General features: G+C 36.0%; 48 protein-coding genes, 11 long non-coding RNA genes and 2 other non-coding genes across 122 annotated transcripts; 33 read left to right on the top strand and 28 right to left on the bottom strand.

The window, feature by feature from the left end:
• Positions 1–62,428: 62,428 nt before the first annotated feature.
• LOC132197438 (uncharacterized) lies at positions 62,429–64,336 on the bottom strand. Its single transcript, XR_009441850.1, has 4 exons — positions 63,808–64,336; positions 63,467–63,575; positions 63,241–63,348; positions 62,429–63,049 (listed from the first exon to the last, which is right to left on the bottom strand). It is a non-coding gene; the product is annotated as an uncharacterized LOC132197438 (long non-coding RNA).
• Positions 64,337–148,490: 84,154 nt separating this feature from the next.
• On the bottom strand, positions 148,491–149,978 carry LOC132196896 (enoyl-[acyl-carrier-protein] reductase, mitochondrial). The gene is made up of 4 exons (XM_059619832.1): positions 149,795–149,978; positions 149,401–149,637; positions 149,066–149,340; positions 148,491–148,930 (listed from the first exon to the last, which is right to left on the bottom strand). The coding sequence occupies exons 1-4, from the start codon at positions 149,969–149,971 to the stop codon at positions 148,525–148,527; spliced, it is 1,095 nt and encodes a 364-aa protein (XP_059475815.1). The 5' UTR covers positions 149,972–149,978; the 3' UTR covers positions 148,491–148,524.
• Positions 149,979–150,473: 495 nt separating this feature from the next.
• On the bottom strand, positions 150,474–152,925 carry LOC132196884 (uncharacterized). Its single transcript, XM_059619819.1, has 3 exons — positions 152,755–152,925; positions 151,468–151,857; positions 150,474–151,259 (listed from the first exon to the last, which is right to left on the bottom strand). Exons 2-3 carry the CDS (start codon positions 151,845–151,847, stop codon positions 151,028–151,030), a joined length of 612 nt encoding a protein of 203 aa, XP_059475802.1. The 5' UTR covers positions 151,848–151,857; positions 152,755–152,925; the 3' UTR covers positions 150,474–151,027.
• A 291-nt stretch (positions 152,926–153,216) lies between these two features.
• On the top strand, positions 153,217–158,253 carry LOC132197537 (zinc finger-containing ubiquitin peptidase 1-like). Its single transcript, XM_059620881.1, has 11 exons — positions 153,217–153,337; positions 153,903–154,267; positions 154,527–154,763; positions 154,956–155,240; positions 155,297–155,420; positions 155,470–155,585; positions 155,641–155,809; positions 155,872–156,149; positions 156,202–156,502; positions 156,562–156,785; positions 156,838–158,253. Exons 2-11 carry the CDS (start codon positions 153,905–153,907, stop codon positions 156,880–156,882), a joined length of 2,142 nt encoding a protein of 713 aa, XP_059476864.1. The 5' UTR covers positions 153,217–153,337; positions 153,903–153,904; the 3' UTR covers positions 156,883–158,253.
• Positions 158,254–158,935: 682 nt separating this feature from the next.
• LOC132197538 (uncharacterized) lies at positions 158,936–159,699 on the bottom strand. Its single transcript, XR_009441868.1, has 2 exons — positions 159,293–159,699; positions 158,936–159,209 (listed from the first exon to the last, which is right to left on the bottom strand). It is a non-coding gene; the product is annotated as an uncharacterized LOC132197538 (long non-coding RNA).
• Positions 159,700–160,182: 483 nt separating this feature from the next.
• LOC132197679 (cytochrome c-2) lies at positions 160,183–161,951 on the bottom strand. The gene is made up of 4 exons (XM_059621125.1): positions 161,846–161,951; positions 161,353–161,407; positions 161,145–161,286; positions 160,183–160,508 (listed from the first exon to the last, which is right to left on the bottom strand). Exons 2-4 carry the CDS (start codon positions 161,389–161,391, stop codon positions 160,363–160,365), a joined length of 327 nt encoding a protein of 108 aa, XP_059477108.1. The 5' UTR covers positions 161,392–161,407; positions 161,846–161,951; the 3' UTR covers positions 160,183–160,362.
• A 96-nt stretch (positions 161,952–162,047) lies between these two features.
• Positions 162,048–189,411, top strand: LOC132197677 (kinesin-like protein unc-104). 15 transcript variants are annotated; one of them, XM_059621114.1, is made up of 31 exons: positions 162,048–162,210; positions 172,780–172,891; positions 177,544–177,626; positions 177,760–177,838; positions 178,039–178,384; positions 178,642–178,753; positions 179,643–179,786; positions 180,118–180,275; positions 180,344–180,483; positions 180,585–180,638; positions 181,210–181,335; positions 181,400–181,533; positions 181,584–181,899; positions 181,953–182,306; positions 182,368–182,540; positions 182,598–182,773; positions 182,986–183,150; positions 183,735–183,991; positions 184,050–184,166; positions 184,230–184,398; positions 184,462–184,552; positions 184,616–184,731; positions 184,776–184,942; positions 185,147–185,532; positions 185,598–185,787; positions 186,477–186,715; positions 186,797–187,068; positions 187,197–187,250; positions 187,506–187,698; positions 187,758–187,894; positions 187,950–189,411. In XM_059621114.1, the coding sequence occupies exons 2-31, from the start codon at positions 172,792–172,794 to the stop codon at positions 188,119–188,121; spliced, it is 5,220 nt and encodes a 1,739-aa protein (XP_059477097.1). In that variant the 5' UTR covers positions 162,048–162,210; positions 172,780–172,791; the 3' UTR covers positions 188,122–189,411. The 15 variants fall into 15 exon arrangements, with proteins under 15 accessions (XP_059477097.1, XP_059477098.1, XP_059477096.1 ...); XM_059621115.1 differs by having other exon boundaries at positions 184,224–184,398; positions 185,598–185,778; XM_059621113.1 differs by having other exon boundaries at positions 184,224–184,398.
• On the top strand, positions 167,132–170,132 carry LOC132196860 (solute carrier family 15 member 2-like). Its single transcript, XM_059619787.1, has 14 exons — positions 167,132–167,238; positions 167,294–167,372; positions 167,432–167,573; positions 167,624–167,710; positions 167,772–168,046; positions 168,095–168,177; positions 168,241–168,417; positions 168,469–168,978; positions 169,037–169,146; positions 169,216–169,338; positions 169,389–169,483; positions 169,546–169,676; positions 169,726–169,833; positions 169,896–170,132. Exons 1-14 carry the CDS (start codon positions 167,200–167,202, stop codon positions 170,037–170,039), a joined length of 2,103 nt encoding a protein of 700 aa, XP_059475770.1. The 5' UTR covers positions 167,132–167,199; the 3' UTR covers positions 170,040–170,132.
• LOC132197676 (serine/threonine-protein kinase mTOR) lies at positions 189,395–199,137 on the bottom strand. The gene is made up of 29 exons (XM_059621106.1): positions 198,986–199,137; positions 198,554–198,721; positions 198,357–198,486; positions 198,066–198,301; positions 197,597–197,998; positions 197,292–197,545; positions 197,068–197,236; positions 196,876–197,004; positions 196,546–196,819; positions 196,285–196,482; positions 195,710–196,227; positions 195,059–195,652; positions 194,459–194,995; positions 194,150–194,400; positions 193,894–194,098; positions 193,272–193,844; positions 193,028–193,213; positions 192,849–192,974; positions 192,647–192,792; positions 192,269–192,593; positions 191,671–192,087; positions 191,383–191,616; positions 190,864–191,265; positions 190,666–190,806; positions 190,539–190,613; positions 190,061–190,476; positions 189,838–190,004; positions 189,614–189,782; positions 189,395–189,555 (listed from the first exon to the last, which is right to left on the bottom strand). Exons 2-29 carry the CDS (start codon positions 198,644–198,646, stop codon positions 189,540–189,542), a joined length of 7,383 nt encoding a protein of 2,460 aa, XP_059477089.1. The 5' UTR covers positions 198,647–198,721; positions 198,986–199,137; the 3' UTR covers positions 189,395–189,539.
• Positions 199,138–199,170: 33 nt separating this feature from the next.
• On the top strand, positions 199,171–199,243 carry Trnaa-agc (transfer RNA alanine (anticodon AGC)). The gene has a single exon. It is a non-coding gene; the product is annotated as a tRNA-Ala (tRNA).
• A 188-nt stretch (positions 199,244–199,431) lies between these two features.
• On the top strand, positions 199,432–203,487 carry LOC132197678 (mitochondrial uncoupling protein 4). The gene is made up of 8 exons (XM_059621124.1): positions 199,432–199,593; positions 199,853–200,087; positions 200,151–200,215; positions 201,544–201,731; positions 201,778–201,900; positions 201,975–202,172; positions 202,530–202,622; positions 202,684–203,487. The coding sequence occupies exons 2-8, from the start codon at positions 199,964–199,966 to the stop codon at positions 202,856–202,858; spliced, it is 966 nt and encodes a 321-aa protein (XP_059477107.1). The 5' UTR covers positions 199,432–199,593; positions 199,853–199,963; the 3' UTR covers positions 202,859–203,487.
• A 1,561-nt stretch (positions 203,488–205,048) lies between these two features.
• On the top strand, positions 205,049–210,492 carry LOC132197534 (uncharacterized). Of its 2 annotated transcripts, none has more exons than XM_059620876.1 (5): positions 205,049–205,278; positions 208,046–208,142; positions 208,301–208,616; positions 208,680–208,849; positions 209,179–210,492. In XM_059620876.1, the coding sequence occupies exons 1-5, from the start codon at positions 205,127–205,129 to the stop codon at positions 209,572–209,574; spliced, it is 1,131 nt and encodes a 376-aa protein (XP_059476859.1). In that variant the 5' UTR covers positions 205,049–205,126; the 3' UTR covers positions 209,575–210,492. The 2 variants fall into 2 exon arrangements, with proteins under 2 accessions (XP_059476859.1, XP_059476860.1); XM_059620877.1 differs by having other exon boundaries at positions 205,051–205,278; positions 208,680–208,843.
• A 1,438-nt stretch (positions 210,493–211,930) lies between these two features.
• On the bottom strand, positions 211,931–415,104 carry LOC132197597 (nephrin-like). 2 transcript variants are annotated; one of them, XM_059620968.1, is made up of 15 exons: positions 414,867–415,104; positions 414,550–414,706; positions 243,084–243,213; positions 224,627–224,835; positions 221,359–221,469; positions 219,618–219,821; positions 219,340–219,488; positions 219,084–219,228; positions 218,476–218,606; positions 215,453–215,612; positions 214,616–214,899; positions 214,021–214,327; positions 213,724–213,963; positions 213,330–213,472; positions 211,931–213,265 (listed from the first exon to the last, which is right to left on the bottom strand). In XM_059620968.1, exons 3-15 carry the CDS (start codon positions 243,125–243,127, stop codon positions 213,077–213,079), a joined length of 2,316 nt encoding a protein of 771 aa, XP_059476951.1. In that variant the 5' UTR covers positions 243,128–243,213; positions 414,550–414,706; positions 414,867–415,104; the 3' UTR covers positions 211,931–213,076. The 2 variants fall into 2 exon arrangements, with proteins under 2 accessions (XP_059476951.1, XP_059476950.1); XM_059620967.1 differs by lacking the exons at positions 414,550–414,706; positions 414,867–415,104 and adding an exon at positions 390,423–390,602.
• Positions 381,306–381,387, bottom strand: Trnal-aag (transfer RNA leucine (anticodon AAG)). The gene has a single exon. It is a non-coding gene; the product is annotated as a tRNA-Leu (tRNA).
• LOC132197598 (ecdysteroid-regulated 16 kDa protein) lies at positions 400,166–404,505 on the top strand. The gene is made up of 4 exons (XM_059620969.1): positions 400,166–400,325; positions 402,208–402,312; positions 403,473–403,669; positions 404,153–404,505. The coding sequence occupies exons 1-4, from the start codon at positions 400,253–400,255 to the stop codon at positions 404,249–404,251; spliced, it is 474 nt and encodes a 157-aa protein (XP_059476952.1). The 5' UTR covers positions 400,166–400,252; the 3' UTR covers positions 404,252–404,505.
• LOC132197226 (NPC intracellular cholesterol transporter 2) lies at positions 407,038–409,142 on the top strand. Its single transcript, XM_059620372.1, has 4 exons — positions 407,038–407,190; positions 408,019–408,129; positions 408,405–408,580; positions 408,907–409,142. The coding sequence occupies exons 1-4, from the start codon at positions 407,115–407,117 to the stop codon at positions 409,018–409,020; spliced, it is 477 nt and encodes a 158-aa protein (XP_059476355.1). The 5' UTR covers positions 407,038–407,114; the 3' UTR covers positions 409,021–409,142.
• A 9,399-nt stretch (positions 415,105–424,503) lies between the features above and the next one.
• On the bottom strand, positions 424,504–424,989 carry LOC132197810 (uncharacterized). Its single transcript, XR_009441905.1, has 3 exons — positions 424,828–424,989; positions 424,717–424,771; positions 424,504–424,652 (listed from the first exon to the last, which is right to left on the bottom strand). It is a non-coding gene; the product is annotated as an uncharacterized LOC132197810 (long non-coding RNA).
• A 4,473-nt stretch (positions 424,990–429,462) lies between these two features.
• LOC132197773 (uncharacterized) lies at positions 429,463–430,007 on the bottom strand. Its single transcript, XR_009441901.1, has 3 exons — positions 429,865–430,007; positions 429,742–429,799; positions 429,463–429,676 (listed from the first exon to the last, which is right to left on the bottom strand). It is a non-coding gene; the product is annotated as an uncharacterized LOC132197773 (long non-coding RNA).
• A 1,835-nt stretch (positions 430,008–431,842) lies between these two features.
• Positions 431,843–433,604, top strand: LOC132196857 (uncharacterized). The gene is made up of 3 exons (XM_059619781.1): positions 431,843–432,081; positions 432,152–432,272; positions 432,705–433,604. The coding sequence occupies exons 1-3, from the start codon at positions 431,961–431,963 to the stop codon at positions 433,171–433,173; spliced, it is 711 nt and encodes a 236-aa protein (XP_059475764.1). The 5' UTR covers positions 431,843–431,960; the 3' UTR covers positions 433,174–433,604.
• A 1,440-nt stretch (positions 433,605–435,044) lies between these two features.
• Positions 435,045–436,592, top strand: LOC132196581 (uncharacterized). Its single transcript, XM_059619341.1, has 4 exons — positions 435,045–435,220; positions 435,286–435,564; positions 435,619–436,010; positions 436,067–436,592. The coding sequence occupies exons 1-3, from the start codon at positions 435,104–435,106 to the stop codon at positions 435,898–435,900; spliced, it is 678 nt and encodes a 225-aa protein (XP_059475324.1). The 5' UTR covers positions 435,045–435,103; the 3' UTR covers positions 435,901–436,010; positions 436,067–436,592.
• Positions 436,311–438,220, bottom strand: LOC132196583 (small ribosomal subunit protein uS4). Its single transcript, XM_059619342.1, has 4 exons — positions 438,084–438,220; positions 437,612–437,850; positions 437,242–437,428; positions 436,311–436,531 (listed from the first exon to the last, which is right to left on the bottom strand). The coding sequence occupies exons 2-4, from the start codon at positions 437,832–437,834 to the stop codon at positions 436,357–436,359; spliced, it is 585 nt and encodes a 194-aa protein (XP_059475325.1). The 5' UTR covers positions 437,835–437,850; positions 438,084–438,220; the 3' UTR covers positions 436,311–436,356.
• Positions 438,221–440,967: 2,747 nt separating this feature from the next.
• Positions 440,968–443,824, bottom strand: LOC132197197 (signal recognition particle subunit SRP68). The gene is made up of 11 exons (XM_059620312.1): positions 443,428–443,824; positions 443,192–443,258; positions 443,001–443,114; positions 442,794–442,950; positions 442,611–442,732; positions 442,374–442,557; positions 442,075–442,314; positions 441,877–442,023; positions 441,654–441,811; positions 441,336–441,582; positions 440,968–441,280 (listed from the first exon to the last, which is right to left on the bottom strand). Exons 1-11 carry the CDS (start codon positions 443,519–443,521, stop codon positions 441,035–441,037), a joined length of 1,776 nt encoding a protein of 591 aa, XP_059476295.1. The 5' UTR covers positions 443,522–443,824; the 3' UTR covers positions 440,968–441,034.
• Positions 443,825–446,158: 2,334 nt separating this feature from the next.
• On the top strand, positions 446,159–448,470 carry LOC132197198 (uridine 5'-monophosphate synthase). 10 transcript variants are annotated; one of them, XM_059620318.1, is made up of 9 exons: positions 446,168–446,255; positions 446,315–446,395; positions 446,624–446,778; positions 446,873–447,133; positions 447,195–447,317; positions 447,383–447,485; positions 447,536–447,821; positions 447,873–448,093; positions 448,144–448,470. In XM_059620318.1, the coding sequence occupies exons 3-9, from the start codon at positions 446,632–446,634 to the stop codon at positions 448,437–448,439; spliced, it is 1,437 nt and encodes a 478-aa protein (XP_059476301.1). In that variant the 5' UTR covers positions 446,168–446,255; positions 446,315–446,395; positions 446,624–446,631; the 3' UTR covers positions 448,440–448,470. The 10 variants fall into 10 exon arrangements, with proteins under 10 accessions (XP_059476306.1, XP_059476301.1, XP_059476304.1 ...); XM_059620321.1 differs by having other exon boundaries at positions 446,621–446,778; XM_059620322.1 differs by having other exon boundaries at positions 446,315–446,399.
• Positions 448,471–448,616: 146 nt separating this feature from the next.
• On the bottom strand, positions 448,617–449,521 carry LOC132197200 (uncharacterized). Of its 2 annotated transcripts, none has more exons than XM_059620325.1 (2): positions 449,363–449,510; positions 448,617–449,314 (listed from the first exon to the last, which is right to left on the bottom strand). In XM_059620325.1, the coding sequence occupies exon 2, from the start codon at positions 449,279–449,281 to the stop codon at positions 448,808–448,810; it is 474 nt and encodes a 157-aa protein (XP_059476308.1). In that variant the 5' UTR covers positions 449,282–449,314; positions 449,363–449,510; the 3' UTR covers positions 448,617–448,807. The 2 variants fall into 2 exon arrangements, with proteins under 2 accessions (XP_059476308.1, XP_059476307.1); XM_059620324.1 differs by having other exon boundaries at positions 448,619–449,297; positions 449,363–449,521.
• A 185-nt stretch (positions 449,522–449,706) lies between these two features.
• On the bottom strand, positions 449,707–450,965 carry LOC132196461 (large ribosomal subunit protein uL29). The gene is made up of 4 exons (XM_059619134.1): positions 450,812–450,965; positions 450,234–450,370; positions 449,953–450,034; positions 449,707–449,884 (listed from the first exon to the last, which is right to left on the bottom strand). The coding sequence occupies exons 1-4, from the start codon at positions 450,812–450,814 to the stop codon at positions 449,735–449,737; spliced, it is 372 nt and encodes a 123-aa protein (XP_059475117.1). The 5' UTR covers positions 450,815–450,965; the 3' UTR covers positions 449,707–449,734.
• Positions 450,966–451,143: 178 nt separating this feature from the next.
• On the top strand, positions 451,144–452,900 carry LOC132196459 (histone-lysine N-methyltransferase PRDM9-like). Its single transcript, XM_059619132.1, has 3 exons — positions 451,144–451,363; positions 451,426–452,398; positions 452,469–452,900. The coding sequence occupies exons 2-3, from the start codon at positions 451,433–451,435 to the stop codon at positions 452,745–452,747; spliced, it is 1,245 nt and encodes a 414-aa protein (XP_059475115.1). The 5' UTR covers positions 451,144–451,363; positions 451,426–451,432; the 3' UTR covers positions 452,748–452,900.
• Positions 451,895–454,806, bottom strand: LOC132196460 (zinc finger protein 28 homolog). The gene is made up of 3 exons (XM_059619133.1): positions 454,429–454,806; positions 454,085–454,345; positions 451,895–454,030 (listed from the first exon to the last, which is right to left on the bottom strand). Exons 1-3 carry the CDS (start codon positions 454,648–454,650, stop codon positions 453,548–453,550), a joined length of 966 nt encoding a protein of 321 aa, XP_059475116.1. The 5' UTR covers positions 454,651–454,806; the 3' UTR covers positions 451,895–453,547.
• A 265-nt stretch (positions 454,807–455,071) lies between these two features.
• On the bottom strand, positions 455,072–460,917 carry LOC132196458 (zinc finger protein 232-like). 5 transcript variants are annotated; one of them, XM_059619126.1, is made up of 9 exons: positions 460,761–460,917; positions 460,506–460,575; positions 460,149–460,206; positions 459,739–459,804; positions 458,940–459,250; positions 458,362–458,617; positions 458,193–458,243; positions 457,069–457,666; positions 455,072–456,865 (listed from the first exon to the last, which is right to left on the bottom strand). In XM_059619126.1, the coding sequence occupies exons 5-9, from the start codon at positions 459,231–459,233 to the stop codon at positions 456,457–456,459; spliced, it is 1,608 nt and encodes a 535-aa protein (XP_059475109.1). In that variant the 5' UTR covers positions 459,234–459,250; positions 459,739–459,804; positions 460,149–460,206; positions 460,506–460,575; positions 460,761–460,917; the 3' UTR covers positions 455,072–456,456. The 5 variants fall into 5 exon arrangements, with proteins under 5 accessions (XP_059475109.1, XP_059475111.1, XP_059475112.1 ...); XM_059619128.1 differs by having other exon boundaries at positions 457,069–457,654; XM_059619129.1 differs by having other exon boundaries at positions 458,362–458,590.
• Positions 460,918–461,777: 860 nt separating this feature from the next.
• Positions 461,778–477,886, bottom strand: LOC132196998 (uncharacterized). Of its 2 annotated transcripts, none has more exons than XM_059620003.1 (3): positions 477,681–477,886; positions 477,414–477,624; positions 461,778–462,411 (listed from the first exon to the last, which is right to left on the bottom strand). In XM_059620003.1, exons 2-3 carry the CDS (start codon positions 477,615–477,617, stop codon positions 462,187–462,189), a joined length of 429 nt encoding a protein of 142 aa, XP_059475986.1. In that variant the 5' UTR covers positions 477,618–477,624; positions 477,681–477,886; the 3' UTR covers positions 461,778–462,186. The 2 variants fall into 2 exon arrangements, with proteins under 2 accessions (XP_059475986.1, XP_059475987.1); XM_059620004.1 differs by having other exon boundaries at positions 461,779–462,411; positions 477,414–477,585; positions 477,681–477,879.
• Positions 477,887–481,100: 3,214 nt separating this feature from the next.
• Positions 481,101–489,476, top strand: LOC132196656 (uncharacterized). The gene is made up of 2 exons (XR_009441788.1): positions 481,101–488,459; positions 488,736–489,476. It is a non-coding gene; the product is annotated as an uncharacterized LOC132196656 (long non-coding RNA).
• On the bottom strand, positions 484,905–494,223 carry LOC132196655 (uncharacterized). 3 transcript variants are annotated; one of them, XR_009441786.1, is made up of 5 exons: positions 493,918–494,223; positions 488,141–493,842; positions 487,938–488,090; positions 487,327–487,497; positions 484,905–487,270 (listed from the first exon to the last, which is right to left on the bottom strand). It is a non-coding gene; the product is annotated as an uncharacterized LOC132196655 (long non-coding RNA). The 3 variants fall into 3 exon arrangements; XR_009441787.1 differs by having other exon boundaries at positions 485,070–487,270; positions 488,141–489,806; positions 489,860–494,176; XR_009441785.1 differs by having other exon boundaries at positions 485,100–487,270; positions 488,141–494,079.
• Positions 494,224–496,293: 2,070 nt separating this feature from the next.
• On the top strand, positions 496,294–497,663 carry LOC132196824 (adenosine 5'-monophosphoramidase HINT3-like). Its single transcript, XM_059619729.1, has 2 exons — positions 496,294–496,846; positions 497,034–497,663. Exons 1-2 carry the CDS (start codon positions 496,451–496,453, stop codon positions 497,385–497,387), a joined length of 750 nt encoding a protein of 249 aa, XP_059475712.1. The 5' UTR covers positions 496,294–496,450; the 3' UTR covers positions 497,388–497,663.
• A 2,618-nt stretch (positions 497,664–500,281) lies between these two features.
• On the bottom strand, positions 500,282–501,074 carry LOC132197511 (transcriptional regulatory protein AlgP-like). The gene is made up of 2 exons (XM_059620847.1): positions 500,970–501,074; positions 500,282–500,755 (listed from the first exon to the last, which is right to left on the bottom strand). The coding sequence occupies exons 1-2, from the start codon at positions 500,979–500,981 to the stop codon at positions 500,423–500,425; spliced, it is 345 nt and encodes a 114-aa protein (XP_059476830.1). The 5' UTR covers positions 500,982–501,074; the 3' UTR covers positions 500,282–500,422.
• Positions 501,075–508,354: 7,280 nt separating this feature from the next.
• LOC132198224 (actin-5C) lies at positions 508,355–512,111 on the top strand. 2 transcript variants are annotated; one of them, XM_059622119.1, is made up of 4 exons: positions 508,355–508,495; positions 510,059–510,445; positions 510,657–510,795; positions 510,855–512,111. In XM_059622119.1, the coding sequence occupies exons 2-4, from the start codon at positions 510,080–510,082 to the stop codon at positions 511,478–511,480; spliced, it is 1,131 nt and encodes a 376-aa protein (XP_059478102.1). In that variant the 5' UTR covers positions 508,355–508,495; positions 510,059–510,079; the 3' UTR covers positions 511,481–512,111. The 2 variants fall into 2 exon arrangements, with proteins under 2 accessions (XP_059478102.1, XP_059478103.1); XM_059622120.1 differs by lacking the exon at positions 508,355–508,495 and adding an exon at positions 509,217–509,354.
• A 183-nt stretch (positions 512,112–512,294) lies between these two features.
• On the bottom strand, positions 512,295–515,961 carry LOC132197900 (40-kDa huntingtin-associated protein-like). Of its 2 annotated transcripts, none has more exons than XM_059621501.1 (8): positions 515,815–515,961; positions 514,449–514,515; positions 514,344–514,390; positions 513,995–514,194; positions 513,381–513,603; positions 513,229–513,322; positions 512,634–512,752; positions 512,295–512,573 (listed from the first exon to the last, which is right to left on the bottom strand). In XM_059621501.1, exons 1-8 carry the CDS (start codon positions 515,861–515,863, stop codon positions 512,407–512,409), a joined length of 966 nt encoding a protein of 321 aa, XP_059477484.1. In that variant the 5' UTR covers positions 515,864–515,961; the 3' UTR covers positions 512,295–512,406. The 2 variants fall into 2 exon arrangements, with proteins under 2 accessions (XP_059477484.1, XP_059477485.1); XM_059621502.1 differs by having other exon boundaries at positions 514,449–514,571; positions 515,815–515,932.
• LOC132197899 (sodium-independent sulfate anion transporter-like) lies at positions 514,616–518,859 on the top strand. Of its 2 annotated transcripts, none has more exons than XM_059621500.1 (12): positions 514,616–514,734; positions 516,295–516,477; positions 516,533–516,728; positions 516,784–517,004; positions 517,058–517,235; positions 517,287–517,451; positions 517,504–517,665; positions 517,713–517,853; positions 517,907–518,052; positions 518,112–518,279; positions 518,348–518,504; positions 518,562–518,858. In XM_059621500.1, exons 2-12 carry the CDS (start codon positions 516,307–516,309, stop codon positions 518,657–518,659), a joined length of 1,803 nt encoding a protein of 600 aa, XP_059477483.1. In that variant the 5' UTR covers positions 514,616–514,734; positions 516,295–516,306; the 3' UTR covers positions 518,660–518,858. The 2 variants fall into 2 exon arrangements, with proteins under 2 accessions (XP_059477483.1, XP_059477481.1); XM_059621498.1 differs by lacking the exon at positions 514,616–514,734 and adding an exon at positions 516,026–516,235 and having other exon boundaries at positions 518,562–518,859.
• A 126-nt stretch (positions 518,860–518,985) lies between these two features.
• On the bottom strand, positions 518,986–567,172 carry LOC132198106 (uncharacterized). 3 transcript variants are annotated; one of them, XM_059621893.1, is made up of 9 exons: positions 566,860–567,172; positions 545,901–546,027; positions 526,306–526,643; positions 522,751–523,033; positions 521,722–521,994; positions 521,058–521,222; positions 520,600–521,003; positions 519,993–520,359; positions 518,986–519,916 (listed from the first exon to the last, which is right to left on the bottom strand). In XM_059621893.1, the coding sequence occupies exons 1-9, from the start codon at positions 567,078–567,080 to the stop codon at positions 519,443–519,445; spliced, it is 2,652 nt and encodes an 883-aa protein (XP_059477876.1). In that variant the 5' UTR covers positions 567,081–567,172; the 3' UTR covers positions 518,986–519,442. The 3 variants fall into 3 exon arrangements, with proteins under 3 accessions (XP_059477876.1, XP_059477878.1, XP_059477877.1); XM_059621895.1 differs by lacking the exon at positions 566,860–567,172 and adding an exon at positions 555,728–555,878; XM_059621894.1 differs by lacking the exons at positions 545,901–546,027; positions 566,860–567,172 and adding an exon at positions 527,659–527,820.
• LOC132198107 (mucin-2-like) lies at positions 523,596–526,056 on the top strand. Its single transcript, XM_059621897.1, has 2 exons — positions 523,596–523,737; positions 523,810–526,056. Exons 1-2 carry the CDS (start codon positions 523,731–523,733, stop codon positions 525,867–525,869), a joined length of 2,067 nt encoding a protein of 688 aa, XP_059477880.1. The 5' UTR covers positions 523,596–523,730; the 3' UTR covers positions 525,870–526,056.
• Positions 540,413–543,064, top strand: LOC132197428 (uncharacterized). Of its 2 annotated transcripts, none has more exons than XR_009441849.1 (4): positions 540,413–540,726; positions 540,785–540,895; positions 542,759–542,844; positions 542,906–543,064. It is a non-coding gene; the product is annotated as an uncharacterized LOC132197428 (long non-coding RNA). The 2 variants fall into 2 exon arrangements; XR_009441848.1 differs by having other exon boundaries at positions 542,756–542,844.
• Positions 567,173–570,953: 3,781 nt separating the features above from the next.
• Positions 570,954–573,212, bottom strand: LOC132198108 (uncharacterized). 2 transcript variants are annotated; one of them, XM_059621899.1, is made up of 4 exons: positions 573,044–573,212; positions 572,802–572,968; positions 571,863–572,225; positions 570,954–571,413 (listed from the first exon to the last, which is right to left on the bottom strand). In XM_059621899.1, exons 1-4 carry the CDS (start codon positions 573,154–573,156, stop codon positions 571,400–571,402), a joined length of 657 nt encoding a protein of 218 aa, XP_059477882.1. In that variant the 5' UTR covers positions 573,157–573,212; the 3' UTR covers positions 570,954–571,399. The 2 variants fall into 2 exon arrangements, with proteins under 2 accessions (XP_059477882.1, XP_059477881.1); XM_059621898.1 differs by lacking the exon at positions 570,954–571,413 and adding an exon at positions 571,561–571,635.
• Positions 573,213–573,533: 321 nt separating this feature from the next.
• LOC132198109 (uncharacterized) lies at positions 573,534–578,464 on the top strand. Its single transcript, XR_009441966.1, has 10 exons — positions 573,534–573,681; positions 574,935–575,123; positions 575,187–575,310; positions 576,683–576,873; positions 576,938–577,046; positions 577,105–577,327; positions 577,390–577,573; positions 577,688–577,880; positions 577,940–578,100; positions 578,223–578,464. It is a non-coding gene; the product is annotated as an uncharacterized LOC132198109 (long non-coding RNA).
• Positions 578,465–579,016: 552 nt separating this feature from the next.
• LOC132198105 (probable chitinase 10) lies at positions 579,017–607,551 on the bottom strand. Its single transcript, XM_059621892.1, has 14 exons — positions 607,376–607,551; positions 589,165–589,231; positions 587,456–587,947; positions 586,541–586,720; positions 585,419–585,542; positions 583,402–583,711; positions 582,889–583,127; positions 582,231–582,433; positions 581,252–581,469; positions 580,900–581,195; positions 580,439–580,586; positions 580,033–580,341; positions 579,772–579,976; positions 579,017–579,549 (listed from the first exon to the last, which is right to left on the bottom strand). Exons 1-14 carry the CDS (start codon positions 607,376–607,378, stop codon positions 579,329–579,331), a joined length of 3,015 nt encoding a protein of 1,004 aa, XP_059477875.1. The 5' UTR covers positions 607,379–607,551; the 3' UTR covers positions 579,017–579,328.
• On the bottom strand, positions 601,885–604,421 carry LOC132197758 (uncharacterized). The gene is made up of 8 exons (XM_059621284.1): positions 604,202–604,421; positions 603,855–604,100; positions 603,648–603,798; positions 603,308–603,479; positions 602,819–603,179; positions 602,547–602,686; positions 602,064–602,481; positions 601,885–602,012 (listed from the first exon to the last, which is right to left on the bottom strand). The coding sequence occupies exons 1-8, from the start codon at positions 604,238–604,240 to the stop codon at positions 601,920–601,922; spliced, it is 1,620 nt and encodes a 539-aa protein (XP_059477267.1). The 5' UTR covers positions 604,241–604,421; the 3' UTR covers positions 601,885–601,919.
• An 8,125-nt stretch (positions 607,552–615,676) lies between the features above and the next one.
• Positions 615,677–637,801, top strand: LOC132198444 (PDZ and LIM domain protein Zasp). 7 transcript variants are annotated; one of them, XM_059622507.1, is made up of 18 exons: positions 615,677–615,851; positions 626,651–626,802; positions 629,375–629,492; positions 629,545–629,604; positions 629,794–629,963; positions 630,016–630,239; positions 631,198–631,345; positions 631,414–631,499; positions 631,621–631,723; positions 632,011–632,149; positions 632,235–632,285; positions 632,951–633,062; positions 633,276–633,332; positions 636,113–636,272; positions 636,415–636,601; positions 636,657–636,777; positions 636,837–636,952; positions 637,022–637,801. In XM_059622507.1, the coding sequence occupies exons 1-18, from the start codon at positions 615,747–615,749 to the stop codon at positions 637,097–637,099; spliced, it is 2,187 nt and encodes a 728-aa protein (XP_059478490.1). In that variant the 5' UTR covers positions 615,677–615,746; the 3' UTR covers positions 637,100–637,801. The 7 variants fall into 7 exon arrangements, with proteins under 7 accessions (XP_059478490.1, XP_059478492.1, XP_059478486.1 ...); XM_059622508.1 differs by lacking the exon at positions 636,113–636,272 and adding an exon at positions 635,753–635,909 and having other exon boundaries at positions 615,679–615,851; XM_059622509.1 differs by lacking the exon at positions 633,276–633,332.
• Positions 637,802–644,410: 6,609 nt separating this feature from the next.
• On the top strand, positions 644,411–647,462 carry LOC132196805 (SET and MYND domain-containing protein 4-like). The gene is made up of 4 exons (XM_059619699.1): positions 644,411–645,263; positions 645,705–645,826; positions 645,943–646,346; positions 646,817–647,462. The coding sequence occupies exons 1-4, from the start codon at positions 644,720–644,722 to the stop codon at positions 647,337–647,339; spliced, it is 1,593 nt and encodes a 530-aa protein (XP_059475682.1). The 5' UTR covers positions 644,411–644,719; the 3' UTR covers positions 647,340–647,462.
• A 2,765-nt stretch (positions 647,463–650,227) lies between these two features.
• LOC132198226 (dual specificity protein phosphatase 14-like) lies at positions 650,228–653,018 on the top strand. Its single transcript, XM_059622122.1, has 3 exons — positions 650,228–650,417; positions 651,032–651,278; positions 651,658–653,018. The coding sequence occupies exons 1-3, from the start codon at positions 650,332–650,334 to the stop codon at positions 652,000–652,002; spliced, it is 678 nt and encodes a 225-aa protein (XP_059478105.1). The 5' UTR covers positions 650,228–650,331; the 3' UTR covers positions 652,003–653,018.
• A 1,706-nt stretch (positions 653,019–654,724) lies between these two features.
• On the top strand, positions 654,725–661,070 carry LOC132198227 (uncharacterized). Of its 3 annotated transcripts, none has more exons than XM_059622125.1 (6): positions 654,725–654,822; positions 659,129–659,278; positions 660,102–660,341; positions 660,398–660,620; positions 660,676–660,731; positions 660,783–661,070. In XM_059622125.1, exons 2-6 carry the CDS (start codon positions 659,165–659,167, stop codon positions 660,804–660,806), a joined length of 657 nt encoding a protein of 218 aa, XP_059478108.1. In that variant the 5' UTR covers positions 654,725–654,822; positions 659,129–659,164; the 3' UTR covers positions 660,807–661,070. The 3 variants fall into 3 exon arrangements, with proteins under 3 accessions (XP_059478108.1, XP_059478107.1, XP_059478106.1); XM_059622124.1 differs by lacking the exon at positions 654,725–654,822 and adding an exon at positions 654,844–654,927; XM_059622123.1 differs by lacking the exon at positions 654,725–654,822 and adding an exon at positions 656,562–656,698.
• LOC132198228 (transmembrane protein 242) lies at positions 659,982–662,356 on the bottom strand. The gene is made up of 3 exons (XM_059622126.1): positions 661,822–662,356; positions 661,438–661,688; positions 659,982–661,174 (listed from the first exon to the last, which is right to left on the bottom strand). Exons 1-3 carry the CDS (start codon positions 661,916–661,918, stop codon positions 661,034–661,036), a joined length of 489 nt encoding a protein of 162 aa, XP_059478109.1. The 5' UTR covers positions 661,919–662,356; the 3' UTR covers positions 659,982–661,033.
• LOC132198225 (palmitoyltransferase ZDHHC18) lies at positions 662,108–667,675 on the top strand. The gene is made up of 9 exons (XM_059622121.1): positions 662,108–662,564; positions 663,018–663,178; positions 663,736–663,894; positions 663,955–664,092; positions 664,146–664,300; positions 664,359–664,476; positions 664,532–664,641; positions 664,964–665,075; positions 666,384–667,675. The coding sequence occupies exons 1-9, from the start codon at positions 662,413–662,415 to the stop codon at positions 666,695–666,697; spliced, it is 1,419 nt and encodes a 472-aa protein (XP_059478104.1). The 5' UTR covers positions 662,108–662,412; the 3' UTR covers positions 666,698–667,675.
• Positions 667,676–669,761: 2,086 nt separating this feature from the next.
• Positions 669,762–679,408, top strand: LOC132197217 (uncharacterized). Of its 7 annotated transcripts, none has more exons than XR_009441831.1 (15): positions 669,762–669,939; positions 670,250–672,919; positions 672,981–673,150; positions 673,211–673,248; positions 673,308–673,527; positions 673,595–674,137; positions 674,196–674,749; positions 674,808–675,361; positions 675,420–675,973; positions 676,032–676,582; positions 676,641–677,191; positions 677,250–677,804; positions 677,863–677,953; positions 678,108–678,180; positions 678,301–679,408. It is a non-coding gene; the product is annotated as an uncharacterized LOC132197217 (long non-coding RNA). The 7 variants fall into 7 exon arrangements; XR_009441828.1 differs by having other exon boundaries at positions 678,287–679,408; XR_009441829.1 differs by having other exon boundaries at positions 678,043–678,180; positions 678,287–679,408.
• A 1,910-nt stretch (positions 679,409–681,318) lies between these two features.
• On the top strand, positions 681,319–685,292 carry LOC132197884 (uncharacterized). Its single transcript, XM_059621473.1, has 9 exons — positions 681,319–681,523; positions 681,620–681,999; positions 682,055–682,451; positions 682,585–683,279; positions 683,338–683,571; positions 683,630–683,738; positions 683,789–683,953; positions 684,017–684,302; positions 684,482–685,292. The coding sequence occupies exons 2-9, from the start codon at positions 681,662–681,664 to the stop codon at positions 685,033–685,035; spliced, it is 2,778 nt and encodes a 925-aa protein (XP_059477456.1). The 5' UTR covers positions 681,319–681,523; positions 681,620–681,661; the 3' UTR covers positions 685,036–685,292.
• A 595-nt stretch (positions 685,293–685,887) lies between these two features.
• LOC132197158 (forkhead box protein K1) lies at positions 685,888–692,363 on the top strand. The gene is made up of 8 exons (XM_059620257.1): positions 685,888–686,291; positions 687,032–687,223; positions 688,181–688,469; positions 688,557–688,703; positions 689,330–689,717; positions 689,775–689,927; positions 689,984–690,119; positions 690,395–692,363. Exons 1-8 carry the CDS (start codon positions 685,933–685,935, stop codon positions 690,573–690,575), a joined length of 1,845 nt encoding a protein of 614 aa, XP_059476240.1. The 5' UTR covers positions 685,888–685,932; the 3' UTR covers positions 690,576–692,363.
• Positions 692,364–696,227: 3,864 nt separating this feature from the next.
• LOC132197719 (uncharacterized) lies at positions 696,228–697,769 on the bottom strand. Its single transcript, XR_009441896.1, has 3 exons — positions 697,433–697,769; positions 697,222–697,372; positions 696,228–697,076 (listed from the first exon to the last, which is right to left on the bottom strand). It is a non-coding gene; the product is annotated as an uncharacterized LOC132197719 (long non-coding RNA).
• A 58,063-nt stretch (positions 697,770–755,832) lies between these two features.
• On the top strand, positions 755,833–757,860 carry LOC132197630 (probable chitinase 10). The gene is made up of 10 exons (XM_059621027.1): positions 755,833–755,983; positions 756,114–756,276; positions 756,332–756,407; positions 756,462–756,586; positions 756,638–756,849; positions 756,904–757,036; positions 757,095–757,207; positions 757,263–757,430; positions 757,489–757,614; positions 757,668–757,860. Exons 1-10 carry the CDS (start codon positions 755,897–755,899, stop codon positions 757,848–757,850), a joined length of 1,386 nt encoding a protein of 461 aa, XP_059477010.1. The 5' UTR covers positions 755,833–755,896; the 3' UTR covers positions 757,851–757,860.
• A 1,041-nt stretch (positions 757,861–758,901) lies between these two features.
• On the top strand, positions 758,902–760,066 carry LOC132197921 (probable chitinase 10). Its single transcript, XM_059621530.1, has 6 exons — positions 758,902–759,036; positions 759,085–759,220; positions 759,278–759,390; positions 759,450–759,617; positions 759,668–759,793; positions 759,854–760,066. Exons 1-6 carry the CDS (start codon positions 758,923–758,925, stop codon positions 760,016–760,018), a joined length of 822 nt encoding a protein of 273 aa, XP_059477513.1. The 5' UTR covers positions 758,902–758,922; the 3' UTR covers positions 760,019–760,066.
• A 301-nt stretch (positions 760,067–760,367) lies between these two features.
• On the top strand, positions 760,368–763,412 carry LOC132197784 (probable chitinase 10). Its single transcript, XM_059621325.1, has 10 exons — positions 760,368–760,445; positions 760,507–760,621; positions 760,674–760,866; positions 760,923–761,050; positions 761,118–761,335; positions 762,001–762,136; positions 762,192–762,304; positions 762,385–762,546; positions 763,020–763,145; positions 763,202–763,412. The coding sequence occupies exons 1-10, from the start codon at positions 760,404–760,406 to the stop codon at positions 763,364–763,366; spliced, it is 1,398 nt and encodes a 465-aa protein (XP_059477308.1). The 5' UTR covers positions 760,368–760,403; the 3' UTR covers positions 763,367–763,412.
• Positions 763,413–773,531: 10,119 nt separating this feature from the next.
• LOC132197683 (uncharacterized) lies at positions 773,532–840,897 on the top strand. 2 transcript variants are annotated; one of them, XM_059621132.1, is made up of 10 exons: positions 773,532–773,771; positions 799,670–799,890; positions 834,829–835,058; positions 835,472–835,736; positions 835,792–836,150; positions 836,285–836,565; positions 836,899–837,190; positions 837,545–837,899; positions 838,494–838,887; positions 839,791–840,897. In XM_059621132.1, exons 1-10 carry the CDS (start codon positions 773,693–773,695, stop codon positions 840,048–840,050), a joined length of 2,736 nt encoding a protein of 911 aa, XP_059477115.1. In that variant the 5' UTR covers positions 773,532–773,692; the 3' UTR covers positions 840,051–840,897. The 2 variants fall into 2 exon arrangements, with proteins under 2 accessions (XP_059477115.1, XP_059477116.1); XM_059621133.1 differs by having other exon boundaries at positions 773,533–773,771; positions 838,494–838,904; positions 839,791–839,931.
• Positions 840,898–842,910: 2,013 nt separating this feature from the next.
• Positions 842,911–878,628, bottom strand: LOC132198232 (sodium-dependent nutrient amino acid transporter 1). Of its 5 annotated transcripts, none has more exons than XM_059622133.1 (13): positions 878,463–878,628; positions 870,302–870,341; positions 851,978–852,103; positions 851,307–851,562; positions 849,795–849,990; positions 849,089–849,359; positions 847,099–847,202; positions 844,776–844,962; positions 844,436–844,612; positions 844,220–844,319; positions 843,945–844,121; positions 843,794–843,888; positions 842,911–843,735 (listed from the first exon to the last, which is right to left on the bottom strand). In XM_059622133.1, exons 2-13 carry the CDS (start codon positions 870,332–870,334, stop codon positions 843,547–843,549), a joined length of 1,911 nt encoding a protein of 636 aa, XP_059478116.1. In that variant the 5' UTR covers positions 870,335–870,341; positions 878,463–878,628; the 3' UTR covers positions 842,911–843,546. The 5 variants fall into 5 exon arrangements, with proteins under 5 accessions (XP_059478116.1, XP_059478115.1, XP_059478114.1 ...); XM_059622132.1 differs by lacking the exon at positions 847,099–847,202 and adding an exon at positions 845,788–845,891; XM_059622131.1 differs by lacking the exon at positions 847,099–847,202 and adding an exon at positions 845,459–845,562.
• An 8,017-nt stretch (positions 878,629–886,645) lies between these two features.
• LOC132198231 (uncharacterized) lies at positions 886,646–945,571 on the top strand. Its single transcript, XM_059622130.1, has 5 exons — positions 886,646–887,011; positions 941,958–942,286; positions 942,626–943,026; positions 943,340–943,918; positions 944,418–945,571. Exons 1-5 carry the CDS (start codon positions 886,918–886,920, stop codon positions 945,307–945,309), a joined length of 2,295 nt encoding a protein of 764 aa, XP_059478113.1. The 5' UTR covers positions 886,646–886,917; the 3' UTR covers positions 945,310–945,571.
• On the bottom strand, positions 902,437–903,315 carry LOC132197674 (uncharacterized). The gene is made up of 3 exons (XR_009441890.1): positions 903,046–903,315; positions 902,847–902,943; positions 902,437–902,687 (listed from the first exon to the last, which is right to left on the bottom strand). It is a non-coding gene; the product is annotated as an uncharacterized LOC132197674 (long non-coding RNA).
• A 526-nt stretch (positions 945,572–946,097) lies between the features above and the next one.
• Positions 946,098–950,199, top strand: LOC132197579 (uncharacterized). Of its 3 annotated transcripts, none has more exons than XM_059620934.1 (11): positions 946,098–946,361; positions 946,477–946,554; positions 946,877–946,918; positions 946,981–947,124; positions 947,241–947,870; positions 948,018–948,135; positions 948,189–948,287; positions 948,433–948,612; positions 948,746–949,005; positions 949,064–949,219; positions 949,439–950,199. In XM_059620934.1, exons 1-11 carry the CDS (start codon positions 946,107–946,109, stop codon positions 949,676–949,678), a joined length of 2,202 nt encoding a protein of 733 aa, XP_059476917.1. In that variant the 5' UTR covers positions 946,098–946,106; the 3' UTR covers positions 949,679–950,199. The 3 variants fall into 3 exon arrangements, with proteins under 3 accessions (XP_059476917.1, XP_059476916.1, XP_059476918.1); XM_059620933.1 differs by having other exon boundaries at positions 948,189–948,353; XM_059620935.1 differs by lacking the exon at positions 949,064–949,219 and having other exon boundaries at positions 948,189–948,353.
• The last annotated feature ends 76,089 nt before the right edge of the window (positions 950,200–1,026,288 follow it).

Raw genomic sequence — 1,026,288 nt, 5'->3', positions numbered from 1 at the left:
CCATTCTAATCTGGACACGGGCATCTCTCACATTCACATTCATTATTATTATTATAATTCATTTTCACGATATGTTTTCTTTCAATGGTGAGAGACTGAACTTGTGGCGTTGCTCGGCGCGTTCCAACTGCTGCTCTGTCAGCCGAGTTAATTTTTGCATTACGCCCGCGATTGTATAATTTATTGGCTCAAGTGTGCCCACACCGTGGCCGTAAATCATGCACCACTAAATTAAGTCTTCAAATCGTGACCCACAAATCGCAATTATTATTTGTGCCAATTTGGCTGGCGAGACCTTTAAGCTTTCATATATACATTATAGTGACGTTTGCTATTTTGAGATGCTTCACCGTGACTTCTAAATTATTTTGTTGCCAAATTCTTCACCGATGATATCTGACGTTCAAATCAGGTATTCAATTTGCCATGAGCGTTTTGCTAGTTAATGAGATCAAACTTTTTGTTTACTTCAAAATTTTAATGAATTTATGAAACTGGTATCAGAGTTGAAATTTATGAAACTGGTTGCAGAGAAAAAAAATTAAATTTTTCATTATAATGAATACATGCAATTATACGTATACTGGTGAAGAATTATTTAATATAAATGTATTAAACTTCAGAAGGACCTTCCATGCAAGGCAGATGTTAATTACACTAAAAGTATGTTCCAAATTTGCTTGATTACAAATCAAATATGTTTTTTAAAATTTTATGCAACACTTTAAAACTTTGAAAGGTGTTGCAAGATTATTCTTTTTCATGTTTGTATTTAAAAAAATTAAATAAATAGAAAAAAAATATAATAAAACAAAAAAATAAAATATAAATTTAAAGAATTAATCTTATTAAAAATTGATTTTATATTTGTCTTATCTACAGGAAAATAAATTTATTGCTAACATGTTGTTTGCTTAATAATTTGTTAAAGATAAATTCTCCAGTATGAGCTGTTGCAAATAACTTTTTACTTGCAGCGTTGCATTCTTTTTACTTATATGGCCAACTATTCTTGTTTAACGTTAAGAAGTTTAAATGAATATTAAATTTAATTTAAAGGATTTTATTTTTCTCCCCTTTCATTTTTTTTGTTTGTTTGCATATATATTTTCGCTGGAAACAATGTTTTAGTTTTCGTTTTTAATTAATTATAAATAAATTTTTATTTTTTTATGACATCACTGATCTAAAATTTAAAAGTTTGTTTTTATTTATATCACAAAATCTCTTATTTGCAATATCATATCATATAATGATTTCATGGTGTTGTAAAAGGGCTGATATTTGGGTTGCTTTAACTTCTCGCAGTCGTTCATTAGGCCAGATGAGCCGAGCGCGAGAGTGAAATGTGTGAGCCGGTCTTTGAAAGAACGCGGGCTGCGGAAAGGCGGCCGGGTTTTGCGAACGAACCACCCGCTAAAAGTTCCTTGCCACTTTTGCTGCAGCCGCCTCGTGAATAATTCACAAAAGCCTCTCGGGCTGAATTACGTTCAAAATATGTGAACACACGCTCACTCCATGTATACGCGAGCATTAAAAATTCATTTTGGGTTGCACTCTCGTTTTCACGCGGAGACGTTTTTTTATCTTGTGTCAGGAAGTCAACATACAAGAAATACGTGCGGCCAGATTTTTGGCGGGAATAACTCAGCCGAGAATTAAATCAGCTCATCTGAATATTCGTTTCTCATTCTGCATTCGCAATAACCGACTTTCTCACCTTGTACGTATTGTTTTCCGCATCATTTGCAGTTATCTTGAATAATTTTGAATGCAAATTCTGCTTCGATATACAGAAACCAACTGTGGAAAGTGTGTTAGTTAATTGCTTTCTAAAAAATTACTTTTGAGTGAAGAGGTTTACACTCATTATATCTAGTATAAATAATGAAAAAACGGCTCTACCTGTTTTTAGAAGTTTGGAGACCCTATATGTTTCGCTGCAAGCAACAAAAATAATTAAGATTTTTTTTAATAAGACAATTTCATCAAGGTTAGAAGCCCGTTTTTTTCACTTCCAACAAAATTATCTCTATATACGAAAGTGCCCCATAAACATTAGTATATGTCACTTTCTTTATCATGTTCCTTGTCAAGCTCGGTCACCTCCGCCTTTTTTCCACGCAAGAAAATTGAGCTTGATGAGGCATTTAATGCAAAACGAGTGACCACCGTTTCCGTAAATTTTAAATTATTTCAATACCGTCACATTTTGTGAATTAAATTTAACACCGGAAATTTATTTTCCCGCAGGCCTCTGAAGAAAAGAAAAAAATATAAAAAAAGAAATTGTTATTTCCGAAATTTCAAAATAAAATAGCGAATTGTTTTTAATCAATATTAAAAAAGGATTTCTAAATTTTCATTGTAGCTTTCACTTAAAACTGATTATGATCATTGCGTTATTTTCAAACAACTAATTGTTTTAAACTGCTAGCGTTTGAGTTTTACTCTACTTTAAAAGTAGCTTTCTACGAATTATTTCTTCATACATATTTCAATTATTCTTATTTACAACTTTCGTGATTTTTTCATTAATAGATTTTTGTTTGAAATATTTGTTGATATTCGTAACATTCTTATCAATATTTTGCACTGATTTCCTTTCAAATGAGTACATGCTTAAATCGCTTTGCTGATTTCATAATTATGATGAAAACAAAACCTTTTTTTATATGCTTTCTTATTTTTTAATCTTCTCTCTGAAATAACAACAGAGGGCCAGTCCAGTTTCCCACTTTGGAATGGTTCGGAGTTTCCATATAAACTGGCTCTTGGCCGAAAGAATGAATGGACCGCACGCTCTCACAAAGCACCTCAAGGGCTCATCTGTCACCCACCAGAAGCAAGGGTTAATTAATCTGGCGGCCTCTTCTCTCTCTCTCTCTCTCTGGCTCTGATAACACGCGGCTAAAGACTTGTAAATAAACGCGCACGCAGCTTTGTTTTGCTCTCTTGTTGCCGCAAGAATTCCGACAGCCAGCGCCGCATCTCAAAAACAGCTATAGGCCCACACCAAGCACAATTCCGGGCAAAACTAATGTTTTCTGCCTCTACCAGGACGCCACTAACACTTTCCCAGAAAAATTCAACCACAGGCACTGCTGGGAATTTTGCAATTTTGCACCAGTTAACCAGTTAACCCTAACACAAAGTTTTGTCGCTTTTTATTAACTTTCCATAATTTTAAGAGACTTGCGAACAGAATGAACAAATATGGTGAAGATTTCATTATTTATAATTTTTTTATTCATTTATTTATCAAAAATTAATTTTTAATGGAAGCTCTTTGACGGTCCTAGAGTCAAATTTAATTTAGTCGCAGTATCCTCAATGGCATGTAACATTTAAAATAATATATTATGTTGCGAATTGTAAACACACACAAAATAATCAAATAATATAGTTTAAAATTATGTCATTATTACCAATATTATAAATAAAAATAAACCATGCATTAAGTAAAACAGTTTAAATTCATAAATATTAATTTGTGGGGCATAATTTATTCAAAATCAATTTTTCAAATAAAACAATTTTAACTGTTATAATTAATTCAAAATTATTTGCATCACAACTGAGACTGTTCTGCAAATTGGAGTTTTCGATTGAAATTCACCAAGACTTTAGGCAGTCAACTCACGCCGCGGCGATTTCGTCCGGCGATTTTGGGGCATCTGCGTCGCTATCTCTCGCGTCTCTTTCTCCTCCTCAGCCTCTCTTCAGGTTGCCTGCTGCTGCAGTTATATTCCCAAACAGCACGTGCAAGACCTTCATTGTTACAAGACCGCCGGCGACATATTTGGTATTGAAATTTAAATAATGAGTGCGCAGTATACGTATGTAATTTAAGACTGCTCACGGTTCCTCGTTATTTCAAAATGTCAAGTGTCGAGCAAATGGACAAGTAAGGTGACTCTGTACTGCATAGATTATTTATTCCTGCTCTATTGGCAGCGGCGTTCGTCTCTAACAAGAAAAACGGCACGTGCACTGACCCTATATACGCCACCGTCTCATATTATTTTGTTTAAATTTAGAAGGAAATCTGAATTTATTTGAAAATATTTTTATTTAAAAATTTCTTTGCAAAATCTTTTTTGAGCAAAAATGTAAAAATCAAATAAGCGGTACGCAGGGAAAACAACAGATTTTTTTGGCACATCGTTTAAAAAGCAATTTTGTAGGAAAAAATAACAATTCGCATTTAATTAAAAACTCAACAAGCACTGAGCGTTCTTTCAATGAACCTATTTTGAGTTTTGATCCCGCGCTGGATAAGTTAAAAAGTTCATATTTGTGTACTTCCGCCAATTGTTGGGTGCGCATTTGTGCATGTGGAAACTCGTCCAGGCCAATTAATATCCCATTAGAGAGGATGCTTGATTGCAATCGCACCTCTCTTATTATCGCTGTCGAGTTTTTTTTTCTCCTTTCTCGGACTGACACGAAAACTTCTCTCACCAAATCCAGGGTAAAAAAGCCGATTCTCATTTACAAACAAAAACAACTGTTGTTGACAAAAAGTAATTTGCCTACTCTCCGCGGCTGGCACTCGTCAAGATTGTATCTCTCCCGTGCGCGGCCAGATTGTCATGAGTCATGATTTTTATTCCACTCGCGCTATATGTATGGTGCTATGTGCAAGTACCAGGCAAGTTAAATAAAAGTGCACTCTCGCGTAATTTCCGAAGCGCGGCAAACAATATAATAGATTAACAATGGCTGATTACAATTCAAATGACGACGCTCGAGACTCTCTGTCTGTAATTTGCATCGGTGCACCGCGCGGGGCCTCGGCTCTCTGTAATTATTAGTCGCGCCGTTTACCTCGCTATGTATTCCATTCAGGAAATTATTGGTCAGAAAAGCATGCAGGCTCAAGGTGCTGACAAGGCGTTTGTATTATCATCCTATGTGAATTATTATATTGCGAGAGAGACGATGAGGTTGATGATTTGTGGGCTCTCTCTCTGATGGCCAAGTGGCCTCTTGAATAATACTCTCAAAGAGAGCTCTTGCGTAACATGGAAAGTGAGGAAAATTATAATTCAGATTCAGATAAAATTTATTCTATATAGATTTTTATAGTAATTATCATTATTGATTCTTCTGGGTTGATACAAAAAAAAAATAAAAAAAAATTTAGATTTCAAAGAGAGTTGAAATGCCAAGTTTTGGGTTAACAGAGATTTTCATCAATTATTGCTAACAAATCTAGTTCCATAAGAGGAAATTAAGTGTTTTATATTGATATCGGAAAATTTTTTTATTTATTGTCATTACTCATAATGAATAATAATTTTATTTTTTGTTAAAGACACAAAGCAAACAAATTTGTTTTCTTTCAAAAGAAATTTAAGCTAAGTTAGAAAAGAATAAAAATAAAATATTTTGCATTCTCTTCGCCACTTCAATTGAAATATAGTAAAATGAAATTTTTTAAATAAATTATTAATTTGAATAACACATTGCTGATTTAAATATTAAAACTAAAAAAAATTAAAAAAAAAATCTTGATCAGTGCAACAAAATTGTCAGCTTATTAGGATTCAAGTAATTATCGGTTATTATATTGCATTATTAAATTTGTAATTTTATTTCACGATCCTTATGTTTTTAAAAAAATTTAAAATTCATATTAAGAATAATTAAAATTGCCAGTAACAAAATTAGTACACTTTTCTATCTCGATGCAAATTAATGTTTATGATGTAAAAGTAAGTGACAGTTTCGATGTATCGCATGATTAAACGCAGCATAAAAGAGGCGTGGTGGCGAGAGCGATAATAACAAGTTGCACGGACGCCAGGGCAAGGGGTGAATTATATTCGAGAAGTGTGCCTATTCCGTAGCTGCCGCGGGGCCGTGTTGGACGAACTGATTGAATCCTCGGTGACATTTCAATGAAAATTACGATGATTCAGCAGCGGCAGCGAGCGATGAGCACTTTTGATGATGCAGCTTTAGTGGGCGGACGAATTTATTTCATTTAGGGTTGAGTGAGTGAAGGAGAGCGCTCAGCACACACGTGCAATGCAGCAGCATCTCGAACGCAGCACGTGCCTCGTTAGGCTCACAAATCACTCCAATTATGTCTGATTCCTCTCACTAACTCACACTCTCATAAAATCCGACGGATCATGTGCCCTCCCCAATATTAAAAGAAAGCTGCGTTGGTTCGCGCAGAACTGATCGGCATTAATAGAACTGCTGCAACACTACAAATATGGAAGTTTATTTTAAATTGGCACCAGCAGATTGGAACATCCTAAAAACTCATAATTATTTATTATACTTTTCATAAAATTAAAAAAAAAATCATTTTTTATAATTATTTAAAGTGAGGTTTCCTTTTTTCTAAAGGCATGCAAACCCATTTCAATATATGATGAGTATTCTTGAAAATTTAATATTTTTATAGGTAAATTATGCATAATTTAATAAAAACATACGACACAAGAAATAAGCGAAATCTCTTCATATAACTCTAACAATATAATAAATGAGGATAAGGGGCTAGTATTTATTTGTATAATTATACAAGCAACAATAGCAAATAATATTTTTAATTTGAACTTTAAACAGAGAAAATTGCAACCAAATTTACGCTAATTATATTAAAAATTTAATTCTGAAAATTATATAAAATGTAAATTGGTTTCAATTTAAAATCATTTAATTTAATTAAAAAATCAAAAATAAATAAGTAAAATTTTAGTAATTTTTTTTTAAATTTTATAATTATACAGTTATTCTTAACTAACTTTTGTATTCTCAAAGTTAATTATTATTAAATAAATGTAATAACTTCTTGTAAATCAAAAGCATACGTGCAATATTCTCTTGAGGGCATTGAAATGAAAACAAATTGCACGTTACGTGCGCGTTTGTTTTGCTGAACAAATTAGCAATGGTGATCGCGCGGCGGATTAATATTAATGCGAAATTGCACACATTAAGCAAAAGGCGGGAAAATGATTGACACACGCTGTCGCCACGCCAAGGATCAATCAAAGTAACAAACGGCTTCATTTGAATTTCGATTCCGCACACCATACCAACAACCGTTCATTTACGCACATGTTCGCAAAGAGCCTTTCATGCTCCCTGGCTGAACAAGTGAAATTTCGAGCAGAGTACACGTGTTGAAAATTGTTATTCGGAAATACGTCTCATTATTTGCCGGCGCCCACACACACACACACTTCACCTGATCCGTGAATCATTTTTTGCATGATTTGTTGATTTTTATTTATAAACCGTTTCTGCGCTTGACGGATGAAAAGCGGCCTCAGTCGCCATTATTTTATTTTCGAATCACGCTTGTTTTCATTATTATTTTATTGCCACGGAGCATTGTAACGTGTAACGAGTGCCGATTTATACCAAGTCATTGAGCTGAATTGCCGATCGGTCGGACAACACTCTCAATTTCTCGCTTTATATTCCGCGCGGACGATGGCTGGAATGAACACAATATGAATGTACGTACATGGCCGTTGTAGTTTTGCATCACAATCGAATTGATGAAGCCCAGAGTGAAATAAAAAGAATGGCAGATCCATTACATAATGAAGCTGGTGAACATTTTTAATGTTACAAAATTCAACAATCCTTACTTAAAGTATTTAGTTGAATATTTTTAAAGTTTACGAAGGGGAAAAAGACAAAAAATAACTTTTGAGATTGATCAATTAAAAAAAAAAAAAAAACTATATTTTTCAAAATTTTCGTCGCTTCGTTGATCAGACAAATCTAATGTCTTTCTCGTTTATAAACATACAAATTTTGAGGCTAATAAAGAAATGAAACAAATTTTGTTTTGATAATTTTGCCATTTTTCAATATAAAAATAAGTTCGGAATAGATAATTTTTTTCAATATTCATGTAATCATGCGTTTTCTGTGTAAAAGTATAGCATCATAATTAAAAATTAAAACATATAAATTAATTTTGAAGTTGGAAACTTTTGCATAAATAAACCAGAGAGCAGTCTTATTTTGAAAGGGAGTATTATCTGGTAGCCAAAGAACTGTTAAAAATTAAAATAATTTATAAGCTTTCTTATATTGAAAATATTAAATTAATTTAATACTATATTATATAAAAGAATATGCTGCTTATTTTGAGATAATTTTTTTGGGTAAAATTTTAAGTAAATTAAATTGAGATCTTATTTTTTTTCATAAAATATTTTCACAGAAAAAAAAATAAAAAAACTGACAATATGCAGAGAAATAAACGCACCTGCTGCTTGATATTTAGTGAAGCTAAATTTCATTTTAACAACCCAAATCTTTTTATATGCAAATACAATTTTGATATGCGCGTGCAGATGGCAGCGGTTAATCCAGCAAATGAAGAAATAATTTGGCCAGAACGAATATAATCTGGCCTCTTGCTCGATAAAAAAGCTAAGCAGACTTTTATATTTGTTTTACAGCCAGCGCGCGGCGAGTGGGTTCATTATTCATGCAGGAGGCGAACGGCCCGTGGAAGAAAAAGAAAGAAACTTTGGCCGTGTGGAAAATAAAGTAAGAAGTGCAGTTCTCAATTTGCATAAGCGACCCATTCATGCAGCCGGCCGGCCGCGGCGCGTATTCACATGCTGTAGAAACAAATTATACAATTTAAGCGGCATTTTTATTGCTCGTGTAAGGCCAACGACGAGCGCTCTTTGTGTCATTGTTTGCAAACCAGCGGCGGCAGTTTTACGTGAATACACATTCGGAAATCTCTGCGCGCGGCCTTTCTTTATCTTTATTGTAATAAGGCGTCATTTGCGAGGCTGTTTTATTCTTACTCGGAATGCAAAACAATCAATTCGCCCAGCGCGCCACTTCCCGCCGATGCCCTCTCTTTTTATCAGCCAACTGCGCTGAACAAATGTACCTTGCGCGTGTACACATTCGGCCGCCGCAGGAGCTGCGGGCACACACACACAGATTCTCACACACAATCGCAATATGTACATTTGCCCACCAAATTAGTATCAGCGCTCCAGTAGTAAGCCCAATTTTGATAAGGTGCGAATGAATGCGAAGGCGCGTATGTTTTTTTGGGAATTTTCCATTGAAACTTTATTGCCTTGGTTTTAACGTGTATAATTTATGTCTGGGGCAATAAAAAGTGCTTTGGTCTAATTGAATGCTTGCTCTTCTTGATCTATAAATTTTAGTTGAAAAATTATTTCATTGGTGTACCAGAGGCTATCTTTGTCCAAATGACGGTGCATATGATTTAAATATTAAAAAATTACATTATTTTAATTGTAAAATTTCTGAGAGTTTTGATATTTAATTAAAAATTATAGGTCTTTTTGAGCAATTTTCTGTGAATTTTTTTTTATCGACTGAAAAAGTTACATATTAATTTAATTATGAAATTTTTCCAGTTCTTTTGAAATAAGTCTCCCAAGAAATAAATCTGCAAACCAAAAACTTCTTAATTAATAAATTTTAAACACTGTTAGAAAAAGTTTGATGATATTTTTCAAAACACATGAGCATTAATTATTATTAATTCATTAGTTCATTAGTTTCATTGGTGGATAAAGTATCATCCTGCTTTTTAAATAATGGTTTGTTCTGTTTAATTAAACATCATTCAAATATTGAATTAAATCAATTCTCTTTTATGGTTTGATGTGATGAAAAAAAATATGGTTACAAAATTATAAAAAAAAAATTATTTCCCCATTTTTAGTATTTGAACATTTCAAACAGATGGAAAATATAAAATACAATTTATTATAAATTTCTGCAAATTGTTGCTCCAAATCTCTGAAAACTCGCAACAAATGAATAAACCCACGATTGCATTCCTCTCTGTGAGTTTCGGAAATAGTTTTTCAAAATTAGAACCGCTCCACTTATCTCATCCGAGACGTATGTGTGAGCGCTGCTGACGAATCATTAATCACTGGAGTGAGCGCACATTAAAAAAAACGTATGAATTTAAGGCCCCGTCGACCCCACGAGCATTTTCAGCCGCGCCGCACAGTCGAGTGGACAAACAGAAGAGGCCGCAAAAGGAAAAGCGCATCGCCGCACTAATCCGGCACGACGAGTTTCGCACAATGCTCTTTTCACCATATTCACTTTGTTGTGCACAGCGAGGCGCAGATGATATTGTCGCGCAGAGGCAAAGAGCAGATGATGCCTCCCGCTATAAAAACACAATAATCTGTTATTCATTATGATATGAGATGGATATGAACAGGGGACACTGCCATGTACATATTTGCTCTGCAAACACGCATTGTGCATTAAAATATTCAACATTTTCGTTTTGTTGGTTTGCTCGCACGGGGAGACAAAAGCTCCTCTCCTCCTCGTCAGTTTACAACGCATAACGTTCGCAGTCATGAAATTGCCGGAGGGAAATAATTTTTTATTTTATTGGCCGTAATGCCGGGTGATGGGTCTATTTGCACAGCATGCGAGCAAAATGTTTATTTTCAGAACTTCTATTTTGTCCACTTTTCAGGGCAAGATTAATTCGGGCAATTTTTCGTTTTCGAAAAGGACCTGCTGTGCAATTTCTCTTGCAGCTGCTGATTTTATTAAGTCGTTTAAACGGTCGTAAAGCAAAATTGCGCCGAGTTGAAAAATGGTAGCTTTTAAGGGTCTGGAGCTCTCATTCAGGTGCAATATCCGGAGCCATTCAAAGCATCTGTGCCGCACCGCATTTGCAGAGAGGAATGAACCCACCCCTGCAAGCCGAGGTTTTCAGTTTCATTTCGCCACCCTAAATCATAGGATGTTTGAAACTCGCTGGTGTTGCGTGTCACCGGCACCTGATGCACCCACACCAGCGCACCGAACAATAAGAGGCATAACCAGCACGGCTCCAGCACAGGACGCGTTTATCGCCATTGAAGTGCACATTTTGCCCATTTGATTCAAATATTATCTTATTTACTATAAGAAGAAAGATTTAATGATTTCTTACTAAGTATTTTTAAATTGGTAAAAGGCTAAACATAGATCTTTAATACAAAAAATTTAGAGAATGAAAAAAGAAATATTTATTTGATTATTTTATTGAATGGTTTAAATTGTATAAATGAAATGAAATAAAACATTTTCCTTTTTCTAAATAAGCCGAAATCAATAATTCAAGATTTAATTATTCATAATTAATTACAAGCTACCATTATGTAGCGAGATGCAAGTCGCGATGCAAATGCCCTGACGGAAGAGGATTTGATTTCATTTACCGAATACAAATATCATCCGCCACTTACTAGTCAGACATATTATAAATAATTCTGTATCATAATATAAACTTAACACTATATATTATGATGTAAAAAATTGCGTTTCAAATCAAATAAAAATTATAAATTGAAATAATAAAATAAAATTTAATAAATAATTAAAAAATTAAGTTCAAAAAATATATAATTATAGTAAAATAATATTTAAAAAATTTTAGTTAATTTTGTTTAAATGAATTTTTTTTGTTTTTTATTTTTTTAATTTTCAACCATCTCTTGTCAAATGTCTATAAATCTTTTGCAATATATAATATTTTTAAGCACTCCTCATTGGCACATTGAAATCAAGTCTTCATAATGATGGTGAATAAAATCTTCCGAAAATCCCAAAAATCTGTTTCTATATTGTTGTGAGCAATTGATTTGACTATATCAATAAGGAGTCCTTAATGCAATTATTAAAATAATGTCCTATCCCATAACATTTATTTGTTGTTGCTATATGCATTTTATTTTTATCGTCTTAAAGTCTGTATCTATTCAGAGTCAATGATGAAATTTGTCGAGAAAATCAATCATTATATCATGGGTATATATTAATTTTTTAATTCTAGTTTAAATTGGTTTCTGAGGGTTTTCAATTTTTATCAGCAGTGTTTTTTTTTTTATTAAAAAAACGATGTTTTTTTTATTAAAAAAATGATGTGCTTTTTTATTAAAAAAATGATGTGTTTTTTTTTATTAAAAAAACACAAAACACTTGCTAAACACTTAGAGAATTTGCAACATTAACAGTTATCTAAAAGCTAAACGCTAAATCAACAATTATTCTTTGTTTTTCCCCGAAAAAAATTACATATATACATAAAAAATTAAATTTTACCATATTCTTAGAAAAGTTTGCGTGTCTCATTTCAACATTATTTACGACCATATTAGTTCCTTGACAAGAAAATTTGATAATCATGGTGTCTAGCTGGAATCAGTGCTACCGGATCTGCGTTTGAGAAATATCGTTTTGGCACCCCCGGTTTGAAAAGGGTGCTCTCCTCCCGTTCTCCCTCTCTCCACCTTCCGCTTCTTTTTTTGCCAAGACGCGCGCGGTCTGCGACTTATAAGGAGGTGTCACGCTGACGATTACACATGTGAAACTCATCTGCTCTGTCATCCCCGAGTGACCTGTGTCAGTCCTTCTCATTCCGCGCGTCGAGCGGCGGCCGGGGCTGCTTTAATTCCCGGTCTTGCAACGCGGCCCCCCTAGCTCTTTTTAGCTTGTGCATACATGACTTGTCTTCCTGTATCATTCCTCCCTTTCATACAAATCCGCACCATTTGCGACACCATTTATCAAACTGTCACACCAACTGAAAAGTATATACTCTCCCGCTAGCTGCGTGCAGTTCAACCCCTATTTAAAAGGGCTGCGCAGGGGGAGCTTTTGCTTCTTAGTCATGCTCCGAGAAAAGAACATCCAATATCGCGCAGGGCTGCTGGGCTTTGAGAAAAATTTTATTTCCATCCCAAGGCGGGGAATGCTGAGCGAGAGACCATATGTGAAAATAGTGCCGGTTCGTCTTCATATGTCTTTCATCCCCCTGCGTGTTTCGTCAGCTGTCATCCATAACACGGCTCTCCGAATCGAGGAGGCAAATATAAACACGCGGCAAGTTATAAATGATCGCGACCAGCACAAATCCGCCAGAATTATTCATTCTTGCACTGAAAAACTAAACTACCTTCAAAAAAGGTTGAAGCGATTTTAACCTCCAGAAAAGTTAAAGGAACCTTCAAAAAGTGTTACTTTTACCAGCGCAACGGTTATTCTAACCTTCTTGTTCAGTTAAACGCTTAAAAGGTAAAATCAACCGTTCTTAAAGGTTGCAGACCTAGCAGCCAACGAGTTTCAGAAGGTGAATTTAACCTTTGTTAGTTGGTAAAAGACTTTTAACCGCCTATGAAGGTAGAATGAACCTGGACACAAAGGTTACAGTATACTCCAACTCACTTGGTACCTTCGCAAAAAGGTTGACGTGACCTCTGCGCAAAGGTTGCGATAAATAATATTAAATAGTTATAAAAATATATAATTTTAAGAGCTGAGTTTGAAAAAATACATATTACTTTTAATAAACAAAGAAAACTTAAATGTCATTTTAAAACTAAATTCTGCACACGACTCTTTCAAATCTCAATTTTAATTGAAACTTCTAATACTTAACATCAGGTTTTAATTAATTAATATTTTAATAGAGCACTAAATTTTAATAATTTTGATTAGATATAGCGGCCAATATAAATTTTTAATGAATTTTGCAAGTTTTGGCAAAAATTATATTTTTTAAATAAATATGTAAGAGCTACTCTATCAGAAACTTCTCCATTTTTTGGTGAAGCAAATATATTATGTTGGTATTTTTTGGTCCTCACAATTTAACACTTTTGGATATGAATCCCAAGTCAATAATAGGAAAAACTATTTCAAAATATTTTTTTTAATGTAAAGCTTACAATGAAAGCTCTGAAAATGTCCATGAAGAGCAAAAAACTTCAAATTTTCATTTTTTTCTTTCTTACACGCGGCATTTAATTTCAAATAAGCTTCCAACCATCGCAGAAGGTTGGAAATTGCGCCAAAACTATGCGTCCGTTGGCGTTTAACGTCGTGCAAAGGTTGCGCTTACCTTCACGGAAAGTAAATCCAACTCAACAGAAAGTTAAAAATGCACTCAAAGCGAGTCTCTCTTTTGAGCGCCCATGTTAGTTTGCGTCTCTTCTTGTTGTGATCACATCGGTCTTGGAAAAATTTTAAGATTTTGAAGAAAATGGCAGATATTCTTGAAGAATCAGAGTGATTTGCGCTCAAAAAGATCCAGTAAGTATTTTTTTGCATATAAATATGCAACTTTGGTTCTGGGTGAGGACTAGTTTCTCATCCCAAGCATCGACGCAAATACAGCTTGATAGCAAATTATAGAAAATTATTCTTTTATTCCAGGCTAATGTGAGCTATACGAAATTTCATACCTCGATTGTCGCATTGGAACTGTGAATTGATAATTATATTGCAGCTTAATAAACTGCGCGTGGAAAAATGGAGTACAGGAAAATTAAAGGTGAAATATTTTATTGAAAGAGCAAAATGCCCGTTCTTAAAGAAATATTATTTTATTTTCAGATATTTGCATGCGGACCAAACGTTCACTTCTATATATCAAAGAACCTGGGTAGTTTGCGGACAACGCTAATTTTCCAATGAAAGGTAATTATCATTTAAAATTTTTGACTAAATTTAATCATATATTTTTTATATTATGGTGAATGAAATTTGGAAAAGAATATAATGTAAATTTCATATTTTGTTTACAGGCAATACATTTGTTTGAAAACTCCGATCAACATTGAGAAATTCTTGGAAACTGAAGTTTGAGCTAAAACATTAAATTGTGTGAAGTTTGGTGCGTTTGGTTTGAGTAGTGCAAATCAAGCCGTATTTTCACAAACAGCAGAAGGAAGCTACCGAGTCATCGATCAGCAGTGACAACACTAGATAAGTACAGCCCACTGTTAATCTTTTATTAATTGTTTTGATTTCTTTTTGTCTTTTGGAGTTTGTGATGCCAATAAAAACTTGATTATTTTTAAAATGGACTTGTATTATTTTTCATCAACCGAACCTACAATAAGAAGTTAAAGTAACCTATTTGGACGGTAAAAAAAAAGAAACTGAAAAATAAAATACAACCACTAAGTAGAAGTTGGAACAACCTTTATTAACTAGGTTAATTTTACCTTTATAAAAAGGTACGGCGAAACTTCTGAAAAGGTACGCGGTTGCAGCCGCCGAGCGATCTTTTACCTTCGCTTGAGGGTTGTAACAAACGTTCCGATGAAGGTTGAAACAACCGTCTTTGATGGTTAAAATGCCCCGTACCTTGCAAGAAGGTTGTTTTAACGTTTAAAAATTATTGACACCCCTGGAACCTTTTTTTGGAGGTTGTTGCAACCTTTTAAAGGTAAAAGAGTTTTTCAGTGTGCTGCTGCTTCTCTTGATTCACTGTTCGCGCAGAGTGAGTTATGATTTTCGCGGCCGGCACAGGTGACATCAATGACCGAGTTTCACCTGACGCGCGCACACGCCTCCGCGGCCACGTCTGCACCGCTGTCTGTCTCGCTCATAATTTATTGGACATGTGGCAAATTTTTAGAGAAATCATCTTTTTACAATGCTAATCTTCAACATTTTAAGACACTTTGTTTTCCTTCTACTTTAACAACATTTTCATCTTGTAATGTATGTACATATTATCAATTAAATACATTTATACGACTAATTGTAATGTAACTGAGGTGTTTAATTGAAATGAGATGTAACAATAGGAAAAATAAACAGCGATAATTGGCCTGAATTATCATATCATTTAAATGGAAGTTTTGGAAGTAAGGAAAATTTATTTTTAAAAATTAAATCCCGCTTTCCTAGCATTTCGATTGTTAGCTGACAAAAAGTCGGTTGCTGCAGCTTAGCCGTGGATAATTATTAATGCTGTACAACTTCTTTCAAATTAACTTTTCATAGTGAATTATAAATTAAACATTAAACACTTTGAATTTAAACTATTTAAATATTAAAATTGGCATCATACATTTTAATTTAATAACTATAATAATTTTTTCATTTATTTTTAATTTTTTTTTTTAACAATTTCTTTACTCACCACAACTTTATAATGTAATTTTAAAAAAGATTAAAATATAGCACTATGAAGCATTCATATAATATGGTTTCAGTAGGACATTACACTAAAAGACTTTTGTTTACCTTGCAATTTATTTCAGTTATAATGACAAATAAATTATTGAATATAATAGTTGAACGAAATCGTATTAAGTGATCGAACATGGCGAAGCTAATGAAAAGCACCCACTTGAAGGAGATTCACAACGGTATTACATGGGATTGCAACAAAAATTATGGCGCATTCGGTAGTCAAAATAGGGAGGGCCAAGTTCTTTTTTCAGTATGGCACTTCTTTTCATATATAGAGCGAATAGAAAAAATACGAAATAATTTATTCGACCGCTTTTGCCGAGCAATTTACACGGTGCAACAAAAGCATAAGTGCCGCATTAAGGGTGGCATGGAGGAAAAAGTAGTTTGCTCTCGGCGCGATCACAATAATAAAAATAATAAAGGGAAATGGTCCGAATGCTGCGCGCTTATAGCAAAAGGAGGAGAATGTATTTCTCAATTGTGCGCGACGAGAAATATTGTTAAATAATAGAAGAATTACTGCAAAAGAAGGACTCGAGTTTCACTTAACAGCTTAAAGTGTCCACAAGAAGATATATGGGTTTAAAAACTGTTGTACACCCAGCAAGGGGGAGCCTTCGCTTTATGAATTTATACACGCCGCTGAGAGAGGGTAAATAATTTCCTTTTTCCTGACCCGGTGCAAGCGACTTTGGGATAAGGTATTCCGAAGCATTCCGAATTATAATTTCAATTGTAAAGGGAGCGAATGGAATGAAGAAAAAAAAATGGTAACTCTTGTCGGTATGAGAGATGAGCCTCCCGTTCGCTTTTTATCAGTTGAATGTTGACAGAGAGTGAGTTTTTGTGTATCAACTGCCATCAGGAATTGAGCACAAATCTGTTCTGCAGCATCCAGTGATTTATTTTCTTTGAAAAAAAAAATGAGCATGAGTAGAAATGTGAGAAAGTATTTCCAGTCGTTTTTTTTTCTCAATGAGCTATCAGATATAAGTAAAGTTTCTTCCCGAATTTTTAAAATCCATCTACAATATTAATCAGGAAAATTTAATTTTAAAACTCAATTAAACGCAGATTTTCCCTGAAGTTAAAAAAATTGAAAAATAAATAATAATTAAATTCTATATTCATATTTTCTGGAAGAATTGGAAGACATTTTTTTACTGTTGGTAATTTTTGTTACTTTTTTCCAAAGGAATATTGAGTTCCATAAATAATCTTTGAGAATGTTTCGCAAAAATTAAAATCAAAGGTTGCATTATCTGGAGAAAATCATGGAACAATTAAATATATTTTAAAGAAATATACAACGTCAATGCGCTTAAAACACGATTTTTTTTCTTGCCGTGTAGCTTTGCAACCTACTCGCTTCTATATTTCATCAAACCTTTTTGAGGAGTTTTATCTCGTCCTGAGAAATCTTCAGCTTGTCTCTCAGCACGGGTCCGATTAAAAATAATGGCCGTCATTATTTGTCCATTGCGCAATTAATGTGGACGATGAAAATGCGCGCGCCTGTTGATCACTCTCGGGAAAAAAATCTCGACAATTCCTTTTGAGAGGTGCCTGCACGAGATGGACGAGAAATAAATTTGGCGCATTTTTCATTCGCTGAGGGAGGTCCTAAAAAGTTAATTTACGTGACATAACAAACCACGGGAAGCGAGACACACGATACGCTTATAAATATGAGCCCATCCACTTACTTTGTGGTAAAATGATAGAGGCTGTCTCTGCACCGAGCAGTCAAGAGAGCCAAAAGCAACATACGAAAAACACCGCCGCCGCCGCCGGTTTAATTTATTTCCTCCGCGCCCTAGCCATGTTGTATTTCCCCTAATTATTTATTGCAATCAAGGCGTATCTGATTCTTGCTATTTGTCTACTCGCAGTCGAGCTATCTTCCTCGGATCAAATCTTGCTGAGAAGGCTGTTAGCTCTTGTACACAGTATAATTGTGGGAGGAGAATGCGTCTCTTAATTTATAACAACGTTAAGGTATTTTGTGGTGATGAGGCGTAGGCTGATGATAATTCACCGCACGTTTGGTTAAAAGGATTAAATTATGTTCTCTCCTCAGTCTCCTCCAGTCTAACTTGGGGTTTAGTTTTTCCTCTTTCATTTATAAGTCAATTTATGTAACATTTAATTAATTATACGAAGTTGTATGATATCAAGGTAGAAATTAAGTTTGCAATTGAAAATTTATACAAAACAATTGAAAGAAAACCTATTACATAATTACATCTTAAATTATACATATCTATGTTTATCCGACTATAATGATAAATATCGTCTTCCATTTGAACTGATTTTTTTTAAACTGAAATTCAAGACACGGTTGCTGCAGAAACTTTGATAATTGATTTTTATAAGTACTTAAGGATAGGATTGAAGTGGCCTAAACATATATTTAAATAAATAATATCATAAGATTAAAATTTAATATGTCAACACATCACAATTCAGACTTGTGCAGTAAAAAGGTCATTCTAAAGACTTCTAAAAGTTGTGGAAAATGATAGTTATTTATAGTTAGTTACATGTGGGGTATTGTATTTGTAATATATTTAAAGTAATATTGCAACATATACAATCAAATATTTTGTTGCAATAAAATATATTTTTATACATTAATTTTTAACCGATATTCAATTAATTTAAATTTTAAATATAATACTATATTAAATTATTAAGCAAAGTAAATAAATAAATTCAAAAAATATTAAATAATTCAGTTAAAGTATTTAACGTTATAGTTTATACATATCAAATATTTTTTTAATAATATTATATGGCATTTTGATGACAAAATAAATGCTGCAAGTAACTGATAATCAGCAGGCACAAGGCAACAGTAAACACACTTGTTAAAAAAGTGCTACCGTGAAACTGCACCAGATAAAAATGAGGTTCCCCTCACACAAAATTGGCGAAAATTATCTTCATTATCAGGCGCCACAGACGGCGGGCGAGGGGAATTCCGCAGAAGCGAATCTGCCCCTGATTGTTAGGCAAACAGATAAAAGTGTTGATTTTTGCAGCGGGCGTGTGCCCGATTTTTGACAGCTGGGTAACGAGACGTGCCTTGTTATTGAGATGTAATGGAGTGAGCAGAGTAATGGTACCGCAATGACGAGGCACTTGCACCCCGCGTCGTCACCTGCACGATTTAATTCTCTCCTTCGATGGCAATCGCTCAATTATCATAGGTCGCGGACGCTCAAGATGGGAAAGACAGTCCAATCACTCGCCACATATAAAGGCATAAGCTCGCTTGATTGTCTTCCTGGTGCGTATATATGCAGCATTATACGACGGGCGTATTCAATTATCTTGTGTTTACAAGCAGCTTATTATTCCAATGCTCTCTCACTTTCATAACTGCTTTTAAGTGGCGGACTCAATCTTTTGAGTTGATTGAATCGGTATCTACGAATTCAATTGATTAATTCAATCAAGCGTGTCAATGCACTCATTCGATTTCATTTTATAAATTTTTATGATATGAGTTGTACTGTTAAATTTGTAAAATTTTAGAATTTATTTTCATTGAAAAACTTTTAAAGTTAATAATAATAAATGTTTTTCTTAAACAATAAATAACTCACAAAACCCATCGAGGAAAAGCCAACTTTAAATTCAAATCACCAATAATGCATGAATAGTTTTTTTCATTGAGGTGATTCGTTTCACATTTCAGACTTAGAGTTTAGCAGGAGTTTATGAATTACATTATAGGGATGACAAATCAGACTTAAATTAAAGTCGCGCTTGTTTATTTTTTTTCTGTGTTTTTTACAGTTTTGTTAATTTTCAAGGAATTGACTGGAAATGAACTTCACTTAAAATACTTCTAGAATTAATTTCAAATTTAACTAACAATAAGGCTTTTTATTAATTTATTGAATTGTTGGCGAGCATGTTTTTTATAAATAATTCAATATCTCCTTCAGTGAGCCAAGATCGGCGCGGCCAAGAGCAAAGCATGGCATAAGGCTTGATTAAAAGCAACCCTTTTTACTTAATTTAAGGCTTTTTTTATTTTCTATTTGATAGCTGTGATGAGCTTTATTTTATTAAATTTTAATTCAATTTTTTTCCCATTATGAGGTGCACACAAAATTATTTTTGCTGATTTTTGCCGAATGTAATTAGAATTTAGATCGGGAAACAACATTATGAAGAGATCAAATGAAAGACCACCTTAATCAAAACCAATGTAAAAAGTAGTTGTATCTAATTTTATTAATTATGATAAATTTAATATATTTATATGAATAGCCTGAATAATTTTTAGGTTTGGGTCTGTATAGATAAAAGAAGATATTTACATATTTTTGGTTTCACTTAACTTATAATGATAAGAGTTCTCTTCTGTCCGATATTTTTAGCATTCATATCTTACAGCCTCTCAACAGCAAGCAGAACTCTGCGCTGTGATGATGGCTCGCGAGTTATTTATTACCTGGGCCAATCAAGGGTTCCATTCACAGCAGCAGCGGTCGATTTAAATTCCAAATTAAATCGACACGCAGCCGGCGAGTTTCGAGGGATCGCGCCGCCGAATCAAAGGACACACCACAATCAGAGAGCCGTGAACCTTTTGACTTTGTCACAATTCATCACGCGAGAGGCCCGTGTGGCGGCCAATTGCCCGAATTTGGTTTTTATTGTCGGTTCGCGTTTTAAAATGCGGGCGCTCGCCACATGAGAAGGCGATTGTAAATGCAGGCGCCGCTCCGATCCGAATTAAATTAGCACATTCACAATGTGAAATTAATTTTTCTCTATTGCAGCACCCCCTTGTCGCAGGTCATTTAGAAAAGTAGTTCGCCTCCGACCGCGAGTGTGCGCGTTATTATTTATGAGGTTTTCACGATTCATGAGGGCACTGCGCCTCCCGACCTCACTTCCATCACTTTTCATTCCACCCGCCCGTTAACCCAAAGCGGAGACGGCCACGATCTCCACTCTAAAATTTAACTCATTTTTAAATTGAAGCGGAATAAAATTATGCTGGGGCAATTTACAGCCATGTAATCGTGATTGCTGTTGACGTTTGATGTGTGCCTCATGATTCCCTTGATTCAGAGCCACGATTTGATTAAAAAAACGAAATTTATTAAAAAAAAAATTACATTTAATAATATACAGAGTAAAATTAAAAAAAAAAAAAAATATAATAAAATTCAAGTTATTAATGAGAGTTCGTTACACAATTTTGGGGTCATCTTACTCTAAAATTTATATATTATTCTGCGGATTGGACCAGATCAGGTTGATGTTATACAAAGAGGTACATAATCCTTTTACATCTTTATACAGATTCAGATGATTTTTGTAAAAGAAAAAAAATCAGAAAAAAATAAGGTTTAAAAAATTAATCTTTTCTTTCAGGATGCAATTTAAAAAATTAGTCCTCTATTTATTAATGTAAAGATATTGTAAAAATGATTTATAACTCAAATGGAGAAGAAAAATGTGTTTCATAAAAGCAAAAAATGATAGCTGTAAACTAAATTTAACAAAGCATGTAAATCATGAAATATTTGGGTTTTTTTTCATTATTCCCTACGTAAATTTTGCTCGTAAAGCGTTGAGCGAATGGTGTGCAATTACCATTTGGACATTAAAGACACAACAACTGGCCTTCTGCTTGCGATCAGCAGACAGCGTACGTCAAACAAGCAGACCAAAACAAAGAGGACCTTGATGTACAAAAAGCGGTGATTACTTACACAGAGGCGCGCCTTGCACGTCAACGTCAGTATATTATTGACACTTTTAAGTTCGAAATTGAGGGCATGTTTTGCTCTTGTCAATGTGACACTGCATTACCAGATTTACATAACAAACACGAAGGAAAGATATATACATATAAAAAAAAGCCAGAAATTTACAAAAACCAAATAAAGAAAGAAAAAAAAATCAAATATTGCATCAACATGATTTCATTATAGATTGCTCGTTATCAATTATTTTTAATTTCATTTCATTAATATTTCATTCGATATAAAAAAGATATTTCCATACGATTGGAAGTGAAGAGGCATTTTTAACCTGTAGTCATAGATAAATGAGCAGAAAATTTACTCAACGATGTATATTGAATATATTTATAAAACCTACATCTATAGGCAGTTTGAGAAATCGTATTTATTTCGTATCAAATTCATGTAGACAGAATAATGAAGATGTAAAAATAAATTTTTTTTATGTCATTAATCAAAATACCTTACTTTTTTAATAAAACTCAAATCAAATAATCAAAATGCCAAAAAATAATTTCTGTTCATAGTGATATTTGCAGTCTTAGTCAGTTGCTTTTCGACGAATGTCAAAAGACGAGTGTGTAATTAAAATAGCAGCAGTTTGCCAAAATTCCAGGAACAAAATTCGATGTATATAGCAATCGCCGAACAAACGGCCTCTCAGACCCATAGTCTATATATATAAACACGAGGCTTGGACATTATTGTGAAAAGGTGCAATTAAGCAACAGCGGCAGACGATTCCCAGAACAGTTAAAATAAAGACCTTCTTTTTAATCACCGCTGGCAAAACAAACAAGCAAACAAAGCGTACGCCAAAAGGTATGGACGACGTGCGAAATAATGCATATCATCTCGCGGGCACTCGAAAACAAAACAAAAAGCAATCCCATGTCGGTCGGTGCAAAAGTACGTTTGCCACGTGATCGAGCACCATTACTCGTCGCAAACAGGCACGATAACGCGATGAATGAGCGGCCGCGGCGGCGGCGGCCGTCGGCCCCCGCGGAGGCCGCGCAGGTGTCGCTGCTCAGCGGCAACATGGCCTCAGACGCCATTGGACGTGAGGCACCGCTCCGCCCTCGATAATAAAAGCTCGCGTGACAGACGATTTCAAAGCCCCGCCTTCCTACTCGCGGACACTCGCGCTTTTTGATCACCTGAGAGTCACGGCGCCCCCGAGGGTCACCACTGAGTTGCCCTGACCACCACCCGAAAACTCCGCTTGGGGGCGGCAGGGATCGGCTGAGGGGTGCCTCTGACGTCATTTTGCAAAGGCGACATACAAGCAACCAGTTTTCAAAATTTTTGCAATTTATACTTAACGTGCTAATTAATAAATTAAATTAATCAAAATGTTGTTAAGATAAAAATTTAAAACAACTTTAAAAAATAATATATTTTGGAAATAACAAAATATAGAATTAACTATGCTAGCCTTTGATAATTACTCTCTTTCAAAATAAATTTTAATTAACTGTATTTTAATATGTAGAAAAACATCTTATTGTTGTTAGTATTTTTGTATGTCCTTGTTTGTTTGATTTTGAATATTTTTATGGGTAAAAGTAGAGAACCGATAATGGAATAATGGTTGCAGGCAAGTAAATTATGCAACCCGCTCGGATGCACTGCAGAGATAGTTGCATACACAGTCTTTAACAGGGTTACTAAAGAAATTGCGGATTTTAAAACCAAAAGAATGTAAAAAATTTTCACTCCTATATTTGATGCTTTTTTAATGAAAATGACAATTAACTTTTCGAAAGAAATAAGCCATCACAAAATTGTTTAGACAATTGAACGAAAGTAACTATTTTGATAAAAAAAATATCCCCTCTTAAGTTTTTTTCATTTTCTCACTATTAAATATTTGTCATTTTTTTTATTCGTTACTTTATCTTTTTTTTATTTATTATTTAATTTGAGATAAATGAATTCAGTAGACAAGTATTAATTGTGTAAAATAATTATCATGTGTTGAAAGCTTAAACATAATCGCGAAGCCCATACAATCGAAAGTAATCTCTCACTAAAGCTGTTTTTTTTTTTTGCAACGACGCTGTTGGAAGGGAAAAGGAGAAAATCGAGCAGAACTCCAAGAGGAGAATTGAATTTCTCGGGCAGAACGGCGCGCAGGTATGGAGCGAAAAGACACCCACGCAGCGCACCATAAATAATTCAAGATCGTAATCTCATCAAAACTCCAGCGCTTTCGCAGCCATTCAAAATTAAATTCCCTGCCGCTCGGAATAATAATGAAATAACTAGCACGCGTATATTCCAAGCCGATTCCCTTGCGAGAGCAGCAGTTTCAAAATTCATGCGTTTCCACGCAGCGAGCGAGCGAGAGAGAAAAGGGAAATGTTCGCTTCTCTATAAAAGCATCTGCAGGCACTAATTGGAAAAATGTGGCAGCCTCTGCCTGCGCGAAGCTGCTGGATAAAATCAACCGACTCCCCCGACTAATTGAAATTCGGCTGATGGCAATTAAATCAGACACTCTCGCGCACTGCTGGAATAATTCTGCGGTGATATATAAAGAAGGAATCGATAAAATACGAGCCGAGAGAGAGAGAGAGAGAGAGAGAGAGAGAACTGAGAGAGAGAAGAGAGGGCATGGAGTGCCGTCGGAGCAGCCGCCGCTTTTATATGATAGCTGTCACCCAAACACACGCTTTGACATGACATCTTCTCTGCTCCTTTCTACTCCTACATATTTCATAGCAATTAAATCTACTGCTGCAGCCAACCAGAGAGAGTACGAAATAAAAATCCTTGCTCAGCAACTCGACTCGCTCGTTTTTATCCCGCCGCCGCCGCCGAGCACAAAGCAGAAAGGCACTTTGTGTCAGCGTTTGATGCATGAAAAGCGGCACTCCCATATATTTCATCGGTATATTCATAATGCACGGACGGACTCTTCTTTTTCTCTCTCGCAAATTAACGCCGCTCTGAAATGTTGGAAAAAAGTCCGTCCAGCCGGCGCAAGAGACACGTGATTATTGTCGTGATGCCGAAGTGGGCCCTTGACAGATTGGCTCGTAATTCAGACAGCACGTTTTTTCCGCGATTCTCCTCCGACTACCAGCATTTGGGAGGCAGCGACGGCAATCTGCCCTGTCAAATTTTTATTGTCTTAAAACGACACTCTGCTGCTGCTGACTGACGGCAGAGTCAAATTATATTCGACAGGGGATTAACGGATGAAATGTCAGAGGAGATTGAAGAAATGAATCAATTCCTTTAATTCCGCAAACAGTCATGGCATAAGATCAATAATATTTTTGCAGGTTTTTTTTTCTGAAAAGCATTAGAGGATTTCAAAATGCATTTTTCCTTTGGTGAATTGTGAAATTTTATGTTATCGTATCATTACATTAGTAAATTATATATGTATGTACACAACCCTTGAACCCATTGTAAAATATGCCGCTAAGTACAGTACCTTTATTACCAATTAGTATTACATTTTTATATAATATTTTTATAATTTTTGTAAATGATAATTAACATTTTAAATAATTCAATAATTTTCCAAGTGTGCTCCTCCATAAATATTTTCTGTTTAAATTATTGAAAAATAAAAAGCATTTAAAAGAAACAAAATAAATCACAAATTACCGCTTATATATATTTTATAATTAAGTAAGCTTAAAATATTTTTTTTAAACAATTAAAAGATAGTTAAATTAATTAGTGATGGATGACTGTATTGTAAATTTTGTGAAAAACCTAGAGGACAATATCATTTAAAAGAATGAGCAGAAAGCAAAATTAGTTTACGAGAAGCGTCCCAAATGAAGAAGGGGGATTTTTGAAATATTTATTAAATAACTTGTGTGGCACATCAATGGCGCGTTTGCTAATATATCCATCTAAACAGTAATCAGGCAATAAGAAAATACATCCATTTGAAAGAAATATTTACAAAATATAGTAAAATCTATAATAACCAGTTCTAGATATAAAGATTTAATCCATTTTCTTTTCAGCTCTCACGCTTTGCAGATTTTTTCACTTAATTTGAGATGGTTACATTTGGTACAGCATCAGCGAAGTACACATGTGCGCCCCAACTTTGTTTCAATCCCGCCGTCTCGAGTGAAACGCAAAACAAGCCCCCGCAAGCATTTAATCAAAGACAGCACTTGTCGCCTCTCAGTGCAAAAGAAAGCAAAATTTCCACCAGCGTTTATTTGTTCTCGGCTAGCAAGCGAGCGGATGCCGGCGCGCTGTAATTATTTGTGAATGGACATCAAAGGGGCATTCAGCCGAGACACACCTTGGTCGGCGCAGGATTAATTAGCCGCATGCCTGCTGCAAACTCAACTCGTAGCTCGCAGCGCACTTTGTGAGTAAGCATGGCTTGCAACCCTTTGATTTAGCTCCATTCATCTCCCGTGCTCACAACTTTTTTCGTCTGATTCTAATGCATATAATCGCTGAGCACAGAATTTGTCGACTCATTTCGGATGATGCGAGAGTTTTGGCTCGTGCCTTCGGGTGAATAAATAGTGATTACTCAAGCCATGCGGGATGCTTCACTCTCATTCCGCCTCTGGCAACTCAACACAGAGCTTCAAATTGGCAATGTCTATAAATAGCGTAAAGAATTATTTAAAAAAAAAACTCTTTGCTTAAGAAAAATCAGTATAATTAATTATATGACACGTTAAACTATTTTAAATTTGTGAGAATATCTTTTAGCTTTAAAGAAATTGTATCCAAAATTTTGAATAAATAAAAATTATATCAATCATAAAAACTATTATTGTTATTATTAGTTATTTTTTACAAATCACATCTCAGTAAATTACTGTATGCTTGATAATTTTAGAAAACCAGCTTATAAAGAACAATGTTGCTTAAAAATTCAAAATCAGATCATGGATTATTTATATTGCGACTTGCGTTACATATACAAGATGAATGATTTGAATTATGATATTTAAATATATAAATATGAACTGTATAATTTTTTAGCTTGCCTTAATTAAAGACATTAACATTATTTTATTAATAAAAAATTCTTTGTTCAATTATTCTTTTATTCTATTGTATTTCAACAATGAGCAGTAGTTAGTCTTCTTTAGCAATTATTTCAATCATTTAGATGTAACACATAGCATGATAATTATTTTATAATAATTATTTTGTGAAAAAAATCAAAGTAATTAAATTTTTTTTGTAGCAACCCTAAACCCCAACTTACATAATATCATCAATATTTAGCTATTTTTACAACAATGATTTTCAATCAAAATAATAGTGATTGTTTAACCTTCATTGAGCACCCTCTTAACAATTCTCTAACGAATTAGTTTCAGTGCTAAATAGTCGATTGTATAAAATGCTTTAATATAATTATATATAAATACAAAAATTTGAAATGAAAAACAGCAAAATAATTTAAAATTCTATTATATTTACATTAATAATTTCAAAATAGTTTTTTTTAATTAATTTAAAACAAACTAGATGTTCTTGAGCTATTTTTATAATTGTTTAATTACCCTTTCAGTGAAGTAAGTGTCAAATTTCCCTCTCTCTTTCCTTCTACAAAAAGGGAGCAAACAATTTCCCTGGCTATATAAACCCTGCCAGCGGCAGCACATCTGCAAGAACAAGCTTTTGCAATATGACGGAGTGAGAGGGAAAGCAATAAGAATAATTGTCGGACAAACGTTTGCGCTGCGGGTTGCAGGCGGGCTCATCTTTCGGGACGGGAGAGCTGGCAGGCGAGAGTTTCAATTACCATTTTGCGGTGCAGGGGGAAGTGCGCAATAAAATTATTTATTTAAAACAACACCACCCTCGAAAATTCCGGGCCGCTTCCCCAGCTGCGGGAGAGCGGAGTGAATGAAAAAGCTTTTTGCATTCCGAGGGGAGAACACGCATTTCAGTTTAGCTTTGTGACGGGCCATCAATTGGCGCGGGAGATGAGCCGCCTAATGACCGGCAGCAATAATTAATGCGAGTGTCGCCAATGAATCATCGCGCGCGACCAGCAGCAGCAGCAGTCCGGCAAAGCAACTTTTCGATTCTTTCCATAACACGGCGGCGGTGCAGGAATTCGTGTTCCGGGAGATAAAATCGAGCAGCGTGTATAGCAGCAACACAACATTTTTACTCGTGTATGGGAGCGAGAAGTGTCATGTAAGATGATTTAAACTGGCAGCGAATTCAAAAGTGCAGTCACCGAGAACAAATCCCGCGGCTCCTCCATTTAAATCGAGAACGCGCACCATAGGAAAAGTTTGTTTCCAGCCTTCTGGTTTTGTTCATGACAAAAATGTTTTCTTTCCTCTCGCAAGAAGTTTCGGCGGATTTTTAAAGGGTAAATTTAGGGAATTCTGTGATATTTAATGATTGATTTTCAATTTTAATTCATCTGTTTTTTTAAGCAAGTAATTAATTGTGCCACACTAGTGTAAAATAAAAGAACTTTAAATTTTAAAGCCTTTTTAATATAATAATAATAATAAATAAAAACTGTAGAGGCTTGGAAACCATAAATATAATATTATATCTTCTTTTTATGCTGCACTTATATTGGTGTGAATTTAAATTTTCAGGTATCTCAAGTTGTTACTGAATAAAAAATTTATTTTTTATAACATTAAAGCAAACAACAGTTATTTTAAATTTTTTTCTATGGTATTATTCTTGACAACCTAATCTTTGTCAATTTAGTGCTTTTATTGCTCTGCATAAAAAATTAAGGGAAAAAATGATAACACTTAATGACTTTGAAGTGTGCATCGAGTCTCTTCTTGTAATCAAAGTCCGATTGAGTGTTCAAGAGCTTGCTCTACTGAAATGTTAATTGCTCGTGATGGATGCGGCGGCAGCAGGCGTTGCAAGGATGCATCTCTCCGAGAAATCTCAACTGCAGCACTCGCGGCTTAATCTCTGTTTGTTATAATACGGCGCAGCTTAAGCATTTGTGAGAGACGAAGGGTGTTCTGAATGCATTCGGGAACAAGAGAGAGGAAGAGACTTCGACTTCATCACGTGAGAAAGCTTTAATTACGAAAATCTCCGGCCCGCCTGTGCGCCATTAATCACGAGCCGAAAAATTTCCGAGAGCTCATTGTTGTACATTTACAGAGTAAACGTGATATGCTCCTTCCCGCCCGCGCTCATTCTGATGTAAATTGCTGCACACACATATTTCAAAGCAGAGAGGCTAGATAAACAAAACATTAATGAGAAAATCTTCATACATGTGCAGAAACGATGTTCCGCTTGTTTGCTCGCGCAGATATTAATTCCCCAGCGCGGAAAGACGGAGCGCCGTGTCAAAATGATAAAATAAAAAAGGCGTGATCCTCGTTGGCGGAGAACACGCGTTTTCTTCTCTCTCTCTCCGGCTGCATTATAAGACAAACACAGTAACGGAGGAAATTGAATGCAAATATTTTCAAAAGTCAGCCACGAAAAATGATTAATGTTCTCTCTCGCCATTCATAAAATGTATATTTAGAGGATGTGGCTGCAGAGAGGCGCGAGAGCATCAGGTGAATTTTTCATACAGTCATGCTCATTATTTCATTCACGCTTCAAAGTAATGCGAGTTAAATGAGCTTGATTTTCGAGCACTGCATTTTCCTTGGGCGCACCAGAGCAGTACATTGAAATTTTTAGCTTCGTTCATTGCTTCCCAACAATGTGCCCTTACATATAATTAGATTCAAGATAAAAAAATTTGTTCGCTAATGCAATGAATTTGAAAATCTTTTTTGTGGAGAGTTCTTTTTTAATTGAAAACCGTCCTTGAAAAGTCAACTTAGAAGAATTTCATTTACAAAGCGAATAGTGAGAAAAATTATGTATCAGGTACTCGAATTTGATCTAACATTGAATTGCAGGAATAAATTTGTTGATTCATGTCAAAATAATTAATTCATCGTTTTAATTGATGTTGTGAAAAACTTTATCCAACATTCTCAAATTTTAACATCTCTCCCCAATATAAAAAAAAAATACTTTAAAAAAATCATTTTAAATTTGCTCTTTTAAAATTAGTATCCATTGCTGCGATGGAGTGAAAATATTATTTAAGTTTAAAACAGCTCCTCTCTTCCCCTTGTATACGATCCAAACGTGCTTTCGTCCCATACTTAATAACAGAATCTCGTCTTGCTGCTCGTGAATAAAGGGGTTATGTGTAATAAACGGACATCCAAAAGGCGGAGATGATGAAATTTACTGCTGCGCCGCAAGAGCTTCCCACCCACCCGCCCTTCTGTTCTTTTGCTATAGCCACAAAATACTATTGCACGAGAATGGAGAGCAGTTTTTGTATCGGACATGTGCTCGAGTTTTCAATGCAAATTATCTTAGTCGCTGCAACATACCATTTCAAAATACCAGCAAGAATGAAAAATATCTTCTACTTCACAAACATTTCCTCGTAAAAATATTAATTTGCCAAAAAGGATGCGATAAATGCTACATCGTATTCACTTCATTCAATGTATAAGGTTTATTCATGAGAAAGTCACTACTGATCTAGATTGGCGTTGATAAATATTCTTAAAAAATTCACAAATCCAGATAAATGAAACAAAGGCACCATAATAATTAAAAAATTAATTACTACTTCGAAAAAAAAATAGTGGAATTTTTATGACTTTGCTAAATAGGTCCTCTGGACATTAATTTCCGTCTTAGCAGAATATAACAATTAGCAAAGTTAAAATATTTAAACAAATTAAGCTGCCGTAAATGGCCAAAACAAAGCACATTAAATTAATGGGCTAATTTTTCTTGCGTTAAAAACCACCTGACTGAATTAATTTTTTTTTTAAATCGCACCTAATAAAAGCGGGTCAGGGCCCTGAGGAGACGCAAAGGTAGGCGACAGAGCGGAAGCGCGCGGTGGGCAGGTGATCAGCACCTTGATGTATGGCCCATATCAAAAGACGCAGGCCGATAACAAAATAACGTGCTAAGTAATTTGTGAGCAATAAATGCCCGGCTAAACAGCCACCACGTGTGTCAGTGGATCAACAAAGAGAACCTTTTCCCTTTTGATATTCTTTACAACCAACATTAAAAAGATATAAAAACGCATTTCGCAGCAGATATCGCTTTTTGCAAGAGGGCGCTCGTAAAGTTTTGTTTCGAGTGATAATTGTAATTCAGGTTTAGAGATGTTTTGTAAAATAATAATAATAATATGCCAGTAAATTTGGTTTAGCTTATTACATACACTAATAAACAACGATAATATTCAAAACTATAAAGGACAATCAAATAACACACAAAAATATAATTAACCATTACTTTATAATAATATGATGTAATAATATGACAAAAGATTCCCATTTTTTTATAACTATATACTTGAATAAAATTAATAGTAATAAATGATTGTGTCTAGTTTTAATGATATGCAATTTTCTTGATATATTCTGTGTGGTTTGAAGTAACATTTATATTACAAAATTTTTAATATTGAATTAAATTATAAATTTAATTTAAACTGTAGCATACAAGAGAGATGAAGTTATAGATGTCTACAATATTAAGTGAATGAATATCAAATCACTGAAAAATCATCTTATTTAATTAACATGCAATTTTCATCAAATAGGCTCAGAGTATCCTGTTAGAAATAAATTGCAGAGCAAATTCTGTAGGTTGGTGGACAAAAGCAGAAAATCACATGAGGCTGTAAGATAATCCAACTCGATTCGCGAGTGGGACTGCGGATAATAGCGAGGCGAGCCAAAGTGAGCAGAATGTTTTATCTGGCTGCACCGGGCTGCTGTGTTCCCTCTGCTCATGGGAATAATACCCAGTGCGAGAGCAAGTAGTGCATAAGTGGCCCTTGATGGCAGCGGCAGCAGACCACCCCTTTCAACCCTTTATCAGAAGGTGTTGCGACGGCGGCTGCAGAATTAGCCGGCAGGCCGAGAGCGCTCGTGATAACATTTTTGATCTTGTGAATAAGTGGCTCGTGAGCTATTGTCATCGCGATATAGTCTGCCAGCCAGCGCCGCATTTTTGAGCTTATCACGAGCCGGCGGCAGCGGCCACCGCCGACTCCATTATCCCCTTATTAATTGGATCGAGGTGCAGGAACACCCCTCACCGATTTGTACATTCGCAGGATTCGCTTGCTGTGCACCGACTACCGAGACATAATATGCACCGCTTGTCCTGCTCATAAGCGGTTTAATTGAGATATGCTTTGCCAAAAGAGCCAATCCCACGTGTGTTGTAGAATGTGGAAAATTGTAAGGAAAATCGTTTCGCATTTCGCATGCTTTAAATGCGAGGTGCTTTAAAATATCCGTAGAGATTATTTAATTGAGTAGAAAATATCCCATTAAATTTGAAAAAAAAAATAGTATTTTATGCAGATGATGCAGTGCTGCTCTCTGAGAATTTAGATGAATTAAAAGAAGCTCTTCATGAATTAATTAACTGTCTTTCTGTCAGAAAAAGTATTTGAATCTCTGTCAAAATGTAAAATTGCAAAAATTTAGAAATAAGAAATCGGATGATTTTTAAATTCATTGTTAAAAAAATGCTTTTGTTTCCTAATTCAATTACTTCTTTTCAAGCCTCTGGCCTCTCATTTCTTCCAAGCATAATGATAGAAGGGTAAAATGAATTTTTCCATTAACAAAATTACCTAGTCCCCCGAAATCTTCTCTAAAAACTGCACTTATTGTAAAAATAATTCGACTAGTAATTGAGCTATTTTCCTCTTAAAAGTATTTAAGCGCTGTAGCCATATTTTGGAACGATTGAAATAATTCAGAAAAAGTGAAATCAAGATTCCTTAAATTGAGTCCTTCAAGTATCAAAATTCACTAAATCAAGACGAGTATACAAGATTGGCTGATACCAATCCCCTGATTAACAAAGTTATGATTAAAGTTAACCTCTCTTGAGACTTTAAATTTGCAAAAATTCTCGTTTAAATTAACTGTAATCGATCAAGACTTTTATAAAACTCGAGCCATGATCTCTGTCATTTCTTGTTTTGCCAAAATAAAGATTACCATCAAGTAACCGGATGTTACACATTATGATCAAGTGCCACATGGGCAAGCGCTCGGACGTTCAGGGGTAAGAAATTGCTTACCTTGAACTGCTGGACGCTCTTCCTGCAGTCCCGAAGAAGCGAAGCACAGGTTTTCCTTCAGACTCGTCAAACACCTCAGGCTCTCAGCAGTCTGGAACTTCTTAATTTAGTTCCCCGAGGAGTTTCATCCCTCCACTCGGGTCGAAGGGCCAAGGGTGCGGTCGCTTCGACTCACTCACAAGTTGCGGATTCCTCCTCCTAGAGATAGCACAAGTAGAACTATTTGATTAAACAATTCCTATTTCCAACTAGCTGGCTTTACTTACCAAATACAGTGTCCAAACGCCACCTGCTTTCTTTTTGCCCGAAATTCCACATTCGCTCACTAGTAACGCTGCTCGAACATGTTCACAGCTGTTGAAGAATCTCTCTAGACACGCGAATTCTCCATTTGTCTTCTTCTTCCGCGTTGTTAAAAAGATCTTCCAGTTTTTCGCATTTCCAGGACTTTTCACAAAGACCTTGCCTTACCTTGTGTCTCAAACTTCAAGGTGCCAGACAAGGTCCACCTCCGGTCCGGTCACCTATGATAAGGGTGCCAAGGTGACAAGGGTGCCTCACCTTGTTTGCTCGTTTTTGGCGATCACACGTTGTGCCTCGTGCGCAGAAATTCTTCTCGTTGATTTTCACCTTTTTCTTTCGCTCCTCAAACTCTTCTCTCGCCGAACTTGGTTCGCCTCGTTTTCAATTGAAAACGTATAGTCTGAAAGGGCTTTTGGTCTGCACGCTGGGGTGGCCTCTGCGACGGCCGTTCTCAGGCGAGAGAATGGAATGGAACACGTCTAATCTGCTACTAGATTATGCGTAGACTGGTGAATGATTTACATGACACACGTGCCCTACTACACTACTTTCTATTACCACCTTAATTTATAAGAAGTTCATACCAAATGATTTTTATAATTTATTTTTTTTAACAGATTTAATAACAATAAAAAAATAAATTTTCTTTTGTAAATTAATAATACCAACATAAAAAACTTGTATATTTTTTTTAATTAATTTTTCTATCGAAATTTTTGGGGGGAAAAAATTAATTTATTGTATAGCAGGAATTAAAAATATATTGCTCTAATTTATAATGTTCTGTTTTGTTTTATTTTTGGTTAAATACTTTTTTGAAAATTAAATTAGCCTGCTTTGTTGCAATTTAACTAAAAACTAATTATGTTCATCCAATACCAATTTTTATAAAAAAATTTAAAGAATGGTATTTTTAATTTTATGAATTAGATAGTTGACTAAAAATGAAAAATTATCTGGTTGGCAAGACGAGCTATGCACATTGTAGCCTTTTTCATATATTTGATAAGTAATAACATTTCGTATTCTGAAGTTGTATTTGGAAGCGAGCAGAGCAAGTCGAAAGTATTTGCATAATTTTGTGATAAATTATCGAATCCCTGGCTCTTCCTTACAATAATCTAATTTATATTCATATTTACAAACATAGGGGAAGGCAGCATCTCTCTGCAGTCTGCGGGTGTAATAGAGGGAACACACACACGCCGAGAACGCGAAAGCCTTCTTTCCATTGCCTTCAATTTCACTCTCACAATAGTTGGGGAAATTTTATTTCTGCACCGCAAAACGAAGAAAAGGCAAATTGAAATTTTACCGAATCTGAACAGGAGAAGGCACGCGACGTATTATAAAAGAAGGGCGGAAGAGCTCAGGAAATTGCCATTTCACAAATCCGTCGAACGTTTCCCTCAAATAATGCGGAGAAAGCTGTTTAAACGAGAATTTGTATAATTTGCGTGTCGGTTGTATATCGGCGCGCGTTCATGCGGGCAGTTATTAGCGTGTGTATAATTTGGAAAGGATTTGCGATAAAAGTGGGTTTTATTTTTTCTGAAATAATTTAATGACGTACCCCTAGTTTGTTTAACGGGTTTTTATTTTGGGCAATTTGCCTCAATTTAAAATGTAAACAAGTCATAAAGTACTTTTCCACTGAGCTCAGAGGTTGGTTGTGACATTTATATGTGCTTCCTTGTCCGCCCTGAGCTTGCAATGGAAATTCCGAGAGGCCAATTGGTATGCTAATTTCTAAGTTTTGCGAACTTATTAGGCTGTCATTTGTTTTTTGTTCTAAACGTTTTAAAGATGTCACACAAAAGATAACATAAATAAAGATACCAAACTGGATATGCTATAATAAAAATCCATCATAAAAATACAAATTCTGATTTATTTATTTATCAATTTATTTATTTATTTGTAGTTTTAATATTATGTAAATACATGATATTAATATTTTGAATTTAAATTTTCTGTTTTTCAATTGTTTATTTAAATCAGACATTAAACCAGTTTTGGTATTGTGTACAATGGAGTGAGTTAAAGTGCTAGCGCAATTAAAAAAAGGTCTCTCAAGCGAATAAAAACAACAAAATAAGAGCTTGAGCCGGGGTGTAGCGAGCGTTTTGCGTGCTGTGCGTCTGTTTGTATACGTACGTGTGTATAAAATATGAGCCAAGTTTAATACCACTGGGAGATAAAAAGAGCGAGGGTTTTATAAATTCGTATTGACTTTACAGCGACACATGTGTCCTGCAGGAAACATTAGTCTCACTCACTCTCAGATATATACGTGCGCGTATATGGATGAAGACTTATATCACTTAAAAACAGGCCAGCCAGTCCGCAGATATGCAGTCCCGCGGGGATTACGCCCGGAGACCCATTTGGCATATCATTGCCTCCCTTTCAACCCTTAAAATGTGCAAACCGCGCACCTGCGTCGCTGCCGCCCTGCCCGATGCTAATTAAAAAACGCAAAACAAGGCACAAAGTGCGCATCCCGCGTTATTGGTCCCGCAGGACGACGGCTATTACGATTATGATTACGTTTGTGTATATGCGCTCCCACGCCGCCCCCGAGATGGATTGTGTAAATATGAGTCGGGCAACCAACCCTTCCTCTCCAAACGCATCACTCTGTCTGACACCCCGCAACGGTCCGCCGGGGATGCTTGGTGAATTTGACTGCAATAACCGCTTCTAATTTGCTAATGGAAGCTGCATGTATAAAATTGTACTTTTATGGAGTTTTAATACTATTATTGGCATTTAAAATAATTTGAACTTAAATTGTTTTTAAAAAACCTCTTTATTTTAATTAATTTTCCTTCTTATCATATTTTAAAATATTTTACATTAAAAATTTCAAAATAATCCTTTTAACTAATTTACATAATTTTTATGCTACTGCAATTCATTCTTCAAATAAAATAGTTAAATAATTCTTTCAAATTTTTTGGTGTTGCTGCAAGCAAGGGTAAATACATTTAAGACAATTATCCTCCATACTCTCCACAGTCCCCTCCTTCTGTATTTCAGTCTATCCTTATTAAAATTGTGGTACTCCGAACGTGGATAACAGAACATTATTATAGTTTCAAAAATAGATATTCAATTGAAATTTAAACCAGTTCATTAATACCAATACATTACCAAGGTATCGGAAGATGGCCTTGCTTTTTTATTGTATTAGCATTACAATTAATCATAAGTAATGAGGAGTGGAACTTATATTAATTGTTAATTATTAAAAAAAAAATGGAATTTATTTGAAAACATTTTGCAGGATTTTGTTGATAAGTAAATCATTTTCTTTCCTCCCTCCCTCCTTCTGATTTCGTTTGCTTTGAATAGCTTGGCTAATTTCAAATGGAGTGCATGCAATTATGCTCAAGTGCGTAGCGAACACCAAAGAGGAGGAATTTTCGTTCAGAGAATAACAAGGCAAGTGCGTTTGGCGTCAAGTGAAAGAGAGACGCGCGCCAATCCGTCCGATGCACATTCCTACCCACTATTATTATTGTTTTCGCAATTAGAGCGACGAGGACATGTTGACATCAGCCGCCTTATTATTTGCTTATTGTGTTTGCTGCTGTCAGCCCTTGAGAGCGAGCGTGTGCGAGAAGAGGGCGAATGAACAAACCAAACGCCAAAGCGCTCAACGACTGCAGCAGCCGAGCTGCTTGATTGAGGAACAATCGCACGCCAGATTAATTGGATCTGATCTTCCCACGACGAAGCAAGAAGCTATATGAATTCTTTTGTCATACTAATCCATAAAATGTGACGGTAAAAATTGAATAGATAATCCTTGCTTTGATTTGCATAGGATTCTGTCTGCAAAATAAGCTGAAATTGAATAAATAATAAGTGCAAAATATAAAATTATAAAATGAAAAATGGCTCATTCATAAATTTAACTAAGCTAGTTTTGTTTTGAAAATATTCTTAAAAGATGATTAAAATAAATTAGAATAAGTTTTAATTACATTATCTCTTTGAAAGCTAAGTGAAACAAATTCAATGAAATAAAACCATAATATAATTTTGATTTAATTATATTTATAAAAAATCTTCCTGAGCCAAAATAACGCTCATTGAATAAAGATATTATTTTTTTTAAATATTAAATATTTAAATTGTTTTCTGATTTCACTCAATGATTCTGTTAAAATCACTTTTTTTTTAAAAAAAAATCATACAAAAACTGTTAAAAAACAAATAATTTATTATTAAATTTTTAGCTAATCAGTAATATAATAAGAATTATATTTATTATTTCAATTTTTAATATCATTATTTTTTAATTATTACTGTAAAAAGCTAAATTTTTATTAGTTTCACAAATAAATTCGTCAACGAAGTGGGAAAATTTTACATACTATTTTCTAAACCTACCTCAAATTTGTCGCAGAGATTCCAAAAAAAGCCGCCCCCTCACCGAAATTCGATGCTCTCCAGTTCTCTCTGCTTTCACAAAGGGTTGAAAGGCCCATTCTGTCCGAGAACTCTTTGCTGCAATGGCACAAGGACAACATCTGCGCCACGATCATCTTACACAAATTGGCCGACAATCGGACTAACAACTTTCTGGTAAGCAAAGAAAGAAAACAAAACCTCCAGCGAAAGGGCGGTTTGAAAGGGAAGGGGTAAAAACACAATTAAATTCTAAAGAGTGCCCGCTGCTTTGTTTAGCGGGCTGATGGATCACAGTCATAAATAGGAGAGTAGTTCCTCCACCTAGCAGGTGTAGTATCTTCAGCTGCACAAAAGGTCGCCGGTTCAATTGTACATATATTCGTGTGTGTGTGAATTTAATTTATTTTAATGGCTCATTCGCCGCGCGCACAGATAAGACGTGCATTTCTATATAATGTATGCCTCTTTATTTACAATGTCTGCGTTGAACAAAGCATTTTTACCTACCGCTCAGTATTCAAATTACGACCGCCTGCTAATTGCAATGCTGGTCTTTCCAAAAAAATTTACTTCCGTTTGATGGATCACTCATGAGACACATATATCCTGACAAGGCACTTTTCTTATGGTAAGCTGTGTGCATTTTAGGATTTTGAAATTTTTTTACCAGCATGTGAAATTAATCAAACAGCTAATACGTGAGTGTCGTTAAAATTCACATTAATTGCTCAAACACAACGCGCGTCCAGTTCAAAATGAAAAATGAGAGACGATTCAAGTTTTTTCAATTCGTTTTTGGCTGCACATTTTTGCATAACCAACTTAATTTACTGAATAATTTCATAAAGAGTTAATTTGTTATTTATATTGTAAATATATTTGTTGCAAACAATAATTATAAACAAATTTTTCATTGATAATATCAATTTTCTAAATTATAACATTTTGATCCATCTTACTAAAAACGTAAATCTGTAACAATTAGAAAGTAAATTTATTTTTATATTAAATTGCTAATGCATGATACATAAAACGCTATCACACTAAATAACTCCTAAAACAATAATTTTTTCAAAAGCACAATAAACGCCATTTGTTTGAATGTTTAAGAAAGTCATGCGGCAAGCAGGGGGCATTTCGCAGAAAAGTATGAGCAAGTCTCAAACACGCCAAATGGCAAGTTGATGAATTGTCAAATAGGATTAGCGTCCGCTTGCGGTCTCCTCAGGTCGGTGCGCGCGTCTCGTAAATTAACATTAAAAAAGTTAAATATTGCAATAATTCAGCGAGGGCCTCCGGAATATTTTTTATTCGCGTGCGGCTCCGGATCCCGCTGCTTTCTTGCCTGGCCGCCTGTGTTTCTCTCTTCTCGGAGGGATTGAACGCAGCTAGTTGTTTATGGCTCAAATGGCACCATAAAGAGCGGGATAAAAACTGTAAAGGTCTCCAGGGTGAGTGAGCACCTTGTTGGCTCATTTTTTTGCATCTCTTGCGGGTCGGTCGCGGCGGAGAAGCGCGTTTCGCGAAAAGATAAGTGTACATATGTACGCGCCGACTGTGCATATAACAGGACGAAAGTAATTTATCGCAGCGTTCATGAAAAGGATCTTAACTAAAACTAAAGTCGAGTGAAGAAATGAAATATTCATTAAACTGCTGAGTATTTTACAGCCCATTTTGCTCAGCTATAAAATATAGCTAAAGCATAATTAAATGAGTTTATCAGATCAAAACATAGCATCATGTCTCCTTTGGAAAATAGGTGGTCATCTTATATGAATAACAAACGTGACTCTAAAAGCTAAAGTACCTGAAAACTTTTTTTAAATTTTCTTATTTGGATAGAAGTATGATATTAATTAAACAAACTTAAAATTCCAAATGCATACTTGATTTTTGATTTGCCATTATCTCACTTCTATATAGTTATTACTTTTTTTAAATATTGAATTCATTTTCGTTTCTCTACGCAATTGTAAATCGTTGACAAAGTACAAAATCTCTGAAATTTAAAATGTTTTAGGCAGTTTGAGCCAATTCAAATTAAAAATCGGTATTCATTCTGTTTTCAATTTGTATTTGATTCTTCATTTTACCAAATATTGTGTTGAGCTGTATTTCTCTCTCGTAAAATAAAGATCCCCCGTGGTTTATTAAGTAAAATTTTCTAATCCTCGAAAATTAAATTTTGACGAGGCATTTCAATTTTCATTCAGCAGCTTCGTTATTAATCTCTCGTGTGTATATTATTATTCCTTTAAAATTTTAATGGCACCACAGAAGCAGCAGCAATGATTAAAAGTCCGTCAGGTTCGCGCTCACGATCAGTGGCAGAGCGACAGAATAATAATGTAAAAATGAGAAAACGCGATTATAAATTACCTGCTGAGTAAAATTGATTAGACCAGAACACTGCGCTGGTCAAGGACTTAATCACCATTTAAATGAAGTGCTTAAGCAGCGTTTTCCTGCGGGCCGTCCACGCAACGTCTATAGATCGAAAATATGCGTACACAAAAATAATGCTCATCAGCATGCGGAGATTAGAGAAATGGATATACACGGACGAAAAAACGGATACATTCCACAACAGATTTACCAGCGAGCCGCAGCGTACGATACACTACTTTCAAAAGAATATTCGACATCGGACACCCGCTGCGTTTTATTCAAAGGAGGAGGCGGTGGAGGACGCGCACGAATGTTATACCTGCGCGCGTTACATAATCCTTTATGTGTCCTCTCCTAATCTATAAAGAATCATGGCGACATAAAAAATCCTTTATACTCGTCAGATAGTCGTAACTCTTTGAAATACATCCATCTCAGTATGGTGCACGCGGGCTCACACACACCATACAACAGACACAAAAGAACGAAATCAAGCTATAGGAATTTCTTTCTCGCTCTGCGTGTGTGTGTTTGTGATTCTCCGTCTGTCTCTCTCTTTCAACCATCTCGGCCCGTTTATGGTGTATTTTTATTTTGATATACAAAGAGATGAGCAACACTTTATGCCAGCTTTAAAGCGTCACTCGGGATCTTCATGTGCCCCTATTGTTCCACGTCGTTTTAAGATTGTGTATATTTATGATGCGGAATCAAGGTAGGCCTCGATATTGGTTTGAGAAAAAATGAAGTGGCCTATTAAACGTTAGATACAAAAAATTTTATGCAAGTAGAAAAAAAGATACAAAATACCAAACGTGAGATTCTGCAATACGATACAAATTTTAGTTTAATTTGAGATGTTTTTTCCAAAAGAAAAAAAATAAATTTTATTTGTGCGGATAAAAATTGAACTATGCTAATCACTTTCAAACAAAATATTTTTTTGCAATTTTTATTTATTTATTTTTTTTTTTAATTGTATAACATCGAAAATTTAAATTATTATATTTTTACACACATACAAACATTAAGAAGAAAGAAAATTTAAATTTATTGTTAGAAGGTGTTTATCTTATCTGGCAGTTTTCAACGGTTGATCAACTAAAAAAATCTGCTGATCACAGGCCTCAAATATTTCAAGGAAATTAATTCAATTTTTAAATTATTAGCAAATATTTAAAAATTATAACTTTATAACATATATGATCAATACAACTCCATAAAGATGCCCCATATTCGATTATTAATGATAACAAAAGAATTAATATTTTTCCACTTAGGTTAATTTATCTATTGGATTACCTAACTTATCTGACAACCAATATTTTCAGTTCTCTCAATCAAAAAATCAAATTTATTATTTATTATCATGAAACGAAATTAATTTTATACCCTGTGTTATTTTTTAATAGTAATAATAAGATAGGTTTGAATTCAAATAAACTTCAAAATAAAATAATTTACAAAAATATTGTTTAACGTGCTAATTTATAACTAACACTTTAGCTGAATTTTGTAAACAATTTCAAATATGTTAAAGTTAAATTTTTAAGTTTGTCTGTAATCTCAAAGTAAGGTGATGTAAAAAAAGTAAAAAGCATTTTGTGGGTATTTCAAAACTTTTAGTCGTTCCACCCCTGCAGACGTACGCATTACTTTTCACCACGGTGTGCGAATGTGTTTTGAATTTCCAAGCATTTTCTCATTACACACCCCAGAATGGGAAATTGCAAGCGGCTGTGTTTGGAAACAAAAAAAGGAGAGAGCGCAGCTTCTTGGGAGCAGAGAAAAGCTGAGCTGCTTCGCGTATATCTGGTAAAAAGTGAGGAGATAGTGCTGGAATTCATTAAGGAGCTGTCTGAAGAATAATACGGTAGGAAAGATTCCTCTGTGTGTGTGTGTGTTGAAATTAAGCCAAGCAGACGCGGCGAGAAAATAGAAATTAAATCCCCTGTCAGCTAATGTAACGTTTATAACCCTCGTCGGCGCGCGCGGCACCACCGCCCGCGCCCTTTTCTCGCAGAGCAGCTCCTGCATTGCATCTCTCTCGCTTCTTATACTCTCTTACGTTCCCACACCGAGATGCTTTACGGCCGCACCCTCCTGCTCGGCGAAAATATCTTGCATCACAGCCGCCGTGGAAAATAATCTCCGAACATCAGGGGACCAGCAGTGCGCCAATTTTTATGAATTTCTTAATATCCAACCTGCTGCTCGCCGAGTTATGATATGACGGAGCCCCCCGCTGGCGTATCGTGTTTTTTGCCTCATATATCTTTGGCGAATGTCGAAGTTCAGAGATAATCTCCTTTAAATTATTTATACTGAAAATAAGAAAGGATTTCACTCAAACTTTAGACACACAGAGAAATTAAAAAAAAAATGTTTGAATCAAATTAATATTTTTCAGGCAATCATTCTTTTTAATTTACTTTTTGGTAATTTGCATGTAATGCAGTGAAGGTGAAATCAATTTTTCAAAAAATCATAAAAAAAATCCTGACAAAAGTAGATGAAACCCGGTTATAAAAATTAAATTCCTGAGATAGTCAGTTAAGTTGCATTTTTTTTATGTTAAATTAAATTTTGTAGTAGTTATTTAAAAACTTTATTTATAAATTATAATTAACTTTACAAAGCGAAACATTTGTTTTTAAATAATTTAATTATACCTTTTTTGTGTTTTAACTATGTATTTTTATTTTGAAATTTATTTAATTTTTTTTTCAATTTTACATGATACACTTTTACCAGAATAATATAATAATATTTATTAAAATATATTTATATAAAGCTCAATATCTACAGAATTGGTCACTTATTGGTAGAATCAAAGTTTTCCTGGACCAGATCCGTTGTACATTTTATTAATTATTTCATAAAAAAAACGGAGAAGGAGATTAAATCTTGTATCATTTAATGCCTAAATTAAAAATGGAAACCTCCTCATTCTATTTGCAGAATGCGATGCAAACGTTGTTGTTGTGCATGTTGGCGAAAATGGCGGCCGTCTGAATTTCACGCGGAATTGGAATTTTATCGTCATTTTTCTGACGTTGAAAAATTAACAACAGCCATGACGTATACGGCCGTCTGCGTTGTGCTTATAGCATACGTGTGCACCTACCTACACATATGCACGAATTGCCATAGCCCTTGAAAAAGTAATCGTTGCAACTCTAGCGGAGTCCAATTAATTACAGCGGTCGCACTCGTCCGTCGGCGGCCTATCTTTGCACGCTATCGTCGAATTTAGTTAGAAAGAAATCCGCTCTGCCAACTAATTAAAAGCAAGCACTAAAATCGGCTCAGCTGCGTGCAGAATTTCTTTTATTCCGCCGCTGCAAAAAAAATCCATTACCACACCGCTGCTTTATCTTAATGAAATGTGTAATGGCACATGGGTAATAAAACGTCCGTTTTACTGATAGAAGCGTGCGGCTAGGCGAAACAAAATAATAGGAGAGAACACCTTCCCATCGAATCGGAGGCGACGGGTGCGCGCCGAGAATTTATTCGGTACCCGGCCACATGTCAATTGGCCCCGCAGTAAATTATCCGCAGCACCCATTCGAGTAATAAAGCGTAAAACCTCGGATGACCCGAAGTCGTCGAGGAAAAATTTAATGTTTTACTGACAACGCCGTGTGCAGTAATGGAAAATCTGAGAGCGTCTTTCAAAACCTACCCGGGCCAAATATAATTTAAAACTGCAGACAAAGGTGCGACATTTATGGGCCCATCTCGTTTTGGGGCCACCGCAGAACAACTCCCTCGACGCCTCGACGAGGAAATTTCGTGCGAGGCGCGTGTTTTGCGGTTTCGGCTGCATTCACGCTGCGCGCAGACCAACGAGCGAGCGCTCCTTGAGCTGTCAAGGTGAATTATGCAGCCCCCACGACGAGCCCGTCTTGCGGTGCAGCAGCACCGCCAGAAATAGAGCAAAAGCCAGAATGCAGAAGAATAATTCAAAACCATTTCAGTGAAAGTATTTTAATAGTTTTATTTAACTCAGCTATAGAGTTAGAAGTAAAACCACCAATAAAGTTAATTTGCAAATAATAAAACTTAATTTTTTTCAAATGAAAGAATTCACAGAAATCACTATATTTGTTTGCTAAAAAGTATCTTTAATATATTTAAAAAGTTAGTTTTTATTCAAAGTTCCCAAACAGTCTTTTTTTTAACTTTAATAAAACGGATTATTTTAAATGATTTCAACTGAAATAGCTGGAAAATAAAATATAACATGCTGATCGTTTCAAAATTAACTTTATTTTTTGCCTCAGGTGACTTTTCATAATGAGAAATAAAACTGCATGCAACTCATTGTCAGTTCAGTCTTCTGACAGCAAGATCTATCAACTTCTCTTTGCCGAGTGAGTGTTTTTTCTCTCTTTCATTTCTCACCGTGGCATGCAATGTTTGCCAATTAGGGAAGTGAGTTTCTGCTTGTTCGCCACTGCAGTTCAGATGACGTCTCGGCGACTTGCTACTTTTCCGTGCAATAAGCCCTCAGATGTTCTCACTCTCTGCAGAGAGGTGAAATAAGCTCGCTGGCAGCTGTTACCTTGGCGACACACGAAACTAACTTTGTCCTGTTTTAATTAGTGTGAGACCTTAAATCAAAGTTGCACAAGTGTTACATGAAGTGTCGTGCACATATTCGGGCAATGGGTATGTGCTCTAAAGCAAGGCCACACAATTGTAATTTTATGAATTATGTAGTAAAAATTTAAAATCAATTATTGTGAGAAAAAAATTTCAAAAACTGCAAAAATATTATGATTTTATGAAATCAAATCATAAAGTTGATCATGGTGTGGCATTGATAAATTTATTGTTGCCCAGAGTTTTAAAATGGTTAATTGTTACCTGTAAACAGGTATTAAAAATTTTTTTTTTAGAGGAATTTGAGATCAACTATTAAAATATGGCATTTTTGCATTTAAATTTAAACTCTCGAACTTATATAAAAATTATATTTTTGTAGATTTTTCTCTATAAATACTCCATTTTACCAAAAGTTATTTAAAATTTTGATGTTTTCTTCCCACCGACCTCCATACCACGTTCGAGCAATCCTTTATTTTTAGGCCTTCTCTGGCGGCGAGGGTGGGTGGAAATAATGAGGAATGCGTTGGGCGCTCTGCTTGTCATCAGCGGCTGCCTTTTTCAATATTGCCGCCTGCTGCAGCGCGACACGCATCTGAAAGGGAAATTCATCACGTCCGTCTTCCACGCCAACAGACTCAAATAATTACTTTCAACTAGCGGGAACTTTCAACATGGTGCTGCACGAAGTGTAGACAAGACGATCCCATTTTTTTTTTTTAAGGAAAAAATGACATTGCATTGGAAAAACAAGAATCTGCCAGTTAAATTTTGTTCATTCTGTTTATATGTCCAGATGTGGTTCAGAACTGCTGCAAAATAGCTGAACCGGTTCTGCACTAGTTCTGTACAATTTTTGAACCAAGTCTGCACTAATTCAAAGTTTAAAAATTTTGAAACAAAAAAAATTTTAATTTTTATTCTCCTGATTTTTCAATTCAATAACACTGAAAGCAATTATATTAAAATAAAAGTAAATAACAATCAACAATCGCCGTGACCAATAAAATGGAAATTGACATTGAATTAGAAATTTAATTTTTTGATGCCTTAATTGATTAAATGAGTAAGTTTGGATTTTTCTTTTTTTTTAAGCTCGCTTGAAAAATTGAGTAAATATAGTGTGCTCTAACTATAACGGCAAAAGTGCAAGCAGAGAGCTACGAACAAAAAGCTGAAAAGTTGAGTCTTTCCGTGTGCGAAGCGGCGCGTTAAAATATTTATGTAGGAAGTTGTAATCTTCGTGTGAAAGAATGCTGGAGCACCGTCATGGGGGTGCAATATTTTATAATTCATCTTGTCTGGTGCGCAGCGCAGCTACTGTGCTGTGTGCATTATTATACGGCGGGCTTTATGGAAGCGGCTGTAAATTATATGCCAGCGTGGAACAACAACTTTTGTTATCTCGCGCCTCTGTATTTGCCTGCTCGCATTTAATCAGACGCACTTCGAACGCCCAACGCAGCAGCGCCTATACTCTAGAGATGAACGCGCCGACCTCCCTATTCGCGCATATTGTTGCTGTCGGGCGACGAGCTGCACCAAGGGACGCTGAAAAGGCGATAATATTGCACTCCGACAACAATAATCGTGCCAGACGTGAAAACAAGAGCCGCTGCTGTCACAATTGCAAAACTTCATAAAGAGAAGAGAGATGAATGGGGGCATCAAAATTTAATTTTCATAATTGAAATTCATTTCTAGAACGTATCATGCTATTTAAATTTTTATTAAAATTCATAATTAAAGCATTGATATAAATTGACAAAAATATATCTCAATTAAATCTTTAACAACACAAAATTTAAAAAAAAAATGCCAAAAGTCTTAAATGTGACATTAACATATAAAAATTAATTTTTTCGTAAAATTTAGCTCATTGTTATGTCTGGATTAAAATAATAAATTAATATTTTACAGTTTAACTCAGTTAAAATATAAATCTTCTGCTCAGTTTGATTTTTAAATAATATAAATGCAGTTAATACTTCAAAAAACATTTAAAAAATGTAATAATATTATTTTTTAGGTTCATTTATAGTCTTACACTTGTCTCGTTCTACAATAATGATGTTGTTTGAGTTGTACGAAAAACTGGAGCTTTTTTGAACGGTGATGAAGTGCAGGCATTTTTCAGCCGCAGTAGTTTCACCCTGCTGAAAATTGATCTAGTTGAAAACGGAGAGGCGGCGTGAAATTGTCTCGTCGCTGATGCCACACAAAGCGCACTCCATTTGTTACTTCTAAACCCAGCAGGGACAATAAATTTTAACGCGTGCAGCTAACTGACTGGAGGCTGATTAACGTGGGCCGTTGCACTTATCCTTCTTTCTCTCTGCACCTAGCCCTCGTTATGGTTAAGTCCTCATTAGACTCTAGACAGAGAACGAAAAAATTGCTCCTTGCCAAGAATTAAAATTAATTTGCAGAACAGTATTATTTTCTTTATCTCAAAAAATGTTGTGTTTCCTTATTCACATAAGCAGATGTATTAATCTTTTAAACTAGTTTTTTTTTTTATCTTGGATTCAACCGCTAATTGCGAAATGTACGTGTGAGAGTTGGATATTTTTAGCACCGCATGTTGTGAGAGCGGCGTAGGACAAGTTTAAAATTACTGCTTTGAACTTTGCGGCTGAATATTCGCACGCTTTTCTGCTTCACCCAAGCTGGATTTTGTCTGACTTATGGCGATTTTCGAGCATTGTGCGCATATTTCGTCCGGCATGTGAGAGGGAAGGCGACTTTTCGCGCAGATTATTTTGATTTAGCCGGGCATGAATAGAGTGATAAACATGTCATGAGATTCAGCTGCGTAAAATATGATTTTATTATTAAGTGATACAAGCTCAAATTCGGACGGGCGTAGTTTTGAATTATAAAATAAACGCTCCACGCGTTTGGTTTATTTACCACTGTCACTATAATACTGAAAACAATAATTTTGTAGATGTACACAAATCCACATTTAAGAATATGATGAAGATTCGCCAATTGAAATAATTTTGCAAATTTATCGATTACTTAAATCTTCATCTGCGTTGTTAAAATGATTTATTAACTAAATATAATTTGAATCACAATTATGTAAACATTTAAAGCTAATAAACCCGTTTTATAAACAATTACAATAATGGTTAACAAATTAAATAAAATTTTTAATATATTAAAAATTGTTCAAAAGTACAAAATAATTTAAAGTTAGCTAATTATGCTATTTAAAAAATAGTCAAAGTAGTCAAAAAAATTTTAAAACAAAATTAAAAGCAAGCTTCAATTTCTAAATGTTCCTTATATAATTTGTGATTGATTCCTCGCATTGCAGTGCGAAGTGATTTTAGAGCGTGGCTTTTTGGTCGTTCGATTACCATCTTGAGAGCTCACGGGGCGCGAGAACTGCATGAGGCCCCTCTCAAGAGTATGGCCCATCTGTCAATAAAGCAGCGGGAAAAATGACTGTTCCAAAATACAGACATGTATGCTTTGGGCACAAAGCGATAACTTCATCACGTCCTACGGCTGCTTAGTCACTTTTGAAACAGATCATGTCTCAATCCAACGACAACAACCAATCGATCTTCTGCTGACTTGAAGTTCAAGCACTGCAACAAAATTAAATTTTTCCCTCCTTGAAATTTGCACAGCGATTATAGAAATGAACGCAGTTTATAAGGAAATTCCGTTTTTAAATGGTGGGAAAATGCGACAGGCTGTTTTTTTTTTTTTTCAAAAATGTGCTCACTAAAAATATTCCTGGGATTTAGGCAGCATTGTGAACTCAGTCAGGAGATCCCCCAGCTCTCGAGGCAGCGCGCAAAAATGGAATTTATCGCAAAAAAAGGGTCATTCTGTAAACACAGTGCACACCGGGCAGCCGGCGGTTTTTATTCGTTTACTTACGCAGGCCAGATTAAAATGCTGACTTTTTCGTTTCAGGAATAATATTTTCGGGCGGGTGTGCCTTTCGGTCGGCTCGGTTGGGGGCTGCCGCTGCCTGCTTTCGCTGCAGAGAGAGCTAATCCCATTCCCCCCGAGCCAATTTGCATGCACGCAAAATAACTTGCTCGACTGCTGCCGGTATAAATTTCTCCGTGTTTTACCTCTCGCACTGTTATTTTCATATAAAAGCAGCGGCAGCAGCAGGGCGAACACGCGAAAATAACACCGCCTCTGAAATTTCCTAAGGTCGCCGGCGCGCCCCATAAAATATACTTTCGCGCCTGCACCAGCTGCTGTTCATTGCCAGTCCAACTAGGTGGTAAAAAAAAAATATTTTCCAAGTAACTAACGCAAACTAAGGGCGATTTTGTCCTTTAACACTTAAAAATTAAGATTACGTCACAACAATGTTTATTATTTCTAGTGTAATGCAGTGAAAATATTTCCTTTTATAATCAAATTCAATTAGAGAAAGCCCTGTTTTTAACTAATTGTAAAAAGTAGTATTTACCAAAAAATACTAATAATGCATCAAAATAATAATTTTGACAAAATGAAATTGCAACTACTTGCGAAGTGTCTATATTGTTTGATCATTAGAAAGCTACTGCCCAAATGGATCACACATTCTGTTCGAAAATTATCAATTTGTAATTAAAAAATATAATATCTTTGTAATATTGCCAGAGTCCTTTATTTTAAGTTTACCTATCTCTTTTTCACAGTTCAACGCTCCAAAAATTATGTTAATATATTATATTTGCAACTAAATCATACATATACACATTGCAATTTATTGAAATTTTTGAACTATAGACGCCAAAATTCGTGGCGCAGTCATGGAAGCACTGCACAGGAGGAGTTCCGGATTGTCCGATGACTTTAATTCGCGGTTGGCTTTTGTGTAATCGGAAGCTCGTCGTGCACCAGAAGGCTGTGAAATTAATTTTTAATTCACCCCGAGCGCGCTGCACTGCATCGAGTGTGCAGAGTAGAGAGGAACTATGGGGTAAGCCTTGACATTGTGAGTTATGAGGCACCTCAGGGTGCAGCCAGCAGGATCAAATTAATAAGCGTGTAAAATTTAATGATCTTCGCGCGCCGCGGTCGCGGCTTGAGCCTCTTTCACTCCACTCTAGCTTTTCTAAATAATCCGTTGCTTATAGTGGCAGTCTATTCTCTCAACTTTTATTTCATGCATTGTATTGAGAGGACTAAAAATGTTTTTTTCTGCAATTTTAACAATTATTTATCAATGTTACAAACTCATACAATAATATTTTTCTAAGTGTTAAAGCAGCTCTTTTATTTGAATTGAATGCTTATTTTCTAGGTGTAAAAGCGCTTAGCGAAATGCTTTGGCTGTTTTCACAATTTTAGCATCCCAAAATTATGTTGGTACACGGCTGCCGTCAGAGCCATGGGGCCTTATGGCTCGGGCGGAAGAGATCTTTTTTTTGGCCAACATAATAGAGCTGATGCGCGGCCACTGAATTTTAGTTAATTCAAGGTTCTCCGGAAAATTAGTGCGAAGCAAAAGAAATCAGCAATTGTGCCGTAAAATTAAGTGTTGAAGTAGCTTTTTTATTTGATTTTCAAGCTTATTTTCTAGATGTAAAGGTGGTTCGAGCTATGCTTTGGCTGTTTTCACAATTTATATAAATTCAAGGTTCTGAAGACAAGAGTTAAGGCTGCTCTTTCACCCTATTTTAAAGCTTTTTTTCTAGATTTTGAAGCAGTACAAGCTATATCTTGACTGAGATCTCAATATTTCAATAATACCATGTTTGGTGCTAAATACGAGCGGTGCAAAAAACAACAATTGTGCCGTAAAATTAAGAGTCAAGGCTGTTCTTTCACACTATTTTAAAGCTTTTTTTCTAGATTTTAAAGCAGTACGAGCTATACTTTGACTGAGACCTCAACATTTCAATAATACCATGTTTGGTGCTTAATACGAGCGGAGCAAAAAACTTTCAATTGTGCCGTAAAATTAAGAGTCAAGGCTGTTCTGTCACACTATTTTAAAGCTTTTTTTCTAGATTTTAAAGCAGTACGAGCTATACTTTGACTGAGAACTCAACATTTCAGTAATACCATGTTTGGTGCTTAATACGAGCGAAGCAAAAAACTTTCAATTGTGCCGTAAAATTAAGAGTCAAGGCTGTTCTTTCACACTATTTTAAAGCTTTTTTTCTAGATTTTAAAGCAGTACGAGCTATACTTTGACTGAGAACTCAACATTTCAGTAATACCATGTTTGGAGTTTTTTGCTCCGCTCGTATTTGACACCAAATATGGAATTATTGAAATCGTGAGATCGCAGTCAAACTGTAGCTCGTACTGCTACAAAATCAAGTAAAAAAGCTTTAAAATACTGTGAAAGAAAAGCCTTAACTCTTAATTTTACGGCACAATAGCTGAGTTTTTTGCTCTCCTCGTAATTAGCACCAAACATGGTATTATTGAAATATTGAGGTCTCAGTCAAAGTATAGCTCGTACTGCTTCAAAATCTAGCAAAAAAGCTTGAAAATAGTGTGAAAGAGCAGCCTTAGCTCTTAATTTTTTGGCACAATAGCTGAAAGTTTTGCTTCGCTCGTATTTAACACCAAATATGGTATTATTGAAATAGAGAGATCGCAGTCAAAGTATAGCTCGTACTGCTTCAAAATCTAGAAAAAAACTTTAAAATACTGTGAAAGAGCACCCTTTAATCTTAATTTTACGGCACAATTGCTGAGTTTTTTCTCCGCTCATATTTAGCACCAAACATGGTATTATTGAAATATTGAGGTCTCAGTCAAAGTATAGCTCGTACTGCTTCAAAATCTAGAAAAAAAGCTTTAAAATAATGTGAAAGAGCAGCCTTTAATCTTAATTTTACGGCACAATTGCTGAGTTTTTTGCTCCGCTCGTATTTCACACCAAATTTGGTATTATTGAAATCGTGAGATCGCAGTTAAAGTATAGCTCGTACTGCTTCAAAATCTAGAAAAATAACTTTAAAATAGTGTAAAAGAGCAGCCTAAACTCTTAGTTTTACGGCACAATTGCTGAGTTTTTAATCCGCTCTTATTTAGCACCAAACATGGTATTATTGAAATATTGAGATCGCAGTCAAATTATAGCTCGGACTACATCAAAATCTAGAAAAAAAGCTTTAAAATAGTGTGAAAGAAAAGCCTTAACTCTTAATTTTACGGCACAATAGCTGAGTTTTTTGCTCTGCTCGTAATTAGCACCAAACATGGTATTATTGAAATATTGAGGTCTCAGTCACATTATAGCTCGTATTGCTTCAAAATCAAGAAAAGAAGCTTTAAAATCGTGTGAAAGAGTAGCCTTAACTCTTAGTTTTACGGCACAATTGCTGAGTTTTTTGCTCTCCTCGTAATAAGCTCCAAACATGGTATTATTGAAATATTGAGTTCTCAGTCAAAGTATAGCTCGTTCTGCTTCAAAATCTAGAAATGAGGCTTTAAAATAATGTGAAAGAGCAGCCTTTAATCTTAATTTTACGGCACAATTGCTGAGTTTTTTGCTCCGCTCGTATTTAGCACCAAACATGGTATTATTGAAATATTGAGATCGTAGTCAAAGTATAGCTCGGACTACAACAAAATCTAGAAAAAAAGCTTTAAAATAGTGTGAAAGAGCAGCCTTAGCTCTTAATTTAACGGCACAATTGCTGACTTTTTTGCTCCACTCGTATTGAACACCAAATATGGTGTTATTGAAATCGTAGGATCGCAGTCAAAGTATAGCTCGGACTACATCAAAATCTAGAAAAAAAGCTTTAAAATAGTGTGAAAGAGCAGCCTTAGCTCTTAATTTTACAGCACAATTGCTGAGTTTTTTGCTCCGCTCATATTAAACACCAAATATGGAATTATTGAAATCGTGAGATCGCAGTCAAACTGTAGCACGTACTGCTTCAAAATCAAGAAAAAAAGCTTTAAAATACTGTGAAAGAAAAGCCTTAACTCTTAATTTTACGGCACAATAGCTGAGTTTTTTGCTCTCCTCGTAATTAGCACCAAACATGGTATTATTGAAATATTGAGTTCTCAGTCAAAGTATAGCTCGTTCTACTTCAAAATCTAGAAAAGAAGCTTTAAAATAATGTGAAAGAGCAGCCTTTAATCTTAATTTTACGGCACAATTGCTGAGTTTTTTGCTCCGCTCGTATTTAGCACCAAACATGGTATTATTGAAATATTGAGATCGCAGTCAATGTATAGCTCGGACTACATCAAAATCTAGAAAAAAAGCTTTAAAATAGTGTGAAAGAGCAGCCTTGGCTCTTAATTTTACGGCACAATTGCTGACTTTTTAGCTCCACTCGTATTTAACACCAAATATGGAATTATTGAAATCGTGAGATCGCAGTCAAAGTATAGCTCGTACTGCTTCAAAATAAAGAAAAAAAGCTTTAAAATAGTGTGAAAGAACAGCCTTAACTCTAAATTTTACGGCACAATTGCTGAGTTTTTTGCTCTGCTCGTAATTAGCACCAAACATGGTATTATTGCAATATTGAGGTCTCAGTCAAAGTATAGCTCGTACTGCTTCAAAATCTAGCAAAAAGGCTTGAAAATAGTGTGAAAGAGCAGCCTTAGCTCTTAATTTAACGGCACAATTGCTGACTTTTTTGCTCCACTCGTATTGAATACCAAATATGGTGTTATTGAAATCGTAGGATCGCAGTCAAAGTATAGCTCGGACTACATCAAAATCTAGAAAAAAAGCTTTAAAATAGTGTGAAAGAGCAGCCTTAGCTCTTAATTTTACAGCACAATTGCTGAGTTTTTTGCTCCGCTCATATTTAACACCAAATATGGAATTATTGAAATCGTGAGATCGCAGTCAAACTGTAGCACGTACTGCTTCAAAATCAAGAAAAAAAGCTTTAAAATACTGTGAAAGAAAAGCCTTAACTCTTAATTTTACGGCACAATAGCTGAGTTTTTTGCTCTCCTCGTAATTAGCACCAAACATGGTATTATTGAAATATTGAGTTCTCAGTCAAAGTATAGCTCGTTCTGCTTCAAAATCTAGAAAAGAAGCTTTAAAATAATGTGAAAGAGCAGCCTTTAATCTTAAATTTACGGCACAATTGCTGAGTTTTTTGCTCCGCTCGTATTTAGCACCAAACATGGTATTATTGAAATATTGAGATCGCAGTCAATGTATAGCTCGGACTACATCAAAATCTAGAAAAAAAGCTTTAAAATAGTGTGAAAGAGCAGCCTTAGCTTTTAATTTTACGGCACAATTGCTGACCTTTTAGCTCCACTCGTATTTAACACCAAATATGGAATTATTGAAATCGTGAGATCGCAGTCAATGTATAGCTCGGACTACATCAAAATCTAGAAAAAAAGCTTTAAAATAGTGTGAAAGAAAAGCCTTAACTCTTAATTTTACGGCACAATAGCTGAGTTTTTTGCTCTCCTCGTAATTAGCACCAAACATGGTATTATTGAAATATTGAGTTCTCAGTCAAAGTATAGCTCGTTCTGCTTCAAAATCTAGAAATGAAGCTTTAAATTAATGTGAAAGAGCAGCCTTTAATCTTAATTTTACGGCACAATTGCTGAGTTTTTTGCTCCGCTCGTATTTAGCACCAAACATGGTATTATTGAAATATTGAGATCGCAGTCAATGTATAGCTCGGACTACATCAAAATCTAGAAAAAAAGCTTTAAAATAGTGTGAAAGAGCAGCCGTAGCTCTTAATTTTACGGCACAATTGCTGAGTTTTTAGCTCCACTCGTATTTAACACCAAATATGGAATTATTGAAATCGTGAGATCGAAGTCAAAGTGTAGCTCGTAATGCTTCAAAATCAAGAAAAGAAGCTTAGTTTTACAGCGCAATTGCTAGGTTATTTGCTCGACTCGTATTTAACACCAAACATGGTATAATTGAAATATTGAGATCGCAGACACAGTATAGCTCGTACTGCTTCAAAATCAAGAAAAAAAGCTTTAAAATAGTGTGAAAGAAAAGCCTTAACTCTTAATTATACGGCACAATTGCTGAGTTTTTCTCCGCTCGTATTTAGCACCAAACATGGTATTATTGAAATATTGAGGTCTCAGTCAAAGTATAGCTCGTACTGCTTCAAAATCTAGCAAAAAAGCTTGAAAATAGTGTGAAAGAGCAGCCTTAGCTCTTAATTTTTTGGCACAATAGCTAAAAGTTTTGCTTCGCTCGTATTTAACACCAAATATGGTATTATTGAAATAGAGAGATCGCAGTCAAAGTATAGCTCGTACTGCTTCAAAATCTAGAAAAAAACTTTAAAATACTGTGAAAGAGCACCCTTTAATCTTAATTTTACGGCACAATTGCTGAGTTTTTTCTCCGCTCATATTTAGCACCAAACATGGTATTATTGAAATATTGAGGTCTCAGTCAAAGTATAGCTCGTACTGCTTCAAAATCTAGAAAAAAAGCTTTAAAATAATGTGAAAGAGCAGCCTTTAATCTTAATTTTACGGCACAATTGCTGAGTTTTTTGCTCCGCTCGTATTTCACACCAAATTTGGTATTATTGAAATCGTGAGATCGCAGTTAAAGTATAGCTCGTACTGCTTCAAAATCTAGAAAAAAAAACTTTAAAATAGTGTAAAAGAGCAGCCTAAACTCTTAGTTTTACGGCACAATTGCTGAGTTTTTAATCCGCTCTTATTTAGCACCAAACATGGTATTATTGAAATATTGAGATCGCAGTCAATGTATAGCTCGGACTACATCAAAATCTAGAAAAAAAGCTTTAAAATAGTGTGAAAGAAAAGCCTTAACTCTTAATTTTACGGCACAATACCTGAGATTTTTGCTCTCCTCGTAATTAGCACCAAACATGGTATTATTGAAATATTGAGTTCTCAGTCAAAGTATAGCTCGTTCTGCTTCAAAATCTAGAAAAGAAGCTTTAAAATAATGTGAAAGAGCAGCCTTTAATCTTAATTTTACGGCACAATTGCTGAGTTTTTTGCTCCGCTCGTATTGAACACCAAATATGGTGTTATTGAAATCGTCAGATCGCAGTCAAAGTATAGCTCGGATTACATCAAAATCTAGAAAAAAAGCTTTAAAATAGTGTGACAGAGCAGCTTTAGCTCTTAATTTTACGGCACAATTGCTGAGTTTTTTGCTCCGCTCGTATTGAACACCAAATATGGTGTTATTGAAATCGTGAGATCGCAGTCAAAGTATAGCTCGGACTACATCAAAATCTAGAAAAAAAGCTTTAAATTAGTGTGAAAGAGCAGCCTTAGCTCTTAATTTAACGGCACAATTGCTGACTTTTTCGCTCCGCTCGTTTTTAGCACCAAACATGGTATTATTGAAATATTGAGATCGCAGTCAATGTAATGCTCGGACAACATCAAAATCTAAAAAAAAAGCTTTAAAATAGTGTGAAAGAGCAGCCTTAGCTCTTAATTTTACGGCACAATTGCTGAGTTTTTAGCTCCACTCGTATTTAACACCAAATATGGAATTATTGAAATCGTGAGATCGAAGTCAAAGTGTAGCTCGTACTGCTTCAAAATCAAGAAAAGAAGCTTTAAAATCGTGTGAAAGAGTAGCCTTAACTCTTAGTTTTACGGCAAAATTGCTGAGTTTTTTGCTCTGCTCGTAATTAGCACCAAACATGGTATTATTGCAATATTGAGGTCTCAGTCAAAGTATAGCTCGTACTGCTTCAAAATCTAGCAAAAAGGCTTGAAAATAGTGTGAAAGAGCAGCCTTAGCTCTTAATTTAACGGCACAATTGCTGACTTTTTTGCTCCACTCGTATTGAATACCAAATATGGTGTTATTGAAATCGTAGGATCGCAGTCAAAGTATAGCTCGGACTACATCAAAATCTAGAAAAAAAGCTTTAAAATAGTGTGAAAGAGCAGCCTTAGCTCTTAATTTTACAGCACAATTGCTGAGATTTTTGCTCCGCTCATATTTAACACCAAATATGGAATTATTGAAATCGTGAGATCGCAGTCAAACTGTAGCACGTACTGCTTCAAAATCAAGAAAAAAAGCTTTAAAATACTGTGAAAGAAAAGCCTTAACTCTTAATTTTACGGCACAATAGCTGAGTTTTTTGCTCTCCTCGTAATTAGCACCAAACATGGTATTATTGAAATATTGAGTTCTCAGTCAAAGTATAGCTCGTTCTGCTTCAAAATCTAGAAAAGAAGCTTTAAAATAATGTGAAAGAGCAGCCTTTAATCTTAAATTTACGGCACAATTGATGAGTTTTTTGCTCCGCTCGTATTTAGCACCAAACATGGTATTATTGAAATATTGAGATCGCAGTCAATGTATAGCTCGGACTACATCAAAATCTAGAAAAAAAGCTTTAAAATAGTGTGAAAGAGCAGCCTTAGCTCTTAATTTTACGGCACAATTGCTGACTTTTTAGCTCCACTCGTATTTAACACCAAATATGGAATTATTGAAATCGTGAGATCGCAGTCAAAGTATAGCTCGTACTGCTTCAAAATAAAGAAAAAAAGCTTTAAAATAGTGTGAAAGAACAGCCTTAACTCTTAATTTTACGGCACAATTGCTGAGTTTTTTGCTCTGCTCGTAATTAGCACCAAACATGGTATTATTGCAATATTGAGGTCTCAGTCAATGTATAGCTCGTACTGCTTCAAAATCTAGCAAAAAGGCTTGAAAATAGTTTGAAAGAGCAGCCTTAGCTCTTAATTTTACGGCACAATAGCTGAAAGTTTTGCTTCGCTCGTATTTAACACCAAATATGGTAATATTGAAATAGAGAGATCGCAGTCAAAGTATAGCTCGTACTGCTTCAAAATCTAGAAAAAAAACTTTAAAATACTGTGAAAGAGCACCCTTTAATATTAATTTTACGGCACAATTGCTGAGTTTTTTCTCCGCTCGTATTTATCACCAAACATGGTATTATTGAAATATTGAGGTCTCAGTCAAAGTATAGCTCGTACTGCTTCAAAATCTAGAAAAATAGCTTTAAAATAATGTGAAAGAGCAGCCTTTAATCTTAATTTTACGGCACAATTGCTGAGTTTTTTGCTCCGCTCGTATTTAGCACCAAACATGGTATTATTGTGCTTAATACGAGCGGAGCAAAAAACTTTCAATTGTGCCGTAAAATTAAGAGTCAAGGATGTTCTTTCACACTATTTTAAAGCCTTTATTCTAGATTTTAAAGCAGTACGAGCTATACTTTGACTGAGACCTCAACATTTCAATAATACCATGTTTGGTGCTTAATACGAGCGGAGCAAAAAACTTTCAATTGTGCCGTAAAATATAGAGTCAAGGCTGTTCTTTCACTTTATTTTAAAGCTTTTTTTCTAGATTTTAAAGCAGTACGAGCTATACTTTACTGAGAACTCAACATTTCAGTAATACCATGTTTGGTGCTTAATACGAGCGGAGCAAAAAACTTTCAATTGTGCCGTAAAATTAAGAGTCAAGGCTGTTCTTTCACACTATTTTAAAGCTTTTTTTCTAGATTTTAAAGCAGTACGAGCTATACTTTGACTGAGAACTCAACATTTCAGTAATACCATGTTTGGTGCTTAATACGAGCGGAGCAAAAAACTTTCAATTGTGCCATAAATTTAAGAGTCAAGGCTGTTCTTTCACACTATTTTAAAGTTTTTTTTCTAGATTTTAAAGCAGTACGAGCTATACTTTGACTGAGAACTCAACATTTCAGTAATACCATGTTTGGTGCTTAATACGAGCGGAGCAAAAAACTTTCAATTGTGCCGTAAAATTAAGAGTCAAGGCTGTTCTTTCACACTATTTTAAAGCTTTTTTTCTAGGCACAATTGCTCAGTTTTTTGCTCCGCTCGTAATTAGCGCCAAACATGGTATTATTGAAATCTTGAGATCTCAGTCAAAGTATAGCTCGTACCACATTAAAATCTAGAGAAAAAGCTTTAAAATTAAATGAAACAAGAGCGTGAACACTTAATTTTACGGCACAATTGCTCAGTTTTTTGCTCCGCTCGTATTTAGCGCCAAACATGGTATTATTGAAATCTTGAGATCTCAGTCAAAGTATATATCGTACCACATTAAAATCTAGAGAAAAAGCTTTAAAATTAAATGAAACAAGAGCCTGAACACTTAATTTTACGGCACAATTGCTCAGTTTTTTGCTCCGCTCGTATTTAGCGCCAAACATGGTATTATTGAAATCTTGAGATCTCAGTCAAAGTATAGCTCGTACCACATTGAAATCTAGAGAAAATGCTTTAAAATTAAATGAAACAAGAGCCTGAACACTTAATTTTACGGCACAATTGCTCAGTTTTTTGCTCCGCTCGTATTTAGCGCCAAACATGGTATTATTGAAATCTTGAGATCTCACTCAAAGTATAGCTCGTACCACATTAAAATCTAGAGAAAAAGCTTTAAAATTAAATGAAACAAGAGCCTTGACTCTTAATTTTACGGCACAATTGAAAGTTTTTTGCTCCGCTCGTATTAAGCTCCAAACATGGTATTATTGAAATGTTGAGGTCTCAGTCAAAGTATAACTCGTACTGCTTTAAAATCTAGAAAAAAAGCTTTGCAATAGAGTGAAAGAACAGCCTTGACTCTTAATTTTACGGCACAATTGAAAGTTTTTTGCTCCGCTCGTATTAAGCACCAAACATGGTATTATTGAAATGTTGAGGTCTCAGTCAAAGTATAGCTCGTACTGCTTTAAAATCTAGAAAAAAAGCTTTAAAATATTGTGAAAGAACAGCCTGGACTCTTAATTTTACGGCACAATTGAAAGTTTTTAGCTCCGCTCGTATATTAAGCACCAAACATGGTATTATATAAATGTTGACGTCTCAGTCAAAGTATAGCTCGTACTGCTTTAAAATCTAGAAAAAAAGCTTTGCAATAGAGTGAAAGAACAGCCTTGACTCTTATTTTTACGGCACAATTGAAAGTTTTTTGCTCCGCTCGTATTAAGCACCAAACATGGTATTATTGAAATGTTGAGGTCTCAGTCAAAGTATAGCTCGTACTGCTTTAAAATCTAGAAAAAAAGCTTTAAAATATTGTGAAAGAACAGCCTGGACTCTTAATTTTACGGCACAATTGAAAGTTTGTAGCTCCGCTCGTATATTAAGCACCAAACATGGTATTATATAAATGTTGACGTCTCAGTCAAAGTATAGCTCGTACTGCTTTAAAATCTAGAAAAAAAGCTTTAAAATTAAATGAAACAAGAGCCTGAACACTTAATTTTACGGCACAATTGAAAGTTTTTAGCTCCGCTCGTATATTAAGCACCAAACATGGTATTATATAAATGTTGACGTCTCAGTCAAAGTATAGCTCGTACTGCTTTAAAATCTAGAAAAAAAGCTTTAAAATTAAATGAAACAAGAGCCTGAACACTTAATTTTACGGCACAATTGCTCAATTTTTTGCTCCGCTCGTATTTAGCGCCAAACATGGTATTATTGAAATCTTGAGATCTCAGTCAAAGTATAGCTTGTACCACATTAAAATCTAGAGAAAAAGCTTTAAAATTAAATGAAACAAGAGCCTGAACACTTAATTTTACGGCACAATTGCTCAGTTTTTTGCTCCGCTCGTATTTAGCGCCAAACATGGTATTATTGAAATCTTGAGATCTCAGTCAAAGTATAGCTCGTACCACATTAAAATCTAGAGAAAAAGCTTTAAAATTAAATGAAACAAGAGCCTGAACACTTAATTTTACGGCACAATTGCTCAGTTTTTTGCTCCGCTCGTATTAAGCGCCAGACATGGTATTATTGAAATCTTGAGATCTCAGTCAAAGTATAGCTCGTACCACATTGAAATCTAGAGAAAATGCTTTAAAATTAAATGAAACAAGAGCCTGAACACTTAATTTTACGGCACAATTGCTCAGTTTTTTTGCTCCGCTCGTATTTAGCGCCAAACATGGTATTATTGAAATCTTGAGATCTCAGTCAAAGTATAGCTTGTACCACATTAAAATCTAGAGAAAAAGCTTTAAAATTAAATGAAACAAGAGCCTGAACACTTAATTTTACGGCACAATTGCTCAGTTTTTTTGCTCCGCTCGTATTTAGCGCCAAACATGGTATTATTGAAATCTTGAGATCTCAGTCAAAGTATAGCTCGTACCACATTAAAATCTAGAGAAAAAGCTTTAAAATTAAATGAAACAAGAGCCTAAACACTTAATTTTACGGCACAATTGCTCAGTTTTTTGCTCCGCTCGTATTTAGCGCCAAACATGGTATTATTGAAATCTTGAGATCTCAGTCAAAGTATAGCTCGTACCACATTGAAATCTAGAGAAAATGCTTTAAAATTAAATGAAACAAGAGCCTGAACACTTAATTTTACGGCACAATTGCTCAGTTTTTTGCTCCGCTCGTATTTAGCGCCAAACATGGTATTATTGAAATCTTGAGATCTCACTCAAAGTATAGCTCGTACCACATTAAAATCTAGAGAAAAAGCTTTAAAATTAAATGAAAGAAGAGCCTTGACTCTTAATTTTACGGCACAATTGAAAGTTTTTTGCTCCGCTCGTATTAAGCTCCAAACATGGTATTATTGAAATGTTGAGGTCTCAGTCAAAGTATAGCTCGTACTGCTTTAAAATCTAGAAAAAAAGCTTTGCAATAGAGTGAAAGAACAGCCTTGACTCTTAATTTTACGGCACAATTGAAAGTTATTTGCTCCGCTCGTATTAAGCACCAAACATGGTATTATTGAAATGTTGAGGTCTCAGTCAAAGTATAGCTCGTACTGCTTTAAAATCTAGAAAAAACGCTTTAAAATATTGTGAAAGAACAGCCTGGACTCTTAATTTTACGGCACAATTGAAAGTTTTTTGCTCCGCTCGTATTAAGCTCCAAACATGGTATTATTGAAATGTTGAGGTCTCAGTCAAAGTATAGCTCGTACTGCTTTAAAATCTAGAAAAAAAGCTTTGCAATAGAGTGAAAGAACAGCCTTGACTCTTAATTTTACGGCACAATTGAAAGTTTTTTGCTCCGCTCGTATTAAGCACCAAACATGGTATTATTGAAATGTTGAGGTCTCAGTCAAAGTATTGCTCGTACTGCTTTAAAATCTAGAAAAAACGCTTTAAAATATTGTGAAAGAACAGCCTGGACTCTTAATTTTACGGCACAATTGAAAGTTTTTAGCTCCGCTCGTATATTAAGCACCAAACATGGTATTATATAAATGTTGACGTCTCAGTCAAAGTATAGCTCGTACTGCTTTAAAATCTAGAAAAAAAGCTTTGCAATAGAGTGAAAGAACAGCCTTGACTCTTATTTTTACGGCACAATTGAAAGTTTTTTGCTCCGCTCGTATTAAGCACCAAACATGGTATTATTGAAATGTTGAGGTCTCAGTCAAAGTATAGCTCGTACTGCTTTAAAATCTAGAAAAAAAGCTTTAAAATATTGTGAAAGAACAGCCTGGACTCTTAATTTTACGGCACAATTGAAAGTTTTTAGCTCCGCTCGTATATTAAGCACCAAACATGGTATTATATAAATGCCCTGCGAGAAATTTGATATCCATTTTATATCAAAAAAATGTCTTCCCGTGACATAAGGATATCCGAAAAGTATGTTCAAGGGACATCCGGAGGATATGAAAATGCCCATCAATGTGATATCCCCATCGGATATAAAAAAAAGTGATACATTTTGGACACCCTTCATTTCATGGTCGCGATTTTTTTCTTTTTTAATTTTATGGTAATTAGATTAAAATAATTTTTTACTTCATTATATATAATGTATTATTTTCAAACACAATTAACAAACAACTTTTTGCTTAACCAAATTTAACATTAATTAAATTAAACCATTAACATATCAAATATGTTAAAAATACAATATACATAATTCAACAATAAACTTCATCATTTAGATCAAAATATAATATATAACCCCAACATACAATAATTACAGAATTGCATTGTAAAATTTCAACCTGTTTGCAGTCGTTAATTAAGAAAATGGTCATAAATGCATTTTAAATAATATTTTTCCAGTGATAATATAATCATGTGCCTATGTGCATAAATTTATAAGCCACATCAAAATTTTGAACATAAAATTTATATACAAAATTAAAATTTGAACAAAATTTAAATTTTGAACATAAAATTTAAAAACTAACATATTTTGAACATAACATTTAAATAAAAAAATTAAATTTTGAACATAAAAATTCTCCCAGAAGAAATTTTGACACAATTTTACTCAAATATTCACAATTATAGATTTATCCACCATCAACTATCATAAAAAATATACTTTTTATCACATTTTGATGAAAAGAAATTTTAATTTAATTTTCTTTGTAGTCTTTTTAAAATTTAGAGAAGCCGACCTTGTTGATGAAACGGGTGCGCCTTGTGTTCTCTATCTTTTCTTCAAGAACAGGGAGCCACCAGGTGGCTCTTTTCCAGGAAGCAACTGACCAGGTTTCCGAAAACAGGATCTAAAATTAATTTATGAATTAATATTCAGTATTTGAATTTATTACATAAAATTAAAAATTATATTATTTGCCAGATAATTTTAAATTTATTTGATATGATTTGTATTTTTAAACTGATGAGAGGCTTTAAGTTTTTCAAAAATGTTTTAAAATTTAAATAATTCAATCAAAAATTTAAAAAAATGTAGTACCTTCAAAATTTGGAGATCGGACTCCCCTCTTCACTTGAAATGCGCCAAGGTGTCCGAAGATTGGCCTGCGTCGTTTCCTCGTTTGCCGTTTTAACGTCCATCAAAAAACTGAAACAGAAAATTCTATTTATTACTTCGTTCATTTTTATTACAGAAATGTAAAGATAAATATTTTTAAATGTTTTAAAATTTAAGTAATTCAATAAAATTTAAAAAAATGTAGTACCTTCAAAATTTGGAGATCGGACTCCCCTCTTCACTTGAAATGCGCCAAGGTGACCGAAGATTGGCCTGCGTCGTTTCCTCGTTTGCCGTTTTTAACGTCCATCTAAAATCTGAAACAGAAAATTTAATGCTATTTATTACTTCATTTTTATTACAGAAATGTAAAGATAAATTTTAGAGTTAATTCTGTATTACATAAATGCTGTACTTTGTGCAATTATGATAAAATTGTATGTATTTACGTATGGCACGCAATATGAAGAGAAAATCTGATGGAACCCACAATTATTATTAATTACATAAAGATTAAAAACTTTAAAAAATATCAATAAGCGATCTTACCTTAATTTGACAAAGAATTTTCGCTGAATTTCGGCCCCGCGCGGCCGCGGCCCAACTGCGGAACTGCGCGTCGTCAACCGTCAACACGGTCAAAACTCGGGGCTTTCGCCGAGTTAAGCTCGCGGGGCTTCCTGTGTTGGCAGAAATCTTCACATCGGCGACGTTTCAAACTTTTTTTGCGCTGAATTTTAGCCCCGGCTGGCACAAAATTCATCGTCAACAGTCAAACTCCGGGCTTTCGCTGAGTTTCGCTCCCGGCCGGGGCTTGCCGTTGGCATAAATCTTCACATATCGGCGGCGTTTCAAACACAATTAGTAGCACTGCACATTAATTAAAAGTTTACATTCCCAAAAAACCCCACAAATGCAAGAAAACAACAACATTTGAGAGATAACCGACCGTGGCGACCGTGCTGTGTTGTTTTTCAACGGCCACTTGAAATTGGTACTTTTACCAGATTCAAATGAAGAGCGAGTGGCGTCGGGCTGACGTCAGCGGCAAGGAGAGTTTTGATTGGCTATGCGCGCGCAGACAAAGGGGGATTTTCACTTTGCGCGCGAGGAGAGAAATCGCGTACTCGCTTTTTCCACACGCAAATATATTTATATTTATAAAATTTACTATTTAAACATTTAGAGTTAAAAATTACTTCTATAGAAAATTTAATTATTATTGAACGCCTGAAAATTAAAAAAAATATTATCGTTAAATAAACTGTAAATTAATTATTATTTGTTAAAATTAATTAAAATAAATTTGAAGGACTGGAAGTTTAATTAAATAAATATAAATTGATTTAAGTATTTTAATTATTATTACAATAATGATATTGAATTTTTTAATAAAAAATAATTTAAATAAATTTAGTAATTATGAATTTTTTTATAACAGTATTTTTTTTTAATAATTAAATAATTAATAAATAAATCAATCCAAATATCTTTTGTCAAAATCGTCAAAATTAATAAAACCTTTTCTGGCGAACGTTCCGAACATCATTAAATCCAAACCTGAACGGGTTATTATTTTTAACAGATTCTGTGGTCCATAATTTTTACCCCTAGACCCACAGTTGAGGCTAAGTCCCGACCCGACATAAAAATTTTTGACGACCATCTAGAAATCGCGATTTAAATATTCAAATAGTTTCTAGAAAATTTCGAAGGCTAAAATATTTGCATTCTGAAAAGGTAACTGTCCCGTCGTAACGTCCCCAATGTATCAATTGGACGTTATTCGAGAGACATATTTATCGTTGAATTTTTTTTTTATAATTTACGTTTTGAAATAGTTTTAAGTCATTTTTGAGTAAGTCAAATTTGTATCAATCTAGGATACTTTTCGGACAGGTGCCTTGGTCAGTCCGTCGTTTCGGAGAATGTCTCGATGACATCAACTGAATATCATTTTCGGACAACGCGTTTCATAGATAGTTGGGAGGTGCCACGCAAAAAATATTATAAAATCATGTATCCTTAACACCCAGAGAGTATAAAAACGATGATAACCCAATTTTGAAAAAGTGTCCCAAAAGTATCAAGGATATCCCAGTTCTCGCAGGGTGTTGACGTCTCAGTCAAAGTATAGCTCGTACTGCTTTAAAATCTAGAAAAAAAGCTTTAAAATTAAATGAAACAAGAGCCTGAACACTTAATTTTACGGCACAATTGCTCAGTTTTTTGCTCCGCTCGTATTTAGCGCCAAACATGGTATTATTGAAATCTTGAGATCTCAGTCAAAGTATAGCTCGTACCACATTAAAATCTAGAGAAAAAGCTTTAAAATTAAATGAAACAAGAACCTGAACACTTAATTTTACGGCACAATTGCTCAGTTTTTTGCTCCGCTCGTATGTAGCGCCAAACATGGTATTATTGAAATCTTGAGATCTCAGTCAAAGTATAGCTCGTACCACATTGAAATCTAGAGAAAATGCTTTAAAATTAAATGAAACAAGAGCCTGAACACTTAATTTTACGGCACAATTGCTCAGTTTTTTTGCTCCGCTCGTATTTAGCGCCAAACATGGTATTATTGAAATCTTGAGATCTCAGTCAAAGTATAGCTTGTACCACATTAAAATCTAGAGAAAAAGCTTTAAAATTAAATGAAACAAGAGCCTGAACACTTAATTTTACGGCACAATTGCTCAGTTTTTTGCTCCGCTCGTATGTAGCGCCAAACATGGTATTATTGAAATCTTGAGATCTCAGTCAAAGTATAGCTCGTACCACATTAAAATCTAGAGAAAAAGCTTTAAAATTAAATGAAACAAGAGCCTGAACACTTAATTTTACGGCACAATTGCTCAGTTTTTTGCTCCGCTCGTATTTAGCGCCAGACATGGTATTATTGAAATCTTGAGATCTCAGTCAAAGTATAGCTCGTACCACATTGAAATCTAGAGAAAATGCTTTAAAATTAAATGAAACAAGAGCCTGAACACTTAATTTTACGGCACAATTGCTCAGTTTTTTGCTCCGCTCGTATTTAGCGCCAAACATGGTATTATTGAAATCTTGAGATCTCAGTCAAAGTATAGCTCGTACCACATTAAAATCTAGAGAAAAAGCTTTAAAATTAAATGAAACAAGAGCCTTGACTCTTAATTTTACGGCACAATTGAAAGTTTTTTGCTCCGCTCGTATTAAGCACCAAACATGGTATTATTGAAATGTTGAGGTCTCAGTCAAAGTATAGCTCGTACTGCTTTAAAATCTAGAAAAAAAGCTTTAAAATATTGTGAAAGAACAGCCTGGACTCTTAATTTTACGGCACAATTGAAAGTTTTTAGCTCCGCTCGTATATTAAGCACCAAACATGGTATTCTATAAATGTTGACGTCTCAGTCAAAGTATAGCTCGTACTGCTTTAAAATCTAGAAAAAAAGCTTTGCAATAGAGTGAAAGAACAGCCTTGACTCTTATTTTTACGGCACAATTGAAAGTTTTTTGCTCCGTTCGTATTAAGCACCAAACATGGTATTATTGAAATGTTGAGGTCTCAGTCAAAGTATAGCTCGTACTGCTTTAAAATCTAGAAAAAAAGCTTTGCAATAGAGTGAAAGAACAGCCTTGACTCTTAATTTTACGGCACAATTGAAAGTTTTTTGCTCCGCTCGTATTAAGCACCAAACATGGTATTATTGAAATGTTGAGGTCTCAGTCAAAGTATAGCTCGTACTGCTTTAAAATCTAGAAAAAAAGCTTTAAAATATTGTGAAAGAACAGCCTGGACTCTTAATTTTACGGCACAATTGAAAGTTTTTAGCTCCGCTCGTATATTAAGCACCAAACATGGTAATATATAAATGTTGACGTCTCAGTCAAAGTATAGCTCGTACTGCTTTAAAATCTAGAAAAAAAGCTTTGCAATAGAGTGAAAGAACAGCCTTGACTCTTATTTTTACGGCACAATTGAAAGTTTTTTGCTCCGCTCGTATTAAGCACCAAACATGGTATTATTGAAATGTTGAGGTCTAAGTCAAAGTATAGCTCGTACTGCTTTAAAATCTAGAAAAAAAGCTTTAAAATATTGTGAAAGAACAGCCTGGACTCTTAATTTTACGGCACAATTGAAAGTTTTTAGCTCCGCTCGTATATTAAGCACCAAACATGGTATTATATAAATTTTGACGTCTCAGTCAAAGTATAGCTCGTACTGCTTTAAAATCTAGAAAAAAAGCTTTGCAATAGAGTGAAAGAACAGCCTGGACCCTTAATTTTACGGCACAATTGAAAGTTTTTTAGCTCCGCTCGTATATTAAGCACCAAACATGGTATTATATAAATGTTGACGTCTCAGTCAAAGTATAGCTCGTACTGCTTTAAAATCTAGAAAAAAAGCTTTAAAATAGTGTGAAAGAACAGCCTTGACTCTTAATTTTACGGCACAATTGCCGAGTTTGTGCTCCGCTCGTATTAAGCACCCAAACATGGTATTATTGAAATCTTGAGATCTCAGTCAAAGTATAGCTCGTACCACATTAAAATCTAGAGAAAAAGCTTTAAAATTAAATGAAACAAGAGCCTGAACACTTAATTTTACGGCACAATTGCTCAGTTTTTTGCCCCGCTCGTATTTAGCGCCAAACATGGTATTATTGAAATCTTGAGATCTCAGTCAAAGTATAGCTCGTACCACATTAAAATCTAGAGAAAAAGCTTTAAAATTAAATGAAACAAGAGCCTGAACACTTAATTTTACGGCACTATTGCTCAGTTTTTTGCTCCGCTCGTATTTAGCGCCAAACATGGTATTATTGAAATCTTGAGATCTCAGTCAAAGTATAGCTCGTACCACATTAAAATCTAGAGAAAAAGCTTTAAAATTAAATGAAACAAGAGCCTGAACACTTAATTTTACGGCACAATTGCTCAGTTTTTTGCTCCGCTCGTATTTAGCGCCAAACATGGTATTATTGAAATCTTGAGATCTCAGTCAAAGTATAGCTCGTACCACATTAAAATCTAGAGAAAAAGCTTTAAAATTAAATGAAACAAGAGCCTAAACACTTAATTTTACGGCACAATTGCTCAGTTTTTTGCTCCGCTCGTATTTAGCGCCAAACATGGTATTATTGAAATCTTGAGATCTCAGTCAAAGTATAGCTCGTACCACATTGAAATCTAGAGAAAATGCTTTAAAATTAAATGAAACAAGAGCCTGAACACTTAATTTTACGGCACAATTGCTCAGTTTTTTGCTCCGCTCGTATTTAGCGCCAAACATGGTATTATTGAAATCTTGAGATCTCAGTCAAAGTATAGCTCGTACCACATTAAAATCTAGAGAAAAAGCTTTAAAATTAAATGAAACAAGAGCCTGAACACTTAATTTTACGGCACAATTGCTCAGTTTTTTGCTCCGCTCGTATTTAGCGCCAAACATGGTATTATTGAAATCTTGAGATCTCAGTCAAAGTATAGCTCGTACCACATTAAAATCTAGAGAAAAAGCTTTAAAATTAAATGAAACAAGAGCCTGAACACTTAATTTTACGGCACAATTGCTCAGTTTTTTGCTCCGCTCGTATTTAGCGCCAAACATGGTATTATTGAAATCTTGAGATCTCAGTCAAAGTATAGCTCGTACCACATTAAAATCTAGAGAAAAAGCTTTAAAATTAAATGAAACAAGAGCCTGAACACTTAATTTTACGGCACAATTGCTCAGTTTTTTGCTCCGCTCGTAATTAGCGCCAAACATGGTATTATTGAAATCTTGAGATCTCAGTCAAAGTATAGCTCGTACCACATTAAAATCTAGAGAAAAAGCTTTAAAATTAAATGAAACAAGAGCCTGAACACTAAATTTTACGGCACAATTGCTCAGTTTTTTGCTCCACTCGTATTTAGCGCCAAACATGGTATTATTGAAATCTTGAGATCTCAGTCAAAGTATAGCTCGTACCACATTGAAATCTAGAGAAAATGCTTTAAAATTAAATGAAAAAAGAGCCTGAACACTTAATTTTACGGCACAATTGCTCAGTTTTTTGCTCCGCTCGTATTTAGCGCCAAACATGGTATTATTGAAATCTTGAGATCTCAGTCAAAGTATAGCTCGTACCACATTAAAATCTAGAGAAAAAGCTTTAAAATTAAATGAAACAAGAGCCTTGACTCTTAATTTTACGGCACAATTGAAAGTTTTTTGCTCCGCTCGTATTAAGCTCCAAACATGGTATTATTGAAATGTTGAGGTCTCAGTCAAAGTATAGCTCGTACTGCTTAAAAATCTAGAAAAAAAGCTTTAAAATATTGTGAAAGAACAGCCTGGACTCTTAATTTTATGGCACAATTGAAAGTTTTTAGCTCCGCTCGTATATTAAGCACCAAACATGGTATTATATAAATGTTGACGTCTCAGTCAAAGTATAGCTCGTACTGCTTTAAAATCTAGAAAAAAAGCTTTACAATAGAGTGAAAGAACAGCCTTGACTCTTAATTTTACGGCACAATTGAAAGTTTTTTGCTCCGCTCGTATTAAGCACCAAACATGGTATTATTGAAATGTTGAGGTCTCAGTCAAAGTATAGCTCGTACTGCTTTAAAATCTAGAAAAAATGCTTTAAAATTAAATGAAACAAGAGCCTGAACACTTAATTTTACGGCACAATTGCTCAGTTTTTTGCTCCGCTCGTATTTAGCGCCAAACATGGTAATATTGAAATCTTGAGATCTCAGTCAAAGTATAGCTCGTACCACATTAAAATCTAGAGAAAAAGCTTTAAAATTAAATGAAACAAGAGCATGAACACTTAATATTACGGCACAATTGCTCAGTTTTTTGCTCCGCTCGTATGTAGCGCCAAACATGGTATTATTGAAATCTTGAGATCTCAGTCAAAGTATAGCTCGTACCACATTGAAATCTAGAGAAAATGCTTTAAAATTAAATGAAACAAGAGCCTGAACACTTAATTTTACGGCACAATTGCTCAGTTTTTTTGCTCCGCTCGTATTTAGCGCCAAACATGGTATTATTGAAATCTTGAGATCTCAGTCAAAGTATAGCTCGTACCACATTAAAATCTAGAGAAAAAGCTTTAAAATTAAATGAAACAAGAGCCTGAACACTTAATTTTACGGCACAATTGCTCAGTTTTTTGCTCCGCTCGTATTTAGCGCCAAACATGGTATTATTGAAATCTTGAGATCTCAGTCAAAGTATAGCTCGTACCACATTAAAATCTAGAGAAAAAGCTTTAAAATTAAATGAAACAAGAGCCTGAACACTTAATTTTACGGCACAATTGCTCAGTTTTTTGCTCCGCTCGTATTTAGCGCCAAACATGGTATTATTGAAATCTTGAGATCTCAGTCAAAGTATAGCTCGTACCACATTAAAATCTAGAGAAAAAGCTTTAAAATTAAATGAAACAAGAGCCTGAACACTTAATTTTACGGCACAATTGCTCAGTTTTTTGCTCCGCTCGTATTTAGCGCCAAACATGGTATTATTGAAATCTTGAGATCTCAGTCAAAGTATAGCTCGTACCACATTAAAATCTAGAGAAAAAGCTTTAAAATTAAATGAAACAAGAGCCTGAACACTTAATTTTACGGCACAATTGCTCAGTTTTTTGCTCCGCTCGTATTTAGCGCCAAACATGGTATTATTGAAATCTTGAGATCTCAGTCAAAGTATAGCTCGTACCACATTAAAATCTAGAGAAAAAGCTTTAAAATTAAATGAAACAAGAGCCTGAACACTTAATTTTACGGCACAATTGCTCAGTTTTTTGCTCCGCTCGTATTTAGCGCCAAACATGGTATTATTGAAATCTTGAGATCTCAGTCAAAGTATAGCTCGTACCACATTAAAATCTAGAGAAAAAGCTTTAAAATTAAATGAAGCAAGAGCCTGAACACTTAATTTTACGGCACAATTGCTCAGTTTTTTGCTCCGCTCGTATTTAGCACCAAACATGGTATTATTGAAATCTTGAGATCTCAGTCAAAGTATAGCTCGTACCACATTAAAATCTAGGGAAAAAGCGTTAAAATTAAATGAAACAAGAGCCTGAACACTTAATTTTACGGCACAATTGCTCAGTTTTTTGCTCCATTCGTATTTTGCACCAAACATGGTATTATTGAAATCTTGAGATCTCAGTCAAAGTATAGCTCGTACCACATTAAAATCTAGAGAAAAAGCTTTAAAATTAAATGAAACAAGAGCCTGAACACTTAATTTTACGGCACAATTGCTCAGTTTTTTGCTCCGCTCGTATTTAGCGCCAAACATGGTATTATTGAAATCTTGAGATCTCAGTCAAAGTATAGCTCGTACCACATTAAAATCTAGAGAAAAAGCTTTAAAATTAAATGAAACAAGAGCCTGAACACTTAATTTTACGGCACAATTGCTCAGTTTTTTGCTCCGCTCGTATTTAGCGCCAAACATGGTATTATTGAAATCTTGAGATCTCAGTCAAAGTATAGCTCGTACCATATTAAAATCTAGAGAAAAAGCTTTAAAATTAAATGAAACAAGAGCCTGAACACTTAATTTTACGGCACAATTGCTCAGTTTTTTGCTCCGCTCGTATTTAGCGCCAAACATGGTATTATTGAAATCTTGAGATCTCAGTCATAGTATAGCTCGTACCACATTAAAATCTAGAGAAAAAGCTTTAAAATTAAATGAAACAAGAGCCTGAACACTTAATTTTACGGCACAATTGCTCAGTTTTTTGCTCCGCTCGTATTTAGCGCCAAACATGGTATTATTGAAATCTTGAGATCTCAGTCAAAGTATAGCTCGTACCACATTAAAATCTAGAGAAAAAGCTTTAAAATTAAATGAAACAAGAGCCTGAACACTTAATTTTACGGCACAATTGCTCAGTTTTTTGCTCCGCTCGTATTTAGCGCCAAACATGGTATTATTGAAATCTTGAGATCTCAGTCAAAGTATAGCTCGTACCACATTAAAATCTAGAGAAAAAGCTTTAAAATTAAATGAAACAAGAGCCTGAACACTTAATTTTACGGCACAATTGCTCAGTTTTTTGCTCCGCTCGTATTTAGCGCCAAACATGGTATTATTGAAATCTTGAGATCTCAGTCAAAGTATAGCTCGTACCACATTAAAATCTAGAGAAAAAGCTTTAAAATTAAATGAAACAAGAGCCTGAACACTTAATTTTACGGCACAATTGCTCAGTTTTTTGCTCCGCTCGTATTTAGCGCCAAACATGGTATTATTGAAATCTTGAGATCTCAGTCAAAGTATAGCTCGTACCACATTGAAATCTAGAGAAAATGCTTTAAAATTAAATGAAACAAGAGCCTGAACACTTAATTTTACGGCACAATTGCTCAGTTTTTTGCTCCGCTCGTATTTAGCGCCAAACATGGTATTATTGAAATCTTGAGATCTCAGTCAAAGTATAGCTCGTACCACATTGAAATCTAGAGAAAATGCTTTAAAATTAATGAAACAAGAGCCTGAACACTTAATTTTACGGCACAATTGCTCAGTTTTTTTGCTCCGCTCGTATTTAGCGCCAAACATGGTTTTATTGAAATCTTGAGATCTCAGTCAAAGTATAGCTCGTACCACATTAAAATCTAGAGAAAAAGCTTTAAAATTAAATGAAACAAGAGCCTGAACACTTAATTTTACGGCACAATTGCTCAGTTTTTTGCTCCGCTCGTATTTAGCGCCAAACATGGTATTATTGAAATCTTGAGATCTCAGTCAAAGTATAGCTCGTACCACATTAAAATCTAGAGAAAAAGCTTTAAAATTAAATGAAACAAGAGCCTGAACACTTAATTTTACGGCACAATTGCTCAGTTTTTTGCTCCGCTCGTATTTAGCGCCAAACATGGTATTATTGAAATCTTGAGATCTCAGTCAAAGTATAGCTCGTACCACATTAAAATCTAGAGAAAAAGCTTTAAAATTAAATGAAACAAGAGCCTGAACACTTAATTTTACGGCACAATTGCTCAGTTTTTTGCTCCGCTCGTATTTAGCGCCAAACATGGTATTATTGAAATCTTGAGATCTCAGTCAAAGTATAGCTCGAACCACATTAAAATCTAGAGAAAAAGCGTTAAAATTAAATGAAACAAGAGCCTGAACACTTAATTTTACGGCACAATTGCTCAGTTTTTTGCTCCATTCGTATTTTGCACCAAACATGGTATTATTGAAATCTTGAGATCTCAGTCAAAGTATAGCTCGTACCACATTAAAATCTAGAGAAAAAGCTTTAAAATTAAATGAAACAAGAGCCTGAACACTTAATTTTACGGCACAATTGCTCAGTTTTTTGCTCCGCTCGTATTTAGCGCCAAACATGGTATTATTGAAATCTTGAGATCTCAGTCAAAGTATAGCTCGTACCACATTAAAATCTAGAGAAAAAGCTTTAAAATTAAATGAAACAAGAGCCTGAACACTTAATTTTACGGCACAATTGCTCAGTTTTTTGCTCCGCTCGTATTTAGCGCCAAACATGGTATTATTGAAATCTTGAGATCTCAGTCAAAGTATAGCTCGTACCACATTAAAATCTAGAGAAAAAGCTTTAAAATTAAATGAAACAAGAGCCTGAACACTTAATTTTACGGCACAATTGCTCAGTTTTTTGCTCCGCTCGTATTTAGCGCCAAACATGGTATTATTGAAATCTTGAGATCTCAGTCAAAGTATAGCTCGTACCACATTGAAATCTAGAGAAAATGCTTTAAAATTAAATGAAACAAGAGCCTGAACACTTAATTTTACGGCAGAATTGCTCAGTTTTTTGCTCCGCTCGTATTTAGCGCCAAACATGGTATTATTGAAATCTTGAGATCTCAGTCAAAGTATAGCTCGTACCACATTAAAATCTAGAGAAAAAGCTTTAAAATTAAATGAAACAAGAGCCTGAACACTTAATTTTACGGCACAATTGCTCAGTTTTTTGCTCCGCTCGTATTTAGCGCCAAACATGGTATTATTGAAATCTTGAGATCTCAGTCAAAGTATAGCTCGTACCACATTAAAATCTAGAGAAAAAGCTTTAAAATTAAAGGAAACAAGAGCCTGAATACTTAATTTTACGGCACAATTGCTCAGTTTTTTGCTCCGCTCGTATTTAGCGCAAAACATGGTATTATTGAAATCTTGAGATCTCAGTCAAAGTATAGCTCGTACCACATTAAAATCTAGAGAAAAAGCTTTAAAATTAAATGAAACAAGAGCCTGAACACTTAATTTTACGGCACAATTGCTCAGTTTTTTGCTCCGCTCGTATTTAGCGCCAAACATGGTATTATTGAAATCTTGAGATCTCAGTCAAAGTATAGCTCGTACCACATTAAAATCTAGAGAAAAAGCTTTAAAATTAAATGAAACAAGAGCCTGAACACTTAATTTTACGGCACAAATGCTCAGTTTATTGCTCCACTCGTATTTAGCGCCAAACATGGTATTATTTAAATCTTGAGATCTCAGTCAAAGTATAGCTCGTACCACATTGAAATCTAGAGAAAATGCTTTAAAATTAAATGAAACAAGAGCCTGAACACTTAATTTTACGGCACAATTGCTCAGTTTTTTGCTCCGCTCGTATTTAGCGCCAAACATGGTATTATTGAAATCTTGAGATCTCAGTCAAAGTATAGCTCGTACCACATTAAAATCTAGAGAAAAAGCTTTAAAATTAAATGAAACAAGAGCCTTGACTCTTAATTTTACGGCACAATTGAAAGTTTTTTGCTCCGCTCGTATTAAGCTCCAAACATGGTATTATTGAAATGTTGAGGTCTCAGTCAAAGTATAGCTCGTACTGCTTTAAAATCTAGAAAAAAAGCTTTGCAGTAGAGTGAAAGAACAGCCTTGACTCTTAATTTTACGGCACAATTGAAAGTTTTTTGCTCCGCTCGTATTAAGCACCAAACATGGTATTATTGAAATGTTGAGGTCTCAGTCAAAGTATAGCTCGTACTGCTTTAAAATCTAGAAAAAAAGCTTTGCAATAGAGTGAAAGAACAGCCTGGACCCTTAATTTTACGGCACAATTGAAAGTTTTTAGCTCCGCTCGTATATTAAGCACCAAACATGGTATTATATAAATGTTGACGTCTCAGTCAAAGTATAGCTCGTACTGCTTTAAAATCTAGAAAAAAAGCTTTAAAATAGTGTGAAAGAACAGCCTTGACTCTTAATTTTACGGCACAATTGCCGAGTTTGTGCTCCGCTCGTATTAAGCACCTAACATGGTATTATTGAAATGTTGAGGTCTCAGTCAAAGTATAGCTCGTACTGCTTTAAAATCTAGAAAAAAAGCTTTGCAATAGAGTGAAAGAACAGCCTGGACCCTTAATTTTACGGCACAATTGAAAGTTTTTAGCTCCGCTCGTATATTAAGCACCAAACATGGTATTATATAAATGTTGACGTCTCAGTCAAAGTAGAGCTCGTACTGCTTTAAAATCTATAAAAAAAGCTTTAAAATAGTGTGAAAGAACAGCCATGACTCTTAATTTTACGGCACAATTGAAAGTTTTAACTTCCGCTCATATTAAGCACCAAACATGGTATTATATAAATGTTGACGTCTCAGTCAAAGTATAGCTCGTACTGCTTTAAAATCTAGAGAAAAAGCTTTAAAATTAAATGAAACAAGAGCCTGAACACTTAATTTTACGGCACAATTGCTCAGTTTTTTGCTCCGCTCGTATTTAGCGCCAAACATGGTATTATTGAAATCTTGAGATCTCAGTCAAAGTATAGCTCGTACCACATTGAAATCTAGAGAAAATGCTTTAAAATTAAATGAAACAAGAGCCTGAACACTTAATTTACGGCACAATTGCTCAGTTTTTTGCTCCGCTCGTATTTAGCGCCAAACATGGTATTATTGAAATCTTGAGATCTCAGTCAAAGTATAGCTCGTACCACATTAAAATCTAGAGAAAAAGCTTTAAAATTAAATGAAACAAGAGCCTGAACACTTAATTTTACGGCACAATTGCTCAGTTTTTTGCTCCGCTCGTATTTAGCGCCAAACATGGTATTATTGAAATCTTGAGATCTCAGTCAAAGTATAGCTCGTACCACATTGAAATCTAGAGAAAATGCTTTAAAATTAAATGAAACAAGAGCCTGAACACTTAATTTTACGGCACAATTGCTCAGTTTTTTGCTCCGCTCGTATTTAGCGCCAAACATGGTATTATTGAAATCTTGAGATCTCAGTCAAAGTATAGCTCGTACCACATTAAAATCTAGAGAAAAAGCTTTAAAATTAAATGAAACAAGAGCCTTGACTCTAAATTTTACGGCACAATTGAAAGTTTTTTGCTCCGCTCGTATTAAGCTCCAAACATGGTATTATTGAAATGTTGAGGTCTCAGTCAAAGTATAGCTCGTACTGCTTTAAAATCTAGAAAAAAAGCTTTGCAATAGAGTGAAAGAACAGCCTTGACTCTTAATTTTACGGCACAATTGAAAGTTTTTTGCTCCGCTCGTATTAAGCACCAAACATGGTATTATTGAAATGTTGAGGTCTCAGTCAAAGTATAGCTCGTACTGCTTTAAAATCTAGAAAAAAAGCTTTGCAATAGAGTGAAAGAACAGCCTGGACCCTTAATTTTACGGCACAATTGAAAGTTTTTTGCTCCGCTCGTATTAAGCACCAAACATGGTATTATATAAATGTTGACGTCTCAGTCAAAGTATAGCTCGTACTGCTTTAAAATCTAGAAAAAAAGCTTTAAAATAGTGTGAAAGAACAGCCTTGACTCTTAATTTTACGGCACAATTGCCGAGTTTGTGCTCCGCTCGTATTAAGCACCTAACATGGTAGTATTGAAATGTTGAGGTCTCAGTCAAAGTATAGCTCGTACCACATTGAAATCTAGAGAAAATGCTTTAAAATTAAATGAAACAAGAGCCTGAACACTTAATTTTACGGCAGAATTGCTCAGTTTTTTGCTCCGCTCGTATTTAGCGCCAAACATGGTATTATTGAAATCTTGAGATCTCAGTCAAAGTATAGCTCGTACCACATTAAAATCTAGAGAAAAAGCTTTAAAATTAAATGAAACAAGAGCCTGAACACTTAATTTTACGGCACAATTGCTCAGTTTTTTGCTCCGCTCGTATTTAGCGCCAAACATGGTATTATTGAAATCTTGAGATCTCAGTCAAAGTATAGCTCGTACCACATTAAAATCTAGAGAAAAAGCTTTAAAATTAAAGGAAACAAGAGCCTGAATACTTAATTTTACGGCACAATTGCTCAGTTTTTTGCTCCGCTCGTATTTAGCGCAAAACATGGTATTATTGAAATCTTGAGATCTCAGTCAAAGTATAGCTCGTACCACATTAAAATCTAGAGAAAAAGCTTTAAAATTAAATGAAACAAGAGCCTGAACACTTAATTTTACGGCACAATTGCTCAGTTTTTTGCTCCGCTCGTATTTAGCGCCAAACATGGTATTATTGAAATCTTGAGATCTCAGTCAAAGTATAGCTCGTACCACATTAAAATCTAGAGAAAAAGCTTTAAAATTAAATGAAACAAGAGCCTGAACACTTAATTTTACGGCACAAATGCTCAGTTTATTGCTCCACTCGTATTTAGCGCCAAACATGGTATTATTTAAATCTTGAGATCTCAGTCAAAGTATAGCTCGTACCACATTGAAATCTAGAGAAAATGCTTTAAAATTAAATGACAAGAGCCTGAACACTTAATTTTACGGCACAATTGCTCAGTTTTTTGCTCCGCTCGTATTTAGCGCCAAACATGGTATTATTGAAATCTTGAGATCTCAGTCAAAGTATAGCTCGTACCACATTAAAATCTAGAGAAAAAGCTTTAAAATTAAATGAAACAAGAGCCTTGACTCTTAATTTTACGGCACAATTGAAAGTTTTTTGCTCCGCTCGTATTAAGCTCCAAACATGGTATTATTGAAATGTTGAGGTCTCTGTCAAAGTATAGCTCGTACTGCTTTAAAATCTAGAAAAAAAGCTTTGCAGTAGAGTGAAAGAACAGCCTTGACTCTTAATTTTACGGCACAATTGAAAGTTTTTTGCTCCGCTCGTATTAAGCACCAAACATGGTATTATTGAAATGTTGAGGTCTCAGTCAAAGTATAGCTCGTACTGCTTTAAAATCTAGAAAAAAAGCTTTGCAATAGAGTGAAAGAACAGCCTGGACCCTTAATTTTACGGCACAATTGAAAGTTTTTAGCTCCGCTCGTATATTAAGCACCAAACATGGTATTATATAAATGTTGACGTCTCAGTCAAAGTATAGCTCGTACTGCTTTAAAATCTAGAAAAAAAGCTTTAAAATAGTGTGAAAGAACAGCCTTGACTCTTAATTTTACGGCACAATTGCCGAGTTTGTGCTCCGCTCGTATTAAGCACCTAACATGGTATTATTGAAATGTTGAGGTCTCAGTCAAAGTATAGCTCGTACTGCTTTAAAATCTAGAAAAAAAGCTTTGCAATAGAGTGAAAGAACAGCCTGGACCCTTAATTTTACGGCACAATTGAAAGTTTTTAGCTCCGCTCGTATATTAAGCACCAAACATGGTATTATATAAATGTTGACGTCTCAGTCAAAGTATAGCTCGTACTGCTTTAAAATCTATAAAAAAAGCTTTAAAATAGTGTGAAAGAACAGCCATGACTCTTAATTTTACGGCACAATTGAAAGTTTTAACTTCCGCTCATATTAAGCACCAAACATGGTATTATATAAATGTTGACGTCTCAGTCAAAGTATAGCTCGTACTGCTTTAAAATCTAGAGAAAAAGCTTTAAAATTAATGAAACAAGAGCCTGAACACTTAATTTTACGGCACAATTGCTCAGTTTTTTGCTCCGCTCGTATTTAGCGCCAAACATGGTATTATTGAAATCTTGAGATCTCAGTCAAAGTATAGCTCGTACCACATTGAAATCTAGAGAAAATGCTTTAAAATTAAATGAAACAAGAGCCTGAACACTTAATTTACGGCACAATTGCTCAGTTTTTTGCTCCGCTCGTATTTAGCGCCAAACATGGTATTATTGAAATCTTGAGATCTCAGTCAAAGTATAGCTCGTACCACATTAAAATCTAGAGAAAAAGCTTTAAAATTAAATGAAACAAGAGCCTGAACACTTAATTTTACGGCACAATTGCTCAGTTTTTTGCTCCGCTCGTATTTAGCGCCAAACATGGTATTATTGAAATCTTGAGATCTCAGTCAAAGTATAGCTCGTACCACATTGAAATCTAGAGAAAATGCTTTAAAATTAAATGAAACAAGAGCCTGAACACTTAATTTTACGGCACAATTGCTCAGTTTTTTGCTCCGCTCGTATTTAGCGCCAAACATGGTATTATTGAAATCTTGAGATCTCAGTCAAAGTATAGCTCGTACCACATTAAAATCTAGAGAAAAAGCTTTAAAATTAAATGAAACAAGAGCCTTGACTCTAAATTTTACGGCACAATTGAAAGTTTTTTGCTCCGCTCGTATTAAGCTCCAAACATGGTATTATTGAAATGTTGAGGTCTCAGTCAAAGTATAGCTCGTACTGCTTTAAAATCTAGAAAAAAAGCTTTGCAATAGAGTGAAAGAACAGCCTTGACTCTTAATTTTACGGCACAATTGAAAGTTTTTTGCTCCGCTCGTATTAAGCACCAAACATGGTATTATTGAAATGTTGAGGTCTCAGTCAAAGTATAGCTCGTACTGCTTTAAAATCTAGAAAAAAAGCTTTGCAATAGAGTGAAAGAACAGCCTGGACCCTTAATTTTACGGCACAATTGAAAGTTTTTTGCTCCGCTCGTATTAAGCACCAAACATGGTATTATATAAATGTTGACGTCTCAGTCAAAGTATAGCTCGTACTGCTTTAAAATCTAGAAAAAAAGCTTTAAAATAGTGTGAAAGAACAGCCTTGACTCTTAATTTTACGGCACAATTGCCGAGTTTGTGCTCCGCTCGTATTAAGCACCTAACATGGTAGTATTGAAATGTTGAGGTCTCAGTCAAAGTATAGCTCGTACTGCTTTAAAATCTATAAAAAAAAGCTTTAAAATAGTGTGAAAGAACAGCCATGACTCTTAATTTTACGGCACAATTGAAAGTTTTAACTTCCGCTCATATTAAGCACCAAACATGGTATTATTGAAATGTTGAGGTCTCAGTCAAAGTATAGCTCGTACTGCTTTAAAATCTAGAAAAAAAGCTTTGCAATAGAGTGAAAGAACAGCCTTGACTCTTAATTGTACGGCACAATTGAAAATTTTTTGCTCCGCTCGTATTAAGCACCAAACATGGTATTACTGAAATGTTGAGTTCTCAGTCAAAGTATAGCTCGTACTGCTTTAAAATCTAGAAAAAAAGCTTTAAAATAGTGTGAAAGAACAGCCTTGACTCTTAATTTTACGGCACAATTGAAAGTTTTTTACTTCGCTCGTATTAAGCACCAAACATGGTATTACTGAAATGTTGAGTTCTCAGTCAAAGTATAGCTCGTACTGCTTTAAAATCTAGAAAAAAAGCTTTAAAATAGTGTGACAGAACAGCCTTGACTCTTAATTTTACGGCACAATTGAAAGTTTTTTGCTCCGCTCGTATTAAGCACCAAACATGGTATTATTGAAATGTTGAGGTCTCAGTCAAAGTATAGCTCGTACTGCTTTAAAATCTAGAAAAAAAGCTTTGCAATAGAGTGAAAGAACAGCCTGGACCCTTAATTTTACGGCACAATTGAAAGTTTTTAGCTCCGCTCGTATATTAAGCACCAAACATGGTATTATATAAATGTTGACGTCTCAGTCAAAGTATAGCTCGTACTGCTTTAAAATCTAGAAAAAAAGCTTTAAAATAGTGTGAAAGAACAGCCTTGACTCTTAATTTTACGGCACAATTGCCGAGTTTGTGCTCCGCTCGTATTAAGCACCTAACATGGTATTATTGAAATGTTGAGGTCTCAGTCAAAGTATAGCTCGTACTGCTTTAAAATCTATAAAAAAAGCTTTAAAATAGTGTGAAAGAACAGCCATGACTCTAAATTTTACGGCACAATTGAAAGTTTTAACTTCCGCTCATATTAAGCACCAAAAATGGTATTATATAAATGTTGACGTCTCAGTCAAAGTATAGCTCGTACTGCTTTAAAATCTAGAAAAAAAGCTTTAAAATAGTGTGAAAGAACAGCCTTGACTCTTAATTTTACGGCACAATTGAAAGTTTTTTTGCTCCGCTCGTATTAAGCACCAAACATGGTATTATTGAAATGTTGAGGTCTCAGTCAAAGTATAGCTCGTACTGCTTTAAAATCTAGAAAAAATGCTTTAAAATTAAATGAAATAAGAGCCTGAACACTTAATTTTACGGCACAATTGCTCAGTTTTTTGCTCCGCTCGTATTTAGCGCCAAACATGGTATTATTGAAATCTTGAGATCTCAGTCAAAGTATAGCTCGTACCACATTAAAATCTAGAGAAAAAGCTATAAAATTAAATGAAACAAGAGCCTGAACACTTAATTTTACGGCACAATTGCTCAGTTTTTTGCTCCGCTCGTATGTAGCGCCAAACATGGTATTATTGAAATCTTGAGATCTCAGTCAAAGTATAGCTCGTACCACATTGAAATCTAGAGAAAATGCTTTAAAATTAAATGAAACAAAAGCCTGAACACTTAATTTTACGGCACAATTGCTCAGTTTTTTTGCTCCGCTCGTATTTAGCGCCAAACATGGTATTATTGAAATCTTGAGATCTCAGTCAAAGTATAGGTCGTACCACATTAAAATCTAGAGAAAAAGCTTTAAAATTAAATGAAACAAGAGCCTGAACACTTAATTTTACGGCACAATTGCTCAGTTTTTTGCTCCGCTCGTATTTAGCGCCAAACATGGTATTATTGAAATCTTGAGATCTCAGTCAAAGTATAGCTCGTACCACATTAAAATCTAGAGAAAAAGCTTTAAAATTAAAGGAAACAAGAGCCTGAATACTTAATTTTACGGCACAATTGCTCAGTTTTTTGCTCCGCTCGTATTTAGCGCCAAACATGGTATTATTGAAATCTTGAGATCTCAGTCAAAGTATAGCTCGTACCACATTAAAATCTAGAGAAAAAGCTTTAAAATTAAATGAAACAAGAGCCTGAACACTTAATTTTACGGCACAATTGCTCAGTTTTTTTGCTCCGCTCGTATTTAGCGCCAAACATGGTATTATTGAAATCTTGAGATCTCAGTCAAAGTATAGCTCGTACTGCTTTAAAATCTATAAAAAAAGCTTTAAAATAGTGTGAAAGAACAGCCATGACTCTTAATTTTACGGCACAATTGAAAGTTTTAACTTCCGCTCATATTAAGCACCAAACATGGTATTATATAAATGTTGACGTCTCAGTCAAAGTATAGCTCGTACTGCTTTAAAATCTAGAGAAAAAGCTTTAAAATTAAATGAAACAAGAGCCTGAACACTTAATTTTACGGCACAATTGCTCAGTTTTTTGCTCCGCTCGTATTTAGCGCCAAACATGGTATTATTGAAATCTTGTGATCTCAGTCAAAGTATAGCTCGTACCACATTGAAATCTAGAGAAAATGCTTTAAAATTAAATGAAACAAGAGCCTGAACACTTAATTTACGGCACAATTGCTCAGTTTTTTGCTCCGCTCGTATATAGCGCCAAACATGGTATTATTGAAATCTTGAGATCTCAGTCAAAGTATAGCTCGTATCACATTAAAATCTAGAGAAAAAGCTATAAAATTAAATGAAACAAGAGCCTGAACACTTAATTTTACGGCACAATTGCTCAGTTTTTTGCTCCGCTCGTATGTAGCGCCAAACATGGTATTATTGAAATCTTGAGATCTCAGTCAAAGTATAGCTCGTACCACATTGAAATCTAGAGAAAATGCTTTAAAATTAAATGAAACAAAAGCCTGAACACTTAATTTTACGGCACAATTGCTCAGTTTTTTTGCTCCGCTCGTATTTAGCGCCAAACATGGTATTATTGAAATCTTGAGATCTCAGTCAAAGTATAGGTCGTACCACATTAAAATCTAGAGAAAAAGCTTTAAAATTAAATGAAACAAGAGCCTGAACACTTAATTTTACGGCACAATTGCTCAGTTTTTTGCTCCGCTCGTATGTAGCGCCAAACATGGTATTATTGAAATCTTGAGATCTCAGTCAAAGTATAGCTCGTACCACATTGAAATCTAGAGAAAATGCTTTAAAATTAAATGAAACAAGAGCCTGAACACTTAATTTTACGGCACAATTGCTCAGTTTTTTTGCTCCGCTCGTATTTAGCGCCAAACATGGTATTATTGAAATCTTGAGATCTCAGTCAAAGTATAGCTCGTACCACATTAAAATCTAGAGAAAAAGCTTTAAAATTAAATGAAACAAGAGCCTGAACACTTAATTTTACGGCACAATTGCTCAGTTTTTTGCTCCGCTCGTATTTAGCGCCAAACATGGTATTATTGAAATCTTGAGATCTCAGTCAAAGTATAGCTCGTACCACATTAAAATCTAGAGAAAAAGCTTTAAAATTAAAGGAAACAAGAGCCTGAATACTTAATTTTACGGCACAATTGCTCAGTTTTTTGCTCCGCTCGTATTTAGCGCCAAACATGGTATTATTGAAATCTTGAGATCTCAGTCAAAGTATAGCTCGTACCACATTAAAATCTAGAGAAAAAGCTTTAAAATTAAATGAAACAAGAGCCTGAACACTTAATTTTACGGCACAATTGCTCAGTTTTTTGCTCCGCTCGTATTTAGCGCCAAACATGGTATTATTGAAATCTTGAGATCTCAGTCAAAGTATAGCTCGTACTGCTTTAAAATCTATAAAAAAAAGCTTTAAAATAGTGTGAAAGAACAGCCATGACTCTTAATTTTACGGCACAATTGAAAGTTTTAACTTCCGCTCATATTAAGCACCAAACATGGTATTATATAAATGTTGACGTCTCAGTCAAAGTATAGCTCGTACTGCTTTAAAATCTAGAGAAAAAGCTTTAAAATTAAATGAAACAAGAGCCTGAACACTTAATTTTACGGCACAATTGCTCAGTTTTTTGCTCCGCTCGTATTTAGCGCCAAACATGGTATTATTGAAATCTTGAGATCTCAGTCAAAGTATAGCTCGTACCACATTGAAATCTAGAGAAAATGCTTTAAAATTAAATGAAACAAGAGCCTGAACACTTAATTTACGGCACAATTGCTCAGTTTTTTGCTCCGCTCGTATTTAGCGCCAAACATGGTATTATTGAAATCTTGAGATCTCAGTCAAAGTATAGCTCGTATCACATTAAAATCTAGAGAAAAAGCTATAAAATTAAATGAAACAAGAGCCTGAACACTTAATTTTACGGCACAATTGCTCAGTTTTTTGCTCCGCTCGAATGTAGCGCCAAACATGGTATTATTGAAATCTTGAGATCTCAGTCAAAGTATAGCTCGTACCACATTGAAATCTAGAGAAAATGCTTTAAAATTAAATGAAACAAAAGCCTGAACACTTAATTTTACGGCACAATTGCTCAGTTTTTTTGCTCCGCTCGTATTTAGCGCCAAACATGGTATTATTGAAATCTTGAGATCTCAGTCAAAGTATAGGTCGTACCACATTAAAATCTAGAGAAAAAGCTTTAAAATTAAATGAAACAAGAGCCTGAACACTTAATTTTACGGCACAATTGCTCAGTTTTTTGCTCCGCTCGTATGTAGCGCCAAACATGGTATTATTGAAATCTTGAGATCTCAGTCAAAGTATAGCTCGTACCACATTGAAATCTAGAGAAAATGCTTTAAAATTAAATGAAACAAAAGCCTGAACACTTAATTTTACGGCACAATTGCTCAGTTTTTTTGCTCCGCTCGTATTTAGCGCCAAACATGGTATTATTGAAATCTTGAGATCTCAGTCAAAGTATAGGTCGTACCACATTAAAATCTAGAGAAAAAGCTTTAAAATTAAATGAAACAAGAGCCTGAACACTTAATTTTACGGCACAATTGCTCAGTTTTTTGCTCCGCTCGTATGTAGCGCCAAACATGGTATTATTGAAATCTTGAGATCTCAGTCAAAGTATAGCTCGTACCACATTGAAATCTAGAGAAAATGCTTTAAAATTAAATGAAACAAGAGCCTGAACACTTAATTTTACGGCACAATTGCTCAGTTTTTTTGCTCCGCTCGTATTTAGCGCCAAACATGGTATTATTGAAATCTTGAGATCTCAGTCAAAGTATAGCTCGTACCACATTAAAATCTAGAGAAAAAGCTTTAAAATTAAATGAAACAAGAGCCTGAACACTTAATTTTACGGCACAATTGCTCAGTTTTTTGCTCCGCTCGTATTTAGCGCCAAACATGGTATTATTGAAATCTTGAGATCTCAGTCAAAGTATAGCTCGTACCACATTAAAATCTAGAGAAAAAGCTTTAAAATTAAAGGAAACAAGAGCCTGAATACTTAATTTTACGGCACAATTGCTCAGTTTTTTGCTCCGCTCGTATTTAGCGCCAAACATGGTATTATTGAAATCTTGAGATCTCAGTCAAAGTATAGCTCGTACCACATTAAAATCTAGAGAAAAAGCTTTAAAATTAAATGAAACAAGAGCCTGAACACTTAATTTTACGGCACAAATGCTCAGTTTTTTGCTCCACTCGTATTTAGCGCCAAACATGGTATTATTGAAATCTTGAGATCTCAGTCAAAGTATAGCTCGTACCACATTGAAATCTAGAGAAAATGCTTTAAAATTAAATGAAACAAGAGCCTGAACACTTAATTTTACGGCACAATTGCTCAGTTTTTTGCTCCGCTCGTATTTAGCGCCAAACATGGTATTATTGAAATCTTGAGATCTCAGTCAAAGTATAGCTCGTACCACATTAAAATCTAGAGAAAAAGCTTTAAAATTAAATGAAACAAGAGCCTTGACTCTTAATTTTACGGCACAATTGAAAGTTTTTTGCTCCGCTCGTATTAAGCTCCAAACATGGTATTATTGAAATGTTGAGGTCTCAGTCAAAGTATAGCTCGTACTGCTTTAAAATCTAGAAAAAAAGCTTTGCAATAGAGTGAAAGAACAGCCTTGACTCTTAATTTTACGGCACAATTGAAAGTTTTTTGCTCCGCTCGTATTAAGCACCAAACATGGTATTATTGAAATGTTGAGGTCTCAGTCAAAGTATAGCTCGTACTGCTTTAAAATCTAGAAAAAAAGCTTTGCAATAGAGTGAAAGAACAGCCTGGACCCTTAATTTTACGGCACAATTGAAAGTTTTTAGCTCCGCTCGTATATTAAGCACCAAACATGGTATTATATAAATGTTGACGTCTCAGTCAAAGTATAGCTCGTACTGCTTTAAAATCTAGAAAAAAAGCTTTAAATAGTGTGAAAGAACAGCCTTGACTCTTAATTTTACGGCACAATTGCCGAGTTTGTGCTCCGCTCGTATTAAGCACCTAACATGGTATTATTGAAATGTTGAGGTCTCAGTCAAAGTATAGCTCGTACTGCTTTAAAATCTATAAAAAAAGCTTTAAAATAGTGTGAAAGAACAGCCATGACTCTTAATTTTACGGCACAATTGAAAGTTTTAACTTCCGCTCATATTAAGCACCAAACATGGTATTATATAAATGTTGACGTCTCAGTCAAAGTATAGCTCGTACTGCTTTAAAATCTAGAGAAAAAGCTTTAAAATTAAATGAAACAAGAGCCTGAACACTTAATTTTACGGCACAATTGCTCAGTTTTTTGCTCCGCTCGTATTTAGCGCCAAACATGGTATTATTGAAATCTTGAGATCTCAGTCAAAGTATAGCTCGTACCACATTGAAATCTAGAGAAAATGCTTTAAAATTAAATGAAACAAGAGCCTGAACACTTAATTTACGGCACAATTGCTCAGTTTTTTGCTCCGCTCGTATTTAGCGCCAAACATGGTATTATTGAAATCTTGAGATCTCAGTCAAAGTATAGCTCGTACCACATTAAAATCTAGAGAAAAAGCTTTAAAATTAAATGAAACAAGAGCCTGAACACTTAATTTTACGGCACAATTGCTCAGTTTTTTGCTCCGCTCGTATTTAGCGCCAAACATGGTATTATTGAAATCTTGAGATCTCAGTCAAAGTATAGCTCGTACCACATTGAAATCTAGAGAAAATGCTTTAAAATTAAATGAAACAAGAGCCTGAACACTTAATTTTACGGCACAATTGCTCAGTTTTTTGCTCCGCTCGTATTTAGCGCCAAACATGGTATTATTGAAATCTTGAGATCTCAGTCAAAGTATAGCTCGTACCACATTAAAATCTAGAGAAAAAGCTTTAAAATTAAATGAAACAAGAGCCTTGACTCTAAATTTTACGGCACAATTGAAAGTTTTTTGCTCCGCTCGTATTAAGCTCCAAACATGGTATTATTGAAATGTTGAGGTCTCAGTCAAAGTATAGCTCGTACTGCTTTAAAATCTAGAAAAAAAGCTTTGCAATAGAGTGAAAGAACAGCCTTGACTCTTAATTTTACGGCACAATTGAAAGTTTTTTGCTCCGCTCGTATTAAGCACCAAACATGGTATTATTGAAATGTTGAGGTCTCAGTCAAAGTATAGCTCGTACTGCTTTAAAATCTAGAAAAAAAGCTTTGCAATAGAGTGAAAGAACAGCCTGGACCCTTAATTTTACGGCACAATTGAAAGTTTTTTGCTCCGCTCGTATTATGCACCAAACATGGTATTATATAAATGTTGACGTCTCAGTCAAAGTATAGCTCGTACTGCTTTAAAATCTAGAAAAAAAGCTTTAAAATAGTGTGAAAGAACAGCCTTGACTCTTAATTTTACGGCACATTTGCCGAGTTTGTGCTCCGCTCGTATTAAGCACCTAACATGGTATTATTGAAATGTTGAGGTCTCAGTCAAAGTATAGCTCGTACTGCTTTAAAATCTATAAAAAAAGCTTTAAAATAGTGTGAAAGAACAGCCATGACTCTTAATTTTACGGCACAATTGAAAGTTTTAACTTCCGCTCATATTAAGCACCAAACATGGTATTATTGAAATGTTGAGGTCTCAGTCAAAGTATAGCTCGTACTGCTTTAAAATCTAGAAAAAAAGCTTTGCAATAGAGTGAAAGAACAGCCTTGACTCTTAATTTTACGGCACAATTGAAAGTTTTTTGCTCCGCTCGTATTAAGCACCAAACATGGTATTATTGAAATGTTGAGGTCTCAGTCAAAGTATAGCTCGTACTGCTTTAAAATCTAGAAAAAAAGCTTTGCAATAGAGTGAAAGAACAGCCTGGACCCTTAATTTTACGGCACAATTGAAAGTTTTTAGCTCCGCTCGTATATTAAGCACCAAACATGGTATTATATAAATGTTGACGTCTCAGTCAAAGTATAGCTCGTACTGCTTTAAAATCTAGAAAAAAAGCTTTAAAATAGTGTGAAAGAACAGCCTTGACTCTTAATTTTACGGCACAATTGCCGAGTTTGTGCTCCGCTCGTATTAAGCACCTAACATGGTATTATTGAAATGTTGAGGTCTCAGTCAAAGTATAGCTCGTACTGCTTTAAAATCTATAAAAAAAGCTTTAAAATAGTGTGAAAGAACAGCCATGACTCTTAATTTTACGGCACAATTGAAAGTTTTAACTTCCGCTCATATTAAGCACCAAACATGGTATTATATAAATGTTGACGTCTCAGTCAAAGTATAGCTCGTACTGCTTTAAAATCTAGAAAAAAAGCTTTAAAATAGTGTGAAAGAACAGCCTTGACTCTTAATTTTACGGCACAATTGAAAGTTTTTTGCTCCGCTCGTATTAAGCACCAAACATGGTATTATTGAAATGTTGAGGTCTCAGTCAAAGTATAGCTCGTACTGCTTTAAAATCTAGAAAAAATGCTTTAAAATTAAATGAAACAAGAGCCTGAACACTTAATTTTACGGCACAATTGCTCAGTTTTTTGCTCCGCTCGTATTTAGCGCCAAACATGGTATTATTGAAATCTTGAGATCTCAGTCAAAGTATAGCTCGTACCACATTAAAATCTAGAGAAAAAGCTATAAAATTAAATGAAACAAGAGCCTGAACACTTAATTTTACGGCACAATTGCTCAGTTTTTTGCTCCGCTCGTATGTAGCGCCAAACATGGTATTATTGAAATCTTGAGATCTCAGTCAAAGTATAGCTCGTACCACATTGAAATCTAGAGAAAATGCTTTAAAATTAAATGAAACAAAAGCCTGAACACTTAATTTTACGGCACAATTGCTCAGTTTTTTTGCTCCGCTCGTATTTAGCGCCAAACATGGTATTATTGAAATCTTGAGATCTCAGTCAAAGTATAGGTCGTACCACATTAAAATCTAGAGAAAAAGCTTTAAAATTAAATGAAACAAGAGCCTGAACACTTAATTTTACGGCACAATTGCTCAGTTTTTTGCTCCGCTCGTATGTAGCGCCAAACATGGTATTATTGAAATCTTGAGATCTCAGTCAAAGTATAGCTCGTACCACATTGAAATCTAGAGAAAATGCTTTAAAATTAAATGAAACAAGAGCCTGAACACTTAATTTTACGGCACAATTGCTCAGTTTTTTTGCTCCGCTCGTATTTAGCGCCAAACATGGTATTATTGAAATCTTGAGATCTCAGTCAAAGTATAGCTCGTACCACATTAAAATCTATAGAAAAAGCTTTAAAATTAAATGAAACAAGAGCCTGAACACTTAATTTTACGGCACAATTGCTCAGTTTTTTGCTCCGCTCGTATTTAGCGCCAAACATGGTATTATTGAAATCTTGAGATCTCAGTCAAAGTATAGCTCGTACCACATTAAAATCTAGAGAAAAAGCTTTAAAATTAAATGAAACAAGAGCCTGAACACTTAATTTTACGGCACAAATGCTCAGTTTTTTGCTCCGCTCGTATATAGCGCCAAACATGGTATTATTGAAATCTTGAGATCTCAGTCAAAGTATAGCTCGTACCACATTGAAATCTAGAGAAAATGCTTTAAAATTAAATGAAACAAGAGCCTGAACACTTAATTTTACGGCACAATTGCTCAGTTTTTTGCTCCGCTCGTATTTAGCGCCAAACATGGTATTATTGAAATCTTGAGATCTCAGTCAAAGTATAGCTCGTACCACATTAAAATCTAGAGAAAAAGCTTTAAAATTAGATGAAACAAGAGCCTTGACTCTTAATTTTACGGCACAATTGAAAGTTTTTTGCTCCGCTCGTATTAAGCTCCAAACATGGTATTATTGAAATGTTGAGGTCTTAGTCAAAGTATAGCTCGTACTGCTTTAAAATCTAGAAAAAAAGCTTTGCAATAGAGTGAAAGAACAGCCTTGACTCTTAATTTTACGGCACAATTGAAAGTTTTTTGCTCCGCTCGTATTAAGCACCAAACATGGTATTATTGAAATGTTGAGGTCTCAGTCAAAGTATAGCTCGTACTGCTTTAAAATCTAGAAAAAATGCTTTAAAATTAAATGAAACAAGAGCCTGAACACTTAATTTTACGGCACAATTGCTCAGTTTTTTGCTCCGCTCGTATTTAGCGCCAAACATGGTATTATTGAAATCTTGAGATCTCAGTCAAAGTATAGCTCGTACCACATTAAAATCTAGAGAAAAAGCTATAAAATTAAATGAAACAAGAGCCTGAACACTTAATTTTACGGCACAATTGCTCAGTTTTTTGCTCCGCTCGTATGTAGCGCCAAACATGGTATTATTGAAATCTTGAGATCTCAGTCAAAGTATAGCTCGTACCACATTGAAATCTAGAGAAAATGCTTTAAAATTAAATGAAACAAAAGCCTGAACACTTAATTTTACGGCACAATTGCTCAGTTTTTTTGCTCCGCTCGTATTTAGCGCCAAACATGGTATTATTGAAATCTTGAGATCTCAGTCAAAGTATAGGTCGTACCACATTAAAATCTAGAGAAAAAGCTTTAAAATTAAATGAAACAAGAGCCTGAACACTTAATTTTACGGCACAATTGCTCAGTTTTTTGCTCCGCTCGTATGTAGCGCCAAACATGGTATTATTGAAATCTTGAGATCTCAGTCAAAGTATAGCTCGTACCACATTGAAATCTAGAGAAAATGCTTTAAAATTAAATGAAACAAGAGCCTGAACACTTAATTTTACGGCACAATTGCTCAGTTTTTTTGCTCCGCTCGTATTTAGCGCCAAACATGGTATTATTGAAATCTTGAGATCTCAGTCAAAGTATAGCTCGTACCACATTAAAATCTATAGAAAAAGCTTTAAAATTAAATGAAACAAGAGCCTGAACACTTAATTTTACGGCACAATTGCTCAGTTTTTTGCTCCGCTCGTATTTAGCGCCAAACATGGTATTATTGAAATCTTGAGATCTCAGTCAAAGTATAGCTCGTACCACATTAAAATCTAGAGAAAAAGCTTTAAAATTAAATGAAACAAGAGCCTGAACACTTAATTTTACGGCACAAATGCTCAGTTTTTTGCTCCGCTCGTATATAGCGCCAAACATGGTATTATTGAAATCTTGAGATCTCAGTCAAAGTATAGCTCGTACCACATTGAAATCTAGAGAAAATGCTTTAAAATTAAATGAAACAAGAGCCTGAACACTTAATTTTACGGCACAATTGCTCAGTTTTTTGCTCCGCTCGTATTTAGCGCCAAACATGGTATTATTGAAATCTTGAGATCTCAGTCAAAGTATAGCTCGTACCACATTAAAATCTAGAGAAAAAGCTTTAAAATTAGATGAAACAAGAGCCTTGACTCTTAATTTTACGGCACAATTGAAAGTTTTTTGCTCCGCTCGTATTAAGCTCCAAACATGGTATTATTGAAATGTTGAGGTCTTAGTCAAAGTATAGCTCGTACTGCTTTAAAATCTAGAAAAAAAGCTTTGCAATAGAGTGAAAGAACAGCCTTGACTCTTAATTTTACGGCACAATTGAAAGTTTTTTGCTCCGCTCGTATTAAGCACCAAACATGGTATTATTGAAATGTTGAGGTCTCAGTCAAAGTATAGCTCGTACTGCTTTAAAATCTAGAAAAAAAGCTTTGCAATAGAGTGAAAGAACAGCCTGGACCCTTAATTTTACGGCACAATTGAAAGTTTTTAGCTCCGCTCGTATATTAAGCACCAAACATGGTATTATATAAATGTTGACGTCTCAGTCAAAGTATAGCTCGTACTGCTTTAAAATCTAGAAAAAAAGCTTTAAAATAGTGTGAAAGAACAGCCTTGACTCTTAATTTTACGGCACAATTGAAAGTTTTAACTTCCGCTCATATTAAGCACCAAACATGGTATTATATAAATGTTGACGTCTCAGTCAAAGTATAGCTCGTACTGCTTTAAAATCTAGAAAAAAAGCTTTGCAATAGAGTGAAAGAACAGCCTTGACTCTTAATTTTACGGCACAATTGAAAGTTTTTTGCTCCGCTCGTATTAAGCACCAAACATGGTATTATTGAAATGTTGAGGTCTCAGTCAAAGTATAGCTCGTACTGCTTTAAAATCTAGAAAAAAAGCTTTGCAATAGAGTGAAAGAACAGCCTGGACCCTTAATTTTACGGCACAATTGAAAGTTTTTAGCTCCGCTCGTATATTAAGCACCAAACATGGTATTATATAAATGTTGACGTCTCAGTCAAAGTATAGCTCGTACTGCTTTAAAATCTAGAAAAAAAGCTTTAAAATAGTGTGAAAGAACAGCCTTGACTCTTAATTTTACGGCACAATTGCCGAGTTTGTGCTCCGCTCGTATTAAGCACCTAACATGGTATTATTGAAATGTTGAGGTCTCAGTCAAATTATAGCTCGTACTGCTTTAAAATCTATAAAAAAAGCTTTAAAATAGTGTGAAAGAACAGCCAAGACTCTTAATTTTACGGCACAATTGAAAGTTTTAACTTCCGCTCATATTAAGCACTAAACATGGTATTATATAAATGTTGACGTCTCAGTCAAAGTATAGCTCGTACTGCTTTAAAATCTAGAAAAAAAGCTTTAAAATAGTGTAAAAGAACAGCCTTGACTCTTAATTTTACGGCTCAATTGAAAGTTTTTTGCTCCGCTCGTATTAAGCTCCAAACATGGTAATATTGAAATGTTGAGGTCTCAGTCAAAGTATAGCTCGTACTGCTTTAAAATCTAGAAAAAAAGCTTTGCAATAGAGTGAAAGAACAGCCTTGACTCTTAATTTTACGGCACAATTGAAAGTTTTTTGCTCCGCACGTATTAAGCACCAAACATGGTATTATTGAAATGTTGAGGTCTCAGTCAAAGTATAGCTCGTACTGCTTTAAAATCTAGAAAAAATGCTTTAAAATTAAATGAAACAAGAGCCTGAACACTTAATTTTACGGCACAATTGCTCAGTTTTTTGCTCCGCTCGTATTTAGCGCCAAACATGGTATTATTGAAATCTTGAGATCTCAGTCAAAGTATAGCTCGTACCACATTAAAATCTAGAGAAAAAGCTATAAAATTAAATGAAACAAGAGCCTGAACACTTAATTTTACGGCACAATTGCTCAGTTTTTTGCTCCGCTCGTATTTAGCGCCAAACATGGTATTATTGAAATCTTGAGATCTCAGTCAAAGTATAGCTCGTACCACATTAAAATCTATAGAAAAAGCGTTAAAATTAAATGAAACAAGAGCCTGAACACTTAATTTTACGGCACAATTGCTCAGTTTTTTGCTCCATTCGTATTTTGCACCAAACATGGTATTATTGAAATCTTGAGATCTCAGTCAAAGTATAGCTCGTACCACATTAAAATCTAGAGAAAAAGCTTTAAAATTAAATGAAACAAGAGCCTGAACACTTAATTTTACGGCACAATCGCTCAGTTTTTTGCTCCGCTCGTATTTAGCGCCAAACATGGTATTATTGAAATCTTGAGATCTCAGTCAAAGTATAGCTCGTACCACATTAAAATCTAGAGAAAAAGCTTTAAAATTAAATGAAACAAGAGCCTGAACACTTAATTTTACGGCACAATTGCTCAGTTTTTTGCTCCGCTCGTATTTAGCGCCAAACATGGTATTATTGAAATCTTGAGATCTCAGTCAAAGTATAGCTCGTACCACATTAAAATCTAGAGAAAAAGCTTTAAAATTAAATTAAACAAGAGCCTGAACACTTAATTTTACGGCACAATTGCTCAGTTTTTTGCTCCGCTCGTATTTAGCGCCAAACATGGTATTATTGAAATCTTGAGATCTCAGTCAAAGTATAGCTCGTACCACATTAAAATCTAGAGAAAAAGCGTTAAAATTAAATGAAACAAGAGCCTGAACACTTAATTTTACGGCACAATTGCTCAGTTTTTTGCTCCATTCGTATTTTGCACCAAACATGGTATTATTGAAATCTTGAGATCTCAGTCAAAGTATAGCTCGTACCACATTAAAATCTAGAGAAAAAGCTTTAAAATTAAATGAAACAAGAGCCTGAACACTTAATTTTACGGCACAATTGCTCAGTTTTTTGCTCCGCTCGTATTTAGCGCCAAACATGGTATTATTGAAATCTTGAGATCTCAGTCAAAGTATAGCTCGTACCACATTAAAATCTAGAGAAAAAGCTTTAAAATTAAATGAAACAAGAGCCTGAACACTTAATTTTACGGCACAATTGCTCAGTTTTTTGCTCCGCTCGTATTTAGCGCCAAACATGGTATTATTGAAATCTTGAGATCTCAGTCAAAGTATAGCTCGTACCACATTAAAATCTAGAGAAAAAGCTTTAAAATTAAATGAAACAAGAGCCTGAACACTTAATTTTACGGCACAATTGCTCAGTTTTTTGCTCCGCTCGTATTTAGCGCCAAACATGGTATTATTGAAATCTTGAGATCTCAGTCAAAGTATAGCTCGTACCACATTAAAATCTAGAGAAAAAGCTTTAAAATTAAATGAAACAAGAGCCTGAACACTTAATTTTACGGCACAATTGCTCAGTTTTTTGCTCCGCTCGTATTTAGCGCCAAACATGGTATTATTGAAATCTTGAGATCTCAGTCAAAGTATAGCTCGTACCACATTAAAATCTAGAGAAAAAGCTTTAAAATTAAATGAAACAAGAGCCTGAACACTTAATTTTTCGGCACAATCGCTCAGTTTTTTGCTCCGCTCGTATTTAGCGCCAAACATGGTATTATTGAAATCTTGAGATCTCAGTCAAAGTATAGCTCGTACCACATTAAAATCTAGAGAAAAAGCTTTAAAATTAAATGAAACAAGAGCCTGAACACTTAATTTTACGGCACAATTGCTCAGTTTTTTGCTCCGCTCGTATTTAGCGCCAAACATGGTATTATTGAAATCTTGAGATCTCAGTCAAAGTATAGCTCGTACCACATTAAAATCTAGAGAAAAAGCTTTAAAATTAAATGAAACAAGAGCCTGAACACTTAATTTTACGGCACAATTGCTCAGTTTTTTGCTCCACTCGTATTTAGCGCCAAACATGGTATTATTGAAATCTTGAGATCTCAGTCAAAGTATAGCTCGTACCACATTGAAATCTAGAGAAAATGCTTTAAAATTAAATGAAACAAGAGCCTGAACACTTAATTTTACGGCACAATTGCTCAGTTTTTTGCTCCGCTCGTATGTAGCGCCAAACATGGTATTATTGAAATCTTGAGATCTCAGTCAAAGTATAGCTCGTACCACATTGAAATCTAGAGAAAATGCTTTAAAATTAAATGAAACAAGAGCCTGAACACTTAATTTTACGGCACAATTGCTCAGTTTTTTTGCTCCGCTCGTATTTAGCGCCAAACATGGTATTATTGAAATCTTGAGATCTCAGTCAAAGTATAGCTCGTACCACATTAAAATCTAGAGAAAAAGCTTTAAAATTAAATGAAACAAGAGCCTGAACACTTAATTTTACGGCACAATTGCTCAGTTTTTTGCTCCGCTCGTATTTAGCGCCAAACATGGTATTATTGAAATCTTGAGATCTCAGTCAAAGTATAGCTCGTACCACATTAAAATCTAGAGAAAAAGCTTTAAAATTAAATGAAACAAGAGCCTGAACACTTAATTTTACGGCACAATTGCTCAGTTTTTTGCTCCGCTCGTATTTAGCGCCAAACATGGTATTATTGAAATCTTGAGATCTCAGTCAAAGTATAGCTCGTACCACATTAAAATCTAGAGAAAAAGCTTTAAAATTAAATGAAACAAGAGCCTGAACACTTAATTTTACGGAACAATTGCTCAGTTTTTTGCTCCACTCGTATTTAGCGCCAAACATGGTATTATTGAAATCTTGAGATCTCAGTCAAAGTATAGCTCGTACCACATTAAAATCTAGAGAAAAAGCTTTAAAATTAAATGAAACAAGAGCCTGAACACTTAATTTTACGGCACAATTGCTCAGTTTTTTGCTCCGCTCGTATTTAGCGCCAAACATGGTATTATTGAAATCTTGAGATCTCAGTCAAAGTATAGCTCGTACCACATTAAAATCTAGAGAAAAAGCTTTAAAATTAAATGAAACAAGAGCCTGAACACTTAATTTTACGGCACAAATGCTCAGTTTTTTGCTCCACTCGTATATAGCGCCAAACATGGTATTATTGAAATCTTGAGATCTCAGTCAAAGTATAGCTCGTACCACATTGAAATCTAGAGAAAATGCTTTAAAATTAAATGAAACAAGAGCCTGAACACTTAATTTTACGGCACAATTGCTCAGTTTTTTTCTCCGCTCGTATTTAGCGCCAAACATGGTATTATTGAAATCTTGCTCGTACCACATTGAAATCTAGAGAAAATGCTTTAAAATTAAATGAAACAAGAGCCTGAACACTTAATTTTACGGCACAATTGCTCAGTTTTTTGCTCCGCTCGTATTTAGCGCCAAACAGGGTATTATTGAAATCTTGAGATCTCAGTCAAAGTATAGCTCGTACCACATTAAAATCTAGAGAAAAAGCTTTAAAATTAAATGAAACAAGAGCCTGAACACTTAATTTTACGGCACAATTGCTCAGTTTTTTGCTCCGCTCGTATTTAGCGCCAAACATGGTATTATTGAAATCTTGAGATCTCAGTCAAAGTATAGCTCGTACCACATTAAAATCTAGAGAAAAAGCTTTAAAATTAAATGAAACAAGAGCCTGAACACTTAATTTTACGGCACAATTGCTCAGTTTTTTGCTCCGCTCGTATTTAGCGCCAAACATGGTATTATTGAAATCTTGAGATCTCAGTCAAAGTATAGCTCGTACCACATTAAAATCTAGAGAAAAAGCTTTAAAATTAAATGAAACAAGAGCCTGAACACTTAATTTTTCGGCACAATCGCTCAGTTTTTTGCTCCGCTCGTATTTAGCGCCAAACATGGTATTATTGAAATCTTGAGATCTCAGTCAAAGTATAGCTCGTACCACATTAAAATCTAGAGAAAAAGCTTTAAAATTAAATGAAACAAGAGCCTGAACACTTAATTTTACGGCACAATTGCTCAGTTTTTTGCTCCGCTCGTATTTAGCGCCAAACATGGTATTATTGAAATCTTGAGATCTCAGTCAAAGTATAGCTCGTACCACATTAAAATCTAGAGAAAAAGCTTTAAAATTAAATGAAACAAGAGCCTGAACACTTAATTTTACGGCACAATTGCTCAGTTTTTTGCTCCACTCGTATTTAGCGCCAAACATGGTATTATTGAAATCTTGAGATCTCAGTCAAAGTATAGCTCGTACCACATTGAAATCTAGAGAAAATGCTTTAAAATTAAATGAAACAAGAGCCTGAACACTTAATTTTACGGCACAATTGCTCAGTTTTTTGCTCCGCTCGTATGTAGCGCCAAACATGGTATTATTGAAATCTTGAGATCTCAGTCAAAGTATAGCTCGTACCACATTGAAATCTAGAGAAAATGCTTTAAAATTAAATGAAACAAGAGCCTGAACACTTAATTTTACGGCACAATTGCTCAGTTTTTTTGCTCCGCTCGTATTTAGCGCCAAACATGGTATTATTGAAATCTTGAGATCTCAGTCAAAGTATAGCTCGTACCACATTAAAATCTAGAGAAAAAGCTTTAAAATTAAATGAAACAAGAGCCTGAACACTTAATTTTACGGCACAATTGCTCAGTTTTTTGCTCCGCTCGTATTTAGCGCCAAACATGGTATTATTGAAATCTTGAGATCTCAGTCAAAGTATAGCTCGTACCACATTAAAATCTAGAGAAAAAGCTTTAAAATTAAATGAAACAAGAGCCTGAACACTTAATTTTACGGCACAATTGCTCAGTTTTTTGCTCCGCTCGTATTTAGCGCCAAACATGGTATTATTGAAATCTTGAGATCTCAGTCAAAGTATAGCTCGTACCACATTAAAATCTAGAGAAAAAGCTTTAAAATTAAATGAAACAAGAGCCTGAACACTTAATTTTACGGAACAATTGCTCAGTTTTTTGCTCCACTCGTATTTAGCGCCAAACATGGTATTATTGAAATCTTGAGATCTCAGTCAAAGTATAGCTCGTACCACATTGAAATCTAGAGAAAATGCTTTAAAATTAAATGAAACAAGAGCCTGAACACTTAATTTTACGGCACAATTGCTCAGTTTTTTGCTCCGCTCGTATTTAGCGCCAAACAGGGTATTATTGAAATCTTGAGATCTCAGTCAAAGTATAGCTCGTACCACATTAAAATCTAGAGAAAAAGCTTTAAAATTAAATGAAACAAGAGCCTGAACACTTAATTTTACGGCACAATTGCTCAGTTTTTTGCTCCGCTCGTATTTAGCGCCAAACATGGTATTATTGAAATCTTGAGATCTCAGTCAAAGTATAGCTCGTACCACATTAAAATCTAGAGAAAAAGCTTTAAAATTAAATGAAACAAGAGCCTGAACACTTAATTTTACGGCACAATTGCTCAGTTTTTTGCTCCGCTCGTATTTAGCGCCAAACATGGTATTATTGAAATCTTGAGATCTCAGTCAAAGTATAGCTCGTACCACATTAAAATCTAGAGAAAAAGCTTTAAAATTAAATGAAACAAGAGCCTGAACACTTAATTTTTCGGCACAATCGCTCAGTTTTTTGCTCCGCTCGTATTTAGCGCCAAACATGGTATTATTGAAATCTTGAGATCTCAGTCAAAGTATAGCTCGTACCACATTAAAATCTAGAGAAAAAGCTTTAAAATTAAATGAAACAAGAGCCTGAACACTTAATTTTACGGCACAATTGCTCAGTTTTTTGCTCCGCTCGTATTTAGCGCCAAACATGGTATTATTGAAATCTTGAGATCTCAGTCAAAGTATAGCTCGTACCACATTAAAATCTAGAGAAAAAGCTTTAAAATTAAATGAAACAAGAGCCTGAACACTTAATTTTACGGCACAATTGCTCAGTTTTTTGCTCCACTCGTATTTAGCGCCAAACATGGTATTATTGAAATCTTGAGATCTCAGTCAAAGTATAGCTCGTACCACATTGAAATCTAGAGAAAATGCTTTAAAATTAAATGAAACAAGAGCCTGAACACTTAATTTTACGGCACAATTGCTCAGTTTTTTGCTCCGCTCGTATGTAGCGCCAAACATGGTATTATTGAAATCTTGAGATCTCAGTCAAAGTATAGCTCGTACCACATTGAAATCTAGAGAAAATGCTTTAAAATTAAATGAAACAAGAGCCTGAACACTTAATTTTACGGCACAATTGCTCAGTTTTTTTGCTCCGCTCGTATTTAGCGCCAAACATGGTATTATTGAAATCTTGAGATCTCAGTCAAAGTATAGCTCGTACCACATTAAAATCTAGAGAAAAAGCTTTAAAATTAAATGAAACAAGAGCCTGAACACTTAATTTTACGGCACAATTGCTCAGTTTTTTGCTCCGCTCGTATTTAGCGCCAAACATGGTATTATTGAAATCTTGAGATCTCAGTCAAAGTATAGCTCGTACCACATTAAAATCTAGAGAAAAAGCTTTAAAATTAAATGAAACAAGAGCCTGAACACTTAATTTTACGGCACAATTGCTCAGTTTTTTGCTCCGCTCGTATTTAGCGCCAAACATGGTATTATTGAAATCTTGAGATCTCAGTCAAAGTATAGCTCGTACCACATTAAAATCTAGAGAAAAAGCTTTAAAATTAAATGAAACAAGAGCCTGAACACTTAATTTTACGGAACAATTGCTCAGTTTTTTGCTCCACTCGTATTTAGCGCCAAACATGGTATTATTGAAATCTTGAGATCTCAGTCAAAGTATAGCTCGTACCACATTGAAATCTAGAGAAAATGCTTTAAAATTAAATGAAACAAGAGCCTGAACACTTAATTTTACGGCACAATTGCTCAGTTTTTTGCTCCGCTCGTATTTAGCGCCAAACATGGTATTATTGAAATCTTGAGATCTCAGTCAAAGTATAGCTCGTACCACATTGAAATCTAGAGAAAATGCTTTAAAATTAAATGAAACAAGAGCCTGAACACTTAATTTTACGGCACAATTGCTCAGTTTTTTTGCTCCGCTCGTATTTAGCGCCAAACATGGTATTATTGAAATCTTGAGATCTCAGTCAAAGTATAGCTCGTACCACATTAAAATCTAGAGAAAAAGCTTTAAAATTAAATGAAACAAGAGCCTGAACACTTAATTTTACGGCACAATTGCTCAGTTTTTTGCTCCGCTCGTATTTAGCGCCAAACATGGTATTATTGAAATCTTGAGATCTCAGTCAAAGTATAGCTCGTACCACATTAAAATCTAGAGAAAAAGCTTTAAAATTAAATGAAACAAGAGCCTGAACACTTAATTTTACGGCACAATTGCTCAGTTTTTTGCTCCGCTCGTATGTAGCGCCAAACATGGTATTATTGAAATCTTGAGATCTCAGTCAAAGTATAGCTCGTACCACATTGAAATCTAGAGAAAATGCTTTAAAATTAAATGAAACAAGAGCCTGAACACTTAATTTTAGGGCACAATTGCTCAGTCCTTTTGCTCGCTCGTATTTAGCGCCAAACATGGTATTATTGAAATCTTGAGATCTCAGTCAAAGTATAGCTCGTACCACATTAAAATCTAGAGAAAAAGCTTTAAAATTAAATGAAACAAGAGCCTGACACTTAATTTTACGGCACAATTGCTCAGTTTTTTGCTCCGCTCGTATTTAGCGCCAAACATGGTATTATTGAAATCTTGAGATCTCAGTCAAAGTATAGCTCGTACCACATTAAAATCTAGAGAAAAAGCTTTAAAATTAAATGAAACAAGAGCCTGAACACTTAATATTTTACGGCACAATTGCTCAGTTTTTTGCTCCGCTCGTATTTAGCGCCAAACATGGTATTATTGAAATCTTGAGATCTCAGTCAAAGTATAGCTCGTACCACATTAAAATCTAGAGAAAAAGCTTTAAAATTAAATGAAACAAGAGCCTGAACACTTAATTTTACGGAACAATTGCTCAGTTTTTTGCTCCACTCGTATTTAGCGCCAAACATGGTATTATTGAAATCTTGAGATCTCAGTCAAAGTATAGCTCGTACCACATTGAAATCTAGAGAAAATGCTTTAAAATTAAATGAAACAAGAGCCTGAACACTTAATTTTACGGCACAATTGCTCAGGTTTTTGCTCCGCTCGTATGTAGCGCCAAACATGGTATTATTGAAATCTTGAGATCTCAGTCAAAGTATAGCTCGTACCACATTGAAATCTAGAGAAAATGCTTAAAAATTAAATGAAACAAGAGCCTGAACACTTAATTTTACGGCACAATTGCTCAGTTTTTTTGCTCCGCTCGTATTTAGCGCCAAACATGGTATTATTGAAATCTTGTGATCTCAGTCAAAGTATAGCTCGTACCACATTAAAATCTAGAGAAAAAGCTTTAAAATTAAATGAAACAAGAGCCTGAACACTTAATTTTACGGCACAATTGCTCAGTTTTTTGCTCCGCTCGTATTTAGCGCCAAACATGGTATTATTGAAATCTTGAGATCTCAGTCAAAGTATAGCTCGTACCACATTAAAATCTAGAGAAAAAGCTTTAAAATTAAATGAAACAAGAGCCTGAACACTTAATTTTACGGCACAATTGCTCAGTTTTTTGCTCCGCTCGTATTTAGCGCCAAACATGGTATTATTGAAATCTTGAGATCTCAGTCAAAGTATAGCTCGTACCACATTAAAATCTAGAGAAAAAGCTTTAAAATTAAATGAAACAAGAGCCTGAACACTTAATTTTACGGCACAAATGCTCAGTTTTTTGCTCCACTCGTATATAGCGCCAAACATGGTATTATTGAAATCTTGAGATCTCAGTCAAAGTATAGCTCGTACCACATTGAAATCTAGAGAAAATGCTTTAAAATTAAATGAAACAAGAGCCTGAACACTTAATTTTACGGCACAATTGCTCAGTTTTTTGCTCCGCTCGTATTTAGCGCCAAACATGGTATTATTGAAATCTTGCTCGTACCACATTGAAATCTAGAGAAAATGCTTTAAAATTAAATGAAACAAGAGCCTGAACACTTAATTTTACGGCACAATTGCTCAGTTTTTTGCTCCGCTCGTATTTAGCGCCAAACAGGGTATTATTGAAATCTTGAGATCTCAGTCAAAGTATAGCTCGTACCACATTAAAATCTAGAGAAAAAGCTTTAAAATTAAATGAAACAAGAGCCTGAACACTTAATTTTACGGCACAATTGCTCAGTTTTTTGCTCCGCTCGTATTTAGCGCCAAACATGGTATTATTGAAATCTTGAGATCCCAGTCAAAGTATAGCTCGTACCACATTAAAATCTAGAGAAAAAGCTTTAAAATTAAATGAAACAAGAGCCTGAACACTTAATTTTACGGCACAATTGCTCAGTTTTTTGCTCCGCTCGTATTTAGCGCCAAACATGGTATTATTGAAATCTTGAGATCTCAGTCAAAGTATAGCTCGTACCACATTAAAATCTAGAGAAAAAGCTTTAAAATTAAATGAAACAAGAGCCTGAACACTTAATTTTACGGCACAATTGCTCAGTTTTTTGCTCCGAGCGTATTAAGCACCAAACATGGTATTACTGAAATGTTGAGTTCTCAGTCAAAGTATAGCTCGTACTGCTTTAAAATCTAGAAAAAAAGCTTTAAAATAGTGTGACAGAACAGCCTTGACTCTAAATTTTACAGCACAATTGAAAGTTTTTTGCTCCGCTCGTATTAAGCACCAAACATGGTATTACTGAAATGTTGAGATCTCAGTCAAAGTATAGCTCGTACTGCTTTAAAATCTAGAAAAAAAGCTTTAAAATAGTGTGAAAGAACAGCCTTGACTCTTGATTTTACGGCACAATTGAAAGTTTTTTGCTCCGCTCGTATTAAGCACCAAACATGGTATTACTGAAATGTTGAGTTCTCAGTCAAAGTATAGCTCGTACTGCTTTAAAATCTAGAAAAAAAGCTTTAAAATAGTGTGAAAGAACAGCCTTGACTCTTAATTTTACGGCACAATTGAAAGTTTTTTGCTCCGCTCGTATTAAGCACCAAACATGGTATTACTGAAATGTTGAGTTCTCAGTCAAAGTATAGCTCGTACTGCTTTAAAATCTAGAAAAAAAGCTTTAAAATAGTGTGAAAGAACAGCCTTGACTCTATATTTTACGGCACAATTGAAAGTTTTTTGCTCCGCTCGTATTAAGCACCAAACATGGTATTATTGAAATGTTGAGGTCTCAGTCAAAGTATAGCTCGTACTGCTTTAAAATCTAGAAAAAAAGCTTTAAAATAGTGTGAAAGAACATCCTTGACTCTTAATTGTACGGCACAATTGAAAATTTTTTGCTCCGCTCGTATTAAGCACCAAACATGGTATTACTGAAATGTTGAGTTCTCAGTCAAAGTATAGCTCGTACTGCTTTAAAATCTAGAAAAAAAGCTTTAAAATAGTGTGAAAGAACAGCCTTGACTCTTAATTTTACGGCACAATTGAAAGTTTTTTACTTCGCTCGTATTAAGCACCAAACATGGTATTACTGAAATGTTGAGTTCTCAGTCAAAGTATAGCTCGTACTGCTTTAAAATCTAGAAAAAAAGCTTTAAAATAGTGTGACAGAACAGCCTTGACTCTTAATTTTACGGCACAATTGAAAGTTTTTTGCTCCGCTCGTATTAAGCACCGGACATGGTATTACTGAAATGTTGAGATCTCAGTCAAAGTATAGCTCGTACTGCTTTAAAATCTAGAAAAAAAGCTTTAAAATAGTGTGAAAGAACAGCCTTGACTCTTAATTTTACGGCACAATTGAAAGTTTTTTGCTCCGCTCGTATTAAGCACCAAACATGGTATTACTGAAATGTTGAGTTCTCAGTCAAAGTATAGCTCGTACTGCTTTAAAATCTAGAAAAAAAGCTTTAAAATAGTGTGAAAGAACAGCCTTGACTCTTAAATTTATGGCACAATTGAAAGTTTTTTGCTCCGCTCGTATTAAGCACCAAACATGGTATTACTGAAATGTTGAGTTCTCAGTCAAAGTATAGCTCGTACTGCTTTAAAATCTAGAAAAAAAGCTTTAAAATAGTGTGAAAGAACAGCCTTGACTCTTAATTTTACGGCACAATTGAAAGTTTTTTGCTCCGCTCGTATTAAGCACCAAACATGGTATTACTGAAATGTTGAGTACTCAGTCAAAGTATAGCTCGTACTGCTTTAAAATCGTAAAATTAAGTGTTCAGGCTCTTGTTTCATTTAATTTTAAAGCATTTTCTCTAGATTTCAATGTGGTACGAGCTATACTTTGACTGAGATCTCAAGATTTCAATAATACCATGTTTGGCGCTAAATACGAGCGGAGCAAAAAACTGAGCAATTGTGCCGTAAAATTAAGAGTCAAGGCTCTTGTTTCATTTAATTTTAAAGCTTTTTCTCTAGATTTTAATGTGGTACGAGCTATACTTTGACTGAGATCTCAAGATTTCAATAATACCATGTTTGGCGCTAAATACGAGCGGAGCAAAAAACTGAGCAATTGTGCCGTAAAATTAAGTGTTCAGGCTCTTGTTTCATTTAATTTTAAAGCATTTTCTCTAGATTTCAATGTGGTACGAGCAGTAATACCATGTTTGGTGCTTAATAAGAGCGGAGCAAAAAACTTTCAATTGTGCCGTAAAATTAAGAGTCAAGGCTGTTCTTTCACACTATTTTAAAGCTTTTTTTCTAGATTTTAAAGCAGTACGAGCTATACTTTGACTGAGACGTCAACATTTATATAATACCATGTTTGGTGCTTAATATACGAGCGGAGCTAAAAAACTTTCAATTGTGCCGTAAAATTAAGGGTCCAGGCTGTTCTTTCACTCTATTGCAAAGCTTTTTTTCTAGATTTTAAAGCAGTACGAGCTATACTTTGACTGAGACGTCAACATTTATATAATACCATGTTTGGTGCTTAATATACGAGCGGAGCTAAAAACTTTCAATTGTTCCGTAAAATTAAGAGTCCAGGCTGTTCTTTCACAATATTTTAAAGCTTTTTTTCTAGATTTTAAAGCAGTACGAGCTATACTTTGACTGAGACCTCAACATTTCAATAATACCATGTTTGGTGCTTAATACGAGCGGAGCAAAAAACTTTCAATTGTGCCGTAAAAATAAGAGTCAAGGCTGTTCTTTCACTCTATTGCAAAGCTTTTTTTCTAGATTATAAGCAGTACGAGCTATACTTTGACTGAGACGTCAACATTTATATAATACCATGTTTGGTGCTTAATATACGAGCGGAGCTAAAAACTTTCAATTGTGCCGTAAAATTAAGAGTCCAGGCTGTTCTTTCACAATATTTTAAAGCTTTTTTTCTAGATTTTAAAGCAGTACGAGCTATACTTTGACTGAGACATCAACATTTCAATAATACCATGTTTGGTGCTTAATACGAGCGGAGCAAAAAACTTTCAATTGTGCCGTAAAATTAAGAGTCAAGGCTGTTCTTTCACTCTATTGCAAAGCTTTTTTTCTAGATTTTAAAGCAGTACGAGCTATACTTTGACTGAGACCTCAACATTTCAATAATACCATGTTTGGAGCTTAATACGAGCGGAGCAAAAAACTTTCAATTGTGCCGTAAAATTAAGAGTCAAGGCTCTTGTTTCATTTAATTTTAAAGCTTTTTCTCTAGATTTTAATGTGGTACGAGCTATACTTTGACTGAGATCTCAAGATTTCAATAATACCATGTTTGGCGCTAAATACGAGCGGAGCAAAAAACTGAGCAATTGTGCCGTAAAATTAAGTGTTCAGGCTCTTGTTTCATTTAATTTTAAAGCATTTTCTCTAGATTTCAATGTGGTACGAGCTATACTTTGACTGAGATCTCAAGATTTCAATAATACCATGTCTGGCGCTAAATACGAGCGGAGCAAAAAACTGAGCAATTGTGCCGTAAAATTAAGTGTTCAGGCTCTTGTTTCATTTAATTTTAAAGCTTTTTCTCTAGATTTTAATGTGGTACGAGCTATACTTTGACTGAGATCTCAAGATTTCAATAATACCATGTTTGGCGCTAAATACGAGCGGAGCAAAAAACTGAGCAATTGTGCCGTAAAATTAAGTGTTCAGGCTCTTGTTTCATTTAATTTTAAAGCTTTTTCTCTAGATTTTAATGTGGTACAAGCTATACTTTGACTGAGATCTCAAGATTTCAATAATACCATGTTTGGCGCTAAATACGAGCGGAGCAAAAAAACTGAGCAATTGTGCCGTAAAATTAAGTGTTCAGGCTCTTGTTTCATTTAATTTTAAAGCATTTTCTCTAGATTTCAATGTGGTACGAGCTATACTTTGACTGAGATCTCAAGATTTCAATAATACCATGTTTGGCGCTACATACGAGCGGAGCAAAAAACTGAGCAATTGTGCCGTAAAATTAAGTGTTCAGGTTCTTGTTTCATTTAATTTTAAAGCTTTTTCTCTAGATTTTAATGTGGTACGAGCTATACTTTGACTGAGATCTCAAGATTTCAATAATACCATGTTTGGCGCTAAATACGAGCGGAGCAAAAAACTGAGCAATTGTGCCGTAAAATTAAGTGTTCAGGCTCTTGTTTCATTTAATTTTAAAGCTTTTTTTCTAGATTTTAAAGCAGTACGAGCTATACTTTGACTGAGACGTCAACATTTATATAATACCATGTTTGGTGCTTAATATACGAGCGGAGCTAAAAACTTTCAATTGTGCCGTAAAATTAAGAGTCCAGGCTGTTCTTTCACAATATTTTAAAGCTTTTTTTCTAGATTTTAAAGCAGTACGAGCTATACTTTGACTGAGACCTCAACATTTCAATAATACCATGTTTGGTGCTTAATACGAGCGGAGCAAAAAACTTTCAATTGTGCCGTAAAATTAAGAGTCAAGGCTGTTCTTTCACTCTATTGCAAAGCTTTTTTTCTAGATTTTAAAGCAGTACGAGTTATACTTTGACTGAGACCTCAACATTTCAATAATACCATGTTTGGAGCTTAATACGAGCGGAGCAAAAAACTTTCAATTGTGCCGTAAAATTAAGAGTCAAGGCTCTTGTTTCATTTAATTTTAAAGCTTTTTCTCTAGATTTTAATGTGGTACGAGCTATACTTTGAGTGAGATCTCAAGATTTCAATAATACCATGTTTGGCGCTAAATACGAGCGGAGCAAAAAACTGAGCAATTGTGACGTAAAATTAAGTGTTCAGGCTCTTGTTTCATTTAATTTTAAAGCATTTTCTCTAGATTTCAATGTGGTACGAGCTATACTTTGACTGAGATCTCAAGATTTCAATAATACCATGTTTGGCGCTAAATTCGAGCGGAGCAAAAAACTGAGCAATTGTGCCGTAAAATTAAGTGTTCAGGCTCTTGTTTCATTAAATTTTAAAGCTTTTTCTCTAGATTTTAATGTGGTACGAGCTATACTTTGACTGAGATCTCAAGATTTCAATAATACCATGTTTGGCGCTAAATACGAGCGGAGCAAAAAAACTGAGCAATTGTGCCGTAAAATTAAGTGTTCAGGCTCTTGTTTCATTTAATTTTAAAGCTTTTTCTCTAGATTTTAATGTGGTACAAGCTATACTTTGACTGAGATCTCAAGATTTCAATAATACCATGTTTGGCGCTAAATACGAGCGGAGCAAAAAAACTGAGCAATTGTGCCGTAAAATTAAGTGTTCAGGCTCTTGTTTCATTTAATTTTAAAGCATTTTCTCTAGATTTCAATGTGGTACGAGCTATACTTTGACTGAGATCTCAAGATTTCAATAATACCATGTTTGGCGCTACATACGAGCGGAGCAAAAAACTGAGCAATTGTGCCGTAAAATTTAAGTGTTCAGGTTCTTGTTTCATTTAATTTTAAAGCTTTTTCTCTAGATTTTAATGTGGTACGAGCTATACTTTGACTGAGACGTCAACATTTATATAATACCATGTTTGGTGCTTAATATGAGCGGAAGTTAAAACTTTCAATTGTGCCGTAAAATTAAGAGTCAAGGCTGTTCTTTCACACTATTTTAAAGCTTTTTTTATAGATTTTAAAGCAGTACGAGCTATACTTTGACTGAGACCTCAACATTTCAATAATACCATGTTAGGTGCTTAATACGAGCGGAGCACAAACTCGGCAATTGTGCCGTAAAATTAAGAGTCAAGGCTGTTCTTTCACACTATTTTAAAGCTTTTTTTCTAGATTTTAAAGCAGTACGAGCTATACTTTGACTGAGACGTCAACATTTATATAATACCATGTTTGGTGCTTAATATACGAGCGGAGCTAAAAAATTTCAATTGTGCCGTAAAATTAAGGGTCCAGGCTGTTCTTTCACTCTATTTTAAAGCTTTTTTTCTAGATTTTAAAGCAGTACGAGCTATACTTTGACTGAGACGTCACCATTTATATAATACCATGTTTGGTGCTTAATATACGAGCGGAGCTAAAAACTTTCAATTGTGCCGTAAAATTAAGAGTCCAGGCTGTTCTTTCACAATATTTTAAAGCTTTTTTTCTAGATTTTAAAGCAGTACGAGCTATACTTTGACTGAGACCTCAACATTTCAATAATACCATGTTTGGTGCTTAATACGAGCGGAGCGAAAAACTTTCAATTGTGCCGTAAAAATAAGAGTCAAGGCTGTTCTTTCACTCTATTGCAAAGCTTTTTTTCTAGCTTTTAAAGCAGTACGAGCTATACTTTGACTGAGACGTCAACATTTATATAATACCATGTTTGGTGCTTAATATACGAGCGGAGCTAAAAACTTTCAATTGTGCCGTAAAATTAAGAGTCCAGGCTGTTCTTTCACAATATTTTAAAGCTTTTTTTCTAGATTTTAAAGCAGTACGAGCTATACTTTGACTGAGACCTCAACATTTCAATAATACCATGTTTGTGTGCTTAATACGAGCGGAGCAAAAAACTTTCAATTGTGCCGTAAAATTAAGAGTCAAGGCTGTTCTTTCACTCTATTGCAAAGCTTTTTTTCTAGATTTTAAAGCAGTACGAGCTATACTTTGACTGAGACCTCAACATTTCAATAATACCATGTTTGGAGCTTAATACGAGCGGAGCAAAAAACTTTCAATTGTGCCGTAAAATTAAGAGTCAAGGCTGTTCTTTCACACTATTTTAAAGCTTTTTTTCTAGATTTTAAAGCAGTACGAGCTATACTTTGACTGAGACGTCAACATTTATATAATACCATGTTTGGTGCTTAATATGAGCGGAAGTTAAAACTTTCAATTGTGCCGTAAAATTAAGAGTCAAGGCTGTTCTTTCACACTATTTTAAAGCTTTTTTTATAGATTTTAAAGCAGTACGAGCTATACTTTGACTGAGACCTCAACATTTCAATAATACCATGTTAGGTGCTTAATACGAGCGGAGCACAAACTCGGCAATTGTGCCGTAAAATTAAGAGTCAAGGCTGTTCTTTCACACTATTTTAAAGCTTTTTTTCTAGATTTTAAAGCAGTACGAGCTATACTTTGACTGAGACGTCAACATTTATATAATACCATGTTTGGTGCTTAATATACGAGCGGAGCTAAAAACTTTCAATTGTGCCGTAAAATTAAGAGTCCAGGCGGTTCTTTCACAATATTTTAAAGCTTTTTTTCTAGATTTTAAAGCAGTACGAGCTATACTTTGACTGAGACCTCAACATTTCAATAATACCATGTTTGGTGCTTAATACGAGCGGAGCAAAAAACTTTCAATTGTGCCGTAAAATTAAGAGTCAAGGCTGTTCTTTCACTCTATTGCAAAGCTTTTTTTCTAGATTTCAAAGCAGTACGAGCTATACTTTGACTGAGACCTCAACATTTCAATATTACCATGTTTGGAGCTTAATACGAGCGGAGCAAAAAACTTTCAATTGTGCCGTAAAATTAAGAGTCAAGGCTGTTCTTTCACACTATTTTAAAGCTTTTTTTCTAGATTTTAAAGCAGTACGAGCTATACTTTGACTGAAACGTCAACATTTATATAATACCATGTTTGGTGCTTAATATGAGCGGAAGTTAAAACTTTCAATTGTGCCGTAAAATTAAGAGTCATGGCTGTTCTTTCACACTATTTTAAAGCTTTTTTTATAGATTTTAAAGCAGTACGAGCTATACTTTGACTGAGACCTCAACATTTCAATAATACCATGTTAGGTGCTTAATACGAGCGGAGCACAAACTCGGCAATTGTGCCGTAAAATTAAGAGTCAAGGCTGTTCTTTCACACTATTTTAAAGCTTTTTTTCTAGATTTTAAAGCAGTACGAGCTATACTTTGACTGAGACGTCAACATTTATATAATACCATGTTTGGTGCTTAATATACGAGCGGAGCTAAAACTTTCAATTGTGCCGTAAAATTAAGGGTCCAGGCTGTTCTTTCACTCTATTGCAAAGCTTTTTTTCTAGATTTTAAAGCAGTACGAGCTATACTTTGACTGAGACCTCAACATTTCAATAATACCATGTTTGGTGCTTAATACGAGCGGAGCAAAAAACTTTCAATTGTGCCGTAAAAATAAGAGTCAAGGCTGTTCTTTCACTCTATTGCAAAGCTTTTTTTCTAGATTTTAAAGCAGTACGAGCTATACTTTGACTGAGACGTCAACATTTATATAATACCATGTTTGGTGCTTAATATACGAGCGGAGCTAAAAACTTTCAATTGTGCCGTAAAATTAAGAGTCCAGGCTGTTCTTTCACAATATTTTAAAGCTTTTTTTCTAGATTTTAAAGCAGTACGAGCTATACTTTGACTGAGACCTCAACATTTCAATAATACCATGTTTGGTGCTTAATACGAGCGGAGCAAAAAACTTTCAATTGTGCCGTAAAATTAAGAGTCAAGGCTGTTCTTTCACTCTATTGCAAAGCTCTTTTTCTAGATTTTAAAGCAGTTCGAGCTATACTTTGACTGAGACCTCAACATTTCAATAATACCATGTTTGGAGCTTAATACGAGCGGAGCAAAAAACTTTCAATTGTGCCGTAAAATTAAGAGTCAAGGCTCTTGTTTCATTTAATTTTAAAGCTTTTTCTCTAGATTTTAATGTGGTACGAGCTATACTTTGACTGAGATCTCAAGATTTCAATAATACCATGTTTGGCGCTAAATACGAGCGGAGCAAAAAACTGAGCAATTGTGCCGTAAAATTAAGTGTTCAGGCTCTTGTTTCATTTAATTTTAAAGCATTTTCTCTAGATTTCAATGTGGTACGAGCTATACTTTGACTGAGATCTCAAGATTTCAATAATACCATGTTTGGCGCTAAATACGAGTGGAGCAAAAAACTGAGCAATTGTGCCGTAAAATTAAGTGTTCAGGCTCTTGTTTCATTTAATTTTAAAGCTTTTTCTCTAGATTTTAATGTGGTACGAGCTATACTTTGACTGAGATCTCAAGATTTCAATAATACCATGTTTGGCGCTAAATACGAGCGGAGCAAAAAACTGAGCAATTGTGCCGTAAAATTAAGAGTCAAGGCTGTTCTTTCACTCTATTGCAAAGCTTTTTTTCTAGATTTTAAAGCAGTACGAGCTATACTTTGACTGAGACCTCAACATTTCAATAATACTATGTTTGGAGCTTAATACGAGCGGAGCAAAAAACTTTCAATTGTGCCGTAAAATTAAGAGTCAAGGCTCTTGTTTCATTTAATTTTAAAGCTTTTTCTCTAGATTTTAATGTGGTACGAGCTATACTTTGACTGAGATCTCAAGATTTCAATAATACCATGTTTGGCGCTAAATACGAGCGGAGCAAAAAACTGAGCAATTGTGCCGTAAAATTAAGTGTTCAGGCTCTTGTTTCATTTAATTTTAAAGCATTTTCTCTAGATTTCAATGTGGTACGAGCTATACTTTGACTGAGATCTCAAGATTTCAATAATACCATGTTTGGCGCTAAATACGAGCGGAGCAAAAAACTGAGCAATTGTGCCGTAAAATTAAGTGTTCAGGCTCTTGTTTCATTAAATTTTAAAGCTTTTTCTCTAGATTTTAATGTGGTACGAGCTATACTTTGACTGAGATCTCAAGATTTCAATAATACCATGTTTGGCGCTAAATACGAGCGGAGCAAAAAAACTGAGCAATTGTGCCGTAAAATTAAGTGTTCAGGCTCTTGTTTCATTTAATTTTAAAGCTTTTTCTCTAGATTTTAATGTGGTACAAGCTATACTTTGACTGAGATCTCAAGATTTCAATAATACCATGTTTGGCGCTAAATACGAGCGGAGCAAAAAAACTGAGCAATTGTGCCGTAAAATTAAGTGTTCAGGCTCTTGTTTCATTTAATTTTAAAGCATTTTCTCTAGATTTCAATGTGGTACGAGCTATACTTTGACTGAGATCTCAAGATTTCAATAATACCATGTTTGGCGCTACATACGAGCGGAGCAAAAAACTGAGCAATTGTGCCGTAAAATTTAAGTGTTCAGGTTCTTGTTTCATTTAATTTTAAAGCTTTTTCTCTAGATTTTAATGTGGTACGAGCTATACTTTGACTGAGACGTCAACATTTATATAATACCATGTTTGGTGCTTAATATGAGCGGAAGTTAAAACTTTCAATTGTGCCGTAAAATTAAGAGTCAAGGCTGTTCTTTCACACTATTTTAAAGCTTTTTTTATAGATTTTAAAGCAGTACGAGCTATACTTTGACTGAGACCTCAACATTTCAATAATACCATGTTAGGTGCTTAATACGAGCGGAGCACAAACTCGGCAATTGTGCCGTAAAATTAAGAGTCAAGGCTGTTCTTTCACACTATTTTAAAGCTTTTTTTCTAGATTTTAAAGCAGTACGAGCTATACTTTGACTGAGACGTCAACATTTATATAATACCATGTTTGGTGCTTAATATACGAGCGGAGCTAAAAAACTTTCAATTGTGCCGTAAAATTAAGGGTCCAGGCTGTTCTTTCACTCTATTTTAAAGCTTTTTTTCTAGATTTTAAAGCAGTACGAGCTATACTTTGACTGAGACGTCACCATTTATATAATACCATGTTTGGTGCTTAATATACGAGCGGAGCTAAAAACTTTCAATTGTGCCGTAAAATTAAGAGTCCAGGCTCTTGTTTCATTTAATTTTAAAGCTTTTTCTCTAGATTTTAATGTGGTACGAGCTATACTTTGACTGAGATCTCAAGATTTCAATAATACCATGTTTGGCGCTAAATACGAGCGGAGCAAAAAACTGAGCAATTGTGCCGTAAAATTAAGTGTTCAGGCTCTTGTTTCATTTAATTTTAAAGCATTTTCTCTAGATTTCAATGTGGTACGAGCTATACTTTGACTGAGATCTCAAGATTTCAATAATACCATGTTTGGCGCTAAATACGAGTGGAGCAAAAAACTGAGCAATTGTGCCGTAAAATTAAGTGTTCAGGCTCTTGTTTCATTTAATTTTAAAGCTTTTTCTCTAGATTTTAATGTGGTACGAGCTATACTTTGACTGAGATCTCAAGATTTCAATAATACCATGTTTGGCGCTAAATACGAGCGGAGCAAAAAACTGAGCAATTGTGCCGTAAAATTAAGAGTCAAGGCTGTTCTTTCACTCTATTGCAAAGCTTTTTTTCTAGATTTTAAAGCAGTACGAGCTATACTTTGACTGAGACCTCAACATTTCAATAATACTATGTTTGGAGCTTAATACGAGCGGAGCAAAAAACTTCCAATTGTGCCGTAAAATTAAGAGTCAAGGCTCTTGTTTCATTTAATTTTAAAGCTTTTTCTCTAGATTTTAATGTGGTACGAGCTATACTTTGACTGAGATCTCAAGATTTCAATAATACCATGTTTGGCGCTAAATACGAGCGGAGCAAAAAACTGAGCAATTGTGCCGTAAAATTAAGTGTTCAGGCTCTTGTTTCATTTAATTTTAAAGCATTTTCTCTAGATTTCAATGTGGTACGAGCAGTAATACCATGTTTGGTGCTTAATAAGAGCGGAGCAAAAAACTTTCAATTGTGCCGTAAAATTAAGAGTCAAGGCTGTTCTTTCACACTATTTTAAAGCTTTTTTTCTAGATTTTAAAGCAGTACGAGCTATACTTTGACTGAGACGTCAACATTTATATAATACCATGTTTGGTGCTTAATATGAGCGGAAGTTAAAACTTTCAATTGTGCCGTAAAATTAAGAGTCAAGGCTGTTCTTTCACACTATTTTAAAGCTTTTTTTATAGATTTTAAAGCAGTACGAGCTATACTTTGACTGAGACCTCAACATTTCAATAATACCATGTTAGGTGCTTAATACGAGCGGAGCACAAACTCGGCAATTGTGCCGTAAAATTAAGAGTCAAGGCTGTTCTTTCACACTATTTTAAAGCTTTTTTTCTAGATTTTAAAGCAGTACGAGCTATACTTTGACTGAGACGTCAACATTTATATAATACCATGTTTGGTGCTTAATATACGAGCGGAGCTAAAAACTTTCAATTGTGCCGTAAAATTAAGAGTCCAGGCTGTTCTTTCACACTATTTTAAAGCTTTTTTTCTAGATTTTAAAGCAGTACGAGCTATACTTTGACTGAGAACTCAACATTTCAGTAATACCATGTTTGGTGCTTAATACGAGCGGAGCAAAAAACTTTCAATTGTGCCGTAAAATTTAGAGTCAAGGCTGTTCTTTCACACTATTTTAAAGCTTTTTTTCTAGATTTTAAAGCAGTACGAGCTATACTTTGACTGAGAACTCAACATTTCAGTAATACCATGTTTGGTGCTTAATACGAGCGGAGCAAAAAACTTTCAATTGTGCCGTAAAATTTAGAGTCAAGGCTGTTCTTTCACACTATATTAAAGCTTTTTTTTCTAGATTTTAAAGCAGTACGAACTATACTTTGACTGAGACGACAACATTTCAATAATACCATGTTTGGTGCTTAATACGAGCGTTGCAAAAAACTCAGCAATTGTGCCGTAAAATTAAGAGTTAAGGCTGTTCTTTCACACAATTTTAAAGGTTTTTTTCTAGATTTTAAAGCAGTACGAGCTATACTTTGACTGAGAACTCAACATTTCAATAATACCATGTTTGGTGCTTAATACGAGCGGAGCAAAAAACTTTCAATTGTGCCGTAAAATTAAGAGTCCAGGCTGTTCTTTCACAATATTTTAAAGCTTTTTTTCTAGATTTTAAAGCAGTACGAGCTATACTTTGACTGAGACCTCAACATTTCAATAATACCATGTTTGGTGCTTAATACGAGCGGAGCAAAAAACTTTCAATTGTGCCGTAAAATTAAGAGTCAAGGCTGTTCATTCACTCTATTGCAAAGCTCTTTTTCTTGATTTTAAAGCAGTACGAGCTATACTTTGACTGAGACCTCAACATTTCAATAATACCATGTTTGGAGCTTAATACGAGCGGAGCAAAAAACTTTCAATTGTGCCGTAAAATTAAGAGTCAAGGCTCTTGTTTCATTTAATTTTAAAGCTTTTTCTCTAGATTTTAATGTGGTACGAGCTATACTTTGACTGAGATCTCAAGATTTCAATAATACCATGTTTGGCGCTAAATACGAGCGGAGCAAAAAACTGAGCAATTGTGCCGTAAAATTAAGTGTTCAGGCTCTTGTTTCATTTAATTTTAAAGCATTTTCTCTAGATTTCAATGTGGTACGAGCTATACTTTGACTGAGATCTCAAGATTTCAATAATACCATGTTTGGCGCTAAATACGAGTGGAGCAAAAAACTGAGCAATTGTGCCGTAAAATTAAGTGTTCAGGCTCTTGTTTCATTTAATTTTAAAGCTTTTTCTCTAGATTTTAATGTGGTACGAGCTATACTTTGACTGAGATCTCAAGATTTCAATAATACCATGTTTGGCGCTAAATACGAGCGGAGCAAAAAACTGAGCAATTGTGCCGTAAAATTAAGAGTCAAGGCTGTTCTTTCACTCTATTGCAAAGCTTTTTTTCTAGATTTTAAAGCAGTACGAGCTATACTTTGACTGAGACCTCAACATTTCAATAATACCATGTTTGGAGCTTAATACGAGCGGAGCAAAAAACTTTCAATTGTGCCGTAAAATTAAGAGTCAAGGCTCTTGTTTCATTTAATTTTAAAGCTTTTTCTCTAGATTTCAATGTGGTACGAGCTATACTTTGACTGAGATCTCAAGATTTCAATAATACCATGTTTGGCGCTAAATACGAGTGGAGCAAAAAACTGAGCAATTGTGCCGTAAAATTAAGTGTTCAGGCTCTTGTTTCATTTAATTTTAAAGCTTTTTCTCTAGATTTTAATGTGGTACGAGCTATACTTTGACTGAGATCTCAAGATTTCAATAATACCATGTTTGGTGCTTAATACGAGCGGAGCAAAAAACTTTCAATTGTGCCGTAAAATTAAGAGTCAAGGCTGTTCATTCACTCTATTGCAAAGCTCTTTTTCTAGATTTTAAAGCAGTACGAGCTATACTTTGACTGAGACCTCAACATTTCAATAATACCATGTTTGGAGCTTAATACGAGCGGAGCAAAAAACTTTCAATTGTGCCGTAAAATTAAGAGTCAAGGCTCTTGTTTCATTTAGTTTTAAAGCTTTTTCTCTAGATTTTAATGTGGTACGAGCTATACTTTGACTGAGATCTCAAGATTTCAATAATACCATGTTTGGCGCTAAATACGAGTGGAGCAAAAAACTGAGCAATTGTGCCGTAAAATTAAGTGTTCAGGCTCTTGTTTCATTTAATTTTAAAGCTTTTTCTCTAGATTTTAATGTGGTACGAGCTATACTTTGACTGAGATCTCAAGATTTCAATAATACCATGTTTGGTGCTTAATACGAGCGGAGCAAAAAACTTTCAATTGTGCCGTAAAATTAAGAGTCAAGGCTGTTCATTCACTCTATTGCAAAGCTCTTTTTCTAGATTTTAAAGCAGTACGAGCTATACTTTGACTGAGACCTCAACATTTCAATAATACCATGTTTGGAGCTTAATACGAGCGGAGCAAAAAACTTTCAATTGTGCCGTAAAATTAAGAGTCAAGGCTCTTGTTTCATTTAATTTTAAAGCTTTTTCTCTAGATTTTAATGTGGTACGAGCTATACTTTGACTGAGATCTCAAGATTTCAATAATACCATGTTTGGCGCTAAATACGAGTGGAGCAAAAAACTGAGCAATTGTGCCGTAAAATTAAGTGTTCAGGCTCTTGTTTCATTTAATTTTAAAGCTTTTTCTCTAGATTTTAATGTGGTACGAGCTATACTTTGACTGAGATCTCAAGATTTCAATAATACCATGTTTGGTGCTTAATACGAGCGGAGCAAAAAACTTTCAATTGTGCCGTAAAATTAAGAGTCAAGGCTGTTCATTCACTCTATTGCAAAGCTCTTTTTCTAGATTTTAAAGCAGTACGAGCTATACTTTGACTGAGACCTCAACATTTCAATAATACCATGTTTGGAGCTTAATACGAGCGGAGCAAAAAACTTTCAATTGTGCCGTAAAATTAAGAGTCAAGGCTCTTGTTTCATTTAATTTTAAAGCTTTTTCTCTAGATTTTAATGTGGTACGAGCTATACTTTGACTGAGATCTCAAGATTTCAATAATACCATGTTTGGCGCTAAATACGAGTGGAGCAAAAAACTGAGCAATTGTGCCGTAAAATTAAGTGTTCAGGCTCTTGTTTCATTTAATTTTAAAGCTTTTTCTCTAGATTTTAATGTGGTACGAGCTATACTTTGACTGAGATCTCAAGATTTCAATAATACCATGTTTGGCGCTAAATACGAGCGGAGCAAAAAACTGAGCAATTGTGCCGTAAAATTAAGAGTCAAGGCTGTTCTTTCACTCTATTGCAAAGCTTTTTTTCTAGATTTTAAAGCAGTACGAGCTATACTTTGACTGAGACCTCAACATTTCAATAATACCATGTTTGGAGCTTAATACGAGCGGAGCAAAAAACTTTCAATTGTGCCGTAAAATTAAGAGTCAAGGCTCTTGTTTCATTTAATTTTAAAGCTTTTTCTCTAGATTTCAATGTGGTACGAGCTATACTTTGACTGAGATCTCAAGATTTCAATAATACCATGTTTGGCGCTAAATACGAGTGGAGCAAAAAACTGAGCAATTGTGCCGTAAAATTAAGTGTTCAGGCTCTTGTTTCATTTAATTTTAAAGCTTTTTCTCTAGATTTTAATGTGGTACGAGCTATACTTTGACTGAGATCTCAAGATTTCAATAATACCATGTTTGGCGCTAAATACGAGCGGAGCAAAAAACTGAGCAATTGTGCCGTAAAATTAAGTGTTCAGGCTCTTGTTTCATTTAATTTTAAAGCTTTTTCTCTAGATTTTAATGTGGTACGAGCTATACTTTGACTGAGATCTCAAGATTTCAATAATACCATGTTTGGCGCTAAATACGAGCGGAGCAAAAAACTGAGCAATTGTGCCGTAAAATTAAGTGTTCAGGTTCTTGTTTCATTTAATTTTAAAGCTTTTTCTCTAGATTTTAATGTGGTACGAGCTATACTTTGACTGGGATCTCAAGATTTCAATAATACCATGTTTGGCGCTAAATACGAGCGGAGCAAAAAACTGAGCAATTGTGCCGTAAAATTAAGTGTTCAGGCTCTTGTTTAATTTAATTTTAAAGCTTTTTCTCTAGATTGTAATGTGGTACGAGCTATACTTTGACTGAGATCTCAAGATTTCAATAATACCATGTTTGGCGCTAAATACGAGCGGAGCAAAAAACTGAGCAATTGTGCCGTAAAATTAAGTGTTCAGGCTCTTGTTTCATTTAATTTTAAAGCATTTTCTCTAGATTTCAATGTGGTACGAGCAGTAATACCATGTTTGGTGCTTAATAAGAGCGGAGCAAAAAACTTTCAATTGTGCCGTAAAATTAAGAGTCAAGGCTGTTCTTTCACACTATTTTAAAGCTATTTTTCTAGATTTTAAAGCAGTACGAGCTATACTTTGACTGAGACCTCAACATTTCAATAATACCATGTTAGGTGCTTAATACGAGCGGAGCACAAACTCGGCAATTGTGCCGTAAAATTAAGAGTCAAGGCTGTTCTTTCACACTATTTTAAAGCTTTTTTTCTAGATTTTAAAGCAGTACGAGCTATACTTTGACTGAGACGTCAACATTTATATAATACCATGTTTGGTGCTTAATATACGAGCGGAGCTAAAAAACTTTCAATTGTGCCGTAAAATTAAGGGTCCAGGCTGTTCTTTCACTCTATTGCAAAGCTTTTTTTCTAGATTTTAAAGCAGTACGAGCTATACTTTGACTGAGACGTCAACATTTATATAATACCATGTTTGGTGCTTAATATACGAGCGGAGCTAAAAACTTTCAATTGTGCCGTAAAATTAAGAGTCCAGGCTGTTCTTTCACACTATTTTAAAGCTTTTTTTCTAGATTTTAAAGCAGTACGAGCTATACTTTGACTGAGAACTCAACATTTCAGTAATACCATGTTTGGTGCTTAATACGAGCGGAGCAAAAAACTTTCAATTGTGCCGTAAAATTTAGAGTCAAGGCTGTTCTTTCACACTATTTTAAAGCTTTTTTTCTAGATTTTAAAGCAGTACGAGCTATACTTTGACTGAGAACTCAACATTTCAGTAATACCATGTTTGGTGCTTAATACGAGCGGAGCAAAAAACTTTCAATTGTGCCGTAAAATTTAGAGTCAAGGCTGTTCTTTCACACTATATTAAAGCTTTTTTTCTAGATTTTAAAGCAGTACGAACTATACTTTGACTGAGACGACAACATTTCAATAATACCATGTTTGGTGCTTAATACGAGCGTTGCAAAAAACTCAGCAATTGTGCCGTAAAATTAAGAGTTAAGGCTGTTCTTTCACACAATTTTAAAGGTTTTTTTCTAGATTTTAAAGCAGTACGAGCTATACTTTGACTGAGAACTCAACATTTCAATAATACCATGTTTGGTGCTTAATACGAGTGGAGCAAAAAACTTTCAATTGTGCCGTAAAATTAAGAGTCAAGGCTGTTCTTTCACACTATTTTAAAGCTATTTTTCTAGATTTTAAAGCAGTACGAGCTATACTTTGACTGAGAACTCAACATTTCAGTAATACCATGTTTGGTGCTTAATACGAGCGGAGCAAAGAACTTTCAATTGTGTTGTAAAATTAAGAGTATAGGCTGTTCTTTCACACTATTTTAAAGCTTTTTTTCTAGATTTTAAAGCAGTACGAGCTATACTTTGACTGAGACCTCAACATTTCAATAATACCATGTTTGGTGCTTAATACGAGCGGAGCAAAAAACTTTCAATTGTGCCGTAAAATTAAGAGTCAAGGCTGTTCTTTCACACTATTTTAAAGCTTTTTTTTCTAGATTTTAAAGCAGTACGAGCTATACTTTGACTGAGACGACAACATTTCAATAATACCATGTTTGGTGCTTAATACGAGCGTTGCAAAAAACTCAGCAATTGTGCCGTAAAATTAAGAGTTAAGGCTGTTCTTTCACACAATTTTAAAGCTTTTTTTCTAGATTTTAAAGCAGTACGAGCTATACTTTGACTGAGACGACAACATTTCAATAATACCATGTTTGGTGCTTAATACGAGCGGAGCAAAAAACTTTCAATTGTGCCGTAAAATTAAGAGTCAAGGCTGTTCTTTCACACTATTTTAAAGCTTTTTTTTCTAGATTTTAAAGCAGTACGAGCTATACTATGACTGAGACCTCAACATTTCAATAATACCATGTTTGGTGCTTAATACGAGCGGAGCAAAAAACTTTCAATTGTGCCGTAAAATTAAGAGTCAAGGCTGTTCTTTCACACTATTTTAAAGCTATTTTTCTAGATTTTAAAGCAGTACGAGCTATACTTTGACTGAGACGACAACATTTCAATAATACCATGTTTGGTGCTTAATACGAGCGTTGCAAAAAACTCAGCAATTGTGCCGTAAAATTATGAGTTAAGGCTGTTCTTTCAAACAATTTTAAAGCTCTTTTTCTAGATTTTGAAGCAGTACGAGCTATACTTTGACTGAGATCTCAATATTTGATTTTTAAAGTATTTATGCTTATTTGAATTGCTTATGTCATTTGCATTTATGTAAAAAAAAATTATGTGGTTTCTACATTTTTTTTTTCTTTTTGTGATGTCAATAATTTAACCTGTGGCAGCTAACTCATATTATGTTATATTCAAATATTTCAAATCGATTATTAGTTTTTCTTTAAAACTATTTTTTATTTTGAATACCGTTAATGTTTAAATATTTGGTGTGTTTTGCACTGCATTTATCTCTGCTGGAAAATCCGCCGACTTTGTGACGAGCAGCCGGTGATATTACTGCCTCTTTTGCATGTTCCTCGCACGCAGCACACCTAAATAAATCTCGTGCTTGGGATTTAGGCTCCAGCGGCGGCGGCGGCAGAGTGAGTGTGTGTGTATGTGTGATTGCTACAAGCGAGATTTATACAAAATTTTAATCCCTTTTAATGTAAACCTCGCTCATGCAGAGAGAGGACAGAGAGAGTGAGGCTTCAGAGGAGATTTCGTGGCGGCGGCATTAGCATTTCTCTCTCGCGCGCCGCAGAGAACTTATTGCGACAAAACCTGGCGTGTAAATCACATTATTACACTACACTCAAGAGATGAGCCAGCCAGATAATTTAAAAGACGCAAAAATTGCTGCCGAGATTATGACGACGACGCCAAGACCAGATTTCTAAAAGCAAGACACTCGAAGCGGTTGAAGCGAAATTTTAAATTATGCGTTTCTCGCACAGGAGCTAATGAGCGGTGTAAAGAGTTCTTCTACTGCGGAATATTTTTTCTCTCTGCTTCGAACTGCGCGCCGCTTGTTAATTCCACCTGGGATCCTCACCTTTTTGGCAATAATTTGTGTCAATAACGGTTTCATGAAATTCCATTCATGCGTATAAAAATTTTAAAGGCCTATAATGATCAGCTATATTTTACTGACATTGACAAAAATTGCCAGCTAATGCATTAATTAATTTAACAAACGGCTAAAACTGTTATGTGAGAGAAAATCTTGAACGCTAATTTTTTTCCTTATAATTTTTCATTTCGACAGGCATTTTTTTTTCAGTTTTGAATTTTTTAAACATCTGTCGACAAAACATTTTGTAAATGGGGTTTTAAAATATTAGGGTTTTTCAACCTTGTTTAAAATTCTGCAGGGAAAGAAATAGCATATACTTAAAGGAAAATATTTTTTAATATATTTTTATTTCATTATTTATTGATTATTGGTTCACTGAGTAATTTCCCTCAATATAATTTAAAATAAGCCATAGCAAAAATTATTTGCGAAATGGAAAAAAATTCCAGGGACAAAATTAATTTCAATCTAACTTAGCGTGGCACAAAGTTTTTCATGTATTTGTTTAATATTTTAATTTTGAACCCCCTCAACATATATAAGTAGCTTGAAGATATTATTTTATGGCTTGAAGCAAAAAATTGTCCCAAACTCATCACATCATTAGCGGAAAAATAAAGTGCATCTCATCTCCTGTGCTGGTAATATGCACGCAGTAGCGGCTCATCTTGAGCAAGATTAGTGCACGTGTCACGTGTGTGCCGCGCGTGTTCCCTTTTGATTGCGGCTGATGAAGTGATTCTCATTAGCGGGGCTGATCTCAAGAGTGGCGGGCAGCCTCGCCGATGACAGCACATCCCTGTGTCAACTGCTTAACGCGCTAATTAATTGCCTGCGATTTTTCTTGGGCGAAGAAGCTCTGAAGCCTTCCGTCCGCACCGCGAGCCGACTTGAAAAACACACACAACAAAATTAGACTCGCGGTGAACACTTTTTACCAGAGGCTCTCGTCAAACAGACACAAGAATAAGTTGTTACACGGCAGTGAAAAGCGCCTCGCGAGAGGGAGAGGCTCACTATTTTCTAAATTGGTCCGCATGATGCTGAATTTAGAAAAAGATGAAATGAAATTCCTTTCGAGCTAATCTACACGGTCTTCTATTTTTAATGCAAATTAATCAACTCTGCCTGAATTTCATTCTTCTTTCTTTGCAACAGTTTGTTGAACAAACAATAGTGCCATAAAAGTATTTTTAAAAATAAATTAATTAATAATATTTATGTTTTATTATTTTACACTTGTACATAATTTATTTTATCGTTTTTTACTTTGTTGTATAATATAAAATAGAATTTTATTTATTTATTTTATTATGTGTGTTAACTAAAAATTATTTAAGTTACCATTCTTTTAATATTATCAAATATTAAAATTAATAATTATAATTATAAATATTTACAAGTAATATCATCAACAACAGATTTTTTTAAGTGGAAATTGGAATTGGCTTGTAACACTGATGCGCGATATTGGTTCAATATAATTAATTTAACTCATAATAATATATTAAATTAATTTGCAATAATACTAAAAATAAAGATTCATTATTTAATAATATAAATTTTAAAATTAAGCACTACAATGTTATGTGCTGTTGCTATATCTGCTGACTCTTGCATTATTTAGATCAATTCTTGAATATTCATATGAAATTTTCAGTCTCTTTTTCACCAAAGCTTTTTTCCGCAGAGCATTGGCTGGTTTTGTGCGGACTGGGGTTGGCTAATGACGGAGAATATTCGCAAGAGCTCGATGACACTGGGCTGTACCAACACGGCCCAACTTAAATTAAGCAGCCCTGTTAAAATAAGCAAATAGTGGCACTCTTCTGGACTAACTTGCGAGCCTAACATAAGCATTTGAGGGCCTGCTGGTGATTTATCGTAACTGCTTCGGTTGAAAGCGAGATGCACCCCGCACTTTCAAGCTACAAGGTCTGGCCGCTGTGCTGCTCACTGCTTCGCCCTCCCATCACTTGACACTGCGAAAATATACACATTTGCCGGCACTGTTGCTGCCCTGCCGGCCGCACGTCTGCTCGCCCAGATAAAATTTGGCCGCAAATATTTACACGAATAATGCGCGTCGAAAGCGTTTTTGACCACCGCCGAGGAATTCGCGATTCAACACCCGCGAGAAGGAGGAAAAAATTTACACTAGACTGTATTTTCAATGTTTCCAAACTGTTTACAGTAAAGACTTATAATTCAATTTAACTATTAGTCTATTTTGATCTGCAGAAATTAAGAATTTAATTTTTTAAATTTAATGATAGGAATTTTCAGGGTTAAGGGAATCGTCAAAATAACATCATTATCTAAATTTTAAGTGGACCGTTAACCAGCTGGTTTTATTTTAATTCTTTCTCAAAATCAATTATTATTCCAGTCGGAGATTTCATTATCTTTGTTGAAAATCTCAGTAGAGAAATCTTTATCGCATTTTCTTGAGCAATCGCAAACTCATTCCGCGAAGACTCGTCGCGACAACTGTTTTTCCGCCTTATGCAGATTTTCCCGGCCATAAATTTGCCCGAGCTCATCCTCTGGTTCTCTGCATATCCGCAGTGGAAATTAATACAAGCAGGAGAAAGAGCGCGGCAAGGGTAGGTTGCTTTCTCTCTTCACGTTCTCATCCCAAGGTAAATGTTTTGAATGCCACGCAAGGATGCGCGTTATTTCCAAGTTTATCACCAGAACTGCTGGGGTAAGACGACTTGAGCCCTCGGGGACCCCGGCGGGGCTTAGCACTGTAAATCTTCGAGACCCTCTCGGAGGCGCACATGCGGTTATTATTGGGCACCGGGGAGGCCGCGCGCCGTAGTGCTGCGGGCCTGCCGAGCATTTCTTGTGAATTATTGGCGATCGAAAAGAGCGAACCTTCCTTCCGACCAACTCTTGGTCCCCATCGTCTTGCTGCGCCGGCTGCCTATCCTTCAGGGCGCGATGATTTGATTGAAGCGAATTAGAATTCCGGACGAATTCGCTGGGAATTGGAGCCACTTCGCATCGTTTTTCTCTTTTGGAATTGCTCTCCTAAGTCAGTCAGCTAGTCAAGACGTAGAAAAAGTATGAACTCGTTACTTTTATAAATGTTTAAAACAAAAAATGTTGCAAAACATTTATTATTGAATTTTTTTTTTGCCAAACGTGAAGAATTATACTGGCTGATATTTTATATTTTTTTCCTACATTATGCGACATATCTGGTTTTATACTTTCAGTTTGATAAACAATTTTTCTGTAAATTTTTGATAATTTTAAAAATTAAATTGCTGATTATGTTTTATATTTTTTTTAATTAGACAAACGACTCCTTTGATTTTTTTACAACTTCCAAGTGTTAATTATTTTTAATACGTGGCATATTAAACACACTTCAATATAAGTACATTAAATAGTTCACCTGCCAACTAAGAGCAAGATCTGGTTTTAATTCAACTGAAATCAAACATACATTTTAATATACGTTCTCCACGGCTGCCAGACGCTCTGATAAATCAACACAAATATTCTCTTAATGCTTGAATTCAACACCTTGCTGTGCAAACACACAGATAATTATCGGCAGCTACTCTCGTAAATCCGGTATGTAATTAATTCCGATCGAGGTGAATTCCTCGGCTCGGTGCGCGCAAGACATAAATTTTTGTGAGCAAAAAGGAATGCCCCGGGTGTAATTTCAAAGGTGCACGAGCGAATCCAAGAGATTCTGCAGTGCGATTCGGCGCGGCCGAGTCGCAGGTGTTGAGAGAAATTATCACGTTACACTGTTTATTTATTTGAATATCGTCGTGCGCCGGCAAGAGAGCGGCGCCTTATCTCGCGTCCTGTCACTTCGGCTCTTTTCTTACAAATAGCCACGTCGGAGTCACGTTACCTTAATTTTTTTCCTAGCAAGGAGAGGGCCTTCCTGGGACCGTCCGTCACTCTTGACCGGAGCGACAAATTCAATTAGACGCCGATTCCGCGTCGCTTTTTGCCCGATTTCCCGTCCGAGCGAGCAGAAGCAAAGCAAGAAAGTCCAGCAGACGCGCCGCGCTTGACAATCCGCGGACAGATTTACAGGCCTCTTAAAACTTTCAAGATTTTTTTTCTATACCGCAACGCTGCCGCAATCATATTATAAACGCTTGCCGCTCTATGATTTATGAACTGGATGTCTTATTTCGCCACCATGCGAATTCGTTGTCGCAAAGTTAAAAATTTCACCACATTTAAGCTCTCTAGAAATATACAATCCGTGTCTTTTATTGTGAGAAAACCCTAATTTAGCTGTTTTTAACGTTTATATTTAATTGAGTTAAAACTGTTAAAGTATTATGCATTAATTATGATGAAAAATCTTTTGTTCTTTCTTTATTATTAATGTCAAAAATTGAGATTTAATAAGAAAAAATTTGCATTTTCTCTAGATTTATGAATTTCACCAGCGCATTGCGTTTATTTAAAGAAATTTCTTGGACGTCTTTGAGTGCTGTAATGTGCTCTCCACGCGATTACCTTTCCGAGAAACGCATTTAAGCTTTTCTCCGACGAGCATAATGTAATGTGTTTCTAAAATTCAATTACACCGGTCGCTTTGGTCATCGCCGCGCGAAAGAAAATAATAAAGCCCTGCGAAATTAGCCGGCGCGTTAATTGCACTTAACCGTGTGCGCGCAATTATCGCGGAGAAGAAAAATTAAGCAGCGGCGGGGGCTCCGAGAGAGTGAAGAAAAGATATTCCAAGACGGAACGCGATAATTTCCATTAATTATCCGGCGCACATCAAATTATATGCACGCGGGGAGAGGAGAAAAGATAAAAAGAGCGGAGTTGAGCGCGTAATCTCGCCTCGGCTTCTCTTCTTCTTGCACAACAATTTTAATTATAATCTTTTTAGCGGAAAACTTGGCCGTGCTCTCCATTTTGCTACCATGGAAGGAGGCACCTGCAACGTCTTCTTTATTAAATCTTTTTTGTTTTAATTATTTTCTTGTTACTCTCGGCAGGGGCAAGGGAGGCGAGAATGGAAAGGGAGAAGAGAGAGGGTGCAGGAGAAAGGGGTTTTCGCGAGGAGTGCAATGCGGCCCTAGGTGGAATTAAACTGGGCTTATCAGCAAGCGGGAGAGCGAGAGAGAGACTGATTTATTGCGATGCCACTCGCGTAAAAAATGCAGCTCCACTTTAATCCTATCGCACCGGAGCAAAAACTTGCGCTCTGCTGTTGGTCGAAAAAGCGTTTAAATAAAACAGTGGGCAAAAAATTCGCCCTGAATGCCGGGCATTAAGGAATTTAATTTGTTTGCGTGCGCAATTAAGATAATCGACGTGGTCAGCGCTCTCCCTGCTCTTTTTTGCGACGGGTTTCCCTTCAAACTGTCGCTTGCTGCTCTTCTCTGCTGTGTGTTGCGATTTTCCGAAACGGCCTCCTGCGCTTTTCAAGATAAGTCTCGGCACGAGTAGTGCGTGCCGGTCCTTTTTTTGCGCTGCAAAAGTGCTCTCCCGCGATGCGAGCTCTCATTTCCTTTTTGAGCTAAATAACCTCGAAACACGTGCACAACACTTTTTGGCAATGAGGGTTTTACTGGAAAATCTACGCCGTTCTTGATAAAGCGCGTGGCTGATAGCAACCGTGCAATGTTAAATTAAAAAAAAGAAAAAAAAACATGTCGGCTGCTACCTCCCACCACATTGACCGCTTCACCATGTTGGCACGCGGAAAATTAAATAGTTGCAAATTAAGTTTATTGGTGTACCACAAGGTATATATGGTGATCAAGTTTATTTTAGCAATTTAATTCCAATTCCATAGGTTAATTATATGATCTAAAAAAGTTAATATTAAATTTCAAATAATATATTTTTATATTATGAAATGATTTCTTCTCAATTAAAAAGATTCGTTTTAACTAGCTACCTTGATTCAAAGTTTAAATTTTATAAGTTAAACTTTGGAACATGATAGCGCTACTTCTACCAAGATCGAAACTATTTCAGATTCTTGATAAACAAAATTGAAATTGAAATTACTTACGAAATTTTACAAAAAGAAAAATTACCAATAAAAATATTATAATAATATGTAATAAAATAAGTATATTCATTTTGACGCGCGGCTTTAATTTTTTACTCATGGTCTCTTTAATTTTATTTTTATATTTCAATAAAAAAAACGAATTTCACTCAAGAATATAATAATTAGATGAGGAGCCCAGAAACCGAGTTGTGTATATTTATTCGGGAAATAGCTTTTCATTTGTCAGTACCACAATCTGATTACAAATGCAAATTGTGAATTCCCTGCCTGCGCTCTTTCACACTGCAGAACACACAGGAAAAGGCCTTGTCCTGATTTTGACCTGATAAATGTGAAATGAGAACTGCTGGAAAGAAAAAAAGATACTCACTGTACGGGCCAGTACGAATCCTTTTCTCTCTTTTTTTTATTATTATTTGGGTTGAGAGCCACGATTAAGGCTGTCAAAGCGAGTAATAGGGGAGACTTTTGGATGGTGGTAAATTCCGCCACGTCAAACTGAATTATGTCCGAATACGAAAGAGAGGTAGAGGCATAGAAAAAAGGGTTCAGATGGCAACTTTTTATCTCTTTTTCCTTCACTCGCGCGGCGGCAGCAGCGGCTTTTTGTGAGTCGCGCAGCGGCGGAGAGGAAGGTATTTTTAATCTTTCATATCCAAATTCATCATCGCGCAGCGCCAGATGAGGATAAAGCAGGAGGAATGAAGAATTCCATCTCGGAAAATACACATTATAAAAATTACATCGAGTGTGTCTCTCTTTAATATTTAACTCGGCATACCGATTTATCTTTTTAAAATTAACTCCGGCTCCACTGCTTTTCGTAATTTAATTTTTTATATTACATTCGACCATCCGGCCATACGTTGTTTTGATTATTAAGCATCGCCAAGCAGCAGCAGCGATATCGTCATCAGCTAGAGGCTTCTCGTCGACGAGACGAGGAACAATTAATTTGCTTTTTATCTCGCTCCGTGCTGCGCTCCTACCAGAGCTTGTTTTGTTAATTTGGCCGAGCTGCTTTTGATGGTAATGAGCCGGGCTGAATTTCTAATGCTCACTCAATCATTGTCACTTGAATCACCACCTAATTAAGACGCTCGCTTTATACAAACGCTTTGTACGTACGTATGAACAACCGCAGTCTTGTTTGTCCCTCTGCATATTCATGTCCGCGTGTTGCGTCTTACAAATAGAGAGCTCGCTTTGTCCTGCCCTGCAGCCGCGCGAGTCTCCTTAAACGCTGTTGAGAAACTCGTGGTCAATGACGTGGAGTTATGCAGTCGACGAACAATAAGTACGAAGAACAGAGGGACACCGGGTTAGTATTGTTTTCAGCACGAAAATTTGTTTTAAACAAGGAAGGAGTCAAATAATACGAGCAGCCAGGAAATCAACTCGAGTTCCTTTTTCCCATTCATTTCAATGAAGTTAAGATGCGTATGCAGCCTGCAAAACAAAGTGAGAAGAATTGGCCTACATTCACAATTATCATTAATTACTTTGTATATTTTTAATTTTAATTTTTAAATAACGATATGCTATTTTAGTTTCAGAAATTTGTTTATTGGGTTCAAAAACTGAGGGCAACTATGCCCCATACATGAACTCATCCATATTAATGACAAAATAAAAATTTAAAATAAGAGAGATTTTATTACACTGCATATTAATTCACTTCCTATAAAATGACAGCATCAGTTTTAGTACACCTTGGTAAGGCACCAAAATGTTGAGCATCGTTGAGCATATTTATCTTTCTATATAGAGGTACTTGTAGTTATTGTTGTGGAACATTTTGGCACTCAAGATGTTTATTTTCTAATGAAATCAAATCCAGCTTCCTCGGCGAAGTTGAGGAACTGTTTCTGCATGATACAGAAAATCTATTTAACAATTATTACATTGGAAATTTACTTGAAATGACCTTCAAACAGAAATCTCTTTGCAAAAAGTTGTGCGGAAAAGAAAATTTGGATGCTAAATAAATTTAAATTTCTCAATTTAAAATGGTGAAGTTGAGCTATTAAATTAAAGGTAGGTCCTTTGATGGAAAATGCTCATATTTATTCAAAACCAAAACATTATTAGTGTAAATATTAGGTGATAAATTATTTTATCAAAATTTCCAGCAATAAATAAAAATAATTTTATTTATTGAGCTGGAAATTTAAAATTCTCTATAATTAACGTCTTTTTCAGGATCAGACCAACAAAAATAGGTAATCAGAAACATTTAATATGCAATTGAAAAATGAAAAAAAAAAAATCAAGTAAAAAGTACAAAATTTAATAAACAAGGGTCAAACTTTTACTCTCAGAATTGGCACAGAATATGTTGCGATTTATTAATCTAAAATTAGTGTCCATTTGCCAGCACCTTTTCAAGAGCTTGAGCCATATTTTACACGCTTGAGCGAAAAGGGTTGAAAACAGAGCGAGGCAGCAGCCGGCGGGCTGGCGGGCGGGCATAGAGTGCAAATAATGCGAATGGTCCTGCGGCGCCGAGCTGCCAAAAGACGCTTTTGAGAGAACAAAACGAGGATGGCGATTTTTGCGCGCGTCCGGCGGCGGCAAAAAGTGACGAGGGAGGCATTGTTTCATGTGTGCGTATAAACGGCGGGGCTCCTCGGGCTGCTGCGCTGACCCTTTGTTATATTCGGTATGTGACAGGTCAGTTGTAAAGATAGCCGCTGGCCGAGAGCGCGAGCTGACAGCTGCTCTCGGGCCAAACAAAGAGGAGCCGCGGCCGCCGAGACAAAGCCAGAGGAGGCGCCGTTTTCAATAATTCCACCACACGCGCGCGCCGCACTCGGATAATTCGCAGATTAATCATTTTGCGTGCGCCCTTCCGTGATTAATGGCCTTTTTAACAGACCTAATTGCGCCACCTGCCGCCGCGTCGTTACGCACTTTTAGCGCATCTATCTTGCGCTTTCACGCAGGTGCGAACCTGCGAATTCGCAGAAAGTGCATCTTCTAAACTGGCCACCAACTTTGTGCCACATTACTAGTTCTTTTCAGTTTCAGATATAGTTTATTTTTTGTGCATATGAAAATAATAATAACTAAAATGCATTTAAAAAAAATAATAATTATATTATACAATATTAAATAATAATTTTTACTGTTCATGTAATATGTTTTCCTTAATTTAAAAACATTGATATATTTTAAAATATTTTTTTATAATAATTTAAGTAAAGCAACTTGTTAGTAAAATCCCTATACAAGCTGAAGTTGTGTAAAATAAAAAAAATAAAAATTTAATACAAAAAAATTAAATTTGTGAAAGGGTGCACATTCTAATTATCTTTTCTTACGTAGGTAAAATAGATCAATCCTATGGTAAATGCTCCACTTATTCTACTCCTAAATAAATGAAAATTGGAAAATAAACGTGAAACAAAAATTGCATCTAAACAATATATTTTGTAACAATGAGGAAAAAATATACACAGCAATAATAACAACAGAGCTAAAATAAAAAAAGACAAAGCCACCGCAATGAACTAAAAAATATCAACACAACAAAAATGTAATAAAAACACTCCTGGCACAGGCCAGATAATTTCTCAAAATCGTATTAAGAGAGTTTTTTTTAATTTTGCGTTATTTATATTTTCGTGAATCAATTCAGCTCTATTGGTTTATATGATTTCACATGATCAACAAGACCTATATAGGTATTTTAATCAGCTGAAATAATTCGTCCCTTTGCTCCTGGGATATAACCATAATCATTAAACATTATATTTGCCTCAGTCAGACTTCATTTTTTTAGTGAAATCTCAAATATTATTTTAAAGACATATAGAATATAATTATAATTTTTGAATAAATATTATAGTATTGCTACATATAAGAACTCAAAATTCTTGCTCATGAAAATTTCCAAGATGAGTTTTGAACTTTCGTCTGCGTTTCTTCCACGATTCTGTGGAATGTGAATCAATTAGCATGGCAACTCGAATCAGTCCTCCGTGGCGGAGAGTTGTGCGTGGAGCGAATCACTCTGTCCTGGAACAAACAACAGACACATACTCCTCCACTTAAACTACATTCTGCCTCTCTTTTATTCTGCTGGTCGGCCATCCGAATGGGATCAACGCAATGATAATTCCACCTGCACCACTTTATTGTTCCATTGTATGTAAAATCACTCGCGAATCCGCCGAGGATAATTTGCATTATTCCTTCACCGTGCATTAAAACTTTGGAGAGCAGTGCGTACGCAGTCTGAATTAAAGCGGACGTTTATTGCGCAAAATAAAAGCAGCTAAAAGGACCATGTGAAAGAATAAGGAATAAAACAAAAGGGAGCGGTTTTACTTGCAGAGCTGAGGGTTTGTTTCTTTGGGAATGAAATGGAAATTAAGTCGGCAGAACCGAGGCCGCACGAGCTGAGGCTAATTAATTAAGGCCAATTAATAAGATTGGTTGTATCTCTCAATTTATTTTGCGGTCCTTACATTTTGTCAACAATAAAATTTGCAATAACTCAATTTCTTAATTATTAAGTATCAATTGCGATAAAACTGGGACTAATTGTAAGAACACCACTGAAAACAGAGATTTTATTAAAAAAAAATCTTATAAATATTCTGAACATTTTCTAGGTAATCCTTTTCGGAATAACTCAGGGTCATCAATTTTACTTAATTGTCTTTTATAGCACTATTTTCATTTATAGAAATGCTACCTCAAATAATCCGTCCTGTTGAATTATTATGATACAAAATTTGAAACATTTTTGGTCCATCAGAGAAATGTAAAAATAAAAAAAACAGCAGCAGGTTCATTCAATGTAAAAATATGTTAATTGCCGTTGACAATGGTCGCAGTTAAAAAAAAAAACACCAACAAACACACACAGGGGCCTAACGCATTTACATCACGGCGAGAGAGGATTCTTTTCGTCCTCGACTCTTTTTTTTCTTTTGGTTCTTCGTTTGTCAAGAGAGCAGGTTGGCTTTTCTCAAATTTTATTTTTCCCATCGTGGTTCATCATGTTTATCTGGCAGGACTATCAGAATGCCGAATACAAGCGCAGAGCGAGCGAGAGGCTCCTCTCTCGTCGGTCCAAACGGAGCTATAAATGCTGCGCGATAGCATCTTAAAAGGTTCGGCATGCGGACACTCTCTCGGCTATATGGGCTGCAGAAATTTATTGTCAAGTTCGCGCGCTGTTCGCAGAGGAATTCGAATCGAGAGAATATCAAATCACCTCGCTCACTCACTCACTCGCCCCCGGGGCAATCTGCTTTTGTCCTCGCCAGGATCAAATTCTTCTTGGGCCAAAAAGGAACATTCTCAAATTTGGTGCGCATTTAACTCTTTAGAGCGGCCCTATCGCTTTCTCTGTAATTTGAATTTTAACAGAAATTAATTTATTTTAGATAAAAATTTTAATTTTTCTTTTAATTATCAGTGTTATGGTAAAATCATAAATATTATAGAAGAAAAATTTTTAAAAAATCTTAAAAAAAGCCAAATAGTTCAAACAGAAAGTTTTTTACATTTTGATTATGTCTTCATTTGTTTGAAGTGCGTGTCAAATCAAATGTTATGAATGCTACGATTTATTGGCTATTTTTATGGAAATCTCTACAGCATTCTTCAGCAGACAAGGAAATGCCTTTTCGTAAAGAATGTGGCCTCTTTTGTGCGTTGCATTCATTTTTTATTTCCTTCAAGCATTCCTTTTATTCTGCCTTTCCTTTATTGAAATAACTTGAATCACCAGTGCCCTGGTAAAAAATGAAAAAGCAATTTTCAATCAAACATATTGCAAAGAAGAGGAATATCAGCAGATATTTTTTAAGTTCCCATTTCTACATATTTAAATTTAAATATTCTGGCAAAAAATTTACTGCTGTTATCTTGCTGATTCATCATTAATAAAATCGCGATTGAAATTAATATTTATTTTAAACATAATTCATAACAAAATGGGTTTTTCATATGAGAAAATTTGAGTCATCCTTTAAAAGAGTAAAATGTAGAATCTCGTCTTTATTCTATGACTGAGTTTTAATAAATTAAAAATAATTCTAACGTTGACCACAATTCGCGTGTCTCTTCAATAAGCAATTTGATATTTAAATTATCCCTGTAGGGAAATAAATACATCGTTAAATACCGGACATACCGCATTTCCGTGCGCCAAGGTGGTGCAATAAATAACCAACACCCGCACCCTGGGTCTATTCAAATAGTAAAAATGACGTCTGTCATTGCAGACAGCACGCAGATGGGTCCCATAAAAAGAGTCTCCATTGAGCATTATTTGCAGCTCATTAGAATTCACATTAGATACAAAACCGCCCCCGATAATAATATTATTTTATACCTGCTGGCAGCAGCGAGTTGGAAAATTCAAATGCGAGGCAATAAAATAAAAAAGCGAACTTTGGATTAGAACTCTTGTACATTTTATTGTGCACTCTGCGTTGGTTTAGCATACAATGGTCGCGCAGATGCGATCAAATACACACAATGGGGCATTTTTAATCGCCGCTCTTTCGCTCTCGCCGGTGATGATTTTATTGTCATTTGTTGGGAAGACGCCGCCGCGAGTTTAAAAAAGGAAGAGCAGGGGCGCGGCTTGATTAATGAGTCCGCTCATCAGCGCTTCATACAAAGAGCAAAATGCAAATAGCTCTTTAGCCTCACAGTTCTTTCTTCTTTTCTCTCGTCTCTTTTTATCGCAGCCGACTAAATGCTGCAGCATTAATATGATTAATTCCGATTCTAATGTGATAATGACGGCCCCGAAAAATAAAACTCGCCGGCCGCATATTTTTCCTTTTCAGCGGTGCTCCTCTTTGGTCTGTGTGGGCTCGCTTTTGTTATCGTGCACGCATTCCTCGCACACAGAAATATTTTCATCAATATTTTAGGCTTGGCCCCCAGCAGTAGCCTTGATGGAAAAAGAGATCAAGTGTCACATTATTTATTATTTTTTTACACTATTCATTACAAGAATGCTCATAATTATTTGTTGCAAATATTAAAATAATGCGAAATTAGCTTTTTCTTAATTTTAAATTTTGTAATCCATAAGGATTCATTTTTATTTTTTTTGTAATTTTCAGATTAACTTGAAATTAATATTGTTAAAAAAAGTAATAGTACAAAATAAGTCTTATCCCTCTAACTAAATAATTTATTAAACGGAATATTACATTCAGATAAACATTCATTCCAAGAAAAAATTGTCAGCAAAATTGATAGGCCCGATTTAAGCTGGAAAATACTGCGGCAAACTGAGCAACATTTCTTTGGTGTAAAATATCGTGTTCCAGCATTTTATTTTGCGAGTGCCGAGAAGAGAAAATTAAGAGTGACTCGCAAGCAATAAATAAAAGCAGCGGCTGCGTCTCCACGGAGGAATGTGGCGTGCAATGATAGATGACAGAGGAGTCTGTGTGACACTCACTCGAAAGGAGCAGTGATTTCACTACATTAACTATACGCGCGAGCATATACCTTTGCTGGCGCAAGTCTGGAAGCGGCAAAAACGTCCACACGGCGAGACGAAAAACGAGGCAAAACGTGACGACAGCAATCTTCAAGAGGAAAAAGTTCACAGAGAAAAAAATGGTAAAAATTAAAACCGACAGGGCTGCGATACTACAAACAAGAAAGATGAGCCTCCTCGTCCGTCATCATTTTACCTTGCTTGGCGCTTGGACTCTTTCCAGTATTTATTACGTCAACGCAAGTGATGAAAACAATTTTTTAATTAAATAAATTAACTAATGTTTTAACACAATTTTTAAAATTGAGTTATATTATTTATTATTTTTGTTCTTTCCTGCTGAGGATTATAAAAAGGCGAGCTCCACGTTACAAAGTATGGATTTTTTTTACAAAATGATACTCACCATCTTTTTAAAGAATTTTTTAATTATTAATAATAAAAACATTTGAATTTTTCTACCTTGTATTTAAAATTCAATAGTTTGTTTTCAAGAGAAATCTAGGTTTTAATCAGCGCAATGTTTACTTTTCACGTTTATTTTTTGAAAAAAAAAATCTGTAAAATACTAATTGATACTAATAAAAAAAAATATTAATTTCATGTTTTAAGGCTGCTTAGAGCAGAAAATCAGAAAAATTTCTTGATTATTTAATTTAGATCCTTTTGAGCATTAGTTAATAAACCTTTAAACTTTTTTCCATTAATGATTTATGTAAGCTGTCACTGGATATGCGTAAAAGCTTTCAAGCAAAAAATCTTGTTTCCAGATCCTTGATAATCAAGTGCCAATTTGTCGCTGTGTGATTGGAAAGTATTGAGGGCATTTAAAAATAAGAAGGCTTACCTCAGACCATATAATTTATTCAGACGTTGCGGCAGTTTGGATTTTTTGTCGAGTCCCTTGTAAGTCGATAATTCAAATCATTTAAACATCTGACTCTTTGCAAGAGAAAGACAAAATCTCCGCCAGATCGGCATAATAAGCGCTCGGCAAAAAGAAAACCGGCGCACGCATAAATTTGCCTTGCTGAGAAAAAGCCAAAGCCGACCTTCGAGTGATAAAAAAAAACCAAACACTTTTGCCAATCTGACCAAATAACAAGCAGAATTTCGGAGGCAACCTTCGCGTGGAATGGTTTCCATTCATTTCAAAATTGAACTGATGGGCATCACGATACGAAATCTCATATATTTTTTCTAACCCTATAATAAAATTCGGACCCGCTGCTTTTAACAACAACACAAAAAGTGAAGGGGCGCGTGCTCGGGAAAAATTTAGTGCGCCGTAAAAGTGCAGATGGATAAATTATGGCGTTGTAGAGGAGCATTCAACATGGGTGTAAGAATGATTATCATTGGCCATTTAAGTCAGATGAAGTCAATTAAAATAAATATGCTGCTCACGCCTGCGTTTTATGCGGTGAGGCTGTAACTGTCCCATAAATTAATCAGCGTTTAGTGTCTCATGGCGCTAATTCCAGCAGACACCACGCCGGCTACCAAAAATACAGCAGCACACGCTCTCTGACGCGCGGCACGGCCGCGCTCTTTTTTACCTCGCGTCACAAAAGCACTCGAGTCTACTCCGATTAGGCCAAATATCACACAGGTTAAGATTTCGCAGGTTGAATATTATATTATGCTATAATTTAAATCACATAAAATGACAGGCAGCTACAACTATAATTTGCATCAGTTATTTTTTGTTTTTAACTCGTCTTTTGCGAATTTTATAGTTAATTTAAATTTGAGTATGATTTGACATCAGTAAGCGGAAATTTGTTTTGCAGGTAAATATAGATATAATTTTCCGTGAAAATGGTCTATTTCCAAATCTTAAGTTAAGCTTTAACTATAATTTATACCTTTTAACTCCCATTCAGATCAAAATATGTAGAAAAACCTTGCTTTTTAATTAAAATTTCATTATTTTGGCACTATTAGTCTGATCAATACACTATTTTTTTTCTTTTCATTTCATGCATTTCAGAATTCCACATAAAAGTCATCCTGTACAGGAAAAGGAAATATTTAAACGTTTTTAATAAAATTCATTTCATCTCTCATATACCAAAAAGAGCACAATTTTTTCGAATTTAAAAAGAAAATGTGATAATAAATTTTGCGTGTCACTGTTATTGCTCCTGAAAAAAGACGTAATCGGACGCGCTCTTTTGCCCTCAGAGGTTGATTGTTCATTGTCATAAGCGATCCAAATCTGTTCTAAAACCTAACGCTGCACTCTCCCGCTTGTACAAAAAGTTCTTCCTCCGCAAGCCATAAAATGATTTTCATTAACTCTGTTAGCGTTGCTACACGACGTTCCACAAATTTATTGATTGTGAAGTGTGAAATTACCGCATTTAGCCTTGTTTGGTCGTAAACCATGCAGCGGCATCATCAAGAATGGGAGAGTGCGCGCATCTTCATCGTTTTCCACGCTTTCTGCTTGAAGAGTCGATAATTCAATTTCATCCCACCATCTTATTTACGTGTTGAGAAAAATCGTAAGAGAGACTTGGGTTATGATGGAAAACAAAGAAAAATTAACTTTGACGGCGGGCTTTTTTCGTGCCATAATGTTATGTTTTTTCTATTTAATTAATTAATGTAACGAATCTTTAAAATAACTATTTTTTGTAAATATGTTTTAATTTTTGCAAAATTGAGAAATTTTTTTTAGTTTCATAGTCTATCGTTTTATGTCTTGCATATTTTACTAGGTATTTCAATGACATGTTTATTTTAAACAATTTAAAAAATCCTACGATTTTGTCTGATTTTGTTATTTTGAGTGGCTTTTTGGCAACAGTTTTTTTATTCATTCCAAAAGTATTAAGTTCAAAATGGACAAGCTTGCTTTTTTAATTTTCATTAAAACGTATTGTGGATTTGTTTATAATATTTATTGTAAACCACCTTAGGCTTGAATTTTTAGTATTTAATTTAATGTTATAGTGGAAGAGATGACTTGGAAAAGTACTGCACTCTTAAGTAGGGCTCTCCCCTAACTTTTAATTAGCTACAAAAATTGTCAAGAGTGCACACGGACGTATAAAACAAACTTTTAATTTACGCAGCCACGAAGAGTATTAAAACGCTATTAAAGTGGCGCAGAGCAGTTTCGCACCCCTGCTGGCGCCGGGGGATGAATTTGCTCTTCTTTCCTCCTCCGCCGAGCCATTTGTAAAATTTGGGAGTCGCGCGCGCCACGTCGTGCAGCAGTTCCTACCTGGTGTGTGTGTTTGGTTGCTTCTTCCTTATTTTCGGCTCGTCTATCCGGGGCTTTATTACATGTATAAATTACAACTCCGGGTGCTAATTGCACCATAAATCCAACTCGCCCCTTTCCTCTTCCGCCCACCTTTTGCTCCGGGGCCCTTATGCAACGCCAAATGTTACGCACCAATTTGCTCTTGCTCTCTTTGCCGAGTAATGAAAAGAGCTTCGGAGAGCGAGTGGCGCGGCGCTCTTGCCAAAACAACTCATTAAATGAGCAAGTCTACGACTCCACCGCCGCACCTTCGATAAGCATTATTTTATTGCGCGCCGCTTAATTGGCTCCTTAAATCGCACACCAAAACCCACCTCGTTTCCATCATTTCCTCACATGCCTTACTTTTTTAAACTATTAAATCCTGAAGATCAAATTGAATATAGCCGAAGCAAAGATTCTTGCATCCTCTTGAAAAGTACTTAACAGAAAACTGTTTCATTTGTATCACAAATTCATTACTGTTTTTGTTATCGAAATATGTTGATTTTAAATTTATTTTGATTACATTTGAATACCGCTTAATTATTAATTATGTAAATTATAGTTTAATTGGAATGCAATAACAGCCACCGCCACGTGGGTCGCTAATCATATTATGCTATCAAACATAGATTTCAATTCACTTTATTTGTTTTGAAGTGCATATAATATTTTTTTTTATTATTATTTATTATCATTTCAAACAAGAGTATTAATAATTTATGACATCAGATGACGGTGATGGGCAGCAGAAAGTCAGTTTATTTACATAAAAAATTTATAAGTATACAATATACCAATATAACTGTTATATAATAAAAATTGTTTGAAAAGGTGATAGTGATAAGACTAATGAGACGCATTAGAATCGATTTTTGCGATCAGCACGGCAAAAACGGCAAAGCTGTGAGAGAGGGAATAGCGCTCAACAATGCGGCTAAACTAAACAGATTATACGAGACGCAGACGCTGCGAAGAAGAAGAAGAGTTGTGTGTGAGAGCGGAGCGTAATTTATTGCGCCGTGCGTGTGTGTTTATTCCTCTCCACTTTCGCATTTAAGCAGCGAGTTTGCATACACACATACATCTGCAAACACACATAACACACGCGTGCAGAATGCATGCGAGAGAACGTTTTTGCATAAAACACACACAGATGTACTTTGTGAGTGTGCAAACGGGCTGCCGCGCGCGCCGGTGAATGGGTGTATTTCCTCTTTCGACTTCCGCAAGCGAACAGAAGAGCGACTCTCTCATAGGAAAATGTTTCATTTGCATAGATGTGTTTATCTCTTCCAGTGCAGCAAATGTGAGAGAGGCGTTGCTTGTGAAAACCATGCACATGAACATTAAACATAAACGCAGATGGTTTTGGTTATATAATTATACAAAAATAGTGTTAAATAAGCATAATATAATATGGCTTTTAAATAAAATGTAAACGAAAGAGCTTTAAAAGTTTTTTAATAATCATTCAATCTTTTTTTCTCAAAGTTATTGATATTAAATTAAAATTATTAACCAGCTATTTACCCAATTATAACCTATATGTATTTAATGCCAACTATTTGACCTTATGCCACTGATCATCAAAAACAATTATAATTTCTTGTAATGAATTTCAGCATAAATTCACTTTCTATTGTCTTTTAATATCAAGGAGCCTTTTGTTCTTCTTTTAAAATTGTTTAATTCTAACCATACAGAAGATTTAAAAAACTGGATTTTGTTATTCACAAACAGGAGTGAAATTTCTTTTGTTTGCAATATATTATTTATTTTCCTCCAAGCCGCTTTTTAGTAATCAGTAAAATAAGTGATGCTTTTAGCGTTTAATTAATTAATCCCCTCTACTAATTGCTTAAAATTACCCAGACATTTAAATCTGTCATATTTTTAATTAATATCCCAAGCAGGTGAAAAAGTCAAAATAAATCTATATTAGGCATATGAAACTTCCTATTTGAGTTTAAAAGTTCACATTTTGCGTTGTGCCAAAATGGAACTAGGCACCTGCATTGTGCCAGGGAGTCTGGTGCAGATTAATTAAAAGATTAACCAGCCAAAGTATGCATATATTTTATGTGCTTAAGGTAACGCGCTTTTGTGTTGTCGAAGTGACCTGCCGTCCGTCACTCGAGCGCAGCACAGCACCCCCTGTCAGAAAAAAAAATGGTATACGTGCATTAAGAAATGGCCTTTTATGTGTGTGTGGGTTATTTTTTTGTGCGGTGGGAGGGACGAAAGGGACCGCATAATTGCAGGTTGTGTGTCGTGCGTGCCGCCGCTTTAAAATAATACGAGCGCGGTGTATTGTAATTATGATATGTAAAAGCGGCGGCCGCAAACCACGCAACCTTTTTCCTTTTCCAGCCAATAAGAGAGTGGCACTTGATTGGCAGCTCCGGGGATAAAACCTTTATTTCCACCAATGTTAACGGCTTGTCTGATGTATGCGCCACGCTCATTATACTATATTATGTACACTCCGCTCAAGCCAAAGTCGGACTAAAATCTTTGAAATTAAAAAAAAAAACTGCACTTAAGTCATTTTATCCTTTTCCTTCTGTAAATTTTCATAGGGTTGCTATTAATTTGAAATTTTTATTAGTTTTAGGCATTAAAATAAGTTATATAATAAAAATATGGGGATTTGTTGACGTAAAACAAAATATGACGGAATTGGGAATGAAAAATATTTAAAAAAAAAAAATCAAATAGTTTCGTCTCATTTTGAAAATTTAAAATTTACACATACTCATTAAATTTACTTTGCTCGTTCATGACAGGTTAAAACCAAACAACAAATTTTATAGGCAGATAAATTTTGAAATCAATTCTACCCTTTGAGACCCCTTTTGAAATGCGCAAATGATACGTTACACTGTTCTAAGAAATGGACTTGACTATAAACATCAATACCAGAAACAAAGCAGTCTAATCTTTTCCTCTTGATGGTCGGCGGAATATGGCTGGTAATTAATAATAGTTATTTGAGGGCATAAATTATTTACTGCCTGGCATTCCTCATCACTTTCCGATTAATTACACCGCGAGCAGCAGTTAGAAAAACATAATTGCACGACCATGAGAGACGAGGAATTAAAATTAATGCCCCAGCCGTTCTCTCGGATAATAATTACACGGCCGCTCAGAGATTTTTCCCGATGCTCAGGGGCTTCTCTCTTTCTCGGTTGTTTCGCTGTCAATGCTTTCGACTACTGTGTAAAACGCCAGCGTATATAAATTAATATTTCTAAACACTGACATCCACACACACACACGCGGGATCGGCGGCAGCCATTATTTAAAAACACAACAACGCTGCTCTCCGGCCGTGGCACAGCTTTAATTATAAAATTTGCTACTGGGCATGCAACATTTTCATCTTGCGGCTGTCTGTCTGCTTTCCTGCCTGTCTGCTTTTTAGCCAGCGCTCGTCTCAATGGCAATTTAGGCTTTGCGTTTATGTTGTTTTTAACCGCGGTGGAAAATAATGCTTTTCCGCCTGCAATGAGCAGTGAAATGATATCGCATGTGAAATATGCCACTTTTATAGCCGCCGGTGTGGGATTTGCAAAACATGCTCGGTATTGTACATGTTTAAAAATCTCTTTTGTGTATAATTATTATTATTTTGCTGAAAAATTATACATTCATATACATGCACATTGCTGAACAGCTATAATAAATTTTATATTTGTTTGCAAATTTAAAAATATCAATTAAATCCATTATAATACAATTCAGCTGGCTATATTAAATTTAAAATAATATTATGGCCTTGTCAATTTTTAAATCAAAACTGAAACTGGACTGTATTTAAAATCTTGTGTATGGGTATTGTTTATTGCTGTAAAAATATATCAGGGCAACAAACCATGAAATAGAACCTCAGGCATTTTTTGTTTTGTTTTTTGAAACAATTAATACCGACTTTATTATTAGCCACAGTGAATTTAAATTATATATGATGCATGCATTTCATAATCACTTTTTCTTCAAATTAAAAATTTTGATTGAGACTGAGTTATACAAATGCAATCAATATTTTTTGAAATTCTTATATTTTAATTTTTTTCAATATATAAAAAAAATTATTTACTTCAGGATTTCTATCAAGATTTTGAGGTAATAATACACGTCAAAATTGAATCGATAAAAATTTTAATTGTTTACAGCAGGTGCAACTCATATACTGAAATTTAATTATTTTAATATATATAATTAATTAAATACAAAATTGTTTAATGAGAAAAAATAATTTTTATAAATGTGAAAGCATCTGGATTTAAGGATTTATCATCATGTTGTCATGTTTGAAAATTGCAATTATATACTAATAATGTGGTTATTACAGAAAGATTAATTAGATTAAATTCGAACCCAATAAACATTTCTTGAACCTAGATTAATTATCGCATTTGGAAGTGATCAGAGGTGCAAAATATCTCTCGCAGAGTAATCAGCACCCGCCGCAAGGTTCAATTCATCACACACTATTAATTCTAGCCCTCGTGAGAAGTTAAAGATTAAAAGCTGCCTCTGAAAAAATAGGATTATGACCTCTCTAGCGCACAAATAATGATCTCCTCACTTCGATTACCACGCCGGCTGAAAACGAAAAAAAGCACAGCTCAGCCGGAGTTTCTCCGAGAGCTTTTTGCACAAACAAAACGTCAAACTGGACTCTTACAAAAGAAAGAAAACCGCCGCTCATTTTTGCCAACTGCCTAGAGCGGAAACGTGAGATTTTCATATAAGAGTCTAATTAATGGCTGGATGAGCACTCATTATGTTTCTCCATTTGGCCATGTAAATCGAGCCGTGCATCATTGATTGCTCTCTTATATAAATTTTCTCAGGTGCGCGGCCAGAGTTCCGAGAAGCCGAATCCAAATCACCGTGACTAACTCAATTTGCGGGCGTGCTCTTGATACTTTTTTGCCGCGCGCGAATCTCGCTCGGAGAGCAGCGTTTGAGAGAAAAAATCTTCTTTGATCGTCGGCAACGCACACATTTAATTACTCACTCACGGGCAGAGATCCGATAGTGCATCCGGCGCTTTTTGAAGTTACCGGCGGTGAATTTCATTAATCGGCGATGGCCTTGCGGAGAAAAAATATATTATAAAGTTCCGAGCGCGCTTGTCAATTAATTCGCCGTGAAATTGGATATTAGCTAAACCCACGTGTGGTCTGTCTGTTTGGATCAAACGCAAAAGTGCAGAGCCGCATGGCCAACGCGTTTTTTTTTTGTCCAGTAAAAATGGAGAGAACGGACGGAGCCTGTGGTGGAGAAAATTTTGATTGACACTCCAACGGAAGAATTTTTGCAAAGTGAATGATTTCTTTATTTTTGGCTTATTGGGCTATTTAAAAGTAACAAAGCAATTTTTCTAATTTCTCAACTTATACTAAAAAAGTGGCAAAAATGTAATTGAAAAATTTTAGAAATTTTAGAAAATTTATAAAAATAGTTTTTAATATTATTGTGAATTACATAACAGAACTAATTTAATATTTTTTAATACATGCATATTATAATTCATAAAAAAAGCATTCATAACAAAAATTAGCCTGTGATCATAGCAACAAAAAGTCTGTAGAATACCCATGAGTGAGGAGGCCAGAGTAAATTTCAAGAATTTGAAGCTCATTTCCATGAGAAGAATTTTTGCTGAACTTATATACATACTACAGCTTATCGATTATATATATTAATAATTTTTGTTCCCATAAAAAGTTTTTCAAGACAGCTCGGGACAGAAATTAATATTGATTTTCTTGATTTTATGATCCATAAAATCTTAGATTCCCACACAGAAAATTAATTTTATTATATGTTGTATTATTTCTTGCTCGATCGAATTGAGTGTATTCTCTTATCTGATTTAGAGAAGCATTCACTGCCGAATAAAATCGTCAACATGTTTATAATGTCCCTCGCCAATAAATCTGTAGGAATCTACGCGCTCATTAGCATTATACCTAATTTTAATTAAAATCAAGATAGCGGCTCGCCGACTGCGTATAAAATCAGAAAAATCTGTCCCCTCGCGGGAAAAATCCACAAACGGGAGATGGACGCAGAATAATTTTAATGATCATCGCCGCGGTATCAGAGAGGCAATATTAATCAAGCAGCGAGCGGCGGAATAAAATCTGGGCTTGAAATCTCCAATTATAGGATTTATAGGTGCAAAGCGAGTGAGAGAGCAAGCCATACAGGCACAAATAATATCATGGGAGCTAAGCGGCCTCGTCTCTCAGTTTGTGGTAGCAGACATAACAGAGCTGCAATCGCACGAGCTGCCGTTCTAATTAATCCGATCACGAAAGCCACAACTGGCTCCGGCTCCCATTGGGTGTTTTTATTTGGAAAAATTAAAAATCCGGCCGAGCTTAATTCCGAGGCTCGTCCAGTCACGCAACGCCGGAGAGGAGCAGCCGGCGAAAAAAAATTGAAGCCTATAATTTGAAAATTACACGAAGGAGCTGCCGTTGCTGCTCCTGCTGGTGCCCGAGGCTGATCGAGAAGGAGCCAATCTTATTTATTATTCGCGGTGGTATTTATGGCCGTGCTGGCAATTACACCGCCATTGTCACGCCCTGTTTCGAAAACCAGTCTGCAAATTAAGCCGACGATGCAGCCTTGTGCGATTGGCCTGGCTCCGTGGACGCCGCCTGCCAATCACGGACACACAACACACAACCTGATGCACTCTGCGCACCTGCTGATGGCTGCTGTCCAAACGAACCGTCAACGACGTCCAACAAATTTGTAAGCAATTTTGTGCCAACTTAATATTGCTCAAAATTTTTTATTCCCGCAGCCCACAAAATTTTCGTTGCTTATTTTTGCTATGCACGGTCAGGTTTTTTTCTTAAAACATCTTATTTTGCCAAAAAGTGAGCTTTTATTCTTTTGGTATTTCATGAGATCAAAACAAAGTAATTAAAGAGATCGCTAAATATTGTATAATATATTATATTTTGATGTTTTTTAAATATATTTTGGAACATATTATGTAAAAAACTACTTTTCTCTGTGAAGTTTTTAGTCAAAATAAGAATTGACTCCTAAAAACAAATATCGTTTTTGAACTAATTTTAGTTTTTGAACTGAAATAAATTGCCATATTTTTGTGTCTGGATTCAAGTTAGTTTTAATATGAAAAATTTTTAGTGAATATCCAGTCATCAAGTGTTCAACGAACAGGATTTTTTTTTAAACTTTTTGATATTTTTGTTTAAATTAAACATTTTCTCTTATTAATATTGAGAATACTATTCTTCACACTGCCAAGTTTGTTTTGAATTTGATCATCAATAATTCAAATTTTGGTAGCATTTTTAAGCAAAACGTTTCTTCTTTCTTCTCTTTTGACTTGCACTGACTTTTTATCGAGGCGCTAAAAAAAACTGACGCATTTTCCCTGCTGCTAGTTCTAAAAGTGGGAGATTTTTACAGCTATTTAAAGAAGTCTTTTAAGCGCTTTTAAGAACAGTCTTCGCTGTGTTTTTGCAGGAATGTTAATTTTGATCACAAGCATAAATTCTCAATTCGCGCCTCTTCGAAGCACTTTCCAGGGGCTCTTTCTTTCTTGTTTTCCTCTCTTATTCTCGGTGGCAATCGCTTCAGTGCTGCCGACTTGAGTAATTGCTTCTTGCGCGGCTGATTACATGAGACGCTGTTCACTGCATTTACACATCTCACTTGTTCTTCGGCAGCGCACGTTATTTAAGCTTTTAGCCTCCTGCATTTTTGTCTGCCAAGTCGCCAACATCTCCCTAGTGCGCGATCTTTGTGAATAATCAGACGTCTAATGCGTTGCTAATTCAATACCACACCTTAAAATTGCTCAGTGCTAAAAGACTTCAAGTGGTACAATTTTTAATGTTATCGACATGCTGTACAGGCTACATATTAGCTACAAAGTAATTTTATATTTGGCCACGTTTATATTTTCAGAGTTCTTTATATTAATCAGTCAAAAAGGAAAAGAAAATAAATGAATTTTGAAGTCAATCAGTTGTGAAAAAAATTGCATTATTTGATATTAAAAAATGAATTATTAATCGATATCATTTTTTTTATTAGGCTCTATAGTTGCTTTTCATTTTCAATACTGCAATCAATGAAATCAATCATCAATCCCTCCCTCAGCAGTCGGCAATATAATAATAATAATAATAGTAATGCAAAAAAGTTTTTCTTCAATGGTTAAAAGATCAGCATTATGAAGTAAGCAAAGCGTCCGCTTCAGTCAGCAGGGAGCAGCACCATGCAGAATATAAAGAGAGAAGAGACTTTCAAATATTTTGTTTTGCCCCGAATTTTTATATTAATAGTTAAGCATGCGAAAACAAATTTCTCAACCATTAAAATCGTGCTATAGAGTACCACTTATGAAACTTATGGTTGAAATTTGATCGATGTTTTCATAAAATTAATAAATTGGAATAATTTGTTGATGTGAAAATTTTTTGCTCTCCATTGCTTATACAAGAAACAATTATCAAAATTATCCAACTATCTAAAAATGATAGAATTGAGATAATAAAGCTGCTAAAGATGCTCTTACTGCCTACATTATTTACTGTCTAGAACCGCTTGCTTGCCATCACGCAGCACCTTTGTAAACCGCAGCAAGAATGTATAATTTTTTTTCAATGTTCCAAAAATTTTAAAATTATTAACCTGTGAATATGAATTAGAAAAAATAATTGGTGAAACAAAGAAAAAGAAATAAATGGAATTCAGCTAACTTGATCAAACTTCTAATGGAAGCGATTACTTTTGAATGTATTGTACAAAAGTTTCAGTTATGTAATAAACATACAAATGTGAAATTTTCTTAAAATCATATTAAGAGTAACTTTCAAAGATATTTTCAAAAAATTTAACTTGCGAAAATATTGAATGAAAAATTGTATTGTGTTTGAAATGCGACTTAAAATTTATTTGCATCACTTTTTCATGTCAAATATGTACTTGCATCCAGTAAAGCCCTTGGACGTCATTGCATTATCAATGGCCTCTTTGAAATCAGAAAATGGCACTAGCCTGTGTTTAGGAGGTTGCAGCTTCTTCTCGAGAATCATCCACGTAATGTCCTCATACATTTTGGCCCACTTTTCGCTGCCTTGGTTTTCTTTATTCCACCTGGTCATCCAGTAGCCAACAAATCGGAGATCCTTGAAGATCAGGGCAGTGGTGGGCACAGTCAGAGGTTCCCGAGACATTCCTCCGTACGTGACCAAAACGCCTTTGTTGGCCAGCTGCCGGATGACCTCCAAGGCATTTTTACCTCCGACACAGTTCAAACCAAGCACTGGTTTTGCAACTGATTTACTCTTGAAAATGTCTGTTGTCCTGTGAAATTTAATTGAGCATTAAATCCAGGTACTTCGAATATTTTCAAGCTAGTGCATTTCAAGCATTAAAAATAGACATTTTTTTTTAACATTTCAAAAGGTTATTTTATCTGTTATCGTAAAATTAAAATACCTCAATTCCTCTTCAGTCAAGACAACATCAGCACCAAGATTTTCCAATTCTTGTTTCAATATGTCGATATCAGGCCTATTGCGAACAATGTTTACGGACTTGATTCCCAACGCCTTGCACATCTGAATCACACTCTGTCCGACAGCACTATTGGCTCCGTTTTGAATGACGACATCGCCACCGTTTAAAGAGACAAAGTCCTTCAACATTCTGTAGGCAGTGCAAGGATTCACACTCAATGTGGCAGCCTCTACAGGGCTCAAGTCTGATGAGACCTTTAATGTGCAAAGTAATATTAAAATTTTTATTCTCTTTTATTATTAATAACGTAATACCTTAAAAATTTGGTGTTGAGGGCAGACGGCATATGTGCGCCAAGTGCCCCATGCATTAATTGCAGGCAAAACTCGGTCACCAACTTTGAGCTGCGTGACTTCTGACCCAACCTCCACAATTTCACCGACACCTTCGTTTCCTCCAATAAAGGGAATGTCTGGTTTTACGGCGTACGAGCCTTGGATTGTGTTGATGTCGGCGGGGTTCACAGTAGCTGCCAGCATTTGAACTTTGACCTGCAAGAAAATTTGCAACATTTAAATAATGTATCATAAAATTTCTCGGTAGATTTTGATTTATTCAATTTTGCAATAAAATTACATTTTTATTTAATTATCGTAACTACATATTATAATTTTGTGTCGTAATGTTCAGAGCAAGCAAAGTATGTACCTCGTCGGATTTAAGACTTGGCAAAGTGTCTTCCACCATGGATAACGATTTTATCGGCTCTCCGTATTGTGTCACAATTAATTTATGGCAAACTGTCGACTTTTGACGGCGGACATGGTTGAAAATCGAATAAATCGGCACTGCGGTTCGCCGAAGGAATACTCCAGCAGCGGCCATTGTTTATGTTTTGAAGTGCTCGATTTTGCCGTTGGGGCGCTGTTGACAGGTCTCAACCAATGACAGGAAAGTATTTAGGGATGAGGGAGGACTGGAGTCAACAGGCGCGAAAAATTCCAGTCTCAAAAGCATGGACCTAATAATTTCATCTAGTAAATCAATGCTCAAAAGCTCTTCACTCTTTTCGTCTCCGATCTCCGATATAAAAAATTTATTGAAATTGATCATTGTTCTTAACGTCTGAAATTAAAATGTGATTGATAAAATGTTCAAAAGCTGAATTGATAGCTAATTCCATCTTTTGATATTATAAATGTTTTTAGTTTTATGCTAGAGTTGATAAAATTTGAAAGTTTACAATGCAACCCTTGATATAACATAATCTATAGAGCGCTATAGAGTAAGATTCCACAATTTACAAAAAAGAAAAAAAATAATAATTAATGTTTTTTAAGCGGTAACTTTTGTGATAGTTGAAAAAATTAAAGTTTATTTTATATTTAGTGTCAGACTGGTGTCAGATTTATCCAATTTTTACAGATCTTGGAAAACAGACAATCAAAAAGAGTAATACTCTTTGTCAGTATGTCAGTGACTTCTGAGCCTGAAGTGAACAAAATGAAGTACATAATTTTAATTTATCAATTACTAATACAAATATTTCAGGAAAGTGCAACAAAGAATTTATTATCTTATATTTACATTCATTTCTTCAGTTTTTTTTTCATTTTGCTCTAGAAATTAAATACACAAACCTTAGTAAAAAAAGAGTGATAATAAAGCTTACTTTTTTGCAAGAACGAAAGAAACAAAAGTTTTCAATTAAAAACAATATACATGATGCATGTATGTTTCGACGGAATAGAGATGTCAAAGGATCAAAAGATTTAACTAAGCTGCTTTTTGCTTCAATCATTTATGTCTACTTTTTAGCAAACCAGTAAATAAATATTAAAAGCTTCCAAGAGCTATATGATGGAAAACAGCAACAAGAGCAGCAGCGGTGAGAATTTTGTGCGACTTCAGTCTAGGTAAGGCCTGCTTTGAGCAGTGCGGTCACTCATTGACATGCAGTCGCTGAATCTCTTGCGACACGTCGTCCAAGTCCTCTTCAGTAGAGGGAGATCGAACGTCCTCAAGGGAGCGAGATCGAAACAGTGGCGTTGTCGGCGCCACCAGCAGCAATGGAACCTTAGGCTCCTCTTCCGGCGTGTCCCCATTTTCACTTTTTGTTCGCACACGCTCTTCTCGCCGCCAAGGGATGTTGTATGGCTTCATGTGGTGTTGCCTGAAATAGCAGAATACAAAATAATTAAGCGTTACTTAAGGTAAGTCATATCAAGTTCTTTCAATAATAAAATTTTTTTTTTTGAAGAGCCACTTTTCTTTTGAATATTTGTTTTGAATATAAATCTAATATCAATTAATGGATTTGATTATGCCCATTAAGATAGAAATTCTTTTCAATTCATTTTGTTAAAAAAAAAAATAGTTACCTGTGTGAGTTGATAGAAAGCTGCGCCAGTTTTGCAGGACAGCTGCGTCTGTATGGGGTGGAGAGGTTGGCATTTTGGGAGGCCAAGAACTCTCCCATCAATGTCGTGGGAGCCACACAGAAGAGAGTCCTGCTCCTGAAATGGTTCTCCTGGCCCTGGCACACTCCCCGGCACACGCCGTGCACTGCCGACTCGGCCCCTGACAGGTTCCACGTCTGGCACGGCTGCAGAGCGGCCCTCTCGCAGCAGCCCTGCAGTCGAAAGTGCTCCAAGTGCTCCCGCAGAAAAGTTGGTCTTGGGGTCACTCTGCTTCCACTCAGCAGCCCTAGTTCCTGGATGGCGTCATTTAAGCCGGCAAATGGCCCTGTTTCGCTCGCCATGCTATTCAAACTAAAGGGAAAAAACCTGATTTAATAAATCATTTTGTTGTGCTTAAACAAGGGGAGGCACATGTAGTCATAATAAAATTTAACAATTTTAATTTTTTTGGTGAAAATCATAAGTTTTTTTTTAAACTAAAAAATGCCATAGCAGATTATCAAAACACCTGGTTTTTAGATCAATAAAATCTAGAAAGAACACGCAAAATTTTGGCATCTTCAAAATAAAATTATTTTGCAGATTAAACGAGGGAGTTTTGTGATACAAGATGTTTAACCCTCCAGTTGATATAAATATTTCCATTAAAAAAAAGAAAAAGAAAAGGAATAAAACGGAATAAAATATTTTAACTTATCTCCATTTCTAAACCTCGAGTTTGTGGGCTTTTAACGAGTTAAAAAAGCATTTTCCCCTAAATAAATAAAAAGGATAAAAAGTAAAAAAAATTAATATATAAAAAAAATTTATTCCAGACGGTTTTTTTATAACTATTCAATTCAAGTACTGATAAGATTTACGTTTAAAAAAATGCGAAACAAGAAATGAAAATCAAACGATCCTCATACAAAACCATCATCTCTCCTTTCTAAAAATTCGAGACTTTTTACTTTTGTTTATGCTACGCAAACTAACCCCCCTGAGAGTGCGTTTAATTTCTCAATGCAATCATACAAAATTAAATGAAATCCTCCAAATCCTCTGGCACACAATAGAGATGAAAGTTAGAAATTTTCCTGCTCGGATCAAAACCTATAGTCCGAGGATCAAAATAACAAATTTAATAGCTCGCTCATACATTTTGTCGTGCGAGCGAGCGATGAGAACGAAAGGAATGGAGTGGCCCTCTCCAGCGAAGGTCCCGATTGACCCAAATTGGCAAGTCCCGCAGGAGTTTCTGCGCCTCACCTGAGTCTGCACGTGGGTGTCACATGCGTCCGGACGCGAAATAGGACACGTTTGATACCAGCTTGTCCGAAATCGTTGCGTCCTGTCCAGATAAAGTCGCTGCAAAAGTGACTGCTGTGACTCGCCCTTCTTGTTTTGCTTTTGCATTAAACCCTTTTTACGCGACGTTGCCGCCAATCAGGCAGTCTCTCGTCTATTCAGGCCGGCCCGCATTGCGAACATTACCGATTCTTGCAAAACGATTACAAATTGTTATTACCATTTGGAAAACTGACTTAAAAGTGCCAGTTTTACCTTTTTAATGATTAAAACAACTAAATCAATTAATTCTGAGGTAAAATCAAATAATATTTTGATGTTGTTCATTATTTATTTACAAAATTTCTGAACTTGTAACTGAAAACCGGTATATTTTGGCTCGTTGCGGTTTTTTGGCCTCTGTTGTGCCTTATTTGGCAACGCCGCACACCTGCAGATGTGCTTGCCCGAGGCCGAACGATTCACGGAGTGTTTTGTTTTCCCTTCGAAAATGATTCGGCCCGACCTGGAAATTTTGATTTACGACTGAACTTTTGGCATTCAGGTAATTTTTTCGTTGTTTATAGATAACTGGCAATACACCCCTTTGACCCTAAGTGTCTTAAAACCGTCGCTCTTGTGTTTTCTTGAAAAACTCGGTCATCTCATCTACCCCAATGATTGTCATTCTGTTGAAGTGGTTTTGTCTTACGAATTTTTTTCCTTTAAATCAACTGCAGGGACGTTGGAGGCATGGAATTACATTGGCACTTTGCAAACATGGGGATGCATATATTGATTTTTGTACTTATTTAAATTTGCAATTTATCCTGATTATATACATACGAATTATAAGCGAATTGTCACTGTTTAATTTGTGACATTGTGTAGTATGTTTTTCAACGTTTTCAAATAATAGGCTATGCTTTAAATTTAACTCTCGGGATCTTTATCATGAATTATAGTAACATCTCAAATACATACATAATTACTTTAAAAATTGTACAACTCAAATCACATCATTTTTGTACAATATATTTTTTATAATTAATTTTTAACTTTTATTGATCTTTGAAGGGGCGATGTTTTTAAAAGTGAATTAAAAATATTTTACCAACAATTAATTTCAGGCATGGCTGCAAGCAAGGTGCCGGACTTCAGCTATTCTTGTGAGATCTGTGGGCTCGAAGGGCTCAATGATGAGCAGCTGCGCACCCACATGTTGTTCCAACACGTTGAGGGCGCCGTCTCTTGCCCTTTCTGCGACCTTGGGGACATCTCGGCTGACGAGTTGATGGTGCACGTGAACAGCACGCACCTTGAGTACCTGACGCCTGAGCATGAGCTGATGGCCTTCATTGACGATGACGACCAGCTTCAGTACTCGACTGCTTCTGCTGCTTCACCCGAGATTGAACTCGAAGGCAGCACCTCTGAGCCTTACTACAGCACCTTGCAGCGATACCTTGAAAAGGCAAAAGTCCACGAAGACAGGGTAATCATATGCATATTAAAATTGGGCTTATTTCATATTTTATTCTCCTTTTTTTTATCAAAAATTTTGTAGAAATAAAACTATGAATTTTATTGTTTTTAAATATCCTTTCATAAATAAATATTGCACTTTAAATATGAAGAATTTACAAGTCAATTTACAAATTCAAATTATATTCATATTATCAAAGGTTTTATATTTATTTATTTACAAAAAATCATCTTTATAAACAGAAATTAAGTTAATTTTTTTATTGCAGCAACTTGAGGAGCTACCAAAAGAAAATGGGGAGACGTGGACTTGGGACCAGCAGCATAATAACAACCTCAACAACAATAACAACAACAATGATGATGAAGAAGAAGAAGGAGAACCACTGGGCCCACCAGCTCCACAGCATCTTGTTGAGAAAAGACAACCCCAAGGGTCACCCCTTCGATCTCAGATGTCTCTTAATTTGAAGCAAAAATCTAGTCCGGCTAAGGTTGTAGCACAGGTAAATTCCTGTTCAATAATTAGATTGTTAGATGCTGCTCCACACTTGACAGATCAATGTCTTGTTCTATATACAGCTCAATTTTAGCTGACAGCCAATCAAACCATGTCTAGTCAATAATTGATTATTGATCAATATTAAATTTTATACATATTTATCTTTTATACACAATAACTTAATTAATTTGCTTAGGTGGAACAGCAATGTCCGCTGTGTCCTTTCAAACACTCATCGCCAGTATTACTTGAAGAGCACATCAATCGAGCCCACTTTGATCTCACTAGTCCCTCTTTTCCTCCTGCCGATCCTACGCCTCACTACAATGGAGGTTGCGCTCCTTTGGCAACTTTCAGCGGAGGTGCTTCTGCTAGACAAAAAGACTACCACTGTCCCTTCTGCAGCAGGAGTTTTTACGACACACCAGACTTGGAACTTCACGTCAACATCGAGCATAAAGACATCCTCAGCCCATGCAAAGTATAAATTAATGCTGTGCTGATTTTATGATACTCAAACAATTTCATCTCTATTAGCCAACAAGTGTCAGATCGAGGGTAGAATCTGGCAGTGCTGAGGGCTGCCCTGTTTGCTGCATGACTGGCTTTAGGGACCATCGGGAAATGACTCGGCACATTGAAGAGCATTTTAATCAAAAAGGTAATAATGTCAAAAAGTAAAATTTTCAAAGCCTAATGGAAAAAATCAGGAGTCACCCCAATCACACCAGACGTGTCTAGTGATAGGATGCTTGCTAGAGAGATCGAGAAACGGGAAAAGGAAGTGAGACGTCAAAGAGAGCAAAAGGAATTTGAAATGCTCAGGGTAAAAAATTTTGTAAATTTATTTCCATATATTTTCAAAAATATTTTTGTCTTAGGCTCAATATGGGATGGACAATCAAGGAAACTTTCGAGAGCAGAGCATGACAAATATGCAAAAAGCAGTATACGCAGGAGAAATGAGTGTTTCTGATTATTATGAGAGACAGTGTGAACTGAAAACAGCTGAGCAAAATGGTGTCGATGATAGCAGCTCTTGCACCAAAGGTAAATTTAATGGTGTTTAACGTAACAAAATTAAGTTTTTTTTTTTTATAAATTCCCTCTAGACCTGGTGCCTAAAATACGAAGCTTCAGTGCTTCGAGCCCTAGTGTGGTGAACACCTTCATGTGCACCACAGTTGACCACTATGCTTCAACCTATGGAGACAAGGGCTGGGGTTGTGGTTACAGGAACATGCAAATGCTGATATCATCTTTGCTGCACCACACTGGGTACAACGAGCAGCTGTACAAGCCCTCCTTGGTTGGTGGGGGAATCTTTGGCTTTGCAGTGGCCAGCTACGATCAACCTAATTCCCACAGTGCGCCTCTTGGAGTGGAGATGGTTTGTTATTATATAAGATCTCATGTTAAAGTACAAATAATTTTTCATTCAGGTCAGCCGAAGTTCAATACCATCAATTTCAAGGCTTCAACAGCACATCGAGTGGGCCTGGCGCCAGGGATTTGACCTGCAGGGCTGTGATCAACTGGGAGGCAAACTCTTCAATACCCGAAAGTGGATAGGGGCAACCGAGGTAGTAACATTCTTCTCGTCCTTAAGAATTCGTTGCCAGCTGGCTGATTTCCATCGTCCGACTGCCCCCGACGGTAGCCACCCAGAGATGTTCAATTGGGTGCTGCAATACTTCCAGAGAAATGATGAATTCAAACCTCCCCTTTATTTGCAACATCAAGGTACTTTAAATTGATTTATTATGATTACAAAGTTCAAGCAATGCCGTTTTTTTCATTAGGCCACAGTCGAACCATTGTTGGAGTGGAACAGTTGAAAGATGGAAACATCAATCTTATTGTTTTTGACCCCAGCCACACACCACAGCAAATGAACCAGTTGCACGGGACGGCAACTGCAGCTGCGGGGATGCGCCTGATCAAAAAATCTTTGGCAGCCATGAAGGCGCGGCAGTACCAGTTGGTGGCAGTTACAGGAATAATGGACACAGAGTATGACTATCAGGTGTGTTTTGTCCCTAATTATGTATTTCATGTTACTGAAGTAAATTTTACAGCAAAGCAAAATACTTCGTTCCATTAGAGTGCCTCAAGACCGATGATCAAGACAGCTGCTTCAAGTGCCCAGTATGCATGCTGCGTTAGATGATGACGACTTACTCAATATGTGATGCAACAAAAGTAGTTAAATTATGCAAAATATTACAAATCTAATCACTATTTCAATGGGTTCCCACTCCGTTGTGTCTGCACGAACTGTGTCCGAGCAATACTTGTTACGCTATTTTTAATTGCTTTGCCTTGTGAAGATGAATCAGAAACTCTACGAAATTGTTATTTGTTTATCAGAGTGGGTCTGCCTATTTGCCTACTGATGTTGATGCCAGCCTTTATTGCTGCCTGTAGATGAATATCTGGGTTTTTTTGTTAGTTTTGAAATTTATTACAAAAAATTTTGCCCGAAGAAAGTTCCTGATTTTTATTGTATTCAAGTTTTTTATTTAAGTGATGTTACATCCACATGTGGAGCACATTTTTACCATGCAGGTGTATGTACTTCTTGTGATCACGAAACGTAGTTTCAACTTGACATGTCCTAAGGAACACTGAAACCAGTAGACTCCACCAGCCACTCCTTGCACCTGGCTATAAATCCATTATCTCTCACCTAACACTCATTTTGCTTGACAACCCCACAAGTCTCCTATTCACAGAATTATTTTATCAAATGCAATAATTATTATTATGTAAAATGCAAATTTTCAAAATTTGGAGCTGACGAACAAAAAATTTAAATAAGTTTATTTTAAAATTCGAACTGCCAGTCATCCATGAAATTATAACACATTAATTATATAAGTTTAAAAATACTCTATGCACTCCCTAATTCAGTAGCCCTAGACAGTGAAATCTTTGAACAATTAATAATAATTATTACTTTTTTTCTCGGTTGAAAAATACATCTAAATTTTACTTTTACCTGATGAATGTTGCTCAACCTGAATTAGTGAATTGCGTTTTGAACTTACCTCTCTTACAATTAATCAAGCAAACATGAATTTTTAAATAATCAAAATTAGCGGGTTTAAAGTTAAAAAATATCAGCCAGTTTGAAATCTTCATTTTTGAATAGTTGTCAGTCAGCTAGAGCATGTTAAAAATATATTTATCGCAACATTGAAAAAGAGAATTGAAATCAGCACCTAATTTTAATAAAAGTTGCAGCTCCAAAAATTTTATGGTCAGATCTAGAAGCAGATACTACACACACACTATTTGGGTAGAATTTCATCACATTCCATAATTCATAATTCACTAAACTGCTCCTGACCGATTGTGAAAAATTCAGTGATAAAAAACAATTGATCGACCATTGTGAAATTCCATGACTAACACACAAATGAACAATAAATTGCATTAATTTGCCACCTACACTAAATAGCATTTATCATTCAACCCAGTATAAAAGCTTTAATTTGTAAAATAAATAATATTATAGTGAGAAGGAAAGTTTTGCGGTGTTTTAATTGAAACGCCGCTTATTTTTGATGGGAAAAATTTGGAGCCAATTATTTTTTAGTAGAATTCAAAAAAAGATATTCTGCGCTAGATATTGTCTGAGGGCTGCAATCAGCTGTAGCCAAAATTATTTAGCAAATGATAAGTACGATTTTAAGTTTTTTAAATAAAAAAAAGTCTGAAGAGAAATTAATTTTTCAAATTAACTAATTAACTCATAAAATAATGACACAATTTTATGCATAATCTGAACCTGATCTGACCAATCATTGCAATTTTGTGTTTATAATAATTTATTTAATAGTTGGAAATGTTGAAAAATATAACCTCTGGAAAAAAATAAATTATGAGAAAAAATATGACTTAATTCATATTTGATGTAATAATAATTTATGTCAAAGTGATTCATATCTTCATGAGTCAGTTTTGTGGCTCCAGGCAGAAATAACTGCAATAAATATTATTGAATTTTTTCTTTTTTCTGCTAAAACATTTAATAATATGTATAACCCAATTGTGGAAAAGCCAAAATCAAATTCAATTATATGTATGCAAATACTCACAAATGATCCCTACATCATGAAATTCATCAACAAAAAAGGATAGTTTTGTTGAAAAAATATACTAGAGGTGAAATAAATTCAAGTGAAATATATTTTTGTATTTTTTTTAACACATAGTTATTAAATTAACATTGAGAACAGATGACTTTGGCAAAGGTGAATTGATAAATTTATCTACAAAAATGTCTACACCTATATATTATGTACATACAACCTCTTGATGTGTATAATTTAATTTAACGGAGAACCAGTACAAGGTCGATCAAATGTTGAATCCCATTTTCCTCATGCATTCCTTGTGCGCCTCGATAAGGTCTTGGCAGTTCTCTTCACCTTTTTCAATAATGCTGGGGACATAAATATTCAGTTAGCATTTTTTACTTCAATTATTATTGCATTATTATGTAACTTAAAATAAGTTGAAACTTACCACTGGTCTCTCGGCTTCTTGGTTTCCGGGCAAGCACAGCACGGTTTCAGCTTTTTGGGCTGCTCCGTGGGTTGTTCGGTCGTCGTTTGAGCGTCCTGAGTCTTCACCATTGTCAGAGGAAAGAAGTTTGAGAAAAACATCGGGAATTCTGTCCTAGTGTTGTCGTTGTCACAGGAGGCTGCGAGTTTCGAAGCGGCGATTGCTTTCAGCACAAAAATGTGTTTCCAGAAACAGCTGGCGGCTGTCAGGCTTTATAGGAGTTCAGAGCGGCACCCCCAGAGCCATCTATGCCATTTTAGCAATGCGCCTGTTCTGTGCAAAACGGAAAGGGGAGCACAGGGGGTAATCAAATTTTGCGCTTACCCGCTCAAAAAATCGTGGATTATTAAGTTAACTGTTTAAAAAGAACTGGCATATTGCTGGCTTTCTGATTCGAAAAAACCTTGGTCTCAAACTGATCTGACCTCTAAAAAGTTCATTACTACTTCCGACTTGCAATGCCATATTTTACCAATTAAGAAATATTATTTTATGAATTTTATGATTAGATTTTTTAAATGATTTTATAAAGAAAAGTGACAGAATTTGATCAACAACTTCATTATTTATTAGTGTCTTGAACACAAGAAGTGGAGGCTAAAATTGTACAGTGGATAAAGCACAAAAATACTTAAACAAGAGTTTTCGCAGAAAATGGGATCGTTATGCAACTCGTCCAGCAAAATCACAAATTATAATAGTCAAAGGTCGTGACCAGACTGAACAGAATATACATAAATTAAAACGCACAAAATAAATAAATCCTGTAAGTCCAGCTTTACAAGAGAGGTATTGTATAAGAAATTACACATCAGGGGCGCATTCAGCCATGCATAAGAAATCAAATCACCTTAACGCTTTGTAACTTATTATTATTAACAACTCTTGATCCATCAATAAATTTTAACAGCTCCACTCTGTATAACCAATAACATAATGAACTACGTTTTTGGAATCGCCATTTTTTTGGTTAAAACATTTATTATTTTATTTTCGAAAGTCTGCTGTTGAGAACTAATAACTTTGGCGCTCTACTTGGTGGAGGCGACAAGGTAGGCGATCAAGTCTCCCCTCTCCTGGGGCTTCTTGAGACCAGCAAACACCATCTTGGTGCCAGGGATGTACTTTTTAGGGTTCTCCAAGTACTCAAAGAGGGTGTCGGGGTTCCATGTGATACCTGCAAGGTGGTACAATTGTATTTCATTAAAAAAATTAATTAAAAAAAGTTTATAAAGATATTTAAAAAAAGGATTGTGCAATTGGATTTCCATATGACATGAACCTTTTAAAAAAAATAAGTATATAATTATGACCACATAAAAAATTACAAAATAGTATGATAATGGGCTTTTCGCAATGCAAACTTCTAATGAGTGTTGCAAAATATACTCATACAGTTTAAATGTACATTAATAAAAAATTATATTAATGCTTAAAAGATTGTACCAATTATTGTACATTGCAGTTATCATAATTAGGGTGAACATGATTTTTATTCAGTGCTCCTTATTGAATTTTGCAATCAGTTATTGATAAGAGAAGCATCATATAAGTCTGGCGCTTAATTTTTCACACGTGTTGGTAATCAGGAGGCATAAATGTTATCAAAGAAGAGGGAATAAGAAAATGAATAAAGTGCAATTTAAATTAAGCCAAGGAATTCAAAGCTGTTGCAATGGGCGTTGCGCAAAACAAGTCGTTGATGACGTAACGATGCACTGCTGGTTGTAAAGTGCACAATAGGAAACTCGTTATTGAGAAGAGAATTAGGCCAAGAGCGATAAGCGTTTATAAGGAATCCCTGTAAAATTACCCTTGGCTTTGTTGGCGTCCGTGTAGGAAAATCCAGCAGCCTGTCCGGTTTTTCTGCCGATCAGACCGTGCAGGTTGGGTCCAGTCTTGTGCTTGCCACCAGCCTCAACGGTGTGGCATTGTGCGCACCTTTGGACGAAAATCTAGGAAAATCGATGCAAATTATTTTAACAATATATTAACATAATTATCAAATTTCAATTAATCACCTTCTTTCCCTTCTCAACATCTCCGGCTGGGACACCCATGGTTGACTGATGCGAGCTGAAAACAGTCTGAAGTCAGAGTCTGGCTAAGGACAGGCCAAGTGCCAATAGCTAGTCTAAATATGGAGGGGCTGGCGCGTGCACCATCCCGCCATGACCCAGATATCATTTTAATCGGTGGCCGATTCTGAGCCCAACTCCCCCACATGTTCGGCGTAATGTCAGACAATCAATTGCAAAGAGGGTGCATCAACCCCAATTTTAATTTACATCTGTATGTCATCCGGATGACGTAATAATGTACGGGGCAAGGGCATGCATTCGACCCAAAGAATTACAGACTTGTTCTTTTCACCCCCGTGGTTGAATTTTTTTTAAACATTTGGGTCAAAAACGTAGAGAAAAATCTGGGGCTAGCAATGAGTTGGACTTTGAACACGTACTCGTGTGAAAATATCCCGGAAAATGATGCAAAAAGGGCAAGAATTTTCAATACCTGCAAGAAGACCTTCGGCCGACTCGTAAGGAACGATTTGTCAAAGAATTTTATTTGAAAACTAAGCAAGAATGATGGAAAATCTGCGCAAAACACAAGAATGAATGTAAAACCGTCTACTGCGCACAAAGAATATTAAGTTATATTGGTTCTGAAAGACACCACGCCATGACCAAACTGACCTCTAGCGGCAGAGGGGCGCGATTACATTTAAACATGGCGTAAGTCATATGAGTGCAATTGACGTCTGTGCCTGTTAAAAAATGGAAATAATGAGGCGTAGCAAGTCGTGAGGAGCTTGATTTGCCTAGGAAACAACCCGGGACAATACTTTGTTCTCCAATTCCGCTGCTCTCGCCGATAAAGTGAGTATTCAACGATTTTGGAAGGGTTGTCTTCCCGTCATCGATTAGTTCAATGGTTTTGCACTGTGTTGTATTGTGGGTACGGCTGGCTGCATACATACAAGGCGCCCTCGGGTCTGACTCATACTCCAGATGAGCTGCACACTTTTGTTCAATACTCTTCATGACAACTCCGGGCATTCAAATTGATATTGTTCATTTTCAACATAATAATACACAATGATACCATTTTTAATGAAATTGAGAGGAATCCATTAAAAATACGAAAATACAAAAACGATTTAGCTTCCATAATTATTTTATTGAATTTTTTTTTTTTTTTTTTAAATAAAATTACATTTAGGTTTCAGGTAAATTTTAGCGTACCATTAAATTAAATCACTTTTTTTAATTTAAAAAAAAAAGTTTTCCAGATTTTAAAATAACTTTTCCATAGAAACTTGATACTTCAATATATTGTGGAAGCTTGACAAATGTCGGTGAATTTCTACTGCTTCCTCTGGTGGCTCTACTAAAAATTATCTAGAGAATTTTACCATTGACTCTTGGATTAAAATCATGGGATTTACGTTGCATTAAAAATTTCAATACGGCTAAAACAATTAAAAATATTAATGAACAAATTAAAATTTAAAAAATATTTCTTTAAAAATACAAATAATAAATTTTTTGTTGATTGTGTCAAGAAAAATTTGAGTACCCCGAGTGGGTCAACTGTGGCAAGCGCTGCTGGTCAATTAGCGGTGGCTCCGGCAAGATGAGAGGCGCGGGTGACGTCAGGGGGCGGAGGCTGCAGCCGATCGATTCGGTCTGAGGGGTGACCTCTGTACCCGGCCGTGAGTCACTCAGTGCGCGCCATCCAGTCGCAGCCCCACACCAACCGACCCTTCAATTATTCACTTTGCGTTGCCCCAACCCGCTGCTTACCAAGAAGCCCCGACCCGTAGAGGTCTCACTTCCTACACCAACACCTATCATCTTTCCACTTTGCTGATTGCAAATTATTCACTGACACGGCCCACTTCACATTTTGTCAAGTTTCGTTATGTGTAAAAAATGTACAAAAAATTTAATTAGAGTGTTATTTTCTAGAATGTGAACATTTAATTTCATCTCCACCATTGAAATCGTCTAGACAACAAAGATTTCTAAATTATTTTGTATAATATATATCATCTAACATTCATTTTATTTTTAAATAAAATGTATCGCAAAGTTATCTGTTTTGGTTACATATTTCTTGATGATATCAATTTTTTGTTGCTGTATTTTATTTTAAAGTTGGTTTGGCTCTATTTTCTATTTATATAAATAAAGTAATTACTGAAAAATAAATTAATTTTTAAATGTAAATTTTTTATATTTTTTAGTGATTAAGAAGGAAATATTTAAAAAAAATCTAAAATTAAACTATTCAGTTTTTATCAACTTTGAATACTATATATGTGCAAATATTTTTTATCCAATCATCAATTTATTATTTTTTAAAAGAACGTATGAGTACATCAGTAAAGGCTGACCGGGTGACTAAAAATCGGATTTGGGCTCTAAAAATTTCATTCCGAATGATTCTCCAGACGATGTCAGCCGGATATCATTGCTAGACGACTGGCAAACATATTGAAGCGTATAATAAAAATTACAATAACCAGTCGCAGTTATATTCACGTTGGCAAACAGGAACCGAGAAATCGTTATTCCGCCGTGTTTATTCAATAAACAAGAACCAAAAGAAATGAGGTGCTGCAAAAAAGCACTCTCACAAGATGCGTTCACTCAGCCGTAACTCTCTTCATCCATTACTTTTTTCGGTTTGTTTTCGTTTCGCAACTCGCAATAATTTATCTCAATTCCGATAACTAATTGTGATTTATTCGCGATCACGCCCGAGATAGGCTTAGAAAAGAAATGGTTACGCGGGGGCGGCAGTTGCGGGGCGGCTGCTTTTATTCCACCCCCGTTGAGTGCGTCATGCCCAAGTGGGTCAATCTCGGACTGCTTGCAGAGCTAAAGCACCCAGCCGACGCTGATTCGGGCAAAGTGTGCGTCAGTTGGCCGCTCTCTTTGTTCGCGGGCCGATGTGCAAAAAGTGTCTTCGGTCGCTGCGAATAATAGTTTTTTGCCATTCTGTTCTGCGCATATAAAACGATTGTTCGCTTGAGCGGCGCAATTGAGTGTGAAAATGGTTCAGAAAGTTGGTACGAAAGAATTTTTTACGCAATGCATCGGAATTGAAAGCTTTTATTGAGGCTTTTTTCTTAAAAATCTGCGACACCATTGTGTCAACCGCGACTGAGATAAAAAGAGGAAAGATAACAGGAAATACTATTATTTAAAATTTTTTATCTGAAAATGAGGACCACAATAGCTTATTGTTAAAATAAATTTCATAGTTTATTTTTTTTTCAGAATTATATATTTGATACACTTTAAATTAGGTTCAAATTCATAAGATTGACTATTTGCAATTATTTCGCTCATCATTTTTCAGCTTGACTTATTCAAATAATGTTACACCTGTTAAAAAACAAACATTTATTTTCCCTGCACAATCAATCATATTGATGTGTAGAAAGTCACGTGGCATGGTTTTGCTTTTCCCATTCGTTCACCGTGACAATCTGTGATTTTGGCTCGGAAATGGCCTGCGATTGGCATTCTTTCTTCGTCACGAAAGAAGAATCTCGTCGGCAAAGTTGCGATTCCCAAGCGGCTTTTTGACGTCACGCCCTCGTAAATCAATCAACGTTGCTCCTTCCTTTTTACAGCAGCAAAGATCCCTTGATTTTGGCCCTGGTGCGTCACTTTACGCCTCCGGGAGAGAGTTCGACCACCTTGACCAGCAAACTCGTGTTGGGATGAAATTTCATGAATAAGTAACATAGGATCCTTCAATTCATGAATTTGTTAAGGATGGACACGGAATCAATGCTGGGTAAATTAGATTCTTATTTTGTCTTAAAATTCATTCTCAAACTAAATTTAGTTTTGAAATCCAAGAAGGGTTGGAAGGTTGGCTTTTGATAGAAAAACTAATTAATGTATTTTGCTTTAAATTACAACAAAATTCTTAATGAATTTTTCAAACTATTTACCAACATATAATATAAACTTTTAATGTAGAGCGCATAAAAAAAAATGTGCAAAATTTATTAATTCCATTTCAAGCGTCCTTCATTATAAAAAGTTTGTCGAGTTTGACAATGAAACACTCAGGGGACTCAATTAATTTTTTTTTTACCTGTCTAATTTTTAACTTTAACGCAAATAAAGTTTATCACCCTGACAACTTTTCTCTAGCTAGCCAAGTCCCACCGGAGTGAACCTGCGTGCAATGCGCGCGTCCCAAAAGGCAACGAGAACAAACTGCCGCAATAACTCAGCATTATTTTGCTCAAGATAAACAAAACGGCGCTGCTTCTTCTTGCAGGCTTTTCAGGTGTTCGCAATTCAGCGAGCGTGCCGCAGTCATTGCCTCGGCTCTTTCACAATATGCGACATAGAGTGGGTGCTAATCAACCACCCCACCCACTCTATATTTACGCGAGGGGAAAGACGCAAATTCTGATTCGAAAACAAATTGCTTCTGAGTGAGATTTCTTATGACCAGCAAAATCTTACCGTTTCTTTTGTCAAATCGGCACACGCTTGGAATACATTTAATCACTAATATTCTTTAACGATTAGTAAGTTTTACATCTCTAGAAAATTTAAAAAAAAAATTATGGAAGTAAGGCATTATTTGATTAGAAATTCATGGTTTTATATAAATCTATTGATAAACAATTAAAATTTTGATTAAATTTTCATCACTCTGCTAAAAAAATATTGGAGACCTTTTTTCACTTTTGCGCTTTTGTGGTATTAAATCCTTCTGGGGATTTTATTATTACAAATTCATGAGTAATATAAAATTAAAGCCTTTTTACAATGTTTAAAAAAAAAAAATTACTATTTTTCCAGACCTATTTGCACCTTAATGGTGGATTTTATGATGGCCTACTATGATTGCCGTGGGAGTAATAATTATAATAATTTTTTCTGGTATCAGATCTTAATATATTAAAAACTTTCATAACCTTTGAATTATTTAACCAATTTCATCATTATTTTTTTTTTACATGCGCACTCGTCTTTTCTTTATAGAGAAGACTACCTGAAGTAAGCCACTCACCTCCAGTCAATACTGTGATCCCGTGTGTGAAGGAAGAATTTATTTATCTTTGGCATGAGACGGTGCTTGTCATTTTTCATTGTCTGCCACTCCACGTTCTTTCTCCCTTCTCTCTTGAGGAGAGATATTTCGCTCATCTTCCTCCTTCTCTCAGAGATAATGACATTTTTCCTACTGAACAAACTTCTTTCTGCACAGGCCAGCCTTAGTGAAAGGCAATTTGGCGTGCAACTTATATTTTCTATTTTGGCCTTGTGTTTTTTTTCCACCGAAACAAAAAAAAGGCTCCTTCTTTGATGGAAAAATTTTCCTGACGTTGTCCGTGGCTGAGATAATTGAAAAAAGGTTTTAAGTTCCTTTCATCTTCTTTCTGAAAAAAAATCGATTTATCTGTAAAAATTATTCATCTTTTAAGGGAGTAAAATTTTCTGTCTTGAGATGAATTAAAAAAATCACTTATTTATTGAATTTTGTTCCTGTTGAAAAAATATATTAATTTACTAACTTCAAATTAAAAAATTCTACGACGCTGAAAATAGGATTACTCTAAATGATTTTCAGTTTTCAGCCGAAATTATTCTGTTTTGACGCGAGCGCAGGTATCAACGAAATCCGCAAGTACGTCATCTATCTTGATAGCGCGGTCGTCTCTTTGCATCTATTAACGAGATATAAAGAAATATTTGGACTTTAATTCGCACATTATTTGATCACGTAGTATTGATAATACCTGCTTATCTCAAAAACAAAAACCCTTCAGATTTTGAATCACACGCGATGGAGCTGTTTCAATTTAATTTATATTGTGCTCAAGGATGACGGCGGGTTCGTCTGCAGACACAGCTGTGAAAAGCGTAATTCATAAATTTAGTTTAAATTAACTTCGGCCAAAATTTTGAACTGTTTCAGGAATTGAGATATCCAAAATGCGTGTTTCTCATTGCATTTTATGAATTTTTTGAGCGTTTGTGCCGAAACGGCATCCGATGTGAGTTTTTAAATTTGAATTCGTGAAGTCGCTTTTTGCCAATTATATAATCATTTTAGCCGTCTTGTCTATTTATTTGGTTTACTCACTGGACTTCAGCGAAAACGCTGCGACCACTGTGTACCATGCCTTCCTCGCCGTCTGCTTTTTCACTCCTATTATCGGCGGAATCGTTGCCGACAGCTGGCTTGGCCGATTCAAGTTCTTATTCAAGGAAAATTAAATTATTTTTAATAATCAATTTTTTCTAGAACAATCTTTGCTACCTCCTTCATTTACGTTACGGGCAGTTTGCTTGTGTTAATGTCGTCGTTTCCGTATTTTGCCAGTGCTGCAAAGTATAAACAATATAAAAAAATTATTAATATATATTAATCATTTGAAAAAATTTCACTGCAGCGTTCTCACTTTCATTGGAATAACCTTGGTTGGTTTCGGATCTGGGGTGGTTTCTCCCTGCGTCTCGGCCTTTGGCGGGGACCAATTTGTGCTGCCCGAGCAGGAAAAATATCTGCAAAAGTATTTCTCCGTTTTCTACGTTATCATGAGTTTCTCTGGTCTGTTGGCCACAATCATGTCTCCACTTTTGAGATCCGACATTCAATGCTTTGGCGAGGACACCTGCTACCCCATGTCGTTTGGCCTCGCAGCAATTTTTATGGTGGTCGCCGTTGGTAAAAATACAATGATATATGATTAAAAATTGCTAATTCTTGAGTTAGTTGTTCTTAGTTTGGGTATAAAGTCTTACAAACACAAGGCTCCTGAAGGAAACATTGCCTTGGACGTCACGAAATGTATTTCTGTAAGGAAAAAAAACAATCAATTATTGCAATCAAATAAAATATTAAATAATTAATAATTTTAGCATGGTGTGGCAATGAAAGTTAAAAACTGGCGACGAAAGGAGAAAAGGGACCACTGGCTTGACTTTGCGGACGATAAATTTGATAAAAAACTAATCGCAGACACAAAACTGAGTTTCAACATTCTGACTTTGTTCGTGGCGGCGCCGCCGATTTTCTGGGCCTTGTACGATCAGAAGGTTTCACTTCGATAAAATTTTACGCATCATTTTTAATGAAACGATTGTCAGGGATCTCGCTGGACGTTTCAAGCGACACGAATGGACTGCGCTCTGGGCGAATGGAACGTGAAACCTGACCAAATGCAACTTTGGGGTCCGCTGCTCCTCGTCGTTCTTATTCCCATTTTCAATACCGTCGTTTATCCGCTCTTCAAAAAAATGAAAATTCTACAAAAACCGCTGACAAAAATGACCGTTGGAGGGATCCTGGGCGGAGTTGCGTTCGTTTTTTCGGCCGTGGTCGAGCTCACCATCAAGCCGACCGACGCCGTGATGCCCTCGCAAGGAGAGGCGCAGCTAAGGCTGTTCAACACCCTGGACTGTCCAATCGTCATTTCCTCTGAACCAGGTACGGCTGTTGAAATCGACCCGTTTGAAATCAGTCCTCTGGAGGCGTGGCAAAATTTGCACATCGCTGCCCAAAGCAACCAAACTTTTCAGATCAGAGCCCAGCCTGCAAGTTCATGCAATCCTGCATTGCTTGTGCAGGATTTTAACGTTCACATTTCTCCGAATACGGTGATTTTGCAACAAATAAGTCTAATATGTCAAGTTTGTTTTAAAATTAATCATACAGGCACAAAGTTATGCTTTCCACGACGGATTGGTATCGGCGCCTCAATTACAATTTTCGGAAAAATTCTTTGAAAGTCCAGAAAAGTCACAAATCGGAAATGGGAGAGTTAGGTAAAAATTTAGCCTTATTTGCGGATGATTAAATGTACCATTAAATCATTATTTATTTCTTTGCAAAAGGGTTCTGATGAATGCTGACTCAACGGGAGAAATATCTGTGAACTTTATTGGCCGATACAAATATACTTTCATACTGAATGGCGCAATTGCAGTTTCTGAAATCAGTGAACTGGTCGCAGACGAGTAAAAATTATTTCCAGATTTATTTCCTGTAAATTTTAATTTTTTTAAAGGTACATAATTGAACTGAATGGGGCCACTATAAGCACGACAAAAATTAAAACCGGCGGCGTTTACACTTTCATTGTCAACCAAGCAGTCTCCAGCAGTAAGAGCAGAGAAAATCTCGCGATTTTCTGCCATTTCATTATAATTTGCCACATTTTCTAGCTGAGGTGGCCAAATATGAAATCACACCAGAGAATGCGGTCAATGTGTTCTGGCTTGTGCCGCAATATTTTGCCATCACCTCGGGAGAGATTTTATTTTCCATTACTGGACTTGAATTCGCATTTACTCAGGTGAAAATGTTTTAAGGAAATTCAATAATTTTGAATTAATTTGCGTTAGGCGCCCGAGAGCATGAAGACGGTGATCGTGGCTGGGTGGCTAATTGCTGTGGCGTTTGGCAATATTATAGTCATAATTGTGGCCGGTGCCCAACTATTTGAAAATTTGGTAATTTGATTAATCAAGTTAAAAAAAAGATTCAATACTTATAAAAACAACTGATTTTTCAGATATGGGAATACGTCTTTTATGCGGGGCTTATGTTCGTGAGCATATTTATTTTTGCTCTGCAGGCGATGTACTACAAAAACGTGTCTTTAGATGAACAAGGAACGGAGGATAAAAGCGACCTCGAAATTAAGGAAAAAGAGTGAAGCGTGTAAATTTGTTATGATTAAAGAATTGGCTGTATTAAATTTCAACATGACAGTAAAAAAATTGATTGGAAAAAAAATAAAAAGCCTTAATCTTTATAAATGCGTATTGCGTAGCTGAATTTTTTGCTATAGCTTCTGAAAAAAAAAAAATCCTCACATTTACCCTAAAAATAACAATTTTTTTTATGTCTTCATATCAGATTTTTATGTTGTAAAAAAGCATGCATGAAAAAATTTACTTCATATTTGCGTCTGGTAAGAATTAATCGATAAACCCTTTTCTGTACATTTAGCGTGGTATTTCTAAATTAAAATTTTTGGCTCGCAAAACACGTTCAATTCAACGTGGTTCCGCAATTACACGACTCGAGTTTACAAAGCAGAAAACAAAACGGGTGGAAAGAAAAGGGCGTTGTAGATTTTCCAGCCGATTTCACTTTCTGAGGCCGCGAGCCACAAACGCGGAGACGCAGTCTGGAGAGCGCTTCTTTTCATTTTCGCACTCATCTGGGACTTGTTTCTGTTAGCGAAGGGCCGGGGCGGCGCGGAAAAGCAAAAGAGTAAAAAAGAAGCCCAACCTCGGGGCGAATGTGTTTGTGGAGAGCGCGAGCAGCGGCGGCAGAAGGGCGTGCATATTGATTTTTGCGGGCCAGAGGGTATCAATGCCGCAGCCTCCCTGCTAGCACACATCCCCTTGCTCGACTCATGCGCCCGCCCGTCCGCCGAGCCCATTGGCCGACGCGCACGCCAACGTCAGCCTTGCTCAATTTTGTATCGATTTTCGCGATGATTTTCTTTCTCGGATTCCAACGAATGGAAACAAATTCGTCCCACTTTCCACGTCACATTCGCTCCCGCGTTCTGTCGCGAATCGCTTCATAACTGTATTGATGAGCCAAATTGTAAAATAGGTCACGAAGTTGCTGTGCTATTTTTATTTTGTTTTTAATTGCAGTTTATCTTATTTTTCAATGGAAAATTTCTGGTGCGACAAATCGGGCCGTTTTAAATCAGAAATAGACGCGTGGGAGTCTTGCCGAGTGGTTGCATAACCAACGAGTCGCTATCTGGAAAGCTCACCCAGGAGCTTTGTAACTTTATTGCTTCTCCACTTTATGTGATATGATTCAGGAGATGGATGAAGGTAGATTTTGCCAAGACAGTCAGCAGTAAAAAATCTGGATTCCAGCTGTCTAGCGTCAAGAGGGACTACTGTTTTGCAAAATTAAAGCCCCTACTGTTTATTTTTTTTTTGTATCCTTTTTTAGCATCATAAAAATGGGGATGAGAAAAGTTTTGAGGATTTCCATTCTTGAAAGATTTTGTTATATTTTCTTGATAAAATAATTGCAGTACCTTCTGAACTAAAATAATTTTTCAAAGAAACGTTGCATTTTTCATAAATCCTTTTGTTAAAGTTTATTGCTAATACAATATTATTATTTATTTATTTATTTATTCTCCAATCATGGTACATACAACGCAAAAAAAGTACACTGTACAAAAAAAGCGGAATCATGCATCGACATACAAAAGTACAAGCATATAGACAAAATAAAGAAACAAATAATATCAGCAAAATGTTATTATTTCATTTGCAGTTTTACATTTATTTTATTTAAAAGTACCAATCTGTACAAAAACCGAAAGCATATCATGTCTCGCTGCGGAGGATTGGATCTTTTTGATCTCGGAAGTTTGAGCAAAATTATTGCTAATGATGGTGCCGTTGTTCAACAGTTTTTGTTTTGGTCCAATAATTTATTTTCAACAATTGAATTTAATCAATGTGATGTAAAAATTTGGATAGATTAACAACAATAACAAATAAAAAATGAACCACCACTGGAATAGGAAAACTAATAATTATAAGGGGGATGTTTAAAAATTTAAAATATCCATATAAGCCTTTTTTAAATTCGATAAGGCTAACACGTTAAGTTAAATAGTTTGAACTTATACATTTTTCACTAAATTTGTTATTAATACACACCCCCTTTTAATTCCAGAGTGGAAAGATTAAAAAAAAAAAAAAATGAAAACCTAGGCTGCAAATCAAGGGCAGAATTTTTCTTGTTTAATATAAATCTCATTTAATATGTTTTAGTAAACATTTTGCTATCGAATTTTAGTTTAAAAATACCATTTACATCACTCTATTTCAGTACGATTTGAAAAATTTTTCCAGAATTTTTCCAACCCCTTTGTGCTATATCTTTTGTAACGACCTATATCCTAGAATCCTCCTATTCGGAAACACGTCTGTATAATATATTACAAGTTATACAGCCAGTATAAATTTCAATTTTGGGTCGGCAGCTCAATTTCCCCGCAACCAAATCCCAGCCATGCATTTTTAGTCATTTGTTTTGGAGAAATATTGCGTGGGTTCTCGGGTGTCGAGTTGAGCAGCAGCTCGCGATGACCTTTCCCTGCGCCGTCGGACGGTGCGCCGGCGCTCCACTGACGTCACCCACTTTCCTCTCCAGCCAGAATTTTCCACCATCTTGGGTGTCAGTCAGTGCAGCAGGGCCCCCCGAGCGACGGCCTCGTCGAAATGTGCGCCCCAGTGAGAGCCCTGGGCCCTGTCAGGGGATTCGCTCGACCTGCCAGGCTCTAGTGCCCCAGTTCGAAACAAAAACACTTACTTTGGCACTCGACTGTAGCGACAGTCACTGTGCACTTGACTTTCGTGTCCAGTCCACCTGTTAAAAGAAGCACCGACCTGTGATTGCAGAACCCAACAAAGATGTCGTCGGTGAAGGTGGCGGTCAGGGTGCGTCCCTTCAACAACAGGGAGACCTCGAGGGAATGCACCTGCATCATCGAGATGGCTGGAAACACCACAAGTAAGTACAGCTTCTTTTATTTTTCTTTAGGAAATTAAATGAACAAGCAGAATTTAATAGCAGCCCTTCCTTGGTAGTTAAATTTTACCGCACGTCTTGTTCATTTAATTTTCAATTGAATTTTCCAGTAAAAGATTATAATTTTGAGCACCAACAAAATATCAAGAAGTTATGTAATTGAAATTTTAAAGAGCAGAATTTAAGGGAAGAAATTTTTTGAAATGCATAGAGATCAAATCAATTGCGATTCTCAGAAATTAAATAATCATTGCTTAAGATTTTGGTAACTGCTAAAATTTAAAAATATATTTCACAAATATTGCATTTGTTTCTTAATGAGTTCTTGTCATTTTTCATTAAACTGATGAAGGCATTATGAAGAATTCAATTTGCCCCTTCCTTTACTTTAAATAGACGTTTTATCTATATGGACAATTTAAACATTTATAATTTTTAATTATAAAAAACAAAACAAAATGCAAGGAATTTTCACGTGGAAAATTTTATTTTGAATTTTCTATACCCCATTTAACTCATTTTCTGGCCTATATGTTTTCATACTTTACGCTCCACCGTTGCGGAGCAAAATTTTCTAGCGGCCGCAATCGATCTCCACTGTCGCCCTTTTCAAATGAATTGTTCTCCGTGTCTGCAACTCCAGTGTGCGTGGGCTGCGAATTGACGTCCGCTCCATTTACCATTCCGTAGCAACGTCATTTCGGTCTCGCAGGCAATCACCCCTCTTTCTCGTTCCGGCAATCGCTTAATTCGCAATTAACCAACACTCGATAATGAACTGACTGTGCAAACCCCATTCCGGCCATGTTGCCAAACATCTGGCGCCATTCAGCGCAATACGGGCATGAAATCTCGTGCCAATTGCCAAGCTTTGTGCATACAAACTGAAGCACTGCACAAACGGAACAAGGTCGACACCAGTTTCCTCACAGTGCTTGTGCAGAGAGTAAAGTCCAGTTTGCTTTTTAATTACCTCACGCCCAGAAATGGAATTTCGCGGCTGTTTGGTCCCGAGAGACTGTTTATTTTGCGTGGCTTAAAACTCGTTTAAAACTCTGGACATGATGAAGATTAAGACCTGGTTGGTCTCGAGCAAGCCAAACATAAATTGCGGTTAGTGGTTTGCCTAAGTTTCCGGCCTATGGTGCTCAAGAGGTAAAATACTGCACATTTCTCTACAATAAAAATCCAATTTTGTGGTCAATATAAATTAATTTGAGCCCTGAATTTCTCTCGCCTTGTTAAATCTGAAATCGCATATATTCAAAATCCAATTATCACCACCCGACTCTTGTGTGCGGGGATTTTTCGCGGGTATATTATTTTCTGTTTGTTGTGTAATCTTGGGGCGGCAGAATAATTCCATTAAGCCTGTGATGCAAATACATATTTGTGGGTCTTCGGCTGGCCGTTTGTTTAGGCGCTTGGGTCCAATTAGCGAACGCAACTTGCCACCCGGGGGATGTTTTCATTGAGAGCAATTCATGTCAGGCTGCGTCGGCGGGCATCAAACTTGGAAATGAGAGCTTAATGACGCGAAACTGGACGCTTTTTAGCTTTCAAAGGGTCCAGTTTTAATTGCTGTGGTGGGCGAGAGCACTCAAAAGTCTCTGAGTGTAACTTTTGAGAGGTTCAAAGTGTTGGAAAATCGCCAGGGAAAACAAGAGAAAATTGTTATATTATTTCTAACTACTTCACCCTGCCATTGGCTGAAACTTGAAAGTTCTGCTATCTTTTTTCTAATCAAACAACCTTTATTATCTACAACCAATTAAATTTTGTTTGTAAGGCAAAAATAAATACCTTTCATCGTTTTACTTAAATATTAAAATATGATATATATTCAGGTTAATTCTTGATACTTCAAAACCTACTGCGCATTCCTTCCACCTTTCTGCGCTCTAAATCGCTCTAAACATAAAATCGTATATCACGGGTGAAAAGTGGACACCAATTTGGCACCCCTTGACGGAAACGGCTCTTAATAAGCTGCCATGTTGCAGTGGCACCGTCATTAATTTGTAGCCTGAGCCGGGAGTTATTTATTAAGTTTGCGGGCCTTCACCGTGCGAAATTAACGAGCCGTCGTTTCGGATCAAAAGCATTTCCTCGCTTGGAAGAAATTATGGTGCCAGATTGGTTGGTGTTGACCGGTAATCAGAAGGGTGAGATGAATGATTTGTTTGTCGAACCAAGGGAGAGAGTTTGCGTCGACGAGCGGGGAAAACTCGCCTTCCACTTCTTCAATCGATAAGCCTGCATCGTTTCTTGTATGTACGAACATACACACAGCACAGGTACGCAAGAAACTCTCTGTGCGCCCCGTATCTTTACTTCCATCTGCCAACGGCGACCGTCCTGAGCAAACATACGCATAGCGCTAAATAAAGTGCCGTTTTTATATACGTGTATTCCGTAGGGGTTTGTCATGTCTCTACATGATGTTTAAGAAAATTGCCACGTTTTTATCTCTCAGCCTCTTCTGCCAATTGAAACATATTTTTGTCTTGTTTGATCAAAGATGCAAACTGCCTCTTTTGTAGTCTGCGAGAGCCCATTAACGTGCGATAAACGATTGTGACGGCGCTAGTCGATTCTTGTCGCAATCTCGATCGGCTTGGGGATTTCCCGTGGGCTGACGTTGATTTATGAGGACGGGAGGGCAGCCACCCGCCCGCCTGTACAATGCCGTCGAGAGAACGGTTATCAAGTGTCACTATGCGAAAGTAACCAGATTGTGCAAATTATTCATTGATGTAACAGGAGAATGGTTTTGGCACAGTTTATACAAAATTGAGGTTGAGAAAAGACAAACATTTCAAAACCATAATAAAGTACACGGCGAAAACTTTGCATGTAGTTTTCAATTTGATGTTTGAATTTAATATATTTCGAGCATATTATTAAACTTTTGTTGAAAATAAATTAAGTCTGTATTCTGTATATAAAATCCTTCACTATGTTAAGACCAATAATTGATCAGGTTAATATTTAACAAGAGAAAGTTTGAAACGAATTGATGAATGTATTATTTGCAAATTTTCTCACGTCTGTATCTTCTGTCATCCATGAATTTTTGAGCTTAAACTATTTATGGATATTTCCGAATTTCTTTATCAGACACAAAATTCATTTCATTCCTGATGAGTATTTAATGCATACGAGAATTGCTGTTTTTCGTCTGCTCTCTTCTCACTTTGAATCTAGGAATATGTTAAACCTTTAATTCTTTTGAGAGTTATTTATCTTGCCAGCCTTTATTGTATTCTATTTTGTTTTTTATAATTCAGGTAAACCAGTTTTATTTCCAAATGCAAATAAGCATAAATTTACTTTTCCAGTTACAATTTGGACAGATAAAAAATTTAATTAAATTTAAATAATTATATTTATTATTATTGTTTATTTGTCCACATTATTACATCACATTGTTTTCATTCAATTTTTGAAAACAATTTATTTAAAAGAAGGGAATTGTTGGACACCACCACTAGTAAGAATTTTGCTAAAACTTCCAAGATCAAAAAACCCCATCCGCCGCAGTGAGCCAAATAAAAATACTGCTCAATTTGCAATTTTTAAAATTTCAAATGAATCGCGCAATGCCGTTTTATATTTATATGCTTTCTAATCTACTTCTAATAAAAATAGTTGGGGACTTACTGGCGCGTTTCCGATTGTCCAGCCGATTGCCTTTATTTAATCAAACCGATTTCTATTTCTAACACACCGCTTTCCATGTGGAAAGCCTTAATTTAAAGCATTTCCGTAGCTTCCCTGAGCCTTGGACAATCAGTAATAGGATTTGCGTAAGAGCCTTTGAGCTGCGAACTCGGAACCAAACAAGCTGGAACCGGTTGTGCATTTTCAAGGGCGACTGACTGACTACTATGCCGGGCTGGCGCACGCACCATGCAGCTCGCAACACCCCGATGACCCACTTTCACAGCCCCTCGCTAAACGCACCCCTATATTTGACTCCCACGGATTGGGCAAACTTTACGAGCATCCATTTGCGGAGAATGAGACGCAAAGAGCATAATCTCAAAACTGCAAGGCCAGAGAGTGTCACCGCAGCTAGGTGTGACCCATTTTGTGCAGAATTGCTGCTGTGCAAGTTTCGCCCCACTTGTCTCGCTTGGCCGCAAAGAGCGAGAGAAGAATTCCTCTACACAGAGAAGCGCTTAATTTAAATTTAATGAGCGAAAAGCACAATCAGCACTTTGCTCCTTTGAGCTTTGAGCACGTTCTCACGTGTGCGGAAATAATTTTTGCGCCCAAGGGATGCAGGGGGTTGTAATTTTTGTTACTTGTTAATGGAAATGAGGTGGGATGGGAATGCGTGAACGTAGTAGCAATTAAAATGTGGTGGTAAAACTTAAAACTCTATTCTGCCTCTCATTTCTCATTTCATCGTGATTATTCTTAAGATATAAGGAAAAACCTAATTGTCGAAAATTTCAATCTTTTATTTCACTCGCAGATTAATAGTCTAGCTATTATCATTTGTCATTTAATACAATTTCTTGATATAAGTGCTCAAAATTATCAATAGTTGTTATACTGATAAATTTTATTTTAAATTTTTGAAAATAAATTAAAAATCAAATATATATTTTTAATGGATTTTTCAGCTATTTGCAACCCAAAGCTGCCCCCAGGAAGCAAGGAGGCAATCAAGAGTTTCAACTTTGACTATTCCTACTGGTCTCACGATGTAAGTCAGGTTTTTTTGTAATATTATATATTTTTCTAACTATTTTATTGTTTTTTGATCAAAAATACAACTTATTAGTTACTGAGGTTCAGCTAAAACTAATTAATTTTATATTTTTTTTTTAATTTTCCAGGAAAGTGACCCAGAATTTAGTGGGCAGGACTTGGTCTATAGTGATATTGGCGAGGAAATGTTACAGCACGCGTTTGAAGGTAGGGTAGTTCGAGTTAAATTTTTTTATGGATTCCTTATACACTCTGAATAACAGCAGTGCTTTTAGGGCCCCATAATATCACGAATATAAAACTAGAAAAATTATATATTATACGAAAGTGCTTTTATCAATATAATGTAGATTTTTACAGCTACCCCATAAGTTTTTGGGTGGTAAAACTGTGACTATTTTCTCCAGGGTACAACGTGTGCATCTTTGCCTACGGACAGACCGGTGCTGGAAAGTCATACACGATGATGGGCAAACAGGAGGAGGGCCAGGAGGGGATCATCCCCAAAATTTGCCTGGACCTCTTCAGCCGTATAAAATCAAACTGCTCGGAGGAAATCAAGTACTCGGTCGAGGTCAGCTACATGGAGATCTACTGCGAGCGGGTGCGCGATTTGCTCAACCCCAAGAACAAGGGTAACCTCAGGGTGCGTGAACATCCTCTGCTGGGACCGTATGTCGAGGACCTGAGCAAGTTGGCGGTCACAAATTATCAAGACATTCACGACCTCATTGACGAGGGAAACAAGGCTAGGTAGAATAAATAATATTTCAATTGGATTATTTCAGTTAAAAATTTTAGGCAAATATATTCACTGTATTTTTTGCTTTCTTGGTTGTATTTCTAAATTTCTTAGTTTGCCAGATTTGAAAAAACCCTCTTGTATTAGTTCTACTTTTTCCTCACCTTGCTCTATAATTTTGAGCTTATCTAATATTTATATTTATGCTCTTAGGGAAATTCTATGCCCACGACACATTGAAAACAACCCCTGTCATCTCTGATTTCAGAACTGTCGCCGCCACAAACATGAATGAAACTTCAAGCAGGTCTCACGCAGTGTTCACTATATTTTTTACTCAGCAGCGATATGATGCTGACACATCACTCACCACTGAAAAGGTAAAGAATACTTGCCATCACTCTGACGTTATCCCCGCCCTTGTAACACGTGACTCTGCATTCGTGCTGACGCAGATTAGTGGGAAAATGGCTCATAAATTCAAAGGACTGTGATTCCAGTTAGGAAGTCCGGCCATTTTGCAAAAGCTCCCTAGAATTTAAGTCACGTTCTCCAAACTCTTGCTCGCGTTGGGCCGCACCAGACTTGTTGAAAAGTTGTCTGTTGGTTCCGCCGTAGGAAAATGAGTGGGCCAGTCCGTTTTATTGATTCAAAAGAGAGTGGAGAGAGAGAGAGGCGGCGGAACGCAATAAGCATAGCGCCTGCAGGTTTCAACTAGGCATTTTGCCCGACGTGGCTGCTGCGCTGGTTGCATACCTCCGATCGTATCTGATCTCTGCTCGCGCGCACGTCGGCCTCGGGCATGCTTTTCTAATTTCATTACTATAAAAAGACTGTGTGCTTTTTTCTTCTCAGTCACTTTAATTATCTCCGCGTTCGATTTTCTCATTCCGCTTTCGTGTGCGGACATGCTGGCGCCTGTTCGGAGGAATCGCCGCGGTTTGTGGTTGATGTAAAAGCCGCCATTGAGTCACGCCATTATGACAATCTCGATCAATAGACCCTGGTGTATGTAGCGTAATGTATTCTCTCTTATACAGAAATAATAATAACAATGACCTCCTTAATGCTGCTGAGCAGGTCATTAGAACGAACGCCGTTGCGCATATAAAAATAAAAGAATAATAACCATTCACAAAACCACTCTCTGAAGATGTGAATCAATAAAAATGCAGACGTGTCCAAGTTGAACAAACACAATCATCAAATTTTAACCCCTTTCAAAATAAGGCGACGAGGAAGTTAACCTTGGATTAAATGCTCTTTTAGGTGAGCAAAATTTCACTCGTGGACTTGGCTGGCTCTGAGAGAGCTGACTCGACCGGAGCAAAGGGAACTCGGCTGAAAGAAGGCGCAAATATCAACAAAAGTCTCACCACTCTAGGAAAAGTTATCTCGGCTCTTGCTGAAATGGTAAATTCTTTTAAGCGTTTTGGTGCTGCTAAATTTCTCACTGTTTGGCTTTTTAATTGCTCACTTTGGTGACTTTGGAAAAAACAGGCGGTGAGTAACTTGGAACAGTATTTTCTGTGATGCCCTGTTTTCATTTAAATAGATAATTATTTTAATTTTAAATTTCTTTAATAACCTTCTAGGTATTTAGTTCAGTTTAAATTTTCAATCTGATCATTCTATTTACATATTTTATTCTATGATGCTATTATTATTATTATCATCAAATATTTGCCATTTTTACCTTGTGAGCACCAATTTATTTAAAAATATTCTAAAATAATTTCTGCAGGCCACAAAGAAAAAGAAAAAGGCTGATTTTGTTCCTTACCGTGACTCCGTTTTGACATGGTTGCTCCGTGAAAATCTTGGTGGCAACTCGAAAACTGCCATGATTGCAGCCATTAGTCCTGCTGACATCAACTACGACGAGACCCTATCAACTCTGAGGCATGATTTCAAAATTTTCTTGCTCTCTCTTGAACATGAATAAACATTTTTTTTTCAATTTTTCACAGGTATGCCGATCGAGCCAAACAAATTGTTTGCAAGGCTGTGGTCAACGAGGACGCCAACGCCAAGCTCATCCGAGAACTCAAAGAGGAGATAATGCGGCTGAGAGACCTGCTCAAGGCCGAGGGCATCGAGGTGCAGGAAGGTGAGTTCAATCTCGTGTTAGTTCGTTTGCCACAGAAATCTAGCCTGTCCCTGCGAGCATTTATAATGAGCCCCGATGGTAATAATCATCTTCTACTTAAGCAGGCCCTGATGGCAAAGTGATTTATGAAAAAAGAGAGCCCAATAATAATAACAGTAAGTAGCCTGGAATCAGCCTACCAGATATATCAACCAATCAGACTTTCTCTCAGTCAATTCAGCTTCTTACGTTTTGTTTTCTAATGGGCTGCTCCATCCACACACTTCTATTATACTTGACTGCGCTATGCAGACTGTGATCCATCTACATGTGTGCTTTTGTCCCCATTATTTTTGTTTCGCAGTTTCACTTCATAAAATGCAAGTGTCTCTGTTCAATAAACATGTAAAACGATACAAAAATAATTAAAAATAACAAAGTTAAAATACTCATAGGCAATTTTAATTTTTTACGTAATCTTAGGGTGATGATTGAATCAATCACTATTTGTTGGACTTAAATCAATTTCAAAATCTTATTAAATGAAGTGAAGAAGATTAAATCTTTGAATAATTTTGGCTTAAAAAAATTGGCTGAACTAAAAATATACAAGATTCACCATCCTAAATGTTTTTGCGCTTCAGCATGTAGCATACGACTATTATTTAACTCCATACGATAACCCCTCTACCACCCTCTACCAACAAAGCTGTCGACAATCTTAATCTTGATCGATGATCATTGCAGGAGAGGAAGGCGAGACCAAGGTGATAAAGCATGAGGATGGCGAGCGCAGCAACAAAGTTGCACCTGCGTCCTACATTGCCGAGGAGGCTGTGGATCAACTGCAGGCCAGTGAGAAACTCATTGCAGGTACGTGCTTTTTCCATTCCATGCCATGGATCGAATAAAGCATGTTATTTTGAAATGGGAACAGAGCTTAATGAGAGCTGGGAGGATAAATTGAAGCGAACCGAGTCCATCAGACTGCAGAGAGAAGCTGTTTTTGCTGAGATGGGTGTTGCTGTGAAAGAAGATGGAAAAATGGTGGGGGTATTCTCGCCTAAAAAGGTAACAAGCAAAGTTCTGCAACGAGAGGAAATATTAATAGAAATTTGCAGACGCCTCATCTCGTGAATCTGAACGAAGACCCCTTCATGTCCGAATGCTTGCTGTATTACATCAAAGACGGACTGACTAGGGTCGGTACTGCTGATGCTGATGTGCCACAGGACATCCAGCTGAGCGGCCCTCACATTAAGGGCGAGCACTGTTTGTTCGAAAAGAGGGGAGCCATCATTTCCCTGATGCCAATGCCAGGCGCGTTGTGCTACGTCAATGGAAGGGAAATTAAAGAAGAGGCCACAATTCTCCAGACTGGCTCGAGGGTCATCCTCGGCAAGAACCACGTCTTCAGATTTAACCACCCTGACCAAGGTTGGTTATTTCAACATTGTATATCTTTAAATTTGATTTATTTTAATTCTCAGCTCGTGAGAGACGTGAGAACTGTGAGAAGAGAGAGATCAGCGAGGCTCAGAATCAGAACTCCCCGGTGGAGACCCCCAAAGATGCTGAGAATGTTGACTGGGACTTTGCCCAAGTGGAGCTGCTGGAGAAGCAGGGTATTGATCTGAAGATAGAGATGGGGAAGAGGCTGGTAGTATTGGAGGAGCAGTTTAAGCGGGAAAAGGAAGAGGCAGATCAGTTGTTTGAAGAACAGCGAAAGACTTACGAAGCTCGAATAGACGCTCTTCAGAGACAGGTCGAAGAGCAAAGCATGACCATGTCAATGTACAGCTCATACACCCCAGAGGACTTCAACGTTGAAGAGGATATTTTCGGTTTGTTAAAAAAATTGATCAAATCTTAAAGAAGAAAAAATAAAATAAAATGCTATTTTAGTGAATCCTTTGTTCGACGTAGCTTGCAACTGGGGCGACCGAGAATACCAGCTTGCTGCGTGGGCGTACAGAAAATGGAAGTTCCATCAGTTTACTTCCCTCAGAGATGACCTTTGGGGCAATGCCATCTTCCTCAAGGAAGCCAACGCAATTTCTGTTGAGCTCAAAAAGAAGGTCAGTCAACTTCAATACAATTAACTGTAGCAATATTTATATTTTAAATTGCCACAGGTTCAATTCCAATTCACCTTGCTTACGGACAGCTTGTATTCTCCGCTGCCTGCTGATCTCATGCCTCCTGAGGATGAAGAAGAGGAAGAACGCCCGGTGGCCCGCACCATCGTGGCGGTGGAAGTGCAGGATCTGAAGAACGGCGCCACCCACTACTGGACTCTAGAGAAGTTGCGGTAAGTTTCGCAATCGGTTCTAATTTATAAAATAGCGCAAGGCTTAGATAAAGGAAGCTCCTTGATAAAAGATTGATGCAAATTTTTGAGTTATTCATAAATGAGAAAAAGAGCCAGAGAGAATTGTGTTGTGAGTGAGAATTGGCTTGAGAGTCAGCTGAAGGCAAAAGAAGTAGTGTGCTAGAGTGCCTGATTGTGGACTGTTGATGCAGCCACCGGCTAGAGCTGATGCGGCAGATCTACAACCAAGAGCTGCTAAGCCCCACCACACCCGATCAGCCGCGGGAGGATTTGTTGCATTGCTTGGCCGCATGTGCCAATCAGAAGTTCTCCCTTACTAATCTCTTGCCTTCGAGGCTGGCGCTTGCCAACAAAATGTGCGTAACTTTGAGCCCTCTTCGCACTGCACTCGCTCACTCTTCAGTTTGGTTGGTCCATCCCTTCGCTTCTCTTGGCCTCTCAGTTGCTGCTTCTTTGCTTGGACAGTGCATGGACAGAGGGGAGCTGTAATGCAGACTGTCAAGTTCTAAAAAAATTTAAAAAAATAAATTAATTAAATTAACAGTAGTCTCTAGCTGTCTTTTTATCTGAATTTTAATGGGTTAAGGAAATTCAATTTTGAAATATAAAAAAAGTCTCTAGGATCAATTAATATGAGGTATGTGTTAAAAATGAAAGGAAATTGAAGTAGGATAATTATAATGCATCATAATTTTGCTTCCTGTAAAATTTTAGCCCCTGTAACACGACATTTTATATATTATTAATTTTATACAGTTTTATCATTTTCAGAAAAAAATCTGTACCTTCTATTATATAATATTGTCCTGTATTTTATTTCTTTGATGTTCAATTTGATTAATATATTATTCTATTACGCCTTTTTGTGTGTGTATTTTGATCTGAATCTCAAATTTCCAAACAAAACTTTCAAGTAAAACTTCTTTTTCAATATTTTTAGTCAACGCCTTGAGTTGATGCGAGAGATGTACCACAATGAAGCAGAGCTTTCCCCAACGTCGCCAGACTACAACGTGGAGAACTTGACCGGTGGTGATCCTTTCTACGACAGATTCCCGTGGTTCCGAATGGTGGGCCGGGGCTTCGTGTACCTCAGCAACCTGATGTACCCTGTTCCACTGATCCACAAAGTGGCCATTGTAAACGAGAAGGGTGACGTCAGGGGTTGGCTCAGGGTTGCTGTTCAGGCAGTCCTAGGTTAGATTTTCAAAAATTAATAATATCGAAATTATTTAATTTTAATTTTATGTTACAGAGGACAACAGTGAGTATGCTAGTGGAGTGCGCCAGTCAGCCAGAATTGCATTTGACGAAGAAGTCCAGAAGCCCAAAAGAACTGTCAGCCACCAACTGGAGCCTGTAAAGTTAGAAGGTGAGAATTTCTCGAGACAAAACTTAGGAAATTCTGTTCATGATACATCATTTTCAGAAATAGATGGCAATGACTGCGACAGTGGCCGTGGAGACAGTTCCGTCTCCTCAGATGCCAAGGATGAAGAGTTGCCTGACCACCTGACAGTGGGACGAGAGTTCACCTTTAGGGTGACAGTGCTGCAGGCAGTAGGCGTCTCCACAGAATATGCTGACATATTCTGTCAGTTCAAGTAAGAAATAAACAAATATTTAATATGATTTTATGGAAACCTAATTAATTTTTTTGATTGAAGTTTCCTTCATCGTCACGATGAGGCTTTCTCTACTGAGCCCGTTAAGAATACTGGAAAGGGCACTCCGCTTGGATTCTATCATGTTCAAAATGCTAGTTTTGTTTTTATTAAAAAGTAAATGAGTTATGTTAGAACTTTTAAAATGATTTTTTAGATTACTGTGACCGTGACAAAGCCATTCCTTGAGTACATTCGAACACAGCCTATTGTGTTTGAGGTCTTTGGCCACTATCAACAACACCCTCTGCACAAAGTGGCCAAGCAAGATTGGTAATCATTTCAATTTGAGGTATTCTTTTTGTGAGCATAAACAGTTGTAACGCCTTTAGTGGACGCCAACCACCGCGCAGAATGCTGCCACCGCACATCCCCATCAGCCAGCCTGTGAGGTCACCTAAGTTTGGAGCACTGCCTTCGCCCAGCACCAGCCATGTGCACGCCAAGTACGATGTGCTTGTCTGGTTTGAAATTTGCGAGCTTGGTGAGTTGAAACAGTTACAAGATATTTTAATTTTATTAATTATTTTCATAAAGATTTGTACCCAAGTATGACTTAAAACAAAAACTTCCATAATTATTCTTGCTTTCTTAAATTCTGTATAAAAAAAAAAATTCATGGAACTCTCAAATTTTAAATGAAACAGCCAAAGTTATTTTGACTGAATTTTTTGGCCTCTTGTTACAGCTCCTAGTGGCGAGTACGTGCCCTGCGTTGTAGAGCACAGCGATGACCTGCCATGCAGAGGTCTTTTCTTGCTGCATCAGGGTATCCAGCGTCGTCTCCGTATCACTATTGTCCATGAGCACGCTGCCGAGCTGAGGTGGCGTGATGTTCGCGAGCTTGTTGTAGGCCGCATTAGAAACACACCTGAACCCGAGGAGGAGGACAATGACAGCTCAGTGCTGTCCCTTGGCTTATTCCCAGGAGAGATCATTGAAATCCCTGGAGACGACCGACAGATGTTCCGGTTCGAAGCAGCCTGGGACTCGTCGCTGCACAACTCTCCTCTTCTTAACAGGGTTACTGCTAATGGAGAGCACATTTTCATGACTATTTCTGCATATATGGAGGTAAAATTAATTAATAGTATTTTTTTTACTGGATAAAATTGCTATATATTGCTTTGTATGTTCAGTTGGAGAATTGTGGACGTCCGGTGATTGTCACCAAGGACCTTAGCATGGTTTTGTACGGCCGAGATGCAAGGACTGGACCGCGTTCGCTGAAGCATCTGTTCAGCGGTAACTACAAGAACACTGAAGCCAACAGACTGTCTGGAGTGTATGAGCTTGTTTTGAAGCGTGCTTCAGAAGCAGGTAGCCCAGGTTTGTCCGTTTTGTGGAACCCTAGTGCCTGTAGCATGAGCAGACAGAGTCAGCACTCTGTTAGGCAGACTGATGTCCCTGAATGGAAATGCATTAATGGATTTTGGATGGGCCAGTCCTGCCTGCACCTAGAGCACCGTCACGAGCAGTAGAAAACGTTTTTTAATCTTTAATTTGATTTAACTTTAAGTATTAAATGTTGAAGACTGTTTTTTGAGGATAAGAAATTACGCAAATAATTATTTTAATTGCTTGAAATTCTCAATATTTTATATTATGCATCTTTTTCTATTTAAGGTAATGTATATTTTTTTTTTTTTTTTTTTTTTTTTTTTTTATAAAAGGCATGTAGTTATGACATTTTTTGATGAACTGCAAGCCTTAATGCTGAAAAATAATTTCATTTTTTAACATCATTATTGTATTAAATATTCAGCATGATTATCATTAATATTGAGTCAATTTTTAAAAATCTTGAAGATAAGTTAAGTAAATACAAGTTTTTTTAAACGTTCATTATCATAAATACCATAGTGGTTTTTTGCACCCCTGCTGGCGCTAACTTGCCCCAGGTGTACTTGCAAGCTAATATTTCACGGCTTTTAGTTTATAACAAATTTGAAATTTCAACCGGAAACTGATTGTATGAAACCACTCTACCAAAACTAAAATATTGCCAAACAATATAGGAGTGCAAAGGCGTCAGCGCCGAGTGCTGGACACAAGCTCCACATATGTGAGGGGCGAAGAGAATCTGCATGGCTGGAGACCTCGAGGTGACTCGCTCATTTTCGACCACCAATGGGAACTGGAAAAACTGACAAGGCTGCAGGAGGTTGAGAAGGTTAGGCATCTTCTTCTGCTGAGGGAGCGCCTCGGCATTGACCGCCAGCCGCAACGTACACACGAGCTGAACAAGTCCGAGAAGGTTAGAGCTAATTTTCATTTTTAATTTTAATTTGTAATAAATTTGAAAAGAAAAAAATCTGGAATAATTTTTTTTGAATAGGAGGTGTGCAACATGGTTGCTAAGGCCACAAACGAGGGTCGCATGAGTCCAGGGCCGCCTGTGACCATGGTTCGCTCGCCTAGTAAAGATGTCTATGAACCGTGGCAAATGACCGACAAGGAGCGTGAACTTACCCAGAAGTGCGTGCGACTCATCCAGGGCAGGTCAATGAAGGAGCTGCCCGAAACCAAGCAGGGAGAGGCCTCTCCCATGGATGAAACTTCAGACATGAGCTGCAGCATGATGTCCATGGCCTCCAGCGTCTCACAAGAGTCAGTCCTGAAACTTTTTTTGAACAAATTTTCTTTACTCTGGTGTTGGATTTTTGATATTTCTTTGCTAATTAAGTTTTGATTGGCGTGCATGAAAATTCGCTTATTACGAGTATTTTGTTTCACAGAGGACTGTCAAAACGTTTGCTCTACCTGCCTATTCGCCCACACATATTGTCATGGTTAGTTTGGACACTATTTTTTGTTGCTCACTTTTGAGTGGCCATAATTATCTTCAACATTTTGGCCTATCAACTTTTCTGATTCTGATCAATTTTTGCTTTCCAAAATTTTGTAGCACCAAAAATATTTGTGTAGCATTTTTACTACTGTAGAATTGAAAAAATCTTGCTTCCTGAAAATAAGTTTTTGGGAAAATTCACAGAAAATTTAATATTTTTTGTCTCAATTTTCCTGATTTTAATTTATTGGTTCAGGCTGCCTTCTCCTGAAAAGCTGCCGCGTGCTGCGTTGCCTGACCCACTGGATAGTCCTTTGGGAAGTCCCAACTCGGGTCTGGTGCTGTACGTGCCTGAGAGCGAGGAGATCAGGGTGAGTCCTGTCGTCTCCAGGAAAGGCTACCTCAATATTCTCGAGGAGAAGACCAATGGTTGGAAGAAGAGATGGGTGGTATGCTGCGCAAATGTTAAAAAAATTCAAGTCTTTTCAAATCAATGATTTTTGCAAAGGTGGTGAGGAGGCCTTACGTGTTCATATTCAGAGACGAGAAGGATGCCGTTGAGCGGGGCCTCATTAACCTTGCTACGGCGCAGGTCGAGTACTCTGAAGACCAGCAGGCTATGGTCAAAGTTCCCAACACATTCAGGTACTTCACTGATGCCTTGTCATTAACGAAAACATACTATTTGATCAATTTTCAGCGTTGTAACCAAGCACAGAGGCTACCTGCTGCAGACTCTGACGGACCGTGAGGTTCATGACTGGTTGTACGCGATAAACCCCCTGCTGGCCGGACAGATCCGGTCCAAACTGGCACGTCGAAGGCCGCTGCCTGCCAGCAACCCTCCCCCAGTCCCCATCCCTGCCAAGTGATTGGAGAGGAGTGAGCCAGCAGAGTGAATGCAAGCAAGCACGAGCAAGCCGCATTGAATATAAACCTAAATTAAGATGGTTAATTAAGAAAAAAAAATTAATTAATTACAAAACTACACTGAAAAAGAGGATAAAAATCACTGTACGCCCCATTTCGTTGCTGAAGCTTGAAAATCACATGCTTGTCCAATACGGTTGATGTTTTCTGTTTCTAGTCGCTTACCCGCGAGACGCTGCTTTCTCTTTTTATTTCTTTTCTGTGATCTGGAGAAAGCTTTGTTATTGTTTTCACAATTCTGATAATTTATCCTGAGTTGAGTAAATGTAATTATCGTTGATGTACACCTAAAGCTTCAAGACGTCGGAGCTTGCCAGTCTGTTCATTCTTGTAAATACGGTTTGAAGAGATTATTGGCATTGTAGGCTGATATTTTTATTTCAAGGAATGATGCTGTCTGAGAGATGAGTGGTCAGTCAAAGATTCTCTAATTAATAGAAATTATGTCTTTTTTAAATCTATATATTTATTTACAAAAACTTTTGAATCTCTAATTGATTTTTTAAATTTGCCAGAAAGTTTTATTCCTTTAAATCGTTGTGACTAAATTTTTTCAAATCTCGTTTTTGTCAGTAAATTGTTTTATCCAAACTGGACTGGCCACTGATAGAGCGAGTGATTATTGCCTCTTAATTTGAGCACTGCGCGCATACTAAACGCCAAGACAACCACGCAAAAAGAAAAAAAACAAGAAATATCCAAAGATAAAAATTGATCTCATGTAACTGCAAAACTACTACTGCTTGTATTTAACTCTTAACATGTGTATGTATAGCACCAAGTATTATCTCACTATGATGTATCTGATAAGAGGTGGAGAGAGTCGATGGGACAGGCACTAGTAGCCTCGGTGCGCACTACATGCTCTTGTCCGCAGTCAAGATTTTTGCAAATTGGATCAAAATATAAGAAAACCCGCAAAATCTTAATACATTCCAATCAACGGGAATCTCAATAATTATTTGTGACACGGAATTATACCGATCTGGTTGTATCTTTGGAGCAGCTGATAATTTTTAGATTTTTTATGTAATCTTAAGAAATTTGACCAGATTCTCTTATGTTTGTTTCATTTCAGCGCAATCGTGTTTCAATCTGAGCTCCGTGATATTATGTATTAGTCTCCTCTGTAAGTGTCACACCCCAAATTGCAAAAATGTTATTAATTATCATGATTGTTTCATTGGCAAAATTCAAAAATAAAGCTCTAGGATATATATGATTTGAAAGCATTAAGTCTTCTTTATTTATCTACAACAATCTACATAACCAAAAATTATTAAATTACTTTAACTCCGTTGTCACTGTTTAAAAGTGAGCCTTAAGCGCATGTGTGTATAAAAGAAGTGTAGCAAAAGCTTTACCAAAAAGGACACCTGTAACAATATTATAATTAATTGCACATTTTTTTTTTTTTTGTAAAATTTTACTGACCATCCAATGTAACATTGGCAAAGGTTCTCATTTGAGGTTGCTTGCTGAACCAACAAATCTACTTGCTGCTGAACCGTCAGCACCTCTGACTCATGCGAAAAGTCTCGGCCTGTCAGCTTATCCCTCACTCGGGTGATGATTTGCAACGCCTTCTTGTTTTGGGCACCCTCTGGAATTTAATTAATTTAAAGTCTTTTTCACAATACAATGAAAATTTCACCCACCTTCTCCGTTATCCAGACTTCCCGTCATATTCTTCTTGGCATTTGATTGTGAAACCCCCAAACTGACTGCAGCTTCCTCCATCAAATCGGCTGTCTCCTGAGATGATGGCATCATGTCTGATGGTTCGCCAGTTTTTGGTCGAGTGGTTTTAGTTTTGGTTGTGGCACTGATGTAACAATATTAAGTAGTTTTTCATAAGATTAATGAAGTAGAGTAACTAACCTGTCCATTAAACGCCAGTTGAGGAGCGGGTCGTAAACAAATGCCTCAAGCACTGCCATCAAACTGTCCTTGTTCCGTCTAAGCACATTGAGGACAGACTCGCAAGTTCGTCGATAGGTGCCTTCGATGCCTGTCACTTCCATCGCGTTGATCAGCATTCTCGTCAGCCTGAAAGGGATCTTCTCTGGGAATTTCTCCCTAGTCATAGCAACTTCGAAGCAGTCCCCAAAATCGATGTGGAGGATTTTGCCGCTGAGTCTGTCCAGCATCAAATTGGACGGGTGGCGGTCGCCCAGGCCAAGAATGTAGCCAACCATGGACATGACTGCCAATGAACGGGTGTAGTTGGTGCGTCGATCAAACCAAACCTCAGAGGAGGGAGATTTCAACCACAAGAGCCGAGCAAGGTCGTCGCCCTAATCAAGAGAAAAGAAGTTTTAGAATTTAAAATCCATGAAAAAAAATATACGAGATGTACCTGAGTGCTGACCAGAGCATGTTCGAAAACTTCAACCTTCTGCATTAACGTTAAATGATCGTAATCCGGTGCCATCTAAAATTTTAAATAGTTACAATTTTTCAGTTTTCTTTTTCTTTTATTCTACCCTAAGCATTATCCTGTGCTCGATGTTGAGAAGAATCTTTTTCTTTTCTCTATAGTCTCTGATTAGGGTATGCAGGGTGTCACAATGAGGCACCCATCCAATCAGGCCACTGTTGGTTGACAACGGTATCACAGCATATCTCTGTAAATGCATTTAAGAAAATGATCCACTCTTCATTTTTTCTTGACTTATCCATACCTGAATAGTAAGGTTCCTCCTAAAGGTGTCAGGGTCATTTATGAGCAGGGTGTTGACCAAGCCGAAAAGCTGCATCACTCGCTCATCCTGGCGCAGATCCTCGTGTCCCTTGAGTAAGAACATGTACTCCTTGCCGTTGGAACCTTTGATGGTGAGCTTCCTGGGGCGCTGCTTGGATGTGATGACTTGCAGTGATGACTTGATGCACGCGATTCTGACAGGTGGTTGGTTTGGGCTGTAAGAACCTGGCACAGCCAACTCCAGGTCTTGGCACAGAAGAAGTTTCGGAGAAACATAATGCAGCTCAAGACTTGTCAGTTGCGGCAACTGACGTGATATGCGCCTGAACACGTGGTAGTAAAGATCCCAGGCTTGATTAAGGTCTCGCACATTTCCCGAAACCTGCAAATAAAATCGCAATGTTTTGTTTATGACTTACTTGGTGGAATTACATTTTAAAATAAAATTATCAAATATCACAATGAAAATTCACCCAAGTGAAAACTCAATCAGGCTCACCTTGTATCTGCCACACCATTCTTGGGCGTCTTGCAAATCACGGCCGTACGCTTGGTTGAATGAAGTTTCCTTCAAAGTTTGCGGGCCTTTCTGAATCATTGCATGCAGTGGCTCCAGCTTCTCAAACATCCCTTTCACGTTCCTTTCTCCAAAGTAAAGCCTGCTGGCCTCCTCAAGACCTTCGTGCCAAAGTTCATGCCACAAAATAGCTACCCTGATGAGTTCATCTGAAACCTGGAAACAGAAAATGGCTTGAATGAGTTTCACTTTGCAAATTAATCAAATCACCATGACAGCCTGTTGGACCAGGCCAGGGCTATGCTCGCACATGTTCTTCAGAAGTTTGTTGGCTGCGTTTCGTCGAGCGGTGCTAGCGGACTTGCAAGCTACCGTCAGTGGGTAAACCAGGGCTTGGGGGTGGTGTTTGCCAATGTCCATGAGCAGATGATGAATGAGTCGGCCCACCTGGGCACGAGGTGTGTCGATTCGGGCAATCAGCTGAGGGATCACTTGAAGCCAGGTGTCAATCTCTATAGTACGCAAGCCTTCGACAAGGGCTTCATAGACTGGTGGCCACTGACCATAGTCAAACCAAAGTGTTAGAAGTCGAAGTGTGTCTTGCAAAGAACTGCCGTGGGAAAGTGAGATGGAGCGGAAGAAGCCCTGGACTGCATTCTTTGTTATGTCCATGAGCGCCTCGGAACTCTGAAAAAGCCACGCAAAAATATTTAATCTGGTACATACAAAATTTTAAAATAGCAAAGAACCACACATAATTAAATTTTACTCTTTTAGCTCCTCTCAGAATTTTTGAAATCTAAAATTTCAAATTATATTTTATAATTATTTATTAAATAATTGTATTGATTCAAAAATTTTATTTTACCATAATTGGTTTAGGGGGCGGCCCTTCACCAACTACTGTTTGTTGCTGCTGTTTGTAAAACAGCACTGTCTCAAAGTTCATATAGGCCCAGGCATGCCAGGCCTTGTACCAGCCACCGTCGTGGTCTGTGGCTGCTGCATAATATTGCAAAACGGCTGGAATGGACTCTTCGTTGATGCCCTGAATGGACTCCTGCCATTCGCCAAGTTTCAAGTAACACCTGGCCAAGAGACGTCGACGACGATCTTGCATTTTTGCATCATCCTGCACAATAATTTGTGTTGACAGAGGGTTCAGTGTTGACTGCACAAATCTGTGCAATTGACTACAAAAAAATTTTTATTACAACACTTAAAAAAAAAAACAATTTAGTTGTACTTAAATGCCTCTTCTTTCTTGCCAGACATCCACATGTGTTTTGTGTATGCGAAGGTGACTTGCGGATGATTTGCAGGTAAAGGCTGATCTGGCTGAAGGCTCGGATCAGTTCCAAGCAAAAGAGTGAGAGTTTTGTGCGAGAGCATCTAAAATTTATTTAATTTATAACGATAAATCAATAATGTAAAATATTTCTTCATACCAGCCTCCCAGATTTTCTGCACAAAGAAGCATACTTCAACCAAGTGTAAACATCCTCATGTGGAGTAACAACAAGAGAGTGCACTTGGATAATTTTCTGCCAGTCCTCCACAACTCGTTGACAACCCTTTATTTAAGTCAAACTGTTAAAATTTCCGATTTCATGGTTACATTATCTACCTGAAGTCGATCCCACCACATTTTTCTGATAGAACTGCGTTTCTCAGGAATCAGCTTGTACAGCACCACTTCCTCCAGCTCGGCCAGCATTTGTAAAGACACCATGGCACCGTAGGCTCTTTGGTACGATTCACCTGCCATGGCAGTGAGTTCCGTGTCCATGAGGTCTCTTGCAGAATCAATCAACTGTTTGTTTCAAAAAAACAATAGTAAATGAATTATACACTAAAATATTTTATTTTACCAGTTGCGCTGATGTGTATTGGCCTCGATGAACCGCCAAGACTGCTCGATAAAAAGCTCCATCCAAGGTGTCCCTTGGAATGCATGCAACATACTGGTCCATCGACTCCCACTGACCAAGTCCCCAAGCAGCCGCTGAAGCCATACGGGCCATTTTCTGCTTTCCCATGTCTTCAACATTTCCCCATTGGCTACTGGCCACTTCGTGCAGTTGGCCCCACTCTCCCAGCGCTTCAAGGCAGCGCATCTGCCCCAACGAGTATTCCAAGTCGTCACTCTTTTCCTTCAACTTTTCCTCGTACATGTGCAGGGCTTTTTCCCAGTTGTGTAACTTTTCATGCCATCGCTCCTGAATTTTGACATCGGCGCCTGCCTTGTGAGTGATGACGTACTCAAGAAGACCAGCGGCGGCCTCTTTCTGCTGCAGTTTGTTGTTGATAGAAATAAGAGACTCAAACACTTGGCTATTGGGCCCATTGTGGAACTCCTCTTCTTTGTAATGAAGAGCTTTGGCGTATGCTCTGCAGAGCATGGCCCGTTCTCCCAAAATGTGTGATTTGATCGGCAGTGGGCCCTAAAATCAACCATTAATTGGATGGAACATCAAAACTGCTGCAACTTACTTTATCACAATGCTCCATGAACTCTGCCAAATTTAAGATAGTTTGGGTGACTTCTGGCAGGTCAGGGACCAAAAGCGCCTGCTGTAAACTTTGGATGAGTTCATCTTGTTGGCTCTGAGTGAGTTGTGTCCAGCACGACACAAAGGCAGCGTTGAATAAATCTCTTGGCAACTGAGAGTATGTCTGGGCCAGCACCCAACAAGACCTAAAAGAAAAATGTAAAATTGTGTTAAACAATATAAGAAATTTTACTAACTTCATCACAGGCGACGGTGATTCTTTTAGGAATTCTATGCTGAGTCGTCGCAACCACTCAATCCAATCATCTTTTGAGACTCTGCGAGTAGAAGCCCAAGCTCTTTGCAATTTTGCAGCGCCAGCAGCTGACATGCTCAACTTTTTAATGGTGGTCGTGTCCATGGACGATAGGTCACTTTCCCTGTTTTTGCTTCTAGACAGACCTGATTTTGAGTGGAAAAACTCCTCTTCTTCAGCCGAGCTTGAGTTCTGTAAAAAAAAAAAAAATATTAGAAACATATTGAACTGAAGAATTTTTTTAACTTACACTTATTACTCTGCAAGCAAGCACTTCATATTTTTGGTGAGCTATTTTATGCTTTGCCAATGTCCTGTGAACCAGTGGAATGAAAATAGTGTATTTTTTGCCGAGTTGTGTGACCAGGGCACACAAGGTTTCCATTGCATAAGGTCTCAACTCGGGATAATTGTCAAGCACCCTGACCAGAGGGTGGATAATTCTTGAAGCCAAGTCAGAGAAGTTAAGGGAGTCGGACAGAACATCAACAGTCTCCAAAGCAGTTTTACAAACTGCTATCGGGCAGTCTGTCGAGTCGAACAATCGGACAACAGGAGGCAATACCAGGTGGATATGCTCGTCCAAGGTTCCACCAAATTTCTGCAGAGCAATAAGCAGTTTCAGAGTTACTTGACGGTCTTTGCTGTTGTCGTGAGTCAAAACTCGAAGAATCTGGGGTATTAGCTGGGGAAGATAAACTTTAAATTCAGATCCGAGCGCAACTGCGATGTGCTCAATTAACAGAATGAGGGTGCACTGCAAATTAGTTGAAACCATCCAAAACTCCTGAAAATTTTAATCAAGTTAATATTATGAAATATAATGCAGAATTCAGGTTATAAAATTTACTTTGATAAGCTCGAAAATGTTGTCCAGATATGGCCTGATATGTTGCTTGACAATAGCAATAAGTTGAGCCAGCTGCTGGAAGAGGAACTCTCGGAAGTTGGCCTCTGCAACTCGAACCACGTGCAAAAGAGAAGGCATGACCTGGGCAATGTACGGAACACACTTTATGCCCAGGCTCTTGAAGATGAAAGTAACAGCCTGCACGACCATAGTGTGATGCTGAGCCAAGGTCGGGTCTCGTATGATTCTCATTAGGGTAGAAATGGCTATGGCAGGGTAGTATTCCTCCAAGGTTGCTGAACTCATGTTAACCAACATTTCACTGGTACTCAGGTCCTGGCTCGATTCTGCCTCAGACTGGTCTGTGATGGAGAGCAGAACGGCTGCATCCGATTGGGCGTCGATCTGGCCAAGGTTCATTTTGTGTTTGTACGGATCCAAGGCACCTAAGAGGCCAAGTACCCTGAGAGTTTCTCTTCGTATGGCAGGATTTTGCTCGGTCTTCAAAAAGGAGAGAAGCGTGTCCAGTAAAATTGGGTACTCCGAATAGGGTCTGATGACATAGCCGGTAGCCTCCACAAGTTGTCCCAAAACCTTCAAAGAAATATTTATTTATTTAAAATAAATTTAAATTTTTTAATATTATTATACCCATAAAGAGACACTTCGTTTTTCAGTGCTGCTTCCGTCGCCTAACATTTCTAAGAGCAAGGACAGCATCTCAGGAAGCCAAGCCACCAACTCAGAGCCTCCAACTTCGGCCAAGTACCCGATGCATGCGAGAACAGCAAGAAGGACTCCTGGATTTTGCTCAGGTTCCCTCAACTTGGGTACAAGCACATTCAGAATGCACTCCATGTACGGTCGAACTAGGCGAGGAGCAGAGTTGACCAGCAGGCTGAGCATTCGAGCCGCTTGCTCTTTGTTCCGACCCAAACCGCTGTGTTTCAGCTCAGTCAAAAGATGAACCAACGTCATTCGCAAGGAAGGTTTGACGTAGGCTGGGTTCATGTTGCTTAGTCTACCCACAAGGCACATTGCCAACTCTCGGACCTCAAAAGCCTCGTCGTTTAGGGCAATGAACAGTGCTGACAGGTTTTCAGCCTGCGCAAGGTGCATATCAAAGGCCTCGTCCATTGACTCAAGCACACAAAAACGAACTTCAGCGTCTGAAAACAAAATTGTATTTTATTATAGTTAAATTCACTTTGAGGTAAAAATTTTACCGGAGTCGGTAATGCCAACAACGAGCAACTTTCCAAGCACGTCTGCCACAGTTGTTTCCAAAGCATGCATTTGTGGTCCTTCAAGAGCAAGACATAAAAGTCGGCTGCACGTACGAACAGACTCAAGTCGAATTTGCGTGTTATCACTTGTTAAGTAATGGTCTGCACAACGTCTAACAAACTGCAGCAATGAGTGTCCTGAAAATTAAAAATTCGGAATAAAAACTATTGCTTGTGGCAAAGATTTTCAGTTTTTCTGACCATCAAAGTTGAAGCTTCCAAGAGTTCTCAAAGCCAGTATTGTGCTCTCCGTGTCAGTTGCATCTTGGGAAATAGGTGGCGGCGAGTGAGATGAATGTCTCGAAAGACTTCCATAGCGCAGAGGTTGGTTCATCAAGACAAGCGACAGCATGCGCAAAAGGCCATCAGAAATATCCCTGCGAAGAGATGGGATAGCTGTAGCCAGTTCTTGGAGGGCTGTAGTCAAAGCACTGCTCAAGCCAGTAGCCAAAATTTGCTCCAAAATGTCTCTGATCTGGGGAAAAATGTTTTAAATTTAATAAGCTGAAATTTTCAATCAAAAATATTTACCTCAGCTTCTAGTCCTGTCCTAAGAGCAACTCCCAACAGAGTTACACAAAATAGAACCGATGGTTCTTGGGTGCTCCTACGCTTTGTCAGGACGGGTGTGTCAGTCGTCGAGCTCCTTTTCTTACCCTCCTAAGAATATATTGAAAAATGTAAATCCCTCATTCCTATCCGTTTTATAATGGGCGATTTTACCTTGGCAGGCAGAGCTGATTTGATAACTTCCATTACTTTTGGTAAGTAAGGTAAAATATCTGTTTCGACAGCAACAGCAATCAAGCCAATAGTTGTGAAAGCCAAGGCTCTATCTTTGTCTCTTGATCGCAGGGAGAAAAGCAAGTGATGCATAGTCACGGCTAAATGGCTGATTAAATGATCCAAGAGTCAAAAATGATGTAAAACTGATTAAAAAGAGATACTCTTTTGAAAACTTTGCTTTGTTGAAAGCAGCCAATCTCGGCAGCAAATTCAGCAGGGCAGACTGGATGTGAGGGGAACGAGAACTTCTATGGTACAAAGCTTGCAAGCAGATCTCGTCAAAGTTCTCTCCTATTAACTGTCGACAAGCTGCACTTTCACTCAAGCCCATGAGCCTGTGGCAGTTTTGTTGGGAATTCGCTGGAGACTTTGCGGTAGGCGTCGGTCTCACCCTCAGCCCAAAACCAAGAAGCTCCTAAATTAATATATATTATATTATTTTTCAATAACTTCTTTATAAACATACAGCATCAGTTTGGGGTGAAGGAAGCTTAAACTTGATTCTATCCTTGAGGCCTTCGTACTGCTTTTCCCACTCTGTGTGGCCACACCTCATCAGCTCATTGATTACCAACAAAGACCCATGAATCCTCTCCTCCCCGCCGCCACTACGTCCTTTCGTTGATGCCTCTTCAAATCCAGTTTTGACTTCTTCATAGCACTGCTTGTACCACAGAGGTTTTTGAGCCTGCTTTGCTGTTTCTCTCTGAGCAGTCACCACCAGGGCGGCCCGAATGGCCTCGACTGCGCCTTCTCTGATTGTCTTGTATGGGTCTCTAACGCCGTTGAAAATCAAGTCAAAAAACTGCTGCACTTGCTGATAGAAGAATGTTGGCATAGAAACTGCCAGTTCTCTCAAAACCAAGACCTGAATAAATGATAATTAATTTAAATATTTCGTTTTCAAAAATGAAATTTATAATAGATAAACTCACAGCAGCAAGTCGTTTGTGTTCATTTCTGTCTCCAGCAAGCCACTCAAAAGCCCGTTTTATCTCAAACTCAAAATATTCTGTGGTGCTGGTGCCCGACACAAGAGCCACTTGACCCATAGTCTTGACTGCCATGTGCATGACATTGATGTCTGTGCAGGGCAACAAATTTCGAAGATAGTTGGCGAATCTGCTGATTCTCGTGTTGATTTTTCCTACGTCTCCTTTGATTAAGCATACTGCAAATAATTTTTAATTAATATTTACAATGAAATTTTAGAATTAAATTTATACTCATGGCAGAGATGCCGCCAAGTTTTTCGTGTGTGTCTTTGCTGTTGACCATCTCGTGGATGTGTTTGTTGAACTCGTCCATGAACGCAGTCCATTCTTCAACAGACACTTCTCTCAACTCAGTCGTGACCTGAAATACATATTGAACAAATTGATTCACTGAAGGTTTTAAGTAACAATTATTTGGCTAGACTTACGTAATGATGGAGCTCCTTGGCTGATTTAGCCCTTGTTTCAGGGTTTCGGGACTTCAGTCCGTTCACAATTTGCATCATAACAGGGGACGACATTGTAATTCTCTCCGACAGGCCTCAAAAAATTATTTTATGCACATCAACGCAGATTTTTTTTTCTAAATCATCTTCCTGGAAACGAATTTATTTTTGTTTGGGTGAAAAGTATGTATCATTCATTTAATTCAATGATTGGTTATGAACAAATCTCGCACGTTTCAATATATGAAAAATAATAATTTTACAAGCTCGAATATGTATAAGAAAAGTCAAAACTTGCCGACCGCAAACATCAAATTATGATACATTTTATTGCGTGCGGCATACAAATGATAAACTATACATATAATAAAAATTGGGCAGTTTACAGCAACCTCATTATCAGTGAAAACTTACCACTTTCAAGAGTAGATCAATGAAGAATCAAAGAAAAGCTATTGATGAAGGTTCAATTAATTGTCTGCATTTTTACTTTGGCGTGGTTTATTTTTATTGTTGTGAAAGCTTTTCAGAAACGCCTCCAGGATCGGGATTGCTAAAAATAACTTTAAAAATATTTAATTTCACGTCGTCTAGTAACAGGGGGCGTAGCTCAGATGGTAGAGCGCTCGCTTAGCATGCGAGAGGTACCGGGATCGATACCCGGCGCCTCCACATTTTTACGTAGGAAAGGATCAGTGTGCACTTTGAGCGGATTTAGAATTAATTCTGCATCGAAAATTAATTTAAACAGACAAGGAAAGATAGATAAGAAATCTCTAAGATTAGCAGGCAAAATCAATTTTGTCACAAAAGTATGTATCATTATGAAAAAACAGAGCAAGTTGCCTAGCCTGCGAACCAGCTGTTGGAATCAAATCAAAATTCACTATTTTTTTTTCATTTCGACTGCTGCGGAGAAAGTGGTTGCCGAGTGTGTGGTGCAAGAAGTCGTTCTGTTTTCTTTTCCACACACTCGGGCTGCAGATCCGCACGAGGATGGTGGTCAGCAGCTCCAGAATCTTGTGAGTTTAAACTTTTCCTTCTTAGCTAAAAATCGTCAACATTGGCAAGAAAAAGAAAATTCGCACCAACGTGTTGTCGGGTGCGCTGGTCAAAATTCTCAAGGCCTACATTTGAATCCTTGACTTTTATGAATGTCATCTCGCGTGATTGAGGTGCGATAAAAAAAAGAGGCAGCTCCTCGTTGCTTGCCAGATAAAAATCTCGTCATCATCGTCATTGGCATTGTGTATGGAGTAACAAGTGAAATATTGGTTGCAGAACAACGTTCTTCAAGATGCCAATTTGATGGGTTGTGCAAGAGGCAGTGCATCTTGGACGAGGCTGCAGCGGACCAATAACTGACCGAGCCATAAACGATCGACCACAACCATGAACCAGCAGGTCATCGAGAAACTGGCACCACCGATCGAGGCAAAGCGGGCCAAGAAGTTTGCCGACACCTTTGTCTGCACCTACATTATTTCGGTTTTTGCTGCTAGCTGTGCCGAACTTGGTTAGAATTATTAATTATGATCTTACGTGTACATCTATTTAAAATTTCTTTTTCAATTTACAGTCACTTATCCGCTGGACTTGACCAAAACGCGACTGCAGATTCAAGGCGAAAAGGGCGGAACTCATGTGAGCAAACAAACACACGCTTCTTTTTAATTTTTATCAGAGTAGACTGAGTGTATATTATATTTTAGTGTTGAACAGCAATGCAGGCTCAACTTGTGTTGCTCAACTTTCTATTATATTATCTATCTGCCTCTGATAGTATTTTTTCTGCAGGCTGATTTGCGTTGTTTTTCTTTTGAAGGGGGTTGACGAGAACTATTAGCGTGCGTGACGAAATGCAAATATGTAATCAGTATTAATGGTTTTTCGACTTTGGTCTGAAAGAGCTTTTAGACTTGGATTGGCTTGGACTTTTGTCAAATGAAAGATTGCAAATACTTCTGAGTTGCAAAACGCAGGACATCAATCAACAAAATACTGTTTTTGTTGATTATATTATAAAAATCGAGCTTTTACCAGATTTCATTATTTTGAAGATATTTTTCAAGAACTGCGTTTATTTTTCAGCCTATTAATTGATATATTTTTGAATAATAATTCTGTCTTTAGGATATTATTTGGCAATTTAAGTATTCAAATTAATTAAAAGCAAATTCTAGTAGCCAGTTGGGAAAAGCTCTCTATTAAATTACTTTGCTTCAGCTGTGTTTTTGTTTATGTTCAGCTTTGCTGATTGCGAGCAAATGCCAGATTAGCAGCATTCTAGCGATAATTGCATCTATGCAAACTGCTGAGAAAGTTTTACTTGTCTGCTTTCCTTTCATACACGTCGATCGCACGTCAATAATTATGGCAAATTATTTTCTGCAATGTTACATATTCAGAATTAACTATACTTATAAACTTGAAACTTGTATCCTTGTATGGAGTAATTGCATAATTTGTAATGCAAGCATAAATTTTCCCAGCAGTACAAACTTTAGCAAGCTTTAACATGTCATACAAACTTCTTCCATAATATTATACTTAACTTAAGGTTACTAACTTAAGGTTGTAGTTTAAAATAAAAAATAATATTTAATGCTACATAAAATATTTTACGCAGAATATATAGACTAATAAAATAAAAATACATTTTCTTCTTTAAGTTAAATATCAATTGGTAAATTTTTATTGAAATTGAAATATTTCAAGAGTGATTGAATTTTGTATACAGTTTTTCCCCCAAATATCTAAACAAACAAAATGAATGTTGGTGATTTGAATTTAAAATCGGCTTTTCCTTTTTCCTTCTTGTGAGTAATTTGTTTATTGCTTAAGAAAAAAAAATTCACAAAACTCATATAGGAAGACCAATAATTTTAAATACAAATCACCACAAATCAATTCCAATCGTGAAATTCTACCTAAAAAAAAAACTTATTCTTAACATGTGCATTTAATTCCAGGGCAAGTACCGTGGATTTTTGGCCACTACGGTGGGCATTGTGCGGGAGGAGGGCTTCTTCAAGCTGTGGTGCGGCCTCACCCCAGCCATTTATCGCCATGTTGTCTACTCGGGAGTGCGCATTGTCACCTACCAGATCTTGAGGGAGGAAGTGCTGCTTAAGGATCCTGATGGCTCCTTCCCCCTCTGGTATTCCATAATTTTGCCTCTGATCATGATCTGACCTAACGGACAGGAAATCAGCAACCTCAGGAGTCTGCGCAGGCGCCCTCGCCCAGTTTCTCGCCAGTCCAGCTGACCTGGTCAAGGTGCACATTCAGATGGAGGGCAAGCGTCGACTGATGGGAGAACCACCTAGGTATAATTTTGTTTTATCCAAAATTCATCGATTATAATTAAAAAGAATGAGAGTGTGACTAAGGAAAATTTCAGGGTGCATAGCGCTTACCATGCATTTACCAAAATTTTGAACAAAGGAGGAGTGCGAGGCCTGTGGAAGGGCTCGATTCCCAATGTGCAAAGGGCCGCTCTAGTCAACCTTGGAGACTTAACAACCTATGACACCGCCAAGAGGCACATTATGAAACACACAAACCTTCCGGACACCGCATTTGTCCATATACTCTCAAGGTATTTTGAGTACTTGTTTTCTGCTACAATTTTAGTTTCTGAAAATTAAAAGGTTGTTTTCATCTCCTGCCAATTCCATTCTCATATGAAAGTCAACCTAATTCTTATGTCACTCTTCTTGCTTTCAACAAATGAACTACTAAATTAAATGAGAATATTATGTTTTTGAAATCCTCCTTGAAAATAAGCTTTGAACTAAAATATGTATTTCATTTAATCCAATTTATTAACATGATAATTTCTTGAAAGGAGAAATATTATTTACTTTTTTCTTTTGACTAGTCCATCGTCTTTTTCTTTTCAAAAAAGATTAATATTGTTGTTCAGCATATACTGAAGTAAAAATTGCATTTTCAGTGGTTGTGCTGGACTTGTAGCTGCAACAATGGGCACTCCCGCAGACGTCGTAAAAACGAGAATTATGAACCAGCCGACAGACGTCAAGGGAAAGTAAGAATTTTGGCAAAAAAAATTCTACAAACCACTTAATTAAAAACTCTACTTTTTCCAGTGGTGTCTTGTACAAAAGCTCAATTGATTGCTTGATGAAGACGGTGAAGAATGAGGGTCTCTTTGCCCTGTACAAAGGTTTCTTCCCTGTCTGGATCAGAATGGCACCGTGGTCACTCACGTTTTGGTTGTCGTTTGAGAAAATTCGCAGCACTATTGGTGCCTCTGGCTTCTAGTATGTTTTTCTCCTGTTAAACTGTAAATGACTCTTAAAATTGGATTGTTTCCTGAACAAAACAAAATATCACGTCAAGGACACTATTGCACTGGACTGCAACATTCCTTTGATGGAGGATTAAGTTTTGGCTGAATTATGGATTATGGTTTAACTGTCGAACTTTCTTTCAATTTGACGGCAGGACCAGTAATTTCAATATTAATAATTGTTGTTTCCAATAGGAGAACTGCATGATAGTAGCATTTTACTAGAGAACTGATTGAATAACAAACACTACTTAGAACTCTTTATTTTTTTTTGCTAAAGTAAATAATATGCTAGAGACTGAGAGGGTCTTTTGGGCTTCACCATGCAAATATAAAGCATCACAGGAAAAATTTTCATTGGAGACTAGCGCATATTTTTGTAGTTCTGTTTCTATTGAGCGTGTGGTGGAGTTACCAATTTTTTTTTAACTTTAGTGACCTCAAAATAAATTTTTTTTTGATTGACTATATACCATGTATTGTGCCATAAAAGCCGTAACTCTCCAGACGAGTTGCTCAGAGTCAATTTAGAGGGAAAAAATAAAAAAAAATTATCCACAACTGTTAAAAAGCAGGGATGCAAATTATGCAAGTAGAAAAATGAAATGTATATTGCATCTATCACTAGTCGTGGCTAAATAATAATACAATAGATTTACAATGTGTGTTCAAATTGAATTTTGTTGCTTTTACTGATTCTTGTTCTTTTAAAAGCTGTTTGAGCAGCTCTGAAGTTCTGACTCTAATGACAATAAAAGTAAAATAATGTAAATTAAAACTCAATTTTATTTAAAGTATCAACTGATAATATTATCTGAATTATGAAAAACCTGAAGAAAAAAACGGATTAAAAGCAAATTAATTGACTGTTATTTTAGCTAGGAAGAACTCAAATAGGGTTTACGCCAGTTTACACTAAGTATGCATTTATTTAATTTGAAACATCATCAAAAGTTTTTTCAATTAAAATAGAATGTTATTGGTATTTATCAACAAGGTATTTATTTTTATAATTTTTTTAGAGACACTTTGGGTTTTCTCAGATTTCTTTTTGGTCAACATGCGAGCGGATCAGCGGCTGGCGGGCGAGCTCGACAAGATCCTGTCTCGCTTGGCGAGTTGTGTGTGCTTACAACACCGAGCGCATACTCAAAGCAATCAGTGCTTGTGAAAATACAATGAAGAAGCTGCGCGCGGATTTGTCACTCGACCGACGGAGCGCGCCGCGATCTTGACACACGAAGAATTTTCCTTAAAAAATTGTCGGTTCATTTTTTTCTGCTCAAATTTAGTGGCTTTGCGATGAATTTGATATTTTACTTTTTCCACCCATTTTGAGCCTCTCTTATAGTGAATAACCCAGCAACACTGTGTTCGCCTGGCTCTTATATGCCGAGTTTATTCTACTGCGCAGCATTATTTCCGAGGCAGCACGAAGAAAAATAAAAAATATATAAATTCATTTCTATTTCAGCTCAAAAGGAAATGTTTACGAGGAAAAGCAGTTGTGCGAATTTTTCGATATGAACCTCAAATTAATATTTATTTCGCAAACTTGGGCCGAGCGAGTGGAGTTCGGAATATAGTTATCGCGATGGGGAATCCACAGGGAGACGTGGCAACAGAGAGCCGTCACAAAAAATTAATGATCGAGCTTCCATTTCCCCAAGCAACAACCCCTCGAGCCCGTAAAATTCCACAAAGAGCCCCAAAAGTGGCGAAAAACCCCGCGCGCCACTTGAAAAACGCGGCTTCGATCAAGCATGAACTTTCAAATGCCCGAATTTGACCGATAAATTTAGCGCGCATCACATTAGCTACGGGAAAAGGGTCAAAAGTGGGCGGAGCTTGAGGCGGATGGATAATTGCATTCGTGCCTGTTTTTCTTGCATAGTGCTATCAACTCGTGCTGACAAACAAGTTCTTACAAGCTAACAAGATCAATAAACGGGCAACGCCGATTGGTTAGTAAAGGAACTGGTCAGATCACGTGACTAAAGGCAGCTCTTTGATTGGCGGAGCGAGGAATGCGGCGCCTGCCACGAGAGGGGGTCGGAGTGAGAGAGATTTTTTGCTGCTCTGTGCCAACACTGCTGCTTTGCTGCGGCAGCTGCGGTCAACACCTGCCTCAAAGCTGCTGCCATCTAGGCAATACGGCGCGAGACTGCGCAGCAGAGCCCGCAGAACGCAGAACGAAGCAGCAAAAGCAGCAGATCAGCGACGGCATTTCGACCAGAGAAATGGCTTCCTCAATGGACACAGCCACTTTCTTCTCGAAAGGCACCCCGGAACAGTATAAATTTGTGCTGAGTATGTACACGGACGCCCTGCGACTTAAGTGCGAGCTGAAGAAGGTGAAGAAGCCCGAGGAGCTGATGAGACTGGACAAATGGTGAGATTGCCGTCTCTAGGCGCAAGCAGGCTCGGCTTCGGCCGCGACTTACCCTCAAACAAACAAGTCAATGAACCCTGGACGACGGGTGTTGCGGTCGCCGCACGTCACGTGCGTGCACCGGCTCGGGCCAGCCCCCGGACGGCGTCCTCCGCCTCCGGAGGCTACCCAGCCTTTGGCGTCATTCGGCAGATGACGTTTGCAAATGACGCCTTTATCCCGGGGCTTTCGCCGACTGTCCCGATTTGGCCGGACACTCATTCCTCGCGCACCCCCCATTGCCAGACCCGTAAAGTCCGCAGCCCAAAAGCCGCCCTGAAGCCCACCGGCGTCCGAAAGAGGAAACTTGCGAAATCGACTGCTCGCATTTCAAAATGGAGACCAGCCATTCCCTTCTTCTCTCGGCTCTGGGGAATTGCGGCATCGCATTCGGAAAAATTATCCCGATCAGGCCCATCGCCGGTGTTTTGCACACCGGCCGGCGCCAGTCCGTCTTGCCAGAAGCAAAATTGACCCGGCGCGCCGGCCCTGTGTGCCGGGCTATGCGTCCGTCGAACGCTCGGCGATAGCGATCGCGCCATGCATTATGAATGACAAGCGCCGCTGCCACTTCCCCCCTCCGACCTCATTTAATTCCCGAACAAACTGCACGTTTATTTTAAAAAAATCCTCACAATTTTGATCAAATCGAACAGGGCGAAGTTGATCTTCTCAAAATGTGCGATTGATCGTGTTTATTTTAATCCGGCGGCGGCGGCACATCCGCTCCGCCTGACGACAACCGACTGCGCCTCTCTCTCCCCATGGCCCCTATGCATTGCAGCTCTCTCTCTTTCTTTCTCTTTCTCTCGCGCTCGCACACACACGACTTTCGCGGTCCACATCGGGGCAAACATCGCACCCGCCAGGTGGACTAGGACTGTTGTGTGTGACTTTAGTCTCCTTTGAGGCGCCTCGCTCGCTCTCTCTCGTTTTATGTACTCTCTCATGTTATTTGCGCGATTGATGCATGGTCGGCGGTGTAGCGGCGCATTCGCTCTCTCTCTCGCTCGCGTCGGCTCGCTCGCTCGCTCGCCACCCAGCAGCTTGAGCAATGGAAAATTCCGTCCGCTTTGTATTGTGAACGCGCAGCGGTGCTTTTTGCCGTTCCTTCGCTAAGTGCTTTTTACAACTTTGGTTTTTTTAATTGATTATGCATTTTACGTAGTTTTCAATTTAAAAGTTATTACTTTTTTTAATTGCTCCCACTTTGCACGAAATTAATTGGAACGATTTTTTATTGTGAGCACTTGATTTGCCGAATTACTTACTAAAGCTAATATTCTTGACTGAAATGATTTTACGCAAGTCTTTAAATTTTTTAGCCGGGCTGAAAATTTTCTTTTCAACTATCACGAGTCGCCATTTTGTTGATGCTCGAATATATTCAAATAGTTACTATTTTAGCATTTGTGAAATTAAATAGGCTCTTCTTACCACTAAAAGACGAGATTACATCCGGATCACCCTTTATTGTTTTAAGAGATTTTTCTGCCTCAGGTTTTTTTATTATTGACGAATAATTAGCAACAGTACATAGATCAAATAACACTACAAATAAATTTCTTTGTAACCAATAAATAAATTTAAAAAAAAGATGCACGTGCGAGCGCAGATTTTTTGAACGCATCATTCTGTGTGAAAAATATGATTGTTCCTTTTTTTAGTTCAACTTATTTTTTTAATTTTACTAAAATATTTTTTTATAATTCATTGGCTTTCAACTGCTGTCAACCCACTTTAAATTATAAAAAAAAAATTATTATATTTCTGTTCCACTCTGTGCGGTCAAGAAATATTAAAATTTTTCATTAGAGTCTATGATGTGCTGCGTTATCTTCCCGCTTTTTTAGTTGAACCGTTTATGAGGTTCCTTTTTCTTTGTTGCATTGTGGAGGGTCAGACACAAGCAACGTAATTGTATAAGTGTCAGTCAAGTCACGCACACTTGAGTCGTTTTGCGGACGTTCATTCAAATCGCAAGTAATCTTATCTCTTATCATTTTTAAGTTTTCTCACAATGACGCCAGCCCGCCATAATTACTGTTGCTGATAAACGCATCACTCACTTCTGTTATATTTTGAAAAAAAAAGGAAAATTCAATGTCTCGTCGTTCAAAACACAAAGTTGCCATTTCAATTTTGGTGTAAAATGTAACTTATCTCATGAAATATAATCTTTTTATTGTTTTTTTTCTCTCTCAAAAGATTTATGTAGTAAGTGAATAATTATTTAAGATTTTAGGTTACATTGTAAGTAATTTTTAAATGCTGTCTTTTTCTAGTACCGCTAGATCCTAAAATAAACACCGTTTAAAACTTATCAAAATTTGAAATATCGATCATTATAACTTGCTCATCTACAACTACATTTTTCTACTCAACTGCTTTATTTAAAAGACGATGATGTCTTGTAACTTGGAAGTAACTTGGTGGCGTCGTAGCGTCAGACTAGTGGAAACTTTTTCTAGCAGTTTCTTAATTTAGCTCGCTTCTCAGAGAAAACATAAAAGAGCAGATAGATCTTAAGAAAATGAACGGAGCCGGCAGGAAGTCGAGGAATAACTCATTTGTCCGTTAACTGGAATTGCAATATGCGCACAAGGTTTCCTTGCTTTCAAACGGCATTCAGTAATATAACAAATATAATTCATTTGCAAACCCCTGTCATTTTATTTAAAGTCGTAACAGCTCAAAACCTAAGATTTTTTTCTCTTTTGTCGCACAGGTACCAGCACGAGCTACCGAAGGTGTTAAAATCTCGGGGTAAAGACCGTCATTTGAATCACGAAGAATTGGTACAGGCTATGAAATGGAAATTGGCTGTAAGTAGAAATTTGTTTTCATCATAAAAATTTTGTCTCATGGCCACTTTTCTGTTTGTTTTTATGAAAACAAAAAACAAAATATGTATAAATTTGACTCTTAATTTATTTTGCAAAAGTTTTAATAATAATTTTATTTATTTTGCTATGATTTTCAGAGAGGCAAATTTTACCCGCAACTGTCGTATCTGATCAAAGTTAACACACCCAAAGCTGTAATGTCCGAAACAAAAAAAGCGTTCAAGAAGCTGCCAAACCTTGAAAGCGCCATCACAGCTCTGACCAACCTGAAAGGCGTCGGCACCACCATGGCGTCTGCCCTTTTGGCAGCCGCGTGTCCTGAGGAGGCGCCCTTCATGGCCGACGAGTGCCTCATGGCCATCCCAGACTTCGAAGGCATCGATTATACCACCAGGGAATACTTGAACTTTGTTCAACATATAAAGACAGTTGTCGACAGGCTCAACAAAGATAGTGAGTATTAACAGTTTATTAATTCTGTTATTTATTGTAATAACTCTTCAAACACCTCATCAGATCCCCCTGAAACACCGGAGGAGGACGTTTGGAATCCACACAAAGTTGAGCTGGCTCTGTGGTCACACTACATTCTCTCTGTGAACAAGCCAGAATTGCTAGAAGAAGCACCCAAAAATGGAAACTCTCATCACACACCTGCAAACGGAATTTCTAAACCAGACGTAAGTGTAAGTTCCTTTTCCGGTTTATTATGCGTCATGAATTTATTAAACATTTAACTTGCATTTTGTCAGGTTTTTTATTCAAATAAGCATGCATGGATAAAAAAAGTTTTAACATTTATGTTACATAGTAAAATTCTAATATTTTTTATGACTACAAACAAGATTCAGCCTTTAAATTATAAACTATAATTTTCACAAACTCATGGCTCTAAGATTACATTTAATAAGGATAGAAAGCTAAAAATAACTTTGACTTGTATACAAGTCAAAGAATTTACATGCACCATTTCCAAAACTCGAGTGTGGGATGCTAATAAGAAATTTTGTTTCAGGAGTCTATCTCGGACGATAGCACACAAGACACAAGCAGCAAGGACTCTCCAGCCCCCACAGGCATCATTGTAAGCCCCGAGGACTCATTATTAGAGCCTCCAACCGAAGACTCGATGGACGCCAACACTGGCAACGACGAAGAATCAAGCAGTCAGGACACGCCCGAGGAGGCCAAAGAAGAATCTCAGCCCGCAGCAGCTGCCCCAGCACCGGAGCCCATTGTGGCTGAAAAAGAGCCAGAGCCGGCCGCTGAGGAGCCCAAGCAAGTGCAGCCTGACGAGCCCAAGAAGGAGGTGGAGGAGACGACGACAACAACGGATGCGCCAGAGAAGGAGGCGGCCATCGAAGAGGAACCTGCGGCAAAGCGACCCAAAGTGGATGGCGACGAAGACTAGTGGCTCTGTGGCAAACACCGCCTGTAGTTTTTTTCTGTTTTTTATTTATTAAGAGCATTACATTCCAAGCAGGACGCCAGGGCAGTTCTCGTCGTTAGTCCACGAATTCACTATTTTTTTGTTCTTCGAAAGGGACTGTAGATGTAATTTGGAGTAATTCAGGCAGGCATGCTATGGGCCGTTGATTTTTGGCACTGATTTCGTGGCTTTTGCGCTGATCAAACGTCTTTAATACCCATCTACCTACCATTCATGTATGAGTTTATGATTAAACAAATTTAGCTGATAATTTATTGTAAATTTTTGTGCTGCAACAGAGACTTAGCTTGTCGGTTTGGTGCCAAAGGTCTTGAGGTCTTGAAGCATCCAAAAATTGTCTTGTAAACGATCATTTTTTCTTGTGTAAATACCAAGTAATCAGCTCTGCCAACATCACACTCACTCACTCTTGTTCACACGTCTCACTCATCCATCCACTTTCACAAACACACTGACACACACAAGTAAGCCTTGGCAAGGCTGAAGTCCCCAACGAGAGAGTATTTGCCGCCGCTTCTCTTCATTTTTTTCTCTTTAATTATATTTTAATTTTCACACTGTTCTCGACTAGTGAAAGAAATGGAAATAAAATATTTTTCTCTAGCAAGTAAGTTTGTATGGTTACGTTAACAAAGAAGAAAGAAAGAAAGCTCCTCTCCGAAATATGAAAACAACTGGTAGCACTAGCAGATCATCACTTCATGGCCTTAAAAGAGCGCGCGCAGAGAGACTGTTTTTCAGTGTCCGTGAATTGAGCAAATACCATAATGAGTATATATTGACTTTGCTACGCATTATTCACTTGAATGTGAGAGTAGGATTAAGTGGATTATTTAAAAGAAACCAAGACCAACACAATAAATCATAATATACTATGAACATTTTGATTTTTTTACGCTTTTCCTCTTCCTCGAAAACTACATTATGAAATAATGTTTAAGTCAATTTTTGAAAACCTTTTTAACTCTTCAAAATTCTTTTATTGCACTGCTCAATTACCTTTCTAATTGTTGAGTTTGTTAGTTTCTAAGGTACAATAAATTTGTCAAAAACTCTAATATTAATTTACAAATTTCATTAAAAATATAATGTTAATGAAAAACGATAAAAGAAATTCCACAGGCCAGTGTTGGCATAGATCTGTGCGGACTGTGCGTAAAGCTTGTGCCTCTTCGCACTCTCTTTGTTTCGGTTAGGACTACCAACTGAAACCCGTAAATATAAATTCTAGACACACGTAATATAATTATAGTGTGTCCTTCTTAAATGGGAATCAGGTGATTTGGCCCTAACATATCATATGACCCTCATTATACGGGATGAATCCATAGATTGGCAGAAGAATCGCATTGACGCGTTCGCAAATAAGTAAAAATTTGTACTTTATCTAATAATTGAGTTCAAACGGAGGTCAACTTTTAATTTTAATTACAAAAATTAAGGTCTACTTGGGACTACACGGCCTCGTATGCGGACACACACACATAGACATGTCGTGAGAAAAAAATTCAAACTTTTATTCAAATTAAAGTTCAAACGTGGGACAATATGTTAATATATAAAATTAAGGTCTACTTGCGACTACTGGGCCTCGTGGGCAGACACAACGCGTAAAATACTAAAAGTCTAAAGTCGAGAGTCGAGACTTATTTACGCTAACAAGCAAGCCAAATTTAACTTTCAATTCATTTATTCTCACAAGTAAAATAAGAAAAAAATGGAAACGTAAACGTATCACGTTGGGAGCCTAATTAGGATATATTAAAAATCTAACTGGCCAAGCTGAGGAACTGTACAATTTTTTCAATTTTTTAACGCAGCTGGCAGGGAATTCCACTGTTTGCAATTTGGATTATTTGGAAAGAAAAATTTTGCCGCCCGGGCTCTGTACGTACTTTTTGGAGAATTAAACAGCACTCGCCGCCACTGATTCTCATCACTTGGTCGGTGGTGATTCTCGCCTTGGAACGTCATTGGGTGAAGATGTAAATTTATTTTATGATTTGCATTTAAATGCTTTTCCGGAAAGCTTATAGAAAAAAAAATTTGTGATTTTTTACCCTCTCAAAATTTTTTGTAGATTTTACTTTTTTCAATTTTTTGAATGGATGGTGTATTTAGTTATATAGGCAGTTGCCTTGTGCTGTTTCATCAATAATTTATTTATTTATTGATTTATAATTTTGCAGTAAAATGTTATGTGCTTTTTTTATATTATTAAAAAAAAAATCCTCCGATGGAAGAAAAGCATGTGATTTCATTATTTCTAAGTAAATTCAGAGTACAAACTGCCTTATTTTGTTAATTCGACGTCTTTATTTCTCTGTTGTACATGAAGACATTTTTCATTCATTCTTGTAAAATCATCAATGATCAATTATTAACCGGTTGTACATATTCTATTAGATCCTTCTTACACCCTTGTACTCCCTAAAGTTCTAAACTTCATTATTAATCAACAGTAAACCAAAACCAGGCTGAAAATTATGACAAAAATGTATCACAAGAGCTCCTTACAATAATTATGTTTCTTTTCTGCGTCATATATTCACATAGTATGGAATTCTTATTGTTTGTTACATTATAATAATTTATCATTACAGTCAGTCACATTGATGAGATATTAACAAACAGTATTTTTATGCTTTCCAGTGTAAATCGTATGACAGGACAATCTCGGGTTTGAGTAAAAAGAGAGATATATTTCAAGGATATGCACCGTAGATATTTTTACATAGGGATATGGTTGGGAAATTGGTGATTGTGAAAGTTTGGTTTTCTGACATTTTTACACAAGAATTCCCTTCTGCATGGAAAGTATTGAAACGAAGGAATGGAGAGAAAATCTTTGATAGAGAGAAGCCAGAATTTTTGAAGGGGACATTTATAAGTTCCAAATTTTCTGTATTTTTATATTTATAGATGATTTGTTTGCTCGGATTGCTCCACATAATAGCTATGCTACAAAGTAAATAACAGAACTTTAATGAAATGCGCCGATAATTTAAAATATTTCTTTAAAAAATTTCCAAACTTTTTTTGATGCAGTACGTGTTTGATAAATTGGTAAAAAATTGTAGTACAAAAGATTTAAAAATCCAATACAAAAATTATCTATAATTAGAAATAAAACAAGGAATTTTTACGCCGTAAAACAAAAAGCGTTTTTCATGTTTGATCAAACAATAGCGCTGAAATGTGTTAATTCCAATCGCACTATATAACCTGCGTCAAGTGCCACTCCATTCGATATGTCCTCCCCTTGAGCAAAATTGAACCAAGTGATATATCTCTTCTCCTATTAGCAATCTATAGCCTAGTGAACTCATGATGTGTAGCACGTATTCAAACTTAGCAGAGTATTTTTTATTTTTAAATTCGTATGTCTTTCCCAACACACTTGGTCGAAGAACCGAGGTAAATGCAGTCACTGGACACAGATATGTCAAAGAGGAAGAATTCTTCACACGCAGCTCTCTGGTAGTCTGTTGGCCATCAGTCTCTCCTTGATAAACACCCCATTCAGCTCGAGGTCTGTCGATGGACCCTGTTGCTGCTGCTGCTGGGCTTGGGCCGCTGCACTGCTTGGTGAGGGCAGCCGAACAGGACCACTGCTCCACGAAGGACTGCCAGCTACCGGTTGAGTTGCAGACTAAATTTAACACAACAAATATTCAGTAAAATTATTCTCAATCGCAAATAATGCTTCTTTGTACCATGGAAGGGGATAGCACTGGTGACATCACTTTTGGTGAAATCGATGGCCATGGTTTGAACTGTTGATGGTCTTGCAACTGGACATTTCCATTATTTATTGAAGTGCTGACACCAACCTCTGTCTCATGGTGAGAACCAATTACTGGAAAATAGATTATGTTTGTTTTTCTTATTGCTAAAATATAATAAAATAATTAACATAATTAATCATTCTGGAAATTCTTTGATACTAGTTAATTTTCTCTACACTTATTTAAATAAAGTTTAATAAGTTATTTTATAAGTTTTTAACAATTAAAAATGGAACCAAAATAAAAATTTAATGATCATTTCAAAAAAATTGTCAATATTAATTTTTGTATTAGGTGCATATTTTATTTTGTTTATACTGACCAAGATACTTGGCAGGTATTAAGTCTGGATCCTTCTCTTCATAAAGGTCAAGCTCTTTTGGCTGGTGCTGCCCACCGTTTGTACGTTTCTTTGGTGGAGATGCCGTCATAGGCTGATTTGAGGGCGACGAGCACGCCCGCCGGGACTTGATGCCTAACAATAGAAATAGGGCCACTAGGGTGAACGCGACTCCGGTGCCGACCCCTACTATTGGAGACAAAGAAATGGCTGCGCTAGTCACTGAAAAATTTACAAAGTTAGGCAACAAGGAAAAAAATAATTTCTAAATCTTAGTACCCGTGTGTCTGTCTGAGTCTCGAAATGTGATTTCGTCAAGCACCGTGGGTTGCGAGCGGCCCTTGGCGTTGACCGCGTACACCGCCAGCTGGAACGTGACCCCAGGGTCGAGGTCGGCCAGCACGAAGAAGGGCTGATCGGAGGTTATGTTGTAGCGAAGGCCGCCACCGACGGCCACCAGCTCCAAAGCGAAGTGTTGCGGGAGGCCACCATCAAAGCCGGCTGTGCACGCCACTTCCACGGACGACGTTGTTTGATTGAAAAATGTACAATTTCGCACTGGAAACGGTTTCCCAGCAGCAACAACCTTAAAAAATACATCGTATCTATAAAAACTGTTAAAAATACATTTTTTAGAATAATTTCAACAATTATAAAATGGGTTTTCAACTAAAACGTAATATGTTCAAAAAATTAAACAAAATATAAATTTATTTAATTAATTTACTTGTTATAGACTTGTTACCCTTTCCCGTATCATAGAAATTTCAAAGATTATTTTAAACTATAAATTTTTACTATGTGATAAGATAAATTTTAACTTTTAATGCACAAAAAAAATAAGCGTTTTTATTTATTTGCATAATTTTGATACCTGGAAGACACAGGGCGCAACTTGATGTCCAACTGCGTTGACCGCCCAACACGAAAGTGAGCCGTAATCAAGCTCCGAGGCGGTCGTGTACCTCAGCACACTGGACGCAGGACCGTCCGAGTAGAAACGATCTGGAGATACGTCCAGCGTCTCTCCAGAATTGTTGAATTTCCACCGGAAATGTACCACCGGCGGGTCCGCTTCCACCTCGCACTTGATGTCCAGAGTTTCACCACGGGAGGCGCCAACAACTAAAATCTTTTCTTGCCGACAAACAGGCGCATCTGAAGCAAAAAGAGGGGAAAAAATATGAAATTGATTTCTCAAATTTAAAAGCAATTAGAAAGTTCACGATTTATTCAGATTTCTTATAACTTTACTTGTTAATTTCTGCCAGTAATCGAGTTACTGCGATTATCCAGGTTATGCAACCGGCCTGACGTAGGTCAACCGCTAGTTGCATAACCCATATTTACTTTATTATAAATCCTCAGACAATAAGCGCATTTTATATTAATAAAACTTGCACATAAAAATAAAGAAATTCATTTAAAAAGCAATAATTAATACAATAAGAAAAAAAATTATTACAAAATAATTAGGGATTTAAATATGGAAATATTTACAAGCAATGGCAAGTTACGTTATTTATGCTTTTAATATTCAATATTTTACTAAATTTTAATATATTATTGAGCTATTTATATAAATCCAAGAAGTCCACAACAACAGGTTTTAGGTCCATAAAGTGAATTTTTATTTCTATTTAAAATAAGATTGCTTCTTATCCATGAAACTGAAATAAAAATGATGAAGAGAATTTCAACAAGTCCTTACACTTCACTCTGAAGTCGAGTTCGTTACTCGCTCCTTCACCCTCAGAGTTGCTGGCCGCGCACGAGTACTTTCCTGCACTCTGTCTGGTCACCTTCTGCAGAACTAGACTCTGGTTGCTCCTGATAATCCTGGCCGAGGCGTTGTGAGTCAAAAGCAGGCCCTGCAAACGTAAGAGGATTTTTTTGTCAATCCATTCTGGTTTCATTTCATTACGTCAAAACCCCACTTAGGCATCCATTTCTGGTGCAAAAAGAAAAAATAACGCCGCTCTTTTTCCACCTTCTTAGGAAGTTGAACCCGTTTCGCGCTGAAAAGCGACCGAGAAAAGAAAGAAGGTGGGAAAACTCGGCAATCACAAGTGAATATCACTGGGAAACACACTTTCAGACAAAATCGCACCCCGGTCATTAATCTTATTTCCTTTCAACGCGCCAACTTCCTCTTTTTCCGCAGAAAAAACGCGAGAGCAAAACTACCAGCAGCGGTGAATGTGGCGATCACTGAATTACGTTGGAAAAGTAATTCCGAGAAATTGCTCTCATTACCGTCGCCGGAATGGTTTTCAGGCAGAAAAGTCCATCCGGAATGTGTGCTGGCGTATATATACTTTTTAACGAGGTGCTCCGAGAGGACGAAAATCAATCCCGGGTGAGCTGCACCGCCGCTGCACCATCCACTTAATGGCACACGCGGGCAAAAATTCTGTGCCCGCAAAAGTAGTCGAAAGCGGGGGCGAATTCCTAATAACTAGCGGGGCGGACCAAAATGTCCCGACGCTCTGGTGGGAACCGACGGGTTAATATTTGATGCGACCGACCGTGCAATCCCTGACCAAGTGAGGGAGATGAAATTTTAAGAAGCACGTCGCATCATTACTTTTTGGTCGCCGGCATTAGCGAGAGAAAGAGCGAACAAATGTCCGTGTCCAGCGAGAATTGCGGTAATTAAAAGGGTCTCTGGGGGAAAAAAAAGGGGAACGTTTTGTTTTTCGGCCTTGTGTGAATAAACGGTCGGAAAAACGGACTTGGCGTTAATTAAGTTCTTGCTTTTGTCAGAATTTAGAAGCGAGGAAAATCTACGGTTTGATACCACGATGACAAAATTTGTGATTCAATACGATTTTAATGATCGAAGGTTTTTTTTAAAAAAATGAATAAATTTTCAAACTACTCAATAAAAGTAAAGAAAAAAATATTATGTAAAATGTAAATAATTAAAAAATTATATACTTTTATTATTTTTTTTTTGTTGTAGAAAAATAATTGATTGTATTTAAAAAATTAAAACGTAATTCAGTTAATGTGTTAATTGAGCAAGCCAGCAAAGTTAAATTATAACTTACAATTAGGATTGCTATTAATTATAGTTTAATAGTTTTAAGCACTCTTGTATTCAGGTTTACTTGTCATACATAAAAATTTTTATGCTGCACATTCAATATAGCAGCAAATAACAATCAGAATTTCATGTCCGCTTTTAATCTCTGACATGTACATTACATACGTTTGTGAGCAACAAAAAGGGGAAAGACGTTTTCTCTCGTGACAAGAGCTGTCGGAGGCCAACGGAGCGTGCAGAATGGCCTTTGTAATAATTCCTCATCGGGGCAAAAAGTGCTGAAGGACCGACCATCGCCGGCAGCAGCACACGATCGCAATTTCCAGCAGTAAAGCGAAAGAAGAAAGAAAGTAAGTGTAGAAAAGCTGCAGTGACAATTAAAAGTCGACGCGCGGAAATTTGTTTGCTCCTCAAGTGAATTAATCCTCGTGGCAGCATGCAATGGGTGTGGTTTGGAATAAAAAAGTTAGCCATTGAAGAGAATGGCCGGCCGGAGAAGTAAGAAGTAGCAGTCCAAATGTGCTTCCATCACCTTGCTTGGCGCGCCGGCCTGCTAAAAAACGCGCCCTTCGTTTTCTTTTGCTCTTTCTTTCCTCCTCCGCCAAACGACCGCCGCTGTTTAAACTTAACGAGCTCAATTACTTTTTTTTCCAATGGCCCAATCATTCCCGGCGCAAAAGGCCCCGACAAATAACTAACTCGGTTTGCCGAATCAGTCCGTAGCTAACTTTATTGTGCAAGGCGACCAGAGAGACGCAATTTACTTTTGGAGAAAGGCATGAGTCGAGGCGCATTTTCTCCCCTCCTCATTTGACACTTAAAAGCTGTTAAGGTCGCTTTATTGGTTTAACAGACCTTCCCAGAAAAACGTTTATTTTTTCCCACTTAGCGTTGTTCGCTAAAAAAATATGGACAGCCGCCATATGGTAATTAGATCAACCACGAAAAGTAATTATTACGTTCAATTGAAGCTAAATTAGGTGAGAAATAAGAAAGAAAATAGAGTTTTGTTGCTTATGCTAACAGAGCTCTTAATAAAAAACGGCAAGATGTGAAATAAAAAATTTTATTTATTAAATTTGTGAGACTTTAACTATTTTTAATTCATTTTAAATAAAATAAAAGTTCACCCCGTCGGCTATTTAAAATGGAAGATTATGCAAAAAATAAATTATTTGAAGTAAATGTTTTTTCCTCTAAGATTTCGATTTTTGTAAACCCTTGAAAATTTACGTTGGCGCATCTCTATTTTTACAACGCCCAACCAGTCTGCGAAACCCCAATTCCGCAGAGCCATTTTTCACGTCCGTCTGCCGCTCTCTCGCCCACCAAGGTGCTGGTCCAGATGCATTCTCGGCTTAACTCTTTAATAGGCGGTGCTCTCTTTGCTCCCTTTTTTCGGGCCTGGCCAAATGGCCAGCCGAGAGGCTTGCTCGCTTGCTCTCGTCAAAATGAGCAAGAAGCGCTTGTTTAATCCCGCCGCTCATTCCGCGCCAGCAGGCAGTCTCGCGTAAAAAAACTACTTTTATTTTACCGACGACGCCACGTTTACGTTTGGCAACTCAAAAAGCGGCTCGCATTTCCTCCCACACGCAGCCGTGCGTCCGACGTGGGTGAAATTTGTTTCTGCGGTTTGCAAACCGCTCTATCACGGAGAGGTGACGATTCAAATTGAAATCACTCACGTTATGCAACCAATTCAGCTTCCGCCACGGAGGGTTTGCTCGAACGTGACACTCGAAGTAGACGTCGTCGCCCTCCTTGATGTCGTCAGGGTTCAGGGTGCTTCCGAGTTTCAGCAGCAAGATAGGGGGATCTGCAAAATTTTAAATAAAATGAATACAATCAAAAATTATGCAAATTTTGTAAAGATAACACATTGAAAATAACAAATAATTGTATAATTTGAATCATTAGAAATTGGGAGATTTTAAATTTTATTAATTATGTGATATAATTATACTTCTTTTAAAAATAAAAAATAAAATGGCCATTTAATTATTCTGAATAATTTACAATTGAAATAATTGCACAATCGTTTTATCTTTATAAATTACCGAAGTTAGTTTATTTTTATACATACTTTTTAGATCATCGTAATTTTACTGAACTTAAAAACTAATGTTGTGCTTGAGAATTCTCAGTAATATGTAATACCATGAGCTAATTTTAGAAGTATAATTCCATCAAGAATTAATGCTTTCCTAGTCACGGGCAACTTTGGGAATTAATTGCTAAGTTTCTCCGCATGCAGAAAGTTGTCTTGTGCAGTGGAGAGAATAGATCGACTTACAAACTACTTCAATCCGCCACGTGTCTTCCATATAGGCGCCGGTCACGTTTGGATTTTCCGCCCTGCAGGTCACGTGTTTGCCATCGTCGTCTGTTGTTGGCGTGAAGACCATTTCACTGAGGGTCAGATTGTTGCTCGTCTCGTCCTAAACGAATCAGAGATAAGTTGCTCGTCTCACATTAATGACTCTTCTCGTCAAGCAAGTTGGCCCGAAGCGCCAAAATAATCAAATTAATATGGATTTCTTGGTACAAACCTTCACTCTCCGCAGAAGCTGCTTCTTGCCTTTGTACCACGTAATGACGGCTGCTGGCCTCGAGCCCGCGGAGGTGCACGACACCTCGTACTTTTGTTCCGCCTTGAGCGGATTCGGCTTTTTGCTCATGCTCACTGTGAGCGGATTCACTGCAAATGAAGTTTTTTTTAAGTTAAATTTTGCTCCGATCTTGATATTGGTAGGGATTGCTTGTTTACTGAACGTGAAATTGAATTAAAAGAGGTTAATAGAATCAGATAATGGAAAACGAGACTCACAATAAAGATCAAGCTTGAGATGGGTGTCTCGGGGCTCCATCAGTTTGGAGTTGACAGCTCTGCACGTGAAGGATGATCCCAGGTCGTGTCTGGCCACCGCGGGCCACACCAGTTTGTTTTCAACAACATAAGCGTTGCTGCTCTCACTCTGCTCGTCCACCAGGTTGCCACCGACTAGCCATGTAACTGTTGGCTCAGGCCGGCCTATTTACATGACAATTAAATATTAAATTTTAGTTAAAACTTCAAACACAAGATTCAGAATATTCAACTTGAAAATTTGCAAACTAACAGAATTTCTGACTTGAAATTTGTCAAGTACAAATTTAAATTTAAAATTTTTTTATTTGATTTAAAGAAATATATATTAAAACAACCAAAAACATTAGAAAAACCTTTAAAAATAAATTTCTTTTAAATAATTTAAAAAATCACAATATAAATGTTATTAATGAAAAAAAAAATTATTAGATAAAGGTGCATCAATAGCAAGGATATATAATTTTATTTATTTTAATTAAAATTATTATGCAAATTGATCAATTGATACAATTCATTTTTTGAAACAATTTCTACTCCAACGATTAATATAACCTGCAGTTGCTAAGAAATTACGTTTCTGTTTCACAAAACAAATACTTATCAAACTATTTGCCACGAGCAAAAACGCTTTGACATATTGATTTTCAGTGCTGAGAAATAACAAATTACTTCTAGTACTTCAACACGACAGTTTATACACTGCGATATTATTTAGCACATGTCATCCGCGCGAGCACGAGTATGATGTAGCAATTTAATTCACTTTGCTTCATCAACTTTGTTCTCGCACCTGTTCCTGAATCATTTATGTCCCTCGGCTTGAGAGCTAACGCGCAATGATATGCGCAAGAGCGTGTCAGAAACAATTGTTTACTCGCGCCGAGTTTAATGGAAAGAGGGTTGAAATGAAATCAAAGCAAAACTTTTGCAAAAAGAACTCTTCGCAAAGTTTGCCACGAGCGAGCTGGCGTGGCTCGCGAGAATAAGCGATTTCGTGCGCTTCCAGCAGCAAAGCAAACACATGCTAAAAATTTTCTATCAATCGGCGTTGGTTTCAATTTTGCGATTTGTAGAAAGGGGAATAAGATATTCTTGCTATTATAACTCAATTTGCCAAATATAGCTTACTGCGTTTTAACAATACTCTGTTTTATGTATTATTTAAATTATCTTTCTTCTTTTTCTGACTAGAATTTCTTATTTGAAAATAAATTATATTAATTTTTTTACTAGCATTAACTAATATTTTTCTTCTTCAAATTTTGCAATTAAACTTACAATTAGACCATTTTCACCTACCTTTTTTTACTTATAGAAGCAAAACCTTATAAAATATACCATACGTTCTCGTATTTTAGTATAAATAGATTGATAAAAAATTTGATAAAGACTCCCACTCTTCCTAATTAATCAATTAAATTTAGATTTGAAACATATAACAAAAAAAATTAGAAAAAATTCAAAAAATTGAAAATCTAGATCTCAATAATTTTTATTTTAAATGAAATTAGTATTATAAATATTTTGCTGCATTTCATCTAGAAATTAAAAACATAATGGGGATATTTTGGTTTTAAAAAATACAGCTCAAAGTTAAAAATTATTGATGATTTTAATAAAAAATATTATTTTATTCTATAATAATTTTCCACTCCATGTATTTTTTTTAGACGTGTATCTAATTTGTTTAGCAACTGACCTCCTTTGACTCTGCAGGTGAGGATGACGTCTTCTCCCTCTCGCAAAGGACCCAGAGTGTAGTTGAGTTGTCGGTTCTTGGCGTCGAAGATGACCGGTTTTTCCGGCGGCACTGAAACAAAAACCACACGCTTTACATACACACACGTCTATCGATCAACTGTCACATTTAATAAAAGCGTCAGGCGCGTTGTCGTGCTAATCCATCGCATGATGCGAGCGTAAACACTTAATAATTCGCCCCTGATTGACAGACACACACCACGCATTTCAGCTGGCGAATTTCGTTGCGTTTTCTCTCTCTCTCTGCGTTTTGCAATATATTCGAGTTGGACAGTGAAGGGGAGTGGAATATATACGCGCTGCTGTGGACTTTTTACAGCCCTCTCTCTGTTTTCATAACTGGCCGCGGAATTAAATTTACGAGGACAGTTTAATTAAAAATGAATACATACTCATGCAAGTTTTTTCTTTGTCCGTTCTCGGGTGCTGCGGAATAATAATTGAATTATGCGTCGACGAACAAGAGGGGCCAAAGAAAAAAAGGGACTCTCTTTTCCCGCTTGTTTCAGCTTTTGTCTCGCTAAAAATTAAACGAGCTCGACACAAATTCCAGCGGCCCCGGTTCAAATCCGAGTAATTTGCATGCATAAGCTTTGCGATTGGAAATCAATTTGCCTGCTGATTAAACTTTTTGTCCGTTCTGATTTTGAATACACAGATAAAAGGCACAAAATACTCTGAAGAGCAATGTGAATTGTAACAGGAAAATTGGCAGCTGAATCAGTTAAACCCCTAATTTGTAAATTTAGAGCTTTTTATGCACAAAATCATTTTTATTGCACAATTTAAACTACGTCAAATCATTTCAACGCATCAAAAATTCTATATTTTGGCTTAATTTTGAACGAGTTTTGTTGATATCCGGGTATTTTTTTTTCTTTTAAATTCCTTCTATAGCTTGCTAACGACTTTTTTATGTCGGTTTATAATAAAAATACTAGAAGTAAATTAAAATAATTTATGACGAATGCAGACGAATGATGATTATAATGTTACGAAGAATAAAAACAAGCTGCTAATTGTAAGTGAAAATACAAAAATAATGCTTAACTGCTTAACCTGTTTTAAAATGCTTAGAAATTTTAACATATTCATATTATTTAAAAACATCGTAAATACACCAGAATAATAAAATAAACCATTTTTCTTAATTAAATACGTTGTAAGTTCTCTAAAGCAAAAAATATCAAAAAAATAGTTTCACCGAATAAATTTAAAAATAATATCTACAGATTAACTAATGGATATATAAAAAAGCAGTAAAAATAACTGTAAAAAGTAACGTTTCGAGAAATTACGTAACGTTGTTAACCTCTGCCCTATCTCTCCGCCGATCTAAAGAATCCCGAAGAAAATAAGGATTTCGAGACACGCGTCGTGCGCACTGACGTTAATACCGACAAATTAGAATTACAAATATCGCATGCTCGGCGGCTGCTAGGGTCTGTGTGACACAAATTTTGTCTCGCTCGGACGGATGGGCGACCGTTCGCTCTGTAAGCAGTAAAGAAAGAGTGCCTAATTTTTATCCCTGCGACGAAATATATTACAGGGGGTGCCAAAATCGCATTTTCCAGCCACGCGGGGCAACAAAAAGATGCAGGATTAGCGGCGTCGTGCGAAAGTTGATGGGGTGACAAATTTCACGAGCGAGCCGGCCGGGGCTTTGGTTAAAATTACGTTTTGCTAATTCGGCAGGGCGGCTGCAGTGACAGGGCGAGCGAGCGATCGTGGCGAGAGATATTCGAGAGCCGGGGAGGCGCTAAATTCGGCGCCTGATAAAATCGTAATCACATTAAAGTGCCGCGTGGTCAAAAAGTAGCGCTGCTTGTGCAGGTGATCAATCAATTCAGCTCTCGCGGAGATAAAAAGCTGCGGAGCAATGATGAGGAGCTGATACTTGGAGCCATTTGATGGCACCCTGGGATAATGTCAGCGAGGTGAAATATGGTGGCCGAGCAGTATCCATTAGAGATTAAGGGCCGCGACTAATGTCTTTCGAAGAATCACCTCTGATCATCCTCGGTCGGTTTTCTCTCCCTCCAGTCGGTCTTGTCATTCGCATGAAAAACACAAAAAATATACGTGCGCCCTTCATCTTTCTCTTTCCAACGTAATTCAATTTATTATTCACTCTCCGCGCGCGACACTATTCAAAGGGGACTTCATTTTGCTAATGCTCTCTCGCGTGGAATCGCATCAATGCGCCGCAAAATGAAATTTCTCCTCTTCTCAGAAAGTTGCCTCAGAGTGCGATGTTTCATTTTTCCCAGCAGCTTTTTAATTTCCTGCCCAGCTTTCTAGAGCGTGACGATTGCACCGCAACAAATAGAAAATTCTGTTTACTGTTTCTCCAAATGCGCGCCGCGTATTTGAATGAAAAAAGTTTTGCGTTGATGAGGTTGGGAAAAAGCGGTAGGTATTCTTTGTTGTGAAATGGAAAATTGTCACAAGCACCGCCTGTCAAAGAACAATACTCGCGGGGAAGCTTTGCAATTTTTTAATATTGCGTTTTAATGGAATCCGCTTTGCTTGATGCAATGCACGTCACAAGCACTGCTGCACGCAATTCACAAGCTGCAGAAGCGAAACTCCCTTTGGCGAAAACTTTATCAAGTTAAAGGTTTCTTTGGAGCAAAAATATTTTTCTTTTTACACTCAAAAGCAAACAGAAAAAGAAGAAGTTGAAATGCTTTCATTAGTACATTTCTTTAAGACAAATGATACTAGAGAAGTTTTTCTTGACGGTTCTAATTTGAAGGAAAAATAATCTTCCAAATAATTGAAGCAATATCAAATCCCATCAATTGTTGCATTTCAATTCACAGCTGGCATGCTCAAAGTATCATCAAATGATTTTGGTATAATTCACGTTAAGGTTGCCCATAATTTATCGGACAAAATAAATATTACCATTTGCAGGCAAATACTTTCTTCAACCTTCAGGACCACATTTCAAACACTCAAATTTGCTAAAAATCTACAAATTGCTTGTCAACAAGGTAAAGATTTTGTAAGCTTATGAACATTATTAAAAAGAAATAAGAATTTTTGACAGCCGATTTTATCTTGGAAATGTGGATTGATTTAAATCTATATTTATGTAGATTTTTGTTTTCTGTCACCAAACATCTTGTCATGGGTCTGTTTCCTTCCAGCATTTTATTGGCATGGAATTTGACAGTTGGCATCTGCATGTCGCCTACCTGTGACAGTGAGTTTGTAGCGGAAGGATCTGCTCGGCGAGTTCTTGAAGTCGACCCTGCACCTATAAATGCCGTCGTCGTGTTCACGCAAATCCTCGACCAACAACTGCGCGGGCGAAGCCACGATGTGGAATTTGGCGCGGCTGCCGAAAACCTCAGGCGCCGACCAGTGGATGGCTTCGCTTAGGGACTTGCCACGGACGTCATAACTGCAACAAAGACAAAACTCATGAGCTAAGCGAGTGATGAAATTGGCAATTTTTTCAGTAACGGTGAAATTTGTAAAAACAAATTCAATAATATCCACGAAAGATGCTTCAGAATTGCTTGAACTTTTAATCAAACAGAAAAAATGTATAAGGGTGCGTCCAGGAAAGATTTGAGGGTAAATGTTAAAAATTTTTCTTGAAAACATGCCATTCCAATTTTCAAGTATGTTGTTGGGGTGGTCAAGAGGCCTCGCTCACCAAATTTTCAAGTCAAAATAAGGGGTGCTTTTCCGGGAAATCAGATTTTTCCAAAAACAAAAAATATGGAATATCTTTGCTCCTATTGAGAAATTATTAATGATCTTTTCACTTCCAGACGTAACTTTTTACGCCCGACAACTTTTCTGTTGACAACTTTTGCGTAGGTCAAAGGTCAAGGTCACTAAATTGCAAATTTCACTTTCTGACGCAATTTTCGCAAAGAAGCACCCCTCAGAAATTTTTTGCAGTATAGGAAAAAATGTAGCCCCAAGTGTGTAGAACAACATCCTTGATTTCCAGAATGGCATTATTTTTAGTTTTTTAATTAATTTTAAATGAATATTAAAAAACAGTGAAAAATCGCTTTTCCGCAATAGAAAGTAATTTTCAAACAGCGATAACTCATTTTCTGTTAGAGATACGCAAAAATGTTATAGAACAAAAAGGATTTGTTTTGACTTTTTGCATCCAGCCATGTATTGTTTATACAGGTCAGGTCACTTGGGGTCATTGACCTCAGTGACCTGTGACCTTAAAGAGCAGTTTACTGAATATTTGGCACATAGTTAAGAAGAACTATTTTATGGAATGGTTTTAATAAGCTCATTTCCTACAAATTATTTTTAGAGGTCACAGGTCACTGAGGTCAATGACCCCAAGTGACTTGACCTGTATAAACAATACATGGCTGGATGCAAAAAGTCAAAACAAATCCTTTTTGTTCTATAACATTTTTGCGTATCTCTAACAGAAAATGAGTTATCGCTGTTTGAAAATTACTTTCTATTGCGGAAAAGCGATTTTTCACTGATTTTTAATATTCATTTAAAATTAATTAAAAAACTAAAAATAATGCCATTCTGGAAATCAAGGATGTTGTTCTACACACTTGGGGCTACATTTTTTCCTATACTGCAAAAAATTTCTGAGGGGTGCTTCTTTGCGAAAATTGCGTCAGAAAGTGAAATTTGCAATTTAGTGACCTTGACCTTTGACCTACGCAAAAGTTGTCAACAGAAAAGTTGTCGGGCGTAAAAAGTTACGTCTGGAAGTGAAAAGATCATTAATAATTTCTCAATAGGAGCAAAGATATTCCATATTTTTTGTTTTTGGAAAAATCTGATTTCCCGGAAAAGCACCCCTTATTTTGACTTGAAAATTTGGTGAGCGAGGCCTCTTGACCACCCCAACAACATACTTGAAAATTGGAATGGCATGTTTTCAAGAAAAATTTTTAACATTTACCCTCAAATCTTTCCTGGACGCACCCATAACTCATTTTTTTTTTTAAACTAGAGATTTATGAAAACATTCTACTTCCATTTGAATAAAAAGACTGACAAATATTTTTTTGATAAATCGGATCAAAATTTGAAGTTTAAAAAGTGAATTTTTGAGTCCAACATTTTTTGCTACCATAATTGTAATAGAAATTAAATCATAATTATTATTAATGTTGTATATTATTCAAAATTTTTACATCACATTGTTATCATACAATTGTTGAAAACAATTTGTATATGAACAGAAAGGAATTGTTAGGCCAAACGTCACGACTATGATATTAGAAGGATATTAATGAAGAGATTCAACACAATAATATCAGGCTCTTCCAGATCTTCATTGAATTGCTGTTGATTAGAACATTAAAATGCAGTTATAATTGAAGTAAAATATATTAATTTTCAGAATTAATGAAAATTTAATTTATTTTATGTAATTATTATAATCAAATAAATTTTAACAAAATTATTAAATTAAAATAATTATAACTTTAAAAACAAATTTATTAAATAATATTTAAAGAAATTCAAATAAATTAAAATAAGTTCACTAAAATTATTTTGTTAAAAATTACTAAATACATATTTCAAAAATAATTCGTTAAGTATTTTTGTTTTTTATTTTGCTTTCACCATATCTAACAACAATTTTTCTTTAAATTTTCTACGTACATTTTGTGATAGACTGTAGAATACTTATGAACTGAAGTAGGCGAATTTTATAAAAAGCCTACGGAGTAATTCTTGCAAGACTAATTACAACGGAACGCGCGGCTGTGCGGCCTGGGAATTGCTTTTCGCTGCGTTTACGAGGCATTTTATTGCGGGCTCGCAGGCTAATGAGACCGCGTGCATTATTAACGACTTGCGCCCGAGATTGTGACCGATGTGGACGCAGCAGAGTTGAGTTTCTGGATCCTCGAGGAGCAAACACACAAACTCGCGAGTGGGAGCAGCAGAGGGTTTGCATGTGTTTTGGCGCACAAAGCCGCCCGCGGAGCACAGAGCGACATGAAAGTGACGTAATCTTCTTAATATTGTGTTTTAATAAGAGCATTAATTTAAGAACACACGCCCCGCGTCGCCTAATGCGTGCGGTGCCGTATTCGCGCTCTTAATGACGCCGCGACGCGCCGCCGCCGCCGCTTTTTAAAAGATTTTACACCATGCGAGCAGCAGGCTGCACAGAAAGCCCGCTCGCTCTTTCTTTTACATGCAAATGAGCGCAAAGTGGCGGAACAAGCAGCGCCGCTCGAGGTTAAGGTACCCGCCGCGTTTTTGCCTTGATTAAAATTCATCAAAGATTTTCGATGAAATCTTGGGGATTAGCTCTCGACGCCAGCGCCAGAAATTTGAGTGAAATTCTTAATGGCTTCCTAATTAGATTCCTTTAAGGGGCGTAAACAGGCGCATCATCAAGTTTCTTGGCTGGAACACCCGCTTCTACTTTTTTATGCTTTAAGGATTCTGAGAAATATCAAAGATGGAACCATGAATTTAAATTAATTTTAAAGCGATAATAATTAATTTCATATTAAAAACTTTATCAAATCTAATAATGTGGTTTTAATTTTATTAAAAAATAATTATCTCAAAAGCACAAAACTCAAAATACGTCCCTGCTCCATTCTAATAACTCAATGTCAGGTTTATTTTGTTGCATTTGTTTCATTTTAAACTCATCTAATTTGAGTAGCCAGACGTCATTTCAATAAAATTGCTGCCAATTAGCGTTGAAACAGCAGTGTTTGGGCTGTCAAAAATACCGCAATTTCATTGGCAGCTCTCGGAATAATTCAGTGCCCAAGAGACTGAATATCCGCGGAAATTCGAAATAAAATGATGTTTTGGGTCGAGATCCCCAAACACACAGCATAGATCATCCTCGAAAGTGAGAGGATGCCTTAGCCGTGCATCACCAGAGATTGCGCCCCGACCGCACCAAAGTAGGAAAAAACCTCTCGAAGGGGACGCGAAATAATAAAGAGCAAAATATTATTTCGAATGGAACGGCGAATAAAATTGATCAGAACGAGGCCAAAAGTGGAGCTACTCTTCGATGCCTTTAGCAAAATTTCCCCCGAGACTCTGCTCGTGTCGGAAGCGAACGCTCATACACACTCGGAGGAAAGTGTGATTTTATTTATTCGACGCTGGCAGGTGCAACGTTTTGCGGCCAGAGATGTTCCTGGAAGATGGAATTATTTAATAAACGGGACGATCGGAAAATGGAATATTTGAAAAATTAATCGAAACATCACGGAATCAAACTCGTAGGAGATTTCTTTCCACAAGCAATCGGTTTGACTAGAATTACAACTTTATGTACCAGAATGAAATTGTTGCAGGGAGAAATTTTATGCTTGGAATTTGGTGATGAGAAATGAATGAAACTCAATCGTCAATCGTTGTTTAATATTATTATATGCCGTAGAAAAATTAATATATAAAAAATTTATAAGTTTTAAAGACAAATAATGTTTAAATTAATTTAAATTGCTATGAATAAATCAATATTTTCTAGAAAACTGTCTTGAATTAAAAAGCTGATTGAAACGTAGAGAACGTTGAACGCCAATAAATATGTTTGAAGAGTTTGCCGGTTTAATTAATAGAAAATAAAAGCTTACACAAATTGAAAGTTGTCTGAGCAACTTTTCCCTCACGGCAAAAATAGCGTGAATATTTTCTCATATCCGCTTATAAAATCAGCGCAAATCCCCTGCGTTGAGAGAGAGAGACGCGCACATAAGAGGGGCAGCAGGAAATAATCACTTTGACCGCCTCAGGGCAGGCCTGGTTTGCCCCATGCAAATGGTCTTTGAGGTTCTGCCGAGTAATTCGATCAAAATCGTACCCACGTGTGCCTTCATTTATGGGCACATACAAACACACACACACACCGGTGAGGTCAAAATACAATTACGGCTGAGAGAGAGCTGCACAGCACGCAGGTCCGTCATTGTAGTCAATTTCCTCTAATCGCCGGTCAGTTGTTGTTGCCAAATATACTAACCAGCAAGCCGAGCTACATATTATAGCAGAGACACATACAGACATGTCCTGCAATTCATCAACGCAGCTCTTGCATAATGCACGCAGAAATTCGTGGAATTCGTTGTTGACCAACGCCAATATCTGACGTGTGGGCGCCTGATTAGATTTTGTAGGTGCTTGGTTGGCAGGCAAGCTTTGCGGTTTGAAGCCATGTTATTTAACATTACCATAAATATGTTATCAAAATTATTCGTTATTTGTTTAATCTTTTATACGTCATGTTGTATATTAATTTTGATATTTGATTGTTTTTTGTTGGAAATGAAATGTATAATTATTTATTTTTAAAAATGTCTCCAACACAACCAGTAAAAATTAGCGGAAGTATAAAAATTTTAGTTTTATTTTATTATTCACACATTATATTAAAAAGATTTATTGAAATTTAATTTTTTTTGAAATTAAAAACAATAAGAGTTGAGAGAATTCAAAATTATTTGTTTAAATTTTTTAATAGAATGCATCTTCAGTATTATTTGTCATATATTTAAAATTATTATAATTGATTTATTTTACAAAGTTAAGTGTCTCAATAAAATTTTCAAATGTACGTAATTCATTAAATTGAGGAGGGGGAAAACGCTAAGAATAATTGGTGCCTCATTGAAACTTATGATTCATAGATGTAATATGAAATTGTGCTAAAATTAAAAAAAAAAATGGCCCTGCAGATTTAAATTAACAAATTATCATCTGAGACGATAACATCCTTATGATGCGCAATCAACTGGTTATAAAATGATGTAAATTTTCAAAAATTTTCAATTTGAATATAAGACCAAGTAAGACGACTTTGCACCGTCTTTCGCCAGTTTTGTTCACCGATCGTTGGGGACGTCGACCTTCTCATTCTTATTGTCAGCACGGCCGCCGCGAGCGACGAAAGGAATCCAGCTGAGACGTTTCTTTTTATCTGCATGTAAATAAAAGACGAAGGCGGCGGCGCACATTACGTTGTAGTCGAGCCTGTACACAACACACACGCCGCTTCTTCTTTTTGCAGCTGTAAAATTCAAAATGAGAGAGCGACTTGAACCGTTCGTTCTTTCGCTCGGCCGTTGGGGCGGATTTTTATTTATTCGGCCGGAATTGCCGGCGAACACGCAGTCTGACAATCGGCCTGGTGTCAGCAGCAGCTGAGGAACCGCACCTTTTGTGGTGATTTCTCCAGCCCAAACGGAGGAGAAAGCGAGCAATTCGGTCCTTCCTCGGCGGTAAATCTATTTTCGTTCGTGGGCCGCCTAATAAGCTCGAGTTAGGCAGGCTGTGTGCAAAACAAATTGCACGAGAACCGCACAAAAACGTCCACAGATCGGTGCCCGCCAAAGATTTGCTGGCAGAAAACGTACGCGTCTGTTTGTGAACACCAAGAGCGAAAAGCTTTGAGCGGAACACCAAGGATGTGATGAAATTGAATTGGATCCTGGCGAGGCGTTTACAGCCTATGAGGCATTTTTTATTTTTTACTGACATTGTTTCCCATAAAAGCACAAATTTAATTTACAGTTTATGCTATATGCCTGTATTGTATTTATTTGGGGGTGATATTAAGTGCAATTAAATTATTGTCATGAATATTTTTAATTTATTTCTTTAAACAATCTTAAAAAAAAATGGCGGAGAAGCATAAATGTTCAAAAATTCAACTCTCTTAATTTAAATTATCATGGGCCAATGGAAATAATTCTTTGAAATTTGAAATAATGTATGCTACTAAAATAATATTTTTTATTTATAATAATATTTGATTTATTATTTAAATTAAGTCCACTTGAGAGGAATATGAAAAGACGCCTATCAGTAAATCATCTGTTGGTATTCAAAATAGGGTGGCACTTGTGTTGTTAAATGGTATGTAAAAAAAATGGAATTAAAATGTATTCACTCTGATTAATTATGGACAATACATTAAATTATTATCTATGGTGATCCACGTTAATTCTTTTTAATTGCAGAGTACGCAGGCTGTAATTTTGCCCTCCTTGGGGTAGTCAAGAGAGAGCACATCCATATTAATGATTATACAAGAAAACCGCACAGTGCAATGGAGGGCTCGATCGACTTTCATAGATTTTGCATCGGCTGGAAATAACTCGTCCATTAGCACGAAGACCCAGTGCGGACGAGTGGGCGCTGAGCTCTTTCCCGCACATTTCAATTATATATCTTGAAGATAATCTGCGGACTGATAGGACGCGATTAATGATCCAATTACACAGGATGGAAAATCCGCTCGGCCTGCACAAAAGGCACCTCCAAGGGAGAGAGTAACAATTTAATGCTGATTGCAAACTATCCAAAGTAAGCCGCCGAATGCAGCTTCTGAGCCGCCGCATGATAATTATCCGTGTGGTGGTCGGGACGAGCAAGATGGTCGTCGATTTTTGAGCGGATTAACCGGTGGCGGCGCGCTGGGCAACCGTCTCGGCCGCCGAAGAAGAACAAGAAGTTCCAGTTTCTCTTGTTAGACATGCACGACTCGTCGCAAGTTGAAAGGTATAGCGAGGGAGTTGGGCCGACCAAGTTTGCAATACAATGATATTATTACCGACTCAATGGCTTTCCATCTCTCCCGCACAAGTTCTATACCTAACAGCTTAAAGTTTGGTTCGCTTATGCTCAACCGTTATAGAGAGAAGATATAAAACACCCGGGAAAGTTCCGAGTCGTAAAATAAAATACTTCCCGTGTATTGGTTGATTGTTTAATGTTTGTCTCGCTCGCTTTTCATGCATGTTAATTGGTCGCTTATTCTTATTTTCTAATGAGCCGCCACCGCGAATGAATTTATGGCGATTGCGTGCGCACAAATTTATGTCGAAGCGGTAGTCTCAAATTTATGGTGTCACTTTTACGACTAGTGTGTTTTTCGCTAATGGTTTTATGCGCCATCCTATATTATTACATTTTTAATTTTGTTTAAAAGATATTGAAAGAAGAAAAATCGTATTTTCAATAATTATCTGTAATTTTTAATTAATATTTCTTAAATTTCTGCTATAATTATTTATGCGTAATTTAGTTTGAATGAAAACATATATACCACTTAAATTATTGGAAATGACTCTATATAATATAGTTTGATAAAAATTAATATGTAGGTTCATTTAAAAAAATTAGATCAATTATTTTAATCAGAGTTAAATATCTTCAAAAATGAATAATCATTATTTATTATTGATTATTGCATTTATTGTGGGAATAATATTGATTTTTGTGTCAAATTCACTGATTCTCACACAAATGACAAGAATTACTCCGGCTTTTAGGCTGAACTTCTTGAAGAAAAATGTTCAAACACGCATTTGGTTATCGACCGTGGCAAAGTGGTTAAAAATTCACGAACAAAGTAAATCAGAAAAGTCGTAAAAGTTTCGCGCCAAATGCGACTCTCGATGAAAAATGCATCAGTAGACACAGCAGAAGTTTGTGGACGGAAAGCGCAAGTGTTGATTTCCCGGAGAGTGAACAATCAAGGACAATTAGCACACAGGCCTGTTTCTCTCTCGCTCCACTCGGCGCCCACTTTGTTTTTCAGCAGAATGCCACTAATGCACCGCGCGCCGCAGATTGATGAAATAAAGGCGACATCTGGCAGTGTACAAGTTGGCGAGTTGTTGGGCAAATTAATCCACGGTGACAGTTCTGGTCTGAACTAAGTGCCGTCTTGACAGCCAGACACGCCGCGTGTGCAATGATGACAACGAATTAAGATAGATGGAACAGCGAGTGAGAGAGCCAACTATTACTATAACTAGCGCGCTAACTCTCGACGTTGGAAACTGATACATTAGTTAGTTCCGTGCAAGTCAAGCGTGAGAAATTCAAATTCGCTTGGCCGACGAGGAATTGAATTAACCGGAGTCGCACTTGACGTTCACTGCGCCACTTCCTTTTGCTCCAACTCCGCGTCAAATAATTTCCAACCGCAAAACAAAATGATTTAAACAATTCAGTTATTAAATATTGCATTGATTGAAATTAAACATATAGATATAACACAATTAAAATTAATTTTAAAAACTAAAAAATAAATATGTATTTTATTACGTTTTTTATACTTTCTAAAATATTAAAAACATTTTATAGTTAATTTCTTTATTTTAATTTGTTTTCAAAATCCTTAATACTTCATAATGTTTAGATGTCTGTATATCATTTACTATTACTTTCAAATATTATTTCTAGCTCTTATAATTGTATAATTATTTATAAATCTTGTGAAAATCAATAATAGATATGAAAATTTTAATAAGCATTAAATGCTTCATCAATTTGGACTTTGTAAATTGGATTAAAAATTGAATCAAAATTCCTACTATTTGGCCTAGCATAAATTTATTAAAATAAAACAGAAGCGAGGATAAAGCTTTAGATTTGGCCCAATTAAGATTTAAGGGATCAATTCTGTGGCAGAGGGCAGTTTTTTTTTAAATTTAATTTCTTTTTGCTTATTTTATTCAGGGATGCAAGAAGTGGAGAATGATAAATGCCACAAACTTATTATAATTTTTTTCCCTATATATCTGGATAATCTACTGTTACCTCCTTGTTTTAAAAATACTACAGATTTTGAGATTTTGAAGTTAACTTAACCAAAAAACTTTCAGAATAATATTTTCGAGCTATTTTTTTCTTCCAACTTGTAACTTCTTTGATTGCTGTACAAATAAATTCACCCTATCATAACTCTTTTCATGCAATGGCTAATTTAATATGAGCAAAGTATCTCTTTTTATGATTCCACCGTGCACAAGATTGACATTCAAGACGTGCAAAAAATCGCAACCTGTTCCGAAGAGCTCGAGGTTAAATAACAAAGCCGCGCGTCAGGCTGGGATTCCTTCATAAATCTTCAGGAGTGCCGGCGGATCGATAATACAGCGGACGCGGCAGTGTGCTCTGTTGTGTGTACAGCACATAATATACACAGTGTGCAGCACACTTTTGTATTATTTGCAGGCACTAAATAAAGAATTGCCTCAACCCACTTATCGGCGGCGGAAGGAAAGCGGCACGCTTCCTGCCAATAAGGAGGAAAAAAGAATGCCGAGCGCGCCTCAATTCAGCCGCAGCAATAATAATCTTGATGAAAAATTCCTGCCTCTTTCCAAAAGAAAATTCACTCGGCCGAACTTTTGGGCGGCAGAAAAAAGTTTTGCGGGGGACGCATGTGTGTCAGGTCGCGGCGATATCAGGCACGTGTGTATGTGCAGCGCCGGTGAGCGAATCGATAAATAGATGGGCGGCCGAAACTCCATCGGATGCAAAGTTGGCGCTCGGCGAAAACGGTCGTTCCGAAATCTGAATCCATTTACGCGCGATGCCCATAAAAACAAAATCAACACATTTATTACGGTGGAGTTAGACCCTCGTGAGAGTTATGGACGCCAACTTCGAGAGAAAGGGGTGCGCGCAGGCAGAGCCTCTCTTTGCTTCGACGTTTGTTTTTACCTTTCGCAGGCGCAAAAATATGCTCGCAATTTGCCAGGTTTGATTCAGCGCGAGTGCGCGTGGTTTTGAATTTATCGACTTGCTTTTGAAGCTGACGAGTGGATTTTGTGCACTTCACTGGACCCACCTGCCAACGGTTTGATGAAAATAATTGCGAAACCACACACATATGAGAGAATTCATTTGTCGGATTTTCACGTCACTATATTTCTCTTTTTACCAAACTCGCTTTTCTGCGGCGAAACAGGACAGATTCACAAAACCAAATGTTTTGTTTGTAACCAAATATTGTGAGAATGACGACAGGAAAGAACACATGAACGTGGGTGGCTGAACAAAAATGTTTTAGGCTAATATTTTGACTAAAAATTTAGGTTGATTTCAGTTTTATTGCCTAAATGTACGTTACATTAAATTTAATGGGTAGGCTTCTGGTCGAACACCAAAGTTGTGCAGGTTGCATAAATCAACTTAATAATTTGATTTTGAGAAAAATTCCTCATTTTTTTTTTTACAAATCATGCACAAAAACCTTTTAAATTTTTCACTCCGATCTTTAGATTTTTTTAAAGCTCGTTTATATGAATATTTTTCAATGTAGCTGACGTTTTTGCTGCATCGACGAAAATCTGGGAATGAGAGCTCTGGTTGCTGCTGTTCGAACGAAAGAGAGTCGCGCTAGCAAATGACAGTGCGTGCTTAATCTCCACAAAGGGTGCGCAGATGGAGCGGCAAAAAAGCTCTCTTGTGCTGTGTGTTTAATTTTAATTTCAGTACTAATAGTTTTAAATATTCTCTCAGCAATAATGAGAACGACCAGCCGGCCGTCGGATAGTCGAAATAGTTTAAGCCTGGCGTGTAAGCTCATTTACGTCCATTTAAGGATTAAGGCTCTCGCTGCCGGTCGGTTCCCTTATTCTGCTTCATGCGTACTTTTTACTAAAAGCTGTTATAGCGTTGTTAAATTTTCACGTAATCTTATAACTTTCGCAAAAATTGTTTTTCCATTTATACAAACAGAAATTTTTCAGTTAAAATCATTTTGTCTCTACCATCTCAAAAATTTCAAAAGCCAAACGTCCCTCCTGTCTTTCTATTTTTCGTGCTAAAAAGTGGCATCAGCGGGGATGAAAAATGAAAGTCTGCACACATTTTCGCCGGATGCATCCCACTCTGGAGTGGCTGCTTTGAAATTCGCACGGCGGCCGGTGTTCACAAATCATTAACGACCCCGTGGAAAAATGAGTGCGCGCGAGAGAGGATGTGAAAAAGAGAGGAAGAGCGACGAGGGCAAACAAACAAACAAAACGGCCAAAGAAATTCACGGCACGGGGGGAAAATAATGACATGACGTAGCGGAGCGTGAAATATTTAGGAGAAACCAGCGGCGAAATGGAATGGGCTTTTGAGATTTATTCTAAACAGTACCACCGTGCTGGCAGGTGCTCCTTGAATGCGTTCAAAAGTGCGCTCTCTTCGGCGCATTCACCCTGATGCTCCATCAAACAGCATTTCGTAGAGTTAATCCAATTATTAATGGCTATAATGAGATTTTTTCATCATAATAAGCGGAAAGGACATTATTGCTATTTACAAGTTAGCAAGAATTACACAAAATGTTTATTAATTTTATTACAAACCTTGTAAAAAATTGCAATAGAAAAATATTTTTAATTTTTATTAAAAATTATTTACTTTTAAATCTTTATTTTTTTCAAGTAATATAATTTATTTTATGATTATATATTTTTAATATTTAAATTTTCTTCTTCTTTATTACCTTTAAAATTAATTTTTGATTATTATAGAAAATATATTTTTTTATAATTATACATATTTTATTCTAATAAACATTTGAGAGTGCAGGAGCAGGATAATTATTAATTTATCTTAAATGACACTAATTGTACATCCTTGGCGTCTGGCCCAACGTGTATTGAAGTGATAGTAGAATTAAAATATTTTTACCAAAATTAAAATTTACTAGCAATTTAAAATTAGATAAATCTTCTAATAAAGTTTCTTGTGTTTTTTCTCATTTTATTTGCAATCTCTTTAGTTATAATTTGAATAAAATGCAAAATTTATTCTAATTGTAAGCATTGGAAAAAGATGACATTTCAATTTAACATTCCAAAGAAAAATTACTTTTGTTATGAATACGTACGGTGCAGCTGAAAATAGTAAATGAATTCGTAACGCCAAAATTTATTGTATTATCCAAGCTTATTTGGGTGTGGTCGTCGTTTTTAGCAGATGGAAGAACGATGAAAAATTCCATTCTGCTCATTCACTTTTCCCATTTTCAGTCGGCGCGCGTGCGGCGTGGAGCGGCGACGGAAGCACTTCAAAAAATATTACGACTCTAGATGGCGGCGCGGATAAAAAATTTACAACGACGGGAGGACGCAGCAACGAATGACATGTTAAATAAATGAAAAAGTGCAGAAAAAACGTGTTGCTAATCTTCGTGGACGCGGACGACATCAAATCGTGAGCTGCGGGCTTAATTTTATTTTGTGAAAGGCAATAAAAAGCAGCGGCGTCGCGGCGAGACCTTCATTTAGAGCCGCGCTCTTCTGCTTCCATAAAAAAAAAATACGTCACGGAAAAAAGTCATAGTAATGAGGAGAGAAGGAAAAAAATTGCCAGTTTGTTTATACCGGGTCCGTGTGTTGGGATAAATCAGCTGACAAATTTAGTCATAACACGGCAGACACGAAGGGGAAATAATAAAACAATATGTCGTGGCGTAATTCAATAAAGAGCCAGGACTGAAACGTCGCTGCTTTTTATCCGGCGGGCGTGCTTTTTGTACGCGTAGAGAGCAATAACACATCCATCCATCGGTGCTGACTTGAACAGACTTATTGGTTCGCTGAGCTCACTCTCTCTTCTCTCTCAGTCAGTTGAGAGAGAGAGAGTTGCTTGCTTTTTCCACTATTTTTCGGATCCACCCGGAGCAAGCACACGAGGGGGAAACACACATCAAAACTCGTCTCTGAATGAGTTTGCTGAATTTCGTGTTATTTTTTCCCGACGGAAATTCGTCAGATGATGATAATCGAGCAGCCGTCAAAAATGAGCAGCTCCGCGCACGGATGGATAAACAAAACAAACTGACGCGAATTCTCGCTTTGGTCAATACACAGGCGGTTTTGATTATTTATTTTTCATATTCCGATGCGAGTTGCCAATGAAGAGGAATAATGAAAAGCAGGAGTAGATTCGGCGGCTGTTTGCTTTTTTTATCTCGGAAAACCCAACTGATTGATGAAACGGAAATAATGTGAAATAACTGTCAACTGCGATATGAGGAAAAGTTTTTCCTCATCTGTGGAAATGCCGAGTACGTGTTTTCAGCCCATGATTGCGGATTTAAAATACATTATGAGTACATATGACTTCTCCTTTTCTGACGAGGAGAGCAAATGAAGCAAACAGCAAAAGTTTTAACAACGTAAATAGAGATACAAATATATTACTGACCAAATGTAGAATTATAATGGAGGAACGCAAGGGAATGGTATAAAAAATTGATGTTAAAATAAAAGGAAAATAATTATTAAAAATATCTGTATTGAATAAATCTTAATTTAAATTCAGGACCATAAAATATGGATAAAAAACATTTTTGTATTATTTTTCTTTCTTTTTTATAAAGATATTCACATAAAAACTTTTGTTTGAAGTATAGAAAGCGTGAAATTCTTCTAACATTGATGCAAAGTATTAACCGGCATCAACACTTCCGTAATAAGAAAATAGCTGGCAATTAAAACTCCGGCGTGCAAACAGAGCTGCTCGGTTTTCGCAACACAGTGTTTTTTCGCCGCAAATAATTCCGTCTGCCGGTTACAACGCTTGGCGGGCAAAAAGCAAACTGAAACCTGCGAGCGTGTGTTTATTCTCCAGAGCAAATTAACGCCGGCAGATAATTTCGTGCGTCTTCGCCAGAAAGGTATGCACACGCAAGTAATTACAGTCACATTAACCAGAAGTGCAAACGCTCGGCTCGATTGGCGGAATAATTAATTAGGACGCACGCGGCTTTCCCACGTCGAATGTAAGTGTTTCGAACTGACGGATGATTATTGCCGCCGAAATGAATATTCATATTTTATATATCTATGTTCGCAAGAATTGTGCAAATATTTGAAGCGGCGCCTCGTTTTTTATTCAAGTGAGCACGACGATTGTTTGCACAAAGCCTGCCGTCTTATATATTCGCTACCGTTGGAAATGAGAGTAATATTTTGTGCCGGAAAAACACATAAGAGAAAAAGGGGAGCAGCTCGCGATGAGTTGCCTCGTTTTCTGCAATGGAAGAGAAAAAAAGAGGAAAAATTAAAGCAGAGAGGCAAATTTTAGAATTAAATGTGCGTATGCTCTGTTCTGGTTTTTTTTTTTTAAATGTAAATATTTGTTTAAGACTTTAATAATATAATAATAGGGTTATATTTATCCTATATTGAAATTTCAAATTAATTTTCATTTATTATATGAAACTGCCTTGACGTGAAGTTTCTGTTTTATTTCACATATAGGTTATAAATTAAAATACTGAACTAGTTTGCAAGTTTGTAGCGAGAAGTAATCATAATAAATTAAAATATAATAAGAAAATTAAGTTTAATTAATTAAGAATCTAAATTATCTAAACTTAAAAATTATTAATTACTTTTATTTGGCGTTTTGTTGAAACGCAAATCTTTTGATTAACTCAAATAGTGGCTGGCATTATTAAACATTGCTTCGGTGGATACTCTTACTTAATATTATTCTTTGCCACCCACAAAATGAAATTATTCTGCAAAGTCAAAGCCCGGCTGACAAGATACGGGCAGAATTTTTCCATCCACTTACCCCTGGACAAAAGCCGCGCTGAAATCTTTCATCTTAAAACGAACTAACAGAAAAAGCACTCTGTGAAACTTTTCACTTAGCGACGCGCGCGAGTCATTTAGTTTGAAAGCATTCGGAATGAATGGCTCACTGACAGACGGCCAGACAAATACATATAATGCATATGCAAAAATTGGCTCTCGCCAAATCGGCGCGGCTTTTATATGCACGGGCATGCAAATGGTCGAATCAAAAATCCGTCCGTCCATCAGTTCTTTCTGTCTGTGCCGCGCCGGCCGGCTGCTTGCGCTTGATTGAAAGTGATTTGCGCCTGTGGCTAAAAATCCAAAGCGGCTTATTTGCCGAGAGTGAAAGAGGCAGAGCCGGCTGACTGAGAGATTAGCAGAGAAAAAGTGCGCCACATTAAGCAGCAGCGCGTTGTGTGTTTTAAATCGTCACATCTGAAACGCCAAAACGCACAGTTATTTAAATTCGCAGTCTGATTGTGTGGGGTGTGGACACAAATTCTGCCACTCTCATACACACGGGTTGGCTCGTTTTTGCCTAAAAGGAAATATTCAAAATTGTTAATTTAGTGTTTGCCTGGATCTAAACAAGAATTATAATTTAATTAAGTAAACCGAAATTATAAATCTTGCCTTTTTTCAAAAATTTATTATTTAATAGAAATGGTTACAATTCAGTAGAGCGAAGGTCTGCAACTGCTGAAAATTCTTGGTACATATTAATACTGATTTTAGAATGAATTAAAATGTGATTTAGATACCATTGCTTGGTTTTAATAATAGAAAAATCATGCTAAAGCCATAAGTAGGTACTATACTATAATAAAAATTCTTAAAAAATTCTGCCCTTAATGCTTCTTACGTAAAATTTCTTTTGTACCACCAATAAAGGGCACAGGCCGACAAGACTTTGTCTTGGCCTGACCCTAAAAAAAAAAAAAAAAGTGAACTTTTCAGATTTAAGAATTTTTACAATTAAAATTGTTCATTAACTATATTTATAAATATATTGTTCTTACAATGGACAAAATTAATTTATTTTAGTTTTGTATAGAATGAAGATGGAATATCAATTAAAGTTTCAGCTTCATAAATAATGTGATAATTACTTGAAACATTATTTTCCTCTCTTATTTGTCCGCTAATTTTATATTATTTTTTTCAAATGATGTATTTCTATTTATATCAAAGAAATTTTGCAATTAAGTAAAGTATATTTCATTTGTTTTACAAATTCATAAAGAAAAAAAATATCTCTTTTGGACTAAATCTGGAGACCCGAAAAAGGCTGATTGCATTGCATTTATTTGTACATATATATGAATATAAACCTACAAGTGCCATTATTAATACGCTGGCGCACACACACACACCCTATTCGGTTGGAATCGCGCGGGAGCAACAGACACACTTTTTGCAGCTATAGTCGTAGTCTGCTGTTTGCTTTCCCTTCTCTCTCGCTTAAATATTAATTTTGTCTGCGCCTCGCACCAGTAGCGGCAAAAACTTTGTATGTAGTAGTGCGTATATGAATTTCAATTTCAAATGGCAGCGGAGCAGGTTGCGGTTCCCACCGTCGAGGAAACAATGATTGGCAAAAGATGATTTTTCCCTTAATGGTGCGAGCTGAAATTTTGCATTTAGTTTTACAAAAAATTCTGGCATTCGCGAATAATGAAAAATTTTGCTCCTCACCGGCAATTTCAACTAAATATTCGCTCATATTCTATAAATGAAAATTTTAAATTTACCATTGCAGGTAGCCTATTCCAATTCATTATCAAATTCCATTTTATTGTTCATGGCGTTTATAATTTATATTTATTAATTTGATCAGAGTGCTTTTGTTTTGATTTTTTTTTTAATAGATCAAAATCAGGTTTTTAAAGCTTTTTCATAGCAATATTTTTCAAATTTAGAATTAGTGCAGATCTCGTGCAAAAATGGTACAGAAATGGTGCAGGACCGGATAAGCTGATCTGCATCAGTTCTACACCTTTTCTGAACCAGTTCTGTACCAGGGGTCTAATTAAAGATATAATGATGTCGTTATCATTTTTATTTTTATCTTCCATGATTACCTTTTATATTTTGTTGCTTTATAAATAATCGGGCTTTTTTTCAGTCATTCCATTTCCAATTAATTATCAATTTGCGTTTTATTGGTCATGCAATTGTAAATACATATTTAATAAAGCAAAGACAAAATGTTTTTTTTTTTTAAATTTTTATTTCATATATTTTCCAGAATGGCGATAAAAAAATTAAATTATTTAAAATAGGCTTCGTCCTCGTGTAAATTGGTTTTCTATTAAAATACAAACGGCCTTTTTTTAATAAAAAAATTATCGGCAAGTAAAAACCCGTTCTCTTCACATCCTTAAAAAATTATCCATAAATTAAATTACGAAACTTCGATCAGCAAATCTTACAGGGCATTCATAAAAAATTAAGATTTGTATTGATTTCTTCATGAATTAACCAATTTATAGGAAGCCAAACTTTTTGCCAAGCATGCTGGGCAAGATGATTAAAATTGTTTGCAACTTTCGATATTGCAATCTGACGCTGATTAGTCGCACTTGAAACTTTTCGATAAAACTGTTCAAGTGGCTCGGAGAGAGAATATCGGAAGCGAGAGAGAGAGAGAGAGAGAGGCAGTTCTGGTACACCCATTTATGTATTTTGGACTGAGAGAGACGTGTATTCAGCACACACAGAGCGCGCGTCACGCTCTGCACAATGACGAGAGGCACTTGCAATTAGGCTTCGAACAAACGGTGGCGCGGTTGCTTTGATGATCAGATAATGTCTCGCGTCAACCATCGCTATTCACTCTGTGTGTGTGCGCGCCACGTCGCATATTTACCTCGAATTCACGGCTGAGCATTTATTTTGTAATAATGGAGGCGCTTTTGACGCTGCGTCATTGCTATGGTTTCAATCTCGCGCTTGAACGAGAGGAAATTGGCTGATATTGCTCATGTACCCTTTGCGGTTAGAAATTTATTGAGGAAGCTCGACGCTCGTTTGACGTTTACAAATGGGCTTTAAGTGAATTAAATTGTGAATTGCCTAAATAAATTGCTAATTGACGAGAATACCTTGTGAAGTTGGAGAACGTATGCATAGAATTTTTCGTGCAAATTAAAATTAAATTTAAAAATTATTTTATATTGACATTCCTCTGTTAAAAATCATGAGGAGAGTAAATAAACAATGTAATTTCATAAAGAAAAATTTATCACATTTATATTAAGATACAAATAAATAAAAAACTTGAAAATGGCGCAAAATTTACGTTGATAAAATATATTCCTACCTGTAAATGGGGATGCCCGATTCGTCCCTGAACCAGAGGACCATGTAGACCCTGTCGGGGCCGACGGGCGTGACGTTGCACGGAAGACGCACGGATCTGCCGACCACACCTTCGACTTCGATCGGTTGGGCTGCAACACAAAAAGCAAAATCAAATCAGAAATCCACTCAGCGCGCGGCAAATTGAAATATATTATGGGGAGTATGAGCGAGCGGCCGGGCGCGTTTTATCCGGCCAATACGTCTGTATCAATCGAGCCACTTTATCTTGATATTGGAGCCGCGCAGCGAAACGGCATGCAAATGCAAATAAATAAACACACACCCGTCGGGAGAGTGTTTGCTCGGCTCAAATATGGAGCGCTGCAATAAGGAGTATAAACGTGATTTATTTCATCTGCTTTGCAGGCTCTATGTGCTCCGCGAAAAGCAACTCGCAAATCTCCGCTCCGGCGGACTCTAATTTGAAACACGCTTGTATTAGGACGAATTTAGTGCTTTCCCCGAGGCGGTTTGCAGTTTTGTTTGCCAACTGAGCGGAATATTTGGGCAATTGCGAGAGCAGGTTTCATGCTCAGTCACCTTCATCTTTTAAAACTAACAGCCATATTTAACCATATTTATGGATAAGGATGGTAAGTATTGCGGATAAATTACTATTTAACACAAGAAAAACAGAAAAAAACGCACCGATACACAATTGAAACCTAACACAAAAACACTACAACTTGACAATAAAATTTTAGGAAGCAGACAATCAGTTGTAGGAAAAACGCCCACTAACAGCCATAGTGATAAGAAAAACAGCCTAAATAAACCGGTAGCAACCATATTATGTTTTCAAATATTTAATGCAAACAATTTATCAAATAAACAAGAATAATAATAATTAAAACAAGAAAATAAAAAGTATAAATTATATAAACTTTTATTTTTGAAGAGGTTTTTTTACATGGTTTTACTAAAACTGTGCGAGAAAACTTGGCTTTAAATAATGGAACAAACCAGAATTTCGACTTTAATTGAGAAATTATTTTATTTTAAATTGCTCAAAAATTAATTTTTTAATTTTATTTAACGTTTATTCAATTTTTATTTCAAAAAATATTATTTTAATTTAATTTTAATTCAATTTATATTTCAAAAATTAATATATTAGTCACGAAAACTAAAAATTTAATTAAAACCCGGAAAATTAGGTAGACAGAGCACTTAAATTAGAACAGAAAAACGCACGCACACTGAGATTTTTATTATTTATTCCTTTGTTTACCGCTCATTGTGAAATATTGCATATTACAAATTGAATTTATATATTTTTTAATTTTTAATAATTTGTGCAATCAGTCAGCAGGTGCATCTGATGGTGTCGCCTGCCTTTCAACGAAATCCCTGCGCGACTCATTACCGAATGCACTGAAGCTCCAAACTCGCTCGTTATCTCGTCCTAATTGACGCCACTAAAGGTTCATTCTGATTTTTATTTTCTTATTTTTGCATTCAGTCTCTTTTGTTCACCTTTGATGCGAGCATTTTTTGCGGTCAACTCGGTGGAGGTGGTAAATATTGGCATAAATTATCGTGTGAAATTCATGCCAGAGTTCCATTGTTCTCGCGACTGCTCATGGCTTATTTAGGGCCTTGCGTTGCGCAGGGCAAACAAGGAACGAACACCGCGCTGATTAATCTGACCGGGCCTTGCTTGTCAGCCGGCCGAATTAATTAATTCGATTTCGTGCAGCCAATTTGAATCTGCCACCTGCCGTTTGAATGATAATGCCTATTTGCGAGAGCCGTTTGCGGCAATGAATGGAGCTCGAGTGGGTTAAATTAGGATTATAAAGGCATTAGGCTTTGCCTGAAATTAAAAGGTCAAAGTCAAAATTCATTTTTATATAATGGCGAGTCAGAGTAGAAATTTTCATAATTATTTTTAACCGCTTTTTTATGAGAAACTATAAAAATTAAAAATCTGTAAGTAAAATATTTTTAACGCAAGCAGTCTTTTGTTATTAGTAAAGGCGATAAAGTCTTTATTTTGTTAATGAGCAGAGCGTTTTGTGTTCCAAAGACGATCAAATTTTCCCACCAGCTAACTCTCCATATAAAAAAGAGAACATGCTCAAAAGCGTTGATGAAGAAATTTGGTTCTTTGCCAAATTTTAGCTCTGGCATTTGCGTTTGTTAAAAAAAATACTCAAGGACCAACTCTTTCACAATATTCATGAAGTCCGGGCGAAATCCGGCAAGATTTCTCAACTTCATTAACGACTGGATCGAAAGTACACAAAGGACGGCGGTGGGCGAGTGAAAAGTTATCAAAGGAGAACTATTTTTACGCAACAATAATTCAAGAATACGTACGGCAGAAGAGAAAAGAAGGAAAAGAAAGCCAGTCAGTCTGAGAGTTTGAAAGGCTTTTGTGTGACACAGGAAAATAAATCCCTACGCTCGCGCCGCCCGTCGGCCAGATCATTAAAGCAAAAAGGAAAACTGCCAGGAAATGGAAAATTTTCCGTTTTGTTGTGTGTTGCGGCGGAGAAAGGAAGTGCGCGGTCGGAAAGTTGTGCACAAATTATAAAAATTTCAGCCTCATTTCCCCATTAAAAGGCAAAGCTCGGAACAAGAAATTTCTTCTCTACCTGCGCACCCAAATTCAATTAAGCAATTCGAGCCGCCGTCGTGCACACTAAAGTTTGCAACAATGCTCAAGACACTCGAAACTTTTTTAATAAAATGGTAATAAACAAGGCGGGCGGTTACTTTTTAAACGCGAACGGGCATAAAAATAATAGCACAAATCTCCCGCAGCCGTAATTAAAACGCGGAGAAAATTATTTAGCAAAAATAACCTCCTGCAGATGATCGTCTTGAACAGACATAAAAAGTTAAGAGGGAATTCGTTTTGGAGCAGCTGGCACGCTGAATTTGTTTCTAAACAAGATCGGAACGTCCCTGCCAAACAAACAAAGACGGATCGCCTCGGAATTAGTGATTTACCTCCTTTTTTCTTTGCGTCGCAAAGTTTGCGGCGCAGTCGAAAGGAAAAGAGGCTTGTGACGTGTGTGTGTTTGTTGTGTCGCCGATAAAATCTTTTTATGCACTTTTTACGTTGCGAGAGCTTTAGGATGCATAAAGACCCCGCGGTCTGGTAAGCGGCGAGTACTTGGGGGATTTTGTTTACGTGCGAGAAATGCACCGAGGAGTGCTGGGATAAAGAAAGGAATGAAAAAGAATACTTTTGACTTCTCCAAATGTCACGTGCAGGTTGCAAAAGAATTCCCAGACAAACACAAACATTTCTGACAGGGATGCTAAAAACATTTTGGAGGAAATTGAATTGGCCACAAAAGTTGTCATAAAAGCATAAAGCTTTGTTTTTAAATTTTTTAGTGAGTTTTCCTCGTGAGTAAAGCCGCAGAAATTGACAGAAAATCTTGATTTTTTTAGGATCATGTGAATTGATAAATTTTTGCCTGAAGAGTACATAAATAAATTATAAATTTAAATTTCAAATACTAAAATTGTTACTGCATTGACCAGAACAATAATTAAATTGGTTTGGTTCTTTAAAAAAAACAATTATTTTATTGAAAATGAAACAAAATTATTATGAAACGTGATACTTTTTCAAAGTTTAAAAATAATGCTTAAAACATCTTTATGGTAAATTATGTTTTGGCAACAGTTTTTTTTATTACAACAATAATTCATTTCCTTGGTGTAATTTCTTGAAATAAATCAAAATGTGCCCAGGACCAGAGATTTTTCTTTTTTGACATTTGAGACATTTCAAGCAATTTTTTAAATGCGCTCTTCTCATTATATTCCTTGTGTGTCTGGCATCAAAGAAATTAATTTCGCGCAACTCAAGCGCCAACAAAGCAATATCCGAGTGGACGAGGAAAGTGAAATACACCCTCGGAATTAATTAATGTTTGCCAAAGGACTGGCGATTCTCGGCTAATTTCGTGGCGATGCAAATTGAAAAATCGCTAAAATGGAAAAGAGGCTCTAGCAAAGGGACTAATTAATGAAGGGTTGTCTGTCGTTCCCTTTTTGTTTGCGTTTCCGCTCTGATGGCAAATAAACACGAGAATGATAATAAGCAGAATGTGTCGCGGCGTTCAAGCCAGAAGGAAATAAACAAGGAAAGAAAGAAAACGACGGGCGTTCAGTCAAAGAGAGGAAATTAATGTGCACTGAAGATGAAAAATCGTTGACAGAACTTATAAAAGCTTTTCGCGCTCGTTCGTCCCGCAGCGATCGCCGCCCAACTTTTGTGTGTTGTATTTTTAAAAAGGCGCGCGCACTGGGCCGCTCGGGACCCTCTTTTATGAGAGAAAGACAAGAATTCCGTTCCGGTTCTGTTGATGAGAGCAGAAGAGAACTCGAGCGAGATTCATTTCCGCGGAAATTCGCTCCGTTACCCGCTGTGCAGAATTAAATGGAAATAAAATAGCCGGCGAGATTTTGCCAGCATAACGCGCGTTAATTTGAAATTGGCCTGAACAAATACTTGTGTAAGCCTCAAATTTTAAATTAGTTTCTAGGACTTTAAAATATGAGAATACTTCATTCAAACACATTTCTAATTCTGCATTTTACTTCATTATCATCAAAAGTGTTAGAATTTGTTAGAAATAATAAAAAAATTAATTATAAGCTTTTACACTTTCTCTTGTACTATAATTGTAAGTTGTCTAAATTTGATTTAAATTATATAATTGTTTAAAATTTTAAAAGGAAAAGTACCACATGTATTTGATTATTCAAGAAAATTGAATTTTATTTGTAAATAATAAATTTTACTTTTTTTTCTTGCATTATTAACTAACTTTTTAAACTTATTTCAACATTTTGCGTTAACATTAATGTTTAATTTTGATGGCTATTATTATAAAGCACGCAAGATCACTGAAAACTAAAGATTTATTTTTGATATTTCATTGACGTGTTTCTTGAACTCAATAAGAAGAACCTCTCTATTTTAGTCATGCTGTTCCACTCAATTTAACTTTTATTCTTTGGAAAAATAATGTAAAATATTCATGGTTGGAATTTATTAGCTAATAAGAAAAAAAAATCCACTTGTAAACCGATTTAATTCTACTCGTGAAGTGTCGCTAATTTTCAATTAAAAACTCCCATGAGAATATCAATTTCCCAGCACCAGAGGAGAGTTAAAAAGGGCCATAAAAAATCCAGCAGACGACGTGGTGGATTTCCATTAAGTCGACGGGAACAGTGTTGACTGCAAAATGGCGAGAAAATTTGTCTGTTACACGGTCTCGGCGGGCTGCGTTTTCTTATCTGGGAAATATAATTTGGAATAATTTGAATGGGCTGCGAACGCGCATCTTAATGGTCGCATTGAAAAGAAGAAAAGTTTTTGAGCAAAGAAAAAAGCAGCTCGGCGCGGTGGCGAGGCAAGTTTTCCAGAGAAAGGAGCGCTCCCGGGATGAGCTATTCTGCACGGCTTGTCTCTGGCCGGATCTCTTTTCAAGAGAGACCGGCTGCAAAATTGTGTGCTGATGCTATCGCATGTAAATTAAGTGTATATCCACACGGCAGCATCTTTTTCAAGTGCTCTATCGCGTCGGCATCTGCATGGGGTGTTGTATGAATTTGAAAATTATCGCGCCAATTTAAAATTTCCCCTCTCGCTTCTTATATACATTTTTAATCTTCAGCCGGCTGCGAGCGAATTGGGAAGAGATTAAAGCGCCGCGCTCGAAATACATGTAAAGGGCTGGAAATTAAATTTTGCACCCGGAGGCTTTTCAGACGCGGCCAACAAAGGGGCTTTAACCGTCAGCCAAGCAGGTAGATAAGCCAGATATTTATGCATTTGTGCCCGAAGAGGAAGATGTCAAGATAGAGTCGACCGCTTTCTCTCTCATAACTGGACAACGTCATCAGTCACGCGGAACAAAACACACGGCAGTCGCTGTTTCTCTCTGGCGCACGCAGAGGAGAGAAAGGATTCGCTGCAACGTAATATGTATTATAGAAATACACTTCCATGCGAGATGGCTCATTCATCTTTTTGTTTGACGTGCCGAATCGATTATTGCCCTTTCTCTGTGCAGTCTTTCTCTCCGGCGTGTCGTTTTCTGCAGTAATCTATAAATGAAGTCGGATCGAACTGAATAAATAAACTGACTGCTGCAATACAAAGCGAAGAAAAAAAGAAGAGAGGTTGAAGTGGGAAGTGTGCATGCCATGATTGCAAATGGCTATGGGAGGCGTTTACATGATTCCCTTACAGCTCTTTTTTAGAATGGATCTGAAAGTTGATGATTCTTAAACATCAATAATTCACAAATTAACCACTTCTGAGCTCATTTCTGTCAATTATTTAAAAAAAAATTATTCAAGGGTAATGCTATAAATTTAATTTTCAGTATTCAATCAACTTAGTTTGATAACATGATATAAGTGTTTCAAACTACTTGCATTGTTTTAAAGATGAGACGGATATATTTTTTTTTTCAATTTAAAAGTTGTTAAACGGATTGAAAAAAACGTAAGCTCGCAATCAGTACACTATTCTTTGAAGGAAGGTGCACAGGGCGCTGGGGCCATTGTTATAGGGACTCTAGCTATTTAAATTTTGTCACTTGAACGCCCTGCAGATGTGAAAATTTGGCCGCCTTGCTTCCTCTTTTAAAAAAAATATAATAATGTGTGTTGAAATTATCAATTAATAATCTTTCCTTGAAATGACCATAATACATTTAATTTTTACCATCAGTCCAGTACAAGGGAAACACAGTCATACAAGTTACGTTGCAAATAATAGATACCCTGAAGATGGTTGTGTTTTATATTAATTTGCGTTCAATACAAGAATTATTAAAATAATAAAATGCATTGATAAATGAAAATGAAAATACAAAGTACAATAATTAACTTTATTATAGAAAAAAAATTAAGTTAAAATATTAATGAATTTAATATAATTATTGCGTTTATAGAAACTAAAGTTGAAGAAATAAATAATTGGAAAAATATTATTGTACTTAAATTTAAATAAAACTGTCTTTTTTCACATATTTATGAAGACGCTGCCAAATCATATTATATGAACATCTCTCTGCGGCTTTGCCCGTCCCACGCTAGAATAACTCATTATTCTTGCTAACAAGAAAACCGAGCTAATTAGCGAGAAAAGTTTTGCCTGCTCTCGAGGGCAGCGACCCAGCTTTGGTCCGGCACTTATGTGCGAGTGTGGCCCGCAGCTAACAAAAACTGCAACTCCGGTCAGGACGGCGGAGAATTAGCCTCTTCACGCGGGCGGACCGAAGCAAAAGAGCTTTTCAAGTCCGCTTTCTGCCAAATTAGCGTAATGGCCTATAATACATCTGGTGACCCCCATTGCGATATCCATCAGCGGCACAAAAGGAGAGTGAGCGAGTGAGCGAGCAGGCCCTCAAATGCGTGTGTGTGTGTCTTTAATAAGAGTCTCCCCAGAGGCTGCCGGGTGAGAATTCCGCCGGGCCGGTGTATTTCTTGTGCACCCTTTCGCTAGTTCGTTTCTTGCGCCGGCAGACGCGCGCGTTTGTAGAGATGTGTTTTCAGAGACTGACGGCCCTTGACGTATTTAAGCAATTAATCTTCCAAATCCCCGGTGTGTATTACGTTTTGCCATTTATATCCTCTCGCTAGCTGCTCTTCTACTCTGAGCTGGAAATCATATTTCGGCAGCGGAGAGACGCGCGCGTTTTGCCACTTCTTCCGACGGATTTGCCAAAGCCGTCGAGTGTGCGAGGGAATATGGAAAGAAAAGGTGCAGACTCGCCGTCATAAAAGCAGTGGCAGCGCCGCAAATCGACCTGCAGTCTATTCAACTGCGCGCCAATTGCATCTCGGCTGATCGAGAATCTTTTTAGCCGAGTCTATTTTTCGCTGACTCTTCCAGCGCCGAATTCCTCTGGGACGTGCATGCAGGCTGATGTATATTTTTTTTTGCCCTTCGCCTGCAGTCGGAGTTCTTTTCTGATGTGAGCGATTCTATTAGGAGTGCGCTTTGAACTTTCCAGCCGACTTTTCAATGGGAAATAAACCGTCAAGGACCATCTTGAACTTGCAGGTCGATGGAAACGGGTGGAGAAAACCAAACATTATGTTGTACTCAAAGCAGGGCCTTTCACAAAAGGTGATTTAACAGTGGCAGGCAACCTGCACGACAAGCATGCTGCACGGGTTGCATAATATTTGTTAATTCAAAACTTCTCTGATAAGCGAAGAAATTAACAACATTACGCACAGAATAGTAATTAATAATAAAAAAAAATATCATGAAGGAAAAAAGTATTGCAAATTTCTCAATAATTAGAGAATAACAAAACTGAAAAAACGGAAAATACTAACTAAATTTTCAAAAGCCGAGGCAAAAAATGGGTATTTATGCGTTAAAAATACAAGGCATCGTTATACATAACTTATTCAGGATCAAAATTTTTCAGGGGAGTATAATGAAAAATCAAGCACGAGAAAAATTGTGTTACAAAAAACGAGGGACAAACGAAGAGCTTTTCCACAGTTACGGTTTACGGTGAAAATCCTCCATACCCGCAAAAAATGATTAATTATCGTTCAAACATGAACATGATTTTGCGCCAAACTTGCCAAGAGATTGACGCCAATTAACCAGCTGAGTATTAATTTCGGCCTCGGGAGTGAAAAAAAAGTAAAGCACACGCGGGGAGCCAACGCAGGTCCAATTTCAGCTTTTGTGTCAACAGCGCGGCAAAAATTGGCCGGTGGTGGTTGTGTGGTCGGCATGCAAATTTATCCACGCGTGGCGCAATTACACCCGCCTGCCGGTGAGAGTGAGTCTCGTCAGGCCATAAAGTCCTGGTGAAAACAATTAGGTCGTTCCACTTGACAAATCGTACCCGATCGACACTGACTGGAAGAGCGAAAATCCCCGGCCGTAAACGTGTTTATCTGCTTCGAGAGACCGTCTTTCGCGTGCGAGAACAGGGGGACTTAATGAAAGAAAACCTCGCCGCAGGCTCGGTCAGTGACGTTTCACTCTCTTGCTGACTCTCGGAAATGCTAGCTGCTCTCTAATATCTGCCGGAAAGTGCTGACAAAAACGTCCAAAAATTGGATCAGATTTGCTGAATTTGTGGCACTTTCCTTCATATACAGTGGGGAAACTAGAAAGGTACGTCTGCTTTTGAGAGGTAGTTTGGTAAAAAAAGAGAAATACTTCATTTTTAAAACTTACTTTTGAACTTTTGTTTTCATTGAAAAACTATTTAAAAAAAGAGGAAATTTGATAAATTGTGGGAAATTTTTAAAAATATTTCATCAGAAAAAAAACTGGGCAAGCTTTAAATTTGAAAAAAAAGGATCATCTTTTGTTCGTCTTAATAAAACTTTTTTTCTTTTTTACTCTGCACTTATAATGAAATTTTAATTTAAAATAATGGTACGAAACGGATATGAACAGATAATATTATTGTAAGTCAAGAAATGAGATACTTTTAATAGAGTCTTCTTTTTACCAAAAATTTGCAATATGCTTATTATATTATGCATTATAAGTCAATCATTTTTTATTATAATTTATGTTAATTGAACATTGAAATTGTCACAATAAATTTATTCTTATTTCAATAAATTTAAAAACACAACTGCATTATTGGTAGATATTTAAACTGTCTAATTTAAATTTTCAATTTTTTCGAAGTAGCAGGTAATTGAAATACTGATAATTATTTTCTTTATTTAGTCAGCAGGTAAAAATAATTACATTCAAAATCAAACGAGGCATGCAAAAAGCCCTGGACTCCCCTGGGGTCGTTTCCCGCTCGTTAGGTGTCACCAGGCCACATGAATTATGAGGCCGAACTGACCACGCAAGCCAATCCTTTCACTGCTCGACGTGCGATCTGTGACAGATGGATTTGCGATCCGGTGGCCAGAATCGCGGCAGATGGATGAGCGTCTGATCAATCTGTCTGGTCTCGTCATAAAGTGCGCGACGACAAATATATTGCCTCGGCTGCAGCGTTGCGGCCGAAGCGGCTTGTCAATCAAGTCGTATTAAATTATTAACCAAAGGTTCGACTGTCATAGTGCATAGCCAGGGCCAAACACGTGTTACACTTGCACCGGGGCGGCTCTTTCCTGCCCCCTTCCCCCCCAAACGATTTGATTGATTTCGGTAATTAGCAGCTGCACACTCGCCAACCATTGTCTGATACACGGTCCGTTTCGCTTTGGTTTTGCTGATTTATTAATCAAATATCGCTACGCTTCGATTGATGCCAAAGTGCAGCTTTATTTTTTTTTACCTTATTCTCTCTCTCCGTATTTTATTTTTTTTTTTTTAATTGGAGCGCATGGAGAAATTTTCGCTTGAATTAATAATTTTCAACTTGCGCTCATCAAAACGTCTATAGAGTTTACAGCCACAAAATTTTATGGAAAAAATGGTTTTCAGATCGGAAAATTTTCGAAATTTGGAAAGTAAAAGAGATTACAAATAGAAATAAAATTAATTTAGTTTATTATGAGATTGGACAATTTAGAATTTTCAAAGTATAAATGAAATTATTATTAGCTAAGTTGAGACCGAACGATGTAAAGAAATAATAAGTTAACACTGGTAAGATGTAAAGAAATAAGTTTCAGACGCGATTTTATTTTTGAAATAAATATTTGACCAATATTATAGGTAACGCTTAGTTACATTTTGTCATGTACAATCAAAAGAGATTAAATTTTTATTTAACAGAACCTCCCTCACTTGACTTTTTGCTTGTACAATGTAATATTTCATAAATATTTCAGTCACAGAGGAATCACTGTTAAATCTCTCGCATCTGCAGGATGATAGATGTTTGCAGGGAGAAAGAGGCGTCGGTAGGAAAGACAGGTCGGAAGGAGATAAACGCCAAAGTGGTACAGGCATGAGAGAGAAAGTGTGAGAGAGAGAGACAGAGTCGTCTGCAGAATTCGTGAGCTGCTTCGCCGGCGGCCTACATGCTCAGGGGCGCACTTACATGCACAGCAACGAGCACAGGTACGTATAGTGTATTTGCGCGCGAGTGTGCGTCGCAAAAGATGACGTGTGCACACGAGAGGGCTGTTGAAGAATCCGCCGGGGGACGCCATCAAGGTGCGGAATATTGATTGAGCCGCCGCCGCCGCCACCGAGTGTCAAGTGCGCCGCGCACTATTAAAAAAAGAAAAAAATAACCCGGCCAGGAATAATATTATTGCGAGAGTCAGCCTGCCAGAAAGAGCCCATCGAGTACCTGCACGACGTGTACTTTTTTATCTGGCGACTGTTGCTGCTGGTGATAACGCCGACTGCCTCGTCAACGCTTTCCAACCGATCGCTCATAATGCATGTTTTTATTTATTTATGAGACAGGCAAAGTAATGTAGACTTGCATTGTAGGAACCCACATTTTTTAGTTTATAAAATAGTAAAAATAATTTTTCTTCCTACTTTAATTTCTAAATTGAAGTTGGAAATTGAAACAGATTTATGATGCATTCAAGTATTAAATTTTCTGTCATATTTACCCAAATTAATTTTAATTATTTTAGAGAAAATAGATACAATTTTTATAAAAATTATTTTTAGTTTTCTTTTTATTTATAGATTGTGGACAGAAGTGAATATATCAAATCCAAAACCATTGTAAAATTTCTGAGTATAAGCCTGATGATTTTCATTCACTCTACATTGATTTTGTCGAAAAATAACAAAAAGAAAATATTTAGCAATAAAAATGAGCAGAAAAATATTAGAATGCATCGGTTGCCTGAAATTAATTTAATCTATCAAATGAGATGCACAAAATGTCAATATGCAATATACCACCCTTATGATTTGCTGAACACAGATCTGCTCCCTGAATATTAATGAAATCGCGGCACTGGCGTGGTAAAACTGCAGCCATCATCAACATTTACCGATAACCAATATCAGAATGTTTGGAATATGCCGTATCATGTTTGTGGAAATTAAAGTTTAAAATTAATATTCAGCTTATTGGTTTGCTCAAAGCGCGTACAGCGAGCCATGATTAAATTGCTCATTTATTTGCCTTGAAAACAAATACAGACGAAGGCATCTGCAAAACAGTTTCTTTTAAATTTTTAATTCATTTGTTCTCTCGCAACAAGTCAAACAAGAAATAGTAATTATTGTAATTTATGAAATTATTTTTGACGTTTATTGAATCTAACGTCTATTTTTGGGCGTGTTTCATTCTTAAATCATTGAAGCTATTATATGTATATTTTTTCCTCCGATGTCTGAAGCAGAATATTACAATTGCATTTACGTAGAAAATTTAAGAAAATAATTTTATTAATTAATTCATCACAATTCTTAATTAGCATTAGTATACGCTCAATGTTTGGGTTGATTTTTTTCAGAAACTAGATTAAAGTTTGCTAAACATACAAGATTCCTGTTATTGTTTAGGAAAACAAGACACACAATAAACACACAGAGGGACGCCCATGATGAATTATCGATCGCAATTAGGCTTTCCCGAGGACAATGGCGTTTAATTTTGGTCGCCGCGTTCAAACTTAATCAGATCCGTTTCAGGGTCTCAACCATCGTCGGCCTGGGCAAACAATGATTCTCCCTGCCTGGGCGTGTATGGGATGCACCCTCGTCTTCGTGGGTCTATGTGAGCGATGACAGGCCTAATTCACACAAGATTCCGCGTCAAAACTGCCATTAATTAAAACGTGGCAACACCGCCCACGAGTGAAAGGGTTGCTGCACTCCAGTGACACGTTGACTAATTGATTGGAAATTAAAATTAAAAAGGCCGGGGATGATCAACACGTCACGCGTCTCTCTCTCTCGGGACCCGCGAGCGGCCACGAACAAGAAGTTGCGAGCAAAGTTTGGCCTGCGGCCGTGACGTTGATTGATTGATTATCGCGGCGGAGGAGCAACGTGTACGGCGCATCAAATCTCTTTTTGTTCTCGGGCGCGCCCACCCGGAATTAAAACCTACTTTCTGCCTTATTGCCTTTTATGAACAAATCGAACTTCTTCTTTCTTATTTTTTTTCTCATTTCAATGCGAAATCAATCAATCGCAAACTCAGTCTCGATTTTGGCCTTGTGCTCGTGCAGACAGAAGAAGTTTAATTTGATACTTTGTCTGGGCTCGCTTTTCAAGAGCAGAAACTGGAAGACCAAATTAAGCCTCTTCTTTTTTGAGCAGCTGTCGCAAGTATGTTTTCATCCTTCTTCAGATTTCAATTTATGAATTTACTATTTTATATTTCATAATTCTTTGTTATTTATCGGCCAAGTAGAAAAATTCCTGCAAGATGATGTATTTTTAAATAAAATGTCAAGAAATCGCTCAAATTACTTAATATATATCTTTAATTCAAGCGGCTAATCTGTTTAATTAATATGATGATAGAGACGAGAGACAAGGCATTGAAAAGCTCAAATGACCTAGCAAGAAAGCATTTTCTCCTAAATTACTTGTGCCAGCATCGGTTGGCAAAACTAAAGACTCTCATTTCTTTTCTGTGAAGAATTTTAATATTATATTCTTTTTATTTGCAACCATTTGATTATTAATAATAAAATATAAAACAATTAAAATTTTTTCGAACAAATAATATTTAATTAAGATATTATCAATCATTTTTTCTTCAAACAAACTGTTTTCAAAATTGTATTTAAACAATTTGAAACGATTGGACAAAAAAAACATTAATAATAAAGAAATTTCATTGATGATGAGGACTCAGATTGTTTAATATTTTGCATATTCAACAAAACTGTTCTAAAAAAATTTCAAATATAATTGATTATTTTTGTTTTAAATGGAGAAAATTGAGTGGTGAAAAAATAAAATCGCTTTCATGACCAGGATGACTCCACTTTGCAGCTGCCGATATAATGAGAGCGTGTTCAAAGTGTACTTGCAGCAAAAAGCGCGGCCTTTCATGATTTATAAGGTGAAAAATTACGAGGTGAATGTTTCCTCTCTTGCATGCGAGCATGATTTCTGCGCGATAATCTGTCGACCACATAAATAAAGCAGCTGCGCTCTGCTGCAAACTGCACCTCCATAAAAGATGACGTTCGGGCTGCGGCAGTCTTATCGAGGGTGGAACGCCCTCTTTAAAAGGTCGTGACTTCGACATAAATCTGACAAATGGCGAAACATCCTCTAAACATGCGGGGAGAGGGAACGGCCGAAAGCAAAGAGCACTCTTTTATTTTTCACAAAGGGCGGCGGAGCGAAAATCCTGCTATATGCGTGACGTTTACAGCGGTTTATTTAAATGTGAATTATGAACGCTCCATTTAGTGTTAGCCTGCTCGAGCGTGGCAGAGGAAATATGCGCTCGAAAGAAGTCGCCAATTTAGAACGACCGACCACTGCATAGAACGTGTCAGCTCTGGCGCGCAAAAAAACACGTTGCAAATCCTGAAAAGCATTATCTGGTTGACGAAGAATAAAAAACTAAAAATTTTGAGAGCATGCAAATATAATTGTCTAAAGTGAAAGTTTAATTCAAGAAATATTAAAACAAAATTTTCTTTAAAGTAAAAAAATAAATTGCAAAAAAAAAAATTAAATAAACAATGATCAACTGTCAGTAGGAAAATATGATAGAATCATGATAAAAAAATTTAATTTAGATTTGGATAATTAAACTTCAAACCTAGAAAAAGAGTTTTAAAACTTTTTAGTAGCGATTTTTTTTTATTAAAGTCGTTCTGATAAATTTTACCAGGGATCCCCGATTCACTTTGGAAAAGTTGAGATGAATTATTATTATTATTAATAATTTTACATTAAAAATAAAATAAATAATTATTTTCCATTATGCGAGATTTATTTTTGCAGATCAAAGTTGGCACTTGTAAACTTAAATACTGCTTAAATAGTTTTAAAATTGCATAACGTACCAAAATTTATCAATGTGTCGTCTAAAATTATTGTTTAATAATTTTTATCACAACTGCATGTATTTTAATTTTTTTCAAATTAGAAATTTACAATAGTTACTATCTCAGTTTTTGTGAATTTATTTCTCTTAAAATTTTTATGGAAATATCCTGTTCTGATCCTGTTACTTAGAATAATATAAAAATCATTATTATTATTAATATTATTATTTTGAAATTTATAGTTGTTCAATTTAATTATTCAAAGGATCATTTCATACTTCATCACGCTCTACGATTCTAAGGGAAATCTGCAACAGATCCTGAGATTGATGATGATGAAATCTATCAAATTTCACAGACCTGCATATAATTCCTCAATCAAAACTCAAGCCGTGCGAATAGGAGTTTGAGGATCAAAATTGAATTGAGCGCTTGTCGATCGCTCTGGGGCCAAATAATTTTCTCCAAGAACTTGCGAGTGAATTAGAGGGCGGAGAGTGATAGAATCGGGCTGTCTTAGCCCATTTGATCCCTCAGCTTTATCAAGGGGGCGAGGATGAATGGGGCGAAATTAATTATGCGAGCGCCTCCGTCGGTAGCGAGGGAGGAAGGAAGGCATCTCCGACCGCAGCCGCTGTCAAGTGGATAAATAATTCAAATTTTGCCGCTCAACTCTCCAGTCCGACCGATTGAAGCAGCGAGCCAACAACAATAATCGCGCCAAACCGCAGCGACTGCCACTCGTGTTGCGCCGCCTCATTAATTTTGCAAGCGGCCGCCGACGGTGCGCGCAAAGAAAAACTACTTCTTTCTCTCTCTCTCCACCTCGAGCCCCCTCCAGGCATGTTAAATAATTTTCCACGACTTTTCTTCCTTTCTTTCTTTCCCTGCCCTCTGCTCGGCGCCGGTGCAGGAACAATGAATTTATGATGCGACTCACAGTTTCCGCCGGATTCTTTTTTAATCTTTTACTCTCGTTGCGACAGCCGGCGCTAATTTCCGAGTCACACGTGCGCATCTGGCGCCGCGGTTGCGCCGCCAACCCTTTCTTTTTCTTGCTCTGCAGCAACCGCTCCTCTCGACCACACACTCGCTGCCTTCATTCTCGCGTCAATGGGAAAAGCACCTAGGCGTGCAACCACCCCCGGCGAACCAACCGCTTCTTAATTATTTAGCCACCGAGTGCCAATCATCGGTGACCCACATTAGCTCCCTTTCTTTTTGTGCAACACACTCGACCGAGACAATGATGATGTTACCCCTTATTCTGAAGTGTGAATAATTTGAATAATTTTAGCTGTTTTGTAATCACGCAATGAGCATAACAATTTGTATTCAAGTAAAAATGGATTATCAATCAATCAAATATTTAGTAGAAAAAAAAATAATTTTGTTTGTGTAAAAAGATCTGATTAAAAAAAAAAACAGCTATACTGGACGGGGCTTTATTTATTCGTACCTTTTCCCAGACCATTGGAAATGAAGCCACTGACTGATTGAAAGGGTAAAAAAAAAAATGCATGTTACTTACTAGTTACCATGGATGGAATTTTTAAATTCAATATTTATTTCTATCAGACTCGTTATTTGATATTTAAAATTATATGATGTCAAGAAAAAATTTAAGACCCATCTCGGAGCCTAAGAACTTTTTAATTTTATATAAAAAAAAAAATAGGTTAAGCTTTAAAACTTTACCATTGAAATGAAATATTTACAATTCAAAGCTTTTGTAAAAATTATGGCCTATAAGAACCAGATGCATTTGACACGCTTGCAGAGAGTGCAATTAAAAGCACCGGCACCACGCTGCGACAAAGGGTCATTGCATGAACGTGATTACAATTAGTCGCATCTGAATAAAAAGCAGCCACCGCAATGAGCATGTTTGACTTGCATTGCGTATGTACAGTACAGATTTGTACAGAGTAATTAGTGTTCCGCAAATAGCGCCCGGAAGTTGTCATGCCTTGTTTACAACAAACAAGTCAGTGACTTTTGACTATAGTAACATCCAGAAATTTGTTGACGGTGAGATAACACACGGTTAATAATTATCAATTACAAATTCAGTCTAATTACTGAACTGGAAATGTGCAATTTAATTTCGGCTTGCCCTTTAATGGTTAAAGTTTAATATTCAATTATCTGTATATTTTCTACTCCTTCAGATTCAGATTGTCTGTGATTCACTAAGTTTTAAATTTCATAAATAATGCCGAGGAAAAATTTATTTTGGTAACAATGTTTAATTACTTCATTTTCAAGATGATTTTGAACAAATCTAGAAAGGAACCATTTCAATTTGAATTATTTCATAATTTGCAACAAATTCAGATATGCAGTCTTTTATTTAAGTATGTACTAAAAGATTTTTAAAGTAAAAACATACCTTCAAAAAAAAAAAAAATTAATTTACGTTGATGGAAATTATAAAGAATTGGTCATATAAAAATCCTATTTGATCAACAATTTATTTTATTCCCATTTTAGGGTCCACAGAAACCACGCTGGCATTTGAGGGAGCAAACTACAGTCAATCCAGATATATCTGCTCAACATGAAGGTAAAGGATTTCAGGCTACTTAAATCCCCCTGTTTTCATTATTCGCGGAAAAATCCTCTTAGCAAACCGCTAAACGAAACAATGGGGGAGTCGCCTGCAGGCTGCAGCGAGAGAGTGAATTAGCGGCGGCACTTTTTCCAAATTTAATTTCGAGACGTGCGGATTGCGGCGCTGGCGGCTCAATGAGCTAGAGAGAGAGCTCGGGATTAGAGCGGATTAGGGGTTGATGCCGTCGTGCGTGCTGCATAATAAGGCGGCGAACGAAAAGCCAGCCAGCAGCAAGACAAACTGCCGAATGAGTAATTCGACGTGTCACCGTGGGCCTGCGTGAGACGTGCATCCGCCGAGCCACAAGCGCGGCACAAGTGCTCGCGGAAACGGCTCCAAACCTCGCGTTGCTTGCGGTAATTGGGGTTTTGCCGTGATGGAACGCGGATTTGCGGAGCTATCGGGAGTAACTGTGGTGGCTGCGGAGCTGCCACCGCATCCGAGGAAGCGAACATGTCAGAATTCAAAATAGACTAGACAGATCAAAGTGACTGTGTCTAAAACTGAAAATTGGAATGTCACTATTTTTAAGGCAAAGTTTCATGTTTAAAATAAAGTAACTAAAAACAAACTTCAATGTAATAAAATATATTTTTTTTTTTACCTTATTATAGATTTACTTTTTAAATAATAATTACAAATACATAATTTGATTTTAATAAAACAATTTTTAACTATGTTTCAACTTTTTAAATATTTCACTCTAAATATTTATTTATTTATTTAGCAAGAATTTTATTTGAAAATCTGTTTTTATACTTATCTTTTCATTTTACAAATTACATGATTCGCGACGAAAAATGCAATCTTATCATAGATAAAATAGATTATTATTACACTTTCTGACACGGAATCTTGAGATAGCTGTTATGTAACATCATTTTTGTCGGTAATAATTTAATTAAATAAAAAGTAATTAAAATAATAAGATGCAATTATATAGTTACTAGTATTAGTTATAATAATTGAAAACAAGGAAATTATTACCAAGTTTTATTCTAACTATTTATCCTACTATTTTATCGTCATCTTATTAGTTTCAGGATTGTTTTGCCTGCTCTAGAATTGAAGGAAATTTGGAAGCGAATATAACAAAAATAATATAATAATAAGTTGACTTCTTTAATTTTCTCCGTTTAGAATCTTCGTTTATCCTGCTGTTTTTTTTTGCATATTTCATAACTGTAAAACTAACAAGAAGCTTTACCTGCATTTTGTATTTAAAATTGACTGCAACGTCGGCTAGTTTGGCAGCTTTTGTATAAAACTCACTAGAGTTTTCCTTTTACTTTAGAATCGGCGGAGATCACAAGCAGGCGCACTCTGAGAATTAATCTGAGCGCATTATTATGCTAAAGAGCTCAGCACTAATTTCACTGACAAGTAATTACAATTGAGATTAAGCAGCCCGGCCCCGGATTAGGGGCGGGCAGGATCGATTTTGTCGGTGGGCCGCCGGGCGGCGGCTGCAATTAATCTCGGCCGCTGCACATTTGTGTCTGCGAGCAACTTTCGACCTTTTTAACCCCGCCGAGTTTGACGCGCACCGCAAGGATAAATTACGGTGGCGACTCGTATTTACTCAGCACCTGCTTGCAGCTCTCGAGATTTCGCCTCCCCTTGGTGGAATAGTTGCTGGAGTTTCTCCTTCTGCTGATACGAGAGAAAATTGCACTCGTGCTCGTGTGCGCACCTTGGCGTTGCAATCATCACTAGTGAGCACTTCCTTCATTGCAAGTCTACCTGCCTACTGGATTAAACTTCACCTGTTTGGTACAACTTTTATAACAGTAAAGATTATCAGACTTTACCTTGAATGCTCTGGCAGGTGTTTGTGAAATTAACAGGGTTCTAATTAATTAATTATATGACGTTGGGAGGTGCAATTAGTTAATTGGGTCTTTTTTTTAAAAGGCCTAAAGGTTTTAATTTTCTGCAAAACTTTTGTTTGTAATTAAAAACCGGCTGCAGCGCTTTTGTTACACTTGCAGTCTTGTGAATAGTCAAAGGTTTGTGGAAATATTTTTGTCGACTTTTGTATTCCATATAAAAAAACTGTTTCGTCCCCAACCTTTGTGAACGCACAGAGTTTCTAAAACACCTAAAACAGAAAGTTAAAAAACCGGGTGTACAAAAAAATTGTAGAGAAAATTCTTCAAAGCTATAATATAAAATAATTTTACATTGCATTCTTCAGCAATTCAATGCTACTCTCTAGAAGTTTTGGCTATTGCTCTGTGAAATAACTCAAACTGGCCAGCCATAAATGAGACAAAGACATTTCTAATGGAAATTATGCACATTAATTTAATTCTCTTTAGAGTGACTGGAAAACTTAAAACGAAATACATAATTGAGTATTTAGGTTTCCGATATCTTTAATTATAATATTTAAATTATGAAATGTTGGATTTATAATGTTTGCTGAATTCAATTGAATATCTTGATAATATTATGCGGAGAAAATAAATATTCTTTTTATATCTTATCTCATTCTATTTCCACTTTTTCAATTATGTGGATTTAATAATAAAAAGACTCTCTGGTGGGAATTCATTTTTATAACAATTCAACTCGCAGACTTTCCTCCTTCCTTTTGTGATCAGAACAGGTTTCACATTCGGGCAAGTTTTATTAAACGTGCAATTTTTACGGCCTGAAATGAGCCGCTCCCCCTTTCGGGGCCAGATTACGAGGCAAAGAATGCAGTAAGCCGCCGCAGATAGCAGTTTGGCGAAACGACTAAATTAACATCATTCGGTGCTGGGGGACGGAAAAGAGCCGCGCGCGGTATTTATGAAAATGAACCCGGCGAAGCGAGATTCGAGTTTAACGTCGATAAAATTAACTCTCGCCACAGTGGCCACGGATTTCGCGGAAGAGAGGAGAGAGGGAGGGTTGCACTCGAGGATCCTAGAGATTTCTTGAGCTAGGATAATTATCTGGTGCCGGAGGAAGCCTGGCATTTTTTGTTCCGCCTGATTGAATTAGCTGCCAAATTGGAGGAGGCCATCAAACAACTGGCAGCTGCACACACGCGGCGGATAGAGAAGTTATTTCCCAACTGATGTCGTATTTTTCTGCTCAAGTGAAGATTGCGACCCCTGCAGGGTTTGGTCACCTCCCCAGAGGCTACTTGACAGTGTGATTGGAACATCAAGGAGCAGGTATCTCGGCCGCGCGTATAAACAGCTCCGGCGCAGACATAAAAAAGAGAGGTGAGACGAGCGAAACGGAACGCTCGACGAGCAAGAGAAAGACACCCGACCCACTCATCCACCCACCCACCCACCCACGCCGACCGACCGACCATGTTTCAACGTCGAGCAAATTGAAACCGAGAAACACTTCTCAAATCGCGCACGACGACGGCCTGTCATCGTCTTTCTCTCCGAAAGGGGATCATGCTCGCCGAGAAATGCTTTTCGCATCAAAATATGTGCGCGATTTGTCATGTTTCGCGTTTGCACGCTGAGATATGCCGTCGAAGGGAAAAGGGGGATTGTCTGATGGAAATCGGAGATGGAATCGAAGGTGTGCGGTCGCAAAGTAAAAATAAAATAGCTGAAAAGGAGATTATGAATATGAGCAACGTGGACAATACTTAAATTCTTTTTCTGAAACAAAATTCATGGTCATTTATAGTATGCAATAAATAAAAATAAATTAAATTAAATTTCTTGACATTTTTCCAAACTATAGATAATGCCTCTTGTGTTTTTAACTGTAAAAAGAAAATAGAAAATGGTTTATTGGTTTTCCGAATAAAGATTTTACATTATTTAGAATCGCTGGAAATAAAATAAAATTTTTAATGCCAAGATTGGAATCTCATTTTGGAAGAATAACTTAAATGAAATAAATAAAAATTATCGACGAAATAAATTTATATAATTTTATAACTAATTTCTTTCACTTTAAAAAGAATATTTACAAAAATTAAAATATTAAAAATTCAGTCCAAAATTCAGAAGATAAATTTTTTATGTTTTTAGTGAAAGTGGTAGATGTTTTGGCTAAATGTCCCCAAAAAGACACCACAGCTATGGGAATGTGAAAAGTCCTTTTAAAATTGTACCTTTTCCCTCCGCCCCCGAGCACCTGTCTGCTATATTTACCGTGCAATTTTCCTTTGTCCCCTTTACAAAAACTCACGCACGTCCAGAGGGAGGCACAACCTGATGAATTAATAAAATTTTATTTTGCCGCATGCAAAATTGATTTCGTCTGTTTCGTTTCGCCAGCGTTTCTTTGAAGCCCGGCCAGCATTTTTATGAAAATCAAAAGGAATTTTATTTTAATAATGCGCCCAAAATGAAACCATAAAATTGATTTGCGCCAGAGAGAAGTGATGTTGTTCATTTTTATTTATTTTTTCATTCTGGCGGGGAAAATGCAATGCAAACAAAGGCAGGCGCGAGAGTGGGTAGGTGTTTTTCATTTGAGCGCGCGCTGAATTGCCTATATTGCCTCGTTTAGGCTTCCTCTCTCTCGCACCGCGAGCGAGCGAGCGAGCAAGCGAGAGTGATAATGGTGTGGAATCATTTACATAAAACCGCAAGGTATGAAAAAAGCACGCCGGGAGAAGTGAAAGCGAGAGTCTTACTTAAAAAAAGGGCGAAAAGAAAAGAAGAAGAAGAAGTGCGTAAAATATGAAATAATAACAGCGGCCCCGAAACGCTGAGGTGGATTTTCTAAACAGGGAGGGTGAGGCGACGGCATTGTCTTGTGGCCCCTGCGGCACTGGCAGGCCCATGAATAACATTACCGTGATGAGAGATAAACCATGGATACGAGTGGAGCCTCTCGCTCGTACGGAAAAGTCTCTTTCGTTGTATGCACCAGAGTGGCCTGGTGATTTACTGCACTCGGCCCTGCACAACATTTTTAAAGGGGCATTACTCGTAGAAGAAGAGATCCCTAGACAAAACCGCCCCCTTTGCCCGCTCAAGTGTGTAGTACCAGGTGCCTCTTGTCTCCGTGTTTAATTTTGCCCGGCATGATTTAGAGTCGCACCGAGAAATTCCCTCCACATGCAGATATTGCTCACTTTATTTATGGAGCCGCCGTGACAATTCAGCCGCGAATGAACCAACTGCAGGATTTAAAATAATGCATTGTTTACCAGTTTTTGTTTCCTAAAGAATAAAACGTGTTTTGTTGTTTATTGAAATATGCTGGAAATAATGTAAGTTTATAAAAATAATTGGTTAGGGTTACTTTTGCATTATTATTGCTAATACTTGTTTTCAAATTACAACCTGGAAATTTTTACGCAGCTCATGCAAAAAGGTTTTTTTTTTTTTTTTTTTAAAGAGATTTGAAAATAGTAAAAAAGCTACAAAACAGTTTGAAAATTGAGCAATTTATCAAGAGAAGTTAAAAAAAATTTGGGTCGCATATTATTTAGTTTGCTCCACTTTTTTTTATGTTTGAAACTTTAATTTGATGCAAATGTTAAACAACCGTATATTTTTATTTATGAATTTATCTCGCTGCATATTACAGATTTAATGGATTAAAAAATATTTATTTACCATTTTTTTATTTCAAATATTTTATGTATTAACTTATTTTGGCAGTACAAATTAAAAAACTATTTTATTCAAATATAAAATGTAAAGTTATGGAGTTGTGCTCTTACTTAATGTAAAATTATATATAAATTGTCGTGCGCGGCAATCTTACTTTGTATCAATTAATTGAAATTGTGACTCATCCTTTTTTCCCTTGTGTGGAGGATTCCATAAGTTTATGTTTTATGCAATTAGTTATGTAGTAAATATTTTAATCTATTGAAAATATTGATATGCACAATTAGCAAAGCTTTTTTTGAAGTAAAAGAGGAAAAGTATTCACGAAATAAAATTATAGATTTTTCAGTTTTGAAAATCGTTATAAAAAAAAGAATTCATCGAGAAATAATACCATCTGCTTCCAGAAATTCCTTGACACTTTAAAATTTACTTCAATATGTAAATATGAGAAATTTCCACGAAGGTTATCGTATTATTTTTTCTGGGATTTGGCTCTTTTACACGCAATTTTCTGATCCCCCATCTTCATCGTGAGATCATAAATCATACAATATTATGTGAAATTTTTAATCCGTCGAGAGGCGTGCGTGCTGTTCTATTGGTCGCTCCTCTTCCGAGGCGCATTAAAATGTAAACCGACGTGAAAGTGCAGAACGTACATCGCCATCAGGCTTGCCTTTTAATCCCTGTGATATATATTCGTGTGTAAAAATTTCGTCCGAGCCCATCGGACGGACGAACGAGAATCATCAAAGTGGGCGCCGGGGATAAAAAACGATCCCCGGAGAGGCCGCTGTTTGAAAACAAGCCCTTCAAATAATTACATCAGCTTTAATGCTTGGCTGAAACAGAATTTGCTACCGGAATCGCTTGCTAAGCATTTTCCCGCTGCCCGCCCTTTAGAAGGGAAAAGGCGAAAAAAGAAGCCGTAATGACGAGAGAAAATGAGACGAGTCGAGCAAGAGAGAGGAGCGCAGGTTGTTTCTGCTATTTTTATTTTGTGCGCGGTTATATTATTAAGGAAAATGATTGGTGGTGCTTCGAGTTATTTACTTTTCCGTTCGGCGGATTTTTCAAGTCGACCACGTGGTCCTCTTTCGATTATCGGAGCGAGTTAATGGGGTGGTCAGCAGCAATCTTCATCGGAGCACCCTCTGCCCGGCCATAATTGGGTGGGACTTCCATAGTTACATGTTTTGGGGGGCACATAAATAAACAGGGTTTATTCGCGCGTCAGGTGGAAATTGACGTGTACTGCTGCTTTAATTAATGTGTATTCGCGGGATTAAGTAATTTTAAGGAAGGCGGTGCGAGTTTAATCAGTTTGTGCCTGTAAGACGTCGTTAATTCCAAATTTCGCAGCAGCCTTCCTGCTCGGGGCAAATCTGCGTTTTTCAGCCGTTCGGCGCCGACGGAGTATTAGTTTGTGCACATACGTATGTGTAGTGCGTAAGTGTGTGTGCTCGCAGCTAGCAACCGCCGTTTGCTGAATTGCTTATAACGAGAGCGGTTCTAAAATTAATTGAATTTGTGGAAAGCGGCGGAGAAAATTCGAGTGCCTCGAGACGTGAAGCTTCCTAACACGTTTAGAGCAGAATTTGCATGTCACACTAAATCATCTGCTTCACATGCAATACATTATCCATTCTTCTTTGTGCTTCAACAATTTTAAAAAGATCAAAGGTATTCAGTTGCTAATTTTAGTCTAAATAAAATAATCATATAATATTATTACATTTGTTTTTATAAATATTTACTTAAATGATTTTACTATTGAATTATTTAAAATTCTAAACGTTAAAATTTTGCAAATTTTTACATCTTTTTTTTTCAATTTTGTATTTAAAATATTTAAAAATTCATTGCGTATGCGAATTTTAATTTTCTATCCCAACTATGTAGATTTCTTTATTTATACTCAGTGCTGAGGCTAGGAACCTATATCAATATGTGTGTTACCACAACTCTGGTAGGATACTGTCTTTCTTTAGCAAGTGGATAGAATTTAGTTTCATGTAGACGATAAATGATTAATTAATCTCTGCATTCAAAAAGATTAATTTATTATAAAGTAAATATCATGAAGGTAGAACAGTAATTTGATTAACCTCTAAACTTTTGAAAAAAAAGTTAAGTTGGAATTCGGAATATAATATGTCATTTGAAATTGCAATTATTGCTTTATTCATAGTTTAACGTTTACATTTTTATTCTTGCTATCATAACTTCCTTTGACCTTTGACAGTTAAAAATTTTATAATCATTTTGAGCAGCAAGAATAAATTTTCCTTCAAATATACTAAATTATCTATTATTATTATTATTTTGATTACAAAATTTTGAATATACAAAAAAAAATTAAATAACAAAGGCTTCTTAGGATAAAGGTAATTATTTACAAAATGTATAAGCTCAATATAAATTAATATAACTTTAACATCAGACTTCCACTTTCCGTGCAGCTTTGAAGCCAAGAAGAAAAAAAAAGCTGGCTGATGACATTTAAATCAGACGGTCCAAACCAAATATACCTGAAATAAAGAGGATCACTGCTGGCTCCGCATCAACCCGCCAAGGGAATCAGTAAAAGTACATTAATAAAACACTCGGTACGTCCGAATTTATTTCTCCTGTGCGCTGAAATAACGTAATAGAGCGCGAGCTGCCATAGATTTTCATAAATCCGACTTTGAGCATTGAATTATGTACGTTCATCCAGATTTAATATGTCTGACGGAATAGCTTGGAAAAAGAAACAACGAACAGATTCGGCGTAATCTTCTTTAGGTTGGCAGAGAAGACAAGGCGCCATTTATTTCACCGCAGATTACGAGCGAAAACAAGAGCAAGGCAAATTTAATTGGCCGCAGCAGGTGCATTAGCCGCCGCCGCCGATACCTGTCGCGTTTTCTTTACGCCGGCAATAACCACGCGCATTATTATTTCACCGAAATGATAAGTTGGCGCAAACAACACCAAATCGCGCGCGCTCGTCGTTGCAGCTTTTTAGGTTTCGTTTTAATGCATATTTTATGAGGCGCCGCCGGTTACAACCTTGGAGCCAGTTACGGCGTATCATATTAAAGAGCAAGCAGCGGCAAACTACCCCCGAAGAGGTGGCAGGGGGTGCAGGTGAGAGCCGCCGGGTTTTAATTTATGTCAATGGCCTTGTATTAGGAGATTACATTTTCGGCTTATTTCTTCTTTGTGCTCCACTACACTATAATATACGCACATGTGTACTTTATGGAGCGCCCCCTTTTGTGTATGCAGCCACTTTTGCTTTATTGCACTCGGCAAACACTCTCTCTCGTTGTAGTCGGCGGCTTGTTTGCATCGCCACTGCGCCGTTTCGGCCAATTCGCTGACATTTCCTCTTCTCCGAGCTGCCGCCGCCGAGCCAATTACGCTTTATCGCGCCAAGCAAACAAACACACACAACTCTGCGCTGAAAACAAAGCCGTTCTCGGGGTGGTTTTTCGCAGCGACGAAATCGCATGCGTAATTTACAAACGTATTCATGTGCAAATACAAGCAGGCAAGCACTGCTCTCGTTGACACGCGTCGCGCTTATGAGCGAGGAGAGAGAGAGACGATCGCTCTCCGAGTCTCCGAGAAAAGTAGTTTCAGTTGGAATTCGCAAGTTTCGGGCAGACATGTTTCTACTTCAAATACCAGACCCACATACATTGAAAAATCAATTTTATTTTATTGAGCTCAAAATTTCAAAATAACAGAGATTAAAATGTCTTACTTCTAGTAAAATATTTCAAATATATATCAATCACATATTATATCAAGTAAACTTAGAAACGGTGGAAACTGCAAAATGAACTCAAATTTTCAAATTTAGAATTTAATCTTACCGAATTGAAAATAAGTGTGCAAGCCTAAAATTACAGACGAATAAAAAGTCTGATTGTATAATCTTAAATGTAATAAAATGCTGCGGTTTTTGCAAGCAGAGGGTAAAAGCCAAAAACGAAAGGTGAGAGACGAAAGTATTAAGTATCAGGCAATCTGAAGTGCGAGCCGTAAGCAAAATTAATAATTTTATAATATTTTAATTTGTTAACAAATGATTATTAAATTTAATTTAACATGAGAATAATATTTTTTCATCGCCCAATTTTTTATTTTATTTTATTTAATTAAGTTTATTTCAATAAAATATATAGAGTTAATATAGTAATTATGTATTTTATACTAAATTACTATTTTTTGCAAAATAGATGAATACATTCAAATGCAATTTTTTAATCTTATTTACAATAATAATGTATTTATTTGCATCCATTGAATGCGTTCTATATGGAAGTATTGAAAATAAAATTTTACCTTCAGAAATCCTTTGGATTATTTATATTAAACAGCCGGCTTCAAGCACGGGAATTTATCGAATAGATTGCAAGAGCAATAATGTAATGACCATAATCGAATTAATTAGATTGAAGTGCGCAGGATTTATTTGCATAGCCACTGTGCTCTATAATTGCAACGATCGCAATAAAAGGGATGCGACGAATTACATTTTTTAATTAAACCTGCTGGCTGTATTTACAAAGTGGAAAATTGCACGCCCACTTCAATTTTACAACAAGAGCGAAAATTAGTGCGCGGCTGGCGTCGGCTGGGAGGAATTACAATCCTCGCCGATGGGCTAATTCGCCAGCAGTTCGAGTGAGTTTTTGGCGTGAAATGAGTGCAGCAATTTAAAATGTGTGTGTGTGTTGTTTGAGCAGCGGCTTAATTGCAGGTCCGCAGAATGGGCTCTCACACGCTGTTTGCAAATAATTAAAATGGCACACGCCGAGTGAGTTCCGTCCGCCGCCGCCGCCGAGTGACCCACTTGCAAATTAGAAAAAAAGCATGAAACTTGTTATGCAAGAGTCCTTCCGTTGAATAGAGAAGAAGAAGAACCTGCTGCGGGGGTTGTTAGTTAATTCAGTGAAGACGAGCAGATGTAGGACATGACGGAAAATTAATTACGGCTGCAGCTGAGGGTGAAGCAGGGATGATTAATTGTTCTCCTAACTGAGAGTTCGTTTCGTTTGGCTTTTTAATTGGATTGAAATTGCAGTTTGTTTGTTTTCGCAGAGGAGACCGATTTAAAACAGTCTTAGAACGTGACGAGAACAGAATTGATTAAAAAATATATTATGTATAGAAACGTTATTGCTCAAATTAATTATCTTGGTAAACATTTTTTTTAATTGAAATTTCATTTACCTTAAAATTTATTGCATCAAAGTTTATTAAGTCCTTGATAAAATAATTACTTAATTTTTTTAATTTTATAATAATTAAGCAATTAAAAATATCAAAATTGAAAGTTTTATGCAAAATTTTAAATTTTGATACAAATGAGAAAAAAAAATAGTCACACGTCCATTTTAAAATTTCCCAACGCAAATTTAAGGTAAGCAAACTGCGGGAATTTTAATTTTGAATCCAAACTGGAGGTCGAATAAATTTTTGTCTTGTCCCTCGGGGCACACACTGCTGTCTCTCAATTATCCTTTCAACAGGCAAGCAGCGTCGCATCTTGGCCGGGATTTCTGAATTTTTAAAGTAAGCCGGCTTAGTTCTTATTCTACACGCCGAAATTACAAATTCCAAAGTGCACCGCCGAGAAAGCGAGAAGGGCGTATGTAATAAAAATTAATTCCACTTTCACGGTCACTAAAAGCTTTCCTCTGGCTCTCAAGAAAGAGAGAAAAAAAACACACGCCGAGGAAAAATAAAAAAAAGGGCAAGGCGAAGCACTTTGCTAACCACTTCTTGCGTGCTACTCGAGGTGTTTGCGCTTAAATGTTTGACTTGCGTATATATCTATCGTGTGCAATCAGTTTTTTTTCGCTGCTCAGATATCGTGCGAAACACGAACAAAAAGAACGTCGATTGAGTTAAACGACGTTTCAATTATTCGCGAAATAACAGAAATGCGCACACATGGCATAAAGAAAAGCAACAATTTAATGATCCTGCCCGACGTCTTTGTTTCAAAAAGTGAAACGTTTTGGTGGGGAAAAAAGAAGTCGACGGAGGCCGGCAGAGAAAAGTCCATTAATCAAAGTCAACGGCCGAGGGAAATGTTGAAATTTGCAAGCAAGCTCACGCAAAAGAGATCAGTCATAACGGCCGTGTGTTTAGTTCAGGGGGTGAGTGACAATCTAGCAAGAAGTGTGGGCAAAAGAAAGAATCCACTCTTTAGAAAAATATAAATGTGAGTAGAGAGTAGATCTTTGGAGTGTCGTGAATGTGTTAGTCTTTTCTTTTTATGGGGTGAAATCAATTGAAATTTTAAATTCATATTATTAAACAGATAATTTGCAAACAAATTTAAAATCAATGTACTTTCTCATTTAGTGTCTAACTTAAAAACGTTTCAATCATTCTCACAAGTTGATCATATTTAAAATATTATGTTCAATGTCATAGCATCAAATAGAAAAAGAAAGTGTTATATTAAAAAAGAGAAATAAAACAATTAATTTATTTTAAAAAAATAAAAAAATAGCTGATTAAAACCTTTTATTAAAATTGAATTAGAGACTAAAATTATAACTACTAATTTGTTTTACTTATTTTAAATCATTACAATAAATTAGTAACAAAAAATTGCATAATCTATGTCATTGTCATAGGAGAAAAATGGCAGGAATCACAAAGGACATTAGAAATTGCCAAGAAAGATGTTTTAATTTAGAGAAAAATGTAATAAAGTGGTGGCGAGTGAGCAAGTTGGCGGGAAACAGAAAAGCGACCGCAGATGGCGAAATTCTGGCGAGAAATCGATCTGCGGCTGGGTGCCAGCCCGAGTCACGTCTTGAGCGACTGCAGCCCTAATGTAATGTAATACATGGAAATACATTACACCCCCGTGGCTTTCCGTCTCGGCAGCAACTGCATCATCAGCTACTTCTCCGCTGGAGAAGGAACGTGTGTTTGAACATTTTGTTTGTTTGTTTGTTTGCTCGCGGGAGAAATTCATCAGAAATCGACTGCGAACGGCGTGCGCTCATTAGTATGCATTGCGACGCTGCATTTAGTGAGACGTGGTTTAATGAAGGGTAGGTGAACCATCTCGCGATCATCGCGAGGAGTTTATTTTTATTTATTTTTTGTAAGGTAAACAAGCCTGTCGGATTGATAATTATTCACGCCTGCGTTAAACAGCGGTGCGCAATGAGTGAAGCACTGCATACATTAATGCTAGAGTGCACATCCAAAGCAAACGGTTGTTGCACTCGGGTGGAAAATTCACTCGCTGCACTTGGAGAGCGGTTTTTTTTTAAATCTGAATCACAAAGTCCAGTCGTTACAAGCAGAGGGGCAGAGAGTTAGCGGAGATTTTTAAGAATCTTCATTTTAATGCGAATCTCTTCAAAATATTATTATAATTTTTATTTTTAATTGTAAGATTCAAATTCAATTTTTGTCTTGAAATTTTTAAATATAAATTTGGCTAGAAAGCTTACAAAACAATTGAAATATAATCTTCTAGAATTACTTTGTAATAATTTTGTCAAAGTTCACTAAAGGTCACACAATTTTCCAGAAGCCTGCAGATGAGACACGTAATTAACGCATGGATTTTCTGCATTTAACAAGCAAAAAAATCAATAAAGTATCATTGTAGCTCTCTAACTCAACAAATAATATGAATCTTACCAACTGTAAAAAGATTTTCTAGAGAAATATTCCTTTCACAGTTATCATTTAATATGTGATGAAATTACTTTATTGTTGTTATTACTAAGTAAGCTTCAACGTATATCCATAGCATAAAAATGAAAATAAATTTCATAAATGACGATTTAAATTATCATCAGATCATAAAAGAAAATATTTCTTTTTTCCCCCAGGAAGTTTCCAAAACTCGAGAAACGTTTGCTTTTTACTTTCCATTGGTTTTTCTTCTATAATTTCCAAATGCCAATACTCTCGATTTTGTGAGAGTTTTTGGCCGATCGCTTCAAACTCAGCCACACGTTATTGATTTTGCATCGCATTAAAAAGTTCCTGTTTTATTCACCGCGCGGCAAAGACAATATTGGGCCAACCCTTCCGGCATCACGACGCGAAACTCATAAAACAGCACTCTGCTTTTTGTCTGCAAACCCACAGCGCGTGTCGATCGTTTCATTAAACGGCGGCACTTCATTTCTGCAAAAAATTGCACGCATAAAATTTGACGAGCCAAACGCATCACGGCCTGGCGGAAAAAAAGTCGCCAGTGAAAATTCGATCCGCTCGCGTCCTAATTTTCGGTCGTGATTAATTCGGTGGGAACGCAACCTGCACATGACGAATGCTGCGCGGGTCGCCTACCTACGCTCCCTCTGTTTGCTGCCTGTTGGGGGATCTGGGAATGCCCTTCGCTGAAACCTAAGTGCCCGTGCGCCGCTCTCGCCCGTGGTTTGCATAATTTATTAATCTCGCCGGAGTTTCGCTGCGAAAACGCGTGTTTTGAGCGGAATTTGTAAAAAGGCTCTTTGTTATCGGGCCTAAACGGATCACGGGCACATGCACACCCGCGCGTTTGAAGCTCGTCCAAATAATGAAATTTTTATCTCGTTAAGATGAGTGAGAGCCGCGCGCACTGCCTCTTTCGTGTCGTAAATTTTCAAACGCCACGAGATAGAGTTTTTACTTTGGTCGGAAGATTTTTTGTTGCTAGAGTACATTATCTTGATTTTGCATTTTTATGCCGGGCTTAACAGGAGGATTTTGAGATTATATTATATTCTCTATGGCGGAGATTCTTGCTCTTTATGCCTCTCACCACTAGTTTTTTAGATTGTTATGAGACCACTTGCAAAAACCCTCTCTCTTATGAAAATGTGTTATGCCTTTGCGAGCAGGATAAATGTTTAATATTTATTTTCTCATAGTCTTAAAACTAGTAAAATTTTAAAAAAAGTTTTGATATAAAATTGACAATGTATTTGTCAATTAAAAAATTATAAATAATAATTAAAGTATTTTAGATACTTCCTTATTTTTTGCATTTTGTCTAAAATTTTAATTGAATACATTAAAGGTATTAAGATAATTTTACATTATTATTAACAAAAATATTATATTTGTAGATACATTCACCTTTCCATTATGATTGTTGGTTCAATTATAACTATAAGTCTTTCATGTTTTTATGCATGTGATTCACTGAAAAAAGCACATATTAATTCAATATTAATTGGGTAAAATTTAAAGTGCTGAGAAATTAAAAAAAAAAATAGTTAAAGCGTTCTTCATAATTTTTTTTCAGTTAAATTTTCTGAACAAATCTATATTTATTTAAAATTCAATTTAGAAATTAACTCCAAACTTGAAACTTAAAAATCTTTTTATATTGTATATTTATTAGGTTTTTTGTTCACTCTATCTTTGACATGTAGGATACATATATATTTTTAACAACCTGGAAAAAGCTCCGATTTCTCCCCCAGGTTCGCCGAAACGTCATGCGGCGAGTAAATAGAGGCGAGAGCGCAAACAGCTGACGATGGTCTTCACGACACGCCCGCTGTCACCAGCCGACAAAACAACACACACCAAGATTGAAAACTAGGGGGGCTGCAGAAGTGGCTGCGAATTATTATTTAGTGTCAGCAGCACAAAGGCGGCGCGGGCAGAAACCGAGTGAGAGAGAGTAAATAATTAACCAAGCCGGAGGCCGCAAAAGCCGGGCGAGAGATGGAAATTCGGGCGCCAAAGTTTCTCCTCGCTCAGAAAGAAAGAACAGGGAGAGGAAGGGAAAAAGAGAAAGTTGCCGACGAGAGCAGATGTTGCTGCTCGGCTGCGGTGATAATTAAAATCGTGTTCTTTTCATTCCGAGGGCGTAAAAATGCCCTCGGTCTTGCTGCTCTCCATCAAGGAATTGAGCCGGAATTAGAAATCGATGCGAGTTGGGAAAGGCCGATCCCATCATCATCATCATCGTGTATGTGTACGTGTGCGGACGGACATGCGGGTCCTGCGTGACGTGCGTGTGCTATCAAAAGGTAAGCGCCCACGCGGATTAGCCCACTGCGTAAACACTGGCAGCAAACTTTCCGCTTTTAATGAGGAAATTCCATTTATTTCACAAAATGTTCATCCTTTTGAATTTAAAATTAACAAAAAATTACTTCCAGCGAGAATTTAGAGGACAAACAATATGGACTTTAAAATAAACATGCATAATCCTCCACTCTTCTTGCGCAGATCTTCTTTTCATGGAAGGATCATAATTGTGGAGAGGACAATTAAAATGCACAGCCTCATTGTTAAAAATTTCGTGGTTGAGCTCATGTTTGGAATTAATAATAATACTATGGCTGCTTCTACTTTAAGCAAATTTACCCCTGTGGAAGAAAAACAAAACGAGGCTTATTATTCTAAATCATTAATATCTCTTTGATCCTGATACAATTTCAGTAACTATAATAATCGAAAAAAAAAAATCTAATAAAAATATCGAAAAATTCCTCTGCTCTCTTCTGTGCAACTAATTGCAATTGTGAGCTTTTGAAACCGAAACCACCATTATTTAATTAAAATAAAGCACCACACATGCGAGAGATCGAATCGCGCGGGGAGAACAAAGCTCACCCACCTTCCTATCGTGCACTTCTTCCTCTGCATGTTTATATACGTAAAAGAGAAACACACGTACATTCCATTTTAATTACTACGAGCAGCGAGTGAGAGAGCTAGCCAGCGTTCGGTTACACATCATGACATCGTGCAATTAATTGAAGACAGTACAAAAGCTTCTTTCATCCACCTAGTCCTGTGTGTGCGAGAGAGCAGCGCATTCGTATTCATCTGGGCGTGCGGCCTTGTTTAAACGGCGCCCTTTGATCCGCCCAACGGACCGACCACGGCGTCGCTCTCTGTGTGTGTGTGGTGCACGATATAATTGTAATCATTTCGCCCGCGGGAAGAGCAGGGAAGGGTGCTCGTCCGTGCAGCCGAGCACAAGCAAACACCGAGAATATTTCTCGTGCAATAAGGCATTGATTGGGCTCGGCAGACGGCGGCGTCGTTTTCTACCTGGCACCGAAAAAGCAGAAGAAAATTATTGCCGACGCCGTCCGTGGCCGCTGCGCGATCTGATATGGCGCACTCCATCGCTGCCTCCAGATAGCCGACACGCACCTGCTCCGTCAGGAAATGTCGAACACAATGTTAGAAACACATACCATGCGCCACCCCTATTTGAATTCGCCGCCGCCGCAACAAGAAGCTGCACCTTTCGGCCGTTTTCCCTAGAGAATCGCACCCCCGGCGTCGCTCTGATATATTTTTTCTCTCCATTGTCTCGAGAGAGCGAGATGAAGGCGGCGAGACGAACATATTCGCTTTTTTGTCGCACCGCTTTCAGCCCGACCAAAGCGAAGGGTCGCGCTTTATCTGATTTGGTAATTAGGAGTTTTTGCTTGATGCGATTGTGATTATTATTTAATTACGCGCCGCTTTTGACAGCTTAGTGCCTCTGAACGTGGGCAATATGTTTTGAGATTTGTGCCTGGTTAGCCGAACGAGGGCTGCTTAATCAAATTACCATCGCTATACAATTGTTTAGAGAGAGAAGTCGTAAAGCCACAAGTACAAGTCGTTTCCACTTCTAATTTTTTAGGGCTTAATGATCCCCTGTAAAATTGATATACACGGAAAATGGCAATTTAAAAGTAGCTAAGTATAAATTTTAATTAGTGTATATATTTATGCTCATATATACATGCTCAAAAAATTGTTTGGTAGTTTTTAAATAATTACAAATGAGATTACAGTTGATATAAATATTTAACTATTGTAAATTTTGAAAATTGTGTGTGCGTTTTTTTTTTAATTTATTCTATATTTATATCAAAAGATAAGAAAAAAGGAAAAAGAGGAAGTGCCAGTTTATCTGTAATAATTAAATTTGTATTCTCATTATTAAAATTTTAAAATTTGTTATAGGCCACTGGTATGATCATTGTCGTGAAGTGTCAAATTAAACTTTGATCTGACCTAGGGATTTTATATAATTTATAAATGAATTGAGTTTCAAATAAAGTATAAAAAAGTATATTAGATTTTTTTCAAATAAAAACAGAAAGCGATAATTTGTGGTCAATGACAATTGCTATCAAAGAATCCAGGAAATATAAAAAAATTAAAAATAAAGTTGTGCAGGTAATTTAATTATTTGAAGAAATTATAATATACGAGATTAAAATTTCTCCTAAAAATATATAAATATTTAATTCTATTTTCCTTTTTTAAGCTGCTTTTACTCTGATCATCTGTGTGTAATCTCTCTTTTTGATGATTTGTTTTTATTTAATCAAGGAAACCTGACCTGCTTGCAGATGGCCAGCGAGAAAATCGACAATACTTTTAGCCAAAGAGCAACTCTTAATGCCAAAGGTGCTTCGTCGTCGTATTGCATTGGGCAAACTTAATTTTGGAGTGCGTCGTGGGTGGCGATTTTCACGGTGACGGATTTGATGCGGGGATGACACGTGTCAGTCGAGACTGGTAATGGGAAATTCAAGTAGCACTCGGCGTCGATCACGCGCGCCGGCGCTTCCAGCCATCATCATCATCGGCTCCACTTACCTGAAACAAAAGAAAATCACATTATAATGAGCTGCTGCACGCGTCAACGTGCCAATTACTATCGACAAGGCACACAGGATAATATTTCAGCATGTTTTTTTCGGCACGGGGGCGCTGACGGGATTCACGAGTATTTTGCAGAATGGGAAAAATTACGCCCGGGGCGCGGATCTGGCTGATTGTGGGACCCAAATTGGATTGCTTTGTGCACTCGAAATTCAAATGGGGTTATTGGATTTGCCGCATATAAACCGATTCTGGCGCCCGCGGGGGCCGCACGGGGAGCGTCAAAATCAGGACGCACGCGTTTTTGCTCTGCACTGTATTTACGGTGACCTTGTTTGCTGGGCGTCTCTATTTTTGTTGAATTGGCAAGGAAACGCAGCTGCTTGCATGATTGAATGCTATTACTCGAAAGGGAATCATTGGCGTACTCTCAAAGCCGATCTTAAGTGGTAAGGAGATTGCTGAAAGTTGCACGAAAGAGAGAGAGAGCAAGAGCGATTCGCCTGCCTTTGCTCTAAATTCTCAATTTGTAAGAAAAGAGGATCAGTCAGTCACAGACCTCAATACTCTTATCAGTTACCAAGGAAAACAAATTTATTTTTAACACAGGCAACTTATCAAAATTTTAAAGTATTATGCTGCAAGCAAAATAAATAGTGATGGTATTAAAATAATTTTCATTAAATTCCATTTTAGTACATTTTATTTAATAGTTATATTTATTACATTATTGAATTTGAAAGTATTAAGATTTTCAATTTTTAAACTCATTAAAAAAATGAGGTAGTTGTAACAGAGATCCATGATGAAGGACATAAATATTAAAACTTAATAAATTTTGTTTATAATGTTTTCATTAAAAAACTTACATTATATTAGTTTTAATTGCGAAATATTTAACTAGTGCTAACGGTCTGATTTAGTAACATGTATTTTAAAAGTTTTTTGAAGTTTCTTTTTTTAGGAGACATGTAGTGAGGCGTTGGAAGTTTTCATTCTTTATTTGAAGTATTTGATGACCTCAGTAATGAACTTTTTATGGCTCGGAGATGTTGACATGCAAGTTTTATTAAAAGGCAGAATCGGCGATTCTACAAAACTTTTGTACTCAGGCTGCAGAAGACCCATTCGCCAAAATTGACCCGAAACTGCCTCAAGCCATTTAAACCGAGTGAGAAACTTTCAGAACAGACGTTCTAGAACAGAATATTCGCGAGTTATGAGTTTTCTGACCCTCTTCCTGCAAATCCATTTGCAAATTTCGCCAAAATTCTCTCCTTTTCTCGCTTCCATGAATCAAACCACAAAGCAAATCCACAAAAACGCGGAAAGACTGATCGAGTCACTACTTGCGAGCGTGCATGACGTCACCGGCTCATTCAGCGGCAACGACAAAAAGTAAAAGAAAACGCATTGCGAGTAAAGTGGGAGAGAAAGAGCTCGCTGGGAAAATAATAATTTTTTCTCAGCCGCCGCAGCCTGCAGTGGCGTAGTGGGAATTTTAATTTTTAAAGCCGCCGGCACTATGCGTGGAAGAAAAAAACATAAAAAAGGGAGAGAAAGAAAGAAAGAAATAAAAGAATAAAAAGGAAAGCATACATAGGTGGCTCCGGCTTGGATTAATTATAAATCAACGAGCGGTGCAGGGAAAAATAACAAGGTGGAAAATTAAACGCTTTAATTTAATGGAGATTGTGTCGTGTACGCTTATGCGGTGCGCGGCTTTTTAATTAGGCAATTTGCCGAACAATATCGACGGCGATAATGGCGCCGCGTAATCACTTCATGCGTACCGACTCGTACGTGCGCCGCCCGCCCATTCGGAAATTTGAAGATGATACTGCGAATCCGCGGGGGAATTTCAAATAAAGTTAGGGCCGACGCGTGCTCGGCATGAGTACAAGCGAGTTAAGTTGCGCCGAGAATTTGCATGGAGAGAGGAAAGAGAGAGCGAGACACGTTTGTTCTCCGAGAGAGCAACTGATTACGCGCAGAACACGACTCATTAATTATCTCTGCCTGCCTGCGAATCGTATCTCCCTCTCTGATATTTATTCCTTTTCTCCCCGGCTCCGCGCATATATATATTTATTTATTTTGTGTGTTTATTTGTCCGCCCCTGCGGCGGATTTACGGCCCGCCCTCGGATAATCTGCATTCGCAAACCGTCAAAGCGGGCTCTCGTGCGCGATCCGCGGCTCCGAGTATATCGATGAGTGATGTCCCGCGGGGGTAGTGGATTGCAGCTCTGCAGACCGGTGCGTGACTCGTCGTGCTTATTTTTACGCTCGAGTTGGGGAAAAGTGGAGAAGCGATGAATATTAACGATTTGTGAGCGTAAAAAATGGGGCACTCCGGCGACCACCCGAATCGTTTTCTAAATTGCTTTGCATAAAGAATCTATGCACACCGAGCACGCTTCTCAAAAACATTTTGTGCGCGGAAAAAGTCGTGAATTATTTGAAAAACGTGAATTATTTATATCTGATGGAAAAATTATTTAAAATCTAAATGTTTATTTGTAAAAAATTACTGTCCGTCTTTGCGTCTTTGAAGCAGATTTTTTCTAGATTTATTTCAAATTCTGAAAAACTAAAAATTGTTTCCTATAGAAGGGAAGTTTTAAAAAGATTAAAAAGTATTGGACATTCACAAAAATTTCTTCATTCAACTACTCTGGTTAAAAAACAATAAAATAAAGTAGCTTTTAGAAAATGGGGTTAGTCCACGATTTCTCAATCTATATTTATTTACTCTCTATTCAGGTAATTGGGTATTAAAAAAGACGTACAATAAAATAAACGCCACTTTATCATTTTCATTTATTATTAAGTCAAATATTTTTTTTCTTCTATAAAATGCTTTGAAGTAAAATAGCATAATTCATAATCGTGAAAATCTGATAAAAAAATGAATACAAAATACTATAAAGAGATTGGATGATGAATAATTCAACAGCTTGTTTTCCGTAGGATTTTATCATTAAAAATCCAACAGAACTCAAATAAAGGAATTTTTATGTAGTATTTTAGATGATCTTTCTCATATGCAAATTTTTTTAATATTTTTGAAAATTAAAATTAAAAAAAAACTGAACTTATCTTTTTTACCTCATTTTAAATTAAAAAGCATCTATGGATTCATGATCAAAAATTTATGTTCGAACAAAAATGACTGATTAAGCAAAGCGATTATGGTTTGAAACAGGAAAAAATAAACAAAAAAACAAAAGCAAAGGGTTAGCTGGAATGAGCTGGAAATACAGCGTAAATTCCAAACCCCACTTTCAATGAAACAGTACTTCGGTGTTTTCAACTCCACTTCTGAAACGGACGCAAAAAGCCACAACTACAACCCATTTCACGGAAATTTTCTGCTCTGGCGTTTTGAATGAACGAGAGCGTTCTCTATTTTCCACGACCCTCGAGGGCTCTCGCCGCGGAAAGTGCTTTCACCGCACAACACTTGAATAATGCATCAAGCCCCGAAATTATTTTTCCGCCGCGTGCAATTGACTTGTAAATCACACGCCGCGATTTTGTATATTTGATCGCGCGAGGGCGATTACTTCGTCAAAAATAAGCGTACATATCTCTTCATTTCCCGCTTGTCGTGCAAAGGCCAGAAACTGCATGAATTTGTCACCCGTTTTTACGACTTCTATTTGTCATACACACCAAACTCCTTCAACGGCGCGGGCCTTTCTCACTGCTTTTTTATTGCCGCGTTTGCTTTGGAGCAATAAAACTATTGCGGCAGCCCGGCCAAATTTGAATAATTTTACATGGTCGCGCCGCCGCAGCAGGTGATCCGCGATAAACAAATTACATGGCATTAAAAAATAGCCTTCGTTTAAAACTGAAAATTAATTTCTCCCTCCCGCTCTTGGCAGGTCACACAAAAAATACATTTCTCTTTAATACGGTAACGTCGATTCGCCCTTTGGGTGAAAGTCGCACGACCAGCTGCTCTCTATCAATCGCTGATTTACGTAATTATACACCAAGGTGGCATGTATTTAGACCTAGCCTGACTTATGGCCCTCGGTCACGAGATTTCTGCCGTCTTTTCCACGGAAAATCACATTCGTTGCGCACGTAGAGCCGAGCGGAGAAGAGGAATGGAAGTTTAAGTTTCGTTTTAAAGTTTACACTGCACGGTTGATGAAAAAAAAATATGGCGTGCATGCACGACTTTTTAACGTTTTATAAATTTTAACTGCTTAATTCCAGCCTCGCAAAATTTAAAAAAAAAGTGGAGAGCGAGGAGAGAAAAGGTCAACTTGCATTTTTGAGCATTATTTTTTGTATGGAAACAGTACAGAACAAAAAGCTTATTAATATTAAATATATAATAAGTAATAAAGGGCAGTATTATTTGGAAATTTGATTTGTAACTTAATTTATTAATTATTTGTATAAATAATTTTTTTTTTAAATTATTGATATAAAAAATTGCTATGGATACGTCCTTAAATTTTTTATGTGATTTTTCTTTTCTAGGTACAGTTTTGATATTAGAATTTTGAAATAATATTTGTTTGAGGCATCACCAAGAACCAAAATAAGCAATAAAATTAAAATTTTTTTCAACTTCTTTGCTCTGGTTGGTAATGTTATGCGTATTATTCAGATATTACATTAAAATTTGCAAACAAATTATATTTTTATCATACTTAATTCTCATACAATGGAAAGAATAAAAAAAATTATACAGATATATTATATTAATCTAATGGTTATTTTTTTATGTTCATTTCTGTATAATGTTAACTAAATAAAATAGGACAAATATAATTTTGACTTAATTCAACAAATTACGTACGAGGAAATTATAAACTTTATATTAATTGATATTTTAATGTCAATGTAGCAAAAAAATCGAATAGCAAATTTCTCTACTCGGCATTTTGTGTTTCTGTCTTACAAAAAATTCTGCTCAGTGAGCGACGCATTAGCAAATTAGACGCCCTCTACCTGCTGCGCGACCTGCGACAGAGTGCCATTTTTCTGCTCCAGTGCGCTGCTGGGCATAAAAAATTATTCACAGAAGGGCATTCGTTCATCTTCATTTTCTACTGCGGCTCAAAGGAGGAATTCAAATATACATATCAACAATGGCAGTGAGAGAGAGCGAGTTGGAGCGCACGCAAAAAAAAAAAAGAAACGTACCCCACCGACTTGCAACCCCTTTCACGATAATTGCAGCCCCCCGAGTGCACTCTTTTGCTGTCTCACTCTACGGCATATAAAGTAAAAAGAGAGAATGTAACTAGGCGACGAGCCGGCGCTGCTGCTGGCAAAGCTAGAGAACTTTTCATGGTCTTGGGATATGCATCTGGCAATTGAAACGGGCTGACGAGACGCACGGGAGCGAGCAGCCGTGCAATTTAAAATACCTTCACGTCAGGGGCGGATCTTGTTTGCTGAATATTTCACAGGCCGTGTACATGTGACAAAGGAATAAGAGAATTTTTTAGTTGAAAAAATACAGCCGTCATTTGATTTGCAAAATTAAATGAAGCTTCTCATGAGTTATAATTACTTCAAAATTACAATCATAATGTTATTTATTTTTCTAATCATTATTTAAATTGCAGGAAAATTTTATTATTCTTAATTTCTTAATATATTTTTCTTCTTCATAAACTTATAATCATGCACATAAAATATAAAAAACTTGTTAAGTATTTAATTAAAATATGCATCAGAAAATTGAAGCAATACAAAACTGGTTATGGTTGATTTTGGCTAAAATAATATACCAAACAAATGATGAAAAAAATGGAATTTAAATTTATAAAAAAAAAAATTGGAAGTACATTAGTTTTTTTTATAATTTGGTAAAATGGATATAGCCACTTTTAAGCACATATTTATCATAAGACAATAATACTAATTAATTCATAATTCATAACAAAATAGTCAATATTTACAAACCATTATTATAGAGCTCAAAAAACAATTTGAAATAAAGCCGACGTTACATTAATCTATCCGTGCATTTTGAGCTCCTGTTGCAGAACTCTATAAGAAATGTTTTTCCATGAAAGATAAACCTTGAAATAACAAGCTCAGCATTTGCAATTAGCTACTTAATTAAAATTTATTCGATCCGGACGGTGTAGCGATCCGTCTAATGCTAGAAAGAGCATCAATTGGGAATGAGCATGAAGGATGAGTTCTGGCCCTAGCTGAGATGGGAAATCAATAGAGGGCCATTCGATAATCCTATTTTGAAATTTTTACGAGCAGAAGCAACTTAGCGAGGCGGCAGTAAATAATTTCGAGCGAGTAAAAGGTTTTCAGAGATAGAAAAAAGAGCGAGTGCGGAGCGAGAGGTTATTTTCCCAGCTAGCTTCGCCCCTTCAGCGATTCCGGGATGTGCAACCTTAAGAGCGCCCAAGCAAGATCGTACATAACTGTCTTGTTTCTACTTTATATTCATGACTGTCGGAGCGCGGCGGCTCTTTAAAGATCACACGACAGATGTAACTAAAATTATTCGCTCTTTATTTTTTATTCATGTTGTCGCATGTTTTGGCCGTGAGACTAGCAGAGGCCGTCGTCCGTTGGGAGAGAGGCGAGCACCACCACTTGCTTTTGCCGTTACATCACTTCCTATTTGCCCCTCGGTCGATTTCGCCTGCTGCGAGTTGTCTGCATTGCAGTCGGCGAATACCTTGCTTGATCATCGCAAATCGAATCAACCAGGTGAATCTCGAGCCCCGAAAACATTAATCCCGGCCCGAGACACGGCGGCATTTGCGGTGCCATTCGAGCTTCTCTTCTGCTTTTGCCCTCTCCGATTGTTTTCTTAGAGGGGCTCTTTGATTTGCACACATGGGCAGGTCGCTCGACTTTTCGCCGAGCTTGCGGGAAATAAGAACCTGGCGTTTGCCCTCTTGCCTTCCACCTCTATATCGGCCGTGTATAAATATATCGATCGCTGTTTGTTTTGTTTCTCAGCGGTATTGTTCCAACTCGCTTTGCATATTCAGACCCTCGGGAAAACGAAACAAACCAGAAGACTTGAAAAAATTACAATTCAAAATTTTCTTCTCATTTACACTTGCGGTTTTTCTCAACATTAAATCTTCTTACCGTTGTTAATAAAGTGAAAGTAAAAAGATACGGTTTTATAGAACCAAAATTCACTACAAAGCATCCAAGATTAAATCAATGAATTTTTAAAATGGGAGTATAATTATCATTAATCAATTAGTTGAAAACGTTCAGTCTTAATTCAACAGTTAATAACGACATACATATTGCTGACTGCTGAGAGTTGCTTAGGTGTCCTAACAAATAATATACTAACAGTAATCGCAATTGTGCAATTCTTGCTTTTTATGAAAAATAACAAGTGAAAAAGTATTATTATGAACTCTAGGAAATTGTAAATTCTATGTAATAAGTTCAAATTAATTTATTACATATTCAATAATTCACATAATAATAATATAACACCTTTATGATTTTCTAAGAGATAAATTGCTCTATTAATTCCGAAGTAAAAGGTAAGGTAAAAAGCTAGTAAGAGGTATCTACATGATGATTTTGAGTAATTTAATTTTATATGACATAAAAATGGAAAACTTTTAAAAAGTCATAGAACAATATACATATAAGTAAAAAAAACATTGAATAATAAATAAACTTAAAAATAAAAATTATAATATTATGCTAAATAAAAATATAAAATGAATAATTTTTGTTTTAATGTATTTATAAATATATGTTTATGTATGGATAAAAACTTCATTATTTGTTTTTTTAATAAAGATAAGAGTATGACACAAATATTCCTGCACGGATTTCATTAACTAGCTATGGTTTTTTTGTTTGTACAAAACGAAAATAATATTAAAAAAATTCGAACAAAATATCACAAATTTTTCTATTTTCTTAATTTCGGTCGAGTAAAGGAAAAGTGCAAATAAAATTCACGTTCTTCTCAACGCCACTCTCAAAAATAGAGCCATGCACCCTACTTTAGGTCGGCGGTTCGCGATAACAACAACGCGGCAGCCAGTGATTCCACTCTGCACATATACTTTTTCTCCGCCCATAAAAGCGGCGTGCAGTGTCAACGCTGAAAAAGTTATTTGGCATAATATGCACGCTCACTTGTGCCGGAGGAGCGAGCCAGGTATTTGTGCAGAGGGTTTTGTTCCAGCCGAGAGGAAGTATCGACTGGGCGCGGAGGGTGCGCGCACCACCATGTGACTTTCGTGATGGGGCGCTCGGGCGGGCGGACAGACGGGATATGGATGTTGATGTGATTTGTGAGGTCAATGTCGGGCGAAATGAATCCTTTTTCCAGCCGATCAAATCAAACTACCCCCGACTTTAAATCGCTTAGCATGGTGGCGCGGAATTGATTGCCACGGAAAAACTTACGACCAAACTCTTTTTCCTCACATTTTACTCTTTTTTAATATAGCGAGTCGGACTTTATAAGATATTGGGTCGTTATTTAAACACCGTGATGTTTTTACGATTCGCAAAAGAAGATCTAGGTCTGCGTACAAGGTCGCCGAAGGGTGGAAAAATGAGATGGAGGATGTTTTAATAAAAGACCAACCCAAGGTACAGAGAAATTTTAAGGGTTTTTTCTAGACTGCATGAAGGTTTTGCTTTGAAAAGATGAAGTCGTGACAAGTTTTAAGGAGAACCGCCGTCAAAACTTGGGCAAACTTTCCCTGTTATTTCAAGCACCGACAAACGTTCACAGGCTTCAGTTATACACTTTGCTGAAACATTGTCAGATTTCACCTTCCCAATATAAAAAGAAAGCGAGACATTAAAATTATTTTGTTCTATAACGTCAAAGTCTTTTTAAACCAACCGTAGTTAAGAATATCAATTATGGTAAAAATATGATCCATTATTAATGTATGAAAATTAATTCACTAATTGCTGCACAACTTCTACTACCCTTTTGGGTACTTAATTAATTTCTGCTCCGTTTTATTGATTCAATTGTGGCCTATGTAATGTGTAAAAATTTCATCAGAAAGTGTAAATTAGGCTAAATGGGATCGCTTTTTTGCCTGTATTTTCAGTAGTATTTAACAGTTTTTAAAGTAATAAGGGTTAATAATTTTTTTTTCTTTTTCACCGTTTTTTTATTCATTAACACTACTGATATGACTTTCTGTATTGTTACATTATCAAAAACATATGCTATTTTATCCAATTAATCTTCTTTTATGTACATTATTAAAGCTCCCTGCGCAAAAATTAATTTATAACTTTGTGTTTGTTTGCTGCAGTGGAATTCCAAGAACATCAATTCAGAGCGTTCGTCGTCTGCAATCGCCTAATGGACTTGGCTGAGCAATTTTTTTCACTCGTCGACGAGTGATCGATTTTTCATCGCGTTACACAAGCAGCCGGGCTAGATGGCAACTTAAACAATAAATGGTCTGTAACTAACGCGCCCTGCTCGAACCTGCTGGTCTTGTTTTTGCAACGAAATTCGCACTCCTGCAGTGAGAGAGTAAATTCCTCCATCAAAAGTTTGCTCGATTCCTCCGGTCGGAATAATTTATGCATGGCGCTCTTTGTTTGCGTTTGCGGCTCAATTAGCACCCGCTTCAGACAATGTCCAGGTGTGTGGCCTTTGCGTGCCTCCGACCTCTACCACTCTCAACGTATGGTGTGTCTATACACGCATTCCGCCGTGGCGCTATCGGGCCGCTTCCATCTCATTTAGTTCATCCATACGCTCTGCGGCAATCGTCATTAGCGCGCGCGAGAGAAACCGACTCTCTCTCTCATTCTCTCTCCGCCCAAAAGACGCGGAGAGTGATGTATTATGAACAAGATAATGATGCAAGTGCGCCCCGTTTTTTCCACTGTAATGAGCCAGCAGAGAAATTTCCTTTGTCAGCGGCGCGATATACCCTCTTCTCTCTCGCCTCTGCTGATTGGAATCCGAGACAAGGGCACGTTCGCACACGCGGCGACTCTTTTTCAAATTTATTTAACGCCCAATTCTGACCATTAGAGTGTGCCTAATGTTTTCCGGGCAGATTAAATTTGAGCTCGGTGAGCACAGAAAGAAGGCTATCGACAGTTCAATTTGGAGAATATTGTTTCTATATTGCATATTATCCCCCTAATGCCTAAAATTGAAAATTCAGTTTCATTATTGCTAAAAATTTTTATTAAATTTTATAAATTATTGTTGAGCATTGAAGTAATCTGACAGAATGCTATATTTCATCCTAAAGTAATAATAAAATAGTATTTTAGTCACTTTTTATTACTAATAAAATACATTATTTAATTTAAATAATTTTTGAGTAAAAAATTGCATCTCCCCTTTTTTTAGAATTGACTCGCTTTTTCTGACCTTTCAACCTTTGCAGTGACTGAAGCAATGGAATTGCAAAACCATTCGTTACTTTGTAATGAGTCGGACTAATGAGTTTGCAGGAGAGATTATTACTCAGATCGTTCAATAAGGTTTTGCACAAAGAGAAAAATCCGCAGCTTCTTTTGTCGTGCGTCGCCGACCGATCTCCAATCAAGTACTTTGTTGGAAAATTCCACCAACTTGAGAGTGGAGACAGTCGGTTCCATTGTGCTTCTGCCGCACCTGATCCCCGCATAGAGTGCACGAGAGACCCTTTCTTAATAATCTGCGTGCACTTTTCCAATCCACCTCTGGCGCAGAAGCGAGCTAGGATATTTATCAAAAGAAAAGCACAGGGAGGGGTGCGTCTCGCAGTACATCGGCCGGGGCGTAATGACACTTTGCAAGAAGAGTCGCTCGCTGGATGCCACACCAAACTTTGCCTATTCAAACTTAAATGCATAAACAAAGATTAAGATGTTGTGCGAGAGAGCATATCGGTGCTGCCGGGCGTAATTGTGTCTGTCTCTGTTCGGCCGAAATTACGAGCCGGAGAACCGACGGCGTTCTTTTTAATATATCCAGCAACCCTTTGCTTAATCTGTTGTTGTTGCGCATAATGAATTCCAATGGAAGCGAAAGAAAGAGAGAAGCGGATAGGAAGAGAGGGAAACTTTGTTATTCTTTCGAGAGGGAAATAAAAGGGAGAGTGTTTTCTGGAAATAGGTGAGAGCTACGTGGGAAAATGTTATTCATCCTCAAAAGTTCAAAAGGAAAGGAATTTTCTCTCGAACCATTCGAACTTGGCTCTTAGCGAGAGGGAGAATCAGGAAGGAAAGAGAGGGATGAGACGAAGCCATCCTATTTTTACGAGAGCGACGTTCCAAATCACAGCTGGGGCGCGCGCTCGCTGGAAGCTGTTGTAATGCACCTCTTGTGTCCCATCAGTAAACACCGGGAGTGAAGAATTCAATTTCGCGCCGCTCCAAGAGAGAAACTCGCGCGAGACACAGACGAGCATTCTCAAGTGGCGAAATTTCGACTTTGTGGAATTCTCTCTCGGTCTCGACCCGACGGATGAAAATTTAATATTTCGTGCAAAAACAATGTCAACACTGTGTTGACAGCAAAAGTGTCGAGATAAGCTAAGCTTTTGTGTGCGGAAAGAAAGAAAATTCGCATGATTTCTCCTCCCTCGTGTCATCAGATTGCACAAAGCTGCTGCTGCTGCGTGCGTGTCATTAAATTTAAGCACGCAAGAATAAGGTTCAACGCCCATAAGCAATAAAACTTTATATCCTTGAGGTGTCGTTACGATTCGGAGACGCATATACGTTCCGATCAATTTTTCTCACAAGCCTTTACTCATCACAGGAGTAATAAGAGGCGAGTTTATAAGTAAGATTCGTTGATTCTCTGAGAGTGAAAATTTGAGCTAGTTTTAATATTTTTTTGAATAAAATAAACAGGTACTCTTGTTGAATTTACTTACTTAGACTTCAAACTCAACGAATCTAAATTATCGTGAAAATTTTTACGTACGAATATTTTTTAAATTAAAAAACAAACAATTTTTAAAATATTTTTATTATTGGAACATATAAATAAATAATTTTTTTTGTATGTAAAAATAAATACGTAAATTGACTTTTTTTATTATTAAAAAAAAATAGTTTCTTGTCCATTAAATTTTTTTAATTTAAAATTAATTTATCATAATTTAGAATAATTTTATAGAATTTTGATATAGCAAGCTCCATGTGATTAGTGAAACAAATTTCTAACGATAGATCTTGAATATGCATTACACATTATAATTGATATATTTTTTATTTAATATTTATTTTGTTTTAAAGAAATGTATTACAAAGTTCCATTATAATTTGGCATAACATTTGATGTATGCTAATGTTTTTAATAGAAAAAAGCTAATAATAACATAAAATTTTTAAATCATATTTGATGTCAAGTTTAAATGCAATATAAAAAATTAAGTTTTAGATAAAGATCACGACTAATGTTTTTGCAAATCCTTGTGAAGTCGGGCAACAAAATTTAAGCTTTATTATGCCCCAGAAAATCAATTTTGCAGTCAAACTGCTTTGGGCTAAACACATGTACAGTATAATACTTTCATTTGCGTGAATCCTCGCTAATGACGTGCACCGAAACGGGCGTTTCCTTTGCAAGAAGCAAGATAAATTGTCTGCCTTCAACCGCGAGAGCGTTTTCTCCGTCACTTGATCATTTTTGCTAATTAAGGCAGCAATAATTTTAATAAAATATATATTTACCACGAGGAAAACCCAGCTTTCCGCTCATTACCGAGCACACGGAATTGCAGAAGGGTTGGACGAGGGTGGCTCTCATTTGAGTAAAAATTGCTTGTTCACAACATTCTCGAGTGGCGCTCCTCGAAAAAGCAGAGATCGGTTTTGCACGTATAAAAAAATTTTCAAAGCGGAAACACATCCGTGCGTTGCTGGGGCTGAAAGTGCGTGGAAAGCAAAAGCCATTGAGGCGCGGCTGTTGTCGTCGGACGACGGCGGCGAGTGAATGAGTGAGTGCACCTCATTAGGGCCACGGGTGTATTCACGTGTGCGACCGTATTATTAAGGTGGAGAGAGATGCATTAAATTATGCCGGCCGGAGGGTGTGCCGAGCGTGAGCATTTGACAAAAGCTGACGTTTTTATGAATTTCCCGAAGAAAAATACGGCTTGACGCGCTGCGTGATGTGTGTCTCTCTCACTCTCTCTGTTTTTCCTCCGCCCTCCGGTGGGTTTCATACATTTTTTTTCTTTACGCTGCTACATTCGCTGGCGAATAATCCTCGCAATGAATATTAAAGCGTCGCTCTCGCTCTTTCTCTTTTGTGTAATGTGATTCGCGTAGAGAAAGAGTGAAGAAGAAAAAATAACGCGTCCGGAAGACATTTCGGGCGCATTTCAAAAATTGCTGCTCGCCCGCTTTTTTTTCTTCCTCTCGCTTTCTTTTGCTTGTGTTTTCCAGACTTTCAGAGACGCTCATATTGTTTCTCACTCGCCGCCTGCGCGCGGTAATTCTCCAGTCGACTCTCTCGCCACTTTTTGTCCGACTAAATTAATTTTTCAGCCCCCGCGTGCATGACGGTATGCCTACCAAAGCTGCCGAGGCCCCTGGATTTTCGGGCAGACTTGATGGAATTTTTATCATCTTGAGCTTCTGCAGCTCGTTGGGAAATTATTCCTGCAACGTCTGCTGAGCAAAACCACGCGTAAAAGAATTCCTTGAAAATTTGGCTCATCCCTCGTGACAGTATTCAAGCTGATGAACGTTAATCTTCCAAGAATTTTAACCCTAGTTTTGTCGGTTTAATTTCTCTTCTTTCTATTTATTTTCGTACCGTTTTTATATATGTACAAATTTTACAACGCTATAATTAAAATCCTTATTCTCTTTAAATATTTGTGTAAACTTTTATTACATAAAAAATACCATCAACCCCCTTTCTAGCAAAATTTTTTAGGACAACAATAAAAAAGAACTTTGGGAGGATTAGGTATCAAATTCAATCAAGTCATAAGAAGACCGCATGAAATATTGTCCTATATTTTAAACTTATTAATACAAATGAGTGAAAGATGTAATAATGCAATAAACATTTTTATTGAGTCAATTTTCATAAAATAATAATTTTAGATATGTGTTGTCGTGATCAGTTAAATAAATTTATCATCCAATATTATATACTAATACTCTGCAAGGATTTCATGATTGTAGAATAAAAAAATTAATATACCATAAAAATAATAATTAAAAATAAATAAAATTAGCAAAATAAATAATATTTTCAAACAAAATAAATTTAAAGTTAAGTAAAATTTTCATAAATGTTAATACAAGAAAAAAATTACATTATTTGTTTAAAAAAACTTTATTTTGCTTAGACAAGAAGCTAGTAATTGCTTATTTATAATGGCACTTTCTCCAGTTTGAGGTGTTTCTGGTTTTTGTTGGTTTAGGACGTTTGTTGGCGGCAGCGGCAAACAAAGTGGGAGAGCATTTTTGGCTTCACTTTGGAGCAACGACTGCGAAATCTTGCGGTGGAACGGCAGTGGTAAAAGTAGTAATCCGCTCTCAGCAGTTAGCGCGCACAGGACAAACAAAAGTAGCGCACTTTTGCGAGCAGCTTTCGGCATCGACGTGTTCGTGCTGCTACAAATTGGCCGACCTTCCGTTCTCGGACATTTTTTGTCCTCACAAAAGCCGGGCGGACAAAACATTCGTGGGCAGCGGAGCTTGGCTCTTTCAGACGCATTTAATAGCCCGTGGCCGTCGTTTATTAGCCGGACCGAAATGGGACGGACGCGTGACCCGGGCCGTCTTTTTCCCCGAGTATAAATATCGCGAAGCTCCTCACTTCATTATTTATCGGCTCAATATTCACCTAGAGTAAGTCACAATGCTCTTTTCTTCTCTCGCCAGCACCCCGCTTCTTTTTCCATTCTCTCGCTCGCTCGCGATAAAAAATGAATTGCCCTTCCTTCCTTCCTGCCCGGAGCTTTTTGCCCCCGTTCCTATTTAAAGTGGATGCGCCCGGGCTTATTTATCGCGCGCCGATTCCCGAATGCAAAACTTCTTTCGACTGCAACTCCTGCACGTGCCCTATATATAAAGTGAAATTGCCGTCGCAGCTTCTTCTTCTCGCGGGGAACAGGTGGATCAATTTACGGCTCTTAAGATACGCGTGGCTAACAGGCTGACTTTATTAGGAACGCGGATGGTGATTAAAAGTTATGGGTGAGAGGCGCTATCGCATTTTTAATGATTGCACCCGCGCCGCGAGTGAGCAAGGCAAAGTGCAGGCAAAGTTGGTAAATGCTTCCGTCAACGAGAAGCAAAGTTTGTTTCATCTATACTTCGGGAAAAAATTATTATGTGAAATAAAATAAAAAGCAACACCATCATTAAAACTCTCTTTTATGCGAGGACTCATAAATTTTGTTCAAGTGAACTCGTAAAATTATTTTCAGTTTGTATTATAATACTTATTCATCGTTAAATAATGAAATAATATTAGATTCTCTTATAATATTACTCTACCGACTCATGTGGAGCACAAAATAATTATATCTGTTTGAATTCAAAATCCGCAACACAAGTTGCAATAAGCTAACTGAATATATATGTAAATATTTGTCAAATAATATTATAATAAAATTACACACAAAAATATATAATGTGTTGCAAAATGTTACATATTTTAAATTAAAAATATATTTCTTCTAAAAAATAACTTGAAATAAATAAATACTTTATATTCATAATTTAATATTCAATTGAACCTACATGTTTAAAAATATAATGCATTGTGGCTTTGTTTTTAATTATTATATTTAAATTAAGTTTATTTCCTGAACGTCAGATATATTTTCATTGGCATTTCCAGAAAAGCTATATTTTCACGCAAAAGATGCCGTGCCAAAGTGTCGATCACGCCAGAATCAATCGTGATGGAGCGGATAAAATAATTACGTATTCCTGTCAAGTGCGGTTTCGCGGGCGAGTTTTTTGCCGACAACAATTTTATATTTTTTTTTCAGGACGCTGCACGCACAAGGCCGTTCCGTGCTGGCGAATGGAGGGCGTCGAAGAAAGCAGATCGTCGATTCGCACGTTTACAGATTTAATGTATTCAGCGGCAGCTTTTTATTGTGGATTTAGGCCGGCAGAAGGAAATAGACGTGTGCGTTCCCAGAGAACGTGTGTGTGTGTATCTCAACGAAACGTTCGTGCGTGAACGATGATGGCCAAAGGAGGAAGACACGCCAAGGCGGTCGGTCGGTCGGTTGTGTGTTGTGTCCGGAAATGAAAGCAGGTACGAGCTGTGAGAAAAATGATGTCATAGAAAATCCATTTTTCACGCACTTCAATGCAGACAGCTGCGAGATGATCCTTCGTTTGCAGCAGACAGACCTTTATTGAGCTGGACGCGTTCGTTTTTTACTGCCGCTGAATGCGAAAAAGGGGGATTTGAATGGGGCAAAAGGCTGCCTCGGGGATTTTGCAATTTAAGTGACACTTTTACTGCTTGATCAGGCTTTAGCCTTTCTCCAGCTCAATATGGACACTTTAATTAAGTTGAATTGTCTGATTAAATAATAGTAAGAAGCATGAACATTGCTAAATTTTATTAGTAAAATAATTTTTATTCATAGTACATATTATATCAAATTATATAATATATTATATGTTTCCTGGTTTAATAATTTGGAGATCCTCTACATAACAGAATGAAAATGATAATTTAGAATTTTTTAATAAAATAAATACAATATATAAAATATTTAGTTTAAATAATTAAATAAAAATAGCATAAAAAATCATATAAATAACAGCAATAAAATTGAAGCTAAAAGCGTTTTATATTCTGAAAAATGCGAAATATGATTATTTTTTTCACTGAAATAAACTTAGCTAATTGCATAAAATTTACAAGCAATACTAGCAATAGTAACATTTTATGATATAATAAATGTTACCAGTTGAAAAAGCTCATAATTTGAAAATTGAAACAAAAATACATTCTCAAAAATAAATCATGTGTTTCAGAATAAGATCTTACAATTAATATTTTTGTGAAATTATTTAAAAGTGTAAGGCAAAGAATTGGTTAACTCGAGCAGCCATATTGTTTTGCGGAAAATTGTGAGTTAAGAGAGTAAGTTTCTGGAACGACCCTTCCAAAAAAATAAGGTCTTGGATCAACGATGTCCCAAGTGGTTGTCTGCAAACGCGCATTTAACAGAAAAAGCAAATTTCCGCACTCGAATCGGGCGCTCACTCTCACACCCTGTCATTATTTAAACGTGGAAAAAGTACCCGAGTGAGAGAGAGACACGTTGCGCTCTCTCGAAAGGGAAAACGAGCGAGAGAAGAGCGGGCGCAGGCAGGCACACAAAAGAACGAAAACGCCGTTCACGTTTTTGTGCGTTATCGAACAAAAGTAGTGCGTCCTTGGGTGAGGCAAAAATTAGCCCGGCTGCTTTCACGTGTGTTCAGATCATCGTGCATTATTAATCCCCATTCCGGCGGATGGCGAACGGCGGTAATTATTACGCAGTCGTGACGACACGGAGCGCGTAATCTTTAAATTCTCGCCGTCGTTGGCGAAATACAATAAATTTGCGCCGCTTCGCAGGCACGTCTCTTCCCCATTGTTCGTTGGGCCGTCGCAGCTCTGGCGCGAGACTTTTCCGTTCTCGCAGCTCGCAGCCACTATACTTCTCTCTAATTCGACTCATGCATACACATGGCCCTGCTGGGTGCCTCCCTGGATCTGCGAATGGATTCGGAGAGGACCCACTTCCGAGTGGTCTCTCACATATTAAACTCTTGTGCTCGTATGCGTGTGGAGATTTTTATTACTTTTGCAGAATAGCAGGAAAATGGGCATTTTATTATTGAATTCTGCTCACATGGTTAAAAAAGTTAATTAAACATTCAAAACTTGCGTGTTGTGATTTTTTCTTTGTAAGGAAATAATTTATTTATATGATAATTATGAGCTCAGTAAAGGCAGAATTTGACTATTTTGATAGTTTCAGTAGTTTCAGATTTGCATAGAAAGAGCTGGGCATTACATATTTTTGACATAAAAACATTCTATATGTTTTTATTATTGACTAGAGGATTCTAAACACTCAATTAAAACAAAAGAAATAAAATCATTTCAAGTTTAAAAAATTATACATTATATAATAAAAGGAAGCATGTCAATAGTAAAATTTTTGGAAATTAATTTTTTTAAAGTAACAATTTATTGTTATTTATAATTTGTATTTAAAGCGTAAGTTAAATTAATACTGTTACCTGTTACCAAAATTGCAAAAAACCAATCAAATTTTCAACAGATAAACCTTTGAAAATCATGTAAAATATTTTCAAATTTTTGTACTCTTATGATTGTACGAGATATAATTCCCAATTAAGGGTTGTGATTTTATTGTTTTCGTTTCTCCTTTTGCGGCAATCTGGCCCATCTAAAGAAGGTTCTGTGCCACTCTCGCACTTACCTGAGTCGGCAGACTTTATTCGCCGACGGGCCTTTGTGTAAATTACATGGTGTTTAATGCGGGGCGGCGATTGCGAGCGAGCGAGCGAACGTGGGGCGAAAGGTGTGCAGCAGATAAGGGTGCCGAGCGGCCGATTTTTAGCAGCTCGGCTGCGATAAAGGCGAAACGGAATCGCCCCGGCAGCAGCACCAAGGTCCCCGGTCCGCCGCTGTTGCTGCTCGATATTTATTTATCTCGGGCACAAACAATAAATAGTGGATTGTTGAACATGCCACGGCCAAAGTGCGCCGCCTCGAGTGCAGGGCCTGTGTTTAATATTTCGCCAGGCACTTGAGGTTAAGAACTGTATGTAGCAGAGAGCTGCGTTTCTTTCTTTTTATTTTCATGGGAGCCCATTTTCCTTCCTTATGTTTACTCTTTTTAGTAATAAAATAAATTGCCTGTGTGCTCATATCACGAGAGAAAGTGCGGCCGCCCTTCTTTCTGCTGCCTCCCTCTCGAGCTGCTCGTCTTTCAATTTCCCACAAATATAAAAACCGCCGCCGTCTCATGGCAACCTGCGCCACTCGTCTTTGCTCCGTGCAAAACCCGTATCGAGTTTTGTACCGCCGAACACGTTGATTGCTAATCTCGTGCACGGCCCGTGGAGAGGCGCACGTCTTCTCGTGGGGTGAGAACAACGGAATCTCTCTGCCCCATCGCAGATCCGGGTCGGTCGTTTTGTTTTACTGTTGTGGCCAAATGAGCGTGAGCGCCACTTCTTTTTATTAATTCACAAATCATATCAAGAGCAAAGATCTTTGCTTCAGTCTTCCACACAAACAATTCCTTCTTTACAATTTTATGTAAGAAAAGATAATCCCTTGTTGCTTTTTTATGTATTTTTTATTATTTTTATAATAAAATTCCTCAAACTCAGATTGGTTAATTAGCTACACAACGAGAGTATTGCTAGATAAAATTTAATTTATTATTTTAATAACATGTATTTTAATCGTTATATATTATGTATATTAGATATAAAATATTTTATTTTATACTGTTATTTGCTGTAAATAGCTTAATTTTTTATTATTTAAATTTTAATACGTTTTTATTCAACCTTGTGAGAATTAAAATCCAGGTTAAATAATCATATCAAACTTTTATTATTTATATTATACATATAATATTTACATCCACACTAACATTAATGTATTGTTGAATGAGCAAATTTCTCACTGAGAAGTGCGGGAATACAGCTTCATATTTTAATGTAAATGATTTTGTAGTCATAACATTTATTTGTGGTGTTAATCATTAACAAAACGAAAATTTGTCTAAAAAAAAATGATTTTGTGAGAAAATAGTAGAAACTACTCTGAAAAAAAATTCAATCCCGGCAATCCAGGCTGAGATTTGTACAAAGTTTGGATGTAATGAAGGTGAAACTAGATTAGTAAGAATCATTAATCGATCAGCAGGGCTCGTCTTACAGGACAAACTTTCTCCTCTCGCTGACAAAATAAATTTGACTTATTATTTTTCCACCGCCGCGCGATGATCGTCTCCGTGCCGCAAACTTTCGTCGAGAGCGAACACGAAGAAAGTTTTGTTGCGAAGTGCGGGTGGGTGGCGAGGGAGTGTGTCAACTTTAGCGGCGGAGCCAGAGTGACCGCCGAGCAACGGAAAGGTCATTAGCTCTCGGTCGGCGGGAAAGTCGAGAGAAAGCAGCGAGTCAAGTGCGGAAAATTATCTTTGTCAGTGGCGGAGGCGGAGGCGACCGCGCCGCGAAGTTTAATTAAAATTTCACTGCAGAGAGTCGCGCCGCGGGCCATAATCAATGAAAAATGGCGAAGTATCAAAGGGAGGAAAAGGTCCTGTGCAAGCAGAGGGAGGGGCGCGCTCGGGCGTCACGTTCCGCCGCAATAATTATACGCGGCGTGCAGAAATATAAGAAGCGGCAGAAGAAATCGAGGAGCTGCGAAAATGAGTGAGCGCGGGGATATTTGGGCAGGTGCCAGCGCCGCTCGACTTAAATAGTCATTTGCTTGGCACCCCCTAAGCTTTTGAGCCGGCCAGGACCTGAGACTCCAAGATGAATGTTCCCCTGCGCTCGCATTAAGTCAATATAATAGTCGCGGCCTCTCGCATCCGCCGGCCCAAATAAATAGGCAGGGGACCCTTTCTAGGGGCTTCAATAAAACTGAATTTCCTGCGCGGTAAACATTAAGGCGGCCCGATATGGCTGCCAAAAGTGGCCAACCTTTTCCTTGCGGCTGTTGTGTGCGTGGAAAAACATAATTAAACTTGTTTCTCGCCCTTACCGACTTCTGTGCCGCTAGCTCTTTTAAAAGGACCATTGAGACGTAAGCTCGCCTGAGAATGGGCGACTGGTATTAATTTTTTGGACGCCGTTCTCGGAGATTTTTCCCCCCGTGGGGATTCAGCCGGGAAATTAGATTATTTCACGGCGAACTTTCTTTGCTCTCGGCTGCTGTTGTGCGAGGGGGCGAAGAATTTCATCAAACAAACATGACATTGCGGGAAAGCGAGCGTTATATTTTATTTTGTATAATTTTGTTACAGCATTCTCGGAATCTACCGTCGCAATTTACGCCGCAAATAAGCTCGTTTTGCTACTCCTAGAATTTCAAACCAAAAATATTTTAAAATTAATTGAATTCCGATAATATTGAATAACTTGATATCATACCCTGATTTGATGTTCCATTTGTTAGTTGGAAAAACTGACATTGCTTCTTTAAATACTGCAGGTGGGTGATATTACTGATTATATTATTAACCGATTGATTGTGCGAATATGAAAAATTGTTATTATAATGATGACACTAAATACAGATATTCCAGATATTAAAATTTATCACATTAATTTTACCAAATAAGTTTCAAATTGCATCGGTTCATATCAAACTACAAGCACTGGACCGCACTGGACTTTTTAGAAATATAAGTTTCTTCACATGACCATAACATAGTGGAGATGGTATTGACTATATAATTAATTACTTGTGATAAAAAAAAACCTACAACTATATATGTTGACCATTAAAATTGCTAGTTTTTTATGTAGAAAATTGTTTAAATGAACAAATATTAAAAGTGTGAAAAAATTTTAAAATTAATTCTTGATTTACTGAAAAATAATATTATTATCAAATTATATAACTGCTTAATTTTATATTTTATTTTTAATTGACCTTGTTTATAGAATATACTAACACAAGTGGCATGTATTAAGATTTCTAACGAATTGAATTAATTCAATACAATTTTCTGGCCATTAAGTCATCATTTTCATTCACAGCATTAATCCCGTCAACCTTCACAAAACGTGGTAGACGGCAAATTAAACAGTGTCTAACGGCGCGCCATTTAACCATGCACAGGGATCCTGTTCCGCCCACGCACGCACTCGTCTATTGCCAGATTTAATGTAGCTAGCAAATTAAATTTCACACACACGCATACAGAGCGAGTGCGCGCACGGATGTGTATGCAAATGTGTTTCTAACAAGAACGCATGTGATATTCAACGGACGTGCCTCCGGATCTCCCGCAGCACCGCGAGTTAGGCAGCGCGCCCGTCCGCCGTGCCCGGCCCGGTTGCATATACAACCAACCCAGACCACGTGTCAAAATAAACACATTCAAAAGTGATGAAGTTTCGGTCGCACTTTGCATTCTACTCCTGCCTCCGGTGGCAAATTTCGTAATGAAGCTATGATTTATTGCAGACTCGCTGGCGAAATTAAAACCAATTTGCTCTGAAAAATTGGTTGTAAAAAAAATCATTCATGGTAGCAGCACTTTTATTACCTTTTTAGTGGTTTCCCATCATTTTCACAGTTGAATTGGTTGCGCACTCTGTGAATGCAATCAAGAGATGAATTTCATTTTGTCAGGAGATCGGCCAAATGGAAAAAAATCCTCGTTTGAGTAAACAATTTTTTGTTAATTTGGCCAACCCGTGCTCAAAATAGCAGAGATTTAATTGAGGGGATTGAATTAATATTTAATTAAAATTCACTCTCCTGACTCCAAAGTAATAAACGAAGTGACGTGATTCCCAATCGAAAAAAAAATAATTATGTATAAAATAGAGTTGAGGCAGAATATCATTTAATAAAAATATTAAAAAACCTTTGCTTGGATTGCATAGATTACAAATTCTCACTTTTATCCTTTTTTGACAACCTATCTTGCTTTTAATATAACAAAAATTCCATTTTTGCTAAAAATAATAGATTGCGCTAAAGAAAAATTAATTTTCGGATGTTTAAATTTTTCTGGGTTTAAGATTTTGACATTGCATGCCTCCCCTATTATTTCAATTCAGTTCCTGTTGTGTTTATGCGTTTTCATAATAATATTTTAGCATTTTTTACGACCTTCCTGCATCCAATTAAAGGGCCAGATTTGATTACAAAAATCCAATTCCGTCCGCCTTCCTGCTCTTCTTGCATGCTAATTCGCTGCGAGTGTGCATAATGCAAATTTAACTTAAGAGGGCCGCTCTAAATCTAAAATTATATTACGCCAAATGTGGTCCCTCAGGGTAATGAAATTAAAACAAAATGCCGCTCACATGGAGGAGAGCTGTTCGCTCATTGGTTCCCTCGGGAGTGGATGAAGAAGACGCACACATTAAAATTAACACCGCCTAGCGCAAAACAGCGCTCCTTGTGTAATTCGGTCCAAATCCTCTCCTTCTGCCGCGAGTAAAATCAAGACGACGATAATTATAGCTGCGCGAGATCGGCTCTGCTCTGCTGCCGGCAAATTAAGAAATCCATAAAAGAAGTGCGGTCATAATTGAATAACGACCATAAAACTGCAAGTGCCAGTAAAGAGCACGCTTCGGCACATAAATTTGGCGGAGGAGGACGAGCGCATTAAAGACAGGCCGAGTACTAATCTGTATTTAATGGCCGCGGCTGGTTTACGTCCTCTTTGCGTTTAGAAGCAAATTTCCAAGTACGCGTCATTTGTTTTATTGCGCTCCGAGGATTTTTGTTTTACAGTTTTCAATAAGTAAGAGCCGGATTTGAACGGAGTCCCTGGGCTTAAAAATGCCAATAAAAGTGAATGCCACTCACAATTTTTATCTTGAAGAACCTTATTTTGATATTCATTGTTATTTTATTTTCCCATGCAAAAAACAAAAAACAAAACAAGAAAGGATAAGGTTGCTCTCTGCATCATTAATAAACGATAAGACACTGACAAGAAAAAAAATATAATTAAATAATACACAAATAAAACAAAACGTCCTTAACTTTCTTAAATATTTTAGTTTTAGGCTAGGTAATTAATTAAATTAATTATGATTTTGTTACCTTTTGACCTAATGAAAATTCTCTCGCGTGTTCAAACTGAGTAAATTTGAATTTAAATACAAAACGTTTTCAACATAATAACTCATCTTGCTATACCTTTGGCATATCCTTGTTTCCATTAGTTATTAGCAGAGATAATCCTTTTGCAGAACTAATTCAGAAACGCCTGGTCCCGTGAGCAAATAATGTTAAATGTCAGTTGTTTAGGAGAATATCGATCAAAATGGGGCTGAATTAAACACGCTCTGTTTGACACCGAGCCAGGAGCAAACAAAGCTTTACCAAACGGGTTCATCAAATTTGTAATTTGGCCACACTATTAAATACAAAACAGTATGCTAATGTATTACTATTGATATAACTATGCTAAAGCCTTTGACATATCAAATAAGTTCTTTTGGGCTTCTAATCCTGTTGATTTTGGGATATTAAATATATTTAGTATCAATAAACACAGTTTAATTTAAACAAATGGGATGCTAAAAGAAATAAAAATAAGCACAAATACTGCTTTTTCCTTCGCACTTTGCAACAAGTAGAAATAAACTTTTTATATTATTTTATTGTTGTTTTTAGCTAAAAAAAGATATACGAAAAGCTCAAAGAAGTTTTTCTTAGGAGATTATAAAATCTTTAACATTGCACATAATATATAAATAATATTATTGAAATGGTATTAGGAGAAATGTTTCATGACATTTCCTTATGAAAAAACACACAAAAAGTTTATAAATTCACATTTGTGATCTTGTCTCTTTTGTGAAAGGAAATTACACAAAGAGCGGCAGAGGAAGCTAATGGCCCCTTTTCCTCTCTCACTCGGCGAAAAATGTCATTGTTGTCTGCAATAATGGCTATTAATCCGTGGGTCGGTGTGGGTCCAGCTGAAAAGCCAAAGGCTATCTGACAATGAGAGTCCGAGCGCACACACACGCCATTGCGCGCGTTTTCATGTTTAATGAAATATTATTCGCGGGATTAAATGGCTGGGAAATAATTGTCAAACACAAACACGGTGTGCAAGCGAGCGAAAGAGGGAAAAGCGCACGGTCGTATCGATAAATTTTGAGCTATGCGCTACTCTGCCGCCGTAAATAACCTTTTATTATTGGCGGCGATACACTTATTGGCCAGGAGGCTCAGTCAGTCGTTGTGAATAATTTTTAACCGGCATTAAATCTGCCAACAAAGTGTGGCAACGCCGCTTTTTTTACTCGCACTCACTTCCTGCTATTGATTCCCGCAAAAATGATACCGCAAAAAATGATTTTCCCCCTCGAAATTTGCGAATTTTCCAATTCAGGTGGCGTGATTTCTCGCTCGGATGTTTTGGTCATTAATAAAAAGCGACAATCAGTTCAAATGATGACTCGAGCAGAAACGCGACGCGCGCGTTGTACACTGAACATTTGCGAGCAAATCATGCGGAACGGATGGATGTTTATTTTTATTGTGGCGAACGATCACGAACGAACGCACTCGCCTATGCGTTTGTCTGTCGCCGTTCAAATGAAATACCCAGCACGTTTACAAGCGAACGATGTAAAAATCATAAACACTAAAGTTTGTGGCGCATAATTTAAAACTGGGCGTCGGCGCAGAGGCATTTTTTATTTCTAAAAAATTATGCCTGCCTGTGTAAGATTTAGTGCTGCTCTTTGGATGACTATTTAATGCCTTGGCACACCATATGGTATAATGTGAAAATTATACTGTACTGGTATATCTGAAAATAATGGCGGAAAGTTTTGATTATTTTCAACTATTTACGCAATTTATTCAATTGATAAAAACTATGTTATCAAGGTTGACGTTTAAAAAAAATGAATATTTCATTGATGTATCACAATATATATTAACTCTTAAAATTTCTAAAATTTATTTAACACAAAACCTGGAATTTATTTCATACCTTGAAGTCAACTAATATAAAAAAATTTGCTAATTTTTGTTGATGACTTAAAATTGCACGCAAATTAAAGGAGTTTTCTTCATTTGAAGGACACAAAAACACGCTCCAAAAAGTACTTTGTACAGAAGTGATAAAAATGAGATGAAAGCTGAAGCACGCTCGAATTACCAGCCTCTCGCCCTTTTTCATTTAATCTAATGAAGAAATTCGACACGCTTCTTCTTTACAACGGCCATTAACATTCTGTTTTTGCACTCGCGACCGAGCGCCTCTGAGTAACAACGTGAATATGTATGTTCTGCTTTTTTACGCTGTATGTATTTTGTATTTACATACATATTTCTTCTCGCGATTATTTTGCTCTGGTGAGAAGGGCGCCGACGAGCTGTTCCCGTTGGGAGGAAGCGCGTGCAATACATACGTATTTAATTCTGTGAATAACTCAGCCGTGACTGCGCCCGGAATATTAATTTTTATTTAGTTAGTTCGCTGCTCAACGATGAGCTGAAAGGCGAATATTATTTTCCTCCAGTGTGATTTCAATTTGCTGCTATACTGACGGTGAATAGAGTCATAAAAACGCAGCGAATAAAACTGCTGTAAACATTTTCCGTCTGGCCAGGTTCCACGGGGAGCCCTTCGCTTGCCCAAAAGTTCGCACGTCATAATACGACAAAAAATCCCAAACTGTTTTATGGCGTAATATGTAATTTTAATATAATAGAATGTTTTTAGTAACCCTTATATTAAATACCATTGGTATGCAGACATGAAAAATTAACACCAGGTGAACCTCGTTGCTAAAAAGAAAAGAAAATGAAAAAATAAAGGGCAACTAACCCCCAAAAGGCTACCTGCGGTCTGCTGGTACATTAAAATCCTAGGGTTTTGTCGTATCCGAACTACAGCTCATTGTCAGTGGAAGTAATTCATAAAAAATTAAAAATAAAATGGGTATAAATTAATTTTAATAATACTAAAAAATTGCAAAAAATAATTCAGCAAATGAGTCGGTCAACAGCTTCATACTGTGACTTATGCAGACACATAAAATATAATTTAATCAAACATGCGGTTATAAAAACTAAATAATTTTGTTTGAATTTTAATATATCACATAAAAATGCAATGAAAAATAGTTAATTAAATAGAAAAATGAAAAATAGTTAATTGTTGTTTTTTCAATTTCTTGCAAGAATGTTTTACTCATTTATTTTTCATATCTATCTAATAATTTTGGTTGATTTTCTATAATGCTTTTTTTTAATATTCCTCCAAGAAATCAAATTTTAGTGGTTTAAATTGCATCCACTTCCTGATTGAATTTCAGCCCATGCAACTTATTGTTAAATTGTTTTATAATAATAATTATAATTGGTGATAAGAAGTCATAAATTTTCTGAAATTTATGAAATCGTTTAAAATAAATCATTTGCCATTGGTTGAATTAAAATTTATGATTCCCATCAGGGCAGTTTTTTGCTGCGAAAATGTTTTTGGCAAACAAGGGTTCCCCACTTGACTTGAGAAAAATTCCAGCATGAAGGATTGATTATATAAATTTATTTTGGGCGATTTGGCGAAGCAGACTGCTGATGAAGTGTAGCATACGCACGCACGCAGGCAGGCAGAGCGGGAATTCTGAATATCCCTTTGATATCGACGGGTTGGTGCATTTCATCAGCACGACTAGACCGGCGGCCATGTTAATTTTAACAGCTTTGCGCATCGGCTCTCCGCAGAGCGCACAGTTCATTAACGGCTGCGCGCCAATTTCATCCGTCCGATCGTCCAGAGATGCGGCGACATTGTTTTTCACAACCGCCATTATTAGCGGCATTATGTGCCCAATCAAGCGTCGTCATCATCGTCCGACGAGTTTTTCGCGTTGCGGCCATTAATAAAAGAGAGTGTAATCGCAATCACGGCGGCGAGCGATGCCATCCCCATGTTATGAATTCATGCGACAGCATTTAATGTACACACACACTTTATCCTGTTATCTGCATCGCGTAATTCAAAACACAGTTTTTTGTATATACACTCAATATGCCAGTCGCCGCTGGATTTATGAGTAAAATCAATGTTCTGGATATCAAAAATAATGGGACACGCGTGTCGCGTCACCAGCCTCGTGTGCAGTCCCGTGCAAACACGCTTTTTGGTTTATGCATGTGTGTACCGATTGCAAACAGCCGATAGCGAATTGGCACTCGCGCATCGTAAATTTTTATCCCGGACCGCTCTCCCAGCGGGCGGTAATTTTGTTGCTGAACTTTGAACTAAACGATTCACAATGCAATGCTCCTAATTCCGTTCAGCAGCACCGCATTAATAAAGAGGAGTAATAAACATTTAGCAGCTCAATGCTTTAAATTCATATCTAATTCAGTTTCAGAATAAAATTTTTAGTGTATGAAAATTATACGGAGCCTAATTTTTGTAAAAAAAAAAAAAACATTAGACTTAAAAAAGATTAGTGTCTGAATACATTAAAATCCAGACTGATTCTGTTGTAAAAATTCGTCAAATTATAATAATAAAAAACCAATCATAAAAGAAAAGATTTTTCAAGAGGATAAGCAATTTGAACCCATGAAAAATTTGGTTTCTTTTAAAATTTAAAATATCAATTAATTCTATTAATCTTTTTTTTTTAAATTTGTGTAAATTCTTAGTTTTAATCCAAACCAAAATGTAAGTAAAACAAGAGCATATTTAAGCGAATAGGATTTTCAAAATTGATAAGGAAATTTAGTAATTTAGACGTATTTCACAAGAAAACCACTTTATGATATTATTTTCTATTATAAGACAATTTAATCTTCTTTTGATCGTTAAATTAATACTTCAGTCGTATTTTGCCATCATGAAAGTCTTCTGAAGAAGCCCTCGCATTTCGTTTGAACAAGATATTTCTAGATCATTGCAAAAATTAATCCTCAACTAATTGCAGTTCTGCAGGAAAAGACTTGACCTGTTACGCCGGGCAGCTGTTCCAAGAGCTTACTAATTATTATAATCTCTTCAGAGTTGCCTGCACACTCGTAGCTCCGGCACAGGTGGATGCAATCGCCCTCCAATAGTGAAGTACCAGCACTCGCACTTCTTTTGAGTTCTTAACGATGAATAGAGGCATTGAGCGCATATAATATGCATGCATTGCACCCGATCAATGGCGAGTGAATGGGAGTGCGTTGAAAGGACTTGTATAAATTGTGGCAAATCCGGGCTGGCGAGCACAGCAGGCTATTGCAAAAATAACACGGTGGTGCATTATCTGCAAGGCAAACAAGTCGAGAGAGCGCATTATTAATCAACTGATGAGAGCGGGTTGGCTGGTGGCGGCGCCAGGATTGAATGCGCGTGTTTTTAATGATCCGCACCCGCCCGCCCGCCCGAGCTGCTGGGCTTTTTAATCTGAATTTCATTCCGCCCACTGGAAAATAAATTTCGTCTGTGCCGCAGCCGCCGTCATGCAGATTCGCTGGTTTTGCGCTGGAATTTTGCGTTGCCAAAATAATTTGCAACTTGGTGTCACTGCTGCGGACGTTTGAACTCGGCCCAAAAATGATGGATGTAGATTTTGGGTATTTGTTGTAATTAGTTGTTTGCTGGCAGAACCGAGTCATTAACAGAATTTAATGAGCCCAGAGGTTTTTTTATTAATTATTCTCGCCATTAATTATATTTTTGTAATAATTATTAAATAAATTTATACAATATTATAATTCAATTATATGTCTCAGTTTTATAAATACACAAGAGAAAATATTTAGGCTGAACTAGATCCAGAATGAAATAATTTAATTGTGGTAAAATAATAAATAATACATCATTTAATTGCAAACTTAAATGTCATGGAAATGGCTTTTTTACTTAAGAATAAAAAAATAATTTAAAATAACATGGGGAAATAATGTGAATATGTCTTCCCTACTTACATCAAAATGTGGATTATAATTGAAAAAAAAAAATAATAATTAATATTTATGAAAGTTTTAAACTATTAGTTTTTATCATAACAATCAAAGGGAATAGAAGAGTTCAAATAAAATACAAAATGGTTCTGGCTAAAAGAGTAAAATAAATTTAAATTATAAACATCATTAAAAATTGCAAAAAAAGTTTAAAAAAAAAATCTGAAAAAGTCCCATCAAATTAAATTCTAAATTGTTCTTCTACCTTTTGCAGTGAAAAGCAACCAGAGAAACGTAACGAATTTGAACAAAAGTGGCCCACTCTTCCAAACACGCAAATTGGTCTGGTGGCCCACACTTTTCCAATTCCCCCGGCCATCAGATGGAGCCGTTTTGTAAATGAGCAAAACCGCGTCCAATCCAGCCCCATTCTCATCGCAAGCGAGCGGATTGAAACACACAGCAAACAGGGTGACCGCCGCCGGGCGAAATTGGGCCGAACAAAGTGCGTGCACTGGCCCGCACACATAATTTTGCGTGGCTCGAGTCGCTCTCTCTATTGAAGGGCCGGTGAATAGACGCGATGTGTGTGTGTGTGTGCATGCCGAGTCTTCACTACACTTAAGCATTGAGCCGCCGCCGGTTCTTTTTTAGCAGGGCAGCAACCTCTGAATAGAACCACGATGAGTACTTCTTTTGTATCTCTCTTTGAGGATTCTTGCGCTTCTTTTTCATGCTCGGCGGCTCCACATTCACCGAGGGTGAGTGAGTGAGCGAGCGAGCTGCGCCGCTGCTGTGCACACACACACCACCGACGCCGCCACCGCCACATTAATTAATGAGCTCCTTACTTACAGCGAGATAGCGATCAATTGCAAAGAGTAATTTATGCCGCTATCTCTCGCTCTCTCATTTGCTTAAAAAATTAACTCCCTGCGCTGCTTGCCCGCCCTCGAGCTGCTTTTTTCATCTCTGTCCTTTTTTGCGCTCGCTCGCTCGCTCGCTCGTCTTGCTACTTTTTGCATTTGAATAATGAATGCATAGTGCGTTTCTTGCACCGTATTGAAATTGAAATGCACGATTGCTTCGATGGAGAAGCAGATGTAAATGTCGAGAGCTCACTTATTACCGACAATCAATGTAATTGAGACATTGATTATACGAACGTAAATTGATACTTTTTATTTATATAGCGATCTGAGAAATTTCAAATAAATGAAAATTTCTTCCAAAAAGAAAAAAGAAAAAAAATTTTTATCTCTTTTAGAATTTTAGAAAGATTTGGTTTCCAGTTTGCAGCGAACTATTCAAAAAAAAAAAAAATTTATATATAAATTTGCAATTAAGTTTTCTCACTTTACAGCATTATTTTAAACAAAAGTTAATCTCTTCTGCAAAAACAATTTCACTAAGCGCGCTTTGTCTCTTCCGAAGAAATGTCCGTTCACTTGGAGAGAGATTTTGCGAGCGCTGCAAAAATAAGCCCGGCTCTCCCAAAAGTGTAATCCCCCCGCGCGTGGGCTAATTGCTAAAGCCCGTCGCGTCTGCTGCCAGCGTTTGTATCGCGTCTCGCCATTATCACCATCCGATTGTGTGCCAGCCAGAGCCGGGCAGTAAATTTGTTTGCGATTATCTGCGAAATCAAACAACGGACGCGCGGCTTCGGCGGTAATTCGATTTCTGACTGGCGCGCGAGATAAATCTGGCGGCGAATCTGGCACCCTCACCAATCAATAAGTGGACCGACAACTCAATGCCCATTATGAGGAGAGTGAGAGAAAAAGGGGAAAAAGAAAAAAAACACGCCTCTTCTCGACGCAAGCGGGCTAAGTTAATTAGCGCGAGACACGCCGCCCTCTCGCCCAGGTGAGGCAACAAGGAAAAAATAGGTTTGTTTTCTTTGGTGGAAAGAAGGGCTCTGGAGCGGAACGACCGGTGGGCTAATCTGGTCACTTAGGAGCAGTGGCCGCACGATCGTCGAATTTATTTGGCGCCGCAGCGCACGTTGTGCTCTGTTACTCTTTGTCCTTTGACATCTAACCTTTGCGGTCTCTCCTCCGGCACAGCACAGGCAGAAGAAGATGTGAATATTTTACCGCCAGTCTATTGTGCTCCGTCGGCCCACCTACTTTCTACTTACTAATAAACTTCCACTTGCAAGGCTTTAGAAGAGGGAAGTGGAGCGTTTCTAGGTTGTTAAATCATTGGAAGCAAACAAGCAGTTTTTCGCAACAGAAAATATTTTTCAATATTTGCACGATATTATTTCATCTTTTTATAATAATAATGGGTTTTTCTTACCGTTAGTGTCTGTTATTGGAGCTATTCTAGTTTGATTCCCCCATACTTCAGACTGAACTTTTTTTGTTTCATTAAATTCACTATGCTTAATACTTTATTAGGATATTTTAGATTCAAACAAAGTTGACTCAAGGTTCTAATTAATATTTCAATGAGGCTCACTGCGGCGAATAATGTGGGAAGTTTGAGCAAAATGCTTACTCTTGGTGCTGTTTTGTTAACCACGTGCCTTTCTTTTGATTAAAATGTTTTCCAATAATTTATCGTAAGCAATTTTTTGTAAAAATGTGGACAAATAAACAACTATAATAATAAAATATTAGTACTCATTATTATATGAATGCTGAAAAATGGATAATTCTTCTGTTTATAATAAATAATTCCTACTTGGGGGGAATTAACATATTGAAAAAAAAAATTTGATCCCCATTCACTACGATTGCAAATTACACAAATTTTCTATATTAGAAATTGATTATAAAAGTGTATATGAAATTTACATTGAATAATAACTACAATAAGGTGGTAGAGAACAGAGAAGTTAGGAGCCTGTCATTATAATTACTCATTATCATCTATAACGCAATAAGGCTGTTGCAATTAATTAATGAATTATTTTATTTGTATTACATATGTTTAAAACTTTATATTTGAGTAAACAAATTGCAAACGATAATTTAGTAATTTAGCACTTATTTAAAAAAAGGACTAAAAATTTTTAAATAAATATTGAAAAAAAAATTACATTACATACAATTCAATAAATTTTAAAAAAAATCTCTAATAAAGTAAGTAAATTAAAAAACAATTTATTTCATATTATATTTTTTATGCATTACAAAAACTATCTAAATATTCTATAAAAGTATTTTATATTTGATTGCCTTTCTACTTTTCTTGTGGCGCTTGGAAATTCGTATTTTGAGTAAAGTGCACTGCACTGTTCAAATGCGCCCTCATTTCCTGCGATTCGTGCAACCCACATTTCGACCCGAATTGGCAGAGAGATGTGGGGTTGCGCGGCTAGACGGAGGAAGTGAGCGTCTAACCCACCGCCACCGCGAGACGTAAAGTTTCAGCGCAATGCAAATAACGGAGGCGCGATTTATTTGAACAGGACTTACTTTAGCACATGCAGCTATGGCAAGCAAATAAATACACAGGCACGCACAACAGCGTCGGTGGCAAACTCGATATTTAACTGTTGGATATTGTGTGAGCCTGTGACGGCGTAGACTCGGTTGCCAGCTTGTTTGCGTGCCAGGCAAAACCCCGTGGGGCGGAAAATGATCGCGACGAGCAGATCGAGTTTCTGCAATAATCCCACGACGCACTTTCTTCTTTACTCGCGTTATGACATGAAGAAATTGACACTCAAAGGCCGCGAATCAATGGATTTACTTTCTTGTCTCACAGAAATTCTTACAAGATCTGAAGAATGTTACTTCCGTGTAATAAAGCAAAATAAAAAGAACAAAATAATATTTTTTAAACAAAATTGTTTGTCCCAGTAAAATAAATTATATACCTTGTTATGATTTTCTTTCCAAAGGAGAACAAATAAATCAGCCACGTGCCAATTTTTAAGATTTCAACTCCGTCGAAAAATAATAATTCTCGTATACAGCAATTTAATTTAATTATAAAAGTGAGTGCCCTCTTCCTTTGTATGCATAAAACAAAGAAGAAACATTTTGTGTTTATACAATATATTGTGTTTAAGCAATCAAATTAGTTCTCATCTTGTCTCATTCATAAAAAATGTAAGTGGATTTTTTACGGGGGCAATTATGAGCTTGGAAATTGTAGCGAGAGGCCTCGTTGGAGAAATAATTTTTGCTCTTGTTAAGCACAGAAAAAAATTCATGGAAATCGAGTGTAATGCGCGAGACGGTGCTTGACTCTGAAATGAAGGAACTGGGAGCACTCGAAAGTTGTTCAATGGCCGAGCGGGCAGAATACTTGGCGGTTCAAGGACGCCTGAATGTGCATGTTCGATTAGATTAGAGGTCGCATCAACAGAGTCTGCTTTAATTGGACCGGCGAGAGGGATCAATTAATTAAAAATATCTCTCAGGATTTCAGAAACGTGTGGAGGAATAACAGCTTATTTGCATAAATCCTTTGAAGAACATCAAATTTTCCTCATTGCTCTTTCCGTACTGGGAAGCAAAATGAATTTTGAGAAATAATAATATTTATGCCATTTGCTCACAATTTTCCATTTTCCAGAGAATTTGGAAATATTTTTGGGCCACGAAATCGAAATGCATAGCGACGAACAAGTGAAATTCTAACCAAGGGCAAAATCAAAAGTTTTATAAATACAATTTTATTCTTCGAAGTTTCTCCTGCACAATTAATTAATAAATTCCAGTTTTGAAATTTCAGAACTCTGTGCTTTTCTTTAGGAAAAGGGTTTGTTTCTCGAGGCACTGGAGGCGAGCATCGAGCCGTGCTGCCGAAATTTATAGAAAATAAATTCCACGTGGCTCAAACAATTTTCTGGTTCACGGCGCTCAACTTTGACGAAAAAGCGAGCGCTCCCCGAAGTGAAAAAATTCACTTGGCGAGAGCAGCGTGATGAGAGCGGATCGGGAAATAGCGGCAGGCCTTATTTTCAACACGAATTCCCTTCGCTAAATCCAGCAGGTAAAACGGCTCAAGACCCGAATTCTTCCGACTTTGGGGGGGAAAAATAGGACAGGAGAGATGCGGGCTTATTAGTCATTGCGGCTTTTTGCCGCAATCGGGGGTGGCAAAAAAGCGCGGCCGAAATCCAATTGACCGCGTCGTGTTTGGCCAACTTGTCCGGCGATTAGGGGCCGCTTGATTGAGTCGCCTGATCGCGTTTTTGCCGCCTCTTAATCAGCCTGGCCAACCCTCCAAGTCCGGCCAACTCGCGCTAATTCACAGATGCTCGTGAGATTTTTTTAATCGTCCTTTATTTTGCTCCGGGCAAAAAGGGACGAGCCTGGCAGGCGTTTGTGCTTCTTGCGAAGTGCTGCCCAAATATTGATTTATTTTGAACAAAGGGAGGGAAACGGAGGACGAAAATCCAGAGATATTCTAGAGCGTTCTCTAATGAAATACAATACAAGGGATGAGAAGTGAATATATAAAGCCACACATGTATTGAAAAATAATATTTTTTTTTTTTTTAATTCTTCCTGCGTTAGCAAAATTCTCAATAATATGTATAATAGATCCTGAATAGTTTTTTTTTTTTTTTTTTTTTTTTTTTTTTTTTTTTTTTTTTTTTTTTTTTTAGGGTCAGGCCAAGACAAAGTCTTGTCGGCCTGTGCCCTTTATTGGTGGTACAGAAGGCACCACCCAATTAATTTTATTTTTTATTTTTGGGTTCAACTTTATTTAAAAAATCATCATTTTTTGCTGGCATATCCTTAATTTTGGTCCACGCGATGATGACAAACAAAGCTGAAAACTAAAAGAGAGAAAATAGATTAAGAAAGGATGTGGATTTGGTTGGGGTAGGGGAAGGTCAGATTTTGGTATCTTTTGGTGTTAAGGATTTACTGCATAATTTTTTGTTTCAATAATTTTGTCTATTTTTATTTTTATTTGTGCTGCAAATTAAAAATAAAAAGGTTTTCATTTAATTTTGGGTTAATTTTTGTGTGTGCTGGAACTGCAATTTTTTTCAGTCTGGAATTAAGGTTTGATACCATAATTTTATGTTTTCTTTAGCCGTATTAATTGAATTAAAGTTTTTTAAGCGGGCAGGCAACTTGTTCCACAGTCGCGGCATAATAAATTCCCACGTTCTTTCGTGAAATCTATTCTGGCTAAGAGGCATCACTAGCGGGTCGGTTTTCGCCGTGCGTGTTGAATTAAAAAAGCTCTACAATACATTATAATATATTTTTATATCAATTGTATAAAAAATAGAAGACTGAATTCGCCATACAAAAGAAATTTTAAAATAAAATAAATCGTTAATAATTATTAACACAGATTTGCATTTTTCCCAGTTTCGTTTTTTTCTGCATATTCAATTAAAATTTTCCCATTTTTGTGTCAATGAAAGTTAAACAAGAAGCTTTTCATGGTGTTTTTTTTTAGTTAAAAATTTAGAAAATAATACAGAGCAACAATGTTTGACGCATGCGTGCCCTTCATTATCCCGTTCCATGAAAAAATTCCACATTCGAGTCCGAGGCACACATTCCCGAGGCTGCTAATCTGCGATCTCAACACGACAGAGTTATTCCTTCCAATCGCGCCCACCGCGTTGTTTCGTGACATTTTTCAACGGGCCGATAACAATCGCGCCTTTTGTGTGGATTATAATGAAATCTGCGGCGGAGGAAGTCGCTTTTTGCCTTTCTGGGTGCCGCGGGGGCCGCTCTAAATCAGGCGACCAGGCTCGCTTCCAACTAAACAATTACTTAATGACAGGGTTGCGCGGCCGACTTTAGCGCCTGCACATTTTTTTCGTGCCTCGTTTAATTTTCTCCGAGAATTCCAGAAGAAGTCTGCGCGGCTGTTTTTCTGTGCCGCGAGGTGTGCTTATTATTTATGCTGGCTTGAGGAGTTTTGCCAAGACGACGCCTCCTGTTTTTGAGCAAACTCTTTCTTTCGTGTGGTGGAGGTACTTTGGCCTGGCGGAAAATTGCTTGAGCGCGCAAAAGAGAGAGAGACGTGTACGTTGAATTACCTTAATTTCTGCGCCAAATGCTCTCGCGGCAGAAACGGCCAAAACACGGAGAGGCTCATTTCGTTTCTTGCCTTCATTTCCAACTTTGCATATTTTTTTCTATTTTTTACTCGCTTATTCTTTGTCTATATTTTGCTGACAACTTGCCAAGTTTGAATCGTTTGGATAATCTGTAATAATAATTAAATTGCCCATAGCATTCGTAAAAAATAATTTTATAATTTTGTCATATCTGTTTCATCATAAATTAAATTGCGATGTAAACAATTAACCAACCGCGAGAACCAAAATTATTATTGTAAAACTGATGAATCTTCAAGAAGGCTGTATTAATTATATACTTTTTTGATACCATTTAATTTAGTTTAGTTTTAAAAACAGTTTGCAAGCAAAAATAGTATAAAATTAAATAAAAATTGACAAAACTTATAATCTGTGAGAAAAAGAATAATGTTAAATAAAATAAAATGAAAAATCTAAATTTATATTATTATTTTAATTTTTTTTATTACATGACAATTTTAATATTATTCTTACAATTAGAGCTACCGAAATTTAATGGTAAGAAAACCTAACAAAAATAAGTAAATTTACAAAATCAGTAACTGGTTATTTCGTTTGTAATTAATTAAAAATTTCCATAATACAGCTTCTTATTACAAAATAATATGATTTTTCCACTTTCCGTCTGTTTTTATGCTCTAAAATTATAATAATATCAACAATTATTTAATTTAATAAAAATATTATGTATTAAATAATCAAAATTGAAAATTTAATTTTAAAATTCTCATAAAAATTTAAATTTCAATTAATTTAATTTTTTCCAACGATTTTTACCAGCACAATTTTCAATGAATAAAAAAATCATTGCCGTCAAAAAACTTCTCGGTGCGTTTAATATTAAACTCTTCATAATTTTACCTTCTCCCGCCAAAAGGTTTACTGCCGTCGGTGTAACAAGTAGAGAAATTTTGTACTTGCCACCTCTGGCTGGCGAATTAGAATTTGGGCGCAAAAATTATACTGCTCCCCGCGGGAAAATAGACATGAACTCGGCGCGCGTAAAATTTCGAGAGCGCGGTGAAACTTATGACTGAGTGAGAGAGAGAGAGAAAGAAAGAAGGGGATTGCCGGCGTATGTTCGTTGCACGTGCGGATAATCATGTGGGAATATTCAAAGAAGCAGCAAACCACGCGTTTCGCGCCGACTCGGCGAATAAATTCACACCCACAGCTGCCGACGCCGCCGGTGGTTATTGCGAAATAAAAACGCACCCGTGTGCTGCGGGAAGTACACTGAATTGCACTGTACGCACGGTGGAAAATACAATTATGAACACAACACGGTGGGGCCGCTTTTTGTGCCATTTCGTGCGCCACCAGCCAGACAGGTCTGATATTAAATTCCAGCAAATCAAGCCGAGTCGCTCGCTCGCCACGTCTCGTGGGGTCACATCGATTATTGTCAAAAGTGAGACCCTTGTCTTTATTTGTGCCGCCGCGTCCTACATGTGTGCCGGAATTTCCGGAGTTTGCATTGCTGCACGATCTTCTTTTTTGCACACAACGGCGATCGGCCGATAACACCGACCAACTATTTCATTTCTGCAAATTTTTTTTCTCTTTCACACAAGCGAGCGGAAAAATATATAATGACGGGGCGTGAAAGAGAAGGATCGTGATAAATTCGCTACGCTTTTGTATGATGAGTAAAAATGGAACTTTGGTTAAATGAGGTTTCACGCGCAATTTGTTACTTTTATGCGTCAATTTATCTCCCCCGAGTTTTGCAGAAAAGTAGAAAAGTTTTGATTTATAGATAAGTTAGGCATTTAATTACAGCTCTGTGAGCGGAGAACAAGCAATTACTCAAGGTAAATCATATTTGCTTCGGGACTTATTCACGAGTTGATGGATAAGCACCTGGTTCTTCAGTCTTTGCTTTTTTATAATTAATGAAACGTAAAAGTAGTAAGTGGTGAAATATTTGCTTCGAACTTTTTCTATCAACCACAAAATTAAGCCATACACTGTTGATTTTTGTTTTCAAGTTGAAGATGATCAGCAACAAATAAATTATGATTGAAATCATTTCTAAAAATAACAATAAATAATAATAGAAACTTTTAGAAAAATTATATCAAAGAAACTATTTAAAGCAAGCTATATAGATAATATTTAATCTGATATTTATGATTTTTGATAAATTTTTTTCAATCTTTGCTTTCAATGAATGTTCTGAAGAAACCCTTCATCTTCATTATTCATTAAAAGGATTGTGTTAGTTGCATTTAAATATAATATTATTTTTTAAAATTAAAATAATACAATTATTTGTGTGAATTGTTCACATAAAACAGTTTTATAATATTTATTAAATATTGTATTATATATTTTTGTACACATTGCGTGCAAACGGGCATTTTTATCAGAGTTGACTTGGTATTTCTATCCAAATAATAATAATAATAAAGTTTTAAAATTAGATATTAGTCGTTCTTCAGCAAATAACATTCAAAAATTTGAAAAATTAAAAAATAACTCCATACGAGTTTGGATTTCGTCTAATATATTGTATAAATATTAATTTATAACAGAATTTGTCATTAATCCTGCAATATGCAATATTTTTTATCGACTCTTTAAAAATAGAAATCTTTTTTATTATTATCGTCAGAGGAGCAGAGGCAAGGTTTGTGCAAAACTCACGTAAAGCGGAATGTCTCATTCTTTTGAAAATAAATTTAAACTCGGCCAAGCACGGAATTCGCAGTAGCGTGTGTACTGCGAAATTTCTCCGGCTGCTCTCCGTGTCGTAAAGTTGAACAATCCTCCGCGGCCGAGGAGGAACTCGCGCAGCTGGCAGAAAAGTGCCGTTTGTGTTTTGCCAGTCGTGCACGCGTGTGCGTTTTATTTTGCTTTCTGCCGCGGATATAATTCCCGAAACACGGTTCGCGCTCCTCTTGGGAGGAATTCGGCAAAAATGGCGCGCAGTAAAGGGGCAGCAAGTCTACTTAGTTGAGGCGCGGCAGTTTAAAAAAGGGAAAGCATTCAGCATAATTTAACCCGCGCGCGTCCGAGGCAGACAGCCAACCCCACCACCCTCTTTTCCACAATGGACATTATCTTGCCTCGGAATGAGCAAATGGCCTCTGCTCCGGCAGGCTCAATTTGGTGCGACCCGGCAGCGATTGTTCCGCTTTCGCAGATTACATCCGTCGGAGCCATTCATCATCTCGCACACACACACGCCGTGCTCAGTCAAAATCGAAGATTTCGGCACAATAAAAGCGCACGACCGCGATTCGCATGTGAGCGGAAAATTATCCACGGCCAATTTCGCTCATTTTGATGGATGCGCCCCGATTTGCATTCATACATGTGGACGTACTCGAGTGAGGAAATAAAGAGGACGTAACCTCTTCCGACCTCTATCGAAATTTCCCTCGGTAATGATAGCAGATTGGCACATTATTTACCAGCACGTCAGCGAGAACCATGATGGATGTCTTGTGATTCTTTGTTTGTTTATCAAAATTCATGTTGGTCTTGTGGAGGAAAACTGGCCATTTGAATGCAATAAATGAAAAGTGTGCGTTACCTCTATGAATTTGTACCGAGCTCAATTTTCCGATATGTTTAAAATAATTTCCGCAATAAATTATTTAAATTTCTTTACTTCTCTGTTCATAATCAGTGAAACTGTAGATTACTATATTTTTGTTTTTGGTAAATGTTTCAAATAAAAAATATTACTTGTTAATGATTGGAATAAATGTATACAGTAAGCAAATTTACAGATAACGAGTTGACAATTTTTTTGTTTATAATTTCTGATTGTCTATTGAACAAGTATGTAGTCTGTGATTTGAAATAGGAAATAAATATTTTTCTCAGCCCTTTATCAAATTAACGAATTCAACAAAGAGCATTATAAAATGATATTAATTGGCTTCTTTTTTTTCCGTTGAACGCTTTGGGAAAATGAAACATTCAAAGCACCTCTTCACTTTTAATTGAAAGCCGTTCATGGAATATTTTATGCTGTTGAATAACTCTTAATAATGAGCTGTACACACAGTACAAAAAAATTGCAATGATAAAATAGGTAAATTGTGCCAACGAATTCAAGGCAAAATTATTAAAAAGTAGAAACAAATAATAAAAAAATTATATTTAATAATTTAAATTATATTTTACATAAAAAGCGTAACAAAAATAATATTATTATGATTTAATCTTGACTAAAAAGTATTTTAATTCGATTGTACAAAATCTGAAGTTGGTTTGATTAAACAGACCATGCGAGTTTAATATTTTAGTCTTCTTTGCTAACTAAACAACAACAAAATGCAATGATTTGGCTTTTTCACCAGATAATGAATTATTTAGAAGAAGCAATAATTCTCCGCACTGATTGATAAATGGATTTCAATTAATTAATTAGCATCCGATATTTATCATTCCATTCAAACAACGCTGTTAACTTTGTCCGATGGAATAATTTATCTCGTCGCTCGTCGGCACCCACTCGATTAATGTGCAAATAAATAAATCCGGCGCATCTTTCGCTGCGGAAAGTTCCTCCTGCGTCGGGTCTGGAGCAGACCGAATAAATCTTGGGTGCGGCGCGCGCGACTTCGCCGAGCTAGGGTGGTGTTGCTGCAAAAATCTTTCTTTATCTGCTCTTAAATATTCACCAAGTGGGCCAAATTCCATTTCCTTTAGTGCAACGAGCGAAAAAGCGAGAAAGTTTGTGCGAGAGAGAGAGAGAGAACGAGCGTGTCTTCAAAGCCAGCAGAAAGTGATTGGCTCCATTTTTGGCTTCCGCCGCTCGAGCAGCTCGCAAAGATTTATGGCTCCGATTATTCAATGGCTGCTCAAATCAAAGTGCCGCCGAAACAGCAGCAAACAAAGCGTCGCTCGTTACGCCAGATTTAGTCTCCCTTTAAGACGCGCTAATTAAAAGTCGCAATAAATTCAACCCCCGAGGAGGAGACGTCAGAATAATAAATTTTATAGGGCTGTGATCCTTCAGAGACATGAACAGTTAACTTGCAAGTATGTGCCCATTTCCATTTTGGTCCCCTGTAAAATTGCAGACGAAAGAACAAAAGGAAATTACTTTTAAGTGTACAATTAATTTTTAATTAAAAAAAAAGCAGCCGAGGTTTCAACCATATGAGGGCATAAATTTCTTCAAATATCGTCTAAATATTTTTTACAAGAGTATAGTCAAATAAAATGAAAACTTTCCATAATTGCAACAGTTATTATCATTTACACCAGCATTCAATAAATGAAAAATCAATAGCAATATAAATTTCTTTCAAATACTTCAAAATAATTATAACAGTATAGAAGCCTTATCGTATAATCCGTTTGCGGATCAGTTGGCACCTTTTAAAATCAAAACCAATTAGTGAACTCAATTTGAACAGGCTTAACAAATAAACTGAGAAAGGGAGAAAATCAATTCGCGGCGCAATCTCGCGTCTCTTCCACTCGTCTGCCTTTTCGCCGAATTTGACGCGTTTTGTTATCGAGTCGTGCAGATTTGGGCAAAGTTTCGCGCTACGTGGCCCCACTCGCAGCAGACTTTTGAATATAAATTTAATGTTGAGGGACTTGGAAATGTATTTGGCGAAGCGTTTGCGCATTCGAATCACGCAAGATACCAAAAATAATAAAAGCCGCTGCGTGCGAGGGTAATTCCGTCAGCGAATACAAAAGAATAATCGCTCATTTGCCGTCGCCTAGCAGTGGAAAGCGGCTTTTCTCCTCTCTTTGAAAAGCCAATCGAAAATCGCGGAAAACGGCTTTTAATTCGGCAATCAATTCGCCACAAACTCACCATCAGCAGTGAAAACGTCAAAGCAATTTCGGCAGCCTTTTGTTTTGAGTGTTTACCTGCAACAGAGAGAACAAAGTTATTATTATTTTGACGTGAAACCAAACGGAGAGAGTGCCTAGCAGTGCGTCGAAAATTGGTTTTGGCCTCTTTCCGGCCGGTGCCACCAACTTTTCGGCTTTATACATTTATATACACTGGCAAAGATGCCTGTCTTAATGATGTTAACTCTCCGAGAGAACATCCATCCGTCTCGCACTATTGTTTGGTTTTGCATTGTGCGAGTCTCGCTGTATGGAACGAATCCCTTTTGGCAAACAGTAACGCGCATATTTCATAAGCGCGCTCAAAATTAATTTACACAAAGGAAAGCTGAAACTCGGCAGCGCAGGCTTATCACGAGACGCTTTAGCAACTTGTGTCGTTTGTGGACCTGATTTTACACTGTGCTTTAATTTTGATGTTAAAAAGAACATCTCTTTTTATTATAACTTTGAAACATTTACTCAAAAACGTATTTAATTTGTTAAGCTCCACCAGATCAAAATTATGAAAAAAATTTAATAAGATTTAAAGCGCTTTATTTATTTATATTTTTTTTTTTTATGGAAATACATATTATTTGCTACTCAAAAAAAAAAGGCGAAATTAATTCATAATTTTATACCAACAGACTTTTGGGAGATGTTCAAATTTTATACCAACTTTCACTGTGGGAAAGTAAAAAACCTTATGAAATTTTTTGAAATAATATTCTTTCCACGAGGATAATTGATATCCTGCATAAAATATTCTCACAAGAATAAGAGACCACTTATAAGTATTCAATCATTGATAGTTTTTTTTTTTAGGTGGATTTCTTGATAGATAATGAAAAAAAATGGTCCAGCAAAAATTTAATTTATAAATAAATAAATCAGCAAGGAAACAAAGATTCTAAAAATTTTTAGCCCCGCATTGTCAAATTTTATACCAATTTTATTAATCCATGTCAAATTTAAGGGAACAACGAGGCATTTTAATTTAGCAGATGGCAGGCACATAAGATTTTGGAGAGCGACGCACAAATCCCGGCGCAGCGTGTGTTGCCCTTTGCCGTCAGACTCAATGTGATTCGCGAAAGGCTTCCCTTTGTCGAGACCCAGGCAAAAAGCTGTTTGTCTGTGTTACGTGTGCAAAGCTGCTGTGCCTTTCTTTGTCATAGTACTCGGGACGACGACATTGAATTTAAATTTAATTAAAAGGTCGCGTACCTGCAATTATAACCGCGCTCGGCTTGCCAGTTCAAAGGATCAAATAAAGGCAAGACTTTGTTTGTGTTTTGTTGCGAAAAGCTCGACGAGGGTGGACCTCAAGAAATCGCCAAGACTTCTTTCGTCCGCGCGGCCTCTGCGTTAATCTTGTGGATTACATTTTCTACAGTTCTTACAAAGATCAGACCGGTCTTTGTGCCTCGATCAAATACACCGAGCTGATCCTTATCTGCGCAAGGCGCGCAACAAAAGCCGCTCTCCACTCCAATTACACGCTCTCTTTCCAAGTTCCGAAATAAAGCCGCCTTCTCAGAACGGAATTTCGCCGGGACTGCGAGAGGCAGCGACGGATGTGCCCCCACCCCCAACTTCTAAGGAATTGACACAAAGTCAACAGATTAGGCTGAAGCCAAGAAGTGGGCTCGTGGCAAAATTTTGACCCTTATCTTTCCTCATCGCTTTTCGCCAGGTAGGCGTTTATTTTATTTATCTGAATTGGAGGCAATAATAAGATTTCGAGGAAGTGGGTTTTGCTAAAACTCATCATCAGATTAGTTCTTAAAGCTTTCTGGTGAGTGCGGATTATCTAATTCTTCGAAATAAATCAATTTACTCCATTTAAATCCTCTCCTTATAACTTTAGAACTAAAATATAAAGTTCTTTATACTTTGTACCTTTTTTAATAATTACTTTGGCATGAAAGTTAACGCTAGAATTAGATTTTATGAAAAATAAGCCTTGTTAAAAAAATTCAAAAAATAAATGAGGTTAAGACCTTTTTCAATTTCCCAGATATTCTGACATTTGATTTGATCGATATTACTTACATAAAAGTACTTTCTATGTCAATCACATAGATCTTATCTAAATTGATAAGATACATTAATAAACACAATTTGCAACTAAATTGATAAACACATTTTTTTCAAAAATTGGTGGGCTTGCAAAATTTTTCCTGCATCTATATACCAGATATTATTTTTCATTTGCATTGAATCCATCCCAGAAATCAGTATGCAAGCTCCCTCTCTAACCTCTCTAATGTAATGCATGATAGCACGGCAGCGTTAAACGGTTTTATTCAAAACGACGTGAAGTGCATATCACGAGCGGCAAAAAGTTCAGCACTTCTCGAAACTTGCACATTTCACAAAGTTCGCTGTACCTATGTAAAGTGCATGCCAAGCGAACATAAAATAAAAGTGACGAAGAATTTAAATTCCGCCCCGTCTTCGGTGCCATATTTTCCTTCCAACGAGAGTTCGGCGCTCATTTTTATCCAACGTATGCAGAATAATATCCAGCGAGTCGAGCGAAACTCTTTTTAACAGAGTGATAAATCGCCGCGTGCTCGAATCGATCAAACCGATTACGCTCTCGCTTGTTTCGCCGGAGATTTAAGATGGTCCGACCGAATTTGCATGACTGGCCACAAAAGTTAGTTTCGTTCGCTCTACAAATTCCCTTTTGAATTATGGAAAACGGAAAGATAGTAAAAAGTGGTGTTGGGAGAGAAGAGAGAAAGACCCCCCTAAGAATTTGTGTAGGTGCTTTTTTACGACTCAGCGAATAAAAATGTATTTTAGTGCACGAGCTCGGGTTCATTAGGCCAGCATGTAAAACACAATTTACTGCCGAAGAAGCGCATTTGCATGAAAATAGCAAGTACAAGTGAGCGCTGAATATACAAAAGCTCGGCCGTAAAAGAGCCAATCGAAGGCGCGGGTGGTTCAGTAACAGGAAATCAGAAGCTATTCACAAATGGCAGTCGCGTGCCCGGCGTGAGTTAGAGAAGAAAAACAGCAGGAGCTCGTTTTCTCCCCGCAACTTTTAACGGTTTAATCGACTGAGATATTGCAGCGACATCGAGCAGGGGATGCGCTCCGGAGGTAATCGAGAGCACTGCACGCACGCCGGTGTCGACGCCAGCCACTTAGGAACGGTGAGAAAATTCTGTATTGTTTCCAAAAGGTGTGGAAATGGGTAATTTATCTCATGAAATGTACCGAAAAAAGAAGTATAAAAATTTTTCTAATGAATTGAATAAGCCGAACCAAATATAAATTTTTTAACAATTTATTTTTACGTTTTTTAATAAGGAACTTAAATTAACATTTTAATTTTTTCTGCTCTCTGAGCGTGATTTATGAAATAAGAACAATATTTTTACACTTTTTTTTTAATAATTAACAGTTGACAAATATTTTCAGGTGTTTTTTTTTCCTTTCAGAGTAACTTAATTTTTTTTTAATTTTAATATTTGCACTATCGTCATACAAAGTACTAAATTCAAGGAATTTTTTTAAATCTCTATTATTTTTATTTAATTTAAAAATACATACAATTAATTACGATTGTTTATTACATTAGTAGGTGCAAGACTTTTATAACAATACAAAAAAGAAAACAGAAGTAATCTTAAAAAATTTTCCACCAAAAATTTATTATTTTAAAACATCGTTTAAAGAATGGAGAGAATTTTAAAAATATTAAATTAGAAAGGTTAAATCTAGAAATTGGCTTATGGTTAATCCCATAAAATGAGCCACATAATCGACCAGATCAAAGCGCAGGTGTGGAGACGAGGCATCGGAATTAAAAATTCAGGCAGTGCCTCGCGGGAAAAATGGAACACGCAACCAAGCTGACTATCAATATTTGCGCTCTTTTGTTCGCGCGACCCGCAAAAGCCTCGCCCTTTCCTCTCTTTTCAACTTTATGCATCGTCTTTCAAATTCAAACGTCGTAACTTTCCGAGCTTGCAACGCTGACTGATTTTCCGCCACCCTTTGCGACCTGCGCCGAGTTGCAAATTAAAAACCAACGACACGCGACCGAGTGCATTTGCCGCTTTGTTTTGCTGTTTGTGCAGACTCGATGAATTCCCTTTTCTCTGATGTTTTTCTTATCAAGTTTTTGTGTATTTTTTTTGTTCCATTCTCTCTGCTGGTTTGAGATGCTCATTAGGCTCACAAGGAAAATTTAATGAATGCGACGACCGTCTAGCTCCCGCCTGCGCACACGCTTGTCCTATTTTCTTTGTTGTGTTATTGTTTGCCGACGTTATTTTTCCACTCGGCGACCTTTGTGTCAGCACCACGTCTGCCCGCGCATTTATTTTTGCATCAATCGTTGCAAACTCTAATTACGTTTTAATAATTCACATCGGTTGTGAGCAGATCAAACAGCATCACGGGAGCTCATTATTGCAAATTCGCAGAATGGAATGTTGTGAAATTTATTTAGCAATGTTGTGGGCAGGAATTTGCTGGTGAACGATGCTCCATTAGATTACAATTATCATTTATTAATAATTTCAATTGACCTAGGGTATCCCGGTTAAAAAAATTAAATTCCGCCACATGAATTTTACCAAACAAAAATTAAAATAATATTCTTTTGAAGGCAAATTGCAATAGCCAAATATTTATTCATCTATTGTAAAATAATTCAAACATTTTTTAAAACTACAGCATTTCAAATGTAAATAATATTACCTATCATGCTATTCCACACTTTTACACTCAAAAATAATTAAATTATGTGGAATGATTATCAGCCAGAGTATAACCGTGCTAACAATAAAACAATAATTATATTTTATAATATACCTTTAATTAAACAAAATTTAACTGTAATTGTTATCATGACATAATTATTTTATGGTGATTTGTTTCGTTACAAATTGGTTGCTGGTTAAATTTAATTTCAAATTGTTTTAGATTAACTAATGTGACCAATTTCAATGCAAATTAGCTGTGGAAATTTGAGATTATTTTTAACAAATTATCTATTCTCAAATAATTCAGCAAAATCCCACTGCAAAGCAATTTCTCTCATTGTTTCCTTATTGTCTTTAATTAAATATGAAATATTGAATGTATGGATGATGTATTTGGGCAGAGAATGCCCGGTGGTACATTAATTAACACAATTTGCAACTAAATATTGTATAAATAATTTGTTAGTTGAAGGTTATTGAATAATCAAGAGAATGCACAGTGCAATGTTGATTTACGGATGATACTCCTTTGATCAAAACATTCCTGATCAAATAGCGATAAGAATGTTGGTAAATGTGAATAATTCTAAGTAAGGAATTAATGCCATAGTTTTGAAGTAAAATACATTCAACAATAATCCCGTGTTTCCATCTCGCCCAGACAATGTTCTACATTTCTCGTGCTCCATTTCTTGTTTGCTCAGCGAAAATTAGCACGGAGACCAACACAATGCATTCTGAGCAAACAAATTCCGCAGAAAATCTCGGCTGCTAAATGCAAAACATCTTGCAAGCTGGAAGTAATAACGCTCGGCGCAAGGAGAGCATTTTGCGATTCAAATCTGCTTACGGAGAAACACCGCCACGACGACGCGATTCGTTTCTGCTTTGCTGCGCTCGCCCGTTTGCATGTAACGGGGGCCGATTATGCAAAAGCAGCAATCACAAACCCCGGTGCCAATCTCGCGGCACACAATAATCATGCCGAGTTATGCAACCGGCCCGGCAGATGTGCTCGGCAGGAAGCCTACCGGTGGAACCTGTGGCTGTTTGCCCCTGTCTGCATACGAGAGGCCATATTGATACGCGAGGGCCATAAATCGTGCTATTAATTGCGCGGTCGCATGAATAGCTAATTCCGGCGCACCGCACTTTAGTCAACAGGGATGTCGGTGGGCGCCGTTTTCCGGCTCTTTTCCATTAGGACCATTAGCAAAATGGCACTTTTACTTGCCTGTCTAATAAACCACTAGAGGAAAGATTAAAAAAGAAGTGGTTCAAAACCATGCAGAATCAAAACTATTGAGAAAAAAATGTGAAATTTTAAAATTAATAGCGTTCATAAATTATGTCAAGTTTTTTTATTTATTATATAATCACATAAAAAATAAAACAACAGTAATTTTAAAACATTTCACTAAAAGATTTGATTTTTAGTATTCAATTATTTATTTTATAAAAATTTTATAAAAATATATCGTTTGCTGGTAAATTGTAAATACATAGTTCTTCTCTAATGATAAATCAACTATATTTAGCAACAATTAGAAAAGGTGCTATATAAATTAATTTCTTGGCATGAAGGTTAAGATTATTTAAATAGAAAGATTTTTAAATTTGAATTTGTCTTTTTCACACAAATCAAACTTTGCTTTTACTTTAAACTGACGTAGATCATTTGAAAAATTGTCAAACTCCTTCAGTAGAAAATTGCTGCGATTCAGATTTGTTTGACATCAACTCTGTAAACTCGCTCATGACTTTTTGATGAAATTCTAGCTCGCTGATATTTGCCGCGGCCAACAAGTTAGTTTGTAAAACAAACATCCACATCCAATCTCATCCCAGTGCGGCAGCTCGCGTGTGCGATAAATTTTTAATTCAATTGGGAGCGAGCCGTGCGTGTATCAAGATATGAAACGTCCGTCAATCACCTGACTCCGACGTGAAACTGATCGTTTAATTTTTGCGCCGCTGGAAAAGTTGATCCCCTGTAGACTAATTGAGCCTGATAATCTGAGCGAAAGATAGCGATGGGTGAATCGCCAGACAAATTTCTCCAGCCGGGATAAATGTCTGACAGTTCAGGGCTCACTCAGCACACCATCGCCGCCTTCCTGCGCGTCTGTCATTTATCGATTGGCAAGATTTAATATTTCTGCCCGACGCGAAATTGAATTGCACGTCGCTTGGGTGCAAATCCATGTGGATTGCCACTTGATTTCCTTCCTATGTGTGTTGACGGAGGTTATTGACGATGGCAGTGAAAGCGATATTTTAATACGTCCATTGTGATTGGCCTCAAAAAAATTTGTGGCGAAAGATTTTCCGGAGCAGAGCAGAGGGCCAAGGGCTGAAACATCTTGCGGATTCACAGTGTAGCTTAAAGAGAGTAAAAAATTTGTGATATTCTCTATTTTCTCTATATTCTCTGTTTTAAATTTAAATAATTTTATTTCTAATATTTATATAATTATTTATAAGAATCAAATAATCAGCATTGACATAAAACATTAACCGACAAATCTTCTATATATGTAAAAAAATAATAGTTTTCAAATTATATTTCATTAATTTTTTTTCTCTTTAATATTTAAATAGCTCAACATGCATGTAAAATTATTTTTAATCTGCATTTTTCTGGTTACAAAGCATTCACGGTACAGCAATATTAGATAACGAGCGTTCAATTTGCGCCCCAAAAGTATCCAATTTGGAACCATCAACCATAAATTTTTGCACGGATGGTTGAATTATTCAAAATTTCCGCCTCCTTAATGGAACTGTCATGTTCGGTGTGTTCAAAAATTAATCTTCTTTGGCGACGACAAATATTCGCAACACTGCTACGGCTGCGAGAGTGTTTTACGGAATTTTCATGCGAGATTTGCATATTTCCGAAACAAAAACAATCCCTTTGAAAGCCCGGCGCAGACGCACAGTGCGTAAATAAGCACATTAAAAACGGCAAAAGCACGAAAAAGCGGTGCGTGTGTTTTGCATGACGTCGCCAAAGCTGGTGTACGCGATTAATTTAATCAAAACGCAATGCAACGAGCTGGACGCGATCGCAACCGAAAACAGCTGAATGGCCAGAATCGGTTGTGATTTACGCGTTCAATTCACTTTTTTCTGCCAAAAACAAAATAGCCATGTTTGCATTAATTCATTGGTGCGCAAACATAAATCGGCGATTACCATTGAAAGGCGACTTTTTTAACGCTACAGCTTTTTATCCCAACAAAATTATTAAATTGCAGTCGGTTAAAATAAATCACATAATACATTGGTTTTAATGAAAAAGTAACAAGATCAATGGCCAAAAAAATTTCTAATTTTTTTTTAAATCATCTCTGAATAACTAAAATGTATTATTTTGAGATTGTCAAATTTACATTTGTTTGTTGGGATTTAATTTTTTATGTCACCAGAAAACTAGAGGCAAATAACCCTTTTGTATATTTTCCTTCTTCTATAAAAAAAAATCATCATAAAAAAGATATAAATTCCATTGCACGTGCTCTTTAAACCATCTTGAATAAATTCAAATCGATTTGTAGAACGTTGAGGTGAGGTCGTGTCGTAAAACTTTTAAAGGCCGGTTTACAAGCGTTTATAAATGGAGTGGGTGGATTGTAATAATAAGACGTTAGCGAAATCGCATGATAATTGAAAATACATCTCGGCGTGTGTGTGTGTCAATCGTAACGACGGCCCGACACGAAACTCGCGCTCGAACGGCGATCCATCTCAGCCGGCTCCGCCAAAAATACCTTTATGAAATAAAGCGCGCGCGTATTTCACGGGCGGCCTATTTACCCTGGCACGGAAAGAAGCACACGCTGAAGACATTCCTCTTCGCGGCGCAGAGAGAGCTGAATCTGGAGGTGCCAAGAACCTGTTTAGCCGGTGATTTATGCGCGGATCCTGCCTGCTTCCCGGCTCGGCGCGCCCGCCCGCCCGCCCGCCAGCTCGCATGCCATCACGTGTAATGCAATTTTGATTCCGCATTGCACCACCCGGAAACTAGTGTAACTGTGAGAGAAAAGCAGACGTCGTGAGAAGTGCCGTACCGATCTAGCCTCACCACTGACTGACGTGCCAAAACGTTCAAACTTATACGGAGGTCTTATATAAAAAAAATTTGCAAACTGAAATTTTAGATTATTGAAGCAGTTAATTTTATTATAATATTTATGTATGCGGTTTTTCAAAATTGATTATTTGTCTGTAATAAAATAAATGCTCTATTTGATTCACAGCAATAATGAAAATGACTCATCGCCCTCATCAGACATCTTTCTAAAGACATTTATAATCAAAAGTGGTCATTGAAAGAAAAAATTCTTATAATTTTATATTTTTAATACTACATTTGAAAATGTTACTTCAACTTTAAAGTTTATTTAAATTGAACTTATTAAATAAAATTAATTAAATTAAAAAATTTAATAAAATATTGTAAATGCCATATAATATATTTATTTTTATTATGTTTAATTATTGATCATCGTATCAATAATTGATGTAATAATTTTTAATTATACTTTTATCAAGAATTTACTTGAATTTACTTTTTATGTTTTTTTAAAGGAGGAAGAAAAAAAGCTATGACTATGGACTATGAAAAAACTATGTTATGCATGCATGACACGGTAAAGGCAGTGGCTGGAAGTTTTTGAATTATTGGCACACTTGCAAATTCATTTAATACTTCTTTTATGACCTCTACGCTCGAGTGGCGGATGTAATATTTTGCCGCTGATATATGATGTGACGAGCACGGCAATTTCGAATCGCTGATGCTGCTTTTTTATTGTGTATTGAAATACTGTAGTACAGACCAGGAATTGATTTAAGTTCTTTGCTTTCATGCAAATTCCATTACCACAAAATTTACGCTCGAAATTTATGATCAATGTAAACGAAAAAATTTCTCTCTCGTGCCACTTTCCAATTTCTAAAATAAAATTATTTGCAAGTTTGTAAAAAAAGATATTTAAATTTTTTTTCAGATTTCTAAAAATATTGATTCACTTGCAATGAAGATTATTGGTGTATCACATCACAAGGCAATCAGGTGACATCAGATGGTCATTAATAATAAATAAAATAAGCAAGTAAAGTTTCGGGGAAAAGGCGAAAAATTTTGTTTTTCCAGTTTTTTTGCTGAAAAATTTTAATTTAATTATTTTGAAGAAAGAAAACTATTACTTGTCACGCACAGTTAAAGAGCGCTAAATTTTCAACTTTTGGTCTCTCGAGAAATTTGACTTTCTGCCGAATTCACGGTCTTGTACTTTTCGCCAAATCTTTAATATTCTGTTGAATTTGGAAAGTAATCTCCTTCGTCAGCACCCCCTGATCTCTGTTTGCCGAGTGGAGGATTTTGGCACCGCCGTCCTCTTACATTGATTATTTCGCGAGCAATCGGCCGTAATTAAACGTTTCTGGGCCGTCACCAGCGACTTGATTTATTGCCGCCGCGCGACTCGCAAAACTAATTGAAAAGTTTGCTCTCGAGCTTGCGGACCGATTTCGCAAGAAAAACGTGGGAAACAAACGGCTTGGTTCTGGCGACAATTTGACCTGGATTCGCAGAGGGGGCGAACGAAATCTGCCCGCCCGCATCAGGGACATTCGCAATCGATTGCACGTGAGAGAGGGGGCAGGAAATTCTTCATAAACGAGCAAGCCAGCAGCAGAAGCAAGAAGCTAATTAAGAAGAAAGATCAAAGGGCTGTTTGCCGGGCGTGGATTATTGCGTGATTAGTGCCCCTTTTTGATCCGTAACTTCAAATCTGCGGAGGCCGGCAAGGAGGCAAAAGGCAACATACTCAAAAACAAAATGCGCCTGGGCAATTTTCCGCACAATTAATCATTTTCCGCAGGCAAAATTTTATCCGTGTAATTCGTGGAGGTTTATCTTGGGGAATTGGGTCGGGACGGTCTGTTTGTGCACCGCCGTGCTTTTCTAGCTCATTAATTTCGAATTCATCGAGACAATAAACCAACAAGACCGACTTGTTACGTGCCTCCCCGTGCTAAATTATGGGCCCTGGCTGTGCACCTTGCTTAAGGTCGTCCTTAAGTTGGGCTCCGGGAGAAAAAAAAAATTGTAGCAAACGTCATAAAAGCATGCATGCTTGAGGCACAGGTAATGCTCGGCTACCTTTCCTTATTTTATTTCCCAGCGAGACGTGGCAGTGAATGGAAAATGAAAAAAATAAAATTGCATATACGTAACGTAGATATACCTGCGGGGATGAACGTGCTCGGAGCGGTAGTCAATTTTTAAATTCCGCTACTTTTGCTCTCCTGTATTATGCATATATCTCTTGCGAAATAGACCTGAGAGCGCGCAGGAAATGGTGGTATATCGCGGCTGTTCGCTCACATATCATATATTTCAAAGTGATCGAACTGAAAATTAAATATATATTCTATCATAAGCTTTTATTGGCATGAGACTTCTATTTCCCCTGGGCAGTAAAATAAAACCACGGTATTAATGCAATATTTTTTTTTTTCAAATTCAAAGACGTGCACTGAACAAGAAAAACTAAGCTGCATACAATTTTCATTCGTGGAAATATAAAATATAAATCATTTAACATCTAACAATCAGAGTTTTTTCTGTTTTATTGTTGAGAAAAAATAAAGAGTAAATATAATTTAAAAAATACTATCTTAAAGAATATTATGAACAGTGTTTTTTACTTTAGAGTTTTTTTTTCAAGAACTTAATTTTAACATTCTATTTTTGTCAATGCCAGAAATATCTTAAAAATATTTTCAAAATCAAAGTTTAATAAATATTGTCATCTGATTCTGAATGGATTTATTGTTTATATTTTAATATCATTAAAGAACAAACTTTTGAATTGGTTAAGATGTTTACAAAACTGCAGCAAGAGATTAACAAAGCTAGTGTGGAGGCGGATTTAATTCACAAAGCTTGTTCTAGCTAATTATTATTAATGAGTTTGCAGTGTGCTAATTGAGGCAACTTACATGAGCTGATAACTGAATATAACAAGCAGAAAATTTTCTCACAAGATAATTTTCCTCGCACTAACGAGAGAGTTGCTTTTTTTTGGTATACACAAACTGAGCAGACGGAGCTTTTTCTGCGGTATTCATTTCACCTTAATTGGCACGATCGACTGTGGCGAATTTTGTCGCACGACTCCGCAGCTCCTAAAATATTTAGCGGAGACGCAGCCAGGCAAACACACTCGCACTTCCGAGCAAAACAAGCAGGGGAAAAGAGAGCAGCGGCAAAAAGCGGCGGGACGGTGTGTCAGGAAATTGCCACCATTAACACGAACGAGCTATAGAGGGACGTGTGCTAATTACTGCAGCGGTTGGCCACCCTGGGGGACCGGCGGCTGGCAAATAAATCTGGCCGGTCTCAATCGCAGGTCGATTTGGCGACCTCTGGCCACGGGGGCTTTGCAAAATAAATATATATATATAAAAAGGGAAAGGCAACAGCAGCAGTTTAGCGAGAATTCCGTTGGACAATCAGATAAAGGATGTGCTTGTTAACACAATAATCTCCTTTGACGCGCCAGAGTTTCCGTGTCATTAGTTATGGCGTCGTCTTTTGTGTGCCCCGGTTATGACGACGACGACAAATGTCGAAGCTTTTTGAAAGGCGATAACACAAACAAAACAAACCTGGCAAAGCTCTGCACTGCAGCGCACACGTCGATTTATTAATTCTCTGCCTTTATTTGCAACACAAAGGGCTCTGGGAAAATCTCGAGCTGTCGCCGTCGCCGCCGGATTTCAGGTGACGCCGCTCTCTCGCAGTCGCCCAGGATGAAAAATTGAGTTCGTTTTCGCTGGTGAGTGACAGAATGCCGCGCGATAAATCAAAGCTGCGCTGGATGAAATCTCAGGTGCAACAGATCGGGCGCGAAAAAAACCACCCCGTAGAGAATGAGGCAAGCGCGCTTATTCAAATGATGTGTTTGCCAGATTTGATGATGAATTTCTTTCGCGACTCGCGCGCGCGGGAAGGAAAATGACACCGAAAACGCATTATACGGATTGGAAATTGAAAGAGTCATTTTTCCGGCAGTGTGGTGAAAATAAAGCATGGCGTTTTGGAACTTTTTTGTAGGAAATAACGTCCAAGTCAAATCATGAATTGAATATTATGTTCATTTCCTTTTTTTTTAAATGATAATTAGAAGTTAATTTTCACTCATTAAAAATCAGCTGAGGATATTCCGTAAAAGAAAAACCTATTACCTAATTCTAACCATGTCCTCAGACATGCACATACGATATTTATTTTGGGAAATCCATTATGGATTCATGAGAAAATCAGATATAATTTTTCAATTAATAATAGCTTAGATGCCATAAAAAAATTATCAAAAGTCATAGAAATTAGACAATATGTAGCTATAACACGATTATTGTTTTGAATTGCTGCGGTCTAATTTATATATTTTTTACTTTTATTTCTTTATCTTTTTAACTTTTAAAATAAACTTCATGATTAAAATTATGTATGTTTACATGCACAAAATTTAGCATAAGATAAAAAAATTATAATAAACAAAATTTAATAAATAAGTTAAGATTTATAATATTAGAATTTATATAAAATGTAAATATTTTTTAAAAAGATTGTTGTTACTTTCTTTAAGTTAAAAATATATTAGAAAAAAGACATGTGATCAGTTTTTCCTTTCATTGTTAATAATAGCTTTGGACAAACTCGTTTCGTTAGTGCCGTGCGCAATATTCCCATTAAAGCACAATTATTTCATCAGAAAGACAAAAGCCATCGCAGAGCTCCGTCGCAATTTTTCCTCATTTTTTTAATAATTCAATTATAGACTTCCTTGGCGGAGCAAGCAAGTATGGCACACAAAGGAAACAATGGGCTTTTTCAAGCGATGAAGCCATCGAGTGGAGCTCCTTGGGGCTGCAATTTAACGTGCGGCCAACCTGCGCCTTGGAGAACACGGCCCGTTTAAGTACACACACTGGCTCTCGAGTGGGCCTGCGAGTTGCGTGCGGCGTAATTATACGTGAGAGGGGGAGTGTGTGTGTGTTTGCAAGACACAGGCAGGCGGCGAGGCGTAATTAATATTCACGGGGGCAAACGGGGCGCATATCGTGTTTCTTGCGAGCCACAGCGGATAATTGATATGCAATAGAGAACGAATGGTGCGCAGACACGCGGCAGTGCTGGATGCAGCACTAAATCACTCTCTCTATCTGCTCTCGTACAAGGTTGTAATTACACGTGCATGCATACACATTAGACGGGCCGGCCGGTGCAAAAATAGCGAAGGGTTAGTTAGTTTGCTCGCGCGGCCATCAATTCTCATTGCGTCCGGCTCGCGTTGAAACACAAAACGGCGCGCAGGAAGCGGTCTCGGGGGTGTTTTGCATCGCCCGGCACAACTTCCTCCTGCGTGGCCCGCGCCAAATTGAATTCCAGCCCTTCCTTTTTTATATCATTCCGATTCCAACCAACATATCCAAATTTATCGGTCACTTTCTCTTTCTATACATACCCAACCGCCCTTGGTGTTTTCCTCCTTTTTTTCTATTTTTATTTAGTTTTTTGTTTTTTTCCTTTTCATCCGCGCGGTGTATATGTGTTGTGCGAAAAATAAAATTGAGCTAGGCCGGGAGAGAGTTTCTGTGTTTTCCAGTCGGAATAAAAGTAGTGCCGGCTTAACCTAGCTGATCTCGGGATTATTTTTCTGCCGGCGGCGCGGTAACTGAAAGCCAAAAGCTTTTGCCCAGCAGTTGCGACTTTTATCAATTATTCAGCCGCCACTACACACACACAGGCGGAAGCTGTGTCCTTGGCAGACCTGCAGATTAAATTTGCCCGGCCACAGCGAGAAGTATGATTACGCTCCATCACTTTTGTGACTCTCGAGGCGCATAAAAAGTTGATAAATTGCAACAGGAAATTTTAGAAACGTTACCTCGCATGAGACAGGGTAAATTTGTTGGATCCTTTACTTTATGAGAGACATGAAAGCAAATTTAAAATCTCACTGAATACTGATTAAAATCAGGAATATTTTGGGAAAAATTTCAGCTCAAAATATAATATTCTTGATTGTATGATCAGTTACTATTTATAAGAAAATCGAGAGAATATTTGGGGATATTCATATTAGCACCAGAAAATCCCATAATAAAGTTAGCATGTGAATATCCCCCATTGCGTTTTTATATTGGCCTATACTTGAAGTCTCAATGTAATAGAAAAATAATATCCTCTCTTCTTTTAATAAAAATTCTATCCAATAATACAATACCATACATGATCCTTCAGGTTATTACAAATAAAAAAGATTTCTAAAGTTTTTATTAAATGCTGCACAAAGCATTCATCTATATCATCTAAGGAAAAAACTCTGATCTGAAACTGACGTAAGTATTGACATTTTATAATAAAACGACTAGTTCTTCTCCCACACACAAATTATTACAGAATACTAAATAAACTTTGATAAAGCAGCAATTAATTGATTGTAATTTATTATATTTCGTTATCAATAATCTTTCTGCCCACTGCTTACTTCAATAAATCATTTTTATTTTCATTGATTTTATAATATTTTTCAGTTTAATAGAAGTTTTCCCAGATAAAATCTAATTAAAATCCCTTAAAACCTCAACAGAATTAGCTTCCATCTCCATCTTACAGTCTTATCAAGTCAGAAAATGGATCCCTGTGGATAGCTAAATTCACCAAATTTATATATAATTTATGTAAAATTGCACTCAGGAGAACTATTTTAGAATGGCATCTTAATTTCAAACCTCAAAATTATCATTAAAATAATTACAGAGGACGAGAATGTACTTCCATCACGTAAAGCAACCAGAACTTGACGCATTTCAACGGAAATCTCGCTCGCCCTTCTTCCTCCGCAGCAACACAAAATTTGGCGCAGCAAATGAAATTTTCCACTCGAGCAACTCACGAAACTCGCTGCGATAATACGCGCGTTCCATTTGCCCAATTTCCTTGCGCCGATCCGATGAAGAGTCGCAGAAAAAGAGGCATTATAGATTTCCGCGTGTTTTCCTTTTGTCTTGTAAGCGCAGGGTTGAGAAAGAGCGAGGGGACCTGGGACTGTTTTGCCTCTCTGTTGTCGCATTAAGGGCCATGCATGGCTGGAGAAGTAGGAAATGAACATAATAAGATCCACAACTGTGACCCGGAGGCAGCGCGTGGTGTCTGTGGCACCTCGTACCCGCGCCCTATTCAGCAGCAGCCTCAATTTCGGCGAAATCCCGCAGGGAGATATCCGCCGGCTTATGCTCCGTCTATGGCTTTTAAACCGTTTTATATGAACTCCGAGGCGGCGGCTTCGAGTCTATTAAATAATTAACATTTCTTGCCGCTCGACGAAACTTTCCTCTCTCTCAAGTCTTTTTTAATTAACTTTGGTAAACACGCTGCATTCTGATGCAAGAACCGCCCCGCAAAGAAAAATGATTAATTTTTCCACACAAAGTGCACACGGCCTTTCCGTTTTCTTTTTTACGACGCTTGCTTTCCGAACTTGGGAAAAGTTAATTATAATTGGTGGGACATTGTGAATGGAGGAGAACAGGGCTTTCCTCCAGGGTACAATTTGAACCGAAAATTAAATTTGCTTTTAAATAAAATATGTCTCCTAAACAAAGAATAAGCTCCAATTTTCTCAACGGTACTTATATCTCTGAAAACATTTATCAATAAAAAACATTTAAAATATTCTAAACATCAGTTAAAAAATTATTAGAAATTACCCTTTTTCATTTAAATTTAATTTATTGTAGCAGTAAACTCTAAATCTAGTGATGTTCCTAAAAAAAAAGTTAATTTCTTTGATTTTTTTGGGAAATTTTTAAGTCCCTCAACCTTCTCAATTAATTATTGTCTTTGTCTCTTGGCAGTGCATGATGTTCTAAATGCATTATTAAGCAACTTTGCGGTTTCAAATTCCCCAGTTGAGAAATTGAACAGGGCAACGCGCTGGCCAACTTCGTCGTCTCTCTCACCCCACTTTCTGATTGTGAGATATTCTCTCGCGCGCAGTCCGGATTTGGTATAATAGGGCATTCGTCTCTGTTCTGCCATTACGGCGTCTGCAAACTGGCGCAGAATGCGCTCGAGCTTTCTCTCTCTCTCTCGGTGTGGTGCATTCGGCCGCGGGGGATTTGCAGAGGCATCGCGTTTGTTTGATTTGCTGGCGAACCCGCTTGCTGCCGTGGATGTTAGTCGACATTAATGTGGGTTTTGTAGCGAGCGAACGGGGTGGCTGCGCTCCCCGTCGTCTTACTCGGGTTGCACTTCAACAGATGAATGTTTAATCAGGTGGTGCGCGCGGCACATATACGTGCATGCATGTGTATGGCTGTGCTGTGCACATTCACTCTGCCCAACCGAGCAAAATGGATATACGGGGCAACAGCTGATGCGGGTTCGTTCGCTGCAAATTGGATTTTATGGCCGCGCGCTCATTTCTTGTTGGTGTGCGCGCCGTGTGACGGGAATGGTTAAGAGAGTGCAATTTATTCCTTAAGTGGATAATTTCGTATTTTATAGGGAAAAGTGTCGCCGCAGTTTTAATAGCAGCCTCACGAACAAACTCTTTTTCAAGGATGCGAGAGATGATCTATTCTTATAGCCAGCTAGAAAAATGAATTTGACATGTTTATCAAAGAAAATAACTCAATATAAATAATAATAAACACGATTTTATAAATCGAAAACATTTTTCTTAATTCTGCAAAAAAAATTGAATTGAAGTATTGCGTAGTATTCTTAAAACTTGCAATAAATTGTAGTGAAATTATTCCTATATTATATCTCAATGATTTACAAAAATTCATTTAAACAATTAATTCAAATTGAAGAAGTTTTTGTTTGTGTAATGATTTTGATGAAATTGCAATTTTATTATTCTTTTTTCTCTAAATATCCAGAGAGAGAAACAAAATATATCTATTATATAAGATTTTTGATCAAAACTAGTAAAATTTCCATCCTGCGTGTAACAGGTTGATCTATTATTGTAAAATTCAAATTTAATATCCATTAGCACATTCAATCAAATGTTCATCTTTTGTTAATTGTTGTATTTTGCTTTTCCAAAATTTCATGGTAATTTTCAACAAAAGCGCTGATGACACCATTCCGTGTATCACAGTTAAATTATTATTTTGCCTCACCTAAAATATTGTGCGTCCTACCAATTATCGAACGTTCCACACTAGCCGTTATTTCTGCGCTTTTACCAGAATTAAAGTGAGCAAAACCCGCACACGCCGCAAAGGGAGAAGCCCAAAACAAACAACTAGACCGGCTGCTGGCACTCAACATAATACCGCGTGCGGGCAAGTGCCGTCGACGGGCGAATTTCGTCTTGCCTCTTTTTTTAATTAATTCGAGAGGCAAACAAGTTGTGCGGCGGCAATTTTTGCGCTTGGTGCGCAGGCTAATTACTTAAAATACGATGTGCAGTGCGCTTCGGTGGAGCGTGTTTTTGCAGGCCCAGAGAGCAAACATGTGTCTTGAGTGTTTTGTGGGAACCCAGCGAATCGGCAGAAAAAGTGAAAGGAAATTTAATTTGTAGAGAAATAATTATTGTATGGCATAATTATGAGCATCTAAAAGTTTGAAGCTCATGGATGAGTTAATAATTTATCAAATTATTATTGAATGTAGTTTAAATTTAGTTAATATTGTCATCACTTTCAACAAATTCTACCAAATAAAACAGCAAAATATGTATAATTTCTATTGCATGGTAACACTGACCGAGATTTTTGCCTTTGTATTTATATTTATTTTTGATTCTTATAAAGATCATTAAATTTTTATTAAATAGTCAAAATAGTTATTTTTTAACATTCAAAGAAAAATATTTCAAACACAAATAATAACACAATAATAGAAATAATTAATAATAAAAATAAATTGATAAAAATATCTTATTAAACGCTTTTTTTAAGGTCTTAAAAAATAATTACATGTTGTACTTTTATAAAAACGATAAAGTAAAGCTTTTATAATCACCATCATCAATGTTTTATGTTACAAGGCTTATAGTTAATTAATTTTAACATAATTATCTTTTTTTAGAAAAAAAAACTTGGTCAGCCAAACTTGCTGTCAGTCAAATCCGATAAATAATTCACACCACCCGTCGCACCCAGCGGCTTTCTCAATGATTGGAAAAACATGAAATTCCAAGGTACTTGAACTCAACGGTCGGAAAAGTAAGGGTTGCTCTCCATGATACACTCTCTCTCACAGTCAGTGCCATATTCGCTCTTCCGCATGGTCGCTCGAGCACAAACAAATTAGCCTGCGAAATGCAGCAAATTGAAAGCAGCGCTGCGAAGACGCAAAAACCAATACATATTCGCATGCATAGGGGGAAGAGCGGAACAATCAGCGCGGAAAGGGCTCGGCTGTTATGTGTGGGGCATAAAAGGAGCCGGAGGAAGTTCTGCGAATGCAATTGAACATAATGCGAGCGAGTGGTGGTCGAGCGAGTTCGCTCAATTGACTGCAGAGGAAAACTGGCCGCGTCCATGATTTATGACCGGAGCAGAGCTGTAGCCAGCGTTTAATATGTATTAGGGACGGCAGAGACCTCGAGTGTAATAGAACACGGCGTCAAACAATGGCCCGGCTCGATGCACCTGTAATCCGTGATTTATCATCGTGCTGGCCGCGGCGACTTTATTCCCGCTCGCTTTTGATTAACACTCGCTAACTGAATAAAATCACACAACGCCGCGCCGACGGTGAAATATCGCCGCGGCGCCGATGGACGCGGATTTTCTGCTTGATAGATAGGCATCCGCAAAGTTGTGTGCGGTCGTGGCCCTTTTTTGCCTTTGTGCTTCCAACACCGCGCTTTTTCAACAACATTTCCTCGAACAAAGCTTGCAAATCATTTTCAACGCGTCACTTTTCAATACTCTGCGAGCTTACCTTGTGGGCAATTTTTTAAAGTGCGTTCCACTGTTGAGAACAAAAAAATTTGAGTTTTATGGCTCTTAAAATTCGCTGCTTTGCATGAATATTTTTGGAAAACAAATCTTTTAGAGGTAGCAAATAATTCTACTAAAATACACATTGTCAGGAGGTTCTCAAACTGGTTGAAAAAATGGAAAAATGTGATATAATTACATAAAATTTAATATGTCTCTTTCTTAATAGGCAATTTATTAAAAAAAAAAAAAAAATACAAATATAAAAAAACTCATGTATGTACTAAACTTTGCCATTGAATCCATCAGTGTGCAATGGAAAGACTATTTAAATTACTATAAAAATTTGTGTGAAACTGAAATTTATTATCTATAGTAAATAATATTTGTTATACATTAATTTTTAATAAATACAATTTAAAAATATTTCAGTTCTTATATAAATTTTTAATTTTAAGAGATCTTAGCAAATTAGTTGGAGGGTATTGAATTTAATTGTGATGCATTGATTGATTGTAAATATTACATAATGTATTTTTTAAAGTAACTCATAATTTACAATAAATAAGTACATAAATTGAATAAATTTTAATTTTTCAATATTAAAATTTCTGACCAATCCATAGCAATTTTTAAAATCGAAATTTTAATTTAAAATTTAAATTTTTGCATGATTAAATAAATAATATATTTAAATGGTTGCATTATTTACTATTTTTAAAAACATCCTCGTATATGTACTGCGTAATTACAAGGGAATTTACGAACATTGCACAACGTCTTTGCTGCAAAGAGTTAAAAAAACTTCCCAAAAATTTGTTCTGCAGAATAATACGTCAGATTATAATTAAATGATCCAAAATTTTCTTTCGTTGAAATAGATGCTCGTTCAATTTGACATTTATGAAGAAAAAATGAGTATGCATATCGCATTAATTCACCCTGGGCTGCTCCTCGTTTCGAATTTCAACGCGGCGAGCACACTGGTTGAGTGGCTTCATCCAATTTGAACAAAAGCCGCAGGGGGTGCTTCGCCGCTCCGCCGACTATTTCCGCAAAACAGAAGCTAGTTTTCGCGCAGTGTGTGTGTGTGTTTGTGCTGGCAATTATGCGCATATACATATACACTCGGCAAGCAAAACAGCCTGGGCATTGTGTGTTATTTTCAGCCCCGACCAACAGTGCTGCAGCCGCTGGTGATCTGGCGGATCGAAAATCGGTCTCTCTCGCCTCGGTAGACATAGACGAGGCGCGCACAACAATTGGCTGCTTTGACACGAGAACACCATTAGCTATTACTAACTTACACCGCAGTGACATAATTGGTTCCGACGGATCAAAAACTGCTCGGCGTCATGAAACCTAAACTAAACCTGAAGTGCCGAACTCGATCTAATCGTAAGTCGCGAGGGAGAGAAATGCGGATAATTTTAGATCCCAACCCGGCCATAAACAGGCCGAATATAGCACAACTATACACATTAAAAAATTAGTTATTTTCATTAAAACCGATTAAAACATCCGAAATTTTAACTCATGTTAAAATCTTCTGGAGTTATTCATTTTTTTCTGTAATTCTTAAACAGATTTTGGACTGTCTCTGGTCATGTTATCTGGTCAGTAAATGAATATTTACTTGAAATCTATCCAAAGCTATCCAAAGACTATTGGATGTAAAAGAATTTAAATATTCAGAATGGTAATAATTAAAAAATATTAAAAAAAATATATATGTGTAAATAAAATTTTTCAACAAGTTACCTGTTTTTTTTTTGTTTTTTTTTTTAATAAGGACTTTATGTATTTAACTAATTTGGCAAACTCAAAAGAATATAAAGGACAACCCTTCATTAACATTACAAAACTTCTTAACCAAATTTAAGTTTGCAATTCCTGTATATCAATCAAATGTCACGGATAAATCTTGATGCTTAAAATCAATTTCATTTATTTTTAACAATTTTTGGATTTTTTTATTATATCATTAAAAATTATAAGGTTGCATACTACGGTTAAAATTTTAATATTGCATTATTTAATAATAAACGGCAAAAGTGAGTAAGGAGTTATTCTAATTGTAAGAATTTATTAAAATTACGATGGAAAATAAAATTAACCTTTCTCAATTTAAACGATACTGTTGAAAAATCAACGAAATTATATTAAGAAAAATAGATAATTATGCGTGCATATTTTCTGTCAATAAATAATAAAAAGGTCAATAGTGTCTACGATTTCCCTTAAAACAGCATAAAAATCGATTTGTCGGACAAAAAACACATTAATTGGCTCAGCCTACGGGGAGAGCACTTAGGTGTAGAAAGCAATAAATTTCTCGCTCAACAAGCCTAGTTTTTATTGTCAAAGCAATCAACGGCGTGGCGCGGAGGGCCCTTTTAATTAAATGAGAATTCGGCGGCGGCGGTGGCGGGGCCAACTTGCGGATTTTGGTGCTAGCAGAGCGAGGCGGAACAGATAAGCAGGTGAATAAAAAGCGCACACACGGCGGCGAAAATCAATAACAAGAAAACAAAAGCGGCCCGTTGTTTGCGATAAAACTGAAGGGAGCGCGCGAGAGAGAATGCCTTCCTTCTAGGGCTCTTCAAAAGTCTGCAGCAAAATGAGAGGATTTGTGTTGAAATATTCAAGCGAAATCCAGCGTGAGTGACATCTGGAGAGTTTTGCGCTGCAATCCTTTACAAAGCGCGTATATGCGGTGCGATATAAGTGGGCGGATGCGTGTACATATGGAAAATCACAACAAGCACTCTTATTATGTAGCTCAACAATTTGCCTCAAAACGGGATTGTTTTCAAAGGGTTTTGAGTGTCTCACTTGATTGTTGATTGTTTGTGCACATAAATGTATCGGAGCATTAATTTAAATAATTATTTTGTCATATCTTCTGCTTAAACAATAAATTAAATTTAATGAGTTTGTAAATTGTATCTATTACTAATTGATAGGAGAAAAATTGAATTTCCTTCATTTGTCAATTTTGAGTCAATAGTTTTTTTTTCTTTTTTTAATTGTTTTCAAGTTTAAATTTCTTTTTTTACAAAAGCCTTGTTCCAGTTTTATAAAAAAAAAATTAGCTATTTCTTATAATCAAAATCATTATAATTTTTCAAATTATTTTTTGTTTCAAACAACAACCTAAATTTGTGTGCAAGAATGTCTAAAATAAATAATTAAAACTAAGATTTTTTTATAGGATCGAAAGTTTTGCTTTGAAGATCAGCAAAATAATTTACTAGATTTTCGGCTAGGCCGGTTCGTAGCTATTACTGGATTAAAACTGGATAGCCCTCTCGACCGCCTTTGTTCTGTTGTATTCCCTTCACACAACAAACAAGATATCGCAGATATACATAAATTTTGAGTTTGCTCTTGCGATAAAGAACACATAATCACGCACCTCTGTTTATTCGCCAAATAATAATAAACTTGTGCAAATACAAGTTGGCAGCAACCAACGCCGCCACCGCTGTATTACGTTCGCCGTTTTTGCTGCAAATTCCAACTAGTCGGGCAAACAGATCTGCAGGCAGCCTTATCGAACGCGCCACACGCCAGGTGTGAAATGCGTTGCAAAACGGCTTGGCTAACTTTTCATGGGACGAAAACCGGCATTCTGCACTATTTTCAGGTGGTTTTATGTACCGTTCCTTTAATAGTCACAAACTCCATAAGTATAATTTTGGTCTTATCAGTTTTTCACTCAAAAACTTCTTTCATTTATGGTTTTATGCCCAACATGAAAGAAATACATTTCGACTGGACAAATAATGACAGATTCTGACTGATTGTTACCAAAGAAGGCTTCAAATTATAAAACAGAGGAAAAAAGTATAAGAAAAAGCAGAAAATTTTCTTTTAGTAAAAAATATTAAACATTTTGTCAAGATTAATTTTCATGTCCCCAGAATTAATAAGGAAACATCTTTTAATAAAATACAACTTGCACGGCAGCAAGCAAATTATATTTACCTGGAATATAAAAGTAAACATCACTTTAACGTTTCATGGCCGTGTTTGAACTTTGGCATTAAGTAAGACAGCCCTCACATGCCGTTCCGAGCAAAGCTTGTGCTAGTCTTCCTCGTTCCCGTTTCGTTTTACATAATTTAAGGCGCAGTGAAAGTTGTTGTGTCTATCTGTGCTGAATTCCCACTGATTTATGAGGCGGAGATGTAAGCTTCGGCAGAGAGAGTCGTGGTTTTTGGGAGCAATAAGGCGTGCTCTGATTCAAAACTTGTGGACTGATGCACCCGCCCAGCTTGTCAAAAAGTTTTTGCCTCTCTAACTCGTAAGCCAATTAACCTCTGAAGGGGATTAAAATGCATGGGAAGGAGACGGAGGGTAAAAGTTTTTTCGGAAAAGATATCCATCACTAATTATACGATGAAATGTAATAATCAGATTATTTCATCCTTCAGAAATCCTTCAGGAAAAGCGTGGTCACAGAAATATAATCTTAGGCAATTGAAGTTTTAATGGGGTTTTCCGACGAAAAAGTTAAGGATCGATCGTTAAAATAAGGAAGATTGCCAGATCACAATTTTTATGTTTGATTTAAAGAAATAAAGAATAAAATTAAATTGAACATTTAATTTAATCTTTCTTTATTCAATAGATTTACTTAGAATGCCAGATTCAGAGTGTTATATTAAGTAATTTTTACTTTGATCTGGTATATTTATAATGATTGATGGTATTATTTTCATATTTGAAATATTTAACTCGTGGATAATGTGTATGCACAGAGAATGCTCCATGAAAAATAAACAATGAAGAAAAATACATTATTGAAATATTTGTTCGACTTTAGAAATTTAATGAGAGAAATGAAAATTAATAACTAGGTGATGAAGATAAAGGAGGTGAAACCACAGTTTTTTTTAAATTAATTATAACTGTAATAGAATTAAAAATCTTTGAATAAAATCAATAGAGCCACAAATTAAAAAAAAAGGTTTTATATTATATACAATTCCTAATCAATTAAATGTAGCCTAATAGGTCTGCATTGAAATTTGGCATTATTAAATTCAAAGTTTTGCATAAAATGGTGAACAATACAATCATTCATGCTATTCATGTTGAGAAATAGGCAAATCAACGATAAAAGTGTAAACGGGCTTGAAAACCAAGAGTGTATTAAACATTATAATGAATAAGGAAATTGAGTAATTACTCCGCTGCCTTTGGATGCCGTTCTTGCATTTAACGAAAATTCAGACTGCAGCGGGCGTATCAAGCACACTTGTGGGCAGCTTTCAAATTGACCCAGTTAATAACCAACTGCACTCTCAAATGCAAATCGCAAATTAAAAGTCAAATTGCAAGACCAGCCGCTTGTCCGGTGGCGCAAAAAGAGCCAACGGAATTAATTAAGTGAAGCGTCGGTCGGTCAGTTGGTCGTTCGGGTGAGCGATGATCGATGCCTGGTTATGCAAATGTTGGCGCGAAAATAGACAAAACGTGTGCCGCATTAATTCGCGTCGGTGCGCGCAGTTAATTAATGCTGCAAGGCACATTAGCGCGGGAGAAAAAGTGAGCGAACCGCTCGTTGTCGTAAAACACCACATGTGCACCAAGTGCAGGTGCAAGTCCTGTTTGCTGCGCCCGTCTAATGAGAGCAATCAATTTGAGTGGCGCGGTAATGGCGAAAAATGCGCAATTTGTTTCAATTTGCAGCTCGTTCTGCTTATATTCTCGAACGCCATTAGCATCAGGAAAAATGCCCTGGAGCAGAGCAGATGCTGCCGTGTTCAATTAAATGCATTCCACGCAGGTTGCAATGCGATACAAACAATGCTTTGTAATATCGTCCTCTCTGTTTATTACCTTTGGCAAAATAATCCAACTGTTATATGCTGGTATGCTGCGATCCTCCCTGCGTGATAAATTAATTTCAGCTGCACCATTTCCATCTCTGCTTAATTAAAACTACTCTAGATGATGTTAAAATTTATAATAAAACTCTTCTTTGATGGAATTAAAAAAGTCTCTTGAGGCTCTTTTCAGCTATAGCAGACTTATGTTTCATTTAATTGCATTGAAGCGTGCAGATTTTATGTTCACTTTTATTTATTTTTTTTATTTTTATTTTTTTTTTTCATATTTTGCGGTTTTTAACTGTTAAAAATCTTGAAGCAAAATGCCTTTCAGTAATTAAAATAAGTCTGGCTAAGCCTGTTTGATAAAATGGCCATAAAGTACAGCAATATACAAAAAATGGGTATAGTTAATTTAGTTTTATTGCTTCGAACTCGTCCATTAATACTTGATTCATATTGTTGCAGAAAAAATCGTAATAAGAGAATAAAATTTTTATTGCAATCTGATGACAAATAAAATTTATTAAAATATCCAGGATCTCAAAATAAAAGTCAATTTGTGAGTGGAATAGGTTTGTGTGTACCACATTTTGCTCTCTGAAATGGCTTTCATCGTTGTTTTTGTATAATTCCTACGAGAGAAAAAGTCTCGACGGAATAAATAAAGATGTGAGGATTTAAACAAACTCGGACGACGACAGCCGGCACACTGCACGCAGGGAAAACTGACAAATTGTCTGCAGCAAATATTTTCCTTTGTTCTAATGAGGACCGTCAGCAGCTAGGCCGGGCCGAAAACAAGCAGGCAGCAGCTTTGCGAGATCAAACAACCCGAATTTTGACGGAAAGAAAGCAAGGATCGCGTGACAAGGTCTGGACAAAAATAAAAAATTACAACGGCTACTTTTGCATAACAAAACGTGCCTCGTCGTTCAGTCGTCGGCCAACACACACAAAGGGGGTTTGGTTGTTTGCGTTTGGAGCTGCACGGGCAATTATGACGCGCGGTGGTGGCGATTGTTGTCCTCCCGCGCGCGCATTATACATTGTACGCGTGTTGTGCGGGAAAACAACCGCACACAGGCCGATTTAATTGCGGCCAAACGTGCCACCATCGCCGAAATTGAGCAATTACTCCGATACGTGTGTGCATCAAAGTAAATTAACCGAAGCACACTCATCCAAAATTTAAAACTCGCACCCCGGTTTTTCGTCTTTTTATTTCCGCGTGCCAGGCGAGGATCGATTTCGGTTGCGAAAAGCACCCGCTGGGCCGAAAGCGAATTCAAAAGAATTTTCAGCGCGGAAAAAGTGAAGGGTTGGAAAAGATGGATTTCGAAAATAATGGAGCCACAAGTGAAATGCTTCATATTCGCGTGCGTACCGTTATGTACATTTGTATTCGGCCGGGTCATTATTTGCAGCTCCTGGCCTTTTCAGACAAGACAAATAACGTTTGTCTGTTTGCTCGCTGCCTGAATAATGAGCGCGCGGAATCAACAATTTTGCGCTTTCCCGTGTAATTAAGCAGTGCTGAGAGTCCTCGAGGCCAAAGTTATTTTCCGGTCCCGCGCCAGACATTTAATTGAGAAATTAATTCGTCGAAAAAGCGGAGCTCTCTAGATTGAGAGGTCGAAAAACGTTTTATAAGCAGTTTTGTTTGAACTTGAATATATTAAAGTTTTAATCATCACCAAATGTTCTTACTTCTTATATCATTTGCTAGTATTCAGCATTCAGCAGGATTCAGATTTACATAATATTAAATTGAACAAATGACAACATTAAAATACTATCCACATTAATGTTGCCTGCGACTCATTGTCAGTTAAAATTTGAACCAAATAAATAAACTAATGTGCGTTGTGAGAGTTTTAAATATATTTAAAATTGTAAAACAAAATAAATTGGTCACTATAATGTTGTTAATAACGATGTGATTAAGTAAAATTTTTAATTTGAAAAATAATTTTAATAATTAAGTAATTAATTTTAAAATTAATCAAAAAATAATTTTTTGCTAAAAATTTAAATTATTTGTTAATTGATTTATTTTTTCTAAATGACATTTTTTTATTATTATAAAGGACTTTTAACAATATAAAAGATAAAACTTGCATAATGCAATGTAAATAGGGTAAATAGCGGTAAATAGTAATATTGATCTGCAAAATAAAATAACATGTAATTCACTGCAAACCCTCTGAGCTTGTTCGTAAAATTTCCAATTCTCTTTTCACTGCACACCAGCACCAACTGAATTAAACAATTATTATTATTGCAACGAGCGCTGAATAATTCAAGTGGGCCGTAAAAGTGGCTGGTGTGGAGTATGCATTGTGTCCCGCGTGCTGCTAAATGCCCATAAAGGCTGAATCGCAGCAATTTGCGCCAACACCAGGAATTCGTCCCACGGAATCCGGCGTGGGAAAAAGCCATTTGAGAATGCACCAAATGCGAGTCTTGGTTTCGCGCAGCCGATTGCGGTCCGTGACTGGCCGTGATGCTCTGCTTGTCGGCGTGCTTCTGTGTAATTAAACCGCATCACCGGCGATATGGCAGGCCAATATCAAGCCTCGTTGCATCGCAAAAGATATACACATGTATGTACATGTATATGCATTGATGTGAGGCACACGAGGGCGGAAGGCAAATCAAGTGAGAGCACCCTTATGTGCGATGATAATCAAGTGGGAAGAGGATTTCGCAGGGGTGCATGGTCTTGACGATATTCCACCAGACGTTTACATGCTAAATTAATTGTGCTTTTGCACTGATAACCGGTACGAACTATAACACAATAATTAATAATTGCTCTACTTGAGGTTTGCGAACAATTTTGTTTTGCAAATTGATCAATTTGATGAAGTGGGGTTGCTTTGATTTTACATGAGGTTGATCTTACAATTAATTATAAATAAAATTATATTTTTATGTTCTAGTTTGTGCTGAATTAAAAAAAAAATATAATTATATAGAATAATTCTTTTGAAATGATTGATTAATTAAATCAATTTGACAATTTTCCATAATAATTTTTATGAGAAATGAATTTTTCATATACAATTAACAGAATCAAATAGTAAAAAAGACTTCACCCTCTACATTTAATTTTGAACCTTTTATTTGAATTTTTAATGGAAATAACTTATTAATCTATTCTGAAAATAATTTAATCTTATTTTAAATTAATTAATTTTAAAATTATAAAGAATCTTCAGTGATTTAATAACATTTTCATAGGGCGAAAAAATTTAATATGGTTTAACAGTTTGATTTTTTTTATCAAATGACTCTAGTGTCGAGCAAAAGTTTAATTCACCCTCTTTCGTTATAGCGTGCGATGAACATTTCCTTTAAAGAATATTCCAACTCATTCAAATGGAGAGCAGTGCAAAGCACAAGCATATATAGCCGAGAATGAGAAAACCGCTAGTTCGATTTCTCCCATCTTTCCGTAGATGAGAAGCGGAATAGGTGTGGATTGAAGCTGCTTTGCTTTGAAACCCTTTGTGCTCACTGGCTTTTATTGCGTTCGGATCTCTTTCCTACTCTTCTGCATGCCGTGGAAGTGTGCAAAAATAAATGCTAGTTTTCTTTGATGGCGTGCTCGGCATATTATTATTACTGCACTGCCGACTGCTGCTCTCGCTCTGAAAACGACAACTTTGATCCTCTCGGCTCGCGGGGCCAAGTTTGCCCTTCACCATCACAGTGCTAAATAGCTCGGCAAAAATGTTTCGCGGTGCCTTTTCAACTTTTCAGACGCTACATCCTGAATAGAAATCCTCCATTCTCGGCAGCGAACGCAAATACGGCCGCTCTGCCATTTGCTATTGAGGAAACGAGCGTGTGTGCGCCCGCCAGTCCATATTTTAGAGCAGAAAGAGAAACCGACTTATATTTTCGCTGGGAAAGCTTTTGAATTGAGCGGAGAATATTGGAAATGATTTTCTGTTTACTTCGCATCAGACCTTGACTTTTAGTCATTCGTTGAATTTTGTAGGGCACAAAAGACAGAAAAAAAACTAAAAAAATAAACTCTCATCTAAAATTTTTGAGCTAAATTGTCTGTCTTTTTATTTGCGTACATTTGAATTTGAAGCTTTTGATTGTGCGCAAATTCAGATATAATAATGCTTGAAATAATAACTATTCTGGAACTAAATTTAATTTATATAGAATTTTAATTATTATCAGATGAAACAGGGTATTTAAAGCATGAAATTCAATTATTCTCGAACTCCCATATTTCAAAAAAAAAATATTTTTTGCTGTTATTAATTATAAGTTATGTTTATGAAGCTTTTGATCAGTTTCCAAGAAATTGCCACAAGTGCATTGGTCAGTAAAATTAAAATATATTATACTTTAAAATTTTCGTAAAATGTTTTTAGTCAAACTTGCAAGAAACCCCGAACTCATAAATCAACCCATCTTGGTCGAGTTCGGCCGGAAATATTTCATATTTCGCAGTGTCTTGCGACTTTTAAGTAGTTGGCGCAGCTCATTATAAAGTTATAAGTTGGAAAAGACGGTCGCTAGCCTGCGGTGTATTTACAGCCGCTCGCCACGCGGAGAGATGAAAAATTCCGGCGGGCTGAAAAATTCATCAAGTAGGCTCGAGCAGCTCTTTCCTTTGCCCTGCACCCAACGCATTTCCGAAATTTCTTTTTTTTGTGCTTATTAAATTTGTGCGGGTTGCGGCGCACCGAAAAGGCTCACCTCAAAAACGACCGGCGAGACGAGAGAGCTATACCACTTTGAAACGCTCAAAACTTTCGCCTCGATATTTGTTTGTCTTAGTCTCCATCCATCCACCGCGAGAGCAGCTGGGAATTTTTTTGTGCCGCCAATGAAATTAGAATTCTCTTTTTTCCGGTGTGCAAAAGCCGCCGAGCGGAAAAGTTTCCACCGAGGTCGCTGCTGGAATGGAAGTGTGCCACGCAAACAGACGCTTTTTGCGAGTGGAAAATGATAGTTTCAGAACTACCTTGTTCAAATGGGCCCTACTCAAAAGTTACTCGTCAAGTCTGCCTCCAAAAATAGAGTTCAAATAATGTGGTCGTTGAAGTTTTTAAATTAAATAGAATCTACTACCGTTTACATAAAAAGGGACAAAAAATAAATCTTGTTGAATGTCTATTAGTCCTTAAAGAGATTGATTTAAAATAATGAAATATTAACTTGGTAGGCAAAACTGAGAAGGCAAACGATTGTTGAAGAACAGTGGGAGATATGTAAATATATAAATTATATAAAATTTAACTATTTTATATTAACTCACATAGTGAAATAATAAATTATTTACTCTAAATTAAGTATCAGTAAGGAAGATTCCACAAGGTTTAGAGATGTAGACATAATTGGTTCCAAAAAATTAATAATTGTTATGGATATTTGTAATTTTTATACTATTAAGAAAAAGTTAATTATGGGAAGTTTCTAATCCCTTGCTAAATGGTGCTAAAAATCATCAGGATCAGGAAAATGAAAATATTAACTATCAAATAAATAAGTATTTAAAAATTAAATGTAATAAAATAAAATATTTAAATACATAAAAACCATTAAAATAAAATAAAATAAAATTAATTAATCAAGATATAATGTTATTGTAAATAACGTGTAAATAAGGCATTTTTTTTTTTTTTTTTTTTATTTTGTAGATTTATTAACATATCTTGATGCAAGTTGTAAATAACTGAATTAAAGGCACACTTTCAGCGAATAGTAACGGCTTACTGAAATTAAACTAATTATCGTCAATTCTAACTTCATTGAAACGTTGCCAGAGTAGCCCTTTATTTAAGCGCACAACTATGACGTTTTTTGTTGACGCAACGAGCGGAACACATCGATGTCAGTTTGTCAGAGGGCTTTAATTAAAGTTTATAGTGCCACGGGCAAACACACTCCATCACAAATGTTTATTGAGCAGTACGTGAGCTTAAATGCACCTGGAATTGCGTGATAAGTTTAATTTAAGTGTGTGTAGCAAGGCTGCAATCTTTTATTGACAGAGCGAGCGAGCGAGCGAGGCCTTTTATTATAGCGCGAGACCGCCGCGTAATTTTTTCCTTTTACGCCCGGCCGCTCTGATATGAATGTACATGAGAGGAGGAAAATTAAATTTAATCGCCCCCAGGCATTACTCGGCCGTTAAAGGCGGGGTATTTGTGTAAATGCTACTCTGCTCCGTGCAAAAAAGGAACAAAGATTCGACATAGTCAAAGGTCGTGCGTCAGTTGAACGCTCTCTGCGAATTATTCTGGCCCGCTTTTTGTGTTCGTGTACATGTGCGGGCGGCGCAGCAGGCAAATCCGCAGGGAGCGTGAATTTCAGACAGTCGGCGAGAGTTATATTGCTTTCTGTTTTGACGGCGCGCCTCCTTTTGGTGGAAAGGTCGCTGTCCAGCATTTGCACTGACAGTCCGACTCTAATTTTTCCCGTCTCGCAAATTAAATGCATTAATTTGACATTTACCAGCACGTCCGCGGAGAATTGGAGCGAGCAGCTGTTCTTCCCGTTGAGTTGCGGCAGTTGAGAACAAGAAGAAGTAGTCGAGTTTCGGCTGCAAGTTTGAAGATTTGTCGTGTACCCAGTTTCTTGCCACAAACTCCAAGGGAGAAGCTTCCATTGTTAACCGAGAAACTCTGTTGAATTTTGTTTTATTTTTGTTTAGTATCAGAAACTTTATTATAAGATCAGCATCTCCCAAATAATATTCATATAAATTATAATTTTAAGCAGTGAGTGTAAAATTTCCATTTATAAAAATGATTAGTTAATATAAAAAATTATATTTCATAGTATCATTTCTTTTAACTAAACGATAGGGCCAAAGAGGTTAAAAAATTGTCATTTTTTATAAGATAATCATAGTTAGAAACGGCAGATAGCTATTTTTTTTATCAATTAATGTAGTTAAAAAAATATATATTTCCCTTTTAAGAAATAAACCTCCCTAAGAGAAGAAAAAAACGGGTAAATCTACCTAAAGACTAATATTTTGAATAAAAAAATAACTTTAAACAATTTTGACATAAAAAAATGATTGTTTAGTCTACAGAATATCATGTTACAAATTTTAATTAATCTTTTTTTTTCCAAGAAGAAATTTTTTCCGATCGTCTACGTGTATATTAAATCATATTCATTCGATTATTTTCTTCAGCAATTGATAAGAACACAGGAACGGTATCAAACTATTATTTTTATCTGCATTTTTTTTTATCTCCTCCTACTTGGCATAAACAAATAATGCACCAGCATCAGGATGGATTTTGAGAGGGCAAAAAATATTGACACGTACTTCAGCATTAGGAAGGCACAAAGCACATCAGCACTAACAGATCATGAGAGAAAGCGAATTCCATTGTTGCAGGCTTATCTCGTTTTTGCAACACGTCAACTTTCGGCGCCATCACTCACGTGCGCGCTTTCATTGTAGGCCGCGCGCACAAATATCTCGGGGCCATTTTATTGCGAATCTCCATCCAACGCGCACCGAACTGACTGAAAACACGATTTTATACTTTCATTCGGTGCAAAAATTTGATTTCCGACTGCGGCACGTGCCCAGCCTGGAATCACGTCTGTCGGAATCCAATTGAAACGTTCAAATAATGCAAATGAAACCAGCACGCACGAGGAAGCGCACGCCGAAATGGCCTATTGTGGGTAATTTTTTGCCTCATTTCCTCGCATGATGGACCGCCTTTTGTTACATTTTTTTCCGGCTATAAAACTTTAGTGCTAGTTTTATGGCCGCATTAAGCCGTATTTTGGCAAACTGTATTTACCAATGTTTATATCCACACATACACAAGAGTAAATATTTAATCAAAACAAGAGCAGAAGATTGAGTTTGCATTATAATTTAAGCCTCCAACTCTTCTCGTTCGAAGTGAAATCTTTTTTGTTTGGTAAAATACGCGAGGATAAGATGGATAAGTAGTAAATAGTAAATGTAAGCAGATGACCCAAACTGTCATGTAATCTTTTTTACCGTAAAACAAGAAAGGCCGATCATGGAACAAGTTTTTGAAAGTAATGCAGTTTTTCAATAAAAAATTTCAATCTATGGCAAATGAAGCTAGGAAAATGGCACTGTGTATTATTCTTTTCATAGGCGGACGCAAAAAACTAAAATTTCAGGTTTATTTAATTAAAACATTGGAATTGATGCAGATGAGCCAGGTTATTTTGCTACCTCTAAACTAAAAAAACCCTTTATCTACTTGACCTTTTCCTCTGCAAATAGAAGAACTCATTATTTTGTAATTTATGTATCATTTTCCTCATTTAAATAAAATAAATGCTACGCAATTTGTCAAATTTCTTGGTATGCCTTTGTTCTTTTTTCACCTGAAGCATATCAGACAGACAGTTTTGGAACCAGTGGAGTGGGTTTTGAAAACCGATAAAAATACAATTTTCGCAGCGAGGAAAATTGCTATTTCCATTTCGTCATTTTCAACACTCATTTTCATCACGTATGGGCTGATGCATGTATGAAGAAGGAAAAATGACAGAGAGGCGAAAATTTTCGTCAAAACTTTCGCGTAGAGTTTCATCAACCCGGTGTATGAGAACTTTGTTTTCGAAACAAATGGGATTCCTCTCGAAATTTGGCCAAAAGTGCGCGTGCAAATATTTGCTCGACCGTCGAGGGTTAGTTGCTGGTCGGGGATGAGCCGCTGGGGCGCCATGGATCCGAGTTAAGAAGGACCCTCACCTGCGTTGGGTGTGCGACCGAGCGAGGGCCAACACACGCGTGCCGCCGCACATACATATTTTGGGTGGCGATCAATGTTGGGAGAGATCAGCTGGCGCGCCCCTGCTCGCACCCCCGGCCCGACTGCAATTTTGGCAGTTCGCCGCGTGACAAATGCGCGAATTGCCGTCGCGCCTTAATAAGATCGGCGCACGACCGCATTTTTATCGGCAGAGAGAGAAAGAAAAAGAAGGAAGGAAAGCGCACGCCAGATTAACTTTGCCGAGACCGGCTCACATGCTATTTGCCAAATCAAGCTTGTAAATTGGGGCAAAAAACGAGGCCCGCGTCCCGTTTCTTGCTCGCGCCTTATCCCATTTCGCCTCCCCCTCTCTCTACCTGCGGCAATCCGATCCAATCTTCGCACAATCTGATGAACTTCGCTATCGATTTCGCACATAGTTTGCCTCGCATGAAAAGCAATTTGGGTGGAAAATATTACAGAACCACCCACTTTCGGCTCGTGTCTAATGAAATTCTTGCACCAAAGAATATTTTTTACAAAAAAAAATTGGTATTTTCAATATTGAGATTAGTAAAGGAGATGAATTCAAAGTATTAATTAAACACAACCTATTAATTTTAGAGATCAGACTCGTATGTAAAAAAATTATTTTATGTAAGCTCATTTTCATTTAAAATGAATGGCGTAAATTTCAAAATGTTGATGTTTAATTATAAAATCCTCCCCCAGAATAATTTAGTGTATTCACTTTGTTCGGAACTTGTTTTTGTTAACTTAAAAACCAATTGGAAATTCACAGAATTCAAATGGCAAAGGGTTAAATTCAATGTTGGTTCAATACTTGGCCCAACGCATTGAAAAATTTAAATAAATAATGATTTTGATGCAAGTTCAAAATGGACAGTTTAATTCAACTGAAAAAGCTCTTTTCATTTAAAATTATGTGAATTTCCAGCAAGCGCATCTTCTTTCAGAACCTTCATTGAATTTAATCGTTTACCTACAAGTTTTTCCTTTTGAAGAATTTTCTTTGCATTTACCCTACCTTGACGAGACAAACTTGAGGAAAGTTGCATAAATCCGTCGTTGTAGCAGAAATTCCGTCTTACCTGCAACACATAAAGAGAAAAATGAGAATCTCCTTTCACTGGCAGTGCAGTTAATGAGGGGCAAAAATGCTGCTGTGAATCGCAAAAATAACTCGTTCTGCCACCACCGCATTCAATGGCTTTTTGCAACGGGATTTTGCGAGTGGTAGCGTCGACGAATTTTAAGGGCGGCAGCAGCGAGGGAAGAAGAACACACCGCACGGCATCGCCCCTGGCTGTTGCTATAGCTAAAGGAGGACCTCATTAAAAGTTGAAGCGTGGCTGGCTGCCTAATGTAAGACGGGGCGGCGGCGCGGCGGCGGGTCTACATATCATTGTCATAATTATCACCGGCGCAGATATTTTAATTCACTCGCGCGACGGCCGCCCACGAGACCTGCGAGCAGCAAACAGACGACAGGAATTTTCATCTCGAGAGTCAATAAATTAGAGTGCACTTCGCCGAAGGGATGATTCTGCACTGAAACTTTGTGATGGGGAATGTTAGCACCTGAGCTGAGCATGGGGGATTGCGTCAGTGAGATCAATGGGTGCCACAGTCAAAGTTCTGAATGTTAAATTTAGTTAAATTATGGATGCAGAAATATGTAAATTATCTCAATATTTAAAAAAATTTCAAAACGTCCAGTTTTAGAAGTTTAGTGTGATTATACAAATATAATATTATATTGAGATTTTTTAACTAAAAGTGAAGAACAAAATAAATGTATATTTCCTTCTATAATTACTTTTAAAAATATATGATATGCTAGAATTTAAAATAAAATACAAAAAATAATATATAGAGATAAAATTTTTTTTAAACCAGGCATTTGTTCTGTAAAAATATAAAGCTCTGTTGCTACATACAAATTAATTTTTGATACAAGTAAACCTATTTCAAATTAAATTTTGTGAAAGCTGAAAGAAATGTTTAAAATATTAAATACTTACTGATAATATCTTAAATATTTAATATTTAAGATATTATCTGTAAGTACAGAATTTTAATTTTATTGAAGAAAAGCTTTATTGCTTTTTGAATTATTAATTTAAGTTTTCATCACTTTTCCTAAAACGCCAGTAGAATTTAAGTAGTATTTCCAAATTTAGATATGCCTTTTGAAGGATCTTACATAACTTGACAGATTGCAAATTCTTCCGACTAATAAGATTTTTTTGGAATCTGAGCACAGCTGTGGGCGAAAAGGAAAATTGATGCTTTTTGTGAGCAACGCGTTCGTTCATTTCGGCGATTTGCATTTCTATAAATAAAGCAGCTCGGCGCGCAAACTGGGTTTTCGCTCGGCAGCGAGATGTCGCGAAATCCCATAACCGACAATGAGATTCCTCCCCAGAGCTCATCGTCGTGTACACACTGAGGCGCACACATACTCGCAGGATTTGCAGGATGTCAGTCATTTGGAAGCTCATTATCCGGATATTGCGTCGCACACCCCGGCCGAGATTCGGCAACGCCGCAAATCCGTCCGACTGCGACCGTGTTTGGCCGCGCGCGAAAATTGATCAGTTGACAAAACAAGCTGCCGGGCGTTGATTTTGGGATTATCTTGGAGCTGAGGAGGGCAAATATCTCGTCGGCGGCGGCCCTGATTTATCGCGTCTCGAGTCAATATTTAGTAGCGGCAAATAATAAACGCCGTGTTGTTTGCCCGCCGCATCAAGCACCCCTTTTGTTGGCGGCGTTGCATGCATGTGTGTGTTCACCGCTGGTGTATATTTGCCCGAGTTCCAGCTTTGGCGTTTATTAATGCCCTCTCGCACTCCGTTGGTGAATTTTAAACAGCTTTGCTCGCCGGACGCGGATTGAAAGCGGTTGTTAGTGGTAACAAATGTATGACCCGCAAGCGGCAATATCAGATTGCGACTATTGATCAAAAAGTGAACAGAGCAAATAATTGTTATAACCGGATTTTAGTTCAGTGATTCAGTTTTTCAATGAATTACTCAAAAAATTGCAAACAATTAATAATTAATTATCCCTCAGAAAAAATATCATCCAACTTATTTCAGCCGATTAGATTTTAAATTGTAATCTTCAATGTAATTTTTTTTAGATAAAAGTATTAAATTAATATAAAATAAAAATTTATGAGGAAAATTGGCATGATATTGTATTCGAAACCGTAAAAATTACAAGAATTTCATTCAATTTTATTGCTCATTCAAGTATGTGAAAGTATATATTGATTATATTTATTATTAATTATTACGTACATAGCCACTATAATAACAATATTATTTTAATGAGTAAAATTAATTTATACCACTACGTAATTAATTATTTATATTTATGTGTTGAAGACTTTAACACATTTAAAGTGATTCATAAATTATGCATCCCTTTAATTATTCTCCAGTGATAATTAGCAGGCGCTAAAAACATCCGGCTTGCTTCTTGCTTCATTTTTTTTTTTTTTTCAAAGGGACTCTCTTTTGCAATAAATTTAATCAAATTTGCAGCCTGATAAATTTTGGACGAGAGCCTGACTCACGCCGTCGAAAAAAGCAATTAAAGCCGTATGCATACGCAAATCAAAGCGTGCAGGCTCGTTTATTTTTCAAGCGGCAATCAAAAATAAAAACGGGCTGTGCAATGCCGTCGAGATTTCGCTTTGATCCGCCATTAAAAATGATACCAGTCGACTGGGTCTCTTCTGGCCGTACATTTTCCCCTGTCCACCCACGGCCGATTCCCTCAGGACGCTGCGTGTTTTGGACACGCCAGACTGGTCATCACGAGTAATCTCGTTTCCGTGTGCTGCTTTTAGTCGGTTTTAAATAAACAACAATTTTTTGCAAGAGCTTTTTATAACTTTTTCAGTCAACTTTTCATCAACTATCAAATGAGACTAACTGAAGCTCATGGGATGTAAAACTTTATTTTATAATTTTGCATTTATGCGAATGTGATTGCGGACAGTTGCATGTGCTGGATTGCTCTGAAAACACTTATTTGCATGGCTAAATAATAATACACATAATATTTTTCCTGTGCCGCTGCTGGTTTGCGCGTTTTTACAACTTTTTGTGCATGATCATGCCCGTTATCAGCGCGATGTTTTAGTCATAATACGCGCGCGAGGCCGTTCGTGATGTGAATTTCCAATGCTGCTGCTGAATAATTGCGCCGTTTAAGCTGTGCTTTTCGAAAAAAGAGACACTAAACATCACAGAGTTTGTTTTGTGCTGGATAGGGGCACAATTGCAAACATTGCATGTTTTTCAAATTCACGGAAGCACTTTCCTTATTGCATGTGTGCTCCTTTTAATTAATTTATCATATACAGAAATTTTACTCAAGGATTATTGACACGAAAAATTTAAGAAATATTTGCAATTTTATAACTGCCAATAACAACCAATTTGCTTTGAGAAGTTAATCACAATATGAACTTCCAATTATTTTGTTTTTAAATATTTTTTCTCAATTATTCATGGTAAATTTTATAATTTTTCAATATTACAATAGTGCACTTAAGCAGTAATTGCCTACTGACAGATCAAAAAATAAATTTTGTAACTAAATGAATTGAAGCAAGAAGAGAAAAACTGCGTCATTAAAAATTAAAATTTAAACAAAAAAGATGGTAAAAATACAAAAAGGATCAATAGGCCATGGGCCCATAAAACACCTTTACTTACAATTAGCCAGACAAAAAAAATGAAAGCTCTAAAAAATATTTTATTGGAAATTGGGACACACATTTTCAGAAATGAAAAATTAAATAATGAAGCGATCGCGAGAAGCAAAAAATGTAGTTTCTTTTGATATAACATGAAGCTATTTTCCATTCTAAATAATAAAATCAATCAAAAGATATTGTATTTTATTGTGTAAATGAAACACTATTGTAACTTCAGCGATCAAAATAACTTGAATCTTAAGCAAACAATAATCAAGTACGTGTATTTTCGTCATCATTGCTCAAACAGGATCTTGTTACAGAACTCATCAGCCCGACTCTCCCGTTTGCATGATCAATTCCAAATTACGCAATCAAAGCCGGCGGGCGAGCGGGAAAATTAGCCGAAGAGGCGAACTTGCGAATTTCTCTCGCCAACTCCTCGGAGGAAACACTTCATCAGCCAAAAGAGAAGAGGACGCGGCCTAATTCAATTTCCCAATTAAAAAGCGCCGAGCTTGCGGAACGAGCGAGCGCGCCTCCTCGCGCAACACACAAACGAGCTTATAAAAATTCAATGCTCCTCGCGTCCTCGCCGCAGTCATGAATGGATATGAAAAAAGAGCAGAGCGCTAGGTGCGTCATTACGGTAATTGCCGCGGATAAGGAGCTGTTTCTAATGTATTCGCGGCGTGTAATTTGAGGCGAGCCGGCGTATCTGGCGGTGAGATCAACCTCCCTCCCCGGCCTTAATCGTTTCTTCACTTTGGGTTTCTTTCCTTTAATCTGATGTGGCATGTCATCATGGTTCCCGCTGCGTTTCTTTCTTTCTTTCTTTCTTTTTCTCTTCCCCGTTCCTCGCTTGATTATTTTTTGCGCTCATTTATTTGATGAATGAACGCCACGGGCCCACCACTTGTCATGAAAACACTCCCCAGACGCGCCCCATTCAATTCTTGTCGCACCCCACCTCGGGCCATGTCGTCCGTGTGTATTTTCGAAACACACCGCGAGTTTGTACGTACGTATTTTTTTCTAACCCGCAGCCGCACCGACAAAGGTCAAATTTGATATTCTCATTTTTTTGCTTGCGCGTCCTTTACTTTCGACTCCACGACGACGGATTTAAATTATTCACAGTGGCAGCTCGTCAAAGAAACGTCATCGATTGGGGGGAACAGGTGTACAGAGCAATAACGAGAGAGGACATTATGAAAGAACAGTTGTTGAAAGCATATACTTGCATAAAAAAGGCGGCAATAAATCATCAATAAAATTAATAAAAAAACAAAATGAAAAAATGCCTCTTTTAGATTCCATTCTTAGATTTTTGCTTTTGTGGTTTGTAGTAAAATCAGTGGTCCTTCTCTTCTAGAAGGAGAGGTATTTGAATGACTACCGATGCCTTTTAAATTAATTTAACCTATTTTTTTCCTAACTTCTTCTTTCAAGAAGAAGTTAAAAGTGGTGTTTATTTGTGCCCACACACTTTCAACATAACCTTTTCCAAACGCTCCAAAGCAATACATTGGCAAACAATTACTGAAACGCAGGAATCAGATTTCGTCAAATCCAACTACCGCCTTACAGGAAATTGCCAATCACTTAAAAAAATCCAACTCGGACGTAAAAAAGACGCTCACGTTTTGGCAAAGAGTTTATTTTCAACGCAATTCCCGAATCTCCTGCGGAGGCGGCGGCAAACACGTGTCTGCGACTCTCTCTTTCGAGTAAATCTCGGCGGGGACCGTTAATGTGCGATACTCGAGTGGTGCGGCGTCTTTTTTTAGCAACTCGCTCACATACACACAAAAGGTCTCCAGCGGGAGTTGATAATCAAGTTACGAGAGGCTAAATTAGTTTTTGCCGCGGCCGAGCATGGTGTCGTCGTCGCGCCGCCGGAGAAGAACTTGGAGCGCAAAAACTTGTAATGCACCGACTAGGCTGGCTCGCCGCTTACACTTAAATTAGAGAGCATCGAGCAATTTAAAAGTTTGGCCGTATCCAGACTGGTACATGACTTATGTAAGGGGCATGTACATTCAGAATATTCTCCGAGAGCCCCCTCGGTCTGGCTGGGCACGTTTTAATGGAATGATGATTTCCGCGCTGCACGGGACTAATTAAAAAGTGGTCGCTCTGCTCCTCCTTGACTCGAGATTAAGGGTGGCAGCTGCCACACACAAGGGTGGTTTGTGTGATGTTTCAAGAGGCGCCTGAAAGCAGCCCCTTCCCCAAAAAGCAGGCAGTCTCCACGGAGAATTCTCAGTGTCGAAGAGCTGCAGGCACGATGAGTTTCTTAAGGAAATGAGAGAGGGTTCCACGACATAATGCGAGGGAATATCAAACAATTGCAGATGACACTTTATCGGAAAAAAGACCTATTTAGCACAGATCAATCTATTTAAAATAATTAAACATATTTATTTTTTCAAATCGAAGAAAGTATGCATTACAGCAGAGATAAAATTTCATATTCTACTTACAGTTAAGATAAATTTGATTTAAATTTATTCATTTTTTTGTGGCTGCAAAAGAACATTCAGACAGATATAAAAAAAATTGCGCCGAAGAGGAGTCAAGAATGAGTTTTCATGTAGTACAAAATAACTTGAAAAAAGCTTGTAATACTAATCTTTACTTTTTCAAGCAAAAAATAAAATTAAAATTTTTCATTCCTTCTAAGTAAGTTGCTTCTAAATTTATTGGTTGACTGAGGTAAAATCCTTTTAAAGTTTTGTTATTTTTTCTTCAATTTATAAATTAATACAAAAAACATTATCATACGAGATATCCGCTTAAACAACAAATTTATACTCCTCTTTTAAAACTTAAAACCCCAATTTGAAGAATTATTTTAAGGAAAATGCGCTTAAATTCAATGAAATTATTTTGTAAAAGATCAATCATATTTATTTTTATATAAAGCACACGGTTTCAATCAAAGCCGCTTTATATTTGCTTGAGAATCCTTTACTAATTGGGCATATTTTCCTTGTGTGGCTAAAATAAAAATGTATTTTTGGCATGCAAGCGGAGATAAATTAAGATACTTATGGCAAGAGAGGTCCAAATGTTGAGAGCTAATTTGAGGCTTTCCTACGTCATGAGTCACTAACTGAGGAAGGCCGATATGAAGGGTCTCGGGAGAAATGCAAGCATCAGTCAAATAACTGCCACTCGAGGCTGAAATAAAGCCACTCTCGCTCGGTAATAAATATTCGCGTGGCTGCGTTCGAAATGAACCCGTTTTATTTTTTAATGCAAATTCCACCGTCACCACCGATATATTAATAAGCTCGTAGTGGAAAAAAGGCCCGGTCGGTGCTTGTGAAGTGGTTCGGCATAGAAGTCGGCGCGTGTTTTACAAGTGCCTGTTTCTAATCTGCACAAAGGGGGACGACGGCGCGTGCGGTACATACACGCACACAAAGGGCCCTTTACCGCGCTATTTATAAGAGCCACAGGGTGCTGCTCGTCGATTTGAGTTTCATAAAGGTGCATGAAATATATGTGTATCAGCTCGCGCTGCACACAGACAAAGAGAAATAACGCCGCTGCCGCCGCCGTCGCGCGGTCTCCTTTCCAATATTCAACGTGACACTTGGCTTATTCCTCCAAAGTTATTCCCTTCCGTTGGCTCGAGTGCGGCAAATCCAGACTATGCAACCAGTTGGGCCCGGCTGCTGCGCCGGTTGCATACCTGAGATTTTCAATCTACGAATTGCATCGCCGCAAATCCCTGCCGGGATTCCGCTCGTGCTATGAGGATAAATATATGGAGATAGCAGATTTGATCGATTTTCCACATTTTTTTTAAAAGCTTCCTAGGCATAGAGCTCCGTTTAGGCGAGAAGAGATTGTCTAATGGCCTTGCGTGATTCTTTCGCATTTACCGTGCATTTAGTGCGGACCTTGCACACTCAACTTAGAAACACATTTTGAATTTCAAATAAAGCAGCACTATGGCCAATTAAGAAAATTTTATTTTGATTTCTCTTTCAAAAGTGAAGCGTTTTAAAGAGTGGAAAGTTGGTGATTTAAATAAAATGCTCACTCAGAAGAGAATAAGTGAAAACACAAAATTTATAGTAAAAAACACAATTGTATTAAAGAAAATAATAACAAAGTCTCTAATTCTTAATTAAGTACCAAAATTAATAATCAAGGTATGGGAAAAAAATAAAAATATCGTGCTTACAAATAGCCACTCTTACTTTTTGTCCGCATTTTTTCTTTTTTGCAATTCAAGAAAATCATTATTAGTATTATTTCGCGGATTTATCTTCGGGTGAACAAGAAATGGGCAATTACGCGTTTCTCTCTCCGCCGTCAGCTGCTGACAAACAGTTTTGCGGAAATTAATGTCGAGCAAGTCACCTTTCAAATTAGTTGCGTCCCGCCCACAACTCGGCGGTTGAGCACCAGCAGCCGGCGGAGTTCATAATTCCCCTTCTCTTTCTCGCAGCAATTACATCAAACAATTAGACTGGCTGAAAAGGAAAAGAGTTGCTCGCGCGTCGACTAAGTTAGTTGGTGTGGGTGCCGAGCGAGTTTGGAGAGCGAAAGATGCACTCGTCGTAAATCAGCCTGCCATAAAACACGAGAATTGCTGCGAAGAATTATACACGGAAACTTTCTCTCTCTCAAGACATAATTAAATGCTAATTAATTTCGCTGCATCACGGTTTGCGGGGGCGAGGCCCTAAGGCTTTTTCAGGAGGCGACAAAGTTTGGACGAATTTCAATGACAATGCTGCATGCGAATATGGTGATATTGAAAATGCTCGCCGCAGCTCGCACGGGGGTGATTGGCATGCGATGCGCGTCGCTTCGGGGCTGCAGCCGCCGCCCTCCCACTGCGAAGATCGGTTTTGCGTTAATGGACCGCCAGCTGTATTTCCAGGCTGCAAAATCAGCCGGGCTGATCGTATAGAGATACAATATTAATTGAAAACGCAAATTATGTTCACAATACTGAAAAGTGATACCAACATCGTTAATTAATTCCAATTGCGTATAATTAATTAAGTGAGCCAAGAACTTCGAGTAATTATTAATGTTGATCAAATATCCAAATTAAAGCTAGTTCAAAACTGATCTGAGGTTTGTTAAGTTTATCTTATGGCCTCAAAATTAACTTTTAAGTGAAAAACAATCACTATATAAAATAAATTGTTGAAGAGGGGGTTATTTAATCAGTAGCTTTTGGTTTATAAATATGTTATAAATTTATTTCGAAATTTATTTATCAAAATTTAAAAAGAAAAAAGATAATGAAATGTTGAATCTTAGATTGATTTGTTATGAATGATAAAGATTTGAAGCATGAACTTGATATTAGTAAAATTCAGTCCAGATTTGATTTTGCCACTAACATTTTTAATATAAAAGTTCTTAAAAAAAAAAGCTGAAGTAATAGAAAAGACAATATAAAGTCTGGTCCTAATCATAATAAGAGAGCTGCAGTTATTGAAGGAGCAAGAGCAAAAACTAAAAATAAAAAGTGGTATTTGAAAGTATCAGGCAGTCTAAATAAAGGGAAGCCTTTAGAAAAAAACCTTTTAATTGCTTGTTGTACAATTAATAATGTTTTTCAAATTTTGTAATTTTTCCAAAATTTATATTTTAATTGTAAAGATTTGTAATTTTTCTCTCTTAATGGGAATAAAATATTTGAATAACTTTGAATTTATGATCGATGTGTCTAGATAAGGGCAGCAAGTGCCTCTGTGATATATCAATAAACATCATTTGCAGCTAATTACTACCAAGTTATACAAGAAGTCGCAAGAATGATACAATTTTTCTTCAAATACATTTGTGGAAGGTTCATATAAAAAATAAATATAAACCTTCAAAATAAAATAAAAAAAATTTATTTTACTCTCAAAATTCACCTTATTATAGTTCTGTTTTAATAAAACTAATAAATTATTAAATTATAATAATATGATAAATATAATTAATGTATAAATTAATCAAAATAAAATCCCAATTTTGAGAGCAAAATATGAAAATAAAATAAATTCAAAATAAATATTTCTGTTGCTCACTTTCTCTCATTAAACACTTACAGCCTTTATGCACTAAATTGTTTTTAATTTTGTAATTAATAAATAATAATGAAGAAATATTTGCAAGCACCCGCTATGCTTTATTATTTATGTCGTATATTTTCACTGCGTTCTCAACGCCAGTATGAATAATCATGAAAGAAATTCACATTTTCCTTCCCTGTTAAAAAAAATCTCGGAGCCGAGAAAAGCGCGGTCGGCACACGATAAGCAAGCATAATTACGAGGGGAAGTGAACAAAAGCAAGTCCTCGACAAAATATGTATAGTCGGCCCATTTTCCTTTCCTTTTTTTAATTGTGCTCGCACCCACACTTAGCGAGTTCAAAGTCGTGGCTGGCTTTTTGCACAAACGGTTTTAATTTGATGTCATCTCGCAAACAAAAAGTCCAAGCCCAGCGAGGGCATGCAGGCGGGCAGGGCCACTCGAAAATTCGCCAAGCGCTGCTAATGACGTTTGCGCAACAACTAGCGCAAGTAATAATTTACCCTTGGGAGGGAAAAAATACATATGCGGGGGGAGGGTAGAAAAAACGGGCTGCGTGTAGTTTATGGCCGGTTTTACGATCCTTTAACACTAAAATAAAAGTGGATAAGCCATTTTATAGTAAAGCAGTATAAATAAATCATAAAACACTTAAGACGCGCAGTAGGGCCAAGTACGAGCAGGAAGTGCATGTGTGTGTCCGCCTAATCAGCCCCTCTCACGCACTTCTACTTGTTACATAAAAATCAGCCACGGGATTTGCTGCGTCTTCCTGTGAGGTCAATTTGCACACCAATGGAAGAAGCATCTGCAAGCCAAATCTGGTCGTTAAGTTAAGCGCGGCAGAGGAAAAATGTTCACATTTTCAGATCACAGCGAAGAATCTGCTCATTTCGAATTTTAATATAAACTCCACTTCAAAAGGTCTAAATTTGGTACCTTCATTATTTGCTTCGTTCACAGAGGGCGATAAATATTTACAGCAGAGAGAGCTTTTTGCAATATTTTAGAGAAGCTAACGGCAGATTGACGACGCGAGGGAGGGAGCAGGTGCTTTGCGGTTCTCAGCGTTTCTTAATAACGCAGGCAAGCTAATGATCGTTTTGAAAACGAATTCAATATTTAGCCCAAAGATATTAAATATTTTGGAGAAGGATTGGAATGATTTCTGACGGAAATATGTCCTTTACAAACAGAAATGTAGTTAATAACTTTGATTGAGATGTCTGCGGTGAGTCCCTGAAAGCTCTCCTCTGCTGCTATATTTAATTATTGATTGGATGATACATTTTAATCAAATTTCCTTTATTTGATTTTATTTTCATCTATGATTATTTTTATGTATTTTAAGAATTATTCCATTATCAACAATTTTCAAAATAAATAAAATAATTTAGAAAAAATTAGTTAATCCTCATATAATATTAATTATTGTTCTCCGATCTTTCAAAGCTATTGAAAAAAATTGGTAATTATTTAATAAAATTGTTGACTTAATCAAACAAATTTATTTTGAGAAAATTATATGACACGCCCGTTCAATTATTAAATAGCAATTAGAATAATAATTCCAGCATTTTATTCAATCATTTCTCAGTATATTTAGTTTCAAATAATAATACTGCTTAATTTCATCTGATTTTGTTCCGATTTTGTTGAAAAACTAAAATAACAGTAGCTGTGGTGCGAGTGAGACGATGAACTAATTTTCATTATCTCCACGTCTGGTGTCTCTTCACGACAAAGTAATTTGTCCCCATTTAAGAAGCGCCAACAAAAACCGCCACTGCGGCGTAATTGATGTGCGGAGGCGAACCTCCGTTGTCCTTTCTCTTAATTGTCTCCCTCTTTTTTTTTAATATTCCTCAACGGAGCACTTTGTGCGTCTCTTATCAACGGACCGGCGGCATACCTGGCGTCAGGCATTTACTTAAACGGCGTTCTCCTTTGAATAATTGACCAGCGGCGGCGGCATCAAGCAACGGCACGTACGGCGTGTACTCCAAACTATGTACATCATTCGGATGCGAGTTATCAGGCCGACGTGACCCACATAAAACACGGGCCCTTGTTGCTCTGCGCGCCCAGAGGAGGAGAGAGATAGCCGGACCACCCCGGCTCGCTGGCCCATTTTGATTTTCACGCACTTTTGCAACCTCAAGTCCTCCTCGACTACTTTCTCCAAGCTAAACTCTTTTGACCTCTCTGGTTTCAAAGCAAGCACTGGGCAGGCAAGAGACAGAGTTCTCATCTTCCCTCCTCCGGAAAGTGTTTGCGCTACTAAAAACTTGTAACATAAAAATTAGGCAGAGAGTTTCTTGTTGCATGTCTTGTAAATTATTTAACAAAATTTATTATTATCTGGGATACAGATACAGAATTTGATCAAATTTTTACCACTAAAAGTGTACTAAATTGTCGCATCAAAGTTTTTTTTTAATTTTATACAATTTCCTACTTCAAATTACAATAATAAGTTTTAGTTAAAAACTGTTAAATCAATTTACGTCTGTTAAAAAATATGGAGCTTCATGTTTCTTAATATCGAGCATTTTCAAAAATTTTACATTTCTAAAATCGTTTTTTTTTTATTATTTTTTGCTTCAAAAAATTAAAAGATGGCTTTGAAATAAAGCTAGGAAAGTGGAAACACTGTTAAACAAATAGCAACATTTGAATTTAATTATTAATGAACATTTTAGCCCTACAAGTTAAAACGTTACATTTTGTTGGGTGTTAATTGATTCACTTTGTAATATGTAGCTGTGAATCATTTGATTCTGGTAAAATAATTTGCTAACACGCAGTTTACGTGAACAAATCCACAGATTTGAACGGCAAATACACAAAGTCTACACTATAAGCCACTTCAATAATCAAACGCAGCGCTCAGTTCAGAAAGTCTCGGCGCAGGATATTGCGTTTCAAAGTTAATATAGAGGCTCGATTTAATTTGTCACCACCGGCGTAGATGTGACGCAATCAGAACCACGGCTCGTGCTTCAGTGCATCACATAATTACCTCGTCTCCGCGGTTTGCCCGAAAGGCACGTTTCCAGGTAGAGAAGTCGCGACAAGTTTTGAACTTGACTGCGAATCAGTTTGTAATTAAATCGAGGAAAAATGTGCACGCAAACGCTGGCTGATTCGATCACGCTGCTGAAATTGGTTATGCCAGAGTGAATCTAGCGTTTTACCCCGTTTCCGATTAAGGTGGAAGTGAAATTGCTTGGTAAATGTTGAAGGGTGAAATGCCTTTTCTGATGATTGCGTGAAGCTATTTTTTTATCATTCCTAAATCGTTAATTCGCTGCTTTTTTGGAAATTACGGGGCTCAACTAAAATTTGGGTATAACTAAAATTGTGCTGTACATTTAAAAATTGATGAGATAATTTAGATTATTATGAGGATAAAACTTAAAATAAAATTTGATCGAAATGACATTTACATTTCACTTTAACATTAATTAAAATATAATTTTTTATCCATTAAGAATAATTCCATACTCATGCGGTAGTAAAATTCACTCATCAGTAAAATACGGTCCATAGATACGGTATTTACTAATATTCACGAGAGTCTAGTTTTATCATTTTTACTCCTTTAAACGGATAATTCAAAATTATGCTATATGATATTGTTTTTTTAATCTATGTAACCACGACTTTCTATAATCAGTTGAAACTCAGTACCTGACCAGGCCTCCAATTCTGTAAGCGCAATTCCATGTTATACGTCAGCCTCGAGTTTGAAATTGTACATCAATGCTCATTGCAAACAGGAGTGGTGGAAGTTAATTAAATGCTGGTTAATGTGTATTTAAATTTTAAGTACATTTGAATTTAAATAATAAATAATATATTTTCCAAGACTAAATATTAAAATTCATTTGGGAAATTTTTTTCCAAGTAAATTAGAGAATAATCCAATAAAAATTATTTGAATAAATTGATTTAAAAATCTGAAGTGTAGAGCACTGCGTTTTGCATAGCTCGATTTTTTTAGTGTGCGAATATTCTAACCGAGTGAGGTCAGGGTCAGTTTCCACCACAATCCGGCTCATGCATCCCAGCCAAAGCTCAAAAGTGAAGGCCGCAAAAAAATCGATTTCCATTCCTCTCAACGCTCGCATTTTTCGGATGTCATACAATTTTGATAATTTGCTCTTCTAATTTTGCCATATTAGCAATTTTACGCCGTTTAATTAAGTTTTGACGGCGCAATGATTTAAAAAAAAATCGGTCGGTACTTGGCTTATCTTGTCTTTAACAATTTGAACGAGACCATAAATTTGAGATTCATCGCCGCCGATCGTGATTCAGTCCAATCAGTTGTAAAACCCAACAGCCGCGCCTTTCAGACTTTTATCGAGATGTAAAAAGACGTATTTCGCTCATCAACTTTATTTCAGGGCGCTCTTTTCTTACATCGGAATTTAATGGGGATGCACAAATGCCGAATTTACGAGGATCGTTTTAAAATTCGGCCCTCTTGCTTAATCAGAAGTTATGAAAAATCGATGTGTGCGCGAAACTTTTCCGTGCACCGCGCGTCTCTTTTGCGTACACAGACGCTAAAAAGTTACGGCATTTTAACGCCAGCGCGTTTCATAACGTTGGCGCGTGTAAAAAGTGTAATGACACGACGAAACATATTACACGCAGCACGTCTCCGCTGGTTCAATCAAACGCTGCTGCGGCCGCGTAGAAAAGCCATGGAACGTTTTGATGAAAGTGTGACACAACCCGGCCTCTATTGTAAAAAATATATTACCCAAGCGTTTCCTGGGAAATTTCAAACTAGATGCTTTGATGCGAACGTTGCTGTTGGCGTTGCAATTTAACTTATGCGGCAATCGAACAGGTGTTTTGTAATTCACACAACAGTCGTCTCATTAATGTTCAATATTTGTTCCCGTTTTTGAACTTTATATTCAGTTTCCAATTTGAAGCACAAGCAATTTTCTATAGAAGACTGAAATTGCGTTTTTATATCAATTTATATTAATTCATGTTAATCTGTGATTGGAATGTTCTTGAAATTATTGAAACAGTACAAAAAAAGAATGATTATTATTGCAGATCCTGTGACAAAAAAATTAAATTTAGCAATTGTCCTTCAATTAATAAAGCCTGCTGTAGTGGAAAAAATCTTAACTTGAATTTTAGTTTTCACTAATACTTTCTCCCCAACAAATTTTTCAAGGGGAGTTTTATTATTTCTTTTTTTAAAGAATAAACGTGGAATTTTATTTATATTATATTATTATCTTTCACCAGACATAGTATGAACTACTTGCACGAGGATCGAACCAACCATTTAGATTGTTTCATAAATTAATTTCTAGCTCCATACCACAATGATAATATAAACTGATTAATATACAAAATTGAAATATAATACAAAATATTAAATAAAATTATTTTTTTTAGTATCTAAAATATATATTATACGTTTAATTTTATAAATAATATCTAATAATATACAATAATAAAAAAAAATAAATAAGGCTAGAAAAGTTGAAATTTAGTCAAAACACATAAAATTTTCTTTCAATATTTATTTAAAATTTAATTCCATTTGTTCCTAAAGATCTGAAAAAAATAAACGTTCTTTTCTCACAATCCCGTGATTCAAATGAATTTTGCACTGGCGCACAAACAAAGCTGTCAGCACTTAGAATGCAAATAAAAAAGCCTTCTGGCGCTCAACAAAAGTGAGAAATGAGAATACGTATGCTAATAATAAAACTATTTGCCTCTCGCGCGTTGAATGTCGCACTAAAATTTGATTTAAATCCGTGAGCGCGCTTTTTTTTTACCCTTCCGAGCAAGCTCTGCGAAATTACTTTTTCATTTCCATGCAGCAGAATTAATGTTAAATGCAGACTGCAGCAGGCTCCCTTCCTGCTCTCTCCGTGAGAAATTCCTTTTTATATGCACGGAGCGAAAAATATTGTGGTTGCCGCTGTAAAAGTTTATGTGAATAGCGGCAATAGAAGCGGGCGGGCGGCTCCTCCACGCCATAAGTTATCACTTGTAAAGTTTGTAAACGAAAAACAGCGTGTGTGCGGATGCAAAAGGCAGCTGGATTCATGCGCCCCCAGCGGCCTTCCACAAGGGAAAACAATTGCGCGAAAAATATGTAGAGAACAAAGTTGTAAAATCCAAACCAATCAGTGGCCGGATTAAGTCTCTCTCGCAAAAAAACAAAACAAGCTGCCTGCACATCCAATTCTCTTCCGACGAATGACCCTAGGCCTCCGGGGGCCGAATTTATTTTTATTTGCATCGCTCAACATGCTCTCCGTCGCAACGCAAATTGAAATAAAAATTTGCGATCGGAGGTTGCTGGATTTGTGTGCGTTCATCTCGCCGAGTGTATTTTATATTCATAGCTCCCAGGGCAGAGCGTTTCCTTGAATGAAATTTGACCTTTTCTAGGCGGAGTGTTTTCGGCGTCGGTTTGAAGAGTGATAGATGAAGGTGCTACACGCGGCTCCAGCACACATTTTATCACAAGACGTGAGTGAGTTTCGGGAACACAGTTTTTGTCTCTTTCATGGTTCCATTATTATTATTATTATTATTAAATTTTTTAAATTTAGACAGGAAATAAAAAAGGCAAGCTAGATACAAAACGTGTTATTATTTTAATTGATTATAATCAATAATTAGTTTTTTTATAATGAAATCTTTGATTTGTTATAAACTCAAAACTTTTTGATTATTTATAAGAAAAATAAATGATTTAAAAATTAAATCTATTCCGCTCTCAGCTGGACAGTATTATTTTCTTCAATATTCAAGACATAATTTCATTTTACTTATTTAATTGTTGCATTTACTCTTGGCTTACAAAACTGATTTCAACTAATTGTAAGCTAATTAATTATAACAACTTCTTGGTACATGGTTGAATTGACAGTTTCCACCGCCGTTCAAATCAGCATTGCACGGTTGGCTGGGTAATCTATAAATGTGGCTGAACCAGCATTAAGTGATCCAATCAGCTTAAAGCCGAGAATGTTGTTGAGAAGTTTGCCGGTGCGGATTTTTAAGCATACATTTGCGATACACTGCGTTAATTGGATTAGCTCTTGTGTGCTCTAATATAAGTTTGCAACAATGTTTGACGTTTGACGTCGCGGAATTATCTTGTTACCATAATGCTCAGCTCAACAGTCTTGCAGAAAATTATTAGTTTGGTACGTTGTTGAACGAACGGAGCTTCAGTTTTGCTAGTTCATGGATTTTTCATGATATATAATTTTCTCCAGTTTATTTCAAACTAACTATGATGTAAGCAAAAATTAAGAATATTTATAATAAAAATCTAAGAAAAATATTCATGATCATGTAAATATCTTAAATAATTAAAAAAATATAACTACATATTATTGTTGAAATGTTGAAAAAAGTTTTATTTTTCAACAAACAAAATAGGACGTTCATTAATTAAATTTTTTGATATTTCCAACTCAGGTTTTTAATGACAAGCTGTTTCAATAAGCAGCCAGTTTACAAATTGAGAGGACCAACAGCAATATACGGATAAAAATCTTAAAATTAGAAAGTTTAGTAAACAACTAATTAGGTTTTATTACATCAAGAAAAATTATACCTGATGGCTGCTAGTAAAAGTTGATACTTATTTCCTAGAGCATGAATATAACCAGCTGTGTTTGAGCTGCAGATCGATTTGCCCGGTTTTGAGCAAATACACAGCGGTGAAATACGTAAAGCGTGCTTTCCTTTTCCTGCTGCTCGTTTTGTTAGATTAAGGCAAAAATGCCGGAGTGCCAAATCCGTTTTGTTTACGGAACGCAACAAAAGGCACCGTGCGAATTTGAATTTCGGACAATTGCTTGTTTTTCAAGCGCGGCGCGCGCGATGCTCGCATCATCCTAATCGGATTTGGCCAAACTCATTTGACGCCGCACGGCCCTTTGTTCTCACGCGCCGGCATCACCGTGTGAATAGCCCATCCTTCTCGACTGGACCGCCGCTTTTTCATCGTCAGGTATGTACAATACACTCAAGTTGTGTACGGCTTTTGAGGGGGTCGATGCGGCACCAAGTGTGTCCACAAACTTTTGTGGGTCCTTCCTGCCGATAAATCACCACGTTGGGCTTAAAAGGATATCTCTTAAATATGGTTTCTAGAAAGAAGATAGTGAAATCTTACATATTTTTCTTATTTAGGGATCAACACAAAATTTATTTAAAATAATAATAATAATAATAATGCGGATGCAATCAATTTCTTAAAAAATTTGAAAATTTTTGCAAAATTATCTCCTCAAATCATGTGTTTTGGAAATAGTTTGCTTATAAATTACAAAGTTATTCTACAAAAAGAGTATAAAACAAAGGCAGGAAATATTTTCTTAAATTCAAAAGAAATGGAAATTTTGATTGACGCAAAATATTTGATCCTGTTCAGTGTTATCGTCTGTTTGTAATTTTTTTAAATCAATTATTTACCTTTTTCACTTTTTTTTCAGATAAATGGCGGTCCGTCCCTGCTAGGGAAACGTGACAATTGTTCCCTTTTCAGAAAGGCAACGAACTGGTGTGCTTTTGTGCACGTCAGTCTCACGGCAGCAGTGAACTTCTTGTGTCTCGCAGGAAAGACGTACGTTCGCCAATTTGAATGCTCACGCACTCGCGCAACCAATGGAGCAGAGCGAATTCGTTTCTCCGCAGGGGCGCGACTGGGACCGAAACTTTTCCGTTCGTCGCATTCGATTACAGCTGGATTTGGATAGATTAGATTAGATTAGATATTTTTATTCATTCTTTTGAGCACAAAATATACAGTCATTAACAAGCACAATAATACCACCTAACAGGTTAATGTTGCTCTTAGAACACGTCAAAGTCATTACGTTACTAATTAAATCTAATTAAATCTATGTGCAAAAAATTCGTATCTGTCATAAAATAAATTATCATATAACTCCTTTTTAACAAGCTGTTCAAATTGAGCGGTTTGAATACTATTTTTCACAAAAACAGGAAAGTGATTGAATATTTTAGCTACCATCGTAAGAGGGTTTTGACAAGTCATGTTAAGAGTACTACTCTCAACGAAGAGGTCACACTCGTGGGCCAAGGCCATGGCACTTCTTGTATTATAAATCTTTGCGGCTGGCACATCTTTTTTTAATTTGAATTTTTCTGGGTATTTGTTGACAAATTTCATACATTCTAATAAGTAGAGGCAATATGCTGGTAAAATTTTAAGTTTTGTAAATAATGGTTTACATGAATCAAGGATATCCGAACCTTTCCAGAGTGGAGTGCCAACCATCGAACGGATAACTCTTTTTTGTGCCACTGACACCTGGTCCATGTGCGGCGAGCCACCCCATATAACAACCGAATACAAAATGTGGCTTTGAACGTATGCAAAATATACCTCTCGGAGTCTTTCTCTCGGAAGGTGACCTCTTAATATAGTGAACATAAAGGCAGTGCTTCGAAGTTTATTCACTACCGCTTCACATTGCTTGAGCCAGCTTAAAGTATCAGACAGATAAACACCAAGTATTTTACTTTGGCTACATACTTTAATTAATTCATTTGATAAGAGCACTTGCGGTTGCACAATATTTTTTGTTTGATGCGTATGAATTTGTAGAATATTCGTTTTATTTGCATTTAGTTTTAAAAAATTATTTTCAGCGAACTGGACTACTTGGTTATTTACTTCTATTGTTTTTAGATTTACTGCAGTATATGACTTTGCTCTAACAACGACCGAAGAGTCGTCAGCAAAGAGAAGTAGGCATGCAATAACAATATATAGGGGGAAATCATTACTATAAGTTGTCCAGCCAAAAGGACCAAGGGTAGTTCCCTGAGGGACTCCCATTGAGCTATATGACACGTTAGATGTTATCAGTTTCTCAATATTATGTTCATCAAATGTTTTAAATTGCACATATTGTTGTCGATTTAATAGAAAGCTGCTCACCCAAGATATAGCAGTGGGGTCTAATCCGTACATTTCTAATTTTTTTAACAAAATTCCTGGTACAAGACAGCCAAACGCATTTGAAAAGTCATACAGTATTAAATTTACTTTTTCACGTTTCTCAACACAATCATATAATTCAGTTACCATATCAAATAACGCTGTTAGAGTCGATTTCTTTTTACGAAAACCATGTTGCGTTTCGGTGAGTAGTTTATTGCCCTCAAAATATTGCTCGAGACGAGTTAAGAAAATTTTCTCAAAAACTTTAGAAATTGGAGAAGTTATAGCTATAGGCCTATAATTATTAGGATCAGTTTTTTCTCCTTTTTTAAAGAGTGGAGTGATTTTAGAAGTCTTTAAATTATTGGGAAAAGTGCCATGCATAAAAGATTCATTAATTAAGTGGCAAAGGGGTGCTGCGATAAGTGGGGCGATATTTTTAAGTGTGCGAATAGAGATACCATCCCAGCTAGTGCTATTTTTGGACTTAAAGTTATTAATCACATATAGAATTTCATGATATGTTGTGGGTGAGATGGAAAACGTAAGTGTTGGATTATTTATGATTTTAGCGGAAGCGATATGACATGAATTTTCATCAAGAAGGGGGGAATTTTCTACAAATTTATTATTCAGTATGTCTGCAATCCTCTGCAAATCAGTAATTTTCTCGCTATCTATACTTAAGGTTGCAATCTGATCATTATTATTTTTGCAGTCTTTTCCTGTGATTTTTTTCACTATATTCCATGCAGCCTTTCCTTTATCGGGGGCTGAATTTATTTTGCGCGCATTTTCCTTCTGTGCATCATTTGTGATGCAGAATGTTAAATAATTTTTAGATGATTTATATTGTAACTTTAATTGTTCCAATTGTTTATGTTGTAAAGTATTATGATTCTGGTTACAAAATTTACTTAACACTCGAATTTGTTCACCTAGTTCTCTTACTTGAATTTGCTGGAGTTTAGTGTGTTCAGAAAGATTAATTTTACTAGATTTATTGCCCCGAATAATTTTTTTAGTTAAGGGAAATGCAAAATTGTACAGGCTAATTAGCTTGGTCATAAATATGTCACTTTTGTCATGTATTGATTTTTGTTCATAAACATCATTCCAGTTAACATTTTGTAATTTACTGTAAAATAACTGCCAATTTTCATCAGATAAGTTTCTATTAAAAATCCACTTGTCTTTGAAGGACTGATAATTAATTTGAAAGTCACAAAAGACCCCATCATGATCAGAAAAATCTACTCTGTGTACATTAGACGTATATTGGCAATCAAAATTCGCGAAGAAATGATCGATTAAACTAGCGGAGCCATTAAAAATTCTAGTCGGTGTGGTGTTATTTAAAAAATTAAAATTATAGGAAGACGTAAGTTCTATAAGCTTCTGAGATTGCGAATTATTTTTTAATAGATCTATATTTAAATCTCCGAATAATATTACTTCATTGCCTGTTTGGACATTCTGCTCTAAGATCGATTCAAGTTTGTCGAAAAAGCCATTGAAGTGTGATAAACTATTATTTATAGTATTTGATGGTCTATATATTAAAATTAGTTGAATATTTCTATTTTCTATTTGTATTGATATAGAACAAGTCTCAAACGCTGATTCTTCTGATTTTAAACTATGAACTTTTGTTTTCGAGTTACAGCTATCGTTAAGTAGGAGAGCGACACCTCCTCGATTCTGTTTTTTTCGACCAAAATATGTAAGCAATGAATAATTAGCAATCTTCAGACATTTTACATCTACAGCATCCAACCAAGTTTCACAAATACCTATGATTGTAGGCTGAGTCTTTAAGTTGAGTATATAGTTTTCAAAAAGGGTTAATTTCTTTGTTGTGTTTAATCCCTGTGCATTTATAAGAAAAATTTTAAAACTATTGTTTCTATTTTTAACGCCCTGAATTTGTACTGTAGGCTGTCTCACTTTGTGCGGGAAGGATTTTTTCTCAGTCCAGGTGTACCTTTGGGATGAACCACACGGGATAAGTTTTTTGTTACGAGCTGGTCCTTCGAGGCGGAGGGCTGCGTAGTCTGTCTGGTTACAGGAGGGACATGGATGTTGGCAGCAGGAACAGTGACAGGGCCAGGCGAAGCGGTTGCAGGACCAGAAGCACCCACGGCTGGGCCAGAAACAGTTGTGGCAGGGTCAGAGACGTCGGCATTGGTGACGGCAGGGAGAGAGTCGGACAGATGGCTGAAATTTCCACTACCATCAGGAGCAGTAAATTGCTCTCCGATGACCTCACAGGCCGCCGGAGGAGAATTTTTAGGAATATTCTCACCTGAGGTAATTGGTGGGGTGGGTCTGGGTGCAGGAGGAGAGGTTGCCCCAGTCTCCACACAGGCCTCCGTACTGCACCCAGCTGCTGGCCCACCCTTCTCTGGGCTGACTGTAACGGTGGCGGCTTTAAGGGCACCGCCTCGCCCAGGGGATTGGATGTTGTCACTCTTTGTTTCCTCCTGCGTCGACATCTTTGTGGACTGCTTGGAAAGGTCAGCCAGCAGCCGTTCGGTTTTCGACTTTTTTGGTGTGGTGGAGGAGACACAGTGGTGGGTGTCCTCGACGGAGAGGGCAGGTGGAACGGAGGGGCTGACGGAGTGAGCGGCTTCCTGGGTCAGTTCGGGTTCGACAGGAGGAACAGAGGCCGGCCTGTCCGGAGCTGGCCGAAACGAACTCGGGGTGGCGACGACAGACGAGTACAAGAGGCGCTCGTCCGGCCGCATGTAAATCAAGACCTGAGTTTTGGAACCAGAGAAGGCCTCGACGATGATGTCCTTGACGCGGTGCCACGGCAGTCTGTCAAGGCCAGCGCCGATTCGTGGCATGGCCAGCGTGGCCACTCCTAGCGTGGTGCACAGTTCAGCAAGTTGGAGAACGGTTGTACGGAAGTCCTCAAGGGTGGGCCTTTTACCTTTTGTGAATTGTTTAGTTACAAGATAAAACACATATTGGTCCTGAAGGGCGAGGGTGGCCACCTCACCAACTCTTTTGTTTTGCTCCTTAAGATACTGCAGGCAGCCAAAACGCTCGCGAAATTCAACGGCGACGCCCTTGGTCATCAGAAGGTCGGCGCCAACACAGTGGGCCATCGCGGCACCCGAAGGAGCGTCGTCGAAGAGGTTCCCGTCGATCTCAAAAACATTGACCTCCGGGCGGAAAACAGGGTACAGCATCATTTGCTCTCGCTCGTACTCGAGAAAGTTCTGGTACTCTCTCTCCATCTGGGCATATTTGTGCTGGGCTAAGTCGGGTGGTGGCAGTGGCTGTGGTATAACGGTCGGCGGCAACTCTATGCCTATCTTGTCAAGGGTGTGTTGGACCCAGTCCAGGTCGGCCATAACCCTTGAGACGACGGCGGCGACCTGTCCCAGTAAGCCGGCATTTTGATTGCCGCGGCCCCATGAGCTCTCAGAAAGGGCTGGTGTGCGACTTGTAGTTGGACTTGGGGGCCTCCTTGACGTCCAGAGGGTCTGGGTGGTGTCCTGAGGGTGTTTCAGGCCCCATTGGTCTGACCACCCCACTGGGGGCGGCACGCGGGGGTTAAAATCGGGTGCAATTGTGGGAGGCATGTAAACAGAGTGGACCTCGCATTGGTGGAACTGCTGCTGGAGGGCGGACGCCTGCACCCAGAGCATGGTGGTGCTCGACTTGGGGTCGGTCGCTTTTTCGGCCACTACCATTGTTGGAGACAACGGTCTGTCCTGGCTTGAAATTCTCTTCAAAGTCTCGCGTGCGCTTTGTCGCCGGCCACTACCTCGGCTGCGAGGTCTGTCCGGTGCGTTCAGTGCCGCTGGAGCGACTCTCCGGCTCTGCAGGTGCTTTAATACGGAACGGAATCTTCCTCTGCTGGGGTGCAAAAGATTTTTATATGGAAAAAAAGGAACGATAAAATGAAACTTTGTGCATAATTGTCGAGGCAGAGGCGGGTGTTTGTTAACTTGTTATTATTAATCGCGAGAGCATATTCTCCAACAATTTCGCTTCTTTGCGCGGGAATTTATTGCGAAAGTTTTCGGGATAAACTCAAGTTGCGAGAACTTGAAGTGGTAAATGAGTGAGACCTTATCTGCTTTTGTGCCAAGTACATATTGCAAGAGAGGATCAAGTGCAAGCCGCTTTTTGCGAGGAACACTAATCTGCCTGTAAAACTGGACGGAGCATATTCCTTTTTGCGAGAGAGAAAGAAAAAAAGCAGTGAGAAGAGGAACATGAAACACGGCGGTAAAGGTCTCGACAAGATTTGCATGCCCCAAGGTGCGAGCGTCTAGTGAAAGAAAGAAGCTTTTAGCATAGAGGTTTTCAAAAAAAAAGTTTCAAAGTCAGAAAAGTTTCTTTTTTGATCAGGCCCGTACTCAAAAACTTCAAAGACCCCAATTTCTGCGTTTTTTGGCATGTGGAATTACGAATACCCAATAAAAAAGATTTACTAATATTGTAGGCGTCATTTGATTAAAATAATATTGTAGAGTAAAATTATTTTCCACTTTCAGTTGCCACCATTTTTATACTTTTGAAATGTAACAAAACCTTTTAGCAAAACCACGACCGATCAAATTAAAATTTAATTTAACGTTCCCAAAATTAATTTAATGATGCGCTCCTAGTATGACAGCAGTCAGAAAAAGCACTAGCCAAAAAATGCTTCTCGCTTGTAACTTGCAAGATAAAAACAAATAAGTATCTTAAAAAAAAAATCATTTAATGATGTACAGAAATTAAGTTTTTCAGATAAAATTTTAAAATAAAGCAAACAATAGAATAATGAATTATTAAATAAAAGAAAAATTACACATTTTAAAAATTATTTAGTGATTGAAACGTTTTGTACCATTGAAATTATTTAGAAGGAAGAACTGCAAGCCTGTGTGCCGATGTTGCAAAAAGGTACAGAATATTTGGCAGTTATTTCAGAAACGTTTCCAAAATTTCAGTACACAAAATTATTATAAATTGAATTATTATGTCAAGATATGCAAAAAGTATGGCAGCGGTGGGATTCGAACCCACGCCTCCGAGGAGACTGGTGCCTTAAACCAGCGCCTTAGACCGCTCGGCCACGCTACCGCTATGAGTGGAGGCCTCGAGAATCGATAGAGATTCTTATTTTACGTGAAATAGTAATTTTTGGTCCCTCCATGCTCTGAAAATTTCCAGTGGAAGTATTTCTACGAGCCTGCAAGTAATTTTTATCCAATTTAGGACGTCTTTTGCTGGTCGAGAGCACATTTCTCATAAAAATGAGAGAATTTTCCACTGTCTTGGGCGGCAATTTCACATTGTCTGCACCAAAAAGCGCTATCCGCGCCGCAAAACACGATCTGCCCCTGCAGATGCGGCACTTTCAACGTAGCGAATTTTCAAATGCTGTCTTTCGAGTCCGCTTGATTTGCCACTGTTGACTTTGTTTCCGTCGACAGTCAAAGGCGGTGAGAAAAAAATGGACACGTTTATCTAAAGGTGCGCTTCTCTCCAATAAACGGACAAAAAAACTAAAGCATTCACTGGGTAAGAGAATAAAAAATATATAAAAAAAAGCAGAGGGAGCGAAACAGGCTGGAGAGAAGGTGGTCTTTGATATTTTCATCAAAAAAGTTTTTCGAGGCAGCAATTAAAACGACACAAAGGGCAGGGCACACTTGTACCCGCGGCCTGACATTTGTTCTGGGCACGCCCGCCCGCATCAGCAGCAGCCTCGCTCGGCAAACACGCGGCGGCCGCCTAAGAAAAATTGCTCACGAGTGGTGCGCGCGACCACATCGCCTGCCACTCTTTTGTGTTTGCTCCGCTCTCGCAAAATACATTTGGTGCCGCGGCGTTGGGGGAACTCCGACAAACGATCGTGAACCGCAGAGTCTCGTCGACCGGCGACTTTTTATTATATTATGTGTAGAGGACACCGCTTTGTAAATCCAAGCTAAATTTTCATTTTGGTTAATTTACGCTTTTAGAGTGGAAACTCTTTCACTTTGTGTTTATGGGATTGCAGAAAAGCAGCCACGTTCAAAGTCGAAACATGAAAAAGTCTCACAAATAAAATAATTAAAATTTGATTTAAATTGTCATAATTATATCTAATTTTTTTTTCTCTCGTAAATTGCAGATTTAAAATCTATTTGAATCCAAAATTTGTTATTATAGCTCTGTTTGAAATTGCTTGAAAATTTTTTTTGTATTTTGTTGATTCATACAAATTTTACTCTTCCTCCTTTGGGAATGTTGAAAATTATTATTGCCAAATAAACTGCAGGGCTCCAGTGATGAATAGTAACTTAAAAAAAAATGCACAATCTTAATTGAGAAAACATTAATCAAGTAACAATAATAAATCTACAAAAATATAAATAATTTCAGGACTGTTTCTGTAAGTTCTGTTTTTGCTCTTTGATGTAATTTTTCTTTCTCTTGTAACCCATTGAAATTTGTAATATTGAATTTATGGATGATGTAATTGGGCACAGAATGCCCAGTGATACATTAATGAACATGATTTGAAACTAAATAATGAAATCTTTAATTAGGAAAAAAGTAAATATGACATTAACAGTTTATAAAAACTTTAAATAACCAGCAAATTTAATTCTGTAAAGGATCATCAATTCATCAGCAAAACCAACTTTTTTTAATGATATCAAATTATACAACATTTTAATTTATATTTAAAAGGCATTGCAAAAAATTTACAAATATATTATTTTACTTCAGAACCCAAAAATATGATTCAAATAAATTTTCAAACCAGTAAAATATGGATTCAAAAACAATTATCAACAAGTCAACTTTGGTTTGAAAGTTAATAGAATATTAATTTTTAAGACTGTATATTTTAAAATGAAATAAAGAAAATTTTAAAAATATTTTATTTTCTAAGTCAGGAATAAAATTTAATCGCGGAAGATGCATTGTGAACTATGGAAAGTGGCAGAAGCTCCATTTTTGCTTTGATCTTTCTACATTTAAACTTTGTGTACGTAGATAAATTCTTATTTCAATTGGAACTAACTAATTTTAAGTGCAATGAACACAAAAAAATATGAGCGGCAGATGATAAAAACAGATAAAGGAGTATTTGGAGTGGATATCTTTTGAAGTTGAGAACGACAAGCTGGGCTTTGATCGCAAATCTCCCCTTCTGGCCAATTAACGCATCATCGCAGAGTGAGCACGTGGCTGTTCCCTGATAGAAGCACCGTCTGTAGATTCAGTCGTATTTTTCATGCCGCGAGTGGCGTAATTAGGGCATGAAATATATGAGCTGGCATATTATTTCTTCTTTTTCTCCCGACTCTTTTGCTTTTTGTCTGCTCTTCTCATCAACCATCCACGCGGCGGGGATTCGCGAAATAAAAGTAATGAGCTCGTTCTTTATTAAGTGACGCGCAAAGTGAAGCCGCTTCTTACGCACGTTTTTGTCCGCGTCCGTTTATTTATCTCCGCTTTTTGTTTGTTTTCGCCGACTCTCATCTGCTTGATGAAAGGACCTGATTTACATAATTCTGTATATTTGCATTCAACGGAAAAATAATAATTGAAATTTTATTTCGCAGGCTTTTTTTCTTTTACTTAAGAGAGCTATCCATTGAATCCACCGGATTATTGTTTTGACGTTTGTTGTCGAGCGCTGCACAAGTTACGTGCAAATTTTCATGGAGGCACTGATATTTCAACTTCGAAACTTTTAATGAACTGTTGTGCAGCGCATTATTAAAATGAAAATCGTTAGCTGTGCCACCGGATGAGTTATCATTTTCATTCATTTCGCTTAAATTAAATATGGATTTTCACAAAGCACCTGCAATCTGCAATTATTACTGGATGATGCTACAGTAGGAAAGTGTCAAATTGCAATAGAAAACTATGTCAGCAACTTCATTAAAGATAAATCAATGGAAAACAATTCGCCGTTCTTGTCCAGTGAAAAACGTTTTATTTATTACCAATAGAAATTTAGAAGAGCGTTAACATTTAAATATTTCTAAATCCACATATTTATTTTCAGGAAGATGTGTTCATTGATAAATAATTAATTTATTACTCCAATTAAAATAAAATATTTCTTTCTTTTCTGCATAGCTAGTGGAATAATTTCTCAAAACAAAAATAAAAATTATTTTGAAAACAGCAAGATATATTAAAATTGGCAATTGTTTGATGGAAACGATGGACATTAAATAATCCCTCATTGTCAGTCCATTTGGAGTGAATTTTTCTTCCCTACTTCAATTTATCTGAACATAAATTTGATTTTTGAGGGCAAGCACCAAAATAGTGTCAATCACTTTTTATAGACCCTAATTTGGTGAAGAAAAAATTTGAAACACGCAATCCGGCGATTTTGGCCAAGGAAAGTAGGCACAAGAAAAGGCCAAACAATTTTTAATTCTGTACACGCTGCCAGCTTTCGGCGTCAAATTTATGACAAGGCATTTGCAATTCCACTGGGGTGAGAGCGAAATTTGCCTATTACAGAAATTATGTAGTACAAAAAGGCGTGCGAAATCTCGATAGACGGGCGAGCGGTGCTGTGCTGTGCTTTGCGGCGAGGGCTATAAATTTTCGGCTGTCCGACTTTTTTGATAACAAAGGTGGTCAGATCGTAAATTAGCGGCGTGTCACTTATCTTTCGCGCTAAATTGTAAAACCAGCCGCCGGTGACTAGCTATTTTTCACCTCGGTAATTATAATTCAATAGAGCGCGCACGAGTTCCGCAGCGCCACACTCCCTCTGCATGTACACGATAAAACGCACACGTACTTGGACCCAAAGCGCCACCATCTTTTGTCCGAAAGGAAATTATCCTAAATAATCAACTGGAGCTAAAAGATACATTTGATAATAAAAATTATGGTAATTTAGCAAAGAATGACACGGATAAAAAATACTTCGAGGTGTGGAGCTCGAACAGTGCAGACGTGTGCTGCTCTCGCTCCCCACCAAAGTAAAAATCAAAGGTGACACCCAAGGGTAAACGCAAGTATAAGCAACCAAAAAAAAGTAATATAATTCTCTAAAATTAAGAGTACGAATGTTGCAAACGTAGTGTATATTTTAGTGTATTTTAAAAACAACCCTGGACCATTTTTTCATCAGCTTAAAAATATTCAAGATTATTTCAATTATTATTTTTTTTTTTTTTTCATTTTCCTTTTGGGCGAAAAACGGCGTCCCCTTGTCCAGAGCCATTTTGGAGAGAAAGAGCTGCACGGGCAATAAAGTTTTAATTTATTCTTTCGGTGAGCGTGGCATTGGTAATAATGGTATAATATGTGCATCAGTTCCGGCGCGCGTAGATTAACGAAATAATGATACTCGCCCGCCGTAGCCGCCGTGCAAACAAACAACAAACGACGCCCTCGCCAGCGAAAGGGATAAGAAAGGCGGCCAGGATATTATCGTGAAAGCAATTTGCCATAAAAGGCTTGCTATTCCGAAGTATAAACAAACACAAAGTGCATGTGCTGGAGTGAGTAAGAGATAGAGAGAGGGCCTCCTTCTTGGATTCATCTTCTCTCGTGGAAGCAATACCATGCAATGAAATGGCGTAATTAAGCAAAGGCTCTCTGGCTATAGTTTACTCCGGGGATTGTGTTAATGCTAATTCTTCTCACAAAGAGATGATTTAAATTCTCGCTAATTAACATGATGGTTGCATTGGTGTTTCAAATCAAGATTGCTGTAGGGAAGAAACCTCTTTTCAAATGAAATTTCCTTCAACTACGACTCTTTTTTAATTATAATAAATTTATTGACATTATTTAAGCAAAAAATAATTTTAAGTACTAAATTAAAAAATTTTTTTTACTTAAATATGACACACAGAAATCTAATTTATTCATTTACGTTCATTTATGTTTAATCATTTATGAATATTTTAAATAATTAATTTTGCAAAATTAAATTTCGATCAAGTAAAAATAGTTATATAGAAACAGCTGCTCTAAAAATAAACCTTACATTTAAAACTACTGCAGGAATCTCAATTTGGAACGATTCGAGCTACACAACAGGTCGTTTGTTACCAAAATTAATTGTGTTCATTTCAAGTGACAAGTTTTGTTTATACAATTTTGCTTTCTCGTACACTCACGTTGCTCTCATTTGCAACACTCGGCCGAAATATTCAAATTATTTTCCAGCCCGCCGAGTCGCAATAAACACTTTGTCCGCAGAGGGCCTTCCTTGAACATCGCAGGGAATGCGGCCGTCGGTCCATCCGCACAACACGTATTGGCAAATTGCTGCCCGTCGTCCTTTGTCTGCGGCCTATCGCGAGCAGTGCGGCGGACCGAAAGCCTCTCTCTCGGATCTCCCTTTATTATTATTTTGCAAATTGGCTCGAGCATGAAAGGTTGATGAATTGACAAATTATTGCATAATTGATTGGCGCCATTTAACCGCGGGGGAATCAATGATTGGAATTCGGGCGGCTCGGCCAATAAGCCAAAATAAACACGCCGGTATGAATATGCATGCGTTTTCGCAGCAAATTGAAACTGAACGAATAACATGTAGGTTTGTTACACGCAACGCACGCTGGGTGTGAGTTGTGAGAGTTATTGATACATAAATAAATTGGCAGACCAACGGAGACCACGATTGATATTATCAACTGGATAGAATTAGTAAATCAGCATTTTAAAATTTGACAACTTTCGTTTATAAGAAAAAAAAAATATTAGTATTTTTAATTTCCAAAAAAAATATAATCATTCAAACTCTATAAATAAAAAGCAACTAGTTATAATTTATTTAAAATATTGTTTTACTAAATCTTTAAATACTTTTCCAATACCAAAAAATTTGCAAATGAATCAGAATTAAGTTTAATTTCAAGTTCTCTCCATTTCGAAACCAGATAATTTGAGGAGGGAAATCGTAAATAAGGAAAATAAAGAAAAAATTAAATTTCTCGACACGAAATTCCCAACGTGCAAATTCATTTTTGCTTAGGCTGGGTCTAAATTTTTAAATTGCATGTTTGCTATCCTCACTCTCTCTCCGGAGATGGGGTTTTCGACACGAATTTAATATGAGAACAAAATTTCGTGCGTGTCTGTATAACAGCAGGCCAGAAGGGTTTTGGGGGTTGCAAGGGAAACATATCCGTCCATATTTACGTTCTCTGCGAAAGCAGGCCGTTTTTGTGCACGGAGCACGTCGCACTTGGCAGTTTAGCTAGTAATTCAGCTTTTGGATGCAAACACAAACAGCCGTATTAAAAACTTTTTCAACAGCGCAAAGCACTTGATGATGAATGCGGTGAAATGTCAATGGGCGCAGCACACGCATTTTTACGAGAGCGAACATTCATTCCACAAGCACACGGCTTATGTTACAAAAATAAATGAGTTGTTCTTGATGATGTTGTTTTAACCTTGACATATTCAAACCTAATTTTATGATGTTTCAAATTGCTGCAAAACAGAATTCAGCACTTTGTTAGCATTTTCTCATTCATAATTTGAAATAATTTTAAATTCATTATTTATTATAATTAATAAATATAAATTTTTTTGCCCTTCAAAATTTAATTTATAGCAAGAGAAATTGCTAAAAAAGTTTGCCTTTTTAAACTCAACCAATTTTTCAAAAAGCTGCTAACTAATTTGAATTTAATTAATTTACAAAACAAATTTATTTTTGTACAGTGTATAAAAGGAAACACGCCCCGTATGATGGAGGCCCTAAAAACTAGGAGCATTGAATGGCATATAAATTTCTAGATTAATAATGCCTGTCCAGATTAAGAGCATTTTCGCACAAATCTTGCTCACACGTCTCGGGTGAAATTTATTAGCGCAGGTCGAGCAAAGGCACTCTCGGCAGATTGTCTTGCGTTAGGCAAAGCAGTGCCGGCCGGCCGGGCCCAAACCTCTCAATCTGAATTTCCGACCAACTCGCCGGTGCAATTTATGGCCAATTTCGGTGCGCACGCCACTCGTCAAAAGGTGGTGCACCTTCTTGATTGCTAATAAACCCGATCGAGCGCCCATGCAAATGAGCTTCCACTGCACGAAACTCTGAAAGAGAAAAAAAAATACATAAAAAGAAAGAAAAAGAGGCGCCGCCTGGAATATCGGTCGAGATGGGCCGTTTATTTGCTCAGGGGTGGATCGCCGGGTGGCCCCAGGGGTCGACTCCACTACTTGATCTGCAACTTGTTTATTCGCGCGTGTGCCGAGCGTGTTGCATACTCACGGCCGGCCCAGGGGCCTGCTTTATTATTGCCCAGCGAAATTGGAAAAAAAAGAAGAAGGCCGAGAAAAGGAAGTCACGTAATTGTGTTCGGCGGCCACGCGATTGAGAGAAAAATACAGACCCGTGCCATTCACTCATTTGAAGAAGAAAAAAATCGAGTTCCGAAGGAAAACACTGGTCGCATAAATTTATTTTGTCTTGCAAGAATGAATTCTAGAGAGCTTTTTATCAACGTTTTTCAGTTTCTAAATATAGAAAAAAAACTTCATATCATAATAATGAAATTTTAATAATATGCAGCATTATAATTGTTTGCTTGGAGTAAAATAATCAAGAAAATATTTTAGTGGCACATAAATAAACTTAAAAGTAATTTAGAATTTGTGTGTTGAGTACTAAAGAAAAACATGAAAATATAAAAAATATCTTAACCAAAAATAAAAATAATTCACTCGATAATAAAAGAAACGGATTATCCAAAAATATTCAAATTACAGCTTTGCTCTTCGTTGAAATTCGGTATAATTTCTTATTTCCCCGAATATTGGAGCGCGTTTGGGAATTGCTATTATTTTCAGAGCGGTGCGCCGCTGCCGCTACCGCCGCCTTTTTGAATAAACATTTGCATAATATCGCGGATATTTGAAGGAAGTGAGCGGGCGCGGTGTGATATTAAGTTTCGCCAACTCGTCTGCCGGAATGCCATTGAGACGCAAGATGGTGCGCTTTCGAACAGGAAATTTCGACTGGTCGATTCGACACCCGACGCGCGGAATATCACTGGCAGCCGCAAGCAAGCGAGCGAGCGACTGCTTGCTAAATTTTTATTACATCTCTCTCGCTATGACAGTGACGGCGAATTGAAGCGAATTCCCGTGCTGCGAGGGTCAGAAAAAGTGGGAGAACAAAATCGAAAAGAGTTTGGAATTCTCTTGATCGGAAACAACAAGCTCCAAATTGAAATTGTTCCACGGCACAAGGGTGCAGTTGGAGAGATTTCCTCTTATTGTTGCGATTCCCTTTGCAAAAAGGATCTGTTCGGAATTTTCCGCTTTTTGATTACTTTGAACTGAGTGATACTTTACCAGAATTGCTAAAATTCACAATATACAATATCATTTAATTGGCCTAAAAACACAAAAAAACCATTCCGTTTGTTTAACCTTTGATATCTTAAAAAAAAATTAATCTAACAGCGAGGGAAAAACGTTTTGACCCACGTCCTCTCATGATAGAAACTCTGGCAATATTAATTTTAATAAGGCAAAAGCAATGTTCATGAATACAAAAAAATGCGAGTTCACCTCCTTATAATATGGCTTTTTAAATCATTTAAATTAAAAAGAAGTTAAACTCTACATTTTTTTTATGAATATTCATCAACAGTATTTGTAGTTTGCATAAAAAATGTACTAGAAGACAAAACATATGGTTTAATCAGAAATAAATCCGCTTCTAAGAGGGTGTGATATGTGCCAGAAAAAAAAGTTGTGTTGGAAATAAAATAAATCGCTTTCCAAACAACATATAAAAATATGAAACATTTTAATTTTTTGAGGAAGAAAGTTGGGAAATGTATTAAAATTTTGGAAAATATAAAAAGCAGGAAGTAAAGAAGGTCAGAAAAAAAATCTGAATTCTCCTTTCTGAATAAAAATGATGGAATGAAATTAAAAAATCCACTCTCACTTAAATAAGAAAGGAAAAATTTCAAATGATTATCTCCAAAAAAATCGTTTAAAACTATTCAACAAAGAATATGGTTTTTATAAGAAAATTTTGTAAGGGATATCAAATTTCAAACTCGGAAATTAATAAAGGTTAAAAAGTTTACAAATTTTTGACGTTGAATAAACAACAATTTTCACAATGATTTGGGTTTGACAGTGGTTTGAGATCTGACCTGTTTTTTCCGGGATGACAATCCTGAGCGCAGGGGGCGTTGGACGGGTCGCCGAGGCCGCGGCGGCCGCGAGACAGAGGCAGAGGCCGACGAGGCCCGGCATCGTGGGCGAAAACGAGCGATCCAGCAGAGCAGGGCGCGCGGACGAGCGACGAGAGACACGTGGTGCGAGCGAGCAGCAGGTTTGCGACCGACTGACGGGGTGTCTCACCGGCGGCGCCCTCGGCCGCTAGGGGCGCCTGCGTGGCCACCCCCATGCTGCCATGATAAAGCAGTGTCTCCTGATTTGCCTTAATGAATTGTAAGTGGCCCCGTTCTCTCGCTCACTTGCCGCTTTTTGCTCTCTTTCGCACCCTGTCTGTGCATTTAATTTGGCGGCATCCGCTCATTACCGCCAATTATACCGTGCAACCCCCGTCGTGCTATTGGCCTCGCCACTAATTGTGCGCAATCAATCGAAAAGCATCCGTTCGGCTTCAAAACAGGAATAAATTGGAAATAATTTATGTTTTACTTTGGTTAAAGTTAAACATAATAAACAAACGTATTTAACACAAAAATATATTATCTATTCTACTTTTTAATTTGATTGTGCTATTTAATTGAAAGTTATTAAACAAATAAATATAATTTTAATTACAATTGTGCTATTTTAAAGTTTTTTAATTTAGAATAATTTTTATAGTATTTTTTCTTGTAATCATTTAGTAAAAAAAAAAAAAAAAAAAAAAAAACTTGAAGGTTGATGCTGACAACAGTATAATTTTTATTGAAAGTAAAATTTGTAGGAGATTATGGCAAGGTATCGTCTTTATTTATTTATAGATCTAAATACTAAAAAACAAATATTATTAATTATTTTAAGGATTCATAGTTTTATAAAACTATGATTCGAGATGAAGATTTTCTTAATTTAATAACAGAACATTATTAATCGGCTTCCTTTTAAATTGAAGAATTAGTTTCCAATGCAGTAAAAATTATTGCAGCTTACTCTAGATCGCGTTTCACATTTTTCCTCATTGTTGATTTTACTTTCCGCAATTTCCAGCCAGTCGAAGTCGCTTTTGATCAGCCGCTAGGGCAAGACTTCGCTCGCATGACTTTTTCCTCTGCACGACTTTCTGTTGTGCAGCTCGCAATCGGGCATTATGCAACATGCACGGCACACACGTGACTCCGGTCGCCTACTTTTCCCTACTTTATTTCAATTATTTACTTCTTCTAGGTAAAGCAGAGACAACTTATTGTTCTGTACACCAAGTGAACGACCGACAGGGAACGATTGCGGAAAAACAATGGAATGGGAAACAATGTTTCTCTTCATTTGAGTGCATTCTATTTAAGTGCATAGATAGAGCATTTCACCATACGGTATCTAGAAAATTTTGATTCAATTATTTTTTATTAAATAATAATTCACACAAAAAAGAAATAATTGTATAAAGAGTTTTGTATGAGGGCAAATTATTTATGGCACGCGTCTAATGAATTAAATATCATGACAATTTTCCCTAAAAGTTGACCCCATTATTTTTTCAGCTATTTTCCAAGAATCCATTACCCGCCAAAAGACTGAAACATTGGGGTTATACTTAAATGAACGCTTGATACTATTCATCACTTTTCATTCCAAAATAAATTTGTAACAATACTTACCACGTGAAATTTTCTCAAATCAATTTAAAATTATATTGCTTATCTTTCAGATAAATCTTATGCAGATAAAATTAATTAAAATATTCTTCATGCAATAAATTTCCTTCAAAGTCCTGCTGTTATTTTACGTACACAATAAAAAACAATTATCACAAACAACAAAATGTCACAGAAAAATATTGATTTTCAAAGTAATTTTTATTTCAGTTTAATTCAATTTTATTCCAGCTGCCGTCACTCCTCATACAAGATAACACTTTTGTTGTTATACTTTTATCTCCGTCACAAATCAGAGTCAACTTTGAATGTATCAACGCTGCTATACACTTTTTGCATGCGACGTGTAATGGCATTTTGAAACGCACGCGCCTTTTAATTCATAACCCCAACAGTCGTCATAATTTATTCAGAACGGTAGAGGTGCTCGGTTTGCACTATTTTATCCCCATCGAGCGAGATTTACTTGATAATGCATCTGTTGTTTTGTGTTGTACATTTGTATGGACGCTTAGCCGTATAACATGTCATTATGTGTTCGGGCGCCCTCTCTCGCCTGCACGATATGCATGTCGCCGTACGAATGCGCACGGCGAAAGTGGAACACTTAATCTACCTTTGAGGGCGCAAAAGTGTTAAAACAATCTGGCCGGCGGCTAAAACGCGTGTAATTAAAATACGAACGGAAAATGTGTTTTGTGCCCGAGCAATTACGTGATCCCGCGTGATTATCAAAGTTCAAATTGAATTACGTTTGCGGTGCGTGGTTTTATGTTTTAATAAATCCTACTTTTCAACAAAAAACAATATCGACTATGTCCCTGCCATATTATTTATGTGTCAGCTAAATGTAAATTACAATGCATTTCATTTGGATTTCAATATTGTTTTCAACAATATAAAAATAAATCTAATAAAAAACATACAATAAGATATAAGCATGCACTGTTCATCAAACAATAAAGATATAATATATTATGATTTAAAATTCACAAAGCTACTTCATTAGGGTCCCTTAAATTTTTTTCATATTTTCAAATTGAAGTTTAAAAAGTACCTATCATTTTGATTATTTTAGTAGATATTTTAATGAATAAGTAATTTTCGCTATATATGCAAAATCATTTTTGTCTTCATAAAAACGCTCCTTAATAAATTCCGTTATTTAATAATTTCGGCTTCATCGAGCTGGAGGTTGAGCAAAGTTTGCAAGCTCCGTTCCATTTAACCCTCTGTGCGAATCCGCTGGAGGCGTCGGGGCGAATGCAAAAATCCAATAATTCGCAATTACGTGGACAGATGCGCGCCGCCGCAGCACGCAAGGGTCCGATAAATTCAGGTGAGGGCGCGCGGAAATCCGTTCGGATTTTTGCTCGCACGACGTGTCCGATTCAATGGCAGCCGCACTTTTCATGAAGTGGCCGGCGGTCGGTCCAGGAATGGCACGCATTCCTGCGTGTGCGGCATCTCTCTTGAGAGAGATCAATGACCACGACACGCCAGCGCCACATAATCGACAGCATGACTCAACAAATGGCCCGAGAGAGAGGTTCGCTCGCTCGCTCGCTCGTTCGCTCGCAGACAACAAGGCCTTTTGTTTCAGACCACTTGGCACTCGCCGTTTCTCCAGCGTCTTCGAATATTGCTTTCCCGGCGGCCTCGCACTCCACTTGACAATTGATCAACTGCCGGTGAGAGAGTCTGGCCAAATTCCGCCCTGACGAAAGTGGGTGTGTATCCATCCTCTCTCGCTGGGGCATAAATCAAAATGTGCGCGTGTATCAGAACGTTCGCTTGTTTGCTGACTGCGAAAAATGGATTGGGCCTCGCAAAAGGTGTTGAAGTGCGGATGATCGGCACGCACCACGCGTTTGCAAAAATAAATCTGCTAGAGAAAAACGTACGTGCGGTCAATTTATTCCGCTGACTTCCTAATTTGCATACGCAGCGACTTCCTCTTGGTCTAAGCTTTTGAAACAAAATAAATATTAATTTTATATGAAAATCGCTTGTGCAGCAATGTTTTTCTTTAATTGCTATTACTCATATTTTAGCAACAGTGTTCCTCTCTCAAAATCGCTATTATTTACTAAATACAGGAAAAATTAGCAAATATTATTTCCAATCAGCGACACCCCACGCCAAATCAAATTTTGGACTTTTCTGCATGTTCAATTATTAATACCACATAGATTCATATTTATGAAAGCATGCAGGACATTAAATTTATCAAGAGCAATTGAGTTTTACTTTGATCACTTGATGTCAGCAAAATAATCACAGTGCAGTAGTTCTTTGCCTAGCAATAAATATTACAGCATTTATGTGTATTCATTCACACTTGCAGGTCTCATTTTTTATGAACTGAAATAAGTAGCGGAAAAATTCAAAATTAATTTAGAAGTCAATTAAAAAAAAAAATAATCCTAAAAAATTCAACGTGTTTGAATTTTTTATTTAGTAGTTTATTTATCGTAGTTTTAGAAAATAAATTAATCTTCTTCACTTCCCTATTTACAGTGATAGAAGTGGTTGCTTTATATCTGACCCAGTCATCTGTACTCTTTAGTTTCAAGAAGTGTTTATTGGGTTCGAAATTAGGGCAACTATGCCCCATACATGAACTCATCCAAATAAATGCAAAACAAAAATTGTAATAATAATTATAATAATATATAGATTTACTTTTCCACTAAACATCTCATAAAAAAACAGGTCAACAGAAAGATGCAGCAAATACTATAAATTATATTATTAAAAATACAAAAAATCAATAAATCATTTAGTAGACAAATCATTTAAAAGAAAGTACAAAAAATTCCGCTTTTATTTTATTTTTTATTTCTGCTTTTTTTCTGTATATTAAATTAAAAATTATGCTGACAATGAGATTGACTAATGTACACCATTAATATGTTGCATAATTGTCTAGTTGAATAGTTACGCGTCATTATCAATACGCAACTACACACGTGATCAAATTGTATTACATTGTCCATTGCAAGGACTTTGCATTGAATTGGTTCAAACAAAGTGCACTCAATGCCGTGAACCTTGCTTGGTTTTCCGTTTGAACGCTTTCACAGCCACTGTATTTTCGATGGAAATTCATATTTTGAAGCAACTCGTTGTTTTACTACTTTTCACTCAAAGCTCGGAATGACACTTGGCCATAGCAAACGCCAGCAAGAGCCAAGTTTTTAAATAAAACAGCGGACGGGCACTTTCCAGTTGTCACACCCGGCGAGAGCTGCAGCTTTGAATACAAAAAATAAATGAGAAGAGCGGCGGCGGCGGCGCGCAGATTGTTCTTTGCAACATTATTATTTGGTTGTCTGTCCGGCATTGTGTGCTTGCCCTCGGAGCCGGGCGCTGATTGCAGAAAAAAATTTGGGCAGCCACCGAGCAAGGCATTTATTAGACCTTTGTGCCGCGGCCGCTTTTTCTCTGGCTGTAATTTTTGTTTTGTTTGGCCAGCGCCGCTTTCATATTCAGCTGACTTATTCTTATTGTGCGCGTGCTTTGTTTCCTTGCGGACTCGTTGTCACCAGCATGCATATACGCGAGAGAGAGACCTCTCTGTGTGTGCTGCATTCAGTCGCTGGCCACGGAACTGCTTCTTTTGAAAACAAAGCCCCCATTCTATTATTTGCATGTGACGTTTGTGAATGTGTTTGTGAGGCGGCGGCACCACTGGCGGCTCCCTTTATTCAAATTCGCTATAATTTAATAGCTGCACCGCGGAAGGGCTGATGCTGCGTGCGTTTAACGCCGGCCAACTCGCTCTTGTTCCGTTCGCATGCATTATGAATTTGAAGCACACCCTTTCTCTCTCTCTCTCTCCTCACGCCGGGCCGCTCCGCCCCCGAAAATTAAGTGCAAACACTCGAGCCAATTACCGCCGTTGTTAACGTGACGATTAGCCTAATTTCTAATTTCCCACAGTCCTATTTCATTTTCATGATGGAGCGCAAGCCACCAACCTCCTTTCGTATTCACCCGTTTAATTCAATTTGAGGCGAAACCCGCAGAGACGTACGCATAACTTTTAGGAATATATTGGCTACGTTTACCAAGTGATTTCAAACGTGTAACCAAATCTTACTTGTTTAAACAAAACGGGTCAGAATATTCACGAGTCAGTATGATAGAATAGCATAAATCTTCAACACAAAGAAGTAGAAAAGATGAATTCGATAAATGAGATGATAAAATAGCCGAGTGAAGAGCGAACATTAAGTTTATATCTCCACAGAAGTGACACACGCTTCACATTATTTTATTCGGAGCAAATTACTAAATGTAATACTTTTTACTACCTTAAATATTATGCAGGTGTACAATTAATATATAATTATTAAAGATTTTAAAGTTTTAAATAGTTAATTACATTATAGTTTAAAATAAAATAATGATAAAATTATTCAATAATATTTAAATTAGTCAGCAAATACATAAATTATGGAAACAAAAATATATTAATCGTAAAAATTATATGTATTTAAAAGTTAATTTCTCTATTCATCCTTAAACAGTATAGGTCTCTTTTCAGCATTGTCAGCTTTTTCTGTACCTTTTTTTGAGTTTTTTAGCTGCGTATTCATGACTGTATATTGTATGGAGAATATATAAACAAAGAGTGTGTAAGTTTTTTTTTATTCATAAATACTTTGATTCTTGAAATATTTCGAAGAAATGAGAATCGGCATTAAGTTTATCAGGAACATGTTGCCCCTTGCATTGTAAGTTTGGATTAGGTGGCCAATAGTTTGGCATCACCCGAAATTACCAGAAGCACCATAATCTCCACGCGCTCAGCCCCAGCAGCCGGGGCATAGAATCCAATCTGGCTCGCACTCCTCGCTACTTCATAAGCCGTCGTGCGTGTGCGTTTTCTCGCCACTGCATGGCTGGAGAGTTGGTGGCGGGGCGGTGGTGAAATATTGAAATTACTCGGTTCGCAACACTCTGGTCGAATTCTGCGGTTTTTTATGACTCGGCCTGCGGTTGCTTTTATTGTGCAAAGCCGAGTCGAAGCACACATTCTGCCGGCTAATCCTGGAGGGCCGGCAATTGCGACTTAATTTCCAAAAACAAACAATCTGCCTGCTCTGCGCCGGGCTCGCAACATTCTAATTACTCGAAATTCGCAAGTCTGTAAGCCAAGAAGTAGTAAGAAGCAGTGGAAAATCTGCTAGCTTGGCAATACAGAAAGACAAAAGAGACAAAGTTTTTTTTTGTTCTTCACACGAAGACCAATGAGATTTAAAACTTGAAGAAAAAGTAAAATGCCGTTATGAAGAAAATAAAACCTTAAAAAATCTTATACTGGATTATTAAATTTAAAAAATCTTTTTTATTAGGCACACCTTTCGAAACAAGATTGCGAATTTGCTTTTGTGATTAAAATAATGAAAAACAATTGAATTATCACTATCAGAGATTTTTTTATTCAAAATCGTACAGCAATAATCTTGAGAATTTTAATTTTTTTTCAAGAGAGACAAACCAATTAATAAAAATTAATAACTTTATAATTTAAGCAACCAAATCGAAAACTGGTATAATAAAAAAATGAAAAAAATGTTTAATTTGTATCATTGCAAAGATAATTAATGACATTAAATAAATATTGTTACATCACAAAGTCGAATTATAAATCTATAAATTTAAAACCTCTTTTATTTTAAAAGAGAAATTTATTTAAAAAAAAAAGCGCTTAAACGTTGAGAATTTAACCAGCAATTCTATAAAATTATCGACGATATTGATTAAATATTGCATTAATTTTTATGGGTAACTGCATGTCGTGCTCTAGTTAATGTGGTGCAGTTCATAGTGCCACTCAAAAGAAGCACCCATTTGCATGTAACAACCGCAGCTACACGCTCATTGATCGCCGAGAGATTTATTAATCGACAAAAGGGCAGCCATCAAGTTGCAATTTATTGGCTAATTAAATGTAGCTACAAGTGGCAGAAATGTGCCACGCTCAAGGTGACTAATTAATGGTGCGGTCGAGGGGCCAATTATAAGGGCCAAGGATTGTCGTCATCTGCAGGCGTGTATCTCAAGAGAGCATTATCGCGACGAAGATAATTTTATGAGCACCGAAAATTATAATAATTTGAGGAAATTCGGCCACTTTTGTTTCATTTTGCCTCATGTGGAGTTACTCAAAAGTTGCAAACTTCTTACGATAATGTGGTAAATTCACGCATGTTTGAACAGTTTGCCAAAAGGCAGATGGAATTAAATTTCCTTGATGTATTCGTTCGGAGAGTTGAGACGCCTGGTTGGGTTTCATGTGCGTGCGACGTGAAAACAATTTACGGTGGGTGATTTACGAACAATCGAACAAAGAACAATGTTTGCCTTCGGCTCAATACAAATGATTTTAACTATATCAAATGTCAGGTTTGTTCGCATCTTGGCTGCCTTTTGAAATTGACGATCTGAGTTATCAAAGCATGAATAAATCATTGGGAAGAGAATAAGAGGAAATGATAAATTTGCCTTAAAAAAATCATCCAGAATTCAAAATTAAATTTCTGCTATTTCCTCTCTAACTTGATCATCACACAATTACAAATTTCAGCCAAATTAGTGTTGATAAAATAAGTAAATTTTTCAAGTATGTATGTTATTTAAAAGCAAAGATGTATTTATGGAATCAATTTTTAAAAAGATAGAAATTGGGAAAAAAATTAGAAAGAGAAATTAAATTTTGACTGGAATTTTCAATCCACTTTATCAAGCCAAAATTTCAAGCAATTCTACTAATTCTGAATTTCATAATAATTAAATTTTTTAAATATTTAAATATTATGACTTTTTACACATAAAAGCAAAGTACTAAGTTTCTTGTGTAATTCTATAAAAGTGATTGTAACTTATTTATCCAAAGGTTTTGATCAAACCTGTTAGAATCGACTGGCTCTTTCTTATTTACCTTCAGTTGAGGGCGATGTCGGCGCCATTCAATGCAAACTTCTGGCGTACGCCGTCTTTTCACCCAGTCAGATCATTTTTCAGCGACGGGTGGGTGGTCTAGGGTGTTGGGGAGGAAAGTCTCTCGCGCGCGCTCTCTTTGTCAGCGAAATTTTGAATTATATGAAGTCGGAATTAATAGAATGGGCATTTTTCAATAAGTGATGATTAATCAAAAAGTGGCTCTGCTGATGGTGGGTGACACCGATGTGATGGATAACTGTTTCATGTTGGTGTCACAAAGAGTCGATCCGAATATCGCTGCCTGCTGGGCTATTAATAAAATTAAACGACCGGCGCCCCGAGCCCATACAAAGTGATGCGCCGCTGCTTTTTGCCGATTTTTCACCTCGGCCCAGATTGAATCGCGCGCGAGTCCTTGCGAATCACTCGCCGGCGGCCATTAATTTTGCGCCACCTGCGCGGCCGCCGCTTTATTTATTATTTATCGTCGGTTGTTCAGCAGACGGCGCCGACGGCGAAAGTATATAGTGCCGCTGTCCAATGCATCATGTTTAATGCACTCGACGCCCCCGTCACATACTCAGCTCCAAAAACAAGGTTTTGAAATCCAACAGCCCCGTTTATTTTTTTCCCTTTTTTCAGCTAATGCGTGTGCTATGCTGTTATTTAAACCTTGTGTTTTTAAAGGATTTATTTTCATGATTTAATTATTTTATTACATTTTTTTATTTAAATCAATTTTCCTCAATTTTAATAAAAAAATTAGTAGATTAATTTATAATTAAATGCTTTTTTCTATGTAAACTCTTAACATAAATATCCTACAATATCAATTACTCAGAATTCATTATAAAATTTATTCTAAATTCATCCAAAATTTTAAGATTTTGTGACTAAAAATTTTGGTGAAAAGCGCTAATCACCATTATGTTTGCTTTAATTGTAACATAGTGCCGAGTTAGCTGAATTTAAAAAAAGTTAATTATTTTTTTTCTCGGAATATACGAGAAGCGCCCATTTAGAAACGGCATCAGTCAAGCGTGTCAATATTAATTAAGATTTCCTCTAGACCAAAAGTGTTAATGAGCGGTTTGCGGTGCATTTTGAACGAAGGTGTTCCACTCGACGGCCTTTCGCCGCCAGGTTCAGGGTGGGGAAACCTGAGTCAGCCTGCACGGCAGACGAGTTGGATTTAGTTTTGCACCGACTGCGACAACATCATGAAGCGACTTCTCTTGCTTCTGGCCATCGTCTACGTCGCCAATGCGACATCAGTCAGATCCTGCAGGCAAGGTATCAAAAAATGCCTTCGTTTTTACAAAATATGTATTTTTTATTATCTTATTGTTAAATTTATTTATTTATTTGATAGTAAATTTTTTAGTATTCATATAAACTTGTTCTTTTCCTTTATTTATTATTTTTTTTATCGAAATTCGTGCCTAGATAGAAAATTCTAGTGAATTTATTGTTAGACTGTGAGTGGCAAGTGATTGCTTTGGAGAAAGCTTATGGAAGTTAGTGTTATGAAAGTGACACAATTTGTAACTTGTATATATATATTCACCTAATATGACACTGATGATTAGAAAATGTTTACAAAACAATGAATACTCTTTTGGTTGCTGGAGCTAATAAATCCCATTGAAAATTAAAAGAGAATTATTTTGCCACATATTATTTGACACTGCAAAATTTAAGTTTAATCCTTTTTGCAAAATTAAAAAAAATATATATTAAGTATTAAAATAAAAATTATTGAACTTTGCCAGCGACTTGCGAGGAAGATAATTTCTTCTGCCGGTTGTATGTGCTGCTTTTTACAATATGTGATTAAAGACCTGTCCCGTACAGTTTTCTCTGCACCGTAATTGTCGTTGGGCGAGCTCAATTAAAGAAATCCAATCTGCAGCGCTAGCTGTCTTTGCCAAGCGGAGCTTATTTTTACTTTTTTTATGCCTGCAGGCTTCGTACAAAGTGTGCGGAAAGAAAATTATCCCCCGAGCTTGTGCTTTTCTTACTATGGACCTGTATTTGTTTTTGTTACTCTGCTTTACAAGAATTTAAGCTTGTTGGTAATTCAGTCACGCTCGATGCTCATTCCATATTTGTGGTTCACGGCCGCGGCGACGACACCTTCCGGCAAAGAGTGACTCGACGTGGCTCCTTTTTGACTTCATGCATTGTAATTTAACATTCTTCGACGCTTGGATACAAATTTTAATCGCTTCCTAGTATTATGCTACATTCGGCGCTTCTTTAGAAACAATCGCGAAATGACGCATTTTCTATTTTTATATACGCATATCGCATCAGGAAATACCAAATTCAAAAGCATTTATGTCATTGAAATGTTCAAAGCTGGGCACCCACGCATAATTTGGCATAAATTTCCTGTTACTGATTTTGAATAGATACAGAATTGCAAAAGGAATGAAACGAATTAAATCTGAAATTTGCAACCAAATCAAAATCATAATCAATCATAATCTCTTATTTTTTTTTTTTAATAACATTTAATGTCACTTTTTTTACAAGAAATTTTTTTTAAACTTTTCTCTATATATGAAAAGAGAAAGAGCTGTGCCAACATTATGAAGATTATGTTAGAAAATAAAAATAGAACATGTTCTTTTTTATTATTATTATCAAGTATTTCTGGAATTTCCTTTCCATAGTATTAACAATAATTTATAAATTTAAAATAATAATCAAGATGTAAAAAATAATTTATAAGAGTGAAAAAAATTTAAAACAGCATTTTTTTAGTTTATAAACCGCAGAAATATTATTTCTAAAATATAGTTTTTTTAATACACCCCATTCTCAAGTCTCTCCCCTTTCCAAGGGAATTTTGTAATTTACTTATGCACAAAATTTCTCATGCAGAAACTTTTATTTATATTTATTAATTTTTAGTGTTCTCATGACTCATGAGAGGCTGACTTTGTTTTCAGGCAAAAAGTTTTACGTCAAGAGCGATGCACAAAAAAAACTTGTTTATTCAGTCATTAAACCAAGGTCACAAACGAAAATGCTCACCGTCGAGTTGGTTTAATTTGGCTTGGGAATCACGCAAAGGCCTCTTTAATAAAGTGCTCGTCACTTGCGCTAATATTGCTCACCATTCCTGCATATAATCACCTTTAATTTGTTGACTTCTGTGTGATTGCAGGAGTCAAATATTTGAGCGACGATGTGCAAATCACCAATTGCACTGCGCCACCATGCAAACTGAAGCAGAAGACCAAAGTTGGCGTCAGCATCAAACTTCGGCCAGGTAATATTATGATGTGTTTAAAATAGTGAATATCACAATTTTGATTTTTTTTTTTAATAATTTAAATAAATGTGTGATAATTACATTTTTAAATTTCATTTTTGATATCACACTAAAATATAATTTTTATAACTAACTATAAAATATAAAATTTTTATGTTTCTTAAGAAATCAATAAAAAAGTAAAAATTTACGTAAATGTTCTTTCCTTTAAGTAAAATAATATTTTCACCGAGGAATTATAAAATTATATTTTTTAATTAGTTATTTTTTGCTTCGATTTTGTAATCCCAATCTTGAGAGCACCACTTTAATTATATGTTTGGCCTTGAGGTAACACTTTCGACTATGTAATAATTAAATGCCGCTACTGCCATGTTTCTGCAATTATCGGAATTGAGGTTTTGAGTTGCGCACCCGCTGCAGCAGCATATTTGGCAATTTGTGAATTAAATATCAGGCCACGCTGTGCATTATGGATGGATGAACGAATGGCCTGCCCGGCTCAAGATCTTGTGTGCAGCCGCAAGCGGGTCGAAATGATGGATGCCTGGCCAGAGAGACCTTCACGCTTTGCTGGCCAACCCGAATGCATCGCCCGCATCAAATCTATCCTTTTGGGTGCCGAATTTTCACGCTTTCTGAAAATAATACCAAAGCCACTCCACCGGTACTTCCTTTGAGGAGCATGAAAAATTCATTTCAGTGCGGAAAAATAATAGTTATTTATTTATAGTTAATTATTCTCAATGGTGGGATGTGGGATTAATTTCATTGTATACTATGGTTACTTTGTGTTTATGTATTTTATTGCATTCATATCCATTAGCGAGTCGCCATTAATATTGATTGCTAGAAAGGATGCTCTTGAGATGCTCGACCTTGCAAGTTGTAACAGCAGAGTGCAGTAATGAGAATTTTTTTCTAGAACGCCGAGGAAAAAAATCTTGTTGTCTCATCCACTCATTATTTTTTTTTCAGTTAGTTGATTTGAATTTTAAAAACGAGATACACTCTTGAAATTATTAAACCTTTCAATATTTTGGCGCTGAAAAATATACTTTTTTTAAATGTTTACGATGTAAATATTGTGTCTTATATAAAAAAATTAATTTAATTAATAAATTTTCAAATTTTTAACCAAATAATTAATTTTGCAGAGAAAGACATTCCATTCCTAACCACGTCAGTTTTCGGCATCATCCTGGGACTGCCTCTACCCTTTGTCGGAGTAGACCAAACCAACGCTTGCCTTTACATGTTCAATCCCGACGGCAGCAAGGCCGGGTGTCCTCTCAAAGCTGGCAACGAATACGTTTACAAGAACGAGTTTGAAATCCTGGAAATCTACCCCAAGGCGAGTTTTGAACTTTGAATGTCGTTTTTATATGATTCATTATCACTCGTAATCAGTCAACAATGGTACGCGATTACTCAATATAAATATACGTTCTCTTTTGTAACCTCTGTAAGATTAGTGACGCAGAAATCAGCACAATTTGCAATCAAGCTTATTTAGTGATTATCATTTGGATTAGTCAAGATCATTTTTTACGAAGACACGCTTCTTATGCGTGATTTATAGGATTAGCAAGATAACAAAAGAGTCAAGTGGTTCAATTAATTAATTTTTGGGTTCATAAAAAAACAATACTGATAATACACCATAGGAAACGTTTTTTTCTTAATTCATCTCAATAAATAATAATTACTGCGTTTCTTCCTTCAGTTTTCAGATCAATATATATCTGGAATATATTTTTCTGGGGTTAAAATTAATTAAATTAATGATAAAGCAGGCGTTCAAATTATTTTAAATTTGCATAAAAATCTTTTACAGATCAAAGTGGAAGTGTTGTGGGCGCTGAATGAGAAGCCTGACCAAGAACCGGAAAGAGGCATTCACTGTTTCAAGGTGCAGTCCAGAATTACCTCGTAAAAGTGTCGGACTTTGTGCAAAAATGAAGACTGTTGTGTATTCTGAAGTGGATGGCTGGGCGCAACTTTGCAATTCACCGCGGGCGACAACTTTTTGACGACGCACACATTGTCGGAGAAATCCACGCACGAAAGCTCGTTCTTTCTCTCTCTAGCCTAATTAGCGCCGACGGAGCCACATTTGCAACTTATTTGCCTCTGATGAACAACGCACCTCGAAATAAAATTAAGAGCTGCCAACCAGCCAACTACTTTGCCTCTCTCTCATGCTTTTCATTTTCTCCACTTTCATCCCCTTTTGGTGAAAACTTTGTCAGAGAGACAACAAGAGACGAAAAGGTATTGTTGAGTCTTGTAAAGTATAGCAGCAGGTTTGAGTAGCTCCTGCCATCCCTAGGAGTTAAATAGCAAGGCCTAAATTTACAAAGTTTGGAGGGAAATTTTTTTTCTTCTGATAATTTTTTAAATTAATTACTCATTATTTCTATCTCTTGATCATTTAAAAAAATGCAACAGGCAGTCTTTTACTAAGTAAAATAACTTTTTCTAGTTGATAGCAGGACGAAGCCAAAAATAATCTAGATTTTTAAATACGGCCCTTCATTTTCTAAATTCCAATAAACCTTATTGCGCCGCTTGTTTATGCTATCAGAATTAATTTGAGATTTCATCAAAACTTGAGAGCATCTTTAACGACTTGACGACCTGATGATATCGTTTTGTGACAGAATTAATTAGTGTACGTTGAACTATGGCACTTTGATAGGGTCTAGCAGCTCTGGAAAAGTCGCTAGATGTGCATCAGATGCTCGAGTGAATCACTTGGACTTTGTGCCGCCGCACTTTCCAAAGAGGGAAATGCGAGGTCCTGATTGCGCACAATTACGTGCTCTTCAGAGAGTTGCGAGTTGGCTTGTTGGCCGGCACACTTGACTGGAGCCCCAGATTCGTCTATGATGTCAGTGCGGCTCGAGGGCTGATAAGTCGAGAGGGCACACGGTGGAAAAGAAAGAAGCACTTCTTGGCCGATCTAGATCAAGCAATTCGCGCGCAGCTAATTGTCACAACACTCACACACGCGCGCCCGGCGTATTTATCAAGAGAGAGGGGAAAAGTTTCAGACTCTTGGCACCAACTTTTCCGCCGTACTTTGCCCAAGTGGCTGGCTGGGGCGTCATCATCAATTACAAGCCATCACTACATCATATTTCGCCGGCGGAAACTTAAGATACGCGATCAATCTTGGAGGCTTCAATTGCAAAATGACGCCCTTCGCTCTGCTTGCAAGCAGACAACAATATCATCTTCCAAAGTTAGTTAGCGTATCTTGTCCCCTTTGATTGGCGCAGGCAACAAAATTGATCCAAACTTTTCCAAACGGTGACAATCGCAACCCTGGTTATGGAAATGAAGGATCAAGGATGCAATTTTCCTCATCTCATTGATTGGCACATGATAAATTGAGCTTAGGAAATAAAATCACAATCGTCAATTGAGCATATTTATAAAGGAGCTGGGAAGGAGATTGAAAAAATTTAATAATTATTATTCTTTATTTTAACAGTTTCTGAAAGAATTTTCAAAAAAGTCATTTTTCAAGCTTGGATATTAAGCATTATGAATGTTTTGTGATTCATTATCCAGTCACTGGATTCCAGTGCCATGATTATATTTTTAGAATGTCTAATTGATCCCACTACAGAGGGCGTCTTTTTAAGTCTGAAGATTGCTGAAGATATAAAAAAGTTTGCAAAATTTTCACGATTATAATAAAAAAATTCAATATATATTCTTATCGTTCAGGATGATAATTTACTAAATAGGGAGCATACAATTTTTTAATTATTTTTTAAACTTCCATGCTTGGCAGCACTTTTAGTTGGCATCCAAGATAGGAAAAGATTTGTTACTCCAGCAGAAGATCTTCTTATACAATTTATTATTAAATTCTGTGGTTGATCTCTTTTAAAATGACTTTGTTTCAAAACAAAAATCTCAATTCTCTATTTTATTTCCTTAACTGGTAGGAAATTTTATAAAATAAATAGCTAATTGTTATCTGTCAATTGACACAGGACTACTTAGATTCAATAATGGGAACTTATCACTCGATTACAACTAAAAGTGGAGTCTGTTAACTGCGCATTTCTTGCGCTGATATCCTTCAAATATGACTTTAAAATTTTCAAAAAAGTGGATTGGCTATTGACATTAACACAAAGAGCACGCTATTTTCTTCCTCATTAATTGGAGAATATTTATTACCTTGAAAACATCGAAAATATATTTACTTTTAAAAAAAATCAAAATTAAAAATTGTTTAATTTTGTTTTTTGGTTACTTTTTTACTATTTTTTGCTGTTAATTATTAGTAATTAAAAAAAACGTCGTGTCGCGATAGCATCAATCAATAACCTTTCCTCATAATAACAAACCAGTTGACAGCAAGGAGAAGGACTCAAAAACAATGATAAGTACTCGCAGCTAATTTTACAAGTGTAGTAGCGTACGTACTCGAATGAGCAGCAAATAATCAGTTTGCCGCCACCTCTCCAAAACATCAGTCAAACCAAAATCAACGCTTTCTTCGATAAGAGCGTGATCTCACCGTTTCTCTCCGACAGATAATTTCGGCAGCGTCGTGATTTGGAACACACCGCGCTTCGCGAATAATCCTCAGCTCTCAGAATTGTAAATCCACCCTCGGGCGCCGGGTGGCAGAGCGTCGAGATAAAAAGACGCCTTGAGATCAGCACCGGCAGATTAGATTGTCAAGCGGAGGCGCAAATTAAATCTTATCGGGCCCCGCTTGTTATAAATGAGGTGAACTGTCAATGCTTTCGAGTATTTGCTAATTGGACGCCATGTCAAGTCAACTGGTTTTAATTTCGCTGCTGATTTTCGCAGCCAGCGCCGCGAGCGTCTCTTTCGAGGACTGTGGTAGGATTTCTCATTAAACTTTCATTTGGATCTAGTCGCGTGCGCAGCGCAAATTAAATTGAAATTGCATCCACTGAGCCGAACTAGTCTCTTGCATTGAAAAATTGTGTATAATCACGAAGTAGATCACATTATTTCTATCGTTCGTAGAATGCAAAACGTCGCATTTCAATTATGAGATTATTTCTTCCTCCAGTTCTAATGGACCGCACGGACGTCTTTAATCCGGGTGATTTCCCTTGCGAACCGCCGCGAATGATATTGAACTGTTTGCGTCTGCGGCGAACCAATATGTGTATAATATTCCAATAATGATCACACGATATTGGTTTCCGATTATTTGGATTATTCCATCCCGGCCACCAAACACATTATTTTGAGCGGCATCGAATAGCATTGTCAAGAATGAAAATGAAAAAAATTGTCGCGCATTTGGATTGATTTCTCAAGAGTATTCGCTATAATATTACTCATCTGATAACCTTTACAAGAATCGAACGTATTCAAACAATATTATGCTTGGGAATTCACAATACAATTGAAATAATTTTAACAAAAAGTAAATTTCATTACAACTGGCAAGAAAAACAATTAAAATAAAAATTTCAAAGTGTAAAAAATATTTTAAGTATTTTCAGTATTTTGCTGAAAGATATTTAATTAAATTTTACTTTTTTAATTGAATGGTGATCAACGGAACATCTGTTTTCTTAGAATAAGCTGCACATTGTAATTAAAAATACAAAAAAATTAATTTAATTTTTTTATACTCGGATAAGTAAAATTATTTAATTAATTTTATTATAAATTTTAACTTTTTGTAATTAGGTTCCCTGTACTCGCTGGACGCAGTGGACATTGACGGGTGCGACGTCAGTACGGAGCCGTGCCCGCTGCTGCGTGGACAAGAGGTTAACGTCACCATCCGCTTCCAGTCAGGCAAGTGCCGGAAAAAATGGAGAGAGGCAGATTCGGCAAACCTCCGAGTATTTCACGCTGAATTGAATTCGATAAAGCATAAAGGCAAAAGAGGATTACCAAAATTGCCGCCGCCACCACCGCTGGTGGCGGAGATATTGTAAATCAGCGCGCGTGGCCTTATCCACGACGAGAGCTGCTCCGAGACAATAAAGTCGGCCGGATTACCATGGCCTTTCTCTCGTCTGCTTTTGCACGCCTTATTGGAACCAGTTGGGAGTTTTGAATCGCATTAGGTTTCAGAAGCGAGCAGCTCCGGCCGAACGTCTTCATCACCCAGTTCAACGTGGACACCCACCTTGTGGTGACTCCAGACGATTGCAGGGCCCTCCTGTACCCAGTGTGCCCCATCGTGCCTGGACAGAATGCCTTGTACAAAGCCAAACTCGTTGTCAGCCCCAATTTGGCACTCGTAAGTTCAAGTTAGGCAATTCTGTTTAAAATTAACGATCAGATAATCAATGGTTGATATCGGCTATCAAATTGTGTTACATTAATATTTAATGAATTAAAAACTTTTTGAATTAAATTTAAAAACACGCTATACAAAAAAATGTCGATTTATTAAATTCTAAAATAATTTTGAAGAGAAGTCAGAATAAGTTTTGAAAAGTATGAAAGTACTCACAAATATAGGCATACTTTTTATGTACGACAGTTGTGGTAAAAGTGCAATCGATATTTCATACTTGTGAACTTCCAATAATTAAAAAATTGAAATTCATTATGTGTTCTTAGATTGAAGGAACCCTGACGTGGAAGCTTCACAGCGATAGTACGCAGAATCTAATTTGCATGCGCACCGAAGTCATCATTGGACCAGAGGTTGAACCCCATGGCAAAGGATTCTAAAGCAAGCTGAGAGCTATAGTAGCAAAGGGCCAAATGATCTGAGATTTTTGTAATTTTAAGTGTTGTGTGTTATGCTATGCATTGTAAAATCAATAAAACAAAATAAAGATAAAAATGTTAAATTTCAATTAAATTATTGTAGATCCTAAAAAATAGTAAATAAATTGAACTCAAGAAAAAAACATCATGGAATTTTGCGTAAAATTTAATTAATTGTAAAAGGCGCCCAAATTTAAGATATTTCTAAATAATATGATATACATAAAGAGAAGATATTAAAAAATATAGGAATACCTATTTGTAAATGGTTTTTAGCTCATAAAAGTGATATGCACAACATACTAAGAATTAGTTGAATTAGTTATTAATTTCACATAATCACGCTAACAATAAAAAGACTGGGGGAATTCACCATGAATTTTATTCAAAACCAATTAACAACAAAGCCTAAACCTGTTTCAAGAATTTTCTATGAAAACATGTTTTCTGGTTACCTGTTTCTTTGTATCTGGTGACCGCAAACAATACCGTGTTGAGCCAGCCGTTTTCCCAGTCTCGCTTTGCCCAACGACCGACGTGGCTTGTTTCATAAATAGAATACGTTGGCGTTCTATACCATAGGCATGTGTGCGTCTTTTGCTTCTTCGGCGAATCGATTTTATTCAAATATGGGCTGCTTTTGCGAGAGGCAAACATCATCACTTTTATTGAGTATCCAACTCAATACTATATATCTGGACAGGTAAACATAAAAAGCCCCTTGAGAAATCGGCCTTACGCTTCATCTTCAAGCCAATCGCAAAAGAAAATCTTTAACGGCCATAATTGGTAAAAATTCACATCACTTTTTAAAATTTGCAAAAGCCAAATCATGAAGGGAGTAATCGATTTGTCAAGATCAAAAATTGCAAAGACACCCGCAGGATTATTATTGTTTTATTTCTTTTTTTTTTTGTATTGTGTGATGCTCAAATAAATGTGTATCAGGTCAACTTAAATTGCAAATATGAATTTTTAAATTAATCTAGCATGAGTAAATAAAAATATATAAAATTTTCTGCCTTGAGAATTGAAAGATTTATTCTAAGAAGCCATTGAAATTGATTATTGCAAACAGCGTTTTTCATTTTTTGCGAAGATTTTTGTGCCTTCAAACGTTTTGAGTGGCATTTTAGATGAGTAGGTAACTACTTGAAATAGTCATATTATTTAGTGAGGCATAGTAGAGGACGCTTTAATTTCCGAAAACCCTTGCTGTACCCGCGAGGCATAAAATTGTTCTACCTTGCCCTTTTTGAGAGACGGCCGAGCAAAAACCAACCACTGACCGTTCACAAATAAATGAAAGAGCACCGGGCGATGCATTAATTCGCAGCCATGAATTCGAAATGGAGGAAGCTTGTGCAAAAAGTGGCCAAGTCGGAGGAATTCGGAAAAATAAATCATGCGCTCGCGGCAAAAAAGCTGCAGTGCGTATGAAATTTTTTACCTGGGGGCAAACCGCACAGCGCACACACACACCAACAGAAAGTTGAATTATTGAGTTGAAAAGTTGATGGCGCCAGCAGGGTCGTGATTGCGAAAAAATATCCCGGCCCGAGGGTCAGCCATAAAGTACAACTGTCAGGAAACAAGTGCGGATTACGATTTCAAAGGGCACGAATTGATTCGGCATCATTAACACTCGGCGCAAGAGCACCCTTTTTTCCTGCGTTATTCGTAGGTCGCTGAGCGGCACTGCTTTTGACAAGCTCATTTATTGGCAGCCAGTAATCATTAATTAATAATCGTGTGTTGTTGCGTAACTAGACCAGGAATTTTTTTCTATTCATTTGAATTTATTAGGTTCGGTAGACACCACGCAAAAAACGTCACGTTTGTTCGAATATTGCGTCATTTCGGATGGACGTGTTCTTTTTTTTTGCCAAATATAATTCATATTTCAATAAAACTCAGGGCTATGCCTTTCAATTGGCATGGTTTCTGCAGCAAATTAAAAAGTAAAAGTTAATTTAAAAAGTCGATTAATGTATATAATTTTTAGTGAAAAGTTTAGTGTTCTGTGGCACTTCTCTATCTTTGCCTTTTATATTTTTATTTCAAAAATCAAAAATTTATAAAAATTTTATTTTAAATAAGTAACATTTTTTAAATCAAATATTGTTTCCATCAAGAGTAGACATTTATTTTATTTTTTGATCGTGACGTTTATAGTCATTTTCTCCACAAGTTTGCACCTTTAATGAATAGCAAGTAATTTGTCCTGTTGATTATGTGAAAACAGCTTTTTGGCTGCAAAGATTGCTTTCTGAATAATCAATGAGCTTATTATAACGAAAAATTACTGTTAATTATATTATTTTTGGCACGGCAGTGTTTTAATATTTACATAAAAAAATACAAACAAGCCTCTGTATTGTTACCTCTGGCAAGCATTTAGATTAATGGGCCGCAACACTCAATGCCTCTCTCATGCTTACCAAATTGATATCTCATTATTTCATTGTTGGATATCGCAACACAAATGGTTAAAGGTTAACAGAATGTCAAAGGCCAAACTCCGAATAAGATGAACTTATTTACTTGCTGGACACGGAATGTTCTATGATTTGTTGTGTGTTAGTTAAAAAAAAGACTAGACCTTCCACACAGATTTGTGCCGAGACCTGCAAGATTGAAAAAAGAGAGAGAGGAAAAATAGCAACGGAGCCAGCTAAATCTGCTGCGAGTTTGTGAAGCCAAAGTTGAAAACTGTATAATTTTCAAATGAGGTAGTAAAAGTTTAACAATGATAAATTCGTCATTTTTCTTTTTACTTCAATAAGTAATTTTTCACCATCAGATTTTGCAATATCAAATTTGTTAATGTTCTATAAAAAATTGTGAGGTTTCATATCAAATAAACCGAATCGGTTGACTTGCGTTTTTCAATATACAGCGCATAATTCGACCGTTAAATGGAAAAACCGCAACGTTTAATAGAGCAGAATAGCTCAAACGAGCAGCACATGCATTTCTGGCATGGCAGAGTGCGGCGATAAAGTGAGCGATATGCATAAAAGTCAGCTCGATTTCGCTCACATGTAAATTCTGATATCTGCGCTGTGCATTTCTGTCGCCTGCGTTCCGAACCATCAATATGGATGGCTTTTAATAAAAGCGGCAGAGCTGTCAGCCAACAATAATCACGCGAATTGACTAAATCCGGGCGGTAATAAGCGGCGCAGTTTCGACACGGGCTGCGGGGGCGTGAAATATTTCCCCGCGGACGCAGCATCCGGCGACGAGGAAGGAGTGTGATTAAATCTGCGGCACAGAAATCAATTTCTAAACCATTCGCAGTCGTATGTAATAAAAAAGGGCCAAAGTATTATACGCGACCCTTTCTCGCGAGTTATTTCTTTCAGCGGGATTTCATCGAAATTTATTCGAGCAGGGCCGTCCACGCCTTTTCTCGCAGGAATATATCGACCATAATAATAAGACAGTATCATTTTAGCGCGAGACTCATTTTTACTGGTGGCCTTCGGTGCACTTTATGGTTTAATTTTCCTGCCTTTTAATGCCCCGCGCCGTCCTTTAGTGCTGCGCCAACGGACGGCCTCGGATTTGAGGGCCTCGCTCACTTTCCACTTTCTTTTCAGCCGGTGACACCTGCTTTGACACTTCGTCTTATTGGGACGTGCATTCTTTTCACACGGGCCGACTTCAAAGGCTTCTCTGATCATTTTGTGCTGGAGCGAGAGAAGCGCGTTTTCGGCCTCCACTTAATTTCCCGCTGCGAACCCACTCCGAATTGGCAGCTTTTGTCAACGTATTCTTTTGATGTTTAAATACACGGTGAAATATGAAAGGCGCGCTGGTGTCATAAATTAACATCGACACTTTTTGCTATTTTTCATGTCAAAAACGTTTATATGTTTCTTGTCAAAGGTGTTTTTTTCTGAATTTTTTTTAAATATCTGCTTATTTGTGACTAATGAGGAAAAGGATTATAGAATCAAAAAGGATAAACGTGAAAGCATTTCACGATTTCCTGGATGTGAGTTATTGAATGCTTTATAGTAATCTGAGCAAGGAAAGCCAAACTGGCAAAAGACGAAGCTCAAGTTCTTTAAGCTGAACTCCATTATATTTTAGCTTTACGGGCACACTCCTGGTGTAATGATAACATTCAATAGAGAACTTTTTCCTGTTATTGGGAATGCACACGATTTTTCTAAACATTTTCAGTTTAAATTTGATTTAATAAAAGTAATCGTCGGAACAATAACAGTCAATTGCAACTAATCGGAAAGTTTAATTTCTTGAACGGGTCCTTCTTCATGACAATGGTCAATTAAATCGGCCGAAACCTTTATTCACATTTAAAGGCTTCCTCTAGTTGTTTTTTTTTTAATAGAAATTAATCAAAATCACGCATTCCTCACTATCAAATAATTCGATTATGTACGGTGTTGGAATCTTATTTAAAATTCCTCTACAAATTCAGATCCCTGCGGAGCCTTTCGTTTGAAGAGCTGGTAATGAAATTCCTTGGTGTCATTCCCGGCGAGTTGATATCACAGGAATTTTCGGATGAGCTTTGATAATTATCCTCGGCGGTCATTTTTCCTAACGGCACGCACTTTGCGCGGAGCATCTCGTGCCGAGCCGAGGGTTGGCCTTTGTTTTTCATTTCGGGTGCCCATTATAAGGGTAAAGAGACACATTCGAGTCACGTATGCGATGCGAGAGCTGCCCGGCCGCCGCGATATTATTGGCGATAGGCGGGCAGACTCAAATCCGTGGCCAGCATACTGCAGCATGTGTCCATTAGAGGTTTACCCGGCCAGCAAGAGAGAGAGAGAGAGAGAGAGAGAGAGAGAGAGAGAGAGAGAGAGAGAGAGAGAGAGAGAGAGAGAGAGAGAGAGAGAGAGAGAGAGCCGTGAGCTCCCGCACTTAATGCGCCGATACAGCAGATAGAGCGATAGTTTGTCAATTAATTAGCGCTCAGCTCCACCCCGAGCGGTGCTGCCTTCGAAACTCAGGCCAGCAGAGCAATATCTTTGATTCTCGACACAGGCACTCTCACTCCTCCTAATTCGCACCCTAGGGCGTTCGTCCACTTCCTCATCCCAAAGATAAGATAAGAGCAAGAGTAAAAATACTGTCATTACTGTCCCTCGTTTTTTTTTACAAAATTTACAAATAAAACTAAGGGCTTTCCGTTTCTGGTTTATACTCCCAACCCCCAAGAATCTCAATTTTGTTTCATATTTCTAGTTAAATTTAATTTGCGATAAAAATTTGTTCCATGTAAATATGTAAATTATGAAAAATTAAAAAAAAAATACACGTCAATAGTTCAAATTGAAATATGTCATTTTGTAACTTATAATAATTTAAATGTAGTTTTTTTTAATATTATTGATATTTTAGAAAACATGAATATTCATCAGAAATTAGTGAATGCATTTTTTCACCCCACAAATTGCAAAAGAGTACATGGTCAATTTAGATTTAAAATTAACAAAACAAGCCACTGACCTTATTGAAAATCATGCACTGGCTGGTCTTGAGCAAGGTGCCTCCATGATGTCCGACTGGCTGATGATGAAGGGGTTTGTATTCCTGATTGGGGGCTGTTTTCAAAATGTTCCCTTTCTGCAGAGTCGAAACCGTGAGTGTTCTGCAGCTCCACCGACTGAAACCGAAATTAACTGATTTAGTAAGAGGAATGGTGACTGAATAATTATCAAAAAAAAAAATTGTCCAAATTTTCAGAGGCAATCCGTTTGAGGCAATCATGAGGCGTGAAAAATAAATGTTTTTGTCATTAGCATCCACTTTCACTTTGTACGTACCTTACGGGAGACTCTGGTGATCTGGTCGGTTTTGGGAACACGTTTGAACTTGGAAGCCCAAAACCCCGTCTTTGGCCCAGGCCTCAGGGCCTCCTTCGTTCTTGAAGCACGATATCGGTCCGTAAACATTTCTTTTTAAACAAAAACATCTTTAAGTTTCCAGAGAAAGCACAAAGCTTGGCACAAAGTACGAACGAACACACAACGAACGATTAGTCCAATTTCCAATTGAACTTGGCTGGCGGGAAGGAGGCTGGAACCAGCTGTAACAACAATAAAGTCGTACCAGCAAAACAAATTTTCACATTTGCAATGAATTCAACAAGTTATGTGAATAATTCTGATTTTCAGTGTCTTAAAGTGCAAGAAATTGTATTTTAAATTTCAAAATTATTCAATTTTGGATTTTAGTAGTGGCCAAATTTTAAACTTTACAGTGTTTTTATTTTGTTTAGTTGCCTACATTTGCAAAGAATACCTACAACTGCCAAAAAAGTTCGAGTGAAGAGTGAACCAGAGTGAACATGCGGTCGCGAGACTAGCCTTAGAGGCTGCGAATTTTAGTCACGATTTTCTCACCTTCCGCCTCACATCAGATTAATCAAAAGTCAATTTTGTGATTGTATTTATGAATGAAGTGTCCGATTCAACTCTCTCCCTCCGCGTTTCTATTTTGTCTTCAAAATAGAAAAAATTGATATATGTAAATAATTTGAAGACTGAATATTGGGTTGAAGAACCTGTGCAAAGTAAGAGAATAGAATTCGAATAATATTATTCATTTTATCCAAACATTATTCATTACAAATTACACAAATTAGATTCAAGAAATATTTTGCATTTTTTTTAAATTATAAAATAAAATATAATATTATGAAAGAAAAAGCTAAATTATTAAATATGTTATTAAAATTATGTAATTTAATATTTTTCCCTTGCCAATTGTTGCCAAAAATTAAAAATTAATTGAAATTACAATAAATTTATTATATCCTTCCATTATCTAATAAAAATTAGGCTCAAGTAAAATTGTTTTTTTTTTTACTTTTTTTTCTTCTGTAATTTAAAATTTGAAAGTGAAAATACAAAATGATTATTCCAAACTATTCTAGCGCAATTAGAATAGAATAGAATTAAGTCCAACCCTGCAACACTTTTGAAGTCTATCTTTTAAACAAGTTCTTCAAATTTAATTCCCGCAATTCAGGATCTACCAAGCATCAAGCCCTTGGCGCCAAATGTACGTACATAGCTTCTGCTGCAAACACTGTGACGCATGGATGGGACATAAAAGTTGCAGGAGACTAATTCATTATTAGTGGAAACACGCTCTTTGGCCTGCGCTTTTGATCAGGTGTTCCCTTTCCTGAAAGCACACACACATATATAGATCACTCCTACACACAGCCACTCGCTCTCCGAGTGGAGAGAGAAAAAGATTCGCAACAAGCATCTCTCTGTGCCGCCGGTTGTCACAACTCGTTTGTCTCTCTTTCCGCTCCGGCTGCATCCAACTAGCACTTCGCGTCGTTAACAATTCATCGGCACCTTTCACTAATAGCTGCCTGACGACACTTTTAATGGACATACTCGCGGAAACATGAGAGCTACTCAGTGCCGACCAATCGCCGCCAGCGTTAATTAATTGACAAACGATCGCGTGGAAACTCAAAGTATCATGCAGAGTGACGGTTTTGTTATTGCTTTGCCACTTACGTGGATTCCATTAGAAGCTCTTAGTGTGCTAAGAAGAGTTGGAGCCATTGGAAGTGTATTACTTATTTAGCCTAGCAAGATTCGCTGCTTGTTTGTGATGCAGAAGAGTGCACATCGGCTAACCGTCATCATTTTGCAGTAAATCAAAGAAAATACCTGCAGAAATTGTGAAATTTTAGTCTTATTTTGCCTTCTGCGTGAATTTGAAAATTGGTTAACTTAACTTATTTTTCTACTTTCTCTCTTTGATTCTTGATCTTCTATCAGAAATTTAATTTGTATAATAATAAAAGAAACAAAAAATATTTGCACAGAATCTGCCAACCATTTTAATTTCCAAGAATTTGTGAAAATTAAAATATAAATTTATTTCCCTCATTTATTTAAAATTTTAGTGCAAATTGACACCCATAACTTTTAAATTCCTCATGCTTTTTTCCCTTCATTTTTTCATATCCTTCCTTTTTCTTTAGTGGAATATTTATTACACCACTGATTTTTATTTGATCTCTCTGCTTATTCATTAAATCTCTGCTATTGAAAGGCAATAAAATGTTTTCACAATATTTATAGTTATTATTTATTTTTCTAACCTCACAATAATTTTTTTACCAACATTTTCACAAAGTTCTTTCTAATTCAGATTCTACTTTGTGGGATTATAATATGAGACGGTTCTTTCAGCATGTCTGTCTTACGAGATGCAACACGCAAAGCCGAGATGTCGTGCAGGTTGCAGACTTACTTTATAATAAGCCTGCTTTCAAGCGACCCGTCGTCGCTCTCGTGTCCAGAGTTTTTCCGCGCGTTAGATAACGGTAAAGTGAACTTCAAAAAGCACCCGTGATATTGTGTTCGGAAGAGGAGAATTAATGAAATTACGCGCACGGAAGTTTTTAATTAGAACTCGTTTTAATTAGCGACGCCGCTCATCTCGCCAAGTTTGAGTGCAATATGCTTGCTGCAACAATATGGACGTGAGAAGATTGCCAGCGGCTCTTGCAAGGCCGAGGAAATAACAAGTTGTTCTCCCGGAGAACCGCACTGCAAAACTTTCCGATTCGGAATAAGCGTGATACATATTGTGTTTTTGCGGGGCAAAGTTTGTTTGCAGTATAGCATATAGGAAGCTTAATTGCGCGGAAAGGCTTCACTGTTCGAAAGCATACTTGTGTGTCACTCGGTAAGTTGTTGATAGAATCAAAGGGGTATACACGCGGGAGAGAGGAAAAGAATAAAGCTCGGAGAAGCGAGCGGGAAATAATAAATTCAATTCCGAGGCGGTGTATCCTCTTGGGTGGCATTAAAATTCATATAAAAAGTTTTGAGCCGAGAGAGAGAGAGAAATATCTCCCCAGCGCCGGATGCGCGGCCGAGTCGTCAAAGATTCTTTTATGAATGACATGTTTAGTGTTGGTTTATGCCGCTCCCCGAGTAGGCGAACGGCAAAAGAGAGCCCGAGGATAATCTACCGGAATAACTCTAAAAAATCTCACTCGTGGGAAATTATGCACAGGCCCAAAATTTATCTTTATGTGAGCAAGTTCGGGAGCGGCGCAATCGGAGCAGCGGATTTTTTTCAGCAATTGTGATTTTCCTCAGCGACCTCACATTCATTTCTATCCTTTGAACACTCGCTGCGCGATGGAAAAGTAAAAATAGAGGATGATATCCGCGTTTTAGGAACTGTAGCTTGAGCGTCCCCGTTCACCTAAATTCTTAAAAATTCTTAGATAATATTTTTGCACTTCTATGAATAAAAAAAAATTTGATGATATTTTGCAAGAAGATTATTTATCCAAAGACAATGATATAATGTTGTTATCACTCCAAGATAATTTTTTTCAACATCATAAAATTATAATATAATTAGTCTTTAGTGTTCCTAATTTAAGTATTTAGTTATTGGTTCAAAATTAAGTTGGAAAGTATGTTTCGTCACATATTACAATTAATATTTGTATTATTTTATTATTAACATAACACAATAATAAAATTAATAGTATACCCTATTTTAAAAAGTAGTTTGATATAAAAAAAAATAACAATAATTTACTTACCTTTTTATAAATTATGGTTGGTACTTAAGTTTAAACGTGCAAATAATACTAAAGAATAAATATAATTTGTTTCACCTAGAAAATTTAGAAAAGTGGCTAATTTTTTATTATCAATTTTTAATTTAATCATATACAAGCGAGAACTTTCCACCCCACATGTCGTTCTGTGAAAAATGTTGTATAAAAACTATAAAATTTTACTCAAACAAGGAAACTAAAAATAAACGGGGAATAATAAAAACTCAAAGAGGTCAGTAGAACAAAAGTGAAATTGGCGCCAGCGAGAAGGAGGAATGAAATTGCCTCTGTCACGATTTTCTTTCGCGTTCCATTTTCTCTCGAGTCTCATTCCGTGCCTGCGAAATTTCCTCAACAATCTCCCTTTGAATCGAGGCAAATATATGCAGATAGAGCAGTCAATCAATTTCCGTCTCTCTCGGCAGTTAGTTGCGCCATTCAGAGAGAGTGAAGAGTGAGCGAGCACGAAGAAGAAGCTCAAGCGTCTTCGCGCCTCTTTGAAATCTCGCGAAGATTGAGATGGAATTTTAGAAGGAAAATTGACAGCGCGCTATCCACTCGATCCTGCTGATTTCTATCCTTGGGAAAGAAAGAACGAAAAACGAGAGAGAGATGAGTGGAGGCGCGCGACTGTCCCCGGCATCAATACTTGTTGATGTGTCTCCTCTGATGAAGAGTGGCATTTTTATTTTAGAAAGAGAATGAACGCTTCAAAGAGACCGGTCCAAAGTGAAGGAAATTTTTAGGGGCGCTGTAATTGACATTCGGCGGCGGCGAAAGTGCTGGAAAAGGCAGCCGTTTTGCACGGTCTTATTGCTCGCCGGCAAAGGAAATTGCGCGTTTAAAGCTGTTGCTGATTGACAAATAATAATAAGTGCCGACACGCACACGATATTATAATGATGTCGGCAGTTTTATTGGCACTTTGAATGGGCGAGCAGCCGGGCGCAAAGTCCTTGGTGCGGCATTGATAAAAATTCCTTTTGTATTCCGACGGCTGTCACAAACAGAGTCGGCACACAATGTCGTCGGCAAAAGGAAAAAAATCGTTGCGCGTGCACACACTCACATGCAAAATGATAAAGAGTGCGAGCGAGAGGCTGCGTCGTTTTTATTTTCTCTTTATTTTATTGTTCGCCTTGTTCCGGTGCAGCCTGAAACGGCGGGGGCTAAACTTCATTCGCAAAATTGGTGCCTCGATCGCTGCTTAAATAAATATATCGCCAGCCCCCGACAAAATGAAATGAGGTCAATGAAAAATTCTGAGAAGAGCAAATATGTGGAATTCCACTTACTGACTCCTTTTAACTAGTAACTTGAAGACATTTCAGCCATAAATAGTTTTATTTTAAAATTTTTTGTTTCTGAGAAGATGATATTCATAAACATAAATTATATTTCTAAAAAGGAGGAAGAGGTTTTGATGATTGGTAATTTGTGGGTTCATCACAGTGGTCATGTCTCTGCTAATTGTTTCGGTGAGCACATAACCCCTTTTTATGCTAAAGCAGGTATTTTGAAAGTTGAGGAGCGAATGAAGCTGAACACTCTGTTGATGACACACAAAATATTATATGAAAACAGCCCCCCCTATTTAAGGAAATTATTATTGCTGCGCGATGACTATCAAGTCAGAGCTGCTAGAATACACAGATTGTTTCTCCTTCCGCCTTTTGATTGCAATGATGACTCTTTCAGAATGACAAGCTATCGCCTTTGGAATGCACTGCCGCAAAGTTGGTGTTTAAATGAAAATATTAACTCTTTAAAAAATAAATTATTGCAGCAATATTTGAACCAGTATAAGCTGAATGAATGAAATCACATATTAAAAAAAAATAAAAAAATGAATAAAAAATAAAAAACTGAATAAGGACTGATCTGGAATAATAAAAGCTGAATTGCGAGGCTCAAATCAAAGACGAAAAAGCCTGTTTACTAAACATAATTTGAGCTGCAGTTTTTTGCCAGGAGTAAGAGCAAAAAAAGAACAAAGAAAGCGGCATTTGGAAGTATCAGGCAGTCATTTAAATGCAAGCTTTCAGCATCCAGAAAAAGAAAAAGAAAAATGTCCAAAGAACTTGACTACTGTTATTTTTCTTGTGTTTATATTTTGTAATTGAAAATTTTGTTTGTGAAATTTCGCATGTAAAACTTTGTTTGTAAAACTCTCATCTTTTCTCTCAATTGTATTGAATTTGTATAATTTTGAATGTATGAATGATGTATCCCGTTATGGGCAGCAATTGCCTTTGTGATATATCAATAAACACAATTTGCAACTAATTGTGATACCCTTTCTGCTCATTTTTTCCATTTCAATTTTTGTTATGACCTGAGTAGAATAAAATAATAATGATTTTCCCATCCTTTTACCTTGTGTCACCCAATTTTTATTAAAAGTTTTGACAAAGATTATTTCCATAATTTTGTGATAGATTTAGTTGCAAATAAATATTAATTTATTATTAAAAAAGACTTCCTGCTGTTATCAAGGAAAATAACTCTGGATATTCAAATTCTTTGTGAGTTATTTTTGAGGACGTATATTTTTTCAATAAAAAATATATAATTATAATATGCATTTAAAAATATATAATGTATACCATTTATACATTTAGGCAGATTTAATTATAAACACTTTCACTATAAGAATCTAAGAATTGAAAATATTTGTCAGCAACACCATTTCTCTCAGAATATGTTTAACGTTTAACAAATTTTTATAGAGCAGATATGGACTGGATGAATATAAAAAGTTAAACTTCATATTAATCGTAATTACTTATTGAGTATGTAAAAATTTTAATAAATGCCAGCTAAAACCAGTTTTTATTAGCCTGATGTAGCCTATAATGCCTTATATTTAATATTATCTTTATTTGAGTTTTTGTCTGATAATTTTTTAAAAGTTATTCCATTTTATACTATTTATGATACTTTAGAATATTCCACAAACTGGAAGAATACTTTTACTGTGTTTTCCTTATGAGAATTGAGCTTGCTTGAGTCTGTCAAAGGCAAATTAATTAAAACGACTTCTAGTCTTGAATTAAAATATGTCAATTGCAATGTCTGTGTTTAACAGAAATAAGCGTTCCGTATCAGAAACGGAAATTAAAATCGTTGAGCTACTCGAGAAACTGCGTCGCACGCTTTAGCAGTCCGATATCAAAGTGGGTGCTGGTTGTTTAAATTACAAATACTTGCGTGAGCCGCCCGCCAGCAAAAGGGAGAACATTTATTTTATACATGTATATAAAATCGGCCAAAAGACGAAATGAGCGTCGGGCAGCACAGCAGACAGCCACTTTTGAATGCGAAGGAGAAGAAAGAGAGAACGCCAAGAAGTTGAAAAAGAGAAAGACTTCTTGAGGAAATAACAGAAAGTAATTTTGTTGGCCGCGCGCGTAATTAAAGAAATCCGAGCAAGTTGGCGGCGGTGGCGGCTCCTTTCCGTGGATATTGTGCCGCGCTGTCTTTCACCAAGAGTTTGCCTCAGCAAAATTGCGTTTCGGAATGAAAAAAATAAAATAAATAGGCGCTGGATTATGCAGAGACCGTTGCTTGTATTCACGCGTTGAGAGGAGATCAAATTTCTTCTGCTGCGCAGCGATTGCAAACTCATCGCCTGCCATGCAGCCAAAGTGCAATTTATCTGGGTCGGATCTGCACCGGCGGCTGCAGAGGGATTTCCGCAGCAGTTTGCCAGGATTAGCGCGTAAACACGTACAAACGGCGAAAGGCAATCGAAATTGGCGCTTATTCTCGTCTTGCATTTCTGCAATAGTTCATCGAATGCAATTTTTGCAATTGACAACAAGAGTAATTGAATTTTTTCTTTTGTAATTTTCTAAATTTATTAATTATGCAATTACATTTTAATTTATTGTTTGATGATGAATTTATAAAAATATATGATTACATGTATTGGTTTTTGGCTTTATATTAACTAACGCAAATCCTAGCATATACATTTATATTTCAAGAGAAACTAATTATTAGCTATTAAGAATTCAAAGATTTAGTTATTTTTTTTTAAACTCCCTGTAATAATTTCAATTACTTATTTGAAAAAAAATATTTGAATTTAAATCACGTATTTGGTAGTGTTTTATTACATTTCCATTCACTGAACCTTACAGTCAGTGTAATTCAGTCATCATAGAAAGACAAGAGAGCATACAATTAAAATCACGCCAAGTAATTAAAACAAAAATCACTCTAGATTATCCGTTGCTCTCTGCACCATCAAGTCTGTTAGACGCGGCAGCTTGAGCGAAAATTGTCTAGCTCGAATGCAAATAACAGACACCCGGGAGTGAATAAATAGGCGTCGCTTGCACTCTAGAGATGCAATTTCTATTCGGAGAAGTGCGCTCGTAGCGAGAATAGTCGCAATAATTGCAGTTCAGCGACTTTTTTCGCGGTACGTGAGCACGTGCCCATTTTAATGAAATGAGAGGAACAGAGCCAAAGCATTTGATTGCAAATATTCAAATGAAGTGATGCCACGTGAGACTAAATCTGAGCGCACACAAGTAAGTTATTTTATCACATCGTTGATTTGATTGTTATTATTATTAGTATTATTACTATATATATCTGCTGTATATTTTGTCAATCTTGCATAATTTAAGTAATAATACCACTCGAAATCATAATTCTAAAAGTAACCATATTTAGTATTCACAATTTTTTGGGACTAATATTTTGCGTTTTAATACAAATAGAACTTAAAATTATTTCCTATACATCACATCACCAAACTTTCTCAGCCTTTATTTTCTTTCAAGAGATTTGAAGCACATTTTTCTCCCCCAAAAATATCATCCCAGGAGAGAATTTTGAATTATTTTAAGTCATTTCGTACATTCAGTTGAAAACTACATATTTTAGCAGTTTACAATAAAAATGGCGTAAGGTATTCAAGAAAAGATTAAATAAATAAAAAATGATTTTATAATTATCTATATCGTCCTAACTTTGTTTAACTTTTAATTGATAAAAAGAAAACCAGCATAAAATTTCGTTGAGAAATTTGCAAGAAGATTGCAATTTATGTGAGAGTTGAAAGTTCAAACAGCACAAAACTGTTATGCCGTGTGCCATTGAATAAAAGCTTCTGAGCCGAAACCAGCCAAGTGGGAGGATGGGAGTGAATTTTGTGCTGGTGGTGCACACGCGGCGGGCGAGTTCTTATTTTCTGTGGTCACCAGCAGAATCCGAGCTCGCTCATCCCAGCGTAACAAGATAAAAAAATGATTTGCTTGCAAATCTCTCTAAATGGGCCACGCTACATTTAATAATATTATCAAATTTATTTGCCAGACGAAAACACCGCACAAGGGGATTTGTCTTTTTCCTCGCGGTGGCGAACAGCGAACCCAGTGGCAAACTGAAGAAAAAGCTGACCAAGTGGCTTATAAGTTTCTAAAATCGGTTACTGTGTTTTCTTGCAACAATTGTGCTACTGGTGCCTTTGTTGAAGAGCGTCCGGTGTTGACATTATTATGTAGTACTTTTTAGTATGTAGATTTCTCATGAGGTGGAATTTAAGCAACAAAATATATCAAATACAAGAACAACTTAACAGATTTCACAACTTTCAATTCTAGTATATTGGTTTGGTCTTATTTTCTGTGTAGTTGGTTTAAACTTTTAGAAAATATTCATTTACAATTATTCGCAATTATTCGGGAAAAACTAACCAAACTTAAAAAGAACTTTTGATACCAAGTTTTCTCATTTAAATTTAAATAAATTCGATTTGGATTGGGGGAACCATCTCACTCGAATAAATTGTAGGAGATGAGTCAAATTAAACAAGTCAACAAAATGTTTGCTAAAGGTTATTGTCAGGTATTATTATTATGATTCAAACATTGTCAATATTTTACACCAAACAATCAAAATTTTTGCAGCGAGTCCATTTTCTTATCCAAAGATACTTTTAATTGTGTTCCAGATCCAGCTGAAGATGCGCTTGTCACTTTAAATTTGCCCGAGGAAATAATTTTGTAATAATCAAATACTGGCTAGAAGAAAAAACTTACCGCGGGTTTCCATCATCATCAACACCAGTAATTTCTCTCACATCTTTTTCCGCTTCTAAGAGCATAAATTTCAATACACTAAATGATAAATTCAAAATTTTATAGTTCTACCTGTGGGCGCACATAGGACTGGTACGATGATACCCACGAGAAGCACCACCCAAAGAGTGGAAATAGCGCTCAGATTCCTCATAATTACTTTCTTTGAAAAGGTTTCACGCAGGAATGACTTATGTAGCCTTATGCAATGCTGTTTATAGTTTAGCAAATCGGTAGAGTTTCATGTATTTTGATAAGAGTTGTGGGCTGGACCTTTAGTTGGTTATCATCAGGTGCTAGTAGTAAAGTAGCTTACAATCTTGTTTTTTTTTATTCAGCTCCATCTTGGTTTCAAAAACCAGATTGATAAAAAAATTTATACTCCAAATGATGTTTCATATAGTAACAATAAAATAACCCATCGAATACTGCTTGAGTTCAAAGTTATTCTTTTAATCAGTTGAATTAATTTTGCTCTTATATTAAAAAGAGTCTTTTACCTTTTTGCACCAAATGTGCGTCATATTTAATAAAATATGATTTTATAATATATTTATACGCAATAATTTTTTCCATATAAGTGCATTTAAAATTGGATTTCCTTTACGGGATTGAACATGCATTGCGGTGGAAATCGTAAAGTACGACATTTAAAATACCATATCAGGTCATTTGCTACTTTGATTGCCGCAACCATTTAGCTGTTTGAAAAGAGCGACCGAGCTTGCAAAAAAGCGTTGCTGGTGTGTCTGAGCTATGCAGAGGTATGCAGGAAAAATGGCCAATGAATGGAATGGATTCACGACGTGGAATTTGCATGCCATAAAACAGCAGCAGCCTGCGAGGCGACCGCTCTCGTTGTTCTTTTCCCCTCTCCGAAAAAAAAAAAATAACACACGTATTAATTCTCCGGCTCGGGTGCGGCGGCTCTGGAATAATTTGAATAAATATATTCTCGCACTGAAAATGAATTGCTCTGTTGGCCGGGCGTGCAAAAAAGGCGCTCTTTAAGCAGCCACTGAGAGAGAATTTATGGTTTTGATTAATGTAGGAAGCACCTTCTCGGACAATGGCACTGCACAATGCCGCCTGAAAAAAAAAATAACAAACACCCTCACACAGACACACACACCGCCGACCCTCTACCCCTCTCTCTTTCGCTCTCGCGCGCAATGACCGCATTTGAATATGTGCTGCTCACTGCAATATAATAATAACACACTGCCACTTACCGTAGCCAGGGGATGGGTAATTCCAAATGCTAACTCGGCGGAGTGACCTCTGAACTTTTGCAAACTGCTCCACCGCCGATATAATATGCTGTGCAAAAAATATGTACATGCAACCGCGTTTAATTTTCACTGTGCGCTGCTCTCACAGATTGTTTGACCAGATTTGTTTATTTTAGGGCGCACCATGGAATTTTTCAACACCCACTATCTTGTTCTGCAAGGTCAAAAATTTCAACATATACTTTTGCGCACAAATATGTGTGCTAGAATCTCTGCATAAAAAGTTGATTTTATTAGATGCAAGCAGGATGCATGTAAAAAATTATAAATTGGTTGAAGTTTTCCTTTTTTTCTCCAAAAGTCCCTGGAACAATTGAAATTTTTTTAATGAAGCCCACGTTTTCCAGATTTTAGTTCTGTATCGATTTTAATTCAAATTTTTATCAGTTTGAAAATAAACACAAGAACAGGGATTGAGTTGTATGTACTATTTAAGGTATTTAATTAAAAGTGCTTCACGAGAGCTTTGATAATAAGTGAAAAGTCACGGCGATCCAAACGCTTGCCCTATCTGAAGCAATTTTTGCCATGCTCTCAGTTTCACTCACAATCAGAGACAACATTCTTACAATAAGTAAAAACATTCATTAATATATAAAATATCAAAATATGGAAGAAAAAGAAAATTGATTAATAAATGAGGAAAGGAAAATTAACTTTTTATTCTTTTAGCTAGGAAATATATATTGAGACCAGCGTATTTATCATTTTTTCTTCTTCAATTTATTTGCCTGCCAATTTCGTATTCTATTCTTGGTTCAACAAAAAGGACAACCTGTTTAAGCCTTCACGAATAATGATGTGTGTCCCGAGCATGTCGCTGGACATTCACTTCGACCTGGAGTGAAATTCGCAAAAATCAACATGCACGAATGCGCCTCATTATACTACCAAAGCCAAAGCGAAGAGGGCAAACGGACGAAACATTATGCATCAGTGGAGCTCCTTCCTATACAGAACACATGAAACATTCATGCAAAAGTCTGCTGGAAGGTATATTGTGTGCCCGACACTTGGGTAGGACAGCGGGCCGTACATACAGAAATAACACAATTGCGCTCAGGAGGAGGTGGAGGAAATCGCGTTGTTATATTTAATGCACAATGCGAAATAGGCGAGCAGAGCAGAGAGGCAAGGAAAGCTCGGCCGCCTTTATGCGCCATATTCATGAGAGGCCCATTACAAACGGTATTTAAATCACCGCGGCCGACCGGCGGCATTGTTTCACCTGCAAGGGTTGCTTATTATCAACAATCCCCTGGCCACTGCAACCTCGAGCTCTCTCTCAGATCCTCACAAACACATTTGCTCGATGTGCAGCTCGCACAGCTATTTACACCGGCCAACGCTACTCAGATTTTATTAATTTATCGCACGCCGCACCTACGTGGAAATTAATTAAAATTATTCCCCGCTGGATATGTACTCTGTACGCGTATGGACAAATTATAGCGCAATAATATATTCTGCGACGACCGCAAAACTCAAACTCACAATAGTTGTGGATATTGGAAATTGCTCTACCCTCCGCCAACAAAGGGAGATGACAGGAATTAAAAAAAATAAACTTACCGCCGTGAACACTCCCGTTTTATATTATATAAAAAGTATTTTTATAATGAAAATATTTTACAATTTATCATTCCTCAGAATAAGGAAAAATTTAAATTTATAATAATCTTCCATTCAAAATTCAAATTATGCTTTATAAATTTTTACACATTAACCTGATCCCGATCCCCAATTAAGCTACTTTTATATAATATATATTCTGTATCTCCTACTGCAGAAATCCAGAAAATTTACAACATTTGTAATCATATATTTGTGGAAAAATTGCAAGAAGCAGTTGACATAAGTTGCAAATCTTGATACCTTTAAAAATTTTAAAAATTCCGCTTTAAAGGATTTAAAGTTGTGAATTTCAGTGAGTAAAGGGACAGCGTTTTACAAATTTCGTTAATTTATTTAAAACTTCAATATTATGAACTTGTATACTTCATTTTAAACCTGATGCCTAATCATAAACTATTTTCGCATTAAATTTATCTTTGGACAAGTTTTATTAAATTTCCATCTGATAGGTAGCTTAATTCCATTACCCAATTTAAAGGTAAATTTGATGCACGTCAACGGCAGTATATTTTCACAAAGCTCCAGTGGCAGCTAAAAAACTTGCAGTGACGTGAGTCTGAAACATTAATTTAATCAAAAGCACGCGTCTGACCATCCGCCGCGTGAAAAATAACAATTCCGAAACTAACGACCCGCACTGCCAGGCGCTTTTATGAAGAATCGATGGTGCAAAATAAATGGGAAAATGGATTTGCACACTTTTACGTCCGGCCTCAAAAATAGCCCCGCAGACAAAATCCCAGTTAAAAAGCGAGCCAATTTCGTCGCCGCTCGTAAATCACGGTTTCTTCTCCTCTTTTTCGTCCCGATTTTAATTGACGTGATAACCATCTTATTGCTCAACAAACTACTTTTTGCTATCACCAGCTTTACACTCGACTTGCAGCGAGCAATGGCCAGTGCCGTGCTGATTTATATACCGCACAACTCTTGCCACTGGAAAAGTCCGTTCTCTCTGTGTGCGTCGCAGCCGCAGTGCCATTTATGATGGCCGAGGGCTGCGCCCGCCGCCTACGTAAAATGTGGCTCTCTAAACTCTGTGAGAAACCACGGCCGCCACCGGGGTAAAAAATGACCCACCGGCCTCTAGAGTGCCAAGCCGTTTACTTACTTGCCCTGCGCTCTACCATGGCTGCTCTTATTTCTTTTTAAACATTTTTAAATATGATCATAATTTTTCACCTCCCGATTTTCTCAAATCATGTTCAAATTCATTCAACGTGCTCACACATTATTTACAAAAAAAAAAACATACTGAAGTGAATTAAAGTTGAAAAATTAAAATATAAAATAACCATATAGCTAATGAAGTTTACAGCTTGCATTCTGAAAGTTAAATTAATGGAAATGGCACAGTGAGCCAAAAAAGCATTTGACAAAAATTACTCATTGTTGAAACAGTAAGTTTGGAAAAGTCTGGAAATAAGTATAAATATGATGATATTACTTACAATTAAACTTTAAAAATTAAATGGCTGAAAGTTTGATACAATAATTTCTGTATCAATGCAGAAATTATTTACCAATTGGTAAATATTATTTACGAGAATAGAATAATTTAAATTAAGAGACATAACAAACTCCAGAAACTCTAAAATACATAAAATTAAAAATCTCTTCATGTGTATTATCTACAGCGAGTTACGCATTTATATACGTTTACTCTCTCACAACAGGTTGAATAGATTATTTGGAATGAGAAAATCGGCAACCAGCCCTAGAAAAGACACAATTACTTCTGACTTGAAATTGAAAATAAAATCAAATGCTTTAATTATAAAATATTTTCTCATAAGAGTTTCTTTATTGCTTTGATTTAATTCAAATTTTTTGACATACTAAAAATTTTGATGAAGTGCATGAAAACCATTTTTGGTCAAAAAATCGATAGATATCTTGAGCAGCATACAAATGAAATATGCTTGTTCCTTTTTCTCTATGAAAAAAATGAGGACACCAAGACGCTCAATCCAAACATTAAGAATCGCTTGTCACTAAAATTGTAAAGAATTAATTTTTATCATAGCAAGAATGATAAATTAAACATGATTTTCTTTACCGAACTTCTGGGTGTCCGTCGTCGAGTTCTGACATTTCCCTCTCCACTTCTGCAAGCACTTCAAAAGACAGCGTGTTAAATTGTACTCAATTCAATCAGTAGATATAATTTAATGCCATTTACCTGCAGGAGCACAAAGGATCGGCATGATGCTAAAAAGAAGCATTACCAGGAGTATGATCGGTTTAAAAATTACAACCGGTCGCTTCATTGCATGCGCTGTAAACGTACCAATGCTTAAACTCACTTTTCAATTTTATTGAATTGTTTTTTATTCCCCACCTAACACTACATATCGATCTATTCATATACATATAAGGAAGTGAGATTTGGACTAGGGAATTTCACGTTGATAAGAGTAAAACTGGGTGGTTATTGAACACGCTTGGTTTACAATAAAACAAATTATTAAATAAATCTCATCTAATAAATCTTCAATATTTGACTCTCTTTACTGGCTGTTGGTGTTGGATTTATTTTATAATATCATAACAAAACTGATATTTACATAACAAAACTGATATTTTGCAAGTTTTGTTAGGAAAAATAAAAACGCAAAACTTTTCAAGTATTCGAAATTAAATTATATAATTCTGCTGTAAAAATCCCAAAAAAAAAAAAAAAAACAACAATTGATAATTAAGATTTTGAATAATTTATAAATATTATAGCATAATTTACATTATAATAATTGTGATTTTGCGTCAAATTCTTACAATAACAAACTACAAACTTTTATTTAAAAAATTATTGAATTTAAAATTTCACTGAACCGATAACCGATAGAAATAATAAACAATATATCATTAATTCTAAGAATATAACAGTCATGAGCGATTATGCTGATTTTATGCAAATGGAGCATAAATTTATTTATTTCTTTATTTTTTGACAAAGCTTCCCGGTCAACAAATTGCTTGCTGTCATCACTTCTGTGCAAAATGAGGCGCAATTAACCGGTTGTACGAATCGATGAGCCAGCGCGAAAAGTCGAAGATGCTTTAATTTGCAAATTGGCTCAGGATTTGCCAAGCAATCAATTTATTCTTTGGGCGTGATGTCGATGATTGCTGTTTGATCCGCTGATTTATTTTTCTAAACACCACAAACCAGAGAGAGAGAGGCACGTGCTAGCTGAAAGAGAGATGAAAAATATGTCGGCAAGGCGAAACTGCTATCTGATCGCGCGCCTCCGCTCCGCCAGATCATTTTTCCTTTGAGGAAAAACTCACTGTCAGAATATTAATGAGGTGCGAAAGATAAAACAGTTCACGCGAGACAAGCGCTTGTTTGATGAAAAATTAGCGCGCTCTATACAATATGCACATTTATTAATATCAAACTCGGCTGCTGAAGTGCATTCGGAGAGGGAACGAGGCACCCAGTGCCATGTCAGCGGGTGTGAGGAAGTGGATCTGCATAATTGACATCTTTCAATCAGCATTTTTACGAACAATGACCCAACAATTTCTTTGACTGGTGAAATGTAGGTCTCTTTTTGCTACATTGGAAGGTAAAAAGATTTTTTCACACAAAAATATAATATTGCAATAATTATTTCCAAGTAAGTAGCAGAGGTGTAATTTGACTTATATTAATTATAATGAATTATTGTTAGTTTTTTGCACCAGGTTCATCATTCCAATTCGAGTAGTTTTTATTGCCTTTATGAAATTTGTGCTAATAAGCTAACTTAACTATATATTTTTATTTTTATATGATACAATTGTTTGCCTAATCACAATTAAATTTTATATGGAATTTAATTAATACTTTTAATTAATAAAATAATTGATAAGTATTATATAATAATAAGTATAATCATTCAAATTGTTATTTGTAAAATGTTCTTTCTGTATTAAAAATTTCCTAAGGAAATTAATTTTCAGCATCGAATATTTTATTGAAATTATTTTCTACTTATTGGTACATATGAAATCTAAAATAATTAATTAATACTTTTGAAAGCGATCTGAAAAAGTATCGTGCAATTCACCCCAAATATTACGACATTGGAGACAAGAAATTGTACAGATGGCTCTTATTTTATGGCATTAAAAACTGCACTCAGTGCAATTTTAATTACTTCATTCAGCCTGCAGACGAAACGTGAGCCTGACTAACACAGTAACAAGGCGAAGAGAAGGGCTGAAGAAGCACCTCGGTGTGCATTTGTGTGAGAACTCACAGGTCGCTCGCAGTCTGTGATTGGATTTACAATGGGTCGAGCGGTGCGCGTCTTCCTCACCTTGGGCGCCGCGCTCGTCGTCGCGCTTTTCCTCTGCACCGTTGACGAACCAGTGAGTCAAGAGCCCCCGCGGGAACCGAGATCAGATCCAGGTAATGAGGTTTTTATTCAATTAAATTGGCATCACGTATTTTATATTTTAATTATTTTTGACGATTTTAGTCGGCGAAGGCAGGACAAGGTTGAACGGAGAGCCACGTGAGGTTCAAACTTCGCACTTGCTCAAAGAAGCAATGAAGCCGCGCCAGGGAAGTGATATAACTGGAAACATCATTTCCTCGACGTGAGTGCATTTTTAATAATATTATAAATTATTTACTTTTCTGCTCAAAGGAAAATACTTTATTTTAGAATTTCTGCATTATCTGTTTTTTTTAAACCCAGATAACTAAGTTTGGGTTTATTTGGCCTAATTAATTTTTTATCTGTAAACCAAAGTTTCCTGTACTCGACGGATAAGGAAACTTTTTATATTTACTTTTTACCTTTCTTGATAATCGTGGATAAAATTTTAAGGGATTAGATCAAACTGAGGTGTTCAAATTATCGCTTAGTTATCGCCGTTTTGTGTTGCGGTTTCTAGAAATAAACCAACTTGCTCTTATCAAAGTTTCATTTTCTGACTTTTATTTCCTTGGCGCTTTTAAATAAAACTTAATAGTATAGAAAATTAAAATATGAAATTATCATTTTTTTTTCTCTTTCAAAATTTCAGAATGAGGAGACTGTTCAACCCATCGCACTCGCGGCAGCGGCGAGCCACTATGTTTGCTAAAACCGTCAGCGTCCACTTTATTGGTCGCGCACCGAACCCCTTGCGTGAAGATCCTCCAGCGTCGCCAATTTCTATGCCAACTAACTCAACAACGATGACCCCGGATGAATCCACCGATGTCCTTGAGTCCAGAGATTATGAAAAAATACCCTCAACGACGAAAGAACCCACAGTCGTCACTGTCACCGAGGTCTTGGTGACTGAAAGTTTTGAAAAAAGAAATAATTCCCTGGGCAACGCAAGGGTCGTGGTCATTTTCGAGGACTTGCAGGACATGAAGAGAGATCCAGTTGTTGCTGAAACTTTGCTAGGAAGCAGCCTGGCGGCCAGACCAGCGGCCACCCTCTTGCTGTGGCTAGTCACATGCAGTTGTGCACTAGCCCTGCCAAAATTAGTGTTTTCCGGATAGGATTAAATACAGTCGGCATTAAAATTGGACTTGCAACTTCCGATTGAGAAGCAACTTTTGTTTTGAAAAAGTGTGTAAAGTGCTTAAATCATATTTGTAAAAAGTTCATTCATCTCACAAAAAGTTAAAATAATTATATAATAATTAGCTATAGTGCGGCTTGTTGATTAAATATGGCAGTTTATTGCTTCATTCAGTTGTTCTCCTCTTCATATAACTCCCGATAATTTCATTTTAATTTTAGTATTGTGTAGAGTCTCATTTCTAGTTTTTAACGTGTTGCAAGTTGCGATAGGATTATGCAGCAGTTTGTTTCACAGGAAAGGGACTTGAGGTGTATAAACTGCAAGGTCAAATGTTAGCCAATAAGTGAAAAACGTCACATCATCGTTTCTGGAATTGACAAATTGCTCAATAAAGAGATTTTTTTTTAATAATCAAGCGTTTTCATTTATGCGCCAACAGCATAATTATTGATCAGACAATCAAAATGCCCTCTGAGCTGTAGACATAATTTTTTCATAATCTTCTTAAAAATTTCTTTAAAATATACAAAAATATAAAGGCAAAGCCCAAAGCCAGCTTGGCAGGCAGCAATGGATAAAGCGATAGCGTGGAAAGAGGCGCTCTAGCCGGGCTCGCCTATTCCGCTTGGATTTATCTATACTTCAGTAAAATTTTCAAAATATGTATACATTTGCTAAAAAAAAACTTCTATACGCTCATTCAATTTATTTAAAAATTGCCATATCTTTATATAAATCCGAAAAATTAGCATCGTTGTGATCGTCGCCAAATATAAACATCTGTAGCATATCCAGAAATAAAATTAAAATGTTTTTATTATATAAATCAAAATTAAAATTCTTAAATAAAAATTCTCTGATCCTGTATCCTGTTTTGTGGTTGGAAATAATTAGTTTGAAACCGAGCAGATTAATTTCCCCCTATAAGCTTTGCTTTTATCAGAATAAAGTTAAAAATAAAAAGGCGACAATCGCGACTTGTTTTATCGTAAGCACTGATAATGTCTGGAGTTTATTTATTCGAGTGCAGAGACTAGGTTTTAAACATAATTGCGTTAGGATTCGCAGAGTGCACTACCATGGCTCGCAAAATCCTTTGCCTTCTGTTATGCGCCGTTCTGGTTTCTGCGGTACTCTCAGCAGATGGAGCAGACAGCCAAAAGGGTAAATTTAAAATAATTTATGGAAACGAAATTTTTATATAATTTGCCAACTTTAATTGCAGCAATTCAAGCGGAGCTCTTGAATGACATAGCTCGCGATATTGTTGATGATGCTAAGTAATATTTTTAATGCAAAAATTTGTTCATGTATATCATTAAAAAAAACTAATAATTATTTCAGAGAGGGCGCAAAGCAGAAGAGAATTTTTAAACCTGAGCCAGCAGAAGTCCTTCAAGAAAGAGAATATCCTGATGAGCTGGAAGACTAACTTAATCCAATATACCCAATTGATTTGAAGTGCATGTATTTCTAACAGTTTTGAATAATCCGAAGCAAAAAATATGTACGCAGTATTTATGTAACGAGAATCTTTTTACTTCAATAAAAATTTATACCCTTATTTTGTAGACTGTCTCATTTCAATTCCATATTTTGTATTAAATTTAGTTGCTTAATTTTAATAAGAAAATGTGCAAACAATCAAAGATTTTTTTGTTGGGATCATAATATGCAATGCAACTTAATGATAATGATTTTTTTATAAAAATGATTTGTTCATTTAATTTAAAATAAAAGCAATACTTTGTACTGCTTGAACTGTAGAATTGAGAATAAGTCTCAGAAGTTTGTTTCAGTGTAACCTAGCAACTTGAATTATTTATAACAGTACTTCATATTGGCTTCAAGTGAAAAGCAAGTCTATTTAGAAATATTATGAAATAATATTTAATTTAGCAAAAATGGCAGAAGCGTGTGAAAGCTTTACAAATTGCCAGTCTAGAGGAATAGATGACGACATCACTAAAATGGAGCGGAAACTGGCAAAGATTTCCAGATTTATTGGGCACATGTACCAGGTAACTTTGTAATAATAGTTGGAGTTCCAAATTGCAATCTAAAAAACTCAAATTATTTGGTCTAGAGGGATAATAAAAGGATTGATCTGGAAGATGATGTGGAGGAGGCAGAATTTGAAAAGCAACTTCTCAATTACGGTCGCATTGCGAAAGAGTATGAAAGCAAGTGGTCTAAACAAGCTTCCTCTAACGAGAGTCTCCAAAATGAGCTAATGCGGGCCGTCGAGAAGCACAGCGTTTGGCGAAAAGAACTGACAAAAATCCTTCACAGAATTGCACTTTCAGTAGGAAATCCCAGGAAAAAAATTCAATCCGATTTAACTCAGCATGGGTCTTCCACTGAGGTCAATTTTAAAATACTTTTTGAAGACCTTGTAAATGAAAATTTAATTTATCAGATTCATGATGAGGAAGTGAGCAAATTAATTGAACGCCAAGAATCGATGGAGAAAAAAATACTGAAGCTCAGAACTCACGTTCATATCAGTATTATTGGTCAAAGGGACAAAATGATTGCCGAGACTTTGCCAAAGCGGGAGACAAAAATTCTGCAAATTCAAATCAAACAAGACATCTTACAACATAAGCTTGCAGTGGCAGGAAACCTACTATCCAGACAAATAGAATTTAAAAATCACATTTCAGAGGCAAAGTCACTATATTGTTTTTGTAGTTCTTAATAATATCTTAATAGAGACGGGAATCTGCGCAAAGGCATAAAACGAATTTGGCAAGCAAAATAATGACGCTGCAAAGTGACTTTACCATGTCCAGCCTTGCTTACAGTCAGGCGAGATATAATTTGTGTTCTAAGTTGGTTAATTAAATTAATTTTCCTTCTAATAGGCTTGCCAAACTTACAAAAGGCTTCAGATGCAACACAAAGATTTATGGTGCCGCGTAGAGGATGCAAAAATTTCTGGCGACTTAGCAGTTTTAGCCAATATGAATGAGCAACACAACTGGATAATCAATGATCTAGACAAAATGATCCGAAGCACTAGGCTGAAGTGTGAGACACTAGATAAACTCCTCTGTAGCATGACCTCAAGAAAGAAAATCGGATCCACTTTGGAATGAATTTTCAAAATTGTTGAATAAACCCATATTTATTCGAGGTAATGTAAATGTAACATTTAATCCTCCTCTTCGTCTCCGCCACCACCACCGCTGGTAGCCTTACGCATGTTCTTCCTCTTGACACGACCAGGGCGGCCACCACCGAAGGGCGACTTGAGGGAGAAGTCAATGTGCTTCTGGCTGTCCAGGCGGACTGTGAAACTGGGAATGTTCACCACCTGTTTGCGGACACTGCAAGAAGAGAACATGTTTTAAATGGAATCATGTATGGTTGCAATTTAATTATAAAATAACATAGGGGTTTATATTTAAATGTGTGAAAACTTTTGTTTAATAAGATGATGCCATCCTTAGCATATTAAAATTTTTTGGTAACAAATCGTAGCAATGGTTATGTTTAATCACTCTACTTCAATAGAAAAATCTGGATACTTCCTCACAAATATGGTCGAGTAACCATACAGAAATAATGCTTTCTCCACATTACGAGCTTATTAATTTTCATCTTCGTTACTTACTCTAGAGCTGCGGCAAATTTGCAGCTATTCAAATGCAGCCAGTCTCACGCTCAAAAATGAACAGACATTGCTCTCGACATGCGAGCAGCAAGTGGCCTGTCAGATATTTTTTCAAATCAATGCAGGCGTTGGGAACTTGCAAGCAAGCCCAAGTGGTCTGCTTGAATATTGCATTCACTCGGAAAGGGTACTGCAAAATTCACATTTATGATACTTTTTGTCTTCCACAGTGAAAGGTTTAGGGGTTTATATGAGAAAATAAATGTTTCCTTGCCATGAAACAGTTAATTATGTAAAATTTCACTGGGATTATGCAAGGATTTTGTTTTCGCCTTATCAGATTAGGAATACCTGATACAAGTTTCCTTGCCCAGTAGATTAAGGCTTTATCAAAATTATAATAGACTAAAGATGGAAAATTACCGAATATGCCTCTGGCGGATCAACACTCGAGCGTGATGGATGGACTTAGCTAGTCCAAGTTTGAAGACCTGGGTCTGCAGACGACGCTCCAAGAAATCCTCGATCTTAAGGCCCAAAACGTGATCAAGCTTCATGCGGCTCTCGTCAAGCACACCAATGCGGACCAGACGACGGAGAAGGGCATTGCCTGAAATTGTGAAGATAAAGTTAAAAACCAAACTTTCAATGAATTTGATTTAGTTCCGTAAAGCCGGGGATTTTCAGTTAACAGACTCAACAATAAATTTCTGAAGAGGTGTCAGAATGCGATGGTGTTTATCATCATGTAAAAACACAAGATATTTTTTTTTAATAAAAATATTTTTCTCACCATTGAACAACCTCTTGGGCTCCTTCTCTTCAAGGGTCAGCAGCTCACGGGCGGCCTTACGGATTTTAGCCAGGGCGTACTTGATCCTCCAGACTTCGCGCTTGTTGCGGAGACCATACTGGCCAATGATTTTCAACTCCTGATCGAGTCGTGCCTTCTCAAAAGGCCTTCTTGGGGTGACATATGTCTTGCTGTGTACCGAAGGAACGCGGCCGTTCACCATGGTGAAGATTTAATTCCTATAAGAATAACAATCGAGTTTTAGCGACATGCTATCAAGCGTGGGTACGTAGCATGCTGCCACGAGACCGACTCGACCGGCGTCAGAATATCTCGAAAAATCACTTCAATCGAGAGAAAAGTGGAATAAAAATTAAAAGTTAATAGTTATATGGAGTATTAGGAACCAGTTAAGAGCTATATTTTTTTAGTTAAGTAAGGAAATCTCTAATAATTCGTGATCAAAACTCACCTCACCAACCGGATGAACGTACCCTTTCTGAATGAAAAATGTCTGTGAAAGAAAAACAAAAACGCATCGACCAAGGTGCATAGAAAGATAGGTGGGTTTACAGAGGGCGCTTATACATTGGTCTTATGGAAGCTAAACCTTCTAAGGGGCTTTCGCGACACCAGATGTCTCTACTGTAGCTTTCTCCCTGTTTCGACTGATTTTCCATTGCTTCAATGCAAAATTTAGTAGCAAAATAAAGACAATTGCAAGCTGATTGATCGATAAAATTTAGCATAAAAATCGAAGAAAAAATAAAGATTGATATGCTTGCCTCTAAAACAAAAAATATCAACTCTGGGTGGTTAATTTGCGTAATTGAAAATTACAACTTCAAATTGCGGCGGGAAGTCGGCACGTGATGTGGTCCAGAGTCCAGACAGGGCTGTGGGTTTGTTACTTGGCTCTGAACTCTGGACTGGAATTTGCTTTTCATCTTTAAAAATAATAATTAATTTAATTATCTATTCAGATGTATGTATCATTTTTCTAAATTATTATTTTTTATTCGCCATGATGTGTGCCTGGTGCCTGCCTATTTTGAGTGAAGTGTCAAAAATTTCCGATTAAAATAGTAAAAAATTATTTTTAATTATTAATTCTAAAATTTGCAATTTTTCCAGAAATTTAGAAAGCTGATTATTTTTAATTAGATAACCGAGATAAGTCAGATAAACAATGCATGTGTACCTAATGCATAATATGATAATAAATATTAGGGAGCAATTTTATTCAAAATAAATATTTTAAGAGATGACCAATTTACGAATTTTGATCATAAAAAATCTTAAGGTCACAGTTTGAAGATTGATGTATAAGAAAAATTCATTGTGTTTATTATTATGTATTATTACTTATATATGACCTATAAGAAGTATGATGCGCGTTGCCGCCGTTGCCTTGTATATATTATATCACGCAAAATAATGCAGGAGAAGCGGGTACCAGATACATTATAAACATTCCACTGACCTTAAAAATTTGTTAGCTTCAAATTGATTCATTATTTAAGTGGTGACAATGCAAGAAATTCGTAAAAATAAGCAAAAACCAAAGTAAACCCAGTGTTCCCCCATAAGCGCTTATGGTAAATATTGCGGCCAGTAGGGAGAAACCTATAGTAGAGACCTCTCGCGGATTGGAAGCCTCTTAGAAGCTTTCAACTCAGGGGGGCGCGGCTCAGGCCACCTATTTTTCCATGCACCTTGGCATCGACGAAAGTGGCTTTTGCCTGTTCTCCACCAAAACGCACTTAAGTGTACCGTACTGAGGGGAAAGGGGCGTGCCAACACTCAGGCTGCCTGAGTGTGATTTTGCTGCTTTTTACACCACACTTAAGGGCACTGCCAGCTGATGGGACAAACGCGCGTTTAAATGCGAAAATGCGTTAAAGAGAGCGCCTACTTAACTTTCAAAATTTATTTTGAGGTTTCTTTACTAAAATTAATAACGAAATGGACTCGGACGACGAGGTTATAAGAACTTTTTAAAATTTTTTTGTTAAAAGGGGGATGATATTAGATAATTTTTTGTATTATATTTTAATAATTAATTAATTTATTTTTATTTATTAATTTTATTGGATTTTTATTTCAATTTATGTTTAAATTTTTAAAAGGCAGTAGCTGGCGGAGCTGGCCGCAATTAATGCTTTTCTTATGGACCCCCGCTTCCGCCAGCTATTATAGCGCTTTAGCGGTGTTGTGGAGCAGACCTATTACCGATAATTAAAAATTAAGCTAATACAAGTTTAATAAATAAATTCGATTTTCAATAATAAATATAATTAATAATTAATATAGTTATGTTAATAGTTTATAATGGAGGTCAGCAGTAAGATTTATTTTATAAAGGTGTAAGAATAAATTTAATTAAGTATCAAAAATAAATTATTAAACAAATTTTCTAAAAAATTTAAAAGAACCCCCAAAATCCACAAAATGTTGGCTGCGTGTGCCGCGATTATACGCGATTGTTATTGTACACAAGTGATGAGAGCGCATGCTCAACGCACTCAGGATCGCTCAAAAGTATCCTGAGTGTATTTCTCTCCCTAAGGGCGATGGCGTACGTCTACACTATGCACTCAGTGTGATTTCACACTGAGGGGGCAGCACTTAAGTGTAGTGGAGACGAGGCATTTAGTAGCCAATGAGAACGTGTATCGCCGAAAGGATGGTGGGGATGATTTGAAAGCTAGCGGGTAATGTAGCTCATTTCTCTCTCTACATTGTATAATTATTTTTCTTTCGAGTAATACGAATAATAAATAAATAATTTGCAAAGTTGTAAAATTTTTTGTGATTTGCATTAAATTTATTTAGCTGTAAATAAATGCAGGTGGTGTATGAATGGTATTCTTCTAACGCTACTCCCGCAGCGCATATATGTTGTACGTAAACGCGTAATTAAAGAATAAATTATTATCTCCATTGCATTGTATTATCCATTAATTCGATTGATTTATTAAGCATAATAGCGTTTAATAAATTAAATGTAAAATGAATGTAAGCAAGTTTCGTGGTATCAGCACACTTTTATGTTGGGCCATGGTAAAATTATTGAAATTATTCTCCACTAAATTCATGATGTCATTTTTTATATAATTTTTGTAATTTTCATTTATAATTTATTTTTTTGATGATGTATCTTGATATAGGCAGAGATTGCCCTGTGGTACACCAATAAACTGAATTTGCAACTATAATCGCTTAGGGTATTCATAAATCATCCCCCTACATATATCATCATGTACTTGTATCTATTAAAAATGGAATTGTACTTAAAAAAAAAAACTCGGTTGCAAGCGAATAAAAATTAAAAGGAATAAAAAATGTAAAAATAACAAGCAAATATTTTAGATTTTTTTTTAATAACAGTTAAGCCATAAAGCATTTTTTAAAGATATTAAATTACTTATTGGCACCACTTCCCCAACCCCATAACCCTTTAACAAAGCCAGAAATTCCTGCTCCTTGTTGCTGCTTCTGCTCCAGCTTGTCTTCCAGGGAGGGAAATTCTACGTGATTGAAAGCCAAATCAAAGAAAAGGGGTTTGCAAGGAATTGGCTCAAATTCAGGAGGCAGCTTGAAAACGTTTGGTTGCTTTGTCGTCAGGGCTGGGTCCTCACAATAATCATTAAGACGCTCAGCCAATGGCTAAAAAAGAAAATTATGCTAATATGATAAAAAGTTGAGAAAATGGAAATTTTACCTTTTTCTGTTTGATGTAAGTTTTTGTGGACGTTTCAGCTTGTTCGTCTTCACTGAGAACGCTGTTAGCATGTACAGAAAACTTCTGGCCCTCAATGTTGGTTTTGAGCTGCTTCAGCTGAGCAGCCAGAGTGTCGGGTGGCTGCAGCTTCAGAGACTGGCCGAGATACTCTTCAGCTCTGTGGAGAAGTGCAATGGCTTCCTTCCAGCGTTTCAAGCCGACAAGAGTTTGGGCCATGTAATAGCATCTGCGTATTGAAAAAGAAAAAAATAATAGAATGAACATCAAAATCTCTACATTATATCTTATCTTTCTTACCTGAATGCTCGGTATCCTTTGATCTGGGAATCAATCTCCTTCTGGAACTTCTGGTCCTCTTCAAATCCAGCCAATGACTGAAGCTCAGTCACATTCTGGAGGATAATTTCATACAGCCGAATTAAATCTTGGGGCTTGGATTTCTTTCCTTCCACATTCTGCAAATAATTCCCAGTAATTTAAGTACAGTTGATTTCACTATTCTTTTTTTTTTTGTAATTACCTCAGGATCCATATTCTGTTTGGTGCTCTCGACCATCAGCAAGTTCCTTTCCATGTTTCTTGTCAAACGAATATAAACGAGGTAAGAGAGAAGGTAGTGCTGGGATGATACTGGGCCACTTTGGGCCTGGCAGCGAATTTTGTAATTCTGTCGGGAAAAATTATTATCCGATTTAAAAAATTCATCCTCTTAACAAACCGGATCATTCTTCAGCTCGTCCTTGACAGCAGCGATGGCATCCTTACAGTCCATAAGCAGATTCTCAATTAAAGTTATCTTTGCCTGGTTGTCGGCAGCTCTTTCGAGACTTTCCTTTAGTTCCTGGTCAGCTGCGAGGAACGGACGTACCTTGTCTGGCTTCACAGGCACCGATCGGCCACGCCACTGCACCTCTGACAATTCCTGAGACCTCTTGTCTCTAGTCTGAGCAATCAAAGTCTAAATTTGGAGGGGAAAAATTAGTTCATTCAGTTAGATGGTTAAATATTTCAACACACATCCACATCAGCCAACAAATCACCCAGACCAGTTCCACGCATCTTCAAAAGGTCGTTTATGGCGGATTCATCACCAACATTGTAAGCACAGTAGCGTAAACTGGGGGAGAGCTCCTCGACTCTCTGCTTGTAAATAATCTGCTCATCCTCTGGCAAAGCAGCTGCCAGCTTTTCGTAAACCATCCTGAATTTGAAGGTATTTAATTTAAAAAAATCAAACTTAAATATCAAACATACTGGGCCTTCTTAAGGTTCTCCATTGCTGGTTTCCACATGTGCAACTCAAAGTGCAGGGAGCCATGAATCCAAGCAACATAGGCCTGAGCCTCTAATTTAGTTCGAGCATCACATTTATCCCCCTGATGAAATTGAAAAAGATAATTTGAACGTCTTATTTGTATTTAATTAATATAAATAAACCTGGCAGAGAGTTTCAAGCTGCAAGGCATAAGTAGAAGCCTTACGAAGGCGACCAATCAGGTGGAACTTTTTGCGAGGCTCAGTGTTGGACTCTTGGCGTAGCTGCATGGCAAAACTCCAAGCTCTTTCAGCCAGCATCAGAGGAATGTACAACCACCTAACAGATTTTAATCAATTACACAGCACAAAAATTAGCTTTAAAAATACTTTTCTTCGGTGACCATTTCCTCCGTCACATCCTTCTTCCGAAAATGTCTCCGGTCTCCTTGAGGAATGTGCAGAGCTTTCCTCAAACGTTTGATTTTACGAGTGCAGTAGCCACTAGAAAAATTTTTTCATTTAAAATTTACGAATTCAAAACTAATTATACTGTTGTACTGTAATACGAAAAAAATTACCGATAACGCTGGTAGTCTCCATGGCGCAATCCATGTTGTTGCTGAGCGTCTTTGATTATTCGCAAAACTGTTCAATTTTTATCAGGAAAATATGCGTGAAAATATTTGATGAAAAAAAATAGAATAAATACACTGGAGTTGGATTCATCATTATAAATTGAAATTCATGTTTGATATCTTTGATTATGATGTGTGCATATGGCATGGTCGCCTGAATTATACTGAATAAAGGATACTCTCTAGCGTGCAGATCTTGATTGGCTGGTTTTCATCCTGCAGCTCGACTTCTTCAGTCGGCTGCTCTGCCTTTTCGGGTTCATCAGACACCATAATAAGTTTGTTTTTTTCAAAATTTCCAAAAAGTATTGCTATTGTATGTTTATGTATTAAAAAAGTTGCAGCTGGGTGACGTGACGTGCCTTCAAAAAACACTGCTGCCAACGGTGCCCACCAAATAAACTCCAGTCAGGATTGGCTATTACCCCACTTCCCATATAACTTCTCCACCAATCATGAGCTTATAACTTTCTAATTTTCGTTGCAGCAACCGGCTGAACCGGCACCCAAAACGAGTTGAGCTTGAGCGAGGAAAAGGAAAAATTTCCAGTTTCGATTCGAAATTCGACTTTGTTGATGTGTTGATGATACATGATCAGCCCGTCATATCTCTCATTGGAGAATCGTTGATCACTAAGAGCTTCTCGCTCCTCCGTAGGTGGCACTGTCGGCGGAATTTGAGAATACGACTCTACGGTGCTGCCCCCAAGCGTTGCATGGCTTAATGCATGGCGATCGGCATTTCGTTTTGTGCGAATGCAATGTTTTTTAAGAACGCGTTGGTATTAATTATTCAAAATTTCAGTGTTGATAGATAATTAAACTATGTATTTTTTGATATGCTAGTTTTAAATTAATTTTGACTAGGAGTGGAGTTATTAACGTTTCCGCGAGAATTTTGTTTTTTTAATTTTAAAAATAGAGAACAATTTTAAATAATATAAATATTTACAGAAACATGTTGCCAATTAAATTTTCTACAATTTCATTCATAACCTCAATGACGTCAGAATTTTTTTTACTGAAGTAAAAAAGGTTCAAAAATAAAATATAATTTTTTTATATAGAAATAAAATTTTTATAATTTTTTCAAGATAGCCAATCGATTTGAAATTTAATTTTAATCTTAAGTCTAAATTTTCATTTAAAAATATTCAGCCGTTTTAAAATTAGAAAATAATATTTGATGGCATCTCAAACTGCTGACGAAGACGAGTGGCGGCGTCAGAGCGCTTTCGAAGAAGCAAGTTGCAGCTTAAAAACGGTTGAATATTTTCCTATGAGAATTTAGGTTTAAAATCAAAATTAAATTTCCAATCGATTGGCTATCTTGAAAACATTCTAAAAATTTTATTTCTATGTAAAAAAATTATATTTTATTTTTGAACCTTTTTTACGTAAGTAAAAAAAATTTTGACGTCATTAAGCTTATGAAAGGAATTGTAGAAAATTTAATTGGCAACATTTTTCTGTTAATATTTATATTATTTGAAATTTTTCTCTATTTTTAAAATTAATAAATCAAAATTCTCGCGGAAACGTTAATAACTCCGCTCCTATTCAAAATTAATTTAAAACTAGAATATCAAAAAATACATAGTTTAATTATCTATCAACGCTGAAATTTTGAATACTTTGAATTAACGCGTTCTTAAAACAAATTGTATTCGCGGAATTGTCTATCAAAACGAGCGGTTCTCGCCCGACGGAGGTGCCAGCGAAATCTGATCAACAGCGCCGCGTATGGAGGGGCGACGCACTATTTGGAGGTTTTTGGCCGTTTTCAACCAACCACATTTCACAGCAGGAGAGATCTGACGGGCAATTTGTTTTAGAATAATTTGTTATAGAACGCGTTAATTCAAAGTATTCAAAATTTCAGCGTTGATAGATAATTAAACTATGTATTTTTTGATATTCTAGTTTTAAATTAATTTTGAATAGGAGCGGAGTTATTAACGTTTCCGCGAGAATTTTGATTTATTAATTTTAAAAATAGAGAAAAATTTCAAATAATATAAATATTAACAGAAAAATGTTGCCAATTAAATTTTCTACAATTCCTTTCATAAGCTTAATGACGTCAAAATTTTTTTTACTTACGTAAAAAAGGTTCAAAAATAAAATATAATTTTTTTACATAGAAATAAAATTTTTAGAATGTTTTCAAGATAGCCAATCGATTGGAAATTTAATTTTGATTTTAAACCTAAATTCTCATAGGAAAATATTCAACCGTTTTTAAGCTGCAACTTGCTTCTTCGAAAGCGCTCTGACGCCGCCACTCGTCTTCGTCAGCAGTTTGAGATGCCATCAAATATTATTTTCTAATTTTAAAACGGCTGAATATTTTTAAATGAAAATTTAGACTTAAGATTAAAATTAAATTTCAAATCGATTGGCTATCTTGAAAAAATTATAAAAATTTTATTTCTATATAAAAAAATTATATTTTATTTTTGAACCTTTTTTACTTCAGTAAAAAAAATTCTGACGTCATTGAGGTTATGAATGAAATTGTAGAAAATTTAATTGGCAACATGTTTCTGTAAATATTTATATTATTTAAAATTGTTCTCTATTTTTAAAATTAAAAAAACAAAATTCTCGCGGAAACGTTAATAACTCCACTCCTAGTCAAAATTAATTTAAAACTAGCATATCAAAAAATACATAGTTTAATTATCTATCAACACTGAAATTTTGAATAATTAATACCAACGCGTTCTTAAAAAACATTGCATTCGCACAAAACGAAATGCCGATCGCCATGCATTAAGCCATGCAACGCTTGGGGGCAGCACCGTAGAGTCGTATTCTCAAATTCCGCCGACAGTGCCACCTACGGAGGAGCGAGAAGCTCTTAGTGATCAACGATTCTCCAATGAGAGATATGACGGGCTGTACATGATTGAGAAGAGTGAAAAGGCGCTAGTGTTTGGTTAGTTTGGTATGGCTCTCTACTAGTCTCCTAATAAATCCATGGGCGGTGATAACACTCATTCAGGTGCGGTAACCATCGAAAGGAGACAAAAGACAAGACAATTTATTTTGTTGTGACTTCAGCCACAGCCAGTTCAGCCTAGCCTAGCTTTTTTGAAACTGAACAAGACAGCATCAAAGCAGAGTAAATCAACATACAACGTAGTCAGTAAATTTATTTTTTTCTTATTTTGTCGAATTATTGATGTTTTTATTGAAGCAGAGTCGCATTTATAGTGTGGCGTTCCTTCCATTGTACAAAATAGCCCAAAGCTAAAAGTAAAATCCTGCTCAAAAGCGGCTCAAAAGAAAAAAAATCATATTATCCAAGTCCATTTTACTTAACACTTCTCTCATAAATCTCTGCTAAATTATTCTCTCTGTGTTAAGCAGGTGAAACCATGGCATTCAAGAGTCAAATAAGCGATGTCGTCAATCAACTCTATGACATTGGAGGACTGAAATTTGGCGATTTCGTGATTAAAAGTGGACGCAGATCACCAATTTATGTTGACTTACGGGTGATCATTTCCCATCCAAAACTCATGGTTTGTTTTTTCACTTGTGTTTATGTTCACACAGAAACGTGCATTGTATAAATTGTTTCAAAATCACGCGTTTTTATTTAATTCTATTCTTTAGAATGAGATCTCCAAGCTGATGTGGGACTTTGCTTCGTCCAATATTCAGAAGTGTGACTCATTGTGTGGCGTGCCTTACACAGCCCTACCGATAGCAACTCTGATTTCTGCTAGGCAAGAAATTCCAATGCTAATCAGGCGCAAAGAGGCCAAAGGTTATGGCACCAAGAAGCTCATCGAGGGAGATATCAACGCTGGGGAATCGTGTGTCATAATTGAAGATGTCGTCACTACTGGTTCAAGTGTTTTGGAGACAGTGGCTGTAATTTATATTAAATATATAAAAAAAAAAATATAAATATATTTTGTCACAAATTCAATAGGATCTTAGAAAAGAAGGACTGGTGGTGACTGATGCCATAGTAATTGTTGACCGAGAGCAAGGTGGTCCCAAAAATCTGGAAAAGGAAGGAATTAATTGCCACAGTGTGTGCACGTTGATGCAGGTAAGAATTAAATTTTTGCAATCTTCAACAAAAATTCAATTAACCTGTTTTGTATACTCTCAAAGATGATGGACATTTTAAAAGCGAGTGGTAAAGTTGACGACTTAATGTTGGAAAAAGTTCAAGCCTACTTGCAAGACAACAATGACAGTACTCCAGTTTATCCAGGTATCTTTTTTATTCCCAGTATTTGAAAAATGATGACTTAACTTTTATAGTTACCAAAGTGAACAAACGGACCATCTCCTTTGAGACCAGAGCAGAAAAGGCTCCCTGCGAAGTGTCGAAAAATCTTCTTCAATTGATGGCCCGCAAAAGGTCCAATCTCTGTGTTGCTGCTGATGTTGGCAGTGCAAGCGATTTGTTGGAAATAGCCAAACAAGTTGGACCGTATATTTGTGTCCTGAAGACTCACGCTGATGTTACTGCCAACTTCACTCAAGATGTAGCAGACGACCTCATTTTGCTGGCTCAGCAAATGGACTTCATGATTCTGGAAGACAGGTAGCCCATTTTTCAATTAAATTTTACGTTTCTAATTAACTGAATAAACAGGAAATTCGCTGACATTGGTAACACTGTTGCCAAGCAATATAGTGGTGGGTATTTTGATATCTCCCGCTGGGCCGATCTTGTGACCGTCCACTCCCTACCTGGAGAGGGAGTTTTGCAAGCGATTCAGGGGGAGAGCGAAAAACTAGGCGCACCTAGGGGTTGCTTCTTGCTTGCCGAGATGAGCAGTGAAGGAAACCTAATAACTATGGAATATATTAAAGGTAAATCTATCATTTTGCATTTCAGCATGAAAAATAAACATTAATTTCAGGGACAACCCAGATGGCTACAAAATACCCCAAGATCGTGGCTGGCCTAGTGTGCCAGTCATTGCTCCTTGCCGACCAAGTTGGATTGGTGCAGCTCACCCCTGGTGTTCGAAGAGGAGAGGTCAAAGAAGATGGCCTGGGCCAGCAATGGGTAACCCCAGAAGAGGCCGTAATTGATAAAGGTGGTGACGTGATAGTCGTTGGACGTGGAGTAACAGCTGCTAAAAATCCTGCTGTTGAAGCCAAACTTTATAGAGATGATCTTTGGGCTGCTTATGAAAAAAGGATTTTGGCTTAATACACTGGATATGAATTATCAATGGTGGCAGGGTATTAATTTGGTGTGTAATCTCAGTATCTGACATCTGACCAAAATTATTATTTCTAGCAAAGAAATCAAGCCATTCCAAGATATAATGAACTAGTTCCTAACATTCGAAGATTTGTATTTTCACTTTCTATACGTACATATCAACTATCACGACAATATAAAAATTTTTGTAAGGCAATGGTTTTATTTTAATTCAGTCAGTATACAACTTAATTTTTATTACATTATGGTACAATTGATCAATTAATTCTTCATTATCCTTTTTATTAATTTTAAATTGAATAATTTGTATTATTACGATAAACATTTGCATAATTTGGTAAATATATTGTCAATTACTGTTCTAACAGAATGTTCTCACATTCTCCCTCTGAAAGGTCATTTTGACCTTCATAAGCTTCATCATCACTTTCATTGTCGTCATCCTCCTCTTCACCACTTGAACACTCTACTATTGCTACATCTGGATCCAAAGTCAAATATTCTCCGTATTTTACTCTACTATCATCACTCTCCCTCTGATTTGAAGTGGATGGTTGCACATTCATTGTTCCCAAAATCATATCAAGGTCTGGCAAATTATTTTCTGCCACTTGGTCTTGAGGGTTCTCTTGTTCCTCGGGTAGCTCAATTTTTAAATTCTCACTCTGCATCTTATCTCGGACTGCTGACCTAATGGCCATCTCCTGCAGAGCCAGTTTATTCAACTCATCTTTGCAGCAAATGATCATAGGGAATAAGAGGTTGATTGAGCCTTTCACCTCTCGAAGATGTTCCTGAATGAGTCGCTGCTGTGCTTTGCTATCCATTTCTGCAGATTAAATTCTGGAAATTGATGTTAACTTAATAATAGGCTGGTAATTACAAATTAATCTTAAATCATCACTTACTTGGGTTAGTCAAAAGATTTTTTCAAAAACAGGATTTTAGCCCAAAATAATAATTAACTTGATGAATTATCACGTTTGTTTTTGTTTTCAAAAATTTGTCTGTGGCACTGGGACAGAAAACCAATCGGCAATCAGAAAACAGACTAGGGAGGGGTAGGGGGAGTCAAGAAGGGGGAGGTCAACCAGTGTTGCCAACGTAACAACTGCTAGACCTGGGCCCCCACCCTCCCAAAAAGTCGCCTGAAGGTGGTGGTAGGGTATAATGTTTCCAAAAATCATTAATGGAGTGAATAATATTTTGTACATCCTTGAATGTGGAAATCAATACATTGAAAACTTCAGAATTATATTTATAAACCAAGATTAATTTATTTAAGCCTTGACTGCAAAAACACGGGTAGGGTATCTGCGGAGCTTGCAAATTTGCTTCTTCGTCTTCAGCTTCAACTCGTGCTTGGTCAGGGCGCGGCGCATAGCGCGAGTTTTCTTTGACCTCAAGTCCAGGGGCTTGTATTTGCGGTCCTGCAATTTTAAAATGAAATGCGATGAAATTTATAAAAATGATCAATGCTTCTGCTCAATAGTGTTACCTTGTACAATTTCCGCAAGTTCTCCTTTTGCTTCTGGTGCATAACAATGTACACGCGGGCAATAGCTTTGCGGACCACACGGCTGAAAGAACAAATTATTTTAATTAATACTCTCTATCAAAGTTCCGTTACTCTAATTCCATTTTTTTTTAAATCTCAGATTAAACAGAAAAAGTTTCATCAAAATTATTACAGACGCAAATTACCCAAATTTCTAATCATCATTTAGTAATTCGAATTAAGTTTTCATAGCTTATTATAACGTTTGATAAATAAATTACATTTTGGAAAGTTTGGAAGCAGCTCCTCCAGTAACTTTGGCCACTCGCAAGTTGGTGAGTTCTGTCTTCAGCTCTTCCAACTGCTTCAGCAGTTCCTTCTTCTCCTTTGTTCGGAGCTCCGAGCACTTAACCTTGCCCTAAAATTTAAATTAAAGAAAGATTTAAGCATGAATTATATAGAATTAAAAATGAAAGAACTAAAATTCAGAAATCAATTTGAAAAATTGATTTCACAGCTCAACATAACATATTATTGTATTTTGCTTAAATTAATGAGTTATAATTGGAATTTAGATGGCATCATTAGGGGTCTTTCAGCAAGGATTTCAGGTAAATATCATAAACTAAACTCTATCGAAAGACTGTCATTGACAAGTCAGAAAAATATTTCAATCAAAAACACTGCCATAACAAGAAAAATGGACGATGGCGGCCTGCGGCATGGTACAGTTTGCTTACCTTTATTGCCATTTACAAGGCCAAACCATGTTATGTACAGATTAATTTTGTTAAATAATGTAAAAATCTAGTTGCTTAACAAATTGTGATAGTAATTATCCATTGAAATACTTTCTTACCATGATTTATTTGTCTAAATAGATGACCACGCCGTAAAACTCGACACGCGTCTACTTCAGGATGGGCATGTGGTCGAAAAACTTACGAAATTGTACGGAAGAGGCGCTGTGAATTTATACAGGGCGGCCAACGACATAAATATTTTCACAAAATGATTTACTTAAAAAGAAAGAACTTCAGATTTGTTCAAAAAGTGCTTTTTTTTTGTTGAAAACATTTTTTTAAGAAATGTGATCGTATTTTCAACGTTTACGTTTGTTATTGTTACATTGTTTCTTTTATAGCAGGCGCTCCATTGAAGGTTGCTAGGCAACCAGTTACGATACGAGATACGAGATGGCGGAGGGCGGTGGGGGGACAACAGTTGACTCTCGCCCGGCGAACTCTTGTTCCATCGAAAATAAAAGCGAATTTTTCGCAAATTTGGAATTTATTGTGTGGCTTTGATCTGAAAATGCCATCGGGAGGGTCGTGCAGCCCTACTGCCGCAACGACGACTTCCGGAAATTTCCATTCGTGCGATCACACCCGAATTTGGTGAATTAAACGAGGTTCGTAACTGAAGGTCAGGGCCTTTCTCCAAATTGTTTGCTAAAACAACGCGCTTTTTCAGGTTCACCATGTCCCTCAACTTCCCGACGTACACCGCCAACTTCGGCGGGCACCACCAGTTGCACCAACAAGTGATAAAGTCTTCGCAGCAGACGGACTATGCAACCAACAACACTCCAAGCATGTTGACTGAGATGACCAGCAAGTACCCTGTGGACGAGTCTGACGACCTGGTCGACAGCAAGTACATGACCTCCGAACTAACCCACACCGTCTACCTGGAGGGCCCCAACACTCCTAATAGACAATACTCGATGATGAATGAAGACGCTGATGAACAGAACAAAAACCAGTTGAGGTCTCAACAGGACTCAAGAACTAGCAACTCGGGCAACAACTCTTCCGTTACCTGGCAGGGGCTAGTCACCCCTGGTGTTGCAGACTACTTGGCCAGGTTGCCCATTGGACTGCATCACTTTTTGAAACTGTCCACAGATGGAGGTGGATCGACGAGAGACGTGGGACAGGTTTTAAACCAGCAAGGATCCGTCAAGAAAAAAGGCAGTGCCAAGAGCAAGGTGCAGGTCAAGCAGCAGCAACAGTTCCGGCCGAAGGTGGAAAAAAGCAAAAGCTTCGAAATTCGCCTGACCACTGCCTTGGACGGGTCAACCCTTTTCTGCTGTCCAGAGTGCCAATTGGCCTATCCAGAGAAAGAACTGCTGGAGAGGCACATCCAATCCCATAAGCTGGACCGAAAGTTTGTCTGTGACATTTGTGGCGCTGGCCTTAAGAGAAAGGACCACCTAACAAGGCACAAGCAAAGCCACAACGCGGACAGACCGTATGTCTGCAATATTTGTATGAAGGCCTTCAAACGCAAAGAGCACCTTAATCTGCATTTTGTCATGCACTCTGGAGAAAAAACGCACATATGCCCTGAGTGTGGGAAAGGCTTTTACTGCAAGGATCATCTGGACAGGCACAAACAGGGACACAACCCAGACAGGCCTTACGTGTGTGCCGTTTGCATGAAGGTGAAGTGCAAATAATAAAGACAAAAATTTAAAACATACAATTTTAACATAATATTTATTATTTTTCTAGGGATTCAAAAGAAATGAGCACCTTGCTCGACATTCAATAATTCATTCTGGAGAGAAGTCTCAGGTGTGCCCCGAGTGCGGGAAATCCTTCTACCGAAAAGACCACCTCCGGAAGCACCTGCGTTCTCACGTGGCCAAAAGAGTCAAGACCGAACAGAGTCCACCGACACCGAACCAGGCAACGGTGGCCTCACTGGCAGCCATGGTATCCATGGGCTCCACTCTGCAGAATGTCAACCTCGAAGGTGCCACGCTCTCGTTATTGTCGGCTCCAGTGTGACTTACGATCGACAATTGATCCCCCACTCATTTGTATTCTCACAGTCATTTGGTTGTGTCCAAAAACTTTTCTATTTGTAGATATTTTGTGAATGTACATTAATAAAGTATTGCCATACGCTTTTGAAGCAGTCGGAACGACTAATCCAACAAAGATGGGCATTTCACTCGGGAATATTTTCACAACTAAGAAAATTGTATCAATTTATTTTATTTGACTGATTTAAACAGTTACAGACTTTTAGTCCATAACAATAAATATTGAAGTGCAACTTTCAGCTACGCCAAAAAGTTTCTTCTTGTGCTACGCTACACATGCACACAAATAATTTTTTTGCAATTTTGCTTATTTTAGTTGCCTAAATTTATATAGATTTTTGTATATCCATACAAAACTACACACTGCTTCAAAATAATTGCTTTGCATCTAATGTTGAACAGCATTATTTTATTATCATCACTCTCTAGAAGGCTCCAAACTCCAAAATATATTGTTACATCTTATTACATGGCACTTGCTTTGGTAATTTATATAATTATGTTGTCCCGTTCAATAAGACTGGAGGACCATAAATTCATAGTGTTTATACATCTTTTTTCATCATGAGTACCTTCAGCCTTGGATGTTTTAATATTTAAAATGAATCAACTTTTTTATAAATAATGATAGGTATATTAAAAAAAATACTTTTAAATATTCCGCACAACCAAAAATCATGTGTATAGTAAAAACGTAACAAAAACGTCATGCAATTCTTATGATTCTTAAATTACTGTGAAAGCTTTTGAAAATGCTGCTTACTATGGGACGTTGTTATTTCCTAACTGTCTAGAAACTTCAGCTTTGACCCTTCTCGAAATATGACTTCTTGTGTGCTTTCTTAAATGGTCTTTCCGATAAAAGCCTTTATTGCACTCCGGACAAATGTGCCGTTTTTCGCCTGAATGTATGACAAAGTGCAGTGTTAGTTGCTCCTTTCGCTTGAAAGCTTTGCTGCAAATTGTGCAAACAAAAGGACGCTCAGGGTTGTGGCTCTGTTTATGCCTTGTCAGGTGGTCCTTACGCTTTAGCGCAGCACCGCAGATGTCGCACATAAAGCGCCGCTCCAACTTGTGACCTGACAGGTGCTGCTCCAGCAACTCCCTTTCGTGGTAACCCATTTGGCACTCCGGACAGCAGAATAGTCTAGTTCCATCAAGAGCGGTCGTTACTCTGATCTCTCCTGGTTTGGTACACTCTATTGCGTCTTTAGTGGCCACTCTTTTCTTTTTTCTTTTCTTGACCTAATATTTTTATTTTTAATTAGTTTATATTGGGGTTGAAAATTTTTATTGGACCTGATTTGTACAAATTTTTTCCGGCTGGTGAATTTTTTTAACAGTTGCATTTTCCAGTGGCGCAGAATATTTCAGAAGGTGGTGCAAACCAATTGGTAATGTGGAGCCAGGTGGCCGCAATGCGTTGTTAATATCTGCAACATCGGAACCAGTGGTGAGAGCACTACTTGTTGGCCACAAGGTAGGCATATGTGCTTGTTGATTGAAACAAGGTCCTTTTTGTACTTGGCACATTTGAGGCATTTGAATCTCTTGATTTAACTGCAAAAAATATGAGATTTGTAAATTAAAAATTCTTTTGCTAAAAAAAAACAATTAAAGTAAAACTTTATAATTAGAATTACTTGCGGAAAGTGGTTTATTGTGACTAGTGTTGCAATCTGACCATGGGACGTGTTGATTGGCACTGATACCAAAAGGTTTTGGTTGTTGTAATGAGGATCATCAGGATATTCACTGCCCTCAAGTGTGTTATTAGGGTTGATGTGTGAGATCTCATCGTTAGACAAATGTGCTATTGGCGGCAGGGTAGTTGGATAAGAACCTGAGACGGTTGCACTGTTCATGATCGCTTTATTAATGCTTCAACAAAATTAAAAATATGCTTGGAAAAAATATGGGTGTCCACCCTCCGCCAAGCAGGTGCCACAATAGAACGACTAAAATCACGTCTATTTTTTTCGGGGTGGATGAGGCGCCTCTGTTGGAGGGTGATGAAAACTATCAGGGGGTAGCAAGGGGTGCCCTTGTCAATATACAAATCTTGTGCAAATCAATTTAAAAAAATGCAACAGTTTCAAAATGTAATGTCAATTTATTCATCTCAAATAATAATAAAAATGCATGAATCCCAAAACAAAGATTTGACAACAACTCAATATATTAACTATTATGCAAGAGAGACAAGACCTTTTCCGTTCAAATTTTAATCAATGGAGTTATTATCAACTCAACCTTCAATCTTCTATAATTCACTTATTTTGCTTCTTTTTAAAAATAACACTAACAAACTATTATTTTTTTTCTTGGAAAAACAACGATAGCATCCGTTGTATCGGATTGAACTTGTTTCTTTTTTAGAACGGCGCACAATGCAGCATCAAGGAGTCCATTAATGAAAATTAATAATAAACTACACTTTGACCATTAAACTCAAAGTCGCAAACAGCCACAGGTCAAGACAACATTTGCAATGAACTATTTGGCTTAGCAGTGTTTTACGTACAAAAGGGATTGCCAGAATTGCTGTTTTTTTTTTTAATTTGTGAACATATATAACAAGTAAAAAATGCGTTGGCTGTTCTCCATTAAATAAGATTTTGTCTTGACACACTTGATGAAAGGTACGTACGAATGAACAAACAGGCAGCTTTAATACTGGTACACCATTAGTAAAATAAGACTGCTGCAGTGTCACAACACCTAATTATCAATTATTAAAAATATAAACCCAGAGTACCAGTCTAGCCCATATTAGTAATTATCTGATTTTTATACTACAATAAATATATTTATTTATATTACTCGTGGATATATTTCTCATTTTTCAGGACGCTGTATTTTGTCGACAACAGCAATGGAAAAATAAAAAAAAGTAAGTGTTTGTGTGAGTTGTTACTTTCATGCTGTGTGTTAAAACCACTGCTCTTCAAACTCTGGATGTCTACTATACAAAACAATCGCAAGTAAATTTTCTGTTCAATATTAATAAAAAAAGTTAATTGTAATGCCCATATTACATGGGCGCCGTCGCTTTTTTAGCATAAAAAACAAAAGTTCTTAAGCTGGATGTCGAATCAGGACTGAGTCGGCAATGGAATTATTCTTCTCATCACATTTGGTCAGGTAATTCATAAAAATGTTACGGTCTCTTTCAAACAGCCAGGACGAGCCAGGAAATCAAATTACTGAGAGGGGGGACTCTCTGGCAAAAAATTAATGGGGGGGGGGGGTCTTCGTTGTTTGTGTATTAAATACATGTGTCTTGCATGCCCAGCAACCTTGTTGCAAGGCTAAAGTAGCAGGAAAGGCTAAATTTATAGAGACCAACTAACTTGATTTGCAATACGACCCAGGAAATTTAACGCCGTCAGACATGATTCAACTGATCGCTCCAGCTGCGAGCCAAATTGCCACCAAAGCGACCTGGTGTTTTAAGTTAAAAATCATTGTAAAGCATAGTGACCCTAACTTTAAAGATATATAATATAATTATATTCATTATAAAGATTCGTTAAGAAGACGGCCTGGTCCTGCGATACAAATTAAACAAAAAATAGACAAACTTTGCACGCTAACTTGACGTCAGTTCCTTCCGTTTGTTTGTATGTTTGTTGGATGAGAGAGTCAGTCACCGTCCGTCACTGCGGGTGTTACACCAGTTTATCACCAAGCGGAATCAACTTGAGGGGGTCTTCAGTGGGCGAGGACGGGTCCGCCGACGGCACTTGCTGGATCACCTCGATTTTGAGCTGCGGCGGTGGCGGCTGGTTAGGCGCAGTGTTGCCTGCGCTGTTCATTTCCGACTTTATCCGCTTGGCCAAGTGGCTGCGCGAGTGTTTACGCAAGTGGTCCTTTCTGTAAAAGCCTTTGCCGCACTCAGGGCAGATGTGCGTCTTCTCGCCAGAGTGGATGACAAAGTGCAGATTCAGGTGCTCCTTGCGCTTGAAGCCCTTCATGCAGACAGAGCAAATGAACGGTCGTTCAGGGTTGTGGCCCTGCTTGTGCCTGTCCAAGTGCTCTTTGCGCTTCAAGCCAGCCCCGCAAATGTCGCAGATGAACCTGAATGCAAAATTTATTGCTTTTAGAGATAGATACAATTTTTGACAAATTATGACATTATTTTTTTTCTTTCAATCAAAACTTTTTTTAAAATGTAAATATTAATTAAGTTTAAATTAGACAAGTATCCTAGATTTCAAAAGCAAAAGATAAATTTAAATAAAAATAAGTATGGATCTTAATATTTGATGCAATTATTTCACCTTCTCTCAATTTTGTGAGCCACAAGATGTTGCTCAAGCAGATCTTTGTCCGGGTATGCCATGTTGCACTCTGGGCAACAGAACAGGGTGGTACCGTCAAGGGCGGTGGTCAGCTGCACCTGGCCAGGGCGCATTTTGGGCTGCTTGGCCTTCTTGGTGCCGCGCCTTCTCTTCTTGGCCTTGCCCGCCGTATCGGCTTCCTCCTGCACGCCTTCTGGGGCAGCCATAGTTGTGACTGTGACAGTGCCCTCGGTGCCGTCAGCCTCGTTGACGGTGGTGACAACGATGGGTTGTGCAGGTGGCAAGGTCACGGTGCATGCCTCATTGTTCTCTCTCTTGATGCTCTCGGCCGAGAATTTGAGGAAGTGGTGCAAACTGAGGGGTAGGGTGGAGGCTGGCAATCGCGCCAGGTAGTCGGCCACCGTCGAGCCAGGGGCAGCTATGCTCTGCCACGTGGCCGGCATGGTGGTGACTGTTTGACCTTGAAGCTCAATTTGCTGCTCTGTGCTGGTGATGACGGTGCCCTCTTTGCCGTCGTCAACACCCTCCTCTCTCTTAATTGTGATCAGCTTCTCAACAGGTATACCTGTCAAAAATTCTTGATTTTAGTCAAGAGTAAATTGCATTAGAGACTTTGATTCTTAACAACATTGTGAAAATTAATTATTTTGTACAATTTATGCCAGTCAAAATAAGGAGTACCGAAAATTAAGTGAGATGAAATTCAATTGTAGAATTTGAAATAAGCGTAGTATTTGAGCAATATAGGGCCAGAGACCAAACTGAAGGACATTTTTTTAAATTGTATGCATGTACCTGTCTAAAAAGTATTGGGATAAGTAAAAGAAGTTGGAATTTGGATTAAAATCAATTCTTATTTGGATGGTTTGAATGGTAAACATTATAGGTAATTTGAATGATATTTTAAATTTTTAATCATGGAAATTTTAAAATTAACTTAAGGTAATAAAAAATATTGTAAAAATTATATCTGAAGATTTGTTTTAAATTTTTAATTCTAAATTTCAAAATAATGACTGCTGTTTTATAGCAGAGCTTGTGAATAAAGGCATTGAGAATAAGCAAAAACCAATAACCGAAACCAAACAAAAATTATTATCTACCGGATATTGCATCGCTAATATTCCCGTCTTGGTCCTGTGTCCGGAAAAGTACTGAAAGCAGGGAAAAACAAATCCCGATAAAATCAAAAGAAAGCAACGAAAAAAAAATAATTGCTCTCGCCCAGCCAAATCAAGCATTTCGGAGGGAAGCTGCTGATTTGAAGCTCACCTTTATCACCATCTCCTGACGGTGCTGCCACAACGAGGGTGGCGCACAGGTCCTGCCCTTGGATCTCCACAGGGATCATCTGGGTCTGGGTGCCTTTTCCGTCAACTGTGATTCCGTCCAGGTCAGCTGGGTAGGCAACTGTGAGCACTGTGCCGGGGCCGCCGACCTGCGAGAAGTGCTGCATGGACACGGGGGTGATGTTGTACTTGATGCCTGCGTGGTTCAAAACCTGCAAGGAGAAATTGTTATCGAAGTTCTTTTCGTTAACAATTTCATTAGACAGCATTAATAATCATATAGTAACGGAATCACATAATATGGCACAGGATTATAGTTCTTAAAAATAACCAATAATTATTGATTTCAAGGACTTCTAAAAAATGATTAAAACAAATCATACAAATTTAATTTTTCTTTATATTAAAAACATTATTGTGAAAAAAAACACTAAAAGTTAGCAATATTTCGTAATTTAAAATCAACCGTTTAAAAATAAAAATTAAACCATTAAAAATTTACAACTAAAGCAGCCCTTTTGTAATAAAACTGTGAACTCTAATCAAAGTCAGTTTTAGTACCTGCACTGTGGCTGTGGGCTGGATGCTATGTGCCTGGACAGTGCTCGTGGAATCTTCCTTGGAGGTGGACTGCTCCATGCTGACCGGCACCGTGATTAGCGTCTGGTTGGTGAGGGTGCCTGCCTGGCTGACCACCTCAGTGGGGCGCAGGTAGTGGATGCCGCCATCGCCGCCACTCAGCACCACCGTGCCTGGAGGGACTGTCGTCTGGCCATTGGCGTTTGCAAACTTAGCGGTGAACTGGTGCACTGGGATTGTGCCAGTGAAGGCGCCAGTGAAGGGCGTGAAATTCATCGCACTCCACTGGGCTTCTGTGAACAGAATTACTAAGCATTAGCAAACATTTTAAGAGTCATAATTGCCTCGCGTTCCTTCAAGCTTTAAAAAAGTATTGCAGTTATTCTTCTGCAAAAAAAAAACTTGGCACCTAAATTGATAAATCCGGAAAAACATAATTATAAAAAAAAGCAGGCACAAATGTTACTAGAAGCAGGTATGCGGTTAAAATTGATCTTTGTAATAATTTAAAATTTAGTCAAATTCAACAAATAAATTTGAATACAAAAATGACACTTAAATAAGTTTATAAAAAAAATAACTTCTTAACAGATACAACTCATTTAACACTGACTATTTTATACCAAAAGTGACAAATTGGTGGACGAGGCTTGCCGTGTGATAATTTATAAGTGCGGGAAAACGCACAGCAACAAATTCTTGCACAATACACACGCAATGTGACTTTCTACGACAACAGGGATTCCCAAAAAATAAGTAGAACCAAAATCAATGATATTACCTTCTACTATGGGCTCAATGGTGGTAACGTTTGGTTTCGTAGGTCAGAGACCTACGAATCTGGTTTCTGCAAAGAAATACACAAAACAAAAATAACTAACTGAAGAGGCATCGGCACAAAAAAACCACCACCAAATCATCACTTAACGGAGTGTAAAACACGAGCCGGGACTAATGTGAACTTTCACCATGCACTAGAAGGAATGCGTTTCGACGTAAGCACTGCGGGTTCCTATAGTGAAGCGAATTTAATAAATACAAAGGATTGTCGCAAAGCGCAACCACCAATAAGTGGTCAACAGTAAAAGAGCAGTGCTTTGGAAAAATAAAAAGAACACGGGATAACGGACCCAGCGTGATTGGATGTGAGGCATGCAGAAAACTCGAGACTTGACAAAGTCGTGCACTTACCGAGAAAACAAATCGAGTTCACAGCAGTATAGAAAGTAGCACGGAAAGTGGTCCAAGCCTGAAAGTGAGACAGATTATTCACAAAAGGTGCCAACTCGCATGTTTTTCCATTGGGGTTGACTCGCGGGCCGGTCGGAAGGGACAACAAACACGCCCCTATGGGGTTGTTTACGTCCCAAGGGGTGCGATTTGCAAAGAGAAAGGGACCTCTGACCTCATTTCTGAGTTGCCCGAATTGACGTACTTTGATCCATTGAATAATACAGAAACTCAATTCAGGCGAAAATCCAGTCGGCGACCTTGAAAAAGGACGAATTCGGCCGAAAAGGGGGCGAGGGTGAGCGCAGACCTACTTACGTCAGAAAATGCTCGGACTCCTTTCGAAGGGGGCAATGGTCATTTTGGCCGACCCAGGGACGAATATCATCTGCAACAAAAGAGCAGGGGTGCGTTAGATTCGGCCGAGAGTGCCGACGGTGAGACTAAAGTCGTGGCTGAGTGCCTTCGAGTGCTTCCGTTATGTGCTCTCAAATAGGGTCACTGGCTGGCGGCCGCTTTCGAGCGCTAGCAATGCCTATTCGGCCGCCGAACCGCGTCTTGAGCACGCCTTACCTAGTGTAGAAGCCGCAAGTTGAGGGCCAAGAAGGCATAACACCCCAATCCACCGAGCAAAAGCAAAATTAGGCTCTTTATGCGTCGACAACACAACAAGGACGAAAACACCTGTACTCCGCTTGCGCTCGTCCTTTGTTTCCTGCTGGGGCAGCGTTGCCGCAGCGCCGCGTTTGCGCGCCAAAATTCAAAACTCGTCAATTACATCCCCGCGTTTCGGACTTTTTCACCCCTGTTTTCTCTCCCCTATCCTTCTTGAGCACTAAATGTGACCAATTTCATAGTTTTATTTTCGATTTTTCACTAGAATTTGGAGTTTGGTTGGCTTTCACGGCCGCTGGTGGCGAACGGCGGCAACGGTGGCTGGTGCTTGAACTCACGGTCAACGCACTCTCGCGTCAACACACGTGAAAAGGACGCCAGGGAAATATTTTTGATGCTCCAACCTGTGGCTGATAGATGGCGAGGGAGAGGAGCGCGTACGTTTCGTCTGGCCCGCCGCCGCCAGACACCGTGTCTGCCCCCCTGCCAGTGCCGTCTGGGTTGGAGGTGGTGGTTGGGATGCAGCCCCCACCAGGTTGCACAATCCCATTCATATGGTGCGCTACGAATTGGACTCATAGTGGGGGCTGCAAACTCGCAGCACCTATGAATGAAAGAGAAACTGGTTTACATGAAAAAAGAGGAATAAAAATTGAATCCCCCTTCCCTCTCACTGCGACAAAGCTGGAAAATGCAAATAATAACCAAGCAACACCACTTCATACACAAAGACAATAAAAAAATTTTATCACTGTCATATGATTGTCATTCTTTTACTCATCTTTTAAAATGCACTTTTCAGCCCTTAAAATTTTTTATACTTTGTCAGTGTAACCAAAGCGATTAAATTTATTGTTTCCCCAGTTTTCTTGGTGTTCCAGAAAATACGGATAATAATAAAAAAAAGCAAATCAATAACATTTCTATTGATTTAAAAACATTGTCTTTTCGGTACACTCAGTAGCAGATAAAAATTTAAAATATTTTTCATATTTTTATTAGCTTTGGATATTAACTTTTCTTACTCATCAAAATCACATTTTCTTAACCTGCTATAATCACACTTATCAACGAATAATTAACACTTTTAATGCATTCACGCCGAGTCACTCACTAAGATATTATTCACACTCAGTGTTCTCAGTTGGCTTTCGTATCAGGGTCGGCAGTTTATTATTAAGTTTTAGTGGCTCTTAGTGCTCTAAAATAAAATAAAAATCAAAGTGACTCTTTCATTACTTACTAATTATAATTTTAAGTGCGTAATTTTTTTTTAACGAATTATGAATGTTTAAGTAAAAATTTTAATAATATTTTTTTTGGCCGAAAGTTACCAAAACTGTAGAGAGCCATCTAAATGATTGAAGTGAGAAAGTTATAGCTTTCAAGACAGGGGTCTATTCTGAGGGTTTCTCTGCAGTCTCTCAAGGTACAGTGCAAACAGCAATTTGTTGTGCTCGTAGTAGTATGGGCTGTCGACTTGGTCGATTTGAGGGGCATACTGAGCGATCATCTGATCCGTGATCCAGCTTGGGTCTGGCTCGGGGTTCTGCTGATTGTGAGGGCTGTTGTTGTGCATCACTTGGCCGTTGAATCCATTCATGTGGCCCTAGAACAAGTTAAGGTTGATGTAGACATTTTTACTGATTTTCCGTGGTGCGAGTTCGCATATATATGAAATATTTAAATCACTTTTAAGTATATATTTTTAATGCGCATTATATTGTGAGCAAGTTGTGATAGGTTTTTTTGCGTGGAAAAGGTAATTAGTGAAACTAGAGCAGTCCAAAGTTTTGAACTTTTTTTAAGTGAATCTCTCGTTCTGCTCATCGTAGAATCGTTTGGTAAAAATCAGCGCATAGGTCAATATATACTCTAGTGGATGAGTACAATCAATAATGATAAAACTTAAAGCATCAAATAAATAAAAAAATTTGAAGTTTCTTCAAATTTAGCTGGTGAAATTTTTAATAATCAAATAAACTTTGTATGCATTTTTCATAAACTTCTACTTAACGCTTCGATTTTTAAAACCATTCATCCACTAGATAATTTAACTAACTATTTTTTAGTAATTTTTATTTTGTCCTCTCATTCATACTTTTGTCTGACGACCTCAATAAGTATTAAAAAATGATAAAATTTGGTCAAAATCAAGTGTCTTTCCCAAGAGAGTGAGTGATGGGGGAGAGGAAGGAGGACCCCTGTGGTGCGCTTCATAATAGCCACTGGACAGGCTCATATTCTCTTTCATTCCGATTTCTCGCATCAATGCATTTACCTGCCCCGTGGCAAAATTATCAGCAGAGCTCAAACTTCTGATATTTCTAAAAAGTAACTCTTGGCTGAAGAAGTGGCCAGCCTACCATTTGAGCTGCTTTTGCCAACCGAAAACTTGCATTTTTTGGATTTAATAAGGCCGTCTGCAAAACTGATTATAATTAAGAAAAAATTAGCAACTCTAAAATGCAGCTAATAAAATTATCTAGTGGATGAATCATATTTCACTCCAAAGAGTTGAGCAGAAGTATTTGAAAAAAGCGTTCAAAATATGTCAAATTTTTGTAAATTGGGTTTTTTCCTAACTTCAATCTAATTTATTTCAGTGATATTTGTATTATTTCTTTTTGAAGAATGTGGTAATTTTTATTACAATAATTATGCTGTGAACTATTTTTCTAACCCTCAACTAACATATTTATGATAATATCAAGCACTTAATATATTAAATATTAGTAATTTTAAATTCAATTATATATATGTTCAATGCACAAAGAATGATTTAAAAAAAAAAGAACTAAACTTATTACTCTGAAATGAATGCAATTTATACTGTTATTAATCAAAAAAGCAATAAAATTATTTATAAAAATTGAAAATTTTAAGAGTTTAGAGGTATTGCAGTAGTTCTCTGTCGCGCGGGTGCCTCCTCTGCTATGATTTATATATTTGTGATATTTTCAATGGGTGAAATCAAATTTAATTTAAAATCATAAGAATAAAAGGAATTTTTTTATCATTTTTACTTACATAATATCACGATCCAAAAACTCATTATTTTTTAGGTGACCATCAATTATGCACATAACAATTCAATTACTTCACTTGTGCTGTAGATATGTTATAGATATTGCATTCTGCAGCCAATTCGATGAGGTCGGACTGTGGGGTCCCATAATCACTCTCCAATACCAAGAAATTATATAAAATGCGTTCTTCGCACATTAGTGAATCACACGATCGTAAAATAACCATCACCTATATAAACGCTTTGTTTCTTATAATGGAAACTTCTGTGATATTCTGAATGCTATAGGGTCTGCTTGAACTTAGCCTCTGGTTATAATCTAATTGCTTCCTTTGCTCAAATGAGTCATATATAGCTGAAACACGCCTTCGATGGCAAATTTCATCATTCTCCACCTTTTTTGGGTGTCACTGGTGGTCAGTCTTTCCATGTTTCCCTTTCTGATCACATCATGGGAAATGGGAAACAAAAAGAATAAAGTGCTTGGAAAAAAGGGGGTTTTATTTTCTTTGCGTCAAGCATTTCATTACTTTCTATTTTTTCATAAACTTGCATTTAAATAAAAAAATAACTTGGATTTTAAAAATTATCTTGTATTATACATATAATATTTTAAGCCCCTGTTGCATCCCTATTTCTTACGAAAAATAAATTTTTACTAATGGTAGATAAATAAAATCATTCCAGTGGAATTGTATAATTGATGAACTTTTGTTCTAATTGACGTAGAACTTCCATTCAAAGTTTATTTTATTCATTTTTTGACGAGGCGTTCAAAAATGCAACTCTTGTTTTTTAATTCCGAGGTAAGGGTCTTTTTTAAAAAAAATCATACGCGCAGGCATAAAGGACTAATGCGAATCTCATTAGGCAATTTGAAGAAGCAAAGTGCAGTGAAATGTGAAATTCTCTTTTGTAAATGCACTGCAGGGGGTCAAGAAAGGTGCGAGCGCCGGCTGCGGCTATTTCATTGTTCACCCTGAGCCCTGAGGGCTAAACGATGCTGTCGACACCTTTTTAGAATTCCGTGAACTTTTAGGGCCCATTTTAGCCATGTACAGCTGCGTAATAAAAAATGCTCCAAACCGAAGGAGGCAACATCCTTAATAAAGCTCTGGTTTAAAATTTGCTACTTCATGAATAAAAGAAAAAAAATTAAAAAAAGTAGAAACAATATATTAAAAAATATTAAAATTAAATTAAAATAAACATATTCAGACTTTGTTATCTTATAAAAGCCTGGTGGCTCAGAAGTTAAGTTGAAGCGCCTTGCTATATTATTTTCATTCTGTAGGATTAACTGTGAATAGTCCCGAATTTTCAAAAATATTTCATTCATACCTGTTTCGTTTTAGTCCCAGAGGCTTAGGACAAACGAAACAGGTATTGGCAAAATATGATAAAATTCTGGTTTATTTAAAAAGGAAACCTAAATTTAAAGCGCCTCGCTATATTATTTTCATTCTACGGGATTAATTTTGAATAGTCCTGAATTTTCAAAAATATTTCATTCATACCTGTTTCGTTTTAGTCCCAGGGGCTTAGCACAAACGAAACAGGTACTCGCAAAATATGATAAAATTCTGGTTTATTTTAAAAGGAAACCTAAATTTAAAGTGCCTCGCTATATTATTATCACTCTGCAGGATCAATTTTGAATAGTCCTGAATTTTCAAAAATATTTCATTCATACCTGTTTCGTTTTAGTCCCAGGGGCTTAGCACAAACGAAACAGGTACTCGCAAAATAAGATAAAATTCTGGTTTATTTAAAAAGGAAACCTAAATTTAAAGTGCCTCGCTATATTATTTACATTCTACAGGATTAATTTTGAATAGTCCTGAATTTTCAAAAATATTTCATTCATACCTGTTTCGTTTTAGTCCCAGAGGCTTAGGACAAACGAAACAGGTATTGGCAAAATGTGATAAAATTCTGGTTTATTTAAAAAGGAAACCTAAATTTAAAGTTCCTCGCTATATTATTATCACTCTGCAGGATTAATTTTGAATAGTCCTGAATTTTCAAAAATATTTCATTCATACCTGTTTCGTTTTAGTCCCAGGGGCTTAGCACAAACGAAACAGGTACTCGCAAAATATGATAAAATTCTGGTTTATTTTAAAAGGAAACCTAAATTTAAAGTGCCTCGCTATATTATTTTCATTCTACAGGATTAATTTTGAATAGTCCTGAATTTTCAAAAATATTTCATTCATACCTGTTTCGTTTTAGTCCCAGGGGCTTAGCACAAACGAAACAGGTACTCGCAAAATGTGATAAAATTCTGGTTTATTTAAAAAGGAAACCTAAATTTAAAGTTCCTCGCTATATTATTATCACTCTGCAGGATTAATTTTGAATAGTCCTGAATTTTCAAAAATATTTCATTCATACCTGTTTCGTTTTAGTCCCAGGGGCTTAGCACAAACGAAACAGGTACTCGCAAAATAAGATAAAATTCTGGTTTATTTAAAAAGGAAACCTAAATTTAAAGTGCCTCGCTATATTATTTACATTCTACAGGATTAATTTTGAATAGTCCTGAATTTTCAAAAATATTTCATTCATACCTGTTTCGTTTTAGTCCCAGAGGCTTAGGACAAACGAAACAGGTATTGGCAAAATGTGATAAAATTCTGGTTTATTTAAAAAGGAAACCTAAATTTAAAGTTCCTCGCTATATTATTATCACTCTGCAGGATTAATTTTGAATAGTCCTGAATTTTCAAAAATATTTCATTCATACCTGTTTCGTTTTAGTCCCAGGGGCTTAGCACAAACGAAACAGGTACTCGCAAAATATGATAAAATTCTGGTTTATTAAAAAAGGAAACCTAAATTTAAAGCGCCTCGCTATATTATTTTCATTCTACGGGATTAATTTTGAATAGTCCTGAATTTTCAAAAATATTTCATTCATACCTGTTTCGTTTTAGTCCCAGAGGCTTAGGACAAACGAAACAGGTATTGGCAAAATGTGATAAAATTCTGGTTTATTTAAAAAGGAAACCTAAATTTAAAGTGCCTCGCTATATTATTTACATTCTACAGGATTAATTTTGAATAGTCCTGAATTTTCAAAAATATTTCATTCATACCTGTTTCGTTTTAGTCCCAGAGGCTTAGGACAAACGAAACAGGTATTGGCAAAATGTGATAAAATTCTGGTTTATTTAAAAAGGAAACCTAAATTTAAAGTTCCTCGCTATATTATTATCACTCTGCAGGATTAATTTTGAATAGTCCTGAATTTTCAAAAATATTTCATTCATACCTGTTTCGTTTTAGTCCCAGGGGCTTAGCACAAACGAAACAGGTACTCGCAAAATATGATAAAATTCTGGTTTATTTAAAAAGGAAACCTAAATTTAAAGCGCCTCGCTATATTATTTTCATTCTACGGGATTAATTTTGAATAGTCCTGAATTTTCAAAAATATTTCATTCATACCTGTTTCGTTTTAGTCCCAGAGGCTTAGGACAAACGAAACAGGTATTGGCAAAATGTGATAAAATTCTGGTTTATTTAAAAAGGAAACCTAAATTTAAAGTGCCTCGCTATATTATTTACATTCTACAGGATTAATTTTGAATAGTCCTGAATTTTCAAAAATATTTCATTCATACCTGTTTCGTTTTAGTCCCAGGGGCTTAGCACAAACGAAACAGGTACTCGCAAAATATGATAAAATTCTGGTTTATTTAAAAAGGAAACCTAAATTTAAAGCGCCTCGCTATATTATTTTCATTCTACGGGATTAATTTTGAATAGTCCTGAATTTTCAAAAATATTTCATTCATACCTGTTTCGTTTTAGTCCCAGAGGCTTAGGACAAACGAAACAGGTATTGGCAAAATGTGATAAAATTCTGGTTTATTTAAAAAGGAAACCTAAATTTAAAGTGCCTCGCTATATTATTTACATTCTACAGGATTAATTTTGAATAGTCCTGAATTTTCAAAAATATTTCATTCATACCTGTTTTGTTTTAGTCCCAGAGGCTTAGGACAAACGAAACAGGTATTGGCAAAATGTGATAAAATTCTGGTTTATTTAAAAAGGAAACCTAAATTTAAAGTTCCTCGCTATATTATTATCACTCTGCAGGATTAATTTTGAATAGTCCTGAATTTTCAAAAATATTTCATTCATACCTGTTTCGTTTTAGTCCCAGGGGCTTAGCACAAACGAAACAGGTACTTGCAAAATATGATAAAATTCTGGTTTATTTAAAAAGGAAACCTAAATTTAAAGCGCCTCGCTATATTATTTTCATTCTACGGGATTAATTTTGAATAGTCCTGAATTTTCAAAAATATTTCATTCATACCTGTTTCGTTTTAGTCCCAGAGGCTTAGGACAAACGAAACAGGTACTCGCAAAATATGATAAAATTCTGGTTTATTTAAAAAGGAAACCTAAATTTAAAGCGCCTCGCTATATTATTTTCATTCTACGGGATTAATTTTGAATAGTCCTGAATTTTCAAAAATATTTCATTCATACCTGTTTCGTTTTAGTCCCAGAGGCTTAGGACAAACGAAACAGGTATTGGCAAAATTTGATAAAATTCTGGTTTATTTAAAAAGGAAACCTAAATTTAAAGTGCCTCGCTATATTATTTACATTCTACAGGATTAATTTTGAATAGTCCTGAATTTTCAAAAATATTTCATTCATACCTGTTTCGTTTTAGTCCCAGAGGCTTAGGACAAACGAAACAGGTATTGGCAAAATGTGATAAAATTCTGGTTTATTTAAAAAGGAAACCTAAATTTAAAGTGCCTCGCTATATTATTTACATTCTACAGGATTAATTTTGAATAGTCCTGAATTTTCAAAAATAATTCATTCATACCTGTTTCGTTTTAGTCCCAGGGGCTTAGCACAAACGAAACAGGTACTCGCAAAATATGATAAAATTCTGGTTTATTTAAAAAGGAAACCTAAATTTAAAGCGCCTCGCTATATTATTTTCATTCTACGGGATTAATTTTGAATAGTCCTGAATTTTCAAAAATATTTCATTCATACCTGTTTCGTTTTAGTCCCAGAGGCTTAGGACAAACGAAACAGGTATTGGCAAAATGTGATAAAATTCTGGTTTATTTAAAAAGGAAACCTAAATTTAAAGTGCCTCGCTATATTATTTACATTCTACAGGATTAATTTTGAATAGTCCTGAATTTTCAAAAATATTTCATTCATACCTGTTTCGTTTTAGTCCCAGAGGCTTAGGACAAACGAAACAGGTATTGGCAAAATGTGATAAAATTCTGGTTTATTTAAAAAGGAAACCTAAATTTAAAGTTCCTCGCTATATTATTATCACTCTGCAGGATTAATTTTGAATAGTCCTGAATTTTCAAAAATATTTCATTCATACCTGTTTCGTTTTAGTCCCAGGGGCTTAGCACAAACGAAACAGGTACTCGCAAAATATGATAAAATTCTGGTTTATTTAAAAAGGAAACCTAAATTTAAAGCGCCTCGCTATATTATTTTCATTCTACGGGATTAATTTTGAATAGTCCTGAATTTTCAAAAATATTTCATTCATACCTGTTTCGTTTTAGTCCCAGAGGCTTAGGACAAACGAAACAGGTACTCGCAAAATATGATAAAATTCTGGTTTATTTAAAAAGGAAACCTAAATTTAAAGCGCCTCGCTATATTATTTTCATTCTACGGGATTAATTTTGAATAGTCCTGAATTTTCAAAAATATTTCATTCATACCTGTTTCGTTTTAGTCCCAGAGGCTTAGGACAAACGAAACAGGTATTGGCAAAATTTGATAAAATTCTGGTTTATTTAAAAAGGAAACCTAAATTTAAAGTGCCTCGCTATATTATTTACATTCTACAGGATTAATTTTGAATAGTCCTGAATTTTCAAAAATATTTCATTCATACCTGTTTCGTTTTAGTCCCAGAGGCTTAGGACAAACGAAACAGGTATTGGCAAAATGTGATAAAATTCTGGTTTATTTAAAAAGGAAACCTAAATTTAAAGTGCCTCGCTATATTATTATCACTCTGCAGGATTAATTTTGAATAGTCCTGAATTTTCAAAAATATTTCATTCATACCTGTTTCGTTTTAGTCCCAGGGGCTTAGCACAAACGAAACAGGTACTCGCAAAATGTGATAAAATTCTGGTTTATTTAAAAAGGAAACCTAAATTTAAAGCGCCTCGCTATATTATTTTCATTCTACAGGATTAATTTTGAATAGTCCTGAATTTTCAAAAATATTTCATTCATACCTGTTTCGTTTTAGTCCCAGGGGCTTAGCACAAACGAAACAGGTACTCGCAAAATATGATAAAATTCTGGTTTATTTTAAAAGGAAACCTAAATTTAAAGTGCCTCGCTATATTATTATCACTCTGCAGGATTAATTTTGAATAGTCCTGAATTTTCAAAAATATTTCATTCATACCTGTTTCGTTTTAGTCCCAGGGGCTTAGCACAAACGAAACAGGTACTCGCAAAATATGATAAAATTCTGGTTTATTTAAAAAGGAAACCTAAATTTAAAGTGCCTCGCTATATTATTTACATTCTACAGGATTAATTTTGAATAGTCCTGAATTTTCAAAAATATTTCATTCATACCTGTTTCGTTTTAGTCCCAGAGGCTTAGGACAAACGAAACAGGTATTGGCAAAATGTGATAAAATTCTGGTTTATTTAAAAAGGAAACCTAAATTTAAAGCGCCTCGCTATATTATTTTCATTCTACAGGATTAATTTTGAATAGTCCTGAATTTTCAAAAATATTTCATTCATACCTGTTTCGTTTTAGTCCCAGGGGCTTAGCACAAACGAAACAGGTATTGACAAAATATGATAAAATTCTGGTTTATTTAAAAAGGAAACCTAAATTTAAAGTGCCTCGCTATATTATTATCACTCTGCAGGATTAATTTTGAATAGTCCTGAATTTTCAAAAATATTTCATTCATACCTGTTTCGTTTTAGTCCTAGAGGCTTAGGACAAACGATACAGGTATTGACAAAATATGATAAAATTCTGGTTTATTTAAAAAGGAAACCTAAATTTAAAGCGCCTCGCTATATTATTTTCATTCTACGGGATTAATTTTGAATAGTCCTGAATTTTCAAAAATATTTCATTCATACCTGTTTCGTTTTAGTCCCAGAGGCTTAGGACAAACGAAACAGGTATTGGCAAAATGTGATAAAATTCTGGTTTATTTAAAAAGGAAACCTAAATTTAAAGTGCCTCGCTATATTATTTACATTCTACAGGATTAATTTTGAATAGTCCTGAATTTTCAAAAATATTTCATTCATACCTGTTTCGTTTTAGTCCCAGAGGCTTAGGACAAACGAAACAGGTATTGGCAAAATGTGATAAAATTCTGGTTTATTTAAAAAGGAAACCTAAATTTAAAGTTCCTCGCTATATTATTATCACTCTGCAGGATTAATTTTGAATAGTCCTGAATTTTCAAAAATATTTCATTCATACCTGTTTCGTTTTAGTCCCAGGGGCTTAGCACAAACGAAACAGGTACTCGCAAAATATGATAAAATTCTGGTTTATTTAAAAAGGAAACCTAAATTTAAAGCGCCTCGCTATATTATTTTCATTCTACGGGATTAATTTTGAATAGTCCTGAATTTTCAAAAATATTTCATTCATACCTGTTTCGTTTTAGTCCCAGAGGCTTAGGACAAACGAAACAGGTATTGGCAAAATGTGATAAAATTCTGGTTTATTTAAAAAGGAAACCTAAATTTAAAGTGCCTCGCTATATTATTTACATTCTACAGGATTAATTTTGAATAGTCCTGAATTTTCAAAAATATTTCATTCATACCTGTTTCGTTTTAGTCCCAGGGGCTTAGCACAAACGAAACAGGTACTCGCAAAATATGATAAAATTCTGGTTTATTTAAAAAGGAAACCTAAATTTAAAGCGCCTCGCTATATTATTTTCATTCTACGGGATTAATTTTGAATAGTCCTGAATTTTCAAAAATATTTCATTCATACCTGTTTCGTTTTAGTCCCAGAGGCTTAGGACAAACGAAACAGGTATTGGCAAAATGTGATAAAATTCTGGTTTATTTAAAAAGGAAACCTAAATTTAAAGTGCCTCGCTATATTATTTACATTCTACAGGATTAATTTTGAATAGTCCTGAATTTTCAAAAATATTTCATTCATACCTGTTTCGTTTTAGTCCCAGAGGCTTAGGACAAACGAAACAGGTATTGGCAAAATGTGATAAAATTCTGGTTTATTTAAAAAGGAAACCTAAATTTAAAGTTCCTCGCTATATTATTATCACTCTGCAGGATTAATTTTGAATAGTCCTGAATTTTCAAAAATATTTCATTCATACCTGTTTCGTTTTAGTCCCAGGGGCTTAGCACAAACGAAACAGGTACTCGCAAAATATGATAAAATTCTGGTTTATTTAAAAAGGAAACCTAAATTTAAAGCGCCTCGCTATATTATTTTCATTCTACGGGATTAATTTTGAATAGTCCTGAATTTTCAAAAATATTTCATTCATACCTGTTTCGTTTTAGTCCCAGAGGCTTAGGACAAACGAAACAGGTACTCGCAAAATATGATAAAATTCTGGTTTATTTAAAAAGGAAACCTAAATTTAAAGCGCCTCGCTATATTATTTTCATTCTACGGGATTAATTTTGAATAGTCCTGAATTTTCAAAAATATTTCATTCATACCTGTTTCGTTTTAGTCCCAGAGGCTTAGGACAAACGAAACAGGTATTGGCAAAATTTGATAAAATTCTGGTTTATTTAAAAAGGAAACCTAAATTTAAAGTGCCTCGCTATATTATTTACATTCTACAGGATTAATTTTGAATAGTCCTGAATTTTCAAAAATATTTCATTCATACCTGTTTCGTTTTAGTCCCAGAGGCTTAGGACAAACGAAACAGGTATTGGCAAAATGTGATAAAATTCTGGTTTATTTAAAAAGGAAACCTAAATTTAAAGTGCCTCGCTATATTATTTACATTCTACAGGATTAATTTTGAATAGTCCTGAATTTTCAAAAATAATTCATTCATACCTGTTTCGTTTTAGTCCCAGGGGCTTAGCACAAACGAAACAGGTACTCGCAAAATATGATAAAATTCTGGTTTATTTAAAAAGGAAACCTAAATTTAAAGCGCCTCGCTATATTATTTTCATTCTACGGGATTAATTTTGAATAGTCCTGAATTTTCAAAAATATTTCATTCATACCTGTTTCGTTTTAGTCCCAGAGGCTTAGGACAAACGAAACAGGTATTGGCAAAATGTGAAAAAATTCTGGTTTATTTAAAAAGGAAACCTAAATTTAAAGTGCCTCGCTATATTATTTACATTCTACAGGATTAATTTTGAATAGTCCTGAATTTTCAAAAATATTTCATTCATACCTGTTTCGTTTTAGTCCCAGAGGCTTAGGACAAACGAAACAGGTATTGGCAAAATGTGATAAAATTCTGGTTTATTTAAAAAGGAAACCTAAATTTAAAGTTCCTCGCTATATTATTATCACTCTGCAGGATTAATTTTGAATAGTCCTGAATTTTCAAAAATATTTCATTCATACCTGTTTCGTTTTAGTCCCAGGGGCTTAGCACAAACGAAACAGGTACTCGCAAAATATGATAAAATTCTGGTTTATTTAAAAAGGAAACCTAAATTTAAAGCGCCTCGCTATATTATTTTCATTCTACGGGATTAATTTTGAATAGTCCTGAATTTTCAAAAATATTTCATTCATACCTGTTTCGTTTTAGTCCCAGAGGCTTAGGACAAACGAAACAGGTACTCGCAAAATATGATAAAATTCTGGTTTATTTAAAAAGGAAACCTAAATTTAAAGCGCCTCGCTATATTATTTTCATTCTACGGGATTAATTTTGAATAGTCCTGAATTTTCAAAAATATTTCATTCATACCTGTTTCGTTTTAGTCCCAGAGGCTTAGGACAAACGAAACAGGTATTGGCAAAATTTGATAAAATTCTGGTTTATTTAAAAAGGAAACCTAAATTTAAAGTGCCTCGCTATATTATTTACATTCTACAGGATTAATTTTGAATAGTCCTGAATTTTCAAAAATATTTCATTCATACCTGTTTCGTTTTAGTCCCAGAGGCTTAGGACAAACGAAACAGGTATTGGCAAAATGTGATAAAATTCTGGTTTATTTAAAAAGGAAACCTAAATTTAAAGTGCCTCGCTATATTATTATCACTCTGCAGGATTAATTTTGAATAGTCCTGAATTTTCAAAAATATTTCATTCATACCTGTTTCGTTTTAGTCCCAGGGGCTTAGCACAAACGAAACAGGTACTCGCAAAATATGATAAAATTCTGGTTTATTTAAAAAGGAAACCTAAATTTAAAGTGCCTCGCTATATTATTTACATTCTACAGGATTAATTTTGAATAGTCCTGAATTTTCAAAAATAATTCATTCATACCTGTTTCGTTTTAGTCCCAGAGGCTTAGGACAAACGAAACAGGTACTCGCAAAATATGATAAAATTCTGGTTTATTTTAAAAGGAAACCTAAATTTAAAGTGCCTCGCTATATTATTATCACTCTGCAGGATTAATTTTGAATAGTCCTGAATTTTCAAAAATATTTCATTCATACCTGTTTCGTTTTAGTCCCAGAGGCTTAGGACAAACGAAACAGGTATTGGCAAAATGTGATAAAATTCTGGTTTATTTAAAAAGGAAACCTAAATTTAAAGTTCCTCGCTATATTATTATCACTCTGCAGGATTAATTTTGAATAGTCCTGAATTTTCAAAAATATTTCATTCATACCTGTTTCGTTTTAGTCCCAGGGGCTTAGCACAAACGAAACAGGTACTCGCAAAATATTATAAAATTCTGGTTTATTTTAAAAGGAAACCTAAATTTAAAGTGCCTCGCTATATTATTATCACTCTGCAGGATTAATTTTGAATAGTCCTGAATTTTCAAAAATATTTCATTCATACCTGTTTCGTTTTAGTCCCAGGGGCTTAGCACAAACGAAACAGGTACTCGCAAAATATGATAAAATTCTGGTTTATTTAAAAAGGAAACCTAAATTTAAAGTGCCTCGCTATATTATTTACATTCTACAGGATTAATTTTGAATAGTCCTGAATTTTCAAAAATATTTCATTCATACCTGTTTCGTTTTAGTCCCAGAGGCTTAGGACAAACGAAACAGGTATTGGCAAAATGTGATAAAATTCTGGTTTATTTAAAAAGGAAACCTAAATTTAAAGTTCCTCGCTATATTATTATCACTCTGCAGGATTAATTTTGAATAGTCCTGAATTTTCAAAAATATTTCATTCATACCTGTTTCGTTTTAGTCCCAGGGGCTTAGCACAAACGAAACAGGTACTCGCAAAATATGATAAAATTCTGGTTTATTTTAAAAGGAAACCTAAATTTAAAGTGCCTCGCTATATTATTTTCATTCTACAGGATTAATTTTGAATAGTCCTGAATTTTCAAAAATATTTCATTCATACCTGTTTCGTTTTAGTCCCAGGGGCTTAGCACAAACGAAACAGGTACTCGCAAAATGTGATAAAATTCTGGTTTATTTAAAAAGGAAACCTAAATTTAAAGCGCCTCGCTATATTATTTTCATTCTACAGGATTAATTTTGAATAGTCCTGAATTTTCAAAAATATTTCATTCATACCTGTTTCGTTTTAGTCCCAGGGGCTTAGCACAAACGAAACAGGTACTCGCAAAATATGATAAAATTCTGGTTTATTTTAAAAGGAAACCTAAATTTAAAGTGCCTCGCTATATTATTATCACTCTGCAGGATTAATTTTGAATAGTCCTGAATTTTCAAAAATATTTCATTCATACCTGTTTCGTTTTAGTCCCAGGGGCTTAGCACAAACGAAACAGGTACTCGCAAAATATGATAAAATTCTGGTTTATTTAAAAAGGAAACCTAAATTTAAAGTGCCTCGCTATATTATTTACATTCTACAGGATTAATTTTGAATAGTCCTGAATTTTCAAAAATATTTCATTCATACCTGTTTCGTTTTAGTCCCAGAGGCTTAGGACAAACGAAACAGGTATTGGCAAAATGTGATAAAATTCTGGTTTATTTAAAAAGGAAACCTAAATTTAAAGCGCCTCGCTATATTATTTTCATTCTACAGGATTAATTTTGAATAGTCCTGAATTTTCAAAAATATTTCATTCATACCTGTTTCGTTTTAGTCCCAGGGGCTTAGCACAAACGAAACAGGTATTGACAAAATATGATAAAATTCTGGTTTATTTAAAAAGGAAACCTAAATTTAAAGTGCCTCGCTATATTATTATCACTCTGCAGGATTAATTTTGAATAGTCCTGAATTTTCAAAAATATTTCATTCATACCTGTTTCGTTTTAGTCCTAGAGGCTTAGGACAAACGATACAGGTATTGACAAAATATGATAAAATTCTGGTTTATTTAAAAAGGAAACCTAAATTTAAAGCGCCTCGCTATATTATTTTCATTCTACGGGATTAATTTTGAATAGTCCTGAATTTTCAAAAATATTTCATTCATACCTGTTTCGTTTTAGTCCCAGAGGCTTAGGACAAACGAAACAGGTATTGGCAAAATGTGATACAATTCTGGTTTATTTAAAAAGGAAACCTAAATTTAAAGTGCCTCGCTATATTATTATCACTCTGCAGGATTAATTTTGAATAGTCCTAAATTTTCAAAAATATTTCATTCATACCTGTTTCGTTTTAGTCCTAGAGGCTTAGGACAAACGATACAGGTATTGACAAAATATGATAAAATTCTGGTTTATTTAAATATTCCCATATTAAATTATAAAAAGTTAAAGAAAAAGCATGCCTTAAAATAATAAAAAAAATTCCAGTATTCTGCTGGAGCAAAATCTACAAAACCAAAAATTAACAGTGTCTTATCAAAATTGAGGGGAAAATTGTAGACCAATATTTTTACTTTTACATTCAGAGAAACCCAGAGAAACCTAAATAATTTTATTTGAAGATCTGCAGATTTTATAGAAATAAGTCTTGGTTTGTACTCCTCGTACAGAATTAATAAATATTACGAACATGTAATTTAATAATTGTGTTATGCTATGCTCAGAGGAAGCCATAAATATTTTTGTAAACAATAAGTTAGTTAAACTACAATTATTTCCTTTAATTTAAAAAAAAATTGTTTCTTTATAAATGTGTTGTTCTTAGTTAAAGGCACTTTGTCTTAGATTCGGAGAAAAAAAATCAATATGAAAATCTATCTCGGAAAAATAGCTATATTATAACAAAGACTTTTAAAAGACACTCCTTTGACATTAAAACAATTTTTAAATGAGCAGATATGAAATTTAAATAGATTTTTATAAATTAGGCATGTAGTATAACTCGGTTTTGGTAAAATTATTACATTAAATTATTTAATTTAAATTTGTAGTAATTAATACTCTGGCAAAAATATTTGATCATCGAGTGTAATTGAGACTTTTCTTCAGGGTAAAATTTTTAAATTTTCATCCCCAAACTAACATTTTGCTGGTGATGGGGGTGTTGAGGATGTTGATGGACTTCATCCTCCTTGGATCCACCCTGGAAAGGGTCTTGATGGGGTGGTCTAGTCAAGTGCAGATTGTTTATCCTCTTGGATAAGGGCGCAAAGTCGCAGGCGCCATCGTCACAGTCTCTCATCGACCTCTTCCTGCTGAAGAGGAAATTTGTAACATGAGTGCGCATTATTTACCTGAGACATCAAAAATTGTGTGTCATGAGTACATTCAATTTTGGTTTTCGTCTTACCTGGGTCGGTCTTCCGGGTTTGACATCGTTACAGGCTTTACAACTTACTGCCCAGGGAACTTTCTGAGCAGGTCACTCTTTTACCAGTGCTGGCAGAGAATCGGAAAAGTGCGAAAAACTGCATCACGTTGCACCCTCGTCACAAGAATCGCTCTTTGCTGCTCTGCTCAACAATCGTGTTTTTGTTGTTATTTGATTGGTCGCGCGTTTGACGCGTTTCCATCTTGTGCGTGCTGCCCTCAATCGGCCATAATACAAACTACGTGTTTTGCACGAAATCTAACTGCCAGGCGCTTGCTGCTTGTTGGTTGAATGGACTGGTTTTTTTATATAAGTGAGCTGAAATAGATATTCTAGATTTCTGGATTGATTAATTTTTTCATAATGCAAAATATTTAATGGATCCCAAAAATTTTTCAAATTCATCACAATTGCGGATTTTAATTATTTTTTACATAAAAATGAACATGATAAATTTAAATTAACTGGATCTATAAAATAAAATAACACATTTTATCAATCATTATTTTTTTTAAAGCTATAATAGTTATAAAAGTATTTGAATACAATTTTTTTATTTAAATTAATTATCATCAGATTGAGAAAAAAATTTAATTTTGTACATATTTTAATTCATGAATTTTTACTCTCCTTCATGTGCCCTTTAACATTGTTTATTATATATTTTGATAGCCCTGCCAGGAGTGACTATGGAAGATAAGCATGAAAATTCATCGAAAAAATATATCACAGTCAGAATGTTCTTTTGGTTTTCGATACGGAAGCCAAGACCCAAGAAACCAACGAAGCAAACAGCGCGGCAGACATGCTGAACCAAACACGCCAAAACCACTAGAAGCGTCCTGTTATGAGCGATAAATTTCAAATTTCCTTGATTGTGCACACACTCTCAGATCTTGCTTTTATAAATAAAATTTAAGAAAATACAAATAATAATTTAATTTGTTGGAAGTTATGCGGATTTTTTTGACAGTTTGCCGCAACCTGAAAGTAGATTTTTGATAACTAAATTAGTAAATCGATTGCAAAAATTAGAAATATTTAGCAATATAATATAAGTTTTGATCACTAAGATCAATCAAATTTAGTTGTTTTTCTACAATACATAATAATTGAATAAAATAAATTATGAACATTATTTCAATTTTTAATCTTAAATGTGAAAAAAATACAATTTAATTTACATAAAAGTTGTACCGAATCAGAACGCGTGTTATTGTTGTAACCCCCTCAAATAATAATAATGTTTTCAATATAAATAAAAAATTTAAACAATAGAAAATGTGCATATGTTGTATCTACTCAAGAATTTATTATTTCATTGTTTGTTTGTTTTCCGCAATTCTTACATGCAAAAGTAAAATTACATTTTAATAAAAAAAAGGAAATTAAAACGACTAAATTAATTCAAATTTCCTGCTCTTATTTTTATAAAACAAAAATACTTTTCTTTTTCCTTATAAAAATACATCAAAACATAATAATCATACGTTTCTGAACATGAATAATTGAGTTCAAATTGAGTAAGTCATCACAAGTAAGGGTCATGTGTATCGAGGGTCAGAGGTCCCTTGATGGCACGCGAAGTGACAACCGGCCCGCGATCTCTGGATCGCTGGCGAATGAGTCACACTCGCAAAGTGCGTGACGCATAAGAAAACACAGGGAAAAGGAGGGCTGGTCAGTGTTGCTCTGATTCATCCGCGGCCGTCTGTTTGTCTGCCCTGAGCGGCGCCCTAAATTGACGGGAATCCAACACTGGCTGGGGTGTGGTAGGTACAGAGGGTCGTTGGTTTCTCGCCGGGGTGGATTGTGCCGCAGCAAAATTTGCTGTTTTCAGGCGAGACGCTCGGCAGGGAATTATCTCTCTCATGGGAAATAATACATGGAATACCCCACGAGCTTTTGCAGCCAAATTGACTCATTTTTTGCCGTTTTATCGCAGCACGGCACCGCCGTGCCAACGTTATATCTCACTTAAAAAAAGGTAATTTTAAATGATAAAAAACGACAAAAGTATAGAAAATATAAATGAAAAATGTGATGGGGAGAAAAGAATATTTAATTATTGCGAGTTAAAAGTTCTCAAATACACGCATGTATTGGTATTTTTTTTTTATTTGTATAATTACACGAAAATATATAATATACTTTACGATTTTACAAAAATAGAGCTTAAAAAATTATTATAGATTTTATTCCTTAATTTCTTTCCATGAAGATGATTAATTAAACGTGATCTATACAAATAGTCCAAAGTTCCAAATTCAAGCAATTATTAAACCATTCAAAATCAATTTTTCCCTCTACCAATAATTTATTGCAACTATTAATAGATAAAGATAAATTTGGATTGAATGGATTTTTGTCCGTTGATTAGCTTGACCGTTTGTCTGATTGATGTTCTCTATCATATCTGGTTGTCACGTGGATCAAATCGTAATTTCTATCTACCCGCCACATGGATTGACCGCCGTGCCCTATTTGCTTTCAATAACTAGTCACGAGATATATACAAATGAACAAAAGTGCTCTCGCTCAATCAGCAAACCCACATTATAGTGTGCGAGAGATGCCAAAGAACAATTGTGCGCACAAACTGCTTTGAGCAATGCAATATGTTTTTTGAGGACCACTCCCTGCTTAAAAATTCGCAAACGACTTTAGCCGAATAATATTCAACCGTTTGGCAACAATCCAGCCGTCTGTGTACCCCCAGCATTTATATTATAACCTTGTGGAAAAGTTTAGAATTTTCGGCACGCACACTTTTTGCCTTTTGTTTCGCTGCTGATTTATTTTCAATAACAAAAAACCTTTGATATAACCGTGCGCTTTATTCTCAATAGAATGTGTATGACTAATGGCGAAATATTGTAATTGCAAAACAATTTCAATTTTCAATGACTGGAGGAAGTGCGTGACATTAATATTCATATTGTATATAATATACGCGCTATGTGTCTCTTCATTGAAAGGAAAACCGAAGACAAGTTTCCATTACATTTTACTATGGACGCCTCTCTGAAGGCGAAACAAACGTAAGGAGTGTCAAGTACTTGCTCTGTCACATCATTGAACACAGTATTGATTTCTGCAACAAGAACAATATAACGCTGAACTCGTTCGTGTATGACAAGTATAAAGTTTAAAAATATTGCAATATTAAATATGTGTTGTTGACAGTTTACAATACAATTGTTGTTAACAATGGAACGAAATAAATTAAAATTGTATGAAAAATATCAAATTTACAGAAACGTGGTTAAAATTATCATAGGTTTTTATTAATCAGTTTTGTGGGATATTGACAGCGATAATTTGAAAGTACTTATAAATTACAAGCCAATTAACTAAAATGCCGAGCAAAATGTCCTAAATATTATAATAGTATATAGTATTTTGATTAATGGTTAACTGCTTTGATAATATCATATGCAGCTATCGTGAAATGTTTTTTTATTTGTGATTTAACTCCTGGATTTATTCTTCCATTAAATTAATTAATTTAAATGAAAATAAGAAATCATGGATCAGGAAAATTTCTCAACAATTAATTAAACGGTTTCTTTTTTCTTGCTGTGGCCAATGAACCCTGATGAAGCTTTTGAGAGCATAATTGTATTCCAAAATAAAAACAGGCCCTCGCTCGTTTGATCCACAACAGATCACCGCCGCCGACACAAGGCGTAATTACCATTTTAATTCGGTTCCCACCGGCAAAATTCAACCACACACAGCGTCGAGTTGAATGGGAATCAAAATAAAAAACGAAACACATCCTTGCTCGTCGCTCAGATTGTGCATGACAGGCCGGAAAGACTTTTTGAAACTCATATCTTTCCTCTCGCCTCCACTAATTCCTTTTTTGATCTCCGGCACTCTCGGAATTGTGGCTCTTCTCTTTTAAGTTTAATGACGTCAAAGCTCGACTGGTTCTTCATACAACATGTGTGTGAGTGCCGAGTATATTTCATTCGCAGGACCGAAAATCGTTGCGCTCGTGATCTCCTTCTCCGCGTCTCGGTTTTTCCGCCGAGAGCGAGTTCATGCACGTCTCAGCAATTAGTCTGCGGTTTTTCAGGCGTGGTTTTAATTTCGCGCAGCTTTTCGTGCAACAGCAGCACACCGGCTAAATTGGCGTAAAGTGTGTTTTAATTAAATTGTCGGTCGTGTTAATTAGGCACATGAATTATTCTTTGTATAGAGAAATAAACAATATAAAAACAAACTAGGTTTGGCGTATAAAAGCGGCATCAGAGTATAATATTAGTCATTCGCTTTAAATCCTCGTTTATCACAAAAGGCGCTTATTGTGAGTAATACTGTTATGTGGGCAGCATAATAAGGAAATCAAGATCCAGAGCCAAATCAGGAAGTGGAGGATAAGGGGTAATGGGAAAACTGTAGAAAATATTTTAAAATTAAATTTTACTAAAGATTCAGTGTTATAACTTTACTATAATATCGATTTTTTTGTCGGAGCATAAGCAGAGCAAGATTGGAACTCCCCAGAATAAAATATTGGCAGAACTCTCCTCTTTAGTTGAAAAAGTTGAGATTTTGAAACTATTCACCATATGATTTCATTATCTGCCTGAAGTTATTAAACAAATATGATTAAAAAAGTATAATTTTCATGTCTAATTTTAATAGTTAAAGCAATTGAATTTGCTTTTGTCTCTGCATCGACACATTTTTCAAGCGAGAGTGACTGGTTTTGACACCGCCTCAACTTCGGAAAAAGGAAGCGGCGGAGACTCCTTGATATTATCATTGATTTTTATATAATTCATTAAAATAATTTGTCGCCGATCAGCCTGCCGAGCATGGCAAGCAAGAGAGATGCAGACGGTGAAAAACAAAAAGTGGCGCCGCGAGATTGTTCATATACTAGCACACAACAGCAGCTCTTGGAATGATATTGCAGAGATCGAGTGACGACTCGCTGCTGTGATGCAACCGGCATTATTATTTCTCTTTATATAGCACTCGCCAGTTTTCTCCTCGCCGCCGATTATGGCCTTATTAAGAGATGTTTCTCGCTCGCAGGCCTAGGGGTGAACAGCTCATGTGCCCGACTCTGCCGCCGCGAGTATTGTCCTCGTCACCTTCGTGACTAAAAAGGATAAAACTCGGTGAGCTCTCCGCTGGCCCGAGTCGGAAAAAGGAATTGCCGCGGCAGAGCAGCTTCTCTTTGCCCATTTCTAGCGTTTAGTTCTTTTAAAATCCTTTTGCGTTCAAACACATTTTACGTTTTCTTCTTTAAACCATCTTGGTAAAACTTAAAACTTTCATTATTTAAATCATTTTACTCTAATCGTATAGTAATAAAAAAAAAACTAAAAAAACTTGCAGCTCATTTAGTTTCTCTCGGTCTCTCCTTCTCTCCCAGATTTTACAAACATTAGAATTAACCTAAATAGTTGGGACTTTTTCGTGCAAGCGGGATTTGAGCAATTATTCTGTATCTATATAGATTGTTGGAGTTGTAAACAAATATTTTTTCCAACATGAGATATGAAATCGTGCGCGAAAATTGTTGACACCCATTAAGATGAATGATTCATCAAGATTTAATTTTCATCTCGGAAGTTCATTGATTTCTACTGCGATTTAACTGATTAGAGGACTTTGCTGCTGTGATTGATCTTGGGCAACAATTCAATAACATCCTATCCGTGCCATCTCATTAGTTGAAAAAGCACGCGCGCAATTATCGCGTCTGCAAAGTGTGATGAGAGCATTCCCCGCGCACTTTTTATCAACACACCAACAGCTCAACCTTGGTTTATCTCCCTCGACATGCTTGAGTTATATGCACTTGCTGAGTCAATTATAAAATATTTGCACTCGGTCATTAGCACCGGTTCAAGGAATTTTATCAATCATCCAAGCACATCATTTATTTTCCGTTTGCCTATTCAACTGTTTTACACTTTATTCTCAATTTATATAAAATACTAAAAAAGATATTTGTGTTGTACAACACAAAATTTAATTTTGTAATATTTCTTACTTTGAAAATTATGTCAAATTTTAAAACTCGTTTTTTAACATCAAAAGTATTCTGCCGCGGCCTACATTCAAATTTATGACACGCAAATAAGAGTTAGCATTATGATAAGGTGTATTAATACTCAAATGGGACACGCCATAGCGTCGCGCAATATTTAATTTGGCGTATTATCTCACCCTGTGAGAATCATTTGGGCACAGCAGCATGTAGCACCGGATGGGAGGAACGCACAATCGCGCAGGCAGTTGTAGAGAGAGAGCGGACAATTTAATCATCAATGCTCCATGCGTGGACGCGCCTCCACTTTCCAACCCGCGCGCAACGAAAAAGCAGTCCAAAGTCCGAAAACTAAAACACCCATCGAGCTGGAATGAAATTAATTGGACAAAAGGAAAGGGGGGCAGGAAGCTGGTCGTCGGTTCCGTTTAATTGGCGTGCAGGCGTCGATTTTTATAATCGCCGAGTGCGAATATCAGACATGAGGAGAATCAGAACGAGCACTCTATTATTAAATGATAAAAATAACTGAGGATTTTTTCTGCGAAAATAGTGTTGGCAATCAAAGCTTTGTGGCTGGCAATAATGTTTATTCCATGCACTATCAATCTTTCATTAATTTATAATTATAAAATTTTTATTTTTATGGAGTGTTTGAGGTTAATTGATTGTTGTGAGGCAAACGTATTTCAATTGTGAGACTGGCTGCGTTTTGCTCATTACCTTTGTTCTAACGCGGATGGGTGTACCAAACAATACTTCCACACGTTCATGTGCTGCAATTTAAAAAGTTACATTATTTCATACAATGGCTCTCCAACGCTACGGATGGCTTTGTATGTTATTCACCGCGGTCTATTTGGCCATATAAGGAGTGTTTTGCGCGGTTATAGTGTTACCGGAGTAAACAGCGAGATAATGCGAAAATAATACACACATACCTACCCGCTCGAAAAGTGTGCAAAACTTTGAAAGCGCTGGAAGCGAAATGGAGAAACTAGACTAAAGTAGCTTCTTGTGTCTTGGTATACGCACAAGTTATAAACTTTTATAAAGCTTGGCAAAAGAGCGAGTCGGGTAGAAATTAAATCCGCACACACACACTCTTGCAAATAAAAAAGAAGCAAGCTGAAGCCATCCAAAATTGAATTCAAATCATATTTTTAACAAATTGTTATTTCAAAAACAAATTTGTATTTGCTGCAAAAAATATGTAATGTATACACTTAAAAAATCTAGAATATAATTAAGTTCATTCTTGATCCATAATCTAATCTGTATCTAGAAAAAATATTACGTCATTCAGTTATTCATTTCATCTTTGAGGAAATTTAAATACTCTCAGTAATTGATCATGAAAATAAGAAATTGAAATTTAAAATAATTAAACCAAAAGAGTAGTACACTTGTCAGACTTTTTTGAAAGTGAAAACTTCCACATTTTGCATGGCACACGCGTTTTGTTTGGAGAGATACTATCTTCACACAAATCACGTCGGTTGGTTTTTCTCTGAAAAAGGGCAAAATAATGGCTGTACCCACTCGACTGCATTTGCATAAACGAAAAGAAGTGTCCCCGCGCACACAATGCCCGAATGACTGCGAGAGACAAATAAAGCAACAGCGAGCTTAATTGAATGACAGCGGCAGGATGTCCATTTTCAGATCTCCAAACAAACTGACAGAAAACTTGCCTGAGGAGCGCCGGCTATATAAATATGGTGTGGTGACACACACTCGCGAAATATTGTCGAACAGAATAATAAATATTTGTATCAATTATTGTCTCTGCGAGTAAGGTTAGCCCATGGCCATAGCTTTTCATATAAAGGAAACTTAACTTCATTCCGAGCAAGCAACGCGCGCGCTTTTCCGAATCTCCCGCCGACCTTTCCCTGATGGCGTGGACCCTTCAGCCAACCTGAGAAGACCGATCGGCGCGCGCCACCTCAGGGCCCAATCAGACCCACGGTCGAGCCTCGAAGCCGGCTCTCCGTGCCTGAGAGCCTCAGACGAGCGACGCCCGAAACGCAGACAACACCCTGTCCTATCTTCAGCCAATTCGGTTAATGGCGACCACGTTTTACCAAGTTCCCAATCAATCGGTAATGATCGCTTTTCCACTGTTTCCTCAGCTTAGTAAGATCAGACTAGCTTTTCCGAATCCTATTTGGCCATATTTTGTATTTTGTTCTCTCTTTATTTAATAATAACTTTAACTTTAATTCTTAACTTTAATTAATTGCTTTTAATTATAAACTCAAACCTAGTCAAAACTAAAGTCATAATAAATAAAAGTAACTTTAGTCCAAGCCATTTAAGGAGTGCTCGGGCTATTTAATTAAAGGATTAAAGAGATATTAAGAGATAAGTTTGAAGTCACATGGGGGATGAAATGCACAAGGGGGCCAAGGGGGACACAGGAGAAGCCTATTAAATATCAAACTCCAGTCTGCAAATTAAGGCGGCGCTCGGCTCCAGCTCCGCTCTTCATTAGTTTTAGGTGTTCAATGATTAATACTAATTAGCCCCTGTCGTGGTGACACGACAGATTTGGTGTCAGGGTGCGGGGTGATTTTTTTTTCCAATTAATCACCTCCGGTACGGCCTCACATTCCTCGTCCACCAGCGGCGCAAACCAGAAAGGAACCTCAACGAACACAGGAAGGCCAGTGACCAACAAGCGTCCATAGAAAAGGCATCCACCCAGCGGCGTTGGCTTCTGCAGGGCCAGCGCTTAGCGGATTCAGTGTCCAGCATCGAGACAAAACGAGACGATCATAGGCGAACGCTCACCTCTTCGAGATTGCGCCGCGACGTCATTCTCGGCGCTGCACGGTTTTAGAAGATGAGCTGTTACTGATAAGTATACCCGACTTTTACTTGGAAACTTTAATTCAAGCAAAAGTAAAGGCAGACTGTCATTGGGAAAGGGTAGCAGTCAAGTTAAAATTAAGGGAAAGCTCTACGGTGTGAGCATTTAATTACAAAAGCTGTACAAAAGCTTGGATAAAAGGTGCCAATTTATTTTATTGTTGTGGCTATTTAAAACTTTTGAAGGAATTGCACATTTTAATTTTGTATTATATAAGTGTATAAAAAAATAACAACTTTCATGATTGTTTCACCATTGTATATAAATGTACTCTGAAAACAAATGCAAAGCAAAACCTCCGCCATAAGGCTGCACCTGAATGGCAATCGAAAAGTGACATCTTTACACAATTGTTGTGAATCCCTCCCTTTTGCCAGTACTCCAGTTTTCAGCAGATGGGAGCATTTCATTGCTCAGGTGTACATCACTCACCGACAGCAGACCTCTCCAGCCTCTGCCCAGCCAGGACTGCAGATGTCTCGCTGCCAACAGCATCAGAATTCGCCGTCCACTCCGTGGCAGATAAAAGCCACCTTGCTCTGCGAGTTGTCCGACTCCACCTTCAGCTGGTCTGCAAGATGGGTCGACAAACGACCAGTCATGGCGCCCTCGACGGAACTTCAGCACTGACTAGGACTGACACAAGGCCAGTGACAGTCCAAGTTGGTCTCACCACTACTGCAAGAAATAATCAGTCAGCATTGTCGACAAAAGCAGACAAGAGCAACACACACCTGCGCAGCACAAGTACCACCGTCCACTGTCCGGACCACAAGACCCACTTCCAGTGGCAGCCCAAGCGCAACATCCAGTTCCATCAGTGGACCAAGTTGGAAGCCAGCCGCTCCGCAAGAAGAAACACAACTAGCCCTCGGCAGGAGAAGAACCGACATCTTCGTCTCACTCTGAAATTTTTTTTTAATGAAGTTAAATTCAAATTGGGAAAATTGTAAAATTTAAAATTGAAAATATTATAACATGTTTAGATTTAAGTCCAACAGAAGAAAATGAAACAGAATGTTGATTAATTGAAATCGTAAATTAAAATGTGTTCTAAAATGTTTAAAAATGTGTGTCAAACCGAGCTGTTTTGTCCACGGGAAAATTTTTTTAAACTAAAATGAAACGAAAATTTTAATTGAAAAAATTGTTAAATAATCTAAAAACAAAATGTGCAGCCACAACAATGAAATAATTAATTTTCCTCCCATTAGTTAGAAAACATCATCGGGAAGTATTGTAAATGAATTATTTTTATGCTCGACATGCATGAAGAGAAATGTAATTATTTTAATTTTCTTACAATTAGTTTTAAATTACTTGCACTGGAATTGACTAAACTCACCACTATTATGTAACTGCTGTTGAAATTCCTCGCAAAATATCTCCGCAGCTTCGCAAGAATCGCACTGTGCCTGTGCACAGTTCTTCAAGACCGGGAAATCCGCTTGTTTTCGCACCATCATCATTCAAGTCCGCTCGCCAACCAAGACAAGTGCTACGAACAAAGATAATCCAATTTTCAAGCAAAACAACCGAAAATCTCACCTAAATCAGCAGCAAAAGCCCAAGTTGTTGACATTTGTGAAGTGAAAGTGCAAGTGACCTTCTCCATGCACCAGTCACGTGACTCCAAGCTCGAATCCCATTCGCCAGCCTGCAAAGTTCCAGCCAACCAGAAACGCGACTCTCGCAAGCTGAGAGACAACAACAGAACACAGCTGGCCACGTAAACAAACAAACGAGCATGGCCATCAGACACACCAAGTCCAGTGACTCCAGCCGAGGCCGTGGCCTCTGGCCGCCGCACAGCATAAGAACTTCTAAACAAGTCAACCAATCATTCCGAGCTCCAAAACGTGAAAGTGTAATGAAGTGTAAATTAAAATTAAATTCCAGTTGCAATCCAACCAAAATGTAAAATGAAAATGATTTCATGTTGTCACAGGAAAATTTTTGAAATTTGACAAGGTTCAAAGATTCACATGTAACGCTAAAATTAAAAATTTACTGTAATCTAAAAAAAATTAAAATTAATCTCAAAATGTAAAAATTTAGCAAAACCACAGCAAATGATACCGCTCGAAACAAATAATAGGTTAAGATAATTCCAACTTGTTATTCATTTTGCCTGAATTCACAGTTGCCAAAAACACACCTGAACACCAATTCCAACCTCTGAGAAGCCAAGCAGAGATGACCTATCTCTCGCAAACACCAACTGCCTGCCTTGGCCCAGCGCAACCACGAGCAGTACGACACCAGAGGCGCCCTGCCAAGCCCCAAACCACCACACCGGACACCAAGCCACCACCAGTCTTCAGCTTGATGGACGCGAGGGCGCGTCCAAGTTGAAGGGGGGGCAGTCTGTGGTGACACACACTCGCGAAATATTGTCGAACAGAATAATAAATATTTGTATCAATTATTGTCTCTGCGAGTAAGGTTAGCCCATGGCCATAGCTTTTCATATAAAGGAAACTTAACTTCATTCCGAGCAAGCAACGCGCGCGCTTTTCCGAATCTCCCGCCGACCTTTCCCTGATGGCGTGGACCCTTCAGCCAACCTGAGAAGACCGATCGGCGCGCGCCACCTCAGGGCCCAATCAGACCCACGGTCGAGCCTCGAAGCCGGCTCTCCGTGCCTGAGAGCCTCAGACGAGCGACGCCCGAAACGCAGACAACACCCTGTCCTATCTTCAGCCAATTCGGTTAATGGCGACCACGTTTTACCAAGTTCCCAATCAATCGGTAATGATCGCTTTTCCACTGTTTCCTCAGCTTAGTAAGATCAGACTAGCTTTTCCGAATCCTATTTGGCCATATTTTGTATTTTGTTCTCTCTTTATTTAATAATAACTTTAACTTTAATTCTTAACTTTAATTAATTGCTTTTAATTATAAACTCAAACCTAGTCAAAACTAAAGTCATAATAAATAAAAGTAACTTTAGTCCAAGCCATTTAAGGAGTGCTCGGGCTATTTAATTAAAGGATTAAAGAGATATTAAGAGATAAGTTTGAAGTCACATGGGGGATGAAATGCACAAGGGGGCCAAGGGGGACACAGGAGAAGCCTATTAAATATCAAACTCCAGTCTGCAAATTAAGGCGGCGCTCGGCTCCAGCTCCGCTCTTCATTAGTTTTAGGTGTTCAATGATTAATACTAATTAGCCCCTGTCGTGGTGACACGACATATGGTAATTGCCAAAATCTAAAAATAAACATTTTCAAACAAAAGAAAAAAAATCCAGAATATCTTTTTACCAAACTTTTGAAAAGTCATACGCGAATGGCCGCCACCGCCCAGTTGATTTTGAATAGGAGAGTAGGCCAATACACTCTCACTCAGTGGCAGAGTGGAGGACAAATATGGTAAAACGTGGCTGTGAACCTTTAATGGCCAGGTCCATATGGATGCGGGAATGTTCGCCGCAGGCCATCACTCTCAACTGGCATGCAAAATAGCTTTATTTGACACCATGCCACCACCACTTATTATTTTTTTTTTCAATTCGCAAGTTTGTGTCACATTGCGCAAAACGTGGCGCTTGATGATTAATTATCGCTTTTCGCTCTCCTGCAGTCATATGCCCGTTTTGGTAGGCCGTTTTACTTTTTCATCACCGGTCATCGTCTATAAATGGTGCGTCGAATCGACTCTGCCAATTTCGTGTATACGCACGCCGTGAGGCTTTAATTGTGGCTGCTACACATGCGAGAGACGGTCGCATTACCAAATTTGATTTTGTGAAAGCTGCAGCAGTCGTTATGATGGGAAATTGCAATTCCACGGCCCATATGCTTGCCAATATATCTTGGACAAAGAGTTTTTGTTTGTTTCGTGAATTGCTTTTGTGTGGCGAAGAGAAATTAATGCATGAGGTGAATATAATCATTCAAATCATTACAAAGTATTATTGACAGGAATTATTATTTGTGCTTTATTTTACTCTAAAATAATTTAAAATTTTGGAATGTTTTATTTAAAAATTAATTATATTATTATATAAAATTTTAAAGTATTTTATTTAATTTTAAAAAATCGTTAAAATTGCCAAGCTTTCAAAGGTTGAACCGTACTGCTAAAAGGTTTGTTGTTTTCAGAAATAGCAATAATCTCAGTGTAAAATTCCACGGCCTTTTTAGTTTTTATTATTTAATTCTTTATATTAATGGGATTTTTTTAAGAAAAACGCGTTTACGTCAATCTCCAGTTGACGCAAACACTCAACCCTTCATATTTTGCATCCTCCCCTTTAAAATTAAACAAAAAATCTGCTCCATTCGTCAGCTTTATTTGAAAGGGACAAAAAGTCAAAGCTCCGCGGTATTAATCATGCTGTTTGTCTGAGAAGTCAGCAGACGCACACACGCACACACTCATTGTCAGATGACACACATTCATAGTAAAAAAACCCAGCAGCATAATATACAGGCCTGCACACCATCAGCAACGGGCGTGCATAGGGCGAGGGGAGCAGTCAGGGGTCATGTCAAATTAAGTGGGGCTGCTGCGGGGAACACATGCAGCTGCGCGGCTGTTTGCATGCCCATATTTGGCAGCGAATTTCTGCCACTCCATTCATACAAAAACAACACGACGGAGGGACGTAGATTTGCCAACGAAATCCAGGTCAAGAAAATTATTCGCGCATTGGCAAAAACGGCCGGGGTGGGCATCGGGACAGCAGATTTTGCTGCTGCTTTCGCCAAACGAAAGGAAAGGCCTGCTGAATAAATTAGTCCGATTTCAGCCAAATATATTTTTGCGTGTTTAAATATGGTAACTTGAAGTTGCTCAGGGAAGAGAGTGCTTTTAATAAATTGGACCGGTTCAGTGTTTAATATATAAGCTCTCCCGGAATAAAATTCTTTTGTTTGTTGAAGAATTTTCAGGTGTTGCAGTTTGATGTATTAAAATCAAGACTTTTTCATCTATAAATTGTTCTTCTAGTTAATAAAAAATAGGCATACATTTTTCAATAATATAAAGGCTCCAGTTCTTCCCTCATCCTTTACGGCCAACATTAAATTGTCTCAAAAAAATTAGAAAAAATGCTTCAGGCTAAATCACCAATATCTAGGCCATAAATTAGAATCTCTCGCGGCTGCTTCTCTGCGTGGTTACATAATGAAAACTGTCAATTAGGACAAGTGTTTTGCACGCAGCGATTTGGATTTTATAGCACCTCAGCTGTAAGAGTGACATATTTGAAGAGGAAGCACGCGAGCATTTTATTCCGTTGCTGTTAGAGCAATGAGATAAGCCCTTTGTTAATTCTGAGTAAGGAAAGGAAACTAAACACATCACAGCTTTTTACTCGCTCACTATAAGGCAAGGCTATGCAGCATGCGACTATAATTAATTTGATTGTTCTTCTTTGAGTTTTCTCTCCTTCGCCATATGTTTATAAGCATAAAAGAGTTGTTAATTCTGAATCGTTGCAAGTTTATAACATTTAATGCTAAATTTAAAAGAATCATTTGGCTGGTGACGGATGAAAACTTAAAATAATCATACTTTGCCAACGTTTAGTTTAATTTTCATCCACATAAGCTATAAAATTACTTCGCCGTGTGTGTATTTGCAGAGTAAAAAATTAAATTTTAAGTAGGCCAGAAAAACAAATAAAATTGTCTCATCCATCAACCTCAGAAATCAAAACAAAATTGACTCTGAAGCAATCTCTCAGCTTGAATAATGAACAGCAATTTGCACGTCCTCTTTGTAATTATTATGGCTCTTTTTGCGCCTCTATGTCTTGAAGACCTGAATTCAAATGTTCTTCAATTGACTGGCTTGCAAACACACACATGTGCGGGACTAGCGTCTCTAAACGAGAAGTTAATATGCGCTGTATAAAGTATTGAACCGGTTAAACAGCATCTCTTTTTTGTCAAAAAGGAAAGAACACGGAGCCATCAGGAATCAGGCAAATAGTTTAGCTCCGGATGCGACCTCCTTTTCGCCGAACTTGGCCATCACTATTTGTTTACGTTGACATCATTTAATAATACTAGAACTAACTACAATTTTAATGGCACAAGAGTGTGGCTCAGCGGATAAGGACGGATAAAACCTTTATTGGAAATAAAAATAAACATTGTCATGAACATGCACATATGCATTGTGATTTTTTTTTATAAATTACAACTATACCTTAATAATATTGTATATCAGAACCACAAATTCTTTAATTAAATTACGGAATAAAATTTCAATACATAATTAGGATTAAATTATTTATTTAGTTCATCTAATAATTTAGAATAGGGCTACTGAGTCTGAAATGTGCCTAGCATATTTTATTTTTGTTTTCATAAACGCCCACATATCTCACAGCCTCAACGATCAACAGTTAAATTGTCAGTTGTTTTGTTTTGCGTTTTAGAGACAGCAACGCATCAATCATTGAAAATCTTTCGGCAAGCGCGTCTGATTAAAGCGTGTCGTCACCACGCCTATGATTTTCGCTAATAGAGCCGTCATTTTCTCGCAATCATTATCTTTGTGCAAGTCGGTTTCAAAACTTTAGGCTGTGCACGGATAAGTGTCTATATTTAGTTGCTGATAATCCTGAATTGCCGCAGCCGCTCCTCGCAGTCGTGTTGGGATCGAGTGGCTGCTCCAAGAGAGGAGCGCGCGCGAGAAGAGAGAACAATAAATCTTCTCTCCTTATTTGCAACGCTCGCGATTTTCAACTAAATGTGCTGACTAGCCGAGAAGTGCTGCTTACCTCCGTAAAGCTCTCAAAAGCTCACAGATAAGGCATGAAATGATAATAGTGTCAATATAATATAGCTTGTTTTTTAAAAAAGATGGACCTTTTTTTTCTTCAACAATAACTTCTTTCCATGAATTCAAATTTGAAAGGCGAATTAATATCTTGTTTCATTTAATTGATTTAATATTCTTTTATTTTAAATTTACAGCTATTTGCAAAAGAAAATAAATTTGTATTCCGCATATTCCATTATTAGCTTTTAACCATTAGAGCTCTTTTTGGTCGCTGATTCGAATATTTCATCTAAAAATTATTGCACTAATTATTTGTGCGTCTAGAAGCGAAGTGGACTGTGAACCAAATTACCATTTTCTCCTTTTGCCTCTAAGCACAGTCAGACGCACCAACGAACCACTTGATTACGATCACCAGCTGATGTATAATAAAATAAAATTCATCCGATTTCAAATTTATGAACGACGAAGAATGCCAACGCGAAATCAATCGTGTCTGCTGGAGCGACTGCGAAAAAATTTGCGCCGTCGTGCGTAAGGCGCGAATTACGAGCGAGCAAAAGAGAAGGATGGAAACGCTTACGGAATGAAACGGTGGCTGAATTGCATGATATAGATGTGTATAAAATTCATGCTGGTTCAATGGCCTTGTTATTTGAAACTGCTTCACGGCCAAAGTGGGATAACTCGCAGGCAATGTAGTGCGTACAGCAGATTTCTCTCGTGCACTAAAGGCAGCCAAGTGCAGCTCTTCTTTCCTCTTCTCCTCAGCGGATATTGTTTTGCTCACTCGCCATTCGCAATGAATTTCAAACCTCCGCACACATATTATTATATAAATATCAAGCATTCCGTGCTGGAGACGACAAGAGTTTCATTTTTTAATTGCATAGCCGATTTGTTTTACTCAGGATGTAACGTGCTGTTTATTAATAATAGTTCTAATTACAACAATTATTTTCAAATTACGCTCGTCATTTAACTTTTTGTCTTCTTCAAAATTTCATTGTTATTAAGAATCAGAAATATTATCTTATGAGGAAATAATGTATTCTGTCCCAATTGACCAACGTTTTTCTTAATTAATTTATAAAAGGAAGCGTCGTTTTCATTTTTTTTCTGGCCGTTTACGTGTATTAGGTGTCACTGCATAAAGGCAGAGGTATAAATTTTGGCAGTAGTTGGAAATCGGCGTTAGGAAAGAAGCTGTAAAAGTGCTATCTTAACGCCCGCAAAGCATTTTGCTGCGTTTTGGTTCGAATTAACTCTACTTTTATAATTTATGGTAGCCTCAAAGTTTACACTTTACAATATTTGCCTTGGCGATTATTGGAAGCTGGCGGAGCTTTTTAAGCGTGCGGCTGATAAAAATGCCACCGAAGTTTCTGAAAAAAATATGATACAGAACTGTTAAAAATAGTAAAAATAAATTAGATAATAGAATTTAATTTAAAAAAAATTTACACAGAAATGGCCATGAATCTCAAATAAACCTAATTATTTCTGCTACTATTGAATAAATTGATTTTGAAATTAACATTTTCATGCTTGCCAAACTAACATTAAATTATTTTATTGTTATTGTCATTTCAAATTTAAAATGTTGATATTTTTTCTTTTTATTGCAATAAATTTATTATAAAATTGTAATAGAATGCAATAGAATGATTTTGCTTAATACTTCTCTAAAAAATAATAAAAGCATTTAAAACTCATTCCTTACTTTGCATAATTTCCTCGGAAATAATGAGAAAAAAAGCAAAAAGCCCCCATTTTTAAGATACCGTTAAAAATATTGTGCATTAATACTTTTCTCAATTTTCTTTTGACAAAATTGAATGTGCATGGTGGTTAGAGATTCTGATACTTTTGAGACTTAAAAGAGACATTATTTTTCACGCGACATGAGGGCGCATGTGGGGCGCTAACCTCGCTTGCACATGCGGCGCTATAAATTTAATGTAATTCTTTTAGCAAGACAGAGGCGAGCAGCCAGCTCATCACATTCTTTTTGGTATTATGCGGCATTACGTCCACGGCTTGCTTTTGCCGCGGCGTTGTATGTTTGTCTTGCGCTTTGCTTTTTTTGATATTTTTTTCCATTTATGGTATTTCCACTCCACAAGCCGCATAATGTGCTGGGCCTAAACCACAGTTTTTGATAAATAAATCAACGTCAAAATATATTATTCACCTTCCTAACCACATAAGAGGAAAATGATTAATTTCTCTGAATTATTGAAGTTACTGAAACGAAAATAATTGAGAATTTGCTGTTATGTTAGTAAATTTTCAAAAGAACATAATTATAATTGAAATGATTAAACTGTACTTAATGCAGTGTTAAATTATTCTTCTCATTGTAAGTACCCTGATAATGATCATTGAATTAATGAACGATTACAAAAATACAATTTGATTACTCTCAAAGCAAGCATAATTATTATTTACTAATTCTTTGGTAATTTAATTTTATCCAATTGTTTTACTGCCAAGAAGAATGGATAAAATGAAATTTTTTAAATAAATTATTTCGCCGAATTAGTTTTGTATTAATTATACCGAATTATACAAAAATAAATGAATAGAAATAAAACCGAAAATTTATAATTTAATATTGCAGTCAATGATGTAGTAATTACTGCATAGATTCTGAAAGTTTTGTTCAAATTTCGTATTAATTTTTAAACATTGCTTGAGCGAATTCGAGACAACAATAATTATTTCTGTTTTTCTTCTCGAGCAAAATCTTATCATTTTTTCCAAAAAGGTAGCAAAAAGTTAACTTCATTACTATTTTACCAAAATGTTATTCTTTAAATTGTTTCTCTGCTGCTCTCTCCAAGATTTCTTTCAATAAATTTGTAAGTATGAATCTTTTCGCTCTTTCTTTTGTCGTGTGACGGCGCCAGCGAGCCAAAAGAGACCTTTCCCCTGGCCTTTCCCTTCCCCAACACGGTGCAGCAAGTTGGAGCAAAACGTGCAGCGAGAGCATCTTTTTCGAGTGACGTCACTGACGTCATTCTTTCGTCTCTTGTTTTGTCTTCTCGTCCGCTCGCACGCTTGCAAATTTGCGCTTCTCCAGGTTGTTGAGGAGGTTTTTTCAGTGAAAATCAATGTATCCGGGACAATTTGACCATGGACCATTCTGCGACTGCAGACTTGCGTGGACAAACCACGGCTTTGCGGGCCAATATCCAGCATTCCATCAGCAACCTTACGAGCCCGAATGGAATCGAGACTATCGAGAGTTGCAACCACCCTCGTGGGATGCGTATTCTCGGTATCCGGCCCCGTACTTTGCTGACCAAGGATTTGTGGACTTTGCGGCCACGGATTCGTATGCGTTTCCGCCCTTCACGGCCCATCATGGACTCCCTTCGCCCTGGGAAGTTCCTCAACAACCACAATTCCATCAGTACCAAACACCAAGAAGACCAGCTAGTCTCAGGGACTCGTGCATTTTCTGCCGCATATTCGACGGAAAGGAGGAGAATGAAATTTTTTACCAAGTATATAATTTTCTTTTTAATTGTAATAAATGAAATAATTTACAATTAATACATTTATGTAACACCCCATTAATGCTTCAATTTAAAAAAAAAAAAATCCCCCAAAATTGCTTATAACTTTTTCTAATAAAATAAAATTTATATTTATAAAATATTATTATAAGTAATTTTTTCAAATTTTTTTCAGGATGAAGACTTTGTTGCATTTGCTGACCATCGTCCAGTGGCTCGACATCACCTGCTGGTGGTCACGCGGAATCACATACGTGACGTCCTGAGCCTGCGGAAAGATGATCTGCCAAAGGTGCAGGGCATGGTGGACGTCGGCATGCAAGTTCTGGCTGAGAGGGGTGCAGACCTGAATGACTCGAGACTTGGATTCCACGTGCCCCCACGCACCACGGTGCCGCACATCCACCTGCACGTCATATCCCCCGCCAGCACCCTCAGTCTCGGCGAAAAGAAAAGGTTCGGTCTCAACACCACCATGTTCATGTCTGCCCAAAAGGTCTTTCAGCACCTTTCTGATCTCTCATCCTGACTGACCAGGTGAATATCATCAAGAATAGTTTCCGATATGTTGCCATCAAAAATCTTTTTCACGTATTTTTAACTGTCAAGGAAATTCCACCTTTCTGCATGGTTTTAGTTTTCTTATATGGGCTTTAGTATGAGTGCTGCTAAATAGTTTTTATAATGATCGTTTTGCTCAAATGTAATTTACTGTAATTTTGTGCGACCGAAGCTGATTGTGAATATATGTAGCTATTAAATTATTAACGAAAGTTACATAATATTTGCCATGAAAAAAATTACATGAAAATAAACTTCAACACTACTTCAACGTCCTTTTAATAACAAGAGTTTATTGGAAATGAAGATCAGATGAAGATGGTTTCATATTTGCTTATTTCAAACATCAGTTTTTTGCCATCCTAATTTTAAATCCAGTAAAATAATGACTGAATCCTAAAATTTTTTGGAAATTTTGTAACAATATTATATAATAAAAAAAGAATGTGTTCTGGTTCATGAAACTAAACAATAAATTTTAAATCCACATTTAATTTTAGATCCTATATGCTTCAAAAGTGTATTTAAATTAATAGAATGTCTAAAAAAAGCAATCAGTTTGTTTTAATTTCAACAAAAATAAAATACTGCAAAATTTACTAACAGAACTGTGAATATGTTATATACACATTTTTAATCCTTTGCTAAGGGAATACGGAATAAAATTCAAGGAACGTTTTTGTGTGTCGGCGAAGTTGACGTCATTTACTGGAAAATGAATGCGTAAGGTGAACAAGGTGACGTCACCGTTCCAATAAATAATTATGACTCGCCCATTCACCAGACACGCGACCTAAGACTCGCACCTGTTGGTGAGGCTATTTTTATTGATGGACTTAAATTAATTCGCTCTTTTTATGGAGGAGAAACCCACCTTTGTTTAAGGTGTACTATGTATGATGCAGCACATCATTTTAGAGAAAAAATATTTAAACAATTGAGAGAGTTTAAAAAAAATATTTAGGCCCCCTTGGTTTTCCCTGCATGTTTTTTTTTCGTGAAAAAGATATCCTTATAAAATCAATAATGCACCTTGTCCTGTGTCCGTCTAGAAAGGTTATGGCAAATAACATTTTTTCCAAGAATGAGGAAAATGAGAACAGCAAAAAATACTTCACTGCGCTCCTTCCAAGAGATATAGCGATCTGTAGCAAGAAGAATGAACATTACAAATTCTGGGCGCACTTTCGTTCCCTTTGTGAAATGCATGGTCGCTGTTGTATGTTCTGTGTATATTGTTAACAAGAGGGAGAGGAAGCCATAAATATATATATTTTTTTACCTGGGTTACCAAAACGCTTTCTTATATTGCTGTTCAGTCGGGGTGCTGGACTGAATAATAAATCTACAATATTTTCTCCCGCGCTATTTTTCAGCTAGACATTTCTGAGTGGGTTGATTTGTTTTTCTTTCTATTAAACTTTGCTACTTCTGCATATGAGTTTTCAACTTGAATTTTCTATAATTTATTTTTAGTGTGTTCTGTTCAATAACATAATTTAAATAACTAATACTTTTGTCAAAATTTTGCCTTTTTAAAACAGTGTTTTTATTGCTAATTAAAAAAACATGAAAATTCAATAGCAATCAAATTCTAAAAAATTTTGCAACCAGTTTGAAAATCATAAATATGGGTCGCATTTTTCAGAAAAGAAAACGGCGTTTTTTAACCTTCTGTAGACTAATTTTCATTCCCTTGACATGGAAGTTTCGCTTGAATATAATTGTTTGGCGCAGTAAAAAATTCTTATCAACCTGTTATCACGCGGTGCTGGCCAGAGAAAGTGTCCTCACCTTCAAGGCTTGGAGCTTAAGTAGTCCAATATTAGGCAATTAGCATTTTTCCATTGTCACGTGTGCGAACACCACTGACGTCACTAGGGGTATCTTTCAATTCGACACCTCACATATTGACGCCGGTGTTTTTTAGGCCATACTGCAGGGGTGGATTTGCGAGGCTTCGCAGCCATGGCCACGTGAATGAACCCAGCCGCTTTTCTGATTTTCTATCACTTTATGCTTCCCGTTGAACAAGTCTCGATGTCAAATTCATAAATCAGATGACAACGCCTATCGCTCAATTATTTTCCTGAAGCCATTAGAGCAGCAAAATGACATATACACGGAATAAACTTGATAAACGTTTAAAACTGTTAAGTGCCTTATCAGCAGACAAAATCAAAACAGTCCCTCTCTTATGTAAAAGATAAATTGGGCTCAAAGTGTTCCAGCAATCTAGATGCAACAATTATCGTGTTACAGCAGGAGCATGTTTGTTCTAAATGTTATGTGAAATGGCCCTTTATTAAATCTTGTCGAGCTGCACGAAAACGCAAGTCTCACATCGCTGCCTTTCTTAATAAAATAATTGCCGCTTTTGTGTGTCTGCTGTGATATTTTATTAACTCTCTCAAAGTCGAGCGTTTTCATATAGGATTTTTGGATCAAGTTCAAAGCCTTTTCTGCTTGCTCGCTTTTGTTTGTTCAATTCCGGCTTTTCTTGGGGCTTGCCCTGGCAATTTTTAGATAATCTTTTGTACCAGGCAACAAAAACCTCATTTTCCTTATTTATAAGAGAAAACCTCAAACTTTTTCACAAATCACCAGGCTGTTCTGTAAAAATGCCTTTTCAATTTGATAAGACGCAAGAGATTGTTGACCACAGTAGCCGAGAAAACGGAAGTAGAGAACCGCAAATTGTTAAGAGCCCAAACACAAAAATCCTGCTGGTGGTGTGTTGCTGATAGCTAGCTGTTTTGTTTTTAATTGAAGCAGCAAATAATATTTTAAAAATCCGTATAATATGTCTAAAACTTTAAATTTAAATTTAATTATATAAAACGAAATTATATATCCAACAAATTGGTGAATAAATTCACAGAGATCTTTGTCTTCTTTTTATTCTTTTTAACTACAGAAGAAATAATAAATTATATTTCTGTCAGAATTATTTTCAATACTACATGCATTTTATTAATATGTGCAATTTTTTAATTGCAACGACTAATGCTTCATGTTGGAGTTTGTTTGAGCAAGGGAAGAGGGCTTGGCAGTATTGGAGTTTGCCTGCATTTGGGATTTCACAGGGGTTGCATTTGTAGTCGGAGGCTTGGCAGTGGAAGAAGCGACAGGTACAGGGCTGGGCTTGATTGCTGGAGGTGCCCCGGGAGCTGCTGCCGGCTTGGTGGTGGTTTGAGTTGCATTATTTGTGACAGTCGCTTGCTTGGCGGTTGTAGGTGGCAGACTAGATGCTGCACCCTTAATAACGGGTGCGTCGGTGGCAATTGGGCCGCAGTTGCAGCTCACAATTAGTGCGAATATTCCAAGGACAAGAACCTGACAAAAATTATAGAGTTAGAAGTTTGATCAATTTCTTTTATATTAAAAAAAATACTTGTAAAATCAATTTTTCAATGGAAACTTCATAATGGTTCAATGATTAATATCAAAAATTATAAATCAATTAAATCACATTCTTATTTGAATAAAACAATGAATTGAGTTTTAAATCACTGTTTGTTATTGAAATATTTAAAATAATTGAATTTACCTTATTGCTCATTATTTGTTGTTTGTAGTGCTGCTCAAGAGGTATTAGGTATTAGGTGACTTGTTGTGGCTGCGTATGGCCCTTTTATACACAGGTGCTTTCTTTGTTTTGGGGTATTGGTGAAGCTGCGGGGTGCTCAAAAATAATATATTTTTGTTTCTTATCATCCCTCCTTTCTTGCATAAATGATTTTGAAATCGACGATTTCTCTATCAGGCATATCATTTGCTTGACAAAAAATATTTTTCTGTGCAAACAAAACATGCAATTAATTTCACACGTCAGGTACACGTACTCCATTAGAGTGCAGTGACTTCTTGCAGCAAAAATAAAAAAAAAATAAAAAAAAGGAATTTTTCAGATTGCATATGAGAATATATGCAACATCAGGCTAAAGCACATTAAATTTCTTCAATCTTTATTTCAAATTTGTAAATTAACCAAATAAATTGATTTTTTCTTACTGCGGAGATGTGCAAATCTGAATCACACGATAATATATCAATTTACTTTTAAAATTTAATGATGTATTATAGATTGCGCTCTAAACACATTTTCTTTAACGTCTCCAGCGTTGCATCAAATTTTGCTTTTTTTTTGGTACAGACTATAGAGGCGAGGATTTGAGATGATGCAATTTTTCAAAATATATATTTTCATACATTATTACATATAAATAATATCCTTTTGAAATACTGTTTTTATAACTTTCATTTCTGTTCAACTTTATTATAGAACAAACGCACAAATGCTTTTTAAATTTGTGTATAGAAAGGGATCCGGCATTTTTGCCTGATCTCTTCATATTATAATCGATGACTATGAAAGGGTAAATCAACACACTTGTGTGATAATGCCCTCTGCGGTATATTTCTCTGCTCTCTTCATCGCATCTGATGCGCAAATTGTGTTTGCGGGAGCAATTTTGTCTGCGGTGTGTGTGTTTGCTCAGTACTTGATCTCTCACTAGCCCTCTGTTCACTTTGGCAAACTCGACAAAATTGCGTTCACCTAAAAAGCCAATTAGGCAAATTGCCCTGCCTCTGACGGTGGTCTGAAAATGATTTCAATGGTGCTGGACGGAGAAACCAAAATTTAGCCGATTTGCCTGGCAGCTGCTGTTTTGAATCGCGTGTGTCCTTTTGAGGCCATCAAGAGAAACAAACACCCTCTCATAAAAGGCGTTAAAAGTGAAATGACTTTGCATCGCGCGCTGAGTATAGCTGTGCTAATATAATTGATTGCCTCACACATAATGCATCCATCTGCATTGCTATATTTGGCGATGATCGGCCGGCACTGCGGAGTAAAATCGACCCTGGCCAGGGTCAACACTCGACAAATAATATGTTAAGCGCGACGTCGCCCAGCTCGATCGCGCCATGTGTGCACATTTTGTGGGTCAAGGCGCCGTCGCCACCGTGGCTCGATGAATATTCGCACTTTCTGCGTCTTGTCCGCCAAATAAAATTCACCAGCTGCTGAAAATATCTTTTGTCTACAGAGATTTCCTTGTTTCGTCATAATTTTGATAAAATTTTCAGAACCATTCAAAATCCTATCTTTATCAGCAAATTTCAAAAGCGTTATTTTCGTAAGAGAGATAAAAGGTATGAGAAAAGTTGTAAATCTTGTCACCTGATATTCCAAAGCAAACGATGATTATTTGTTTGCTATGTATGATGTCACTAAGCTGTTTTTCGTCTTTCGAATTTTCAAAACCATATAACAGGCAACAGGATGTTTCTGTCGAAAATAAATTTCAATATTTCCTCTCTTGTTTGTTAAAAAACTATTAAGTAGTCCACATGATAAAATTATTAGCAAAATATACAAAATATCTTGCAAGAATCCGCTTCTATTATATTGTTTTCCCTTTTGCAAAGAAGCACACGTTGACGCGTTTATTATTAAGAAATCACTTTATCCTGTTTTTCTTGCTCAGTATATTTTCCCCTGTGACGTTGGACTTGCTTTGATAATTTCATGGCTGCGTTTTGGCCCACATTTTCCTTTTGTAAGTGATAAGAGGGAAAAGTGTGTGACGAAAGTTTTTGATTACAACTCTGTCCAATATAATACTTTTTGAGGAGCTTTTCGCGTCGGAACTCGGAACATTTTCTTCTGCGCATTATGCACACGGCTAAAATAAATATCTTTTCATTCTGTGAGTCTGGTACCGGAAATCAGAAAAAATTTATAATTAGTTAATACTTTGCAAGTAAAATTTTTGGAGCTGTCTGTCGCCAAATAAAGTGTGCGGATGGAATATTATTTCGGAAGGATGGCGGTTACAAGGATTGATGATCTAATCCTAAAGGATGTGCTTCTGGCTGCAATTTATCAGCCATAGTAAGCTTTGAAGGCCACTCCAACGGTCCAAAATGATGACACATCAGACACACTCCAGTGTGTAGCAAAAGTGAAAAAAATCGAAGCTTTCGGCGGTTATTTGATTTGCCCTCTGCGCCTCTCTCTGAGCCAACAACAAATTTATCCATCATTTTTAGAAATGATAGAAGTCAGAAATAAAAACTTTTAGAGAGATATAAAAATAACTAAAAATATTGAGAATATTTTTTGATGCGAGAAAGTTTGGTTCTTCTTTCCATTTGGACAGATAATTATTTCTCTGGCTAATTAAAAATTAACGATTTTCACGCCAGTCTAATTTCCTCTGCATGGGAGAACTTAAAAAATGTATAAACGAGATCCAGTAAAGGAACCCAAGCGGTGAATATAATCTACAGTCTAATTTAGGCGCCATCAAAGAGAAATTAATCTACATTCCTCGAGCTCGTCTTCATCGTCTCATGGCTGTTCTTGTTCTACATCGGAGCAAATTCTGCATCGCCAGCACCTCTTCATGGTGCTTTATGATATAGAAATCATTTTCACCTACTTGGAACACATGCAACTACCATCGACGATGGAGTTTAAGAATTCGCATTCAATGTCGGATGAGAAAATAATAATTTATTCTCGACGCAGCGGCTGCTGAGAAAAAGTTTCTTTCTCATTATCAAGGTGAAGTTTATGGCTGCAAAGAGAGCGGCGGCGGTGGCAACAGACACCTTTCAAGCCAAAGCACAGGTCGGTTGGCAAGGGGTCGTGGATTTACTTGCAAAAAATCAGGTGAAAAGAACACAAAATTTGACGGATTTTGGCGTGGAAAAAACTCGGAAAAGTCAAAAGCTTTCCCGGAAAAACGCTACTGTAGTTTCAACTTAAATATGGAATATCTCGGGTTCTAATTGAGATACAGAAATGCGGCTAGCACCAAAAATTTTCTTTTTACCTCCTCTTCAATCCTGAGGGGTCAAATAATCCAGAGGTCAAAGGTCAAGGTCATTTTTCAGGGGTCACAAGTACAAAAAAAATTCTAGCAAAAATATGCCACCTTCGATTGGGCTGAAATTTTTTTCTAAGATAGTCCTAACATGTAGGAACAACATATTAAAAATTCAGAATGGCATATTTTTTAGATTTTTTATAAAAAAATCACAAAGGTAAAAAAACGTGAATTTTTCGCATTTTGCTCATGATCAAAAATTTATTTTGAGAAAGTACGTATCTAAATTGGGTAAATTTATTTATTTATTGACAAAAAATTCCTAAATTTTCAAAAAATTTCTTAAAAATTCTAAAAATCAATATCCGACCATTGGCAAAATACGAAAAATTCACGTTTTTTTACCTTTGTGATTTTTTTATAAAAAATCTAAAAAATATGCCATTCTGAATTTTTAATATGTTGTTCCTACATGTTAGGACTATCTTAGAAAAAAATTTCAGCCCAATCGAAGGTGGCATATTTTTGCTAGAATTTTTTTTGTACTTGTGACCCCTGAAAAATGACCTTGACCTTTGACCTCTGGATTATTTGACCCCTCAGGATTGAAGAGGAGGTAAAAAGAAAATTTTTGGTGCTAGCCGCATTTCTGTATCTCAATTAGAACCCGAGATATTCCATTTTTAAGTTGAAACTACAGTAGCGTTTTTCCGGGAAAGCTTTTGACTTTTCCGAGTTTTTTCCACGCCAAAATCCGTCAAATTTTGTGTTCTTTTCACCTGATTTTTTGCAAATAAATCCACGACCCCTTGCCAACCTACCTGTGCTTTGGCTTGAAAGGTGTCAACAATAATACAAAACAAGGAGTGAAACTGAAATGTTCTGAGTGAGATAAACCTGGTGCTCTTTTGAGGTCCCGAGAGTATCATTTCTACATTGACGTTTTTATATCTGTGGGAATTATTATGCCGTGGAAAAAATGACAAAACAGTGCAAAGGGGGAAATCGTTTGGAGATTTTGTTGTTTCCGGAGATTCATTTCCCTCTGTTCAGAACATTAAAAATTTTGTTTAATTTTTATGTGTGTACATTGTATTGCCATCAATAAGAAATACTCAATATTTAATTCTTTTTTAATTTTACATGATTTAAATTGCAGTTAAAAACTTATTGAGCTATTATTTGGTTTGAACAGTGTATAGTTGCTAAGAAAAAAAATTTTAAATTAAAATTTAGTTATCTAAATTAAACAAAAAAATTGTTTAAATTTTTTTGTACTTAAATGCAACAAAATTTTTATGGCATTGCTCAAGTTTGCAGAATGGAAATGGTTAGTAAGTAGAGATGTTGTAATGCCTTGATTGAAGACTTAATATTTGAGTGTTCAACTCAAATGATATAATAATATATGATTAGTAAAGACTAAGAGAATTTTGCATAAGACGTGTACAAAATAAATACTTTGATTACAAATAGAAAAAGAATTGATATTATTAATTAGCAGGCCTCGATTTGTCGCAACTGATTTCTATAGAGCAATTAAAGCATAAAAAAGCAAATTCTGCAATGTGTGTGCTTTAGTGAAATTAACCTTGAAGAATTTAAATTTAAATTGAAAATTTTTGCCAATTGTAGCCAATGCTCAATTTCTCTTGTGTAAATTTAAACAAGATCTCGTGACCAGTGCGAGACCGAGTACGCAGCAATCGAGGGCTGCTTTTCAACCGCCAGCCAAGCCAATTTTTTTACCCACTCGCACTTTTGCTTTCGTTTATTCGTCTCGCGTATTCACGGCCCGTTAGGTGCCTGCGCCAGCCTTATATGGCGAGTTGACATAATTCTTTTTATCCTCTGCTCCTCTCTCATTCTGGGTCAAGGTGGCGCGCTCACTCTCATTATGGGCCGCACATTTTTACACATTTGCACATCCGACCTCAGAAGCAGACCTATCTGCGAAAATCTCCAAAATCTCTGAAACGCGCAGTTGCTCCAGGTGTGGGAGGCGCCGCCGTAGAGTCGTTGGCGCTCTCTCGTTATATGTATTTTTGTTTATCGTGGTCAACGTCGTGCTCGCAGGGACCCTCGCAGATTTATTATAAGTTTGGCTCTTTCTTTTATTCCAAGCTGGCCACGATGTGAAAGGATTTTCGAGAGAGCACAACGCACACACGTTTTTATAACTGTACAAAAGAGAAGCGGCGGCGGCGGCAGAGGCGAAAGAAGTGTCTCGGGATGGAAAGTTGAAAGGAAGGATGTTTAATGCAAAAATGTGAACGGCTTTTCACATGAGACGGGTATTCGATAAATGGCCCACAGTTGTTTCTTACTTGGTCCAGGTGTTTCGACTCGACCCTGTTTCTTTATTTTATTTATTCTCATTTTCTTTAGTTGCTGATTATTTAGTTGTTGAATTAAATTAGTTTCTAAAATGCGAATACAAAATATATTAAAGGTAAAATGGAATTCTACCAACTTTAACGCATTTTCTATAAAGAGAATTGTTAAAATTTCGTATAGCCTTGTTAATTCCAATTACGGCGCTGACATTTTGGAATTTTATTTGTATGAACGTGTCCCGAGGTTTTTGAATAAAATTCTCAAGTGACCAAGCTCCTTTAGCGTTTATCTTTGTCCTGTTAGGTATGATATGTACAAGTGGCCGGTGCGCGCTGGTGTGGCGTATTCACCATAAATAGACGCGTGGAAAAACACAAAAAGTCCGTTGACTGTTGCTTTTGACGCCAACTGCTGCCGGCGAAGAGCTTCTTTTTAGGAAAGACCATGACAGGTGCTACGCTACGCTGATATAATATCATGGAGGAGAATTTCCTTTTAGTTTGTGCTTCTTATTGTCGGTCTGGCGTGCATTTTGCCCTGCGTGCCACGGACGAGGCTCAAAAAGAACAAAAAATAATAGCGCCTCCCAAGCTCATATCTTTTTGTCCTTGCTTCTTTGGAGGCCATTCTCGCAAAGCATACGAAATAAATTTGCTGGAAAAATTTCCAAATTATTAAAATTTTCTTGTACCATATAGAGCCGAACAAAAATACCAAGCCCAAAAATTAGATTTAAGAATTGTAATAATATTTAATAATTTTGATCAAGTTGATACAGAATTAAATTAAATTAAAAAAATTTTAAATTACATTTTGTATTTTACTTATTTTTATTTAATTCAAAATAATAATTACTTTTTGCCTCTGAACATATAAGGCAAAAAATGAAATGTCGGCTTATGTTTAATTTCAATTAGAGGGCAAGATCACTGTCAATCACAATCAATTTGCCCCCGAGATATCTAAGCACGAGAAAAAGGGGACATTCTTTCTGTATGTATTATTTTTATTGTGTACAAAATCGGTGTGATGGGGCAAGTGGTTTTTCGAGATGCGAGATCCGAGCACGCCGCGAGTATTGATTAACCGCCAGACAGACACACCCCACTGCCCTCCCTGTGCACCTTTTTATTATTAATAATTCTCCTCTGCATTCCAATCTGCACCCGACCTGCCCGCAGCCGATCCTATTAATTATTATATTTATTTTTTCCTTCTCGCGAGCAAAGAGACTCCAACGCAGGGAAATTAAAGAAACTAGGCCGTCGTGTTAATTTCGATCCGAATTTTAACACACACGTGTCATGTGAGGTGTTGAGAGAGAGGAATTCGGAGGAGCCGCGCACTTCGGGGTGCGGTAGAAAAATTCGCGGGAAATTTTTGCACGGCGATGCGCTCATCATCAATCGCGAGACGCGTCAAAATCATGCACACATAATTATGCAAACGTGTCACAGGCTGTGTAGTATGTATTCGAGCAAGCGATTCATGAACCGCCACTAGCCAGGCCAAGCAAACGGCTCGTACCGGCTTCTTGGGCTCTCCGCCAATCAGAACGCCACATTCGTTTTATGCCCATATATGGTAGTAGAGTTGTGCGGGCCGCTTCCACTGTGACGAGGGGGGTTCCGCAGATTCTCGATTAATGATTCCCACCCATTTCAATTAAATTCAGCCCGAATTCGAATTAAATGAATCGAGAATAGTTAAAAATGCACAAATAAAAATTTGAAAAAAAATTTATCCGCGAATTTTGCCAAAATTGAAATTTTGCTGGAAGGTTCCGCCCCCAGTTGGACGAGTCCATTCTACGAACGCCGCTCGCTCAACGACCGCTCGTTCACTTGCGGCAAAGTTTGTGTTGCGGCTTCTCCTGCTGGTCCTCCTGTGCTCAAAGGTGAGTCCAAATCGCGTCAATTTCCTATCAAACCCGCTTCCTTGTATTATCTCATGCCTAATCAGCATGCGCTCTTCAATTTAATCATCATTATTGCCGGCAATCGCTTTTATTATCAGTAATTCGGGCGAGATAAAAACGCGGTCACCCGGGTGGGCGCCGGCTCGCCGCGCCAAATTCCTTTTCGCACACCGACTGGTCGTTCGGCGGTTAATTTCCGATTTAAACGTTTCGGCCGCCTAACAGGTGGGCCACGCGGCTGTCAGGCTGTTTCGGCAGGTGGTTGTCGGTCTTACGCGGCCCTAAAATAGATCAGACCGCCGCCATGCCTCTAAAACGAAGCCGGTGGTTTTCGTCATGGCGGCAGACGCGCCGTGCCCTTAATTAAAGGCACTGCAATTAATTACCACCCTAGGAATAAATCAATACAAAATACTTTATATGGCAGATAAAATTCCGTTTAAATTAGTTACACGAATTTCATTCCATTTTTCCTGGTATAAATAAATTTTTTGATTCGACTCTCTCGAGGGCGTGCACCTGCACCATATAAGTTGATATTGTTCTCTAGCCAGCCAATCAGTTCCCAGCTAATTGTGGTAAAAATTAATCGCGTTCAACCAAAATCCCAGTGACCGAATTGTTTTATCAGTACCAAGAGTGCAGACACATTCCAAATAAGGCAATGAGCGCGGCGATTGGTCGAATGGGGGGTGGGGGAGGGAGGGGAGTCCATGCAAAGGGTCTGGCTATATGGTGCAGCACCAGGCCCTTTAACTCCAGTCTAACGTGTGCTCTTGCAAAGGTTCGAACGATCCTTTGTGTGTGATATTCTTCTTGTAAATTATTTGTACAGCCAGTAAGTTGAAGTTTGAAGTTGCGCCAACTCCTCCGTTCGCTATTAGTGCTACTAAGTTCTCTCGTGCCACCGCGCCTTGCCCACCGGATTATTTTTCGTTGCGAATCGTTAGTATAAACTTCGGACACGGCTGTCACTTTTGAAAGCTTTTTAATTTTTAATAAATTTTTTTTTTTAAATTTTAGTTCCCTTCAATTAATATCTTATATAACAAGTTTAAAACAAACCATTTTAATCAACTTAACCGCTCATTTAAATTCCTTCCTTTCAGAACTGAAGTATTAATTCGTAAACAATTTTTATTTCTATAAAACTCTTTCTAGCTCAAAATTTTAAAGATTACTTGTAGAAGGTAGTAGAAGGTATTGACCCTTTAAAAAACAATCCGAAAAACACCGCAAGTCGGCTTTTATCGGTGACAATTTTGTTTGCAAACCGCAGAAATTCCGGTCGGTGGCAGGAAAACGCAAAACCCGCAATTTCCACTCACCATTTTCTTGGTCGCGAGGGTTGGGTGTGGCTCGTCTTTATTAGGCCACGTGTGTGGGGTTAATGTGGGTTCGCCGCCTCTACTCTCGATGGTCTCGATTCCAACGAACTTCCCTATTCGGTCTGCCGGTCTCCGAGACTCTCTATTTCTCTGTCCATCGCCCACTCGTTTGTCAAGACTGAAGTTTTAAAATTTACCCCTTTTTTGTTTGCAGCTTTCCTATTAACTAACCAACATGTGTGACGAGGAAGTTGCTGCTCTCGTTGTTGACAATGGCTCCGGCATGTGCAAGGCCGGTTTCGCCGGTGACGACGCTCCCCGCGCCGTCTTCCCATCCATCGTGGGCCGCCCCAGGCATCAGGGTGTGATGGTCGGCATGGGCCAGAAGGACTCGTATGTGGGTGACGAGGCCCAGTCCAAGCGTGGTATCCTCACCCTGAAGTACCCCATTGAGCACGGCATCGTCACCAACTGGGACGATATGGAGAAGATCTGGCATCACACCTTCTACAATGAGCTGCGTGTTGCCCCCGAGGAGCACCCCGTCCTCCTCACAGAGGCTCCCCTCAACCCCAAGGCTAACCGTGAAAAGATGACTCAGGTAATTTAATAAAATTCGCAGCTCTTCCTTGTAACTAAAAATTTGATGATTAAGTGAAAAATTTAGAATTCAAAATTTTCCCTCTTTAGAAGTTTAAATTTCTTGAATAATCACCATTTTATTAAAAAAAAATTTGTCTAAAAAATTATATCCAACAAACTTTCGAAAAAAAAAATCAAGTTTACTAATATTATGTTTTTTCTTTTTGTAGATCATGTTCGAGACCTTCAACACCCCAGCCATGTATGTCGCCATCCAGGCTGTGCTGTCCCTGTACGCCTCTGGTCGTACCACTGGTATTGTGCTTGACTCCGGCGATGGTGTGTCCCACACAGTGCCCATCTATGAAGGTAAAACCCTTTGAGCCAGTAATTTGAACTTGTGACTAAATTTTATGTTCGTTTATCAGGATATGCCCTTCCCCACGCCATCCTGCGTCTGGATTTGGCCGGCCGCGACTTGACTGACTACCTGATGAAGATCTTGACTGAGCGTGGCTACAGCTTCACCACCACCGCCGAGCGAGAAATCGTTCGTGACATCAAGGAGAAGTTGTGCTATGTCGCCCTTGACTTCGAGCAGGAGATGGCCACCGCCGCCTCCTCCTCTTCCCTCGAGAAGTCCTACGAGCTTCCCGACGGACAGGTCATCACCATCGGAAACGAGCGCTTCCGTTGCCCCGAGGCCCTGTTCCAGCCCTCTTTCCTGGGCATGGAAGCCTGCGGCATCCACGAGACCACCTACAACTCCATCATGAAGTGTGACGTCGACATCCGTAAGGACCTGTACGCCAACACTGTCCTGTCCGGAGGCACCACCATGTACCCCGGCATTGCCGACAGAATGCAGAAGGAGATCACTGCCCTTGCCCCTAGCACAATGAAGATCAAGATCATTGCTCCCCCTGAGAGGAAGTACTCTGTCTGGATCGGAGGTTCCATCCTTGCCTCCCTGTCCACCTTCCAGCAGATGTGGATCTCGAAGCAGGAATACGACGAGTCCGGCCCCTCCATCGTGCACAGGAAATGCTTCTAAGCCTTTTAAAACACTCCTTTCTCCTACATTTTTCTCTTATGTTCGAGTCAATGGAACCCCTACGATCCATCGTTTTGTAATAACAGCAGAACTCCTTCCCACTTCAGAGCATTCCTTGTTTGTTTTTTTGTAATCGTTGCCTCCGAAAGTAGCCAGTTGCCGGTAAAAATTAAATCGAGCGACCTGTGCTAATTTTGGACGCAACTGACGTGAAAGAGACTGTTACCGTAACCGCGGGGGTTCTCCAATTTGAAAAGAAATTTTGCAAAAAGACGAAGTGCTTGTCCATTCCAAGCTCAATCTTGATAATTCCATTGTAAAATATGAATATTTAACCATGCAAGTGCACCGGCTGTAGGGTTCACACAATCAGAACCACCACCAAAGTGATCGTCCCAGCGGCCCAGTATTATTTCCAGAAAAAGAAACGGCCCCGGGGCAGAAAAGTAACCGGCACACACGGGGCAATCTCACTGCATTTTTTGTTGATAAGTGTGTATGGTTGGTCGTTCGGCTGCTTGGGCGATCAAAACTTTCATGACATTTGTCAACTACTCTTAATTAATAAATTATTATCAAAGCTTCTCAAGATCAAAGCTTCAATAAATATGTATAAAATTCTTAAAAACAACCATCTTTTACTTTAAAACCATCCTCTCTATATATCAAATATAAAACAAATGAATCAAATAATCTTCAAGATCAACAGAAAGAAAATAAATTACGCATTTTTTTGATCAGATAAATAATGTGATAACGTAAACTTAATATCTACTGATATTATACAGAATGAATCATACCGTTTTAATCCCTTGGAAGTATCATTTATTGAGATAGTGTAGTTAACATTGAACAGCTACGTATATGTTTATTATTATTAATTTCAACAGACCACAGAAGAAAATTCTGGAATGAGGAAAAAATATTCATTTATGCTCCATGACTTTGATCAAAATGTGCATGAGATCCATCTGCTCTGCAGAAAGGTGTTCTTGCAGATCTGCCTCTAAACTGTACAACGCCTGGACATCTTTTGTTTGACAGGCCATCACGACCGACTGCAGTAGCAGGAAGAGGTCCTCTGACAAAACTCCTGTTTGTAATTTGCAGACTGTGACTCATAAAATTGTTTATTGTGACACTATTGCCATACCTGTTTGCGGGTTGTTTTCAGCCCACGCATATTTTTCGAGCAAGCTGCCAAGCTCGGGCGTCAGTTTCTGGGGCGTTGGTTGAAGGATCATCAAAAGAAGCACCCGCGTTACCTCGCACCTGCATGATCAAAGTGAAATGATAACAAAGGGATGACTGACCCCATTTTGCAGACAGGGTGTTTGGCACATAATGATGCGACAAGAGACAGGTGCAAAGTGACAACAAAAAGAGAGGATAAACAATATATTATATCTATGCTGACATGAATTTAATTAGAAAAAAATATGATATTACACTTTATTTTAGTAAATAAATAATGTAGCTAATCAAATGAAGTTAAAATTAGCAATTTAAAAAACACTTAAGAATAGTTTTAAGTTAGGTTGTTTGTTTATTATTCTTGATCGATTGAATTGATGAAAGAAAATTTTAAATAATTATCAGTAATTGTTATTGTTTCCGAGTTATTTTATAGTTTGAAAATTTTTACTTACAACAAAACCAAAGTAAATTTGTAAGTAAATATATTATATTAATTTATGCAGTTTAAATTAAATTTGAATGCTACTGACATGGATGCCTTAAATACAGACCTATGCCTAATATCGCATAAAACACCATACGAGCCCCCGGTCTCAGCCAAAACTGCCATGTCGTTGAAGATCTGTAGTGCACCATCAAAGTCGCCTATGATTTTACCACAAAAATTAATATTAATGCTCATTTTTTCTTAAATTAATTTGACCTAATTTAATTTTGCATGTTGCTTGCAGGCCCAAGGCGTGCGCTTGATCAGCAGGGCTGCCTGCTTGGAGCTCAGCAGCCTTTTGGTATTGCGTTGTGGCTTCCAAAGTGTGGTCTAGCAGGCAAAGGGCATCTCCGAGCTCAAGGCATAGGCCAGCAGCCAGACTGGGCTGCCGCTGCTCGATCATGAGTGACGCTGCTTTCCCATAGCACCCGATTGCAGCCTGAATAAATTAATGCAAATTGACAATTATTAAATATTTTATTTCCATCAATTTTTTGTACTAAATAAAATTTTTGTTGAAACTAAAATATAACATGGTGATTTGAGTATAAAGTCGATGGATTTTTGTGAGCTGTTTATTGTTTAAGAAAAAACTATTCGTCTCCTCTCAACTACCACCAAGAAAGCTCATGAATTAAGGCTACAGCCCGCAGCCGAAACATGTAGAGCAGGATATTTTTTTTCTCTAACAAAAAAGCAAATCAAAATCCATCAAGGAAAAGTCGACTTTATATTCAAATCACCATGAATCAACCCTCGGTTGTGAAATTCTATTATTCTACCACAAAATAAAAAATAATTAATAACAATTCCAAACAATTCAAACCAACTTGTAGGTTTTCTTCAAAACTAGGGCATCCAAGTCGATGAATACTTTTTTCTGCCTGTAGAAAGAGTCTGGAGGCTCTAACCAGGGCTGCAGTTTCGCCAGGTAAGTGGGCCAAGCTCTGCTCGCATTTGGCCACCGACAAGCAGCAAAAGCCCGCATAGTCCAGCTGTTTGTCGTTTTCCAACTGGGTAGCGAGAGCAGCTATAGGAATAAAATAAACAAATTTAAGTGCCAGCATAGGTGGAAATTTAATTTTGATTAAGAATAATGTAAGAGCTTCAGCAAAAAACCTCTGATAAATCTAAATCTATCAATTTGAATAAGGAATATTGTACAGTAAATTTTGCTACCGTATTGCTCCGAAGCTTCTGCAACGTTTGGTTTCCGCAAAAATCTCCTAAAAAAGTAGAAACATGTTTTAGAATCTAAGAAGAAGCATAAAATTTAAACCAGACTTCTTCAGTTTTCCAGAAACGTTCCTATATTGCGAGAGAAAATCTCGTCCAGTCGCCTCTGCCATGTCTGCAGCAAAACAATAACAAATTCAAGTTGCGCGCCAGCTGTAGCCAATAGGCTGCCTAGAATGTTTTCAATGGCCAATCACCTTCTTTGTTTACTTCAATCGAGTGTCAGCGACACGTCAGGAACGAAAGGAAACATGTAGAGGACAACAATCTTCTTCTTTTTCACGATTTATGCAAATTTTCAGGAATAGAACTTACTGTGGAAGTACTTAACTAGGTAATATTGAATTTGGGCTTATTAAAGTTATTAAAAAATCTCAAAACTTTGCTGAGAGCTTTAATTATGGAAACAATCAACAAAATCGGCCGAAAAGTTGAAAACTACCGGAAACAAATCAAAAATTTTAAACGTTTTAAGTTATAATAAAATTAAAAAATCTTAATGGTGTTAGTTTTTCGACATAATGATGCATAAAATGCTGACTTTATTATAAAATTCGGTTCATATCTAATGATGTAATGATTTGTATTTAATTATCATGTGTATTTGTGATTGAGCTGCAACGCTGGCCTCGTCATTTATGTATTTTTTGGTCTTTTTGCAGAAAACCATATTTGTATGAAAGGGCGGCGGAAGTGTTAATTTTTTTAGGGATGATGCACAAAGTTTGTGTATTTATATTTATACACATATTTGACTTTCTTTTTATTATCAGGAATCAGGAGCATTGATTCATTGCTTGATCTTATTTTTTATTTTCAAGGTATTATTGAGGTGAGGTGCCTTGGTGTCGGCCACCTTGCATACCTTACCCCTGCAGATTTTATGGGATAATTAAATATGCAATTTTTTTCACGATTTTTATTTATTTCATAACATATTTAATGAATGTCACTTAATTGTATAATAAAATTTTGTGAAAATCTTTCTTTGTTATAATTAATTTTAATTAGTTTTGAATTATGTTATAATATAAATATTATGGAATTCCATAAAATATACAAGAAATAAAAACGATGAAATAAAATTTGCATCACAGACAAAAGTTCGTGGCACTAAATAAAATATTAAAAATTTTACATTCGGTTGAACAAGCAAAAATAACAATTAATTTAAATATTAAATTTTGAATAAACAATCTGTGTATTTATGGAGCAATAAAATAATTGATTCAGCAAAGCGAGTTAGAAACTCTCGTCGTTGGGATTGTGTGCACTCTTTAAATAATAGCATTACTTAGGATAAGCACTAATAAAATAATTAAAATACACACGTAACATAACTTTTCAGAAATCGTAAAACCTCTGACGTGTGCTCTTGTGTAAACCGGGACAAACAAAAATCCAGAAAAATTACCTTCACAATAATCTCCTATTTGATCTTCGTCGTCATTGTCGTCAAACATGATTGTGATCGATCAATCCGCTGTGCGTAATTGAAATTTTTAAGCCGCACCAACGCAAGTAATACTGACTGAGAGCGTCCGTCAGCTTGCTTTGCAGGTGAATGGAGTAATCATCTGCAGCAGCAGATAAGATATCACACACGCAGACTGGTCGAATAGTGCGACGGACCAAATTTTTCTAGATAGATTCTATAAATGACACAACACGTGATTAAATGAAAACATTTAATTGAACCAAATTCAAAGTTCAATGAACTATGATAGCTACTTAGCGATCAAAGTCTTTGTGATTTATTAAAGATATTTAATTTCCGTGTAATGATGATTAATCCACTTTTTTGAAATAAGGGAAAGTGGCCGATGAGCTAAAAAGTAGCCCAAGTTTGTTCGCAGCGCTCATTAATAATGTATTTTTGCATGATTCGTTACAGGAAGAATTTAAGATGGGCGAGAAAATTCGCCGTCTCGTTCGGCAAAGGGTTCCGATTGTCGCCTGGCTGCCTGGCTATGACCGCACCAAGTTCATCTGCGACCTGATTGCAGGAGTCACAGTCGGCCTCACTGTCATTCCACAAGCCCTAGCCTACTCCACATTAGCTGGTCTTGAACCCCAGGTATGGTAAAAAAGTTCAAATTTTAATTTGAGATTATATAAAAACTTTATTTCAGTACGGACTTTATTCCGCCTTTATGGGCTGTTTCATGTACATAATTTTTGGCGGATGCAAAGACATTACGATTGGACCGACAGCGCTCATGTCACTCATGACCTACGACCAAGTGAAAGGACGAAACAAAGACTTTGCCGTGCTCCTCTGTTTTCTAACTGGCTGTGTTCAGATGCTTTTTGGCATTTTAAATTTAGGTTTGAGCTTTTTCTACTTTAAAATTAACCAAATGTTTTTGATTGTTATTTTTAGGCGTGCTTTTGGATTTTATATCCGTGCCAGTCAGCATTGGCTTTACTTCAGCCACCTCTGTGATAATCATTGTGTCTCAACTAAAGGGACTGCTTGGTCTCAAGTTCACCTCAAGCTCTTTTCTGGACAACGTAGCACAAGTGTTAAGAAACTTACCAAATTTGAGACTAGGCGACACATTACTCGGCCTCTTCTGCATCATTGCTCTTCTTTTATTGAGAGTATGTTTTGTTTTAATCATTCGATTTCAATTAATCAACAACTGTTTACTTAGAAAGCAAAAGATTTTCCAATAAAAGAACCTACCAGTGAAAGAGATCACTTCAGAAGAATTTTGAAAAGATCATTGTGGCTTGTTTCGGTCTCCAGGAATATTCTTGTTGTCATAATCTGCTCTCTGGTTGCATTTTGTTACGAAGTATCAGGAAACAAATCACCATTTTTGCTCATTGGTAAATGAAAACTTTGGTAATTGAATTTAAAAAAAAAAACATCTGCCACAGGTGCTGTCCAGTCAGGCCTTCCAAGCATCTCTCTTCCTCCGTTCAGCACAACGCTCAATAATCAAACTCTCTCCTTCACCGAGATGGCCTCGGAACTTGGATCTTCAATAATCTTAGTTCCAGTTATAGCTATCCTCGGAAACGTGGCTATTGCAAAAACATTTTGTAAGATTTTCTTAATTTTTATTTTCTTAAAAATAAACTCAAATATTTTAAGCAACTGGAGACTCTGTAGATGCAACGCAGGAAATGATTGGCTTAGGAATGTCCAATTTGGCTGCTTCTTTAACATCTGCATATCCAGTTGACGGGTCGTTTTCTCGAAGCGCCGTCAACCACGCCAGTGGAGTTCAAACCCCGATGGGTGGTCTCTATACAGGTACAAATAAAAATTTGATCAAAATATCATTTAAATCATTTGAATAGGCGTGCTTGTACTGCTGGCTTTGAGCTTGCTGACGCCGTATTTCTATTTTATACCAAAAGCGACTTTGGCCGCAGTCATCATTTGTGCCGTCATCTTTATGATTGAATATGAGGTGGTCACTCCTATGTGGCGCTCAAGCAGTGCGTTCAAAAGTAGTTTGCTATCTCCAAATTCTAACAAATAATTATTCCAGAAAAAGATTTGGTTCCGACATTTACAACTTTTGCCGTTTGCCTTGCATGGGGAGTTGAATACGGTATTTTGGCTGGAGTTGCCATTAATATCATCATGCTACTTTACCCCTCAGCTAGACCTACAGTCCAAGTTAATAAAACAATGGTAGGGATTTTTTTATTTCTGAAAAAAAGAAACTCATCAGGACTGATACGTTTTATTAGACAAAGTCTGGTAGAAGTTATCTTATGGTCACTCCTGGAAATAGTTTATACTTCCCAGCCGTAGATTTCATCAGAACGACTGTGGGGAAAGCCGGTAGCCAGGAAGGAACAACTGCAGTGGTGGTTGACTGCAAGTACGTCTTGGGAGCAGATTTTACTGCTGCAAAAGTAAATCGTGTTGCCATCTTTATGAGAAAATTATATTATTATCCAATTTTTCGCAATTTTTATTACAGGGGATTGCTGCTTTAATAGAGGACTTTAAAAGACGAAAGCAGCCAATTTATTTCTACAATTTGAGACCTGGCGTTATCGAGGTCTTCAAAGGAGCGAGCTTGGAGGAATTTATTCATTTTTGTGATGAAGATGAGCTTGAAAATTACATTTCTAGAGGTATTTTCTTTTATCTTATTTAATAAATAATACTAAAAATTTAATCGCGTATTTCAGAATACACTTCTATACAATCATCTTCGAATCAAGGATTTCGGGACGAAGAAATGAAGCCACTGAACCAAGGTGATGATGAACAAGCATTTTCTTGTTAAAAACATCTTATGTGCCATTATCAGATATCAGACCAAGCATTTATATTTTTTAATCCAAATATTCAGCCTATTTAAATGTTATAATGTGCAGTGCATATTATTGTTTTTTATATATATAATTTTATAAGCGGTTTTTTTGAAAGATTTTTACCAATTCGTAGATTTTTCAAGTACTTAACAATTAATATATTGCTTTTTAAAATTATTTTATTTCCTATATTATTATTATTATTATCATTTAAAGTATTAAAAATGAAAAATAAATGAATTTTTTAAGTAAAAAATTGATTAATTTTGACTAATCCACAAATGAAAAACATACTTATTTTTAAAAATTAACTTTATTACAGTTACTCATCTGTACACAAACTATTTACACCCATATGTTTAATTTTTCGGCTTCAATGTGTCATTAAGTGACCAATGTCAGCACATTGGAAATGACTAATAAGTCTAGAGAGATCTTCACCGCTCTCGTTCAAATATGCGAATATTGCACTGGCATAAATTAATTTTAATTTTACAATAACAAAAAGTGCAACACACTCATAGAACATTGATAAATGTTACCAACCCATCACTCCATTGTGTAATATTACTTTGAAACAATTTGAGCCTAATAATTTTACCACCACATGCCAACAAGTTAGCAATCCTTTAAACAATCATGGAAAAGAGAGTCAAAATCGAAGTTACTCAATCGCAAAATAAACTTCAAAATCGACCAATTTTTCCAAATCCGCTGGTACAGTAAGGCAGCTTAAGAGCAACAATCATTCACATTTAATACAATCCCGAGGGCAAATCAGCCAGTCTGCCTGCAGAGCTGGGCACAGAAGCTGTTCTGCTGTTGCTGGACGACTGGCACTGCATCATGGGCTTTATTTGGCCCGAGTAGAGGCCAGCGTTGACGTGGCCCCTCTTGATGAATGGGGCCTTGTAGTGGTGGCTCGGGGGACTCTGTTCCCTAGGCGAGATGAAAAGGGCGCTGCCGGACATGCCACTGCTGGCGCCGTCCGGTGGGTACCTGTCCGAATACCGAGGAAAGCCGTTGCTGCGGTAGTCATGGTGCAGAGAGACTTGGGGGGTCTCCCAACGCACGTGAGTCACAATGTCCACCATCGAGTTGAGGCCCTCGTCAATTTTCTCAAGACTCTTTGACTTGCTGCCGTTGCTTGGCCGGGGTGGGTCGTTCAAGAAGAACAAAGGGTGTGTGGTTGTCTCCTTTGTGATAACTGGCACTGGGTTGTATTGGATCTAAAAAATTGAGGTCAAAATATAATAAAGTTTTTTTTTTATTCAATAACGAAAAAATTTATTGTGTTTTTCTAACCTGTGACGGTCTGTGTTGATGTTGGAAAGACTCGCTCCGTCTGATGGGTGTCACAGGGTGAGCAGAAATTGTCTCCCTGCGAACCAAAGGTCTGCTGCCGTACACATAGGTGGGTCTCTGCGTGGGTTCTGGCTCTCGAGAGGCGCTCAGCAAGGAGTCGGAGTCGCTGGTGTCACTGGGAGTCTCTTCGTCAAAGAAGAGAATCCCTTGGGCACCATCTCGCATCATGGCCAAAGCCCTTGACCTGCGTGGGGGCTGCGGCAACCTGGTTGGGATGATTTCAATTTCGTCCGAATTAGGGGTGTCCAGACTGACGCGTTCTTCGTACTCCGTTGGGGCTCGTTGACGTGGGCGTCGGTTCTTATTGCTAAAAAAAATTATCAATGGTTTAATTAGTGTAAGGCCGCTTAAAATTTTATTGCATGCTTAAAAATTATTTGGATTATCTCATTTTTAGCCTAATCACTTAATAAGGGCCTTCTCTGAATTGTTCTGTCTAAGAAGCTATAATCCTATTAATGTTAAATCTTTATCTGCATGATCCCATTTTTTTGCCTCGTGTTTCGCTCATGGATATTTTCAAGTTTTATAATTTGTGTAAATTTACCTAATTCTGGCAATTTCCATATCCTGTTCTCTCTGCATTCTGGCCCTGTCCTCGCTCTCGGCATCATTGATGATGTTCCTGAGCTCCTCCATGACCTCCTCAATAGTCGTTTCTTCCTCGTCCGAGTCCTGCTGGTCAACACTGGTTTCCCGGAGGATGGGTGGTCCTTCAACCTTGAGCTCAATGACGTCCCTTCTGCGTGTCAAGGGCGATCCGTTGCCTTCTTCCCCGCTACTAGGCTGGTCGGAAGAGCTTATGCCCTCATCTTCTGGAGTTGATCCGACCTTTGAACTTTTGGGAGAAATGATGTGCTGGTGGTGTTTGACCTCTCCCTCAAGCTGTGTGCACCGCTCCTTCAGAGACCGCTCCAGAGACAGCAGTACACTCTTCTCCTCCTGGAGGATCTATAAATTATTCAGAAAATTAGCAAATGCATAAATTTGATTTCGCCATCTTACTTGAAGTTTGCGCTCTAAAAGCAAAGTCTTTTCTCTTAAAGACGAAATCTCGTTTTCGGCATGCTTTGCTCTGTCTTCAAGTGTGTTGATATCCAGATAGCCATTTTCCCACCTCTTCAATTCCTTTTGTATTTCCTCAGCCACCGCAGCGTTTGCGGGCAATGACTAAAAACAAAGTAAAGTTTTTAACATTACATTTTCTCATTTTTTTAGCACTCAAAATTTTTCACGTTGGTTTTGTGTGGACAACTGGACTTTGCTCATTTAAATTAAATTATTGTTTTAAAAGTGTCCATCAATATTTAAAAAATAATCAATTGACAGTTACATATTTTTTTAACACAAGTAATCACAAGTAATCAAATAATTGTACTTTAAATGTACCGCTAAAAATTAACTTAATTAAAACCGATAAAAAAACACTTATACTTGTCTCAACTTTTATGTCGATAATTTGTCAATCACGGTGTCTCATTATCAATTCAAATGACACGTGTTAATGTTAATTTTCTTTAAAGCAAAAAATTCAATCCACCGGCCAATATTCTTCATAGATATGGTGCTCAACTAAAATATCTTAATTCAAAGAGTGGCAAACTTTGAGCTGAATTTTATTCAACAGGGAGCAAAACGTGTTTTGAGGAATGATGGGGAAAGGTGATACCTTTCTGATGGTGCTCGGTTGGAGTCCAGCCTGCTCAACTTCGGCCTGAATGTAAAGCCGAATTTGGGGTGAGGGGGCCGCCTCCAGAAATGTGTTAACAAATCTGAGGCCAATGCTCTGCAGTTGGGGTGACGAGGCCCCCGCGCCGCTGCTCAACATGCCCACCAGGAAGCGAAACCGCACAGGCTCGCCAAACCTGAGGCGCAGGGTCGACATGGCTTCAGACACGGCTGAGTGGCCGTTCGCCGGCGGCTCGCACGCTCTAGTCAATAGCTGCAAAATTGCGCACGACAAAGTCAGTGTCAAATATGCAATGCAACGAGGAAATAATTTAAGAGCAATAATATTAAAAAAAAAAAATCATTTTATTGTTAGTGAAACACAAATTCTTCATGAAGTAGTTCTAAAAATAGTAATTCCAATTCTATGTATTTTATTTTTATCTCTTTATTTCATTAATAACTGAGAAAGTAAGAAATCAGATGAAAATTGAAGCCGTTGGATGGTTTTACTATATTAATATAATTTCCAAAGTCAACGTTAAAGGAAAAAATTCGCTAGCAAAATGTGCCAAATATCTGGCCATCATCTACTCCTCTCGCGTGTGTTATGTAAATAGTATATCTCGCAGCAGTCACGAATATTTCCAAACACAATGGCACGCCGTGCAAACACATAGAAACACCGCCAGAATGCTTTATTATATATACGTCGTGTTTACTTTCCTCAATTCCTTTTTATTTCGCCAGAAAGATGCCTTTTTCACTAAATCATTATCAAAATACAAAATAAGCAAGGCGCTTTATGAGCCCGGTCTCACGAACAAAAATTTAATTATTATTCACGCGAAAATTATGTGATAAAAAGGCTTTGTCAACGTTAAAAAATTCTTTGAAAAAATTTGACTACGGAATGAAGATCTCGTCTTTTACTTTACAAGGCCTTTTTTACTCTTAAATTATATTCAAAATTGGGGGTTAGGTTTCCTTCATTAATAAATATGATTTTTCCCTGCAGAAATTTTAATACCTGGAGTGCAAGAATTCTGGATTTGGTGACGTTGCTCATAATCCCGACGGCCACGGTGAACAGGCCTGCTGGCGAGGAGGCCAATCTGCGGGCCCCTTCCTGGGACCGCGCCACGCAACTCTGCAGGCACTGCAAACATTCGTGCTCATCCAGCAAGGCCCTGCGGGCGATTGCAGGCGGAATCCGTGTCTTCTGCGTGGTCTGGCTCAGCTGGACCGCTCGCAAAATTTCCAGCAGCAGTGTGACGCCATCCAAAGGGTCACCAACAAATTCTTGGACGAAACTGCGCACACATAAAAAACGTCACGATTAACAGAAATTCTGAAATTACGTCAATACATAATGCGTTTGGTCAACTAAAAAATTTGATTGATTACTCTCCACTATCAAGAATAATTAATTACGACTTAATAGTTGAAGTGTACAAAGTTTTGAAATATTTTACCGCTGACAAATATTAATCCTAATTGATTTATGGGTAGCCGCACTTTTTACATGGTCAGTTTTTGTTCACCAAGATAAGCACGCCCTTATCTGTGTGCGCATTCCGCAATTTGCGTGAATTTTAGAAGTAATGCAACGACTTAAAAAAAAATCAGCCTTTAATTTTATTGCGCGTTTTTGTGTGATCAAATTTGTGTGCCTCAACAAAATTTTTTAAGGTTATCTATTAAAAGCACCTTATTTTTGTTTCGATTGGCGCAAAAGAGGCAGCCTTATAATTTTACAATCTGTTGCAAGCAAGATGGATAAGTTAATCTCTTATAATCCAATACTATCATGACGTTGTTCCCCTATTTATCAGAAAAGACGGTAACGATAACGTCATTGAGGCAGGATTAAGAAAAGACCCAGGGGTCTAGTATAAAAGACGATGCATCCTTCTACGACGACACATTCACAACAAGTGAAAAAGCAAGAAGTATTGCAGTTTGTACCAGACCTTATAGGTAACAACGGTACAAGGCAAACAAAACACTATGAAATGTAAGTCACAAATCATTTTAAATTTTTAAACATTTTTTAACCTTTATTTTATTTTTTTTTTAAATATTTTAGACATCCTACTTGGATTAGTTTTACTTGCGACCTACGCCAGCTCCGAGGACCCGACAGGATGTGAAACCGTTTCCTGTCCGTTGCTGAACGGAGAATTTGCCGAACATAAACCACACCCTTTCCGATGCGACAGCTTCTGCAAATGCGACTGGGGCAAGGCAGTCTATTTCGCATGCCCTGACGGACTTCACTTCAACGCCGAAAAGGAGGTGTGCGATTGGCCCGAGGCCGCAGGCTGCGCTGACGGCGGTGTCACAGAAGACCCTGACTGCGACTTGCCCACAGAGGGACCTGGTGTGATTCCACCTAGCAATGGCTGCAAGAATGTCACATGTCCTGAAGACAGCAACTCCGGTTTGGCCATCCATCTGCCGAATCCTGATGACTGCGGTAGCTTCTGCAAGTGCGACTGGGGCGTCCCGATTTACTTTGACTGTCCTGGTGGCCTCCATTTCAACCCGAAGCTCGAAGTTTGTGACTGGCCAGAGAATGCGGGTTGTGGCGGTGGCAATAACAACGATACTGGTACTGGCCCGATCAACGGCTGCGAGTACGCTCGCTGTCCCCCGACTAACACCAATCCTTTGACCAACCTCAAAAACCCTGATGACTGCGGAAGCTACTGTCAGTGCTACAATGGAGTCCCTAACTGGGTCCCATGTTCTCCAGACCTGCATTTCAACCCTGCCCACCAGATTTGTGAGCACCCCTTAAACGCTGGCTGCGACCTAACTACAACTACCAGATCACCAAATCCCACCACTACCACAAGAGCACCAAATCCCACCACCACCACAAGAGCACCAAATCCCACCACCACCACAAGACCATCGAACCCTACCACCACAAGACCTTCGGTCACCACAACCACCACTCGACGTCCGTCATCTGATGGATGCACCAGGAACGTGCAATGCCCCAACAACAATAACGAAGGTCCTGCAATCCATTACCCCAACCCCGAAGATTGCAGCAGCTACTGCGTGTGCAATTGGGGAAACCCAATCTTGATGCAGTGTCCACCTGGCCTTCATTTCAACCCTGTGGCCGAAGTTTGCGACTGGCCTCAATCTGCTGGGTGTGATGGCACCGTTGAACCGCCACCAGGAATAGGGGGCGACGATGGTGACAATTGTCGCACCGTCCGCTGTCCAGGCACTTGTGGCCCCATCAACTTGCCAAATCCCGGTTGGTGCAACAGCTTCTGCAGATGCGCAAACGGCACCAGTTCCTTCTATCCCTGCCCTCCTGACCTTGTCTTCAATCCCAGCCTTGGAATTTGCGATTATAGTGATTGCGAAAATCGTGATGATTTCAACACCACGACGTCTTACCCTATTGAAAGCACCACCACCACACCTATCACGATCACTACTAAGCCTCCTACCAATACCACTAACACACCTATCACTACCAAGCCCCCTACTAACACAACTAACACACCTATCACTACCAAGCCCCCTAATAACACCACCCCCTCGCGCCCCATTTGCCCCAACGTTACATGTCCGGAGACAAACGGAGAGTTCGTCCTTCACTTGCCCAACCCTGGTGATTGCGGCAGCTTCTGCAAATGCGATTGGGGAACCGGTTACTACTTTGATTGCCCCGATGGTCTTCACTTCAATGCCCAGCTCCAGGTGTGCGACTGGCCTGAAAATGCCGGATGCCAAGAAGGAAGTGACCCCATAGTCACCACCCCACCTTCTGGCGGCTCGACTCCTGGTGGAGGTGCCTCCACCACCACTACTCCATCTTCTGGCGGCTCAACCCCTGGTGGTGGAAACACCACCCCCGCGCGCCCCATCTGCCCCAACGTTCAATGTCCGGAGATAAACGGAGAGTTCGCCCTGCACCTGCCCAACCCTGGTGATTGCGGCAGCTTCTGCAAATGCGATTGGGGAACCGGTTACTACTTTGATTGCCCCGATGGTCTTCACTTCAATGCCCAGCTCCAGGTCTGCGACTGGCCCCAATACGCTGGTTGCGACGGGCCCGCTTTGACCACTTCCTCGCCTAACGCCGACTTCCCTGCTGATCCAATGCCCTACCGCCGCTAATTAAATTAACTAGCCTCATGGGAAATCTAAGTAGAATAAATTAGTCTATTTTTAAGTCAACGCAAATAAGGATCTTCTTTCATTGACTCACCCAATCATCATTGCTGGCGCTGGTAATCAAATTTAATTGTATATTTATTTATTTTGTTACCCTCTTTCAAATAAAAAACTATAAAAATGTAAAAAAGTTCATTTTTTAAATTAATTGACACCTGATGAGCACTTAAAATTAAGCAAACATTTAAATTGATTGATCACTCATTGAGATTACACGCCCATTGTAATAATGGAGAGATAATGGATAAAATTCAAATTAATCTTATAAGTGGAGCGCGTAAGCAATCTGACAGTCTGATCAAAAACGCAGTTCGTCTTGGAAAACAATGCAATCAATTAATCCAAGAAAGTCCCTGCGATAAAAAAAAATCACACGTACCTGGGCAAAGCTAATCTCAAATCTTGTCTCAATTTGTTGAGCAACTCGGAAACACTGGAAAACTGGCGCAGGGTCATTTCTCCCTGGCTGCATGAAGTTAGATTTGGATTTCGGAAGTCTCTGCTGCCACCAAGAGACGTGGGCTCTTGGTGCAAGTTGTCGGTCGACCTGGAGCGCCAGTTGTATCTGGGTGGCGCCGTATTTGTGTTTCCAGGTCCCATGGTGGCTTCGTCGCTGTTTGCAATGTTGGAGGCGTACAAAAGAGGACCAGACCGGCGGCTCCATTTTTTCAGGGCCGATGCATAGTCTTCTGGATTGTACACTGGTGGACGGTGGTCCTGAAACAAGAAATAAAGTTAGTTTTTTTAACATTTCTTGGAATGAAAGATCACTATACAAAAAAATGTAATAAATATTAATAAAATAAATATCTTTTTAGTGTTACATTAAAATAATGAATCTAAAGAAAGTTTTAAAGAAAAAACTGACAAAGAATCAAAGGAGTTCAACTTAAAAAGAAGAATAAAATAAATTTTGGAAGCTCCTAATGGAAAGATGCATCAAATCCCTTTATTTTTATAAAAATTGAGCACTTTTTTTATTTACCAATCTCACTAAGGCAGTCATAAAGAGAAGAAAATTACAGTCATTCCCTCTAAACAAGCAAAATCCCATTTGCCTGCATTCATTGTGTGCTCTTTTGAATCCATACAAGCCTAATTGACTTTCTCGTTTGTTTTCGTTCCCATGATGCTGCTAGCTGCACTTATTGCTTGTGCCAATCCAGCTATCTGACAGGTCATCTCGGTGCAAAATTGCCGGCCAACCTTACCCAACGAAAAAATAAAATAAAACGAGTTTGCATGCCTCATAATGGTGTTTGTTTCTCGCCAAATATTAACTCTTAGCATGAGCACTTTTTCTCGCTACCTACCCAACATTATGAATTGTGGATGTGTTTCTTCTTTAAAAGAAGTTTGGTTTATTTATATTTTAAATAGCAGATCGATTCTCAGTTTTGAGGTAAAGAGTGAAAATTTTCGTAATTATTATCAAAAATAAATAAGATTCTATATATTCTGGTTATTTAATTAGAAAATAATTCCAAACCGAAGAGATATAGCATAATTTTTAATTTAAAACTACTAATTCAAATTTTAATCGAAAAAAGATAAATTTTTACCCCAAAATAAAATTATTTGATCCTTACAAATTGTAATTTTCAACTAAAATTTTGAAGCGGAAAATATATGCGCACCTCTAAATTACGTAAAATGCACAAGGCGAACAGTAAAAAGACCTGATTAAAATGCGTCCGGTTGGGCGAACGTGAGCGATAAGGACGATTTTTACCTCTATTTCGTGCTTGTGGTATTTCCAGAGGGTCGGCAACACACCGAACGTGCGTTTTTTTCGCCTACAGCCAAGCACGCGTAAAATCTCAAGGGTTTGGGCCACACTGCCGCCCGGCTGGATTTGCTCTTTGATTCTCGTCCTCATCCTTCGACATTTCAAAAGGAACTGACTTTCTGCCGAACGAGTTTACTTGAAAAAAGGAGGCTTCCTAAGTCGGCCACAGCTTGGTGCACAAGTGGACTATACAGGTGGACTCGCGAGAGATGGCCGAGAGAGAAATCAACCAGTTTTCGGCTTTAGCAAACAACACAGGCGGTGTGAAATTGAAATGTACAGAGCAATTATTCGTTTTGCTTCGCCGCTCGTAAAGAATTAAAATGAAAGAAAAAAGAGGAAGAATTGCACTTTCTGCAGCAGTCACGGATTTGAATTCATTTCAATCGAGAGATGATTTATTTGTTTGTGCTCTGCTTTTAGACGGATGAATTCAGGTCAGTTTTGCTAATTAATATCAAGTTTTATGCGCGCAGCCAGTTGAGTAAGTTTCATCAGCCCATAAAAACATAACCGTTGGCCAACGGGAGTTTTTCAATAAAAATGAACCAAAAAGTGTTGATACGGGGGCACATCTCCATTTAAATTGAGCTTGCGTACAGAAACAGAAGCCGAGTGGAAAACGGGCCGCGAGAGAGATTAGGCGCGATTTCGATCGCGCGTGGGCGCTCGCTCGCTTTGTGTGGTCAGCCGCAAAACAAAGGGAAATTTTGAATCACGCTCGCGCCAGCCTGCTGTGAGAAAGGTCTTGAAAGGTGACGGTGACGAGATCATGACTTTTTGATGGGCGCGCGATTTCGCCGCGGCTGCTTTTGCCTATTTTGGGCAGAATGTGTCATTTAAATTGTAGTGAGAAAAAACAACGAAGACGCACGCGAGCATTGAAATTGTATTTCGGCAATGTTTCTCTCGTTAACGTCAAAACACGTCAAAAAAACTCATGATTGAAGCGTCTTGCGTGTTTCAACACATTTTTGATTAGAAATGAAAGTGCAATTCGCCCTCAGCCTTGCATTTTTTCTTGAGGATTATTTTTGTATTAAATATGCGTCTTTCTTTTGAGCTATTAATTTTACACCTGTTGCTCTGCTGATTCAATTTGGCTCATAAAAATGAAGAGGTTGAGCGGCGTGATTCCTGCCACGGGGCCGACTGATCGCAAGCTATGTTATTGTGCTCACTGGTAGTCATGCTTCAAGTAAACAATAAACAATGATCATCATGCCGCACACTGATGGGCAATGTTGATCGAAAGCGCACTCGGCAGAAGCACCTGAAGTCTGAAAAGGTCAAGCGAGATGCCTTTACGATCATCAGCGAGATGAAATGGGCTTATTAACGGTAAATTGCTCAATCTAAATAGAAGTCTAATAATCGCAAACTTAAGATATCAAAATGATTGATTATCTGCTAAATTTGTCATCGCCAATCTAGAGTATCTAGACAAGAAAAAATAAGTAGTAATTAACACACTGAATAATTAATTAACATTTATTAAATTAATTTTTAGGCTCTGAATTTTAAAATTAAGCATTGAATTTTCGATGCAAATTATATATCTCACCATCAATAATTTGCAATAATTGATCAAAATTTAAATTTTATATTTTATCCGCTGTACAAAATATTGGTTTGATTTTAATTTTATTTTATAGCAAATATATTCAAAATGCTTTATTTTAGACTCCATACATCAACGAATTGCTTTTTTACTCCAAAAGTATAAATGTTTTCAAAAAGAAGATGATCATTTTTAGGCATTTTTTTTATTAGAAATAAGGTACCAGAGGAAATGAAATCCAGTCTCTCACACGCTCCACTCGTTAGTTAGTGAAGAAACGTGCCCTATTATTTCCCTAATAGATCCAAACAATTTTCTGCGCACCATTTACGGACAAACCGCCTCCGCACACCAATCACCCTATCGCTGCCAATAAATCACCAATATTCTCAAGCGTTTGAAAGCTGTCGAAGGCGAGAGAGTGAAATTTTGTTTATTATTGGCGATACGGATCTGGTGAGCTCATGTTTCGAGTGACCATGCACAACCTCTGCGTATTGGCCAACGAACCGACGCACTGCCGTGAGCAGTGCTAACACCACCCGCCCGTAATTTAAAACCAATATATAATGTTATTCTCACATGCGCGCCTCGATCTGATAAAACGGGTAGCCGTAAAGTAAAGTAAGTGTAAATCAAAAGCCACGCCGGCCAGTCGTTTTATGTTGTCATAATTTCATGGACACGCCAGGTTGAGTTTTTCTTTCTTCCCATGTTTCAGAGTTCAAATGGAATTGGCTTGGTTGCGATTCAATATTTCTCAGAACGATCAAAAATAAAATTCACATAATATTTAACTTGTTTCTTTTTTTACATATTTTATTTACCCCTCTCTGAAGAATTTGTTCTAAAATTAAATTTTTTTTGTATCAATTTAATATCCAAGTAAGCGTGAAAAACGTGTTAATTCATTCCGTTCTTCTCGTCTCATTAACTTTCAGCTACTCTCTTTTTTTAGGCTCTATCACTAATTGATATGCGCCACTAGTAATCTTCATTTGGAGCAGAAAATCTTCTGTGCCGCTCTTTATTTCTCTTCTTTTCTTCACAAAGCGATTCAGTAAAGTGCTCCAGAAGCGAGTGATATTGCGACCGGCGAAAATAGGCCGCACGAAAGCAACGGCGCCGCGAAAGGACACACGTAAGGCAATAATTATTATTAAACATGGTTGCAGAAAACAGGTTCATTGTTCTGTCTTGCAGTGCGAGCGCGGTACCTGAATTCAAAAGTACTAAACACGCAAATGTCCGAGTCGCTCGTTAGTTGAAAAGCAGCTCGCGGACCCCGGCGCTTGCGAAACGCAAAGGTGACTCAGGAGGGAGTCTGCAGGTTGGACCGAAGGCGCTTTTATTGCGCCCAATAAAACGAGCAAGGCACTCAAGTTCACTCTGCGCCGATGGTTGATATTTGAGGCAAAAAATCACTTACACCTTTACTATCGTGTTATGTGCGCGCGATTTTCTCCCTTTAATTTTTATTGACCGCCGAGGCCACTTTTTGTAACCCAAGAGGGCGCGGGCAATGACACTTCAGTTGTAAATCATTTGTACTAGCTCTTGAGAAGCAAACTTTGCCGGTGGTAATTATTTGCAATTCATTAAACGATTTTTTTTACAAAAAAGAGAGAGTTTTAAAAGTAAGCAAAATTATTTAAATTATTTTTGTCCTTTAGATGCTCCTGTTGTAAGTTAAGAAAACCAAAATTGCTGACGTAGGCAACCTGCAGAACAGTAGAGAAATAAAAAGCATTTTCATTAAAATCAATTGTAATGTGGATATTGGAAATTCTAGTTTACAAAGTCTTTGATGTAATTTATAAGAAATAAAATTCTACAAAATAAAGTGAAATAAAATTATATGCATACTGTGCAAAAATTTAATTTATTTTGGATTAAAATAAGACTCATTGATAATTTTGGAATGGGCCGATGCACTGAAAAAATGTAAAACCGAAGGTGAAATAAAATAATTAAATTAATACCAGATAAATAGTAAATAATAAAAGTATTAAAGCTGTAAGAATCATTCCTGCAAATTGTGTTTGTATAGTACAATTAAACTGTTTAATTTATATTAAAAATGATTACAAGAATTTTTTTATTGCTTTTATCATCCTACATGAAAGTTATATAAAAACAGTGCGTTTGTTACACCGAGAAGGCGTAATTATGCTTTATTAATTCTGCTCTCGATCTACATCTGAATCGAGGATTCCCGCTGTGATCACTGTAGCGCACTCACAGCATGTAATTACTAATTAGCATGAGTGTGTTGCACCAGGATGAAAACGAGAAACAATTTCCGCGTGATGCATCTCTTGCGGTTTTTCTAATGCCGAACGAATCGGAACTAATTAAATCTCAAAGTTTATCGCCGAATGTGGAATGTTTTGCATTATTTCCATTGTTACACTCGGCGCCTAATTAGACGCATGCGAATTCTCACGGGGCGGAGATACAAAATTAACTAATCGGCGAGTGCGTGCCCGTCTAACTGTTTCGTATCTTACGTGAGTGCAGTTGGGAAAAATAAAATTAAAGACTTTTGCTGTGGGGCAATTATGCAATTTTTATCGCGGCTCGAGCGTTGCGGAATTGTACCGGCGCGCTAATTGTTTCCACATAATTAGTTGCACTTTTCACACCACGCGGCCGAGTAGGATCCAAATTTTGCAAGCGTCATTCATCATTCTGGTACAATGAGGAATGGATTCATTTCAGCAAAGTGGGCTAAACGGGTTGCCCTAAGCAGCTGCAAGTGCACTTTTGTCCGAGTAATTTCACAAGTAGTGTCATTGCGACCAGCAGTTTATTAATAATGGAGGATGACTTTGGGAAATAATAATACTGCATTACCGCTAATTCTTTTTTATCCCTCTCTTCTCTTAAGAAACTGAACTTGAACCGCAAATTTTCATTCATGCCAATTAAAGCATTTATAATGCATAAAATTTAAAAAAAAATTAATATTTTAAATTGCATTCGTTGATTGTTGCTAATGATATGCGTTTGGTGGTTTTGAATTAGGTGCCCGCGGAGGTGAAATGTTAAAATAGAACTAATCGAGCATAAATCAGAGATGCGCATCGCTGCTGGGCCCAAATAAATTGGTGCATTTCTCATTTGGCGGCCACAAGTTATGGAATGACGCGACCTGTCAAATATCAGACACGATTTCGAAAATCACTTTCCCACCTCCACCCAGGGACAGGGCCAAGGTGTGGTGTACTTAAATAACTAGTTTCTCGAGTAACTGATAAATTTTTTTCTCCTGTACAGGTAAATCTGAACATCGATCTCACGCCAATAAATATTGGAGCACTCGTGGTGAGAGATTCGTCTATTTTTTGCCTTGCAACTAAAACCAGCTTTTCGACCACACACATAAATTATGAGCTCCTAACATATCACGGATGAGGTTTGGTTAAATTTAAAAATCGTGTGAAACTGCTATTAATGGCGTAAGTCGTTAAAACTAAACTTGATGGAAAGTGGAAAGCATTTTGACACAGTGTTATTTTTTTTAAATTATAACTATTGTTGCTGCTACATGAATTCATCACTATGAAATTATGAATTTTCAGGCACAATTTTGAAGGAAAACAACACAATTTGTTTTATGAATGAAGTCAACAGGACTTTAATAGCTTTAGGAAATATTGATAAATGTCAGCAATCAAATTTTCGTGAGCGGGAGAATAAAAATTAATTTGCATTTCTGAGGTAAATAATTCCACTGCGCCTTTAACTGTTCTTACAATAAGAAAAGTTCTAATCAAGAAGCTTAAATCTTTTGAGAAAGTAAATCGAAACTGCACAATGCAGCAGCTCCCGTTCATTTCCACGCAACCATTCTGCCGCATTCCTTCGCCAGGATTAATTTTCACACTTTGTCCAGTTGTTCTTACATAGTTTGCTGGTGCGCACTCATGCGTCTGTTGGTGCAAAGCCTCTTTATCTTCGGTCTGGATGGGCGTCGAGCGAATGCACCAACTTTTTGTTCCGAATCTACATGCGTGCAGAAAAACGGTACCGCAAATACTGCAGTGGTCATGCAGGCGGTCATGCGGAAAGAACTGGCTCCAAATTGATCATGAGAATCAGCAGGGACTTTTGTGCCTCTCCTATCAGCAGTTCCGCACAAAAAATACTGACGTTTTTGACGCAATTTCCGATCAAGTTGAGTTTAGATTTTTTGCTGAACCGCACAGAGAGATTTCTAAAGTGTTATTAAGTTGAGTCTGCTGATTGTTGAGTTCTCAAAGGACATTCAAACCGCGAGTATGAGTTTCTCTGGCTTTTTGTGTGCCTTTTTGAATTGAGTTCGGTGTGGTATACTCCGGTGCCCATAGAATGATTGATTGGAAACGCGGCGTGTAAATAGAGTGCTGCGCTAATTGTACCATTCAGTATGGCACTGGCTAGAAAGAAGGTCTTTGTAAATTCAGGCAGCTCGTTCTTTTGATGAGTTAAGCTTTCACGTTCGTCCAAGACGTGAATGACATGATCTAGTGAAATGAAATTAAAAAGATTAAGTTTTGGAAAATATTTATAATAAAAAATAGTCTGCAATAAATGTAAAATTTTTATCGCTATTTTTAAAAGACTAAATTTTACTCTTTATCTGTGAATTTATTTCCCTAAAACTTGCAACTCGTCACCTTTTTTTTCTTCTTAAATCAAACATTTTTTAGTCCACCATTCATGATATTATGGACACTGAAAAAGTTTTCCTTACGAGGATTTCAATATCAATATTTAAACCCACGGCTTAAACTCTTATAAACAACGTATTTTATTATTACCGAGCTCAACGGTTATGAAATTTAAAATATTTTTAATGTTCTTCTCCACCCTGTTTGCTCACATGAAGAAGACATTAATGAATTCAAGCCTCTCTTTCTCGAATAGTTAAACTCTCTTGGTCCTGAATGCGTCTTGCATGTTTCAATCTCACGAGGCATTACGCCGCTGTAATAACACAATTCAAGGGACCGTCTCAAAGTGTTGATGGATGGATTGATGAGTGCATTGCTACGGCGACGCCCGACTATTTTTATTTTAAAACACTCGCCTTTCGAGTTGCGCTGGAGGAGGCGGTGGTGCTCATTGTTCGCCGCAGACACAAAGCATCGAGCACACCTCACTTTGCGTCCAAGCAGACTATTTTAACATAAGGTCAGAGACGCCCAGCTCATGCCATTGACGGATAATTAATGCGACATCTCAGACGGCGCATGAGCTAATTAGCCGCTCAACTTGCTTGCGAATTAATTCAAAATTTTTGCTGCGAAGCACAAATAGCACGACAGTTTTGGGCTGAATGCAAGTTCTACTGCTGTGAAGCAAATCGGGCCTATAATTGACCTCTGAATTTGCTAATTGGAGTGTGCATTCACGTTGACGGAAAATTTCTAGTTAAAAGCAAGTTTAGTTAGACCTAAAATAATTCATGTCAATTTAGTTACATTTATTTAATTTATTTTCATTGCTTCATTGTTTGTAATAAGAATTTTTTTAATTAACTTTTTTTAACTTCCAGATTGGCGACACGAGAAATCGTGATATTCAAGAAAGACACAATTAGTGTGGTGACGTTGTTGAAACTTTCTGCATTCTAATCAAAATTTCACCAATCTTTGCTTAATTAAGTTATGGCTCATTTGGAATCCTGAGAGATTTTTACGACTGTATTTTTTTCTAATATGAATAAAACCCTAATGGGACTAGACGTTCATACGTTTCTAAATCCATCTCTGCCTTTTTTATTATTCATTTCAGGTTCGGCCGAATGCGTTTCCCTAATTATATTACGGGCTGTAGGTCGTTATTTATATTTCGCCTTAAAGACCTTCTTTCATCAGAAGGTCTGACGTTAATGCTCACCCCGGTTTGCGTTGCGCGAATTATAATTATTACTCCAGTTTGTAGAAAGCGCAAGTTTTGGCGTCGAAAGTAGATAGACAGGTGTAGCTGATTCAGATTCCCAGGCTTGGAACAAACGCACTCAATAATACGGGGCGTGAATTGGGCAAAAAGAAGCAGAGCGTTCACTTTCTTTGTGCGTCACCAAGTGCAGGAAATGAAGTTGATAATCAGGTCTCTTCTTCTCCACATTAATTTTTTCTTCAGGCGCGTGAAAATTGAAAGTAAACACGATAAATCAGGGCGTTGGTGAAGTGACGATTCATTTAAAGATTTTTGTTTCGGGCAAAATGAGAGCGGATTAAATTAATGGTTTGCCTCTTTCAAAAGGGCATCCGCTGAAAGTGACACGATTTTGTACAAAAGGATCACTTTCATTTTGTATTTGTTGTTTTGGGATTTTATGGCTTTTCTCTGATTTGATTTCATTTTTTCACCTGATAGAGAAACTTAGAGAAACATCTCAAAAATTTTCTTGTAAAACGTTTAGCATATTTTATTTTTGGCGCTCCATTTAAAAAGAAATTTTTAATTTTATGACTTAGTTAATATTTTGACCGTCATTAAAATATTACACGGATTTAGAAACAAAAACCCAAAATTTGCTGAGAAAAGATAAATGAATTTGAATATTATGATAAATTTCCTTGGTATTAATAATAAAATGATTCTGAGAAAAGCCAAGATATTTTAGATAAATTTTTTATGAAGCAAAAAATTCACGAGACACGCACAAGAACCACAAAAAGTGATTTATTTGTTTTTCCATTGCATTCCGAGATGATTCGAAAATAAATTAGCCACAGCGCAGCGACAAGCGGAGCCGACAGCATAATAAATTAGCCAACTTAATTTGCACCGTGTTCAAACGCTCTTGGTTCGGATGGCGTGAATCGGAATCGCACTCTGGTCATTTATTAAACCTTCGCCCATCTCACGCGTGGAAATTAAAACCAAATCAAAGTGGCCATTAGTGCGTGAATCTGCTCTCCGCGGGCGCAGCTGCTGCGCCGCGAAGGAAAAAAAATCGGCGCTCTAATGAAGCGGCTCTCAAACGAGAAAGAGAAGAAGATGCTGCCCGTACCTGCTCGGTGAGGTCGACGAACTGCTCTTCGAGTGACCGCCGCCGCACCGCAGCCGCGATCTCGTAAATTTATCTCGCTTTTAGACGGATTTCACGTACGGCGGAGAGAGAGAGAGAAAATCGCCACTCATGCAACCAGATGATCCATCTCGGTCTTTTCGCGTAATCTTCGTCCGACAGCCAGATGTCGTGCTGTTGGATTATGTGCGAAAGGCTCTGGTGGAACGCCCGTGAAATTCCCGCAAAGGTCGGCGGTAATGGGCCGTGATTGCCTCAAAGCGAGTATGTAACTCAAGCTTGTGAACTCGCATAGACGTCGGAGGAACGACTTGAGAGGAAAATTGCTGCTGATTTTCAAAGATGATAACACGACAATAATCGAAAGTTGCGTGCAGTCAATTTAGCGAGGCATTTTTTGTTGCAAGATAATTATGTTTGTTGCTCAGGATTTTTGTTAGATTTACCCAATTTTACGTATTAAAATTTTGTCAAAAACATTTCTTTTACAAAGTCTCCTCAATTGATTGCACTGAGGTTTTGAAACATCTATACTTTTGAAGAAATTTCCAGAGCATGAGTAAATTGTTACATCACTTTCAAATAAAAAGTAAAAAAGGGTTGAATATTCCATTGAAATAATTTCAATGTCTATAATTTTTAGGTCAAGAATGTGTCAAATACGTTAATACTCAATAATTATAAAATAAAAACATTCTTCTTTCCATATTCAGTAGAATTCAAGCTGACCATTGCCTCATGACTGATTATTGTGCGCACTTCATTGGCTTTTCGATGTCATTAATAGTAGGACGTGCAGCGGCGTGGATGTCAGTGTCTTGCGTTGTGCAAGTGACAATCCAAGCGCACGCAGGTTACGTGTGAATTTCTTGCGGTTGGCGGAAATTTTAGAGGCACTTTGCGTGAGGGCAAGAAAGAAATATGGGCAGCGGGTACGTACTTGTGGTTGTGTATGATGCAAATTGACACTGACACCGTGCGACGAGCGACATGGACACTTGGAAAAAAATACGTTAGCTTTTGTCACCTTCAAGATCTTTGGTGGAGAATTTAGCAAACGATAAATTGGTGTTATAACAATATAATGTTTTTCTTAAACATAAGCAATTGATTAACTAAATAATAATTCAAGTTGAGTTCCACTGAAAAAATATTGGAAAAATAAATAAATATGGCACAAGAAATCAAATACGATTTGAATAAATTTAAACTTTTACTTAAATTGATTCAATATCGAAACAAATATTTTTGCAATGTTTATGCTTAATTACAAAAATTACATGCCTATTGATAAATAAAAAATAAAATGCTGTTTAAAATCTTTGTCTTTTTGTTCAGAACAATTATATAAATCATAAAAAAAATTGTGCTTGAAATTTCTTCTTTCCAATTTTGGAGTTGGTTGGAAAGATTTAAAGAAGTTTTTTTCTTTCTTGGAAAACCAGCACTAACGCATTCTAATCATTGGAATGCATTCAAATCAGAGAGAGTCCGGAACGATCGATCATCCTTCGACAGAGTGGGTTTGTTTATACTTGGGCGTGGGTGATGCATTCGGATTTATCGCTTTGCCGACACCACGCGCTCTACACTTTTTCACCTCGTAAATCAGAAAAAGTGCGGCGCAATAAATTGAAATAAAATGCACCGCTGGCCTGTAAAGCTCTGGGTGGACCGTCGATTATATTTATTTGTTTCCATCGAGTCGGTGCATCCAAACAAAGCGGCGGACAATCGCGGGCCCCGCCTGCACTCTGCATTTTGCTGAAAGAATGACCAACACGCAAATCATTACAGTCGTTGGATGGATTTGCGTGCATCTCGTGAATAATGCAAATAAAAGCGAGGAACGCCCCGCCGCACGAAACAGCGATAAAAGCGCAAAACTGCGCTCTTGCATCACACTGCAATTCTCGCACGAGAGTATCTCGAGTCCGCCTCTGATTTTGATCGAATAACTGATATCAAAGTGCAAAGTACTCAATTGTAGCAAAATGAACTGATATTAAATAATGGCATTTAAAGTCCAACAATTGTTTCATGTTAATGTTATTCAACACGCTGACTGAAAGAAACGATCAATTTTTTTTTATGGAGTCAACTTTTAATTTTTTTCAGGGGATTTGGTGTAATTAAATAAAATTCTTTTAACAGGTAATTATTTTCATATTCTGATGAGGTATAAAGTATAATATTATTATTTATGATTAACAAAAGTTTACTTTCAAAATCTTGGAGAGAATTTTAAACCCCAAACCCGTTATAGTAAGTGACCAGAAGATCAGAAAAAGTAAAAGTTTAATTTTCACCAACACCAATTACACAAAAATCTGAGGCGGACTTTTGAAAGCCTTCCCTTGTAACAGAATTTTTGTGTGTGAAAAAAATTTCCTTTATACTGCAACCATTTTTCTCTGGTGATGCAACAGAACAAATAGCGCATTTTCCTTTTCTCTCTCTCGCGGCCGATTATTCATATTGTTTCGACAGGGAAATCTGCGTGATTTATAATTTTATTGAAAACGCGATGCAAATAATATCCCCGGCAATGTTCTTTCAGAATGCATTTATTTTATGGTATGAAATGTGTGTAATCGGCCCCTTTCAAGTCCCACGCTCGCAGCCATTGTGTTACATAAGCACTTCTCTTTGTTTTTCTAGCACTTCTCAGCTGAATGGGGACTCGCAAAAAAATCATTCAAATTTCAACAAAGGTCCCATGCATATTTAATAAAGTTATTCAATTTCCACCGCCTTGGCTTTGATTAGCCACCTTTTGAATTCAGGTCAACGCTGAATTAAATATTAATTAAAAATTATTTCGTCGAGTGTCCGAAATGATTTTTAATTTCGGAGCATGGGAATTTCACAGGGCTTAATTAAGAAATTTTATTCTAGCAAATTGTACCTGAAAACTTTTTTATGGTCTATAACAATAAAAAGCGGTACATTCTTGAGAAATAATTTCTTTTGTAACAATTTATTTTGCAAAATTTCTTGTTTCCGTTAATATGTAGGCGTCCTGACAAATTACCTCTCAAGTCGAATCAATTTTTCAAAGTGATTCTAATTTTTAACTCGCGTCGATTTCAAGGTCACTTTGTATATTGTCTGGAGAACAAAACCATTATTATTTTTCTCTCTGTCGAGCATTAAAGAAAAACTTCCTTGCACGCGTTGCGTAAGACTGTTGTATGTTTTTTCCTTCGCGTCGGCGAATAGATAAGATAGGACTGTCGGAGGGGACCATAACAATGAGAGCGTAATTAATGGAGAGAAGGAAGCAAGGTTATAACATTCCACCTGCTGCTGGCTGGGAGACTTTTGATGAACAACTAGGGGGGCGCGTCGGAAAGAGAAAAAAATGAGTGAGCACCTTCGCGGCGGTAATTTTATTCACCCAACTTGGCAGTGATGGGATGAGCTACGACTGTTCCACCGAAACAAAAGCACCGAGAAGTGCAATTAACTTGAGGATACTTGAGCTGGAGAGTTCACGGGATAAGCAAGAGTGCCAAATATGGAAAGCTGCGCAGGTTGTCTGCGTTTTTTATATTTTAATTAAAATTTTGATAATAATTTGGCAAACAAGAAATTATTAAAATTACAAAAATGAAATTTTTTTATTGTTTACTTTACAAAATTGTTTGAATTTTTTTGATGATAATTTGGCAAACAAGAAATTATTAAAATTACAAAAATTAAATTAATCAAGTATTTTATTTTTTATTTTTTTATTGTTTACTTTACAAAATTGTTTGAATTTTTTGGTTTTCTTTATTTTAAATTTTATATAGTAAATTTATCTGTATTTAAAATAAAAATTTTATAATCCTACTTGCATAATACTAGTTGCTTGTTCACTCATTTGCAAGTGATTATATACTTCAAGCAAAATTATTCCATCAGATGAGTATCCTATGAGTGAAATTCAATCTATTGATAGCTAAATAATATATAAATAATCTTAAAGTTAAGCAAAATGAAAAAATATAAATAAATTGTAATAAAATTTGGGCAGAGTTTCATAGGAACGCAGTCAAAAAATATTAGTTTCAATCATGTTTCCCTTGAACTTGTGCTGATATTATGGACTCTCGCACGTAATGGGCACCAGAGTGCAAACGATTAAAATTTCAGATTAAAAATTAGCCGTGCAAATCGCCGGCGTGATGGTCATGCACGCGGGCACCACTGCTTGTATGTGAATAGTTGGAAATATTATTCCGTCAACGCGGCGCGCAGTTTCACGGGTGGCGGGCACGAAAAAGTGATTATTTAGCGGCGGCCGCGACCCCGCCCTTCGACAGATCCGATTCTGCAAGGCTTCAATCACGACTCATCGCCACTACGCATTTTTTTACTTGATTTGGCAGAAAAGAGAGCTAAACACCGCTTTTGCGACGGCGGCACCGCGCAGTTCGTGCGTTCAAATCGCCGTGCAAGGTCAGCCGTTTTGAAGCTAATTATGATATATACAGGCAGGCCAGCAACAATGGAGAGGATCGATGGTGCCAATGCCAAAGGAGACGTGGACAGTAATGACCCGTCATTTCGGGATTTTGGCAGACGAAAGAAGTAAAAGTGAAAAGGTTGGCCTATTTCACCAATTTTCACTTCAAATTTTTTACTTCAACATAATTGTTTTGTCTCTTTTAATTAATTAATACTATTTTATTATCTTCAAAATATGTTAAATTCTTATTTTGAGGATCCTAATTTTGTATTTTTCAGGATTCCTATAGCTCTCTTAAGTCTTATTGGACTTAATATTTTTATTTAAAAATAAAATGAAGTGAATTGAGTCACAATAAAGATTAAAATAAATAGATTATTCAGATACTCAAGTGAGGTTTTAATTTTAACCTTGCCGCACGATCAAAAGCAAATTTTATCTTCGATAAATGCAAAACGTGTCTTAAGATTTAATTTAACTGTCACAAACACAGTTGTCAGATCGTTACTCAACCCTTGCTCTAATTGGTCCGTCCACAAGCTGCACATAAAATGGTAAATTGCAAGTGGAAGTGCTGTCAGGGAAGAGACCTGGCTCTCATTAATAATCAGCAAGAAAATTCCCATCGCGATCTATATTATACATTTCCTGATGGTCTAGATATAAAACGCCGGCATTAATAAATCACAAGACCCGCCGAGAGATGGATTCATTAATAATAATGTGGGCGGTTCGCGAATTCCGAAACAATAGTCGCGCGGCTGGGAACATTCTAATCAGCAGAAAAATCTCCAATCGAACATGACCGTGTACGGCTGCGTGTATAATTTAATGATGCAGCAAATTCTTTTCCAGGGTCCATTATTAAATTCAGTTCAGAGGAAAACAAGGGAAAGTGGCAGGCGCCGCGCGAGTTCAAACAAACAGCCAACTTTTTACACTCTTGTATATTTCTTTTTTATTAGGCTTGGTGTTGGGAAGCAATTTCGCTTTCATTTTGCCATTTTTTGCCCCGTGCCGCGGGTAATTAGCAATAAAATAAATGCACTGCTGACATAATGGGATGCTAATTTGGCCCCGGAACATTTGTAATGATCTTTTTTCCATGTTTTATTAGCGTTAATGATCCTGGGAACTGGGTTGTGACTTTTTGTCTCCAGACGGCAATGTAATTTTTTTGAAACACTTTGTTTCATCAAGTTTAATATTTATATACAAAATTTGGTAATTGTGTTTACTTAAAATAAAAACTGAGCATTGCATGTTTTTTCAATTAACTGCGATTGTGAGTGAAATTTGTAATTTTTAGTTCAAGTACAAAGCATACTAAATTTTCTCAGAGTATGTAACTCCCTTGACAGCTTGGCACTAAAAAATTGCAATTCAGCGTCCAGTTTGTATCTTTTTTTCAAATTGAATTTGCTCGAATAGCCAGTCCAAGCTAATACATAACCAGTCACTTGAGGCGATTTTTGGTCCAAGCTATGGGTACTGCATCTCTTTCGCCCTGGATATTTTGATAAATTATTCATCCAGCAGAGCTGAATTGATTACGATTATACAATCGCAAAAAAGCACAAGATATTGATTTATCGCCGCCTCTCTTGATTCCATTATAATCTTAGCTGCAAGGCTAACAGCTGCTGAGGGCAGCGAAAAAAATTCTTCAACTAAAGTCTTTCTGTGTGGTCATTTGAAAAGCTATAGGAAGAATAATTTTTATTATTTATAAGTTTTCCTTTAAATTTTTCATACAAAAACATAAGCATATAAAAAAAATCATTTCAAATTAAACCCAGGAATTGTAATTTAATCTTTCATTTTATATCAAGCAAATAGTAAACGGCGGATCAAGTAACATATAATCTTTATATCTTTTTTTTGTACTCTGATGTTTTCAATTAAGATTATACTAAGCGCTCGCCGATCGATTTGTGCACATCATAATTTCAATTATTATATTGCATGTCGTTGAAAACATCCTCTTGACCTTCAGCAGCAGAGGACTCACGCAGAGTGAAACATTCGAGAAAGATAAATGCATTATGATGCGATAATGGCGAGCAGGGGATTCTACCAGAGCACGTACGTATTTTGCTATGCAACGATGATGATAATATTCTGCAATTACGTACCCTCATTGCAGCGCAGGGCAATCGTCGACCTGCGGCTCGTGGTGCTTGACCTCCTCTCGCCTGCTCGCAATCATCATCTTTTTCATCGGAAAATCTTGTACGAGTGTTTATTTATAAATTTACAACCAGCAATCAACACGTCCTTGCAACAAAGCAGTTCAAAATATAAACCGGATCGATTGATAGCAATTTTTGTTTTTATTCTTTCTTGGTATGAATGTTTTCCTCTGGATATAATTTTAAAAAGTTTAATGGTCTGGTCAAAGCTGTAAAACTTTTACCAGAAATTTTTGTGTGTAATTTTGTCTCAATGTAAAAATTATCTATTTGTGACAACAAATCGAGGTATTTCTTTTTCAGAATAAGAAATTTCATCAATAAATTTTCCAACTTGTAGGCTGGTTACCAGGAAACAAGTCCTTGTCACCTGAATATTATATTATAGACGATAAAATGATCCTTTTAAAGAGTCTGCTGTTGGTCTACTTGAATAAATAAAGAAATAAACTAGGGCGGAATAGTGGAAACGCCCAGATGATAAATTTGCCTTTGCCAAATGAGCCGAATTTGCACGCCTATTAGTCCGCTCGCAACAAGCACTCAATTTTCAGTCGAAAAAGAAAATAACCACCGAATATTGGATTGTTAAATTCGATTAACATTCTGATCAGCAGGTTTGTTTTGAATGTTTTGGAATACGAAGGCGCCGACTCCCAAGCATGCCTGGCAGTCAAAACAGACAAAAAAAAAAAATAGCGAGAAGGACGTGAGAGGCAAGAGCAGAGTGGCATTAATCACGAAATCGTGGGATATATCACGCAGCGGCAACAATAAACTTTTTATCATTTCCGTCCTGGAAGCGTTTCTCGCGCGTTGGTGATCAGCGGCGCCGTATTTGGGAATGGCGCAGTCAAAATCTCATTCGTTCGCAGCACATCAACCTTTCTTTGATTATTATTCCGGGGCCGCTCTTCCTCCCACTAATAGAAAATTCGCAGGATGTAGAGAATCATCTCTCGGTGGCCATAAAGTTTGGCTGCGGCAAAACTGCATAAAAATCGAATTGTCTTGTTTATAGATTCGTCTTCCGATTTCGGCTTTGGAATGTTTAGAAAGTTTCGAGCAGAATCATGAATGGCAGAACTGGATTGAAATTTTTCATCAATCCAATTATCGCGGACAAACACGCATTGTTCTACATCACTTTTGACTGAAATGAGTTTTATGACAGATTCAAATACCGTGAAAATAATTTAAAAATTTTCAACATCACTCACAAAACGTGACATATCAATGATTAAATGACGCGACAAATGTAATGAATTAATAATTCTTGCGTGACTTTTAGATTGCGATGTTGAATTTTTTTTTATTCTTGATTTAAATTGATCATTTTCTTGTAATTTCTAGCCCACCGATTTTGACCCATGCTAATCAGCGCCTTTCACTTCGGCAGATGCGAGTTTCCATAATTCGATCCCTTCACGAGTTTTCTAACAAAATGCAAATTATTCACGCCAGCGAAAAATCCACTCTGAGGGCGAGCAGACTGATCATTAAATCGGTTGGCCAACAACTGCTTAATCGCGAGCCGATCGAGCGTATTATGGATCTCTGACGTGCTCAATGCGTGCGTTTGATTTAATTCACGGCCAATACTGCGAGCCCTGTAATTACCAGAGATGCGATTAAACCATCCATCACCAGAAAATGTTTGGCTCGATTTCGGACAAGCTCTTATCAGGCGAAAAGAGCAATTTCGGCGGCGATTCGCTTACTTAGCGCAGAGATGGAAACTGGAGATCCTGCTGGGCCCGAAATTTGGAAGAGAAATTCCAATTTTCGCTGGGTGATGAAAAATATTTTCCCTGGTGCAGAGTCATTTATTTTTCTAATCTGCCCGCTGCGAGCAATACCGCTCGCGTTTTGTTCTCCGCAATCCTCTCTCTTTAATTCTGCTGATTCAGTGTCACTCGATTAATTTTTTTCGCACTCTCTCAAAACAGTTAGAGAGGCTGAGATTGGGTTGCAAATCTTTCAAATCTCATCAACGAAAATAGCCGTCATTAAGAAGAAACAGAAATGAGAAGCTGGTTTTTGTGTTTTTCAATCGGCTGAAAATTAATTGCAGAGAGCTGCTGGCGAGATCTAGGAATTTCTTTTCAGAATTAGAAAAAGGAAACTCCCACAGCGCATCATGAAACTTGCGAAACATATTTATAATAAGACGTGCGAGGCTGCAGCTCTTTGCTGGAGATTGAGAGAATTTGCGTGTGCTTTTGGCAATAATTGCTGGCTCACGTTCTATCAGCACTAATGGCGGATAATCAGCGTGCGTGCTGCAGATTTCATTTCGCTCAATAAAATGCAAATCGAGTCCTTAGCTTACAAAGAAAACTTCCATCTTGAGATGTTGAGCAACAAGGATTTTTTATTTTTCCATCAATATCTTCTATCGCATAAAGTTCTTGTTGGTGTAATTTTTTAAGTATTATTATTTCTGTCATGAAGTTAAAATTGCACACATGTTTCGACCCTTTTCACAAGCATGACATTCAATAATTCTTAAAAGAAGTCTTTTAGTGCTCACTGAGTCATAAGAATTGAAGAGAACAAGAATGTGCAATTGAGAAATTGGGATCTTTTATGATTTTCCTAATGCCCGATTTCTCTTCGCCACGGATTCTATGTTCATGATACGGGGGTATTTTCCGGATTTGCACGTTTCTAAGAATATGACTATCTGAAAAGGAATGTTACTTTCAACAAACCATTGCCATTTTTCATACTTGTTTGAACATCTAAATTGGTCATGAGTTTTGTTTTTATAATTTTAATTAAAATAATTTTTCATCTCCATCGTCTGACATTGGCTTTGCCCTTTGCAAATGGAAAACAACCATTGGAAATTGACAAATACGCGAAAGTTTCCATCTTCATCTCTATTTATCATTTGTTTGCGTGTAACCGTGTCCCTGTGTGTGGTTTTCGATGTATCTTTCCTACCTTTGCGGTGTCATGTCGCCAAAGGTCGGCCAGGCTGGAGGACATCTCGCTGGCTCGACTGCCGCGTCGCATCTGCACACCGTCGGCACCGTGTGGTTCTGGAGCCATGTCGCTCCAAAACGAGCTCCTGAAAACAGAAAAAAAGAGGCAAAATTGAGAAAAAAATCTCTTATCTAGGAAAAAGAAATTCCGATTTCCATCGCACGGTCATAAAAGTTCAGAACAGCAATTTTAATGTGCTTGTTTTTAAAGAAAGAATTCGGAGAGATGAGGCTGCGGAGATAATTTTTCAGCGGCTAGTTATAAAATTTATTAATCTTTGTCCAGCTTGATGAAAAAGAAGGCGGTGAAATCTTGATCGTCAATATATTTCAGCGAAAGGAAGGAAATATAAAAATAAAAACTTGAGAGGAGAAATTTCTAATCATATGCATATTAAATACGATAATCGATCAGTTAAAAATATCGCAGGAACAACAATTAACCGAGATTGATTTATATCTCAATTGGAAAGAACTCAAGGCTGTGAAAAGCAATCCAGCGTGGGTTTTATATGTGAAAAGTATGGACAGGTGCTAATTGAAGGGTCTGCTGTGGATGTAGAAAAGTTTGCAGCGCCGCTGACAGGAATAAATAATCATTATTCCGCAAAGTAGAACTGATTTACTTTATTATTTGCGTAATTATAATTTTATCTCTTTGAAAAGTGCATGTAAGCGGCGTGGAATGAGTTCAGAAGCACGTTTTTCTTAAACGGGGGATTTAAGTAGTGCTACCATTTTTTTTACTTTGGCCTCAACAGTGCAAAACGCGTTATCTTGAAAGCGGCTGGATATCTATGGGAATCTCCCAAGCCAGCAGGGCATTTTGCTCATTGTTCCCGACGCGGTTGCGGCACAATTACAAAAATAAAACACGCGTGAACGATCAGATTGCGAAAGAGTTGATTGACATCGAGCTTGCACAAAACAGCCGATGACAAACCGCTTTTGTGCCAGACTTTCTTTTCCAATCAAACGCGCAGTCTGTTTTATTTCAGGATTCGCCCACTTTGAATTTCGGACGAGAGAGGAAAGAAAGGATTAAAAAAAAAATGTACTCTACAAACTTGTTTCTGAGATGCGCAGTGGATTTTTGGCGAGGTCAGATTAGCATAAGAGGACAGAGCAACTTTTTTCGCGAGCATTAGTTAGATCCCTATTAGATGACGGGTAGTTGATTGAGACCGTTACATTCGGCAAATTCTTATCCTCTCTTTGATATTTTAGGCGAGGATTAAATAAATCTGGGTCTATTAATAGTATGGTTAAAAACCCATGAAAACTTCAAAGGAGACAGGTAGGATTCGTTGACCCTGCCAATTATTTTTGACGAATTTTATTATTTTCTCATATTTATCTGGATTAATTTTTAAATGTAGAGAAGAGGAAATTTTTTTAAGCTTTTCTAATTACATTAAGTCTTAATCCCTCCATTTTATAAAAGACAATTATTTTTTATATCAAAGGAGGAAAAAATTTGTGTCCGGATTGGTTTTTTCTCACTACAGAAATCACTTTAGCGTTTTCTTTTTCAGTGTCAGCAAGATTGCCTGTCAAGGAAGTACAGCACAAATTAGGTGAGACTGACAGAAGCTAAAAAGCTGAAGTGCGGTCTAAAATTATTATCGGCGTAAATTGCGCACCGGGAGCTGCACACGAGCGCGAGAGAACTTTTGCGAGCAATCCAAACGGTGGTTGCGTTTCAGGTCCCGTTACATTCCCATCTCACTCGGTGAGTGTCCAGTCGGCAAAACAAGCCAACGTGCATCCGATTTGCTCGGAAAAGAGATAAAATTTTGCCCGTCGAACAAGAGAATTCAGTGCAAGTGACGAGGAGAGAAAAATGCCCACGATGCACTTTTCACGCGTTTAATGAACCCGCCGGGAATGCGCCTTCAACACGCACCTGCACGCGAGCTAGACGTCTCCGTTTTTTGTCCCAGCGCAGGTCGTGTGGATGTGTGAGAAAGAGGGGGATAAACGTAGTTAGGCGCTCGAAGGAAGCGATCCAGTTAGAATGAGATGTTTGTTTCTCGAAAATGCAAACATATGAGAGGAAAAGGGCCATTACCTTGAATTACAACGCGGCCTGAGAACTGTGATTTTTATCTCCAGGTTGTGCGTAACACCAGGAGATGGTTTTTTTTTCTTTTTAAATCACTGAAGTGTTTTTAGCTTTTAATTGATTGATGTTTAAGGAAGCGTTTAATGTGTGTAAATTTGAATAATTTTAATAAAAAAAAAATTAATACAAAAAACAACGGACGTTTTTTTTCATCTCAAAGCAATATAAAATGGATTTTAAAATACCTATATATATATCAATAAGCATATATTTTTAATCTTCATTTGAACGAACATGTCATGTATATAAATATTAAATTTATTTCTAATTTCCCAAGATTTTTAAGCTACTGTTTTTTTTTAATTCCTTTATTAAATTTAATGTGGTGTGCAGTGAGATGACATCTTGACACTGGAAAAATACGCACACAAATCAATCGAACGGATCTATCGCTTGTCAAGGCGGAAAACGACACTGCATCGCGGGTCAAGTTCAGTCACTTTCCTTGCCATCTTTCTGAAATTTCATATCTTAACAATCGGAAGCTTTCACTGCTGCTGCCGTTTTGAAAATCGAAATGTGTCTCGGGGAAATGGAATGAGAATCGCCGCGAGAGAAAAGAGCAAATAAATGCGTGCGCCGTTAATTAACAGGCCCTGTTTCGCTGCAGTTTAGAATTTTGGAAGATTTTACGGTGTTTGCACGACCTGCCGATGAGAGAGTTTGACCCGTGAATAATCACCCAGAGTTTTTCCTCAATTTTATTTACTTTTTAAATACGTCCGCGTATATTTCTGCTATTTTGGTAAACGATTGTTAACTGCGCGTGATTTTAATTGAATAACTGCTGTGGCCTCTTTCCTTTCAACATTGAATCGTCTTTCGCTCTTTTGTTGCACCATCTGTTAACTGCGATTATTCATTTGTCACTTTGCACGTCAGACCTACACAGCTTGCGGTCGATTTGTCTTGCAAAAATGCTTTGCAGAGAGAATGACGACAATAATTCATCGTATTGGCATGGAAAGAAAAAATCGTGACACGCTAAGGAAGCCAAAATGCAAAGTGTATTTAAATTTCAAAACTGAGTGATGAAAAATTCATTGAGTGGAATTGGATTCCTTATTTCTCAGTCTGCAGCTCCGTGCATGGGTTTTAAATTGAAATGGGAGAGCCTTGGTGCCGTTATTGAGCAACAATTCCAAATTTATTTCTTAACAAAATTAATAATACAGGCAGTCTGCTGCAACCAAATGAACGATTCAATTTTGTACTTAATCTGCAATTAAACGTGTTTTTCTCAGCAGAGTATTCCACCGAAATTATCACCTGTCAAAAGGTCACTTTCGGCTGTATTTCTCCCAAGGGGCATTGATAATTAAGCGAGCACTTTATTGCTCCGAGTGCTAATAATTCATAAAACCAAGGCTCAATTTCAGCCACAGTGACGTGCGCGTTTGATGGTGGAACGGTTCATGTTAATCAACTTCGACAAATTGCGTGATCATGTGAGTTTTTCATATTGAAATTTTCACGTCAATGCTTAAAAACACGAAAATTATGAAAAATTGCAATTAATGAATAAAATAAAACGTGAACAGTTAAATATGTGGATCATAAATTAAATATTTACAAAACGTTTACTTTGAATAATCTAAAATGAAACTATTTATCTACCTTAGCTATTTTGTGTGCGTTTAAAAAAATTTTTTTAAAAATAAAAATTATCCAGAATATTTAAATTGTTTCCAGGAAAGAGTTTGATTTTTTTTGTGATTATTCCCAAACTAAATAACCTCGAATTGACCAAAGAGATTATGTGAAGCAAAAAATCAAACATATAAAAACAAATTTTTACTACCTCTCGTGCATGCAAGTACGCTTACAATTAGTTAAAAGTAAATATCATTACATACATAACCCAATTAGCAGCGAGTTTTTTCTCTCAGTCGTTAAAATCCACTCTTAGCACCGCAGTGATATTTTTATTATTCTGAAAAGAGACCGCAGTCCGTGCGACAGAAAACTCGAACTGGATCCAATTCATCTGGGCTGCGCCGCTCGCCGACGATTTTCTTAATAATATCTGTGGCTAACTGTTCATTCAGCATAATATTTTACAACAACCTCGCTCTCCGCAGCTCCTCGCCAAGCGAGTGAACGACCATCCACACACATGAAGATTAGCTTCGTTTGTGTAAAACGGCGCATCGCACACAATTCTGGAGGTATTTCCTCTAGGATATTATCTGCGCGAACAGATTGTTCTGTGCGCAAGAAAACAGACTTTTGTGAATTCACCGCAGGTTGTTTTGCCTTCAAACCACATGTATTTTTAATAAGTTATTTTTAGCTCTCGGTACAGCAGGCACTCATTGTCAGATTGGATCTCTGTTTAATAAGGCAGAACCTTGTTATAATAATAATAGCAATCATGAATGGACAACTTTTCTTGTGGCATTTCATGGGAAATTAGGAAAAATTAACTTACGAAGACAAATTTAGAGTGCATTTTTCATATCATTCAATAGCTAACAAATATCAAAAATTTAAAAATCAATACTTAAACTTATGATAGATTTTTTTTATTCTATGTCTACGTTAAAATTATAAATTAATATATTTTCCCCTGAAATTACATAACAAAAAAATATAATAAAATAAATTAATGCAAATGTCAATTAAGAATTAATATACACTTCCTCATTATAGATTCAGCAAAATTCTTAGTTTTTTTTAGCTTTTTTTAATTAAACCTCCATTTATAGAAAAACCTTTAATTAAAATGGAAGTTATGTAAGCCCGTAATTAAAATCGACAAGCAAATGCTGCACTGCAGACGCCGGCCGCGGCAATTTGTTTCGAAAAACAAACTTGACAGATTAATTAGCCGTTTTGATTCTGAAGTGGCAGGAGTTTGCTCTTGTGCACACGTAAGCGAGGTGATTCTGCATCTGACGAGAGAAACAACACCTAAAAATGAACCGCCGCAACCTTTAGCGCGCGTGCAGTCTCACGTTTGACCCAAACTTTCAGCCACCTCGCGCGAAATTAATTTCGGGGAACAATTTATCGCGCCTGCCGAGTATGGAAATTGAAACGCGCGAGGTACTTTCGAAATTATGACGCGTCTAATTATTTGTTTTCGATTTTACGGCTCCCCACGATTTCCTGCCAATGTGCCCTATGCTCATCCAAACTTCTCGGTCGCGATCAAACAGTCGAGATTCTACATACACGTCTTTATTGGCGGCAATATAAAAGTAAAAGCGTCACTCTTCATTATCAGTTGGCTCGTTAGTCGCGAATTGTCGCTTCAGTGCGCGGAATTCTCGCTTCGTGGCTCAAACACCCAAAGAGCTTCACGATTTTGTTTTCTATTTTGATAGCAGGGCCATAAACCCATACTTTTTGATCAAATTCTGGGACAGGTTTCGTTTCACTATTTATGGTATTATTATTATTGGCTGAATCATAGACTGTACGTAAAAGAGAAAGACAATTATTTTGACATAAAATATCTCAGTTTTGAAGAAGATTCATTACAATAATTATTATATTTGGTTACAATTATTAGAAAATTCAAACGTTTTTTAAAAGACAAAACTTCATTATTTACTTAATTATGTAGCAATTTAAAGTTTTAAATAATCTAAAAATATTGAGTAGAAAAATTAATTTATTTGTATAAATTAAACTAAATGAAAACATTTTTAATAACATTAAAAATTTGATTTATTATCATAAAATTTTCTTTTCCGTAGATTGCTGGACGGCAATAAAGCCAATCCCTAATTGATTCCAGTGCAGTCAAGCTTAGCGAATTAAAACCCATCCACCTCACACCGCGCAGTAAAATTTTTTCGGCCGCCAGCGAACGAATTATTTGCGGCGGCTCTCTTTTCCGACGCAGCCCTGAGCGTTTTTTGGCTCGCGCGAGACCTTGAGATGTTGTATGTGTTTATCTGCGGTGCCGCGCGAAAGGGTGAACGGCCCAAAACACCAAAAGCACACTCATTATGCTGCCTTTATCAGCCCGTGGGAACGAGGCGGGCATTTCCCCTTTGCTGTCCTCCCATGTGGCCGCCGAGAGGGAAATTAAATTTCCTTTGCCACATAAAATAATGCGTCTGCAGATTATTTTTTACAGCGGCCGCCATTAAGCACCGAAAATCCAAGTTTTTACTGCCAAAGTTTACACCAAGTCATGCGAAAGAATAATTTCTGTGTGGAATTTATTACGTTTTTCTAGAAGAATAAATATAGTGGCTAATTGTGCAATTACAAGCAGTAAGAAAGGTAAAAAATTTCTCATCTTTTGGAACAATTTAATTGTACCTCGTCTAAAACGCAAACAGGCTGTGGAAATCAGAACGTCCGAATGATTTAATTACACCGGCAATCGCAATTGCACCAAATATAATAAGACGTTAATTATCGACAGACTAAATTTTCAAACTCGAATATTTTGGGTGGTTTGTTCAAAGAGTTGGAAGAAAGTAATTGCGGGCAATTGAGGCTGGAAATTAGCAAGAAAGTGCACGACCTGATAGTTCTTCAGTCGTAAACCTCAAAGTTTTCATTATAAACACTCGCGTCTCTCTTTATGTACTTCACTCTGGGGAGAAAGAAAACGGAAGTGTGCGAAGAGGAGAAAAAATTCACATTGACGAGAGTTTACTAGAAAGTTTCGAAGAGTAGTTAAAAATGGGACTGTTCATAAAAAATCACTGTAAAGGAACAAATTGTCAAAGAAAATTGATTAATTATTAAAAACCTAGGGCTACGCTATTTGAATTTTTTTCATCTATTTGAAAAATCTTAAAAATTATAATAACAAGATATATTAAAAAAATAAAAAATGTGGTAAAAAAAACTGTAAGATTTTCATCAATTTCAATAAAAACTTGCAATATTAAAATTGGATTGTTCAAAAACGTTTTCAGACTCGTTTAAAATTTAAAAGCCAAGCATTGCGAAAAGCCAATAAGGATGTTGTCTATAATATTTAAAATGCTAAATAGGTACAAGAAATTGCAAAAAACATTTGATTTTCGATGAAGAAATAATACGTGCGTGCGAAATCTCGCAGCAATCTTGCTCGACTGTAAATGTTAATTGCCGTGCAGAAAAACAGGCCTGTCATTAAAAACCGGCGAGATGAACATTGACCATCTCTTGGCTGCCGACTTTCCGGTCAACGTTCCTGCGTCCGCCTCTCCTCCGCACGTAATTTCAGGACACAATGATACAAACGCGCGTCATCTGCATCTGCCGTCGGTCGATGCAACAATGAGCCGCACTTTTTGTCCATTCAACTCGCGTTTTATTTATTTATTTGTCTCATTGTGAGACGCGGACTGCCGAGTGAAAGATTTATTTTTTCTCTCGCGCGGTAGAGCACGATGGAATCTCTGGGGAGAGAGACCAATGCTTTTTGAGGCCTTTGAAAGTATAACAGTGTAATTATAGCTCATGACGCTTCCATTTTTCGGCCTTTTGCCGGACGAGGCGAAAAAGGTTCATAAATAAATACGAAAAGATCGCATTTCGCACTTTTGAAGAGCACCAGCGCAGAGTGGAACGGTCGTTCAAGGTCTCTTCAAAGTCAGATTACAATTACTGTGCAATTATTTGATAATGAAACTTTAAGTAGAGCTTTTAGCCCAAGATTATAAACTATAGAATTTGCAATTGGCTTTAATTGTTTCAATACGACCTATTTCTTTTAACATTTAATAGCGAATTGATATCAGTTTGAAAGTTTTTTTATAGATTTAAAAAAGAAGGCAAAAGAATTCAACTCTGGATGACCAAACTTAAGCGCAAATTAACAGAATGAGGACACTTTTGACGATGATGTCAATATTTGACTAAGGATTCGCCAACTGCTTGCAGCTCTTTTTATTATATCTTATCAAATGCCGCGCTCGTTTGCACACAAGCACATTTCTGAGACGCTTCTATAATTAAAAGCTGGCCACGCAGACAAATATTTGAAGAATTTAAGGTTGAAGTCTGCCTGCTGTGTGCAAATAATTAAAGGGTTTTTTGGCATGAAAAATGTCTGCGTAGGTAAGAATTTTCAAGAATATTCTTTTTACATTTGCTTTTTTTATCTGCACATACTTCGACTAGAATTTTAATTTTAATATATGAAAATGGAAGAATGAGTTTCACAAAATTGCCAATGAAAAAAAAATTATTTTGATTTATAAAAATACAATTGCAGGATTAATCACTGGTCTCAATTAAATTAATTTCCCACATCTTTTTTGCCAGTTTTCCTAGTGGTGAATTTTATATTTATTTTTTAAATACCATTAATTGCTTTTTTCAAAATGAGAAAAAAATTGCAGCTCAATTTATGAGGCCATTTTTTTTGCAAATGATTCGTTAAAAACTATTCAATTATTAAAGCAGTGTGGTGTGTTGCCCTGAATATCAAGCAGTATTTTTATTGAATGCACTCATGCCCACCGCGGTTTTATTGCGGGCACTCAATATAAACATTATACAACCAGTCCTGAATTTTTTACAAACTCCATTAGAGTGGCTGAAACGAGAAGATGAAATTCGTTTTTCATTGTGTCTTATTATGCGACACGCCGTTCAATGGCACATCATGATTAAGAAGTAAAAATTTAATTTCCGAGGTCCGTTAGACCGAAGCGAGCGGGCGCCTGTGTATTCATTTTGATCAGCAGCCGATTCTCGGTATTTCTCAATTCACGTGGAATCCGAATAAGCCGCTTCTTTTTACAAACACGAAGAGATGCGTATCTCGCGCGGTGTAAATCAATATTGGGAACTCGTTGGCGGCGATTCCCAAAACATAACTGTTCGCGGAGCACGCGAATGTGGTCGAAAAACATTATTATCCAAGCCGGTCATTAACGCCGCAGCGATTAGATGCTCGATTGCCCTCCGTGTGAAAGATTGTTTTCGATTTTGGCCCATTTTTTGCCCAAAATTTGACCAATTATCTTGTTCTGAAGCGGAATTCCATTCAATTGGGACGAATGGATAGCAAAATTGTGCGGTGTTTGTTTTAGAACAGGTAATTGCCTGCGAGTTTAATAATAAAAATAATGGACCGGCAGTGACTCAGGTGCTGACGTTTTGAGATATAATTATAAAAATAGTGCAGAAAGGAGGACTCAATGATGTGCCAGTCAATACTAATTTATTAAAAAAAAAAACTGTTGCACATGCCAAAATCCCGTTCGAAAATTGTTAAAAAAAATATTATAAAATAATTTTAGCATTTTAATTCAATTTATAATATGTGTTACTCTGAATTACATATTTTCAATTAATTCTTTATTTACAGAGATGCACGTGCAGCAATCTATATAACCTGCATTACATACATACATTTTATTTATAATTGAAACTTAAAATGATTCATTATTTATTAAAAATTTTAAGTAAAAGGCTCACTAAATTATAAAATTACTGATATTTATTTTAATATTCTAATGCTCTCACTGCTGCAAAAAAAAACACGTTAATTTACCAATGTATCTTGAATTTAATGGAAAAAAATGAAATCAAAAGTAAAACACTATTTATGACGATGTTAAAAATAATATAATTTTCAAATAAAGTTATGAAATAGGAAAGCATGGCGGAATGGGGCAACAACGCTGCCTCTGCTTTTGAATTAACCTTAAGAAAACTACTCAAATTTTGAGTGTTAAATTAAAAAAATGGCTCACCGAAATCCAGAAATGCAACTCCTGAAAGGTATCCAAAAAGGTTGTCGCTCTGTGCAAGCACAAAAACACGTGCAGCTGACGGAGATTTGAACGTGCGCAGCACTGGCAGATGCCGAATGCCAACTGAAAATACAGTCGGATAAAGCGAGCAGCGAACCGAGCGTGGCGGCGGCACTCGACAGCCAGCGCAGGAAGAAGGGGCCAACTCCTCTGGCCGACCCCTCCCTGCCTTCAGCAACCACCTGAACCACCTGTTTCGTCAATACTTCGCAGTTGCAAGAGGTTCAATTTCAATTCGGAATTGTTGAGCACTTCCTCTGACGAGCACAGAGGCATTGAATTTAATTTTATTGAATTTCATTCATAATTATTCTTATTTCTTATATAATGTTTCTATAAGAAATCAAATTTTTCTGGGAGTATTTTAACGAAAAATTTTCATCCCTGTATGGAGTATAAATTTTAAAATTAGAAAATGTATGGAATTTATATTTAATTGGAAAATTAAATTCATAAATTTTTAGTCTTTTTTGTCTCACTCGCATTTTTAATATTAATTTGAGCTTGTTTTAAAATATATCCCATGTTTGTTTATATTTTTTCGTAATAAAAAATATAATAATATTAAAATAGTACTATTGACTAAACGCCTTTTATGTGGAATAAAAGTTACTAATTCAATTATTTCCCGTTTTGGGTGGTTTCTTTGGGTATATTCTCAAAAAAATATATTATGAATTCATAGCATAATATAATTAATTTTACATTGAAGTGAAATGTTGTGTTTATTTGCAAATCGTTTCACGAGTTCCCTTTTGCCAGTTTTATACACATTGCATCTCAAAGTTGGTTCGTTGCCCCTGCTGGGTTGTAGAAGTGCACTCTGCGATTGAAATTGGCCGATAGGAAGCGCGAGCGCCATTATGCTGGCTGGGAAACCAGTTATTAATAATTGAGCCGCGATGAGAATTCATGAATAAACAGCAGTGCGCGTCGCACTTAGCTCACGTAATTACCCTATCGCAGTCACTTCGATAATAAATATGTACTTAAGTAAATACTTAGTTCATGGTAAAAAAAAACTTGCCGAAAGGGGAATGCAGTGGAATTCCAGAGAGATGCCATCGAAGCCAAGGGATTTGCATTTTTAATCAACTCTCTTTTCTCCCTGAATGAAAGGGAATTTTAAATTAAATAAGAGTTCAGTTTTCTTTTAATTGTAACAATTGTAAGATTTTTATGCACAATTTTATATGAATATTAATACTGGCGTTGAGGTATTTAAAAAAATATTGAAATGAGCGTCCGAGCAAACTTTCATTTGATGATGGTGTGAATCGACGTTGAATGTGTAACTTCCTCCAATTGTGCGACGCTTTAAAATTTCACATTGATTGAAAGTCTTTTATAATAATCACCAAAACATAAAATTGAGTTTTTTCACACAGACATGTTTCCAGCACCTATAGAGTTTTTTGACTCTTTAAGGAAGTGTAATTTTTCAGACAAAAATGTTTAAGCAGTTTTCGAACCAGTTAATTTCAGAATTAATAGGCATAGAAATTCATTTAAAATGCAAAGCAGAAAGTAAAAATATAGTGGATTTTTTTTTATTCATTAGAAAATCTGGCCAAGTAGCACATACAATGATTGTATATTTTCCCTTGCACCTTACCACTTACAATTAGTAAAATAATGCGGACAAGACACTGATTGTTGAGAAATCGATCAATTATTTGCCGCTCTTTCTCCCAAGAACACCATCCGGTAGACGACAAAACTGCTTGTTAAACACTTAACAATCAATCCAAATACTTTCCAAATTATCCTTTCTCAACTTAAAACACCCATCAAAAATATAAAGGCAACAGTTGTTCAATTTCTATACAACCGTAATTAATTGCCATAAAGCAGCTACTTTTCATTATAAAGCAATTAGGTGATAGATAATTTTGTTGTTTTGTGAAATTTGTTGATATAAAAAATTATTAATTTACAATGAAAATGTAATAAATGAAACATGTGGCCCAAAATTAAAACTGGATCTCGTGGCTACAATCAAAGAAAAATTGATTAGGCGCTTGCAATTAATAATATATTAAAATGGATAAAGAATCAACACGAAAAGGCATTAATTTGAACAGTTTATAAACAGCAAGTCTCTCTCGATACACAATTATTCCATACCCGGTTTTTGCTCCCGGAGAAACAAACACACTTATTCAACCTACATTTTCTATTGTGTTGTGTCTGCCACTACTGGTTCACACTTGGGAACAAGACAAAGTGCGCACCGAGGGAAAGCCAGTCAATCTAATGTGGTCAGAAGATTTTTTTCCCTGCAACTTGAAGAAGATGTGCGTGCACCTAATTTCCATACGGCTTCAAATGGAAGCGCAAAAAAATTAGAACGGAACTAGTCGGATTATAAACAAATTGCAAAGGAAAATAATCACATGCAAAGATTAAACTACGACGTATTTCTTTTCCAGGTTTATTAATTAATTAAAAAAATTAATTTAATTTCGACTTGCAACAGGAATATTTCAAATATTTTCCAATTTCTGACACGACAAATTAGTTTTAATAAGTTGATCTGTAAACCCTGTATTTAATGGTTAACTTGATTTATTTGCGATTTAAAGCTGCAACAACTCAATTTGTCTTTTATACTGCTCTGGGAAAGGGAGCGACAACGAATTGGAAAAACGTGAGCGCCACAAGAGATGAATAAAAAAGCAGCGGCGCGAAGGAAAACCGGCCCTTGCAGTCTCGTTCGCAGCGCCAGGAAAATAATGTTTCATTTAATTGTCGGCAAAACAACGTCTCGTTCCTTCGCAGCTCTCAAAAACAATTCTGCTTTCAACGCATGTGTAATAATAATAAAATAGCTGCGAGCAGCATTAAATTTTCTTCCCATGCTGTTCGACAACTTGTGCTCTCTCGCCGTGCAGCCCCTTCGTAAATTTTTCATTCGCATTTCTCCGGCGCTCCGCGTTCTTTATGGCGACGGTAAATTTATTTCAATAAAACCAAAAGTTGTTTACGAGCGGCGCGCACTTTGGCTCGCAGGGAGCTGGACGCGGATTTCATATGTTTGATTATTTTTCTGCACACAAAAAGAGCACGTTCGCGATTTCTGCTTTGTCAGTTTTACTGCTGGTTTGTGCTTTTGACGTGCTCTCTCCACTGATGAGAATGCAAAAAACTCTGATATTATAATAACGAAAGTTTATATGATGACAAAAGATTATAAGCAGACGTGCAAAGATCTTTGAAAACATTCGTTAAAAAATTTAATTGAAATATATTTAGTTTATTAGTGTTTTTTTAATTTACATCCATTTTAAACCAACCTCCTAATAAATATTTGCATTTAAAAAAATGTTTTAATTAAATTTGAGTTTATTGGGTTTCCTGTTTTGATTCATGGCAATAGGTTCATAATATTATAGCTTCAAATTATTTGTTCAACAAATTAAATAAAATAAATTTATGCTTCAATGTATTTTGAATTTTGTATCTTATAAAGAACATTGCTCAATCTTTTTTTTTAAAAAATACTGTGCGTTTGTGATAATTAATTATTCAGTCAGATATTAATTCTAAATTTTTAAATTTATAAATAAAAAATGATAAGATTACAAAATGAGGAAATATATAAATTATAGGAAGGAAAATGATAAATATATTTGACAATAAGAGCAGAAAAAGAAAAAAATAGATTATTTTTACAAAGTTGCCCCTAGTTTTGAACTAAATGAAAATCCCCTTTCCAATTAAAACATGTTTTCTAATGAAATTATACCACAATAAAAGTAACTTTTACTTCTCGGAATCATTTTATATAAGTTCTGAACGTAAGTAAATCAAAATGTAATAGTCCTCAATAATAAATTTATAACCCAAATTCTAAAGAATATAATGCAAAATCACTCGATTAATCACCATTCTTAACAAACCAGAGCGCATGAAAATGTGATTTAAATATTTTCCACCTATAGTTTACATGATTTTCTCCATTCTTTTGATACCTTAACATTGAAAAACCGCTAAATCATGGTTTTTAAGACCTACACAATATTTTATAGTTTATCTGCTATTTTCAGATTTTTTTTTTAATCAACAACAAGGAAGAATTATAAACGAATTGATAGAAAATGAAGTACTATAAAAAATAACATTTAATCAAAAGTATTCTATATTAATTTTTATAATTGGAATCCGATTCCCTGCATAAAAATGCCCTGATGGGACAGTGGTCGACGCCGTGCACGCTCTCAACTCTTCGAAAGGGACCAGGAGCAATTTGGCGTCTCAACTACTTTTGTCTCGCACTGATTTCAGCCTAATGAGCCGCGCCAAAAAGCATCTCTCGCGGTGTCGGCGGCGAAATTAATAATTCTCCGCCTGCTTTTGCTTCATCGTTCGGTTCCCATCAATGCCCGGTGCAAAAATGCCGTCCCATGTCGCCGCGAATACGCTCCCCATATAGCGTGGAAATAATTTGCGAGTGTCGCCAGTGCACGAATCAAGGCCAGCCGGGCGATTAGTACGTTGGTGCGGCGCGCTACATTTATTTTATGCCCGGCACCGAGGGCAGCAATGAAAATAAACGCGCCACCCAGGCAGAAAATCGTTTTGAAAAAAATAATATATCGCATTGTCAGGACGAAGAGAACGAGTGAGTGTGTGCCAAAACGTGTTACACCGCCGTTCAGAATTTGTATCGCACAACTCATTCGCTGCGGGAACCTCTTGTAAAGTTGCTCTCCAAGATTTTGAAAAATTAAAAAAAAGTATATGAAATTTTTATAACAAAAATAATATTTCTTTAAAGCCAATTTTGAGTTACATTAATTGACTACCAAATAATAATATAATTATATTCAACTTAAGTCTTATTGTCTGGCTAACGAGTTTAATTTTTTATTAATTTATCACAATTACATAAACTAATTCACACGTTTTCAGCATTATTAAGGATAATTTAATGATGATCTCAATGCCTGCCAGCATGGAAGAAGGCCCCGATTCAAAATTGATCTCCATCATTACGAATCTGGTCGCCCATGAGAGTGTGAGTGGGAATGAAACTGCTTTTAAATTTATTATTTAATGTCGACGATCGTCAGGAAGGTGAATAAAACCACTTGAGAAATTGTTTGTTTTGCTCTACAGAGGCGGTTCCACATTGAAGATTCTGCCAAGAGAGACTTTTTTATATATCTCCTTATTTATCGATGAGCGATCAATTGGCCCCGACTGAAGCAGAGCAACTTGTGAATGAAAAGAACTGCAAGGGACAATCATGAATAATTGATCTAAAAAAATCTAGATTTCGCTCAACCTAGAACTATAAGAGGGTGTAATTAATTTAAAAATCGCAAATTGCAATAAAATGGGAGTATAATTTTCCTGGACGATAAAACGGAAAAGTGCATTTGCTGAATTGAAATGGTGAGGCTAAAAAATATTATTTAACAAAACATTGTAAACCTTCAGTATTCATTTAACCTTCAATAGGTTTAAATTAGTTATTAAACCATTTTAAGAAGTATTGTGAAAAGAAAACTAAAAAATTTTAATTAAAAATCAAGTTGTATCACATTGTATCAGTAATTATGTTTTTTCTGCAAACAAGTTTATCACCTGTCCTGGTAGGCAACTTGCAGCTCACCTATACCTGAACAAGTGCAGGTTAGCGACACCTGCAGTCTAACGATCCAACTCTAAGCTCCGAGCAGAGAGATGTTTCACCAGGTGCATAAACTACCAGGCGTTGTAGGAAACGGTTAAATAATTTATTTACCATTACTCACAATGAGGGGTTCATTTAACACAAATAATTGTAAATTGGTTTGAATCGTGTATTTAATTTTCAAACAAAGATCAAAAAACTATAATTTTAAAAGAAACTCTAACTTTTGCTTAGAAAATTGTTAATGAAAGACGAGCAATTGCACAGAAAGAATTTTTTACATTTAAAATATTTCAGAAATAATATACAAAAGGATTTATCTTAACAAATTAACCAGAAAGAAACACTTCCCTGAAATTTTAAATCAAAAGAACTACTGTCTGCTTTCGGAGGCTGAACTTCAGCAAAATCTCATTCAAAGGGTCCCGATTTAGTTAGCATTTAGTTGTCATAAAATTAAACAACTTCTCGTTTCGCATTGGCTAAAAAATAAAGTTCAAATGAAAAATCACGTGTTTTTTTTTACTTTTACCGTCACTCGTATAAATTAAAACCAGCGCGTCGAATTCAAGTGCCGCTCATCACAAGACCGAGCGTGCGTGAGGTGGGACCAGGGGCCACGCGATATTCGTTGTGTCCTACTAAACTAGCACCTCTAAACCCAGAGATCAGCGGAATTAATCTAGGCATCGATAACGGGAGAGAGAGACGATGGCCATCCTCTACGCACAATAAAAGATACGCGAGTGGGCACGCGTGAGTTTTGCTCTAACGTCAACGCAGATTTTATAACTGCAAGCAAAAACAGTGGGGCAACGAAATCGGCTCGAATTCCAACTATTTATAAGATGAATCGCCAAAGGGTCTACGAAAGATTACTTTGGGTGAGGATCTAAGGATGCAAGATTAACATGAATAATAATTATGTTGTAACAGTAGTGGTATTTTTAGTGAAAGAACAGTTTTATTGCCACATAAAACAAGGTATAAATACGCCGGACTCCTGCTGGACTAGTTATATTTTAAACTCCCCAAATGTGGAAGTAAAACTAATCATCCTTATTAACTGCAAGTTTTGGTGCAAAAAAAAGTAAAAAAAAAAACAACACATCACTCGGCAGGATATCAGTCTTTTGACTTGCTGTTGTACTCAATTTTGTATTTTTCTCTTGTTATAGCTTTCTTCTTTGTGTGTCTGTCAGCTTGCAAATTTTCAAAGTGTGACATTCCCCATTCAAGTGCCGACGAAGACACAGTTATGGCCTGATGCGGCGGCGAGTCGAATTTCAAATAACCACACGCTCGTGGGAGGCAAACAATCGTGCGTTGTTTAAGAAGAGTAATTTATGTATACCCATGCAAGTGGGTGATCCATTTTCGCTTGTGCCAACACTTGCTTCATCGCGTATACAAACGCCACGGCTTTTAAAAGAAAATGCCACAGGAGTGCCAGGGCAGTTACTTTTGGAGTTCTATAGTTTCATTGCATCGTAATAAAAAAAAAAAAATCTGGGAGTAAATCTAACTTTTAAATTGTTATATGTAGATTCAATTCTAAATCTAGACATTCTACACAAAAGATAAGTCATTAAATAATCATACTAACTATTCTTAATAATGCTAGTTATTAAATCAATTAATGAATTATTTAATTAAAAATAAAAATTAAAAATCTAGAGAATAATTCCAATCAAAAAAGTATTTTTGTGGATTTGTCAATTTTTGAAAACAAATTCAAATTCATTTAATAATTTTTATGCACTTATTTTATGAACTTGATGGGAGTGGGCTTGGATTTTTTTTGCAATATGGACCGTTTGCAAGAGAGGAACAACGGCAAAAAATAAGCTTGTTTTATCCGGTCAGCGGAGACAGAGCGATAGAGACAAATAGAGAGCAGGTTTTGGTCTTTGTGTCGGTCGATCGGAGGCCAATTAAAAGTGGGCCAGCGTCGTCAGGATCGCGCACCGCTACGATGCACTCGCGGGATTGCTCACTTTATGCATTCGCCGCTTGCTCGTCTGCACTTTTATTGTGTACTTGATGTAGCGGCTAATTGCTGCCGAGCGATTTTCTGGTTTCATCCCCGCGCGGCCACAATGTGGGCCAAGGGGAGGAGCTGATCGCGGCGCTATAAATTTACTTTGACAACTATACACCTACTATACGTACCAGCATCAGCATAGGTCACATTTTTTTCTCAATTTATGCGTGTATGCAAAAAAGGTTACAGGAGATTTGTATAAACCAGTTTTTTAGTTGTGCTCTTAATAGACCTCACATTCTCACGCAAGAAAATCAAGTTTTTTCAACCATATTTGTAGTCATGGGTCAAATCATAAGTAAAATGGAATTTATTTTTAATTTTAACGAATTTTTTTTTTTTGAACAATAAAATTTTTTTATTCCTCAAAAAATTCTATTTTGTGTATGATTCACGAATAAAAATAACTTTTTTCTGTTGAAGACCATCCTGACATGTTTTGCGTTGATTTTTTATTTTCCTATTTTGTTTGTATGAAAATCAAATTGATATATTAGGGTAGAGCAGGGCAGAGATTGCCCATCGATATGTCAATAAACTGAATTTTGCAGTAGATTTTGATCTTCAATTTTCAAATGCATCCTCATTACATGAATTTATTTAGAAATATTACTGCTGGATTTTTGGTCGGTTACACAGTAATTAAAATTTCAAGCTAAAAACTAATTAACTCTAACATCCTATTTAATTGAACTTTGATTGCAAGTTAATTACACAATTAACCAAATGGATGATTAAAAGTTCTTGTGCAATTTTTCCTTTTCATTATTATTGCCTTTTGCTGGTCTAATGAATGAAATTACGATTTATAGATCTCCAATTTCCCTTTCGATGCATTTTTTCGGAATGCTTTTTATTCCGCTCGAGAGCAAACCACTCACGCCGTCGCCTTAATTTTCTCCATAGAGTCTTGATCGCGCGTGAGACTAATTCCCGCGCGCAATTCTGTGTCATTCTCCAGCGAAATTCCTCTCAGCTTAGGTGAATTGATTTTCATACTCTTTCGCACGAAATCGACCGCAAATTAATTTTCACCGCGAGTTCAAGAGCGTTTTCTCACAATTAATTCGCCGGCTTATAATTAGAGAGCGTTCGAAACCACAAGCGAAGCCGCCACCAATGTCGGAGAACACGATGGGAGATATGGTTTCGAATGCAACGCTGCATCAGCTGCGTTTTTGTTCCTATTTTCACCATCGCCATGTAATCGTGAAAAGGATTATTTCGTTACAATTGACAATTTCTGGGAAAATACATCAAATAAATAATAAATTTTATATTTTAAAAAGCATTACAATCAAGAAATTGCTGATGTTTGACTTATGATTTAAAATTAAACAATTTTTAATGAATCAAATTTTTAAGAAACTGAGATTAATTATTGAAATGTTTTGCCTCTACAAATTGGTGATAAAGTTAATTTTGTTTTTAAATTTACGGAATTTTTAGTTTGGATTATTTTGAATAAAAAAATCAATTCAGCAATTTCAATTTATGAATTTTAACTTTTTCACTGCTTAATTTACTGCTCATGCAATGAATTTTGTATGGCAAGAAAGAACTGCTTCAGAATTTCTCATACTTTTTACTCGTAAATGGATTAATTTTCTTCTACTGCTAAAGCAACGAGTCATCTCACGACACTTAATTTTTCCGCCCCAGAGCGTCCTGACGCGTCTTAATCAGCAAAATGAATGCACAGTGTCAAGAAGAAATGCAAAGAGCAATTGCAGACAACGTCGCGCGGTCGAGTGCAACAGGTTTTTTCTTTATCCTGTTGAATTTAGCGTTACTTTCCGCAGCTATTTATTAATTTCGTTTGTGTGCCAGGCTAGCGAGTCAAGCGTGCACCACCTCACAAAATTTCTGCTGTCCGTTCTCCGCTTTTTGCCACCGTGATCCATGGTGTGTGAATGAAAAAGCTTCCTCACCGCGCCTTTCTCTCCGCGACTGACCGACCGACCCTTCTGTGCCCATTTTTGCAACAAACGGAAATGACAGTCAGAATAATTAATGAATATTTGTTTTTGTATAGCAGATTTGTACTTTGGAATTTGAATTTGTTATGGATTTCTACGTTTCTGAAGAAGAAAGTTTGCATTGTATCTCCAGCGCTTCCTGTTTGTCAATTAATTTAAGGCGACTCGTCCACAAAACAGGTTTTTTATTCATTTAGCATGAAAATTTCAACTTTTAAATCAAAGGATCAGTTTGTGCATAAAGATAAGAGCTAATATTTAGGATTCATAAACATAAGTCCATTAAATTTTTTGAATACAATTTTCATTTTAGTTTAATTTTGTTTTATTCTAAATAATTATCTTAATAATACTGTTTATTCTGTCAATCTGGCATTTTTTTTTTAATTATTTTGATTAAACCAAAATTTCTTCCACTATTATTATAATTGTTGTAAATATAAAAAAAGGCATTACTTTTATAATATGTTTAAATTTTCCTTGTCTCAATCTGTGGCCTCAAGGTTGTCAGGAGATCAATAAATAATTATTATTTTTACTTAAAAATTATAAAATTACGAGCAGTACCATTGCATATGTGTTCAGGTTTTTTTGGAGTTCTTTCTGGTTTTAATTTGACAGTGAAATTTTTTCATGTGCGTTATTTCATCAAGGAACGGTAGTCTCACAGTTGGCACACATAAATCTTTACGAGAGTTAAAGTTATGAAAATTGACATCATTTCTTCTCCATATATGAAGGTGGTAGTTAAATTTAATGAACGTAAACTGCACTCCCGCAACGATTTTACCAGACCCGTATGATTTGCTTAATTAATATTCAACATCTCACTCTAGATGTCGTTATAAAATGTAAAAATACTGAAAATGTGTGAATATATCTCATTTAGGTTTTAAAAATTATTTTGATAAATGGGCAGTTTAAGGAGTTTAAATTAATTAGCGTTAACTTTGTGTGCAGTTTTTTTTCATGCTTAATCGAAGTCAACTTTTTGGAACACTTACTTTTAACAATTTAATTATTAAAATTAGATTATGTGGTTCATTTCATTGATAAAAATAATAAATTAATGTAAAATCTTTACACATCGACTTCAACGACTGATTGCAGCCATCTCCTGACACACTAATGATATGAGCAAACATTTATAATAATATTTTTTTTTTTATATATAAAGCAAATTAATTAATAAAATAGGTTTTAACTTCTAATAACAGTAAATTAAAAAATATTGCCAAATCATAAAAAATTTAAATATATAATATAAAAAATTTTATAAAAAATATATTATATTAAAGTACATAAAATTTTACTTTGAAACATTGAAAATATCATTATCTAGTTTATTATTTAGAGCAAAGTGCATATTTAAACAATATTACAATTAAAATTTTGCTAATATTCTTACCTTGACGTGTTGTCATCATCAGAGTTGAAAGAGCTTTGCGAATTGTTGCGTCTCCTCTTCTTCCTTTTGCTCCTGGTGAGGGTGGTCGTGCCCTTGGCCGCGTCCACCACATTGTGCCAGTAGCGGTGCGCGAGCCACAGCAGGAAAACCACCCTGCCAGCCTCGGCGGTGCTGGGCTGTCCGGGGCGCAGGGGCTCCTCGAAGCTCTGGTTGTTGCCCATGCCGGGCTCCTCGTTGCTGAGGTCTTGGGTCGAGCACCGGCCGCCGACTGACTGACAAAGTGCACGGCTCTGTGTACCACTGGGTCGTAACGGGAAACCACTCGTAAGCTCTCAGCAGGCTGAAAGAGCAACCGATCAACAGCTAGAACATGCGGCAATAATATGAAACACATTTATGATGGTTGGCTAAGGTCTGAGGTAAAAATTGAAGACTGTCAAAAGCAAAAATTTAGATTGCAAAAGTTAAATTGGTAAAATTGAATTATATTTTAAGGATAAATTAGCTTGTGAAGAAAACCACCCCGCAATTATTGTTCAACAGTCCTAGTGCTTCAATCTTTCGTGTAAATTTTTGCTTAATTTTGCGGAGATATTGCGGCTTTTGATAATTAGAAAAGTTTTAGTTAAAATATTTTAGTGAACTGACAAAATTATTCAAATTGTAAAAAATGAATTATATTTTAATGCAAAATTATCAGTGAATAGACCAACTTGGCAATTATTGTTTATCAGTCCTAGGGCTTCAATCTTTTGTGTAAATTTTTGCTTAATTTTGCGGCTTTTGATAATTAGATAAGTTTCAATTACAATTTTTTAGTGACACTAACAAAATTATGCAAATTTTAAAAATTGAATTTTATTTTAATACAAAATTATCGCTGAATAGACCAACTCGGCAATTATTCTTGATCGGTCTTAGGGCTTCAATCTTTCAAGGTAAATTTTTACTTAATTTTGCGGAGATATAGCGGCTTTGGATAATTAGTAAAGTTTGAATCAAAATATTTTAGTGACCCTGACAAAATTGTGCAAATTGTAATTAATTTTATTATATTTTCATGCAAAATTCCAGTTTCCAGCCCTTTGTATGGCGTACTTGTGGCAAAATCCGAAAATCTTAATACAAATGTACGTAGTCACCTGACCAATGGCTCCAGTGGCTGGTGCGCTCTTCTCAAAGGAGATTGCGCCGTGCTTTAGCAATTTGTTTGATAGTTAAGAGACATTTCTCCATTCAAGCTTCTAACCAACATCCTTCACATGGATTTTCAGTGTTTTATATTTAGTCGCTGTTTATTGACGATGTAAGATTTTTTGTATTTCATTGTATCTGAATGGAGAATAAATATATAAACAAAATAAAAAATTGAAGTGACACTGATGAAATTATATGAAGTTGAATAATATTTTAATGCCAAATTAACTGTGAATAGAATAACTCTGCAATTATTATTAAACAGTCCTTGTGCGTCAATCGATGGGGGTTATTTTATTCTTTAATTTGTAGACATATTGTGGCTTTTGAATTTTAGAAAAGTGTATATTGAATTATTGAAGTGACGCTCAATTCAGAAATTGCAAAAAAATTAATAAGATTTTAATGCTAAATTTGTAAATCAGCTATGAAAATATCCACATAGCAATATTTTATTATTAAACAGTCTTTGTGCTTCAATCTTCTCAATCGTGTTTTTTGTAATTCCAGTCCACCTATATAATAATTTCCATGTGTCCAGTTTCTTAAAACAATCCAAAACTTTCATTGTTTAACAGCCTTTCAATATTTTTCTTGGTGTTTACATTGTTGCATTTTGTCTTCATATTTGTGTTTGTTTAGCCTTTGATCAAAATTCCCGTTATTTGCTTCTATTTGTCTAAATTTCATGTCGGACTTCGAAGAAATCAAAATTCAGGGTGCGTCTTTACTTATAGACTTGATTCCACCGGGGATTGATGCGTCGTCATGGATTCTGGCGCACAGAGAAGTATTTGATAACAAAGTTCACGAGGCCTATGGAAAATATTTTAAGACTGACAGAGAAGAGATCAAGACCGCGAAATTTGGAAGGCGAAATTTCGATTGCATCGTGAAGATGATTGACACGGGTAAATTTAATCACACTTTAAATGAAATGTAATTTGTTATTTGCATTTTTTAATTTCTTAATGCACCATGTTTAAAGGTCTTGCTTTGAAAGACAAATCTAAAGCTACAGTAGAAGCAGTGCTCAATGTCCGACTTTATGAGCATTATAAAGCGGTAAAATTTGTCAACTCTTAGCCAGCACGCAAGAGGAGAAAACTTGAAGATCCACCGGTGGTCGAGATGCGAGCGGAAGGTAAATATAACCAACCATGTTTCAATTTACTTTCTTTTCCTATATGTAACGTTGCATCCGTGTAGGAATGTTTGCAAATTTTTAAATAATGACATTTTTTTATCGCAAGCCCGCACAGCTTTTAAACCAAAATTTTTGCACAAACCGACCCCGCCTGCCGCACAAAGATCGGAGCCAGCGGGTCCCTCCACTCAAAAAACCTTCATTTATCCGTTTTTATGCCTATTTTGGCTGACTCGGTATTTTTGGCCGAGCACAAAAAGTAAATCAGACTTAATTAATTATGCGCCTCGTAGGTCAATTTGCAAAGCGGGAACAAAAAGGAAACTTATTTTTCTGCCTGCAAATCTGACTGGCCTGCGAGCTGCTCTGCTGTCAGTTAGCACTCGCTTCGCTGCTACGTTGATTGAAGCGCGAGACATGATGCGCAAAGAAAGACTAATCGAATTTGGGCTTTAGACGTGTCCGATTACTTCAATTATTTTCACGGAGAAAAACGGGAACGAGTTTAGCAACCCAACATAGTTGTCTCAACGGAATTATTCAATCGCTCTGATTGAAAGTTTTAGAATTTTAACGAAGGAAAATTTAAAATTTCTAAAATATTTAAATATAAAGGAAAATTGCGGTGCAATTTATTATTCGATCTGAGCAGTCGTTGTCGCGATACGCTATGAGCATAAATATACGCGCCCGCCTCTGCATTTCGCTTCGCGGCTCTCTCGCTCGACTGCTGCACTCAAGGCAGAGAGTGGCGAGTTTGACTCGTTCTGGAAGTTTGCGCGAATTTATATTTTAATGAGCTAGCGTAGAAATAAAATTTTCAAATTTTCAGCACTAATAGCTAATAAAATGTTAAAAAAATTCTTTTGCATTCTTCAGGGATTATTGACTGCAGCTGAGCTATTACCGCTTTCGCGAGAATTTTGTAATGTACTTTAATTTATAAAATAGAGTAAGAAAATTTAAAAATACAAACTCTAACAGTAATATGTAGCTTATTAAATTCTCTACAATTTCTTATTAGGCTTTGTGTCTTAAATTTTGTTTATTTGCTTATAAAATGATCAAAATCAAAATAATACTTTTTCTCATTGAAACAATTTTTTCTGAGAAAGCCAATCGATTGCAAATTTAATTTAAACTTGGGTGCTCAAATTTCATCAAAATGTGTTGAGCCATTTTGGAATACGAGCGTACGTACTAAAATGTAAATGGGCGAAGATTTTCTTTCTTCTGCTCCAGACCAAATGCATTCAGACTACGCGCTATGACTTAATGCATTCAATCTAAATCAGCGCATTTTGATTTTCATCAATATTCATAAAAAATAATTTATTAATTTTCGGGGGGAAGCGTTTGTTAAGAAGGCTCACAATAACTATTAAATTTTAGTAGAAACTTGTAGATTTATTTTTCTTATTATTTGCAAGCTTAAATTACATTGCATTTTTTTTTAGTTCGATTTGTAGCTCAAAGCACAAAAAAATCCCCACCATCGGCTGCAGTGAAATACGAGGGTAAAAAATATTATATAATATATTATTTTGCAGTTAATAATCATTGGTTTTATGTACACAGAATTGCAAGGAGAAGTAGGAGAGTCGATGGAGAGGTACGTGAAACCTCCGAACAAGCTGCAGCTTCAACTCCTCAGCGAAAATGAAATTTGCAACAGAAGGATTCCAAAAACGATATTTCATGGGAACTGCGCCAATTCGACAGCTCTAAATTTCATTATGGCTCCATTCATTTTGTTTTCAGTATGATTTTTTTCCAATTAAATATTAAGTTAATCAATGTGAATAACTTCCTAAAAATATTTTTTTAGGACATTCAGGCAACTAAATTTTTAATTGAAGATTTAGAAGATCGAGATATGGTAAAAGCGTTCAAGCACATGCTCTCCAACGATGGGATTGTTAGTCAATAGTCTGAGGCGAGCAGGGCTAGAGCTGTGCTTCGAATGTAAGTAAAAAAAGATTCAAATTTATTTAAAAGAAAACTCTTTTTTGATCATATATAGGAAGCCAGGAGTTGAGAAGGCAGCGAGAAACGGAGAAGCCACCAATGACGCCGTATGGGTCCAAAAGTTTGACATCAGAACATTGAGAGCAATGATCGCTGTTTGTGCAATTTGCGAAACTGCTCGGTCAGGACATAATTCAGGGAATATGAGCACACATGACTTCAAGCGACTCACCAACCCAGCGCTGAAGCAGACGGAAAAGTTTCATTGCGCAAATGTAATAGCTACTTTATATTAAGTTTTTAATTTTTATGAAGTATTGCTTTTTAATATTGCATTACAGTGTCAAGAAAAAACATCACATAAGCTAATATACAAGATTAAAAGCTCAGTTTTCGTTATTGCTTTGGACAGCGAAGAAAAAGAAATAATGAGGCAGTCACATATCTCCGACGCTGCCAAAATTCTGAAAAAATTCATCTCTCTTGGACAAAAGAATTGGAAATTTTGCGCAGCTAGTAAGTGTTGCAAATTTTTCCACACAAAAATTTAACAAGACTAAATTAATGAAAATAAAATGATATAAAGCATTATTTTTATATGTGCTCCGGTCACTTTGGTGTTTTTTTCTGGTTTTAATTTGATAGTCTAAATTTTTTCATGAGAGTAATTTCACCAAGGAAATATTCTTACCTTGACGTGTTGTCATCATCAGAGTTGAAAGAGCTTTGCAAATTGTTGCGTCTCCTCTTCTTCCTTTTGCTCCTGGTGAGGGTGGTCGTGCCCTTGGCCGCGTCCACCACATTGTGCCAGTAGCGGTGCGCGAGCCACAGCAGGAAAACCACCCTGCCAGCCTCGGCGGTGCTGGGCTGTCCGGGGCGCAGGGGCTCCTCGAAGCTCTGGTTGTTGCCCATGCCGGGCTCCTTGCTGCTGAGGTCCTGGGTCGAGCACCGGCCGCCGACTGACTGACAAAGTGCACGGCTCTGTGTACTACTGGGTCGAAACGTGAAACCACTCGTAAGCTCTCAGCAGGCTGAAAGTGCAACCGATCAACAGCTAGAACATGCGGCGTAATAATAAAATGCGACAAATACATATTATGATAACAAAATATTAAAAAAACATGTCAAATTCGTAAATTTTTTAATCACTCGTTAAACAATATAATTTCTCGGATGCAAGATTTTTAGGTAAAAAACGTTCAAATGACTGAAATGCATTGGCACAGAACAATCGGCATGATTCGGTATAATTCTAAAGAATTTGATAATGAGAAAATTCCCTATTAAAAAGAAAGCAAAGAAGAAAACCGTATTATTCTGGTTAGACTAAATTTTTTGCTTCTTGAAACTCTACTGCCTCTTAAAGTAAAAAACCGAATTTGACAGCTATTGACTATTAGCAGAAAAACATTAATTTGCATAGAGAAATTGGCATGATTCAGGGAATTTGCAAATAATTTAAGCCAATTGTGTGATAAGGCAAGTTTGAAAAACAGTATCACCGAGAAGAAGTTTCATCAGCTTGATTGTGAGTGAGGCTTCTGGCGATTCTAAATTTGAGCACAGGCCCCAGCTATAGGATAGGTTGATGGCGAGGAGCAAAATCAGGTTAAAATTGAGAAATTTGTACCTGGTGCCGCGGATGTAAAGATGATAAAATTGCGGACGACCGCCACTTGGAGCTTCACCGGGACTTTGTTGTTGCTGGCTTGCTGCTGTTGTTGATGTAAATTTTGGCTCTGGTGGTGACCATTCAGCCAGATCTCAAAAAGTTTCATCTCGAGGCTGTCGAGGCTCCTGGCGATAAAAAAATTTGAGCGCAGTCAGCGAGGAGCGAAGCGAAATCGTGTTCAAATTGAAAAATATACATACCTGGTGCCGCGGCTCGAACGACGATCAAATTGAGGACGGACGCCGCTTGTAGCTTCTCCGGAACGCGACTTCGCTGGTTTTTTTCGAATATAATCACTCATTTTAGGACCCATTTCAGAACTGGACACTTTAACACAACTGACAACATCACCTCTCTTTTTAAAAACAATCACTGACTCCGGCGACTCCGCCCCCTGATTTTCCGTCCGTTTGCTTTGCGCAACATAAAAGGGCGCGAATGCATATAATGCACTGATTAGTGGCAAGCAGCGCTTCCGAATTCTCTAAAATTTTGAAATAACAATTCCAAGTGGTTTCATGCATAGTTAAAATTGAATGCTAACACTCGAGGTGGTGGTTTAAAGTTATGGGGTATCCGCTAAAAAGTGCAATTATGCAATCGCGCCCTTTTTTGGTTGCGTAAACGGTGGGAAAATCAGGGGGCGGAGGGCGGAGTCAGTAATTGTTTATACAAAGAGACAGAGGTGATGTTGCGAATTTTAGTGTCAGTTCCTAATTCCGAAATGGGTCCCAAAATAAGTGTTTTTTTCAAGGAAAACCCAGTGAAGTCGGGTTCCTAGAGAAGCAACAAGCGGCGGCCGTCCTGAATTTGATCATCGTTCCACCTGCGGCACCAGGTATTCCTCAATTTTAACACGATTTCACTCGTCGCCAACTGTGCTCAAACTCAGTATCGCGATCGCGTATCGTCCAGGAGTCTGAAATTGATAAAACGGATAAAACTTTTCACCGGTGATTAATTTATGAACGTCAAATCTTTTGCATTATAATTAATTAAACTTTGTGTATCTTCTCAGGTTTTTTTTTAAATTAGTCCATAATTATTTATATTTTTGTATCAATCACTTTTCTATTAAATAAAATCACCATAAAAATAAGAATTTCATAATGATGTATACATATTAAGTTATCATTCTAGATAGTAAACTTTTCAAACTTGATTGTTGCGTGCATAACATCCATAGATTCCTCTCTAAAAACATGAAATCGTAACCATGGTGACGGTGCTTGGAAATTACTGTTCTTGTTGTGCTGTGCCATTATTGTTGTATTTTCAAACGGTGCTGAGAATTCATCGAACGGATCAGGCTTGAGGAAATTCTGTTAAATTTTTACGAAGAATTCAGCTCCGATTTTAAAATATACATCGCAGGTACATAACATATTATTCTGTAGATAATGTTCTTATTTTGAGCGCAATGAATTTCAAAAGTTTTACGTCATTTTAAGCTTAATGATTTGTTTTTAAATTTGAAAAACATGAATTCTTAACGAACTGATTTTACAAATTCCGTTCAAGTATGTGTTCGCGCAAAGTTCTTTGACAGTTTGGGTGGAGCAAGATTGAATTCGCCGTCAAAATTTTCAAAAAGCGGTAACAAAATTGCAAAATTCTTTCTCGGTTCACATCAATCTTATGTCAATCTCTTCGTTACTCGATTGATTTTGGTTCCGTTATAAGCATGAAGTGATCTAAATAGATGATTATTTTAAATTTATTTAAATACATGTGTATTGGTTTTTTATTTGAAGTCCGCCATGCAACTTATATGGAGGACTAAAGTAGCCTTTGGGCGAGACTGTGATTTTGAATCACCGTCGATATAATAATTTGAATTCTTATGGGTGGAGAACTTTGACGTAAGAATGATGCGAGACAGTCACAAATCTCAGATCCTGCCAAAATATTGAAAAATAATACCCTACTATCATCCCACCTCTTCGACAAAAGAATTGGAGATTCTGCGCTGCCAGTAAGTGGTGCAAAATTTTCCGGAAAAAATCAAATAAGACTTAATTAAAAGAATATTGTATAAAGCTTATCTAACAGAGCGAAATGCACTTCTTTTTTTAATTATATTTATTCCAGCCATGGGCGTTTTCGGACGTGGATTAGTACACGAAATTATGGTGAGCAGAGACAGTGATGGAGTGATAGAGGTGGTGTGTGATTCAGACCCGCAATTAGAAGATCAACCCTATGCTGAATATAGAGCCAAACTGCCAAAAAATATATTTTACGACTTATGCTGTATCTCATACATTCCATTCTAAAATTGTGAGAGCGTTCTTTTGATATGCAATATTATACTAACAATAAGCCTATTTCATTGTTTTGCAGAAATACACTTTCATCAGTTTGATACCAACCTTCTCGGCCTTTTTCCAAAAATCATATCCAAATTCATCACCCTCATTTAGGCGGGTCAGAATGAGGAGCCACACTGGAAACCAAAACGATCTAGGTAAATAACTATTCCAATATAACGTTGCGTTCATTTAGGACTTTTTTTTAAATGGTCTCAAATTTTCCGCTTGCCCACTTATCGTAAAAACTTTAATTCTCTCAAAAACGTCCACTGCAGCCGCTCAAAGATCGCGACCTCTTGTGCGCCTCAGCTCCCAATTGGAACTGGCGAGCCCCACTACGGTACGGCGTCAATTGACGCAAAATAACGCCCTCCTTGACCTGCCTTGATTACGGTGTTGATCCGTTGGTCCGGATCGGCGCCGCAGCCCCTAAACCTGCGTTTTTTTTTACACTTGACGCGCCAAACCCTACTTGTGTGCCACTCTGGACGAGCTTTCGGGTCTTATCGCTTCAGCGGATTCAGCGTAAAAATGAGCCCAAATGAGCCAAAATTTGCAGCGTGTACTTACAAATTTTTGTTCAAAAAATTTTTTCCTCTTTAATTACCAAAGTCTGTAAATTATGCAGGTTTTGGAAAATCAGCCCAGTCACAGACTTAACCTATAATTTTTAATTTTCTTGTTTTATTATTATTTTTTTTGTACATTCGTCGTAAATATTCTATTTGATATTATCGTTTCTCTTTATTTTAATGACACTAACAAAAACTGGAAAAAATGTAAGTGCATACGAACCTAATCTGGTTCACTGATGTCTCCACTTTTTCATTTTTTACGCTTAAATCCTGCATAAGATTTGAGGCGATTTCATTAAATGTATGACTTTTTTACTATAAAAGTTATATTTAAATTGCAGTTGATACTATACAAAGTAGTTATTAAAATTGAGTTAATAAATTTCCAATAAAAAATAAACAATAAAATGTATAGTCTTGCATCAAAAACGACTTAAAAAAAATTATTAATATCATGAATTAAGGCAGTGCCAAGGGCTCCGCGGCCAAGTTTTCTTGGTCTTGGCCTTATTTTATTTTTCAGCTCTGATTCTGCCTATGCTGTAGTTGTACTTTAAAATATATTTGTATACATTTCTCTAATGAGATGTCTTAAAAGAGGACATAAATGTCATTTTCACCGCTGATGTAATCCTGTCACAATTTTTATAAAAAAAATTTAACATTATACTAATTGTAGTAATCTCAACAATAAATTCTTAACTACTTATTGAAAAGAACCATTGAATATCAAATCATTTTCAATTAAGGCTTTTCAAAAATTTGCTTTACATGGAAAAAGCTGCCAAAGATTTCAAAAATTAATTCGCAATCAAAACATTCTAAACTCCAACTCTGATTATAGCGCAAGTGCCAAAATGTGGAGAGCTTCAATATCAAATTATTTCCATTATTGCAGTCAATAACGATTCAAAATATTAAATTTAATTAATCCACGGTGTAATGCACATAGACCTGTCAGGAGATGTGGCCGGAGAGGTCGTCAAATTAATTAGATCACCAAACGAGCTCAGCTTGGAACTTCTTAGCCACGAAGAGCTGGGCGATTACTCAAAGAAGAAGATTCCAAGGACAATATGAGAGGGCAACTGCGCGTCGAACGCTGCAATCAGTTTTGCCCTGGCTCCTTTGAAGCAATTTGGCGTATGAATATTTTTTATAGTAATATGTTTAATAGAAAAAAATGTCTTGAATATATATCATGCAGAACATCCAGGACCCAAATTTGGAAAGGATGTTCCAGCATATATTTTGAGGAATAGAGGCGTCATCAGCAAGCAAGCAGAAAAATGTACGGTCCTGGGTGTCCTGAAATTGTAAGCAGAAAGAAGATTTAATTTTTATTAAAAATAAAACATTTCAATCATTTATTAGAAGAGCACGATTAGAGAAGGAGGCCCGATACGGGGATTTGGACAACGACAACCTATGGATAGAGCAGCAATTTGACTTTAGGACAATGAGAGCCAAAATTGGTATCTGCCTCCAGTGCCAAACTTCTCGATCACTTCTCCTGACAGGAAATTTAAGTACCTCCGACTTCAAGCGACTTATAAATTCGAAACGCAAGCAAACTGAAAAACACAATTGCTTCAACGTATTAATTAATTTTCTCTAAATTAAATTTATAATGAATTGGTTTTTTTAATTGCATTACAGTGCAAAAAGCCCACTGAACACCGTCTGCTATTCCAGTTGAAGCAATCAGCTTTAATAATTGGGTTGGACAGTGATGAAAAAGGGTCTCTCGGGGATGCCAAAATTTCAGATCCATCGGAAATATTGAAAAAGTACCCCCACGAAATTTCTCTCGGTGGCAGGGAGTGGATTTTTTGTGCCGCTAGTAAGTGCAGTGCCCAATTTTCCAAATAAAAATAATATTAGATCAAATTATTTTACACCAATTGATTTAACACATTATTTAACAGAAAGTGAAATAATATATTTTTTATTCCAGCTCTCGGTGTATTTGGACGCGGACTGGTCCATCAACTGATGTTGAATCGGTCTGGTGATGGCCATATCAATGTGGTTTGTGACTCTCGCCCAGACCTAGAAGAGCAATCGTATGAAGAGTACAGGACAGAATTGCCAAAGAAATTTTTTTCCGATTTAAGCCATGTATCCTATATTCCTTGATAGAACCAAAGGTATGAGCGTTCTTGATCTACAACTTATACTGAATCTATGATAATTATTTTGTTTCCAGCCTCTTTCCAGCAACCCAACCCAACCAAGATTTATCAAACCCTACACTCCAACGCCACTGTCCAGCCAAAATGTCATCGTCACTTGGAGTGCTGCCGTCCGACCCACTCTCTGGCCAGCATCTATATTCCCCTACAACAGACTCGACCAAAAAACAACAATGTAAGTCAAAGCCATAAAAAGCCTTGAATCCATATTTAGACCATCTAAATTTCATAAATCTTAAATTTCAACATTCTACACGCATTTTAGTTTTAGTTTTAATATCCTTTTCCTATTTTAAGATGGAACCAAAGGAGAAGGATGCAGACTGACATTTTTGAAGCTTCACAAGTAATTCTAATTTATTGTAGATTACAAATAAGACAATATGTAAAGTTCAGGGACTGAATAATTACTTATAATTTACTTATATTAAACTTATAATTGTTTTTCCTTGGGTGCATTTACGTTAAGATTCAATAAGTCTGAATTATTGTTCGTAAAAGATTATATGAGAGTTTATTTGAAGCGTTGAAATATAGAGTTTGTTTTCAAGTTAACTGCTTTAATTGAATTTAGGTACAGTAAAAATATGACAAGGTTAAAAGCAATAATAAGAGTAAAAAAGACAATAAAGTAGATTTTGAAATAAATGCAACCCAATTCCGTCTAGTACTTCAGCCAAAGCTACTCTTTGACTGTTTCATAATTTGGGTTAACAATTTCTTTCAATGAAGAAAAATACTAGCATTTTCAGTCATACATATTTATTAAAAATCATTCAACCGCATATTTTTTACCTTGTCTTTTAGAAATAGAGAGCCAAATTTTAATTGCTAATGAGTAAAAAAAGTACTTCAAATTCACAAGTACACATATACAATATCCATTTAAGGTAGTGCTACAGAAGCTGCCTTGATGAGAAATGTGCCAAATGGCTTATACATTAAACATAAATATGAATTTTTATTAATTTAAAAAAAGAACATAAAACAATTGCATTGAATCTTTGACATGTCAATTTAAGAAATTTAATGCATTTGAAATTTATGAATCCTGTGTCACTCTCAACTTAAAAGGCACAATTGAAGAAGTAATTCATCTCAACTTGCTACATTTTGAATATTCAACTTAGCCTCTCACGCCAACTCTTACCAATAAAAAAAAACATACTTTCTTGAAATAATGTACCACTATGCTAATAAAATGAGTGAGCCCTTCGAGAGAGAGAATCATTACAAAATCTTCAATAATTTTAATAGCCTATTAACTGTTTATTTATTTATTTTTATTTTTTTAAATAAAGCATGGTCAGTCGGCCAGAGTAGAAACTGATCACACCAGGAGGCGTTTGAATTCTTGAGCCTCAAGTCCGGGCTGCACTTACGGCAATCACATTAAAACTCACTTATCTTCTCTTGGCTGCGGGCGGCGCTTGTGTGTGGTGCATGCAGCCTTCGACATTTTCCGGCCAGTCGCAGACATTTTCATTGGCATTGAAGACGAGTTGAGCTGGGCAGGGCATGTGATGCTTGCGTTCACCTTCGCACATGTAGTACATTGTGCAGTCAAGCTTGTCCCGGTGGTACGAAATGTGTCCCTCCTCTTCTTCGCAACTTACAGCATTGGCTAGAAAAAGGAAATCAAAATCTAATTTCAAAAACGTCATCTTTTGATATTTTTTTAAAAGTCGCATTTAAAGGAAATAAAAATGAAGATTTTTTATAATTAAAGTTGAAAAAATGTTACAAAAATTAATATCATTTACTTGTGTTTGACTGCGCTTTTTCATTTTAATGAAATGAATTTTTGAGAAGCAAAATTATCAATTTAAGAGGAAAAAAAACTTACGATCTTTGGTTGTGTAGCCCTTGGCACCAGGATTGGAGCTTTCGTAAGGACCTTCGTACTCGAGTCCAACTCTGTAGTCCTCCAGTTCTTGCCTCATGGAGTTCAGCAGAGGATACTTTCCAGTTCCACAAGATCCTCGGAAATCATCCATGTCAATCGACCAGATCATGATTCCGCCAAAACCTTCTTCCTTCAACCAACCCATCTGCAAATAAAATGCATTAACAGCAATTTCTAATTTAATGTATTGCAAATAGTAACCTTTGTCTTCAGAGAACGCTCGTCGTCGAATCCGACCCACTGGTCATCCCGATAGGCAAATGGCACCTGCTGTTCGTTGTCCCAAACAAGGGTGGTGTTGTCGCCATGCAGGAAGTCGCACACTTCGTAGTAGGACATGAATCCAGCCTCAGCAGTGTACTTTCCGGGACTGCCACCACCGGAGGCGGGGGCACCGATGTCAAACTTGGTCTTTTCCACAAGAGTGAATGAGCGGCCGTAAGTGGGCATTCCGATCATGAGCTTTTCCTTAGGGGCGCCCTGCTTCACCCATTCACGAGCACTGTAGTCCTGAGGGTGAAAAAGTTATAATTAGGAATATTAGGATTCAAGTTTTCATAATTTTTTTTTAATTCAGCAACAACTGTGAATTGAAACAAGCACTTACAACTGTGAGTTTCTTCTGATAGGAGGTAGCGCTTTCAAGTGGGTAGAGAGGAGCATTGTGGCCAACTTGCCTTTCCCATTGGCCGTGGAAGTCGTAGGTCATCACGTTAATCATATCCAGGTACTTGGAGATTTCAGGTACATCATAGCTGAAGGTAAAAAAAAAAATAAAATTAAATAATTAATTATTAATATTAATAATAAAAAACAAAAATCCTGGAAATAGCAATATCAAGTAGAATTTTAAATCAAGTAATTTCCTCAACATTTTAATCACTGTTTAAATAAAATGTTAACTAAACCTGGCTGTAAGGGTAAAAAAATTAGCCAAAATATCCTAAGTAATAAATAATATTCTTCTAAACGCCTGATTGTAACAAAATATGCAACCGGCTCCACTTGCAGATGTAGCAGGTTGCATATTATTTTTTTGCTATTTTTAAGGTAAAAAACTTGACTCACCCAGCAGCAATAGCCTCAAAGCTGGCAGGCACAGCGGCCGTGAGCAGCAGTCTCGGTTGTCCAGAGCTCTTGGCCTCGCCCTCAAAAGCCAGACGCAGCTCCTTCAGCAGATTCACATAGGCAGCCCTGTCGTCGGCGCCTCTTGGGTATTCCCAGTCAACATCCAGTCCGTCGAATTTGTACTCGCGCAGGAACTCGATGGCGTCGTAGACAAACTGGTTCATGCGGAAAGAGTTGCTGGTCAGCTCTTTGAAGGGCGTGGAGCCGAAAGCCCAGCCACCGATGGCCAGAAGAACCTATATTTGATGCTCATTTAGCAAAACATTTCTTTAATTATAAGAAAATTACAGACCTTCAGGTTGGCGTTCTTTTCCCTGAGTTTGACAACCCGCTCGAACATTTCTGGGTCCTTGGCATCCGACTCTGTCAACTTGTGGTCCTTGATGGTGGCGAATGCGTAAATCACGTGGGTGCAAAGCTTGGTGTCAACGTCTTCGGGAGTGAACTTGCCCTGGCCAGGTCTCTTTTGGGACCAGTTGGTCACATAGCACAGGACTTGAGCAGGACGGGCTAAATGGAAGGGGAAGAAGTTTTATTAACAAAATTATCCAATTTAATTTTTATTTTTAAATTGTTTATTATTTATTTTTTAAATTAAATATTCTCTTATGTTAACAAATGAATGCGTTTATTAGCTTACATGTGTTATTATTTATTGATTTTGTGCAAGTAGCTTTTGTAAATGTTTTTAATGAGTGGAGAACAAAACAATAAATTATTAAATAAAAAATAAAAAAATTATATATATTTTTCAAGACTGGTATTAAATTATTTAAGACTAAATTGCATTAAAACGAACCAAATAAATTAAATAAGAACTTAACGCTTCCATGAGGAGTCAAGAAAAAAAGGAAAAAATATCAATATTAATATTAATTTTATATTTACTTTTCACTAATAATCCACCATTTCATTTTGTTTCCAATTAATAAGAATAATTTTTCAATGATTTAATTGGCGTACACTCAGATTATTTATAAGTGTCAGTAAAATATACACTTGAAAGCATGACTTTTAATCATGTAAAAATTTATGACCCTTGTTGACCGGCGGTGGTCGAAAAGTCACGAGATTTACGCTGCTGATCATGACACAGCAATAAAAACAGAGGCGGCGGCCCCTTTCAAGTCTAGACGGCGGGCCAGACTGCGGCGCTAAACTTGTAACTAACTGAGAAGGCGCGAGAAAAGTGCAATCGGCAGCAGCCGCGAGAAATCTTTCGTTCAACTTTCTCTGGGTGCGCCCGACTGTTTGGCCGGACTGGAACTTACAATTGGAGTCCACGAGAGCAGGTGCAGCGGTGGCGAGGGCGGTGCTCTGCTTGCGCTGCGGCTTGGCCCTGTTCAGCAGATCGCTGACAGAGATCTTGATGGGCGCCGGCTTGGCCTCTTCCTTGTCTGAAATCGAGTTGGCCACTTTGCTCCAGTCGATGTCCTTGGCATTTCCGGCACGAGGAATTCCACGAAGCTCCTCCCTAGAAAAAAGTAGCAATAATTATTATGCATTGATGTTGAATAAAGGTCACTGCAATTAATCAGACAAGATATCAAATTGTTCTTATTTACCATAAAACTTTTCATCATATTATTTTTTCTTATCGATTGATTAATAGATATTTTTCACCAAATTGTTGTGCGTGTGGTTCTGTTCTAATTAGTGTAGAATAGTGTTTTGCTTAAAAGTAGCAATTTTTACCTCTTCTTTTATCTTAACTTTTAAATCTAAAGCTCTTAATTCATTAAAAAATATGTTTATTTCTCATCCTATCTTCATATAAAATTAGCATTATTTACTAATGGGCTGATGGCTAAATAAGTCCTGAGAATAAAAGGGGAAAATACTAAATAGCTATTACAATTCCACTCACAATCAGTGCCAATAAATATAGAAATTTAATTAATTAAGGAGACAGAAATTAATCAATCATACCTCATAGCTCCAATCAATGGGTACTTGACTCCGCCTCCGCAAATGGTGCCCGAAAAATCGTCCATGTCCACAGTCCAGACCATGGCACCGGCGAATCCGCTGTCCTTGATCCACTGCATCTTGTTCCTGATGGAGCGCTCGTCGTCGAAACCGACCCACTGGTCATCATGAACGGCATAAGGCACCTTCATCTCTTCATCCCAGACATAAGAAGCTCCAGCACGCAACATGTCACACACCTTGAATATTAGATTCATCAATTGATCAGCAAACAAATTAAATTAAAAATAAAACTAATTTCTTTCAGAAAAATGTTAAAATTTTCAACCGTATGTGACTCAAAAATACAATTATTACATACAAAATATTGTGGACATGACAAATCAGTAAAATCAGCTTTTGAAAAATTGTATTTTTAATTCTTTACAGTGGTTGAGGCTATAAATTTTGAAAAAGTTTGGTTTAATTAAAATTTTACATGATAATTGGAGTTAAAAATCAATTTTAATGTACCTCGTAATAGGCAAGGAAGCCGCCCTCTTTGGTGTAGTCGCCAGCCTTGCCGCCGCCGCTGGCGGGTGCGTTCACGCGGAAGTTGTCCTTGTTGGCGAGGGTGAAAGTGCGGCCGTAGGTGGGCATGCCGATGACCAGTTTGTCCTTGGGCGCCCCCAGCTTCACCCACATGGACGCGGCGTGGTCGACGCTCAACTGCTTGCGCCACTCAGAGTCGGACGAGGGCGCGTACAGGGGGGCGTTGTGGCCCGTCTCGCGCTCCCACTTGCCGTGGAAGTCGTAAGCCATCAGGTTGATGAAGTCCAAGTATCTGTTGCAACAGGCAGAGGGTTTAAATTTATTTTTTTTCACACTCTCTTCTCTGTTTAGCATCAAGAAATCAATCTTGTTCTAAGAAATCTATTGCAGATTTTGATAATGATTTTAAAAAGGAATCTCTAGAAAGCATGATTTAAGAAATTATTTCCGAGAGCTTAAATGCAAATCAATTTTTTTGCATTGTAATTAACAAACAAATAATTTATGAGTAAAATAAAAATAAATTATAATTTTCTTTTCCAAAGAATCTTTTTAATTAACTTTATTGAAAGATTAATTTATAATATTACAGTATATTACTCTTGATTCAAAACTAAACATAAAATAATATTTAAAACTTCAATTGTACATCAATTTTACAACGATTTAATTTTAATATTTGAGATTATTGAGCTTTCACGGTTAGCAAAAAAATGGCTCGATATTGATCAAAAATAGCTAAGCAAACTGGATCGCGATTTCACAAACTTCCTACTGCAAAATTTTCACTTTTATTGTTTATTAATTACAATTAAGCTTGGTTAAAAGCGACACTAGTGTACCTAATAACGGAATTCGAAGAAAACTGGCCATGGCCCTTTTGCAATATGGCATTACAGCGCCCGAGATTAAAATTAAACGACGAGCTGAGTCAGCTGATATAATTGTAAGTTCTGATCTCGCGGTTGCCGGAGTTAACCCGATTTTATATTTTGTGTGTGCGGCGTAAAAATGAATTCCCTCCTAAAATGTAGTTGTGGAACCAGAAGGCGACCGCATTGCTCAAGAGCGGGATTGTTGCGCCACGACTCGATCGAGATTAATTCGATATTCCACGCTGCTTTTTGCCGGACGCAAGAGAGCACCCTTCGTGATATAATAAGTTCAAAATTGAATGGGGACGAGAGGAAAAATCACTCTCAATGTCTGCCTGAAGCAATTCAAAGATTCAATTGATCTCGTTCTCTTATTCTCAATGGAAAAAACGAAAGTTCGACACGAAATTTTTCATTGAAAACCAGACTACATTGTCTAAAATAAGAATTAAAAATCAAAACTGTCTGTTTGAAGCATTTAAAGATTTTTGTAATTTAGTGTCTTTCCAAATTAATTAGAACAGATTTTTACTTAAGAAATCATTGCAAAAGTAAAACATTTTCACACTTTGTAGTTAAATAAGTGAGAATTTGTGGAGCAGAAAGTGGCCGACGCATATTTAGTCAAACAAAGCGTTGCCGAGCAAACAAACGAGTCAGAATTGCCTGAGAAGTTGACGCTGTTACATAAGTCTGCACGTTACACAATTATCCACGCAGAGCGAGCGAGCGTTATTTAATTGAGAGTGGCCGCCGTTTAATGTGTCGTGAGCGTAACAGGTGCAGTTATACAGAATTCGCGGCGGCGCTCGCTTCGATATAAAAATCGATCCCTTTTCCCCCCGACAAAGCCCTCCGGCCACTTTGCTTGGTGCAACACAATACACACAAATCACCTCTCAATGAATTTAGTGCGCACTTTCATTTTAGCAGCTGATTTAAGAAGGTTACTCTGTTAAACAAACTTCACTTCCATTTCCAAAGATTTAAAATTCACTGCGAATTTAAAGAGGTAAAAATAATTTCATTTTTTTAATATACTCTTGATGGTAACCGCCAACATAAAAATTTGAAAAATTTTCGTTATTAAAAATTTGCAAAAAAAGACTAATTTTTTAACTCACCCAGCAACAGCAGGGACATCATATCCAGATCGAACGTTGTCGGGTCCAACAGGGACGGCAGCGGTCAAAAGCAGACGTGGCTTCTTCACTTCCTGAGCCTCAGCTTCAAAAGCCTCTCTCAATTCTGAAAATTATTGTTATTATTATTTTTCTATTAAATGAACACCTTTGGCAAAAATGTTCTGCTATTTCTAGAGAAAAACAGTAAAAATATTACGCCACGAAATTCGACCTCGCAAAGTTGTCTTCCACGAAATAACAAAACAATTCGCAATTTCGAGCACACGCAATGATAAAATGAAGCATTTTTCCCTCTCACGAAATGAAATGCATGTTATGCTATTACGCAAAACAGAAATAAATGGGTTAGCGCTTTTAGCACACTGATGATGGCGTTTCACACTGACGGCGCCAAATTTTTACAATACGTGCTTTAATTAACGTTCAATAAAAAAAAAAGAATAAAAAATCGGCGGTGCCATAAAAGAGGAGCGATTTGCACGTCACGACATGCGAAAAAAGTCTTGTCTTGTATCATGGTTATGTGATTTTCAATTTGTTTCAAATTTTTTAAAATCTTTAGTTCATTTCATCAGATTTCTGCCATAAAATCCAAAACTTATATTCACCAGTTTTACAATTAGATCCCATAACAAAAGCGACGAATATATGCTAATTTATAAATATAATTAATTTGATAAATGTGCATTTCTATCAGGCTGTAATAAAAAATGATATATTTTTACAAAGATGTCATGTAAAAACTTCTGTTTCCTAGTTATCCCTGAATAATTTCTAGTGATGGTGGCACATCAGTAATTTGTAGAGAGAAATGAAACGCAACAAAGCAATGTAGGATAGGAAATTAAAAATGCACAGCCGTGTGCAGAGGAGAAAGACGGTCGATCACGTTTCTTCCAACTTTCTATGCTTATTTTGATCTGCGGAAACAGCCATTTAGGGATTTGAAGAGCATTTAGGAGAAGAGTTCACGACACCGGTAGAGAAATCAGACTGCAATTGCATGGCATGCGTTCAAACTTTTCTCTAATCTTCCAAGTCTTTCCTTTCCGAGATGAGACGTTTCCGCATGATTTCTAAAGAACGAAATTTTCAACACACCTTTGAGGAGGAAAACGTAGTTCTTCTTGTCGTCCGAGCCCTTCGGATACTCCCAATCAATGTCCAAACCGTCGAAATTTCTGTCTCGCAGGAAGGGGATGGCGCTGTAGATGAAAGTCTGACGAGCGTAACGGGACGTTGACATGTCCTTGAACTTTTGGGTGCCAAAAGACCATCCACCTATAATCAATTAGAATAAAAAATGAGATCTGTTTTTTAATCAAATCGTTTAAGTAAATTGTAATGTAATTGTTTCATTTTCGCTCTGATTAGAAAAAACAAAAAATGTGAAAATTTTGCTAAAATCAAATGTGAACTTCATTTACTTCATGTTCACATCTGCGTGCGTCAACGTCTCAACAGTACCATTCAAAAACTATTAATTTTTGCTTCAATGGCTGAAGGCTGATTGATAACATAGTTTCAAGCTTCTAATTTGATTTTTTTTATCACTCACATAATTATGTAAAATGCATTTTAAGAACTAATATTCAATTTGTGGCAGCCAAAATCCTTAATTGACGATTTGAATTACATGTATGTATGTAATGGTAATTTAAATTGTGTCTTGAAACACGTTTATTATTATTTATATTTGATAAAAAAATTCTGCTAGAAACAACAATAATTAAAATAAAGAAAAATTAAAAATTATAAAAAGCATTTAAAAGTACTTTAAAGAATTAAAAAAAAATTAAACTCAAAATAATGAAAAAATTAAATTATTTAAAATTAATTACTTTAAAAAATTGTATCTTACAAAAAAAGGTAGATTTCATTTAAATTTTAAATTATTTAAAAAATATCATTTTTAATCAGTTTCTAATTAAAAAATATTTATACATAAAAACATTGTGAAAAATAAATTTCCTTCCACATCCATCCATTATTCCTCATTATTTAGAAAGAACTCACCAATGGCCATGAGAATCTTGAGCTTGGGGTTGGCCTTCTTGAGGGTCATGATGCGGTCATAGAGGCCGGTCTTGCCGTCCTTGGTCTCGTCGTTGGACTCGAATGATGAGATTTTTCCCTTCTTGAGCCAGGCAAAGGCGAAAATGATGTGGGTGCAGAGGTCGGGCTCGATGTCCTCGGGCACGAACTTGCCGTGCTTGGGTCTGTACTGTGACCAGTTGGTGTAGTAACACACCACCTTGTAGCCGTCCTCGTCGGGGCCGCCGTTGTTGGTGCTGACGGCGTTGCTGCTGGTGCTCTTCGTGTTGCCGGTCAGCCGGTTGCGCACGCGCAGCCGGTTGACGCTGGCCGACGTCTCTTGGTCGCCGCGGGAACGCAGCGTCGAAAGCGCAGACTTGGCCGGCGACGTCGCTGGCGCAGCTGCGACGGAGGAACTACTACTTGAGGTAAGGCTACTGGCCACTGGCCTCCGCAGTCTTCTGCGAACCGGACCTGCAAATCAACCCAAAACAAACTGTTTAGACATTTTGTGCTTTGAACAAATTTTCAAAACTAGATAACAAATAAATTTTAAAATTTCCTAGTGATTTAACTGGCGACTAAAAAACAATTTATGTTTCCAAAATTGATTGATTTGAAGCATTTTAATTTTAATGTTTATTAAAAAACTTAAGTTCTAAAATTTTCTATTTTTTTAAAGAGAAATTTATGAGAAATAAGAAAAAAAAATAATAATCTTCATGATTCAGTGACTTCAGTAAGCCATACTTAAATTCCAAGTCCACCAGTATAAAATCAAAGTTTTTCAACAAATAAATAAACATAATTATAGGTAGAATGCTGAAATTTTTAATCAATTAGAATAATCTATAAGTATTATAGAGAGAGAAATGGAGTTTCTGTAAGTTCTAACCTAACAATTGAAGTTATTTCAAAGCATAAAAATAATTTAGGGGCTTAAAAAGTATTATTATCAATCATAATCATGAAATTAGTTCCGAAAAATCGTTAAGATGTTTTATTTTTTCCTCCCTATGGAGTATTTTTTTTTTTTACATTTATAATTAATTAATAAATGAAATTTTTTTGGCAGTATGTTCTAGACAATTTTTATTTCAGCAATAACATTTCCTACAAAAATCATTAGAGACAGATTTTTTTACATAATCATGCTTACTGACGCCTTAAGCCCTTTAAGGGATTATAAGGAAACGTTTTGATTTGACCGCGACGCGATTCGAGTCAGCTTGAGTGGTTCGCCAATAAGTCAATGGAAACGCTATATGCGTTTTATTGTAATATGAAGTGTCGTAAACTTTCACAAGACACCCAATCGGGGTCACTTGGATAGACGCATAAGTTCACTGACCTTTCCACTAGTTGCTACCTTAAATAAATAAAAACTCTCTCACTTATAAACACGCGGTGCTGCTATTAAATAGCAAAGAAAGTCCATGATTTACCGAATCTGCCCGGCGCAAACCGTGTAATTAACACGCGTAATTTGGATGTCGGTGTTGGAAAGTGTGAGTGCTTAAAATAAGAAAGCAAATTGGTGGATCAGAAAATGTCATCGGTCAGCTGGCCTGGACAAGACTGCATTCGGTTAAAAATGGACAATTTAGAATAATTTTTCTGTCTTTAATGAAAGGACATGTGAAAGGATTGCGGGGTAAAAAAAATTCAAAAATTGATTTAAAAACTCTCACCTTCTGAAGCGGCCACGGCGAGGGCGATTAGTGCAGCCAATAGGACGAGACTTAGACGTGAGGACGCCTGAAACAGTGACAAAAAAGAATACGAAATTAGCCAAGAATTTCAAACAGATTAGCCTTAAAGTATGTACATATGAAACGTGATGGCCCGCAAAGCTGGTTTGATGGATGAAGATGTGACGCAACGCACAAAAAAGAAGAAAAGCCGCACTGGCTACTTTTTTGGTTACATAATAACGCAGGCAATTTCGCTCTTACATTTTTTCTTACAATATGCACGATCATTTAATTTTTAATAACCGCTGTCCGCTATTTATATTACATTTGAAAGAAATGATATTATTTAATTACTGAAAAATTTCACTAAATATTTTTTCAAATGAACAAAACAAAACACATTCTATGAAATCCTTGAGCAACCCTTTATTTACTTATTTGTGTGACTTAATGATATTTTCCCCATGCCTCATTATTTTTCATTATTAGGCTCTCATCATAATATTTCAACATTCGGCAAATTAGTCGTGTAAAAATAATTTCCCAATACATCAGCAGAAAATCGGGCCTATTCGTTTCACGGAATCATCAAAGTGAATCATGACAAAAGCGATGGTAGTGGTGCGTGGATTCTGGGCCAATCGCACAGAACTTGACTCACTATATTGTTTTCCTCCTAAAGCTGATTAAGACGTGATTAGAAGCAACACGAAATAAATTCACCTGTTTTTATCTTTGAGTGCAAACAACAAAAGGCACTTCCTGTCAGATAACCTTCTAAAGGCTAATCTCGAATTCCTTTCCTATCTGTCAATTTATGCGATTTTATCATTTCCTAGTCTGCTTTTGTGCTATTGTTCTATTCGGTTCTAACTTTTATTCAGTAGAACAAAATGAGCACATCAAACTTCAGCAAGAAATTAATTCAAACTCAAAGGAGCTTGAATAGGGTGTGCCTTTGAGCAGAAGAAAGTCTTTGGTGCTCCATTTCGACTTCCGATCTTTGAAACAATAGGCTGACAAGTCTGGCATGTTAATAGCAACCGTCTAAGGAGCGAGACAGAATGAATAATTCGAAGCACACAAAGTGGAGTTATTCTTTGACACGGAATTTCCTCTACGTGGGTGAAAGGCTGTCATATGGAGAGGAAGAATTTTCAAAACTCTTATCCTTGCGAACGTTGCGAAAATTTGCCGTTTTTTATTTTATTCCTCAGCCGAAATTATTTATGACCCGCAGCAACTTTTGGCGCGTTTTTTGTTTTGCCTCTGCCGGTTGACAATAATAATTTCTTTGCTGTTTAAGAGTGAAAGTTGCTTAACCAAACTGCTTAATGTGCACTTGCAAAAAGCGCCGTTTCATGTGTCTGCGTTGCGCTTGCATGTTAATTTCTAATTTTTATTAAAGGGCCTTGATTAAGGAATAATTTCTTGGCTGTAAACGGAGGGGAATAAATTTCTTGAAAAAAACAAAAAAAAACACTTGTATTGTAATTAATGAGAATTGCTCAAATGTTGCCCAAATTTAACAATATTAACCTCAATAAGCCTGAATCAGTCGAAATGTATTGGCAAAAAAAGATATATAAAATTCAAGTTGTTCTTTAATAAAATTAGAAAAACTGCTCCATACTCAACCAAATTATTACATTTAAACTGGACTGTCATCATAAATCAAGTTGAGAACACAAAAAGGAGAAATTAAACGCTTTCGAAAAGCTAAATTTGAGCGATTGGAATAGAGAGAATTTCCATATCGAAAGCCCTCCTTTCGATTCATTTCAAGAACACGCATTTTAATTGCGGCGGGCTGACTCACAACATAGAAACGGATCGAAATTAATAAAAGAGCAAACAAGAATGCGGCGCACTCGATTCATTAAACTGCTTCTCGCTCTGATTAATTTTCCATGTAAATAAAGACCGGTGCATTCGTTTTATTTGCATTCAGGTGCAGTTTGCTGTTATTATAAATTATACTCTCCCGGATCAAACCGTGTCATCAGACAATCATTGGCCAGTTCCTTCTTATTCTATCCTTACATTAATGTAATAAAAAAGCACATAAAAAAATTATTCTTTCAATGCGAATCGTACTTTCTAATTTCCACCTTCTGACAATCGCGGCAGTTTTATAAAGGAAGAGAAAAACCAGAAGCTGTCGAAGAATCTACAAATTTATAATTCTACAGCTTTTCATTTTAAAGAGGTTTAGAGAAAAAAAGTTTTAAATTTATAATGGCATATTTAATACACTTTAAACAAGTTCCTTCAGCTCACCTTGTGCAAATTTAAGGCTAGGAGAAATTTTTACAATATACAGCCGCGTGACGCGTGAGGTCCCCATAAATTCATAATCATCGTTACACACTGCTGGCTAATAGGCAGCGGAACTACTTCAAAGTGTTTTAAATGTAAGACCGCTTTTAAAACGTTTGACACGCAAAGCGGTTCCTTCTTTCTCATTCACCAATTGAGAGAGAGAGAGAAAAAAACGTGATTACACAGTCCAATAAAACTCTTTAAAAATAACAAACTCACAGGTTTGTCCATCACCAGGAAATAGAAAGTTCCACGCGTGTGTGCCCATTCAATAAAAAAAAGAAAAATACAGATCGCTGCTGGTCGTGTGCTCAAATTGAAAAATGCTACTTCCGGAATTAATTACGCAATAATTGAAGGCGTGTGCTTTTATATTTTGCAGCCACCCCGACCGACCCTGAGTTCCGACCACACTGCATAAGAGCAAGATTTACTTCCTAGGTGTTGAGCAGCGGTGTCATTCGGCAAAAGTGGTCACTGGCTCATTTGCTCCAGTCAAGGTCGGGGCCTCTCGAATCAACGGCGATTTTTTTCTTTAATAATGTTTCGATGCCGCGTCGTCGCGCAGAGAAAGTGGGAGAGGCTTTGTTAGGTTTCAGTAGACGGTCCTTCGCAGAATGGTCTCGAATTTTCACGGAGGTCTCCGTTAAAAGTAATTGAACGGGTTTTTTTCATTACTCCTGTATCATTTTGCTCAAAAGATGGAAAATTAAACAGACAGTAGAAAGCGGCGAAAATATTTGAAAGGTGTATACTTTTGGCAGGGTCAACCGATCTTAACCATATTCTAGGACCTTAAAGATCATGCCAGGAGGTTTTCAAAAATATATAGTTTTACCCCGTTATCTCGAAATTTATGGGTTTTACGGGACATTCAAATTTGGATTTTGGAAATTTTCAATCAACTGTATCTTGGCTTCCCGTGGTTGTAGAACAAAATTCTGGATATGGTTGAATTCGTCTTGTTGCCCTCTACAACTTTGCTGCTGATTGCAAAATCGTAGGTCAAAGTGCAAGGTCACTTCCGGTGACCTCGTGACCTTTGACCTCAAAATTGAAGTTTATCCCCCAATTTTATTTTTATTCTGAAATAGCCATTTTGTAGAGCGTAAAATTTTACGCTATATAGGAAAATAAACCAGATGGCGTTTTTTGATATTAAATTAATAAAAAAATAAAAAGATTAAAAAACGTGGTTTTCCGAGCAAATTTCCTGGTAAAATGTCTTTGAGCCTCTGTAACTTTGTCCCTGAGCAAGATGGCCCAAAGTACCTAATGACAAAAAGTAATTGTCTTGACACGGTCTATCCAGAAATGTATTACACATTGTGACCAGGTCACAAAAGGTCATTGACCCCGGTGACCTTTGACCTTACCATATTTTTTCCATCTTGTGCGACACATGGTTCGAAAGAAGACATTGAGGCGGTCATTTTCGTACCCGGAATTTTGCTGTAGCTCCAACAAAACTTGAGTTATTGACGTTTTTAGTTATTAAAATTGTAAAAATTGTAAGATGAAATAACTAAAAACGTCAATAACTCAAGTTTTGTTGGAGCTACAGCAAAATTCCGGGTACGAAAATGACCGCCTCAATGTCTTCTTTCGAACCATGTGTCGCACAAGATGGAAAAAATATGGTAAGGTCAAAGGTCACCGGGGTCAATGACCTTTTGTGACCTGGTCACAATGTGTAATACATTTCTGGATAGACCGTGTCAAGACAATTACTTTTTGTCATTAGGTACTTTGGGCCATCTTGCTCAGGGACAAAGTTACAGAGGCTCAAAGACATTTTACCAGGAAATTTGCTCGGAAAACCACGTTTTTTAATCTTTTTATTTTTTTATTAATTTAATATCAAAAAACGCCATCTGGTTTATTTTCCTATATAGCGTAAAATTTTACGCTCTACAAAATGGCTATTTCAGAATAAAAATAAAATTGGGGGATAAACTTCAATTTTGAGGTCAAAGGTCACGAGGTCACCGGAAGTGACCTTGCACTTTGACCTACGATTTTGCAATCAGCAGCAAAGTTGTAGAGGGCAACAAGACGAATTCAACCATATCCAGAATTTTGTTCTACAACCACGGGAAGCCAAGATACAGTTGATTGAAAATTTCCAAAATCCAAATTTGAATGTCCCGTAAAACCCATAAATTTCGAGATAACGGGGTAAAACTATATATTTTTGAAAACCTCCTGGCATGATCTTTAAGGTCCTAGAATATGGTTAAGATCGGTTGACCCTGCCAAAAGTATACACCTTTCAAATATTTTCGCCGAAAGCTAATTTTAAATACATGCCAATAATGTCCTTGAACAGCAGGATATTACATAATAATTGAATATTTTAATCTAAATAAGTGATCCTGTTTATTTCTAAAGGCTATTGATAAGTTTTAATGATAACTTTAATTTACGTTATTTATGCGAAAATAAAAATAAAAAGGATTATGTATTTTTAGCAGATAAATTTATTATTTCAAGTTGAGATTAAAATTGTGCCTTAAAAATTACAGTCGTCGAAAATTCAAGCAATTAATAGCTGATGAGAGAAAGGAAAAGAGTCTTTGGCCCTCCAGTTTTATTTTTATTTATTCTTCATCCTCCAATTAAAATAAAATATATGATTTAAATTATTGAACAAAATTTTCCTCCTAACCAGGATGTGTTTCGCTGTCCGTCTGAGCTTCGGTCAAGGAGGAAATCCTTGTGAAGTAGCTCGAAAGGGGAACGGAAATTATTCAGCAAGGCGTCGATCGGCGACGATCAGTCTGACAATTCAGACGTGAATGCGCCAGGCCCATATTTCATTATGCACAACAATGAGAAAGGGAGAGCGAATTTGGACAGGTGTCGCTGCTACTTCTTCTTTGTCGGCCTCCACACAAAAGACAGACACCTGTGTGCCCGATTTGGCCTGACTTAACTTTCGTGGCCCAAATTGGACCCGAAATTATAAAACTTTTCGTGAGTGTCAATCGGTGTGTTATTTTTTGCACGATTTGATAGAGAAAGGCGGGGATTTGAATGGCCGCAGCAGTGAAAGTGATATCAGAGCAAAAGTCGCGGCGGCCACGCATTTTCGTAGCGCTGCAGCATTATTTGTCTCTCGCTCGCCAGATCAATCTCGGCTGCAAAATTTTCTCTGCCCGGCCACACAGTTTTGATTGCGTCCACGTGCGCACTGACGTCACGTAAGCAAAAATTGAGAAAAAGATAAGAAAACTGCAATTAAAATTGTTAATAACATCTGACATCTCACGCAAAATTTTTTTAATGTAAAAAAAAATACCATAAAATATTAACATCAAGATGTTTTAAATTTTAATTCCTTTTGTATTCATAATTTCATATCTAAAAAATACTAAAAAGGAACTAAAAAATTGGAGAGAAAAATTAAATTTATAAATGAATAGTAGTTAATTTCAACGGTTTATGCTAAGGTGTTTGAGGTCAGACAGAAGCTAAGGGGTCAATGAGGTCTCGCTGGGAAACAAACTCATTTCAAAGGCGCCTGCGAGTATAATTTTGGAGATAAGCGCTTGGGAAAAGTATTTAGCAGATGTTCCGTGGAATTGAATGAATTTTAGTTAAAAGAAAATTATTATTTTCTCGCTCTCATCTTTGGTGCTAATTACAGGGTTCAATCCTCCTCAGACAGTTATTTTATAAATATGCATCAGATTTGTACGATTGCAGAATCTTTACTATGTGAGATTAACCCGCGGTTTTCTTTTTACGATTCCATTGTTTCAACTGCGAGACGTTTTATTTTAAACAAGACGGGTCGCAAAATTCAGCTCATTATTTTGAGTTATTGCAATTTTTATCCAGTAATTGCGCACGTACTTTCATGCTAGAGCAAGTATTATTTATGAGTTTGAACCTTTGCAAGTTTTTTGTCTTCAGCTCTCTCGTAAAAAGGTGAGTTTGCAGTGTGTGAGAATGCAGGGAAAAGCTGTCCGTGGTGCAATAGTTGCTACTCGTCGCTGCTTCATGAGCTGGAATTAAGTAACTCCGCAAATGCCTTATTTGAATACAAAGATGTAAGGGGTCAAGGCATTGTTTCCATTTTCTGGCTTGAGAGATTTTTTCTTATACTTTTGAAGTGGAGCACACTGCATCACAGCCTCTATTGTAAACGTTGCATATTAATACACTCCCTTTTTATAATTTTGCACAAAACAAAATTAATCATATTTTGTTTTGACCAAATTGCAAGTTCGATAAAACCTTCAAAACAAAATGTAAATGTTTCAAAAATGGGCAGAAATCTCATAATATAAATTATTTTTAAAAATAATTAATAATCATAAAAATAAACATATTTTTTGGATAACAAATTATTTCAAGATTCAGCAAATTATGTTTTTTACTTAAGTAAATTTTGACAGTCTCTAATGAGACGCTCTCCTTTTATTTCAAATTACAATCCACGCACTGGAAAACTTTCGTTTTATAGATAGATGAGATCACCGTCTTCGTGTGTCTAATTATGCCTAATTACGAGCAGAGATTTCAATCTTCTCTCGCCGTGTCATTTTTGCTCTTGATCCGAAGCTCAAGCTGCAAAAGCGATTCTTTGATCCTTTCACATTTGAGCGGTTCAAAATGTAAAAAATGGCTTTGAATGCAAACGGCGACAAGTAGGTCGAATCTATTCAGGAAAATTTATCGCCTTCGTAAACAAACAAATAGACTCCATCACGTGGCACACGCGTGATTCTACTCTGCAAAAATTGCTCCGATTTCAATTGTTATTCATTAGAGCTAGCAAATCGTTCACGTAGCCTGAATAATTTGGCAGAAGCGAATGAGCTCATTTGGCACAATCTCGCGCTCCACTGGGCACGTCTCCACAAAGTAATGACCGTTTTTACATCACATTTTGTGAAGCATCAAATTCTTTTGAATCATTTTACACTCTGGTGGAAAATCAGATAGAAAAATATTTCCTTGGCAGTGACACAGTTTTTGGCTAGATGATAATTAGATAATATAATTTTACTATTTCCTTCAAAAGTCAGAACTCTGTCTTTTTTGGCGGAGGAGTCTTGTAAAATTTTTCATTACTCTCTGTCACGACAACGATTCTCACTATAATTAAATTAAATTGTCGTGGAAGTGTTTTGAGGGCCATTCGTAATTCTTTTTAATTCCTGCGACCTAATAGTCCCTAACACGACTGCTAAATTTTTGCAACAAGTAAAAATTTCTAAGCACACAGGAAATCTCTCTGGTCGTCAGCATGTTTGTGCAGAAATCCATATGCAGCGACGATTGTTTGTTTATTTCGTTTGTGAGAGTAATTTTCTCTCCGTTCCTGCAGCTAAATCTGCGACCTTGTCATAAAAAAATTACAATAATTTTCTCGCTACCTCGTTCATATATGCTCTTGCCTTGATAATGCGAGAGTGCAAACAGTCCACACTTTTCATTCTGAAAACGTCAAAAATGTTTACGCAAGTTTCACAATACGCGCGCCGAGAGTTGTTTCACGATTAATTAGCACAATTAGAGTCTCGAGGAGAGCAGTCTGAATAAATATGAATATATTCAAATTTAACGAAAGAAAACCGTTCTTACGCAAATTTCTCACCAGAAAAAAAGTAAATCGTGACCTCCAGCTTGCTTCTTATTTTTAATTTTCAACGTTTGTTTTGAAATCGGCAATTAAATAATCAAAAAAGTTTATTATGATTGGGCAGAATTTTAAATAAAGAAAGAAATTTGTGTGTATCTTTGAAAGAACAGGAACAGAATAGGAATAAGTGAACATAATTTGGTGCAGAAGATATAAAGTAAAACAAGAAATTTCAATCGCAAAGTCACGAATTTCACAGGCTATAAAAATTAAAATAATTAATGTAAAATATGTTTAAGAACAAAAAAATATTGTCTATAGATAATGAAAGCTTAAAAAATTCCATCTTGTAAAATTAATTTTATATTATGACTTTTTTTTTAAATTACTACTTTTCAGCAGTTTTTTTCAATCACTAAAGCATTAAAACGATTAAAACAATTAAAAATCCCTTTTCACACTTGGTGCACGCAACAAACTCATGCACTTAATGCCGTTGCAAACCACCCAACTGTCACAAGATACGACCCGTAAATCAATTAGCGTCTGAACAAAAAGTTGCACGCCGCTAAGATTGTTGCGCGAATAATGAAAGCCTCAGTTTTGCTTTATCTGATCCTTTTCTTTTGCTTCGTCCGCCTATGTGTGTTATTTTTTATATTTCCTGGTTACTGGCGGATTCGCCGCGGGAGAGATTGATTTATAATGAGAGGCAGCACGGAAATGTGAAAGGGTCGCCCTCTCCAAGTGGCAGAAGTCAAGGTTGGCCATAAATGTGGTCCTGTCGGGAGGATGCGAAAGAAGCAGAGCTCAAAATGAATCGCCAAACTCAGGGGCACCTTGCAAAAAAAATCCTATACAGCTGGTTTGAGGTTTTGCAAAACTTTAAAAATAAAAAATTAAGAAAGTTATATATGAACAAATAATAAATTTATAGTATTAAATACTATTTAGTTTTTCAGACAATTTCAATCGTTAATTTCTAATAAAAATTATAAACATAATGAAAAAATTGTAGAAATGTGTATTTAAATTATTTCAGAAATATTTCATTTTTATATCCTTTGAATTTGGTCATTTTGGGGGGAAATTTAGATTTTCTCAATCAGCCTCTAATGAAGATTTTAATAGAGCATGAAACGCTGTTTTTAATCCTCTTTGTAATATCGAAAGCCTGAGTAAATTTCATAATTAATCCCCGCAAAGCTTTTCCACTCCGTAACGCAACTTGAATCTCTCGGAATCAATCATTATTCTCTTTCTTTCGAGTGTAAAAAATTCCACAACAACGTCACGGGCTTCACGTTCTGCTCCGTTGAATTATCGAACGTCGTTCGACAGTAATTTCTCGTTTTCTTCTCGAACAAAATTGCACACACGCCGAGAGTCCGGCGGCGGGCGGGCGTTGGGTGGGGCGCTTGTGTAGGGGACGATGGACCTTGGACGTCTCTCTCGCAGCAGCCGGGGCGCGAGAGCAGTAGGAAGGTTTCAGCTCAGGGCGTGGTGCCCGCCGCTGATGACCTTGCAATTTTCAATTGGAAACGAGAACGGGATCTCGTTTTATTATTAGTCAGCCTTTGCTCAATGCGAATTCCAAATTATTTTTTATTTGTTTTGTCATCTCTGACTTTTCCTTTCAAGTTTTACATTTTTATACAGGAAGATGATGCAATTAATGGTAAAATTTTAATTTGGGCTGGAAAATTTCATTCATTGACGCTTTTTATATTAATAAATAAATTATTCAGCCTAGACAAATAAATGATATTCGTTTTATAAATAACTCCATATATATATGAAACCAAGGCCAAAAACCAACAATTTTAATTTAGAAATATACCCTAGAAGGAATGAACGTGGTATGGTATATATAATTTATTAACATAAAGTTAGTAAAATATTTAATAATATAGCAAAAGGATTTAATTACAAAATTGTACAATCACAATTATTTAATAATATAAAATGATAAAAAAATTATAATATGTTTAATATCATAAAAATATTTATTTGAAATGATAAAACACTTTTCATTTCAAAAGCAGTCATTAGATCAAACCAATTTATTATTTTGATTTCAAATTATTAATTATTCTTCCTTTAATATGCAAAAATATCCTCTGCGTTTGTTCAATTTGGTTGAAAGAACTATCTGTTCAGCCGCAAATTTTATTACTTGAACTCCCATAAAACTTATTTTCTAGTTTCATTTTCTACCTATCAATCGTAGCTGTAAAACCAATTTGCATCACTTCGAACACGCTGGAGAATGTGTGAAATTTCCAAACTTCCGCAAATCTCTAAAATTTATAACTCGCGAATCCTTCTTCAGCTTACAAATAGAAAAAAAATATGCATTTAGGCGTGAAATCAGTGTAACTCGGTGCAAACGTTCAAGAGCAGGAACTTTCTAATCTAATGCACCTTGATTGATAAATCGAGCGGTACTCTTGAATCAAAATTGAGCGAAAAACGCGCCGCCTCAAACCGCAGAGAGTGCTTTGGAAAGCTGATAAGTTTTACGGCGAGAGGAAATTATTACTCGCAAGCGTAAAAAAATTAAATTGGAAAAAAATTGCACGCCTCTCTAAGCAAGATCAAGCGCGGCCGCCGCTACTGCCACTATTAATTATATATGCAATAAAAGTCGACGCACAACTTCCTGATTGGAGGCGTTTTGCATTTTTTAAATGAGTAAAAATCCCGAGTGAAATGCGCGACGTCAATCACGACAATTTTTACAACTCCTTGAAGAGTGTGATGAACTTTTGCGACCGCAGCAGCAGATATTGAATTTTGATACCAAAACTTATTTTCTCCCCGAGATTTTCCGCGACAACAATTAGTTAATTGCGGGCGAGGCGTTGGCAGGCGTAACCCAGTAACCCATACACCCATCTCAAGTCAACATTGATGGAAATGCATCCAGGTGGCAAGGCCATCAAGAAGCGACCGCCTTTGACAATGAAAAAATTATAAGTGCAGTTGCATTGTGGTGGAGAGAAAAACGTGGCTGGAGAAAACCATTATTATTATGTATTATAAACAATTATTGGATTTTAAAGTGAAAAAATATCAGTAAATTAATTTAATAGCTTTAAATTTCATTTGATGTGACCTTACAAATGCTGAACACAAAAATTATAAAAATTCACCAGATACTCAATCAAAAGATTTATTCATGAATGCAATAATTTCAATAATATGGTTCAAGGGTAATCTTATATTTATTTATTACCAATCAGAAACATTTAATTTAAAATATAATTAAAAACTGCAAAATAAGAAATATTGTTCTGTTACCTACAAGATATAAAACAATATTTTGTTAATTAATTGTAAAATAAAGGAAATTACATTTATTTTTTATTTGAATAGAAATAAGAAAATAATATTACAAATTTTATTTTATTATGTAATGCACAAATTTGCAAAAAGTTTGTTTGAAGGATGTAAATAATAAAAGAAAATGTAAATAGAGTTTGTTGACATCTCGCGAAAGGTGCATTCGCCCAAGAGGCACGTCAATGGAGCCATCATCTCTGCCTCTCTTCTTTTCTCTGGTCTGATAACTGGTAAATAAACGCTTGAGTTCCCGAGGCGCCCTTGCATTTGAACACATTTGCAATCATTATTCATCCACACTCGCCATTATTATGCGAGTGAGCGTGTAATAAAAACTGACGCAACTGCAGTCGTTTGAATCGCCGCGGGATGTGTGCACTTCTTATACCATTTTTCGACCCGCGGCAAATTTCAACGCCCGACGACCGCACCGCTCTTTGCACAATATGCGTGTCTGTCTGACCTGGAAGTGCATAGGCCATTGAGGGCATTCTTCAAGTAAAATGTTTCAAAATTATTTAAACAGCAATAATGTCTTGAAAAAAGTTAGTAACAAGAACATCATTTTAACCAGAGAAAAAGTTTTAAATTCACAAGGAAAAATAAAAATTTGAATAATTTGATCAACGAATCAACAGATATGTATAACAATTCATTTGCTATTCCTATTAAGCTATAAATTCACCATTTTTGTAAGCAATAAATAATAAATAAATAATTTTAATTTTTCTTTTTCCAGTGGAAAATCTTCATTGAACTTGAACTTTGCCATTAAAACTTTGGAATTGTTTCTTTGATCAGCAGCTCACAATTTATTATTTATAAGGCTGTGCTAAGCTTTTCTATGAATATTATAATTATATAAATTTCAAATAAATTATTGATCCGAGCGTGAAAGTGCGGCGTTTATTTACAAATTATTTACCTCCTGCGTGCGTTTCTGTGACGAGGACACTCGCACTTTTCTCTAGAGAAAGAAATAATCCGCTGGTCATTAGAGTGTGTGGATAGCGAGTGCGGTTCAATATTGTATTTATCACCCGAGTGGAAAGTGGAACGTCTCCAATAAAACTGTTGCTCTGCTATATAGTCGGATTCACCTCACCTGTATGTAAAATTTCCACGCCCTCTCAGTTGCCACCGCGCTCTTCCATTGGGCGAGCGTGTCACGTGATATGTAACACTGATACTGCTTTCTCACGAAAGCGCGCTAAAACTCGGCACGTGGGCCTATACAGTACCTTCATATAAAAAAATATAACTCTCATATTATTAAATTCCGGAAAATTCGATTCAAGCAGCTAATATTTTAAAATTAAGAAGGCGATGGATGAAAATTCTGTGTGGTGTGGTCTTTGAACTTTGACATGACCATAAAAATAAATTTATAATTTTAGGAAAAATTGAAAATAATTAAACCAATAGTAAATTTTTATTGAGATCAGTTTTTTAATTTGAGATCTAATTTACATTACAAGCACATAGCGCTCACTCACAGCACAGCCGACTCACTTAGAAGCTTCCTTCGCGTGGCCTTCTTCTTCGGCCGTTTGGCCTCGAACTGCTCATTTAACTCATGGAGTCGCTGAAATTAATTTTCAGTTAATCTATTTTAGTTTTTTTTTTAAGTTTGTACCTTTTCCAGCAACGATTCCTTCCTCCTAGTGTCCGCTGCTGCCTTTTCTGCAATCTGCTTCTTTCTCTCCTGGATGGCAGGTTCCAGCTCCTCGTCCGAGTCGAAGTCACCCAGGTCAACAACCACTTTGTTGGGGGACTCCAAGGTCAGGCCCTCCTGCTTGAAGTGCTCCTCGATGAGCTTCTCGCAATGGGCAACACTGTTCTTCCAGGCATCCTCAGGGATCTCACGAAGTGCTCTTTCCCAAGTTGCTATCACCACCTCCTTCGAATGACTTTCATTCACCTCAAGAATGAGTTTGTTGTATTTTCCTTTGGTTGTGCTCCAGATGTGCTCAATTGCATTGTAAATGCAGTTGTATGGAGCATTCCTAAGAACAACATGGCCATTCTTCTCCAGCAGGTAGTCAAAAACATAGCTAGAAATTAAAAAGAGAAAATAATTGTTAATATATTCATAATTTAAAAATTTATGAAAATATACCTTTGTTCGTCTGAAACGTGTTCTAAGCAAAGCTCAAACATTTCCTTCTTCTTGAGTTTTGGATCAAAAGGAATTTTATTTTCATCCAACCATTCCTTGAGTTCAGCTTTGCTCCGAGACTTGACAGGCCTCTTTTCAAGCTGCAATTTTTTTTTTGATTATTTCATGTGTTAAGTCTTATTACTGAATTATATTTATTTTTATTTTCAGGTGTGGTATTACTTAAGTTAGTTTTTCAGTTTAAATAATAATCAATTTTAAAGAAAACTCACCACAGTTGAGTGATAGCTGGCATTGTCGATCACTATACAGCATTTTTCTGGCAGGTTGGGAATTAATTGATCAATCGCCCATTTCATGAAATAGTCAGCAGACATGTCTCCATGGTAGTCCATATGGGCAACCTTTGATGGAAAAATCAAACTAGCTCCTTTTACGAAGCCGTCGGCGCTTCCAGCGTGCACAATTATGAATCGTTTCCCATTTGAGGCTCTCACCCTGCCGACTGCTTCCGAGCTTCCGTCAAACCAACCAAAAGCCACATTGGACCCATTTTGAAAAATCCAGGTCTCATCCAGGAAAATAAATGTGTAGCCCAGTTTTTTTAGCTTCAAATAACGCCTCAGAAAAGTTCTAGAAAAAAGAGAAAAAAATTTAGAATAATTTTGAAAATTTGATTGATACTGATCGACAACTTAAAAAAATAGAATTTTTACACAAGAGTAAAATTTCAGCCAGTTTTTTAATTATTCAATATTTACCTTCTCCATGCTATGTTTTGAGGCGTCTGTTTGAATTTTTCCCGGAAGTCAGTTTTCCGGTAGGAGAAGCTTAGCTCATCTTTTAGCAATCTCCGTAGGCTTGAAGTACTGCCTTCAAACAGTTTCCTTGCGACACACCGATCCATGACAGTATTTATAGTTGTGTGCTCACCTAATAAATAGAAAGTGCTAAGTTATAAATTATTTAATTTAAAAAAAATTGTTGCTAAAATACTAAAATAAATTTACAACTCAATATTTAAATTGCCTGATATTAAAGCCAAAACTAAATTAGTAGGATAAGTTAAATAATGATATTTTAAATAATTTCAATAATTACCTTTTCTCTTCATTTCATAAATCAAGTTTTGAATGCATTTTAACGTGAAGGAGTCCACTCCAGTAACTGGTGCTGGCCTATTTAATCCTTTTTTCGGTGTTTCTATCTTTTCTCCAGTTTTGAGCACGTTTAAAACCGTCCTCTCGGAAACCTATTAGATTTTTAAATCATTTTTGTCCAAATTAAGGAAAGAAAAAATTTCCTTACCCCCAACAATAATGCTGTTTGCGTTGCTAATTGGGTGTAGCTTCGGTTTTCACCAGGTTGCCGAATTAAAGTGAAATGAGCGGAGAGTATTGCTCTCCGTAACTCTTGATTGACACTTTTTCCAGCTGGTCTTTTGAATGGCTTTTCAATTGGGCCTGGATGATGCACAAGAGCCTTGTATTTTTTGGCAAATGGTGTAGCTGGTAAGTCGCCAAATCGATCATCCTCTTCATTTTCGTCGACCAGCTTTAATTTTATCAAAGTTTTAATATGTTGCAATTTTTTTCAAATTTTAATTCATTGATTAAAAAAAAATTAATTTACTGCACATATCAAATTTAACCTACCTCTTCAAAGTCTTTGGAGGTGGACGGGCCATCTTCCATGCTTGGAAATTTTCTTCAGAATGAGTGTGCAAGCACTTTGTGAGTGCATTTCCATGCGGGGATGATTCATAACGCCGGTAATTATGCCCGAGGTGCCCCAGACGATTGCCATTAGGGCGCTCTGCGCGACGAGCGTCACCTCCGCGTAATGAGTGGCGCCGAAGCCGTCGAATGCACCAGACTAATTATTAACCAATAAAATTCACCACTTCCTTGATTTGTCAGCCTCTAAAGAACACTTCCAATACTGCCTAAATTTTTTAATTCTACGTGTTGAATAAAAAAATTCATAAATTAATAATTCAAATTATTACAAAAATTTCAGTATTATTAAAAAAATAATGACAAAATTATCATTAATCTCTATCTTAACCATTAGTCAAACGACCTGGAAATTTCATCGCCTTCTTAATTTAATGCTGCTTAAATTGAATAAAATAATTGATCGCTTATATATTATATTTTATATTGAGCCAGTGTATAAGCCCGCGTGCTGAGTTTTAGCGCGCTTTCGTTTCAAAAGTGTACCTGGGATGAATGTCACGTGATGCGCTCACCCAATAGAGCGCGGAGGGCGTGGAAATTTTACATACAGGTGAGGTGAATCCGACTATAAAAGCAGGCGATTCTAAAATATTAGGCAATACCTTTCTTTCCTCAATTCGTTGACCGTGTGAATTCAATAATTATATTGTTTTTCCCAGTTCATCCGCAGAGGCCTTGGCTTGTTAGTCAGGAAGACGCAGATTCGGATCGTTTTTCTGCCAAGGCGCACTGCCAGAATTTTAATTTGCAAGAGTTTGCAGTCAATGAGTGGGCAATTGCTTGCTCAGTCCACATCAGTCGGACGTGATTTGCATTTTCCTTGATTGGCGCTTGCTCCAAAAAAGGTATCGGACACCACCGGGGATTTTATTTGCACAAATACAAGATGAACTCGTGGTCAAAGAGAGATAGTTTAAAAAAATTTTATTTTACGAGCGCACGCCTTAACCTTGATGAAAAAACTAATTTAATTCCCCTCTCTGAAGATAACAATAAATTCAATATTCAATTTAAAATTTATTTTTAATTAAACAAATGTAAAATTATAGCCATTAATTGTTAAATTTATTTTAAAAGTTTTGACTAACAATTGAAGAGGACGCGTTTAAATTTGAGGACGGTGTGGAAATTATTATCGGCTAAAGACGCCGCGCCGATTGAAATTCAGCTCAGGTTTGTTGAGGCGAAATTAATTATTTCCATGCACGCTTCATTTTTTACTAATTCCGAGTGCGTTTTTTGATTAAAAGAGGAGCTCAGTGAGGTTTCAAAAGACAATCAACGACGCGTCGCCTGGCCGGTGATGACATTAATAAGTGGAACACACATGCACGCCATTAGCAATACAGTTTTCAAACGCCGTTTTCAACATTAAACAAACTGCTCCGACTTTCTACTTGGAACAAGTTTTCAAATTTAATCGCTGTCGCTGCTCGACGTCTCCAAATTAAAACTCAAACTTTCAGATGAAGGTGTTCAAAATATATAAAAATATTTAAAATTTTAGTAAGTTTCTGTTCGCAAAAAGCAAGCAGCCGTTTTCTTTGGCCAGTACGCTCGCTTGCAAACAAAACCATTTTAATCCTTTCACTTTCTCGCTAATTACGACAAGAACCAGGCCGTTTTTTCTCTCTCTCGCCGATCCACACCGGTCGCCGAGTTAGTTATTATTGCTGCAAAGCCAGGTCTTTGCCCTCTCGCATGCACCACGCCTCCTCTAATAAGACAATTTTGTATTGTGATCTCCATCAAGTTTCTTCTCATTATTTGCCCCCAATGAGGAGCCGCGGACGTGAGTCATTTTGGCGAGATTGGAAAACGCGAAGCCTGTGATTAGGCTGCGAATTGGTTGAAAATTAAGTCGTAGCGTGCTGGGGTCGTTCAATGCAATTTAATGAAATTCAGGGCGGGGTTCGAAAATCGGCAAATGTTTCGCCCCAGGCAAAATTGCACTTATTATTTTATAGGCTCGGTAAATACCGAGCGCAAAGTATGTAATTTGGCCGTCTGTCATTTGTAATTTGGCAGTTACTTCTTATTCATGAGTTTGAATTTGCAACTTATGGAGTATTCATGTCAAGATCAATTGAAGTTTTACATAAAAAAAAAAATAGAAAATCGAATTAAACTATAAATTATTTTTCATATAAATCAGGAATTGAAGATCTCAGAGATTAATTAACTGTAAATCTTTAAGATAAAAATTGCATATTTTTAGAAACTGAACTACACAATTCTTATAGCTTTAAAAAAAATTTCAAATTCTCAAACAGACTTGTGATTGGTCTATCAACCAGAGAGCCGGCTGAAACAGGCGAGATACATAAAATCATAGCAGAAGCAGCGAATTAATACATAATTGTCGTGACAACGATGGCCTTGCTCTGGTTTCAAGCGCAGAACGTAAAAAGAAAACAATAAAATTATTCCAGCTACCATGGGCGGACCCCTGTAGCCGTTTTCTAACATCGCTCAACCGCCACCGCGTATATAAATCTTTGCCTTGCGAAAACGAAACTGGCCCACTTAAAATTGTCAGAGTCGAAGATTTTTCCAAGTGAGTGCGGCAGTTTGAAGCTAATTGATTGGGATGAGACGGTGGATTTTCTTCTGATACGATATTATCTCGGGCCGAGTGTGACCCACTGCTATGACCCACTGACTTCAATGAGTGCATGTGGCGGCTCTACGCACGCGGATAGGTGACTTTTCTCTCTGTTGTCGCTCTCTCCTCTCTCACTCGCCTTCTCCACTTTGATTCAAGTTTCGTAGGGAAAAGTGGAGAAAATAATTTGTTTCATTCCCAGCTCGCTACAAGTGTGTATGAATGTATTCCGCTTTGTTTGCGACGGCCAAGAAAGTTCACAAACTCGTTTTCGACATGAGCCCATTTTTTTCACAAGTGGCAATTTTTCTTCAACATATTTTTTAATTCGGATTTGCAAAATATTAAATAAATTAAATGCGTATAATCAGAAAAAAGTTCCTGAATTAAATTCCTAGTCATATATTGCAGAATCCTAATCAAGGCTGCGACCTTGTAAAAATAATCAAAAATTTTGAAAGAAAAAAGTAAAATCTGCTCCTCACCATTGTGCGAGTTCTTCACCCCAACGTCAAGGGTGGCGTTTTAGGGTAGAAGAGTCTCTGGTGCGGCCGAAGCGGAGTTTGCTTTGTGCTCTTTTCTCTCTCGGTCAGGCAGATATCCTTCAAGTCGGAGGCGCGCAACACACTCACTCGTCGGCTCCTTCACTTGCACTACTGAGCGCCAGGTTTTAGCCAAGAGTCGTCAAGTTAGGGGGCACCAATCACCTCCCGTCGAAATGAGAACACACCGCGAGTGAAAACTCGAATCCAATCCACCTCTCCTGCACTTCCACTCGCGCTTCATTTTTACACGCGCTTTTTCGACTAACGCCTGAGAGTGCGGTTTGAGATTTTCTTACTTTAATATTGAAAAAAGATTAATTTTTTTTCCTAACTGAATGTAAATTACTTTCCTGCAAATTCTACAAATACTTGCGAGAACTTACATGTTTCAAAATTATTTGCCTCTTAGATAATTGCTGACAAATAACCGTGTTTAATAGTATTGTTCTATTCCGAATATAAGAGATTTATATATGACAGATAGATCTAGAAAAACTATAACAGTTTTAAAATGAATCTTTCCAATAAAAAAGTCATTATTATTTTAAAGAAGGTTAAGAAACTAAATTTAACTTTATGGTTAAAAATAACAAATACAAAATTTTTTTGAATTAAAAATAAAATATTTTATTGTGACAAAATTTAAGATTTCTATTAAACCATTATGACATTTACAAATTTCCAACTTCATTATATTGATAATATATTTTACTATTGTTAATTTATATAATCCTCACAACAGAAACAGAAAAATGGTTTCACACAAAGCTTTGTACAGTTTTCTATGCCCTAAAATTAGAAATTATCATTAGATTTGTTTCACATTTATTCAATTGGAGCTTCTGCTTTTTAAGTTACTTGTTTGTTTTCTCCATTTTTACATTTTCAAATACATAATTTGCCGAAGTACCTTTCACAAAGTGTATGTAGGTCTAATTGGTAGGTTTTCGTGTGATAAAACCTAGTCGACTTGAGGGCGGAGAACAATAAAAATGCACCCAGGAGAGAATTTACTGGCCTTTGCTGGCTAAATTTTAATCAGACAATAAATGTGCACACACACACATACACGGACATGCACAAACTCTTGAATCTCGTACAATATATTATTTCCATGCTTCTGTGCAATGAAAGCAAGCAAGAAAGAAAAGCCGCCGCACGGGCTCTCATTCTCATGCTAAGCAGGCACAGTTTCTCAAACCACTAAATTTTATGCTCTATGCCGACATTTCCATTCCGATATGTTCTTCTCGGTCGTTTTCTCATTCTTGTGTACGCCGACGAGTGCAATTATTTTTAACCTCTGCAACTTTTTGTATCATTTGCGCGTTTAGCCATTAAAGAAAACTTGTTTCACATTTGAAAAGCAACAAATTTTATAATTAATAATTATGCACAAGGTCCGCGCATCAGCAACAATGAAAAATGATTTGATTGTTGTTTGAGCTCTCTGATTGGGTACAAGTATAATTGTTAATATCGAAATTTGTTCTTCACGAATTTAAACTTGAATGTTTTTCATCTTATTTGAAAAAAAAAAAAACAATTTCGTGTACTCCATAAGTTAAGATACTTTAATTGTTTTTAAATCTGAATGCACATGAATACTTTTTATCTGCCAATAACCGCTGTATTAGAAATTGACGTTGTAAATGTTAGAATTCGTGATAGATGTAGTTCATTATTTATCGTCCTGCAACAAGGACATGGCGAATCACGAAGAGCGGCCAAGGCGATTCAACAACAACAGGCTCCTTAAAGTTAATTGCTCGCAATATGAAATGAGATAAAACCTGAGAGCAGTGAACGTCTGCGCTCTCTGACAGTGCATGAGGGACAGTCGATCTTTACCTCTCACTCACATCCTTGTGCAGGAAATAAAAACTAACTATCCGACTTTGCGGAAGAGGAAACGTTTGGCTATTCCAAGTGCAGTGCGAAAGTGCGTTGCCATAAAAAGCGTGAGAAATCGTCAGCCGAAATTTGCAATTCTCTCCTTTTTTTCGTAATTTGATAATTAATTTTCAAAAAAATTAATATAATTTTACACATTCAGGGTCAAATAACAAAAATTAAATTTAAAAAAGCCTTGTAAAAATTATAACACATTATATTTTGCTACTTAAAGATTTGTAGATTATTAAATTTATGATTTAGTTAATTTTATTTTTAATGAAAATTTGGACAATTTGTACACAAGAAGCTTTTAAAAACTTGTAAAAACGCATACAAAATTTAAAATCATTTGAAACCAAATAAAAATTCAGCCCTAGCACACTTTACGTTTAATAAGAGTTTCAACTTAACAATTAAATATTAAGTAAAATTTCCTGTTTGATAATAAAAAAGAAAAAAAGAACGAATAATTAAATTATTTTTAAAGAGAAAAAAAAATATTGCTCTTTATCATATGAACATTGTTGTTGAATTTGCTCAGTTCATTATTGACAGCGATTGTAATGGATTTCAAAATAATTTGATCAGAAACAGTGTTTTCGGTCGATTATTATCCATCGACCACCCGCGGGCTTCCACTCTCGATTGTGTTTTCAATTTGGAAAGCACATTCTATCACTTTGTCTTGATACGGCGTGTATCACCCGCAGCAATTAAGCTGCTTTCTGCAGCGATGAATTGGAAGCCAATTATTTAACCAATTACGAGCACCTGACCAGCAGCAGAGCATATTGAATTGCTGTAAAGATAGGATTTCGATCTGCCGTTGTGGATGACGGCGGCATCGCTTTGGTGCGGCAAATCTGCCAGGAAGTGGTTTTATATAACTGCCCTGGAACCAGTCCCTCGTCTTTTTATTGCATATATGTGAAAAGTCCTGTAAGTTATGCATGCCCGCGAGATGTAATTACCTTAATATTGCGTTTGATTAAAGAGTATTTTGATTCGGAACTCAAACTAACTGACGATTAGATTTCGAAGCAGATGGTGATTAATTTGTGTTATTTATTGCCCCGGGTTGGTAGTTCTTGATTGGGTAATGTCAAGAAGAAATTAAAATTGAACAGGTTGTTGGCATCGGTTAGCATCATTAATCAGGGAAAAAACAAGAAATAAGCCAAATAAAAAAATTCAAAGTATCCAATATCCCCCTGGATGCCTGGATATATGTTCATAAATTGCATGATTGCATGATTCAAAATTTTAAAAATAAAAAAAAAATAAAAATGGAAAAACTAATACAAAGTACATTTTCATACAAAATATTTCACCGGGTCTAATTCTGTAAGATAGAATCGTTCCATTTCCATTTCTATTTCATTTTCCATTTGCTTACCCATTCTATTTCGTCGCCTTTTTTGATTACAACTTCTATTTCGCAGCCTATCCATTTCCATTTCTATTTCGTCGTCAATTTAAATAGTTGAGCAATTTATTTATTTATATTTAATTTAATTATTCCCTATGCTTACAGTGCTCTTCGAATGGTTTTTAATATTCAGGTAGATAAAATTATATGAATTATTTAATTTTTAATGAAAATGTATATTTATAATTCTTATATGTCTCTCGCACCCCCTTTTAATCTAATCTTTTTATGGCTCATAATTAGGGGGGGATCAAGATAATTTTTCCTTTCACGAAGTTAATTAAATCAATTTCTTAAAAATTGGTTGAATTCAAATACAATTATAATATTTTTTTTTTAGCAAATTAGCAACCATGTATTTTATATTATTTAATTCATCGCGTGCGCTGTTTGGTACCACAATTTGCGCCCACACTGTGGTACCACAATTTGCGCCCACACTGTGGTACCACAATTTCCGCCCACACTGTGGTACCACAATTTCCGCCCACACTGTGGTACCACAATTTCCGCCCACACTGTGGTACCACAACATCCGCCCACACTGTGGTACCACAATTTCCGCCCACACTGTGGTACCACAATTTCCGCCCACACTGTGGTACCACAAATTCCGCCCACACTGTGGTACCACAAATTCCGCCCACACTGTGGTACCACAATTTCCGCCCACACTGTGGTACCACAATTTCCGCCCACACTGTGGTACCACAATTTCCGCCCACACTGTGGTACCACAATTTCCGCCCACACTGTGGTACCACAATTTCCGCCCACACTGTGGTACCACAAATTCCGCCCACACTGTGGTACCACAATTTCCGCCCACACTGTGGTACCACAATTTTCGCCCACACTGTGGTACCACAACTTCTTCCCACACTGTGGTACCACAATTTTCGCCCACACTGTGGTACCACAACTTCCGCCCACACTGTGGTACCACAATTTCCGCCCACACTGTGGTACCACAATTTCCGCCCACACTGTGGTACCACAATTTTCGCCCACACTGTGGTACCACAATTTTCGCCCACACTGTGGTACCACAATTTCCGCCCACACTGTGGTACCACAATTTTCGCCCACACTGTGGTACCACAAATTCCGCCCACACTGTGGTACCACAATTTCCGCCCACACTGTGGTACCACAATTTCCGCCCACACTGTGGTACCACAATTTCCGCCCACACTGTGGTACCACAATTTTCGCCCACACTGTGGTACCACAAATTCCGCCCACACTGTGGTACCACAATTTTCGCCCACACTGTGGTACCACAATTTCCGCCCACACTGTGGTACCACAAATTCCGCCCACACTGTGGTACCACAATTTCCGCCCACACTGTGGTACCACAATTTCCGCCCACACTGTGGTACCACAATTTCCGCCCACACTGTGGTACCACAATTTTCGCCCACACTGTGGTACCACAAATTCCGCCCACACTGTGGTACCACAATTTTCGCCCACACTGTGGTACCACAATTTCCGCCCACACTGTGGTACCACAATTTCCGCCCACACTGTGGTACCACAATTTGCGCCCACACCTTATTCAAATAATTTTTTATACATTTTATTGAATTGAGTATATTAAAAATCATTTGAAATTTACTGTAAGCGCATATGCAATAATTAAATTAAATATAAATAAATATATATATTTATTTATCTTTATATATCTATATAAATATAAATATGGCTCAACTATTAAAATTGACGACGAATTAGAAATGGAAATGGATAGGCTGCGAAATAGAAGTCGTAATCGAAAAGGCGACGAAATAGACGAAATAGAATGGGTAAGCAAATGGAAAATGAATATAGAAATGGAAATAGAAACGAAAAAGCTTACAGAATTAGACCCCCAGATACCATCAATAAAATTTTTAAAGCAAAAATTTATTCCTCTTGAGGATTGTATTATTTTTCAATAAAATTTTTCCAAAATCGTATTAAATTTGTTTCATGGCGTAAGTCTCTGCATGAAAATATACGATTGAGCTATTTTCATGTAAGTATTCACTTAAAGTCGTACAGACTCGGCAACAAAAGCGGGCGATTTGCATCATTTCATTTGAGACACCGGCGGTGGAAATAAGGAAGTCTTTGTTACGTTCGTGAAAGAGAACGACCGCTCGCATAATGAATGGCGCCTTTGTGCTGCATTCACGCTGATTGCCGGCAGAAAGAATTTATAATATCATTCAATTATTATTGCACTTTTTTCTCAGCGAATAAGTGATTTCTTTCTTTCGCACAACACACATGGGCGTTTTGAACTGCAAAGTTTCTCAGCGTGCAAACACGTTCCTTATTTGGAATGCAGACTTTGTATGCAAATTAGATATTTACTAACAAGGCAATTTTTCACCTACCTGAAAGGGACGTGTGTCCTATTTTTTTGCGAAACTTTTGTGGAAGTATTACACATTTTTTTTTTACAATGCAACATGAATGTGATGAAGAATGGGATTTTTGGCTGATCAGAATTGAAATTTGATTCATTCTATGTGAGAAAGACAGTGACTATTTATTATTTACTTCTGGTATACTTTAATTTTTCATTAATTTATATTCTTATTTTATTATATTTGTCGTAAATTTATATTGGAAAGAATACTTAAAACATAAAATGATAATAAACTATCCCATTCAACCCAATTTTACCAATGTGAATAAAGGCTTGTGTTATTATGTATTACAGATTTGGAGATGATTTTTTTGAACCAATTATTATACAAAATTTAATTAAATTTAAAATTGGCAATCTGATTTTAAGTGATTTTCTTAGAGAGAATTAGAATTTTAAGGAGTTAATTCTCCTGATTTTCTAGCCGCAGCCAATAGAGAAAATTGACTCTTATCTAAAACTGGAACACATGGACATTGAATGTGAGCATTTTATAAATTTTCATTTAAATCAGTATAAATTATTTACTTTAGAAGCTCTCTGAATGCAAGACACAAATAAAAAGAAAGCTGCCAAAGAGCTTATTAATTCTGTTTGGCGTGTAATGAAAAAAAAAGATGAATAGTCACCTCTGCATGCAATAGCACTTACAAAAAAAAAACAATCCTTTTCTCAGAGAGCCATTCACACATCACAGACAGCAGCGCACATAATATTAAAATGCATAATATGTTTTATTCCCTTGAAAATATTATCGCAGAATGGCTGAAAATTAAAAGTCCTGCCATCGGATAAAAACACACTCAAGTGATTTTCGTGAGAACATTATTGAACAAAGTGCATAGCCGACGGTGCGCGACTCAAATGGATTTGAGAGAGACTGCCTAACTTAAAAGTACCTTCCCTGTTTGACCACTTTCACTGCTGCGCCACGAGTGAGCAGCGGTTGCTGACGAGACAGGGGTGGTTGACCCCACACATCAGCGGTGCTCGCAGACACCAACTTCCTGTAGCAAAAAAACTTGTCCTGCGGGCTTCGTGAAAATGACTGGAGCGATTTCCCACATGATATATGGGTTCAAGTCAGAAGGGCAACCAAACTTGTTCGCATATCAAACTCACTTTATTAGTTTTCTACTCCAAAGAAAATAAGTTCAAATTAAGTTTTGCAGAAGCGCAATTTAAAATGCAAGCAAAGTTTTTAATGTTACTAATTAAATATTTAACCAATCAGAATATTCCATAGAAATCAATTTTAAATGTAGCTTTGTAAGTAACAATTAAAATAATTATTCCATTAAATGGGGAAAATTTTTAACACCTCCCCCCCCCCCACCCATCAGAATGTGATGAAGGGTACAATTAAAACTTGAAAACATTTGTATAAAAACAAAAAATGAATTATATTTGCTAAATTTGGCAATTTAACATTTAACACTAGTTTAGCTCCAACATAATAAGCTGAAAGAAAAAGTAAAAAAAAATACTCATCTACAAAAGCAAGAGTGCAATTTAGAAAAAGAAAATTCTGAAAGCGGCTTTCCTGCGTCTTCTTCCACATTATTCTATAATCTGTGAATTATGATAATTTTTCGAGTAGTTATTCATGTCCTTTTTCGTTTCAGCAGAGACTTTTTAAAGTGGCGTCTGGAAAGTAGGAATTAATTGCAATTTTCCTTTTCAGTCGCAAGACTTAAGTGGGTATTTTAGCTCCCAACTGGAGGTGCTACTTTAAGTCGAAATGTTATGCGATGGTGCTTGATATGTCATCAACAAAAACTTCCTATGTTAACATAAGGACAAGATTTAAAAGAAAGAGACGAGATTGCAAATTAGCAAATGTCATTGACCCAACAGTTTTTTAATGAAATAATTAAGATGATATTTTATCATTAATTAAAAAGGAGCAAAAAAAAAAGAAAAAAATGTTTCTGTTTTTTAAAATAAAAATACCTTAGCTAAATTCTTAGTTATTTTGATTTCAGGGAGGGAGGCAGTGAAATACAGGATAATTGGTAAGTTTTCCAAACTGGTTCCGAAGAAAATGAAGTTGCTCTAAAAGTAATTTTAGCGTTCATCTGTGTGAGTTTTTAAAAACTTATCCTTCAATGTTGAAAAAAGATTATATATTAAATAGAAAGCAAGTTAAAGTCCGTAGGATTTTTGTGTTTATAAAATTATAACACATTGTATTATATGTGCTAAATTAAATTCAATGTTGTAAACCAATTATTTTATCAAAAGCAACCGTGCTTTTAAATTTTCATCTTATATTGATTTATACCAAATTTTTAGGTCCATGGCTTCTACCGAAGGGTCAAATCAACAGTTGGAAATATGAGGCTCGGGGAAAGAGTTCGTGGTTCGCCATCTGTTCGCCGGGGCCGCGACTAAGAAGCCATCGGGAGCCGAGTGGCGGTGAATTCAAGAAGAAACGCATGCGCCCGGCGGATGGCGGTGCCGGTGTTGCGGCGGTGTGCGCACGGAGGCGCCGAGAGCGGTGCTCTCGGACGGACACAGTCGTCGTGCACGGCGCATTCGGCCCCACGTTCGCCGCTTCGAGGATGGCCCAGCTTATGACAGTCAAGCTCGCCCGCTTTGACGGGTCACCCTGGGGGTTCCGCCTCCAGGGGGGCATCGACTTCGCCCAACCCCTTTGCATCCAGAAGGTAGGCAACCACCCAAAATACTAGCAAATCGCAATCGCACTTTCCATTTTTGTCTTTTTTGGACTATTTTTACATTTAGGGGCGGTTTTCGGCACAAAAGAGAATCGGTCTTTGAATTTTTTGCCAGTTCATCAACGGAATTTCAATTTCACATGAAAATTAAAATTATTTAATCTGAAATTTACTGGCATATTTTGAAAATAAAATTTAAAGGTCGCATTTTATCACTTTTATCTATTTAAGCTCTAACCACAGCCTCCTTTCCCAAACTCAACTTCCTGCTTAGAATTGTTTTCATAAAACGTAAAAACCCTCATTTTTCTGGAAAACCAATACTTTGAGTTTTGATAAGGTAAATTTCGAAATTAAGAGCTTGTTATTGCAATCAACTAATGATTAATTCGAGATCAATTGAGTTAAGATAAGTGACGTCATTTCAACTTATTTAACGGTGCAAATATTCAGATACAATATTTTATTCTGGTTACCAGAAAGAATTCTCACTTCTTTTCTTTCAGTTAAACTCACATTTGCAGCCAAGACAGCTCATCCGCTGTTTACTTTTTCTCCAGTGACTAAAGAGTTGAGCATTTCCAGAGTCCAAACTGCTGTGCGTACACGCGCTCTCGTCTCCGATTACGTCGGACGTGCACTTTATTTCAAAGTTGAATCTCAGTCAGTGAGTGCAGAACAAATCAGAGCCTTGTCACGTTTCTCTCTCGAAGCAGAAGTATAAAAAATAAAATTAATCTGGGAATGTTTATACAGGGTATTGGACTACGAAGGCTGGCAGCCAATTGATTGACTGATTTATTTATTACGATTTGAAAGCTCTAATGAGCAAAAAGTGTTTTTCTAATAGGAGAAGAAGTAGTGCTGCTTTTGCAATTGCAGCTAAAGCTAGGGATTAAGACGTGGAGGTGGATTTTCTTTTCTGCGTTATTTGCTCTCTGCCATGTCTTTATCGCAGATAATCAGATTAAACTTGAGAGGCAGAATGAGTTGGCCTGATTTCTTCTTACTTATTTGTCATGCATTTAAAAGTTAATAACAAATGCAGTATATCTGTGATTACGCTGATTACCTTAAAGATAAAGAATTATTTATTTTATGCGGAAAAAATTTTATAAAATCATAATTTTTTAAATATTAAGGAGAACCAAATTATTAACTTTTCAGGCGATTCGTTTTTTTTTTTAATTATTATTGTTAATTTTACATTGAAAAATTTTTAATTAAAATAAGTACGTATTTTTTCAGTGATTTTTCTTAATTTTCATTAAAAACTGAAAGTGGACCAATGGGTGGCGGTGTCTGGTCCCAATATTTTCGCCGTCCGTCGCGCTCTTGTTCAAGCGGGTCGGCGTTCTATAAAACCTCTAAATTTAGAACCGCACACACTGGAGGTTATTTTTGAAAAAGGCTTTCATCTTGTACACAAAACTATCGAGTTTCGACGCCACCTTCTCTGCCGCGCGCTGCTCCTCCTTTGAATTCTGGTACTTAACTATAAGCGCTCTTGAAATCTTATTTGCATTGCTGATTACGCTTCTGCTCATTTCGCATTTTAAGGTCGGATAGAATTACAATGAGATGGGACAAATAGGCACTCCCTAAAATCTTGCCAACTCCTCTCATTTTCATTTGAGAAATTTTAAAATAAAGCAATTCTGCATTCCGAGTTGATAAAAAGAATCAAAGGAAGACAGAAATTACGCCTGAAATGAAATGTGACAACCATTATTTTGAATTGCTCCTGTCGGGAACGACGGCAATTATTTTTGTTCCAATCAAAATTTCTGCGTGCAAGCTGCGCGCGTTTTCGCGATTTTTTTGCCAAGAGTGGAAATGTCATTAAACTGTGCCGCCGCGACGTCGCGGAAAGGACAAACAAGAGGCAGTGAAATATTTTTCGCCAACTTTTCTTGCCATTCCAGTTGCACTTAACTTGATGTACGAGCGCAATTTATGGTCAAATCTGGCTGCAAGAATGCCGCACTATTAAACTCCAGACGGGATGACGAGCGACACAACAAAACTGTTGTGGATAAAAGAGACACTCGCGCAATTGTCCCAGGCGGCGTGGTGTGAAAGAAAAAAGAAACACGCGGTTTTATCACGACTTTGTTGCGGGAGTTGAAAGAAACTTGATAAGCACGATCTCTTATTTAGTACAGTGTAGAGTTTTTTTAGTTGCATTATTATTATTATTAATTAGTATTATTAATTAGTATTATTAAAATATATATTTTTACAAAACAACGTTCTATAAATTATTGAACTTTTAGATTGAAAGACTGAGATTATGACTAAGGTTTTCAACTCGAAGACTTAAAAGCATAAAATAATTCATGTTATTATATATATTTTAAATAAAAATTAAAAAATTGACTGATTTTGTACATTAGTTGTTATTGCACTATAATAAATTAAATTAATATTTTTTAAATAAAAATCTTAAAATGAGAGGCAAAGCAGAAAATATATGATTTTGTTTAAATTAAAATGCACATACAATTATTTGCCTGGTTAAAATACGTCCTCACTTTCTATCTTGCTTTGTGACAAGTGACTTAAGCATATTCACCATTCTAAACATCTACTTTTACAAGAAGGGTAAGAAACCTTTCAAAAGTAGCCCATTCATACGCGGGACAGTCATGCACAGACCGATTTGCAGGATTACCCACTGCTGTGAGTCATGTTATTATATTTATTGGATTTTTTACACTTCCTTATCATTATTATTTTTACTCGGTGTGGCCGCCGAGAGAGGAAATTCCTCTAATCGCTAATCACGCCGTACGGAATTTCCTGCGGCAACAGCTGCTGGAACAACCTGTTTGACCAAATTCCACGATACGCGGCTTATTTTATTACTCCACTGTTTGTATGGATGCGAGAGAGCATAAAGATTTTTTAAGCGGAATGGAGCCACCCACGGAGGAGGGTCACGTGCCTCTTTGCATTTTTTTGGAAGGCTTCCTTTTGTCCCGTGAAACAGGTTGAATGACATCAGAGAAAAGGAATAAAAGGATTATTTTGTACGATGAGACAATATCGCTACCTTGGTACGCCGCCTTATTGTCATAATTACTGACGCAATACGCAACGCGGAAACATCAAAGTAAAGTTTCATTTTTTCAACACCTGCAAATTAAACATAAAAATGAACAAGTAAATAATAAAAGCGGCACAAGGTGCAAGCTAATTATGCTTTATATATTTTTTTAATCAAAACAAAATATTTAATTTAAGCAAAAATCATTACTTGAAATATAATATTCAAATTAAAGTAGTTCGCTCCACGCTTAAAACCCAGCATGTAATCAGAATTTTAATCGGTGTAATATTTATTATATTGCTGACATTATTTGAAATTTTAGATTATAACACCTAAAGAGAAAGTGAGAGAGAGGAAACAAAACATGAAGAATTCAATTAATTTTAAATTAAAAAGAAAAACTTAATAAATTTGTTTTAATTTAATGAATAAAATGAACAATATTTTATAAAAATTTGATTGTATTTTCTTTTAATGAAAATTCAAAACAACAATAAAATAAATTAAAACAAGAAAAAAAATATTTTTTTCTTTTTTCAAAAAACATTAACTTTCAGATACTTTTTAACTTTAACTTATATTAAGTAAATGCTCCGCTATGGTACAGCTAGCAGTAGCAGTGAAGCCAGAATATTTTATAAAAACCGATAACACGGGAGGTCACAATTAAGGGTCCACTGGGCCGGTGAATTAACATAAGCAAATTTCTTAAAAAGGAAAATCTTAAATTTATATTTTCAGGGAGGTTTTTAATACCCAAAACCCAATTTGGTTACATCAAATTAATCAAAATTCGACCAGATTGCCAAATTGCGACTGATAATTAAAGAAACTCGATTTCTGCCAAACCAGGAGGTTGTTTCTAGAAATTATGAATTCGTGTTACGACCCTCGGAGCGTAAAATCTCCAAAATAAGGAAGCGAATTATTTTTCGAGCATCAACCCAGCGCAGTAATTATCCTCACATATCCATAAAACGACCATAATCCGCTGTAATTGCATAGGTGGAAAGGACTTGAATACATTCCGGCTGCTTGGTCATTCCGCTCGGAGAAACTTTATATTTATTCAGCGGCAGCGAGACGAGCGTTTATTTGAAAAATCATGTGGGACGTCGGCTGATGGCATTCCACGGTCGTGATTCAATAAATTTACTTACGCACGCTCGTACCATTAATTTTCTTTATTTTTTTTCGCCACTAAGTGAAAAAGTCCCCGCTCTTTGAAGTCTGGTGGACGGAACTAGCTTTCTCATAAATCGCTTGATTATTCACGCAAATCGCGCACTGGGCTGGTCAATTAAGTCACCAGCAGTGTCTCCGAGACTTATTTATTGGCCGATATTTACATTAGAAAACGCGACGTCTCGCCCTGGATACTCGTGCGTTGGTGACAGAAAAGATGTTCCAGGCACCCTCAAATAAGTGCAAAAGAATGCCAAGCGTTTGCCATTATTATGTATATCTTGATTTTTCTTTACAAATACAGTAGCTTAGCTCACACTATTTGAATGATCTTAGCAGTGACTGAAGAACTAAATTATCATTGATTAGTGATGCACAATTATTAGAATGTAAAATTTCTTAATCAATCAAATAATACAAAGAAATCCAATTTAAAAGTGATTTTAAATAAAATTAATTTTAATAACTGATTTGTATTCTTGAGGTGGAGCAATCAATAAATTTATTTAATATTTTTATTTAATATTTCTACTTAATAAATTATAAAATTCTTTTTAATGCTATTGATAGGGATGCAAAAAAAATTAATAAAATTTAATTTTAACAAATGAAATTTTAATAAAATTAATACAAAAAATTTAATACGTGTAATACGTTAAGATATTTCATAAGAATTTATAAATATAATACAATTTTAAACTAACAAACATTTTGTCTTTAAAAAATACCCACACTGGAATTAAGATCAAAAAATAAGGTACGTTGGCCGCCACTTCATTCATGCGACTGGGCCAGTGAATAAACTCTGAAAAATCGCACGGTCCAACAAATGGTGCATGCACGGCTTGAGTGTCTTTGGCGTGCGTCCAGGAATGCAGGTGAAAAAAACTTATATTCCAAATGGAAGTATATTTGCCGCGATGAAAAGGACGCCGCCGGGGGTCGAAAATAGTCTCGCGTCCAGAAATACAGGTGATTTGTCCAAAGGCGCGAGGGTGACAAAAATACGAAGGAGCTTTTTTTTTAACGCACAGAGATGAAAATTCACGTGGCCCTTCCACATGAAACGGCCTCAACGCGTGTGAGAAAACTGGCTGTGCATGAACGGAAATTCGATGCTGCGATAAAAATGCCATTTGAAATCAATACTTGGGATTTTCTGATGGACGAATTCAGTCTGCAGTGGAAGGAATGTCGAGAATATTTTATTTAGAGGGCAAAACCGGATTATATTTTCATCTAAAATAAATTTTAAATTTTTCGTAACTTAAAAGACCTGCATTTTAAAATAGATCAGATTCTAATTTACTTTTGATAAATAATTTAATATTTTTCTTTGTTTACATAAAATTCATGAAAAAATTTAAGTTTTGCCAAATTGCATCAGGTGGCTGATATTTGAAACAACTTTCGTCATTTTGAACAAGGAACCCCTTTTAAAATTACCGATGGAGCCTGTCTGAAGTGTGCGCATTTAAATTTTTTATGTGCGTTTGAGTGGGGGAGTGCGTGTTAAATATATTTCTTCTTTAACTATACACGAGACCACTTTTAAAGCCAGACAAATTTGAAAGATCAAACCAGTGATAGGTGCATCCGGCAGTTTCCTCTTCCCCTCCTGTCACATTCACTTCACCCTTGTGAGAAAATGTGCTCTAATTGTTTCGGCATGAAAATAAGTGAAGAACAATTTGTAAATCTTGATTATTTTTAAAAACCTGAAGACTGAAAAAATGAATGTAATTTACAAAAATTTAAAAATTCATAAATTTTTAAAAATACAACTTTAAACATAAGTTTAATGAAAGTCGGTTGCTGAATGTTTTTATATATTTACGCTTGACTGGTTATCCACTTTTTGCGTTTTCTCTGCTGGTTAGCGAGAAAATAACAAGATTCGTCGAGCAATTACCATCTCGAAAAGTTGTTCGATGCGTGCGTTACACACGCATACATTTATTTTTATATCCAAGTGCGATCGGAACGTGCGTCCAGCGGGGGGAGCAGCAGCCTCTCTCGAATGGGTCAGTGTCCCAGCACAACTGTCTCTCTTCGACTCTTTTACTCTCTCGCACGCGTGTGCATCGCGTGCGTTATGCTAACAAGAATGTTAATCCTCAGTTGTGTGGGCGCCTATAATTTAATTTTACACGTATTGTGCTCGGAGAAAATTATGGGCTCGCGACGTGGAATGCGCGCAGGATTTTTATTATATGTCTCTGCGCGTGTAATAATATTATAATTGAAACTGGTTAGCGAGCAAGCCAGACCGTTCACACGTTTGATATGCATTTATTTTATTGGCACGTTCGCGACAAAACGAGACAGCGCGCACCAGGCAATTTGTTTTGTTTATTTAAAGTGTTGCACTTTGAGAGCAGCACTTTTATTTATTCATGAGACTGTCTTTATGTTATGGGATTAAACTTATATATGTGCGAGAGTGGAAGAATAATATTTATTCACTCTGGAGAGTCTTGAGCTCCGATTTCCCAATTACTGCGCAAGCTTTTTTTTACTAATGTGACGTCTGGAAAACTAGATGTTTTCAATTAAATTTTTCAAATTTTTTTTGTGGTAATAACGTGCCAAAATAAAAATTGGATGACTAAAATTTTCATCATGTTTTGATTTTTGAGCACTTTTGAGGAAAAAAACATGAATTGAAAAATATTAGGCCTGGAAATTTTGATTTCGAAAATAGTTGTTCCAAACAAAATAAAAAATACTAATAAAGACAAAATAATATGCCTTTTGAAAGTAAAATCTACGTTTTAGAATCACAAAAATATTTGAGTAAATAAAAAACCTCTAAATTCAGAAAATTGCCTAAAAATGCCTGGTGATATAAATAAAAATTATTTCAACCTGAATAAGTTTCACCTATAAACAGCAAGAAACACATAATTTAGATATCAGAAAAAAATTATCCTTTTCTCACCTTTTTTTACTTAAAATCTTCTAATATTTGTCCATATTATATTTCCATTGAATATATTTAACTAAATAAGTGCCTATTTCGCCCTTAAAAATCACTTTTTTCTCCCAAGTGTAGCCACTTTAATCCTATATTATCCTTTTTTTAAATTAACACTTGATACCTTCTTTCGGTTATACTTTCAATAACAAAAACGTTCAATTTTATATTTTGAAACTTGCTAAGTGAATTCATTTTAAATAAATATTTCTACACATGTCATTATTTCACTTATTTACACAATGTTTTTTTATTATCTTAGAATTTGAGTGGCATAAAAACAGAATATTTGTGGCCAAATAGAAGAATTCAGCGGAAAATTTCTTAATTACACTCTTTCCCAGCATTTTACTTTCTTTTATTATATTTCACGCTTCATTTCTCCGAGGACAATTAAAACGCAAATTAACTAGTTGAAAACAATAAATTATGGCAGTGGGAATTGCCTGTAATTAGCATCCTGCGTCAAAAGCCCCGAAGCCGCAAGGCGGCCACCGCAGCTGACCTCAACACATCCGCGGCAGGAAATAAGAATATAGCACCAGTAGGGAATTTTTTGTAAGCAACTTCTCGGAACGAAATTACAGCTCACGAAATGAATTTAAATAAATGTGAATGAGTTCGCCGAGGCGCGAGATCGGGATTTGGAGCACGTCATTTAAGTAGATGTTTAATATATATTCTTGAAATAGACACCACGTGGTCCGAAATGTACGGCCGAGAACGAAAATGCGTCACTGCCGGCGGCACACACCGAATGCTGGCTGTACATATTCACTCTCTAGAGTTAGATTTTTTGCGCCCCCGTGTAATATGTGTGCCACTGCATAACGCTGAAACTTGAGAAGTCCAACGCCGACGACTCGCTACGTAACCAACCAGCAGCGTCGTTGATGCAAAACACATCACGGACTGCAGAGATTAACAGAAAAGGAAAAAAAAACTCATTTTATATAATAAAATGAAAAAAAAATTAATTAGCTCTGTTATGATTATGAGTTCAATTTTATTATTCAATCAACTCAATTGATAAATTTTGAAAAACTATATTTTTTAAAATTTGGTAAAATGTAAAATGTTAACTAAAATTTGTGTAACCTGAATAAATTTAATACCCCAATATCAACTTCCACTTCGCAAAAGCATTAAATAATTTATTTCATGTGTATATTTTAATATTAATGTATAATTGTACGTACAGGGAATATTTATAAATTAAATTAAACATAAAAGAGAACCTTTTAGAAAAATGCTGCCTTAAAATTTAGAAAAAAAAATAAAGTAAAGAAACATGATATAAATATATACAGTGAGTACCAATTTTATCAACTTGAAAAGTAGTTGCATTCTTTTGTTTAGAAAATGAACTGATTGTTATTGAAAAAGACAATGTTATGGCAATTAAAATTCACTTTCGGCGCAACTCTCCATACACAAATCCCCATAGCTTCCTATACAATATGTTCCAGATCGTAAAACCTGCGTGTTTCGGCGGCACTCAAGAAGCATTTTTAATGGTTCATAAAATTAGTTTTATAAGAGAAACAGACACATAGGCGCTTGCGGTGGAGTACCGACAACTCTTCTTGCACTCGACAGAGAATTTCTATTTCGAGAGACACCAATGGGGAGCATTTTGAGCGATGTCGACACTGCGATGACATCACTTGGACTGCAAAAGACGCCCAAGGTGCTGCTGCTGACTGCGTGATTTTTTCATAAGGGGATTTGTCGCACACGATGAATGGACAAGAGCGAGTCTTGTGTTTGCGTCGCAAAAAAATATATGTAACGCGGAGGCAGCTTATCTCTGTCGATATTGCAGCAGGATGTGCGCCGACGGCTTTTATTTTCCCTGCGCTAATTGACTGTGCACGGTTCAATATATTGAATGACAAATGGTTTCTCTCTCGTGAATTACGCATGAGCATCCGACTGGTTATTTTGAATCACTTTATTGCCAATGCAGCTTGTTGACCCACCCAAGGACAATGTGGTGGAGTTCAAATGATAAATAATGACTTTTCTTGAAACCGCAACAAATTGAAGGATTCAACTGATTTTTAGTTGCTTTTGAAAATTCCTTGAATTATTGATTATATTATTAAATAAATAAGTATATCTAATATTTATTGCATCTCGTTCTCTACAATAACCGGATTTTCAAGTAAGTAGTTACTTCCAATAATAGCTACGTTTGATGAAGTGAAAAAAATTGATCAAAAACACTGAAACAAACTTAGCTACATAAATTCATGAATTTATTAATTAAAAGAATTTATCATCCAGTTTGATCTACTTTGTAATAATTTGAACATATTATGACTTATGAAGTTTGCCCATTCTAAATTTATATTGAAACAAAATACTATGCCTTATTTTATTTTGATCGAATACAATGAGACTGAATTAAATAAGTTTGTTAAATTCACAGCAAACCTTTTTTTGAAAGATAAGAAGATATTGAGAATTTAAAAAATATATAGAGAAGTACAAAAATTAAACGATGCAAAAATAAAATTTGGTTCTACATAAATTATATTTTTTTTTTTATAAAAAGGCCAAATTAAAAACGCAATCCTTTTCTCTATGATCAGCGAAGTAAGAGATTATTTTAAGGGCACTGATGATTTTATGAGAGACGCTGTCCGATAAGGGAAATCGATTACGCAGAAAAAAGTCTGGCACCGCACCTCTGACAAACACACCGGTTTCCAAACAGAGGATAAGCCAAACCGAGAAATTGCGCCAAAGCGCCCCATTTGACTTAATTAACTGAGAGTTGTTTGCGAGCGGCAATTATTCGAGAGCATCCGCTTTGGTCTCTCCGAGTTGCATCAGGCGACAAACTTGAACCGCAATTAAAGTGCATTACAACGCGATGCGGTAATTTTTTGCTCGTTTCTTGAGATGGCCTCTTTTCTCCTTCCTCGTCGGAGGACAGAAAATAAAACAGCGGAAAGCTTTTTGCGTAAATTAGCTTTCATTTGTGAGTCACTTGTTCAACGGGTCAAAAGTCGCGGAAGAGTTAGGTGGTCTGTGAAGTAACGAGCATGTCACGTTGATTTAAACGATACACCTTTGAAGCACCAACAGAAAAAAGCCGAGATAACATAAACTGGAAATTAACAGGAAAATCGGTTTTTATGAAGTTTAAAAAAATTGAACTTAAATTTCTTGAAGATTTAATTAAAATTTTTTTGCTCTATTGTGCTTAATTTCTGTAGATAAAGTGACGTGGAGGCAATTAAATTTTAATTTGTTTCCCACCCACATGCACAAGGTCATTGTTGCGCACAATCAAAATTCAGATACGGCACGGAAAGTTGACTAACTCGCATTATCAAAAACGACCCACTTTCCGGCGCAACTTTGAACTTTCGCTTTTATATATTCCGTCGCCTCATTCGAGTTTGAAATGAAGTCGAGTAGCGTGAGAGGCACAATTCTCGTGGAATTTGAATTCCCAGACCATGAACCGAAAACGAATTCTTTTTACTTCAGACAATATGTTTGTCTATGCCAAATTGATAATAAAACGGGTACTCACTCTGCTCCTGTGGGATGTTGCAGGTCAATGGGGGCAGCCCTGCTGAGACTGCGGGACTGCAGGCTGGAGACGCCATCATCAAGGTGAACAACACCGACGTCTTCAACCTGAGACACAAAGAGGCGCAAGATGTCATTGTCAAAGCTGGCAACAGTTTCGAAATATCTATTCATAGGTAAAGAATTTTGGAAATAGTAAATTAAAAAATATAATTATCCAGACTTTGATTCGCGTTGTGAAGTAAAATCGAAAAACAAGCAATAATCGTTAGTTGAAACCTTGGAGATTGATATAATTAATAAAGACATTTATTAAAGACAAGTCGCTTCAAGATTGCAAACATGCAATCAATAATTTATTTTTTACAATTTACATGTGCAAGCCAAGACAAGCTAAAATTATTTCTGAACATTCACTAAGACGGTGCAATTTAATTTTCATTCCACTTCGCCTGCACTTCGCATTTGCCATCACTATTTTACATTTTTTTATCGTGATAATAGTTAATTTTGAAAATGGTATCCATGAACTGCATTTCTGGTAATAAATGTTCATTATCAAAGTTCAGTTTATTCATTGCAGGAGTGTCATAGAATTAAAGATCAGTTTCAGATATTTTGTAATGCTGATTTCCTATAAATTTAAGGCAACTTTCATTCTCTGTGAGCTAAATTTCCTTCAGTGACTTAGAGATTTTCCTGCGCCAAATCGTAGAACAGCCTTGACTTTATGTACTTAGATAATTAATTAAAAAAATTCAATTTATCAAAAATGATCCATACAGAGAGGAGATAAAAACAAAAACAGTTAAGCTCATGCTGACATACTATTATAATAATAATGTAATCTGCAGTATTTATAATTTTAAAGATTAAATTCAAAATTTTCAAAACGGAAAAATTTAACATTAGATCAAGGCAGTTTTTAAAAATATATTAAACCATTAAATGAACAAATCAAAAATAAATAATGATAAATTTCAATAAAAATCATGAATATTTATTAATTTTTTTTTTATCAAAAATAATATTATGTTTTAAATATAAATTTTTTATTTTTTGTTGCTAAAGTTCATTTTGGAAAGTGCGTGAAGGTTTTTTCAGCGTTTGTTCGGACTCGCACTTGACGGCGGTAATGAGGGCTGGGTGCGTGGTTGTTGGTTCAATCGGGGGTACGCGGTGGCTTGCGGGAAAAGGTGGGTCTCGCGGCTATTTGCAGAGCCTTGGCTGCGGTCCACTCTTTCTGCACACGGCCCGGCGAAATGTACAGTCGACTGCCTCTCGGCCCGAGCAAATCCGCTCTAGACTGATGGGCAGAAATATTATCACAGACGCCTCGCGAGCACCCACAGGCGCTATAATTTTATCTAATCCGCCCACCGAATTCGCCGGCTAATCCGATTTGAGCGAGAAAAATTCTCGGACGCGTTGAAATTTGACTCTGCTCTAAGAAAAAAAATATGACGCCTGCCTTGAATAAGAAGAAGTAAAATTTTCAATATAAGATTGTGTTTATAAACAAATTAAAAATATCTTTTCTTCTTGTTGTTAATAATAATAATAATATTTTTTTTTTAATATCTTCGATCATCTGAAATTTGGCAAGCGTAAAAATTGAAGAGTTACTTCCTCCACCTGCCAGTCGTTCCCGATTTAATTTGACATTCAAAGTAGCACTTCGAGTGTTGAGGCGAACGGCGCAAACTCGATTTCAAAAGCAAAAACTTTTGCTTCTGCTTCTTCTCGCTCGACTCTCAAACGTCTCAACATTGTGGCCGTACTTTGAAAATAGCCACCACGTAATCGCCGCGCGATCCAAAGACTCGAGAGCAAAAACAATTTGCTCCTCTTTCTTTTTATTTTGCGCGATGTCTCTTTTTCACGCTCGCTCCGATCCCGCACAAAACGCCGAGAAAGCACCCTTCGGCCCCAACACCCTGCATTCCGAACAAAAATACATCGACCTGCCTCCGATTTTGAACTGGAGGGTAAAAATACCCCGGGTGCATTTTTCGGATTGTTGTTCAAAGCAGCGCCGCCGTTTGATTAAATCATTTGGCCTCTGCCGCTTCTATTGTTTGTTTTCTCACCGCAGCTCTCACCTATTTCTGTTGTACCGCGCTGGGCCCGAAAATCGACGCCCCCGATCATTTTCTTCCACTAACATACCTTCTCCATTCAAAAATAACCCTGTGTTTGTTTGCGGTGTAAATGGACAGCTTGCAGAACGCCAGTAATTTTGCAAAATTATAATGGGCGGCCATAAATAACAGAGACTAAAAAAGCTCCACCCGCTCTAATACTAACTGAAAAATGATCCTAACAGCCAAAATTGAAATAATATTTTCGTCACAAGAAAAAAAAAACAGCTTTCTTTGATTGAAAAATGACATTTTTAAAACTATTTTAATGGTTGCTGATATTTGTCATTAAAGTGGTATAATTAAATTAATTATGTGGCAAAAATGCAATCACGTTAAGCTTGATAAAATTGTCTTTTTTTATTTCATAATAAAAGTATACCCTAGAAATTTATTAGATAGTACTTTTTTCTCATTCTGTTGATTAAAGAACATAATTTCTTATGATTTCTGGAATTTTTTTACATAAAAAAAACCTAATTTCAAAAGTATCAAAACTGTTTAGTTCTTATATAGTTTTATCTTGAGCCGAAGAAAAAGTCTTGTTGATTTAAATCAATATAGTGCCGTCAAAATTATATTTTAATGTCCACATTATTTTTTGCAGAGGAGGTGCTTCAACATGGAAACCACAAATCACACCTGTGGGTGCCCTCCCAAAGCCAGCCCCCCTCAACAACAATGTAGCGCCAGTCACAAAAACTTCCCTTGCAGTCAACAAACCCGTAAGTTTGCATTTTCCTTTTTTTCCGGTGAAAAATTAAATAAAATTTCTAGGAGGCTGCCCCCATTGGAAGTGGACACAACAATCTTGCAAAGCCTTTCGGAGCCCCTCAAGTAAGATAAAATTCTTCTTCTTTTTACTGAGCAACCCTTTCTTTGAACGCGGCCAGTAAAAAATATATTTTAAACAAAAAGAGATTAGCGCCAATTAGTGTCGACAAAGTTGCCGTGCCAACTGCTTTAACTTTCCCTGTAGTGCGTGGCAGACATAAATTAATTTGAATTTCAACTGGGATGTTACAGCTGAATGGTAACAGCATCACCAGCAGCAGCATCACCAGCACCAGTCAAGTGGACACTGTCAAGTCGATCACCAGCAAGCAATACAACACACCTGTTGGTCTGTACAGCGAAGAGAACATCGCTGAGACCCTGTCGGCACAAGCTGAGGTGCTGGCCAGCGGAGTCCTTGGGTAATTTATTTTTACTTGAAAAATGAGACGAGCAAAAAAATAAAAATTGCAGAGTGAACTTCAAGAAAAACGAGCGCAAATACGAGCCGAACAACAGCGAGGTGCTGCGAATGGTGCAGGAAGTGGACCAAGAACCCAGAGACGCTGCCGACCCAGAAGGTAAATTGGCCGAGTTTGAGTACAAGGAAAACCTGAGGAATATCAGGAATGGTGCCTTTCAGTCAGGCACTTTTAAAAGGCTGCAGGCCGCACTTGACGAAGAGTGCCATCCAAAAGGTACGTATCACATTCAGCGGTGGAGATTTATGTCTTGGGGGTCTTTCAAGCACATCATCAAATGCAGCATCACTTTCTTTATCAAGATTTCAATTATTCTTGAATGTTAGGATGTTGATTTTGAAGTCATCTCTATTTAAGTTAAAAGGAAGACAGGAAAGACAGTAATCTTTAGACTAGAGAATTCATTAGATTTGGACAGTCTTAATTAAAAAATTATTTAATGCAGATTAAGATAAAAATGTTAAATAACAGAAAATTTTTTAATAAAAAAATCAAGATATTCAAATGTTTAAATTATATTTGAATAATTAAAATAAGCAAAAAAGTTTAAAATTGGTAAATAGTTTTTCTTAAAAAAGTTTTACACAAAGTAGAAATATTCATTTCAAATCATTTTATGTATGTGATGTCGGAGGAACAATTTCAAAAAAAATTCTGTCTAAATTTGGTATTTGGGTTTATTCTCAAGATACTCCCAATATTCCTCGCCAGTCACCATTTTTGAAAATAAAATAGGGCTAGAACAAAAAGACAATATATGCAAGTGCAAGTTCAGTCAAAGGGAACCTGAGGTGAAGGTCAGAGAATCATCGCGGTTTGAAATCATTTTTAGAGATTGCATGACAATTTTTAAGTAGATTAGCCACATTAATGCATGTTGTAAATAAACCATACAAAACATGAAAAACATAATTTTAAACATATTGAAGATGAAAAACATTTTTTGCTAAATTCCGTATTAATATTTTCATTAAACTCAACCAACGAACAATTAACACAATCACAGCTTAACCTTGCTTATCTAGATTTCATTTTATTTTAAACAGGCTTGTCGAGCAAAATTAATCATCTTGATATAAAATTAGCTTGCATACTCACTTCAAAAATTTCTTATGGGATTTATCAATCAGTGATCTAACTTGGGGCTTGGATTTTTTTTCGTTTGTTAATTCAGATCCCGCGTTCGCCCCCAATTCAAGTCTCCGAAAAGTAACGGCCCCCGAGACACGACCCGCCCCACAGGCCAACAACACCCCATCCAACAATAAGACACAGCTGCCTCCCGGACAGAACATTTGCTCTGAGTGCGAACGATTGATTGTGTAAGTGCTCTTTAGTAGTTGACGAGAGACACGCGATTGAGAATTGGCTCCTTTCTTATTCCTTTTAGAGGTGTGTTTGTCAGAATCAAGGAGAGGAACCTGCACGTTGATTGTTTCAAGTGCAACACCTGCGGCGCGTCGCTCAAGAATATCGGTGAGTGCAGCCCTATAAATATTTTCCCTGTGAACCGTTTTGAGTTATGATTTTTTCTTTTCAATTTTGACGATTTCAACAGAAGTGGAGGTGATTTTTAAATTATAATTCTCTCCATCAGGCTACTTCAACATTGGTACAAAGTTGTACTGCGATGTTCACGCGAAAATGGCCGCCAGGAAAAATCCACCTGGCCCGAATTTGGAGCCTGTCGCCGTTCAACCGTAAGTGGGAAAAATTCATTTAGGCAAAGGTAGGCAAGCCGCAAGACTTCTATGTCAAGCAGGTTGCCTATTTCAAACTCTGCAGGCGCTTTTTATTTTCAACGAAAAATGATCCTAAATTAAATTTAAATAACTTTCTTTATCATCTTGTCAAATTTGAAATTTCGGATTGACAAAAAAATTGAAAAATAGCTCAAAAGATATTTTCTTTTTGTACTACAAAAAAATTTGAATATAAATAAATAATAATTTTTGGTGCTGAAAAATAACTATTTTTTTCATTTCAGTGGCCAGTTCCCACCTGCAGGAGCCATTCCTGCCCACGTGGCCGCTGCTGCCAACTTGCAGTCACCGGTGCCTCTGGCCAACCCTCCAGCACCTCTCAATCAGCCCAATTCTGCAGTCAACGCTCCACTGCCCTTCCATGTAAGTTTGTTTTATTTTTAGAAAATCTTTTTCCTTCACGAAAATCATGGACTCACCAAGATCATTGCACAAATAATTCTTGCAGACACCACGTAAAGGCACATCTCACGTGAGCGCACCTCGCACCTACGTTCAGGTACAACCTGAGTACTCGAGTGGAAATAATGCGCGTTCATTGATAATTAAACTGAGATTTAGTTTTCTTTCTTCTGCTTATTCTATTACTATTTCCAGCTTACACTTTCTGTAGATAGGTTAATTCATCTCAAAATTGAGCTTAATTAATGGTGAGATTAATTTTCGACAGCTGTAATTTTGGAAACTACTGACTGCTTCTTAAGATTGTTTTTAGTTAAAAGCACAAAGTAGATATCTTCATTCTTATTATTTCAGTATAAACTTATATTAATTACGCAAAAAAAATTAATGAAATACCATTGGAATTTAAATAAAGTCCGTAATTTTTATTTTATATAAGAAAGGAAGTCATATTGCTAACCCAAGATAAATAAAAAGTGATGAAGTTTTCTAATAATAAAAATTAAACTCGATAAACAAATTCAGCTTCTTTTAAAATAAAATATTTAAATAATTGAACACTTTTTAATGATGCGTTAAACAAACATAAATCATCATCCGTGAACACTATACAGCAAACCTTTAAGCATGAAAGCTACATCAATTTACAACTTAATATGCTTATACATTTTCAAGTACGCAGTGCATACTTTAACAAAAAGTTTAAAATTCCATAAATTGTTGGAGCATGAATAATTAACACAGCACAAACAAAATTTACAGGGGCCAACTCCGCCTTCATCGGCGCCGGTTCAACAAGCTCCTGCGCCCAAGCCATTCTTCTCGCCACCGCCCCCGACCGTTAGCAGTGCCCACATGAACAAGCCTATCGGAGGTGAGTTTTTTTTATCAAGCATGGATTGCAAGAGGCATATAAAAATGTTTCAAACCCCTGAGAAATTAACTGCATTCTCGCGCAACCAAACTTTTTGTCACTCGACACTTATTATGCATCTCGCATTATTCCCCATGACTGTTTTTCATTTCCTCGATGTGCGGTACATTCTCTCGTATATACATGTTGCACGCATTTCATTTTCTTTGTCAGGTGGTTACCGACCATATTATTCAACTTTCAATCGTGCTGTACACTCCAAAGCGACAGGTAACACACAGAGAATTCTACACTATTTTTGAAAGATTTTTGCACTTTTTGAAGCTTCAAGTAAAAATTCAGGCCAATTACATTTGAACCTTAAATGAACACGGTGTTTTCCCCCACCGCACTGAGTTTCGAGTTTTCGTTTCTGTGGGTCGTTGAGTGCGGTTTTTCTTGCTGTTCAAGCGATCTACTGCTAAAACTCTAAAATTCTCTTCGATCTAGCTTACAATTTCGTGTGGCCTCCTAAAAATCCCGATGAAGACCAAGACCCCCTTCTTTCCGGACCTACCGCTACCCCAATATACTTGGAATCCATGAAAACGCTCCCTAGACCTCCTTCGCTATTGAAAAAATCCCAAAGCTCAGGAGACGTCTCTGAAAAACCTACCCCCAAATTTGGTCCCGTAAAAGCTCCGCAGGGCCCTGGTTTTCAGCCCGTCGACCAAGGCCCACCTGTTTATCTTCAGCCAATCTTTTCGGCTCCACGCTCATTCACCCCCATGACTTATGCATTGACCACTGCTCCTGACCAACCCTATCACATGTCGAATATACCTGATCCCGCTAAAAATAAAGGCACAACTAATTTGAAACAAAAAGTTATTTTGCCAGAATTTGGTCCCACTTTTGACACAATCCCTCAACCCTACTTGCACCAAGAATTTTCTTCAAGACCCATTCAGCATGTTCAACCCCCTCAGTTGAAAGCAAAAGTCAAGTCACTGTAAAAAAGTCACGTTATTCTACGGATGGTTTTTAAATTAATTAAGAAACTCAATTGGCCTGAATTTAAAAAGCTGCACCCAGTTTCAAGTAGATTTTATTATTTAAAACAAAAAACACACACGCGAATTAAGAAGTAACAACACATCCAAACATCACTTTTGAGAGCTGCTACTCATATTTACTGCGTTCAGCCTAGCAAACCTGAGGACTCGAAGATTTGATTTGCTTTGTTAAACTGCGAATCTCCTCTTGAGTCAATTTCTCAATTAAATGTTAGCTGCTTCCAGTTTTATGTTTCTGAAAATTCTGGTGGTCGAAACAGAACACTCAATATGTGTCCCTTTATCTTTTCTTTCGTTTCAGAATACAAATCCTTTAACCTGTCTCCTCGTCCATTCTCTCTTTGCCTGGAGTAGCTCTCAAAAGTCATCACGCTTCATCTCTAGCCTTTAAATTTTGAGTTTTTGCACGTCTGCAAAATGTTTGTGTATATTAATCGTATCATAAAATAACAATAACACCTCAGTTTTTTTACAATTTTCAGGAGATTTTTTAAGGATTTTTCAAACCTAAAAATACTATTGGCAGATATTTTCAGAAAGAAACCAAAACACGATTTTTTTACAAAGCCAACAAACTATTTTTAATATTCAGTAACTATATGTCGCAATAGCGCTTTACTAATTTAAAATTTGCTTCTCTCTTTCTCCTACCTCTTAACTTCTCGCTGCTACTAATTGTAAAATCGCTTTCTGCGGTCTTTTAACCTTTAATAAAACAAGGCCAAAAGTTTTCGTGGCCTCCTCAAAAACCCGAGGATTTGGATCCTATGCTCACCGGCCCAACAGCCTGCCCTATCTACATTAACCCTCTCGAGCCTACCCCTCTGGAGCGCCCACCACCTCCTCCGCAACCTACTGGTCCCGTTAAGCCTGTGCTAGTGGCACCTGTCAAGCCACCCAAATCGATCACTCCTGTGCCCATTGAGAAAGGCCCTCCAGTTTACCTCCAACCTGAATTTAACCAGAGACCCGTTTCTCCCATGGTGTTTGCGCTGACCACTGCTCCCGCCCAGCCCTACAACCTGAGGGCCAGCCCTCTGACCGTGAACCAGAACAAGGGAACTGCCTCCGTAAGAGGCCAACAAACCGTTTTGCCCAACTTCCAACCCTCTTTCGACGCTCCACCGCAACCCTTCCAACCTCAGCAGTTCCCCATCAAGCCTATCCAACCTGTTCAGCCACCCCACCCAGTGGCAGCACCTGTGCCTAAACCAGCTCCTCCTCCACCTCAGGTTGTAGCTCAGCCCCCACCGCCTCCACCCCAGCCTGTAGTTCAGCCCCCACCTCTTCCACCCCAGCCCGTTTTCTCACCCCCTGCGTTCGCGCCCGCTCCTCCTCAACCCCAAATCGTTGCACCGAAACCTCAACTGCCAAGTTTGCAAGCTGTTGCTGCCCCTCAGGCCAGACCCATATCCCCCCTGCCACCTTTGGCTACGATTCCCGTAAAACAAACCTTCCCACCCCCGGCTCCTGTGAATATGCCAAGGCCGACCTCCCCTCTGCCTCAGCTCACCTCAATTCCCGCCAAGCAAACCTTCCCTCCGCCGGCACCGCTGTTGAACCTGAGCAAAACCCTGTCCTCCGCGGTGGCTGCTGCGGCTGCCCAACCTCCAGTTTCTGAACCTGACCCATCAGGATTTGGCGGCGCACCCCCTGCTAACAACGCCGGCAACGCCAAGGGTGGCAGTCTCGCTGGAACGACAGCTCCGCGCCGAGGAAGGGGCGTCCTGAGTGCACCAGTCGCTGCTGGAGGCCGCGTTCCTCTCTGCGGTCACTGCTCCGGTCAAATCAGGTCGGCGGCATGGAGTGCTGCATGATCAAAATTAATTTGAGATGCATTTATTTTAGTCATCATTTTATACTATCTCGTGTTGTATCATTTGCCAGCGCATGAAGCAGTTTATTTATTTATGAGTCCAACCAATCAATTTATTCCAGCATGCCGTTGACTCAGTAATGCATTTTATTCGTTTGTTTGCATGATTTGTCCGCCAGAAACCAAAGAGCCTGAGGCCAATCTGGCCAATAAAGTGCAAAACCTGGGAAACGGTGTTACTCTTACAAGTAATGCCGAGCCCCAAATCACAAAACTGAGAGACGACGTTTCGAAGAAGGAATACCCTGTTTGTATAACGTGCTCCAAAGAAATAACAAGGTACTAATTCTAAAATTATATCACCCATACAAGCATCTATCAGCCTGCGCAATTTTCATCTAATCCATTCACGTTTCTAACCAGCTAACTGATTTAAATCGGAAATCCAAGAAAACTAATCTTTTTAAATTCAAATATTCAGAGGTCCTTTCATCACCGCCATGGGAAAAACTTGGTGCCCTGACCACTTCATCTGCGTCAACGCTCAGTGTCAGCGCCCACTTCAGGACTGCGGTTTCGTTGAGGAGAAGGGTGACCTTTATTGCGAGTTCTGCTTTGAACAGTTCCTTGCTCCGGCGTGTGATAAGTGTCGCAAGAAGATCAAGGGGGTAATAAAACCAAGGCTGATTCACTTATAAACCGCTAAATTTCTATTTCAAACAGGATTGCTTGAACGCGATTGGCAAGCACTTCCATCCTGAATGCTTTAACTGCGCATACTGCGGCAAACTTTTTGGTAACAGCCCATTCTTCTTGGAGGACGGTCTTCCTTACTGTGAGGGAGGTTAGTATAAATAAATACAGGGATAGAAAATTTGAGACTCTCGTTGCATTTTTTTCCAGACTGGAATGAGCTGTTCACTACAAAATGTTTCGCCTGTGGTTTCCCGATTGAGGCCGGAGACCGTTGGGTCGAGGCCCTGAACAACAATTACCACAGCCAATGCTTCAATTGCACAGTAAGTTAGGAAAATATGATTCATTAATTTTTACACGAATTATTAATTCTTGATATTAAACCTTTTCAGTCTTGCAAGAAGAACCTAGAGGGCCAGAGTTTCTTTGCTAAGCAGGGACGTCCTTTCTGCAAGGCCCACGCGCGCTAATTTGCACACGCATCCAAGAGGAGAAAAGCCTTGCATTATTGTTAAAGTATTTGAAGAAAAATCACATCGTCCACGTTTACTTAATTTTATTATCAACTTAGGATTAAAATTTTACTTTTAAAAGTAGATAACTACTCACTACAAAAAGAAAAGGACTCAAATGTGCAGATTTACTGACTGAGGCCTGCTGCCAAAATTCGGTGCAGGATTTGCGCATCCAGGCTGTGGTGCCTCTGCACGTTTGACCCGACTATGGTTGTTCTAAGTCTTTTAAAAAAAGTGTGCTTCCACTTCTGTGCGATTTTCTGTATTTCTAATCAAATCGAGTGCCTTATAATTACAAAAAAGTTATAACGATCGTTTAAAATGTATTAACATCAAGAGGGATTCTCTGTCCGTGCAAAATTTACACAACTATCGTAATCAAGAGCTACATTTTAGCACAGAAAGTCGTCAATAAAATGTAAAAATAAGTAAGTGTAATCGAGTGTATATTTCATCTTTAGTCAAGTTGCGGTCTGTTACCATAATTTAATATTTGTAAAAAAGGAATTTGTTGCTTTCATAAAAAATGTAACTTTTCAATTATCACGAAGTTCAGTTGTCTGTTACACAGTCTTAATCGAAAATGGAGTGTTTAGACAAAACGAATGCAAAAATAAAATGCTTGTCATTAATAGAATAAAAATTACTTGTCGATAATCGTTCAAATTTCATTTGCTTACCACCCCTTTCAATTCAAATTCAAAAAGGAGGAACATATTTAGAAGCTACTATTTGGAGAAAAGGAAATTGGAAGTTTAAAAGCAATGTCTGCGCAAAAATAGCAGCAAACTCTCGTGCCTCTCATCAGAGTCTGGGAGCGTGTGAATCAGAGGGAGTGAATTCCTGTCCGTCTATTTTAGGGCGGCGCCGCCCCTAACATTGGAACGCGAAAGTTGCCAAAAATGCTGCTTGAGTCACAACAAAGGAGGCGGTCTGTGAAAGAGCAAGCAGCACCCAAGAGCCTTTGTTGTGCAACTTGATGCACACAGAGCAGCACAGGCTCACAAGGCTGCACTTTAAATAGATTTTCTTACAGCATTGGCGGCGGAATTTTGAGTTATAAAATAGTCCTGTTTACATAACTATAAAACGAGCAAAAATTTTCATTCGAATACATTGGTGCAAATTTTAAAAAAAAAAAGTTTAATATTTAATAAAGAGCAATGAAACAAAAAGAAAAATGTAACTTTTCCAATGATATTGTAACAAAAAGTCAAAGAAATATTTAACCTACGAATTTTATGTTAGGAGCCAGACTGTTTAATTTATTTTACAATTGATCCAAAATGAAATTCTAAATTAAAATTCATTAAGTTAAAATACATAAAAATGGAAGTTTTTATTTTGGATCAGATAAATCTTTAATTTAAACATTTTTTAATAGAATTAAATTTAATCTGTCTATAATCTTTCAGCTCTTGCGAAGAGTTCGTTGTCCTGCTGACAATTAACTGCCAGCACAAAGGGGGTCACGTGCAAAATGAGTCCACTAAAGCGAGCAAAACACCCTTTGTCCGCGCATTGTCGAATCTTTTGTGCCTCAAGATTGATCGATTCGCTTCCAACCCTCAGCAGAATTGAGCCCTTCTTGGCTCGGCCAATGTTAATTTGCTCGGCGGAAACGCAAAATATGGTTTGATTTACGACGGCCATAAATTTTAGCAGGGCCGGCGGCGCAAGTGACAATTAAAATATGGGACAGGACTCTTTCATTCGAGCAATTTTTATGTTGCATGTAAAAATAATCTGGTGGACACACGGCGTGACACGCTGTGTTTTGATTACCACATGTCCCTTAGGAATTTAGAATTTTAATTTTGTGCCAACCAGCATCTTGGCTGGACACCAAAGCAGCCCGAGTGAAAGAAAACGCGGCGTTCACTGCACTTGCGCTGAAAGATGAATTTCCCTGCAGACGTGGTTTTGAGAGAAAATTTCACAATTTACAGAACTTCGTCAACTCTTCTACTTTTGAATTAAATATGTTTAACTTTAGGAACTTTGAAGTTTGTAAAAAGTGGCAAATTTCTGAAATAAAATTGAGCACTTCGTTGAATTTTAAGATTTATATCTACAACAAAATGAAACACTTAATCTAAAGAATATTCATTCATTTTCCGCGTTTTCCTTGTGACTCAGTCATTAAAACTGTGCGACACTTCAACTCACTCTCGCTGCCGTGTTCTCTTCAAAAAGTAATTTTACTTTTTTACGCTTTCTGCTTCATTAGCCAAAACCATAAACTAAGTGTTGTCTCCTGCGAGACACGGACGAATGAAGGTCTAATCTCTAGAGGAAATTTATATTCGCGATTCTATCTCGTTCAGCGCGACAATCTGACCCAGTTGTATCAATGGTGAGAAATGTGCGAGGGATTCGAGAATTCACGCAGCTGCGAGAGGAATCGCGAGTAAATCAGGATCCTTGACCCGCGAGGACGCGAAATCGTTGAACCATTCGAGACTCGGTCATAGATCTTTGTCTTGCTATGCAAAGGAATTGGGGCAAAGTTATTTTAGAAAAGTAAAGGGCACAAATCAAAAAATTATTATTTTTCTGCGTGCAAAAATTTTGAATTGGCTGAAGCGCTTCTCTCTGTCACGTAGGCACTCTATAATCGGACCGTCGGCGATTAAGGGAAACACGGGGTCAACGAATGTGATGCCTTAATTAAGATCAACGACGCGTTTCACGCGGAATGGTCACACTGAAGAAGGCTGTTGATTAGCCATACAACTTCCCTAAACTGGTATACTTGTGTTTCATAATACAACATACAACAATTGGAGTAAAAAATTGATTAATCAAAACGTATTTAAATTTGAACCCCAAACAAATAAATCATCAAAAGGAAATCACTGAAGCTAGTGACGTAGTTTAAATATTACAATTTAAATAATTTAATTTATAATTATAAATAAGACAGAATGATCAAATGTATTATTTTATTAATTCTATTAATTATTTTTAATAATATTCAAAATTTAATCTAGTTACGACAAAATTATTTTCCAATAAAAGTTTGAAAAAGAAAAGACATTGGACCGCATTAGACACAAATATAAGCAATCATTTTCATGAGAATATTTTTATCATAACAATAATTGAATTGTGTAAACATTCTGTTAGGCAAATAGAATCTCATTTATTTTTTCATTCTTTAATTAATTCATTAAAATGCCTTAATTGTAATTAAATTCCCATCGCCACAAAGTGTGGGTGTCAGCCTTCAAAATAAAACCGTCTCTCGGCAGTCTAATTTGGTCCAAGCAAATTACGCGAAAAAAATCTGACGTGATTCAGCAGCAGCGACACAATTCAAATCTGTTAGGTGCCTTTGGTATATTTTTATCTGCGGAGGTGTTTTTGCGTGGCAATAACAAAGTTTTTGGCAAATCTCGTGGTCAGGCGGTTGAGATTGGGTGTGGTGGAGAGGGCAGCAAATTGCGCGTTTCGCATTTTCGGTGGACCGGGCGCTGCAAATTGAGAATAACGGCGTGCAATTAGCACCTTTCTCACAATGGACCGGCAAAGTTATTATAGAGAGAGGTCCGAACACTTCATAAAGCGTTAGTCAGCCACTCAGTCAGTTGGTCAGGTCTGACTTTTCTAATAATAGGCGCCTCTTTTCGGCGAATATTGCCATTTGCCGGCTCGAAATAGCAAAGGTGTTTGTTCGCCTCTCACCGTGCGGCTCAGCACCTTCCCTAATGTCCACTTTCAAAATGTAAACGAGCTTTATGAGGTGTGTCTGTTCACAACTTGAGACAAATAAAGATTTTTAAATTTTGCTCCTGTGTAAATAACATGTTCAAAAAGGAATAATTTTGTTATTATATTGCATAGATGGAATAATTTTGCCTTCAGGTTGAAGTCACGCTTTAATGAAAATAAATTAAGTTTAAATTTACAAAGCCGATTCAAAATTTCTTTTCTTTAAATTTGATAGTGCGGAAAAAATAATAGTTTCAAGAAATTTTTGATAAAATTTTACAGTTATAATTATCTACACAGACTGCAGTGGATAGGGGTCTTTTTCATGTCGGAAGTCTTGCTAGTTGTGGTGCCGTTTTTTCCAACAATTCTTTTTTTCAAATAGATTATTTTCCAGGGTTTCGGAGCGGTGTTTTTTGAAACGCTCCTTGGCGCCGAACGCGCCGCGCCTTTTCTTAGGACCGCTCCATCGCGCCAAGGAGCGGAGCGCTCCATGATCAAAGCGCGCCTCGGCGCCAAGGCGCGGCGCCTTTTCGGAAGGAACGCTCCTTCGCTCCAAGGCGCGGAGCGGAGCGCTTTATACTGGCGCCGCTCCAAGGCGCGGAGCGTGTTTTACTTGCGCCGCTCCAAAATGCGGCGTGCTTTTAGAGATGCGTTTCATAATAATGCATCAAATTGCGTTTTATTTACATAAAATTATTAAAATTGGGAATTAAATTATAACAATTATTTGTAATCAATTAAATGGATCAACAAATTATTCTGACAACCTCTTTTAATCATTCTTTGATAATAGTTAAAGCTTTTAAATTCAAATCATCAAAATTAAATTTCAGCACAAAATCTTCAATCTCCTTTTAATTGACACACAACTATACTATCAAATTATTATTCAACCCACTAGAAGCTTCAAATTAAAAAAAAAAAAAATTAAATAATATTGACGGTTTAACGAATTCTCATATTAATCCAAACAGAAGGCCTAATAATATACATGACATATATAGAAGTGAATAAAATCAGGCTGGTAGCTGTGTCTAGAAATATTGATTTTCTAATATAAAAAGTTTTATAAATTCATCAATGACAAAACCCAGTTCTTTTCTTACTTTTACGAACGTCTCATTAAGTGCCAATTTCTTCTCAGAAATAAATTTAAAAGAGGCAGTTCAGTGGCTATTCACTTTTGTGTACATAAGAGAACAACAGGGGGAAGCACATGAGTAAATAAAATAGGCCAGATCGCATTCAAAGAGAATAATATAATCCAATTGCTACCCTGGAGCGGCGCGGAAGGAGCGGCGCCGAGCACGGCGCGCCTCATCAGAGCGCTCCTTTGCGAAAGGCGCGCCTTGCTCCTGAGCTAGGTCGCGCCTTGGCGCCTGGCGCGCCGCAGTGCCCACATAGAGCGCTCCTTTGGCGCCAGGCGCGGCGCGTTTTTTTGGCAACCGCTCCTTGTATAAAAAGCGCTCCTCGCGCCTTCATACGACCGCTCCTCGCTCCAAAACGCGCTTTGGAGCGATTTGGAGCGCCAAAACGCGCCCGCTCCGAAACCCTGTTATTTTCAACACTTGAATGTTAACAATGTGATGTAACCATTTGGACAAAAAACAGAGGTAATAATAATTAATAATACGGCATTATTTGAGAGTGATTAGTGAAAATAATTCATTTGAGATATACATAAAATTCAAATTTAAATACGTTGCAAGAAATACATCTAGTTACATTTTGACTTGTAAATGTAGTATGTACTATAAGATTCAAAAGTAAATATGAGAACAGGAAATTTTGAAATTTTTCTAAATCTAATAATGCATTAATTTTATTCACAGTCTCAAATTAGTGAGAGGTTTAATAAAAATAAAATAAATAAACTTTTAAAAATCACTAAAAACATATATTATTGTTAATTTATTTATTTTATTATATAAATAATTATAATTTCAATACAAATTTTTGCCGCTCAAATTTGAACATTTTACAAAATGTAAGACATGAAGCACATTTTTTTATTTTTAATTCATCTTGAAAATTTTTAATTACTAACAAATATTATTATGTTAATTCCATTTATAAACCAGGTGGTAAACGAATGATAAAATTTGTTACATTTTTGTTGTTCCTGCATTAAAGGATTTGTCAGTAAAAAAGGAATACTATGCAAGATCTGGGTCTATAATAATCTTTGCGCTTTTAATCTCAAAATTTACAACAGCGCTGGCAATAAAGAAAAGAATCTCGCATTAAGCTTACGCATAACTCAAAAAGCTCCCTCTCGCGCAAAGGCGCCGTCACTTGCAAAAGCCTTGTGTAATGAAGAGGTACATTAGAGACCTACCTCTATCTGCTCAGAGTTAAGAGGTGATGCAAAGTGGATTTTTTTGTTCGCGCTCGCAAAACAAGGCGACCGAGTTGCGCAATTTTGAGAAAAATAGCCCGGTTGCCTAACCAATGGGGTTCAAAACTCAAAGTTCTGTTGCCAAAATTGCAGTGAGTCAGCGCAGATCGGATTTATGTTCGGTGGTGGCCGTTGAAAAATAGAAATTTAAGTGGTACACGTACTCTTGGTATTAGCTGAGTGATTTCTTTGCATTTGCGAGCAAGCACAGGTTTTGCAACCACACACGTCTGTCTTGCCGAACGTTTCTGGCGCCGTGTCCACTTCAAATTACCCGTTCGCACTGTAATTGTTATTTTTGTAATGGCGCAAAGGAAATTGCGTCTCAGTCCAACTGTTAATAAATTGGTCTGACTTGGTGTAATTGCGCTTCAGAGAGAAGAAATTGGTCAACAACGGCGAGGTAAAGGCTTTTAAAAGATGAGAGGGGAAAATAATGCGAAAATGAACAAGATTAATGACGGGCCGTCAAACAAAATTACTCTGAGCAGTATATTTTCCAACCACCTCTGAATGAATTGCGATATAAATAACCCAGCAATGAAGTAGCGGTTCTGTCATCACATTGTTCAATGGTGCAAAGCGGTTCAGAAACATTTGCTACCGCAGTGTCAGTTGCAGTACAACGTTTAGTAAACGATATTAACCCTAAATAGTTATGTAATTTTGAGAAATACTATTAATGCTAGATTTATTTAATGAAATGAAATCTAACTAATTTTTATGAATTATATTTAGCCTGAAAAAAACTAAACATTGCACAACGTAAATGAATTATTACATTTGATTTTTAGTAAAAATTGTTTAAATTTTTTATGCTGATGTAATAGTTGAAATTTTCCATTCTTTACTTTACTATGAAATTATAATTGATGTATCTCCTTATAGACAACGATCGCCTCTGATATAAATAATTTTTGCAACTACAATAAATTTTATATTTCTTTTTAATAACATAATATGTTATAAAATATTATTTTTTGCATTTTAATAAAACCACTTTCACAAGATTGCATAAGATCAAAAACACAATTCAAATTAAAATAGCAATATAAAGTGAATTCTTGGTTAAGTACTTTGATGATTTTCAAATAATATCATATATTATGAGATAATAAAATTTTTATTCCAAAAATAAAACTTTCCTGATTGTCATTTAAAGTTTACAAAAGAAATAACAAAGTATTTCTTCGTGTAGTGTGTTATAGAGCAGCGCGCACCATTTTTGGTATCATTGTTTCCAGCTGTGTTGGCATCACTGGCATCAGCTGTGGCTCGCAAACAAGTTCAGACTTGTCAAAAGCAGTACCAATTTGTACAAAGTCGTATTTTCTTAAAAATACGGTATAAGACTAATTACCACACATTTAGAGGCCTCAATTTGTGAATCCGAGCATCATTGAGCGATAAGTAGCCCATTGATTTTAATAATAACGCAAGTATGAGAGAAATATCATATAATGAACCCAGCCGAGTGTGTTCGCCTAGTGCTTGCCGATACCAAAGAAGCGGCTATTGCCGAAATGAAAGAAGTCTTTTTGTCCGGAGGGGACAAAGATAAAATTAATTTTTCTTTCCCTTTCATTTACCCAGTACTAAAGAAAGCAGTAGTTTTAAAAAATTCTGAAAAGTCAAACGCAAAAACTTTAAAGCTTATTAAAAAAATTAGTGAAGATTTACAGAGGAATGAATTTCACTTGGCATTTAAAAATTTTAACGAGGCTCAATCTTATACCAAAGGAAACGAACTAGCCGAAAAATTAGAATCTCTGAAAAAAGATCTGCTTGATAAATCTGGACTGAGTAACGAAATTAAGACTGGAAGTAAAGTTATTGATGATTACAAAAAAGAAGAGGAGCCTCTTTGCCACAAATGGACTGCCGACGTGCCTAAATTATATGCGGGGCAGAGCAAACAAATTCAAGCTTTTTCCAAAGCCACTCTACTGCATCAAACAGAGGCGCTAGGAAGGCACTTGGTTGCTGCACAGCACATTAAACCAGGCGAGAGCAATTTGTCTTTATAAAAGCAAATTAAAAGAAACAACTCATCTATTATTGTGTTATGTATAATGCATGATTTTATTTTTCATTTCTTTGCAATTAAATTGAAATAAAAAACTAATAAAAAACAATCAGAAAACAGAATAATATTTTAACATTATTATTTAATCTACGTTTTATTACAAGATGGTGAAATTTCATTATAAAATTAATATTTAAATATAAATAATTGATTCTTTTTTAAACAGAGAAAAAGAAGAAATTAAAATATTTTTTGTAATAAGAATGAAAATTTTAATCTTCTATTAAATATTTAAATAAAAATATTACTTTCCCAAATTAATCCATTTAAAAAATTCAATTTAATGGTTAAAAATTTTGATAATAATAGTAAATTCTTTGTATTGAAGCAATTGGAATAATTTGCAACATTTTTGGTAGGATGTGTCGTTGGCATTGAGTTGCCTTTGGCCAACGTGCTCTATTCGTCCTGCAAGTACACTCACTGCTCCTACTGCCTAACAAAGTCCCATATTTTGGTCCCATGCCAAAACTGCGCACAGGTATGTAAATGTTAAACGCGTCCATTCAACCGGTTTGAACCAATTCAAATCTACTGCATTTCCAATTCTAAGTTTGAATCGGTTAGAAAATATGAATTTTGTATTTATTGCTTCAGGCCCTGTACTGCGGTGACTCATGTCGAGTGTCGGCCTGGGCGGCTTACCACTCGTTCGAGTGCCAAATAGCGGGCGACCTCGAGGCAGCTGGATTGTCTCCGGTGGATGTGCTCACCGTCAGAATCCTAAGCCTATTCAAGCCCGAAAAAATATTGGAGGCGATTTCACAAAGCGGCACTGCAAATCTCAGGGGTTTCGAGTCTGACAGTCTGCACTCGTTCCTTCAAACTTACTGCGATCCGCGCAGTTGGAAATTCGAGGAGACGCTTGCGCAAGTGACGACTGCTCTGGTCATTTTGAAAATATGCAATTTAGATGAACACCCTGAGCGAGTTGCCCTTTCTGCGTTTTTATTGCGCTGCCTGCAAGGAATTCCTCTAATCTCGCATGAAATTTCAGAAAGGTAAAATAATTATTTACTTTTTAATTAAAAAAATTTTTAATTAAAAAACAAACTGGTAGGATATTAAATTTTTTTCATTAAATTATATTTAATGAAAACATAATTACGCAAAGTTTTGGTTTCTCTGATGCCTTTAATTTACTTGCTTCTTCCGAAAGCAAAAATCAGAAATTTAATTTTATCATGCTGCTCTAATGTAAATTGAAAGAACATTATTAAAATTCAAAATAAGTAGCTCAAACTTCATAATTTACATGTTATTGTGATAAAATATGATATTTTGAATTTTAAATAAATTGTTTTTAAATTCTATGCAAAGTATAAAAATAACATCTACAAGACATCAATTAGTTTTTAAATTTTTTAGATTAATTATATTTTAAAATTTCAATTTGAACATTTTAAGATAATTTTATTGAAAAACTTCCACCAGCTTCTACTTGACAACCTGTTTATTTTTTGTTTAATAGATGCAACTGCGGTGGAAGAGATTTTTCTGATCACGGAATAGCCCTTGGAGTGTTCTTAGCCCTTTCTCTAGTAAACCACTCCTGTGACCAAAACGTGGTAAAACAATACTATGGTCGTCACTCAATCATGAGGGCAATCAGAGTGATAAGGAAAGGAGAGCAAATCGTAGACTCGTACGGCCCTCATTTCATCGCCGATCCTTTTGAAGAACGAAAGCAAGTTCTGCAGTCACGATTTCGCTTCAAGTGCGTTTGTGAAGCCTGTGAAAAGCGTTGGCCAACGCAAGCTGAAGTTCCATGGTCACTTCAGGTGGAAATTTCTGCACAAGTCAGGTTGGCACTGAAGGAGTACCTGGAGGAAGGACGCGTCTTCATGAGATGGAAGGAAGACTTGGAGAAAACAGTGGAAACTATGGATTGCCTTGGAAAAAGAATTTGCGTGCAATATTTTGTGATTCAGCAGATTTTAAAAGTTTTGTACGCTTCGGAAGCAAACTACGTCTTTTGCAAAAATATTAGCTAAAAGACGATTTACCAAAGAAGATTAATTAAATTTTAGTTTTTTAAAACGCCTGAAAATTGACGTCTAATTTAGGTTGTATTCACAATTTTGGTTTGAAAGAAAAATAATTTAGAAAGACTCTCTATTCCCGTGCTTAAAATCAATGACTGAATTATTTTATTTCATTTTCTGCATTCCTAACATTTTATATCAATGATTTCTTTTAAAAAAGATTGTTTAACCAGAAAATTACTAGCCAGCCAATAGCAACTTTGAATATATTATTTATATATTTTTTAAATTTCTGTAAAATAGTTAAATTTAATTTCTAGCTTCTCAATGAGTTAAAGCAAATATTTAGACCAAGTGGCTTATTATTTTGACTAGTAAGAAGCGGAAAGTACGCCAAAATTCCTCCGTGGCAGACATCTGGATGATTTGTGTCTGGCCGTTGAAACTTAACACACGTCGCCAGCACATTATGCAAGAGGCAAGCAAATCCATCTGCGAGGCGAAGTGGAATTTGTGGGCCACAAGTTACTGCGTCTGGAAGAGATAAATGCCAGCGGGAGGTGACGAGCAGCAAAAGGACCATTCGGCGCCACCAAAACAATGTGTGGCCGCCTTTTATTTATAAAAGCAGTCGCGATCCTGGCAAAACACCGCGCAAAAATAGAGCCGCAGGAATTTTCTTTCTTCTCGTTCTGTAAAAAGCAAGAAAGTCACGCCGCGTTGACAAATTCCTTAAGCCTCGAGTCCCATTTGTTGTTCTGCGTTTTAACTTTCCTTATACTTAATGCGCACATGCTCGTTTTATTTTCTCGCTCGTTATCGTCGCGTGCTGTAATTACAAAATCCATTTCGGTGGTCAATGACTCTCGAGGGTCTGCAACTTGCTGGTTTTAATCACAAGACTTTTTCGTCTGGATCAAATGGGCTCTCTTGCGCGGCGCCGTGGGGTGGAGAGCTTAATTTACTGTTTAAATTACCCTCGTAAATTGTGAATCCTCTGGTTATTTATTTGTTTCGCCCGGCAAAAACGTTGCGGGGACACATCTAAGGACTCATTCAGCGTTTCTTAAAGCAAAAAAAGCGCTGTATATCACGCGTGCTTCAAGGTGGATTAGCAAAATGTTGGGAGTTCAAATATATGTTGGCTGTAATTCAAGTAATTTTGAGCAGCGTAAAAAGTCAAACTCTGTCGAGCAACGCCTTACAAAAAATTTAATTATTTTGTGTATAAAAATTATTCATTATTTTGTCAGTCGATTAGAGGTTTTTATCAAAGTTAAAGCAATATTACGTTAGATACAAATGTTTGCTGCTTCTCTTCATTTTACTGTTTGCAAAAGGTCACTTCTGGTTAATTTTTACATACATATCATTTCGGCATTTCGCTTGAAATTTTTGACCTTGTTAACAATTTTCGGAGAGCTCACAAGCTTGGAAGAAATCGCGTTTTTTGTGTGTGTTATTTTAAGTAAATTCTAACAATTAAGTTGAGCAGGTGGTATTTTTGCACTCTGTCAAGACTTGAGACTAACAGTAAAATATTAAATAACCATCGATGATTGATTTCAGAAAGAGCCAAAAATAATTTTATATAAATCACAGAACTTTAATCTGTAAAATTTTTAAATTTGGCAATTTTTTATTATTTAAAGATATTTATTGATTCAAAATAATTTGATTAAAATATATCTGCCAAAGTTAGAAATGAATGGAAAACAATTTTAAATATAAATAGAATGAAGACGAGGTTTAGAAGAATATTAATTATTAAATTGTGTAAATTCAACAACGTTGTAAAATTTAATTAAGTGCTGTAAAATCCAAAGCATCTCCTAGAATAATTTTATGGTGTTCCCGGCAAGCGTCCATTACCATTCATTTTTAATATCGCATGTTACCGTCCAATTTCTTGAGCTAACAGCGGTTTAACAGTTATTATTACAGCAGAAGGCACTTTCGGCGTGCGTGTCCTGTGGTACGTCACGAAAATCATCCCTCTTTGCCAGGAAAACCACACAGAATCGGCATATCTGCGCAAACTTTCCACGAGATGGTACCGCACCTCCGTTTTTGGCACTTGCGTTAAAAGAAATCCTTGAAAGAAAAAATAATGCTTTGCTCGTGCCGTTATTACAAATCGAAATTGGCTTTTCTGGGGTCGTGCGCGCTCAAGCTGGTTCTGATCAACTGCGTTTGCTTATTCACGTGCCGACACTTAGAAATCGCGCCTCTCCTGAACGAGAAGGATCAGAACTTAAGTTCGCTGCTGATTTTAGTAGCGTACTTGTTGTACCTGATTTTAATCACCACTGTTATTGAAGCCGGAATCAACACGGTGATACCGACTGAGTGTTTTTGTTACAGGGGTAAGTATTTTGCATGTATACATAATTAAATATTGAAAATGATAAAATTTGTAAAAAAAAAACTTTTGTTTTTTACATAAATTTAATAATTTCAGTCTAAATTTTTCCTTTTTATTAAAAAAAAAAATATCATAATTTATAAGACTTTTTGTATAAATGTTGCACTTAACAAAGTGTAAAATAATGTTAGTCAGGTCAATTAAATTATTCACATGTTTCAAGTTTTCTTTAATTTTTTTAAAATTAATTGAAAGTAAACAGTCCCAGCATCCTTGAACTTATTTATGAGAATCTCGACGCTAAATTATCAGGCACATTTAAGCCAAAAGCGAATTTCCAGGAGCACGTTAGCTTGGTTGGCAAACGTCGCATTTAATTAAGTGTAATGACGAGTAAATCGTGTGTGCGGAACAGGTGTCCCGCTGCTGGAATACCCTGCCGAATTCTTGGCCCACGTACAGGCCTTGGGCGCCAACAACACCATGTCGCCGCATGCGCGCCGCCTCGGATGAGCATGCTCTGGTCCAGACGATTGTCCCTCGCAGAATCAGTCGCGCTTTGAATCGCAGTCCGTGAGGACGCTCCCCTCTCAAACAAATAATCTATCGTGGATTTGCACGCAAGTGTTCTGCAAGATGAAAATCATAATGGGAAATAGGATCGACACCAACTCCAACAACGATCCTCTTAACTCTGAAGTCCAGGATGATGACAAAGAAAAGTTAGTTTTATTTTAATTATATTTACTTTTTTCATGTCAAAATATTAATTTTTCAAGTGAGAATTTAGTTTACTTTAAATATTTTATTTAAATTCACCATGAATGCTTTCGAATTTCATCATATAAAAAATAATTCAAAGTTTTTTAAGTTCGATGTTTTTGTGACGGAATATAATAATTCTGTTAAGTGAAAATAATTCATATCGTAAATTGATTACCGGCAAAAGCTTATCATTATTTTTTCTTATCTACCACGATAAACTAAAATCAAGTCTCATTTAATTTGAATTTATTTTTTCTTCAAAAATTATTAATTTTTTTAGCCTTTTCATGAATAAGTTTTTCTTGTATCCTTTGCTGCGTGCAATGTGGTAAGGTTCAAACTCCTTTCAATCTTGAACTTGGTCCGATAGAAATAGCCGAATCGCGCAGAGGAGTTTGCAAGTTGAGAAAATAAACATTGTTGCTTCGAAGATTGCCGAGCAAGACTCACTCACAAAAATAGTTACTGCGCACAAGAGTTTGGTGTTTATTCGACTGCCAGTCCAATTGTCTCAAACAACCTTGGCTGTAAATATAAATTCATAACAATTGTACTTTTTCTATGTCCTCAGTGGAAACCTGAACAAACCGTCGGTGGTTCCGAACTCCGCGATCGCCCAAGTGACGCCCTGGCTGTACCTTTGCGGCGCCAACGCCGTCAGAATGCAGAGCCTGAATGCCCTGAGGGTGACGTGCATCGTGAATGCAACCTCGGAACTGCCCCTGTTACCCTTGGACGGAATTGACGTGATTAGAGTTGCCGTTTTAGACTCGCCAGGGGTTGACCTGAGCTTGTACTTCGACGCCATTGCTGATAAGGTATAAATTAATGTTGCCAAAAGTAGCTTTAGTTCTATTTAATTTAGAGTTTTATAAAAGACCTTTTCTTTCTGGGATACCCACTAGAAGCTTTTGTTTTATGTGAAAAGAGTAAACAAATGACAGTTTGTTGCTCAACTTGAGAATAAGCCAATTATTTATTTAAAAAAGGCAAAGAATAGTTCTTTTTTTTTAATTGAAGTACAATTCACTCAATTCATTACTGGTTGAAAAAATCATGAGTATAATTTAGGGGAATTTTATTAATGGATCCCACTTTTTGGGAAAGATCTTGTAAATATTTTAAATATAATTTGCGGTTAAAAAAAATTATAAAATATTCAACTTGAAATTTGAAACATTCAAATTTTGTTCACAGGTCGAGGAAGTTCGGCAAAAGGGAGGCTGCGTGCTGATCCACTGCACAGCGGGCGTCAGCAGAAGTGCCTCCCTGTGCCTAGCCTACCTGATGAAGTACCAACGGATGACCCTGCGCAAAGCCTTTGCCCATTTGCGCAGCGTCCGACCCGCCGTCCGACCCAACACCGGTTTCTTCCGCCAACTGATCGACCTCGAGCTGCGGCTGCTCGGCCGCGAAACCGTGTCCATGGTTTACAACGAGGCGGCCGGCACGCAAATCCCGGACGTTTACGAGGTCGACTACCAGAAGATGGTTTGGTTCCAACGCAACTACCGCAACGTCTCGTTGGCCAGGAACTGCTAAAGGCATTTTTTGTGGACTTTTTTCGTCTGGTTGCGATTTGCAGAAAGTGCAGGAAGGAGTTGGTGTGAGGGCACAATTTGTTGATAAGGATCTAATTATATAGTTTAGTGTCATCCCAAAAGGTATGTTTTTCAACTGTGACTGCCAAATTTGATTTAACTTGGTGAGCAACTTTTACAATTCCTTACATTTCTAAAGGCTAAAATAAAAATTGAGCTCAAATTGAAATTAATTTAATTAACGATATAAAAGAGGCAATAATTGTTGCCTGCAATGCGTTTGTATTGAAAAACAGCAACTTCTTTATAATTAATTTCCAAACAAAATAATGGATCTACAACCAGATTAACATGAATCGGCGTCACATTTGAAAAACATACCTTATGAATGAACTGGTCTGGCTGAAAAAAGTAAACTCGCTTAAAACAGTTTAAGTGGAAACAAGTCACTATTAAAAAAAGGAAGACATTTTCTGTTAATGTTTTCGGTACAACAGCTTTAAAAACCGTTCTTTTATCATTTTGACACCAATAATTTAACTGGAAAAATTATTGCAATAGATCTACAAATTTCAGAATAGGACACATTTCAAGAGATGATTTCTGTTAAAAGTCAAAGTCCATTCAAAAAGGGCCATTGTAGAAGTGAATCCCTGCAATAGGCTTCTTATCAAAATTATGAAAGTGAAGTTATTGCTGCTTCGTGAAAAGATCCACTTTAATCTCAAAACAAAGGCCAGTCACTCACTACTTGAATGTATGAATTTTATTTTTTGTTTGATCTCTTTTTACTATTTTTTTTTTGTTGAAATCTAGCGCGCATTATGCATGGCAGCTTTAAATCACTTCTTTGAGCGCGGGTTTCCTAATTTTTCCATTCCAAGACATAAAAATGATTACTTCAGAATTGTGCATCTTTAAAATTTTTGCATGTGCGTGGTTTTATCACAAAAGTGTATTTATTTTGTACGTCAAATAAAACTTCAAAATGAAAATGAATGTAAAAAGCAACAAATTTTCATTTTGCCAAAATAATCCCAAGCAAAACGAATAAGAAAAATTTTGGATACAAAACAATGGTAGTCAAGCGAAGGTCACATTTATGAATTAAAAAATCACGCCCAGCCTGAGAATGCAGCAATCCAAGTTTAGCCCGGCGTACCTCTCTTATTCATGATTTCACTGCCTGCGCAAATAAACACAGAGGGTTTGGTGACAAAAGGAGCCAATCTGCGCGGCCGGCAGTGCCATTAAATTGAAACGAAGGGGCCTTTTAAAAACGCACCATTGACGTCACAATCGCATTCCGAGAGCGATTTCGCCGATGTGCGGTTTTTTATATTGAGCCCCGATCCCCAACATTCGCCCGCGTTTGTTCCACCCCTGGTTTCCCACGTGCGTCTCTGATTTTGTTTGGCTGGCCCGCGCGACACGCGAATGATGGATTTTCTTCGGTACAAACAGCGCCGCTTTTTCCTTCAATTCTTGCTTTCAACTCTCGCGGCTCTTTATTTTTAAATCAGCTAATGAACAAGCGAACGGCATTTCGTTTTGCTTCGGTCGTCAGGGGAGGTTTTGCTTAAATTGTGAAGTAAAAAAATCCGTCTAGAGAAACGAAATTTTGTTTCATTCGGGGGAATCCCAAGCGCCAACTGTGTTGATTTGTTGATTATGCAAACCTCTTAATTTGTGTCAATTAAAATTTTTATTTTGAAATATTGCGAGAAGAGGATGCATTTTGCCGAAAGTGTTTGTTAATTGGTCGTTGACCTGAATTCCAGCAGCCGCCAACGAGACCATCAGCAGGAAAATGGTGATAAATAAAATGAATTCAGCTGTTGTGGAATGCAAGCTCAAGCGAGAGTTTGCATGGGAAGCGTGCCTTTTTGGCTCCACTCCAGACGCAGATCCATCACAAATTCCGAGCGCGCCGCAAGAATGATGCTTTGGTGAAGAGATGCAAATTACTGCTATGCAAAATAGATTCGACGGCTCATTTGTCATCACCGACATCATTAAATTTACTTTGAATTTGAATTATTTGTCTTAATACGTTCAGTTCACAGTGCAAGTATTGCAAATTGTTCAAATCTGAATAAAATAATTACTTATGAATTTGTTTAGTCAGCCTAAAAATTAAAAAAAAAAAAAATAATAATAATAAATTAACAAGCTGCGAGACAAAAAAAATAGTGTTGTAAAATTTTATTTTATTGATCTAAAATTAAATTTCAAAGGAATTTGTGAGTTTAAAATATTGGCAATTAAATTGTTCAATAAAATTACAACATTCGCCAGATAATTACAAAGCATTTTCTGAACCTATCTTGAATAAAAACAAAGGAGTAATTTCTATGGTAGAGGAAGCTGTATTTATCAAATAACTCAGCACAATGTTTGCTGCTGGCCACGTTGGCAGGAGAAATCGTACTTCACCAAAATAACCAGTCATGAGTAATTAGCAGTGTCTTGCCCGACGGCGAGCCTCAAATTTTGAGCTCCGCGCGAAATGCAGCCGCTTCACAAATCTAGCGTCAAATATTTCTGAGCGCGAGCCAAATGAATCCTTCTTCTCCAGCGCAGAGGCCAAAATTGAGTGACTCACGCCAGAAAAGAGCGGCAAGAACTCACCTTGCTATTTTTACAACCCCAACGATCCGCGAAAAAAGCGATTGCCACCAGAATGGAGCAATTCGTTATTTCTCCTGCTACGCATTTGCTGAATTTAACTCTTTGCAATTTCGAGTTCAATTTTGTTGTTGTCGAACCGAATTAAAAATAGCACCATTGTCTGCTTGGCCACGGTTCTTCCGACACCAAGGTAAGGGCCACGCCGGCGAGAAGTTCTTTTCGCAAACAGCCTCCAAACACAAACCCCTTCTTCAATGTCACGCGGACGTAAAAAAAAATACGTGTCAGTCAAGTGGTAAGAGACACACAGCTTAAGCATTGTCTCATTCTAGAATTTTCTTTTACCATTTCAAAATTAAATAGGTGAATATGGAATATTTTTTTACTTGCCAAACAACAAGTGTTTTCAGCCAAAAAGGATTATTATTAATAATTTTATGTTAATATTCGTATTAATTATGATTTACTTGATTATGCGAAAAACTCAACGTGTAAAATAATTTAATTTTTTTCAAATGTACCCGATTTAACCCATTTTCCGCATTATTTTTCCGTGCGGCATGCATTATGACGTAAATTGCATAATTTATGCACAAGTGTTTGTCCGAAAGGGGTCGGTGAACTGTCTGCTTTGAATAAGCAACGCCAAAATCGATTCTGGGTATGTGGATAATTTAGCAGTCTCATGCTCGTCTCTTACACGTACACAGGCAAGAGTAATGATGGGGCTGGCGATAGAAATTTCAGCAGTGAGATTGTTTCATGTGATACAGAATTATGCATACGTCAACGGAGTATAATGAGTCGGGCGCTCGAGTGCCTTTTTTCAGCAGTGACGCGCCCAGATGATTATTATAATTCACCAGTGTGATTTTTTTACGAAGGCAGAGGATGATGTGTGGCGAAACTACAATATAATAATTTAATTTCAAAAATATTTTTACTTGCGCAACCTTTAGCAAAATTGTCATTTAAAATAATTACTTTTAATTTTAGTGAATTTCCTCGTGATGAAAACAGAACTGAGTAGAAAAAAATGGACAGTCGACAAACGTTTCAATAAGTCAATATACATTTACACTCTCAATTAATTTATTTTTTAATCTGCTACATCAACCTATTGCGCACAGGTTGCGTTGTTAGCGTTGCAAATCACACAAATAGCAACGCAATTCAGACCCTGGTATGCGTTTCTATAGCTTTGTTGACTTTCACACGCAACACGCAACAAAATTCTGACCCTCGCTGTTTTAATGCCTAAATAATAGATAACGCGGTAGTCAGAAATTATCATTTTAGCTTTTAGATGAAGCTGTGGTGATTTTGGCCCCCACATAGCACTTGAAAGTGGTGAAAGGGGTCACTGTGTTAATCACATATTTGTTTGCATTTCGAAGCTTAAAAATTTCCGGATTTTCTTAATAAAGTTACATAATGAAAAACTGCTGTAAAAAATATTTAATATTTTTCTTGTCCCGTGACTTTTGCTTTCAAGATATTAATGTCCGACCTTGGATTAGAATTATGTAATGTCAAATTTCTGCCTGCCCTTATAAAGCAAGCGATTTCCCACTTAATGAAATGAACGACGCGCAGTTGGCTTTTTCACCTCGGCGGGGAGCGAAAAATTAATCAGCTCGCGCGAAAAGCGTCGCGTGACTTCCCAAGTGCGGATTTTATTACGATTTTTTGCCAGGCGTCGCGACTGCTCAAGACTTAAATAAATTGTGCCATGCCCTGGCCGGTGGTCATTGTCTCCTGACCTTTGACCTCTGCGTTTTTTTTCTGCGCCGGACAATAAACATCGCGCGGGTAATTTTCCCATCGCATGCGCCTTTCGCTAATGGTCAAGCTCCTTTCTTCGAGTGTGTATAACGTAATGAGGGGGCGCGCAAGCTGGGGGTCGATATGTATAACGCTGGAGGGTGCACCAACCCCACTCTGGGCTGCACGCACCGTCAGTCAGTCTGCGTCAGGGCTCGAGAGACCTGCTGCTCGGCCTGACACAAGAAAAGTTCACACCGCGTGCATCGCTTTTTGACACCCACTATTTCTCTCCAAATTTGGTATGAATAATTTGTAGTTTTATGAATTTCATTTAATTTTTACTTCTTCTTTGAGTTCACTTGTGTCTATAAATTTTTTTTATGGAACTGATATTAACATTTTCATTTAAAACAAAAAATAATTATTTTCAAATTCTTCAAAAATCTTTATTAAAATTTTCTCAAATAATTTACCAAAATTTTTTAATCTAACACAAGTTTTTTTCAGTATTTATTTAAAGTGAATTAAAATCTTTTATTATGCAATTTTCAATTAGAGCTAAAATCAATTATACCGATTTAGAATATTAACTCATTCATTAAGTAAAATATAATACAAGCCACAAAAAAGAGGGCTTTTCATGGTTTTTTTTTTATTAATTTTGTGATTCTTATTTGTTAGTTTTATTGGTTCCCCGCAGGTTTTTCTATTTTATGGCAATACTAGGCGATATCAATGTTTTTTCTGGCCAGATTTTAGATACAAAACTGCCACTTGAAGGTTAGGGTCAGCGGTCAGCGTGGCTTGTGATCTTATCATTTATATGCCCCTATTATATTACTTCTCGTTCCAAAAATTGCGTGCTCCAGTAAGTAAGTTAAGTTTTCTGAGGAAAAAATGACTCTTGGTCGTAGATCTTTTTTAGATAACCTGCTTTGTCGACTCTAGATTGTTCGAAAGCGAAAGCGGCGAGATACAAATCTCACGCTCCCTAAATAACTGACGTCCGAAACTTGCGTCGCGAAACGCGTGATTAATTTGCAAAGTGGTGTTAAAATTCAGCAGAACGGGTTGTCGAGAAACGGCTGAAAGCTTTCCTTCGAGAGTTTTGAGCTTTGTTGTTCTTTCAGCAACTTGGAGGAGAAAAAGCGAAGGGGTTTTTCATTCTAACCAAGAGAGTCGTGTTGAGCTTTTCTGATTATTTATTTATATTTGGCGTTCCGCGGGAGATTCCTCACGATCGCCCTCCATTTATCTTGCGTGATTTACTACGAAAAAAATAAACAAAGTAAATTCTGCAATCAAAACTATTTCGGAAATTCTTGAAAATTTTAAAATCAGTGGGAGTAGTTTTAAGAAAATTTTGTATGCGGCGATAATTTCCGGGCAAATAACTGTTTCTTTGGCCTAAAACATGTAAATATAAAATTTATTCAAAAATATGAATGGTTGTAAAGGTTTGCAAAATTAAGTTTGCAACAACTGTAAAAAGAGAACATTTCAAAATATATTTTTAAAAAACTGCTTCAAAACATAAAATTTTGAAAATTTATGTGATATTAAATCAGATGACTATCAATAAGATGAATATTTTTATATTTAGCAATTCTTCCTTTTGAAGAAGCAGAATAAAATATTTTTTTTATGTTTGCCTCTAATTATAAACTTTAAAATTGTACCCATTGCAAATTTTTTTCGTTAGAGATGATAAGAAATTTGTAATCTTTACTTTATTTATTGATTTTTTTTTAAACTTCAAAACTTGACGCTACTGTAGAAATCAGATCGGACCCAACGTAGTGAAATCCTCCCTCTCAAAGGCCACGGAAGCGGCAGGACTATAAAAGAACGGCAAATAGTGATTATGATGGATCCCGTTCTATTTTTTCTCCGCGCCCGCGAGTCACGCAACAACTATTCCTCCTGGAGACGCGCACGGCAAAAGCTACACAAATGACGCACAACAGCAGTGCTGACCGGAAGATTTATCGGGTGTTTGGCTAATTTTGGCCGTCGGCATTGTGTGATAGCGAATTCTAAAAATACGATAGGGTTTAATTACGCGCAATCGTCCGAGGGTGGTTTTATTTTCGCTCTCGACGCCTGTTTCTTAATAATATATGCAACCGGTTTTATCCGCGTGCCGCGCTGGCTGCATAACTTTCGACTTACAAGAACTTTCGAAATAATAATTATGAGCCTGCGATAACATTTTACGTCACTGTGTAACGAGAAATTTCTTGCTACCGGTTTATTATTTATTGCACTTCAAAGGCCTCATTTGCATATTTATATTAACGACAAAAATTTTTCGTCTTGCAACTTAATAAGGTCTAGACGCATTTTAATTTGTTTAAATTAATAATTAAATTGAAAATTTTCTTCCACTCACACGAATTTGATGATTTTGTGCTTTATAGTAATATATAATTTTAAATAATTGATTGAAAAAGAATATCAAAATGATATTCCAATATGATGTGTGGCGATTTCTAAGAAAATTTGATTTTGTTTTTTTTTCATATTAAGTTTTAAGTTAAGTCGCGAAAAATACTAATTGTTTCTGTGAAATTTTTTAACCAAGTCAAAAGTTTTACTCAAATGGGTAGAAAATAAAATCATATTATTTAAGTTTAATCTACGGATTGACTTAAATGATATGTAACAAATTAAAATAAAGAAATTAACATGGTGTTGTATTTTATTTGGGAAAATTACTTTGATTTCAGAGAAGGGGATAATCTTAACCGATTTGGAAAGCAGGGATGGTCCTGCAGGACGACGAACTGGAGCTGGAAATGGCGACTCCAGGCGATTCGGACAGCCCGCTGGCTGACAACGAAGCACCGTCACCCACCCCCTCAGCGCAGACCACAGAGGTGAGGAGCCATTGTGCAAGGGTCACGCAATACTCGTCCAACACGTGATGAGATAATAATCTGGCCTGACCCCTTTCAAGTGGAAATTAAAAAAGCGCGGAAAAGCCCGCGCGTCCTAATTTCCTTTCACTGACCGACCAGCCTGAATGCAACACCCTGTTGTTATCAGCAACCGTGATTTTTGCTCCAGAAAAGCTCTTGAGCTACTCCTTAATCAGAGCAGTAATTTAATTTATGTGTAAATTGGTGTTAATTTGAAGTAATAATTGTAATAATTAGAGTCAAAACTAAAAAAAATAGATAAGATTTAGAGATAATTCTAATCCAAGAAAGGAAAACACTCCCCTGACATTCTAATTCAAAAAAGAAAATAATTCCCAAAGAACTACTTCGCACTTTCAGGGGTTGAATGCAATACAGCACGTCAGACCACAATTGATTAGCCACTGGCTATTGCCAATATTTCTCAAATAAAAAGTATCTGGGCAATGAACCCGAGACACCCTTATTTGAAAAATAAAGGCAAATCTGCCGCACTACTGGTATTGCCAGATACTTTTTATTTGAGAAATATTGGCAATAGCCAGTGGCTAATCAATTGTGGTCTGACGTGCTGTATTGCATTCAACCCCTGAAAGTGCGAAGTAGTTCTTTGGGAATTATTTTCATTTTTGAATTAAGATTTAGAGATAAATACAATTTTCGAATTAAAAAAAAATCTATTTAAGCTTTATTCTTGTAATGTATGATCAATTCGATTGAGATGGAAATAATTTATTTATTCAATATGTATAATTAAATAAATAAAATAAAATCTTTAAAGGAGGTGAAAGCCATGATGTCTGATAATGAGAATATGGAAAACGAAGCCCCGGAAATGACGCAAAATGAAGACGAGATGCTGCCAGGCATGATCCCTGATGAACCTCAGGACCCTGCCGAGGGCGGTGAGGACACAAGTCCAGCTGCTGAAGAGTCCGAGGAGCCTGCAGCAATGAGTGAAGAGGTTGTTGCAGAAGCTGAGGAGACGCCCGTAAGGGAGAGCCCAATGGAAACACCTGAGGTAATTAACTTGAACAGAATTAACGAAACAATCAATTATGCCTAAAAAATTTCTAGCCTGAAATGCCAGAGCCTCAAGATGAGGCCATGGAGGAGACAATAGTGAAGGAAATAGTTGGTAAGGCTGAGGGTGTCATTGACGAGGTCCACATGGGAGCAAAACAAACGATGCAGGCGATTGGAGGGAAAATCTCGGAGTTTTTTGGAGGCAACATAAGGAAGGTCAAGTCCTTACTACACCTGAATGAGAAGACTACAGATGGAGACGGAGCGCTTAATGGTAGGGCAGCAATTTAAAATGTTTTAAAATAAAAATCTAATTTTGTAAATTACAGACCAGGCTAAAGCAATGTCCAGTAGCACTGGAAATCTCTTGACAGCTGTTAAAAAGGTTAAATATGATAATTTTTTTTAATATTATTTACTCATTCTTCTATTTTAGTCAAAGGCCTGCACAATTTTGTAATCGGAACGGATATCAATCAGGACGCTTGAAATACGAATGAATCATAAATTTTGTAAACAATCTCTAAATGTTTTATAATTCCATCTGTAATTTAATTCGACTATGTCATTAAATGTGTTCACTTGTTTCAAAGTCAATAAATTATTCCATCACAGCACTTGTAACTACACAACATGCATTATAGTTTAAAACTTTTTCCTTTTCAATGCAGCTAGTTTTTTTTTTTTTTACTCTTTTTTCTTGCTGCCTTCTTCACTCACATATCTCAACAAGTCTGTTAAGTTTTCAAACTCAGTTCTTCCTTGCGGCGGATCATTTTTCGGTATCCGTGGAAGTATGTTTCCCATTTTCATTCTGAATTCGTGGAGCTAAAATTTTGAAGTTATAAATTTAGAGAAAAAATACTTTGAGGGAATGTCAAATTAAATGAAATGAAATTAAATAAGTAATAATGCTGATAAAAATAATAATTAATAATATTCAAATTATTATTCCATGCAAAAGCTGAACTGTTATATACGGCTCCAATTAGTTTAAGAGGCAAGGCTTTCGCAAATTGGCAACAAAAACAAAATTAATAATTAACACAAAAAGTAAATAAAAATGTTAAATTAAAGAAGTTGGTACTCACGTTGTTAACACCTAACATTTTCCAAACGGAGTAGAAAAGAACTCCACAGCCCGTGACGGCATAAAAAGTCCCCCAACCAAGGGCCCGCATTGCAAGGGTGGCTCCTGCCTCGTGTACACCCTTGTTGCCCATTGTGTGTCGGGTGAGACCTTTGTCAAAAAATTCAGGGTCTTTTTTCTTGGATGCGGCCAGGGTGGTGCTGAATCCGAACAAGGCTGACATGCCACAAACGCCACCAAGGAAAATTCCAGCTGAAATAAAAAATTGCATTGAATGTTTCTACATCAAAAAAAAATAAAAAATCAATGCATCAAAAGGGGAGTGACCTTTTCCTCTTTCCTTCAAATCCAACCCTTTTTCAAAAGAAAATTGAAGATAAAATACCCTTAAGTTTGAAGTTATCGTCCTTATCCTTCACTTTTGACTTCAAAATCTGCTGATTAGGTTCCAATTCACTCATTTTTTCGAATTCCAAACTCATCGTAATCGAACGCACATTCGCACACACGTGATTTTTGTAAACACTACACCTAAATTTGAAACTGGCGCGCTCTGGCCAGCTCTGGCCGCGATGCCTCCAACACTATAATGCATCGTTGTTGTACTTTTGTAGCAAGCTTCACGTCGCTGTAAGTAATACCGAAATCTTGGCCAAGGTGGCGCAAGTGGGAAGACGGCGAACGATTTGGGGTTTTGCTGGATTGGATTGCTCGGCTGGTTGCTGGTTGTTGCACTCCGCTCGCCCGAGGAAAGAAGACAACAGAGCCATTATTTCGTAAACAAAGTGTAGAAATTTGCGAAATGCTGGCGTAGATTATCAAGATGGTTATCTGGCAGGAGATAATCAGCACGGAGAGCATGTCTTGGTGCTGTTTCGTGCGCAAGAAATCGGCCCGAACGCCGTTCGAGTGATCGATTGCAGATCCGCCCGTCGTCCGGTCCATGTCCGCTGCTGTGTGAGACGTCGAGCGAACGATGGCCTCGAGGGTCACAAGGAAATGGCAAGTGTTCCCTGGTCGCAACAAGTTCTGCTGCGACGGCCGAGTCATGATGGCCCCACACACGGGTGTCTTCTACGTCACCCTCACTCTGATCGTCGGCACCAGCACCCTTTTCTTCGTGTTCGAGTGAGTCAGCCTCGCCTTAATTTAGGTGTACCCTGGTGCCGCCCAGGGTTCACCTTCCGATGACTTGTGACCATAGAAATACTGATTAGAGTTGGAGAGAGCACTCGGTTTTTAATCTATTATTCCTTTTTGAGTGCTACTGATAAAATATTGAGAAAAGAGAGTGAAAAGGATTTCAAGGTCTTGCTATATGAGCATCACCTCAGGGTGCCGCCCAGTACCTGGTACTTGACGTAAACTTATACTTCAAACTTGAAAAATTTTTAACACTTAAAAAGTAAAAAAAAAACAATTTATGTAATTGAAAATTAAAATCCATTAAAAAACATCCAAAAATTATTTGAATTATTTAAAATCAGATACAATATTGTCACGGGTATCTGTCAATTTTTTTTTTAATTTAAAGAAAAAAAATTTTCAAATAAATTTAAAAAAAATCTTTTGAATTTTCAGTTGTCCCTTCTTGGCTATGAACCTCACGCCAGCTGTTCCGATTGTCGGCAGTCTTCTCTTTGTGTTCGTCCTGTCCGCTCTGCTCAGGACCAGCTTTAGCGACCCAGGGGTCATTCCAAGGGCCACTCCAGAAGAAGCTGCAGATATTGAGAGGAGCATTGGTTAGCATAAATAATTTTATTCGCTCTTATGAATAATTTATTTTTATAATTCCTTGAAGTTTCCTTATTTTACTTGTACTTTGAAATTAAATTCCAACCTATGCTGCTTATATTTAAAGCATTCTAACTTATTCTAGCAAGCATCAATATCATGAAATTGATTGATCTCTGATAAATCATCCTTGAAAAGCACGATTTTAATAAATTCATTAAGTAAACTCTTTAATATTTTCAAGAAGCTGGTTGAAAAAACTGAAAATAAAAATTGTATAAGAAAAAATATTTTAACAAAATGGAGGTTATCTCAAAAACTTCCATACAGAATGATAAGAGTTCTTTGTAGCTGTACTTTTTTAAAGTGTCTCACGCATTATAAAATTTAAAAATATCCTCATTTTATCAATGAAATTATTTATACCACACATCCTACACATTTTACTGCTAAAGTTCTAATGCTAAAAAATATTCAGTTCAAGTTTTATGTATGCCTCAATTTAATTATATTACAACTTTTAAATGATTATCATGAATTCGTTATTTATGATGATTTTTTTCAGAGGTCCCTAATAATGCAAACTCTCCGACGTATCGTCCTCCTCCACGCACCAAAGAGATACAAATTAAGGGCCAGACTGTCAAACTGAAGTATTGCTTCACTTGTAAAATTTTCCGCCCACCAAGAGCATCACACTGTAGCGTTTGTGACAATTGCGTTGGTAGGATTGAAATTCATTCGCAACTTGAAGTAAATAATAAAATTTTGAATTCATTTCCAGAGCGCTTTGACCATCATTGCCCATGGGTTGGGAACTGTGTGGGCAAAAGGAACTATCGCTACTTTTACCTGTTCATCGTGTCATTGGCGTTTCTTTGTGTCTTCATCTTTGCTTGCTCTATTACTCACTTAATTTTATGTGAGTTTTAAGGATGTGTCATAGCAAAATTTTCTTACCGCTTGCCTTTACAGTGACTAAAGATAAGAAGCAATTCTTGGACGCAATCAAAGAATCACCGGGCAGTATTATTTCGGCTGTCATTTGCTTCTTCAGCGTGTGGAGTGTTTTGGGCCTGGCTGGATTCCACACTTACCTCACGTCTTCAAATCAAACTACTAACGAAGATGTAAGATTTCCTTGAACTTTATTTTTTAAACATTTCTAATGGCGAAGCACTTTTGTAGATAAAAGGCTCATTCAGCAAAAGGAGGGGTCAAGAGAGCTTTAACCCCTATAGCCAAGGGAATTTTTGCATCAACTGCATGTATGTCCTCTGTGGGCCAACTCCTCCCAGTCTAATAGGTAATTAATCGATCCTGTATCTTGCTCTCATTTTTAATTATTGAAAAAATATTAGACAGGAGAGGTGAAGTGACACCAGAATACTCGGCAAGTATTGCTCACAATGCTGATGATGTGATCATTGCAAACAAAACCTATGGAACTGTAAAAACATCGCAACCAACGGTATAGTGACATTTTAATAACACTTTAATATGTTTATTATAACAATTTGCCATAATGATACTTCTTGTAATAATAAATTAGGAAATATTATCCTCCCTACCTTTCTATAAATTTTTTTTATCCAGTGTAAATTAATTTAGGGCACTTTTTTGTTTGCCTCTTAAATTGTTTTTGTATTTTTTACTGTTGTTTTTATTACTTTAAAATATCTAAAATTTTCTCCCTTGATCTTTTGCTTTTTTGAAACTTGTTCATAATTCTTAGTATTTTATTTAAAAATGGTATGAAATTGTTCTAAGTGGGGTTTATTTTGTTATTGCAGAATGGCATCAGCCAATCCGCCAGTCTCGGCAGTGGCCCTAGCGAAATAGGTGGCTCAACCCATAATCTTGTTCATCAAAGCAAGACCACCCCTTCAATACATTCCATTAATGGTGCGTACCAAGACACTCCTTTCTCATACCAAAACGAAGCCCCGATTGCTCCATGCAATTCAATCGAGATGCGACTTAGCCCTGTCTGACAGTGGCCATGTGTCACTTACTCGGCAACTGTAGGCCCGATTGACAGTGACTCGTAATGATCTCTGGTAACAGTTGCTGCCAATTTTAAGCATCAAATAAGCTTCTGGCACTCTTATTTCGTTTTCCATGAAAGAACAGCAAAGCTGCAATAAAATCCTAATTTTTTTATTCCAGAGATACTTTTGTAACAAAAAGATATTTTACTAAGCTGAGGGCTTTTAAAGGTAAATTGAGATGACCAAATGTTTAGATAGTCAGTGTTTGGGCGCGTTTTGCAATCTGTCAGGTTTCCTGTAACTACTGCTGATATGTTAAGTCTTGCTGATCAAATCAAGAAACTAACCACATAGCTTAATATTTTGCCTCTTCTTTAGTGCTTCTTTTGTGCAGTGTATGTGAAAGTGGACTCTAGTCCCTCCTTTGGCTGTGAATTATCTACTAATTGAATTTAAAACCGCTTATGTGAGAGTAACATCAAGTTTTGTAAACTGTTTTGATGCGTTAGGATTCGTTAATCGATATGGAAAAACTGTGGAATTTTACTTAAAAATGGTGTTCATGTGTGCAATGACACTGAAATGTGGTAGGCTGTTAGGGGAATCATAAATTTAGTGCATAAAAGGAGGTATACCCTAAAAAATCTAAAATCAAAATGAGCAAAATAGGTTTGCTATGCATTATGGAAAATACAAAGGCACACAATTATTTTGTTTGCAGTAGCACACAATTTTATTAATATTGTAACGTTTCCATTTTCCAAGCAAATAGACAAATTTAAAATATCAATTGTCTAATTTGTGAATCCTTTTTAAGTTAGTTGATCATTTGTAAGCCTATTAATGTGCCTTTTAGGTAAGTGATCTGAAATCTCACCTAATTGAAGGCATGTTTAGCTTTAGCAAGAAAATTCTACATTAATTGATCTTCAATTTGATTTTTGTTTTGCACATTTTTGTTGTTGATTGATTCAATGCCAAGATAATGCATGGCAAATTGCAATATTTCTTAATTGGTTTTTCTGAAATCGTTTTTCTGTCTGAAAATTACACTGCAATTGAATTAAAATATATATTAAATGGCTCAAACATTTGCAATGCATGGAAATACAATCGCAGCTTTTTTGATCAAATTAGTGTCGGTTTTTACACAGCTTTGATTCTCTGGCTTCGTAATTTTGAAGAGAAGCTCGTTTTCTAAATTGGCAATTTTATATTTCAGGTGAGGTGACTGCCATGTCGATGGTGGTGACGTACTCGGAGCCAGGAACTGTGGCCGTGGCAACGGTGGCACCAACCCTGATGGCCCCTGTTAACACACCAACCCCTGTAAGATATGAAATGTCCTCCACAAACAGTGCCCATGACATGCCGACAAGTGGCACACCTGATTCGACTGTGCTTAGTGCAAGTAGACTGCGCCTCTTGCAGGACACAACCATGATAGAGTCCGCGCTGGACTTGGACTCTCTCGAAGAGGCGTCCTCCGTCGGAAACAGCAGTCAGGCTGGCCTTATTAGATTAAGTGCGGTTTAACCCGTTCGTGTACTCGACTCGTGATGTTACCACTTATTAACTCAAAAAGCACACATTCTAACGTTGGTGTTCAGTGTAACAAGGCATATATGAACAATAAATTGATCAAATTGAACAATTTTGATGGTGCTGTGACTGTCGCTGTAAATGTTATTTTGCATAGGTCAGGCTGAAACATCTCCCCATTTAAAGAACAACACTTTGAACTTACCTAGTTACATTATTATTTCCAGAATCATATTGCTTTACACATCCCACAGTCATTTTCCAAAGCAAGAAGTAGCATTTTAACAAAATAAACTATGCAGATCTATTGACAGAGACTCTGTAATCATAATATAAGAAAGGCCGTTAAAGATGTCTGTGAAAAATCCTGTGCAATTTTATACATAAATTTTATACAAAAAAAATTTTAAATTTCAATGCCTTTCTCAATTTTAAATTTTTGGTTTACAGTTCACACCTCAGGACCCAATCTATGATTGGATGATATATTATACGGAGGCAATTTTGTGTTTGCATTTACCTCTTACTAGAGAGATGTGTTAGTACAAAAGTCAAACAAATTTATGTTGTCCTACATAAATTTCTTCCAGAACAATTTAATGTTAAATTGATTGGATGGGGCTCTCTGAGGTATTAAATCGCTTTGTATCTAACTGTGAACAATGTTTCTATGAATAATTGTAGCACGTCTATTACCACTGAACTATTACTGTATAGTTATCTCCTTGGCAATGTGTGAAATTTTGTTATTTTGTGTTTCTGAAACCAACAAGCAAGTACACATGAGCTAATGTATATCAAACAAAAATTTAAATGTTTCACTTACCATTTCAACGCGCATACTTTCACAGTCCTTACTGTGAAAACAAAAACTTTTACATATTGTGTGTTATTGTTATGTTTAAATTTATCAAATGTAACACATGACATCAAAAGGAGAGACATCCATTAAAATTTTTGTTGAGGATTAAATTAAGTGTGTTTTCTTTTGAAAAAAGGTTACAACATACTTTGTATTTATTATTAATTTTTTCCAGCACTTCCTAGATTTTTTTTTTTTTAAATTTAAGCAATTTTAGTTTTAAATTTTAAATTTCACCCTCCATCGTGCATTTGAGATTGTGTTTTTTTAATTAAAATAATGCTCTGCAGTTTTTCAGTACTCATATATATTATATTATATACCTCATGGTCCTCATGTACTAATTTTTGATGGAAATAATTATATAAAAAGATAATTTAAACTTCATGTCCGTGCTGCGCGCGTGTACATGCGTTGCAGGAGCTCTTTTTGGTTTAAAATTATATTTCCCGATCCGAACTGCAACTGCTAAAAACTAAAAATTCGACCTTTCCAAACTTTCCGCCTTTTTTTGTTTTGTATAGACCCTTTGCGAGCGCTGTGATCACCCAGCGCACGCTCTTTACTTGAAATAATTTGAAATATTAGTTATTTGAATATTTTATTATTTATTACAAATTAAATTTGTATTAAAATATTTTCATGATAAAAAAATGCAGCTTCAATAATGTACAAATTCAGCCCCATTTGTTCAAAATTCCATTTTATTTTTTAAGTTTCTCAATTTTATAAGACAATCTTGGCCTGAACAAAAAGTTTGAAAAATATTAAATAGATTGGTTGTTGACAAAATGTTGACAAATTTTTTCATATATTATTTTAATCATAAATTTTTTATTATATTTTACTTTTTTTATTATTTCAAAGTTGGATAAGCAATTTACAGCTGCCCAGGGATTTGTTTTAATTATTTTTTTTTTTAATTTGTAATAAAATATTCAAATAACTAATATTTCAAATTATTTCAAGCAAAGAGCAAAAGCGTTGTGCGAGTATTTCAGATGAATTTAAATAATCTAAAAAAATTAATCTTCTCAAAAATTTGATAAAAAAAAATAATGTAATAATATTAGATTTATTGGAATATAGTAATTAAAAGCTGACTGCTGTAAATTGCTTATTTGACTTTGAAGTTTATAAAGTAAGCAATTTTCAAATGAGAGTATGGTTTGCACTGGGCAATGCTAATCTGTATTAATAAGTTGTTTTGGAATTAAAAAATTTAAATTGATTTATGTAAAAAATAAATCGATTTGAAATTTAAGTTTGACCCTAGAACTCAAATTTCATCAGAAAATTAAAATTTTAAACCGTTTTCAATTTTCAGCTAGTTTACCAAAACGCGGCACTCGTCATCATCTGCAGCTGGCGGCGCCTTTAAATAATTATTTTCTAATTAAAAAACGGATATTTTCTTGATGAAATTTGATTTTTAGGGTTAAAATTATATTTCCAATCGATTGGCTATCTTAAAAAAAAATCTCAAAAATTTTTATCGTTGCTTAAAATTAATATTTTGCTTTTGAACCTTCTGGGGGTAAGTAAAAAAATTTGACGTTCATCATGCTTATGAAAGAAATTATCGAAAAATTAATTGGCTACATTTTTTTTATGTAAATTTGGTTCAATTAATTATCTACCAACTCTGAACATTTCAGCGTTCTAAATTAGCGCAATTGAATTTCTGCGCAAAATTCACACAATGCGCCAAAACAAAAAGTCGCGACCTGGCCTGACCTGGCCGCTGAAATCCGGCGGTCGACCAACTCAACTGGCACATACTTTCATTCGGCTGCAAAACTTCTTGCGATTCAGACGCTTAATGAAATAATTCAAAAATACGAATGCAAAGGGTCTGTAAAAAACAATTAAAATGAATCAAATCGAATCATAAATAATAATTGAACTACACATTTTGACAAGAATTTTTTAAAACCAGAGAAAATATTTAACTTCACAGTTTATATAATTTTGAATCAAATTTTTTTACTTTATATATAATTTACTGCTAATTTCGCTAATTTATATTAATTACTTTTCGTGCAGAGTGATTGTTTTTAATTTAAAAACGTGCCCTGACAAACAAAGTCTCCCCTCCTCCCACCCTTGCACCGACAGCGCAGCCGCGTTCACACACTTCACACTCTCCTTTTTGGACAAGTCCAGACAAGTCGGAGCGCAGAACAGACAGAAATCTGCAGCGTTTCTGCTCGCATTTGGCTCTCGGAAAGAAACCAGACACAGACGCCATGTTGGCCATCTTGTGGCTTCGAGAGCGTCGTTTTGCCGACAAGAAACCCGACTGCGTGTTCATGGTGGCTTTTCCGAGCCGAATTTCATCGGCCATCAACGCAACGACGTCATCGTCTCACAGGTGAGAAAAGTCTTGATTTTGACAGCCATTCGGCCATCTTAATCGCGCTCTAAACGTGGAAAAAATCGTGATCTTTTTCGTACATACCGCTGTCGAGTCGCCAACGAGGCATGAAATTGATTCAATTTTAGTCATCGCAAATGCCTCCGACTCTGTGTATTCAAATCCTGCTTCAATCAATGTGAAAATTTTAGGATTTTTATGTGCATAATCCGAGACTTGTTATGATTAAATGAATTGAGGATGTAATTCGAAATCTGCGGCGTCGTTCACATGTGAACAGTTTCGTGCTGACTCATTTTCTTTTCAGGAGCCGCGAAAGACGGAATTTCCGTCCGCATTCGTCAAACAAGAACGATGCTCTGGGAGATTTTTCTCGTCTGGAGTGTCTGGACACGTCCGGTCAGTCAAGTGCCTCCGAACAGGACATCATCAGCCAATCCCCTGTGCAATGGTGCGCGGCGTAAATTTTAATTATAATTTTTGAGCAACATCCTTCTGGTTCTTTTCAAAACGAATTTTGATTTTAAAATTTCTTGCTCATTTCATTCACTGAAATCGAGGAAAGTAGAAGACGCGATCTCATCCTTGTTGAAAATGTGTATTTTCTACGACAGTGAAAATTAATGTTGATTTGTCATTCATAAAAGGACTAATGAAAGAAATATGAATTTTTATGGCATATTTAGGCTGAGAGACTTAAATTCAATTGCATCAAAATATCATTATTGCCTTTTAATTAATTTTTAAAAAGATCAATTAATATTAATTCCTGTTTGCGGCGCGTTTTAACTTTTAATCTAAAACATTATATCCAGCATGGCAAGTTTAATCTTGTCATTGTGTCGCCTCGCCATCTGGCCCCAGGCCTGTCTCTTGGCACACGCGACCTGGTTGACCTGCGGATGCTGCGACCGGAGATCAATCTCCGATGGCTTGCAAGCTGAACGACCTTCGGGTGGCACTTGCAAGTGGATTCCGAGGCTCCTCGGCTTCGGCCTGTCGCACCGGTGGCAGGTCGACCCACGGGTTCTCCCTCGGGAGGAAGGGATGGAGGGTTGAAACTTCCGAAGGTTCCAGTTCCGTCTACCATACATGATGGACACGCGCAATTGGAACCGGTTTTTGGGAAGTTTTGACTTAAAAAAGGGTGTAGAATCTCGCGCCTTGTTACATCATTGCAAAAAAATTCTCTAGTCATGCATTTCACCTTTTTCTTGCGGCGCCTTTTCTTCTGGGCAGCCTGCCGTGTAATTCTCAAAGTGTGTTTCGGCTCGGTTTTTTACGTTTTCTTGAGTCAAGATCATTGTGATGCGTTTTATTTCTGATTCATGGTTATGTAAATGCGAGGATCAGTTTAACTGCAAACTTTTTCAGGGCCTGAGGATAGACCCATAGCTTATGTTGATGATATCCGGCTAAGCTCGTCTTTCCGATTTGACTTGGAAGTTTGCAGCGCGTCGATAGGGTATACTTGTCAACAATAGGGCCTGGACAGGCCAAAGGTTATGTTGATGATGTCCGGCTAAAATATGGCTTCTCCAATCCGGCTCTGTTGACGAGGCGGAGGCTGGTGGGGGGATAATTGTTAACTTTGAAGGTCTGAGGATGGGCCACCACTTGATGTTGATGATTTCCGGCTTGAGTGATCCATCCAATTTGACTCTCTAAGCTAACAACGCGCGCGTTTTTCACTTTGATTTGGTTTCATTAAAATCTGCATCAACCTTGACTTTTGAAAAATAAAAATTTGAATCTAAACGCACTTATTAGGATGAAAGCAGGCTGCGTGGAAGAAAGAGCAGTAAAGTAATTCCAACTGCGTTATCCGAATTAAAAAAAAAATTATCAAATTAAAACGGCATAATTATTGCCTTTTAAATCATTTAAATTAATTGATCTTTCCAAACATTTGAGGAAACTGAAAAAAAAAATCGGCCTCGTCGCGGCGCGTTTAATTCGTTCAGCATCCCAAGTTTAATCTTGTCGTTGTGTCGCCTTGCCATCTGGCCCCAGGCCTGTCTCTTGGCACACGCGACCTGGTTGACCTGCGGATGCTGCGACCGGAGATCAATCTCCGATGGCTTGCAAGCTGACCGACCTTCGGGTGGCACTTGCAAGTGGATTCCGAGGCTCCTCGGCTTCGGCCTGTCGCACCGGTGGCAGGTCGAACCACGGGTTCTCCCTCGGGAGGAAGGGATGGAGGGTTGAAACTTCCGAAGGTTCCAGTTCCGTCTACCATACATGATGGACACGGGCAATTGGAACCGGATTTTGGGAAGTTTTCAACTTATATGGGTGTAGAATCTCGCGCATTTTGACAGCTATAATATAGATTTAGTTGCATTATTAGGTATAAAAAAATCTCATGCGTCTCCGTTTATCTGTTTTAAACAAGGCAATAATTACATTTTAGAATTCGCACCATAAACACAGTTAAATTTTAAACGCTTAATTCGGCTTTGGTAAAGTCATTTACTGAATCCACTTTAAAACTGTACGACTGACAATAATGTCCGCTTCTGGGATCAGACATGTGAAAACTACGATTTTTTTTTACATTGTGACCCATTCAAAATTCCTGTATGCCACAAATTGAAATCAAAGCTCTTTGCTGCCTACACCGATCGCTTGTTTGTAAACACGCACTTATCACTTAATGTGTATGTACTTTTTCCGTTTTTTATAAATTTCTATTTTTAACTTAATCAATATCCATCCACAAATTGAAGATTTTGTGAACATCTGCGCTTTTAATCAGTTTCCATAATCATGATGAAATCGCGAGTTTTTTTAAATTACGGTAATCAGGAAGTTGGCTTATAATTTTAATTGCAATTTGAATCATTTTCTAATATATTGTTTCTGGGCACTTTTCATGAATTTCCTCTGAGTTTTTTGTGGTAAAACACACAAATATGAAGACACTTGACTGAGAACATCTTCAGCTGGCTGGCATTCCATTGATTGACCTCGAGAGGTATGTATAAAAGTGAAAGGTTAAAACTCGACTTCTTTATTGATGAAAGTATATTTTTTAGTTGTGTATCTCTGCGCATGAATACATGGGGTGCTATCCTGAAGGAAAAGCGGCGCAAAATGCAGCCAAGAATATTTCCATGGAAGAAGATCCAGCTTTTTTACCCTAGCTCTGCAAATGGTCTTCAGATTTGAGAGGACGGAGAAGCCAGTAAGAGAAATGTTTTGGAAGGTTTGTCTTTAATATGTTCTTTTTCATATATTACATCCTCTTAAATTGGAATTTTTGCAGATAAAAATCTTAAATTAATACTCTGCATATAGCTGCAGGTTTGAAAAAAAAAAGAGAAATTTCAAATGATAAAAAAATTAAAATGGCATCATTATAGGCCAGAAAGCCATGCAGAGTGTGCAATGTGACAAGAGTCTCCAAAGGAAAAGCGGCCTAAATTGGTGGCTTTGGAGAAAAAGCTGATCAGCAGGCTCCGACTTCCTGAGAAAGGAAGGTTGCCAGGAAGGGAACACCATTTGAGGCACCTCTTCCTATCGAATGCCATGAATATGGCAATATGAATCAAATGTGGGAAGAGCAAACTTATTATGGATAAGGTATGATATATGTTAATTAAATTAAGGTGCTTATCAAAAGCTATCGCTATTATGATTTTTATACTAGATTGATGGCAAGAAGTGAGGCAGGAGAACAAAGGCACTAGCCAGGTTGATCCAAAACAGCTTCGAGGAGACAGAATAAGCGTCAAGTTCTAACATTCCATATTTTTAATATTTTTATTGTTTCTCTCTCTTGCTTCACTATTAAAACATCCACTCCTGGTTCTGCCACGCCAGGGAGGTGCGCTGAACCTTGTTCAGTGCCCCTTTGTGGATTCCTGGGACAGGGCGCCTCGAGTGGCACCGTCTGACCGCAAAGGACGCTGCCGTTTGGGATGTTCTCGGCCGAACACACACACAATCTTCTATATATTTCTATACCGTTGGCCTTTTAATAATAGAATTTCTCTGTTTGCTTTTTTGGTTTTTTGTTTCAGTTTTAGGCATCACTTGGGGCCCATGACAGAAAGGCCTTGCAGAGTGTGCAGTATGATGGGAGTCTTTGAAGGAAAAGCGGCACTACTGATGGCTGCTCAGACAGCCAATTAAGCTGCAACTTGAAAAACGAATCAATTGAGAGGAGCAATGAAACTTTTTGTGAATAAAGGTAATCAGTTAATACAATTGTTCCGAGGTGCTAATCGAAAATATGATTTTTATTATAGATCATTGAAGTTGGCAAGAAGTGAGGCAGGAGAAGGAAGTCGTTTGGCAAGTTGATCTAAAACAGCAATGAATGGACTGCGAAAAATGGCAGGTTGTGTCTTCCCTGAATTTTTTACCGGCAACTCGCATTCTCTTCCTTTCACTGCTCAAAACTAATCCACCCCTGGTGCTGCCCTGCCAGGGAGGCGTGTTGAACCTTGTTCAGTGCGCCTTTGTGGATTCCTGGGACAGGGCGCCTCGAGTGGCACCGTCTGACCGCAAAGGACGCTGCCGTTCGGGATGTTCTCGACCGAACACGAACAATCTTCTTTATTTTTCTATACTGTTGGCCTTCTAAAAAGAGCATTTCTATCTGTTTACTTTTTCAGTTTTTTTGTTTTGAGTTTTAGGCATCCTTTAGGGTCCATGACAGAAAGGCCTTGCAGAGTGTGCAGTCTAATGGGAGTCTTTGAAGGAAAAGCGGCACTACTGATGGCTGCTCAGACAGCCAATTAAGCTGCAACTTGAAAAACGAATCAATTGAGAGGAGCAATGAAACTTTTTGTGAATAAAGGTAATCAGTTAATACAATTGTTCCGAGGTGCTAATCGAAAATATGATTTTTATTATAGATCATTGAAGTTGGCAAGAAGTGAGGCAGGAGAATGAAGTCGTTTGGCAAGTTGATCTAAAACAGCAATGAATGGACTGCGAAAAATGGCAGGTTGTGTCTTCCCTGAATTTTTTACCCACAACTCGCATTCTCTTCCTTTCACTGCTCAAAACTAATCCACCCCTGGTGCTGCCCTGCCAGGGAGGCGTGTTGAACCTTGTTCAGTGCGCCTTTGTGGATTCCTGGGACAGGGCGCCTCGAGTGGCACCGTCTGACCGCAAAGGACGCTGCCGTTCGGGATGTTCTCGACCGAACACGAACAATCTTCTTTATTTTTCTATACTGTTGGCCTTCTAAAAAGAGCATTTCTATCTGTTTACTTTTTCAGTTTTTTTGTTTTGAGTTTTAGGCATCCTTTGGGGTCCATGACAGAAAGGCCTTGCAGAGTGTGTAGTCTGATGGGAGTCTTTGAAGGAAAAGCGGCACTACTGGTGGCTGCGCAGACAGCCAATTAAGCTGCAACTTGAAAAACGATTCAATTGAGAGGAGCAATGAAACTTTTTGTGTAAAAAGGTAATCAGTTAATACAATTGTTCCGAGGTGCTAATCGAAAATATGATTTTTATTATAGATCATTGAAGTTGGCAAGAAGTGAGGCAGGAGAAGGAAGTCGTTTTGCAAGTTGATCTAAAACAGCAATGAATGGACTGCGAAAAATGGCAGGTTGTGTCTTCCCTGAATTTTTTACCGACAACTCGCATTCTCTTCCTTTCACTGCTCAAAACTAATCCACCCCTGGTGCTGCCCTGCCAGGGAGGCGTGTTGAACCTTGTTCAGTGCGCCTTTGTGGATTGCTGGGACAGGGCGCCTCGAGTGGCACCGTCGGACCGCAAAGGACGCTGCCGTTCGGGATGTTCTCGACCGAACACGAACAATCTTCTTTATTTTTCTATACTGTTGGCCTTCTAAAAAGAGCATTTCTATCTGTTTACTTTTTCAGTTTTTTTGTTTTGAGTTTTAGGCATCCTTTGGGGTCCATGACAGAAAGGCCTTGCAGAGTGTGTAGTCTGATGGGAGTCTTTGAAGGAAAAGCGGCACTACTGGTGGCTGCGCAGACAGCCAATTAAGCTGCAACTTGAAAAACGATTCAATTGAGAGGAGCAATGAAACTTTTTGTGTAAAAAGGTAATCAGTTAATACAATTGTTCCGAGGTGCTAATCGAAAATATGATTTTTATTATAGATCATTGAAGTTGGCAAGAAGTGAGGCAGGAGAAGGAAGTCGTTTGGCAAGTTGATCTAAAACAGCAATGAATGGACTGCGAAAAATGGCAGGTTGTGTCTTCCCTGTATTTTTTACCGACAACTCGCATTCTCTTCCTTTCACTCAAAACTAATCCACCCCTGGTGCTGCTCTGCCAGGGAGGCGTGTTGAACCTTGTTCAGTGCGCCTTTGTGGATTCCTGGGACAGGGCGCCTCGAGTGGCACCGTCTGACCGCAAAGGACGCTGCCGTTCGGGATGTTCTCGACCGAACACGAACAATCTTCTTTATTTTTCTATACTGTTGGCCTTCTAAAAAGAGCATTTCTATCTGTTTACTTTGGCAGTTTTTTTTGTTCGAGCTTTAGGCATCCTTTGGGGTCCATGACAGAAAGGCCTTGCAGAGTGTGTAGTCTGATGGGAGTCTTTGAAGGAAAAGTGGCACTACTGGTGGCTGCGCAGACAGCCAATTAAGCTGCAACTTGAAAAACGATTCAATTGAGAGGAGCAATGAAACTTTTTGTGAATAAAGGTAATCAGTTAATACAATTGTTCCGAGGTGCTAATCGATAATATGATTTTTATTATAGATCATTGAAGTTGGCAAGAAGTGAGGCAGGAGAAGGAAGTCGTTTGGCAAGTTGATCTAAAACAGCAATGAATGGACTGCGAAAAATGGCAGGTTGTGTCTTCCCTGTATTTTTTACCGACAACTCGCATTCTCTTCCTTTCACTCAAAACTAATCCACCCCTGGTGCTGCTCTGCCAGGGAGGCGTGTTGAACCTTGTTCAGTGCGCCTTTGTGGATTCCTGGGACAGGGCGCCTCGAGTGGCACCGTCTGACCGCAAAGGACGCTGCCGTTCGGGATGTTCTCGACCGAACACGAACAATCTTCTTTATTTTTCTATACTGTTGGCCTTCTAAAAAGAGCATTTCTATCTGTTTACTTTGGCAGTTTTTTTTGTTCGAGCTTTAGGCATCCTTTGGGGTCCATGACAGAAAGGCCTTGCAGAGTGTGTAGTCTGATGGGAGTCTTTGAAGGAAAAGTGGCACTACTGGTGGCTGCGCAGACAGCCAATTAAGCTGCAACTTGAAAAACGATTCAATTGAGAGGAGCAATGAAACTTTTTGTGAATAAAGGTAATCAGTTAATACAATTGTTCCGAGGTGCTAATCGATAATATGATTTTTATTATAGATCATTGAAGTTGGCAAGAAGTGAGGCAGGAGAATGAAGTCGTTTGGCAAGTTGATCTAAAACAGCAATGAATGGACTGCGAAAAATGGCAGGTTGTGTCTTCCCTGAATTTTTTACCCACAACTCGCATTCTCTTCCTTTCACTGCTCAAAACTAATCCACCCCTGGTGCTGCCCTGCCAGGGAGGCGTGTTGAACCTTGTTCAGTGCGCCTTTGTGGATTCCTGGGACAGGGCGCCTCGAGTGGCACCGTCTGACCGCAAAGGACGCTGCCGTTCGGGATGTTCTCGACCGAACACAAACAATCTTCTTTATTTTTCTATACTGTTGGCCTTCTAAAAAGAGCATTTCTATCTGTTTACTTTGTCAGTTTTTTTTTGTTCGAGTTTTAGGCATCCTTTGGGGTCCATGACAGAAAGGCCTTGCAGAGTGTGCAGTCTGATGGGAGTCTTTGAAGGAAAAGCGGCACTATTGGTGGCTGCGCAGACAGCCAATTAAGCTCCAACTTAAAAAACGAATCAATTGAGAGGAGCAATGAAACTTTTTGTGTAAAAAGGTAATCAGTTAATACAATTGTTCCGAGGTGCTTATCGAAAATATCATTTTTATTATAGATATTGAAGTTGTCAAGAAATGAGGCAGGAGAAGGAAGTCGTTTGGCAAGTTGATCTAAAATAGCTATGAATGGACTGCAAAATATGGCAGGTTGTGTCTTCCCTGAATTTTTTACCGACAACTCGCATTCTCTTCCTTTCACTCAAAACTAATCCACCCCTGGTGCTGCAATTTTGCAGCTTACAAAACCGGCACTGGGGTTTTAACGAATAAAAGATTTGTTAAAGTTTTTACTTTTGAGCAGAGCATTGAGGGTGAGGAAGAGTAGCGTCCTGCAAAGGATTCAACTATTCATCCCTGAGCCGAAAAGAAGACAGGTATAAGCTAGATTTGAACATATATATAATTGAAATTCGGAAAAATTCTTCTGCATGAGGCAAATTTAACTGTTGTCTTTTTATCCTGATTCTTTGCACTTTGCAGATCACCTTGAATAGGTGTGATCGAAACCCTGGACATGATCGCCCAGATGGCAGATCGGGTTCAAGCAGGAAGCACTGCAAAGAAGAAGAAAAGGATCAGCAGTTAGAGAAGCAGTGATGGTGAAAGACACGCACGAAAAGAAACACACAGGCTGAGCTCTTTTTGTTACTTAATATTTATATTTAGAAGTTAATTGATTATTAATTTTTTCACTTGACTTTTTGACTCAAAACTTACCTGTGGCGAGTTTTGATGTCAGCGTCCGAATTAGTTCACATTTAATACTTGAAGTTTTGATTGATAATTTTTTTCGCAATTGACTCAAACTTTACCTTGCGGCGAGGTTTGATGTCAGCGTCATTTTAAATGCTTGTCTATTATTTACATCTGAAAAATAATTTACAATCCAAATTGACTCAAACCTTGCCTTGCGGCAAGGTTTGATGTCAGCGTCATTTTAAATGCTTGTCTATTATTTACATCTGAAAAATAATTTACAATCCAAATTGACTCAAACCTTGCCTTGCGGCAAGGTTTGATGTCAGCGTCGTTTTAAATGCTTGTCTATTATTTACATCTGAAAAATAATTTACAATCCAAATTGACTCAAACCTTGCCTTGCGGCGAGGTTTGATGTCAGCGTCCTTTTATATGCATGCCTTTTATAAACATCTGAACAATAATTTATGATCCAAATTGACTCAAACCTTACCTTGCGGCGAGGTTTGATGTCAGCTGTCAGCGTCAAATTAATTGTATTAATGAAAGTTTTGGTTGTACAAAACAACAATTAATAATTTTAAGATATATATCAAACTAAGAAAACTGTTAAAGACTTTAATGTGTATATTTATGTATTATATCGTATTTGTATTGATATGAGGAAATATTGTTCAAATCTAACAGTAAGACTCCGCCACAGGGTTTTCAGGGGTGGTTTTCCCCTGTGGTTGGTGAGGAGGGTCGGTCAAATGCTTGCCCACCCCCGCTTTATTGTGAATGGCGTGCGAGCACCCCCCATCATTGTCTCACCATTTGTATTGTGCGGACCATAATTTTAATTAAACACAATATGAGTTGACTAAGAAATAAAATAAATTGAAGTAGCCAATAAATTCTTTAAATGTTTGCCTTTCTTTCTTTGGAGTTCATCAATTCAACTCGAATAAATAAGAAATATATTTATTTGCACTTTTGTATTTTCGAGTCTTACGTAGATTTATCCAGTGAAAAGCTAACATATTCACACTGAATATGTGTGGCAAAATTATTTTTATAAATTTGTTAAAAATATTAATCTTTCAAGGCAATTTTGATTGTAATTAATGTCATTTTTGCACATTTATTTCGCGGCCTCGAAGGCAGATTAAATGTGATTATTTTGGTGATTTTGATAATGAAATATTTAAAATGGGTCAATTATTTTTTGAGAATATTACAAAGCTAATTCAAATCACTGATCCTTCCTAATTTTGCAATTGACCACTGGCCCGACTTTAACTTAAATTATATACAATTTTTTTCTTCATTATTTTGTATTTTATGACATCAAATAAAAATTAAGAGCTCTTTTAGTTGCTACTTGTGTCTTGCATTGTTGGTGAGTAAATTCTTGTATTTGTTTTTGCATACTGCTCCGAGAAAAGTCAATTGTTGTTTGAATATAGTTTGAAAATTCGGTCATTATAAAATTATATATTTTTGTTTTATGTGATTTATTTCTCGGCAAGGAAATATGAATCGTGAGCATAATTCAAAAACTTTTAGGGTTAAAATATTGAAAATAAAAATTCGCAGCGCTGGAACTTGAAGTTTACCAAAAAGATTTTTTTAATTTTTGATAAAAAAAAATGTACAAATTTTCAGGCCAACGGCCAACGTCATGATTTAGGAAGAATGTGGGGTTTTTGCAGGCTAAGCTCGTAAGCTCGCTGCTTTTTTGCCTTGCAACTTTTCTGCACCAGGGTAAATCTGCAACTCCGCCTTCGGGATCGCTTTTCCAGTTCGCCTGTCTGACATTTGTTGCTTCGGCCCTTTTGGCAAGCAGTGGCTCAAATTTATTATTTTTTGTTTTAAATTAATTTCAATAAAAATCATGAATGATGTTAGTACTTTTAAAACCGTTCACTACGCTTGAAAAAAAAGTAGAAAAAAATCCAAAGAGGATTTTTCCTAATCTCTAGTAAAATTTGAATCGTCTATAAAAATGTCAAGTCCTCTAATAACCATAATTAAATTACGGAACCAATTTGTGAAAAAATGGCAAAATTTTTAATTACGATTTATTTGTTTACGATGAACAAATTTGACGCTTTCCAAGCTTCCAGTCCAAATTGGTCCAAAAAAAGTATAAATTGGATTTTGTTGTTCTTATGAGGCTAATCTGTATTAATAAGTTGTTTTATAAATAAACTTTATATTATCTATGGGGAGATTGAAATTTTTGTAGTCGATCACATTTCAAAGTTGGATAAACAATATTATACAGCAGGCGCTGCCAGGGATTTGTTATAATTTTTTTTTTAATTTCATTTTTAATAAAATATTCAAATATTAACTAATATTTCAAATTATTTCAAGTAAAGAGCGAGCGAAAATTTTTATCGTTGCTTAAAAATAATATTTTGATTTTGAACCTTCTGGGGATGTAAGTAAAAAAATGTTGACGTCATCTAATGCTTATGAAAGAAATTATCGAAAAATTAATTGGCTTCATTTTTCTTTTAAAGTTTTCCTTTTTTAATTTTTTTCTAAGCTATAATTTAAAAATGCGGACCCGTTAATAACTACGCTCCAGTTCTCCAGTTGGAGATTTAAAACAAATTTTTTGATGTAATAAATTTGGTAAATTTGATATTTGATTCAATAAATTATCTACCAACTGAAAATTTCAGCGCTTGTTTCAGCGTCTGTACACCACCCGAAGCGCCACTAATATTCGAAATTCGAAACTAAACATGTGAACAGTGCGGTTGCGCGCATGACCTCATTGCTCGATTTCACGAGCCCCATTGGTTGGTTAGTTTCGTAAACATGGCTTCGGGTCTTTATTTTTAAAACTCGCGTCTGTGCTTTAAAAAGCGAAGAGCGTGGATTTGTTATGTTTGGTTTTGAGTTTGTTACCAATCTGCAAAATAGTCCAACGATGGCTTAAATGTCTAAAAATGAAGCTTATCTTCGGAATTTTTAATAGAAACTCTGTTAGATCGTAAATCGTAAAGTGATTCGACAAGAAAGGTATGTATTTATGTAATTCAAATTTTATTTTAGTAAAACATTTTTAAGTGGAACAACAGCAATAAAAAATGCATTTTTTCCCAACTGCTATTCTAGGCTTTTAGTTAGTCTTCATCAATCGCTGATTTTTCTGAAAGAATGGCCATGAATCAAGAGGCTTTCAAAGTGCCGAACCGGTCTAAAAAAGGACAAGGAGGTGTTCGACAAGCGTCAGCTACCTCTCGGAAACTGCAGCTTCCCTCCTTACCTGCAGATCGTCCCATAACCAGAGGCTCCATGAAAGCCTGGCAAGAGGGAACCTCCAAACCTTGGAGTGACCTGCCAGGGCTGAAACTTAAGTTTACAGAGAGCACCTCTGATTATGGAACAGCATCGGAAAAGTCCGGCCAATCACTTGTGAGCAGTGTGTCTGCGTCAACTTCGCCTCATGAATCGTGTAATTGCGAAAATATGAGTGGAATTGGAGTCGTCTCAAGGTGATTAGCATTTTTTTTATGAATGGTGTAATTAATTTGAATAAATTTTCTTCAGTGATGACGATGATGGAATTTGTGTTGATGATCTGAAGAACTCTTTGGAAATGTGCCAGTGGGACAGTGAGGAGGACAACAATAGCAAGGGTGATTGGGAGTCTGCAGATGAAGTACCGTCTACTGCTAGAGTTCTTAAAGATCCTCAGAGCAGAGTCACTGCCATAATTCCTGCATCCAGTGCCAGAAAACTTCAAAATGCTCAACTGGTGATTCTCAGTGATCCAAAGTATATTCCAAAACTGAGCAAAATGGAACGGTTGTGCTCTCCGATCATCTCACTAGGGCCTCATGGAATGCATTTTGAAGAGAGGTATCAGGTTTACCTCTCAATACCAGTGTGTGTTCACGACGAAAATCTCATTGTGTGCCTTCGTAGCAACACTGCAGAAAATGAGGTAAGTTTAGATTGTTTTAATAAGATTTTTTCATCTATTACTCCTCAAAAAAATAATTGAAAATTAAAAAGTCCGAAATTTAAAAATAATTTGCAATTAAAACCTTTAAAATTATATTCTCAATTTTTTTCAGGAGCCGAAATGGGAAAGATTACCTAAAACATGTTACCGATACAAAGACGGCTTCATTATCATGATCGTAAATCACTTTAGCCTCTTTACTGTGATATTAGAAGAACCCCATCCTGAAAGGCAGAAGAGAATTAGGAAACGAAACGGTGGTTCTTTGTTCATCGAGGACATTCCTGGAGTTGAAGTGACCTTTCCCAGGGGCTGTCTTGAAGATGACATTGATGCTTATCTCAGGGTTATTTTTGACACGGATACTGCCCTCTTACCTGATAATCTCAAGCGACGGTATTCGTTGGCATCGCCAATCATCATGATTGGACCTCACGGCCTCGAGTTCCCTCCGGACCGACCTTTGGTCACTATCAATCTACCTGTACCTGACCTGCAAGAAATTTGCAACTATTTTAAGATCAAAGACCCTTTGAAATCACTTGCTGTCTGGCAAAGCCCAACTAGTGAGATGGAGCCAGTAAATTGGAGTCGACTGCGTACTGACATTGTTTTAAACTTAAAACACCCATCTGGAATGCCAGTGGTGACTTTTAAAGTCCAGCACTTCAGCTTCTTCACTGTATTTTGGGACATTGTGTCCAGTAGTCTGACAGAGGCAAAAATTGGGATGGCTCATTTCGCTAACTTTGTTACTTTTTCCATGATGTGTGAAGCTTTTATGCAAGAAACTCCCAACACCAATAGGTATTTTTTTTCTAGCAATAATTAATCAATTTAAATAACTCACAAACTTTATTTTTAGATTTGGCTTGGAAGTAATTTGCTACCGCAGTGACCGCAAGTTGCCTGACACATCTAATCTTCAGCATAGGGTTGGTGCTTGCAATAAACCCAAGCTGATGCGGCCTGGAAAAATCTTAGTTAGATTGAGGTCCCAAATGTTTGAAGCTGACACAGAAGCAGGAGAAGAGGCGGAAATGTGCAAAGAAGAGCCTGATTTTCGGGGAAGAGATTTTGAAAAGCAGTACGCTTGCAGGTAATTAAATAATTTTTAACTTTAATTGCTCAAAATTGCTATTAACTTAAAACTGTAGGTTCAAAAGTGACTCCAAAATTGACATGGGTGCATTTGGAAAGGTCCTGGTTGAAAAATCTAAGAACACCGGCAGAAATGACTTGATCTTTGAGTTCAACTTGTACAAAGTATGGCTTATCTCAACTTGATATGATTTAATTAATATAAAAATCTCTAGTCTGGAAATGAGACTGAAATGAACACTGGAAACAATGGAGAAAGATGGACCATTGTAGCCATTAAAGAACTTGCAGCGAATCTGGAAATCACAGAAGAGAGCAATTGGCAACGTTTTGCTCAGTCCATCGGATTTACCAAAAATGAGATCAGAACTAAGCTCGTGGTAAATATTTTAAATTGCTATTCTAGATTTTCAAATGATTTCTAATATTAATTTCTATATCAGCCCTCAGGAGATCCATTTGTGGCGATGACCAATTTATATCAGTTAAGAGGAGGCACACCTGACGAATTCGTTCAAGCTCTGTTTGCCGTTTCTAGAGACATTGGCCTGAAAAAGTTCAACGAAACCCCACCAACTAGCAGTGCAGGCTCAAGTCCATGCAATTCAGCCAGTGGATATCTAAACAAGCAGTTATCTCCAATGTCAAAATTTTTCAATTTTTGGAACCGTAAAGAGAATGACCAAGAAAAACCCAATGTAGAGGAGTCTCCCGAAGATGAAGATGCAGGTAAAAATATTTGAACGATTTTCCTTACCAAAAGTATTTATTCACAAATTTTGCGATCATTTGTTGAATTGAATTGCAGAATCTTTTTTAAAATTACCTTCAAACAATATGCATTGTTCTAAAATAATAGAATATTCATTTTTGAATCAAATTCATTTCAACTTTAATTCGTCTTTTAGACTCGGAGATGAGGCCACCTCCTTCAAGACACAGGGCATCATCCTCACAAAAACGATCTCATCCTAGCTCTGGGAAAAACTCCTCCAAACGAAGCTCAAAGAAAGAACCTCCACCAAAAAGGCAACGTCATGTGTCTCCTGCTCCTCGAAGTGAAGAAAGCTCCAGTGGTTCAATTTCCAGTGATGAAGATGACGGTCACCACTCTTATACCTCTGCTGGTCGAACAGCAACATCCGTTAAATCCTCAAGCAAAAACCATAGGATTAGTCAAAAAATTTTGACTACTAATAACCTGTGGAAAATAACAGAAGTTTTATCTGCAAGCAAGTGGAAGACATTTGCCAGAGATTTAGGACTGGACGAGTCATCCGTCACCAGTATCGAAGTAGAACATAAAGGCCAGGGTACAAGGGAATTAGCATACCAAGTGCTGCTTGAGTGGAAGAATATAAAAGCCAAAAACGCTACTCTTGGAGTGCTGTACAAATGCTTAGAAAGAGCAAAGATGAAACAGGATGCTAAGCATATGATGACCTTGTTTGAATCTGATTGAATTAGATCTGCATTTTGAACTCATGAGGTTTGAACATTTTAAATAATGACACATTTGGAAGCTAGAGTTAAAACTTGTACAAGCATTTTTACTATAATGTTTCTCGAGTGTCAAGAGCTATTTTATTGAAATGTTTTGTATGAGTTATGCATTTAATATTTTATTTTATAAACTCTGTATTTTTTAACTTGTAAGACTTGTCAAATTATGTATGGATATAACCAAAATCCAATAAAAATGTAATAAATTTGATGAATTTGAAATAAATATTGCTTGTCAATTGATTTAATTCTCTGAAATAATCTTTGAAAACTAAAGTTAGTTATTTAATATTTTGCTTCAATTTAAATTTGAAAATTAAACCAAAAGTTGGACTAAAAATGAAAATGTTGTATATTATGTCAGAAATGCTTGCGGATTATATCTATATCATTTTAATATGTTTTCAAAAACTAAGGTTGACTTTTGAAATCAATTTTATCAATTTACACATAAAAAAAAAACTATGAGGTTGCCGGTTAGAATTAATCAATAACGTTATAATTAGGATAATTAGTTTTGCATTGTTTTTAAAGTCTCGTCCATAATAGCTAACTGCAAAAGTTCTATATCAAAAGGATAATCAGAAATAATGCATGAGGCGACGAATTTAAAAATAGTCGCTTTCGAACCAGGGTAGGGAACATAGCGGTCCAGCAGCAAGCCAAAGCAGCAAAACAAATTCCCCGCCGCCTGTGGAAATATAATTTGTTTTTGTTATGATTCGCCTCCCCCACCATTTGTTTTGGAATGCAGGCAGCCAGCACCTCCGTCATATACTGCCCCCTCCCCTCCTGCCGTGCTCTCTCTCACTCGGGGTTATTTCTCCTTCTGGGAAGCCATATTCGTAGCAGAGATATGGCCGCACAATCCAGGTCCCAAGAAAGCGATGCGTGGGCCCTGCTGGCCCTCAAATCGGCCCCGGCCAGTCCATCGAAGGTGCAGTGGAGTCCCGAGAACAACGGGGTGGCCATCGCGCGGATAGAGGGCCGCGAGTTCGAGTACATGGTGCGGCAGAAGCGGATCACCATCGGCCGCAACAGCTCGCGAGGCGAGGTCGATGTAAACATGGGCCACTCAAGCTTCATCTCGCGCAAACACATTGAGGTCTTTTTCGAGCACCCGCACTTCTACATGACCTGCAACGGCAAGAACGGCGTCTTCGTCGACGGCGTCTTCCAGCGCAAGGGGGCCCCGGCCCTCCAGCTGTCCAAAAAGTGAGCAGCCTCGCCCGGCCCAATACAAATGCACGACACACAGCAGTGTAAACACACGCATGTTTACACTTGCACTCGGCCCAAGGCCATCTTTATCTGCGGGGGGCCGGCTCCGAACCGGGGGCCGCCGAACCCAGGCCCCGGGGGCGCAAGGGCCTCTCGGTCAATCTGGACTGCATTATCGAACGCTCTCTTGTTTTCCCCCCCGGATGTTTTCGTCGGTCGGTCGGTCGCTCCGACGACACCCACGGCGGCGAACGTGCTCGCCTCGTTTTCCAAATTTAATCAAATTTTATTCATTTTGCAATTGAAACTGTAATTAATTCAACAGGTCGCACGCAAACCCTTTGATAAAGCCGAGTGAAGTGCTTAAAAATAAAAATGTGATAATTAAATATGGCCATATTGCTTTTGCGGCAAGCACACGAGGGGGAAGGGTTAAGCAGCACGAAAATTGTATTTTGTTTTCAAATTTCGTCCACATTTTGTTGTTCTGTTAATTTTCTATTGCAAATGACTCAAGTTTTTGTGGAACTTACCAAATTTTTACCAGAATCTGTTCGAGTGAAAAGCCAAACAACTTTCTTGCATTATTAAGTAATGTTGACGACAACACAAACAAGTGACGTAAATAAATCAGCTCAATGCTCTCTCGACCTTTTCAAGTGATTTACGCTCGATTTCTTATACACACTGTCGCATGTTTTGAATCTGGAAGTAATTCGGATTTTTTCTTGCAGCTGCACCTTCCGCTTTCCAAGTACGAACATCAGGCTGTCCTTCCAGTCGCTGGTCGGCGACGCAGACCCACCAGTAGCAGTCCGACTGCCCTCGCCAGTCAAGCAAAAGCCCATGGTGCCCCTGAGAATCAACATTCCAGACTCAGATGGTGGATTCAGCAGTCCCTTCCCATCGCCTAGTGGAACTATTAGGTAATTCATTTCACATATAATTTTAAAAAAAAACCAAGATGGCTGATTATTAGGTTCAACTATAATGTTTGTCTTATTGTCTTGACTGCGTTTGTGTGAGAAATAATTTTGGCTTTGATTAAAAGAAAACCATTAAGTAGCAGGGGAAAAACTGCTCAATACTACTCCAATCAAAAAGTTGTATTCAAAATTATAATTTTTATGGAATCTTAGAACAATTTATTTTATTCATTATGAAACAAAATTAAGTTATCATGGCAAGTTAGATTAAAGTCAGCTTTTCCTCTTCTAAAATAATCCCGATCCAATGGAAGATATTTTTAAATTTAGTGACCCTAAAATGAGAAATTCTTCTATAAAATCTAAATTTTCAAACTTGTAAGCTCATGCACTATAAGATTGATGTGACCCTCTTATGGAATTTTTAAGAAGATCTGATGAATAATACTTTCAGTTTAAGCATTAAATTTAGTAAAGTCATGAATAAGGAAGTGCTAATTTGTTTGTAAACAAGAAAGTTTTTTGTTTCCTTAAAAAAATTAAAAGCTATGTTCGTTTAAAAAAGTCATGATCAATAAATTTCTGCTATTAATCTTTGAGTTGAAATATGTAAAACACAAAAATATTGTATTCTGCTACAAATTTTTAACCAGGATTTTCCTCGTTAAAAATTGTTTTCACTTATATTTAGAAATATTTTCCCCTATTTTCTTTTTAAAATTATTTCTCTTTACTTAATAATTTATTTATGTTAGTTTTTTACTTATTTATTGTTTCTATTAAATTTTATTTTATTATGTCATCCGAAGTACCAAGGAAGGTACACAATCAAATGGAAAGAGTGATGCTCAACGTTCAAGTTAAATGATAACACAGCATTAATGCAAAATAGCCAATTCAACAAAATTATTTGCAGTATCAAAGTTTGTAATGCATTTGCATGTGATTGGTTTGCAGTGCTGCCAACTCATGTCCTGCCAGTCCACGAGGAGGCTCAGGACGACGCAACGTAGGCGCTGAGTTGACGATGGCTGCTGCCTATGCGGCTGCACACAGACCTGTGATTGCCACAGGAAGCTCAGAGGACGGAGGAGGAGGCCGTTCGGTGGTCATAAGCAGCGACATCGGTACAGCCCCTTCCAGCTCTGCCGTTCCGGAGGAACAGGTCACCCAAAAGTTGTACAGGGCAGGACCCAATGGAACCGCCACTCCTATGGCCACCACTGAACCATATAGCCCACCAAAGGTTGCTTTATTATCTTTCATACCTAAACGTATCAGTTTTTTTCTTCGTTTAAAAATTTATTTTAATTAATCTCAATTTTTGTTTCAGGACGATTCAAAGCCTCCATACTCGTATGCCCAACTGATAGTCCAGGCAATTGCATCGGCGCATGACAAACAACTAACTCTCAGTGGCATCTACTCGTACATAACAAAAAATTATCCTTACTATCGCACTGCTGATAAAGGCTGGCAGGTAATTGACCATTTATTATTGAAGTCTGTTATAAGCAGGTTAGAGTTTACTTCTTAAAGAAAAGAAACGGCTGCAAATATAGTGCGAAAATTTTAATGTAGTATGTATGAAAAAATTTTTATTAATTTATTGTTCGTGATAAAATCTTGGCTCAGCATTACCCAGCTAATATTTTTATTGTTGTCTCTCAGCTAGAGGTCTAAATGGTGTGCTGGCCACATTGTGTAGGCTGCCTTATTTTTAAATACTGTTCCTCCAAATAGATCTGGCTGTACATCTAAATTTAGGCCGTCTAAATACAATCACATGGGACATTTTTGCAGCCAAGTTAATTTTAACTGTCCATACTTTTTCATTTATAATTTCGAGATGATCATGGAAAATTTACAAAAATTTAATTTTTTTAAGACAATCGCGGATAAATTTTTTTTTTTTTTTTATTAAGAATTAGTGTTTATTGGGCTCTCATCATGGGCAATATATAATTGCATTTGATTGAAATTTAAAAATCTTCGAAGTGTTAAATTACTTATTTTTCAGAAAACCATAATAATGGTAAAAATGAACAGTTGGCTACAATTTCTCTTGCATTTTTAATAAAAAGAAATTTTATTTATATCTTGCAGAACTCCATTCGACACAACCTGTCTCTGAACCGCTACTTCATTAAAGTGCCTCGCTCCACTGAGGAGCCTGGCAAAGGTTCTTTCTGGCGCATCGACCCCACCTCCGAGACAAAGCTGATCGAGCAGGCCTTCCGAAGGCGTCGCCAGCGTGGAGTGCCATGCTTCAGGGCTCCGTTTGGCCTTTCCTCACGCAGCGCTCCAGCCTCACCAACTCACAGCATGGGTGGACTGATCACCCCCGAGTCATTGTCAAGAGAAGGCTCCCCCGTTCCTGATGCCTACAATGACAGTGCCCTCTCATCGGGAGTTTCCTCGCCCATCGTTTCACACGGGTCTTCTCACCTCGAGGTGAAAACCAGCCAGTCAGCTCCAGGCTCCCCTGGACAAGGTACCACTGACCCATGGCAACGACTGGAAGCACTCAATCTGACACATTTGCCCCCAGTTCTTATTTCAGGCGTCGGCCCATTCGTGAGCAGCACTGTGATGAGTGCACATCATCCGCAGCAGTCGGTGGTGGTTGGAAAAACCAGGCTGATGGTTCCTGCCCAGCAAATTACTCTGGTCACCAATGGAGTTGGAGGTGAACAGCGCGAAGGTGTGCTTTGAGTTCTTGGAATTTTTCACTTACCTATAATTCTATTTCTCCCACAGAAAAATTTGTTGTTCAAAATAGTGGAAATGGCACTACTACTACATTAGTTGCTGTCAAAAGTGAAGACCGCTCTGTCTCTCCAGCTGCATTCACACCAGCACCTGTTATTGTGCAAGCAGCGTACACTAATTACAGGTAAAAGGATTTTTTTTTAATATGACAAACTATATTTCATTTCTGATAATTTAAACATAAAAAAACAGTTATGTAAACTGTAACTTAACTGAAGAGTGAAGTGCATATTAGTAAATACTTAGAAAGTTATGAAAAAAAATTAAATCACCTAGAGAAAGTTTAATTTTGTCAATTCTGTTTCAAATTCTATTTAATAGTTCTTACAATCAAAAGTTGTACCTTAAACTATTAAATTTTTATTACACCAAATTTACAAATCTCTTGTATTTTTTCAGCGGGACTTTTGTCAGTCCGGCCAGTACTCAATCGGTAGAACACCAGGTGGTTGTGGGCATGAAACGGCACATCGAAGAAGATATGGAGATGGTAACCACATCCACAGCTGATGGTGCTGAACAACTCGAAGAGGGTGTGAAAAAGGCTCGAATAGAAGAGACGGCCTCGGCCGACCACTGAACACAGCCTCCTTAGAGAAGCAGCAATCAAGTAGTTGACCATTTTTAGTAACAGCCACATTGATGTGGCTAGATCACAGTTTATTTTATTGGTACTCAGAGTGCCCGACCCAATACAACCAAAACACTCAATTTCTTTGCTCTTCGGGACTTATCGGTCAGAGGGACGTAGAGAACAAAAAAAATTAATACTTTAATAAGAATTATCTAAATTTCTTGCCACACAGCCTTACTTCGGATTGATTGATACAGTCGGGGATTGCTTTCATTTTAGGACTAAATTTGCTGCTCTGTTCCAAAGACATCTATAATTAAATTTGTCAATGCAACATTTGGGATGGTAAGGTTGGACCAAATTGACAAAGGGGAGTGATAACATAAATATTTCCTTGCTGACTCCACTGTTAAAAGTGGTAGCTCTTTTTTAGTGATTAGTAATATTTCTGCAAAACCAAAGGAAAACCCATTTAACAAGGGCAAGCAGGTCCTAAAGTCAAAGTTGTCTGTTATTCTGACTTTTTGAATAGTGTTGAGATCAATTTTGTCAGCCATTGTCCAACAATGGGTCGGTGGCTTATCTGAATCCTGACACAAGTTCAACTTGTTCAATTTAAGGCTGACGGTCAAGGACTCTTTGGGGTTTAGTTTTTCAGAGGCCGCCTGTTGGCTACACTTAACAGTTCAATTCTGGTTCTGACAAACAAGGTTGATTGCAAACACAAATTTGTATCTTTTTACAACTTATAATTCTGATTGGGTGTTAGAGTAGGACTCGCAAGAATAAGTTCTAATCTTACTAGGGAGGAGCTGTCTGATATTGTCAAGAGTTGGTGTTAGCACCAATCAATAGAGTCAGATGCCAGTCTACCCCCTCAGAAAATCAACAACGCTAAAAAATATTGATGAGAAACTGCAAGGCTCAAAATTTCGTGATTTGATATTTATTTATTCGGATTCATGACTAGTCTCATCGAAACAAACAGTGCAAAGCAAAATTTTGGGCCTTCCCACCAAATATCATTAGAGAAAGTGTAAAACAGACAAAAATAAAATGCACCCATTAAAGAAAATCTGTATCGATCATTATACTCTTGTGTTTTGGACTTCGAAGATCTCGAACACTCCTAAATTTTTTTGGTTCAGTTGACTAAAGTAATGCGTGCATAAACCTGTTGTGCCATTTGCATTATTTTCCTTATCTCCTTCTTTCAATTGGTTCTACAAAGCTGACAATGGTAAAGTCAACTGGTAGTCCGGCTACAAGTAAATAGTGTCCTCGGCTAATATCTTACGATTATAATTATTTAAAGAGTTAATAATAAATACATGCTTTTATCAATTACGGCTCAAGTTAATCAAATTTGGTTGTTTCTTTGTGTACATACGGGGTATAAAAACGATAGTTAAGCTTAAGTCTGAGCCGAGCACTGAACTTGTTGCCACAATGGGCTGCCCAGTTGATCAAATCTAGTTACAGCGAAATTCTTCTATATCCAATTTTCAACCAGTGAAGTATGCACATGTGATTTACTAATTTATTTGTTGCGTGTGCAGAATAAAAAAGTAAAAGTTATGTCATGGAAAGTAAAGTAAAAATACAAAACTATAGCTACCAATTTGTAAACGACTCTGTATATTCTTGAGAGATGTTACATTTTTCTTTTGTTCATTTTTAATTTTTATGTGTACATAAAAATTAATGTTTTCAGCTTCATGTCTGCGCTTATTTGAAGTACATATGGTTACATAGATTTGCATATAAATAAAAGGCACTATCTGTGAAGCAAAACTGACCATTTTGATTTGAAAATCACGTTCCAATACATTCAATGGCAGATTTCGGCCCAATCGCTCACTTAGTTTTTTTGCTCTGTAGCAATAACTTTGCTTTCAATCTCGCGCGCGACCTTATTTCCAATTCCCCTGGCAATCGCATGAACCCGATAAATATGTTTTATGTTCCGCCAGTCGATAGTGAGCAAAAAATGACCACGGGACGAGCAGTGTGGTATATTGTCGCGTGTGCGGCTAATGCAGAACTCTCAGGGGCCACTAGAATTTTATTTTTGCCCAGCAGTCGAGCTGGGCCATAAATTGCGGGATTGTTTTTGCGCAGCCTTGTTTTTTCCCTGGCCGGCTCGCTAGCTCCTTTGGCGGTGCACACCACAGGTCACAGGAGACCCTTCGCTCACCCTCCGACTAGCAGCCACTCAACTGCCGGAAAAATTACCTAAACACTGACCTTACACCCAGAGGTGACTTTTTCTCTTACACCACCGAGTCCCCTCAACACAGCAAAGAAAATGCCGGCAGGAAAATCCTCTCGAGATTTTCACAAGCTCTTTTGGCGCCTCCTGTAAACTTATTTGGCAAGTAACGGGCAAAAAGGTTTTCATATTTCATGAGAGCATGATAAAATGTAATGTGGCTGAAAATAATTTCAAGGAACAATATTTACTTTGATAGAAGTTTGAGGTTAAATATGAACAATAAAATACACTTAATAATCAACCAAATAATTCAAGAAGAGCCATTCATTTTGGTACAAATAAATAAATTCTTGTCATTTTCTTCTTATTTTACTTTTTGATTTTTTTTTCTTTTAGATTTTTTGCTGAAACAATGAATTTTCTTGAGTAGCTCGGGTGAAATCTTGACAATTATAACATGACGGCGCCTTTTTCTATCAGGATTTGCTACTGGTTTATCTGTTCCTGGTGTGGGTGGTGTCACTAAATTAAGCTCATCAAGATCAGAATCATAATCATTCTCCGGATTCCCAAAGTCGATATCTAAACCTGTGTTCTGTGTTTCTGTTCCTCCTCCACTCGCAAGGATAGCATTTGCAGTCTGAAAAAAAATTAGTAGTCATCACAGCATTCTATAAAGAGATTATGATATATGTGATATATAAAAAGATATGAGCAATGCAAATTAAGTTAATATTATGCTAGATTCTCTCAATATTTTGGATGAATACCACGATATTTTTACAAATAAATAAGTTGGATTATGTAAAAATGTATACCCTATTTTGACCTCATTCAGACTTTTTGTATTAAGTAAAAAATACTTACCGCCAGGAAGTCGTCGGCGGACTCAGGGTACGCTTTGAGGTCATCTATGGCATGCATCGCATTCAGTAGCAACTCGGGATTTTTGCCTATGTCTGATTTCCAGACCTTCACTCGAAAATCTTTAAACATCTCTAGCACTTTTCCCTCGCGCCATAATATTATAAGAACTTCGTCCGCTTCTTTCCTCATATCTTGAGGGCTGTTAGATGCTGGTGGTAGTGAAGGTGGCTGGCGAACGTTCCTGTTCAACAACGCTGACTGGACTGCAGAACTGGTGGCTGGGGCCATCAACAAACATGCAAGTAAGTAGGTAAATCTCATCTGGTGCATTATGCTTGCAACGCATCGCACTGTAGGCTATTATTTGCGCTACTACTTGCAAAAATTTCACCAAGGAATTACAAATTTAATGCGACCATCCATTGCGCTCAAAAGCACGTCCCAACAAAGCACGTCACTATGCTAAGCTTATCTAGAAGAGCCGTTTGTTTCATTTAATCATTCCTCAAAAATAATATTAGCATTATTGTAAAGTGACAAAAATTCAGTTGATTAAATTCTCAAACAAAGCAAAAACCCGCATCACCATTATCTTTTTATCCTAAACAGCAAAATTATTGACGACACTTCTTAGCCAAAAAATGAGATTAAGCAATTTACTTTGTGGTTGGTTTCATTGTTGTCCAAATATTTGAAGTTTGTGTCAATTATTTTATTTTGCAATAAATTTTTAAGATCACATTGAAACAAATTTTAAGAAACTGATAATTTTTTAATTAACAATAATCTGGGTAGTCAGAAAATATTCTCATATACTTGTCTCATTGTCAGGGCTTTTATTTTTGTGGCTGTAAATAAATCAAGTTGTTATAATAAAAAATTCCAAATCTTTAAGCACAAAATCCATTCACACATATTACAACAGACATGAAAATATTGTGATTATGTATATGTTTATAAAAAAAATTATGACGAGTACTCCTTATCATCAAGAAAGTACTGTTGTGAAACAAAATATTTAGAAATAAAAATTATTTATTTATTCTCCATTCATGGTACATAAAACGCAAAAAAAGTACACTGTACAAAAAAAAAGCGGAATCATGCATCGACATAAAAAAGTACAAACATCCAAAAAAAATGCCGAAAATACAGGAGTCGGAAATTTATGTACAATGCTGGAAATACATTAGAATAATGATTACATACACATAAAAAAAATTCACAGTCATTAACAAACACGTTTACCTATTGAAAACTCATTAAATTTATGTTTCTTATATAGTTTTAAGATGCAATAAATAAATTGCCAAACGTGTAAAAATCATCTTATCGTAGAGCACCGCTACATAATATTTTTAAATAAAAATGATCTTATATATTTACATTAATAAACACATACATTCAGAGTTTTTCATTATTTATATTGTAATATAAACGCAATGCGTACATTTTACTCTACAATTGATTGATTTATTTAACGTGGTTCTCCTCATTTTGCAATTATTATGCTTAGAGCATGATTTTCAATGTGCAATGTGCATATCAATTCAAGTAAGCATGGTGAGTCAATCTTTTTTGGGTGAAGCTGTCTCCAGAGGTTTTTTTAAATGCTACTGCACGCCGTACGCGACGAATATTTAATTATATTAATTTACAATTTTACTCTAAACTCACTCTCTGAGAATTTTCTAGGAGTAAGTTCTTCCAAAATGAAAGCCAGAAATAACATGAATAATATTCGGCGAAAATATTTGAAAGGTGTATACTTTTGGCAGGGTCAACCGATCTTAACCATATTCTAGGACCTTAAAGATCATGCCAGGAGGTTTTCAAAAATATATAGTTTTACCCCGTTATCTCGAAATTTATGGGTTTTACGGGACATTCAAATTTGGATTTTGGAAATTTTCAATCAACTGTATCTTGGCTTCCCGTGGTTGTAGAACAAAATTCTGGATATGGTTGAATTCGTCTTGTTGCCCTCTACAACTTTGCTGCTGATTGCAAAATCGTAGGTCAAAGTGCAAGGTCACTTCCGGTGACCTCGTGACCTTTGACCTCAAAATTGAAGTTTATCCCCCAATTTTATTTTTATTCTGAAATAGCCATTTTGTAGAGCGTAAAATTTTACGCTATATAGGAAAATAAACCAGATGGCGTTTTTTGATATTAAATTAATAAAAAAATAAAAAGATTAAAAAACGTGGTTTTCCGAGCAAATTTCCTGGTAAAATGTCTTTGAGCCTCTGTAACTTTGTCCCTGAGCAAGATGGCCCAAAGTACCTAATGACAAAAAGTAATTGTCTTGACACGGTCTATCCAGAAATGTATTACACATTGTGACCAGGTCACAAAAGGTCATTGACCCCGGTGACCTTTGACCTTACCATATTTTTTCCATCTTGTGCGACACATGGTTCGAAAGAAGACATTGAGGCGGTCATTTTCGTACCCGGAATTTTGCTGTAGCTCCAACAAAACTTGAGTTATTGACGTTTTTAGTTATTAAAATTGTAAAAATTGTAAGATGAAATAACTAAAAACGTCAATAACTCAAGTTTTGTTGGAGCTACAGCAAAATTCCGGGTACGAAAATGACCGCCTCAATGTCTTCTTTCGAACCATGTGTCGCACAAGATGGAAAAAATATGGTAAGGTCAAAGGTCACCGGGGTCAATGACCTTTTGTGACCTGGTCACAATGTGTAATACATTTCTGGATAGACCGTGTCAAGACAATTACTTTTTGTCATTAGGTACTTTGGGCCATCTTGCTCAGGGACAAAGTTACAGAGGCTCAAAGACATTTTACCAGGAAATTTGCTCGGAAAACCACGTTTTTTAATCTTTTTATTTTTTTATTAATTTAATATCAAAAAACGCCATCTGGTTTATTTTCCTATATAGCGTAAAATTTTACGCTCTACAAAATGGCTATTTCAGAATAAAAATAAAATTGGGGGATAAACTTCAATTTTGAGGTCAAAGGTCACGAGGTCACCGGAAGTGACCTTGCACTTTGACCTACGATTTTGCAATCAGCAGCAAAGTTGTAGAGGGCAACAAGACGAATTCAACCATATCCAGAATTTTGTTCTACAACCACGGGAAGCCAAGATACAGTTGATTGAAAATTTCCAAAATCCAAATTTGAATGTCCCGTAAAACCCATAAATTTCGAGATAACGGGGTAAAACTATATATTTTTGAAAACCTCCTGGCATGATCTTTAAGGTCCTAGAATATGGTTAAGATCGGTTGACCCTGCCAAAAGTATACACCTTTCAAATATTTTCGCCGATTATCATTTTTTTTATGGTGCGCTCTTTTTAAATACAAAAATTGTGAATCACCAGGAGTGGTAAAAAGACTATAAAAGTCTTTGTGATGACCATAATGAATGCCGCCTTCTCAGCTTAATCTCTGAAATATGTTTGATAATTAATATAAATAATTCTCAGATTTGCAAAAATAAGATATATTTTTTCTCTCCAAATTATGATTCATATAAAGTACATGGAAACCTTAAATCTTTAGGACTGAAGTGTAACACAACAAAATTAAATACTCTTTGTTGTAGTAGTTGGAGTCTTTGTAGTTGTATAGAGTTTTGCTTTAGCCGTGGTAGTGGTAAGTTTAGTTGTAGTCTGGACAGTCAAAGGAGGCTTTGTTGTGGTGTTTGGTACTTTAGTCGTAAATTTTGAAGTTGCTTTTGTACTCTAATGAAATAGGGAAAATAAAATTATTTTTATATTACTTATAAAAAGTGCGTAAATCACCGTTTGTTGAATATTCGATGGTACACTCGTGGTGGTGGTGATGGTGTCGGTGCCGTTGTTACCTGATAAAACTTTAACCTTCCCTGCCCTTGTTGGCGTAGTTGATCCGTTCCCTACATATATTTGCGCTTCAGGTTCATCAAAGATCTTTGCCCCACGACCCATGGCTAATTTTTCTGGTTTGTTTGTAGGCACAACTTTTTGCACGCAGCAATTGCAGCACGTGGTTTCCTTATATGGAGGAGAAGAGATGACAAGCATTGCTACTACTTTAAAATATAACATTTTCAAAGATGAGTTAACTGAGTACTGTGTGAATTAAATGCTATTAAGTTCACCAAACCAGGCTGCTGAAAAACTTATCTCAAAGTCTTATTATGATGCACTTTCATTTATTTCGTGACATTTTTACGCCTCAATCGGCACATTTAAGTTCTTCTCTAATTGCAAGATAAATATAAATTTGAATATTATCTTTACATAATAAGACATCATAATAATCAAAGGTGGAATATTTTTGCTAAATTTACACGTGACTAATGCAAACTGTGCCAATCAAGCTTGAAAACCTTGTCTTTTGATTAAAAGAAATTTAAAGGAGTGATCCGTATAAAAAATGTTAATTCTCAATATAAACATGAAAATACATAAAATTTAGCTTAATATTACACTGTATTAAATGGCTTCTTGATTCGCCCTGCTAGGTATGCAATTTTTGCTCTCTTCACTTTTTAATAATAAAGTTTCACAGACACTTTATTAGTTTCGCTGGCGTAGGAAAGAGAATTGATATGAGATATTCAAAGTCTTCCAGAAACTTCTCGGACAGCGGCGAACTTGGAGCACACTTTGACTATGCAAATGAAACTTTCACTTTTAATGCGGCTCTGTGCGGCTTCAATTAAGTCTTGCGAGCTGATGTCATAAATCAACAGGCTTTGTCGCCAAAACTTCCACTCAATCTGAGCAAAGTATGCAAGTCGATAATATCCCTACCTGCACACCGGGGAGGCAAATTTTAATTAAAAATTTCTGCTTACCTCTCCAGCTTTTGCATTTTATCGGAAATAATAAACGCGGCGGTGCGGTGGCCTATTGTTTGGAAAGTTGGCGTACGCGTGTGGAAAAGCAATTAAGTGTTCCACAAATGACGTCCTCTTTTAAATTAAAACAGCAACCAATATAACCTGCGGTTTTTGATAAAATGCAGCAAGCGGGAAAAAGCTAATCACTATGAAAAGCTACGTTCGTCTTTCATTTCGTAGAATTTTCCTGTACATTATTGGAATATTGTGAAATTGACGTCTATATCCTGCAAAAATATTGATAAGCAACCAGATTCACTGCCGCGTCAAGCAGGTTGCATAAGTCATGTAGCCTATGGACGCGGATAAAATGGATTTAAAAATATATTCATTGTTTCTGCTCGTAAAATTCCTTAAAAGTCTCTGTCTGTGCGAGGGAGTCGCACACATATGTGTGCGATCCAGTCTAGTTTTCGCGCAGCACAGCTAAGGCCTTTATATAATGCCGCCGGCTTACACAGGAAACCTCTCAGATCCATTTTCCAGCCTAATACGTGATATGATTAATGTTACAATGAGCATCAGGCTGTGTGCTTTCAGCGGCAGACAGAAAGGGTATGGCAGTCCAAGGTTTACTCATTCCACTGATTCCACTTATTAATTTAAAAGCTGTTGCCACTTCTCTTTGCAAATATTAGTAATGTAAATATACTAAGAGGTAAACAAAAATAAGGAGATTTCAATTTTTTTTTATTAGTTATCTGTTATCTGGAAAAATAAAGAAATATACAAGGACAACTTTCTTCCAGCAGGGGTGCAGCAACGTGGAAAAATGCGTTGCTGCGACTTCCTAAAGGCCAAAAATAGATTTTCCAAAGCTCCTTGCGTCATTTTGGTGGCAAGAGAGTTCGCACGTCCACCTGCTTTTTGCCTCTTTCCGTCTCCATTTCGGTGCGAGGCCAACGAGTCCCGAGGGCCTCCTTTCGGCTTTCGCCACTTTCAGCGTGCGGCAAATAAAACTTCTTGTGATTGCCACGACCGTGGTGCGGGCTGGGTGCACTCATGCATGCATATAGCACCGACGATTTTTACCTAAGGTGCCCTATTTCATATTATACAGACAGAGATATCATCTGCTCCCTTGGAAACGCTCTTGTACATTTAAATTAAGCTCTGAAGTACGCAAGAACAAATTTAGTCTGCATATCATGTTTTTAGAATTCAAAATAGAGCGAAATGAAAATCTAATTTTTGAAGTTATAAAAAGCGAGAACTCTAGAATTTTGACTCAGTGTTCAGAATTATTTTTTTATATAGTTCTGTGTTTTAAATGTGCCATTTCAAACTTGCATTATCTTCTTCTTGCTTATTCCATTCAAGGGGAATGAATTAATTCCCCCCAAAAGAGTTTTGTTTAACCAAGTTCATTTTATAATGCGAAGAGTTTTCCTCCGGTGCTGCGTCGGTGCTCTACATTTGTGGCCATTTTCATCGGAGGATTGTTCTGGTAGAACAAAATGCAGATTTACAGCTACGACTTTGAAGCCAACGTCGTCGACACGTCGCAATATAATATCTGACCTGCAGCTGCTGGAACTGCAGTTGGCAAACTCGGTAGATAAATTTCAATTTGCTGCAGCGGTAATAAAAGTGCAACACCCTCTATGCACAAATGACGCCGTAAAAGTTGTTGCGCCGCACCGCTCTATTAATCACACAAGCGTGCAGAGGAGAGCAACACCGCAAGCGAATACCAGTAAAGTTCTTCAAATGACAATGATCAATCTGAATTATATTCCAATTCCGTGAGTATGTGTGGTAATTTGCGATACAACGAGTGAAAAATTACAATAGTGATTATTTACATGAAATAATGGTTGTTAGTGCTTATTACTATCAGTCAGTTGCACTATAAAATCAATAAATAATGACGAGATTATAAATTAAAATGATATTATTTTTTTTTCTAAAAAATTTGCATATAACCATTTTCTTTTTTAGCTTATTAAGAAATTTTCAGCAATAAAATTTTACAAGAAAGTTGAACTGTAACTATTTTTAATGACTCAACATCTCCATCAATAAAAATAAATTTAAATTTTCCACACGAAAACTCCAGTCTTAATGGCACTTATCCCCTGGCGTGTTCAACGATCGCCATACTTTTCAAGTGATGCAATTTTTATTCTAACGAAGCACAATTTGCGAGCTTTTCTACTCCAAGCAACGCAGACAACGTCTCCTCATTAAAAAAATGTCCGCCCTTGGGAATGCAAAAGCACTTAGGAAATGTCGCTGCTCCGCCCTACTTGCTAGTCTTATTCTTTTCATTAGGGCGTAATAAATTCAACACCTCGTGTCACCTTTTTTACTCTGAAAATGAAGGCACACGTCAGCGACGTGAATGTATGTGAGCAGTGTGTAAGGGTCGGCGAGGCTGGAAAAAAAATCGGCCTGCTCATCCGCTTTAATAATGCGCATCTCTCTCCGGCGGATTTTTTACAGCTGCTCTGGAGCAGAGACGACGTACGAGAGAGGCGGAACAGACTAGGTATGCATGTGTGGCAGGTTGAATTTTTGAAGCATCAATCCTGCAAAAGATAAAGTCGGCGGCGGTGGCATAAAATGTAGTACGCAGAAAGCAGTAGCGGCAGCGAGTCGTAAAAGCGGCTAAGAAAAATAGGCCACCCTCTTGGCGGTAAAATAATCCTCGAAGGGACGCATAAAACCGAGAGAGAAAGAAGTGACTCTATTGTGTGTTTCACATATATTGAGGAGAGGCAGGTGCAAATGTCTCCTGGCAAATGGAGCGGAATTTTCTGCATGCTGCACTCTCTGTTTTTGCGTTCGCTTGCGAATAATGCAAGTGGATGTGTTTTGCAAGATGCTCTTTCAGATCTTAGTTTCATTGCTTGGTGATTACACTAAAAGCTTCCTTCTTTAGACGAAATAATTTCTTTAGCTCTCAGCTAATTCTTCAAGAAATCCAAGAGACTAAATAGAGAACAGTATTTAAATCAGCGAGGAAATAATATATAATAGGTTACAAAAAGTATCTCAAGAGTTTGATGCAATGAGGAAAACATAGAAATCTTGGCTGAAGAGCTTTTAGGTGTGCCAGTGTGTCAACTTAAAACCTTAATAAACTTTACAATAAAATACATGTGGCGAATGAAAAGGATATGAAAATACTGAAAACTCAATATATTTTATAAAAATCTTTGTTGAATTTTTTCATAAACTGTTATGCGTGTTAAAGTGAAATAACATAAGAGTGGCGTGCATGATTATTAAGGTACAACCCACCCACCCTCTTTGCTCAAAGTTTTAGAAGTGCCACTCCACCAAATGAAAATTCCAGCGGCAACGGCTTACCTACGTCCCTTTGCTCCAATATTGCAGGCACACAGGGAGCAGCTATTTTTCTTGGAATGGGAAACATAAAACGGTAATCCTCCCAAATTCGCCGCGTGTTTAATATCAAAGGGTCTTCTCAAAAGGGACGGCTGAAATTATTCCGCAGACGAGCGGTTGAATGGAAACTTCGTGTCGCTCTGTCGGACCCTTTTTATATTTACGCATTTTACATCATTGAGATCTACCATGCATGCGAGGAGAGACATGAATTTTTTATCAGCAGCCTCGCCCTTTTTGATTCGTCATATTTTAGGCACGCATCTCTCTTTGGTCAGGGCAAACTTTATTGAATAATCGTCTGCGGGTGGGCCAGGGAGTGAGCGAGGCTCGCCTAATTCCACGTCGGAATAATTCCGAGGAACACACGCATGATAGGCTTGACGTGACGGGTTTGCGGGAAAAAAAATTGGAGGCGAGAGTGGTGCTGCTGCAGAGTGGACACTTTCACAAGAGCAGGAAAAGAGCATCTAGGGACGTGCCAGAATTCATTCGTTTCATTCTCTGTCACTTGCACTTTATGAATTTTAAATAGAGTGGAGGGTCAACTCCGCTGGGTCCACTCGAAACTCGCAAGTTTGAGCGAGGAAAATTTGTAAAAAAATAAAAATATATGGAAGATAATGGTATTATTTTTATTCAAACATAATTGCACGCAAAATATCGCACTATTTTCAAGAAGGATAGAAAATGAGAAAATTAATAAAAAATATTAATAACTAGTATTAATTAAGATGATATTAGAAAATATTTCAGAAATTTTATAATAGTGCTTCAATTATACGTTTTATGGGTATAATCCCTATTTTTTTTTTAAATTGTGTTTTTTTACTCAATTTAATTAGATTTGGCTATTTTTAAAAAGCAAAATCTATTAAAATATTCCCCTTTTTATATATTTTTTTTACATAAGTTGTTTGATGAGAACCTCAGCCTTATTTTTCATATTTGGGAAAATTTTCCCGCGAAATTTCACAGTAGCAAAATTTATGAACCACTAAAGTTAAAATAAATCTGGGATGCATTATATGTCATGCACTATGTTTTTTTTTACTTAGGCATATTAGGGTTTAATAGGGATTTAAGTTGTTGAATGAGAATAGGATTAAAATTGAGGCAAACGCAATTGTTTTTATTAAATTTTCAGAAATCCTAGAATAATGAGCAGTTTTCGCCCCCTGCGTTCGTCGCACTCAAAAAGGCCCTCGCAAATTACAGTGCCGTCCGTGCAAAATGCAAAGTGGCAAAAAATAATCCGGCGACCCGGGGCTGCAATTGCGAGAGGCAAAAAAGCGCACGTGCAGCAATTCTCTGCCGGTCGCAAACGGAAAAGCAGGTTCAATAACGACGACGCCGAGCGACATTCTCGGCGGCAATTCATTTTTATGGCGGCTCATTTGAATATGAGAATGAGTTATTACGGAAAGCGGCAGGCAGGCAGGTATGCGCTGACTGACTGACTGAGTGCGCACATTATTTTTATTGCCCAGTAAAAGCGCGCATTAAAAGTTGGCACCGAATTCGGCGCCATCAAGTTGATTGTCGCAGGGCTTGTGTAATGGCGCACCCGCCGTGCTGACTTCCATATGCAAATTTGAATAATATGTTGTGTAACAAAGCCCGTGAGCACCCCTGCTTTTATTTGCGCCTTCCTCTCGAGAGACCTTTTCTGCCGCAATTAAACCGATCAATCGCAATTTCATCGATTTTGGGCCACGCGCTTGTTTGTTGGGACTGCGCGCGGAAATAACAGCAGGCAATTCACGCTAATGGCATTAAAACTAACACAACACAGAAACTTGTGAAAACACATTAGTTTAATTATTTTAAAAATTGTAAAACAAAATTAAATTTTTATGGTTCAAAACACATGAACTTAACAAGCTTTATTGATTTAAAATTAAAAATAAATATTTCTATAAATAAGCTGGTTTTTACTTTCTAAATTTAAAAAAAAAAATTATATGTAGTGTTATAAATATATTAATTAAATAATTAATATAACTCAAACCTAAATTCTCAAAATATACATGATATTTTTGTTCGTTTTTAAACCTTTTTAAAAATAAAATAATGAACTTGAAAATTGGTGGATGAGCATTTTTAAAGATTTTTTCCTAAACAAATTTAATTGAATTCTTCAGAAATTTTCACCCGCCTCTTGTACGTTTTTCAAATACAGCAAATGAGCTTGCATCAGGATTGCTATGTTTGTTGCGGAGAAACCAACAATCTGCAAATTAATCAGAGTTTAGATAATATTATTTTACTCTCTTGTATGATAATTGACTCACTGAAAAGACAATTTCGTAATTGACGGAGAAGATGCCACATGCTGTAAACCGCAATTTCCTGGAGGACACTTCCGAAGCAAAGTAAGTTACCTTTAAAAAGCTTAAACGTTCAATTAAATATTATAAAAAAGAACAGTAAATGTACTAAACATTTTCTCTGATGGAACAATGTGCCGGTAAATTGTTTGTTATTCTCATTAGCAACGGTCCAGTTTTAATGCACTGTACGACATAATTAAAATTTATTATGATTAGTTTGCATGTTATTTAAAGGATGAATATCACCTCATTTTCGATTTGAGCGTAAGCGTGTATGGTCAAGAAGAGGTAGGTAGCATCAATAACTGACCATATTAAATTGACTAAGATTTTACCAACAAAGTCATTACACTTGTTTGTGTAAATGCAAGTTGCCAAGTCCGAAGCCATAGTGTTGACGTCGTGGACAAAATAAAATGATCGATGCATAATCAAAATTATCAAGTAAGAGCCAAAAGTTTTCTGCATTGCTTCGCAAACGTCCATTAAAATTTCCCAACTGTGTCTTAAATTAATCACCATCTTTGCTCTTAAGCTTGTGAAAGTGACATTGCTTGCCAAATACAAATTGAAACTGACCAAAACAGCCCTGATCAGGTCACAGAGGAAATATAATTTCAGTCCCGTTGAAATGAGGATCAGCTCTGTTGCTTGGTACAGAGTGACGTCTACTAGGGATATGTTTCTTACAAGATATGTCAAAACTGAATTGATTACGTTTATTAAGCATAGAATGAATATTATTTTAAAAACTTTGGCTCCACAGTATCTTCCCCTTACAACATTCCCAACCAAAACAAGCTTGTTCAGCATTTCGGCAACTTGACCTGTGCTGAAAAACACAAGAAAAATACTGCAGGTCAAATTCACTTGAAAAAGCAACCTAGAAAATGCTTCAAATCCATTTTCCATTGTGATCTGCCCCAGTACAAAAACATCTGTCTTCATACAGTACACAATATTTACGACAGTATAAATTATTGAAATAAGAAACAGCTGCCTGTTTCCAAATGGTCGAAAAATGCCGCACTCTTCTTTCAAAAACAGTGAACCTGTAACTTTCAATGCGAAAATGCACTTGTTAATTTCACTGAAGAAAGTTCCTCTGTGTGGTGTCATCTTGAAACACGCATAATGAAACACGCATACAAAATTCAAAAAGTTTGTATGCGCTCTGATACACTTAACTCTTTCATTCATTCTTTTGGTTTATTGAGTTTATTCTATTGATTATCATAAAGTGAATTAAATAGGCTGCCATTCCATTAATTGTTTACACAGAGATAAAGACGATTTTATTTCAAACATCATCAAGTCATACAATGATTAAATTATAAATAAATTACTAATAAAACAAACTGAAATTTGGATTTTGCAGTACTTAATTTTTAAATATTGCTTATTTTAGTTGCAACTAGTAATAATCATGATTAACAAGTGAATGTGGGGAAAATTACTCATTTCTTTGAGATAAACCATCAAATCCAAATCCTTACACTCAATTACCTCTAACAATGAGAAGGTAAACACTAAATTGCGCAATGCTCCGGAAAAAAAGTAGTTTCATTTAGGTGAGATCGATGGTGAATTTATGTTTAGGTAGCGAGACCCTCTTGCTCCTTCTGCTTGAGAGTGACGATGTGCGCTTGCATCAAAATTGCCATATTCGTTGCACAAGAGCCAGCAGCCTAGTTAAAGTTGTAGTTAATTTCTTGTTAAATAATTAAATTTAAAAATTACTGCAAAGAGTAGTTCGTAGTTGATAGGAAACAGCCCGCACGCAGTGAATTTGACTTTTCTGGACGAAACTTCAGAAGCGAACCACAATAGCTGCATTTTGATACAATGAGAACTTATTAACAACGTTTTTTTTTTTATTTATAATGAAGCAAAAATTTCTTACCGATTCTCTTGTGGGGGATTCCGGCAACGAATTGGCAATTTTACTTAGCAAGGGTCCTGTTTTCTTCGCCTGAAACAAAAGCACACAAAGTTTAACCAAAAAATATTTCTAATGATTTTCAAAATGAATTTATTTCGTTCCCCTCACCTCGCATTCAGATTTTGCACTATAGTGAATTAAAGCAATTGCTAAAGTTAAATCTACAAAAGCCCAAATTGAAAATACTCCCACAGTTTGTATTACTTTTGTAATATGGTAATCTGCGATAATTCGATTAATGATCTCATCAGCAACGATACTTAAGTCGTGAATGAAGTAGAGATATCGATCAAATATTAGCAAAAAAATTATGTATTTAAATAAATTTTCAATTGCCTCGGCGGCCTCTGCAAGTTGAGCTCTTGTCTCCATTAAATTCAAAATGCGCAACCTTACATCTGATTTTATATTTAAATTTAAAACTTCCTGATTGATACTGAACAAAAGTTGTTGAATTAGCGAAATGAAAAGCAGGATCAGGAAAACAGTAGACGTGATCACAATTTCACAAAACTTCACCAAGAATATAACTGTTTTTTCTAAATTTAAGTGAACAAGGGAGATGATTCCATTTGAAAAATTAAAAATTATAAGAAATGAAAAAAACCACCACAGGCCTCGTGTATTCAAATTCGCATTGAGAGAAACCTGGCATTGGCTCAATTTGTTCAAAATCGTAGTGACTTGAGAAGTTTTTATGAATATCACGTGACACGCAAAGTAAAAAGTGACGTGGAAAAATAGTCTGCCTAAATATTTGATCATCACGACTGGATCTCTTAAATTTGCCTCTCGCAATGCCAAGCAAAAAAGAACAAAGAAAGGGATGTAAAGTAACATGTAGATGATGGCGAAAGAAGCCAGCAACTTCTGATCATAAGGGCAGTATTCTCCTTTTTTTAGATACGCGAAAAATGACCCTGTGAGCTTTAGTAATGTCACAAATCGTTTGGTTTGGTGAAGAGAATCACTTGGGCAACCCATATTACAGCCCTGCTGACTAATAACTGAGCTTGTGAGCAACAAAAGAAGCGTTTTGGTATAAATTTTGCCCTCTATTTATTATTTACAAGCATTTCATTAGCGGGCATTAAATACGGCTCAAAATTGATAGCTGAATTATACAGTACTAGTTAATCTTTTCACCAAGGACTCTATTAAAGGTGTCAATTAATTATAATTTAAGGGAAACCTAAGATCAAATTTAAAGCAAAAAAATTTGCATGAGCCACCTATAAATTGCTATATAAGATTGCAGGGGATCAAACAGGGTCAAAATAACAATTTAATCCACACTTTTGGATATAAAATGCAAGAGAAGAAGTAATTTTTTTGTAAAGATTTTTGCTAAGGATCTTTAATGTTTTTAAGACGTCATGTTATCAAATAAGACAACAAAAATAAAATATTTTCATGACTATATCAGAAATTTAACTTGTGAATATGTTTAAAGTACCCCCTAGTTCATTCAATATTTTTAGTTTTTTTAGTTAATCCTACAATTAAATCAGAATAAATAAACACTATGTACATATTTTGTAGTAGAAGTTCACGATCGAGGGTTGATTCATGGTGGATTGAAACATGTAGAGCAGGATATTGTTTTTCTTAAACAATAAAAACTCACAAAAACCCATCGAGGAAAAGCCGAATTTAAATTCAATCCACCACTATGTACATAATTTAATTTTGCAATTATTCTTTAAAATTACTTTACAAACCACAATACGGCAGTCTGTACCTCTGATTCAGCTTGCGAGCAGCAAACAACCATGGCCATGGCTGAGCTCATATCAAGGGACACCCAAAAACATGTTTGGATGATGGAAAATTCAGAAAGTTCAAGGTGGCCCAGCAGCAAACTATATACGCTACACGAAACCTCATAGATATTAATTTGCACATAAAGACAACGCTCGCAAAATATAACAAGAATGAGCAAAAAGAATGTAGAATCAAAATTTTCCTGAACTGTTAAAATATTTGATCGAAAGTTTCTAATTTTGTTGATCTCCTTTTCGCTAATTTTATCACGTAAACCCAAAACTCTCCGATTGCAATCGCAAAGTTTGTTACGAATGGCAACAATGAAATAGTTGATGGAAATAAAAATTGAGCAATTGTACATATCATTAAAGAAACACATTGCCTTGGCTGGGAGGCCGCAGCTGAAAAACGCACATCCCTCATAAGTGATGCTGTTGAAAAAAAGAATCAAGGAGATATATATTAAGATCCAAAGTTTAAAAATATTTCCTGTCAATTCGCGGCGTCTCTTGCAGCCAAGTGCATTTAACAAATCAGCGAGACTTCTCGTCTTTCTCAATATTAAAGCAGACGTTGTCAATATCTGCAAATGGTACATAATGTCACCGACCGATCGCACTATCATAGGACCCTCCATCGGCCAAATAATATTGCTAAGCCGATGGTAGAGACCGTTAGCAAAGTACTCCAAGTCGGAAAACACGCAAAAAGTCGAAGACACTAGCAACACTGGTAATTTACACGGATGGAAGATTTTGGTCGATTTTTCAAATTTTATCAAGAGGGTTCCAGAGAATTTCAACAAAACTGCTACTGAATCCATCGCAGAACACTGAATGAGAAAATTTTTGTATAATTATTGTGCCATTTAGCTTCTGTTGTTTGGCCAATTATTCTGTAGAAAGTTTAATAACTGCAATTTTGTCATCCAGTCATTAGACAGAGGACAGTTTCGATCCCTGCATTTAATGATGGTCTTTAAAACAATAAGGTGCAATATGGCATGGGGCCGGTGTTAATTAAATCTATTTAGTTGATTAATTTACCTTATTTAAATTATTCTTATTTCTTTAGTTATTTCAGCTGGAGTTCATGAATTTATTTTAAATCGCAAGACAAAATTCAACAATAAGAACAAATCATTTTGGTAATTTTAAAATTATTAAGTTATGTAATTTTAGTTGTATATTGAAAAAACGATATCATCTGATTTCAAAATATTATATTTTCTTAAATATAACTATTATATGACGAATTAGTTATTTTTTTTTTTTTAAATAATTACCTCTTTTTCGATTTGCTGGCAGCACACAACTATCATTAGCACAAAAAGCATATCTATGAAAGTCCAGAAGATAAAATAATGCAATCTAAAATTGATACTCCTCGATAGGTCAGCGAGTACCAATAAAATCATGTTGTAAATATTAGTTTGCACATACAAGCATCGCCCAAAAAAAATTACAGTAATCATGAGAGAGAAATACTGCAAAAACATGTCTATTGCAATGTGTATATTTTGTCGTAAAATCCTTGCCTTGTTTATGCTTTTGCAACCAGTCATTAAACTGACTCTTGAGATAAATTTGTTATTGAGCTGAAGCATATTAAAGATTGAAATTAAAATGAAGCAAATCACGCAGACCATTGACGCGAAATAAATGTCATTCAAGCAACACGTTACCACAATCAAAGGGTTTCTATTAAAATGTTTTACGGTGACAGGATTTAGACCGTTCATAGAAGTGGTCAAAAGCAAAATTAATACAGTTGCAATTAAATAGGCATAATCTTTGAATTTGATCAAATTTTTAGGATGAAGAAGCTGAAATATCTCAGCAGCAACTTTTGTATTATTCAAAATAAAGTGAGCGGTGAGAAACACTTGCAAGTGATAGCAAAAGTCTGCAACGATTCTAATCAGGTTAATTCCTGTGCAGTACCAACAGGATGATTCAAGTCTGTAAATGATTGCATCGTAGCAGTAGAAGCAATCGGAATATACACAAATTATGGCGGATAGTATTAGCGTTTTAGTACTGCAGGGCATAAACGTCTGCGTGGCATGGTTGAAGGAAATGAGAAGGGTGCCTGTAACTTTCAGAAATTTTGCTACATTGTTCATTATTAAACCGCATCTAGTCAACTTGCCAACAAGAGCAAAAGAACTGGCATATAAAATTACATTAAGGGGGCTTAAGGCTTAATGGAAAAATAATTTGTTTGCAATAAAATACAAAGTTAGAATCAATCATTTTCATTGATTACTTAATTTATGTATTTGTCGATAGGTTAATTGTATTGATAAATAATAAAAATTGAAAATTGTAATCTGCCTGAAATAAAAGAAGTTAGTATCTTGAATCTAAAATATTAGAGAAATACCTCATTTTCAATTGACGAGCATGAGTAAACAATACCCAAAACCACACAGATGTCGAAAAGCGCCCAACCTAAATAAGAAACAGGATGGGAAGAGTCATCGTCCCATTTGACGAATGGGACAAAAAGCAAGTCATAAAATTGTGAAGTAAGATTGTAAATGTCAATTTGAACGAAAATGCAATGATACACCAGAGACACCAGTATGAGAAAATCGTAAGTTGGCCCAAATTGACCGAAGATAAGGATTAAATCTGAGTGTCTTTCCCGCAATTCAAAAACTGGAGTATCTTGCAAAAGGATTTCCTCATTGAGCTTTTGGAAGCACTTTTTGAATAAGTAGAAGATAATAATTATTTGAAAAACAAATGCTTTGCATACAACATCACATACTACAATGGCTGCGAAAGTAAAGAATCCTTCAGGAATAAAAATTTCATAGTCTGAACAAACTATCAAAAATGTGTAAACTGCAAACAAAACGAGAATTCTGCGCGGAACATCAAGATCTGCTCCGAATGCATAAATTTTGTTGAGAATTCCAGTTACATTTTTAGTTTTAGTAAAAATGAAATTTAATGTGCTATAATATGTGAAACTGAATAAAAACTCAGAGATCAGCACAACAATATCAACACCTCCCAATTCAGGTTTTAACGCCTTTCTCCAGAAAACACACAGAAAAGGAAAATCGAATACAAATAAAAGAGCCACAATTGTAAATCGTTTACGATTAGAGATAATTTTAAAATTCTTTTCCTCTCTGTCAAATTGGACCAACAAACAGCCCGTGAATTTTAAAAAGGAAATCGCTATTGCAAGATTTTTAGACACTTTTGACATTTCGGGATATCAAATCGACACTACTATAGCCGTAAGCAAAAAGTTAAAAAGGCTATTCAATCGAAATAAATATATTTTGTACCGGCATAAAAAGGCACATGAAATTCTAATGTATTGACAATGCGTGCGTTTACATAAGTGGCATTGTTACCTCATACTCTACAGACGATGACATCTAGAAAAGCAATATGAGGATAGTAACATCCAATAATGCCCAAGTGAAATAAATTATGAAACTTGAAGGGCTTTTGACGGGCCCCATTAAGTTTTCAATGCTGGCAAGCCAATTGTAAATTGTGATGGCAAAATAAGCAAGGTCCATTTGCAAGTATAAGCAGTGATCGATTAGATGGACAAGAATAATAAATTCGTAATAATTGCTTGACATGGCCTGGTTTTCGTGAATGACAGCTAAATAGAAGCTCCTCACAATGAAAATTTTCTTCTTCGCATACCATAATTTTCTAAATGGATTCGTTTAATAAAGCTGCTAATTTTTTTCAATTTTATTAATATTTTTTATGACTAGAGTAGAATAAATAATAAATAAATTTAATAATTGTAAACAAAAATTACGTGAATAATGATGAAATTGGAGAAAACATATAAAAATTGTCAAAAGAAGAAGCAGTGTTTGCCAAAAATACAGGGACTTTAAAATGATTGGAATTTAATTGAACTGAACACTGCAAAAATTGTACATTTTTGTTTAAATTAAGATTGACTCCCCGATTTTGTGAATTAGTTCATGATCGATTAAGTGGCTAATTTCTGTGCAAATAATAACATTTCGCATTTCATGGTAAAAAATTGGATCATTGTATAAATTAATTTAATTTAATTTAATTAATTAATCAGAACAAAACTTTACTAGAATCCGTGCATCAACTGGAATAAGTTAAATAAAATTTCGTCAAAATATCACCAAACTGAAATGAGCTGAAAATTGTCAAGATTTGCAATAATTCGGAGTAAATAGAATTTTACTAAGGCTTAATGAAAAGGTTTCAACAAAAATGAGATCCCCAGGATAGTTAGAATCAATTAAAAACAAAATATTTTTAAACCTAAACGCACAGCCAGCCATCGAAATTTAATTTAACAATCATCTAACAGAGTAAAAAGAAAAAATAAGTAATTATTTATTACCTAGTACTTAATGAGCCGTCAAATAAATAAAAATAAATTTACCAACAAGATCAAATATTAAAAGTAAATCTCTGTTGTGTAGTGGCACACGCATCAAAAGGAATTAAAATCCATTAATTGATTACCTCGTTTTCAGTGAGTGTCGCAATCATTATGACAGAGGAGACGCTTGCAAAGTCCATTAACGTCCAGCTCAGGTCGCTAAGAGACTTGTTAATGCTTTCATATAGAGGACTTTCTGTGTTCACGCCAGCGAATGCGTCATACAATTTTATAGAAAAATTCGTGATGTCAATTTGAATATACATCCAATGATCAAAGATGAGGAAGAGGATAATGAACTGGTAGATTTTTGAAACTTGACAACTTATGTCTGTAACATCCGAGCACAAGCTCCTAATTTTTTGAACGCTTTCTCCTGCATTAGGAATTTCAAGAGCGAGCGAGTTAATTTTTTTGAAACCTCTCAGCAAACACAGAAACACAAAAATAATTTGAATCATGATGGTGTTTAAAAAGAGGTCACACACTTGAAAAATTACCTGTACGTAAAAATCATTTTGAGTAAAATAATTAAGAATTATTTCGGAAAGAACTGTGAAAACAGATATAACACAGGACAAACGAGAAAATTCCAAGTCAAGGCCTATTGCTTTTAATTGAATTACGATATTTTGTACATCTTTTGTGTATCTAGCTCCAAATATGGAATTCGCGAAAGACATGCAATGATAAGTAATGTGGGAGAAAGTTTCCACTAAATATTTTCCGTTGTGAAATTCTTGCGAAACGAACTCTAAAATTCTATAGAAAAATCCTGCTAATGAAAATAACAGCATGATCGAAAATAAAAGGGAGATTTTCGCCGAACCAATAATTGGCTTCAGCTTATTTCGCGACTTGTCTGTCAGAAAAAATAACCACGCTAACATGAATTTGTCCTTTGATACTCTAATCATATTCCAAAATGAATTCACGAAAAAAGGAGCAAATTTTGGTGTACGCAGTCCGTGTGAGTTAAAATAACACTGCATCCAATATACGACGTGGCAAATAATCATGCTAATGCTCTGAAATTGATCCGCGAGTAAAATATTTTATATTTTAGCAAATCGATAGCAATAAAAGAGCCATTTTATGCATACTTTAATTTCAATTCTATTAATTTGCAAATGACGTACTTGCATTGCATTACTGATCACATACTGGAGGAGGAAATACAGTTGGAGAATTTAATTAAATTGATATATAAAAGCGTTTAAGTTCAATTTGTGAATTAAACATATAGCCTGTTAAATCAAAGATATTATGAATTTAAAAAATATTCTTCAAGCTTTTAAATGTTAGTTATTTTATTTCTATTCACTTGATGCGGTACGTACTTAAGAAAGAAATTAATTAACCTTCCCACTTCGATTTTTTTCGATTTTAGTTAGTAAAATATTGATCTGATATTATTTAAAAAAAGAATAATAGGTTCTCAGATTAAAATGATGAATGGCTTTACCTCATTTTCCACAGCGGCACAAAAAGATGTCAGTAGAAAAAGCAACGATGCGTCAAAAAAGTTCCAGCATAATAGAGACACAGTGTCAATTGATGAAATCTCGTTTAGAAAAGTGGAAATAGAACGGCTTTTATTGAAATATTGGTATATACGGCTAAAATTTTCAAACAAGTCAATCAGGCCGTAAAGTGAATGCTCCGCGAAAATACTTAAAAACACGTGACTATAGAGTTCTTGAACCAGTTCAATTATTTCAAACATTTCTTCATGCTTAGAAAAAATAGAAAGTAGTAATTTTCGGTCATTCAGAGAGGTTTGAAATTGTTCATTTAATTTTGAAAAACATCTTTTCAACAGTGCTAAGACCAATAAAATTTGGAAAAATAAAGAAACAAGGTATACGTCAGAAAGAGCGCACATAACTGTCTGCAGAACGGAACGACTGACACTGAATGACAGCATATTGCAAAGTACTATAAATATGAAGTAAATTGAGACGACAATTATGTGCTTAATTTTTATACCAAGATTATAATTGAGGCCATTTATGCGTCTGACAATTGCAAGAAAGGAATTTTGCTTGGTCAAAATGAAGTGAGTGGTGACAATCAGGAGGAGAAGGTACGTTATGTGCGCACAATTTCGAATGACACCTTTCCCGCTGCCAGAATTAAACAGCAAGTCTAATAAACCAATTCGCAAATAAATTGTGCAATTTGCAAGATAAAAAAACACAGCCGCAAACTGAGCGATTTTTGATGAAATCGTAAAACATCCTCTACTTTCATCATACACAAGGAATGTGGAACCAGTAATTTTTAGAAAATTAATGAGTAACAAAAAACTTCTAGGAACTTCTGACATCTCGAGTTGTCCTTAGACTCACAACCATGCACAATACTTTGTTTCATTATTATTATATATCAATTTTGTTAAGATCGATAGCTTTTTACTAGATTTTGTTATTATAACCTAGTGTACTATCTGAAATATAATATTCGGTAGTATGCTTTCTCCATGTAATGAAAGAGGAGTAAATACGTACATACATATAAACATGTAATAACCCAAATGCGTTATAATCATTGAAAAAATAAGTGGTTCCATTGATGCTTTCAGCAGTTTTTTTTTTAATTTCAATATATTCATTAAAATTATAGATGGATCAAATGAGATTATTTATACTCATAACTCACCTTGTTTTCAATATTCCGAGTAAAAAATTACAGCCATTACGATCACATATAATTATGCGTGAGCACCCACCGTAGACAAGTCAATAGTTTGCTAATTCCTTACCAAAATTTTGTGTTTTACTCGTCTTTTATAAAACAAAAAAAGTAAAAAGTATAATACGTCGTTTTTCAGTAAATGTAATTTTTTTAAATTTCAATATTTTTCGTGTATTGCTATAAAAATTCAACAAAAAAATTTTTAATTTGAAAATTAATAAATAACGAAACTTTTTAAATTAATTTTACCTCTCTGGATGTATTTGTCGATATCCAAACGCATGACAAAACCCTTAACACATCAAAAAGCGTCCAGCAACCTCCGAAAAATAGTATTTCCTCTAATTTTTGCCACGAAGTAATTCCTACGTACAAAGTGCTCACAATCCAGAAACAATCGCAATTTATGTAAACGTTTAACGAAAGAAGGCAGCTTAGTAAATAAAACCCCATTTCTGAATTCACGCAGTCCGCAATATTGTGCAGACGGAAAATCATCTCTCGAATGTTTCCTAGTGAATTTTCCAAATCTTGATTTATTTCTTTTGATTCGTTTCCAAACAAATTTAATTTCATATTTACTTCCTCAAAAGCGCTTTTTATATAAAATGCCAGGAATAAAAATTGCAGCTCAATTGAAATCATGGAAAATTCTTTCATAAAAGCTAAAAATGAGTGGAAGGCAGAGAAAGTGAAAAGTATCGAGTACTGTTTGATATTCAGAAAGAGATAAAAAATATTTAGACAGTAAAAATATTTTGTGATAAGCGATTGGTTTACTGAAGTGATGGGGAAAACGTTTTCTAATTTTATCACATCGTTGATTAGAGTTCGCACTTGTTTGTCTCTGAAAACCAAATTATACAAAATCGACACGTTTGTGAGCAGCAAGCAAAAATCACCGAGCAGAGTGGTAAAAGAAATAACATTCGCGTGAGTGTAATAGGAGTAGAATTTGAAGAGCATCATGTAAAATGTGCCCAAAACCAGTCCCAAAAGCAGGAGTCTGCTGTACACTTTCAATAGCGGCCATTCAATGATTTCGGTGTTTGTCACGCGGAACGGGAAAGTTCCTGCGATTTGCGAGTGAAGTATGGCAGGCCTCGTTGATGACAGAAAAGCGGACTTTTTAGCCATCGGTTTGTTTTAGCTAAATGATAGTGTACAATTGAAGAGACCGCTCGCAACGTCAAAGAATGTGCAATCAAACTAATGGTGCGTTTTAACACTTGAGAGGCGCTTTTAATGACGAGTGGTAATGACTTGTGTGAGTTGCAGAGAGACGAGTGTTTATACGAAATTAAGAATATCAATATAATTAAAATTGGTCTGGTCTCTTGGGACATAAATATTTTAAGGTCAATGCAATTATTTTCAATGAGTTAAAAGTACATACGCGTTAGGTATAAGGTAACTTACTACCGCGGACACTTACTACCTGGTATTTTACTACCCGCTGTGGGGAGCGGCGCTGGCGATATGGGCGATGTATCGTTCAGATATCGAATCGTTAGCGGCGGATATTTACTACCCCGGGGAATACTTAACAGAAAAGTTAAACTTAACAACTTTCTTTTTGTTTTTTATTTATAATAATACATGTTTTGAACTCGTGAAAAGTAGAAGTGTAAAATATAAAAAAATTTATAATTGACAAAAATAAATTTGTTTCCGGTTAATAATAAAATTTAAATTACTAAATGGGACCAAAAATTAAGCAAAATTTACATTTTGCAGTTCTTCGTCAACTTTCAAAATCGCAGGACATCTAATTTTACCTGCATAAAGCAAATAATAAAAAGGCAAACGATTTTCGACTCCGAAAAAAATACCTGCTTGGTAGCGGCATACGTATATATTGCAATCCTGCAAAATTTTGTTGTACACGTACTCGTAATTCCTGTAGATTAACTTTGGCCGCCCTTTCGTCGAGTTAATCACCTGCAGTTCCATTTTACACACTCACCTCTCACCAACTGGTGCTTGAAACTCTTGGATTATTCCAAGCAGCCTTCTTAAAATTATAAAAATGCAATCCCCTGCGAATCTCACATTGTCCATTGTATTTGTAACAATGTGGACAAATAAACAACAATAATAATAACATTTTCGAACTAAACCGTATTTCACAAATACCTATACACTACAGTGTTCGGTAATTTCAACAATTTCTTCTCTCCTCAGGAGTAATATATATGCCTTCTCATCAACATATTCATTCAAAATTATTTTCAAAATTAATTTATTATTATATTTTATATTTTTGCAGCACTTAATTAATTTAAATATTTCTTACTTCACATTTAGAAATTTAAATATTTATTATTATTAATCAGAAACAAATTTATTCATAAAAAAGAAAATTGTTAAGTATTCCCCGGGGTAGTAAATATCTGCCGCTAACGATTCGATACCTGAACGATACATCGCCCATATCGCCAGCGCCTCTCCCCACAGCGGGTAGTAAAATACCGGGTAGTAAGTGTCCGCGGTAGTAAGTATCAGCAAATAACTCACCTCTTTTTCAATTTCCGAAAAGGAGTAGAAAATTATAACCGTTTCGACAACATGCGTGAACATCCAACGTAGACGTGCCATTAAATCATTAATTGAAAAACCGTTTCCATCGAAACAAATATAGTAATTGAATAGAGCTTTTAGCATGACATATACATCATACTGAAGGGATGCGAAATAATTAACAAGAGAGCTAAATATCAGAACACCGAAAATTGACTCCAGCATATTTGTGGTCCGAGAAAGAAAGGAGCAATGCAACCGAAAGTCTTCAATCACTTTTGGAATAGATTTAGAAAATGCGTTCATTTTGCTTGACAGGTGGCGATTTGTACGCCTGTATGTAAATAAAATCAAATTTGTTGTGACCGTGGACCAAATTATAAATGATGATCTAATTAAAAAGAAGGATATTAAAATTGTTTTATTAATTGTATCTGCACAGAGAGTTTCGTATCCGTCTGAAATAATAAGGTATAAAATATTATATTGATTCATCAACTCAATGACTACGATAGGAGAATAAAGTATTATTGCATTTTTTAAGCCAAGTTTTACATTGATACTGCATTTATTTGCTGAACGTTGCAACCAATCAAAGTTATCAATAAGAGTTTTGGGTTCTTCAGTAAAGTTAAACGCAATATTGGAATAAAAGGCAAAATCGAGCAGATATATCGCATTAACAAAACAAATTATTAACTCCGCGACACCCACTTCAGAAGAGAAAACGTTAACAAGCATTTGTACCAATTGGTTTAAAAATGCCAGTAATGTGAGGACATATATCGTGACCGCCAATCTGAAGCGAGTGGTGGAATTTTCTATCAATATTTTGTCACTCCGAGCAAAATTCACATTGAACGGTAAAGCAAAAGTAACTTTGAAGAGCCACAGAATAGGCCGTAGTGCTCCTTGCAACGTTAACTCCATGGCTACCGATTATTTTGTGACACCAAAAGTGACCAAAATATCCATTAGAAGATTGCTTTACTTACACAAAAAGCAGGGGTGTCGTACTGAAATAGCTTCTTGTTTCAGAGATGAAGATTTAAAATAAAAAAAGAGAGAGAAATTTAATTCCGTAAGTCTAATTTGGTTTTGAGCTAATTTAACAGTACGAAATTGCTTTATTTAACTTTTTTACTTAAAAAAAAATATCGCTGCACGTGCTCACCTTTTTCCATATGAATAATCGTCATCTTCCCAAATTTCTCATTTGTCAATTTTCTTAAGTGCAAAACATACAAAGTGACATTTTGACGCAAAGCGATATCCTTGTATATAAATGGGTGGAGAGCATACATATATTATAACACACGTGCAAATTATTGATCGCTTTGGCTATAAATTGATGGTCAAATTGATTTTTTTTATAATCATCAAAGATTACAATTGCCTGCGAACGCCAGCAGGTCGAGCCACCCCCAGGTGAGAAATTGTAAGGATAGAAATTTCCACGAAATAAACTATTTCGACTTTAAATCAATAATTCCAGCGTTCAGTAAACATAGATAATTAAAATAGCTTAATTTTCATCATTATATTTTTTGCATAAATTTTTACGTGGAGCGCGGAGCAGTGTGTATTAAAGAACTACGATAAATTGCATATTTTAAACCGATGTTTGTTTCTATGTGATAAAAATTTTAAAAGTAAAATGTAGGCAGTTAGATTGTCTTCTTTGAATAAGTAAATATTTTGTTATTTTACAAGAGGAGCATGGAAAATATTGCGATTTTTTGTTTGTTTACATATGGCAGTTTTTTAATTGTGCCAAGACAGCCAATAAAAATTTGAATGTTATTTTTATCCGAGAACTGAACTTTGTGAAAAGATAAAATTCTCAGAATATTTTAAGATGCCTCTAACTAAAGTCTAAATATTTAATATGTATATAAAATAACTCACCTCATATTCAATTTCCGAAAAGGAGTAAAAAATTATAGCAGTTTCGACGACATGTGTGAGCATCCAAGGTAGATGCACCATGAGTTCGCCAATTGGGAAAGTGTTTCCTTCTAAGTCAATGTAGAAATTGAACAAAGCTTTAAGCATCGCATGCACGTCATACTGAAGCGATGCGTTATAGTTCAAAAGAGAGCCAAATATCAGAATTCCGAAAATGGGCTCCAACATATCAGTGGTCGCTACAAGAAGGGAGTAATGAAACCGAAAGTCATCAATTACTTTAGAACTGAATTTTGAAAGCTCATTAATTTCTTTCAAAAGGTGGCGATTTGTACGCCTGTATGTAAATAAAATCAAATTTGTAGTGACCATGGACGAAATTATGAATGATGACTTGATTAAAAATAAAACAACTAAAAGTAATTTAGTCAGTGCCTGTGCACAAAAAATTTCAAATTTGTCTACACTTAATACGCATAAAATTCCATAGTGCATCAATAACTCCATGAAGACGATTGGAGAATAAATTATTATTGCATTTTTTAAGCTAATTTTAACATCTACTTTACAATTATATGCAGAACTTTGCAACCGACCAAAGTTTTCAATAAGAGTTTTGGGTTCTTCAGCAAAATTAAACGCAATTTTGGAATAAGAGGCTAAGTGCAAAAGAACTATAGCGTTAACCAAGCAAATTATTAACTCCGCGACACCCACTGTAGAGGAGAAATAGTTAACCAGCATTGGTACCAAATGGTTTACAAATGCCAGTCCAGTTAAAATGTAAATCACGATCACAAATCTGAAGCGAGCGGTATTATTTTTCACTGATAATTTGCCACCCTTGGTAAAATTCACAATGTACGGTAATGCAAAAGTAACTTTGAAGAGCCACAAAATAGGCTGTAGTGCTCCTTGCAATTCCATGGCTAACAATAATGTTGTGACAGCTAAATTGAGCAAAACATCCATTATGATATTGTTTCACTAATAAATAAAAAATAGTGGCACTGTGCAAAAACGCCGACTTCGGAAATACGGGCCTGTGATGAACTTCAACCAGAGTGAAATATAAATTTTTTATTGTAATTTTTTTGTCAGATAATACGTTTATCTTTCCTTAGTTAATTTCAATACTGTTTTCTATTGAACGATACGTTCATCTTTTTACATTTCATCATAAATTTTAATTACGTTTTTAAAAATATATTGACAGCAATCCAAAAGCCTAACCTGGCCCAGACTAAATTTTAATCCAGTGGACCCAGCCAAATTGAATGGCTAAGCAAATTAGCCTGGGCAAGGATAGGCTTTTGCATCGCCCTCTTAATATTTATCTTGCAATATGACAACAAACATAAAATATTATGATTTTTATTAAGTGAAAATAAATTTAAGCTTTCAGAAAACATTTACCTCATCAGCTGTTATGCTGCAAAGATATAAAATTAGAAACCCACGAACTACGTCGTAAATAAGCCAAATAATAGTGGTAGAATCAATAAATGGCTTAAGTGTTATTTCCTCGTATAAGCCTTGCAATATCCAAAATATTGATGAGTGCAGGTAAATGAATAAGGTAACCATGATGAAGAGAATAGGCAATGAAAAAACACTCTCTGTGATTACTAGGACTGATATCAAATTCCAGTGTGATATCCGCAAGCGGAGAAGGAACCTCTCATGCAATTCTTTTTGTTCAAATTTGTGTTTAATTAGTGAGTTAACTCTCTGAAGTTTCAGATAGATCAAATGAAGAATTGCTAAGAGCTGCGCTTCAAACAATAGTGGAGATATTTCTTTCAATATAGAAAAGAAAAAGAGAGCGAGAGAGGACTTAAAATTGCTTTGAAAATAATTGAAACAGTGCAAGAAAATGAGGAATGCAAGAGAAAAAGTACCATAGATATGTGTAAACAATTTGCTGGAATAACCACCGTTTTTAATGTCTACATTAGAATATAGAGTTTTAAGCAAGAAAACTAAATCTTCACTTGAGTAGTACAAGGTGTATATTAATGACACATTGATGATTAAAACTATGCCATCGGCAATTAAAACATTAATAGCAAAAACAGGTGTTCCATTAAAGAAAATATAGAATTTCTGAATTGCAAAATAAGCAAGAAGGGAAGTGAGCAGTGAAAAATAAATCAAACTAAGAAGCCTGGCCTTCAGGGAAAGTACAAATCGGCCCTCTCCATTGTAGGATATTGGAAAAACGAAAGCAAACTTTGAAAGAGAAAAAATAGGAATGAAATTTGATGGTAAGAGCATTGACCGCAAGAAGTATTCATGCCACTAATGCTAAACACGATTGAATTTTTTTATGCGTTGAACTCCCATTCACCTTGCGCAATATACTTAATTTTACGGTCGACACTTAAGTAATTGATCCAATATATGAATTACTTCACTCGCTAATAATAAATAACCTTATATCTTTAAAAGCATAAATATTTATTTTTGATCAAAGTTGCTCAACTTAATTTTATAATTTAAAATAGCAACTCTATTTAAAATATTTAATTTTATACAGAATTTAGGTATCTAATATTTTAATTTACCTTGTTACAAGGTAGTAAAAATTTATAATTGCTTATCATGTCAACTATTTTTTTTTAAATAACAAGAAAATAACTGACGCCAAAATCAAAAGTATTTTTAAGAGCTAAATATATTTATTTTAATAAATTTAGAAGCAACGGCCGTTATTAAACTTTCTTTGAATTGGAAAATCGCGCTAGCAATAAAATTAAATAAGTACTGAAATATAAGTGCAATTAAATTATGATATTAAATTTAATACATTTTACCTCATTAACTGCATAGTTGCAATGCGAAACGCAAACGGTGACACGCACCAAGTTATATGCAGTCCACATTAGATTAAAAAAATTGCTAAACTTCCTAGTCTTCATAATTTTTTGATCGTAGAACGAGGAAGAAATATAGAAAATAGAACTGTGCAAATAGAAAAAAATGTTCAAGAACGTGAATAAGATTGTTGGTGTGAAAAGGCTTTGGAAATTTTCCAGTAAAGTAAGCAGATTTCTATGTAGAACACGTATCTGATCAAATTGATGCTCTCTTTTGAGTTTACAATTTTTGAGAAGACAGTTGATGAGCCAAAATCCGTTTTTGACAGTGCTCAGAAGAAATACAAACTGCGCCTCGTATAATATCAAAGAAAACTCTTTGGAGATGTAGCTTGTAAGAGAGCCAATTTTGAGTCGTTTCGAGTATAATATTGATTGTATTAGGGACCAGGTTGTATAGAAAGTGATCAGAAATAGGGAATAATAGTGTGAATAAAACGTAGCGATTTTTGGACAATATTTGACATTTTTAGAGAACAAAAGATTCAAAGAGCATTCAATTGTGTCAGGACAACGAATAATGAAGGAGACTAAAGTGCCGTTTGTCAACACAACAAAAATGTCCGCTGTCAAAACAACCAATTGCATAATTGAGTTTGAATGGAGGTATCTGTAAAACTTGTCTATTATGCAGTACGATAGGATCGTAGTTATGGAAATTAAATGAATGAGAGAAAATATCCACCACCTCTGAGAAAAATTAAAGCCATTTGAAGTTGTTTTGGTAAATGGGAAGATAGCAAAGAATTTTGATAAATAAAAAACGTGCAATCTGGAAAGAAACTGGGTGCTGTGCTTTGTAGAAATGGCCATATTGTAAACTGGTATCCGTTTTACCAAAACGACGCTAAATTGCTGCTATCAAAGGTGTCATGAACTTGTCAGACACGTGCATATGAAATTTCCATATTTCCACTTGGCACAATTTATGTCGTCTATCGGTTAATGAAAATGTACAAAAAGCACTCACCTCGTCTGCTACACTTGAAAAGATGAAAAATATGGCAGAAATTTCAACCACGGTTGCTGTTAACCATCTCAAGCTCTCCCAAAATTTATTCAATCTTAATGGGTTTTGATCGTTTAAGACGAAATATTGAAAGAAATTTTTCAGTGCATGATAAATATCAAACTGGGAAGCGGCGTTGAAAGAAATGAGAAGGCCAAAAATGAAAAGTACAAATATTTTTTTAAAAAGCCAAGAGCTTTGATACAGCTTTCTATGCAACATTCTGTGCAGGTCAATTGTTTTTGTTTTAGTAATTTTCTTTCTGGACAGAGCAAAGTTTACTTGTTTATACTGTATGCGGATTAAGTTTATGAACAGCCAGGAAATTAATATGAAAATCGCTCTTATTGATAGAATGTGGAACGAGCAAATGTAAGTGGGTATTTTAAGAATAGGGGTTTCATACACGCCTGCAAATAAATTTTTGAGCACACTGTATAGGTATAAGGATTGGCTAATTATTATTGGTAAGGACAGTTTGATCATTTGCCATTTGCTTATGGTTAGATTGTATCGATTTTTAAGCACTGCCTCTACACAGTGAAAATTTTCTACCAATCCTTTGAAATATTTGGAGCAACAAAATGAAAATCTTAACATTGCAAGGAATTGAATGCAGAAAAATACTTCACTCAAGCAGATAATTAATCTATCAACCGATAGTGGGGTGCCAACGATTGATTGGAAAATACCGATCATGTGATTCATGAAAGCCAACGAGCCTAGAATATATGCAATTGCAGAGAGGCTGAAAAACACTGTTGAGTCTCGTCGGCAAAAATAATTCGTGCTGTTAGCAGTGACATAGTAAGGAAGTGCAAATGTACAATTAAGTAGGAAGAAACAAGGCATGAGGACCTCTCGTATGCTAAAACCCATCTTGATAAAAATAAGTCTACTCATTGGGAATGGAAGGCTTTTAATATCCATTAGCGTATGTTGCACCTGATCAATAATATCAATATATTAATCAAGAAATTTGTGTTCAAGAACTTTTCAAATATTTGCATTGAGAATTCATAAGAAACAAGGTCCGCTCATCAGAAAATTTCGATAGTTGCCGAGCTTTCTGTTTGGGTACAACATTACTTGTACCCAATCAGAGAGCTCCAACAACAATCAAAACTTTTTTCATTGTTGCTGATGCGCGGACCTTGATAAGAAACTACAATTTTTTATTATTTACTATGCGGAAATAGAGAAGGCACAATTATCCGCAGAAACTAAGCAAACACGTCTTTAATAATTCCAATTTATACTTCTAGTTTTTATATAATTAAAAAAAAAGAAATTAAAAATATAACTTTGTAAGCATATTGTATTAACCACGATACAGAGAAAAGGCAATTTCCCCCTTTCCTATTCCTCCCGATTCTATTGGCTTTAAATTAAGTAATAATTAATTCACAATTGTGTAATGATAAATATAACGAATTAAAATCAAGGATGGGTGAGTAATTACCTGCTAAGTATGAAGCTATCGTTAGTTTAACGAAAAATCATCACTGGAGACTTATTTTAGCAGCATTGTTTGCTTGTTTTTAGCATTGCTTAACAGAACCTCAGAACCGACTTACTAAATACATATTATCAAATAATAATCATTATTTATTACACATTAAGAGAAACCTTTTCTCTGTTATTTGTTGAGAAATCACAGTTAATTTATTGCTTGCAGTTTTTCTTGTTTAAGCATTTCCATAATGCATCATTCTATACTTAGTTATGGATAAACAAAAAAGGTGAAAATATTCAAGTATTTACTCACCTCTTTCTCGAGTTGGGAAAAGATGTAAAATATTACAGCCATTTCGATGATATGCGTAGACAACCATCGAAAGTGTTGAAAAAGCTCATCAAAAGGGAAATTACTTTCACCATAACCATTTGAATAATCAAACACTGCTTTTAAAATATTGTACGCATCGTAGTGAAACGAAAAATTGAAATTCAAAAGTAAACCAAAAATCAAAACTCCAAAAATTGGCTCAAGAAGTTCAGTGGTTTCAATAAGCGTGCAGTAATATATCCTTAGATCATCAACCTCTTCTAATTTCAATTTAAAATCTTTTTTAATCTCGCTGACAAAGTGGAGGTTTGTACGCTTGTGCAAGATTAATACCAGCGTTATTACAACAACTGCGAATTGACAAAATACTGATCTCATGATGAAAAATATTACTGTGAATATTTTGGTTACATCCTTAGCACAATATATTTCGTACTTTTCAGCATTAAGATTTTTAATTAGTCCAAAGTGCATCATTGATTGCGTAAATGTTATTGGAAAATGAATCAATACCAAGTTGGTGAAGCTTAACTCAAAACCGCATTTGAAATTTTGCAAGCGACCAATATTATTTATCAGGACTTTTGGACGTTCATTGAACAGAAAAGCGATTTTTAAAAAAGACAATAGATGGAGAAGAATATTTATGTTAATCGAGCAAATCATAATATCCGGGACCCCGACTTCTGAATTAAAAAAGTTAAGCAGCAATGAAGCTAAATGGTTTATATAGGCCAGTATATTGAGAAAATACATAATGAGGGATGTGTAGAATTGGAATGATTTTTTTTCCACAAAAAACTTGCCATCCTGAGAAAACTTCAGTCTATGTGGCAATGCGAAAGTTGCTTGGAGAAGCCATAACGTTGGCTTAAGTGCTGTTTGCAGCGTGAATTGCATGGTTGTCAATGAGTCATATAGATTGTCTGGCGACTCGCATATATGTACATAGATATTAATACCCATTTAGCTGATTGTGTGTTCAAACGATTTATTTTTATACTGATGCGTTTGTAAGACATGATAATTGATATAATATGTACAATTTATCAGAAAATTTTCCTTTCAAATTTTATCTAGCTGCAGTGGATTGTGTTGAATCGTGTATAATAATTAGCACAGAAAACAAAAATCAATTGAATATGCTCACTATTGCCTGTGTTTTATTGACCACCACCTATGTGAGTATTTGATTTCTGAGAAAAGTTTAACTTATCAAATCTATAGAAACAATTTTTCTTACCTCATTGGCAGTTGATGCACAGAGGTAGATAATCACAAATATGCGGGAGATATCATAGAGTAACCAACAAATGTTAATATCAAGAAATGGCCTAACACTTAATTCCTCATAAAGGCTTTGAGTGATAAAAAATATCGAATGTTGTGTGTAAAATGAAAGGTAGACAAGGACAAATAAAATGGGCAAAGAAAATACATTCTCTATTACCTCCAAAACTGATATTAAATTCCAGTAGCTTGTTCTGTACAGTAAAATTAACTCAACATTACGTGTGGAGAAAAACTTTGCGTTCACATTTTTAAACCCTAACTTGACAAAATGCATTATAGCAATAAATTGAGCTTCCCAAAACTCCACTGATGTTTCCTTGATCATATAAATAATTTGAAAAGCTGTACTGATAAAAGTAATAACTCCAAAATAGAAAGTAGATTACAACTATAATGATGCCGTAAAAATGAGCAAAAAAGCTGTAGTTTGAAAATTGAAAATATCGAAAATTTGCCGAAGTTGAAAACAGGACATTCAGAGCAGAAGCAAAAGCTTCAGTGGAATTGTAAAATGAAAATGACAGTGATATATTAACAAATAATATTAGAAAATCGGGAATGACTGCACTAGTCATCATAACGGGTACATCACCATTATAATACAAGATAAATTTGCGCTGAAAGGAGTAAGCGAGTAGTATAGTAAAAAATGCAAAGTATATCAAACTAATTGTTCTGGCCCTTAGGGAAGTCACAAAATCGCCTTCATTACTTATATAGAATGGGAAAACAAATGAATATTTTGATAACAAGAATATTAAAGGTGAAGTCCTTTTGCTTTCCAGTGACGTTGTGGAATTCATCCTGGATACTAAAAACACTACAAAATGCAACGTTTTGTACAAGGGTGGTTTCGTTTCGTACATTAAAGAAATGAGACTATCATTATTACTTTTAACAATAGGAACAAAAGTACTGTACAAAAATCGATGAAGCAATCGTCCAAATTGAGAGGGTATTTATTGTAATAATCATGTATTAAAATAATTAATATTGAATATTATTTGTCAGACACCCTATATTGGCCTATAAAGACAAAATATTATCCAAAACGCAATAATATATTTAGCCCAAATGTGGATACACAATGCGAGTTTTTTTTATATGCAAACATCAGGTAAGATGTTAATTTTTAAGCTTGTTATTTGAAAATAGAGAGAATAAAAATTATCTAATATTTTTTAACTATAAGAGTGTGAAATAATAGAAAAACTGAAAATGGAATTTTTACGTTACAAGAGAGAATTGTTATTGTTTTGGTTCAAATTTTAATTAAAACGATATTTTTGTTATTTTATATTCTTAATAATATAAACATTATATGGATAACTAGAAATATCTAACTTTTTTGGTCAAATTCAAACATGGATGATGAAAAATACTCCTTAATTATCATTTTATCTTGCCAATAAAATTATGTAGCTAGTTTTGTTAGTTGTCTGCACTATTGAAAAATATGATGAATTAATTTTCTGCAAATGGTAAAAAATTTTTAGCGAAATTTAATCAAAATTTCAGCAGATAATTATAATATATGTAAGGTTTAATGTTTAGCCAAATGAATAGGGCAGCACAATGTTCAAACTTAAAAAAATAAAACTCATTAACACAAAAATAAGTTTGACAATGGATTAGTCTTCAGTTGATCCACATTATCAACTGTATAATCAAAATCAAATGTATAATGTTTCTTCTAGAAATATTTGTTTAAATATTCAATAAAAATTAATAATTCACCTCTTTTATTACGCCATTCACCGACCAGAAGGAAACGATGATTCGTGAAAAGTCCACACAAAGACTGTAAATGTCCACCATGCCTATTTTCTTTTGCACGGAATTCCAAAACAGGGTTTCATAAACTTCCGAAAACGCAACGAGAAAATCCCATTGCGAGTAAATTATGTGCATGAGAATGTTGATCAAAATTGCCAATCCGAGCAGCTCTTCGGTCAGCTGGCAAATTTCGTGCAGAAGTCCAAGGCACTCGCGACATTGGTCCAAGATTTGTTCATTTCTGTTATTACATTTAATGCTAAAATTCACTGCGTGGTAATACTTTTTGATCACGTGCAATATGCACCAAAACTGTAAATCGAGTGACACTTGTCCAGTTTCATAAAGCATCGTGAAAACGAATTTAATCGTTGTGAAAAGAGAATTATTATCATATTCAGGCACTTCCAAGTAGTAAAAAAAGTTGACAATGGCAACAGAAGCTTGCAAACTCAAGACAGAGATTGCAACTTTTAATCTTTCGCGGTCAATATTGATGAACTTAGCGGGAAAATTACAATTTTCGAATGTTCGGAAGAGACTTTCATACTTTTTGAGAGACGTACAAATGAGAAAAATTGCATTTAGAAGGTGGCAGGAAAAAATAATGTCACCCATGTAGTTAAGCAATGCTTCGCCGTCAATGTCATCTGGTCTTTCAAGTCGCCGGATGGTTATCATTGTCATATTGTAAATTGTGTCGCCGACAGCCAGAGTTAGAAAGACTAATGTGACCGGAAAGAGCAGGTGTCCATGGCTACCAAGGGGCAGCACAAAAGTGAGACGCGAACACCAAATTACGGGGCCCAGCATCCTCAATCCCGCTTTTGCTTCCATTCTTGCGGTAAAAAAAACGCGGACCGACTGGACACGAAAGTACATTTAACATTGATTGCTTTCGTGAATAGTTTGTACTTTTGAAATTGAGAGCACGGAGCAATCACACTAATGGCATGTGGCCTCTTCACACAATGCAAATGTTAACAGGTTTCTGAATATTGTAATGCAGGTATAATTTACTCTTAAGAAAAGCGCGAAAAACAAGTTGCGCAACATAAACTTTATGTAATTTGGTCAGCAGGAAATTTGAAACAATAAATAATTTGACCGAGCCAGTTTTCAAAAATAAAAATGTCAATAATCACCAGAGGATTGCAAATTTGGAATTTATGTGATGACCAATTTAAAAAGTAAATTTATCTTAATATTTTTCCCGATTGTATAACAACATCAATCAACATATTATAATTTAATATAATTTCACAAAATTTAAAACACAGATAGCTTGAAACGTGCAGATCTGATGAGATTCTTTCATTCCACACAATGGACAGATTAAATTTTTTCCTTCATTTTATGCTTTTCAATAAGTAAATTTTGAAATTAAAATCATAACTTGAAAAAGAAAAAAGGAATTGGAAATAATTAAATTTTTTTCATTTTCAGGAACATTTTACACAACTTACAATTAGTTAAAGATCTAAATTAAATTTCAAAGGAGATGATTTTTACTGCATATTTAACCTTGATATTATAAATTTCTTTTCTTGCTTTCAACTTTTCAACTTTCTTATTATTTTCTTATGAATTTTTTTACTCTCAATTTTTTTTCTTAACAAATTTAACCAAATAAAGCTAAAATATGAAAAGTCATAACTTGCCTCTTGTGTGATACCTCGCGCAAGCCAAATGATGAGAAAGCCTCGGCAGCTGTTGATTGCAACCCAACGAAAGAAATTCAAAGCATATAAGATAGCTTTCGGATTACTCTTTGAATCATAAAAATAGTTATAAATTCGCCACAGAATGTTGTACGTGTCGAACTGCAATGCGATGCATTTCAGACTGAGGCTGAACAAAATGCACGGTCCGTAAATAATATTTAAACTGTCTACGATTAAATGCAAATGACCGTACGCTTTTCGCAACTTGTTTGTTTCATCCACAGTAAGAAATCCTTGAGTACTCTCAATGCGATTATTAATAGCTTGAAAATATTTAAACACAACATAACTGATGGCACCGAATTCAAAATCTATTGAATTTTGACTGACACGGACCACTGATGCTAATAATTTGACAAAGACGTTTCCTTTCGACGAATACGACTTTATAAATTGGACGTAAATTTGTTGAGCGGCATCTAGAAAATTGATTGTAGCAAAAAGTGAGGTGATCAAACGGCGTATCTGAAGTGGATTCTCCAGTTTAATCACGCCATCGATTTGCTCAAAATGTTCAAAAATTTTCCTCAGAGAATTAAACTTAAGAAAATTAGCAGCGTATATTGATATTAAGAAACAGTGGAACGTGAAATCGTGCACAAAACTGAGTATATTTTTAGCACTGTAGTTTGGTGGTGGGAATAGAAACTCGAAAAGTTTCGTCTTGATTACATACTGAAAATCGCGGAAATAAGCCACGGCGGTGTAGACAGCACTCAAGAACCATATGAAACCGCTTGAGAAGAGAAAGTAATGGCCATTCGAATTTGCTTTGAACGAAAAAGGAAGTGTCCCAGTGAATTGAGAAAATAGCAAAATCGGCCTTAATATGAAAGACGCGCCCGCGAGTTGCATCTCTAACAAAAATGATTCACCACCCACGACGAAGTGGTACTTAAAGAGCATTAGTGGTGGGAAAATGAGCAGCTGCCTTAATTATGAGCATAAATGGGGCCTTCTGGCAACAAAGAAAATGACGCGCCATTTAGTATAATAAAGCACAAGAATATATTATAAGGATCCATTTATATTGTGTACTATTATACATATAGAAATTTTAAATAATAATTTAATATTATAATCCAACATATTTCTAAATTTGTTAAATTAAAAAAATCCATGTGCAAATATGTGTGTAAAATACTATTTTCGATAATTAAAGCGTCGGATGAAAAGTATAAGTTTATTGATATAAATCTTCAAAATGTGTACACTCGATCATTGAAATTAATTAATCGTCAAATATTTTTATAAATTCTTCCAACCTTTTAATGAGGATTTTAATTAAAATAAACGCTTCTTGAAATAAGTATTTAAAAAAAACCGGCTTATAAAAGTAAGCGAAAAGTACAATATGTATTTAAGAAATATTTTTACTACATACCTCCTTGGAAATACTTCTGCAGAGCCAGCATATTAATAAAACTCGATAAGAATTGATTAAGAACCATCTCAAACTGTTTAATATTTTTAAAACTTCTAACTTTCTCGTATTTGGGGCGTGAATAGCGTCGTAAAGTTCCTCAATGGAGTAGTAAAGGGTGTTTTGAACGGATATGCCCTTCAAACACAAACTGAATAAAATGCAAGGGCCGTAAATATGATTCAGGCAGTCAGTGATTGCGTGAAGGTGGGCAAAGCAATGCCGAAGATCGATGACGCGCTCTGTACTTGTAATTTCTAAATTGGCACTGCTTATTTTATGGTTGATGAGTCGGAAATAATGCAGAACGAGAAAGCTCATTGATCCGAATTCAAAATCAAAAGAGTTTTGATTCCAGCGAACTATGCACGCCAAAAATTTTAAAAATATACTGCCGCCGGTATCAGTATCAATCTTAATTACAAGACGATAATATAATTGTTGAGAAAGGTCTGATAAGTTGATGGCAATAAGTAAGGTGAGCAATAGCCAGCGGATTTTAGAAGTGCTGTTTAATTTTAGCTTCGTACTAATGTAAGCAAAGCTCTCAAAAATCTTTTGAAAATTTTTGAATTTTCGGAAAGAGGTGGTAAATATTGTCAAGAGAAACATGTGGAAAATCGAGTCGTGTAAAATTGAGAGGAAAGTTGCGGAAGTTAAGCCTTTTGGATATGTAATCCGTAAAATTGCAGCACCTAAAATGTATTTGAAATCACGAAAATACGCAAAAACGACGTAAATAAAAGTAAGTAGCCAAATGAGGCGGTTTTCTCGAATGACCAATTGTCCATTAAGATCGGTGGAATACGTGAAAGGCAATGTCCCCGTTAATCGCGAAAAGAACAAAATAGGCTGGAGGATAATGGATGCTCCGTCCGACATGGTCGCTGCAAAGGAATTGTTGGGAATGGCGAAAGAGCAGCCCTTCAAATTATGGTAGAAAGGTTGGGAAAACTTGCACCTGCTAATTATGAGCATAACTATGGAAATGAGGGCTTTGCTGCTGGGCACAATGGGGCCTTCGTCTCGTCTTGGAATTGCAAATGACAACAGGAAATGTCACCGCAGTGGGTTCAAAACAAGGCCGACTCATCTTTGTTCTTAAGCTTTCTTGTTGGTGCGTGGGAAAGTTCCCAAGTGACGCACAAGACAGTGAAGTATTTAATTAATCACCAAAGATGTTGATTTTTATATAAATAAAAATGGAGAGTATTATAAAATAACGAAAATAACCTATTAGTCTTAAAATAATATACATTTTTCTAAATTTACAATAGCTTTTACAGTAATTTTCTTTTAGTTTCGAAAACTACAATTTGAAGAAAGGGATTTTAAGAAGACGAAATAATGTTCTTATAAAGTTATCAACACTTAATTAAAAATTACATTGCTCGACAGGATGTTTTTTCAAAAGCCAACTTATAAAAAATTGAAATAACGCAGAATATTTTTAGCAATTTGGCCATTACTGATGTATATGTTTTAATTACTTTTTCAAATCGATGCATGAATAATCAAAAATAATTTTTCTGGTGCAATATTTCTATCTCTCTTACCTCATTAGAAACAGTTGCGCACAAGCTGACTAGGATGCAAAGTCTGACAATGTCCATGGCCAATTGCCTCAAGCTCGTGTGAAAAACAGTATCAAAATTTTGGTGAGTAACTACTACTAAATCATAAAAGTCACGAATATTGCGATAAACGTTAATCTGAACGTAGATCGTCCGAAAAACGAGGCTGCTCAAAATGCATAAGGCGTACGAGTTGTTCAATTGAATGCAAATCTCATGCAGCTGAGCATAAGCTAAGCGGATAAAATCCAATTTCAAATCAAGCTTTTCAACTCTATATTTAATTTGGAAGTTAATTTCCCGGAAAAAAATCAGAACTACAAAGCATGTTATTCCAAATTCAGCCTCAATAATTCCGTGATTAAACATTGCAAAACCAGACCATGCCCACTTTACAGCATTGAAGTTGCCAATTCGGCGATCTTTGACCCACGTGAATAATTCATAGAAAGATTCTAATCCATCTTTTAATTGGAAAAGAACTGCCAATAAAACAATTAATTGAACTCTTTTTGGATTGGTAATTTTCAAGTTTGATTCGATTTTGCTGAATTTGGAAAAGATGAAACTAAAAGTACGTAACTTGACTGTATTCAGGATAAAAATGGCAATCATGAAGAAAAAGTAGAGTGTGTCGTTGAGGAAAAGCAAAATCTGGATCGGCGTGAGGCTGTCTGGCGAAACAACAACTTTCATCACGGCCCCGTACATGAAATGCACGTCGCGCGAGAGATTAACCAAGTGATAAATAGTGGAGAATGCGAAGACGGCTTTGTTGACGGAAGCAGCCGAGAAACGGCCGCAGGGGTCGGTTTGCACGTCGATGGGAAATGTGCCCGTGAATTTCGACAGCAGGAAAAGCGGTTTCAAGATTTGCAAAATGTACGTCGCCATATTATCCCTCTTCGGCGTGCTTTTGGTTTTTGTGGCAACAAGAGTGCTCTGCCGATTTCTAAGTAAGAGCGAGTCCGTCTCACCGAGTTATTGGAAGAGAGAGTTATGTGGGAAAGCAAACATCTGCCTGTATGTCTCAAGCAATTTGCGTTTAATGATGTCTCTATACTTAGGTAATAAATGTCATAATGCAAGACCACTTAAGTAATATGTGCACAAAACTAATAATATGGGCAATGCGCCTGCAATAAAAGCTTAATAAATTAATAATTCAGCTTTAAAGTTTCCCTTTAAATATTTTGTTTTAAATAATTTGCTCAATATTTTTTTAAATATGTATCTTAATATAATTTTTTAATAATTTTTTTAAAAGATGCCGCATATGTTATATAACACATTATAATAAATTTAAATAAAAAAAATTACTCCCGAACAAATTTGTCAAAATAGCTTTAACACGTACATAAAATATCAAGTCTTACCTCTTTTGAAACTATGGCGCACAAGCTAACCAGGACGTTTAGTCTAAAAATTTCCGTAGCCAAGTGCCTAAGCTTATAACTCATATTAAGCCAAGAACCGGAATTGTGATGAGCAGTTACAAAATCGTAAAAATCTCTAATATTTTCGAAAATGTAAGTTTGCACTATTATAGCCCGAAAAACAAGGCTGGTCAGAATGCAAAGAGCGTATGAACCGTTCAATTGAGTGCAAACTTCATGAAGATGAGCAAAAGCAAATCGGACATCATCCCAAGCTAGCTTTCTTCTGCCTTTAATTTGAATTTGAGAATTGATTTCTCGGAGGAATAGCAGAACAAGAAAGCAAATTATTCCGAATTCAGCCTCTATTATTCCATGATTGAACATCGCAAAAATACCCCAAAACCTTTTAAAATATTCCCAGCCGTCAATCTGTCCATTCCGGAAATATCTGCTGTGTCGGTAAAAAGCATCAAAGCCATCAGATAATTGAAAAGCCACCGCTATAAGAACAATAAACTGCGTCCGCTTGGGATTAATAATTTTAAAATTACATTCTACATCTCTGATTTTTGTAAGGATCAAACTGTACGTCCGTAATTTTGCAATGTTCAGAAAGAAAATTGCGATCATGAAGAAAAAGTAGAGCGTGTCGATGAAAAAATTCAAAATCTGCACCGACGTGAGGCTGTCGCGTGAAAGAACGATTTTCATCACGGCCACGTACATGTAATGCACATCTCGCAAGAGATTAATCAAGTGATAAATCGTGGAGAAGGCTTGGGCGGCTTTGTTGACAGAAGCGGCTGGGAAACGAAGGTCGGTTTGCACGTCGATAGGAAAAGTGCCTGTAAATTTCGACACCAAGAAAAGCGGTTTCAAAATCTTCAAAACTGAAGTCGCCATCGGGAGGCTCTTTGGTTATTGTGGTGACGAGAGAGTGCTCTAATTGTTTTGTGCTTGGCCTGCCGAATTATTGGTATAGGAAGTGTATTGTGGGAAAGCAAGCATCTGCGCAGAGGTCTCGCTGAAACGGTACCGCTTTTAATGAGGCGTCTCTCATTTAATAATTTATCGACAACTCCATTCAGGACACGTTGTTAAAGCAACTTATATTGGGCAAGACAAAATTGTTTTTGCAGAAATTTGATCAAATTAACTGTTAGTAAATTTACAAAACCAATTGTTTAAACAATTCAAATGATGCGTTATATAACAAAAATATAAAAAAGTACGCAAGTTTCAAGCAACAAACTTGCCAAAACTTGCACAGATATTGAATACAATGGATGCCCAAATTAAATTTTAACTTTTACCTTTCATTAAAAATTTCACGTTCATTTTCGTCATTCTCAAATAGAAGCTGTGTTTAAATTTTAGGAAAGAACCCTAATTATATGCACAGATATTTGCCCATTAATGTATATTATATTACTTGATGTTAACTACATTCATGCAAATAATAAGTAAGTTATTCAATTATATATCACCGCAATGAAAAAAAAATCATTAAAATATTATATTAATACGAATAAATAATTCATTTTAATATGCATCTCATTTATTATTTAAATTAATTTTGAAGTAATTTTCCCATGTTTGAAAAACTTTTATTTTTTATTTTAAACGATTGAAAATGAGCTATTTTTATTGTGTGGTTGATAAAAATACGTAAAATAAAAATAGATGATCAGTTAGATAAAAATGAAGAGTAAAAAATGTAATAATGCATGTATTCAACTTTGATTTATTTTAAGAGATAGGAAACCTGTAGGGAAAATGAATTGAATTTATAATTTTTAAATAGATCCTACATAATTATGAAATTTATAGATTCGATATTATATTTATAGGATTTAATGCCCCTCCTACCTCATTTCCAATCCTGCTGCACATCCAGATCAGCAAGGAACCTCTGGTCAAGTGAACAGCGACCCAAGTGACGCTTCTCAGCATGGGCTGCGAGAAAAGCACACCCGTGTCGTGGTACCTTCGTGCACAGAGAAACGCGTTGTACTGAAGATAGGTGCACCTCATGGCTAAGCTGCAAAGCAAACTGGCTCCGTAGATTTGGTTGACCAACTCAGCGACGTCAAAGGAATTCCGAGCAGCGACTCTGACTGCCAAAAGGAATTCCGTGAGCTCTGATCCACGCTTCTTTTCTCTCATCAGCTGATTGACCAGTTTGGCGTTCAGTGTTTTCATGTGGTGGTGCAGCAGGACGCAAAATCCACAGAATTCGCAGTCGACGATGTTCTGGTTGCAAAGTGCAAAGTACGAAAAGAGCCACTCTAGACAATCGGTGATTCCACCAATTAAATTTTCGTTCCACAATTTTATCAGGTAACTCAAAAAGTTGATCGTGTCCGCCGAGTGATTGCAGAACAAAAGGACAACGAGAAGGTAGGCAATATTTTTGTAATTCTTTTTTATCCCTATTTCCTTCGAAACCTGTTCAAGTTTTGCAAAGATTTCTGGAAATTTTTTCACCTTGCTCCAAGTGGAGACGTAAATTGAAATGACGAACAAGTTATAAGAAATGTCGCCAATTGTCTGCAAAATCCTAGCTGGAGCGCGGTTTTTCGAGCTTTTTACAAACGACCTGGAAACGTAAACGAAATCCCGCAGCAAGTTGCAAGCGCTGTAGAAAAAAGAAGCAAACGCCAGCGGTTTGTTGAGAGAAATTCGCACATCGTTTTTGTGGTTTTTGAATTCGGTGGCGAAATTTAGAGGAAGTGTGCCGGAAAATTTTGACAGGAGTAAAATAGGAGCGATCGCGCGGTAAAAGCTGCCCATTTTAATCCTCGTCCGGGAAAACCGGCACCGCACAATGTGAAATTCGCGATGATTGGCGCGGTGACATTTCCGAGCTCATTAGCGAGCGCGCTCTCATTATCGCAAAATGCACCCCTTTGCGTTTCGTTTTGTGTGACACGTATGGCAGTGTGTGTGTTGCTTCAGCTGCAGATTCTCACGCGCGTCAAAAACAGAATCCGCCAACATTGGCAACGACGAGTCAATGCCCAATTGACAACACCGATGGCGCACAAAGAGACCGATTTATTTGCCTGTCTCGCGTGTTTCGATTGACGTTGCAATTAAAGGGACAAATTGACATTGTTGATAGCTCTGACAACCACACATAATTAAACGGGAATTTAATTAAATTTTAATGATTCAGCAGACAGAGAAATAATTATAATACTTATTTTATTGTTGTGGTATAATTTTTACAAAATTTGTAAAATTATAAAAAAGGAGATACAATTTTATAAATAGTAGTTTTAAACTTATTTTAATTTAAAATTTATGAAACTGCTGATATTTCTGAGAACCATTATTATGATGTAATTTAATTAACTTGCATTATCATAATATATCTAATTATAAAATAATTTAATGATAAATTTTATAATTTAATAATTTTGAATTTTGACTGGTTCTTAAATTGGCATGGAATGTCACAATTCACTGGTACATAAGTTTTAGTTTTAAAGAAATATCCCATTTTTTTTTTCATTTCAGACCGCAAAAGTTTTTTAAATTAATTAAATTAATTGCCTTGAAACATTGGACCTAACGCTTTAAAACATTGTAATTAATATTTTTTTGCTTTTGGCAGCGCTGCATTCCGCAGTTTCAATACATTCAGGGAGGGAGGGAAGAATTTAGAAAATATTTTTCTCCCTAATTAGCATAATACAAGTAAATTAAAAGTATTTTCACCATCAATAATTTAACTAAAATATTGGTATGAATTAAAATTTATTTTTAATTAATACCTCTGACGCTGTTTTCTCGCAGACGTAAAATAGGAGCGCTATCCTCGTCAGTTCGAACAGCAGCCATTTGATGTTTTTGGTGGTGGGCACGTTCGAGTGGAACTGAATCAATTCATACAGTTCGGCCGTGACGGAAAAAGTCTCGATTTGAATGAACACGTTCCTCAAAACGAGATAAAAGAGCAAAGTCACGCCAAAGATTTCACCGAGCTGCTCGCAAAGATCAAAAATCGTTCCGGCGCTGTCTCGCAGCGTCTCGATCTGCGCCAGCGAGAGGGTGGCCGCGCGCCCGATTCGCCCGTTCAGCGCCAGGAAGTAGCAAAAGATCAAAAGGCAAAAGGTCAGAAATTGGCAGTCGACCAAAATGTGCGAGGTGCCGTTTATCATGGTGAAAATTAGGTGAGCATCGGCCGAGCTCAAATCGGGCACCCAGTATGAAAAAAACCACGCCACGTAACCGAAAGTGCAGATTTTTATTAAAACTCCCAGTCTGTCGTGATTTTGCAATTTTATCTTCGTTTCAAGGTCACGAAAGGAGATCAGCAGCCGGACCAAATCGGCTCTGTGCACGAAAATCGTGACCAAAGTGGCGAAAATGTAAAGATTTTGGGCTGCGGAACCGACGGTGTCCAGGAGGTCGGTCACCGAGACCTTGTCCTGGACAAAAAACTTGATCTGCAAATTTTCGAGCAGCGTCAGCAGATTGTGCGAGTAGAAAAAGGCCTGGAAGAGGACGGTGTAGAGGAGCCAGGAGCGGCAGCTGCGGATTTGGTCGAGGGCGGCGTCGTAGGTGATAGGGAGCGAGCCCAAAGCCCTGCTGGCCACGAGGGTCGAGTGAAGCACCGCGACCAGTTTGTGCGGCGACCGAGCCATAATTGCATCTCGGCCGGGTGATGCCGTGGGAAAATGGGTATCGGGAACACGTGCGTCCTCCTCTAATTCGGCGATTATCTCGAGCGCTTTTATTATCTTTTGCCCTTATCGACCAGGCACAGCAGTGGACATAAACGTAGGCAGCGTGCACAGGCACTAAACTTTAATTCAGACATTTTAATCTTGTCGCCAACTTAATTTTATCCATTCTTCATTTCATATAATAATTATAACAATTTGTGATTAAATTCGCTCTCAAATTGAATTACTCACTTAAATAGAGATACAGTGAAAATAAAATAAGTTAGGTAATCCCGAAGAACATTATTTATTTATTTATATTATGTAAAAGTCTTTTTGATTAGTAAATTTCAAGGCTGTAAAAATAAAAGTAAATTATTTAAAAATAAAAATTCTGTTGTAGGAAAATTATTAATTTAAAAAAATAAAGGCATTTTTAAATAAAGTTATTAGATCTAAATAAAATTTTACATGCTTCTAATGAATATTATTAATCAATGTAATCCTATTTTGATTTAAAGCTTATTGCATACCTACTTCTTTTATAACAAAGTTGAAAGTCACGGCCTGCAGAAGAACTCGAACCAGTTGGATGCCAAGATTCCTGCAGGTCAAAATTATTTGTGCGTCCACAGCATGCTGTTGGGTGTCGTTGACCATGTGATAAACAAAATTGATCACTTTGAAGGAGTAAAAATGAATGTAGACGTTGCGGTTGATCATTAAAAAGAGCAGGCAAAATCCGTAACACTCGTCCAGTGCTTCGCCCAAATTATAAAGTTGGGCGACGGTCACTCGGTGATATTCTACTCGTTTTGATGTAAGCGCCTTTGAATTTTTTAAATTTAAATTGAAATGATAGAAAAAGCAGCCGAGGAGAAAACTGAAGGCCCAAACTTGGAGCTCCACAGACATCTGGCTTCCCCCTGCCATCACAGCCATGACTGTTTTCAAAACGTTTTCTGATTGTTTTTTCCTATAAAAATATATTTACTGATTAGTTTGAATTAAAATAAACTGAAAAAAGAAAAAAAATACTTATTTTCTAAAAAATAATATTGTGGAGGATATTGCAATATTTTAAATTATTCTAATAATTTGGTACATTATTTAAGCTGCACAATTTTTGGTTTTCTTGGGTTCTAATTTCAATTTAAAAAAAAATTAATGATATAATGACCAATTTATGTAACATGCAAATTTAAATGCTTGAAAAACAATTTATTTATGTACACATTTGTATATGGTGAAAAATTAAAATGCATATGCACCTATTCTTAAATTACCTTAAATGCCAAGTGTAAGTGTCGTAAATGCGAAAAACGTAGTAAGATCCACACAAGAGCACCGTCACTGAATACACAGCCATGGTGATCAAAAGCAAATTCCGTTTGCAAATGCGAATCCTCTTGAAGGCAAATTGAAATCCAGCGTACATGTAAATAATTTTTTTGGAGCCGCAACACACGACGTGCATTATTCCGAACATGTACAAATTGTAGCAAACGTCGACAATGGTGTTGAGGAAGCGGTAGCCGTTCACGCCCATTTCACTGTCAAAAAATGTGCGTCGAATTTTGCGGTAAATAAATTCAATATCCCTGATTTCGTTCCCGACGTGGTAAATCACGGTGATCGCGAAAATTAACGGGGATAACAACAAGTTTTGGTTTTTGCATTGCAACGGCATGCTGAAGCTGAATTTGGAAATGCTGAGGACGGGGCGCACCAAGGGCATTATCGAGGCCAACATGATGCCAACAACTACCCAGTCAGTGTTTATGCAGGCGGCCATAAATTGCGTTGTGCTTATAATTGGACGAATACAATGAGCCATGCTCCGTCTGAACAACAAAGGGTGCAGTCAGGCAGTATAATGAGCAAATTGATTTTACTTCAAACTCATATTTTTACTGTGTATCCTATTCAATGTTGCTGAATGTTGTTTAAAACAATTAAATTAAACTTTACAGGCAAGTTCTGTTATTATTATTATTATTATTTAAATCGATTTAATTATTTCTTTTTAATATTTTCATTGAACCAAAATTATTCATAGCATAATACAATTTTTACGCATTTTAATGTTAATAACGTAATTATCTGGTGGTAATTATGAGCGATACAAAAATAATAACATATAAATTATATCTGAATCCACGTCTGTCTGAGTTAATATTTTGTATTAGAGTTTAATCACCTGAAAACCTTAATTGATCAAACATCAAAATTTGCTGGTCGACTAAAAAAAATATATGGTTGAAAAATACAATTTCCTAAATTATTGACTTCCTATTTTTACAAGAACAAAATATTTTCAAATAGAAATCCGAGTCTCGCATTGCTTTTAAGGACTCCCTTTTGGCTTAGTCAAAGCAAGTCTCTTCATCAATAGACACCAATTTTTTCAATGATTATTGCAAAACAATTTCAAATTTTAGTCCCATTGCTGTAAACTTGATATGCATATTATGCCAATAAAGAGTCCTTAATTGCCATTACGTAATTGAAAAATTTTCTCACCTCTTTTTCGAGTAAAGCTGGCACAACAAACTGCACTGCCACAAAGCACACTTCCCGCAATAAAAATACGGCTGTCGATTTATGCATTGTAAACCAGTCACCATCCATTGGTACATTGTAACAGTAATCGACAAGGAGTTGTAAAAGTACGTAGCTTGAGTACTGGATGTTCATGCTCTTTGCACAAATTAGCACGAGGGAAATTTTTTTAACCAAATTTTCCGCAAACTCAACAGAGTCAAAAATAAACCGAACAGATAATCTAGTAGTAAGTATATTAAATTCACTAAGCTCGAGAGGGCTTACATTAAAATGTGATATTTCTGAGTTGACATGCTTTAAATAAAACAGAAGGAGACATTGAAAGAATGCGGTCAGAAGAGTAAATCCTAGAGTAAGCAAATCTGTGTAGAGGAACAATAATGTTCTCAATATTGAATAAAAATCTGTCGAAAAAGCTAAGTAATTGTTGGAATGTTCAGCTAGCATATTGATTGAACCTGCCAAAAATATTACAATAATTATCTTTTTAACAGACGAAATTCTTTCCATTTTTATACTATCATTCAAAGACATAATCCATTCTGTTAAAATCACAAAACTCTCCTGCTGATTAATAAGAACGATAAAAGATGAAAAAGCAATCAGGAACATGAAAAGGTAAATCACAACGAATAGTACTGTAATACCTCCTGATTTACCTGATCCGTATTTAAATAATTGGTTTGGTAATATCGTCCAAAAGTTGTAGAAATTAAGGATAGTACATAGAAATGCAGCAGATTTACTAAAAAGTAAAGCAGTTTTAAAAACTTGAAACGTTTTTCCCTTGTTAACGATAGGCAGCACTCCGATTCTTCTAAACAAAGCGATAAGGAACAGAAAGGTTTTTCTAAACTCCTCGGTATTTCCCATTATTTCTTCAGATCCCATACACTTTGATAGTTCAGATGGTGCTTTTACTTTCCACGTGTTAGGTGTTAGCTCAAGTCAAGGAAATCGATGATAATCTAATAAAAAAAAAATTAATTTGTTAGTTTCAACCTTGGGAATGTAGGTCGATGTCGGTGTTTGCTTTTTCTTTTTATTGGTGTCACTAGTGCGTGCATAATTGCTTTCAAACGTCAATTTAGAAAATTTGATTTTAATAGGAAATAAAAAACCTTTTTCCATTAGGAAGATGGCACTTGTATTTCACCTTCAAATTTGGAGGTTAGTCAATATTTAAGAACTTGCATTCACTACATTTCATTAATTATTTTTTGAGTTGTCAAATAGGGTGTCAATCTGATGATAATAATTTATATATAGTTTTCATGGAATATTTATGCAGAATTTAAGAAACATAAGATATAATGAGACAATGATTCAAAAATAGCTCAAAACATAATTAATTTGAAAATTAATGCTTATTGTGGGTCCAACCTTCTATTTTTGTTCTAACGTAAGACATGTGATTTGTGATTGAGCGTCGGATAATAAAATTCAAAAGGAATTTGACACAATGGATATTTAAAATTAATTGAACTATAGAATCTTGTAAATTTTAAGTTCAATATTAAGATGCTTAAAATTTCTCAGTCTGAGCTATTGTCAATCGCAAAATTTTAATCGTAATGATTTTTCAAACATTTAGATTTGGACGACGTTGACACCTTATTTATTCAAATTAGAGTGAGTGGTGAACGTGTCCGGGCGGTGGCCGTCGCGGCCATATGCGTGCGGTTCACGTGTCTGTTCGGGCGCCGGCGTTGTCGCTTCGCCCGACAGGCATAATTCGTCTGCTGAAGGACAGGTGCGTGTTGGTCCTGTCACGAGCAGGCAGATGAAACTTTCGGATGCAAAAGTCGTGTCGCCACGCTTGTTTTGACGATGGCGCGGCTGATGCAGAGTATCTCTGGACGCAGGCAGTGGAAATAACGCGTTGCCGACTACAACGCAGTGCACAGCAGCAGCCGCACGACCGGCTTCCAGTTTACTTGCTAATCAAATTAGCATTATCAAACTTTAACTGCATGCTTGGCTTGTTTCCATTATGCTTGCTACCCCTTTGTTGCAATTACGCGCTTTGTGTTGGGGGCCGCGCATTTCGCCAGCTGCTCTTGAATTTTAACCAGGCAAAGTGAAGTTAAGAGGCCTCTCAGTAACCAAAAGCAATGAAAACTGCGGAGTATATCTTGAAAGTGTGGAAAACGGGAGGGTTTGTTAAGGAAAATTGGACTGGTTAGTTATTTAGCAAGCAAAACCCCCTGCGATTTGAATGAAATTAGTTTATGGGCAAAGCAACTGCCTGAAAGTTGAAGGAAATTTCAAATTATGTTTCCTGCTTTTGGCCTGAAACGTATGAATTTGATTGTAAGAGGCAATTTCGTTATAGCTAAAATCGTTTTGGAATCAACCTTCAAAGAATCTATTCTCTTGTCCTGCGGCCAAGAAAGGCGGTTTATTTAAAACTAGAAAATGTGAAAATGAACTTAAAAAAATGAAATTATGAAAATTTCTTGAAATTCTGTAAAACTTAAGAGCAGAGATCATTTCAATTTGAGCGTATATTCACACTATACATGGACAATGCATAATTCGAAAATGAGAAGCTTTTTGAGAAAGAGAATAATAATATTTTTGGGTTTAATTAATTAACTCAAACTTGTACTGCCGCTTATCTTAAACAATTTCATCAAGGTTTAAGACAATATTTATCTCCATAAATAAAAATCATAGCAGTTAACATTTTTTGAAATTATATTATTTGATTTTGCATTTATATAGCATATAGAGAATTAAATAACCAATTTTTTCCTCCTCTTTCACTCTGGCTTCTTCACAGTACTGCCTTCAAAATCTACCCGTGAATTCTTGTGTTTTTCCAATCAACCCTGGGTTGTGGGTTGACAGTGGCGAAAAAGATTAACATTGGGTCGTGTGGACTTTTACAGCGGGTCATAAGTCTTCGGCGTTTGCGAAGCAATAAAATCAGAGCTGCAGAATCAGGAGCAGAAGACACACGCGCGCGTACAACAAACAGCAGCAGCGCGAAAAGAAAAAGTGTGCAAGATTTAGTGCTGGTGCACGCGTCTCGCAAAAGCGGGCAAAGAAAATAGGGCCGGCGTTTTGTTTTGAGCCAGCTGCTCTCGCCCTTTTTTATATTATTTCATCCATTTGACCTTTTATTGCGGGGAATTTGTGAGGGCGCCCCACCGCCTCTTTTTATGTTTCTTTTCATTTAAAATTGAGCATCTGCTTCTGCTGCAATTTTGTGTGGCTAGATTTCAGTTTTATTGCGGGCAGGGAACGTGATATTGTCATTACGCCAAAAGCCGAGAAAAATATTTCACTGCTTCCTCTTCTCCTTTTCTTATCTTTCCACTGCATTATTGCAGAATGGTGCGCCGCGCATCGCCCTCCAGCCTCGGCTCTGATGAAAATTCGCATTTGCTCACTTTCCTCCCTCACTCTATTTTCTCTCCGGCTTCCGCTATCTGCGGCCTTTTATTAAAGTTTGCGCAAATTCCGGATTTGCATCTCAGCCGCCGACGATCCTTTGCCCGTGGGAAACCGCGATTTGGTAACGCTGAACACTTTATATCCAATCTAAATGAGGTTTGCGCTTTGAAAATCATGGATAGTGGTTTCCTTTGAAAAGTTATCAGCTGATAAAGGTCGATCAATTTTCCTTTCTATTAAACCTTTTGATTAAAATTAGAGGGTGAATATTTCCCGAAAATACAGTAAGTTTATTAGATTTGGTCGACAAATTATATTATTTTATGTAATTTCAAGATAACAAACTGAACGTTTGGTTGATTTGAAGTAAAGTTTATATAAAAATTTTCTTTTCTCTAAAAAATATTCATTAAATCGGTTGAATGAGAGCGTCTTTGAGTGTTTTGATTTAGGATTATTGTAATTTGAAACATTTATTATTGCCCAAATTTTTGAAAATTTAATGCAAAACATAGTCATATTTTATATAACAACATAAAAGTAAGAAAAAAGGTTTTTATTGAGATTTTACAGAAGAAATTATAAAAATATTTTTTTTACAATTTTTATTCAAAAATAGTCTTTATTATACCATTATCTTTATCTAAATTGTTTGTATTTATTTTAAAATGTAGGCTACCTGCGCGACAGCGGTGTTGCACTGGCTGCATAATGTTATCATATAATTTATTTTCTCCTCACAGTTTGCATTGTTTGAACTTGAAAAACATGAAGATTGTATTCTCAAAAGTTTCCGATCGGAAAAACTCGAAGCAAGTTTTATTCCACACGGGCGTACCGCCATCATCATCATTCAAACAGCATGGCGTCTCTACGATGCTCGGCATTGGCATGCTCTTTGCACATTCAGATAACACCGAAATGAATCTTTCTGTGCGGATTATTGGCACAAACGCGCTCATATACAGATGGAGTAAAGTAGAGCACGTGGCAGAACAAATGGTATTGCAAGATTGCATTAAGATTAAAGCAGCGAAATATACACGTTCATTCCGCGGAGGTCGCCGCGTTTTTCCTCAGAGGGCGAAAAAAGAAGGAGGAAAAAATAACAGATAGAGAGAGCGAGCCAGCTGCATTCTCAAGGGCCTGATCTGAATACGGAATATCTATTCTGAGCGCGCCGAGTCAGCCGTTTTTGCGCGTATTTGCCCATAAATATCTGGGTGTGCGTGTATATCCGAGCGAGCACGCCTGCATCATATCAATCAATCAGCCCTATCGCTCCGTATCCTATTGTGGCCTGAAAGATTGATGCGATTTATTATGTTTACATGATTGGACTTCTTATCGCCGAATTTCAATCTCTTATTTTGCCATTCCGGACGCGCAGGACACGCTAAGAGGGAAATAAAGAAATGGCGTTTCTGTTGTTTCTGACGGCGCTTCACTCAAGCGTGAATTGAAAAAAAAAACGGAGAAAGGAAAGTCTCAATCACTAAAGCCAGAATAATGCAAACTTTGGCAATTTTATGTTATGCAGTAAGTAGAACTAGTAGAAGTAAATTCAAAGTTCAAAAGTTATTATCCTCAAATTCATCTTTTGTAGTATGAGGAGGCAAAGAGGCATGGAGTCTTTTTCCAATAAATCCGATTCTTGTAATCTAGCTCATAATAATTATTACACAGAAAAATAAAATTAATGGAAAAATATATAGGGAAAAATACAATAATTGTCATATCTTTCAAGAATATTGCTAAAAAGAAAGATTTTTTTTTTCTTATTGAAACATTTACTTGGCTCAATGAAATTTTCGCAACTAAAATTTCAAATAAAAAATTATTGTTCTGAAAACTCCTGAGAACTTCAAATATTCAGTTATAAAAATGTCAAAATAAAAAATGTAACTCATTAAAATATTTTTAACTAATTATTAGTAGCATCAATATAATATAAGCACAATTTTGATAATTCCAAAAACTACAATTCGCAAAATTAATTGACAAAAAACGATGTTCAATTAAAGGCACAGGATGTGTCCAGGAAATTAATAATCTCGCGTCTGACGCACGCACGTCTGCAGAAACTACAAGAAGAAAAGTAGGGCGAGGCGGATTAAATTTTAAAGGCCGACGTGGGTTCTGATGGCAAGGATAATCTCGACCTTATTAGTTTTTGCCCGACGCAATATAGCGTTTTGATCCCTGCCCGACTTTTTGTCACTCCGGGGGATTAAATCGGCTAGGAGCAGCCTATTGTATGTGCCCGGGGACGAAACGAACCAAGGAACTCGGATGGATAAATCCCCTCGCGGAGGCTGCCGGCAATTTGATTGTAGAGCAATCAGCAGGAAACACGCTGCTAGGCATTACACCGCCGCTGGCATGTGTCACTTAAATTGATACCAAATGGTGAGCCTGCGATATTCTGCTGCACGCCCAGCCACCCTCGCCCAACCTGACAGCCTAGTTTTCTGTACCATTGCGCCACCAAATTAGGTGCCACGTCTTGGAAAACACGCCTTATCTTTCAGCTGGATAACTTTTGGAAATAAGTAAGTTTAAGGTGTCACTCTTGGTGTATAATATGCAGCATTTACATAAAAAAAGAAAGGTTGCAATGAGTTGAGAGAGACAATTTTAAAAATAAAACTAACTTTGAGTTGATTTTATAAATGTATTAAATTATGAGAAGTGTAATTAATTATTATAATAAGAAATATTGGCGTTTTTAGATGTTAAAATTTAATAAAAAAAAAAAAAAAATCCGAAATGTGGAGGGTTGAATTCGCAGTTTAAGCAGAAGGAAATCTGATTAAGAAATCAATGTAAGCCTCCATTTTTTGAATGAGACTCTCTGCTCTTCTGGGAATTTTTCAATTTGCCGGTCTAGTTTCTCGTTACAACTTTTTAATGAAATGTGCGCAAGTAGCAAATCCAACGGATTCATTTCCCAGCGCCGCCACAAAGTTTTTCCCTTTGGCCGCTCGCCTTTCTCCTCGGAGATTCTTTATTTCGCCCCCCGCGACGAGTTGCCAAGTTGCAAGTGCGTCGAGTCAAGTATAACCAACCAACCTACTTCCCAAATTCATTTCCTGGCGCCTGCTAATTTAATTTGAGCTGACCTAATTACTCCCGGGATGGCCAATTGAGAAAAGTTTAGTCGCGCCTCGCCTCTTCTCATCCCCTCAATTTCCCGGCAGCACCTTTTTTCGCAGCCGCCCGAAACTTTCTACGTTGATAAATATAATTAGTGAATAGAACTTTCTCCTTGTTTGGAAGCAGAATTGCCTCAGCCTTCAAGTGGCAAGTTGGAGAGAAACGGAACTTTTTGCAGTACACATTGATATAAATTTCTTGGCATATTATGTTCCCAACGTGAAAGCTCCCCCACATTTACACACCTAAGTCACCCAGTCACAGGAATTGTATATTTAAATTTTGCAAGTAATTTTTTTAGGAATTAATTTGATTTTAAATAACCAAAGCTCACTTGATTTGTCCTATCAAGAGATTGTGCCATGAATCTTTTGTTTAAAATCAATTTCAATAAATTTCAAGTGAAATGATTTATGATATTAAAAGGTTAAAAATGGTAAACTTTATTTTTAATAATTTTGATTTTTGCTTGTAGAAAAAATGTGAATCATATGATTAAAATTTACACTCCTTTAACTTTTTGATATTTAAAGTTATTTAAAAAAATCATCTGATTTTTTGATAGTACATAAATTTTTTATAACCAACTTGGATCCAGTCGTTAAAAAAATATGCTGATTTTCTCCGACGCCTTTACCTCCAACATTTTAATCTTTCTCTGGCTCGAAAATATAATATAATTTGAAACGCGCTGTAAAGTCACTGGAATACTTCACAGAGGTGTTAAAGCTAAAAATATAATTCAATTTGCACGTGAAGTGTGTGTGTGTCCTTTAGCGCGAAATCCTCTTCGCTCTTCTCGCTCGGAAGAGCAGGCGAGGAAGGTAGAAGAAAATTGACACAAGGCGGCGGCGGAGCATTAAGCGTATAAAAATATTATCAGCTCGGAGTGATTTCAGCTGCGAAGGAGAGGAGCCGTGCGCAAACTTCATGCATGCATTCAGAGGACAGGGGATTTGCCCCAGCTGACTGAGAGGCTGTGCTTTTCTCGTCGGATTTACACTTCTTGCATGCACGGGCGCTTATCTTATTGGCAAGTCTCTTTCTCATCATTTCCCTCGACCTCTGCGGATCTCTCAATCTGACTTGGGCATTGTCCCCGCGGGCGCAAAAGTCTCCCGTTCGCGATCACAAGTTATATCATCCTGACCGTGTCGTGCTACGTCCCCAGGGCTGCTTTTTCTGCTTCGCAACGCAACTGGCATTTGAAATCAAACACAACATGTAAATTGGACTCTGGTATGGAGGGTTGAGGGACATGACGTCGATCGATCTGGTGGCCGCGGGCAATGTGTGCTGGACGGTTCAATGTTTCCTGATGATCCACTTTATTGCGACAAACATCTCCAGGACGTGACATATAATGAAAAATTGCGGCGACCCATAGTTTGAGGGGATATTGTATTGAAAGTAATGATTTTCTGCTCTTTTGTTTTCTCGTTAGGCAGCAACTTTATTTCAGATTATAAGATAAAAGAAATAACAAGTATCGTTCGTTAGTTCTCAAAATGCATGTTACCAATAAATAGATTTAAGACATAAAATTAATTAATTGCTTAAATTAGATATTCGGAATAGTTTTGTTGTAAAAATTTTGAAAACCATTTTGTTTCTATTTAATTAAGTAATTTATAATTTGTGAGGCTGCAATTTCTGATCTTTGTTTAAAATACCAACAGACCGGCTATCAAAATTGCACAGTTCCATTTTGGCTCATACTAGATGAAAAATTTATATAATAAAATTGTATATCAGCGCTTTTTTCTGCATGCAATCTGATTGTAAGCCGTGTTTACCGTTGGAATCAAAAATTTCCTGCAGGATTCGCAGAATTAAATATCCATTGAAGTATTTTCATTGTCAGACGAGGATGGCTTGATTTTCTGCGAACATTTTGAACGTACCACTAGAATAAGCAAAAGATTTTGTCCTTTTTGTTGCCTTGGGGATAGCACGGATTAAATATTTAAATAGGCAGATTACGTGGCAATCCCTCTCACGAAAGTCCTTCTACGCTTTCCTCTATCCGCAGTTAGAGATAATATGTATATAAAACGAGTCCCTTTTTAATTCCGAGCTGAAAGCCCTGCTGCTATAATCCGATTATGAAAGAAAAGCGACCTGAGCACTAATTGGAGCCGGCGCTAATTAAAATTAACAGTGCAAAAGCTTTTTATTCCTTCTAAAAAGCAGCAGCCACTTCATCTTGTCACTGGAAAAGGGAGACGCTTGCTTGCGTGAGGCAAAGTATGATTATGATTCTCGGCAGGAGACAAATTGTCTCGTGGCAGCGAATGTATCTCATGTCTTGTCTGTCACACGACGCGTTAATTAATCAAAATGCACTTTGCATATTAAATCCTGGCAAGATGAGCTTTAACATTATATCAAAATTTTTTTTAAATATAAAAATTGAATCCTAATTTCTTAAGGGCAAAAATATATTTTTGTGGTTCCCCTTTTTTTCACTCTCCAGCACTCTCTTCTGATCTCATTTAATCTGCTGGTCCTCAGAGGAATGTGTTTGGTCAGCTTTTCCCCTTATTAGTTAAGGGACCGGCGTCAGGCACCAGATGGGCGTGGACGTGCCGTCCGGGCGCAGGGGATCTCAAACACAAAACACACACGCGAGATCGAGTGACAGGAAAAAATTTGTTGAGCCAAATTCCTGACAGATTCCGTGTCGAAGCAGAAATATGTGTGACAGATTTTTTTTCTCCAAGAAAAAATTGCCAGATCTATGTGATAGGCGCGTCGAAACTGGAGACGTAGCGAGAGATGGAAATAAATGATGGTGCGCGCCTAAATGTGATCTCATCCGCATTGACAAAATGTGACACACGACAAGCATGCTTTCTCACGGCTTTTCCGGAAAGTTATTTCCATATTTGGCGCCAAGGAAAAAACAAAGGGAAAGCTCATCCGTGAAGTGCTTGTCATCTTATGGTGTGTATGCGTTGGAACATGACAAGGGCATCAATCTTAATTAAAAGAAAAGAAAAAAAAATTATAAGAAATCAGTTTGCAAGAAATATCGACTTTTAATTCGTAAATTCTCAGTAAAATTGAATTTATTTTTGGTTTTTTAACAAAAATTGCTACAATATTTTATTCCTGCAATTGTGAAAATGTAGTGATTGGAAATTTTTTAATTGTTTATTTTAAGCTTTTAAAATTACTGCTTATTCAGAATAAATTATTCTACTCAAAATTTACAAAAAAAATTTGAAATGGAAAAATGAGCAGAAAGAGTAACACAACTAGCAGAGGTCTGCTCAAACGCCCGATATGAAAAGATAAGCGGCCGCTGCGATTAAGGCCTTATTATATACTGGATTTATTTAATCATTCACAACTAGCAATTCAAAATAACAGCAGAACAAACTATGGAGCGATGCAAATCAATTTATAACTTAAATATGTATAAATTGCTTTTAAATTTAAAATTCAAATAATGGTTATTTTCATAACTTGTATGTATGATAATAATAATTTTTTAGTACTTTACGATTTACCGGAAAATTAAAATTTCCTTATTTTTATCTGTGGTATACTGAATATGATATTAAATTTATTTCTAACTTTCAATATTCGCAGAAGTCTATTTGCAAATGTGACCTGGCCACCAATAACCACCGTATTTTGAATTATGGAGAAAGATTGTGGTCGCTTGGGGTGGTGTTGATGAGTGGTCAGCGAGAGAGCTCGTTTTCCGAACACCAGCGGTCAAAATAACAATTGCTTTTCATTGCAATTCCATAATGGGTCTTGTTCGTGAAAGCAAGTGCAATTCCAGCGCCGTCGCCGCCGTCGTTGAACGAGATATTATGATTATTGCGGCGGGCGCGTGTGCCGCACGAATTACTGTTATTGCTCACACAAGGGTCGTTGCATGCCAAGGTGAGTGACGAAATGTATTGCCAGCCAGCACCAATTACCATCTAGACCTCTTAATTATGGCCTCTCCTACTTTTACCTTACTTTCAAAAAGTTGGAAACGCGTAACTTTACTTCATGGTTAGTAATATTGAATTTTATGGATTTTCTCCCCTCTCTAAAAACCTCATAAAATCCACAGCATATCTTGTTCATAAAAACCTTGCTAAAATGGCCCAAATGGATCCGTAGACCTAAGGTAATATAATAAATATTTAACAGGGTTTTAGATTTTTTTTACAAATCAATTTTATAATAATTTTGGTCAGAATATCGACACCTGTGTTTTGAACGTATCTTTCTTGGCGATGGTCGAGAGAAGACCAAAATATTTTTTGTTTGGTTTTTCAGGTAAATATATTTTTTGTGGAAATGCATGTTTTCCTTGCCGCAGAGGGAAAAACAGTCTCACACGGTTTTCATAAATTTTATTTATTTATTTTAATAATTTATTGAATTAATAACTGGACCTAAAATAATTTCTAGGGACAAATCCTGTTTTGGTTTTGTACTGTATTGCAAATAGTAAATTTTACTTCAGACGAGGATATAAATTATTGTGTGGTGAATTACCACCACCTTGTTTACTGCGGAATAGGGCTTTGCTTGAACAATAGAAATGCTTTATAGCTTGAACACATATACGAGTGCGTCTCGCGACAGCCATATTTCGTCGTGATAAGAGCTCGGTGCACATCGGCACCGATATACCCATAGAGAGCAATCCGTTCGGAAGGAGGCTAAAAGCGATTGCGTGCACATTCCCCCGATGCACAACACAGAAATTTACGGTCGACGGGCAAAGAGAAAACCAGCTCGGATTATTTATCAGAGCGAGCGAGCGAGCGAAAGCAGCCGGCGGGAAACGGAGGAACAAAACAAAGCGATAAATAGACAGGTTAAACCATTTATCGCGAGAAAAGGCGCAGACTCTTTTGTAGCCGCGTGTGCAATGTGAGTGAATAAACGGATTTGTCTGCTGCAAAGCGGGTTGCGGTCCGTTTCAATGGCGGCGCAAATAGAAACAAAGAAACCACCGACGTGCTGCTTTATTTTCCGCCAAACCGCCTTTGCTTCCGTTTCAAATGCGGCATTTCACGAGAGCGCGGCCTGTTTTATGCGTTAGCAGTTCAAGTTTTGTGCGCCGAGGGAGCACTTTCCGACTCGACGCGCACCACAATACACACACTCGCGTATCCACGAGTTTTCGCATTTTGGCTCTTTTATGGCGTTTCACCGCTTTTGAATTTTGAATCGCACACACTTGAAACGAAATTTATGGAATTTAAAATCAACGCCGTCATGCCGATGGTTGAAACACTCTAAACGTACATCCAAAACCCACGATCATCATTTTTGTGGTTTATACCAAAGTGATTTTGGCAGCATAAAAATAAAATAATGGTTATTTTAAATTGCTGATAGAATATTCATTGTAATATGAGAATGAAATTTTGTAAAGTCGATCATTCAAATTAAGTAGGTTAAAATTTACAAAAAATATGAGCAATTTTTGGTAATTGTAATTATTTGAAAACAATTGGAACCTCCAACATTAGTGTAAAGAGGAATAACTAAAAAAGAATTATTGATTTTCACTGCGTTTTAGTGGCTACCACGGGCTACCAGAAAAAATGCAACATTTAAAAAAATTATTTTTTAAAAAAACTTCAAAACTCAATGTTTCTTAAAATTAATAATAGCTACAATTGGCTTCAACAAATATTGGCACAAAAAAAAAATTATAACTATATTATACCGTTAACAATAATTTAAATTTATTTTAATTATTTGTATCTTACAAGAGAAATTTTTTAATTTTAATAATTTATTTTAAATTTAGTAGCAAATTTTTATTTGTCTTTTTCTTCAACGTTTCACAATGGATATTAATAATACGAAGCGATTCTATACAAATTTGTAAATAGTTTTATTTAATATTTTATAAATTTAAATCTCCCAATATTGACCTTGTAATCTTTACCAGTTAAATGAAAGAAATTAAAGTTTGAGAGAATTGTGCTTGCTTCTGTCTTTTTATTTGGTAAATTGGCATTCAACTGAAGAAAGAAAGAGATAAGACGACTATTTGAAAATAAAGTGTAACCACTTTTATTTAATTTTGTCAATATTACAAATTGATTTTAAAATTTTTATATTAGTGAAGTTGTAGTTGTACTCAAATGAGTTTGAAATAAAAGCATAATATAGGAGGAGAAAAGAATACAGTTAAAGCCAGGGTTTAATTTTGCAAGAGAAATCCATCTTGAGTGTTATAACTTTCAAAAACTTCAGTAACTTCGAACAATGCAAGTTTAGGTCAACCCCTATTGCTATCGTTGAATCTCAGGGTTTTAACTCATTTTATTTCATTAATCATATCATAATATCATGATTGATAAACCAAAATAATAATATTTAAAAAAAAATGTATCATACTATGTTTGACAAGCGAGCACTTAAGCTTTTAATTTCTGTGTTTGTTTTTTTCAGTAAATGTTTGAATGCTCAATACCGATTAAACATCGAGAGTGTAGAGAGACAGTGTTTGCTCAACTAATTGAAAATCGGTCGGGTAAAATCCGTTGTGCGCTCGAATGGCGTTTGGCAGTTAACTTAGTGACCGAAATCGGCATCGCTCTCCGGTGCGCTCTCAATAACGTATTACACTGTCAGCGATATTATTTGCACTCTGCTTGGGCGAGCGCAAACGAGAGAACGTGTTGAGCCCCTGCTGCATATTAGACAAACACGAGGAGAGCAGCAACCCCTCTGCCAAGAGGGTTGAAGGCTGCACGAGCAGAAACATTAATTATCAAAAGCTGTTTGTATTGGCGAAATGTGGTTATGCGGTGAGCACACTGCTGATGGATACTAATGCATCTCTGGCGGTGCTGCTGCACCCAGCCAGCGACTCGCCGCCGTCTCAAATTCGAACACGTGTTTGCTCGGCGCCACATAACCTGGCGTGATACACGAGCTTTGAATTTCGCTGCACTGCGAATCTAATTTAGCACGAGCGGCAGTTGCAATTAAACGCGCCGTTGCCGACGAACCAAGTGCTGTCGACCACAGGTGGAGTGGAAGTGACTTGATTTGTGACGCACCAAATCGCGCGACTAATTTAGTTTTGCTACCACTTCTAAATTTCCTTTCTGTGTGATGGGAAATATGGTGCAGGATAAATAAACTCATTAGGGGGACAGTGTTCTAAAATATTAAGGATATTAAATAGAAAATATTTGAACTGAAGAATCTGCACCTATGCTAGATAAAAAATTGTAAAATTTAAAAAAAAAAATAGTTTTGACTTGAATTTTCCCAGGAGTTGAAATATTTGTCAAAAATTTTGAAATAAATATGAAGGTCACATAAAATTGGCCAATTCAATACGTTGCTCATTTCCATTGCGCCACTTCTTTCTCCGAATCAATTGCATTATCACAATTGCCATGTTCCGAGAAAATGAATCAAATTGCATTGCATTGAAGCTGGACATTTGTGGGCAATAAATCAAAATGCAGGAAATACTACGGACAGATGAACACAATTGTAATTCTGGACTTGAAATTTTAAATTTTGATTAATAAGCATTATTATTTTTTTTTTAATTATAGCTGGGAAACACCTTAAGACGAAAAATCGGCAAGTGTCGTCGACTTTTTTTATTTTTTTGTTCCTGTACCAGTCATGTCGGACCAAAAGAATGAAATTCAAATGTTATCAAACGTCATGCATCCTGCTGCGATCCACATAGGAAAATTTTGTTGTGCATCTACGTCATTTCCCATCACGAAGTCGCAATTAGTGCAGACCGTTATGCCAGGCATAACAAATTTGTGCCTTACATGCTAGATTTTTAGAATGACAGTGAAGAGTTTGATTAGAAATAAGAGATGCATTTTTATCTTTGCGTTGCTTGCCATCGCTGAAGTGTCTCCTGAGGATCAGGTAAAATTATCCGACAAAAGTTTGCTTTTCGCTGGGAAACAGGTTTTTGCTTGGCAGGAAACAACAATGGCCGATCACAAATCATAAAATTTATTGCTATATTTCACTGAATTTCTGATTAAAATCAAAGGTGGCAGAGGAGTGCGATGCAAAAAATGGACCATTGGCTAAATTGAGAGAAAATTCTGCAAAACTGAATAGTTTGGTGGAAAAGCACATTTGCAAAATGACTGAAGCTCAAGATACTAATGTAACTAACGCCAATACAAAAGACAAAGATACTGCAAAATCGGGTATTTAGACGCTTTTTAGAATTAATGCTTCTATTTTGTAAACACTTATTTGAAGGTTCTTGCAATTCTGACTTTGAGCAAGTACCAGAAAGAAGCAAGCGCATTGTTGTATGCAATGTGCATTCAGGGAAGTAATTTTCATAATTTTGTTTTTATTTATTTTTTTAATTGTGTCTTTTGTATAGCATCGACGGTGAATTCAAAATGGAGCATATTAGCGAAACGCTTTGCACGCATGTCCTTATCAGCGGGTTCTATGAGGTCAAAGTTGATACGCTGGAAATAACGGGAAAAAAATTGGAAAACTACAGTTAATTTTTTTTTTAAATAATTGGTGTTTTCTTAAATTAAATACTAATAGCTATCACTGACCTGATGACTTATTTGAAGTCAAAAAAATTGAAAGTTTGGCTGAGCATCGGGGCTGATGGAACTTTGGAGCCAAAAGATTACTCGACGTTGGCAACAACAGAGGAATCGCGAACAAAGTTTATTAAAAATGTCATGGGCATTCTAGTTGCTCTAGGAATGGACGGCTTCAGTCCTAGATGGAGATATCCAGTTTGCATCTACGTAATATGATAAAATTTATGAAACAGAAGAAAATTATCAAATTTTAAACCGTAGGAAGATTGTTACAAACCAAAGATGGTAGATTCTGAGAACTCTGTTCGCCTTATTGAGAGTTTGTCAGCACAACTGCGACCAAAGGGCCTTTCTCTTGTCATCTACACAACAAAATCGTTTATGTACAGCACAAGTATAAATTCAATTAATATTTTTAATTTATTCCGTAACACTCAAATATAACTTTTTAGTGTTTAAATTTAAAAGTCTGACGAAATTTGTTGATTACTGGTTAATCGTGTGCTACAATAATCGGGGCCATTGGGATCCAATTGCTGGCGAATCAAGTTCTATCAAATTTTTGGTAATGCTTAAAAGACCATTTTTAAAATTGAATAAAATTGTTTTGTGTACACCAGGATCAATGTCTTGGTTGGTACCGAGCAGCGATTCAAAGCGAGACTGCTATACTTGGCCTTGCTCCCCATTATCTTCCATTGAAACTGATGAACAGCAAGTCAAACAAACTTGGAGCGAATATTATGAAAGATACTAAGGGAAACGCTACCTTAAATTCATTTAGAAATGTAATAAGAAAAAAATAGCAAAGAAAACGTAGCCACATGAAAGAAACATTTTTTCAAGATCTGTAACGCTGTCACCACATTTGGCGGAAAGTTGGTATACAATGAGTCGTCTGGCAATAATGCATATTGGACTAAAGACTCTGACTGGGTGTCCATTGAAACAACTGCAACCGTCCGTCAGAAGGCAAATTAATAAAAAAATTATATTTCAATTATAATAACAAATTATTTGATTAGATGGAGTTTGTTACTAAATACAATCTTTCTGGCGTTTTCTTGGAGCATTTACGTGATGATGATTTTGACGGAACAATGTGCAAATGTGGGAAGTATCCTGTGTTGCGTACAATGAACGAGGAGATTCGCGGCAGCAGGCGATGTTTCGTTCCTCTTTGCCCAACGGCAAAACCAACTGAGTGAATCATTTGATAAAAAAGTCGAATAAATTGTATCACGTGTTAGTTCATTTTTAATTGAGCATTTTTTAATTAACTTTATGAACCTCAGTTTGAAGGCAAAATACATTAATTCTCTAGTTGCGCCCTTCATTGTTTTTTAATGTAGTAAGCATATTAATGACAAAAAGCTATAAAGCAATAAAATCAAAACTCGTGGACGTTGGAGGCCAAAATAGTCGGTTTCCGGCCTCTCTGGTTTCCATTTCCACCGTCACTGAAAACAGTAGAGAAGAATATGCACACAATTTCTAATTCAGCTTATACAAGCTGAAATAGTGATGGATTCATCAACGCTAATTATTCTCATTAATGTTTTTCTCATTGCTTCATGCGAGGAAGTAATTATTTTTTCGTCTTTCTTTATTGAATAATTAATATTTTCGACTTGCAGGACTGTGTGGTCAGTAAAAGTAAACGGAGACTAAAACAAAATGTGGAAAGTTTAGTGAAGCTGGTGGATAAATATTTGTGTGGCGATGGTGAAACAAAAACGGCGAGTTCAAAAACAACAGAGGGCACCGCAAATAAAGTGACCACCCAAACTACCATTGCTGATATTGGTACATATTAATATCCGCCGCGTTGTTTTGTTTTATATTTACATGAATACTGTGTGATCAAAAGGAGATTGCAATGGAAAATTTGTTCCTCGTCCTAATAGCAGAGCAAGGGTCAACTGCTGGATTCACCGAAAACAGTATTTATTTAATATAAATGAAATTGATAATATGAATACTTGTTTTTTCATCTACACAGTTTCAATGAAAACTTCAATTACAAACAAATTGACGTTGATCTGTGCACTCATGCAACATTTCTGAATTTCTTCAAACCAGACGCTGAGAAATTCACTCTTAAGAGCATTGAGCCTTATTTTTCAAGTATGTAGTTTTATAAAAAAAAAATTAATAAAAAGCTAACTTTATTATCCAGATTTTGAGCCCTTGGTAAAAATGTTCCTCGAAAAGAACAAATTTGTTATTTTGAGTGTCGGTGGGATTGATGATGAATTTTCGGCTCGGCAGTACAGTGATATGGTCAGAAAAGAAGACAAGAGGAAGCTTTTTGTGACTTCTGTCTTGGAAATAATTGATAAATACAATATGACTGGATTCCTACTAAATTGGCAATACCCAACCTATTGGGAGGTGCAGAATTTTTAATTTTTACAGAATTTGCTCAAAAATATTTTTTAGAACTCTGTAAGCGCAAAAGGGAAACTGGAAGATTATCTCAATTTTCCGCAACTGGCTGAAGCACTCTCAGAATCTTTAAGAGAGAAAAATCGAACTTTACATTGCTTCGGCACAAATTCAATGGCGTTTTTACTATGTACTGTGATTTTAAAACATCTATATGGGGTCAAAAACATTCATGATAATTTTTTAGTTTTCAATTTTAAAAAACTGGAAGGATTAATTGATACATGGATGCTTCCTGCTTTCCATTTTGAAGGTGGATGGTCATATGCAACAGCAATATCATCATATGTCAGAAGAGCGGTGTGTTTGTAAATTTAATTAACAGTTTCGCAATTTTTTTTTATTTTTTATTATTTTAGGAGGCGATGATAAGCGGCTATTCAAAAATGATCAATCCTGAAAAAATTGAGCTTGGAATACCGACCATTTTTTTGCCACTAGTTGCTGAACAAAATTCTAATAAAAAACTAGGGAGTCCTTTCCGTGCATCTGCTAAAGCTAACGAAAGATTGTCAAGATTCAGATGGGTAATATTGAGCATATGCATTTTACCAGGACTTAATGAAGCATTGCATAGTTATGCGAGGAAGCGGCTAAAGGAGGAATGCAGATTGTGCACAATGAAACTGACAAAATAAATTCTTATGCTTATGTTAACAATGATTGGGTATCCTTTGAATCAACAATGACTGCGGCTAATAAGGTAATTTGCCATGAGTTTGATATGTTTAATAATTTACAAAGAGTCCAACTTATTTCAAAGGCGACGCTGGTTGAACTCAAAAACTTAGCCGGAGTTTATGTGCCTTACATAACTGCGGACGATTTTGATGGAATGGCTTGCAACTGTGGAAAATATCCTATTCTCAGGGCAATTAATAATGTGGTGAGGGGAGCAAAATTATGTGAAACAAAAGTATGTCCTTGAATTTAATTGAAGAAAAAAAATCGAAAAAAGCCTATTAAATTAACATTAAAAATGTTTCACAAGGAAATTTTTCTTTAATACTTATAATAACTGTCTCAAATGAAGAGACTGATTTTTTTAACTTTATGTTAAAAAAAATTATAAAAATATTACAATAAAAGAATTAATAATCAAAATGGAATATTGCATACCCAATCATTTTTAAAAAGCTTCTAAAAAGCACGTCGGCAGGGGAAGAGCACTTTCGCGTTTTTAATGAGCACGTCTCATTTTGAGTGCTTTGTTTGGAATGTTGAAAATCGCAGGAAGTGATTCACGCTTAGTGCAAAACAAACAAGGCAAACGCTCTGACGGTAGCCATGAAACAGTTTCCATTGGCGCAGATATGAAATTCATCCTAGCACTGACGTTTTTTTCTTTGGTCTTGGTGAAATATTGCTTGTATATATATCTTCAGCACTATAATATTCATTTGTATGATCAATAAGGCGTCCGATAATAACTGTACAAAGATGCAAAAGCGATTGACTAGGCAAATGACCAAGTTAAATGATCTCATGTCAAATTTCACATGCAGAGCAAGCGGTAAAGTTGATCTAAAAGGTTCGAGATATATTTTTTGCATCCATACGATTAATATCATCTCTGGTGTTAGACTTAAATTTGAGTACAGAAATGCTAAGCTCCAAACTCTCTTCGATTGGAACAACTATTGGAATGGTAAATGAGAATGTAAGCGCCACTACTTCTTCTCCCCAATTAAGATACTGCAAACCTGGGGAGACGAGACCTTTCATACCTTTGCCCGATGCAGAAAATGTGATCTTGTGCGTTGTGAAACCAGAAAGGTATAATTATAAAAAAAAAAAAAATGGCAAGATATATAAACGAAGAGAATTTGCAGTTTTGTCAAAGACGGCTTCACTTTTGACGATTTGGACGAGCGGCTTTGCACGCATGTGGTGCTCGCCTACGCAGTGAAAATTTTGGAAAATAAGGACTACGAGATGCGTCTGCTGGGCGACATAGCGCGTATGCAAATGAGAAGACCCCTTGTTTTTGCCAGTCACTCACTCACTTTATTTTCATGCCCGAAAAGCGATCGAGAAAATAATCAAATACTGCAAGGTATTCGATATGAAGGTTCTGATCGAAATTGGCTCCTGGGACGGCCAATCTTTCGCCCCTAAGCAATTCAGCCGCATGGCCAAGAACAAGACGGCCAGAGAGCTTTTTGTCAATAACACCTTGGGTCTGATGCAGAGATACGAGATTGACGGCATCTTCCTCAGATGGCTCTATCCCGTCTGCTGGTTTGTGAGTAATTTTCAATTTCACCAATAACATTAAAAGTCACTCAAGGCAAAATAATTTAGACCGTCAATAATTTTCGTTCCGTCAATTTTTTAATAAATATATGAATTATTCCAGTCTTCTTCAAAAGAAAATACTTCACGTTCCATAAAAACTTTTAAAATTTGAAACTACTACAATAAGTGAAATTACCCAAGGGAATAATCAACTTTGAAAGGAAACAATTTGATGAGGTTTTTAAGTTCAGTTATTTATCCCTCTTTAAAAAAGAATTTTTAGAATTCACTATTTATTGACACAAATTGCTTCCTATTAAAACTAAGATTTTTTGTCTATTAAATTTTCAATCGAAAAAAAATTAAATTTTTTTTACCAATAGCCAAATAACTCTGACCGTATTTTTCAGACCAATATTACTTAAACTGTAATAATTTGTTATCGCATATTTGATAATACTTGATTCAAAAAAATATGAATTTCCTTCGTCAATATGGGCAAGCAGCTTTTAATATAACCGGTATAGGACCTCTGAAGGTCTTTAATAGTGGTCATTTACGGCTCACTTGAAATTTCTCAAACGCATATTGGGCTGTCCGTGCGGTGAATCAAACGTTCCAAAGGGGGAAGTGGAGCGTTTTCACATTTACGGCTAAAACTGTCAATACCAGGTGGTGTGCACCAACGGACCTGGCGTCGACAAACCCAACTTTTCCCTGCTTTTGAAGTACATGAACAAAATAATCAGGTCAGAGAGCAAATTGGTAATCGTGGACGCACCGTCCAACACTTTCGTCATCAACACAGGTAATTTGCTCGCGGCTATCCGCTCGACTGGAACAAATAAATCGCCCTTTCGCAGTCTTTGAGTTCAACGAGGTGATGGGCAACGTCGACTACCTGGCAGTTTACACGTGCGAGTACAGCGGCGACTGGAGCACTGGCACCGCTCTAACTGCCCCTTACAAAAGCTTCGTGAGAAAAGAAAATTAGAATATAATTTTAAACTTTTATAATCAGCAGTTTCAATTTTTGAATCTCAATGATTATTTTAGATGCGCACACTTCAGTTCTATTCAAAAATTGTTTCTCCCAACAAGTTACTGGCAACAATCTCTTCCGAAATCGTCCCAGTAAAACTTGCAAAAATCGGTAACACCCGCATCGGCTCGTACATCTTGGGGAGAAGCAACTACAGCATGGACTCTTATGTCAAGGCAATAAATTTAAAAAAATATATCATACATAGTTGTTAGAGCAAAATATTTTTAAATTATATTTACAAATATTTTATTTTGTTTGTTAAAAAAAGTAGACAAAAACCCAATTTTTTATAATATAAAAAAAATGAAAAAAAAATTACAAATTCTAGAACACATTTATGTTAATAAATAGGTTCACTTTTGCTGGCTGCTTGTTGTTAATTTATTATTTTATATTTCTAGAAATTTTAACTTTTTTATATTTAATTTTTCCCCTTTTCATCATCATTAATATTGGTTGAATTATCCCATTACCTGTTTCACTGCATGAGGTGAATAGGCTATCATTTTTTTATATAAATAACATGACTTCTAATTCAAAATTTAAAGGTTTTTGTGTGTCTTTAACTGTAAAATCAAAATCATACATTATCTCAATTTCTCTATTAAAACCTTAACTGTTTGATTTGAAAAATATATCAAAATAGGTGTGTTACAACGTCCGCAACAATGGCGCAACGGCCGTCAAGGGCAGTGATGACGACTATTACGCGTACGCTTACAAAGACCAAACGTGGGCTTCCTATGACAGCGTCGATTTGATCAGACAAAAGGTTGAACGTGGCATTAATTCACATTGGTGTATTCTGAGCGGTTATCTCAAATTCAGATGAGCTTCTTGAGCACATTGGATCACTTTGGCGGTGTGGTTTTCCGATATTTGAGCGACGACGACTTCAATGGAACAGTTTGCATGAGCGGAAGGTATCCGATGCTTCGGACTATCAATGAGGAGATCAGAGGAAACAAAACTCTTGTCAATTCATACCCTTGAATTTCGAATTTTTTGTATCCAAACAGATTTCATTAAAAAAAAAATTATAAAATCAGCACCGAAAAATGGAAATAAATTTAAATTTAAAAATAATGGACAAAAATTTATTACAAAGTTTATATAATTATGAATTATGTTATAAAAATGGATGCATGGAGGCTAAAGTTTTTAACTTACAATTAGACTTATTTTATTGTTTATTGTTAGAATTAAAACGCATACTTTTTTCGCTGCTAGGGTAGATACAAAAATTATATTTTAAATTATTGATCAAATGAATTAAATAAATCTAAATTCACGTTATCAAGGATTATATATTAAAAAAAAATATTGATCTAACTTATTAAAAATCTTAAAACTAAGCAAAATTTATGCAATCATGCATATAAATATCAGGATGACAGAAAAATGTGACATGAATTTGAGTGTGAATTAAACAGTGTGCAAGTTCAGCAGATTGCCAAAAGCTCTCATATATGGCACTTGCCTGCGCTTGAGCTGATTGTTATAGCACATCATGTGGTTCGTACAGCCTGGCTGTCTAGCAAATAATCTGAAGGAAGTGCAAATTCGCTTTCTGCTCTCGCAATTAGAGGATTAACCCTCATTTTAGGCTGGCAGACAGGTAGGACTTAAGAGGCTTACTGCGCGTTGCTGTTTCTGACTGATTTGGACTTTCCCTCGCCACAAACGCGGCTAGGTAAGAAAATCTTGTTGGAAGCTAAAAATAAATCCGCAAAATCGAGTGAGGCACTTTGGCCTAAGGTCTGAAAGTTGGTCCGTATGAAGCCCTCGCACTCAGTTCCATTTTTGCCCAGTTGTCTGGCAACAATTTAAATTGCCCCTCGGCCCTGCTGCAGAATAAACCACATTAAACGACGTGCATTTCGCGAGGGTTTGGCAGGAATGCTTTAAAGCGCTCAGCCGACAAAAGAGGGCCGGCCAGAAACTATGCGGAGAATTACAATTTAACACCGCGCGCCCCACCGACTGAAGTGAGCCAGCGGCAAGAGATGAAATAATAATAACAAAGCCCGGCCGGTCGGATGGCCAGAAAGGGTGCACGCGCACATATACACATACGCAGATGAAATATGTTCCATCATCTCTCCAGAGATTTGGATTAATTTGATCGTTATGCGCCCGCATTAAATGAATAAGGGGGCGAATTTTTATTCAGCACGCACGTTCTCTCTGGCCGGCCGTAAAAGAGGCGGCGGCGCCATTATTTATGGAAATATTTTAAGCCCTCGCCCAGTGGGGCTGCGCGACCCGGCAAATAAAAATTGCATTAAAAAAGTAATTAGTTTCAACATCCTAATGGCCGTCGGCGTGCTTTATTGCCTGCAACATTTTTCACATTCGTGCCGAGTTGGCACAAAATCGTTTGCTTGATCCGAAAAGCGGTTTAACAATTGCCATTTTTATCAGAGTTTATGTTTATTAGAGCGGTGAAATTTGGGCCCACGCTTGTGGCGAAATTTTGCACTCCCTGACTGAAATTTAGTAACGCAAATAAATTGAGCTGCCCGCGTGCACTTTAAAAGCACTTGTCCGAGGGGAATTTTTTAATGCCAGCATTGACGTCGATTTTCCGGCCATTGATTATTAATGAACGTCGGGGATTCGGAAATTACGATGTGGAAATTGTCCTCGCTGTGCATGCTCCCAACAGACCGTCTGACTATTTTTATTTGCAATCAGCTTGTTAATGTCAACAGAAAACAATCATGCCCTCAATAGATTAAAATAAAAAAAATGCATTATCCTAATTTTTCCTTTCTTTCTCTAACATTCAATTAAAAACAAAAAATAATAATAATAGAAAGAATGATGGTCTTAAAATATTTAAAAGGTTTCACATTTTTTACTGCAGTTCCTGGAATTTTAATTTTTGATGCGTTTTCTACAAAACTTAGTAATAAATTTTAGGCTTAATTTGTGTCTTCTTTGTTAAACAATAACATTTGTTACCAGATTTGAGTTTTTCAATTTAATTTAAAACCAAAACCAGAAATTAACCTGTTTCAAATAAGATATTTTTAAAGTGGTTATGAAGAATCTCTCTGCAGATTGGCAATTATTGTTAATTTCTTAAAATTTCAAGTCACCAAAAAAGGACCAATAATTTGTCATGGGAAAAATATCAGTTTAGCAATTTCTTGCTGAATTATAAATTATAACTGGGGTGATTCTAAAGTTATTCTCATTAGTTGAAGGAGTTGGAATGACGCAAACCAAGTTTAGCGTGACACTGCTTGAAGACGACCTTAAGCAAATTTGAATAATTCGTACACGCACCCAAGTTTTCCGAGCGGGCGAAATTCCTCAGGCCGAAAGTGCAGAAGTTGACGGAAGCACTGCAAGAGGAATAAATAGGCAATTTCGCATCTCAAGTGCCTTCATAAATAGTGAAAGTTCAAACAACTGACGCGTCGCGCGACGTGCTTAATTAGAAAGTTGGGCGGCGGACAGAGCCTGGGCCGTGGTTGATATTTTCGGCGGATGACAACGAGATGAGATGGCATCCCAGCCATGAATTGACAACGGGCTGCAGGAATTGATCAAATGGAGAGCAATAATTGAGCTCGGAGGCAAAAAGGAAGGGCGCGCAGTCGACGAGATCAAAAACCCCTTCGCTCCTTTCACGACTCACTTGGTTAATTTCGACCGGAATTGAATAATGACGCAGTGCTGTCACTACACTCCCGAGCAGTAATTACTCCATTACTCTTCCAGCCTTGATTTATTCAGCTTTTAAGGCGACTTCCCGACAAGAAATTTCTCTCCGACCTCACTCTCGGGACTAAGCAGTGGTTGTCCGTACGTGCATTAGTCAAATAAATTGTCAACCGATTCGCACGCGTGGCAGGATTTGCTGAACAACTGGAATTGCAACTTTGAATAAATTACCCACACTCGCTCACCACAGCTCTGCTACTTACCGCAGACTCTGGATCGATTTAGAAAAAAAAAATATAAATTTGTGTAGTTTTACCGTATGGTTTGAAACTAGTTGTTTCTATAAATAATTGCGATAATCAGTGTATTTTAAATTAAAATTTAAAAATAATCTATTTTCTTAAGTAAATTACTATTTTTTCTCATTAAAAAAATCCGACTGTGACATCCGTTTTATTATGAGATTCACATGATTAAATCCAATTTGGTGTATTTCATTTATTCTTCTATTCAGGAGGAGGTTTTCTTATTTTTTGGTAGGGGTTAAATCTGACTTTCCTTCTGCAAAAAATCAAAGAGTAATTAAATTTGTATTTTACTTTACAATTTCCAAACAATTAAAAACTTTTCAATTTTCCGTTGCCGCAACAAATAAACTTTGAATAAATAAAATAAAAAATAAATAATAAAACTTTTACAGCTTGTGATTGAAATAATTTGTCCCTAATTTAGAAAAATTACCAGAGAGCGCAGAAATGAATAGACGTAATTGTGAAAGGTTGTCGCCATTCAAACGATACAACAAGAGCAATCAGTTTGCGGAAAACGAGCCATTGTTGTTTTCATTAGCCAAGTTTTGCATCATTCGTTAGTCGCGAGCCAATAAAGAAAGGGTTGAAATGGGCAAGGCGCCTTGGTTGCCGCTGGCTTACTAATGGCGCCCTCTCGCCCGTGGCATTCTCGTCGTCGGAGAGAAGTAGTAATTCAGAACAAACATAGCAGCAACCCACCGACAACTAGCGAGGCCTTTGTTTTTCTCAAGGTGGCAAACGAAATTACTGAAATGGCCGAGAGTGTTGCTGCTGCTGGTGCGGCACTTTCGAGTTTGTGTGCTTATTGCCTGCACGATGAAAAAAGTTGAGATAACACCCCTAACTGCTGCAAAGATTATATCGCGCGCGCCAGCCACCTTTTTTTTGCGCTTTAAACTCGCACGCCGCTGCGAAATTGAGAGAGGGTGAATTAACAGCTCGGAAACTTTTTGCTCAGGACAAACCTGCCTCGTGGGGGTTTCTCCTAACCGGCGCACACACACTTACTCAATAACTTTTGTTGCAGTTTTTCCTCTCATTAATTTCGGGACACGGTGGTCTTTTCAGATAAGAACAAAAAAGCTAAAAAATTGTGCCTACTAACCAATTTTACGTGGCGAGCATTTGTTTATTTTTAATTGGATTTTTACACAAAATTTATTACTATTTATTTAACTGCAACGATTTTTTTTATTTTACTAAGCAACATCATTTCAAAAAATTATAGATATGAAACTATAGAATTAAAAAGGAAAGATAAAAAAAAAAAATTTAATAAAGTAGAAAAGTATTTTTCACACTTGTTTACTGACTTCCAATAAAGAACAATTGATATATTTTATTGATTGATTTTATATATGATAGGGTTGGTTAGTTGCGATGTCCACAATAAATCCTCAGTGACACGAGGTCATATTTTCACTAAGGGTGGTGCGCCTTACGCTCTCGTGTGCACGTCACGAGCAATGATAAAACGAGAAATGGAGCGGGTGATCCGAGCAGGGCCTCTGCATGCAAAAGCAGAACGCGTGTCACTTGGCGAGCAACCTTGCCATCAATCAAGCGGCATCTGAAGAAACAGTGATGAATGGTTCGCGCCCCGGTGAAATATCACTCGAGCGAACGCAGCCTGGAACATGCACTGCGCCGCCGAACACACAACACAAAACAAATTCTGCAGCCGTGAGCCAAAAGCCGCCACTCGTTCCTCACAAATTTCAGACCTTTGTGTTGCCGTTGCCGCCGACCGAGGAATTGTTGATGCCGACGAGGAACATGAAGTATGAGAAGGATATCTCTAGCAGCTGCAAAACACAAAGCAACAGAGAGAGATTTTAGGTGTTTTGCTAATTTTTACAAGTTCAGTATTATTATCTTTTAACCAAAACATATATATCATATTGAAATAGATATAAATTAAATTAAAAACAAATCAGATCAAACCAAGTTAATATTTTGCGTATAAATATTAATTGTTTAAATTTATTGTTAAAATTATTTATCTTGCAGAAATAATAATTATAAGAAAGGATAAAATTTCTTTGATTTCATTACTTTTATATTAAAAAAGAATTACATCAAATACTCATAGAATTGAAATGAAGTAAAATGAAATATAGCCGTGTTTATTTTGTATGTTTTAAAACAAATAATACGTTTAAATTATTGTAGAAGTTAATTTTATCAGATTCTATTATCTAAAAATTTGATTTAATTTTTTAACAGGCTATAATAAATTTCCTTCTAGACACTTACTGAAGCCAAATATGGCAAACACAGCAGATAAACTGGTCCAACTCGTAGGTGAGATGGAAATCCACACCTGCTGGTCATAATTTTAACAAAAAATTGATTGTCTCTGTTCCAAGTCCATGTTATGTGAAAAGCCAGAGTGCATTGAGCCGCAAGCATTACAATAGAATGGAGCAGTATCGCCGATGCAAAAAACTTGTTGATGCCTTCGATGAAACTGAAAAAAAAAAATATTAAATAATTCAAACATTTCAATGATTTGTTTGAGTACTCGATGATCCGCAAGTGGGTTTGGTGAGCGTATTGCAAAATACGGTTGACTGTTTCGTTGTAGTCCTCATCGTCGTAATATTGGATGCATTGAGGGTAGTGCAGATTTTTAAGAACCTGGTGCAGATGATTCAGTAGGTGGATAGCGAGACTTGCCAAAGCCATGTAGAACAGCACGAAACCCATAGAGATAAACGTGGATGGCAAAATGCTGATGGTTATTAAAAAGCTCATTGCTAATTTGGGTAAGGTTTGAACGCTGGAACTCAAGCCGTCTCTAAGCTGCCGTCGAAAAAAATCTTGAAATTAGAAAAAATTTACAGAAGTGTGTACTGCGCGTATGAGAATATGAAAAATTTAGTTAATAATCCTCGAGAAACTCTGCATGATGCTCGCAAAGCATGAAATTCTTTGATCATTGTTGGTGGAACCTATAACGAATAATGAAAAAGTAGGAAAATTGCTTTCACCCTTAAGATGAGATTAATCTTACTGTGATAGGTCCAAAAGTAGCTTCAAGAAGATCTGATATCTGTTTCCTTCGCTTCTGAAATATCAACAGTTTCTGCAAAACTGATAATTGTTGAATGAAAACGATAGTTATTTTCGTCAGTTCGAGAACGTTATGTTCAACGAAAATGGCATTGATGGCGCAATTTGAAAGCATTGCCACCAATATAAGACTGCAAATTTTTTTAAAAGCGTTCTGGAACCACCCTTGGATTTTCGAAATGGGTCTGTCATTGCTCCACAAATCCACTATTCTGAGCACACGCTTGGACATTTCCAACAGTTTATTGTTGGACAAATCAACTTCCATTTGCTCGTCTTCAAGCATCGTAATGATGTGGGAAAGCTGACAAAAATGATAATTGTTTAAAACGACGAGGGTCAACGTTTTTTAATTACAAATAATAAAGGAGCAGCAAACGTTTTTCTTACCTCTTGCCTGCTGAAAAACTGGTTTCAATATGGTCGCAATAGCGTTCTGATAATTGCATCTGAAAATATACACCTGCTCTACCTAATTAAAAGCTACGTGCGTCAAAACAGAAAACGGTAAATAATTTGTTAAACGTTCGGAAATGTAAATATCAGATGCCAAATCAATAAAATTAATTAACACCGTACCGGATGCCGGAAAATTTGTTAAAATTCTTATTTATAAAAATAAATTCAAAATATTTGAATAAAATACAATAAATAATTGAAACAGAGATTGTAATAGCCGTAATTTTAATTGAAATTAAGTTCTTTAATGCATTTTGCTCAAATTGAACGCAATTTGGAATCCAAATTTTTGTTTCTTGTATGAGCGCAAAAATACAAATTTCTTGCTAGAATCATATTTATAATAAAATTTAATGCGCTTGTTCTGGTGCAACATGAACAAGCGGTGATTGAGCGATAAAATTCCACGAAGCTCATTGCACCGTAGGGGACTCAAATTGGCGGATATCCTAATCAGTCTGATCGCACTCATGCTGCGGTCTATATCTGGTTTAGGGGTACTTTGCTTCTATGAGCATCAAGCTCTGCTCAATCAATAGACCCACGAGTAGTGTGCAAAGTACGACACAAAAAAGAATTTTCTGGACGAAATTCGAGCAAAAAGTAAACAATTTTTTTAATTATTGAATATTTTTTATTGTGATTAAATGACCTTTTTTGAGTTAATAACTGGGATTTGGATTGCTTTTTTAAATACGAATAGCTTCACTATAAGACGGCAGCTTTTTGATTATTTGTCTAGTTCTAATTAATCAATATTCACGAGCATGCCTAACGTTTAAGCAAATGTTCACTTCTATCCCCTACCTACAATTTTGCTTTTCCTGCTTGTTTCGCAAGTCAGTGAGGTTTCAGATTAGACCAGAATCAAATATTTCTCTATTTGCGTTGCTCCGATTGGAATGCTATTTATCTGCCCGGCGCGTCCGAGAGTCTGTGAGTTTGGAGTGCCGCGGTGTGTGCGTTGGTGCTCGCCAGCCGGTCGGCCAGAGGGAGGAAGAGGGGTCTATTCATTAGCCCTGATCAAATCCCCTCATGAATACTGACGCAGAGCAAATACGAATTGCGGACCAAATGGACACTCGGCTGCCGACCAGGCCGCGCCGCGTGTTTCAGGCTGTTTGTTTGATTACAAACTGCGTCAATTTGCAGATTTTCACCATTACGAAATTTCAAATGATACTTTGTGCTATTCAATTTCAATTATCCTTTCATACGCAAATTTCAATTTAAAATTCCGTTAAAAGAATTGATTTTATTTCAATGTGAAGTAAGTAATAGTAAAGTTTTAAAAAACTTCAAAAATATATTGTTTTCATAAAGTCACCAAAATTGGTATTTACATAATTTTATTTCTATTATTTATTTTATATACACTTTAAAGGGGAATTAAGATTGCTGCTACATAATTATTTTGTTTTTGTTTTAATATTTTCTTTACAATACTACAGATTTTTAATGTTGGTTGGTGTTAAAGTGTGCAAAAAAATACAGCAGCCGATTTATAATACTCCCAAAGAACTCTCCTCAAATATAACCAAATTAGGTGTCATTTATAAAAAAATCAACCACTTTCTCTGATTATAATTCCAATAACGCTTCCAGTTGGCCACTAAACTTTTTGCAGCTCAATATCAGCACTGGCAAGACAAGTCGATACATCTCTCTTTCCTTTTTTCAACGTATCGGCGGCGATGGAGCGGGCAATATCATCTCGCTGAGTGGTGCTGCTGTCATGCAGATATTCCGGTTACTTTGTTTGCCGACGAGAGGCGATGCGAGGGATGATATTAAAAATCGACGTCCCACGATTCATTACGTCCATTGTTCACTTCTCATCCCTCAAAGCGGCAAAAACTCGCAGCATGAAACCGACCATTTTTTCATTCGCTCTCCAAAGCTCGCTGCAGCGTGGCTCACAAAAGAGTTTTTCATTTGCAGCGTGGGATGGAATGGAAAATCAGTTCGGCCCTTTCTGGCAGCGAACCTGCCACTTTTTTAGCAAATCGCTGGAGTTTCCGAGCCACTCTTGCGAATGATCGCTTCACCCTGATAACGTAATTAAGAAATGTTTGCCGATTTTAATCTCGCTGCTTCTCCCTCACCATTTTTACTCTCGAGAGTTCCCCATCCGCATCGCAGAATTTTCCGCTATTTATTTCTAACCCAATGGAGAAAAGCACACTTGAATGGAGTTTAAACCAGAGCAGTCTGTTAGACTTTTCCAACAAAACTTCCCTTTAAACAGATTTTTATTATTTAAAATCTGCATATTTAATCCTAAGCAGCAATTTTCCATTAATTTTTACGAAATTATGTTTCTGAACAAAACATCCATCATATGACCAGCTTACAAACAAGAGGTGCTTATTTTAAAATCCCAACTCAAAATCAGGCATGGTTTATTCAGAGGCTGTAAAAGCTTTTGGTTTACAATTACGGGGGAATAATGCTGGGAGATTTGTAAATTTTTAACTGATCTGACCGATCTGACCCTGGAAAACGAAAAAAGTTTTCCCCATTTATATATTTGTTATTAAGTTTAAAAGTTCAAGATGTTAAGTTCGCTGAAAAAGAGATATGCATCAATTGTTTAAAAATTATCATGTCCAAGAGAGCTCATCTGTTGCAGGGAACAGGTATTTTAATTAGCATTGAAATAATTTTGGAATCAATAGGACTCCAAATTTGGTCTTATTTCCGAAAATTTGTAAAACTCCATTACTCAAACTTCTATGAATTGTAAACTTTGGTTTCGAGTCAAAAAGTTTAAAATAATCTATCATCGCATCGCCCTAAATTTATCTAGAAAATTTCATTTTATTTATAAAGAATGCACCTGGTATTATAATTTTTCATTTAATTTATTTGTAAGTTTAGTGCAACATTTATCTACTATTTTATCATTTAATTTTTTTTTTAATTGTCCGAGATCCTTTTCGTAAATGACACCAGAGGTAGCAGCCAAGCCTGCTAAATCTCAATGGCTGATAATTCAGATCCTCCTCTTTCGGGGACTATAACAAGGTGACCTTAGTCCTACTGGGCAGGATTGAAAGGAGTACATACATGTAGGGAAGATTTGATTTTTAGGAATTTCAAGGATGAGGAGGTGAGCGGCTGCGGCTTAAGAATGGGACTATGCCGGTGGCATTTGCCTGGAATGTCTGATGGTGACCGCAGCAAACATCAGACTGCATAGCTGAAATTGCAGATGAAATGCCTGCAATTTCTTTCCAATCTGCCTGTCGCAGTGATCATTGAGAATGCTAAAGTTTATGTCAGTCTGGGCGTTTTCTATTCATCTTCTTAAAGTATGGAAATTACCAAAATAAAATATCTTTTTATTTGAAACATTAACATCTTACAAAATTAGATAAATTTTATTATGTAATACGGTTTTATTCAATCTTGATATAATTTAGGATTCCCTCAAAATTTAATATTTTGTCAATTATTTACTAAAAGTATTTATTAACAGCATTTGAATAAAATCAGTAATCACAAATCACGACAGATGCATTCAAAGGCCTTAATTCCGCTCGCAATAATTGCGCGAGTCGTGCGGAGCGGAGCAGCGCTTGCGCCACACAAGGGCGAGCTTTTGTGCTGTCAGTGCTGGCGGTGGTCCTACAGCAGATTCGCCCCCTCACTCCTTCTCAGTGCTTTTCGGTGCCTTGTCGCGAGCACGAGCGCCCAGTCGATGGCCCCAGCAGGTCGAGCCGAAAAAGCTGCATATCAGATTTAGCGCTTGGATTGTGAAGTCACCGGACTAAAGGACCAAAAAAGTGTGGCCACCATGGCTGGACCGAATTTTAACTCAACCTGTTTGTTTTTGTTGCTCGTTTGTTTTGTGCAGCTGGGACTGTCAAGGAAAGGTGAGTTCAAATTAAACGTTTTATTCTTTTTTTTTTTAATTAAAATAATTTATATATAAAAATTAATTGTTTAAAAAAAATTTAGTCAGAAATTGATTAAAAGTTTCCTCACCCGTGAGAATCAATTTAAACACTCCCTAGGGGACGTAAAATTTGATGAAGCAGATTTCCGAGAGGATGAAAGAGCTGCGATAAAAAAAAAAAAATACTGCAGCAAACTCGGCACCCTTTCTTTGTCCGCGGTTGAAACAGGACCGGCGGCAAACACGCAATCACGCGCTTGCATCTTGTAATATTAATTGGCCGCTTCTCTTTGGCCTGGGCTGCATGCTAATTAAAAAAGTTTTGACTCCCCGTTTGGTGTTTCGTTTTTCATTTGCGCCCCGCCACCGACGCTTTTTCTGGCAACTTTTTTGTTTGCTGATGAGCCGCCTTTCACGAGAGAGCGCGCGTTGCCGCTGAATGGCTCCATTCTCTCTTTCAATTTCTCTCTCGTCTCTGCTGCTGAATTGAAAATGAAACGCTCCATTTCGCGATTCGAAAATGCTCAAGGACTCTTGAAATTAATCCAATTAAATCACAGCACCGATTCAGGCCGATTTACGTCAGCGACGATGCAAAGAGGAAATTATTGCCAAGTGATTGATCCAAGCGCGTTTTGTCCTAAGATCAACCTTTGCTGTAATTGAAAGAAAAGGGAGGCTGGGAATATGCTCTAATCCTGATATAAGAGAAGACTCGCCCAAGAGTTATGAAATTAATTTTCAAAGAGGATAAAATGGATGATTTGAAATTTTTATCATAATTCAATTCAGTTAAAAAACGAAACCGTTTATTGATATTAAATTTAGTATTAGAAATAAATTTCAATTAAAGAAAGATTTTTTAGTGGTGAAAAAAATTGAATTATTGGAAATATAAGGAGCAGCAAAAATTTAATGGCATTCTTAAATTTCTAAATAAATGTTTTAATTGTTTTTTTTTTATAAATTAAAACCCTATTTTAATGATGCATCTCTTTTACAATCAATTATTTAAAAATTATATGCTGCATGGCAAATTCTAAATTTAGTTAACTGAATTAAATTTCAAATTAAGCTCTTCACCATAGACCATAGCCTAAATTTCTCCCAAAGTTTTTAATTTATTAAAAGAGTCAGAAAATTTTATACAATTTTGAAATTTTCCCTGTTGAAACACCTGTGGAAATATTGATGTTGAAATTTCCACTAACAGTAAAAGATATAACGCGAAAAGAAACATATTTATGGTGAAATACTCATTAAATAAATATATTTTCCTCTCTCGCCACATTACTGTAAGACGAGATTCTAAATTGAATTTCCAAATAAAATTTACATATTGCAACACGCGTTCAACCACCATGAACATGCAAATTTTGTTCCCTGTGCCGATGTTGTGTTTCGAATTTGCAAAATTTGATTGCTCACTCATGCGCGCGAGCAAGTTGTTAACTTAATGAATGCGGCTCGTCCAGATTAATTAGAGCTTGATCTAGTCGCGCTGCGCCTCGAAAACAGGCAGAGAGCCCAGCACGCAAGAAAGAAGATTATTCATGCAATGCTTTTTTTAGCGTTTAACTAAATGGCGTAGGCAGTGAATTATAGTGGGAAAATAATTTTTCTTTTAAATTAAATTAAAAGTTATAAGATATATAAGGAGAGTAATACTTCAGCCAGCTGTGAAAGATTTTTCTGAGAATATATATAATCATTCAACCAATTCAGGTTGAGAGTTTGTGAAGAGCTTATTTGTAAAACCTTCTCTTGAGAGTTTCTGCGAAATGTGCTTGCATAATTCAGGGTGCGTCTTTGCTTGGGTAAACTATTTTCTAGCAGGAGCATTCTGGAGGCGGGAGGAATTTCATTTGAAGTCTCTTAAATTACACGCCACCGCTGCTCTCGCTGCGAATGAAGTTTTGAATTTTTAGAATTATATGAAAGAGGAAGAATAAGACCGACAAAGTCCCAACATAGTTATCTCGCAGCTTTACGACCGGCAGGAGCGCGAGATGCTCCACTTGAGAGTGGAACATTTTGTGCCTGCTGCATTCCCGCTGTTGCACTGTGCAATTCCTTTAGCACACCCCGGCCTTTCTCATTAACTTTGCCCTCCGTGCATGTTGATGAAGGCATTAAAATCTTGATCGTTGCGGAAATTCGCCTCGTTCGTTATTAACTTTTATTTTGTTTACTTAGCGCTTATATCATCGCAGCAAGCTGGATTGAGGCCTATATATATGCAAAATACGCTCATCAGAGTTTATAATTATAACCCAATCAAGGTTCTTAATTGAGATAAATCATTTATCTAATAAACCATAACAAAAACACTGTAGTTAACGTCTACCAGCAAAAATGAAATAATAAAAAGAATTAAAGAAATTAAAAATATTACTGAATTAACCATTTAATTTCAAAAATTGATTTTATTTTAATGCTTCATTGTTTGAATAACAAATTAGTTTGAAGTTTAACTGGAGTTTAATGAAAACCGTGGGACGATTAACAACTCCAAAACTGATTGATAAATTGGCCAAAATGAAATAAAAAGGGGATAAAATCGAGATCACCAAAACTTATCTCTGAGCTCAAAGCTTTCAGTTATAAATCCTTTCAAAAAAAAACCTTTGATTTAGTGTTGCTTTGTTGTTACAAATAAATCTATTCTTTTAAAGCTCAGAGCTTTCCTGTAATTACTAAGTGCTGAATGTGGCAAAATTCATATCTTTAATATAAAACTGCTTACAGTTCATTTTATACAATTCAGGTGCTAAAATTTCAAAAACTTTTCGTTTCATGTGATCATGAGCAATGTATATTTTTTTCAAAACAAAAAATCAAACACATCTTTTTAATTTAGTGTACAGTGTTAAAAATTTTCTGCTTTTTTCATAAATTTGATCTAAAAGTTCTAAAACTCCTTAATTAACACAAGACTTGAACTCTTTTATTGAAAAAAAAGCAAATGTTGGTTTATTTTTAATCATCCCCTTCCGTCATCATCAACGCTTTGCGTTCTATTTTTACGCACAGGGTGTGTGTTCATTACGTCCTTTTTGTGTTTTCACTGCTCGCAGCTAATGCAGTTTTCGAAGGGCTTCCGTTTTTGTCCGTCCTATAAAAATACCGACAGCGAGCGTTTTGACGCCTGGCGGCAGCAACAAAAAAGGCACGAGATTCGACACGCTGCTGGTTCTGCCTTTCCTTCCTATTTGGCCCAGCCAGGGCGAGAGCAGAAAAGTGGCAAAAGTTGGCAGCTTTCTGGGTCCTTTGTGCGGCCGCCGGACAGCAAATCAAACACTAATGAGAGCGAGTGAGAGAGAAAGAGCAAAGCAGCCGGCGCTTGGCCATTATTCGTCGCCTCGGCGCACAAAGCAAACAACACCCCTTTACATGCAGCCATAATCATAAAGGCAGCGGCCCCGGCAATTATTTATTGCGGGATAAACAATAATAAAGCGCGTGGCCACATCTCGCGACCGCTGCGACTGCAAATTAAATTTCCATTGTGTGCACGCGGATTTTATGAGCGCAACCGCGAGCAACGATTCGTCATTCGAATCCCTCGTGTTCGCCGGCATATTTGTTCGGTGTCGTGTTTCCGTCCACGCATAGAGGTCAGTGCGTGTTATTCACACTGACAGCGATTTAATGCAATGCCCTGGAACCCGTATTGATTTCTTCATTTGATAAGAAAAAAATTTTTAAACTATTAATCCCGATTAATCCTTTCTTGTATAGCTAATGTATTGGTTCGAATGAATTTTAATACATATATGTTGTGACAATTTCAAATTATTTTGCTGCATTTTTTTACAAATGTAATCCAGTCATAAAAAAGGATAAAGAGGTATGGAAAATTAATAAATTAATAATTTCTTATGAATTCCTGCTGATTTTAAATTCCAGGCTAAAAAATGGTTGTCCATTTGCCGAATCTACAATCAAAACGATTTTCAATGCAATGCTGGGATTAACACATATTCCACATATTCATTAAACAGATTTTTCCTGCAACACACCAACATGGTAGTTTGGAATTTAAATTTTTTTTTGCAAACATTATTTGAAACTATTAATTTGAATCAAACTAGAATTTATTTTTATAAAAATTTCAATATTCAGTTTCAACCAAACTGAAAAAATCACAATATTATCCTACAATATTTTTTCTATATATTTTACTTGAAATGCAGACTACTATTTTCTTTTACAAGTACTGGTTTCTAATGTACCAGAAATATTATTGTTATTATCATGATTTTTTCTATGAAATAAAAATAAAAAAAACATAAAATTATTATTAAAATCTTGGTGAAATGACACATTAGTATAAAATTCTCCCGCAATCTGCAATGAATTTTGAATATTTGTTGCTTATCTACTGTTTTTTTTTTTTTATTTTTTATCAGCAACAACAAACTCTGGCAGGTCCACATTTTTACCAGTTTGGAAACTTTAGTCAAATGCTTTTAACAAAGTTTTTATTCCTGAAAGTTTGGAATAATTTAAGAATGAGAGAGGAGATAAGAAAATCTTAAGAAATACCTGCCTTAGATGAAATTAAAACAGGCGAGGAAAGGGTGGTTGAAAACAGCCATCATTCAAACAAAACACTTTCGCCACGGTAAACTTTCTGAGAAATCCTTGCCCAAAGAAAGAAAGAAAGTTTGAATTAGAATGGCAATCAAAACGCGCCGACGAGATAAAAAGGGATGCGTGCGAAGTGCTGAAGATGCAGCTCGTGCGAGGCCGTTATTTGTGGGCGAAAGCACCTCATCTCCACTCCACTGCCTAAATTTCATAAAATATGAAGCGGCGAATGGGCAAAGTTCCAGCCGTATTTTTAAATGTGCAAACTCACACTGTTTGCGCCGCCAAGTCAGAACAGAATTACATTCAGCGAAAAAAGCGACCCGTCGCATTTGCATACATTCACGTATTTATGGCCGCGAGAATAATACACCGGAATGACTTTCCACGACCCTTTAGACTGGTTTCTAGAACCAAACGACCTCCTAGCAGCTAAAATTTCTTTCGCAGTCGCTGAAAACCCGGTATAAATTCTTGTGCACCACGCGTGGGTGCTTTTGTCACGACACTGATTAAATTCTGAACGCACACCTCATTGTTTCTGGCGAGAAATGTTTGCAATATTCCCAGCTGTACGAGACAACCGGAAATTCACGAGAAGGCAAAGTTCGTCTGGAATTTAATGAAACATTTTCACGCAGATTTTATGATAAATATTTCATACTCCTATTATGCTGAAACTGCTGAATACTCTTAGCTAAAGTATTGACGGAAATGAAAAACTTTGATGTTTCTCACAATAAATGTAGTTATTCACTGGATATGCAGAAGCGTGATACATTTTGATTTGTTCACAGTTAGGAAATTAAGAAGAAATATCAACAAACAGTTATTTTCTTAAAGTAGCTAAAAGCAATTAGAACAATGATTGGTTTTAGATTAGAAGAAAAACCAATAAATAAATTATAATTTTTATTTTCTTATAAATTTTTATCTGTAAATAATTTAAAATTTTTTGATAAAATAAAATCCGGCTTCCTTGATGAAGATAAGCAATTCCATTGTTTCTGTATCACGCTCATCTGCACAGAGGAAGCCGGTTTTTTATTTAATCAAAAAATGAACACTTTGAGTGACAAAAGGTTTCAAAATACAACAACTACAAGAACCTGAATTGAAATTGTAAAAATTTTAAAAGCGCAGGATTAAAGTGCGATAAAAAAGTAGAATTTCAAGCTTATGACGTATTTATTTTATGTAATTAATCCATTATATTTTATCGTTAATCGTCTCTCCTGGTATAAAAAGGCCATGAATCGAATGGCCTCGATTTTTTGCCAAGTAAGCAGCCTGTCACTGAGAGAGCTCGGATAAGTGCACATTTCCGCGCCTTCCGGTTGTCGTCGGTATTTGAAAAGTTTATTTTAAGCGCGCGGAGGGCAAAAACTCGAGTGGACGAAACAAAGTACAACTCTGGTGAAGTCCTCGCCAAATAGTTGACAGAAGAATGCGATTGTGTGTGTGTGTTTCAATAGGGCCGCAGACCGCAACCCTTTGGCGAGCAGGGTATATATAGGGTGCACATATACAGCACCCTAACAAGCAGCAGACTGCAGATCGCTTTTGTTGCAGGAGAGCCGGAGCTGTCTTTGGCAGTTCTTTCTCCTTTTTTTGCTCCACTGCCTGCATTGTGATTCAGCCAGAAATCCAATAATTTCAGCGCCTGTATTTTATTGTTACATTTCAGCCGAGCGTTCGCAGCCAACGTCAATCATGCCCGTTTTCTCTTTGTCCGCAATTATTTGCAAAAAAGCTCTCGCATTCCACCGCCCACGCAGTGTGTTTTTTGCAATATTTTTACGCAATGACTGTTTGCTGCGTTTTACGTCACCGCAACATGGTGCGGTCGTATTTTTTTTAGCAGCGCGAGGAGAGGTAATCAAATTTTAGTCAAAATGGTGCCAACAAACTTTGCTCTTGCGTTTATGTAGCACTACCGATGCAGGATTTTAACGTGATTAAAAGCACAGGGGAAAGTTTTTAGTCGTAATTTGTGAGAATAATTTTCGAGAATGTTTATTTTTGAGCTAATTCCGTTAACCGTGGCGTTGGCAGGATTTATTGTTTCTAATGAGAGCAAAGTTTCTTTCGCCTTTGGGGAAAAAGAGTCACTGGAACTTTTCCAATTTTCTATATATGCGTATTTGCGAAGGGTGAGCGAAAATGAACGTTCTAAACATACCACCGAGACGATGACTCTTTTTGCCTTTTCATTCGCGTGTTGCCAGCGGGGGGAGAATGTCGCAGTGTGGCGGTAAAAAAATTGAATTTTTCCGCCCGCAGCCACCGAAGCTGTGTATTTATCATTTTATTGAAAGCGAAGAGTCGGTAATTGAGGCAATCGCACTGCTTCCCACGCATTTCTCGCTTAATTTATGGTGTGGAAATAAGAATGAGCAGAGCGGCGTGTTTTGGCTTTTTTCCTAAAAGAGTACTGTGTGTGTTGAAGAGAGAGGCGGAGGAGTAGGAAAGATAAAGAGCTCAATTTGAAGCGGCGCTCGTTTGAAGTCTCTCGTCAGGAAACTTTGCCGCCTTGTGTTTTTAATGACTCGTCGGCTTTAAGCGTCATGCCAAGCAAAAAGTCAGTTAAAGAAACTTAAATTCTTTATTATTATCAGAAAAGACGCCCACAGCTCTTTTTGCTATTGTGTTTACCAGCAATTGTTTGCGAGTCATCATCTTGGCCTGGTTTTTGCAAAAGGTTGTGCAAAAACTTAAACTTCTCGTGATATTAGCTTCCTTTGAAGTAAAATATTTGATGAATTTAAATCAGACAACTTTTTCAATTCCCAAGCAAATAGTAATTTATTGATTAAATTTTATATGCTCCAAACTTATGTTCAGGCTCTTATCAATTTTCTGCAGAAAAAAGGTTCGCAGAAAAAACCCCACCACTTCAGCGTGCCTTCGTTCTTGTCTTCTCTGAATACAATTCAAGAGTCACAAGCATTGTTTGAAATACAAACTTGCAAGAGTGGTCGTGTTTTTGTTCTCCGGGAATTTCGGATGGATTTTTTCAAGTTGTTTTCAAGTGCGTAAGGAATCCAGCCAGCAGCAAACTGCTGTTGTCACTCACCGCGAAACTTTATCCCCTGGCACAAAAGAGCAGGTGAGAGTGGGAAGAGAGCGGCCGTGGAATTCGCTTTGATCATGATAATCTTTCGCCGCGCGCGTGCTCCATTCACAGCAAATTCGTTTTGCCCAAATGGCGGCGGGCGGCAGACTGGCACAAACGCCAGTTAAGTGAAATAACCAGCATAAACTTTCTTTGTAAATCCAGCGAGCGAGCGAACGAACGAAAGCGAGAGAAAGAAAAGGGTATATTCCGTTCGTTCGGCTTGGGCTGGCACAAAAAAGGACCACAAGTGTTGCCAACAAGCAAAAACGGAGGCTCATCTTTTCGCATTCAGGGTTGACTTGCTTGCCAGCCGCTTTTTTGTTCTTGCGCCTTTTGCGGCACCCAAACGAAGGGGCCGGAGATGATGCATTTCTTTTCAATGCCATGCGGGTGGCTTTTAATAGATTTTTTTTGCATCCCGACGTGTCTGCATTTTGGTCTGCCGTAATTTGCCTGCTGCTTTTTGCCGGTCTAAATAGACGGACGTTTTTCATCCTTTGATGAATGGAGATCAAAAAGCATTGAGAGGACAGCAATTACGACAAAATACTTATACACATTGGTAGCTACATTTGGTGGACGATTCATAAAATATAATGACTTTATTAATAATGATAAAGGATCTCTGTTAAAATTTTGTATATCAAATGGTAAAATATTTTTTCTAGTCAGAGCTTAATGATTTTCTTATTTTTATTTTATTCTTATATTTATTTTGTAAAAACTCGCATATAAAAATATGTAAATAGAGCTGAAGTGCTTGGCTTTCAGCCTTGCGCTTTACAATTAGTCGCATAAGCACCGGCCGATAACTCCGACTGGAGTTGGCCGGACTTGTAATTTCTTTTCAAATAAATATACTTTAAAAAAAAAAATTAAAAATCCTTAAACTTCTTTTAGATGATATTAAAAATCAAAGTGTAATTTTATATTGTCAGTTATCTGTTTTATTTTTTTTATTTTTTATTTTTTTAATAATTTTACATGTTGGAATATTATTGAATGGCAAGAAAAATTTTGCAACACTAGTAGATCGTATACTTCCGTCCTCTTCAGCTAAAAGAAAGCTTTCACTGTAGCAAAAAATATCAAGAAAAGCATTGCATAAATATAGCAGAAGTTTTCCATTTCTTGTTTTTCCCCAAAGCCCCGAAATGACAAAGTTGAGAGTACAGCTTTAAAAAATCAAACAGCACTCAGCCAAGTTTGCGAATGCCTGTCACAACACCCTTTTTGTATTTCAATTACCAATGGAAGTCCGTGTTACGCAACACAAAGCAGCAGAGCAGAAAAATTCAAGGATATTGAGCTGAAGTAAAAACAGAGCGAAAAGTTCTATTCCCTCGAAAGTTTCTATTTGTCGCACAAGGCGAAAGAAAGTTTGCCCGTTCAGCAGCATTATTTGCAACTTTAACGATTTGTTGTTCCATACTGTATATAGATAGCCGCTTTTTTAGTCAAGTCGACCGACATTTCTGCAACTGATGTTGCAAATTGTGTACCCCGACACAAGTTTCCCTACACACACTGTATGCATGTGAGAATTTATTTCTTGCCGGCGAAGTTTGTCTGTGTTTGTCTGTCTTTATATGTGTTTCTTCTTGGAAGCTGCAGTTGAAAGAGAACGGGGGGATCTTTTTTTTGTTTCACGTTGAGAATATTTATGTGACAAGACGGGGATACAACAGACGCGGAATTCCTAATCATCTCTCGAATATTGGAATGGAAAAAGCGACAGACCGCCTCGGCGCGCGCGCTGACGTGAAAGCAGCAGCAGGCGAAGCTGCACACGCTGCTCAGATTTATTGTCAACTTTCACATCCGCAGAATTGAAAGCACTTGAGTTTGCCAGCGTGTTCCTTCTTTTCCTGTTTTTTACTGCCAACATGTGTCTGACGGCGGCTCGAATAAGACGAATGCGAAAGCGAGTTGGAACTGCCGGTTCCATCAGCGAACGTCTCCGTTCGCCCCGCGAATTGTCAAACAAGTCTTCAATAATGCAATATCCAAATTTGTTGGGAGTTTTGTACTTATTATTTCACAATATGAGAATGTACTAGAAATTAAAATAAGTTGTTAGTGTTCAAACAGCTTGAAATGCATTGTAATTGTATGCATCAATTTCATTAACCATGATTAAAAAAATTTTAGTTAATTGATTTCTTTAAAAAAATTTTTGATTAACTAATTTTTCTTCAATTAAATAATAAATCACTAGCAGGCAGAAAAGTCATATTTTCAAATTATATTTAAAATTTAATTTTTCAATTTTATACTTTGAAAGTGCTGTGGATTATCTCACGTTACTCAGCACATAGCCCATAATATATTTGACGTTTGTAAGGGAACTAATTGTAATCCTAACGCGCGCTGGCTGCTAATTTGGAGCTCTAATGAGCTGCATTGTGGTCCATGCCATTAGAGCACCGAAACGCCGCCTTCAGCCTCTCGTCGGACTGCCGCAGCCCCACTTGAATTCCGCTAACAGCCCGGACATAATTTTCACTCCGCTCCCATTTTTATACAAGCACCGCATTTGCTCTGTTAATTAATGGACAAACGAGAGTCTGACCGACCTTGCACTCTTTTCAAATTTTCGTAATTTAGCCAAAGCGAGGTACAAAAGCGGCGGGTGGGGTAATTTAATGGGCTCGTTCTCTTTTGAAATATTGCTCATTACTGCCATTTTTTAAAACTCGGTTCAAATTTTAAAATTTTGCAAACAACCACAAATACCGGAAAAAACGTAATATTTACAGTAGCCTCAACAAAGGACAATTCCCAGAGCAGCAAACTTTGTTGACAGCCGCAATTTCGATCCGTCCCAAATTTGATGAAGTTAGCCACGCCAATTTGTCCAATCCAGCTAATGGAATTCGCGAAACTAACGAACTGCAAATACACGCGGCGCGGTTCGTTGGTTGCTCGGTTGCGTCGGGAAAGAGGGCCTATGAAAAACGAGGCCCTCAAGGAGAATGAATCAAACGCGATGAGCACGCTTTATGGCTCCGCAGCACAAACATATAAATATATCACAATCGTGCTCTAAAACGGCAAAATTTATTATCCGAGCCGACCATCCGACCGTTTCACCAATCGAGTTTAGCCAGCACCAGAGGATTTTTTCCTTCCTCCGATCAAATGCCGCAGGGAAAAAAGAGTAACACTGCTCTGTATCTCTTTTTCGCTTCTTCCTGTCGGTCTCAAGAAGCAGAGTCAGAGAAGCGTGGGCGGCCGAAGCTTCGATTCATTAAATTAAGCGTGCATCTAAGTGAATAACTTGCACAAGCGGAAGTTTGCTGGCATGACAAACTTCTTGACCGCACTACATACGAGTTGATGCTGTGAATTGCTTTGCTCCGGGACTTTTGTAGGTTCATTCAGCGAGCAGAACTTTAAACAAGTTGCTGACGCGATTGAAACTTAATACGCTGCAACACAAGTCTTTCATGCTGTGCTCTGTAATTATGTCTTAATTGAGCGAAATTTGTTAGTGGAAGTTCTGATTACTTTGATGACACGCTCTGCCAGCCGCTTACAGCTAAAAATAGGAAGACATATTGGCAAGGATATATACTTTAGGGTAAGGTAATCAGAAAAAAAATAATAATAAAAAAAATGAAAATTTATACCATAGCGAGGGTCGGATTTTGTTTTACAATCGCCCTCAGTACTTTCATCTTACAATTAGTACCTCCAAGTTGATTTTGGAGATATACCTTTTTTACTTTATTATCAATTCTCAAAATTTATTTATCGCGATTACCTTTTTTGTTTTAGTTCTACTACAACAACTAATTAGAAAGTTCAGATTAAAAAAAGTCAAAAGTAATAAATTATTTACATTAATATAAACTGCTAATATTTTATGATTACAACACTACTTAAAACTTATAAATCAGTGATTTAAATATGAAAATAGCCGTAGAAAAATATTACTGGTAATTTTTGTCTTTTATTAACCACGCTTTCATTAATAAAACCAATTAATTCATCAAATCATAAACTCATGGCAATTAATTTTTAAGTCAGTAAATCGATGAGAAGCCATGTGGAACACGGAAAAAACAAGAACAGGCACCATTATGAAATATTCAGCAGCAGAAGGAAAATATTCAATGTTTTTTTTCTATCGATCATCCCTTGGGCGGCACGCTTTTTTGCCCTTGGCATTTGAAATGAGTGGAGCACATAATATATCGTGTCTGTTTTTCTTTCGATTGCGCGCCCACTCGACGCAAGGCACATGGTCAATAAGCTGCTGTGTGCATGCCCCTTTATTCAAAGTAACAGTCGACTGCTCCGAAGGCGGCGACTTCTTTCTTTATGTTTCCTTTCCTTCTGAAAATAAATAAATGTCCCCCACGCAAATATTCATTCAACTGCAAACTTGGGCCCGTTTGCCATTCTAACAAGATTGAATGGCTCCAAATTAAAAGTTTGTCGCACAACACACTCCCGGCGACTTCATTATTCTGGCAGACTCTTGCAACATTCGCCCTCGTTAATTGTGCCAGAGTCAACGGAAATTCTCTGCAGGAGTGAGTTGGGAAAGTCAGTCAATTATCAGCAACTGAATTTCACTTATGTGTGCGTCGGCGCGCTTTCAATCAAACTTTTGAGCGAGGGTAAACTGCGACGCTCCTTCGACAAGTTTAATTGAGTGGGGATTATGTTGAGTTTACTAAAATGGCAAAGAGGTAACGTTAAGAAAATTCAATTTTTCTGTATGATTGCTAAAACGTTTAGTCACTGCAGCGTTAATTTATTGATAAGATAATTGGAGGCATTCTACTGGAAATTGATATATTATAAAATATTTTTGAAATTTTTCCAGGAGTATGGAATAAATTTGATAAATTGATGAATCAAAAATGTATAGACTGTCATTAGGTATAAAAATTATTTAAAATAAATTGATTTTTGAAATTTGATTGAATCTCAAAAATAGTTACCAATATGAATGATATGTAATAATTCTACAAAAGGTAATGCCAATACGTTAGTATTATATAATTTAAATTAATGCAGCTAGAATATTTGTTTCTAATTTTAAATAAAATTTGTTATATTGCGTCTGTGCACTATCTGTTTTCATAAAAAGCCATTATCGTGCTATATTTCTGTGATGCAACCTGGGCGACGTTCCTGCCGAGCAGGTTGCATAATATCGCCTGTCGCGTTTAAAAGTGGAGAACGTTGAATAAAAACAAGGCTCGAGATCGATTCCTTTGACGTTGCATATAGCGTGAAACCACTTTTCGTTCACAGGCTGTGGTTCGCGACAACTCGTGCATCAACTAACGACGTTAACAAGACGAGTGCACGCAGCGCAGCGTCAGTTGCAGCGCGACCGATTCTCTTAATTAAAGGCGCGGTGGCAAATTCGCACAAACAAGCAGCAGCAGCTCGGCAAACAAGCTCAAACCAGCAGCAGCGTCCGTGTTCTCGAGCTGCACGTGCTTTATCCACCTCAAAGCATGTTTGCTGAGAGAGCAGGGCAGGCAGGAAGAAAAAAAACGAGGGCAAAAACCTTGGCCAAGACCGTGTAATACACAGCGAGAAGTGGCGACACACTAGCCAAGTCTTTAGCAGAGCAAACAAGGCCCGTAGCGGGCGGGGGATACGCCAAGATAACCTCTTTCCAACCCCTCCGCCCGCACGCTCCCCCGTAATAAGAACCAACCGCAGACAACTTATGTGTCTTGAGAACATCATTTACAATTCCGTTGGCTGCTGGCTGGCTGTTTGGCGGAGATGAGGAGATTCCAGATAACACCCACATAAATTACCCTTGCGCAAATAAAGCGCGTTCGTTTGTTCGTGGTCGTTTTTGAATGGAGGAGATAATATGATTATAAATAAGAGCAAAAAATGCTGCTTTTGTTGGCGTGCGCTGTGCAGAAACTTTCAAGTGAAAGGCGTTGATTTACCAAGTATCCGGTGCGGAGGAAGAAAGTGTGAATCTGAGATAAGTAGAACTATGGAGAAAATGACAATGATACTATTTTAAGTAAGAATTGCAGTATTTACTAGGGCTTATTCCCCTATCCATATGAAATAAGACACTATTTAAGTCATCCGTTAAACTTAATGAAAATATTAAACTTTATTCAATCTCCATTTGAATTTAATTTTCATTTTAAAGTGTTGCGGAGATGCAGCCTAGATTGGTTATAAAAATTTGTTCGTGACTGAAAATAATAAATAATCTAAAATAATAGTTTAAATTATAATTGTATAAACAAGAGCACTTACATTATGAATTTACTATGGCTATTAACAAATTTGAATTTTTTAGGCGATTCAGTTATGGATTTTTGGTCAAATCTTGAAATGCTGCAATGGCTGAAAATTTGAAAAAAAAATCCACGTTTTCTATATTCTTCAGCTCGCGTCTTTTGATTTTGTGAAATTCAGCTATATTTTCCAGGTGTTTTTCGATTTGCAAAAGGTTTATTTATAAAAAAGCAGAAAAAACCACTTAACCCTCTGGTATTTTATCAACGCCTGAAAAATTATGTTTTTTTTGTTAACAGGCCATTTAAAAATGTTGTTTCTCTTCAATGCTCTACAAAAGCAAGGAATATGGGTGGTATCTGAAAATCACATGATTCAGAATGTTATAGTCGACATGAACTGATAGGTATTTTTTTTTGATCCGTCTACTCCACAGCTCCTCTTGCATATATACGGCGCTGCCGTATCGCCCATCGGCCGTAATCGGAATTTCACAAATTGAAGTGGTGTGCCTCGGACGGGTTGGAAGCAGGAGAAGAGGCGGCAGACAGAATCAGGCACATTCACTCACACATTGTCAGCCGCAGCTAGAAACAATTAGTTTTGGGAGCGAAATTGAAGTCGAGTCTATACGACGGCAACCGCATTCATTTCCATTTGGCGTCGCCCTGATTTCATTAGTCGTGTATCAGAGGTGGGCGCGGCACTGCATTAAATTCGGGCCATGCGAAACGCTAATGTCTGTGAATTGTGTGTTCTCGCCGCGTCTCACTGACTGTGCTGCTGGAGAACGTACTGGTGGGGGCCAGTCTAATTTCACACTTGAGTGCTGTAGATGCAGAATTCCTCTCGCAATGAGCTCCTTCCTTGCCGCTGCTGCGTTCACTTGCCGAGTCAGTCAGAGATGGAAGAGATAGAGAGAGAGAGGAATTCTCTCTCTAGCCCTGTATTTCTCCGACCGCATCATTTCACTTGTGCCGAGTAAGCACGACTGAGGTCTGAATACGCAAAATCACACTCGCCAGAAACGCGCCTCACGAACGTCTGACTTGCATCTTTGGAGAGCGGAAAGCGTCTTTCTTGCTACTAATCCCCACTCTAACGATCTTGTGTAATTAAGATTGAAACAGACACGACAGAAACTTTTTTTAATAAGATATATCGATGGCATATTAAGAGTTTAAAACTAATTTGTTTTGAAATAATAAAAATTTTAAAAATTATAGATTTTTATTATACCAATTTTTTTTTTTATTTTATTATTTATATTTGATATTTATATATATTCTAAGATTAGATTTCAGTTTTCGATTTTGTTAAATTACGCCTAAATGGAGGCTTGAGACGAGATTTTTGATACATAATAATTACTCCTCTTTTGTGCAGCATTAAGGCGAAATTATCGACCAACTTTAGGGATTGTTAATTTATTGATCACGGGTACCGTCTTTTGTGCGTCCCCCAGCCTTCAGCATAAGGACACCGAGTTCCGGAGTCGATAGAGATCAGGTGCTGGAGGCAAACCCTAAAGCTTCCTGCTTGCTCGTAATGACCAAAATGCAGGACGGCAAAGTGGATTAGAAAACCTATCAGCAGCATAATCGCTTGTAGATAGTTTGGAACGGAGACGGAAGAATTGTCTTTCTCTCGCAGGTTTGAGGGGTTCTTCCCGTCCCTGGATATTGTCTCTTGCATTCTAAATTATTAATCGATACTTGACGCTGATATTTTAAATTTTTTGCTTAGTGAAAAAAGTAAGTATGAATTATGAAGTTAGGTAAAAGGGGTAAAAGAGTATGAATTAAACTCACTCCATTGTTTTTATTAAAATGAATTAAATAACTTTCAATTAAATTCAATAAAATACATTTTACCATAGCCTATAACTTGCTTTGGAACACAAAGCTGTCTTAATAGCAACCAACTAAACTTGAAAGAGAGAAATGGTGATGATTTCCCGTCCAATGGTGCTCTGCTCCGAAATGGAGCGCGGAAACGATTTTCGGTTCGGTTATCGGCACTACTTGTCAATCAAAAAACCAATAAAGTGGCAGTCCACCCTAGAATGGGCCGTTACCAGCCATGAAACAAAACCGATCGATCCGCACTTTTATGCTCTTTGATGCACCGCATTAGTTCTCCGGGAATTAAGCTTTATTCGCCATAAAACGCGCTGCTCTATCAAGCGCACGTCCCTGCTTTTATGCATATACATGCAGCAGCATCGTGATGAAATTTTTACTGCCCCGCCCGGTCGAACTCGGTGCGTTGTCATCCCAGGCGTGTATGTGTGTTTCCGACCGAGAATATTCATGAATTTGTGTGTGCGGCTGGTTGGGAATATTATGTATGTATGTATGTATTTTTCATTTGTTTGTAAATGAGAAGCACAGGTGTACATTTTGCAGCGGCGGTAATTTAGTAGGAGCGCCGAGCTCCCTCTCTCTCTCTCTTTTGCCAGCTAAATAAAACTTTGACGGGCTCACGGCAAAAAGCGGTAGCACCTCTCCGCTCTGGCTGCGGCTCGTTCCGTCTGAATGTCGGCCATCAAAGCGGGAAACTTTTTAATGAAATTTTTGCGGTGAGCAGTTTATTGAAAATTTTCGTTCTTTGCGCGTGCTACTCTGATCCACGTGTATACCGAACGATCAAAGGCTGGACCGCTAGAGAGGCTCTATTATTCACATCAAAAGCGGCTTGCTTTTTCGCTGGCTTGTTGTGCCGAACCAAAAAATTCAACATACACGGACCAGCATTATTTAATGGAAATAAGCTCCTTAATTTTCCACTACGCGCGCGTGTTCATTTTATGCAGACGTGGCCAAAATTGGAGCTTCTGCCATACGCTTTTGAAAAGCTTTTTCGGTTGTTTATTGAACGGTGTCGGATTAGTTATTTTGAATTTCACATAAAAAGGAAAACATTTTTCCATTGGAAAATTAGTTTGGAGTCCCGTAGTTGATTTCAAAAAGGACTTTTCGTCTTAAAATCTCATCTGCTTTTTTTAATATTTATGCTACACAATTATTCTTGTTGGAATCCTTTGTGGTAAGTTAAGCCTTTTTTTCATTTTCAATGTTTCAAAATATCAACCGTTAGCTGAATTCCCAAAATTAAGTACATTGTGAAAAAAATAGAAATAACAATAAATATTACACGGGTTTCATTTTTGTAATTTTTTTATAGACATTTTCTGAAACTTTAAAATCATAAAATTCAGACAAAATAATATAGGAATTTAATTGCTGAAAAAACAAATAATAATATAAATCAAACAAATTCATCTAAATAAATGATACAAGAAATTTAATGCATTTCCTAATAATAAATTAGTAACTCAAGTATGACATTTTTTGAATATTTTATGAGTATAGGGGAGGAAAGTAATACTCTTAAAATATCTGCACCAGAATGAAATCATTTAAAAAAGTTTAATAAATTCAATTTGTATATTACTTAATTCTTAATTTGATATAGATTTCAGAATGTGAGCGAAAAGAATATGAAATTAAAACCTAAAAACGTAAAAAAAAATCAAAGAGAAACAAAATTTATTGCAGATAAGAATTTTTTTATATTATTTTTGTGTGTGTCAACCTTACTTCACTTTGCAATTTAGCGGGGTTTTTTCTGAGCATTAGGATGTGCGTGGAATTTAATATTCCATTCGTGGATTCTGCTGTCGAAAATCCGGATTTTTGCCTGATTTAACTTGGCGATGAGGCACGCAGCGCATGCAGTGTCGAATTGGAGAAGCCAGCGATGCATGAATCTTGAGTGCGTCTCTCATCAAAAGCGCTGAAAAGTAAAGAATGAAAGAAAGGCAGCAGATGAAAAGAGAGAGATGTTCTCGTTGCTCTTGACCTTTTTCATTTCTCATGCTCGGGCAGGCGCGCTCGCTGAAAAAGCAGATAGCCCGCGAGCAGAGGGAGAGAGAGAAAGGCAAATCGCGCGAGTATCACAAAATAAAGCAGGCAAGATGACTTCGGCGCCAATTAAGCGCAGTCCGAACTCATTATTTGGAGTGGCTCTGACATTTTCATGGAGCCGAGAGGGAAAAAATGTGTGGCAAAGAAAGAAAGAAAGGGGCGCGCTCTTTGTCGTCTGGCGGCGAAGAGGGCTGGTCGATAAGGAAAATGGGTCGATGAGGCTCAGAGAGCGAACACGTTCTCCACGACAAGATGCATCGCTATTTCGCTGCCTGTGTACACACACACACCACTCCGTCGGCCGTACGTAATAATAATAAGGCCGTATATTATTATTCATTGGCCGCTCCACCATAACTTTGCAAAACCACCCGAGCCGGCCCGGCCCTAAAAATAATAAACCTGGTTAATTGCTTTTGCAGTTTTAGTAGTTTGACCTTTTGATTTCTGGGCTCTAATTTATTTGATGTAATTTGGCTTTTTGCAATTAAATAATCAACTATTTAATTAATCATTTGTGTTTTATCTTTGTTGGTTTTACAATATCAGCGCCTCTATAATTAGATGGTTTCAAAATCGGGTTTATCCTTCAATTAAATTGCACTAAAAGGTTGATTTGTTGACAATTGGTCTAGTTAAATGCTAGGAAATTAGTATCAAATATTTATATATCAAATTATAAAATGAAAAGTTATAAAAATGATGACAAATTTTAACGTTAATTTGATTTTCAAACTGTTATTATACGCGATTCAGGCTCTATCATAAATCAGAAGAAAAATTTATAACATGAAGACATAAATTCAAACTAATAAACTGCCAAAATATTAAATCTCACTAGTTCACAAACATAAATGTAAAATAGCGCGCGAGCAGTTTTAATTTTCAATTTTTTTTCTACCGTTTCTGGAGTCCAACGAAACTCTCATGGCTATACCTTGAAGTTGCAGTTAATAAATCTTTTAACTGAAGATGATTTATCGTTTGGTAGAACATAAATAAAGATACAATTTTTAAGCGGCCGTTAACCCGTTCTAACCATAATATCAAGTCATTTATTATATTTATTCTCGCTACATAAATTCCGGTTTCGCCTGCACGTGAAAGTTTTACCTCAAATGTTGCTCGTTATTTTTGCTGCGTCGGCCGAGCTGTTTTTGCCAGCAGTGGGAAATAAATTACCGTGTGCCACCAACCCTTGGCCGGCCAGCGAAATTCAATGAATGCGAAATTGTGGCGAAGTGGCAATTGCGATTTTTTGCGTGCTTGCTCGAAAAGTGGAACTTTTGGCTGGGCGCGATACATAGCGAGTGTAAGGGAGATGGACTGAGGGTGGTTGTTTGTTAGCTGGCGGAGGCGACTCTTGTTTTTTCAGAGGGCAACAAACCAACCCACATCACGCTTTGTTTGAGTTTTCCAAACGAGCGAGTAACCGTTCCGAAAATAAAACTTTTGCAGGCGGGCAGCTGATTTTCCATGCCAAGGAAATTCTGATTTGGTTGCTTCCTAAAATTGAGCCAGACGAGTGAAATTCGATTCTGACGAGAAAAAATCTTTGGTGTTGAATTTCGTTTTGGAACTGGAAATGAGCTCTCAGAATTTTGGGGCTGAAGCCCAGCGGAGAGATTTGCTCGCAGCCAAGGAGCTTTTCTTGTAATCTTATTAGGCACGCACTCTGTGAGGAGTTCAATTCAAGAGATGGAAGAATAATGAGGAATTAAATCCTCTTATAGCTTCCGCTCTCTTCCTTTTCATTCTGTACGAAATGAATTGACTATTACGCACGAAAGAATCCTTAGGTCTTTCATGACAAAATTTGCCACAGTTAATCAGTCAAACCTAATTAAAGTGGGTCTTATTATTTCTTAAGATAAAATTTAAAATTTTAAATGGTTCGTTACGTCCCAAAAATACGTAAATTCATTATTTATCAAATGAATTTAGAGAAGGAATAAGATTTGCTGTTAAAAAGTGACTTTTTAATTCTATTTAAATGAGATTTGCAAGAAATTTTACAAAATTTCCTGGTGATATTCAAGTTATTTTTAAAAAACCTTTCTTAGAAATAAATTTTTAATAGGTGAGGTAATATTTGTATAAATAATATAATGAAGTTTTAAACGTCTTAATGAAAATCCTGCAGCCGTTGATACACACCCGAAAATCTATCTGCGCCGCAAATCCAATAACCCTCCGTCTTTAAATGTGAATCAATTATCCGCCATCAAGGAAAAACGCGAGGTCCCGCGAGATTTGGCGATAAATTATTCACCTCAACTCGCTGCAAAGTGAAAATTCTGGCGAGAAGGAGCGGGCGAAAATGTATTAAGCTGAAGTGGTTGAGGACACGGTGGTGCGGAAAAATGGTTATCACCGTGGAAAGTAGGCAACTCTCTCGCCTCCGCATCCCCTTCGGAGCTTCTCTAGAATGAATATTCATAGGCGGCGCAGGCAGTCTTTTCAGCTCACAGGCCCGCACTATACTTGAAGTTAAGTGCTGGGAATCGGAGCCGCTTGCTGCCGGTTTGACAAAGTTTTCTACTTTCTCTCTCTCAACTCGCTCGGCCAGTGCTTTTAGAATATATGCGAACGACCGCTTTGAAAGAAGAAGACACACTCATCCCGGATAGTTTATTCAAGGGCGAAAATACATTTTCCAGCCACGGAATTCATGTGGTGTTGCATAAGTGGTCCCGCACGATGACCCCCCCGCTGCGAAATTGGAACTGTTGGAGCGAGAATATAGGGGACTTTGGGCGGATTTAGTAAGCGGAATAATGGCGCCAAACTTTCGCCATTGTGTGTCCAACGAGTATATTAATGAATTAATTATGTCTGTTGAGTGAGGACAATCTGCTGCTTCCTTCCACGAGGGAGAGTCTTGCTATGTCTTCATTTGGAAGTGTTAAATTATAGATTAAACGTACTAAAATGGTTATATTATATATTCTCAATTTTATCTTAAATAAAAAGTTGTTATCGAGGGGTAATTACCATTTTTAAAGAGTATTTTCTATTGAAAATATTGCGCAAGTTTGGATACATGTTAGAATTAGTTTAATTATTTGGATTTAAAAATATACAACATGCATTGTTTTAACCGTATTACTTGCAAAATGAAATAAATTGATTTAAAAAAAGATCACTAGCGTTATTATATTTAAAGATTCAAGGTAAATTTTATTTAAAGAAATTCATCTGAATTAATATCATCATCATGCCTTTTTTCAACAAAACAATCCAATTCGTGTGTCACTTGCAAGAGTCAACATTAATAAAATTTTATTTATTTAAGCTTATTTATTTGCTCTAGTGAAATTGTGTTTGAACAATTTGTGTAGTACGTATTTGTACTTGCCGAAGGGGTCGAGTTGAAGTTCAAGAGCTCTTTCGACGCGGGCCGAGCTGACACTGGCAGACGAGCCGTAAATAATGCACGGGCGAATATTTGAGCAGAGTGGGTGGATGGGTGAGGTGTTGCCTGTAATTGAGAGAGACGCGCTGGTGTTGCGAGGAGCAGAATGACGGCCGACCCTTGGAGAGAATCTAGTGCCGCTGGTGTGATTACGAGCATTCACTATTCATTCGAGTGCGGCCTAGGTTTCTGACGACCTTTTATTAACCGTCCCTGTTCTTACCACTCTCTGTTTTCTCTCTCAACACATGAAGAATGCCTAACTACTTCACGTTAGGGAGGACAGTGGATGAGGCCATAGCTGGCTGCAATTTTGAACCCTTGTGATTGTGCCAGAAACAAAAGCAAAAGGGCGGAGATCTGGTTAACTTTTTGAGATTGAGTTCCATTCTTCCTGTTTATTTATTAAAGCAGGTTGAACATGCTTTGAAAATTATGTTATTTTGCAATTTTTACTTGTAAGTAAATGATATTTATTTGTAAAAATGCAGTTAAGAAGTTATTATTATTTAAGAAAATGCATATAAATTTTTTGATTTCTTTTCTCCGATATTGCTTCTAGATTTTTTTTGTTCCTCCAAATAATACATTTTGACCCCCCCTAAAACAAGAAAATTGTAATATTTACCTAAAATTATAAATCACTTATTATGCGATTCTACCTTCTCAAAAAATTTTATTTTAATTTATATATTTCATCCAAAACTTTAATTTTAAAGTGGGTAAAGAAGGCAATACAATGATTGGTTTGACCGGCCTTAAAATTAAAGAATAATTGAATTTAATCATTATGATATTGTTTAAATTTAAATAATTTTTTGCAATATAATTAATTTTGAGTTATGTGTTTTGTGTACATATTCAATTGTTATTTCTGTTTAATCAGCTTAATTAAATAAATTTCATCGTAACACTTATATTGTAAATTTCATAATTTATCTCATGGAGCACGCAAGTTATATGTACCAAATTTTTGAAAATTTCTGGATGTATAAAAAAAAAATATTTCAACATTATTAAAGAGGACAATTTTAATTTAGATTATCCGCTTTCAAATAATCGTACACAACTATACAAACGTCATCCATGGTATATTTATAAACAATTTATAGCTCAAGGGTTGGCGCCATGTGCCGTGTTATTTTCTCTTTTCAAAATCAGCGAACAAATATCATGTTGCATGTAAAGTTGGTGCTCGGATTTCCTCACTTGCGTAATTTGACCGCTTTCCCTCTCTAAGCTAGTCGTGGCAGTATCCAAATTCACTGGGCCAGAAGCAATTAAATCAACAATGGATATATAGTTCCGAGGGTTAGGCTGTTTATAGTCTTGCCGCTCAGGTAAACACGACGTGCACAAGAAGAATACATACGCAAGGCAAACATGCTGTGAAATTAGCACGCGTGTTTGTTTTGGCTGACCGAAATTTTACTTTGTGTTTATATTTGCACACCCATTACTAAAATAAGGCGGACCAACCCAATTAATTTGCCCGTCAGCACCAGAAATCAGCAAAAAAAAATTCCGAATCATTTCTGAATTCGCAATTTATCTAATTGAATGTGCGGTGGCGGCGTCGGAAAGCGAAAAAACACACATTCAATGGCGCACGGCTGGCTGCCTCGATCACACACACGCTGCTGAAAAGCCCCTCGAGCTCGAAGAGCAGCAGCAGAAAAGTTTTTTTCTGCGGGGCATTGAAAAAGCAGCTGAATGGCTGAATAACGTGTACACACAAAACACATAATGGCAGGCGAGCGGGCCTGCAGTCGGTGATGACCCTGTTTTAAAATCGATTCGGCTTGGCCCAGTGCCAGGCAGGTACTCGTGAAAATATAGCAAAACATACACAACACACCCCGCGCATATACATTCAAAAGTGAGAGAGGTCGGCGAGGGTCGCCACGAGATATTCGTCTCTGTGTTTGATGATGATGCAAGTCGGGCGCGCACAGCACACCACGTTTATCTAAATAAACAACAATGCGGGACACCAAATGATGATGAATATCGGCGGCCATTCGTCCACATTCGCCACATTATCGCGCTCGACCGCTCGCGTCGCTCCACTGCAGCTTTTGACCTTTTGCGAGTGTGTGTTTGTGTGCAAATAAAAACGACTCGTATACGGGCAAAAATAAACTTTGTGATATTGTTGTGGTTGTCTGGTCAAGTGAAAACGAAATAGAATGGCAAGTATGCCGAAATTGTCATGATCCGCAACTGTTTACGCTCTGCGATAAAAAAAAAACTCGTAAAGTTTTGTTAATCAAGCGAAATTTCAACACGTCCACTATGAGAATTCAGTTTTTAACCAAAGCTTATATTAAACGGACGGAAAAATTCTGGATTTTAAAAGGTTTTAAGTTTTAATGTTAGGTTTTCTTATTGTTAGATTGTCTGCTAACTGTGAAATGGTAGTAAAGAACAGTAATCATGTTAAGTAAAAAAAAAAAATTATCTTGTACACACTAGAATTCCACGATCATTATTATTATTATTTTTTTTTTTTTAATTTTAATATTGTTGAATAAAAACCTGAAAACTTCTCTCTTTATACAAAAATATTTTTTTTATAAACCAACAGTAGCATAGTTTATTTCAAACATACATGATGTTATTTTGATTAATTAATTTTCCAGTGTCAACTTTGTGCTCTTCATTGGAAAGTATGTTTATTGATTTTTCTCAGCCCATAGGAAGATACATCATATGTACTCAAATAATTCAAAATTAATTTAATGTTTAGTCATATTACAGAAAATTATGTAGCCAATTTAAATGTTAAAAATTTAAATTTAATTAACACAACAAAAAATTGACATTATTGGGTGTGACACTTTACTGAATTGATCTCGGAATCAAATTGCTAAGAAACAGACAACACTTTTTGGTTTAAGAGTGGATATGGAAATTCCACCAGATCGAATTTGGACCGCTTGAGACCTACTCAAGTCGATCTCTCTTGGAGTTGAAACCGAATTTCCACAACAAGTCGAGTCTCGGCGGGCAACAGCATAGGGTGGTTTTTTTTAATCAGGAAGTCATTTGAGCAGTTGGCCGCGTCCCATTTGCGCCGTGGCCTAGCATGCATGTGTGGCCTGGGCTTGTTTGCAATGCAATCGCCTTCCAATTGACCTGCTTCCAATCATCTCCGGCTGAGTGCAATAAAAGCGAGTCCTGTTTGCCGACAGAACCGTTCTATCGGAACACATTTCGAGCACAACTTTTGAATAATTCACGGCAGCCTCACTTTTTGCTCGACTTTTCATTCAACAACAACAACTCGTGGATGAGAAAGAGAGGCGACGGAATAGAGGGACTGCTGCTTTTTTTATCGCAATTGTAAACAAAACCTGGCGCATGTTTATTTAAAAAAAAAAGAGAGAAGTGCGCGCCCACGGCCTGGTGTGATGATAATGGAAATGTTTTTCGCGTGTAAAGCGCGCTCTTTCCTTACTCGGGCTCGCACACACGCGCCGGCTACAACAGAAAACACACCAGCCATAACACTAATGAAATTCTGCTTCGTTTTCCGCGTGTATCCGCGCGGCACACAGCGCGCGCGGCCGGGTCGATGTTAATCCCATTTTCATGCTCTCTGTAATTCTTTTCAATTTGCATAAAAATTCTCATCCCGCCGGCAGACATTGGCCATGTGGAAAAATAGGAGGAATCGCTGAGGGGTTTTTGTTTTGAGTTTGCAGTAGAAAATTGGATTTGCTTTTATTGCTGGTAGCGTAAGTGGAGTGATTCTTGACGAAAATTGCCACGGTTTTATGGCGACTTTGACGGGTTTAATTATAATAATAACAAGCAGAATGTTTGGAAAGGTTATCCTTGATCTTGGTTGGATGGTTTTATTGAAGTGGCACTGTAAAAATCTGAGTGGTTTATTTAAATAATTCTCACTTCAGTGGAGTTTGAGGAAAACGTCTACCAACCGAATTCAAGTTAACATTGTACATTGCAGCGAAATGCAATATATATGTGTTTCAAAATTTAAAAAAAAATTAACAAGAAAAGAAAATGATCTCCAAAATCACCATGAATCAACCCTTGTATAATTGTTTCTAAAAATAAGGATGGTGGTTTATTTGTTAACAGTTGTTCCAGAGTATTGAAAATGTTTGTAGGAATGTAGAAAAATAAATTAATCAGTTTTAATTTTAATCTACATTAAATAACATAACTGATGATAAAGAATATCATTGTTTAGTGAAAAATTTCAAATGAATAAAAATTTATTTAATGTTTGAGGTGAAAAAATGTTTCAAATAAACGAATTCAATTTTCATGAAGCAATAAAATTGAAGTAAAAATAGTGAAATTGTTTGAGGATAACGCGACCACAAAATAACTTTAATTTTATTTAAATTATTATTATTATTATTTTTTTGCTTCCAAAAATCAGTCTGTCAAATGCCTAACTTTTTTTAAGCTTTTCCTACTTTATCTACTGATTGTGAGAAGCATAGACATTTTATCCTCGTAAATTTATTTTATTTTATAACAAGATGGAAATGCCGTACAAGGAGGATCTGAGCATTATCTCTTAAAATGGGCTTTCTCTGTTCCAGTCGAGCCAAAGAAGGATCACTGCAACAAGACTGTGGAAATCTACGAGGACGTGACAAGTCCCGAGGTGACTTCGATAAACGAAGGCAAGCCCATGACGTGCTGGTATCGATTCCGCTCGTACAGGGGCACGCCTCGCGATTGGATTTTGAGGATAAAATTCAAGAAATTCAAAGTAGGCACCTTGGTGAACGCGACTTCTTGCGTCGGCGGATATCTGCAGGTAAGATCAAAGTTTTATATCCCCTCCCCAATTTCCCTCTCAACTCTCGACGGAAGTTTTGTTTTCGGATGCGATCGAATAAAAGTTCGAGCGCGGGGGTAGGGTGTATTGGTGGATGCTTTGCAATACTTTAATTGAGTTGCACATGGAAAGCAACTCCGTGCTTTCTCATGCGGGTAGGGGAAATAAACTGAAAAGCTTCCACCTGAAGATTGAGAAAGTTTTACAGATAAAAAAGGAAGATAGAATGGAGGTTATTTTAGGGATATACTTCGTTGGAGATTTTAATTTCAACAGTTTAATACATTTTAACTGGAAGTGGAAATGAAAAGTTTTATTGGAAGCGTCTAAATTTTATGTAAGAAAATTTACAAAATATAATTTTCCTATTATAAAAAAACCAAAGTTAAAAAAATTTCAAACACTCTCCCAATACTAGGAATTTTACTGAAAATTTTGAATTTTAGCAGAGCTCCTATTTAGTGACACTGTTGAAATTTTTCAAATAAGATTACATGAGGTTTGACAAAAATAATAAAAAAAGGCTCAAATAAATTTAAGAATTTCCCTTCCTCCACCAATTTGTAATTATGGTAATCTGCAAAATTATTGCTTATGAGTGCTTCGTATAGAATATAAAATGTTAAAAATACTGCACGCGATTCCGAATTGATCCAAGTAATGTTATTTCTACCTTGAAGAAAGAAAAAAAATATACACCTTTTGAAATAAGAAGAAAGTCCTCTTGGTGTAACTTGAGGTCTTTCCAGGTCACCATCCACTCTTGCGGCTTTTCAAATTTTATAAGTTAATGCACGAGAGCGAGCATATTCCCCAGGAATATAAAAAGAAGCGCCTAGCTACACTTGAGCAGAAGCAAGCAGCCCCTCTTGAGTGTTAAAGACGCGTAAAAAGAGACACACAACTCGGCTGGGCAGATTCCCTGCCGTGCTGGTTGCTCTTTCCGGGTGCGCACGGACGGTGAGACAAATTAAATTGGCGTAATCGCAGGCACGGCTCTCGTCGTCTGCGAAAGGTGAACGAACGTCGCCTTTTAATACTTTGGCCTCGCAGCCACCAAGCAAGGTACGTTTTCAAGTGGGTAGCTCTCCTTGTAGGTATGCAACTTGTACTGTCTTCAAAATGGCCACGTGAATGTGCGGGAACGAATAAAAAGTTTTTCTCAATTTTTCATAAAAAACTTAAGAAATTAACATGTAAAATTCATTTAAAACAGAATTAAAATGAGATATCTATTTTTTTTCAACGAAAAAAAATGCTTAACAATAATTTAGTTTCTCAATTCAAAACCAACTGTCGCTTTAGACGAAAAGTATATTATAAACTTCCAATAGCCGTGATATGAAATCGCAAAATTGTGGGCAAAAATCTATTTTTTTTCCATCTTTACGTTGCATCAAAACTTTTAAACAATAAATTAATATTCAATTTATGGAAATAAATTGTTTAATTTATTTTGCATTATTTACATTCACAGAAAACTTAATTAAAACATAGGTTTTTGTCTCTTCCTGAAAAATACGTTCTTGCAAATTTCATTTACATACGTTGAGCTGCTCTCTGGTATAAAAGATAATAAAAAGCATATACGAAACTTTGAGGAAATCTGCCCATTTCATTTGGCGCCGACGAGAATATCGCTGTGGACGGCTGCTTTAATAATAATGGCACGTCGGTTGTGCCTCCTCCGGTTGAGCCGCAACTTTGCCAGGTTGCCTATCCGGACGGCGCCTGCATGGCACTCCTCTCTCTCTCACACACACGCCATTATCAACTTTATAAATAGTTTAGCGGCTTCTCTCGAAGCGGCCGTGTGCATTTTCATTGCGCACCGCCGCCAACGTAATTTAAAACCGGCTTGATTAACACGCCTCGGCTACATTAATTTTACAAACGCGCCTCTGTGCGCGCCGCCCTGCTCTGCTGTGTGACGTGCAGTGCGAAATTTATACCGAAAGTTGATATCCCACTCGAGCCGTCATGTTTGTCTGCAACTTTGTGGTTGATCATTACACGGCGAAATTGGATTTTTTATTCGGCAGTAAAAGAGTTGTTTGTTTATTTTTGATTGCTATAACGCTCTTTTGAATTTGATTTTTGGTGCGATCAATATTCAGTCGACCAAATTGGACAGACGAAAAATCCGCCACATTTTTCCAGGGAAAAAAGTTAAAGCAATACATCATTATTCATTATTTTTTTTTTTTATTTTTTTTTTAATTGTTTATCCCTCTTGGGAAAGGCACCAGCGGTAGCAGACAGGCTGCTAAATCGCAAGGGCCGATAACTCGGATTCTCCCCTTTCGGGGCGATAACACGGTGACCTTGCGACCCACTGGGCCGGGGAGAGAGGAGCATAGGATGGGTTTGGTTGTTGGGAATTTGAAGGATGAGGAAGGTGAGCGGCTGCGGCCTATGAATGGGAACTATGCCGGCATTCGCCTGGAATGTCTGATGGAAACCGCAGAAAACACCAGACAGCATAGCCGAAATTGCAGACGAAATGCCTGCAATTCCTCCCGAATCTGCCTGTCGCAGTGATTAATGCACCTCCTATGATTTTCTGTAGTCTTGTGAACTAGCCGGTCAGAATTAGAACTTTTTCAAGCCCTGACCCTGGCCAGGATAGAACCCTAGGCCTCCAGATTATCAGCCAAGCGCACTAACCACTGTGCCACACAGTCGAAATCATTATTTTTGATTAAAAGAAAAAAAACTGATATTTTTAATTAATACAAATTATGAGGTGAATTTCCGTGTCTAAATAATTATTTTCAAAACGGTAAAAATTAAATCAATGTTAAAATTTTGGATGAATAAACAATAATATTGCAGTATAAATTACATAAATGCTGAGATTATGTTTACACACACATGCTTTAAATGAATGAAAACAATTATTAAATTGATGTACAAAATAATTTTGTCTGCTATTAAGCGGCAAGAATTAACGTGACTTCCTTGATATGAATTCCAATATCAGTTTGCAATCGTGGCGTTTACACAGCTCACTTATCAGCTATTTAAATTAAACGTAGCAAGTGGAATCCGTCTACTGAATTACGCCGAGCCGAAATATGCGACCTCCGATATTCCCACAGGAGCAATTTTGATTTGCATTCCAGAGAGGGTTTTGCGGTTTCACCTGGAATACTCGCTCCATCCGATTCGCAGAGCGCACGCTTCCCCGATAAATTTTTAAGTCGACGCAAAGTGAATTTGATACTGCTTATTATTTAAATTCCGACCGTGCGTCTCTGTAGCGCAGGGAGAAAAATTGAATTCCACTTTTGTTCATCTCCATATTCGCGCAATGCGGCTAACTCGGCGTGCTGCTGTGGTGCCTCTGCTGCTACCAGTCTCGTCTCACAATGGAGTAGGGCTCTGCGTGTTGCAAGAGAGCGAAAACCTACGTGCTGATGAGTCTCACATGAATAAGCTCCGTCCGTCCGTGCCGTACATCCCTTTGAATTTCGCATTCCCACTTGCGCTAACCATTGCGCAAAACTATTGTAAGCGTCTCTTCAAAAAAGTTGTTTTGTTGATTTGCTCACCTCAACACAATGGAGTTTGTACACTTATGAAGATTTTTTTCTGGATATGAAGATGTTAAATTTGTATTATATATTTTTTTTACTATTTGATTACTAAAATTAAATTTTAAAAAGCAGTTTACATAAATAAAAAAAATAGTTAGTAAAATAACTAAAAAAAAAAAAAAAAGTTTTCAGGCTGCGGTTTTTAATTTTTTTTATTTATTATTATTGATAAACGATCCTTTTTACATTGGATTTTTAAAGTTAAGTAAATTATAAGTAGAGTTCCAGACTTGAGGTGATTAAAAGAAGAATTAAATTTTGTCATAAAACAAAATTACTCTGGCTCATATTCATCAGTTGCTAATATGTATATTAACTTGTTATAAAATATGAAGATCTGATTGCCACGTTCTTGATCAACTTTTATTAACGGGCATAAAATTAAATATACTTATCATTATCGTCAAATTTTATATTCATTCCAATAGTGAGTGACTGAGAGTTTTTGATTAAATTTTCAACAAACTGCAAAAGAAAAACACAACTGTTATTGATGTGAACTTTATTTTGAACTTCCAAGTGAGAGGAGCTAAGAGTTTGCAGCTCGCCCTGGATTTCTGCGGAAGAAATGTCACCAGATTTCTGAAGAATTGCCTCTTGGGTTCAAAACTTTGCTGCATACGAGACAGAAATTATGAATTCCCATAGCCGCAATTGTAACTTATTAAGTAAGAGTGCTGAGCAAGCAGATTAAAATTTATGCTTCCCGCTAAGCACCAGAGTCGTGAGAACTTCATTTCTAGGAGCTCTAGTGACTTCCAACTTTCTTCATATTTTTATTACAAACTTGCAGATAAATTAATGCTTGGAAAATTTATGTTTTTTCTTAGTAATCGTTCAGCAGACTTGGGTAAATGCTTGAATTCACAAACAGAAAAAAGAAGGAATATAAATGCTTTTGAAAATATTCAAATAAGCCTATTTATCATCTTCTCAAACCAAACAAACTCGTTTCCGGCTGACAAAAAAAAAACACCGAGAAACTCCCCCTCCACTAAAAACTTGTGAACGGTCGTCACAAGGGATACATATTTTATATTTTTTGCTGGAGAATTTACAATGCAGATTAGAAAATCGGGCCAACGATCTGTAATAAACATCATCTTCCTCGGGGAATGTTGCAAAAATTCAATGCAGCCGCGAGGAATAATGGCGGTGGGGGATGAGTGCTGTTTGCGCTATTTTGTTGTTCAAAGATAAGCCGAAGCAATCGAGAGTGCCACGCACAAGTAAAAGCAGGCGTTTGCTTTGCCGCCGATGGCTTTGTTTGCCATCAAGTGTGTTTGTTCGCACGTAGTGCGAGTTGCGGCAGCGAAACCTCTCTCCCTTGCCGATATTCAAATTCACTTTTCATAAACAATCCGCGCGTGCTGATCGATTGGCTTTGCGCTTGAGCGAGCAGGCGAAATATAAAACAGCAAATCCCATCAGCCAAGAAGCCATAAATCCCTGAAAATGATTCCGCCGCCTCGATCAAAAGGGCCAGTCATGTCAGATTTTCCCTTTTCTCTTCTTTATACAAAAGATTGTAATCGAGCAGCATTATTTTATTTACATCCAAGATACATTATATTTTTTTATCAATGGAAAATTCTTATAAATATTGGCCTGGTATAAAATGTAAATAATTTTTTAACCCTTTTACTGAAAATTGTTGAGTTTTAATAGTTTGAAACTATCTAAATCCAACTGTACATTCTTTAGAACATACTGTGAGAAGAAATTGAACTACTGTCAGCTATAAACATTGTCTAAATGTGTATTTTAGATTCACATTCTGATATGCAATGCTAGATGGGCCTGTATAAAAGGTAAACATGAATCAATTGTCATGAATTGACTGGATTTTTTTCTACCCGCAAATGGGAAATTGATGTAAGTTGAGCGAAAACACCGCATAAAAACCTAATCCCATTTATTGAAGCCGCGATCGTTCTGCAATGAATTGATTATATCGGAGGGTGATTTGGCGCTGAACGAGTGCGATGAAATTGATATTGGGAAGGCAGGGCAGGCGTGCACGACTAATAAATAATCAGAGCATTGACAAGCCAAGTGTTGCGTTCAATAAATCAAACAAGCGCAGACACAGACATCGCACCGAGTGAGAGAAATCCAATGAATCCGGGTTGACTACTCTGAACGATCATTAGAAGAGAGATGGATATGAATATTAATAAGCTTATAATTTAAATTGGAAATTTAAAAAATAAAATGAAAAACAAATAAACATGAGAACATTAAATACTATTTCGCTAATAAAATTTCTCTCTTCTGAAATTTAGATTATTTTTTTCCAAATTTCATTAAATATTTAAGAGGATAGGTTAAGAAAATAAAAATTTTACTTTTTTCATATTATTTGGCATGTACATTTTAAATAATTATTTTAATTAAAAATGCCTGCTATGCTTCAAGTGGGAAAAATTTGCATTTTCGTGAATTAAAAAAATTAATTTTTTTCACTTAAAAACTAATTTCTAGTAAAAAATCTTGGATTCATTAACATTAGCAACTAAAGTGCATGTTTCTTGAGGGCCTCGTAGAATTTAAGATTTATTTTTGATACTTCTCAGTTAAAATAATTAGTTAAATATCCTCTCTTTGAAATACAGCTTTTAAATTTACCACATAAAATAACTTCAAAGAAGCACGCAAAAGCTAATTTTACCACCCAAAATGTTTTTCATTCACACACAAAGATTCACAAATAAGCCAAACTCACAACGTCACCCACGCCTTTTGCACAAACACGAAATTCGCACCCGGGATTAAATTAATCGCAGGGCGAATTAAAATCCACCGCGTGTGTGCAGAGTGATGATGATCCGTTTGTTAGGAACACGCGCGCCATAACTCTTTCTGGCCCAGCACAGTGAGCCGCCGGCGAAAATCATTACGCCGCCGCTCTCTTGTGTTATAAATGCTACAAATCCAGCAGCCGGCAGCGAAAATCGAGAGCGGAATCTGTGCGCCAGTGCATTTCATCAATCAAAGTCCCCGCGGTCTTTTTCTTTTGTTTTTATTTTAGCCTCGCATCCATCCATCTATCTATTTGATCTCGACGCACACGAGAGTTTTATTACCTTGGCCGAACTTACTGTTACGACCACTTTTCCGCCGAATCGCAGCCACTTTTGCAGCCCGGCCTGTCCTTCGAGAGGCGCTCATTTCCACTTGATTGCCGTCGTTTTGATTGATACTGCTGGCCACTATCGCCCCTCGTTCTCCTTAAACGGCCCTAATTGTGGTCGGGGCTGTGTTTGTCCAGCGGTCGACCACTGCTCTCGCTCATGAAATCTCGCCCGCTTTTTGTGGGTCAGTAAAATAAACAACGACGGCCGGGATAATCAATTTAATGTCCCGCTCTCGATACAGACTTTATTACACATAGTAGGCTTTTATATTCTTTATGATGGTTCTCATCCACCCTTTGTCTATCATTAAGCAGCGGAGAGTCCAAGCCATTTATATGAAGCTATTTATTCTTACTCAATATTATTTAAGCTAATTAAATGTAAAATAATATGCTTTCTTTTATAGAATAACCTTCTTTCATTGTTAATTTCAGTTGTTTTTTAAAGTAATAATTAATATGCTATAAATCTTTGTTTAATATTTTTTACTAATTTATTTACCATAATTTACCATAATAATTATTGTTTGTTAAACAACTTGATTAATTAAATTCGTGTTTTTAGCATGAATAATTGTTATAAAATATAATACATACCAGTCATTGATGTATATTTTATTGCGAGAAGATTATAATACACAATATATTCTATTTCAGACAGGGTTGTTATTATTTATTTTAAGTATAATTCTTATAATCACAGCACGAAATTTACGTTAAAAATTGAACCAAGTGCAAACGCTGTTTGAAAAAATTTTCTTTCATGCCTCAATCTTCAAAATATGAGAGCAGGTTACTGTTTCAATAATGCATATTTCATGTTATGAGTTATGTACATGTTGCATTTCAACCAGTAGAAACTCTTCAATGTAATATCAATAATTATCTACTTGCTCCTCCAATTAAAAATTTTTCAATTCTATTTTAAAAGAGCAAGCTTTTGAACCCCAGCAATAATTTTATTTTTTTGCTTGTCAAAAGAGAGAGTGATATATAATGGAATTTTAAAAAATAAAATTTAAATTGAAAATACCCTGGAAGTTTAATTTTTACGTTTTTGCTTCAAGTAAAAAATATTATATAATTTATTTTAGTTAAAACGCATCTCTAGTGAGAGTTAATAATTATTATAATTATAGTCTTTTGATAAACATATTTCCAGTCGTACGTTATTTTGCCCCTGACTCGCGAACGTCAGCAAAACATTATCATGCAGAAGTAGAAATTTTACAACGTCGATTGAATCATAATCGTAAATCCCCTCGAAACACGCGACTCAGGCGGCGCATTCCGTCTGTTTGCACAAATAATCATTAGCAAGCACGAGTTGTTCTCGAGCAAAATAACTATGTATATGTTTTGTAGGAAAACGTGTCGTATCTATGGCAACGCGCGGAGAGAAAGATGAGTCGGCAATATTCAAAGGGCCTGCTGCCGAGCTTCATTGAAAATGCCAGCAGCCGTACATAACAATATTTCGTGTCCGGCTGCCCAATGTGCCTTTCAGTCTGGAAAAGCAATTCCGTCTTTGCCGCTTTTTACGAGAGACCGTTTTCGGACGCTTTATTGCCGTGCAGGGGTAATTAGCGCGCGCCGATCCAATTTGGACGGCCAACAGTTCATTTGGCCGGTGGCTGGAGAAGAATAAGAGCCACTTCTTCCTGTCGATTGGTGATTGATGAGGATGAACCATCTCTCGAAAAAGAGCCTTTTTCGCACTTTTGTCCAACCGGCTGCCAAACAAAAAGGGTGTTTTCCATCACAGGCTCTGCTCAACTGGAATCAAGTGATATAAACTGATGAACGAGTTTTTGGAGATGTTCGCAGACAGACGAACAATTCTCCATCAATCTATCATAATATGTTTTCTGATCTATTTGTTTACAAAAAACTTCTCACAGTCAGTATTACCTTTAACCAAATGAAAAGTCTAAGTGAGACTTTAAATTTTGTTGGCATTAGAAAATAAATAAATCGGTTTATATTTATACAAATAAATCTGTGAAAAATGAAATTCAATTTAATTTTCTGTTTTTTAATTAATTCTCCAAATTTCTGAATTGAATTGAAATTCTGATATAGATACAGAGCTTGATTTTCAATATAAAAAAGCACTGGTTAACCAATATAAATTAACTGCAATTTCCAATAATTTTTTTACTTCCCTGAGAACTATTTTCCCACCCTCTGCAAGGCCCACCCTGTTGCAAATATTGTGAGACGTGATAAGAACAAAAACTTAGAGAACCGAGACTCAATGCGGCGGAGGTGATGTTTTTTCCAACAAATCCTTTTTTTAAATAATTTTTTTTCAACAAGTGAATGTAAACAATTTGAACAAATAAACAACAATAATAATTTTATTCATGATTAAGTTTTTTTTGAATTATTGATATTTTTATGATTAGAAATAGTTGGAGTTATTCATCAATATTTCGCGGTGTCGACACTTCAACAATTTGTGCTTAACAAAGAGAAATAAATTTGAGATCCCGCAGTGAGCGTCAAATTTGCTTCAATTATCCGCGGCTCTCGAGTTAACACTTCAATTCGAAACTTGCCGCTTGCAAAGTTTTCATACGAGTAGGCAGCTCTGCTGAAATCTGGCACAACTTTGGGCTTAAAGTCAAATTACAAAAGGCGAGGCCTATTAAGACGGCGGGCTTTCCCTCGCAGCCAACGCAGTTCCACGTTCCGCGAGCTATTTTTTCTCCATTCCAATCCTCTTATCTGCGCTTAATACGCTTCAATTTTCTCTTGTCTGCCTCGACGGCGAAATAATACATCTTGTTGCTGGCGTCGCGCTCGCGGAAAGGAAATTCAATCCAAGAAATAAGCGAGCTAGCGAACGAGTGAGCTGAGGGATTTAGTGCGAAACGGTTCCGTCATAATAACTTGGGCTTTTGCTGCCTTTTCCGAGCCAATTGCCCTGGAAAATCCAGAGCTTTTGCTTATTCGAAAATTAAATTCGTGTCTTCTTGTTCTGTGGAAAAATTCCATGCAAGGAGTACAAAATGAAAAAAAAGACAAAGGAAACAGATGAATCTCATTTTTATGAAATATTAAAAGCACAGTAAGTCTGGAATTGGATTTTACAAAGAAAGAAAAACAGTCTGCAAAGCCAAATTGGCTTTGGTTGGTTTGGTTATTAACAAATAATAAACAAATTTTACAAGAGATAGACACTGACTTGGTAAAGACAAAAACAATTTCTTAAAAATTTTGAGTGAATAATATTCTTGTATGAAAGTGTGAAACTTTTGTAATTGACTGAACACAATTTTTCAATTTTAGAGGTGAGTTCTGAATATAAGCTTCTTATATTTTTTATGATAAATATTGAATAAAAACTTAGGATAAAGATTTTTACCATACCAACATCAAAACTTATTTGGAAAAGAGATAAATTTTTATTTTTAAATTTATAAGCTCTGAACTTTCATGACGTACGACCTGTTGAGATCTGGCCTGATCGTATCTCTTAATAACAAGGGATTTTATCTCTGCTTTATCGCTCTCGCTCGCGAAATTTATGCAAATAATAACGGTTGGCCGGCGGCACATTTGCAGTATTACCGATTGCTGCGCGTTATGTCAATACATAAATTCATGCTGGGTTTGGCGCTTTGCGATTTATGGGCGCAGCTTGCGTTTATGATTATCTGCCTCGGCAGAAGCAAATGAAGTTACATTCCAGGACTGCTCATAAATCACGTTTTGGCGCACGAGGGCGATGCAAATGGAAACACACACACCGGCACAAATCATAATTTTCTATAATATTGCATTTGCATTGCAGCCAAATGCCATTTTCAAAAGCCAACGCAGCTGCCAGCAAATACCTTCATATTTACTCTGCATCCCTGTGTTTGTTTTCTGCTCTCGCACTTCGCAGTTTGTGATTTGTAATATCAACACAATTTTTTTTTTCTGTTGATTGATAAAATAAACAGAAATGCTATATATATGGATGCAGGTGCGGATAATTAAAACGCTTCTCGATAAAAATGAAGCGGATTATCATTTTTATTTTCAATACGGCTGACAAGTGGTGCAAATCCAGAAATCCGTTAATCAGATTATTCCCTATGGATTATATTTCATTGAAAGCTTTTAAAAGCAAAATATTTATTTTATCGCCTTGCAAGGTAAATCCAGTATTTCCTTTTCAATATTTAAGCATCATAGTTTATATGGATATCTCGCGCAAGCATTTAAAGCATAATTAAATCTAAAAAATACTTCTTCAAGACAAATAAAATGACTATATAAAAAAATCTGTATTTTTAATGATTTCCTATTTACAGAGGGAAATTTTAATTTTATCTTACCTGCAATAAGGGATTAAAGCAGAAATTTCAGGCTTTATTGTCTTTTCTTTTAATTTGCACTCCCTAACGCAGCCCCTCGCTCTCTTCATGCACGCTTCCGCTTTTTTATGCGGATTATAAAAAAAGGAAAATAAAAGTTTGGGACCACTTAAGAAGCGGATGAGGCCAAAACTAAAAGCATGCTCGGCTGCAAGCCGTTGCGAGCTGCTGCTGTGTTAACATTCAATTACAGCGGGCATTAAGCAACGCGTCCTGCCCATAATTCTTACTTCCAGCCTCATTTTATTCGGTAGAAATCCGGCGCCGGATAAAAAACACTTTGTTACACGAACGTGACTTGTTAATGAAATGGCCTACTTTCCACCCTCTCCAATAACGGGCCCGATTTTTCCCCTCGCCCACCTCACCAAGAAACACACATTCGCCCCAATGAATTGCACGAACGGCAGCAGAAAAAAAATGCACCAAAAATTCAAATCCTCGCACACACTGCTTTGGAATTCGCCACACGGACACCAGCTCGCTCTAATAGTAGAGTGAAATAAAAAAGGAGAGAAAGAGAACTCGGTGCTAAAAAGAGAGAGTTGGTTCGTTCGTTCTCTCCTGCGGAAAAGTTTACTTTGGTTATAAAAGGCCGGGTTTGTGTGGCTGGAAAAAAGAAGAGACACGTGGTGGAAAGGTCGTGCGGCCCGAGCAAGGCCCACGATGGCCATCGCCAATCCGAGCAGGGCTGTTGCGAAGTAAGTGATAAATGAGCCGCTATCACGGAGCAAAAATAGTGCCACGGAAAAACGTACGGCGCACACGCAACTTGCTCGAATTTCGGCCTCTCTTTGGAAATTTAAAGGAGGCATTTTCACCGGCGGTCGGTCTTGCGTGCCCGCCGACGTTTTTTTCCTCTTGTTTTATGAGCCGTGTCATTCTCGCAGCAGCTCAAAATGAATTTATGGAATTGTTGCCGCCGAGGATTTCGCGTGTCGGCAATCGGGATTTGAATAGAAATGGCAAAATGTTTTATGCATCCTGCCAGTCGTGCTCCGGGATTTGTTGCCTTTGTTTCCGAGTCTGCAAACTTTGCGCGACGAATTGCCGGGCAAAAACTTTTCGGATGACAAGTTCGATTTATGAAATTGTCAAATAAATACATGGGGCCGGTTTGGCGTACGTGTTGGGAGGCAAAAGAAAAGGGACGCACCACACACGAACGAGATCGTCGCGACTGGAAAAGGGCCAATTATTTCGCCTCTGCCAACCATGATCATTATTTTACCTGCCAAACCAACCCACACTTTTAGGTTTGTTAATTAACAATTGTACCAGGCGACGAGTAAATAATTTCCAGAATTATTTTCAGCTCAGAATATTTTCAATCAGAGGATTTTTTATCAAATGGAATATATGTGTAGAGCATCTGTCAAATTAACAGAACTTAAAAAATTACATAATTTAATCTTTTGAAGGCGCGTTTTAAAATTAACACAATATCCTTATTTTCACAAGCTGGACTCAATTTAATAAAGTATTCAAATTTATAATTTTGGCAAGTTAATCTATAAACTACCAATAAGCTTTACATAAATATTAATAAAAAAAATTTTTGTCTTAATAATAAAACATTAAATTTTTATTTTTTTTATAAATAGATTGATTATAATTGTTTTATGGAAAAAATTTATTTACCGTTTTCTAACATAAAGTCTTACATTGGAAAAGAAGTTATGTATACTAAAAATAATTAACTTTTTTATATGATTTAAGGTTTCATACAAGTCAAGTCTAATAAGAAAAATAATCATTACACACTGATAATCCTGTAGGCTCTCCTTTAGTGGTACAATTAAATTGGTAAAATTATAAGAATAATAATTAATCTAACTATTTAAATCATGCAAATTATAAAATATACCTAAATGTATTTTTGTATATTATTAATTTCAATGAAGCTCCTTTCATATCGAACCACTTGTGATTCTTAAAAATAAAATATATAAAGAACGATTATTTGAAAGTTTGTCTTCAAGACGTGTTGGCGACAAAAAAAACACCAATTTCAAAGAGCTGCTGCTCTCGTTTCAAGGAAAGACCACGTCAAAAACTTATACTTACGTACTTGTTTATCTTCCATTTAGCAGCAAAACATCGCGTTGGATTTATGGTCCTTTTTACTGCATCATTTGGCTCAAGATCGGTGGCGAGAGCGTCCCTCTCTTTACTTCTGCTTGAGATGTGCTCAGAGAGAGGCGCAGTGCGTATATTTGCGAAGCGATCATCGCGATTAGGCGCGTGAGATTAACTTAATTTACACCTTGGCAGGTCGTGCCGCGGGATTAGTCCCGAGATTTTCTCCTCGGCGCCGAGAATTTTCATTCCATTTATCTCGAGTCAGGCAGATGGTCCTCTCGGCGGCACCAGCTTTTATCTCTCACTCGGCCTCCTCTATATCCGCTGGAAAAAAAGAAAAGAGAGAGAACCAAAAATAAACAGCGCTCTCGAGTTGGCACCAGGGGAAAAGTAGTGTAGTGAGAGGCAAAATTCAGGCCAACTTTGTTGCGTGGGAAAATCTCGGCTATTTTTCTACCCGAGAAATGAATAGAAATAAAAGTCAGGGGCGATAGAGCCATTTTCCACTCAAGAATGTCTTTCGACGAAAAGTTTCTGGCTCAAACTTTTTATTCGTGTACAAATATTAGCATGGGAAATTGTCTTTTCATCGTCGCAACTTTCCGTCTTGGGGGAAACTCGAAAACGCACTCTCTCGCCGTCCGGCTGGTCGGGGTAAACAAATTGCCATGCGCCTTCGCAACACAGGCAAAGATTGAAATTCATAATTCTGCCTAAGTGGCTTTTTGTTAGGCGCGTGCTCAAATGAAATAGGGGCGAGCGCCTCCCTGTGGGCTTGGAATGGAAATGAAAAGGCTTATTCTGGCATGCGACGTCCTCACTGATAACAGGGGTGGTTATTTAATTTCATTCTAAAAATGCTCACAGGCAAAATGAAATACTATATTTGCTTGTGAAGAAAAACAGTAAACACGATTAAAATCTCAAAGAAATAAAATAAAATAAAAATTCAGAAATACTTATCTAATCGTGTCCTGAATCACATGAAAAATAACAGGGTTAATTTTAATTTTAAGGGTAATTTGAATATTGTATTACAGCTTAAATTCATGAGAAGAATCTTTTTGCTGATGATCTTTTAAAGGAAATAAAGTTAATACTTTGAAAAGTACAAATTAGAATGATTTATAATATGAAAATATATATATTACACAAATTTTATAATAATCATCTGGAGATTATGTTCTTACGTTCAAAATAGAATGCAAATTTAGATTCCTTTATCAAATATTTCTAATTTAAAATGTTTTTATGAACTTATTTTAGTTTCCTTAAAATGATTAAAAGACTTTTTCGCTGCAGGCAATTTTATGGAATGTTATAACTTATAACCTTGTTTGAGCATTAAATTTAGTTTATCAAAGTTGCAAGCATTGGCAGACAGATGTTGTTTTTCGGAAGGGATCGACCGAAGAAGGCGGCGAGGCGGTGCCGAAAGCAGCTTACTTAGCGCACAGTGGAAACCCTTTAAGGGATTTTTCCCCTCAGAAACCACTTTATTCAAATACCGCACGGCGAGCTTTTCATCATGAATGCGAAAACCGCATTCACCAGCTTTGTTTACGTTTGCGCCGCAACAGACCCTCGGCACGCATTCTTTTGCGGTTAATAACTGCATGGTATTTGTAATTCAAAACTAAAACACAACAAAGCGCCCCACAACGGCTAGGCCTCTCTGATTGCAGCACCAACTCTGTGGCTCCCCCAAAAGCCTTCTGCTCTTTCTCTCTCGCAGGAAAAATCTTTATTATCTCGCCCCTTTCCCTCTCCAGCCAGGCCAGAGAAGAATTTAAAAATTGATTTTGGCGCGCGGCAACGAGTTTTCTGATAAGAATTTGGCCCGGTGTCGCCTCGAGGGCCCGCAATAATAACGTCAGGCCGCCCCACTCGCTATTGGCGATCGCTGCCTGCTGATAACGAACGCAACTTTCTCTCGCAGGACCAAATTGAATGTTTGTTCCGACTCGCGCAAATATTGGGTGTGATATATTATTCTGCAAGATCTGCTATCGGCCGTAATATTCAATTATGTACCAGAGGGTATCTTTCTTGTGGGCGCGCGTCACGAATCTGCGAGAAGAAATGGAAGAAAAATATTGTAAGAGAAAATTGGAGCTGCGCGAAACTTTCGCTCCGGCAGATGCTGCAGTTTGATGTTGTCGCCACCGCTCCTCTCGCTATTTATTTTTCTGTGTGCGTGACGCAACTTGGAAAAGAGAGCAAGAAGAGGGAAACTCTTTCGAGCGGAAGATTTGTGGAGAAATGATTGGTACGGCTCGAGAGACACCAGAATAGAGTTTGTTGTTTTCATATAACCTTACTATTTTTATTTTTAGATTTATATATTTATTTTACTCATCTGGACTTTTTGCACACGTTTGAATATACAAAACATTTCAAACAACTGTAAGAATTAAAGTTTTGCCGACAGAAAAAGTTCTGAATTTTTGTCATTAAAAATTATCATTAACAACGACATTTTTCAGTCCTTAAACTAACTTTTAAAGTTATAATACATAATTATTTCATTTTTCATATTTTTTTAACAAACCAAATTGGAGAAATAATTTGTAATTATATTGCTGCAGGCATTGTATGCAATTTAAATTCAAAGTACCAATTTTTTAAATTTTGATACCTTATGTTTCTTATGAAAAAATTCCAAATTTTATTCAGCAACAGTTTCTGGTATCCTAATTTTTATTTGGCTTCAGAAGCTTTTGAATTAAAAAATTTAAATTTCATGAAATTTTTTTAATTCATTTGAAGATCAAACTTTTCATGTATATAGAATGCTCTATATCAGGCTAATCTTATCGATAATTATATATATAATGGTTTCTTTTTAATGGTAAATTCTTCACCGCTAAAATTTTATACAGTATTTGCTATGCATCTCATCATTTTAATTTACTGAAAATTAAGAAATAAATTTGGCATGTCTTGAAAAAAAAACAACAGCCAGTGAAAATGAAAAGGCTAGAATTATCACCACTGCTCTTCGTCAACGGCCGTGAAGCTTTTGCGCAATATGCAGATTCGGCCACAAGTTACACACAAGCCCTGAATAAGTTTTCCCGCTGAGCACAGCAAGCAGAATAATTGAATGAGAAAACGAGATAATCAAGGCAGAGAGCGCGCCGGGCCTGTGCGCGAAATTAATTTAAAACAAGATGAAACCCCGGCTTGCATCTCAGCCGAGCGAGCGAGCAAATTTCGTCGCACAACAACGAGCAAACGTCATCCTCGGCTGCACGACGGGAGTTTTACGGCTGCAAAACAAAATTATAATTATATGCCGAAAGACTTACGTACTAATTAGGACTGCAGCACAAAAGTAGCACCGGCCGGCCGGCTGCTGCAAACTTTTGCGCATTGGGAAGCGCGCGAAATTTCTAATTAGCAACATAATGAAGGTGGTGAGAATCCCGTGCTGCTTGTTATCAGTGGGGTGATTTATAATTAAGGACGTTCGCGACAACATAAAGTAGTGTGTGTTTGTGTGCGGTAATTAGGGCACGTGCTTCGCTCTCAATGGCCTCTTGTTATGCGAGTTGGCCAAACTGCACAGACGCCCATTTCCGTCGGCATTAAAACTGCTGCGAGATAATGTGTGTGTCGTTTCGTGCTTGGCTCAGGTCCCAAGCGATCGCAAAGTAGTTTCGACTCTCTTGCTTATCGCTCGTCAAAAGCGAGCTGCTCGGCGCGACGGGGGATTTGCATTTCAATATTATGCATAAATGCACTCGCGTTTCTGCGCTCCTCCGCAAACGGACGTGCAGCCGATGTTCGTCTCAATGGGCTTTGAATGATATGATGTGCTGACGCTTGTTTCAAAGTGCCTGCAATTATCTAGACTTTAAAGCGCTTTAAAGACAGGACGTGCATAATATAATTATGTTTCTTTCAAGTGAGATGAAAAAAAACATGTTTACTCTCCTGATAAAAAAAATTGAATTTCTAAAGTATTTTTAAAAAAATTTAATTTTTAGTGAAACAAGTGAAAACCTAGGATTCATAACATTAATTTCTATAAATTCCTATATTTTTCATTTACAATTCATTCAATTGTGTACATTTATATTAATTAAATAACCTAACAATGCTCTTAAAAGGAATAATTGTTAAGAAACTCCCCGTGTGTGGTTGGTATGTCAATAACTAAATATAAAATTGACAAAAATTGAGTTCCAAAATGTACCGATTTTTTTTCAATTAAATTAAATCAAATAAAATTTTAAATATTTTTTTAAATCTTATTTTCCTTTTATTAACAATTGAAATTGATGTGAATAATTTTTTATGTAAATTTTTTGCGTTAATAAGCATGAATATAAATTATTGTAGACTAAACTGAAGTTTTCATGAGAAAAGTTTTTGTAGCGTTCATATTGCTTCCCTGGTGAGAAGCAGCTCATTATAGAAACATTGTGAACTTGTTACTTGCGCTGTTACCAACTTTGGCAGCGAACAGCTCTTCTGGAAATTAAAGAAGCCCCTTGAATACTTCCCGCCGAACACGCGCACTGTACAGGTTGCATAGCTTCTGTTATAACATGGAAATCAGACAACCTCTTTGTCATCTTCGTCGTGATCTAAAATTGAAAATAAGCCTCAAAGTCTGACGAAAAGATGTCTCGTGCATGTTTACATGAAATTCTATAACATATCCAAGCCACAGTAGAGTCGCCTTTCAATCGCCGTCTAGACGTCGGTGGAACGGCTGCCAGCAGCATAAACGAGATGAATGATGCATCCCTCTCTTCAGTCCCTTTTGATATCTCGAGTGGTGGTGTTTTCGCCTGTGTTTATTTATTTATGACGGAGGGAATTTTGATCACGTACGCGTCATCATGAAATACTTTCCGCTTACGCGGTCGTGTGTGGAATTTTATTGGCAGGAGAACATAAATTTCGCTGCACACGAGAGCGGAAGGCACGGTCATTGAATCTCATGGAAGTCTGTTGTACCTCTAATAAAACAACGTCAAAAAACATCAAATTAGTCTGACGTTATATGCTTCATAAAGAATTATTTTTTTGCAAAAGTGAGAAGGAGATGGCATATCAAAATATTATCAAAATTTGAGTTGTTTAACAATAAAAGTTTTTTTTTTAAATAATATTACTTCCACTTTTGAATTAATTTTTTTTCAATCGAAATAAATAGAAATCCATAAAATCAATTTACAATTTAAATTTCTGTTTTTCAAATATACTTTTTTCACGATTTGCTGAAATCTTTTCACACCACATGAAGGAAATAGGCCCCGAGTGTATCGGATTTGCTTTAGCACCCCATCAGTCCGTCCTCAAGCACCCATCGATCGTGTCGCCTGCCAACAAAAAGGCCGCAAGCGCTAAATTATTTATTGAGCTTCTGCAGCCCTCGTATAACTTTTCGTATGATTATTATATTTGTTCGTGTTTTCGAATTTGATTGGAGTGCGGCAAAACACGCACTGGCAGGCCTCGCTCGCTACTTGTTAAATAGTCGTCGGTGCGAGCCAGCAAGGGTGTAGACGTGTATGCGCCGAGGCGAGAATCAATGGAGCTATTGAGGCTGGGCGTCAGGCACGAGTGGACTTTTGCTTCCTCCGAGCTCCGGCAGCCATTCAGTGATGAATGCCCGTGCAATATTTTACAAAAGAAATACGTGACTTGTTTCAATGTATCAATTTTTTTCTCAGCTGCGCACCCTGTATAAATCTATAAGGCAGTGACTGGCATAATAATCATCCTTTCGCTCTCTTTCTCTCGCGCGCACCCCTCGGCCCAACTTCTCTTTCTGCAGCTTCTTCAAAAGCGTTCCTACTCCCGAATCCCTACACATGCACGGGAAATTATTTCCTTTCAGAGTTTCGCGATAATGGAATGAGGGTTTACACTTTTTCGTTCGCCCAAACTTTTCCTTCACACACTTGCATTCTTCATCTTTGAAAAAAAGGAGGAATGGCACTTTTATGCACATCTTGGCACCCCCAAAATTCTTGTTTGCTTGGCGTAAAGCGCCTTTGGTGGACCTTCTGGAGAATAAATTTTTATGGTAACGGCCGGTGGATAAAATTTCCCGGAAACCCTCTATTGTGCCATCGTTGCCCATCAACAAAGAAGCCTCTTGATCGAAAATGTTCAAAGTTATTTTTAGGAAACCCCTGTCCTTTATGAGCTACGCTTGACTTTTTGAGAAAGAAATGGGTCCGGGACTTGGCTCAGTCATTGGAAACCCAAGATTTTATAAAAGTTAAGAAGAAGCATGTCATTTTGCATCAGTGTATACATTTTTATAATTTTTGACCAAGCAGAGTTGAAAATATTAATGACCTATGTATTATTAAAATTCGTCTAAATACTTAATATTTTTCACAAAATTATGCAACTTTTACAAAAGAAAATACCAGTTTTCCAATCAAGTCTTATTTCAGTGCTCAAGCACTAGATTTAAGGTTCAATACAAGGATATCAAATTTTCTGTTGAAATATAAGATAGACGCCACAGCCAGCTGCGCCTCCAACGGTTGATGCAAATAAAATTGAAAAGTGTATGACCCATTTTTCCACTTTCGCAGTCACGCACGCAGTGTGTGAATTTCGTTAGCAATTTTTCGCTCGATCGTGCCGGCACACAATACAGGGGTGTCGCCATCAATTTCAATATTTGCCCTGATTACTCGGCGTGCGCGCGCAAAAATAAATAACGCCGGCGGGCCGTTATTATTATTTTCTCTTTCGCTAATGAAATTACAAAAGCCGAGAGTTTCGCCGGGCAAAAGCAGGCAGAGTGTCGGCGGAAATTTTTGTTGCGCTGCCGTGCAGGAGTGACAGCAGACATAATCAACTTTCTCCGCGCCGGCATTAATTAATTTACTGCTTGACAGCACCTCCACTTTTCCGCCATATTTTCCGCCGCGCCTTCTTTTCATCCGTCGGCTTTTTGCCGGCCGCCGCCGTTCACGAGCAACCAACTCGGCGGCGGCGGTTCTCGCTCGCTCGCTGCGGAGAGATGATTGATCATCAAATTATTTGCCGCGCTGCGCGATATTGAATCTTTGGCCCGCGGCAACCGGGATTTAAGCCACTCGCCCTCATCATTATAGATTAATTACGTGCCTGTCGATAAATTTGCCAACAAAACTGCTGGCTTGGAGTTGCGGAAGTTGCATTTTCTCTTATCTCTTGCGACCCCGTTGAGTTTTTTGACTGCAGTTAAAACTTAAATCGATATAATCGCAAAAAATTCTGAACGTAACTTTTCGTCGTTTGTTCATTATAATATTTTTATTTTATTTATTCATATTTTTTTTATCCACTAAACATTATTTTTTTCCCCAATGTTTACAATTGTACCAGCACATTTTTTTTATCGAATATTACAACAGTTCTCTGTAGTTTTGTTTTGACAACATTTACTTTTTTCAATTTTATATAAAAAACTGCAAAGGTTAATTTGATTTTTTTATTTTGAAATTTTAATAATTAATTTGATGAATTGAGTAATGCAGTGATGCGTTTATGAAGGGCGCGATTATTTCTCTATTCAATTTTGCTCAACGCTCTGGTTTAAATTGCATTCCGCTCTCTCTGTGGACATAAATGAACGTATGAGGCATGAGAATTCCGTACGTAATTTAAATCTGCGGTGGTGAGTGCATCGGTAAAAAACGAACCAAGTGCAAGCTCGAGATCCAATTTATTACTTTTTGCACGCGAATAATATCACTGCGAGCTTTATCCATTATACAGTGTCGGCGGAAGAATTTAATTCCAACGTGTAGGCAGCGGTGGTGCGCGCTGTAATTGAAATTTTAATGAAATCCCGGCTGATAATTGAATTTGCATCAACACAGTCATAAAGTCGTCGACGGTGTATGCGCGAGGGAGGAGGCAAAGCAAAAAGAGTGTGGCTGCGTCGAGAGGCGGCTCGAGAACGACGCCTTAATTAAGGTAATAAAGCAAGCCGAGGAAATCGAAGAGCAGCACCAGCCAAATCCGACCTAATAAGAAGAGAGATGGAGCGACGACAAAGGTCCCTTGACAAACTGCCGACGCGCCTCGCTGCTCTGCAAATAACGACTGATTTCGCCTTGTAATTGCCCTCCCTTGCTCCAGATTTTTAATCACAAGAAACGGCCGGCGGCGATGTGAAGTGAATTTTATTAGACTTTTTCGTTTCGTTCCGTTGCTTTTTTATCTTTGGTAGAAAGTTTCTTCCTATTGGATATCATTACTTTTTGAAGTGATGCCTTTGTTGAATCTAGTTTCAAATTTAGGTTGGCTTAATGTTGAAAGGAACATTTTACAAGAATATTGAACACTCACATGATGATTGAATGGTTAAATATGAGCATTGCAAAAAAGTAGAGTATTGTCAAAACATTCTTTCAATTAGTGGTCGATTTTTTTTAATATTAAGCTCAATAACTGTATGGCTGATTCTTGTTTGCTAATTTCTTTTTGTTTGTATAGAAAAACAATTTTAATTGAATAACATTGTGATGGAACGTCATAAAATTATTTATTTATAAATTGTAGACATTAATAAACACAATTGTAACTAGATCATTTATTTTTTAATTTGCTTACATTTATTCAAAGCATTATTATTAATATAACATGTAAATTTATCATCGGTTTATCAATTTTTATTTAATTTTATAACGTTTGTAAATAGGTATTTATTTTCTTTTTCTATTTATAAAATTTACAACTGGGGTCTTGAATGCAAATTAATAAAATTTGTAAATCATTATGTAAATGTTAAATTTCACGCTTATCTTAATAACCGCTAAGAACTTAGTATGATACGATTCAATATTTCCACGCGTCGAAATCAGAAGTTCAAACTTGACTGCCAAGTAGCTGAGCATAATATTTGAATACGTCCAAGTGCTGGTGTTTGGCGTGAGGAGAAAGAGTTAAACATTCACGACGGAGTTGACTTTCGCCAAAAGTTGATTGAAGCCGAGGTGGAAATCCAATTTTATGGCAAATTGCATTTCCAATAGCGCTCGCTCGCTCGTTCTCCCGACCTTTTTTCTGAATGCCTTCGCCGCGCTAATAACCGGGATGGCAGGCTCACTGCAATAACTTAGGGGTGTGTTATTGACACTAGCTACCTGCTGAGAAATGTAATTACCTTCTGCCTTCTCGATGAGCCTCCACCGCAACACGTATATCGAGGTTGTAAATAGTCTTCAATAACGGATTATTAAAGGAATTCATTGCTGCCGAGATGACAGGTAATATTGCAAAATGTAAAAATGTAATATGTTTTTGCAATGAACAGCATTCCGTAAACAACTCGTTTCACCACAACATTGCATTAACAACATCTGAGTTTTGTGTTTAAAAAATACAATATCAGTGTGGAGCTTTTGCCTCTTGGAATACGTACATTTTTTTCAATTCAATATAGAACGACTTGATAAGTAAAAACCAAACAATATATTATGAAATGCTGCTGTTAATTGTATTGATTTTGATTTTCTAAGCTAAACTTCAGCCAAGAATCAAATAACTTTCGTGAATTAAAAAAAAAAAAAAAAAATTAAAAAAAAACAGACTATAGGTTTTTCTTTTAATCAAAAATTGAAGACAAAAATAAGATGAGGGCAGTTTTCACTTTTCAAAGCATTTCCCATAAGGTGAATAGGTTTTCCAGAATTCAGAATGAAGGTCCAGAAGTGAAACTTCGTTCTTTTGCTTTTTTGATTAAGCCACAGCATTTTTTTTTTTAAATTTCACACCTCTGTGTTTTTGATTGCCTCATTTTTAACACAAATTTTGCCAGCCTGCAAGTGACAGTTTCATTTAAATTTTTTTCATACATAATTTTTTCCTTGATTGGTTTGCGCGATTAAGGGCTATACGTCAAAATTTCACCCCATGGCGTGTAGCGATATGTATGCATTTGACAAATGGACCTCTCTCGCGGGCGACGGATATCTCCCTCTTCAAATTGGTGCGAGCCGCCACAGGATAAAAATGAGGCTAATTCCAACAGCAGCCGGCGCGCGAGCTGCGAGCAAAAAGTAAAAACGAATCGGCGTGCCAAGACCTCTCCGCCGTCGAGGGCAATTTTTAATCAAAATGAGGCTGAAAAAGTGCGCGAGAGTCGAGTGAAGAGTGAATTACGCGCTGTCTGCGTGTTGGCACAATTTAATATCACGGCCATAAATCGCGCCGAAAAGGAGCTCGGCGAAGAAGAGACTGCGAACGCACCAATGATAAATGTACTCTCGGCAAAATCGTGTACAGTTGCTCATCGTTCCTCATTCGTCTCTTAATTTTTTCCTTCCTCGGACGAGGAAATGTTGGGTCGAGCTCGGAATATTAATTAAATACGCGCAACGCGAGTTTTTTTGTTGCGCAAAATTTTATTTCTTTAGAAGCGCTTGCTTTGTGCAGAGACTGATTGTGAGATGAGAACACGTCAGTAGAGCCTAATTAGGTTACAGATAATTAATGCAAACAACACCAGTCGTCGTTCTTTTCATAATAATATCTGCAGTCAACGGATAGAGCAGATGTGCTACCCTCTATACATTCAGTTCAAACAGATTATTAATTAAATTGGATTAAATGAAGTAAGCACCATTTTCTTTTAATTGAATATTGCTGTGTTGGCTGTTAAATTTAATTAGTCTGTCATTTCTATTTGATTTTTGACTATCAAAATTAATAATCACTTAATTTTTAATTTAAGCAACGTCTTGAATTGAATTTCTAAAATATAATTCGAAAAAAATGTATTTAGTTGAATTAGTTTTCTTCGACTTTTCAAATTATTTGTAAAATTATCATAGAATCCATAATGTTATTTTTAACTTGATTTTGATGCCAAAACCCGGTCTTGTGAATTCAGCGCTGGAAAGTTTCCTATGAATATTTTTTTGTTTTAACTTTTCCCTTTTCAATCTATATAATTTGATCGAGCAAACAATAAGCACCAATTTCATTCATAAATAAACATGGTTTTCCAAGTTCAAAACGAAATGAAACAAATGTTAGAGTATGTTTGGGAAAAAAGGCCCAGAAAGTTCATAGTGCCTCGACCTTTTGAACTTTTACCCCCTATTTACTTGATTAGATATTCCCCCGGTCATGAACAAGGAAGGAAAGTGCACGTAAATCAAACTTTTCTGTTTTTGCGCGTGCGGCGGCGGCGGCGGCGAGCAACAGCCATAGCAAACTTTTTTAGTTTTTTGTGAATTTGAATTACGGCGAGAAAGTCGTCGCGGCGGCAAGGCTCTTTATTGTAAAAGCGCTCGCTCACAAAACACGAAATCCGGCCCCGGAGAAAATGCATTAGAGCAGCGGAGAGCACATAATGGCATAAATTTAATGTCTTGCGAGGAGCTGGCTGACGTTGCCGCTGGTGCAGGAAGTGGAAATTGTTTCCTGCCTGTGCGCGCTCGGCTCTTTTTAATGGCCGCGAGCCTTCGTTGTCGTCGCTTTTCCTGGACGCGCGAATAATTCCTCGGCGTAATTATTTCGCGCTCAAGACGTCGGTTTTTGGAGAAAGGGAGAAAAATCGCAATTAGTCGCAGTGGCGACGAGGACCGGAGCCATTGTTTGCCCGTGTTGCTCCACACAGAAATGAAATGGCAGCGAACAATGCTGGCGAACAATCAAAGTGTGAGCCACTCTAGCGAAACGGCACTGCGGTGTGTGGGTGTGTCAGGGGCGTATTCAGTCTATTGAGTTAATTAATTATATTTTCTATACGCTTTAAATTTTCCCTTACACATTCAAAATCATTAAAAAATATAAATTGAGTGCTGAAAACTTTATGATTTTTTTTACAAACTAAAAGGATTTTTTTGTTAAAAATAAAAGGCAATCAAATCAAGTGCTATGAGATTAAAATTTGAATGAATCTTATTGCGAATAATTTTTTAATCCTACCAAAATTGTGTTTATATAAAAATTTAAAGAATTTTTTCCTAATAATTTAATTTGCCGTTTATATATTTATACTGATGAAGAGCCTTTTGACAATTTACAAAAACCAAAGTTGCAGTGTTATTAAAATTAATAATGACAAACTAGTTGCGCCACTGCGTCTAGTGAAAATTTCAAAAGACTAGAGGTGCCTTGAAGAAAAATGGCGCAATTACACTAAATAAGTCGTCGTCCTTTGTTTGGAGCGCGGTTTGGAGCTGGAATTATTTTCCCTTTATCTCAGAAACCATGCGCACAGCATTATTAAGCTGCCGCTTACAACCTTACAACAGAGATTTCGCCGGCATCTCCAAGCAGCTTTTCTTATTCTTCTTTCGCGAAATGCGAGACGAGAAAATATTTTCGCTGTAGTCATTATTTTTTTCGTTCCGCTTCGGCGCTGCGTGGAGAGAAAATCAATAAATCTCGAGTCGAAAGAGAACTGATTGCTTCTTGATTTCTTTGCGTCTCTGCTTTGCATAATATTTGTTGGCTTTCCATAACTTTGATCGTGCTGAGGGAATTGTGTGATTGCACCCCGGCGCGCGATATTTCCAGCTGCCTTTGTGTTAGCGCGCCGGTGATGATTTTTCTCCTTTCAATCGCGACAAAGCCGTCGGTTTTTCTCTTCTCGAATCTGGATTTATATTCATCCTCGTCCTATCTCGCTCCTTGCATGCAGCGTACTTCAATAAATTCTTTTCATGCTTTACTCCCCTGGAAAATATATAATTTCAAAGTCAGCCGGTAATAGAAAACCGGATAAGTCGGTTCCTTATGTTGTGAGCCGAGAGTTCCATTCATTTGTGAGAAAGGAGCACCAAGTTCTTGATTATTCTCGGGATTGTGCGATAAACTTGCGGCTGGGCTAACGGAGCTTTTTCAAGTTAGTGCTACACGCAAAAAAATTATAATGTTTCGAAACATAATTTATTCTGAAGTTCCTCTTTATCATTGAAAGTCCTACAATTAACTGGAAATAAGTATTATATTTTAATTTTTTAGTGGAAATTTATTTTCTTCCTGATATTTATAAATCCCATCTGTCTTTATGCAACAATCTGAAATATCAAATGAAAGTAACTGCCGCCGAAAATAAATTAATTATATTTTTCCCCAAAATATGCCATGGCCATAAATTTTTCATGCCATTTACAGGTTTCATCCTTCTTTATCAGAAATTTTCATCAAGCTCCTCGGATCGTCATATTTAGGGGCAGATTCTCCAGAGATTATGGCTTCCCTGTACTATACGTGTTATGTCGAGTTCACCTTTTAGGTCTCTCATCTCGCACGTTTGCCGTAACCGATCTAGGTGCAGCTCTGCTGGTATAAATATATGCTCGCGGCGCGCATTTCGCCGCAAAATATGATACGACCTTGCCGAGCGGGGCCTTCTTTCGCATCAAAAGTGGCAGCAGCTATTTCCTTCGTGTCAGACTCTTTCATCTCCTCCATTCATCTTGAAATTTCATTTCCGTCAAAGTACATAAGGGTCGAGCAAACACGCTCGCAAGCACGCGGAATAAAAGTATCTCGCAGCACAGCACGTGCAAAGCGTCACGCTGCAAATATTGCGAAATGTGATATTGCCACCTGCGTCCTTGTTCAGAAATGGAGTAATAATGGAAAAATGATACCAACAGTATCAAATGGAATCGCGCCTATCGGAAAAAAGGAAACTGGGACATGGAGGCAATAATTTCAGCTCTGTGCATTTTTGTACAAAATATTGAAAAGTTTTTTTCGGTATGCAACATTTCTCACCATGCAGAAAAATGACAACTGATTAGTTACTGTCAGCGTAAGCTATATACAACTATCAAATTTTAATGATCAAAAGTCATTGTTTAGGGAAAATTTTATATTTACTTTGCGTATTTTCATTGCTTTGTGTACATTTTAAATTCAGAAAGGTGCTGAGATAATTAAAAAATGAATATTTTTTCATGACCTAACATTAAAGATTATCTATAATACGGACCATCTTATAGAAAATAGCAAAGGAGTAGCCAATGTTTCTCTCGACACTAATAACTTTAATATGGCCGCAAATTGATCCTTACAAAAAATATATTTTTTCATAAGTGACATTAATTTAATGTTTTTTTTTCTTCTTAAATTTAATTCAACAAGCCAGCTCAAACCACTAAAGAAACATTAGGTCTAAAACTAACTAAATATTATTGTTTAATATTTTAATATTAAAGTAATTATTTTTTAAAAAGAATGAAAAATAAGATAATAATTAAGAAAAATAACTTTTGTAACTTTTGGTATATTGTAAATTATTTATAATAAAATTTTTAATTTGATATGTATAATAAAAATTATTAAGGAAGGTTAAATTCTTGTGTTTTAAGAGCACATAAACATTAAATAACAACCTCAACATATTACCCAAGTAGTGGCTTTTAAGATTGAGGTCGCGCAAAAACCTCCCTCTCTGGAGCTGCAATCTGAGAACACGTTTTTGCGGAGGCACTTGAAATTTATGCGCCCTTGCTGGTCTGGAATTCATAGGTAATTAAATTTCCCGCCTGTCTAATTCTGTGTGCGCGGGCAAAGAGGTCTGAGTGCGAGGGCACATGTCAGACGCAGAGGAAACTATGCGTCCTTGCATGCTACACACGATATCTTGCCTTTGAAAGTGCGCGCGGGCGGAGAGAGAGAAATTGAATAAGGCATAAATAACTTTATTATGAGCACACTTTTGCCTCAAAGCCGTCTCGTTGCCGCCGAGTTGCACACGCGAGGAAGAAAGAAAAAAGAAAGAGATGCAATTTTTCATGCTTTTTGAGCGACCCCGCGTGCGCTCGCTCGCTCGCTCGCTCCGCCGCAGATGTTACTTGTCAGCCCCGCTGGAATATATATAAAAATGATGATTTAATGCCGGGAATTTGCGGCTTTCACTCGGGCTCTCTGCTTTTTCACATGCCAAATTCCGACGACTTTTTGTTGAATAAAATATATGCGCGCCGACGAAAGTTGAGCCATGTTTCACGCCGCTTTCGCTTGAGGGAGGAAGGCAAAAGCAACTTCGGCCATTGTGCGCTGCCGGCTGCACTTTTTTGGGCCGTTTCCGACCGACCACGCCGAACTCGGTCAGCCGGCTGCTTGCCTCATCAAACTGCAACAACTGGGACTGAAGCGAAATTAATCGCAAAAGTGTATGATTATCATATCGAGGCCGCGCGTCGGATGGAGCTAGAGCTGCTTTTCTTTGCTCGTTTGTACCACGAACACGAGATGGAAAAAGTTTCCCCGTTGAATGCTTGAGCTAGCGAGGTCGCTGAGCTCTGTTAGAATCCAAGATTGATCGCGAACCAGCAAGTGCTGATTTATTAATTAATGACCGCAACTCCACATGCGATCTTCAATCTTCATTACCAGAGCAAAGAATTGCTTCCCAAAGTTTTCTTTCTTTGCAGGTATAATTAATTTGCTTCAACTATATTATTTGCTGGAGAGAAAGAGGAAGGAAAACAGAGCAAAAAGTTTTAATGGAGTTATCAATTAATTCCATGCTCGACACGTGTTCTGTAATATACTTTTTGTGTCAATATATCATTTCAATCAATCCTTTTCAGTAATCCATCAAATAAGCTTCAACAATTTTAATTAATATAATAAGCAGTATCATTTTTTAGGGACGGTTTTCAGTAATGCCAAGTAAGGATGTTTTAGATTGAGATCTTGTTCATTAAATACAGATAAGTGTGATCATTGCAATATTTAAATGAAGTGTAACTTTATTGATCAAACAGGAAACAAAATTGGCAAAATAAGGAAAGAAAATCTCAAAATGTATGGAAAATATTTTATGATAATGTTTTATTTTTAAAATACTAGATTTAATATTTGTGCACTGTACTAAATATAATTATTTTTATAAATATTATTGCTTCAGTTAAACATATTTACTTTAAAAAGTTAATATTTTTTATTAACTTTTTTCTATGCATTTTAAAGTAATAGAAATGATTTAATAGATAAATTTTTTATCATAGAATTGCGTGTTTAATTGCCTAACAATTTTTATTTAATATGATAAATGTTTTGATTCAACATAACTTGTTACTATCAAGTTTATGAAAATTTATAATTTGCTGATTATCTTCCGATTCTCTATAACTTATTATTTTGTTCAGTTTAAATTAAAAATATCATTTCGTACAATGATGAGTACTAGAATGATTGGTTACGAGATTCAATCAACATTTTTTGTTCATACGTTATTTTGAATTGAACTAAAACCTGTTACTATAAATAAAATATAATAACGGGTAGTAACAAACATCTTATAATTACGAATGGAAAAATGATTTTCACATATTATTAGTTTCTTGTTTTGAGTTAGTATACAGCTTGTGAATAAATCATTATTCGTTATATATCAGATTGAGTTAGGAAAGCGTCTTTTCCATAAGAGCAGTTTGCAGTTCGTTTGAAGCGATTGATTCGATTTCACAAAACACCGATCGGATCCCTCGGCTCCCTCATCATTGGAAATCTAACTGATTTCCGGCAGCCATTCTCTCTCTGTTTCGACGGGGCTTTGCGTTTCGTGGCATTCAAACAAACAGAGTGATCGAGAGCAAATGGCATCAACTTCAATCAAGTCGAGCAAAGGGTTGGAATTGAACCTGGTTAGCAATGAAGCAATTACGAGCGCCGAGTAAAAGCCTCAAATTAGATCGGTGCTCTCCATTGCTGCGAAAGGGCGGCGAATTATTGATTGATGATGGTTTTCGCACGCTGCGAGAGCAAGAGGGTCTGCTCCTCACTTCGGCACCACCTATTGACATTGCACCACTCTCTATCATTGCTCGTCGGCAAATATTTACCCCGGCGGATAAATGCGCGCCAAGGGGCTCAACTTTAAACTCGAGTTTCCTCATCGCGTGTGTGCATTATTAATGGCGACGTGCGCTGCGGGTTTGACGTGGGCGAAACGAGCTCCCCGAGCGCCCCCGATTATACACAACTATGTGTGCAGTTTAATTCGCGCATTATACCTAGGCCTGTGCCAATCCGGCAGCTGTTGAAAGTTATGCAACCTGCGAGACAAACACGCTTGATTACGTCGGGCACAGAGGCAACTAGGGCTTCGGTCCAAGCAGAGCGTGACTATTGAATTACCATGGCCTGCAGACCCTTATGCGACAAAGCTAATGTTCAGACAATTGGAAGGGTTGGAAGAAAGGGTTCTCTCGGGTTCAAATCTCTTGACGGCTTTGAAGAGTTTAAGCTTGTAACAAAATACCGTCGTTTGAGGGCTATGAAAAAAACATCTTTGCGACAAAGTGATGTTAATATTGTGGTATAGATTAATTTGTTAATTTTGATCCCTTGAATTTTCTTGATTCCTTTGCTGGCGTTTAAATGTCGGCTTTCGCCAAAATATAAGTAATTTCATAGTTGAATGAAAATTAAATTCACTGTCTTGATACTTTTAGGAAGCTATAACGAAAATGGATTTGTTTATTTAAAATATTACATCAAAGGTTTGGACTAAACGTCCTCCGGGAATACTTTCTTGAAAATTTGATGAACTTTTGAATTTTTTCATAATCACTTACTTAATCAGTAAATGTGCATCGGCTTCATCAATTTTAATGATTATGCTCTGATGATGAATATTTTTTATCAACAAGCCAGAGGAAAATATTATCCACTTGGAACATTATATAGAGTTTTAGAAATAAAATACCAAACAAATTTGTTGCACGATAATATTCCAATTACTTCACCCAATTTATATCACGTTAAATTTATATCAAATAGACGATCTGGTTACAAAATAGCATTATTTTAGCTCTGTAAATATGGGCATGAATTGAAATTTTCAAACAAGGCAACTTCAACATTTGCTTGTATCGTGTTACTACATCCAGCTCAGCGAGAGGTTAATTAAAATTTGTTTCGTTTTACAAATTACTCGAATTCATCGGGGCTTGTGTTTGCATAAATATTCTCGCGCGCCAGAAAACACATCAAACAATTACCGCCCCACATTCGAATTTCACGGCTCGATTTTCAAATTTTCATCTGGCGAGAAAAGAGCTCGAAAGGAGCGCCTGCTCGTGAAGCGTCGTCGCCGATGAAAAACAAATTAATTTATGTACGCGTTCGTTCCCCCAGCTAAAGTGCTGTCATCTCAGAATATCGCCTGCCAGCACCGTCGCAACGCGAAGCAAAATTCCAGCTCCGACTCATTAGCATATCTGGGCAAAAATCGCAGCGCAAATTGAGTTTCGCACCATTAGGCGGTTAATGATGGCACATAAATTTATTCCTAGACGTCACTCTGTTGCACGCGCACGGCCCTTTCGAGGGTTAATTGAGTGAAGGGGTTGGAGGAAGTCGTAAATTCGCCGCTGTTTGTCACTTTAACCGCACCACTTTTAACTATGGTGACGAGATTGTGAATCCAAGAGCCCATCCGGGACAGGCGTAATTTATTTTTGATGAACAAAAAGCTTTCCACGTAATTTTCCTGTTCGTGTTTGTCGATTCTGACGCAGGAGGAAGAGGTGAAATCGCGACTTTAGATTTTAAAAGCTTTCCATATCGACCCGGCTCGGAAGAGGAAAGTGCGGCGGAAAAAAGACGGCTATTCCGAAGGGAATTTGCAGCAGCCCTTGGTTGTCAATATTTTAACAGTTCTTTTCACACAGTCCTGAGAATCGCGAATTGGTTTTAGCGGTTTTGTTCAAATCAAAAGCTCTGGAATTAGCTTCCCCTAGCGAAGGCAATTTTTTTCTTTCTCCCGCACACGCATTTCACGGAAGTCAATTTATGCGTGCCGTGTATTTTTATATTATACGTGTAGCGGAGTGCGCACATAAACCGAATTTCACAGGCCGTTTGACTGAATTAATTCACCCGAGTGCCGAATAAATTTATGATAATTGTATTCAGCAGTGTGTGGCAAACACGCCGTTCTCTGTATTAAGAACAAAGTCTCTCTACTATGGTGCAGTGAGCTCGTCGAGAAACATTTTCGGGATGACAAATGTTGTCTGTGAAGTTTGCGGCTTTTCTTCCTCACTTGCATGAAACGACCCTGCTCGTGACCAGAACATAATTAGGCATAGAAGGCAGGACTAAAGACTGCGTCTCACAATTTGCGACCTTAAAATATTTCAAATGTTTCGAACTTTTACAGTCAACAGTTTATGCAAACAGGATAATTAAATATTTTCATTGTTTTTATTGAACAATTTTTGATCTGCATAATGCACAGTAAGAACGATTAAAATATAAAGTTTGAGGATAATTTAAAATTACAATTATGTTACTTACAATTAGCTGCTTGGATTTTCACACAACTCTCTATTAAATATTTATATGACGGAAGTTACTCCCTTTTTCCCATTATAAGAGACTAGAAATGTTTCCAGCAAAAAATTAAAGTTTATCCGTGTTGAAAGTAATTGCTCCTGCATACATGAGAGCAACAAGCGCCACCGACAGCCGACCTATAGTTCTATCTAAATTTCTCGCGAATTCCCCAGGGTGCTGTGAGCCGGGCTGAATTTCATCAGGCAAATGTTGCACCTACCAAACGATGGATGAATAATTAAGTTTGCGCTGAATGTCTCAATAATGTAGTCAGTCGAGCCAGCCGGATAATTTGCTGTCCGACATAAAAGAGATTAGGTGGATGCACCGCTGAGCAACATTACGCCTGCCATTACACTTTGACTCAAGTGTTATTATTATGCACATCATGCTGCGAATAGTGGGATTGCCAGAGTCATTCGCCTGTTTTATTGTCATTTAATTTGAGCCCGGAGGCGACGTAGCCGAGATGCGAACGAGCGGAAGCAACTCCGCTTCATCCCCTGCAGTGCCACTGCAGCTAAGTGCTCCGGCTGAAACGCCAACAGGCGCGCAAAAGAGAACTAGATTTTTCATTCGGTAAAAACGAACGTTATGAAAGTTTAAGCAGCACTTTGTTTGGTCTGCACTTTTCCATTTAGATACGCTATCAGACGAAATAAAATCTCTTTCCTTGCTGTTGAAAATCTAAAATGTCAAGAGATATTTTTAGATTTTTCAAATGATTTTATTAAACTAAGGAAGTTAATAAAAAAAGCGAAATTTTCTATTAAATTCACAAGATATTGAGTTGAATATTATATGTCAGCTCAATTTTTTGAATATATATTATTGAAAGTATGTAAGATGTTTGCCACTCAATCTCAAAAAACGTCTCTAAAAAAGAAATAAATTTTCCACGTAATTATGATATCAGCAGAATTTCGCTGAAGTAATATTAGTATTCCATCCTTTAAATTTACCCACCACGCTAATTAACCACATCCTTTGAGATACCTTCCTTGCTTCTACTCATCAAAAGCATCTTGCGAAGGGATGCGAATTTGTTGAGCATGAAGCTGGAAAATAGAGCCTGCTGCCTACACTGAAGCCTCTTACTCTCATTAGACCTGATCGGCTCATTAGTTTGGATACTTGGTTGGAATTTTGCGCCCTCTTGAAATTCGCTGCTGACAAATTAGGTACACAAATTAATTACACCATATTAAATACATAAAATCGATTAATATTCTTTGGACTGGAAATAGCAGAAGAAATTTCTACCGAATATTTGAAGATTATGAATATTAATTTCCCAATATATTATTATTCAAGTATCATAAATTTAAAAATAAAATATTACTCATGATATCTTCAACATATTCAATTTTATTTATACTAATTTAATACATTTTGTAGAGAATTTTTTTAATTTAGCTTTGGCCTTTTTTACATAAAACTGGTATCCTATTTAAATTAATTCAATTTCCAGAAGCAAAGTGCACCTGAAGAATTACTTGTCCGTCGTTTGAAGCCAAGTGAGCTACACCGTGCGAGGCATTCTTTTATTTTCTGCACTGTGGGGTAGTTGCACGACGCAAGGGGTGTTTGTAATTTATTTGACGACAACTCTCGCACGGCTGCTCTTTTCTCATTTACACTACTTGATAAGACAAAGGGTTTGCAGCAGCTCGACGCGAACACGTGACATTTTAACAGCCGCAAAGCTTTGCGAGCGACAAAGGCAAAAGAAGAAACCCCCTGTCTCCAGCATTTGGGCCGTGAAATATGGCTGTGTGCGAGCTGCTGGATCGCGCGCTCACAACCAACCGCACCCGCCTCTCACCCACCCACTGCATATCTGACTGGAAATAATTCAGCCTCTTTTCTGGCTGTCACGTTTCATAGTTAAAATTTATCCAGCCTGAAAATGAAAATCAGAAAGTGGCAACAATTTGAATTAGGTCGAAACAAAAGCGGTTAGCTCTTTCAACAATTTTGAATGCGGCGTACAAATTATTTGTAAAGTGGACATACAGCAAACTAAATTATTAATTCAAAATTTTAACAACATTATTTGATTATAATCAATAAGTGCAGGATTAATAATTATCTTAACAAGATATGCTGTTTTTTATTAAGATTACTTTAATTTTCTGTTCATTTTCATCTTGACCATATTGGGGTCAATAAAATACTCAATTAATGTATTCAATTATTTTTCATTTAAATATAAGGAAATAAAACAATTCAGGCATAATTGAAAAAACATTATTCCTATGATTGATATGAGAAACCATCGCATTCGACGCGGAAAAGAAAAACTCTGGTCCATGATGTAATATTATTTAAGCATGATTTATTGCGTATCGTGATCCCTGACCTATTAAGCGATTATCGGCTGATAGATAGGCTGACGGCTTTATTGGTCTCTCACCGAGGCTTTGTTGCGTGATTTCAGATTGTGGACGGCAACACGAAGACTGAGGTGAGCAACCGCAGAGACCCGGGCGTATTTTGCGGCGAGATCGAGCAGCCCCAGACCTTTATTTCGGAGACGAGTTTCGTCAAAGTTCAATTCCACACCGACAACTTCACCGATCAGACCTACTTCAGTTTTGACTCGCGCGCTGAGCAGCAGTTTGAGGTTTACCTTCGTTATGGCCAGCATCCAGAACTTTACCCCAACAGGTCAGTCGCGTGCTTTCAAGCGTGTAATGCACTTGCTTCAAATAACACAACTTCATCTTTAGGTCAGGGATTATCTTTGAATAGGCACCGTCAAAGTTTCCCTCCTTTTTTAAATGAAATAATATGTAATATTTTTCTTTGTAATTTATTAAAAATCTAAATTTATCACATTATTGTTATTACCCAACGATAACAAAGGATGTATAGAAAAATTCAAATCAATCATTTTTTCAATTTCAAATATTTTAAAATCTTATATTTTAATTATTAAATAAATTATAAAAAAAAATTTGAATCCTTTTTATAAATTTGTATGAAAAATTTACTAATCTAAAAACAGCTGTAAAAATTTATCTAGAATTATGAAATATGAAAATTAAATAAAAATATCCTTGTGCTGTTTCAACCAAAAGGCGAGGTCAGCCAGTGGCGAACACATACTGCGAGCGCGTTTTCAGAGACTGCAGGCTGCAGACCTGCTACGTCCAGAGTCCCGCCTACCCTGGCATCTACCCTCGCAACCTGCACTGCAAGTACTACCTGAACACGCGTCTGCCCTTCATTAAGCTCTACATCGAAAACGAGGAGTTCAACATTGACGGGCAGCGATGCGAAAACATCATGACTTGTCCCATGCGGCCCATATCAGCCATGGACTGCCCCTATGATTATCTTAGGGTAGGAATTTTATTTGTACACGTTTTGTGAATGATTTTTTTTAATGTTAATTTAGATTTACGACGGGAAAGACGAAACTGGCCCAATCATTGGCACTTTTTGTGGCATGGGAAAATTCCCTTATTCCATAATTGGAACAAGCGAGGACCTGTTTGTTGAGTTCGTGACCTCTGAAGCTGGTCCACTTCTCAACACAGGCTTCCACTTCAACGTGGGCAACTGGCCGGGTCACGTGGAAACAGCTGGTGTTCGAAATGGGACGTGCAACTGGATCATGACCAGCGAACAGTTGGCAGCCTCGGGCGACTCGGAGGGAATTTTCCTCTCCGTGGCCCATTGGTACCCGCCACACACTTCTTGCACTTACCTCATTAAGGGCAAGCCTGGCGAGGTTGTCCGACTTTACTTCCCAAGGTAAAACTTATTTTATTATTATCATTTATTTGTCTAACAATAATTGGAACACAAAATATTTAAATAAAAATGGTATCAAAGATTTGCCAATTTCACGGATGTTGCTTAAACATGTTATTTTCCTCAAATTGCAGTTTTAGAATCAACAGAATTGAGTCTCCGATCCGCCACTTTGACGGTGACTGTGGCGAGTCTCTAACAATTTATGACGCCTCCTGGCCAGATGACTCGAAAATAATCAAAACGTTCTGCGACACATTTTCAAAGGCGATGGAAAAACACGATTTTGTTTCTACCACCGAGTCGCTTTTTGTGCGATTTGAGAGCAAAACTGGCAGTTACAGTGGCTCATCCCTCTACTACTGGGCGCATTACGACTTCTTCGATGATAGGAAGAGTGGAGAAGCCCTTGCAGGTAATGAAGATTTTCTTCTTGATAAAAATAATGATTAATCAGATTCAAACAAATTTTATAAATTTATTAAAAGTCAGAGTCACCAATTTTTTTTTACCTTTCCAAACGAGTTAACATTTGCTTGCATTCTGGGTGAATTTTTGGACGCAGCGTTATTTATTTGAAAGTAGATTGATTTAGAATTTTTAGAGGCAATGAAGTATATATAGGAAGAAAAAAACAAATTATTTTTGAGGCAATATTGTTTAAACCTCTTAGAGGTACTTTTTAAAGAGGAAATTATTATAGGGGTTAAAAAAATATATTTTATACCCCTGTTTATTTTGCTTTCAGGAACCCAGTGTGACGAAACCTTCCACAGCTGGAAACGCAGCTACGGTACTCTTCGAAGCCCCAGGAACACCTTGGTCTACAAGAAAAGCGCCAGCACTGCTGAAAACGTGAGCTGCACTTACAGGTTTATCACAGACAAACGCGTGTTCGGAAGGGTCATCCTGACGGTGACCAACATTGCCTTCAAGGACCACCCTTACAGCACAGTTCCTTGCAACGAATGCTGGCACGAGCAGATCGACCGGCTTCAAATTTGGGAGCCAACTTCTCTAAACCTCACTGATGGAAACAGGTAAGCCAATTTATGGTATAATTGTTTGTTTGTTTTTTTACATTATATATTTCTTAATATAGTTGAAGAAAAAAAATTTAAATACATTATTAAATGTGCATTTCTTTATCTCAACAAGATTTTTAAGTGTTTTTACGGAGATTATAGTTAATTTTTCTCATGATTTATTTTATTTCTAATTAATTTTTGTGATAATATATCAACTCAGTTAAAAAAGAAAGTGAAAATTTGGCGCAAATTTCATTTCTTGTATCCCAGAGAAAAATCTTGAGCAATTTGAGAGTAAATCAAAACTCTAATTTCTTTTTAAATTATCATATTTATGGAGCGTTGGGACTGTTGAATGTTGTGCAGGTTGGGCTGTCTGTGTAAAGACAACGCGAAGACGCTGCTGCCACTGTCCATGGTGTCCAAGGGCGACCGGTTGAACGTGCGGCTGCTGGTCGAGCACAGCCACGCGGCGTCCAACTACTTCAAACACTCGGCGCCTCTCTTCGAAGCCAGGTACCAATTCATTCACGGCCCGGCGTGCGGTCCAGCCACCATATCTGCGTCCAACGATGGCGAGCTGCATTTCCCTCACAAGGACTACTACATGCAGACGCACTACGCGTCGCCGCAGTACTATTACGCGGACAGCGCGCACCATCAGAGCACCAGCGCACCACACGAGCAGGACAACATCGTGCGCTGCATTTGGGAACTCAAGGTAGGATTTAAAAAAATATTTACTATGAATCAAGATCAAAACCAAAGCAGAAACGAAACTGACTTGATATTAATAAGTTTTTATTTATAAAAACTAATTAAATAAAATTAAAAACCATGAATAGTTTTAAACATTTTGCAATCTTTTAAAACATTCCTAATTATTAAATATATTTTTTATGATTTAAAATCATTAGCAATTACTACTATTGCATAAAATTTTCATGACTTTTATGATTTATAAGTTATAAAAAAAATACAACGTTTATAAATATTTGTACTGGATCATGAATCATGATAAACAAGTTAAATATTAAAATTATAACTAGTGATTTTTGGTAGACTGGCTCTTTATATATTTCATATTCATTTATAGGCTAAAAAGATAATATAACATATTTTCACTATATCAGGCCCTTAATTATTGCTAGGATCTACATATTTGTCTACTATTGAACCGAAAAATGTTAATGATTTGGAATTTTATTATTCACATAAGGTAGAAAATTTCAGTAAATCATTAGATAATAAAAATGTAAAAATTGTTAACAATTGAGGATCAAACTTATGATATTTAAAATATCTGCTTCTGTAGGTTCACAAAGACCGCGATCTGTGGTTGCACGTTGACAAAATCAAATTTTCGTCGCGCTCGTGCGAGGACGGGCGGCTCGAATTCTACCTGCCGCACAACGGCGGCGCCGTCGGGGCCGCGATCGGCGCCGAGCCGTGGATGCGTATCTGCGGCGAAAACGTGAGCCAGGCCAAGGACATTCCGATCGTGACCAACGCCGAGCTGCTCAACACCGACTACGAGGCCGTCGAGGACAACATGCTGTCCTCGTCCATCTTCATCCACTTCTACGGCCGCCTGCCGGCCAGGTCCGCCTTCAAACTGGCCTGGACGGAACTCTTCCACCTGCCGAGGAACTCGGACGGCTCTGTGGCTACGCAGAGGCTGAGCGCCGACTGCGAGTTCCTCTGTCCAGGTACGTAGGAGGCAAATGTAAGTTGATAGAGCTGTTTTGTCCGCTTCTTTTTCTCTGTGTGTCTACTTTGTGTTTGCGTGTCAGTGTGTGAAAAAATTTCACGTCATCAGGAGCAGAAACAAATATGCAAACAAAAGTTAAGAAATTTTAAATTGTTTATTTTAATTTGCGGCTAATTTGCTTGAAAATTAGAAAGGTCAATTTTTACTGAAATTCACTTTTTTACTTGCAAGATATTTGCCAGCTTAGTATAATTCAGGCCTAGTTGACTGCTTTTGATGATTAATTTGCATGAACTCTCGTTTTGGGTTAAAATTATTGGAAATCACAATAAGCTTGCCAGTTATGTATTAAGATTCAGAGGAAAATAATTGATAGAACTGTACACATTTCTAAATTTTAAATTGAATTTAATGTCACTTCTTCTTATCAAAAATAAATTGTTGAGATGCTAAAAAAAGTTTTTTGCATAAAATTCGTAATTAAAATTTTAAAGTTTTATAACTTATTAATTGCTAATTGTTTTAAAATCCAAATGAATATAATTAACTACTGTGGAGGTGTTTTTATGTGTGAAATAATTGGCTATTTTTTGTAATAAAATGTGTGTTTTTTTAAATAAAAATGTTTGGTACCGGTGAATAAGAGTGTGAAAAGATTTGATGGAATTTCTACTTAATTATTCAAATTTAGCTACTTTGGTATGATATTAATTCAGATTTTTGTCTCTAAGAATTATATCTATCATATGTGCAATTAATTGAAATGTATCGCAATGCATGCATCAGCATGCATTTGCACGCAATAAAATCTTTTATATATTTTATATATTTCCATACACTGTAAATTTCTCGCAATACAAAAAGTACAAAAATGCGTGCGTGGTTTTCATTCTACTTTCAGGCGACTCAGGCGCGTGCATCTCGTCGCGCCTAGTGTGCAACGGTGTGCAGAACTGCCCGAACGTGAGCTCGGTGGCATCGGCCGGTGGCGAGACGCACCACGACGAGTCGCCCGACCTGTGCAAGTCGCACCTGCCCGAGCAGGTCAACTGGCTGGCGATCGCGTTGGGCGCGACTGGCGGCGCCATCGTCGCCGCCTGCTTCATCGGCATGCTGTGCCGCGCGTGCCACAAACGCGACGACGACGACGAGCCCTACTGATGTTCGACCAAGCCCACGTCGCTCGCCTCATCCAACGACTCGTCGTGGCAGCGCCAATGGGAGTTCACCTACATCCACGTGTGATCCTTCACCCCAGCACCGATACACGACTCCCTAGTAGCACCGTGGATCTGGCAAGTTTTCCTCTTCCAGCCTTTCTCTTTTATTTAAGTACATTCTTGATTCGGAGCAATTTTATCGTGTTAACTTCTAAAATTTCTACATTTCTAAATTGAAAATTTCTTTAAAATTTCAAACTGTTTCATTGCTTATGCTTTTAAAGAAATTAAATGTTTCCCTGAAATCTAACAAGAGATGGAAAATATTTAGGTACAGAATATTTTTAGATTTATCCATCTTGTTATTAATTTTTCTTAATTTATCCCAGCCGAATTATTTGACGTGTCTGACATAAATTTCAAATTCCATTTTTAATTTTTTATTATTATTTAAAGTTTCTCACCTATCATAATTTTTTTTTAATTTTCAAAACTCTGCCACATCCATGGTGCCATCCTGTGCCTGTAAAGAGTAGACGCTGCACATGCCGAAGCCCCATTTTGTAAATCGCCCAGTGTAATTAAACCCTCCTACCGTAAATCCATCGTCAAACCCCTTTGTGATATACAAACACGGACAAAATAATAATGAATCGCCCAGAGTGCGCGAGAGACTCGAGCTGCCGCGGCTGATTGGGAACCGCACAGCCCGAATTAATCGCAACGTTTTTAATCAGAGCGTGTTAAATGATTAGTGGCGTGCATAATTGATGGACTTTTTTGTATGCAGCAAATGCCGACGAACGTGCGGTGAGCTCCCCATGCAATCAGAGGACTTACTGCGATGATGAAAACAAACGTGTTTTGCATTAATAACAAGTTGCTGTAAAACTGAATCCAGTAAATTATTATAAATATAATAGTACGTATGCAAACATTGATTAATTAATTAAACCATGTATTGACACTGTTGTTGAATCAATTTAGCCGCAGAGCGTAGGTGTTTGAGTGTCAAAGTTTTTAAGACGCGAACTTTCACTGTAGCGTTGTGGATTAGTGTGCCTGGTATGTAAGTACACTTGTAATACTTAAATTCGTATAATTATGTAAATACATTTTTAAGGAAGCAACTGCAGAAATACGTGCTATTTTTCCTTTGCTCTTGCATTTATTAGTTTAAAGGAATTTTAATAATTATTGAAAATACAAAAAAAAATTGATTCACATTGGCAAGGGTTTACAGTAAATCTCCAAACAGTGTAACAAGAAAATAGTATCCTTTGAGCAGAAGGCAATTTTAAAACAGAATCTTTATTTTAAAATTGTGTGAAAGTTTTAAGCGTTGTTTAATTTTAGACGCAAATGCAAAAAATGACTATTTTGTTCTCTCATCTTCCTCGCTTTGTGCATTCCATTAAATGTAACACTTGCAGAGTCTTGTATGCAACCCGCGCAACCTAACTGTCGAGCCGGTTGCTTACTTGACATTCACACACCTCTCACTAGAATAGGTGAGATGAAGACATTTTTTAATAAACACATCCAATAAGCTCCTTTTGTTAAGAGACACTTTTGACTTCTAAAAAAAATACACTAAAAAAACAGCACTTGAAGGTGGAGTATGAAATATATTGCTGATAGACAGGCTAGCAATGAAGTCAGAGTAGTTCTAGTTTTTTTACTAGAAAATTAAAAAGACAAACAGGCCGAGCTAGGGCGTTAGATTTACGGGAGCTTCGTTTTGTAAACCGGCATGCTGAACACACACTTACAACACACACACACACATTCATTGTAAATGTCTTTTCGTAATGCGAGAAAACTTTGAGAAAAAAAGAAGAAGTGAAGCCTCATATTTAAACAATGTGATGATATATTTTTTAATAAAAAGGAAAATTATGTTCAAACGCGATGTTTTATTTCAAAGTTGTTTTTTCTTCGACCGAGCTTAATTACGTTTTAATGAGACGGATTCTTATTGTCTGTCCTCCTTCTTCTTGCTCTTCCGAGAATTTTTCTTCTCTCTTTTGTAAAAAGTAACGAAATTTAAATTCAGGAAAGAAATAAAAGAAGAAGGACTATTCCCTTTTTCATGCTGCCTCGGGGAGCGAGCAGAAAGTTGAAAGCTTGTCACATTTTTTATATTCGCGAGCGCAGATTGTTTCAAAAGTGCTCGATGCCATTCATCTGAAAAGAGAAGAGTCTGGCTGCCGAGGGGAGCGAGAAAATATGGGCGTTATCAAAGTGATACAAATGCTTGTCGTCTACTTTTGTGCGGTGAATGCATAAAAAAATGTCACATAAATCAGCCCGCCGTCGCTCCAATAATAAATAACTCTCGACGACCAAAAGGAGAGAAGAGTGTGATGACAGATATTATGGCCTCTTTCTAGTCTATCTGCCTGCCCTGGTCCAAACGCATCTCTTCTCACCCTAATGCATGTCCACAATTTGCGACCCAGTCGACCAAGACAGGTTGACAATAGACGCAGCATCTTATGACGTGTGGCAACGTGTTTACGATATATCAAATGGTATCTCGCAGCAGGTGGAAAATTGATGGAATGACGTAGCAGTGCAGCACCAAAAATAGGTTTTTAATTCATCAATATGATATTGGAAAAAGACAGATTTTTTCCTGATAGTAAAAGGATATTGATATTTTAATGCATATACAAAATATTTTTTTCCAATTATCGTTGATTGGATTTTAATAATGTAACGATAAAATTAAGTTTTTACTTATTTAAATGCTTTAACAGATTTTTTTTGTCAAAATATATAATTAATTTCAATCTCAGATCTCAAAATCTGACACAATCAGAGAGGTTGAAACTATTATATAAATAAAACATCACAAATTAATTTCAACATTTAAAACATTTTTATTAAATTAGAAGCCACATTGTTACCACAGGTTGTAAATGTTTTCTTTTTAATTTTTCTATCTCTTATCATCAAAAACATGGAACCTCTAAAATTAAATTTTGAAAACAGAAGGCTACCTTTTTTGTCTTTTACAATTAGTGGAATGAATGTTTTAGTTTAAATAGGTAGATAAAACCTACCAAAGTCTGTTAATTTAATAACAATTATAGTGGAAACTATCTACACCCTGCTCTTAATACATAGTTACAATTGTATAAAAATTGCTATCAACTATCAAGTCAATCGTCAATGCAATCCAAGAATTTATGCTGATATTGAAAGTGACGCGAGATCAAATTTTCAACTTGCTTACAAAAAAATTTTCTTTTTCTAAACTTATGTATCATTTAATTTTGAATTCTCCTTCTATTTATTGCATTGATTTTGTACTGGTCTTGTGGAAAGGACGCCAAAATAACATAATAGTTAATGACATAATTTGAATATATCACGATTTTTCTATGCGGTTTCCTTTTAGGCAGAGAAATTTGCAAGATGAAATTGGTTCAAAAGTTCATTGGTCTAAAATTAAAATATGCTTAAGTCATAACTATACAAGTTAGCTGGAACTAGGAAGAGGACGACACAGAACTTGGTCGCCGCCTGGTCACTCCAAAGACAAGATGGAGGAACTTGAAAGACTTCGTTTCGTTTCTCATCTTCTCCTTTTCTTCTTCCTTGTAAATTTCCCACTCCTGGCGCGACTTGGCACTCTTCGGTCCCCATCTCTTGGTGGGTCTGAATGCCTTTTTGATTGCCTGCCAATATGAAATTATATTTAGAGACATTTTCATTAAATATTAATTTTTGCTTCACCTCTGGAATGGAAGTCTTGTAGTATTTGCAAATTGCAAAGATTGCCCAGAACGGAACCTGAACCACGCCAATGAAGAACAGGACCCAACCGCAGGCTAGAATAATAATAAAAAAATTATTTATCCTGCAGAAAATAGAATAACAATTCTACCATAAGCTGCGTCGGGGTAATCCTTTCCTTGGTACTGAATGGGCGTCAGGGTGATCAGACTGTAGATAAGAATAGCCAACAGGAAGATGGGAGTAACAAATCCCCAGCAGACTCTCCAATAAAAGCCGACCTTGATTCCCAGCATGAATTCCAGATCACGGCAGAAATTATTCACACCTAAATTGAATTGGAAAAATGCTCGTCAGATTTGATTATTTCTTAAATAAGAGTTGAGAGTATTAATTAAATATAATTTTTAGTAGCTATGAGCTCACCGTAAATCCAAGAAATGCCGATGATTTCGGTCAGGGCGAGGATGTAGATAATGAAGGTGCCTGAGAAATAGTCGACTAAGTCCAAAATCCACTGGCCGCCCTGCAACACAATAATAACCTCGGCTGTCAAGAGAGTCCAGTACACTGGTAATTAAGAGGGTTCTCTCTCGGGGTGGCAGTTTTAATTAAGCTGCCCTATCTCTTGGCGGCTCTTACCGGTGTGACGTAAACCAGGCCAATGAGGAAGCCGAAGGTGCACACGACCAGGGTCACAATCCAGCGCTTATGGGTCGGGAACTGGTCGCAGTACGCAGTGATGACGGCGCCGACCAGAGAAATGGCACTTCCAATACCAAGCGTGTACAACATCAAGAAGAAGAGCACCGAGAACAACTGAAAATAAAACAGAATAATTATTTATTTTTGGTAAGAATGATTCAATTAATTCTATTATTATTCTATTATTATTTATTCTATTATTATTATAGCTTTTGGCCAATCAGATAATTAATCTTTTAAATTTTAAATTTTTTTTTATTATTATTAAAAACAGTACCTGTGGCACTTCGTTGAATTTGGCGATGGTTTCTGGGTATGAAATGAATGCAAGTCCTGATCCGCCGCTGACAACATTGCTGATGTCCGTTCCTTTCTCATATGCCAGATTACCGAGGATGGCGAAAATTGTGAATCCAGCCAACAAGCTGGTGAACGTGTCCATTGTGGTCACGATCATCGCATCCCTAAAATTGAGTTTTGCAAATAAGTTGGCTGTCAGGGCGTAGTCAATTTTGTGTGTGTTATTCAGTCGTGTCGCCTAATAGCGATAAGTGAATGTCTTTTTGTTTAGAGTCCCAGTTTATACGTTTGGTTGTTGTTTGTGTTAAGTTGATCAGCGAGTGCAATCAAAAGCGGGAAAGTGCATTTCATGCAAATTTTTACTTTTGTGTATTATTAATATGTTAATAAGAAAATATATAAATTTAGAGGGTGGATTCAAATTTATCAACAGTTTCTCACAGCAGTTTCAACTAACAATTATATTAGATTCAAAAATTTCAAGAGCGTCAAACAAATAATTTGTTCTCTGTAATTTCATCCATTTCAAATTTTCTGATTATAAATAACCATCCAAAGACAATTCTGAATTTAACAATTATAAAAAGAGTGAATGAATGAAAATTGAAGAATACAAAAAGGTTTTTGTTTATTCCAATTTCTTGAATCTTTTGTACCCACCTGTAAACGCTTTGTTCAAATCTGTTGTACGAGGAGTACATAATCAGACAGCCAAAAGAGATCGATAATGAGAAGAAGCATTGTGTCACAGCAGCGTACCACACCTGATTTGTCAATCCAACCAGAATAGAGTTCTCGATTAGTGAACATACACATACACATATTAATAGGCATTTCACATTTATTCAGTCAGTCACATGTACGCAATTAATTGCTTTTTTATCAAAATGATCCCTTTGTGTAGGTGTGCAAAGTGTTTGTTTTTCGTGTGAATTAGTGCGACAAATTAAATGAGTGGCCCTGGCGTCGGGTGGCGCAGCTGAAATTACCTGTGGACGTTGTGTCGCAGTGGATTGTAGGAGGCGTACATAGACAGCGTGCCAAATGCCACCCCTAACGAGAAGAAGCACTGCGTCACAGCCGCGTACCACACCTGTGCCGGCAATTAATTCATTCTCACACATGGTTTCACACACTCACTGCTCCAGACATGTTTATTACGAATGCAAATCAGCGCAGAGCCACTGCGCTCGACTTGATTCAACACAAACACATAATACAGCGGAGACGGAGTCTCTCTCTCTCTCCATCAATTCATTTCATTTAGTATGGACAGCATAATCACATGCATTGCTCCGTTGGCAATATAATGCGATGAATTTAATAATGTTGGCAGGAAACGTCACAAAACGAAAAATAATTTGTAAATGCCTCGATAGGAAAACATAATTTATAACTTAAAAAAAAAAGGAAGAGAATGCGTTCTTTTTTTGCATATTTAGATTAAATTATTAAACAAAGGCAGCATAATTATTTTCCCTGTAGTGTGACGTCTCAATTTAGAAAAAAATGAATGGGCTTTCAGAGAAAACATTTTGTGGAAAGGTTAGCGAATTATAATTTCAGGACTAGAATAAGGAAGTTTCTATTGAAAATTATTTTATTGCTATTATTTAAATTAATTTAAGAATATTCCACTCAACAAATTGTGATTGCAATTTAATTGATCAGAAAGAATATAATTTTAAAATTTATTAACTTGACGTAAAACCAGCATGAGTTAAAAAGGTAATGCAGTGACAAAATTTTTTCTTTTCTAGCCTGCAGTAGTAAATGAAAACATTGTGTAATTTGATACATGATGGGCTAAAAAACAATAATTGTGAGCTGGTTGCAAAGAGTCGTGAACTAGAAACTAGAACACAAATTAGTGCAAAATAAATCATGCAGTGAAACATTTAAAACAATTAAACGGGGGATGCAATGAGCGCAATATCACGTCTATAGCCATGCATATAAAAATGCTAATTCTCACGCCAGGATCAACTTTCAATTAAATTTTGTGTGCGATATAAATTTTAGTTACATATATAATGTAAATTTTAAAAAAATTGAAAGATAAACCTGGCGTGAAAACGCAGGAGTAAAAATGAAATTATTTCCATGCAAATATTTGTCGTCGCTAAAAGCAGCACGTGCGTTCTACATAAATCTAAAATTACAAAAAGAGCAAGTGAGGGCGGGTAGGTTTTGTTCGTGCAGCGTCGAGGGGTCAGAGGCAGGGGTTTGGGTCGTCAGAGGGGCGCTGCTGCAAGTAGTGCTACACGCAGGCGGCGTCTCTCGCAATTGTTCTCCATTACCTGTGAAAGTTGTGGTGAAGGGGGCTGTAGGAGGCGTACATTGTGAGGCCGCCGAACGCGACACCCAGGGAGAAAAATGACTGCGTAACTGCTTGGTACCACACCTAAATCAGCATATTTATTATTCATGGTCATCATGTGGGACAGGCTGGAAAAATGAATCGCCGCCGTCGTCTTTTTTTCCTCGCCCTGCGCTAATGTGCCCGCCTTTGTTTCTCCGGCAAAAATCCCTTATTGCAGCCGAGGGTAGGATTTTTTGCATCTCATGTATAAGGTATGAAGCAATTTTGTTATTTTTTTTTTCATACATAACACCAATCGCTGGTTGATGCATGCTTTAAACAAGAATTTTCTTAAAACGAATTTTCGCTTAAATTTCTATTTTGAATGAAAAAAATAACCCTTTTTATACTTAAAACAAAGATAACATAGCGGTTTGTGAAAATAGTCAGACATTTAACCTTAAACAAACAATTTCTGAGGAAATTTACAATCTCTAAGTCTTATTTTTGTACTTCATATTCAATTAAATTTTGATCTAAAAAGAAAATTTTCTTTGCATTCAATGATAAAAAAAATTCAGAGAAGTCATTAAATATAACGAGCCTGCTCCAAAACCATCCATTCTATGAATAGTTGGTTGCCGCATGTGATGAAAAATCCGTTGCCATGAGGAGGAAAATTTTGTAGGGCTTTATTTATGTAAGAGGGAAAAATAAATCTTCCCAACAACACGGCGAGGATGAATAAAAAATTGAATTCCCGTACGTCCCTCTGTTCTTTCCCAAGGAAAATTCAATGAGGCAGCCCGTAATTAATTTTCCTAATTTTCCATTGCTTTTCTCGAGCACTGCTTATGGACGTACACCATCCCCTTGTGGATTATTAAAAGTACAAATATGCGCCGCGGCTCGAAGCAGAAGGAGGAGCGGCATGAATTAATAATTATACATCCCCGGCCAGATTTGCCTGCTCTCTCGGCTTAACTTTTTTCATTCCTTTTGTTTGCTGAGGGCAAAAATTCTTAACTAGCTGTTGAATTTTTCAGCGCGCGGTGCTGGATGAAGAGGAAAAATCCGAGGCGAACGAGCAGCTTTTTGTATTGTTGGACCATAAATTGCCACATTTTTAATTAAAGCTGGAGGTATTCGGGCACCGAGCAATTAACGATTTTCCCGACAGAAGCGAAAAATAAAATATTATAGAGAGACCGGTGGATGAAATTGGCACTCTTGTCAAATGTTTTAATTAAAATTGGTGGGCGCGACAATCCATTCGGCCGAGAAGTCAAAGCCTAAATAAAAGCGAACTGCGTGACAAATTGCCAGGTGGTGCGAGCAAACTGCCGGAAAATGAAAGAGGGCCGCTTCATTGTGTGTAGGCACAACCTGCCCGACCGACCCGTCGGGGTGCTTCCATTTATTTCCCTTGGTAATACCAAATGATCCTCGCCGCCGGCAGTGTGAAATAAATTGCACCTTTAATCCACCGACTTTTCCGTTTGCCGTGAAATTTAGTTAAAAAAGTACGCGCATCATTGAATACCATTTGCCTTTGAGCCGGCAAGGCAAGATTTGCGCAGTCTCTGTTCAAAATCTACAGAAAACTGCGTAATTTAGATCAAAATTATTTTGCCGAGCTCAAATATAAACAATGAATGTTTAAAAGGACTTAATTTTGTTTTTCTTTTATGAAAATAAAGCATAAAATCATCCACAAATTATTCTATCTTTTAAGAATGAAACATAATTTTCTTGTATATTATAAACTAATCAAATAGGAAATACATTAAATGGACATCGCATGGAAGAAAATCATATAATAAAATAAAGGACAATACATTCAGCGGAAATTTTGGAAAAGGAAGCGAAATTTTAATTTTTCCGCACTCATATTTTATCACTAAAAAACTTCCCTTTCCAACTCCAATTTGAATTAAAATCAAGTGCAAAATAAATAATCAGTGATTTAATAAGGAATATTTTATTACCTTAGGGTTGAGCAGTTGTTCCCATTGTGGCGTAATGAAGTAGAGAATTCCATCGACAGCACCAGGAAGGGTGGCGCCCCTGACAAGCAGGATGATGAGCACCACGTACGGGAATAGCGCAAGGAAATAGGCCGCTTTGCCAGAGCTCTGGACGCCCTTGATCAGCACCAGGCAGATGGTGACCCATGAGAAGAGCAGACACAACGTCAACCTCCACTCAGGGTAACCTACACCGTCATTGATCTGGTCCTTCTCCTGCAGCACTATGTCCCTAGAAATTGTTTATGTTTTATTTATAATTTTACAAAAATCTAGGATTAGATTTATTTTTATTACGAGAAATATCGTTTTATAATGGAATAAAAATCTCGTCAATTATATCAGAAAATTTCACATAATTAAAGCGATCCTTGGTCTGTTGCTACACTAATAGAAAAGGAGAAGCATGCAACCTGCGCAACTCTTGTGTGCGCCAGGTTGCATAGCTGAAATACTATAAGGATCTCGTCTACATCTCAAGTCACAATTTCCTTTTTATATAGGTATTTTATTTTACATCAATGCTATTTAAGGATGACCGAAAATCTTACATTTTGTTTTCTTCTAGGGAGATATTATTTTGCTTTAACGTTAAAATTTTTGAAATATGATCAGAATGGCAACAACCATGAACTGATGAACTAAACAACATGTGAGGGATACTTACTTGAAGTATATTTCCGATGAGCTGATGCTGCCGTTGGATCCGAAAGAATCAGCGCAGTCGACCCATCCCTCGCCACATCTAGCCCAGGGCAGCTCGGCGGTGAACGACGCGAAGAAGTAGAACATGGTGATCGCCATGATGGAACAATAGTACGTGAACACACCCGTCGTTGAGACTAGTTGCCCTATACCGACGCCTGTGGCAGGATAGACAGAATGGTTATAATGAGTCGGAAAAATGAGGGCATTGCTAGTAAACAGGCGGTGCAAAAATTATTACAGAACGTTGAATGAATAAAGACTAACTTGAAAAATTCTTAATGAATTAATTTGAATTATTTCTGAATATATTTGGAAATTTTAAATTGAATTCACCGTCAAAATATATTTCAATATGAATGACTTTTATTAAAATTATAAGAATCGTCAAATAATACGCATTTTTTTCAAGTTAATAATTACATAAATAAAGGAATTTTCTGATTGAAAAAGCGTCAGGAACTATTGTTTTACAGATTCTATATAAAAACAAAAGGCGCGGCGAAGTGAATTCATTGTCCCGCTAAAAACGCTTTGTCATCAAAGAATTTAATTTCCAGAGAGGCTGTTTGCGCGTGTTCTCTCGCATCTTTTGTTCCAGAAAAATAATGAACGTGCAGCCGTGTTTTTGCGTCAAGAAAGAAGACTATGAGTAATGAGAGCCGCCCGCCGTCACTAAATTAGTCGCCATCAGGCAAAAATAAATGGACGAGCCCTAAGACTTGAAGAGTTTAAAACATCTTTCAGAGGGGGAGCGTCGTGGGAATGAAGAAAAATCATCGGCTGAAGCGAAGAGGGGTCGGTCGGCATCAAATGCTTTCAAATCGAATTGACACTTTAAATGCGAAAAGTTTTAATGTGCTGCCACGTGTCAGCAGTCAGAATAAAAAATGGAGTAAAATAATATGGTTTGGCAGAATGCATTAGCAAAGAGAGGCTCTTCATTTTTTCCCCCAACGTTTTGAAGCGCTTTAATTTTAAAAAGATTAAAGGCCCGTGAAATAGAGTTTCTGTGTCGTTTTTTGTTTCATTTGTTGAGAGACCCACTCGCTTTGAGAGGCGCCCTGCTGCTGCGAATCCTATTCATTGGATTCAAAGGCATGAGAATATGTGCCAGATGTTTCCATTTTTGGCCTTAATAGGGGCTGTTTGGCCACCCTAATGCACGTCAAGAGTATTATACTGAGACCTCAAAGCGCGTGTCTCTGAGAAAATTGCGTTTTCAAAGTGGAGCGTTGCTGCTTTTACGACATAGTAACTTATGGATTCTTCAAGATGGGCCTTTACTTTCAGTCAAAGATTTAAGAATTATTGCAAAAAGAAAACTTAAAAATCATTACTTGGTAAAAAAAAGTAATCTAAAATATTTCTGCTTTCAAACAACAAGTGCATTTAATTATTTCTCTCCCTCTTTTTTTCAAATGAAATGATTTTAATAACATTTAATACAAAGGAATATTTTTCTTCTTCTTACCTTTCAAAGCAGGCACGACTTCCCACACTCTGACAGGTCCAGAGCTGGAAAACTGGCCGAGGGCGAGCTCCATGTAGTAGAAAGGTTTTCCGACAATGAGCAGCACAATGATGTAAGGGATGAGAAAGGCGCCGCCACCGTTCTCGTAGGCAGTGAAAGGGAAACGCCACACGTTGCCCAAACCAACGGACATGGCGATACAGGAAAGGAGGAACTCGACAGGGTTTGACCACTGCTGCCTGTCTGTGCCTTCCTCCTAAAAGTGAGTAATTAGAAAAATTAAAAAAGAGGCGATTTATGTATTGAGAATCAAGAAATACTGGTATTGATTCAAGCTAAAGTATTTAAATAAGCATAAATGTAAAATTTAATAAAAAATTAAAAACTAAAAAAATACATGGTCTCAGTTATTTTGAGCCCAAAGATGAATTTATTAATTCTTCGTGTATTTTAATTTTTAGATAAAATTCTGAAAATAAGATATATTTTATATTTTGATAAGCTTTAGGCCAAAAGTTTTTTTTTATTAATAATAAAATTCAATAGGTTTGAATAGGCCTTTGAAACTTTCCTCTTTTAAAGAGAGCTAAATTTTATAATGTGAAAGCTTCAGGTTTGCTCTTGGAAATTTGATTAAATCACCAGTCTCAAAGGTGGTCAAAGTTTCCTACCAGCTGGACGGTGTCCTTTGAGGCGACCACGGGTTTGCCATTCGTCGCTTTGGCGCCATTAGTGGTGATGACTCCCTTGCCGTCGGTGATGTCGATCTGGAAGCCAGGGTTTTCGTTTCCCAGTTCCTGCAAGCAAAATGGATTGATGATGAGCATCTCTCTCGCATATATATATTCCACGCACAAAGAGAAACAAATCCTCCGTCTATGACAAGGGATTCAACCCTTTTCGCATGTACGCGCCACTTGTCTAAAGCGAGTCTCGCGCGTCGCAGATGCAAATTTACAAGAGCGAGAGACGTGGCCGTGAAAAATGACTCTCCGCGTGGGCAGTGCGCGTCTGGGAATGCAAATAAATGGGGTCGAGAGAAAGAGAGAAAAATAGTGGAAGTTGTGCCCGCCTGTCAGAAATTCGTGCTGGCAGGAGCTTTTAATGGTAAATTCTCTTTCAAAATAACTACTTTAGAATAAATTGAAAATTAGAATTTATTGTTGTTGTTTATTTGTCAAAATTGTTATATCCCATTGTTTACATTCAGTTGTTGAAAACAATTAATTTGAAAAGAAATTAATTTGTTGGACAAAACGACACCACCACTAGCGAGAATTTTGCTAAACCTTCCGAGATCAAAAATCCGCCTCTGTTGACTTGGTTTTTGTTCTTATCAATAAATTATACTTTTCATATTTTTGTTCTTCATTACTTTAAATAAAATTTAAAATATAATTAAAATGATGGTCATTTTTAAAAGCTCATGCAACCGTTACAAGTATTTTGCTTTATTTTTTACCTTTTTGCTGAATTGAATTTTATTTTCATGTCATGTCTCAATTTAATATTTCCTGTTCCAGCTTTTACAGAGCAGTCTATAATCTCGCAGTGCAAAAATATTACCCGCAAAGTGCACTTAGCGATTTGTATGCTGAAAGTACTATCCGTTCGCTCTTTGCCGCGCGTGTGCTGGTGAAAAAGGGGAAAAAAGAACGTTGCGCATCATTTTTATGTCAAAAGTTTGCTTTATTTCCCGGCAGCGAGTGACGTGAATTTCCGAGCTAAATCTTCCCTCTCACCGGAGAGCGGCTCTCCTTTTTTTCCTTTTCTCTCGTCTCTGCAATTTAGCAGATGATCGAAACTTCATCCTGCGCTTGCTTTTTTATTGAGATGAGAACGACAAGGATGTAGACAGAAAGAAAGAAAGAAAGGAGAAAGAGAGAGAGGAAAAAACAAGTGATCTAATAAACTTTCCATTATTACTCTTGGGGAGGACTTTTCTGTCTCTTAAATTTTTTTCGTCCCCAATGGAAGTTGACCGCAATGCGTTGGGATTGAGCGAGCGAGGGAAAAAGAGAAAATTGGAATTCTCTCGCCAGTTTAATAATTATGACCGCTAGCAATAAAATTGCCAATGTACAACTTTGCTCAGACATGCAACATTAATTTTTATCACCAAAGCTGGAAACAGATATTGTGGGCTGGAAAATTGATATTTTATTGAGACCTAAAGGTTTTACATTTTCCATAGCATAAAAAAGCGTTAATTTCCTGCTTCTGAAAAAGTTAACAAAGGGGAAAAAAAGACATTTTTGTCGAAAAATGATTTTTAATTTAATTGAAAAAAATTTATCTTAAGAAATTAGTTGGTTCAAATATTTTTTTTTTAATTCTAACTTATTCTTGTTCTAGGTATTTGAATTATCTGAAATTCTTTAACTTTACTGCAAAATAGGTTTATCTTTAAATCTTAATGAAGTAAATTTAAAGGGTTACTAGTTATCAACATTCAAAATTATTATTATAATTTTTCTCGCTCCTTAAAAGCCCAAAATTGAATTTAGAGCCTATTTGGTCTGTTTCAATTCATATACTATTGTTCATCACCGCGCAGATTTTTTCCCCAGCAATAAGCCGCTCGGACGGCCACAAAATGAGACACTAAACCGTTTCCCGTCACTGATGTGCTAGATAGAAATTTCCCGGAGCTCATAAAAGCGAGAGGGATGATGACGTGCGTGTGGCTCGGCGGAATGGTAGGAAAAAGATTAGTCAATTTTATGGACTTCCACTGATAAAAAAGTTTAGCGCCTACGAGGATATGAAGTTTGGTGTCATAAAAATATTAATCAAGCACGGCGTGTTTAATGGGTCGCTTAATTGTCTAATAAACAAATAAATAAACAGTAAAAGTGTGCACCAAGATAAAAAAAAAGAGAACAAAATGAAGTCGCCGGCTTTTATGTCGCAATTATAGAGATAATACGCGCGCCAGTCTCTACTCGTATTGTTCGAGGTTATAGGGATGAAAGCGAAAATACGCGTTTGGCTTTCGGACTTTGAACCGATAAAAAAAAATGCTATACAACGTCGCAATTTTTGGTAGAGCCGAAGGAATTCAATAGTTCGATGTCAGCCGGAAAAATTTCAGAGCCAATCCGAGCGGAAAGAATTCCGTTTGATGCCATTCCGCTCAAAGGGAGAAGGAAAAATGCAATTGGAATGCGGATGAATAATTCCTGCCTTCATCAGCATTGCGAAATAATTGGCGAAAATTTCATCAATGGGAAAAGAGAAAAATTGATAATTTAGCAGAAACTCCATTACATGGCCTCAGATATTTGATGTTATGTAAATTGAAGGAAAAATATATGTTCGATTTGAGTAAAGAATAAAGTTTGCTACCTTTTCTTGTATTCAAGATAAAAATATACGCAATTTAAATTATTGGTTTTTAAGTATTGGAAATTCATTTGTCAAATATTCTGTATTATGCATAATTATGTTATCTAACATTCAGTTTTATTGTCTCCATATCACTTATTCTTTTTATCATTTATTATTTCTAAAAAATAGCAGATTTCTTGGAAGAAATTTACACTTGCGCATTATGTTGAATGTTTTACACATCATAAATATTAATCAGCATTCGTCTGTTTACACAATGAAATCATATTCTACGCACATTGCTTTATGTTCGTACACTAAAATTTGAAGGTTGACGTACTTAACGACCACTTTTGGGTGGAAAAATAAAGCAATTATATCATGCGACAAATTAATGAAAGATAAATTCTGCGGAGCGTGCTTTATCTTGCAATAAAAACAGAAAGGAGTGCAATCGAGCGTTAACACTCGCGCTTTTTTTGAAAAATTTTCAACTAATTTCAGCGAAAAAGTGCTTAATGGGCAGGGATTTTGCGCTCGCGGTGTGTGCAATAAAACCCGCCGGACGATGGGTCCGTGTTGGCGCAGCTAGTTTTGCATGTAATTTGCGGCCGCAGCCGTTAAAATAAATCTTGCAGCGCTTGCTAAACTCGTTAACCGCACATTACACCGGGTGGTGCAGGTTGCATATGTGTGCAGGCAGGATTCATTAAAGAGCACTATCATCGGCGGTGTGTATGATGTTTGCTGATAAATCATTCATCAAAGGTCCCTGTTTAAAACACAGCGCAGAGATGTGTATAAAATCGCATGTGTGGTGTGGGCGAATTTCCTTTCGCAGCTTCTCCCCCATGCCCGTAATCTAACGCGGCGAACTCAATTTTCCGCGCGAATGAGCATTACACTGCGGTCGGCAGGGAAGATTCAATAATTCGGATTACGCAGATCCGCACGCGCGGCATGCTAATGCACGACTCCCACATTAAGTACACCGGATTACAAGCAGTTAAATGACTACTGCTGGGGCTCGATGAATTTTGCAAGATTGCGCATCGCCTATTATTAAAGGATTTATGAGCTCGCACTCCTCTCGTGCGTAATGCCAAAATTGTCAACTGCCCAAATGTGCTTTGTCCATACTTGAAATTAAATCCTTAGTATACATATGAGGTTTTCCTCAAACAGGATCCTCAATTTTGAATTAATCACATTGAGGCTTGATCAGGAGCGAGGGACGGGCAAATTCTGATTCAAATCTTTTGTGATTCTTTAATTTTTTTAAAATAAATATGCAGTTTTTTTTTATAATTTACAATAATTAAAATTAATACAAATAAAACCCTAAATTATTTCTTTAGTCAGCTATGATTTATGATCGAGCCAATAAAATTGTTGATCTGATAGTGTTTTCATTTTACTTGTAAAACTAAGGAAGTTCTAAGCTCAAATTTACTACAAAAATTCTCAGTTTATTTTCACGGTTTGGCGAGGATAATGGAGGACGAAGAAGTAATTATTGCCACTAAGCGACACTCCATTTATATAATACGCACAGCAACGGCCTCGCTAAAAATGTGCTCACAATTTTTTTGCGAACACTTACACTTTGAGCCTTTTATGGTCGAGAGTGCGAATGTCACCACGGTAACCAAGCGTGAAATTAATGAAGCTTTCTAATTGATTAATGGCCGAGAACTTATACAACGCCTCCACTGCCTCTATGTATTTTCCCATTGTGAGCTTGGGCGGACGAAAATTGCCCCGCGCTTGCTGTATCGATAAGAAAAAACAGCAAGAGCTAGATAATCGCTTTCGGTCATTTGTTCGCACGCTTTCCCCGAAGGAAAAGCTCTAAAAGCATTCCTACGATTGACAATAACTTGCGGGAATTATTGGATATATTGCTGAGAAGAAAACAAGCTTTTCTTTAAGTTATGATTTTTTTGCAATATTCCGTTTAAAAGGAAATGATTTTTTTTAAACTAGAAAAAGATATATGGCCAATTCAAAATATTTAAAAAAAAAATCCATTGTCTCGTTTTAATTTTGGGCATTTATTTTGTATGTGAAAAAATAACAAATAAATATTTCTTTGCGTTTGAAAATTATATTATTAAACCTTAAGCCTTTTTCAACCACTGAGCGCATTGCACTTTTGCCCTTTTTAAAAAATGCATCGGCATGAAAAAACGCATTCGTAATTTTCTCTTCACTTCAAAGTTGCTCTAATTACGACATGAAAATAATGTAGGCTGCGCAAACAATATATGAGCAAAAAAAGCTGCAAACTAATTAATGCATAAGCTGCTCTGAGCTGAGGTGGGCGAATTAAGGGTGAGCACGACAGAATGCCGTGTAATTAAAATGTCTTTGGCTGACAGCGACCGTATGGGGTGAAGTGCATATAAAACGCACACGTGCAGCAGTCTGAGTAATTCGCGCGACCGGTGTGTTTGAATTAAAGTGTGCCGTCGTGTTTTGCGCTTAATTAAATTTCCCCGTGACGTGCTGGCGCGAGAATCTCTGTTTGTTTTGCGTTTTGCTCTCTTGATATGCCTTAATTAAAGGTGTGCCAAGATATACATACATTAAGTGCACGAGTTTCCTCTGAGTTGGAATTCATTGTAAAGCACCATTTATTACACTGCATTGCAAAATAAATACGAAATCTCACTGGAATTAAATTAAATATATTTATACCTATCAAAATGTCCATAACTCCTTCAAATTTTTTAATTCTGAAAATTCATGATATCAAGGACCAATCAAAATTTAATTAAAAATCTAAAAATTTAATATTATTCAATTATTAAATTATATAATTGTCTGTTAAATCACAATATTTACATTTCAATTGTTGAAAGAAATATTTTTGGAAGAAAGGAATTGTTGGACAAAACGGCATCTACAAAAATTAAACGTTTATAAAATAAAAAGAGAGTCTTCTTCTCTCAACACAGCCGACTCCATAATATTGAACAAATTAGAGACCCCTAAAAATACCGTATGCCGTATGTTAATATTTGCGATCTAAAAATATCTATGTAATAATTAGAGGCTTGAATACATTTACTAGAGCGGCCTCTCTACTCATTTATTTCTGGTTATAATTGGATTGGTCCGACGTGTGTTGCTTTCTCATTAAGGCAAAGTACGTATGTGGTGTTTTAAAGCTAACTTTTGAGCACAAATATGAAAATTAAAATTAAATCCCACGCGCAAAAATTTCGCAAACAAAGGCGATCTCTCTGCTCCAGGGCAGAGTCCTCAACGCTATTTTTAATTAGTCTGAAAGTATGCGAGGTGCAAAAAAATAAACAAGGTGCCTCTCGGAGTTGCTACTTCTTTGAGTGGATCTCCGCGGGGAGTGCGCGGTTGAGCATTTTAATTAATTCGCCGCGCGTGTCTCTGCGCACAAAAGACAGCAATGCAACCTTTTTCGCATCACCAAAGTGTGGTTCAGCGGGCTCAACACAATTACAACACGCGTTTACCAAGCAGTGCAGCGAAACAGCAGCCAATTCATTAGCAGGTTGACTGGCTGGCGCAAGAGGAAATCAGTGGAAACAAAACGAGCGATGCTGCAGCAAACAAACAAAGCACAGCGAAATCCGAAAGGTTGTTCTACATGCAAATAACAGCAAAGCGCAACACAGTACACTGCACTGCGAGCGATGCATTGACAATTTATGCTTGTGTAGCTAATGAAATTTTCAGGGTTTAGAATTTTAGCTAATTATTTTCAGACTTATTTCAAATTTTAATCAAGGCTTTGGAGTTTATTTTTAAGGCACATAAGATGGTTAATTTGAAAGTTATTATTAATTATTTTCAATCCATGTAAAATCGATTAATGTTAATTCCGCACAGATTACTTTGGAAAGCCCTAAATTGAATACATTTAATTGTGACGCCAAAGCCCTGAAAAATGTTAAAAAACATTCTTGGAATTTTCATCATTGCTATTAAAATTGTGTTCTTCAACGGCATGGGTTTGAAAAGTATATTCTTTAAATTATTATAAGTCAATATAATGAGTTTTCTGGAAAAAGTTTGCACAATATATGTTGCAATTATTTAAAAAATATCGTTATTATCATATAATATAAAATTAGTGCGAATATAAGTTATGATGATTTCATGACAAAGGCTTAAAACTCTGACTAAAATAATCAAGCCTGTTTTACGTCTATAGAAATTGGAAATTATGCAATCGGTCGTTGCTGTTGCAATTAACTCAAATATCTGTTCAAGCTCTGTATTAATTACGCGCGCCGCTGCCTGATGATGTGTGTTATCATCGCAGACACTCGCTCGCTAATTAATTCTGCGCATTTAATGGGATAAACAACAACGGCACATAAAAGGGGGGTACGAACGTCGCCCTCGTTGGCGAAATCGATGTCGTTGGCTGCTGCGTGCGTCGGACGGAGACTATGATGGATTTTGGATTTCCAGTCACTTATTCACCGCCTGCATGAATTCATTCAAACGCTAGCGGCCGTGCATGTCATTGTGGCGCAAAATCAGAGCCCATAAATCAGTCTGGCCTCGGGATTAATACATGAATTAGGGACATATAGATTTTCTATTTTATGAAAATAAATCCATTGCGCATTAAGCCATCAGGCAAAAGCTCAATACCAAATCTCTAAAGATAAATTGCACACAATGTATATTTATCAAGCTACATTTTTGTGTATTTCATCAGGAAAAAAAGCATTATAAAATTATATTTTTATCATATTTAATGTAATGTAATTATCAAGAATTGTAATTTAAAAAGCTTATTAAAAGCAAATTACTTATTATATTTGTAATATTCAGACTTCATAAGCTGTTCTTTTTTTAAATTGAAAGTATAACGTGACTGAAGTTAGCGATAGCGATAGCGATGCTAGCTACAGAAAAAAGCAGGGTGCCAACCTAAGAAAATTGGTGGTTGATATGAACACAATAATAATAAAAATAGAGTGAAAACACCCTCTCTGAAACGCAGCAGGCGGCTTAAAATGTTTCTTAATGACCCATATATCCGTACCCGTTGTAAAAAAAGTTTGCATTCCCATACCGGATATAAATAAAAAAATATATATATTTTCACCATGCACTTTGAGCGTGAAAAATCAAAATTTTCTAAATATAACTAAAAGCCACCCTCTCAGTAACAAGTTATGTGGCTTAAAATGTTCCTCTTTGACCCTGTTATCAGTTTCAAATGTAAAATACATTTGCATCCCAATAATAGAATTAAATTAAAAAATAAAAGATTTTCACCCTGCACTTTGTCCGTGAAAAATAAAAGTTTTCTAAATTAAAATAAAACCCACCCTCTCACGGGGTTCCAATTCACCATACGGACGTAAAAAATGACGAAAAAGAAGAATCCAATGTTTAAAAATTTTGCATGTCACCCCTTCATCCCCTAATTTCAAATTAGAAATTTTGAGGGGTGGTTTCGGTCACAACCCACCCTCTCAACTGCAAGTTATGTGGCATAAAATGTTCCTCTTTGACCCTGTTATCAGATTCAAATGTAAAAAACATTTGCATCCCCATACCAGAATTAAATTAAAAAATAAAAGATTTTCACCCTGCACTTTGTCCGTGAAAAATAAAAGTTTTCTAAATTAAAATAAAACCCACCCTCTCACGGGGTTCGAATTCACCATACTGACGTAAAAAATGACGAGAAAGAAGAATCCAATGTTTAAAACTTTTGCATGTCACCCCTTCATCCCCTAATTTCAAATTTGAAATTTTGAGGGGTGGTTTCGGTCACAACCCACCCTCTCAGCTGCAAGTTATGTGGCATAAAATGTTCCTCTTTGACCCTGTTATCAGATTCAAATGTAAAATACATTTGCATCCCCATACCAGCATTAAATTAAAAAATAAAAGATTTTCACCCTGCACTTTGTCCGTGAAAAATAAAAGTTTTCTAAATTAAAATAAAACCCACCCTCTCACGGGGTTCGAATTCACCATACTGACGTAAAAAATGACGAGAAAGAAGATTTCGAGCTAAAAAACTTTTGCATGTCACCCCTTCATCCCCTAATTTCAAATTTGAAATTTTGAGGGGTGGTTTCGGTCACAACCCACCCTCTCAGCTACAAGTTATGTGGCATAAAACGTTCCTCTTTGACCCTGTTATCAGATTCAAATGTAAAAAACATTTGCATCCCCATAGCAGAATTAAAAAAAAAATAAAAAGATTATATACCCCGCACATTGTCCGTGAAAAAGCCAAGTTATCTAAATACAACTAAAACCCACCCTCTCAGTAACAAGTTATGAGGCTTAAAATGTTCCTCTTTGACCATGTTATCAGATTCAAATGTAAAAAGCATTTGCATCCCCATACCAGAATTAAATTAAAAAATAAAAGATTTTCACCCTGCACTTTGTCCGTGAAAAATAAAAGTTTTCTAAATTAAAATAAAACCCACCCTCTCACGGGGTTCGAATTCACCATACTGACGTAAAAAATGACGAGAAAGAAGAATCCGATGTTTAAAACTTTTGCATGTCACCCCTTCATCCCCTAATTTCAAATTTGAAATTTTGAGGGGTGGTTTCGGTCACAACCCACCCTCTCAGCTACAAGTTATGTGGCATAAAACGTTCCTCTTTGACCCTGTTATCAGATTCAAATGTAAAAAACATTTGCATCCCCATAGCAGAATTAAAAAAAAAATAAAAAGATTATATACCCCGCACATTGTCCGTGAAAAAGCCAAGTTATCTAAATATAACTAAAACCCACCCTCTCAGTAACAAGTTATGAGGCTTAAAATGTTCCTCTTTGACCCTGTTATCAGATTCAAATGTAAAAAGCATTTGCATCCCCATACCAGAATTAAATTAAAAAATAAAAGATTTTCACCCTGCACTTTGTCCGTGAAAAATAAAAGTTTTCTAAATTAAAATAAAACCCACCCTCTCACGGGGTTCGAATTCACCATACTGACGTAAAAAATGACGAGAAAGAAGAATCCGATGTTTAAAACTTTTGCATGTCACCCCTTCATCCCCTAATTTCAAATTTGAAATTTTGAGGGGTGGTTTCGGTCACAACCCACCCTCTCAACTGCAAGTTATGTGGCATAAAACGTTCCTCTTTGACCCTGTTATCAGATTCAAATGTAAAAAACATTTGCATCCCCATACCAGAATTAAATTAAAAAATAAAAGATTTTCACCCTGCACTTTGTCCGTGAAAAATAAAAGTTTTCTAAATTAAAATAAAACCCACCCTCTCACGGGGTTCGAATTCACCATACTGACGTAAAAAATGACGAGAAAGAAGAATCCGATGTTTAAAACTTTTGCATGTCACCCCTTCATCCCCTAATTTCAAATTTGAAATTTTGAGGGGTGGTTTCGGTCACAACCCACCCTCTCAGCTACAAGTTATGTGGCTTAAAATGTTCTTCTTTGACCCTGTTAACAGTTTCATATGTAAAATACATTTGCATCCCCATAGCAGAATTAAAAAAAAATAAAAGATTATATACCCCGCACATTGTCCGTGAAAAAGCCAAGTTATCTAAATATAACTAAAACCCACCCTCTCAGTAACAAGTTATGAGGCTTAAAATGTTCCTCTTTGACCCTGTTATCAGATTCAAATGTAAAAAGCATTTGCATCCCCATACCAGAATTAAATTAAAAAATAAAAGATTTTCACCCTGCACTTTGTCCGTGAAAAATAAAAGTTTTCTAAATTAAAATAAAACCCACCCTCTCACGGGGTTCGAATTCACCATACTGACGTAAAAAATGACGAGAAAGAAGAATCCGATGTTTAAAACTTTTGCATGTCACCCCTTCATCCCCTAATTTCAAATTTGAAATTTTGAGGGGTGGTTTCGGTCACAACCCACCCTCTCAGCTGCAAGTTATGTGGCATAAAATGTTCCTCTTTGACCCTGTTATCAGATTCAAATGTAAAAAACATTTGCATCCCCATACCAGAATTAAATTAAAAAATAAAAGATTTTCACCCTGCACTTTGTCCGTGAAAAATAAAAGTTTTCTAAATTAAAATAAAACCCACCCTCTCACGGGGTTCGAATTCACCATACTGACGTAAAAAATGACGAGAAAGAAGAATCCAATGTTTAAAACTTTTGCATGTCACCCCTTCATCCCCTAATTTCAAATTTGAAATTTTGAGGGGTGGTTTCGGTCACAACCCACCCTCTCAGCTACAAGTTATGTGGCTTAAAATGTTCTTCTTTGACCCTGTTAACAGTTTCATATGTAAAATACATTTGCATCCCCATAGCAGAATTAAAAAAAAATAAAAGATTATATACCCCGCACATTGTCCGTGAAAAAGCCAAGTTATCTAAATATAACTAAAACCCACCCTCTCAGTAACAAGTTATGAGGCTTAAAATGTTCCTCTTTGACCCTGTTATCAGATTCAAATGTAAAAAGCATTTGCATCCCCATACCAGAATTAAATTAAAAAATAAAAGATTTTCACCCTACTCTGTCCGTGAAAAATAAAAGATTTCTAAATTTAAATAAAACCCACCCTCTCACGGGGTTCGAATTCACCATACTGACGTAAAAAATGACGAGAAAGAAGAATCCGATGTTAAAAACTTTTGCATGTCACCCCTTCATCCCCTTATTTCAAATTTGAAATTTTGAGGGGTGGTTTCGGTCACAACCCACCCTCTCAGCTGCAAGTTATGTGGCATAAAATGTTCCTCTTTGACCCTGTTATCAGATTCAAATGTAAAAAACATTTGCATCCCCATACCAGAATTAAATTAAAAAATAAAAGATTTTCACCCTGCACTTAGTCCGTGAAAAATAAAAGTTTTCTAAATTAAAATAAAACCCACCCTCTCACGGGGTTCGAATTCACAATACTGACGTAAAAAATGACGAGAAAGAAGAATCCGATGTTAAAAACTTTTTAAGCCACATAACTTGTTACTGAGAGGGTGGGTTTTGACCGAAACCACCCCTCAAATTTTAAAATTCGAAAATAGGGGATGAAGGGGTGACATGCAAAAGTTTTTTAGCTCGAAATCTTGTTTCTCGTAATTTTTTACGTCAGTATGGTGAATATGAACCCCGTGAGAGGGTGGGTTTTAGTTGAATTTAGAAAACTTTTATTTTTCACGGATACAGTGCAGGGTGAAAATCTTTTATTTTTTAATTTAATTCCGGTATGGGGATGCAAAGGTTTTTTACATTGGAAACTGATAACAGGGTCAAAGAGGAACATTTTAAGCCACATAACTTGTTACTGAGAGGGTGGGTTTTGACCGAAACCACCCCTCAAATTTTAAAATTCGAAAATAGGGGATGAAGGGGTGACATGCAAAAGTTTTTTAGCTCGAAATCTTGTTTCTCGTAATTTTTTACGTCAGTATGGTGAATATGAACCCCGTGAGAGGGTGGGTTTTAGTTGAATTTAGAAAACTTTTATTTTTCACGGATACAGTGAAGGGTGAAAATCTTTTATTTTTTAATTTAATTCCGGTATGGGGATGCAAAGGTTTTTTACATTGGAAACTGATAACAGGGTCAAAGAGGAACATTTTAAGCATTATAACTTGTTACTGAGAGGGTGGGTTTTGACCGAAACCACCCCTCAAATTTTAAAATTCGAAAATAGGGGATGAAGGGGTGACAAGCAAAAGTTTTTTAGCTCGAAATCTTGTTTCTCGTAATTTTTTACGTCAGTATGGTGAATATGAACCCCGTGAGAGGTTGGGTTTTAGTTGAATTTAGAAAACTTTTATTTTTCACGGATAAAGTGCAGGGTGAAAATCTTTTATTTTTTAATTTAATTCCGGTATGGGGATGCAAAGGTTTTTTACATTGGAAACTGATAACAGGGTCAAAGAGCAACATTTTTAGCACTATACATTGTTACTGAGAGGGTGGGTTTTGACCGAAACCACCCCTCAAATTTTAAAAATCGAAAATAGGGGATGAAGGGGTGACATGCAAAAGTTTTTTAGCTCGAAATCTTGTTTCTCGTAATTTTTTACGTCAGTATGGTGAATATGAACCCCGTGAGAGGGTGGGTTTTAGTTGAATTTAGAAAACTTTTATTTTTCACGGATACAGTGCAGGGTGAAAATCTTTTATTTTTTAATTTAATTCCGGTATGGGGATGCAAAGGTTTTTTACATTGGAAACTGATAACAGGGTCAAAGAGGAACATTTTAAGCCACATAACTTGTTACTGAGAGGGTGGGTTTTGACCGAAACCACCCCTCAAATTTTAAAAATCGAAAATAGGGGATGAAGGGGTGACATGCAAAAGTTTTTTAGCTCGAAATCTTGTTTCTCGTAATTTTTTACGTCAGTATGGTGAATATGAACCCCGTGAGAGGGTGGGTTTTAGTTGAATTTAGAAAACTTTTATTTTTCACGGATACAGTGCAGGGTGAAAATCTTTTATTTTTTAATTTAATTCCGGTATGGGGATGCAAAGGTTTTTTACATTGGAAACTGATAACAGGGTCAAAGAGCAACATTTTTAGCACTATACCTTGTTACTGAGAGGGTGGGTTTTGACCGAAACCACCCCTCAAATTTTAAAATTCGAAAATAGGGGATGAAGGGGTGACATGCAAAAGTTTTTTAGCTCGAAATCTTGTTTCTCGTAATTTTTTACGTCAGTATGGTGAATATGAACCCCGTGAGAGGGTGGGTTTTAGTTGAATTTAGAAAACTTTTATTTTTCACGGATACAGTGCAGGGTGAAAATCTTTTATTTTTTAATTTAATTCCGGTATGGGGATGCAAAGGTTTTTTACATTGGAAACTGATAACAGGGTCAAAGAGCAACATTTTTAGCACTATACCTTGTTACTGAGAGGGTGGGTTTTGACCGAAACCACCCCTCAAATTTTAAAATTCGAAAATAGGGGATGAAGGGGTGACATGCAAAAGTTTTTTAGCTCGAAATCTTGTTTCTCGTAATTTTTTACGTCAGTATGGTGAATATGAACCCCGTGAGAGGGTGGGTTTTAGTTGAATTTAGAAAACTTTTATTTTTCACGGATACAGTGAAGGGTGAAAATCTTTTATTTTTTAATTTAATTCCGGTATGGGGATGCAAAGGTTTTTTACATTGGAAACTGATAACAGGGTCAAAGAGGAACATTTTAAGCATTATAACTTGTTACTGAGAGGGTGGGTTTTGACCGAAACCACCCCTCAAATTTTAAAATTCGAAAATAGGGGATGAAGGGGTGACAAGCAAAAGTTTTTTAGCTCGAAATCTTGTTTCTCGTAATTTTTTACGTCAGTATGGTGAATATGAACCCCGTGAGGGGTTGGGTTTTAGTTGAATTTAGAAAACTTTTATTTTTCACGGATAAAGTGCAGGGTGAAAATCTTTTATTTTTTAATTTAATTCCGGTATGGGGATGCAAAGGTTTTTTACATTGGAAACTGATAACAGGGTCAAAGAGCAACATTTTTAGCACTATACCTTGTTACTGAGAGGGTGGGTTTTGACCGAAACCACCCCTCAAATTTTAAAAATCGAAAATAGGGGATGAAGGGGTGACATGCAAAAGTTTTTTAGCTCGAAATCTTGTTTCTCGTAATTTTTTACGTCAGTATGGTGAATATGAACCCCGTGAGAGGGTGGGTTTTAGTTGAATTTAGAAAACTTTTATTTTTCACGGATACAGTGCAGGGTGAAAATCTTTTATTTTTTAATTTAATTCCGGTATGGGGATGCAAAGGTTTTTTACATTGGAAACTGATAACAGGGTCAAAGAGGAACATTTTAAGCCACATAACTTGTTACTGAGAGGGTGGGTTTTGACCGAAACCACCCCTCAAATTTTAAAAATCGAAAATAGGGGATGAAGGGGTGACATGCAAAAGTTTTTTAGCTCGAAATCTTGTTTCTCGTAATTTTTTACGTCAGTATGGTGAATATGAACCCCGTGAGAGGGTGGGTTTTAGTTGAATTTAGAAAACTTTTATTTTTCACGGATACAGTGCAGGGTGAAAATCTTTTATTTTTTAATTTAATTCCGGTATGGGGATGCAAAGGTTTTTTACATTGGAAACTGATAACAGGGTCAAAGAGCAACATTTTTAGCACTATACCTTGTTACTGAGAGGGTGGGTTTTGACCGAAACCACCCCTCAAATTTTAAAATTCGAAAATAGGGGATGAAGGGGTGACATGCAAAAGTTTTTTAGCTCGAAATCTTGTTTCTCGTAATTTTTTGCGTCAGTATGGTGAATATGAACCCCGTGAGAGGGTGGGTTTTAGTTGAATTTAGAAAACTTTTATTTTTCACGGATAAAGTGCAGGGTGAAAATCTTTTATTTTTTAATTTAATTCCGGTATGGGGATGCAAAGGTTTTTTACATTGGAAACTGATAACAGGGTCAAAGAGGAACATTTTAAGCCACATAACTTGTTACTGAGAGGGTGGGTTTTGACCTAAAATATTAATATTGTGTTTGAATCAACCTCCAAATTTCTTAGGTTGGCACCCTGCTTTTTTCCGTCGCTGCTAACGCTATCGCTATCGCTAACTTCAGTCAAGTAAAGTATAAATAAAAATTCATTGATGAAATCGATTTAAAAACTGAATGGAAACATCAGCGTATATGCAATAAAAACAAACAACAGCTGATTGCGAGAGTGAATTACAAGCACTGCCAGCATGCATTTTTTTTTCATCGATTACCATTATACCAACCGATCGACGCATGATCACATTTTTAATTTATTATGCCGAAGGTGCACACATGTGACTGGCTTGTTAATCGGCGCTGCTACCAGGCCAACACCGCGCCGACTGCACGTGAATAAATTATGCGTGTATAAAAAGCGAGCGATATCTAATGGCAAGGCCGCGTGTGAAACCATTGTCAAGGCGAGCAGACCAACGGAATTTTTATACCGCCTCTGATTCGACTGCTGACTGAGTATGTATAGCATTGGCAGATTAATGTAAGTAAAAGCTGCGCGACCTCTAAACAATCTTGCGAACATTTAATTTATAAAAAACGCTAAACAGGCGCTTGTTTAAAGGTGAACCGGAGCAAAATTTTGGATGATCGTCAGATAAAAGTAACAGCTGACAAGGTCTCGGGTGCAATAAAATGTCTGCAGAATATAAATGAGACTATTAGATCATTCACAGATGAACTTGAACTTTACCTAAATTCGGAAATCTCCAATTAAATGCCTCAAAATATTGGAGGTCAAGCGGAACTGGATATTTTCAAGAAGTGCAGCTTATAATTGTGGGAAAATGTTATACTGGTGAAGCTTGCAATAAACTTAAAGATTATAATTTCATCTACTTTTGTTTGAGATTGTTAATTCTCGGTGTTCACATTCAAATTTAGATCAAAGAAATTTTTGATGATTTGTTTGCAGAATATTATATAAGCTACACAATTTTTTCACTTTATGTGCACAAATATTTCTTGACTATTTATGATTTGATTGATCATGAATGTGGTATAAAATATAGAATAGTAGTATTATTTATTGCCATATACAAATAAAAACTTCAAAGGTTTCAAATTATTACTTTATATGGGAGTGATTATATTACATCAAAAGTGAAACGGCAAATTTATATCTATGCTATTATTTATGCCATTAACGTGATAAAACGCTGCACCAACCACGGCCAAATGCTATGTGAATAATACGATGATTAATTAATTTACAATCCTGATTTCCATACTGCTCTACCTCCACTCTAATGGAAAGCAATCGCTTCTCTTTGCACAGCATCAGTCTTAAGTGCAACTGAAGCGAGATTATTTGTAAAGTAACAGCAGCGCTCGGTTATAATTGAAAGTAAGAAAAGCAAATCCCAAGGTTGCTGCAAGCGTCGACAGAGATATTTGAAAAAAAAAAAGGTAATAAAGAAAACGTCTCAACGGAGCAATAGTAATTTCAAAGGTGGATCACTCACTCAGCTCTTGCGCAAGAACACATTGTATGGGAGTAATGAGCAATAAAAGGGGCAGTGCTACGGCGAAAAGTAAGTTCCCTAGAATTTCGCAAACCTTGAGAACGACATTGTTTACCGCAAAAATGTCCCATCGGCACAGAGATGTGAATTCTCACAGATTTGCGAAATGTTAATTAAAGTTAACTTAGAACGACATTAAAATCATTTGTAATTGTCGCAGCCCTTCCATTTACTTCAACTCTGCAGAAAGGATTTTTTTAAGCTTGATCAGGCTCAAACTAGGGCTTTTGTCTCCAGTGAATGGCTTTTCCGGGTAACGGAGGAAAGGGGTGTCTCGCTCAATTAAGCTGCAAAATGCTGCTGCTGCATGCGCACTGCTATACTTTTTCTTTTCGCCGTGATCTGTCGGCAGGCCGGGTTGGTAAAATTGCTCCATATTATGCCTGTGCCGTGCAGAGCTGAATGGTCTTTTAATGCCGGCAGCAAAGTCAGCGACTTTTTCAATGACTATAAAGGGTTTATTGAACTGTGAATTATTGTTTCATCAAGCCGCAACTCTGATTCAGGTCATCGTCTCAATAGCTCCGCGCCACATGATGCTGCAGCGGCGTTACATGCGATCCTCTCATTATTATTTTATATCTATTTCCAACTTTATGAACTATTTCTAACTTTACAAAAGAGGTGCTTTACCGCAGTTAAAAGGAGAGGATAATTTATTATGTATTATTGATTATTGAGCGCCAAGCCCAGCTTTGCTCCTCTAGTTTAGTGAAATATGCAATATTTAATGGAATAGGAGAGAATTATTGTATTCTATTCTATTTCATTAAAACGCATGGACGCATTAACAACTGTTCAAGTCGATGCCAATTAAATTACAATCAATGAATGAGTTATGTTTTTCAGCATCCACTATTCACCAGCAATCTTCCAGAGAAATATTTTTTCCGGATTTTCTTTTTATGTAAAATAAATCTGGTGAATTTCACTTCGCTAATATGGAGAATTCAGAGGCAATATCCATTTTCCCAGTGAGGGTGAACTTCAAGTTTGCGATCGATCGATCGTGCCAAAAGAAGTGAGATAGAATCGCGAACCTTTCCTCATTTCTACATTGAAATTACATGCCAGAAGCACGTGATTTCACTTCATGCACTCGGAGAGTCGATCGGAATTTTACAATTTGCGATGAAAGTTTTATTCGCCGCCCAGCGTATCCACGTTATCAAGCACAGTCCCTCAATTTCGCAATTTTATTAGACACAGTAAATATTGGCAGGTGGTTTTTATTGATTATCATAAAAGAGAGTTGCACCCTCAAGATAGACCAAGAGAGATTGATGGCTCTTCGAAGGCCTAACTCGGAGATACGCGCTGACAAACTTTTGTAAACAAACGCGCCGAGGAAGAAACAAACCGGCTCGAGTAGGAAATAAACAGACCCCTCGATGCTTGCGGGCGAATCGAAATTGAATCAGCGGCGACGGCGCCGGGTATGACTAACAATGAGCCTCTTTTCTTTGGAAATATAAATATATGACTATGGCGGGTGTGTGGGCTCTAAATAATTTTGTTGTGAAAAGGAACGAGAGAAAGTAAATTCTTATGAATATTTCTTCAAAGTAGAATGTTTTTTCTTGAAAATTCGAATGCATAAAAATAAATTTTATCAAAATAAAGTATGAAAAAAAAATAATTAAATGTACTCACCACTTGTCGCAAATCGTATTTGTCCTTTCCCATGTTGATTCTGCAACACAAATGAGCAACGCACTGAGCAAAAATTTCTTTTCAACAGTTTATAAATTTATCATTTATGAGAGCGAACAGGCGAACCTCGCGGATCAGGTCGCAGACATGGAATGAAATGTTTGATGGACTGACCGAGTCAAGCGTCTGAAGGTTTGCCCGCCACCGTCGACTGGCCGACCAAATGCAGAAGGTGAGGATACACGACCGCACTATGCAGTGCTTGAAAACGAACGGGACTGATTCAGGTGGGGGATTTTTAGAGGCAACATGCTCGCGACTTTCGGTTGCTGCAAACTGCTCAAAATAAAAATAGATACATTCTATCTTTTTCTTGAATACGTGTAATTTTTGGGGAATTCCTGGCGGGAATGCAATAAAATTGTTTGAGCCGGTTCGAGAATTTTCTAACATGCTGGTACATGCTGTTTCAAGTAGGGATACAGTTGAGCGACTATCAGAAATTATATAATAGTTTCTGTAAAAAAAATTCTTCCATAGTAATTAACGCCATTTTCATATTACAATTATTTCAATTATACAATAATTATAAGAATTACTTATTTAATGATATAATGAAATAAAAATTTCAAATGGCAATAATTTTGTCTGTTCCTACTTTTCAAATAAACAATGAAATAAACAAACACACAAATTTTTAATAAACAAACAAAAAGTAAATAAACAAATTATATATTTATAAAAGGCTAAAATAATATTATGCAATGAGACTACAACTTGAATTGTAAAAATTTTAATCATATTATTAATGTTTGTTAATCACAAAGAGAATTTGGATCATATAATTTATGTGCAGAAAAAAGTTACAAAATTTAAAATGTATTTTAATATTTCTATTGTCATGACTAAACTCTCACTTTCATATAAACACTTATACTGAAGCAGCTTTTTTTTTTAATTTTCCTGAATCTTCCTTACTCATTTCACACTCACACGAGCAAGAGCAATTCTGGAACAATTCTCAGAAGCTGCAGAATTGTTGCAAGCAAAAATTCAGAGCACAACAGAGGGAGAAAAAGTGGCGGATAATCGCGACTGACAACACCGCGACATGCATTGCGCACCGCGAAGGTCGTAGCGATTCTTCACGCTCCGTTTCTCATTATTTTACGCCGACGTCTGAACCATTTTCCCTTTTTCTTTTTTTTACATAATAGCACGTTCGCGCATGTACTGAAAGTACATCTCAAATGAAACAAGAAGTATATACGAATGGAAAAAATAAAGGGCTGGTAGAAACGAAAAGAAAGGTACTCTAAATGGAGAGCGCGTGTATCGCAGCAGTGTGGACCGCGTATATTGTATGTGCCTTTTGTTATCTCTATGCCGCTCGTCTGCTCTCTCACAATCAGTGAAAATGAGAGTATTTGCACATGCGACACATCATTATTCTGGCGAAAAAAGCACCGATAGTTGCGGACAGGTGCTTTTCGTAATCATTAAATTAAATTTGCAATTCAGAGCCAGCGGCTATATTTGAATTGAACCACCCATTTTTTTAGACAAGTTGTCGAAATTATTATTTTTTTTTTATTGGTTTTTGCTTTTTTTCCCATGAATTTCAATATTTTACACACACGGTCATATGCAAAGAGCTTTGATGTTGGGCCTGCTTTTATATTTTTAATTTGTTCGCTCTCTCTCGCCGCTGTTTACTCGCCAAATTTGCTGCGTGCCATAATTACGTTGAATGCAAACAGCACAAAGCTGCTGAGCAAATGAGCAGTGGTTGGAAATTCAGGCAAGATGGCATAAATTTCACTGCACACGCTGTTGATACCAACGATTTGAAACAAACCAAGATGAGTGAAAATACACTAATAAAAAAATATTGAAGAACTAGGAGTTCAGATAAGCTGTTAATACACATGTTTTTCTATGTACGTATGAAAAATATTTAATGATCATTTATACAAATCAACGGCAGCTCTAAAAATTCCAATTAATCATGATAATTTATTTGTAATTTCAAGCATTGTGACAAAATAAAAAATCTCGTTCACACAAAATTTCTGTTAATGTCTTACGTCTAAAAAAGATAATAAAAATCAATTAATTTGACAACAATTTAAATTGTTTTTGATCACAATGAAGTTTTTGAACCAAAGTGGGCGTTTGAGTTTGTGCAAAGGCTTATTGTAGTATGCAAATTAGTTCACCGGCATTTCCAATATAGGGCGCATTACACAGTGCTTACACAATCAAATTACATTCGCTGGTCTACATAATGCATTAGCGGAGAGAAGAGAGGCCCATCGGCCGGTCGCTTCGAGAGCTTTGCGGTGCAGTATCTGCCGCAATTATGCCGTGAAAACCAAATTAATGGGGCGAAAGCACCCGGGGCGGGGCAATCTTTGGCTCGTTTCGGCACCACGACTAATTATGACCCCGGCGGCTGTCTCGCAAATCCCCCAAGTGCCTCGAATTCCCGATGTATTGGCCATTCCGGCCGCACCAACGAGCAAGCCTAGGGCTTTGGTCATTACAGGTTTGGTTGGTCACAAAGAATATTAAATCACTTCGGAATGCAATTTGTGCAGACCAGGACATTTCCGTCGATTTATAAAAGGGGATTATTTTTTCCTTCCTGTGAATGGCAATTAATCATACATTTAGAAAAGAGCGTTTTGGTCTGATGAATTTAATAAATGGCATGGTAAACTAATTTGATGTGGCTATATTAATTAGTCAGGCAGTGGCTGAATGTTGTCATTTTCTACAGAGAAAGGTAAATTTCCTGCTTCTCAATATAGGTTTAAATAAATTGCTGATGGCCCCTTGGGTGACGAATGGAAATTACAAGAAATCAAGTGGAACTGATCAAACTTTTATTACACATTGTTAGTTTCGATATTATCTGGCGGTAAAAATTTATATTGTAGAGCAACAATTTTTCTCTAAAAAGACATTTTTTACTCTCAAAATTGAAATCTTTTTACTTTAAATTGTATAAAAACTTTTGATTTTTTTAAACTTTTATATTTATTAATAACACAAAAAATACGATCAAGAAAAGAATAATTCTTTACTTAAAAATATTGAAACATAAAATATTAATTTAATAATATTTTATTTTGCTTTTCTCTCAAATTTATTATTATGACCCTCCTCCAATTTAGGAGAAGCAAAAACAGCTCTTTCGTTTAGATTCAAATATTGCAATAATTTGTCAACACTATCCGCGAGTGCAGCTCATCACTTATCTGTCAATTTGAAGGGAACGACCTGCTTTATTTCGCCTGCTTTTTATCAAAAGTTATGTTATGTCAGCACAACACGCGCGCGCGCGCGCGCGAATACTGTCAAGGGCACCTTTTAAAAATTTCTGTGTGTAATATTTTCTGGCTCCTCTCCATATCACTCTCAATTGGCGTTTGTAGGGCAAACTAGATTAGTGCGTGGAAACCAATAAGGTGGAAATTTTCAATACTCTAGTGCGAAAACTATAGGCTGTATTGAAACGCAAATGGCCTGGAAGACTGTGACATTACTGATGATTGATTTCCTCATTCAAAGTGCCCTTTTTATCAAAATTATTCGTGGAAAAAATTCGCAAAACTCTTTCTGTGAAAAAGCAATTAGGATTATCAACGCCAATTTTTGTTTCGTGCGTTCTTCAAACTATCCTTAGGGTTTGAATAAAAGTCCTGCAAATAATACACTTGTCTTCATCTGGCCGTCTCTTTTAAGTTGGCGAGACGCTGGCCATGCAGCCTTCGTTTTCACATGACAGAACCGCAGGCGAAGCGAATAAGAAGAAAATACCACACGCCTCGAGCAGCGCAGAAAAGGAGCAAAAAAGTGCACGAAGCTGATTCATTTGTATGAAAGTGAAAGTTCCGGGTCGTATTTTGTTCAAAGTCACACGTTTATTCACTCAGGATACAAATTCAAGAAAATTATTTTCGGCCTCAAGGACATCAGCTGCCGCTCTTTTAATGAAGCTAATTGCACCTTTTAACAGAGGGTTTTCCTGGTATACCAATGGTAACCGATGGGTTCGCGCTAAATTATGCACTTCTTTTTTTAGCACGACCCAACGCCGTTTGTTTTACTTAAACTTTGACTTGCAAGCTCCTTGACATTTTAGGAACATAGGAAATAAAAATCAATTTTTTTACCATAATTTTTTTATCCAAAATAATAAATAATAATACTACACGAATTTTTGTTTGGTCTAAATAATTTCCCTCTAACGCATGGAATTACGTGGATCGCAAGTCTGTAATTTTTATTAAGGTTGCAAATATTTCACCTTGATCAAACGTGCGCTTGCCCTGCTTTCCGCATCTCCTTCGGAAATCCCAAATCAAATTAAAAGATCGTAAATGTACACGCCAATTTCTACTTTGGCCTCATGGCGAATTTCTCCCGCGATATAATTCGCATTTGCCCTCTAGCTAACAGATCGGGTAAAACCGCACCGATCTTATACTTTACAAAGAACTTTTCTCTCGAACGCGAGCACACGTATATTTCAAAAGCCAAAAGCCAGTTCTTTGGGTTTCCCCAGAATTTGATCACGGGCGTTGCAACCGAGCCGAGAAGTGAGAACCAGTCTTCGGAATCTGCCAGCAAGCAACAGAGATGAGATGCTACAGAAGGTTGCTGGAAACTCGCGCTTGGCACACACCCGACACATGACCTCACCTGCATACTTGCACTATTCATATGCCAACCTAACTGTATGACTTTGATTGATTTGAAAAGCAGCGCATATAAACAATATTGGCATAAGTTGCTCATAAGTCATACATTATCAATTTTTTCCGTCTCTTTTTAGGAAGTTTAAAAAAAAATTATCTAATCGCGATCCAGTTATTTACTCACTTTAGACATTCAAACCAAAAATAAATTCAGCCTTTTTTTCAACAATTTTTTATTTAAAGTTTTATGTTATAAACCAAAAGAGTTATGATTATTATAATTTATGAGTTTTACTTGGTCTATAATTAAGGACTTAATTGTTGAGTAACTCAACAATGGTTTTGTTTCACCTCGTCTCTGAATCATCAGCCCACGCACATTGAAGCCCAATGCTCCGCCGTGTTGACCGTGGCCCAATTCAGCTTTATCAATTCATCATTATACTGCTGTGTATTTACGCACACACAATAAATTTTTATTCCACATAATATTGCGTGAGCATTCTCGGCGGCAGACGACTCTAGCATTGTGTGCGTCACTTAATAATCGTCTACCTGTGCGCAATGCAAATTAACTAGCTCCTTTCCTATTGTGTAATTTTTAATTACAATAATAAAACGCTCTCAGTGCAATGCTCTGAAATTGTTACAAAGTGGGGGTTCCGTAATTGAGACGTAAATATTTATAAAACGTGACTTTGGAAAGGAAAGAAGGGATTTTGCATTAAAATGGTTTTCGCAAACAGAGGGGTTGTGTAAAATTTTATGAAAGAATTATCTTGAAAACAGACGAAAGTGAATGTTTACTAAATAAAAATAAAAAGAATTTCTTCAGTGGTGCCGAAAAATAATCTTATCAAAATTAAATATTAAACTCAGTTTGCTCATGTGTGTGACAATCAAACAAAGGTCATGACATTGAATTTTTATAATTTGTGTGAAAGAAAAGTGCAATTTTTCCCTGGAACTGAGATGCCAAAAAGCGACAATGAAACTTGATGAGCATCCGTTTCCCACAAAATGTGCGGATTATAAAAAAATAACAGTAGCTCTTGAGCGTGCGGGAGAATCTCAAAACCAAGGGACAATTTTTTTTCGTACAGTTGTCACATGAGCATTATGTCAAAAGTTAAAGCAGTTCAGCACGCCATGAAGCGCTTTATTTTGCATTAAGTAATTTCACGGCCAGTTAAGCATTTTGCAATATTTGTGTAGATTGCGCCCCGCAGAGTATTTTCGTGAATGGAAACGTTTCATTATTAGAGGACTGTTGTAGGCACACTCAAAAATGAAGCACTTTTATACAACACAGCCTGAGGCAGTCTTTTTCAATTTTTGCTATGTAAAAAAAATGCAAGAGACCGCAAGCGACGTGGAACTAATTTGTTTGGAATTGGCTTGCTCTTGGCGAATTTTGCAAGGGAAATATTTTATTGCGATTAAATTGTTTCATGCACATATCACTATTAACCTAGTTTATCAATACACTTTGGAATGTACAGTACAGTGAAAATTTTTATAATTAAATGAACGAAGAAAAGTTTCTCCGGTAAGATCATCCGATCTGAAACTAGATGTTTTAAATAAATAAAAAATTAAATATGCTTGAAGAAAGTAAATTTTTTAATTGAAAATCTTAGAAATTTATTTTATATTTGTTTGCGAAGAGAATAATTTAAAAATATTATATTTATTTTTCTGCATAATTTAAAGAATGACTTTTTGATTGCACTTTATATGAGGATAAATGTTTTCACACTTCCATGAACATGCATACGCAAATTTTATCTTTCTTTCAATGTGTGCATAATATTTTTTGTGCGTCATGTGCAGATGCGTACAACAATTGACATCCAAAGTCACGATCTGAGATAGCGCCGTGTGCGTACTTTTTAGTGCTGCCTTTTACGATTGAGGAAAATTATTTGCTGGTTTTTCCTGATTGACGCTCGATTGTCTCTCACCCCACCTATCATTTTCGTATTCTTTTGAAATAGAGGATTTTTTGCCTCCTGAAAGGATTGAGTACCACCAAGCACCTCATGCCTTTTTATTGGTCGGGGCAATTAAAGTTCATGAGGCTCTCGCCTGCCAGGTCATATGAAGGTCGCGTAGATCATGAGCGCACAGGCGAAAAAGCGCTCTAACGCCTGGTTGCCTGCAAATGGGCGAACGCGGCCGCAAATTACTATTTCGCTACAATTTGTCACCGCCGAGAGTTGCGACAGGGACGGATGTTTGTGTTCCAATGAAACGAACACTTAATGATGATTTGCACCCACGCTGGGCCTTGGGGTTTTAATTTGTACCATAATTTTAAAATATCACTACTAGGAAGTCGATTCTTATTAATCATAATTAATACATAATTAATTATGTATTTATGGATTGAAATGATTCAAATTTGAAAATTTCAATTAAACAAGTTAAAAATAAAATTTTACTGCTTAATAAGCGTTAATAAAATTTTAGCTTAAATTAATCTAGATTCGAATCATATATGAATTAATATTGTGTATACCTTCTTAAGGCTCACTGTCAGCGTACCGGGTGTCCATTCGGAGTCATTAACCGCGAGCGGCTCAGGAATCAAAATCGAAACTGATCCGGCTGTGTTGCTCAGTTAACTTGTGAGAGAGTGAAACATAGCTTTTCTCATCGCTCGGCTGCTGTGTTTTTTATTTGTTTTTATTGATGACCTACTCCAATATGAGGAAACTTAACACCGCCGCATCTTAATGTATGCGTGCCAACCGATTTCATTATTTATAATGTATGGAAATGACTCTGTGCGGTAAAACAGAAGTTGCATTAAGAGAAAGGAAGCGTTCAATTTCTTCTCTCAAGTGGTCCGCGGCATTCAATCTTTCAGTATCAGCATTAGAAAGCAAAAATAATATGAGCCACTGCCACAAATAATTCAAATAAATAATGCAGTGATAAATTATTATGAGTAGCAGAAAAATGAAAAGAAAATTATGAACGTTCAAATTTTATTTTATAAATTTAGTAAATATCTGGAAAAAAATGTTATCCAAATTGAAATGCTTCAAATGCATTAATTTTTATTCGTTATTTTGCAAGTTTGCAAATTTGCACACTCATTCGAGTTTAAAATAAGAATCCTTCTCAAAAATTTCTCCGTTTAATCTTTCTCTTTCTAATATTTTAGAAACGATTTTACATTATCACTGCTGGAAAGCCTGTTGCCGTTGATGGCTAAATACATTAGCATTAAGTAAGTAAAACTTGACAGGATAATTACGCCAATTAAATGAGACCTGGCCTACATCGACCCTTTTCGCAGTCATTGAACTCTCAACGTGTCTGCGCCTCTTCTAATTCTAGCAAAAAATCCTCTATCATCATAAACATGCACCGTTCGTAAGCGACTTGAAAAAGAATGTGGGGAACTAGCATACACATAATAAATTATCTTTAATATTTTTACTCACAGTTTGCAGCTGAATGCAGCGAGAAGCTGGACACAAGTCAACAAGCACTCGAACTTTCACTTTATATTTCACAAAATGCACTAGGCTAACTTATAATTTGTTCTCCTCCAAGTGCAGCACCGGCCAATCGGTGGGACAATCGAAGGAATAGTGTACTTTTTGTGCACTTCTCGCGCGACTATATAACCTGCACAGGGTCCCCCTTCCACGCCGCTCGCACGAAAACACGCTCTGGCTGACTCAAAAAGCACACGCCTCTACACCCAATTTCAGAATATTCCACTAGAAAAGCCTTATGTTTGATTCACTATAGCAGAGAATAAAAATTAATAATAGTTCGTTAAACCTTCCTAAAGGAAATGACGCAAGTTCAAATTAGAGACAGCACGAATTTTATATATGAATTTTTGTTTTCAAATCCCAATTAGTCACAAAAATTATAGATTCAGACCAGAAGTCAGTCTTGCATGAGTGATGGATGAATAACTGAAAATTTTCCTGTTACATATTAAATAGATATTAATTTTTTTCCTAGTAGTTATAATTGATACATAAATCAGCTTGATAATTTACTGAAGCCATCTTGCGGGAAGTTTTTTGTTAACAAAAAAAACAAAACAATTTGTCTCAATTTAATTGAAATTATGTACTTATTTTATATTTTTAAGAAGGAATAAAATGGCTTAAAAGAATGTACTAGAGGAGATTCTATTCAGTAGTCCTCCCGCGATAACCATTTTTATTCTTTATTCTATCCTGGGAGGACAAATAATTAAAAAAATCCCCCAATATTTTTTAAATCTTCAGATTTTTTAAACAAATTTTTCCATAACTAAGCAAAAATTATTTCCCGTAGAGTCTAATCAAAAATACATCAATTTTAATAGGTCTCTTTGCTCTAAAAAGTATTTAATTTTATTATATCCACTTACATTCCACAATTTAATTATAAAAGTAAATGGAGACAATAATTTTTAATTAAAATGTTTTCGAAATTCCCATCCGCATATCATACCACTTTGTATTCGTAATACGTAAGCGACAGCTTTGGCGTGAAATTTTATTTGCATTCGTGTTTCCCTCCAGCTACCGCAAGAGCCGCTTCCTTGGTTTGCTGCATGGCAGTTCTTTGGCCGAAAACTAGCCCATTTTTATTTTCTAATACACGCAGGTCTTCCCTCGGTCACTGCCGTTTCCTGCTAAACGTTTGTTGATATAAAAACAAACTACAAACTTCCTTTCAAATTTTTGGTTAGGTATCTTTTTCAAACTTTATTTCACGCTGAAAAATTTAATACACTGATTTGACAGCAGCTTCTTGCCCAGTTCAATCATATTTATTAGCATATAATACAGGAGTAATTTTTCTTTTCTTTTCCCACTGAAGCTAACTTGCAAAAGTGAGGAAACTAAATATTGAACTATAAACATAGCCAGTTCATTTTTTTAATTATTTATGACAAACAAGGAAGCCCGAAAAGAGTCCGCAGAATGAGCGGAAGAGCAACAAATATTTAATCACGGTTTAAATTTTTGCACACGTGTATTTGGGAACAATGCGAAAGGTCACGCCACGGTGCATAAATTAAAGTTCACAGTCACTTTAGCGAATCGCTGCGCCAAGTTCAATTACAATTATGCAATCACCTTCAATTTTATCTCTGACTGGGTGCGCAGTCGTAAGGACGTAACGTATAATTCTCATAAAACCGACTTTTTTCTCAAACAATACGATTGTTCGCGCAGCAAAGCTGCGGTTTCGCAGCGCAGAAGAAGATAAGAAAAGAAGCGCAGAGTCTCTGCTTTTCTTTGTTGGCTCTCCGCAAACACATGACCTACCTATGCATTCTCATTTATACTTGCATATTTAACTACCAGCTTGTCCTGCACAACGTTGCTTCTCACTTTATTAGCATCCCTTCCTCTAAGAATGGTGTTTTACAGCTTTTTTGTTTGCTTTGCATCATTGATCTAATTCTTTCCTTATTTATCTGACTGAATCATCGTTTAAAGTGCTCTTGCAAGAATATCTTAAGCAAAAGTGTTATACATCCAGTTTGTTCAAACAATTTTGTTTTTAATGAGCAATCATACAATTTTACAATGCATATTCTGTAATCTGTCATAAATTATCAATTTCTGATTATTGCTGCAAGAGAATTAATAATATTCTATTGATAATAACTTCACTGTAAAAAGTGAAAAAACATTTAAATGATAATAATTATCTGAATCAATCTCAATTTTCATTAATTTTTAATCTTATTATAAAAATTCATGAGACCAAAATTGAGAAATGTGTTGCGTAAGATAATTTAAAATTTTTAATTCATAAAAACCGCTCAGCATAACTCATCTCCTACTGATTTTATTTTAATTTTAAAGCCATTGAAAAATATACTGGTTTATCTACATAAATCCTTATTAAAGAATTTTCATTTCATTCTGTTGATCTATAAAATAAGAATTTATTTTTAGAACACAATCATCTCATGAAAAAATTTTACTAACGTATTGTGTGTGTGCGTCATCAGCGATGAAACCTGTCGGCATACACTGCATGTCTGTATACGTCTGAAGCCCCCACATATCATTACGTTTGGCCCTGGCACACTGCACAGGTAACTTCATCCTTTCTTTATGTTGGCGTGCGCACTGCTACTTTTCGGGCTTCCCTTCACATATAAACCCGGTCGTTTTCCTTGTGCGAAAAACCAAAGGAAACAAGGAAGAAAATCAGTTGCTAACGTAAAGAGGAACGTGACTCCCATTCGACACATTTCAGCTGCAGGACGAGAAGAGACGCAGAGGAAGAAAAAGATAAGCCAACCGCCGGAGTGTGCGACGCAGGTTTCTCTCTCTCTTGCGAACAGCAGACAGCTTAAAACACTGTATAATTTATCTAAATTTGCTTTGGTTGCTTTAAATTGCCAATGTGAAACTTTTGAGCTAAGACATTTTAATTTAAATTAAATGAAATAATTACAAAATAGTGCTTTCGTAAGAAAAGGGAGTGTGCTAATAATTTATTGCTTTGAATTTTTGTCGTTCCTATAAAATATAAACGATAAGAGATAAACCCATATTTGAGAGATAAGGCTTCCACTAGAAAATACAAAAATATAGCTTTTAGCTTTTATAGACGAAAGACCAAGGAAAATTTCAGTCATCATTAGAGGATGTAATTTATAGAGAGCTTCATGAAATCTACATATTGTTCTTTCCGATTTTGCCAATTTTTTGTTAGTCATAAATAATTTGCTATTATTTATCATCAATATTTTCTAAGTAAAATATTAATATGCAAGGTAATGAAATAAATTTAAAATATTTTTATGCCCTTTGTTTCAGTATGTCTAAGAAAAATTGTTTTATTACCAGTTTATAACAGTACATTATGTAATTAAAAATGTATTTAACCAACAACAAAACAATTTTAGATAGTTTACTTTCACACGTCATGCTGGTTGACAAATTTAAATACACTTTTCCGCTTTTGGTTTGGCAAAAAAAAAAACGAACCCGCAGGTTTAATTAAAACAAAACAAATCCATTTCCCAACTAATCAGCCCTTCTTTTTTTGTCCAAACAAAATCACAAAAGCTCTTTGTGAATGAATTATTCGCTCTCTGTGAATCTGCGTGAAAATAAAGTCCATCATCATTTTCCAAAAATATGAATAAAAAGGCAGCGTCCGTCATGAACTGATGGGTCGGAATTGTCACACGATCGCCCACTGCAACGCGTCACCAATTATTCACCGTATCGCTAATTAATCATGCGTTCCGAAAGCATTTTCCCGCGCGCCGCGTGTGCCAACTGATGGATATGGGCACGCGAATTTTCGATCGAGCAAACAAATTAATAAGTGTCGGGCCGATAAGCAAATAAAGTGGTTAATTAGGCCAGTTGGCTATTTTATCGCCAATGCCAAACAACAAACAAAGGCTGGTGGGTATGATGCGAGTTGGGCGAAAGTGCCAAAGGCCGTTAAGCCTTTTGTAACATGTAACCGTCCAACCGTCAAGGTGCGTACATATTAAAAAGCAAATCACTGGAATTAGCTTGGTGTTTTACCAGCTTCTCTTTGTTTTCCCTTTCCATTGCGAATAAATTACCTCTTTTGGCCAATTTGACGAGCCAATGATTTGCTCCTTCTCTCCTTACATTTTTAATAATTTTCTTCCTCTGAGCGCATCGATCGCCAAGGCTGAACTGAATATTCAATTATTTTCCTCCTAGTTACAAGGCGCGCACAATGCATGCAGAAAGATTTCGACAAATGGAAAAGCGAGACGTGACTTTTAGAGCCTCTAAAGTGCGAGATTTATAGCCTTTATGGGCGACCATTGTTTTCTATGCCAGCATTATTTTTTCCACGCGCAGGCCGACTCTGATTGCATTAATTTTTCAAGCGGAGAGTGTGAGCCTCGAATCTCATATGTTGACCTCATTGTTAATGCATGGAAATAGACATCCAGGGAGAGAGAGAGAACTGAGGCATTCATTGATTCTTTGCTCAAAATAAATAATTTGCCTCTCATGAACCTTAAAAAAAAAAGAGTAAAAATGAGCACAGTTTTAGAGAAAAATTTTTCATAATGAGAAAACGGCTTTATTACTACAATCGCTTAACGATCAAGGAATCTGTTATTGGAAAAAAGCAGCCATTTTCTTATCTGTGAGCATTTCGTGCGTATATTGTATTTGTCATCAAAATAAGAGGGAATTTAATCCACCCTAAAGAAGCCTTAAGTAGTTAATCTACATTACAATGAAAATATTTTCTAGGAATCGTTATCAATTGGCAATTGTTTCTCGAAGGAAAAAAAAATTGCGCCTCAAAATTCTCAATGAACCTGACCCAAAATTCTGAAAATAAACTCCAGACCATCATTTAATTATTTAAAACTTAATTTCTTGTAATTCTTTAAAAATTTACTTTGTCGTAATTTCTTTCCGTAGCAAATAAAAAACTCTAGCTCACATAATATATAAAGCCACCTTTGATGTTGCACAAAGAGCAAATAACTGAAAAGTCACATGGGCCTCGATTTAGCTGCTCTACGAAAGGTGTGTGTGCTCGTATCGTGAGCTGAATAACTAAATGCGGCAGCAAGTTAAAGGGAAATCTTCGGCGCAGAGCCACGCAGTCTGAGCCCCACAGCTCGATCCAAAGTGAACAGCCTGAACGGATCATATATGATTAAACCGGCAATATTAAGACTTTAGCTTCCTATGGTCGGTTCAATCCGGTTTGGTTTGAATTATTTTAAAAACAGGGTAAATAATTAATGCTAACGTGAGAGGATATTAAAAAAAAGTTGCCAGATGTTTACTCCGTTGCGTGCACACAAGTGAGTTTGCGTAATTATAATGAATGAAAACAAGCAATTTTTATAATCCTATTTAATTATTTAGACATTTTTAATCTTTTTGTCAGTACCACGTTGATGATCCTAAATAATTCCTCTTTATTTACGACCCAATGAGATATCTAAACTATTTAATCTTTTAATTCATGCGCACTTTGCAGAAGATCATTCATTTGTCTGACAATGAACAGGTCTTAAACCTTCTTTACATAGTCTAGACCTTCAATCTCGCCTTAGGATTTGCGAGGATTAAATGTGTAAAAAAATGCCTTCCAGCGCTGACCTTATCATTTAAATCAATACTTGTTAATTTTCAAATTTGATGTAATATTATCATTTTTAAACACTTATGCAACTTTCTCGCAAAAATCTTTGAAATATGCATTGCAAAAGAACTTGCAGTTATATTTTTAGATTATTTAAAAATGTAATGTTTTAAAAAGGAATTCCTTTTTTACTGCGTGCGAGTTTAAAATTCGTTAAGGAAAACTTAGCATAGCAACTGGCAAAAGCCCCGTAGATATGTTTTAAATATCTCATGTTGCTGCGATCTCACTTGATGTATCATGTTGTTGGGGCTTTCCAGGCAATGGACTTGCCGGTTTAAATAGAGGTCTGTGCAATAAATAAATTTTACGGCAAGAAATTTTTTTTCGCACTCTAGCTACAGAAGAAAAAAAAAGCTAAAACGGATCATTAGTCCAGCCTAATGTACCTATTTGTGATTGGACTTCAGATGCGTGTAGCATGATTATTAATATAAATAATTTTCATTGGATGGGTGGCTTGATCGCACGTTCTTCGCGCGTGATCGCAGCACACCGAATAACCTGGTTGGGTAGGATTCGTTGCAGACTTGGAAATCCCCAGCCAGCTGGAGTTTTGATCTGCTCTCTCTTATTGCCGAGGTGAGCCAAGTGACGGCTTCGCGAAATTTGGAGATTGAGACTCGAGATAAGGAGGGTTTGCAGAAAATACTAGAAATTACCAGATCTTAAATTCACACGATCAAAAAATCTTCAGTGTGGCAATGACCTCAATTATTGTAATTTTGCTAAAGTGATCGGGTATTGTTCTCTATTTCAATTAAGGCTGTTATTTAATAGGCAGATATTTCTTTAATAAAGAAAAAAATTATTTTATTAAGTTTTGTCTTTTAATTTCAGTCTTCTAATTTTAAAAAAAAAAAGATGAATGATTTATATCAGTTTGATTCTCTTTTCTAGGCAGTTGTTCAGGCTCACTATCAACAAAATTTAACTTAGTTTTGGCAAATTAGGTTTATTCTGTCTAGAGCCAAGCTGTTCATATTCACTCGGAATTTTTTAAGGCAAAGCTGGCCACGTCTCTCCATCATTAAAGCGCCATAGCAAAAAGCAGTCGAAGCTGCTTGAGAAAGAGAGAGTATGTGTGCAATTCCATTTTAGTAGCATGAAACAATAAAGTGCAAAAGGGTTGTTCCGCGAAAAGTAGCCTTTCCTCGTTAAACGAAGCAGTACAGCGTCTTCCATGCTCGCTTGTCTCATGCCATCCAGCACGGCCGTATTATAAAAGAAGTGCTTCTTCTCTCCGACATGAAGCTCTCAGGCTTGCAGCGGCAAAGTGGCAAGATTGCCATTTAATTATACAATGTATGTACTTACATGCACTTGGACTTGTAATATCAGCGAGAAGATGGGACTTTTGCTCATTTAATTGCTGCCGGGGCTTTGTCAGAGGATCTTGATTGTCTATTTGAGAAGCTCTTTACTTAAAGCTTAAGCTAGAAGAAAATAATGACGCAGATAATGGCACAAGTAGATTAACCGTGAATGAAAATAGAAAAAAGCGTATCATCCCACTTGATTATAATATTTTATAATCTAATATAGCACAAAGTTAAAACTCTAGTGTATAATTTTTATTATCTATTCAGAGAATGGCATAGGAAGTAAAGTTAATTAACCATTATAGGAGTTATTTTTTTATGGAAAATACGGATAATATAATGTTTTAAGAGATGAATGTAATTTAGTTCACAAGGAGACATTTTTTCCTTGGAATAAATTATCTTCTCTTTATATTTTGATTTAACGCAATGTAAAAAGAGTTTGTGGTTACGGATAAATGTGAAGAGTTATATTTTATGATTTAAATCTATTATTTAAAAAATTGAAACAGGGTACAGTGCATTTTTGAGAAAACATCAACTATGTACATGTGACATATTTCTATAATTAAAATTTAAATGCTTTAAATTGACGGGCACTATAACGCAAAAATTGGAGATTAGTAGGTAAAATATAATATTAATTAATGAAATTTTTCAGATTGTATTTCTCAATTTTTCAGATTTAATTTATATCTCTTATTTAAATTATTGGGGGGGGGGGAAACAAGTTTTAAGTAAACAAATTAATTACAAATATTATTACCAATCAAAAATATCAATAAATAAATTTTATAAAATTTTATAATTACACAATTGATTTTTTTTTTGTGTTTTCAGAAATTAAAAAAAATTGTAAATAAAAAATATTGATAAAGCTCTATTAAATATTTGCAAAGCAAGAATCTAAAGGTTAGCAAGTTCGTTGAAATGAAATTGTTCTACTCTTATCAGGAGATAATTTGACCAAAACATAAATACCTTTATGGAGCAAAGAATCGAGACTCAGAGAACTGCCAGTGGATGGCGAGAGCGTCTAGGTGTGGAGCACCGTCGGTCGGGAGGCGGCAAAAGTCGACGGTACGACCGAAAGATGCCGCTGACGGTGCTCGGCCGCGACCCACGTGACCAGAAAGGCGGTTCTGCTCGCCGACTTTTGATCTCGCGGGACACACACATTGCCTACACCACACACTTCCTCTCTTCAAAGGCTTGCATCTCCAAATTAGAGTTTAATTAGCGCCACCGCGAGCGAGTAATTGCGATTGGCTATTTTAGTCCGTGTGCGACGACACAGGCGGAAAACGAATAAAAATAATTCGCTGCAACATGCGTTTCGTCATCGAGAGCGGGACTTGAATTGCAAGTCAATCGATCAGATCAGCAGAGATGACCAATCTTTAGAACGGCGCGCAAAAGCTCTGATTTGGAGATGCACTTTTGCCCGATGGTGCACTTGACTGCACTCGGTCTAGTGCTGCTGGCCGGATCCACCACCACCCTGGCAGCCAACAATAAGACTGAAGGTGAGCTTTAATCTACAATTCGCATATTTTTTGTAAACAAAATGTTCCCCCAAGGAATTTTTAGTGTATGCAAATTAATGATATTTACGAAATATAATCGTTTAAAAATAATTAAAATAATTGCAAAAATAATTTTTTTAACATTGTCAGGATATAAAATACTTGTGAAATGAGAATTTGTCAGGTTTTACCCATGAAAAAATATTTTCGCCAATTTTAAACTGCAACATATATTTATGAAATCCATTCTTTTATTAAGACTAATATGAAGAATGTATGATGCTTTAATTAAAATATTGCAAGGTTAAAAGTTATTGAACCAATATATTTTGAATTATTTTAAAAAAGTGACAATCATATTATATGCAATTTATGAGGAAAATTAAAATAAATAATTTTTAGCTTTAGAAAATAATTATAATAAATACATTTTAAAATTAAAATATGTATACACAAAATTTTTGTTTTCATTTAATTAGTCGGAAAGAAACATAAATCTTCAACTAAATTCCATTCTGAAATTCTTATTTATTTTCATTTTTTTAAAAATAGTTTTTTCTTAAAAATAAATCTTTAATAATTTTGGCTTAACTTTAAAGATTATTTATTGAACTTCAATTATAATATTTTAGTTTTGACTCTTAATAATCAACATAAAGATAAGAAGTGCAGGGAAACCATTCACATTTGGCTTCAACCAATTTTTGCAATAATACGTAGTAGCCATAATTCGCGATAAGCCTCTTAAGATTTGTTATTATTTGTGGTCGGAAAGTCTTGAAAATCGCTGACCTGGGGCGAAAGTACTTTGAGTGTCTCCGGCAAGGGAGCAGCCAAATAAATTGGCTATTTTAGCCACGGTAAAACTTTTCCTGCGTCCCCTAGTCGCGCGCACATGTCATCTTTTCCGCGTTGATCCGCTCAAAAGTGGTGGATTTGTATCAGGACGGTTAATCTCCGAGATGAGAAAGACGAACGCCGACATAATACCGGAGATATGGTTTTATGACCGGCCGCAATATTGGCATCAGCCGCCCCATAAATACCTGCTCCTCATTTCACCTCTTATCAATACTTGTTCAACTTTATTACTCAACTTCTCATGTGACGACAAAACTCGTAAAAAAGTTCGCTCGTTTGTTCTCTCCGCTCTGAAATATTAACGCCTGCTGTGCCCCGAGTTAGATCGAAATCGCCTCTTTTTGCCACCTTTTGACGCGCGCGATCATCTCCCGTCGCTATCTCGCCCGGATAATTTGTATTTATGGCAAAAAGTGTTAAGACGCCCGAGCGTCACTCTGTCACTTAATAATGTAAATATAATGTCATAATCGATATACACGCACACGCTGCCTTATATATTTCCCACCAAGATGAGAATTTGGTGCGCCAGTGAGAAAAGGGCTGTGTCGCGATCAACACCTCATCTCGGCGGAGGCAACACTCCTCCTTCTCTGTTATCTCAGCGTATATTATGGTCCAACATGTGCACCATGCAGAGACAATTTTGTTTGAGAAAATGGGAATATTCTCGCAGAGGAGACAAAAAATGACAAAAATTGTAGCGTAAACTTGAACGTATGGTGTGCTAGTTTATATTTCATGAAGTTGAAACAAGCTTCTTTGGGTGATGCTTCAGGTTTATTCTTTCCCGAACAAACTTAAAAATTTTAGCTCATAGTTATGGCAGACACAGTATTTTTAAACTGGAAATTTTTTGCCAACAATTTTTCAAATATATAAAATTTTTTGAGTAACGCACAGTTTCAGTTTGCAGATTTTGTAAAGTGTGCATTTATTTTAAAATTTATTTATATCCACATATTTCATGCATCTTCAGAACAATGATATGAAAAAATTGAATTCTATTCAGATCTTTAAAATTACGAATTCGTTTATTATTTGCATAGTGAAATAATGTATTTACATAAAAGGGTTTTGGGCAATTATTATTGTAAACCAAATGTGACATGAGAAAAGTTAGAACTTATAAATGCCAGTCAAATGCATTATTATTAATAAATATATACGTTTTATAAATAAAAGTAATATAGTAAAGTTACTTTGTATATTTTTAGGTTATTATTTTATTTTTATACAAAATATGCTCTATATCTTATTTTTATTTATCAATTTTTTTAAATAAATCATAACAATGTTTTATAGATATTTTTAGAGCTAGTACCTTTAAATATTTCTCTCTGTGTATTAATCATCATAAATTTTATTTAACAATCTTTATTTATAAACAAAAATTCAGAAAAATTAAATATTTTTTCACTTATTCATTCCTCTATATTATTACAATGAGAGCATCATTTTTGCTATGAGACATTTGTATTCCTGTCATGAAGTATTATAAATTATTGGAATTAATTATGGTATTCATTTTATACTGATTAATTTAAATGTATTTTTAAAAATTAAATTGAATTAAAAAATGATGAATTTTACTAATAATGACATTGAAAATTATTCTACAAAATATATTCCATCAACTTGAATTGTGGGAAAAATTTATTTACATCAAGAAATTCATTTTCCTTCAGTAAAAAAATATTCGAAATTCCGCAAATAAAAAAGTAACACAGAAAATCAATTTTTTTATTATTATAAATTACAAGCAAGAAGCAACTCCAATATGAATACTAAGTTTCAGCGATGGCCGCTGAAAAAACAGAAGGTTGGAGATCTTTGTCTTTGAGGGCTGACGCAGCCTCTGTGTGTAGAAACGCGCATTTATTATTATTTATCAAGCACGGGAGGAGAAACAAGAGGCAGAGGCCAAAAGTTGTTTCCCATCATAAAGTGCAAAAATGAGAGTAGTTGCGATGCCGGGCGGGCGATAAAATTCAGAGGAGCTCTTCTCATCTCTTGTAGCGCTGAATTTTATTTCTAGCCGCGCTCTGATGATTTTTCTTCACAAAAGCCACATTGTGGTCAAGCCATAAGACGGCGGCTTTAAAATAATTCTCCTCGCTTTTGATTTAATCTGCACCCGCGTCTGTTTTAAATTTCGGAGCTGACTGAGGATTTTTTCTTTGCTTTTGCGCTGCGGACGCACGCGATTCACACTTTCCATAACACATGTAAATGAAAACTCACGGGGAACAAAGTGATGAATAAATATTTTGGCAGACTTGGCAAAAGGCGCCCGCATTTTTATGCCCGCACATTGTTCACTGCGGCTGCCGCGGGAGGAATGCCCTTCAATTAATCACGAAGCGCCCGCTAATCGAACACGCTGCTCTCGTTGTATATTTTGAAATGCCGCCCTTCTACTTCTAACGTGCTGACAAAAAATTGTTCCACTTGTTCTTTTAATAGAGAGACGCGCACTGATCGCTTAACGCATCGGACAGAGGGCCATGCTTCTTGTAGTTAAGCGTTCGGCTCACGTGATCGGACGGCGAGTGAATTATTTGCCGCCTGCACTATTCGAGCCACTAACCGAAAGTGCCAGGAATTGCAATTGGAAAAAGGGAGGGTCAGCTATTAACTCTTGTGTTCTTGACAACCAAATGTTTAGGAGGCTTAAAAATTTTCTAATTTTTTTTTAAAGAAAAAAATTAACAATAAAAAAATTGAATTTATTTTTATTTATTAGTATATTTTTATGTCTCTCTGCTTGCGTCAAGTAAAATCAAGAGTTAAAGCTGCTGCTTCAAATAATTATAAAGCTATTTTTCCAGAAATTAAAGTGCTTTGAGAAATAATTTTGACGTTTTTTAACGTTTTCTCGATTTTTGAATATTAAGCTCTTTTGCGGTAAATAAGAGCAAAGCAAAAAAACTCTGCTTGCGTCAAGTAAAATTAAGTGTTCAAGCAGATGCGGCATAAAATGCTTAAGCTTTTTTTCTAGATTTTAAAGTGCTTTGAGCAATATTTTGGTCGATTTTCCGTTTTCTCAATTTTTGTACATTAAACAATTTATCAATAAATTAGAGCAAAGCAAAAAAACTCAGCTTGCAACAAGTAAAATTATGTGTTCAGGCGGATGCAGCATAAAATGCTTAAGCTTTTTTTCTAGATTTTAAAGTGCTTTGAGCAATATTTTGGTCGTTTTTTCCGTTTTCTCAATTTTTGTAAATTAAACTATTTATCAATAAATTAGAGCAAAGCAAAAAAACTCAGCTTGCAACAAGTAAAATTATGTGTTCAGGCGGATGCAGCATAAAATGCTTAAGCTTTTTTTCTAGATTTTAAAGGGCTTTGAACAATATTTTGGTCGTTTTTTCCGTTTTCTCAATTTTTGTATATTAAACTATTTATCAATAAATTAGAGCAAAGCAAAAAAACTCAGCTTGCAACAAGTAAAATTATGTGTTCAGGCGGATGCAGCATAAAATGCTTAAGCTTTTTTTCTAGATTTTAAAGTGCTTTGAGCAATATTTTGGTCGTTTTTTCCGTTTTCTCAATTTTTGTAAATTAAACTATTTATCAATAAATTAGAGCAAAGCAAAAAAACTCAGCTTGCAACAAGTAAAATTATGTGTTCAGGCGGATGCAGCATAAAATGCTTAAGCTTTTTTTCTAGATTTTAAAGTGCTTTGAGCAATATTTTGGTCGTTTTTTCCGTTTTCTCAATTTTTGTAAATTAAACTATTTATCAATAAATTAGAGCAAAGCAAAAAAACTCGGCTTGCAACAAGTAAAATTATGTGTTCAGGCGGATGCAGCATAAAATGCTTAAGCTTTTTTCTAGATTTTAAAGTGCTTTGAGCAATATTTTGGTCGTTTTTTCCGTTTTCTCAATTTTTGTAAATTAAACTATCAATAAATTAGAGCAAAGCAAAAAAACTCAGCTTGCAACAAGTAAAATTATGTGTTCAGGCGGATGCAGCATAAAATGCTTAAGCTTTTTTTCTAGATTTTAAAGTGCTTTGAGCAATATTTTGGTCGTTTTTTCCGTTTTCTCAATTTTTGTAAATTTAACTATTTATCAATAAATTAGATCAAAGCAAAAAAACTCAGCTTGCAACAAGTAAAATTATGTGTTCAGGCGGATGCAGCATAAAATGCTTAAGCTTTTTTTCTAGATTTTAAAGTGCTTTGAGCAATATTTTGGTCGTTTTTTCCGTTTTCTCAATTTTTGTAAATTAAACTATTTATCAATAAATTAGAGCAAAGCAAAAAAACTCAGCTTGCAACAAGTATAATTAAGTGTTGAGGCGGATGCAGCATAAAATGCTTAAGCTTTTTTTCTAGATTTTAAAGTGCTTTGAGCAATATTTTGGTCGTTTTTTCCGTTTTCTCAATTTTTGTATATTAAACTATTTATCAATAAATTAGAGCAAAGCAAAAAAACTCAGCTTGCAACAAGTAAAATTATGTGTTCAGGCGGATGCAGCATAAAATGCTTAAGCTTTTTTTCTAGATTTTAAAGTGCTTTGAGCAATATTTTGGTCGTTTTTTCCGTTTTCTCAATTTTTGTAAATTAAACTATTTATCAATAAATTAGAGCAAAGCAAAAAAACTCAGCTTGCAACAAGTAAAATTATGTGTTCAGGCGGATGCAGCATAAAATGCTTAAGCTTTTTTTCTAGATTTTAAAGTGCTTTGAGCAATATTTTGGTCGTTTTTTCCGTTTTCTCAATTTTTGTATATTAAACTATTTATCAATAAATTAGAGCAAAGCAAAAAAACTCAGCTTGCAACAAGTAAAATTATGTGTTCAGGCGGATGCAGCATAAAATGCTTAAGCTTTTTTTCTAGATTTTAAAGTGCTTTGAGCAATATTTTGGTCGTTTTTTCCGTTTTCTCAATTTTTGTAAATTAAACTATTTATCAATAAATTAGAGCAAAGCAAAAAAACTCAGCTTGCAACAAGTAAAATTATGTGTTCAGGCGGATGCAGCATAAAATGCTTAAGCTTTTTTACTAGATTTTAAAGTGCTTTGAGCAATATTTTGGTCGTTTTTTCCGTTTTCTCAATTTTTGTAAATTAAACTATTTATCAATAAATTAGAGCAAAGCAAAATAACTCAGCTTGCAACAAGTAAAATTATGTGTTCAGGCGGATGCAGCATAAAATGCTTAAGCTTTTTTTCTAGATTTTAAAGGGCTTTGAGCAATATTTTGGTCGTTTTTTCCGTTTTCTCAATTTTTGTATATTAAACTATTTATCAATAAATTAGAGCAAAGCAAAAAACTCAGCTTGCAACAAGTAAAATTATGTGTTCAGGTGGATGCAGCATAAAATGCTTAAGCTTTTTTTCTAGATTTTAAAATGCTTTGAGCAATATTTTGGTCGTTTTTTCCGTTTTCTCAATTTTTGTATATTAAACTATTTATCAATAAATTAGAGCAAAGCAAAAAAACTCAGCTTGCAACAAGTAAAATTATGCGTTCAGGCGGATGCAGCATAAAATGCTTAAGCTTTTTTTCTAGATTTTAAAGTGCTTTGAGCAATATTTTGGTCGTTTTTTCCGTTTTCTCATTTTTTGTATATTAAACTATTTATCAATAAATTAGAGCAAAGCAAAAAAACTCAGCTTGCAACAAGTAAAATTATGTGTTCAGGCGGATGCAGCATAAAATGCTTAAGCTTTTTTTCTAGATTTTAAAGTGCTTTGAGCAATATTTTGGTTGTTTTTTCCGTTTTCTCAATTTTTGTAAATTAAACTATTTATCAATAAATTAGAGCAAAGCAAAAAAACTCAGCTTGCAACAAGTATAATTAAGTGTTGAGGCGGATGCAGCATAAAATGCTTAAGCTTTTTTTCTAGATTTTAAAGTGCTTTGAGCAATATTTTGGTCGTTTTTTCCGTTTTCTCAATTTTTGTATATTAAACTATTTATCAATAAATTAGAGCAAAGCAAAAAAACTCAGCTTGCAACAAGTATAATTAAGTGTTGAGGCGGATGCAGCATAAAATTCTTAAGCTTTTTTTCTAGATTTTAAAGTGCTTTGAGCAATATTTTGGTCGTTTTTTCCGTTTTCTCAATTTTTGTATATTAAACTATTTATCAATAAATTAGAGCAAAGCAAAAAAACTCAGCTTGCAACAAGTAAAATTATGTGTTCAGGCGGATGCAGCATAAAATGCTTAAGCTTTTTTTCTAGATTTTAAAGTGCTTTGAGCAATATTTTGGTCGTTTTTTCCGTTTTCTCAATTTTTGTAAATTAAACTATTTATCAATAAATTAGAGCAAAGCAAAAAAACTCAGCTTGCAACAAGTAAAATTATGTGTTCAGGCGGATGCAGCATAAAATGCTTGACCTTTTTTTCGAGATTTTAAAGTGCTTTGAGCAATATTTTGGTCGTTTTTTCCGTTTTCTCAATTTTTGTATATTAAACTATTTATCAATAAATTAGAGCAAAGCAAAAAAACTCAGCTTGCAACAAGTAAAATTATGTGTTCAGGCGGATGCAGCATAAAATGCTTAAGCTTTTTTTCTAGATTTTAAAGTGCTTTGAGCAATATTTTGGTCGTTTTTTCCGTTTTCTCAATTTTTTTAAATTAAACTATTTATCAATAAATTAGAGCAAAGCAAAAAAACTCAGCTTGCAACAAGTAAAATTATGTGTTCAGGCGGATGCAGCATAAAATGCTTAAGCTTTTTTTCTAGATTTTAAAGTGCTTTGAGCAATATTTTGGTCGTTTTTTCCGTTTTCTCAATTTTTGTATATTAAACTATTTATCAATAAATTAGAGCAAAGCAAAAAAACTCAGCTTGCAACAAGTAAAATTATGTGTTCAGGCGGATGCAGCATAAAATGCTTAAGCTTTTTTTCTAGATTTTAAAGTGCTTTGAGCAATATTTTGGTCGTTTTTTCCGTTTTCTCAATTTTTGTAAATAAAACTATTTATCAATAAATTAGAGCAAAGCAAAAAAACTCAGCTTGCAACAAGTAAAATTATGTGTTCAGGCGGATGCAGCATAAAATGCTTAAGCTTTTTTACTAGATTTTAAAGTGCTTTGAGCAATATTTTGGTCGTTTTTTCCGTTTTCTCAATTTTTGTAAATTAAACTATTTATCAATAAATTAGAGCAAAGCAAAATAACTCAGCTTGCAACAAGTAAAATTATGTGTTCAGGCGGATGCAGCATAAAATGCTTAAGCTTTTTTTCTAGATTTTAAAGGGCTTTGAGCAATATTTTGGTCGTTTTTTCCGTTTTCTCAATTTTTGTATATTAAACTATTTATCAATAAATTAGAGCAAAGCAAAAAACTCAGCTTGCAACAAGTAAAATTATGTGTTCAGGTGGATGCAGCATAAAATGCTTAAGCTTTTTTTCTAGATTTTAAAATGCTTTGAGCAATATTTTGGTCGTTTTTTCCGTTTTCTCAATTTTTGTATATTAAACTATTTATCAATAAATTAGAGCAAAGCAAAAAAACTCAGCTTGCAACAAGTAAAATTATGCGTTCAGGCGGATGCAGCATAAAATGCTTAAGCTTTTTTTCTAGATTTTAAAGTGCTTTGAGCAATATTTTGGTCGTTTTTTCCGTTTTCTCAATTTTTGTATATTAAACTATTTATCAATAAATTAGAGCAAAGCAAAAAAACTCAGCTTGCAACAAGTAAAATTATGTGTTCAGGCGGATGCAGCATAAAATGCTTAAGCTTTTTTTCTAGATTTTAAAGTGCTTTGAGCAATATTTTGGTTGTTTTTTCCGTTTTCTCAATTTTTGTAAATTAAACTATTTATCAATAAATTAGAGCAAAGCAAAAAAACTCAGCTTGCAACAAGTATAATTAAGTGTTGAGGCGGATGCAGCATAAAATGCTTAAGCTTTTTTTCTAGATTTTAAAGTGCTTTGAGCAATATTTTGGTCGTTTTTTCCGTTTTCTCAATTTTTGTATATTAAACTATTTCAATAAATTAGAGCAAAGCAAAAAAACTCAGCTTGCAACAAGTATAATTAAGTGTTGAGGCGGATGCAGCATAAAATGCTTAAGCTTTTTTTCTAGATTTTAAAGTGCTTTGAGCAATATTTTGGTCGTTTTTTCCGTTTTCTCAATTTTTGTATATTAAACTATTTATCAATAAATTAGAGCAAAGCAAAAAAACTCAGCTTGCAACAAGTAAAATTATGTGTTCAGGCGGATGCAGCATAAAATGCTTAAGCTTTTTTTCTAGATTTTAAAGTGCTTTGAGCAATATTTTGGTCGTTTTTTCCGTTTTCTCAATTTTTGTAAATTAAACTATTTATCAATAAATTAGAGCAAAGCAAAAAAACTCAGCTTGCAACAAGTAAAATTATGTGTTCAGGCGGATGCAGCATAAAATGCTTGACCTTTTTTTCGAGATTTTAAAGTGCTCTGAGCAAATATTTTGGTCGTTTTTTCCGTTTTCTCAATTTTTGTATATTAAACTAATTATCAATAAATTAGAGCAAAGCAAAAAAACTCAGCTTGCAACAAGTAAAATTATGTGTTCAGGCGGATGCAGCATAAAATGCTTAAGCTTTTTTTCTAGATTTTAAAGTGCTTTGAGCAATATTTTGGTCGTTTTTTCCGTTTTCTCAATTTTTGTAAATTAAACTATTTATCAATAAATTAGAGCAAAGCAAAAAAACTCAGCTTGCAACAAGTAAATTTATGTGTTCAGCCGGATGCAGCATAAAATGCTTAAGCTTTTTTACTAGATTTTAAAGTGCTTTGAGCAATATTTTGGTCGTTTTTTCCGTTTTCTCAATTTTTGTATATTAAACTATTTATCAATAAATTAGAGCAAAGCAAAAAACTCAGCTTGCAACAAGTAAAATTATGTGTTCAGGCGGATGCAGCATAAAATGCTTAAGCTTTTTTTCTAGATTTTAAAATGCTTTGAGCAATATTTTGGTCGTTTTTTCCGTTTTCTCAATTTTTGTAAATTAAACTATTTATCAATAAATTAGAGCAAAGCAAAAAAACTCAGCTTGCAACAAGTAAAATTATGTGTTCAGGCGGATGCAGCATAAAATGCTTAAGCTTTTTTTCTAGATTTTAAAGTGCTTTGAGCAATATTTTGGTCGTTTTTTCCGTTTTCTCAATTTTTGTAAATTAAACTATTTATCAATAAATTAGAGCAAAGCAAAATAACTCAGCTTGCAACAAGTAAAATTATGTGTTCAGGCGGATGCAGCATAAAATGCTTAAGCTTTTTTTCTAGATTTTAAAGTGCTTTGAGCAATATTTTGGTCGTTTTTTCCGTTTTCTCAATTTTTGTAAATTAAACTATTTATCAATAAATTAGAGCAAAGCAAAAAAACTCAGCTTGCAACAAGTAAAATTATGTGTTCAGGCGGATGCAGCATAAAATGCTTAAGCTTTTTTTCTAGATTTTAAAGTGCTTTGAGCAATATTTTGGTCGTTTTTTCCGTTTACTCAATTTTTGTAAATTAAACTATTTATCAATAAATTAGAGCAAAGCAAAAAAACTCAGCTTGCAACAAGTAAAATTATGTGTTCAGGCGGATGCAGCATAAAATGCTTAAGCTTTTTTTCTAGATTTTAAAGTGCTTTGAGCAATATTTTGGTCGTTTTTTCCGTTTTCTCAATTTTTGTAAAATAAACTATTTATCAATAAATTAGAGCAAAGCAAAAAAACTCAGCTTGCAACAAGTAAAATTACGTGTTCAGGCGGATGCAGCATAAAATGCTTAAGCTTTTTTTCTAGATTTTAAAGTGCTTTGAGCAACATTTTGGTCGTTTTTTCCGTTTTCTCAATTTTTGTAAATTAAACTATTTATCAATAAATTAGAGCAAAGCAAAAAAACTCAGCTGGCAACAAGTAAAATTAAATGTTGAGGCAGATGCAGACTAAAATGCTTGACCTTTTTTTCGAGATTTTAAAGTGCTCTGAGCAAATATTTTGGTCGTTTTTTCCGTTTTCTCAATTTTTGTATATTAAACTATTTATCAATAAATTAGAGCAAAGCAAAAAACTCAGCTTGCAACAAGTAAAATTATGTGTTCAGGCGGATGCAGCATAAAATGCTTAAGCTTTTTTTCTAGATTTTAAAGTGCTTTGAGCAATATTTTGGTCGTTTTTTCCGTTTTCTCAATTGTTGTAAATTAAACTATTTATCAATAAATTAGAGCAAAGCAAAAAAACTCAGCTTGCAACAAGTAAAATTATGTGTTCAGACGGATGCAGCATAAAATGCTTAAGCTTTTTTTCTAGATTTTAAAGTGCTTTGAGCAATATTTTGGTCGTTTTTTCCGTTTTCTCAATTTTTGTATATTAAACTATTTATCAATAAATTAGAGCAAAGCAAAAAAACTCAGCTTGCAACAAGTAAAATTATGTGTTCAGGCGGATGCAGCATAAAATGCTTAAGCTTTTTTTTCTAGATTTTAAAGTGCTTTGAGCAATATTTTGGTCGTTTTTTCCGTTTTCTCAATTTTTGTAAATTAAACTATTTATCAATAAATTAGATCAAAGCAAAAAAACTCAGCTTGCAACAAGTAAAATTATGTGTTCAGGCGGATGCAGCATAAAATGCTTAAGCTTTTTTTCTAGGTTTTAAAGTGCTTTGAGCAATATTTTGGTCGTTTTTTCCGTTTTCTCAATTTTTGTAAATTAAACTATTTATCAATAAATTAGAGCAAAGCAAAAAAACTCAGCTTGCAACAAGTAAAATTATGTGTTCAGGCGGATGCAGCATAAAATGCTTAAGCTTTTTTCTAGATTTTAAAGTGCTTTGAGCAATATTTTGGTCGTTTTTTCCGTTTTCTCAATTTTTGTAAATTAAACTATTTATCAATAAATTAGAGCAAAGCAAAATAACTCAGCTTGCAACAAGTAAAATTATGTGTTCAGGCGGATGCAGCATAAAATGCTTAAGCTTTTTTTCTAGACTTTAAAGTGCTTTGAGCAATATTTTGGTCGTTTTTTCCGTTTTCTCAATTTTTGTAAATTAAACTATTTATCAATAAATTAGAGCAAAGCAAAAAAACTCAGCTTGCAACAAGTAAAATTATGTGTTCAGGCGGATGCAGCATAAAATGCTTAAGCTTTTTTTCTAGATTTTAAAGTGCTTTGAGCAATATTTTGGTCGTTTTTTCCGTTTTCTCAATTTTTGTATTTTAAACTATTTATCAATAAATTAGAGCAAAGCAAAAAAACTCAGCTTGCAACAAGTAAAATTATGTGTTCAGGCGGATGCAGCATAAAATGCTTAAGCTTTTTTTCTAGATTTTAAAGTGCTTTGAGCAATATTTTGGTCGTTTTTTCCGTTTTCTCAATTTTTTTATATTAAACTATTTATCAATAAATTAACGCAAAGCAAAAAAACTCAGCTGGCATCAAGTAAAATTAAGTGTTGAGGCAGATGCAGCATAAAATGCTTGACCTTTTTTTCGAGATTTAAAAGTGCTCTGAGCAAATATTTTGGTCGTTTTTTCCGTTTTCTCAATTTTTGTATATTAAACTATTTATCAATAAATTAGAGCAAAGCAAAAAAACTCAGCTTGCAACAAGTAAAATTATGTGTTCAGGCGGATGCAGCATAAAATGCTTAAGCTTTTTTTCTAGATTTTAAAGTGCTTTGAGCAATATTTTGGTCGTTTTTTCCGTTTTCTCAATTTTTGTAAATTAAACTATTTATCAATAAATTAGAGCAAAGCAAAAAAACTCAGCTTGCAACAAGTAAATTTATGTGTTCAGGCGGATGCAGCATAAAATGCTTAAGCTTTTTTACTAGATTTTAAAGTGCTTTGAGCAATATTTTGGTCGTTTTTTCCGTTTTCTCAATTTTTGTATATTAAACTATTTATCAATAAATTAGAGCAAAGCAAAAAACTCAGCTTGCAACAAGTAAAATTATGTGTTCAGGCGGATGCAGCATAAAATGCTTAAGCTTTTTTTCTAGATTTTAAAATGCTTTGAGCAATATTTTGGTCGTTTTTTCCGTTTTCTCAATTTTTGTAAATTAAACTATTTATCAATAAATTAGAGCAAAGCAAAAAAACTCAGCTTGCAACAAGTAAAATTATGTGTTCAGGCGGATGCAGTATAAAATGCTTAAGCTTTTTTTCTAGATTTTAAAGTGCTTTGAGCAACATTTTGGTCGTTTTTTCCGTTTTCTCAATTTTTTTTAAATAAAACTATTTATCAATAAATTAGAGCAAAGCAAAAAAACTCAGCTTGCAACAAGTAAAATTATGTGTTCAGGCGGATGCAGCATAAAATGTTTAAGCTTTTTTTCTAGATTTTAAAGTGCTTTGAGCAATATTTTGGTCGTTTTTTCCGTTTTCTCAATTTTTGTATATTAAACTATTTATCAATAAATTAGAGCAAAGCAAAAAAACTCAGCTTGCAACAAGTAAAATTATGTGTTCAGGCAGATGCAGCATAAAATGCTTAAGCTTTTTTTCTAGATTTTAAAGTGCTTTGAGCAATATTTTGGTCATTTTTTCCGTTTTCTCAATTTTTGTATATTAAACTATTTATCAATAAATTAGAGCAAAGCAAAAAAACTCAGCTTGCAACAAGTAAAATTATGTGTTCAGGCGGATGCAGCATAAAATGCTTAAGCTTTTTTTCTAGATTTTTAAGTGCTTTGAGCAATATTTTGGTCGTTTTTTCCGTTTTCTCAATTTTTGTAAATTTAACTATTTATCAATAAATTAGAGCAAAGCAAAAAAACTCAGCTTGCAACAAGTAAAATTATGTGTTCAGGCGGATGCAGCATAAAATGCTTAAGCTTTTTTTCTAGATTTTAAAGTGCTTTGAGCAATATTTTGGTCGTTTTTTCCGTTTTCTCAATTTTTGTAAATTAAACTATTTATCAATAAATTAGAGCAAAGCAAAAAAACTCAGCTTGCAACAAGTAAAATTATGTGTTCAGGCGGATGCAGCATAAAATGCTTAAGCTTTTTTTCTAGATTTTAAAGTGCTTTGAGCAATATTTTGGTTGTTTTTTCCGTTTTCTCAATTTTTGTAAATTAAACAATTTATCAATAAATTAGAGCAAAGCAAAAAAACTCAGCTTGCAACAAGTATAATTAAGTGTTGAGGCGGATGCAGCATAAAATGCTTAAGCTTTTTTTCTAGATTTTAAAGTGCTTTGAGCAATATTTTGGTCGTTTTTTCCGTTTTCTCAATTTTTGTATATTAAACTATTTATCAATAAATTAGAGCAATGCAAAAAAACTCAGCTTGCAACAAGTAAAATTATGTGTTCAGGCGGATGCAGCATAAAATGCTTAAGCTTTTTTTCTAGATTTTAAAGTGCTTTGAGCAATATTTTGGTCGTTTTTTCCGTTTTCTCAATTTTTTTAAATTAAACTATTTATCAATAAATTAGAGCAAAGCAAAAAAACTCAGCTTGCAACAAGTAAAATTATGTATTCAGGCGGATGCAGCATAAAATGCTTAAGCTTTTTTTCTAGATTTTAAAGTGCTTTGAGCAATATTTTGGTCGTTTTTTCCGTTTTCTCAATTTTTGTAAATTAAACTATTTATCAATAAATTAGAGCAAAGCAAAAAAACTCAGCTTGCAACAAGTAAAATTATGTGTTCAGGCGGATGCAGCATAAAATGCTTAAGCTTTTTTTCTAGATTTTAAAGTGCTTTGAGCAATATTTTGGTCGTTTTTTCCGTTTTCTCAATTTTTGTAAATTAAACTATTTATCAATAAATTAGAGCAAAGCAAAATAACTCAGCTTGCAACAAGTAAAATTATGTGTTCAGGCGGATGCAGCATAAAATGCTTAAGCTTTTTTTCTAGATTTTAAAGTGCTTTGAGCAATATTTTGGTCGTTTTTTCCGTTTTCTCAATTTTTGTAAATTAAACTATTTATCAATAAATTAGAGCAAAGCAAAAAAACTCAGCTTGCAACAAGTAAAATTATGTGTTCAGGCGGATGCAGCATAAAATGCTTAAGCTTTTTTTCTAGATTTTAAAGTGCTTTGAGCAATATTTTGGTCGTTTTTTCCGTTTTCTCAATTTTTGTAAATTAAACTATTTATCAATAAATTAGAGCAAAGCAAAAAAACTCGGCTTGCAACAAGTAAAATTATGTGTTCAGGCGGATGCAGCATAAAATGCTTAAGCTTTTTTTCTAGATTTTAAAGTGCTTTGAGCAATATTTTGGTCGTTTTTTCCGTTTTCTCAATTTTTGTAAAATAAACTATTTATCAATAAATTAGAGCAAAGCAAAAAAACTCAGCTTGCAACAAGTAAAATTACGTGTTCAGGCGGATGCAGCATAAAATGCTTAAGCTTTTTTTCTAGATTTTAAAGTGCTTTGAGCAACATTTTGGTCGTTTTTTCCGTTTTCTCAATTTTTGTAAATTAAACTATTTATCAATAAATTACCCAGTTGTTCCTTTTTTACTAAGATTAGTAAAAACACATTACAAACAATTTACTAACGCTTTGTAGCAAAATGGATTACAACGTTAGTAATTCCATTTTACTAACATTAGTAATTTCCATTTACAAAGAACTTACTTACATTTTACTAACCTGTTTGTCAGTCTTAGTAATTTAAATTTACTATCATTTTACTATGGTACTGGAAAGCTTTAACTAAAATAATATTGATTCAATTTTAATTGATCTCATAGTTCCTTTTATTTAAAAATTTTCAATTCGGTATCACATTTTTTTTTAAATACAACACAATTACAGTATAGAAATCATAAATAAGGATAATAATTGCACTGCGTGGATCTGCGTGGAACTGTTTTCTCCCTCAAAGCAAATTGTTCTAACTTGGCAGGTCACGATGTCTGAAAAAAAAATACAAAAAAATATATTATTATACACCAGATTGAATTAAATATTAAAATTGAAAAAAAAAAATTATAATTATCATTCACGTGTATGTACTCTAATTTAATTGGAATTTAATGATTGTATTATTAAATATACAAAAACAAATTAACTACCTGTAATAGTCCGTAGCTTACAATCAGAGGAGGTTGAACGGAGTTTCCATTATAGATGATCTTATAGAAAGTCTCTTGATCGAGGAATTGACTTGAACTGAAAATTTTAAAACACAATTTAATATTTTTTGGGTAGATTAATATTTTCAGATAACAATTTAGTGTATCACTGGATCTAAATTATTTAAATAGAGCTTACCTTAAATAATTTCAAAAAATCAGTCCGCGAGCGCAGAGATGACGCGAGTGGAAAACAAGTCGGCTGTCGCTATCGCCTTTTGCTACGACGGGGCCCGATGATGATGGAGGTGCGCTCTAGCAGGGCAGACGCCGGCGTATTTTTTTACTCGTCTTGAGCTAGCTTTTGGCCGAAAACGGATGCAAAGCAGTTCATCGTCTTATGGAAATTTTCTTGCACATCGCACGTTGCATTAAAATGACCATCCGCGTTTAATTCACCGCACAAAAGAAGAAAAATAACACTGGCTGCAGCCATAACACACCCACTCTGCACACTTATCAAAAATGTGCTCTAAAAGTTCGTTGGGCGCTCAGGTGGAGAGCAGCGCCGATCTTGTGCGGGGGCGGACAACCAAATGTCCTTAGTAAACTCAAATTACAAAAAATTTACAAACAATTTTACTAAGAGATTTTAGTAATGTGTTTGTAAACACTTTTTACTATCCTTAGTAAAATGTTTAGTAATTCTTTAGTAAGTTTTGTAAAATTTTACTTACCGGGCCACGAATTACTATCATTTTACTATGTTAGTCATATGTAAGTAAAGTTGGAACAACTGGGTAGAGCAAAGCAAAAAAACTCAGCTGGCAACAAGTAAAATTAAATGTTGAGGCAGATGCAGACTAAAATGCTTGACCTTTTTTTCGAGATTTTAAAGTGCTCTGAGCAAATATTTTGGTCGTTTTTTCCGTTTTCTCAATTTTTGTATATTAAACTATTTATCAATAAATTAGAGCAAAGCAAAAAACTCAGCTTGCAACAAGTAAAATTATGTGTTCAGGCGGATGCAGCATAAAATGCTTAAGCTTTTTTTCTAGATTTTAAAGTGCTTTGAGCAATATTTTGGTCGTTTTTTCCGTTTTCTCAATTTTTGTATATTAAACTATTTATCAATAAATTAACGCAAAGCAAAAAAACTCAGCTGGCATCAAGTAAAATTAAGTGTTGAGGCAGATGCAGCATAAAATGCTTGACCTTTTTTTCGAGATTTAAAAGTGCTCTGAGCAAATATTTTGGTCGTTTTTTCCGTTTTCTCAATTTTTGTATATTAAACTATTTATCAATAAATTAGAGCAAAGCAAAAAAACTCAGCTTGCAACAAGTAAAATTATGTGTTCAGGCGGATGCAGCATAAAATGCTTAAGCTTTTTTTCTAGATTTTAAAGTGCTTTGAGCAATATTTTGGTCGTTTTTTCCGTTTTCTCAATTTTTGTAAATTAAACTATTTATCAATAAATTAGAGCAAAGCAAAAAAACTCAGCTTGCAACAAGTAAATTTATGTGTTCAGGCGGATGCAGCATAAAATGCTTAAGCTTTTTTACTAGATTTTAAAGTGCTTTGAGCAATATTTTGGTCGTTTTTTCCGTTTTCTCAATTTTTGTATATTAAACTATTTATCAATAAATTAGAGCAAAGCAAAAAACTCAGCTTGCAACAAGTAAAATTATGTGTTCAGGCGGATGCAGCATAAAATGCTTAAGCTTTTTTTCTAGATTTTAAAATGCTTTGAGCAATATTTTGGTCGTTTTTTCCGTTTTCTCAATTTTTGTAAATTAAACTATTTATCAATAAATTAGAGCAAAGCAAAAAAACTCAGCTTGCAACAAGTAAAATTATGTGTTCAGGCGGATGCAGTATAAAATGCTTAAGCTTTTTTTCTAGATTTTAAAGTGCTTTGAGCAACATTTTGGTCGTTTTTTCCGTTTTCTCAATTTTTTTTAAATAAAACTATTTATCAATAAATTAGAGCAAAGCAAAAAAACTCAGCTTGCAACAAGTAAAATTATGTGTTCAGGCGGATGCAGCATAAAATGTTTAAGCTTTTTTTCTAGATTTTAAAGTGCTTTGAGCAATATTTTGGTCGTTTTTTCCGTTTTCTCAATTTTTGTATATTAAACTATTTATCAATAAATTAGAGCAAAGCAAAAAAACTCAGCTTGCAACAAGTAAAATTATGTGTTCAGGCAGATGCAGCATAAAATGCTTAAGCTTTTTTTCTAGATTTTAAAGTGCTTTGAGCAATATTTTGGTCATTTTTTCCGTTTTCTCAATTTTTGTATATTAAACTATTTATCAATAAATTAGAGCAAAGCAAAAAAACTCTGCTTGCAACAAGTAAAATTATGTGTTCAGGCGGATGCAGCATAAAATGCTTAAGCTTTTTTTCTAGATTTTTAAGTGCTTTGAGCAATATTTTGGTCGTTTTTTCCGTTTTCTCAATTTTTGTAAATTTAACTATTTATCAATAAATTAGAGCAAAGCAAAAAAACTCAGCTTGCAACAAGTAAAATTATGTGTTCAGGCGGATGCAGCATAAAATGCTTAAGCTTTTTTTCTAGATTTTAAAGTGCTTTGAGCAATATTTTGGTCGTTTTTTCCGTTTTCTCAATTTTTGTAAATTAAACTATTTATCAATAAATTAGAGCAAAGCAAAAAAACTCAGCTTGCAACAAGTAAAATTATGTGTTCAGGCGGATGCAGCATAAAATGCTTAAGCTTTTTTTCTAGATTTTAAAGTGCTTTGAGCAATATTTTGGTTGTTTTTTCCGTTTTCTCAATTTTTGTAAATTAAACAATTTATCAATAAATTAGAGCAAAGCAAAAAAACTCAGCTTGCAACAAGTATAATTAAGTGTTGAGGCGGATGCAGCATAAAATGCTTAAGCTTTTTTTCTAGATTTTAAAGTGCTTTGAGCAATATTTTGGTCGTTTTTTCCGTTTTCTCAATTTTTGTATATTAAACTATTTATCAATAAATTAGAGCAAAGCAAAAAAACTCAGCTTGCAACAAGTAAAATTATGTATTCAGGCGGATGCAGCATAAAATGCTTAAGCTTTTTTTCTAGATTTTAAAGTGCTTTGAGCAATATTTTGGTCGTTTTTTCCGTTTTCTCAATTTTTGTAAATTAAACTATTTATCAATAAATTAGAGCAAAGCAAAAAAACTCAGCTTGCAACAAGTAAAATTATGTGTTCAGGCGGATGCAGCATAAAATGCTTAAGCTTTTTTTCTAGATTTTAAAGTGCTTTGAGCAATATTTTGGTCGTTTTTTCCGTTTTCTCAATTTTTGTAAATTAAACTATTTATCAATAAATTAGAGCAAAGCAAAATAACTCAGCTTGCAACAAGTAAAATTATGTGTTCAGGCGGATGCAGCATAAAATGCTGAAGCTTTTTTTCTAGATTTTAAAGTGCTTTGAGCAATATTTTGGTCGTTTTTTCCGTTTTCTCAATTTTTGTAAATTAAACTATTTATCAATAAATTAGAGCAAAGCAAAAAAACTCAGCTTGCAACAAGTAAAATTATGTGTTCAGGCGGATGCAGCATAAAATGCTTAAGCTTTTTTTCTAGATTTTAAAGTGCTTTGAGCAATATTTTGGTCGTTTTTTCCGTTTTCTCAATTTTTGTAAAATAAACTATTTATCAATAAATTAGAGCAAAGCAAAAAAACTCAGCTTGCAACAAGTAAAATTACGTGTTCAGGCGGATGCAGCATAAAATGCTTAAGCTTTTTTTCTAGATTTTAAAGTGCTTTGAGCAACATTTTGGTTGTTTTTTCCGTTTTCTCAATTTTTGTAAATTAAACTATTTATCAATAAATTAGAGCAAAGCAAAAAAACTCAGCTGGCAACAAGTAAAATTAAATGTTGAGGCAGATGCAGACTAAAATGCTTGACCTTTTTTTCGAGATTTTAAAGTGCTCTGAGCAAATATTTTGGTCGTTTTTTCCGTTTTCTCAATTTTTGTATATTAAACTATTTATCAATAAATTAGAGCAAAGCAAAAAACTCAGCTTGCAACAAGTAAAATTATGTGTTCAGGCGGATGCAGCATAAAATGCTTAAGCTTTTTTTCTAGATTTTAAAGTGCTTTGAGCAATATTTTGGTCGTTTTTTCCGTTTTCTCAATTGTTGTAAATTAAACTATTTATCAATAAATTAGAGCAAAGCAAAAAAACTCAGCTTGCAACAAGTAAAATTATGTGTTCAGACGGATGCAGCATAAAATGCTTAAGCTTTTTTTCTAGATTTTAAAGTGCTTTGAGCAATATTTTGGTCGTTTTTTCCGTTTTCTCAATTTTTGTATATTAAACTATTTATCAATAAATTAGAGCAAAGCAAAAAAACTCAGCTTGCAACAAGTAAAATTATGTGTTCAGGCGGATGCAGCATAAAATGCTTAAGCTTTTTTTTCTAGATTTTAAAGTGCTTTGAGCAATATTTTGGTCGTTTTTTCCGTTTTCTCAATTTTTGTAAATTAAACTATTTATCAATAAATTAGATCAAAGCAAAAAAACTCAGCTTGCAACAAGTAAAATTATGTGTTCAGGCGGATGCAGCATAAAATGCTTAAGCTTTTTTTCTAGGTTTTAAAGTGCTTTGAGCAATATTTTGGTCGTTTTTTCCGTTTTCTCAATTTTTGTAAATTAAACTATTTATCAATAAATTAGAGCAAAGCAAAAAAACTCAGCTTGCAACAAGTAAAATTATGTGTTCAGGCGGATGCAGCATAAAATGCTTAAGCTTTTTTCTAGATTTTAAAATGCTTTGAGCAATATTTTGGTCGTTTTTTCCGTTTTCTCAATTTTTGTAAATTAAACTATTTATCAATAAATTAGAGCAAAGCAAAAAAACTCAGCTTGCAACAAGTAAAATTATGTGTTCAGGCGGATGCAGCATAAAATGCTTAAGCTTTTTTTCTAGACTTTAAAGTGCTTTGAGCAATATTTTGGTCGTTTTTTCCGTTTTCTCAATTTTTGTAAATTAAACCATTTATCAATAAATTAGAGCAAAGCAAAAAAACTCAGCTTGCAACAAGTAAAATTATGTGTTCAGGCGGATGCAGCATAAAATGCTTAAGCTTTTTTTCTAGATTTTAAAGGGCTTTGAGCAATATTTTGGTCGTTTTTTCCGTTTTCTCAATTTTTGTATTTTAAACTATTTATCAATAAATTAGAGCAAAGCAAAAAAACTCAGCTTGCAACAAGTAAAATTATGTGTTCAGGCGGATGCAGCATAAAATGCTTAAGCTTTTTTTCTAGATTTTAAAGTGCTTTGAGCAATATTTTGGTCGTTTTTTCCGTTTTCTCAATTTTTGTATATTAAACTATTTATCAATAAATTAGAGCAAAGCAAAAAAACTCAGCTGGCATCAAGTAAAATTAAGTGTTGAGGCAGATGCAGCATAAAATGCTTGACCTTTTTTTCGAGATTTAAAAGTGCTCTGAGCAAATATTTTGGTCGTTTTTTCCGTTTTCTCAATTTTTGTAAATTAAACTATTTATCAATAAATTAGAGCAAAGCAAAAAAACTCAGCTTGCAACAAGTAAAATTATGTGTTCAGGCGGATGCAGTATAAAATGCTTAAGCTTTTTTTCTAGACTTTAAAGTGCTTTGAGCAATATTTTGGTCGTTTTTTCCGTTTTCTCAATTTTTGTAAATTAAACTATTTATCAATAAATTAGAGCAAAGCAAAAAAACTCTGCTTGCAACAAGTAAAATTATGTGTTCAGGCGGATGCAGCATAAAATGCTTAAGCTTTTTTTCTAGATTTTAAAGGGCTTTGAGCAATATTTTGGTCGTTTTTTCCGTTTTCTCAATTTTTGTATTTTAAACTATTTATCAATAAATTAGAGCAAAGCAAAAAAACTCAGCTTGCAACAAGTAAAATTATGTGTTCAGGCGGATGCAGCATAAAATGCTTAAGCTTTTTTTCTAGATTTTAAAGTGCTTTGAGCAATATTTTGGTCGTTTTTTCCGTTTTCTCAATTTTTGTATATTAAACTATTTATCAATAAATTAGAGCAAAGCAAAAAAACTCAGCTGGCATCAAGTAAAATTAAGTGTTGAGGCAGATGCAGCATAAAATGCTTGACCTTTTTTTCGAGATTTAAAAGTGCTCTGAGCAAATATTTTGGTCGTTTTTTCCGTTTTCTCAATTTTTGTATATTAAACTATTTATCAATAAATTAGAGCAAAGCAAAAAAACTCAGCTTGCAACAAGTAAAATTATGTGTTCAGGCGGATGCAGCATAAAATGCTTAAGCTTTTTTTCTAGATTTTAAAGTGCTTTGAGCAATATTTTGGTCGTTTTTTCCGTTTTCTCAATTTTTGTATATTAAACTATTTATCAATAAATTAGAGCAAAGCAAAAAAACTCAGCTTGCAACAAGTAAAATTATGTGTTCAGGCGGATGCAGCATAAAATGCTTGACCTTTTTTTCGAGATTTTAAAGTGCTCTGAGCAAATATTTTGGTCGTTTTTTCCGTTTTCTCAATTTTTGTATATTAAACTATTTATCAATAAATTAGAGCAAAGCAAAAAAACTCAGCTTGCAACAAGTAAAATTATGTGTTCAGGCGGATGCAGCATAAAATGCTTAAGCTTTTTTTCTAGATTTTAAAGTGCTTTGAGCAATATTTTGGTCGTTTTTTCCGTTTTCTCAATTTTTGTAAATTAAACTATTTATCAATAAATTAGAGCAAAGCAAAATAACTCAGCTTGCAACAAGTAAAATTATGTGTTCAGGCGGATGCAGCATAAAATGCTTAAGCTTTTTTTCTAGACTTTAAAGTGCTTTGAGCAATATTTTGGTCGTTTTTTCCGTTTTCTCAATTTTTGTAAATTAAACTATTTATCAATAAATTAGAGCAAAGCAAAAAAACTCAGCTTGCAACAAGTAAAATTATGTGTTCAGGCGGATGCAGCATAAAATGCTTAAGCTTTTTTCTAGATTTTAAAGTGCTTTGAGCAATATTTTGGTCGTTTTTTCCGTTTTCTCAATTTTTGTAAATTAAACTATTTATCAATAAATTAGAGCAAAGCAAAAAAACTCAGCTTGCAACAAGTAAAATTATGTGTTCAGGCGGATGCAGCATAAAATGCTTAAGCTTTTTTTCTAGACTTTAAAGTGCTTTGAGCAATATTTTGGTCGTTTTTTCCGTTTTCTCAATTTTTGTAAATTAAACTATTTATCAATAAATTAGAGCAAAGCAAAAAAACTCAGCTTGCAACAAGTAAAATTATGTGTTCAGGCGGATGCAGCATAAAATGCTTAAGCTTTTTTTCTAGATTTTTAAGTGCTTTGAGCAATATTTTGGTCGTTTTTTCCGTTTTCTCAATTTTTGTAAATTTAACTATTTATCAATAAATTAGAGCAAAGCAAAAAAACTCAGCTTGCAACAAGTAAAATTATGTGTTCAGGCGGATGCAGCATAAAATGCTTAAGCTTTTTTTCTAGATTTTAAAGTGCTTTGAGCAATATTTTGGTCGTTTTTTCCGTTTTCTCAATTTTTGTAAATTAAACTATTTATCAATAAATTAGAGCAAAGCAAAAAACTCAGCTTGCAACAAGTAAAATTATGTGTTCAGGCGGATGCAGCATAAAATGCTTAAGCTTTTTTTCTAGATTTTAAAGTGCTTTGAGCAATATTTTGGTTGTTTTTTCCGTTTTCTCAATTTTTGTAAATTAAACAATTTATCAATAAATTAGAGCAAAGCAAAAAAACTCAGCTTGCAACAAGTATAATTAAGTGTTGAGGCGGATGCAGCATAAAATGCTTAAGCTTTTTTTCTAGATTTTAAAGTGCTTTGAGCAATATTTTGGTCGTTTTTTCCGTTTTCTCAATTTTTGTATATTAAACTATTTATCAATAAATTAGAGCAATGCAAAAAAACTCAGCTTGCAACAAGTAAAATTATGTGTTCAGGCGGATGCAGCATAAAATGCTTAAGCTTTTTTTCTAGATTTTAAAGTGCTTTGAGCAATATTTTGGTCGTTTTTTCCGTTTTCTCAATTTTTTTAAATTAAACTATTTATCAATAAATTAGAGCAAAGCAAAAAAACTCAGCTTGCAACAAGTAAAATTATATGTTCAGGCGGATGCAGCATAAAATGCTTAAGCTTTTTTTCTAGATTTTAAAGTGCTTTGAGCAATATTTTGGTCGTTTTTTCCGTTTTCTCAATTTTTGTATATTAAACTATTTATCAATAAATTAGAGCAAAGCAAAAAAACTCAGCTGGCATCAAGTAAAATTAAGTGTTGAGGCAGATGCAGCATAAAATGCTTGACCTTTTTTTCGAGATTTTAAAGTGCTCTGAGCAAATATTTTGGTCGTTTTTTCCGTTTTCTCAATTTTTGTATATTAAACTATTTATCAATAAATTAGAGCAAAGCAAAAAAACTCAGCTTGTAACAAGTAAAATTATGTGTTCAGGCGGATGCAGCATAAAATGCTTAAGCTTTTTTTCTAGATTTTAAAGTGCTTTGAGCAATATTTTGGTCGTTTTTTCCGTTTTCTCAATTTTTGTAAATTAAACTATTTATCAATAAATTAGAGCAATGCAAAAAAACTCAGCTTGCAACAAGTAAATTTATGTGTTCAGGCGGATGCAGCATAAAATGCTTAAGCTTTTTTACTAGATTTTAAAGTGCTTTGAGCAATATTTTGGTCGTTTTTTCCGTTTTCTCAATTTTTGTATATTAAACTATTTATCAATAAATTAGAGCAAAGCAAAAAACTCAGCTTGCAACAAGTAAAATTATGTGTTCAGGCGGATGCAGCATAAAATGCTTAAGCTTTTTTTCTAGATTTTAAAGTGCTTTGAGCAATATTTTGGTCGTTTTTTCCGTTTTCTCAATTTTTGTAAATTAAACTATTTATCAATAAATTAGAGCAAAGCAAAAAAACTCAGCTTGCAACAAGTAAAATTATGTATTCAGGCGGATGCAGCATAAAATGCTTAAGCTTTTTTTCTAGATTTTAAAGTGCTTTGAGCAATATTTTGGTCGTTTTTTCCGTTTTCTCAATTTTTGTAAATTAAACTATTTATCAATAAATTAGAGCAAAGCAAAATAACTCAGCTTGCAACAAGTAAAATTATGTGTTCAGGCGGATGCAGCATAAAATGCTTAAGCTTTTTTTCTAGATTTTAAAGTGCTTTGAGCAATATTTTGGTCGTTTTTTCCGTTTTCTCAATTTTTGTAAATTAAACTATTTATCAATAAATTAGAGCAAAGCAAAAAAACTCTGCTTGCAACAAGTAAAATTATGTGTTCAGACGGATGCAGCATAAAATGCTTAAGCTTTTTTTCTAGATTTTAAAGTGCTTTGAGCAATATTTTGGTCGTTTTTTCCGTTTTCTCAATTTTTGTATATTAAACTATTTATCAATAAATTAGAGCAAAGCAAAAAAACTCAGCTTGCAACAAGTAAAATTATGTGTTCAGGCGGATGCTGCATAAAATGCTTAAGCTTTTTTTTCTAGATTTTAAAGTGCTTTGAGCAATATTTTGGTCGTTTTTTCCGTTTTCTCAATTTTTGTAAATTAAACTATTTATCAATAAATTAGATCAAAGCAAAAAAACTCAGCTTGCAACAAGTAAAATTATGTGTTCAGGCGGATGCAGCATAAAATGCTTAAGCTTTTTTTCTAGATTTTAAAGTGCTTTGAGCAATATTTTGGTCGTTTTTTCCGTTTTCTCATGTCGGGAAATAAATCTGTCCCGGATGCTAAGATTAATTATTTAATTCATAATCATTTTGGTTGGGGTAATTAGAATTAATAGACACAATTTTTACTTACTTTCAAAGGTTTGATGTAATTATTTAGCCTTTTTCTTTGCACATATTACAAAACGCAACTGTGTCACTTGGCTACTCATAAACGACTCTTCTATCAATGTTGCTGCTCTGTCACCCGATGCCCTGTCTGTCTCTCAGCTGCGGCCACGAATGGTGCAGCAAGCACCATCAGTGGTCGCGCGAGGAAGTGCCGAGTTTACCCCGACACCTCCCCGGCTGAGAGGAGACAAGATCATCGGTGACATGAGGACAACAATTTAATTTTTCAAAGATACACATTTTCAATAGAACACATAAATTGAAAGATACATTATCAATTGAGCAAAACTTAAAGTTAAAGATGCATTTTCAATTGAGCACAACGTAAAATTAAAGATACATTTTTCAATTGAGCACGGGAGGGTATTTGTGTCGAATTAATTTGAGAAGTTAATTTTAGTTGTACAATTTAATTGGTTTGTGAAGTTAAAATTTTAATTGTCGAATTCTTGGGGTGCGTTGCGCAAGAAATAGGAGTTGTTTCTCAGCAGTTTTCTCTACTTCCGCTGCTACCCAGGGCAGGCATTGCTTAAATGGGGTGGACAAGGTCCCATAGCAAACTGGCTTTTCCCCCCCGGGACAACAGAAGCAGATATACCTACGAGTTGGAGATGCATTTTTTTTTTTGTAGTGGAGGGAAGAAATGTGGTTTTGAGAACCAAAATTGAGAAGGACTGAACTCCAATTTTTTGCGCAAAGCAATGATTTGAGCGAGTTGAAAATAAATTTGTTTCATGCATTTGTTTGTGTTGTGTTACATTTTAATTTTTTGATTTGCCGAAAGTACAGTTTGTTCGTGAATTTTGATTGATGGTTTTGTGTTTTATTGTGTATTGTGTGATTGTTTTAATCTTAAAATATAATGTGTCTAAATCTAAAAAAGGGATTTAAAGTGCTCATAACCCTCAGACATTAAGACGTTTAATTTAGGGGGAGCTCAGAGGGAGCCGTGGGCGCATAAGGCGCTATTGAGGCTGAAAGTTAGATTTTTTTTTATTAAATGCACGCCAGTGCGGTATTGCGTGCGGACGTCTCTGTCGAAGGGTCACAGTCATACAACGTCATTGGCAATTGGCAAAATTCTGTAATGAAAATTTGATTAGCAACAACGTAATTTTTTTCTTGGGGAAATTTTGGATGAGGAAGAAAGGTTTTTTTTTTAAACCTAAATGTTCTACTCCCGGGACTATAATGGTAACTGCGAGAATATCAGTTAAAAGTTTTTTTTTTTGTTTGGTTCTTTTTTTTTCTAAATCATTTGATTGCATGGGGTTTTTGTTTTTGTGTTCTTTTAATTTTTTTTTTCTAGGATTGATTTGTTACTGATTTTATTATTGAACATTGACTGATTAATTCTCAGGCAGCAATAAAATTCCCACTATTCTAATTGGAAATAAATCCAGCATTTAATTTCTTCTTGCATTCTCGTGAGGAGAAGGTGGTGGTCGATCAGTGGCACAAAACGGCCACGGCAAGCGCGCATCGGAGGCGCTGGAAGCTTGAGTGGAGCAGTAATCATTTTTCAGTTTGTCATTCATTAAGATCGCGGTTGTTGTTTGTTGTGAAATTGGAAGTGCACTTGTCTCAAGTATGCGTGGAGATGGCTTATCGGTGGCCGTAGACGCGTAAGAGTCATTTTTATTGCGGAGGTCAATGAGATGTGCACTTGGAGTCAAAATTTTGGGGGTGTTTTTGGCGGAGGGGGGAGGCCTATCGGTCGCCTCAAAGAAGCGCGGTATTGTGCGCTGCGGAGTTTCATTTGTGAGAGGATCATTCAGGTGGTCAAATTTTGGTATGGAAGTTGGGGAAATGTTGATAGGAGGTGAAACACAATTTAGGGCTGTATTGGCTGGAGATACATGGCAATTTTCAGCTGCCAGGGGTCCAGATTGATGCCCAAAAATTGATCGATTGATTTTTGGTGATTTAGGGTATTGGTATTGGGTGGTTGCGTTCGGATGGTCAACCGTACGGCGAGGAGTTTGTGGCGGAGATACCAGACAATTTTGGCCAATTTGAGGTGTCTGGGGTCCGGATTTTAAACTCGTCGCAGCGGGGTTTACAGCATCATCGGCAAGGAGAGGGGTAGGAGAAGGGGATAGGGATAGGTAGAGTGATTTTTTACCCACAGAATCGTCAGGGGTAAGAAAAGAGGGTGTGACGGGTTGAGGTGACGTCATGATCGGAGAGGGTTGCTGATTTGGGAGGTCTGTCGTTGGGGGTTGATCGGCAGACCTCCTTATCAGTTTTCCAACATCGCGTGCAGTTTTTTATTTTCGTCTTGCATTTTCGCAAATTTTTGGGAAGAGCAGTGCTCTTCAGTGTGGCCGAATTGGGCGCAGAAGGCGCAAAGCTGAAAGTTTTGGCTGCTCTGGACCTGGAGCAAATTTTGGAGACTTGTCACTTGTTGAGTTAAAGTGGAAAGGTGGGCCGAAAATTCATTCGTCTGAGTTTCTGATTTTTGTGACGAATTGTCATCCAGAGCTACTGAAGAGAGCTGCGCGTTGTGGGAGCAACGGGCTCGCTTTTTCTCGACGGGGTCAGGTTCCACCGGTGCGCACGGCTCGTCTTGAAAGTGAACCTTTTTCTTGTTTGGATTTCCGAATGTGCCATTGGCCAATTGATTTAAGCCATGAATAGTTGTGGTTCGGTCAAGCAATTCGGTAATCGTTTTCGGGAGTGGAGCGCCAAGTTGGCGGAGGAGACTTGGTTGCAATTTGTGAATTATTCGCAGGACCAAGGCAGATTCGGGGAAATTCGGGTCAATTTTTTGAGCGTAGCGGACCATGTCATGGATGTAAAATTCCGGACGTTCGGCTGGCTGATGTTTGCGGTTCGACAGGTAGTGCTCTGCGTGCAATTTGGAAGTGAGTGAAAAACGCGCAATAAAATCGGCGTAAATTTCGTCTAAAGTTTTGTTTGCATTGGCAGGGTTGGCCAAATGGAAATCGGCCCAATCGCCAGCATCGTCACGAAGTGTGAACAGGAAATACGCAAGAGCTTTACGGTCGGACCACTCAGCTATGTTTCGGCATTTTTTGAACATACTGACATGACCGCGAGCATTGGCCCACGTTGGGCGCCATTTGTCGGGAAATAAATCTGTCCCGGATGCTAAGATTAATTATTTAATTCATAATCATTTTGGTTGGGGTAATTAGAATTAATAGACACAATTTTTACTTACTTTCAAAGGTTTGATGTAATTATTTAGCCTTTTTCTTTGCACATATTACAAAACGCAACTGTGTCACTTGGCTACTCATAAACGACTCTTCTATCAATGTTGCTGCTCTGTCACCCGATGCCCTGTCTGTCTCTCAGCTGCGGCCACGAATGGTGCAGCAAGCACCATCAGTGGTCGCGCGAGGAAGTGCCGAGTTTACCCCGACACTCAATTTTTGTAAATTAAACTATTTATCAATAAATTAGAGCAAAGCAAAAAAACTCAGCTTGCAACAAGTAAAATTATGTGTTCAGGCAGATGCAGCATAAAATGCTTAAGCTTTTTTTCTAGATTTTAAAGTGCTTTGAGCAATATTTTGGTCATTTTTCCGTTTTCTCAATTTTTGTATATTAAACTATTTATCAATAAATTACGGCAAAGCAAAAAAACTCAGCTTGCAACAAGTAAAATTATGTGTTCAGGCGGATGCAGCATAAAATGCTTAAGCTTTTTTTCTAGATTTTAAAGTGCTTTGAGCAATATTTTGGTCGTTTTTTCCGTTTTCTCAATTTTTGTAAATTAAACTATTTATCAATAAATTAGAGCAAAGCAAAAAAACTCAGCTTGCAACAAGTAAAATTATGTGTTCAGGCGGATGCAGCATAAAATGCTTAAGCTTTTTTCTAGATTTTAAAGTGCTTTGAGCAATAATTTGTTCGTTTTTTCCGTTTTCTCAATTTTTGTATATTAAACTATTTATCAATAAATTAGAGCAAAGCAAAAAAACTCAGCTTGCAACAAGTAAAATTATGTGTTCAGGCGGATGCAGCATAAAATGCTTAAGCTTTTTTTCTAGATTTTAAAGTGCTTTGAGCAATATTTTGGTCGTTTTTTCCGTTTTCTCAATTTTTGTAAATTAAACTATTTATCAATAAATTAGAGCAAAGCAAAAAAACTCAGCTTGCAACAAGTAAAATTATGTGTTCAGGCGGATGCAGCATAAAATGCTTAAGCTTTTTTTCTAGATTTTAAAGTGCTTTGAGCAATATTTTGGTCGTTTTTTCCGTTTTCTCAATTTTTGTATATTAAACTATTTATCAATAAATTAGAGCAAAGCAAAAAAACTCAGCTTGCAACAAGTAAAATTATGTGTTCAGGCGGATGCAGCATAAAATGCTTAAGCTTTTTTTCTAGATTTTAAAGTGCTTTGAGCAATATTTTGGTCGTTTTTTCCGTTTTCTCAATTTTTGTATATTAAACTATTTATCAATAAATTAGAGCAAAGCAAAAAAACTCAGCTTGCAACAAGTAAAATTATGTGTTCAGGCGGATGCAGCATAAAATGCTTGACCTTTTTTTCGAGATTTTAAAGTGCTCTGAGCAAATATTTTGGTCGTTTTTTCCGTTTTCTCAATTTTTGTATATTAAACTATTTATCAATAAATTAGAGCAAAGCAAAAAAACTCAGCTTGCAACAAGTAAAATTATGTGTTCAGGCGGATGCAGCATAAAATGCTTAAGCTTTTTTTCTAGATTTTAAAGTGCTTTGAGCAATATTTTGGTCGTTTTTTCCGTTTTCTCAATTTTTGTAAATTAAACTATTTATCAATAAATTAGAGCAAAGCAAAATAACTCAGCTTGCAACAAGTAAAATTATGTGTTCAGGCGGATGCAGCATAAAATGCTTAAGCTTTTTTTCTAGACTTTAAAGTGCTTTGAGCAATATTTTGGTCGTTTTTTCCGTTTTCTCAATTTTTGTAAATTAAACTATTTATCAATAAATTAGAGCAAAGCAAAAAAACTCAGCTTGCAACAAGTAAAATTATGTGTTCAGGCGGATGCAGCATAAAATGCTTAAGCTTTTTTCTAGATTTTAAAGTGCTTTGAGCAATATTTTGGTCGTTTTTTCCGTTTTCTCAATTTTTGTAAATTAAACTATTTATCAATAAATTAGAGCAAAGCAAAAAAACTCAGCTTGCAACAAGTAAAATTATGTGTTCAGGCGGATGCAGCATAAAATGCTTAAGCTTTTTTTCTAGACTTTAAAGTGCTTTGAGCAATATTTTGGTCGTTTTTTCCGTTTTCTCAATTTTTGTAAATTAAACTATTTATCAATAAATTAGAGCAAAGCAAAAAAACTCAGCTTGCAACAAGTAAAATTATGTGTTCAGGCGGATGCAGCATAAAATGCTTAAGCTTTTTTTCTAGATTTTAAAGGGCTTTGAGCAATATTTTGGTCGTTTTTTCGGTTTTCTCAATTTTTGTATATTAAACTATTTATCAATAAATTAGAGCAAAGCAAAAAAACTCAGCTTGCAACAAGTAAAATTATGTGTTCAGGCGGATGCAGCATAAAATGCTTAAGCTTTTTTTCTAGATTTTAAAGTGCTTTGAGCAATATTTTGGTCGTTTTTTCCATTTTCTCAATTTTTGTAAATTAAACTATTTATCAATATATTAGAGCAAAGCAAAAAAACTCAGCTTGCAACAAGTAAAATTATGTGTTCAGGCGGATGCAGCATAAAATGCTTAAGCTTTTTTTCTAGATTTTAAAGTGCTTTGAGCAATATTTTGGTCGTTTTTTCCGTTTTCTCAATTTTTGTAAATTAAACTATTTATCAATAAATTAGAGCAAAGCAAAAAACCTCAGCTTGCAACAAGTAAAATTATGTGTTCAGGCGGATGCAGCATAAAATGCTTAAGCTTTTTTTTCTAGATTTTAAAGTGCTTTGAGCAATATTTTGGTCGTTTTTTCCATTTTCTCAATTTTTGTAAATTAAACTATTTATCAATAAATTAGAGCAAAGCAAAATAACTCAGCTTGCAACAAGTAAAATTATGTGTTCAGGCGGATGCAGCATAAAATGCTTAAGCTTTTTTTCTAGATTTTAAAGTGCTTTGAGCAATATTTTGGTCGTTTTTTCCGTTTTCTCAATTTTTGTAAATTAAACTATTTATCAATAAATTAGAGCAAAGCAAAAAAACTCAGCTTGCAACAAGTAAAATTATGTGTTCAGGCGGATGCAGCATAAAATGCTTAAGCTTTTTTTCTAGATTTTAAAGTGCTTTGAGCAACATTTTGGTCGTTTTTTCCGTTTTCTCAATTTTTGTAAATTAAACTATTTATCAATAAATTAGAGCAAAGCAAAAAAACTCAGCTGGCATCAAGTAAAATTAAGTGTTGAGGCAGATGCAGCATAAAATGCTTGACCTTTTTTTCGAGATTTTAAAGTGCTCTGAGCAAATATTTTGGTCGTTTTTTCCGTTTTCTCAATTTTTGTATATTAAACTATTTATCAATAAATTAGAGCAAAGCAAAAAAACTCAGCTTGCAACAAGTAAAATTATGTGTTGAGGCAGATGCAGCATAAAATGCTTAAGCTTTTTTTCTAGATTTTAAAGTGCTTTGAGCAATATTTTGGTCGTTTTTTCCGTTTTCTCAATTTTTGTATATTAAACTATTTATCAATAAATTAGAGCAAAGCAAAAAAACTCAGCTTGCAACAAGTAAAATTATGTGTTCAGGCGGATGCAGCATAAAATGCTTAAGCTTTTTTTCTAGATTTTAAAGTGCTTTGAGCAATATTTTGGTCGTTTTTTCCGTTTTCTCAATTTTTGTATATTAAACTATTTATCAATAAATTAGAGCAAAGCAAAAAAACTCAGCTTGCAACAAGTAAAATTATGTGTTGAGGCAGATGCAGCATAAAATGCTTAAGCTTTTTTTCTAGATTTTAAAGTGCTTTGAGCAATATTTTGGTCGTTTTTTCCGTTTTCTCAATTTTTGTATATTAAACTATTTATCAATAAATTAGAGCAAATCAAAAAAACTCAGCTTGCAACAAGTAAAATTATGTGTTCAGGCGGATGCAGCATAAAATGCTTAAGCTTTTTTTCTAGATTTTAAAGTGCTTTGAGCAATATTTTGGTTGTTTTTTCCGTTTTCTCAATTTTTGTAAATTAAACTATTTATCAATAAATTAGAGCAAAGCAAAAAAACTCAGCTTGCAACAAGTAAAATTATGTGTTCAGGCGGATGCAGCATAAAATGCTTAAGCTTTTTTTCTAGATTTTAAAGTGCTTTGAGCAATATTTTGGTCGTTTTTTTCGTTTTCTCAATTTTTGTAAATTAAACTATTTATCAATAAATTAGAGCAAAGCAAAAAAACTCAGCTTGCAACAAGTAAAATTATGTGTTCAGGCGGATGCAGCATAAAATGCTTAAGCTTTTTTTCTAGATTTTAAAGTGCTTTGAGCAATATTTTGGTCGTTTTTTCCGTTTTCTCAATTTTTGTAAATTAAACTATTTATCAATAAATTAGAGCAAAGCAAAAAAACTCAGCTTGCAACAAGTAAAATTATGTGTTCAGGCGGATGCAGCATAAAATGCTTAAGCTTTTTTTCTAGATTTTAAAGTGCTTTGAGCAATATTTTGGTCGTTTTTTCCGTTTTCTCAATTTTTGTATATTAAACTATTTATCAATAAATTAGAGCAAAGCAAAAAAACTCAGCTTGCAACAAGTAAAATTATGTGTTCAGGCGGATGCAGCATAAAATGCTTAAGCTTTTTTTCTAGATTTTAAAGTGCTTTGAGCAATATTTTGGTCGTTTTTTCCGTTTTCTCAATTTTTGTAAATTAAACTATTTATCAATAAATTAGATCAAAGCAAAAAAACTCAGCTTGCAACAAGTAAAATTATGTGTTCAGGCGGATGCAGCATAAAATGCTTAAGCTTTTTTTCTAGATTTTAAAGTGCTTTGAGCAATATTTTGGTCGTTTTTTCCGTTTTCTCAATTTTTGTATATTAAACTATTTATCAATAAATTAGAGCAAAGCAAAAAAACTCAGCTTGCAACAAGTAAAATTATGTGTTCAGGCGGATGCAGCATAAAATGCTTAAGCTTTTTTTCTAGATTTTAAAGTGCTTTGAGCAATATTTTGGTCGTTTTTTCCGTTTTCTCAATTTTTGTAAATTAAACTATTTATCAATAAATTAGAGCAAAGCAAAAAAACTCAGCTTGCAACAAGTAAAATTATGTGTTCAGGCGGATGCAGCATAAAATGCTTAAGCTTTTTTTCTAGATTTTAAAGTGCTTTGAGCAATATTTTGGTCGTTTTTTCCGTTTTCTCAATTTTTGTAAATTAAACTATTTATCAATAAATTAGAGCAAAGCAAAAAAACTCAGCTTGCAACAAGTAAAATTATGTGTTGAGGCAGATGCAGCATAAAATGCTTGACCTTTTTTTCGAGATTTTAAAGTGCTCTGAGCAAATATTTTGGTCGTTTTTTCCGTTTTCTCAATTTTTGTATATTAAACTATTTATCAATAAATTAGAGCAAAGCAAAAAAACTCAGCTTGCAACAAGTAAAATTATGTGTTCAGGCGGATGCAGCATAAAATGCTTAAGCTTTTTTTCTAGATTTTAAAGTGCTTTGAGCAATATTTTGGTTGTTTTTTCCGTTTTCTCAATTTTTGTAAATTAAACTATTTATCAATAAATTAGAGCAAAGCAAAAAAACTCAGCTTGCAACAAGTAAAATTATGTGTTCAGGCGGATGCAGCATAAAATGCTTAAGCTTTTTTTCTAGACTTTAAAGTGCTTTGAGCAATATTTTGGTCGTTTTTTCCGTTTTCTCAATTTTTGTAAATTAAACTATTTATCAATAAATTAGAGCAAAGCAAAAAAACTCAGCTTGCAACAAGTAAAATTATGTGTTCAGGCGGATGCAGCATAAAATGCTTAAGCTTTTTTTCTAGATTTTAAAGGGCTTTGAGCAATATTTTGGTCGTTTTTTCCGTTTTCTCAATTTTTGTATATTAAACTATTTATCAATAAATTAGAGCAAAGCAAAAAAACTCAGCTTGCAACAAGTAAAATTATGTGTTCAGGCGGATGCAGCATAAAATGCTTAAGCTTTTTTTCTAGATTTTAAAGTGCTTTGAGCAATATTTTGGTCGTTTTTTCCATTTTCTCAATTTTTGTAAATTAAACTATTTATCAATATATTAGAGCAAAGCAAAAAAACTCAGCTTGCAACAAGTAAAATTATGTGTTCAGGCGGATGCAGCATAAAATGCTTAAGCTTTTTTTCTAGATTTTAAAGTGCTTTGAGCAATATTTTGGTCGTTTTTTCCGTTTTCTCAATTTTTGTAAATTAAACTATTTATCAATAAATTAGAGCAAAGCAAAAAACCTCAGCTTGCAACAAGTAAAATTATGTGTTCAGGCGGATGCAGCATAAAATGCTTAAGCTTTTTTTTTCTAGATTTTAAAGTGCTTTGAGCAATATTTTGGTCGTTTTTTCCATTTTCTCAATTTTTGTAAATTAAACTATTTATCAATAAATTAGAGCAAAGCAAAAAAACTCAGCTTGCAACAAGTAAAATTATGTGTTCAGGCGGATGCAGCATAAAATGCTTAAGCTTTTTTTCTAGATTTTACAGTGCTTTGAGCAATATTTTGGTCGTTTTTTCCGTTTTCTCAATTTTTGTAAATTAAACTATTTATCAATAAATTAGAGCAAAGCAAAAAACCTCAGCTTGCAACAAGTAAAATTATGTGTTCAGGCGGATGCAGCATAAAATGCTTAAGCTTTTTTTCTAGATTTTAAAGTGCTTTGAGCAAATATTTTGGTCGTTTTTTCCGTTTTCTCAATTTTTGTATATTAAACTATTTATCAATAAATTAGAGCAAAGCAAAAAAACTCAGCTTGCAACAAGTAAAATTATGTGTTCAGGCGGATGCAGCATAAAATGCTTAAGCTTTTTTTCTAGATTTTAAAGTGCTTTGAGCAATATTTTGGTCGTTTTTTCCGTTTTCTCAATTTTTGTATATTAAACTATTTATCAATAAATTAGAGCAAAGCAAAAAAACTCAGCTTGCAACAAGTAAAATTATGTGTTGAGGCAGATGCAGCATAAAATGCTTAAGCTTTTTTTCTAGATTTTAAAGTGCTTTGAGCAATATTTTGGTCGTTTTTTCCGTTTTCTCAATTTTTGTATATTAAACTATTTATCAATAAATTAGAGCAAATCAAAAAAACTCAGCTTGCAACAAGTAAAATTATGTGTTCAGGCGGATGCAGCATAAAATGCTTAAGCTTTTTTTCTAGATTTTAAAGTGCTTTGAGCAATATTTTGGTTGTTTTTACCCTTTTCTCAATTTTTGTATATTAAACTATTTCTCTACAAATTAGAGCAAAGCAAAAAAACTCAGCTTGCATCAAGTAAGATTAAGTGTTGAGGCGGATGGAGCATAAAATGCTTAAGCTATTTTTCTAGATTTTAATGTTCTTTGAGCAATAATTTGGTCGACCGATGCAAAAAAACCCATCTTGCGTCCCTCCTGTTTAATTTTTTTTTCTGTTAATTAATTTTTGTAGCATTTGTTTATTAAAATTGGAAATCTAGAAATCTTATAAACCCTTAAACGCCAACATTTTTCTTATAAATTGATAAAGATTTTTATTTATAATTAATCTGAGGATATTTTTATTAATTTTTTTCACACTCATATATCGCTTAGATATTTAGAAAAAACATATTTTTACAATTCATTAACTTCAAATTTAAAAATGGCATAAAAAAATTGTATAATTAATTTTACAAGTAAGCCTCAATATAAAATTTAATAATTCACAAAAAATTTATTGGTGCAAGCTTTCTTTTCCTCATTAGTCACAGCCACAGCCCCATTGTAATTAATTTATTAAAAGTCTGAGCGCTGATTCAACTTTGCTCATCCTTTACAACAGACGTCACAAAAGCTGAATACATACATAAAAAATAACCCACGCAGCATGCACATATTATTTGTATAAACCGGAAGGAGTCTGATTTCGTTTAGCGCCAAAGCAGGTCGTACTGAATTAATTAGCATAGCCAAGAAGCCGGGTTTCATTACAGGGTGCAAGCGGAATTATGATTTCGTATTGTCCGCTGACCATTGTGTATTATTTGAAAGAATATAAAAGCTTATCGCACACTCTGATCAATTATGACAGTCTATCATTCACACTTGGCTCGTTCATAGTTTCAGAAAGTGATGAATATAAATCAATTTGTTCTTTAACTCTTCTGAAGCTCATTAAAAAATCATAAAAATGTTTAAAATCAAACTAAATTATGTATTTTTTATGCTCAATATTTTTAAATTTATTTAAAAGTGAAGATTAGAATTGTGCTCGCTGTTGAATATTCAGTTGTTATAAAATGTGAAAGAAATATTTAAGTTGTCTTCCATTCAAGATTTAACTGCTAGCTAAAGAGCTTAAAAAGTGAGGGCACTAAATGAGCAAGAAAAGATTTATTTTCACTATATTTTGCAGGGTAAAGTTTCTCTCTAAAGAAACTATCGAGTGAATTTGGTTCATTTCTACCATCCTATCTTTGGCAGCAAATAATAGGTCATTTTCTCTAGCTTTTAAAGCAAATTGGTCTGAAAAAAGAAAATAAATAAAGTTAAAAATAATTTTTAACGCTTCGACCATTAAACTTTGCTACAGCAGCTGCCAATCGTTGTGGGAAAATTGGTCGCGAGCGGCGCACCCGATTAGCACACATTTCTCGGCGCGTCTCGTTATTTTCGCGGCGCGAAGAGCTGTCGTCTTCGGCGGTGGGAAATAATTTTGGGCGCTCGCAGACCCATAAAATTGCGCTGAAACCACCCGTATCCTTGGCGCGGCCCTCTCTTAATATTTTCCGCTTCATTACGACGGATCGCAAACAGCCTCTTTGTCGGCTCCTGTTAGAAAAGCCATCATTTGAATTTAAAATGCGCTACAGACGCGTCGGCCAGAAGAAGAAGAAGAAGAGAAGCGGCTGCTTCTTTGCTTCATTTTTTCTGCCGCATTCTCATTATACGATCGCTTTTTGTCACTTTTTATTTCCTGCTATACTCGCCGCGGCTCTGCATCTTGATGTTATTAAAAGCCTCGTGCTGGATATTGAAGTGACGCTGATTAGAGGCTATGAATTTTTAAAAGCAGCTCAAGGCTTTTGATTAAAAGATTTTGCCAATTCGCAATTTATGGGCTGTTCAAACGCTATAATGTCACTAAAAATGAGCCTGAACCGGTTTAAAGCAGATATTTTTTAATAAAAATTTCTTTAAATTTTTAAATTAAAAGATACAAAAACCAGTTAATGAATGAACAATTATTATTTCTGAATTTTTTCGTAATTTTCTCATCATATTCTTCAAGAAAAGTTCAATTTTGTAAAAATAAAATTTAAATTTCTGTTTTTCTTCTGCGTAATTCTGAACAAATAAATTTTTTCTAAAATTGAATATTGTAAGAAATTGCTCCTTTACAGATTTTCATTTTTTCTAATGTAAAACAGTCCCTGATCCTTCTCCAAGTTTGTAACAAAGTTTGAATGTTAAAAAAGTGTTTCTTGTAATATTAATGGTTAGCAATCCACTTTCTGATACCGGTGAGTGACACTGTGCAAAATAAATAGCGAAAGAGTTGCCTTCGGGTGCGACATTTCGGAATTAATGGCGGCTCGCCGGCGAATTCCCCAAACGCGGCGCCGCCACCAGAGCCGATCGCTCTCTCGCTTCCCTCTCTCTGCGCCGCGTTTTTTCTTTTTGCAAATCGACTGACGGACTGGCTGACTTTTCATTTGCAAACGCCGGACGAAAAAATAAACAGAGAGAGACTTTTGCTAGGAATAAATTTCGATTTTATGGGGTGACATTGGAGCAACGGGCAAACAAATAAATAGCAAAAGAAGGGTTGCTTTGGTGTCGGCGGCCGAGAGCAAGTCGTTGAGAGGCCAAGACATCTCACCTCATCAAGAGGCGCTCGCGCCTTTTATTGGGCGATAAATTATCGGGCAACAAGCACCGCCGCAGAGACAAATGTGAACATTTATGTATCGTCATTTGCTAAGCCCGGGATCTAGTCCAAATTTACTACTCGTAATTTGTTAGCCGCGCTGAAATGATGGTGGAATATTAATACTTTTTTTTGAACTTGAATATTTTGCAATTATATATGATTCAATAAATTTTAATATTAACTAAACTTATAATATTTTTTAACCTATAATTAACTATTATTTTCAGGAATGGGAATTATCAAAACAATAATTATTGAAAGAGGAAAAATATGAAAATTATTCTCATATCATCCATTACCTTGCATCATTTTAAATGACTTGATAAGCACGAATATAAGGTAAATTTTGGATTGTGTTTGAAGATCAGCTGGTTACTTTAATGTAAAACCAATTCTATTCAATAATTTAATTGCATTCAAATTAACTTATTTTTACTTCATATTAATTATTTAAAAAATATTCACTTAGTTTATATAATTTTTAGGTTTCTATTGTTTTCAAGGGGGGCAATTCTTTACGCCTCCTAAAACTTGCCGCAAACTAAAGTAAATGAACAGTGCGTGATTTCTGTTGAAAGAAAAAATGACAGGATTTTCTCCCACTTGTCAGTTAGAGTGGAAACACAGTCTGCTCAATCCCCTACATGTTTTCCCTCTTGGTCCGAAGCTGAGCGATCCAATCAATTATCGGTCAAATCTGGCTAATGGCAAGTCGAAGGGCAACACCTCTCCTCGCGTCTTCAATTTCCGGACTCCATTTTTAGCATGCACACGAGAGATGGAAATTGATTTCATATTTGCTTTCGAGGGGACCCCCATTCAATTCTCATGCGTGTTTAGAGCAAGGCACTAACTTCATTCACAGCAGCCAATTCGCCGGGCTAATTGGCTTATCATAATGACACGCGGCGGCGGCTCGTAAAATTAATTTGTGATCCCGAGAGCTGCTGATGACAAACATAATCGTGCGCGATGACACGTGCACATTCCGCTACACCAGCGAGTACACCCACATGTACTGTTGACGGCAAGGGGGTAAAAAATGTGTGGGACCGCATGGGCATTTTATTGTCTCTCGTTTCGTTTCAGTGCTGCTATGAACCAATTTAGTGGGAGAGGGACTTCATCAATAAATTCATGCAGCTGCTCTCCCAATATTGAATTAGTCGCTGCTGTGTGTTTATTTTAATGCTCTTTTGGTGCTGGTGATGGCGAAATGGCACACACGGTTATGATGTTTTGAAAACAGGGTGCAAATTAATGCTGATGAATTGTTGCGAATATTGCACTTGGCTTGATTGCTTTTTCAACCAAGGGAGAAATTCAATTATGAGGATTGCGTCGGCTGAGTGGAAAAATTCGGTGGAAATAATTTATTTTCCAAATATTTGAAAATATATTGGACGTGGAAATGCAAAGATTTACACATACATCTTTTTTGCAATACATCTCACAGATTTTTTCGAAAAAGATCAAATATAAATACAGAAATTTTGCGTAAATTTTCTTTGCGATGGCTTTCAGGAGCTAATTGTAGAAGGATTACAAATTTAAAACTTCTTTTAATTTTTAAGCACAAAATTTAATGATATTTTGCTGTAAAAAAATTCCTGACAGTTAAATGGTCAAAGAGTACTGATGTGTAAAGTAAAGAATTCAAAACTTTATTAATGGTCATTTATGGTGAGTTTAATTTAAATTCTACAACAAAAGTGATTTTATTTTTCATTTTAATAACTTCAAATTGCTGCAAAATTAATATTTTTTTTCTATTTTTTCTTCTATTTTTAGAAGTTACTCGTTTGTATTTAAGAAAATCTCAAATATTATTCATCACCAATATTGGATGTTAGACACTCTGGAGTAAAATGTCACGGCTGACTAATTCTGACACCAAAAGGTGATAAGTAATGAGTCGAGAAACGTGAAAAATCTAACAAGGCAATATTTGTGGCGGCGGCGTTGGTGACGCTCCGAGCGACCGCTGGCTGGGATATCTAATTTTTTAGGCACACAGGGCACATCCAGCGAGTTTGTCAACTGGAAATAGTTCGTGTGTGTTTCCCAAACGTATAAATTGAGAGCGACGGAGTGGGCAGAAATCAAACAAGAGCGCTGCATCAGCACTTTCCCATAAAGAAAATGTGTGTGTATTTTTTCTCCTTATTCAGTCAGAAAAGGTACGACTGAGATGTTTGGCCAAGAAGTTTTTGGTCCTCTCGACGTCTCATCTGCCCTCTAATTGACGAGCACACACAGCGCGGACAAATTTCCATTTGAGGAGAACCGCCATCAGCGCGGAGAGGATTCAAATTTCTTGATCAAACACAACGCTCCCTTTGACTAGTTTACCTTAAAAGCATTCGCGTTTTGTGTGGATGGTGTGGCGTTCGCATTATATTGCCTGGCACGCCAACGCTGAAATCATAAACTCATCAAGCATACGTGCGACCTAAAACGCATCAGTTAAAACAAATAAACGATAATTTTGCAGTCATCTCGATGACGTGTATTCAATAAACAAGCCATAGTGAGATGAAATAGATATTTCAGCCAACACTCTATTAACCAATATATGACTGAAATGTGAAATGCTTCGTTAACTTGTCAGAGGTAAACAATTGTTTAAATTACCCAAATTACCAATTTATAATTTTATGGATATACAGTGTTCTGTGGTTATAATTTTCCTCTGAGCAACATTTTTGAACTATAAGAGCAAAACTTGAAGTTTGCCCAATTTATTTCGCTTACACATGAACTGAAACAAATTGTTTTAAATCAGGATAATTAATAACATAAAGCAATACATAAAGTATGTAAATTTACAATAATTTTAAATATAGAACTTCATGAACATTTTAAAAGCGATGTTTTATAATTGGTTAAAAAATATAAAAATTGAAATTAAATATTAAAAAAGTGGTTTCATAATATATTGTAAAAATAATAATGTTAAATTAAAATTTATTAAACAATTTTTTGTTGCTAATTAAATTTAAAATCAGTTCTTAGCACAAACTAGAGTTAATTCACCCTACTCAAGTATGAAGTTTGAAGGAGCTATTTTTATCATTTTCATAATTCATACGTGAAATCTGAAACTACGAGTTGCGTTTTAATTCAATTTGATATATGAAGCGTCCGACTTCGCAAACAATCAGAGAGACAATTTATCCCCAAAGTTAACCAGCTGACCTCCTTCCCTGCGACATTCAAGACAAATCGCATCTCGGCGTGCGCGCCAAAGCCCATGCGTCACAAGTGCAGTAGACGGAGAATGCGAACGCCAGAATTAAAAGCGGCGCCGCGCACGAAAGAAATAAATGGCTCGAGTTTCAGCCGATCTCCGGACGCCGCCGATTAGTCGTCGGCAAATTAATTAATAAGAAGCTAGAGCGAGAGCTGAGCTTTAATTTTGAGTTGATAAACCCGGAAAGTGGTGACAGTTAATTTTTCTAGCCGAGAGAGCGGAGAGATGACAGGCGGGCTCTCTTCACAGTGGACAGCAGCTTTCAAGAGCTGCCGGGCCTGCAAACTAATTTGTTAATTAAAAACTTTGCCGAATATGCGCCGCTGTGGCGTTTTTATTGCGGGCTTGAGAGACAGCGGCAGCAGTGGAAAAATTGCGTCGCTCCTCAAAGTTGAAACTACTTTTGCCTCTTTATATATTATTTTTATAATATTCGTGAAAGCGGCAGCCAGGCTGGAAATGCTGGAGTCGGCGGTAATTTAATATTTTGGACTGTCAGAGAGAGAAACGCTCGGCGGTCCGCCCACCGCCCGCTCTTTGATTATCAAAGTGACACTTTGGTGGTGCTCTCGCGCCGTGACGCATTCAGGTATGCACATACGACGAAAAACAATAATGATACATCTGGATATGTGCCGAAGTGCGAGAGAGGAGAAGAAGAAGAAGAAGTTATTATGGAGGCGCCTCTTGTTTCTGACAAAACAGCGTAAAGTCAGGCTGGCGTCTTTTCAGCCGGAGAAAAGAATAAGAGAAGGAGTAGGTCAAGTGGAAAAGTTTCAAATTTGCAGAGTGCACTTAAAGCTTGATTAAAATGGGAAGGACTCTCATTGAAACATAATGCTTTAATAAATATATTTCTTTTTAAATTATTTATTTTTAAACTGATAAGTGATTTTTTCAAGAAACAATGAAAAGAAAAAATTATAAACACACTAGAAAATAGTTAATGTTCTATATGTAAATAGATTTTGTAGGTGTTCTTATTTATTGCATTATCATTTTAAAAATTTGTAAAAATTTAAATACATAATAGGTAAATTTTTTTTTAATTTGATAAAAATCAAAATTCATTTTATATCATTTGAAACTTTTTAAAACAGAGCCCCTGAAGGTCTTTAAAAAAATTAAAATGTATCAAAAAATTGATCTAGTGCTGGGTCTGTTATTAAACTCTCAGCTCAAATGACAATCAAAACACCAGCTCTTTAATTTGTTTTGTGCCAATGTGATGCCAATTACCATTTCATCCATTTTCTCTCTGTAATTGGGAAAATGAATAACAACCTTGGTTAGAACTTGAGACCAATCAGAATTTTGACCTCATCCTATTAGACCATGGGGGAAACTCATAAATTAATGCTTCATTCAGATATCTTTTTAACTTTTCAGAATTTAAAAATGCAACCAAAAAAATAATGTTTAAAGATTTCAAGAATTCAACAAATGGAAAAATACTATCATCTCCAGGTGGCAAAAAGTTGTGTCATTCCATTTCCGTTCTTTTTGCACTCTTTCCCTTTACTCTCCGCAAGCTCTCTCAGTTTTCATATAAAAGATGATATTACAGCGATTGCCCTTTGTTATCATTAGTTTTATAGGAAGCTCAGCAGACGCGCACCGATGGTACGTGTTGCGCTGCTCGCGGTGTAACTGAACACCAGCGGGGCGAGAAAACACGTTTCATACTCGCCGCGCACACAGACTGTGCATTCGAATGTATATATGCGTGTACAAAACGACGACGAGCAGCGCGTTTTAATATTTCGGAGAGCTGTAAGATGAGATTGCATGTGTGTGTAGCAAGAAAAGTCGTCGACGTCTCTTTCTCCGCCGCATGCGATAGTGCGGTTGGTGAGCGCGGTCGTGTCATTAGCGGGCACGCCAAAATGCGAAAAGCCAACTTTTTTGACCCGGCTATCTCTCTGCTTGTTACTTTTAAGTGAGAAATGCGTCCCTTCTTCCAGGAAGCTGATTAAAGAAACTGGAAAGAAAGTGCCTTTTTATCTCCTCTGCTGCTTTATGAAATTATATGCTAAAATTCAGCTTTCTCAAGTTTCTGTTTATCTAACATAAACCACCTAAAACAAGGATTTAATTCAAATTTAGTAAAGAATTTTTTAACTGATTGCAGTTTTCAACGTGAATGAAAGATTAAACTAGTATGACTTTTTTAAATCTGCTTTTTTATTTTTTTTTTAAATACAGAATCAAAACAAAATTTTGATTCTTTCAAATGTTTTATTATTTGCTACTCATAATTTAGTCCGTTGAATTTTCAGATTTATAGAATAGATTGCAAACAAATCTAGCTTTTTTATTTTTTGATTGAAATTCAAAAGACGTCAAACGTCCCTTTCTAATTCTCCTCACAAATGCCTGAATCAGGGGTTTCCTTTGAGCTTCACGCCCCTCTGTTGACCGTTCTCTCTAATTCATCTGTAACCCAACCAGCACGAAAATGTGATTGGGTTAAACAAAGAATGGGAACCGACTTTTTAACGTCTTTGTAAGCGAACAAGGGACAGCGTTGCTGAAAGGAATTAGAGCTGCTTTGTTCTTGGGCGAGTGCAAGCAAGAAGTCCCCTCAAACCGCAAAATAATCAACTGATTGAGTCAGCGTCTCACTCTGTCGTGTGTGTTTCTTTCGGATTCCTTTTAATCCCAGCCTGCCTGCCTGTCTTGCTTTTTCAGCGCGGAGACAACGCGTGCTGTCACTGCAAATTAAGTGCTGGCCGCGAACTGTCCGCACAACACACACACAAACCACACATGCACGATCGGCGTTTTCTCGATTGCTCGCTTTTCCAGGCGTTTTTTTTTATAGACCGCGAGTGATTAATCAGGGGGGGGATTATGTTTTTATAGCGCGCTTTTCGCACGCCACTGCCTTTGATCTTGTGATTGAAGGCTGTCAGTTATTCTTATTTATGTGCGTAATACTCTTGTTAGATGCTGATCGATTTCAATGGATTGAATAAGTTGTATCGAAGAAGACGCAGAGCTAAAAAATTAATAGTATGGCGTTAGAAATTTGCAACGTTGTAAAATTTATAATTTTTTAAACATGTAAAAATTATCAAAATCTCTTACATTAATTATAAATTTATAATTTATTTTTAAATATATTACATAAATATTTTTTTGTTACATTTTTTCTTAAATTTTTTATAAATTTTACCTTTAAATAAGTAAACCACAAATCGTAACCAATTTTTTACAGTATCATTTTAGTATCTACCGGTATCTACATTAACTTTTTATATATTGTTAAAAATACTACTCAGATACAATGCCATTGTAGCTCGGTTACAGAAATAGGAATTTTATAGTTGAACGTAATGTTGTAGATGGCAAATTTTATTGGTATCAATGATGAACATAAAAACACAGAATGAAAAAAATCCTCGTTTTACTAACGGTCTGTAATTCTAGCTTGAAAGTAATTATTCAAAGTAATATAAATAGATAAAAATAATCACATAAAATTTTTATTGGAGAAAAAATTTGATCGGATTTCACAAACGGCCTCTCTGTAGACAAGAAAAAGCGACAAACATTTCTTATACAAAACCTTTTTCCTTTTACAAGAAAAATCGCCTGGACGTGTGCGAGTGAAATTTTTATGTCACGTATCTGGCAGACACATCTCTAGGGTGAAAATTGCCCCAAACGACACGTTATCCGCAAAACCCTGGCTATGCCATCTTTAAAACTGCGCGCGATTCAGCCCGGGAGCGATGATGAGGAAATAAATCCTCACGCGGTGGCGGGGAACGCATTAGCAATTTAAATTGGGCGGAAAATTCAACATATTTTAAATTAAACCTGTGGTGTAAAACGTGCGAAGATAAAGGAGGCACCCGTAAAGAATTTCAAAGAGCAGCTCTCTCGACGGGCGGCAAAGGAAAAGCGTGTGCGCGGCGGAATGCCTAAATTTGCATCTGCAGGCGGCGCCACGGCCGAGAAGAGAAATCTCATTACGGGCTACGTGCAACTATTGTTTTAATAGCCGCCGCAACATTAGAGAGCTAATTGCCGGGAATAAAAGGCGGACGCCAGTCGGAAAAGCGGTGAGAAAAACGACGGGACCTTGTTCCATTTAACTTTCTGCCCCACGATTCGTTTGGAGGACGAGAAAAAGCGCCCGAGGCTTGAATCGAAAGAGCTGCAGAAAATTGGCTGGTCCTTTATATGAATCAGTGGGTCAGCGAGGTCATAATTTTCTTAAATTTGAAAAGACAATTATCATCCTGTTTATTAAATTATATTGTGTTTCTGAAGTTTCAATTTCTAGCCTCTAATTTATTTCATGATTCAAAAGCTGCCATTGCCATATTCATTTTTTTTTCTGATCTATGAATTGCAACCTCACTCTCTAATTATGTGACTCATCATCAGCTACAATTAGGTCACTTTTTTATTTCCAATTAATGGTTTAATACTGAAAAAGGAAGTTAAAAATCCAAGATTTCACTTTTATGCATGTCAATTTTTTTAATATATTCAATTAGTGTTAACTTGATCTGCAATAAATATGTTTTTTAACTTTTGTATTTTGGTCCAAGTTCTTCTTATTGCATGTATTTTAATCATTTTGATTTCAATTCACTGCAATGGCTAAAGATTTAATTACTTTTAATAATCTGAAAAAAAATACATATTAAATTAGTGTATTTAACTACATGTATAATCATATTTAATATAATTTTATAATTTGTAATTATTTTAAACATCAAAGTTAACTCGGCTATTGTCAGACCAAAAGTGAGCACTGCTGTAAGCAAGAAACGAACTATGCGATATCGGCGCAATTTCCGCGACTTGCGTCGCGATTAGGTGGGCTATCAATCATTCCGGGTGGTTTGTATTCTGCGCAAAGTGCAGATCATCCATCTATAATATCGAGGAGAGCCGGCTGCTCTCATGTGCGTCGGCAGGACGGACGGTCGGTCGGTCGGAGATGAGCGCCGAGATACAAACTGTGCCGGCTTCTTTCAATGATTTATTCGCGTCAGGCATTGTGTTTGTGGAAAAGTCGCAGCGGCATGTCAAAATTGAGAAGCAGCCAGAAAGAAAGAAAAAGCGTTCATTTCACAGAGATTCATCATCATCGCGGGTCGGGCCATAAAAGGCGAAAGCTCGGCAGGTTGAATCGAATGTAATTCCAGCAGCAGCACCGGCGAGAAAATGCATTTTCATTTCGCCGCCAGACGCCACTTAATACTCAGTATTCGAGCCACGAAACCCAATCCTTGCTCAGTTTTCAATGGCCGGCGCATATAATTGCATTACATTCAAACGCCGGCCGCGCGGGATGTCTCATTTTCTTCGCTATGGGAACTTTGTCGAGCGCGCACGTCCACTTCTTTTTTCTTTCATTCGAGGAAAATGTGACATTTATTATCAACCGCATTTATAAGAGACGCGCGGCTACACAATAAAAAACTTGACGCCGCCGGAGAGCAACTCTCAATACAAAATTGCAGCCACCGTGTGAAACGAGGCTAAACCCGTCTATAAGTGGAAGACATTGTGCATTATATGCTGCGGGTGGAATGCTTGTGATAAAAATATATAGAACGCTTCAATTGTATCATTTCTAGGTCTTTCAACTTTTACACAGGGCAAAGGTTTCTTAAACATATACAAATAATAAAACCTTCTGCACCATTCGCATTATATATCATAATTAATTTTTATTGTTTCTTGGCAAATGATACATAATCGGATCAAAATTTCTCTAAATTAATTTAAAAGAAAAAAACGGCATACATAGATTTTAGGGATTAAAGAGATTATTGATTTTTGCAATTAAATTATTTTCAGCCTTAAAATTATAAAATATTAATTTACGAATATAAATTTTGATTGAGTTAAATCATTTCACTTATGGAAAATCCATTACAAAATTCTCTAGTTAATATTTGCTAGCTCCTTAGTGGAAAAATACAATCGTCAGTACTAAAAAGATTATTATTTATTAATGAAAATACAATATAGAAGCTAAAAATATTAGAAAGAAAAAACTTTCATAAAAAAAAACGATTATTTAAAGCAATTTAAAAAAAACGGAGTTAACAGCATGATTGTGGTACAATTTTAAAATTAAATATTCCTCTCAGCAATGTAAAATGTGCAAGCCTCACAGACTTCCTGTCATAAGAAATGTGCTGACACTTCTGTCTGCGAGCAGAGCAAGAGTCGTATTTTATTTTTCTGGAAACCGAAGACACTTTGGCCGAGTCCCAAAGTGCTCTTCGACCGAACACTGTATAAAATAATACTGCATGTATACGGAGGAAGAAAAGCAGCAAGGGCGCATTTCATTTGCATTCGCCGGCAATTATTTTCGTTTCGATCGCGCGCACTGAATGCAAATTCAAAAGCGGTTACAAGTGTGTGTTCCTTTAAAGAGCTCACCACCGTCGCTGCATAGCTCGCGCCCCTTTGGCATTTGAATTGTTAATGTGTTACACAAAAAAGTACACCTGTTTAAATCACTTCATCCATCTTAGCGCGCGGATTGCTCGCTGCGCGTGCGGGCTATTTTCTGCCCGCGGCTCCCGCCCGACCGCCAAAATTAAGCATTAATTATGCGCGTGGAGTGTGAGTGTGTGCGAGAGTGGACCATCCAAAACTTGGTTGTTTATCTGCCCTCTATTGACCGCGTAATTAATTGGCGCTTCTATTCGGACTCGCCCTTAATCGCTCTTGTCTCAACATTTCTAGATGAACGGTGTGTGGCCCCATCAAGAAAAGGCTCACATCTGTCCCCCTTCATTATTAAGAAAGAAAGTACAATTTTGCTGAAATATATAAACAAATTTATAAGAGAGCAGGAGATTTCAAGACTAAAAATTTTTAAGAGTTGATAATATTTTGAAGACGATTTTCATTTAAAGTTTTATATATTTGAACTACAACCAACAATGTAATTTAATTTTCCTAAAACCCCATAGGTAACTTTCAAATGCAGTGTTTTACTGAATATTTACAAATAGTAGAACTAAATTTTTATTTAATTTTTATCATACCATTAAAATTTAAATTCTGCGAATGTATATTATACAGTTAACTGTACCTCAGCAGATTTTTTCTGTAAAACTATTCTGTAGCACCTTACAGACGTAATGCTGTTAAAATAATTTGCCGATGCATCTTAAAATTATTTTATTGCAAACACATGTATTATAAAATATCTGGCTAGTTAAGCTTTATTATTTTGTTATTTTAAGTTAAACACATTTTTTTTCTTACATTTTCAAATTCCTAAGAACTAATATGGAACAGAAAATGAATTGACCAACTGTACTGTAAGTAATGATCACCATAATTTGATATAAGTTTCTAAATACCAATTTACATTCCTTGAATGCATAATATAAGCGAGTTTTTGCGCATATTTTTTCTTTTTGCCCTATTTTTTCTCTTTAATGTTTGAAGCGGCGCCGTGATGAAAAAGTCTGGTGTATACGACCTGGATAAGTGCCAGTGGGTTAAATACTGGCGATAAATTTCTCTGTAAATGGATAGAGGAAACATTAACAGTGTACTTTATATGATGGATTGAAATACGTTCGCCGGGATTTTAAAACTGTTTGCTCAGCAATCGAGCGGCTGCTTAAAACGTCCCTCGCTTTTTGTTCTTGGTTCTGCGCGCGGCCACATAACGAATCGGCTCTTTGTCCTAAGCAAAGAGAGAGAAAAGTTGCGGCGGGAAAAAATGTATACGAGAAAAAGAAGCTGTTTGTCGTTGAGAGTTCCTTTCAATGGGTCTGTGTGGCGGTGAAGAGGGATATTTGTTTTTGTTTTGCCGAGGTAGAAAAAAGTGGTTTTGCTTTTATAACACATGCTCCTCATGCGCTGCATTGCTAGAGAAGGCAAGATTTGATCTAATATGACAAACAAATTCAATCAAGCTTATAACTTTATTCTCGATAGTCTTTTTTTTAAGATAAATGTGAAAGCAACCATGAATTATAAATTTTTATGAGTAAAGAGATGAAGATACTTTGTTATCTTCAATGGAAAAGGAAAATATTATTTTTCATAAATTATTATTTAATTTTTAAATCATTGATTTGGATCTCATATTAAAAAAAAAAAAAAAAAAAAAAAAAAAAATGAGAAAATATCTAAAACACACTTTACAATTTAAGTTAAATTATAGCAAAAAAAGCTAAGTTATTGAAATTAAATTTAAAAAAAGTACTCTCTAGTCGAGTTAAAAAACCATATTTAAAGAATTTTAAAATTACTTAATTTAAAATAAAATTGTGCTAGTATTTTTTCGTCCATTCAACTAGATGTAAAAGTAATTTTCCAATGATAGTTAAAGCATTTAAACAAAGATCTCCCTTAAATTAACACATCTGTTCTAAGTAAGTCATTGGAGCTGCCCTGTTTGTTGGCGCCCCATCAGCCAAAAGGGGCGGAAGATAAATAGAGCTATTAGTTGGTGATTTGACACGGAGAGAGTGCACGAGGTCAGCCACATATTTTGATAATCGCCCTCCTGGTGAGCGGTGAAGGGTTGAATCCAAGTGAGTGAAACAGCGAGAGCTGCTTCCCATCAACCCGGCAGACCCACTGCTGACACTGCACTGTATTGATATTTGTTTTGGCAAACGGACGGCTATTTTAAAAACGCCTCCATTATTCATATTTCCGTCACGCGGCCCCGATAGAAGACTGACTCGGTTTATGATTAATGGTCGTCGTGACTCGCGCGGGAGAAAAATTTAATTAAAATATCTGCAACAACTCTCACTCGTCCCGTCACCATTCAAATATTTTTATAAATGAACGCGAGTGTCCTTGCGCTGGGACGGGACGTTTTGGGAACAGTTCAAAGCTTGTGGTATGGCTTCTTGATTTTTTTTTCTTCCTCCTGCTGCTCACCTGCCCACCGGAAACTCCAATTAGAAATGCTTTATGGCCTGCTTCGCCTCATTACAAAGTTTTGCAGCTTATGCTAAAATTCTCTCTCTTTACTATTCAAGATGGGTTTATTTATGAGAGGCGTCTGCTCCATGAAAGAGGGTTTTAATTACACTTGGAAAGAGTAAATTTTTTTCATGTTAATGAGCTGAAGTATTTGTAAATTTGTAATATTTATCTTATCTAGACATAAAAAGTAAATAAAATAAATTAATAAAAAATTATTGTTAAAAGTAAAGCTAAAAAGAATAAATTATAAAAAAGAATTAATTCACACAAGCATTCAACAACTCAAACCACACCATTGTGAACATTATGGTTGAGGTCAAACGATATTACGAAATCTTGTCCAGCCAACAAAACCTTAAAAAGAGAAACATAACATAACTGATGAACAATAAGATCAATAACAAAGTTTTTCACTGAAAAAAAAACACAGAATTAAAGTAATAAAAAAAATATATATACAATTTAATAATAGTAAAGCCGACTTCTTAAATTCAGAGGAAACTATTCTGAAACCGCACATGACCGAGAAACTGCCAGAAAAACGCCAGAGCTCTAATTCTCACTGTCTAAACTCATTCCACTCCAGGATGTGAAGGGTTCTCATTCCTCTCTCGCATAATTAATTAGCAACGTGCGAGCAAAAAGCACGCAAAGTCAGATAAATTATCCACGTCTCTCCGTTTGCGACTGTCAACTCAAAACTTCAAAAACCTACGTCAAGTGCTGTGCAATGAGTGTTTGCACTCAGACGACTCGGGCAGCAGAGGAAAGAAAGTCAAATGAGGAGAGACGCGCACTCGGCACGAAACTTCGCCGAAAGTTTGTTCTCTCGATTTCAATTAGAGGTTCTTCGGTTCTTTGATCTTCTGCCCCAAAACGCCGTCGTCGTAAAACAGCTTTACGATAATGCCTGCTAAATATTTGGTGCTTTCAATCAGATTCAAAAGTCCTCCTGGGAGCAGCCGAGAGCCGCTTTTCGCGAGAATCACACGCGGCCGGCTGCCAAAAATCTTAAAACCGTCAGTCTCGGCGAACACCTGTCTTGGTGTTTTATTTCTTTGGCCGGTGGTTCGTCTCTTTGGCCCACCTACCTATCACTCGGGCACGCTCGATAAAACGCGAACGCCACTTCCTCTCCGTCATAATTGAACCTGTGTGCTTGCTCGTGAGGATTTGTAAATTTTATTTTCGCCGCGAGACGAAATCGGCCGCTGACGCTTGAGAGGAATGATGCGCTTCATTACCAATTAATTAATCGCCCCCGACGCAAACGCTTTGTTTTTGCGTTTTTTGCCGTCTGTGAATTTATAGTATTGCGCGTTACTCGCCGGGGCGCAACTTTCGCAATGGGAGGGAAGAATGGAGTCTTTGTGAAGTGCTTTTAATTTAATGAGATTCATCAAGAGCCTCTTTTAACAAAATTCTATCTGTTTTTCTAATTTTAAATTTGAACAAGTTTAATTAGTTGATTCAAAATAAAATAAATACCTTTTCAAATTTTATTCCTGGCAAAATTATTTATTTTTATAATATTATACTACTTTAAAACAATAATTTTAATAAGCAATTTATTTGTTTAGAGAGCCAATTAATTAATAAATATAATATTTTGAACAATTGTTAGAAAAAGAGAAATCAAATTTATTATTCCTGAATGGCAGCCTTATTCTCATCTTTCTATTATTAGGCCTTTGATCGTTGTTAGACCAGGAGATTATTAATTCCATGATAAATAAAAAATCTAAAAAAAATCGTTATTTTATATTTGAATTGTTTAAAAAAAACCAAAAGCAATATTAATGAAGTTTATTATTTAATATAAATGTTATGTTATTTAAAATTGTCTAATCAAACATCGCAAATAATTTTTTTTTTTAGATATCCAGCGTTTATTGAACATAACTTACTTCGACATTATATAGTTAAAAAGTACAAAAAAACCTTTATCTATAATTTGAATTTGTGTGGTATTAGTTGATTATACTTTGCAATCCTCTCCTCTCAATGGAGCAAAATGTCACAAGCTTTTGACATTCGCATTTCCGTTCAAATGGTCGAAAAAAAAATCACTTGTCGGGTTTGGCGAGCCGCAGGGCGTGCATCGGTGATATATATTTTTGGCACGTACAAATTGTGCAAAACTGTCAAACCGGCTGCCACACAAATGCAAAATTTACAGACGCCTGAATGGCGAGTAACCGGCACTCATTGATGTGTGTGTGGGGTTTGAAGGCGGGTAAAAAATGTGCTTTTTTAAATTCACGGAATTGGCGACCGTGACTTCTCATATTTATTAAGTCGGAAAGGAGCGACCAAAATATACACTCAAGCTGCGCGCGCGGGTGTGTGTTTTATTCCCATAAATGTACATGTAGTGTATGCCTGCGAATAATAATTCATTATTTTCGCTGCTCATGATACTCTCAATGGGAAAGAGCGGGAGATCAAGTGCCTCTGCCATATAATATACGTGCTCTCTCTCATGCAGATTGTTAATTTATTCCGCTCACTCCGCACTCAGCACTCGTGCCAGAATGCGCCCTCACCTATGGCAGTCGCAGCAAATCCCTTTTCTGCCACGTTTATTATCCCGCACACGCGGAAAGAAGAAGCAACGCAGAGGTGGCTTGCGAGCAAAATAAACTTCTTCTTCTTCTTCTCTTTTCGCTAATATTTGAATTTCAAAGCAGATGAAAACATTCAAAATTTATTGCAGCGCACACGAACATAAGCCAAGGAGGTATTGCAACTTTGGAAAAAGTAATGTAAATAAACCTGAGCATATACAACGATGTTGAATAAATATTGCATGGCATATCTTCAAAATATTCCTTGCGAATTCAAAAGTTTTCTTTCTGTATTGCAATATTATTCCTAGCTCCCTGTCAGTACTATCTATGCTATTGCTTTTTTAACCAAACGTTTTTAGTCAAAGGGAGGTTTTGGAATATTTAAAGAATTACATTTAGTCATTGTTCATTGTTAATATCACATTCAAATCAGAAAACTTAAATTTACAGAACAATAGGTAAACTAATGTAAATTGGACAAATTTAGTATAAATTCCAATAAAATTAAAATTATTCATATATTAAGAATAAATTTGGTTACTCACAAGAACCACTTCTCTCAGTTCTCAGTATAAAAAAAAACATCAGGATAGGAACCCAATTGTATTTAAACTCTATGTATTTATGTTATGCAATAGTTTTGTTTACGAAAGCAAAACGACTTTTTGCTCAGTATGGTTCACTGGCGATAAACGCACCGAGTTCTGAATTGTGCTGAATGAGAAATAATGGGAAACGCTTTTTATCATCATTACCGCAGACTCGCTCTGCCCATACACAATGCGACGGAGTGCGTAATAAAAAATAGTTGTGCGCATTTCACAGTTGTTTGGACACCCAAACGAAAATGCGTTTTCGCACGCGCCATTTATCAAACTTTTGGCCGGCTGCTGATAACGAAAGTAGCTCTCGATAAAGCTGCTGTTCCGCAGTCATTACAATGCGCCAAAATGCTAACGATTTTTACAATATAAACAACTGATCAATCGCGATAATCAAGAAGAGATTTCAAATCCAATAATTCCATTCACCAAAAATATCTCAATTTGATTTTGAATAAATTTTTTTTCGTTTTTTGCATGGTTTAATAAAATTATAATACTCAAAAATATTTGCTGCAAGCGAGACATATTTATTAATAATCTGTTTAAAATATTTTAGAGGTAAAAATTATATAAATTACTTCATGCGAGTAAAAAATCTGAACTCCGAATTTTTTCTTCCTTCTCGCTGTTTTTATTCAAAATTTATTTTCATTCTTTTTTAAGAACACGTCTCATAATTTTTATGAAAAAAGTCCGCCTCAAGCTTCCACTCCGGTGGTACTTCTTCTCCTCGTCAGACGTACTTTGTCTCCCCCGTCCCTTCAACTTTTCACATATCTCTGTGCGGTCCACCCCAACCGCGCCCGCAGCGTTTCACCCCATTAACACGCTCGCGTTATCTCTTGTGTCGCAGGTTGCAGCCTCGTGTTCAACGCCGAGCGTCCGGTGCTAATCAGCAGCAGACACAACGACTCAACCACGCCCGTCCACTGCTCCTACGTCGTGCACACACCCCCGGGCACCCTCGCCGGACGAATTTTCCAAGTCAGTCTCGAGCACTTTAACGTGGGACACCGCACGGTCAGCGGGGGCGCCTGCCAGGACGGATGGGTCAAGATAGGCGACTCGCTTTATTGCGGCGGAGGAGTTTCGCCAAATACGTTCCTGCTCTTTCCAACCACTGAGCACAACCCGAGGATCAATGTGGTAGTTCATCCTGGCGGAAGGAACCACGATTTTCAAGTAATTTATTATTTATTTTTCTCTCAATTATCTTAATTTTTGTAACACATCAACCGAAAGTAAAAAATGATCTTTTTCAATGTTCAGTCAATTTACTTGAAAAAGCATTAAATTTCCTTCATTTCATCTGAAATTTCAATCAATTTTTAATTAAATATTTTATATAAGCGGTAGATAGGCAACTGGCTCAACAGACTTGCGCTGCCGGTTGTATAACTATTTTGCTTAAAAAAACCAAAATATTCTGCTCACTTTATTATAAATAAATTTATTGTTCAGAAATTTGTACATAATTTATTAAGAGTCCAACATTCCCTAAAATTTTGAATAATTTTTTAGGCGCGAGTAGAGCTCCACTCTCAACTAACTCTGCAAGAGAAGCACCACCAGATGATTTTGGTTACGCCTGGCAAGAAAGTGCAGTTCACCGAATGCGACCGCAACTTCAACTGCCTCGAGTACCCAGGGTACTGTCAGGTGACCTCACCTTCCTACCCTGGAGCCTACCCTCGACCTATGAACTGCTCCTACCACCTTAAATCACCAGATTCAGGAATCATCATCGGTGGCCGTTATGAATTGTTCGAAGTCGGTGGAGGTCAGCGCCTCCACTACGGGGCTGCGTGCGAACTGGACGACCACCTGGAAATCTACGACGGCGGCGAGTTGGTGGATAAGTTTTGCGGCAGGGCCAAGAAGTTTCCAAAGATTGTTTCAAAAACTAGAGACGTTACAATCAGGTATGAAAATCATAAACTGAATATAAAATAAAAAATAAAAATTACAATGAAAAGTTTAAACTTTATAAAAAATAAATTATGGGGCATGGGGGACATTCACTATAGATATCCTCCCCGGCTAGCTATACTTATAACATGGTTTTTATTACATATTAATTTATCAAATTATTGTGCATATCCAGCTTTACAACTGCTTTACAATTATTTTTATTCTATAAAATAATAAAATAATATGAAATTTAATAATTATAACAATTGATATTTTCAGTGCAATACATTAATTAAAAATTTTAATTTTCTCTTCTGAATTCAGGTTTGTCTCTACACACGCTGGTCCTCCGTCCAGAGGGTTTGCACTTAGCATTGAGAGGTCACCACCTCACCTTGCCGACCACCAATTTCGCTGCTCCCAAACCTTTAAAGTTGGCTCGTCCATTGACTACCTAAAGTCGCCCCACCACTGGCTGGCGCCCAAGAGCCACTGCTCCTACCACTTGGTCACAAAACCAGGAAAGCAAATATGGCTCGCCTTCAAGACCCTGAGGACCAGGTCAACCTGCTCGGAATTCGACGATCGGGTTCAAGTTTGGGACGGACTCGAGATGGTCCTTAGCGTCTGCAAAAATCACACTCTGAACTTTCCGGTGGTCAGCAAGTCGCACCAGTTGAAAATAGTGTACTTCAGTCCTGCAGGCACCTTTGATGCCAGCAGCAGGCTCTTCTTCCACGTCAGGTTCACTTCCGTGAGCTCCATCGAGACAGGACGCCATGCACGGGGCACATGGTGTGACATAGAATTCCTGCCAAGCCGCTTGGGAGGACCATTTTCTCTGCTGAATCCAAAGGAAATTCTCCTCGAGCCACCCAAAATGCCAAAAGTTCTTATTTGCAGGTAAGCAGTATGACTTAAAAAAAACATAACTTTTTAATAAAAAAACGAAAATATATATTCTTTTGTTTAATTGAAACTTGAAACTTATTTGAGTACAACTGAGTTTCAAGTAAAAGAATATATATTCGATTTTTAAATGAATATATAAATATTATTTAAACAGAAAATATTGAAATTTTAAAAATTCATGGAAGCAAAATTTATTTTCATAAGTTCCTAAAGTTTTTATATGTATTCTTAATACTTTGGCGATTTCTTTATAATATGATTTAACTTTATATACATTTCATTTATTAATTTTTCAAGCAAGGAAATAAAATTCAGCTTTAAAAATCACAAACTTTATCTAAGAATTTTGTTTTCATATTATCGAGATCAATGAAAAAAAGTGCAAAATAGTAATAGTATTTTAATAGAGTAATTAAAATTAAGTTGAAAAGTTTTAATCCCACTATTTAAATTGCGTCATTGTAATATTTTTTTATTTAATTGTTTGCAGGTATAAATTTAAAGCTCCGGAGGGGTACACAGTGCGTCTTAATCTAAACCACGCTGTTTTCGAGCCTCTCTTCAAATGTGTAAATTCAATCTGCGACCCCAATCTAGGGCACAACGCAACCTACGACAGGCTGCTCATATCAGAAAAGATCGAAACCATCCACCTAGGGTGCGAATGCGGCGGAAGGATGGCCGAAAAGCACCACCACGCGCAAATTTATCATTCAAGAGGGTCGGAAATGCTTTTGCAGCTAAAACTGCGGCTCAACCCTGAGCTTCTAGAGTCTTCCATGAAAAACTCGCCTGAGCTGTACCAGTTCCAGGGCAGATATCAATTCGTCCCTCCTGACCCCGACCACCTGCACTGTGGGCACGGTGAAATAAACGCTCCGAATGCCACCTTCTTTTATTCCTCCTTCCAGTTCCCCATAGTTGACAAGTATGTAAACTCGCCGATTTTGTGCCAATGGACGGCTCAGGGTAATATCTCGAAGATCAGGGTCGAGAAACTGAGCCTGGCGAAAGACTGCAGAAACAACTTCCTCCAGATGAAAATCTCAGGACGGGTACACAAATTGTGTCACGATTCGCAAAACTGGAACTTGACTTTGGAGGAGCCCATAGATCAATTTGAACTCTTCCTTGTGGCAAGCAAGGGGGCTCCCCAAGTGTTGATCGACTGGGGTTCAGGTGAAGAGGAGCCCGACCCTGAGGAGAGTTACGATATTCTGACGTTGGTTCTGCTAACAGTTTCCGCAGCCATTGTTACCATGAGTGTGGCGTTGATTGTGGTCATGCTGGTCTGGAGGACCAGGACCCAAGTTTGGACAGTTTGGAGACACAAAAGTGAGCAGAGATACAATACAGTGACCAGACATTCAACCTATTGGTAATATATCAATATCTAAATATCAGTATTGTTAAAAAAAAGGAGCAATAAGTGTCTCTGTGTACTTAATTCAATCTCATGCCAAAATTATATCATATCTAGAATTAAAATGTGGATTTTGAATAAAATATTAAAATCCTAAACTAGTGAATAAAAGCAGAATTTAGATGAAAATGTTTAAAATAGAGAATAATTATGTATGAAAAAATGAAAATAAATCAAATAAAAATTGATTGAAGTTGTTGATGTTATAATCATTAATTTAATATTGCGTTAATTTATTTATTGCACATATTTCGAAGGAAATCCAAAAGGATTTTTAAATTAAATATAAAATTCAACAGATGATACAGAACGGAACCTATGAATTCGCTTCACCTGAGATGCCAGTGACCCCTTAGAGTTGCAATAGTATTTGAAATGAGACTTTTCCTCGTTGAAATACATTCGAGAATATTACGCAAGATCGCTGACTTTTTCATTGCCTGCGATACTTTTCTCACGCCTTTTTGCCGCCAATTGCTGTTCAAATCGGCTAATCAGCAGACGAAGTCTGTTCTCAAGGACCAATAGCCTTCTTTCATGTTCGTTGCAAACTTAACAAAGTTATCACGCTCATTTTTCTTTCATAATCTTTGCCAAATTAGCATATATAATTCAAATTATTTTATGATTATTGAAATAAATAATAAAATTATAATGAATTTTTCGAATAACAAGTAAAAAAAGAAACAATTCTAGCTAAATTAAATTATATTAGGTTGGCAAGGTTGTCACTTCCGAAATGACGTATTTGTTTTGATGGTGACTAATTTATCGCTGACTGGATGTAATCTTTGTTTCTCTACTATAAATAATCAAGAGTGCAGCGATTGTCAGGGATTTCGCAAGTCGGCTCGAAGCGCGATCATGGCCGGCGAGTACGGCTTTGTGCATTACAAGCGGCAATTCAACTGGGTTAGCAGCGACAACAGCTACCTTTCCATCCAGCAGGAACCTGATTTGCCCCTGTTTACTGCAGCTCCGAGATGTCTGGCCGAGCTACGCAGCCATTGGGTACGTTCTTTCTAGAAATTCATCTTTCACACTCGAGAGATTACCCACTCCAATTTTCTTCATAACTTTCTCTCTTGGAGGAAATTACTAACCAGAACTGTTTTGCAATTTCCAGGCTTCCGAAGCAGCCCAAACCCAGAAGGTTTTGAGGTTCAGTTGCGTCCACGAAACCAGTACAGGAGCAAAGCATGAGGTGAGAAGCAATTTGGTTGCTATGGGCTTAAAATATTGCATCAGTTGGCGCACCACTTTAACTCTTTAACTCTCTTTAGCTACTCGGAGCTGAATTTTAAGTGCATGGGTTTCTGTCGTTGGGTTTAAATTTAGAATATGTGGCAGCGAGTGGAATCTGAATGAAATGCATTCCAATGGCTTTGTATGCATGTCTAGAGAATGCAATTTACGTGCACACAAACAAAATTAAATTTAGAGTCTCGACCTGCATTTGAGGCTAATTTTAATCCTGCGTAGAAAGTTAAACAGCTGTTTAATTAATTTGACAAATTTGTTTACAGTGGAGTCTGGACTCGGAGGACGCGTTCATTAATGCCTTAATGGTCAGTACATAATGATAATTCAAATTAAATCAATTTTATTCAATAATATTTCAAAATTTTAGCTGGTTAATGCTGGAGAGAAGGTGATTTTGACAGTTGATACAGCAAGTGACACAACTTCCTCAGAGTCAAGTGGTTCGTTCCTGCCGAGTGGCAGTGGCATGGATAAGAAGCCCCCTGAGTGGTTCCTTTGTTACATGAAAAAAGTAATTTATTATTCTAATTAGAATTTAAAAAAGATTATTTGAACCATGAATTAAATATTTTATGATCTTTAAATGATCGAAGGCCGAATCACTCAAAATAATTTTTTAAATTTTAGTTCAGAGCTGAACTCATGGAGGAAATAGGTCAGGTGATTGATGAGAAACTGAGCCACAAGCACCATCGCCACCATGGTCCTAAACCTGACCACCATCACGGTCCCAAACACGAACATCACCATGGTCCGAGACATGATCACCATCATGGTTCGAGACATGGAGCCGTTCACAAAGAGATGCTTTCAACAGCAGACTTCAAGTGCATGAAGATTGAGAGGAAACTTCAGAAGTTGCAAAGCAAGACACAGAAAATGAGCCTCGAGTTGGATGACGTTCCGGAGACTTCGCAATACAAGCACAAGGGTGAAAGGAAACTTGGCCGCTTGAGCAGGAAGATGGAGCAGTTGGAAAGCAAACGTTGCCACATCATGGCCAAGAAAGTCTCCAGGACGGTCCTCGAGCCCCGCGAGGAGCCCACGGCCTCCGCTCCGGTTTCCATGGAGCCGCAAATCATGCCTATGGAAAGTTCCAACAATTCATCCATTGAGAATGAACGACCTGCTCGAAAGTACGACGCTGCAATTCTGACCGAAAATAAACCTGTTTTGGAGAGAAAGTTGGACAACGGAAGCATCTTTTCATACCAGTGGGTGGTCAGGAATGTTGGAGAATTGCCTTGGGATGATAAGGTTATAATTGAGCTTCCATTTTCAAATAATAATGTACTGACAGACATCTTTTATTTTCCAAAAAAAAAAAAGATTTAAAAGTGTCACATTAATTCAAGTTATCTGCCTAGAAAGATAAATTTAGTGATTAATTTTTTTTTTTTTCAGACGGAGATTCGTCTTGCTCATGCTTCTGCTGGAATGTCTCTAAGTGAGCACACCATACCTGCACCAAAACTGCAGCCTGGAGATTGGGACAAAATTGTCATTTCATTTGAAGTTCCTGGTAAAATTCACTCATCAACATGAACTTTAAAATCCTATATTACTTATTCACAGCCCGACCTGGACTTTACGAGTGCTACTTCCACTTTTTCCAAAATGAAGACCGGTTTGGCCAGGTCCTGCGGTGCTCCTTCTCTATTGATCCCATTCAAGGTGAGAAAGAAGTTGCGAGCACACCTGTGTCTAGTAACACACTAACTCAACATCCATTTGTCAAAGGTCAGTCTAGCTTCATGCCATTTATTAATCAATATTTGAATGTGTCCTCATTGCAATATTGTTATTGGCACCAATTTAGAAATCCAAGAGGCAAATTTGGCAGGAAGCGTGATTCAAGAGAAAGACAAGGGAGAGTACGAGAGTGATCTTGACGAAGAGGATGACGACGATGATGACAGCTCCTCAGACTCCTCCGACTCAGACTTCGTACATGTGGACGTCCCAATGCCACAGTGTTATCAGTACCAAAAGGACAAAGGTGAAGGCTTTTTTAAATAACAACATGTTTCTTACTGTTTTCTAACCTAATTCAGTATTGATTTTTTATGATAGAATTCTCATTTATAATTTTTGATCTATGTTCCAAATTTTAATTTTTTATTTTTATTTAGACGATGATAAAGTAGAAAAGGAAAGTAACCCTTCCTTGCCAGGTGAAGAAGCCTCTGCACTGTCCACTGTGTTGATTCCCTCGCTTCGCCCCGAACTATCTCTGAATCCGACAGACCAGTCATGCAAAACACCACCCACAACGCCTAGAGAGGCAGAAAGTGAGGCAGATGAACCTACTTCGGACACAACCTTGATCAAGTACCCGATGCATGAACTGAAGGATATGGAAAATCGACCCGTCTTTCCGAAACACTCTCAGGTTTGTGCTCTGTTATTTTATGCATATTGTGTGGAGAGTGCAAATTTGTTTTGTTCAGAGGGTGGATGATGCGGAGAGGGAATCTTCGCCCGTCCACATTCTGCCTGAAACATTGGTGACTGGGGCTATGAATGTGGCAGCCAAGGCCTACAGCAGTGCCGAGGCCATTATGAGGAGCTTGCAAGGCTCCACATTGTCATCTTCTACAGCTTTTGTAAGTGCAAGGCTGTTGTTTTCTCGTCCAATGCTTTGTCGTATCAAATTGACTGATAGGAGTGGGCCATGAGATTTGTTTGTTTGTTGAAGAGCCTTTTTAGTAGTAGATTTTTGTGGCTACTCTTATATGTCCTATTGCAAAGTATATTTTAGCATTTTTTCACAATACATTAATTATTTTATGAAAACCATGTTAAATTTTAAATACATTTTTCAGTCTGCTGCCCACGGAGCTGCTTTCCTTGGGCCAGAACCATCTCCACGAACAGCCCCTGTCCCCACTCCCCGTGCTGTTTCTGAAGAACCTACTGACCCACGAACGCAAAATCTGATTACTCTGGCTGATATGGGATTCTTCGACGACAGACTTAACGAGCAATTGCTGGACCGCTACAAGGAAAATCTGCAGGAAGTTGTGGCTGAGCTCATTCTTCGCCAGGGAAGAAGTGCACGCTAAGGATGGATTTTCTTTTGGGTTTAACTTTTATAAAATAACAGCACAGCTCTGTCAGCAGATAGTATATTCGATATTATAGAAAAATATGAGTTAGTTTCAAACTTCCTGTATACTTAGTTTCATGAAGCATTAGCATTACCCACAGAGCATTACTATGATTTTTTAGAGCAGGGATGGCTTCAGTGATAACAGTTTCCCCAATAATGTAATCATTAAGCTGCATACACACATTCTTCAATAGAACTTGGTGCATTGCTTATAAATGTGATCGATACCAATTTTGATTGATACACTATTTTAAGTTTATTTTTCTGCTATTTTAGATGTTTTCGTTAAGGTTTCTTCGTATTATTTTATTGTCAACTAACAAAGAGGGTTATAAACAGGTTCAACTACAATAATGTTAGAACAAAATCACTGCATAACATCTATTTGTTTCAATACTTACTTAGAATATAACTGAGGATGAACAGTGGAAAGGAATCACCGAAATAAATATTGAGAAAATGAAAGTAAACATTTTTTAAATATTATAAAGATCCACATGGTAATATGTAGCAATATTATTTTGATCAGGAAAGTTCTATAGATAAATTCGTACTATTTTCTAGGCAAGGCCATTTGGAGGTCGAGTCATAAGGAAAAAAATAGTGAAAATTTCACCAGGAACGTGTCAAATATTTATTTTAGGCATATAAAATGACTCATGAGTAAAAGGATTTTTATTATGAGAATGAAATTCCTTGATTATTTATTCAAATGGTGGCATCACACCTTTAACAGGAAACCCGCCTCTTTCAGATTCCTGAAAAATTCAAAGTATTCATGACTGCAAAAAAACAAGGAAAGGAAAGCGCTCTGTGCACATTAAAGATGGTGTTTCCTTGAGGTCATGCAAGAGCCGAGGTATTGTGTGCGATTTGACACCTCATTCATTTCCAACCCACCGGGTACCGCGAGACGTCCCATTTGCGCATTAGCAGTGCTCCAGGTGATCACGCCGCGCACTGTTAAGCCATTCATTGGCCTATTGTGTATGACAATTCACTTTTATTGTGGTGCTAAATGCGGGCAGGCAGGTGGCGTGATTTATTGGTCCAGAGCAATGACTCGGTGTTTTCGAGAACAACCGATGTGCCACTACACTAATTGCAAGAACGAAGTCGTTAACTAATCTGCGCAGTTAAATATATCTGGACGGTTAGCTATAAGAGAGTGTAGAATTTGTCATTTGAAATTTTGAATATATTATTGAAAAAAAAAAATGTAAATTTTAGCTCAAATTTAACCCTCTCATTAAATACAAGAAATTTATTGAATAAGCAGTTTTACATATGAAAATAATTAATGCTTGTATGTTATTGGTGAAATCTTACAATTATAAGAATTATATCGAACTTAAATAATGATAAAAATTTAGCAATTTTTGATACACGCATTCTTAATCCCTATTAATTTAATGTTGTTGCTTTCAATTGTATTACATTTTTTTTTTAAATATTCAATTTCCCATACATTAATATTTTCCAGCTTTCCCTCATTGTAAGAAATACTTCAGTTCCAGCATTTATTTCTTTTTTCTTTTGGAAATATTGAATTCCTTATATTATCCTAAACAGATGCTGTTATTTTTGTTGTCGTGTGTTAGTTGTTGGGTCACGAATCGATCTGATCACGCAACAGAAAACGCAAGCAGAGAATAATTTGATAATTCAAAGACACAATTTTCAAAGAGCGCCGCACCTGACAAGCCGCGCGAACACAAAAGGATGCTTGCTGCTCTCTCGCGCGCTGCGTTTATTTGTACTCCATTCAGGCCGCGGCTGTAAACTGCTTCTACGTTCACCAGCGTTAAAGTATACGTACGTGATTTGGGATCGATTGAGCATTAACAGATTTATGGCTTGCAAGGCAGCTCGTTAAGAAATCCTATAAATTGGACGGGCCGCGAGTACAAGTGTCTGGCTGGAGATTAATTGTCAGTGCAAATTGGTAGCTTTGCAAAATGTATGTATAAAGCTTGTATTTTATTCAAGCCTTAAACTTTTAAAAACCTAGTATATTTTTCATATTCAGGAATAAAAATAAAAATTGAACATTTAAAAAAAAATAATAATAACAACATACCCAAACCCAAGAAAGGAACACTCCCCTGACATTGTTAATTGGAAAAGAAAATAATTCAAAAAGAAATTATTCGCCCTTTCAGGAGTTGAATTGCAAAAATGACATGCTGGTTTGCACTTCAACCCCTTGAAACTGCAAAGTAATTGTGTTTTCAATTAATTTACAATGTAAAAATTTTAAGGTAAGAAATTGACATTTTCTTAAATTAACATGTTTATTTTATTTTATTTTTTTTTTTTTAATATTTTAGCGATTTTACGCTAACAAAACAGATTATTTTCTTTAAAAATATTTTTTTATGCGTTTCCCAGTTGAATTGTTTGGGTGCACTACTTTTTTTATGTGTATAATTTTAAAGTCCCCATAAATAATTGTCACTTTCTCTAATTTTGTAAATGAATAACCGTTATTTTTCAAGACAAATAATCAAATTTGTAAAAGAAAAACCGAAATTTCAATCTTACGTTCACAACGCGAAATGTAAGCAAATAAAATTTCCAATGTTTATTAACATGATTCTGCGTCCATCAATTCGCGTGCACCGAGGTTGTATCGCAACTTTTCTCTCTTTCTCTCATTCTTGCACAAGTTATAAATCAGGAGTTTATCGAAGGAAAGTGTGTCTGGTGAGAACCTCTGTGGGGTGCCATCATCTTTCATCGCCCTTCTCCTACATTTTCGAGAAGAAGTCGGTGCGTTCCGGGAGGTAAGAGCCGCTGACTGAAATATGAGCAATGTCTGCCTCGTTAGTTGAGACCAATACATAATGTCGCGCCGGCGATCGGCCGGGACGCCTTGTGGGCGATAAATTCCCTGTGAAACAGGCACCCGGCACGGAAAAATTCTCTCGTGTGCCCGAAAAGGCAATATTGTTGCCTGGTGAAACTGAAGACTTAGCCGGCAATATGGATTGGATTGCTGTTTGTGATTAATAAATTCGTGGTTAGCCACAAAACCAACCGATTGCTTTATGGAATTTTGATAAACCCAGATATTCTCAAAACGCAGCGACGTGAGAAGAAAATCGTATGGTGTGTTTGAAACGCGACACCGCCGAGTATTTGGAAAGTTTATTGCCTTTCTCGCAATTTGAAATTAATTAACCCGCGAGTTTGATTGCCGCCGTAAAAAGGCACGAATTATTGGTCACGCGCCGCATTTCGTCAACTCGCATTAGCACCGATAAAGTCGAGAATTCATCCTCCAGGATCTTTACTATTTTTTTCCGCCGACGACAAAGCCGCGGTGTGCGAAAAACGTACTCGCGGCAGGTGTCCTCGCATCCGTACGGCGCCGCGATCAGGTCGAAGCAACACTTGACCTTGCCTCACTTGAGCGGAGGAGCTCATTTTATTTGCCCCAAAGGACGGCCACTGACCCTGCAGAAATATAGCCGAGATTTCAAAACAAAGGCCGCTCCCAATGTATGCAATGTCACGACTCCTGCAACAAAGCAGGTGGAGTAATCAAGATGAGGATTAATTTTGGCATCTCGAAGTTAAAAAACAACCATAAGAAATATAATTTCTGAAGTTCATTAAGCATTGATTTAGGTTATTTATTTAAAATTTATTCACCACCAACTGGAACCAAAGTTTTCCTTCAAAAATTGAATAATTAAAATACGCGTTTCAAACCATTATAATGTCAGTAGAACACACATTTTATTTGAATTATAAACTGAATAAATGCTGAATATTAGATTATTTTGTACTTTTTTTATTCGTGGTCTTTTTGTTGATTAATTGTTATTTTATGAATCTCTATTTGTAATAAATCGATATATTATATTTACGTTTCTAGAGTTTTGATCGAAAATTGAATTAAACACCACTCTAACCTAAGAGCAACCAGCGTTAACTTTTTAATGATCAGTTTCGCGGCGCGCAGAATTCAGCAGCCTGTCCGACAGTAAACTACATGACTGGAGCAAAATTTATGGCAAACACAGATGGCTTCTTGGGGAGCAAAATGTGGAACATGCAAATCATGCATGATGAATGCGAGCGTGTTATTTGGTCAGTTGTCGGGCGTCGAGAGAGTCAAAGAGAAAAAAATTATCTACACACACAGCTCGGCAAATACACAAATAAATTTTTGCGCCCGCAAATTAAGTGGATCTCGATATGAACGAGATCGTCGAACGCAGATACACACGCGCAGGGCTTGCGTGCTTCGTCAGGTGGACTTGGAATAGATTTCCTCATTCATCTCTTGTCATTTATCTGCCCGAGTATCCAAACACGCAAACGTGGGATGATATGCCGTGTGTGTAACTGCGTAGATAATTAAAGAGGAATCCGCCGGGCGGCTATTTGGGGCAATTTGCGAATAAGATTATCGTTTTCTGCAATTTGAGCCAATAAATTTCAGGGAAAAGAGGGCGCGCGAGCGTTTTGCTCTCGCATTTGTTTTGATGGTTGGGTCAAAAGAAGAAATAAACGCTCCCAATGATTTTTTCTTAATCGTCAAGATCTTGCAAGAGAGACATTAAAATGCTCCAGGATAAAAGGCTTTGACTCTGTTTTGATATTTCCCTCTCTATTATAAAAGCACATGCCAAATAGCTGCAGGAAAATTGCAAACCATTTAAAGTTCTGCCTAAGCGTTGGAAGATTGCAGAAATAATAAAGGCTATTTAAAAGGACTTTTTTGCTCATCAGTTTCTTCGTGTGTCATTAACTTGTTAAGATATGCTTCGTTCTTGTGAAAAGTGGTGATAATTTTGGTGTGGATAATTACATCATTATTATTTCATGAAATTTTGAATCAAAATTAGAGCTTATTCATTGTTCACGATTTCCACACTAATCTTGATGGTGTCAACTTTTGATCCACCAACCCCTGCTATTGATATTATGGATACGATGGATACTATAAAAAAAGTATGTAGTTTAAAATTTCAACTTTTTTTCTCAAAGATATTTTCTATACTCTACAAGAAAACACAAAATTATATGGAATTTAATCACAATCTTTTGCAGCACCGGAGCAAAAATCAGCCGTGTAATTTAAGAATGGAAAGTCGAGAGTGGCCGAGCAGTCGAATAACTCAAACTCGCGCACGCAGACCTGTGCGAATGGTTTGGCAATAATTGAGTGATTTATCGCGCTGCCAGTTTTGTTTGCAGCTCATTAGCCACCTCCGGAGATGAAACCGCGATCGGCATCTTTCTCGTTCTTGCGCCTCACCAATATAATGGCGCAAACACATTCTCTCTGGTAATATTCATATCTCGCGAGACACTTTTGCATTATGCGCGATGCTCTCGTCATCTCGCGCGCCTCCGCATAGCCACAGAGATGCTCTTGACTTGATACGCACGCAATTGCGGCCTCGCTGGTCTTGCCGAGATGGAACGGCGATAATTGGCGAACATGAGCTTTACGAGCCGATTGATTTCTCACTTTTCCTCCGATCAGCGTGCACGGCCAATTATGTGCGTCCAAGAGTAAAATGGATCTCCACAAACAGGGTTTATTTAATTATTCAGACTTTTTGATGAAATTATGTGCAGATGAGGAACATAATTTTGATAGATTCAAATCAATTCAAACTGGTTTTATTTAAATTCAGAAATGCGCTAAACGATTTAATTTTTTTTTATAATTTATTCAATTTAATTTATACAAACACAACCTAATAAAAACAAATTTGTTTTGAATATTTATTTCCTGGATAAAATCTTCAGGGGATTTGTATTTTTTTTTTAAATTGTGCAAAGCTTTGACTTCAGCTCATTATTCATTGCAAATAATTGTATGCTATATCAAGTGAAAGATGATTAATATAGAGCATACAGTTGGCGCCTGAGTTGACCTGCCGATGATCTCAGGTGCCTGATGTGGGCCGCGAACGAGTAATGGATATTTATTGCCAAACACCCGCACTGCCCGAGCTCCAGCCGGTGTCTGATCCATCATGCGTCTGACGCGCTTTTCTTTTTCTCTCTGTTCTCTTCCTCTGCCACACAAATGGAATATAATAATCGTGAGGTGCACATTAAAATAACAAATATTCATCCATCTCAGCGCTCTCTCAACTCTTTATATTGTCTTGCACCTTGCACAATTCACCGACTGCAAAACACACAACGCCACAAATCCGAGGGAATTAGAAAATCGTGTCTGCCTGCTTTGCGTTTTCATCCTCAGCCTTGTAGGAGGAGATTGAGCGCATTTTTCATGCGAGGAGTGAATGATGCAAGGAACATTTTACTACATAATTATTTATTTTATAAGACATTTTAGCTTATATCTTATTTTATTTTATCAATTTCCAAAAAAAAAAAAAAATGTTTTGATTTTTTTTTTTACAAAATCGCTAGAATAAGTTCATCAGCTATTCAGGTAATGAAGTAAATTATAATTAAATTCAAGTAAAAGAAAAACAATCCACTGTAAAATTACTGATGTTTGGTATCCAGAAAAGCCTGTCAATATAACCTTGTTCATTGGATTGTTTATTCAATTTTACACAAACTATAATAATTACAGAGTGGCCGCCTTTAAATAAATGGGAGCATTTTTTTATTGATTAGTTTTATTATTATTATTATAATCTGCAGATTTTGCAATTATTTTTCATTATTCTAGGATAATTAAATCGAAAAATGAGCATCTCTGCGATTTTCTCCAAAAACAAACATTGCAAAGTCGTTTCAGCAAATATTTTGAGGCGAAGTCAGCGGGTGGGATCCTTTGGGTGAAACGCTTGGCTCGTTTTTTAATAAAGACCGATCGAAAGGCGTACGCGTATAAATAAAAGGCTGGTTTATTGACTTCAATAATATCTCAGTCAGTTGCTTGCTGTTGTGTTTCGGATATGAGTAATTGCTTTCAGAGCTCGTACATTTTATCTCCTTCCGAGCAGTTCGGAGAATGCAATAAATAAAAATCGTGCTCTCTCTGCTCGACGAGTCAAACCCACTCATTTACTAAATCAATTCTGCTAGCAATCGCCAAGACAAATTTCTTTCGCGAGTCCTTGTTTACTTTACGTGTCGGGGGTGTTGGCGCGTTTTTCTCTTTTCTAACACGTCGGCCAATAAATCTGATATTTCCTGCTCGTTTATTATTATTTATTTTGTTCTCGTCCGGAGTTACGAGAACCGATTCCACGGAATGAGGTGCTTTTGCGTGCCACGGTGTGTTTTCCAGATCGCTTTTCAGCACGCAACCTGCTGCTGGACCGTCGCTCATTAAGCTCTCTCCGCACCCATTATGCTCTAGAAAATTATGACCTTTACTTAAACTTTGTTTTTCAATAGTTTTATTTTTTAAATGCGTCTCTCACTCAATTTTTTATTAAACCAGCCTTGAAACAACAATTATTCCAATTTTAAAAATCCTTAAATGATAATTTTCTTTTGGACACTTTTCCCGATTTTCTTGTAAAAAAATCACAGAGATCTGTGAAACTATGCAACCTGCTTAGCACAGTTCATCCATTTGATTTTTCTATTTGCGCTTTCATTCATTTCTTCTTGCAATAATTTATGTTGGAAACCACAATAAAAAATGCTCCAGTCATTTATTAATGCAAAATTTGAATAGTTGTTGAGAAGCTTAGGAAATATGTATATATGCATGCAAATCGGTGATTAAAATTATTACCTTTTTTCGCAGTTTTATTTAATTTTCAAAATATCTGATCTTTGATATTACGATGATAAATTCAGTTAAATAAAAGCCGTTTTTACCTCAAGAGAGTATTTTCAATTTATTTGAAATCAATAATGGTGGCCTTTGACCTGCAAAGCTAAACTCTCTGAACATTTTAGAGCCGCGCATCTCAAGTTATTTCAAGAGAATTCCAAGCTCCAAAAAGGTTGACCAGCTATTAAAATCGACGAAAAGAGATGTTGACCTCAAATGTACATAAAATCGTGGTGTGCACGTTGTGAGAAAATTCCGTAGCTTCTGCAGGCGCACAAGTGAGCATATTCTGACTGCGTATAAATAAAATCAGAAAGAAAATCTCTGCCGGCAGAGAGAATGCACGGCGCGTTTTGTTTCACAACTTATTTGGTCCAGCACAAGCAGCAGAGAAAACTATACAACTTCATCAGATTTACAGCGGCTGCTCACTCGTCGTTTCTTAATTTATTGCCTTAAAGATGGATAATAATTAAAAATGCTGCCCGCTATATACTCGCGTACTTTTACAAGAGGCGCTCTCGGTAATGAACTAATCAAAAAAGTCAATTCGAAAGAGAGCACACTCTTCGCTTAATTCTGGAACAATGCCGCGTGGCTTCTGCCGGCTGTGGGCGTGCTGTAATTATTAACTTTTTAATTTCAACTTGTACCAACACGATCATTAATGCGCCGGTATTAATTATGATTGTTACTGTGTAAACAAACAATCTTGACAGCTGAGAATGATAAATCTGCTCTAATTTATATTTTCTTTTCTCCAGCAGCTCTCCTTTTTTGGACCACATTATATTTATACTTATATTTATATATCCTTTGCGTATGTGTGGACCGAATGACTTAAACCAACATTCCGAATTTTTTTTTTAAATCCTAGTATGACGGCTCTGTAAAATTTATTTTTTAATCATTACTGAAAATTTCAAGAATCATGAACCTAAATACATATTAATTTAAAAAAAATAGGTCATTAGAAAAGTTTTCTGAAAAGTTGTCATTAGGTTCATGAAAGAAATTTAAATCTGATAGCAGCAAGATAATTTTCATAAAATTTCAAAATGCATTGAGCAAAAATATAAGAAAGAAAAAAAAACATTAAATTGAAATTAAAATATTATTAATTAATTCTTGCTAGTAGTGGTGCTGATTTGTCCAACAATTCCTTTTTTTTTTAAATTGTTTTCAACAATTGAATGTAAACAATATATTGAAACAATGTTAAGAAATAAAAAGAAAAAAAATAATAATGTTGGTATACATTTCAAAATTTCATGCTTCGCAACATTTTTCCTATAAAATGAAATTTTTACTAATTTAATCTAACGGCTTTCGTTTCGGCAGAACCATAAAAACTTGCCATTATCTCTGGTGTGTGATCATGAGCATGCTTGAAAACCAGAATTAACAGATACATGCGAAAAGTATTAAAAAATATGAATGGCTAAATATCTCACGTCAACATCCCACAAATCGTGACAGATTTATGATCGCGAGTAAATCTAAACTTTATATCCGTGCACTGGATTCCCTTTCCAACGTTTGATAAATCTTTAGTTAAAAAGCAACGCACAGTATCTAATGTGGGCGACTGGCCTGTCGATGGAGCATGTTAATGAGCTTGCTCCTTATTTTTAATAATACACTGTCAAATTGAATCGATGTTGGCTCGAATTTTGCATAATTCCAAAAAAAAAACCCTGTTCCTGAGAGATGGCGATCTGCGAGTTCCGAGTGTAATGTGGATTGGTCTAATGGTCACGCTTTGTTGCGTTGCAGATGAAGTTGAGCGCTCGACAGGAGGTCCTCAACATTTTGTTTTATGGGGCACGAGCTACGAACGCACCTTTCCACCGTAGCAGCAAAAAATAAAACTGCTGAAATAAATTGTTGCTGTACTTTCTACAGTAGCTTAGCTTTATTCTGTCACGTCTACAAATCGCTGGCTGATCAAGAAATAAATTTTCTAAAATTTTGAAATCTGAAAATATTCTTACCCTGAAAATTGGTAAAAAATAAATTTTTTTCAATTAATATTTAACCACTTGTGACCTTTGCGATTCCCTAGATCAGTCTCACTGATTGCGATAATTCAAGCTTATATTATCGGATTTATATCAACAACTGCGTTCCGAATAATATATATGTTTGAATATAAGTGACGCACCAATTAAGATGAATTTCATATATTTGCCCATCTTTGTACTTGAAACGTGTTGAATGTGAATTTTAACTTTAGAAATACTTTCTACAGTAGCTTAGCTTTATTCTGCCACGTCTACAAATTGCTGGCTGATCAAGAAATAAATTTTCTAAAATTTTGAAATCTGAAATTATCTTACCCTGAAAATTTGTAAAAAATTTATTTTTGGCAATAAATAATTAACCCGAAGCGCCCTTTGGGATTCCCTAGATCAGTCTCACTGATTGCGATAATTCAAGCTTATATTTACGGTTTTATATCAAAAATTGCGTTCCGAATGTTATATTCGTCTGAATATAAGTGAGGCACTAATTAAGTTGATTTTCATATATTTGCCCATCTTTGTACTTGAAACGTGTTAAATGTGAATTTTAACTTTAGAAATACTTTCTTCAGTAGCTTAGCTTTATTCAGTCACATCTACAGATTGCTGGCTGATCAAGAAATAAATTTTCTAAAATTTTGAAATCTGAAAATATTCTCTGCCTGAAAATTGGTAAAAAATTTATTTTTTTCAATAAATATTTAACCAGAAGCGCCCTTTGCGATTCCCTAGATCAGTCTCACTGATTGCGACAATTCAAGCATATATTATCGGATTTATATCAACAATTGCGTTCCGAATAATATATATGTTTGAATATAAGTGACGAACCAATTAAGTTGAATTTCATATATTTGCCCATCTTTGTACTTGAAACGTGTTGAATGTGAATTTTTACTTTAGAAATACTTTCTACAGTAGCTTAGCTTTATTCTGCCAAGTCTACAAATTGCTGGCTGATCAAGAAATAAATTTTCTAAAATTTTGAAATCTGAAAATATTCTTTGCCTGAAAATTGGTAAAAAATTTATTTTTTTCAATAAATATTTAACCAGAAGCGCCCTTTACGATTCCCTAGATCAGTCTCACTGATTGCAACAATTCAAGCATATATTATCGGATTTATATCAACAATTGCGTTCCGAATAATATATATGTTTGAATTTAAGTGACGAACCAATTAAGTTGAATTTCATATATTTGCCCATCTTTGTACTTGCAACGTGTTGAATGTGATTTTTTACTTTAGAAATACATTCTACAGTAGCTTAGCTTTATTCTGCCAAGTCAACAAATTGCTGGCTGATCAAGAAATAAATTTTCTAAAATTTTGAAATCTGAAAATATTTTTTGCCTGAAAATTGGTAAAAAATTTATTTTTTTCAATAAATATTAAATCTGAAGCGCCCTTTCTGAATCCCTAGAACAGTCTCACTGATTGCGATAATTCAAGCTTATATTATCGGTTTTATATCAACAATTGCGTTCCGAATAATATATATGTTTGAATATAACTGACGAACCAATTAAGTTGAATTTCATATATTTGCCCATCTTTGTACTTGAAACGTGTTAAATGTGAATTTTAACTTTAGAAATACTTTCTACAGTAGCTTAGCTTTATTCTGCCAAGTCTACAAATTGCTGGCTGATCAAGAAATAAATTTTCTAAAATTTTGAAATCTGAAAATATTCTTTGCCTGAAAATTGGTAAAAAATTTATTTTTTTCAATAAATATTTAACCAGAAGCGCCCTTTGCGATTCCCTAGATCAGTCTCACTGATTGCGACAATTCAAGCATATATTATCGGATTTATATCAACAATTGCGTTCCAAATAATATATATGTTTGAATATAAGTGACGAACCAATTAAGTTGAATTTCATATATTTGCCCATCTTTGTACTTGAAACGTGTTGAATGTGAATTTTTACTTTAGAAATACTTTCTACAGTAGCTTAGCTTTATTCTGCCAAGTCTACAAATTGCTGGCTGATCAAGAAATAAATTTTCTAAAATTTTGAAATCTGAAAATATTCTTTGCCTGAAAATTGGTAAAAAATTTATTTTTTTCAATAAATATTTAACCAGAAGCGCCCTTTACGATTCCCTAGATCAGTCTCACTGATTGCGACAATTCAAGAATATATTATCGGATTTATATCAACAATTGCGTTCCGAATAATATATATGTTTGAATATAAGTGACGAACCAATTAAGTTGAATTTCATATATTTGCCCATCTTTGTACTTGCAACGTGTTGAATGTGAATTTTTACTTTAGAAATACTTTCTACAGTAGCTTAGCTTTATTCTGCCAAGTCTACAAATTGCTGGCTGATCAAGAAATAAATTTTCTAAAATTTTGAAATTTGAAAATATTCTTTGCCTGAAAATTGGTAAAAAATTTATTTTTTTCAATAAATATTTAACCAGAAGCGCCCTTTACGATTCCCTAGATCAGTCTCACTGATTGCAACAATTCAAGCATATATTATCGGATTTATATCAACAATTGCGTTCCGAATAATATAAATGTTTGAATTTAAGTGACGAACCAATTAAGTTGAATTTCATATATTTGCCCATCTTTGTACTTGCAACGTGTTGAATGTGAATTTTTACTTTAGAAATACTCTCTACAGTAGCTTAGCTTTATTCTGCCAAGTCTACAAATTGCTGGCTGATCAAGAAATAAATTTTCTAAAATTTTGAAATCTGAAAATATTCTCTGCCTGAAAATTGGTAAAAAATTTATTTTTTTCAATAAATATTTAACCAGAAGCGCCCTTTGCGATTCCCTAGATCAGTCTCACTGATTGCGACAATTCAAGCATATATTATCGGATTTATATCAACAATTGCGTTCCGAATAATATATATGTTTGAATATAAGTGACGAACCAATTAAGTTGAATTTCATATATTTGCCCATCTTTGTACTTGAAACGTGTTGAATGTGAATTTTTACTTTAGAAATACTTTCTACAGTAGCTTAGCTTTATTCTGCCAAGTCTACAAATTGCTGGCTGATCAAGAAATAAATTTTCTAAAATTTTGAAATCTGAAAATATTCTTTGCCTGAAAATTGGTAAAAAATTTATTTTTTTCAATAAATATTTAACCAGAAGCGCCCTTTACGATTCCCTAGATCAGTCTCACTGATTGCAACAATTCAAGCATATATTATCGGATTTATATCAACAATTGCGTTCCGAATAATATATATGTTTGAATTTAAGTGACGAACCAATTAAGTTGAATTTCATATATTTGCCCATCTTTGTACTTGCAACGTGTTGAATGTGATTTTTTACATTAGAAATACATTCTACAGTAGCTTAGCTTTATTCTGCCAAGTCAACAAATTGCTGGCTGATCAAGAAATAAATTTTCTAAAATTTTGAAATCTGAAAATATTTTTTGCCTGAAAATTGGTAAAAAATTTATTTTTTTCAATAAATATTTAACCAGAAGCGCCCTTTGCGATTCCCTAGATCAGTCTCACTGATTGCGATAATTCAAGCTTATATTTACGGTTTTATATCAAAAATTGCGTTCCGAATGTTATTTTCGTCTGAATATAAGTCAGGCACTAATTAAATGTATTTTCATATATTTGCCCATCTTTGTACTTGAAACGTGTTGAATGTGAAATTTAACTTTAGAAATACTTTCTACAGTAGCTTAGCTTTACTCCGTCACGTCTACAAATTACTGGCTGATCAAGAAATAAATTTTCTAAATTTTTGAAATCTGAAAATATTCTTACCCTGAAAATTGGTAAAAAATTTATTTTTTTCAATATATATTTAATCTGAGGCGCCCTTTATGAATCCCTAGATCAGTCTCACTGATTGCGATAATTCCAGCTTATATTATCGGTTTTATATCAACAATTGCGTTCCGAATAATATATATGTTTGAATATAACTGACGAACCAATTAAGTTGAATTTCATATATTTGCCCATCTTTGTACTTGAAACGTGTTGAATGTGAATTGTTACTTAAGAAATACTTTCTACAGTAGCTTAGCTTTATTCTGCCAAGTCTACAAATTGCTGGCTGATCAAGAAATAAATTTTCTAAAATTTTGAAATCTGAAAATATTCTTTGCCTGAAAATTGGTAAAAAATTTATTTTTTTCAATAAATATTTAACCAGAAGCGCCCTTTGCGATTCCCTAGATCAGTCTCACTGATTGCGATAATTCAAGCTTATATTTACGGTTTTATATCAAAAATTGCGTTCCGAATGTTATTTTCGTCTGAATATAAGTGAGGCACTAATTAAGTTGATTTTCATATATTTGCCCATCTTTGTACTTGAAACGTGTTGAATGTGAAATTTAACTTTAGAAATACTTTCTACAGTAGCTTAGCTTTACTCCGTCACGTCTACAAATTACTGGCTGATCAAGAAATAAATTTTCTAAATTTTTGAAATCTGAAAATATTCTTACCCTGAAAATTGGTAAAAAATTTATTTTTTTCAATATATATTTAATCTGAGGCGCCCTTTATGAATCCCTAGATCAGTCTCACTGATTGCGATAATTCCAGCTTATATTATCGGTTTTATATCAACAATTGCGTTCCGAATAATATATATGTTTGAATATAACTGACGAACCAATTAAGTTGAATTTCATATATTTGCCCATCTTTGTACTTGAAACGTGTTGAATGTGAATTGTTACTTAAGAAATACTTTCTACAGTAGCTTAGCTTTATTCTGCCAAGTCTACAAATTGCTGGCTGATCAAGAAATAAATTTTCTAAAATTTTGAAATCTGAAAATATTCTTTGCCTGAAAATTGGTAAAAAATTTATTTTTTTCAATAAATATTTAACCAGAAGCGCCCTTTACGATTCCCTAGATCAGTCTCACTGATTGCAACAATTCAAGCATATATTATCGGATTTATATCAACAATTGCGTTCCGAATAATATATATGTTTGAATTTAAGTGACGAACCAATTAAGTTGAATTTCATATATTTGCCCATCTTTGTACTTGCAACGTGTTGAATGTGATTTTTTACATTAGAAATACATTCTACAGTAGCTTAGCTTTATTCTGCCAAGTCAACAAATTGCTGGCTGATCAAGAAATAAATTTTCTAAAATTTTGAAATCTGAAAATATTTTTTGCCTGAAAATTGGTAAAAAATTTATTTTTTTCAATAAATATTAAATCTGAAGCGCCCTTTCTGAATCCCTAGAACAGTCTCACTGATTGCGATAATTCAAGCTTATATTATCGGTTTTATATCAACAATTGCGTTCCGAATAATATATATGTTTGAATATAACTGACGAACCAATTAAGTTGAATTTCATATATTTGCCCATCTTTGTACTTGAAACGTGTTAAATGTGAATTTTAACTTTAGAAATACTTTCTACAGTAGCTTAGCTTTATTCTGCCAAGTCTACAAATTGCTGGCTGATCAAGAAATAAATTTTCTAAAATTTTGAAATCTGAAAATATTCTTTGCCTGAAAATTGGTAAAAAATTTATTTTTTTCAATAAATATTTAACCAGAAGCGCCCTTTGCGATTCCCTAGATCAGTCTCACTGATTGCGACAATTCAAGCATATATTATCGGATTTATATCAACAATTGCGTTCCAAATAATATATATGTTTGAATATAAGTGACGAACCAATTAAGTTGAATTTCATATATTTGCCCATCTTTGTACTTGAAACGTGTTGAATGTGAATTTTTACTTTAGAAATACTTTCTACAGTAGCTTAGCTTTATTCTGCCAAGTCTACAAATTGCTGGCTGATCAAGAAATAAATTTTCTAAAATTTTGAAATCTGAAAATATTCTTTGCCTGAAAATTGGTAAAAAATTTATTTTTTTCAATAAATATTTAACCAGAAGCGCCCTTTACGATTCCCTAGATCAGTCTCACTGATTGCGACAATTCAAGAATATATTATCGGATTTATATCAACAATTGCGTTCCGAATAATATATATGTTTGAATATAAGTGACGAACCAATTAAGTTGAATTTCATATATTTGCCCATCTTTGTACTTGCAACGTGTTGAATGTGAATTTTTACTTTAGAAATACTTTCTACAGTAGCTTAGCTTTATTCTGCCAAGTCTACAAATTGCTGGCTGATCAAGAAATAAATTTTCTAAAATTTTGAAATTTGAAAATATTCTTTGCCTGAAAATTGGTAAAAAATTTATTTTTTTCAATAAATATTTAACCAGAAGCGCCCTTTACGATTCCCTAGATCAGTCTCACTGATTGCAACAATTCAAGCATATATTATCGGATTTATATCAACAATTGCGTTCCGAATAATATAAATGTTTGAATTTAAGTGACGAACCAATTAAGTTGAATTTCATATATTTGCCCATCTTTGTACTTGCAACGTGTTGAATGTGAATTTTTACTTTAGAAATACTCTCTACAGTAGCTTAGCTTTATTCTGCCAAGTCTACAAATTGCTGGCTGATCAAGAAATAAATTTTCTAAAATTTTGAAATCTGAAAATATTCTCTGCCTGAAAATTGGTAAAAAATTTATTTTTTTCAATAAATATTTAACCAGAAGCGCCCTTTGCGATTCCCTAGATCAGTCTCACTGATTGCGACAATTCAAGCATATATTATCGGATTTATATCAACAATTGCGTTCCGAATAATATATATGTTTGAATATAAGTGACGAACCAATTAAGTTGAATTTCATATATTTGCCCATCTTTGTACTTGAAACGTGTTGAATGTGAATTTTTACTTTAGAAATACTTTCTACAGTAGCTTAGCTTTATTCTGCCAAGTCTACAAATTGCTGGCTGATCAAGAAATAAATTTTCTAAAATTTTGAAATCTGAAAATATTCTTTGCCTGAAAATTGGTAAAAAATTTATTTTTTTCAATAAATATTTAACCAGAAGCGCCCTTTACGATTCCCTAGATCAGTCTCACTGATTGCAACAATTCAAGCATATATTATCGGATTTATATCAACAATTGCGTTCCGAATAATATATATGTTTGAATTTAAGTGACGAACCAATTAAGTTGAATTTCATATATTTGCCCATCTTTGTACTTGCAACGTGTTGAATGTGATTTTTTACATTAGAAATACATTCTACAGTAGCTTAGCTTTATTCTGCCAAGTCAACAAATTGCTGGCTGATCAAGAAATAAATTTTCTAAAATTTTGAAATCTGAAAATATTTTTTGCCTGAAAATTGGTAAAAAATTTATTTTTTTCAATAAATATTTAACCAGAAGCGCCCTTTGCGATTCCCTAGATCAGTCTCACTGATTGCGATAATTCAAGCTTATATTTACGGTTTTATATCAAAAATTGCGTTCCGAATGTTATTTTCGTCTGAATATAAGTCAGGCACTAATTAAATGTATTTTCATATATTTGCCCATCTTTGTACTTGAAACGTGTTGAATGTGAAATTTAACTTTAGAAATACTTTCTACAGTAGCTTAGCTTTACTCCGTCACGTCTACAAATTACTGGCTGATCAAGAAATAAATTTTCTAAATTTTTGAAATCTGAAAATATTCTTACCCTGAAAATTGGTAAAAAATTTATTTTTTTCAATATATATTTAATCTGAGGCGCCCTTTATGAATCCCTAGATCAGTCTCACTGATTGCGATAATTCCAGCTTATATTATCGGTTTTATATCAACAATTGCGTTCCGAATAATATATATGTTTGAATATAACTGACGAACCAATTAAGTTGAATTTCATATATTTGCCCATCTTTGTACTTGAAACGTGTTGAATGTGAATTGTTACTTAAGAAATACTTTCTACAGTAGCTTAGCTTTATTCTGCCAAGTCTACAAATTGCTGGCTGATCAAGAAATAAATTTTCTAAAATTTTGAAATCTGAAAATATTCTTTGCCTGAAAATTGGTAAAAAATTTATTTTTTTCAATAAATATTTAACCAGAAGCGCCCTTTGCGATTCCCTAGATCAGTCTCACTGATTGCGATAATTCAAGCTTATATTTACGGTTTTATATCAAAAATTGCGTTCCGAATGTTATTTTCGTCTGAATATAAGTGAGGCACTAATTAAGTTGATTTTCATATATTTGCCCATCTTTGTACTTGAAACGTGTTGAATGTGAAATTTAACTTTAGAAATACTTTCTACAGTAGCTTAGCTTTACTCCGTCACGTCTACAAATTACTGGCTGATCAAGAAATAAATTTTCTAAATTTTTGAAATCTGAAAATATTCTTACCCTGAAAATTGGTAAAAAATTTATTTTTTTCAATATATATTTAATCTGAGGCGCCCTTTATGAATCCCTAGATCAGTCTCACTGATTGCGATAATTCCAGCTTATATTATCGGTTTTATATCAACAATTGCGTTCCGAATAATATATATGTTTGAATATAACTGACGAACCAATTAAGTTGAATTTCATATATTTGCCCATCTTTGTACTTGAAACGTGTTGAATGTGAATTGTTACTTAAGAAATACTTTCTACAGTAGCTTAGCTTTATTCTGCCAAGTCTACAAATTGCTGGCTGATCAAGAAATAAATTTTCTAAAATTTTGAAATCTGAAAATATTCTTTGCCTGAAAATTGGTAAAAAATTTATTTTTTTCAATATATATTTAATCTGAGGCGCCATTTATGAATCCCTAGATCAGTCTCACTGATTGCGATAATTCCAGCTTATATTATCGGTTTTATATCAACAATTGCGTTCCGAATAATATATATGTTTGAATATAAGTGACGAACCAATTAAGTTGAATTTCATATATTTGCCCATCTTTGTACTTGCAACGTGTTGAATGTGAATATTTACTTTAGAAATACTTTCTACAGTAGCTTAGCTTTATTCTGCCAAGTCTACAAATTGCTGGCTGATCAAGAAATAAATTTTCTAAAATTTTGAAATCTGAAAATATTCTTTGCCTGAAAATTGGTAAAAAATTTATTTTTTTCAATAAATATTTAACCAGAAGCGCCCTTTGCGATTCCCTAGATCAGTCTCACTGATTGCGACAATTCAAGCATATATTATCGGATTTATATCAACAATTGCGTTCCAAATAATATATATGTTTGAATATAAGTGACGAACCAATTAAGTTGAATTTCATATATTTGCCCATCTTTGTACTTGAAACGTGTTGAATGTGAATTTTTACTTTAGAAATGCTTTCTACAGTAGCTTAGCTTTATTCTGCCAAGTCTACAAATTGCTGGCTGATCAAGAAATAAATTTTCTAAAATTTTGAAATCTGAAAATATTCTTTGCCTGAAAATTGGTAAAAAATTTATTTTTTTCAATAAATATTTAACCAGAAGCGCCCTTTACGATTCCCTAGATCAGTCTCACTGATTGCGACAATTCAAGAATATATTATCGGATTTATATCAACAATTGCGTTCCGAATAATATATATGTTTGAATATAAGTGACGAACCAATTAAGTTGAATTTCATATATTTGCCCATCTTTGTACTTGCAACGTGTTGAATGTGAATTTTTACTTTAGAAATACTTTCTACAGTAGCTTAGCTTTATTCTGCCAAGTCTACAAATTGCTGGCTGATCAAGAAATAAATTTTCTAAAATTTTGAAATTTGAAAATATTCTTTGCCTGAAAATTGGTAAAAAATTTATTTTTTTCAATAAATATTTAACCAGAAGCGCCCTTTACGATTCCCTAGATCAGTCTCACTGATTGCAACAATTCAAGCATATATTATCGGATTTATATCAACAATTGCGTTCCGAATAATATAAATGTTTGAATTTAAGTGACGAACCAATTAAGTTGAATTTCATATATTTGCCCATCTTTGTACTTGCAACGTGTTGAATGTGATTTTTTACATTAGAAATACTTTCTACAGTAGCTTAGCTTTATTCTGCCAAGTCAACAAATTGCTGGCTGATCAAGAAATAAATTTTCTAAAATTTTGAAATCTGAAAATATTTTTTGCCTGAAAATTGGTAAAAAATTTATTTTTTTCAATAAATATTTAACCAGAAACGCCCTTTGCGATTCCCTAGATCAGTCTCACTGATTGCGATAATTCAAGCTTATATTTACGGTTTTATATAAAAAATTGCGTTCCGAATGTTATTTTCGTCTGAATATAAGTGAGGCACTAATTAAGTTGATTTTCATATATTTGCCCATCTTTGTACTTGAAACGTGTTGAATGTGAAATTTAACTTTAGAAATACTTTCTACAGTAGCTTAGCTTTACTCCGTCTCGTCTACAAATTACTGGCTGATCAAGAAATAAATTTTCTAAATTTTTGAAATCTGAAAATATTCTTACCCTGAAAATTGGTAAAAAATTTATTTTTTTCAATATATATTTAATCTGAGGCGCCCTTTATGAATCCCTAGATCAGTCTCACTGATTGCGATAATTCCAGCTTATATTATCGGTTTTTTATCAACAATTGCGTTCCGAATAATATATATGTTTGAATATAACTGACGAACCAATTAAGTTGAATTTCATATATTTGCCCATCTTTGTACTTGAAACGTGTTGAATGTGAATTGTTACTTTAGAAATACTTTCTACAGTAGCTTAGCTTTATTCTGCCAAGTCTACAAATTGCTGGCTGATCAAGAAATAAATTTTCTAAAATTTTGAAATCTGAAAATATTCTTTGCCTGAAAATTGGTAAAAAATTTATTTTTTTCAATAAATATTTAACCAGAAGCGCCCTTTACGATTCCCTAGATCAGTCTCACTGATTGCGACAATTCAAGAATATATTATCGGATTTATATCAACAATTGCGTTCCGAATAATATATATGTTTGAATATAACTGACGAACCAATTAAGTTGAATTTCATATATTTGCCCATCTTTGTACTTGAAACGCGTTGAATGTGAATTTTAACTTTAGAAATACTTTCTACAGTAGCTTAGCTTTATTCTGCCAAGTCTACAAATTGCTGGCTGATCAAGAAATAAATTTTCTAAAATTTTGAAATCTGAAAATATTCTTTGCCTGAAAATTGGTAAAAATTTATTTTTTTCAATAAATATTTAACCAGAAGCGCCCTTTGCGATTCCCTAGATCAGTCTCACTGATTGCGACAATTCAAGCATATATTATCGGATTTATATCAACAATTGCGTTCCGAATAATATATATGTTTGAATATAACTGACGAACCAATTAAGTTGAATTTCATATATTTGCCTATCTTTGTACTTGCAACGTGTTGAATGTGAATTTTTACTTTAGAAATACTTTCTACAGTAGCTTAGCTTTATTCTGCCAAGTCTACAAATTGCTGGCTGATCAAGAAATAAATTTTCTAAAATTTTGAAATCTTAAAATATTCTTTGCCTGAAAATTGGTAAAAAATTTATTTTTTTCAATAAATATTTAACCAGAAGCGCCCATTGCGATTCCCTAGATCAGTCTCACTGGTTGCGACAATTCAAGCATATATTATCGGATTTATATCAACAATTGCGTTCCGAATAATATATATGTTTGAATATAAGTGACGAACCAATTAAGTTGAATTTCATATATTTGCCCATCTTTGTACTTGCAACGTGTTGAATGTGATTTTTTACATTAGAAATTCTTTCTACAGTAGGTTAGCTTTATTCTGCCAAGTCAACAAATTGCTGGCTGATCAAGAAAAAAATTTTCTAAAATTTTGAAATCTGAAAATATTTTTTGCCTGAAAATTAGTAAAAAATTTATTTTTTTCAATAAATATTTAACCAGAAGCGCCCTTTGCGATTCCCTTGATCAGTCTCACTGATTGCGATAATTCAAGCTTATATTTACGGTTTTATATCAAAAATTGCGTTCCGAATGTTATTTTCGTCTGAATATAAGTGAGGCACTAATTAAATGTATTTTCATATATTTGCCCATCTTTGTACTTGAAACGTGTTGAATGTGAAATTTAACTTTAGAAATACTTTCTACAGTAGCTTAGCTTTACTCCGTCACGTCTACAAATTACTGGCTGATCAAGAAATAAATTTTCTAAATTTTTGAAATCTGAAAATATTCTTACCCTGAAAATTGGTAAAAAATTTATTTTTTTCAATATATATTTAATCTGAGGCGCCCTTTATGAATCCCTAGATCAGTCTCACTGATTGCGATAATTCCAGCTTATATTATCGGTTTTATATCAACAATTGCGTTCCGAATAATATATATGTTTGAATATAACTGACGAACCAATTAAGTTGAATATCATATATTTGCCAATCTTTGTACTTGAAACGTGTTGAATGTGAATTTTTACTTTAGAAATACTTTCTACAGTAGCTTAGCATTATTCCATCACGTCTACAAATTGCCGGCTGATCTAGAAATAAATTTTCTAAAATTTTGAAATCTGAAATTATCTTACCCTGAAAATTTGTAAAAAATTTATTTTTGTCAATAAATATTTAACCCGAAGCGCCCTTTATGAATCCCTAGATCAGTCTCACTGATTGCGATAATTCAAGCTTATATTATCGGTTTTATATCAACAATTGCGTTCCGAATAATATATATGTTTGAATATAACTGACGAACCAATTAAGTTGAATTTCATATATTTGCCCATCTTTGTACTTGAAACGGGTTGAATGTGAATTTTTACTTAAGAAATACTTTCTACAGTAGCTTAGCATTATTCCATCACGTCTACAAATTGCCGGCTGATCTAGAAATAAATTTTCTAAAATTTTGAAATCTGAAATTATCTTACCCTGAAAATTTGTAAAAAATTTATTTTTGTCAATAAATATTTAACCCGAAGCGCCCTTTATGAATCCCTAGATCAGTCTCACTGATTGCGATAATTCAAGCTTATATTATCGGTTTTATATCAATAATTGCGTTCCGAATAATATATATGTTTGAATATAACTGACGATCCAATTAAGTTGAATTTCATATATTTGCCCATCTTTGTACTTGAAACGTGTTGAATGTGAAATTTAACTTTAGAAATACTTTCTACAGTAGCTTAGCTTTACTCCGTCACGTCTACAAATTACTGGCTGATCAAGAAATAAATTTTCTAAATTTTTGAAATCTGAAAATATTCTTACCCTGAAAATTGGTAAAAAGTTTATTTTTTTCAATAAATATTTAACCAGAAGCGCCCTTTGCGATTCCCTAGATCAGTCTCACTGGTTGCGACAATTCAAGCATATATTATCGGATTTATATCAACAATTGCGTTCCGAATAATATATATGTTTGAATATAACTGACGAACCAATTAAGTTGAATTTCATATATTTGCCCATCTTTGTACTTGCAACGTGTTGAATGTGAATTTTTACTTTAGAAATACTTTCTACAGTAGCTTAGCTTTATTCTGCCAAGTCTACAAATTGCTGGCTGATCAAGAAATAAATTTTCTAAATTTTTGAAATCTGAAAATATTCTTTGCCTGAAAATTGGTAAAAATTTATTTTTTTCAATAAATATTTAACCAGAAGCGCCCTTTGCGATTCCCTAGATCAGTCTCACTGATTGCGACATTTCAAGCATATATTATCGGATTTATATCAACAATTGCGTTCCGAATAATATATATGTTTGAATATAAGTGACGAACCATTTAAGTTGAATTTCATATATTTGCCCATCTTTGTACTTGCAACGTGTTGAATGTGAATTTTTACTTTAGAAATACTTTCAACAGTAGCTTAGCTTTATTCTGCCAAGTCAACAAATTGCTGGCTGATCAAGAAATAAATTTTCTAAAATTTTGAAATCTGAAAATATTCTTTGCCTGAAAATTGGTAAAAAATTTATTTTTTTCAATAAATATTTAACCAGAAGCGCCCATTGCGATTCCCTAGATCAGTCTCACTGGTTGCGACAATTCAAGCATATATTATCGGATTTATATCAACAATATCGTTCCGAATAATATATATGTTTGAATATAAGTGACGAACCAATTAAGTTGAATTTCATATATTTGCCCATCTTTGTACTTGAAACGCGTTGAATGTGAATTTTAACTTTAGAAATACTTTCTACAGTAGCTTAGCATTATTCCATCACGTCTACAAATTGCCGGCTGATCTAGAAATAAATTTTCTAAAATTTTGAAATCTGAAATTATCTTACCCTGAAAATTTGTAAAAAATTTATTTTTGTCAATAAATATTTAACCCGAAGCGCCCTTTGGGATTCCCTAGATCAGTCTCACTGATTGCGATAATTCAAGCTTATATTTACGGTTTCATATCAAAAATTGCGTTCCGAATGTTATATTCGTCTGAATATAAGTGAGGCACTAATTAATTTGAATTTCATATATTTGCCCATCTTTGTACTTGAAACGTGTTGAATGTGAAATTTAACTTTAGAAATACTTTCTACAGTAGCTTAGCTTTACTCCGTCACGTCTACAAATTACTGGCTGATCAAGAAATAAATTTTCTAAATTTTTGAAATCTGAAAATATTCTTACCCTGAAAATTGGTAAAAAATTTATTTTTTTTCAATATATATTTAATCTGAGGCGCCCTTTATGAATCCCTAGATCAGTCTCACTGATTGCGATAATTCAAGCTTATATTATCGGTTTTATATCAACAATTGCGTTCCGAATAATATATATGTTTGAATATAACTGACGAACCAATTAAGTTGAATTTCATATATTTGCCCATCTTTGTACTTGAAACGTGTTGAATGTGAAATTTAACTTTAGAAATACTTTCTACAGTAGCTTAGCTTTATTCTGCCAAGTCAACAAATTGCTGGCTGATCAAGAAATAAATTTTCTAAAATTTTGAAATCTGAAAATATTCTTTGCCTGAAAATTGGTAAAAAATTTATTTTTTTCAATAAATATTTAACCAGAAGCGCCCATTGCGATTCCCTAGATCAGTCTCACTGGTTGCGACAATTCAAGCATATATTATCGGATTTATATCAACAATATCGTTCCGAATAATATATATGTTTGAATATAAGTGACGAACCAATTAAGTTGAATTTCATATATTTGCCCATCTTTGTACTTGAAACGCGTTGAATGTGAATTTTAACTTTAGAAATACTTTCTACAGTAGCTTAGCATTATTCCATCACGTCTACAAATTGCCGGCTGATCTAGAAATAAATTTTCTAAAATTTTGAAATCTGAAATTATCTTACCCTGAAAATTTGTAAAAAATTTATTTTTGTCAATAAATATTTAACCCGAAGCGCCCTTTGGGATTCCCTAGATCAGACTCACTGATTGCGATAATTCAAGCTTATATTTACGGTTTCATATCAAAAATTGCGTTCCGATTGTTATATTCGTCTGAATATAAGTGAGGCACTAATTAATTTGATTTTCATATATTTGCCCATCTTTGTACTTGAAACGTGTTGAATGTGAAATTTAACTTTAGAAATACTTTCTACAGTAGCTTAGCTTTACTCCGTCACGTCTACAAATTACTGGCTGATCAAAAAATAAATTTTCTAAATTTTTGAAATCTGAAAATATTCTTACCCTGAAAATTGGTAAAAAATTTATTTTTTTCAATATATATTTAATCTGAGGCGCCCTTTATGAATCCCTAGATCAGTCTCACTGATTGCGATAATTCAAGCTTATATTATCGGTTTTATATCAACAATTGCGTTCCGAATAATATATATGTTTGAATATAACTGACGAACCAATTAAGTTGAATTTCATATATTTGCCCATCTTTGTACTTGAAACGTGTTGAATGTGAATTTTTACTTCAGAAATACTTTCTACAGTAGCTTAGCATTATTCCATCACGTCTATAAATTACCGGCTGATCTAGAAAAAAATTTTCTAAAATTTTGAAATCTGAAATTATCTTACCCTGAAAATTTGTAAAAAATTTATTTTTGTCAATAAATATTTAACCCGAAGCGCCCTTTATGAATCCCTAGATCAGTCTTACTGATTGCGATAATTCAAGCTTATATTATCGGTTTTATATCAACAATTGCGTTCCGAATAATATATATGTTTGAATATAACTGACGAACCAATTAAGTTGAATTTCATATATTTGCCCATCTTTGTACTTGAAACGTGTTGAATGTGAAATTTAACTTTAGAAATACTTTCTACAGTAGCTTAGCTTTACTCCGTCACGTCTACAAATTACTGGCTGATCAAGAAATAAATTTTCTAAATTTTTGAAATCTGAAAATATTCTTACCCTGAAAATTAGTAAAAAATTTATTTTTTTCAATATATATTTAATCTGAGGCGCCCTTTATGAATCCCTAGATCAGTCTCACTGATTGCGATAATTCAAGCTTATATTATCGGTTTTATATCAACAATTGCGTTCCGAATAATATATATGTTTGAATATAACTGACGAACCAATTAAGTTGAATTTCATATGTTTGCCCATCTTTGTACTTGAAACGTGTTGAATGTGAATTTTTACTTAAGAAATACTTTCTACAGTAGCTTAGCTTTATTCTGCCAAGTCTACAAATTGCTGGCTGATCAAGAAATAAATTTTCTAAAATTTTGAAATCTGAAAAAATTCTTTGCCTGAAAATTGGTAAAAAATTTATTTTTTTCAATAAATATTTAACCAGAAGCGCCCTTTGCGATTCCCTAGATCAGTCTCACTGATTGCGACAATTCAAGCATATATTATCGGATTAATATCAACAATTGCGTTCCGAATAATATATATGTTTGAATATAACTGACGAACCAATTAAGTTGAATTTCATATATTTGCCCATCTTTTTACTTGAAACGGGTTGAATGTGAATTTTAACTTTAGAAATACTTTCTACAGTAGCTTAGCATTATTCCATCACGTCTACAAATTGCCGGCTGATCTAGAAATAAATTTTCTAAAATTTTGAAATCTGAAATTATCTTACCCTGAAAATTTGTAAAAAATTTATTTTTGTCAATAAATATTTAACCCGAAGCGCCCTTTGGGATTCCCTAGATCAGTCTCACTGATTGCGATAATTAAAGCTTATATTTACGGTTTCATATCAAAAATTGCGTTCCGAATGTTATATTCGTCTGAATATAAGTGAGGCACTAATTAAGTTGATTTTCATATATTTGCCCATCTTTGTACTTGAAACGTGTTGAATGTGAAATTTAACTTTAGAAATACTTTCAACAGTAGCTTAGCTTTATTCTGCCAAGTCAACAAATTGCTGGCTGATCAAGAAATAAATTTTCTAAAATTTTGAAATCTGAAAATATTCTTTGCCTGAAAATTGGTAAAAAATTTATTTTTTTCAATAAATATTTAACCAGAAGCGCCCATTGCGATTCCCTAGATCAGTCTCACTGGTTGCGACAATTCAAGCATATATTATCGGATTTATATCAACAATATCGTTCCGAATAATATATATGTTTGAATATAAGTGACGAACCAATTAAGTTGAATTTCATATATTTGCCCATCTTTGTACTTGAAACGCGTTGAATGTGAATTTTAACTTTAGAAATACTTTCTACAGTAGCTTAGCATTATTCCATCACGTCTACAAATTGCCGGCTGATCTAGAAATAAATTTTCTAAAATTTTGAAATCTGAAATTATCTTACCCTGAAAATTTGTAAAAAATTTATTTTTGTCAATAAATATTTAACCCGAAGCGCCCTTTGGGATTCCCTAGATCAGACTCACTGATTGCGATAATTCAAGCTTATATTTACGGTTTCATATCAAAAATTGCGTTCCGATTGTTATATTCGTCTGAATATAAGTGAGGCACTAATTAATTTGATTTTCATATATTTGCCCATCTTTGTACTTGAAACGTGTTGAATGTGAAATTTAACTTTAGAAATACTTTCTACAGTAGCTTAGCTTTACTCCGTCACGTCTACAAATTACTGGCTGATCAAAAAATAAATTTTCTAAATTTTTGAAATCTGAAAATATTCTTACCCTGAAAATTGGTAAAAAATTTATTTTTTTCAATATATATTTAATCTGAGGCGCCCTTTATGAATCCCTAGATCAGTCTCACTGATTGCGATAATTCAAGCTTATATTATCGGTTTTATATCAACAATTGCGTTCCGAATAATATATATGTTTGAATATAACTGACGAACCAATTAAGTTGAATTTCATATATTTGCCCATCTTTGTACTTGAAACGTGTTGAATGTGAATTTTTACTTCAGAAATACTTTCTACAGTAGCTTAGCATTATTCCATCACGTCTATAAATTACCGGCTGATCTAGAAAAAAATTTTCTAAAATTTTGAAATCTGAAATTATCTTACCCTGAAAATTTGTAAAAAATTTATTTTTGTCAATAAATATTTAACCCGAAGCGCCCTTTATGAATCCCTAGATCAGTCTTACTGATTGCGATAATTCAAGCTTATATTATCGGTTTTATATCAACAATTGCGTTCCGAATAATATATATGTTTGAATATAACTGACGAACCAATTAAGTTGAATTTCATATATTTGCCCATCTTTGTACTTGAAACGTGTTGAATGTGAAATTTAACTTTAGAAATACTTTCTACAGTAGCTTAGCTTTACTCCGTCACGTCTACAAATTACTGGCTGATCAAGAAATAAATTTTCTAAATTTTTGAAATCTGATAATATTCTTACCCTGAAAATTAGTAAAAAATTTATTTTTTTCAATATATATTTAATCTGAGGCGCCCTTTATGAATCCCTAGATCAGTCTCACTGATTGCGATAATTCAAGCTTATATTATCGGTTTTATATCAACAATTGCGTTCCGAATAATATATATGTTTGAATATAAGTGACGAACCAATTAAGTTGAATTTCATATATTTGCCCATCTTTGTACTTGCAACGTGTTGAATGTGAATTTTTACTTTAGAAATACTTTCTACACTAGCTAAGCTTTATTCTGCCAAGTCTACAAATTGCTGGCTGATCAAGAAATAAATTTTTTAAATTTTGAAATCTGAAAATATTCTTTGCCTGAAAATTGGTAAAAATTTATTTTTTTCAATAAATATTTAACCAGAAGCGCCCTTTGCGATTCCCTAGATCAGTCTCACTGATTGCGACATTTCAAGCATATATTATCAGATTTATATCAACAATTGCGTTCCGAATAATATATATATGTTTGAATATAAGTGACGAACCATTTAAGTTGAATTTCATATATTTGCCCATCTTTGTACTTGCAACGTGTTGAATGTGAATTTTTACTTAAGAAATACTTTCTACACTAGCTAAGCTTTATTCTGCCAAGTCTACAAATTGCTGGCTGATCAAGAAATAAATTTTCTAAAATTTTGAAATCTGAAAATATTCTTACCCTGAAAATTGGTAAAAAATTTATTTTTTTCAATAAATATTTAACCAGAAGCGCCTTTTGCGATTCCCTAGATCAGTCTCACTGATTGCGATAATTCCAGCTTATATTATCGGTTTTATATCAACAATTGCGTTCCGAATAATATATATGTTTGAATATAACTGACGAACCAATTAAGTTGAAATTCATATATTTGCCCATCTTTGTACTTGAAACGTGTTGAATGTGAATTTTTACTTTAGAAATACTTTCTACAGTAGCTTAGCATTATTCCATCACGTCTACAAATTGCCGGCTGATCTAGAAATAAATTTTCTAAAATTTTGAAATCTGAAATTATCTTACCCTGAAAATTTGTAAAAAATTTATTTTTGTCAATAAATATTTAACCCGAAGCGCCCTTTATGAATCCCTAGATCAGTCTCACTGATTGCGATAATTCAAGATTATATTATCGGTTTTATATCAATAATTGCGTTCCGAATAATATATATGTTTGAATATATGTGACGATCCAATTAAGTTGAATTTCATATATTTGCCCATCTTTGTACTTGAAACGTGTTGAATGTGAAATTTAACTTTAGAAATACTTTTTACAGTAGCTTAGCTTTACTCCGTCACGTCTACAAATTACTGGCTGATCAAGAAATAAATTTTCTAAATTTTTGAAATCTGAAAATATTCTTACCCTGAAAATTGGTAAAAAATTTATTTTTTTAAATATATATTTAATCTGAGGCGCCCTTTATGAATCCCTAGATCAGTCTCACTGATTGCGATAATTCAAGCTTATATTATCGGTTTTATATCAACAATTGCGTTCCGAATAATATATATGTTTATGTTTGAATATAACTGACGAACCAATTAAGTTGAATTTCATATATTTGCCCATCTTTGTACTTGAAACGGGTTGAATGTGAATTTTTACTTAAGAAATACTTTCTACAGTAGCTTAGCTTTATTCTGCCAAGTCTACAAATTGCTGGCTGATCAAATAAATTTTTTAAATTTTGAAATCTGAAAATATTCTTTGCCTGAAAATTGGTAAAAATTTATTTTTTTCAATAAATATTTAACCAGAAGCGCCCTTTGCGATTCCCTAGATCAGTCTCACTGATTGCGACATTTCAAGCATATATTATCAGATTTATATCAACAATTGCGTTCCGAATAATATATATATGTTTAAATATAAGTGACGAACCATTTAAGTTGAATTTCATATATTTGCCCATCTTTGTACTTGCAACGTGTTGAATGTGAATTTTTACTTTAGAAATACTTTCAACAGTAGCTTAGCTTTATTCTGCCAAGTCAACAAATTGCTGGCTGATCAAGAAATAAATTTTCTAAATTTTTGAAATCTGAAAATATTCTTTGCCTGAAAATTGGTAAAAATTTATTTTTTTCAATAAATATTTAACCAGAAGCGCCCTTTGCGATTCCCTAGATCAGTCTCACTGATTGCGACATTTCAAGCATATATTATCGGATTTATATCAACAATTGCGTTCCGAATAAAATATATGTTTGAATATAAGTGACGAACCAATTAAGTTGAATTTCATATATTTGCCCATCTTTGTACTTGAAACGTGTTGAATGTGAATTTTTACTTTAGAAATACTTTCTACAGTAGCTTAGCATTATTCCATCACGTCTACAAATTGCCGGCTGATCTAGAAATAAATTTTCTAAAATTTTGAAATCTGAAATTATCTTACCCTGAAAATTTGTAAAAAATTTATTTTTGTCAATAAATATTTAACCCGAAGCGCCCTTTATGAATCCCTAGATCAGTCTCACTGATTGCGATAATTCAAGCTTATATTATCGGTTTTATATCAATAATTGCGTTCCGAATAATATATATGTTTGAATATAACTGACGAACCAATTAAGTTGAATTTCATATATTTGCCCATCTTTGTACTTGAAACGGGTTGAATGTGAATTTTTACTTAAGAAATACTTTCTACACTAGCTAAGCTTTATTCTGCCAAGTCTACAAATTGCTGGCTGATCAAGAAATAAATTTTTTAAATTTTGAAATCTGAAAATATTCTTTGCCTGAAAATTGGTAAAAATTTATTTTTTTCAATAAATATTTAACCAGAAGCGCCCTTTGCGATTCCCTAGATCAGTCTCACTGATTGCGACATTTCAAGCATATATTATCAGATTTATATCAACAATTGCGTTCCGAATAATATATATATGTTTGAATATAAGTGACGAACCATTTAAGTTGAATTTCATATATTTGCCCATCTTTGTACTTGCAACGTGTTGAATGTGAATTTTTACTTTAGAAATACTTTCAACAGTAGCTTAGCTTTATTCTGCCAAGTCAACAAATTGCTGGCTGATCAAGAAATAAATTTTCTAAATTTTTGAAATCTGAAAATATTCTTTGCCTGAAAATTGGTAAAAATTTATTTTTTTCAATAAATATTTAACCAGCAGCGCCCTTTGCGATTCCCTAGATCAGTCTCACTGATTGCGACATTTCAAGCATATATTATCGGATTTATATCAACAATTGCGTTCCGAATAATATATATGTTTGAATATAAGTGACGAACCAATTAAGTTGAATTTCATATATTTGCCCATCTTTGTACTTGAAACGTGTTGAATGTGAATTTTTACTTTAGAAATACTTTCTACAGTAGCTTAGCATTATTCCATCACGTCTACAAATTGCCGGCTGATCTAGAAATAAATTTTCTAAAATTTTGAAATCTGAAATTATCTTACCCTGAAAATTTGTAAAAAATTTATTTTTGTCAATAAATATTTAACCCGAAGCGCCCTTTATGAATCCCTAGATCAGTCTCACTGATTGCGATAATTCAAGCTTATATTATCGGTTTTATATCAATAATTGCGTTCCGAATAATATATATGTTTGAATATAACTGACGAACCAATTAAGTTGAATTTCATATATTTGCCCATCTTTATACTTGAAACGTGTTGAATGTGAAATTTAACTTTAGAAATACTTTCTACAGTAGCTTAGCTTTACTCCGTCACGTCTACAAATTACTGACTGATCAAGAAATAAATTTTCTAAATTTTTGAAATCTGAAAATATTCTTTGCCTGAAAATTGGTAAAAAATTTATTTTTTTCAATATATATTTAATCTGAGGCGCCCTTTATGAATCCCTAGATCAGTCTCACTGATTGCGATAATTCCAGCTTATATTATCGGTTTTATATCAACAATTGCGTTCCGAATAATATATATGTTTGAATATAAGTGACGAACCAATTAAGTTGAATTTCATATATTTGCCCATCTTTGTACTTGAAACGCGTTGAATGTGAATTTTAACTTTAGAAATACTTTCTACAGTAGCTTAGCATTATTCCATCACGTCTACAAATTGCCGGCTGATCTAGAAATAAATTTTCTAAAATTTTGAAATCTGAAATTATCTTACCCTGAAAATTTGTAAAAAATTTATTTTTGTCAATAAATATTTAACCCGAAGCGCCCTTTGGGATTCCCTAGATCAGTCTCACTGATTGCGATAATTCAAGCTTATATTTACGGTTTCATATCAAAAATTGCGTTCCGAATGTTATATTCGTCTGAATATAAGTGAGGCACTAATTAAGTTGATTTTCATATATTTGCCCATCTTTGTACTTGAAACGTGTTGAATGTGAAATTTAACTTTAGAAATACTTTCTACAGTAGCTTAGCTTTACTCCGTCACGTCTACAAATTACTGGCTGATCAAGAAATAAATTTTCTAAATTTTTGAAATCTGAAAATATTCTTACCCTGAAAATTGGTAAAAAATTTATTTTTTTCAATATATATTTAATCTGAGGTGCCCTTTATGAATCCCTAGATCAGTCTCACTGATTGCGATAATTCAAGCTTATATTATCGGTTTTATATCAACAATTGCGTTCCGAATAATATATATGTTTGAATATAACTGACGAACCAATTAAGTTGAATTTCATATATTTGCCCATCTTTGTACTTGAAACGTGTTGAATGTGAAATTTAAATTTAGAAATACTTTCTACAGTAGCTTAGCTTTACTCCGTCACGTCTACAAATTACTGGCTGATCAAGAAATAAATTTTCTAAATTTTTGAAATCTGATAATATTCTTACCCTGAAAATTAGTAAAAAATTTATTTTTTTCAATATATATTTAATCTGAGGCGCCCTTTATGAATCCCTAGATCAGTCTCACTGATTGCGATAATTCAAGCTTATATTATCGGTTTTATATCAACAATTGCGTTCCGAATAATATATATGTTTGAATATAAGTGACGAACCAATTAAGTTGAATTTCATATATTTGCCCATCTTTGTACTTGCAACGTGTTGAATGTGAATTTTTACTTTAGAAATACTTTCTACACTAGCTAAGCTTTATTCTGCCAAGTCTACAAATTGCTGGCTGATCAAGAAATAAATTTTTTAAATTTTGAAATCTGAAAATATTCTTTGCCTGAAAATTGGTAAAAATTTATTTTTTTCAATAAATATTTAACCAGAAGCGCCCTTTGCGATTCCCTAGATCAGTCTCACTGATTGCGACATTTCAAGCATATATTATCAGATTTATATCAACAATTGCGTTCCGAATAATATATATAGTTTTGAATATAAGTGACGAACCATTTAAGTTGAATTTCATATATTTGCCCATCTTTGTACTTGCAACGTGTTGAATGTGAATTTTTACTTTAGAAATACTTTCAACAGTAGCTTAGCTTTATTCTGCCAAGTCAACAAATTGCTGGCTGATCAAGAAATAAATTTTCTAAATTTTTGAAATCTGAAAATATTCTTACCCTGAAAATTGGTAAAAAATTTATTTATATGGTCTTTATTGAAAACTCAATTGAGTACAACTTTCAACTTACATCTTAAAAGGTTAAAATTAAGATTCACAATTTATTTTATCAGTTTGCGCGACAGGGTTTCCAAAGTTTTTCACTTATTTTTAGAATAGTCATTAATGCTAAGCACTCGGTGGTTGCACTCAGCCAGATGATATTGGGTGCATTTCTCACCGCATAGCAAACACACGCATGAATCACTTTCCTCGAAACACTGTTGGCGCTCGGAACTATTGCTACAGATTTGATTATGAAAGCCGTGCATGGCAAAGCGACAAAACACATGTCTTTTATCAAACAAGGGTTGTTTCCATACATCATTTCTCATTGCCGGCGTGTCATTGAATTTCACATTAAACCTATTTTCATGTTCAGAATTATAGCTCTCAAGGAACTTGACATAATTACCCGTCTCCGGGAGATCGTATTTTTCTTTCAAATCGGTAACAAACAATTTCTCATCGACTAATTTGTACACATAGGTGTTTTTGTTGTATTTTGAAACTCCCATTACTATCTTAAAATATCGAGATTTCACTTTTTCTAGTTCTTCAAAATCTTTTTCACTGAGATGTTGCCAAATAATTTCAATACCGTAAGAGGCCATCGGGGCAAATTTCAAATTAAACAATTTTTTCGCACAATCAATAGACAATTTTCTCAAATCTCCATACATATTCATCGCAGTTAGCGCATTTTCCTTTCTCCGTGCAATATGTTCAGTGAAATCTCTACCTGATCTTTGGAAGTAAATTCCTAAGTATGGGAAGTTTTTTACATATTCTATTTCATGGCCGTCAATCACTATTTTATCGTCCTTTGCATATTTCCCCTTTCCTCCTGTTGTGAATTTCATCATTTTTGTTTTTGAATAGTTAGGTTTCAAATAGTTTTCTTTAGCATATTCTACAAATTTGTTCATGACTGCTTCAATTTTCTTAACATCGTTACTAATAAACACCATGTCATCTGCATAGAAATAAAAGTCTACTCCTTCGATTGTTTGAAATATTTTCACAATATCATAGATATATATGTTAAAGAGGAGGGGACTCGAATTCATTCCTTGCTTGAATCCATTTGACTCAACAAAAGGCTCAGATTGAGATATTCCATCATTAATACTAATAAAATCTAAGTCTAAAAATTCGGCCAGTAAACTCAATTCCGTTTTGGACAATTTCTTTTGATTTATAATTTTTTGCAGCAGTATTTTTCTATTTGACAAGTCAAATGCTTTTGTGAGATCAATAAAAATAGCATACATCTTTGTGCCTTTTTCATTAACGGTTTCGATAATTTTTGATTGCAATTTCTGTGCCGCCTCGAGAGTTGACTTGCCAGGCATGAAACCGTATTGCTCCTCGGGTATTATGTTTTTAAATTTTTCCATTATTCTCCTGCTCAGAATTTTGTCAAGTAGTTTACATAATGTGTTGCTGAGGCAAATTCCTCTATATGAGTTACAGTCATTAACACTTCCTTTATTTTTGTACAAAAGTTTCATTGTGGAATATTTCCATTGCTTCGGAATTTTTCCCAAGGTCAGACATTTATTGAAAAATTTGTTGAAAAGTGGAAGCATGAATTGAACAAGGGATTTAATATTTTCATTTGTAATGAGGTCTGGGCCAGGAGCCTTTTTGTTTTTCAGATTTTTCACTGCCCAGAGAATTTCCGCGTCGAAAATTGGTTCGCAGGAAATTTCTTCATCATAATGGTTTAAGAGCGATTTTAGGTTTAAACTATCATCTCCTTGAAAGTTTTCACAGTTGAGTATTTTTGTCATGTGTTTAATCCAGTCTTCGAGGTCAATGGGGTTTTGTATTTTATCAATTATTTCGACTGGCTGTTTTAGGAAGCGGTAAGCTTCTTGTTCTGCCTCAAATATTATTTTTTCTTCTTGTTTCTTATTAAATGTGAGTTTTTTACTTTTTAGCAGAATTTTGTAATCTTTCTTAACATCCAGCAGTCTTTTCAGTAGGAATTCATTTCTGAAATTTGACATTAGGAGTGAGTGATAGATATGAACAAGGTCCCTTCTTTTCAGAAAGCATTCGCAATCAAACCATGGTTTACTTATTCTATTATTTTTGCGAGGGACCTGTTTTGATTTTTGAACTATGTCCAGAATGTGTAGATAAAAGGCTTCAACATTGTCATTATCGATCAAAGTATTTAAATTGACATAGTCATTATTAACTAGGAATTCAAGTCTCTCTAAATCAATTTTATATACTGGTTTTGCTTTATTTTCAGAGATTTTTGGTTGCTGTGAAGTAGAGTTGGAAATTGAGGCGGCACATGTCACCGGGTGGTGTTTCTTTTCTATTTCTCCTTTCACTTGAAATTCTTTTTTAGAGACAAAGTGGTTAGCAAAGATCAGATCAATTACACTGCCTCTCCAACCCGGGTGACCGTGTGTTGGCAAATTTAGATCATTGAACAATGAGAATCCATTTTTCTCCATTTTTTCGGTTAAGTACTTAGTTTTGCAATCATAATTTGTGGTTAATTTTTCAACACGACATTAAGTTGAAAAAATTTATTTTTTTCAATATATATTTAATCTGAGGCGCCCTTTATGAATCCCTAGATCAGTCTCACTGATTGCGATAATTCCAGCTTATATTATCGGTTTTATATCAACAATTGCGTTCCGAATAATATATATGTTTGAATATAACTGACGAACCAATTAAGTTGAATTTCATATATTTGCCCATCTTTGTACTTGAAACGTGTTGAATGTGAATTTTTACTTTAGAAATACTTTCTACAGTAGCTTAGCATTATTCCATCACGTCTACAAATTGCCGGCTGATCTAGAAATAAATTTTCTAAAATTTTGAAATCTGAAATTATCTTAACCTGAAAATTTGTAAAAAATTTATTTTTGTCAATAAATATTTAACCCGAAGCGCCCTTTATGAATCCCTAGATCAGTCTCACTGATTGCGATAATTCAAGCTTATATTATCGGTTTTATATCAATAATTGCGTTCCGAATAATATATATGTTTGAATATAACTGACGAACCAATTAAGTTGAATTTCATATATTTGCCCATCTTTATACTTGAAACGTGTTGAATGTGAAATTTAACTTTAGAAATACTTTCTACAGTAGCTTAGCTTTACTCCGTCACGTCTACAAATTACTGACTGATCAAGAAATAAATTTTCTAAATTTTTGAAATCTGAAAATATTCTTACCCTGAAAATTGGTAAAAAATTTATTTTTTTCAATATATATTTAATCTGAGGCGCCCTTTATGAATCCCTAGATCAGTCTCACTGATTGCGATAATTCCAGCTTATATTATCGGTTTTATATCAACAATTGCGTTCCGAATAATATATATGTTTGAATATAAGTGACGAACCAATTAAGTTGAATTTCATATATTTGCCCATCTTTGTACTTGCAACGTGTTGAATGTGAATTTTTACTTTAGAAATACTTTCTACAGTAGCTTAGCTTTATTCTGCCAAGTCTACAAATTGCTGGCTGATCAAGAAATAAATTTTCTAAAATTTTGAAATCTGAAAATATTCTTACCCTAAAAATTGGTAAAAAATTTATTTTTTTCAATAAATATTTAACCAGAAGCGCCCTTTACGATTCCCTAGATCCGTCTCACTGATTGCGACAATTCAAGCATATATTATCGGATTTATATCAACAATTGCGTTCCGAACAATATATATGTTTGAATATAAGTGACGAACCAATTAAGTTGAATTTCATATATTTGCCCATCTTTGTACTTGCAACGTGTTGAATGTGAATTTTTACTTTAGAAATACTTTCTACACTAGCTAAGCTTTATTCTGCCAAGTCAACAAATTGCTGGCTGATCAAGAAATAAATTTTTTAAATTTTGAAATCTGAAAATATTCTTACCCTGAAAATTGGTAAAAAATTTATTTTTTTCAATAAATATTTAACCAGAAGCGCTTTTTGCGATTCCCTAGATGAGTCTCACTGATTGCGACATTTCAAGCATATATTATCAGATTTATATCAACAATTGCGTTTCGAATAATATATATATGTTTGAATATAAGTGACGAACCATTTAAGTTGAATTTCATATATTTGCCCATCTTTGTACTTGCAACGTGTTGAATGTGAATTTTTACTTTAGAAATACTTTCAACAGTAGCTTAGCTTTATTCTGCCAAGTCAACAAATTGCTGGCTGATCAAAAAATAAATTTTCTAAATTTTTGAAATCTGAAAATATTCTTACCCTGAAAATTGGTAAAAAATTTATTTTTTTCAATATATATTTAATCTGAGGCGCCCTTTATGAATCCCTAGATCAGTCTCACTGATTGCGATAATTCCAGCTTATATTATCGGTTTTATATCAACAATTGCGTTCCGAATAATATATATGTTTGAATATAACTGACGAACCAATTAAGTTGAATTTCATATATTTGCCCATCTTTGTACTTGAAACGTGTTGAATGTGAATTTTTACTTTAGAAATACTTTCTACAGTAGCTTAGCATTATTCCATCACGTCTACAAATTGCTGGCTGATCAAGAAATAAATTTTCTAAAATTTTGAAATCTGAAATTATCTTACCCTGAAAATTGGTAAAAAATTTATTTTTTTCAATATATATTTAATCTGAGGCGCCCTTTATGAATCCCTAGATCAGTCTCACTGATTGCGATAATTCCAGCTTATATTATCGGATTTATATCAACAATTGCGTTCCGAATAATATATATGTTTGAATATATGTGACGAACCAATTAAGTTGAATTTCATATATTTGCCCATCTTTGTACTTGCAACGTGTTGAATGTGAATTTTTACATTAGAAATACTTTCTACAGTAGCTTAGCTTTATTCTGCCAAGTCTACAAATTGCTGGCTGATCAAGAAATAAATTTTCTAAAATTTTGAAATCTGAAAATATTCTTACCCTGAAAATTGGTAAAAAATTTATTTTTTTCAATAAATATTTAATCTGAAGCGCCCTTTGTGAATCCCTAGATCAGTCTCACTGATTGCGATAATTCAAGCTTATATTATCAGTTTTATATCAACAATTGCGTTCCGAATAATATATATGTTTGAATATAACTGACGAACCACTTAAGTTGAATTTCATATATTTGCCCATCTTTGTACTTGAAACGTGTTGAATGTGTATTTTAACTTTAGAAATACTTTCTACAGTAGCTTAGCTTTATTCTGTCACATCTACAGATTGCTGGCTGATCAAGAAATAAATTTTCTAAATTTTTGAAATCTGAAAATATTCTTACCCTGAAAATTGGTAAAAAATTTATTTTTTTCAATAAATATTTAACCAGAAGCGCCTTTTGCGATTCCGTAGATCAGTCTCACTGATTGCGACAATTCAAGCATATATTATCGGATTTATATCAACAATTGCGTTCCGAATAATATATATGTTTGAATATATGTGACGAACCAATTAAGTTGAGTTTCATATATTTGCCCATCTTTGTACTTGCAACGTGTTGAATGTGAATTTTTACTTTAGAAATACTTTCTACAGTAGCTTAGCTTTATTCTGCCAAGTCTACAAATTGCTGGCTGATCAAGAAATAAATTTTCTAAAATTTTGAAATCTGAAAATATTCTTTGCCTGAAAATTGGTAAAAAATTTATTTTTGTCAATTAATATTTAACCAGAAGCGCCCTTTACGATTCCCTAGATCAGTCTCACTGATTGCGACAATTCAAGCATATATTATCGGATTTATATCAACAATTGCGTTCCGAATAATATATATGTTTGAATATATGTGACGAACCAATTAAGTTGAGTTTCATATATTTGCCCATCTTTGTACTTGCAACGTGTTGAATGTGAATTTTTACTTTAGAAATACTTTCTACAGTAGCTTAGCTTTATTCTGCCAAGTCAACAAATTGCTGGCTGATCAAGAAATAAATTTTCTAAATTTTTGAAATCTGAAAATATTCTTACCCTGAAAATTGGTAAAAAATTTATTTTTTTCAATATATATTTATCCTGAGGCGCCCTTTATGAATCCCTAGATCAGTCTCACTGATTGCGATAATTCCAGCTTATATTATCGGTTTTATATCAACAATTGCGTTCCGAATAATATATATGTTTGAATATAACTGACGAACCAATTAAGTTGAATTTCATATATTTGCCCATCTTTGTACTTGAAACGTGTTGAATGTGAATTTTTACTTTAGAAATACTTTCTACAGTAGCTTAGCTTTATTCTGCCAAGTCTACAAATTGCTTACTGATCAAGAAATAAATTTTCTAAAATTTTGAAATCTGAAAATATTCTTTGCCTGAAAATTGGTAAAAAATTTATTTTTGTCAATTAATATTTAACCCGAAGCGCCCTTTGGGATTCCCTAGATCAGTCTCACTGATTGCGATAATTCAAGCTTATATTTACGGTTTCATATCAAAAATTGCGTTCCGAATGTTATATTCGACTGAATATAAGTGAGGCACTAATTAATTTGATTTTCATATATTTGCCCATCTTTGTACTTGAAACGTGTTGAATGTGAAATTTAACTTTAGAAATACTTTCTACAGTAGCTTAGCTTTACTCCGTCACGTCTACAAATTACTGGCTGATCAAGAAATAAATTTTCTAAATTTTTGAAATCTGAAAATATTCTTACCCTGAAAATTGGTAAAAAAATTTTTTTTTTCCAATATATATTTAATCTGAGGCGCCCTTTATGAATCCCTAGATCAGTCTCACTGATTGCGATAATTCAAGCTTATATTATCGGTTTTATATCAACAATTGCGTTCCGAATAATATATATGTTTGAATATAACTGACGAACCAATTAAGTTGAATTTCATATATTTGCCCATCTTTGTACTTGAAACGTGTTGAATGTGAAATTTAACTTTAGAAATACTTTCTACAGTAGCTTAGCTTTACTCCGTCACGTCTACAAATTGCTGGCTGATCAAGAAATAAGTTTTCTAAAATTTTGAAATCTGAAAATATTCTTTGCCTGAAAATTGGTAAAAAATTTATTTTTTTCAATAAATATTTAACCAGAAGCGCCTTTTGCGATTCCCTAGATCAGTCTGTGATTGCGACAATTCAAGCATATATTATCGGATTTATATCAACAATTGCGTTCCGAATAATATATATGTTTGAATATATGTGACGAACCAATTAAGTTGAGTTTCATATATTTGCCCATCTTTGTACTTGCAACGTGTTGAATGTGAATTTTTACTTTAGAAATACTTTCTACAGTAGCTTAGCTTTATTCTGCCAAGTCTACAAATTGCTGGCTGATCAAGAAATAAATTTTCTAAAATTTTGAAATCTGAAAATATTCTTTGCCTGAAAATTGGTAAAAAATTTATTTTTGTCAATTAATATTTAACCAGAAGCGCCCTTTACGATTCCCTAGATCAGTCTCACTGATTGCGACAATTCAAGCATATATTATCGGATTTATATCAACAATTGCGTTCCGAATAATATATATGTTTGAATATATGTGACGAACCAATTAAGTTGAGTTTCATATATTTGCCCATCTTTGTACTTGCAACGTGTTGAATGTGAATTTTTACTTTAGAAATACTTTCTACAGTAGCTTAGCTTTATTCTGCCAAGTCTACAAATTGCTGGCTGATCAAGAAATAAGTTTTCTAAAATTTTGAAATCTGAAAATATTCTTTGCCTGAAAATTGGTAAAAAATTTATTTTTTTCAATAAATATTTAACCAGAAGCGCCTTTTGCGATTCCCTAGATCAGTCTCACTGATTGCGACAATTCAAGCATATATTATCGGATTTATATCAACAATTGCGTTCCGAATAATATATATGTTTGAATATAAGTGACGAACCAATTAAGTTGAATTTCATATATTTGCCCATCTTTGTACTTGCAACGTGTTGAATGTGAATTTTTACTTTAGAAATACTTTCTACAGTAGCTTAGCTTTATTCTGCCAAGTCTACAAATTGCTGGCTGATCAAGAAATAAGTTTTCTAAAATTTTGAAATCTGAAAATATTCTTTGCCTGAAAATTGGTAAAAAATTTATTTTTTTCAATAAATATTTAACCAGAAGCGCCTTTTGCGATTCCCTAGATCAGTCTCACTGATTGCGACAATTCAAGCATATATTATCGGATTTATATCAACAATTGCGTTCCGAATAATATATATGTTTGAATATATGTGACGAACCAATTAAGTTGAGTTTCATATATTTGCCCATCTTTGTACTTGCAACGTGTTGAATGTGAATTTTTACTTTAGAAATACTTTCTACAGTAGCTTAGCTTTATTCTGCCAAGTCTACAAATTGCTGGCTGATCAAGAAATAAATTTTCTAAAATTTTGAAATCTGAAATTATCTTACCCTGAAAATTGGTAAAAAATTTATTTTTGTCAATAAATATTTAACCAGAAGCGCCCTTTGCGATTCCCTAGATCAGTCTCACTGATTGCGACAATTCAAGCATATATTATCGGATTTATATCAACAATTGCGTTCCGAATAATATATATGTTTGAATATAAGTGACGAACCAATTAAGTTGAATTTCATATATTTGCCCATCTTTGTACTTGCAACGTGTTGAATGTGAATTTTTACTTTAGAAATACTTTCTACAGTAGCTTAGCTTTATTCTGCCAAGTCTACAAATTGCTGGCTGATCAAGAAATAAGTTTTCTAAAATTTTGAAATCTGAAAATATTCTTTGCCTGAAAATTGGTAAAAAATTTATTTTTTTCAATAAATATTTAACCAGAAGCGCCTTTTGCGATTCCCTAGATCAGTCTCACTGATTGCGACAATTCAAGCATATATTATCGGATTTATATCAACAATTGCGTTCCGAATAATATATATGTTTGAATATAAGTGACGAACCAATTAAGTTGAATTTCATATATTTGCCCATCTTTGTACTTGCAACGTGTTGAATGTGAATTTTTACTTTAGAAATACTTTCTACAGTAGCTTAGCTTTATTCTGCCAAGTCTACAAATTGCTGGCTGATCAAGAAATAAGTTTTCTAAAATTTTGAAATCTGAAAATATTCTTTGCCTGAAAATTGGTAAAAAATTTATTTTTTTCAATAAATATTTAACCAGAAGCGCCTTTTGCGATTCCCTAAATCAGTCTCACTGATTGCGACAATTCAAGCATATATTATCGGATTTATATCAACAATTGCGTTCCGAATAATATATATGTTTGAATATATGTGACGAACCAATTAAGTTGAGTTTCATATATTTGCCCATCTTTGTACTTGCAACGTGTTGAATGTGAATTTTTACTTTAGAAATACTTTCTACAGTAGCTTAGCTTTATTCTGCCAAGTCTACAAATTGCTGGCTGATCAAGAAATAAATTTTCTAAAATTTTGAAATCTGAAATTATCTTACCCTGAAAATTGGTAAAAAATTTATTTTTGTCAATAAATATTTAACCAGAAGCGCCCATTGCGATTCCCTAGATCAGTCTCACTGATTGCGACAATTCAAGCATATATTATCGGATTTATATCAACAATTGCGTTCCGAATATTATATATGTTTGAATATAACTGACGAACCACTTAAGTTGAATTTCATATATTTGCCCATCTTTGTACTTGAAACGTGTTGAATGTGTATTTTAACTTTAGAAATACTTTCTACAGTAGCTTAGCTTTATTCTGTCACATCTACAGATTGCTGGCTGATCAAGAAATAAATTTTCTAAATTTTTGAAATCTGAAAATATTATTACCCTGAATATTGGTTAAAAATTTTTTTTTTCAATTAGTATTTAACCCGAAGCGCCCTTTGCGATTCCCTAAATCAGTCTCACTGATTGCGATAATTCAAGCTTATATTATCGGTTTTATATCAACAATTGCGTTCCGAATAATATATATGTTTGAATATAACTGACGAACCAATTAAGTTGAATTTCATATATTTGCCCATCTTTGTACTTGCAACGTGTTGAATGTGAATTTTTACTTTAGAAATACTTTCTACAGTAGCTTAGCTTTATTCTGCCAAGTCTACAAATTGCTGGCTGATCAAGAAATAAATTTTCTAAAATTTTGAAATCTGAAATTATCTTACCCTGAAAATTGGTAAAAAATTTATTTTTGTCAATAAATATTTAACCAGAAGCGCCCTTTGCGATTCCCTAGATCAGTCTCACTGATTGCGACAATTCAAGCATATATTATCGGATTTATATCAACAATTGCGTTCCGAATAATATATATGTTTGAATATAAGTGACGAACCAATTAAGTTGAATTTCATATATTTGCCCATCTTTGTACTTGCAACGTGTTGAATGTGAATTTTTACTTTAGAAATACTTTCTACAGTAGCTTAGCTTTATTCTGCCAAGTCTACAAATTGCTGGCTGATCAAGAAATAAGTTTTCTAAAATTTTGAAATCTGAAAATATTCTTTGCCTGAAAATTGGTAAAAAATTTATTTTTTTCAATAAATATTTAACCAGAAGCGCCTTTTGCGATTCCCTAGATCAGTCTCACTGATTGCGACAATTCAAGCATATATTATCGGATTTATATCAACAATTGCGTTCCGAATAATATATATGTTTGAATATAAGTGACGAACCAATTAAGTTGAATTTCATATATTTGCCCATCTTTGTACTTGCAACGTGTTGAATGTGAATTTTTACTTTAGAAATACTTTCTACAGTAGCTTAGCTTTATTCTGCCAAGTCTACAAATTGCTGGCTGATCAAGAAATAAGTTTTCTAAAATTTTGAAATCTGAAAATATTCTTTGCCTGAAAATTGGTAAAAAATTTATTTTTTTCAATAAATATTTAACCAGAAGCGCCTTTTGCGATTCCCTAGATCAGTCTCACTGATTGCGACAATTCAAGCATATATTATCGGATTTATATCAACAATTGCGTTCCGAATAATATATATGTTTGAATATATGTGACGAACCAATTAAGTTGAGTTTCAAATATTTGCCCATCTTTGTACTTGCAACGTGTTGAATGTGAATTTTTACTTTAGAAATACTTTCTACAGTAGCTTAGCTTTATTCTGCCAAGTCTACAAATTGCTGGCTGATCAAGAAATAAATTTTCTAAAATTTTGAAATCTGAAATTATCTTACCCTGAAAATTGGTAAAAAATTTATTTTTGTCAATAAATATTTAACCAGAAGCGCCCATTGCGATTCCCTAGATCAGTCTCACTGATTGCGACAATTCAAGCATATATTATCGGATTTATATCAACAATTGCGTTCCGAATATTATATATGTTTGAATATAACTGACGAACCACTTAAGTTGAATTTCATATATTTGCCCATCTTTGTACTTGAAACGTGTTGAATGTGTATTTTAACTTTAGAAATACTTTCTACAGTAGCTTAGCTTTATTCTGTCACATCTACAGATTGCTGGCTGATCAAGAAATAAATTTTCTAAATTTTTGAAATCTGAAAATATTATTACCCTGAATATTGGTTAAAAATTTTTTTTTTCAATTAGTATTTAACCCGAAGCGCCCTTTGCGATTCCCTAAATCAGTCTCACTGATTGCGATAATTCAAGCTTATATTATCGGTTTTATATCAACAATTGCGTTCCGAATAATATATATGTTTGAATATAACTGACGAACCAATTAAGTTGAATTTCATATATTTGCCCATATTTGTACTTGAAACGTGTTGAATGTGAAATTTAACTTTAGAAATACTTTCTACAGTAGCTTAGCTTTACTCCGTCACGTCTACAAATTACTGGCTGATCAAGAAATAAATTTTCTAAATTTTTGAAATCTGAAAATATTCTTACCCTGAAAATTGGTAAAAAATTTATTTTTTTCAATATATATTTAATCTGAGGCGCCCTTTATGAATCCCTAGATCAGTCTCACTGATTGCGATAATTCCAGCTTATATTATCGGTTTTATATCAACAATTGCGTTCCGAATAATATATATGTTTGAATATAACTGACGAACCAATTAAGTTGAATTTCATATATTTGCCCATCTTTGTACTTGAAACGTGTTGAATGTGAATTTTTACTTTAGAAATACTTTCTACAGTAGCTTAGCATTATTCCATCACGTCTACAAATTGCCGGCTGATCTAGAAATAAATTTTCTAAAATTTTGAAATCTGAAATTATCTTACCCTGAAAATTTGTAAAAAATTTATTTTTGTCAATAAATATTTAACCCGAAGCGCCCTTTGGGATTCCCTAGATCAGTCTCACTGATTGCGATTATTCAAGCTTATATTTACGGTTTCATATCAAAAATTGCGTTCCGAATGTTATATTCGACTGAATATAAGTGAGGCACTAATTAATTTGATTTTCATATATTTGCCCATCTTTGTACTTGAAACGTGTTGAATGTGAAATTTAACTTTAGAAATACTTTCTACAGTAGCTTAGCTTTACTCCGTCACGTCTACAAATTACTGGCTGATCAAGAAATAAATTTTCTAAATTTTTGAAATCTGAAAATATTCTTACCCTGAAAATTGGTAAAAAAATTTTTTTTTTTCAATATATATTTAATCTGAGGCGCCCTTTATGAATCCCTAGATCAGTCTCACTGATTGCGATAATTCAAGCTTATATTATCGGTTTTATATCAACAATTGCGTTCCGAATAATATATATGTTTGAATATAACTGACGAACCAATTAAGTTGAATTTCATATATTTGCCCATCTTTGTACTTGAAACGTGTTGAATGTGAAATTTAACTTTAGAAATACTTTCTACAGTAGCTTAGCTTTACTCCGTCACGTCTACAAATTGCTGGCTGATCAAGAAATAAGTTTTCTAAAATTTTGAAATCTGAAAATATTCTTTGCCTGAAAATTGGTAAAAAATTTATTTTTTTCAATAAATATTTAACCAGAAGCGCCTTTTGCGATTCCCTAGATCAGTCTCACTGATTGCGACAATTCAAGCATATATTATCGGATTTATATCAACAATTGCGTTCCGAATAATATATATGTTTGAATATATGTGACGAACCAATTAAGTTGAGTTTCATATATTTGCCCATCTTTGTACTTGCAACGTGTTGAATGTGAATTTTTACTTTAGAAATACTTTCTACAGTAGCTTAGCTTTATTCTGCCAAGTCTACAAATTGCTGGCTGATCAAGAAATAAATTTTCTAAAATTTTGAAATCTGAAAATATTCTTTGCCTGAAAATTGGTAAAAAATTTATTTTTGTCAATTAATATTTAACCAGAAGCGCCCTTTACGATTCCCTAGATCAGTCTCACTGATTGCGACAATTCAAGCATATATTATCGGATTTATATCAACAATTGCGTTCCGAATAATATATATGTTTGAATATATGTGACGAACCAATTAAGTTGAGTTTCATATATTTGCCCATCTTTGTACTTGCAACGTGTTGAATGTGAATTTTTACTTTAGAAATACTTTCTACAGTAGCTTAGCTTTATTCTGCCAAGTCTACAAATTGCTGGCTGATCAAGAAATAAGTTTTCTAAAATTTTGAAATCTGAAAATATTCTTTGCCTGAAAATTGGTAAAAAATTTATTTTTTTCAATAAATATTTAACCAGAAGCGCCTTTTGCGATTCCCTAGATCAGTCTCACTGATTGCGACAATTCAAGCATATATTATCGGATTTATATCAACAATTGCGTTCCGAATAATATATATGTTTGAATATAAGTGACGAACCAATTAAGTTGAATTTCATATATTTGCCCATCTTTGTACTTGCAACGTGTTGAATGTGAATTTTTACATTAGAAATACTTTCTACAGTAGCTTAGCTTTATTCTGCCAAGTCTACAAATTGCTGGCTGATCAAGAAATAAATTTTCTAAAATTTTGAAATCTGAAATTATCTTACCCTGAAAATTGGTAAAAAATTTATTTTTGTCAATAAATATTTAACCAGAAGCGCCCTTTGCGATTCCCTAGATCAGTCTCACTGATTGCGACAATTCAAGCATATATTATCGGATTTATATCAACAATTGCGTTCCGAATAATATATATGTTTGAATATAAGTGACGAACCAATTAAGTTGAATTTCATATATTTGCCCATCTTTGTACTTGCAACGTGTTGAATGTGAATTTTTACTTTAGAAATACTTTCTACAGTAGCTTAGCTTTATTCTGCCAAGTCTACAAATTGCTGGCTGATCAAGAAATAAATTTTCTAAAATTTTGAAATCTGAAATTATCTTACCCTGAAAATTGGTAAAAAATTTATTTTTGTCAATAAATATTTAACCAGAAGCGCCCTTTGCGATTCCCTAGATCAGTCTCACTGATTGCGACAATTCAAGCATATATTATCGGATTTATATCAACAATTGCGTTCCGAATAATATATATGTTTGAATATAAGTGACGAACCAATTAAGTTGAATTTCATATATTTGCCCATCTTTGTACTTGCAACGTGTTGAATGTGAATTTTTACTTTAGAAATACTTTCTACAGTAGCTTAGCTTTATTCTGCCAAGTCTACAAATTGCTGGCTGATCAAGAAATAAGTTTTCTAAAATTTTGAAATCTGAAAATATTCTTTGCCTGAAAATTGGTAAAAAATTTATTTTTTTCAATAAATATTTAACCAGAAGCGCCTTTTGCGATTCCCTAGATCAGTCTCACTGATTGCGACAATTCAAGCATATATTATCGGATTTATATCAACAATTGCGTTCCGAATAATATATATGTTTGAATATAAGTGACGAACCAATTAAGTTGAATTTCATATATTTGCCCATCTTTGTACTTGCAACGTGTTGAATGTGAATTTTTACTTTAGAAATACTTTCTACAGTAGCTTAGCTTTATTCTGCCAAGTCTACAAATTGCTGGCTGATCAAGAAATAAGTTTTCTAAAATTTTGAAATCTGAAAATATTCTTTGCCTGAAAATTGGTAAAAAATTTATTTTTTTCAATAAATATTTAACCAGAAGCGCCTTTTGCGATTCCCTAGATCAGTCTCACTGATTGCGACAATTCAAGCATATATTATCGGATTTATATCAACAATTGCGTTCCGAATAATATATATGTTTGAATATATGTGACGAACCAATTAAGTTGAGTTTCATATATTTGCCCATCTTTGTACTTGCAACGTGTTGAATGTGAATTTTTACTTTAGAAATACTTTCTACTGTAGCTTAGCTTTATTCTGCCAAGTCTACAAATTGCTGGCTGATCAAGAAATAAATTTTCTAAAATTTTGAAATCTGAAATTATCTTACCCTGAAAATTGGTAAAAAATTTATTTTTGTCAATAAATATTTAACCAGAAGCGCCCATTGCGATTCCCTAGATCAGTCTCACTGATTGCGACAATTCAAGCATATATTATCGGATTTATATCAACAATTGCGTTCCGAATATTATATATGTTTGAATATATGTGACGAACCAATTAAGTTGAATTTCATATATTTGCCCATCTTTGTACTTGCAACGTGTTGAATGTGAATTTTTACATTAGAAATACTTTCTACAGTAGCTTAGCTTTATTCTGCCAAGTCTACAAATTGCTGGCTGATCAAGAAATAAATTTTCTAAAATTTTGAAATCTGAAAATATTCTTACCCTGAAAATTGGTAAAAAATTTATTTTTTTCAATAAATATTTAATCTGAAGCGTCCTTTGTGAATCCCTAGATCAGTCTCACTGATTGCGATAATTCAAGCTTATATTATCGGTTTTATATCAACAATTGCGTTCCGAATAATATATATGTTTGAATATAACTGACGAACCACTTAAGTTGAATTTCATATATTTGCCCATCTTTGTACTTGAAACGTGTTGAATGTGTATTTTAACTTTAGAAATACTTTCTACAGTAGCTTAGCTTTATTCTGTCACATCTACAGATTGCTGGCTGATCAAGAAATAAATTTTCTAAATTTTTGAAATCTGAAAATATTATTACCCTGAATATTGGTTAAAAATTTTTTTTTTCAATTAGTATTTAACCCGAAGCGCCCTTTGCGATTCCCTAAATCAGTCTCACTGATTGCGATAATTCAAGCTTATATTATCGGTTTTATATCAACAATTGCGTTCCGAATAATATATATGTTTGAATATAACTGACGAACCAATTAAGTTGAATTTCATATATTTGCCCATCTTTGTACTTGAAACGTGTTGAATGTGAAATTTAACTTTAGAAATACTTTCTACAGTAGCTTAGCTTTACTCCGTCACGTCTACAAATTACTGGCTGATCAAGAAATAAATTTTCTAAATTTTTGAAATCTGAAAATATTCTTACCCTGAAAATTGGTAAAAAATTTATTTTTTTCAATATATATTTAATCTGAGGCGCCCTTTATGAATCCCTAGATCAGTCTCACTGATTGCGATAATTCAAGCTTATATTATCGGTTTTATATCAACAATTGCGTTCCGAATAATATATATGTTTGAATATAACTGACGAACCAATTAAGTTGAATTTCATATATTTGCCCATCTTTGTACTTGAAACGTGTTGAATGTGAATTTTTACTTTAGAAATACTTTCTACAGTAGCTTAGCTTTATTCTGCCAAGTCTACAAATTGCTGGCTGATCAAGAAATAAATTTTCTAAAATTTTGAAATCTGAAAAAATTCTTTGCCTGAAAATTGGTAAAAAATTTATTTTTTTCAATAAATATTTAACCAGAAGCGCCCTTTACGATTCCCTAGATCCGTCTCACTGATTGCGACAATTCAAGCATATATTATCGGATTTATATCAACAATTGCGTTCCGAATAATATATATGTTTGAATATAAGTGACGAACCAATTAAGTTGAATTTCATATATTTGCCCATCTTTGTACTTGCAACGTGTTGAATGTGAATTTTTACTTTAGAAATACTTTCTACAGTAGCTTAGCTTTATTCTGCCAAGTCTACAAATTGCTGGCTGATCAAGAAATAAGTTTTCTAAAATTTTGAAATCTGAAAATATTCTTTGCCTGAAAATTGGTAAAAAATTTATTTTTTTCAATAAATATTTAACCAGAAGCGCCTTTTGCGATTCCCTAGATCAGTCTCACTGATTGCGACAATTCAAGCATATATTATCGGATTTATATCAACAATTGCATTCCGAATAATATATATGTTTGAATATATGTGACGAACCAATTAAGTTGAGTTTCATATATTTGCCCATCTTTGTACTTGCAACGTGTTGAATGTGAATTTTTACTTTAGAAATACTTTCTACAGTAGCTTAGCTTTATTCTGCCAAGTCTACAAATTGCTGGCTGATCAAGAAATAAATTTTCTAAAATTTTGAAATCTGAAAATATTCTTTGCCTGAAAATTGGTAAAAAATTTATTTTTGTCTATTAATATTTAACCAGAAGCGCCCTTTACGATTCCCTAGATCAGTCTCACTGATTGCGACAATTCAAGCATATATTATCGGATTTATATCAACAATTGCGTTCCGAATAATATATATGTTTGAATATATGTGACGAACCAATTTAGTTGAGTTTCATATATTTGCCCATCTTTGTACTTGCAACGTGTTGAATGTGAATTTTTACTTTAGAAATACTTTCTACAGTAGCTTAGCTTTATTCTGCCAAGTCTACAAATTGCTGGCTGATCAAGAAATAAATTTTCTAAAATTTTGAAATCTGAAAATATTCTTTGCCTGAAAATTGGTAAAAAATTTATTTTTGTCAATTAATATTTAACCAGAAGCGCCCTTTACGATTCCCTAGATCAGTCTCACTGATTGCGACAATTCAAGCATATATTATCGGATTTATATCAACAATTGCGTTCCGAATAATATATATGTTTGAATATATGTGACGAACCAATTAAGTTGAATTTCATATATTTGCCCATCTTTGTACTTGCAACGTGTTGAATGTGAATTTTTACATTAGAAATACTTTCTACAGTAGCTTAGCTTTATTCTGCCAAGTCTACAAATTGCTGGCTGATCAAGAAATAAATTTTCTAAAATTTTGAAATCTGAAAATATTCTTACCCTGAAAATTGGTAAAAAATTTATTTTTTTCAATAAATATTTAATCTGAAGCGCCCTTTGTGAATCCCTAGATCAGTCTCACTGATTGCGATAATTCAAGCTTATATTATCGGTTTTATATCAACAATTGCGTTCCGAATAATATATATGTTTGAATATAACTGACGAACCACTTAAGTTGAATTTCATATATTTGCCCATCTTTGTACTTGAAACGTGTTGAATGTGTATTTTAACTTTAGAAATACTTTCTACAGTAGCTTAGCTTTATTCTGTCACATCTACAGATTGCTGGCTGATCAAGAAATAAATTTTCTAAATTTTTGAAATCTGAAAATATTATTACCCTGAATATTGGTTAAAAATTTTTTTTTTCAATTAGTATTTAACCCGAAGCGCCCTTTGCGATTCCCTAAATCAGTCTCACTGATTGCGATAATTCAAGCTTATATTATCGGTTTTATATCAACAATTGCGTTCCGAATAATATATATGTTTGAATATAACTGACGAACCAATTAAGTTGAATTTCATATATTTGCCCATCTTTGTACTTGAAACGTGTTGAATGTGAAATTTAACTTTAGAAATACTTTCTACAGTAGCTTAGCTTTACTCCGTCACGTCTACAAATTACTGGCTGATCAAGAAATAAATTTTCTAAATTTTTGAAATCTGAAAATATTCTTACCCTGAAAATTGGTAAAAAATTTATTTTTTTCAATATATATTTAATCTGAGGCGCCCTTTATGAATCCCTAGATCAGTCTCACTGATTGCGATAATTCAAGCTTATATTATCGGTTTTATATCAACAATTGCGTTCCGAATAATATATATGTTTGAATATAACTGACGAACCAATTAAGTTGAATTTCATATATTTGCCCATCTTTGTACTTGAAACGTGTTGAATGTGAATTTTTACTTTAGAAATACTTTCTACAGTAGCTTAGCTTTATTCTGCCAAGTCTACAAATTGCTGGCTGATCAAGAAATAAATTTTCTAAAATTTTGAAATCTGAAAAAATTCTTTGCCTGAAAATTGGTAAAAAATTTATTTTTTTCAATAAATATTTAACCAGAAGCGCCCTTTACGATTCCCTAGATCCGTCTCACTGATTGCGACAATTCAAGCATATATTATCGGATTTATATCAACAATTGCGTTCCGAATAATATATATGTTTGAATATAAGTGACGAACCAATTAAGTTGAATTTCATATATTTGCCCATCTTTGTACTTGCAACGTGTAGAATGTGAATTTTTACTTTAGAAATACTTTCTACAGTAGCTTAGCTTTATTCTGCCAAGTCTACAAATTGCTGGCTGATCAAGAAATAAGTTTTCTAAAATTTTGAAATCTGAAAATATTCTTTGCCTGAAAATTGGTAAAAAATTTATTTTTTTCAATAAATATTTAACCAGAAGCGCCTTTTGCGATTCCCTAGATCAGTCTCACTGATTGCGACAATTCAAGCATATATTATCGGATTTATATCAACAATTGCATTCCGAATAATATATATGTTTGAATATATGTGACGAACCAATTGAGTTGAGTTTCATATATTTGCCCATCTTTGTACTTGCAACGTGTTGAATGTGAATTTTTACTTTAGAAATACTTTCTACAGTAGCTTAGCTTTATTCTGCCAAGTCTACAAATTGCTGGCTGATCAAGAAATAAATTTTCTAAAATTTTGAAATCTGAAAATATTCTTTGCCTGAAAATTGGTAAAAAATTTATTTTTGTCAATTAATATTTAACCAGAAGTGCCCTTTACGATTCCCTAGATCAGTCTCACTGATTGCGACAATTCAAGCATATATTATCGGATTTATATCAACAATTGCGTTCCGAATAATATATATGTTTGAATATATGTGACGAACCAATTAAGTTGAATTTCATATATTTGCCCATCTTTGTACTTGCAACGTGTTGAATGTGAATTTTTACATTAGAAATACTTTCTACAGTAGCTTAGCTTTATTCTGCCAAGTCTACAAATTGCTGGCTGATCAAGAAATAAATTTTCTAAAATTTTGAAATCTGAAAATATTCTTACCCTGAAAATTGGTAAAAAATTTATTTTTTTCAATAAATATTTAATCTGAAGCGCCCTTTGTGAATCCCTAGATCAGTCTCACTGATTGCGATAATTCAAGCTTATATTATCGGTTTTATATCAACAATTGCGTTCCGAATAATATATATGTTTGAATATAACTGACGAACCACTTAAGTTGAATTTCATATATTTGCCCATCTTTGTACTTGAAACGTGTTGAATGTGTATTTTAACTTTAGAAATACTTTCTACAGTAGCTTAGCTTTATTCTGTCACATCTACAGATTGCTGGCTGATCAAGAAATAAATTTTCTAAATTTTTGAAATCTGAAAATATTATTACCCTGAATATTGGTTAAAAATTTTTTTTTTCAATTAGTATTTAACCCGAAGCGCCCTTTGCGATTCCCTCAATCAGTCTCACTGATTGCGATAATTCAAGCTTATATTATCGGTTTTATATCAACAATTGCGTTCCGAATAATATATATGTTTGAATATAACTGACGAACCAATTAAGTTGAATTTCATATATTTGCCCATCTTTGTACTTGAAACGTGTTGAATGTGAAATTTAACTTTAGAAATACTTTCTACAGTAGCTTAGCTTTACTCCGTCACGTCTACAAATTACTGGCTGATCAAGAAATAAATTTTCTAAATTTTTGAAATCTGAAAATATTCTTACCCTGAAAATTGGTAAAAAATTTATTTTTTTCAATATATATTTAATCTGAGGCGCCCTTTATGAATCCCTAGATCAGTCTCACTGATTGCGATAATTCAAGCTTATATTATCGGTTTTATATCAACAATTGCGTTCCGAATAATATATATGTTTGAATATAACTGACGAACCAATTAAGTTGAATTTCATATATTTGCCCATCTTTGTACTTGAAACGTGTTGAATGTGAATTTTTACTTTAGAAATACTTTCTACAGTAGCTTAGCTTTATTCTGCCAAGTCTACAAATTGCTGGCTGATCAAGAAATAAATTTTCTAAAATTTTGAAATCTGAAAAAATTCTTTGCCTGAAAATTGGTAAAAAATTTATTTTTTTTCAATAAATATTTAACCAGAAGCGCCCTTTACGATTCCCTAGATCCGTCTCACTGATTGCGACAATTCAAGCATATATTATCGGATTTATATCAACAATTGCGTTCCGAATAATATATATGTTTGAATATAAGTGACGAACCAATTAAGTTGAATTTCATATATTTGCCCATCTTTGTACTTGCAACGTGTTGAATGTGAATTTTTACTTTAGAAATACTTTCTACAGTAGCTTAGCTTTATTCTGCCAAGTCTACAAATCACTGGCTGATCAAGAAATAAGTTTTCTAAAATTTTGAAATCTGAAAATATTCTTTGCCTGAAAATTGGTAAAAAATTTATTTTTTTCAATAAATATTTAACCAGAAGCGCCTTTTGCGATTCCCTAGATCAGTCTCACTGATTGCGACAATTCAAGCATATATTATCGGATTTATATCAACAATTGCGTTCCGAATAATATATATGTTTGAATATATGTGACGAACCAATTAAGTTGAGTTTCATATATTTGCCCATCTTTGTACTTGCAACGTGTTGAATGTGAATTTTTACTTTAGAAATACTTTCTACAGTAGCTTAGCTTTATTCTGCCAAGTCTACAAAATGCTGGCTGATCAAGAAATAAATTTTCTAAAATTTTGAAATCTGAAAATATTCTTTGCCTGAAAATTGGTAAAAAATTTATTTTTGTCAATTAATATTTAACCAGAAGCGCCCTTTACGATTCCCTAGATCAGTCTCACTGATTGCGACAATTCAAGCATATATTATCGGATTTATATCAACAATTGCGTTCCGAATAATATATATATGTTTGAATATATGTGACGAACCAATTAAGTTGAATTTCATATATTTGCCCATCTTTGTACTTGCAACGTGTTGAATGTGAATTTTTACTTTAGAAATACTTTCTACAGTAGCTTAGCTTTATTCTGCCAAGTCTACAAATTGCTGGCTGATCAAGAAATAAATTTTCTAAAATTTTGAAATCTGAAAATATTCTTACCCTGAAAATTGGTAAAAAATTTATTTTTTTCAATAAATATTTAATCTGAAGCGCCCTTTGTGAATCCCTAGATCAGTCTCACTGATTGCGATAATTCAAGCTTATATTATCGGTTTTATATCAACAATTGCGTTCCGAATAATATATATGTTTGAATATAACTGACGAACCACTTAAGTTGAATTTCATATATTTGCCCATCTTTGTACTTGAAACGTGTTGAATGTGTATTTTAACTTTAGAAATACTTTCTACAGTAGCTTAGCTTTATTCTGCCAAGTCTACAAATTGCTGGCTGATCAAGAAATAAATTTTCTAAATTTTTGAAATCTGAAAATATTCTTACCCTGAAAATTGGTAAAAAATTTATTTTTTTCAATATATATTTAATCTGAGGCGCCCTTTATGAATCCCTAGATCAGTCTCACTGATTGCGATAATTCAAGCTTATATTATCGGTTTTATATCAACAATTGCGTTCCGAATAATATATATGTTTGAATATAACTGACGAACCAATTAAGTTGAATTTCATATATTTGCCCATCTTTGTACTTGAAACGTGTTGAATGTGAATTTTTCCTTTAGAAATACTTTCTACAGTAGCTTAGCTTTATTCTGCCAAGTCTACAAATTGCTGGCTGATCAAGAAATAAATTTTCTAAAATTTTGAAACCTGAAAAAATTCTTTGCCTGAAAATTGGTAAAAAATTTATTTTTTCAATAAAATAACCAGAAGCGCCCTTTACGATTCCCTAGATCCGTCTCACTGATTGCGACAATTCAAGCATATATTATCGGATTTATAACAACAATTGCGTTCCGAATAATATATATGTTTGAATATAAGTGACGAACCAATTAAGTTGAATTTCATATATTTGCCCATCTTTGTACTTGCAACGTGTTGAATGTGAATTTTTACTTTAGAAATACTTTCTACAGTAGCTTAGCTTTATTCTGCCAAGTCTACAAATTGCTGGCTGATCAAGAAATAAGTTTTCTAAAATTTTGAAATCTGAAAATATTCTTTGCCTTAAAATTGGTAAAATATTTATTTTTTTCAATAAATATTTAAACAGAAGCGCCTTTTGCGATTCCCTAGATCAGTCTCACTGATTGCGACAATTCAAGCATATATTATCGGATTTATATCAACAATTGCGTTCCGAATAATATATATGTTTGAATATATGTGACGAACCAATTAAGTTGAGTTTCATATATTTGCCCATCTTTGTACTTGCAACGTGTTGAATGTGAATTTTTACTTTAGAAATACTTTCTACAGTAGCTTAGCTTTATTCTGCCAAGTCTACAAAATGCTGGCTGATCAAGAAATAAATTTTCTAAAATTTTGAAATCTGAAAATATTCTTTGCCTGAAAATTGGTAAAAAATTTATTTTTGTCAATTAATATTTAACCAGAAGCGCCCTTTACGATTCCCTAGATCAGTCTCACTGATTGCGACAATTCAAGCATATATTATCGGATTTATATCAACAATTGCGTTCCGAATAATATATATATGTTTGAATATATGTGACGAACCAATTAAGTTGAATTTCATATATTTGCCCATCTTTGTACTTGCAACGTGTTGAATGTGAATTTTTACTTTAGAAATACTTTCTACAGTAGCTTAGCTTTATTCTGCCAAGTCTACAAATTGCTGGCTGATCAAGAAATAAATTTTCTAAAATTTTGAAATCTGAAAATATTCTTACCCTGAAAATTGGTAAAAAATTTATTTTTTTCAATAAATATTTAATCTGAAGCGCCCTTTGTGAATCCCTAGATCAGTCTCACTGATTGCGATAATTCAAGCTTATATTATCGGTTTTATATCAACAATTGCGTTCCGAATAATATATATGTTTGAATATAACTGACGAACCACTTAAGTTGAATTTCATATATTTGCCCATCTTTGTACTTGAAACGTGTTGAATGTGAATTTTTCCTTTAGAAATACTTTCTACAGTAGCTTAGCTTTATTCTGCCAAGTCTACAAATTGCTGGCTGATCAAGAAATAAATTTTCTAAAATTTTGAAACCTGAAAAAATTCTTTGCCTGAAAATTGGTAAAAAATTTATTTTTTCAATAAATATTTAACCAGAAGCGCCCTTTACGATTCCCTAGATCCGTCTCACTGATTGCGACAATTCAAGCATATATTATCGGATTTATAACAACAATTGCGTTCCGAATAATATATATGTTTGAATATAAGTGACGAACCAATTAAGTTGAATTTCATATATTTGCCCATCTTTGTACTTGCAACGTGTTGAATGTGAATTTTTACTTTAGAAATACTTTCTACAGTAGCTTAGCTTTATTCTGCCAAGTCTACAAATTGCTGGCTGATCAAGAAATAAGTTTTCTAAAATTTTGAAATCTGAAAATATTCTTTGCCTTAAAATTGGTAAAAAATTTATTTTTTTCAATAAATATTTAAACAGAAGCGCCTTTTGCGATTCCCTAGATCAGTCTCACTGATTGCGACAATTCAAGCATATATTATCGGATTTATATCAACAATTGCGTTCCGAATAATATATATGTTTGAATATATGTGACGAACCAATTAAGTTGAGTTTCATATATTTGCCCATCTTTGTACTTGCAACGTGTTGAATGTGAATTTTTACTTTAGAAATACTTTCTACAGTAGCTTAGCTTTATTCTGCCAAGTCTACAAATTGCTGGCTGATCAAGAAATAAATTTTCTAAAATTTTGAAATCTGAAAATATTCTTTGCCTGAAAATTGGTAAAAAATTTATTTTTGTCAATTAATATTTAACCAGAAGCGCCCTTTACGATTCCCTAGATCAGTCTCACTGATTGCGACAATTCAAGCATATATTATCGGATTTATATCAACAATTGCGTTCCGAATAATATATATGTTTGAATATATGTGACGAACCAATTAAGTTGAATTTCATATATTTGCCCATCTTTGTGCTTGCAACGTGTTGAATGTGAATTTTTACATTAGAAATACTTTCTACAGTAGCTTAGCTTTATTCTGCCAAGTCTACAAATTGCTGGCTGATCAAGAAATAAATTTTCTAAAATTTGGAAATCTGAAAATATTCTTACCCTGAAAATTGGTAAAAAATTTATTTTTTTCAATAAATATTTAATCTGAAGCGCCCTTTGTGAATCCCTAGATCAGTCTCACTGATTGCGATAATTCAAGCTTATATTATCGGTTTTATATCAACAATTGCGTTCCGAATAATATATATGTTTGAATATAACTGACGAACCACTTAAGTTGAATTTCATATATTTGCCCATCTTTGTACTTGAAACGTGTTGAATGTGTATTTTAACTTTAGAAATACTTTCTACAGTAGCTTAGCTTTATTCTGTCACATCTACAGATTGCTGGCTGATCAAGAAATAAATTTTCTAAATTTTTGAAATCTGAAAATATTATTACCCTGAATATTGGTTAAAAATTTTTTTTTTCAATTAGTATTTAACCCGAAGCGCCCTTTGCGATTCCCTAAATCAGTCTCACTGATTGCGATAATTCAAGCTTATATTATCGGTTTTATATCAACAATTGCGTTCCGAATAATATATATGTTTGAATATAACTGACGAACCAATTAAGTTGAATTTCATATATTTGCCCATCTTTGTACTTGAAACGTGTTGAATGTGAATTTTTACTTTAGAAATACTTTCTACAGTAGCTTAGCTTTATTCTGCCAAGTCTACAAATTGCTGGCTGATCAAGAAATAAATTTTCTAAATTTTTGAAATCTGAAAATATTCTTACCCTGAAAATTGGTAAAAAATTTATTTTTTTCAATATATATTTAATCTGAGGCGCCCTTTATGAATCCCTAGATCAGTCTCACTGATTGCGATAATTCCAGCTTATATTATCGGTTTTATATCAACAATTGCGTTCCGAATAATATATATGTTTGAATATAACTGACGAACCAATTAAGTTGAATTTCATATATTTGCCCATCTTTGTACTTGAAACGTGTTGAATGTGAATTTTTACTTTAGAAATACTTTCTACAGTAGCTTAGCATTATTCCATCACGTCTACAAATTGCCGGCTGATCTAGAAATAAATTTTCTAAAATTTTGAAATCTGAAATTATCTTACCCTGAAAATTGGTAAAAAATTTATTTTTGTCAATAAATATTTAACCCGAAGCGCCCTTTATGAATCCCTAGATCAGTCTCACTGATTGCAATAATTCAAGCTTATATTATCGGTTTGATATCAACAATTGCGTTCCGAATAATATATATGTTTGAATATAACTGACGAACCAATTAAGTTGAATTTCATATATTTGCCCATCTTTGTACTTGAAACGTGTTGAATGTGAAATTTAACTTTAGAAATACTTTCTACAGTAGCTTAGCTTTACTCCGTCACGTCTACAAATTACTGGCTGATCAAGAAATAAATTTTCTAAATTTTTGAAATCTGAAAATATTCTTACCCTGAAAATTGGTAAAAAATTTATTTTTTTCAATATATATTATTTAATCTGAGGCGCCCTTTATGAATCCCTAGATCAGTCTCACTGATTGCGATAATTCAAGCTTATATTATCGGTTTTATATCAACAATTGCGTTCCGAATAATATATATGTTTGAATATAACTGACGAACCAATTAAGTTGAGTTTCATATATTTGCCCATCTTTGTACTTGAAACGTGTTGAATGTGAATTTTTACTTTAGAAATACTTTCTACAGTAGCTTAGCTTTATTCTGCCAAGTCTACAAATTGCTGGCTGATCAAGAAATAAATTTTCTAAAATTTTGAAATCTGAAAAAATTCTTTGCCTGAAAATTGGTAAAAAATTTATTTTTTTCAATAAATATTTAACCAGAAGCGCCCTTTACGATTCCCTAGAACCGTCTCACTGATTGCGACAATTCAAGCATATATTATCGGATTTATATCAACAATTGCGTTCCGAATAATATATATGATTGAATATAAGTGACGAACCAATTAAGTTGAATTTCATATATTTGCCCATCTTTGTACTTGCAACGTGTTGAATGTGAATTTTTACTTTAGAAATACTTTCTACAGTAGCTTAGCTTTATTCTGCCAAGTCTACAAATTGCTGGCTGATCAAGAAATAAATTTTCTAAAATTTTGAAATCTGAAAATATTCTTTGCCTGAAAATTGGTAAAAAATTTATTTTTTTCAATAAATATTTAACCAGAAGCGCCCTTTGCGATTCCCTAGATCAGTCTCACTGATTGCGACATTTCAAGCATATATTATCGGATTTATATCAACAATTGCGTTCCGAATAATATATATGTTTGAATATAAGTGACGAACCAATTAAGTTGAATTTCATATATTTGCCCATCTTTGTACTTGAAACGCGTTGAATGTGAATTTTAACTTTAGAAATACTTTCTACAGTAGCTTAGCATTATTCCATCACGTCTACAAATTGCCGGCTGATCTAGAAATAAATTTTCTAAAATTTTGAAATCTGAAATTATCTTACCCTGAAAATTTGTAAAAAATTTATTTTTGTCAATAAATATTTAACCTGAAGCGCCCTTTGGGATTCCCTAGATCAGTCTCACTGATTGCGATAATTCAAGCTTATATTTACGGTTTCATATCAAAAATTGCGTTCCGAATGTTATATTCGTCTGAATATAAGTGAGGCACTAATTAAGTTGAATTTCATATATTTGCCCATTTTTGTACTTGCAACGTGTTGAATGTGAATTTTTACTTTAGAAATACTTTCAACAGTAGCTTAGCTTTATTCTGCCAAGTCAACAAATTGCTGGCTGATCAAGAAATAAATTTTCTAAAATTTCGAAATCTGAAAATATTCTTTGCCTGAAAATTGGAAAAAAATTTATTTTTTTCAATAAATATTTAACCAGAAGCGCCCATTGCGATTCCCTAGATCAGTCTCACTGGTTGCGACAATTCAAGCATATATTATCGGATTTATATCAACAAATGCGTTCCGAATAATATATATGTTTGAATATATGTGACGAACCAATTAAGTTGAGTTTCATATATTTGCCCATCTTTGTACTTGCAACGTGTTGAATGTGAATTTTTACTTTAGAAATACTTTCTACAGTAGCTTAGCTTTATTCTGCCAAGTCTACAAATTGCTGGCTGATCAAGAAATAAATTTTCTAAAATTTTGAAATCTGAAATTATCTTACCCTGAAAATTGGTAAAAAATTTATTTTTTTCAATATATATTTAATCTGAGGCGCCCTTTATGAATCCCTAGATCAGTCTCACTGATTGCGACAATTCAAGCATATATTATTGGATTTATATCAACAATTGCGTTCCGAATAATATATATGTTTGAATATATGTGACGAACCAATTAAGTTGAATTTCATATATTTGCCCATCTTTGTACTTGCAACGTGTTGAATGTGAATTTTTACATTAGAAATACTTTCTACAGTAGCTTAGCTTTATTCTGCCAAGTCTACAAATTGCTGGCTGATCAAGAAAAAAATTTTCTAAAATTTTGAAATCTGAAATTATCTTGCCCTGAAAATTGGTAAAAAATTTATTTTTGTCAATAAATATTTAACCAGAAGCGCCCTTTGCGATTCCCTAGATCCGTCTCACTGATTGCGACAATTCAAGCATATATTATCGGATTTATATCAACAATTGCGTTCCGAATAATATATATGTTTGAATATAAGTGACGAACCAATTAAGTTGAATTTCATATATTTGCCCATCTTTGTACTTGCAACGTGTTGAATGTGAATTTTAACTTTAGAAATACTTTCTACAGTAGCTTAGCTTTATTCTGTCACATCTACAGATTGCTGGCTGATCAAGAAATAAATTTTCTAAATTTTTGAAATCTGAAAATATTATTACCCTGAATATTGGTTAACAATTTTTTTTTTCAATTAATATTTAACCCGAAGCGCCTTTTGCGATTCCCTAGATCAGTCTCACTGATTGCGATAATTCAAGCATATATTTACGGTTTTATATCAAAAATTGCGATCCGAATGTTATATTCGTCTGAATATAAGTGAGGCACTAATTAAGTTGATTTTTATATATTTGCCCATCTTTGTACTTGAAACGTGTTGAATGTGAAATTTTACTTTAGAAATACTTTCTACAGTAGCTTAGCTTTACTCCGTCACGTCTACAAATTGCTGGCTGATCTAGAAATAAATTTTCTAAAATTTTGAAATCTGAAAATATTCTTACCCTGAAAATTGGTAAAAAATTTATTTTTGTCAATTAATATTTAACCAGAAGCGCCCTTTACGATTCCCTAGATCAGTCTCACTGATTGCGACAATTCAAGCATATATTATCGGATTTATATCAACAATTGCGTTCCGAATAATATATATGTTTGAATATATGTGACGAACCAATTAAGTTGATTTTCATATATTTGCCCATCTTTGTACTTGCAACGGGTTGAATGTGAATTTTTACTTTAGAAATACTTTCTACAGTAGCTTAGCTTTATTCTGCCAAGTCTACAAATTGCTGGCTGATCAAGAAATAAATTTTCTAAAATTTTGAAATCTGAAAATATTCTTACCCTGAAAATTGGTAAAAAATTTATTTTTTTCAATAAATATTTAATCTGAAGCGCCCTTTGCGATTCCCTAAATCAGTCTCACTGATTGCGATAATTCAAGCTTATATTTACGGTTTTATATCAAAAATTGCGTTCCGAATGTTATATTCGTCTGAATATAAGTGAGGCACTAATAAAGTTGATTTTCATATATTTGCCCATCTTTGTACTTGAAACGTGTTGAATGTGAAATTTAACTTTAGAAATACTTTCTACAGTAGCTTAGCTTTACTCCGTCACGTCTACAAATTGCTGGCTGATCTAGAAATAAATTTTCTAAAATTTTGAAATCTGAAAATATTCTTACCCCGAAAATTGGTAAAAAATTTATTTTTCTCAATATATATTTAATCTGAAGCGCCCTTTATGAATCCCTAGATCAGTCTCACTGATTGCGACAATTCAAGCATATATTATCGGATTTATATCAACAATTGCGTTCCGAATAATATATATGTTTGAATATATGTGACGAACCAATTAAGTTGATTTTCATATATTTGCCCATCTTTGTACTTGCAACGGGTTGAATGTGAATTTTTACTTTAGAAATACTTTCTACAGTAGCTTAGCTTTATTCTGCCAAGTCTACAAATTGCTGGCTGATCAAGAAATAAATTTTCTAAAATTTTGAAATCTGAAAATATTCTTTGCCTGAAAATTGGTAAAAAATTTATTTTTTTCAATAAATATTTTACCAGAAGCACCCTTTGCGATTCCCTAAATCAGTCTCACTGGTTGCGACAATTCAAGCATATATTATCGGATTTATATCAACAATTGCGTACCGAATAATATATATGTTTGAATATAAGTGACGAACCAATTAAGTTGAATTTCATATATTTGCCCATCTTTGTACTTGAAACGTGTTGAATGTGAATTTTAACTTTAGAAATACTTTCTACAGTAGCTTAGCTTTATTCTGTCACATCTACAGATTGCTGGCTGATCAAGAAATAAATTTTCTAAATTTTTGAAATCTGAAAATATTATTACCCTGAATATTGGTTAACAATTTTTTTTTTCAATTAATATTTAACCCGAAGCGCCTTTTGCAATTCCCTAGATCAGTCTCACTGATTGCGATAATTCAAGCATATATTTACGGTTTTATATCAAAACTTGCGATCCGAATGTTATATTCGTCTGAATATAAGTGAGGCATTAATTAAGTTGATTTTTATATATTTGCCCATCTTTGTACTTGAAACGTGTTGAATGTGAAATTTTACTTTAGAAATACTTTCTACAGTAGCTTAGCTTTACTCCGTCACGTCTACAAATTGCTGGCTGATCTAGAAATAAATTTTCTAAAATTTTGAAATCTGAAAATATTCTTACCCTGAAAATTGGTAAAAATTTTTTTTTTCAATAAATATTTAACCAGAAGCGCCCTTTACGATTCCCTAGATCAGTCTCACTGATTGCGACAATTCAAGCATATATTATCGGATTTATATCAACAATTGCGTTCCGAATAATATATATGTTTGAATATAAGTGACGAACCAATTAAGTTGAGTTTCATATATTTGCCCATCTTTGTACTTGCAACGTGTTGAATGTGAATTTTTACTTTAGAAATACTTTCTACAGTAGCTTAGCTTTATTCTGCCAAGTCTACAAATTGCTGGCTGATCAAGAAATAAATTTTCTAAAATTTTGAAATCTGAAAATATTCTTTGCCTGAAAATTGGTAAAAAATTTATTTTTTTCAATACATATTTAACCAGAAGCGCCCTTTGCGATTCCCTAGATCAGTCTCACTGATTGCGACAATTCAAGCATATATTATCGGATTTATATCAACAATTGCGTTCCGGATAATATATATGTTTGAATATAAGTGACGAACCAATTAAGTTTAATTTCATATGTTTGCCCATCTTTTTACTTGAAACGTGTTGAATGTGAATTTTTACTTTAGAAATACTTTCTACAGTAGCTTAGCTTTATTCTGCCAAGTCTACAAATTGCTGGCTGATCAAGAAATAAATTTTCTAAAATTTGAAATCTGAAATTATCTTACCCTGAAAATTTGTAAAAAATTTATTTTTGTCAATAAATATTTAACCCGAAGCGCCCTTTGGGATTCCCTAGATCAGTCTCACTGATTGCGATAATTCAAGCTTATACTTACGGTTTTATATCAAAAATTGCGTTCCGAATGTTATATTCGTCAGAATATAAGTGAGGCACTAATTAAGTTGATTTTCATATATTTGCCCATCTTTGTACTTGTAACGTGTTGAATGTGAAATTTAACTTTAGAAATACTTTCTACAGTAGCTTAGCTTTATTCCGTCACGTCTACAAATGGCTGGCTGATCTAGAAATAAATTTTCTAAAATTTTGAAATCTGAAAATATTCTTTGCCTGAAAATTGGTAAAAAATTTATTTTTTTCAATAAATATTTAACCAGAAGCGCCCTTTGCGATTCCCTAGATCAGTCTCACTGATTGCGACAATTCAAGCATATATTATCGGATTTATATCAACAATTGCGTTCCGAATAATATATATGTTTGAATATAAGTGACGAACCAATTAAGTTGAATTTCATATATTTGCCCATCTTTGTACTTGAAACGTGTGGAATGTGAATTTTAACTTTAGAAATACTTTCTACAGTAGCTTAGCTTTATTCCATCACGTCTACAAATTGCTGGCTGATCTAGAAATAAATTTTCTAAAATTTTGAAATCTGAAATTATCTTACCCTTAAAATTGGTAAAAAATTGATTTTTTTCAATAAATATTTAATCTGAAGCGCCCTTTGTGAATCCCTAGATCAGTCTCACTGAATGCGATAATTTAAGCTTATATTTACGGTTTCATATCAAAAATTGCGTTCCGAATGTTATATTCGTCTGAATATAAGTGAGGCACTAATTAAGTTGATTTTCATATATTTGCCCATCTTTGTACTTGAAACGTGTTGAATGTGAAATTTAACTTTAGAAATACTTTCTACAGTAGCTTAGCTTTACTCCGTCACGTCTACAAATTACTGGCTGATCAAGAAATAAATTTTCTAAATTTTTGAAATCTGAAAATATTCTTACCCTGAAAATTGGTAAAAAATTTATTTTTTTCAATATATATTTAATCTGAGGCGCCCTTTATGAATCCCTAGACCAGTCTCACTGATTGCGATAATTCAAGCTTATATTATCGGTTTTATATCAACAATTGCGTTCCGAATAATATATATGTTTGAATATAAGTGACGAACCAATTAAGTTGAATTTCATATATTTGCCCATCTTTGTACTTGAAACGTGTTGAATGTGAAATTTAACTTTAGAAATACTTTCTACAGTAGCTTAGCTTTACTCCGTCACGTCTACAAATTACTGGCTGATCAAGAAATAAATTTTCTAAATTTTTGAAATCTGAAAATATTCTTACCCTGAAAATTGGTAAAAAATTTATTTTTTTCAATATATATTTAATCTGAGGCGCCCTTTATGAATCCCTAGACCAGTCTCACTGATTGCGATAATTCAAGCTTATATTATCGGTTTTATATCAACAATTGCGTTCCGAATAATATATATGTTTGAATATAAGTGACGAACCAATTAAGTTGAATTTCATATATTTGCCCATCTTTGTACTTGAAACGTGTTGAATGTGAATTTTTACTTTAGAAATACTTTCTACAGTAGCTTAGCTTTATTCTGCCAAGTCTACAAATTGCTGGCTGATCAAGAAATAAATTTTCTAAATTTTTGAAATCTGAAAATATTATTACCCTGAATATTGGTTAAAAATTTTTTTTTTCAATTAATATTTAACCCGAAGCGCCCTTTGCGATTCCCTAGATCAGTCTCACTGATAACGATAATTGAAGCTTATATTATCGGTTTCGTTTAAACAATTGCGATCCGAATGTTATATTCGTCAGAATATAAGTGACGAACCAATTTAGTTGAATTTCATATATTTGCCCATCTTTGTACTTGCAACGTGTTGAATGTGAATTTTTACTTTAGAAATACTTTCTACAGTAGCTTAGCTTTATTCTGCCAAGTCTACAAATTGCTGGCTGATCTAGAAATAAATTTTCTAAAATTTTGAAATCTGAAAATATTCTTACCCTGAAAATTGGTAAAAAATTGATTTTTTTCAATAAATATTTAACCCGAAGCGCCCTTTGGGATTCCCTAGATCATTCTCACTGATTGCGATAATTCAAGCTTATATTTACGGTTTTATATCAAAAATTGCGTTCCGAATGTTATATTCGTCTGAATATAAGTGAGGCACTAATTAAGTTGAATTTCATATATTTGCCCATCTTTGTACTTGCAACGTGTTGAATGTGAATTTTAACTTTAGAAATACTTTCTACAGTAGCTTAGCTTTATTCCGTCACGTCTACAAATTGCTGGCTGATCAAGAAATAAATTTTCTAAATTTTTGAAATCTGAAAATATTCTTACCCTGAAAATTGGCAAAAAATTTATTTTTTTCAATATATATTTAATCTGAGGCGCCCTTTATGAATCCCTAGATCAGTCTCACTGATTGCGATAATTCCAGCTTATATTATCGGTTTTATATCAACAATTGCGTTCCGAATAATATATATGTTTGAATATAACTGACGAACCAATTAAGTTGAATTTCATATATTTGCCCATCTTTGTACTTGAAACGTGTTGAATGTGAATTTTTACTTTAGAAATACTTTCCACAGTAGCTTAGCATTATTCCATCACGTCTACAAATTGCCGGCTGATCTAGAAATAAATTTTCTAAAATTTTGAAATCTGAAATTATCTTACCCTGAAAATTTGTAAAAAATTTATTTTTGTCAATAAATATTTAACCCGAAGCGCCCTTTATGAATCCCTAGATCAGTCTCACTGATAACGATAATTGAAGCTTATATTATCGGTTTCGTTTAAACAATTGCGATCCGAATGTTATATTCGTCAGAATATAAGTGACGAACCAATTTAGTTGAATTTCATATATTTGCCCATCTTTGTACTTGCAACGTGTTGAATGTGAATTTTTACTTTAGAAATACTTTGTACAGTAGCTTAGCTTTACTCCGTCACGTCTACAAATTACTGGCTGATCAAGAAATAAATTTTCTAAATTTTTGAAATCTGAAAATATTCTTACCCTGAAAATTGGTAAAAAATTTATTTTTGTCAATTAATATTTAACCAGAAGCGCCCTTTACGATTCCCTAGATCAGTCTCACTGATTGCGACAATTCAAGCATATATTATCGGATTTATATCAACAATTGCGTTCCGAATAATATATATGTTTGAATATATGTGACGAACCAATTAAGTTGATTTTCATATATTTGCCCATCTTTGTACTTGCAACGGGTTGAATGTGAATTTTTACTTTAGAAATACTTTCTACAGTAGCTTAGCTTTATTCTGCCAAGTCTACAAATTGCTGGCTGATCAAGAAATAAATTTTCTAAAATTTTGAAATCTGAAAATATTCTTACCCTGAAAATTGGTAAAAAATTTATTTTTTTCAATAAATATTTAATCTGAAGCGCCCTTTGCGATTCCCTAAATCAGTCTCACTGATTGCGATAATTCAAGCTTATATTTACGGTTTTATATCAAAAATTGCGTTCCGAATGTTATATTCGTCTGAATATAAGTGAGGCACTAATAAAGTTGATTTTCATATATTTGCCCATCTTTGTACTTGAAACGTGTTGAATGTGAAATTTAACTTTAGAAATACTTTCTACAGTAGCTTAGCTTTACTCCGTCACGTCTACAAATTGCTGGCTGATCTAGAAATAAATTTTCTAAAATTTTGAAATCTGAAAATATTCTTACCCCGAAAATTGGTAAAAAATTTATTTTTCTCAATATATATTTAATCTGAAGCGCCCTTTATGAATCCCTAGATCAGTCTCACTGATTGCGACAATTCAAGCATATATTATCGGATTTATATCAACAATTGCGTTCCGAATAATATATATGTTTGAATATATGTGACGAACCAATTAAGTTGATTTTCATATATTTGCCCATCTTTGTACTTGCAACGGGTTGAATGTGAATTTTTACTTTAGAAATACTTTCTACAGTAGCTTAGCTTTATTCTGCCAAGTCTACAAATTGCTGGCTGATCAAGAAATAAATTTTCTAAAATTTTGAAATCTGAAAATATTCTTTGCCTGAAAATTGGTAAAAAATTTATTTTTTTCAATAAATATTTTACCAGAAGCACCCTTTGCGATTCCCTAAATCAGTCTCACTGGTTGCGACAATTCAAGCATATATTATCGGATTTATATCAACAATTGCGTACCGAATAATATATATGTTTGAATATAAGTGACGAACCAATTAAGTTGAATTTCATATATTTGCCCATCTTTGTACTTGAAACGTGTTGAATGTGAATTTTAACTTTAGAAATACTTTCTACAGTAGCTTAGCTTTATTCTGTCACATCTACAGATTGCTGGCTGATCAAGAAATAAATTTTCTAAATTTTTGAAATCTGAAAATATTATTACCCTGAATATTGGTTAACAATTTTTTTTTTCAATTAATATTTAACCCGAAGCGCCTTTTGCAATTCCCTAGATCAGTCTCACTGATTGCGATAATTCAAGCATATATTTACGGTTTTATATCAAAACTTGCGATCCGAATGTTATATTCGTCTGAATATAAGTGAGGCATTAATTAAGTTGATTTTTATATATTTGCCCATCTTTGTACTTGAAACGTGTTGAATGTGAAATTTTACTTTAGAAATACTTTCTACAGTAGCTTAGCTTTACTCCGTCACGTCTACAAATTGCTGGCTGATCTAGAAATAAATTTTCTAAAATTTTGAAATCTGAAAATATTCTTACCCTGAAAATTGGTAAAAATTTTTTTTTTCAATAAATATTTAACCAGAAGCGCCCTTTACGATTCCCTAGATCAGTCTCACTGATTGCGACAATTCAAGCATATATTATCGGATTTATATCAACAATTGCGTTCCGAATAATATATATGTTTGAATATAAGTGACGAACCAATTAAGTTGAGTTTCATATATTTGCCCATCTTTGTACTTGCAACGTGTTGAATGTGAATTTTTACTTTAGAAATACTTTCTACAGTAGCTTAGCTTTATTCTGCCAAGTCTACAAATTGCTGGCTGATCAAGAAATAAATTTTCTAAAATTTTGAAATCTGAAAATATTCTTTGCCTGAAAATTGGTAAAAAATTTATTTTTTTCAATACATATTTAACCAGAAGCGCCCTTTGCGATTCCCTAGATCAGTCTCACTGATTGCGACAATTCAAGCATATATTATCGGATTTATATCAACAATTGCGTTCCGGATAATATATATGTTTGAATATAAGTGACGAACCAATTAAGTTTAATTTCATATGTTTGCCCATCTTTTTACTTGAAACGTGTTGAATGTGAATTTTTACTTTAGAAATACTTTCTACAGTAGCTTAGCTTTATTCTGCCAAGTCTACAAATTGCTGGCTGATCAAGAAATAAATTTTCTAAAATTTGAAATCTGAAATTATCTTACCCTGAAAATTTGTAAAAAATTTATTTTTGTCAATAAATATTTAACCCGAAGCGCCCTTTGGGATTCCCTAGATCAGTCTCACTGATTGCGATAATTCAAGCTTATACTTACGGTTTTATATCAAAAATTGCGTTCCGAATGTTATATTCGTCAGAATATAAGTGAGGCACTAATTAAGTTGATTTTCATATATTTGCCCATCTTTGTACTTGTAACGTGTTGAATGTGAAATTTAACTTTAGAAATACTTTCTACAGTAGCTTAGCTTTATTCCGTCACGTCTACAAATGGCTGGCTGATCTAGAAATAAATTTTCTAAAATTTTGAAATCTGAAAATATTCTTTGCCTGAAAATTGGTAAAAAATTTATTTTTTTCAATAAATATTTAACCAGAAGCGCCCTTTGCGATTCCCTAGATCAGTCTCACTGATTGCGACAATTCAAGCATATATTATCGGATTTATATCAACAATTGCGTTCCGGATAATATATATGTTTGAATATAAGTGACGAACCAATTAAGTTTAATTTCATATGTTTGCCCATCTTTGTACTTGAAACGTGTTGAATGTGAATTTTTACTTTAGAAATACTTTCTACAGTAGCTTAGCTTTATACTGCCAAGTCTACAAATTGCTGGCTGATCAAGAAATAAATTTTCTAAAATTTTGAAATCTGAAAATATTCTTTGCCTGAAAATTGGTAAAAAATGTATTTTTTTCAATAAATATTTAACCAGAAGCGCCCTTTGCGATTCCCTAGATCAGTCTCACTGATTGCGAAAATTCAAGCATATATTATCGGATTTATATCAACAATTGCGTTCCGAATAATATATATGTTTGAATATAAGTGACGAACCAATTAAGTTGAATTTCATATATTTGCCCATCTTTGTACTTGAAACGTGTGGAATGTGAATTTTAACTTTAGAAATACTTTCTACAGTAGCTTAGCTTTATTCCATCACGTCTACAAATTGCTGGCTGATCTAGAAATAAATTTTCTAAAATTTTGAAATCTGAAATTATCTTACCCTGAAAATTGGTAAAAAATTGATTTTTTTCAATAAATATTTAATCTGAAGCGCCCTTTGTGAATCCCTAGATCAGTCTCACTGAATGCGATAATTTAAGCTTATATTTACGGTTTCATATCAAAAATTGCGTTCCGAATGTTATATTCGTCTGAATATAAGTGAGGCACTAATTAAGTTGATTTTCATATATTTGCCCATCTTTGTACTTGAAACGTGTTGAATGTGAAATTTAACTTTAGAAATACTTTCTACAGTAGCTTAGCTTTACTCCGTCACGTCTACAAATTACTGGCTGATCAAGAAATAAATTTTCTAAATTTTTGAAATCTGAAAATATTCTTACCCTGAAAATTGGTAAAAAATTTATTTTTTTCAATATATATTTAATCTGAGGCGCCCTTTATGAATCCCTAGACCAGTCTCACTGATTGCGATAATTCAAGCTTATATTATCGGTTTTATATCAACAATTGCGTTCCGAATAATATATATGTTTGAATATAAGTGACGAACCAATTAAGTTGAATTTCATATATTTGCCCATCTTTGTACTTGAAACGTGTTGAATGTGAAATTTAACTTTAGAAATACTTTCTACAGTAGCTTAGCTTTACTCCGTCACTTCTACAAATTACTGGCTGATCAAGAAATAAATTTTCTAAATTTTTGAAATCTGAAAATATTCTTACCCTGAAAATTGGTAAAAAATTTATTTTTTTCAATATATATTTAATCTGAGGCGCCCTTTATGAATCCCTAGACCAGTCTCACTGATTGCGATAATTCAAGCTTATATTATCGGTTTTATATCAACAATTGCGTTCCGAATAATATATATGTTTGAATATAAGTGACGAACCAATTAAGTTGAATTTCATATATTTGCCCATCTTTGTACTTGAAACGTGTTGAATGTGAATTTTTACTTTAGAAATACTTTCTACAGTAGCTTAGCTTTATTCTGCCAAGTCTACAAATTGCTGGCTGATCAAGAAATAAATTTTCTAAATTTTTGAAATCTGAAAATATTATTACCCTGAATATTGGTTAAAAATTTTTTTTTTCAATTAATATTTAACCCGAAGCGCCCTTTGCGATTCCCTAGATCAGTCTCACTGATAACGATAATTGAAGCTTATATTATCGGTTTCGTTTAAACAATTGCGATCCGAATGTTATATTCGTCAGAATATAAGTGACGAACCAATTTAGTTGAATTTCATATATTTGCCCATCTTTGTACTTGCAACGTGTTGAATGTGAATTTTTACTTTAGAAATACTTTCTACAGTAGCTTAGCTTTATTCTGCCAAGTCTACAAATTGCTGGCTGATCTAGAAATAAATTTTCTAAAATTTTGAAATCTGAAAATATTCTTACCCTGAAAATTGGTAAAAAATTGATTTTTTTCAATAAATATTTAACCCGAAGCGCCCTTTGGGATTCCCTAGATCATTCTCACTGATTGCGATAATTCAAGCTTATATTTACGGTTTTATATCAAAAATTGCGTTCCGAATGTTATATTCGTCTGAATATAAGTGAGGCACTAATTAAGTTGAATTTCATATATTTGCCCATCTTTGTACTTGCAACGTGTTGAATGTGAATTTTAACTTTAGAAATACTTTCTACAGTAGCTTAGCTTTATTCCGTCACGTCTACAAATTGCTGGCTGATCAAGAAATAAATTTTCTAAATTTTTGAAATCTGAAAATATTCTTACCCTGAAAATTGGTAAAAAATTTATTTTTTTCAATATATATTTAATCTGAGGCGCCCTTTATGAATCCCTAGATCAGTCTCACTGATTGCGATAATTCCAGCTTATATTATCGGTTTTATATCAACAATTGCGTTCCGAATAATATATATGTTTGAATATAACTGACGAACCAATTAAGTTGAATTTCATATATTTGCCCATCTTTGTACTTGAAACGTGTTGAATGTGAATTTTTACTTTAGAAATACTTTCCACAGTAGCTTAGCATTATTCCATCACGTCTACAAATTGCCGGCTGATCTAGAAATAAATTTTCTAAAATTTTGAAATCTGAAATTATCTTACCCTGAAAATTTGTAAAAAATTTATTTTTGTCAATAAATATTTAACCCGAAGCGCCCTTTATGAATCCCTAGATCAGTCTCACTGATAACGATAATTGAAGCTTATATTATCGGTTTCGTTTAAACAATTGCGATCCGAATGTTATATTCGTCAGAATATAAGTGACGAACCAATTTAGTTGAATTTCATATATTTGCCCATCTTTGTACTTGCAACGTGTTGAATGTGAATTTTTACTTTAGAAATACTTTGTACAGTAGCTTAGCTTTACTCCGTCACGTCTACAAATTACTGGCTGATCAAGAAATAAATTTTCTAAATTTTTGAAATCTGAAAATATTCTTACCCTGAAAATTGGTAAAAAATTTATTTTTTTCAATATATATTTAATCTGAGGCGCCCTTTATGAATCCCTAGATCAGTCTCACTGATTGCGATAATTCAAGCTTATATTATCGGTTTTATATCAACAATTGCGTTCCGAATAATATATATGTTTGAATATAAGTGACGAACCAATTAAGTTGAATTTCATATATTTGCCCATCTTTGTACTTGAAACGTGTTGAATGTGAAATTTAACTTTAGAAATACTTTCTACAGTAGCTTAGCTTTACTCCGTCACGTCTACAAATTACTGGCTGATCAAGAAATAAATTTTCTAAATTTTTGAAATCTGAAAATATTCTTACCCTGAAAATTGGTAAAAAATTTATTTTTTTCAATATATATTTAATCTGAGGCGCCCTTTATGAATCCCTAGATCAGTCTCACTGATTGCGATAATTCAAGCTTATATTATCGGTTTTATATCAACAATTGCGTTCCGAATAATATATATGTTTGAATATAACTGACGAACCAATTAAGTTGAATTTCATATATTTTCCCATCTTTGTACTTGAAACGTGTTGAATGTGAATTTTTACTTTAGAAATACTTTCTACAGTAGCTTAGCTTTATTCTGCCAAGTCTACAAATTGCTGGCTGATCAAGAAATAAATTTTCTAAATTTTTGAAATCTGAAAATATTATTACCCTGAATATTGGTTAAAAATTTTTTTTTTCAATTAATATTTAACCCGAAGCGCCCTTTGCGATTCCCTAGATCAGTCTCACTGATAACGATAATTGAAGCTTATATTATCGGTTTCGTTTAAACAATTGCGATCCGAATGTTATATTCGTCAGAATATAAGTGACGAACCAATTTAGTTGAATTTCATATATTTGCCCATCTTTGTACTTGCAACGTGTTGAATGTGAATTTTTACTTTAGAAATACTTTCTACAGTAGCTTAGCTTTATTCTGCCAAGTCTACAAATTGCTGGCTGATCTAGAAATAAATTTTCTAAAATTTTGAAATCTGAAAATATTCTTACCCTGAAAATTGGTAAAAAATTGATTTTTTTCAATAAATATTTAACCCGAAGCGCCCTTTGGGATTCCCTAGATCATTCTCACTGATTGCGATAATTCAAGCTTATATTTACGGTTTTATATCAAAAATTGCGTTCCGAATGTTATATTCGTCTGAATATAAGTGAGGCACTAATTAAGTTGAATTTCATATATTTGCCCATCTTTGTACTTGCAACGTGTTGAATGTGAATTTTAACTTTAGAAATACTTTCTACAGTAGCTTAGCTTTATTCCGTCACGTCTACAAATTGCTGGCTGATCAAGAAATAAATTTTCTAAATTTTTGAAATCTGAAAATATTCTTACCCTGAAAATTGGTAAAAAATTTATTTTTTTCAATATATATTTAATCTGAGGCGCCCTTTATGAATCCCTAGATCAGTCTCACTGATTGCGATAATTCCAGCTTATATTATCGGTTTTATATCAACAATTGCGTTCCGAATAATATATATGTTTGAATATAACTGACGAACCAATTAAGTTGAATTTCATATATTTGCCCATCTTTGTACTTGAAACGTGTTGAATGTGAATTTTTACTTTAGAAATACTTTCTACAGTAGCTTAGCATTATTCCATCACGTCTACAAATTGCCGG

Source organism: Neocloeon triangulifer, unplaced genomic scaffold (assembly GCF_031216515.1).
Source record: "Neocloeon triangulifer isolate White Clay Creek 2 clone unplaced genomic scaffold, ASM3121651v1 ptg000012l, whole genome shotgun sequence".
In the NCBI taxonomy this organism is placed as follows: Eukaryota; Metazoa; Arthropoda; class Insecta; order Ephemeroptera; family Baetidae; genus Neocloeon; species Neocloeon triangulifer.
Note: the sequence above shows the minus strand (reverse complement) of the source record. Positions and strands in the feature narration are given on the sequence as shown.

Excerpts from the sequence above, each read along its gene's own strand:
- LOC132196896 (XM_059619832.1), bottom strand. The coding sequence starts at position 149,971 with ATGGCCGCTGCTGGAGTATTCCTTCGGCGAACCGCAGTGCCGATTTAT. Across the intron at positions 149,341-149,400 it reads CTCAACACCAAATTTTTAAG|GTCTCATCAGACTTGAGCCC; the intron begins GTATTACGTTAT and ends TGCACATTAAAG. Across the intron at positions 148,931-149,065 it reads TTGACTGAAGAGGAATTGAG|GACAACAGACATTTTCAAGA; the intron begins GTATTTTAATTT and ends TAAATTTCACAG.
- LOC132196884 (XM_059619819.1), bottom strand. The coding sequence starts at position 151,847 with ATGGCGAGCGAAACAGGGCCATTTGCCGGCTTAAATGACGCCATCCAG. Across the intron at positions 151,260-151,467 it reads CTTTCTATCAACTCACACAG|GCAACACCACATGAAGCCAT; the intron begins GTAACTATTTTT and ends CTGCTATTTCAG.
- LOC132197537 (XM_059620881.1), top strand. The coding sequence starts at position 153,905 with ATGGCTGCAAGCAAGGTGCCGGACTTCAGCTATTCTTGTGAGATCTGT. Across the intron at positions 155,586-155,640 it reads AGGAATTTGAAATGCTCAGG|GCTCAATATGGGATGGACAA; the intron begins GTAAAAAATTTT and ends TTTTTGTCTTAG. Across the intron at positions 156,503-156,561 it reads CCTTTATTTGCAACATCAAG|GCCACAGTCGAACCATTGTT; the intron begins GTACTTTAAATT and ends TTTTTTCATTAG.
- LOC132197679 (XM_059621125.1), bottom strand. The coding sequence starts at position 161,391 with ATGGGTGTCCCAGCCGGAGATGTTGAGAAGGGAAAGAAG. Across the intron at positions 161,287-161,352 it reads ATGTTGAGAAGGGAAAGAAG|ATTTTCGTCCAAAGGTGCGC; the intron begins GTGATTAATTGA and ends CGATTTTCCTAG. Across the intron at positions 160,509-161,144 it reads GGACGCCAACAAAGCCAAGG|GTATCACATGGAACCCCGAC; the intron begins GTAATTTTACAG and ends ACCACCTTGCAG.
- LOC132196860 (XM_059619787.1), top strand. The coding sequence starts at position 167,200 with ATGACGGCGGGTTCGTCTGCAGACACAGCTGTGAAAAGC. Across the intron at positions 167,373-167,431 it reads GTGCCGAAACGGCATCCGAT|CCGTCTTGTCTATTTATTTG; the intron begins GTGAGTTTTTAA and ends TAATCATTTTAG. Across the intron at positions 168,047-168,094 it reads TTTTATGGTGGTCGCCGTTG|TTGTTCTTAGTTTGGGTATA; the intron begins GTAAAAATACAA and ends TTCTTGAGTTAG.
- LOC132197677 (XM_059621108.1), top strand. The coding sequence starts at position 172,792 with ATGTCGTCGGTGAAGGTGGCGGTCAGGGTGCGTCCCTTCAACAACAGG. Across the intron at positions 184,943-185,146 it reads GTTTGAAATTTGCGAGCTTG|CTCCTAGTGGCGAGTACGTG; the intron begins GTGAGTTGAAAC and ends CTCTTGTTACAG. Across the intron at positions 185,788-186,476 it reads TTCAGAAGCAGGTAGCCCAG|GAGTGCAAAGGCGTCAGCGC; the intron begins GTTTGTCCGTTT and ends CAAACAATATAG.
- LOC132197676 (XM_059621106.1), bottom strand. The coding sequence starts at position 198,646 with ATGTCGTCCCCTGTTATGATGCAAATTGTGAACGGACTGAAGTCCCGA. Across the intron at positions 194,996-195,058 it reads ACATTTTCGAGCTTATCAAA|GAGTTTTGGATGGTTTCAAC; the intron begins GTAAATTTTATA and ends TAAAATTTTCAG. Across the intron at positions 191,266-191,382 it reads AATGGTGTGGCAGATACAAG|GTTTCGGGAAATGTGCGAGA; the intron begins GTGAGCCTGATT and ends TTTTATTTGCAG.
- LOC132197678 (XM_059621124.1), top strand. The coding sequence starts at position 199,964 with ATGAACCAGCAGGTCATCGAGAAACTGGCACCACCGATCGAGGCAAAG. Across the intron at positions 200,216-201,543 it reads GCGAAAAGGGCGGAACTCAT|GGCAAGTACCGTGGATTTTT; the intron begins GTGAGCAAACAA and ends ATTTAATTCCAG. Across the intron at positions 201,732-201,777 it reads GATGGCTCCTTCCCCCTCTG|GAAATCAGCAACCTCAGGAG; the intron begins GTATTCCATAAT and ends CCTAACGGACAG.
- LOC132197534 (XM_059620876.1), top strand. The coding sequence starts at position 205,127 with ATGGCTTCCTCAATGGACACAGCCACTTTCTTCTCGAAAGGCACCCCG. Across the intron at positions 208,617-208,679 it reads CGACAGGCTCAACAAAGATA|ATCCCCCTGAAACACCGGAG; the intron begins GTGAGTATTAAC and ends ACACCTCATCAG. Across the intron at positions 208,850-209,178 it reads TTTCTAAACCAGACGTAAGT|GAGTCTATCTCGGACGATAG; the intron begins GTAAGTTCCTTT and ends ATTTTGTTTCAG.
- LOC132197597 (XM_059620967.1), bottom strand. The coding sequence starts at position 390,525 with ATGCCGGGCCTCGTCGGCCTCTGCCTCTGTCTCGCGGCCGCCGCGGCC. Across the intron at positions 215,613-218,475 it reads AGCTGAATTGGTTGCATAAC|GGCCTGCTTTTGACTCACAA; the intron begins GTGAGTGATTTC and ends TTACGTTTGCAG. Across the intron at positions 213,266-213,329 it reads CAGTGCTATCCCCTTCCATG|TCTGCAACTCAACCGGTAGC; the intron begins GTACAAAGAAGC and ends TGTTAAATTTAG.
- LOC132197598 (XM_059620969.1), top strand. The coding sequence starts at position 400,253 with ATGAAGCGACTTCTCTTGCTTCTGGCCATCGTCTACGTCGCCAATGCG. Across the intron at positions 402,313-403,472 it reads CAGCATCAAACTTCGGCCAG|AGAAAGACATTCCATTCCTA; the intron begins GTAATATTATGA and ends TTAATTTTGCAG. Across the intron at positions 403,670-404,152 it reads TCCTGGAAATCTACCCCAAG|ATCAAAGTGGAAGTGTTGTG; the intron begins GCGAGTTTTGAA and ends AATCTTTTACAG.
- LOC132197226 (XM_059620372.1), top strand. The coding sequence starts at position 407,115 with ATGTCAAGTCAACTGGTTTTAATTTCGCTGCTGATTTTCGCAGCCAGC. Across the intron at positions 407,191-408,018 it reads CGTCTCTTTCGAGGACTGTG|GTTCCCTGTACTCGCTGGAC; the intron begins GTAGGATTTCTC and ends TTTTGTAATTAG. Across the intron at positions 408,581-408,906 it reads TCAGCCCCAATTTGGCACTC|ATTGAAGGAACCCTGACGTG; the intron begins GTAAGTTCAAGT and ends ATGTGTTCTTAG.
- LOC132196857 (XM_059619781.1), top strand. The coding sequence starts at position 431,961 with ATGGGTCGAGCGGTGCGCGTCTTCCTCACCTTGGGCGCCGCGCTCGTC. Across the intron at positions 432,082-432,151 it reads GGAACCGAGATCAGATCCAG|TCGGCGAAGGCAGGACAAGG; the intron begins GTAATGAGGTTT and ends TGACGATTTTAG. Across the intron at positions 432,273-432,704 it reads GGAAACATCATTTCCTCGAC|AATGAGGAGACTGTTCAACC; the intron begins GTGAGTGCATTT and ends TCAAAATTTCAG.
- LOC132196581 (XM_059619341.1), top strand. The coding sequence starts at position 435,104 with ATGGCAGAAGCGTGTGAAAGCTTTACAAATTGCCAGTCTAGAGGAATA. Across the intron at positions 435,221-435,285 it reads TTATTGGGCACATGTACCAG|AGGGATAATAAAAGGATTGA; the intron begins GTAACTTTGTAA and ends TATTTGGTCTAG. Across the intron at positions 435,565-435,618 it reads AGCATGGGTCTTCCACTGAG|ATTCATGATGAGGAAGTGAG; the intron begins GTCAATTTTAAA and ends TTAATTTATCAG.
- LOC132196583 (XM_059619342.1), bottom strand. The coding sequence starts at position 437,834 with ATGGTGAACGGCCGCGTTCCTTCGGTACACAGCAAGACATATGTCACC. Across the intron at positions 437,429-437,611 it reads GCCCAAGAGGTTGTTCAATG|GCAATGCCCTTCTCCGTCGT; the intron begins GTGAGAAAAATA and ends TCACAATTTCAG. Across the intron at positions 436,532-437,241 it reads ATCCGCCAGAGGCATATTCG|TGTCCGCAAACAGGTGGTGA; the intron begins GTAATTTTCCAT and ends CTCTTCTTGCAG.
- LOC132197197 (XM_059620312.1), bottom strand. The coding sequence starts at position 443,521 with ATGGTGTCTGATGAACCCGAAAAGGCAGAGCAGCCGACTGAAGAAGTC. Across the intron at positions 442,951-443,000 it reads GAAATGGTCACCGAAGAAAA|GTGGTTGTACATTCCTCTGA; the intron begins GTATTTTTAAAG and ends AAAATCTGTTAG. Across the intron at positions 442,558-442,610 it reads GAGAACCTTAAGAAGGCCCA|GATGGTTTACGAAAAGCTGG; the intron begins GTATGTTTGATA and ends CTTCAAATTCAG.
- LOC132197198 (XM_059620313.1), top strand. The coding sequence starts at position 446,231 with ATGGGCGGTGATAACACTCATTCAGGTGCG. Across the intron at positions 446,779-446,872 it reads TTTCCCATCCAAAACTCATG|AATGAGATCTCCAAGCTGAT; the intron begins GTTTGTTTTTTC and ends TCTATTCTTTAG. Across the intron at positions 447,486-447,535 it reads CAGTACTCCAGTTTATCCAG|TTACCAAAGTGAACAAACGG; the intron begins GTATCTTTTTTA and ends TAACTTTTATAG.
- LOC132197200 (XM_059620324.1), bottom strand. The coding sequence starts at position 449,281 with ATGGATAGCAAAGCACAGCAGCGACTCATTCAGGAACATCTTCGAGAG.
- LOC132196461 (XM_059619134.1), bottom strand. Across the intron at positions 450,035-450,233 it reads GCTTCCAAACTTTCCAAAAT|CCGTGTGGTCCGCAAAGCTA; the intron begins GTAATTTATTTA and ends TTGTTCTTTCAG. Across the intron at positions 449,885-449,952 it reads ACTTGCGGAAATTGTACAAG|GACCGCAAATACAAGCCCCT; the intron begins GTAACACTATTG and ends TTAAAATTGCAG.
- LOC132196459 (XM_059619132.1), top strand. The coding sequence starts at position 451,433 with ATGTCCCTCAACTTCCCGACGTACACCGCCAACTTCGGCGGGCACCAC. Across the intron at positions 452,399-452,468 it reads TGTGTGCCGTTTGCATGAAG|GGATTCAAAAGAAATGAGCA; the intron begins GTGAAGTGCAAA and ends TTATTTTTCTAG.
- LOC132196460 (XM_059619133.1), bottom strand. The coding sequence starts at position 454,650 with ATGAACAGTGCAACCGTCTCAGGTTCTTATCCAACTACCCTGCCGCCA. Across the intron at positions 454,346-454,428 it reads CAATAAACCACTTTCCGCAA|TTAAATCAAGAGATTCAAAT; the intron begins GTAATTCTAATT and ends TATTTTTTGCAG. Across the intron at positions 454,031-454,084 it reads AAAAAATTTGTACAAATCAG|GTCAAGAAAAGAAAAAAGAA; the intron begins GTCCAATAAAAA and ends TAAAAATATTAG.
- LOC132196458 (XM_059619126.1), bottom strand. The coding sequence starts at position 459,233 with ATGAATTTCACGCCCTTCACTGGCGCCTTCACTGGCACAATCCCAGTG. Across the intron at positions 457,667-458,192 it reads TATTAGCGATGCAATATCCG|AATTTTTGACAGGTATACCT; the intron begins GTAGATAATAAT and ends ACTAAAATCAAG. Across the intron at positions 456,866-457,068 it reads GCTCACAAAATTGAGAGAAG|GTTCATCTGCGACATTTGCG; the intron begins GTGAAATAATTG and ends TTTTGCATTCAG.
- LOC132196998 (XM_059620003.1), bottom strand. The coding sequence starts at position 477,617 with ATGCGCACTCATGTTACAAATTTCCTCTTCAGCAGGAAGAGGTCGATG. Across the intron at positions 462,412-477,413 it reads ACCCCCATCACCAGCAAAAT|GGCCACATGAATGGATTCAA; the intron begins GTTAGTTTGGGG and ends AACTTGTTCTAG.
- LOC132196824 (XM_059619729.1), top strand. The coding sequence starts at position 496,451 with ATGTATCCGGGACAATTTGACCATGGACCATTCTGCGACTGCAGACTT. Across the intron at positions 496,847-497,033 it reads AGAATGAAATTTTTTACCAA|GATGAAGACTTTGTTGCATT; the intron begins GTATATAATTTT and ends AATTTTTTTCAG.
- LOC132198224 (XM_059622119.1), top strand. The coding sequence starts at position 510,080 with ATGTGTGACGAGGAAGTTGCTGCTCTCGTTGTTGACAATGGCTCCGGC. Across the intron at positions 510,446-510,656 it reads ACCGTGAAAAGATGACTCAG|ATCATGTTCGAGACCTTCAA; the intron begins GTAATTTAATAA and ends TTCTTTTTGTAG. Across the intron at positions 510,796-510,854 it reads CACAGTGCCCATCTATGAAG|GATATGCCCTTCCCCACGCC; the intron begins GTAAAACCCTTT and ends TTCGTTTATCAG.
- LOC132197900 (XM_059621501.1), bottom strand. The coding sequence starts at position 515,863 with ATGTTTGACGACAATGACGACGAAGATCAAATAGGAGATTATTGTGAA. Across the intron at positions 514,391-514,448 it reads GTTTCTGGAAAACTGAAGAA|GAGATTTTTGCGGAAACCAA; the intron begins GTCTGGTTTAAA and ends CTACTTTTTTAG. Across the intron at positions 513,323-513,380 it reads AACATGCAAAATTAAATTAG|GCGACTTTGATGGTGCACTA; the intron begins GTCAAATTAATT and ends GTAAAATCATAG.
- LOC132197899 (XM_059621498.1), top strand. The coding sequence starts at position 516,307 with ATGGGCGAGAAAATTCGCCGTCTCGTTCGGCAAAGGGTTCCGATTGTC. Across the intron at positions 516,729-516,783 it reads TTTTGGCATTTTAAATTTAG|GCGTGCTTTTGGATTTTATA; the intron begins GTTTGAGCTTTT and ends TGTTATTTTTAG. Across the intron at positions 518,280-518,347 it reads CAGATTTTACTGCTGCAAAA|GGGATTGCTGCTTTAATAGA; the intron begins GTAAATCGTGTT and ends TTTTTATTACAG.
- LOC132198106 (XM_059621893.1), bottom strand. The coding sequence starts at position 567,080 with ATGGGCAACAACCAGAGCTTCGAGGAGCCCCTGCGCCCCGGACAGCCC. Across the intron at positions 526,644-545,900 it reads GGCGACATGACACCGCAAAG|GACCACCGTCCACCAGTGTA; the intron begins GTAGGAAAGATA and ends TTCTTGTTTCAG. Across the intron at positions 521,995-522,750 it reads CCAGAATTCTTGCACTCCAG|CTATTGACTAGAGCGTGCGA; the intron begins GTATTAAAATTT and ends GCAATTTTGCAG.
- LOC132198108 (XM_059621898.1), bottom strand. The coding sequence starts at position 573,156 with ATGGGTCCTAAAATGAGTGATTATATTCGAAAAAAACCAGCGAAGTCG. Across the intron at positions 572,226-572,801 it reads CTTTACATCCGCGGCACCAG|CTGTTGATCGGTTGCACTTT; the intron begins GTACAAATTTCT and ends CGCATGTTCTAG. Across the intron at positions 571,636-571,862 it reads GATGATGACAACACGTCAAG|AATTTTGGCAGCGTCGGAGA; the intron begins GTAAGAATATTT and ends GAATTTTTTCAG.
- LOC132197758 (XM_059621284.1), bottom strand. The coding sequence starts at position 604,240 with ATGGAAGATGGCCCGTCCACCTCCAAAGACTTTGAAGAG. Across the intron at positions 602,482-602,546 it reads CACGTTTCAGACGAACAAAG|CTATGTTTTTGACTACCTGC; the intron begins GTATATTTTCAT and ends TTTAATTTCTAG. Across the intron at positions 602,013-602,063 it reads AGGAATCGTTGCTGGAAAAG|CGACTCCATGAGTTAAATGA; the intron begins GTACAAACTTAA and ends AATTAATTTCAG.
- LOC132198105 (XM_059621892.1), bottom strand. Across the intron at positions 583,712-585,418 it reads GATGTCCCTGCTGTTGCTGG|ATACTTGGACTTCATCAACC; the intron begins GTGAGTTAAAAA and ends CTGTTGCAACAG. Across the intron at positions 583,128-583,401 it reads GCTTCCTTGCCTATTACGAG|GTGTGTGACATGTTGCGTGC; the intron begins GTACATTAAAAT and ends CTAATATTCAAG.
- LOC132198444 (XM_059622503.1), top strand. The coding sequence starts at position 615,747 with ATGGCCCAGCTTATGACAGTCAAGCTCGCCCGCTTTGACGGGTCACCC. Across the intron at positions 631,346-631,413 it reads GAGTGCGAACGATTGATTGT|AGGTGTGTTTGTCAGAATCA; the intron begins GTAAGTGCTCTT and ends TATTCCTTTTAG. Across the intron at positions 635,910-636,414 it reads CACTGCTCCGGTCAAATCAG|AGGTCCTTTCATCACCGCCA; the intron begins GTCGGCGGCATG and ends TCAAATATTCAG.
- LOC132196805 (XM_059619699.1), top strand. The coding sequence starts at position 644,720 with ATGAACCCAGCCGAGTGTGTTCGCCTAGTGCTTGCCGATACCAAAGAA. Across the intron at positions 645,264-645,704 it reads TGCACAGCACATTAAACCAG|GATGTGTCGTTGGCATTGAG; the intron begins GCGAGAGCAATT and ends CATTTTTGGTAG. Across the intron at positions 645,827-645,942 it reads CATGCCAAAACTGCGCACAG|GCCCTGTACTGCGGTGACTC; the intron begins GTATGTAAATGT and ends TTATTGCTTCAG.
- LOC132198226 (XM_059622122.1), top strand. The coding sequence starts at position 650,332 with ATGAAAATCATAATGGGAAATAGGATCGACACCAACTCCAACAACGAT. Across the intron at positions 650,418-651,031 it reads CAGGATGATGACAAAGAAAA|TGGAAACCTGAACAAACCGT; the intron begins GTTAGTTTTATT and ends CTATGTCCTCAG. Across the intron at positions 651,279-651,657 it reads TCGACGCCATTGCTGATAAG|GTCGAGGAAGTTCGGCAAAA; the intron begins GTATAAATTAAT and ends TTTTGTTCACAG.
- LOC132198227 (XM_059622125.1), top strand. The coding sequence starts at position 659,165 with ATGGTCCTGCAGGACGACGAACTGGAGCTGGAAATGGCGACTCCAGGC. Across the intron at positions 660,342-660,397 it reads GCCCAATGGAAACACCTGAG|CCTGAAATGCCAGAGCCTCA; the intron begins GTAATTAACTTG and ends AAAAATTTCTAG. Across the intron at positions 660,732-660,782 it reads TCTTGACAGCTGTTAAAAAG|TCAAAGGCCTGCACAATTTT; the intron begins GTTAAATATGAT and ends CTTCTATTTTAG.
- LOC132198228 (XM_059622126.1), bottom strand. The coding sequence starts at position 661,918 with ATGAGTTTGGAATTCGAAAAAATGAGTGAATTGGAACCTAATCAGCAG. Across the intron at positions 661,689-661,821 it reads CGATAACTTCAAACTTAAGG|CTGGAATTTTCCTTGGTGGC; the intron begins GTATTTTATCTT and ends TTTTTATTTCAG. Across the intron at positions 661,175-661,437 it reads AAATGTTAGGTGTTAACAAC|CTCCACGAATTCAGAATGAA; the intron begins GTGAGTACCAAC and ends TCAAAATTTTAG.
- LOC132198225 (XM_059622121.1), top strand. The coding sequence starts at position 662,413 with ATGGCCTCGAGGGTCACAAGGAAATGGCAAGTGTTCCCTGGTCGCAAC. Across the intron at positions 663,179-663,735 it reads AGATATTGAGAGGAGCATTG|AGGTCCCTAATAATGCAAAC; the intron begins GTTAGCATAAAT and ends GATTTTTTTCAG. Across the intron at positions 664,477-664,531 it reads AACTCCTCCCAGTCTAATAG|ACAGGAGAGGTGAAGTGACA; the intron begins GTAATTAATCGA and ends AAAAAATATTAG.
- LOC132197884 (XM_059621473.1), top strand. The coding sequence starts at position 681,662 with ATGGCCATGAATCAAGAGGCTTTCAAAGTGCCGAACCGGTCTAAAAAA. Across the intron at positions 682,000-682,054 it reads GGAATTGGAGTCGTCTCAAG|TGATGACGATGATGGAATTT; the intron begins GTGATTAGCATT and ends AATTTTCTTCAG. Across the intron at positions 683,739-683,788 it reads TTGAGTTCAACTTGTACAAA|TCTGGAAATGAGACTGAAAT; the intron begins GTATGGCTTATC and ends AAAAATCTCTAG.
- LOC132197158 (XM_059620257.1), top strand. The coding sequence starts at position 685,933 with ATGGCCGCACAATCCAGGTCCCAAGAAAGCGATGCGTGGGCCCTGCTG. Across the intron at positions 689,718-689,774 it reads TCCAGGCTCCCCTGGACAAG|TTCTTATTTCAGGCGTCGGC; the intron begins GTACCACTGACC and ends ATTTGCCCCCAG. Across the intron at positions 689,928-689,983 it reads TGGAGGTGAACAGCGCGAAG|AAAAATTTGTTGTTCAAAAT; the intron begins GTGTGCTTTGAG and ends TTTCTCCCACAG.
- LOC132197630 (XM_059621027.1), top strand. The coding sequence starts at position 755,897 with ATGACAGTGAAGAGTTTGATTAGAAATAAGAGATGCATTTTTATCTTT. Across the intron at positions 756,277-756,331 it reads CAAAGATACTGCAAAATCGG|GTTCTTGCAATTCTGACTTT; the intron begins GTATTTAGACGC and ends ACTTATTTGAAG. Across the intron at positions 757,037-757,094 it reads ATCGTTTATGTACAGCACAA|TGTTTAAATTTAAAAGTCTG; the intron begins GTATAAATTCAA and ends ATAACTTTTTAG.
- LOC132197921 (XM_059621530.1), top strand. The coding sequence starts at position 758,923 with ATGGTCAGAAAAGAAGACAAGAGGAAGCTTTTTGTGACTTCTGTCTTG. Across the intron at positions 759,037-759,084 it reads AATACCCAACCTATTGGGAG|AACTCTGTAAGCGCAAAAGG; the intron begins GTGCAGAATTTT and ends AATATTTTTTAG. Across the intron at positions 759,618-759,667 it reads GATTGTCAAGATTCAGATGG|TTATGCGAGGAAGCGGCTAA; the intron begins GTAATATTGAGC and ends AGCATTGCATAG.
- LOC132197784 (XM_059621325.1), top strand. The coding sequence starts at position 760,404 with ATGAAATTCATCCTAGCACTGACGTTTTTTTCTTTGGTCTTG. Across the intron at positions 760,622-760,673 it reads CGGTAAAGTTGATCTAAAAG|ACTTAAATTTGAGTACAGAA; the intron begins GTTCGAGATATA and ends CTCTGGTGTTAG. Across the intron at positions 762,547-763,019 it reads GCATGGACTCTTATGTCAAG|GTGTGTTACAACGTCCGCAA; the intron begins GCAATAAATTTA and ends ATATCAAAATAG.
- LOC132197683 (XM_059621132.1), top strand. The coding sequence starts at position 773,693 with ATGGCTGGACCGAATTTTAACTCAACCTGTTTGTTTTTGTTGCTCGTT. Across the intron at positions 836,151-836,284 it reads GTCCGACTTTACTTCCCAAG|TTTTAGAATCAACAGAATTG; the intron begins GTAAAACTTATT and ends CTCAAATTGCAG. Across the intron at positions 837,900-838,493 it reads GCTGCATTTGGGAACTCAAG|GTTCACAAAGACCGCGATCT; the intron begins GTAGGATTTAAA and ends CTGCTTCTGTAG.
- LOC132198232 (XM_059622133.1), bottom strand. The coding sequence starts at position 870,334 with ATGGGAAAGGACAAATACGATTTGCGACAAGTG. Across the intron at positions 852,104-870,301 it reads AATACGATTTGCGACAAGTG|GAACTGGGAAACGAAAACCC; the intron begins GTGAGTACATTT and ends TTTTGCTTGCAG. Across the intron at positions 844,122-844,219 it reads CGGCATTTCTTGGATTTACG|GTGTGAATAATTTCTGCCGT; the intron begins GTGAGCTCATAG and ends AATTCAATTTAG.
- LOC132198231 (XM_059622130.1), top strand. The coding sequence starts at position 886,918 with ATGCACTTTTGCCCGATGGTGCACTTGACTGCACTCGGTCTAGTGCTG. Across the intron at positions 943,027-943,339 it reads ACTAGAGACGTTACAATCAG|GTTTGTCTCTACACACGCTG; the intron begins GTATGAAAATCA and ends TTCTGAATTCAG. Across the intron at positions 943,919-944,417 it reads CCAAAAGTTCTTATTTGCAG|GTATAAATTTAAAGCTCCGG; the intron begins GTAAGCAGTATG and ends AATTGTTTGCAG.
- LOC132197579 (XM_059620933.1), top strand. The coding sequence starts at position 946,107 with ATGGTGACTAATTTATCGCTGACTGGATGTAATCTTTGTTTCTCTACT. Across the intron at positions 946,919-946,980 it reads CGTTCATTAATGCCTTAATG|CTGGTTAATGCTGGAGAGAA; the intron begins GTCAGTACATAA and ends TCAAAATTTTAG. Across the intron at positions 949,006-949,063 it reads TCTTTCCGAAACACTCTCAG|AGGGTGGATGATGCGGAGAG; the intron begins GTTTGTGCTCTG and ends TGTTTTGTTCAG.